The sequence below is a fragment of the Mesoplodon densirostris genome, chromosome 15 (genome assembly GCF_025265405.1).
Source record: "Mesoplodon densirostris isolate mMesDen1 chromosome 15, mMesDen1 primary haplotype, whole genome shotgun sequence".
Lineage (NCBI taxonomy): Eukaryota > Metazoa > Chordata > Mammalia > Artiodactyla > Ziphiidae > Mesoplodon > Mesoplodon densirostris.
In genome coordinates this window covers 21,564,358-22,699,683 of record NC_082675.1, presented here as the reverse complement: position 1 = coordinate 22,699,683, position 1,135,326 = coordinate 21,564,358, and the positions used below count along the sequence as shown (strand labels likewise).

The 1,135,326-nt window shown below is 42.1% G+C and overlaps 10 protein-coding genes, 2 long non-coding RNA genes, 1 other non-coding gene and 1 pseudogene across 26 annotated transcripts; 7 read left to right on the top strand and 7 right to left on the bottom strand.

Annotated features, from left to right (window-relative positions):
- Positions 1 to 21,838: 21,838 nt before the first annotated feature.
- KREMEN1 (kringle containing transmembrane protein 1) lies at positions 21,839 to 86,926 on the bottom strand. 2 transcript variants are annotated; one of them, XM_060119316.1, is made up of 9 exons: positions 86,732 to 86,926; positions 67,899 to 68,061; positions 62,965 to 63,056; positions 45,527 to 45,651; positions 38,525 to 38,678; positions 29,186 to 29,518; positions 28,189 to 28,350; positions 27,017 to 27,101; positions 21,839 to 25,384 (listed from the first exon to the last, which is right to left on the bottom strand). In XM_060119316.1, the coding sequence occupies exons 1-9, from the start codon at positions 86,826 to 86,828 to the stop codon at positions 25,216 to 25,218; spliced, it is 1,380 nt and encodes a 459-aa protein (XP_059975299.1). In that variant the 5' UTR covers positions 86,829 to 86,926; the 3' UTR covers positions 21,839 to 25,215. The 2 variants fall into 2 exon arrangements, with proteins under 2 accessions (XP_059975299.1, XP_059975300.1); XM_060119317.1 differs by having other exon boundaries at positions 28,192 to 28,350.
- On the top strand, positions 86,827 to 98,176 carry C15H22orf31 (chromosome 15 C22orf31 homolog). Its single transcript, XM_060118332.1, is given in 4 exon segments — positions 86,827 to 86,873; positions 86,976 to 87,170; positions 96,413 to 96,849; positions 97,743 to 98,176. Coding segments are annotated over 4 exon segments (1,113 nt in total).
- Positions 98,177 to 98,819: 643 nt separating this feature from the next.
- ZNRF3 (zinc and ring finger 3) lies at positions 98,820 to 247,616 on the bottom strand. The gene is made up of 9 exons (XM_060119556.1): positions 247,317 to 247,616; positions 156,274 to 156,399; positions 111,187 to 111,261; positions 110,644 to 110,775; positions 109,188 to 109,298; positions 108,087 to 108,254; positions 106,150 to 106,252; positions 103,716 to 105,479; positions 98,820 to 102,304 (listed from the first exon to the last, which is right to left on the bottom strand). Exons 1-9 carry the CDS (start codon positions 247,614 to 247,616, stop codon positions 102,261 to 102,263), a joined length of 2,823 nt encoding a protein of 940 aa, XP_059975539.1. The 3' UTR covers positions 98,820 to 102,260.
- LOC132502945 (origin recognition complex subunit 4-like) lies at positions 198,484 to 199,771 on the top strand (annotated as a pseudogene).
- A 51,830-nt stretch (positions 247,617 to 299,446) lies between the features above and the next one.
- LOC132503154 (uncharacterized) lies at positions 299,447 to 308,428 on the bottom strand. The gene is made up of 3 exons (XR_009534556.1): positions 308,380 to 308,428; positions 307,496 to 307,613; positions 299,447 to 300,588 (listed from the first exon to the last, which is right to left on the bottom strand). It is a non-coding gene; the product is annotated as an uncharacterized LOC132503154 (long non-coding RNA).
- A 140-nt stretch (positions 308,429 to 308,568) lies between these two features.
- XBP1 (X-box binding protein 1) lies at positions 308,569 to 313,696 on the top strand. Its single transcript, XM_060118170.1, is given in 6 exon segments — positions 308,569 to 308,831; positions 309,912 to 310,008; positions 311,149 to 311,277; positions 312,103 to 312,162; positions 312,165 to 312,248; positions 312,555 to 313,696. Coding segments are annotated over 6 exon segments (1,164 nt in total). The 5' UTR covers positions 308,569 to 308,595; the 3' UTR covers positions 313,113 to 313,696.
- Positions 313,697 to 315,989: 2,293 nt separating this feature from the next.
- On the bottom strand, positions 315,990 to 330,293 carry CCDC117 (coiled-coil domain containing 117). The gene is made up of 5 exons (XM_060118171.1): positions 329,194 to 330,293; positions 328,439 to 328,489; positions 322,197 to 322,421; positions 321,585 to 321,722; positions 315,990 to 319,348 (listed from the first exon to the last, which is right to left on the bottom strand). The coding sequence occupies exons 1-5, from the start codon at positions 329,373 to 329,375 to the stop codon at positions 319,111 to 319,113; spliced, it is 834 nt and encodes a 277-aa protein (XP_059974154.1). The 5' UTR covers positions 329,376 to 330,293; the 3' UTR covers positions 315,990 to 319,110.
- Positions 330,294 to 333,142: 2,849 nt separating this feature from the next.
- On the bottom strand, positions 333,143 to 365,994 carry HSCB (HscB mitochondrial iron-sulfur cluster cochaperone). 7 transcript variants are annotated; one of them, XM_060119025.1, is made up of 6 exons: positions 365,705 to 365,994; positions 364,505 to 364,601; positions 364,065 to 364,154; positions 363,319 to 363,463; positions 360,131 to 360,178; positions 333,143 to 333,286 (listed from the first exon to the last, which is right to left on the bottom strand). In XM_060119025.1, the coding sequence occupies exons 1-6, from the start codon at positions 365,938 to 365,940 to the stop codon at positions 333,240 to 333,242; spliced, it is 663 nt and encodes a 220-aa protein (XP_059975008.1). In that variant the 5' UTR covers positions 365,941 to 365,994; the 3' UTR covers positions 333,143 to 333,239. The 7 variants fall into 7 exon arrangements, with proteins under 7 accessions (XP_059975008.1, XP_059975007.1, XP_059975011.1 ...); XM_060119024.1 differs by lacking the exon at positions 333,143 to 333,286 and adding an exon at positions 351,245 to 351,359; XM_060119028.1 differs by lacking the exons at positions 333,143 to 333,286; positions 364,065 to 364,154; positions 365,705 to 365,994 and adding exons at positions 351,245 to 351,359; positions 365,045 to 365,152; positions 365,443 to 365,535.
- A 210-nt stretch (positions 365,995 to 366,204) lies between these two features.
- On the top strand, positions 366,205 to 406,127 carry CHEK2 (checkpoint kinase 2). 4 transcript variants are annotated; one of them, XM_060118447.1, is made up of 17 exons: positions 366,205 to 366,260; positions 366,576 to 366,653; positions 367,110 to 367,294; positions 368,248 to 368,575; positions 377,964 to 378,088; positions 378,207 to 378,354; positions 380,783 to 380,873; positions 383,499 to 383,607; positions 386,433 to 386,486; positions 392,414 to 392,475; positions 394,014 to 394,113; positions 395,786 to 395,872; positions 396,655 to 396,818; positions 397,252 to 397,367; positions 398,395 to 398,480; positions 404,928 to 405,008; positions 405,832 to 406,127. In XM_060118447.1, exons 4-17 carry the CDS (start codon positions 368,254 to 368,256, stop codon positions 405,919 to 405,921), a joined length of 1,635 nt encoding a protein of 544 aa, XP_059974430.1. In that variant the 5' UTR covers positions 366,205 to 366,260; positions 366,576 to 366,653; positions 367,110 to 367,294; positions 368,248 to 368,253; the 3' UTR covers positions 405,922 to 406,127. The 4 variants fall into 4 exon arrangements, 3 of the variants coding, with proteins under 3 accessions (XP_059974430.1, XP_059974432.1, XP_059974431.1); XR_009534490.1 differs by lacking the exons at positions 404,928 to 405,008; positions 405,832 to 406,127 and adding an exon at positions 397,492 to 397,600 and having other exon boundaries at positions 398,395 to 398,475; XM_060118449.1 differs by lacking the exons at positions 404,928 to 405,008; positions 405,832 to 406,127 and adding an exon at positions 399,951 to 400,226.
- Positions 406,128 to 410,824: 4,697 nt separating this feature from the next.
- TTC28 (tetratricopeptide repeat domain 28) lies at positions 410,825 to 1,009,467 on the top strand. 3 transcript variants are annotated; one of them, XM_060119074.1, is made up of 23 exons: positions 410,825 to 410,997; positions 444,835 to 445,113; positions 717,045 to 717,192; positions 726,715 to 726,987; positions 727,885 to 728,015; positions 846,149 to 846,656; positions 904,663 to 906,004; positions 907,274 to 907,797; positions 911,392 to 911,501; positions 913,205 to 913,334; positions 915,462 to 915,680; positions 917,870 to 918,035; positions 970,698 to 970,838; positions 981,995 to 982,139; positions 992,047 to 992,226; positions 993,872 to 994,592; positions 996,939 to 997,063; positions 999,316 to 999,547; positions 1,000,141 to 1,000,217; positions 1,001,721 to 1,001,744; positions 1,002,322 to 1,002,451; positions 1,005,594 to 1,005,701; positions 1,006,914 to 1,009,467. In XM_060119074.1, the coding sequence occupies exons 1-23, from the start codon at positions 410,896 to 410,898 to the stop codon at positions 1,008,539 to 1,008,541; spliced, it is 7,443 nt and encodes a 2,480-aa protein (XP_059975057.1). In that variant the 5' UTR covers positions 410,825 to 410,895; the 3' UTR covers positions 1,008,542 to 1,009,467. The 3 variants fall into 3 exon arrangements, with proteins under 3 accessions (XP_059975057.1, XP_059975058.1, XP_059975059.1); XM_060119075.1 differs by lacking the exon at positions 1,001,721 to 1,001,744 and having other exon boundaries at positions 1,006,914 to 1,009,466; XM_060119076.1 differs by lacking the exons at positions 410,825 to 410,997; positions 444,835 to 445,113 and adding an exon at positions 601,579 to 601,696.
- On the bottom strand, positions 999,494 to 1,064,200 carry LOC132502848 (uncharacterized). 2 transcript variants are annotated; one of them, XR_009534523.1, is made up of 7 exons: positions 1,064,075 to 1,064,200; positions 1,014,919 to 1,017,148; positions 1,011,828 to 1,011,951; positions 1,008,807 to 1,008,877; positions 1,003,921 to 1,005,266; positions 1,002,216 to 1,002,447; positions 999,494 to 1,000,328 (listed from the first exon to the last, which is right to left on the bottom strand). It is a non-coding gene; the product is annotated as an uncharacterized LOC132502848 (long non-coding RNA). The 2 variants fall into 2 exon arrangements; XR_009534524.1 differs by having other exon boundaries at positions 1,004,083 to 1,005,266.
- On the bottom strand, positions 1,045,990 to 1,046,508 carry LOC132502846 (non-histone chromosomal protein HMG-14-like). The gene has a single exon (XM_060119077.1). It carries the CDS (start codon positions 1,046,377 to 1,046,379, stop codon positions 1,046,080 to 1,046,082), a length of 300 nt encoding a protein of 99 aa, XP_059975060.1. The 5' UTR covers positions 1,046,380 to 1,046,508; the 3' UTR covers positions 1,045,990 to 1,046,079.
- A 121-nt stretch (positions 1,064,201 to 1,064,321) lies between the features above and the next one.
- PITPNB (phosphatidylinositol transfer protein beta) lies at positions 1,064,322 to 1,126,685 on the top strand. Its single transcript, XM_060118739.1, has 12 exons — positions 1,064,322 to 1,064,422; positions 1,069,079 to 1,069,109; positions 1,072,208 to 1,072,353; positions 1,082,120 to 1,082,211; positions 1,082,881 to 1,082,888; positions 1,083,412 to 1,083,486; positions 1,085,044 to 1,085,127; positions 1,104,494 to 1,104,571; positions 1,118,052 to 1,118,162; positions 1,119,931 to 1,120,053; positions 1,123,421 to 1,123,506; positions 1,124,704 to 1,126,685. The coding sequence occupies exons 1-11, from the start codon at positions 1,064,403 to 1,064,405 to the stop codon at positions 1,123,466 to 1,123,468; spliced, it is 816 nt and encodes a 271-aa protein (XP_059974722.1). The 5' UTR covers positions 1,064,322 to 1,064,402; the 3' UTR covers positions 1,123,469 to 1,123,506; positions 1,124,704 to 1,126,685.
- LOC132503325 (small nucleolar RNA U109) lies at positions 1,075,720 to 1,075,841 on the top strand. The gene has a single exon (XR_009534576.1). It is a non-coding gene; the product is annotated as a small nucleolar RNA U109 (small nucleolar RNA).
- Positions 1,126,686 to 1,135,326: the final 8,641 nt, after the last annotated feature.

Sequence of the window (1,135,326 nt, the reverse complement as noted above, 5' to 3'; positions counted from 1 at the left end):
ATGTAATCACATACAAGAGGACTTCAATAAGACTAGTAGCTGGCTTCTCATCAGAAACAACGGAGGCAGGGCTTCCCTGGTGGCACAGTGGTTAAGAATCCACCTGCCAATGCAGGGGACATGGGTTCGAGCCCTGGTCTGGGAAGATCCCACATGCTGCTGAGCTACTAAGCCCGTGTGCCACAACTACTGAGCCTGCACTCTAGAGCCCGCGAGCCACACCTACTGAAGCCCACGCGCCACGACTCCTGAGCCTGTGCGCCACAAATACTGAAGCCCATGCACCTAGAACCTGTGCTCTGCAACAAGAGAAGCCCCTGCAATGAGAAGCCCGTGCACCACACCAAAGAGTAGCCCTCGCTCACCACAGCTAGAGATAGTCTGCGCGCAGCAACGAAGACCCAACGCAGCCAACAATAAATAAATAAAGTAAATTAATTTATTTAAAAAATAAAAGAATCCGCCTGCCAGTGGAGGGGACACTGATTGAGCCCTGGTCCGGGAAGATCCCACATGCTGCGTAGCAACTAAGCCCGTGTACCACGACTACTGAGCCTGCACTCTAGAGCCTGTGAGCCACAACTACTGAACCCGTGTGCCACAACTACTGAAGCCTGCATGCCTAGAGCCTGTGCTCCGCAACAAGAGAAGCCACCGCAATGAGAAGCGTGAGCATCACAACGAAGAGTAGTCCCCTTTTGCCACAACTGGAGAAAGCCCGCACGCAGCAACAAAGACCCAACACATCCAAAAATAAATAGATAAATAAATAAATTTATTTTAAAAAAGAGAAAGAAACAATGGAGGCAAAGTGCTGAAAGGAAAAATATGTCGGCCAAGAATCTTATATCCAGCAAAAACTATCTTTCAAAGCTGAAGGTGAAATAAAGACATCCCCAGATAGACAAAAAAACGAGAATTTGCTGTATACTATTGGATTCAATTTTCCAAATTTTGGTAAGAATTTTTGTTTCTATGTTCATGAGTGATATTGTAATTTTTCTATTCTTAAAATACTACTATCTGGTTTTGGTACCAGTTGAATTAATGGCCTCATAGAATGAATTGGGAAATATTTCTTCCTGTTCAATTTTCTGAAAGTTTGTATGGAATTGGTATCATTTCTTCCTTAAATATTGGGGGGGCATTTGTGGGCCCAGTGAAGCCATTTAGGCCTCAAGTTTTGTTTGTAGGAAGGTTTTTAACTATAAATTCAAAGTCTTTAATAGATAAAGAGGTATTCAGGGTGTTTCTTGGTTCTTGAATGATCTTTGGTAAATCATGTCTTTTCAAGGAATTTGTCTATTTCATCTAAATTGCCAAAATTTTTGGCACAAGGTTGTTCAAAATATTCCCTTTTTGTTTTTTAAATATCTATAAAATCTATATGTCACCTCTGTAGTGTGTCTTCTTTCTTTTTTATTGGCCAACCTGGCTGGAGGTTAATCAATTTTATTGTTCTCAGAGAACCAGTTTTTTTTCCCAGTGATTTTCTGTTTTCCATTTGTTTGATTTCCATGTTGATTTTTATGCCTTTCTTCTACTTACTTGGGGTCTCACTAATCTCCTCCTCCTCCTCCCCCACCCCCCCTTCTTCATCTCCTCCTTCTGCTCTTCTCCTTTTTCTTCTTGCCTTTTAGTTTCTTAAGGCAAAAGCTCACTCCAATCCTTTAAAATTCATTGAGGTCTGTTTTATAGCCCAGAATATGGTCTATCTTGGTAAACGTTCCATGTGCATTCTGCTATTTTGGGGTAGGAAGTTGTATAAATGTCAACTAAGTTGAAAAGAATGTGGAAAAACCCTGAATGAGTCCAGGCAGTGAAGAGGTCAAGGGTTGTTGCAGAAACTGCAGGAATATTTCTCAGTCATAGCGAAGGCTGAGGCTGTACAGAGATGATCTGTCCAGGGTCTGTGGGTAAACACCTGGTTCTGGCAAGGAGAGGTCTAGGAGGGAGGTGTAGGTTCAGTGTCATCTTGGCCCTGGGCCTGTCTGCATTGTGGCCCTCATGGCTGCCTCCCTGGCTATCTCCTTCACAGGTCCCCTCTGCTGGGCTGGGCTGATACCCAAGTTCCAATTTCCACCCTCATCAAGGCCCCAGGCCTTGACGTGGCCACTGGGTCTACCAATGAAACTCTGGCCACAGAGAGACCCCCCACTGGATTCTGTGTCCACTCAGGTGGGGTACAGGCACTATATGTTTGGGTCCTGGCTCCTCTATTTCCCCAAAAGTTATCTGTGGCAGGCAGCCTACCCTGAGCCTCACTCTTCCTCCTCAGATCACGGGTCCTGTTCCCACACCCAGTTCTTTTATGCTCCTCCCCACTGCCAGCAGCCCCTTGGCTCAGACAAAACTAAGCTCTCAGCACCTGTCAGGTGAACCGTGCCCACCCCCAAACTCATATGTTGATGTCCTAACTCCCAGTATCTCAAAAAGTAACCACATTTGGACCTAAGGTCTTTAAAGAGGAAATTAAGTTAAAAGAAGGTCATTCAGGTAGACCCGAATCTGATATGACTGGAGTCCTTTTGAGAAGAGGAAATTTGGATACACAAAGAGATACCAGGGATGCACGTGCACACAGGGACAACTGTGTGAAGAGGCAGAAAGAGAGTGGCCATCTGCAAGCCAAGGATAGGGGTCTCAGGAGAAAACAAACCTGCCAGCACTCTGATCTTGGACTTTCAGCCTTCAGGACTATGAGAAAATACATTTCTGTTATTTAAACCACCTAGTTTGTGGTATTTTGTTATGGTAGCCCTAGCAAATTAATCATCACCCCTCATCACACACACAAGCTTTTCTACCCATTGAGGGAGGTGGCCCAGCCATACCCTCAGCCAGTCTGCAGAGCTGGGTGCAGATCTTTTTGGTTCCTGGCAGAGCCAAGAGGCCACAGCCCGAGGATCTGAGGGCTGAAGAATCCAACCACCAACAAAGGTTGGAGCAGAACCTGTTTCCTCCACACCTAGATCCTCCAAATTCTGAGGAACTCTTTATTACTTATCTGTTGCTCTTGTGGGTCAAGAGTTCCGGAGCAGCTTAGCTGAGCTGTTTTGGCTCAGGTCACTCATGAGACTGAGGTCAAGATATTGGCTAAGGCTACCATCACCTGAAGACTTGACTGGAGCTGAAAGACCCACTTCCAAGACGGCTTGCTCACATGGCTCTTGGCTGGAGGTCTCAGTTCCTCATCACACAGGCCTCCCATGGGGCTGCTTCAGTGTCCTCACAATATGGCGGCTGGCTTTCCCCAGAGCAAGTGATCCAAGAGAGAGGAAGGCAGGCACTGCAACGCCTTTTATGGCCAACCCTTGGAAACCAAGGGTAGTCTGACCCATCTCCCTTCTGACCTCCCCTTTTTAGTTCAGTAGAGATCCATGGGGCTGCCCTGGCTTCCCTGTCCACCTCCCTGTGCCAGGGGCAGAACTGCCCCTTCGGGCAAAACCACCATGCCTCAGAGACCGCCTCCTGCAAATCTGCAGCTGAGGGTGGCATTCCACCACCAGGGAAGGTTAGGGTTCTGTTCCCCTTAAGATGCAAAGGCTGGATAGAAGAAACCAGCACTCTGCCGATTGTCCCCAAAGTCTGCAGAAAGGGCAGGAGGCCCCATCCCCATATCTGTCTCCATCCCTCCCCTCTCCCCCGCATGCTTGGGAGGTTTCAAGGAGACTTCCCTCCTCTCCTCTGACTCAGCCTCTGACTCAGATGGGGTGGGGAGGGGTCTGCTAAGGAGGGAGGTGTGACATATGTGCCACTGGCTGCACATTCCCTTCCTAACTAGAGGCTCCTCCAGTCCTTTGCAGGAGGTCTTGAGACTGGGAAGGGTGAGGGGCTCACCTGGACCACCCAGCAGGACCCAGGCCCCTTGAGAGGTTCCCCGAGGGCAGCTCAGAGACCCCAGATCTGAGAGCAGGTTATAAGAGCTTGTTCTCAGGAAGGCAGGCTTGGGCAGGGGGAGCTGGCCGGCCACTGGGACTCTGCTGCTGGTATGGACCTTTGGACTTGTGCAAAGTGAGCCACTGAGACCAGGTCTCCTAAGGGAGGACAAGGAGGACATCCAGCCATGTGTTCCCGCTTCCTGGGGCGGGCTGCTGGGATGAGCTCTGGGCTGCTGGGATGAGCTCTGGGTGCCCTGGCCTGGAAGGGGGATCTGGACAGTCCCCCTCAGAGTGTCCACCACAAGCTTCAGGTTTGTGGGACAAGTGTGCTGCCTCCTTGACCTGCTCCCCTCCTCCCCCTGGCCTCCCAGATCCTATCCTTCTGGAAGCAACTGCAGTGGTTCTGGGCTCTGTGGGAAGAGGAAATGGAAAAGTTGCTTGTGTTTGAGACATTTCCTTGTATTCCTCTGATAAAAGAAATGTTCACGTATTGAGGTCTGGGGAAGTCATTCTGGCTTATACATGAGTTAACTTGAATTTTATGCTAACTAGTACAGCCCGTTTGTGGCCTATTAAACATACATTGTACATCTGCTTTGATTCAAGAAAAGGGCGCTTTGACCAGAAGTAAAGAATGCCCATGTTAAAAATAAAGATTAAATGCCTCCCTTCCTGGGATGGCACTCCTGTGATGCTAAGACTCCCTTCCCAGGTGCCAAGGCCATACTGACCTGATGTGTACACGCTGATCTGTTTTTTGTTTTTGTTTTTTTTAAACTTGAAGGAATATATCCCTGACTTGTTTGATGTTCTTTGTTCTGACAAGACATAAAACTGTGCTGAAAACCATGCTTCTATGGAGCAGTTTCTCAGAGTTATCTGAGAGGCTGTCTTCCTGGCTATAGTCCTTAGTGTGGCTCAAATAAAACTCTTTGCTATTCCTATTATAGATTGTTGATTATTTTCATCAACACCTCCATCCCCAGCCCTGAGGCTTCCAGGGAAACCCCAGGCTATGGAGCTGTGGAGAGAGTGGACAGTTCAGCCGACTTCACTAAGCCCTGGGCACTGGCTGAAAGATCTGGGCTGCAGGAGCCAGTTGGAGGCACCTGGAAGGTCACTTGCATTCCTGCAATAATAACAGCAAACTTGAACTTGCACTCACCAGGCGCTGGCTAAAATGCCTCACAAGCCTCATCTCAGGGTCCTCACAACCCTGGTGGACAGGTGTTAAGATGCCTGCTGTACAGAGGAGGACACCAAGGACCACAGGCCTGGTGCATAGCAGGACCTGCACTCATACTCAGCTTGTCTTAACTCCCAGCAGGCTGGATACCCAAGGGCCAGAGCAATTAGCAGAGATGGGCTTTGACAGACTTAGCCAGAATCTGGCTAGAAGATAGTAGAAGATTTAGAAGGAAGCTATTTTAATTCCAACATGCACGAAGGTTTGGAGCTTATGGTTAGTTTTGTTTGAGTTGTAATTGGCTATGGGGAGGGGACGGGGCAGTGTCAGCTTGTCATTGGCAGCCTCTAAAGGTCTCAGCTGGCTGTGTCCAATGCCACTGTCCTGAACTGCTCTGTCACTTCCACCCCATTGTCACCTCTGTCCTTTCCCTGGCCCAGCTCCTACTAGGGCTGAGTTACCTTCAGCATTTTCCTGGGCTCCCCAGCAAGGGGACTGTCAGCTCCTCTGTGTAGCAAAGGGGCATCAAGGCCAGAATCATTCAAAGGCCGTCATAACAAAGACCATTGATATGGTTTTAGATTCCACACTGCAACTAACCTTTGAAAAACTGCCAATTTTGTGTTTTAGTTTATATCAAAGAATAGCCATTGTTGTCTGAAAAAGCTATTGAAATGCTCCTCTTTTTTTTTCCACCTTCCTATCTGTATGAGGTTGAATTTTCTTCATATTTTCAACCAAAACAATACATCACAACAGACAGAATGCAAGAGCAGACATGGGAATCCAGCTATCATCTGTGGAGCCAGACATGAAAAGATTTACAAAAATATTTTTTAAAAAGCCATCTTCTCACTAATGTTTTTTAAAATATAGTTACTTTAAAAATATTTTTATGCTAAAAATATACTTACTGTTATTTTTAAACAAATTAATAGATTTTTTAAGTTCTCAATTTAAATTTCTAATAGGAGTATTAGTTTTCTATGACTGCTGTAACAAATTACCACAAACTTTGTGTGGCTTAAAATAACACTAATTCATTCTTTTACCATTCTAAAGGTCAGAAGTTGGAAATGGGTCTCATTGAGCCAAAACCAAGGTGTCACCAGGGCAGTTTGAGGCATATAAACAGTGCCTGGAGCTCAGTAGGTGCTAAGTGTTGGCAATCATCATCACCTTCTTTTTCTTCTTCTTATTAATGAGGTTAGAGAGGTCAGTTGAAGCCAGATCATAAAAGCCCAGGAAGCCCCGTTATCCTGGGAGCACTGGGGTTCTTAGGGCTGGTGTTGGGTTACGGAAGGGTTTAGGCAAGAAGGAGCTGGTCAGCCCTGGGTTCAGGAGGGAACCCTGTGGGAGGGTGGAGAATGGATAGGAGGGGGAAGACCACCAAGGACACTACTGCTGTCACCCAGCAAGGGGTGGTTATGGCTTGACCTCGGCAGTGGCAGAGGGATAAAGGGCAGTAGATGGGATTGAGAGAAAGGTTGGGACAAGGCCCACGTTTCTGGGCCAACAAGAGTCCAAGGGCCGGATAGGTAAGGGTCACACCTGTCAAGTGAAGGAGCAGCTGCCTGCAGAGGTACAAGCTTCCTGCCGCAGGAAGGTGAACGCAGGGGTAAAGGGCCACCTGCTGAGGATGCTACAGGGGGTGCCTGCACTTGGACAGAGCACAACCTCCAGCTCTGACAGACAGACATTCCTGATTGTGACTTAAATTACTTGGTCCTGGCATATAGGAAAGCATCTGTAACCAGAGGTAAATTAGGCAGGCCTGGGCCACAGATGGGGTGGCTAGCCTCCCTCAAAGTCTCAACGTGCTGTCTGAGGGCCTCCAGGCTCTGCATGCATGGGCCTGCCCACCAGGTGCACACTCCACCTGTTATCACCCACTACCCTTGTCTTCTGCTGGGTGCCCAGGCTGCGCACTGGTGCCAAAAGCCTGTGGCTGAAGTCATGGTGGGACTGTGGTCCTCAGGGCTGGTGTCCAGACGGGAGGTCCGGGGTGACCAAATCCTGCTTCCCGTGAGGTTGCCCAGTAAAATATACACACCAAGACATTGACAAACAGAAAAATGATATACAACTTGGTTCTGAAACAGTCTCAGAGGAGCCCGCACTGGTCTTGGGGGCCTTTGATGTCACCGAGTGACAAGTCCTGCTTTGTCATTAAATGATTATGGCCATTGATCCTGAGCAAGCCACACAAGGCTTTATGTGCTTGTCCAGATGATAAAACATATTGCGACCAGGGCTGGATTCCTTTGGGGCATCCCTCCTTCTGTCTGCTCTGGCGTTTGTGGCTTGCTGTGTGCTGTTTCACTGAGAGAACACAGTGGGACCTCCGGGGGTCCCAGATGAGGTAAGAAAGTTGTGACCTGCCTCAAGCAAGTCAGATGGTTGTGGGACATCTGTTACAGTCGATGAACCTACACTGACATGTCATTATCACCCAAAGTCCAAAGTTCACACTACAGTTCACTCTTGGTGTTGTACATTCTATGGGCTTTGGCAAATGTATAATGACATGTATCCACCATCAAAGTATCATAGAGTATTTTCACCATCTTCTGTGCTCTGCCTACTCACCCCTCCCTCCCCACTAACCCCTGATGTCTTTTTGCTGGATCTTTTTGCTGTCTCCATAGTTTTGCCTTTTCCAGAATGTCATATAGTTGGCATCATACAGTATGTAGCCTTTTCAGATTGGCTTCTTTCACGTAGTAAAACACTTTTAAGTTTCCTCCACATCTTTTCATGGCTTGATGGATTATTCCTTTTCAGTGCTGAATAATATTCTATTGCATGGATGTAGCACAGTTTATTTATACATTCACCTCCTGAAGGACATTTTGGTTTCTTCCAAGTTTTAGCAATTATGAATAAAGCTGCCATACTCATTTGAGTGTGGGTTTTTATGTGGACATGTTTTAATTCCTTCTGGTAAATACCAAGGAGCATGACTGCAGGATCATATAGTAATAGTATGTTTAGTTTTGTAAGAAACCACCAAACTGTCTTCCAAAGTGGCTGCACCATTTTGCATTCCCACCAGCAATGAGAGTTCCTATTGCTCCTTACCAGCATTTGGTGTTGTCAGTATTCTAGATTTGGTTCATTCTAATAGGTGTGTAGTGGTATCTATTGTTGTTTTAATTTGCATTTCCCTGATGACATACGACATGGAGCATATTTTCACATGCTATTTGTCATCTGTATATCTTTTTTGGTGAGATGTATGTTAAGGTCTTTGGCCCATTTTAAAAATCAGGTCATTTATTTTCTTATTGGGTTTTTTTTGTTGTTGTTGCAGTATGCGGGCCTCTCACTGTTGTGGCCTCTCCTGTTGCGGAGCACAGGCTCCGGACGTGCAGGCTCAGCGGCCATGGCTCCCAGGCCCAGCCGCTCCGTGGCATGTGGGATCTTCACGGACTGGGGCACGAACCCGTGTCCCCTGCATCGGCAGGAGGACTATCAACCACTGTGCCACCAGGGAAGCCCCTTATTGTTGTTTTAAGAGTTCTTTGTAAATATATTTTGGATAACAGTCTTTGTCAGATGTGTCTTTTGCAAATATTTTCCCCCAGTGTGTGGCTTGTCTTCTCATTCTCCTGATATGTCTTTGCAGAGCAGAAGTTTTACATTTTAATGAAGTCCAGCTTATCAACGATTTCTTTCATGGATCATGCCTTTGGTGTTGTATCTAAAAAAGTCATCACCATACACAAGGTCATCTAGGTTTTCTCCTTTATTATCTTTCAGAAGTTTTATAGTTTCACATTTTACATTTATGTCTGTGATTCATTTCAAGTTAAGTTTTGTTAGAGGTGTAAGGTCTGTGGTTAGATTTTTTTTTTTTTTTACATGTGGATGTCCAGTTGTTCCAATACCATTTGCTGAAAAGACTATCTTTGCTCCATTATATTGCCTTTGTTTCTTTGTTAAAGGTAAGTTGACTATATTTATGGGGATCTTTTTCTGGGTTCTCTATTCTGTTCCACTGATTGATTTGTCTGTTCTTTCACTGATACCACACTGTCTTGATTACCGTAACTTTATAGTAAGTTTTGACATCAGGTAGTGTCATTCCTCCAACTTTGTTCTTCTCCTTCAATATTATGTTGGCTATTCTGGGTCTTTTGCTTTCCATATAAACTTTAGAGTCAGTTTTTCAATATCCAAAAATAACTTGCTGAGACTTCAGTTGGAATTGCATTGGATCTATAGATCAAGCTGGGAAGAACTGACATCTTGACAATATTGAGTCCTTCTATTCACGAACATGAAATATCTCTCCATTTATTTAGTTATACTTTGATATCTTTCATCAGAGTTTTCTGGTTTTCTTCATATAGATTTTGTACATATTTTGTTAGATTTATACCTAAGTATTCCATTTTGGGGGTACTCATGTAAACAGTTCTATTTCTCTAATTTCAAATTCCACTTGTGCATTGCTAGTATATAGGAAACTAATTAACTTTTGTATATTAATCTTGTATCCTGCAACTTTGCTATAATCACTAATTAGTTCTGGGAGGTTTTTTTTTTACTGATTCTTTCAGATTTTCTACATGGATGATCATGTCATCTGTGAACAAAGACAGTTTTATTTCTTCCTTCCCACTCTGTATACCTTTAATTTCCTTCTCTTGTCTTATTGCATTAGCTAGGAGAGACCACACCTATTTTTAATGCCACTGTATCCTTTGTACCCAACACCATGCCAGGCATAAGTAGGTGCTCAATAAATATTTATGGAAAAAATGAACCATGTGGTCACTTAGAGGCAGAAAGCCTAAGAGAAGAGTGTGTGGTGTGTGTGCATGTGTGTGTGTCACATGTGCACCTGCATGATAAGCACATCTGTATGACAGTGTAGGCATGCTTGTGCACGTGTGGTTGTGTGCATGCATGTGGTATGTGTATGGAGAGACAGCATGTGTGTGCATGTGTGTAGTGTATGTGTATGTGAAGGATCTTCTAACAGTGACTAGTAAACTCTACTCAGTCACTGTTCTGGAATCAGACTCATTTGAAGTAGCAGCCCCCTCTCTTGGGGAGAAGTGAGGAGGGGTTGGAGAGATGCAGCCCCTTTCTCCACCTCTTATTCACTGGTGCCCTCCCGGGGCCAAAGCTCCCAATGGCCTGTGGGAGAGTCGGGGAGAAGATGCCATTCCCACTTGGGACTCTCCAAAGGAGAGAAATGCAACATCTTCCTGCTTGGAGTCCAGGGTCTAACAGGGTTTGTGAGCATTTCTGTCAGTCCTCACTTATATCATCTCTGCTCACCATAGAGCTCAGACATATCCAAGGGACAGCTGGGTTCAAATACCAGCTCTGCTATTAGTTCTTTGATATTGAACAAATTTTCTTCCTCTGAGTAGGGGAAAATATTATTACCAACTCTGTTGTCATGATTAAATGAGATAATGCAAGCAACATGCTGTAGTAGGCAGCCCCCACAGTGGCCACCAATGATCCTCACTTCCTGGTATTCACACCCTTGTGTAGTTGCCTCCCACACCGAATAGGTCTGATCTCTGTACCAGCAGGACACTGCAGAAATGACCAAGTGTGATTTCTGAGGCTACATCATAAAAGACATTGAGGCTTCCATCCTCCTCTCTCTTGCATCACATGCTTCAGTAGCCAGCTACCATATCTTGAGTATGCTTAAGAAGTACCATGCAGAGGTTTAAGAGGCAAGGAACTGAGGGGGCCAGGACCAACTTGCCAGCTGCATGAGTGCACCATCCTGGACATGGATCCTCCAGCCCCAGACAAGCCTTCAGACGACGGCCTCCCTGGCTGACATCTTGATTATAACCTTGTGGGAGACCCTAAACCAAAACCACTCAGCTGAACTGCTCCTGAATACTGACCCAGAGAAACTGACAATAATACATTTTCATTGTTTTAAGCTGCTAAACTGTGGGGTACGTTACACAGCAGAGTATAACTCATACATGTGTGCAGCACAGTGTCTGGCACTGCGTGTACTCAACAAATGATAGGAAGGCACGGTTATTAGTCACTCTTCTCCTTTGGAATCAACCTTTGTATCTAGGATGAGCTCACTGTACTAGGTTCCTCCTTCCCTTAGGCTGTGGGCTGTTCTAGGTAATGCAATGGAGGGCTGGTCCCATCAGTTTGCCAGCTGTGTCTGAATCCCTCTTTGACTTGAAGAGGATCCCCACCACCACCATCCACAGCCATTTCCATTTTGGACTAGTTAACCTATTTCCTGATTTTGTGATGTCTCCAACATCAGGACTGGTTTTAAAAAACATACAGGCAGGCCTCCTTGAATGTCTCTTTGTCTATGAAGGTAGAGGCTCCTAAAGTTAGGATGAACCTCAAGTCTCCTAGTATAACGCCCCTCCCTCTCACTTTAATCCAATGTCCCCATTTCCCCATTTGGGAACCTGGACTTCATCTATCATCTGTCATTCTCAACATCACATCTCTTACAGAGCTCATCATTCTCAATTAAAAAAAAAAATCTCTCACCGGGCTTCCCTGGTGGCACAGTGGTTAAGAATCTGCCTGCCAATGCAGGGCACGTGGGTTTGAGCTCTGGTCTGGGAAGATCCCACATGCTGCGGAGCAGCTGGGCCCGTGAGCCGCAACTACTGAGCCTGCAAGTCTGGAGCCTGTGCTCCGCAACAAGAGAGGCCACAATAGTGAGAGGCCTGCGCACCGCGATGAAGAGTGGCCCCCGCTCGCCGCAACTAGAGAAAGCCCTCGCACAGAAACGAAGACCCAACACAGCCAAAAAAAAAAAAAAATCTCTCACCGGCAAGCACCTGTTTCTTCCCAATCTGGCTCCCTGAGCAAGTGGAATCTGAAACCAGTCCCTCCTAAATATCTATACCTGAGAACACTAAGGAACAAGACACACCTGAGCTGACCAGCCCCCACTCCCCATCTTCCTCTAGATCCATCTCCTGTTGCCTTGCTATCCCATCAGGCTGGAAAGCAGCCTCTTTCAGCAGCACCCCTGCCCTGGAGGCAGGGTCATCATGCCGATACCGCTAGACATAGGGCTGGCTGCATAATTTGTGGGGCCCAATGCACAATGAAAACGTGGGGCCCCTTCTTTGACAATTATTAAGAATTTCAAGATGGTGACAGCAGAGCCGAGCACGGGACCCTTCTGAACGTGTGGCCCTCTGTCACCGCAGAGGTAGCCTTTGTGTGACGTGGGCCCTGCTGGCACCAGTCCCTGTTGTCTTAGAACTCCCCAATGCCCTGTGTTTACTTTTCTCCTCTGTTCTTTATTTTCATTTTCCAGCTCCCCCTTGCATCCTCTTCTTTTCTGGAAAGCTGGCCAGGACTGTTGGCTGGTGTGGCCTCCTCTAGACATCTTCAGGGCTATTGGGTTTCCCTTAACATTCATCTGCCTCTTGCTCTGGCACCATCTTTTTTTTTTTTTTTTTTTTAACATCTTTATTGGAGTATAATTGCTTTACAATGGTGTGTTATAACAAAGTGAATCAGCTATACATATACATATATCCCCATATCCCCTCCCTCTTGCATCTCCCTCCCACCCTCCCTATCCCACCCCTCTAGGTGGTCACAAAGCACCGAGCTGATCTCCCTGTGCTATGCAGCTGCTTCCCACTAGCTATCTATTTTACATTTGGTAGTATATATATGTCCATGCCACTCTCTCACTTCGTCCCAGCTTACCCTTCCCCCTCCCCGTGTCCTCAAGTCCATTCTCTACGTCTGTGTCTTTATTCCTGTCCTGCCCCTAGTTTCTTCAGAACCACTTTTTTTCCCTTAGATTCCATATATATGTGTTAGCATACGGTATTTATTTTTCTCTTTCTGACTTACTTCACTCTGTATGACAGTCTCTAGGTCCATCCACCTCACTACATATAACTCAGTTTCGTTCCTTTTTATGGCTGAGTAATACTCCATTGTATATATGTGTCTGGCACCATCATGTCCCTCTCCTGCCGTGGCTGAATTGATGTCAGGGACTTGAGCCACGTGGGGCTTGGTTGCGAATCAGTACCCTCTCTCTCTGCTACTTTTCCACTGGTGCTTCTCAAGCTGGGCCAGCCCACTTCTCCAGCCTCACCCACTTGCTCCTCCTATACATGCTATACTGAACAGCATTCACACTGGACCTCCCTCAGATCTTGAGGCATTTCAGGCCCTGACACGACTGTGAGATTTTGAATAGTCATGGCAGAGACAGTGCTGTGGATTCACCCATTTCACTTCCCACACCACCTCCCCCTCAGGAGGACTATATTTCCCAGAAGCCCTTGTATCCAGCCCAGCCCATGTGACTGGTTATAGCCAATGGGATGTGGGAGGAAGTGAAGTACAGTGAAGGAGTATACCCCTGGGTCCTGCCCCTAAAATCCCCTGAAGACCCTCTGCCCACTCACTCCCCACCCTGCCTGTTTGTGACATTAAGGGTGCCTTGAATCCACAAGATACTGGAGCTAAAGATGGAAGCAGTCCATGGCTGCCTTTGCATAAAGGAAGAAACACCCTTAGCAACGGGGTGATGCCTTCCATCTAAACCAAGGACCCAGGGAACACGCCAGATCAGCTTTCTCCCCATCTTCCCAGTCCAGTGCTTGCCACCACCTTCAGTTTTTTTTTTTTTCAGGAAGCTCCATGCAGCCGTGGAAAGGGCACAGACTGTGGAGGCAAAGTCATAGTAGCAACTTGGGCGTGAATTCTGCCTTCTGGACCTCAGTTTCCCCATTGGAAAGATGGAGGAGGATGATCCTTTGAGATCTCCCAGCCTCTCATGATGGGCTTCGGGACCTGGGGGCTGACAGCTGCCCCTCTCACTCCCTCTGGGTACACCCAAGGGGCGAGCTTGTCTGTGCACTCAGCTCCCACAGGTAACTCCTTTGAGTTCGGCATTGCTTCTGGAAGTCTGAAAGGTTGATAACTGTCGTTTGTGTTAGTGAACACAAATGGACAGGGATGGCTGGAGGTGACTTTGAAGTTGCAAAGCCCTGGGTTTCAGTCCCAGCTCTGCCACCACTCACCAGGTCGATGACCTCGGGCAAGGGACACCTATCATCTGAAGAGGAGGACCTAACCAGCCAGGATTAAATGAGACTAAAAAAAAAATAAAGCAGACTTTACTTCTCTAAGACTCAATTTCCTCATCTGTGAAATGTGAATATAACCATACCCACCCTATTGGGTGGTTGGGAGGATCAAATGAAATAATATGAAGTGTGTCGAGTTTAGCAGGGAGTCTGGTCCTCGGGCATTTAATCAATGTCCACCATTGATATGACAAAGTACCTGCTCTTCAGCAAATGTTAGCCCCGTGGTGGGCGGGCCTTGCTCCCCTCCGACTCTGTGTACACACCCATTATCAGGGGGTCTTGCCCCAAGTGGTTTGAATGCTGTAGCTGCTCACAACCCTTCACCTGGAGCGGGTGCTGTGTTGTTGGGCGCTTTCTCAGGGTGAGTCTCTAGTGCCTAATTCAGAGTTTTAAAGATGTAGCCGGCGTCATTTCCAGAGAGCATTCCAAGGCCTCAAAAGCCCATCAGTAGTGAAGTTATAGCAGAAGCCCAGATCAGCCACCCCCTCAAACTGCTGCAGACCCGTTGGCCGAAGATCAGACACCCCGATTGCTAAGGGTTAATTACAGACTTGGCGCCCATCTGCTCCAGACCTCTCAAGAGTCTTTCTTTTTTCTCTTTCCAAAGGCATAAACATTTGTACTGCAAGTAGCCCGGGGGGCTGGAGTTGTTTATTTTGTAGTTAACAAAGAGAAGAACATTTTGGCTTGTGGCCCAAGTGTTCTGCTGGCCCCAGGGAGAACCTTTTGGGAGGCCCCCCCTACACAAGCAGGTGCCTCTGGGGGTGGCTCAGGTTGGGGTGGGGCAGGCTAGCAGCTTCAGCCCGGCCCTGGGAGCCCAGGTGACTTCCCCAAGCAGGGGAAGTGCTGCTTCTCAGGCTTAGTCTGTCTTGGAAACACACACCCCAGCATTTTGACTCTTCGACAGAAGAAAGAACTGCTTTCTTCTGAGTGGTGTGCCAGTGAGAGGCAAATGTTGTTCTTTGTTTTTTACACTTTCCATTAAAAAAAAAAATCAATGTGTTTCCCCCCCCAAAAAAATTGCACATGTAATTCAATAATATAAAAGATTCAAGCTACGTATAAACACATCAAATAAAATGTGTTGAACAGTGACTTAGAATTTCATAGTATGGAAGTAGAATAATTCATCTGCTCACGTACCTGCTGATGGGATGTGTTCCTTTTATAAGCAGACAAAAAGGATGCTCTTAAATAAAGATCTTCCTGTTGTTGGGTCCCGTGGGGTCAGGGCACAGAGGACTCGCCTTCTGGGCAGACAGTTTGAGAATCCGAGAGCTCCTAGGTGTCGTGGTGAGAGAGAGTGTCCTGGGTTAGTCAACAGGGTTAGAGCCCAGAGCAATGGAGGTGGCGGTTCAGGGCTGACATTCTGCCGCAGCACTCTGATATTACCACTGAGCAGCGCTGGTGAGCAAGGCTGCGCAGGGGCGGCTCCTGCCATGAAAGCAAGGGCTCGGGAGGCAGGGCCGGGGCCCAGGGGAGAGAGAGCTGGGCCTGGGGTTTTAGCCTGCCTGTTTGCCCACCTGGGGCCAGGAGGGAAATAAAAGGACATCAAAATTCTGCATTTGTTCCTGACCTGAAGCAACAGATGAAGAAATCCACTGCAGGCAGGAGGCCAGCAGAGAAGGGTATTTTCACCCAATAGATAACGTTACTGAGAAGGTAATGGTCAGTAGATATTTTTATAAAATAGGGCCATATATTGAACATATTGGGGGAAATTAGCTACTTAAAGGAACCGAGTCAGGAATTATTTTTCTAAGGAGCAAACTTGCCCTTTGTGCATTGTGTGCTTGGAATTTGATAAACAGAGTTTCAATCCCAAAGGCAGGGCGCATCTGAGGTCCCATGCTCTTGGTGGTCCCCGGGAGGTCTGGCTGCAGAACCGTGTGATTCCGCTCCCATTTGGGACTATGGACCAGGCCCTTGACATGCTGACCCTCTCCAGACCTGTGTGGTTAGAGTGTCACCACCCTTAGTTTACTGACGAAAATCATTAAAATGCCAGTGCCAGAGCCGAACATTTTACCTTTATTATGTTATTTAATCTTCACAACAACTCTATGAGAAAACTACTGTTAGACCTATTTTATAGATGAGTCAACTGAGGATAGAAAGGTAAAATAACTTGCCTGAGGTCTGGGAGCTGGTGACAGCAGAGCCTGCATTAAACCCAGTCCCCACAAGTTCAGAGCTCACGGTATTAATGCTCCTCTGATGAGGAATCAAGGCTTCCTCAGTGAAGCCAGGCGGCTTGGCTAGGGTTACCTACACAGGTATGTTGGCAAGCCCGCCTCCTTCCCCCACCCCTCAGCAGCGGCTGCCTTCCTCAGCCCCAGCTTCCGGTCCCTGTCACCCCAAACAAGACAGAGGCACAGCCCGGAGTGTTTCTGGGGTAGAGGGCTCCCAAGACTTGGGCCCAAGTTGCAAATGACTCAGTGGGAATGGAGAAAAGGCGAACAGCACCAAAGAGAAAGGCCACCCGTGCAGTCAGTCTCCTGCCCCGAGAGTCAGCCGGGGAGAAAAGGGGTTGGAGAAAGTTAAGCAGATTCTTTGCTAAGCCCCTTTGCTGAGAGATTTGATGGCAAATCTCAGCCAAGCAAGGCCACATGCAAAAGGGCCGCCCTGCCCGCCTTGCAGCACTGAGAAGGTCAGTTTCTAAGAGACTGGGGCTCCCTACGTGGGAAAGGGAAGTGATTTTTGCCCAACATTTGGCTGGGAGTCTGGCTCATGGTTCCAACTCATGGGTATTAGCAAAGGAGAACAAGGCATTGTTTAGGGTGGCAAATTAGTTATAATTAAGAGAACCTGGGAGACGCCAAACAATGTGAGGGCCACCAGCTGTCCTGGATCTGGGGCCTCTGGAGGAAACCAGCCGCCACCCCTGCAGTGCAGCCCATTCAAGCAAAGAGCCTCCCCCATCCCCTCCCTGCTCTCCCTTGTGCTCCCAGCGGGCAAGCGCTGCTGTGCATTAGGGTCTCCCTTTCTGCCCCACCAGCACCTTTTCCTTCCCTTTCTCCACAATTTAAACTCACCCAGTTTGTCTCTCAGGAAACCAAACAGGCTTGGGGGCGGGTTCAAGTCCCGATTGCTGTGCTTCTTGAGTGAGTTATTTAACCTCTCTGAGCCTCAGTGTCCTCATCTGACACATGGGGATAATAACGAGGCCTAACCCATCCAGCTGTTGTGAGCATTCAAAAGGAAGAAAAGCGGTTGGCATGGTGGAGGGGCTGGCCTGTGGGCTTGCCTGTTTTCCTACAGCCCGCGAGCTGAGAATGGTATTTACATGTTTTAACTATTGGGGGAAAGTCAAAAGAGGAAGAATACTTTGGTGACATGTGAAAGTTATACAAAATCCAGGTTTCAGTGTCCATAAATGAAGTTTTATTGGCATACAAGCTGCCATGTGTTTATATATTGTCTGTGGCTGTTTAGGGGTGGGCCTTGGTGCCCCACCCCCTCACAGTCACCCGAAGGCTTGAGGACTTGAGGTGATGGGAGTGTCCTCGGGGGTCCCTGGGAATAGGCTGTGGTTCGAGTGGATGCTGCCCCCAACCAGTGCAGTCAGAGTTGAGAGGTTGTGACAGAGACTGGAGACCACAGGACCCACAAAAGGTAAAATAGTTACTATTTAGCCCTTTGCAGAAAAAGTCTGCTAACTCCTGGTGTGAGCACCTGACACTGGGTAAGTGATCAGTAAAGTGTATGCATGGTTACTATTATGATTATTACTCTTTTGGTCTAGTTTTAACTTTCAGGTACCCCTGTTTTGCCTTAATGGAGAGATTCTGAACCTGAAGTCCATGGAAGGGTTTCTGGGGCTGGGTGGGGAGCGTCTCTGAATCTCCAGAATTTCTATGTAGCTTTTGCAGGTGAGGTCTTTTGGGGACAGGCTTCGTGACATTCCTCTGATACCCAAAGGAGTCTGGGTTGCCAAATAGGTAAAGAAGTGTAGGTTTGATGCCTTCCTCACCCTAGGCAAATTGATCTGTATTTTCCCTGGGCTGTCTGGAGGCAACAGGGATGATATTTGGGGGAGATATTTGGGAGCCACAGGGTTTCCCCTCAGAGCCCAACCCCCTGCCCAAGTGGGAGGGGCTTGCAGAGCAACAGGAACCAGGAGCCTTGGCTTTGGAGCCAGCAGACTTGGGCTCAGTCCTGGCCTTGCCCTCCACTGGCCGGACTGCTTCTCTGAGCCTTGGTTCCCAGGCTGGGTTGACCCAGGGATGACTTTGAGGGTTGAGCACAGTGTCTGGCACACAAAGGTACCGCAGAAATGGTAGCTATTATTATTATCAGCAGCAGCAGCACCCTTGCACGTTCAGATTTCCTCAGCTCTCCTGAGACCTATAAAAAGCTGCCCCACATTTGGCTGAGGTTTGAGTTCCCACTGAGTGCTCTTGATCCAATTTTATCTTTGGTACCAGCAACTAAGGCGAGTTCATTACACGCATTCTCACGATCAGTGTGCAAAACAGCAGGTCCCCAATTAAGTTTCTAGAAGTTCAGTGGCTTCACTTGAACAGGGACAATGGTAAACGTTCCTGAGAGCTAAATAAGAGACCTGAAGCTTCTCTGTTGCAAGAACCTTGGCTGTTTCCGATCCTGCCATCTTTTTTCCCAAGGAGTTACTCTGGACCTCAAGCTTGGATCTGTTTTCCCCCTAAAATGCTTCCCTGTGGAGCCTGGTTCCCCAGCCCAGTCATCCACAGTGGGCAGGTTCATTCCAGAGCCTGGTAACCACCACTGAGAGGGCTGAGGGCATCCCTGCCACCGGGCTGTCCTGGAGACGGGCCTCCCGGACACAGGCTGGTCCTCGGCCAGCCCAGCCCGGTGCTGTCTGCGCCCAGTTGCCGGGTGTAGTCCCATTCAGCAGGGATCTGGTGGCTCCAGACAACAGCTGGAGACCAGGACGGGAGACTTCCAGCTACAAGCAAATGTTGCTGCTTCTTGAGGTTGAAATATTCTATCCCCAAAGTGTTCCTTTCAGCCAAGCAAAAACAATCCCCCATGGGGACCCGACCCCGCCAGAGGAACAAAAGCCTCCCAGTTCTCTGCGTCCCAGAGACCGTCGGCAGCTTCAGGCACGCACAGCCCAGTGGGGAGAGGGGATGATCACATGACCCCCAAGCTTGGAGACAAGGTCACCCTTGTCCAGCCCTTTCATCTCCATAGGAAGAAGGGTCTTGGTTGCCTGACAGAGGATGGTGCTAATGCTGCCCTGGTGCTGGCTCCCAGATGGGTGGGTTTTAGCGTCCCATCTTGCAGGTTCGGAACAAGGAGATGAGGTCAATGTCAGTGATCTCCAGAGTCCACTCAGATGGGTTTTGGGGGCTCCTCCTGGCGCTGCTTTAGGCAGGACAGTGGTGTGCATCCTGGCTGCGTGTATTTATTTTTCTGTTGCAGGCGGATCCACCTCTAAGAAGTTCACCAGCTAGGCTGCCCCATTTGTCTTCCACCAGCCATTAAAAATATTTTCCTTCAGGGAAGGAAAGCGCGTATGGGAGAGGAGAGCTCAGAGAAGACACACACTCAAGTGAAGCTGGCCTGTGAGGTGCCATCACGTGGCAACGGCCACAGCAGGTTAGGGCTGACTGCCTGGGCGCAGGCCGAGGTCAGGAAGGGAGGGGACAGCGGGAGGGGGGCACAAACCTCACGTCAAGGCAGCGCTTTCTGGAGAAGTGTCTGGAATGACTGCTGTGCTGCGCAGTGCTCCTCCCCTGCCCCTCTCTGTTCCGCAGTGAATCTCTGGAGTGATACGGCCTTCAAAGTCGAGTAACCAATACACTGTGGATGGTGGAAGAAGCAGCCAGTGGAACTTAAGGCCACTGCCTATGAGTGGATGATTCGTTTTAGAGGAAAAGGTGACTACCGACCAAACGTCTCAAACAAGAGGGCTGTCACAGTTCAGTGAGCGTCGGCATCACTCAGAAGCTTCCCAGGGATTCTGGCGGGTCTGGGGTGGGGCCCAGGAACCTGCATTTCGAACAAGCACACCAGGGATTCTGAGGCAAGTGGTCCAGGCACTGCTCTGAGGAACACGTCTGCATCTGAGGCGGTGGTAACGTGCCCCCTTTTCTCCTTGCCATAACCGGCTAGAGCAGGGAGACCTCCCCCAGCAAACTGCCTCCTGAGAATTTGGACCCAGGGCTCCCAGAACCAGCAGTGGCTGTGTGACTGAACCAGGCGGGTCCAAAGCTTGGCTTCCGGGGCTGCCCCCTCTCCTTCCCCACGAGCCAGCTCCCCCCACCCACTCCTGCCCAGGCTCCCCCTCATCTGCCTGAGTGTGTCTGTGACACTGTCCTCAGCAGCCTCCTGGGTGGCCCCAGACACACCCCGGAGATGTCATCTGTGTCCCCATTTCCATGGGCTGTGGAACCCAGGCCTGACCCTCCCTGGGTCTCAGGCTGCCTGTCCGGGCCTGACAGCTCTGCCTCCATGTCCCACAGGACCTCACTCGACTCAGCCCAAACAGAACTCAGTGTGTCTTCTCTCCCTTCCGGTGCCTTTTACGTCCTTTATCGAAAAGACTGGCCTCTCTCTCCCCCCAGCACCCAAGTCAGGATACTTGGGCATCACCCTAGACACTCCCTTCTTCTTCACCCCCCAGCTCCATTCTAAAATAACAAGGAACAGCCACCACTTACTGAAAACATACCACAGGTAATAACTCATCACAACTCGATGAGGTAAATAAGTACTGTAATTGCCCTCACCTGACAGGTGAGAAAACAGGCACCTGGGGGGGGCCACGTGCCCAAGGTCATGTGGTGGTGGGGTTGGGGGATGAGCCAGGCCCCTGGCCTGCGGAGATGGCCAGCTCTCTCTCAGGCCCTCCCCTCCCTCCACGGCGCTGGTGTGGGGGCCTCGGCATCTCCCGACTGGCCTCCTCGCCCTCGGTCTTACCCCACTCCAACCTGTTTTCCAAATGCAAGAAGGAAATCCTTCTCACTGGGAATCTGGCATCGCTCCTCCACTGAAACCCCTCAAAGGCTCCCTGTTTTACACCCCCGGCCTCACAGCGAACCAATGGTGGGCACTGAGTCCTGCAGGTTGACTCAGCCGTACTCTTAGTTTACTGCCCCGCACTCCTATCTGAGCCTCAGCTTCCTCATCATCAAAACGGGGACCACAGGACCCACTGAAAGGGCCACTGGGGTGCATGGCTCCTCACGGGAGAGGGCAACTCACACCCAAGCTTCTTCCGTGTTATAAAAAGGGAGGGGTGGGGGGAGAGGAAGAGTCGGCTGCTCTGAAAGGCAAGGAAACCCATGTGGACGATAATCATGCAGCATGCTAGCCTTCTTGACCTTCTGAGACGTAGATGCTGTGCACCTTACAGGAGGGGAAGCTGGACCGACCGACCTGAGGCCACTTCGGGCCCAGGTTTTCTGAGTGCAGAGCCCTGTGCCCTCGCCCGTGGCCACCCTATGTCCACCGTGCACCATGTGAGTTTGGAATCCCAACTCTTCAGACCTTACCAGCGGGAGATTGGCTGTGGGTCAGAGATGCGATGAGAGCTGAGCGACTGGAAGACGCTGACCCAGGGAGAGCCTGAGGTCCTCCCAGCGACACCTTCCTGGCCTCGGGCTTGGGAGCTTCCCGTAAACACGACAACCTAGGGCCCGTAGCGATTTCTACAACAATGAGAATATTTATTTTCTCCCGACAGTAAAAATAACATTTTTCTCTTTTGTAAAAGTACCATTACATTCCATTTTCTTAAATAACAATCCTAAAAATATATATTAAATTGTATACAGTGTGTCACACTTCATCTTATATTTTAAAATACATGATGTTTCTATTTTATTCTCAAAGTTGTGTATTAAGAGCATATTTACAAATAAAGCCTTGTCATCCAAAGTCAGGATCCCTGCGGGAAGGTGAGTCTGGATGTGGGCAGGTCCTGGCGCTGTGTGGACCCCTCGGCGGCAGCCCCCCAACCGTGTGCTCCTGACGACACGTCCTTTCTGAAGCAGTAGATTGACCTCAGACTTTCCTCCACACCCCACTCCTGCCTCGTTAAATACGTTCAACTTGGCAAGACGGGAACCTGGGAGATGGGCCCCCTGGGGTCTGCAAACAGAGGGTGAGGCCCCATCCCCTGGGGCCGGCCAGCCTGAGGGGAGGCAGCTGGGCTGGAAGGTCTGAAAAACACCCTGGGCCAGGGTAGCTAAGCTGAGAGCCCTGGCCAGGAGGTAGAACAGTGAGGAGGGTAAACAAAGACACCAGAGGAAAACAATCAAAAGGTTAAACATTCCCAAGGTGGTAGCAAAAGCAGACATCAAACAGCAAGGAGAAGACTGGAAACCCAAGAGGGCAGCAGTTGACCGGGCTACAGAGTGGGGGTCCGCCAGGCTCTGCAGGAGGCCTGGGGTGCTCATCAGACAAGGGGATGGGACCTCGGCGGCCGTCCCCCTGTAAGTGCTAGGGAAGATGAAGTGCCAGGAAGCATGGGGGCTTGGTGACAGGCTGCATGCCCTGCTGGTGTCAGGACGACCTGGCCGGACACTGAGCAGGTCAGGCCACTCCTGCCTGGGGCTGACGATGGGCCATGCGGGTGGGGCCATGCCCACCCATGGGTTCGGCCTAAGGGCCAGGACAGCTGTGCTTGCGAGTGCTTTGATCCTTGCGTTGTGGGTTTCTGGCCGACTGGAGTCTTGAGCCAGAGCCCACACTTCAGAAGTTACAGCAACCTGGTTACCTCGCTCATGCCCAGAAAGGGGGGCGCCTCACCCTTTTCTCAGGGTCACCCCTTTCCAGTCCCCTCCAACCCCCACTTTGCCTCTAAAGTGGTTTCTTAGCAGATCAAGTGCTTCCTCCTTCGGTGCTCCTGGGTGTACATCTCCTCTCTTCTGGGACAATTGATGCCTCCAGTGTTTACTTAGCTGCGGGGGGCCCTCTGAGGGATCACGCTTACAGAGGTCGGCCTGGGACAATTTATGGCCCTCTCCCCCCATGCTGTCCTGAGACCGGTTTGGGATTCCCGGGGCTGCTCCCGGGATGGTAGGTGGGTCCCAGGGTGCTGGGCTGTGCCTGGGGTGGCAAGAAGGACAACACCGGGGTCACAGCCCTTCCGGGATCTCTGAAAAAGGGCTGCTCCAGGTGCTCAGACACACCGTGACCTGAAGTCACGAAGTGTGAAGAGGGCAGGCGGGCCCACAGGATGCACCAAGGCCAGTGATCAGAGGGAGCCCACGGCTGCGAGCAACTGCCCCTGGCCGGGTGGACCCCTCCCGGGTGGGATTCCACAGTCCCTCTGCTGCGCGGACCTATTCACAGCACAGGGCCCTCTGTGACTGCACACACCTGACACTTGTGTCTGAGAGGAGATTCCATAAAGGCCAGGAATAGCTTGGAGGGGAGACTGCACACGTCAGTATATTCCAGTGGTCCTTGCACTCGGCAGGCCTGTCTCCAGACCCTGGGGCCGGCAGACAGCTGCTCAGGGTAACCGCCCTTTCCAGATCAAAGCCTCACCCGGTGCCTGGGGCAGTGTCCCCGCTCTCCCGCGGACACGTGGCACTTCCCCCTCCAAACACACGTCGCCAACCCTGCTAGCTCCCAGTGTCTCTCCTGGTTGCCAGTGTCGCCTCCCAGCTGGCCCCACACGGCCCTCTGTCTTTCTGGGAGCTGGGCGCAGACGCCTGCCGGTGTGGCAGACCCCTAGGGAAGGCCACAGCAGGCAGCAGCTCAGGGGCTCGGCGAGGGGGGCAAAGTGCCCCAAACAAGGAACCTGTGAGGCCAGAGGCACAACGAGGCCCAAGGCTCGAGTGCCTGCGGGAGAGCCACACTCCGACAGAGGCCAGGCCCGGCCTTCGGGGTCCCAGGTGCTCCTCCCGGGTGCTGTGGACGAGGCTGCTCTCGGACGGACGGCGGGGCTTCTGGACGGGATGGCACTGACTCCCGCGGCCGCTGCAGCTCTCAATCTTCGGAGGCCTTTCCTCAGTGGGGCTGCCGTTCCCACACCCTCCCTCTCCACTCTGCATGCCACTCTCTGCGGCTCCCCTCCCCTTCTGGGGGGCAGAGGGTGTGGGAGTAGGGATAAGAGGCCTCTCCTTCCCCACTGAGCCATTCCGAAGCCCACCCTGTCCCCATAAGAAGAATCATGGAGGCCGCAGAGAGCACAGGCCATGGGAAATTTTTCATCCTCTTTCAAAATAAGGGACACTTAAAGGAGGGACTGCTGGCACCTTGTGTCACACGTTGCTTCCTGGATGCTCAACCACGTTTACACTCCCTGTTCTGAACTGAGAGTCAGCTTAGGAATCCCGAAATGGGGCCTGGCTCAGGCTCCACAGGACGAGCTGCTTGGGGGAGAGGGTCACCAAATCCAGCCCAACAAGGAGCTACTGAGCACCTAGAAAAGCTTTTGGTAAAGTCTACTGCATGAATAAATGAATGGATGTTTCCTATGACCACCCCTCAAACTTGTCTGCTGGTCACCGAGCTGCACAAGAAGCCATAGAAAGAAGCCCATGGGTGAAGGTGTCAGGTTTGACATGACAGGCCCTCCCAGGCTGGAGGCAGCCCATTCTCGCCCGGAGCCCACAGAGCAAAGTCCCAGAGTCAGCACAGAGCGTGGGCTTCCGTCATGCTTTGGGGGGCCAACCCCCAGGACAGCCTCAGAACTCTCTCTGCCTAGCCTGTTCCAAACCATAAAGACCAGGAGAAAGCGATCTGTGTGTGGACAAAACTGAGAAGAAGCACTACCTACCCACTACCTGACAGCTGTCTAGAACGTACCTGAGCCCAGTGCTAGACACAACCATCTCTGTCATCTCAGCCCCACTGTCCCGACACCCTGTTCCTAGATCAGAGAGAGAGAGATGCAGGAGGCACGGACCGTGGGGCCGTGAGTCTCTCTCCTAAGTGCAGTGATGAAGCAGGTCGAATCCAGGCTATGCTGCCCCTGTGGCCGGTGCCCCAGAAGAGGCCGAGGGAGAGGCAGGAAGAGTCAGTCAAAGGAAACCACGGGAGAAGTGGTCCCCAGGGGCCTCGAGCTCAGAGGGATCTCATGTCCTGGGCACGGAGCGGGGAGGTTTTAGTCACTCACAAGAGGATTACGGTCATCTTGTTGACTCTGACCCTTGAGCTTCTTCTTAAAGATGGAAATCGAAGTAGAAGGCTTATAAAAAATGCTCCAGATTTCCCCCGACGTCCCTGGTTGACGACAGCCCCTAAGGTCCCCTAAGGCAGGAACACGATGGGATCTGTCAAACAAAAATAACTTAATTTTTCAAGTAGAATAGAACAAAGCGTCCGAAACAACCTACCATCTCATGAGATAGCTGCACCTATAAAATGGGACATTCGGTGAGGCGAGGCCTCAGGAAACCTCATAGCTGCCTTTAGAGACCCGAGGGACTGCCTCGTGGATGACCTGCGCCCTGTGGGATGGCAGTGCAGTGGGGCAGGTTCCAGCTCAGTGTAATGAAGAACCTTCTAGCTGGCAGGATTATTCAAATCTGGAAAAGGCTGGCCTGAGAGATTATGAGTTTTCAAAATACTTCTTTCTTTTTAAGCAGAAGAACTCTTTTCAAATGACACTTATTCGGAAACCCACCTAGCTAAACAGGATGAAAGCAAGCCTGCTCTTCTTGGACTGGGACCTGCCTTTCTGCCCACACCTGCCCTGCCCCCGTAACTGCCTGACAGGGGAGCTGCAGAGGGGCTCAGTGTCAGATGGGAGTCAGACACAGGCTCTGGGGCCTCAGCGTGCGGTGAAGTGCTGGGCCCTAGAGAGAATGTCCTGCGCTCTCCCTGCTGTGGGGGACATGCAGACGGGACTGTGCCTGAGAGGCTTCCCCAGAACGTGTGAACTGGGACTTAAAAAAAAAAAAGAAAGAGAAACACAGATATAGAAGCTCAGTAGACAATAACAAGGACATTGTTTCCACTGAAAAATGTAAAGTGCAGGGTGCAGAGGCCTATGGGTGGTGCCAAAGAGGCCAAGGGCAGCCTTTACAGGGCAATGGAGGAGACGGCATTTAATGTACAAAGAAGTCTGTGGCAGAGAGCAAGCCAGAAGGTCAGGGAAAAGGTAGCTTTTACAGGACACCAATGCTCAGGAAAGCCTTGAAATGGAGAGAGCCCTTATGTCAATTATATCTCAGTAAAACTGAGAAAAAAAGGTTTACTGAGGAAAAGAAAAGAAATGGAGAGGAAAAGAAAAGAAATGGAGAGAGCCTGGACTGGGGACCACAGGAAAGACAGAGCAGAAGGCTAAGAAAATTAGCACCACCCACTCTGTAGGCACACAAACATCAGTGCATGAACAATCACCCCTTTCCTGGAAGGCAGAACAGTTAAACCTGAACAGCGGAAGTAAGGGGAGGAAATATTTTTTTCCAAATTGGTTGGAACTGAAGGATGAAGCTTTTAAAAGCTTCTTAAATAATTGTTTTTAAATAATTATTAAGCAATAGTTAATAAGATATTGGAATTCTCTTCCTAAGAATGTCTCACAGTTTCTAGAAGGCATCAGGAAATATGCCTGGTATTGTCCTAGGAATCTTTGCTCTTATGTAAAGATCTCTTCAGGGGGCCAGCACAAGCCAAAAAGTGGAAATTGTCCTGTTTTATGCCCAGACTATTTCAATCCTCCTTGAAATCGTATCCTTTAGACCCAGGAACACACACACAATCCCTCAAACCTAGTGAGATTTGTCCAGTTGTACATTTCACTCTACAGAGAATAAGGAATGTCTATGGCCTCACGCTGCCCAGCACTGAGGGCTTTGGAATCATGTCCCGATATTACAAGTGTTCTCAGACAACGGAAGCGTAGTAGAAGAGGAGCCCTGAGCCTTCCCCTCCTGGAGTCGGGTGGCTCTCATACTCACTTGAAAGTGATGTGCAGAAGCATCTTTGCTATGACGGCTGTGACCGTGAGGATAAGGAGCGTTGCCAGGCCATACACTGTCCATCCTGCAAGTGCAAAAGACAGGGGTGATCGGACTGTGTGTGTGAGCTCACTTTTCAGAAGGAGGTCTGAGTGAGCCCTGGTGGCTCAGAGAAGCAGGCCTGGCTGAGGAGCTCCCTGCAGGTGGGGGTAGCCACGCAGCGCAGCTCAAGCTGGGCTGGCCCGGAGTCCCAGACCTTCTGAGCACCTCACCTTGCTCTAGACTCCCTCCTGGAGAGAGGCAGGCAGTGTGGTCCAAAGCACACTCAACTTGGAGTTGAAAGGGGTGGTGCACATTCTGTCTCTACCACTGGAATCACTGTGCGGCCACAGGCGAATTACATAAACTCTCTGGGCCTCATTTCCTCATCTGAGGAATGGGATGTGTGACTTGTGAAATCCTACAGATACACAAACAATAGGATACACAGGAAGGGGCTCTCCTCCCTGACTTCCTACTGTGAGTCCTGCAGGGGAAAACCTCTAGTCCAGGGAATCGCGAATGGTATCTGCAGCTCTACCAGCTTGTAAAGGCTCCAACTTCTTGGCAGAAAAGAGAGTCACAGTCCGTACCCGAGCAAGTTAGCCAGCTTGAACCATAAGATCACCACCCTCTCTCCACCCATCTCCTACAGGACCTGCTTTCACAGCTCTGGTGACTATCTGACTTCTTTTGCTTTTTGTCTTTCTTCTTTCATGTGTCAGCCACAGGAGGGCAGGGATTTTGTGTGGTTCTCTGTACAATCCAGTGCCTAAGACAGAGCCTGACACCATTAAAGCACTTACACATCTTCCGAATGACTGAATAAACACAGCTCTGGCAACTGCCGATGCACTCAGAGAGCTACAACTTGGGGCCGAAGGAAACACTGGGTTAGCTGATTAATCACCATGTACTAAAGGCAGCCGTGTTGGATCCTGGAGGTAAGGACTAAGGAATCAAGGTAAAGAGAAAATGTCCCTCCAAGGCCAGGACAAACAGAGTCACGGAGCCAGGACCCCCAGCCTGCCTCGGAAACAGAAACACCTGAGAGAGCTCTGTTTCTGTAACCGCCAAGGGCACTACCCCCAAGCTCTGTGGCTCCCACCCCTTTGATGGTGTCTGGGAACTGCTACCTGGCACGGTCTGGGGTGGGTGGCTGGGGCTGGTGGTGATGACGTAGAGGACTTTGGAGGACCGGGCGGCGCTGACACTGAGGTTGGCCTGCGCCGTGATCACCTCAGCCAGCGTCTGGTTGGCAGTGGGCCTCTCCTGTGGCGGGTCTTCCTTGACAGCTGCAAGATCAAAAGGAATTAGCTGGGGGAAAGCTGGTGGAGATAACGAAGAGGAGGCGGCACTGCTCATGAAGAGAAGGCAGTTTTCTATGGGTCAGTGCTCTGGGCAATTCTTGGCCCCGCTGGCCCCAAAGCAGAACCTGCCAGGCTCTGGCTCCGAAGGAGCCATTTGACGTGTCTCTGCATGGACACCTGAACGTGCTTTAGCGTTTTCCTGCTCTTGTGCCTCTGCAGCTATGGTCCCTCTGCCCTGAAGGCGCTCTTCCTTCCTATCTGTCCGCCCCAATCCTACCTGTTCTTTCAGCCTGTCCCACCCGTGAGGAGGCCTCCTCCTCCCTCCTGTAGCCGCACACTGACTGAACTCTTCTTGAGGCCCTTGACGTCCAGGACAGAGACTAGGTCGTGGACACCTGCTGTGTTCTCATGTGCGGGCGAGGAGTTGTGCCTAGCACACATGTGTCCACATTCCAGGGGCAGGAGTGCAGCTCCAGGTTAGGAGGGTCTGAAGATGGTAAACCAGGCTTTGGGGATCGGCTAGGATGTTCAGAGGCAGGAGGATGGACCAAATGACCTCTCTGGGACCTTCCGATTCTGCCAATCTCAGCTCTTTCTTTTAGTTAGTCTTTTAACTCTCCCATGAAAACTGTCATGAGAACGACTAAGACAGCAGAACGTTTCTGTTATCATGAAGTGGGTACAAGTTATAAAATAGGAAGCGGGAAAACCTGCAAGTTGAGTGGGGAGATCCTGACGCACAGTCCTTCCGGCAAGAAGCACCCGAGGTCCACATGTCACAATGAGGTTCAAGGGGAGCCCAAGGAGGCCGGGGTCTTACCTTGGTACAAGACAGCAAATCCCTGGGCCTGATTGATGCGATCAGAGAAGAAATACAAGATGACAAAGTCCAGAGAGATGTTAAAGGACAAAGGTGGGCGGTTCCTCCCGTTGAAACGGACCAGGACACGGTGGGTGTAGCCGTCCAGCAGCTCCACCATGTCTGCGGAATCCCGGATGTCAAACAAGGCAAAGTTGAAGTAGATGTGGGAGGCTCCCGGGACCCGGATGGTCCAGTAGCAGACCCTTCCTGTGGCATATGCGTCGGGAAAGTCCGGGGAATAGACCACGGAAGTCATGGCCGAGTAATTCCCACCACAGGCACCAACCAGAGCTGCAGGAGACAAAAGGACACCAGCCCTCAGGCTGGGGCTCGGCCACAGGGCTCACTTTTCAACCTGTTACAAACAAAACTTCCTAGCTGATGGGATCCAGTTCGGGATGTTGTTTTTTGTCTGCAAAACCAGACTGTCTTATGTTTCAGGACTGAATCACAGAATGAATCGCTTAAACCCTGAACAAATGACTGGAGGCTTTTTTTTTTTTTTTTCCCCAGGAGACCTTAAAGTTAGCACACAGCACAGCAGTGCGGCCCCGGTGGGGGCCAGGCTGGAGTCAGAGAGTCTGGGTTCGGAACCAGCTGGGCCATTGATCCCAGGGGCCATACTTCACATCCAGGCCTCTAGCTTCTCGCAGCTTTGAGGGTGGAGAGACCACCACCTACCTGCTCTCGTATCACATAAATGTGTGAGGAGAGGTGAGACAAAGCACATGAAAACACAGGACCTCTCTGCAGGGGGCACTGATGAGGTAATGTTGTAAAAAGCTGGGGGCATCCCAAGTACCTTAGGGGTGCGAGGTTCGTTTGAGGGGCCACACTTGTTTTTCAAGTGGGAAACTGTGGCACAAGGAATGACTTTCTGCAGAGGGGAAGCTCACTGATCACTCTGCAGCAGCACATTTGATGTCTCTGGACTCCCAGTTCTGAGTGGCAGGTTCTGAGTGGCAGATACACTTCACTGTATCTTATGTGCTGAAGTGCAAATAAGATCCTGGAAATGAAAGTCCTCAAGAGGGAGGGTAGGGCCAGGATTTAAAAAGCAGGCTTTGGGGGAGTTCTGCTTCCCTTTAGGATGTAGAAAGCTGCTTTCATCCTAACAATGAGAAAAAGCTCAGAACTTTTCTTCAATGCATTAGAAAGCTGAGGTCTCAAGACAACCAAGGCAATTTAATTCTAAAAAGTAAGAAGCTCCTCTGAGGAGAGTTAGGCCACACAAAGTGTTTCATCGTTGACGGAGCACAAGAGGAAGAGGGGGTCGCCATGAAAGTAAGTAAGAAGAAAGCAGCTAAAATTTTAACAAATTTCTAAAGGCTGAATGTGGGCTAGCCTCTCAGTCCAGGATGCCCGGGGACCCGAGACACAACAGGAGTCTGCACTCACTTGCAAGCAATTCTGTGCAGGCCTCCACCCAGGGCCCACGAGAATGACCAGGGTAGGGCAGGAGACCAAAGGGTCCCCATTGGTGGTACCAGTGAGCAGGAGGTGACGGGTAGGAGGTGATGAGCCACTGCTGGGGGACAGGCCTGAAACCCTGCCCTCTTCCAGGACCCTCCTCTCAAAGGAAACAAAAGCCTTAAGCTGCAAGGGGGAGGGGCAGCAAACCCTCCTGCTCCCAGGGCCAGTGTAGAAGCCCCTGGGGAGGGAGCAGGAGACTCTCTCGTTCCTGTCAAAGTAACCAGGCAAAGACTCATTGCTTCTGGGGGAAGAGCAGAGGCAAAAGCCATCAGCCCCTGGTTGCCTTGAGCCCCAGGATCCTGCACCAATACAAAGCAGAGGTCTGCTACCCAATGGAGGGGCAGGAGACCCTCTTCTTCCCGGAAGCCCCCACAGATACAAGGCAGTGCTCGGCTGCCGGGAGAGGGGTATTTGGGGATGCTGGAAAGACCCCAGCCCAGAGGCCCAGTGACACGATGTGTCTGAGATGGAGGATGGGGCAGGAGAACCAAGAACCCCCAACCACACCACGAGCACAGCGCCAAGTAACAAGCAGCAGAAGTCTACCATCGAGGGAGGGGAAAGGTCACGGCAAGGAGGAACTGCTCAAAGCTGAGGGCGGAATGGGAACAATGAAAAAAACCCCACTGGAATCCCAGGCTCCACATCGAGCACGAGGTAACAGCAGCCATCATGGGAGGAATCTGAAGGCTGACATGCACTGCAGGTGATGATAGGGACAGGGAAACCCAAACCCAGCTCGACCACTGATAGAAAGGCTCAATCAATCCCCACACTGAGCAGGCCTGCCCATTTCCAGGTGTAAATACACTTTCTCAGCCTCTACTATCCTTCTACGTATAGTGTACGGTATTCAATACAATATTACAACACACAAAACATAAAAGCAAGCAAGCAAGAAAGAAAGGAAAATAAAAGACACTGTCAGGACTTCCCTGGTGGTGCAATAGTTAAGAATCCGCCTGCCAATGCAGGGGACACAGGTTCAATCCCTGGTCGGGGAAGATCCCACATGCCGCGAAGCAACTAAGCCCGTGCGCCACAGCTACTGAGCCTGCACTCTAGAGCTTGCAAGCCACAACTACTGAGCCTGTGTGCCACAATCACTGAAGCCCGTGCGCCTAGAGCCCGTGCTCCAAAACAAGAGAAGCCAGCGCAATGAGAAGCCCACGTGCCACAAAGAAGACCCAAAGCAGCCAAAAATAAATAAATTACTTTATATTAAAAAAAAAAGACACTGTCAAGAGATAAAACATCTGGTAATCATTTCACAATATATATATATATTGAATGATTATGTTGTACACCTAAAACTAATACAGTGTTATAAGTCAATTATATCTCAATTTTAAAAGAGGAGATAAAACAATCCACAGAACCAGACTCAATAACGACCCAGACATTAGAACTACCGGACAGAAAGTATCTAGGGGAAAAGATGGACAACATGCTTGAACAGATTGGAAATTTCAGCAGAGATATGGAAACTACAAAAAAGAGTCATGTAAATGCTAGAAATAAAACAAACAATATTAGAGATGAAGAATTCCTTTGATGGGCTTAGAAACAGATTACACACACTGAGGAAAGAATCAACACGTTTGAAAATAGGTCAGTAGAAATTATCCAAAATGAAACACAGAGAAAAAAATAAATGAAAAAAGCAGAACAGAGCATCCAACAGCTGGGGCACAGTATCAAACGGTCTAACAATATATAATTGGAGTCCCAGAAAGAGAAGAAAAAGAGAATAAGATAGGAGAATTAGTTGAAGAGATAATGGCTAAGAATGCTCCAAAGTTGATAAAAGGTTATTTAAGAATCTCAGCAATCTTCAGGCAAATAAAACAAAAATTTAAAAAGCAAAGGGAGGGCTTCCCTGGTGGCACAGTGGTTGAGGGTCCGCCTGCCGATGCAGGGGACACGGGTTCGTGCCCCGGTCCGGGAGGATCCCACATGCCGTGGAGCGGCTGGGCCCGTGGGCCATGGCCGCTGAGCCTGCACGTCCGGAGCCTGTGCTCTGCAACGGGAGAGGCCACAGCAGTGAGAGGCCCGTGTACCACAAAAAAAAAAAAACCAAAGGGAATTCCCAGGTGGTCCAGTGGTTAGGACTCGACGCTTTCACTGTCGAGGGCCCAGGTTCGATCCCTGGTAGGGGAACTAAGATCCCACATGCTGTGTGGCATGGCCAAAAAAAAAAAAAAAAAAAAAAAAAAAGAAGGTGAATTAAGGCTTTCTCAAACAAAAGCTGAGAGAAGCCATTGACAGCAGACCTGCATTAGAGAAAATGCTAAAGGAACTTCTTTAGCCCGAAAGAATATGATACCAGATGGCAAATAAGAACATGAAAAGATGTTCAACATCATTAGAAATTATGGAAATGCAAAGTAAAACCATGAGTTACCACGACACACGATAGAATGGTTAACATTAAAAAAGAGACAATACAAAAGTACAGGGCTTCCCTGGTGGCGCAGTGGTTGAGAGTCCGCCTGCCGATGCAGGGCACACAGGTTCGTGCCCCGGTCCGGGAAGATCCCACATGCCGCGGAGCGGCTGGGCCCGTGAGCCATGGCCGCTGAGCCTGTGCATCCGGAGCCTGTGCTCCGCAAGGGGAGAGGCCGCAACAGTGAGAGGCCCACGTAACAAAAAAAAAAAAAAAAAAAAAAAAAGTACAGGTGAGGATGAGGAGCAACTGGAAATCTTATATCTTGTCAGCCAGAGTGCAAAATGGTATAACCACTTCAAAAAACAGCTGGCAGTGTCTTATAAATGCTGAATATGCACTTAGTGTACAGCCCAGAAATGCTGTAACTCCTAGGTACTCACCCAAGAGAAATACAAACACATACTCACACAAACACCTGTACATGTGTGTGTACAGTAGCTGTACAGCATCTTTATCATAGACTGATGTTTATCGATTACTAAATGATGAATGAGTTGTGATACATTTGTACAAAGGCATGTTTCTTAGCAATAAAAAGGAACTACTGAAACAACACAAGTGAATCTCAAAAGTATTTTTCTAAGTGAAAGAAGCCAGATGCAAATGTTTAAGTACTGTATAATTCCATTTATATGACTTTGTTCAGAACACAAACCCATACAGATGGAACACGGGATCAGTGGCTGCTGAGGGCTGGGGGTGGTGACCACAAAGGGGCACAAGAGAGCTTTCTGAGGTGACAAAAATGTCCTATATTTCGACCGTGTACATATTTGTCGAATCTTACTGGACTATGCAACTAAAAGGGTGACTTTACTGTATGTAATTTCACCTCAATAAACCTAAATTAAAAAAATAAAGATTCCTGGCTTCTAATCTTGACTTTGTCATGTACTAACTATGAATTTGAGCAAGATACTTATCTTCTGTATACCTCAGTTTCCTCATCTATAAAATGAAATTAGTAATAGTTTCTCCCTCATGAGGTTATAAGAATCAAAATGAGTTGATGCATGTAAAGTGTTTAGTATGAGATCTGGCACAGAGTACAAGCTCAGTTACATGTTAGTTATTTTATTATTATTATTATTATTTGAAAAGAAAAAAGTGTCCAGGTTAAACTGATATTTCAACAGCAAAGGCAGACAAACTCAGAAATTTCGATTCCTAGATGCGTGCCGTGCTGACAGTACATCCAATTCAGCAATTTTGAGAATAAGCACATGACATCTATGATGGATTATTAAAGTTCAGTGATAATTCAGGAAAAAAGGAAACTTACATTTCAGATAATAAGGAAACTTAAAACTTATGAATATATTCAAGATCTTATTTTTTGAAGGGGACATTGACCTGACACACAACCTAGGATGTGTCTTTCAGTCCTTGCATATCATTGTTTAATTGGAAGCATTTTTTTCCCTTCAGTGGCATATAAAATAATGTTGCATCTCACAACTGATGGCATCTTGGAATCTATGAAACACAATTACTAATATAGTCCCAGCTGTCAGATCCTACATGTCCTTAGGCCCTCAATCTTTTTCACCATTAATCTCCTCCCTTCCCACCAAAATGTAAGTTCCATGTGGGCAGGATCTCTATCTGTGGGACTCTGGGCAAGTTACTAAACTTTTATGAGCCTCAGTTTTCTTGTGGGGCAAGTAAAGATAACAGTACCTGCTTCACAGTATTATGAGAATTAAGGGAGAGAATGCCTGGGAAATGGATAGCACAGTGCCCTGTAAATATAAGTGCTCCACTAATGTTACCAAGTAAGACCCAACCTATATGACTCACTTCTCCCTTCAGTGCCTAGAAGCTGAAGGAGGCCAAGAGGGCTGCTTGGGCAGTCCCTGTGACCTGTTGCTGACGCCAGCCTATCTGATCTTCTGTTTGGTTCTGTTAATTCAATACATTTAACTCTGGGGGCAGCAGAGGCTCTGAAGCCTTCATCAGCGCCACATTTACACACAGAACACAACCTACTTCAGCAACCTCCCTAAGCTCATGAGAGCCTGCTGGAAAATCAGCCACAGAGCCTGTGACAAATCACTGGATGTGGCAACAACCACTGAGCAGACAGCTTCCTCCTGCTGCCTGAGTAGTCTCTCTCCCGAGGTTGTTGTTCTGGGACACAGAGATTGCAACCTGGTCCCTTTCTCACATCTAACTCTCCTCCAATCTCTTTGGAGAGGCATCTTTGCCCTCCCAAATTATGGGATAGTCTGCAGTCACCATCTCTGAAATACTCAGCCTCATCCAGTGGATCATAAGGATCTCCATGAGGCAGTACTTAAGCTCTTTAAACTATTTTACTCCTAACAGATGAAACTTTACAGATTATTTCTACAGTGCTGCATTTTGTACCTTTCTTTACAAAGCTGTGGGGTGTGAATTATGAGTTGGCTGTGTCAGGGGCCCCTGCCAGTCAACACACATCGGGGCCTCTGAAGACTGGAATAGGCAGCCTCTCAGTGCCATTGTTTTTAGTCCTCAAGGGCATGGAAGCCAGAGGGGGCAGCTTCTAGGCACCTGTGGAAGGGGCCAGTTTGATCATAATCTGAACAACCGGGCAAACTTTGTTCACATACTTTTTTTTTTTTTGCGGTACGCGGGCGTCTCACTGCTGCGGCCTCTCCCGTTGCGGAGCACAGGCTCCGGACGCGCAGGCCATGGCTCACGGGCCCAGCTGCTCCGCGGCATGTGGGATCTTCCCAGACCGGGGCACGAACCCGTGTCCCCTGCATCGGCAGGCGGACTCTCAATCACTGCGCCACCAGGGAAGCCCTACGCTTATTTTTACTGATATGAAATTCACCATTTTAACCATTTAAAAGAGTACAATTCAGTGGTATTTAGTACTATTACAATGTTGTGCATCCACCACTACTATCTAATTCCAGGATATTTTCATCACCCCAAAAAGAAAACCCATACTTCCTAAGCAATCACTTCTCATTCCTCCCCTTTCCCCAGCCCTTGGCAACCATTAATCTGTTTTCTGTCTGTATGGATTTGCCTATTCTGGACATTTCTTATCAATGGAATCATTAAATATGCACCCCGTGTGTCTGGTTTCTTTCACCGAGCATCATGTTTTCAAGGTTCCTCATGTTGTGGCAGGGGTCGGCAATTCATTTCTTTTTGGGGCTAAATAATATTCCCTTGTATGAACACACCACATTTTGTTCATCCATTCGTCAGTTGATGGACATCTGGGTTGTTGCTACTTTTTGGCTGTTACGAATAATGCTGCTATGAACATTCATGTACAAGCTTTTGTGTGAACATATGTTTTCAGCTACCTCGGTTATATACTTAGGAGTGGAATTACTGGGTCACAAGATGATTCTGTTTCACGTTTTGAGGAACTGCCAGACTGCTTCAAAGGAGCTGCACCATTAACATTTATACCAACAACGTACAGGGTTTCAATTTCTCCATATTCCCACCATCACTTATTTTCCATTAAAAAAATTAACACTATATTCTGTTTAAAGTAGAAAAAGAGGTAGTGAACCCACACACCCTGCTTCTGTTTACTGTCTATGCCCACGGCTTGTTGGTGGTGTGAGTCCTGGCAAGTTATTTACCCTCTCCACAACCTAAGACTCTCTTCCGTAAAATGAAAGGGATAATAATAATGCCTTCCTCAGATGGCTGCCAGGAGGGCCCAACGTGACAATTCTTATGAAGCCTTACATACTAGGGACTCAGTGTTTTTCTTATTTTTTTTACTTAAGAGTATACCAGGCACTCTGTAAGGTCAGCCAACATACTCTCCTGGGTTGGGGTGTTGAGGCAGAGGATTTTATAACAGTGAACTCTGGAGATGAAAGGCTAAATGGACGTGCAGCACATATTATTTGCTAACTATTCTCCCTTAAACATTAGCTAAGATGCAGCCTTTAACAGAGGTACTAACACTGCAAAACAGGATGTATAGGAAGCCACTGGCAGTCTCCAATGGGCACACAACTAAAAAGACCAACAATTAACCACGTGAGTTCTGCTCGCCAATCCTCCCGCTGTCCTCCCCCCACAAAAAAACACATTTTTGACAGTGTCTAAGCTGTAACCTGTGAAAGCATCAGTTATAAATTCGGGCTGGGTTTTACAGACACTATATGTAGTGGCTGAATCATGTCCTCCAAAAAGATATGTTTAAGTCCTAATGCCTGGTGTCTGTGATGGTGACCTTATTTGAAAACAGGGTCTTTACAGATGTTATCAAGTTAACTGAGGCTGTACTAGATTAGGGTAGGCCTAATCCAATGACTAGTGTCCTTGTAAGGAGGCACAGAGGGAAGTCAGTCACGTAAAGGAGACGGAGACTGGAGTGATGCAGCTATAAGTCAAGGAATGCCGAAGACTGCCAGCAATGACCGGAAAGTAGGAAGAGGCAAAGGAAGATTCTTCCCTGGAGCCTTCATAGGGAACATGGCCCTGACAACCCCTTGATTTTGGACTTCTAGGCTCCCAAACTATGAGATAAGAAAGTTCTGTTGTTTGAAGCCACCCAGTTGGTGATAATTTGCCATGGCAGCAGCCCCAGGACACTGATGCACCACATGACATTCTGGCTTAAAACTGAGCCACTCAGCCTAGTCAAGATGTCAGCATCTACTCTAGCCTGGGGACTAACAACACTGTAGACTCTACAGTGTATCTCAGTAAGCTCAAGCCTTTCCCTTTGTCTGCCTCATCTGTGACTGTCTCCTTTCTGCCATCTTAAAATCTGGCGCTGCACTGGTACAAGGGCACTTGCAAAGTCTCATTACCACCGCGTAGATGTGGCTGGATTACGGGGGATCAAGTTGGCCAGCGGTTGAAGAGGTCAAGGCCCCAGGCCATACCCCGTTTAGATGCTCTGCCCTGGCCAGCATCTCACGGCGTGGCGGGCCAGGGAGGAGACAGGCGGGTCAGGGCACACTCAGTACCAGGCCTGGAAAGACAACTTGAAGCTTTGCATCTCTTCTCTGTTCTATCACAGTAAGATATAAATCTCAGATGCCTCAGAAAACACTAAAAGGGCTTGCAAATTACATTAAACAAGAGGATCTTAAAGCTGATACTGAACCATTACATCAGTGTCCCTATTACCTTTTCTAGCTTGTCTGAGCATCTCACAATAGGCCAGGGCACAACTGTAAGTAATTACTTGTTAAAGGTCTGTGCTCCCTTCTAGAGTCTTCTGGTTCAGTGCTATATCCCCAGGGTCTGGTCAGTGCCTGCCTGGCCTGCAGTAGGTGCTTAATAAGTATTGCCAAGTGAATGAATGGATAACGGGGAGGGAGGAAGCAGGGGCAGGCCGGTTCCCCTGGCCCAGGGTTCTTGTGCCTTGGACAGTGCCGGGCACAGGGCATACTCACTGTCAAAGATGATGATCCTGCCATCGCCCCCACAGGGCTGGGTGTGATCCCCGAAGCAGACGCTGTTGCACTCAGTACTGGCTGCCTCCCCGTACTTCCAGTAATCAGGACTGTTTCCACAGAAGCAAGCATAGCCTGACTCCATCCCAGCAAACTGCCACGACAGAGAAGCAGCACTTGGTAAGCGTCAGTCAGGGGTGTCGGTGGCCTGAAGGAGCCTGGCAGGTTCGGCCCCCAGCAAGCAAACACTTCGTCTTCCCAGCCCATGTTCCCCAGGGACCTCTGCCTCATCCCACCCTCACCACACTTCATTACATGCGGACCGGTAACTACACACCACCACGGTGCTTCCCCTTCAGTAAGCATCCCTCATTAATGTTTGCATTTCTACTGTATTTAAGTAAGTTAAAGGCAGGGGGGAATCTCATTAACTTGAAACGTTAATAATAATAACAGCTAAACACTTTATTGAATGTTTACTATGTGCCAGGTGGTAAATGCTTTAAAGTTAGTCCTCCCAGGAAACTTACTGTAGGCCCCATTTAACATTTTTATTTTTTATATTACCATACAGTACAACTATTTATATGGTACACAGTCCTATGAATTTTCACCCATGTATAGATTTGTACACCCACCACTACAATCAGGATACAGAACAAGTGCATCACCCCAGGAACCTTCCTTGTGCTATTGCTTTATATAATAATTCTCCCTCTAGAACCCCTGGCAACCACTAATTAGCTTTCTACACTATGCTTTTATCTTTTCGAGTATGTCATATGCTATAGACTGAATGCCCGTGTCCCCCCCCAACCCCCGAAATTTATATGTTGAAAGCTAATTCCCAATGTGATGGTACTTAGTGGTGAGACCTTTGGGAAGTGAGGGCTTGCTCTCATGAATGGGATTAGAGCCTTTATAAAAGAGACCTGCTTGCCCCTTCTGCCATGTGAGGACACAGTGAGAAGATGGCCGTCTATGAACCAGGAAATGGGCTATCACCAGACACCAAATCTGCCAAAGCCTTGATCTTGCACTTCTCAGCCTTTTAGAACCATGAGAAATGAATGCTTGGTTTAAGCCAACCATTTTGTAACAGCAGCCAGAATGGACTAAGACACTGTGTACTGTACATGGAATCATATAGTATCTTATGTTTTGAGACTGGCTTCTTTCACTCAGCATAATGTCTCTGAGGTTCATCCAAATTGATGCATGTATTTTATAATTTGCTGAGCAGTAGTCTGTTGTATGAATGTACCACAGTTTGTTAATCCATTGGGTTGTTTTTAGTTTTTCATAATTATAAAATAGAGCTGCTATAAACATTTCTGTAGATTTTTGTGTGAACATAAGTTTTCCTTTCTCTAGGGTAAATACCTAGAAATGGGATTTCTGGGTTGTAATTTCTCTGCAACCTCACTAACACTTGCTTTTGTCGTTTAAAAAAAATTACAGCTGTCCTAGGTTATTTATTGTATGAAGTGGCATCTCATTGGTTTTGATTTGCATTTCCCTAAAGACTAGTAATATTCAGCATCTTTTCATGTGCTTATTGGCCATTTGTACATCTTCCATGGAGAAACGTCTATTCAAATCCTTTGCTCATCAGGGCTTCCCTGGTGGCACAGTGGTTAAGAATCTGCCTGCCAATGCAGGGGACAAGGGTTTGAGCCTTGGTCTGGGAAGATCCCACATGCCTGGAGCAACTAAGCCGTGAGCCACAACTACTGAGCCTGCGCTCTACAGCCTGCAAGCCACAACTACTGAAGCCTGCGTGCCTAGAGCCCATGCTCCACAACACGAGAAGCCACCACAATGAGAAGCCTGTGCACCGCAATGAAGAGTAGCCCCTGCTAGCCACAACTATGCCGTGGAGCAACTAAGCCCATGCACCACAACTACTGAGCCTGCACTCTACAGCCTGAGAGCCACAGCTACTGAGCCCGCATGCCACAGCTACTGAAGACCATGTGCCTACAGCCCGTGCTCCACAAGGGAAGCCACTGCAATGAGAAGCCTGTGCACCAGCAACGAAGAGTAGCCCCCACTAGCCGCAACTAGAGAAAGCACATGTGCAGCAACAAAGACCCAATGCAGCCATAAATAAATAAATAAATAAATAAAATTAGGAAAAAATCTACAAATCGTTTGCTTATTTTTTAGTTGGGTTGCTTGTCTTTTTATTCTCATATTGTAAGAGTTCTTTATATATTCTGGGCATTAGATTTTTATTCAGATATATGTTTTGCAAATATTTTCTCTATTCTGTGAGTTGCTTTTTCACTTTCTTAATAGCGTCCCTGATACATAGAGGTTTTAAATTTTGATGAAGTCCAATTTACCTATTTTTTCTTTGATTGTTTGTGCTTTTGGTATCATAACTAAAAAAACCACTGCCTAATCCAAGGTCATGTATATTTGTACCCATACTTCTAAACTTTTATAGTTTTAGCTATTACATGTAGGCCGGTGATCCATTTTAAATTAATTTTCATATGTAATATGACGTAGGGGTCCAAACTCATTCTTTTCCATGTGGATATACAGTTGTCCCAGCACTGTTTGTTGAAAAGACTATTCTCTCCCCATTGAATGATATGGCACCCTTGTCAAATATCAATTGGCCTTGGGACTTCCCTGGCGGCCCAGTGGTTAAGGCTTTGTCTTCCGGGCTTCCCTGGTGGCGCAGTGGTTGAGAGTCCGCCTGCCAATGCAGGGGACACGGGTTGGTGCCCCGGTCCGGGAGGATCCCACATGCCGCGGAGTGGCTGGGCCCGTGAGCCATGGCTGCTGAGCCTGCGCGTCCGGAGCCTGTGCTCCGCAATGGGAGAGGCCACAGCGGTGAGAGGCCGGCGTATCGGGAAAAAAAAACAAAAAACAAAAAACTACTTTGCCTTCCAATGCAGGGGGTGTGGGTTCGATCCCTGTTTGGGGAGCTAAGATCCCACATGCCTCAGGGCCAAAAAACCAAAACATAAAACAGAAGCAATATTGTAACAAATTTAATAAAGACTTAAAAAAAATGGTCCACATAAAAAAAAACTTTAAAAAAATATCAATTGGCCTTAAGAAATGTATCGGTTTATCTCTGGACTCTAAATTCTATTCCATTGGCTTATATGTCGATCTTTATGTCAGTACTATAGCTATTTTTTCAGTAGTATAATTTGAAGTTATGATGTGATGTAAGGACAGGGGTTCATTTTTTTCATAAAGAGCTCCAGTTCTCCAGAATCATTTGTTGAAAGACTATTCTCTCTCCCACTGAATTACCTTGGCATCTCTGTTGAAAATCAATTGTCCATCTAAGTGCAGGTCTATTTCTGGACTCTCTATCCAGTTCCATTGATCTATAACAAAGGTTGGAAAACTCCTTCTATAAAAGGTCATACAGTAAACGTTTTCAGCTTTGTGGGTCACATGGTCTCTTCTCAACGACTCAACAAGAAAGCAGGCCTGGACAATATATACAGGAATGGGTGTGGCTGTGTGTCAACAAAACTTTTTTTTTTTTTTTACAGAAATATGTGGGTGGTAGGATTTGGCCCACACGCCAAATCTGACTCATGATCTATGTGACTATTCGTATGCCAATACTACTGTCTTGATTACTGTAGCTTTACAGAAAGTCTTGAGATCATGCTGGGCAAGTCCTCCTAGGATGATCTCTTTAAAAATTATTTTGGTTATTCTAACTTCTTTGCCTTTCCATATAAATTCTAAGATCAGCCTGTCAATTAAAAAAAATCTGCTATGATTTTGATTAGGATTGTATTGAATCTATAGATCAATTTGGGGAAAACTGACATTATAACAATATTGAGTCTTCTGATCTATGAACAATGTCTATGTCTCCATTCATTTAGATCGTCTTTAATTTTCCCTTGCCATGTAGTATTCAGTGTATAGGTCTTCAATATCTTTTGTTAAATTTATTTCTGTTATTTATGCTACTGTAAATGGCATTTAAATTTTTGTTTTAATTTTTAAAATAAAACTTTAATTAAAATTTATTTTTAAAATTAATTTTTAATTTTTAAATTGAAAATTTATATTTAATTGTTCACTTTTAGTATATAGAAATGCAACTAATTTTTGTATATGACCTTATAAACTGCAACCCTGCTAAATCTACTTATTAGTTCTAATAGCTTTTTCATAGATTCCTTATGTCTACATACATGATCATCTTGTCCATAAATAAAGAAAATTTTACTTCTCCCTTTCCAACCTACATGCCTTTTATTTACTTTTCTTTCCTTATTTTATTGGAAACGACCTCCAGTACAATGCTGATCAGAAGAGATGGCAGTGGGCCTCACTGTTTGTTCCTGATCGTACATGTAAAGCACTGAACCTTTCACCACTGAATATAAATTCAGCTTTAGGGTTTTTGGTAGATGCTCGTAATCAAATTGAGAAAGTTCCCTTCTCTTCCTAGTTTGCTTATGACTTTTCTCATTAATGGGTGTTGTGTTTTCTCAAATACTTATGTTGTATTTTCATTTTGAAATAATTCCAAACCTACAGAAAAATTGCAAGAATAATACAAAGAACTGCCCTTTCCCTCTCACCTAGAGACCCACATTCAAGTTGGCAACTGCCTGCACAGTATCCTTTGTAGAAAAGGATCCAATCCAGCATCACAGACATACTTAGCTGTCGGGTCTCCTCAGTCTCCTTCAATCTGGAATAGCTGCAGGCCTTCCTTGACCTTTGTGACCTTAACATTTTTGAAGAATAAAGGCTATTTTGTAGAATGTCCCTTGTTTCAGATTTACCTAGTGTTTCATGCTTAGATTCATATTATGCATTTTTGGCAGACAATCACCAAAGTGATGTTATGCTCTTGACAGGTCAGGCGAGACACAATGTCTAGTGGTCCCATCACTGGTGATACTAACTTTGATCACCTGCGTACGGTAGTGTACGCCAGTTTTCTTCACTGTAGAATTACTTGTTTTCCCTTTATGGTAGTATTTTGTGGGGAGATCTCTGAAGCTATATAAATATCCTGTTCCTCACGCAACTTTCACTCACTAGTAAAACTTTTACTCACCATCCATGAGGATGTGGAATATTTACATACCTTGATATTTGTTCTCTGAATCAGTTATTACTATGATGGTGGCCAAATGGTGAATTTTCTAATTCCATCATTTCTTCTACATTTATTAGTTGGCATTCTCCTGTAAGGAAATGCTTTTCTTCTCCTCATTTATTTATTCACTTTTTTTTTAACATCTTTATTGGAGTATAATTGCTTTACCATGGTGTGTTAGTTTCTGCTCTATAACAAACTGAATCAGCTATACATATACATATATCCCCATATCTCCTCCCTCTTGCGTCTCCTTCCCACTCTCCCTATCCCACCCCTTTAGGTGGTCACAAAGCACCGAGCTGATCTCCCTGTGCTATGTGGCTGCTTTCCACTAGCTATCTATTTTACATTTGGTAGTATTCAGTTATTTTTTTATATCAGTGTGAATTTGCGGATTCTTATTTTATTTAATGGAGTATATTTATTATTATTATTATTTGTTTTGAAGCTCAAATTATGTTAGATTTAGCCAGTAGGAGTCCCTCCAAGCGGGTTCCTGTGTCCTTTTGACAAGTCCCTCACATTCCTTACTTTCTTGTACAAGATGTTTCAGGATCATCTTGTGCTTTCTCAGAAAAAAGAAACCAACAACCTTATCTTGCGATTTCTCTAGAATCAGGAATTTTCTCCAAGGAGCCCTAGTTCTTTTTAATGGAGAACAGTATTTATAAACCAAGATATGAGTGCTAAATGTGACCTTTACTACCAGTGTGGCACTGTTCCCAGGCCTTCTCAGTGGACAGACCTAGGAAATATACATGTATATACATACATACACATACACACACACTTTTTTTTTTTTTTTTTTTTTTTCTTTTTGCGGTATGTGGGCCTCTCACTGTTGTGGCCTCTCCCGTTGCGGAGCACAGGCTCCGGATGCGCAGGCCCAGCGGTCATGGCTCACGGGCCCAGCCGCTCCGCGGCATATGGGATCCTCCCAGACCGGGGCACGAACCCGTATCCCCTGCATCGGCAGGCGGACTCTTAACCACTTGCGCCACCAGGGAGGCCCCACACACACTTTTATACTTAAATTTATTTCTATCTCTCTCTGTGTCAGAAACCATGTACTATACTAATAACTTCAATCCCTGTCCAACACTATAGACTTCATTCCAGTTTTCCCTGGCTTTCTTCTCTAATTGTGAGAAACCTGGCTCCCATTATCCTCAATATAGTTACTTATATGCTCAATCTTTTGTAAGCAACCAGTCGCTTGATCACGTTGGGCTAACTGCCTTGCTCAGCTACCTGCCCCACAGAGGCCCTGAACCCTGCCAGTCTATTCTCCTCGCTTGGGCCTGATTAATGATCTTTTGACTGAAGAAGGAAGGAAGGAAGGAAGGAAAAAAGGAAGGAAGGAAGGAAGGAAGGGAGGGAGGGAGGGAAGGAGGGAAAGACTTTTCTTTCTTTTTTTTGATATAATAAACAAGAGCATTATTGAACCTTAATGGCCGACGAATGAGTTTCAGATAGAAGAATGGATAGGAAGGAAAGAAAATATTTTGGACTGGTGTCCAGGCTAGGGCCCCCTAATGTATCAAAGAAGTAACCACTACCTCGGCTTATTCCCAGATCCCCCACGGAGCCAGAGATGTCTCTGCTCATAACATGCAGGGGCTCAAGGACACGTGTAACTGTGTTGGAGGTCAAACTGGGATGCAGACATTGGTGCTTTTCCTCCCCTTTTCTCGCAGTCTTTGGACAGAGTGCTGCCTCACGCCCCTGAATCCCAAGCCTCACTCTTCCTCCAACTTCTCCTTGGCAGAAAAGTATACAGTCATATAGCTTCACAGGTTGTTTTTTAAAATTTATATGTTTTAAAGGTGTCTTAGCAGAATGCACTTACACCTTTATCTTTTTCTATAGATACATAGCCACAGAACCGTTACCTTGAACCTTTGACTCCGACAAAAACTGATGCAGGTTTGTATGGTAAGTCTGTTAGACGTTTTACTGGCGCCAGTTAGAGGAGGTGGGTTTCCATGATCCTTGTAGCAGCCAAGGTTTCCAGGCACTGAAGAAAAAAGAAAAACAAAAGAACTTTACAACATCTGGCTGTGAACACCAAGAGGGAAAAGCATGTTGTGTCAGGTACTCTCATCTCAGCCAACATTTCCACTCCTAAGGTGCAAATGAATAACAAGCAACAAGCTTTAAAAATGGAAGCCTTAGTGTCCTCTGCTAGCTGTTATGTTTTTGTTTTATTTTGACGAGTGAGGCCCATATAACTAAGCCTAAGAAATTTTTCACCTGTTCAATATTGATAGAATTTAGTATTGACAAGAACTAGGAATAACTTCCTAAAAACAGAGAAGCTACAATATGTAAGTTATGTTTCAGAGTCACTGGATAGCAAAAAAAGCCCTTGGAAGCCCACCATCCTATGCCTTGTGCCTCCCCTTGTTTCTTAAAAAGCCCCGCAAGTTGGTTTAACCAGGTCCTTTGGTGAATGTATTAGTTTCCTATTGCTACTGGAATAAATGACCACAAATCTAGTGGCTTAAAGTAGCATAAATTCATTATCTTAACAGTTCTGGAGGTCAGATGTACTAAATGGGTCTTTTGGGGCTAAAATCAAGGTGTCAGCAGAGCTGTGTTCCTTCGCAGGCTTGAGGGGACAACCTGTTCCTTGTCTTTTCCGTCTCCTAGAAGCTGCCCCTATTCCTTGGCTTGTGGCTGCCCCATCCCAGCCTCTGCTTGTCCCCCTCTGCTTCTATCATCACATCACCTTCTCTGACTCTAATCCTCCTGCCTCTCTGTTACAAGGACCTGTGTGGTTACACTTGCCCACTTGGGTAATTCAGGACAATCCTCCCCATCTCAAAATTCTTAACTTGATCACATGTGCCATGTAAGGTAACATATTTAAAGATTTCGGGGGTTACAAAATAGACATTTTGGGGAAGGAGATTATTCTGTTTACCACAGTAAACATATTAGTGTTTCACAACCACACAATTAGATGGTCTGGTCTAGTAGAAAAACCTGCAACTGAGAATAAGGAAACCTAAATATAGATACCAACTGTGGTAGACAGCTTTCAAAGACGGCCCTCCATGACCCCTGCCTCCTGGTGTTCGTGCCCTTGTGTGATCCCCTCCCCTTGAGTGTGGGCTGGAAGGGTGACTTGCTTTTGTCCGACAGAACGTGGCAAAGTTGATGAGATGCCACTTCTGTGATTGGGTTACAAGAGACTGTGACTTCGGTCTTGCTAGTAGACTCTCTCTATCACCCTCTCAGCTTATACACTTTGATAAAGCAACATATCATGCCCGAGATGTCATATGGCAAGGAACTGAGAATGGCCTTCAGCCAACAGCCAGCAAGGAACCGAGACTTTCAGTTTCTGCAAAGGCTGAATCCCACCAACAACTATGTATGCTTGAAGTAGATCCTTCCCCAGGGGAACCTTCAGAGGTGATCCCGGCCCTGGCAGACACATGAGAGACCTTGAAGCAGAGGACCCAGCTAAGCCATGCCCAGATTTCCTGACCCACAGAAAGTGTGAGATAATAAATGCGTGTTGGGGCTTTCCCGGTGGTGCAGTGGTTAAGAATCTGCCTGCCGATGCAGGGGACGCGGGTTCGTGCCCCGGTCCGGGAAGATCCCACATGCTGCGGAGCAGCTGGGCCCGTGAGCCATGGCCGCTTGAGTCTGCGCGTCCGGAGCCTGTGCTCCACAACGGGAGAGGCCACAACAGTGAGAGGCCCGTGTACCACACACACAAAAAAAGAACCTGCCTGCCAATGCAGGGGACATGGGTTCGAGCCCTGGTCCAGGAAGATCCCACATGCCACGGAGCAACTATGCCCATGCGCCACAGCTGCGGAGCCTGTGCTCTAGAGCCCGTGAGCCACAACTACTGAGCCCGCGTGCCACAACCACTGAAGCCTGCGCGCCTAGAGCCAGTGCTCCGCAACAAGAGAAGCCACCACAATGAGAAGCCCATGCGCCGCAACGAAGAGTAGGCCCCGTTCGCCGCAACTAGAGAAAGCCCACGTGCAGCAAAGACCCAACGCAGCCAAATAAATAAATAAAAATAATTTTTTAAAAAGTCATTAAAAATTGTGTTGTTTTAATTCATTAAATTTTAGAGTATTTGTCATATAGCAATAGACAACTAACACACCTATATAACACATACTAAATATATGCTCATTGAATGAAGGAATGAATTTATTGTGAGCCATGGACAAATCAACCTCTCTACCCCTTAGTTTTCCATCTGTGTTATTAATTTATGAATCACTTCACCATCAGATGAAGCTCTTTCCCTACTTTCTCTGTTTGGCTCCTCACAGTTTACATATCTACAGCTATAATAAGACATGAATGAGGCCTGGTCCTAGAAGCACTTCTAGAAGGTCAGTCAAGAGTTATACATTATCCAATTCCAAAGTGAGACATATAGATTCTTAGGAAGCACTTTTCCTTTATGTTTAAGACTGGAGAACAGCATGGTCCAGTTTAGTAAGCTTTATATCCAAACTAGTTTTTGGCATATAAAAATATACATATATATACATATATATGTAGATAGGTATATGTGTGCATAATATATATATGTACACATACACACTTTTTAATTTCTGTCACCATCTACATCTAACCAGCTCATTTTAAACTGGCAGGAAGTTAACCCAAAGAGTCACCCTTCCCCACTAAGCCAAGTGGTTACCCTTCTCCTTTGCATCACACATGGTTCAAATATAACAAATGTGGCTCACCACACAAATGTTAAAATGCGTCTTTCGGAAACAAACCAAATCTCTATAGAAAGCAAATGTAAACAGAAAAGCTCTAGGCAGTAGGAGCTCACAGTGTTCAGTGGGGGCCTAGCTTGGGAATGTCTGGATTTTAGAGTTTAAATAAACGCAGTGAGTTAAGTAAGCATCTCTAGTCGGAGGCATATCATATAAGCCAAGTTTGTTAAAGGGGCTTTACATATGGAAACCTGAGCCATGCGTTTAATGGTTTTTAATAAGAGCTATTTGATCGTGATCGTCTTGGTCATTTACTCTGATTTCTCTCTCATTTATTCCATTATGCTCACAAATAAGCATGATATTATGTATTCATTTATAGACAGCCCAAGGCACATAATCATAAATGTTAAGATTAGACATAAACAGGGTCGTAGTTTGCATTGATGCAGCTGGAACCTATAAGCTTTATTCACAATAATTCGGTGAGCAAATCCAGGCAGCTCATGTTCTAGTGGGGCAGTGAGGTCCCAAAACACACCGGGAGGTAGATCACTGGAAATCAGACCACACCATGCTGCTGCTGCTCTACCCTCTGAATACCCATGGCCTTAGGTATCATCCTTGACACCCAAGTCAATCGCTTGCCAGACACTGTCAATTCTACCTTCTAAAACATTGCAGACACCTGTCCACGTCTCTATCTAGCCTGCCATTTCCCCGGTTTAGGCCACCATTCTCCCACTCAGACTATTCCATCGGTCTCCTATTCCATTTCCCTGCTCCTAGGCTCACCTTATTCTAATCTAGTTAGTACACTGCAAGCAGAGTAATCTTTACAGTACATTCCAGGCAGAGGAAGGCCAAGGGCAAAGGCCTACGGCAAGAACAACCCTGGCCTTTGCAGGAACACAAAGAAGTGAGTATGACCAGTGAAAGAGGGAAAAGCGGCAGGAGCTGCAGAGGTATGCAAGAGCCCCGCCTAAAACCCTCAAAGCTCCCAGGCTGCCCTTCAGGATAAAGTCCAAACTCTCTCACATGGTACACAAGGCCCTGCCTGATCTGTGCTGTTCCCCTACCCCACCCCCATCAGCATGACCCCTCTCTCTATCCCTCGGCTCACATTCTATATGAAAGTCAAGATAAATCATAGTGCATCTGCAAGTTTCCCACCTGCACACTGCTCTATGGCCTCTGGACTTTCTTACAAAAGTCTGTTTCTTCTGCTTAGAATGCTCTTCCTTGCTTAAGATTGCAGCCTGAGCATCATTTCCCTTGGGAAGCCCCATGGGCCTCCCATCATCCTCCCATCCCACAAAACAGGTTATATGCCCCTGCTGTGTAGTCCTACAGCAGCCTATGCCAAGCTTGATTCTAAACACTTGTTTAGGTGTCTCTCTCCCCAGTTAACCATGAACAACTTAAGGGTAGGACTGTACCTTCTGCCCACTTGCATTCCCAGGGCCTGGCATGGTGCTAGCCATATAGCAGGTGCTCTAAAACTGTGTGCTGAATGAACAAATGTGTCCCACATTGCCAGCTGAACTCATGGAGAGAGAGAGGTACCTCTTAGGCAGCAGGGAGTCGAGAGAGCAGAGCAGAGTGAAAGGCAGAGCTGATCTGCATCACAACGTCCACTTACAGCCAGTACCCACTGGTTTTGACTCCTCTCTGTCCTCTTTGACTATCTGGAAACACCATTCCAGAAAACCAAGTTCTCCATTAAAGGTTAACTTTAAAATTAAAAATTCTATCTTTATCATTTTGGATGAAACTTTTCTAAAATGCATTAGCTATTTCTTTAAAAACTTAGTTTAACTTACGTACTTTAAGTTTTTCTTGGTGGCTTGAGGTCACCAGATGTACGTCACCAAATGGTCCCAGACTGGTGTGCTTTTCTGTGTTCCTGTGTCTGACTTTAATAGTGAATCTGTCTCCGTGGTTACTGTTGGGGCAGCTGAACCCTCAGAACATTAGAACTGGAAGAAGTCTTAGCGTCTACTTGCTACTGCTCGTGCCTGTGGTCTTTGCTTATCCTCTTCTTAATTTTCTGGTTCTTAGGCTTAGAAGAAAACTATCGAGCTTATTAGAACTGTGTGGAAAATAATAGTTTCTGAAAGAGGGAAGGCCTTTACCACTTCCCACTTTCGGTCGTCCATACTGTAGCTCAGGGGTTGTTTTTTGCTTGCTCACTTCCCAGTTCTTGGCAACGTTCTGAAGAGCACTGGTGCTACCAACACCTGTCCAGAAGCAGCCAGCATTTTGCAGCATTCACAAACGTGGGCTTTCGAGTCAGAAGGACCCCAGGCTTAACTCTGGCCCCTCCACCATGGCCTTTCTAAGCTGAGGTTCGTCCACAGTGGAACAAGGAACAATATGGGCCTCAAAGGGTTCTTGTGAGAATTAAAATTAGATAATGTAAATAAAGTAAACACTACAAGGCCTGGCAATATAGTATGTGCTGAATAAACAGTGTTTGTTATCATTATGTACAACAAGGCTTTCATCATTTACCACACCAACAAGAATAACCTGCTCGGTTAACAGAAGAGTAAAATAGGACTTCCCTGGTGGCGCAGTGGTTAAGAACCTGCCTGCCAATGCAAGGGACACGAGTTCAAGCCCTGATCTGGGAAGATCCCACATGCCGTGGAGCAACTAAGCCCCAGTGCCACAACTACTGAGCCTGTACCCTGGAGCCCGCAAGCCACAACTACTGAGGTTGCATACCACAACTACGGAAGCCGATGTGCCTAGAGCCCATGCTTTGCAACAAGAGAAGCCAGGACAATGAAAAGCCCACGCACCGCAACGAAGAGTAGCCCCCGCTCGCCGCAACTAGAGAAAGCCCACATGCAGCAACGAAGACCCAACACAGCCAAAAATAAATAAATTAATTTAAAAAAAGAAGAGTAAAATAGCATTGAATTAAAAGATAAAGTTAAAGGCAGCCACCTTGGAAAACTGGGTTTGATTCTAGATATTAAAATATTAACCTCTTACATCTGGCTAGGTACAGTGCACTGCCATGTGAGCCTTTCACATGAAACTCAGGTCCGTTTCAAGAAGGTGGGACAGGTAATGTGCTTCCTAGGTGACTGAGAAGCTGCAGTTCAGCAAGGTTAAGGGCCTTGCATAGGGACACACAAGATGGAACTAACTGGAGAGTAGAGGTCAGCTCTAGAGTGGCAGATTCTCACTCCACGGTGTTTTTCTTGGTGTCCCTGCCCCGCCTTTCCTCATGGGGACAGTCTGGGAGCTAAATGAAAGTGACTTCCTGAGAATAAAGACTGAATCTGCAAACACGCAGTCCCTCAGCACCCTGTGTCCCACAAGGCCGGCCTCTGAGGGCTGTCACTGCCTCTGACTCGCACTGGAAAGTGTGGCTCGAAGTCTCGCCAGAGAAGACACGTCATTGTCATCTTCAAAAGCATGACTGGTCAACTGAGTGGATTTCCAGACTGTGTCCCACCCTTAGCTCTTCCCAGAAGCAGGGAGGAAAAGTCAATTTGAAAAAGGATATTTGTCCTCAGATTCCTTTTTACTTTCAAGACCACTTTAAAGTCCTGTTGCTTGGTCATGCATTTTTTTCTTACCAAAGAGGCTCCAACACATTCAATTTTTAAAAATCATCTTAAAATATAAATGGACCCCTTGTTTATCATACTTGATGCTTTAAAACGTGACAATTAATTACCAACCTCTTCAGATGTTCAGAGTTCCTGACAGAGATAAAAGTTTTAGAGGTGCTTGAGGGAAGATGGTTCTCTCTTCGGATTAATCCAGGAACTACTGTTCTTTTACTACCACAAGGAACTGTTGGGAAGCAACCAGGCAGGCTTCCTAAATAGCCATTACATTTGGATATAACTGTGGCCTCACTGTGAACGTGCTAAACACACCTCCATGGGGGCCTCCACAGCCAACAGCCCTTTTCTGAGAACCACTGTCTCAGAGGACCTGCTTGCTACCTGCTACCGTAACTGCTGCTAGGTGGGGACAGGCCAAAGAACCCCACCCATCCTCTGGCCACAGCTGACTCCCACTGGGGCCACCAGATCCCCTCTCCCAGGAAGGTGGAACTAGGATTCCAGTAAGTGAATTACAGGCACTGGACTTGTAGGGTTCAGTCAAGTAGGGATTAAGGCAACCAGCCACGTCTGGAGCACCTGAGTGGATGAGCAAGCTGATTCTATTGGTCCACAGAGAGGAAGAAGAATGGACACCATACTGAGAGAGAGGCAGAGACGGGAGGCCATGTGGTCCCAAAGAGAAAGGGCGAGAGTGGGTACTTCCTTCCCAGGTTCTTGGGACACAGGTATTGGCTTCTGCGATATACTCCCAGTGTCCTTCCAATAAATAAATCTCTTTTGCTCAAGTTAGCTTGAGTGAGTTCTATTCCTCGCAATCTAACAATTACTGACAAACACAGAAAACATGGCTTTTACTGTAAAAGCTCAATCTGAATAAAAATCTTCAGATGGTAATTTGCTTAAGAAGTCCTGACTCATTACTGTGTTTTCTATTCCAGTGCTCTGACCAAATCTGAGATATTTAAGAATCCAGAAGCAAAGTTCTACATTTTAGAAAACTCTTCCCTGGCTCTACAGAACTCCTCTTACTTTTTCCTACAAATAAAAATCTGGTTCTTCAGAAACCATGCAGTGACTGCTTATTTTATTTTTTTATACTACAAGATTTTTATTAAGCATTGTAAGCTGCATTCACTAGCCTTCAGATACACCACACCATAACCCATCTACAGTCAGTCAAACCCAACAGCAGTTCATTCTTGCACAATCCATGAGTTAAGGCAAAACTCCCTTCAACTTACAGTAAGATCCTACTCAGGTCTTGCAGGCAGGGATTGGGGAATTGCATCTTATTTCTGATCACTAATGTGTGATGAAGAGCATCAGGAGAATTATATAAAAATGAATAAGAAGTGATCTGATTTCAAAGTACATTGTTTGGAAACATTGACAAAAACATCAAAATGATATAAGTATACCTGCTTCTATTAAATTCTTGATGGGAAAGTTCTCAAGAACAAGCAATTTATTTCCTGCTACAGAAGGGGGGGTGGTGACTGCTTATTTTAAATGTCATTTAACCTTGTGTGGCAGAGACTATCTTCTGCCTCAGGGACTCCACATTGACGCCTCAGTAGCTGAATTCTCCCTTCCGTGGGAATAAGGACTAAGTACACATGAGATGATACCACTGGTGTCCTATCAGAGGACCAGTCAATTCAAATACCTCCTTCAGAGCATCAATAGGTTAAGCGTGGATTATTCCACACTCTCAGCCCATGACTATGAGCACACTGTACCCCATCCTGTGCATCTATAACTTCCGTTCCAAACCTGACGGCCACCAGTTTGGTCCAAGTCCTATCATAATATGGCCCCTTTCTACCTCTATAACTTTTTTTTTTAAGTTTTTCTTCTTTTTTTGGCCATGCTGTGCGGCATGAGGGATCTTAGTTCCCCCACCAGGGACTGAACCTGTGCGCCCTGCAGTGGAAGCATGCAGTCTTAACCACTGGACCACCAGGGAATCCCTCTACCTCTATAACTTTATTTCTAAACATCAATTCTCGTTTTCAGTCACTCTGATTCTTCAAAGCAGCCCTACTTATGTCTCTGAGTCTCGTTATCGACTCACCCAAATAAATAAGTAAACACCGCTTTTTCTTCCCCTTTGAAATTTTACCTTTAGGGGAAGGTAGTAAGAGTTCCTAAGGATCCTGACCCCCATATAACCCTGATGTATCACAGAGATAGTTCTCCTCTGGCAGGAGTTCCTTCTTTGAAACTTAATTTCTGGTGATATAATGCGGTAGACAGTCTCCAAAGGAGGGTCTAATCATTTCTCCCCTCCCGACTTCTGTCATACATGTGTGTGACTCCCCACTTTAAACTTGGAATCAATTTCTTCTCCTCTTGAATCTGGACTGATCTTGTGACTTGCTTTGATTAACAGAATATGGTGGACTTCTTTTTTTTTTTTTTTTGCGGTACGCAGGACTCTCACCGCTGTGGCCTCTCCTGTTGCGGAGCACAGGCTCTGGACGTGCAGGCTCAGCGGCCATGGCTCACGGGCCCAGCTGCTCTGCGGCATGTGGGATCTTCCCGGACCGGGGCACGAACCCGTGTCCCCTGCATCGGCAGGCGAACTCTCAACCACTGCGCCACCAGGGAAGCCCTGGTGGACTTCTGAGTTCACTTCTTTTTTTTTTGCGGTACGCAGGCCTCTCACTGTTGTGGCCTCTCCCTTCGTGGAGCACAGGCTCCGGATGCGCGGGCTCAGCGGCCATGGCTCACAGGCCCAGCTGCTCCGCGGCATGTGGGATCTTCCCAGACCGGGGCATGAACCCGTGTCCCCTGCATCGGCAGGTGGACTCTCAACCACTGCGCCACCAGGGAAGCCCTGAGTTCACTTCTTAAGGGGGCTGGAAGCTTCTCTTGGAAGCCAGCCACCCTATAAGAGGTCTAAGTATGCTGTTGGAAAGAGAGGTTGCCCAGGTAGAGGCCTGAAGCTGTCCTGGATGCCCCAGCCCCAGGAGAGCCCCCAGGTGGATGCAGCCACCCGACTGAGCCCAGATAAGAGCAGCAGAAGCACGGCCGAGCTGAAACTCAGCCAACCCACAGAGTCAGGAGAAATGACAAGTTGCTGTTGTTTTAAGCCACTGGGGTTTGGGGTGGTTTCTGATGCAGTAACAGACAACTGAAACACCTTACTCGACAAAAGTTCAGTCCAAGTTCAAGAGGAATGATACAGCTGTGTCTCTGGGAAGAAGAGCTCAGTTTGACTTGAACTTTTTTTCTGGGACACCACAAATATCCCAGGCAAAGAACCACAGAGGCATCTTTTACTCTTCCTGCTGTTTCATCCCTTATATATTCCACTTGTCAAGTTCTGACTTCTTCCTAAACGCATCTTGGATTAACCCTTCCTGCACGATCTCACTGCTGCCACCACTGCCCAGGCCCTCCTCCCCTGCGTTTAGAAATCTACACCCATTCTCTCCTCCCCAAACGTCCCTCCCCCGATCTATCCTCTAAGGGACACTGGGCTCATCTTCCTGAACGAGGGCTTTCAGCGTGTCAGCTGCCAACTAATCAGCCCTGGCTTTCAAGGTTCTGACCCGGTTCCTCTCTGTCCGCTCCTTTCCTCAGGCATCTTGGCTCCCACCAGCGTGCATGGCAATCCCGTGTCCTTCCTCCAAGTCTCTGTCCAGCTGTTCCCTGACCTGCTGTGCCCTGACCCGTCCAGCCCCACCAGCCTTACTCCATAATGATGTCTCCAGCTCCCCAACCCTCACGGAGCCCTCTCATCTTCAAAAACTCACAGCTCTCTACCTCATAATTCAATCTTATTTATATAATTGGTGGGCTGGTCTCCAATTTTCTCCTGTGTTTATAACTCAGATTCCTAATTACATCATAAGATTGAGGGTAGGGACTATTTCTTATGTTTATGTATACTCCTTACAGGCAAGTGCTGGTGTAAAGATTTTCAGTAAAATTGTCCTTATTGATCTGAATGATTTTCCCTTTTTAAGTTATTAGTAAGCTTTACACAACTTTGCTTTAGAACATTTTGGAAATGTGATATACATAACTGTCACTGAGGAAAATGTCCATTTGGTTCAGAAAGTCTGTATTTTTTTAGTGAAAAATTAAATAATATCCACTGCCCAAAACAATGAGTAATCGAGTATATGCCAGATCTGAAACCATAAAACTGCACTGTCAGAACGAATGCGGGGCCTCCTGTGCTCCCTGAGTGCAGTGTCACATCAGGCCCCAGGGGAACGGCCTCCAAGCAGCAGAGGCACAGCTCCGGAGCCCTGGGGCCAATCATATAAAGCAGGAACAGACAGAAATAAAATGCAGGTTAGGAATAACCTGTTTAGGAATTATATGACAGGAGCATGCCAATGGTGGTTTATGCCTTGGAGAAAGCACAGGCCACCACAATCCACGCTGTTACTTTCATGCCTTCCCTCTGCTAGGTCCTGGACTCAGAGACATGTGTATTTTACTCATCTAATCTTCAAAATAACCCTGAAAGGTAGAGATGTGGAAACCAAGGCTCAGAGGAGAGTCATTTGGCCGTGAGCTATTAAGCGAGTAATGATTACAACCTAAGCCGGTATGACTCTGGAGGCCACATTCTTTCCACTAGATTGTGTTGTCTCTCTTGTTGGGAGAGATATGACATCACATCAGCAAGAATATTTGGTGAGCACCTGTTACAGCCTCCACAGTGCTAGATGTTGTGGAAGATTGTTAAAATATATGGCTCGAGGGAAAGCCCCAATAAGTTCCATCAGTACCCCTCTGTAAATAAACATACAGTCCAAGTAAAATGAGGGGGCCGGCTGAGCAAACACAGCTTTCAGAGAAACCCTCGAGTACCCCTCCACCTTAAGCCTCTCCTTCACAGAGATTCCAGAGCTACCCCTGTGCCGATATTTGAAAGCTTAGTCCAGTTGGGAAAACAAAACTGCTCACCTCATGCAAGAATAAACAATCAAAAACAGGATTCTGACCATGCTAATTTGGGTAGTCCAAAAGGGTTCAATTAGACAAAAACATTAAATAATTGTAGTGGAAAGAGAGAAGAGGTAAAAAATGAGTCGGCATAATTCATAATATTAATGTTCATCTTTTCTTTGGCTACCAGCTAAAGTTTAAGGTTTCATTTTAGCTGTAAAGTGTTAGTGACGTGCTGAGATGTGTCTTTTTCAAGGTGAGGTTCAGCCAGTGCGATGGAAACACCGTGCTGGGAGAGACCCTGAGGCCTGGACAAGGCTGCTGATGCAGGGTTTCAAACAAAAGGTCCACTTCTGGGGAGCCCCTTCCCAGCTGAGAACAGCTGGGCCGGGAACACCCGCGGAGATGGGCCCAACAGTCTCCAGAGCTGGCTCTGCCTGCAACAAATGCTTCCTGGATACCATCGCAGCCTGCTTACTCCCGGGGCTTGGGATTTCCCAAACTCAAAGAAGAAAAGAAAATGACTTGGAGCTAACAGCTTGAACTGCAGACCCTCTGTCGCCACTGAGTTAATCCTTTGGTTTCTACAATGTCAAAAAGGCAATCCTAATAATTCAGCATACTATCAGAATTTCAAACTCTAATTCCCAAACAATCCACAAAGAAAAATTCTCAAGAATGACCTCAACAGTAGCCTGGATCCATCTCAAGGCTCCCGCTTTTAAGGAAATAAAGGAAATGGGGCTGTTCTCAAGTACTGGACAGAAAGGGCACTGGTCTTGCCATTAGGAGTCCTAGATTCAAATCCTATTTGGCTCAGAGGGTAATCCTCATCAAATCACTTAACCACTCCAGCTTCATTTTCTCATCTGACCAAGGGGAGCAGGCGGGAGAGGACATACCACCTGCTTCATAGAATTGTTGAAAAGGTTAATAAGATAACGTGAATGTAAGTGCTGTACACATACTAGGTACTCAATTATAACTGAAATAAAAGCTAAAATGTTTAAAAATCAGTGCTGACATTAAAGTGCAGAAAGTGCTGACAAAAACAAAACATTTTCTATAATTGAGAGACTGCTTTGACCACCACTGCCAAAGTGCCCTTGGCTTTTTACTCAAAGTCTGAACTTGAAAAACTCTTATTAGGGATCACAATCGGAAGGTTTTAAGTCCTGTTTTGGGGGTTGCACTTTTGTAAGGAACAACAAATCTGTTTTAACAAAGTCAGGGTATCATTTAAATAAAAGGAAATTGAGCCAGTGAGGTCACTGGCTGAGACTGACCGAAGTTCCCATATGGCAGAGGTGCTATTGCTGGCATCCTCTTAGGGCTGGTCTGGGAGAATATGATACAATCACTAGAGAACTTCTCACGGATTAGGAGGGAGAAACCTCACCCCATATCCCTAATACAGAGGCTGAAGAAGTTATAGATCTTGGGTCAAGTCTGTACCCAGAACATTATCTGGCACCATCTAATTCTTCTCAGACCTCATCTCCTGTCCTTCCTTCTTAAAACTGATACCTCAGCAACACTGATTTTGCTTGGGAATTCGTGTGTGTGTGTGTGTGTGTGTGTGTGTGTGTGTGTGTGTGTGTGTGTGTGTGTGTGTGTGTGTGTGTGTGTGTGTGTGTGTGTGTGTGTGTGTGTGTGTGTGTGTGTGTGTGTGTGTGTGTGTGTGTGTGTGTGTGTGTGTGTGTGTGTGTGTGTCAACTGTTCCCTTTGCCCAACCCTAACATCTAGAACCTGGCTGCTTAAAGTGTGGTCCTGCAGTGCCAGCATCCCAGGGGTGTGTTAGAAATGCAGAGTTCCAGGTCTATCAAAATCTGCACTTTAATAAGATCCTTGGTGATGGTATGTACCTTACAGTGGGAGAAGCCCTGAACTAAGACCCTACTTCTTCCAGAAGCCCTCTGACAAAGAGCAGCCCTGCCACCCACCGTGCCAGGGCAGATGTCCCCCTTCAGTGCTCCCATCCTTTTGCTCATCTCACTTATTACAGAGTATCTCACATTTGCTGATCTGTTTATATGTTGGCCTTCAGTCTTAAACTAGGGGCTCCCCACAGGCTTCAGACCATGCTACCCTGTGTCCTCTACTTTGTACAAGGTCTAGTATATGGTTAGAGCTTAAATAATGTCATTTGTCACAGCTAATGACTTCTAAAGTCCTTGTGATTTTAAACTCTAATAACTAATTTTAAATAACTAACTCTAATAACTAATAGTTTTAATAATTTTAAATAACTAATAGTTTTAATAAGTTTAATAACTAAAACTTTAATAACTAACCTTAATAAATAACTCAAATACCTGTGAGCTATATTTAAAAAGTACTACAATTTAGCTTAGTCATGTTACACATTTGAATCCAGATACTTTGAATGTATTTACACATTCACTTTAAAATTTTTTAAATGTTATAAAATTTTTTAATATTACAAAAATTATTTTTATAATTGAAACTTTCAAGTATACACAAAAGTAGGAAAGAATATGAGGCCCTTACCCAGCATCAACAAATAGCCACTTTTAAAAAACCATTCTTGGGCTTCCCTGGTGGCACAGTGGTTGAGAGTCCGCCTGCCGATGCAGGGGACACAGGTTCATGCCCCGGTCCAGGAAGATCCCACATGCCGCGGAGCGGCTGGGCCCGTGAGCCATGGCCGCTGAGCCTGCGCGTCCGGAGCCTGTGCTCCGCAATGGGAGAGGTCACAACAGTGAGAGGCCCGTGTACCGCCAAAAAAAAAAAAAAAAAAAAAGGACTCTATATATGTAAATGATCATGCCATTATTGTACCTAATAAAATTAAGAGTGGGCCTCCCTGGTGGCGCAGTGGTTAAGAGTCCGCCTGCCGATGCAGGGGATACGGGTTCGTGCCCCGGTCTGGGAGGATCCCATATGCCGCGGAGCGGCTGGGCCCGTGAGCCATGGCCGCTGGGCCTGCGCGTCCGGAGCCTGTGCTCCGCAACGGGAGAGGCCACAACAGTGAGAGGCCCGCATACCGCAAAAAGAAAAAAAAAAAAAAAATTAAGAGTGATTTCTTAATATAATCTAATACTCAGCCTGTATTCAAAGTTCCCTATTTCAAAGATGAATTTTTATAGTTGAGTTTGTAGAAATCAGGTGAATATTTAACAGCAAACGAAAAATAGCTCTCGGAGCCAACATGATAAATATCTCATGCCTGTGGCCTCAGGCCCTAATCAGGTATGTGAAAAAAATTATATTTGTCTTTAAGTGCCATTTGCATGTTCTGCTCCCCCTCGACCAGATTACTTACTTTAAAAAACTGTACAAAACTTTTGTAAGAATCTATAGGTAAAAGAGAACAAAACAAAAGCCATGCTGAGTATTACACAGCATGTCCCTCAAAAGCAATAAAATAAAGAGGAATTGGACTGGTAAGGATGATTATTTAACAACAGACAGATGCAGAAGGGGTGGACATTAAGCCAAATGATTTCTCCCTCAGTAGCCAAACCAATAGGACTGAGAGATTTAGAAGGCGGGACACAGAGGAGTGGTAAACTTGATGCTGTTGGAATTTCCTTTTAAAAATCTGTATTTCTTCTCTCTGCAATAAGAACGAGGTTTCTGAGAAACATACTGGCAGAAGCAGTTTAAACAGCAAATCCAATTACCTCGGAGTTGTTCTCCTTTTAACAGTAAGTTCTGATGCGTGTTCCGTGGGTCAAGAGCACAGTTCAAATCTCTCTTTGCCCCCTTCTGAATCACGCTTGTCTCTGCCTCCCTGCTCCTTTTAGCTCTCTACGTAACAGAGATTCCGGTCTCCACACAATGGCCCACCATTCAACCACACTCAGCTTTGTCCCTAAACATTCACTCCCCCTGGCTCCTGCTGGGTCTGTTATATTCAGATATGAACTTTCCAGGAATCTGATCATGTCACAGGCCTTTTCCTGTATGACAAGTTCAGTGCTAATCATGAATAGCAGGCTTCACACACAGGGTTAGCATTATTCATGAAAATGATGACTCCACATCCAGAAATAGGGCAAAACTGGCCTAAAATAGGGAGGCTGGGTCTCAGTTGAGTCCACAAGGCAATTACCAAGGTCTCTTGCTGCAAACAGCACAGGAGTTTTTCTCAACTTTGTTAATCTGACACATCAGAAGCACAATGTCCTTCCAGACTCAAGGTCTGAGGCTCAGCTTCATGGGAAGCGCTGGTGCCCACAGGGCGAACAGAAGGGCTTTCCAAAGAACCAAAGCCAGACACTGCTCATTCCTCCCACACCCCCAAACCAGGGGCTCCCCAGTTCTCATTCCCAACTTCTGTATGTCTCCCTACCCTGGCCATTTCAAGGCTGGCTTTAGAAGCTTTGAGAGGGTTACCAAAGGGCCTTAAGAAAAATGATATTTAATTTTTCTTTTTTGGGACAGTGAGGCACATCTGACAGATATTACAAATTAGAGGGGGATTAGGTGGTTCACACTGTTTTGCTATAATTCTCTCCTCTGGAACTTAGTCTCAGTGACCACACGAGTCTACTCCCATTGGCCCAAATTATATTTTATAAATGTGAGTTGAGGATTATCTTTCCAAATAAAAGCGACCGGATTGAAATCCCCTCTTCGCCATTCCTGAGAGAATGACATAGGCTGGTACTAAAAGACTATCTTTGTGTAGAACAAATGGACCGAGGAAAATCTGCTTTCCTCTCCCCCTGCCCCTTCCTTTTTTACATAACTGGAGCCAAATGAGATGTTTTTCACTTTAAAAATTTGACTAAGCAGCCTGGGCAAAAGCCTAGTCTTCTGGTCTTTACTGTTTTCTCAATTTGGGGGACTGAATCAAGGTATATCAGGTTGGAAGGACAGCAAAGTGAGGGTCTGACTGCCAGACAGTGGTGACATGTGGAAGTTTAGTTCATGAAAGGTGAGCACTGGTCCCCTTGAGGCAGAATTCAGACTGCTGTGGTGGGCAGGAGGGAGAGGGTCGCGGGTCCCACATGGACCTCCATACCCTCTCCACACATACCCTCCTGCCCTGAGGAGTGGGAGGGGAGGCAGGGCAAGGGGTAGGTTTAAATCATAAGGAAAAAGAAAAAAAAAAAACAGGTAGAATTATTATGAATGAGCTGTCCTTTTCTTCAGCTCTAGGAACTGAAAAACCTTGTTCCTTTGGCATATTTAAGAAGATATTACGAACACTGCATTAGTAAACGCCTTACAGTACCATGTTTGATTTTGGTTCCTGTACTCTAAATCTTCCCACAACAGTTTCCACCTTGTTTTAAAGTATCTTTCTAAGATCCCCTGCCACATGACATATTCCCTGAGGGTCAGGGTATCTTTCTGCCTTTGTACCTTACAGATAATAAACACTGAATGCGGGAATGAATGAATGAACCAGTTAGAAAACAGGTCTTGTGCTAAAAGACAGAAGAAAGTGGGTTTTCCAGTAGTAGAGAGTGACAAGTTGTGAGTTATCATAAAATAACAATAGAACATATTTATGCTAATGTGAGGAAAGAGACTATCACATTGGCTTTGGAGGGTATCTAATTTACTGAACACCATTTTTCAGGAGACATATCACATCAAATCTAAACAGTAAGCAGTATCATAACTTAGTTTTACTGTCTATAAAGGGCTGTTCATTCATTCTTAAAAAAAAAAAAATTTGTTTTTGGCGGCACCATGTGGCCTGAGAGATCTTAGTTCCCCGACTAGGGACTGAACCTGGGCCCCAGCAGTGAGAGTGCTGAGCCCTAACCACTGGACCGCCAGGGAATTCCCTCATTCTAAAAAATTAATTCCCCAAAGTGCAAGGTACTTTTTTTTTTTCTGGACTGCTACTGAGCTGGTGCCATCTCTATCCATGAAAGAATCAGCATGAGGAAATCAAGCAGAAGCAGAAATTGTGGTTGGGCTTATCCATCAAGGGAATGGGGTCCTGAGAGAACCTGAGAGTCCCGTTTCTGAAAAGCCTCCATAAGAGAAGTGAAAATCCTCAGCCCAGGTGGCTCCTCCTTTCACCTGCTTCAGGAAATCCACCTGCCTGCACTACCTGCCCCCAGTAGTGGCCTCCACTCTGCACGCCTAGTGCTCAGGGTCCCGAAACCTGCCATGGGTGCATTAGAGCCTTACTCTGGCAGGCGGGAATCTCACAGTACTTCCAGTAGACACCGTCCTCATGCTCCGCCACGTAGCACCAGGGGCTCACATCGCCGTCTGGGTTTCTGTGGAGGGAAAAGGACACACCTGGTAACACTCTCATTGTTTTAAGTCAACTGGCTCATTGCTTTTCAGTTTTACCAAACGCCCCTCACCAAAAACAAAACAAAACAACAACAAAAAAAAAACACTTCAGCTTCTGTGTTGTTTCTAATAATTCATATATATTTTAATGTCATCTCTTATGAAGAAGAAAAAAGTGGTAATACTACAAGAACAAAGCTATCCACTCCAACAGAAACTTCAGAGTTTGAGGGTGGGGGTAGGGAGTGAGCAAAGGTGAAATATGTTTACACAAATTCACTGCAGTGTAACCGGAACAACTAACCACTGAAGAGATGATGCCAAACAGCACTGGCACCTTAACCATGAACACGGTGGTCCCATGGCTGGGAGAACACAGGTGCTTGCAAAACTACAGATAAAAATGCGAATGGAGCAGGGACTTCCCTGGTGGCACAGTGGTTAAGAATCCACCTGCTGTGGAGAAAACGGAACCCTCCTGCAATGTTGGTGGGAATGTAAATTGATACAACCACTATGGAGAACAGTATGGAGGTTCCTTAAAAAACTAAAAATAGAATTACCATATGACCCAGCAATCCCACTACTGGGCATATACCCAGAGAAAACCATAATTCAGAAAGACACATGCACCCCAAGGTTCACTGCAGCACTATTTACAATAGCCAGGTCATGGAAACAACCTAAATGCTCACTGACAGATGAATAGATAAAGAAGATGTGGTACATATATACAATGGAATATTACTCAGCCATTAAAAGGAATGAAACTGGGTCATTTGTAGAGACGTGGATGGACCTAGAGACTGTCATACAGAGTGAAATTAATTCAGAAAGAGAAAAACAAATATCGTATATTAATGCATATATGTGGAATCTAGAAAAATGGTACAGATGAACTGGTTTGCAAGGCAGAAATTGAGACACAGATTTAGAGAACAAACGTATGGACACCAAGGGGGGAAAGTTGGGGGGGCCGTGGTGGTGGTGGGATGAATTGGGAGATTGGGGTTGATATATATACACTAATATGTATAAAATAGATAACTAATAAGAACCTGCTGTATAAAATAAATAAATTAAATTAAATTAAATTAAATTAAAAAAAGAATTCACCTGCCAATGCAGGGGACACAGGTTTGAGCCCTGGTCTGGGAAGATTCCACGTGCCATGCAGCAAGTAAGCCTGTGCGCCACAACTACTGACCTTGTGCTCTAGACCCCGTGAGCCACAACTACTGAGTCACATGCCACAACTACTGAAGCCCGCGCACCTAGAACCCGTGCACCACAATGAAGAGCAGCCCCTGCTCCACCACAACTAGAGAAAGCCTGCGCCCAGCAACGAAGACCCAACGCAGCCAAAATAAATAAATAAATTAAAAATAATAATAATAATAATGTGAATGGAGCAAACGGTCAGGATGGAAACTTGGTGATTAGAGTCAAAGGCCCTGAAGATACGCAAACCCCCTTTACTTGGCAATTTCTCCTTTAGTGCTATATTCTAAGGAAATCTTTACTTACAAAGATGTTCACCACAGCATTTTCATAATGCAAAAAAGTTAGAAACAACAATTAAGGATTGGTTAAACAAATATGTCCATATAAGGGAATGCTAGGCAGCTGGTAAAAATGTGGTGTAGAGACACATTTATTAATATGGAAAGATATTCACAATGTCTTGTTAGTTTTTTTTTTAAAAGGCAGCTCTAAAACATGATGGATGACAACAATCCCATTTTTGAAAAGATATATTTAGGGAAGGATACGCACCAGACTCTTGAAAGTATTTATCACTGGATGATGGGACTACTGGTAATTTTAATTTTTTTCTTTTCCAATTCTCTTTATTTTCTCATTTCTTCTACAATGAACACTGTCTAATTTTTAAGCAATAAAGTAAAATTCACATCATGTAGACTGCACTGACAAGCCTTCACCAGGATCAGGCCAGTCAACTCATGTTTGATAGAAATGGGTCCTATTTCCACGTCAAAACACTAACTTCTCAGAGAATTCTGAAAAAAACTATGCCAAAGAGTTTCACTCAGAACATACAGTCCTATAATCCTGGTACCAACTTCTGATATGGCAATAATAATTGCAAAAGACTTATTCCACATTTCTAAATGAGTGGCTTGGAATAAATGCCTTTAAGGTCTTTTCAACTCAGAGATGCCACGACAATAATGGGCAGCGCTGCTGAAACAGAGCAAAAGATGGCAGGGGTTACTGGACACACAGAAAAGCCTCGCCTCTCTCCGCTGCTTTTCAAGCTCCTTTTATTTGGACTCAGAACACTGGAAACCTGACACTCCGGTTAGGCCGGAAATGGGCATAAAGACCCTGCAGCCGGAGCTCTGGAGCAGCCCCTATCAAGCCTGGGAGGGATCAGCCTATTGTGTGGCCCAGAAGATAAGCTGCCCTGAAGCACAAAGGGTCCTTTTATTTTTTGTGCCCAAAGGCAGGTACCAGTGCCAACCCTGCTGTCCCGGCCTCTCTGCCTCCCCCCAGTCCAGATACGTGGAGCCAGAGAAGTGCGTTCCCATCACTCGCCATCTCGCAGACATCTCAACTGGGATGGGCCTGGAAACATCGCATAAGACAAACACGGTGTCGGATGTCAGCTGAGAAATCAAAGTCGGAGAATTTGTACAAAGCCCTTCTTTAAACAGTTTCACTGTCATTTTCCTCCCTCTATTCAGTGTTCAGCTTTGATGTAGTATTTGGTAAAGGCTTTCGAAAACAACTGTTATCAACGTCAAAACCATTTTGAAAAGCATCGGAATAGGTTAAAAAAAGAACAAGCTAATTCATCTTTGACTCTGCTGTAGTGCTAAAACGAAAGGCCCCAGCTCTGATGTGATAATAATCGACAATTTCAGTATCCCTTTTTTTGAGGGATAAATTGTTAGTTCAGGTCTGGTACATTCCATCTAATCAAAGGAGAGGACCGCAGCCAGCCAAGGCTCAGGAGGAAGGTGGTCCCCTGGCTCTCAGTGTTTTCTTAATGGATATTTACTGGTGCATTTCTGAGAGCCTAGTGGTAGAACTGGGTACTAATCTATAAGAAAAGATTTTCTTGTCAGATAAATTAAACCTCATTGGAAATTTAAAATTTACCTTAAAGTCAGGAGCACGTCTGAGAAGCCTTGCTTGATAGAAGGCAACAGAATAATATAATAGAATAAACCAACAGCCTAATACCAGAGACACTTTAGACACTTCTAAAGAGACACTTTAGAACAATAAGATAAGTAACTATGTAAAAATAAAAAACAAACACTGGTTTCTCTTCCTAAATACTCTTCCCAACCCAAGCCAACTATTCCCATGAATAGGAAAACTAGGGGAAGGAAATAAGCCAGAAGTGGAGTGGGGTTAATTTTTTTAATTATGCAAGAAAAAAATTAATGAACATGTATAACTTTGAAAATAAAACATCAAAGAATTCTTTAATAAGCATGTGTAATGTTAACAATAAAATACAAATGATAGCGAAATGTGAAATAGCATATATACAAATTGTTACCTCTGGGAAGTAGGCCTTGTTGGAGAGGATTTGGGAGGAAAGAGGTAAAATGGGGACTTTTATTTAAACAATATATATATCTGTTGTGTTTGAGAATTTTTTTTGGAGAAACTTTTAATACTTTTATAACAAACAAATAATACAATGTAACATATAAAATATAGCAATCAAATAACAGACTAAAAAATTGTGCAACAGCAACGATGGGGGAATGGCCAGTTGGTACACATTAGAACCAAGGTGAAGCAAAGAGCTGAAGGCACAGGGATAAAGATAACATGGACTACAGGCCTTGAGACTTCAAGATAAGCAGAAGGGTCCTAGGGTGTTAAAAAAGGTACCTGGAGAGGGCAGTAGGTAAACACTGTGGCCCATGCAATGCAGATATAAATATGTTGTCTCAGCTGGGTCAACAGTGCCATGGTTGAGATTCCAACATTCTGGTAGCACTGGGGGCACAGTGTGTAGCTCAAAGAGTAGCTCGGTGATCATTTTTCCCTGTCCCAATGGCTCAAGAGGCTGCCTTTGCACCTGTCCTATTAATAATTAAATTCAACACATGGCTGACCCATGAGTCATGTTACCAGGATCCTGGGTATAAATAGCTAAAACATAGCTATAACCAAGGGTGCTCTGGTCCCTACTGACCAGTGATTCTCAACTTGTTTTGGATCACTGACAACTTTGAGAATCTGATCAAAGCCATGGATCATCTCCCCAATCACAAGTCCATGCTTGAAGCACCATGGGTCTCAGCCCCTGCGAGGGTCAGACAGGAGGTGAAAGAGCAAAGGAACACCTTAGTCTGTTGAAAAGAAGGAAACAGCACAAATCTGATGGCTACGGCTGCTCCCAGAGCAAGGTGGTCCTGGGCTGGCAGGAGGTGGTACAACGCAGGGCAGCTTCCTTTGCTCAGAAGCAGAGGGAGGTTTGGGTCACAGATGGTGCTCTGCTTGCCCATGACATTCACAGCAGCTTAAGAAGCTGCGCTGTTTGTGTACTGTCTTCTGGGACAACTAAGAAAACCCTCCCAAAGAGACATGGAAGCTATCAGACAGGAAAGCAGAGCTCTGAAAACCAGTAACAAAGCAACCCAAGTTGAAAAGAGCGGGTAGATTGTGTGTGTGCACGCGCAGTTTTGGGAGAAAGATTTTTAAAACAGTAACAAGAAACGCCTTGTGAGTTGGGCAAAAGAAGACAAAGAAGCTTTCCCTGTTGTGAGCAAGGCCAGAAGAAATGGGAAGAGGAGACCAGAGATTTTTTTAAGTACTGTGCAACCCCATCTTACCTGCAGTAGTTATGCTCGCCCAGGCCCCCCTCCCCGTTGGGGTATTTCAGAGTGTTGTATGGATGCTGGAAAGTCTCGTTCCAGAACAGACATGGCTTCCCGCCTTGCAGTGCTGTCCAGTTCTGCGTTCCCCTATAATCTGCACCGTTGGCTGTGAAACATTCTAGGAGAAAGAAAAGACAGAGCAAACTAATTTTCTGGCAACATCTATAGCTTCCTCCCTCTCTGCTTGATGTTTTATTTGTTTTGTTTGGACCAAGCTAGAAATGGATAGTGTCTTACTAGATCCTGGACACAGTGGATTTAACATTGGTAGGGCTGAGGAAATCTGAAACGAGGTACCCTCCACATGCTAGGCTCATCTTGGCACTCGCTTGTCTACAGACACTAGGACATTTTCCCCTGAAGTATACAGATCCCAACTAGGATATAAACAGGGAGCTGAACTGTAATGAAGCCTATGGAGTGAACCGGGAAACCCCCAACTCTGGGAAGAGTTGGTAACAGCCATCCGTGAGGAACTCTGGGTGCTCGGAGGGGGTCAGTGCTCTCGCCAGCATCTCTGTGTGGTAACTAGAACCAGGTCACCAGCTGTAACTGAGCTCTCCCCTACAGTCTGAAAGGCTGCACTGACACTTGGATTTAATAAGACCATCAGATACAGCAACGTTTTGGAATCCCAATCACACGAGTCTGGGAATGACTCACATTCCCTGGTAATGAAGAACAGTCCTCCCCACGCTGTTTGAGATAGAGGTGCCACAAAACAGACAGTCAACAGGAGGGAGCAGGGGCTGAGTTGGCATTTTCTCTCACCTCTTTCTGAAATTCGTTCCTACAGGACACATTCAACATGGTCTGAGGTCCGTTTAATAAAATGACAAAATCCTTGCAGGTGCAGCAATGTGCTTCTAAAATCTGCCTCTCAGGGACTTCCCTGGTGGTGCAGTGGTTAAGAATCTGCCTGCCAATGCAGGGGGCACGGGTTCAAGCCCTGGTCCGGGAAGATCCCACATGCCACGGAGCAACTAAGGCCGTGCGCCACAACTACTGAGCCTGCGCTCTAGAGCCCGCGCGCTGCAACTACTGAGTCCACATGCTGCAACTACTGAAGCCCGCATGCCTAAAGCCCGTGCTCTGCAACAAGAGAAGCCACCGCAGTGAGAAGCCCACGCACCGCAACGAAGAGCAGCCCCTGCTCGCCACAACTAGAGAAAGCCCACGCATAGCAATGAAGACCCAATGCAGCCAAATCAAATCAAATCAAATCAAATATGCTTCTCAGACTTTGGGGGGATGGGAATTTTAGCTGAGAGGATTTCCCCCCACATGTTGCATGCATTAAATTCACAGAGGTTCATGAGAAAGGCACAGTACAAAGAGCAATTTTTAAAAATTAGCTTAGTTGAAACTGACAGATAGAAGCACTTCAAACACTTTTTAAAGATGTATCACTAGGAACCTGACAATCTGGGGGAGTTACACTAACATTCTGAGCTTTCTTTCTTTCCCTCTCCTGGCATGTGCTGACCCACGACTTCCGGTATGAAGGACTCTCACTGCCGGCTCCTGCTGCAGTGCATGTGCCTCCTCTGGCCTAAGCATGTGCACCACACAAGCACATCTATATTCTGAAAGATATTCCTTTTACTATTTGAAATCTACCTGCTAACCATCTCTCTTCCTGTACCCCCTTCCTCTCCCTATCTGGGCCCTGCGTTTTGTCGGGAACAGCCCGGTTTTATGGACAGCCAAAATAACCTGGACTCCCAGGCTGCAAAGGACACCCTAGCACTTTATCGTGCCTCGTGTGACATTTACATGTTACAAGAAGTGCAATTCATCATGTTCCAAGACAACTGAGCCCTCCACCAAGAGTCTGCATAAATAAAAAAGTTCAAAGGTAATTGAAGGAGGCAGCTCGGTGTAGCAGCAAATACACTGAACCAAGAGTCTAACCCCTGGCTTCTTGTCCTGGACCTGCTGCTGATCAGTTGTGCAACCTTGGACGAATCACCACAGTCTGCATCACTGCTGATGCTTACAGAGTGTTCTACCGTGTGCCAAGCTCTGTGCTAAGTGCTTTACATCAACTCACCACCAACCCAGTGGGGAGGTCCCTTAATACTCCCATTTCACAGATGAGGCACCTGGGGCACTCGATCACACCCTATACTGCCTCCGATAGAACCCTTCGGCATCATCCTTGCTTTCCCCATGCTCTTCCTCACCCCCTTTCTGCTCATCAGCAAGTCCTATTGACTTTCTTCGAATATGTTCCCTGAAACCCCCCCTCCTCTCCATCTTGGGTGCTGCCACCTTCTTCCTGTTCACCATCAGAGGACAATACGGTCCTGCTCAGGTCTCACAGCTTTGACTTTCGTGCTCCCGCAACGCATTCTCTACACAGGGCTCAAAGTTCCCAGGAAAACGTGAGCACTGGGAACAAAACCCAAAGCCGTCATCCTTGTCTGTGAAGCCCCCTCGATGTGGCCCCAGGCCCTCCCTCCACCGGGCCCGAGCTCTTCCCCTCATCACGTGCTGTGCTCCAGCCACACTCGCCTGCTTTTAATTCTGTAAACACACCACGCTATTTCCTGCCCGAAACGTTCTTTCCCTAATACTTCCCATCACAGACTAAATACTACCTCCTCAGAAAACCCTTCCCCACCATCTCCACTTCTGTTTTTCTGCCCTTCATTTGCTTGCTTCATAGCATTTATTATCACTAGGAATGTATATGATCTGCTAGAGAGAAAGAAAGAGGGAGAGAGAGACTCGCCGTGTGTGCGTGTACCACACCAGAGCCCTACCCAATCCCAAGGTTAGAGTGGGACCTGGGAACCTATATTTCTAGAAAGCTGCCTGAGTGATGATTCTAAGAACATCAAGCCAATCTTTGCCAGTTGCTAGAATTTTAATTGTTATGTGTTAATACATCTTTTTCTCCTATCAAAAGTGGTCGAGGAGTGGCTTGGGAGCCAGAAATGCTGGCCGACCACTGGAAAGCATTGGAAAGCCTTAGCAATAGACAGCAACCTGCAGGGCAGTGGGGTCGGTGTTCCCCGAGACTCAGATGACTTGATTTGTAACACAAAAGAATGTGGTAGCCATCCACACAAGTGTCAGCCCTCAGGAATGGAATGAGGTGGCATCTGAGAGAGGGAATGGGTAAGAGCAGGCCTGTTTGCTTTAGTCTATTCCTCCTAGACCCAGTCTTGTTCTTAGCTATGCTAGGGAAATGGAGGCAGTGTTAACCAGATTTGACAATTATTTTTTTAACAGACTTGTCCAGTGCATGTCAATTTTGGGCGGGGGGGGGGGGAACCAAACTTGAACGTTCTGGATTAAAGTTATGTGTGCGTCTTGATTTCATCAGAATACTGGGGTGTGCACTAGGTAATGAGGACCCTGCCTCCCTTGTTTCCTACCACTATGAAACTGACCTAAGCTTTGGCTAGACAAGCAAGGAGTGGCTTAAACCATTAAAAAATAAAATATCACATGGCTGGTTGTAATATTTATGCATTCAGTGAAAGAGAACAAGCAAAGGTGATCAATCTAATGTCTACGATATTATTCATTAATTCAACAAATATTTACTCAACACTTACTATGTGTCTGGCACTGTTCACAGCACTGGGACAGCAGTGGTGAACACTCTGCGTTCTTAGAGCTCACATGCTCACAGGGCTTCACGCTCATAATACACCAATCAAAATTAACACTAGCCAGTGAGAAGTGCTACAAGGGAAAATGGAGTTAGGGGACGGAGATGGAAGGGTGGGGGTTCTCTTTTAGAAGAGGTGGGTCAGGAATGGCCTGGAGAGGAGATGAGGGGAGATGTGGACAAGGGGAGGAAGCGAACAATGGAAAGGACGCGGGAAGGGCATTCCAGGCAGAGGGCACAGCCAGTGCAAACCGCCCTCCCGCAAGCAGCAATGTGCTGGGGAAGGCTTGGGGAACTGTGAGGCAGCTCCTCTGATCCGACCAGGTAGGGTGAGTGCAGGGGAGGGTGGTGGGAAATGAAGAGGAGAAGGAGGCAGGCAAGGCCAGGACATGTAAAGTCTTGAGGGTCGTATAAATTAGATTTTGGCTTTTGCTCTAAGAGTGACAGGACGTCATTGGAGGGCTTTGAGCAGAGAAATGACACGATCTGACTTATCTTTTAGTAGAACTGTAGCTGCTGGGTGGAGGAAGAGCTGTGTAGAGACAGCTAAGCACTCAGCAGGGAGACCAGCTAGGTGCCTACTGCAGAAGGATGAGCTGGAAAGAAGGATGGCTTGGGCCAGGCTGGTAGCTGAAGGATAGGAAGAAGTGGCCGGATTCCGGATGTATTTTGAAGGTAGAACCAAAAGTATTTGCTGGGGTCCCAGAGAAAGAGGAGTTAGGTACAACACCGAGCAGCTGGATGAGCGGTGCTGCCATTTACTACGATGGGGAGGACCCAAGAGGCACAGAATATCTTGGGGTGGAATCAAGGCTTTGGTTTTGGATAGGAAAATTCGATGGAGATACAGAGTAAGCAGATAGCTAGATGAACCTAGAGTTGAGGAAAGAAGCCAAGGCTAGATCCAGAGTGTGGAGGTAACAGCACTTGTGTGGAGAGAGAAGACATGTGGGGCTGAGCCCTGGGGCCCTGCAATGTTTCAGGCCTGGAAAGAGAAGGGCCCAGCAGTGATGTGCAGCCTGGGAGGTGGGAGAAAAGCTAAGGAAGCATGTGGGTCTCAGAAGGTAAGGGAGAAGGTGTTTTGAGAAGAGAGGAATAAGAAGCTGTGAAAGCACTTTTATTTCTTCCCTGTCTTCTCCAGTTGGAACCCATTCCATTCATCTCTGCTGGACCTTCCTCTCCATCAGAAAACTGCAAATCTTTTGCTTTGGGGATTGAATGAAAACAGCCATTAAGTTAGACACAAGCCTGACGAAAACTTAGTAAATACAGAAGAAAACTCCTTAATAAAAACTTCCAAGGCTGACATCAAAGCACTCGGGATTATTTCTTCTTTTCTAAGTTGGCGATTCCTTATCTTTTTCTCCAGCACCAAAACCCTCCGAAATATGGCATATGGCATTTATTTTTTATTTTTTTCTTTTTTTAGTACACGGGCCTCTCAATGCTGTAGCCTCTCCCGTTGCAGAGCACAGGATCCGGATGCGCAGGCTCAGCGGCCATGGCTCACGGGCCTAGCCACTCCACGGCATGTGGGATCCTCCCGGACCGGGGCACGAACCCGCGTCCCCTGCATCGGCAGGCGGACTCCCAGCCACTGCGCCACCAGGGAAGCCCAGCATTTATTTTTAAAAACTGGAGATGCAGGCTTCCCTGGTGGTGCAGTGGTTAAGAATCCGCATGCCACAGAGTAAATAAGCCCGTGCGCCACAACTACTGAGTCTGTGCTCTAGAACCCATGAGCCACAACTACTGAGCCCACGCGTCTAGAGCCCATTCTCCGCAACAAGAGAAGCCACCACAATGAGAAGCACAGCAACAAAGAGTAGCCCCCCGCTTGCCGCAACTAAAGAAAGCCTGCGCCCAGCAATGAAGACCCAACGCAGCCAAAAATAAATAAATAAAATAAATTTATTTTAAAAAAAGCTGGAGATGCTAATTTCATTGAAATTCTCTTGAGATATATGGAATCACATTAGGGTATACAAATCTTGGGTGAGAATCTCTGTGCAAATGGTTTTGTGAAGACCAACTGTTTTCTGCAGGACCTGCTGCTGCATGAAGGCCTGGAGGTCATCCCCATGGTAGGAAGATCTGAGGACAAAGACCATGTCTGGGTGAAAGTTCAATACTCCCCATTGCTAATAAAAGCAAGCTAGAGTTTTCGCTCATAAAACTATTATTGTTTATTATGTTTGGAATTTAGAAGGGTTGGTATAAAGACTGATTGACTTGATGGCATATATATTCAAAACTTTGATATTTATTCCTCAAATTCCATAGGCTCTCATACTCGCATGCTGTATGTAACATTATTTGAAGATTTCAGTTGATCTAGAGGCATGACCTGTAGAGGACCTAGAAATATTCCCAGATACATTTTCCACAATACAATTCCCAAAGTCTGTCTACCTAGTGATTAAATGGGCAGTTATCAGGCTACCATCAGGATAGGAAAAATATATATGGTTTGAACCCTATGTTGAATCCCAGCATTCAGTGGATAAAAAGTAAGGAAAAAAAGGTACATGTGTTTCTTAATCAAAATTTGAACTGTGGGATGAAACAAATCTTTGTTTATATATGCTACTGAAATCACATAATTCAATATCTGTACTTATTATAAGTGAGGAAAATGCCAAGTTAAGAGAACCAGGCAATTTAACTCCTGACAGGTTGCACGTGCACTGTGTTTTTAAAGTTCATGTTTAAAACTATAACGATGTGTTTTAAAATAATTAAAACTTGACATATATGAGATGGTGGTAGGAAAGCAAAAGACATTCTATTCCTTGATAACATTTAATAAAGTTGAAGAATAAGTTCTCAATGAAGCTCTATAACTAGGTCATTCCTAACTACACTGTTTGCCTGAAACCACACTATTGAGGTTTTTCTCATATTGAGTCTTGAATTTTCCTGCTTTTCTGGTAGCTAATTACTAGTTAGATCTCTATTATATGATGTTTGTGAGAGTCACTGTTTTTAATCCATCAAAGCTGACTTTCTGTTCCATGTAGGACCACTCAGCATCTCTACTGATCCTATGTTGGAAGAATCTGGCTGGTTTTAGCCTGGTTTGAAATTAACATGAATCAATAAGCATTAAATTGAATTATGGCATCTTAAAATAAGAAGGCAGAAACATTTTCCAGTGGGAACATCTGTTCTTTTAAAGACATCTATAAAATTTGGTAGGTGGGTAGATTATAGAAATACAAGGCTTAGGTGGAAAAAGCTCCTTTTAATATTTAGAGGGCAACACAAGAGTGTCGTCAGATGTTTGCACAACACACCTGCTGCTCTGTTGGGTTTCCAGTACAGACTGGTGTCCAGTGGGAACTCATGGGTAGGTCTTCAAAGCCTATGGTCCCTGGCAAAATCACCTTTTGCCCTCAGACACTCAAAAGCACTTCAGGAATGCTTATTTCAGTTATGTGGAAGCCCATGGTAAAGAGGCACATGGCCTTGGGAAGGCAGGGGTTCCCAGACCTTCCCATCCTAACACAGCTGAGCCTGTGAGAAGACACTGCGTCTTTAACACCAATGGCTCCCCAAGGGAAGAGATTCCCATGATTACATGGAGGCAGGCGATCAGGTCTAGATCACCTAGACTACTTAGAGAGAGGGTAGGAGGGAGGAGCCTTCTAAACACATGGTACATACTGAGAATCACTGGAAGAAAGGGGAAATGACACCAGACAAGTAGCTGACACTGTGGGGTTTGAAGAAATCACCTGGATTTGGGGCTCCATTTCTTCACTGGTGAAACAAGGGGATTTGAGATAGGTGGTCTCAATATCCCTTCACCCTAAACTCTAATTTCAAGATTCTAACAAAATAGAACTGAGGCTCAAAAGTCTGAGGGAGTGTGACAGGAAAGGATTGATGGCTAAAATCTCTCCTAGGCTTAAAATTCTCTAATTCTACCCATTTCTCTAATGGAAGTGAGAATTCTATGGAAAAAAATAACTCACCTTCCATGTGGGCCCTCCTTCTGAAGAGGCATTTAAGCACTCTTTTTGTTTAGAAGAAACTACATCTTCAACAAATAAATTTCAAGAAAAAAAAAGAAAAAGAGGAGAAACCTCTAGGTTAATAGAGACTCAAAAGTCACATCACCTAACTGTACCTGGCTTAGGTCCTGGTTTGAATGGTAAAAACACCGATGAGACAACCAGGGATACCTGAAAACTGATTACTGACTGGATATTTGATGATATTAAGAAATTACTGTTAAAATTTTAGTTGTGATAATGGTAGTGGTACTGCTACTATGTTTGTTTGTTTTTAATATTTATTCATTTATTTAGGTTGCACCGGATCTTAGTTGTGGCACGTGGGATCTTCGTTGCAGCATGTGGGATCCTTTTTTTTTTTTTTTAGCTGCGGTGTGTGGACTTCTTAGTTGTGGCACACGGACTCTTACTTGCAGCATGCATGCTGGATCTAGTTCCCCGAGCAGGGATCAAACCCAGGCCCCCCCACCCCCCCGCCCCGCGTTGGGAGCATGGAGTCTTACCCAGTGGACCACCAGGGAAGTGTCTGTTGCTATGTTTTTGAAAAGAGTTCTTATCCTTTAGGGATACATACTGAAATATTTACAGATAAGATGATATGATATCTGAGATTTGTTATGAAATAATCTACTTGGGGGGATGAAAGAGGTAGAGATGAAATACTCTGGCCTTGGTTTACGATTGTGGAAGCTGGGAGATGGATACACATGACTTCCTTACACTCTTATTTTTGAATATGTTCTAAATCTCCCAAAGCAAAATTTTTTGAAAGGACATCTTGAAAATACTTACTACCATGCTGTTTTACAATTAATCTACCTTAGTTTCTTTTCAAGAATAAACAAACTCAATCAGCCATAAATTCAGTCATCTAAAATCAAGACAGACATTCACCTACCATGTTCTTAGACTATGTATTCAAATGACCAGAGGACAAAGTACTTTTGTACTTTTGCCCAAAGTAGAATTACCACAAAAATAATCACTGCAATTATTTATCAGTAGCTTTTCCATTAAAATACCTTTTAGATCTTCCTTTTCATTCATGGGAACAATGTCAGAAGAAAAGGCCATACCTCTCAAAGTTATTTTAACTAAAGAATTCATACTTTTGGAAGGAGACCTGAAGTCTTCTATTTGAATCTCCAGTTTATTCATCTCTATTAACAGATACCTAATTAAAAGACTATTTTAAGAAAAACTGAACATATCGTAAGCCATAGACAACAGGTTTAAATTCAGAAGACCCACGAAAACACTTCAGAGAGGGGTCCTTATTATTTGTTATATAAAAATTGGAAAAATAGGTAACTCTTGAGGCAGAGCAGGCCCAGAATGCAGTGCTGCTTGGGTACCACTCCCCCAATCTGGCTCTCATCTTGAATATGCTCCACTCCTACCCAGGCAGGACCCACTGGAAAGCATGCTGTGGCTGTCACTGTGAAGGACATGTGTTTTTGCCAGGAAGAGTCACCATGAACATGCAGTAGTGCTTGAGGAACTTACATTCATCATTTAGGGTATTATATACAAGTACACTCATCAAACTGAAGACCAGGAGATAGTTCTTAAGAAAGAATGACCATTAACCTATCAACATCTAGCTCTGTAACATATACAGAGATTAGGCCAAGCCTCAGTGAAAGCATGGACTCACTAAGTTAGAAGTCACTAGCTCAGCAGAACTCTACGAAAAACATTTCATTAATTAACCATGGACTTTACTGCCAATACCAACAGAACATATTCTATCATGGTGTGGTGATGGCACCTCTCTCAGTGTAATGTTTGAGTATAAATGGATCTACTTTAGATGTTTATTTATAAATATCCTCTTCAATCTTGAAATAAAATTTCACACTAGAGTTTTCACATAAGGAAACAGGAAGCACAATAAGATGTTTTAAAGCTCAAAGTCCAGTTCTCTGATGGACAATAACTTAGTACATTATAAATCAACTCTAAAGGAAACAAAAAAGACAAAAGATGGAGAACTATTTGAAAGCTCAGGGTCTAGAGGAGATAGCACTATACTCCTATGGAAACCAGAGGCTCTAAAACAAGTCCCACAGCACCTGCTGCCCCAGCTCTTCTAAGACTTGATCAGCTTGACCTATAATTGCTCAAGAAGCACCTGGCCCTGCTTCCACTAGACCGTAAGTTTCTTCACTCATCTTTGTATTCTCAGCAACTACAGACCACACAGAACGTGCCTGGCAAACTTTTGTTGAATGAGGGAATCAGGTGTATGGAGGGCTAGGGGGAAAAACCCATGACAGACATGTTCAGAGTGCCCTGATTTCCTCACCAATTTGTGCCTCCAGGCTAGCTATCATGCCCTACCTAGCAATGACCTGGGAGAAGTTCCAGGAAAGCTTATATAAATCAAGTATTCGAAAATCAAATGCTATTTAAACCAGGGGAGTCTGCTATTTAAATGGAATCCACGGTAGAGCTATTTGTAATAGGGAATAAGCAACCCTCTTTGTTATGAATACTCATGTTGATATTGTTTGCTTTCAATGGGATACACCTGGCTCAAATCTACACCTTGCCTCACCATCACTTGAGCAACACTATTTCACGCTGTCTGAAGCTCTGTCAGACTAAAAAGCAGATAAAATAAACTGATGTAATCCAGCTTTTGGACAACTTTCATCAGTATTGCCTGTACCCTATTTTTAATTTCAGAGGGCAAGAAAGTTCCCCAGTAATGGAGCCCTGGAGGGCAGCCAACGCTCCATGGAAGCCAGGCTCTGGGCTATCCAGCTTCCCTTGGTTGACGTGGGATGGGCAAATAATACAACAGTCCTTGAATGGGGAGCTAGATGACTGCCGGGTAGACAGCATATCTCTAGAGCACATCTTTAAAGTAAAACCCGAAGCAACAAAGTTGTCGTCTTCTAAGAACTGATACAGGGACGAGTCCTAGTCGGAGATGCTGGGCATACAGTAGGCATTTGATAAGCGTTCGTTAGCTGGTCCCAAGATAAAAATATGACTCAAGTGACAAGTTTCAGAAGTTCTGGCCATGGAGACAGCTTGAGGCAGAAGGAAAGTCTCAGTGTAGCACTGACTTACAAACAAGAACAGGCACTGCTGTCACCTCTAGTCACCCAGAACAATAAGGGCAGATGGTGGCCAACAGACTGATTTGCTAGTCAAAGGTTTAAAGTTTCATGTAATGTTTCATGGATCTAGAGTAGGGTTGTCAGATTTAGCAAATGGCAGTACAGAATGCCCAGTTAAATTTGAACTTCAGATAAACAACGAATGATTTTTAAAGTATTCCCAAATATTGCATGAGACAAACACAAAAAATTACTGTTTATCTGAAATTCAAATTTAATTGAGTGTCCTGTATTTAATCTGGCACTCTTACTCTAGAGAAAGTGGAAACATACGGTGACCCACAGACCTTACTCCATTAAGATTTCTGAAACACTGTTCACGGAAATGCTTAAGGAGTTTAGATATGGACAATGAAGAATCTATTTTCTTAAGAGTGAAAAAAGATGTTGATGAGAGTTGCCTACTCCGAGGCCACAGTGAAGGGAAGGATAAAAGAATAATATAATTAGGACACGGTTTCTCAACCTCAGCACTACTGACGTTTCAGGTTGGATAATTCTGGGGGGGGAAGGGGGCCGCTGTCCTGTGCATTCCAGGATCGAAAGCAGCATCCCTGGCCTCTCTACCTGCTAGATGCCAGTAGCACACCCCTCCCCACCACACAGTGAGTTGTGACAAGCAAAAATGTCTCCAGATATTGCCAAGTGTCCCTTGGGGGCAAAAAATCTCCTCTAGTTGAAACCACTGAATTAGAAGAAATGGTCAAATAAACAGAAAGTGTCATATCCATTAACCAACTGGTGGTCATACAACAAAAGATTCTTCTCAAGGGAGAAATTTTCAGCTCGCCCCGGGGCTGCCTCGGGATGAGAGGGCTAGTCATTTCAGCTAAGACAATCAGAAACCCTTCATCTGCCAGAAGCACTAGAGAAGAATCTTTGGTGAGCCAAGCCGATGAAGCTCTGCATGGCAGTGCACACATCACAGCAAGCAGGGCATCGAACCCAGCCTTTGAAGATGTTCCTTTTAAGTTAACCTCCCTTCCAACTAAACTTTTTCCAAATCTCTTCCTGCCATTTGGAAGTTGAGTGATTCTCAGCTGAAAAGGCCTGTATATACGAGGTGCAGATGGCAGCAGTTACGGCCCTCACCAGATGCTGCAGTCTCTAATTTGATTGAAAGGATATAATTAGACAACAGAAACACTTTAATGAAAGAGCAAAACATGGAGGGAGGGAAGGATTGAAGGCCCTTAACTGATGCCAAAACACCCACCAGTAATAGAGGCTTTGAGTCTGGGGAAAAGGAAGGGGAAAGCCCCTTAAAAGGACAGTCCCCATCCTGTTTATTTCCCCATAGACATAGGAATAGGGATTTTATTATTGTAGATTTCCACTGTATTTTATGTGGGAACAATCTGATTAAAACCAGAAGAAGGCTTTGGAAGAACATCAAAGAAAAAGAAATATGGCTTCTGTGGTCATTATTAAAAATATTTTTACCAGCCCAATAATTTTCTTTGAAGATCAATTTTTATAGACTGAACAGCAGCAAGTAATTTACATACTGTGATGACACTGGTTAACAATCCCTACTGTTCTAGAACTACTTGGTCGCCATGTTTTCATCCAACTTTAGGACACCAAGGAACATGGACAGCCATTTAACATTTCTGTTTAAAAGATATAAACTCTAACTCTGTTTAGAGTTAGTCCTATAAGTCAATGCCACAACTGTTTTGTATCATCTTTAAAAGTTGCCTATGCTGTTTTTATCGTTTCCGAGCTTTCAAACTTTGAGTGTGAATATACTGCTCTGGTTCTAACCAAGAATCTAACCAAACTGAAAGAAATCCAGCCCTCAAAGTCTGAAGTTGCTAATGTGGTATGACACTGGGGTTTGGAAGCCTCCTCAGCCCACTAGAAGCAGGGCCCCGCCCTCGCGGTAAATTGAACAATAAAAGTTTAATGCTTTGGCTACTTGCCAGGAATTAAATCAGTGGCAAGAAAACTAGAAGCTGGGCCCAGCAGAGGGGCAGCCCCGAGAGGGTACTGTTATTAAGTACCCTCTCATAACTGCAGGAGGGAGAGGCAGCCTTGCGTGTGAGGTGGCCTCAAATCTTTTGTCTGTAAAGTACTTCCTAGCCCCAACCTCATTCCTCTTCAAACTGTTGCAAGTCCAGAAGAGGGAGGTGTTTACCTAGAAAGAGGATTAAAAGGGGGATGGAAGGAATTTCCTTAGAGGACGAGAAGGCAGGTTTCTGTGGAGTGGCTATTTTTTTTTTTTTTTTTTTTTTTTTTTTTTTTTGGTACGCGGGCCTCTCACTGTTGTGGCCTCCCCCGTTGCGGAGCACAGGCTCCGGACGCGCAGGCTCCGGACGCGCAGGCTCAGCGGCCATGGCTCACGGGCCCAGCCGCTCCGCGGCATATGGGATCCTCCCAGACCGGGGCACGAACCCGTATCCCCTGCATCGGCAGGCGGACTCTCAACCACTTGCGCCACCAGGGAGGCCCATGGAGTGGCTATTTTTGAGAAGTATGGACACCCTTCTAATGTTTCTACAACGGCCTCTATCCTTTCCCTGTTTCATCCAAATGCAGGATAATGTCCCAGAGGTGACGTCTGGGGAAGAAGCACTGCCGTCTTGAGAGAATGACACTGAAGACAACAGAGAGGGGGAAAACAGAGTGACCTCAGGCTCCTCTCCTAGACTAATGCTTCCGGGATCCACCTGGATACTCAAGGTCAAAATGAATGTGGAAGAATGTCAGTCACCGTTCTCACTCATTCACTGTGAGCCAGCCAGAAACTAACCTGCCAGGTGACAAAAGGGGGCTTGAGGAGACCTCACCTCAAAACCTGCACAGCTAGTTTGCTAAGGAACACATTCACTTCCTCCTCTGTTATCCTTATTCAGGAGGCAAAAACTAAGAAAAAACTACAGATCCAAACTTACGGCCTCTCCCAAGTGTTTTGCATTAACTGTTCCACAGTACAAACACAATCAATTTGGTATGTTTGAGTGTTTCATTTTGTTTTTTCGAAAATGTTTTAATTAAAACAAAATAATCATCCATGCTAAGCACACTGTTGTTTTTTAAAGGCCACTTTAAAAATGACAATAGAACCATTCAACTGCTTAGGAAAGTGATAGAAGTTTATTTTCTTTTTTTTTCTCCTTTTTTTTTTTTTTTAAATGTCTCAGGGCTGGTGCCACCTGCTGCCTGGGCTTTCCTCTGAGAAACAAATCTCTCAACAGTTTGATCCAAGCAACATCTGCAGAGCTGAACAAACAATGGGCTGGTTCCGAAGAAGGCTCTATTTTCTTTATGTAGTGCACACTGAACCATACTGAATTACCTTTTTTTTTTTTTTTTTTTTGCGGTACGCGGGCCTCTCACTGTTGTGGCCTCTCCCATTGTGGAGCACAGGCTCCGGACGCGCAGGCTCAGCGGCCATGGCTCACGGGCCCAGCCGCTCCGCGGCATGTGGGATCTTCCCGGACCAGGGCACGAACCCGTGTCCCCTGCATCGGCAGGCGGACTCTCAACCACTGTGCCACCAGGGAAGCCCCTGAGTTACTTTTTAAAGTATTCTTTAAAGTCTTATTAAAGATCCAAATGTATGTGTATGAAATTTCCCTCCCTCGATATGTTTTTGTTTGTTTGTTTTTATTAGTTTCTGCTTTATAACAAAGTGAATCAGTCATACATATACATCTGTTCCCACATCCCTTCCCTCTTGCGTCTCCCTCCCTCCCACCCTCCCTATCCCACTCCTCCAGGCGGTCACAAAGCACCGAGCTGATCTCCCTGTGCTAATTGTGGTAAAATATACATAACACAAAATTTACCTTTTTAACCATTTCTCCCATGCGTCTTAAAGTTAGTTTATAGTAAAAGGTAAAAGGTTCATTCAGCAAGCCTCCCTGTCACTTTTCCAGACCAGTGAACACTGCAAAAAATCAACACATATGGACCTAGAGCAGGACTTGGTCAAGTCCAGCCTGCAGGCCAACTCTGGCCCACTGCCTGTTTTTGTATGGCCCATGAGCTAAAAATGCTTTTTAAACTTTTAAATGGTTGAAAACAACCAAAAGAACAGTATTTTGTTGACATATAAAAATCACATTAGACTTCCCTGGTGGTTAAGAATCCACCTGCCAATGCAGGGGACACGGGTTCGAGCCCTGGTCCGGGAAGATCCCACATGCCGCGGAGCAACTAAGCCCGTGTGCCACAACTACTGAGTCTGCACTCTAGAGCCTGCAAGCCACAACTACTGAGCCCACATGCCACAACTACTGAAGCCCGCACGCCTACAGCCCGTGCTCCACAATTAGAGAAGCCACCGCAATGAGAAGCCTGTGCACCACAACAGAGAGTTGCCCCCAGTCACTGCAACTAGAGAACGCCCACATGTACAACAGTGAAGACCCAACACAGCCAAAAATAAATAAAAATTTTTAAAAACTTAAAAAAAAATCACATGAAATTCAAATATCGGTGTCCATGTAAGTTTTCTTGGAAGAGAGCCACACCTATCCATTCACAGTCTGTCTATGGCTGCTTTGCTCTACAAACATGACCTCCCTTCTCTTCATTCTTTGAGATTCTGCAGCTGTTGTACTGCAACAGACAGTACATGGCCCACAAAGCCCGAATTATTTACTGTCTAGCCCTTTACAAAAAATGTTTGCTGACACCTACCTGACCTAGAGCCTAAGATGGCATTATAGGCTCAAAAATTCTAAACTAAAGATGGTATATTGCCCATCACCCAAAATTCCTAATCTGTATATTGTGAAGCAATTTAAAGCAATATATTTTACCTTCATCATTTATTGCTTTTGATCCAAATATGCTAAATCATAAGTAAGTATATCAATAATATCTATATTAAGTGTACCAACTTGCTGTTTATTAGCAGTGAGCCTAAATTGAACTTCATTTTGCTCTAAGATTTATAAAAGGTCTCACTGCATATCTCAAACACTTAAACAGCTTTGTCGAGGGGCCAAAAATTTTCACAAAAAGATCAGAGTTCTTTGATGCCAGGTCAGTTTTGACAGTTTCCTGTTTCTTAAAATACATAAAAGTAACTGGTATGCATGTTAGTCCCCTTCACTCCTCTCAGCCCCTGGGTTGTATACAGGTAATTCTATACAACATTAATGGAGTCCCCAAGAGGGATAAGGCCCTGTACAGCATGAAGCTCTCACTGTTAACTGAACTCATAGGTTTTATGGCAAGACACACTGCTGTCTAATGGGACAAATTCTACATGAGAAGCTGGAGGAGGATGAGCATAAAAGGCAGTTCACAGCAAACATAACCAGAGTTGATACACTCTGTTGACGCACACCTGAAAGCCCCTAAATGTGGTGAAACACCCAAGCAGGTATATGCCTTAGGCGGAAAACTCAGAGCTGAAGTCCACTCAGCCTTCTCTGCTCTTCCTACCTCTCGGCTGTCCCCTGCAGGTCAGTAAATTCCAGATGGGAGTTCACTTCAGAGAGCCCATCAGCCCACGGCCCTGGCTGCCTTCCTCCTTGAAAAGGGAGTCTAGATTCCACCACTAACCTCTACCTTCCTCCTTATCAGTTGTGAAGGAACGGAGAGAATCTCAAAGAATGAAGAGAAGGGAGGTCATCTGGGGTTGGCTACACACTGTAATTAGAAGTAGCACTGATAGGGAATGAGCTAACTTTTTATAAAGTCAGCATTCAAAAATGCAAACCACCAGTAATTTAAATATTACAAAATTATGCAGAATATAAGTATTGAAATAATTTTTTCCATCCACAAAATTTTAGAGAAAATTACAGTATCAAAAATATGAAATGTCAAGTTTGGCATATCCTCGGAGTAAAACGTGTTTTTTATTGGAAAGGATTTTAAAAAACTAGTGGGTAGGCTCTAGACAGGATGTGATGCTGAAGACCATGTGGTATCTCCCTAAAACTGCCTCTGGAACTAAAGAGGAGAAGTCACAAAGGCACTGATGTACTAAGGATGGGAGGGAAAAAAGCTGGTGAGGCTCACTCAATTGGGAACATAGGCCACTTATCATAAATCATTTCACAATGGTTATTTATTTGTCCCTACCCCAGACTCCAATAAAAGCACACACCAAGGTTTGAAGTTCAAACTACGTAAGAGCTGTTGCATTTGACCCTTCCGAGCAAAGCAAAGGTGCCTGAGGAGAGGGTGCCACCTTCCAACAAGCATAAGCACACAGCTGGCTCATTGAACACTTTTCAGAGCTATTACTCTGCCCTTTCCAGGAGAGGAAACAGTTTATTTCCACCCATACCTCTCTCTCCATAGAGGACATTAAATCCTGACCACACATATGGCAAAGTGGAGCTAAGGGGTTACTAGGTTACAGTTATGTTGACATATCCTGGCTCTCAGAAAGTCCCTCCTTCATTCCCCACATACAGCAAACAGTAGAAGTGATCAAACTTCTGCACAAGTTTTTGTAGTTGTCCCCTAGAAGGCCACTGATCACTCAGAAACCACTTCCTGAGCCTAAGGTTTATAGCACTTGGAGAGCCCCCTTCTACCATTCTAAAGCCAAGCTTTGCCTTTAACAGGGATTAATCAGACTGGAAGCTCATAGCATTCCCACGGCAAAGGAGGTGTCCAGCACTTGGTGAGCTGTAAAGCACTATAAAAAGAAGTATTAAGTATGTTTAGTGACTGCCTGCTATATGTGGGTGTGTTACCTGCAGTACATCATTTAATCTTCACAACACCCTGCAAGGGAGTTATCATCATCCCTTCTTTACAGATGAGGAAACTGAGGCTCAGAGAGCTGAAGGCACAACCCAAAGTCACATAGTAAGTGACAACACTAAATCCTTATCTTTATCACAAATCCAAGCTGTTAAGTAAACAAAGCAACTTGGAGTTTTCTTTCATCAGCAAAATCCTGTCTCTCCAACATCACAGCCTGCGACTTTGGGTGGAGAACCCAGAGGCCGCTTTTCTTACTTCAGCAAACCTGAAATGCATTTTTCCCGTCCTTTCCATTAATGCCGAATTCTCAACACCTGAACAACTTGCGGACAAATGTACCTGGGCCAGACAACGCCCCCTTGCCTGCTCTTCAACTTGGAGAGTTCTGTTGCAAGGAAAGGTGTGCGGGCAAGCTAAGCAAAGTCCCAGCTTCCATCCTGGTCTAGGGCCCCACTTGGGGAAGACCTGGCCTTGACCTTAGCCTGGGGAGCGGGTTACCCTCTTTAAAGTGTGGGCCTACTGGGGAAACGAGTGCTCGGCACTGCACTCCCAGGATAAGCACCCTAAGCTCTACAGGGGAGAAGTTTCCCATCACCCCTTACTTTCTTCCCCTCTCCACGCTGGACCTGCACGGGGAAGTTCAAAGCGGCCCCGGTGGGGTGGGGGATGGCTAGGGAGGGAACGTTCTGGCTGGGTAGAGCCGGTCTTCTCCGGACCCAGGTCTACCTCTAGCAGGGCGGGCAGGTCAACCTTACTCTTCTCGACTTGTACTCAGAAATTAGTGTTGGGCAAGCGGGTGCAGCCGGGACCGGGCAGAGGGGCCGGGCGCCCGCTCTCGTCGCCTCCGCACCCGCTCGTGAGCGGGTAGACACAGGGTTCGCGGGCGTGGGTGGGAGGGGGGACTGGGGGCGTCGTTGTGGGGCTTGCGGAGGGGATCTTGGCCCGAGGTGTCGCTGAGGGGCTTGGGGAGGGGGGGCAGCGTCTTGAGGTGGGGTGGGGGAGCGTCCCGGCCCGGGGGGAGTCGCTGAGGGACTTGAGCTGGGGGTGCCGGGTCCTGAGACAGAGGAGACATCCCGGCCGGGGGGACGTCGCTGAGGAGCCTGACCAAAGGGTCTGGGAGGTACTGAGGCAGACAGAGCGCCGGCCGAGGGCGGCTGAAGGGGTCTGGGGGGGAGTCCCAGGTCCTGAGGAGAGGGGCTGCCCCGTCTGAGGGGCGTCGCTGAGGGGCTGGAGAAGGAGTCCCAGAAGGCAGGGGCGAGGGAGTTGGGCCCCCCGGGCGGGCTCCGCGCAAGACGGGCGGAGCGGGGGGTGGGGGGGTAGCTCACTCACCGGGTCCGGGGCCGAGGCCGGGGCTGGGCGCGGGCCGGGCGGCCAGCGTGAGCGCGGCGGCGGAGAGCAGGGCGAGGCGGGCGGCGGGCGGCGCCATGGGCCGTCAGTGCGGGGCCCCGGGGCGCGGCCCGGGGGAGAAGGGGCAACGCAGGGAGCCGGGGGCGGCCATGGGAGCGGGACGCTAGGCTCGAGCGTGGCCCCGCCCCGGCCGCCCGGCAGCCCCGCCCCGGCCCGCCCTCCCCAGCGCCGCCACCGCCCCTGCCGCCAGCGGCCCGCCAGGCTCCGCCGCGAGGCCCGAGGGGCGGAGCCGAGTGCGCACGCCCGCCTCGCCCCGCCCGCGCCTGCCACTCACGCTCCCGGCCCCGCCCACATCCCCTGCACCTGGGCCCGCCCACCCGCGGACCACTTTTTTGGTTGGTTCGAGGGGCGGGGCCCGCAGGTGAGGAGCGGGGCCTGGGGCACAGCCTCCGAGTCCACAAGCGGAGGTTTGACCCGGCTGGACCGGGCCGGGCGCCCAGTGACCCCTTCTCCACCCTCACTTGGGTCGTGACCCACACGCGGGCTCAGCCGTAGCCGTAATAGTCAGAACAGCAGTGTGCAAACCGCTTTTCCCTGCTTGGCTCATCACAGCGGTTTAAAAAAGGGTGCTCTGGAGTCAGCCTGTCCGGGTTCATATCCCACTTGATCACCTGTAAGATCTTGGGCGGATTTAAAAGAAAAATAGCTCTCTTACTTCAATTTCCTTATCTGTTAAATGGGGACGTTGATAGCAATTACTCCCAAAGAGGTTGTACTAAATGAGACAATGCGTGGAAACTTTTACACACACACAGTAGGAACTTAGAAAATGTTGAGTTCCTTTCACCATCCCAATTTTTGTAGCCACAAATGAGGCAGAATACTGAGCCCCGGTTCCGAATCCTTTCGCACATTTTTTGTCAGCTGGGGCAAGTTTCCTGCTCTTTGTCATCTGCAAAATAGGAATATTAAAAGGTCTTCACAAGATTAGATTAGATTAGATTAGATAGATTCAAGTAAAGCGCCCGAAACCAAGAAAAGCCAGAAGTGGGTGGGGCAATGGTGCTTTCTTAGACACTGCGATCCCGGGACGCAGAGAGTGCGTGGCTCGCTTAAACTCTCGGCCCCGCGTGGCCTCACTCCCCAACAAGGTCTTCCCCGCCCGCCCCCGGGGTCTGTGGTGGGCCTCTCTCCTCCCCCGCACTCCCCCAGGCAGAGATTTTCCTTCGGCTCCAGCCTAAACCGCCGCGGTGACGCCCCGCGGGGCAGGTCCGGGCGGTGCGCCGGGCGCTTTTAAGTCCCTGGTCCCAGACTTGCAAGTGCGGGCCTGTGCCCGGCGCGGCGGCGGGAACCTCAGCCCTCCTGTGCTGACTCGCCGCTCCCTGAGCGGGGCTGGGCTGTCCCCAGCCCGCCTTAGGTGCACCGGCCTCTTCGCTCCCTAGCCATCCCCCTCGCCCGGTCCAAAGACCCGCCACCTCGCCCCCAACCATCCCCCCATCCCAGCTGCTCCCAGAGCTGGGCCCCAAAGGCGCAACTACTCCCACGAGGCTTCTTGGCTCCGTCACACCACCCACACGACCCAGTGCCACGGCAAGAGTATGCTTGTTGAATCACTGTTTTCCCTGGGTCATTACCAAGGTCGAGAATCCTCTGGCTCCTTATTGCAGCAGGGGGATGCCCTCCACATCCCACCTGGTGTCTCCCACTCTTGCTTACCTTCTTCTGCACCATTTTGTGCCCTTCCCCACCTCCAAAATCACCTCCTCCAACATAACCTGGGAATGCTTCAACTCTTAACTTGCACCCTCCCAGGCAGGAGGCCCTAGAAGGAGAATAAAGTGGGGAGATGCAGGTAAAACCATCAGCACAAAGCAAGTACTCAGTAAGCGTGATCCCTCCTGCATTCAACAAATATTCAGTGAGGAGCCTGTCAAGAGCACCAGCAAGACAAGAACTTACACTCCTAGAACTGACACTCAAACGGAGGGGAGAGGCCAGTCAACCAACAGGAAAATAATGTGAATTTCAGAGAGCAAAATGTACTACAAAAACAAGAATATGATGATATTGACAGAGGGTGCTCTGTGGACTGTTTTAAATAGAGTGCCGGGAAAAGGTTTTAGCAAAGTGGGACACAGCTGTCTACAGTTTACAAGGTCCTTTCATATCTCATCCTAGTTTCAGAGGAGGAAATAAGAAGAGGCAGATGGGGGGGGTGGTTCGAAATCAGGTTTATTTGGCCAAGTCTGGGGATTTATGCCTCATGGTAGTGGCTCCCATCTGTCTTACTGCCCTGCAGAAAGGCACCCCTGTTGACTGGGTTCCAGCCCCTTTCCTTTATTCTGCTCTCTTGGCCTTGTGTAAACAGAATGGGCTACAGTGAAAAATGAAAATGAAAATGTGGGGCCCCTTGTTCAAAATTTTTAAGAATTTCAAGATGGTGACAACAGAACATTAAACCAAGCCTGAGGTCCTTCTAAGCTCGGGGGCCTGTGTCATTAACTACACACACCCCTGAAATGTTGCAAGCCCATGAAAGCTGGCTTGTACCACAGAGCTCAGAAATAGTGTGCAAGCTCCTGCCCCCACTGGCTGCCATGAGAAACATCTCTCTAGCTGTCCCCAGCCCTCCCTCCCCTCTTTTCCAGCGTAAAGCCCAGCACAGGTGATGGAAACAGCACACAGAGGCTAAAAATACAACCGAGCAGGTCTAGGTCAGGGCACGTAATGGCTCAAGGTCTTTGCTCAGTTATGTGGTCCCTGGCCCTGGCAAGGAGCTGCCTGAGATATTCATTTCAATACTTCACATGCCTCAGTCCTTAAGCAGCTTTATTTCATGGAAAGAGTGAGGGCATTGACTGTAGCCCCTGGGCCTCCAGGAAGATATTGGTGTCTGTCTGTCTGCCGGCTCTGCAGTCAGGCCCTTGGATTCCTCCCGAGGGCAGCAGGATTTGCCAAGAAGCTGAGAGATCTCAGCTGGTGGAGTTTGGGCGATCCTGGTATCTTTGAAACTCCAGCTGGGGTGATTTCTGCTCAAAGGGCAGTCATGTTGTGGAGAGAGCACTGGATGAGGAGTCTGATTATAATAACAAGAATAACAAACCTTTACTGAGGATTTTACTAAGCTTTCAGCAGTGTGCAATATTTGTCATCACATTTCTCATATGAAGGTAGCCCTATGAGGGAGGTACTCTTACGAGCCCCCTCATACAGAGAGGTTAAATGGCTTGCTCAAAGGTTGCCTAGTGGTGGAGCTGGACTATGACCCCAGGCAGTAGGACTTCAGGACCCTACTCCTCATCACCGTGGTGATTTGCCTTCTTTTCTTTATGGGGTTCTAGCAACCAATCCTACTGAGCGGTCCAGGGCTGGGATTAGGGTGAGGCAAGTGAGGCATTGGCCTCAGGCACAAGATTTAAGGGGGCCCCCCAAAACTCAGTAATCAAGACAAATATGTAATCAAATTTTAAATATAGTAAATATATTTAATGGACAGTGTTTTAATGCAATATCTTTAAAAACTCTAAATGAATGTCAAAAAATTAATGATGAACAGGGCTTCCCTGGTGGCGCAGTGGTTGAGAGTCCGCCTGCCAATGCAGGGGACACGGGTTCGTGCCCCAGTCCGGGAAGATCCCACATGCCACGGAGCGGCTGGGCCCATGAGCCCTGGCCGCTGAGCCTGCGCGTCCGGAGCCTGTGCTCCGCAACGGGAGAGGCCACAACAGTGAGAGGCCTGCGTACCGCAAAAAAAAAAAAAAAAAAAAAAAAAAAAATTAATGATGAACAGAATCTCAAAACTTTAAATAAAAACAGGACCTAGATTCCTGATTTTCCTTTAGCCTCAGGCTCATCTCAGCACTGATCCTGTCTCCCGGGTTCTGGGTCAGGCAACTAGTGATGGAAAATTCAAGAGAAGCAGTAGTTAGTCTGTTCTGATGGGGGTGAAGGGAGAAAAAGAATTTGGTTTTGAACATAACGAGTTAGCAGTGTCTGTGGGGCATCCAGATGGCCACACCTGAGAACTCAGAGCCAGGTGAGAAGGGGCGGCAGGATGGGCAGGGCACCCTCATTTCACATACTTGGCCCGTGATAGGTGTGTATTCAGCACATGTGGTCTAAATCACTGGTCCTCCGAGTTTGCATCATGGTTCAGGAATCTTTTCAAGTTCTCTCATCCAAAGTTTTTCTCTTCTCTCCTAAAACTGCTACATCACAAACCTCAGATGTGTTCCCATATGGGTGTGGAAGTTTACTTGCTTGGGTGTTAAAATAAAAACATCTTCTGAGGAAATTAAAAACAACTAAATTCCACTAGAATTTGGGGGTGGGGCATGAAAGAGGAAGATGAGAATTCATATAAATTGGCTCAATTTCCTCTTTTTTTTTTTTTTTTTTTTTTTTTTTTTTATCTTTTTGCGGTATGTGGGCCTCTCACTGTTGTGGCCTCTCCCGTTGCGGAGCACAGGCTCCGGATGCGCAGGCCCAGCGGCCATGGCTCACGGGCCCAGCCGCTCCACGGCATATGGGATCCTCCCAGATCGGGGCACGAACCCGTATCCCCTGCATCGGCAGGCGGACTCTCAACCACTGCGCCACCAGGGAGGCCCTCCTCTTTTTTTTTAAACTTTGTTGTTATTTTCTTTAATTTTTGGCTGCATTGGGTCTTCACTGCTGCACACAGGCTTTCTCTAGTTGCGGAGAGCGGGACTGCTCTTCGGTGAGTGTGTGGGATTCTCATCACAGCGGCTTCTCTCCTTGCAGAGCACGGGCTCCAGGCGTGCAGACTTCAGTAGCTGCAGCACGTGGACTCGGTAGTTGTGGCTCGCCGGCTCTAGAGCACAGGCTCAGTAGTTGTGGTGCACGGGCTTAGTTGCTTTGCGGCATGAGAGATCTTCCCTGACCAGGGCTCGAACCCGTGTTCCTTGCATTAGCAGGTGGATTCTTAACCACTGCTCCACCAGGAAAGTCCAGCTCAATTTCCTCTTTATTCACTGACCCTCCAGAAAGAGAACAGGAGCTCAGAGAAATTAAAGAGAAGAGTGGTAGTAGAGGAGAGAAAGAAAGAAGAAAGATTATTGGAGCTAAAAATACATTGAGCAGAGACTGGCTAAGCATCAGAGAAGGGCAGATGTGTTTCCAGACAGAAGTGGTGGTTTAGATATGTCAGGAAGAACAGCTCCAAAGGATGGGTGGAAAATAAAGGTTATTTAGACTGATCTCAGCAGAGTGAAAAAGGTTCATTGGCGAACCAAACTCAGAAACAGGACTTTCAGCAACATGGAAGCCCCACAGCCTCAGCCCCAAGGTCTCTGGATCGAGTGTTGGCACCAACAATGGAAACTCTTGCCATGGTTTCAGGACCCTGGATCAAATAGAGTCTTTCCATCCTGACTTTATACTTCTGGACAACCTTCAACAGAACAACCTCTGTTAAAGACTAGTTACTTTCCTTAGTGTATCCTCAGGTACCCGCTTCCCTTTCCATCTAACAAAGCAGGGATATTCGGGACAACTTCTAAAACCAGGGGGAAATGTAGCTCCTGTAGATACATCACCTCCATAAGGTTGATGAATCTGACAAATGTTTAGTGAAGATGGATCGTGGGAAAAGAAATGTCATGATACCCAAGTCAGATCAGAATCATCCCTCGTTTCAAGAGGCTGATTGCTTGACAACAAGGATTTACTGTGTGGTACAGGAACTATATTCAATATCTTGTAATAACCCATAATAGAAAAGAATCTGAAAAACTGTACCTCAATTAAAAAAAAAAAGAGGCTCATTGCTTGGCCTCATAAACCAGATGAGCACACAACTAAGGACCTGGGATGAAGTTCCTATAAAATGTTGGGTAGGGCCTCCCTGGTGGCGCAGTGGTTGAGAGTCCGCCTGCCGGTGCAGGGGATACGGGTTCGTGCCCCGGTCTGGGAGGATCCCATATGCCGCGGAGCGGCTGGGCCCGTGAGCCATGGCCGCTGGGCCTGCGCGTCCGGAGCCTGTGCTCCGCAACGGGGGAGGCCACAACAGTGAGAGGCCCGCGTACGGAAAAAAAAAAAAAAAAAAAAATGTTGGGTTAAGTCACTCAGACCATGAGCAACAGGGGCTCAAGAAGGGGTCAGATGAGTGAATGGGCCATAATATTAATAACATTAGGGACTTCCCTGGTGGTCCAGTGGTTAAGACTCCGTGCTTCCACCACAGGGGGCGTGGGTTCAATCTTTGGTTCGGGAACTAAGGTCCCGCATGCCTCACAGCACAGCAAAAAAAAAAAAAAAAAAAAAAAAACACCAACATTAATTAGAACTTTATTTACTGAGCACTTACTCTCTGCCAGGAGCCATGCCAAGTGCTTCACATGTGTTGTCCCATTTCCTCCTCATAGTGATCCTGGGGTAGGCACTCCTACTATCCACATTTCACAGATGAGGAAAGTAAGGCCCAGAGATGTGAATTCACTTGCCCATTGAGAAATGGATCTGGGATCCATCAATAGGACTTGATGTGGTCCATGCCCAGGTGTGGTACGTGGATGGGCCAACCAGATGCAAGGCAAAATGTCACAGCATAGCTCTGAGTGGATAAGAGCATAGGTGGTATAGACCCTGGTTGGGTTGAGTCCAGCCTTTTTTGGTTACTAGCTTTTGGGCCTGAGGCATGGTCCTTGAGCAACTGGACCTTCAGTTTCTTTTCTTTTTAAAATTTTTTAATTAATTAATTAATGTATTTATTTATGGCTGTGTCAGGTCTTAGTTGCAGCACGCAGGCTCTTCGTTGCAGTATGGGTTTCTCTCTAGTTGTGGTGTGTAGGTTTTCTCTCTCTAGTTGTGGCACATGGGCTCCAGAGCATGTGGGCTCTGTAGTTTGCGGCATTCGGACTCTCTAGTTGAGGCACAAGAGCTCAGTAGTTGTGGCATGCGGGCTTAGTTGCCCCGCAGCATGTGGGACCTTAGTTCCCCAACCAGGGATTGAACCCACGTCCCCTGCATTGGAAGGCAGATTCTTTACCACTGGACCACCAGGGAAGTCCCTGACCTTCAGTTTCTTCATCTATAAAGTAGGGATGGCAGCAGCACCCAAACTCATGCAGAAGACTGTTGGTAGCATTTGGTGAGATGATGTTGGTAAAGTGTTGTCTAGAACCATGTATGGACTACAGTGAGCATTCAGTCAACACAGATTTTACTGAAATAGGAGAAATAGCACAGGCCAAATTACCCTGAGTTATTTCTAAGGAACGTGAGGCTTACTACTAGGGCAGGGTCAATTGAAGGGAATTACACAGAAGGGAGAGAAGAATTTGATAGAACTTGAAGAGTCTGTATCAGCTGCCATCTGTGAGAACAGCTCTGTGCTAGAAGGAGATACTGAGTGCTCCTTGAGTCAAAGGCCTAGGAAAGTAAATACATTGGAGTGTCTGGAAAGAGGTGGTGTGGGAAAGCCAACCTCAGGATGGGGAAGGAGAGGAGGAAAGCAGAAGAGCAGCTCCATGTGCCATTCTTGCCCTTCTGTCCCTGCCGTGCAGAGTAAAGGAAGACCGTAGCCCCAGAGCCTGGTGGCACTTCTCCAGGGTTCACTGGCTTTGAAAGGGTGCCTGCCTGCCCGGTCTCCAGACGTTTGCAGACCCTTTCCAAAGACAAACCCTTTCCAACGCCCAGCTCGAAAACTGACCCACCTCTCGAGAGGTGAGGCCAGAGCTTGCCACTGAATGGACCCCATCGTCCTCCCAAGCATCTGTGGGTCCAGATGCCGGTGGCCTGGTGGTGGTTCCACGGCAGCCTGCGGTGCGGTCTGCCTCCGACTTTGATTCACTCCAGGGACAAAAAAATCAAACAGGCAACGCATGTGATTCCATGGAACTCCTGCCAGACTCATACTCTGTTTTTCCACCATTTCGCTCTCCTCCCCCCGGAGAGGGAGCCTCCTTTGGCACTCTGTACATGAAAAATCAAAACCACCAACAGGGCAGGCACCTGATAAGGAGATAGGCATTGCCCAAGAGTTCCCAGGAAGAGGCGTCTTTGTTCTTGTTTCAAGCCCTTGACACTGCTAACAGCTCTAATTACTGCATTTGCCATGGGATGTAAAATAAAACCGCATTCCAGAAACCATGTATTCTCCCCGGGAGAGACATGTGGGCAGAGGTGCCCAGGGCTGCAGGAACGTGTTCTTTCATTTCTGGTCCCTAACCTTGGCAGCTATTCTGAGAACTTAACAGTACCTTCTTTATGTGCACGGAGAAGGGCCCTTTCGCACTTGTAAGGATGCATCTCGCTACCTGTATCCACAAATCTGGTCTGCATATTTGACTACATTGCGTGCAAAGTGTGCTTCTTAAGAATGTCAGAACCTTCAAAATTCACCCGCGCCATACTGGGGAAAATGAGGGCTTGAGAAGTTCCTGAGGCTGTAAGCACAAGATAATAGAACTTCTTCCAACATAATTTAACTATAAAAATCTGATGATGTAACACCCACTCACACTCACATCACAAACCAAAGTGACATCACAAATACTAGAGATAATGGTTCAAAACTGCATGAGAGGGCTTCCCTGGTGGCACAGTGGTTGAGAGTCCGCCTGCCGATGCAGGGGACACAGGTTCATGCCCTGGTCTGGGAAGATCCCACGTGCCGCGGAGCGGCTGGGCCCATGAGCCATGGCCACTGAGCCTGCGCGTCCAGAGCCTGTGCTCCGCAATGGGAGAGGCCACAACAGTGAGAGGCCCGCGTACCACAAAAAAAAAAAAAAAAGAAAAAAAAAAAAAAACTGCATGAGAGGCAAAATCTAAACAAACAGCAATTTGCCCATACATGACTGAGGCAGAGAAAGACAGGTGATAGAAATATTAAAACAAAACAAAACAAAAAAAACAAAGAGAAAAAGGGAAAAGAAAATACATATTTCTTCCCCCTACTAAGCTAACTAAAATAAAATTTAAGGCAACCGAAATATGGTAAGATGATTTTATTTTATTATAGATGACATTTCTTAGAAAGCCAGGTCCCTTTAAGTGTGTGATTCTAATCTATCCAAATTGTTCTCTTGTTCTTGGCTGGTCCCGAGAAATGGAGGCCAGCATCATTTACATTGTGCTTTTGCCTTTTTAGACCCCAGAGTATATTTCCCTGCTTAGCAGCTTTTCTTGGCTCATGGCAGTCTGGTTAGAAAGTGATTTCAGGGCTTGGCACGATTTTACCTGCTGTCATTTCTGGGTTGCAGCATAGTTGAGGAGTGGCTACAGCTCCTATAGGAAGCTTGAGTGATCCCATCTCCCATTCCTTTCCTACCATGGGTTCCCTTAGCTTTCCAGGGGACAGAAGTGGTCTTTAATTCCTTATAAATGCTCCCTGACCCTCCCTCCGCTTCCAGCCCAAGCATGCTATGTTCTTTGAGAACCTGACCATCACTGTGACCTTGTGAAGTTCTACTGCTTCCCTACTTGGTACAAAAGGTTTTGGTGAGCAGGTGAGCAGGAGAGAGGTTGTGTAGAAAGATTTCTAAGAGCTGTGTGGAAGGAATGGTCTATAAAAAGATGTTAATACTTTACCTCCAAAGTAGACCTTCTAGTCTCTGCTTGAGAATTGGCCTTTTTTATTCCTTTTCTCCCCCTTATAATTCTAGCATATAATTCTAGCATATAATTCTCATCTCTCGTGAGACGAGATCCCAGCAACCCCACCTATGGACTCTGACAGTCTATCTTACTGAACACCAGGCTTCAGGACTGCTATGTGGACTTGCCAGCTCTCACCAACATCTGGACAACCAGAAAGTGTGCAAAGCAGAACATCAATGCTCCCGTACCAGGTACCACCTCTTCTTGGGAAGTTGTAAAGAACCCATTAATTGCCAGTTCCTTCTCCCTGGTTAAACTGTTGCTCAGGCGACAACTGAAGGAGAAATGCTGCCCAGCACCATGCAGGTTTGGAGATGCGAAACCCTCAAAGAGATTAAAGCCCAAGGACGATTCAGCAACGAAAGCCGCCCAGCAGGGCGGGATAAGAAACTCCATCAGTTCCAAGAGCAAGCGGCCAGTGGGGCAGTGGCCAGGCTCACCCAGGCACAGGAGGCCTGTAGGAGGCGTCAACGAGGTAGGTGATGGATGGTGGTGGAGAAAATGTGATGGGGTGGGGAGAGGGAAAGGTAAGCTAGGGCTTCATGCCAAGAGAAGGAAATCCTGAACTTAAAGACAGGATTGTGGGGGGTCAGGATGGGGGCGGGGGTGTGATTTAGTAGAGAGAGGACAGATCTGGGGTCATGCATATTTCTCCTTTGCTCAGTTTGAGAGGAGGATAAAGTAGCTTTCAGAAGTGGAGACAAAAGAAACTTGACATGAAGCAAAAATGAGGATGGGAAAGGCTCAGATGCACATGCTTGAACCCCAGAGCTGAGCCACAGACCTGGTCATGAACTTCCACATGGAGAACTTGGCATCCAGAGGCCTGATCTGAGTCCAGCTCCGTTAGTCCATGGTGGCCAGCAGAGCTCAGAATGCACCCTGGAGCTAGGTGGTCAGTGTTCAAATCCCAGCTCTGACCGTAATTGAGGGGGACCATGGGCTCAGTCTCTTTCTACCTTGGTTTTCGTCATCTATAAGATGCGGAGAAACAGCCCTTCCCTCACAGGGTTTCATGAGGATGAAATGAGTTAATGCATGCAAAGGGCTTTTGAGCAGAGCCTGGCACAGAGTAGATGCTTAGGGTCCTGGGTGCACTCAGTAGGTGACAGCCGTGGTCCACCTTCTGGCTGTGTGGCCTTGGGCAAACTCATTCCAATTTCCTTGCCTTTAAAGCTGTCTCCTGCTGACCTTACAGGGCTGTGGGGAAACGCTCACTCCCTGAAGGAATTCGGTAAACTAGAACATGCTAGGCAAATGTTGGTTGTGGCTGTAACCAAGACTTGGGGACACAAATCCCAGATAATTATCCTGAGCTCCCTTCTCAAGTTTTAGCTTTGACTTCTCTGCTTTCTTCCTGGCTACAGTAAAGAAAGTTCAAAGGAGAAAAAAGTAACACTCTGCCAAGATCTTGAGAGCAGATATGCTGAACATGTGGCTGCCACCCAAGTGCTACCCCGGGACATTGGGACGATGTCCTGGAAGGGCCGAGCCTCACTTCCGGAAACCAGGAAGAGACAGCAGTTGTTGGAGGATGCATTAACCATCCATGGCCTCTGCACAGAGGGCCACCGGGCTCTGCACCACACGGTGGTGGAGCCAATGCTGTGGAAGCCTTCGGGGAACCTCGAGAGGTACCGTTAGGAGCTGGGCAAGGCCATCAAAAAAAAACCCTGGGAGGCTCTTTGCAGCCAGGCTGCCACCCCTGAAGGTGCTCAGAAGGACCCACTGCCAGGCAGGAAGAGGCCGGAGGTCCGCGAGGAGCCTGCTCCCAAGAAATGGCACAAGTTAAAGAGCGAGAAATAGGGACAGGAGCTCACAGGATTAGGGTATTCTCTGCTAGATGTCCGAAGAATAAACACCGCTTTGCACCTTCCACGCGATCTCAGAGCACTTTACAGATCAGTGACTACCCTCCCCGGGAAACAAGACAGATGGGTATGAGATTCACTTTAGACTCAGGGCCCCTCTCCACCTTCATGATTTGGTCATTTCCAAGCTGGATGCTTAAGCTTTTTCCCTACGAGTCCCTTTTCCTTAAAGAGGGGCTGGAGGGCCTCAGTCTTCCAGATAGGAAAAGGCTTAGCAGATGAAGTCGATGGTTATACCCAGTTTACGGTCCCTATGTTCGAAAAGTGGACTGCTGGGATTGACCACCATTCCCCCCATAGGGCTGAGCAGAAAACCTATCACCACCTCAGGGACATAATCTCAAACGCTGTCTCTCAGATGCTTGCCCAGACACCACCTGGATCCCCAATAACCTGAACTCTGTGTTAACAGAAGAGGAAATTACACAGATGCTCCCATGAGCGAGCTGATGTTATTGGGCACTGCTTCACGCAGACCCCTGCTTTGTGGAATCTGTAGACCTTTACCAAATAGAGCAATGACAATATATAACAAGTACTTGATAAAATTGTATTTTTTTTACAGTCATTTGTACAATTTGTTACAAAACCATAGAAGACTACAACTTGTTTTAAATCATTTTTGGTCGGCAAATATGTAAAATCTGTGTGCAATTATCATGTATTTACAGGGCCTCATGTTAGTCATTTTCAATGATTATTCCAACGTCACACTCTCAACATAAGACATGGCTTAAGATAAATATATTAGTAAATAAATATTCTGAGAACATATTTCCATAAATGAAATGTGCTGCTATACATATACAGAATATACATAAGTTGTTTTCTAGCCTTTAAAACATTTTTTTTAATGGTAATGTTGGAGAAGGAGCCCTTAGACCACTTTATTACAAAATCTTTACAGCAAAGTCTTTACAAAATATCTTTTAAGTGCTATGGGAGAAATTTAAAAAAAAACATTTTAAAATAGTGCCTTGTTAGACCAACACAATAGAGTTTATATAAAGAATAGAAAAAGGCAGTTCTGTTTAAAAAATAATACTCTTGATTAGTAATTCTTTTTTAGACCTCATTTTAAAAGCATTAGTCCTGCATGAGCTTTGAGTAGGAACTAGCAGCACATAAGGGAGGGTGTGAGTGGTGGACAGTAGAGAGGTGGACATGTCATAAAACGGCGTGGGTTAGGGTTAGGGTTAGGGTTAGGGAGAGGCAAAGAGACCGAGAGTTAAGGCCAGCATCCTGGGGCTGTGTCTACTACAAAGAGGTACCTGGTGGACCAGAACTCCCAAACCCCCATTTTTAACTGGTTCTAGCACTCTTCAGTCTACATGGCTGTCCTACACCCGAGGCTGGGCCACGAGACCACGCCCAACAGTCACATTCCTGCATGTGTGTGTGTGCGTGTGTGTGTGTGCATGTGTGTGTGTGTGTCTCTCAATGGAAGACGTGATGCTCCCAGTTTCCATAGCTAGATAACTCCCACATGCCACTGAGAGGCCACCAAGAAAAGGTACTTGTCATCATTATTGGAGTCTTACGACTTCAAAGACATTTCTTTTGATTTGAATGGTGAGGCGATATAGTTGGTCACCATACTCTGGTGACCCAACACAAATTTAAGACAACGGCTGAGGTTTAAAGCCTGAAAGTTTCACTTTTCTGTTTCTACCACCCTATAAACTATGAAAATTAAATGTGGGTTTTTTGGCCATCTGTAGTTACTGCTCTTTCAAATGAAAATCGGACTCATTTATTTTAATAAGCCCAGTTGAAGCCACATGCTCTCCTCATCTGTTTATTGCTTAAGGCTGCTGAGGAGTGGTTTTCCAGCCAGGGCTAAAGAAAGCCACTTTGGGGGTATGATTTCAGACAAAGAAGATAATATGCACTCAAAGGCATTAAAAACAAACAAACAAACACAAAGCCACAAACGAACAAACAAAATCTCAACAATGAGAAGCTGCTTTTTGTAGTTCATGTTAGAAGCCATACCCCCCACCCCTTCCTTAAAACCACAAGATGCAAGCTGCTGTCCTCAGCAGCTGCTACTCCTGGCCCGAAGAATAAAGGCGGCCCAGATCACGTGGGGCTCAGGCATTTCGCACACCCCCGCCAACAGGTGTGCTGGGCACAGGCGGTGCTGGCGGTGGGGGCGGCCCCCAAGGGACTGCACCTCAGAGGCTGGACGACAAATCTCACCACAGTGAACTCCTTAATGGCAAACGGCTCAATCGTTTGATGCTGGAATTTCTTTCTGACAAATCCTGGCTGGAAGTAAGTAAATTTCCTCATCACAGGCTGGGGTTTTTAAGAAAAAGGGATTCAGTAAGATTCTCATTCAAAACGTTGTGATGTGGACCCTGGGCTGACCTTCCCTGGGCCTGACTGGAGAAGAGCCGTCACAGTCCCCTGGCAGCCCAGGGCGGGTCTCTGCTTCCCCACCTACAGGGGGCCAGGACTCAAGGTTCCTATTCAGCAAATGAGCATTTCAGATGACAACAAACACCTGCTGAATAAATGAATAAACAGAAGTGACCAGAAGAGTTAGCGAACACACGGGCTAATGTGATTAGTTTCTTCTAAAAATTTTTTTAATAACAAGAAATACATCGGACAAAAAGGATAACGATCCCTGATCTGAAATAGCTTTAAATAGATTCTCCCTTTTAAAATGGAAACTTTATAAAAATGGTTTGGGTTTTTAAACTCTTCTTCCCTCTTAAAACAACAACAACAGCAACAACAAACAACAAAAGGTTGGAACAATATACAAAAACCTACCCTTTGGGTCTAAACTATCTGATAGTCTCTTTCACTGTCTCATGGAGAATCAATACAGAATAGTGCATTAGGTAGAAAGGATAGTAGACATTTGCAGGCGAGATGAGCAATTTCAGCCACGAGGCAGAGGGCTGAACAACCCTGAAGCAATGGGATGGGAAACGTTGTCATTCAAAGGGAGCTCAGACCCTATCGGGTCCCAGCGACGCGCACCCAGGAAGGCAGCCCAACGCCAGAAGCAGCCGGGGGTGTGTGGCCGGGCACACAGGGACGCATGCGCACAGGACCGCTCCGGGGCGCCCTCCATCCCACCTCTCCCCCAGCTGGGGCAGACACCAAGGCTGCAAAACCACGTACATTCCTCCTGGGTGTCTCTCCCCACACACCCCGTCGAGCCATCTCTGCAGCCAGTGGCAGGAAGCCCAAAATCAGGACTGTAAACTCTGTCCTTCTAGTTAGGACGATGACCAGAGGGGACAGACTGAGGACACTACGCAGAATCGTCCCTGTCACCCCGGGGCTTACGTAGCAATGGCTTGTCCCGGCTCCGCAGTGCTGCAGACCTTCCACCCAACCCCAGGCTGTTTCCATCAGCTGCCTGAAGGTGCGGGCTGGAGAGGCATGGCTTCCGAGAAGGCCTGACATTTTGTACGTTGGGATTTGCCACGAGAAAGTAAGAGGCAGCATTGCATTGTTCCTCAGAGTTTGTACCCATATCAACTAGCTTTACTTCAAGTTTCTGGTTCATTTTCTAAGGCAGGTGTAGCCCTGAGCTTTTCAAAGGCCTGAGCTCCCTCCAGGGAGACGACAGTATCTACACATGATGTGGTTCAATTACTGCAGCAGTGATTTTTTTTTCAGCAAAAGTTGGCGGTTAGGGTTCTTTAAAATATATATTTAAATAACTTTTTACATTTACATATAATATCTTAAAAAACAAAGCAGAGAAGTCAATCCCACACACCTCGAACCCCAAGCACACACACTTTACAAAACAGAAGAGTAACATGTTATCAAGAGGCAAAAGACTAAGAGAATTCTGTCTGTTGGTTTGTTAATTGGGAGGGGGTTGCCACATGTGGCTCACATTTTGGGTTGAGGAGGGCTCTCTTTATTACCACTTTTGTGTTTGTCAAAGCTAAAAAAATCTTTTTTTTTTCTTTTTTTTTCTGTAGGAAGTCAGAGTTTGGAGTCTCCGTACAGTTCCCATTTCCACGGAAGAGTTCCTTCTGAGCTCAGGCTCCAGGGCCGCCACTGTCGGCCGGGCGAGATCTCGGTCCTGGGAGAGAGAGAACAATCGTCAGGGGAAGGGGCCGGGCCCGCAGGCTTTGGGCACCACATGCAGGGACGAGGCAAGGGACCTGGGGGCCCATCCCAGCGTGTGGTGGGCTCTCAGAAGTGACAGCTCTGGATGCTGGATGGACTGTGTATATGGTAACGGGCTGAAGCGGAGCCCCCTTTCTGAGGGCATGGGGGCCTTCTAGGGAGCCGGCCTCCCTCATCAGGCTGTGCAGAGCCTTCTGGAAACCCTTAGGCAGCATGAAAACACAATGTACAAAAGATGTGCCTCGGGCCCTGTTGCAGGCACTGGGATGACCCCCATCATGGAGCTCCCACACCTCACAACAAAGTAATTTCAGATCCTGAAAACCTGGGAAGTAAACAGAGGGTGTGAGAGTGAGCTTGGAGGGGGCTGGAGGCCGGCTCTTGACCCAAGATCTGCAGGAGAGAAGCGGTAGAGAGGCCTGGAGGCTGGAATGAGCCTGGCATGTTGGAGGAACAGGACAGGGGCAAGGCGGCTGACATCATGAACAAGGAGGGATGCGGGAGGAGGTTGCGGGGGGGTGGCAGGGCCCGATCATACAGACCTGGGTGAGGGGTTTACATTTCTAAAATTTGGAAGGTAATGGCAAGTCAGTGAAGAGTTTTCTGGTATAAAGACACAGACATGTTTTAAAAAAGACGACTGGCACCCACGTGGAACAGAAGGCAAGACCAGCCACAGGAGACCAGTCAGAAGGCTACTGCCCTCGCCCTGGAGAGAGAAAACAGGCCCGGCTGCGGACAGCAGGCGGGGAGCAGAGAAGATCCATGTGGGGTTTACTTTGGAGTTGGAATTGTCCCAGGGCTACTCAAAGGTGCTAGACTGCACTGTTCACTACTGAAGACAAAAGGTTTGGCAACTTTATCACAATTTGATGATGTCTGCTGAATCTAATAATAAAAAATCTGGACTTGGGTTTTGCATGTCTTTTGCTAAGTTTCATTTTTCTGGGGATTCAATTTTCTGGACCAGGGGAAAACCAGCACGTATGGTTCTCACAGACAGGCTGAGAAGCCCAGGACCCTGGAGCGTGAGGGGCAGGGCAGGCTCAGGGCTGGGGCCTGGGCTTTTGGCCTGAGCATCTGGGTAGGGAGCCTCGGAGAAGGGGGTGCAGAGGGAGGAACTCGAGACACTGCTGTGGCAGGATCAAGCGGGATGCTTCTGCAGCATCTGGGGGAGAGAGCTCGTGGAAGCAGAGGGCCCAGCAGGTGTGGAGCCCAGAGGAAGGGCTGGACTGGGGAGTAACACTTGGAAATCATCAGGTACGGATGGTGTTTAAAGCCAAGGGCACCAAGAAAGTCACTCAGAAAGTGACTGTGTGGGGAGAAGACCCAGATCCTGGCCTACTGTCGCCGCCCGCTCTCACCTGCAGCCTCGGTGGCTGTGGCGCTGGAGTCCTGAGTGTCCTGGGGGGCACTGGAGGAGCTGGCCCCAGGGGCCCCCACATCCTCTGGAGGGCAGGGAGGTGACAGCGGTGCCCTGGCCGGGCAGCACGGAACCCACTCTTCTTGCTGGGCTGCTCCCAGGCCCCTGTGGGGCCACAGGGCATCCGGACCTGGCAGCGTCCCACCCCAGGGGCTGAGGCCCCGGGTCCCTTGGCATTCGGAAGGCAAACCCAAGTCACAGTCCACATCCTCCGGAATGATGGGGATGCGCTGGCTCAGGTCCCGGACTCCGGGGTGGCAGCTGGGCGGGAGCTCCTGGGCCAGCGTGTACTGCACACGTACCGAGCAGTCCTCGGTGTAGCGGCCGCCACCCCCGCCCCCGCCCCCGCCATGGGCCACCTGCTTCTCTTCATAGAAGCAGCAGGGCAGGCCCTCGTACTTCACCCCATCTGTCCTGGGCAAGTGGTCCGGGTGAAGGCCATAGGGGCCCTGGGAGCTCCCCGGCTGTGACTCCCCACCCTGGGGGCCGCAGCCCTCACAGGGCGGGGGGCCCAGGAACAAGATGCTGCCCCCGGCCGCTCCCGCTCCGGGGTCTGGGGCGGGGGTCTGGGGCTCACAGCAGCAGGCACACGTCGGCCCCTCCCGGGCCCCCTTCCAGGTCCTCCTGAGGTCCGGGGCGGCCCCGGGAGAGGCCTCGAGCCCCCCTTCTGAGGTAGAGCTGTTGGGCCCCCGGGGCTCCAGGGAGGAGCTACTGCTGTAGTTCATCTCCAGGCTGCAGGTGGACAGCTGGTCCCCCGAGGGAGAGGCGGGCCCGGGCCAGGGCTCTCCCCGCCCCGCACCTGGGCCTCGGGCGGCAGCCAGGAGCTCCTCGGGGGGCGGGGAGCCCTCGAGGCGCACCACGGGGCCCCGGCCTGAGCCCCCCATGTCTCCGGCGCGACAGGGGCTGCGGCTGCGGTAGACGAAGGGGTCGTAGTCGCTGCTGAGAGAGCTGCGGAAGGTGGAGCAGCTCCCGTACACTCCCTGGTTGCTGACCTCCGTGCAGTCCACCACCGAGTCGCTGGAGGAGCAGCGGCACTGGCCCGAGCTGCCGCTGCTGCTGCTGCTGTCGCTGCCCGGGCCGTCGGCCAGGTAGCCGCTGCACACCGAGCGGTGGCCGTGGTAGCAGCTGAAGCTAGACGCGCTGCCGCTCTCCAGGTGCGAGGCCGGGGCCGCGTGCACCGCGGGGGCGAAGAGCAGGCCGCTGCCGCCGCCGCCGCTGGTGGGAAAGGCCCGAGCCGGGACCCCGGGGGCGAGGCCAGGAGGGGGCTGCCCCTCCTGCTCGGGGTAGCTGAGGCCCCGGAAGTAGTAGTGCTGGTACATGGTCTCGTACTGGGAGAAGCAAGCTGCCTTGGAGAAGCTGCGTCCGCCGAACTTGGGCCTGCGGAATGGGGGGGCCGGCGAGTAGGGCCGGTGCTCCAGGCTGCAGCGGTGAGGGGCCAGGCTGTGGTCCAGATGGAGGGGCGGGTAGCCGCGGATGTAGGCGGGGGTCTGCGGCGGGAAAAGGCCCTGCTCCCCGCGCCGGTCCACGGTCAGCAGCGTGACAGGGTTCCCGTGGGCGTCCATGCTCGTCCTCGTGGGGTAGGCGGGGATGGCGCTGGCCCTGTGTACGCGGCCGGGGTAGTGCACCGGCAAGATCACCCTCTGCTGCCGGCCGCGCGCCAGACTGCCGGTCTCCAAGCACACGGCGCTCGGGTTTCCCTTTTGTTCTGGGGAGAGGCGGAGGAAACGCGGTCAGGGGGGTGAGCACGCTGGGGCCAAGGGCTCGAGGGGCGGATGCGGGCACAGACTGAGGCGGCCGGTGCCAAGGTGCCCAGTCTCACGACCATGGCCCATTCTACGCTGCCGCCAAACCCGGCCACGCGGGTAGAGGCCTCCTGCTTCTCCACTCGAAAGGTGGTCACTCCTGTCAGGGTCCATCTCCCACCTCCCAGCTGCTCTGCACGGCATAAGGCTCGAGAGAGAGCAACAGGGACACGGAGGGGAAAAGCATTTTCCCTCTTGGGAGAAGAGCTACCTGGAGGGCACCCTGCCTTCCGGGCCCTCATCCACCACCACAGGCAGGCAGCAGCAGCGTCACAACCCCGAGGTACCAGGCACAGCAAACGTCACCACTGTCATCCCGCTGAAGAGGCTGTGGGCCCAGGGCCTGGAGAGGCCGGGTGCCTGGCCCAAGGTCAGGAAGCCAGTTCATGTCAAAGCCAGAACCCAAACTCAGGGTGATTCTTCAGAGGCCTCCAAACCCCAAGCCCCCACGCCTCCAAGTCCAGATGGCAATGCTGCGGTGGTTTGCTCGCTCCCCGGCACGTGTCCTGCTCCTGCTAGGTACTTGGTAAAGACAGTGACACTCCAGCAACAAGAGAGGCAGCGGAGAATTACCTATGATGTTGTGTCGACAGTGGGGGCAGGTGTGGTGCTGCAGCAGCCACGGGTCCACGCACTTCCTGTGAAAGCGGTGAGTACAGGGGATGACCCGCAGCTCCTGGGAGGGAGAGAGGACACACAGCCTGAAGGGAGGGCACAGGCAGAGGGCGGTGCTGTCTTCAGCCCTGCAGTGCTTCTTCCCATGGAGCCCGGAGTGGACCAAGGAGCCCAGTTCACTGTGGCAGTGCCCAGAGGCTCCCCCTCCCCATCTCTAGCTACAAGTGGACTCCGTTCTCTGGAGTCAGGGCCCACACATGGGTTCTAGGGAGAAAGACACGGACCATCAGCCAGCTCCAACCACGGTGCTTGGTGTTGAGGGAGGAAGCTAGCTCCTTTCTTGCGAGGAGGGCACTCACACCCACGCCACACACAAGGGACCGCCAGAGCTGTATGCTAGTGCAAATGGTGAGCCTGGGGGTATGGAAGGGTGGCTAGATACACCCCAAAACCTTCCACACTTCTGGGATGGTGGCTGGCTCCAGATACCCAAAATGGGGTGGGTAGAAAGGAAGATGCCCAGGACTCATGATTGACAGGTGGGGCAGCAAGGGGGCAAAGTTCTCCCGTCCTCCCCTTCACTGGACCCTCAGCACTCACCTGGGGGCACACAGTTAATAACAAAGCACCCGACGTGGAGAGGAGGTAATGGGGTTCTGAGGCAGGCAGAACCACCTCTAAAGTTGCTGAGCCCAAAGCACCCTCCAAACTTGCTAATTTTACTTTGATTTTCCGTTCTCTGACCAGCTCGATGCAGTAACATTCAAGCTAACACCTAAGGCTGTGCCTGACCGTGGCAAGAGTCCTACCTGGATTTTCTCGTGTAACCTTTGTGATCACCTAGAGTACAGGTCAGTCTCGGGCCCATGTCACAAGCATAGGCACAGAGAATAAAGTCACTTGCCCAAGATCACAAAGCTTGAACCCTCCTGGGCCCAGATGAGAACTCAGGCAGTCTGCAGGTAGAGACCATGTGAGACTATTCATCTGAAGCCCTCTGCAAAACCTCTTTTTTCATCCAACAGTCTACACAGTGGCGGGACACTTTCATCAAAGGGGCATCAAATGCCTGCAACTAATTCTGAAGTGGTTTGCTCCCCACTCCCCAAAATGTGTGTGTATATGCACGCCTCTATCCAGAAGGAGATGAAGCAAATGTGGCAAAATGTTAACAATGGGTGATTCTAGGTGAGTGATGCAGCATTCATTGTCTGATTCTTGCAACTTTTCTGAAAGTTTTAAATTTTCAGAAAAAAGCTAGAAGGAAAAAGGGGACATCACATCCCTTGTCTCTCTCTTTTTTTTTTTTTTTTTTTTTGCAGTACATGGGCCTCTCACTGTTGTGGCCTCTCCCGTTGCGGAGCACAGGCTCCGGACGCACAGGCTCAGCGGCCATGGCTCATGGGCCTGGCCACTCCGCGGCATGTGGGATCTTCCCGGACCGGGGCACGAACCCGCGACCCCTGCATCGGCAGGCGGACTCTCAACCACTGCGCCACCACGGAAGCCCCCCTTGTCTCTTTATAAGTAAAAACGTAAACATCCCATACAGCTTTGTAAGAGAGGTTTGTATCAAGTCAAGCACCAGAGTTTTCAGAAGAGCAATTCTAAAATTAAGTGTAAACATTCTTACAACTAGACATTTTCTGGCCCATTATATATTTCTGATCAACTTCCGAAATCACCTATGTTCAGCTCGGTCCGCTGGAGAGAGTGTCTGTGTATGTGGCCACCCACTTCCGGGGGGCGGGGGGGAAGAGCAGTTTGAAGGTCTCAGGACGTCCCCTGGAGACCTAGGCGGCTCGGCCCTTCCCCTGTGGGAAAAGCCCTTCCCCTTCCACCTGCGGGCCTATCTACCTCATCCCCACCAGGACTGGCCCCGCCTCTGCCGTTACCTCTCCATCGATGTACTTCTCCAGGCAGATGGCACAGTCGGATGTGGAGCTGCTGCTGAGCGTGTCCAGGGCCCCGCAGCTCCCCTCCCGGCGCCCCTTGCTCTTGGAGTTGAACTTCCTGGTTTCCATCTTCTCCAGGGCCTGCACGGCCAGTCTGTTCATGGAATTCTGCACAGCAGAACATGGTCCATGTTAGGGTCTGGGACATGTTAACAGCACTAGTCACCCCTGGGGCCATGGTCGGCCAAACACTAGTCTCCATCAGGCCAGGACAGACTTCTGAAAAATCACTGAAGATTCAGAGGCCACAGCACAAGAGCACAGATCTTCTAGACTCCCAAGTGTCCACCACATCAGTCTAAGCAGCAGTACCAGCAGAGGTCTACTCTAATTATTTGGCCAACTCTGCTCTGTGCCTCCCTTCATTGGAGAACGTTCTGAGGGCAAATGAGACCATGCATGGGGGTGCCCAGCACTTGGCAAACCAGACACGCTAGACAAACATCAGCTGCTGCTCCGTTGGTGATGGCCACCCATCCTCGAGAGAACTCAGCGCCCAGGTCCACTGTCTCTTGCTGTGGACATCACACTGCTACACCTCTGAGAGTCTAGATTCCCGAGTATCCTCCCATTGCCCTCTACCCCCAAATCCTTCCTTCCTACAAGCACACAGTGGTGTGCCAGCTAGGGCACTAGAGTGGCTACTCTGTTTATTGAGAATCGCCTGGAGAGCTTGGTAGATGCAGAGTCGGATGAAGCAGGTCTGAGGTGGGGCCTGAGATTCTGCGTTTCTGCCAAGCTCCCAGGTGATGCTGATGCTGCTGGTCCCCAGATCATATTTGAGGAGCAGGGCTCTAGGGGTCCATGTTGACATTTAAACATTTCTTTGGAAAAACCCCTGGCTGGAAATGGCCCCAGGGCTCGGCCTTTGTAGGACTGGCCCTTTCGGAACAGAGATGACACAGTGCTATAAGCTTTGCTCTGGTTTTTCTCCATGTTTGTTGGTTCTAGGCCACTGGGAACAGGCTGCAGGGCTCAGGACCGGGTTTGCACCAGCAAAGGGGCAGCAGGGATGAACACTCACAGGCTGCTCTGAGTTACCTGACTGCGTCGCTGCTTTAGCTTGATTTTGACAAGGAGGATGAGGCAGACCAAAGAGACCACGACAAAGAAGGCCAGGAAGATCCCCATATCAAAGTATTCCGTGGGTTGCTGGAACAGAACACAGACACGGTGAGTCACAGCTCTCTTCAGCCTGGGGATTGGCACACGGGCTGGGTCAGCCCTGGTTGGGAGAAGGATGGGGCCACTGGGCTGCATTTCCCCTCCTTTGCAGGGCACATGTGGGGTTCTGCTAACACACACACAGTGTGGTATCCAGGCCCAGGTAGTGCCCTGCAGTGTGGCCCGGGGAGGCCGCGGCGGTCTCAGCCAGGCCTCCTAACAGCCAAGAGAACTCTGTTCACAGAGCCTTGCTCCCTGAAGAACAGCGCAGAGTTTGTCGTAACCGGTAGGAGAGGCCCTTCCAAATAAACACAAATATCACATTTATGGGACAAAAGAGTGAGTGTCATGTTTTGAGGGAACAGTGATTACTAACCATATAATTAATGGTTTACAACAACTCAGAAAATTGTATGCTGCTTCCACAAATATCAGCTTCCACTACAATGAGTCATATTTACCAAAGCGCTCTTTTTTCCTTTAAAAAGCAGCCAGCAAGTCAGTTCTTTTGCAAACTCTCTCTAGTTTTAGTTCTTACCTTTTCCTCATGGCACACTGCCTCCTAAAACCTTAAAGTTATCTCATCTGGGACGTGTTTAGCCAACAGGAATGGAGTTTTGCTAATTGAATGCTATGGGCATCCGGATATTTTGTGCAAAAGACCCATCCTCTATGTGAATATTCCAATATTCGTGAGGAGGAAATAAGCCATCTGTGGGGCACCTGTCCCAGGTTCCTAGAATCTTCAGCCTGAGGTTGGGCAAAAGATGCCAGCAGTGTCCCTTTAATACACCTAAGAGAAGCCTAAAAAATGAAGCTATTCATTAACCACCTGGAAGTTGTGAGCCCCAATCCCTGTTGAAAGCTTACTTTTCCAGAATCAAATACAAGTTAGGGGGTTTCAGTAATGCATTTGCCCCATAGGAAGAAGGAAGCACAGGCCTTATCCTCTAGTCTAGGCCAGACGGAAGGAGGGAGATACAGGAAGCTGAGTGCAGGGTGTCCTTCCCTTCAATGCTCCTCAGTTAGCCTTTCACAGGGAGATAGGACAGAAGAGAAGAAAGGACAGGAGGTTACCCAGAGGGGATGCCGGGTGGAAGAGACATTTGGTCACAAATCACCTATCTCTGGAAGGACTTTTCAAATCCCCTCTAGAGGAGCCGGGTGAAATTTCTCCCTGGCCTCCAGCCCTAAGTCTGATCTAAACCTGCAGGAACCTGGGGCGCATCAGCATTGTAGACAGAAAGAAGGTAGGAGCAAAAGGCCAAAGCCCAAAGGGGATTAAGGCACAGGCGGCACAGGGAAGGTGGCGGCGTGGCCAGCGGAGGCTCACTCGAGGAGGGCGGTGCTGGATCCTTGCTCGAGCCACTTTCTGCTTGTTGACAATGTTCATCAGCTTGATGGCGTCTGCGCCCTTCACGTACACCACTGGCCTCTTGAGTGGGTCTTCTGACCCCTGGTTTAGCTAAGGAAGGAGAGGAGGTCCTGGTTAGAAGACGTAATTACTTCAAGAAGCAGGAGAGAGAAAGGCTGGAGGAAAAGAACACGAAATACCCTTTTGGAAATCCTCAAACTCCTCAAGCATCATAGGCTTGGAGCTCCCAGAAGGACGAGGCTGAGGATGATGCCCCTTTTAGGATGGAGCAGGCCCCCAGAAGGGTCTTTGAAAATGCCTCACCAACCCTCAACTTCTTGGCTCTTACCCCTCTTGATACACTTGCCTTGGAGTATGATGTGCAAACACGGATAACTAACAAGGGCAGACAAGCGCAAGGACCCTGAGGATGAGGGTGACACGACCGTGAGAAGCCAGGCTAAGTAAAGGAGGTGCTTCTCTCAGGGACACTGCAGCATTGGCCTGGCCCGAGGAGCTTACCTGGTCGATAGCTTCTGGGTTTTCAGACACATCGAAGATGACTGCAGTGGCTCCCCGCTGCACGGCTCGCTTGGCCTGGCAGAGTGAAAAAGAGCAGGTTGGCACCCTGGTCCTTACCTTTCCGAAGCTGGCCTTGGAAATCAGACCTGTATTTGAATGCAGAATCTGACAGTCACCAACTTATGTGACTGGGTGAGTTACTAACTTTCCTAAGCCTCAACTTGCCCATCTGCTTAAAAAAAAGGGGGGTGGGGGGTGGGCAATAGCACCTTGTACAGTTATCCCAGGAAACAAATGAGTTAGAAATGGTGAAAATAAATAGCTGGGTACTCAATTAACCTTTGTCTCCCTATCCAGCCTAAATCTTAAAGTCAAACTACAAATCAACAACCTGCCCAGTCAGCATAAAGGTACTGGTTTCAGTATTTTCTGCTATGAACACAGGGCCATTGGCAGCTAAAGCAAATGCCTTTGGTCCTTCTCTTGCGGTCCTGCTTCCTCCCCACATCATCCAGCACCGCAGTTAGAGGAACGTACTGAATATTTCCGAAGGAATCTCAAAACGGTCAATTTTAATAAGTGACATAAGCTAAAGACCTTTGGACATGCTGTCGGGGGAAAAGCTACGAGAAATAATTGTAAATGGGGATTTAGAGCAGTTGGCTGCCAAACCTGGCTGCACATCAAAAACCACTTGGGAAGTTTGTAAAGCAGATTTCCTGGCTCAAACCACAGAGACTGATTCAGCAGGGCTGGAGTAAGGCCCAGGAAACTGAGTTCTGAAGCTTTTCTGAGGGATTCTGATGATTCAACCACTTGGGGAACTACTGATCAGAGATGAGATTAGAACGTTTTAGGAACAAATGAGAAGGGGTGGGATTCTCTTTCGGAGGAAAGGATTCCTTTCCACCCCAGTGAACCTTCTAATTTCATGTCCAGCTAAGGGAACAACGGGTAGAAGCTGAGGAAGAACAAGACGTAAGACATAATCCTTGCTTAGAGGATCCTGAATCTCGTTAGGGAAGCGAGACACCTCTAACGGGTGGGGGGAGGGCTCAAAACAAAAACCAAACCCCCTATAAGATGGGCAAATGATGGCTAGTACTCAGAGGTCAAGAAAGTCTCTGTGAGCCAGAGTGCTTGAGAAAGAATAAAATCTGAATTCCTTCCGCACAGGAAAGCAACACTGAGCCTTAGACCAGAATGTGGCTAGAGTAATAGCTCCATCAGCCACCAGAGGGCGGTCTTACCTCACAGCTTCTACAACAAGACAGCTCCCTGTACTTGGTACTAAATAAGCAGGACGGTGGATTGTCAGGGATGCAGCCAAGTCCTCCGCAACTGAACAAACTCAGACACCTGAGTGCTGTGCTGCAGAAGCTGTCCTTGTTCTGCTGGGGACCCTTTCCTGTTGAACTGAGATTCGGTGTATTTAGACTGCTCTGCCGCTTGCCCGTCCCACCCCGTTTCCCCGCCAGCACGCTGCATCAGGAGGGGCCCCTGGGCGCTGTCTCCAGCTGTGCCAGACAAGCTGCCAGTGGTGGGCGAGTCAGAGTCTCTTTCAGCCCCAGCCTCCGTTTCCCCATCTGTAAAAGGAGGAGGGAGCCTGTGTCATGAGGACTAGGGTCCCTTCCAGTTTGCAGTCTTGGCCACTCAAGGAGGCAAGGGACTGTCCAGAGCGACGCAGAAAGAGCTGCAACAGCTGTCACTTGCCTCCCGCAAGAGAGGACATGATGGCCCAGTGAGAAAGTTCGGGGCCAGGTGGTGTCACTTTCCTCCATAAAGCTCTTTAGGGGCACAGCCCCCTTTGCCTGAGGTCAACAAGCCCTCGGGGGCTCCAGAGTTAACTAACAGCAAGTGGGTGCCAGTCTCAGGGGGTAGCTCAGCCATGTTCACAAATTCAAGGACGCAGAGAGCCCTGAGGGACAGCACCACAAACGAGGAAATAAACAGGACTTCTCATTCCTTTATTTGGCTTTTGTTCCCTGCTTGAGCACATCGAACGGCACCTGAGGGGACTGTGTGTGCAGCTCCCTCTTGCTTGGGAGCTTCAATGGGGTGCATCTGGAGAGCCTGGAGGCCAAGAGGCTGCGGGCCCCAGGGCAGTGCAAGCCTCCGCTGCCGCCTGCTCCCGCCTCCAGCCCCCCTGGCTTCACGAGGAGGCAGAAGTCACGGGGATCTGGAGGCCAGGCATGACCCCCATGGGCCAGGCACGTTTTAGAAGACATTTTAAACAAAATCTAGGAGGGAGGACTCATCTCCAGGTTTCTCGATTGAAAAGAGCAGGTCAAGAATAAGGTGCTTAATCCTGTTTATAGCTCAACTTTAGACACAACCAGGTTAATGCACAGGGTCCAAAGTACTAATATTTTGAGAAAATGATAATTCTCACAGTTGGCTTACTTTGAAAGTTATGTTTAATGTAAGCTGCTGTTAAAGTAAGGTTGTATTTCGTGCACTCAGGACTGGACAGGAGGCAGGTCAGGATTACGTCAGGAACTCGCCTGTCAGGAGCAAGGTTTGGGATTGAAAATAGGCCATGAATAATCCACACTTAAGAAAATGACACGTTGGGCCTCCCTGGTGGCGCAGTGGTTAAGAGTCCGCCTGCCGATGCAGGGGATACGGGTTCGTGCCCCGGTCTGGGAGGATCCCATATGCCGCGGAGCGGCTGGGCCCGTGAGCCATGGCCGCTGGGCCTGCGCATCCGGAGCCTGTGCTCCGCAACGGGAGAGGCCACAACAGTGAGAGGCCCACATACCGCAAAAAGAAAAAAAAAAAAAAAAAAGAAAATGACACGTTGATCATACTATTCCCAAAATAAATGAAAACATAGAACACTACTTGGCCATACTTTCCCCCTTGCCCCACATTTTCAGTTTAAAAATTGATGAGGCATCCTTGAACATGTCTTCATATGTTAGATCTTTCACTGTTTTCTCTAGTCAAGCTTTGGCTGGAATATTATTTCAAAACACTATCTTTATAAAGGCACACACCCAATGTCCAAATCTCTCAGAATAAGGCTGTTTCAACAAAAGGCTGAGAAAGATGCAGCCTGGTGCCTGTTGCTAGATGAAGGTCACTGGTCACTGGGCTTCAGTTGGAGAGGGCAGTTAACCTTGACCTGTGCACAGACTGGATTTGGAAGAAGAGCATGAGAAGGGTGTGAGCAGCAGAAAGCAGGTGGGATGTCCTGGCAAGGCCTCCCAGAAGCAGCTGAAGGCCTTGCCTACTGACCTCTGCTCGCCCTTCCCCTCACCCCACTCACACAGGTGTTCCCCACCCTTCATCACTGCTGCTGCTTCCATCAGGCCAGGACAGGTTGGCACCAGCCAGCAGGTGACCACAAGCCCCGCAGCAGAATGAGGAATAAAAGGTTGTCATGGTCTCTCATTTACCTTTCCAGGGCTGTGAGACCCGAGGCTAGACAGTTGCCACAGCCACTGAGACACGTAGCAAAAGCACAAACACCTGCAGACTTACATCTTGCAAAGTACAAAAGGTCAAGCTCTAGAAGACAGGATCTTACGTGGCTGGCACTTATCACAATGCGAGACTCCTATGGTTATTCAATAAACGTTCATTCTAATTGAAAGCAAACCTGCCTGGACCGTACTCTTGGGTTACTGCTCCCTGAATGTGTATGTGGTTTTCCCCTAAGAAAGTGCTTCTATCAATATGTTTGAGTCTTGGGACTTCCCTGGCGGTCGAGTGGTTGAGACTCCACACTCTCAATGCAGGGGGCTCGCGAATTTCTGGACGCGTGGGGGGCATTCTGATAAGAATAGTCCCATTACCACCTTGTGGGTGAGAAAACCTATAGCCTAGAGTCTGCTTGGGTTTCAATTAAATTCAGGAATTCCAATCAGGAATGGACCCGGCGCTCTCCCCGGTGTGTGCAGTTACACCCAGACTTGGTTCGGGGCTTGGTCCCACCCCATAGCTACTCCACAGAGCCCCTGGGAACAGACTCCATTTCCCCGTTTATCCGTTTCTTCGTCAAGCACTGGATGTGGCGTCCCCCGTGCCTAATCTTTATTGTAGGAAAACTTTCGATAGCATACAACCTTAATCGGAAATAACTCAAAAGATGGCCCCAAATCTCCTTTGTCCCAAACGCCTGACCAGAGGATAACCCAGGAAGCTGGACTGTTAGCACTGATATGAAGGCTTGTGTCTTCAACCTCTCACAGGAAGTTCTGACATATGGGGGCTTCAAGCAGACTTTTTTTTTTTTTTTTTTTTTGCTTCTATTGAATATAATTTCCCATTCTGGTCTTTTTGTACTTATCATAAGCTTCCAACAAGTCATTTAAATTTTTTTGTTAATATGTTTAAGGCTGTGATATATCCCTTCAGATACGCTACTCATATCTTTTTGATATTCGAGCTATTCCAGTTTTTTCTTTATTCTTGTAATTAATGCCACGTTGAATGAATCTTGGCTTACATTTCCAATTTTCTTAGGATGGAGGCCCAGGGCCAAAGAATATGAAGATTATTAAGAATCTTAATACAATCCACATAGGATTTTAATGCCCCTCCTTATAAACCCACTCAACTCTTAATTTATCTGCAGTAATGACAAGATAAGATGGCACAGACAGTAAAAGACAAATCTGTCAACAGATTTAACTTCTGGATAAAGTGGCCCATTGGTGAGCTGGCTAGGAGGAGGCAGGCAGTCTCAGAGTAACTCTGTGTGATGCTTCACGTGCACAAAGATCTCCAGAGTGAACTATAATGAGTTGATCTTACCTAGCCTACTGATTCTTCAAGGTCAAGTTCATGTGCAAAGCCTGCCGCATAAGACCGGTAAGTGCTTCTCTTTAGTGAAAAGCAGCTCTTATCCCTCTCTTAGTTCTAATACCGGTCAAGATTCTCCTCTGCCACTTATCACCTTCTGGGATGCATTTTTCCCCGCAAGTGTGACCATCTTTAGTATTTTTGCTATTAATAAAAGTAATATGAGCTTGACATGAAAATTTTAAAATAATTGAGAAATTGAAAGCAAAAGATAATCTACCTATTACCTCCCTATATCTCAGCTTTATAATAGTGCGTTTTATATCTTTCCATTTTTTTAAAACTCATATATTAGCAGCAATAAAATGCTTATGTTTATATACACTCACATACCAAAATATACTTAAAAATAAATTGGATGTATATAATGTTCTCAACTCTGCTGTTTTCCCCCTTAACTCAACAATTTACTCAACAATATTATATGCAGTGATGAAGAAAAATGTCCATTCTTCTTACCAGCTACATATATTCTTCCATTATATGGAGCTTAAGACTGTCCCTCTGACAGGCATTCAGGGGATTTCTTCGTTTTCTCTATTATGAACAGTGCTGTATTTATCTTCTTGTACTAGCATTCTGGTGGAATCTATCCTTTAACTTGCTACAAGTGGCCCTGTGGAGTCGAATGGCACTAACATCTCACATGTAAATGTCTTGACTGGGTGGCAGGCTAAGCTGCCCTGGGGTCTATGGAACCAGGAGGTACATCTCTGACCGGTGTCTGTGCCCCGTAAAGCCTAACAGAGCAGACTGCCCTGGGCGCGGCCCATGCTCCACAAATTAACATAGTAGGTGGCAGTAGAGTTTAATTCTATTTGAGGTGCCATTTATTACTTTATTTGTTCAACGGTAGTAATTAACCAGTTACTACGTGCGCCAGGTCTGGAGGATACACACAGTGAGCAGAATGGTGGCCGCGCGTCCTCATGAGTGTCCATTCTGCCAGCAGTGCTGGCACAGGGCTCTCTGAAGAGGCTGGGGGAGTCATCAGGAAAAGTCCGAGCATTTGGTTCTGAGGGCCAATGAGTAAGAAACTACCAACCAGGAGTCACTTATCCCACATCCCTGTAGTAGGTGTCAGGGGAGGACAGACTGTCCGGGTCAGTGTCCTTTGAGAAATGCTGTGTGTGATAAGGCTCTTAACTACCCGGCATCCCCAGGTTTTTTGACACAGGACCCTTTTTGCAGCAACTCCTGTCCACACCCCATCCTCCCTTCCATGGGAGAAATTCTGGGACCCAAGGCTCCGTGCTCACGTGACAGGAATCTCACCCCCTAACCACTCCCTGGCTCTAACTCACGTAAGAGGGTGAGGGATGGGCCACAGATCGACATTTTGATCTGGAAAATGATTACTAAGGAATACACACACTGCAGTTTGAATGAGATGGTTCCTGGTATATTCAATTACAGTTGACCCTTGAATGACGTGGGGGTTAGGGTGCTAACCCTCTGCGCAGCTGAAGGAAAATCCATGTGTAATGCAGTCACCCTCCGCAATCTCGGTTCCTCTGTCTCCAAGGTCCTCCGTACCCGCAGTTCTGCATCCACAGATTCAAAAAACTGGGATGTGTAGCACTGTAATATTTACTACCGAAAAAAACCCGTGTATAAGTGGGCTGCATGGTTCAAACCTGTGTTGTTCAAGGGTCAACTGTATACAGTTCAATTTGACAGCTACTTAAGAGGGCCAACTGTGTGCCAGGAGCCCCAAGAAAGATACAAGCCAGGACCTCCTAGAAGTGTCTGTCTCCACACACTTGCTGGTGTCCTGGGGGAAGAGATCTTGCTTAGCAAGGAGCAGGGTGAGGGCGCTGAGGTCTCTTCCTTTCTCACCCAAGAGAGTGTTCTCTTGCAGCTCTCCTCTGGCATATTGATACAGCAGTATGACCCAAGGTGGCAGAAACCATGATCATGGAGAATCCAAAATGGCACCAGAGTCCCAGGGCTTAGTTCCCACAACCTGGCATCAGCTTTCTGCTTCAGCAGGGTCCCCAAGCTCCTTCTGCCGCTGTTCCCGGGGCAGAGCTCACCGTTCTTGCTCAGGCTGATACAGGTGCATTGGCCTACCCTCCATGCAGTCCTCACATTCCTACAACCAGGGCTCTCTCCTTAGGGAGGTGCCCCGCTAGCGCCCCCCAGGGGGCCAAGCTAAACTACAACCCTTTGCCCTCACCCCTACACTCAACTGCTTACTAAAAGTTTTGCTGATTCCATCTTCCAAATCCATCCACTGTTTTTCTATCTCCACTGCTGCCACCCTGTACAGGACACCAGACTTTCCACGTGAGTCACAACAACACTCCCCCCTGGGGGTTCCTTAGTCCACCCCGCCTGCCCCTGGTAGGGTCTCCACGCAGCACAAGAGGGACTTTTCTAGTCAATAAACCACAGATCTGACCTGCCCCACTCTCCCCGAACGACTCGGTGTCTGCTCTTAGAATAAGATGTGACTTCCCTGGCTTTTAGCAAACTCAACACTCCAGCCCCAGAGCCTGACTAGGAGGAGCCTCTATAGGTGAGCCTGCCCACCTGCTGGGGAAACACACCGCATCGCACCAAAGCCCACCTTGCCTCCTCTAACTCTCCCTGCCTTGGGTGTCACTCCCTCCACACTGCCTGGCCTGCAGCCTGCCTCTGAGTCCCACGGGTGCACCTCTTGAGACATCACACTGTAACTGTTTACTTAAAGTGCCTCCCTCACTAGAGGGCAGCCAAGGCCTCAGACTTCTTTCCTGCTCAATGCCCAGAATCCCGCAGAGAGCCTGGCACACGGTAAATGGCCAAGAAATGTCTGTTGCTTAACCTAAAAAGGATGAGCTTTTGCCCTTGGGGTTAGCATCAAACACCCTGGGCCCTGCTACTCCAAACGCAGGCTGTAGCTCGCTCCAGGCCACCTGATCTCCTGTTTCCTTTGACTCCTGAATTGTGGAAGGTCCAATTCTCTACCATATCTTCTTGGAACTCAAGATTCTCCGCACTGCAGATGTTCGGGATTTGGTTTCTTATTAACCGCATGCATGTCTTCTGCTGTAGTGCTTGCTGATGGGTCTTTAATTGGTGGTTGGTTCTAATGTAGGAATTATTCTCCCTGGGCAACCTCGACCCCAGTCACTGAAAGTGGCTCCGCCTCGTGGTGGATCTTTATGGGGTCCCAGGCCTCTTGTGAACACATCTCCGATGTCAGAGCTCTCAGAAAACGAGCCTGTGCACTTGCAGAGTCTGCCCTTTCTACTCGAGGGAGGAATGCAAGCCTCCCTGAGAACTCTCTTCAAAGGAAAGCTGACCAAACGATCAGCTTTGGGCATATCCACAGGGACAGACAGCAGGAGATGTGGATTTTCACAGTTTTCTCCCGATATCACTTAGGGGAACTTTGCTTTTCTTCAGCCTAAAAGACTGATGGAAAAAGATGGCCTGCACCACACAGGGGAGAGTGTGTGGACAGTGGCCTGCCCTCCCCACCTGCTGTGAAGATCCTGGGAACTGGCCGCAGATTCCAAACTCTAAACTCAGTGGTGGCCTCAGGTGGAGCAATGAGAGACTAAAAGCACAGGCTTGCGAGGCTCATCCACCTGAGCTTCAAGCACATCACTGCCAGGAACCCAGGGCCGGTAACAAGCCCTGCTTAGGCTGCCACTGCCACAGGGCCTGCTCCTGTGGCCAGGGAGGGGCAAGGGCCTGTCAACACGTGAGAGACCCACCAGCCAGACCCAGAGACACCCTACCTGACGGCCACCAGTCTCTCTTGGCTGCTCCCACCCCAGTGCAAACAAGCCAGAGCTCACCACGTCCCTTTATGCCCCTCCCTCTGGAGGCCACTAAGTGGATTTTAAAGCTGCCCTCCTCACTTTTTCCTTTCCTCCTCCCCCATGTTCTTCACTGAGTAGTGACCACCCAGGCACCGGGCTCTTGAGCATTCTGGTCAGCTGCTGTGCCCTGAAGCATGAGTCACTGCATGACAGGGGACACTCTTGCCAGGCAAGGGGGCTTGCAAGGCCCGTCTCACCAAGAGCCCTGTTTTCCTACAGAAACCTTTCATTCCATAGGAAATGAGGTCACACACCAGCGCACATGGGTAACTGGTGAGAAAATCCTGGTGCCAAGAAGGGGGCGGGGCATCAGAAGTGGCCAGAAAAAAACGACCCTAACACCTTAACGTGCACAAACCGTCAGGGGAATCACCTGCAGCTCTGGGGGAATCTGTAGCGGGTAGGAAGGAAGGGGGGCACATAGCTTAAAAAATAACCTGGTTTCTTTTACAGTATGTACAACAAACACGATCTTTGCAAACCAAACGTGCGGGGCATTTGGCTAGTTTACTGTCACGACTTGGAGCCCCTAACCCAAGGCAGACCTAAGGCAGACCAACACAAAACAGCCCCCAACGGAGTGGAGGTCGGGGTGCCGGGCAGCCAGGCGGGCTCACTTTCCGCGGCGGGAGAAGGCGGGTGGGGGGTGCAGGTGGGTGGCGCAGCCCGGCCCGCTCCACCGGCTCCCGGCTCCGGGGCTTGGCTGCAGCCGGGCCTGACCTTCCAGGTTTCCCTGGCCGGAGATCAAAGCGCCAGAGCCACAAACACGGCTCAGAACTCCGAGGCCCCGCGGCCACCCCCGTCCCCGGTCCCTCCCCCTCGGCTTCCCCACACCCCCAGCCCCTCCCCCGACCCGGTGGGGCCGCCTTCGGGGGGGCGGGGTCGGGCTCCCATCCGGCCTTCTCTGACCCTAGCTCGCCGGCCGGGCCCTTCCCACCCGGAGAAGGTACTCCTCGCCATAATTGAAGTCATTAAGCCTCCAAAGTCTCCTGTCGGCTGCAGGTTCTGAGCTCCGGAACGAAGGTGATGCATTTTAAGTCCTAGTGAAGATTACGCTCATCTATTTAGGAGACATGTAGCAGCGAGAACTCAGCGGTTAAGTTAGTGGTTAAGGCTGCCTAAGTTTAGCGTTATTTATTCTCAAAATATGTAGCAGCCCCACTTAATTTCTCCTAAATGAACCGGCAGAAGAGGCTGGAGGCCGCGGCCGTGTCACGGCGCCATTACCAGGTTGGTGCCCTTCACAATCAGAAAATACTGGGTCTCAAACGGAAATGCGTTTCCCTAGATCCTAATCTTAAACATAGACATTTAGGCCAGTTCCAAGAAACACAATGATCCTCTTTGTTTTAACACCTGACAAGGAGCACCAAAACCCAGGAAGCTGTCCACACCCTCCGCTCCGTCGCCACTGCCGGGTCAGGGGGTGTTATGGAAAAACATCGGCAGTTGGCTTGTTTAGTGAGATGTCTATGGCTGCAAGAGAAACTTCTGGAAGAACCTGTTAGCTGCTAGCTATCCCGGATTGAGTTTCCAGAAGTCCCACTTCAGGCCAAGTCTTACAAAGTCAGCAACTAGAAACTTCAAAAAGGACCACCCCCTTCTCTGCATATGGCAGCGAACACTTGTTTATAAACAAGGGTTAATTAGGTGGTGGAATGGGGCTTAACAAGGAACAACAGTGCCTGCAAAGTCTGAAGACCCTACAGTCTCCCTTCCACCAGGAGAGTGGAGGCGGGGCTCTTGTTGAGGCTGAGCTGGGTGGACTTGCTTCTCAACCTTGGCCCATTGGGGAGGCAACTGGGCCCCACCCGCCCCTCGAGATGCCTATTTCATCTATGTGGAATGGAGCCCCACGGAAGTATTTTTCTCATAGTTTCCCAGTTAGTTTTAAAATTCAGGTAGGGCTGAGTACCACTGAGCCCCAAACTGCACGAAGCCTCTGGGATGCCTGTCAGATGCACATTCCAGACCCTCTCCTGGTTCAGCTGGACTCATGGAGGTCCAGAAGCTGCCTACCCAGCACCCCAGGCAAAACTTGTGATGAGGCAAAGGAACATGGTAGAGAATTCCTGAATCAGGTGGCAAACTGAAAAAACAAAACAAAACAAAAACCCAAGATATTTTGATTATATGACTTTCTTATTTTTATTAAGAGGAAAGGAATCTGGATGAAAGAATTTCTGCATGCCCGAAGCAGGCTTGCTCCTAACATTTCTGGGGCTTGGGACAAAGCTAAAAAACCATTGAATAAAATCTATGCTACCCTCTATCTTAACATATACACCTTCATAAAGACCTGAAAGGTCAGGTTCCAACCGAGATTTCTCTAACTCCTTGTCAGAATGTGTCAGTGTGGAGAAAGCTCACCCCTGGCCCACTGTGCATTTTGAGGGGGGCTTACACACATGCGAGTGGACACCCCAGCCTTGAGGCCAAGGTCTGTCCACCCTCCTTGGGAAGATGGGTATGCTGCTAGGATAGTCTGCGCCCAGGAGGAGGGTCTTGGAGAAGAGGTCTGCAAGGTCCTGGAAGCCAGCACAGGGTCATCTTGGGGCAATGTGGGGATCCCGGAAATGATTTAGAAGGGGACTTCCTCTTGGACTCGTCACCAGGTGGCCAGAAGCTTTAGAAGCAGGGGCTCCCTTGCCTGGTCTTGGGACATTACTGCCCCAAAGCATCAGACTCCAAGAGGGAAAAGTAAGGAAAGTACTTATTATGTATGGGGCAAGGCAATGAGCGCTTTCAAATAGCACTAAATCTGCACAGCATCTGCAGGTGAGGTGGGGCTGATTCCCATTTCACAGCTGGAGGCTCAGAAGTTACATCACACAGCCGTGGAGTAGTAGAGAGCTGACAATTTGACATCAGCCTCTCTCCATAATCCCAGGCTACAGAAACACTCATGTTATCCTAGGGGCTTCCAAAAATCAAGCATGATGGAGGTATGTGCACAAGTATAAACATGAATGCTGAAACTCAGGTAGTCCATTAACAGCTTATGTAAGTATTGTATTTCCCAACCCCACAAGGAAATTCCAGATATCTCTTATCCTAACCCATCTGGACTCCCTCCATCTTTTTTGGGGGGCGTGGGGGGGGCATGCCACACAGCATGTGGTATCTTTCTTCTCCAACCAGGGATCGAACCCATGCCCCCTGCATTGGAAACAGAGTCTTAACCACTGGACCGCCAGGGAAGTCCCATGGACTCCATCTTTAAAGCTCCCTTTAGAAATGTCATGCAGCTCATATAGTCAACATAAGGAGGGATGGCAGGGTGGGAAGTTCTACTTTTGTACAAGGTTAGCTGCTTTGAAAGCTCATGCCTGTTTCATTAGAGGCTCTTTCATTCAGAGGAGTTATGTCCATTGCTCTTTAGCCAATGCAAGTTCACAAACAGTACAACCATCACCCTGTATACTTCTTAAGGATCTACGAAGCTTGTTTCCATATGGTCCTCGGCATACCCTATTGTATTGATTCCTTGTATCTGTGACTTGTATTAGAATTTAAGAATGATATAGTTTCATTATCTCAACTTCACACCAAAATCATTTATAACAGCAACAGAACCAAATCTCTCCCCACATCTACCTTGGGCAGTGTTACCAGCTGGGTCCCCCTCAGCCTAGCTATTCTTGTCTGGCCCCCAGCCACGGTGGCCCTGAGGAAGAACACAGCCTGAAGGTGACTTGTGAATGGGTGGGCCAACCCGGGTTCTTTTTAGCACTGCCATGGGGGAAGGGCAGGGGGTGGAGCTGTCACCTCACACTGCTTGCGTCCAAATTCGGGCTCATCTCCCCAGCTCTGGCTGTGAGTAGACGTGACCACCTTTCTCAGCTCCCATTTGTTCACCTGAACAATGGGGATAATGCTAACAGGCAAGATGAGAAGATGCCTGGCACACGGTAAGCACTTCGGCCGGATCTCCATCTTGACACAGCACGTACACTGTGAGTGTTTTCTTGGGGCGCCCAGCCCTCCCCTTGACCATCTGCATACAGGGTTCCTCTCCTCTCCAGGAAGGAGAGCTGAGGCACCCTGTCTGAACCCTCCTGCAGGTCCAGTTCCCACCCAGAGTGGCAGGCACTTGGGACTCACGGTGACTGTACCTTCGGAAGGTTCTGGAAGTCGACCTGAGTGTATTGCATACCATATACACATAGGAACCTCACGGTTTAGGCACCAAAACAGGCAGAAGGTGGTCAGTGGCTGTCAGAGCCGCACATCGGAATGTTCTGGGGAGCTTTTTAACAATACAGAGGCAGGGACTTCCCTGGTGGTCCAGTGGCTAAGACTCCGTGCTCCCAATGCAGGGGGCCCAGGTTTGATCCCTGCTCAGGGAACTAAGATCCCACATGCTGCAACTAAGATCCGAGGCAGCCAAATAAATAAATAAATATTAAAAACAGGGGCAGACCCCTCCCTGGAGACTGGGGGGCACTAGGCTAGAAGTGGACCCGGCCTCTGTAGGCCTGAAAGCTCCCCGGGTTGATCCTTGGGCACAGCCAAGATAGGGACCCACCAGACAAAGACCTTAAGGAGGTCAGAGGACAGGGTGGTGGGAGTGTGTTTCTCAAGCCCAGCTCACCCATCCCTTGTTCCTCCCCTCCTGGAACTGCCAGATTCCTTTCTCAGTTAGACTATTTGGTTTCTAGAAACCCACTTAGGCTACTGTAACTCAGACTTAAGGAAAGCTCTCAGAAAAATGTGCTTCAAGGCAATAAGCAGTTGAGCTTCTTGGCATGTCTGGCTGTGGGAATGATACACCTCCCCCCTGCCCCAAGCAGAAGCCTGGGGCTCTCATAGTCAAAGGTCTGGGGGTGGGCAGCCACTATCCCAGGCATCCTCCGGTCACCAGGCCCCCAGCAGGCAGGGTACCTGGAACCCAGCAGGCAGCAAATGCCATGGGGCACAGATGCTGGGGGGAGGCACTGTGGCATAACAGCAACTATCTACTCCTTACAGGGCAGGCTTTGGGGTTCACAGCTTAGGACCTCCCTGAGTCCAGGGCCCTCCACCCACTGACTGGACAGAGCAATAGAATGTAAGTTCCAAAGTCTTCTGTGATAATAGGATGATGAAAATTCAGAAAGACAAGAATTTCAAGAATGCTATTTTCAAGTTTAAGTCCCATTTTTCTTCACAAAACACATGCTTTTTTATTTTATTTATTTATTTATTTGCGGTACGCGGGCCTCTCACTGTTGTAGCCTCTCCCGCCGCGGAGCACAGGCTCCGGATGCGCAGGCCCAGCGGCCATGGCCCACGAGCCCAGCTGCTCCGCGGCATGTGGGATCCTCCCAGACCGGGGCACGAACCCGTATCCCCTGCAGCGGCAGGCGGACTCTCAACCACTGCGCCACCAGGGAAGCCCCAACACATGCTTTTAAAAAAATAATAAATTTATTTATTTAATTTATTTATTTATCTATTTTTGGCTGTGTTGGGTCTTTGTTGCTGCGCGTGGGCTTTCTCTAGTTGCAGCGAAGCGGGGCTACTCTTCGTTGCGGTGCGCGGGCTTCTCATTGCCGTGGCTTCTCTTGTTGCGGAGCACGGGCTCTAGGCACGTGGGCTTCAGTAGTTGTGGCACACAGGCTCAGTAGTTGTGGCTCGTGGGCTCTAGAGCACAGGCTAGTAGTTGTGGTGCACGGGCTTAGTTGCTCTGTGGCATGTGGGATCTTTGCAGACCAGGGCTCGGACCCGTGTCCCCTGCATTGGCAGGTGGATTCTTAACCCCTGCGCCACCAGGGAAGTCCCTAAAACACATGCTTTCCTGAATGAAGTCTGCAAACACACACTGAGCTAACCAAGTCATAGAACTTGGATGCCAACTGCCCACCTAATCTCCACTTCCCTGCAGTAAGTCACGACTGCTTTGCCGTTAGGAGTGATTCTGGTGATGGGACTATGCGTGTGGAGGGGGCATACAGGCTGCAGCAGCTCAGATCACAGGTTAGGCTATAAAACACAATGTGAGTTAAACCCAGAAAGGACATATTTTAGTGTCTAATTCAAAGAACAAGCCTTAGAATCCCATTTCTATAGGCCAACAAGCTGAAGGCCACATTGAAAGTACACTCTTATTTTTTTCCGAATGCATTCCAGGCCTGGCGCTCAATAAACAGTCACAACAATGGTGGTGATGACAGAAGGGGAAGGAGAAAAGCTGAATAGGCACCAAGCAGGCCTTCCTCAGGCCTAGAAAGGACCTGAACTGGAGGAAAAAGATGCTGTCGGGCATCCCTGCCCGGTGTCAGGCAATGGTACTTCCTGCTCCTGGGTTCACAGTCCCATCCTGCCCCGCCACCTGGGCTGCAAAGCAGTTGGGAATGAGAGCTCACCTGTGCAGAGCTTGCAATCTCCTGACTTAGAGAGAGGGAGCTGGACCAACAGGGGAAACAAATGGATCAAGAGCCCAGCTGTGTGGGACCACCCTGAGGGAGGCTCCAAACAGGTCTGGAACAGATGAGCCTGGATGTGGGAGTGGTATGTGCTATCGGCTGGCGTGGTCGGGAAGGGCTTCATGGAGACCAAGCTGCCCGGATGAAGAGGAAGGGAAGGCTGGCCAGGAGCTGGACACACAAGGCGCTGGCTGAGGCCACAGACCCTGCAAACACATCAAGTCCCACGAAGGGAAGAGGCGGTGCTCGGTTGCATGGTGATTACGCATTACAGTCCACTCCTAAGGCCATCATATAAACACTGACTACTACTTACTGACTCTTTTTCTCTCAGTAGCAGGCAGCACACCCACAGGTTAGTTTGTGACACAGTGTCCAAGCAGCCCCTATAGTTTACTGACATTTTTGGATCACTAACTGGAATTTTATTTTCTCTGGAAAAGGGTTCTCTGACCCCTACACAAGCTCAGTCTGCTCACTATGTGCTTACAGGGAAACGTGTAATTCTAAGTGACCGTCTTCCCCAGGAGTTAATTTAACACATATTTCTTGAATGCCTACCATGATGGTACAATCGTATGCTGAACAGGCTCAGTCCTAGAAGATTTAGTCCCTCTTAACTTGGAGCTCTAGTAGTCACACTAGAGGCCCTGCGTGCACAGCAAGAAATACTTCCTTGAGTGAAGGGAAGGCGGGGGTGGCAGGGGGGGTGAAGAAAGGTGCCTGCTGACAGGGCTCACGTGTCTCCCCTTTACATCAGACCTCAACTCATCATCCTGTGCACGGAACCCTCACTCAGCAAATATTAAAACATCTCTCTTATCCAACAACAAATATACGGGCAATTATTGCTTCAAGAAGGCAGATTAATTTTAAAGTACAGTTTGATAGCCTTTAACTGTGCTGAAAATTGAAAAAACCAGTTAATAACTTTGAAAGTCATTATAATGAAACAGACTAAAGGGACTATGAACCACAGAAAGGTGGAGTTGGGCTGGATCACTTCCTTTGGTCAATAATAGGTCGATGACTGTGTCATTAAGAAAAGGACTTCTTGCAAAGGAACAGTTTAATCCCAGGAAAAGGAAAGAGTAAGAAGGTTACATTAAGGGAATCAGGGATAATCTCTATCAATTACCCAGAGCCTTTCCTGTTGGGGAAGTTTCAAAAGAAGAACAGGAAAAGAGCTGGGTCATGATCCAGGTGCTTACCCTTTGTTTCACAATCTAGGAGCTTGGCAGTCTGGTTTGTGGTAAGTGGAGAGAGCTGAAACTACAAAGTGCCATGGGACTCCCCCACCCCTGCAAACAAGCAGACAATTATAGAATAAGCCAAGGTTGGTTCAAGAGGCACCCAACTATCAGGCAGGCGGGGGGTGGGGGTGGGGGGCTGGCTGGCATCATTTTGAGGCTAAGCAAGTCAAATTGTGTACCCTGCAGGAGGCTGGACATTTGGAAGGACCAGTGAGCCAAATCCAGAGGAGAGACTGAGCCTGCTTTCCCTAGCCCCGAGCACCAGCATGGCCCAGCTGAAGAGTCACTGCAGTCCTCATGCAGAGGGACAAAGGGGGCCTCTTAGGCAACAATGACCTTGACTACGGCCCATCTGAATCGATTAAGTGCCTCTCAGTCCTGGAATGGGATTAAAGAGCACCTAGTCCCACGTCCCAGATTTGCAAAGGATGCGGTGACTTCCCGAGGTCAGAGCCGCTGGCAGCAGGGGAGGGTGTTCAACTCAGAGCTGACTGCATCCTGTCAGCCCTGCCCCCCAACTTCTTTATAGTCCCTTATGTTTTGTCATGTCTAAGTCTTCCCTTTTGGAGAAAATCAAAACTTAGGGAAATCCAATGTTAGTTTTCCACAAATAACTGAAAGATATATTTAACCAGCACCTATTAGTAAGAATATAAGTATTTTGCATATTATTTAAAGCAATCGTTTACTAGAACATTCCTATACTAAGAGGTCTGAAACCAAGCATTTAAGGAAAGAGTTTATTAAAAACTGATTTGTGAAAGGAAGAAGGTTGACTGTAATGAACTTGCTAGCAGACAAGTGTATGTTAGCCTTAAAAGGGGATGGAGTCTTGAAAAGAAGTGTAAATTAAAATAATTTCAAATATACCAATTGAGTTCACTATAAAAAAATAAATCCTAAAGTGAGTACTTCTAAAACAATACAGAAGTCCCCTAATTTCTGCCCATATACTGAGTTTGCTTCTACTGGGTATTTGCATAGCTCAGGTATATAAATAAAAGAGAGTTGACTGAAGCCCAGGCTTTACACTGAGCACCCAGCTCCTCCTATTCTGCTGGTCACACCACCATAAAGCCCAAAGTCCCACTGTCATGAGCGCATGAAGATGTGCTACATTCAGATACGATGCTGGGCAGGGACCGGCCAAGACTCACAAGTACTGGGTTCCCCAAGCCCCACAGCCCGACTTCAGTTTTAGCCCCGAGAGAAAGGGTGCCCAGAATCAGGGTCTGACAGTCAAGAGGAGGTTAGGTTTGGGGGTCACGTTAACAGCTAACAGATGAAGTTATAGATTAACTCATCACTGGCATTAGTTAGTTAATGTACAATTTTGTAGGTAACTTCAATAGTCCTGGGCCAAGTTCAGTTAAAAAAAGCAGTGTTCCCTTTCCTCGTTTAAAATTTAAAAAGGAATAAACTGCTGATACAATCAACATGGATGAATCTCACAGTAATTATGCTGAGTGAAAGAAGTCGGATTAAAGAGTACATATTGTATGATTTCATTCATATAAAGTCAAACTAATCTAGAGAGAAGAAAGCAGATAATGGTTGTGTGGAGATTGGCAAGGGACAGAGAGAGAAGGGGGAGGAAGGGCTTCAAAGGGGCATGAGGGAACTTTCTGGAGCGATGGGAAGTTCATTATTTTGATTGTGGTCATGGTTTCATGGACGTGTGTGTGTGTGTGTGTGTAGGTCAAAACTTATCAAATTGTACACTTTAAATACATACTGTTTATTATGTCTACTATACTTCAATTAAGAACTTTAAAAAATTAGGGGTGGGGACAGAATGTACGAACATTCTTTTCCCATTATTGCTTATTGCTTAAAGCGAAATTTTTATGACACAAATAGCTTTCATCATGTGAATGCTGTTAATTCTAGTTAATATAGAAAAATTCTAAAGCTGGTTTTAAAAATTATCCAGACTGAGCAAGGTAAGACCTCCTTCTGATACGTAAAAGTGTCCCAGCATCCTAAAACAAATCCACTCTCAATGAATCTGGGTGAATGGTAAAGCTGGACCAGCAGTAGGGAGCCCACGGGGACTCCCGGGAGATCACATCAACGTGAGGATGGTCAGGACTGGAGGGGGCAGCGAGGGGGGTGCATGTCCCTGTGCACATGTTCCTGCTGCCCGTAGTCCTGGGAGCCCAGTGGCCTGAGGGATTTTTTTAAATTCCTGATTCTATTACTTCCTAAATAGGTGCCCATTGTCGAGTCACTTCTGATCCTCAGGCGCCTCATCTGTAGAAACGGGCCAGTGACAGGACTCCGTAAGGTTGTTCAGGGGATCAGACAGTTCATGGGCGTAAAGTGCTTGCCACGGTTTGGGCACACTGAAGGCACCAATTAATGGCAGCTATGATCTAGTCTTAAATGAGTCACAGCACTAAGAAGTGTTGATTGCTGCAAATTGGACAATGCTGCTTTGAGAGAAAGGAACTTGGGTTTGAGTTCTGAACAAGGTATATCAATGTCTTTAGTAATCTCTTTAGCTTGCTCTCATGAATACGAGTGGCATTGTTTTCCCCTGCACCACCTTCAGTTTTCATTTGGAGCAGAACTGAAACAATCTCCACAATTAGATGAGTCTTCAGAATTTAAATTGCTCCACTGTGATCTTCAATCCTTCCTGGCTCAATTGAGAATTACACGATTGACCCAAAGCATCAAATAGCTCCTTTGGCCAACTGTTACGAGAAATTCACACCTGTCAGGGTAGATGGGGAAAAAATGGCCACAATACTTTGTGGCTCCTCCCATCAAGAGGTGGAGTTTATTTCTACAGCCCTTGAACTTGAGCTTGGTCATGTTACTTGCTTTGGCCAGTGGTTCATTAGCACATATGATGCCTGCAGAGGCTTGGGAAGTGCCTGTGCACTGGGCTTGCCCTTTTCTACTGCTGGGAACCCTGAGACGACCACATGAAGAAGCCTGGGCCAGCCTCCTGGATGATGAGAGCACGGACCGAGAAGGTACCACTGTTCCGATCAAGGCCCCAAAGAACCGCCAGCAGACCACAGGGATCAGCCAAGCTGGCCCAGACCAAAACTGCTCAGCTGACCCTTAGAATCATGAACAAATGAGAACAACTGCTGTTTTTTAAGATACTACGTTTCAGGGTAGTTTGTTATGCAGCAAAAACTAATGGACACACATGTGTTAACTGAATGCATGACAAGGTCATGCTCCCTCGCCTGAGTTGTCCTCTGTGCTGGTCCACAACCCTGTAAACATTGCTCTGTGCTCACGGGCTGGCCTCTCTCCTCTCTCACACGTTCAGGCTCCCCTTGATGACTCTTACGTGGTCCCACTCACTGCCTGCTTGCCTCTGGAAATTTCCAAACACTAATCTCCTCTTGACATACCGCTCTCCTCAACTACTCCTCAATCTCTTTTATTGGCTTTCCCCTCTTGTCATCCCTTATTCCAAGTTTTCCTTGGAATCCTGTGCTGGCCCCTTTTCTCTTCCTGGTCTATATTTTCTTCCTGGACAAGCTCATTCAGACTCTTGGTTTGAAAACACACTCCCCCCCTAATGACTTCCCAACCTCCAGCCCCCACCCCTTTCTTGGATTCCAATACAGCCAAAATCAGCCACCAAGTTTCTCTCAAACCTACATTACTTGTCTCAGACTAATGGAACCACCATCACGTGAATCCAGAAACCCTCTCCCGCTGTCTGCCTCCAAAGCACTGTGTGCTCCTGACATATGGTAGCCCCAATTCTGAAAAATTAAGACACACAAACACCTTCTTGCTTAGGCTATTCCTTTTCCCTGAATGGCTCTCCTGGATCCTTCTCTACCTCTCAAAGCCCTCCTCAGGCTCAAGGACCTACCCAAAAGCCTCCTTTCTCTGCAAAGTCTTGCCCATTTTTTCCAGAACCATCTCTATACCACTGTAGCCTCCGTGTGAGCCCCTCTTATGAACCTTTACTTCACTCACCCTGGTTGATGGAATGTAAGCTTCATGTTTTCATGTCGTATAGGCCTAGCACGGTCATATGTCCTGTCCCCAGCATGCCTGGGCCAGCCGTGATTTACACTTGTCTTCCCACCATAATGAATAGTGACAGCATCCCCTTCCATTCTCAGAAGTGTTCTAGCATGGATGACAAATGACATGGTCACCCTACATTGGTCTTATAGTGCTTGAAACAAATCAGAGGCATAAAAGAATTTGGCAAATCCAACCCATCTTGGATTCTTCTTCATACTCACTGTTGAGTATGATCAGAAAATAGTGGTCTGTGCTCACACTTGATTCACTAAACCTTCTGAAGACAACCTTGATGGTATTTCCCTGGCAGTTTAAAAATCACGCAATGGAGATCACAAACTCAGCTGCCCACAGGGCCAGGTAGAAGGCTGACGGCAGCACATATGCTGCCACGGTGAGAGGAAAGCAGCTGAGTGGTGGGGACAGTGGCAGACTGGTTGGGGCACGTCTGTCTGATGGGGGCAGGATCCATGGAGCTCAGGTGATCCTAATCAGCAGGGATGGGGCACCAGCACTGCCGGAACTTCTCATTTTTCAAGAGAAGGTAGAAATGCAGGTTTTTATATTAAAATCTTCCAACTGAATTGTTGACACCTAATTTATACTTAAAACACTGTGCAGGTGCACGCTGAGTGGCCAGTGCCTTACATCTTTGGCCTTCAACAAACCCTCAGATTTCTGCCTGGAAAACGCCCCACTTCAGGAATGGAAATAAATGAGTAGGCTCCTGAGCGGGGCCGAGACAGTCTCTGCCGCTCACCAGCTCTGCCCCCAAAGACCATTTGTGGGGGCAGAGCACCTCTGTCTCCGTTTATCTAGAACACAGGGACCAGACCACCTTTCTCTCTAGGCAAGCGTTACGTTTCTCTCCCATTTCAAGTCTCCTGGATGAAAATGAGTTTCACAGGTGGCTTTGTGCACTGCTGTGCACACTCCCGAGGACATGGGGGAGCCTCACCCAGAAGGGGAGGGATGTTTCTCCGGCTGAAGTCACGTTTCTGTGAGGTACAGCAGCCCCCCTACTGCTCCCAGCCTACCCCAACATAAGCCAGCTCTCTCTCAGCCGGGGCAAGTACTTTAAATCAGAATATGAAAAGTCTTATTTGAAACTCCTTGGTTAATCAGTAATCACTTAAATACTAAGAGGTCACTCACGTATTAAGGAACAAATACACTTCTGTTTCCACTGCCTCTAACAGGTAATTTGCAAAAATCCCTAAATTCAAGCTTTATCTCAAGTCTCATTAAATTAACCCTTGAATTTAAGTTCCTTAAATTAACCTTCATTGAACAAGTGAAAGGATAGCCTCATTCAGGCTTTTCCTACTATAATTATTCAGTGTTAGCAAGACTTTACTTAGTAGAACAAACAAAGGAAATGGGTTCTAGTATAACCTTTTATTTGCGAGAACTCACACCCCTTGCCCTGGCAAAGCCTTGCTTCCCATGCACTTTTTTCTAAAGAGAAAGTTATCTAGCTCATTGCAACCTGTCTCCACACTTGCGTCTTCCGTAGGTGGTCAGACACCGCTTCACCTTCCCAAATGCACTGATCGCGGGCTGAGAGGGTGCTTGGGTGGTCTGGTCTCTAGATTCTAAAGCGAAGGCAAAGTCAAACGCACCGGGAAGCTCTGCGTGAACTGTGACTGCAGCCTTTACCAGGACCACAGACATAGGGATGATCAGCTGACCTCTTGCAACATTATTTAATTCAGAGTAGAAGATACAAGTCTCATCAGCCAAGCCAGTCTGCATGTTAATCAGTTTTGGGTTGTTTTTTTCCCCTTTCCTTCCTTCCCTTCTTAAAGCCACTGGGAGAGGGCAAGAAGTCTGGAAGGAAGGATGTTAACTCGAAGCAATACACCAAAACCCGACTAAGTTTCAATTAAATTTTGGGTTTCTTAGGCTACAACTGAGCATTAAAAAAAAAAAAACCCACATGGTAAGTTTTTGGCAATTATTAGAGTAAAGATTTTGCATATAGTACATCCTTTTACATCACATAGCACATTATATAACTTTTAGAGGGTTTGAAAGCAGTTGTCACCAAATAGTCAAGTAGATAATATTTAACAAGATACCTAAAATAAGCCGTTAACTTTCTGCAAGACTTGAGTGCTCTTGTTTTACTACTTGGCAGATAGAATATATATGGTAGTGAAGTGCCATTTGATGGTTAGAAAGTGACAGGAATCACAGGAATCAAGAGCTCACACCTCACGCGGCAGATGTGCTGAAGAGCAGGTGCCGGAGCGGGTAGGTGCGGAGGCAGGGACACTGTGACGTGGTGAGGGGTGTGGGAATATTTCCCTCTTTTTTTCCAGGAACCTTGACCCTGGGCTCTCAGCTCAAGGCAGCCTATTTGGAGAGACACCCCACTCACCCTCCCACCCGTTTATTGGTCTTGCGATGCACGTCACAGGCTGCACTCAGCCTGTTGTGTGTGTGTGTACTTGCTGGTGTCCTCTGCATCCCCTCACTGCCTGTGAGCCCTCTGTGGGCGGGGGACTTGTCTATCTGAGTCACCACTGTATCAGCAGCGTTTAGCAGAAGACCTGGGATATAGGAGGTACTTAATAAATAGACGAATGAAATCTAAAGATGCAGTTGGTTCTTCTACATTGAGCTACAAAAGGGAGCTGCTTAGAGTCAAGCTTGTTGCATCCTTTCACCACTGCTGGGAGCCTTGGGTGTCTTTGCTTCTGGTCACATGAAGGGGTTGCAGGAAAATGGTCCACAAGCTTTTGTCCCCACCCTGGCCTCTGTGCAGTGCGCTGCTGAGCTGCCCTGGCTCAGGGATCCCACAGACATGAGAAATCACAGCACCCAAGCCTGCCCGACAGCTCAAGCAGCCCACGGGGCTACTGCTCCTGGGGGAAAGGGCTGAGGGCATGTAGGGCATTAACAAATGACTTCAGATGACTGAGTGACACCAAAGATGCCAGTACTATTAAACTGCCTTGTTAAACAAACAAACAAACAAAAACAATTTTTAAAAGTGGCGGAGAGGGGGAAGCACAAAGCAAGAAAAACAACAGTGGTAATTCGAGTGACACTTCTCAGCTCTTCCTAGGGGCAAGATTTGGGCGAGGATCCTCACTGTTGTTTCAGCCCTCGCACGTCTGTGTGACTTTCTGGCAACATGGAAATAACCAGGGCAAGAGGAAAAACACAGGGAAAGATATTTAGGGAACAATATTAAGACTATGAAGACTTTTGCACTGTTTTGTTTTTTTCTCTTCTGAGCATGGAGATATTTTAACATTATTAACAATGCTAGGCTGTTCTGGGAAAGACCACCACCAATATTCTGTGACGCCTGTGGTGGCTTATGTTAGAGAATGGTACCCACTCCAACCCAGGCCCACCCCACCAGTTCCTCATGCTAACGGAGTGAAGCATCATTGCCGTAAATCCACTATTGTTCAGTTTTCTCCGTGTCATAGCTACACTGGCAATTGAAAATCTGTGATAGAATTCGGTTCCTGACACGTGAGTCCCTTTCCAAGCCCACTGTCATCACAAGTTTAGCAGGCAACGGTTTAAGCTGATCATTAGGTACAAGTTGACATGCAAATGATCATATACCTTCCTTTCGGTCTGATACAGCTTTAAATTAGCTGTGAGTGTGTAACATGGCCAAGATTTTCTATAACAACAAGGGTCAAGTTGCTACCACATTCTGTCACCTAAGCACCACACTCCCCAAAGAGCGACAGGATAAATTGAGGCCACGGTGGGAAGGTTTTCTTTTGTCTTATCTCTTTAAAAGGATCAACGTGGCCTCTAAAAACTTAGTTGTCTTTTTATTTCTGGATCTACTCATTTCCCAATGACTTTAAGTAGTTTCTACAAGCCCCAGTGAAAATTGAAGCACGAATGCGAGGTTGGAACAGGGCCAGTTGCTGGCACTGACAGGATACTCTCCACCGGCATCATCTTGCCAGGCAGCGGCCGAGCTACAGCGGCCTAACCACAGGCATGGCGCAGGAAGACAGACGTCCTGGGGTTCCCTGAAACCTCACTTCAGACAGTCTGAGCAAGCTGAGGGCTTGTGGGAAACAGACACAGTGGACACGTCCCTCTGGCACATGACAACCAGGAATGGGTGGCAGCGCTGGGCTCCCCCCCAGTGGGGGGCATGGACTGTTGGTCAGGAATCTGTCTGTCCTGTTACACATGCACAAGTGGAAGAAGAACTGCCGTCTGTAGGCTCAGCTTCTAATTCAAAGGACAGAACTAACGGGCAAAGAGGAGCTGGTGTGGCCTAGAAAGAGCAGTTACCTCAGCACCTGGACAGAGCCAGGAGGTGGCTGTGGGTAAGTCTCCTCCTCAAGACTCAGTATATTCGTCTTAAAGGCGGGTATCAACTGGCTGCCGGAGCTGTGAACACCAGAGGACACTCTATCTGGACAGAGTGCGGCCCAGGGCTCAGCACGGAACTCAGGAGAAGTGTGCTTCACACATTTGACTCCAAAAAGTGTAATTTCCCCTTATGAACTTTTAAAGTCAATTAGGCACAAGCACCCAGTGAACTTAACGATGAATAAGGTAACAGCCCTCAATTGTGCATAAAATGCTCAGGCACACAAAGTTCTCACATGCCCTTCCCACACTTACCAACGTGAAGGATGAAGGTGCCTCAAAGATCAGCTAGGAAAAGGCACATCACTTGTGCTCATGGTAATTATCTAGAATTGTCTAAAATTGATTCTATCATTTACCAACAGCTTTACACTTTGGGCCCAGAGAACACTACTCATTTGCCCTTTTAGGACAAAAGAGTAAAAATGAGAGAGATCATCTATTTTAGCCCCTGACGGTCCCTGGGCAAGTCAATGATGTACCCACAACAAAACAAAACGGGTGTATGTGGATTCTCTACACACGCGATACTTCCGGATAATCAAGAACTAAGAGGTGATCAGTCTGAAAGGAGCATAGCCCCTCCACTTCATGGCCAAGATCGAGAAGCATAGACTCATGTGCAAGGCTGAAGACATAAGAGGATCCCACCACCCAGTGCCAATTCAACCTTGGCCTTGGCACCTCAGAGCTGCAGTTCCCCCTCACTGCTTTGCATTTTGTTCTCACTGTTCTCCTTCGGGACTTAAGAAACTTCACTTGCAATCTAAGCATGGATTTGAGCATCTCATGGGGCGGGGGGACAGCCCGGGATCCAACTTGGCCAACATCTTCAAACGACCAGCCAATCCAGGTGACCCAGCTCTTGGCCCAGACCGAGCTCTTTGTTTTGGGTTAGGCTGGTGGTGGGGTCCCCCGGCTGTGGTGGGCCCACATTGTCAGCTTGTTGCTTCTTTCCCAAAAGAGGATCTTGTTACAAAGAGAAGCTGGAAATTTCTTTGCACACAAGCAGAGACATGGCGGCCCTGCAAAGGCCCCAGGGTAAGGATTAAAGAAAAACAAAATAGAAACCCTTCCATCTCTAATTAGGGTCTTCATTTGCCAAAGTGCCATTCCCCAGCAGGAGAATTTACATTCAGGCCGTTGCTTGGAGTTACTTGGAAAACGTCTCCCAGCAGGTTGGTTCCTCGGCTCAGGGTCCTTTGAGCCAACAGTTTCTGGTTACTTGGAGGAGAGCTGCCTGCATATTGTTTTAACTGGCCTGGCTTCTGCAGCCAGCTTAGCTGTGTGAACAATCTCCCATTCAGAATCCAAAGATAAAAGCACAGTTTGGTTGAAAAATCTTTTTTTCTTTTTTAAACTTGGGAATTATAGGTTTTGGAACTGGCACTACTTCTCTCATACACAAGAGTGTTTTCCCCCTCCGCCTTGGTTCTCCGCCAGCAAAGGCTGCATCCTGGAGCCCGGCCAGCTGCCAGCCCCCACTTCCTCACCATTCACACCATGGGGCTGGTGGCAGCTGGCCACGGAGGCGGATAGGAGCTCCCCATTTGCAAGGGGTCAACCACAGAATAGTGCAGCCAGCTTGCTGGACCCCTGTGGCCAGCCTAGGCACAGCCTTGGAACCTTCTGTGCAGTTCCGTATCATTCTTTGTATCCACAACAGCGCATCTTCCAACATGTCGAGTCCCTGAGAGCCTGGCCCAGGAAGCAAAATTTCTCTTCCTTTCTGGAATTCTCAGGACAACAGTAAATTCTAAACCAAGACCAAGTAGTAAGATATGCTTGTATAACTTTCTTTGTGTAAGAAAATGTTAGCTGATGATGAATTAAGGAGCAAGTGCAAAAGAGAGAGAAGAGACACCAAAAGCGCAGGCCACAAAAGGAAAAAAAAAACCTGGAGAATCTGGATTTCAACTCAATTAAAAAATGGGCAAAGGACTTGAATAGTCTTTCTCCAAAGCAGATATACAAATAGCCAATAAGCACATGAAAAGATGCTCAGCATCATTAATCATTAGGAAAATGCAAGTCAAAATCACAGTGAAAAACCACCTCACACCTCTTAAGATGACTATTCTACAAAACAAAACAGAAAACAAGAAGTGTTGATAGGATGTGGAGAAATTGAACCCATGTACATTACTGGTGGGAATGCAAAATCGTGCAACTGTTGTAGAAAATGGAATTACCATATGACCCAGCAATTCCACTTCTGGGAATATACCCAAAAGAACCAAAAGTAGGGTCTTAAAGAGACATTTGTATATCTGTGTTCATAGTAGCATTATTCACAATACCCCAAAGATGGAAACAACCCAAATGTCCGTCGAGGGATGAACGCGTAAACAAACCTGGTGTATACATACAGTGGGATATTACTCAACCATAAACAGGAAGGAAATTCTGATATGTGCTACAGCATGGATGAACCTTAAAGACATTATGCAAAACAAAGTAAAAAGCATATAAAAGGACAAATATTATATGATTCCACTTACATGAGGCACCTGGAGTAGTCAAATTCATAGAGACAAAAAGTAGAATGGTGGCTGCCAGGGGCTGGGGAGAGGGATGAATGCGGAGTTAGTATTTAACGGGTACCGAGATTCAACTGTAGAAAATGAGAACGTTCTGGAGATGGATGGTGGTGATGGTGGCACAAAATGTGAATGCACTTAATGCCACAGAATTGCACACTTGAAAATGCCTAAAATGCTAACTTTATGTTATGTATATATTGAACCACAATTTAGAGAGAGAGAGAGAGAAGATTCAGGGTAAAAAGAATTAGCGCCACAGGGAAGGGAAATTAGAGCCCTGTTTGTGTTTTACGTTGGCCGGGCAGGTTCTACCAAGTACCACTTTAGTTCAATCATGTAAAACTTCTCTGGGATTTTACATTTTAAGGCCTCTGATACGTTAAGTTTTATTCCTCTCTTTTACTTAAATTGCCACAGAATAGCAATTTACAGCAACATCATAGAAATGTCCAAACTGCGAATCTATTTCTAGGCCTAATCACATCCTGGTTCCCTCTGCTGGGACCACGTGCCCCTCCCCTCCACTGTGTGTTCCTCTTTTGCACACCTCTTGACACACTCCCTGGAAATGCCTTCCCTACCAAGGGGATCTCCTGTCTACTAAAACCACAGGGTCGGGTCAAGTCGCTCTTTCTGACCCACCCTGGGACACACCAACTACACACCAGCAGGCTACTCCTGCTGGCCCCACTCCTGGCGTTTCTTCCTGCATCCCTTTCTTACCCTTAACCCACCCATTCTTGAAGGTTCAGTTTCACCTCTTCTGTGAAGCCCTCCCTTGCTAACACACCACAGACCTAGAAAGACTTTTAACAGAAAGCAATGTATAAGCAAAGACCTGAAGGAGTCCGTCCTGATTTTCTCCCCATGACGGCCTTGCAGTGCCCAGAGGGTGGTTGCAGCCCTGTGGACACCCCGAAGCTACCTCTGTAGATCAAGGGACCATGGCAAACAGGGCAAAGGAGTATGTGGGAAGCTGTAGTTCTGAGCCATCAGGTAAATTTAACATCCTGTACACATCCGCACCTTAAATGACAAACACTGGCCCAATAACTGAATAAACCTTCTTGGTAACAAAAAAGATTAATTGGCTCCCTATACTATCACAGCCACAGAACTTGGACAAACAATAGAACTGAACTGGAGAATCAATTTCGAGTGGTGAGAGACATCCAATTCCCCTAATCCTTCTATTAAAGCTGCCAACAAGGATAGTCGTTAGCATAACTGGTGAAAATCCAATAACCTTCTTCTGAAGAACTGCTAAATTCAAGTCAAGAGCCTTCACCAATGCACTCTCCACCTGCCATCCCACGCCCGTCCCATTTAGTTCTGTCCTGAGAACACACAGAAAGAAAACGGTGCTCATTCATTCAGCCTTGAAGTACTACGCCCAAGTTAGGCCTGACACTGGGGAGAAAGGAAAGACAGAAAACCCAAAAAGTTCAAGTGAATCGAGAACCCTATAACCTCTCTTTCCTAGTTTCTTCAAGACACATGCCTGACACCTAAAAGGGCCAAAGTAAATCACACCACCATTAATTTCTGCATGTCGAGGTAGATAAAGAATCTCGAGAGAGTTGGCTCAGAACCTGGAATGAGGGAAGCCATCACCTCCAGGAGCATGCACTCGGGTGAACAGCTATCTCTGGACCCCATGACCACGGCCAGACTCTGAACAGCTCAAGGTCTCCAACTCCCACTAGTAAGAATACAATTTGGAGCATGTAGTCTGCCCACCATACAGGACATGGTGATGATGACATTTTTTAATACACAGAACTTCTGCCATCCTTGCATGTCCTTCCTCATCATCTGAGTGTGCAAATGAGAGAAGTACCATTTCAGATAGTTTTGTAAAAAGGAAAGAGATACAGTTTTTATAGAAGGGGCAAATCAGCAAGAGAAAAAGAGGAGGTACCATCAAAATATTACAAAAGGTAAAGATAGGTAGCAAATTAACAGCTGGAGAAACATCCAATTTCCCACACATGCTCTAGTTCAGGAAGCTCAAGGCAGAAATTAACATCTTAGGCCCCAAGCGAGGGGGGCAGGCTTGACATTTGAAAGGTGAGCTTGCAGAGGACATTGACCTTTTACTTCCAGCATCACTGTGCAGCAGCCCTCCCAGATGGTTAACACTGATTCTGTCTCTCCAAACAATGTGAGAGGCTCCACTCCTCTGCATTATTCAACAAACAAGCAAAGATGAAAGTCAAACCTGGAGGTGAGGGGTAGGGTGACTGCTCGGGCATCCGTGGTCCTGGAGGAGTGAGCAGATACCCGCCTCACCCTGGCTCTGGGGACAGGAAGCCAGGGCCACCTGCCTTGACTCCATTCTCTGCTGACCCCAAAGGCTAACGGAGAAAGTCTCACATGGCCTGCCAGTCCCATGACCTTCCTCAGTCCGAGCCTCCTCTTCCTTCCCCTCTCCTACCCACAACGAGGCCACCTCTCTTCCAGTTATAAGGGGCTTAGGCTTTGTTTTTTCCTTCAACTTCAGAAAGGCTCCCAAAGGCTCACCACCTGTAATCTCTACATCCCATCCAAATCTAGCAGGGGCACGCGAGACGGGCGTGCACGTGCACTCGCGTGCCCTGTGCACATCCACACGCTCTGCTGAGGGTATTTCTGCAAGGCTGCACAGCCTCACTCGGCAGAGGCAAGGTTTTCCTCCTGGCAAGCGAGGGTCAGAGGCCTGGCTCAGAGGAGCTGCTTATTGTGTGGCCGCCTGGGGCGGGCAGCTCAAGCGCTGGGAGGGGAAAGGTTCCCTTTGAAGCACATGGCGCTGAGAGCTTCCCAGTGACCATGGAAACAGGCGCAGTGGGTTCCCAGCCTGAGAACCAGGGAGAGCAGCCATGATTCAAACACAAAACACACACTGGGTCTGAAAAGCAGAGACAGGAGGGGCTGGGATGAGGGGCAGGCGGCTGAGCTGGCAGGAACTGAGCGGCTCCCTGGTAGGAAAATCTGGCCAGTGAAGCCAAGCAGGTTCACAGGGTTTCCTTTTCATTCCCTAGGCTTTCTTCTCGCTCCCGTCACTGCCCCTCGGGTCCTATTCAGCACCTCATCAGATCAGTAGAGCCGGGCCTTTGGCTGGCCTGCTGGCGGCGGGGCCTGGAACCGGGAGGGAGGTGATCAAAGGGGCCGCTGGTGCAGCCACCACCCTCCTCCCGCCAGCCCTCCCGCCCTCCTCGGATGAGGCCCTGCCAAGGTGATCCAGTGGAAGCCACTGGGGGAGGGCAAGGAAGAGAGGGAGTTTTCACGTCTGCCGTTCTGTTAGAAGAGACACAAAGCACAGCTTGAATGGAGGAGACATGCCACTAGCAGGTCAGAGCAACCTCCTTCTGGGATGTCTCTGCTCTTAAACCAGGAGACCCAGAAGCCACCTAGACTGATGCGCTTGGGGTGCACCTGGATGCCCAGCCCCCCGAGACATGCTACTTCCGGGTCTTCTTTCATAGCTGTCCACCTCCTAACCCTCGAGATGGATGAAGTTACACTGAAAAAGTTATCTGAGATGCTATGCCCCGTCTCTTCAGCATTCCAATTTAAAAGGGGGAGAAAAAGCTATTGGGGATTTTTTCAGCAAGAAAGAGGAAGCTATGTGATTAGAATCTGTTAAGGAGGAAAGATCTCTCCCTTACTGATAAGTATCTTTCCCCTCGGGTCGGAAGGATCAAAGTCCAACAGCGTCCTACTGGGCACAGGGCCAGGGTCAGTGAGAGAAGCGAGCCCACTTCTCGGCCAGGCCTTGTCGGCCTTGTCGCCACCGCAGAGCAGGGTAGGCTTTGGCCCTGACCAGCAGCTCTTGAGGAAGGCAGTGTTTGGACAGGCCTGTAATTTGAAAAGCCGATGAGGTGCGTTCTCCCTTGCTTACCTTTGTTGGGCTGCCAAAATATTTACTTGACTTCTTAACTCTAAATCTCTGAAACACACCTGCATTGCCTAAAACAGGCAATTTTCTTATTTTCTCTCCTTCATAGAAGAGAGCCCAACCTAAGCAGAGATGACAATAGCACAGAGGGATAAAGAGGGTGAGGGCCTGGTAAGAGATGCAGCTTTACAGAGTACCACCTTCTTAACATAATACAATGCTTAAGAGATGGGTGTATACTGCATTTGTCTTTTTTTTTGGTGGTGGGGGGCGTTCGTTTGCAGGGCAGTGTGGATAGCTGAAAGCAATTCTACAAGTAATCCTTTTGCAAAACAAACTGATTCTACTTTGACCTTTAGGGAAGAGTCCATTTCCATGTCAAGTAAACATTCTGTGTGGTAGCCAATTGCATCTAGTCTCCTATCTATCGATCAATGGATGGATCGATCTATCCATCTTAACATAATCATGATATAAAAGCTAACGGCACTGTAATATGAGCAGAGGAACTCAAGACTATATAACAGGAAAAATGGGGTGCTTGAACAACAAACAGTATTTGCAGGGTCTTTGATGAATTTCAGATGCTATAAATGACACAGAAATAAGTACAAAAACTTTTTTCCCTTTTCTCGGTGCTTCTGGCCCCCTGAGAAAGAACCTGGGGAAAGTCTCAGGTCAGCAGGCATGAAGTCACTGCACCACCAGCTCCTCTGCCACGTGTGCCCGTCTATCAGCTCCCACTTCTGCCGGGCGCTTTCTGATTGCCAAGGCTGAGTGAAGTCAGGCCTTCCAGACAGGCTGTGGGTTACGGCTAGAACTCAGTGGAAGGTCCCTGCACTGCCTGTTGGTGCTGCTCTTAGGAGCACAGCATCCTGGTTGATGACCCGCAACCCCGAAGACTGTACCTACACCCTCTTCTGAGAACAGGGGCGTGGCCATCAGTTAGGGGGAATTATTTTCACAGTCTGGTGCTCATCAGTAAACCTTTGAGAGAAAAATTATTTTAGAAACATTTCAAGATCTTGAGTGTTCTAAAATGGGACCTTTGAGCTATTGTCTTTTCAAAGGCACTAATAGCACAGTGGAGGTGGGAGCCTCACTGACAGCTGTCACTCGCCTACATCCTTTCTGTAGCATTTCGAAATTGGCTCTTCTTTTCCCTTTATTTTGATAGACTGTCTTGTCTTCCCTACTTAAACCTGACAGAATATAACCTTAAACCCTAAAGAAATCGGGTCCCTAAGCCTGGTCAGCGGTAGTACCCATATTCATGGGCATTTGCTGGGATTCTAGGAAGTGGCAGGCCAGTCTCTTCCAGAACCATCATTAGCTAAAAAAAGGAGAAGGCTGGGCAGTAGCTCTGCTGCCTTTCCATATATTTAACCCAGCCATTCAGCTACTGAGCTGGAACTGAAGGAGTCCTCACCACTCCTTGCCCCATGCTGGACCAGCCACCTGCCATAGGATATGTGGAGACTGTAGTGGCTCAGATGACCCCGGTGAAATCAAGGGATCTGGAGAGCAGCTCAAGACAAGGACTGGCGATGAAGAGAGACCAGTGCTTCCTGGCCCTCTGTTAGCTTTAAGCTTCTGGAAGGAAAGAGAATAAATTCTTTATTACAAATCCCAGAAGGGCCTTAAATATACGACCATGTAAAATACCACACTAAAGATGACTAGTGGGTCTCAGTGAAAGAATAAGCTTTCCATCCTGTGATAAACCACAATGGAAAAGAATAGGAAAAAGAACATCTATATATATATATAATGTATAACTCAATCACTTTGCTGTACAACAGAAATTGACACAACATTGTAAATCAACTATACTTCAATAAAATTTTTTAAAAAAGAATGAGTTTTCCAATGGTTTCTTAGGCATGAAACCAAAAGAAAATAGATCAACTGAACTTTGCTGAAATTTAAACTTTTATGCTTCAAAGGACACTATCAGCAAAGTGAAAGAAACCCCACAGAATAGGAGGAAATATTTGCATATCATGTGTTTGATAAGGGACATGTATCTAGGATACATAAAGAACACTTACAACTCAATAATAAAGAGATAAATTATCAATTAAAAAGTGGGCAAAGGATCTGAAGAGATATTTCGCCAAAGATATACAACCCTTCAATAAGCTCATGGAAAAGATGTTCAACATCATTAGCCATCAGGGAAATGCAAATCAAAACCACAATGAGATACCACTTCATACCCACTAGGATGGCTGTAATCAAAAAGACAGATAATAACAAGTGTTGGCTAGGATGTGGAGAAATCATACACTGCTGGCGGTAATGCAGAATGTGTGGCCACTTTGGAAAACAGTCTGGCAGTTCCTCAGAGGTTAAACAGTTACCATATGACCCAGCAATTCCACTCTTAGTTATTCATCCAAGAGAAGTGAAGACCTATACCTACACAAAATCATGTACACAGGGACTTCCCTGGTGGGCCGGTGGTAAAGAATCTGCCTTACAATGCAGGGGACATGGGTTCGATCCCTGGTCAGGGAACTAAGATTCCACATGCCGCGGGGCAACTAAGCCTGCATACCACAACTACTGAGCTCGTGCGCCTCAACTAGAGAGCCCACGTACCACAACTACAGAGCCCATGTGCCCTGGAGCCTGCGCACCACAACTAGAGAAGAGAAAACCCACATGCCACAACTAGAGAGAAGCCCGTGCGCCACAATGAAGAGCCTGCGCACCTCAACGAATGTCCCGCATGCTGCCACAAATGTCCCGCATGCTGCAACTAAGACCTGATGCAGCCAAAGATAAATAAAATAAATAAATAATAAATAAATCTTTAAAAAGAAATCATGTACACAAATGTTCACAGATCATTCTTAGTAACCAAAATGTCCATCAACTGATAAACAAGCAATAAACACACAATGAACTATTATTTGGCAATAAGAAGAAATAATGTACTGTTGCTTGCTGCAACACGGATGAACCCTGAAAACATAATGGTAAACAAAAAGAAACAGATACAAAAAACCACATTCTGCATGATTCCATTTATACGGAATGTCCAGGATGGAAGGGAGATGATGGCTCGTAAGGGGTTTCTTTTTGGGTTGATGGAAATGTTCAGACATCTGATAAGGGACTTGTATCTATAATATATAAAGAACATGAAAATACTAAAATTGATTGTGGGTAGTAGTTGCACAATTCTATGACTATACTAAAAACCACTGGACACTTAGAAAAAAAGAAGCCTTCATGTGGGAACAATCTGATCAGTCATTTCTGTTCTATTTCTGTATAGAGTCCAATCATCTATTTCTTGAATAGAAATGGGTAGAAAAGTTTTGGTGGTGAAACAATCTTGGGTAACCGAAAGTTGAAATAGGCTTAGTAGTTGGTTTTAACCACAGTATACATTTCCTAATAAAAATTTTGTGTGCGTGCTGGAATGGAGTGAAACTTGAATATGGCAATTACAATAATGAACAGATTCTGAAAGCAGCTCCCCATGCTGACAGAGTTGGGGCAGGGTTATGATATACTCACTAAGTGGGAGAGGATGAGGATTAACTAGGATTCCCTGCTCTAAAGAATACCACAAACAGGCATTTGCTTTGTTGATTTACCGATGGATTAATTCTTTTAAATGTGTTCGTAAGCATATTTCACTTAACTCTGGGACTGTGTTCTAAAACAACAAAAATTAAAACAGTGTGGTATTGGCCCAAAAAGGGATACAGAATTTGACAGTAGATAACACAGGATGTGATTCTGTTACAGAATTCAGTAGAACAGAATATATTATTTTTTAAAAGGAGGAAGATACATAAAATGAAGGCAATGACAACTTTGAGAAAGAGAGAGACTCTACTTAGCCACTCCCTGATATTACACATCAAAATAAATTTTGAGTGATTTAAAGGTGTAATATATTAAAACCAGTGATCACAGAAAATGTAGAAAAGGCAAAAATGATTCTAAGCTTGCAAGGGAGGGAAGAAAATAATTAAGTTTAAAAGCAATAGAAGAAATCATGATGGAGTGATGACTATGTAAAAATTTTAAACTTCTGCATGCCAAGAGAGCTAAAACAAAAAAAAAATTAGTAAACAAAAGGGCCAGTTTAAAAATATTCCAAAATGACAAGGAATTAATACATTGCTATAAAAAAAAAAAACCCACATTAAGAACCACCCATAAACGAGCAAGGGACCAGAATAGACAGTTCACAAGAGAGGAAATTTAATTAGTAGATGGAAAAATGCTTGGCGCTTAATACTTGCTAATAATCAAAGAAATGCAAATGAAAACAATGAAGTACTATTTTTATCTTTCAAACTAGTAAAGAAACATTAATGATAACAGTTAATGTTAGCATTGTTTCTGTGGAAAATGGTTCACTCTTGCTTCACTAGTGGCAAGGTAAACCGAGGGAACTTTCCTGAAAAGCAATTTGTAACTGTTTGCACCAAGAATCATTTTTAAAATGTTCATATCCTTTCATCTATAATCTCCTCCTGGAATATTACCATGAGAGAATAATTCAAAGAGGAAAAAAACCCCCAAAAGCCCATCTTACATAAAGAAAGCTTTCAGTTGGGTTTCTTTATAAGGATTAAAAATAAAACAGAAGCAATCTAATTACTGAACGCTGGGGGTATGGTCAACTACATCACGGTATGTTCTATTGTCATGTTATGCAACCAATAAAATGACAGGTTACGAAGATAATAGCAAACTGGTAAAATGACTAGCATATGTTATTAAGTTTGAAAAGGCAGAACAGATGTTCATACCTTCATAATAATTACGTTAAAAATCAGACTTGGGTTCCCTGGAAGACTGGAAGGGAATAAACCAAGATTGACAGTACATGTGTTAAAGGAGCAAAATTAAAGTTGGGTTTTTTCCTTCTATTCTTAAATTCTCCATAATTAATTGTTTCATGCAACAAATATCTACCGAGTGCCCACTATATATGTACCAGGTACTGTTCCTGGCACTAGGAATATGAGAATTACATACTTAAAAAAAAAAAAGACAAAGGGACCAGAAAATTTGTTAGTTACAAAAACAGTAAAATAAGTTAATGTTATAAATTTTGGGTATACCTTTAAAATTAGGGGTTATAAAAATGTTAAGATTCTAGCAACTGAAACTCTAAAAAAAGGAAAAACACTAAGAAAATAACTCACTTAAAAAACCAATCTACTATGCTTACAAATAGATGAAAAAGAAAGCTTTTGAAGCTAAACCCTTTAAAATTTGATTAAGAGCAAGCCAAGGTAACAAAAGTTCCTTGCATATTCCACATTCTTTTCTCTGAGGTTCAGTTAAGAGTTGATACATTTGTGAACATCTATCAGCAACTGGGTAAGGTGTAATAGTGAAGGCCGAGGGCTTTATACATGCCAAGAAACAGCCAAAGTTCTTCAGGCTGACTAGAATTTTATTGCATCCAGCAGTACATAGAACTACTGGAATGTGTTGATACTCTTTTATTATTTTTATAACTAGCAAAAATGATGCAGAATTTAAAGGATTTCAGTATCCCAACTGTTTAGACTGCCTCAAACTTAAAACAGCACAGAAAGTATTAGAACACACAGCCCAAAGTCTGATTTGGAAAATCAGATCACCAGAGCTGAATGCTACCTTTTATCAAATGAAATATGGTGCTTTCTGTAAGGGGAACAAACACGAAACAGAGGACGAGGCAAAGAAGTGGCTTTTGCCCGCAGTCTGAGAAGGTCTTGTGACCAAGGTTAGCAGACAAGATCTGGCCAGTATTCCCGTTCCTCCATGTCTTCACCCAATGGGTCTCTCCGCCCAGCTTGGGCACCCAGGCGCCCTCCTGCACAGGTGCAGCTCAAGTGCCCTAGACTGTGAGCTGGTCAAACCTCGTGCACAGGTTCTCCACGTAGATCGTTAACCAGTTACATGCAGTCACTGTCAAGACAGCCCCCCGCCAAATCTGAAATGCCCCTGGATGTGGCCAGAAATGCACTCGAGGGGCAGCCCGCTGCTGCTTATTTGGGTTAATTCATGCACACAGCCAGGTGTGTGCAAGACCCCTCTCTCTGAGAACAGTGACCAGATGGGACTTTAGGGCTTATCTCCAGGTATGAGAGATTCAGGTCACCTGACTTAGGAGGTACTATACATATTATCATGACTTAATATGTTAGGTTTTAACTTCGTTTATTATTCTAAATGGCCTCTCAAAAGTCGACAAGGTCATCAGCTGTTTTTGATGGTCTTTCTGCTGGCTCGTCACACCAGTCCTAGTCTCCTAGGACAGCCTCATTTGTGGCCCCTGCTCTATTGAGAGCCTGGCTCAATCAGAGGGGACAATGACCAGAAGGAGTGTTGTGAGCCAGGCTTCCCCCAGGCTGGGGAGATGGCCATCAGCCTGTGCTCCTTGGGTTGGCAGAAACATTATTTGTTCTGTTCACTCACTCTATCTTCAAAACTCCCTTAAGTCTTTCAGAGGATTTCAAATAATGGTTTCAGTTAGCCTTTTATAGCTGAAAATGTCTCAGACCTAGTTTAAGAAAAAAAAAAAAAGTCTTGTGCTTAATATAGCCTTTTAACCAAGAGGTTCCTGGAAGATTTAGGCATAGAAGAAAAGCATCAGATTAAAAGTTTGTGACTTTCAAATCAGACACATGACCTTAGAAGAAAAGTGGCAGCCCCTGAGTTTTTCCTTTTTCCATTCATATCATGTCAATCTTTTCCTCCTGATCTGATTTCTTTCACTAAGTTCCTTTCTTGCTTTCCTTTTTAACCAAATATGGAAGGTATTTACCCAAGTACTCCTTAAAATAAATCTGAAGAGCCTTCCAAACTTCCTCTCCAACCAGAAACCCACCTCACCTCAGGAGTATGTTTAGAGAAGGGAGGAAATTGATATTTGTTGAGTATTCACACACTCCTAGAACTTGACACACATCCTTTTTTTAATTGTCACAACTATCTTTACAGAGGGCAATATGGAGAAACGAAGACCAAGAGAGGTTAACTGGCCTAAAGTGAGGGGCGCAGAGGACCGCAGGGAGCCCAGATCGTGAAGCCACGCAGCATAGTTGCAAACCGTGCTCCCTGCACTCCTCACGTGGAAATGCAAACGTGCTCTAACACTGCTCGTGCACTTCAACGAACACCCCACAGGACACCATGAACCTGTCTCTGTACTGGAGGCCAGCAGGGCAGAGAAGCAAAGGATGAAGGAAGAAGTGGAATTTAAGGTCTTCTTAGGGAGAGAAAACGTGTCAGAGAAAGACAGGGATTCTCAATGGTGACACTACTGACATGGGGGCCAGAAGGTTCTTTGCTGTAGGGGGGCTGGCCTGTGCTTTGTAGGGTGTTGAGCAGCAGCCCCACCCCCATACTTGCCTGGATATTTTTGTCTGAAAACCAAAAATGTCTCCAGATATTGCCAAATGTCCCCTGGGGCAGTGTGTGTGTGTGTGTGTGTGTGTGTGTGTGTGTGCGCGCGCACGCGCGTGCGCACACACACTGTGTACGCCCCCAGTTGAGAACCGCTGCAATAAGACACCTCAGGTAATATGCTCTGGGAAGGTGTGACACAGGTAAGTGTCCCAAGCACAGGCGCTCCCAAGGATACCACGGCAATGAGCTGTGGGTAGTCACAGCATCCTGAGCTCAGGTCTGTGGCAAATATCACACTCACTTCCCTGCCTCAAGAGGCCAATGCCTGTGATGGAGGCAGCTGCTCTGAGACCCTGCTCCAGTCAGCCACCACCTTCCTTTCAAGTCAGACCCTAAGATTTTAGTCCCACCATTGCTCTTGAGACAGAGTGGGGAATCTCATTCTCAGGAGCGCTAGGCTGCGCTCGGCCTAAGGGCCGGGGCACCCAATACTGCAGGAAACACCCATCTGCGACCAAACTCTGAACGAGAAGGGCACGATGAGCCCCCCGCCCCCTCCACCACGCATCTCCAGAACTTTTCCACCTCCTCCTGAAACTCCGGCCCCGTTAAACTCTAATTCCTCATTCTCCCCTTCCCGCAGCCCTGGCAACCACCACTCTATTTTCTGTCTCTAAGGATCTGACTATTTAAGTAACAGCACTGTGAGTGCTGAAAGAAACTGAAGGATAATAAGGGAGGGAAGGAGGGAGGGAGGGAGGGAGAGAGGATGTGCACCAGGAGCTGCTAATTTGTGTTTCCAGCCACGCGTGAACCTGACACACACTCTCTCCCTGAGATGCCTCGAGGTTCCTGTCTCCAGAGGTAGAAATGGGCAGAGGGGCTCAGGGACCATCCCAGGTCACATGGATTAAAGGGTTGGAACTGGGGATTAAATTCAGGTTAGTTTGATGACTAAATCCCAGTCTTAACCATTATGTGTTCCCTCTCCTCCCAACCATCCTGAAAAAATTAAATTCCTTTGATTCTGTTTTCTGCCTTGCGGTCACTTTGGTCACTAAGGTCTTCTCTTTGGGGAAGTTACCTAGACACTCCGAGGGCTGGATGTGGGTCGGTGGAGTGAACTCAAGGGTTCAGTTCTCCACCGACCACCCCCCCCACCCACCACCGGGTTTCGTGCTGCTCATCAGAAGAGCACCGAGCCGCTCCCCTGCCTCACAGGCACGGTGGTTCCCGGCAGTGTCCACCTGCCGTGCGCTCGGCCAGGCTGCTGCTGCAGGTGGAAACAGGAGAGGCGAGATGAAGAGCCGGGAAATCTGAAGGCGAAGCAACGTCACTGGCTAGAGCCTCACCAAAGCGCTTAAGAGACTTGACGTCTGGGCCCATTCAGCTCCAGAAGCACCCACCAGCAGAGTAACCTGACCCTCCCCTCTCCCACCAGCCTAGACATACTGCCAAATGAACATCCCCACAACCTTCAGTGGCTCCCAGCTTCCTGGGGGATGAAGATGAAACTCCTTCATCCGAAACCCTCTTCCTGCCCCAGCGACTTTCAATGCCCCCTGAGGAACTTGCTCTCGTTCTTCCCGCCCTCTTCCTGGAGGTTACACGCCCGCCTCAGAGCCCCAACCCCTCCCGCCCCGGGGACGTGCTTCTCCTCACTCACAACTACCGTCTGTGCCAGGGACTGGCCCTCGGTTCAGGGCAAGAGGAGGTGACTCTTGCCAGCACACAGGAACCAGAGCAGGCCCTTCCAACTGGCGCCTCTCTGACCGACCTGGGATAAACTGAGGCCATCGCCCAGTGGCTTGTGAGTGCACACATGATTGGGTGACTGAGGGGGCTGCTTGGGGACGGTAGCCCAGCACTGCCCCCACCAGCTTCCTTCTGGAAGGCACACCTTCCACCCACGCCACACACACGGCTGGGCAGTCGCAGTGTGCTCCCAGCCCCGGATCACAGCTGACCAGACTACAGGTGAGCACCTGGTCCAAGATGGGCCACTAAATCCCTTTTCTGGAATCCTTTAGACTTGAAACCAAGAGCGACAGGCCAAGGGATATTGGGGCGCTGTCTCCGACCAAGGAGGTGGCGGGGTGGGGAATAACGCAGATTCCCAGAAGACCTAAGCCCTGCGGTCGGCAGTTCCAGAGGAGCAGCAGCGCCCCCATCACGGGCTCCCTGACGACACTCAGGAGCTTCCAGAGCAGATTCCCCTTTTGGCTCAACACAGCTCAAGCACGGTTTCTATTCAATGCGACCAACAGTCCTTGCCCAGCCAGCGACTACTGAAACGCATCCGATTTTTATCTAGAAAAACCTGCAAAGGCAAAAGGAGGAAGGAGGAAGAAACCAGCGCTGATGCGGCGGCGTGACAGTCCTGATCTCAGACCTCGGCTCAGCAATTGGGAGCCGTTGGATCTCAGGTTAGGTTGAGATCTCCTCATCGTAAGATGGGAGTCTGGACACGGTCCCAGAGTTGACCTGACAACGAGAGGAGACGCTGCTCGGAAAGCTCTCGGCATTCGGCGAGCACCCACCACACGAGGGCTGCTCTTACACTCTTGCCGGGCGTCCCCCGAGAGCCAGGCTCTGTGTTCAGGGCCCCTCGCAGTACCCCCAACACAGTGACAAGGGCAGCATAAGCCCCAAGAACTGAAGTGACCTTCTCGAGGTCTCTCAGCCAAAGCTGCATCTCTTTGACCTAAATCCCTTGTTTTTCTTGTCTTTCTACTAACTTTCTGCTCTCCTCCCAAGGACTGGCAAGAGCCAATTTCATGCCTGTTGTCCCTCCTGCCCTTCAAAACCATCCCTACGAGTCCACTCTAGCGTGGGGTGTGAGGGAGGGAGGCTGGTTTTCTTCCACGTTTGGTGAATCTGGGCCAGGCGGGCTGTGTTAGATCTGAGCACGTCTTGTGTGTTCCCTGCCACGAGGCTCTCCATGAGGTGGAAGAGTCATAAGAAAACCACAGCTATTAAAGTCGACCTTCCAATGTCTTACCAATCCCGTAAGATGCTTAAATAATAAACACTGTTTGAACTGAAGGGTTAAAATGCCTGGGGCATAAACACAGACTCCTGCACTTTGGGGATGGTTTAAGACCCTTACTTTTAATAGCAAGCTGCTCAGTAACGTCTGTTTTTTTCTGTTTCAATTTCCAAGGACGTAAACTGTTGCAGGTTAACAGAGCCTTTCGAGGCTGCACCTAGAAACCCCCGAAAACTAGAATGTCAAGGGGAGATTCTTAATATGATACAGAAGTTCAAAATGTTAGACAATCAAGGAGCCCAGAACAGCCTCTTCACATGAAGTGGAAAAGAAAGGCCCAGAAAGCAGAAGGGATTTGCCCAGGGCTTGGCCTGGTGCCCTGGCCTGCTACGTTCTGGGGGAGCTCACCCCCACCCCAACTCTGCCACCCTAGCTGATCCGACTGTCTGCCCTACCTCCTCCAGAATCAAAAAGATTCTAAGGAGGGGATCATAAATCATTTTCCTCTCATGAGTTTATAGTGTTCCTTTTCTGAGGAGTTCAAAAGCACTCAGTAATAAACCAAGGTGATGAGTTTATGTCTTTCCCTTTTAAAATGAAACTTTATTTGAACTCCTGGAGAGGCATTTACGTTTTCTTAATTTAGGACATTCCTCTGTTATTTTCAACATTTCACCCCATGGCACTTTCTGTGGGCAGGTGGGTGATGTGGGTAGGTGATGGGGGAGGGAGAGGGGTCTGCGTCTGGCCCTCCCCCTTCTCCCCCAGGCTCCTCCAAACGCCCGACAGCATCCTCCCCGCCGTCTATGGTTTTCAGCAAGTCTCAACATCTACACGGAGGAGTCCCTCCCCGACCCCCACGGGGACCTGGCTGTAGCGTCTTCCTTTCGTGCTTCTCTTAGCTGCCCGCCTCCTTCTTGCCTTCACCACTAAGGGCAAAGAAAGGGTAGAAAACCATGCTGTGTGTCTGCAGGTGAGCAGGCCACCCATGAGGACCACTTTGCTCTTCCTACCCTAGCCTCTTGCCACTGCACTTGGGGGCTCAGAAAGAAAGAAAACACAGTTAGCGAAGTTAATGAAATTGAAGCTGAAAACAACTACACTTAAGAACAAGGTGAGAGAGCAGAAGAGAGGGAGGGAGAAAGAGGAAGAGGAAGGGGAGGGAGAGGGAGACATGCCTGACTCTTTGTACCTCCTGTACCAACCCAGGTTTTAAGCAAAAGCTAAACCGTCTTGCTTTGTCTGGCCCAAGCGGGTTGGCTGATGATTTTATTCAGGTGTTAAGCCAAATTTCAGTAATTAACCACGTGCAAATACGGCCTGGCCACCACCACAGCCTCTCCAAACAGAAACATGTTTCTCCAAACACAGAGAAACATGGAGCAGGGTGCTGCTTGTTAGCAGGTACAACCGTGAGCTTAGCTCCTGGGCCCCTGCATTCAATAAATACTTGGTGAATGAATAAACTCAAGAAATACTTAATGAGGCAATATATGTCAAGGGTTTTTATTCCCTGTGGCTTCACAGGCCGGCAGGCCAACCATACAAAACTCTTCAAGTCAAACCACTACATGGTTGTCCCAGGAGGAGGAGGAGCAGTTGGGTTCTCTGAGGGACTTCAACACCACTAGGCCATGGGAGAACATGGGGTGTCCCCGAGGGGCCCTGTTCCAACCCATTTACAGACATGACAGACGCGTAAGGTGGAGACCCACTGGACTGGGGCACACAAAATTAAGCCGAGCTGCTGAGCCCTGCGTAGCAGCAGCTTAAGTACAGGAGAAAATATTCTATTAGGAGAGTGCTACCTACAAGGAAAGCACTGTGCCTAGTCTTTGGATGGAGCTGGCATTTCTCCTAGGAAAACACTAATGTATCCTCAAGGGGGTCACTGCTCTCTGAGCATCATTAGGCAGCTCTGGCCAACTGTTTAAACGATGAAGTATTGGGGCCTGGGCTGCCTAAAACACGTTGATTCAACTTCGGGAATTATAAACCAAACAGGTAATAGTCCCTGTGTTTTTTTGTTTTTTTGTTGTTGTTTTTTCTTCTCCTTCTATAAAAGGGCAGGGGAACTTGACAAGTGGTCGGAAGCTACTCAGAAGACAAGTGGGACACAAACATCACAGATTAGATCCATGAGGATCTCCTGGGCCAAAAGTCTTTCAGGAGACACTGGCTGGGACAGCTTTGACTGTGGGAAAGGCTCCCTACATCAAAACCACCTCTTCTCTGGCCTGAATCTCCTCAAGAGGTCAGAACCAGGACTGTTTTCCCCCCAGCTGTCTCCCCATGATACTTAGAACAGCAGCTTCTGAGAATATAAAAAATACCCAAGCAATAACACTACCCTTAGGGTATACTACCTTTCCTCCAACCAAAATTCTAACAACTTTCTCCAAACCTTTCCCTTTAACAAAATGATCCAGTTTAAAACAGGTTGTTGGGACTTCCCTGGTGGCACAGTGGTTAAGAATCCACCTGCCAATGCAGGGGACACGGGTTCTAGCCCTGGTCCAGGAAGATCCCACATGTTGCGGAGCAACTAAGCCCGTGTGCCACAAGTACTGAGCCCGCGTGCTGCAACTACTGAAGCTCGCGCCTAGAGCCGGTGCTCCGCAACAAAAGAAGCAACCACAGTGAGAAGCCCGCGCACCATAATGAAGAGCAGCTCCCGCTCACTGCAACTAGAGAAAGCCTGCATGTGGCACCGAAGACCCAATGCAGCCAAAAATAAATAATTAAAAAAAAACCCCAAAACAGGGTGTTATCTGTCATATTTTAAGATCATTGACAGCTGGTTTTCCGAAGTAAATGTATTTCTGTCTTTTATCTTATACTGCAGCCAGAGGTAATGCTGACCCTCGAGGCTAAGAAAGTCTTTTTTTTTTTTTAGTACTTCTAAATGGAATAACAATAGCAAATGGCAGTGAACATTTCTGGAGAGCTTTCTCTGCTAGACGTTTGTATCTCATCTCACCTGCTAACCATCCTATGAGGTAAGGTACAGGACCATAATTGCTGTCTGCCATTCTGAAACCAAAAAAGCTCTACAACCCCAAAGTCTTTTCAGAACTTACTTGGCAGCGAAACTTAATGGTCCTGAACTCATTTGGAGGCACAGCTGCCCTGAACTAACACGGGCTATTTAGATTTTAGTTGTCCCACTTAATGTGAATATCCATGTAGTTTGCTACACAAATATGCATGTGTTTGGTTCCTGAGGATGGCCCCACGTCTCCTGGGAGTTCCTAAATACAAAATATGTGCATCTTAATACCTTTCTAAATGCCCCAAATCTCAGAATTCTGAAATATCTGGCCCCAAGGGTGTAAGATAGGGATTGTGAATCTCTATTATCAACCTAGTTCACAGAGAAGAAACTGAGACTCCTTGAGGGGAAGTGACCTGCCCAAGGCCACACAGTGGGCAGGGTGGAGCCCACTCTGAGGCTGGCAGCTGCCATCAGAGCCCAAGCTTCTGGGTACCATGGGGGGCTGCTCCAAGACATGACTTCAGCCAGGAAAGAGTGCTGTGCCAGCAAGGCTCTTCTCCGTAACCGGCTATTTGAGGAATTGGGGAAATGTGGGTGTGGAGAACACCAATCAAAACGGGAGCAATTCGGAGGGCCTGGTGCTTACCTTGCCGAGGACAGTTAGGCATGGTTTCGGGTCCAGTTCTGGTTGTTCCAGCTTCACCACTCCTACCCAGCCATATTCATACAAGTCCTCTTCGTCATTGTTATTACACAGGCCCAGTGGGTGCATCTAGGAAACAAATGGAAAGAAAACTTCAGTAGGCAGGCTGCAGACCTGCTTGACTCCCGGTGTGCACGTCTCAGACTCAACAGTCAAAAACAACCTCAAAACTTAAAGTCATATGGGTGGGATGCATTTTTCAACCCATTGAGTGGATCCTATTTCAGTACAATGAGCTGAGCCCTGGGGAGAACACAATAGAGCCACTACAAATAGACTTCATAGATACTTTCTCACTGCTTTGTAAGCAGTGGTCACCCAAGGTGGACCACCCAATGGGATGTAGGAAAAGAGAGACAGCGTAACTCCCACATAAATCCCTGTCTAGATGGCTGTGAAATACCATAACATTCAGTGGCAGCTACAGAGGAGACGAGCTAGGTTAGCATCCAAAACTATTTGGCTTCCAGACCTTAACAACACATCTACTTCAACTGACACAAGAAGACCACGAAACACATTCAGGAATTTATGGAGAGACCACTAGACATACGGCAGAATCACCAGGATAATTAACAGGCTGTTTAAAGGCTACCCCTGGTTACTGGAAAACAGATGAAATTCTTTGAGGTTTCTTCAAAATTTGCAAAACACAAAATCAAAGATAGGTAGGAGAGCACTGTCAAATTTTTACTAGTAAAAGTGCATTTAGTGAGAGCCTGAACACAGAATGGTACTATGGCTTGCGCTCACAGTTCTAGTATTGAGTTTTATCAGACCCCAGAATCCCTAATAACCATCTGAGAAGAGGAAGTCCTTGTGGATAAACCTAACTTACCAAGACATGAAGGAGTCTAGCACGGTGTTAAGCTCTTTAAGTAACTGGAAGAAATATGTCTTTAGAGTCATGGCATGTTAGAGATACAAGAGACTGAAGAATCCACTGTGTTAGCCAGAATAATGGCCCATGAGACATCTATGTCCTAATCCCCAGAACCTGTGAATACGTTACCTTACAAGGCACCAGAAACTTTATAGACGTGATTAAGTTTGATATCCTGGATTACCTGGGTAAGCCCAATGTAATCGCAAAGGTCCTTACAAGGAAAAAAGGGAATCGTGGAAACAGAAGAGATGTGACCAGGGAAGCAGGGGTTGGAGTGATGTGCTCAGAAGATGGAGGTGGGAGCCATGAGCCAAGGAATGCAGGTGGCCCGCCTCCAGAAGCTGGAAAAGACAAGGAAAAGGATTCTCTCTAGACCCTCCACAAGGAACGCAGCCCTGCTGACCCATTTTTGACTTCTGACCTTCAGAACTATGAGAGATTAAGTTTGTGTTGCTTTAAGCCACTAAGTTTGTAGTAACTTGTTATAGTAGCAAATAGGAAACTAATACACCCTCCTTATCCCCCACTCATTTTAGGATGAGAAGTTCAAAATAAATAGCTTTTCCAAGACAACACAGCCAGCAAGTGGCTGCCCCAGGGGTGGCCTGGCCCTTGAATTCACAGTCCAGTACCTTCCAACTCCACTTGCTTAACTTTATTGTCCCTTCTTCTGAGAGCTGGTCACCTGACTGGAGAGAAAAGATTAAGAGGTAAAAATCTCTGTAAAGAAAGGCTGCCTGCCAGCTCTGAACTGGGTGGTGTGGGAGTGTAATGTGAGTTTGGGGCAGGTGGACAGAGGTGCAGCTGAGCCTTGAGCTGAGCTTCAAAGGGAGAGCTGGACGGGTCCGGGGCAGGGGAGAGGACGGGCGGCCATCCACGCCCGGGGACGAGGAGCTGAGGGATTCAGGGGGAGAGGAGAGGCTACCTGAGCAGCATGGGGGGCCACAGTCGACACCAAGAGAGAGACAGGCTCAAAAATCAGGAAGGCATGTGGACACCAGGACAGCGCCACAGGTTCTTCGGAAAAGCGGCGCGCCGAGAACAGTAATTTGAGGCAGGCGGGTTGCACCTTCTGGCAATGGTGGCCCTGGACTGGAGAGGATGAGTGAGCGGAGGAGGGGAGGAAGCAGCCCAGAGGGCAGAGATCCTTGGCAAGTTGATGGACCCACAAGGAACGGTGAGCGCCGCAAGCTAAAGGGGTGGCCGGCAGCTGTCTTCGTAGCGGGCACAGGATAACCCTGCCCTGGGAATTGCAGGACCTGAAATGGGGAAGCCTGCGACATATGATTTTTGCACCAGCCCTCAGGCTCGAAGAGTCTGCCCAAAGGACCAAGGAGGGTCCTGCAGTGCAGTGGATGGCACAGCTTCCCTCCAGCTGCCCCTGAAAAACTCAGCCCACTCTAGGATGTTCGATGGTTACTAAATGATGAGCGGCTTGAAATGCAGATCTCCGACTGGAGAGGATGGGCAAGGGCAATAAGCCAGTCGTGCCAAGAGCCAGGCACTTCTGACCCTCCAGGAAGTGGCTCCCAGCCGGGCTCAAGTCAGCTTCCTGACACCCCAGGTCAAGTCACGTCAATGGCAGCCCCACTACTGACACTTTTCTATAGTGTTCCATGATTTTTTTTTTTTTTTTTTTGCAGTACGCGGGCCTCTCACTGTTGTGGCCTCTCCCGTTACGGAGCACAGGCTCCGGACGCACAGGCCCAGTGGCCATGGCTCACGGGCCCAGCCGCTTCACGGCATGTGGGATCTTCCTGGACCAGGGCATGAACCCGTGTCCCCTGCATCGGCAGGCAGACTCTCAACCACTGCGCCACCAGGGAGGCCCTCCATGATATTTTTAACCTGGCCATGTGCCTTGGAGGTTTCCAGAGGGAAAGGTGCTTTTTGTTACTTACACCTGTATAGGGTTTGGTCAGTGATAGAGAACTGCGTTGAAGGAAGCAGAGGAATCATGCAGGTTTAAGACTTTGTATTAAAACTTTACTGAAGAAAGAAGCCAGATATAAAAAGCCATATATTATATAATTCCACTGATATGAAATATCCAGAACAGGCAAATCCACAGAAACAGAAAGCAGCAGATTAGTGGATGCCTGCCTGGGGGAGGGGGAAATGGAGAGTGACTGCTTAATAGGTGCAGGAGGCTTTTTACGGTGATAAAAATGTTCTGGCATCAGATGATAGTAACGGATGGGTGACCACTGTGAATGTACTAAATGCCTCTGAATTGTATACTTTAAAATGGCTTAAGTGGTAAATTCTGTATCAATTTTACCACAATAAATAAGTTTTTTTTAAAAGTCCCAAGAGTCAGGGACTTCCCTGGTGGTCCAGTGGGTAAGACTCCACGCTCCCAATGCAGGGGACCCAGGTTCAATCCCTGGTTGGGGAACTAGATCCCGCACGCACGCTGCAACTAAAAGATCCCACGTGCCACAACTAAGAGCCAGTGCAGCCAAAATAAATTACAAATAAATTAAAAAAAAAAAAGTCCTAAGAGTTTACTCAGAAATGACTGTCCTCAGCCAACATGGGAATCCACAGTGTAGGACGATGTGGTTTCCACCCTTCCTGAGCCTAAGCCAACCACCAGAGCCCTTCGGGAAACTGTGTCCTGCAGAATACTAGCCCTGCACGATGATAAATGGGTTCCTGCACACGCAACTAATGCTGAGGAACAGGACATAGGGATTCGGGATCTACATTTGGAAATTAAAGCTCTGCAGAGGCCTAAGGTTTAAATAACTTACAAGGGTTTTAACCTTTGCTAAAACCAGCATTTCCTACCTGTTGATGATCAACCCATTTTGTGTTTAATTATGCTCACACTGTTTCATGGGACACACTCCGAGAAATGCCAAGTTAGGGAGAGCACAGGTACATGTGTGAGAAGAAATGAACCTAAAGTAGATGTGATCCAAGCCAAACGCTGACACGCATGATGCGAAGAGCAAAGGCTGCAGTGGGAGGAGATGGAGGGACGGAGGGGGGTGGCTGGAGAGAAGGGGGGGCCTAGGAGGGCGGGAGGAGGAGGAGGGCGGGACTGTGAACCCAGAGCAACAGAAGCAGGAGTAGAAGCTAAGGCCCTTAGCAGACCAGGCTGAGGCTCGAGCTGCGGAGCAGGACACGTGGCCATGGGAGGCATGGCAAGAGGGCGTCCGGAGCACTCGGAAATCCCAACTGTGTGAGCCTCACACATGCTGAGGTCCCCCTGGCACCCTGGGCCGTACCCCATGTGGGGCCCTCCCCCTCCTTGGCCCCAAGACTCCTTTTCAAAGCATCCACTGTCACTGGGGTGCCTGTGAGCAGCTCAAAGTGTCAGCCCTGTCAAGGGTGTTGACTTCTGCACGGGGATCAAAGATTTAAAAACCAAAAGGAATTTTTTCCCAAGTGTTGGTGGGTGTAATCGGTTGGCGTGGGTGGTTTATTTTCCCAGAGAGGGTAAAGGGCCACCAAAATCACATCTCAGAGTAACCAAAACCGACCTCACCATCCTCCCCCTTCCCAGCTCCACTCTGGAGTTTCTTCTCTTCTGAGTTCCTTATTCCAGTCTGTATCTCCAGAGGCCCAAACTACTGGGGTTGTGAATTCAACCTCAGCTACGTCTCAAGTGTAACTGGCCTCTTTGACTCACCTGCCAATCTTGTACAATTCAGTTCTCTTTCAGCTCGCCCCTGATGACAGCATCAGCTTCCAGAAATGCCCGCCACCCTAGGTCTCCAAACATTTATGCCCTGGGGTTCTCTTTTCCCAAGGGCGCCAAGTTATGAGCTCAGCAGAATGTTTTATAAGGAAGCCATAACATGAAAATATTCACTCATAAACTGATGTGTGTCAAAGGATGGAATACCCTAGGCAAAGGCATAAAATGCAAACGAATATGCCAAATCTGGGCAAAGTGAAGGAGAGGGCTTTCTTGTTAATTGAGCATCAACTACATTACTCTGCTTATGTATTTTATCTTGTTGAATCCTTACAGCAACCTCTTGCTAATTGGTCTATCAGATGATAGAGTGACTAGACTATGTCGATAAATTGCAAGCTGGAACCACAAATCAGCCAATGATGCAAATATAACAGAGTCCACCAAAGTCATATTAGTCAACAACAGGATCCACTCAAAGCAAATGGCAAACAATCTAGCTAAGGATTAAAGAAGAAATCCACATGGGGGCTTCCATGGAGAATGATCAAAGGATTAAGACAGAACTTCGGGAAAAGAGAGAGTTCTCTAACATTTTTGGAAAAATGACTTTGGGTGATCCTGCTGCTGGAGTCAAACTTAAGAGAAGGATGTCACATCCACATTCTCAGACAGTTTTGCTGGAAATATCCCAACACTGCCAACAGGGGATTCACTCTTTGTTTTCAGAAATCAGAACAAAGTCGCAATTATAATTTAACTTGTTAAATTCAAATACAAACTTATTTTCTGTTCCACGTTTCAAGATAAAGCCCCAACCAAATCTTTCTACTGTCTACTGAGAAACAGTAGCCCTTAACTTAAAAAGATCCCAAAGTCCTTTTCTGGATCACAGTCATCTATGGAGAATGAGGACCTCCAACATATGAAACACATATATTCTAAATATTCAGTGAGACATTGCTGCCAGTCATCACATGAAAACCACGCTTGTGAATTCGTACATGCTGACAGCCAGTGACATACAGGCAGTGACTACACATAAGACCTGTGTGTGCAAAATTAATCTTAGGAGATTTCAATGAATGATGTTCAAGCATGTTAACTTTGAACTTAATGCGGCACATAAGCATTTAACAATTATAGGAATTTCTGAGTTTATTTTCTTAAAATGTTTGGGTGTGTGGGGTTTACCTGATCAGACGTTTGAAATTCAAGAAGTTTTTGCCTTCATATTTTTAAGAAGGTTAAAAATGGCTGAATTGGGGGTGGGGAGAACTGGATGAAGGTAGTCAGAAGGTATAAATTTCCAGGACATAAGATAAATAAGTACCAGGGATGTAACGTACATCATGATAAATATAATGAACACTGCTGTATGTTACATATGAAATGGTTAAGAGAGTAAATCCTGAGTTCTCATCACAAGGAAAAAATATATTTTTCTCTCTTTAATGTTGTATCTGTATCAGATGACGGATGTTCACTAGACTTCTTGTGATAATCATTTCATGATGTATATAAGTCAAATCATTATGCTCTACATCCTAAACCTATACAGTGCTGTATGTCAAAACTGGAAGAAAAAAAAATGGCTAAATTGTGTATAAGAACTCAGGGTTGTCAGAAAGAGTTACTAATGAAAACATAAAGGAAAAACCAAATAAACTCAGAAACCTAGAATGGAACTTGACGAAAACTCACTGGACAGAGAACACTGAAGGAGGAGAAGGACAGCCTGAAATGAGAAGATAAGCAAAACTCCTGGGGCGGGTCCAGAGAAGAAAAATGCCAATAATTAACAAGCCACACTAAAGTGTGAGGATTTAACAGAAGATATGTCCTGAGTTATAACTTTGGTCTTGTGCTCTCAGAATAACTTCAGGATGTCAACACCCTGGCTTAAGAAGCCAATTGAAGGCAAATTCCCAGTTAGTCCTCTATCGGGAGGTTTGACATTAAAAAGTGGTGCCTCTGGCTGTCTTACTCCTGATTTTGTTCTGAGGGGTGTTTGGGGGACGGAGAGGATGAGAGCTTTGGAATCATGTAACCATGTTTTGAAAACTGCCTCTTATGAGGCATACCTCCTTGAGCAGATGACTCGATTTCTATAAACCTCTATTTTCTCATCTGCAAAATGGGGACAGTACCATCCACTTCAACAGGGTGCTGTGCAGATTAAATGAGATAAAATATATAATCTTAGTTGCACGGTAGACGCTCAATCAGTGGGAAAGCCCTCTCCTTCTTCACTTCCTCTTGACATGTCACGTTTGCTTGCCCTTCATGCATTTGCCTAGAATTCTCTGTCCTTCAAGACCAGTTTAAATGTCAGCCCTTCCATGGAGCTTTCTTGAATGCACCAGTATAGCTAGTTGCTTCCACCTCTACATTCCCAAATGCTTTACATGGTGCTTAGCACAGTTCCTTCAGCCTCTCCTCTGGGATGGGTACCTGCTTCTACAAGGAGTCTTTCTCAGAGGTCCCCTTTCACCCCACCCAGAGCCTTGTGCCCAATAGGTGCTCAATAAATGACCGCTGGGTGTCTCCGGCCCTCAGCCTGGAGACAGGCCTGCTGCCGCATCTCAGCTCTGTTTGGGGAAGCCATTTGTGTCTCTGTTCAGTTAAGTGAGGGAACAGGACAAAGAGGTCAGGATTTCAACAAATTGCCGCCGGAACTTTAAAAGATCTGGCTCTTAGAGTCATTGATCCGCAGGTCACCAAACACATCCCCAGGACTTTACCGGCAATCTCAAGATTTACTGGGAATGGCACAGGAGCAAAGGCTGTTCCTTCTTGGTCTCGGCCACTGGGCTTGCAGAGGCAGGTAACACTCTCCACGTGCAGAAAACACAACGCCGCTGCCCTTCACTCAGGCAGGCCCACAACAGTGCTTTATGAGGGTGATGGAGGGGGAAGAGGAATAGAGGATTCCTCCCCGAAAAAGCAAAACCTCAAAATTTCCGGCCCCTGTCTGATCTCAGAAGCTGCTGTCAGCTCCAAGAAAACAAGGGAATAAACCGAAGAAGAGGCAGGCATGGGATCCAGGGCACAGAGAATCCAACAGAGAAGAAAAATAGAGGGAAATCCCAGGAAGACAGCTATGCCACCAGCCTGCCAGGCGACCCGCCCAGATGGGGTCAGAAGGATGAGGGCTGCAGGAGAGCTCCCAAAATAAGCAAACAAACAACCACCTGAGTCATCACCCAGTGGGACTGACAGTATTGAGAAGAGTGTTACAGTCCTGAACAGGAGAAGGAAATGTGATAATCAGATTGCAAACTAAAGTAATGGTGGGGGGGGACAGTTATTAACTCCAGAAAAAAAACAAAAAGTCACACCAGAATTGTAAACCATAAGCAGGGTATGGCATGCATGGCCTGGCTGGGAACAGTGACAGCCATAATAATGTAAATCCTGATCTAAACATTGATTGTGATATAACTACATTGGGAAAATTCAGAGATGGGAAATGTGTGTATGGGGGTGGGGAGGTGGAAAGGCAGGACAGGGGAAGGGATGAGGGGGGTAAGAGAACAAAATCGCCATCTTCCAGAGTAGGAAGTTGAAAAATGTATAAATGGGCTAAAAATATGAGGCAGTATAAGCAGGTTTAGAAATTATTGACAGAAATTTAGAAATATTCCCAGAGGTGAACGGCAGAAGGAACCACTAAATAATTGAAAGTAGTTGCCTCTGAGAATAGCAATCAGGGATGGCAAAGGGTACACCAGAGGAATGCTCTTTTTTTTTTTTTTTTGCGTTACATGGGGCTCTCACTGTTGCGGCCTCTCCCGTTGCGGAGCACAGGCTCCGGACGCGCAGGCCCAACGGCCATGGCTCACGGGCCCAGCCGCTCCACGGCACGCGGGATCCTCCCAGACCGGGGCACGAACCCGCGTCCCCTGCATCGGCAGGCGGACTCCCAACCACTGCGCCACCAGGGAAGCCCAGGAACGCTCTTTTAATTAAAAGCCATGAAGTACTCTTTTCCTTCTGTAAACGTATACGTGCTTTATTTTGGTTAAGATCTTCATAGGCACTGCTGGACAGATGTCCCCTTCCTCCAGGTGTTCCAGCAGATTCTCTGGGTCCTGCAGGAAAGCATTCCATCAGGCCAAAGAGAGACCCCAACAGGCAACCTGCACAGGACTATGGACTTGGAGGACTGCCTGGGATGACGCTCGGGAGCCCCCAGGCCCTGGGCTGGGGACGGCTGGAACACAGCACACGGATGATTCAGGGAGAATGGTGCAGAAGGAACCAGCAGCCCTCACCACCCCCATAAGCCAAATAACTTCCAGGGGGCACCAGAGTGTGATGTGGATTTGGGTGTTACAGAGGTGGCAGACACTACAACCAGGGTGGTTGTTCTAGGGAGCCCCAGTTTTCTCCCAGACACAGACAGATCCTATAACCTCTACAAGGGGTGCTGAACATCCTACTTGCATTTCCAAACAAGGAGCTGCTCGGGCAAAATGGCTAACAATAAGCAGGGCAGAGTCCTGGCCACCATCAGTGCCAGGTATCGAGCATCTGGTTTTACGCTGAAACATGAAGATGGACCTTCTTCAAATTTCTCGGAGCCCAATGAGGTTGGCTATCATGATTTCACTGTTTTGTTAATGGACAAAGACTCTACGGGAACTTCAAAGCCAAAAGACTATGTCAGACAAGGTTAAGTATCTGGAGAAACAGAACTACGTTCCCTTGGGTACAGGACATCAAGCCAAGCTTTGAAACCAAGACCAGCTCTTTAAGAAGCTTTCAGTACAAAATCCTGGAGATATACTGGGGCACTTTCCACACGTCTGAAAGGGCAAAACTGAAACCGGGGCTGGTGGTGCTCTTATCCAAGGCTACAATATCTCCACACTCTGCTGGAAGTTTAAAATAACTTCAAAAGGGCCGCCTGCTTCTAAGTGGGTTACTGTTACACTGGAGCCAAACACGGAACGAATAGGAGGAGAGACGTTTCACTCTGTAATATTATCTCATCAAAAAATTCCTGGGGATTTAAAAGGGAAACTTCCTTCCTTTTGTCCTTTTGCCGCCGCAGACCAGGGTAGGGTGTCACTGTGGTACAGAGTTTCACATGAAACGACAGCCCTGGACCTTTTCTTAAAAGGTGTGGTGGCTGGAATCAAGACTTATAATTTATGTGAAAGAATGGAAAAGGACAGCTCCACCCATTTTTCTCTTGAATCATAAGGATTATTTTTTCTCTTCTATGTACAAGGAAACAGACAACTCTCTTTTGCTCTTTGAACAAACAGCCTGAACCTTTTTCTGGATCTAGAATCCAGAGGTACCCGAACACAGTTTTTTCCCCCCGTTGTCATAGCAATGGGAACGGAAAGGACCCCAGACAGAAAAGGAGCTGGCTGTTGCTGCTGTTTGTTGGAAACTTCCAAATGGGAATTGCCTGAGGATTAAAACCAGCGTTTCTTCGCTGAGGGGTCTGGTCTTCCGAACACTGTCTTCCGCAGTGGGTGTCACTTTTTAGAGAAAAACCAAGAACAGACTCTACCCTGTTTGGTTCCTCTTGTTCTTGGTACCAAAAGAACAACTGAGAAGCTGCCTGTCGGAATCTGGGCAAAGCAGCAAGTATTTCAAATCTACCTTCTCACCTGAATATCTCCCATCCCCTGAATTGCATTTTGTCAGATAATCATGTTGAAACTTAGATACGGCCCTGTGTATATCGCATGTCTGACTTTACAGACCTTCACTTAGAACTTCCTATTCCAAGTAGGTAAGGAGATGTTTCATAGGTTAAATTTTGTAAAAAAAAAAAAAAAGTATCCAATAGCCGATAGGAAACCATCTGAAAATGTTAAGCAAAATTTAATTCTAAATCTATTATTTATTTATTTATTTATTTTTGCAGTACGCGGGCCTCTCACTGCTGTGGCCTCTCCCGTTGCGGAGCACAGGCTCCGGATGCGCAGGCTCAGCGGCCATGGCTCACGGGCCCAGCCGCTCCGCAGCACGTGGGATCTTCCCAGACCGGGGCACGAACCCGTGTCCCCTGCATCAGCAGGCGGACCCTCAACCACAGCGCCACTGGGGAAGCCCTTATATCTATTCTTTAAATGACTCAAAGTGACACATATAGCTACCAGATGACAAGTATTGAGCTCTACATAGAAATTCATAGACATAGTTTTATTTTAAATTACAAGGCAACATCATAAAGGACACTTGATTGTTATTATAAAAAGGTAAGGATTTGGTGCTTGTACACACAAAACAGTTATTAAATCAAGAAGAAATATGTTGGAGGGGAAAGGGTAAAGAAGGCTTCTCATTCTTCCAGACTTAAAAAGAATACTATAAAACCACAAAATCAATAAAACTACATGATGCCAGTCTGAAACCAGAAAAATAGAACAAGTGGAAAAGAAATTCCAAAAACATATTTAAATTTTTAAAAGATCTTACAATGCAAACCAGGACAACATAAGGATGCAGAAAGGACTCACTTAATAAATTCTGTTAGGACAGGTGGATAGCAATGCAGAGAAAAGCTCAGTTTGGCCGTCCATAAGTTATTCTGAGAATCAGTGAGGCAACTCGAGTTAAGGGAAGTCCTTTAGGACAATTAACAAGCTAGACAGTGACAAAGGAGGCTGAAAGAGCAATATATTCTTAAAACTTCTCCATATTATCAGTAACAGAAAGGAATGAAGTGACAGTTAGGGGATATATATAAATAGTTTATAGTAAGAAAACCGAAAGACCATCAACCTTGTTGCTGATGAATGCACAGTAAAATCACCAATGTAACTCAATGCTACTCGGTGTATGGGCTGCTGGGTGTATGTGGACACACCTGGCTGGCCACGCTGCAAATCGGCTCAGTTTGGGGTAATCTGTCTATCAATATGCAACAAACTCAAGATCCTATGACTTTCTTTCCCCCATAATTCAATTTTTGAGCAGATCCTGAGGAAGTAACCTAAAACTAAGTCAAAAACAAATGAAATAAATAAATAAAACAAAGAAGCAACTTTCCATGATAAAATCTTCAAGCAGTCCTTCTCCAAACTATGAAAATGTAGAAAGGAAAAAAAAAAGTCTTCCCAAAGACTATATAATCAAACAAAACAATGTGCATAATTTATGGGATATTATATAATTATAAGAGGATACTGATGAAGATAACATGGTATAAAAAGTACCATGTATGAAATTTTAAGAAAAGCATATGTGTAAAACAACACCTATTTAAAAATACCATCTGCAGATGGGCCAAAACCGGAAGGAAACAAAGAATTTTAAAAGTTGATGGGTTTAGAGAGTAAGGGTAGCTGGAGACTTTCCTTTTTTGGACTCTAGTATTCATCCAAACCAGTATTTGCTGAGCACTGACCCTGTGCCGGACACTGGACAAGAAAAGGTAATTAAGACCCACTGTTGTTTGATTAGTAATTTGAAAAAAAAAAAATCTAAAATGTATGTGCATTTGCTCACACAACAGGTGACGGAAATTTGAAGCTCACCAGGGCTTTTTTCACATAAATCAGCTCTATGTACAACACAGTTTAAAAGTAACAAACGGCATTACTAGGTAGTGACACGCATCCGCAAACATATATGCTCCTCCCCACAGCAACACGCCACCACAGAATGGTCCAGCAGCTGAGCGCACCCTGGAGAGAGCGTTCCGTGGGTGCTGGACAGGACAGCCAGGCACTGGGAGCCTGTGCTGGCCAAGCAGCACAGGCTGCCTGCAAGGGCTCAGCAAGAAAATATGAGAGGAAAGTATGATAAACCGGCAAGCAGTGTGGAATCAACAATAAACACCATCCTAACGGATGATGACAGCAGTTTAGCGTCGGTCATCCCGACACGATGAGCTTGCGCCAGAGGCCACCTGATCAAAGAAATACTTTATGAAGTTACACCATGGTTTTGGTTCCTTCCTTTGACACACGCAAAACAGATGGAGAAAAACACTCAAAACAGAAACAAAGCTAAAAATCCTTTCACCATCTGCTAGAAAATACACTCCCTCCCCCCACACAAAAACTTGTACCTGAAAGTTTATGGTAACATTATTCATAGCAGCCAAAAAAGTGGAAATAACCCAAATGTCCATCAACGGGTGAATCGGTAAACAAAATGTGGTATACTCAAACAATGGAATATCATTTGGCTACACACAGGAACAATATTTATACATGCTACAACATGGATGAGCCTGGAAAATATTAAGCTGAGTGAAAGAAGCCAGTCAAAAGTCCACATCTTCTATTCTCTATTCATATGAAAGTCCGGCATAGGGAAATCTATAAAGACAGAAAATAGATTAGTGGTTCCATAAGGCTGGAGGGTTGAGGAATAAAAGGATAGGGAAGTAGGAGCTAAAAGGTACAGGGTTTGTTTTTTGATATGATTTATATGTTCTAAAATTGTGGTGATGGTCTACAACTCTGTGATATACTAAAACCCACTAAACTGTACACTTCATATAGGTGAATTGTATGGTGTGTGAATTACATCTCAACAAAGCTGTTAGTGAAAGAGTTAATGCAAATAAAGGGCAAGTTAGAAAAGAAAAAAAAATAGTAGGGCAAGACTCTAATTATGAGCAACGGTATGGCGTGTTGAAAAGAACACAGCCCCAAGGTCCAGTTTCCTCGTGTGTAAAATAGGGACGGCGCCTGCATCACCCAAGTTAGATGGCACAAGCCAATGCACTCGGTAAATTAGGATTCCAAGGTTGGGGGTGAGGGGACTGTATTAGGGCACAGTGCCTAAGAGGGAAAGGGCTCTAGCCAGGGCAGTGTCACCATGAAAAGAGTGACAACAGGAGATCGGTGAGAGCAGAGTGAGGTGGAAATAGAACTACTCCTATTCACCATGCCCAAGACCACGGACCCAAGCAAGAAACCTATCACAAGAAACCTATCGCAAGAATACAGGAAAGCAGAACACCAGTGATAGATCCAGAATGGGGGCAAGAGCCCGCGGGGAGGGGAAGGGCACCTCAAGTTCCTCGAGGACTCGCTAGCTACACCCACAGGCTACAGATTCACCCCCATCCCATCCTCACTTCTCTGTAATTGCACTGGTGAGTTTCCAAACCAGAGCACTTCAGAAAGGGTCACTTGATGAAAATCGCCTGATTAAAATAGTCCTGTGTAGTCTGTTAATAACAGGGGCAGGGGGCTAGGGAGGAGAGGAAACCACAGTGTTAAAAGCAATAAATTATATGCTGCGCTTTGCCACCCTCACCCGACCTTGGGTGAGTCATATAAGGGCCCCATTCTCTCTGATCCTGAGAGCAAGGGGAATGCCTGCCACCTGCCTACCCCATGGGGGTTTTGGGAGGATTAATGAGATAATGTCTGAGCTGTAGTTCGGGCTCCCTGGAGACAATACTAGGTCTCAGGCACTATTAGCACAAGCTAGGACAGTTTCTTGCCCATTCCTCACCTCATTATGCCACCTGTGCTTTTTTACGTCTGCTATTAAAGTTCTCTCTCAAAGAGTGGACCAGGGAGGTCATAACCCAGGCTGGGTCTGCTCTGCCTGGCCAACCTTGTTAATGCCACTCCCCACACCCTGCTCATCAGCAATAGGGTACCTTGAACGTTCAGCACAGCGCCCAGCATTTGATGCCAGAGACGGATGGTTAAAAAGGCTCTATGGACTTTTGGGTTTTAATTGAGACCCTTTGCTTCGTGTTACCGCCCTCACATCCCAACATTTAGGGTCCTAGGGGAGTGACCGCCAGGCTGGGGAGGGGAGCAGGAACAAGCTCCCGGAGTACTGAACTACTCTGTTCCTGGGTGTCAGGCTCACGGACAGGTTTTTGTAGGTTTTAAGTTCAAGGCTACCAACTAACGAAACCAGGTGGACTCTGAGTTCACATACAAAGAAACCTGTATTTACGGTGTTTCAAAGAGAGGGCAAGGCCGTGTGTAAAATTGTGTGTGTGTGTAAAATTGATACAAAAAACTATACTTGATGTGAGTCTCTGTCTTCAAGGGTCTCTATCCAGTTCGGTGAACTGATATTATAAGGGTGTCATGAAGATTAGAGATAACGTATGTTAAACTTCCAGAGCGGTGATTGTAATAGCCGCTAACACTTATTGTGTGCTTGCCATGTTCTGGGCACTGGTTTTCTAGTTTTATAGGTGTCAACTCATTTGATCCTAACAGCCTTGAGGTAGGTATTCTTAGTATTCTCGTTTTATAGATGAGGAAAGCAAGACAGAGGTTCAGTGATTTGCTCAAGGTCACACCCAAGTCAGTGGCAGAGCTGGGATTTAACCTAAGTAGCCTTTACCACCCTGCCATAGTAGACATGAAATATATTCCCATTACCTTCTTGGTGCTGAAAAGAAAGTAACATGTTTTATCTAATCCAAGTGCTTAGAATGGTGCCTGTCCTGATACCCTCTTAGTTATTTGATTAACCTTGAGTTTAAACAAACAAACAAACAATGAGAAAAAGAGAAGGCTTGGCAGGGATGCAGATAACAAGAGACTGTAGAAGTGATAAGTGATGGGGGTGGGGGGAGCAGAGCAGGATCAAATAGGTTCCCAGTTAAGGACAAACTGAGCTTCATGACCCTCTGCCTCCACAAACCAAAGGTCCAAATCTAGGAATATGCAAGCATTCAGAATAATGCAGCCAAACACTGGACCCGTGTAAGATAGATGTAGCAATGGAAGTAAAAATACCAAACGCAAGATGGTGGTCACATTTTGTAGGAAAGGAGAGGGAAATACTATTTCTTGGGCTTGTTCATAAATACCCAAGTATCTGATATACTGTTTCACATCTCAATCCCTTGATTTCTTAAGAAAGCATAAACCGCATGACATTATTACATAAGCAATCCACCCGTAGCACCCCCATCTCAAGCACACTCTACCCACTCCATAAATCACTGATCTCCCTAGCCTGTCTCCTGTCTACTTTCAGATATTTTCCCCAAAGCCCTGAATGGCAAAAACCTAATTCCTACCTCTGCAAAGCTGTTAGGTCCTTGTCTAAATGAAGGGGAAAGGTGTAAAAAAATTAAACGTCTGAAATTCAACAGGGTACCAAAAATACCTTGGCAGGAAGAAAACTATCAATCTATGTCAACTTTCCTAACCTGAAGAAAAAAGTAACACATAATAGCAAATCGTAAGTGTACCAACTTGGTCCAGCAACAAGTTAATAAAGGAAATAGGTCATTAAAAAACAAAACAAAACTGGGAGGTGGCCAAAGAAGCAGGGACTACACCAGGTATTTAGTCTGTGTGTCGGCACAGGAGGGTAACCAGCCAGTCTTACCTTCTCCTTCATCAGGATGCAGCGGACACACAGCCAGAAGCCCTGGCGAGAAACATCACCTGCCACAATAGGAGCCCAGCAAGAGAACTTTAACTTACACCTTAGCCTGGAGAACTAAATAATTCCAGATCGCCCCAGGACGTCTGCTTAGCTGATTTACCACCCTGAAGAGAGGTGGACAGAGCACGGACTCTGGGTCACAGCCTCAACTCGGTCTCTTACAGCCATGGCCTTGAACATGTCATTGTCATTTAGCCCCTCTGGGCCTCGAGGTTCTGTGTCCATAAAATATGGCAAGAAACACCCCAGCTCGTACATCTTCGGATACAGTGTGTAGCAGAGGGTGGCCACTTGAACACAGGTCCCGTTCCCACTCAACGAGGCAATCTGTGGCTGCTTAAGGGCAAAAACAATAACCTACTGCCTTAGCACTTAGGATCGAGGCTTGTGATGAAGTAGGATGTGGTCAGAAAAAAAGACTACCTTAAAACTGCCGCTCCTTGGTAGATTACCTGCCTTCTCTCTTTCGGTGGTTTGGGAGATTTTGGCTTTATCCCTACATTGGGCTATTTCACTGCAACATGTCTAGGGGTGGACTTGTGGGTTTATTTTAATTCACCTTGTTAAACAAAGCACTGTATGTGTTTTCAATCTGAAAACTCATGTCTTATTTTGCTTCTGGAAAATTCTCAGCCTTCATCTTTCTGAATAGTGCTTGTCTGCCACTGCTCCATCTCTCTTCCTCTAGAACATCTATCAGACCAGGGTTTGAGGCTTAGGTCTGCCCTCCACGTGGCCCAACTACTCTGTCAAAACATTTCTACTCCTCCTCCTGCATTCTGCATATCTTCCAATTCACTAATCCTATCTGCATCTTTGGCCAGCGTGGAGCTTCATTTATTAAGATTTAAATTTCGATGCTTATTTTTCATTTCCAGCAGTTACAGGTTCTTTGTTCATATCTACCTATTAATATTTACTTTCTGCCTGTTGTGTTTCATATTTTCTTTTAGCTGTAATGCCTTTCATCTCTGATAATTCTAAACATGCATTTTACACTTGGTATCAGATGGCTCTATTTTCATTTAATCCTGAACAAATTAATCTCTCACTGTTGATTTTGTTGGCTATCTTTAGTAGTTTAGGTGTTCCGGAATTTTGGTTTGCAAATTCATACGGTCAGAGTTGGTCAGGAGGAGGTGGAGTGGGGTGAGGTAGGGTGGGGGAAGGGGAGGTCTTCTCCATACCACCCCTCCCCCACAGTTTTGTGGTCACTACTCCCAGGATCTGCAAGCCTAGAACAAGTCTCGTGTTGACAGACCAGGACCCCTGGCACACAGTGACATGGGTAAACTTCAGTCATGCCTCCAGGTGATGTTGGCCCATGAGTGGGCTGCAAGCTTGTGTCTGTTTCTTCCCGCTGCCCTAGACTTCACCCTGAGCAGTAATTGTCTTGGATGTTTTTAGCCTCCTTCCATAGCTGGAGCAGCCCAGCCCAGACCTTGTTTTCAGCAGTGAGTCTGGCTCATGGGCTACTTTTAGTTCCCTCTGCCCCAGCAGAGCGGAGCTCCCAGCTCCACGGCCTATTTCCAGACTCACAGCAGAGCGGGGCTGTGGCTTCAGCATCAATCTTTGCTTTGTATTTGTTTTTTACAGATATGTTTATCTTGTTTTTGAGCATAATTACATCTTTAATTTTGTTCGGTGTTTGGAACTGGGGGGCAAATGGAAGTGATCCAAAATTAAACATATACACTGAACAGAAGGTGATATTTAAACAATGATGTAAAGGGAAGTAAGGGAGAGAGTCACGCCTGGAGGAAGAAAATTATTCCAGACAGAGGGAACAACAGCAAGTGCAAAAAGCCTGAGGCAGGTCTGGAATGTTTGAAGAACAGAGTGAGCACGGGGGATGGAGCACAGCAGGAGAAAAGGGGGAGAGGGGACAGGAGGCCAAACCACGGAGGGTTACGAGCCTTCGTAAGTCAATAGGAAATTCTCAACAGAGTAGCAAGAGGGTTGGACTTAGGTTTTAACAGGATTGTTCTGGCTGCTACACTTGGGAAAAGATGGGGTGGGGGAGAGTGGCAGGAAGTGGGAGGTTAGACGAAGGGAGACCAGTTAGGAGGCTCCTGCAAGAACCCAGAGGATAAATGAGGGTCGGTGAGAACAGGGTAGAGGTGGTGAAAGTGGTTGGATTCTGAATATAATTTGAAGGTAGAGCAGCAGAAATTGTTGATGGGCTGGATGTGGGCGGGGGAGAAAGACAGGAGTCAAGAATGACTCCAAGGATAGAAATGCTATTAGCTGAGATGAGGAAGAATGACAGAATAGGTTTGTTTTGGAAGGAGATCAGTTTTAAACACTAAAATGAAAGTTGGGCCTCGTCTTACTACAAAGACACCAAAATTACTGTGAGACTCAAAAGACTGAGGACTACTATCCGGAATATATAAAGAACTCTTAAAACTCAATAATAGAAGCACAAAACAATCCAATTAAAAACGGGCAAAGGATTTGAAAAAAGACTTCACAAAGGAGAGATAGGGATGACAAACAAGCACACGAAAAGATGCTTAACATCATTAGTCATCAGAGAAATGCAAAGTAAACACAAGATACTGCTACATACCCACTAGAATGGCTGAAATTAAAAGACTGATAATACGAAGCATCGGTGACGGGAACTCTCATGAACTGCTTTCCGGAATGCAAAGTGCCACAGTCACTCTGGAGAACAGTTTGGCAGTTTCTTATAAAGTAAAACATACACCTACCAGGTGACCCAGCCATTCTGCTCCTAGGTATTTATACAAGAGAAATGAAAACATTTTTCCACACAAATCTTGTACTCAAATAGCCATAGCAGCTTTGTTTGTAATAGCCAAAAAGTGGAAACAACCCAACGTCCATCAACAAAGTAAATGGATAAATAAAATCTGGTACATGCATACAATGGAATACTACCTGGCCATAAAAGGCAACAAAACATTGATGCATGCTACAACATAGATGAACCCCAAAATCAACACATTGAATAAAATAACCCAGACTTACTCCCCTCCCCCAAAAAAGGGTACATAATGCATGTTTCCATTAATATAAAATTCTAGAAAATAAAAGGTTATCTACAGTGACAGAATGCAGTGATTGTCTTGGGCTGGGGCAGAGGAAGGGATGCACTGCCAAGGGACAAGAAACATTCAGGGGTGATGAAAATGTTGGCTGTAGTGTTGGTTTCACAGGTGTATACATCTATCAAAACTCCCTAATGGGGGCTTCCCTGGTGGTGCAGTGGTTAAGAATCAGCCTGCCAATGCAGGAGACACGGGTTTGAGGCCTGATCCGGGAAGATCCCACATGCCGTGGAGTAACTAAGCCCGTGCACCACAACTACTGAGCCTGCGCTCTAGAGCCCGTGAGCCACAACTACTGAAGCCTGCGTGCCTAGAGCCCGTGCTCCGCAACAAGAGAATCCACCGCAATGAGAAGCCCACGCACCGCAACAAAGAGTAGCCCCCTGCTCGCTGCAACTAGAGAAAGACCACGCACAGCAACAAAGACCCAATGCAGCCACAAATAAATAATTAATTTTTTTAAAAAACCTACATTGCATCTTTAAATGGTTAGTTTATGGTAAATAAATACTTCAATTAAAAGGGTTTTTGTTTGTTTTTTTTCTTAAGGAAATTGCTGAATTCGGTGCAAAAACAAAGACAGCATTCTAAAAAGAGAGTCAACAACTCTACCATGGAGCTCTTCAACCCAACCCAAAGTAACAAGTATCCCAGCGTCAACACTCAGTTATGTAAGTGGGCTTTAATTCATAAACACATGATGACCCAGGGGAGAAAAAAGAAAACTTTCCTTTTCTGATTCAGGTCTAGCTCAGAATCGGGCCATGAAAACCAATACGAGACAACGTCTTTTTTAGACAGCTAGTATGGATTGGGCTCTTCATGCTTCATAAACCCTAATCTTGGTAGAATAAAGACTAAAACCTAGAGCAGGGCCCTTGGGATATCTAACCATCCCGTCAGAGGCAGTGTACATGCTGAGACACACAAGAGCCCTCTTTGCCTCCCTCTTCCAAAAGGACACTCCCAGTGTAAGCCACTGTGTGTAAAACGACTCACCTCGATGCACTTGAACTAAGACCAGCCCCTTACCTGTAACTCTGCATTCAGGTTTTTATTCTTGCAAACCCAAAGTATGTACAAACCAAATTCCAGTCGGAGACAGGCAACAAAGAACATTCTTAAGGGTGGAGGCGGCAACATGGCAGCTCGTTCCTCTGCACAGGAGCTTTTCTGGCTACAGCTGTTCTCCCCACCATACCTCTCCCAACACAGGCAGGTATCTTCACACGTATGCATTCATCCACCCACACCCAACCATGTAAATATGCACCACTAACAGCACATGTAACATGGCCACATATAAACATAGGACAAACGATAATACAGTTGTCCCTCAGTCTCCACGGGTGACTGGTTCTGCAACCCCTGCGGATACCAAAATCCGAGGATGCTCAAGTCCCTTACAAGAAATGGTGCAGTATTTGCATATAACCTACACACATCCTCCCGTATACTTTAAATCACCTCTAGATTACTTATAATACTCAGTACAATGTAAACAGTTGTAAATACAATGTAAATGCTAAATAGTCACCATGATGAGGCAAATTCACTTTTTGCTTTCTGGAACTTTCTGGAATTTTGTTTCCCAACTGAACATTTTCAATCTACAGTTGGTTGAACCCATGGATGTGGAACCTGTGGTTACACTGGGCCAACGGACACTGGTTCTAGATTCTATCGTGGGATGCTGCCCAACCACAGGGGCACTTGTACCAGAGTCAGTACAACTCAGGTCAGAGGTCTTCCCTCTCTGTGAAAAAGAAGCGACTGCTTGTGTCTTTTAGGAAGCTGAACCAGAGACTGCTAGAACATGGCCTGAACACGTGTCAGTGCCACAGACAGCTTTATCACACCTTCTGTGCTCCGAGCCTTCCTTGTAAGGTCAGAGGTCATGGGAAGTCACTCAGTGGGGGCTGCGGCTGTGGACCAGGGCCGGCGAACAACAGCACCTTCTGCGGCGATGGGCAAGCTCTGTTCCTGCACTGACAATGCAGGAGCCGTGAGCCACGTGTGGCTGTTGGAGGCAGGGAACTGGACTTTAAGTTTTACTTAATTTTAATTAATTCAAAGTTAAGAAGCCACATCTGGCTAGTGACTGCTATGTTAACTTTAGACTCCGAAATCTAATACTCCCCTACAATCTCAAGAAAGAAAGGAAAACAAAAGTCCAAACATATTCTTACCCTGTCCACCTACAGTTATCTTAAAAGTATCAAATTAAAGTCAGGACTGGCTCAAATCTAGAAGATAAAGAAATGTGTTTGCTGCTACAGGTTAACAGTGGAAATGTTGTTTTAAAAAGATTTTGTTTTGGCAGCACCGGGCAATGCAAAATAAAACAAAACACCACAGGAAATGAGCAATGAAGGTGTTCTGGGGTCAGAGACCAGTGGGAGGTCAGGTGACACAGGAAACTTAAGACAGCAAGAGGGAGAGGCTCAGGCTGCCAGTGATCTCACTGGGTAGTCTTAGGCAAATCAATTCTTCTCTCTGGACCTCAGTTTCTCAGCAATACATAGGATTCACATACATACATCTAATTCACAGAGCTGTTAGAAAGGAGAAGAAAAAGTAATGAGTACCGAAGAGTACCAAATGCTACCTAAAAAAGCAAGATGTCACCATAAATTCACCTAAGTAACTTGGAGGTCCTTGTGCCCCATTCCTTGGCTCCATCCACTCTTCATGGTCCAGCTCTAACCCCACTGCCTCTGCTTGATCTTTCCAGAACCCCTCCACTCACTATTACTGCTCCCACTTCTGAACGCCTACCCTGTTTGGATTCTTCTAAGCTTAACTATTGCACGTGTATTCTCTCCCCATGGAGAGGAGAGGGGGTTGTCAATCACTGGCTCTGGATCAAATGACAAACCTTGATATTATGAAAAATAAACAGCAACATCATAAAGGAAAGGGAGCTGATGCACTCAAGTGAGTCACCAAGAAGAAGCCAAGAATGGCATTGGTCTTCTACACTTAGGATGACTGGTAACAGCCGCAGAAGAACTAGTAGCTGGGAAACCCTAACCGTGGAATTGCAGGGGACGCCGCCAAGAAGGGGTTGGAGCCTGCAAGAGCCTGACAGGCGATGGGCTCTGCTATGGTCTGAACGCTCGTCTCCCCACAGAATTCCTATGTTGCAATCCTAACCCCCAAAGGTGATGGTATTAAGTAGGTGGGGCCTCTGGGAGGTGCTTAAAGTTACGTATGGGATCAGTGCCTCATGAAAGAGGCTCCACAGAGCTCCCTGGACTCCTCTGCCACACAAGGATACGAGAAGTCTGCAACCCAGGAGAGGGCCCTCACTCGACCATGCTGGCAACCACATCTCAGACTTCCAGCCTCCAGGATGGTGAATGATAAATTTCGGTTGTTTATAAGCTACCCAGTCCATGGTATTTTGTTAAAACAGCCCAAAGGAGTTAAAAGTCCAAGCAACAATGTAGATGCCACATCTGGAACTGAAAACACCCTGATTTCAGAAGGGAGAAGCAAGGCAGGCCCAGAGGTTGCCTGCAACTCCTAAGCAAGTTGCCAAAATATGTCTTTTTAAAATATAGTCCCTATCAATAGGATTCAAGAACCTTGAATTCAGAGGGTAACTCCAATCCCCAACCCTTCCTGCTAGATCAAACTTCCAACGCTGTGCTGTAGTTCATTAATTACCAGTGGCTCTCTGGCCTCAGCCACTATTAACAAGAAGCTCTGGGGCACTGCTAGATGCACAGTCCAGTGGGGACTGACTGGGAAGGGGCACGAGGGAATCTTCTGAACTGATGGTCATATTGTTCTTTATCTTGACAAAAAAGATAAAGGTTGAGTTACGTAAGGGGACACATTTGTCAAAACCCACAGGGTAGAATACTTAAGATTTGTATATTTCATTCCACGCAAATTTTAACCTCAAAGAAAGAACTGTAAAGAAACAAAAAATGCACGGTCCAGCCATACACAGAACCCCAGGCAGAATCTCTAGGGCTGGGACACAGACCTAGGGATTTGAACATGATTCTGATGAAGGTGAACTTCTGAGAACACTTTGAAAATTACTTGCCTAGGCCAAAGAAAACAGGTCAAGTGTAGACAAGGAAGATAATTCAAATTAGGCTTCCCACTTTCTACCTGAAACTGACTACATGACAGAAATCATAACTAAATGCTTCCAAGTAGTGGAAAGAATGATATGAAATGGCCACTGTTTGCCAAGTTCTTTATTTACAAAAATTGCACTTGCATATGCTAATAAGGTACTATTACTTCTAGATGCAAGCATGCACCTTGGCAAATGGTCATCTTCTTATCCATAGAAGAGGATAACCTTAATTTGTCAATATAAGAGGTCCACTCAGGCCAGAGGTTTGTCTCCATTGTGAACTGCACTGCTCCCCTAGGAGAGGGGAGGTGGCACTAGCCAGGGTGTGTGGCAGTCTGCGGGCATGGCGTCCGTCCAGCTGCCTGGTTCCACAGCTAAGGGATCACTTCCCATGTGGGAGCCACAGAGCTGCTGGGCCAGAGCCTTGTGTAAACTGAATCTCCTTCGTCCTCCAAAAAGACCAGCTTGTATCTTCCTGTTTCTGAGGTCTAGTTTTTCAACTAAACTGGGATTCTCATCCCTGTGGTTGTAAGACATACTTGAGAAGCTACTCAGCTTCCCTTGGGAAGGATGGGAGAGTGAGTATCAAAAGGTAATTTTCATGAGCACTTGTGACTGGTGAGAAATTCCAGACCAGAAAGGGCACTCTCCTCCAGGGCCTCGCCTTCCCACGAGACTGCGTTCTTCTCTGCTGATGAAGTCGGCACTCACTCTGCCAAGCTCCCAGGGTACCATTTAGCTCTTGCTATAAGATGCGAGGACAAAATGTACCAGGTGCAAGTCATTCAGTTTTGAACACGGTAACTTGTTTACCTAGAGCTAAGAGAGAAGCCAAACTGGGAAATGGGCCAAATGAAGGAAACTGGATGAGTCGGTACCCACCAAATGCAGCCTGTCACAAGCCTGAGGCTCCTGGAGTCTCTGTGCCCCACAAGGGCCACTCTTTCATCCTCTCCCCCCGTGAGGGGCAACCACTTTGGGGTACCCAGTCTTTACAACCCTTAATGAAGGTCATATCCACTCCTTCGCTGCAGGTGTGCATGACAGAGATTACTGTCCCTGTGTGTTGAGGAAGAGCCGGCGCTCAGGAGGCGACACATCCAAAGAGACACAGAGGCAGCTGGACCCACGTTCAAACCAGCCACTCTGATCCCCTCTGCCAACTAGGCCCCCGAGTCACTGGGTCATACACCTTCCCCAACAGGAAAAATAAATGACTTTTTAGTCATTCTTTGGATTTGAGGGAGACAAAAGTAAAACCAAATTTTACCCATCGCCAAATCAATCAGTTACTGATTTATTGCCTGCATAGTAGGCACTCAAATAGTTGTTGGTAGATCAACTGGTTTCAACAAAGACCAAACTGATTCTTATTAACAACTAGACAGAAGAGTCACTTGCTTTTCAAAGCATCCTTCTCCACTCCGCTCCCCCACCCCATATCCCAAAGTTCTTCACACTGCCAGACCGAGAACAAACATTGGTTCCCGCCTCTAAACGTGGTGCAACCTGGGGGAGGCAGTATACGATCTTGCTGGATGCAGCGCAATGGACGAGGTCTCAGAAAGCAATCTGTAAGTTTATAAACCCGTTCAGGGCTTCCCTGGTGGCGCAGTGGTTAAGAATCGCCTGCCAATGCAGGGGACACGGGTTCAAGCCCTGGTCCAGGAAGATCCCACATGCCACGGAGCAACTAAGCCCGTGCACCACAACTACTGAGCCTGCGCTCTAGAGCCCACAAGCTACAACTACTGAGCCCATGTGCCACAACTACTGAAGCCCATGTGCTTAGAGCCCGTGCTCCACAACAAGAGAAGCCACCGCAATGAGAAGCCCACGCACCACAACGAAAAGTAGCCCCACTCACCACAACTGGAGAAAGCCCGTGCTCAGCAACGAAGACCCAATGCAACCAAAAATAAATAAATAAAATAAATAAATTTATTAAAAATATATAAATAAACCCGTTCACTAAATTTACTGAGCACCCTCTGGGTGTCATGCACTGTGACAGGTGCTGTGAGTGACACAGTGAAGAGTCAGACCAAGGATCCCACGCTGGAGGGGCTCCAGATGATAATCGGCTCGGAATTCTTTGACTGTCAGTCTTATCTTGTAACCGGTGCCAACAGAGCAGAATCTCAGAACTGCAAAGCCCTTCGACAAAGACAGAATTTGGAAAGCACTGTCCTGGCTCCAAAGATGGAATTTGGAAAGCACTGTCCTGGCTCCAAACCATAACACTGTAATAAACCAAAAATTGTCATAAACCAAAGACACTACACACAAATCTACACTGCTCTACAATTCTCTTCCAAATGCAGACAGCCTTGAACAAAAAGCCCTGTGGTCTGCCCAATATGCATATTACCTTTCTAGACCTAATTCAAATCTTCCTTCTTAACAAATCAAGATGTGCTGGGAGGGGGAAGTGCCACTCGGGACTCCTGGCGCCCCTGGACCCCACTTGGCTGCTGAGACCCTCAGGGCTAAATACACTTTGGGGTAAAAAGCAGTCATGGCTGATAGGCCCTATTTTTCCTCCAGAACGGACCCAGCGTGATTCCAAAGCCTTCTGGGACTATTCATCCCCCAGACCTGAAGGCATGGAGACTCCCCTCTACAGGAGGTCTGTGATGCCCAGAGGTCTAAGAAGCAGGAGTGCCCTACTCGGTTCTCAGCTCTCTGGCAGATAAAGTTAAAGCAGGAATGCATGAAGCCCTCCGCACGCACCTCACGTACTGCTTTGGGGGCGATTAAGTAACTTTTTGCTCAGCTCAAGGTTCAAGAAGCTAGTGGGGAAATGGTCTCAGTCAGAGCAGATGACTTCAAAGGACTGAAAGACAGGCCCCATGCTTTGTAGACATGTCTCTCCTCCTGGAGGAGAGAAGGCAAAATCAGCTTCCCCAAATTCTCCATGCTACACACTCGGTCATGAAGAAAACACCAGCCCAGAAAAGGGAAGGAAAGAAGAGTCAGGAGGTCTCTTTGTTTCTAGGAAGCTCGGGATTTCATCCAATACAAGAAGCTGCTGCTAAAAAAAGAAAAAAAAAATCAAGGAAACAGAAATCAAAGGCCGCTCAGAAAATCTAAAATATGTCATCAGACACTTCCAGCTAACAGGAAGATCTACAGGTATTAGCAGGAACTATCTCTCACCCCTCCCCACCTTATCTGTACTACACACCTGTCCGGTCTCTTGTATTTTAGGGTTGGCCTCCCACATCACTTTACCAGCCAATTTCCATCCCAGAAAGCAGCCTGCAGAGAACACACCCCCTACTTGAAGGCACTATTGGCCAAGGCGGACATCCCTGTCTCTGACCATCTCTGTGGTACTTGATATGCTCCAACAATGAACAGAGCCACCAGCCATCAGCCAGGTGGGCCAACGTGCTTTTCCTGTCCCAGGGATGAAGAGAACCCTTTGCACTCCATCCTGCCCAGCCTTTAGGACCACAGCAGGCGGTCAGTGGGGCAAATGGAAGGATGGCTTATTGCTGGTTTCCAAGCCATGTTTAGTACAGAAGTCCTTTCTTTTTCTTTTTTAAAATTTATTTATTTATTTATTTATTTTTGGCTGCGTTGGGTCTTCGTTGCTGCGCGTGGGCTTTCTCTAGTTGCGGCGAGCAGGGGCTACTTACTCTTCATTGCGGTGCGTGGGCTTCTCATTGCGGTGGTTTCTCTTGTTGAGAAGCATGGGCTCTAGGCACATGGGCTTCAGTAGTTGTGGCATGCAGCCTCAGTAGTTGTGGCTCACGGGCTCTAGAGAGCAGGCTCAGTAGTTGTGGCGCACGGGCTTAGTTGCTCCGTGGCCTGTGGGATCTTCCCGGACCAGGGCTTGAACCCATGTCCCCTGCATTAGCAGGCGGATTCTTAACCACTGCACCACCAGGGAGGCCCCAGGAAGTCCTTTCTATCAACCCACCCTTAAGTAAATCCAGAGGATTCTAGGTGGTGGACAGGCGGACTTTTTAAAACATATGTTTTATGTTCAAGTACATAAATATACATATGTTCACTTTACCATGAATTAGAAGAGATAAGTACAAATTCTTGATAAAATCTCCTTTTTCACCAAAGCTAAGACACCATCAACCAAACATCTTTGAGTGGCAAGGAAAAAATTAAACAAGGACACACAATGGATTTTAAGACATTTCAATGTCAGAAATGATAAGACATAAAAAAAGCAAAGCATCTAAGAATCAACAAAAAATCAACAAAATAAGTTATTTCAGTTTTTAGAATTATAGTCACTTTAAAGAGAAATATTAAATGAGTGTGGCACACAGATATGGGAGGAACTGTGAAGGTGTTATAAGAATGACTACATTATATAACAAGAGCACACAGAGCAAGCCGTGTGCCGGGCCCTGCCCTAAGTGCTTTATAGAACTGAAAATATTTAATCTTTAAAACAACCCCACGATGAGGGGGGGTTGAAGACATGCCTCTCTTCAGAGCAGCGAACTGCAGAACGATGGGGGCAGTGACCTGCCCAATGTCACACACACACAGGTGGTGCCGAGGTGAGAAGCCCAGCCCAGCACCAGGCATGTGGGTCCCAGCTCCCTGCTCTTCTGAGCCTCTCCAGAGAACTCCGGGTAGGACCATGGGAAACTGCCAATATTTAACTATTTCTGACTTACAAAAATGGCAAGTTCAAAGGATTCAATCTAATAGCTGCACCAGCCATTTGTTAAATGTCTGATTAACGGCTGAAACGTGACTGACTAGAGAGAATTCCTTTCAGGGCAGAGTGGAACCTCGGTCGTGGGCGGCGCAGCCCTAACCTCAATCCAAAACCCTGAAACTTTTGAAATATTCTAGAATGTTTACCTAAAGCCCCTTTCATTTTCTTCACTTGGATTCCAGTCTCCAGAATCAATTGAAGGACAGGAAGGAATACTCGCAGGAGAAAGGTATAAAAAGGAGAAATGCAAGTACGTTCTGTTCCTAAACTTCAGGGCTGGCCTGCAAGCAATTTCAGGACAACCTTAAGAGACAACTGATAATTCTCTGGATTGATCTTTCACAAGCTGTGGCCTCACCCCTGTCAAGCTGTGGCTAAGGAAGTGGCTGGAGGGCAAAAGCCATAAGCCAGGGTTGGCCAAATACTTCTTGAGATGAATGATTTGGTTCATCAAGGGCACAGAATATCAAAGGTTATGCCCAGGGTCTGTTTCTAAAAGTAATTATGTAATAAATGACCCCAAAAGCAGGGGCCCCCACCCACCATGCCTTTCCTGTCGGCACCTGCACTCAGGGCTGCACGCAGCCGGCTCCAGCCGGCACCCTTCACACCCTGGTCTCATCTACTCAGATGAATGGGGCCCCTAGAGTTGTGCAACATGCTGGCCCTTCCTGCACATATGTAGAGAAGGAGCTCAGGTTTCTAATAACTCTGGGCAAATGCCCAGAGAAGATCTGAAGTTAAGCAGAAACCTGATACACAAAACTGGGATCATCACGGAGGAAGGCAAGAAAAAACCTGGATCTTATTTTAGGAAAATACTTTATTCTGACATTTAACTCAAAATACCTTAATGGTCAAGGACTCTGAGCTGGTTAATACTCCTGGTTCTAAAAGCAGCACAGACCCCAACATAGGAACCTCTTTCATTTTTATTTCTTTGTAACTTGCAAAGCTCATTCGCATTACTGATATGCCTCCATTAACTCCTAATTCCAGAGAAGTTTAAGATACACACATTCTCAAACATGTTCTTTTTTTTTTTAATCGTCAAAGCTCAGCACCAGAAAAAATTAACTCAAGCCAGAGAAGATTATCTTCATAAACATTATGTTCTTAATAGAAGTAAACTGCTCTTTTCCCTTAAGCAAGATAGAACATTATGCAGCGCCTTTTGTACTCAGCTTTCAAAATGTGAATGGGAACACTTTACCAAAGTCACGAATATACAAAAGGACCAAACAAAATCGCAAAAAAAACATGGAAATGAAAAACTTCTCTCTGCCGAAAGGAACTGTTCTTTGTTGATAAAGGGAGGTTCAAACATATTTTAAATATTTTTAAACAAAGGCCTAGCTGATGTCCCTTAATCCATCCATCCAGCTCAACTTTCTGCGCAGGCAGCTGCCACAGCGCAGCGCCCATCCAGAAGGGAGGGCCGGAGGCATTTCCTCAGTGGCCCACATTCCTGGGGGACACGGGACTTAGCAAAGTTAACAGCAATTTTCAACCTCCAATGCAAGTACAACAACATCTTCATAAAAGTTTTACAAGGACATCCTGGCAAGAACCAAACTACCACGAAGAGCAATGTTTCAGGGCCCCGAGCATTCCAGCAGCTCGCTTTTCTTGGCCACCTCTCCTTGCAGTGTGGTGCAAACAGGCGGTCAGCTGGGAACCCGCAGGAGGGTCCCAGGGAGAAAGCACTTGGAGAAAATAAAGCCAAATGTACCCATTCTGGCTCAACACTCCTTGCTCCGCAGGAAAGGGGAGCAAGAGGAGGCCAGGCAGATTTCAACATCTCTCATCAGTGCCGGGGAAAGGATGGGTGCAGATGCGTGAAGCTGCCTGCCCCGGGGTCCAATACCGTCTCTCTCCATCCTTCCAGAGGATGCCATCCTCAACCTTGCATTCCTCATCAGTGTGAGCACTAAGGGAGCATTGCTCTGAGCAGGACCCTCACACGGGGGGCGGCACAGGTCGCCCTGGGAGACCATCCATGGTGTGACCTATGGAACAAAGGTCCAAGGTGAATAACAGAACCACGGGGCCACGAGGGAGAGCAGTCAGCCTTGAAACCAGCATCAGTGTCCTAGGGCTCTCCTAACAAACGCCACAGACTGGGTGGTTTCAACACCAATGCACTGTCTCACAGTGCAGGAGGCCAGAAGTCAGAGATCAAGGTGTCTGAGGGCTGTGGGAGAATCTGTTCCCGCCTCTCCCTTCACTGCTGGGGGGGCTGCTGGCAATCTTCGGCGTTCCGTAGTTTGTAGAATCATCACCCCATCACTGCTTCCTGTCTTCACATGGTTCTCCCTGTGTTCGTGTCTGTGTCCAGATTTCCCCATTTTATTTGATCAGGACCCACCCTAATGATCTCATTTTAACTTGATTACCTCTGTAAAGAATCTATCTCCAAAAATGGTCACATTCTGAGGTACTGGGGGTTAAAGCTTCAACGCATGAATTTGGGGGAAGGGACATAATTCAACCCCGTAAGAAGGCCCTTGGAGAATCACTGGTAGTTGAGAAAGAAAGGGTCCTGTAAGAAATTAGCATTTTCATTCTTTAGCATCTCTTGCACAATAAGTAACTGCAGAAGCCAAAAGTCTGTATCACTATGCAGGAATAAGTTAAATGAATAATTTTTTTAAGTGGGCAGAAAGATGTGGGAGAGAAACACAGGCAAGGTGCCATTACAAGGGGAAACAGGAAAAATGAGGTGTAAAATGATACATTCATAAACAGTTTTGGCAGAGGCCTGTTGCCAGGAGCTATACAGTAGACTCTCCAAGTTTGGCAAGATATAAAAGAGAACAAGGCCCAAAATACATTAATGGCCCAGCTATGGCTTTAGATCGGGTCATAATTGGCTGGGAAACGGGGCTCACCTTACAATTCCGTGAACTGCTAACTTTGAGTCTCATGCCATTCAGTGAGGATTTACATGGCAAGGATCAGGTCATTGCCAGCCACTGGCCTGGGCTTGAGCTAGACACCCATCTAAGGTTTTCAGAGTAAGGAGTGTCCTGAGAAACAGACATATGCAGGAAGGCCCTAAAGGGCCCCTGCTTTCTCAAACTCAAAACCTGAAATAAGGAAACATCACATCTGGCAAAGGTGGGTGATGAAGAGAGGCCTTTTCTTGGAAGAAAAAAAAAGAAAAGAAAACGGGAAGGCATTTTATTTTCAAAGGAGCCTCAGTGGTAATAGCTTCGTGATTCTGAATACTGCTGGAGACTAGGAAGAATGTCCAACTACAAGGTGCGTAATACACGCTCGCACACACACACACAAACACGGTCACTATCATCATGCAAATGTGTGCTAACATCTGAGATAACAGAGAGGCAAGTGCCTTCAAAACAATTTCACCCCAATTTCCATTAAATGCCATCTAGCCCATGGTTCTCAAAGTCCACTCTATAAGCTCCTGGTGGGGCGCCAGTGGGGGTGGTCCTTAAACCTTTTAAGAGAATGTGCAAGGGCAATACCATATTTGTAATAATACTAAGACAACAACTGCCTTTTACATTGTGCCGACATTTGCACTGATTGTGTAAGTGTAACAGTGGGATAATACTGTTGAGTGAATCAAGGCAGTGGTGCCAGATTGCACTCCTGACTACTGTATACTTGCAATCAGAAAAAGGAGTTTCCTTAAGAATGTTGATGAAGCAATACTGATGAAGAACATTGATGAATAAAAACTATTTTTTTATTATTTTTTATTTTATTAGCTCCCAACTCCTGAGCACATACTTTTTAATATTCTGTGTGACAGAGGAAGTATGCGTGGAGCACTTCTGCTGCAGACCAAAGCACATGGTTGCTTCATGATAAAGTACTTGTGCAATTGTGAGTTGCAAACTGAACTAGCCACTTTTTTATGGGACACCATTTTTACTTAAAAGAATAACTGACAAAGTATGGTTATACAGATAAGTATAGGGCAGACATTTTCTCACAAATGAATGAAGTGAGCCGGCCACTTCAAGGAAAACAATTGACAATATTTGCTGCCAACAATAAAATTTGAGCTTCCAAGCAAAATTAGCATTTGGGGAAATTTGTATCTACCACCATGTGCTTGACAGAATCCCAATACTACTTAAAGACTTTCCTATTGAGGATGATGAGGATTATTAACAAATGTGATTTTTTTAATACTGTATAATGAAATGTGTCCGCATTTGAAAGAGCCGTATGACTCAGTGAATCAGTATTTTCTAAATAACCAATGCACGATAATACAAAATCATTCATTAGTAACAGACCCATTCAAAGTGCAAGCAAGACCAATGGATTTCAACATAAAAGAGTATGAAGAGTTCATCTATATGGCTTCAGGTTCCACATTACAATTAACCTTCAAGAAACTACCTCTTGCTGAGTTTTGATATAGTATTAAAGATATCCACAATTATCTTAAGAAACTAATAAAATACTTCTCCCTTTTCCAACTACACATCTGTGTAAGGCCAGATTTTCTTCATATACTTCAACCAAAGCATATCAAAACAAACTGGGTACAGAAGTAGATGTGAGAATCCAACTATCTTCTATTAAGCCAGATATTAAAGAGATAAAAATATTAAAAAGACCACTCTTCACTATATTTTCCAAAGCATAATATTGTTTCATAAAAAATGTTAGTTAACATGTAATGGGTTTATTATTATTTTAAAGCATATTTTAAAATTAAATATTTTTAAAGTTTTTGTTTTAATTTCTCACCTGGCAAATATCAGTAGATACAACCCACATAAAGAAAATCTCTTTGTGCACCTTAATACTTCATGAGCGACTTCCCTCGTGATCCAGTGGGTAAGACTCTGCGCTCCCAACGCAGGGGGCCCAGGTTCGTTCCTGGCTGGGGAATTAGATCCCACATGCATGCCACAACTAAGAGTCCGCATGCCGCAACCAGTAAGTCCACATGTCACAACTAAGGAGCATGCGTGCTGCAACTGAGACCCAGTGCAAATAAATAAATATTAAAAAAAAAAACTTTATGAGCGTTAAGAACTCTTACAATAAAAAAAAAACTACCCAATTTAAGTGGACAAAGGATCTGAGTAGACATTTTTCCAAATAAGATATACAAATGACCAATAAGCATACGGAAAGATGCTTAACATCATTAGCCCCAGAGAAATGCAATCAGAACACGAGGTACTATTTCACATCTACTAGGATGACTATAATCAAAAAAACAGACAACAAGTGTTGATGAGGACAGAGAGAAATTGGAACCCTCATGCACTGCTGATAAGAATGTGAAATGGTGCAACCACTGGAAAATAGTCTAGTAGTTCTTGAAAATACGAAACATAGAGTTACCATATGACCTAGCAATTCTACTGATACGTTTACACCCAAGAGAAATGAAAACATGTCCACACAAGGACGTGAACATGAATGTTCACAGCAGCACTGTTTATAATAACCAAAGAGTGGAAACAACCCAAATGATCATCAACTGATGAATGGATAAACAAAATGTGGTGTCCATACAATGTAACGTTATTCAGTAATCTATGGTTAGTAACAGGATACCCGTTAAAAGAAAACTCCATCTAGACACCTGTAGATTCCCACATGTGTCTATTTAAAGGATTCAAAATAGAAGAGAGTATTAAAAAACTAAACCCTCTCAGGAGAGCCAACCCTAACTTCACACAAGATGAACCCAACAGAAGCTAGTTTTACCCATATTCCAGCATTCTAGACTTGCCTCTCAATGTCTTCCCAAGAAATGACTGCTATATTTCTCTTCCTCCCAGCTTTATGAGCTTCCCAAGTAATTGGTGACAGTGAGGGTTGAAGAAGCATAAGGCTTGTAGCATAGCTGAGTAGCTCAACCAACCTCATAGTCAAGTTCACCTTAACAGACAGTGCAGACCTTCCTACCATCAGCCGCCATCGGCTACTGTCAAACACAAATGAAACCCCCCCTCCGGTCCCCAAAATGCTCTCCCACCACCCTGATGCCCCTAGATAACCTGCTCATAGAACCATCACCTGCAAATACTTCTCATTCTTCCCCCAAATCACAAATATTTCCAAATAAAGGTAACGTCCATAACTAGTGATTTCAACCACTAACAAACAGAAGGGCTTCCAAAGCCCACTGCCATGCATCCACCTTTAACAAATGGACATTCCAGCTGGACTTTGCCAAAAACAACCAATCCAAACACCAATGCCCATAAACTAGTAAGTTACTTTGAAGTCAGGCATCATTGCATGATTACAAAAGATGATATATTATTTTATTGAATTCCTGCTAAGGGATAGAACTTCCTTTTGGATAAAACTGCAACTTCTTAAAGCTGCAAAGCCATTTCTCTAACACAAAGAATGATGGTGGCATCAATTAAAAAAAAACACACAAGCACATTCTAATGACAAAAAAACAAAGAAGAGATGCATTATCTTGGTTCACCTATTTAAAAAATACTTAGCTTTGAAAGAAAATATTATCAATGAACGTTGTGGGTTAATCAGTAGGGAATCCATTTTTTAAATTTCTCAGCTTATAAAAGTAATTATCTGATCATTGAAGAACTCGGAATATGAAGAAAATTAACACACCCCAAAATCTCATTACCGGAGAAAAAACTGAGAGGTAGTATTTCATTATAGTCTTTTTCTATGTATGCCATACAATTTTTCTTATTTTTTAATTAAAAAAAAGTAGGATCATATGATATACTACACTTTTTTTGCTGCACCTCGCAGCATGCAGGATCTTAGTTCCGCAACCAGGGATCGAACCCATACCCCCTGCAGTGGAAGCACAGAGCCCTAACTACTGGACCGCCATGGAATTCCCTATACTACATTATTATATTCTGCTTTTTTTCCACTTATGAGCATTTTCCCTTGACATTAAATACTCTCAAACAATTTTAATGTCTGTAAAGCACTCTACTATATGAACAAAAGTACTATCACTTTGCAGCCAGATATTCTCATTGTTGGCAATTTTTATCATAAATAACATATTAGTGAACATCCTCACAGAAAAATCTTGATATGCACCTCTGATTTTGCTTTTTATTTTTTGTTTTTTAGGATAAATTCCCAGAAGAAAAACTGTTGAGTCAAGAGTATGAATATTTTTAAGGCTCTTGATACATACGCTGCTACAAACAACCCTCCTACCAGCAGTGCATAAAAATGTCTATTTTCTTGTACCTTTTTACTAAAATGGGCGCTACTATTATTTTAGCCATTGTCACTTTGATAGGTTAAAAAAAAAAAAAAAAAAAGGCTAGTTTTTGTTTTAATCCAGGGTTCCTTTGGAATCCTTGCTGTTCCACAATGTCCTCATTCTGTCCAAGGCAAGTTCACAGAGCTGAACAGAAATCCACGCACTAGCTGTGCACAGCACATCAGGGGCTGTCCAAGCAAGACAGGGGCCACGTGTGAGGGGATTCTGCTGCTGTAAAGAAAGAGGAAACTTGATGCTTTGGGGGAAAACACGGGTGTTCAAGTGTGTGGAGATTTAGGTACTTCAGCAATTCCCAGTACTCAGATTATATGGGGAAGCAAGTTTAGTGCCAACATACCAACACCTGGGGGGAGTGGGGGGCCAAAGAGTGCCCTCCCCTCCTAATGAGTGTTAATCACATTATAATAAAAATGAAAAGTAAACCAAATAGCTTCAGTAAGGAATCACTGCAGCAACTATTTCCACATTATCTCACAACTAGGGCAATCCTACACACTCAAAACTGTGTTTGATTCAGCACAAATATCCTCTCCACACCCCCACCCCTGCAAAACCTCATATTCTGGAAAGAGAAAGCACAGGCTGAGGGACGCTGGGAACCCTAAAAGAAATGTGCTAACAGCAGGCTCCTACCCCCAGCCTGGTAAATCTCTCATCTATAATCCAACACAAGAGACAACAGGCAAACAGCAAGAGGTCATCTTCAAAGAGCCGGTTGCTACGGGAAGCAAGTGTAGAGGCAGCAAGCATGTCCCCATCAAAGTCCGGCAGCTGCAGAAGAACCACAAAGGTACAGCTCCCCTCAGAGCAGAGCACGGATGCGGGAGGGGCGTCTCCGGGGGAGGGGGCACAGGAGGAGGAGGAAGGGGAGAGAAAAACATCAGACCAGCAGCAACTGCCCAGTGGAACATAAAACCTGGCAGTTTTGTGCTGCTCAACAAGAGGGAAAGTAGGGAAAGAAGAAACACAGAAAATAGCATTTCCTGAACTTGCCTTTTTAAGCGCTAGTCAAAATTGTCAATGTACCTGAGAGATGGCCAGATAAAACCCACGGCTATGGAAAGAGAAATACAGCCATTAGTGATAAAACGGCAAGTACCAGCTTTAAGCACCATCTCAGTACAAATGTGATCATCTCCCAGCAGAAAAATCTCTAAATCCTTGGTCCAAATGCCCCATTCCCAATACAGCAACAGCAGCCACAAAGAAGAGTAGACCTACCACTTGCCCACAGAATCTAAATAGGGGAATCTCAGGGCGGCCTTTACTTTGGGTAGAAGCTGCCCTCATTTTTCCAGGTAAAAAGCACAAGAGTCGACAGGCTTCACAGCCCTTAAGTGGACATCTCAAATAGTCCCTTTTGCATTTGAGTTCTCCAATCCCAGATGTAGCACTGGTGCACAGAAATCACAGAGGACTCAGGGGGAAGAGACCACTAGAGAATCAAGTCCCATTCCTTCACTCCGAATGAAGACAGACCTTGGGACATTCCCCCAGCTCATCTGGAAGCCAGGTCTCCCAAATCCCAAGCTGAAGTTCTTGGTTGTCATGGGCGACAACCATAAAGGTCTAGGGACAAGGAGAGGGGCTACAGCTTCGTCTTCGTTTCTGGCTGCTACTAAATGGCTTGATGTGCTATATGAAAGTTCTGAAACAAAGTGCTCCCAAAAAACAGTCCATCTGTTGGTTTTGGTGGGTTTTCACAGAAGTCAGGCCCACAGGCAGGTGGACACATCTGTATGTCCTCACCCTGCTCTGTCTGTATCACATGGCTCTGCTGAGAAAGTGCTCAGACTCTCAAAGAAGTATCATTTTGCTCAAAATGATTTCCTGAAACAGGTGAGAGGTTCATGGGGCTAGATGTACACACACAAAGGGTTCAGGCCTGAAACTCAATCACAGAACCATATCCCATGTGAAAGGGCAAGGCTAAAATGGCACGGGTGATTTCTTCCAGGGTAAACACTCAGAAGTCACAGACTTGTGCAATCTGTTTTTATGAATGGCTCTGTCTTCACCACATTTTGTGGATATAAAATGTGCTGTGTTAAAAAAAAAAAAATCAAACAAATTTAAATGGCTCCTTCAATAGGCCAAGACTTTATCTGTATTTGTCCTCAGCCAAGTGGAAAAGAGTACACATGAGATTAAAAAAATACAAATGAAATAAACTCTGAATTCAAATCAACAAAAATAAAGCTGCAGTACTCCAGACACCTTTTACTGCCACCCAGCTAGTGAACAAGCGAGTGCTCCTGACCAGCACACCAGGGTCTCATCACTTTCTTCCTCAGCTGCCAATGCTGCAACCAACACAGGACTTCTCAGAACCCTACTTCTACTCTTGTGGGTTTTTTGTTTTGTTTTGTTTCTTAGTGTCAAGAAAAGAAAGTACAGTACTCTGTAATGCCCTATATGGGAAAAGAATCTAAAAAAGAGTAGATATATGTATAACTGATTCACTTTGCTATATAGCAGAAACTAACACAACATTGTGAATCAACTATACTCCAATAAAAATTTTTTTTTTTTTTTTTTTCTTTTTGTGGTATGTGGGCCTCTCACTGTTGTGGCCTCTCCCGTTGCGGAGCACAGGCTCCGGATGCGCAGGCCCAGCGGCCATGGCTCACGGGCCCAGCCGCTCCGCGGCATATGGGGCACGAACCCGTATCCCCTGCATCGGCAGGCGGACTCTTAACCACTGCGCCACCAGGGAGGCCCTCCAATAAAAATTTTTAAAAAAAAGAGAAGTATGAGGAGAGATGTAGGCACTTATTTATATGAAGAAAGACTTCTCGAGTACCTTCCACTGTCACTGAACATGTTAGAGAACTGAAGACAGAAAACCAGGAGGGAAAAAAAAAAAAAAGGAATTCATGAGAGTGATTCAAGTGCCTGAAAAGGAACAACTGTCCATAAAATGAACAACCTCAGTTAAATACATTTTTGTTATATTGGGTCATTTTCATAAATATTTTTGGCTGAAACCATTAGAAGCTTCTGGCTGCAATGGTAAATGATAAAGGGGAGTTGGTCTCTGATGGTTGGTCTCCCTTACAGTTCACAACTGGAGATTAAGTTTAAGAGACCCAACCCAACCCCCTAACCCAAAGAATCAAACTTGCTCCTGCCCTCTCAGCCTTCCAAAGGCCCAGAGGAAGACCTCTGTGGCCCCAGGTCAGGTGCCAGCAGCCTCTGAAGGGGAGGGAAAGGGCCTCTGAATGACCAGATTAAGTCTGAATGGAGGAAGAACCTGTGATTAAGTTTTCTGAATAGTCGGCTCTCTTAGGGGGAGCAAACTCCTTAAAAAAAAACACAAAAAACAAAAAACGGCAGAAACCTCGCCTGGCTCTCTGTTACTACCCTTCAGAAACGGGAGTCCTGCTCTTTGGATCTAGGAAAGTGGATTTTCACATACTCAAGTCAAGCCCACTTTCCAACCAACGTGTGGGGTTCAGCCAATTTTCAAGGGAAAGGAGAAAAAAAATAACACTGTCTTATTTCTTCTCAAGATTACTATTTAGACAGTTCAGGTTGACATGGACCATGTTTTAACCGCCAATCCCCCAGGACAAACTTAGAAACTTCTCCAAGCCACTACACAGCAAAGAAGCTACTCTTTCCCTCAACTCACTTAGCTTCATCTCCAACCAAAACTTCTTTACACTATTATTCCAGCTTTGCTGGTGCAGAATCTTTGCCAGAAGGTTCTTTACCCCAAGCATAAGTAGGAAAGGAAAACAGCAAAAGGCATTTTATCTAACCTGTGGCAGTCTGGTCGGAATTGTCCTGGCTACAACAAGACGCAGGCCTGCTGAGGTTTTGTTCTGCTTTTCTAAGTTGGGGGCGGGGAATATCAACATAAATCTTTCTTCCCAGTGAAAGATCCGAGGATTAAGTTAACTCATAACACAGACTACTCAGATATTAAGATACAGTTCATTAAAAATCTTGAACAAAATGTTGAGTGACCCATCCATGTTAAAAACTCAAGTTTGGGTGTAAAAGGCCAACGCCTGAAAAACCCGGGGGAGGGGAAGAATGGTTGGGAGAGATGAAAAAACTCTTCCAAGACCATCCTGTTTAAGCTCGACCACCTTGGCAAGGAGAGCGTGTGCCTCCCCTCCTAAAGCACCTGGTTCTGCAACTGATGTTCAACGTGTTTCCATTTAACTGCAGGGGACACAAGAATGAAAGGCAGAGATCCTGCCCTTCAAAGAGACTGCAGTTACACAGAGGAGAGAAGGCACGAAAAGAATTAAAATGCACGTGGGAGTGAGGGGTAAGTGCCAAGAGCAAGGCCCATCAAGAGAAGGCAAGATGGGGGCATGAGGCGTCCCGGGAGGCCTTCAGGATTTGGTCTCGAGAGATAAGACTGTGAGATTTGGCTCCTTACTTATTTGTGTCTAGAACTTTCCAAGGATTTTTTTTTCTTTTAATTTAGGCCGCGCCGCATAGCATGCATGATCCTAGTTCCCCAACCAGGGATCAAACCTATGCCCCCTGAAGTGGAAGCGCTGAGTCCCAACCACTGGACCGCCAGGGAAGTCCTCCAAGTTTCCACTCAGCAATTGATGTGGCACAGATTACACATTTATATTTATTAAGCCCACTAAATATATAAAATACTTAATATATATTTGTGTATTTATTAAGCATAACTATAGCTAGCTCTTACTATGTATCTATCTAATCTTAGAACCATAAGAAGTATTTTTTAAGATACTCATAACAAAAACTCAGAGAGGTTCAGTGCCTTACCTAGGGTCACTCAGCTGAAAAGTAACACTAGACTTCGAACTCAGGTCAGGTTGCCAAGTCTGTTGCTGCATTTCCCTCTGCACCTCTGCAATGCAACACATTGTTCCAAGCACACATCCCCTCCTCCAGTGGATTTTTTTTTTAAGGTGTCAAAACCCCACCAGTAATTTTAAACCTCCGGTGTAATTCTTAGCCTATAATTATTTGTTTACATGCATGTCCTCCCAACTAGCCCAAGTTCCTTAACGACATCCTTCACCTTCATATTCTAGCACTGGGTGTGGCACACAGGAAAGCTGAACAAACACGCCATGGTCACACTAAACTGAGTGGCTCATGACACTCAAAACGCCAGAGAGCCTGCTTCAGCTAGAAAGTCGTCAAAGGGTTTTGCTCGCTTAACCTCCCTGACCCTGTTTCCTCATCTGTTAATAAGGACAATAATGATACCTGTTTCATAAGGTTGTTTTGATAAGTGTGTTAGATAATGCATGCTAAAGGCTTGGCAGTGCCTGGAACATGCTAAGTACTCCACAGAGGCGGGCAAATAATGTCTAACCTCCAATGCAAGATAAAAGGGAGGTATGCCCTACCTCACCTTTCATCCACTAGACTTAAATTCTGGAAACTGATATTATTAAGTTTTAAAAGGGTTCCAAGCAATGTGTGCTATCCATTGAAACACAATGGGACAGATCTAGATATACTGATAAAGAAAAACTTTCAAGACACATTAAATGAAAAGAAAAGGTGTGTGTGTGTGATTACATGGGTATATACAAGTGCACAGAAAAATACTCTGAAATATATAGGTAATGAGATGGGAGGAGTAAAGAGGTCTTTTCCTTCTGTCACTATTCAGTTCTGATATTTGAATATTATGAAAAAACATTAAAAGTAATATTTTCATTAAAAGCAAAAATAGTGTGGAGTTAACAGTAATGTACCACTGTTGGTTCCTTAGTTGTGACTCATGTACCACAATAATGTAAGACATTAACAATAAGAGAAACTGGGTGAATGGTATATGGGAACTCTCATCTTTGCAGCTTATCTGTAAGTCTAAAACGATTCTAAAATTTAAAGTTTGTTTTGGACTTCCCTGGTGGTCCAGTGGTTAAGATTCCGTGTTTCCACTGTAGGGGGTGCAGGTTCAATCCCTGGTGGGGGAAGTTCCACATGCTGCACGGTACAGCCAAAAAAAAAAAAGTTTTTTTTTTAAAAAAAGCAATAATATGTATAGCACAGAACCATCTTTGCTTTTAAAACTCTGTCCATATACATAAATATATATTCACTACATTTCAAATGTTAACAATGGTTCTGAGTGGTAAGATTGAAGATGGTGCTCATTTCCTTGTACCTTCTAGATCAGTGGTTCTCAAAGGGTGGTTGCCAGATCAGCCATAGCAGCCATATCTGGAAACTTGTTAGAAATGCAAATTCTCAGGCCCCACCCACCCCAGGGCCATTCAATCAGACTCTCTAGAGGTGGGGGCCAGATGATTTTGATGCACATAAAAGTTTGAGAACCCTGTTCCAGATCACAGAAACTGGTTTTATAAAAAGTGTCACTTCTATAGTCAAAACAACAGAACAATGAAACTTGAAAAGGGGGTCAGTATGTTGACGAATGAATAGCATTTTAAGCCCAGATGCAGGCCCTGACACAGCATGTGCACCGGGAGGCAAGCACAGGCCAGTCCCAGCTCAGACTGACCTACTCTGTCCCTTCCCTTGTCTCCCCACCATCCCAGGCCAGCTTCCATGGGAGCCCCTGGGATACCAACAGGGACAAGTTTCAGACAAACAAATCTGGCATGGGGGGAGGGTTTCTTTTTTAAAAAATTTTTTATTGTAAGAGGAAAGTTTGTTGGCAACAGCTCATCATCTTCAAATGTATGGCCTCCAGTCTCAGTTGTGTATTAACAGCACCAGCCAGGGCATGAGAGGTAGAGATTCATCTTCATAATTAAAAAAAAAAAAAAAAAATTCCTAAACATGAATGTAGTAGCAGCTCAAATGAACAAGGTGTGAGCCTATCAGTCCTGCCTTTGGAATGGCCCCGGATGTCCTCTGCCATCCTGCTCTGAGGCCCGGGAGTATTTATAATGCCCAGCTGGCTTCCTCCCCTCCAGGTACATCCGAGACTCCTTCCACCTCGTGCAGAAGAGCCCTGGAGTCTGTACTTCAGCTCTGCTTTCAGAGGCCCTCAAGGGGCTGCTCTGCCTGCTGGCTCAGCTCCATGAGAGCCATGGTAAAGGGAGTGTGGGTGTATCGCTGGCAGCAGGTGAGGCAGAGCAGAGGACGCGGCGAGGGGAGCCTGTGAAGGGATTCCCGCGGTCCCCAGGAGCCTGCTCTGCCCTGGATTTCAATGTGTTTAAATGAGCAGTCGTAAATCAAAGAGTAACAATTTAATACAAGCAGAATACCTTTCGCGGGTACAAAGAATTTTACGTGAAAGATTTTGTCATCACAGTCCACATAGTAACCTATTTGGAGTACAAGTACAATATAAACACTTAATTGAGCTGCTGAAAAGAACTGCTATTCATGGAGAAAGTAACTCAGCTCTCATTATTGGACCCCGAGGATCAGGAAAGACTATGTTAATAAACCATGCTTTGAAAGAACTAATAGAAGTAGAAGAGGGAGTGAAAATGTATTACAAGTTCACTTAAATGGCCTGCTGCAGATCGATGATAAAATTGCCCTAAAGGCAGTTAAATCTGGAAACTGTAGTTGGAGATAAAGTTTTTGGAAGCTTTGCTGAAAATCTTTCATTTCTTCCGGAAGCTTTAAAAAAAGGTGACTGGACTAGTAGTTGCCCAGCGATCTTCGTATTAGATGAATTTGATCTTTTTGCTCATCATAAAAACCAAACACTCCTCTATAATCTTTTTGACATTTCTCAGTTTGCACAGACTCCAGTAGCAGTTATTGGTCTTACACGTAGATTGGATATTATGGAACTCTTAGAAAAAAGAGTGAAGTCACGATTTTCCCACTGGCAGATACATTTAATGAATTCTTAAAATTCTTAAAATATTTAAAGAACAATTATCTCTATCTGCAGTATTTCCAGACAAGATTTTCGCTGAGAAGTGGAATGAGAAGGTTCAGAGTCTCTCAGAAGATAGAAGTGTGCAAGAAGTGCTGCAGAAGCATTTCAATGTCAGCAAAAACCTGCGGTCATTACACATGCTATTGAGGCTTGCTTTAAATCGCGTAACACCATCACAACCATTTATGACTGCAGCAGATCTGATGGAGGCAAACCAGCTGTGTAGCGTGGGCTCTAAAGCAAATATTGTACGTGGTCTGTCGGTCTTGGAAATCTGTCTTATCATAGCAATGAAACATTTAAATGACATCTATGAAGAGGAGCCCTTTAATTTTAAAATGGTTTATAATGAGTTTCAGAAGTTTGTTCAAAGGAGGGCCCATTCTGTTTATAATTTTGAGAAACCTGTTGTCATGAAGGCTTTTGAACACTTACAACAATTAGAATTAATAAGGCCCCTGGAAAGAACATCAGTAAATGCACAGAGGGAGTACCAGCTGATGAAACTACTTCTGGATAATACACAAATTATGAATGCTTTGCAGAAATACCCTAACTGTCCTACAGATGTTAGGCAGTGGGCAACATCCTCCCTAAACTGGTTATAAATATAACCATGGCTTCAGTTATGGAGTCTCAGGCATACTTCTCTAAAGAACTAAAAGCTATAGTCCTTTAACAAGATATGTTACTATGTTTTCCTATATTTATAAAGATGTATTTTTGTAGTTATGGGAGACTCTTACATATGCAATATCATGGCTGTGCCTTGCCTTTGAATCACGAGCAATTACATGATTTATAATTCCAGTGATTTAGATTATTTTGTAAGTAGCTGTTCAAAAAAATAAGTATGACTCGTTTAGGGACTGAACCACATGCTTATTTAACACTTGTGAAGTATGTATGTGGTACATTTGAAGAGTTCATTTCAACCCAGCAGCCAGATGTTTTAACAATCCTTAAAACAGTAGAAACAATGGTAAGAGTTGAGGTGTAATGAGTAATCTTTTGGTCCATTGGGAGGTGCTGCAGTTTTTCTGTATTCATGGAAATTTGGGTTTCTGTCCCAGACCAAGGTCTTCTAGTTCAGGAGACTGATCAGTTTGGCTAGAAGATGGTTCACATGGAAGAAAAAAGCCAAAAGTTTGAACATTTTCTTCCAGACTTCTTAAAATATGGTACTCATACCATCTACAGAAGAATCTCTTGTAGGAGGCTTTTAAATACAGATTTTTGGGCCTCTTCTAGGGACTAGCATTTGTCTTTCTAACAGGCACTTTAGGAAATTCCTGTAAAACCACTCCCACAAATAATGGAAAGTGTATGCCAGTGTTAACTAAATCTATTTGTAACAAAAAGTAGACCCCTATGAGGAATGTGGAAATGTCAAAGCATCACCTTATAAATTCAGGAATCCATGAACTAATACTGGTATATGTTTGTTTGTTTGTTTATTTTTACTTGGCAGCAATGGATCTTCATTGCAGGCGAGCATGCAGGTTCAGTAGTTGCGGCGTGTGGGCTTAGTTGCCCTGAGGCGTGTGGGATCTTAGTTACCCGACCAGGCACTGAACCCACGTCCCCTGCACTGGAAGGCGAATTCTTAACCACTGGACCACCAGGGAAGTCCCTGGTATATGTTTAAAGTGAAATTTAATAAGCATTCATTAAGTGTTGTGACTTCATTTATTCAAGAATATTTGATTGCCTATTATTTTCATGGAAGGTTTACAAAAGAGAGAGTCCCTATCCTTGTGCAGTTTGTAATCCTTTTAACTGTCAAAGACCCTATGATATTTAGTTACTGTTGTTTACAGGTGAGAAAACTAACACAGTAGTGGCCCTGTCCAGAGGACTGACAGACCCTGGAATTCAACTCATTTCGTTGACACCAAAGCTCAGTAATGTGCTCCTTACCATGTATTTTTAAAAGTGTACTCGAAGAAATTATTTACTTGGTTTTTAAGAAGTATTGCGTTTAGAATGGAATATGAGATTTCTGGGCATAAAAATAGCTCTTCAGTAGTTGCAACCTATTCTAGGCATTCTAAGTTTTCAGATCACTGTCAATTACTTTTCAGCAGTGTCTCATGAAAGCTAAGGCTTGCATCCTGGTTCTATGCAACAGTCTATAGATTTTTAGGGGACAGTTTGCCAAAATACTTACCATGGTAGATTCACTATTACTAGAAGCAAGGATTTTGCACTTGAGCTAAAATTGTCCCTTTAAAAATTTTTCTGAACTGTTTTAGGGAAGTACCCTCTGCTTTAAAGGCACTGACCACAAAAGTACCTAAAGAACTGGCTTGAAGATTGCAAATTTTTATCAGCTTAAGATTCCACTAAAAGGTTAAGAGCACTCATCTGCCTCCCTGGCTTCATAAGAGCTACAGAAAATCCATCAACATCAGTGAAAGAGCTATAAAACAAACTAGAAAAAATAGGTTAGCAAAAGTCATACAAATGAAGCACGTGCCTACATTTCAAAGGCATTTTTTCAGAGAAGGAATGCTGATATTCCCCTTTCCATATTCCCTAATACAGAGAAGCTAAAATATACTTTAAATTTTTTAAACTAACTTCATCTCTTAAATTGTTTAAACCATCATCAATAAAATAAAACCAAATCTGAAAAAGCCCTAGTAAAAAACTTTTGAGAATAATGTAAACAAATATGGCTTAAAGATATTTTCATTTACTAGAGGAGGAATGTAGCCTGTTAACAGCACAATCAAAAGATTGAAAAACAGGTGAGGAGGAATGTTAGCGGCACTGGTGCAGTTTTCACGCATGTGTTCCCTCCAAGTGCCCTACCAAAAACAGGATCTTATTAAGAAAAAAAAAACAAAAAGTCTTTCCAATTTTGTGGACATGCATGTGAATGGCTCTGAGGAATTAAGAGCTGTTGGTTCAAATTTACCACATCATAATGCTATATATGATGATTATATACAATTAACTTCCTGAAGAATCTGTTTTGCAGAGCAGCGCTGTGGAAACAGTTTTGGTCTTTCTGCAGAGATTCCTTGCAGATTCCACTGTGGTTTGCATTTTCATTTGGTTTTAGAGGACAACGCAGGTTCTTTCAAACCACCATAACCTCTAAGTGTTGCCCTTTCCTTCACCTTTACCCTAAAAAAACTGAGAATCCATTGGTGTGAACAATGACACTCAATGTGACTAGGTGGGGCTCTTCACCCCCATTTTCTTTGAAAGTCATGGGATAAACCAAAGAATTTGCAACACTAAAAATGTAAATGAAAGCTAGCTTCCTTGGTGATCACCCTAAGTGAAAATACCAGAATTCTTCCGTTCAATTGTTCAAGTGTAGTTTATATCTTTGATATCTATTTCCTAAGCCACTTTTTAAAAATCTCTGTATGAAAAGACAAAATAACGAATGCCATTTAGCCTCTTTTAAAATTGACAGGACCAACATATGTACTTTTGTGGGAATACAATCTGCTTACACAACAAAGGAGGGAAATGCCACAATTGACAAACCTCCCTTTCACCTATCCCCATTCTTGCAAATCTCAAGGTGTAAGCCTCACTATAAATGATAAAGCTACTGTTCCTCTCTTTAAGAACATATAACTGAAGAAAAACTTCATATGCGAATCATACAATTTTTTTTTAACTTGGGAATGGGATGGGGATAGCACACATTTTATTTGTACAATACTTAATCACTTACCCAAGGTGGGGTTTTATAGGACTTGTTTTCTTTTTTTAACTTTTTGTTAAATACTTGCAGAAAAAAAGAGCAAGTAAAATTTGACGGTAGCACAACAACCTGTGCCCAAAACACTGACACGAAATACAGAGTAAAGCTAAAATAATAGTTTACCAATATTTTGAGAGGTAACAAATAGGATATGGGTTAAGATTCCATTAAAAATGTACTGCTGGTTGAATATCTGAGGTAAATGATGCTCAATCAAGATGCTACTTGTGGCTTCCCTGGTGGTGCAGTGGTTAGGAATCCGCCTGCCAATGCAGGGGACACAGGTTCGAGCCCTGGTCCAGGAAGATCTCACATGCTGCAGAGCAACTAAGCCCGTGCGCCACAGCTACTGAGCCTGTGCTCTAGAGCCCGCGAGCCACAACTACTGAAGCCCACGTGCCACAACTACTGAAGCCCGTGCGCCTAGAGCCTGTGCTCTGCAACAAGAGAAGCCACCGTAATGAGAAGCCCACGCACCGCAATGAAGAGTAGCCCCCACCTTCCACAACTAGAGAAAGCCCACGCGCAGCAAGAAAGACCCAACGCAGCCAAAGATAAATAATAAATTAATTAATTTAAAAAAATTACTACCTCCTAGAGCCAAGGGGGAGGAGGAATGGGAGATGAGCAAGACCACAGCCATCAGAAGTGAGCCACCCACGACCCAGCAGCCACTCAGGGCACTTCACAGGCCCAGGAACCGAGGGCCACACTCCCAGGCACTGAGCCTGCTGCTCTGCCAGGGCCCCGGGAGCCCAAGAGAGGTGCTGAGGCACTGGGACCTGAAAGGTGTCGGGCCTGCCGCTGACGGACTCCAGGGCTCGGGGACAGCACGTCCTCAAGGCAAGAGACTGCACAGGTGTGGCGTGCGGGGCGGGCATGACAGCCACAAAACCCAGGTTGCACAAGTAGAGATGGGAGGTCGACCAAGCTAGAAAGGCCACCTAGGGTCCGAGTCTGGGTCATGGCTGGGTCAGGTCAGGACTTTCAGCCAGAGGATAAGGAGAGTGACACTGGAGAGCCAATAGGAGACTGTCCTCCCCATTAGGGACCTACAGCTGAAAGACCTTCACATGAGTCTGGGAGCAGCAGGCCAGCCAGTGAGCAGAAACCAGCAATAAAGGTGCCGGGTGAATCAAAACAGCTCTTGGGAGAGCTTGACAGATGCAGAGAAACCTATGCCAGAGAAGCGAGGGTCTGGCTTCCTAAATCACCTCGACTGGGCCTTTGGTCTGCACCCCTGGAGTCTCCTGCACCGAGGAGGGGACCAGGAAAGGCCTGGTGGGGTTCAGTGCACGGTGGGGAAGGGCAAAAGTACAAGCAGTGCTTCTTCTAATAAAAAGATCATCTACTCACCTGCCCAGACTCCTGGGGTTGGTGAGGTGGCTGGGAATCCAGGTGGGGAGCCTCTTTGGAGGCCCTCAGGGAATACTCTGTTGCTGGTGGAAGGGACCCCATATCCGGGTTAGGAAAATGGATTCTCTCATAAACCACTGTGATGGAACTGTAGAAAATCATTTTCTGCAGCCACTGGAGGACGGAACCCAACAAACCTTGGAGGAGGCAGCAGGCTGACCTGGGGCAGCTGGCCAGATGTGTGGGGTGTCAGGGGATCAACAGTGGATAGGTCAGCCTCCGAGGTGCAAAGACAGCAGCCTTGCCCTCAGGGAGCGGAGCCTGGTGAATGCATGCCAAGCAAAGAACCCAGAATAAAGACAGATGAACCGAGGGCACCGGCAGGGCACGCGAAACCCAAGCCACAGAGAAGCAATGCCGAGGTCGGGGCCGAGTGACCAGAAACCTGAAAACAACGGGGCTTTATCACCTGTGACACCAAGGTGGGCTGTGGCTGAAGGGCTCCCACAGAGATGCCTCTCGGGACAAAGGACGGGTACAGGGACAGGGTCTGTGTGCTCGTATCTGAGATGGAAGGAATTGAGATATTTATTCAGAAATTCCATTCTGGAAGTGCCCTATTAGGAGAACACCACCAGAAGAATCAAGAATCGTTGACAGCCATACCCAGAAACTGGGGCAACATCTGAAGCGTACAGAAGAGACATGAAACCCAGGGGCGTAAGGTAAGCACCACTGCCCCACAAATGCCTGCGAGTGTGTCCTGTTTCACGCGACCCACACTGCATGCCACACTGAGGCTTGGTTATGGTGCTCCGGTGCCCCTGCTCCATTCGGAGAAGCCCTGGGTCAGCAAGTCTAGGAACAGGGCACACAGATAACTGCCAAAAAGAAAAACCAGGCACCCAGCTGGTCATGGCAGCATCTACAGGTGGGAAGGCTTCCCCTTTCTTAAATCTACTTTTTCACTGATTAGACTTTAATGCTTGCTTGAATTTTAGGAGTTATGCCTTGAAACAATTTTTTAAAACAAAATTTAAGGCCAAAAATACAGGAGCACTGAGTGGTGGTGATCAATGAATGGCCTTTGATGCCAACTCTCAATGCACCTCATCAGCTCTTTTTCCAGAGGGTATTTGAGAGTAAATAAGAGGCAGAGAGAAATGGCCACTCCAAAGCACTCTATACAGAAACAGGCTAAAATTTTATGGGGCCCTCTAGGCTGAGAAGCTATTAGAAGCCACAGCTCCAAAGCAGCTAGGTGGCAGAGAAAGCACTCCAGAGGGGCTATTCAGGAACCTCCAACATCGTCCCATTTGTGAGTTTGAAAGTACTTTTGTTCTTCTCCGGGTTTAAGTTTCTGGGTCACCCCAGCCTTTTGTTAATAACCAAATGAACACATCTGCAATAGAGCAGTACCCCCTTTATGTGTCCCCCCAAATATTAGTGGCCTCAGAGCATTAATACCTCAGAGAGGACTCGACTGTGTCTCATTGTACCTCGCCATCACTGTCTCCACAAAGCAATTTTAATGAGTATCCCTAATAGGAAAAAAGGTACCATTCATTTTTATACAATAAAATAATTACTACAGCCCTCTCCCCCAGATCCAGATAACTCGTGTGTGTGTGTGTGTGTGTGTGTGTGTGTATGTATTGGGGGGCAGGGGGTGCTGACAGGAGGTTACAAAATGTTAAGAAGGCAAACTCTATGTATCCGCAAAGCCAGTTGTTTCTCTGGATATAATCAAGAATCTTCCTTTGTTGAGGCCTCATGTCTATTCTCAGCCTGTTCTAGCATCTCCTCGGAGGAAAAACAAAGCTCGACTGCCAGAAAATGTTCCAAATAATTGTTGATAACAGATAACAGCAGAGGAAGCCCTCTGGTTAATGTTTAAACACGGCAGGGGTAACACTAACTCCTTAACAGTTATGATGCCCACCAGAAGACTCCAACGTTTGCTTCACGGGCCCATGGCTCATCAGGAACACTGACGGCTTCAACCAAGTTCAGGAATGTTCCTTTAAAAAAGAGAATCAGAATAACCCCTAAAACTCCTTTTAACTACCATACTGCTCAGACTTGAACTGATTCATTTTTGAACACTTATAATGTACAATCCCCCAGTAGATTCCAATAATTTCTAGAGACATTAAGGAGAAGAAAGGGAAGATCATGGTAGAATCAGGGTATAATTGAGAAGAATGCATTCGTTCGTGAGTTTAGATGATATTTTAAAAACCACAAGCTATTAAAATACAGCTTTGCCATGAGAAAAAGGTCTATATTCTAAAATGTCAGATGATGTACTTTGGAAGATTTGGCCGTTATTATAGGTGGAACACACACACACACACACACACACAACACTTCATTCTAATAAACCTTGGCAATCTTTGTTTCCATATAATTAGAAGTTTTGCTTTCTGTCTTTCAGGCAGAGGGAGGGAGAGGCAAGGGGCAAGGGGCCGAGGGGCGAGAGGGAACAGCACATCTGAGAGAGGATGCAACTGAAGATCCACTACTGCTGGCAAAGAGAAGGCGGACACTGGGTAAACTTCCTCCAGGCAGGTTCTTAAGGGGAGCCAACCACAGCCAGAGACACCCAAGACAAGGACTGAAGTAAATAGGGATCAGCCCTGCACCAGCTTTCAGGGCTCTAGCTGCAGAAACCACTTCTCTGCTCAGTCTTGCCTCTCAGCTCAAGTCACTGCCGGGCAGAGCGGCCCGGGGAAAGACCACGAGTACATGCACACAATGACCCTGTGTTGCTGTGTGGCTCCTGCACTCTCACGCTGCCTGAGCTTCTGTACATGACAACAGGGGCCTGGCCATCTACAAACAGACGTTTTGCATTCACTCCAAAGGTAGCTCGAGCCAGGAAAAGCCAGGTCCCCTCCACTCACCTGGATCACTGATCAAAGATCAAAGAGGCAAGCGGTTACATTCTTACTCAACAATGTTAAGTTTTTTGGTTTTTTTTTTTAATCAAACCAGGAGAGACCTTTGAGATGTAGGCCTCGTTTTACAGGTGAGGAAACCAAGCTCAGAGAGGGCCAGGCCCCTCCCCAGCTAAGATAAGCATCAGCTCCTCCACACCCTACTGCCCCAGGCAGACCTCCCTGTTCTAGGCTCTCACCCTTGATTTCAAATAGGTGCTCAGGGATGACTGTGTGCGTGGCTCAACTCGTCCTCTCCGAGCTTGAGCAGGGTAAGGTCATCAGCTGAGCCTCAGCTATAGGTACCACACACACTCCTGTCCCTTCCACAGCCTCTGTTCCAAGTTGGCCCCATGCCTGGCTGACAGCCTACACTTGTCACCAAGTTCGGGTCTCCCAGGCTCTCCACACCAATGCATCACCAAGCTCGGCATGTCCCCATCACGCCTTCTCTGACCACGGGAGCCTCACCTGTATTTTGCCATGTGACCAAAGCTTAGCTGTTTCTCGATCACACATGTACTACACATACAGCCCCGGGGAACTGGACAGAAAGAGTCCCTCTGTTTCCAGAATGACTGTACTGGGACACAGGTTCCCCAGTGCGATGTTGCATCCATGTCTTTTCCATTGCAGTGTTCCTAGTGCCTGACCTAGTGCCTGGCAAGGATGGACGGGCTCCCTAACCAATAGTAGCCTCCTGGATTGATTCCTCTTTTGTCACTTCCCATGTCAAAAGACTAGTGCTAGCTTCAGGGCAGAATTTGTGCTGTATTAATAACAATTTGCACCAATAATTCCAGGGTTTCCCTAATGCTAACTGCGACACAATTTCGCTATTCTTCAAGCTACAAACATACTTACAAAGTAACGTCTTCGCTTACTGGGAAGATTCTAGCTTCCCTTGATGGGAGAAGGAGGAAGGTTACAAAAAAAGCAATTGGATGGGCTCAGTTTCCCTAACTGGTGACACTCCACAACAAACGGTCCTTCAAGTTCTGAACATCAGTGTGAGATTTATCTAACCATTCATTCAACAGCACAAGACTCTGCTGACCTATCCAACGTTGGTCAGCCTGATGATGAAAGAATGAAAGAGGCATCCTGGCAAAAATAAATAAATTTTACTGTCCAGAAGACCGTAGAATGTTGCACTGCAACGATGACTTCTTTTCCTCCGGGGTGGTGCAGTCTCCGCAAGTCACTTGCTTTGCATGCACATCAAAGCACGGGTACAGGACCCGTGATGAGAACCCTGCCAGTCTCCGACACCCCAGCCGAGCCCCTGTCCTCCCACCTCCTGCCTCCTCACTCCCGCCTGCTCTCCGGGTTCATCACTGAGAAGCCAGTAATCTCCACTCAAGCAAGACCTGCAACGAAGACTCAGTCATACCATGTGGGTTTGCCATCAGCATGGTAGGAGCCCAGAGCGATTTCCTCAGGGATGGGTATGAACATACACTGAGCAAAGCCGCTTGTTTCCTACTCTGGCCCAAAGCTCTCAGTGTGAGGGTTCAAGTGTCCTCTGGTCAGAGAGCAAGAAGCAGCCAACACATCCTCAGAAGAGCAATCCATTCTCAGACTCAGCAAAAGCTGACTCATCAGTAACACCCCAGGGGCCCACAGCACATTTGCAAAGGCACATCCTGCGTGTCCGTTAGGTGACCTGCGTGGAACCTGCAGGATAACCTGCTTGATAGTTAAGCATAACTGTCACTTCCACCTGATAGATGAGCAACGAGGAGCTTGGGGCCTCTAAGGCAGATCTTTCCCCCAGATCTTCCAACTCCTGAGGAGGCCCACACTTAGAAAGGGCACCGCCTTTGTCTGGAGCCTCTCCGCTACTTCAGAATAGAGCAGGGGCTATTGACAGACCAGCCCAATATGCCGTGAGCCGGTACCTGCTCCCACTGCAGATGCCTGGTCAGGAAACCATCACCAGGACCACCACACGCCACTGCTCCCACCAGCCAGGCTGTACGTGTTTGTAGATCTGTTTATGCTAACTCTATCTGATATAAATTTATAACAAAACTAAATCTTAAATGTTGCAAAAAGTTGAGTTTTACCCTAGGAAAACTAAGTCAAATAATTTGCAAAGAAAGATTAAACGAAGACAAATAACTAAAAATGGCTGAGAACTAAGTGCAACTTTTGAAGACTAGACAAAAAGGGGAAAAACGGCAAATTTCTAGAAGGCTCCTGATAGTCTGCAAGTGCTTGTAAGTTTTCCCTTCACTTTGAAAAAAAAGCCCAGAACTGTGAATTTTAAGTGCTAAATCAAGAGGAGGGCTAAAGTAAGACTCTAAGGAATACAGATCAGTGGTCCCATTCACAAAAGCCTGGGTTTGACTGTCTGCTCACAGACTTTAATTAAAATATGATTTTAAACTTTTAAAATCATTCCCAGCTTCAACTGAACTGACTTTTTTCAATCATCCAACTATCCACAGGTCCCAATAATATCAGGTAACAAGCTCCGGCTAAAGTGCGAAAATCACAAAAGGCACACATTGTGTTGTCATCTGCCAAGTGATTTCAATCCCTTCTAGATGCCAGTGACATCTAGAAATTTCTGGGTTCTCAGACAGGGATAGGGCTTAACATAGTTTAATTCTCACTGTAATAGGAAATGTCTCTCCACAGAAATTCATCAGTAGCATAGTTAACCCCAACTCAATAATTAACCCTAAAGAGTTTCTAGAACAATGGTTCTTAACTACGGGCAGTTTTGTGCTGTGCCCCTGCCCCCCAACACACACACACATATCTGGAGACGTTTCTAGCTGTCATAACTGAGAGGGAAGCTTGTTACCAGCTTCTAGTGGGTAGGGGCCTGGGATGCTGCTCGACATCCTCTGATGCGTGGGACAGTGCCTCCACCACAAAGAATGATCCAGTTTGAAGTGCCAAGAGTAGAGAAGCCACCCTGGAAAAAGGAGATCCAAGACCTACAGACACTGTTACATCGTCAGAAAAAAACAGCCTTCTGAACAAACCAAAGGAAGAGCTGATTTCTTCCCTCTTGATTCAAACAGTACTCAAAGGCCACCGGCCTCTTGGCATTCTTAGTAAAACTCCCAATCTCTCAGCTAGAATTTTCAAAGACCACAATTTTTGGTTATGTGGTGAAACTGCGCAAGAGTCTTGGTCAGTTTTCCTTTTCCTTTTTCTTTTATATTCCACAATACCTCCAATTATCTCATGGATGACGACAAAAATGAACTAAAAAATTTGTCCAGAGCTTCGTTTTTAAATATAAGAAGATGGAAAAGTGAAATTGGTTTGGTTTATTGCGATAGTAGGATTGTGGAAGAAGCTTTTCCTTTTATTTTGTTTCCCATTAGCATTACAGTATCTGTGCATCAACACAATATAACTACTTAAAAGTCGAATACTATGAGAGAAGCCTGAATGCATCGTGGATTTTTTAAGTCCAGCTATTTCAGACATGTCTGAGACACTTAGAGAAATCTAAACATGTCAATTTCACAGGCGTGATGATGACACAGTGGTTAGGAGCATGTCCTTAATCTTAGCTGGATGTATGCTGGAGTATTAAGGGGTAAAAGGTCATGGTATTGGCATCTTTCAAATGGTCTAGCCAAAACAGAAAAAAATACACACACACTCACACACACACACAGAGCATATGTTAGAGTATAAAGTGAGCCACTGTTAACATTTTGCCACACTCGACTATTCATTCAACTTTTCTAAATGCTTAAAAACTTCAAAATACAAGAGCTAGGCAAAAATTAAACACAGACCAAGACGGGGGTTAGAGAGACAATCAAATCACAAGTACCCCTGGATCATGAATCTAGACCAAACAAAAAAAAGGTCTCCAAACAGAATCAAACTGGAGATGGTGTTCTTAGCTTCATTATTAAAAGGCTGCATAGCTGCCTTCTACCGCTACAGCAAAATAAAATAGGTATAACCCTGGAGTAAAAATAAGGCACAACCAGCAGATTCACAACACAACCCATGTCACACACCACTTGGCACCCTGGAGACCATGGCAAAGTCAGGTCGATCTTCTGAACACACACACACACACACACACACACCCCTAAAACTGAAACCTCTCTGAACCCAAACCCTTAAGCAAGGAAACCACAGGCTGGAATGAAAATATGCTCACCACGCGCAAGTTGAAGAGCTTACCCATCCTATGAAGAGAAAGAATCTGGTAAGCTTGCAGACCTGGTCCATTTCCTGCTTATAACAGTGAAAGAAAGGGCTTCTGCTCTAGAAGACTGCACACACCCGCAATCCCATTGGCTTGTTCCGGAGGAGACACAAAGCTGAGCAAAGCAAAGAAAAAGGAAAGCTCACGGGAAGCCAGTTTAAGTGCAACAAGCTGTGGTTCATCTAAACTTTGCAAAGCTTGGGGCTTCCCTGGTGGCGCAGTGGTTGAGAGTCCACCTGCCGATGCAGGGGACACGGGTTCGTGCCCTGGTCCGGGAGGATCCCACATGCCGCGGAGCGGCTGGGCCCATGAGCCATGGCCGCTGAGCCTGCGCATCCAGAGCCTGTGCTCTGCAACGGGAGAGGCCACAACAATGAGAGGCCCGTGTACCGCAAAAAAAAAAAAAAAAAAAAAAAAACCTACCAGAAGTTCCACCCAGCTGGCTAACTGTTCACTCTACAGTAGCACCCTTCTTGTACGAAAACCTACAGTCTCTGAGCCCTGCAACCAACAGGCAGCAAAGGGTGGGACAAGACCGAGGAAGAGCAATGGGCTCCATTCCAGGAAGCATGAGGAGGCAAGTCACTCAAACACAACAGGTCTCCAAGGCAAACTCCATGCCCCAGGTTGTCCTCTGGCCACTGCAAGCTTCTGGGTTCTCCCTTGAGTGTCCACATCAAGAAGCAAAATCCCTGGGGCTGCTCCAACTTGAGGGGAGAGAGAGAGAGAGAGAAAGACAGATATTTGGATCTAAAAGTTGTAAAGCCAGAATAAAAAGGGAACCTCAAAAAACCCTGTCATATCCATTAAAACATCTGAGCACCTACCATATACATGTACATGTGTCAAATATTAAAGACACATCACATGAACAGATGGACAGATACGTGATACAGCAAGTATAGTAAAATGTTAATGGTAGAATATAGACAGTGAGTATATAGGTGTTCACTATAAAATTCTTTTACTTTTCCTTTATGTCTGAAATTTTTCATGATAAAATACTGGGGGGGGTGGGTGTAGAAGATGGGGCAAATCTGATTTATAGTTTAAAAAAGGATAAAAAGGGCCTCCCTGGTGGCGCAAGTGGTTGAGAGTCCGCCTGCCGATGCAGGGGATACGGGTTCGTGCCCCGGTCTGGGAGGATCCCATATGCCGCGGAGCGGCTGGGCCCGTGAGCCATGGCCGCTGAGCCTGCGCGTCCGGAGCCTGTGCTCCGCAACGGGGGAGGCCACAACAGTGAGAGGCCCGCATACCGCAAAAAAAAAAAAAAAAAAAAAAAAAAAGGATAAAAAAACCCTCCCAGTCTTGCTGTCAAGGAGCTTACAGACAATTTGACATGCGTGGACAGAGGCATCTTTGGGGCCAGAAGAGAGAAGACAATCTAGACAGACAGCAGGATTTGAGCTTGAGTTACAGGCAAGAACCCAAGAGAAAAGGATTTGGGGACAGAAGAGAAATCTGGTTTTACAGGTGCTGGTTTGCTTGGCATGCCCATAAGATGCCGAGGTGGACGTTAGTCACCACGACTTAGCCTGGTTGAGTGCCTCCTCAGACCCCACTGATCCCGACTTCTGATGTGAGAAAGATCTTGGAAAGGAGCTCAAGGGCCAGCAAGCTGGCTCAATTTGGAAGACTGTTTTGTCTGTGCAACTATTTGTCTGTAAGACAATGGAGCATGGCTATCATGGAGGTATGCATGGCACAGGGTTTCGCCAATGTGTGTACTGAACAAACGGCTAAAGGCAGACACACCAGCTTAAGCTGGGAACACCAGCTTAAGCTGGGAACACCTAGAAAATCAGCCACCCGTCTGTGATTCTTATAAAGACTTGGAAAATATTCAGGCTGGGGTGGTGGAGATCCTGGCATTCTGCCATATTGTTGGGGACCACCCCCCTCAACAGAAAGCCCTACTCACCAGCCTCGGGCAAGCCTCTCACACCCACTGGGGAAGGGACAGATGAGCGGGAACGACCCCAGGCAGCCCACACATGCCCCTGCCTACTCCTGGTTTGTCTCCCACCTGGTTCATCAGGTGTGTTCCAAAGCCTGACTCACCCCCAGAGGAGGCTGCTTTCAAAATCTCAGGAGGGTCACTTGGGAACAAACCCGACCACCCTAAGAAAGGGACAAAAATCAGCTGCTCTTAACAGAAAGTTTGTCTTTTACGGAAAAATCTGGAAGTCCATCTAAGAAAACTCCCTCCGCTTGGGGCATTCCTGCCCGACAGCCCCCGCTCCCGCCCCCGCGCCCACCCCAGCCCGGCTTAGAGCCTCCAGATGCCGCCTGCCCTCCGCGGCACACGCTTCACCTCTCTAAACAAACAAGGGGTGTCTTTGTTTAAATTAAAAAAAAAAAAAAAAAAAAAAAGAACCTGTCTCACAGGCTATGATTACATCAGCAGAGCGCTCTCATTCTCTGCATCAATCCGGGCTGCTCCGGCGGCTTTGAAGCGCTGAGCGCGCGGCGCCCTTTGATCTTGAGGTTCCAGCCCGGGGCCAAGCTGATACCATCGCGCGCCCACGCAGGGACCCACCGTCCACGCTGGGACCGTCCGGCCCGCGCCCGCCTCTGTCCCCACCAGCTCTCTGTCCCCGCCAGCGCCCGCCCGATCAGGGCGCCAGTGCCAGGGACACTTGACGGCTTACGAAGTGGGGGGAAGGGGCACTGTCCCTTTGGGGGGACACCACTAACTTAGCGTTAACCTGTTGTGGGAATAGCACTGAGATTACGTTTTAAAAAAACTCAGATATTTACAGATTTATAAATATTTACAGATTAAAAAATGATAATGCTGGCTTTGCTTCAAAAGAACATGAGAGGTTGGGGTGCAGATGAAACAAGAGGGGCCAGGAGTTGACAACTTCTAAAGCAGGTTATGGTGACTGGGTGGGGCGTGACAGTAGAGGTACACTGTGTACAGGACACCTACTGTCTACTTGTGAATACATGTAACACTTTCTATAATAAGAACTTGAAAAAGAAACCAACCTCTAACTCTTTGCTATTTTAAAAGGTTATTCCTCACAGACTTTTATTTTAGGAAAGAAAACAGCAGTTTGACACTGGATGAGGTGAGGGTGGATCACATCAGACTTTCCAACTGTGCCCCCAGGGCAGTCCCTGGAGTTACCAGGGCACAGCAGGCCCACAGGGCCAGCTTCCCCAGTGCAATCCCTGCAGGGGGAGGGGCACAAATGCACCCCCCCCTTGGGGGCTCTTCACTGGTTGAAGGATCTCAGCCCTCTTTAACAGAAAGATCAATGTTGTGAAACTCATCTCTCCAGAAAAACACCCATAAACACAGGAGAACCTGGAGGAAATACCAAATCCACCCTCAAAATCCATTATGTATAGAAATCTGAATAGAAATGGCCCTTGGACTAAGCACTCGAGGTTGCTCCATTTGGACAACTCCCTCCCTCAAAGGGCTACAGGTACCCAACCAGTCAATGGCCTCCCAATGCCACCACACAGGGCCGTCGTGGGGCATGGCACATCTCTGAGTTGCCTCACAAGGCCAATCCTGCTCCTTACTAGCCCTGTGGCCTTGGGTAAGTCGTGAACCACTCCCAGCCGGTCCCCGCATTTTGTAAATGGAGAGCTATTAATGACGACCTGTGTTGCTACCACCTCTTCTACTACACACTTAACTGGGGAGTAAGAAGTGGAAAAAATGCCAAGAAGGAAAAGGTATATGGGGATGCAAACACAATTCTATCCACTGCTGCAGCTGAACAAGCCACACGCAGACCAGGCACAGAAGAGTTAACTCAGAAGCAGGAAAGGTCTAGGACTGTTAGGTGTGTTCAAAGCCAGAATTTCATACACACAGGCCAGAAGGCAGAGGGAAGGAATGGGAGGGGGCGGAGAAGGGAAAATATACCCTTCCCATACAGGTGGATCCACCTTTGGGAGGTCAAACTAAGAATCCAGTGAAGACCACCAACCTACCTGCACCCCTCAGAGTCGAGGGCAAAACCACAAACTACGGAAAGGGTCAAGGAAACAAAACACAGTATCATAATAGGTAAGAAGATTAGGGGGACTTCTAATCTAACCACTGGTGGTCCAGTGGTTAAGACCCCGTGCTTCCACTGCAGGGGGCAAGGGTTTGATCCCAGGTCAGGGAACTAAGATTTCCCATGCCATGCAGCAAAAAAAAAAAAAAAAAAAGAAAAGATTAGGGATATTTTTAAGAGAAGAACACAACTATAACAGTGTGAGAAGAGATCCAAGAAATGAGTTTGGGGGAGAAGTTACCAGAACACTGAAGTAAAAGCCTAAAAATAAAAGGGCAACTAACTGGGGAGCAAAAAACATCAAGAGCAGATTAAAACTGCACATATTTGTTAGCTTTCATCCTGAAGGGGTCTAGGTCCAAAATCCCCACTACAGACCATTTCCCAGTAAAACCACACATATTAAAAAATGTACACAAACTCCCCGATTCATTTAAGGACTCCTGATTTAAAAGCATACTGATTCTGGCATAGCAAGATCTCAAGATCTTTCTGGCATAAAAATCTCTCTAATTATTTTATTTTGGAAACTCATTTATCAAGTCTTTCATTCCTATTAACAGAAAAAAGTTAACATTACAGTCCCAGATCCTTATGTAGCATCCAGCCTAGGCCCAATGGAGTGCTGGTGTGATGTAAAGCAGTTCAGAAGGCCTGCCTCTGACCTCAGTAGGCCTGCAATCTAGTGAGAAGACAGACACACCCACAAATTAAACAACAAAAAATAACATATTATGAAGTGTCAAATGCATGACCAGACCAGGTTGTCTCAAGTTCAGAGGCAGCAGAGATGACTGGGTGCTGCAGTGGTCCAAGAGAGCTTCCTGGAGGTGGCAGCCTTGAAAGATGGGCAGAATGTGAGCAAAGAGGCAAATAAAGGCCAGAGCCTGCTTGGAGGAGGTGAGTGGTTCTACAGTAGGCTATCAAACTGCAAAGACAGATGGGGAGCAAAATGCCAAGGGCTTTAACATTAGGGTTAAGACAGGGTTTAGACTCCATCCTACAAAGAGTAAAAAAGCTCTTAAAGATTTGTGAAGAGCAATGTGACATCTGGCAGCCAAGTAGTAGAATCGAAGAGGGGATGTGGGGCCCTAACTGAAACAGACCACTGGAGGGTGGGGGGCTTCCTGCTAAAAGAAAAATGACTGTCCCTCAATGAACCAGAGAGAATCATGTGCTCAGGCTACTACCAGTGTGGCTTTTTTGGTGGATATGTGTGCGTGTGTGTGTGTGTGTGTGTGTGTATATATAACAAGGGGGTGAAGATCAAAAGAAACTGTTTGCAAACGACAGCCCTCCTACTCCTCTGACTTGTCATTTCTATTCCTTTCATCTTCCCTCCTGTTTGAAATTCAGGTGAAAAGGAGAAGCATGTGGCCAGTGGCCTGCTGGCCAGCCCTGGGTCTGGCCCCAAGTGCAATAGGGGGCAAATCACTCAAGCTTTCCCAGCTCGCTCCCCCTCTCCCTCCTTAACTGAGGAAGGTTAGGATGGGATCTCAAGTCCCTTGTAGTAAGTGCCAAGTCTGGATCTAGGTTGGGGAAAAGACCAAAAGCCTACAGCTAAGATTCCTAGAGGTACAGACTACCCATCAATCCCTAACACCAAGAACTTCAACTGTAGGAAAGCCACGACTACAGAGCCCTACAACCATCGTCCCTCCTTCCCAATGAGAAAGAAAACAGCATTTATGTTATAAAGACAACACAGAGAGTTAGAAATTAGAAAAGTTCCTTTTCAGAAATGACAAGGGGAAAAAGCATTTATGTTTATTCAAATACAACTGATCAGCAAGAGTCAACAGATGAACGTAACCGTCTGAAGAGTTCAACGTTCTGCTTCTTTCCCTAAAAGCAGTTTCTGACTGGGCTTGGGGCACTGAATTAAATTTCATCCTTCAACACTTACTGTAATTTAGAGCTATGAAGAGTAAAGGGTCTAAAATCAGCTTGACTGGGCCTGTATTTCCATACTTGTATCAGTAGGTAGTAAGACCTTGAGTAAGTCATTTCACTTCTTTAAGCCTCAGTTTCTTCATCTATAAAACAGGGACAAGTGCTTCACAGCACAAGACTGCTATGAGGAGTAAATATGATCGTTTGTGTTGGGTGCTTAACGTCATGCCTGGCACAAGTCAGCGATAAATGTTAGCCCTGTGATATTTTAAACCTGTGGCCCTCACGCCTTGTCTAAGAGAGACAGGAAGTAGTGTCATGAGAAGTAAGAAATCCATATGATAAGGGCATCTCCCAAGGAAGAAAGGACTGCAAACCCCAGCTCAGAAAGAACTTGTGTTGCCCCATCTGTGGGGAGAAACAGGTTGGCATTCTTCTCTAGAATATAACAGCTGCCTCTCCTCCCATCTCGCCCTGACCCCTCCTCGGCTGCAAATACTCAAGGATTAAGAAGACATTCAAGCTTTGTTCCGTCTCATTTCTGCTCTGGCATTCTTCTCTTCGGCCCCTTTTTCCTAAATGCCATTTCTGCTCAACAGCAGGCCCTGCACTGGAAAAGTGTCTTGTACTTTCTCAGGGTGCCCCCAACCCTTTATTTCCAAAGATCCTTACAACATCCTGGTGGCAGGAGCTGCCAGCCCCACTTTACAGAATGGGAACCCAAGGTTAAGAGGAGCCAGAGCATCGTGCTGGGTCTCAGCAAGTAGTCCCAAGCGTCAGAACCAGAACTTCCCTGCTCTAAGCCCACGGGTCTTCTGGGCTGAGCAGCTCTGATCTGATCAGAGGCGGGATCCGTGGCGGCTGTCCTACACCGGTGTGGGGGGCAAGGAACCAGGCTCACCACTTGAGGACCAAGTAGAGATACCAGGGCTTCCCATGAACCAGGATGCCAGCCGGCCACCCCCACTGGAGCAGCCCCAGGGAGCCGTGTGGTCAAAGGGATTCCTGCCGTGGCCAGGAGCTGCAGTCTAACCATCTCTCTCGTGGAGAAACACTCCTTTCGCAGAGACTTTAAACACAAATACACACATACACACAGAGGAAGTCAGCTGCGACCCGGCTGTGAGCTGTGAAATGTGTGGGGAGACCCTACCGGCCGGTGGGTCACCAGGAAGCCTGGGGGCTCGGTCCCCGGGCAAACTTCCTGGGAGAGACATGCGCGCAGGCCCCGCTCCAGGTTGGGTTCGCCACCAGGTTTTACCCTTCACCGCTTCTCCCCACACTTCAAAGGAAGTATTTTTGTACAGCCCAGGGAGGAGTGTAAACTGGCCAGCTGCTTCCAAAGCAGAGCCCTTAACCCTGAGAGGGCCGTGGGGGTCTGGTGGGGTCGCAGGGAGCGGAGCCACGCCCGCTCAGCCTGCTCACCCCCTAGAGCCAGGCCGCCCCGCTTCCTCCGAGCACGCAAACAGCCCATGATAAATCCCCTCCTGCTGGAGGTTCAGAGGCTCCGGCAGCCAGCGCTTCAGTGGAAACTCCAACTAACAGAACAGGCCTCTCTCTCACACCCAGTCCCTCCCTGAGCCACGCGAGGGGATGAAGGGCTCAAAAGCCAGCACCATGAAGCCTGCCCCCCAAAGTCCGACCCCTTCAGGCCTGGAGGCCAGGGGAGAGCTCGCCCTCAGCAGCATCCTAGCAGCTGAGCCCTTTCTGAACGTTCAAAGCAGCGCCCTGAGGGGGGCTGCCCCTTCCCCTGGACTCTCAAGGGCGGCCTGCAAAGTTTTCCACAGGGGCAGGTGAGGGAAGATTAAGACCCGAGACCCTATCAGGCCTTCTCGAGAGCTTTCACATTCTCTCCAGATTCTTCACCCTCCGGAGATTGTACCAACCCAAATCCAAAGCCAGCATCTTCAGTTCCTGGGTTGAAATCTGAGGGATCCTTCCAGGGACGATTACACAGACACTGCACTGCACACTGATCTAAACTAACAAGCTTCTCTGCACAGACCACTGAAGACACAGCTACCTGGGGGCCGGCAGTTAGAGCAGCGTGGGCTTCTCTCAAGAGTCCACATACCTCGGCATCCTTTGTTCTTTTACCCCCAACCACACCATCTCCAAGGACCTGGGCTCTACTAGAGCAGTGTTAACCATAAGTCTTCTTCTGCCTCAGGCATTGATGTTTAGAGTGCTCAGGGTCCAAGTTTATTCACCAGTCTTGTCCTTCCTTATACTTCTATTTTAGGAAAGCCAGTGGGGATACTTATGTCAAAAGAACAAATAGATGTAGAGATGTGTTTATTCTTTTGAAGTGTAATTGGCGTCCCAGCAGGCCTCAGCCCAGGGAGGCCCCCGCAGCACTCAGGTGGGACTCAGCTCCTGCCACCTGGCTGCAAGCTTCTGGGCAGCAATGTAGTGGCGGGCAGGTGGGTGTTTGCCCTGTCCCACTGGCAAGAGCATCCTGTAATTTCCTGACACTGAAAAGTATGCTATAAATAGTTGGTGTTTTTGATGTTGTCGGGCCTAACAGCTGTGTGGGGCCAGGGCTCTGGGCATCTCAGAGCTACAATTTAGAAACCCTGGGTGGTGTAGTCAAAGCATCTTCAAAGAAAGGAACTCCAAGAGTATCGCACTCCATCTGAACAGACTACAGTGGAGGGAGAAAGTCTGTCAGAACTATCCATCAGGATTTACAAACCACTACTTAGCAGAAAAGTGAATGGCGCTGAGGGTCTCTTCGTGGAAAGATCCACAATTCAACAGCAAAAGGGGAAGCAACCAGAATAACCTCCAAACCCCAAGCTGATATTTCTGCCACATTTAGGCCTCTGAGACACAACAGGACACTCCTGATTAAATAAGCAAAGATGATTCAAAGGCTTCATTCAGTCATTCAACAAACTTTTTTTTTTAAACTTCGCTCTGCCAAGTACTGAAAATACGAAGAACAAAACAGATAAGCCTTTTGACACTTAATTTCTGGTGGAGGAGATGTGGGCAACAAGAAGTAAAACAATCTCCAAAAGTGAAGAGGATACCTTATAATTTTAAATCTAATTACACTAAAACTTGGCTTAAGAGTCTGTACCTAAAAGGAGTTATATTCAAGTAACTAAGTTACTTCTAGACTCTCCAGACAGCAATTACACTTCAAAAGAACAAACACATCTCTACATTTATTTGTTCTTTTGCAATAACTACCCGCATTGGCTTTCCTAAAACTGAAGTATAAGGAAGGACAAGAGTGGTGAATAAACTTGGACCCTGAGCACTTAACTCTAAACATCAATGCCTGACTCAGAAGAAGACTTATGGTTAGCACTGCTTTCATGAGAGAGAGAGTATGTGTGTGTGCGTGTGTGTCTGTGTATACACACGTGTGCATGTGTCAATGGTCAGACCTATTCAGGCACAATTAAAGATGAATATATAAAACTTGCCACTGAAACTCAGGTCCATTTTTAGCCTTTTAAATTTTTCAAAAAAAATCATCAAAACCATTTGCTGGAGCAGATACTGGGATGAATTCCATCTAGAATACAGCAAGCAGTCCAGGGTGCTCGACTTTGTCTCTTCTTAACTGAAAGCAAGTCTAGAAGACTCCAAGACGGTCAGGGACCTCAAAACCATCTCACGTGAAGAATAATGAAAAGAACCGGGGTGCTCAGCAAGGAGAAAACAAATGTTATTGGTTTCATTGGTGGTGGTGGTGGGTAGGGGGCGACAGGATCCGAAGGACCATCGTGTCTTAGTGGCTCTACGTTATGGGTTGAATTGTGTCTCCCCAAATCTCTATATTGAAGGTCAAACCCCCAGGACCTCAGTGCAACTATTTGGAGACAGGGTCTTTAAAGAGGTAACTAAGTTAAAGATGAGCTCTAATCCAATATGACTGGTGTCATTTTTAAGAGGAGGAAATTTGGACACAGACAGTTACAGAGGGAAGACCATGTGAAGACATAGGAAGAAGACAGTTGGCCGTCTACAAGCCAAAGGGAAAGGCCTCCAAATAAATCAACCCTGCCATCACCTTGATCTTGGACTTGTAGCCTCCAGAACTGTGAGAAAACTAATTTCTGTTGTTTAAGACACCTACTCTTTGGTGCTTTGTTCTGGCAGCCCTAGGACACTAATATACTCTAGAAAGCAGAACCAGAACCAAGGCACAGAAGTCTGATTCAGTATAAGGAAGAACTTTCTGACAATCAGCACCCGGCAAGAAGAGGATGCTTCCTTAAGGGGTGTGTGTGTGTTGAGGGGGGAAGCTGAGGAGGGGCTGAGCCCCACCCTTAGTGCAGTAGCAGAGCCTGGGGCCTCATCAAAAGCCACTGAGGCAAAGGGCTGGATGCCCAAGGCTATGGAGAGAACTTTGCTGCTGACAATATCCATCAGGTAGGTCAACCCAACTTTAAAAAGTTAAAAAAAAAAAAAAAGCCCTATGTCAACACTCTATGAAATGTGACACGCTGTTGGAGAAGAATTTAAATTCATCTGGAGTCTCCTCTTAGCACCTCACAGGGGGAGGAGCATCTCAGCCCTGCTCACATCATATTCTTCCTAAAGGCAACTAGAGCCAGAAGAGCATATTTAATCTTTTTGTGCATTAACCAAGGTAGACAAAGTTGAAAAATGCACATCCATTCACCTCAGCCCAGCGCCTCCAAGGCAGCTGGCCCCCAAAACCCGGCAGCCAAACTCACAGCTTAAGAGTCAGAGTTGGGGAGGGTGGCCAACCCCAAATCCAGCAGAGCAGCCAGAGACAGCTCCCTTCCAGAGAGCTCTCAGAGCTGCATTTCATCCAACTCTTAACACGCCAACCTTGGGGGAGTCTAAGGGATTGTTCCGCATGAACATGTGCTAAACACAGGGCCAAGTCTAACGACAAGTCATTTAGGACGTCCCAGCTGCCAGGGTGCTCCTCTATCTTATCTCCCCACAGCTCGCTCAGTTGCAACATACGCACTCCTTCCCACCCCTGACAAGCGCCCAGAGGACAGGCTGCTTGGACCCGGTGCTAAGCTTGCTTTGGTATCACTTCCTATCCACTTGGAAGGTATTTCTGTTTAACTCTTTCATGAATCTTCCCATCCTAGTAGAAATTAAATTCTTCAAAGAGAGGTGCTGTTTCTTGGTTCTTCTATACTCCGACCCCTACCCCATCCATCACCCAAGTACAGAGAAGACCACAAACCTGCTAAGCCCAAATGGGAGAAAAGGTCCCATCACAGCTGAAAGGCATTCTGACCACTCTTGGTGGGCACAACTGTATGCCAGGGCCCTGTGGGAAGTTGGAAATCAACACAGTCTTGGGCTTCTGCGCTCATAATCCAGTGGGACACCAACTGGACAAGCGCGGCCCCTAAACCAACCTAACACAAGCTATTTGAGAGTGGAATTTCCCCAGCACCTTGGGGCCTTTGAAAAAGGAGTTCTGGGATCAAGGATATTTGCAAAATGCCAGCTTGAACAGAGTTCACTTAAATTCCTTTTCAGCAGCATTTCTCAGAGCCATTACTACTGTGCAATCTAAATCTCCAAAAGGCAATGATGATAAACAGCATTCTCAATGTTAGCTCACCAAGGAACCCTTTCCAGAGTATTCTGTAGGACTGGTATCCTTCAGAAGGCGCCTTGAAGAAAGCTCATTTTGAGGCATAATCCAGAGAAATCTGCATCTGGCATTAGAAACTGTACCTCTGTTTTAATACAGGTGTGCCTGAGGCCCTAAAAATTCACAGCATTCCCAAACCAAAATAAATCAAGCCAGCTGGTAAAGACCCAAATCAGTAAGAGCTGGGAAACTCTGTCCCTGAGCCTGATGGTCTTTGCCTATCCCCAGAAGCACATCTTATGGGACAACAAAGGCAAGGCAGCCTCTGTCTCCCTCCCCTGGAGTGTTTGCTCTGCACCTGACATCTTTCCTAGGGACAGAGAAGAAATAATTAAGTGCTTTGGTTAGGAGGAGGGTTCCTTGATCCCCAGATGTAATCCAGCATAGCTAAGAGATAAGGATCAAGCTAAAAAAAAAAAAAGTTACTTAAGCAGAAAGGAATAAAGGTCATAAAGAGCTGAAATTATGAGAAGCAGGGAAAGATGAAAATAGAAAATTAAACATCCTAGAGAAAATTCCGCCTGGACTGGCCCAGATCATTCTGCACCTCCTGCCCTAAATTAAAAAGCTGACACGTGCTTTGGTCCTGGCTAGAGCAAGCAACACTTCTGGAACAACTTCACCTTGGTTACATATTTCTACTTTAAACATTCCAAAGTTGCTAAAGGCTTCCCAGGAGCATCTGCTCCTGTTTCTCAGGAGGGAGTTAGTTCCTGTGGAAAGTGTTTGTTTAGTTTGATTACAACTTTGAAGAGGGGTAGGAATTCTGGCCCAGAAGAATTTAATGGCCAGGCCCTGCTCTTACATAATTTGTAAACAAACAGAGTTTATCCTAGTGTGGCTCATTTGGCTCAGTGGCTGGATTTAGAAAAATATATTCCTCATTCATTTGGGAGAAGCCACAGTAAGGCCTGTCAATAACCAGAAAAATGTCCAAACCAGCCTGTTACTCTATTGCCTAATCCTAACGGACCTCGAAATCTCTCCTCTGAAACCCAGGAGTGTCAACAGGTGGAGCCCCAACTGATGGGTTATGGGCAGAACCTGAATGGCAGCTGATGAATCGCCCTCCCGAAGTTTCTACGCACTCATGGTATATTAAAAAAAAAACTCTCGGAAAAAAGAGCCACAACAGCAAATTTCCCCAGGGTGTCATGAATGGTTGAGAGTATGGGTGGAGAGCAATTTGTTAGTAATAACAGTTAAAGGCCAAAGCTGGCATGTAATTTATTTATCTTTAATAAAGCGAATTCAAGATTTTCACTTGAATGCCACTTACTCCCTTACATTCCAGGCTGTTCTTGGGAGAGGAGAGCACAGCTCCCAACTGAGCCTCCAGGCTGGTGTGATTACAAACCGTGCTGCTGGGGAACACAGACCGGGGGAGGTGGTATTATCAAAAATCTGGCCGTGCACATAGACCTCATCTACCGCACATGGCTGTGGGACCCATCAGTCTCTACAAAAACAGTCAAACACCCTCCCTGGCATTGAAAGCCCCTCCTGTCCATCCCCTACTCGCCCTCTGAAGTTCATTTCCCTCCCTGGTTCTCCAGTTTGGGTGATTCTCTCCCTTCCTGCTCCTGCCCTCCCCCACAGGCACACAGATCTAAGCCCCCAGGCTTCTCACCCAGTTTACGGATGTGTGGGCTGAGGCTCAGGGAGGCTGGCTCCCCTCGGGTCTCACTTAAGTGACAGATCGGGGAGCAGATCGGGCATCTTGTCTCCTAGCCATGCCTCATTCTGCCACAAGCACGTTCCACGCCAGGTGGCCTCCAGTCTACTTGTTACCCCCACAAGCTAGGAAAAGCCCCATCGGATGCCAAGCCAGCCTGGGTCTCAGCAAGGAATGCCCCCCACCTACCCACCCACCCACCCACCCACGAGCTGGCAGGGCTAAGATCCAAGCGGCAGCCCTCTTTAAGAACCCAGCTGGAGGTCCGCCCCCAGGAGCTTCTCAGCAATTCTAGCCACTTTCCCGCAACCCCAGGCATGTGGTACTCAGTCCAGCCATGTCACCATCTCAGGGACACATGCTGGCTTTCCCACTGGCCCATAAGCCCTCCCCCCAACCCATGCCCCCAGACACTCAGAAGGAGGCCGGCAGTGATTCTGTGAACACTATCCAGAAGATGTCTAGCCCATATCCATCAAACCGCTCCAGGAAAGAGGGCACTAAGCATGGCCAGACACACCTTTATACACCCGAGGCTTCCTTACCGCTGTACCCAAGAACACAGGAACAGGGCAGACCTTGGTGAAGGCACTGGGGCTGCTCCAATCCACAGAAGACGGCACTGCATTACCTCACCTTTCCCCTTACTACCTTTCAGACCCAAAGTCTACCAGAGAAACTGAGGCTCCTGGGCACAAACCAGATTTCATCAAATTCATTGTGTAAATGAGGAAAGTACATGAGCCAGAGGAAGGTCTTTTCTTCTTTTTGCTGAACATTTCCAGGAACGTAAGCATATGGACCTGATTTGCATAATCATCCTATACCGGCAAGAGCAAATTCTAGTTTGATTATTTTCTGAGAAAATCAGTACAAGTGAAAACCGTCCTGGTCTAGAGGTAGAGTCCACAGGAGGGCAGTGAACAAGGCCAACAGGAAGGCCACAGGATGGTCGAGGCTAAGAGGCTGTCGGCTCCTAGGTGCTGCCCATCCCCAAAGGGCAAGTTTCCACAGACTTAAGACCAGGAAGGGCTTCAGAGTTTGGGAAAGTGGTTCAAAACCATAAAAGCTTCTGCAGGCAAGGGTGCCTAAAAAGCCCAACTGAGACATGAGGCCTGGCCTGGTAACCCATGGTCTCTACTCGACCATTACCTTCATCTTTGCTCCCTGCCCAGACAGCTCTAATCCCCAATTACAAACACCCAAACTGCAAGCACAGGTCCTATCACTGTATCATCAGTGCGGGCCTTCCCCTCCTTGAGCAAAACCACACTGCGTCCAACTGACTGTGCAAGCGGCAGTCCAACTGAGCCGGAGGAAGGGGTGCAATGTGGAATGGCTTTTGCTCCTAGTTTTGACAACCAGAGTCGGGGCAGACACACCCCATAGGACATGGGGCAAGTGATTGGTCCATAAGCATTGTTAGAAAACATAAACATCGCACGTTCAGGCCCCAGGGGGACTAATTCAACCCTCTTGGACTTCTTTCTGTCCAAATTTGTTAGTGACGCCCACTTCTCCCCTCCAAAACAGCCTTGCACACTACCCAACACTGCTTGGAGATGTGCTTCCAGACACTACTGCCTTATCCTTATCCATGGCTAGAGTGTACTGGGGACCAAGGACAAAAGGACGCCACCAAGATGCCCAAGAGAGGGTAAGTAAACATCGAGGGTTGTTGGGGGTTCTTTGGAAAGAAATCGGCTTTGCTCAATTCTCATGGACACTACGGAGCTGACCTGCAGCAAATTTCAGTCGCATGCTGCCTTCCCTCTCTCACTCACCCTTCTTCCAAACCCTCCTCCTAAATCAATCAGTGCTTGATTTAGATGAATATAAGCTACTTTAATGTGAAGTTAAGCATGCTATTTATTTATTTATTTATAAAATAGATTTATTTATTAATTTATTTATTTTTGGCTGTGTTGGGTCTTCGTTGCTGCCCGCGGGCTTTCTCTAGTTGCAGCCAGCTGGGCCTGCTCTTCGTTGCAATGCGTGGGCTTCTCATTGCGGTGGCCTCTCTTGTTGCGAAGCACGGGCTCTAGGCGCGCGGGCTTCAATAGTGGTGGTGTGTGGGCTCAGTAGTTGTGGCTCGTGGGCCCTAGAGTGCAGGCTAAGTAGTTGTGGCACACGGGCTTAGTTGCTCCACGGCATGTGGGATCTTCCTGGACCAGGGCTCGAACCCGTGTCCCCTGCATTGGCAGGCGGATTCTTAACCACTGCGCCATCAGGGAAGCCCAAGCATGCTATTTAAAGAAAGCATGGGTACCAATGCTGAATAGATTGACCCACCCTGGTGGTACCTTCAAACAGAGCCAGGTAAAAAATTAACATTATGTTCATGGTCCAAAAGTAGTTAGAGCATCATCTTAGCTTCAAATCAACAGGGTATTTAGAAAACATCCACCTCCCACTGAAAGCTCACTAACTCTATGAGAAAGGCACAGAAATTACCTTAAATCTATTTTAGAAAAAAGGCTTATTTGGTTTCTTAAAGTATATAGAAGACAATAGCAACTGCCTTTCAACTGTATCTTTTGTTCAATTGTACTACTTGTTAAAAATATTTAACATATTTGGTTAAATATGTTATCAATCAACTCAACAAATGAAAGTTATGAACATCCACTTTGTACCACGCACACGGTGGTTAGTTAAAAAGTTCTCCTGCACAACCATCCCTGCAGCTTGTGAAGGGGTAGGGAGGTGAAGAATGGGACCTATGTTTCCAGACAGCCAATGACAGAGACAATGAAACTAAGCAGAGAAACAAGCTACAGTGCCCGTAATCAAATCCAAATATGGCACTGGGTTGGAAAACCAAATCAAAGCAAAATCTTATCAACAAAATCCCCACGGAACCAGACCATGAGAAGGCACGGACACCATCTGGGCACTGTGAGGAACAAAAGGATCACCACCTGCTCCCTAGGCAAGTCGCTTGAACATTCTCAAGGACAGTACCGTTTTCATCTATGAGAGACCAGGAAAATTAGATAAGGTTAAAATAACAGTTGAAGGATAACACAAAGCCATAAGAGATAAACTGTCAAATGCCCATTTGGCACCTTAGGATTTCATGTGAAAATGACTTCTGGAAAATTTTCTCCAGGTGGTGGCAATTAACATTTTAACTCAAATTCCCCCAAGGGAAAGGGAAATTTCAGGGGCGGGGGGGGGGGGGGGGGGGGCGGGGAGTGTGACTCTAAAGCTCTGCCTCGCACAGGGCAAGCACTCAATCCGCATCTGCTGATGAAAGAAGACAGAAAACCAAGCCGGTGGCTCTGTCCTGGGCCCGTGCTAAGCACTAGCACATCTCTGCTGCAGCTACCACGTTCACCTGCTTTACCTGTCTGTCCTTCCAGCAGGACTGTGAATTCCTTGAGGGTGATGATTCTATAGCAGCAAAGCCACGGGTACTACACGTATTAAGCACTTACTGGATGCCTTACATATATTATCTCATTTAATCCTCACAATCCTTTGGAGATACAAACTATACTGTCCCATGTTAGAGATGAGGAAACAGTAGTTCAGGGAGGTTGGGTGACCTGGCCAAGGTCACAGAGCTGGCAGTGGCAGAGCCGGGATGCAAATGCTGGCCTGACTCCAGGACCCTGCTCTCCACTACTGTGCCCCTTACGTGGCAAAAGTCTGGTCAACTCTGAACTCTCAGAATGCAACTCACAGCTGATGTTAGATGTAAAAGGTTTTTAGCTGTAAGAGATCAGCAGACCGCCATCGGATTTACCCACCTCAGACTACCTTATGGTGAGGCTGGAAACACAGTCCTGTGCTCCAGGCCAGCTTCTCCGCTCACTAGTTGTGTTAAACCTCTCTGCACCTTGGTGTCCTCATCTAGAAACACAGGGATGGAACCTCTTATCACTCAGAATGGTCCTGAGGATCTAGTGGGACCAACGATGTAAAGCTCCAAGGACAGTGTCTGACACAGTATTCATTCATTCAAATATTTCACCAACCACCTATGTGACCTTCAGCCCCAAAAGCCTTCCATGTAGGAGGAGGCAGCCAGCAGCGATGAAGACAGCCACAGAAAGGTTCCAGGCCCGGGTAAGTGACAGCAGCTGAGAGGTAATAAAAAAAGCTTAGATTGTTTCACAAGCAGAATGTTTACCCAGAGTCCAGGCTGGGAAAACCACTGTCCTCTGTCCTGTCATTTGATTTGATTGGTACAAAGTTTCCTTTTCCTTTTCCTTAATGGTTTAACAAATCTACATCACAGCTCTGTTTTTCCCATTCCTGAGTCTGAAGTCGACGATTCTCTATTACTTTCGGCCAGGAAGTCCAGCAAAGCCAAATGGAGCAAGCCTGCAATGATCAGAACAGAGTTCTGTCTATCTGTATTTCCTGCCCCAGCTACAACAGTCTCTGCCAAAGTTACATCATAAATCATAACTTGCTGAGGCCCGGTCAAGACGCACAGGCAGAGTAGGACAGCGCAGCCTGGTCATCCATAAAGAGACACCTTCACACACATTGCCCAGTCTCTGCATGGATCTAAAAGGTTTCAGGTCAGCCAGAAAGCAGATTCCTGAGCCAAATCAGAAAAAAACTCAGTCTCTAGAAAGTCAAGGGACAAAGAGAAGTGCCTTAAGCAATCTCAAGCAGGCAGATGATATACAGAGGTAGCCTTTACCAAAGAAGCAAAAGGAAGAGTCAATCCTGTGTGTGTGAATGCAGCCAAAGAGCCTTCGCCAAAGCTGCAAAGGAAACAAAAATAAACTAACAGGATAAAAGGAAGGCTGTTGCATGAGGAAGAACTTTTGCTCCAGTTTGAAAAAAAAAAAAAAAAGAGAGAGAGAGAGAAGAAAAGAAAAGAAAAAGAAAGCACACGCTGAAATGATCTAAAGCTGCCTATAAATATTTGGGAACATCAAAGGCGGTCCTGTTAAATTAAAAATGCTGTCACACAGATAGGAACTAGCCTCTAGCACTGCCAGCTTCAACATGTGAGCCTGTGATCTGAGGAGTGAGGGCTCAGCTCCTCGAGAAATCTGATTCACTAAAGAAAAAAGCGAACGAGCAGTTGAGTTTTAATAAAGGCATTAAATACCTTAGGAATGAGCTAATTAGAGTTTAACTCTTTCAAGACTGTCCGAGCTCTTAAGAATGCTGTAAAGTGAGCTCCCTCCAGAATCTAGTTAAATCGGTCTCGAAACCTGCAGTGTAAAAGAAAAGTATTAAAATAGCACCTTAGGACTTCAAAGCTGGTAAATCCCACCAGGTCTGCTCAGAGGCCGAGTGAAGAGAAGGGAGGAGGCTGGCCCAGAATCATTTTCAAGGTGAGGTTAGGTTGCTTGCTTATTTAGAGGCTTTTCTTTTTTCCAGTTTGGACTGGGTAAGAATGACCTCACTTCCTGATACCAGATGCATTCTACTTACACTGTGAGTGGGCCCTTCACCTAAGACACTGCGAGGGTGTCGAGTGTAAGCCCTGACCTCGCTCGAGTGCCTCACGAGAAATTATGGCTGAGCCCCGCCAGGCACACTCAAGGTCACTGCAGGAAGTCACCGAGCAGTTTCCCTACACACATTCAGGATCAGGATCCTAAGGAAACCAGAAGAGTCCCCATTTAAGAAAGTTCCATCAGGACGGCAGATCCTCTGAGGAGCAAGATTCTTTGGCCTTGAAGTAGAAAGAAGCGGTACCTCTTGGAGAAAGCAAGGAGAAAACACACCTGCACAGAAGAGGAAAGGGCATCTTTCTGTCACCCAGTCTCAGGAATGTGCGAGAAGCGGGTAGACAGAGATGGAAACTACCGTCTCCATTCAAGGAGAGGAATGCACTGCACGGTCTTGACAGAGTGGGTCGGGGGACTTATAAAAAAAAAAACAAACCCACAATGCACTCCTATCATTCCCATTTTTTGAAACTTGGGAGGTTAAGATTAATACAGTATTTGCATTGGCATAATTGCACAGCGGATCAAATCAAGCATTGAAGTCACCTGTGCCTGCCACAGGTCCCACATCATTAGGCCCCCAGAGCACAGCCTTAGCACATCACAACATTCCACATGACCTGGCTGGATCCAGAGAAGCAAGCCACAACGCGGCTTCCCTTCAGAGCAGTCATGCCCATGTGCAGGCCAAGCGGCCTCAGGAACAACAGACAGGCTGGCCTAGAAACCCAGCCTCCTCTGCACCGGACTTGCAGTTCACACGCTTCTGTGTGTGTGTGTGTGTGTGTGTGTGTGTGTGTGTGTGTGTGCGCACGGGCCCAAGTGACAGAGCTCAGAGCCTGGACGGTGGTCTAGCTGTAGTGTGCAGGGGTGAGCAGATGGAGCCGCAGCAAACACCCCCACACCCCCCGCCCAGGACACAGAGCTGAAAGAGGGAACCAGGGATCAGCAAGGTGTGAACACCCCGGCCCCTCGCAGAGCGCTTCCAGGGGAGAAAGGACACAGGTGCAAGTGGTCAGCACTGAGCATGCTGGAAATGATACCTACAATATGATCACTTCTCGTCAATGACTAGTATTTTTGGATTCTTTAACCTTGATAAACTACGACTTTTTTTTTTTTTTTTTTTGCAGTACGCGGGCCTCTCACTGTTGTGGCCTCTCCCGTTGCGGAGCACAGGCTCCAGACGCGCAGGCTCAGCGGCCATGGCTCACGGGCCCAGCCACTCCGCGGCATGTGGGATCTTCCCGGACCAGGGCACAAACCCGTGTCCCCTGCATCGGCAGGCGGACTCTCAACCACTGCGCCACCAGGGAAGCCCTAGACTACGACTTTAGAATAAAAATTTCCAGCCATTTGGGAACTACAACATAAGTGTTAGTATATGTGAGGAACATTACGTAACTCTGCATGTTATTTTCTTCATCATCATCGTTATCATCACCAGACACAAAGAGTGTGGTGTAACTCAACTCCATTGTAGAGATAAGAAACTGAGACCCAGAGAGGCAAAGTCACCTTTCCACAGCAGGAAACTGGCAGAGTCGGGTCCAAGGCAAGGCAGGCTGGCTCCAGACCTGGCGCTCTGCTGCCTCTCCCATCAGCAAAGGAAATCCAGAACCACTTTGTTCTGCAAAATTTACAACACAATTTAAGGAACCCGACAAACCTTGGGTGTCTGCATAGCAAAGGTGCAGACTCCTGCTTCTAACAGCCACATCAGTGTCCCATGACACGGAAGTGCTGTCCCAACTCCTCCCAAATACAGCTGGTTCAAGGTTGTAACACAGAACTAAAGAGAACTTACACCCAAATCAGGTTACAGACAGAAAGTTAATTTTTAAGTTGGTTACTAGGAAGACATGTGTATCTTCTCCCATAAAATGGTGATGCCATTTCTGCTCCACAAAAAGCCTATCCATTTAATTGTAATGCACCCAAGGCCTGAGGACCCCACTCCGGTCAGCACAAAGCAAAAAAGCAGCCAAGGGAGATGTCAAGAATCCGTGTACTAAACTCCTTACTCACCTTGGTATCTTGTTTTTTAATGTTACACTCAATTCTGGCAAACGTGGTTCCCTGGTGTTCTAGGAATAGACTACAGAAATTAGAAGCGGCAAATCACAACTGCTGAGAGAGAAGCGCTGGAGAGGAGGGAATGACTTGCAGACAGGTGCCTCAAGCCTGCACAACTCTAGGGGGTGCCGTCCACTTCTGGAGTCATCCTAGATTCACATTATGGCAAACAGAAGCCAGGTATCTTAAGGAAGGGACAGCTTTTCCTAATTCACGCAGAGGGACCCTTTGTGTTGGAGTGGGGAAATGTTAAAAGGTTGAGACACCAGCCCTGTGCTGAAGATAAGACAATCTACTGGGGAGTCACACAGGCGACTCCAAGCCAGCAAGCAACAATTAGATGTGTGGTCAGCATCCACTTCTGAAATAGTAAGTTTTCATTCAAAGGCAGGGACTTCTCTGGTGGCGCAGTGGTTAAGAATCCGCCTGCCAACGCAGGGGGCGCAGGTTTGAGCCCTGGTCTGGGAGGATCCCACATGCCACGGAGCAACAAAGCCCATACACCACAACTACTGAGCCTGCGCTCTAGAGCCCACGGGCCACAACTACTGAGCCTGCGTGACACAACTACTGAAGCCTGCGTGCCTAGAGCCCGTGCTCCACGAGAGAAGTCACCACAGTGAGAAGCCCACGCACAACGAAGAGTAGCACGGGCAGCAACGAGGATCCAACGCAGCCATAAATAAATAAATAAATAAATTTACAAAGGCGTGGGGTGCTTTCTTTTCTGTGGGATAAGCCTTGAGGACAGGCCCTCTACGTCATGGGACTGCCTGAGCTACTGAAGCTGCATAAGCCCAGCCTCCAGTGGCTTTGGTCTCCTTCTGTTGAGGGGCTCTAGGACAGAGGATGGTGCCCAAGCGTCCCATCCCATCCTGCCATCCGGGGCTCCCATCTGGCTTACCAGGCCTGATCATTTCCCTTCTGGACCTTCCACTGCACAACACCAAGCACCACAGAATTAATTATGCAGGATATCATATGTAAAGGGGCCGACAGAATTCCAGTGCTGGATGCCAAGACACATCACTCCTCTTCCTCCCCCAGCTCTTGAATGCCAAACCTTGAGAGCTGGGCATCCTAAGATCCCACTTATGGGTGATGGCACCTGCCACCATGGTCTTTGCTGAATATACACGATCAGGGAGGGGAGAGGATAAGCCTTCCTGAAATGGAAGTAGGGAGGAATGAGGATAAGGAGCTGGGGAGGGGGAGTCTCCCAACCATCCCACCTACTGTTCTTTCCCTTCCCCTCCCCCAATCAGCCATTACTGGATCAGAGTTACCAGAGGGCAAGGGATGTTGGCAGGAGGTGGGAGGAAGGGTTTGTAAATAGTAAGACACAGAAGATTCCTTATTTACCCTGCAGCAAGTAGGGAAGACATTCATACGTGAACTTAGACAAGTTTGCAAGAGGACAATTAAAACAGCCTTGCCTAAGTAAATTTAAAAAATTAATTATTAAGAAAATTAATGTCATCTGAGCATGTTGTAAGAATTCTAGAGTTTTCTATGTCTTCTTGTAGGAACACATATAGGGAATAATTTCACTTGGAATATTCAAAACTATTCTACCCCCATCCCACTGCTGTTTCAGAGCCTCCCCTTCCAAAAACAAGGTTGGCATGGCAACCAGAGCACCAGTCACTGTGGTCCCTAACCACATCCGCCAGGGCCTGGCTTGCTAAGACGTGTGCCAGCTCTGTTGTCTGTAGGGCACTCCTGGCCACAGCACACAGCAAGCTATAATCAAGTCAGAAACCATCGCATTTGTATAGAACTCAGCTCAACATAAATATTCATTAAATGTGAAATCCTATGGTGATGCAATGTTGAGACTGCAAATTTAAACACAAGAGTCAGGAAATGCAAAAACTGCCTCTCGAACTTGAATCACTCATATAGCACATTTAATGCCAAGCAAGTTTATATGTGTCCTAGAGATTTACACCTAATAATTCCAAAGTTTCAAAACTACACATTAGCTGTTCATTTAACTCCCTGAGTGAGGGTGACATTTACTGATGGGCACTGGAACATTTCTGGAGTGGACATGTCGTGAAAAGGCATGACAACCCTCTAGTACAAGTGAACTATATAACACGTCATGGATAGACTCTGGAATATTCCTGGAGGCCCCAGCACCCATATAATAACCACTGTTCCACAACAAACAGCAACAATAACCAAAAAAAATTTCAACATGCCAACATGTACATAATGAAGCAATAACTTAATAATTCCCAAATGCTTATAGTGGGGCCCTTAAAGAGTAGAAAATCACATTCATTAAACTGAAATCTAAATTTCTTCCATTCGCAGTCTGCTGGTCTCTTTAGAAATACTACTGTAGTCCTTTAAAACTGCTTCCCATCCAGCACCTAAACACAGGCTCAGCCAGAACTTCCAAGGCTGGAGGGAGGGGGATCGAGGAAACAATATGGTATAAATTTAAGTAAGGATGGGTCATTCTGGAACTACATGTAACTTTTACTATTCCCCAAAATGCCAGTTTGCTAAGTGACACCAAAATATTGTTCATATTTAAATAAAACATACCCCCTAAAAGTCTACAGTCAGGCTGAGATGTCTCTTCTCCACCATGCTCTGAACACTGCACCCAGGCAGCCACACGCCAGCCTGGGAAGAGTCAGATGGTGCTACATCCTGATCCCACCTCCTTTTTCCAGGCCTGGAGAACAGAGGCAAGGTGAAATTATTTTCAGAGTCTGGTCCATTCCCAACTACTTGGAATAGTCCTAGGACACACCCATGTCTTGTGAATTGTCTCTACAATCACAGAAAGCTCTCCCTCAAAAAGCCAAGTCTTCTTCTGGCTACACTAACATCTCCATCACTACCCTATCCCAAAGTATCATGATCTAGAAGAATTTCAGCTCAGTAAATATTTAAGTTTTACTGCAGGGCAACAGGGGGATGAGTAAGACACAAGCCCGCTCTGCTGGGAGCTGTGATTTTGTGGGGAAAAGAAATCAAAGAATAAGGTATTGAAGACCAGCTGAGAAGTGAAAAATGGAGTGTTTCAGTCAAAGGAACCCACCAGTAGAACTTGGAAACACTTGATGGGAAGAGCTGGAAGTTTGACCACAGGTGAAAGCGTTGGGAGAGAGTATAGGAGGGTAGGGGGCAAAGGTGGGGGTCAGGAACATGGAGGCGTAGAAACATATTCCCGCAGAAGGGCAATCCAAAACGAAGGACACAGAGGGAAGAAAGCCCAGGACCCACTCAGGAAATAAGGGCGGGAACACACAGGACCCAGGCCCGCATCCCAGGCCACCTCTGTGCTCAGCTCACTAGTGAACAACAGGATGGCACTGAAAAATTTTGATCAAGGGAATGACAAGATCAGAGGTTACTTTGGAAAGATTAATCTGGTGGGGAGGGGAAGAACTGCTGGGAGGAGTGAGACTGTGAGGCAGGGAGATGCTTAGGCAGCACATGGCATGGAGCGGTAAGGTCAGCAAGGAAAAAGCAAGTTCATTTCCTCTGACTTGGCCACCAGCTACCTTGATTTAAATTTTGAAATGGCTTTGCAAGAAAAGCTTGCAACATTCTTTACATGCCATTAGCTGCCTGCTTCCCACCTACTCCAAGACTGAGGCACTTTCTGAAAAGATGCCAAGTCGCCGAGTACCCATTGAAGGTTCCAAAAATCGCATAAAGGTGCTGAACACACAATGTCAAATGCATTTAAGTAAAAGCATACAATAGGTACAAAGAAAAGCATTCTACGTCAAGTGTGGGACAAGCCTTGGCAACCGGGACAACCTGAACAGCAGACGGCCTTCTGGGTAGAATCCAGGGAAGGTGCTCCTAGCTGGGAGGATGAAACAAGATAATACGGGTGAAAGTTCATGGGGGCCCCTAAAGCATGTGGAAGATTTGCTGGAACCTGAGCATCAGAGTGGGATGCCGCTCTAGAAAGACCAGCACCTGGGAACACCAAGACCCGAGTTCTAACCCCAGCTCCTCTAGTGACCAAAGGCTTGAGGAGCCTGCCCACAGCGCCCTCACTATAAAAGGAGAGCAGGGGGCTTCCCTGGTGGCGCAGTGGTTGAGAGTTCGCCTGCCGATGCAGGGGACACGGGTTCGTGCCCCGGTCTGGGAGGATCCCACATGCCGCGGAGCGGCTGGCCCCATGAGCCATGGACGTTGAGCCTGCGCGTCTGGAGCCTGTGCTCCGCAACGGGAGAGTCCACAACAGTGAGAGGCCCACGTATAGCAAAAAAAAAAAAAAAAAAAAAAAAAGGAGAGCAGAGCTACAGCATTCCAGGGTGCCCTCCAGCTCAATGAAGGACTCGCGCAGTCAAAAGAAACCAAGGAGCAAAAAGAGAGACGGGACAAAGATCACAACGAAGGCACAGGTCAAATGGCTCTAGAAAACGAAAGCACCTACATCAAAGTGAAGAGAACCCTCTGGTCACCCTAGGGCCGGTGCAGCCCTCCCTGGTAGGAGAACTTGAGGCTCACATGGTCCGGTGAAGTGTCATAAAGCCACTAATGGCCATCTGATACGCAGATGGCCGAGAAAGGAGAGAACAGAGACCTGCCAAGCGCAACTTAAAAGCTTTCAGCTCCAGAACTTCCAGCGATAGAATGGATGGCAAACATCAATGCCCACAGGGCCGAGGCACTGGCAGACACAGGATCGTTACAGTGTGCACAGTAAGCCGCAGCAATGCAACAGAGGCTTATAAACTGGGGTCTGTGTCCCATCTGAAGAGGGCAGCTGTTATTCCACTGGGGCAGGCTGTCGCCACGTGGGAATGTGGGCCCAACGTTGCCAGATCTTTTCATTTTTCAAGAAGAGCCAAAGCTCCAGATTATTACGTAAAATTTCTAGATATTTTTTAACAGGGATCAAACAAAATAGCAGGAAGCCATTTTCAGCCCATGGGCCTGCTGTTTGGAGGCACCCTGACGGTCTGGTGCTTGGCTCTAATGCATCTCTGCCCACCACAAACTGACGGCCTCACTCTGAATGAGAGGACGGGGAAAGAGGGCAGAAAACATCAAGTGCAGCAGCACCCACCTGGGCCACAATCAGTTGCCACGGGGTGTGCCGACAGCACAGTGGTCCCTCCCGTGAGGTCGCCTCTAGGCCTCTGAGCATGGCCATCTGCCTGGCCAGCCGATGTGTCCCTGCCCAGAACGCTAGGGTAGCAGCTCCTGGATTGTGCTCAGATACGCCTACAAGGGAGGGACCCAGGTACCACGCCAGGTATCTTCCCTTTGATGCAGACATTTGACATAACTCGGATCCTCATGGCAGAGGGAAAAAGCCAGTACTTTACCATTTACTAAGTGATAGGAATATATAGCCTTTCACTTTTATGAAATTGTTTTCTGATGTGGGTTTTTTTTTTTTTAAGAAACAGATACTACCCATTGTGAGTGGGGGTTTGTGGACCTGGTTGGGGAGTGTAAACTAGATCCACTCTTCTGCAAAGCAAACTGACAATACATAACAAGAGCATGAAAAATGTTTATACCTCTCGACCCAGTGGTCCCAATTCTAGAACTTGATTATTTGAAGACAATCAAGAGACAGAGAAAAGATGTTCCTCACAGCATTACTTACAATAAAGAAAAACAAGACACTAAGAATGTTTCAGAGTATTTATTAGTAAGAGGAAAATACTTAAGGTACATGAAGGGTTATAAACACTATGTAATGTTTTTTCCAATTTTCTTAAAAATCCCTCCAAGCTCATAGGAAAAAAAGAAAGGAAATCTATACTAAAACACAAAAGGTTAACAGAGGTACATGTAGGCAGCGGGATTGATTTTCTTTTTCATACTTTTCTGTATTTTCCAAGTATTCTACAATAAATATATATTATTTTTATAATTAAAAAATAGGTTAGATGATTTTTTTTTTTTTTTTTTTTTTTTTTTTTTTTTTTTGCGGTACACGGACCTCTCACTGCTGTGACCTCTCCCGTTGTGGAGCACAGGCTCCGGACGCGCAGGCTCAATGGTCATGGCTCACAGGCCTCGCCGCTCCGCGGCATGTGGGATCCTCCCGGACTGGGGCACGAACCCATGTCCCCTGCATCGGCAGGCGGACTCTCAACCACTGCGCCACCAGGGAAGCCCAGATGATTTTTTCTTTTAAGGAAAATTTTGGCCCTGACAAGAAGTAATGTAAAATGAATCTATTCTAACATTTTTGCCCAAATTGTATCAAAATACACCCAGGTCCTTAAGCAAGAGGGTCAGTGAGCTTTGTCTTCAAGTGACCCAAGTTCAATCCCAGCTCTGTGGCCTTGAGAAGCTTAGTTACACTCTCAGCCCTGGTTTCCTCTGTTAAGTGCAGCTAATTCAACTGCCCAAATATGTATGGGAGAAATCATGAAAATGACATCTGTAAATCACAAACTGTATTGTGGGTGTATATGTTTCTTCTCTAGGCTGTATTCATGGTAAGAATTCAATAAATGTCTGCTGACAAGTTAGGGTACTCAGTTTAAGTAGAAAATCAAGTTTTAATTAAATTCTTACAGCACTGAATGGCTTCCCGTACACACACCTAATCGAGCACCACCCCTACTCTCCTATTTTTAAAATGCAGCAGCTTCTGCACCAGGAGACCAGAAGTCCCCATTTCAACAAAAATTCCCCCATGAAACTTCTAGAATCATCAAAGTCTGTTTTCACCAAATCAGCTCTACACACTGAGTTTCTAAACAACCATAACAGACTGGCTGCTGGGGAAAGAAGGGGGTTAATACCAAGTCTTACAACACATCTTAAGGGTAATAAAAATAAAACGCTCTCCCTTGAACCACAATAGGCCAGCTGACCTCATTCTCTTCACACTATCATGAGTCAACAGAGCCGCTAAAAGTCAGATTTTAAAACATCTCATTCAAGCTGCAAATGGAACAAAGAACCTCTACTCTTTACGGCCTCCCCATCCTGTTTGACAGGTATAAAGGCACGTCTCCACGAAGGGGTTATCAGCTTTAACCTCAAAGGTAGGTCAAAAATGAGTCAGAAAGGGCCAGAAGGCGCAAATCCATGAACTGTGTCATTACAGACGTTTTTCTTCAGAATGGGCTGCCCAGGCCTACATGTAGCACCTGGGCCAGACGTACCCTCAGTATCCCATAGGCATGTTCCACCAGAGTACCTGTGGTTGGCACGCTGTCCACCCCCTCCACTCAGCTGCATGCAGGCAGGGCCAGTGTCTCACCCGTCCCCACCTGCTGCCTCACCCCGCACAGGGTCTGGGGGACAGAAGGCAGCAGTGAATGCCTGTCCACTGCGGAAATGCAGACCTATGGGAAGGTTTAACAGCCAGGAGGATGGCATGAGCGGGGAGAAGCCACAGCTTTAGGTTCTTACAATCTTTTAAATCAAATTTCAAATCACAGGGAGCATGCAGACTGTGTAAAGTAAGAAAGGCGATGGACATAGGATGGGGCCTCTTTGGAGAAAGCCATGCAGGCTCCGAAATGGCTCTAAAAAGCTGGCCACAGGAAGGAGGTGTGTCTCACGTCAGAAATCCCTTTAAATGCCAGAGCGCCATGGCCATTCCAACTTTCCCAAAGCCAAAAAACAACGGACGTGCCACGGAGCGACAGTTGTGTACTCAAGTCACTGGTCCCTCTTCCCAACCTTGGCAGAATGGCTCTTTGTGGAAAAAAACAAGGTAGAGTAAGACTGTGATTAAAAAAAGAAGAAAGAGGGCCTCCCTGGTGGCGCAGTGGTTAAGAGTCCGCCTGCCGATGCAGGGGATACGGGTTCGTGCCCCGGTCTGGGAGGATCCCATATGCCGCGGAGCGGCTGGGCCCGTGAGCCATGGCCGCTGGGCCTGCGCATCCGGAGCCTGTGCTCCGCAACGGGAGAGGCCACAACAGTGAGAGGCCTGCATACCGCAAAAAGAAAAAAGAAAAATAAAAAAAGAAGAAAGAGAGAAAAGGGGAAGGAAGGAAGGAAGGAAGGAAGGGAGAAAGGGAGGGAGGGAGGGAGGGAGGGAGGGAGGGAGGGAAGAGATCTCTAAGAGTAGAGAGTTTTCTCAGTTGAAGTTACAGACTCTTGGTCCATCAGTCTGGATTACTGACTCTAAGTTACACCATCAGCTGCCATAATCTCATCCCAAGCAGAAGAAAGTGCCAATTGAAGCAGTCTTGTAAAAACAGAAATGGCTTAGAATCACACAGACCTGGGTTTGAATCTGATCCCTGCTACCGACCTGCTCAGTGACTTCACCTCTCTGAACTTAGTTTCTTCATCTGAAAACCTGGAGCATCCCATTTACCTCGTCCGTTAAGTGTAAGCACAGCACTGGCCCAAGGCCTGGCATGCAGAAGCATATGATCATTACTACCTATTTTTAAAAGCTCTGACAGAGGAAAACTGAGCGACTCAAAATCTAAATTAAAGGAGAAAAGCAACCACTTAAACCCAATGTGCAGATTTAGAAGGGCTGGCTTTCCCCAATTATACACCTGATCATAAAGCACGCTTCTCTATTGGCTCTCCCTGGCACACTCAGCCGAGGTGCAGCCTAGGATGACATGAAGGCCCAAGCCTGGAAGTCAGGAGACCCAGACAGTTCTCCAGGGACATCTATACCTCACCACGTGGCCCTGGCCCTTCGCTTCTTTAGACCTTGGTCTTCCTATCGAACATATTAAAGGGCTGAGTCTGGTTCTTCAGATTATTAAGATGGATTTAAGTCATTTTTGTCATGAACTGCAAATCCGCATCGTCCAGACGTGGGAAACGCCATCAAGAAGCAAAGTTTTCACATGACATATATTCAGGTTAATGATGATTCTGAATACCAAACCTTTATAGTTATTCCCAGGGACACTAGGGCTTGGCTGTGAACTATTCTCCATGTGTCTGTCCATCCATAACAGCTGTCCACATTAGGGCTTTCTCAGTAATCAGTGTTTTACCACGAAAAGCACGTCTTCAGACCTTTATGTCAGGTACCCTGCCCCTGAACATGTGCATGCACACAGGTCACTTTCATACAACCTGGTATTATAATATCAGTGGGTCCACCAGAACCATTCTTTGCATCTAATCAAGCAAGTTTCTGTAAATAACAACCAAAAAGGAAAGCTAATCCCAGAATGTATAGCCAAAGCAAATGACGTTGTTCTCATCAATTAATCCAAGCCCAATAAGACCCACTGCCTGCCTGGTGTCCACTCTGAATCCATCATTCATTCACTAATAGTGAGTGTCTGATAAGCAGCAGGCACTGGGGACCCAGGGATGAACAAAAGCAAATAGGCCTGTGCCCAGGTCCACAAGGAAGATGTAAGGAGTTGCTCTTAAGGCATTTCAACATCGACGGACATTCCGTTTCATTTTCCAGTGAATTACTGCAAAGGTACAAACGTGCACTTCGCACTCTCACACCCTGCATTGAGCCTCACCTTCTTGCCCTTCACCAGCTAAATACAGAAAATTCTTTTTTTTTTAACTTAAGTATAACTGACCTACAACATTATGTTAGTTCCAGGTACACAACATAGTGTGATTCGATATTAAATGCACAAAATTCTTGGAGTGACCATCTTCTCACTTCTCCCAAGGATGATGCATTTAACTACTATCAGACGCACAGGAGAGAAGTTAATCCATTAGAGACAATGGATGCCTTCAGGACCAAGGGCTCTATCGTGTAGGGAAACCCAGTTGGGAAGAATTATCATTTATCCACACACGTCAGGCTCTGTAAGGGACTGTGAACTCCAGAAGACAACAGCAATACAGTATCTGGTACAGAATAGGGCTTTGGTAGAAATCTATAAAATGAACATGCTCGATGGAGACACATAAACCTGTAGATCTCTCTACAACTCACGCCACTCAAATCCTCAGTGATGCATTACTTGATGACAGGTACTAGGTGAGTGCTTCTCTTTTTCCTCTTGGAGAGGAGGGGCATCACAGAACCCACCAAGGGGAGAAATTATGTATCTTCTCAGGAAAATGAAAGTGCACATACACAGGATTGTGTGTATAATTTCAGGGGTTCACAGGCCCTCTCTGGAAGTCTGTGTCCCTCGGGTTAAGAACCCCTGTGCTAGACTGTTAAAAATTAGACTTGGGGGCTTCCCTGGTGGTGCAGCGGTTGAGAGTCCGCCTGCTGATGCAGGGGACACGGGTTCGTGCCCCGGTCCGGGAGTATCCCACATGCCGCGGAGCGGCTAGGCCCGTGAGCCATGGCCGCTGAGCCTGCGCGTCGGAGCCTGTGCTCCGCAACGGGAGAGGCCACAGCAGTGAGAGGCCCGCGTACCACACACACACACAAAAAATTAGACTTGGAACTTCCCTGGTGGTCCAGTGGTAAAGAATCCACCTTCCAATGCAGGGGACACGGGTTCAATCCCTAGTCGGAGAACTAAGATCCCACATGCCATGGGGCAACTAAGCCTGTGCGCCACAACTACTGAGCCCGTGCATCCTGGAGCCCCTGAGCCACAACTAGAGAGAAACCCGCACCACAGCTAGAGAGAAGCCCACGCACCACAACGAAGAGCCCGCAACGCAATGAAAGATCCCGCATGCCTCAACGAAGATCCCGCAAGCTGCAACTAAGACCCAATGCAGCCAAAAAAAATAAAATTAAATAAATAAAATAAATAATTTTTAAAATTAAAAAAAAATTAGACTTGAATTAATGTCAAGACCTAGTCGGCCAAGTCCTATTTATGTGGCGATAATAGGAAGAAAGGGGCCAGAAAGACCTGGGTTTCAATCCAGGTTTTATCATGCGCTAGATGTGTGAGGTCGAATAAGTCAAATCGCCTTTCTCAGCCTCAATTTCCTCATCTGTGAAATGGGTTAACAACAGTTGTTGATTTCATGTGAAAGTAACAATTAGATGAGCAAACACATGACGTGCTTGGCACAGTGCCCGGTACAAAATAAACGCTCCTAAATGGAAGCCATCACCACCCTCTCTAGTCTCCAGACCCCACACTTACCTCCCACTCCCATCTTCATCTCCATACAGAGCTGTATTAGTAACCCCCAGGGCATCTCAGAGAACAAGACAGAAAATAAGAGCCCCTAAGAATTCACAAGGTCACAAAACACAGCCCTAATGTTTTCCCAAAATCAAATGCTTGGTTTTAACCTATGAAGGCCCTTCTGACAAGACAGTCAGCAGTCCCTTTTTGTGTAAATCCAGGTCAGCTGTCAGCACGCAATTGTTCTATTAGGCCAAGTCAATTTTTAGAGGCAGGCCTGTTAAGTTAACTTAAAATGGAGATGAAAAGAAAGTGTTTGATCAAACGCTAAACTGCAGAAACAAACTGACAGGGAAACAAGGCAGAGGAATTAGTTTCCTAAAATTATTCTCTCTGATACCCTTAGTTAACACTGGCTATTTAAGGACCTCACTCAGCCTTTCTAACCCACCACTCAGCTCTCCTCCCACCCCTCATGGCTTAAGGCACTGGCTTAGTTTTTTGTTTTTTTTTTTTTAATAAATGTATTTATTTTTGGCTGCATTGGCTCTTCGTTGCTGTGAGCAGGCTTTCTCTAGTTGCAGCGAGCGGGGACTACTCTTCCTTGCAGCGCGCGGCTGTCTCATTGCAGTGGCTTCTCTTGTTGTGGAGCACGGGCTCTAGGCGCACGGGCTTCAGTAGTTGTAGCACACAGGCTCAGTAGTTGTGGCTCGCGGGCTCTAGAGTGCAGGTTCAGTAGTTGTGGCGCACGGGCTTAGTTGCTCCGCGGCATGTAGGATCTTCACGAACCAGGGATCAAACCCACGTCCCCTGCATTGGCAGGTGGATTCTTATCCACTGCACCACCAGGGAAGTCCCACTGGCTTAGTTCCTAAATGTTCTCAGTAAGCTCTGCTTTCAAGACCATTCAACACTTAACCCAGGATCCAGAGAGGCCGATTTTAAAGTTACACAAAACCTACCATTCAGATTTCTTCTACAAATGAATTTCTCAAGCATTTCCAAATATCTGACTTCAAGAGGGGAAAAGATGCGTTTCCACTTTGAAACAATCTTCCACCTCTATGCAAATTTTCTTTGTTTGCTTAACCAATCCACATACCGCTAGCCAGTGTTTAATTGGGCCTTTATTTAACATCACTAACCATGTGAGTTGAACAACCAAGTCTGAAAGTTTCAGATAAGGATCTCATTAGTAGCAACAAATTGGTTCAATGATGAAATATGTATCAATATGTCTAAGAACCCTTTAAAGTTCCACACTTCAGAACTATGGGAGAAGTGTAACTACTTCCGCCATCGTTCACACTGTATGCTTGACACTTAAAAGCAAATGGGCTTTAATGCTGCATGAATAAATAAGATAATAAAAGTAATGAATAGCATTTCATAGCAACACATTGTTTTCACAACTTTCACAGATGAAGATGTCAAAAAAATCTCTCTTTTTCCAGAGCACACTGATGACCTTGGGAAAGTTATTTAAGCCTAAAATGCACAAGGAGAGAACCAAGGCTCCTATGACTAATCCCAAGTTCGAATCTCTCTCTCTCTCTCACTCACACAGACACACACACACAGACACACACACACACACACACACACACACACACACACTTCTTAACCAGGCCTTCCCCTACTCCAACTCATGCAGATGAATGAACAGGTACTCTAATTAGGAGTATCTGGGCAAACCAGACTATGATAAGGTATCTACTGTATAAACATACACACACACATACTTCCATTGCATACAATAGGGAGGGAAAAAGATCAGTGATACAAACCAATTTCCTATCTTAGAATTCTTAAAGGAGAGAGTCTCCCAAAACGGTTCTTTTCTCCCCTAAAGCAAGAACAACAGGACTGCGGAATCCCACGGGAAATAACAAAAGCAATCTTATAAGTGCTACTATTTAGGTTTCGTTAAAGGAAAATGAACTCTGCTCTGAAGACCATAAAATATTAAATAGCAAATTATGCAGAGTTTTTTCAAGATAGTAAATAGAAGGAGGCTTGAAAAGTTCAACAAGGGCACTTAGAAAATCTGATTAATCTGAAGCTGAACACCAATTTGTTTCTTGTACATTCTCATTTCTCACACAAAATGTGACATTCCTTCTCAGCAGTCCTAAAACATCAGCTTTCCTTACAAAAACCTTCCTCAGGGCTGACGGGTCACACCAGTTCCTTCACGCAAGCGTATTCGGAGAAATAATAAAAGCATGCCAGCCTCTGTACACACACAGCCCTAGAAGCCACGCTGAGCTCATTCTGTGCACACGGAGAGGTTCGGCAAGTAGGCCTCACAATAAAGTTATCAAAGATATAGAGTGAGAACACCAAGAAATGACTATTCAGACAGCTCAGATAAACTCACCAGCATTACTGCAGTTATAAGGGAATTAAGGACACCTATTAGTGACTGCTTAACAGGTAAACTTATTAAATACCATTTAAGTCATTTTTCTTTACTTAGCAATTGTTGACCTTTTTTTTGGCGAGGCTAATGGACTACAAAGGAGTTAGATAAGCACTTCAAAAAGTTTTAAAAGAGAATAGATTCCTTCTGCCAAATTCACACATTATCTCTCCACTCACAAGGATAAAATAGTTACAAATGGTGTGTTTAAACTGCTAATTTTGTATTAAATGGCGAACCCCAGATTATCTCCAAAGCATAGCACTATTCATAACGGATAGCTCGCCAGACAAAGTACCAGGGAGAAAGAGTACAAGTTAAAAAACACTGCAGATAAAAATCGCAAACTTCAAAAGTCTCCTTCAAAAAGTGAAGTGCCACGTTAAAACATCTTTTCTCTTTGAAGGCTGTAAATCAAACATTTTCTGTAGGCATCAGGCCACAGTGAAAGCCTCAAAGAGAAACAAGGAGTCACGAGTAAGCTTTAAGATTCAAACTGTGCTTGAAGGTTGCGAATGAAATGTGTAGGAATCTTCAGCAGACCATGGTCTCTAAATCTTATAAAGACCGTAATTATAACATTATCAAAAAAAAGTCCAAAATCCTTTAACATATATGTAGTCACAGAACTCAAACAACATGTGTTTTCCCTTCTATTCATCCTGCAGAAGTTTAAGATAGGGATGTAAGGACACACCTCTAAGGGCCAAGCTGCAGGGCTCCCTGTCCTAACCATGCAGGACTTTTGAGTCTGCACCAGGAGAGGGGAAAGGAAAGGCTGCCTGCAGTTATTCCACTCGGTCCCCCTCTCTTCATTCATAACTCATCCAAGAGTGAAGTGCAGAAGGCCCAAAGCTTAGAGCCCTGCAGCCAACCCTTCTCCCCCAAAAGGTTCAAAGACAAGCCAACCGTTTCAAATCACCCCCATCCCAGGCACGCATATTAACCGCAGTAAGTGCGCTGGCTGTCTACTAACAAGTTGATAAAATCATAGCCCCGAAGCAGGAAAGCATCTACCCAGTTCACCATCTGCAGAGGCTTGGGCTCAGAGTTCCTCCTCGAAAGAGCGGGGTCAGCTTAAAGCTAGCTCTCCCTAGCCTTTGGAATGCACACCTCTTTCATCTGGAGCAAGGTGGAGGCCCTGTCAGTGAGCGACCCCGTCTCCCGATTTGCAGGCCCTCTGCAGAAGTCCTTGGCCGAGAAGCGGGCAGGCTGCCTCCCTCCCACACTCTGTAATCTGAAGCACGCAGCGAGGGCTGCCTGCTTCGTCCACTCCAGGGCACCCGCGATCCCCACTCCTCGGCGGGCTCCCGCTGCTCTCCTGCCGCTGCTTGTCCAGAGCCCCACAGGAGGGTCAGCGCCCAGGTGAGGTTGGCGGCAGGTTCCAGGGGAGAACCTGATATTGTGCAGCCCCTTAGACAAGGCTGGCTACTCCCCAAAAGAACATGCACGGGTGGTAAGGACAGCCTGCGACCTGGAACAAGCCACCCCATCCTTCATCACTTATCTTTCCGAAGTTGGCATTCAACAGGTAGTTCCCGGGACTTCCACCTGAGGCAAACCGAAAGCCCCAACGGCCCGAGGCGGCTGCCCCAACGTGGGTGCCCGGACCCTGGGTCCCCCTCCCGCTCCCCGGACCCACAGGAGGCCGAGCCCCCACGTGCGCTCGCCCCCCGCGGCGGCGCCCTGGAGGCCGAGTCCCGCCCGCCAGCCAGGGAGGGATGCCGCTGGCCTCCTCGCCGCCCCTCCCGCCCGCCCGCCAGCCCGCGGCGGGGTCGGCGGGCGCAGCCCCCGGAGCCATCTTGTGGCGGCGGCGGCGCGGGGCCCGGGCGGCGGGCAGCTACCTGCACAATCTCGCCCTCCGCGCTGAGCGTGGCCCCGGCCCGCGAGAAGCGGCCCGTGAGGCCGGTGGTGTAGGTGGTGTAGTCGCCGCTCGGGCTCGACTCGAACAGCACCACCTCCACGAACGCCGTCTCCTTGGCCCGCGCCGCGCCGGGCCCCGCGGCCGCCAGCAACAGCCCGAGCAGCAGCGGCAGCGGCGGCGGCGGCGGCAGGCGGCGGCCGCGGGGGCAGCGGGGGCGGCGGCGGAGGCGGCGGCGGCGGCGGCCCGGGGCCCCTGGGCGCCCGCCCGAGCGCGGCCTCATGGTCCTGCGGCGGGAGGGCGCGGAGGGCGGGCGCGGCCGGGCATAGTCGCGGGCCGGCGGAGGACCGAGCGCGGGCGGACGCCTCACAGCCCCATCGCGGCGACGGCAGCGGCGGCGGCTTTGTGGGTCGCAGGCTCTGCTCAGCTCCCCCGGGCGTCGCGCCGCGGCCCTTTCATCTGCTCCACGTGAGGGGTTATCCCCGCCCCGGCAACGTCGTGACCCGCTCTCCCCTCCCTCTCAGCGCTCGACCGCCTCTGCAGCCGGGGGGAGAGGGAAGGCGGGGCGGGCGCGCCTGCGGCGGGGGCGGGGCCGGATGGCCAGGCACGCCCCCGTGTTAGCCCCGCCCCTCATCCCAGCCCCGCCTCTCGCCCGCCGTCTGCGCTCCTCCCCTTGCTGTCGCACCTCCCACCGTCTCGCTCCGCCCCCTCATCCTCGCTCCGCCCCCACACTCTAGCTCCACCCCTTGGGTCGAGCTCCGCCCCCACCGCGCTCCGCCCTCCGCGGCAGACATTTCTCCTCGCGGTTGCTGAAGTTCGGCGGGAATGGGGACCGCATTCTGCTCTGGGCCGATGTGCGTCCTCTATGGAGACCCCACGCCTCCTGCTCCCATGCAAGATTTAGATTCTTGTCCTTCCCGGCTCCCCCTCCCCAATCTGCAGTTCCTGGGAGCGGAGCCACCGCACCTGGTCCTCCACCCCCACCCCCACCCCCAGGATCGAACGGGAACGACTCCGGCGGTCTGGGGAGGTGTGCCGCTGGGCCATGACGGGGCGTGTCCGGTTCTTACACTGGTGTCGCTTAGACAGTTACTCTCAACTGTGTGTGTAGGAGGGGGGCGGGGGTGAGAAAGCCATTAAGTCATTTGGACTCTGATGGAAATAATCTGTCTGCAGCCCCAGAGGCTGTAACTGAAACATCCCCCTCGATAGAAGTTCTGAAACTTTGATTGTCTCCTGTGCAGGAGTCCAGAGGATTCCAACACCATCGCACTTTATGCGCAGAGGATAGATGCTAAATTATCATACCAAAGACACGTGCTCCAGAGCCCAGGGGTTCCCAGTCACCCAAAAGATAAACTTTGAATTCTCTTTGGAATATGCCTTTTCCTTCCTCATCTATTCCTCTCTGAGAATCGAACCTTCTTTCAAAATCCAGATTCAATTCCCATTTCCTCCGTGGAGTCTTCCCTGTATGACCAGAATGACTTTGTTCAGATATTTGCAAATAGTTGGTTAGGATGATCTGCTTCTACTTGCTACCACACCCAAAATATTAAAAAGAAAACTCATTGCAAATTGTCTTGGGTAAACAACTTACCAAGGTTTACAATTTAAAGTAGAAAAAATGTGGAATAGAAAATACACTTGAAAAAAACCCACAGGTCTGTGTTGCCGCATTTGGACCACCCAGAGCTACTGCTCAGGAGGGAGGCACCTGGAAAAGCAGGGTTTTGAGTATCGTGGCTTTTTAGTTTCTCCAGAGCCAAGCCTAACCAGTGCTGACTGGACTGGGCAACATCAGTCCTGACAATGGGCTCCCTCTACATGGCACAGTCCAGTCCTTAACAGGGAGGTCCATCACTACAGCCCATCCGTGACATTCCGCAATATTTAAAATTCAAGGTCACCATCAACTGATGAATGGATAAACAAAATGTGGTATATCCATACAATGGCATGTTATTCTTCAAGGAATGAAGTACTGATGCATGCTACAACATGGATGAACCTTGAAAACATGCTGAGTGAAAGAAGCCAGTCACAAAGGACCACATAGTACATGATTCCATTTATATGAAATGTCCAAAATAGGCAAATCTACAGAGACAGAAAGTAGATTAGTGGTTGCCAGGGACGGGGGGGAGGCAGGAATGGGTAGTGACTGCTAATGGGTTTCTTCTGGGGGTGATGAAAATGTTCCAGAATTAGATAACAGTGATGGTTGCACAACTCTGTAAATACACTAAAAACTATTGAATTGTACACTTTAAAAGGATGAGTTTAATGGTATGAGCATCTCAGTACAGTTGTTCAACAAGTACAAAGTCATTAGTGGTCTTTTTCATGCAAATATACACATAACACACAAGATACTGTGTAAGGATATTCTGTGTTCTTTGAAGTCTTAGCTCAAATCTCACACCCTCAGCAAAAACAGCAGTATGCCCCCTGTCCCCCCAATCCCAACCTCCATTGGCCTGCTCATCCCCCCATCCCGTAGCATTTATCACCTCCTAACATACTAAATAACTTGCTTATTTATTTTTGTCTCTCCTCCATGCCCCATAAACACACATGCTGGAGAACAAACTCTATAATGGCAAGGATCTTGTCTTGTTCACTGACTTAGGCTGAGGCTGCCTGGCCCAGAGTCCACACTCAATATAAATATTTGTTGCATGAATTAATGACTAAATGAATGAGTGATAAGCTCATTGTTGTGTAACCCTCTCGTTTTGCAGGCATTTGGGGCAGCTTGTTAACAGCTGTTTAGGAGCACTGGGCTTCATGGAACCAAAATAAACTCTGAACATGGAGAAGAGCAACAGTCTTTCCCTCAGGGACTGTGATGAAAACTCAGTCAAGCGTCAAAAAAGAAACCGGTTTCGATTTTTTTTAATCTGCTTAAAGAAAGGTACAGTTAATAAGACACAGGTCATCAACACAGAGGTAATATTATTCATCTCAGCAGTGTAAAGCTGTTTAGAAATGGAGGTGTTTGCTGAGTAACGAAATGTCACCAAAATCTGCTGGGCAGTAAGGGAAGATAGAAGATAACTTCAAATAAGAGGGAAGACACGTAGGCCAGGAGCAAGGGCTGGCTCAGCAAGCTGGATCAAGTGATAGGAGTGAAGAGAAGCAATGCACATTCACTATCCTTCAAGGCACATCCCTAATCATCCTGAGTATAACTTACCTTGTTCCTTTCTCTACTTATCAGACACAGCTCAGATGAAAATAACGGAGAACAGGTGCATCAGCATCAGTTAAAGCTGCCAGCCAGACCTTGAACACATCTCACTGACTTAGGCCAGAAACCACACAAAGCTTCAGGAAATTTTCTGCCATCAAATTTCTATTTACATGACCAAATAGCGAAGTTTGGGGATTTCAGATCCATAAAACATATGCTTTAGTACCTAAAGAGACTGTATCTGTTATAGAGAACAGACTTGTGGTTGCCGGGCGGGAGGTGGGGAGGGGAGGGAAGGAATGGGAGTTTGGGATTAGCAGAGGCAAACTATTATATATGGGATGGATAAACAACAAGGTCCTACTGTATAGCACAGAGAACTATATTCAATATCCTGTGACAAACCATAATAGAAAAGAATATGAGGGCTTCCCTGGTGGCGCAGTGGTTGAGAGTCCGCCTGCAGATGCCGGGGACACGGGTTCGTGCCCCGGTCCGGGAAGATCCCACATGCTGCGGAGCGGCTAGGCCCGTGAGCCATGGCCGCTGGGCCTGCGTGTCCGGAGCCTGTGCTCCGCAACGGGAGAGGCCACAACAGTGAGAGGCCCGCGTACCGCCAAAAAAAAAAAAAAAAAAAAAAAAAAAAAGAAAAGAATATGAAAAACAATATATATATGTATATATTACTGAGTCACTTTGCTGTACAGAAGAAATTAACACAACATTGTAAATCAACTATGCTTCAATAAAATCTTTAAAAAAGAGAGAGAGACTGTGTCTGCTTAAATCAAAACAGACATGGATATTCATAGCAGTATTGTCTCCCCTCTCCCTAACCCCAAGCCTTGGCGTGCGGGATCTTAGTTCAACAACCAGGGACCAGGGATCAAACCCACGTCCCCTGCAGTGGAAGAGTGGAAGCACAGAGTCTTAACCACTGGACCACCAGGGTCTTAACCACTGGACCACCAGGGAAGTCCCACAGCCATATTGCTTTTAATAATAAAAGACAGGAAACAGTCTAAATGCTTATCAATAGGGGATTAGTTAAATAAATTCTTTTATGATACATCCATTTATTATATCATGGAACACATATTAAATAGTCATTAAAAAGAATGAAGAAGCATTCTACGAACTTTCATAGAATGATCTCCAATATATATTGCCCAGTGAAGAAGATGTGCATATGGTATTCTACAATGGAGGGGGGTGGTGAGGAGGCAACAGATACGTGAGGTATGAACTTGCAAACATGAACAATGTGTGGAAGAAGCTATAAGAAATGAATAAATGGTTGCCTCTGGAGGCATCTGGGTGACTGGGAGGCAGGGAAAGGAAGGAGATGTACTCTTCCCTGTATACCCTTTGAACGTATAGAATTTGTTCCCTGCACATATATTACCTATTTAAAGGTAATAAAATAAAATAGAGCAACCAACCCGCTAAGTCAACAGATAACATTCATTTTCCATATGCAAACATATTCATTCAATAAACCTTATTTAAAAAAATTTTTTTGAAAGTCTTTACTGAATTTGTTAAAATATTACTTCTGTTTTATGTTTTGGCTTTTGGCCACAAGGCATATGGGATCTTAACTCCCTGACCAGGGATTGAATCTGTACCTCCTGCATTGGAAGGCAAAGTCTTAACCACTGGACCACCAGGGAAGTCCCCTCAAAAAACTATATTGAACACCTTCTACGTGCCACTGGAATATGAAATGGGATTGGCCTACAGTTATGGAAGGTGTTAGCATTAGTGGAATCTAGGTAATGGGAACATGAGACCTCTCTGCACTATTTTTGCAACTTCTTCTTCTAGTTATTTACAAGTAAAAATTAAAATTTTAATAATGGATTGGCCACGGGACTTCCCTGGCGGTCCAGTGATTAAGCCTTCACCTTCCAATGCAGGGGGTGCAGGTTCGATCCCTGGTCAGGGAGATAAGATCCCACATGCGTCGTGGACAAAAAACCAAAACATAAAACAGAAGCAATATTTTAACAAATTCAATAAAACTTAAAAAATGGTCCACATAAAAAAAAGTCTTAAAAAAATCAATTGGCAAGTCCCCGTATTCAAGTGGCTTCCTTCCTTTTTCTTTCCTTCCTTTCTTCTCTCCTTCCATCCTTCTGCAAACATTGATGTCTCTATGGGGCAGTTAGAGAAGTCATAAAAGATTACACTAAAGTCTACTTTATTTTACAAAGTAATTTTAAGAGTTTGAATCTCATCTTGTTTCTTTAAGGTGATTCAAATTTAAGACATGCTAGCATTCTTCCACAGTATTTATATCTATTTCTGGAAACTTTAATTTATTGTATTTAAAGATCATATAATTCTCTTGAAAGGTACAATAGATGTTACACGGACAAGTAGCGGCAGTTCTTTCAAAACTCTTAGAAGTGTCTCTTCCGCCTTTGAAGTATACCATCAATCTATGTCTACTTTGAGCCTTGAGGCAGAAGGCCAATCTGGGCCCGATTCATCAGTGGTTTAAACCCTGCTTCAACCTGTCCCTGATTTGCAATGGCCACCCAACCAGGAGTCACAAACTCAAACAATGCTCCAGGGGCCAGGCAGGGAATGTGACTGAGTGAGGTGGGCCAGGTGTAAGCAAAAATAACCAGCAAGTAAGGAGGTAAATGGCAAAGGGGCCTCAGGCAGGAACACCCTTGGGAGTGGTGGCCTGGGAACGCATGGCCGGTCCAGAGGGCCACTCCTGAGCATCACTGCTCTGGGGAACGTGGGCCCAGGTTCACAGATCTTCCGAGTTGTTCAAAACAAGCAAAATTCCAAATGTATTTGTAGTGTCTCCTGGTTTTAAAATGTTTACAATAGATTTAAAATATTTATATTGCTGTGTGGGGCCAAATAAACACACCTACAGGTCCAAAAAGCAACATATTTTGCACTCAAAAGACACAGACGAGTGACAAAGCAGATGCTGATTGGACCAGGTCATGAAACTGTTGCTTCTAGGCTGCTAAGTTAGAAGAAGAGGAAGAAACCCCAATATCTGAGAAGTATAAATGCTGCACTATATAAAGGAGATAGCTGTATGTGTGGGCTGCACCTCTGACCACAGGAGGAACCTATCTTCAGGATGCAATATTTAATTGAGGTGGAAATGTAATCACATACCACTTGACAAAGAAAGGCTGATAGCAGATAAGGGGGTCATTGGAGCTTTGAAAGATAGATGAGTCAGGTGGCTTTAACACTGATTATACCTCTATTTGAAGGTAAAAAGGGATTGAGTGAAAACACTAGAAGAAAGTAAAGGCCAATCACTTGTTTTTCTCCAACTGTATAGGACAAGGTGGCTTAGAACAGAGGTGAGAGAGAGAAGAGGGATTGGGGTGAGAATGCAGAAATGTATTCCCCATTCACCCTGGCTGGAAAGCCCCATCAGCTTGCAGAGAAGTGGTAATGAACAGGAATTGTTGACTCAGCACCTCTTCCTGTGGGTACCCACCTCTTCCTGGCCCATACTATCTCTCTGGGGCTGTCAAACACAGGACTCAGCTCCCCAGCTTAGGTGGGCATGTGGCCCAGAATGGCCAGAGTACTCCACTCCTCTAGCTACAGTGATTGGTTCAGAGGTAGGCATGTGACCAAAGCAGGGGCAACCAGAGTCTTCCCTAAAATTTGATCTTTTTGGAAACTGAGGGAGAGAAGGTCTGTCTTCCCCCATGGGATCCCAAACCCTAAGGATTATGTAAATTTAAGGTATTTGTGGCCATTTTCCCCAACCACAGAGAAGATGCTGCTACTGTAGGAGAAGAAAGAGAAACAGAGGCAAGCTGAGATGAGACAAACAAGAATAAGAAGGGTACTGGCTGCATCCTTTGATCCCCTGGATCCATCCCTATGACAAAAGACTCATAGGATTTCCCTGGTGGTCCAGTGGGTAAGACTCCTCGCTCCCAATGCACGGGGCCTGGGTTCAATCCTTGGTCAGGGAACTAGATCCCACATGCATGCCGCAACTAAGAGTCCACATGCTGCAACTAAAAAAAAACGATCCCACGTACTGCAACTAAGACCTGGTGCAGCCAAAATAAATAAATAAATATTTTTAAAAAAAGACTCATGACAAATACAACAGTAAAAAAGGTGCCTAGGGCTTCCCTGGTGGCACAGTGGTTGAGGGTCCGCCTGCCGATGCAGGGGACGTGGGTTCGTGCCCCGGTCCGGGAAGATCCCACATGCCGCGGAGCGGCTGGGCCCGTGAGCCATGGCCGCTGAGCCTGCGTGTCCAGAGCCTGTGCTCCGCAACGGGAGAGGCCACAACAGTGAGAGGCCCGCGTACCGCAAAAAAAAAAAAAAAAAAAAAGGTGCCTAGTTCAATGATAGTTGCAGCAGCAGCAATAGGAAGTAAACACACACACACACACACATACCCATAAAACCAAAGAAACTCTGAGATTGAGGTAGATTGAGAAACCCACATTTTGCTAAAAGCAATTGAGTCAATCAGTTTCATCTTGAGATTTCTAGTATCTATCACCCCCCCCAAATTTTTGCAAGTCGAGAAAAATGAAAGAAAGAATTCCAAAACAAAAGATCTAAAATAAAGAAGTATTCAATATATTAACTGAGTGGATGAATGAATGAATGAGTACATACTCAGACTAGAGTTCCTTGTCATTTCAATTTGAGAAAACTTGGAGGAAATAGCTCACTACATAGAAAACAACAAAACTGTAATCTCCAAAATGTGACATGGAATTCAGAGAGGCCTCCCATTTTACTGCTCAAAGGCACCTTAGAAATCATATAAGTGTTGTTTGTTTGACAGATAAGAAAACCAAGACCTAGAACCCACAACAAGCTAATAATGGACACAAATTATAGAGTACAGCTTTCCCCAGCCTTCGACATCTCCTCATTTATGTACAAGTGCTGTCTGGCAACAATTAAACACTGGGCACAGAAGTGCTGTGGAAGAGAGAAATCCCACACTTCTGCTTTATTTGTTGGGATGTTTGGGGCACTGGCTTGCAGCAGTGTCACCTTCTCCCGCCCTGGTCAGCTGGAGTCTTGAGGCTCTTGGAAGCCACAGCCTTCAGGCCCCAAGGAGCTGACAGTCCTTTCCCAAGAACAGCTTTATGAGTGGCCTTACTTCTGCCTTTCATACTCTTTCTTGTCTCTGGGCATCTTTCCTGTTTTCATCTTAGATAGAAGGAAGAAGAGAAAAATCAAGAAACAGCAACCTGAAATGAATCTCTCATTATTGAATGAGAAAGAGGTTTAAAAGATGCCAAAGAATTGGACTTCCCTGGTAGTCCAGTGGTTAAGACTCCATGCTCCCAACGCAGGGGGCCCAGGTTTGATCCCTGGTCAGGGAACTAGATTCCGCACGCCACAAATAAGACCCGGTGTAGCCAAATAAATAAATAAATATATTTTTTTAAAAAGATGCCAAAGAATTGATGATGCAGAGTGGGAACTGGGGCAACCCCTTTAGGAGACAGTCTGGCAAAATCTATCAGAATTTAAAATTCATTTGCCCTTTGGATCAATCAAGCCCACTAGTGTAAACTTATTCTACAGATTCCCTTACACTTGCTGTAAAGATTTATTTATAAGGATGTTCACTGTAGCACTGTTCATAGAAGCCAAAGAGTGCAAACAACCTGTGTTCACCAATAGAGCGCAAGTTATGGACAAATGATAAGATAGCCAAGATTTGCTTCAAAATAATGCACTGGGGGAGGGAGCAGGGATGGGGTACAGATGAAACAAGATTGGCCAGATGATGATAATTACTGAAGCAGGGTGTTGGATACATGGAACTCCCTTTTGCTGTTCTCTTGTATATGTTTGAAATTTTCCATGATAAAAATTTTTAAGTATTTAAATTATGATATGTCCATTAACAGAATATTTTGTAACAGTTAAAAATTATATAGGATGTGCTATATGCACTGATACAGCAAGAGTTCCAAGACATATTGTTACATACAAAATACAGTGTGCATTATAACATACACAGTATTTTCCCAATTTATTTTTCTCTCTGGTCCTCAGGTATATAGAATTAAATTAGCCTTGGCACACACATTATTGGACACATTATTGGTCCATATATGGCCCACTTTTATTTAGTTAGCTAATTAGTTTTAATAATAGAATACCACCCATGATCCCACTGAATTTCATTTTGGATGAAATGAAAACTAGGACCTTGAAGATAACCTATAGGCTATTGTATAATGTGACATGAATTATGTTAAGAGAAGCATTACTCACAAGAGCAAAAACTTGTGAGATAGACCAAATGCACATCAACATAAGAACGAAATGAATAAACTCTGACATATCTATGCAATGAAATATTATACCAGTCAAAACAAGTAAACTTCAACGACTTAGAACAATATGGATGAATATTAGCAATATAATATTAAGTGAAAAAAAGATCCGCAAAGATTATATTCATTGTGATATCCTCTTATAAAGTTAAAAGTAACTAATTTGGGAAAAAACTCAGCATTATATATAAATGCAATTAAAGTATATAAAAGGAAAGCCAGGGATTCAAGATGAATAACTCAATGGGGGAAGGCAGGGTCATGAGATGGAGGTATCTTACGGTTAGATATTCCATTTCTGTAAAACAAACAAACATATATGTATATATACATTTTTTTTCCTGGAATGTACAGAAGAAACTTATTCAGAATTGTTTGAATAAAGGAAAAAATTGTAAGTCTGGGATGGGAGAGAGGCTAAACATAATCCTTTCTCTTATAACAGAAATCCAACTCAAACAGGCTTAAGCAAAAAAAAGCGGGGGGGGGGTGGCGGGTGGATTTAATGATTCACATAACCTCAAGGTCCGGAGATAATTTTGGTTTCAGACACAGCTGGGTTTAGGGGCTCAAAGGATGTTATCAAGCACCTTCTTTCTCCAGCTCTCAGCTCTGCTTTCTTCTATGACGTCATTTTTCTCGGTTTCTACTCAGCAACGCCTGTCTTCCAGGCTCACATCATCCACGTTGCCAACACTCCCAGGGAAGGCAGAGCTTCTTTACTCTCGTTTCCACCCGGTCATAACTTGACTATCATTGGCCAGAGCTGGTTTACGTACACCTCAGTGAACCAATCACTATGGCCAGGGGGATGGACAATGCTGATTGACTAGGCCTGGCTCAAGGCGCTCTTTGGAGCTGGAGAAGAGGGTCAGTCCTTTCCAGCCACAGGGACTGAGATTGACAGATGACTGGAGGGGGAATGGATGCTGCGCAGGCAAAACCCATAAAAGCAAAACTAGATGCCATAGTCACCTCCTCCTTCCCCGGCTCCCTACCCCTGCATGGACAGGTGTTCCTCCCCTGTTCTCCTGGCACCTTAAGCAGATCCCTTTTAGAGTTTCGATCACATTGACAACATTCCTCCATTTGTGTGTCTGTTTCCTCCTACTGGACCATTTAATTCCTTGAGGACAACGACTATGCCTTTCACTTAGGCGGTAATTCCTGCCAAAATGCCTTACATACAGTTGGCACATTATAAATATTTGCTAAATGAATGAATGGCTCTTCAGTCTACGCCAAAATAAAGTCCTGACATTCAAACCATCCCTCCTGCCTCTTCTGCGCCTTCCACAGCCTATAGGTCAGCAACCACCTCTAAGCCTTCATCCTGCTACTCCCTTGACCTGATTGCCCTCCCTCCACACCCAAAGGGTTCACAATGGAGGGATCTGGAAAGGTTGGCCAACCAGTTTTCTGACCACAAGACCTTGCAGTTGAAATTTCTGTAATAGAAACCTTTTGACTATCTGCTCAACTTCTCATCTCCACTTTTCTTTCTTTTTTTATAAAGTATTATTACTATTTTAAATTATTTATCTATTTATTTGGCTGCTTCGGGTCTTAGTTGTGGCAGGCAGGATGCTTGCTGCAGCATGCAGGTTCTTCATTACAGCGCACGGGCTTCTCTCTAGTTGTGGCGCAGGCTCCAGAGCCCGCGGGCTCAGTAGTTGTGGCACGCAGGCTTAATTGACCCACGGCACGTGGGATCTTAGTTCCCCGACCAGGGATTGAACCCACGTCCTCCGCATTGGAAGGCAGACCACCAGGGAAATCCCTCATCTCCACTTTTCTTAAAGCTAATCCACACTCACTTGAGACTGTTTGAACAAAAGCACCCTCCCTTGCGATAGCTAGTTCTCTGACTGAAGAAGTCAGGACCAGGTGCTAGTGAGTTGATGGGCAGTGTTGGAGCCGGGAGGGCTGGGGAGGCTGTTTCCTTCCATGTGAGATGATAAGAGCAACTCCTGTTTGTTGAGCATTTATTATGTGCCAGGCTTTGTGCCAAGGGCTTTGCACATGTTATCACCTTTGATCCCTCCATGGGAAGCACAACAACCCCATTTAGTGCTGGGGAAGTGGCATGCGTGCCTGAGGTTGCAGAGGTAATAAATGGTGAGGCTAGGATTGGACCCAGCTCTGATGCTATCACCCTTGCTCTTAACCCAAAAATAGAGGGAGGAATAAAATTAATGTTCAGTTAGAAGTAGAGTTGGGAGACTATGTAATCCCAGAAAAAGAGAGAGAAGGGGACAGTGGCCTCCTGGCCTCCTGATGGCTTTGCTGGTCCTGGCCCCTATCTTTTAAGAGGCCCAGCTATGCTTGCTGCCCTTAACGTCCTAAACACACCCTGAACCTTAATTCATTCCCCTTTTTGCTAAAGCCAGCTCTGTTGTTTTCCCCACCACTGATAAGCTGTGTGACCAGGCCAAGTTCTCTCCCTCTCTGGGCTTGGTTTTCCTGGTCTGTGAAATGTGGGCAGTCCTCACCCTACCTCAGAGGGTTGGCATGAGGATTAGATGAGATCATGATGGGTCGTGGAGGGCACGGTGATGGCATACCCATGGTGGCACGTGGATACCCGCGATGGCTGCGAGCTCTGGTACCCCCAGCTCTGAGCTGAGGGCAGATTTTGACTGTCCATGCCTCTGTCCGCACAGCACCTGCACTGTGACTCCTTTGTAGAGAAGTTGCTCAGAAAATGCTCCCACCAGCCTGTGGGAACCTTGAGTGGCAGCCTCTCCTGAGAAGTGGGACTTCTTAACGTCCAGGCGGCTCTCACGTCCTCATGCTGGTGTGGCCTACGCTCCTGTTTCTTCAGTGAGTTAATGATTTACCTCCAGTGTTTAATTATGTTTAAACAGACATGACCCTGTTGGTGCCCAAGGCTCTATCTCCACCAAAGTGGCCCAGGGATCAAAGAAGCTCAAAGACACAGCGAGCCTCCCACTGCCCCGTCCTGGAATTGTCCTTTAGTCTGCAAGCATCCACCTCTGCACTGCTGCCCCCTGGACCTTACCTATTCTGCCGTTAGCTGCGCTCTGGTTAGCCCTTAGCCTGTCTTTGAGACTCGTCTGCCGCTCTCTGGCCCACTGTCCACTCCCTCACTGCCCCATGCTCCCTGTGCCTCCCTGGGGTCCCTCCTGCCTCTCTCCTCTGTAGGTGAGGTATCTCAAGGGGTCTGGAGTGGATTCATTCATTTCACTGGGGACACTGGGAGCCAAGTGTCCTTCCATTGTGGTCCTGTCACTCACATCCTCTCCCTGGCCGCTGTGCCCTCTTCCTAGAAGTGAGGGAGTGGACTTCCTCCTGGCTGGGAGTTTGGACAGGCTGCATCCTGCTGCCCACCTCATCTTCTCCAGCCCTCCAGCCTGGGCTCCCCATCCATCAGGCCCCCCCACTCCAGCTACCCACCCGTATGAGTCTTCTAGGGCTGCCAGAACAGATTCCCACAAACTTGGGGGCTTACCACAGCAGAAATATAGTCTCTCACAGTTCTGGAGGCCAGAAGTCTGAAATCAAGGCGTCCCCAGGACTATGCTCCCTCCAGAGACTCTCGGGAGAGGATCCTTCCTTGGCTCTCCCAGCTTCTGGTGGCTGCCTGAGTTCCTGGGCTTGTGGCTGCTTCACTCCAACTCTGCCTCCATCTTTACACAGCCTTCTTCTTCTCCCTGTGTGGCTTTTTGTCTTCTGTCTCTTATGAGGACACTTGGCATTGGATTTAGGGTCTACTAGGTAATCCAGGATGATCTCATCTTGAGATCTTTAACATTATTACTTTTGCAAAGACACTTTTTCCAAAGAAGATCATAGTTACGGATTCTGGGTGGATGTATCTTTTGCGGCGGGGGGGCACCATTCAACCCACCACAACTAATATTAACTGAGACCAGAAGAATATGGACATGCTAGGTAATGAGAACAAAACCAGTGAGGGCCCGAGGTAATAGAGAGCCTGGTCCATGTGGCTGGAGCACAGAATGGTGAGAGGTGAGGAGGGAACTTTGCGGGGGGAGTATGTGCAAGACCTTGCAGACTGAAGCAAAGAAACTGGGGCCTTTCCTCATGGCATGGAGAACCACAGAAGGGTTTTAAGTAGGGGAATGACATTAGCCAATTGTCATTGATTATTGAACATCTGGTGAACAGACAACTTGTTATCCAAATAGAAAAATGAGGGGAGGGAATCCCTGCATCACAACATCCCCAAAAATCAATTCCAAGAAGATTAAATTGCTCAACTTAAAAAGCAAGACTTCAAAAGGCGAAAATTGTTTTGACTCTGGAGTAGGAAAATATATCTTAAACAAGTCACACCATAAAGGAAAAGAGAGACAAATTAAACTTTAAATCTTCTCTTCAACAAAAGACATCATTAAAAAGGGAAAACACAAACCACAGATGGGAAGACTTTTGCAATATGTAATCAACAAAATATAGGTATCAGGAAGATCTAAAGAGCATCTATGAACAAATAGGATAAAGATAAGCATCCAATAGAAAAGTGGGCACAACACAACCAGGCAAGCCACAGAAGAGGCAATGTGAACGGCCAATACGTGTGTGAAGAAACTCACTGATGAAAAGGGAAGTGCAAATTAAAACCATGGTGAGATCCATTTCACGGCCATCAGTTGGCAGAAGTTAAAAAGGCTGACAATAACAAGTGTTGGTAATGATGTGGAACCACAGAAACTCACACTGCTGGGAGCATGTAAGTTGGCATGGTGGGTTTGGAGAGTAATTTCATAGTATCTGGTAAAGCAAAAGATGTGTGCCCCAAACCACCTCTCACTCACACGCCTACATGCATATATCTGCAAAAAGTCGTGCTCATGCACACAAGGAGGTGAGTCAAAATGTTCAGAGAGCATTGTTTGTAATAGCAAAAAATTGGGGAGAAAATGTCTATTAACAGAAGAATGGATAGATGTGGTTCATTCACCATGAAACAGCATAGAGCAGGGGAAGTGAATGGACTAAGCTACATGCCTCAACTTGGTTGTTTCATAAATGCTAAATAAAAAGGTGAAGACACACTGCATGATTTCACTTAAATAAGCTGTACAAACAAGCAAAACAATACTACTTTTTGGTAGGGCATACATATCGATGTAATATAGTTATAAAGAAATACATGGGAATAATAGACATCAGGCTTGGGATAGGGTTCACGTGGGGGAGAAGTGAATGGGAAGGGATGCAGAGGGAATCCTGCAGCTTGGAGAATGTTTTATTTCTTGAGCCATGTGGTGGAAATACAGGTGTTTATTGTATCATCCTTTATATATTTTGGCACATCAAATACTACATACTTTTAAAAGAGGGGATACCAAAGAAATAGATAAATGGCCAACAAGGTCATGAAATGATTCTCAATGTCTTTAGCCATCAGGGAAATCCAAATCAAAACCACAGTGAGATACTACTTCACAGCCACTAGGATGGCCATGATTTAAAAAACAAAAACACAAAGTAACAAGTGTTGGCAAAGATGCAGAGAAATTGAAACACTCTGCATTGCTGGTGGGAATGGAAAATAGTGCAGCTGCTATAGAAAACAGTTTGGCAGTTCCTCAAAAAGTTAAATATAGGGGCTTCCCTGGTGGTGCAGTGGTTGACAGTCCGCCTGCTGATGCAGGGGACACGGGTTCGTGCCCTGGTCTAGGAAGATCCCACATGCTGCGGAGCGGCTAGGCCCGTGAGCCATGGCTGCTGAGCCTGTGTGTCCGGAGCCTGTGCTCCGCAACGGGAGAGGCCACAACAGTGAGAGGCCCGCGTACCGTAAAAAAAGAAAAAAAAAAATTCACTGTGACTTCCCTGGTGGTCCAGTGGTTAAGGCTCTGCACTTCTGGCACGGGTTCAATCCCTGCATGGCCAAAAAAAATTCACCAAAAAAGTAAAAGGATGGGGACTTCCCTGGCAGTCTAGTGGTTGGGACTTCACCTTCCAAGGCAGGGGGTGCAGGTTTGATCCCTGGTCAGGGAGCTAGGATCCCACATGCCTCCCGGCCAAAAAAACAGAACATAAAACAGAAGCAATATTGTAACAAATTCAATGAAGTCTTTAAAAATGGTCCACATCGGGGCTTCCCTGGTGGCACAGTGGTTGAGAGCCCGCCTGCCGATGCAGGGGACGCGGGTTCGTGCCCCGGTCCGGGAAGATCCCACACGCAGCAGAGTGGCTGGGCCCGTGAGCCATGGCCACTGAGCCTGCGTGTCTGGAGCCTGTGCTCCGCAACGTGAGAGGCCACAACAGTGAGAGGCCCGCGTACCGCAGGAAAAAAAAAAAAAAAAAAAAGGTCCACGTCAAAAAAAAAAATCTTAAAAACAAAAGTTGGTATTAAGCTATTTAAAAAATAATAATAAAAGGATGGAAAAAGATATACCAACTAAATTCTAATAAAAAGAAAACTGTAGTGACTGTATTTTTTAAAAAAAGATACTATAGCAAAGTGACACAGGGTTGAATCTAAGCTAGTTATCACCAATATTTGCTTAATAAATATTTTATTTAAAAAATGTAACTCTTGGGCTTCCCTGGTGGCGCAGTGGTTGGGAGTCTGCCTGCCAGTGCAGGGGACACGGGTTTGAGCCCTGGTCTGGGAGGATCCCACATGTCGCGGAGCGGCTGGGCCCGTGAGCCACAACTGCTGAGCCTGCGCATCTGGAGCCTGTGCTCCGCAACGAGAGGCCACGACAGTGAGAGGCCCGCGCACCGCGATGAAGAGTGGCCCCCGCTTGCCACAACTGGAGAAAGCCCTCGCACAGAAACGAAGACCCAACACAGCAAAAATAAATTAATTAATAAAAAAAAAGAGCACTTGTAATAAAGAGAAAAAAAAAAGATTAAAAAAAAAATGTAACTCTTTAAAGTTTCCGTGTCAGGGGCATATACATTATTTTATCAAAGATTAACCTACTTGCAGAGAAGTGCAAAAAATCATAAACGTGCACCTTGATGAATTTTTACAAAATGAACACATCTGTGTAACCAGCTACTAGATCAAGAAACAAAACATTATCCTGCCCCACCCAGAAGCCTTCTTAATACCTACCTTCCCCCAAGAGTAACCAGTATCGTGACTTTCATCACCACAAATGAGTTTTGCCTGTTTTTGAACTTAATATAAATGGAATTACATGACACATAGTCTTTTGAGTTGGCACTTTTAATTCAACATGACATTTATAAGATTCCTCCTATTGCAGTAAGTAATTTTAGTTCTTTCATTCTCACTGCTGAATAGAATCCCATTGTGCAAATATACCCGTTTATTTATCCATTCTACTGTTGATGAGCTTCGGGGCAGTTTTCAGTGTTTGCTGCTGTTACAAAGAATGCTGCTGTGAACACTCTGGTCCTTGCTTTTTGGTGCACATATGCACACATTTCTGTTGAGTGAATACCTAGGAGTGGCACTACTGGGTCATAAAATTTGTGTATATTGCCAACTTCAGTAAACAGTTTTCCAAAGTGGCTGTCCCAGTCATCACTCCTGCCAGCATCATGAGAGAGCTCCAACTGCTCCACATCCCCAACATTTGGTATTGTGTGCCTTTTTCATCTTAACACATCTTAATCTAGTGGGTGTGTGACATGCACGTTTTTGGCTTTTTGGGTTTTTTTTGCAGTACGCGGGCCTCTCACTATTGTGGCCTCTCCCGTTGCGGAGCACAGGCTCCGGACGTGCAGGCTCAGCGGCCATGGCTCATGAGCCCAGCCGCTCCGCGGCCTGTGGGATCTTCCCGGACCAGGGCACGAACCCGTGTCCCCTGCATCGGCAGGCGGACTCTCAACCACTGCGCCAGCAGGGAAGCCCCATGCACGTTTTTTAAAAGGCTTTTGATTCATGTTGCCCAGTATATCTCTGGAGAGATGCTCTGATTTTGTTTCTGCCAACAATGCATGAGAGCTCAGAAATCTGGCGTTCCTTTACTGAGTCCACAATGATAAATGTGACCTAAGTGTCCATCAACAGATGAATGGATAAAGCTGATGTGGTATATGTATACAATGGAATATTATCTCACCATAAAAAAGAATGAAATTTTGCCATTTGCAGCAACATGGAGGGACTTGAAGGGCATTATGCTAAGTGAAAGAAGTCAGGGAAAGACAAATACTGTATGATATCACTTATATGTGGAATCTAAAAAAATACAACAAACTAAAAAAAAATACAACAAACTAGTGAATATAACAAAAAAGCAGACTCACAGATATAGAGAACAAACTAGTGGTTACTAGTGGGGAGAGGGTGAGGAATGGGAGGTACAAACTATTGGGTGTAAGATAGTTTACAAGGATAAATTGTACATGAGGAATATAGTCAGTATTTTGTAATAACTGTAAATGGAAAGTAACCTTTAAAATTGTATTAAAAAATTTTAATGTTTTTAACGTAGAAAGAAGAGCAAAAAAAAAAAAAAAGGATGATAAATATGTCCCCCAAATTGTCCCTACAAAAATCGATATCACGTTCCCTTGGACTTGTATGGTGTATTTGCCCTTTGCAATGTAGTTTCAGGTATATGGTCTTTGACCTTCATAACCTGAGATAGGTAAAGTAGGTATAATTATCCCCATTTTATAGGTGGGGAGACTGAGGTTCTGAGACATTTAGTCATTAGGTTTATAAATAGTGAGGCCAGGAACAGAACCCAGGTCTTCTGACTTCTAGTACTAACAGGACACATTTACTTGCATCCGGTTTTAAATGGATGGTGGCTACATCATACAATGGACATATCTTTCAGGAGTGAAACCCTAGTTAATTCCAAATTTCCTTAGAGGAACCTGATATTTGTGCCTAAATGTAGCCACATTCTGTACCTGGATGTGAAAATTCCAAGCAAAGTTCTGAAGGTCAAGGGCAAAGTTGCGTACATGCTCTCCTCCCATTCAGGCTGTGGTTCTTCTCTATGCATGGCCTCAGTGGACTTTCCTATCACGTGCTGGTCTTATCGGTACATCACAGCAAGAGAGTACCGCTAAACTGTTTTCTCTTCTAAACAAAATCTCAGTCTACACCCTAGTGTTCCTCCTTCTGGTTGTCTGTTTGTCATTCACAGGCCATTTATCACTCACATGCCTTCCCTCCAACTACATGTGTGATCCATGACAGATAGAAAAGTGATGAATCCAAGATTCATGGGCAATTCAACCCTGTTCCCTTTGATGGAAGTCTGAGTCTCCAGCCATCCCTGTAGAAGATTCGGGTTTGTGAGCTTAAGGTTTCAGAAGAGGTAAGGGAACCAAAGCAGAGAGCAATCATCTTTCTGCATCAACCCCTGCATCTAACAGCACGAACTGCAATAGCAGAATGCGTTCCAATGTTCTGACCGCCCCCTAGTGCTAGAAACAAGAACAGCACACTACGGGGGTTGTAACAATTTCTAGCTGCAAAAAACTGCCCTTAGAGATCTTAATTCAATCAAAACCCTTCATTTCAAGTCTAATAAGGACACTAATCCTATTGGATTAGAGAGGAAGTTGAGGAAGGCAAGGCCCACAGAGGGAAAGGAAATCATCAGGACATACGGTAACTTAATGGTGAAGCCAGGACTAGAACCAACTCCTAAACTTGGACTCCCATATTCTGGATGCCTACCATAAAGCGATAATCCAAGAAATAATTTTCTCAAAAACCCAATATAGAACATGATATAAGACAGACAAATTCACATAAATATTTTTCTTGTTTTAGAATGCACATTATTTGAAGGCAAGAACTTTGGGTGGCGTACCCCGAGGATTAATGACAATGATGGTGGCCTTACTACCTATTATGCTATGTTCCAGACACTGAGCTTAGTAGCACTAGGCTGCTGTGACCACCACCCCATCTTCCTTCTTTCATTCACTCAACAAACACTTATGGAGCTCTTCCTCTGTACCAGGCACTGTTATTGGTTCTGGTGATGCCAAATTGACCCAAATGGAGTCCCTGCCTTCAGGGAGACTAGATTCTAATTTGGAAAGATGGGTGGTAAACAGGTCAATAACCAAACACATGGCATGTTGGTGTTATGGAATGAATGTTTGTGTCCTCCCACCCCAATTCCTAATCTTGAAGCTCTAAGCCCAGTGTGACTTTGGAGAGAGGACCTTTAAGGAACTAATTAAGATTAAATGAAGTCATAAGGATGGGGCCCTGATCCAGTAGGATTAGTGTCCTCATAAGGTGAGACCCCAAAGAGCACTTATTTGCTCTCTGTCCCCTCATGCACAAAGAGGTCATGTGAGCACACAGTGGGAAGGCAGCAGCACGCAGCCAGGAAGGGGACTCTCCCCAGAAACGGAATCAGCATGAGCCTTGAATCTCAAACTTCTCAGCCTCCAGAACTATAAGAAAACAAATGTCTGTTGTTTAGGCCACCCTGTCTGTGGTACTATGTTATGGCAGCCCGAGCTGACTAAGACAGTTGAGTAGTCATAATTACTGTGAAGAAAAATAAGACAGTGCCACAGTATCAGGATGTGGGGAGGCAATATACTACTTCCACTGAAGTTGTGAGGAAAAGTCTTTCTGATATGGAGCCAGTGTACATATACCATACTTGTGGAACATCCATCCAGATCAAGACGTGAAACATTTCCATAAATCAACTATACTTCAATTTTTTAAAAAGGTATGAAATTTCTAGCACCTAAACACACTCACTTGTGGCCCCTGACAGTCAGTACCCACCTAAGGGTAACTTTTTTTTTTTTTTTTGGCCACGCCTCTCGGCTTGCAGGATCTTAGTTCCCCAACCAGGGATTGAACACCGTCCTGTCAGTGAAAACACCAAGTCTTAACCACTGGACCACCAGGGAATTCCCGGGTAACCATTATTCTGATTTCCATCATTGTGGATTAATTTTGTCTGTTTCTAAACTTTATACTAGTGGAATCTTATGTTGATGGACATTTGGGTTGTTTCCAGTTTGAGGTCATTATGAATAAAGCTGCAGAGAACATTCTTGAACATGTCCCTTGGTAGATGTAACACTCACTTCTGTTGGGTATGTGCCCAGGAATGGAATTGCTGGGTCATGGAGTATACATATATTTAGGTTTAGTAACTACTGCTGAATACTTTTTCAAAGCTGTATCAACACGTTCCCGGTATCAACACGGTATCAACAGCATGAGAGGATTCCATTGTTCCTCAGCAACACTTGGTATGTCAGTCTTTTTCACTTTAGCCATTCTGGTGAGTATACTGTGCTAGCCCTTTGTGGTGGTGATTTACATTTCTCTCATGAAGACGGTGAGCAAATTTTCATGAGTTTATTGGTCATTTTGATATTCTTTTCTGTGAAATATCTGTGCAATTCTTTTGCCCATTTAGAAAATTGGATTGTTTACCCACAGAAGGGGAGGTGCAAATTATATATAAGGGTCTAGTATCCAGAATATATAAAGAATTCCTACAACCCAACAACAAAAATACAAACAACCCCATTTAAAAATGAGCAAAGGACTTGTGTAGACATTTCTTCAAAGAAGATATGTAAATGGCCAACAAGCATGTGAAAAGATGTTCAACATCATTAGTCAAGAGGGAAATGCAGATCAAAACCACAATGAGGTACCATTTCACACCCACTAGGATAGCCATTAGAACAAAATAATAATAATAAAAATAATAAATATGCAGGGAATTTGGAACCCTCACACATTGCTGGTGGGAATGTCTAATGGCGTAGCTCCTGTGGAAACCAGTTTGGCAGTTCCTCAAAAAGTTAAACATAGAATCACCATACGACCCAGAAATTCAACTCTCAGTTATATCCCAAAAGAATTGAAAACATACGTCCACACTTGTGCAAAAACTTGTATGTGCATGTTTATAGCAACTCTATTAACAATAGTCAAAATGTGGAAACAACCCAAGTGTCCATCAACTGATGAAGGATAAATTAAATGTTGTGCAACCATATAATGGAATATTATTCAGCCAGAAAAGAAATGAGGCACAGCCTAGATGAACCTTGAAAACATTATGCCAAGTGAAAGAAGCCAGACCCCAAAGGCCTCATGTCGTATAATTCCATTTATATGCAATATCCAGAAAAGGCAAACCCATAGAGACAGAAAGCAGATTAGTGGTTACCAGAGGATGAGGGAGGGGGGAATAGGGAGTGACTGCTTAATGGGTATTTGAGGTAATGGAAAAGCTCTGGAATTAGATAGAGGTGATGGTTGCACAACACTGTAGATGTCCTTAATGCCACTGAACTGTACACTTTAAAATTTACAATGACGAATTTTATATTATGTATATTTTACCCCATACAAAAAAGTGGGTTGTCTGTCATTTCTTATTCATTTGTAAGAGGTTTTTTTATATATTCTGGATATGAGTCTTTTGCAATATATATCTATGATAAATATCTTCTTCATCTCTGTGTCTTACCTTCCCACTCTCAGTGTTGTCTTTTTTTTTTTTTTGGCCACACCACGCACCATGCGGGATCTTAGTTCCTCGACTAGGGATCAAACCTGTGCGCCCTTCAGTGGAAGCACGGAGTCTTAACCACTGGACCGTCAGGGAAGCCCCCAGTGTTGTCTTTTGATGAACGAAAGTCCTTAATTCTGATGATATCCAGTTCATCAGTCTTTTATATTAATAGTGCTTTTTGTGCCTTATTTAAGAAATCTTTGCCTATCCTAAGGTCATGAAATATTCTTCTGTATCTTTTTCTAGATGCTTGATTTGTTTCAAGTTGAAGTCTGTGATTATCCCTAATTAATTCTTGTGCATGGTATGAAGTATGAGAGAAGGTTCATTTTCTTCCATACAGAAACCAAGTTCACCCAGATCATTTATTGAACTACCATCCTTTCCCCACTGCACTGCAGTGTCACCTTTGTTAAAATCTGGTGACGAACTATGTGAGGGTCTGTTTCTGGACCCCGTGTTCCATCTGTTGGACTGTTGGCCCACCTGGCACCAGTACCAAATTATCTAATTGGCAGCAGCTTTTTACAAGGTCTCAATGTCTGGTAGTGCAGGTCTTCTAGCTTTGTTCTTCTTTGCTATTACCTTGGTTATTCTAGGTCTTTTGCATTTCCATACAAATTTTACAATCAGTTTACCAATTTACACACACACACACCTGCTGGGATTTTGACTGGGATTATACTGAAGCTATAGATCTATTGGGGAAAGGCTGATAGAAAGTCAAGAGGCCATCCTCAATCTTTCTCTCCTGCAAGCAGGCAAAGATCCTGCTCCATCAGGTTGCCATGCCTCCCCATACTCCTCTCCTCACCTTCATGTCGTCAGCAAGTTTCCACTAATGCGACTTTCTCCCAGAAATGCTTGCTTTCTTCTCTGAAGTTCCACAGAAAGCTCTCCACATCTTTCTATTGTATCTCAGCACAGTCCTACATTGTGTTAAAATCCTTTGGTTATCTGTGAGCTTCTAGAGAACAGGGAACAACATTGGATTCCTTTGAGAGTGGGCGGGGAAAGCAGTATGATGAAGTGGGAAAGGTATAGACCAGCACGTTCCAAGAGAACATCTGTGATGATGGATATGTGCTCTATTTGCTCTGTCCAGTCCTATGCCAGTAGCCAAGTGTGGCTTGAAATGTGACAATTGTGGCTGAGGAACTGAATTTTCCATTTTCCTTAATTGTAATTAATTAAATTGAATTTTGGAGAGGCAACTGATCCCCCACTTACCACTTACAAGCTGTTACCAAGACTTGTCCACTCTGCTTCCTGCGGGTGTTCCAAATCCACAGCCTCCTCCCCATCCCACTGTCAATCTGACTTACATCACAGCCAAAACCTGGTGCAGGTTGCTCACCTGCTGCTGCCAGACTGATCTTTTGGACTGAAAATATGATCCTGCCCCTTCTTTACTGAAAATACTTCAGTGTCCCCCACTAATAAGAACTGCTTCTGAAACCAAGAGCTAATGATGTATTCTTTGGGCTCCCTGAGCTGTCTGTGATAATTTTCTCTCTAAATCTCAAATCCACAGAAGAGTGTCAAGAACAGTCTATATAGCTTTCATTTAGAATTACAAATTATTAACCTTCTTCCCTATCTTTCTGTTCCACTTTTGCTGAACTATTTGAAAGTAAGTTACAGATATGAAAACATTTTACTCCTACACACTTCAAAATACATCTCCTAAGAATAAGGACATTTTCTTATATAACCACAATATTTTTATGTTTATGACCATTTTAGTGTTCTGTTTTAATAATATAAAAAACTTGATATAAACGTATTCTGGATCATCCAGATGACCTCTTTATATTATAGCATTGCCACTCAAATTCAGTGCGTGGATTAGACAGGATAGGTTAGATTATACTGCAGTAACAAACAGACTCCAAACCTCAGTGTCTTGCAACAAAGTTACTATCTTTATTACTATCTTATGCTACATATTCATTGCATGATGACTGGTGCTTTGTTCCACACCACCTCCCTTCAAAAGCCAGCATAATACCAAAGTAGCCCCCATTTTGAAAGTTGCTGGTTGTCATGACAGCAGAAAATAGAGCTCTGAAAGCTCTCACACCAACAATGAAATATTCTGGCTCAGTTCACCTCTCATTGGTCCATAGGTGGCCAGAGGTCAGAGAGGCAGAAATTTAGGTGAACAGAGCTAATGAGCAACACAATGCTCAAGTTTTTGTTTGTGTTTGATCCTCATGGAGATGAGAGAGCACTGCTTTAATTGTCATGGGCTAGTAAGGAAAGAAAAGAGTTGGACTCAATGCTGAAAATTTATGCTTGCATCAAGCAAAGACTGGTGATAGCCCGGCAGGGTGAACAGTGGAAGGTTTCAGAGCCCCCATCTCCTCCTTTCCCTCCACCCGCTCTGCCTCCTAGCACTTCTGCTGTCACTGATACAAGCACTGTTCTAAGCATCTTACACAAATTATTTCATTTTGTTATCCCTATGAGATAGGTGTCATCACACCATTTTATTCCTGAGAAAACCATGACTCAGAGAAGTCAAGTCATTTGCCCAAAGCACATAGCTAGTAAGTGGTAGGAGTCCGGGTCTACCTTGGGCAGCCTGACTCCAGAGCTCACATTACAAAGACAAGGTGGGGTCGATACTCAGAAAAGTCGTGGGAAAATAGCGTCAGCCTGACCCACTGGACTCTAAGCAGGTCACATGTAAAGAACTGAGCCATTGCAGTCAGCATCACCTCCTTGTTTTGAGTGGTGATACAGTTTGAGCAAAGCAACGCCATCTGGGGCTTCCCTGGTGGTCCAGTGGTTAGGACTCCGTGCTTCCATTGCAGGGGGCACAGTTTCGATCCCTGGTTGGGGAACTGAGATCCTACCTGCTGTGAGGTGCAGGCAAACAAACAAACAAACAAAACAACATCATCTGTCACATTAGATTGTTGACAACTAATTTTTATTTGCAAATTTGGTTTTATAGCTCTGTGAGGAGTGTACAGCTAGCGCTATGTTTCTGCATTATCATAAAAGCACTTTCAGTGAATACTATGGCAAGGAGAGGGCAGGAAGAAGTATCTTCCTTTTAAAGAAGTCCATTTATACATTATCCAGGTTTAAGGAACAGAAGCCTCTGGGATAAAGCCCAAATCCCTAGGCAAAACATCAAAGGCCCTTTGTGATCTGGTCCCTGCACATGTGTCCAACCCCATCATCTCTACAGCCCCTTTTCTCCAGTCCCCTGAACCACTTCTAGCTCCGCAGCTTAACATATCTTGCTCTCTCAGGCCTTGAATAAACTAGGAATTGGTTTGGCTCCATATAACAGAAAGCCCAGCTTATGGTGGCTTAACCAAATGGGGGCCTTATTCTTCTCATGTAACAGAAAGCCCAGATTTGGGCAGCCGAGTGCTTGTATTGTGGCTCCTCGATGCCAACAGAGACCTCTTATTGAAGCATAGTTGATGTACAATGTTGTGTTAGTTTCAGGTGTACAGCAAAGTGATTCAGTTTTTATATATATACACACACACACATATATATTTTTTGATGTATATATTTTATATATAAGATATATACATGTATTCTTTTTCGGATTCTTTTCCATTGTAGGTTATTACAAGATACTGAGTATAGTTCCCTGTGCTATACAGTAGGTCTTTGTTGTTTATCTATTTTATATATACAATAGTGTGTATCTGTTAATCTCCTAATTTATCCCTCCTCTTCCTTTCCCCTTTGATAACCATAAGTTTGTTTTCTATGTCTGTGAGTCTGTTTGTTTTGTAAATAAATTCATTCGTATTATTATTATTATTATTATTTTTTTTTTCTTTTTGCGGTATGTGGGCCTCTCACTGTTGTGGCCTCTCCCGTTGCGGAGCACAGGCTCCGGATGCGCAGGCCCAGCGGCCATGGCTCACGGGCCCAGCCGCTCCGCGGCATATGGGATCCTCCCAGACCGGGGCACGAACCCGTATCCCCTGCATCGGCAGGCGGACTCTTAACCACTTGCGCCACCAGGGAGGCCCTCATTCGTATTATTTTTTAAGATTCCACATATAAGTGAAATCATAGGATATTTGTCTTTCTCTGTCTGACTTACTTTTCTTAGTATGATAATCTCTAGGTCCATCCATGTTGCTGCAAATGGCATTATTTCATTCTTTTTTATGGCCGAGTAATATTCCATTGTATATATGTGCCACATTTTCTTTATCTATTCATCTGTTGATGGACATTTAGGTTGCTTCCATGTCTTGGCTATTGTAAATAGTGCTGCTATGAACATTGGGATGCATGTATCTTTTTGAATTAGAGTTTTCATCTTTTCTGCCCAGGAGTGGAATTGCCAGATTATATGGTAACTCTATTTTAGTTTTTTAAGGAACCTCCATACTGTTGTCCATAGTGGCTGAGCCAGGTTACATTCCCACCAACAGTGTCGGAGAGTTCCCTTTTCTCCACACCCTCTCCAGCATTTATTATTTTTGATGATGGCCATTCTGACTAATGTGAGGCAATACCTCATTGTAGTTTTTATTTGCATTTCTCTAATAATTAGCGATATTGAGCATCTTTTCATGTGCCTGTTGGTCATCTGTATGTCTTCTTTGGAGAAATGTCTATTTAGGTCTTCTGCCCACTTTTTGATTGGGTTGTTTGTTTTTTTGATATTGAGCTGAATGAGCTATTTGTATATTTGGAAATTAAGTGCTTTGACACACAAAAGTTTTAAATTTTGATGCTGTCCAATTGATCTATTTTTGCATCTTGCTTTTTACCTGGCCCTTGACTCTGATGGACTTGGGCAAAGCTAGCACTGTAAGAACCTCAGGAAACTATGTTTCTTATCGACTTGCAGCTTTTTTGTAGGACCTGCATGAATTTTTCTGCCTTTGCTATAGCCTCTCTCACTTGGAGTGCTTTCTGTTTTTGTTTTTTTTTTAATATTTATTTATTTGGCTTCACCGGGTTTTAGTTGCAGCACACGGGATCTTTGTTGCGGCATGTGAACCCTTAGTTGCGCCGTGTGGGATCTAGTTTCCTGACCAGAGATCGAACCCAGGCCCCCAGAATTAGGAGCATGGAGTCTTAGCCACTGGACCACCAGGGAAGTCCCTGGAGTGGTTTTTATATTGGGCAAACTTAATTTATTATTAGGTTCTAGCCAGTCACAACTCACTTTTTCATTTAATCTTTGTTGCTTTCAACATGCCATCTCAACCATGTCTAGATTTGGCCACCAGGTTCTGAAACGTTTGCTTACCTGCTGGTGGTGACTGTCAGTTTCTCCGGTGAAGCTGAGAAAATGGAAAGGATTTCCACATCCTGGACAATGGCTGCTTCTACTGCAAAAAGTCCCCAAAATACACATGCGTTTGTCACATTTTCCAAGAAGCAGATGGTGAGATAGGCTTAGACGTGGGAGAGATTTATGGGAGAAACAGCTGTGGACGTTAAAGGGGAGGAGACAGAGAAGGAAAGGAGACTCTTTAGACCTCCACACAGGTCTCAAACATGTGAAAGGGAGGGGCCGGAAGGAGGGCTGCCTGAGAAGACTCTCAGATGACCATGCAGTTCTAATAAAGTTTCAGCCAGGCCAACGGGGAGGCCTGGAGCCAAGGCTGCCTGTTTTAGGTGTCCCAAGTCTCCTAGGAATGGGCGTGCACCAGTAACCCCACTTGCTGTGTCACTGGCTGGGAGGTGTTGGTGTGAATGTAGGCTGGACCCAGGGGGCAGCACCTGGGAGGCCAGTCAGTGATGCTTCCTGAAGCAGAAGAGCTGAGCGACGCATCTTCATGACGCCATAAGCTGTGTTAGATTTTTGGATTGAAGGACTTCTCAAAATCCTACTTCCATGATGCCTGCAGAACCAAGTCTGAAGTTCACACTCATGTCCTGAATGTCCTGGCCTCTTCTCCCCTCCACCCAGGGTGGAGGAGGAGTCCCTTTCCCCGCTCTGTGTGTGTGGAGTTCCCTGCTAGGGAAATCTTGGAAGAACACTCTTCCCATCCCAGAAGCCCCCAGCCCCAGATGCCAGCTTGCCCTGCACCCCCAGGCAGCTAGGCTTGGCCATCCTACTGTTGGCAAGTGAGGTAACAGTACTTCGCAGAGTTGCTTTGATGACTAACTGGGGTAAAAACAAAATGGCCCCAGCACATACTTGACCCTCAATAATTGTTACTCCCTCGTCCCCACTGAGAAATGTGGAGAAATATGGATCACCACCTCAGCCAGGTGATCAAGGTCAACATCAACAGTGATGACTCATGTTGGAAGTGTGTGCCCTGGACTGGACGTGATGAGAGTGGCACTTTATCTCTGGAGTCTTCCTCCTAAAAACTCATAACTCTGGTCTAATCGTCAGAAAATTATACCTGACCAGGGCTCCTCAAAACTGTCAAGGTCATCAAAAACAAGGGAAGTCCGAGAAACTGTCACAGCCAACAGCAGCCTAAGGAGACATGATTACTAAATATAATGTGGTCTTCCGGATGGAATCCTGGAGCAGAATGACATTAGGTAAAAACTAAGGAAATTTGAATAAAGTATGGACTTTAGTTAATAAAAACATATTGTTATGGGTCATTCATTGTAACAAATGTACCACATTGATGTAAGATTTTAATATAGGAGAAAACTGGGTATCAGGTGTGTGGGGACTCTGTGTACTATCTTTGCAATTTTTCTTGGTATATCTAAAATTTTTCTTTAAAAATTACGTTTATTTTTTTAAAAATACATATCATGACCAGAGTTAGCAACAAACATAGAGTGGTGTGAAGTTGTCACCAGAGTCACTTGCCTTAAGACGTCACCTCCTTTTCTTTTTTAAAAATATTTATTTATTTTATTTATTTGGTTGTGCTGGGTCCTAGCTGTGGCTCATGGGCTCCTTAGTTGTGGCATGCAAACTCCCGGCCACAGCATGCATGCAGGATCCCACTCCCCAACCATGGATCAAACCCGGGTCCCCCACCACCCCGCACCGGGAGTGCAGAGTCCTAACAACTGTACCACCAGGGAAATCCTGCCTCCTTTTCTTGAAGGCTAGTATATTTGAAAAGGGGATCTATGGAAAGCAGAGAGCTTAAGCTGATTGCTCAGGTGCTCCAAGGGCAGGTTTAAAGTCACAAAACAACCCCAGAGAACTGCGGGCTAAAGAGAGCTTGATAGCTTCCTTTTACCGTAACTGAAAATTTCGATTCAATTTTTAAATACCTATAGGCTGTGGTAGCCCAGACTAGCCCTGTTGCATTGAAACCTCAAGTGGGTTTAGTAGGGCAGCGAGAAATAAAATGCAGAAGTGACTGGTGACTGGGGCATTTTGAACTTTGTAAGGAATTTTGAACTTACCAATATCAGGCTCATGGTACAGTGGCTAACCTAGGTCCCTCTTCCAGAATAAAAAGAGACAAATGCCCCCCACCAGGGTTCTACACCACTCTGGTGGGTAACATTCCTCCTCCCACTAGGAAAGCTGAGACCACTGGATTTCGGGTGCACCTCTGGGGACTAGGGGTCTAAATCCATGGCCGGGGGTACCTTCCATCTCACTATCTCCTTCATGCAGCTCTTTGGCAGCTGGTCCAAGTCATCTGCCTTACCAGTCCTTGAACCTGGAGAGCGTCTGGCCTAGCTCATAGTCTCACCTAGTTATGGGTGGTCACAGACTACAGAGGAGGAAATGGCTTGAAGGGTGAGATACCTCTCCAGGCAGAAGTCCTGTGAACACGAAGCATGTAGTAAGTCAGAAACGGTCACCGTCACTTTTCCCTTTACGATGCAATTTGTCACGCAGATGTTTTTAATTTTGATACAGTCAAATTTGAGAATCTTTTCTTTAATGGTTTGCACTTTTTGCATCTTATTTAAAAGGTCCTTCTCCACTCTGACGTTCCAAATATATTTGTTAAAATTTTTTCTAAAATTTTAAGGTTCGGGGACTTCCCTGGGGGCGCAGTGGTTAAGAATCCGCCTGCCAATGCAGGGAACACAGGTTCGAGCCCTGGTCCGGGAAGATCCCACTTGCCGCAGAGCAACTAAGCCCATGTGCCACAACTACTGAGCCTGCGCGCCTAGAGCCTGTGTTCCGCAACGAGAAGCCACCGCAATGAGAAGCCCGCACACCGCAACTAAGAGTAGCCCCTGCTCGCCGCAACTAGAGAAACCCCGTGGGCAGCAACGAAGACCCAACGCAGCCAAAAATAAATAAATGAATTTATAAAAAATAAAAAAATAAAATTGTAAAGTTTCATGTTTCACCTTTGAAGCTTTAATGCATCTGAAATTCATTTATGGTCTGATGGGACGGAGGGAGCCAATTCTGGCTTTCTCCAAACAAAGAGTCTGTTGTCTCAACACCACCCCTTCCATGCCGACCTGCTGGTCTGGCACCTGAGTCAAAGTGGGCCAGTTCAGCAGCTGCAGGGGAGGCCTGTCGGAGCAGCTGCCCTCTTGGGCGCTGAACTTACAGCCAACACTTTAGAAGCTGCGTTGATGAAGGAGACACCTTTTATGGTTTTTAGAAAAGTTGCTGTTTAAAACTCTAGAAAGTATGGGCAGAGAGTGAAGACTACTCCAAGGTCATAGTTACAGATCCAGGGTTTAGAGTCAGGCAGATTTAGCATCAGCCCCCACTTTCCCTCTCACACGTGTTTCCTCCTGGTGCTCCATGGCTGCCCCTCCTGGGCATCCACTGCTCCGACCACAACATCACCCCCCGCTCTTCCCTGGCTGCCTAACTCCACGCCCCCACCCCCACCAAGTCACAGATGGCTCAGGTGGGCTCTGGACAAAGGGAGTCCACTCTCAGAGGCTTTGGTTGGGTTCCCTAGAAGCAGAGCCTGGAGCAGGCAGGGATTCTAGTGCAAGTGATTTATTGAGGAAGGACCCTAGGGAGGAACCTGTAAGGAAGTGAAAGAAGCAGGACAGAGCCAGGAAGGAAGCCAAGAAAATGTGTGCTTTCAGGAGAGGTCTAACCACAGCCTGATCCCACAGGGAGCGGGGGGGGGGTATTTATTACACTGCAGAGTCTGTCCCGCCTTGAGGCCAGGGAGCTGGGCTTTATATCCCACCCTGTTAGTCAGCCATTGGCCATGGGCCACCCTGGCCAGTTGTGTGTTGTAACCTCCTGGGTATCTTCTGGCAGGGCAGATCCCATTAGCTAAGAGAATCCTCCAGAGAAGGATGGAGCCATGAGCTTTTAGAGCAGCTAGGAAGTGGGTGTACCAGTGGGCAGGGCACCAACAGCATCTACCCCAGAGACCAAATCTCCCTACACGCTGCAGTTCAGTGTGAATTAGAAAGAAATAGTCTAAGCAGAGTCTGAGGATGTGCTGATGGGAAAGGAATAGTGAAAAATATGTACATGGACATATCTTCACAAAGCTTTGTCTGAGAATGATCTATTTTATTGTTTGATGCTTGTTATGTTACGTTGGTTTAATTAAATCGTCCTTTGGCTTTATTTTTTCTGATGACAAAAGAACTCTAGGTTCATGGTAAATTATTCAGATGCTAAAGTAATTTAAATCTTAGCAAGTAATGTCATACAACCTCTCTCCCATTCTGAGAGAACCACTGTTAAGAGTTGGAATTATATTATCTCAGTTCTTATCTATAGGAGTCACCATTTGGAAAGGTCTAGAAAGCAAAAGACATCCCATTAAACCTGACCCTCTGGAAACCTTTAGCAAATATACTTAATGGTAACTTTGAAAGCTCTCTTTCTGAGATGGGGAAGGAGACCAAGTTATCTGCTCTCACCACAAATATTTAGCATGGTCCTTTAGGCCATTCAAGAGGCAATAATTAAGGCATAAGGTATGGACAGACAGAAGTAAAACTACCAGTATTCAGTAGTCCCATGATTGTGCATGTAGAAAGCCCAAATGAATCTAAACATAAACTGTTAAAATAAAGACATTAATTTGGCAAATTTGCTAGATACAAGGTTGATATAAAAGATGCATTTCTACACACAAGCAACAATTATAAAATGAAATGTAAAAAAGCACCGTGTATAATGGCATCAAAAGTAAAATACCCAGAAATCAGTATTAAAAAGCTGTATATGATCTCTTTACAAAGACAAACAACATATATACACTACTATATATAAAATAGATAAACAAGGACCTACTGTATAGCACAGGGAACTCTACTCAATATTTCTGTAATAACCTATATGGGAAAAAAATCTGAAAAAGAATGGATACATGTATATGTATAACTGATTCACTTGGCTGTACACCTGAAACTAATACATTGTAAATCAACTATACTCCAATATAAAATAAAAATTAAATTAAAAAAAAAAGACAAACAAAAAACAACGAACAGCATCTATAAAACATTGAGAGGAAGTAAAGGATTTCTGAGACAATGCTTGGGCTCTTCATAGTGAGCCTTTTACAATACTTGAGCCTGTTGGGTGGATTTGTGTCCCTACCTGGGCTATGCTGTCTTTCTATAAGTACTGAACAAATTAATAGCAGAAGTTTACTTGTCAGGAACAGCGGCAAATACACAACATGTACACTTTCCTTTGTCTTCAGAACAATCCTGTCCACTGTTATCTCCATTGTGTAAGAGGAAACTGAGGGTCAGAGAGTTTGCGTAACTTGCCCAAAGTCACCCAGACAGCAAACTCACCCAGGCCTGTCTGACTTGGGTAACAGTGCTCAGAATCACCATTTACTGGCTGGAAACGCAATCTTCAGATTTATTCTGAGGCGATAATTTTAAGTCTAAGGTTGTAGGAACGTTTTTAAAATGAATTTCAGAAATTCCACAAAATGACCAAGGTTGATTCTCATGCCAGAAACCCTGAGGGGGGAATTAACCTTTGTTGGGAGCTGTGGAATAGTTGTCACTTGCACATACAGTGAGAACAAATGGCCACTAGATGGCCCTGCAGTTCTTTGCGGTGTCACCGCCCTCCACCTTGGCCTCTGCGCTCCTGGTGGCCAAACCACAAAAAGAGCAGAGAAATGAGAAAAATATGCACAATGTGGGGCATTTTTCAAAAAGTTTAATGTACTAAATTTAAAAGACCTTTCTCTATTCTGAGATCATGTCCTTCTTACTTTGGGGGATGGTAATAGATGGTCATTCCTTAGCAAATATTCTTCCTTGGCAAAATTGACCTGCTGGGAAGTCTGGGATCAGTAAAGTACTAGCTTCTCATGAAAAACGGATCCAAGTCAAATATCTTAATACGGTTTAAAGATTCTCAGCCCTCCAAGGAGCGGCCCCTGAAATAAACAAGCTACAGTACCTGAGAAATTTCAATACAGTCACGAACACCGTATTTAGAGGCTTTTTAAAAAGTGAAATGAAGAGATGTTGATAAAAGAATCGTAAAGTTGGGCTTCCCTGGTGGCGCAGTGGTTGAGAGTCCGCCTGCCGATGCAGGGGACACGGGTTCATGCCCCGGTCCGGGAAGATCCCACGTGCCGCGGAGCAGCTAGGCCCATGAGCCATGGCCAATGAGCCTGAGCGTCCAGAGCCTGTGCTCTGCAACGGGAGAGGCCACAACAGTGAGAGACCCGCATACCGCCAAAAAAAAAAAAAAAAAAAGAGAGAAGAATCGTAAAGTCAAGGAAGTTCAGAGTCAGTAGGAATTTCCCAAGGGAAATATTGACTCAGTTGTTAAATAGTAGGAGTGTCAGGAAGGTATCAACAGAAACATACGTGGAGATGGTTCTAGAGAAAGTAAAGCAGCAAATCTTTTTATCACATTGCAGGTCAAGGCACAACTGAGAGGTTGGTGAGAAAGCTCAGACCTGCCCAGGGTTGGGGATGTTCTGAAATGGAAGGAAGGGGAACAGGGAAGAGGAATCCTGGATGAACATAGGCTTTTGTTTTGCACTTAAAGATGGTGAGTCTTGGGCTTTCCTGGTGGCGCAGTGGTTGAGAGTCCGCCTGCCGATGCAGGGGACACGGGTTCGTGCCCTGGTCTGGGAAGATCCCACATGCCACGGAGCGGCTGGGCCCATGAGCCATGGCCGCTGAGCCTGTGTGTCCGGAGCCTGTGCTCCGCAATGGGAGAGGCCACAACAGTGAGATGCCCGTGTACCGCAAAAAAAAAAAAAGATGGTGAGTCTCTAGGTGTGGCCAAATGGCATCAGAGCCCTGGGGATGGGTGTAGAAGACCATCCAATTATGCACACAGCTGTTGTTCTGTATGTTTTGGTTTTTTCTTAAGAACTGTTAAAATCTGAGACCCTCACTCAGCTTGGCCTCACTTCCAGAAGTCTTGGTTGGCTCTGTCCCGCTGCCCACGCACTCACCAAAGCCAGCTGTCTGCTGCTGTTTCTTGGCCTGGCTAGAAATTCTCCTTCAGTGTTTCTTTGGCTAATAATTTCCTTAGGCCCACTCTGTGCCAGTCACAGTTAGAATTGCTGTACACCTTGAATCTTCACAACACAAATAATCTCTCCCAAGTTACCAGTAAGGGGTCTGAGACTACAGAGAGCTGTGGTGATTCTCTAGATGTGACTTTCCCTCTTGGTCATGCAGGTGGATCCTGGATTCTCCCTAGGCCAGACCTTCGGGAGCCGGGCTGGGTGCGGTTGGTCTGCAGCTGTGGGGTGTATGGAGGAATTGGAGTCTGAACCCCAAATGCGGAGAAGCAGGCAAAGTCCCAAGTGTCATGTTTAGAAAAGTAGGTTTTGGGCAAGGTCAGCTAGGAAGCCAAGATCGTCATCTGAGAGCAAGCAAACTGAGCCAGCAAGTCTGGGATGCAGTGCTGGGAAGATTCCCATAGACACAGGGATTGATGAGCAAGAACATTCTGGGGGCAGGGGTGGGGGGTGAAGGGGTAGGACTGTATGGCACCTGGAATCCATAACCTCAGAGGGAGAAGGGCAGCAAGAAATGAGGCTGGCCCTAGGAGTTAGACACAGCTGGAGGTGGAGGAGAGTGTCCCTGCGTGGGGCAACTCACCTCCAATTCTTGCATTTTCCCCTCCCTCCTCCATCTTGGTGCTCTGAGCTCTAAAAGTAACCCCCATTTTCCTAAATAGGAAATAGGCATGCAAAAGTGTTCAGTAGGCATGCAATTTGATCATTCTAATTCTAGGTTTCCCTTTTTAAACTACATTCTAAGTAACATGTGCATATAGCTTGTTTTGGTTTTAGTCAAGGCAGAGTTAAAAGGCTTACAACAAAATCCAGGTTGCCTACCCTACCTCTCCCCTCTCCCGAGTCTTACCCCTCAGAGGCAACTTCCTTGCCATTACTTCATGTTATGTCATGGGTTTATCTCTATTTCTGTAAATAATAACCTTATATTGTTCTATTTTGCTTCCTTAATTGACTTGCAGGTGAGAAATTCATTCTCTTTTTACCATCACCCCCCTCTGCCCCTCATTCTTCTGATATATATTTTATTTCACCATTTTTATTAGTGGTGTGAGTTATTATGATTGTTATTATTAGTCACAGCTGAGATGCATAGTCTATGATGATTAGATTTCCTTTCTTTTTGGAACTTTTTTGTTTTCCTGTACTTGATAATAACCTTGTTTTTTTCATTTTCTTACTTTTCTATGTAATTGTTGCTTTTAAAAAAATTTTTTTAACCAAATGCTCCTGTGGATTTTTGTTGTTATTGTTCCTATCTAGAGCCTTCCTGCTCCAATGTAGACTGTTTGCTTCCTTAGCCTGTGGTACAAACTTCCTCCTCAGATTCTCTTCACCGGCTCCTGCGTGGGAGTCCTTTATTTTCTGAATCTCATGACTTCCTCTTTCTTGGACACATTCTTATTTTCCTGAAGCACATCTGGCCTGTAGTGTCCTAAACATATGCAGTGGACATCTTTACATATGGACATCTTTAATTTACATAAAATTTACATACCATACAATTAGTCCATTTAAAGTGTAAAATTCAACGGTTTTCAGTATATTCACAGAGTTGTGAAATCATAACCACAATCATCCCCACACCAAAAGAAACTCCATACCTTTAGCTGTTACCCCCAGTCCCTCTCAGTATTCTACCACGCCAGCCCTCGGCAACCACAAACCTATTTTCTGCCTCTATGGATTTGCCTGTTATGAACATTTCATGTAAATGGAATCACACAGTACATGGTTCTTTGTGATTGGCTGCTTTCACTTAGCATAAAGTTTTCAAGATTCATCCACGTTGTAGCATGTATCAGCACTTTATTTAAAAACTTTAATTATGGTAAAATACACATAAAATTTACCATCTTAACCATTTAAGTGTACAGTTCTGTAGTGTTAAGTACATTCACATTGTGTTGTGCATCCAGTCTCCAAAACTCTTTTTTATCTTGCAAAACTGAAACACTATATCCACTAAACATCTCCCTATTTGCCCTCCCCCTAGTCCCAGGCATTCATTGTTCTACTTTCTCTATGAATTTGATTACTCATGGGGACCTCATGTCATTTGTGACTGGCTTATTTCACTTGCCGTAACATCCTCCAGGTTTATCCGTGTCAGAGCGTGTGTCACAATTTCCTTCCTTTTCCATTGTAGGTATAGACCACATTTTGTTTATCCATTCATCCATCAATGGACACTTGGGTTGCTCTCACCTTTTTGCTATTTGTGAATAACGCTGCTATGAACATGGTGTGCAAGTATCTTGAGTCCCTGCTTTCAACTCTTTATTGCCAAATATTATTCCATTGTAGAGATAAGCTACGTTTTATTTATCTACTCATCAGTTGATGGGCATAAGTTGTCTCTACTTTTTGGCTCTTATAAATAATGCTATGAAAATTTGTGTACAAGTTTTTGTATAGACATGTTTTCATTTCTCTTGTATATGTAACTAGGAGTGGAATTGCTGGGTCATAGGGTAACTCTGTTTCACATTTTGAGGAAACTGCAGACTGCTTTCCAAAGCAGCTGCACTATTTAACATTCCTACCAGCAGGGGGTGAGAGTTGATTCCAATTTCTCCACCTTCTCATCAACACTTGTCATTTTCTGTCTTTTTAATTAAAGCCACCCTAGTTGGTATAAAGTGATATCTTATTGTGCTTTTGATTTGCATTTCCCTAAATGACTAATGATGTTGAACATCTTTTCATGTGCTTGCTGGCCATTTGTGTATCTTCTTTGGAGAAATATCTACTCAGATCCTTTTCCATTTTTAATGGCTTGTCTTTTTATTATTAAATTATAATAGACTATATATTTTAAATACAAGTCCCTTATCAGATAAAGGATTTTCAAACATTTTCTCCCATTCTATGGGATGGCAGGATACTTTTTTTTTTTTTTTTGCTGCACCACACAGCTTATAGGATCTTAGTTCCCTGACCAGGGATTGACCCAGGCCCACAGCAGTGAAAGCGCCGAGTCCTAACCACTGAACTGCCAGGAATTCCCACAAGATACATTTTTTGAGTCCTGGAATGTTTTTTTTTTTTTTTTTTTTTTTTTTTTTTGCGGTACGCGGGCCTCTCACTGTTTGGGCCTCTCCCGCTGCGGAGCACAGGCTACGGACGCGCAGGCTCAGCGGCCATGGCTCACGGGCCCAGCCGCTCCGCGGCATGTGGGATCTTCCCAGACCGGGGCACGAACCCGTGTCCCCTGCATCGGCAGGCGGACTCTCAACCACTGCGCCACCAGGGAAACCCCAGTCCTGGAATGTTTGAAGAAATTCTTTATTCCATCCTAACAATTGACTAGTGGGTTTGGCTGGGTTGTGAAGTCAAAGTTGAAAAAAATTTCCTCAAAATTTGAAGACGTTGGGCTTCCCTGGTGGCGCAGTGGTTGAGAGTCCGCCTGCCGATGCAGGGGACACGGGTTCGTGCCCCGATCCCGGAAGATCCCACATGCCGCGGAGCGGCTGGGCCCGCGAGCCATGGCCGCGGAGCCTGTGTGTCCGGAGCCTGTGCTCCGCAACGGGAGAGGCCGCAGCAGTGAGAGGCCCGCATACAGCAAAAAAAAAAAAAAAAAAAAAAAAAAAAAAAAAAAAAGAATGAAATAAAATTTGAAGACGTTGCCCATGACTTCAAGGTTTGAACGTTGCTGTTGAGAAATTCTATCCGTTATGATTTCCAGTCTGTTGTATTTGATTGTTTTTCTTTCTAGAAATGTACTACTCTCTCTTTATTCATGGTGTTCTGAATGTAAAAATGCCTTCCTGTGGCTCTTTGCATTCTCTGTGCTGGGTAGTCAGAAAACCCTTTTAAAGATAAAGCTTCATGGCCTCTACTTTGGGGAAAATTTTTTTTTGTATTACTTCTTCAATAATTTCCTCACTTCCATTTTCTCTGTTCTTTCTTACTGGAACTTCTATTAGTTGGATATTAGAGCTCCTGGATTGAGCCACCAATAGGGAATACTTTTTTCTCTCCTATTGTCCATCTCTTTGTCTTTTTGTTCTACTCCCCCAGGCATTTCTTTGTCTCTACCTTACAAACTTTCTGTTTTTTTTTTTTTTAATTTTAGCTATCATACTGCTTCATATCAAGAGCTCTTCTAAAATTTTGTTCCTTTTTTTAAAAATTGAAGTATAGTTGATTTACAGTGTTATGTTTATTTCAGGCGTATAGCAAAGTGACTCAGTTATACATCTATATATATTCTTTTCCAGATTCTTTTCCATGATAGGTTATTATAAGATACTGAATATAGTTCCCTGTGCTATACAGTACGTCCTTGTTTATTTTATATATAGTAGTGTGAAAATTTTGTTCCTTTTTCATAACATCCTGTTCTGGAGTGACGGCAATATTTTCCCTACCTCTCTGAGGATAATGACTCTAGGTTTGGGGTTACTTATTTATTACTGTTGTTGTTTTGTTTTCTCATAACCCCTGCATTGCTTCTGTTTTCTCAGGTTCGTTTTTCTTTTTATTTTGTTCTCAGGCTTTCATAGTGAAGAATTTCCTCAAATGTCTAAGGATCCTTAGCCATCAGTTCAAAGTTAAGAATGGAGGAACTGGGCTTCCATGGTGGCGCAGTGGTTAAGAACCCGCCTGCCAATGCAGGGGACATGGAATCGAGCCCTGGTCTGGAAGGATCCCACATGATGCGGAGCAATGAAGCCCGTGCGCCACAACTACTGAGCCTGCGCTCTAGAGCCCACGAGCCACAGCTACTGAGCCTGCATGCCACAACTACTGAAGCCCACACGCCTGGAGCCTGTGCTCCGCAACAGGAGAAGCCACCGCAATGAGAAGCCCGTGCACTGCAACGAAGTCAACGCAACTGAAGAAAGCCCACCTGCAGCAACGAAGACCCAATGCAGCCAAAAATAAATAAATAAATATTTTTTTAAAAAGGGAAAGAATGGAGGAACTAGAAACCTGATTCAAGGTTCTGTATTTGTTGGTGGGGGGCTTGTCAATCATTTGGTTTTCCCTGTAACGTGATCAAGGGAAAGCCCGTCTTTTTCGTTTGAGGGCTCCCAAAATGACAGGGCGTGTAAGTCATTTATCTGGGACAACTCAGTTTTTCTGGAGAAGAACCTCCGAACTCCTGTTTTGGGATAAACTGTCTGGGACTAGGAGAGAGAATGAGGCCTGGAAGTCTAACCATTTGTTCTGAAGACTTTCCATGAATCCCTTTGTTCTTAGTTCAGAGTCTTACTTCTATCCTCTGCTGTGCCGGGGTCCCCAAATCTAAGGTCTCTGAGGCTCAGTTTTTCCAGAATCTAAATTTAGCTCCACAGGTGAACTTTTCAGAGAATGAATCTGTTTATTTTTCACCAGATATATCATTTCATTTTATCCCTTAATGATGACAAGGCTTTCTATAATGCCTCAAACATAGGGTTGCCAGATTTGGCAAATGAAAATACAGGATGATCAGTTAAATGTGAATTTCAGATAAACAGTATGATATTTGATACATGCTTTGTATTAGTCAGCTTGGGCTGCCATAATGAAATACCATAGATGTGGGGGCTTAAACAACAAAAATGATTTTCTCACAGTTCTGGAGGCTAGGGGTCCAAGATCAAGGTTCTGGCTAATTCATTTTCTAGTGAGAGTTCTCTTCCTGGCTTGCAGATGGCAGCCTTCTCACTGTGTCTTTACAGGATGGGGAGAGAACACAGAGCAGCTTTCTGGTGTTTCTTCTAAGGACACTAAATTTATTGCATCAGGGCCCCACCCATCTGACCTCATTTAACCTTAATTACTTCTTCCAAATACAGGTTAGGGCTTCAACGTGTGAATTTGGGGGATGGGGGCAAACACAAACATTCAGTGCATAACACTGATATGCTAAAGACTATTTGTTGTTTATTTGAAATTCAAATGTAACTGGATGTTCTACATTTTACCTGACAATCCTACTCACACAGCCATGCTTTCTGACACCTTTCCCTGTGCTGGACTCTGGGATCAGCTGGCTCAGTCCTCAAGACGGTGCTGCTAGGGGGGCTGTTATCACTCCTGCTTTTACCCCAGGAGGAAGGCATGCCTTGAGAGATTAAGCAACTTGCCCAAAGTCACACAACTACCAAGTGGCTGAGGCAGATAGATGAGGCAGGGTCAAACCCAGAGCATCTGACTACAAAACAAGGCTGGTGACCACTTCTTCTTTTCTTTTCTTTTTTTTTAGTCCTTTGGCCGTGCCTCGTGGCATGCGGGATCTTAGTTCCCCGATGGAGCCGGCGCACCCTGCATTGGAAGCACGGGGTTTTAACCACTGGACCACCAGGGAAGTCCCCAGGTGACCGTTTTTTCAAAGCCCCTCTCCAGAGAGGGCTAAACCTACTATTGTGCTCAGGACCCGGCTCCATTAGCTCAAAGCACATAGAGTTCTCCAAAATGAAATTATGTGTGTACAAAAGCCACATGCCCACAAGTGAGTAATAATGCAACCTCTTCCCCTCCAAAAACTGTACTCATAAAACAAGCAATGAAGTACCAGCAAACAGTTCTTCAGGGCAACACCTTTAAAAATGGATAAATTCCTACTGTATAGCACAGGGAACTCTACTTAATACTCTGTAAGGACCTATATGGGAATAGAATCTAAAAAAGGAAACTCTACTTAATACTCTGTAATGACCTATACGGGAATAGAATCTAAAAAAGAGTGGATATATGTATATGAATAACAGATTCACTTCGCGGTACAGCAGGAACTAACACAACATTGTAAATCAAATTTACTCCAATAAAAATTAATTTTTAAAAAATGGATGAATTGACTCCAGGGAAACTTGTCAAATCAAATATTGCTGGGACCAGGACTTCCCTAGTGGTGCAGTGGTTAGAAATCCGCCTGCCAATGCAGAGGACATGGGATCGAGCCCTGGTCTGGGAGGATTCCACATGCCGCGGAGCAGCTAAGCCCGTGTGCCATAACTGCTGAGCCCGCGTGCCTAGAGCCTGTGCTCCACAAGAAGAGAAGTCACTGTGATGAGAAGCCCGCACATCGAAACGAAGAGTGGCTCCCACTGGCCGCAACTAGAGAAAGCCCGTGCGCAGTAACTAAGACCCAATGCAGCCAAAAATTAATTAATTGATTAATTAATTAATTAAAAATAAATAAATGTGAAAAAAAATTTCGCTGGGGCCTCTGTCTTTTCTTTTTTATTTGGCTGCACCACGCGGCTTATTGGATCTTGGTTCCCCGACCAGGGATTGAACCTGGGCCCTCGGCAGTGAAAGCTGGAGTCCTAACCACTGGGCCACCAGGGAATTCCCCACCTTTTCATTTTTTTTTTTTTTTTTTTTCTTTTTTTTTTTTTTTTTTTTTTTTTTGCGGTATGCGGGCCTCTCACTGTTGTGGCCTCTCCTGTTGCGGAGCACAGGCTCCGGATGCGCAGGCCCAGCGGCCATGGCTCACGGGCCCAGCCGCTCCGCGGCATATGGGATCCTCCCAGACCGGGGCACGAGCCCGTATCCCCTGCATCGGCAGGCGGACTCTCAACCACTGCGCCACCAGGGAGGCCCCCCACCTTTTCATTTTTTAATTAAAAATTTAAAAAAAAATTTTAATGAGGTATAATTAACATCAATAAAATGCACAAATTTTAACATACAATTCAGTACTTCTGGACAATTGTTTATACTCTGTAACAATTGCCCAAAACAAGATGCAATTTCCATCACTCCAGAAAGTTCCCTGTGCCTCTTTCCAGCCATGCCCTTTCCTCCCCCGCTACCCCTGTTCTGATTTCTATCACCAGAGACAAGCCTGTTCCCAAACTTCAGATAAATTGATTCATGCAGATCATATTCTTTTGTATCTGGCTTCGTAACATTTTTTGTTTTTGATTGAGATGAAATTCACATAACATAAAAGTAATCATTTTAAAGTGTGCAGTTTCATGGCATTTAGTACATTCACAATGTTTTGAAACGACCACCTCTATCAAATTCTAAAACAGTTTCATCACTCCCCCAAAGGAGACCCCGCCCCCAATAAGCACTCACCTTCCAGTCCTTCCCCACCCCCAGCACCTGGCAACCATTCATCTGCTCTCTAACCTTTACTTTTTATGGCTCATCAATCCTCAACCGTCTGGTAAAATCCCACAAGTAGAGAGGAATTATTAAAAAGGGCTCCAAGGAAGGGAAAGCAGGAGGACAGAAGCAACACTAGGTAAAGTAAAATTAAGCCACATGATCAAGCCACGAAGAAGGACAACATTCCTAACACCAGCAAGAGAAAACCTATGCTTCATCTTGAATGTAAGGCTCCTGCTCCAACCAGTCTTAAAGGCTGCTCGGTGCTATCTTAGCAAGTGGTGTTTATTTTCTTATCAACAAAGCACAATTCAGGGACAATGTTGAAACAGAAAAGCCCCGCAGCTGGCTCTCTGTACAAAAGGCATTGACATAAAGACCAAAGTAAATGTTAGCATCCTGGAAACAGCAGCAGGTGTTTTAAATACAAGAATAGCAGCCACTTGGGAGAATTGTGACCACCTGCTAAGTAGCATCTACTCAATCTAAAATGGTTATCACAGGGATGATTTCTGACCTCTAGGTGCTTTCTGCTGTTGGTCTTTTTGCTCGGTCTTTCTTTGCAGGGGATTTCTGGATAATTTTGATGTTTTCCAACCAGATTCTTGCTCACCATCATGTGCTTAGCACCTAATATCTAAGATAATGCTTGGCACACAGCAGGTGAACAATAAGACATTTTGGAGTGAAATAAATGAACTGTGCTACTGATTGTAAAAGTGGAATCATAAAATCACTGTACTTTAGACTCAGCAGAACTAGAGAGAAGGAAAACAAATGACCTCCCACAAGGGACTGTGCAAGGCGGTTTCCATACATCATCCCACTTCATCCTCACAATTACCTTAAAAGGTATCATGATGCCAACTTCACAGATGAGGAAACTGATGGTCACAGAGGCACCCTGCTATCTCCTGAAATAGCAAGTTCAAGGCTTTCGTTTGGTAACTGAGGAAACTCGGGCCCAAGGCAGTCAGGGGTCTTGACTCAGGTGACAGAGTCAAGGCTGTTTAGTTAGCAACCTACCTGGAATGTTCCCAGGTGTTGGGCTGCACCTGGCAGGCCTGAGAGCCTTGTAGTTGCCCAGCCTTGAGACCAAAGAAAGAGCCTGGAGACAGCGACAGAGACATCAACGACTTATTGGACAGAGGATCTTACACAAAGGGTCCTGGAGCGATACTGCCACCATGTACAGCAGACAGCAGGAAGGACGTGGCAGTAATCTTCCTTGCTTGGAGGAGGAGGCTGCCTTTTATAGGGGGAATTGACATCAGGTGGGCTCATCAATAAACAGGGATTAATGAAGCCCTATAATGAAGAGGGTTGGGTAGTCATGTGAGTGAAGCAGGGACTGGTAGAGCAGGGGGATGGACAGAGAGCAAGAGAACATCCATCTTGAGTGGCCAAAACTCACACCAAGTCTGTTAGCTGAAGGCAGGATGTACTGATCCTAGAAGCAAAAGGACCATTGTGTCTAGGCATAGAGTTTCCAAATCTAGTGCTTGTTTAAAAAAATAAATAAAGACCTCCAGCCTCCTGGGCAGGTTTTAGGCAATTAAGCCTTTACTGGTTACACTAGTTACACCCATATCTCAGGAATCCCGGGGGACGATCACGGGTGAGCAGCAGCAGGCCGGACACTCAGGAGGCAGGCGGGCTAGGCACTGGAACACCAGGGATTAGCCAGTGGGTCCCGGCCAAGTCCCTTTTTCCTTTCTGTGCCTCAGATATGAAACAGATTAAGGATGTGCTGAGTGCCTGCCAAGCGCTCTGCCAGAAAGGGCAAACTCAGTCAAGAAAAATTACTGAGTGCAATCAAATGGCTCAGGGACACAAAAGTGCATAAGATCTGGTCCCTGCTTCTTTCTCTGATAGGTGACCAACCATCCTGGTTTGCTGGGACTCTTCCACTTTAAGCACTGAAAGTCCCGCCTCCCGGAAAACCCCTCAGTCCCTTGGCCACCTCTGTGCGGTCTCGGTGGCCAGAGGAAAGCACACGCATGATAATGACAGCACCACAGGGAGCACGTGACACCATGTGTAATACAAAGACCCCAGTGGACACAGGGCAACGGTGCTGTGCCAACCTCAATAGAGCATGCAGCACAAGGAAAAACCAACAACACTGACCCGAAACAGACTCACAGACTTATAGAACGAACTCATGGTTACCAGGAGGAAGGGTGTGGGGAGGGATAGATTGGGAGTTTGGGATTGACCCGTACACACTACTATGTTTAAAATAACCAACAAGGACCTACTGTACAGCACAGGGAACTCTGCTCGATATTCTGTAATAACCTAAATGGGAAAAGAATAGATACTTGTATAACCAAATCACTTTGTTGTACACCTGAAACTAACACAACATTGTTAATCAAGGATACTCCAATATAAAACATTTTAAAAAACAGTAACAAAAAATAGGATACTTTGTTCATCACAAATTTCTTTTGTAGCAATTTAGATTTTTAAAAATATTGCATCAGGGCTTCCCTGGTGGCGCAGTGGTTGAGTCCGCCTGCTGATGCTAGGGGACATGGGTTCGTGCCCTGGTCCGGGAAGATCCCACATGCCGCGGAGCGGCTGGGCCCGTGAGCCATGGCCGCTGAGCCTGCGCGTCCGGAGCCTGTGCTCCACAACGGGAGAGGCCACAACAGTGAGAGGCCCACGTACTGCAAAAAGAAAAAAAAAAAATTGCATCAAAGTATTCTTTATCTTGACTACTAAATTTCTCTTGAATTTTGCACCTGAGGCAAGTGCCTCTCTGGCCTCATCCCTGTCCCAACCCTGCAGGGCAGCCTTCAGTGCTAGTCACCAGACCTGGGACAAATCACAGGTCTTCTCCGTCTGAATGTCTTCATCCACATGCAGAGGAGGGTGGAATACACAGCCCCTAGGGGCCCTCCAGGTCCAAGTTCTTTGGTTTCACGACTAGATGTGGGAAAACTGAGAGAAGCAGGAGGTAGTGGGTCGTGGGGGTGTCAGGGAAGAGAAAGGGAAGAAGCGTGTCTGCTTGCCTCCCACCAAAGAAACAGGACCAGGAGGAGGGATGAGTCATATACATGTGTGTATATAGATAAAGACTCATATGTGTATATGAATTGGCTTATGTGGTTGTGAGGCTGGCAAGTCTGAAGTTTGCAGGGTAGACTGGCAGGCTGGAAACTGGGCAGAAGTCAGTGCTGCCTGAGAAGGAATTTCTTCTTCTGAGTAACTTCAGATTTGCTCCTAAGGCCTGTCTTTGATTGGAGGAGGCCAGCTCAGATGATTCCCCTTTACCTGATTGCAGATGTTAATCACGTCTACAAAATATCTTCACAGCAACACCTAGATTAGTGTTTAACAGACTAACTGGGTATTATAGCTTAGCCAAATTGACTCATAAAACTAACCATCATAAGAGGAGGAAATCATTCAGAGAAGTTATGTAAATTGTCCAAGATTATCCAGCTGACCGGTGTCACGTCGGGACTGAAAACGTGCTATGGTGACCACAAAGTACACATTCTCCCCTGAGTCTTGCTGTGTCTGGGCCTCCAGAGAAGTTTCTGAAGCATCAGGGCAGCTTCCTTATCCTCTGCATGATGCTGTTACTTCTGTGTCATAACCATTTGGGCTCATCTCCTCCTGACAGTGGGTTCTTTGAGAAAAGGTCCGTGTGTTAATATCTTCGTATCATCCATAGAACTAGTAAAGAGCCCTGCAGGTGCCAGGCATTCAGTGAATATTTGCAGAATTAGGGAATCACTAATAATTCCCAACATCTGTTTCCTAGATACCAGCACTGAACTGTTTTAACTCTAAGTGGTTAACTCTTTTTTGGTTTGTTTGTTTGTTAACTATTGCTTGAATTGAATCTCAGTTTCCACGACAACAACAAAAAGCCAAAGGAAAGAACTCTTGTAGCCAGGATGGAATATTCTCAAATTCTATTGTGCATTCTCTGATTTCTTGATAACCCTGTGAGGTGGGTCCTACGATTATTCTTGGATGAATAATAGGAAAACAGAGGCTCTGAAAAGTTAAGGACTTGTCTAGGGTCACAGAGTTTGTAAGTGGTGAAGCTCACACTTGAACCCAGGGAGCTGGATTCTACCCTCCGCAGGCCTACCCATCAGGCCGCACTGCTCAAGGCAATCTGACCCCTGCAGCCAGATTCCTACATCATTGAGTTGATTTCCTCCACTTCCAGATGAGGGACAGAGAAGTACAAGTGGCAGCACCAGGACCAGCGCTCCGGGCTCCCGGCTCCCAGCCCACAGACCCCTTCTCCTGTTTGCCTCTCAAAATGAGGCCTCGCTGGGGACCTTGCGTGCCCTGCCTGGGCCTCCAGGTGCTATTTACTCAGCTAGGTGTGGGCTCTGCCTGGATCCCAGTCTGCTGTTTGTACAGTAAATGTCACCTAGTCTATACCCCCAACGATGGAGGGGAACAGGGACCGAAAGGAATATTCTTTTGCTGGTTTCAGACGCCTTGACTTGGGTTTTCAGTTTCTTAGATACAATGCAAATCACTGAAGGTGGGGGTTGCCTCAGAAGCATCTTGTCCTAAAAGCAATAGGCCAGGCCTGGGTTCTTTCCATGCCTGTGCAGCCTCCAGGAAATCGGACAATCTCCGAAGTCACAGGGATCTAAGTTTGAATCCCAGTTCTACCACATGACCTTGGGCTTAACCCCTCAGAGCCTCACCTTCCTCTTCTGAGAAATGGAGCCAATTCCTACCTTACAGAAATTAAAGAGTAGATGCCAAGGGCTCTGCACAGTTCCTGGCTCACGTCCTGTACTCATTAGCTAATGTTCCTAATACTGACTTATTTCACACATCGTCATGCTGGTTCCTTTGAAAATAAAGGGAGTAAGGAGGATACAAACAAGGCTCACTGTTCTTTATTATCCCGATTTCCCATTACCTGGCTTCTTCCTGGAAAAGCGTTCCAAAAACTTTTAGTAGAGAGTAAACAAACAAGGGAGGTTTTAATCTGTGAAAGAAACATGCAGATTCTGCCTTTCTCAGGAAGGCCACTGCCTGAAGCTTGAAGCAGATCCACTAATTCAGTAAGTTTACCCCCTGATTGATTTCCAACCAGCGGTTCCGGCTTTTGAACCAGGATGTGCAAACAAGAGCACTTACTGGAAGGGAGGTTTCGAGGCCTCTGGATTTCGTCAGCTGCCCACTCTCCCAGGAGAGCAGGTGGGACCAGTCAAGCCAGCGGCCAAGGCCAGAAAGCAAGCTGAACGTTTCAAGGTCTACGAGGCCTCTTCCTTTTGAGTTTTTAATTTCAGTGGGATACGCGTAAGAAATGCCAAGAAGGAAACAGGGTAAATTCATGGTTGCCAAACCAAGTGGGGTGCAGAGAAAAAAAAAAGAAGATGAAATGGAAAAGGTCAGCTACCTCATTGTACAAAGTGAGGAGAGCTGCAGGGGATGGGGGGCACAGCCTCCGGTCCTAGGACCCCGGGTTCCCACCGGGTTCCTGACCCCGAGAGATAACCCGTCCCTGGGGCTCGGGAGAGTGACAGCACTGCCTGAGCTCAGACACCCAGAAGTCCCTTCTGGCTCCTTTAAGGAGAGAATCAGAGCAAGGAACCAGGGAGAGAGTGACTATGCAGAATTTAAAGCCAAACAAGGGAAGGGTGGGGAGGATGGGAGGGAATCCTCTCTCTCTCTCCCTCTCTCTCACTCCTGCCTCTATTTTTAAAGAAAAGTTGTTGGTTAAGACAAAAATACCAAAGAAGTCTTGAAGGAGACTAAGGATGAGAGTAGGAAAGGGACAAAGGATGTCCCAGGAGAGTTGAAATAAGTATACAGAAATCCGGAAGGATCTTCTTATCAACTTAGTCTCAGGAATAGTAGCAGGTGTCAAAGGTTTAATACATATATGTTGTGTTAGTTTCAGATCTTTTTTAGCCCCAGGTGAACTATTACTGCTTTCTTGAGATTCTAGCTCAGGGTCCAGGTGGCATCTAGCTCTAGCAGGGAGAAGTGGCAAGGGAAAAAGTAAAGCTAAATTCTATGCAAACTCCTACTCATCCTTCAAGGCCCTCACGAACATTGCCTCCTCTACGAGGCCTTCCCTGACGGCCCTACAGTTAGGTCCTCGCTCCTCGGTACCACTCCTAAGGGCTGGTTACAGTTATACCACATTAGAATTACTTATTATCTTTCTCCTCTTCTAGATTCTGCTCCCTGAGAGAAGATAAAGGTGGCACAGCTTTCGGGATGAATGAATGACCCCAAATCAAGGTTTTCTGGCTGTGGTTCTGATCATGATGCTGGAAATATCAGTTTATTGCACGTGGACACATAAATTTTTAAAAATCCTTGAATGCAAATGTTTGAGCACAGGCAAAGGGTGGAAATTTTCAGAACCTCAAGTCAGTACAAACTGCTCTCCTCGCTCTTGTCCTGGTTCCTGGAGGGGTGGGGGACATTTGCTGATCAAGATTAGGGGAGTCCCTTTAGAAAACTGTTTTCAATTCCCCCCCCTGCCAAATTTTTTAAGTGACACTTAGACAATCCATTTCCTGCAAGCCTGAACAAATTTGATTTTTTAAGACACTGATGAAACACTTCAATTGAGAAATGTTTATTCCCATTCAAAGCTGTACCCAGGGCCGCTATCTTCTCACCCCCTTTCTCTGTTCCAGAAGGTAAGAAAAAGTCAGACTCCCAGGCCCTTCGAGTTATAACCTTATAACCTTCCCAGGTTACCTGGTCACCTGGAAAGTGACTCTAGAGGACTCCTGTCCCCCAGTATGTATCTTTGGGATGTCGGAGAATCTGTGTTTGTTCCTTCCGTGGATGCACCTGTCCCTGGACAGTGCTGCCCTGGATGGGGGTCTGAGGCTGGTGGGTGAGCACTCTGGTCACCTGCACTTTGTTCCCGGGTGCCAAAGAGGCCATTTGTGGGCAAGGGGAGTTCAAACAGGGGGTTGTCTCTGCTGCTGTCATCCTCCTTCAGATACCAAGGCAGGGCCTCCCAAGTGAAGTGAAGAGGCGCAGGCTGGGATGGGCTGCCTTTGCTCTGGAGCCTGGAACTAAATGCAAGAAGCTCCTTCCTGTGTTGAAGGCACTCTGCTAGGTTGCTTTCATGCACACTCCTGTCTTTTCTAGTAAAACAAACAACAATGAAAAAAAAAACCTCTTTTTTTTTTAACATCTTTATTGGAGTATAATTGCTTTACAATGGTGTGTTAGTTTCTTCTGTATAACAAAGTGAATCAGCTACACATATACATATATCCCCATATCTCCTCCCTCTTGCATCTCCCTCCCACCCTCCCTGTCCCACCCCTCTAGGGGGTCACAAAGCACGGAGCTGATCTCCCTGTGCTATGCGGCTGCTTCCCACTAGCTAGCTATTTTACATTTGGAAATGTATATATGTCCATGCCACTCTCTCACTTCGTCCCAGCTTACACTTCCCCCTCCCCGTGTCCTCAAGTCCATTCTTTAAGTCTGCGTCTTTATTCCTGTCCTGCCCCTAGGCTCTTCAGAACCACTCAAAAAAAAAAAAACCTCTTGAAGAGGTTCATGGTTTATTCCAGGTCACCCAGCAGAGTCAAGCACTAACCTCCACCGTCCTGTTCAAGTTTGGTGGTCGGTCCCCCACCTCTGGCACAGACCATGACAAGGGCTTTTGGGAGCACGGTGTGAGTGCTAAGGACTATAATAAACTCTGTAATTCCGGAACTCTAGGCTGGAAATTACAACTCATTTCCAAACAAAATGATTGTGTTTAGTAGGAAACAACATTTCCTTTTCTAAAATTGGAGATCCAACCTCTTCTTTCCCAGATCCTGCAGGCTGGCTCACTGTTCTGTGAAGAGCAGCTCGCACAAGCCCCCCACCCCCAGGGATGGCGTCATCCAGACCCTGCCCCGGAATCTCACCGCAGGTCAGGGGTCTGTGTACCCAGGAAATGTTTGCTGCCCTCTGCTGGGAATGGTGTCCTAGGTCACACTGACAGAGCCGGTCATCATCAGCCCATGGCCAGGTCCAGTCCACCCAGGGATCAAGTGGGCATTTTTTTCTCTGGTTGGGGGAGGGAGCAGCTGGCGAAAACTCACCTGGTGTCCATTGCTATGACACATCTCCTGCTTCATGGACCCTGTCCCTGCTTGTGACCAGTGACCAAATTTTATACTCAGACATTTTTTAAAGATTTGGACCCACCATTGTCCTACTTAACCTTCTGGGACCTGTCAAACTTCCTGGCTGCCAAATATCAAAAGACAGAAGAATGGATGAGATTAATGGGAAACTAGGAAGATTGTGGGAATGGTACTTGGCATTAAGGTGGATGGCCCTCGGTAACAATAATTCTTAACATGCATGGTGTGCTTTCTCTGTGTCATGAACTGTGTTTAATACATTACCTTGGTCAACTCTTTTTTTTTTTTTTTTTTGCGGTATGCGGGCCTCTCACTGTTGTGGCCTCCCCCGTTGCGGAGCACAGGCTCCGGACGCGCAGGCTCCGGACGCGCAGGCTCAGCGGCCATGGCTCACGGGCCCAGCCGCTCCGCGGCATATGGGATCCTCCCAGACCGGGGCACGAACCCGTATCCCCTGCATCGGCAGGCGGACTCTCAACCACTTGCGCCACCAGGGAGGCCCCTACCTTGGTCAACTCTTGATTCTCATTTTTCTGACAGGGAAACTGGGGCTCAGAGGGGTTAAGTAACTTGTCCAGGGCTCCCTAACTCGTGCATGTTAGAGCCGAAAACCTGCCTGATGTCCATCCGCCTGTGTCACAAGCCCAGGCTCCCAGCACCTAGGTTGTAAGGACTGTTCTTACAGTGTCTGGAAGTGGAAGATGGATGGTCTCTGTCCCAATATTCTCGGAGGCAATCATAATTCTACTCCTCCGCTCCCAAAGCTTTTCTCTTCTCGTATCTCCTTTATTCAACAAACCAGAGTTTCATCTATATTTTACCCAGCTGACTCTTGGAATCACATAAATCCTGGATGTGTTCATGAAAAAAAAAAGTTTATGAGACAACAGAATATGTACAGCTTGCTGTCTTTCCCCACAGGAATATCAGATGTACAAAGTCAGCTATAAATACAAGAGAGGATTTTTTTTTTTTTTTTTAAATTTTGAGAGTCCCTGGGCCATTCTCAGGAAATCTAGTCTCCTACAAGCCAGGTCATGAAAAACCTCACAGCATCACCTAAAGGCAAGGCCACCTCACCAGTGGGGGAGGGATTCAGTTGCTGTTATTTTGGAGTCAGAGCCTCAGGGTACGTATGTGTCTGGGAAGGCTGCATTTGAGTAAATCCAGCACTTCAAACAAATATCATTTACTGAAATTAGTCATGAAACATTTTTCAAAAATAGATGTTCCATACAGAAGCTAAGTAATCAAAACCAAGGCAGGATCCTGGAACAGAAAACAGACTTTAAGAGGGAAACTGTTGAAATCCAAATACAGTCTAGAGTTTAGTTAATAGCACTGTGTCAGTGTGGTTTCTGAGTTTTGACAAATGTACCAATGGTAGTGTAGGCTGATAACGTTAGCGGAAACTAGAACCAGGTTGGGGGTTGGTAGCATATGGGAATTCTCTGTACTGGCCTTGCAACTTTTCTGTCAATCTAAAATTACACCAAAAAAAAAAAAAGTTTATTAAAAAAGTTCAAAACTGGTGAACTGATGTTTATTCTCTTAGTACTAATGGGGCCTACAGCGCTTAAACTTCTTTCAAGTAAGATAAAACTTGCTTCTCTTGCCACCTTTGAACCTTGGTGTCAATAAAGGTACCGACAATGCAGAGTTTGTGCTTTCTTTAAGGAGACAAAACCAAATGTTGAGCCATTTACTGCTGTGGGTCAATGCCAAGTGCAAAAGAGAGCCTGCAATATCTTTTCACTTTTCAAACGAACCTTTTTCTTTTGTTGTTGTGCCCTTTTAGGCTCTGTTTAATTTACCGAGCAAATGAACTACAGGGTTTTGTGGAAGCCAAAGGAGTACTGAATTTCTTAGAACCCTAATACACACAAATGAACTTCAAGAAGTGTTGCAACTCTTCTCTAGAAAGGGGTGGGCAGCCGCAGGATTGAAGGAAACATCCGCCAACACCACCAGGAGGATTTCCTGCCCACGCATTTGGCGTCTCAACGTTACTTAAACGGTTCAGAAATGTCCGCCTTTAAAAACACAGTCATGAAATTAAAAGCACTAGAATCACTAGTCCTAGCAAACCAAAAGACTTCATCCATCTCTCGAGGGTACTGAATCCCTGTGCATCCAGGTCGGTTTCTTAGTTGTGACAAATGTACCATGGTTGTGTAAAAGGACAACATCAGGGGAAATCGGAACTGGGTGAGGGGTGTACATAGCACTTTTTGCAAGATTAAGATGCAACTTTGATTCCATTAAGGAAACAAAAATAGTAATATATAGACCTTTGCTCTTTCCCCTATCGTTCAAGGGTTTTTCATTTCTCCTTGTGAGAATATGAAAAGTTGTCTTACAATTTTTTTTAATAAACCTATTTATTTATTTTTGGCTGTGTTGGGTCTTCATTTCTGTGCGAGGGCTTTCTCTAGTTGCGGCGAGTGGGGGCCACTCTTCATCGCGGTGCGCGGGCCTCTCACTGTCGCGGCCTCTCGTTACGGAGCGCAGGCGCCAGACGCGCAGGCTCAGTAGCTGTGGCTCATGGGCCCAGTTGCTCCGCGGCATGTGGGATCTTCCCGGACCAGGGCTCGAACCTGTGTCCCCTGCATTGGCAGGCAGATTCTCAACCACTGCGCCACCAGGGAAGCCCCTGTCTTACAATTTTTGCTTTCCATTTCCATTTAACTTGTGTTTAGAACAATGAGCAACGTAGCGCTTTCCTGCTAGAATCTTGACTACAGCGTGGGAGCCTGTAAAATATGACATCAAGCAAAGGTGTGGGACACAGGAATCTTTAAGAGTGAGTGTCAAAATCATGGCATCAAGGAGCCAGGATTCCTGAAATCTATTCCCATTCTTCTCCTGGACCATTTAAAAATCTATTTAGTAGATGAGCAGGGGGATTACAAAGATGAGCCAGATGCAGTCGCTGCCTTCAGGGAGCTCACAGTCTAATGTGGAGATCAAGACAGGTGGATTGTACTGCCAAGTATCACAGGTGTGTTGCTGGAAGTCTGTGCAGGGGCACAGTAGGGTGATGTTTGACACAGTTTAGAGCAGTGGATCTCAGCTGGGGGAGGTCTTGGCTCTCAGGGATATTTGGCAACGTCCAGAGACAGTTTTGGTTGTCATAACTGGGAAGAGTGGCGGGTGCTCCTGGCATCTTGTGAGTAGGACCTGAGGTGCTAGTAAAATTTACAATGCACAGGAAAGCCCTCACCCCAGAACAAAGAATTGTCCAGCCCGAAATGTCAGTAATGCTGAGGTTGAGAAACTGGTGTAAACAGAGAGAGGAAAAGGGCATTCCAGGAAAACCGTAGGACTGAAGTATGGGACAGATAGATAAGCTGGAAAGGTAATCTACAGCCTTAAGATGATTATTTTGTCCCTTTGAACCTCAATTTTTCTGGCCACAAAATAGTGATGCTAATGCTAAGTGACTCATCTCTTTTCCTGGTGTCAGAAGAAAGTGCCACTGATAAAAATTATGTCCTTGGGATCCACCTACTTCCTGATGCCATACTTAAGCATACTAGTTCCTCAGCCATGCTAGTAGCCTGTTCATGAGAAAAACAAAGACGGTATTTGGAAAATCTAACTTAGGGCAGTATGGTAAGTGCCTGTAAAAGTGAGGATTTTGTTGTATGGTGTGTAATAAAAACCCAGCCACCATGATATTTCTATTTGTCACATAACTTGGGATCTGGAAGCGGGCAGTCTAGAGCTAGGTCAGGGCTAGATGGTCACTCCATGATGCCATCAGGAACCCAGACTCCTTCTGTCCTTCCCCTCTGACATCCTTAGCTTGTGGCTTCCTTCCTCATGCTTGCAGGATGGCTGCTGAACTGTCTCAACCTTTCAAACTTTCATCAGCATTCCAGGCAAGAAGAAGCACTGCCTGGGGGAAAGGGGCAACAGGAAAAAGGTGAAAGGCATCCCAGTAGAGTCTTCTCCATTTAACAAGCTTTCCTGGAATTCTCTCTGCCTAGAACTTCCACTTATACATTGGCCTGAACTTTATTCCACAGCTACTCATAATTTCAAGGGAATCCAGAAGCTGAGTGTTTTCAGCTAGGCACCCTGAACAAAAATTATTATTATTTTTTTAATAAGAAAGTAGAATAGACACCATGTAAGTAACTAGAAATATTGCCTTAGTGCCTTAAAATGAGCACATTCCAGGCTTTAGTAATAAGTCCAAGATAGACCAACCTTGTGTTGAATTCTGCTTTCAAGAAAATGGTATTATGTAGCAGTCTGCCAGAGTAATTTAAAAGATGTTCTGTCTTTTAAAGCATATTGCAGACAACCTAAGTTTAATAATCATTTAAAAATATATTTATTGAATGTCTAATGTGTACTCAGCACTATACTAAACACAAAGAAGTATAACCCATGCTTCTGTTTCTAATGAGCTTTTTGAAATCCAGTTGGAAAAAAACATAGGAACATAAATGAAAAGTTGGGTAATAATGAAAGAGTTAAATAACAATCTGTTATAGTAGTCTAAGAATGCCTTGCGTTGCTGGTGGAAATGTCAAATGATAAAACCACTTTGGGAAGCTGGCAGTTTCTAAAAACGTTGAACATACACCTACCTCATGATCCTGCAGTTTCCCCACTGGGTATTGAATATTTACTCAAGAGAAATGAAAATACAAAGATTTTTTTCACACAAAGATTTGTACACAAGTGCCTACAGCAGCTTTATTCATAAAAGCTAAAACTTGGAAACAATTCCATTTCTAAACCCTGAAACACAAAGATCAATCTCACTCTGCAAGAGTAAAATGACATCAAATGTTGTGAATGTTCCTGGTGGAGAGGAAAGTTCTCTGTGAGATCACATTTGTTAATTGTGCTGTTCACATCTTTCCTGTCTGCTCTATTGGTTGATTCTGAGTGAGGTGTATTCGTCTCCCACTATGATTGTGGATCTGTCAATTTCACCATTTATTTTCAGTTTTTGTTTTATACATTTCAAAATTATGCTACTGTTTATAAAATGCATGACTCATAACTTGTGCCTTTAATCAACATGAAACACCCTTCTTTGTGTTTTTTAAATGCTTTTGTCTTAAATTCTATTTTGTCTGATACAAATTTTGCTCCATATGCTTGTTTTCTGTATACATCTGCCTGGTGAGCCATTTTCCATTCTTATGCTGTTTTGTTTTATGTGTATTTCCTATAAACAGCATATAGCTGGAATTTGGATTTTTTACTTAAACCAGAGCCACCTTCTTTTATGAAGGGAATATAATCCATTCATATTTATTTTTGATTATTTATATATTTGGACGTATTCCTACCATGTTATTTCATGTCTTCTCCTTACCATGTTTCTTGTGTTTTCCTCTTATATGTTTTGGAATGATTGTTGTTCTCTGCCTCTCAATGGCTCACTGGCTCACTCTTGTCCTCTGTTTCTCTCTCCGAATGGTTTGGTTCTATTCTTCTGCTACAATGGTCTTAAAACTTTTTTGTTCACATGGTCCCTAAAATAATTTAGTAAAACTAGATACCACATTTTAAATACACCCCACATTTTAAACATCTAAAATTTCTCATGATAAGCTTAAATATTAGTTGCAATGGATATCATTTCTAATGCAACTGGGAGTATTATTTTAAAGTAAAACTTTTGTATCACTCTTTTAGCTGTGTTCAATGGAATCGAAATACCACAGTTATTTGCCATCCGTCATCACACATTTGGAAATATGAGTCAAGGATTTGGCCAAGAATAGCTGGCTGGGGTGAGGGGGTTTGCATATTCTGGGGCCAAGGATTCAACCAGCCATTGCCAACAGATTAATTACATACATTTGTATACATGAGAATTTAATGGGCATCTGTTTCCTTATTGTCAGAGAACAGAGTTAAAATCATGAAAAGAGGGAAGGCTAGAACAAACCCTTTGGTGTTGAACTGGAGTTGGAGTTATTGGTGTGCACTCATGAGTTTTTAATACATAAGATAGATTGATATAAAAATAGGTATAGACATACAAACATCTATATATTTCTATATCTTTTTATGTGGGTATGTATACACATATATATACAAATATTATTTCCTAGTTCTATCCACTGAGACAACCTAGAAGCAATGACACCCCAGTAGCAATGAGCACACGTAGTGCACAGATCTTTGTCACTAAATATCATTCTCCATGAAAAGGAGCCAGAGCTCCTTGGAGAAATGGCCCATTCAAGGGCTGGGCCTGGGAAAGAGTAGATGAGTCTGGAATATCTTGCTCTACCAGAAAATAAGTAAGTGGTCAAAGAATGATTGGGACATGCCAGAAAGGACACTCGTCAGGAAGAGGCTCTCATACATGCTACAATGTGGATAACCTTGAAGCTGTTATATTACGTGAAATAAATCATACACAGAGGGACAAGTACTGTATGACTCCACTTACACTAGGTACCTAGAATAGGCAAATTCATAGAGACAGAAAGTAGAACAGAGGTAACTAGAGGCTGGGAGGATGGGGGAGTGGAGAGTTATTGTTTAATGGGTACAGAGTTTCTGCTTGGGATGATGAGAAGGTTCTGGAGATGGACAGTGGTGCTGGTTGTACAACAATGTGAATGTACCTAATGCCACTGAGTTGTATGCCTAAAAATGGTTACTGGTAAATTTTATGTTATGTATATTTTACCAAAATTAAAAATGGAGGTCGTTAAAAATGGAGACCAATGGTCTCCCACTGGTCAAGTCTGAGACAATTTGAGAATCAAAATAATGTAGTAATAGTTTTTTTAAACCCACTGAGTAAAATAGTACTCTGTGAGTTGATATCGATATGAATAACTAAATAAATAAGAAGGGAAAGTTCTACCTCACAGTAGAATTCCAAGGAATAAATGCAGAAGGAATGATAGAATTAGGAAATCACTATTTGGAAATCACTATGGTAAGAATTAATTTAGGCAAGAATCGTCAATGGATCCTAGAACTGTGAGTGAAGATCTAATGAGGAACGGGATAGGTAGATATCTTAAAATATCCTTCTATAAAATAGATATTATTAATAAGTACAAAAGCTACTAATTAACTTTAGGAGACAGCATCTTAACCAATTGATAAAAGTTAATATCACTGGTTATGGGACAAATTGACATCTCCTGCCTCCTGATATGATGCACCGAGAAGAAAACAGCATTACTGTGTGGTATTCCTGCCCAAAACACATAAATCATGAGGTCACATCAGACAAACCCACACTGAGGGTCATTCTACAAAATAATTGACCCATACATTTCAAAAATGTCAACATCAGAAAAGACATGAGGCAGGCTTCCCTGGTGGCGCAGTGGTTAAGACTCTGCCTGCCAATGCAGGGGACACAGGTTCAAGCCCTGGTCCGGGAAGATGCCACATGCTGCGGAGCAACTAAGCCCGTGAGCCACAACTACTGAGCCCACATGCCACAACTACTGAAGCCTGCGTGCCTAGAGCCCATGCTCTGCAACGAGAGAAGCCACCTCAATGAGAAGCCCACGCACTGCAATGATGAGTAGCCCCTGCTCACCACAACTAGAGCAAGCCCACGTGCAGCAACGAAGACCCAACGCAGCCAAAAAAAAAAAAAAAGTCTGGGTGAAGAGTCTGCCGAAACTCTTTGTACAATTCTTGCATCTCTTCTGTAAGTTTGAAATTATATCAAAATCAAAAGTTAAAAAAAAACAACAAGCTCTTTATTAAGAACCAGAAAACTTACCTTATTCCTTTTCTTTTTTAAGTTATATTTCCATTCTACTTTCCTTACAGACTTTTATCTCAATGTAATATGGTTTTGTTTAAAAGTCTACTATTGATTACTTAATAGGCTACCTTGCATAAAAATATACACATTTAAATATTTTAAAGCTTTCTTCAAACCATAAAAAATTACTCTACATGGAGCTATCATAACAATTAAAATCAGTACAAATTTTACAAAGTTTATCAAAACAACAAATATTCCAAATTTTGATAAATGATTATTAAACGTAGAGAGTAAAATAATATTGGAAATGTATCTTTGCACCATGTATCAGTTGATTAATAATACTTATTGCTATAGTGAGGCAGGATTCAGCATTAATTTTATTCTTTTTTTTAAATTAAAAAAAGTGCCCCAAAACATTGTTTGTGTAACTAAATGGATGGGGAAGGAAGGCATTTTGTTATAACGATGTCCTTCAATTGTCTGAACATCTTTTAAGTTAGAAGCCAAGTCACATAATGACCTATTATTAAAAATTATTGTATTCCAGTCCCAGCTGACAACTCAATCTTGTCTTCCATCAATTTTGTTGAAAACAAGGAATTAGAACCAATGGAGTTGGAAAGGGATTGATACTCAGTGATGAGGGTCATTTCCTTTTTCAATCTCATCACCAATAGCTTGACTGGTCTATTTGTTCGAAGCCCCAGAGATTTTTCTACCTCAGGGCAGTGCACCTTGGGAAGATTAAGCGTGAGTGATGTGAGTGAAGAGTGCTAGAATGGAGACTGTGAAAAAGACAGGTGGGAAAAAGAATCAATAGCCACCTGTGGTCAGTGGCTACCATATTAGAGAGCAGTTCTTGAATTTTAGTTTCAGATTGCTACTGGGTTTGGTGTAGTTCTTTTACTTATTTAGACTTAATGTTCTACTGTTTCTTGCATTTCACAAAGACTAAGAACTTTGTATTTTATACATTTTATAGCTCTTATCACAAGTGCCTAGTAACTGTTTTAAAATATTACTGGCATCTGATGCAAGAATTATTAGAGAAGTGTTACAGAGAGGATATAAAACTGTTCAAAGGTTTGGACACGAGTGTTCACGATTCCACGGACAGCAATCTGCACTGGGTCCAATTACTGTTTTTGAGTATGATTTAACATGTTTATCAAAAAGATGAAAGCCTTGAAAACAAAGCTGGGGGAGTCAATTTCAACATTCCATTTCTACCCAATTAACCAAGACTAAAATGCAATCCACTGGCTTTTTCTCCTCTGCCCCAGCATCTTGTACCTTCTCCTTATGGTTACTCATTTACACCATGATGGACTAATAGAGGCCTCATGCATTTTCTTTTTATGTCTAAATGATTTAAATTTCTTCTAGTTTCCCTGAGATTTCTTACACAGTGCCAGACGTTCTTTTGGCATTCTCAAATATTAACTTAAAGACTGCATGACAATTACATGACTTTTCTCAGAACCTCTTACAGCTTTCCAAGGTCCTTTAACAGGAACGAATAGGTCTCAACCACAAGGTATTCTGAAGAATTCTCCCCAAAGGTCCCAGGGCCAGGAGTGAGTCTCCCACCCCTGCAGGCACTTTAGGACCCAGCTAGCTCAAGGCTGATGGGAGTTAAAAAGGAGGCAGGCTGTTTTGTCCTGGTCTCTGATTAGCCCCCATCTCTTTCCCAGTCCACAGAAGCAGCCTGTGTTCAGGATGGCCTGAGCTAGGCCAGTTCAGTTTAAATAAAGTCATTGATTTAACTCTTGCCAATTTGGAGAAGAAAATATTAGGAGGCTCACAGTCCAGTCCTGGGAATGACGGAAACTATGCCCTTGAAAGGGCCTATATATCGAAAGCCTGAATTGCTTTCATTCATTCCTTCTTCCCATACTGTTTTCTTCCCACCAAAATATAATTGAAGAGCTTACCTGACTTAGTAACACCGAAGAATTACTGGCAGGGTTCTATCTTTTCACTTTTTGTATATCTTCCAACCACCAGCTACGAGATTTACTCATCTCTGCATCCTTAGGACCTAGAACAGTGCTGAGCATAGAGGAAGCAGTAACTACTTATTAAAGAACGTATTGCTTTGTAATTCTAGGGAACTTAACATTTTGTAATTTGCTTCAAAAAAGTGAAAATGCCCGTGTGGGGTGTTTCCTCGGGTTTCTCCATTTTAATATTCCCGTGTCTACACTGGTCCCTAGCTACCGTTCGGAGGCCCCTCTTTCACAAGTCCCCCCCCCACCCCGCCCCTTTGCGCCGCAACAGGCGGGCAAGAGCCCTGAACCTCCCCTCATGTCTTGTACGTGGCATTTTTTTCATAATAATAATAATGTACGCTCATATAGCAGAAAGTTTAGAGATGCAAAGAAAAATGAAATTACACGTATTCCCGCCACTCTGAGAGAACACCACGTAAGGTTTATTAAGCCTTCACTATGAGTTAAACCTAGTTTTAAAACGCGCGATCTCATTCCCTAAAGACTTATTTCGCGGAATTTCTTTGCAGGTTTTTTTCTAACCCAAGCCCCGATTCGCGCTGGTCTTTCGATTTTCTGCTCAGCTCCGGGCCCTAAGTGGCGCACAAGATACAATTCTGTCAGGGGCGGGTAAAAATCTGTTCGTCTCAGTAAAAATTGGTCTGGAAATCTCTCGGTTTGGAAGTAAACTCTGCGTCAGCCTAGGGGGGAAATTCCATTTATTGAGGAAACTCCGCCTGGCTCCGGACCCTTCCTCACGAGCACAGGGCTTCCCTAGACCCGGCCCTCCGGTGCCCCACACCCTCCCAGCGCCGAGTTACGCCTACCGGTCACCCCGGCGAAAAACGCCCGGCACCGCGGCCGCCACGCTGGACGCCCTAGCCCCACCCCCTCCGGGTCGGCAGGACCAATGGGTGCCAAGATAGGCCTGCGTCACTCGGCGCTAGCCAATCGCGGAGGGCCACGATCGTTGAAAGGCTGGGCGCGGTGGGACCGGCCCGCTCGGCGGCGGGGGCGCGCACTCGCGTAGATACGCTCCGGCTATGGTGGTGGTGGCAGCCGCGCAGAGCCCGGCCGCCGGGGCACCCAAAGTTCTGCTTCTGTCCGGCCAGCCCGGCACCGCCGCCGCCGCCGCCGGAGCCCCGGTCGGCCGGGCTCTGCCGATCATGGTGCCGGGCCAGCGAGGGGCCAGCCCGGAGGCGGCGAGCGGGGGGCCGCCCCAGGCGCGCAAACGACAGCGCCTCACGCACCTGAGCCCCGAGGAGAAGGCGCTGCGGAGGTGGGCGAGGGTCGAGGCGCGGAGCCTGAGGGCGAGGGCCTGGGGTCTGGGACCGAATCCGAAGGCGAGACAGGGACCTGGGGCCGCGCTGCCCGTCCGCAGCGCTCAGGCGTTGGTGGCCGGGCCAGTCCGGTGCCAGCGTGGCGCGGGGCGGGGCAGGAAGTCTGGACTAGCAGATCCACCGCGCTGGGTGGAGTCCAGCGCGCAGGCCTTTTTTATTTACTTCTTTTCTATCTCATTAGAGATAACCAGAGCTGGGTATAAGGGTACGTGGGTTCCAGGCCCTCTAGCTGTGACCACAAACCCGTGGTCAGCTTTTCTGAACTTGGGCTGTGACATGAAGCCAGTTGGTTAACCTACTTTTTTTGGAGGCGCACGGAACTGAAATGTCAGCAGTTGAAGGGGGCTGGGAGCGCTGTAAGGCTCACTACTCAAACTCAGCCTCTGCATCCTTAAAATGGTATCTACTTCATCAGGCTGCTGGGGAGATTGAGAAATGCCTAGTACTTAGTCCTCCGTAAATATTAGTTCTCTTATGATCATTGTGCTTTTTGTGATTTATGAAGTGCCTCCTGGAGTAGACACGGGCCTAGGCTTTGAGCACCAGGGCGAAAGTCGCATCAGCCTCTCCCTCTTTTCAGTTGGGTTTAGGGAGGGAGGGTTTATGTCCTAGCGCGATTGCAGCCTTTACTAGATTTAATCAGTCCAGGTTGGATCCTGTTTGAGGGGATTGGAGTCAGGAAGCAACGGGGGAGTAGAAAGGGGAGGAGGAAATAGCTTATGATGCAAGGTGAATAATATTTGTGTCCAGCCTCTGTGCTGTGACCAGGGATGAGATGGAGGTGGATGACTCAGTATGGGGGAGAATAAAGTAGGTCTTCAAGCTAGATCCACAGAAGGCTGATTTTTTTTTTTTTTTTTGGTTTGGTTTTCTTGAGGGGAGGAGCCTGAAGTGTATTTTACCATTAGTCTACCTTATACTGTAAATTAAAATGAAAGCACCAGGTGGCCAAGTTTTCAAATAAAGATATAAATAAGGTTTGAGATGACTCAGTGTGGTATATCTCTTTCTGTTCTCAGGAAACTGAAAAACAGAGTAGCAGCTCAGACTGCCAGAGACCGAAAGAAAGCTCGAATGAGTGAGCTGGAGCAACAAGTGGTAGATTTGGAAGAAGAGGTAAAAATACTTAAGGCCAAACTCGTATCTTTGATCCATTGTACATCTTTCCTTGGTTAATGGTTGCTTCATCTCCTTTAGAATACAATTGGACATATAATTAAAAGTTAAACTTTTAGTTAATCTAAGTTAGGGTAGATAGGTAGTTGGTTAAGTGGTGAAGCTTGATGAGAGCAGAAGTGATTGACCCTCTTGGCATTTGGTGCTATAGCTCTATCTCAAAGCTGGTGAGTTACAACATTACAACAATGTTTTATCAGTTAGTACTAAAAAATTAGTAAAAGCAGATAGGAAATCATTGCTTAAACTTGAGACCTTTTCTGGCTTATCCAAAAGTCCGCCAACGGTTCCCTTCCCCTTCTAGGGTCTACTTGTTACCTAAACTTAAATTGTTGCCAGTTACACATCTTGAATACATAAGGATTATTTGTGTTGTTCTTTTTTTTTTAACATGTTGATTTTACAGTCCACCACTACCACTTTTATTATTACCCGCCAGTTCAAGATAGGATTTTTTGGGCTTCCCTGGTGGCGCAGTGGTTAAGAATCCACCTATCAATGCAGAGGACATGGGTTCAAGCCCTTGTCCGGGAAGAGCCCACATGCCGCGGAGCAACTAAGCCCGTGTGCCACAACTACTGAGCCTGCGCTCTAGAGCTTGCGAGCCACAACTACTGAAGCCCGCGCGCCTAGAGCCCATGCCCTGCGACAAGAGAAGCCACCGCAATGAGAAGCCCGTGCACCACAACGAAGAGTAGCCTTCGCTCGCCGCACCTAGAGAAAGCCCGCACGCTGCCACAAAGACCCAACACAGCTTAAAAAAAAAAAAAAAAAAAAGATAGGATTTTTTTAAACATCATATCGAAATTAAAGCCACAAGTCACTCTTTGTTGAAGTCTCTATTAGTAGTTGGGGGCATTGTGTTATATGTGACCCCGTGAGATGGCACTTCCTAAATAGCTTTTTTTTTGTAATTATAACCTTGCCTTCTAATACCCACTGTGAACACATTCATAAGCATAGAGTTTTCCAAAAGACCCAGGAGAAGGAAAGGAAACCTATTGTAGTGAAACGCTGTCAGGTGGATTCTTAAGTGAAAGAATTAGATGTCTTAATAGCCTCTTCTGAACTTTCTTCCAGAACCAAAAACTTTTGCTAGAAAATCAGCTTTTACGAGAGAAAACTCATGGCCTTGTAGTTGAGAACCAGGAATTGAGACAGCGCTTGGGGATGGATGCCCTAGTGACTGAAGAGGAGGCAGAGACCAAAGTAAGTCATGTCCTTTATTTGGTGCCGTATGTGAGAACTGGTTTTAAGTGACATGACCTCTTTCTTTAATGATACTTATTCATTTTTCAAGAGTGTAGTGAATAGTACTAGGTCCTAATAATTAAAATAAGTTACATGACTCTCCAAGAGCAAGTACTAACAAATGCCAGTAGTCGACAAGATATATATCTACCATGCCAACATTAAGGAGAACCAGGATAAGAGAGCCAGTCAAACCTGACTTTGAATGCTACTAAAATTATAGTGGTTCTTTGATGAATATGATTGAGAAGAGAAGGGATTCATTGTGATAGTGACACCTTTCTGATAGAAGAGTGATGTATGGGTTTTAATTTACGAATCATGGCAAATTCAGTGATAATATTTAAGTGGGCTAAGGTTGACAGCAGGGCAGTTCTACTCAGAAGACAATGTTCAGGACAAACTTTTTAAAAGATTACTATCCAAAAAGATTCTGGGCCTAAATTCACTATAGAACTTTATTACTAGGAACGTTATTCTTATTGAGAATATAAGTAAGATACTATTTAAGAATATCGGTCCTGCCTGAATCTTTGCTTGGGGAAGAAAAATGTTTCATTATTCAGAAAATCACAGTGAAGTTAGTCTTACCCTCCTTTTCTTATCTCTTCTTGAGGAGGGCTCAAGAAAATGGAAATAACAAAGGTTTAAGGGAAAGATTTCAGCTCTAAAGAATAGTTTTCTAGCTTTCTTGAAAGTCAGGAATCACAGCTTCCTGGCAAGTATTTCCCTGGGGACTCTTAGCTGTTGGAGCTATTCATTCACTTTGGTCTTTCCTCCCAGGGGAATGGAGCGAGGCCGGTGGCCGGGTCTGCTGAGTCCGCAGCACTCAGACTACGTGCACCTCTGCAGCAGGTGCAGGCCCAGTTGTCACCCCTCCAGAACATCTCCCCATGGATTCTGACGGTGTTGACTCTTCAGACTCTGAGGTAGGGCTTATTCAGGTTTACTAAAGAGGTGTATAACTATTTAATTCCATTTGTTTGATGCCTGACATCCCTAACCAGACAGATGAGGGCAGAGAAGATAGTTTCGGTTGAGTTGGAGGTGAACATTAACTACCTTCCTATTTCCAGGTGGTTTAGGACATGGAGTGGAGTATAGATAAATGGGTCTGGTGGGTCCTGGAGGTCATCCTATAGCCTAATGATTAATTTACATTATGGAACCTAGCACTAAGGTAGATTCTCAGTGCATTCTAATAGTTGAACTCCATTTAATTTTTCCTTTCACAGTCTGATATCCTGTTGGGCATTTTGTTCAACTTGGACCCAGTTATGTTCTTCAGATGTCCTTCTCCAGAGTCTACCAGCCTGGAGCAGCTCCCAGAAGTCGACCCAGAAGGACCCAGTTCCTTACCCGCACCCCCCTCTCCATCCCTGGGGACGTCATCAGCGAAGCTGGAAGCCATTAATGAACTGATTCGTTTTGACCACGTATATACAAAGCCCCTAGTCTTAGAGATACCCTCTGAGACAGAGAGCCAAGCTAATGTGGTAGTGAAAATTGAGGAAGCACCTTCCAGTCCCTCAGAGAAAGATCACCCTGAATTCACTGTCTCAGTGAAGGAAGAACTTGTAGATGATGACTTCATTCCAGAGCTGGGTATCTCAGATCTGCTTTCAACCAGCCACTGCCTGAAGCCATCTTCCTGCCTACTGGATGCTTATAGTGACTGTAGCTATGAAGGTTCCCCTTCTCCCTTGAGTGACATGTCCTCTCTGCTTGGTGTAGACCATTCTTGGGAGGACACTTTTGCCAGTGAACTCTTTCCCCAGCTGATTAGTGTCTAAGGAGTGATCCAATACTGATGCCCTTTTCTTGACTATTACACTGCTGGAGGATATAGCACAGAAGCCTGTGCTTCATTCGAAAAGCCAAAGTAGAGGGTGTATGGTCCTAGAGAATTCCTCTAAAGTATTTGTTCAAACCTCATAGGTCACCCCAAGTATTGTCTTTTGACATTCAGCAGTCCAGGGTACACAGATACATTACTATAATCCAGAATTAGAGATTGAGGTTGTACCTTTATCTAAGGGCAGTGGTTTGCCCTAAAGTATTTACGTAAGCATCACTAGAAAAGTGTCTTAGACATGGAATTAACGAATGGCCCTTTATCATTTCTCTTTACCCACCTTGGCATCCCAGGCTTGCCTCTGATCTTAGGTCCTTTAGTTTGCTTCTGCAAGCAGAGAGAACACCTACCTGAGGGGGCTCCTTTTCCCTCATCATGTACAGTTCAAGTAAAGATCAAGAATCTTCTGTAAAATAGAAATTTACTATGTAAATGCTTGATGGAATCTTTCCCTGCTAGTGTAACTTTTGGAAGGTGCTTTCTCCATTTATTTAAAACTACCTGTGCAGTTAAAAAGTACAATGCAGTGTCTTTGTTCTTTGATTCCTTCTTGAACCTCAAGTCTTATTGTTGTTATTCTCTCTCAGTTTTCACTGTATGCCATGGTAGTGATTTATCCCACTTCAGTGAGCATGCCACTTCTTAAAGTGACTGAAGGCTTTCCCCCCTTAATTACCTCCTGCTTCAATTCCTGGCCGCCTGAAGTAAACACTCTGAGCAGTTACTATATTTGAGACAGTTTCTTCAGCCTAAATGACCAATATTACAGCTAGTAAATGGCAGAGCTAGAACACTTAACAACTTTTGCTATTAACATGTTAGAGAAGGACATGCCATTAAATATCAGTACTTTTGCTATTATTATAGAGATTAAGAGCATTTTCTAGACTCAAACTCCCTGGGTTCAACTCTGCCACCAGTTCATCTGGGTAACCCTGGGCATAAATTACCACTTATTTCCTCATCTGTAAAGGGGTATAATAGTATTTCTAAAGGCTGCTAGAGGATTCAAAGAGACGATGCATTATAAGCACTTAGTATATGCCAGGCACCGTCCCAAGCACTCAAAAGTTAACTGTTATCTCCTAATCCACTTTGGAAGGGTTTTAATCTCTTACAGAATTATATACACTCTAGGACATGTTTCACAAAAGAATGAACCTGTTACAACCCCCAAACTACAGACTTGATAACCTCATCATCCAAGGTGCATCTTTTCCTTGGGAATCCACTTAACAAGATATTAAAGGAGTCCCCTAATTTATAGAAATTATTTTACCCATGCCAGCATTCTATGCCAGTATTTACTGACTACCTCTGGGGTGGTCAGAGTGAGTGAGCAGACCAAACGAGGTGGGATTCGAAGAATCCCCAGCAGCAAGGCAAAGCAAGCTATGGTTCCAGCCAAGTACAAGGGAATGCCTTTGGTGTGATTGGGGGCGTGTCCACAAGCATACTAGTAGGAGAGCCTAAGGTCCCTGGTTGCTGAAACCAGAGCCCAATCCTAGTACTTGGCAATGCAAACTTGATTAATCTCTGAGTTTGTTTTGTAAGTGTAAGAACAATCCTCCAGCTGCCCCACAATTAAAAACCTGATCACCAGATTTTCTAGAACTGAAAACTTAAGTGCTGAGAATCTATTTAGGGATTGTGTAGGCAGATGTAATTACAGATACATTTTCGCTTTCAACATAGAACAAGCATCTGAAGACTGGGGCTCAACTAATTTACATTCAATGACATCACGTGAAAGAGACAGCTGTACAACAGGAATAACACACAGGACACAACCTGTGTAGATTGAGTTTTCATTTCCTGCACAGATGGATGAAAATTACTAAACACTCAGGATATCCTGTCTTCATACTGAAACACTAAATGGAATGGTTAGAAATAAAAACATCTTTCTCTGCAAAACCAAAGCAAGATTTCTATTAAATGCAGAAGGTTGTCCATAACTCAAAGCAGCAGGTGACAGGTACCTGTACACCATTTCCCTGGGCCTTGTAACACCAGTGTGTGCTTCTCTGCTTTTCTACTAGGTGTGCTACTGGAGCGGGCAAAGTAGGGATAGAACTGTAGGCAGAGGTATTTCATTTATCAAATTCTAATCTTCTAAGATTGAACCTTTACCCTCTGACTTCTAAAGTTAATTAGAGACAGGAAGACTGGCTTGTTTACCCACTAACCAGTTGCTGAAAGACAACATTCTTGTCTTGCTGGAGCTATAGTCCAACATCACATAACTGCATGTAGCTCATCTCTCAAATGCCACTAGTAGAATATTTGAACCAAACTGATACATACAAAACTATATTCCCTCAAGGAGTTTAAAGTTACACTGCCTGAACCATACTTTATTGTAGATTATTTCAATGAAACCTAAACATGTTAGGTATGTTAGGTATTGCTGTAAAAAGACCACTGGTCAAGTTGGAACCCTGGACCTGGTGAATTGGATTATTATACTAAATTATTATACTAAATTGTCACTATCTACTTAGGCTTAGTTTCCAAATCTATAAAAATAGATAACTTTTAGCTGTGATTTCCAAATTTTGGTAAAGAAAACAATTTCCTGACTTTTCTGTAGCCGCAACTCAAACTCTGCCTGCCCACAAATTAGGGATCCACATTTATCAACTAATGGTTGTAAATATGCATCCAATACCGCCACCCAGTGACCCATCAACTCAAGAAAGGAATGACCATGTAATTGAACATCAAGAGGAATTTTCCTACTCCCTATTTTTAAAGGTCCCAAACTTGATTTCATTTACTTAAGTGCAGGAACACAATATCTCAAATAGTCCAAAACACTTAAGAAGTTTTATTGAAAACAAAATAAAAAAACACCAGATTCTCATTTTAAAGTAAAACAGCATCTTCCACAACTTTCCAAGTACTCCACCATCCTTATCACTATTAAAAAACAAAACCAAGTTCCAGATCCAAAATAATTAATGAACCCACTGGTGAACATTTTTCTCATGGTTCTAGCTTCCACTCATTTTTTAAATATTACATTTGCACCTTTTCAAGAATGAGTAGCAATTTTTATTTGATTAATATCTGTGAGAACCGCACTTTCTTCATATGAAATAAAAAAAACCACACACACCCTAATCAAACTCAGAGAAAATACACATTTGTTCATTAAAGCTCACCTGCTTTAGATAATTTTTTCTCTTCACACATTAGCATAGTAAGCCAATGTTTGATCCATGCTGCAAAAGCTGTACAAAATGAAAAGACCTGTTAATTCCCTAGGGAAACCTTATGGCAAAAGCAAAAGCCGTACTCTACAAAAGAAAAACAAAGCAGAGGCATGGGGACTGTGGAGACGGCTCAGATGAGTAAGCACCACATGGATGAAGAAGGCAATTTCTGTACAAACATATGCAGGATAAAGTTTAAAAAGGAGCATTGAACGTCCACGTTTCCTGCAGAAATAATGATTACGTCAGGTAAAATGACTCCTGAAACAAGTTCTGCTTGGATCTTAACAGAATCTTATTAGTTCTCTCCTACATATACCCGTGGTATCTGAGCCTTGTTTCAGAGCTCTTCTTTCCTCCTGTTCACTGTACAGACCTGGATCCCAGGCCTGCCCAACAATCCCTATAGAAGACAGTGTTAGTGTGCTTGGGTCCTTCTTTGGAAAGCTGTCACCTCTCCTTCACGTGAACACTGGGACTAACTCCAAATTCCAGGCAGTCACTTCATGTTTTTGAGCTGTAGCAGAACAAATGCATGGAGGTTTCTTTAAGGCTACAAACTTTACAAGTTGGTCCCATTAACAATTACCTAGAGGCAGGAGTTTTTTAAACGGCATGAATCAAACACTTGCACATTTCAACAGAATACAGTTTACATTCATCTCTAAATCTGAGATTAAGAAACTATTAGCTGGTTTCCAACTGTTTCAATACTGGTTTGAAGTTTGAATAATTTTACTGTGTAGACATTAAATATTTTGTTTAAATATTAAACATTAAATCTTTTCCTGACTATCCAGACAGAAATAGAGAAAGCAGGAACAACAGGCAGGAGAAGAAACAGTCTAGTTAACAGACTTGTGACTTCTACGCCATCTGTAAAAAGGGGAGGGACTTCGGCATGGGTTTCAAAATTGCCTGGGAGCTGCCTCCTAAAGTCACCTCTACTTGGCATAAACCATGTTTTCTACACAAGGTATCTGATTCCAACAAAGGCGAAAGAAACCCAGAAAACAAAACAGAAAGAACTGGGGTGGTCTCCTATTGTCTGATAAAAGAGCTAGTATTACACTCAATAAGTTATAGTGGATATTCTGTAGCACTAAAGAAATTGTCATTTTACTTCGTACTACTGAGTCCTTGCCACGCAGAAAAGCTCTTCCTGAGAAATAAAAAACTTCAATCCTGGTTACCCTCAGAGGACGCCTTGAGCCTGGGTAAGGTCCTCAAGATGAAGATTTCCTGCTAGCAGGAAGCTATTCTCTACTAACTTTTTTTTTTTTTTTTGCGGTACGCGGGCCTCTCACTGTTGTGGCCTCTCCCGTTGCGGAGCACAGGCTCCGGACGTGCAGGCTCAGCGGCCATGGCTCATGGGCCCAGGTGCTCCGCGGCATGTGGGATCTTCCCGGACCGGGGCACGAAGCCGTGTCCCCTGCATTGGCAGGCGGACTCTCAACCACTGCGCCACCAGGGAAGCCCTCTACTAACTTTTAGGCTTACTGCACCATAGTTGAAACAATAGGCAAATTGGCTATTTCAGTAAATCTCAATGTCACTTGCCCATATGTGCTCAGCTAATTATTCAGTCACTGTTTTCTAAATTAACATTAAAAAACTCAACTTGCTTATACAGGCACAACTTTTTTTTTAACTACAGAAGTTATATGCTGGGCTTAGCTGATACAGCACTGCCCCAGGATTACCTGAGGGATGCTTCTCCCAGAGCCAATTCGCACATGGTTTACCTCACAACCTTTTTTTTTTTTTTTTTTTTTTTTTTGCGGTACGCGGGCCTCTCACTGCTGTGGCCTCTCCCGTTGCAGAGCACAGGCTCCGTACGCGCAGGCTCAGCGGCCATGGCTCACGGGCCAGCCGCTCCGCGGCATGTGGGATCTTCCCGGACCGGGGCACGAACCCGCATCCCCTGCATCGGCAGGTGGACCCTCAACCACTGCGCCACCAGAGAAGCCCTACCTCACAACCTTTTAAACTATCACTCAAAGTTAATTAAGCTGTAAACATTACTGAATAACTGGGCTTATGGATTATGCAAGGGAAACCAAGGAGCAACAGTAGCACAAGGCAAAAGAGCCTCAAAGGAAAAACCTTTTCTTTGTATTTTTCATTGCATTTTCAGAGGCAAAGAGGGGAGCCACAACGCTACTGGCTATTTAATCAATATAGCTACACTGAATGGACAACTAATATACAGGTTTCAGAGCCTCTGTTAATTTCCCCAACATAGGCTTAAGCTACTGCCTCCTTCCTCCGTCTCCCCGATCATATATAGTCACCACTGTAAACAGAGCTCCTATCTACAGATGAAGTTGTGGCTCGACTGTCAAAATACACATAGTAGGAGAGCATCCTACTTTCTTAATGCATCTTTTTCAACTCAAGTATCTGAATGATATAGACAATGTGACAGATGACTTAAAAGTCATGCTTACACATATAGCTTCTATACTTGACTTTGCAGAATGTACTCCTTATTCCTTTAATAAGACCCCTAGAAAACTGCTTTTCTCTTGAGACAAGTTTCCTTGGCAAAAGTTGAATTCAAGAAATGGCTACCCAAAATGAGAGTCCCACCCCAAATCACAGGTGGAGATATTACACCCGTTTCAAAACTTTCAAGTCCCTATACTGTACAAGCAGGCTCATGACTGAACACATAAGCCTTCTAAAATTTGACAACTTTAGTATAGAAACTGGTGTCTAGAGTTCCATCTCTTCTTCTGTGCAAGCAGCTGTCTCCAAACTAGTGTAAACAGGCAACCCTGTTTGCCGAGGTTCCAAGAACAGTTCAGTTCTTTGAGGGAAGGCAGTGCCAGCAGCTGCATGCTTAGTTTGGCTCTCTCCTGTGTAGTTCTTAGCATTAGATGACAGCTTTGGCTTATCAGAAAGGAGTTCAGGGAGAGGTTTCCAGAGCACAAGCTCCATGGAAGGACGGCTCCTAAGACATAAAATACAGATTTTTATCAATAATTTTGTAACATGAAAATAAAAGACGTATATTGAAAAACTATTGTTTGCTACCTAACATCTAAAAACTGATGGGATTAAATAGGAGATTTATGACAATCCAAATTGATCTTTACAAATGCCACTGAAGTACATTAAATTTTACAGTTCTGCATGCATTTTTAAGCAAACCAACTGGCTGTACAGATGCTGTGATTAGAATATAAACATTCAACATGAAAAACAGAGGCCCTTGATTTATTATAGTTTTTTCTTAAATTGTGGTTAGTATTAGCAGATGTGAGCTACTATCTTGCACTAAACCATTATAAACGAAAAAGAAACACTGGCCAAACACACTAAAAATACCTCAGTATGCCTTTTGCTTAGTACAGCTATGAAACATAATGCTTTTTGCAATAAGCCACTGTCTGTGCCTACCCCCACCCCCTCGCTGCCCTCTCCATCTAGTGATGGTTTGATGGTTTCTGGGACCCAAGGGCAAGTAAGGAAAAATAAAACACAATGAAGAACACACCCACACACACACAAGGCTAGCTTCTGGAAAACTACCAAGAGCAGAAAGTGCTATGTTTTAGGCTGGAGGGCAATGTGACCTGCTTACTCTTAGCTAAACTATTTACCCATCCTAAGGGCTGGGTAGTCAGAATTATAAGCTCAAGCTAGGAGGCTAATGCAAAACCCTTGTGAGCTAACATCGAGCAGCAGTGGAACCCACTGTGTCTAAAGACAATACTGCCTCATCTACCTGGCATCAGTGGGACTAGTATCCTAAGAGAATTTTTCAGTTATCTGACACTTACCCTCACTGAGTACCAAGTCTATCTGAAGTCTTTTCTAGGCAACATCTAAATGGCACTTTATAACTTGCCAACTACAGTTGGCCCTCCGTATCTGTGGGGTTTTGATTCAGACCATTTTATTTTTTAATTAATTAATTAATTAACTTATTTTTGGCTGTGTTGGGTCTTCATTGCTGCGTGCAGGTTCTCTCTAGTTGTGGCAAGTGGGGGCTACTCTTCGTTGCAGTGCGTGGGCTCCCCATTGTGATGGTTTCTCTTGTTGTAGAGCACAGGCTCTAGGTGCACAGGCCTCAGCAGCTACAGCATGCAGGCTCAGTAGTTGTGGCTCACGGGCTCTAGCATGCAGGCTCAGTAGTTGTGGCACAAGGGCTTAGTTGCTCCGCGGCATGTGGGATCTTCCCAGACCAGGGCTCAAACCCGTGTCCCCTGCATCGGCAGGCGGACTCTCAACCACTGCGCCACCAGGGAAGTCCAAGCATCCTTGGATTTTAGTATCCGCAGGGGGTCTTGGACCCAATCCCCCCATGGATATTAAGAGACAACTGTACTGTACAGAGTCGGTAATGACCACTTGAAATCATCTAAGCTCAAGGACTACAAGAATTACAGGGCTATCATTAGTTCTTATGTAAATGGGCTCCAGGCTGCTTTGCTTTTCAGGTTCTTATGTTTGCTTTCCAGTTGCCTCTCCTGTTCTCACACTGTACTGTCACTATTCACTACTATGAGTTTGTCTGTTCTGCTGTTTTCGTGTTTCTACTCTGATGATGGAGGAAACCAGATAACTGAGCTGATCAAACTGGGTCTAAACTAAGTGCAAAATGGCTCTTATAGCTAAAGGCCTGAGGGGCTACACACTATGAGGTAAGAATATGAGCTGTGGATTGTGGCCTTTGTGATAACTTTTTTGACTGCTAGGAGACTTTTGTTTCCTAGGTCCTAATAGTGGTCCTAGATAACTGAGAGAGCCAGGTAAAAGGTACTTTTGAAATGTGGTTCCTACATCCTATCATAGGAATTTGAGAGAATGGTTTTTTTTTTTTAACATCTTTATTGGAGTATAATTGCTCTACAATGGTGTGTTAGTTTCTGCTGTATAACAAAGTGAATCAGCTACACATATACATATGAGAATGGGTTCTTTCCTGCCAATCCTCCCATTTCCAAATATTAGACTATTAGTGCATTTTAGGGCTTCAAAACAACCCAGGGCTGAGTACACAAGGCAGCCAACTCCTGCTTGCACAGCATTTTGCTCACCCCAATGAACTAAGAAAAGGTCTCCAATCTGGGCTAAATACAAAACGTACTGGGCTTTCACTTGGTTGGCGATCAGGAAGTGTCTAGAGACTGGGTTTTCCCTCCAAGATCATAACTGAATGGAAACCAGAAACCAAAACTTACATGGACTCAATCATTTTCTTTGTAAAGACTTCATCAAATTCCCTCTTCAAACTTGTTTTCATGGTATCAGAAAGGACGAGGCTGGGAAGATGGTTAATATTTCTGTCAGCTTCAACTTCTTCATCTTCGTCAATTATTCTAAATAAAGACAGAAGCGAAGGAAGAAAGAAAAATTATTTAGTTAAGCTATTATATATTCTATTAATTGGACAAAATTTAAAAAATAAAAAAAGGATAAATGCAACAGGTGCTACAGCAAAATATCAAGTAAAATATGAGACTATACCTGAGAGAAAGAAGTAGACACAAAAGAGTTGTTCAACATTTAACCAAAATGTTTTACATTAGAGGCAATCAAATTTGAAGAATGTGTCCCTAAAAACCCTCATACCAAAAATTAATATTCAGAGATAGTAAGTGAAAATATTTAGTACAGTTCTATGAGAAGAGCTTACTTTAACGTTTAAAGTGTATACTTTGAGCTTTCTGATTTTTATAGTCTGATACATTGAGAATCAAGGATTCACCAAATGATGAATTAGACTAACTTGAAAGAGTAGAGATGTTACATAGGAACAATAATAAGCAGCTAGATATATGCTGCCCATTTACCTGTCCTCAATTTCCTGAAGCCTCCTTCGGGCAACTTCACACTGTGGTTCTCCCGTTGTCTGATCCATCTCTTCACAAATAACATCTAACATGTCAGGTGCAGAAAGCCCACTAGTGCACGGATTTACTCCATGACCCTCTATATCCTGATGTGCACAAAGAATCCAGTCATTAGGACCAGCACAGAGCCCTGCTTCAGTTAGCCTTTTCTTTCTTAATGGACAACTGGAAAAAAAAAAAAATCAATGAAAATCCTGGCTAATATAAATGAAATGTGTATCATCCCCATCTCTAATCAAATTCTTCTACGAAAAACCTCTAATTTTTGACAGTGTGTGATTACAAGATGGAAAATCACACATTTTCTTTTAGGTCATTCTCACAGCCTCCCTGAGATGTTTCCCTTCCCGACATTTGTCAAATTAGGTTGCAACTGCAAGAGTTTTGCCTTTCCAGATTAGAAGTGTTCGATGTGGGAATTTAAAGGGAATTTAAAGTCGTTCTTACTTATTCAGCCCTGGAAAGGTCAAGTGAGAAGTAAAGAATACAAAAATCACAAAGTAGCAATTCAGTGCCAGCCATATTTTTTCATATTGCTGCTGCTCCATTACACTGGGCGTATGAGGAGGTAATCTGCAGGCATCCTATATTCCCTTAGGGCAAAAATATACGCTTCATCAGGTCTGCAGCAAGTACTACAGGTGCAAATCATATTGCTGATTTTTTCGTTCTCTCCAAAAATGGCAGAGGCTGCCATTTGCTCTATGGGTCCCTGAATAATAATGGGGTGCACTTTTCTCCTGCCTTGCAACATAAACTATCCTCACTTCCTAGAAATTTTGTATTTCCTTGAGACCTTAGAATTCATCAAATCCAATTTCTTTGTTTGACACATGTGGAAATTAGGACCTCGAAAACTAAAGTGCTCCCTCCAAAGTGTCACGTAAGGTGAGTTGTATTGATATTTTGGGTACCAGACCCCAGAGACAGACCCTGAATCCTACCTCTATGCCATTTTCACTAAAACCTCCTGCCTTGTTAGGGAAATTCAACTGTTCAAGCTCTTACCACGAACTAGTATCTGCAAGCACTATGACCTGCCTGGTGTTTAGCTGAGACCTGTCCTGAAGCAAGTTAAATAGACAACCAGCCCTGCTCTATTTGAGTATTTAGACCAAAAGTACATTATTGCTTGGGCATCACCAAGCACAATCTCAAGACCAGAACACAGCTCTGCAACCAAAAAATTCATTAATGGCCACCACAGCTTCTGATTCTAAACTAAGAGTTAAAGGAAGAAGCATGCATTTTAGAGAGAAATTTCTATTTCATGTCAAGACTATGAAAATCAACATTCAAGTCTCTGGCAATATAAAATCTGACAAGTAATAATGCTCTCTTGGGGCTTCCCTGGTGGCGCAGTGGTTGAGAGTCCGCCTGCCGATGCAGGGGACACGGGTTCGTGCCCCGATCCCGGAGGATCCCACGTGCCGCGGAGCGGCTGGGCCCGCGAGCCATGGCCGCGGAGCCTGTGTGTCCGGAGCCTGTGCTCTGCAACGGGAGAGGCCACGGCAGTGAGAGGCCCGCGTACAGCAAAAAAAAAAAAAAAAAAAAAAAAAAAAATAATGCTCTCTTGAACCTAGATTTTTGACTGGAATCAACTATTAAATGAGATGTTTAGTGTATAATCATTTTTAATTCATAAGAAAGTATTAAGAATGTCTATCCATAAATCAAACATTTCTGTAGTATTTGGATAAAGTACGTGATGTTTTCAAAAGCAGAAGAAAAAGTTATAGACATAAGAAGTCATGTTGGACTTCCCTGGTGGCTCAATACTTAAGAATCCGCCTACCAATGCAGGGGACATGGGTTTGAGCCCGGTCCGGGAAGATTCCACATGCCGCAGAGCAACTAAGCCCGTGCGCCACAACTACTGAGCCTGTGCTCTAGAGCCCATGAACCGCAACTACTGAGCCTGCGTGCCACAACTACTAAGCCCACACGCCTAGGGCCTGTGCTCTGCAACGAGAAGCCACTGCACCGCAACAAAGAGTAGCCCCCACTCACTGCAACCAGAGAAAGCCCGCGTGCAGCAATGAAGACTCACACAGCCAAAAAAAAAAAAAAAAAAGTCATGTAAGAAAAAGCAGAATAAATCTAGAAGGAACAGGTAATTTCCTAGCATATCTAACAATTCAACTATTAAATACAGCTGAGGGACTTCCTTGCTGGTCCAGTGGGTAAGACTCCATGCTCCCAGTGCAGGGGGCCTGGGTTCCATCCCTGGTGGGGGAACTAGATCCCGCATGCATGCCGCAACTAAGAGTTCAAATGCCGCAACTAAAAAATCCTGTATGCCGCAACGAAGGCCTGGAGCAGCCTAAATAAATTTTTTTTTTTGAAAGATCTTTAAATGCAACTGAGTATCAGAGCTGGGTTCTGATCTCTGATCTCCAACATAATTTGGGCTTAATTATTTCATGCCTCTAGGTCCACTTTGCAAATACTTAGAGATCAATGATGAGTAAGTCCCAAACAAAATGGGATATAAAAGACTTTAAAGTTCTGATAAGAGCTATGGAAGTGGCAGGCAGGCAGCACACTTCTAGGTATTTGACATCCAATTGTCCAGTCCCAGGGCCTCAATCTCTCCACGTGTATATTAAAGAAGGTTAACATTTAAAGCCAACTGTTTGTACACTTCAAACTTTTTATTTATGACACTGGAACCCTTTATTCAATAATCTCCTATAAGGAACCCCAAAAGATAAAAGCAAAGAGGTCCCTGTGTATCTACAGTGATCCCAAGGCTAGAAAGAACATAAATATTGTCTGGTCCAGAGGGTTTTTATTTTATTATTTATTTATTAAAAAAAATTTTGGGCCATACGCCGCAGCATTCAGGATTTTTAGTTCCCCAACCAGGGATCAAACCCATGCCCCCTGCATTGGAAGGGGAGAGTCTTAACCATTGGACTGCCAGGGAAGTCCCAGAAGTGTTTTTAAACTGAGACAACTTTCAAATCTACTGTCTCGTTAGTCTATGTATCAACCAGGTGAGAAAATTCAAAGTTTCTGCTGGCAAAAAAAGGAAAAAAAAAAGATCATACACAAAGCTGAAAGACAAACAACAAATCTGGGGAAAACAAAACATATATAATAAACTGGCTTCCTTAATAAAATTTCTTATAGATTAACAAGAAAAAGACCAATAAGCCAATAAAAAATTTGCAGAAACATGAACAATTCATACAAAGTGAAACACAGATGGCTTAAAAGATGTTCAACATCGCCTATAATTTACAAAATACAAATTAAAACAGTGACCTAATTATAAAATGCCTACACTTATAAAAGTACATACAATAATTATGAAACAAAAATCCAGGGGCTTCCCTGGTGGCGCAGTGGCTGAGAGTCCGCCTGCTGATGCAGGGGACGCGGGTTTGTGCCCTGGTCCTGGAAGATCCCACATGCCGCGGAGCGGCTGGGCCCGTGAGCCATGGCCGCTGAGCCTGTGCATCTGGAGCCTGTGCTCCGCAGTGGGAGAGGCCACAACAGTGAGAGGCCCGCGTACCGCAAAAAAAAAAAAAAAAAAAAAAAAAAAATCCATGGAAATAATATTCAAGAGATAGACTGCTGCCAGAATCCCCAAATGGTACTCTACTCCCTCCTCCCTGTAAGTAAATACTGTCTTTTATGGTAATCACTTCATTTAAAAAAAAATACATGATCAATTATGTAGATATGCAATCTTCAAGTTTTTAGTTTTGCCTGGTTTTGAACCTTATATATAAGGAATTATACTGTATACATATACATTCTTGTAATGTTCCTTTTGCTCATACTGTAAGACACATCTAGGTTGATAGATGTGGGTTGTTTTTTTTTTTTTTTGCTGAATTGAACTCAGCAAAAAATTTACTTTATCTATTGTACTGTTCAGAGACATTCCAATTTTGAGCTATCATGAACAAGGATGCTATGAACTTTCTTGTACACATCTCCTGATGAGCACATGTACATACTCAAGAGGAGAACTGCTGAGTAAATGGGTATGTGCACCTTCAACTCATGAGATAATGCAAAACTGTTTCCCAAAGTGTTGTAGCAATTTACATACTCAACCATAGTGTTTCAGAGTTCCTGGTGCTACAGAACCCTCCAGTATCTGGTGGTGGAGTATCTTATTGTGCCTTTAATATGCACTTCCCTAAAGACCGATGAGGTCAAACATCTTTTCATTTAGTTGGTCATTTGGATATCCCCTTTGGGGAAATCTTTTACTCATTTTTTTTAGACTGTCTGCTTATGAGATGCAATTTTTTACCTATCAGTTAAGTGGTGATCAAAAAGTTTGAAAATACAGTTCTGATGAGAAGATGGAGAAACAGGCATTCCCACGGTAAAAGGAGTATAAATTGGCAACAACTTTTTCCAAAATTCAACCAAATTGTCCATCGACAGATGAATGAATAAAGATGTGGCACATATATACAATGGAATATTACTCAGCCATAGAAATGAACAAAATTCAGTTATTTGTAGTGAGGTGGATGGACCTAGAATCTTTCATACAGAGTGAAGTAAGTCAGAAAGAGAAAAACAAATACCGTATGCTAACACATATATATATATGGAATCTAAAAAAAAAAAAAGGTTCTGAAGAACTTAGGGACAGGACAGGAATAAAGACGCAGACGTAGAGAATGGACTTGAGGACACGGGGAGGGGGAAGGGTAAGCTGGGACGAAGTGAGAGAGTGGCATGGCCATATATATACTACCAAATGTAAAATAGATAGCTGGTGGGAAGCAGCTGCATTGCACAGGGAGATCAGCTCCATGCTTTGTGACCACCTAGAGGGGTGGGATAGGGAGGGTGGGAGGGAGACGCAAGAGGGAGGGGATATGGGGATATATGTATACATATAGCTGATTCACTTTGTTATACAGTAGAAACTAACACAACACTGTAAAGCAATTAGACTCCAATAAAGATGTTAAAAAAAAAAAAGAATGGTGGTCATGGTAGATTTGTTAGTAATAACAAAGATTAGAATTAACTTAGAAATCCATCACTAGGAGACTGGTTAATTATCTGTACCTAGCCTTACAATAGAATTCCACTCACCTGTTGAAAGAGAAATTAGGTAGAACTCTATGTGCCCATATGCAACAAGCTACAGGAGAGTAAAATGAAAAGATCTGATGTGTTGCAGTGTGAACAGTATCTTATTTACAATGTAAAAAACCAGAAATATATACAGTTATAAGCTTGTAAATTTTTACATTATCTTCCTTAGGAGACATAGGAAACAGGCAACAAGGGTAACTCCTGGGGAGAACAAGCAAGAAGTGTAAGACTTTTCAATACGTAGCCTTCTGCGAATTCTTTTATTTTGTGCATATAACAATATTCACATGGCTCAAAGTTCAAACATTTCGATCGCTTATATATATATTTTAACATCTTTATTGGAGTATAATTGTTTTACAATGTTATGTTAGTTTCTGCTGTATAACAAAGTGAATCAGCTATACATATACATATATCCCCATATCTCCTCCCTCTTGCGTCTCCTTCCCACCCTCCCTATCCCACCCTGTAGGTGGTCACAAAGCAACAAGCTGATCTCCCCTGTGCTATGCAGCTGCTTCCCACTAGCTAGCTATTTTACATTTGGTAGTGTATATATGTCCATGCCACTCTCTCACTTCGTCCCAGCTTACCCTTCCCCCTCCCCGTGTCCTCAAGTCCATTCTCTACGTCTGGGTCTTTATTCCTGTCCTGCCCCTAGGTTCTTCAGAACCATTTTTTTTTTTTAGATTCCACATATATGTGTTATCATGCGGTATTTGTCTTTCTCTTTCTGACTTACTTCACTCTGTATGACAGACTCTAGGTGCATCCACCTCACTACAAATAACTCAATTTCGTTTCTTTTTATGGCTGAGTAATACTCCATTGTATATATGTGCCACATCTTCTTTATCCATTCATCTGTCGATGGACACTTAGGTTGCTTCCATGTCCGGGCTATACAACTGTTTACAGAGTGACAAGTTTCCCTCTGACCTGCCCAGCTCCATTCTCTAAAACCTAACCCATATTATCAGTTCCTTGGACCTCCTTTCAGACACCTGATGTTTCACCCTTTCACTTAAAAACAAAGTTATGGATATAAAACAGGTTAAATTAAGTGACCATTAAGTGAATAAAAGGCACCTGAAACTTACTCATCCTCCTCCTCCTCTCGCTTGTGTTTCTTTCTATGGTGAACTGAAACACTGTTGAAACAAACCAGAAAATCAGTCAGTTGAGAAATTTATTGAGCGGGTGCATTCAGCATCCACTTTCTGGCTCCGATAATCTTGCCCACCCCATTCCCACCAGCTGTCCCCTTCCTTGCCGAGTGTAATGGATATACAGGTCACGAGGTCAGTCAGGTATAGAGACTGAAATCTAAACTTCTCATTTGGTCAAGACCGGGGGAGATAAATTGAGGGGGACCACCGTAGGGAAAACGTATCGGGGCAGGCACCGGGCTAAGCACTTTATTTTATGATCCCACTAGGAGGATCCACTTCTGTCCCAAGTTGCGGATGAGAAAACTCAATGTCCGAGAGGCGCTGAAAGTTAACAGCAGCGGCGGCTACGCCGCGGTCTGGAGGGAGCGAGGCGAGTGCGCGCCCAGGGCAGCTCCAGGCCCGGCTCGACCCGGCTCGACCCGGCTCCCTTCCTCGCACGCCCTGGGCGAGCTCGGACCGTTTCCTCACTTGCCGGGACGCAGGGGGGCCAGGGTCCGAACCGGACCCGCGCGCTTTGCTACCTCAGATGACTTACGGTAACCGACTGTGGGGCTCAGTATCCTCATCAGCAACCTGGGGCTGAGAAGCCCCCGCCGAAGGTCGCGGGGAGGGTCAAGTAGCTCGCGCCCGGCCGCCCGCCGCCCGCCGCCCGCCCGCCGCCCGCCGCCCGCCGAGATCCTCACCGTCCGCGCGCCGCGCTCCCGCCCGGGCTGCTCAGGGCGGCGCGGGGTTCCCACCGCAGGGCCAGCTCGGTGCCGTCCGCCCCCGGCGGGAAGGCCCGACCGGGGAAAGCCGGTGGCGGCTGTAGGAAGTCCGAGCCGCCTCTCAGCGGGAGGCCGCTGAAAGGCCGGCCAAGCGCGGCCATGGCCGGAGAGATGAGGAGGCTGCGCCCGCGGCCCCGGCCGCCCGCAGCCCCAGACCCGGCAGCGGCTGCCACAGCGGATGCCAAGAGGCGCCAGCTTCTGAGCCCGCTCCCGACCCACGTCACGCCTTCTAGAACCCTCCACCCCAAGCCGCCCGGGGCACGCCGGGATTTGTTGTGTGTGGAGAACTGCTGACGCGAGGTCTGCCGGGAGTTGAAGTCCTTGCGGACTACAAACAAGATGGCTGCTTGTCCGAGTCTCCGGGGCTGGAGGATGGCCCTGGCCAACCTAGAATATGACCTAGGTTCGAATCCTCACTCAGCAAGTTATGGAACCTCTGTACCTCAGTTTTCTCAGCAGTAGTACCTATGTTGATAAGACCGATGGGAGAATTAAATGGATTAAAACATCTAAAGCCCTTAGGACACTTCTTGGCACATAATACACGTTAAAAATCAGTTACTAATCCCTTCTGTGTTTTAATGTAAATGAAGTTGATGATGCCTTAGAGGGAACAGCATGGAGGATGAGGGAAAGCTTCAGAGCTCTTGTGAGAGGGACTGGCAAGACTTCCAGGCTCTATCTGGGGCATCCAGAGACAAAGTCTTGCTAAAGGGCTAGCAGAATTTGTCACCAAAACCACTGATCACAATCATTTTTCCCATCTCAGGAAATGGCACCATCATCTAGTCTGAGTTACTTATACCAAAGTCAATGCCCTTCAGCCAAAGACCACCAAGAACTCACCTGTAATTGACCAAAGATGGATTTATTGACTTACTGCAGTCAGGGAGTGTCTCAGTAAGAGGGTGTTAGAAAAGGCTTCCTATAGGATTTTGGTGGGTTATAGGGGGATTTGGGGGCAGGTCAAAGAAGCAGGGCTTTGCTCTGGACTTAATACTGTCAGGAAGCAGAGATAATTCTATGGTTATCTTAGCTAATCTTTTCTAGAAGGTGGGGGGAATGAAGGGAGGCTAAACCTACAGTTGGTAAAGAAGCAACAGTCCTTGCATTAGCCAGGATGGGAGATGTTTGGTCATTTTTGTGCTTTGGACAATGTTAGGATTGGGTTACAGACAGGATTACAAAGGGGTCTTGCTTTTATCTTGATCCATAGAGGTCACATCTCAGTCCCTGTTTGATGTTGATGTTCTGTGAAATTGTTTAACAGGAAACACGAGGGTCCACCTGATAGTACCAGGCCAGTTTCAGCTGTCAGAAGATGCTTTTCTCTTTCTAACCAAAACCCTAAGCATCATCATTGATGCCTCTTTTTTGTTCACCGCCCCCCCCCCCATATTTAATCAGTTAGCAAGTCCTATGGGCTCGTGAAAGGCCTCCAGATTTCTCTTCATTTTTATCCATCTCCATTGCCTTCATGGTAGTCTGGGAAAAAGTAAATGGACCCCTTTGTCTAATGTAATATGATTGATTCAGTTTAGTTTTCTTACTGACATTTACAACGCAGTTTTGCCTCCTTAAGGTAACACCTTACTTACCTCAACTGGATATAAAAGATATTCTCCTGGGTCACTTCTACAAATGGCCAACTCATTCCTCACATGAAAAAAAAAAATCCTTCCAGATGATGTTATATACACATAGACATACAAATATACATTTATAAAAGGGAGTCCTACTCTATATATTATTCTGAGACTTCTTTTCCACCTAATTATATTTCCTGAATGTCTATCCAAATTCACAATTCACAATTCTATACTAAGTTGCATGCCCCTTATCAAGCAATGTATTAGAATTAATAATTTATTAGGTACTTCCTATTTGCAGGTGCTCTTTACCCAGATAAAGTCAAGTATTCCTCATAATAATGCTAAATTGCATGCTTTTATGCCCCCATTTTACATATAAGGAAATTGAGGCAGGTTATGGTTCCCAATTCCCTCAGCTGTAAGTGATGGAGCCAGTGTTCAGCCCCAGGTCTGAGACCCTAGATCCTGCCTGAAACTTCTAGGCTTTGCTCCATCTCATTGAATTCCCTGGAAAAAGTGCTTTGGGGGAATCAGTGAAAGCCTCAGTATAATGTGTCTGAGAGAGACTACATGGAGCTTCGGACCCCTGGAAGAAAAAAACAGGATCACTGTGTACTGTCTCCCACACTAGCTTGGGGAGAGTGGCTATGGAACTTAACAGTGGCCACTGAGAGCATCTCTTCTTTTCAGTGACAATCCAGGCCTGCCTCCTAGAGGTGACTTCTGGATCACCTCGCATAGGATTGGTGGGTCAGAGACATACAGACACTTAGACAATCCCTTCCTGACTCCTTTTTCCTGGTGGCTAATCTTATTTATCTTTTTATTTAAAAAACAGTTTTCTGGTTTTAAAACTAACACAGGGGCTTCCCTGGTGGCACAGTGGTTGAGAGTCCGCCTGCCGATACAGGGGGACACAAGTTCGTGCCCTGGTCCGGGAAGATCCCACATGCCACGGAGCGGCTGGGCCCGTGAGCTATGGCCGCTGAGCCTGCGCGTCCAGAGCCTGTGCTCCGCAACGGGAGAGGCCACAACAGTGAGAGGCCCACGTACTGCAAAAAACAAACAAACAAACAAACAAAAACTAACACAGGTTCTTAGTAAAAAATTAGTTGAAGTGGTGATAAAAGGTTAGAGAAGCAAATAAAAATCACCTTAATAACATCCCATTAGAAGCATGATTGTTATGAATATCCTTCCAGTCTTTTTTCTTATTTGTGTGTATGTGCACACTCATGTACCTGTGTGCTAGTGTCCAATACACACATAAGAGCTCTGCACTATCGCAACTAGACCACAGATACTCATATGACTCTATATAAAGACAGCAAAACCAAACTTAGAGAGGGTAATTTGTCTACATAATTAATAGTCGTTAGTTACTAGGGCTTAGCAAGAAACAACCTCGTCAGGATGTTAATACAAAAATATTAGGCTTCATCCCCTCTGGAAGAAAAGACACCAAACCAAAATGTTGATGGCAATACCAGAACTTACACTTTCTGGGTATAAGCTTTTATTCTTTTCCAATGAATATGTACTATTTATTAGGCCATAAAGGATAAATGTTTTTGAAATAAACAATTGATGAGGTACAATGGACTGAAACTTTGTGTCCCCCCAAATTCATGTGTTGAAATCCTGACCCCCAATGTGGTAGTATTAGGATAGTATTAGGCCTCTGGGAGGTGATTAGGTCATGAGGGTGGAGCCCTCACAAATGCCCTTATAAAGAGACCCTACGAAGCTCCCCTGCCCCTTCTACCATGTGAGGACACAGCAGAAAGATGGCCATCTATGAACTAGGAATGTGTTGTCACCAGACACTGAATCTGCTGGCGCCTCCATCTCAGACTTCCCAGCCTCCAGAACTGTGAGCATAAATTTCTGTTGTTTATATAACACCCAGTCTATGATATTTGTTATATCAGCCTGGATGGACTAGGACATGAGGTTAAAAACAAGAGGCTGAAGAAGCAAACACCAGCAGCAGCATGCATTTATTGAACACTTACTATGTACCAGGCACTGTGCTGAGGGCACTATTTCATGTTGGCTCCACAACAACTCTGTACTACGGTGTTAATATCACCACTTTGCAGAATTAGAGGCTAAGATTCAGTGAGGTGAAGGACCAATCTCAAGGTCTCACAGTTAGTAATGATGGTTCTGGAAAGATTTGACTGATTCCAAAACCAGGAATATCATTACCGCTTTCCACAAGCAAATAGAAACTTTTTTTTTTCCTGCTGAGGATCCTCAAATGCATATTCGAGGAAAGATCCTTGCATTAGTCAGGGTTCTGCAGAGAAACAGAAACTACAGGATATACAGGGATGTATATATAAGAGGAGACCTATTACAGGAATCGACTTACTTGGTTATGGAAGCCAGGAAGTCCCACCATCTGCCATCTGCAACTAGAAAACCAGAAAGCCAGTGATGTAATTGAGCCTGAGTCTGAAGGCTTGCCAATCAGGCGGTTGATGGTGTAAGTCTCTGAGTGCGAAAGCCTGAGTACCAGGAGGACCGACATTCAAGGGCGGCAGATGGATGTCTCAGCTCCAGCAGACAGAGAGAGCCAATTTGCCCTTCCTCCTCCTCTTTCTTCTATTAGAGCCCCCAGTGGATTGGCGGGTGCCCACTCACATCGAAGGGCCACCTGCAATACTCAGTTCCCCAATTCAATTTCTAATCTCTTCCAGAAACATCCTCAGAAGCACACCCAGAAATGATGTTTTACCAGCTATTGGTGCATCCCTTAGGCTAATCAAGTTAATACATAAAATTAACCATCGCAATTCCTAAGGAATTAATGCTCCTGCTTAAAAAAGGAGAACGACCTTGGCTGTCAAGGACAGAGTGAAAACTGTACGTTCAGGTGTTGCCAATGACATTCCAAATAGAGGAGCTCTTTCTCAAAAGCAGCATTTGTTCTCAGATCATAAAAGAATTGGCGTATTATGGCTACAGGCATGGAAAAAAATGTGTGCATATGAGGATAAAAAAGGATGTAATATGTAAATAGGAAATACTGTGTTAGGGCACGGGAATTTTTCATGATTATTTTAAAGCAAATCCCAGAATTGTATTTTATCTGTAAATGCTTTAACATTTATCTCTAACAAATATTTAAAACAAAACAAAACCACAATGCTTTTATCACACCTAAACAGAATTAATAATAATTCTTTAAAATCATCTTATCTGTATTCACATTTTTCCAAGTGTCCCCACATGTCTTTTTTCTGTTGGTTTGATGGCATCACAGTTCAACCTCGTATTAGGTTTGCCTGTCTCTTTTTTTTCTTTTAATTCTTTTTTTCATTTCTAATATCCTACTCGTCTTTTTAAAAAATTATTTATTTATTTATTTATTTATTTAATTTTTTTGGCTGAGTTGGGTCTTCCTTGCTGTGTGTGGGCCTTCTCTAGTTGTGGCAAGCGGGGGCTACTCTCTGTTGCGCTGTGCAGGCTTCTCATTGCGGTGGCTTCTCAGTGCAGAGCATGGGCTCTAGGCATGCAGGTTTCAGTAGTTATGGCACACAGGCTCAGTAGTTGTGGCTCGCAGGCTCTAGAGCACAGCCTCAGTAGTTGTGGCACACAGGCTCAGTAGTTGTGGCTTGCAGGCTCTAGAGCGCAGCCTCAGTAGTTGTGGCACACAGGTTTAGTTGCTCTGTGGCATGTGGGATCTTCCCGGACCAGGGCTTGAACCCATGTCCCCTGCATTGGCAGGCGGATCCTTAACCACTGTGCCACCAGGGAAGCCCTTGCCTGTCTCTTGAGTCTCTGTTAGTCTAGACCTCCCATCTGCTTTTTCCCTTTTTCATCATTTGTTGACTAATGGGTCATCTGGTCATTGGCATTGTCCTGGTGAGCACTGATGGCGGTGATGAGGTATCTTCACATGGCTTCTCGGGTTGACATCAACAAGGGAGCCTGGAGCAGAAGAGGAAGGAAAGGGCAGATACTCCCACCTGCTGGGTAAGCACAGTCCCAGTGGATGGCAGCTTCCTCATGCAGGCAATTAGGATTTTGCAGAAGAACTGGGATATCAGTATCGCCATGACTCCAGAGGCTCTGTTTTTCTCTTCCCTACTGGAGCCTCCTAGCTGGTCTCCCTGCTCCACTCTTGCCCTCCAGCCCGTGAGCCACAGAGATATTTGTCCACCATGCAATCTTGATGTGCTCCTCCCCTGCTCTAAACCCTCTATGACTCTCTATTACTCTTAAGGGGGTCCAACCTCCTTACCAGACTCCACATTCCTTCAGGTTCCCTCCCCTTCCCACCTCCTGAGCTTTATCTCTATCCCCACCTGATGCCTGCATCCAGCAGTTTGGATTTTCTTCAATTTTCTATTGACTTCCTCTTGCTTCTTCTCTCTCACCTCCAAACTTTTGCATACATTTTTCCTTCTCCCTGGTGACAGCTTCCTTCTTTTGCATCCAAACCGACCTATCCAGGATATCAGATGTTTGTGATGCTTTCGGAGGCATAAGAGGGGAGGTACTATAGATTGCAGGCAATGACAAGTGGGCCTACTTGAAGCTCTTGGAGCACTCTGGAGAATGTATTCTGCCAGGGGTAGGCTTGAAAATAGGAAATGAAGGATTTTCACACGGCTCTTTGGGGTTAGCATCAATGAGAATGCCCAGGACCTTGGTTGGTTTCCTTGGTGCCCATGACTCAGGCAGAATAAATGGGCAATTGGTCTGGGCTATGAAGCAACAGCCTTGTTTCCACATTGTCCCGAGGAACAATGGAGGAGCTCCCATACTCATTCTTAGCTATTCATTATGTGTTGTTCTCACAGCTCTGATATGTATTTAAAAAATAAAACTGAATTTATTTATAAAGTTTTATCTAGAGATATTTTCCCATGCATTACACTGTGATGTGACCTACAATTTTCTTTCTATTATTTCTCCACAGACTGTGTGATGGAATGTTTGTGTTGGCATTGGTCCACCCCAGGGCGGGTATGTTCCTCCCTAACCACAATACACACTCCTGGGTGGCAAGGAGATTCAATTAAAGGCAACTCTTACAAGTGCTTCAGCTGTCTTTCACTTTTCTGAACTCTAGAATTTCTGCTCATTAACATTATCAATGTTGAAATCAGTTTTTCATTGATAAGATGAGTGGTGTTTAAGACATGGACTAATTGGAATTACTTTGGGGGTGTCTTCATCCTGGCATTAATAAGGTATAAAAATCTAGTGAGCCCTTCACCCTCTTGTACTCAAGATAGCATTCTTGGTTTGATTCTTAACTAGTCCTGTGCTCCATACTAGTGGGGAGGGTTCTTGGTCATACCCTGCCACTGGAATACTTTTTCATTTGCCTCAGATGAACCTTTTGTGTAATGAATTTTGGAGAAACAAAGAGGAACAGAGCTGGGACTTGGAGATTCTAGAATAAGTCTTATCACTATTTTGTGCCTGCTTGCTAAATGTCCTTACTGAAGGAAGAATTTTTTGTGAAACTTGCTTTCATTAAAACCTAGTAGAGGGCTTCCCTGGTGGCGCAGTATGGGAAACAAGGGTTCAAGCCCTGGTCTGGGAAGATCCCACATGCCGTAGAGCAACTAAGCCCGTGTACCACAACTACTGAGCCTGTGCTCTAGAGCCTGCGAGCCACAACTACTGAAGCCCTCGCACCACAACTACCGAAGCCTGCGTGCCCTAGAGCCTGTGCTCCTCAACAAGAGAAGCCCCACTTGCTTCAACAAGAGAAGCCCCACTCGCTGCAACAAGAGAAGCCCCACTCGCTGCATCTAGAGAAAGCCCACACGTAGCAATGAAGACCCAACACAGCCAAAAATAATAAATAAATAAAATAAATAAATTTATTTTAAAAACCTAGTAGAAAAAGAAAACAAAAACCAAAAACCCTAGTAGAACCAAAGGGTGAAAAAGAAATCCCAGGGGAAACTGGGAAATGCTTTGAGATGAATGAAAACAAAAATACAATATACCAAGACTTATGGGATTCAGTAAAAGCAATGCCTAGAGGGAAATTTAGCTATAAACACTTCCACCTTAAGAAACTAGAAAAAGGAAGAGTAAACTAAATACAAAGCAAGCAGAAGGGAGGAAATAATAAAGACTAGAGCAGAAATAAAGAAATAAAGAGTAGAAAAAAATAGAGAGAAATCAAGGAAACTAAAAGTTGATTCTTTGAAAAGACGAACACAACTGACAAACTGACAAACCTTTAGCTAGATGGATCAAGACACAGAAAGCAAAGACTCAAATTACTAAAATTTGAGGGAATTATAAGGGAAAATCATAAACAAATGTATGCCAACAAATTAGATAATTTATATGAAATGGATAAATTCATAGAAAGACAAATTAAAACTGATTTGAGAAGAAATAGAAATTTTGAATAGACCTATAATAAGAGACTGAATTAGTAATTAACAATCTTCCTACAAAGAAAAGACCAGGTCCACATGGCTTCACCAGTGAAATCTACTGAATATTTAAAGAAAAATTAACAGCAATCCTTTACAAACTCTTCCAGCAAATAGAAGAGGAGGGAAAATTTCCCAATCCATTATAAGAGGCCAGTGTTACCTTGATGCCTAAATCAAATACTAACTAAAGAATGTCACTCACCAGCTTTATAAGGATTAGGTCATTAGCCACTGCAATAGCTGACTTTCAACACACTCTGAAAGGAGTTCTGGGCAGAGATCAGGAATGGGGCACTCTGCTCTGGGAAATCTGGCAGGTGTGCAGGTAGATAGATTTTTTTATTTTATTTTATTTTATTTTGACTGAGTTGGGTCTTCATTGCTGCATGCGGGCTTTTCTCTGGTTGCAGCGAGCGGGGGCTACTCTTTGTTGTGGTGTGCAGGATGTTTACTGCAGTGGCTTCTCTTGTTGCAGAGCATGGGCTCTAGGCACGCAGGCTCAGTAATTGTGGCTCTTGGGCTGTAGAGCACAAGCTCAGTAGTTGTGGCACACAGGCTTTGTTGGTCCACGGCATGTGGGATCTTCCCACACCAGGGCTCGAACCCGTGTCCCCTGCAGTGGCTGGTGGATTCTTAACCACTGCGCCACCAGGGAAGTCCCTGTTTGTAGATTTTTTGATGATGGCTATTCTGACTGGTGTGAGGTGATACCTCATTGTAGTTTTGATTTGCATTTCTCTAATAATTAGTGATGTTGAGCATCTTTTCATGTGCCTCTTGGCCATCTGTATGTCTTGTTTGGAGAAACGTTTATTTAGGTCTTCAGCATAGTTAATATTTTGATCTTGTTCCTTTCATTAATTTCTTAAGTGCAACCATCTTCACATAATTGAGATCATATTGTCTGCACAGGTTTGTATTTTGGTTTGTTTCTTTTTTTCTAAATTTATTTATTTATTTTTGGCTGTGTTGGATCTTCGTTGCTGTTCACAGGCTTTCTCTAGTTGTGGTGAGCGGGGGCTACTCTTTGTTGTGGTGCACAGGCTTCTCACTGCAGTGGCTTCTCTTGTTGCAGAGCTGGGCTCTAGGCGCATGGGCTTCAGCAGTTGTGGTATGCGGGCTCAGTAGTTGTGGTGCCCAGTAGTTGCTCCACGGCACGTGGGATCTTCCTGGACCAGGGCTCAAATCCGTGTCCCCTGTATTAGCAGGCAGATTTTATTTTTAATTAATTAACTAATTAATTAATTAATTAATTTTTGGCTGCATTAGGTCTTTGTTGCTGCGTGGGCTTTCTCTAGTTGTGGTAAGCAGGGGCTTCTCATTGCATCATTGCGGTTCACGGGCTTATTGCAGTGGCTTCTCTTGTTGTGGAGCACTGGCTCTAGGCACGTGGGCTTCAGCAGTTGGGGCTCACGGGCTTTAGAGCACAGGCTCAGAACTTGTGGTGCATGGGCTTAGTTGCTCCATAGCATGTGGGATCTTCCTGGACCAGGGATTGAACCCGTGTCCCCTGCCTTGGCAGGGGGATTCTTAACCACTGTGGCAGGCAGATTCTTAACCACTACGCCACCAGGGAAGTCCCTTTTGGTTTTTTCTTAGTATAACTTTAAATTGCCAAGGAAAAGCCTGAGTACATTTTTGCATTATTCATTCATTCTCTCAATCAAAATATACATGTATAAATATGTATGTTTATAACTCTATGTATATATGTGAACACACATATATATATAGTGATACATTTGTATTTAAGGTACTATGTTGGCTGCTTCTTGGAAAGTTTATTGTCTTTCACGGCACAAAAGTTAACTATAATATAAAGCAGACTATGAAGAATGTCCATGTTCTCTTGTAATTCAGACAAGGAACCTCTCTGGATTATCTAAATGTTGTCTCACAAAGTTTCTTTGTTTGTAGATTCCTCTCTTTGGTCCTAAGACTATTGGCCAGAGAAGTCCCGATGGACTAGTGCTGAGCAAAGCTGAATTTGTTGAGAAAGTTCGTCAGAGTAATCAGGCCTGTCATGATGGAGATTTCCACACAGCTGTTGTTCTGTACAGTGAAGCCCTAGCTGTTGACCCTCAGAACTGCATCTTATACAGCAATAGATCTGCAGCCTATATGAAAATCCAGCAGTATGACAAGGCACTGGACGACGCAATCAAAGCCCGACTTCTCAATCCCAAATGGCCAAAGGTAGAAATTTCATTTACTTTCACAGAATCTTTTGTGCTGATTTCTTATTTTAATGTAAACTTTATTGACTGAGTGCAGTTATTAATTTTTTAATAGTCTGTACTTCAGCAAGATGTGGAATGGCTTCACTGAGCTGGTACACTAGTGAATAGCTTCTTTTTTTATGCTTTGGAAATATACTTTCCATATCTAAGTTTAATTCTTTTCCTGTATGTTTTGAGATATAAATTTTTTTTTCACTGTTTATTTTTTATTTTTCTTTATTTTTTTATTTTTATTTTTTGCGGTACGTGGGCCTCTCACTGTTGTGGCCTCTCCCATAGCAGAGCATAGGCCCTGGATGCACAGGCTCAGCAGCCATGGCTCACAGGCTAAGCCACTCCATGGCATGTGGGATCTTCCCGGACCAGGGCATGAACCCGTGTCCCCTGCATCGGCAGGTGGACTCTCAACCACTGCTCCACCAGGGAAGTCCCACTCAGTTTATTGATAGGATGCGTTCTAGTTATTTCTATAGGTTTTGGACATCTCTTTTTTGCACAGATGTTTTAGATGGAGTATTATGATCAGCCACATACAATTACTTAACATAGTTCCAACCCTGTTATAAATTTTGACTATTCAGATAATATAGAAAAATACTTAGGACTTCCCTGGTGGCGCAGTGGTTAAGAATCCACCTGCCAGTGCAGGTGACATGGGTTTGAGCACTGGTCCAGGAAGATCCCACATGCTGCGGAGCAACTAAGCCCGTGCACCACAACTACTGAGCCTGAGCTCTAGAGCATGAGAGCCACAGCTATGGAACCCATGTGCCACAATGAGTGAAGCCCATGCACCTAGAGCCTGTGCTCCGCAACAGAGAAACCACCACAATGAGAAGCTTGCACACTGCAACGAAGAGTAGCCCCCACTTGCCGTAACTAGAGAAAGCTCACGTGCAGTAACAAAGACCCAATGCAGCCAAAAGTTAATTAATTAATTAATTAATTAAAAAAAGAAGAATTTGGTCTTTGTCTCTGGTTCCTGGAGGGAGATTCTAAACCCTTGGAATTTCTTGAGTGATAGGTGTGTGTGTTATTCATGAGCTCCTCAGATCACTACTGAGTTTATGCTAATGAATGAGGTGACTCCAGATGGGGGCTGGTCACCAAACAGACTACCCACGTGATTAGAGGACTGTGGCTTTGAGCCAGCCCAGTCCCCAGGGAGAGGAGGGAGACTGAAGATTGAATCCAACCACAGGGCCAATGACTCAATCAATAATATTTGCACAATAAAACCCCAATAAAAACTCTGGACACCAAAGCTCATTGGAGCGTTCTGATTGGTGAACACATTGATATACTGGGAGGGTGAAACACTCTGAATCCATGGGGAGAGGGCATGGAAACTCTGCACTCAGGACCCTACCATACCTTGTACTATGTGTCACTTCATTTGTATCCTTTACAATGCAACTGTCATCATAAACATAACTTTTTCCTCAGTTCTGTGAATCATTCTAGTGAATTATTGAACCTAAGAGGTGTCACGGGAACCTCCCGAATTTGTAGCTGGTCTGTCATAAGTATAGGTGACCTGAGGACCCCACGTGATGCTGGCATGTGAAATAAGGGAAATCTTGTTTGACCTAATCCTGTGCCCTGAAACTTGTGGAGTCTGATGCTAACTGTAGGTGGTTAGTGTCAGAATTACACTGCAGTATTGCACTGGTGTCAGAATAGCAAGGGACCCAGAAAGCCAAATGATCTTAAAAAAGAAGAACAAAGTTGGTGCATTCAACCTCTCTTCTGCAGTGAGAAAAACACACAGAGCTCTGAGCTGCTGCCCAGGCATTTTACAATGTGATAACCTTGCTCACATCCAGAGTCTGAACATCTAGATAAGGACTTGAGTTTAGCATCCCCACTGTTAAGTTCCCAATTTGCTTTCCCCAGGGCACCTCTTAAAGTAACTACTTGAGACTTAAGCCTGTAAAAAGTTAGTCACCTCTGCCCCAACTACCTAATAAGTAATAGGTGCTTACTACCCTGCTCTCTGTCTCCTGCTTACTCCTGACCTGGGATGGAGGACTGCCCTTCCCCCAGCTCACTGTAAACCACCTCTCTTTCTGGGATCTATAAGTAAAAATTCTTGTGACTTTACTTCCTTTGTGTGGGTATATTGAAACTTTGCCTTTAATCAAAATCACCCCGTGGGTTTCACTTCCCCAAAGTGGGAGCTCGGATGCTGAGGGAACTACCTGGGGATCCCAAGTGGGTGGTTTGTGCCCCCTTATTCAGCAGGTCATAATCTGCATATTCTTAATTCAATACACCGGCTCCAGCTTCTCAACATACTTTCCAATTTCAAAACAGTGGGGGACTGGTATAAGGATAGACATATGGATCTATAGAATAGAATTCAGAATGCAGAAATGTACTACATTTATGATCAGTTAATTTTCAACAAGGGTGCCAAGACAATTCAATGTTGGGGGGATGGACTGTTCAACAATGATTTGGGGACAATTGGATAGTCACTTGCAAGAGCAAGGTTGGACCCCTGCTTCACATCATACATAAAAATTAACTCAAAATGGAGGAGAACATTTAGAAGTAAATATTTGTGACCTTGGGTTAGGAAATGGCTTCTTAGATATGACACCAAAAGGATAAGAAAAGATTTATAAGTTGGGCTTCATCAAAATTTTTAAAAAATGTGGTTCAAAGGATATCATCAAGAAAGTGAAAAGACGGTTCATAAAATGGGAGAAAATATTTGCAAGTCATATATCCAATAAGGGACTTGTACCCAGAACACATAAAAAAAATTCTTACAACTCAGCAATAAAAAGACAACCCAGGAACTTCCCTGGTAGTCCAGCAGTTAAGAATCCACCTTAAAATGCAGGGGACGCAAGTGACCCCTGGTCGGGGAACTAACATGCCACGGGGCAACTAAGCCCGCGCACCACAACTAGAGAGAAGCCTGTGCACCACAACGAAGAGCCTGTGTGTCACAATTAAGACCTGACGCAGCCAATAAATAAATAAATAAATAAATAAATAAATAAATAAATAAATAATAAAAAGATAACCCAGTTTTAAAATGGGCAAAGGATGTGAATTGACATTCCTTCAAAAAAGATTTACAAATGGCTAGTAAGTACATGAAAATGTATTCAACAACATTAGTCAGAAATGCAAATCAAGACAACGAGATACCACTTTATACCTACCAGGATGGCTAAAATTAAAAAGACAGACAATAACAAGAGTTTACAAGAGTGTGGAGAAATTGGAACCTTCATACACTGCTGGTGAGATTGTAAATGGTACAACCACTTTGGAAAACAGTTTGGCAGTTCCTCAACAGATTAAACACAGGGTTACCATATAAAATTCTACTCCTAGGCATATGCCCAAGAAAAGTAAAAAATATATGCCCACACAGAAACGTGTACATTTATGCTAAGTGAAAGAAGTCAGTCACAAATGACCATTTATCCATTATGTGAAATGTCCAGACTAGGCAAATCTACAGATTATTATGTGCCTAGGGCAGGCGGTAGGGAGGGGAAGGGGAGGTGGGTTGGGAAAGGTACAAACTCCTTTTTGAGATGACAAAAATGTTTCAGAATTAGATCCTGGACTTCCCTGGTGGCACAGTGGTTAAGAATCCGCCTGCCAATGCAGGGGACATGGGTTCGAGCCCTGGTCTGGGAAGATCCCACATGCCGAGGAGCAACTAAGCCCATGCGCCACAACTACTGAGCCTGCACTCTAGAGCCCGTGAGCCACAACTACTCAGCCCACATGCCACAACTACTGAAGCCCTCACACCCAGAGCCCATGCTCCACAGCAAGAGAAGCCACTGCAATGAGAAGCCAGCGCACCGCAGCGAAGAGTAGCCCCCGCCTGCCGCAACTAGAGAAAGCCCACGCATAGCAACGAAGACCCAGTGTGGGCAAAAATAAATAAATAAAAAAAAAGAAAATTAGATCCTGGTGATGGTTGCACAGCTCTGTAAACAGGCTTAAAGCCATTGAATTGTACACTTTGCATGGGTGAGCTTCAGGGTATATATATCTCAATGCAACTTTTTTTTTTTTTTTTTTTTAGCGGTACGCGGGCCTCTCACTGTTGGGGCCTCTCCCGTTGTGGAGCACAGGTTCCGGACGCGCAGGCCCAGCGGCCATGGCTCACGGGCCCAGCCGCTCCGTGGCATGTGGGATCTTCCCGGACCGGGGCACAAACCCATGTCCCCTGCATTGGCAGGCGGACTCTCAACCACTGCGCCACCAGGGAAGCCCTCAATGCAACTTTTTAAAAAAACAAATCCAGGGCCTCCCTGGTGGCGCAAGTGGTTGAGAGTCCGCCTGCCGATGCAGGGGATACGGGTTCGTGCCCCGGTCCGGGAGGATCCCATATGCCGCGGAGCGGCTGAGCCTGCGCGTCCGGAGCCTGCGCGTCCGGAGCCTGTGCTCCGCAACGGGGGAGGCCACAACAGTGAGAGGCCCGCATACCGCAAAAAAAAAAAAAAAAAAAAAAACAAACAAACCCAGTAGAAAGGTAGTGGGGGAGTAGCCAACCTCACCTATCTCATAGTCTTGGTGGTTTCTGACACTTACTGAAAGGAACCCTATATTTATGCATGAGCGAGTTGGCTTAGGTCAGTGTGTGTTACAAACTACCTTGCTTGTTACTGGTATGTTCTAATATATATATGTATACCTAATATATACCAAATTTCCTAGGGAATTTGGTAACTCTTGTGACTAAGAGATCCATAGGTGTTATAGTGAGGTTTCCTCTCCTCTGAGAATTTGAAATTAAGGAAGCCAGACAAAATAGAAAATATTATCATAGGGATGAAAGCAAACATTATAAAAACAGCACAGAGGGAAATGATGGCTCCTCAGCCAACACTTGCAATATAATTGGTGGTCAGGACCACATTTTCCTTCTTTCTTTTTTTTTCATTGTGGTAAAATATATATAATATAAAATTTACCATTTTGACCCTTTTTAAGTGTACAATTTTAAGTGCATAATTCAGTGGCATTAAGCACATTCGTGTTGTGCAACCATCACCACCATCCACCTTCAGAACTTTTTCATCTCCCAAACCTACACTGTGTACCAGCTGCCCATTTTCTGAAGTTAGTGACCTGAGTTTGATTTTCCCCCAAACTACTACTATGTGAACTTGGAAGAGCTACTCTGCTCTTCAAAGCCTTAGTTTCTCCATCCATGAAATGGGGATGATAGTTCTTGCCTGAAAGGGCCCATTTGAGGATTCAGTGAGAAGCGCAGTGTAACGTGCTTATTAAATGCCCACCCACCAGATCTGTGTCTCCTGCCCAGACAGTCTTCCTCAGCTGCAAGCCATCCTCCAGGTGCCTATCGAACATCTACAGGAAGTTCCAAGGTCACAAATACAACCTGCCAAAGTGGAGCTCAGTGCTCCCCCACCGCAAGCTGCAGCCCCTCTTCCTGGGTCAAGGCCTCTCCATCCCCCCAGTGCTCACACCAGATACTTGAGTCCCCTTAACTCAGCCCTCATCAGAGCCCTATTAGCTGCCAAGTCCTAATGGTCCCATCTCCTAGAATGCTGTTGAATCTGTCCCCTTACTGTCCCCTTACCATAATGCTGCCTTCGTTAAGGAACCATCAGCTCTCAACTCTACCGAAGTCCCCAGATGGGTCTCCTTTACTCCAATGTCTACACTGCTTCTCCTGATCTGGCTGCCTCCTTCTCAACAGCATCTCTACCCCTTCACACTCCCACCCTCACCCTGTTGCAGTAAGATTCTTCTTTACTTGCATGCATGCCATTTCTCCTGCTAACCTACTTGAAAATGCAAATGCCTCTAATCCTTCAAGATCTAGCTCACTGGTCAAGGTTAGGGACCCCTCCTCTCTGCCCCCATCTCATTCTATGCTTCCAACTAATATTTGCTGAGTGTACTGCCAGGCCTTGTGCTGAGCACTCTGTGTGCATTATTTTATATTCTCTTCCCTCCCAATGTCATATCTGTACTTCGTCATGATTGAGGTTGGTGCTATGGTTATCCTTGTCTTACAGATGAGAAAAATGAAACCTAGAGAACTTAACTGCTCAAGGTCATACAGTGAGAGGAACTACCAGATACAAAAACCAATTCTGTCTGATTCTCTGAAATCTGCAGTATCACAAATATAATTTGTAACCTAACTTCTTCCTTCCTTGGTTCACTGGGTGAACTGTCTCATTTTTTACCCTACTGCTCTCATATCACTTCCTCTGCAGCCCTTTCTCACCTCTCTCCTTTCCCCAGCTGACTTAGCTCTTTCTTGCTTGGTGTTTCCATGGGCAGCCCCAGGGAAATTTCCTGTTAAAATCCCAGTTCCAGCTTCTCTTGAAACAATCCAGAGATTGTCAACACATCTGAATCTCGCCATGGCAGCAATTACCAGGGTTGAGTAGCATCTCCCGCCTCTTCCCCAGCTTTGAGATGGGGGCGTGTGCTCGCAATTCTTCAAAGACCTCACCCCTCTCTGATAGCAGCCACTTCCGCCACCATCACCTGTGTGTGTTTCCTCCCTGGAGCCCTCACCCCTCTGAACTCTGCTGAGTCTCTCTTGCCTCCCAACAGTGATTCCTAGAAAGGAAAAGATGGTGTCTTCTCTTTATTTTTTCATCTGGCCACATCTGATATATCCAACATGTTATCAAAAGTGACAGGACCAAAGGAATTCTTTGTCAAAGCAAAGCTTTCGGTCTGAGTCTGCTGCAGCTATTTGTCACTTGCTGCTGAACACACTATGTGGCATGACTGCTTTGTCCACTCAGCAGCATCTTTCTCTTTGCCTGGTGGAGGCCACGGAGACAGGAAAAAGCCCTTTTGCAACGGAGGTGCTTTCCTCTCCGATTACAGATTGTTATATAATTCCCTCAACTGTGACAGGACCGCCCCTTGACTTCTGTGCAGAAAAGAGTTAACCCAGCAGCCCCAAGATTGCACATCCTTATAAAGTCCTGCTTACAAGGTTGGCCCTTGGCTGGTGTCTGGGAACTTGGATTTGGAGAGGGTTTCCCTATTTCCAGAACTGATAAGAGTGGCTCACTCTGCCTAAATTGTTTGTACAAACAATGTAATTTATGCTGAATACCTGTTTTCTTTCTTGGAGTCTGGAATTTTGGCACATGCTAGACAAAGAGTGCTTATGTGACCAGCACCAAAGAAAAACTCTGGGTACTGAGTTTCTAACGAGCTTCCCTTGCAGACAGCATTTTCACACGTGTTGTCACAACTTGTTGCTGGGGAATTAAGTGTGTTCTCTGTGATTCCACTAGGGAAAGGAGCCTTGGAAGATTGTGCCTGGTTTCCGTCAGACTTCACCCCATGTGCCTTTTCTCTTTGTTGATTTAACTTTGTATCCTGTTGCTGTAATAAATCATAGCCATGAGTAGGACTATGTACCGAGTCCTGTGGGTTCTCCCCTTGAGTCGTTGAAATTGGGGGTGGTCTTGGGGACACCTGACAGTCTCTCTCTGCTTGTCTAGATGCCACTTCCCCTCTTCCCTGAAGACTTCTTCCCTGGTTACCACACCTGGGAGTGATCTTTCCCTGTGCCCAGTGAAGATGTGCAAACTTTGGAAACAGAGACTTGGATCAAATCCTGCTTTGGCTTGGCATGGATCAGGCCCTGGTAAATGGCCCCTCTTGTAAAGATTGTTTAGTCCCCTTGGCTGGTACTTAATCTTGGCCGGTTCAGCCTCCCTAAGAGCAGAGGCTTTGCAGACAAGGCCTGGGTTTGAACCCCTGCTCTTGACTCTCTTACCTTCTGGGAGCTTGCTTCTTCATCTGTAAAATGAAGAATTGGGTTTACTTTGGTGGAATTGGGTTTACTTTGATGGAATCATGCAAAGTACTGCCCATAGTGCCTGGCACAGTTAGTGCACAGCAAATGGGAACTTTTATCATTGTTTTGGTTATTGGTGTAAAAGTCTTCTCCCCAAATAGACAGGGAGCATCTCACTGTTCTGTGTTACTCTCTCAGGTTAGAGCATTCTTTTACACAAAGTAGGTCCTTGAAACTTTGTTGAAAGGAGAATATTTACTCTGCAGTGAAAGGCATGACTTTGTTGCCAAAATAAAAACAAAAGAAGTCATTACCATTTAAAAAATCACATTTGAGTGCTTATGTGCCATGCACAGGGCTAAACAATTTGCATAATTTATTCCATTTAATCTTCACAATGACCCTGTGAGTGTGTTACTATTATTATTATCACCATTTTAAAGATGAGGAAATGAAGCTTAGCACAATCATGGACTTACAGCAGATTAGTGGCAGAGCTGTAATTCAAAACCAAGTGTAGGGGCTTCCCTGGTGGTGCAGTGGTTAAGAATCCGCCTGCCAATGCAGGGGACACAGGTTTGAGCCCTGGTCCAGAAATATCCCACATGCCACGAAGCAACTAAGCCTGTGCACACAACCACGGAGTCTGCATGCCACAACTACTGAAGCCCACACACCTAGAGCCCGTGCTCCGCAACAAGAGAAGCCACCGCAATGAGAAGCCTGTGCACTGCAACGAAGAGTAGCCCCCGCTCACTGCAACCAGAGAAAAGCCCGTGTGCAGCAATGAAGACCCAACGCAGCCAAAAATAAAATAAATTAAATAAACAAACAAATAAACAAAAAAGCCCAGGTGTATTAGTCTGCTCAGGCTGCCGTAACAAAATACCACAGATTGGGTGTCTTAAACAACAGAAATTAATTTTCTCACAGTCTGGAGGCTGGAAGTCCAAGATCAAGGTGCTGTCAGGGTCAGTTTCACTACCTGTTGAGGAGTCTCTTCCTGGTTTGTAGATGGTAGGTGTCTCCCTGGCTTTCTCAAAGGGCCTTTCCCTGGTGCATGAGTGTGGGAAGACTGAGCAAGGGTGTCTTTTCTTATAAGGACACTAATCTATAAAACCAGGGCTTCATGTTTACCACCTCATTTATCCTTAATTACTTCCCTAGAGGCACCATCTCCAAATACAGCCACACTGGAGGTTAGGGATTCAACATATGGATTTTGGGGGGGACACATTCAGTCCATAACACCAGGCCTATCTGACACTGGAGCAGTCACAAATTAGTCAAAACTTCCGACTTGTTCTGATGCCATATTAAGAACGATGTGGGGTTAGGAGGTGGGTGCTTAATTTCCTTCACTCAGTCAGAAACTTTAATCCAAATAGGGCTGCTAACCTTTCAGAGGTCTAGAAGCATCCCTCCCATAGGGCTTTGTCAGGGAATACTTGAAAGGGTTCCTGGATCTAGAAGTCCAGCTAAACTTGGAGTTTAGATTAAAAGGGAAAGAATTTGGAAGAGAGGGGAAAAATAAGTAATTCCACTGCCTCAGAAGCCATGTCTCAGAAATAAAGTCTTTTTTTTTTTTTTTTTGTGGTACGCGGGCCTCTCACTGCTGTGGCCTCTCCCGTTGCGGAGCACAGGCTCCGGACGTGCAGGCTCAGCGGCCTTGGCTCATGGGCCTAGCCGCTCCGTGGCATGTGGGATCTTCCCGGACCGGGGCATGAACCCGTGTCCCCTGCATCGGCAGGCGGACTCTCAACCACTTGCGCCACCAGGGAAGCCCAGAAATAAAGTCTTTTTAATTTATTCCCCCAGTCAGAAATGTTTGCTCAGGATTTCCTTGGCGGTCCAGTGGTTAAGACTCCGTGCTTCCAATGCAGGGGGCATGGGTTTGATCCCTGGTCTAGCAACTAAGATCCCACATGCTGTGCTGTGCAGCCAAAAAAAAAAGAAAAATAAAAGAAATGGTTTGCTGGTAGGTCCAGTGGCCTTTCAGCTGATGGCAACAGGTAAGGGAAAGTTTCTTTGAACTTCCTCCAAAGAAGTTGTTTGAAGCAAATTTGTTTATCTGATTTCTTTTTGTGGTTAGATTGTTTCGGTTTTGATCTTTGTTCCGAAGGATGGAAGATTGTCCACAGGCATATTTCAAACACTACTTTCATTTTCTCCTTCTTTTCAGAAGCACCCAAACTAATCAGGACATTTGCTTGCTTTGTAATTATTTACTTAAAGGACTCCGTGTGTGTGTGTGTGTGTGTGTGTTCAGACAAGTTAACTCCCTCTTCTTGTAAATTGTGAGGGGGCTGGAGATTGTACTGATATTCCCCAGTACCATTAAGCCAGACAGCTGCTGTGGTTCATCTGCCTTCAGAAGATCCATAAATCCTGAAATGTTAACTGAGTATAACTGGATCAGGATTCACAAGATATAAATTCTTAGACAATGACAAGGGAGGATGCAAAGCTCTAGGAGTAGTATTTAAACCTTGGTTCAGAACCCTGAATTTTTTCACTTATAAACAAGCAATTTTCTCTAAGAATTTGAAGGCTGTTTCTCAGAATTTTTAATCCGAATTTTCTATTTTAATCTTCCTTGATCCAGAGACTTAAAAAAATTTTTTTTTCTTCTGGAAATGAATCAAGAACTTAAACTGAATTTCTGAAGATCCAAAAAGGGAAGGGAAGCTGCTTCCGGTGACAGGAGAGCAGCTGTTCAGAGATAAATTAAAAATGCTCCACTCCACCAAGGTGGAGCTGAACATGTGGTGTTTAATACCAGACTAATTCATTTTTTAAAAAAAGTTACTAACTTTTTAAAACTAACTTTTATTTTTGGCTGCATTGGGTCTTAGTTGCAGGCACGCGGAAACTTTCGTTGCGGCACGTGGGCTTAGTTGCCCCGTGGCTTGTGGGATCTTAGTTCCCTGACCAGGGATCGAACCCGTGTCCCCTGCATTGGTGGGCAGATTCTTAACCAATGGACCACCAGGGAAGTTCCCAGTCTAATTCTTGATAATATTATCTATATTTCATGTAGATAAAATGCATTTATGTATTTAAGTGTAGACCAAAGAGACCCTTAGGCAGCTTTGCACGGTTGCCAAACAGAATTCCTTGAAGGACACACTAACAAGACTATCTATTTGTGAACATCATGCCATTGGAAGGAAGATGTGGTTCTACAGCAGAGGGTGGCAAACCCATGTCAAATCTAGCCTACTGCCTGCTTAGTAAATAACGTGCTACAAGGGCAGAGTTTATTTGCAACAGAGGCGGTATGGCCCACAGAGTCTAAAATATTTACTACTGGCCCTTTGCAGAAAAACTCCCCTCCCCTCGAGGGCCTCAAGTTGGCCTTATTTCCAACTCCTCATCCACAGGCCTAGATGAGGAATGTGGTATATCAAGTATCCCATGAAGAACCTATCACTCAAACCCTGGCTGGGCTGTGCTTCTGCTGACATGACAAGCTTTGCAGTCCACTAATGCTTGAGCCACATGTTTAATTAAGATGGTCAAAGCGGGCTTCCCTGGTGGCGCAGTGGTTAAGAATCTGCCTGCCAATGCAAGGGACACGGGTTCAAGCCCTGGCCCGGGAAGATCCCGCATGCTGCAGAGCAACTAAGCCTGTGTGCCACAACTACTGAGCCTGAGCTCTAGAGCCCGCAAGCCACAACTACTGAGCCTGCGTGCCTAGAGCCCATGCTCCGCAACAAGAGAAGCCACGACAATGAGAAGCTCACGCACCGCCAACGAAGAGTAGACCCTGCTCACCGCAACTAGAGAAAAGCCTGCACACAGCAACGAAGACCCAACACAGCCAAAAAAAAAGAAAGAAAGAAAAGAAAGATGGTCAAAGCGGTTGAAACACCTCTACTCTGAATCAGCAGAGTCCAGAAAAGAAATAGGTAAGACCTTTATTTTTAAAACTTTAAAATTAGCAACAATTAGAGGGGAATCTTCTTTAACTTAATCTTTTCTTCAACGTTTGAAAAGTATCTCATCTTTGTTAAAAGTTCCTTGGCTTTTTCAAAATCATCTGAAATAAAGAGAGACATTAATGCGAGGCTTCATTTCAAGCAAGAATAAAATCACTCTATTATCCAAGGCAGCTGGATCAAAGCTAAGCCCCGGGCTCTGGAAGGCTGATCAATTACTCAGTAGATTTGAGAAAGAGAAAACATCTGGATTGTTCAGGGGATAAAGGGTTTAACCAAAGGGAGCAAAAGCATGCTTCTTCACAGGATTCAGAGTTTAAATGAGAAGCTGCTCTTCTTCTTCAGGACAATACTCAATAACTAAGTTGTGTTTTAAGAGTTTTCCCCTGTCATACACGGTGGTCTAACCCTGACGAGGATGTGGAAGCACCTGGTGCTTCCTCTGTGCCAGGTGCTGCGATACAGAGCTGCCCCCAGGAGGCTCACAGGTTCTGGAGAGATGCCCTTAGACCCGTGGTTCTTGACTGTAGGTGATTTCTCGCCTGTGGGGATGTTTGGCAATGTCTGGAGACGGTTTTGGTTGTCCCCCTGGGGAGGTGGCACTGACATCTAGTGGGCAGAGGCCAGAGGTGCTGCCAAACAGTCTACAGTGTACAGGACAGCCCCCCACGACAAAGAATTATCTGGCTCCAAATGTTGGTAGTGCCAAGGTTGAGAAACCCTGACTCAGATTTATGTGTAATAAAATAATACACCGTTATATTCATATATGGTTAAAACTACCAAGAAAAGCAAGGGAATGGTTAGTACAAAAATTCAGGAGAATAGTTGCTACCATGGAAGGGGAATGCAATTACAAAGGGCCTACCAGGGGCTTGAAGGCAGTGGTCATGTTTTATTTCTTTATTATTTTTTTGTATTTATAAATGTTTTTTTAATTATGATAAAATATACATGACATAAATTTACCATTGTGACCTTTTTTTTTTTTTTTTTTCCGTTACGCAGGCCTCTCACTGTTGTGGCCTCTCCCCTTGCAGAGCGCAGGCTCCGGACGCACAGGCTCAGCGGCCATGGCTCACGGGCCCAGCCGCTCCGCAGTATGTGGGATCTTCCTGGACCGGGGCACGAACTCGTGTCCCCTGCATCGGCAGGCGGACTCTCAACCACTGTGCCACCAGGGAAGCCCACATTGTGACCATTTTTAAGTGAAGAACTCAGTGGCATTAAGTACATTCACAAAACTGAAACTCTACATATGAAACAATAAACTTGCTATTCCCCACTCCCCTTTGTCCCTGGCAACCACCATTCTACTTTCTGTCTCTATGAATTTGACTGCCCTAGGGACCTCATGTAAGTGAAATCATACAGTGTTTATCTTTTTGTGACTAGCTTACTTCACTTAGCATAATATCCTCAAGGTTCATCCATGTTGTAGCATGCATCAGAATTTCCTTCATTTTAAAGGCTGTATAATATTCCCTTGTATGGATAGACCATTTTGTTTATCCATTCATCAGTTGATGGACAGTTAGGTTGCTTTCACCTGTTAGCTATTATGAAAAATTCTATGAACGTTGGTGCTGACAAAAATTATCTCCTTCACCAAACTCTAGCCAGGCTCCCCTGAGCCCTCTTCTTGACTAGCCCTCCACCTTGGCCTATAGGGACTTGAACAAACAATAACATAGTTACTTACAGCTCAAAGGCGGCATCCCTAGGATGACCCCAGCCCCACCTTAAAATGCCTGCCTGAGAACACAGGGCTGCCGAAAGAATTTATCACAGTTTACACCCGAAGCTAGGGCCCCTGTCTCCCAGGGTCTGTGGGAGGGTAGGAACCTAACTTCAAGAAGTGCCCGTTAGCAAACCCAGATGGGTTTCACATGGTCCAACTCCTGCTTCCCACTTTTTGTACATTTTCACTTCCTTGGCCCTGTGCGCCACTCCCACCCCCCACCGCCCCACTCCTTCATTCTCCCTTTAAAATGCCCAGTCACACATCGAAGCTGAGTTCAGTTCATGCTGGACTATTCCCCTATGCAATGGTTATTACTGATTAGAACCTATCCTTAGCACTTTAACTAACGTCTGGCTTTGTTTATCTTTGACAGTAATCTAGTGCCGTGACTTGGATCTAGACTGGAAACACCGTCAGGCCCTCAGACACGACAGCTGGACTTTTCAGTGAACATAGAGACCTTGGTCTCCTCTCCGGCCCACCTGCTCGTTTGGGAACCAGGGGTGAGTCTGACTCCTGCTCAAATTCTGCAGACACAGCTCTGTTGAAGCACGGTGAGGACAGATTTGGATTCTCATGATTCTGAGTATCCTCTCAGAAAGATAGAGTCCCAGCCTTCTTTTGAAAGGTAGCTCCAGGCTGGAATTCTTTCTGGCTCCTTGTTTTTTTTTTTTTTTTTTTTTGTGGTATGCGGGCCTCTCACTGTCCTGGCCTCTCCTGTTGCAGAGCACAGGCTCCGGACGTGCAGGCTCAGTGGCCATGGCTCACAAGCCCAGCCGCTCCGCGGCATGTGGGATCTTCCCAGACCGGGACACGAACCTGTGTCCCCTGCATCGGCAGGTGGACTCTCAACCACTGCACCACCAGGGAAGCCCCGGCTCCTCGTTTTAAGTAGGGATTTACTCCCGGGCTGGACATTTTCTTTTTCCTGGCTCCTTGAGAGGCCTCTACGCTCTATTTGACCCTGCTCCTCCCATGGGAACTTGTCAGTCCTCTGAAACCTCCTTCTTGAACTTCTACTGACTGTGTGTCACCATGGTGCTTGGTCTACCTCTTTTCTTGTTGCTGTGACTTTATAGGCAGATCTTGTTTTATCACGCTTTGCAGATACTGCGTTTTTTACAAATTGAAGGTTTGTGGCAACCCTGCGTCAAGCAAGTCTATGTATAACATTTTCCCAACAGCATTTGCTCACTTCGTGTCCCTGTGTCAGACTTTGGTAATTCTCCCAATTTTTCAAACTTTTTCATTATTATTATATTTGTTCTGGTGATCTGTGATCAGTGATCTTTGATGTTGCCATGGCTAAAAGATTATGGCTCACTGAAGGTTCAGAGGATGGTTAGCAATTTTTAGCAATAAAGTATTTTTTAATTAATTGGTTTTATTAGACATAATGCTACTGCATACTTAATAGACTACAATTAGTGTAAACATAACTTTGACATGCAGGGAAATAAAAAAAAATTCATGTGACTTGTTTTACTGCAATATTTACTTTCTTGTGGTGGTCTGGAATCAAACCCGCAGTATCTCCATGATCTACCTGTACTTAGGAAAAATTGGAACTTCTCTGGCTTCTTTGGGAAACTTAAGATTCCCCACACTGACTCCTTTAAGACCTCTCGCCTCCTCCTCCCTCCTCTCACCACCTTCCATATTCCCTTCCGCTCCCTCGCATCCTTTGATATGCCCCCCTTCGAGCCCCTACCTCCTCAGTCCCTCTGTCCATCCTACCAGACCTTTCCCTTCCCACTCCCGCCCCCTAACTCCCTACAAGCACTGGACTTTTGGGCTTCCTGTACCCATTAGGGGCTTGCAAGGACTCAGGTACCTCCAAAAGCAACCACCTGAAGCTGAAAAGAAAAAAAAAGCTAACTGGAAACAGATATTTAGTCCACAGACTCCATAAGATTATATATCAGGGCAAAAAAACCCCACCCCAAAACAAAAAAACAAACAACCAAACCAAAAAAACCTTAAAAAAACCTCTACAACTCACATTGAGCAGGCAACCTTTAAAACATGCTCCATCTGCCAGAAACTCAATTCAGATAAGTATATAAAATAGAGCAAAAATGAGAACTACCCATATAAACTAGAGTTTAAATTTTTTTCTTTAATTTCCCAGTTTTACTGAGATATAATTGACATAAAGTCATATTAGTTTTAGGTGTATAACATGATTTGATATATGTACATATTGCAAAATGATTACCACAAAAAGTTTAGTTAACATCCACCACCTCACATAAAGTGAGTTTTATATTATCTTATTTGTGCCTGACTTACGGCAGAATTTTTTAACGAAAACTGTAAGATCTATTTGCATCTGTCTGTATATTTATGTATCTATACATATACATAAACATATATTTCCCTACCTTCAGATGGTATTATGAAATTAATTTATAAAATCCTTTGAAGGAACTGTATCCTAATTTGCTTAGAGAGAAATTAGTACTTACATAAATTAAATCTTCCTAAATCTTCCAGAAATATAAGAACCAACTCAAATGTTTTCAATTTCATGTAATTTGGGTAAATCTTTGGTAAATAAAACTAGTGTGATATTCTTGGTTTAATAAAATGGATATGTCTTCAGAGTTGTTAACATTAAATATAATGCAAGCATACTTTTTTTTTTTTTTTTGCATTACGCAGGCCTCTCACTGCTGTGGCCTCTCCCGTTGCGGAGCACAGGCTCCGGACGCGCAGGCTCAGCGGCCATGGCTCACGGGCCCAGCCGCTCCGCGGCATGTGGGATCTTCCCGGACCGGAGCACAAACCCATGTCCCCTGCATCGGCAGGCGGACTCTCAACCGCTGCGCCACCAGGGAAGCCCCCAGTTATTATTTTAAAATGTGATATGTCACAGAAACAACCAGATTTCCTTTGTGTTATTTTTATAATAACCTCTCATCAGATCTTTAACTACGGCCATTTTAAGTCTTTTGCTATCCACGGAGGGTTGTTACCTTACTCTGATGCTTTCCTAAAAGCTCTTGCAACTAGCTGTAAGCCAGAGTACTTGTGATCAATAAACAGGTACTGTACCAGGTACTCTGTGGTACAGGCTTCTGATGGCATTGCTTACATTACTGAGTTCAAATCAGTCGACTAAGTCAGGATTTCCAAAACGCTAATGAAAAAGCCGATGGGTTCATGAAACTGCTAACCCAAGATCAAGCAGAACAAAATTAACTACATAGGATTGAGTAAACTGATAAGTTGATTATAATTTTTTATTCAAACTATTGCTGGCTTTTAAATGTTCTATTTTCTAATATGAGGAAATCCCCTTTCCTTTTCTCATAAGCTATCTATGACTCATTAACAATCTAGTAAATTATACACTTTTGTAAACAAAATTAAAACTTCTTCTTCTCCCTGCCTGATCCCTCAAAAAGTTAGAAACTATTATTGAGTATTCTTGTTTTCACGGCAATATAGTTATTTGCATAGCTTCAGTAAGAATCTGTCCTCTTTGTGATAGAACATAATTAAAAATAAGGCTTTGAAGGGAATGTCATATTTGAAAATGATGCATAAAGTCATCAATTTTAAGGAAATAAGGTTGATTTTATAGAGATAATGCTTTCAAAGCCCTGTTGCAAAAACTGGCCTGGTATCTGGTTTACAGGGTTCCCAGACTTACAGGTGATTAAGGGCACTCGGCAGGCCCATGAATCTTAGAATATTTGGGGGACGTTGGGAAGAGAGGAATTCACCTGAAACTCTAGGTAATGCAGGTGAAGAATTCTGATGGAGAAATCTTGGCTTGACTTCCTAGCAGAGAGGTTTTTCAAATCTAATCTGAGATTCCAGGCAGATTCTAATGTGAGATACAGGCAGACCTCAGAGATACTGGGGGCTGGGTTCCAGACCACTGCAACAAAGCGAATGTTGAAATAAAGCAAGTCACACAAATTTTTTGGTTTCCCAGTGCATATAAATATTGATACTGTACTATAGTCTATTAAGTGCACAACAGCATTATGTCTAAAGAAACAATGTACATACCTTAATTAAAAATATTTTATTGCGGAAAAATGCTAACCATCATCTGACAACACAGGTGTGCTACAAACCTTCAATTTGTAAAAAATGCAGTATCTGCAAAGTGCAATAAAACCAGTTATGCCTGTAAAAAGTTCCATTAGGAAAACTTAAAAAGGCCTTTATGGTCAGTTACCATTCTTGCTGCACTTAATAAATAATCAGGCCAAATTTCATGAAACTAAATTTATTTTGTAAACAAGAACAAAGTTACTTTATCTTTGATTTAAAAAAGGGGGTGATTGTGGAGAGAAATTTTATGTTTCAGTGGAAAAGAATAACACAACCTTGCGAGTTATCAGAATCCCGTCCTGTTCATTGTCTTTGAGGTTTTATTATCTACTTGTAAACTGAACTGGATCCTTACACATTTTGTTGGCCCTCAGCAAATCCTCAATTCTTCTAGCTTCTTTCAACATCTGGCTACAACTTTCCAAACCAATGTTTCCAATGTTCCTCCCTCCCTCCTGACTTACTGTCACTAAGAACTAAAACCTGACTGCCCAGATCCTCAGTGGGACTCAGGCTGTCTTATAGCTGCCCCTTTCCTCCAGGATCTGGGAAAGTCCTGCAAGCTGAAGCTGGAGGACTTGATAGAAACGTCAAAGAACTCATCACAACAAATCACGGGCAACCTTTGTGCCTGGAGCTGCTGGTACACGGGCCACTCAGAAAGCACGCACCTTCCACACTGTGCTCTGGGGAATAACCATGACTGTGATGCTGATGTCTCTGCCATCACCACAAACATTCAAACTACAAGCCAGGAGATGCGTCAGATTGCCTCTGCTGTCCTCATGCCACCACCTAAAGACACTTAAGTGGTCAGTGTCTTCTCAGGTGGCTGCCCTCTGGACTCAGAAACTGGGGTTATAGTTGGCTCCAGACATTGACCTTTGTTTTCCTTTTCGTTTCCATAGAGATGCTCCTCATTAAATGCACATTTGCTCACGTCATCCCCCAAATATCCTCTACTATCAGGCCTCAACAGATGGCTCAGCTAGTCCTTCATAAACAAAAGACGATTGAGTGAGAAATGGACTTATGTCGTTCAGAGGAAAGAAGGTCTCTTCTGTCTCTTTCTTGCTGTTTGTTCCAGTCAACACCTGATGATAGGGCCCCTGTCTCCAGGCTCTGTGCGAGGGTGGGAGCCTAACTTCCATAAGGGCCAATTAACAAACCCAGATGGGTTTCATAGGACCAACTCCTTCTTCCCGCTTTTTGTCATATTTCACTTCCCCAATTCTACTGAGCCCCTCTGCACCCCCGCCCTACTCCCTCATTCTCCCTTTAAAATGCCCAGTTGCCTCTGTACAAATCGACATTGAGTTCAGTTCACGCTGGACTCTTTTCCCTATCACCATAGTTATTACTGATTCAAATCTGTCCTTACCACATTAACTAGTATCTGGCTTTGTTTATCTGTGACAGTGCATCTCTCTGAGTTCCTGCTGTCAATTCTTTAAGTGTACACCCAGAAGTGGAATTGCTGGATTGCACCGTAATTCTATTTTTAATTTTTTGAGGAACTGCCATACTGTTTTCCATAGTGGGTGCACTATTTTACATTCCCACCAGCAGTGCACAAAGGTCTCTACATCCTTGCCCACGTTTGCTATTTTCTTTTTTTTAAAAATAGCATCCATCTTTATAGGTGTGAGGTGGTATCTCACTGTGGTTTTTGATTTTCATTTCCCTAATGATTAGTGATGTTGAGCACCTTTTTTCTATTTCTTAACCTGAGTGGTGGGGACATGGGTGTTTCTTCTGTTGTTATTCTTCCATTGTACTTATGTACTATTCATTCTTTAAGAAATTGCATTTTATAATTAAAAAAATAAAAGCCCACAAAGGTATAACAGGAGCTGGGGGTGGGCCTTGGTGGAACATAATCTAACCATCTTAACCAGTAGGCTGGGGACATGGATTTCGGCAGATACGTTGGGCCACGTTCCTGTCTTTTCTGCTATTAATCTATATTCCTCCCCATCTTTTTAGAGACACCCCTCCCTCCCCGCCACCTTCTGCCTGCTTCTCAGAATAAACTCCTACAGTCCCTACAAAGTAGGTAGTACACTGTGCAAGCTTATCTCCTTGGCCCTCAGTGATCGGACTGGAGTGGACATCTGACTCAAACTGGGGCAATCAAATCCCCCCTCCCAGGAATCTAGATTGGATCTAGAAGATTCTAGTCAGATGGTAAAAGGCCCTGTTCTTATGAGGTAATAGACCAAGGAGGACTGATGAGTCATCCAGTTGGGGAGGCCAGTTTGGAGCACTGGGGAGAAGGATGGAGTGGCCAGCTAGGCCACCAAGTTCAGGACCACAGTCTTGGTTCCAGACTGCTTTCTGGTTCCCAGGTCTTGTTCTAGAAAAGCTCTTATCACACAATACTATGCTCATCTCAGGGACTTTGGATTCTGAGAGACACCCCTGATTCCTTAGAGTAACCTCCTTTTATCTGGGTTAGTATGAGTTGCATTCTCCTTTCTGTAGTCAAACGATCCCTAAGCCAAAGGGCTATTAATCTCCTATTTAAGGAGTGGCACAAGTCAGGATGGAAAGAAAGGCTGTTCTTGCTTAAAAATAGCTAGAAATAGATCTAGTCTCTTTAGTCTGAGAGCCAGGAGCAGTGGGGACAAGGATGAACATGCCCTATTTGCAATCTGGGCACAGCTCGGCCATGGGATTCTCCTCCTGGGCTTTGCAGAAGAAAGGGGTACGTGGGCTTTGCCAAATGTTGACTGTGCAGCCTTGCCCTCAGAGTCTGCCTGTGTTGGCTTCAGCCCACATCCCTCACCTTATCTTCTCCTACTTGCTAAAGGGGAATGGGAGCACTTTCTCTCACCTCATCTTCAATGGGCGTATCACTGGTTTTGGCACACCCCTTGTTTCTCTAGCAAGACTGTGAATCCTTGAAGGCAGAAATGTAGACTCATCTATATTTCATAGCTCCCATGTACCTGTCATAGGATGGGCATATAATAGCTACTTATTGAATGGATGGTTATACCTCAGTGCTTACAATTTCTTTCCATATTTAAAAAAGTCAAGAAATGAAGGAAGTACCTCTTTCAAAAGCTCTGCTCACATTGTCAGCCAATTCTTTCTGTTTAGCTGAAAAAGAAAAACATTATCTTAATTTTTCTACTTAAATAGACTCATAACATGAAGACAACGCTTTGTCATCTTGTTGTGAACACAACATAGCAGGGAGTTTGGGTTCAAGGGTAAGGCCTCATAACCTCTGTCTCTACAGTTCCATGATGGCAGCTCCTGCTTAGTGCAGCTCTGGCTGATCCTAGTTACACTGTTTTTCTATCCGTGAAAGGTCTGAGGGGCAATCACCAAAGCTCATAAAATGGCTATAGAAGCATTAAAAAAAAAAAAAAAAGACAAGGAAGTGCCTTAGATTATCTCCACCAAGCACTCTGAGTCTTCCAGATTTCAGCTAGGAGAAAATTAACAAGCGGGACTTGCCTATCAGCAGGGCATTAGAGTGTGTCAGGTAACTACTAGCAAATTATACAGCCTCTCAGGAAAATGAAACATTTCGATCATATTGTACCACCTTAAGAGAGAGGATGCCAGATGAAGTAAAGCAGCAGCTACCTCACGTTTTTATTGTTTCCTCATAAGAAAATTGTATGATAAGTGCCTTTTCCAGATACAAACAGTATCAATCATTTATATGGTGCCTGCTTTCAAAGCACTTTCAAATACATTATATCCCCATGGTAAGCAATGACAGGTACTGGGAGAACGTATATGGTCACATGGTTGGTGAGTGGAGGAGCTAAGAGAGACCCCAAGTCACCTGACTTCTGGTCCAGTGGTTGGAAACTCTCTTCTCAGGTAGCAACGTGGTGTTAACAAAAGGACACTGGATTAGGAGTCTGGAGGCTCTGAAGTCCTGACCCCAAAACTATCTAGCTCATGCGCTTGAACGTTCACATTACCTGGGCCTTAGCAGGTAAAATGAAATTTAGGAATTACTCTAAATGAAGGTCAGTGACCTGCTCAAAACCAGATGTTAACTATAGAGCTAGAAATAACCCCCACCATTCATTGGGAACTTACCACAGGCCAGGCACTGTGTCAAGTGTTTTACATGCTTTAACTTAATCGTTGCAACAACCAGTACTAATATTATCTCCATTTTACAGATGAGGAAACTGAAGCTCAGAGGGGTGAAGTCACTTTACTGAAGGTCACACAAAAGGTCAGTGGCAGTGTTGGGACTGAACCCAAGTCCACCTCACCCAGAGCTTCATGAACCTCTGCCTTCCAAAGCCGTGCAGCTGGGTCTTTTGACGAAAAATCCCGAGTTTCTCTTTTCCCAACACCACCCAGCCCTAATGTTGCTGGTACAACCCTAGCTGACAGCTCCCCCACCACAACTTCTATTTTACTTCTTTTAACTTCTTTGTTATTTATTCACTCACTTGACAAATATTTACTGAGCCCCTATTATACTCCAAGTACTACTGCATGTGCTAAGGATGTGAGGGAAGCAAAAAGAAGACACAATTTCTGCCTCTGTAGAACTTCTGGTCTAGTAGGGGAGGCTGATATTGGTCCAGTAATCTCACATAAACCAGTGATTAGTCCTACAAAGGAGGGGTACCCACAACCAAAAGGTATAGACAGAGAGGTCCTCTGCGGATTCTCTGAGGAAGTGAGGACTGCCCCCAGATCTGAAGGAGGAAGAGTTAAATAGATGGGGTAGAGGAGAAGAGGGTTTCGGGCAGAAGAAACAGCATGCGCAAATGCCCTGGGTAGGGAGGTGCAAGGTACAGATGAAGAACTGGAAGCAATCTGTGTGGCCGGAGTGGAAGGAGCAAATGGGAGGAAGCAGAGGCCAAGCCATGCAGGTCTCTTTAACCTGAGGCGGGGGGCGGGGAGCCACTTTAAGCTTTTAAGCAAGGCCAAGGGTGATATGATTAGATTTGGGTTTCAAAAAGATCACATATGTGACAGTGTAGGAATATATCAGATTGAAGGTAGAGACGGACCAGTGTGGAGTTACTCCAGTTGTCCGGGTGAGAGAGAATGGTAGCTTGGGACAGGGTGGTGGCAGTGAAAAATGTATACACGGATCTGAGACACATTTAGAAGGTCAGCTTTTCAAGACTTGGTGATGGACTGTTTATGGGGGTAAGGGAGAATAAGTTGTGAAGGACACCTCCTCGGTGTTTTGGACTTGTACAACCACAGAGCGTCATTCACTTAGAAAGGGAACATCAGCAGAGGAGCAGAAGAGACACGCTCGTGACTTCCACTTGGGACACACTGAGTTGGAATATATAAACTCCAAGAAGGTCCAGGCCATGTCTTTCTTGTTCACTGCTGTATCCTCAGTATCTTGCACAGTGCCTGATACAGTAAGCATGCCATAACATTTGTGAAAGTTCGTATCTGCATACAATTTGAATGAGAAACCTGGAGCCTTTTCTATATGGCATGGTTAATTTTATGTGCCAACTTGTTTAGGCTGTGGTGCCCAACTGTTTGGTCAAACACTAGTCTAGATGTTGCTGTGAAGGTATTCTGTAGATGTGATTAACATTTACAGTCAGTTGACTTTAAGGAGATTATCTTTGATAACATGGGTGGGCCTCATCCAATCAGTTGAAGGTAGTAAGCAAAAACTGAGGTTTCCTGAGGAAGGAATTCTGTCTCATGACTAACATAGAAGCCCTGCCTGAGTTTCCAGCCTGCTAGTCTATCTACATATTTTGAACTTGCTAGCTCTCATAATCACATGAGCCATTCCTTAAAATAAATTTCTCTCTCTCTTTCCACATACACATACACTACTGATTCTGTTTCTCTGGAGAACCCTGACTGATACACTATGGAATAAAGTGGAAAGTAAAGCAATATGAGATCATAAGATCAAGGTTTCAATCTTTGCTCTGCTATATCTGCTGTGTGACCTTGGGCATTCCCATGAACTTCTGAGGCCTGTTTTTCTTGTCAGAGATAATATTATTATCCAAAGGATGTCATGGGTGGGAAGGAGCACAGCAACCTGCAAAATACTATTACATTCTTGGTTTAAGCCCGCCTGCCAGAGAATTAGGAATTTTGCAAGTCTAACCTCTAGACAAAATGGGTTTCAGCGTAATCAAGAAAAAAAAATTCCCTGAATCATTATGAAGGCCAATATGTACTCTTTATATCCATTTTTCACTTAGCCCCTACATGTACTCAAAATAGCAATAAAATGCAGTTGGTGGTATTTTATCTTTTACCTCTGACAATAGATTCCATCTCTTTCATGGCAGTTTCACCTTGAGCTTCTGCAAGTTTTTCATTGATTTCCATTATTTCCATGAGGAATTGACTGTCCATTTCATAATCTGTCCCTTCGGGAATCTCTACTCCACAGAGCTTTAGCTATTGGGGCATAAAGCAGGGAAAATAAGTTTAATTCAAGAAACTATGGCCAGAGTCATAAATCCTCCTCACCATTCAGAACAGAATGCCACTCACAGGGAAAACTTGAACTGTCCCAATAGTGAAAGTGTGAGGGTAGGGTGCTGTAAAGTTAGACTGAGATAGGAGTGCTGGGATGGGATCACTCTCTGCTACCTGGAACTATGTGACCCTGGGGGAGTCATTCTTCCACTTGGGAAAAAGTGGAAGGAGGTTGAATTAGATATTTGTAAAAATTCTATTAAATCCTAAAATTCTAAGGTGCTCACTTCTCCCCCACAAAAAAACAAAAATTACTCTTCCCTAAAAGCCAGCACCATCTAATCCTTGAAATTTATAGAAAATGGTAAAAAAAAAAAAAAGAGGCAATTGGGCAAGTAAGATTTACAGAGATACTCAGAGAAAACTATACTCATGTAATAGTATCTTTGAGGTTAATTATTGTTGGGTCCCTAGATTAGCTCAGGTCTCAAGCACTCTTCTGTTGAACACAGGGGAGCAGCTGTCCTACAGAGCAATGGGACCAGGCTGTCATGATAGAAGGGTGGGAAAATCACCTTACAAGGTATAGTCCCCTGCTCAGGGGGGCCAGAAGAGTCTTATAGGCATCATTAACAAGGGTCGAATGCTTCTCTGAGAAATCCTTTTCAGTCTGTAAGTGGAAATGAAGATAGTCATATTACCACGCAAATAGGCCATCTTACATTCACAAACTGTTTCATAAAATACTGAAGGGCAAGCACATAAGGAAGTGACCAAAGGAGAACTGGTATGGGATAAGCTGTTTTTATTTTCAGGTGATGGGTTCTAATTCTGCTGGGAAATCAGGTAAAAGTTCTGAGTGTAAGACAGGTCCGGCGTCTGGATGGCTGGGGTCAGGCTGCCTCAGGGTGAAGCTGGCTGTCCAGCTCTGTCCCTGATAATCACATAACCATAAGGACACTGCCACCCACCCAGGGTACACACGTGTTTGGGTGTGATTATGGCTGGCCAATAGGCTACCTGAGACCTCTGGCTGAAGAAATCTGGGTGGATAAGACGCTGTAGTTGCTGGTACCTATGCTGGAGCTTCGCAGTGTCAACTCTGAAGGAGCGGTTGCTGGAAGGAAATCAGGAGATGAAATTCATGCATCAAATGTTTATAGATTTGTATAGTATGGGCCTGGTTCCTGTTCTCATGGGGGATGATGCAATAAACATATAGACAGAGCTATTTCAAAAAGTGGTAGGTACTGCAAAGGAAAACAGAATAGGATCAGAGAATGGTAGATGTGGTGGACAAAGAGATGACATTTGAGCTGAGACCTGAATGATGATGAGGAGTAATCGAAGATCACAGGAAAGAGTCATTCAGGCACAGGGAACATGCAAAGGCCTTGAAGTGGGAACAAGATTGGCGTGCTTGAACAACGTAAAGAGCAGTGTTACTGCAGCCCTTCATAAGTGCTCAGTGACTGGTGGGGCCAGAGCCCAGAGTTAAGGGGAAGAGGCATTCCTGAATCCCACTCTATTTTTCTAAGGCCCAGGTCCCTTCATCTTTACCTCTCACTTTATTTTAATCGAATCCTCTTCGCTTTCTATTCCCAGAGCGTGCCCTATCTTATTAGTTTAGCTTCGCCCAAACTTCACCACCTCTCCAAGCTCCTCAACCTTCGGAGGTAAACAGAAAAAAACATCTATTTCTCAGACCTTCCAATTCTCACTTTTCCCTTAGACTCTGCCCACAGCATTAAGCTTTTCTTTGCTCTTACTCTCTCATTTTGGATAACACCTCATTATTTCTTTCTTAAAAGTCTCAACCCAACTTTAAACCTCTGAACCTATTCCTCAAGACTCCATCCGCCAAGGGCCGCGCAAGCACCCTTCCCTCAGGCCCCACCTCTGAACTTCCTTCTCTCAGATCCCGCCCCTCAAGTCTCCCTCCATTGCAGGCTCCAAACCTCAATTTCCTCTAATCACACTCCTCGCCCCACCAGTCCACGCTCCACTCTCGTCACCATCCCACAAAGCTTCGCCGCTCAGTCCGGCCCCTCGATTTCCTCTCCCAACACATCTCACCCACCTTCTCCCAGGCCCCACCCCCAGCCCCTGTTCTCTAGGGCTCCGCCCACCCATGTAACTGGTCCCACCTTCTCCTCCCTTAGCCTGACCCGCCCTCCATCTCGCACTCCCCGACGCATTTCCCGAAACGGCTTCCCGTACCAGTCCATGAGGCTGAAGTAGTCTCGAGTGGGGTCAGGTGGCTGCAGCGCGCGGCACTGAGGGCAGAAGAACCGGTCCCCCCGCAAGGGGCCCCCTAGGCCGCCGCAGTTCCAACACCGGGGGGAGTTGCTTCCCGCCAGTGACGCAGCACTGCAGTTTAGCGGTCTCCTCCTTAGCACCCCTGTCGGCCATAACCCCGACACCCGGAGCAAGGCCCTGGTCCTTCCGCACCACATCTGGCCAGCGGCCGGCCTCCTCGCGGTCACCTGTGGGGGAGAGAAAGTGGTCAACCAGACTGGTGCTGCTGATTGGCCGGGAAGCTGAGGGGGCGGGACTACCCGGGGGAAACCTGGATTATGAGTCCCGCTCTGCGTTTTAAACTACAACTCCCAGAAAGCATTGAGGCTATGTGGGCCGCCACATCCGCTGTTTGTCATTGGTCCGGCGGGTCCGGAGGGGTGTTTTGATTGGCTGAGGGTGGAGTTTGTATCAGCGGGTTTAGCGCCACTCCGCTGGCTACGGCTGCTCTGAGTGTGCGGTTCTAGGTGGGCTTGCGGTGAGTTATAGTGGGAACTTTTCTTGGGTATTGAGGGGTTCGAATCCTGTCCTCAGGGTCTTTTTGCGAGCTGAATTTCCCGAGGTTCCGTTTTGTACTGTGTTTGAGCTTGGGAAGGGGGAGAGGAATGCGTGGGCGACTCTCTTCCTTCTTTGTAGATAAATTTCGAGGTGAAGGTCACTTCCCTTGTAACTTTAAAGCTGAAACTGGCCCAGACGTAAAGGATAAGAAAGAACAAAGTTGTCCCCTTCAAAATGAGAGCGAAGTTGCTCTGTAGAGAGTTTTATAGGTGTTAGTAATTATTTCCATATTTAGGTTCAATCTGGAAAATGCTGACTGAGAACCCATTCTTAGCTGCAAGGCGCTGCAGGAACTGGAAACACACCGACTTGTGTAGGAAGATGCTCTGCGAGTGTTCCTAAGGAAGTGTGGGGGATGGGGTGGCGAGGGGAGGGTAGGAGGGCACCAGTCTTCCTTGGGAATCAGTTTCTCTATTGGAAAAAAAAAATTGTGTTGCACTTGTAAGGCCTTTTCCTGCTTTCAGATTCTTTGGGCCTGGAATTCCCAATTATGAAGCATTACCGAGGGGTGGGGGGAGGAACGTTGATGCATCATCTCATTTGATTCGCAAGCTCTGTCTACTTTTCTGGATTCAGAGAGGTTGCGATCTACGTAAAGGTCGTGCAAAGAGTTGACTTAGACATCTGACTCGACTCCAGATCTGTTTGCTTATAACCTCTCCACTATACTTTTTCCTCATGGCAGAGGCCAATGTAGTCCTGGTCTGGTGGACCCTTTTTGTCATGAACGATGATAGCAGCTACCTTTTGACACACTGTCTTTTGCCAGTTTTCAGGGCAGAGAAGTCTTGCTCAAGAAGCTGCAGGAGGACACAGCTCGGCTGAGGTGGTATTAGAGCAGCAGGTCCTGAAGTGGCGGACCTAGCTCTGGCAACACCTACCTCCCTGGTGTGCTTTCAGGAAAACTCATCAGGACCTTTGCATCTGGAAAGCTGTGTAAATGCAATAATCAGTGTGAGTCATGTTTGCTATATTCTCCTTGAGGGGTAGCCTGAGTGTGGGATTCAGGAGAGAAAGTGCTTTTTTAAAAAAAAATCAGATTAGGGATTTAAAGTTAGGGATTGAAAGTTACTTTCACTTTACTGTAGGTTCTGTTATTGGAGTTTAACTGTCCATCAAATGAATTCTAAAGCTGGGGTGGGAACCTCTGTTACGGTCTGTGTCTCATCATGGTTTTCTTTAGGCTTCTGTTGGGCTGGGAGGCCATTTAGGATGCTGAAAAGATGAGCCCCCTAGTTAATTAGAATCACAAAGGGATAGGTGGAGTTGTTTAGAGCAGTCTTTGTGTTACGCCTCTTTAAGTGGCCCAGCTCTTAGTTTGGAGTCAAGGAATCTAGAATGAACTTAGGTCCTACCCTCCAGGAGCTGGTCTGGGGGAGAGGGGGCATCAGTGACATTTTATATATAAAATAGCCACCCCTGGGGTGATGCAGCAAATTTCTGTAGAGTTTCTTTTAGTCTATGCCAAGCCACCTGACTCTTCCCTTTCTTTCTTTTTCAAAAATACATATGAAGTTTAAGTGTAGTGTTGATTGTATTAACGACTACATTTTTAGGTTCTATTTTTAATTTAAAAAAATTGGATGAGTGTAAGCTGTTATGAGTCTCTCCCCCTCCCCAATTCAGTTTCATTGCTTTTTACTTATTTACAGCCTTCAAATAATTTCTTTGTTTCTGTCCTCTGTGGTTGTGGCTGTCACACAAAAACTTATCAGGTGAAAATGATGTGATGAAAAGCTCAGCCCAGAAGAATGATAGGTCTAAACTGTTAGAATTTTAATTTTTGCAGAGCATGCGTATCCTGGATTTTTTTTTTTGGCTGTTGTAATATACCTATCCTTTACTCTTGACCTTTACGATGTCTTGTTCTTTGAAATTCACCTTACTGTTGGACACTTATTTTTGAGGTGGTGATGTCTCGGGAGACGGATGCGGAGTGTCATCAGCCCCATGGCAGTGCCTCCCTGCAGTCCCAAGGTGGCTTCTCGCAGTCCCACGGTCCCTCCTCACAGCCACACGGCTCCTCTTCACAGTCCCAGGGCACGTCCAGCTCCTCCACCAGCACGGTGCCCACGTCCAGCCAGTCCTCTCACTCCAGCTCGGGTACGCTGAGCTCCCTGGACACAGTGTCCACGCAGGAACTCTATTCTATTCCCGAGGACCAAGAACCCGAGGAGCCTGTCCCTGCCCCTTGGGCTCGATTATGGGCCCTTCAGGATGGATTCTCTAATCTTGGTAAGACCCTTTGTAATATTTTGTTCAGAAAAACAGTTTTAGGAAGTTGTTGCAACAGACAGCTCAAGACACTCCTGGAATGATTCTGGAGTTTGAAAGTGATGAAAAATGGAACCAAGGAAGCAGTTTTGGGTTGTGCACTGGCTCTTACTTGCTGTAGAGCCCCTTCATTTATACTTTCAACAAACATTAATTGGGCGTCTGCCATGTGTTGTCCATCTGAAGAGGGTTGTGGATCTTTTCCCTAGAAAAATGCTGATTCATGCAAGCTTGCAAATATTTGTCTTCTAATCACAGAAACTTCACCACTTACCTCCTGCTGGTGGTGCAGCAGTTTCAGAGCATCAGTTTTACAGTTTCAGAATGGGGAAGGTTATTTGTTGACTCCCTGTTACTTATTTTTATCTCAAAATAGCCAACCTTGCTGTTTAAATATACTCATCCTCTCTGACACCTGGTTCCAACAGTAAGGCTTTGCTCTCTCGGTATGTTTTAAGCAGCATTTTTCCTCTGTCCTGAATTAAAATGACCTCTTCATTACAAAAAAAAAAAAAAAAAAAAAAAAAAGAACTTGACATTAATGGAATAGAAAATAATAATGTAAAGAAATGAATGGCTAATGTACCGTTTTGTACCTTGTCACTCACCCTTCCCTTTTATGTCACGTGCAACTTTGATGACTTGAAAAAACAGTGAAAAATGGAGAAATAGCAATATTCATACATACAACTTTAAATTTAGAAGTAAGCATTTGAAGCTAATTTTTACTCATTTAAGCTATATATTTAAGCTAGGCTTAGGGCTGATGTATGGTGAGTGGGACACAGAAATGGTGAGTTAGGGTGAAGTTGGGTGTATCTCCTTTAAACTTAAGATTACATACACAAAGAGCTTGTTAGGGAGACCAGCATAAAGTAATTGCTCAATAAAGAGAAGCTATAATATTTTATTGTTATTATTTGTTATTGATTCACACCTATCTTTTTTTTTTTTTTTTTTTTGTGGTACGTGGACCTCTCACTGTTGCGGCCTCTCCTGTTGCGGAGCACAGGCTCCAGATGCACAGGCTCAGTGGCTATGGCTCACAGGCCCAGCTGCTCGGCGGCATGTGGGATCTTCCCGGACTGGGGCACGAACCCGTGTCCCCTGCATCGGCAGGCGGACTCTCAACCACTGCGCCACCAGGGAAGCCCCCACACTTATCTTTTCTTCTAAATAATTTACAGTTTTAGCTCTTAACCCTTTTGAGTTGATTTTTGTACGTGGTACGAGGTATTGTCCAAATTCATCCTTTGGCATGGGAATGTACAGTTGCCCGAGCACTATTTCTTTTTTTTTTTTTTTTTTATAAATGTATTTATTTTTGGCTGCGTTGGGTCTTTGTTGCTGCACGTGGGCTTTCTCTAGTTGTGGTGAGTGGTGGCTACTCTTCGTTGTGGTGCATGGGCTTCTCATCACTGTGGCTTCTCTTGTTGTGGAGCATGGGCTCTAGGCATGAGAGCTTCAGTAGTTGTAGCACGTGGGCTCTAGAGCGTGGGCTCAGTAGTTGTGGCTCGCAGGCTCTAGAGCGCAGGCTCAGTAGTTGTGGAGCACGGGCTTAGCTGCTCCGCGGCATGTGGGATCTTCCCGGGCTAGAGTTCGAACCCGTGTCCCCTGCATTAGCAGGCGGCTTCTTAACCATTGCGCCACCAGGGAAGCGCCCCGAGCAATATTTCTTGAAGAGACTATTCTTTCCCCCTTGAATGGTCTTGACACGCTCATTAAAGATCATTTGACCATAAATGTTGGGGTTTAATTCTGGACTTTCAGTTCTGTTCCATGAATCTATGTGTCTGTCCTTATGCCAGTACCACAAAATCTTGATTACTGTAGCTTTGTAGTAAATTTTGAAATCCAGAGTGAGTCCTGATTTGTTCTTTTTCAAGATTATTTTGACTACTATAGTTCTTTACTTTTCCATAGGAATTTTAGGATAAGCTTGTCACTTCCTGCAAAGAAGGCAGCTGGGATTAAATCTATAGATCTATATGGGTAATATTCCCATCTTAACTGTATTAAGTCTTCCAATCTGTGAACATGGGGTAGCTTTCATTTATTTCGGTCTTCTTTAATTTCTTTCAACAGTGTTTTGTAGTTTTCAGGGTACAAGTCTTGCACTTTAAAAACTTTATTCCTTAGTATTTTTTAATGTTTACTTCTTTTCATTGTGATAAAATATATATAACATAAAATTTTGCCATTTTAACCATTAAGTATGCAGTCCATTGGCATTAATACTTTCACAATGTTGTGCAACCATCACCATTATCTATTTCCAAAATTTTTTCCTCTGGTAATTTCTTTTCCCCCCTAGCTTTATTGAGACATATATAAGTGACATATATAACATTGTGTAAGTTTAAGGTGTACAGTTTGATACACTTATATATTGCAAAATGATCTCCACCATAGCCTAAGCTAACACCTCCTTCACATCACATAATTACCATTTGTTTTCTTCTAGTTTTATAGTTTCACTTCTTCTGTTTAAGTCCTTAATCGATTTCAAATTAATTTTTGTGAGTGGTGTAAGATAGGGGTCCAATTTCATTCTTCTGCATGCGGTTATTCAGTTTTCCTAGCACCATTTATTGAAGAGATTATCCTTTCCCCATTGAGTTCTTTTGGTAATTTCTAACCTATTTTCTCTGTCTTTGAATTTATCTATTCTAGATATTTCGTTTAAGTAAAATCATAATATTTGTCCTTTTATGTCTGGCTTCTTTCATGTAGCATAATATTTTCAAAGTTCATTCATGTTGTATCATGTATCAGAACTTTGTTTCTTTTTATGTCTGAATAATATATCTGAATAATAATATTGTATAAATATATCACATTTTCTTTATCCCTTCTTCTGTTGATGGACATTTGAACCTTTTGGCCATTTTGAAAAATGCTGCTATGAATATTTGTGACAAGTATCTGTTTGAGTCTCTGTTTTCAATTTTTTTGGGGGTATTTAGTGTTTAGGAGTGGGATTGCTGGATAACATGGTTAAGTTTTTAAGAAACCACCAAACTGTTTTCCACAGCAGCTGCACTACTCCATATTCCCACTACTAATGTATGAGGGTTCTAATTTCTCCACATTTCGCCACCACTTAATATCTGTCTTTTGATTTTCATCATCATAGTAGGTGTGAAGTGGTATCTCATTGTGATTTTGTTTTACATTTCCCTGATGGTTCTAATGATGTTAAACATCTTTTCATGTGCTTATTGGTCATTTTTATGTATTTGGAGAAATGTCTATTCAGGTCCTTTGCTCATTTTTATTTTATTTTTTTTTTACATCTTTATTGGAGTATAATTGCTTTACAGTGGTACGTTAGTTTCTGCTTTATAACAAAGTGAATCAGCTATACATATACATATATCCCCATCTTTGCTCATTTTTAAATTGGATTGTTTGTCTTATTATTGAGTTGTAAGTGTCCTTTTTTATATGGTAGATATAAATCCCTTACTAGATATGTGTTTTGTAAATATTTTCCCCCATTCACTTCTTTTCGCTTTCTTGATGATGTTCTTTGATTCACACACATTTTAAATTTTAATTATGTCCAATTTTTATATTTTTTCTTTCATTTCTTGTGCTTTGGGGTCATATCTAGACAGAATTGCTTAACCCAAGGTTACAAAGCCTTATCACTATTTTTTCTTCTTAGAGTCTTATAGTTTTAGTTCCTGCAATTAATCTTTGATTCTCTTTTAGTTGCTTTTTGCATATGGTGTGAGGTAAGTTCCAACTAGATTATTTTACATGTAGATATCCACTGTCCTAGCACCATTTGAAAAGACTATTTTTTCCCCAGTGAATTGTGTTGGCACCTTGTTGAAAATCAGTTGACTGTAAATGTGATGTATTTTCCGTCTCTTAATTTTTTTCCATTGATCTGTATGTCTAACCTTTCACTAGTACCACACTGTCTTGATTATGATAGCTTTGTAGTAAGTTTTAAAATTTTTATTTATTTATTTATTTTTGGCTGCATTGGGTCTTTGTTGCTGCGTGTGGGCTTTCTCTAGTTGCAGTGAGTGGGGGCTACTCTTCATTGCTACTCTTCATCGCGCGCTTCTCATTGTGGTAGCTTCTCTTGTTGCGGAGCACAGGCTCTAGGTACGTGGGCTTCAGTAACTGTGGCACACGGGCTCAGTAGTTGTGGCTCGCGGGCTCTAGAGTGCAGGCTCAGTAGTTGTGGCGCACGGGCTTAGTTGCTCTGTGGCATGTGGGATCTTCCCGGACCAGGGCTTGAACCTGTGTCCCCTGCATTGGCAGGTGGATTCTTAACCACTGTGCCACCAGAGAAGTCCTGTAGTAAGTTTTAAAACTGCAAAATGTAAGTAAGCCCTTTGTACTTCATTTTCAAGATTGTTTTGCTATTCCGGGTCCTTGCTTTTTTATAGGAATTTTAGTTTGAGCTTGTTAATTTCTGCAAAGAAGGCAGCTGGGATTTTGATAGGAATTGTGTATAGTACGGGAGTTTTGCCATCTTAACAACATTAAGTCTTCCAATCCATGCACATTTACATAGGTCTTTCAAATTTTTTCCAACAATATTTTGTAGCTTTTAGAGTATAAGATTTGCACTTCTTTTGTTAAATTTATTCCCAAGTATTTTATTCTTTTTATGCTGTTGTAAATGGAATTATTTTCTTAATTTCATTTTAAGTTGTCCATTGCTAGTGTGTAGAAATACAAGTGGTTTTTGAATATTGATCTTGTATCCTGTAATGTTGCTGAACTTGTTTATTTGGGCTAATCTCTTTTAGTGGGTTCCTTAGGATTTTCTACATATAAGATTATATCATTTGTGAATAGGATTAGATAGATCTGCTTCTTCCTTTTCAATATGGATGCCTTGGCTTTTCATCTCCCTCTCCCTCCCTCTGTTAACTGTCCTGGCTTGAACCTCTTACACGGAATAGAAGTTTTAAGAGCAGACATCCTTGTCTTGTTTGTGATGTTCCTCTCCCCTGTCACCATCTCACCTGTGCCCCATTCTTCACTACTAGGAGAAGGGGCCCATCCTTCCTGGGGTTCTTACTCCTAATTGCCTCACTGAGAGTTTTGGTCCCTTTGCCTCCTGCCTTGCTGTCCCCGCCCTCCTCCACACATCTGCCTGAGGGCTCATCTAATGAGCCAAGGTCAGAGCAGGCTCTTCCATGGGCAGCCTCCCCTTCCACTCTCTGTCCATCATCCCTGGACTGTTGGTGTCCTGATAAAATCTCCATGCCTTTCCTTCTCAACTGTCCCAGAAGCTCCTGGTTTCTAGTAGAAATACCATGGTTCATTCATACCTTTCCCTGTTAATAGATGCTTAGGTTGTTGCCAGTTTTTATTCCTGCAAGCAAGACTGCAATGAATGTCCTTGTCTCCTTGGTCATTTGGACAAATGTCTCTCTAGGGTAGAGCCTGTGTTGAGTTGCTGGAGCATAGAATAGGCATGGCTTTACCTTGTAATGGGTACTGCCATGTTGCCTTCCAAAGGGCTGTTCAATCTATCCTTCCTGTCTTGCCTCATGAAGCCTTTTTGATAGTCCCAGGCAGAGTTGCCAGAGCCTTGCATCTGTGCTTCCCCTGGAGAGTCTACATGCTGTATTGTTTTTGCTTCCCTGTTTGTCTCCCCACCAGACTGCAAACTCTTTAAGCAATTAATTTAACTTTTTGAAGAGGTTATATTTGCATTAGGTGCAAAATTCAAAACAGGTGCAAGGCCTTCATCCAATTTCTGTCTTTCCCCCAACTACTTCCCAGGATTGCTGATTTCTTATGTAGCCTTCCAGAAATATTTGGTGCACATATGAGCAACTAAGTATCTATGTGTTCTTTTTTCCCCCTTTATTATTTATACCAACTGTAATTTACAACACACTGGTTGTAACCTGTTGTTTATATTTAACAATGTATCTTAGACATTCTTCTATCAGAATGTAAAGATCCCCATTTCTTTTGTGGATATATAAATTTATTGAACTAGCCCCTTACTAATGGACATTAAAGTTGTTGCTATAAGAATAATGCTATAGGTCTTCCCTGGTGGTACAGTGGTTAAGAATCTGCCTGCCAATGCAGGGGACATGGGTTCAAGCCCTGGTCCGGGAAGATCCCACATGCTGCGGAGCAACTAAGCCTGCACTCTAGAGCCCAGGAGCCACAACTACTGAAGCCCGCATGCCTAGAGCCCATGCTCCGCAACAAGAGAAGCCACCACAATGGGAAGCCTGCGCACCGCAACGAAGAGTAGCCCCCACTCGCCTCAACTAGAGAAAGCCCGTTTGCAGCAACGAAGACCCAGTGCAGCCAAAAATAAATAAATAAATAAATTTATTTTAAAAAAGGAATAATGCTATAGTGAATAACCTTGTACATATGTCCTTATGTCCTTTCATAATACACATGATTCTATCTGTAGGATAAATTCCTAGAAGTGGGATTTCTGGACCAATGGGTGTGTGCATATATAACTAAGGAATTGAGGTGAAATTCACATAACATAAAATTAACCATTTAAAAAAATTATTTATTTATTTATTTATTTATTTATTTATTTATGGCTGCATTGGGTCTTCATTGCTGTGTGTGGGCTTTCTCTAGTTGCGACGGGTGGGGGCTACTTTTTGCTGCAGTGCACGGGCTTCTCATTGCAGTGGCGTCTCTTGTTGTAGAGCAGAGGCTCTAGGAGTATAGGCTTCAGTAGTTGTGGCCCGCAGGCTCAGTAGTTGTGGCTTGTGGGCTCTAGAGCACAGGCTCAGTAGTTATGGCACATGGGCTTGGTTGCTCTGTGGCATGTGGGATCTTCCCAGACCAGGGATTGAACCCATGTCCCCTGCATTGGCAGGCAGATTCCTAACCATTGTGCCACCAGGGAAGTCCCTAAAATTAACGATTTTAATGTGAACAGTTCAGTGACCTTTAGTACATTCACAACATTGTGCAACCACCACTTCTGTCCAGTTCTGAAATATTTTCTTTACTCCAAAATGAAACCCTATATCCATTAAGCAGTTACTCCCCATCCCTTCCTCCTCTGCTCCTGGCAACCACCAATCTGCATTTCATATCTATGGATTTACCTATTCTAGATATTTCATATAAATACAGTCATACAGTCTGTGGCATTTTGTGTCTGGCTTCTTTCACTTAGCATAATGTTTTCAAGGTTCATCCTTGCTGTAGATGTATGAGTTTTAGCATTTATTCCTTTTTATGGGTGAAAAATAGTCCATTGTGTGTAAATATCACAATTTGTTTATGCATTCACCCATTGTAGGACATTTGGTTTGTTTCCATCATTTGTCTGTTGTGACTAGTGCTGGTATGAACACTTGTGTACAAGGATTTGTTTGGGTACATGTTTTCAGTTCTTTGGGGTATATACTTAGGAGTGGAATTGCTGAGTCATAAGGCAATCCTATGTTTAACTTTTTGAGGAACCACAAAATTTTCCACAGAGGTGTACCATTTTACATTCCCACTAGCAATGTATGAGGGTTCCTATTTCTTTATATCCTTGCCAACACTTATTATTTTCCTTTTTTTAAAAATTAAAGCCATCTTCATGGGGTGAAGTGGTTGCATATGTAATTTTTTTTTAAAGTTATTTATTTATTTAGGCTGTGTTGGGTCTTCGTTGCTGTGCACGGGCTTTCTCTAGTTGCGGCGAGCGGGGGCTACTCTTCATTGTTGTGCACAGGCTTCTCATTCCGGTGGCTTCTCTTGTTGTGGAGCACAGGCTCTAGGCACGCGGGCTTCAGTAGTTGTGGCGCATGGGCTCAGTAGTTGTGGCTGGCGGGCTCTAGAGCGTAGGCTCAGTAGTTATGGTGCACGGGTTTAGTTGCTCTGCAGCATGTGGGATCTTCCTGGAGCAGGGCTTGAACCTGTGTCCCCTGCATCGGCAGGAGGATTCTTAACCACTGTGCCACCAGGGAAGCCCCTACATATGTAATTTTGGTCTTGCCAAATTAGCCTCCCTAGACGGTGTATAAATTACATTCTTACTGGAAACGTATGGGAAATACCTGCTTTTTCATGCCTCTTGCCAACACAGTATAATATGAAACTTTTTGATTTTTGTCAATCTGAAAGTTGAAACATGGAATCTTAATGTATGATTTTCAGAATTTCTTGTATTGAGTTAGCTTGGCCATCTTTTCATATGTTTGAGCCATCTGTATTTCTGTCTCTTATAAATTTTTTTTGTATCCTTTACCTATTTTCTACTGGATTGTTTGTCTTTTTCTTGTTGCTTTGTAGAAACTTTACAGGGGCTTCCCTGGTGGCGCAATGGTTGAGAGTCCGCCTGCCGATGCAGGGGACACAGGTTCGTGCCCCGGTCTGGGAAGATCCCACATGCCGTGGAGCGGCTAGGCCTGTGAGCCATGGCCGCTGAGCCTGCGCGTCTGGAGCCTGTTCTCCACAACAGGAGAGGCCACAACAGTGAGAGGCCCACGTACCGCAAAAAAAAAAAAAAAAAAAAAAAAGAAACTTTACAGATATTAGGGAAATAGTCCTTTGATTGTGGCATGAGTTGGTAATATTTTCCCTAGTCTGTCTTTCCATGAACATTTTGCTTGCCTACCATATGCATCGTCCTAGGTGCTGGAGCTGTATTCTTAAACTAGAGACTCAAGGCTGCCCTTCTGGAATTTGTTCTAACGGGGATGCCAGGAGACAATATACAAATAATAAAGATAATTTTTAGTTATAGAGGGAAACAGAACAGGCTCTTGTGATTATGGTGGGTGGGTGGTGAGCTGGGAGTGTGCTTATACAGAAAGCTGAGTGGAAGATGATAATTTGCAGACACATAAGGCAAGATGGCCATTCAAATCACTGGGAATGAAGAATTCAAAGGCCACAAGGTAGGTTGAACCCAGCATATTTGGGTCAGTGGAAGGAGGCCAGTGGAGCTGAGTGTAGCGATCAAGGGGAGAGGTACAAGGTGAAGTTGGGAGGGACGCAGGGGCCAGATCCTGAGCATCTAGCCTGCCATGCGGAGTATAGATTTCATACTAAGTATGATGGGAAGCCTCAGGAGAGTAATAAGTAGGAAGTTATTATTATATCATAAGTATTTTTCTAAGTCATTAAAAATTATTTGAGAATTTTAATGACTGCTTAGCATTTTATGGCTATGTATAAACCATAATTTGTTAAACTCGTTGGAAATATTTGGTTTTTTTCTCCCCACTGATTTTGAATCTTATAAAATCTTGATGGACAAATCTATAATTTTGATTGCCTTCTTAGGCTCTTTTCCTACAAGCAGATTTTATGAGCAGTTTTTAAAGGTGTTTGATACATGAAATTCAACAGCCCTCTGGGGTGTGCTTTTGTGTTACAGAGTGTGTTAACGACAGCTACTGGTTTGGGAGGGATAGAAACTGTGAATACTGCTTTGATGAGCCCCTGCTGAAAAGAACCGATAAATACCGGACTTACAGCAAGAAGCACTTTCGGATCTTCAGAGTAGGTGGCAAATATTCATACATTTGGGAGAACTGGTCGTCTAGACATCACTCTTAGTTGTCTCCCCACTGAAACGCCCCAGCATTAAAACTTTGAAATAAAATGTTTTCTATTTTAGGAAATGGGTCCTAAAAACTCTTACATCGCATACATAGAAGATCACAGTGGGAATGGAACCTTTGTAAATAGAGATCTTGTAGGGAAAGGAAGACGCCTTCCTTTGAATAACAATTCTGAAATTGCACTTTCAGTATGGAGTAATAAAGGTAATATTATTATCGTCTGGTTACTGGAATTTTTTCTTCCTGTATAAAAGGAAAAATGACATTGTGTCCTTTGCAGAGTATGGTTAGGTACATAAAGTAAGTAGGTTAGTATTCAAGATTCACCTCAATCCTAGTTGCATTTTTTAACAATCAAAAGTTCTATCAAGACAGATTTTCTAAGGTTTAATTGGTTTGATTAGTTTTATTTAAAGCCATATGCTTTAAATTATCATTTTGCTTAGTTATCATTCATTAATTGATTCACTTTTATCACATCAGTCTTAACTATCTATGAGTTGTTATTTTAGGCCATTAGTTCATCCCTTCCCCCTCTTTTTCTCTTCCTTCCTTATTCTTCCCTTTCTTTATTCCTTTCGGTTGTTAATTTCTGCATATATTTATTGAGCTATTATATATAACCCAGCATTAGGCTATGCGTTTTTCTGTAACAATCTCAATTTAGACCTTCCACCTTCTTAAATATGACGTGGTTATCCTTTGAAAGTGGAGATGTTTATCATCATTATCGGGTAGTATTTTATAAGCATTTATTCCTAAAACTTCATGAATATCACATCTAAAATGAACAGTTGTCATTCATTGTGAATAAAAACAATCTACAGAATTAAATATAGCTCACAGTGATTTTGAAATCTTGGCCAAGAGGAATACCCTCGTTTCTTTAATTTGAAAAAAAACTCACAGAACTTCCCAAAATTATCTGAGAGTTGAGTGGCTTGGAATGGTATGTGTTTGTGTGGATAACACCTTAAAAATATAGATTCCCAGAGGCACTGTCCCATAAATCCTGATCCACTAGTTCCAGGGATTTAAAAAATCCTGCCCAGGTGATTCTCATGCAGCCAGTCTTCAGACTGGCATCTCGGAATTATGGCTATTCTGGACATCCTGTAGTGCATTTTATGATTGCCTTAGTTTCTCCTGTTTTCTGACTTTTATTTCCTGTCTGATAATTATAGTCAGGACAGCTGCACAGGCTTTTGCTGTTTGTGAGCACCTGGTTGAGGTGGGCAACTGGTCGCTGAAATGTGGCCTGTCCTCTACTTGACAAGTGGTGTGCCATCTTTTTCTAATTGTTCTATCTGAAGGGCACCTTTTCTTATTTGAACAAAAATGTTATGTGGTCTGAAGCTGGCCGGATGGAAATCGATCAAACTGGTACTCTGCAGACTGATTCAGCCTATTGACATTTTTTTAGGCCTTTGCTGATATTTGTGCTTTAATATGAAAATCCAGTTTTCTTTGAAAAGATGGAATATCTGGCCGTACTTGAGCATATTATCCCTAATTCGAGGATTTGCAGGTGCTAAGTAGAGGCTGCCTCCTTTAGGTGGATGATGTTTTCCTGTTCAAGTCTCCACTGCTCCACATCTTACACTCACTCCAGCCTTACCTGTGTGTATGACCTTCCTGGCTTGTGTAGGCAACTGAGTTTACAGCCCCTGAAGTAGACCTCGACACTTGGGAAAATACATCTCCAGAGCCCCTCAAATTCCCTGATTCTCAGGTGTCACTGTAACATCTAGGTTCATCAATATCAATAAGCAGGGAGGAACGGTTGTATCCTAGGTAGCCAGCAGGTCTCATTCATTAGGCAGCTGTCTGCCTTCTGGGGACCAGCCTGGATTGAAGCATGCTGAGCTGGTTCAGATTTATGCCAGAGACTGGATCTCTATGTTACTCCAGGGAGGTCAAGACCCATCACCTGAAATCTGAGAAACTCAAGGGTCTTAACAAATTTCACTCTTTCCAGATATTATAGGCAGTTGAAAATTTACCACTTTGTTGAACTGGAATGTTTGATAACTGATTGCAGGTTTGGCCCAATGGATGGTTAAATTATGAAATGAGCGGTTTTTTGGTTTTCTTTTTCTGAGTCACAGGCCTAATAATGAAGAAATAAAGGGGATTTTTTGGGAAAGTGTTATTTAGTTAATTTTACAAGTAAGTTCAAGGTGGTTTGCACTATAAAATACCAGCTAGGTAAAGGTAGAAATGGTTGAGAGAAGATAATACTAGTATATGACCTCTGGCCTGATTTTTTGGGATATTTACTTGCCTAGAACATATTTTCTAGATTCAAACTAATTGCCTTTTGGTTCTGGGCCTGTGCAGTTGATAACTGTTCTGAGGTCAAAGAGTAAGAATAGCATTTATGTATGAGTTTCCTGCATTATAGTGAGAATGATGCTGTGTGTTTCCATTGTGGAATGAAGCTTGGCTGTCATCATTTTTCAAGGGTTTCATGACATGCATTAGCCTAGCTAAATGATTTCTTTGGGGTTAGATGTTAAATGGAATTAAGAACGATTGTCTTATATTCCATATGTTTACTAAGTTATAGGACCATTTATCTTTTCTTTATCAAATGGATTAATGAGACCTATTTCTGCCATTTTTTCCTTAGTTTTTGTATTTTTTGATCTGACTGTAGATGATCAGTCAGTTTATCCCAAGGACTTAAGAGACGAATACATCATGTCAAAAACTCTTGGAAGGTAATTTTTTTTTCTTATGGAACTTGCACTTAATTTCTTTCTAAACTTTTGTCATTGGCTAGTTTTTTGTTCCTGGTTTTATGGCATTCATTATGTATTCATAACATTTGTAGGGTACCTATTTGTGATAGGTATGTTATTATAATGATCAGTTGAGTAGTTTTTCTTTATAAATTTTATTGGTGATAACTTTTTAAAAGCAGTTTTATTGAGATATAACTTGCATACCATACAATTCACCCATTAAAAAATATACAGTTCAGTGGTTTTTAGTATATTCAGAGAGCTGTGAAGCCTTTACCACAATCAGTTTTAGAACACTTTCATTACCTTCCATAAAGAAACATATACTGCATTCAAAAAAAAATTTTTATCTTATCTTTGTCTGCGTTGGGTCTTTGTTGCTGCACGCGGGCTTTCTCTAGCTGCGGCAAGGGGGTGCTGCTCTTCATTGCCGTGTGTGGGCTTCTCATTGAGGTGGCTTCTCTTATTGAGGAGCACGGGCTCTAGGTTTGAGGGCTTCAGTAGTTGTAGCATGTGGGCTCAGTAGTTGTGGCTCACGGGCTCTAGAGCACAGACTCAGTAGTTGTGGTGCAGGGGCTTAGTTGCTCTGTGGCATGTGGGATCTTCCCAGACCAGGGCTCCAACCTGTGTCCCCTGCATTGGCAGGCGGATTCTTAACCACTGCGCCACCAGGGACGTCCCAGCAGTGGTTTCTTAAACGGCACCAAAAGCACAAGCCACAAACGAAAAAAATAGCAAAATCAGACTTCGTCAAATTTTAAAACTTTTGCCTCAAAAGACACTATCAAGAGAGTGAAACACAAGCCATAAAATGAGAGAAAATATTGCAAATGATATATCTGATAAGAATCTAGTATTTAGAATAAAGAACTTTTACAACTCAACAACAAAAAGATAACCCAATTTAAGAATGGGCAAAGGACATTTCTCCAAAGAAGATACAGAAATGGCCAAAAACCACTTGAGAAGATACTCAGCATCATTAGTCATTAGGGAAGTGCAAATCAAAACCACAGTGAGATGCTGCTTCACACCCATTAGGATGGCCATAATAAAGAGATGGAAAGTGACATGTGTTTGTGAGGATGCGGAGAAATTGGCACCCTTATGCACTGCTGTTGGGAATGTAAAGTGGTGCAGCCACTGTGGGAAATAGTTTGATGTTTTCTCAAAAAGTTAAACAGAATTACTGTATGACACAGTAATTCCCCTTGTTAGGTATATACCCCCCAGATTGAAAACAGATGTTCAACAAAAACTTGTGCACGAACAGTTCACTGCAGCTCTATTCACAGTAGCGAAAAGGTGGGAACAACCTAAGTGTCCATCAACAAAAGAATGGATACACAAAATGTGATATATCCATAAAATGGGCTATTATTTAGCTATAAAAAGGAACAGAATACTGATACATGCTACAGCATGGGTGAACCTTCAAAACATTCCAAGTGAAAGAAGTCAGACACAAAAGACCACATAGTGTATGATTCCACTGATGCGAGATATTCTGAGCAGGCAAATCCATAGAGAGAGAAAGCAAATTAGAGGTTGCCAGGGGCTGGGGGCAGGGAAAAAGGAGAGTGAACACTTAATGGGTTTGGGGTTTCCATTTGTGCTGATGAAAAATTTCCGGAACTAGATAGAGGTGATGGCTGCACAACATTGTGGATGTACTTAATGCCATTGAATTGTACACTTTATAATGATATAATGGCATGTAAAGCAACTAAACACCAATTAAAAAAAAAAAAAAAGAATCTTTAAGATAAAGCAAAAAAAAAACCCCACAAAACAAAAACAAAAAAAATAAAATGCGATTTTTATTAATAAAATGTTAATAGGATTGACAAAAAAGAATGATTACAATGGCAAATTTTATGTTATGTATATACACAATACATAGTAAAAAAGATGTCTTGGCAACCCCCTCACCCCATCCCCCAACCCACAGTGGTTAGAAAAGTCTACTTGCGGCAGGTAACGGGTGACTGATGCTTGATTAACTGTACTGGGTGTCATCCTGGGTAGCAGTCCTCGATTTTAGCATCTCAATTAATTGCAAATCTTCAAGAGCTTGCTGCAAGCAGATTCATGGTGCACTTTTGGTTTCTTATGTATTCTGATTTTATTTCGGGTGCAATTCATGGCATCAACTGCTTACGCACTTCCTTTGAAGACAGAGGATAAGAAAGAAGAGAAATGGATCAGTGAAAGTAATTCATTTGCAGTAGCTGTTTACTGTTGTTTCAGGCACTCATTTTTAACTTGGACTTGGTTGTATTTGGTCTTTCTCTGGCCCCTGGGATAAATCATTTCTCTCTGATTTGTTCTTAGTGTCTTTCTGAGAGTTTCACAATCTGGGGTGACATCAAGACCTAAGTCTATATCACTCAGCTCAAAAAGTGGCATTTGGAGCTGACTCAGTGTTGCTGGATGGTCCCTATTCACTTATGCCTTTGACATTTTACACTGGTGAAGTTTCTGAAAACAGAGACAATGGGCTGTCTTTAACTCGAAATGGTTGAGCCCAGTTCAGGAGTGGTGGGTCTCAGGATTAAAAACATTTTGACAGTCAGTCACTTTCTGTGTTTTTCCCTGTAGTGGCGCCTGTGGTGAGGTGAAGCTAGCTTTCGAGAGGAAGACGTGTAAGAAAGTAGCCATAAAGATCATCAGCAAAAGGAAGTTTGCTATTGGCTCTGAGAGAGATGCAGTAAGTACCCTTGTTTGTGGCTGTTTGGTCATTCTTAACACTTCTTACCTTCCCCAAATAATTTTAGAGTGGTGATTTTCAATGTCAGGAAGGATTTATTGCTCAGAATTTGTATCAAAGAACATTGAAAATTTTTGAGTATATTCAACTAATCTAAACACTTATAGATAATTTGGTTCCAAAAATATTTGGTTATACATTATAATACACATAGCAGGAACTTGTTTTTGCTTTTTTTTTCCCTTCCAAGTTGTTACAAGACTGTTTTTACAATAAATGAAAGGAAATTAGGGAAAAAAAAAATCCAGCCGTATCCCCACCACTGTAACCCCACAGCTGTTTTCAGTTTTCTCCTTCCTTCTAGTCTTTGTTCCTATGAATTTCTATTTCTAGATGGTTGAGATCATATTGTGTATACAATTTTGCATTTTGCTTTTTCACATAAGCATTAATACATATACTTTTCCCCAATATATCCTTTTTGATGATCGAGTCTCTGTTTCACCAATTTTATCATAATTTATTCAACCATTTCTCTGGTTGATCATTTAGATAAATTAGGTCATTTAGGTAATTTCTAATTCTTTGCTCTTCCTGATAACGTGGCAATGAATACCTTCATGTTTATAGATTTTTTAAAATCTTAATTAAATTATTTTAATAGTCTCTTTATATGGTAACCACTCATTTTATTACATTTTCTGTAATACACGCTTATGCATTGCTGAAGTGGCCAAGTGTATTTGTCTTTCAACACATGACCCAACAAAGTAATGTAAAACATAGCCTCTAATCACGTTTTCCTTTGTGGCCAGCTGTTTCTGGCTATTATACTCTAACATTCTTTAAAGATCAATTTCTTTTTTTTTTTTTCTCCCTAGACAATGCCATTCTCACACAGCAAGAGGAATTTCCTTTCAGTGTTCACATTGTTATAGATCTTTCCCCAGTGATTCTGGATTTGTTTCCCATTTTGGGGGGAAGAAAATAACCTACCAGATTCTTAATGACTTGGAGCACAATTTTACTTCTTAATTTCATCTTTCAAATCCTATCGGACTCTTTTAGACCTCTCCATCATCAGAGTACACCCGGATTTGGTAATAAGTTTACCGGCTTACAGGAAGAGGCAGGTTTTTAAAATTAAACATCTGGGTTTCTTCGCTGAGGTCCATTTTACATAAATATGTAATTCTATATCCTCTTTGCTTGTGGAGGGTGTAGCCCGTGAGGTTGAGTAACTCGAGTCATCCTTTTGGAATTGTAACGGAGAGCAACTTCGCTACTCTGAAGCCTCCTCCCGTTAGAGTCTCAGTAAATATCTCAGCTTGCACTTGAAATTGGAACCTGGGTCTGCTCTATTATTAGAAATGTGACTTGACGTTTTCTTTACACATTTTAATTGAATACCTTCTTGTCTATGGTTTTTGTTTGTTGTATCATTTTTATGAATGTAAGCAATTCCACAGTTGATGAGATAAGCAGAGCTTACCAGGTCAGTGTGAGAACAGTGGAAACACTTTGTTTCTGGCTGTGGGAACTGCAGCAAGTGGCTTCCTTTCTCTGAGCCTCAGTTGTTGCATCTGTGAAACGGGGATACTTTTAGAACCCAGTTCACTTGGATTATGAGGCTTATGTGAGATGACCCTTTTAAATAAAGAGCTTGGCATAGAGCTTGGTCATTATTGAATGCTTACTATTTGGCAAGCATTTTGTAGGGTGATTTTAGGTGAGTTGTGTAATTCATCCACCTCTGTGCCTTGATTTCTCTGTATGAACAGTGCTGACTTTGGAACTCAAGCAGCCTTTTCTTAAAAAATTAATTAATTAATTAATTAAGTTTTGGCCACTTTGGGTCTTCGTTGCTGCGCGAGGGCTTTTTCTAGTTGTGGCAAGTGGGGGTTACTCTTCATTGTGGTGTGTGGGCTTCTCATTGCGGTGGCTTCTCCTGTTGAGGAGTATGGGCTCTAGGCAGGCGGGCTTCAGTAGTTGTGGCGTGCAGGCTCAGTAGTTGTGGCTCGCGGGCTCTAGAACACAGGCTCAGTTGTTGTGGCGCATGGGCTTAGTTGCTCCGTGGCATGTGGGATCTTCTTGGACCAGGGCTTGAACCCATGTCCCCCGCATTGGCAGGCAGATTCTTTTTTTTTTTTTTTGCGGTACGTGGGCCTCTCACTGTTGTGGCCTCTCCCGTTGCGGAGCACAGGCTCCGGACGCACAGGCTCAGCGGCCATGGCTCACGGGCCCAGCCGCTCTGCGGCATGTGGGATCTTCCCAGACCAGGGCACGAACCCGTGTCCCCTGCATCGGCAGGCAGACTCTCAACCACTGCGCCACCAGGGAAGCCCTCTTTTTTTAAAAAAATAAATTTATTTATTTATTTGTTTTTATTTTTGGCTGTATTGGGTCTTTGTTGCTGTGTGTGGGCTTTCTCTAGTTGTGGTGAGTGGGGACTACTCTTCGTTGCGGTGTGCGGGCTTCTCATTGTGGTGGCTTCTCTTGTTGCAGAGCACGGGGTCTAGGCGCGAGGGCTTCAGTAGTTGTGGCTCTCGGGCTCTAGAGTGCAGGCTCAGTAGTTGTGGCGCACAGGCTTAGTTGCTCCGCGGCATGTGGGATCTTCCTGGACCAGGGCTCGAAGCCGTGTCCCCTGCTTTGGCAGGTGGATTCTTAACCACTGCTCCACCAGGGAAGCCCCGGCAGGCAGATTCTTAACCACTGCGCCACCAGGGAAGTCCAGGCAGCCTTTACTCAGCTAAATTGAACTGTAAGTATTTTCTGAATATTGGTTATTATTACTAATAAACTCTAATGTTATTTTTTTTTCAAAGGATCCAGCACTCAATGTTGAAACAGAAATAGAAATTTTGAAAAAACTAAATCATGTAAGTACTGCTGTAAAAAATGACCCATACTTAAATGCATTTATGTCAAAATATGGGGAGAGTGCAAAGCACTTCAGTGTAATAAAGCTAGTATTAACCTGGGTTCCTTAATTGTGTGTGTGTACGTGTGTGTTCGTGTGTGTATGCATGCATGCATGTGTTTAGCTATCATTTAGCTGGGAAGAGCTTTACCCTGAAATTTTGAAAGGACAATACTTTTTTTTTTTAACATCTTTATTAGAGTATAATTGTTTTACAATGTTGTGTTAGTTTCTGCTGAATAACAAAGTGAATCAGCTATACATATACATATATCCCCATATCCCCTCCCTGTTGCGTCTCCCTCCCACCCTCCCTATCCCAGCCCTCTAGGTGGTCACAAAGCACCGAGCTGATCTCCCTGTGCTATGCCGCTTCTTCCCACTAGCTATCTGTTTTACATTTGGCAGTGTATATATGTCTATGCCACCCTCTTACTTTGTCCCAGTTTATCCTTCCCCCTCCCCGTGAAAGGACAATACTTTATAAAGATCTTTATGATTAAATAATTATGTGATATTTCTACTGAGTTAGTTCTGGACCAAAAGACACAGTAAGTCTCCTAAATATAATGTCTTATGGGTGCTTGATCAACTGATTATGTTTGTGGAGACAATGCTCATTTGATACATTTGGTTTAATTATACCTGAAATTTTCACACCTCTTAATACCTCTTGATGGTGCTGATTTCCATTCACCTCAGTTGGAATAAATCAAATAAATCCAAGGGTATCCAATAAGTATGACAACACCCTGGATGATTAAACGGTGCCTGTGGCCTCATTGAGTATAAATAGTTCTTGTCTTTTTTGTGCAGTGATGACCTTGTCTCAATGGAAAGAATCTAAAGATGTGAGAAGAGAAAGTTGTACTAGTGGGACTGATCCCATCTTCCTTTTTATTCTTTCTGTTTTGTCATTAATTCATGGGCCCCCATGCAGTCCTGAGCTTGGTAGGCACTGGAGTTAAACTTGAAATGAAACCTCCAGTCTATCCAGCTAAGGATTGTCTGATTCTGGTTCTTAACCTCCAAACAACAAAAGGTTTCTTCTCCCTTCTCTGACCTGCTCAGACCATCCTAACAGCAAATAGAAACTAAGAACAATATCACAGGGACACAGTAATTCAACAGCTTCCTTTAGAACTCGTGATGGATCTGAAAACCCATAAGAATGTGAGTGGCTGACCTTCCTGCCTGACTTTCTTCTAATGCCCTTGCAACTTCTTCCTCTTCCCTGCATTCGCCTCCTTTTTCCATGGGATCTGGAATCTCGTTAAAGGGAGGAGCCCTCTAATTTTCTGGGGGTGGTGTTGCTTCAAACATCCCCCAAAGATAAACACTTAGAATCCTCAGAGAATTTTCTCTGATGTCAGAAGATCCCCAAACATAACATTTATACAAATCCAATGTCCGCTGCGGAGGAGAGGAATTTAAAACCCTAGAAAAGATCCTTGGAGGTATTTGTTGGCAATTTACAGGGGCACTTGGAAGCCCTGGGGAATTAAAGATGGGCTCATGAGTGCATTTTGATGTTTGGGGACAATGAGTAGAGCCTAGCAGAGTCCAGTAGACCCTGGCCTTTGGAGTCTGGTGTTGATTTATCAATTGTCAAATGTTTGTTGTGCCAGCCTGTTTTCTAGGCTCTGGGCAGTGAGCACAGATGGACTTGGTCATCCCTCCTCTTATGCGGCTTCAGTCTAGTGGGAAGACAGACCTGGGTTTCCATCCTTGCTCTGAGCATGTCATTTCACTTTGCAGAGTCTCTATTCCCTCATCTGTACAGTGGAGTCAGTAGGATACTTACCTCAAAGGTCAGTGTGAGACTTGAATGAGATGTGCTCATAAAGGTTTCAGCACAGGGAACACACTAGGGGAATGACAGTGGTCTGTAATTCCCTACCCTTTGCCCTGTAGGACCTAAGTGGAGGGTCTGGGTTGGTGGCTTCTGGTTTCTCAGAGACACTTTCATCTATGACAGCTGTAGCCCATGGCCCTGGAGATAGTGGGGACTGGAGACAGCCCATGCTGGCTCCGTCTAGGGGGGGCCTATTCTTGCTCTGTCAGCTCCCAGCCCCACCCATTCCCAGAAGGGCACTGCCAGTGATGAAGCCAAGCAGACCAAGCAGTTTCCGTTCTTTCCTCTCATCTCCTATTCCTTTTCCATGTGTGTGTCTTTTCTTCTGCTTTTCATTTTATCAAAATATCACATGCATCTCCCTCCCTGCATTTTAAAACTCTTTCAGCTTTTTTTTTTTTTTGCGGTACACGGGCCTCTCATTGTTGTGGCCTCTCCCGTTGCGGAGCACAGGCCCCGGATGTGCAGGCTCAGTGGCCATGGCTCACGGGCCCAGCCGCTCTCTGGCATGTGGGATCCTCCCGGACCGGGGTACGAACCTGTGTCCCCCGCATCGGCAGGTGGACTCTCAACCACTGAGCCACCAGGGAAGCCCTCAACGTTTTTTTTTTTAATTAATTTTTTTTGGAGTATCGTTGCTTTACAATGTTATGTTAGTTTCTGCTGTGCAGCAAAGTGAATCAGTTATACGTATACATATATCCACTCTTTTTTAGATTTGCTTTCCATTTAGGTCACCACAGAGCATTAAGTAGAGTTCCCTGTGCTCTACAGTAGGTTCTCATTCGTTACGTCGTACATAATAGTGTATGTATGTCAGTCCCAATTCATCCCATCCTCCCCTTCCCCCCTTGCTAACCATAAGTTTGTTCTCTACATCTGTGAGTCTATTTCTGCTTTGCAAATAAGTTCACCTGTACCATTTTTCTAGATTTCACATATAAGCAATATTATACGATATTTGTTTTTCTCTTTCTGACTTACTTCACTCTCTATGACAGTCTCTAGGTCCATCCGCATCTCTGCAAATGGCACTATTTCATTCCTTTTTATGGCTGGGTAATATTCCATTGTATATATATGTACCACATCTTCTTTATCCATTCCTCTGTTGATGGACATTTAGGTTGCTTCCATGTCCTGGCTATTGTAAATAGTGCTGTAGTGAACATCGGGGTGATTTTTAAAGAATTTACCTCTGTATTTCTACATAATACACATAAACTGCTCTCTCTTGGTTTATTAATGATAATAGCTCATTGCCTTCCTGTTATATGAGAATTTCAGCTCTCCTTTCCTTTCTGTTCCTCTTAATGTAATACTACAGTGCATATTCAGTGTTTCCATTATTGTGACAATAACAAATGGTCATGCAGAAACAAGTATACTATGATATGATCATAGGTAAGGAGAGGTGGAAATGGTTTGCTCTCAGCCTGACCCCATGGCTGTTTAGTCCATGAGCAAAATGTGGCTGGCAGGGCTCACCCTCAGTGGGTGGTGTGTCTGTTATTGATGTTGATGGTATTAATCTGGGCAGCATATGGGTGTCTCCTGTGTGCCAGCTGCTCTGCTGAGTGTTGGTCTTAGAAAGATAAATAAGACTTGACTCAGCCCATGCAGTGCCTCATGAAAGGAGACTTGTCGTGGGTGTCAGTTTCCTCATGGGGCAACACAGATTAGAGCCACTGCAGGAAGTGTGGATCTCAATTCCAAGGGGGACATTTGACCTGGGGCTTGATGCCTGAGGCCAAGGGTGCCCAGAAGGCTGGATCACCAGGCCTGGAGGGTAGTATGAGCAAAAGTGTGACACAGGGAGAGAATCTGAGAAGGGCCGGGAGTTTTGTGTCCTGGAAAGGAGGATTTATGGGACCAGCCGCAGGAGATGAGGCTGGGGTGGTGGGTGGGGACAGGACGAGGCTGGGTCTTGAAGGGCTTGCTAATCCCTGCTGAGAAGTTGGAATTTAGCCTCTAGGCAGCAAGGTGCTAAAGGATTTCTTTTTTCTTGTCTTCCTCCCTTCCTTTCCTCCTCCTCACTCTTCTCCCTTCCTTCCTTTAAATAATTTAAAATTATATAATGTTTGACACGTGTAAAATAAGTGTAAATTATAAAGCAAACACCTTTGAACTCACCATTAATTTAACAACGAAAACTTTGCCCATACAATTAAATCTACCTCATACTCTTTGATGTCTGTCGAGACTTGCCTTTTCCACTCGGCATTGTATTCCCAAGATCCATCATGCTGGGGAGGCTGTGGGGCATTCATTCACCGCTGTCTAACAGTTCATCATGGGGAGGTACCAATTGGAGGATTTTTTCTTTAAGATTTATTTATTATTTATTTATTTAATTTATGTTTGGCTGCATCAGGTCTTAGTTGCGGCACGTGGGATCTTCGCTGAGGTGTGCGGGATCTTTCATTCTGGCACATGGGCTCTAGTTTGTGGCACGCAGGCTCTCTAGTTGAGGTGCTTGAGCTCAGTAGTTGGGACGTGCGGGCTTAGCTGCCCCGCAGTATGTGGGATCTTAGTTCCCCAACCAGGGATCGAACCTGTGTCCCCTGCCATTGTAAGGTGGATTCTTCACCACTGGACCACCAGGGAAGTCCCTACTTGGAGGATTTTAATCAGCGATGGAAGTGATGAAATTTGCTTTGTAGCAAGATCACCCTGGTAGGTTTTGCTATTCTTTTAAATCTAAAATGTAAAAATCTTATGGGACTTCCCTGGTGGTCCAGTGGTTAAGACTCTGCGGTGCCAATGCAGGGGGCACGGGTTTGATCCCTGGTCGGGGAACTAAGATCCCACATGCTGCAGGTCGTGACCAAAAATAAATAAATAAATAAGTAAAAATCTTACAGCTTTCTTCTCTTTAATTCTTTTTTTTTTTTTAATTTATTTATTTACTTTTGGCCACGTTGGGTCTTTGTTGCTGCGCGCTGGCTTTCTCTAGTTGTGAAGAGTGGAGGCTACTCTTCGTTGCGGTGCGCGGGCTTCTCATTGTGGTGGCTTCTCTTGTAGAGCATGGGCTCTAGGCACATGGGCTTCAGGAGTCGTGGCATGCGGGCTCTAGAGTGCAGGCTCACCAGTTGTGGCACATGGGCTTAGCTGCTCCAGGGCGTGTGGGATCTTCCCGGACCAGGGCTTGAATCCATGTCCCCTGCATGAGAAGGTGGATTCTTAACCATTGCGCCACCAGGGAAGCCCTTCCCTTTAATTTAGACATAACCACAATCCTCTTCTCTGCTGGGTGGGAGTGTATGTCCCTAATAGATACTCACCACATCATTTTTCTACCCCGACCACTAGCTTTATTGTCAGTCATTTGTACTAAGAAAACAATAGGTGTGTTTTCCAAGTATAAAATCATGCTATTAAATATGCATTTTAAACTGTACAATACTGTTCTCTGTTGTTCTTCAGCAAATGCACCCAGCATTAATCAGAGGTCACAAACTATGAGCCAAAGGTGTGTGTGTGTGTCTCTCTCCTCCACCCCACAGATGTGCTGTAGAGTTCGTATGAAACTGGAATTTCCCTCTTCTCTTGGAAAATGGAGGATCTTGTCACATGGGGTCCCCTGTGGTGCCAGTTGCTTGGAGCTGAATAGCCCTGCTGTCTGGCAGGATGGCTGGGCTCCCCACCTGGCCCGCTCCCTTTATTCATGCTACCTGCTAGGCTCCCAGGTTCCTTAGGTGTCCTTGAGTCCCTGTGCTCGGGGGTCAGTGAGGAGAGGAAGGCTGGGAGGAGACTGGCCTTCCTTCCTTGGCACCAGCCTTGTATACAAAGCGTGAACTGCTCTCTTACCAGCTTGGTGGGGTGGAGAGTTTCTTGTATTTTCTCACTCAGGAGCCAGCTGTGCTGTGTTCTGCCTTCCCCTGTGCGTGGAATTCAGAGTGTCCCAAGGCAGGGGGCCAGAGGCCTGGTCTGGGCCTCCTTGACACCTTGGGTGGATATCCTGAGTTCTGCTCTTGTGGTTTTCCTCTTGGGGAGCTTCTCACTACTTTTCCTCTTTTTTCCCCTTTTAGCCTTGTATCATCAAGATTAAAGACTTTTTTGATGCCGAAGATTATTATATTGTTTTGGAATTGTGAGTAGTAAACTTTTTTTGTTTCCATTTAAACGTTTGTAAGCCACCAAAGAGCCTAATGCTGGCTTGCATTTATCCATCCTGGGGACCCTCAGTGTATGTATGTGGTGGGGGGTTAGTATCAATTCTAAAATCCCTCTAGTGTGTCCAAAGGCATGTGGATCTGAGGCTTGTGTTTGAATCTTACTCTGCTGGTGACTGACTGTCTACCCATGGGTTAGTTTACTTCACCTCTTTGAGTCTTGTATTCCCTGTGTTAAATTGGGGTAATAATGATACCCCCAGGCACAGATGCATAAGGTTCAAATGCTGTGAGGGCTGGAAAGCCCCCAGCAGAGCACCTGGCACACTAGGTGCTTAAACACAGGTGCATATTATTACTCTGAAATAACCGGCCTGGGTGGCCCTTGCTGCTTGGGATCACAGTACCAGGTTGCATGGTGACACCGGAGTATCTTTCAGGTGCTGGTTTTCTTGCAGGTTTATTTGGTATGATTATAATAATTTCCTGTCTCATTCCTGGAAGAGACCTGTTTTGATGTTCGTTCTGCATAAATGTGCAGTGTTTCTGGGAGTGGCTGTCATGGCAGACAGACAAGGCTTTACTCCTGAGCGGGAAACAGTGGCTCTGCTGGCTGACCATTAAGATTATAGAGTAAACAGCAGCCCCAGTCATAGCACTAGGAGAGACTGGACGGCCCTTGTACTTAAGGGAATATCTGTTGCTATGAAATAGGCGATTGTTATTTGACTGGATCTAGTTAAAACATTTTAATAATAATAGTAATAGCAATAATAATACAATAACAGTAACTGATACTAATTAAGCACTTAATATGAGCCAAGTCCTGCTCTAAGCAAGTCACAGGGATTGACTCATTTAACTTTCCTAACTGTCATCCAGATTACTTACAAGTTATTGGCGAGTTACTATTTTTAGGTCCACTTTACAGAAATGAGAACTGAATTGCAGAGGGATTGAATAATCTTGCCAAGCATCTCCACTGTGCCAGGTGCTTTACCTACATCAGTTATCTCTTAATTTTTACAACAGCCATCAAGGTAGGTGGGATTTTATCCCCATTTTCTGAGGAGGTAGAAACAAGCTCAGAGAGGTTGTGTAACTTGCCCATAGTCCCACAGCTGGGAAGTGGTGGAGCTGGGGTTCAGACCCCAGTTGTCAGATTGTAGGTTCCTGCTTTCTCCTCTACACCAATCTCAGAACCACCTGGGGTGCACAATAAAAATGCAGACTCCTGGGTCCCACCTCTGATCTACTGCATCAGATTTTTTAAAAGCTCCCCAAGCATCTCCAATTCCCACTGTGCTCTTCCTCCATCTTTCCTTGTTCCTTAGCTTCCAATGGGCACATCTTTGTTGTGGACGAGGCTTATTACCTCACTGCTTTTACAAATGGGAGTCAAGAGTGAATGAACACTTTGCTTGTCTTAATGAGTTTGCTTTGTTTGTGTTATTCTCTTCCCTCCAAGTGAGTTTCCCTCCAGGAATGAATCCCCTGCTTTACCTGTGTGTTTCAGGATGGAAGGAGGAGAGCTGTTTGATAGGGTGGTGGGAAGTAAGCGCCTGAAAGAAGCTACATGCAAACTCTATTTTTACCAGATGCTCCTGGCTGTGCAGGTAAGAGAAGCCCTTGCTGCTTTTGACAGTGTACTTTCTTTTAAGTGTTATTCTCCCAGTTAGGCAGAAGATGAGGGAGCAGGTATAAAAACCCAGAGAACAGAGTGTGTGTGTGGGTTGTTCCATTCTTGGCAAAAACATCCCACCCCTTTGACTCAGATGAGAAAGCTCTTGCTGTGAGGCTTAAGAGAGTGAAAAAAAACGAAGTTAAAGAAATAAACAGTCACACATGGCCTCTCTTTAGCTTGGAGGTATTTCTGGAGGGGAAGGGATCTCTACTGCTGCCTGATCCTTGCAGAAATCCCCCTTACCTCTCAAGGGGGTGGCTGGGCAGGTATGAGGACAGATCACACCCCCGTGGCACAGTGCTAGGGGTTTCTTACACATGTAGCATCTTGTTAACTGTGGCAGGCACGCGGGCAGGCACACTCTCTGCCTTCTCTTCAATATTCGGGGCAAGTGTTGGGTGGAGGAACAGCTGATGTCACCCTGCATGCTTCAGAGAACATCACCGTTTCTCAACCCAGATTTGGTTGTGGCGATTCCCTGCCAAGGCCTCTTCCCTTGAGAACCTACTGTGTGCAAGAGACGCAGTGATTGGGAGCAGCTCTTGCATTGGGTGAGGATTGAGGGAGATTTTCCAGGGGCTGGTCTACCTGGGTGCCCACCCTGGGGGCTTCACCAGATCCCTTTCCGAGTGGAGGGGTCTTGGAGGATTTTTCCTCTAGGCCAGAGGGATATCCAGAGAAAATTGAAGCCCATAAATACCTAACCACTGCTTTACTCTCTTAATGGTTTTTCCCAACCTTATATTATACCAAGAATATTAAGATGAATTGAGTGCAGATCAGTGGATGTGGGAAACTTTTTTTTCCTAAAGAAATATGACTTAGTATATAAAAAAAATGAATACACAAAGAAATATCACCATTCTATTTCAGTGATAGTTTTCAAAGACTAATCTTTGCATCAAGGAATATGTTAACTCTGGGTGTTCAAACAGATAATCTATACATGTGTACTTTACAGAGTCCCTTTAAAAATATTCTCAGGGATGGAATAACCAAATATACTATTTTGGTGGAATTTTTATAGTTTAAGATGGTCTCATAATATTTTATATCACCCATTTACATTTTTATTATTGAAATTGACATCTGTTTCTGTCAATGTGAAGGGATAGTTATTATCTTGAAGAGTGAAGTAAAGTGTCTACTGTCATAAGTTGCCTTTTTCATTTTTCTACTTTTTTTTTTTTTTTTTTGCGGTATGCAGGCCTCTCACTGTTGTGGCCTCTCCCGTTGCGGAGCACAGGCTCCGGACGTGCAGGCTTAGTGGCCATGGCTCACGGGCCTAGCCGCTCCACGGCATGTGGGATCTTCCCGGACTGGGGCACGAACCTATGTCCCCTGCATCGGCAGGTGGACTCTCAACCACTGCACCACCAGGGAAGCCCCCATTTTTCTACTTTTTTAAAGTTTCTTGCAAACAAATTTGTAAACACTAATCCATTTATCCAGTGGTTTTCTATGATTTGGGGGAATATGGTTGTGAGTAACATGGCTTACAGTTTCATCCAGCTGTAAAATGTGTGTGTGTGTGTGTATGTGTGTGTGTCTCTACTCACATACTACTCCATATATCTGAGGGTCATGCCTGTCTTTCTATGCAGTACCTTCACGAAAATGGCATTATACATCGGGACTTAAAGCCAGAGAATGTTCTACTCTCATCTCAAAAAGAGGACTGCCTTATAAAGGTAAGAAATGTATGTTCTATATGTGGCCACTCCAGTAGATTTCTGTTCAGAAACTGTTTTTAAATTCATCAAGTAAAAAGTGGGAGCATAAAAAGGTAGAGAACTTGACCTTCCCACTCTTAGCAATTCTTTTAGAGATCAGGTGGTATTGCTCCAATCCAGATGTAATGAGCATTTATTGAGCTCCATTGTGTATAAGCCACTTTCATCTTCAGAGGGAGGAAGTAGGGGTCTAGATGGGAGAAACACATCCCCTATCTTCCTCTGTTTAAAACAGTACTTCGCAATCCTGGCTTCATTTTAGAATCCTCTGCTGATTTAAAAAAAAAACAAACAAACCATGACACCAAGGCTATGCCTCAGAATCACTATAGGTGGCACCCAGGTGTAAATATTTTCCCCAGGCTCCTCGGGTATTCCAGTTTGCAGCCAAGGTTGAGAAACTGGGGTCTAAGGAGAACCAGGAATAACTAATTAGAATTCTAGAGTGTCTGTTTAGGGTTATAAGCCTTTTGTAAGGTTACAGAAAACCCAGATCTAAGTTGAGAAAACCTGGGCCTTAAAGTTCCTTGGCTCAGGAATTTTCATTTAAGCAAAATTAAATAACTTGCAGAGTTTAAAATTACCTTACCAAAACATCAGTGTGTAGATTCCAGATTAATGGCAGCATGAACCATAGGATAGGAACTGTTCTAATCTGCATGTCTTTTGGGACTGGCAGACTATGTTACTCTTTATTTTATGATGTCATTAAAAGTGATTCCCTTTTGTCCTTACTTTAGATTACTGATTTTGGGCAGTCCAAGATTTTGGGGGAGACCTCTCTGATGAGAACCTTATGTGGTACCCCCACTTACCTGGCTCCTGAGGTTCTTAATTCTTTTGGGACTGCTGGATATAACCGTGCTGTGGACTGCTGGAGTTTAGGAGTTATTCTTTTCATTTGGTATGTTTTCATCTCTTCAGACTCTGGTTGGAGGTATTTAGGTGAAATCAGAAATGTGTCCAGGTCGAGAGCTTTGTTTAATTTAGGTCACTTTTTTTTTTTTTTGCGATACACGGGCCTCTCACTGTTGTGGCCTCTCCCGTTGTGGAGCACAGGCTCTGGACGCGCAGGCTCAGCGGCCATGGCTCATGGGCCCAGCTGCTCCGCGGCATGTGGGATCTTCCCGGACCAGGGCACGAACCCGTGTCCCCTGCATTGGCAGGCGGACTCTCAACCACTGCGCCACCAGGGAAGCCCTAGGTCACTTTTTTTGACCATCGATTTAAAGCAACACCTAATTTTTCATGATGCTGAAAAAGAAATCGATATATCCGTGAATGCCACTGAGAATGCCACTTTATTTCTTTTCCTTTCTCTCTTTACCAATATTAAGCCTTAGTGGGTATCCACCTTTCTCTGAGCATAAGACTCACGTGTCACTGAAGGATCAGATCACCAGTGGAAAATACAACTTCATTCCTGAAGTCTGGGCAGAGGTCTCAGAGAAGGGTATGGATATGAAAGGGTTAAGAATTTGTGGTTTGCTAGAATGTGTGTGTGCCGTGGTGGGAATTTCTTTTCAAATTCTGTGATGTTTTCTCCTGTCAATTCTGTTCTTGTTTTCTGTTGTTAGTTTTGCACCTTTTGAGAGGCAAAGGAAATTATTAGGAACTTGGGCTCCAGAGCCAGGCTGATGTAGGCTCGTGTCCCGGGTCGGCTACTTCCTAGCTGTGTGACCTTAGGCAAGTTACTTAACATCTCTGGGTCTCCATTTCGTTTATTTGTAAAAGGGGCACAATGAACCCCTACCTTAAGGGGTTTTGTGAGGGTTAAGTGTAATATGCTCACTGTGCCTGGTATCTATTTAAGTGTGCAAAATAATGGGTAACTTTTTAGTTACAAGGTCTCCTTTGAATTAGTAAGCACAGCAAGAGCTAAATGTAATTAATTTGTATTTTAGAATTTAAAAGGGTAACTTTGTAATTCTCAAAACAAAAAGTAGAAAACTAAAACAATGTACCACAGATGATTGTGCTAAGTGTCACAGTGTCTAAGAAATAATATTGCAATATACAGCCAGCCTCCACTTGTTGCTGGCTGTCAAGCTTTGTTTCTGCCAAGCCTGGGATTTCAAGGAGCGAGCTCTCGCTGGCTGAGGAGCTCTCACCATCACTCTGTGGGTCTTGGAGAGAGTTGGCTGAACATCCTGAGTTTTAGAACTGGGGGAAGTTCAGCTTTAATTAGTTTGAACTTGAGTCCAGCAAGGAGAGTAGGGACGGAGAGCTAAGAGGTTGTGATGTCTGAGCAGGGAGTGTTGGGGAGCATCATGGTCGTTCCTGGTGTTCTAGAGCACGTGGACAAATACAGAATGGGGAGGATTAGGGGGCCCTGCCTACCATGCCTACTGATCACAAGGACCTCAGCCCCTCTCTCCTCTTTCTGGCTGTTGGCCTGTGATTCTGGCACACTCTAATTTTGTTGATTTAATGCCTTTATCCTTCTCACTGTGATTTGCCAAATTATCTTACTGCTTTAGCTCTGGACCTCGTCAAGAAGTTGTTGATAGTGGATCCAAAGGCACGTTTTACGACAGAAGAAGCTTTAAGACACCCGTGGCTTCAGGTGTGTATGGGGCAGTGCCTGCCAGCCTAAAATACCCAGGCAGCCCTGAACTGTGCCTGAGAGATGGGGAAGAGGATGAAAACATATGTTTGCTTTGTTGGGTCTGTTTAATGCAATTTTTAAAGACAGGTTTAGGTGTGTGGGTATGTGTATGTTTGTCTATGGGTCTGAGTGTGGGTGTGTCTCGTGTTTGAGTGCAACCTTTACGACTTGACTTGGATAGACAAGCTCACTTTATGGCCTGTCCTGGTTCCACTTGGCTTCCCTGAGTCTGCGGTTCAGTTGTGTTCCATTGTGTTCCTTTGAGAGATTGTTCTAGCTCCAAACTTCCACCCTAGCTATGTCCTTCTCTTCCCTCAAACACCGTACCCCAGATGGGTGGGATGGGCTGCGTTCCAGCCATCTTCAACCTTAGATCAGGGAAGCAGGGGTGGGAGGAGGGGAGCAGCCTCGTTGGGGGAGAATTTGGCTATTTCTTAAGCCCAAGTGATCGGGCATGAGGGGTCCCACTTCTCGTTCATGGTGAGTAAGCATGCCGTTAGCAGATTGTCACCTGTGCCTTTCAAGTCTGCATTTCCTCTGCTGGGGGTTGTGGCTGCCATTAGATTATGTACTGATCTCATTTGAGCTGCCAGGGTTGGAAGTCCTTAGTGGCTTTGGTGGGCTAGCCTTTGGTTTTAGAATTCACTACGGCCTCGGGCAGGCTTTTTGATGGATGCCAGGTCTTCTGTTAAGTGGAGTTCCTTTTAGCATAGCCATACGCCTTTCTGTTAACTTTCATTTGGTCTCTGTTTCCTGTGGGGATGGGGGACTTAACCAGGTTGCTTGAGCTGGAGGCTCACATACTGTGGGAATTTATAGTCCAGGAACTCCTTGGGTTATCTAGTCTCAGCACTGTGCTTCTGGGGCTCTGGGAAGAGTGTCCTCGTTCTTTCTCTCTTCCAACCCTCCACACCGAACAGTTCTGCTCAGGCCAGCTCAGGTTGAGAACAAGAAATCCTTACAAGAAACAAAAAGTAGATATATGTGTTTGGGATGTTGCCCTGGAAACAGCAGTCCCTCCAGGAAAAAATCTGTCAGATGATTTAGCACTTAATAGACCACACAGATTTGAAACTGCAGGACCCTGGAGAAAAGGAATTTGAAAATAAAGGGTGCCTTTGCATGTGGGGACTTAATTTTGATGAAAAAGAAAAACATTCCTCTTGGCTCTTTTCATGTGCCTTAATAGGGAAACTCTTGGGGGACAGATATGGAGGTAGAGGAGCTGTGTTAGTCTTGAGGAAAACCGAGCTTGCCAGTTAGGCCTGGGAACAGGGTTTACATCTGCCCAAAATGTACAAACAAGCATAGCCTATTTTTCTTGTACTTTTTGTCTCAAAATTGTTAACAACTAAGGAAAAGGTGAAATTCAACCCTGCCACAGGGGTCTCACTTGAATACTCTTTTGTCCACATTTTATTTTTGCAGCAGAAGGTGGAGTGAACATTCAATGAGGACGAGGATGCCAAGTGCCCACGTAAATCACCTGCTGGTGACAGTTTAGGTTTCATTTTGGGAAAATTCAGTGTTTTTGAGGAAACTAAATGGTTTTATGGGTCTGGCACTGGACTGAGTGTTTGGAATGTGAGTTCTGATCTCTTTTTTGTTATTAACAGTGTCCAATTTTGGGAGCATCCCTTATATCCACCTTTGACCTCACGTTCACCTCTTTTTTTTTAAAATTAATTAATTAATTAATTTTTGGCTGCGTTGAGTCTTTGTTGCTGTGCATGGGTTTTCTCTAGCCGCGGCGCGAGGGGGCTACTCTTCGTTGCGGTACGAGGGCTTCTCACTGCAGTGGCTTCTCTTGTTGTGGAGCACGGGCTCTAGGCACGTGGGCTTCAGTAGTTGTGGCATGCGGGCTCTAGAGTGCAGGCTTAGTAGCTGTGGTGCCTGGGCTTGGTTGCTCCGCAGCATGTGGGATCTTCGCGGACAAGGGCATGCATCCATGTCCCCTGCACTGGCAGGCGGATTCCTAACCACTCCGCCGCCACGGAAGTCCATGTTTACTTCTTGAAATAGAGGATTTTTTCCTGCTTAACTTGGAGACATATTACAATGTCATATTTTTGAATAGATTGTAGACATCTCAAAGGAAGGGTATTTACAGATACACATTCTATCTGTGGTATGTAATGATTTCCTTTTTCATATTACTGCTTACCGATGACTCTTTTTATTTTCATTTTTGGCCATGCCATGGCTTGTGGGAACTTAGTTCTCCAACCAGGGACTGAATCCGGGCCCCAGCAGTGAAAGCACCGAGTCCTAACCACTTGACTGCCAGGGAATTCCCAACTGATGACTTGTTTTAAATACAGGCTTAAATAGGCTTGTGGTCATTTCTGTTTGGCTGTATGGTTTCATCTCTTCATGCATTCATTCATGCTTTCAGAGGACAGGTAAGGAGCTCATGTGTCAAGCACTGTTAGGCACTGTGGATACACAGTCTAGGTGGCGGCCAACCCTGACTACAGAGCAGTGAGATACATGTGGTAATAGGGGTAGGCACAGAGTATGGAGGATCCCCAGGATGAGGACTGCCCACAGGGCTTCCGGTACCCGCAAGTTCACACGGTGTGGAGACTGTCTAAGGGCAGGGTGGCCTGGGGATGACATAGCAGTATTACTTTGCTCAGACTGCCATAACAGAGTACCATTGACTGGGTGGTTTAAACAATAGAAATTTATTTTCTCACAATTCTGGAGGCTGGAAGTCCAATTTCAAAGTGCCAGCAGGTTTGGTTTCTCCTGAGGCCTCTTTCATTGCCCTGCAGGTGGCTGCCTTCTCTCTGTGTCTTCACTTGGTCTTTTCTCTGTGTGCTCACATCCCTGGTGTCTTCTTTTCTCCTGAGGACATCAGCCATAATGGATTAGGGCCCCACCCTAAAAGCCCAATTTAAACAAAAAATTTATTATATTTAAGTATGTTTGATTTACAATGTTGTGTTGGGCTTCCCTGGTGGCACAGTGGTTAAGAATCCACCTGCCAATGCAGGGGACACGGGTTTGAGCCCTGGTCCGGGAAGATCCCGCATGCCATGGAGCAGCTAAGCCTGTGCACCACAGCTACTGAGCCTGCGCTCTAGAGCCTGTAAGCCACAACTACTGAGCCCGCGAGCCACAACTACTGAGCCCGTGAGCCACAACTGCTGAAGCCCGTGTGCCTAGAGCCCGTGCTCCGTCAGAAGCCACCGCAATGAGAAGCTCACCTTCCACAACGAAGAGTAGCTCCCGCTCGCTGCAACTAGAGAAAGCCCGTGCACAGCAATAAAGACCCAATGCAGCCAAAAGTAAATAAATAAATAAATAAATTTATATGTTAAAAATTGTGTGAATTTCTGCTGTACAGCAAAGTGATTCAGTTATATATATGTATACATTCTTTTCCATATTATTTTCCATTATGGTTTATCACAGGATATTGAATATGGTTCCCTGTGCTATATGGTAGGACCTTGTTGTTTATCCATTCTCCATATAATAGTTTGCATCTGCTTATCCCAAATTCCCAGTCCATCCCTCTCCCACCCCTACTCCCCCTTGGCAACCACGAGTCTGTTCTTCATGTCTGTGAGTCTGTTTCTGTTTCATAGATAAGTTCATTTGTGTGTGTTATATTTTAGATTCCACATATAAGTGATATCATACTAAATCTCTAGGTCCATCCATGTTGCTACAAATGGCATTATTTCATTCTTTTTTATGGCTGAGTAGTATTCCATTGTATATATGCACCACATCTTTATCCATTCATCTGTTGATGGACATTTAGGTTGTTTGGCTATTGTAAATAGTGCTGCTATGAATATACGGGTGCATAAATCTTTTTGAATTATAGTTTTCTCCAGATATATGCCCAGGAGTGGGATTGCTGGATCATATGGCAACTATTTTTAGTTTTTTGAGGAGCCTGCTTACTGTTTCTCCATAGTGGCTGCACCAATTTACATTCCTACCAACAGTGTAGGAGGGTTCCCTTTTCTCCAAATCCTCTCCAGCATTTTTAATTTGTAGACTTTTTAACAATGGCCATTTTGACCAGTGTGAAGTGGTACCTCATTGTAATTTTGATTTGCATCTCTCTAATAATTAGCAATGTTGAGCATCTTTTCATGTGCCTCTTGGCCATCTGTATGTCTTCTTTGGAGAAATGTCTATTTAGGTCTTCTGCCCATTTTTTGATTGGGTTGTTTGATTTTTTTTGTTATTGAGCTGTATGAGCTGTTTATGTATTTTGGAAATTAAGCCCTTGTTGCTCGAATCATTTGCAGATATTTTCTCCCAGTCTGTAGGTTGTCCTTTGGTTTTATTTGTGGTTTCCTTTGCTGTACAAAAGCTTGTAAGTTTGATAAGGTCCCATTTGTTTATTTTTGCTTTTATTTCTATTGCCTTGGGAGGCTGACCTAAGAAAACAATGGTACGATTTATGTCAGAGAATGTTTTGCCTATATTCTCTTCTAGGAGTTTTATGGTGTCATGTCTTATATTTAAGCTAAGAGCCTTATTTTAACTTAATTATCTGTTTGAAGGCCCTGTCTTCCAAATACAGTCACAATTCTGGGGGTTGGGCTTCAACATATAAATGGGGTCCGGGGGGGGCACAATTCAGTCATAACTCACACAGTTCAGCCATGACAATCACAATTCAGTTGCCACAGCAACGGGGGAATAGCATTTTCAACATTGATTGGGTCCCTCTGATATGGAGGCCCCTGTGCTTACTACAGTGCCTGGTATCTAAGGGTCCTCAACTGTTCACTGAGTGAATGAGGAAGGTGGGTGAGGTGGGTGGGCAGGGAGACACAGAGGGCATTTCTGGCGGAGGCTGTAAGCAGGTGTAGGAGGAAATAAGGGATGGACCTTTGAGAGTGGCCTTGCTGAGAAGTGAGATCCTAGAGGACAGTGTGGAGTGGAATCCAGATGAACTTCGCACTTGGGCAGTGGGGAGCTACACTGAATGATGCAATAAACAGGGTGATGGAAGCAGGTGATTCTAGCTACTAGATGTAGAACAGGTGAATTCATCCTCGAGCACTAATTTTTCTATATCCATCAAATTGCTGAATATTGAAGGCCTTCACTCCTAGGTCCTTTCTCTGCACCCACCATGGTGCACTTGGCGTAGTGGGAGGAGTGGAGCAGGGGTTGGATGGAAAAGTACATGGGGGTTTGGAAGTGGGCTGCTCTGGGTCTGTATTCTGCACATGCTACTTGTGAGTGGCTGAGCTCAGCTTTCAGCTGGCCCCAAAGCCCACAGTCCTAGTCATGGGTGTTTCACCTTTTTGAAGGTAGGGAGGGCTGTCACCTCTCAGGGCTCCCAGATGCAGAAGTGAGCCCTGCAGAAGTGATTATCCATGGAGGTGGGCAGGAGTTTTCGGTGTACCCTGCCCCACCCCTCATTTCCCTCTCCAGCAGCAATAAACACCTGTTCACTTTTTTTTTCTCATTAGCTCTGGGATATTGTGGGCTTGAAGTCCTTCTGGCAACTTGTGCAGTGCTTGCTGGGTGAATTTTCCTAGGGTGCAGGGTTGCTTTGTTAGGGTGGCCCTGGTAACTGGTCTCATTGTTGGCAGTGGGAGGGGGGACCTCCTGGAAAGATCTGGGGAGCAGCATGGAGCCAACCCCAGCCTCTGACGTCCTGATCGCCATCTCTCAGGATCTGGGATGCTGGCTCTGAAAGATTGACTACTAAGGTCTATGGTTCTCTCTGACCCACCCGGAGCTCTTTTTTTTTTTTTTTTTTTTGCAAAATAAAATTTATTTGCTAATGAAATTAAAATATAGTGAAAACCAAGAAAATGCTCTTTCAGAAGATTTTATCATATTTCAGCTATATTCTACTGATAATAATTACTTCTATTTTTATTATTTGTATATCACCTTTCGGTTTACAAAGTCTTTAATAATTCTCTCCTACCTTAACACTAGTCAAAACACTTGAAACCATTTGAAATAGTTTGATGGGGCTTTGTGACATAGTGTAATACATTTTCTACCACAGATTTTCAAGGATCATATAATGAAAATAAATTTATATGACAGGTTTGGATAAGCAACTATTTCTTTGCTCCCTTGTTTTCACAGATGAAATTATGTAATTCCATAAGTATATTTTAGTCAACCAATCCTTTTGTTACATAGTTACATAATTGAAAGGTGACAGTTACTCATTATGTTGTAGTCAGTCTGCTAGTAGTAGACATTCACCCGGAGCTCTTAAGCGTATGGGTTTGGTTCAGCCAGTGTTGACTGAGCACCGACTGCTGATTAGACTTTTCCCTTTTCTCCACATTCATCCCCATCTTAGCCTACTTCCCTGTTTCCAGGGGCATCCTAGCCCTGCCTTTCAGGAGCTTTCTTTCCCTCATTCACAGCCTACTTATGTTTTTCATTTCTTCACAGGATGAGGACATGAAGAGAAAATTTAAGAATTTGCTTTCTGAAGAAGAAAAGTCGATGACTCTGCCCCAGGTTCCCGCCCAGGTATTCTGGATCATGGTCATTAAATATAGGCTAAGTTTAAAGAGCCAATGAGTGGAGGATAAGGAGTTTGAATAGTCTCTTTAGCAGTGATTGCTTAACATTTTTTTGGTAAGGAATAATGTAGTAGATACTTTGTTTCAGCTTGATCTGCTCTGGCACCTTTAGAAGATTTAATAATGAAGAGTATGTTTAATGCATTAGAGAAGCACAGCTAGGAGTTATCATTCAGGAAGTCTCCTGTAAGGCAAGATTGGAAGACTTATTAGAGGCTCAGATTTAAATTTGTTTGAAAAATTTTAAATTTGGGGGAGTGGTTGATGATTTCTGATTATAATCTTACTCCTCTAAAGTTCTTTGTAGGTATCAGTTAATATCTGTTCATTCCTGTCCTGCCTTCTTTTGGTAACACTCCTCTTCCTACTGCTCCCTTGCAATTTTATAAATGGGGAAACAAAGACACAAAAAAGATTGTCTTCTCACAAAAGAGCAAGACTTGAGGCTCCTGGGAGAGGTATTGTGGTCCCTTGACATTTCCTAATTTAGAAGACAACCAAGAGGAGCCTGGTTAGGCTGCTTACTTTGAATAGACATCATTGAGTGGTTGGAAGCCCCAAGGGAGAGAAATGTCAGTCCGATCGGGGTGTCTGAGTTTGGGAGGGGTGTGGTGGGGATTCAGAGTCAATGAGGACAACCAGTATTCTTGGTCCTAGAAGTTTCACCTGAAAGGCTCCAAGTTTACTGGAAGTGTATAGGGAAACTTTGATAAACTGTAACCAAGCCGGAGGTTTTCTTTGAACATTTCTCCCTTTCCCTCTACTTTCAGCCTTCTACAAGTCGAAAGCGGCTTCTTGAAGGGGAAGCAGAGGACGCCGACCCCAAAAAGCGCCTGGCTGTGTGTGCTGCTGTGTCATGAACACCAGCTGGCCGTGAAAGAAACGTACTGTCTTGAACCCTGCTGCCATGTTCTTTAAATCTGTTTTGCATAGCTTGTATTTTCATTATGGGAACAGTGGCTTTTCCATAATCATTGATACACAGTTCAAAATGTAACGGAACCTGGGCTTTGTGCTTTTGCTTGTTGATCAGCTCTTAATTACACGCCTTTAGTGTGTGCATATCTGAAGTGGTGTGCCTTTCGTCTGATGCCTCTACCTTGGCTGTAACCAGGCAGGTTTCTTGGGATGTATCCCTGGGTGAGCTTCATACAAATTCTAAAGTTGCAGGGGATGGGGCACAGTGAGTCAGGGTGGGGTGTGTCGAGACTGGCCAGAGTCCTTACAAGATGGTCGGTACCTTGGTGCATCTACTATGGGCCAGTTTTATTTTTTTTTAACTTTAATTTTTAAAAATTTTATTTTTCATTTTCATTTTTTTGGCTATGTGGCTTTCGGGATCTTAGTTCCCTGACCAGGGATCGAACCCGTATCCCCTGCAGTGGAAGTGTGGAGTCCTAACCACTGGACTGCCAGGGAATTCCCACATGGGCCAGTTTTAGAGTCCCATTCTCACCCTCATCATCTCTGAAATCACAGAGCCAGGTAAGTTGTGAAATTAAAAAATTTCCTGATTTTAGGAAGAGGACCAGGCACATCAACTGTGTTTATACGTAATACCCCACTGAATCCTATAACCAAACACTTTAATATTGCTGCAGCAAATAGTCACAGTAAGAGGAATAGAGAAAACTGTAAATAGCTTCATGTCACTTCAGGTCCATCTTTTCTGCCACGAGAGTTATGGAGGACTCTCCAGTTTCAGAGCTGTTTGGATTTTGGAAATGTAACTAAGGCATGTGGGCATGTCATGTTGACCCAATGATGACCAAGGAGGCCCTGTGTAAAGCGCCTCCCTAGGTTGGTCTTGTCTAGTGATTCTATGGGCTAGGTCCTCTGATCACCTTTTTGTTATAGGTGAGGAACCCAGGCTGAAGGAGTAAGGTGACTTACCCAGTGTCACACAGCTAGGAAGTGGCAGAGCTGGGACCCAACCCAGGGCTTTCTGACTCAAATTCATGTTCCTCATCTCCATCCCTTATTCATTCAGACTCAGGGATGTTGACTCACACTGACAAAACTCACATGAGAGTGATTTCTAAATCTTGAATGCCTGTATGTTCAATCATGATGAATGGGTACAACGCCATGATCTGTGGAAGCTGGGACATCTTGGTGACAAGGAACAGAGGCCCAAATTACTTCATGGAAAAGGGGATCTGTTTCAGCCTTACAGAGGGCTGGGCCTGGGAGCCATCAGGAGACCAGGCAGTTCTAATGGCTGGCTCTTCTTGTCTCTTTCTGACCCACTGATTTTGCTTCTTTTGTAACTTTGGCTGACTGATGCTAGGCCATATTGTAGCTTGCTGACTATGCCATGAGTTGAGTGTCTTGGTTCAGATGCCACTGGTGAGCCAGCCAGGGGAGGGTGAGGGGCACACAGCTGTTGCCCCAGGCAATGAGGGTGGTGGTTGGCAATGGAAATTAGAAGGGTGTGCAAGCATTCTGAGGCTTGGCTGGCCTGTTGCTGAGGGCTAGATGGGGATTTAGGTGGTTTGCCTATTTAAAGGAATGAGGCTGAGATTGCCAAGTTAGATGGATTTTAGCTCATTTGAATATTTAATGTGAAGGCTGTGGTTTCTTAGGGCATCTTTCCCTCTTGGGGTAGTCAGGGAGCCCTTCTCTGTTTCCAGAGCACTTTGTATTAGCTCTTTGATTATACCTACCATGGTAGGATGAATAGTGGCCTCCAAAGATGTTCTTATCCTAATCCCCCGAATTTATGAATACGTGCCTTTACATGGCAAAAGAGACTTTGCAGATGTGATTAAGTGAAGGATCTTGAGATGGGAAGACCATCCTGTTTTATCAAGGTGGGCACAGTGTTATCACAATGTTCCTTTTAAGAGGGACACAGGAAGAGTCAGAGTCAGAAGAGATGGAGTGGTGCTCTTTCAAAACAGAGGAAGAGGCCACAAGCCACTATAGGCAGCCACTAGAAGCTGACAAAAAGCAAAGAACTGGATTCTTCCATCGGAGCCTCCTGAAGGAACCAGTCCTTTTATTTTACACCTTGACTTTAGCCAGGTGAAACTGATTTCAGACTTATGACCTACAAAAGTTAAGAGAATAAATGTGTGTTATTTTAAGCCACCCAATTTGTGGTAATTTGTTACAGCAGCCAGAGGAAGCTAATACACTCATTACTAATGGGGAGACATCAGCTGCCAATCTGGGGACACCCAGCATCCACTTCCTCTTCTTAACCTTATACTCCGGTTTTCTTTTTGGGGAATTCTTTTTCCCTATCCCATGAAGTCATAGAGGGAGGGGGAGATGGTACCTAGGTGTCTGCCTCCCCCTCCCGCGCCCTCGCACGCTATAGAAGACAAAGGGGTGCCTAGAGGCTCCTCTGGTAGAGCTCCTCTCACTGCCCACCCAGCTGGAGGTGGGCACAGGATTTTGAAATGTGAGCAAATGGAGCTGGGATGGCAACATCAGTAGTGGGAGCAATATTGTGCTAATCTGAGCTCTCTGAACTTCCTGACCTTTGGCTTTGGACAAGTTACTTCTAATTGCTGAGCTTTTATTTCCTTATCTGTAAAATGGGTGCAATAAGAGTACCATCTTAATACAGCATTTCTGAGGATTCAGTGGTGGAGGTTTCATTTAAAGTGCCTGGTAGGGCATCTGTCAGTGTTGGCTTCTATCATTAAAGGTGGGAGGGTCACATACATAGCCAGAGGGAGCCATAGAAAGTTCTTGAGCAAGGAAGTAACATCACCTGTTTACCTTTTTTGGGTTCACACAAGATGGGTGGATAACTGAGATTCCTTTGACAAAACAGATTTGGGAAATGCCAGGTCTGGGGTGGGTGGTGGGAGCAGAGGTGGAGGGGTACCACCCAGTGACTGAAGTAACTGCCAGTCCCTTTTGAAGAACAGGCATGTTGCTTGGTGGTGGACCTCCGGTGCCTTGATGATGGTGCAATAGACAGCTGTACTTTGTGTCTGTCCTGAACCTGATGCCTCTTATGGTAATTGCAACCCTATTTTTTCTGGGGGAGGGGAATCCCTCCTCCCACTTGCCCCAACCCCAGGTCCTTCTGGCAGGGTTGACCCCACCCCCTTCCTAGAGGGGCTCCATATAGTCAGATCTGGCCAATCTTGCTGTGATTGGCTCAGGCAGGTCACATGACCCAAATGGGTCCAGTGAAAGAAAACCCAAGACTTTGGCTGGAACTGGACCTACTGGGAAACAGCTCCTGCTTTGAATATGTAAAGTTACATATTCATAAATTCTGGGGAATTAGGATGAGAACATCTTTGGAAGCCATTTTTCACCCTACCATGGTAGGTGTGAGTTAGGAGCTGCCCAGGACACTATGTGGAGAGAACTGCATGAGCATGAAGTCATCACAGAGGGAAGCAGAGCTGAGAGATTGGAGAAACACTGAGGTTATCGTTTGAGCACCTGGATCCAGCTATGCCTTAAGTGAGGTACCACCCAGGACTTTTCAATTATTCCCATAATTGTTTTACTCCAGGTTGAGTTTTTTAAATTAAAAAAAATTTTGTTTTAAAAATGTTTGGTTACTTGTGTCTGGAAAAGGCCAGACTAATAAATTCAACCACTTAAAACTCCAGGAGACCCTCAGGCACTCTTCTTCTTTTCTTTTTACAAGTGAAAACATTCTCTGCTGTTGTTTTTGTGCCAACTTTAGGGTTTCCAGAGAGGTTTGGGGCAGAGAATGGAAAGTGAAGATGTGGGAACTAAGTCCCTCCAGCCCCAAGGTTGAGCGAGCCCCCTCCCAGCTAATTATACCACAGGGTTTGGGAGCAGAGCCCCCTTCACTAAACTTTAGGAGTCTTGGAAGATAGGGCTGGAATTATACCACTGAAGCTTGGATAGCTTGGTGTGTGCCAGGCATTGTGCTCAGAGAGGTGTGTGCCTCATCGGAAAGCTCACCTCAACCCCGTGAAGTATTACTGCCGCTCCTCCCTTTGCAGATTTAGAGATCAAGGCTCTCTGGGTCTGTCAAGCGAACTGTTCAAGGTTTCCCAGTTTGCAAGAACCGGAGGCAAGACTTGAACCGAAATGTCCTTTTTCAAGGCCCCTTGGTTACCATAAAACAAAATTACTTAAGAGGTCTTGTCACTGGATTACCATTTGGTGAGCACTAGGTGCGGTGTTGACATTTTATCTGGATTATTTCAAGTCCTCCTAACTTGCTGGACGTTCCCGATTAAGGGGAAACAGGCTCCTGGAGACCTGACCTTAATCAGGCAAAGGTGAGTGGAGATGCGGGACTCGAACTCGGATTCTCCATTGAGTCCGGCTTTCCAGGGACATGGACATCAACTGTGCTACTTAGGCTGGCGCACGTGCTCACACACCTTCGCGATGGGGCTCTCATCACCTTAGCGGCGTCTTCCCCCGGGACTTCTTGGGATAATTCCCTCTTGGCTTGGACCATCTCCTCAAGCCCAAGTAGGTGAAGCAAAAAGGGCAGTGCCGAGGGGTCTGGTCCGGCGTCGTCCGCAGTGCGGCAGGCGGCGGCGCCCAGCCCAGAACGGCGAGCTCTCTGGCCCGGCAGGACGGCGCAGAGGGGGTGGGCGCAACGCTGGGAACAGCGGCCGGCTCCAGAGGGCGCGAGGCGGGGCGCGCGGGGAGGGGGCGCGGCGAGTGCGCGCTTGCGCGGTCGGGGGGACTAGCGGAGGCGCGCGGGGAGCGGGCGCGGCGATGCGCGCGTGCGCGGTGTTGGGTGTGTGGGGGTGTGTGGGGGTCGCCGCGGCGGCGCGCGGCACGGCGGGAACATGGCGCGCGGGGCCGGCGCGCGCGCCTAGCTGGCGGGACCGTTAGCTCGAGGCGGACGCGGCCCGGGCCCCGCGGAGATGGAGCAGTCGCCGCCGCCGGCGCTCGAGCCCACCCCGGGGTCGACCCCGGCACGGAGTCGTAGGCGGCGGGAGCCTGAGTCACCGCCGGCGCCGCCTCCGGTGAGTGCGTGAGGGGCGCGGGCCGGGAGACTTTCTTTGTGAAACTCCGTCGGTGCGAGCCGGGCCGGGCCTCGGCGGCTGACGAGCGCCCGCGAGGCGGAACCCGCCCTGTCGTCCGGGTTCGAGCCCTGCCTCGCGCCGCTCGGCAGCGGGACCCGGTCTATTGCCTGCCCACCTCAGTTTCCGCGGGAGTGTGTGTGCGCGCACGGGGGGCCGTATACAGTCGGCGCCTAATGCGCGCGGTGCCAATCCCTTGCCTCCGTCCCCGCTGGGCGGTGGCTGCCCGTGACTCGGGCCCACGGGACAGGTAGACCGCAGCCGCTAGGAGACAGGTGTCGGCGCAGCCCCGGGAGGCTCAGGTGCAGACAGCCCCAGGTGGAATCTAAGGCAGTGAGCTGTCCGTTCCCGGAAGGAAGCAAGTCTGTCGGTGTCTCAGCACAGAGTGATTTTGGAATTCTTTACATCCATCTCAGCGTGATGGTGTGTTTGGGGTATTTATCGGTCAGGGTGAAGGAAGTTGAGTGAAATGGACTTCGGAGGTGTGGCTCCGGCTGGATGGGATGGGATGCCGCCGAGCATCGGGCTCCCTAAACAGCCAGGGCATAGGAATAATCTGGAGCGCTTGATAAATTTACAGGCGTCATAACTCACCCCAGGCCCACGGACTCAGACTCTCCAAAGAAGAGGAGCAGATTTTGAATTTTTAACAAGCTCTTGAGTGATTATATCAGGCACATTTGACAAGCACTGTTTTAGTGTAAGCTTCCTGCGAGCAGGGACCTGATCTGTTCATTGCTCACCATGGCATCCTGGTATCAGGCGCAGTGCTTAGCACATGGTAGATGGTCAGTAAATATTTGTAGAAAGACTAAATGACTTAGGGAGTTTCCAAAATAGGAGTTCTTGTATTTTCAGGAGCTTTTTGAAGTTATTATCTCTGTCACATTTACTGTATGATGTGATTTTTCTCAGTCCCAACTTAACTTTTGTAACTGTTTATAAATGCCTTGTTTTCAGTATATTTTAGGCAAAAGCAGGGTATACTTTGCTTAGTATAAACCATCAACTATGTATAATCCTAGCTAGGTTAAAATTAATTCTGAAACTAAATTCTGAATTAAAAAATTGCATTTTTCTTTCTTTTCATCATTTGGGAACACTAGGCTTATAGGATTTTGTTCTTTTCAGGCAGGTAAATATTTACATTTTCATCAAAGCAAATCTGAATTACTGTTTATTCAGAAAAGCTGGCAATTTGCTTAAACCTCTGAGTATTTGTAATTTTTATGTGGTATTTTGAAATTGAGATTTATGTTTAGTTCAGAGTCAATGCTGAAGTAGAATTGTTTGAAAGTTATTTGATATTTCAGGAGCTGTTTTTTTCATGTTTTTTGAATTTCAGTACTTGATTTAATTTCAGTAGTTGTTCATGGACAAAATATGAATGTATACGAAGACAAAATTTTAGGAATATGCATGTGAAGAAGAAAAATTGAAAATTAGGTGCTTTTTTTCTCTCAGCATTTCATTTTTGTAGTTCATGCACATGTCTTTTAAAAAATTCCTTATTTTAATTGGGATATCAATATAATTGACATGTAACATTAGTTTCAGGTGTACAACATAATGATTTGATATTTATGTATATTACAAAGTGATCATTACAGTAAGTCTAGTTAACATCCATTACCATACATAGTTACAGATTTTTTTCTTGTGATGAGAGCTTTTAAGATCTACTCTTTTAGCAACAATCAAATATACTATACAGTGTTATAGTTCTATAGTCACCATGCTGTGCATCCCCATGACTTTTTTTTTTAAAGTGTCTTAAAAAACCCCAGCTTTGTTGAGATATAATTAATCTTACAATATGTGGTCTTTTTGTGACTGGCTTCTTTCACTTATCAGTGTTTTTGAGGTTTAGCCATGTTGTACCTGTATCATTTATTTATAGCTGAATAATACTTAATTGAACAGATATACCACATTGTATCTTTTCATGCATTGATAGACATAGGTTCCCCCCCCCCACTTTTTGGTTATAATGAATGATGCTGCTATGAACATTTGTGTACAAGCTTTAGTGTGGACATATGTTTTCATTTCTCTTGGGCATATCCCAATTGCTGGGTTATATGGTAACTCTATTTTAACCTTTTGAAGAGTTGAAAAACTGTTTCCTAAGTCATTGCATCATTTTGCATTCCCACCAGCAGTGTATGAGAGTTTTACAGTCTTGCCAGTACTTGTTATTGGTTTGTCTTTTTTTTTTAATTTTATTTATTTTTGGCTGTGTTGGGTCTTCATTGTTGCCCACTGGCTTTCTCTAGTTGTGGCGAGCGGAGGCTACTCTTCGTTATGGTGCACAGGCTTCTCATTGCAGTGTCTTCTCTTGTTGTGGAGCACCGGCTCTAGGCGTGTGGGCTTCAGTAGTTGTGGCACCCGGGCTCAGTATTTGTGGCTCACAGGCTTAGTTGCTCCGCGGCATGTGGGATCTTCCCGGACTAGGGATCGAAGCCATGTCCCCTGCATTGGCAGGCAGATTCTTAACCACTGCGCCACCAGGGAAGTCCCATGGTTTGTCTTTTTAACTTAGCCATCCTAGTAAGTGTTAAATGGTATCTTATTGCAATTTTGATTTGCATTTCCTTGATGACTAATGATGTTGGGCATATTTTTGTGTGTGTGCTTATTGGCCATTTGTATATCTTTGGAGAAATTTCTGTTCAAATCCTTTGTCCATTTTGGGGGGGGGGTCCAATTTTTAATTGGGTTATTTGTCTTTTTATTATTGAATTGTAGGAGTTTAAAAAATATTTTGGATACTAAATTAGATATATGATTTGCAAATGTTTTCTCCCATTCTGTAGGTTGTGTTTTAACTTTTTTGACAGTGTCCTTTGTTGCAAAAAACATTTTAATTTTGATGAAGTTCTTTTGTTGCTCATGCTTTTGGTGTCATATCTAAGAATCCGTTGCCAAATTCAAGGTCATGAAGGTTTACCCCTATGCTTTCTTCTAAGAATTTTATGTTTTTAGTTCTTATATTTAGGTCATCAATCCATTTTGAGTTAATTTTTGCATATGGTGTAAGGCAGTGGTCCAAATTCATTCTTTTGCATATTGTGATCCAGTTGTCCCAGCACTATATATTGAAAAGACTGTTCTTATCCCATTGGGTGGTGTTTGCACCCTTATTGAAAAATCAGCTAAATATGTGTTAGGTTTTTTTCTGGATTCTCAATCTTATTCTATTGCCTATCCTTATGCCAGTACAACACTATTTGGTTACAGTAGCTTTGTAATAGGTTTTGAAATTAAGTGTAAGTTCTATAACTTTGTTCTTTTTCAAGACTGTTTTGACTTTTCTGGGTCCCTTACATATGGATTTTAGGATCAGCATATCAATTTCTGCCCAAGAGTAGCTGGGATTTTTATAGAGATTGTGTTTAATCTGTCCTTTCAATGATGTTTTATAGTTTTCAGGACCAAGTCTTACATTTCTTCCAAAAATTTATCTAAGTATTTATTTTATTCTATTAGATGCTGTTGTACATGGTACTGTTTTTAACATTTCATTTCACATCATTGTTCATCACTAGCTCATGCTAGTGTATAGAAAAAATACAGTTGAGTTTTGGATATATCTTTTAGCTTCATCATTTAGTGGTAGTCTGTTCCAATTTTCTGTTTCAGATCTTTCCTCGAAAATAGTGAGGAAGAATGGTCTTTGAAAGCTCAAGTATGGATGCAAATCCAGGTTCATATCTCTAAGTTTTGACTCTGCTACTTACTAGTTGAGTTTTTGACAAATCTTAAGTGTTATATATCCAGTGTTCTCATATGTATAATGGGACAGTAATATCCATCTCAAAGAATTGTTAAGTAAAAGAGAATGTAGGTAGATATTTAGAACAATGCCTTGCGTGTGGTAGGGATTTGGTACTTTGTTGTTTATCTTCTTTTGCTAATTAACTCTATTTAAAAGCAAGCCCCAAAGCAAACAAAACTGCCAAACCAAAAAAAAAAAAAAACAAAAAAACAAAAAAAAACCTCCCCCCCAAAATAAACAAACCTAAAACTCAGACCAAAACAAACAAACACCAAACCCTCCCCCCACAAAACAAAAACCTCAAACCTCTTCCTGTCCCCGTCACTTTTCTGTGACCCCAGAAATCCCTGTGAGTGTTTGAGGAACAGTGAGTCTTTCACACCAAACAGTTGTATTGTAAAAGGCGGCTAAATCTAGGCTGCTCTATACGATATTTGACAACGTATTTGTATGTATTATTAAAAATAATAAAAGTATAACTGAAAGCTGTTTACTCTTACCCCATAGTTCTTATTAATGTCCTGTTCTTTTACTACTTATTTTTACTAAAAGCAGAAGCAGTATTTTTTCATTAAGTTTGTTGATTACAATTCTTGCTTCTTTTGAATGATTGCTATTTTTTTAACATCTTTATTGGAGTCTAATTGCTTTACAATGTTGTGTTAGTTTCTGCTGTATAACAAAGTGAATCAGCTATATGTATACATATATCCCCATATCCCCTCCCTCTTGCATCTCCCTCCCACCCTCTCTATCCCACCCCTCTAGGTGGTCACACAACACTGAGCTGATCTCCCTGTGTGATGCAGCTGCTTCCCACTAGCTATCTATTTTACATTTGGTAGTGTATGTATATCACTGTTACTCTCTCACTTCATCCCAGCTTACCCTTCCCCCTCACTGTGTCCTCAAGTCCATTCTCTACGTCTGCGTTTTTATTCCTGTCCTGCCCCTAGGTTCGTCAGAACCTTTTTTTTTTTTTTTTTTTTTTCTTTTTGCGGTATGCGGGCCTCTCACTGTTGTGGCCTCTCCCGTTGCGGAGCACAGGCTCCGGACGCGCAGGCCCAGCGGCCATGGCTCACGGGCCCAGCCGCTCCGCGGCATATGGGATCCTCCCAGACCGGGTCACGAACCCGTATCCCCTGCATCGGCAGGCGGACTCTCAACCACTGCGCCACCAGGGAGGCCCAAGAACCATTTTTTTTTTAAGATATCATATATATATGTGTTAGCATATGGTATTTGTTTTTCCCTTTCTGACTTACTTCACTCTGTATGACAGACTCTAGGTCTATCCACCTTCACTGCAGTACTATTTACAATAGCCAGGACATGGAAGCAACCTAAGTGTCCATTGACAGATGAATGGATAAAGAAGATGTGGCACATATATACAATGGAATATTACTCAGCCATAAAATGATTGCTGTTTTTAAAAAACTCTTAGAGACAAAGCCTGATGTTTGAATTGAAATTTAATAGTATTATTTTTATTTTGGTGCTTCTTCAGTAGCTGGAGTAGATTGCTATTTTGTGCAGGAGGAAACCAGAGACAACAATATAATGCAGATATGATGCTTGTAACATATCATGTTCATTGAATGTGTATTCACTATGAACCAAAGAAAATAATTGCTTATACTGTAAATATTATTTAAACAATATAAACTTACCTTCAGAATCACAATTATAATTAAATTTATAACCCACAGATCCACAGATTGATCTCACAGACATTTCTATAAGAAAAATTTATTTATTTATTTATTTAAAAATTTATTTATTTATTTATGGCTGTGTTGGGTCTTCATTGCTGCGCACAGGCTTTCTCTCTAGTTGTAGTGTGCGGGGGGCTACTCTTCGTTGTGGTGTGCGGGCTTCTCGTTGCGGAGCACGGGCTTCTCATTGTGGTGGCTTCTCATTGTGGTGGCTTCTCATTGTGGTGGCTTCTCGTTGCGGATATGAGCTCTAGTTGCGTGGGCTTCAGTAGTGTGGCACGCGGGCTCAGTAGGTGTGGCTTGTGGGCTCTAGAGCGCAGGCTCAGTAGTGGTGGCACATGGACTTAGTTGCTCCGAGACGTGTGGGATCTTCCCGGACCAGGGCTCGAACCTGTGTCCCCTGCATTGGCAGGCGGATTCTTAACCGTTGTGCCACCAGGGAAGTCCCTATAAGAAAATTTTATTTTACTTTATTTTATTTCATTTCATTTTATTTTTTTTTAATTTTTTATTTTTTTTGCGGGAGGTGGGCCTCTCACTCTTGAGACCTCTCCTGTTGCGGAGCACAGGCTCCGGATGTGCAGGCTCAGCGGCCACGGCTCATGGGCCTCGCCGCTCCGTGGCATGTGGGATCTTTCTGGACTGGGGTATGAACCCGTGTCTCCTGCATTGACAGGCGGACTCTCAACCACTGTGCCACCAGGGAAGCCCAAGAAAATTTTAAATCAAAGTGTCTGTATTTAAAAAAAACCACACACACAGCCTTTTATTATTACAAAAACTGCATGTGTGCATGGTATAAAATTAGAAAACATAAGACAAGCAAAAATACCCCCCTCCCGTAAAATTATTAATACAGTGATTACTACTATTAATACCTTAATACATAACTTTCTGGAACTTTTTCTGTACATCTTTCTATATAACAATATTTGCACACATACTGACAAATGTATATAGGTATTTTAGCTAAAATAAGACTGCACAAAATGTCTTTACTTCTAATTATATTTAAAATCATCTTTATTTAGGTATAATTTATAAAAAATAAAATTTATCAACTTTAAGTGTATAGTTGTATGAGTTCTGACAAATATGTATAGTTGTATAATCACCATCACAGTCAGTAAAAGTTGTAGAAGACTTTTCCTTTTTATTACTGAGTACTGCTCCAATGTACGTGTCCTGCAATTTGCTATCCAGGTGCTAGTCGATGAACAAACATTTGGTTTTTTTTCTGGTTTTTAGTGATTGTGAATAGAGCTACTATGAACATTCACGTACAAGTCTTTGTGTGTTTCATAAGACATACAGACAGACACACACACACATATATATATATATATAGTAAATATTTAGGAGTGGGATTGCTGGATTGTATGGTGAACATTATATAGATACTTTTTTTTTTTTTTTTTTTTTTTTGCGGTACACTGGCCTCTCACTGTTGTGGCTTCTCCCGTTGCGGAGCACAGGCTCCGGACGCGCAGGCTCAGCGGCCATGGCTCACGGGCCCAGCCGATCCGCGGCATGTGGGATCTTCCCGGACCGGGGCACAAACCCGTGTCCCAAGCATCGGCAGGCGGACTCTCAACCACTGCGCCACCAGGGAAGCCCTAGATACTGTTTTGAAACCTTTTTTTTTTCAGGCAGTGACCCCCCTCCCCACCAACTTTCCATTTAAGTAAATTTTCCTCTTAATAAATTCTCAGACAATATTAAAAATTTTGCCTATGGGGCTTCCCTGGTGGTGCAGTGCTTAAGAATCCGCCTGCCAGTGCAGGGGACACGGCTTCGAGCCCTGGTCCAGGAAGATCCCACATGCCGCAGAGCAACTAAACCCGTGCGCCACGACTACTGAGCCTGTGCCCTAGAGCCTGTGCTCCACAACAAGAGAAGCCACCGCAATGAGCCCGTGCACCGCAATGAATAGTAGCCCTGGCTCAACGCAACTAAAGAAAACCCACACTCAGCAATGAATACCCAACACAACCAAAAATAAATAAATAAATAAATAAATAAATTAAAAAAATTTTTTTTTGCCTATCTAAGAATGTTCTTTGAAGCTGTTATGTCAAAATCAGTATCTAATCCAGGATCATGCCTTAATTAATGTCACTTAAGTTTCTTTTAATGTAGCATGGTCCCTTTTTTCATGACTCTGAGTCACTGGGGAGACCAAACCAGTTGTCCTGCAGTTAACTTCTGGATTTGTCTGGTAGCTTCCATGTGGTGCCATTTATCTTGTTTCTTTTCCTGTAAACTAAAAGACTTGATGGATCCAAGTTAAATATTTTAGCTAGATTATACCACTGGTAATGTCTACTTAATGTTGCGATATAAGGCTTGTTTTATCATTAATATTTTCTTGCTGTTGAGAAACAGAAAGCAGTTATAATATCCTTCTATTCTTTAACTAGAGATCAGAGACTAGTCCCTTTTACTAGAGGTCAAAAGTAGTATTGGGAGATTGAACAAGCAGTAACAGTAACTAGAGAGTAGAACAGTAAAAGAGGGGAAGCAGGTGTCATAGTATGGCTCCAACTGCCCTTACTGTGACCACTACCAAAAACCCCCTTTTTCTCTCATGGCTATATTACCTCTAGGACAGGAAATTTCAGTCTGGAGAACATGCATTATTTAGTAATTAATAGTGTAAGGTTAAATTGCAGTAATCTGAAATGTGAGTTGTTGAGATTCTAGCTGACAAATAACTGTTTGTAATGAGGATGTGGTACTATGTTGTGGATAAAGAACGGATTGCTAAGAAATAGCAGGTGGTCTAAGTAAAACAGCAAACCTGACTCTGTTGTAGCTTTGCAAGAGTGAAAAGAAAGTTTAGCTGTGACTGTTAAATATGGAAGGCATCTTATTGTATATGGTTTTCCTTTTCATGATTATATATCTGGCATTGCCATGCTGTCACTGGCTAAGTTTGCCATAGTAGAAGTTCAAAAATTGCCATACTAGTGTTTCAACTTACTGTGGACTTAGTTCAGAAAATGGTAGGAAAATTTTCTTATCAGTATTCTCAGCACTTCCAGAATCGCATAAAGAACATCACTTTGATGAAGATGAAACTTACTATGATTATTATTTCCCTCTGTCAGTCATCATAAAAGGAAAGTCAGAAACCTTGATACTTATATTTTGCCAAATCATGCATATAGAAAGCCATTGGTGCCCATTTTTAGATTATAGATGTAAGAAAAAATGATTTTTGAAGATGAAGAGGGGAAAGTAAGAATAGGTTAAAAGAAAAGACATATTGGAAAAGAATCATCCAAGTAAATAGAAAGTAGGAGCAAGGGGAGATGAGAGAAGAGGGTAATTATTAGGTTTAAAGGACAAACATTCTAAAAATTATTATTGGGATCTCTTGTGTGACCTTTCTTTCTTTTGTGATTGAACTCTGCAGCATCAAGTAAAGCTGGAATGGATTCAGTTCTTTGGGGCTGAAGGTATTTTTCTTGGTTGTTTTATTTTAGCAGTTGGACTGGGCAGTTTAAGGAATGTGGTTTTAAAATAATAAGTCTAATCTTGACATCCTAAGTTCATGGACTAGAAGACTTAACAGTGTTAATATTGCAGTACTCCCCCAAATGATGTACAGGTTAAGTGCAATTCCTATCAAAATCCCATCTGCCTTTTTTGCAGAGATTGACAAGCTGATCCTAAAATCCATATGGAAATGCAGGGTACCCAGAATAGCTAAGACAATCTTGAAAAAGAACAAACTTAGAGGTCTCACACTTCCCAATTTCAAAATCTACTATAGGGCTTCCATGGTGGTGCAGTGGTTGAGAGTCCGCCTGCCGATGCAGGGGATACAGGTTCGTGCCCCGGTCTGGGAGGATCCCGCATGCCGTGGAGCGGCTGGGCCCGTGAGCCATGGCCACTGAGTCTGCGCCTCCAGAGCCTGTGCTCTGCAACGGGAAAGGCCACAACAGTGAGAGGCCCGCGTACTGCAAAAAAAAAAAAAAAAGCAAAATCTACTATAAAGCAACAGTAATCAAGACAGTGTGGTACTAGCTTAAGAATAACACAGGTCAATGGAATTGAGAGTCCAGAAATAAATCCTCACATTTATGGCCAACTGATTCTCAACAATGGTGTGAAGACCATTAAATGGGGGAAAGAATGGTCTTTTCAGTGAATGTTGCTGGACAACAGACAACTGGATATCCACGTGCAAAATGATGAATTTGGACCCCTACCTCACACCATACACAAAAATTAACTCAAAATAAATCAAAGACCTAAATGTAAGAGCAAAAACAATGAAAATCTTATCAGAAAACACAGGTCTATAAGTGACAACATTTTTATAAATTTATTTATTTATTTTTGGCTGTGTTGGTTCTTCATTGCTGTGTGCGGCTTTCTCTAGTTGCGGTGAGCGGGGGCCACTGTTCCCTGTGGTGCGTGGGCCTCTCATTACGGTGGCCTCTCCCATTGTGGAGCACGGGCTCCAGGCATGTGGGCTCCAGCAGTTGTGGTATGTGGGCTCAGCAGTTGTGGCTCGTGGGTTCCAGAGTGCAGGCTCAGTAGTTGTGGTGCACGGGCCCAGCTGCTCCGCGGCATGTGGCATCCCTCCGGACCAGGGCCTGAACCTGCGTCCCCCGCATTGGCAGGTGGATTCTCAACCACTGCACCACCAGCGAAGCCCATGACAACATTTTTAATGCAAGCATGTTAACCTCCATGTGCTTATGAGATATTATGCCAAGTTGTAGAGCAGAGGAAGCCATCAACTCCATAAGACTTAACCCTGTGACCGTCTTTTACTAAGAGCTTAGTTTCCTGAAATTTTGTTAGTGCAGTTTGATACTGAAGAGTATATATTTAATAAGGGCAAACACTTAGGTTGAAACAGTACCTTTTATTTTGGAGTTAATTGGTCATTCCCATTTCCCTCTCAGGAATTTGCATGCTACTAATATAATTTTGGAATTCAGGCACCTTTATTGGACATTTGGTTCTGTGTGTAGTTTCTTGTCCTTGGGAAAAGTATCTGACGGGATTGCACAATTTCCTGAGGGTACTAAAAAAGTACCAAAAACACTGCCACAAATGCTTTTGTTCTGTATGTAATGTTTTTGTGTAGAGTGCTGTCTTGGATCTTTATGGTTTTAGCTTATGTAGAAACAGGATTTTTGAAAGTTGCTCCACTGTCAAATAATGCTCTTCTTAAATTCATTGCTTCTTTCTTTATTTTATTTTTGGCTGCGTTGGGTCTTTGTTGCTGCGCGCGGGCTGTCTCTAGTTGCAGAGAGCGGGGGCCACTCTGTTGCGGTGTGTGGGCCTCTCATTGTGGTGGCTTCTCTTGTTGCAGAGCACGGGCTCCAGGTGTGCGGGCCTCTGTAGTTGCAGCACGCAGGCTCAGTAGTTGTGTTGCATGGGCTTAGCTGCTCTGCCAGCTGTGGGATCTTCCCAGACCAGGGCTTGAACCCGTGTCGCCTACATTGGCAGGTGGATTCTTAACCACTGTGCCACCAGGGAGGTCCCAAATTCATTGCTTCTTAATCTCCACAAAGATTTATGAAAACCATTTATAAAAATTGTTCAGGAAATTGATCATAAATTCCAAATATATTTCATAAAAAAATAAAATTTTTGTTAGGTATATTTGGAAGAACCATGTAAATTATAGAGTACTGTGTGTAGGCAGTGTTCCTTCCATAAGTATAAGGTTTGTTGGTTTCAGATTATTATCACTAACATGTTATGCTTACTATGTGTTAAGCACTCTTCTAAGTCCTTTACATAAATTAACTCATTTAATCCTCACAACTATCTTATGAGGTAGTTACTATCGTTATCACTGTTTTACACATGAGGAAACTGAGATACAGCAAGGTTACTAAGTAGTAACTTACTCAAGCTCAACAGTTAGGAAGCTGAGTTGCCCTGGATTCTAATTTAGTAGTTTGGCTCTGGAGTCTACGTTCTTAACCATTGCCCTAGACTATCTTTGATTTGAATGATCATTAAGGATATAGTCATCAATTAGAACTTTTGCTACTGAATGTTAGACTTGCTGCAGAATGGCAGTATAGGAATTCCCCTGGATATTTTGTTAAAATCTAGTTTTCATTGTGGGGTTTAAGGTTATGTTGGCACAGTATTCTGGAATTTGAGTCCCTATAATGATGATAGAGCCAAAGAATGAGTACTTGATACTAAGTTTATTCTTTCATTTTATCAATCAAAAGATAAAATTAACTACAATGTAAGCAGTTTATTTTTAAGTATTTAAAATTATAAAAGCTGTTTATTAAACTAATGCTTAATGAAGTACCTGACATCAATGTTTCTTGAATGAATAATGGGAATTAAACCAGATAATGAAGAAAAGTATTAAACAAAATGAGTCTATATAAAAATAATAGTTTTTAAGATAGTAAAGGAATGATTCTAATTTCATATGCATCTCTGAAATAAAAGGAATTATAAAATAAAATCATAGCTTGTATCTTCCTTGTTTATTGATGAAGGGAATCAGTCTTTATAATACAAATTAAAAGTTGTTAACTTAAAAACAAAGCAAAATTAATACTATAAGTCATTTATTTTATTTTATTTATTCATTTATTTTTTTGCAGTATGCGGGCCTCTCACTGTTGTGGCCTCTCCCGTTGCGGAGCACAGGCTCCGGACGTGCAGGCTCAGCGGCCATGGCTCACGGGCCTAGCCGCTCCGCGGTATGTGGGATCTTCCCGGACCGGGGCACGAACGCGTGTCCCCTGCATCAGCAGGCGTACTCTCAACCACTGCGCCACCAGGGAAGCCCTATAAGTCATTTATTGATTCAGAATTTTAGCCCAAGGTCAGGTTTGTGAAATTAACGTATAATTTTAGTTTCCTGAAAGAAGTTTTTGATTGTTTAAAAAAAAATGGATTCCAGAAATATATTCTTCATTTGAATTTCTTGTGAGATTAAAATGTAAGTATTTGCTTAATAAATATCAATTTTTGAGCTTTTCCTTATTCTTGAAGGAAAAAGTTGAAATAATTGAATGTCTAGACAGTTTTACACTGCTTTTTTGTTTGTTTGCTTGTTTTTGTTGCACTGCACAGCTTGTGGGATCTCAGTTCCCCACCCAGGGATTGAACCCTGGTCCTGGCAGTGAAAGTGCTGCGTCCTAACCACTGGACCACCAGGGAATTCCCTATACTGCTTTGTTTTAAGTCATGTCTCTTGGTGAACTCAAAGCTATTTAGAGAAGGATTTAAAATTTTTATCCTTTGTGAGATGGGTTGTAAACAAATTGGCAGATATTGAGAAATACGATTACTCTTCTACTTTAGAGTACATATTTATTTCTAGTTGAAGTTGGAAGAGATAGAATTAGTCGATGTGTTTGGTAGTTAATTTTTTTTCAAAATGTGGTTGGTTTCCCACCATTGTCATAGCATTTTGATTGATTTTATAGAGGGAGTTATGAAAGTGAATTTGTGTCAATTTGGCTCAGACATTTAAAAAAAGTTTTGTTTCTTGTGTGTTTTATCACTTTTTGTTCATAGTGAGTTTAGATACAGCAGTATTTTAACATTGGCCTTTAAAAATCATGACACTAAAAACACATATTATGTTTAACAATACTGCAGAAAATAAAAGTTACTTTTATTAAATTTCCACTTATACAAAGTTTGTATGTAAGACATGTATTTACTATTAAGGATAACGAACTCTTAAATTTTATATTCTCAGCCCAAGATATTTTTGAGCTTCAGTAAATAGAAACCATAATTTATAAAATAAATTGTATATCTACCATGAATTACCTTACTTTTGATTTCTGAATGGGACAATAGTGAAGGTAGTAGTTTTATTTTGCAGGGTGGAAGATGATTTCATTGCCTGATTTTCTACCCATTTTGTCCTGTGTGTGTTGTCAGGTCAGATGTTCTCAACCAAGAGTCTTAAAAAATCACTCCATATGTGAGAAAATTATTTCCCTTATAGCTGCAAGTCCAGATATGAACTTTAAAAAGCATGTAAGCAAGTTGTGCTTAAGTGTTGCGTTTCAAAGGCTGCCTTAAATTTAGAGAGTTGTGTGTCATGGCATTGTAGCATATGTAGTGTCAAAAGCATGAGATCTGCACCTTATTGTCCTATCCATAAAGTGAGAATGCTACCGTTGCTTATTTTACAGGGTTGTTGTCAGGATTAAATGAATTAATACATATATATTATTTAAAACACTTCCAGGCACATAGTAAGTGCTAAATAAATGCTAGATGTGTGTGTGTGTTTTGTTGTTGTTATTACTATTGTTGACCTAAAACAAATAGACTGCCAGATATTTCTCCAGCAAAGACAGGTTTATTTGGGATCAGCAGAGAATTGCAGTTTGGGGTGGGCATCCATGGTGAGCATGCACGGCAAGGGAAGGAGAACACTTTTATACAGAGGAAGTTGGGAGGACTGTAGTAAAGGAGTCCATGGCTTTTCAGTGGTTGTGTCCTTGCCAGGAAAGAAGAGGAACCTTTCCTCTTCCTGTTGGGCTCTGCTATCGTTACAGGGTATGGGAGCTCCCTTTTCTGGTCTCCCAACTCTGTTTAACTGAGGTTTCTGTTTATTAATTTTTTTTTTTTTTTTTTGCTGTACGCGGGCCTCTCACTGTTGTGGCCTCTCCTGTTGCGGAGCACAGGCTCCGCGGCATGTGGGATCTTCCCGGACCGGGACATGAACCGGTGTCCCGTGCATCGGCAGGCGGACTCTCAACCACTGCGCCACCAGGGAAGCCCCCTGTTTATTAATTTTTAACATTTCTCCCTTTTCATCAAGATCTTTCTCTGAAAGCATCTTTTATCAAGAGTCAGGTTTTCTAGTTTCAGTGGCTTTTTGTCCCTCAATGCCAGGAAGGACGTTTCCTGGGTGTAGTATCTCATGTTGGAGGGAAAGTGCACAGATTGGAAAGTTAATGATGTCGTATTTGAGTAACAAGGAGGGCTAGGAGGGAAAACTCTCAGGTACTTTTAATCTAAAATCCATATGTTATCAAGATCACAGACACTGGAGATCATCTGAAGTTCTATGTTATCATCAAAGGTTTGGTGGCAAGCTTCCAACAGGCTTGGTCCAGATATCTTGGGAAAGCTGTCTCATCAGATGTCATCTGCTTCAATTCCAGGAAATCTTTACTTTCAGATCACCAGATGATGGTGCAGGTCCATTCAGGGTTTGGTGCTTTCTTTATGTGTGTCACATGAATCCAAGAGTCTGTTCCTTGAAGTTTGGTGGTATAAGGGTTGGTTAGCAGTACCTGATAGGGGCCTCTACAGTGAGGTTGAAGAGAGCTCTTCTGGAGGTGTCTTTTCCAGTAGATGAAATCTTCAGGTTTCAAGGTGTGATGCTTAAGTATTTTGTCTCCCGAGAGTGCACTATGAAAAGATTACTCTACCAAAGCACGGTTATTTTTATTTTTATTTATTTACTTATTTACTTATTTATTTAATGACATGCTACTTAAAAATTTTTTTATTTATTATTTATTTATTTATTTTTGGCTGCATTGGATCTTCGTTGCTGCACATGGACTTTCTATAGTTGCTGTGAGCGGGGGCTACTCTTCGTTGTGGTGTGCGGGCTTCCCATTGTGGTGGCTTCTCTTGGTGCAGAGCACGGGCTCTAGGCACGTGGGCTTCAGTAGTTGTGGCACGCAGGCTCAGTAATTGTGGCCTACGGGCTCTAGAGCTCAGGCTCAGTAATTGTGGCGCACGGGGTTAGTTGCTCCATGGCATGTGGGATCTTCCTGGACCAGGGATCAAACCCATGTCCCCTGCATTGGCAGGTGGATTCTGAACCACTGCGCCACCAGGGAAGCCCAGCATGGTTATTTTTAATATAAGCAATTGTACCTTTGCAATATTGGAGTATCTCTCCTTTTATCAGTTGTGCATCAAAAGAACCAGGAGCCAAGTGCATTAGGCATCCTGTGACTATCTCAATGGGTAAGAGTTTATGAATTCCAAAAGGGGTGGATCTAAGATTTAAGAGCACCAATGGCAATGCTTCTGGCCAAGGTATTTGGAGAGCCTCTACAGATTTTTCCAGTTGAGTCTTAATAAAGCCCTTAGTGCATTTGACTAAAGCAGAGGATTGAGGGTGGTAAGCACAGTGAAAGTATTATAAAACTGGCCAAACTGCACAGACTTGTCGAAGTACCTGGCCATTAAATGGGTTCCTGGATCACTATGAAGTTTGAGAGGCGTTCCCTAGGTAGGGATAATTTTTTCCAAAAGGACTTTTTAGCCATAAAGGAGGCAGTAGCCTGTCTGCCAGGGAAGCCTTCAGTCCAGTGTGATAACATACAGACCATAACTAAAACATATTTATATCCATGAGACAGAGGAAGTTGTATGAAATCCATTTGCCAGACCTCAAATGGTCCATTAGGCAGTTTAAAATGCCTGAGAGCAGTACGAACAGGCTTCCCTGGGTTGTACTTCAGATAAATGGGACAAGTGAGGTAGGCACTTTTGGTGGCCTTATTAATGATTTCTTACAAATATTGATTCACGAAGGCTATCATTTTGTCAGTAGACCAATGGTTCATTGCGTGTACAATGGTGAGGACTGGGAATTTTAGAGCCTCTGGTAGGACTTGGTTGTTATTTGGTCCAAACCAGAGCTTTCTCTTTTTATCAAGTCAACAGTTGTTGAGTTTCCAATCTTGTTTTTCTTTTTCTGAGGCCAATTGTTGGGCTTCTCTAGCCAGTTTTTCTAAGTTATCATTTGGAGAAATATTCCTTTCGACCATGACAGAGGTTTAGCTATTGTTGGTTCCTTTAAGGGCAGCTTTCCTTGCGGAAATATCAGCAAGGTGATTTCCCTTAAATTTCAGAGAGTCAAGTTTAGAATGCCCTGGAATCTTAATAATAGCTAAAGTGGTAGGTAAAAGTATTGCATCCAGTAATTCCTGAACATAGGGGCCATTTTAAATTTTATTTCCACTGGAAGTAAGAAAGCCATGTTGCTTCCACTACATTTCAAAATCATGAGTTATTTAAGCACGTCTACTCTTAATATAAATATTGGCAGTTTTGTCATTGGCTAAAGTATGGGCATACCTCATTTTACTGTGCTTCACTTTATTGTACTTTGCAGATATTGCATATTTTACAAATTGAAGGTTTGTGGCGATTCTGCATTGAGCAAGTCTGTCGGCGACATTTTTTTCCAACAGCATTTGCTCACTTCGTATCTCTGTGTCACATTTTGGTAACTCTCACAATATTTCAAAAATTTTCATTAATTTTATATTTGTTATGGTGATCTGTGATCAGTGATCTTTGATGTTAGTATTGTGATTGTTTTTTTTTTTTTTTTTTTTTTTTTTTTGTGAGGTACGCGGGCCTCTCAGTGTTGTGGCCTCTCCTGTTGTGGAGCACAGGCTCTGGACACGCAGGCTCAGCGGCCATGCCTCATGGGCCCAGCCGCTCCGCGGCATGTGGGATCTTCCCGGACCGGGGCACGAACCCGTGTCCCCTGCATCGGCAGGCGGACTCTCAACCACTGCGCCACCAGGGAAGCCCTTGTGATTGTTTTGGGGCACCACGAATTGTGCCCACATAAGATGTAGAACTTAATTGATAAATGTTGTGTGTTTCTTGACTTGCTCCACTCACTGGCCGTTCTCCTGTCTATCTCTGTCTCCTTGGGCCTCCCTATTTCCTGAGACACAATAGTATTGAAATTAGGCCAATGAATAAACCCTTCGGTTGCCTCTAAGTGGTCCAATCAAAGGAAGAATTGCAAATCTTTCACTTTAAATCGCAAGCTAGAAATGATTAAGCTTAGTGAGGAAGGCATGGCAAAAGCTGAGATAGGCTAAAAACTAGGCCTCTTGTGCCAGTTATCCAAATTGTGAATGCAAAGGAAAAGTTCTTGAAGGAAATTAAAAGTGCTGCTCCAGGGAATACACAAACGATAAGGAAGCAGAACAGCCTTATTGCTGATATGAAGAAAGTTTTAATGGTCTGGATAGGAGATCAAGCTAGCCACAGCATTCCCTTAAGCCAAAGCCTAATCGAGAGCAAGGCCCTAACTCTCTTTGCTTCTGTGAAGGCTGAGAGAGGTGAGGAAGCTGCAGGAGAAAAGTCTGAGCTAGTAGAGGTTGGCTCATGAGATTTAAGGAAAGAAGCTGTCTCCATAACATAAAAGTGCAAGGTGAAGCAGCAGGTGCTGATGTAGAAGCTTCAGCAAGTTATCCAGATCTAGCTAAGATAATTAATGAATGTGGCTACACTAAACAGTAGATTTTCAATGTAGATGAAACAGCCTTCTATTGGAAGAAGATGCCATCTAGGACTTTCATAGCTAGAGAGAAGTCAGTGCCTGACTTTAAAGCTTCAAAGGACAGGCTGACTCTTATTAGGGACTAATGCAGCTAGTGACTTTAAGTTGAAGCCAATGCTATTTACTATTCAAGAAATCCTAGGGCCCTTAGGAATTATGCTAAATCTACTCTGCCTGGATGATAGCACATCTATTGACAATACAGTTTACTGAATATTTTAAGCCCACTGTTGAGACCTACTGCTCAGAAAAAAAGATTCCTTTCAACATATTACTGCTCATTAACAATGCACTTGTTCACCCAAGCACCCTGATGGAGATATACAAGGAGATTAGTGTTGTTTTCATGCCTGCTAACAAAACATCATTTTGCAGCCCATGGATCAAGGAGTAATTTCGACTTTTAGGTCTTATTATTTAAGAAATACATTTCTTAAGGCTGTAGTCACCATCGATGGTGATTCTAATGATGGATCTGGGCAAAGTAAATTGAAAAACATTCTGGAAAGGATTCACCATTCTGGATGCCATTAAGAACATTCATGATTCGTGGGAAGAGGTCAAAATATCAACATTAAAAGAAGTTTAGAAGAAGTTGCTTCCAACCCACGTGGATGACTTTGAGGGGTTCAAGATAGTGGAGGAAGTAACTGCAGATGTGGTAGAAACAGCAAGAGAACTAGAATTAGAAGTGGACCCTGAAGGTGTGACTGGATTGTAGCAATCTCATGATGAAACTTTAACAGATGAGGAGTGTTTCTTATAAATGAGTGAAGAAAGTGGTTTCTTGAGAATCCACTCCTGGTGAAGAAGCTGTGAAGGTTGTTGAAAGTGACAAAGGATTTAGAATATTACATGAACTTAGTTGATAGAGCAGAAGCAGGGTTTGAGAGGATTGACTCCAATTTTGACAGTTCTACTGTGGGTAAAACGCTATCAAACAGCACTGTGTGCTACAGAGAAATGGTTCATGAAAGGAAGAGTCAATTGACGAGGCAAACTTCACTGTGGTCTTATTTTCAGAAACTGTCATGGCCACCCCAGCCTTCAGCAACCACCACCCTGATCAGTCAGTAGCCGTCAACACTGAGGCAAGACCCTCCACCAGCAAAAAGATTACCACTCACTGAAGGCTCAGACAATGGTTACCATTTTTAGCAATAAAGTATTTTTAAATTAAGGTATATATAGATATATTTTTGGACATAATCCTATTACATACATTATAGACTACAGTTTAGTGTAAACATGACTTCTAAATGCACTAGGCAACCAGAAAATTCATGAAAAACGTACTAAACGCACTAGGAAACCAGAAAATTCATGTGACTCGCTTTGTTGTGATATTTGATTTATTGCTGGGGTCTGGAACTGAACCGGCAATGGTACCAAAGTATGCTTGTATAGGCCTACCACATTTTGAAAGATGTCTGGCAAAAACAATAGAGTAGTTGCTATCAAGACGTTATTTCTGATAACAGCAGAATTGGTTAACCAGCATAACCTTTTATTCTCTGTAGCAAGGAAACCTTGATCACTGCTTCCTACTGTTTTGTGGATTCTAAGGGAGGTCATGGTTCAATTCATATGTAGACCATCTGTAGACTGAGTAAATAAAATAACTTGTTTACACATGCCTCTGTTTTTTTTCAAATATGTATAGATACTGTTTTTTTTAACTTTTTAATTTAAAAAAATTATTTAATTTTTTGCTGCATCGGGTCTTCATTGCTGCGCGCGGGCTTTCTCTAGTTGTGGCAATTGGGGGCTACTCTTCTTTGCGGTGTGGCGGGCTCCTCATTGCAGTGGCTTCTCTTGTTGCGGAGCACAGGCTCTAGACACACAGGCTTCAGTAGTTGTGATACATGGGCTCAGTAGTTGTGGCTCACGGTCTCCAGAGAGCAGGCTCAGTAGTTGTGGCGTAAGGGCTTACGCCACATGCTCTGCGGCATGTGGCATCTTCCCGGACCAGGGCTCGAACCCGTGTTCCCTGCATTGGCAGGCAGATTCTTAACCACTGCGCCCCCAGGGAAGCCCTATTTGTAGTTTTTTAAGGAACCTCTATACTGTTCTCCATAGTGGCTGTACCAATTCACATTCCCACCAGCAGTGCAAGAGTGTTCCATTTTCTCCACACCCTCTCCAGCATTTATTATAAGTTTCTAGATTTTTTGAACATGGCCATTCTGACCGGTGTGAGATGATATCTCATTGTAGTTTTGATTTGCATTTCTCTAATGATTAATGATGTTGAACATTCTTTCATGTGTTTGTTGGCAGTCTGTATATCTTCTTTGGAGAAATGTCTGTTTAGGTCTTCTGCCCATTTTTGGATTGGGTTGTTTGTTCTTTTGTTATTGAGCTGCATGAGTTGCTTGTAAATTTGGAGGATTAATCCTTTGTCAGTTTCTTCATTTGCAAATATTTTCTCCCATTCTGAGGGATGTCTTTTGGTCTTGTTTATAGTTTCCTTTGCCCTGCAAAAGCTTTGAAGTTTCATTAGGTCCCATTTGTTTATTTTTGTTTTTATTTCCATTTCTCTAGGAGGTGGGTCAAAAAGGATCTTGCTGTGATTTATGTTGAAGAGTGTTCTGCCTATGTTTTTCTCTAAGATTTTGATAGTTTCTGGCCTTACATTTAGGTCTTTAATCCATTTTGAGCTTATTTTTGTGTATGGTGTTAGGGAGCGTTCTAAACTCATACTTATACATGTACCTGTCCAGTTTTCCCAGCACCACTTATTGAAGAGACTGTCCTTTCTCCACTGTACATTCCTGCCTCCTTTATCAAAGATAAGGTGACTACATGTGCGTGGGTTTATCTCTGGGCTTTCTATCCTGTTCCATTGATCTATGTTTCTGTTTTTGTGCCAGTACCATACTCTCTTGATGACTGTAGCTTTGTAGTATAGTCTGAAGTCTGGGAGCCTGATTCCTCCAGCTCCGTTTTTCGTTCTCAAGATTGCTTTGGCTATTCGGGGTCTTTTGTGTTTCCATACAAATTGTGAAATTTTTTGTTCTAGTTCTGTGAAAAATGCCAGTGGTAGTTTGAAGGGATTGCATTGAATCTGTAGATTTCTTTGGGTAGTAGAGTCATTTTCACAATGTTGATTCTTCCAATCCAAGAACATGGTACATCTCTCCATCTATTTGTATCATCTTTAATTTCTTTCATCAGTGTCTTATAATTTTCTGCATACAGGTCTTTTGTCTCCTTAGATAGGTTTATTCCTAGATATTTTATTCTTTTTGTTGCAATGGTAAATGGGAGTGTTTTCTTCATTTCACTTTCAGATTTTTCATCATTAGTGTATAGAAATGCCAGAGATTTCTGTGCATTATATTTGTATCCTGCTACTTTACCAAATTCATCAATTAGCTCTAGTAGTTTTCTGGTAGCATCTTTAGGATTCTCTATGTATAGTACCATGTCATCTGCAAACAGTGACAGCTTTACTTCTTCTTTTCCGATTTGGATTCCTTTTATTTCCTTTTCTTCTCTGATTGCTGTGGCTAAAACTTCCAAAACTATGTTGAATAAGAGTGATGAGAATGGGCAACCTTGTCTTCTTCCTGATCTTAGTGGAAATGGTTTCAGTTTTTCACCACTGAGGACGATGTTGGCTGTGGGTTTGTCATATATGGCCTTTATTATGTTGAGGAAAGTTCCCTCTATGCCTACTTTCTGCAGGGTCTTTATCATAAATGGGTGTTGAATTTTGTCGAAAGCTTTCTCTGCATCTATTGAGATTATCATATGGTTTTTCTCCTTCAATTTGTTAATATGGTGTATAACATTGATTGATTTGCATATATTGAAGAATCCTTGCATTCCTGGATAAACCCCACTTGATCATGGTGTATGATCCTTTTAATGTGCTGTTGGATTCTGTTTGCTAGTATTTTGTTGAGGATTTTTACACCTATGTTCATCAGTGATATTGGCCTGTAGTTTTCTTTCTTTGTGACATCCTTGTCTGGTTTTGGTATCAAGGTGATGGTGGCCTCGTAGAATGAGTTTGGGAGTGTTCCTCCCTCTGCTATATTTTGGAAGAGTCTGAGAAGGATAGGTGTTAGCTCTTCTCTAAATGTTTGATAGAATTCGCCTGTGAAGCCATCTGGTCCTGGGCTTTTGTTTGTTGGAAGATTTTTAATCACAGTTTCAATTTCATTGCTTATGATTGGTCTGTTCATATTTTCTATTTCTTCCTGATTCAGTCTTGGCAGGTTGTGCATTTCTAAGAATTTGTCCATTTCTTCCAGGTTGTCCATTTTATTGGCATATAGTTGCTTGTAGTAATCTCTCATGATCTTTTGTATTTCTGCAGTGTCAGTTGTTACTTCTCCTTTTTCATTTCTAATTCTATTGATTTGAGTTTTCTCCCTTTTTTACTTGATGAGTCTGGCTAATGGTTTATCAATTTTGTTTATCTTCTCAAAGAACCAGCTTTTAGTTTGATTGATCTTTGCTATCATTTCCTTCATTTCTTTTTCATTTATTTCTGATCTGATCTTTATGATTTCTTTCCACCTGGGGTTTTTTTTTGTTCTTCTTTCTCGAATTGCTTTAGGTGCAAGTTTAGGTTTATTCGAGATATTTCCTGTTTCTTTAGGTAGGATTGTATTGCTATAAACTTCCCTCTTAGAACTGCTTTTGCTGCATCCCATAGGTTTTGGGTCGTCGTGTCTCCACTGTCATTTGTTTCTAGGTTTTTTTTGATTTCCTCTTTGATTTCTTCAGTGATCACTTCGTTATTAAGTAGTGTATTGTTTAGCCTCCATGTGTTTGTTTTTATTACAGCTCTTTTCCTGTAATTGTTATCTAGTCTCATAGCATTGTGGTCAGAAAAGATGCCTGATACAATTTCAATTTTCTTAAATTTACCAAGGCTTGATTTGTGACCCAAGATATGATCTATCCTGGAGAATGTTCCATGAGCACTTGGGAAAAATGTGTATTCTGTTGTTTTTGGATGGAATGTCCTATAAATATCAATTAAGTCCATCTTGTTTAATGTATCATTTAAAGCTTGTGTTTCCTTATTTATTTTCATTTTGGATGATCTGTCCGTTGGTGAAAGTGGGGTGTTAAAGTCCCCCACTATGAATGTGTTACTGTTGATTTCTCCTTTTATGGCTGTTAGTATTTGCCTTATGTATTGAGGTGCTCCTATGTTGGGTGCATAAATATTTACAATTGTTATATTTTCTTCTTGGATCGATCCCTTGATCGTTATGTAGAGTCCTTCTTTGTCTCTTGTAATAGTCTTTATTTTAAAGACTATTTTGTCTGATATGAGTATCGTTACTCCAGCTTTCTTTTGATTTCCATTTGCATGGAATATGTTTTTCCATCCCCTTACTTTCAGTCTGTATGTGTCCCTAGGTCTGAAATGGGTCTGTTGTAGACAGCATATATATGGGTCTTGTTTTTGTATCCATTCAGCAAGCCTGTGTCTTTTGGTTGGAGCATTTAATCCATTCTTGTTTAAGCTAATTATCGATATGTATGTTCCTATGACCATTTTCTTAATTGTTTTGGGTTTGTTTTTGTAGGTCCTTTTCTTCTCTTGTGTTTCCCACTTAGAAAAATTCCTTTAGCATTTGTTATAGAGCTGGTTTGGTGGTGCTGAATTCTCTTAGCTTTTGCTTATCTGTGAAGCTTTTGATTTCTCCATCAAATCTGGATGAGATCCTTGCTGGGTAGAGTAATCTTGGTTGTAGGTTCTTCCCTTTCATCACTTTAAGTATATATTATGCCACTCCCTTCTGACTTGTAGAGTTTCTGCTGAGAAATCAACTGTTAACCTTATGGGAGTTCCCTTGTATGTTATTTGTCGTTTTTACCTTGCTGCTTTCAATAATTTTTCTTTGTCTTTCATTTTTGCCAATTTGATTACTATGTGTCTTGGTGTGTTTCTCCTTGGGTTTATTCTGTATGGGACCCACTGCGCTTCCTGGACTTGGAGGGCTATTTCCTTTCCCATGTTAGGGAAGTTTTCGACTATAATCTCTTGAGATATTTTCTCTGGTCCTTTCTCTCTCTCTTCCTCTTCTGGGACCCCTATAATGCGAATGCTGTTGCGTTTAATGTTGTCCCAGAGGTCTCTTAGGCTGTCTTCATTTCTTTTCATTCTTTTTTCTTTATTCTGTTCTGCAGCAGTGAATTCCACCATTCTGTCTTCCAGGTCACTTATCCATTCTTCTGCTTCAGTTATTCTGCTATTGATTCTTTCTAGTGTAGTTTTCATTTCAGTTTATTGTATTGTTCATCTCTGTTTGTTTGTTCTTTAATTATTCTAGGTCTTTGTTAAACATTTCTTGCATCTTCTTGATCTTTGCCTCCATTCTTTTTCCAAGGTCCTGGGTCATCTTCACTATCATTATTCTGAATTCTTTTTCTGGAAGGTTGCCTATCTCCACTTCATTTAGTTGTTTTTCTGGGGTTTTATCTTGTTCCCTCATCTGGTACATAGCCCTCTGCCTTTTCGTCTTGTTCTGTCTTTCTGTGAATGTGGTTTTTGTTCTACAGGCTGCAGGATTGTAATTCTTCTTGCTTCTTTTGTCTGCCCTCTGGTGGATGAAGCTGTCTAAGAGACTTGTGCAGGTTTCCTGATGGCAGGGACTGGTGGTGGGTAGAGCTGACTGTTGCTCTGGTGGGCAGAGCTCAGTAAAACTGTAATCTGCTTGACTGCTGATGTGTGGGGCTGGGTTCCCTCCGTGTTGGTTGTTTGGCCTGAGGCAACCCAACACTGGAGCCTACCTGGCCTCTTTGGTGGGGCTAATGGCAGACTCTGAGAGGGCTCACGCCAAGGAGTACTTCCCAGAACTTCTGCTGCCAGTGTTCTTGTCCCCATGGTGAGCCACAGCCACCCCCCGCCTCTGCAGGAGACTCTCCAACACTAGCAGGTAGGTCTGGTTCAGTCTCCCGTGGGGTGACTCCTCCTTTCCCTGGGTCCCACTGTGCACAGTACTTTGTGTGTGCCCTCAAAGAGTGGAGTCTCTGTTTCCCCCAGTCCTGTCGAAGTCCTGCAATCAAATCCCACTAGGCTTCAAAGTCTGATTCTCTAGGTATTCCTCCTCCCTTTGCTGGACCTACAGGTTGGGAAGCCTGACGTAGGGCCCAGAACCTTCACTCCAGTGGGTGGACTTCCGTGGTATAAGTGTTCTCCAGTCTGTGAGTCACCCACCCAGCAGTTATGGGATTAGATTTTGCTGTGATTGCGCCCCTCCTGCCGTCTCATTATGGCTTCTCCTTTGTCTTTGGATGTGGGGTATCTTTTCTGGTGAGTTCCAGTGTCTTCCTGTTGGTGATTGTCCAGCAGCTACTTGTGATTCTGGTGTTCTCACAAGAGGGAGTGAGAGCATGTTCTTCTACTCCGCCATCTTGGTTCAGGTTCTGTCTTATATATATCTTAAACTTCACATTACAGTTACTGTTTTGTATAGCTGATGTTCATTTATATTTACTCATATATTTGCCTTTACCAGTATTATTCTTTCCTTTCTACATTTCCATATTTCTGTCTAAGATCGTTTTCCTGCAGTATTTCTTTTAGTATTTCTTTTAGTGTGGGCCTGATGTTGATGAATTCCCTCAGTGTTTGTTTGAAAAAGTATTTATTTTACATTTTAAAAATTAACACACCATAAAATTCACCATTTAAAATTATACAATTTAGTGGATTTTGGTATATTCACAACCATCACCACTGTCTAATCCCAAGAATTTCCATCACCCCAAAAAGAATTCCAGTACTTGTTAGGTGTTCCATTTCCCCCATCTCTGGCCCTTGACAACCACTAATTTGCTTTCTGCCTCTATGGATTTGCCTACTATGGACATTTAATATAAATGGAGTCATACAAATGTGGCCATTTGTTTCTGGCTTCTTTCACTTAACATAACATTTTAAAGGTTCATCCATATTCTCATGTGTATTAGTGTTTTGTTCCTTTTTTTGGTTCCATTGTGTGGCTATGCCACATTTTGTTTATATACTCATCATTTGATGGATATTTGTGTTGTTATACTTTTTGGCCATTATGAATAATGCTGCTATGAACATTTGTGTACATGTTGTTGTGGGGATATACATTTTCAATTCGTTTGGGTAGATACCCAGGAGTGGAATTTCTGGGTCATATGGTAACTCTATGTTTAACTTTTTGAAGACCTGCCAACTGTTTTCCACAGCGGCTGAACCATTTAAAATTCCACCAGTAATATAGGATCAATCCTATTTCCACTTCATTTTTGAATAATATTTTCTCTGGGTGTAGAATTGTAGGCTAGCCGCTAGTTCAGCTTCCATCATTCCTGTTGAGTTTGCAGCTTGTAGCCCCTTTGAAGGTAATGTGTCTTTTTTTCTCCTTTGTTTGCTTTAACATTTTCTTTGTTTTTGGTTTTTAGTGGTTTGACTGTGATGTGTGTTGGTCTAGTTTTCTTTGTGATAGCTTGAGGTTGGATGAAGTTCAGTGGGTTCAGTATTCTGAGTTGATGTCTTTCATCAGTTTTAGAAAATTCTTGGTCATGCGGTATTCAAATATTGCATCTAATCCCTTTTCTTTCCTTCTGGGATCCCAATTATATGTGTTAGACCTCTTTGGCATGTTCCTCTTATCTCTTATGCACCTGTCATTTTTCCCCATTTCCTTTTTCTATTTGAGTATATTTAATTTTGGGTATTTTCTGTGGACTTTTCTTTCAGTTTATTCTGTCATTTGTGGGTCAAATCTTGTGAACCCATCCACAAAGTTCTTAACTTCATGTATTATATATTTTATATATAATACATATATTATATATCATGTAATATATATTATATATTCTACATATATTTTGGAATGTACACTGAGTTCTTTTATTATATGGTCAATTCTCCAGTGAATTTTGTCTTATCATCTATTTTAAAAAATACATAATTAATATATAGCAGCTTATCCATATTTGACCTTTGTGTGAATTCAAGAAAGATCCTACTCCCTAGCCATAAGAATAGCTTGGTGAGTAGAGAGTGACTTTGTAAGAAAGTGGTACCTCCATTCTAGGCTTATGTAGCTCTGGGCCAGGGTGCAAAGACTGGTTTTTAATTCCCTTTCATCTTCTTAGCCAGATACCCTTAGAAAGTGAACAGATTTTGCAACCATATATGGATACCTTGATATTAAAAGTAAGCTATGCTCTGTTTTCAGAATGATTCTTTTCATGTTTTAAAAAAGTAGGTAATACATGCATATAGTAAAATATCAGACAGTACAAATTTGAAAAGTTGGTCTCCCTACAACCTCTACCTTCCAGTCCTCAAACAACTCTCTTTTGAGTCAGTTACTCTTCTGGTTTTTATATTGTTTCTGGCATAATTAATCTATAATATATTTAAGTATGCAGGTGTATGTACATGTATATGCATTATTCCTCCCACTTATTTCATAGAAGATTACATATCCCACCTCTCTGTTTTGCATCTTGATTTTTTCTAACTTTACATATCAGTATATAAAATCTACCTCATTCTTTTGGCTGGCTTTATAGTATCAATTATATAGATCTATTAAAACTAATTTATCTATTTTCCTGTTGTCCAACATTGTGGTTTTTTTCTAACCTCATGCTAATACAAATGAGGCTGTTATGAATATCCTGGTTTATGTAACTTTGTTTATATAGGTTAATGTATCTGAAGGCAAATTTACCAGAAGTAGGAAAAATTTCTAGAATTCCAAGGGTATGTATCTTTTACATTTTTATAAATATTCCTAAATTGTTCTATAATTACATCAGCTTACACTTCCACCAACAATGTATGGGTGGAACTTTTTCTTTGTTCCCTTATTAAAGCATACTGATAATTTTTTTCCAGTAGTATGAGAGGTGAAAAATGATATTTTGAGGTTTGATTTTCTTTTAAAATAAAAGAAACCACACATTAAAAAATATGATTAAAAGCCATATAGATTTCCTTTCTCATGATCTGTCTGTGCATATTTTTTGTTCATTTATTCCACTAGATTTTATTTTAAAAAATTTATTTAATTAATTAATTAATTTATTTATTTATGGCTGCATTGGGTCTTCACTGCTATGTGCGGGGTTTCTCTAGTTGTGGTGAGTGGGGGCTACTTTTCGTCATGGTGCGTGGGCTTCTCATTGTGGTGGCTTCTCTTGTGGAGCACAGGCTCTAGGTATGTGGGCTTCAGTACTTTTGGCATGCAGGCTCAGTAGTTGTGGCTCACGGGCTCTAGAGCTCAGGCTCAGTAGTTGTGGCGCACGAGCTTAGTTGCTCTGCGGCATGTGGGATCTTCCCATATCAGGGCTCCATCCAGTGTCCCGTGCATTGGCAGGCGGATTCTTAACCACTGTGCTACCAGGGAAGTCCTCCACTAGAATTTTTTTCTGATTTATTTGTAGGAGATTTTTATATAGTAAGCAAATTATCATGTGTTACAAATAGTTTTTTTTTTTTTTTTTTTTTTTGCTGTACGCGGGCCTCTCACTGCTGTGGCCTCTCCCGTTGCGGAGCACAGGCTCCGGACACACAGGCTCCGCGGCCATGGCTCGCGGGCCCAGCCGCTCCGCGGCATGTGGGATCTTCCGGGATCGGGGCACGAACCCGTGTCCCCTGCATCGGCAGGCGGACTCTCAACCACTGCGCCACCGGGGAAGCCCACAGATAGTTTTTTTATTACTGATTTGTGACTTATCTTTTTGCTTAATTAAAAATCATTTTTTCTATGCAGATATTTAAAACTTTTATGTTGTCAGATTTATCAGTGTTTTCTATTATGTTTTTAGGTCTTGTGTTGTACTTAGAAATTCCTTCTTCAATTTACATGGTAAAAAATTCTGTGTTTCCTTTTAGTACTTTTATAATTTTATCTTATCTTAAACAGTTAATTCTTTGACTCCCCTATAGTTTTTTAATATAAAGGATGATAAGTATTTTTCTTTTTTAAAATAATTTATTCTTTTTAATTAATTAATTTATTTTTGGCTGCATTGGGTCTTTGTTGCTGCGTGCGGGCTTTCTCTAGTTGCGGCGAGCGGAGGCTACTCTTTGTTGCGGTGCGTGGGCTTCTCATTGCGGTGGCTTCTCTTGTTGCGGAGCACAGGCTCTAGGCACGCGGGCTTCAATAGTTGTGGTGCGCGGGCTTCAGTAGTTGTGGCTCACCGACTCTAGAGCGCAGGCTCAGTAGTTGTGGTGCATGGGCTTAGTTGCTCCATGGCATGTGAGATCTTCCTGGACCAGGGCTCGAACCCGTGTCCCCTGCATTGGCAGGTGGAATTTTTTTTTTTTTGCAGTACGCGGGCCTCTCACTGCTGCGGCCTCTCCCGTTGCGGAGCACAGGCTCCGGACGCACAGGCCCAGCAGCCACAGCTCACGGGCCCAGCCACTCTGTGGCATGTGGGATCCTCCCAGACTGGGGCACGAACCTGCGCCCCCCTCATTGGCAGGCAGACTCTCTACCACTGCGCCACCAGGGAAGCCCGGCAGGTGGATTCTTAACCACTGCCACCAGGGAAGCCCTGGTCCATATGTTATTGACACCCCTTCTACCTTTTTAAGATGAGTTTGTCAGAGGGTGAGAAGAAAATATCAACAATGTTAATATATGTTGACATCCATAAACTATACCTATATGAAATATATGAGGAAAGAAAGAATATCAGAGGAATTAAATGAGTATTTCAGAATTTTATTTTTCTTTGTCTCCTTAAGTAGTACTGTATATTCACCCTAGTAGTCTATGAATTTAATATGGCTGCTTGTTCCAAGTACTATATATATATAATGTGAGAAATACATGCAAGTCTTTTTTTAATCTCTCTGTATTGCCAAGTTTTTCAATTGCTGAGAAGATAGAGAAGGACTAGGCAAATTATATCAGTTTTTAAAAACCATACACAAAAATGGCTATTTCTTAGCCTCCTAAGGACCACATTGTAACCAGCTGAGTAGATACTGGCATATTTTGACAAATTAGATTCTTCTATGGACACTTAACTAGAGTGCATTTTCTCTTAAATTTGTGGGTACTTGGTGGTGATGATGGTGTTGGAGTTCTCCTCTAGTATTTATAATCTTTCTGCACTAGCATTGACTTTTCCATGACGTTTTTCTTTGCTCTCAGAGGCCTTATATTTAATAGTTTACATCAGTGTTTCAAGCATTTTCTGGTCCAGCTAGGTACTCCACCAAAAAGATACTTTGATCTCATAATGTATGGTATCTCTTCTCTCAGGTTCACAGTGTGCAAAATAGAAGCTCTTAGAGGTCTTCCACTAAAGAAGAAACTTAATTTAACTTTGTTCATCCTAGTCTCCTGAGGACCTAGGGTTCCTTGGAACGTGTTTTGGAAAATGTTCCTTTGTGTTAATGTATATGGAGGTAATAGAATGCAGACTCTTTCTTAATTTGATTCTTCTCTATTTTGGCATTGAACCAAATTACCCTGGGAAGCAGGGAATGCTATAATAGTAGTATCATGTCTTTTTCACTTTTAGGCTACGTGTGAACCTAACGATTTTACTTTTAAAGGCTGCTATTGCTATTTTTATGTTGTACCCCTGAATTTTCAAGTGTAGAATTTGTTTCTATGACGTATGGCTAGTACTGCCTTTAAGTAGAGTCATGATGACTGTATTTTCCAAAATGAAATCAGTCTTATACATTGTCACTGTCTTACATATTAGTTTGATGATGCAGATGGAATAAATAAACATCAAGGTTGTTTAGGAAAATCCTGGTTGTTTGGTAAATGTGCCATAGTCCATTCACTTTCAAGCAATATGTTTCATGATCATAATTAAAAATAAAAAACGAAACCCTAACTAGAGTACATTATTGGTCACTTCTAGTATGAGGTAGTTGAAGGATATAACTTGGGCACTGATATTTGAAACTTATAGGATATTTTAAATTGTTCTGGAAATCTAGAATATGATACCCCTATAAGCAGAGGAAAAAATCTGGTTGCCTGTGTGAGAGATTAGCTCTGTCTTCTTCCTGCTCTCCGTGAAGTCTGCTCTTTTTAATGCAAATACCTCTGTGAGGAATGTATTACTTTTGTGTATGCTGATGTGTCACATATTAGATCTATCCACTTTTTGCAGTGGTTAAGAATCTGCCTGCCAATGCAGGAGACACGGGTTCGAGCCCTGGTCCGGGAAGATCCCACATGCCACAGAGCAACTAAGCCCGTGCACCACAACTACTGAGCCTGTGCTCTAGAGCCCGCGAGCCACAACTACTGAGCCTGCGTGCCACTACTACTGAAGCCCGCACACCTAGAGCCTGTGCTCCACAACAAGAGAAGCCACTGCAATGAGAAGCCTGCGCACCGCAACAAAGAGTAGCCCCCGCTCACTGCACCTAGAAGACCGAGCGCAGCAACAAAGACCCAATGCAGCCAAAAAAAAGAAAAAAAAGATTATGCACTTTTTTTTTCTTTGCGGTATGTGGGCCTCTCACTGTTGTGGCCTCTCCCGTTGCAGAGCACAGGCTCTGGATATGCAAGCTCAATGGCTATGGCTCACGGGCCCAGCCGCTCTGCAGCATGTGGGATCTTCCCGGACTGGGGCACGAACCCGTGTCCCCTGCATTGGCAGGCGGACTCTCAACCACTGCGCCACCAGGGAAGCCCCAATTATGCACTTTTGAATAGAGGGACTGGACTGAGTCTTAAAGGAAGACACCGGGAAGGAAATCACACTTTTTGTTGTAATTTCACTTAGGGCAAGCCTGCTTGAAATCGCAAGCTGTCTCTCTTGATACTGCTGTCTTAAGCTTCTATCCTCAGGACTCTAATGCAGTTTATAATTTTCCTGTTTTAAAAATGAATAACATTTGACTCATTCACTCCCTTTCATTTTAAAGTCACTGCTATAAAGTCATAGAAAACTTAGTGATTTGGAAAAATCAACATCAAAGGCAGGTCTTAAATTGCCAAGATACAATTTACAGCAGATTTTTTTTTCTTTTTGGTGATCTCCAAAAACTGATGTTTGTCTTTGAAATTCCATGGTAGTAGCAAAATTATAGTTACCAAATTTGCCAGTCTAAAAAGATTCATTGGTACGTGAAAATTTATTTTTAAAAAGTTTTATTTTTTTAAAATTTAAAACTTATATATGCTTATTGCCCAACATTTGGGTAAGAGAAAATTTTAAGAAAATAACTCACAATCTTATATCCAAAGATAACTTAGCATAGTTTATATATATATATATATATGTGTATATATATATATATTTTTTAATTGGGGGTATAGTTGTTTCACAGTGTTGTGTTAGTTTCTTTTGTACAGTGAAGTGAATCAGCCATATGTATACATATATCCCCTCTTTTTTGGATTTCCTTCCCATTTAGGTCACCACAGAGCACTAAGCAGAGTTCCCTGTGCTATACAGCAGGTTCTCATTAGTTATCTATTTTATACCTATTAGTGTATACATGTCAATCCCAATCTCCCAGTTCATCCCACCCCCCATTTCCCGCCTTGGTGTCCATACGTTTGTTCTCTATATCTTTGTCTCTATTTCTGCCTTGCAAACAGGTTCATCTGTACCATTTTTCTAGATTCCACAAATATGCATTAATATACAATATTTGTTTTTCTCTTTCTGACTTACTTCACTCTGTATGACAGTCTCTAGGTCCATCCACGTCTTTACAAGTGACCCAATTTCATTCCTTTTTATGCCAGAGTAATATTCCATTATATATATGTACCACATCTTTTTTATCCATTCATCTGTCAGTGGGCATTTAGGTTGCTTCCATGACATGGCTATTGTAAATAGTGCTTCTGTGAACATTGGGGTGCATGTGTCTTTTTGAATTATGGTTTTCTCTGGGTATATGCCCAGTAGCGGGATTGCTGGGTCATATGGTAATTCTATTTTTAGTGTTTTTTTTCTTTTTTTTTTTTTTTTTGTGATACGCGGGCCTCTCACTGTTGTGGCCTCCCCCATTGCAGAGCACAGGCTCCGGACGCGCAGGCCCAGCAGCCATGGCTCATGGGCCCAGCTGCTCCGCGGCATGCGGGATCTTCCCGGACCGGGGCACGAATCCGTGTCCCCTGCATCGGCAGGCGGACTCTCAACCACTGTGCCACCAGGGAAGCCCTATTTTTAGTTTTTTAAGGAACCTCCATACTGTTCTCCATAGTGGCTGTATCAGTTTACATTCCCACCAACAGTGCAAGAGGGTTCCCTTTTTCCACACCCTCTCCAGCATTTATTGTTTGTAGATTTAAAAAAAATTAACTAATTAATTTATTTTACTTTTTTCTGCATTGGGTCTTTGTTGCTGCGCACGGGCCTTCTCCAGTTGCAGCGAGCTGGGGCTACTCTTCGTTGTGGTGCAAGGGCTTCTCACTGCGGTGGCTTCTCTTGTTGCGGAGCACGGGCTCTAGACGCGTGGACTTTAGTGGTTGTGGCATGCGGGCTCAGTAGTTGTGGCTCACGGCCTCTAGAGCACAGGCTCAGTACTTGTGGCGCACGGGCTTAGTTGCTCTGTGGCATGTGGGATCTTCCCGGACCAGGGATTGAACCTGTGTCCCCTGCCTTGGTAAGGGGATTCTTAACCACTGTGGCAAGTAGATTCTTAACCACTATGCCACCAGGGAAGTAAGTCCTTTTTGTTTTTTTTCTTAGTATAACTTTAAATTGCCAAAGAAAAGCCTGAGTACGTTTTTGCATTTATTCATTCATTCTCTTAAAAATATATACATGTATAAATATGTATGTTTATAACTATATGTATATATATATGAACACACATACATATATAGTGATACATTTGTATTTAAGGTACTATGTTGGCTGCTTCTTGGAAAGTTTATTGTCTTTCACGGCACAAAAGTTACCTATAATATAAAGCAGACTATGAAGAATGTCCATGTTCTCTTGAAATTCAGACAGGTAACCTCTCTGGATTATCTAAACTTTGTCTCACAAAGTTTCTTTGTTTGTAGATTCCTCTCTTTGGTGCTAAGACTATTGGCCGGAGAAGTCCTGATGGACCAGTGCTGAGCAAAGCTGAATTTGTTGAGAAAGTTCGTCAGAGTAATCAGGCCTGTCATGATGGAGATTTCCACACAGCTATTGTTCTGTACAATGAAGCCCTAGCTGTTGACCCTCAGAACTGCATCTTATACAGCAATAGATCTGCAGCCTATATGAAAATCCAGCAGTATGACAAGGCACTGGACGATGCAATCAAAGCCCGACTTCTCAATCCCAAATGGCCAAAGGTAGAAATTTCATTTATTTTCACAGAATCTTTTGTGCTGATTTCGTATTTTAATGTAACACTTTATTGACTGAGTGCAGTTATTAATTTTAAATAGTCTGTACTTTTCAGCAAGATATGGAATGGCTTCATCGAGCTGGTACACTAGTGAATAGCTTCCTTTTTTTATGCTTTGGAAGTATGCTTTCTATGTCTAAGTTTAATTTTTTTCCTGTATGTTTGAGATATAAATTTTTTTTTCGCTCAGTTTCTTGATAGGATGTGTTCTAGTTATTTCTATAGGTTTTGGACATCTCTTTTTTTTTTTTTGCGGTATGCGGGCCTCTCACTGTTGTGGCCTCCCCCGTTGCGGAGCACAGGCTCCGGACGCGCAGGCCCAGCGGCCATGGCTCACGGGCCCAGCCGCTCCGCGGCACACGGGATCCTCCCAGACCGGGGCACGAACCCGTATCCCCTGCATCGGCAGGCGGACCCCCAACCACTTGCGCCACCAGGGAGGCCCTGGACATCTCTTTTTTGCACAGATGTTTTAGATGGAGTATTATGATTGTGTTTCTTTCCTTCAATTTAAAATAATTTTATTCCCTGTCAATGACTGCTTATTTTCAGAATGTTATTTAATCAGAGAAACTTTTTTTTCCTAATAAATCATTGTAATTATCTATATTCCCTTGAATAGTTTGTCTTGAGTTGTTATCTTTGTTTTGTATATACTTTATTTTCATTGTGCCTCTTCACCTCCTAACCCCCAGTTTATTTTAGAAATGATTTCTTAAGATGTGACTTGAAGTGTTGAGATTTTTTTTTTATTGAACCACAAAACCATTTCATCCTATTTTTGGCTTTCTGTTGGGTTAACAAAGGTTAATAGAAATTTTCTAAAAGTTTAAAAAAGATTCTTACTGTCTTAATAATATGTCATAGTCATAGCTTTCTACCTTAATTCTGGTAGGTATTTTTGGCTTCATTCCGTGGAATTTCTAGTATTGCTGCTACCTTATGAGTTGTTTAGTATTCTGTAATTCCCTAAAGGATTTCTTTGATAAGTATAATCATTGTAAATGAAACAAAATCTGTTTTAAAAAATTGTTGTATGCCAACATTTGGGAGTTAGATTGCTGTTTTCAAAGGACAGACCTAGGTTCAAGTCCCTTCTCTTCTATTAATGACAATATGGTTTTGGATAAATCTCTTAACCTCTGTGGGGTTAAGATAAATGGGATGATAATACCTATCTTGTAAGGTTATTTAAGAGTTAGAGATAATATGTTACTTGTACATACTTGGTGTTTGGTGTATAATAGCTATGATTGTGTATTTTTTTTTTTTTTTTTTTTTTTTGCGGTATGCGGGCCTCTCACTGTTGTGGCCTCCCCCGTTGCGGAGCACAGGCTCCGGACGCGCAGGCTCCGGACGCGCAGGCTCAGCGGCCATGGCTCACGGGCCCAGCCGCTCCGCGGCATATGGGATCCTCCCAGACCGGGGCACGAACCCATATCCCCTGCATCGGCAGGCGGACTCTCAACCACTTGCGCCACCAGGGAGGCCCTGATTGTACATTTTTATTAAATGTTCAAATTAGTAAATTATTCTAGCAAGGCTTGGCCTGTGTCTTTTCTTTTTCTTTCTTTCTTTCTTTTTTTTTTTAAGCCTGTGATTGATGTAATGAGCCTGATAAATACAGAGAGCTTAAATTTCAGATCAAGTATCTTCATGCCTTTTTTTTTTTTTTGTTGTTTTTGTTTTTGTTTGTTTTTGCTGTACGCGGGCCTCTCACTGCTGTGGCCTCTCCCGTTGCGGAGCACAGGCTCCGGACACACAGGCTCCGCGGCCATGGCTCGCGGGCCCAGCCGCTCCGCGGCATGTGGGATCTTCCGGGATCGGGGCACGAACCCGTGTCCCCTGCATCGGCAGGCGGACTCTCAACCACTGCGCCACCAGGGAAGCCCCATGCCTTTTTTATTGTGGTCCACTTAACTTGTGTCCTTCTTATATTTGTGAATAGCTATAAACTTTTATCTTTTTCCTTTTTCTATGTCATTTCTACTTTCTGTTGTCAACCTCTTGTGATTTTTACACAGAAAATGGCTGAAAAGTTGCACTTTTATGATTATAGATGAAAAATCAACTTTTTTGGATAATTTCAAGTTTTAGTCTCTGATTTTTTCCCCTTATGATAAGTAAATTTATTGTATATTTATAATTTGCATTAATATTTCAACTCCATATTTGGCCTTAGGCAATCTAACTTAGGAACATTTAGAATTATACAAAATATAAATTAGGGTTTGTTATTGAAATCATGAAGGGTCTTTCTGTATAATATGATTCATAATAAAATTAATTTATAAAGAAATTACTACTGCATAAAAAGTTGCATTTTATAAAAACTTGCTTTTATACTTACTTTTCTGGGAATATACTCCTTATGTAAAAGAAAGTTCATTTATACTCTCTGTCATGAAGATATGCCTGGTAAATTTTTATCAATTCCTTTTCTTTTAATTTTGACTTTTCTAACTGACTTTTTCATTATGATCCTTTCTGAAATCTTTCTCTGAAATGTCATTGTTGTCTAGTTTGATGTGGTAAAACATACCTTCCAATTTCTCTCTCTCTCTGTAAAAGTTAATTTTTTATATTAAGATGCAAGGGCTTCAGAGGTTGGTTGGAGAGTTTTTTATTCACATTTATTTTGTCTGAATGAAAGAATGATTTTGATGTTATATGAGCTGCAAAAGAAGTATGAGCAAAAGCACTATGAGAGCCCCCCCACCCGCAGAAAAGAATAAGCCCAGTCACATTATGATACCTTATCTCCAGCTGCCTCTTAGCTGTTGTCTGTATATGTTCATTCTTTCTGTGTCCTGTTTAAGAAATATTTGTCTTACTCAAAGTTATAAAGTTTTTCTTATCTTTTCTTCTAGGATTTTTATAGTTTTTGCCTTTAAGTCTGTGATTCATTTCGAGTTAATTTTGGGGTATTGTATGAAGTAAGGGTCAAGGTTTATTTATTTTCCATATAGATAACCATGTTCCAGCAACATTTGTTGAAAAGACTATCCTTTCCGCATTGAATTATCTTTGGCACCTTTGTCACAAACCATTTGATCATAAAAGTATTGGGGTATTTACTGGACTCTCTATTTTGTTTCTTTGATTTATTATCTATCTTTATCAAAACCATACTATTTTGATTACTGTAGTTTTATTTTAAGTTTCAGCATCAGATACTGTGAGTGTTCTAGCTTTATTCTTCTTTTTCTAGGTTGTTTTTGCTCTTCTGTCTTTGCATTTTTATATAAATGTAAAATCAACTTATCAATTTCTTCAAAAAACCTACTAGGAAACTAGTGGGATTGCATTGAATTTTTAATTTGGAGAGAATTGCTATCTCAACATTCCAGTCCATAAATATGGTATATCTTTCCATTTATTTAGTTTTTCTTTTATTTCCCTTTACAAATTTTTGTAGCTTTCAGGTTTTGCACATCTTTTATTAAATTTATTCCTAAGTATTTTGTTTTTTGATGCTATTATAAATGGATTTAAAAATTTTCATTTTCTAATTTTTAATTGCTAGTCTATAGAAAAAAATGTATTTTTTACTTTGTGTCATGTAACCCTGTTGAGTTTTCTTTTAAGTTCTAGTAGGACTTTTTACAGATCCCTTAGGATCTTTTCTGTACATGATCATGTCATCTGCAGGTAATGGCATTTCTACTTCTTCCTTTTTTTTTTTTTTTTTTTTGCATATGACTTTTATTTCTTTTTCTTGCTTCATTGTACTGGTTAGGATATCCATTACAATTATGCGTAGAAATGGTGAGAGCAAACTTCCTTTACTCATTCCTGATCTTAGTGCAAAAGTAGTGAGCTTTTTATTGTTGATGATGATGCCCTTAATCAGATGAAGGATATTCCCTTCAACTTCTATTACAATGGAGTGTTGAATTTTGTCAAAAATTTTCTTCATCTATTGAAATTACAATACATATTTTTTCTCATTTAGTGTGTTAATGTGGTAAATTAAATTGATTTTGTTTTGGGATGTTAAGTCAACCTTACATTCATGGGATAGATACCACTTAGTCATTATGTATTATCACTTTTATATATTGTCAAATCTGATTTGCTATAATTTTGTTAAGAATTTTTGCATCTGTGTTTATGAGGGATATTGATCTATGTTTTCTTTTCTCATGATGTCTTTGCTGGTTTTGGTATCAAAGTGATACTGGCCTCATCAATGAGTTGTGAAGTGTTCCCTCTTCTTGTGTTTTCTGAAAAAAATTTATGTAGGATTGGCATTGTTTTGTCCTTAAGTATTCGATAGAATTGACCAGTCAAGTCATCTTCACTTGGACTTTTCTTTGTGGGAAGATTTTAATTATGAATTCAATTTCTTTGTTTGATATGAGGCCATTCAAGTTTTCTAATTGTTAGTTTTGGTATTTTGTTTCAGTTAATTTTTACATTTAATCTAGGTTGCAAATTTATTGGCATGAAGTTGTTAATAACATTCCTTTATTATCCTTTTCATTTCTGTAGGAACTATAATGATGTCCTTTCTTTCATTCTTGCTGTTTTTTTTTTTTTTTTTTTTTTTGCGGTACGCGGGCCTCTCACTGCTGTGGCCTCTCCCGTTGCGGAGCACAGGCTCCGGATGCGCAGGCCCAGCGGCCATGGCTCACGGGCCCAGCAGCTCCGCGGCATGTGGGATCTTCCCAGACCGGGGCACGAACCCGTATCCCCTGCATCGGTAGGCGGACTCTCAACCACTGCGCCACCAGGAAAGCCCTTGCTGTTTTTAATTTGTATCTTCTCTCTTTTGTCTCATTAGTCTGCCCAGATGTTTATCAATTTTATTTCTAGACAATCAGTTGTTGGGTTTATTGATTTTCAGTGTTGTACATTTCCTCTTTAATCAATTTCTGCTCTTTATTATTTTCTTCTAATTATTTTACATTTAGTTTGTTCTCCTTTTCATTTCCTGAGATGGGAGGTTAGGCCATTGATTTTAAATCTTTCTTCTTTTTTAATGTAATCATTTAAAGCTAAAATGTTCTCTCCAATCACTGCTTTTGCTGTATCCCACAAATTTTGACATGTTATGTTTTCATTATCATTCAGTTAAGAATATTTTCTAATTTTCCTTATGATTACTTCTTTCATCCATGAATTATTAAAGGTCGTTACTTAATTTCCTAATATTTGGGTTTTTAAAAAAGTTATCTTATTATTGATATCTAACCTAGTTCCATTGTGGTTAAAGAACATACTTGGTATGATGTTACTGCTTTTCAATTTACTGAGGCTTGTTTCATGGCCAGCATATGATTTATCTTGGTGAACCTACTATGAGCAATTGAAAAGAATGGGTATTTTGCAGTTGTGAGGTATAATTCTATGGATATCAACTTGGTCAAGGTGGTTGATAGTGTTGTTCATATCTTCTTTGTCTTTGCTGACTTATATTTGTCTAGTTATTCCATCAATTGCTGAAATAAAGATAGTTTCACTTTATTCATAAAATAAGTAGTTTCATTCTTATTTTATTGTAATAACCTTTTATTGTAACAGTTTTCTCATCAAAAACTTTCTGTTGTTCCATATTGCCAATTGGCCTGATATTCAAGACTCTGCACAAGTGGTCACATTTCCCCATTTTTTTCTTGCTACTCTGCTGATAAACCTGCTCTTGTTGTTCCAGTCTTTTCCTTTTTCTTCCAATTAAGATTTTGGAATTGGTGATTTTCCCCTTTAATATTGTCAAATTTTGCTCCATGTTCTTTGAAGCTCTATTATTAACATATGCACTTTTATTATTATTATGTCTTATTGATCCTTTTATCATTATGCAAGGTCCCTCTTTATCTCTGGTGCTAATTTTTGTCCTAAAATCTGTTTTGTCTGATATTAATATAGCCACTCTAGACATCTTTTGCTTACTTTTTGCATTATGTATCTTTTTCTATCCATATATTTTCAATCTCTCTGGGCCTTTACATTTAAAATTCATCTCTTTTGGACAGCATATAATTGTGTCTTGCTTTTTAAATCAGTTTTGGAAGCCTCTGTCTCTTAATTGGATCTTTGTCCATTAACATTTAACATGATTATCAATGCTGTTGATTTTGCCTCTACCATTTTATTTTATTTTATTTATTATTATTATTATTTTTGCGGTATGCAGACCTCTCACTGTTGTGGCCTCTCCCGTCGCGGAACACAGGCTCCAGACGCGCAGGCTTAGCGGCCATGGCTCACAGGCCTAGCCACGCCGCGGTATGTGGGATCTTCCCGGACCGGGGCATGAACCCGTGTCCCCTGCATCGGCAGGCGGACTCTCAACCACTGCGCCACCAGGGGAGCCCTTGCCTCTACCATTTTATTTGTTTGTCTTCTCTGTTTTTGTTCCTCTGTTACTCTTTTCTGACTATTTGTTGGTTTATTTGAATTGATCTTTTTTCTTGATAAAGTTTTCCATTGTTTTCTGTGGTTGTTGAAGTTGTTGTTTGGCCAGTAATTCTCTTGGTCAGAATAGAATTGCATACTTTATTTCTTTAGTTGAAGCTCCAGCTTCAGTACAGATATTTTGTCTTTAGTTGAACTGCTTTGAATTTGTTTCATACATGTTAATTCAAGGGTTATCCAAAGATGTTGGAAGATAGAATTTGTGTATCCCTTTTCTGGTTCTTTTTCTTCTGGAATCCCCTTCCTCCTTGGCCAAAGGCTATGATTTCCTGTGCTTCAGTATTCTGATTCCACAGACCAGAAAGACAGCACTCCTGTTGCTCTGCTGACCTGCAGTCAGCACCTCATCTCTGCACCCTGAAAATGGAAACTCATTTCACAGCTTTCTTCCTCCAGAATCTGCCTGCTTCTTGTTACTCTCCAGTGCTTTCAGGTAGCTTCTTTTTGTATTATGTCTAAACTTTATAGTTGTTTTCTATGTGGGAGTGGATCCAGTAGGATCTTGCTCAGTCATTACTGGAAGCGGCAGTGACATCTTTTCTGTGATCTAAGGTTCCTCATGGTCAGTGGATCCCCCCAACAAACTCATCTTGCTTCTTTGGACAAGGTGGCTTTCTTGATGTTTTGAATTCTCTCATTGGGGTCATTATTCCTAGTTACCTGGTCTCATACATTTAGGTTATTTATCTCTTTTTCCTTTTTCATTCTTTCTATCAAATTGGTCAGTAACCCCTCTGCATTCTTTCTTAAATATATTTCATATATATCTTATACAGTTTATTTCCATAGTTAGTATTATAGTCCAGGTTCCTATAGTTTCATTCTTATTTTGTTGTGATAACCTTTTATTGTAACAGTTTTCTCATCAAAAACTTTCTGTTCATATTGCCAATTGGCCTGATATTCAAGACTCTGCACAAGTGGTCACATTTCCCCATTTTTTTTTTTTTTGTTGTTTGTTTTTGCGGTACGCGGGCCTCTCACTGCTGTGGCCTCTCCCGTTGCGGAGCACAGGCTCCGGACGCGCAGGCTCAGCGGCCATGGCTCACGGGCCCAGCCGCTCCGCGGCATGTGGGATCCTCCCGGACCGGGGCGCGAACCCGTGTCCCCTGCATCGGCAGGCGGACTCTCAACCACTGCGCCACCAGGGAAGCCCCCCCATTTTTTTCTTGCTACTCTGATGATAAACCTGCTCTTGTTGGTCCAGTCTTTTTCTTTTTCTTCTTACTTCTTGTTTATGCCAAGCTCTGTGCCTGGAGTTTTCTTCCCTGCTCCCAATATTATTGGGCTACATAGGATAGGTCCAGTTCAACTCTTACTTTTGTTTGTTTTTTTCTTTGAATTTAAGTATAGTTAATTTACAATGCTGTGTTAGTTTCAAGTGTACAGAAAAGTGATGCAGTTATATTTATACACACACATATGTATATATAGATATTCATATATTCTTTTTCAGATTCTTTTCCATTATAGGTTACTACAAGATATTGAGTATAGTTCCCTGTGCTATACAGTAAATCCTTGTTGTTTACCTCTTTTATATATAGTAGTATGTATATGTTAATCCCAAACTCCTAATTTATCCCCCATTCCCCCCTGCTATCCCCTTTGGTAACCATAAGTTTGTTTTCCATGTCTGTGAGTCTATTTCTGTTTTGTAAGTTCATTTGTGTCATTTTTTTAGATTCCACATGTAAGTGATACATGATATTTGTCTTTCCCTGTCTGACTTACTTCACTTAACATGATAATCTCTAGGCCCAGCCTTGGTTGCTGCAAATGGCATTACTTCATTCTTTTTTATGGCTGTCAACTCTTACTTTTTCCTGGAAGCTACATTGAGCTTCTGTGAATATCATTCATTGTCTGTTGCTAACTTCACTTAATTATTTATATCGTTATATAAACATGTCACGTGAATGTATCTGAGTCTTAAACTAGCTTGAGAATCCCTTGAAAGTTTGTTGTTTATTTATTTTATAGTTCTGATATTGCTGTGTACTTTTTTTTAAACCTCAGAATTTAAATCAATGAGAAAATTAGGAGACATAATTGTGAGTTTTTTTCTTGAAGACTTCTAAGGATGCAAATGTCACAGACCATAAACATCACCTTGATGTTTATTTATTTATTTTGAAATAATTAATTAATTAATTTTTGGCTGTGTTGGGTTTTTGTTGCTGCGAGTGGGCTTTCTCTAGTTGCAGCAAGCAGGGGCTACTCTTCGTTGTGGTAAGTGGGCTTCTCATTGTGGTGGCTTCTCTTGTTGTGGAGCACGGGCTCTAGGTGCACGGGCTTCAGTAGTTGTGGCACATGGGCTCATAGTTGTGGCGCATGGGCTTAGTTGCTCCACAGCATGTGGGATCTTCCCGGACCAGGGATTGAACCCGTGTCCCCTGCATTGGCAGGCGGATTCTTAACCATTGTGCCACCAGAGAAGTCCCCACCTTGATGTTTAGAAGTTCTTTTTTATTGTTAGATGAAGACCTCAATAGTTTTAGTCTACTTTTTAATCAGTTCTGGAAGCAATCTAACATTTCTTTCAAATCTCCCACATTGAAGCCTTTTGTATGTTTAGCAAGATAGTATAGTATAATGGAAACAGCATATACAGGCACTCCTTGCTTTGCATGGTAGCACAGTACCATAGAAACAACTGTGCAAGCTGAAAAATCTTGCAGTGTGATCATTGTAGCAATTTTGATTGTTCTGTGACCTTTACCAGTTTTTGTCAAAATATTAAAAACTTTCTTATTATAGATTATAAGTATGTAAGGAATGGAAAATATTAAAACTATATTTATTTTTTAGTTTTCTATAAAAAGCTTATCCAGGGCCTCCCTGGTGGCGCAGTGGTTAAGAGTCCGCCTGCCGATGCAGGGGATATGGGTTCGTGCCCCGGTCTGGGAGGATCCCATATGCCGCGGAGCGGCTGGGCCCGTGAGCCATGGCCGCTGGGCCTGCGCATCCGGAGCCTGTGCTCCGCAACGGGAGAGGCCACAACAGTGAGAGGCCCGCATACCGCCAAAAAAAAAAAAAAAAAAAAGCTTATCCAGAGTTATTTGAACAGTGCTTACTACCTTCTTCTCACCATGTAATTCTCAATACAGAGTGAGCAAATACCAATGACAATATGCCTTGGCAAACTCTCATACGCCTTTCTAATTTGGATCAGCTTCTAATGTTTTAATCTTTGTACTTTCAGTTTTGTGAAATATCTCTGAGAATTCCTATAATTCCAGTAATTTTACCAGTATCACTTTCTCTGGAACATTTTCAGCTTTTTTGTCAGAACTGCTTTCTTCATTTATGTCCTTAAGTTCACTGTCACTAAGTTCTTCTGACTGAATCCCTTGAACAGTGGGTGTGTCAACATTCCCACAGTCAGCTCTTTCTCCTATAGCTCTCTTTATATTTGATTTGAATTTTACCTTCAGTGTTGTCACTTTTTATTTCTTTGCTACACTCAACTTTGTTGGTCAGTTCTCTCTTTCAAAAATTCATTTTTATAAAATGTCCACATGGGTTTATCACTGGGAGATAAGAAGGCAATGCAACTACCTCTTTGCTGCTTGTGTATGAGCTGAGTAACAGATGTGCAGTGACAAATCACTGACAGACTTTGAAACAAATGATGTTTGGTCGCTAATCATGATGCACTTACCCTCATGTACCCTCATTCCTAAAATACCATATCACTTTTTAGTTGTATATACTTTAGTTTGATTTCTTACCCTTTATCTTTCTGTCTTGGAATTTTCTTGAATCACATTTTTTCAGACAAGTTAGTTGTGAAGTAGTTACTATCATTTTAGTGTGAATTATGAGTTACAGAAATAGTTATATTCTTCAAAGTTACCATAGGAAGAGAAACCCAAAGGAATGATAGTCTTCATGTGGTATAACACTACATAAGGAAAAGTTTCACAGTGGGACTTACCGATTAATTTTTAAGCATACTGTAAATACCTCCTCGTTCTGTACAGCTCTTCTCATATTCTCATTCATTGATTATACCTGATGACAGAATCCTATCCTATCATCAGGTTTAATACTTGATGACAGAGTATTATACCTTATTTGTCAGGTATTATACCTGATGACAGAGTTATATGTAATAAAAAATATAAGAAGTACCATGGCCTCATGTTTCCTTTTGGTTTACCTAAATTATAATAGTATCAAAATATAATAGCTCTTATTGAATGCTTATTTACCAAAGTGTTGTCTGAATCCTTTTATTTGTGATATCAATTTTATACCACATTAAGCTCATGAAGTACATATTATTATCCTAACTTTGCAAAAGCAAATGTTTATACTCAGTGAGAGGTTAAATAACTTGTCCAGGACATCCAGTTAGTAACTAGAAGAGTTAGACTTTAACCCAAGTCTGTCTGATTCTAAAGAATTTTTCCTTAATCTGTATACTATACTACTTTCCTGGACAAAGGAGTTAATTAATTAAGGAATCTTAAGAGTTCATAATTCTCTTTCAAGTGTTAACATGATATGTCCATATAATGTTGAGCAGACTATTCAATTTCAGATTCCTGTGGTATAAACCAGAGTCTGAGATTGCAATTTATTTGCCTTTTACTTGTCATTACAAGTAAAAAAAGTGTTTTAAATGCCTTGGAGCTTAATAACAGAAATGTGCAAAATAATGCTGCATTTTTATAGATGATAGTATGCATTTGTTATGCACTTTTGGGGTATGTGTCCTTTTTATAATTTCAATTCATTTCTTCAGCAAGAAATAAAATTGTTTATAGAGCATTTCTATGTGCTAGGCACTATTCTAAACCTCAGTGATTCAGCCAAGAACAGCGCTGTTACAGCTAACATTCTAGTGGGGAGAAGCAGAAAATAGAGTAATAAATACATATGAAAATGATTGAAAGTGACAAGTGCTCAGAAGACTTAAAAAGACTAGACTAAAGGGAAAGAGTACTGAGAAAAGAGAATGACAGAATTATGGGAGAGTTTATGGGAGGAGATGAGATTCAGATGAGACCTGAAAGAACTAAATGTGAAGATTTGGGCAAAGTGCATTCTGGGCAGAGTAAACAGCTAATTTGAACTTGGCTAATTGAAGAAAATAGAATGAAGATCAGTGGAGCACAATGAATAAGTGAGTGAAGAGGAGATAGTAGGAGATGAGGTTGTTGATGTGGCCAGGAGCCAGGTCATGTAGGACCTTGGCCTTTTAAGCCATTTGTAGGGCTGTAATATTTTATTCAAAGAATGATGGGATGTGATCAGAAGATTTTAACTAGATGGATAACATATTTAATTTATGGTCAGTCTAGTTAAAGGTTATGGGTGTGTTTAATTTCTACATATTTGTGACTTTCCAAAATTTCTTCTGTTATTTATTTCAAATTTCATCCCATTGTGGTTGGAGAACATACTTTGTGTCATATCAGTCATTTTAAATTTATTGAGGCTTGCTTTATGGCTTAGCATATCTTTCCTCAAGAATGTTCCATCTGCACTTGAGAAAAATGTGTATCCTGCTGTGTTGAGTGGGGTGTTTTTTAGATGTGCATTAGGTCTAATTAGTTTATAGTGTTGTTCAAGTCTTCTTTTTTCTTGTTAATATGATAGATGGTCCTATTCATTATTGGAAGTGGAATATGTATTGAAGTTGAATTGTTGAATTGTCTATTTCTCCCTTCAGTTATGCCAGTTCTGTGTCATGTATTTTGGGAGCTCTATTGTTTGGTGCTAATATTTTTATGATTTTATCTCTTCCTGAAAGATTGATCCTTTTATCATTACAAAATATCCTTTGTCTGTAGTGACAATTTTTGCCTTAAAAGCTATTTTGTCTGATATTAACATAGCCACACCATTTCTATTTTGGTTACTGCTTATATGGCATATCATTTTTCTTACTTTTCCTTTCAACCTATCTGTGTTTTTGAAACTAAAGTGAGTGTCTTGTAGACAGCATATAGTTACATCATGGTTTTGTTTAAAAAAAAAAGTATTCTGCCAGTCCCTCTCCTTTGATTGTAGTGTCTAATCCATTTATATTTAATGTAACTGCTCATAAGGTAGGATTTACACCTGCCTCTTTGTTATATGTTTTCTATATGACTTTTTCGGAGTCTTTCATACGTTTTCTTTTTTTTTTTTTTTTTTTTTTTAATTTTTTTATTTTACAAATTTAATCAGTTATACATATACATATGTTCCCATATCCCCTCCCTTTTGCATCTCCCTCCCACCCTCCCTATCCCACCCCTCCAGGCGGTCACAAAGAACCGAGCTGATCTCCCTGTGCTATGCGGCTGCTTCCCACTAGCTATCTACCTTACATTTGGTAGTGTATATATGTCCATGCCGCTCTTTCACTTTGTCACAGCTTACCCTTCCCCCTCCCCATATCCTCAAGTCCATGCTCTAGTAGGTCTGTGTCTTTATTCCTGTCTTACCCCTATGTTCTTGATGACATTTTTTTCTTAAATTCCATATATATGTGTCAGCATACAGTATTTGTCTTTCTCTTTCTGACTTACTTCACTCTGTATGACAGACTCTAGGTCCATCCACCTCATTACAAATAGCTCAATTTCATTTCTTTTTATGGCTGAGTAATATTCCATTGTATATATGTGCCACATCTTCTTTATCCATTCATCCGATGATGGACACTTAGGTTGTTTCCATCTCCGGGCTATTGTAAATAGGGCTGCTATGAACATCTTGGTACATGTCTCTTTTTGAATTATGGTTTTCTCAGGGTATATGCCCAGTAGTGGGATTGCTGGGTCATATGGTAGTTCTATTTGTAGTTTTTTAAGGAACCTCCATACTGTTCTCCATAGTGGCTGTACCAATTCACATTCCCACCAGCAGTGCAAGAGTGTTCCCTTCTTTCCACACCCTCTCCAGCATTTATTGTTTGTAGATTTTTTGATGATGGCCATTCTGACTGGTGTGAGATGATATCTCATTGTAGTTTTGATTTGCATTTCTCTAATGAGTAAAGATGTTGAGCATCCTTTCATGTGTTTGTTGGCTGTCTGTACATCTTCTGTGGAGAAATGTCTATTTAGGTCTTCTGCCCATTTTTGGATTGGGTTGTTTGTTTTTTTGCTATTGAGCTGCATGAGCTGCTTATAAATTTTGGAGATTAATCCTTTGTCAGTTGCTTCATTTGCAAATATTTTCTCCCATTCTGAGGGTTGTCTTTTGGTCTTGTTTATGGTTTCCTTTGCTGTGCAAAAGCTTTGAAGTTTCATTAGGTCCCATGTGTTTATTTTTGTCTTTATTTCCATTTCTCTAGGAGGTGGGTCAAAAAGGATCTTGCTGTGATTTATGTCATAGAGTGTTCTGCCTATGTTTTCCTCTAGGAGTTTGATAGTGTCTGGCCTTACATTTAGGTCTTTAATCCATTTTGAGCTAATTTTTGTGTATGGTGTTAGGGAGTGATCTAATCTCATACTTTTACATGTCCCTGTCCAGTTTTCCCAGCACCACTTATTGAAGAGACTGTCCTTTCTCCACTGTACATTCCTGCCTCCTTTATCAAAGATAAGGTGACCATATGTCCGTGGGTTTATCTCTGGGCTTTCTATCCTGTTCCATTGATCTATCTTTCTGTTTTTGTGCCAGTACCATACTGTCTTGATTACTGTAGCTTTGTAGTATAGTCTGAAGTCAGGGAGCCTGATTCCTCCAGCTCCATTTTTCGTTCTCAAGATTGCTTTGGCTATTCGGGGTCTTTTGTGTTTCCATACAAATTGTGAAATTTTTTGTTCTAGTTCTGTGAAAAATGCCATTGGTAGTTTGATAGGGATTGCATTGAATCTGTAGATTGCTTTGGGTAGTAGAGTCATTTTCACAATGTTGATTCTTCCAATCCAAGAACATGGTACATCTCTCCATCTATTTGTATCATCTTTAATTTCTTTCATCAGTGTCTTATAATTTTCTGCATACAGGTCTTTTGTCTCCTTAGGTAGGTTTATTCCTAGATATTTTATTCTTTTTGTTGCAATGGTAAATGGGAGTGTTTCCTTGATTTCACTTTCAGATTTTTCATCATTAGTATATAGGAATGCCAGAGATTTCTGTGCATTAATTTTGTATCCTGCAACTTTACCAAATTCATTGATTAGCTCTAGTAGTTTTCTGGTAGCATCTTTAGGATTCTCTATGTATAGTATCATGTCATCTGCAAACAGTGACAGCTTTACTTCTTCTTTTCCCATTTGGATTCCTTTTATTTCCTTTTCTTCTCTGATTGCTGTGGCTAAAACTTCCAAAACTATGTTGAATAAGAGTGGTGAGAGTGGGCAACCTTGTCTTGTTCCTGATCTTAGTGGAAATGGTTTCAGTTTTTCACCATTGAGGACGATGCTGGCTGTGGGTTTGTCATATATGGCCTTTATTATGTTGAGGAAAGTTCCCTCTATGCCTACTTTCTGCAGGGTTTTTATCATAAATGGGTGTTGAATTTTGTCAAAAGCTTTCTCTGCATCTATTGAGATGATCATATGGTTTTTCTCCTTCAACTTGTTAATATGGTGTATCACATTGATTGATTTGCGTATATTGAAGAATCCTTGCATTCCTGGAATAAACCCCACTTGATCATGGTGTATGATCCTTTTAATGTGCTGTTGGATTCTGTTTGCTAGTATTTTGTTGAGGATTTTTGCATCTATGTTCATCAGTGATATTGGCCTGTAGTTTTCTTTCTTTGTGACATCCTTGTCTGGTTTTGGTATCAAGGTGATGGTGGCCTCGTAGAATGAGTTTGGGAGTGTTCCTCCCTCTGCTATATTTTGGAAGAGTTTGAGAAGGATAGGTGTTAGCTCTTCTCTAAATGCTTGATAGAATTCGCCTGTGAAGCCATCTGGTCCTGGGCTTTTGTTTGTTGGAAGATTTTTAATCACAGTTTCAATTTCAGTGCTTGTGATTGGTCTGTTCATATTTTCTATTTCTTCCTGATTCAGTCTTGGCAGGTTGTGCATTTCTAAGAATTTGTCCATTTCTTCCAGGTTGTCCATTTTATTGGCATAGAGTTGTTTATAGTAATCTCTCATGATCTTTTGTATTTCTGCAGTGTCAGTTGTTACTTCTCCTTTTTCATTTCTAATTCTATTGATTTGAGTCTTCTCCCTTTTTTTCTTGATGAGTCTGGCTAATGGTTTATCAATTTTGTTTATCTTCTCAAAGAACCAGCTTTTAGTTTTATTGATCTTTGCTATCGTTTCCTTCATTTCTTTTTCATTTATTTCTGATCTGATTTTTATGATTTCTTTCCTTCTGCTAACTTTGGGATGTTTTTGTTCTTCTTTCTCTAATTGCTTTAGGTGCAAGGTTAGGTTGTTTATTCGAGATATTTCCTGTTTCTTAAGGTGGGATTGTATTGCCATAAACTTCCCTCTTAGAACTGCTTTTGCTGCATCCCATAGGTTTTGGGTCGTCGTGTCTCCATTGTCATTTGTTTCTAGGTATTTTTTAATTTCCTCTTTGATTTCTTCAGTGATCACTTCGTTATTAAGTAGTGTATTGTTTAGCCTCCATGTGTTTGTATGTTTTACAGCTCTTTTCCTGTAATTGATATCTAGTCTCATAGCATTGTGGTCGGAAAAGATACTTGATACAATTTCAATTTTCTTAAATTTACCAAGGCTTGATTTGTGACCCAAGATATGATCTATCCTGGAGAATGTTCCATGAGCACTTGAGAAAAATGTGTATTCTGTTGTTTTTGGATGGAATGTCCTATAAATATCAATTAAGTCCATCTTGTTGAATGTATCATTTAAAGCTTGTGTTTCCTTATTTATTTTCATTTTGGATGACCTGTCCATTGGTGAAAGTGGGGTGTTAAAGTCCCCTACTATGATTGTGTTACTGTCGATTTCTCCTTTTATGGCTGTTAATATTTCCCTTATGTATTGAGGTGCTCCTATGTTTGGTGCATAAATATTTACAATTGTTATATCTTCTTCTTGGATTGATCCCTTGATCATTATGTAGTGTCCTTCTTTGTCTCTTCTAGTAGTCTTTATTTTAAAGTCTATTTTGTCTGATATGAGAATTGCTACTCCAGCTTTCTTTTGGTTTCCATTTGCATGGAATATCTTTTTCCATCCCCTTACTTTCAGTCTGTATGTATCTCTAGGTCTGAAGTGGGTCTCTTGTAGACAGCATATATATGGGTCTTGTTTTTGTATCCATTCAGCCAGTCTGTGTCTTTTGGTGGGAGCATTTAGTCCATTTACATTTAAGGTAATTATTGATATGTATGTTCCTATTCCCATTTTCTTAATTGTTTTGGGTTCGTTATTGTAGTTCTTTTCCTTCTGTTGTGTTTCTTGCCTAGAGAAGTTCCTTTAGCATTTGTTGTAAAGCTGGTTTGGTGGTGCTGAACTCTCTCAGCTTTTGCTTGTCTGTAAAGGTTTTAATTTCTCCATCAAATCTGAATGAGATCCTTGCTGGGTAGAGTAATCTTGGTTGCAGGTTTTTCTCCTTCATCACTTTAAGTATGTCCTGCCACTCCCTTCTGGCTTGTAGAGTTTCTGCTGAGAGATCAGCTGTTATCCTGATGGGGATTCCCTTGTGTGTTATTTGTTGTTTTTGCCTTGCTGCTTTTAATATGATTTCTTTGTGTTTAATTTTTGACAGTTTGATTAATATGTGTCTTGGTGTATTTCTCCTTGGATTTATTCTGTATGGGACTCTCTGTGCCTCCTGGACTTGATTAACTATTTCCTTTCCCATATTAGGGAAGTTTTCAACTATAATCTCTTCAAATATTTTCTCAGTCCCTTTCTTTTTCTCTTCTTCTTCTGGAACCCCTATAATTCGAATGTTGGTGCGTTTAATGTTGTCCCAGAGGTCTCTGAGACTGTCCTCTGTTCTTTTCATTCTTTTTTCTTTATTTTGCTGTGCAGCAGTTATTTCCACTATTTTATCTTCCACCTCACTTATCCGTTCTTCTGCCTCAGTTATTCTGCTATTGATCCCATCTAGAGTATTTTTTATTTCATTTATTGTGTTTTTAATTGATGCTTGATTCGTCTTTAGTTCTTCTAGGTCCTTGTTAACTGTTTCTTGCATTTTGTCTATTCTATTTCCAAGATTTTGGATCATCTTTACCATCATTATTCTGAATTCTTTTTCAGATAGACTGCCTATTACCTCTTCATTTGTTAGGTCTGGTGGGTTTTTATCTTGCTCCTTCTCCTGCTGTGTGTTTTTCTGTCTTCTCATTTTGCTTATGTTACTGTGTTTGGGGTCTCCTCTTTGCAGGCTGCAGGTTCGTAGTTCCCGTTGTTTTTGGTGTCTGTCCCCAGTGGCTAAGGTTGGTTTAGCGGGTTGTGTAGGCTTCTTGGTGGAGGGGACTACTGCCTGTGTTCTGGTGGATGAGGCTGGATCTTGTCTTTCTGGTGGGCAGGTCCACGTCTGGTGGTGTGTTTTGGGGTGTTTGCGGACTTTTTATGATTTGAGGCAGCCTCTCTGCTAATGGGTGGTGTTGTGTTCCTGTCTTGCTAGTTGTTTGGCATAGGGTGTCCAGCACTGTAGCTTGCTGGTCATTGAGTGAAGCTGGGTGCTGGTGTTGAGATGGAGATCTCTGGAAGATTTTCGCCGTTTGATATTACGTGGAGCTGGGAGGTCTCTTGTGGACCAGTGTCCTGAAGTTGGCTCTCCCACCTCAGAGGCACAGCACTGACTCCTGGCTCCTCAATTTGGGATGATTTGTTGTCTATTCATGTATTCCACAGATGCAGGGTACATGAAGTTGATTGTGGAGCTTTAATCCGCTGCTTCTGAGGCTGCTGGGAGAGGTTTCCCTTTCTCTTCTTTGTTCTCACAGCTCCTGGGTCTCAGCTTTGGATTTGGCCCCGCCTCTGCATGTAGGTCGCCGGAGGGCGTCTGTTCTTCGCTCAGACAGGACAGGGTTAAAGGAGCAGCCTCTTCGGGGACTCTGGCTCACTCAGTCCGGGCGGGAGGGAGGGGCACGGAGTGCGGGGCGAGCCCGCAGCGGCAGAGGTCGGCGTGACGTTGCACCAGCCCGAGGCGCGCCGTGCGTTCTCCCAGGGAAGCCGCCCCTGGATCCCGGGACCCCGGCAGTGGCAGGCTACACAGGCTCCCGGAAGGGCGGCGTGGACAGCGTCCCGCGCTCGCACACAGGCTTCCTGGCGGCGGCAGCAGCAGCCCCAGCGTCCCACGCCCGTCTCTGGGCTCCGCGCCTTCAGCCGCGACTCGCGCCCGTCTCTGGAGCTCCTCCACGCGGCGCTCTTAATCCCCTCTCCTCGCGCACCAGGAAACCAAGAGGGAAGAAAAAGTCTCCTGCCTCTTCGGCAGCTCCAGAGTTTTCCCGGACTCCCTCCCGGCTAGCCGTGGCACATTAGCCCCCTTCAGGCTGAGTTCTCGCCGCCAGTCCCAGTCCTCTCCCTGCGCTCTGACCGAAGCCCGAGCCTCAGCTCCAGCGCCGCCCGCCCTGGCGGGGGAGCAGACAAGCCTCTCGGGCTGGTGAGTGCCGCTCGGCACCGCTCCTCTGTGCGGGAATCTCTCTGCTTTGCCCTACCCAGTTATGTGGGGAGTTTCTTGCCTTTTGGGAGGTCCGGGGTCCTCTGCCAGCGTTCAGTAGGTGTTCTGTAGGAGTTGTTGCACGTGTAGCTGTATTTCTGGTGTATCTTCTCCGGAGGGATCGAATCAGCGCATGTCCCCGCGCCGGCTGCCCCGGGGCCGCAGTGCCGCCGCGCCGGGTCTGTGCTTGGTCAGTTCGGCCGGCCCCCACCCCACCTGCCAGCTGCAGCAGCTGCTCCCGCCGCTCCCCTTTCATACGTTTTCTATATGTCTTTTTCTCTTCCTGCACTACTTCCTTTTTTTTTAATGTTAAATATTTTCTAGTATACCATTTACAGTCCCGTGTTATTATTGTTGTTGTTTTTTTTACTGTATATATTTTTAGTTATTTTCTTGGTTCCTGGGCATTATAATTAACATTTTTATTTAAAATAATATAGTTTGAATTTATATCAATTTAGTTTCAAAAGTATACAAAACTTTGCTGTGATATTGCTTCATTCCTTTCTCTTTCCATTGTGCTATTATTGTCATACAAGTTACATCTTTCTTTTCTTTTTTTTGTGGTACACGGGCCTCTCACCGCTGTGGCCCCTCCCGTCGCGGAGCACAGGCTCTGGACACGCAGGCTCAGCGGCCATGGCCCACAGGCCCAGCCTATCCATGGCATGTGGGATCCCCCTGGACTGGGGCCTGAACCCATGCCCCCCGCATCGGCAGGCGGACTCTCAACCACTGCGCCACCAGGGAAGCCCCAAATTACATCTTTATACATTATAAGCCCTTCAGCATGATCTTATAATTATTGCTTTATGCCATTGTCTTTTTAAAAAAAATACATTTATTTATTTATTTATTTATGTCTTCATTGGGTCTTCATTGCTGCGTGCGGGCTGTCTCTAGTTGTGGTGAACGGGGGCCACTCCTTGCCATGGCGTGTGGGGCTTCTCACTGCGGCGGCCTCTCCCATTGTGGAGCATGGGCTCCAGGTGCGCGGGCCTCAGCAGTTGTGGTGCATGGGCCCAGCCGCTCCGCAGCATATGGGATCTTCCTGGACCAGGGATCAAACCTGTGTCCCCTGCATTGGCAGGCGGACTCTCAACCACTGCACCACCAAGGAAGCCCTATGCCATTTTCTTTTAAAACAAACAATTTCTACCTCTTTATTGATATTCTCTATTTGGTGAGACATTGTACTCCGGCTTTTTTTTTTTTAATTCCTTAGACATGGTTTTCTTTAGTACTTTGAACATGTTTATAATAGGTGACTTAAAGTCTTTGTCTTCTAAGTCCAACATCTGGGTTTCCTCAGATTCTCTTGCCTGCTTTTTTTTTGCAGTGTATGGGCCATACTTACCTGTTTCTTTGGGTATCTCATAATATTTTGTTGAAAAGTGAACATTTTAAGTAACATAATGTAGCAAGTTTGAAAAAAAATCAGTTCCCTTGTTGTCCCCCCTCCCCGGGTTTATTGTTGCTGTTTGTTGTTGTTCTTGCCTTTTGTGAATTAGTGGGTTTCCTGGACTAATTTTTTTTTTTTTTTTTTTTTTTTTTTTTTGCGGTACACGGGCCTCTCACTGCTGTGGCCTCTCCTGTTGTGGAGCACGGGCTCTGGACGCACAGGCTCAGCAGCCATGGCCCACGGGCCCAGCCGCTCCACGGCATGTGTGATATTCCCAGACGGGGGCACGAACCTGTGTCCCCTGCATTGGCAGGTGGACTCTCAACCACTGCACCACCAGGGAAGCCCCTGGACTAATTTTTTAAAGTCTATATTCTTTGTCATGTGTAGCCACTGAAGTTTCTGCTTGGTTAGCTTAGTGGTCAGCTGTTGATTGGACAGAGATTCCTTAAATGCCTTGAACCAATAATTCTCCCAGCCTTTGTTGAAGAGTTCTCTGTGTTGGGGCATACTATCAACATTCTGGCAACTTGCAACTCTGTCTTAGCCTTCACTTCCTGCTTGTGTAAAACCTCATGTTCAGCCAGCGGTGAGAGATTAGTACATTCTCAGTTCTTTCTTGAGCATGCACAGAGCTGTGTACATTCCTAGATTCCCAAGAATATTTTGGAGATTTTCAAAGCCTCCTATGAACATCTGATTCTCCAGATTTTTCTTCTAAGTTTTTTCTTTGGCCTCTTGTTTACCCAACTTGTATTGCAACTTCAGGCAGCTGTGATGTTAAGCAATTGCCACTGCTTTTGTTTGACACATGCCCTGAGGGGAGGGCTGTTTGCACTGAGCCATCTTTGAGTCAGGTCAAATAAAGTCCTATGACTGGAGCTTTCTTAAGAAGCTGCCAGACAGGTCAGATAGTGGTGTTTTTCTGGGGATAGGGTGCTTTGGAAAGCCCCAAACCATTATTACTCCCACCATTGGCTCCTAAGCTTCTGGTTTTCACAAGTATTTTGCTTGGGAGGCTGCTTGGTTTTCACATTTACCACAGAACTGGGAGAAGGGGATAAAAATAGTATGGGGTAAAACCCCACAAACTTGTTGTTCTTTGAGATTCAGCTGTTTCTTTTGAAGAAACACTTCTTGGGCTGCTGCAAGTCATTGGTTAATTTCCAGAATTCTGAGAAAGTTGATTTTGAAAAGTTTTGCTAATGTTCTCACTGCTTTTATGGAATAGCAGATTTTTGGAGGTCCTTACTCTGCTATTTTGGAAATGCTTCTTCATAATTTTCTTTATGGAAAAATATAAAAAACCACTGTGAGAGAAATGGAAAGTAGGAGGGTGAAAGCAGAAGCAGGCAGACCAGTGATGATGCTAACTTGGACTAGAGTTCTGGTGGGGAATGGAAAGAAATTGAAGGACTTGGGATGAGCTTTGTAAAAACTCACTGAATGTCATAACTGTAAGGCCATCACTGATTCTCATAACAATCATCATAGGTGGTACTGTCTTTATTTCATAGGTAAGGTGAGGTTCAGAGAGATTTAAGCAGTTTGTCCATAGTCAGAGAGTAAGAAAAAAAATCAGAATTAGAAACTCTATTTATCTAACTCCAGTTTTCTTAACATCTGTGCATTCTGTCTCATGACATTAAAATCAAAGTTACGAGTCAAATATTAAATTCACAATAAATATTTACAATAAAGTTGACCATCTTCCTTACATAATTTCTTTGCATAATTTTATTCTTGCTTTTAAGGAGGTGAGACTTTAGTTATTCAGAAGTTTTTGGTAGACAGTTGGAATGATAATCAGGAAATGGGATTTTTCATATGCAAGAATATAACACTTCCTTTAAATTTAAGTGGACTCTATATTTTACCATAAGTGAAATCCATCACAGTCAGCTGTTTCTTCTTTTAATGTTGTTGATTACCAAAACAAATGTTATTACCAATTTATCTTTGGGAATAAATGGTTTCTTGTTATTAATATAGACCAGTATTTCATATGTCTTTTTTTTTTCCTGTGTGCAAGATGTTTATTAGAGAGTGGCCCAGGAGAGACCCTATGGAAGGGAGGGGAGGAGGCAGGGTGGGCAGACAGAAGGTGAGCTGTGTTGCAGGCCTAAACTCATATGTCTTAAAACACATGATTTTATGACAGGCTTATTATTTGTATGCATTTGAAGCTATGTTTCAGGTGTTTTGGATTAATCTATAAATTGTACATTCACACACACAATTTTTTTATTATTACAAAAGTAAGTCAAAATTACTTTTGGAAAAATCTCAGACAATAAAAATTATATTCCTCTCATTCCATTCCTCATCCCCCATTCCAGTCCTAGAGTTAACTGTTTTTATTCAATTTAAATATTTTTTGAGATATTTTGTGATATATGTACAAACTACACACACATACACATATGCTCACACACATATACCTACATACTTTTTAAATGTTAGATTTATAATGTGTTATTTTTCTCAATTTATACACCTAATTATTTTAACAGCTATATAATATTCCACATTATGAATATGCCAATTTAATACTTTTAATTTTTTATTTAAGAAGAAGATAATAATCTGTAGTAAGAGATGAGGTAAAAGTGGTAGAGGGTTTCTGTATTTTCTTGGGTGCATCTAAGAGGGCACAATGTAGTCTTTGTTTCTTTGTTATTCCAGAAAATACTACAAAGATGACGAACAAAAGTATATTTCCTAGTTGCCACCATTTGATTGGTAGCTTTTTATATTTGTTGATGAAGTGAGTTTTAAGCTCATTGATCATTGTTTACTTATTTATACATTAAGTTTTTATTTTATTGTTGATTTTATATGAAAATCACAGTTTTTAATGAGAGGAATTTTTCTCATTAATGTGAGCCTGAAGTAATGCAGAGTCCACAGCATCTCCTTGGAAACCAGCCTTTTGTGGGATAGAACCAAGTAATTTAAGATGGGTGCTTTATCCTTAGGAAATGATTCAGGAAGTGTGGCAAGAAGGGAAGTCTTGCTGTAAACGAAATTCAGGAAATAGGAGCTCAGTTATTAAAGTCTCAGGTTTGTTTGTCATAATTCATTTCAAGAATGTTCTAACGACCAAGCTATAAACACATGATAAGTAACAAGTTTCACTTCCAGCTCCCAGATGGTACGAATTTATCACTAAGGAATGTGAATGCATTGTTTTAAATGAAGTGAAAGTTTTGTTGTCATTTATACTTGACAGTTGATTAAGCTGTGGTTGTATGCTTTGTGGGTGATATTGTTCAAAATGTATTAGGTCATTCAACTTCTAAAGATTTCTCTTTGTCTTGTTCTGTAATAAAAGGTTGGTAGCATTTTTTATGTTAATGAAAAGAGAAAACTATCCTAGGGGTTTCCACAGTCATTTCATTAAAGTATTTTCCAATAGTCTCAAAGGAACGTTTCAGATTAGAAGTTATGAAAGCAACTCCAGAAACAATGGCAAAGAAGTGTTTTTCCAAAATTTTTTTTTAAATGATAAGATTGGTAGATGGCCAATATGTGTAAAAAATGAATCTTTTTTTTTTGGAAATTGAAGTATTACTACTACCAGAATTGGAATTCTTTTTACATTTGTATTACTATAGCAACACTGGAAGTCATTGAGTAAAGCTAGTCATTGATTAAATTTAGTGATTTTTTTTCACTTATAGGAGATTAAACTGTTTCAGTTTGAAGAAGGCTACTAAAAGCATTATTTTTATATTTATTTACTTATTATATTTTAAAAGGTAAAAAGTATTTTACCTGCAGATTGCTGTCTAGAATGTGTACATTATTACCTTCATTTGAATTCTCTTGAAGGAGCATGGTCTCATTAATTTGAGGAAAATATTTTTTCATGTTAATTGAAGTCCAGTGAGGCTTTTAGGAATTGAGGTTAGAATTGCTCCATGTGTTTATCAGTGTAGATGCTTTTTGAGATGTACTATACTCTATGGTCAAAGCATTTCATTTCTTTTATTTTTTTACTTTTTATTTAAAAATAATTTCATGTGTTTATTACTTTAGTGTTTTTTTTTTTTTTTTTTTTTTTGGCTGTTTCGCGTTCCATGTGGGATCCTAGTTTCCTGGCCAGGGATTGAACCTGCGTCCCCTGCACTGGAAGCACAGAGTCTTAACCACTGGAGTGTCAGGGAAGTCCCCCAGATATTTCTTTTTTTTTTTTTTTAACATCTTTATTGGAGTATAATTGCTTTACAATGGTGTGTTAGTTTCTGCTTTATAACAAAGTGAATCAGTTATACATATACATATGTTCCCATATCTGTTCCCTCTCGCATCTCCCTCCCTCCCCTACCACCCTCCCTATCCCACCCCTCTAGGTGGTCACAAAGCACCGAGCTGATCTCCCTGTGCTATGCATCTGCTTCCCACTAGCTATCTATTTTACGTTTGGTAGTGTATATATGTCCATGCCACTCTCTCACTTTGTCACAGCTTACCCTTCCCCCTCCCCATATCCTCAAGTCCATTCTCTAGTAGGTCTGTGTCTTTATTCCCATCTTACCCCTAGGTTCTTCATGACATTTTTTTTTCTTAGATTCCATATATATGTGTTAGCATACAGTATTTGTCTTTCTCTTTCTGACTTACTTCACTCTGTATGACAGACTCTGAGTCCATCCACCTAACTACAAATAACTCAATTTCGTTTCTTTTTATGGCTGAGTAATATTCCATTGAATATATGTGCCACATCTTCTTTATCCATTCATCCGATGATGGACACTTAGGTTGCTTCCATCTCCTGGCTATTGTAAATAGAGCTGCAACGAACATTTTGGTACATGACTGTTTTTGAATTATGGTTTTCTCAGGGTATATGCCCAGTAGTGGGATTGCTGGGTCATATGGTAGTTCTATTTGTAGTTTTTAAAGGAACCTCCGTACTGTTCTCCATAGTGGCTGTACCAATTCACATTCCCACCAGCAGTGCAAGAGTGTTCCATTTTCTCCACACCCTCTCCAGCATTTATTGTTTCTAGATTTTTTTATCATGGCCATTCTGACCGGTGTGAGATGATATCTCATTGTAGTTTTGATCTGCATTTCTCTAATGATTAATGATGTTGAGCATTCTTTCATGTGTTTGTTGGCAATCTGTATATCTTCTTTGGAGAAATGTCTGTTTAGGTCTTCTGCCCATTTTTGTTTTTAAATTAATTAATTAATTTATTTTTGGGTGCATTGGGTCCTCGTTGCTGTGCGTGGGCTTCTCATTGCGGTGGCTTCTCTTGTTGCGGAGCATAGGCTCTAGGCACTCAGGCTCAGTAGTTGTGGCGCACAGGCTTAGTTGCTCCGCGGCATGTGGGATCTTCCTGGACCAGGGCTCAAACCTGTGTCCCCTGCATTGGCAGGCAGATTCTTAAGCACTGCGCCACCAGGGAAGCCCTTCTGCCCATTTTTGGATTGGGTTGTTTGTTTTTTTGTTATTGAGCTGCATGAGCTGCTTGTATATTTTAGAGATTAATCCTTTGTCAGTTTCTTCATTTGCAAATATTTTCTCCCATTCGGAGGGTTGTCTTTTGGTCTTGTTTATGGTTTCCTTTGCTGTGCAAAAGCTTTGAAGTTTCATTAGGTCCCATTTGTTTATTTTTGTTTTTATTTCTATTTCTCTAGGAGGTGGGTCAAAAAGGATCTTGCTGTGATTTATGTCATAGAGTGTTCTGCCTATGTTTTCCTCTAAGAGTTTGATAGTTTCTGGCCTTATATTTAGGTCTTTATTCCATTTTGAGCTTATTTTTGTGTATGGTGTTAGGGAGTGTTCTAATCTCATACTTTTACATGTACCTGTCCAGTTTTCCCAGCACCACTTATTGAAGAGGCTGTCCTTTCTCCACTGTACATTCCTGCCTCTTTTATCAAAGGTAAGGTGACCATATTTGCGTGGGTTTATCTCTGAGCTTTCTATCCTGTCCCATTGATCTATCTTTCTGTTTTTGTGCCAGTACCATACTCTCTTGATGACTGTAGCTTTGTAGTATAGTCTGAAGTCCGGGAGCCTGATTCCTCCAGCTCCATTTTTCGTTCTCAAGATTGCTTTGGCTATTCGGGGTCTTTTGTGTTTCCATACAAATTGTGCAATTTTTTGTGCAAATTTATTTTAAAATATGCTACACTCCATTATCAAAGCATCTATAAATTTCATTTACTTATTTAGTTTTATATTTTTAATTTTGAAATAATGTGAAACATGCAGAAAAGTTGTGATATTAGTTCAAAGGGCTCCTATATGTCCTTCATCTAGATCCCCCAATTGTTAACATTTTACCATATTTGGCTTATAATTCTTTCTTTACCTATAATTATTATTGTTATTTTCTGAACCATTTCAGAGTGAATCATGGACATGATGTCCCATTACCCCTAAATCCTTCAGTATATTGAGAACACCCTGCTGTATAACCACAGTACAACACTTAAAATCAAGACGTTAACATTGATGCAATACTGCTGTCCAATCCACAGACCATATTCAAATTTCAGTGAGGTTCCAGTAATATGTTTTATAGATGCCCTTTCCTTTCTGGTCCAGGATCAAGTACCTGGCAAGAAGTATATTAGTCTAGTTCAGATAGATAAACTGTAGTGTCAGGTCTGTACCACCTGCTTGGATTACAAGTAACTTATTTAATTGACTGGATTCTGACCAGTCTTGGGTTCCTGATTGTTATTCCCTTGATTTGTGCCCTGACTTTTTTTTTTTTTTTTTTTTTTTTCGGTACGTGGGCCTCTCACTGTTGTGGCCTCTCCCGTTGTGGAGCACAGGCTCCGGACGCGCAGGCTCAGCAGCCATGGCTCACGGGCCTGGCCGCTCCACGGCATGTGGGATCTTCCCAGACCGGGGCACGAACCCGTGTCCCCTGCATCGGCAGGCGGACTCTCAACCACTGCGCCACCAGGGAAGCCCCTGTGCCCTGACTTTTGATCGCTGAAATAATCCTTCTCCTTTGTTCTGGATTGTCAGCCTTTGCCCATCCTACCTAACCTGTAGCTCACTGCTACTGGTCTGGGCTTTTTGCCTGACTCTCTTGATCCTAGCAGCCAGTTCATCTCTCTTTTTTGTTTCCTTCACAAAGTAATGTGTATGGGATAAGTAATATTCAGGTGCCTCTTCTGTGTAGGATGTAGACAACATATGAAACTACTGGCATTCAGAATAATTTCATGTGTCACAGCCTGCATTAGGACTATATAAAACTGAATTACATACCTAGAACTGTGTGTGTGTGTGTGTGTGTGTGTGTGTGTGTGCGTGTGTGTGTATAGAGTATATTCTGCTGTGAATCTTAGGGTAGGCTGAACGTGCTCTGCAGTTATTTTGGATTATTCTCCTGCCTATAGGCTCTGTAATCTTAGTCTGATTGCTTTACATACAGAAACTTCTCAGATGGTAGCTTATTATTTTATGAGGGAGTGAACTAATGAAATCATAATCTATTTGGGAGCGACTTGCAACCAATTTTGGAATGAATGTTATAGACAGAATATTAACTACTCGAGAATTAAATAGCTGATATTAGTATGACATAAATTTGCATCAGTTTCCCAAAGTTGGAGGTCTGTTTCCTATAACTAAGTTTATTATGATTCTAATCATTAAATGGAGAAGCTTTAAGTTATTTGAAAATAGGCATTTTAAGAGTTGGCTAGCTTCTAAATAGTAGGTTTTCCAAGGAGAAGTTAGATTAAAAGGTGACGTACACTTCTGATTAAAAGTCATACTTTTTCTTTTATTTATTTAAAAAATTTACTTAATTTTGGCTGCATTGGGTCTTTGTTGCTGCGCGCGGGCTTTCTCTAGTTGCGGCGAGCAGGGGCTACTCTTTGTTGCGGTGCACGGGCTTCTCATTGCGATGGCTTCTCTTGTTGCAGAGCATGGGCTCCAAGCATGTGGGCTTCAGTAGTTGGGGCACACGGGCTCAGTAGTTGTGGCTTGCGGGCTCTAGAGCGCAGCCTCAGTAGTTGTGGCACATGGGCTTAGTTGCTCCGCAGCATGTGGGATCTTCCCAGACCAGGGCTTGAACCCGTGTCCCCTGCGTTGGCAGGCGGATTCTTAACCACTGCGCCACCAGGGAAGTCCCTGGCAGGCAATTGTTAACCACTGCACCACCAGAGAAGTCCCCATACTTTTTCTTAATGATAAAATACTAAAATGTAAGTTTAAAATCTATTTGCATAAAGAATTTGTGTTACAAAGAGAAGCAGTGATTTGATTTCTGGAGAGTATATTGAGAAAGGGAAATATTTTCATTGCAATTGGCCTCTAGTATGTGCACGAAGACTCCTTTGTAAATCCATGTGCCTATGTAGATGATTGAGCAAATGTGACTTGCCTTTGGTTTTATGAATTTCCTTGACTTGTGCGCCCTCTTGTGTTTATTTATAGTTAAGACTGTTCTGACTTTCAGTAGTTTGATGGGTTGGGTTGGTATATGTGCATTTTTTGAAGAGATTAAAAATTTTCAAGTATAATGATAACTATTCAATGCATATTACCTAATCTCATTATTAGAAGAGGAAAGAATGTTAAGTGTCTCCCTGGTTCTGTTCCCTACATTTACTTTCACACACTCCATGTCAAATTTTATTATATTTAGTTAATGCATTTATGAATTATATGGTTCTGAACATAAATTATTTTTTAAAAGGCTAAGAAGGGGCTTCCTTGATGACACAGTGGTTAAGAATCCGCCTCCCAATGCAGGGAACACGGGTTGAGCCCTGGTCTGGGAAGATCCCACATGCCACGGAGCACCTAAGCCTGTGAGCTACAACTACTGAGTCTGCACTCTAGAGCCCGCGAGCCACAACTACTGGAGCCGGCATGCCTAGAGCTCGTGCTCTGCAACAAGAGAAGCCACTGCAATGAGAAGCCCGCACACCACAACGAAGAGTAGCCCCCGCTTGCCGCAACTAGAGAAAAGCCCGCGCCCAGCAACAAAGACCCAACTCAGCCAAAAAAAAGAAAAGAGGCTAAGAAGATTTAATTATACCATTATTTTTATATGAAGGTTCTATGGCTGTTGTAGGTTCTATTGGGTGATCAAGGTAGTAAGTGCTTGACACATTGTAGGCCTTCAATAAATATTTGTTGAAAGGAAGAATGGAAGTATCATAACTGATGATACTTATTGACCAAAAGATTTGAAATTAGTTGGATAATTGCCACCTTGCTGTATTCTGAAGGACAGCTTGTTGCTCTGGTTCCAAAGGCACCTGGAGAATAAGTGACTTTTGATCTTTGGGTCAGTATTTAATTGAAGCAGGACCTTTATACCCCATCACTTATAATCATGTTAAAATCTCACACTATAGCCTTTTTCTAATTGACATGGAACCACCCCCCCCCCCTTTATCTGGACTCGTCATGGACAGAATTACTGTGATTGATTTTGTTGATCCATTAGAATCAGATCAACTTCAGTTCAGGTTTATGAGCCACTGTGCCAACTGATTGTAGGAGCTTAGCAAATAGTGTCATAAACAAAGCATTCCTTTCAAAAGGGGGACGAATTTAAAAGGTGGTTATAAAGGGTTCGCTACCAGAGGTTCAGAATTTGAGAATGCCTTGCCTGCCTACTAGATGATAAAGCCCTCTTACATTTGATTTGTATAGGCAATTATAGACTAACGCATACAATTCAGAGCTGGAAATAAATGACTTTATATGGCTTTCTTGATTATATTCTCAATTTTAATACAAGTTACCTTTTAAAGAATGAGATATAGGATTTTTCATGTAAATTCCACATAGTTTTGTAACTATATAATGTCACAGAGAAGTACTTGTGTTCTTGATTTTAGTGTTAATTTGTCCTGTACAGAATCTTGCCTGCAGTTGTGCCTTTGTAATTTTCATCAAACAATCATTCCACTGATAGTTGTTCAATTTACCAAATCACCAATTCATAAAGAAAGTACTTTTGGAAAAAGTTACACATAGTATATTTTTCTAAAGCCTCACTGTTCTGTACCATGAATAACCACACCTATAATCCTGCCCCTTTTGTTCTTATTATATGCAGTCTCTAGATTTGTATTTTGATTTTCTTTTAACTTTGACCTCACCATTAGCAGATTTAAGACAGTTCATTTTCTTTGCACCAAATGGATAGAGGAAATTTTGCTGTCTCTTCATATTCAGGACACTCTATAAATTATTTGACAAATATTTCATAAATATTAATTGCATACATAGCACTGTGTTAACTATTTCTTTGTTACAAGTGATACATTTTTTGATTTATCTTTAGACAGTTTTTATATGTATAGAAGTGTTTACAACTTTCAAGTTGTGTTTATATTTATTATTTTATTCTTTTCCTTGTTTCAACCTTATGAGGTCAGCATGGTAGGCATTTTTATCTCTTTTACAGAAGAAGAAAACATCCGGAGGGATTGTGACTTAACTAAATGAATTGTTGTATGTGGAAGTTCCTGATAAAATATAAAAATAAAAGAGAAGTTTATTATTGTCTATTAGGCTATTCTCAAACTTAAGTCTTTTTATTTTAAGTCCAGTGTTCATCCTTCCTATGTACTATGTATTTTTCCATATAAATACATTGTATAGTGGCCAGTAACCTTACTTCTCTATAATAATTTTGTTAGTATTCATGGTGGATTGGAAATAGTGTAGTGTGTATTACAGTGTAATTCCTGGTCACTTCTGTGTTCTTGCCTACATTTTGGAGGCAATTCTTAGCCCTCTACTATCCACATTTTGGTTTAGGAAACAGGGATGAAATTGTGTTTAAACAAAAGCAAACCAACTAAAATACCAACTCAAAAGCTTGTATACATAGTTGCTTTTGTAGGAGCTTGTGTAGTATTACAATGTAATATTATAAGTAAAAAACACCAGGAAGTGATATAGAAACACAGAGTTGAATGGTGGTTGCCAGAGGTTACGGGGAGGGAGAAACAGACAGTTGTTCAGTGGGTATAGAATGTCAGTTTCACAAAATGAAAAAGTTCTGGAGATCCGTTGTACAGAAATGTGAATATATTTAACAATACTGAACTGTACACTTAAAAATAGCTAAGATGGTAATTTTATGTTACTTTTTTTTTTACCATAAAAATACATTAAAAAGGTAGAAAATACATAAAGTATAATATATCAAATGTGCCGGAACCTGCTACCTAGAATGTGCAAATGATAATATTTTCTTTGCATTGACTATTTGTGAAGTTAAATTTAACTGAATCTTGGTGTTGTAGCTTGGAATTAGCCTTGAGGCTTCCACAGCACCTATATCATCTCAGGTGAAATTTAAACCTGCCCTTAATTTTTAGGCTATTGCTATATTTTGTTCAGTTAACATGGTGAGAAGTGTTCTCTCTTCTAAATGGATATTACTTTTTTCATTCTGGTTTCTCTGGTAAGAGGAAGAGATTTATTATGTTTAATGACACTTCCATACTTTCACTCAGAACCTCCTCTCCAGATGTCTGTCTGGCACTCATCATGAGCTATTTGGAGATCTTAGGCTTTGCAAAATTAATAAGTGATTAGCATAAGATCCTAGTATAGTCATCTATAATGTACAGTGGTTTATGCAGGAGCTCTTCAATTTCTTCCAATAATGATTGTCAAAATCTCATTATTCTAACTTCTATTAACATGTTAGTAGACACTGCTGTTTTATCCTTTAGTCTGAAGATTTAATTATAAAATAACTTTTCACTAAAAAGTAATTTATTAAAACGGAAAGACTCCCTAACCAATAGCATAGTAATTTTCCTTTCTCAGAATTAATTTTCCTTTAGTGCTACCAACTACACAAATGCAGCAATTCAAATTGGCAAATACATATTATGGAGGCTTAAAGAATTTTCCGTTTCACTCTGAATAAAATTCTTATCATGGCCCAAGAAAGCTGTGATCTGGCCCCTGCCCACCTCTCTGATTTCATATTTCATCACTCACTCATTGGCCCACTGCTCTAACCACGATCTTTTTTTCCCCTGTTCCTTGAATATTTCCATTTCTTGCCCACTTTGGCATTTGCTACCTGGAATTGTCTTTTCCTCATATAGTTATGGCTGGTTATTTTTTATATTCAGATACCAGCTTGAATATCACTGCCTAATCTATTGTAACTACATAGCCAACTGTAGTCACATTGCCCTATTTTTATTTTCTCTATAGCTCTTCTTACTACCTGATAGTTTTTTGGTTTTGTTTTTATTTTTTTTGGTCATCTGCCTTTGCCTCCTAGAATGCATGTTCCATGAGAGTAGGGAGCTTGGCTTTCTTTTTCACCGCTGAATCCCCTGTGTCCAAAACAGCCCCTGACTTTAATATCTGGAAAATGCCTGAATGGTTCATTGCTGTGTCTTTCTATGTGCTAGACACTGTGCAAAGTCCTGTGGAGGTACAGAGTTTAGTTACAGAGACTGCCAATTCAATAACCATAATACAAAAGTGTTAAGTCTTATAATAGAGGGATCTATAAAATGTTATGGGGCCACAGTTAAAGGAGTAATTTCTCCTAGAGATAGGTCATGGGGTATTAGAGATGAATTAATGTATTAATGCTTCATATTTTACATTAAACCATTCTGTGGCACTTTGCTGATTAGAGAACTGACTAGTTCTTCAGTTTCCGATACTTCACTTAACCTTGCTGTTTACTTTTCTGTAAAAAGATGGTGGTGATATTGACCTCGAGAATGTTCTAAAGATTAATCATTTAATGTTGGCTAAGTGGTTTGAAGATGCAAAATGCTTTATAAGTCCTGATGTTCTTAATCATATCAACAGCCACTTTCTATAATTAAGTTTTGTTATGTACTTTGTTCCCAATTATTCTGATAGAAATAAATATGACAGTTAAAAATAGAGATTATTTAGGAAAGGCCTACTTGTTATTTGACATGAACCTTTTGTACTGTGTTTTTAGTAGAAAATAATATTTGTGTTTTCTGTTTATGCCAGTGTTCTCTGAAGAGTCGTAATATACTATAACCCCCAGGAGGCAGTAGTATACCAAGAAGACTGTGTGCTTCGGCAAAAGCTAAATAGCAGTGCAAGGCTGTTAGTGATTAGTGACTTGAGTTACCATGTAGAGACTTCCCTTCTTATTGATCCGATAGTGAAGGCTGCAACAAATATTTTGACTTTCATTTTCCCATAGTATTTGTGTTATCTTGTGTTTAAGAGTTCTTCCTTCCTAAAGAGAGGATCCTATCTCTTTCAGTAGTTGAAGTGTAATGATGTCTAGGGATTGTTATACACACAGGGGTACCTCACTTTATACTATACTATACTATCCTATGCTATATTATAGATTTTCTCTAAAAGTTATAAATCGATTAGAATTCTAAATTTAAATTGAATCTTACTTTAAATTTATTTTGGCAGTGAATTTCAACCTTTGTCTCTAGCCTAAAGTACTAAGGGATAAGATATATTTAAACCTCTAACAGTGACTTGCTGCTTCAGTGATTCTCAACTTATGGCAATTTTTTTTCCAGATCTTAGAGGGCTTCATGTTTCATTATATAATTAAAGAGTCCTACTTCAGAGAATTAGGGTCATTCATCTTCACAAAATAAGGGATGGCAGTCCTCAAAAAGAACATTATTATTATTATTTTTTTTTTTTTTGCTGTACGCGGGCCTCTCACTGCTGTGGCCTCTTCCGTTGCGGAGCACAGGCTCCGGACACACAGGCTCCGCGGCCATGGCTCGCGGGCCCAGCCGCTCCGCGGCATGTGGGATCTTCCGGGATCGGGGCACGAACCCGTGTCCCCTGCATCGGCAGGTGAACTCTCAACCACTGCGCCACCAGGGAAGCCCAAAAGCTTTACCCCTACATCCCACTTATCCTTAAGGGTTTTTTATATTAAACACCAGCAACAGTGTTTTATAAAGTATGGAAATTTAAAAGATTCTTAACTGTGGAGCATTTGGGCATTTATAGATTCTTCTTGGGGGTCCCTATGTGTGTTCCCATAATACTCTATCCTTATCCCTACCCTAAGTATTGACTGATAACACTGTATTATAACTGTTAACCTTCTCTGTATCCCTAGACTGTGAATTTCTTGAGGGTGGGAACTTTGTCTTGTTCACGTATGTGTTCCAGGTCCGTAGTGCCTGGTACATAGTAAGTGCTCAACAAATGTTTTAAATGAATGCTGGATTTGTGTAAACTTGAAATATTTTAAATAAAGATACTTCGTGCAGAAACAGAAAGATGCCATTTACAGAGGTCTTCTGCTGTAGAGGGTGTTTGGGAGTTGTTTTACACAATGCATTGTATCAGTGAAATTTTAGGAAATCCTGCTGGGAATACTGGTTTCAGAGCTTTCTGAAAGCACCAATGGACATTTAAAACTGGTTTTACTCCTCTGTGACAAAGATATGGATACTGAAAGGCTAGATAATATTTTCTGAAGGTGGTTTGGCACATTGTTTCATTGATTACTAATTTTTGGAAATTACATGGAGTTGATGAGAACTAGCATTTTAAAAATTTTATTTATTTATTTATTTATGGCTGTGTTGGGTCTTCGTTGCTGCATGCGGGCTTTCTCTAGTTGCGGTGAGTGGGGGCTACTCTTCGTGGTGGTGCACAGGCTTCTCATTGTGATGGCTTCTCTTGTTGCGGAGCTCAGGCTCTAGGCACATGGGCTTTAGTAGCTGTGGCTCGTGGGCTCTAGAGCGCGGACTCAGTAGTTGTGGCATACAGGCTTAGTTGCTCTGTGGCATGTGGGATCTTCCCGGACCAGGGCTTGAACCCGTGTCCCCTGCATTGGCAGGTGGATTCTTAACCACTGTACCACCAGGGAAGTCCCGCATTTTAACTTATATTTCAAAATAGGTTTGAGGCTTGATTTTAATGTTTAGTATTAACTTTATTTATTTATTTAATTTATTTTTGGCTGCGTTGGGTCTTTGTTGCTGCATGCGGGTTTTCTCCAGTTGTGACGAGTGGAGGCTACTCTTCGTTGTGGTGTGCGGGCTTCTCATTGCAGTGACTTCTGTTGTTGCGGAGCACGGGCTCTAGGTGCGCTGACTTCAGTAGTTGTGGCATGCAGGCTCAGTAGTTGTGGCTGGTGGGCTCTAGAACGCAGGGTCAGTAGTTGTGGTGCACGGGCTTAGTTGCTCCGCAGCATGTGGGATCTTCCCGGACCAAGGCTCGAACCCGTGGCCCCTGCATTGGCAGGTGGATTCTTAACCACTGTGCCACCAGGGAAGCCCAGTATTAACTCTAAAATGTGGAATGCCTGTGTAAAAGGCATTCTACATTCTCTATGGAGATACTAAGTTGTGAAACCCCTACTCTTCCTTCTGTGGTACAGCAATACATGTAGAGTCAGCACATGAGTAGTTTAGGCCATGCTGTCAACTCAGGTAGCTTAAATAGATCAGTGACATAAGGTACTGTTCTGTTGTTTAGTTCTAGAAATATAGTCTTTGGCTAAAGCTTGATTGTCTGAACTTTCATTTGCTTATAGTTATGATAATTACACCCTCATTACTATCATCTGTACTAAAAACTGCACAGCTTTGTGTTGCTTAGGTTGCTTTTTGTTCTCTTTGTTTCCTGAAATCCAGAACATGAGAAAATCCTTTTAAAAATACTTGAAACTCTAGAATAAGACTTCTCACTACAATGATTAGTTGTTTGGGGCTCATTGACAGATAAGTGTAAGGAACATTTTTCCCCCATTGTGATTTACAAGAATTGAAAAAGAACTTTAAAAAACCCCTGTTCTCTTCTAAAAGCCACATAGAAACCCTGAATTCCCTGGGAGAGAGATACCAGTTGGTAATGACTTTGGTACTGGAAGTTAGGGAAAATATTCTAATGCTTCATTTTCCTAGATTCCCCAGAATGTGTATTTTAGGTTAAAAGATCTAGTAAACTGTGGTAATTTATGTAATCCCTGATTAAAATCTTCAATTTATTGAAATTCCCAAATTACACTTCTGAGTAGTCTCCTACTTTCAGGGTTTATTAAATGTTGGAATTATCTCATAATAAGGTCAAAAAAGCTATAACTTGGGACTTCCCTGGTGGTCCAGTGGTTACGAATCTGCCTTCCAGTGCAGGGGACATGAGTTCAATCCCTGGTCGGGGAACTAAGATCCCACATGCCGTGGGGCAACTAAGCCCGCGCTGCAACTACTGAGCACGTGAGCCACAACTTGAGAGAAGCCCCCAGGCTACAACAAAGAACCTGCTCACCTCAATGAAAGATATCGCATGTTGCAACAAAGATCCAACTGCAACTAAGACCCAACGCAGCCAAAACTAAAATAAATAAATAAATATTTTTTAAAAAAGCTATAATTCTCCTTGGGGATGAGAGATGAGATTAGCTATTAATAATTAAACAATAATGCTGGAGACTGAATGATCTCTAAAACTCATATTGTCTTTAAAGTTTTAGGTACAGCATAGATGTCTCTCATCACAATTTCCAGCACTTTATCTGTGCCTTAATTATAGCACTGGGGACTTTTTTTTTTTGCTGTACGTGGGCCTCTCACTGTTGTGGCCACTCCCCTTGCAGAGCACAGGCTCCGGATGAGCAGGCTCAGCGGCCATGGCTCACGGGCCTAGCCACTTTGCGGCATGCGGGACCTTCCCGGACTGGGGCATGAACCCATGTCCCCTGCATCGGCAGGCGGACTCTCAACCACTGCGCCACCAGGGAAGCCCAGCACTGGGGACTTCTTGTTTTTATCTTTGTATCTTTCAAGGGGGGTTGTTAAATATACCAGTGAATGAATGAGAAGATATCTTCTTCCAAGCTTGAGAAGCTTTGACCAACAGCTCTGTAGCTGATCTTTCCCCTATGAGTACAAAACCTCATTCCTGAGAAGTCATTCATCCTCTCCCTATTCTACTACTCCTTCCAGCTCAGAGCTTTGAACAGTAAAACTAATAAATGACCACAGGCAGAAAAAACCTCTGGGTCCATGGGGCCCTTAGGGGCATAAAACAATAATTATGTGGGTAGGTAACTTTCAAATAATTACTTCATTTTTGAATAGGTGATATATGCTTATAGTATGAAGTTCAAGAAGGTACAAAAGGGTATACAGGAAAAAATAAGTTTTCCTTTCATTCCTTTCCTCTAGATATTCAGTTTCCCTCTCCAAAGGTAACTTGTTACTAGGTTGTTTTGTATCCTTCCCAGGTATTTCATAGATATATAAATCTCTCCTTTTATATTTATATCTACATATAAATATACACACAACAAAAAGTAAAATTTTATATATCTATATATCTGTCTACACATAGATATATAAATATATCTGTATATCTATACCTAATCTATTTCTTTATGGTTGTTAACAGTTTGGGATTGATAAGGCAAGTATCTTAGGAATATTTAAGAGATATTAATATGAAATAATAATAAATTATATAAATAATATTAAAGATATTTAATATCTTTAGGAAAATAAAGGCATTTATCTTAGGAATAAGAGTTTAAATCTGGGAATTAGGGCTTACATGAATATTGGAAGAGCTGAGGGAGTGAATGTCAGGGGAGTTACTTTGGAAAGTCAGGGAAGCTTCTGCAGGAAGGTCAGGGAAGTAGACACTGAAGACCTTCAGGGTTCTCAAAAGCTGATTAGGAAATTGCTGCAATCATCAAGTATCTTTTTTTTTTTTTCTCTTTTTTTTTGTGGTACACGGGCCTCTCACTGTTGTGGCCTCTCCCGTTGCGGAGCACAGGCTCCCGGACGCGCAGGCCCAGCGGCCACGGCTCACGGGCCCAGCCGCTCCGCGGCATGTGGGATCCTCCCAGACCGGGTCATGAACCTGTGTCCCCTGCATTGGCAGGCGGATTCTCAACCACTGTGCCACCAGGGAAGCCCATCAAGTATCTTTGAGAATGCTTCTGTCATGTGTCTTGGGCTGCAGCAATAAAGCAGGTGATTCTCAAGCACTTGCCCCAAAGCTACTATGAATCTAACATCTGCCTCCAGCCACTCCAAAAAGTAATGTAATGGCTTCTATTCTTTCCATATCTCACATGCATTCCTTTCACTAGTACAGTGTAACCCAGATCGATATAGGGAAGGGGTTTCTGAGAAATATAGAGGAGTCTCGGAAGAGTGGATGGTTTGTGCTAGGTTACCCAGACAATGGCCAATGAGATTTTTGACCTGGGAAAACTGCTGTGTCCCAAATGGGACTGTAATTCTTACTTGTACTCTGTGAAAGCGGTCTGAGGTTTTTGATAAAAGGCAATAGATTAGAGACAACAAAACAAGACAACAAAAAAGGAGAGTCAAGGGAGTGCAGTGTCCTAAAAGCCAATGAAGGAGAAAGTTTCCATAAGAATTAAGCAGTTAATTGTAAACAGTACTGTCATGAGGATGATAAGGAGGAGGAAAAATAAATCTACTGGGTTTGAAATTGAAGGATGGCCATTAGTGAGATTCAAGAGGAGTTTTTGTGGATTAGTCAGAGCAGAGATGTCTTTATAATTGGTCTGTAGCATCATAATAACAAATCACATAAATGAAGAAAAGTTTATCAAATCAACTTTGCCCTCCTTTACCATTAATCATATCTTCAAATCCCTTTCTGTTGTAATGTTTATGTTATTAAGTATAAATACCCAAAATGGAGTGTAATACTCCTATAATTATCAGAGCAAAATAGTATATACCTAGGAATTACCTCTTAGCTTATCTATGTAAATTATTTTCACTTGAGTTAAAAAAAATCTTTGAATCATATTATTTGTGATCCATTATTATTCCCAAATACTATATTAAAAAGTACATTCATGGATTTGATATCATATAATACTTATATAAGATGTAACCATTGGAGGGAACCTGGTTAAGGGCACATGAGTCCTCTGTACTATTTTTGCAACTTCCTGTGAATCTGTGATTATTTCAAAATTTAAAAAAAGATATATGGACCTGGAATTGAATCTAAGAATCTACTTATTAGCAAAGTCTCCTTGGGAAATTCTTTTAACTTCTGTTAGCTTCAGTTACCTGTCAATGAAATGGGGTTGGTGATAATACATCTCTCAGGATCGATGTAAGGATCAAATAAGGTTTTTTTCTGAAAACAGTTTATAGACAGTGGAGCTCTATGTGAATCTTACTTAAAATTATATACTTTTTATTATTAAGAATATTTTTACCTATTAAGGGTCATCTTGGTTTGTTGTTTGTTTGGTTTTTTGGCCATGTCACGTGGCTTGCAGGATCTTAGTTCCCCAACCAGGGATCGAACCTGGGCCCCAGCAGTGAGAGCGCTGAGTCCTAACCACTGGACTGCCAGGGAATTCCCTGTTTTTTGAGTTTTTTTTGTTTGTTTGTTTGTTTGGTTTTTTTGCTGTACACGGGCCTCTCACTGTTGTGGCATCTCCCGTTGCGGAGCACAGGCTCTGGACGCACAGGTTCAGCGGCCATGGCTCACGGGCCCAGCCGCCCTGCGGCGTGTGGGATCTTCCCAGACTGGGGCACGAACCTGTGTCCCCTGCATTGGCAGGCGGACTCTCAACCACTGTGCCACCAGGGAAGCCCTGTTTTTTTGTTTTTGTTTTGCTTTGTTTTGTTTTTGTTTTTTTAATGGACCATTTCACAAATTCAAGGTCACTTTGAAGCTTTGAACTTTAATTCTACTTTCTAAAGTAGAATTAAATTTATAATTCTTCTAAACTTGGTTTTACCTGCAAACAATGAGTTTGCTCTCAATACTACATATAGACCAAAAATCTGCAACGGGATAAGGTCCCTTTTGGATTAAATTCATGTTTTTATGGTCTTAGGAACAACGTGAAGCCATAATTTGCAAGACTTGTCATTATTTGCAGGGCCAGTAGGTTTATAATCTATTTGTTAGGCTAGATTGAACAGAAAGAATAGGGCGTCATGGCTCTTAGTAGTTGTGGTCTTTTATCATTCTTTAGTCACTAACAGGCCGCTGGCTTATGAGTTTTGTCTCTTTCATTCAACAAATATTAATTGGGTATCTATTTTATGCTGGATAATGTTGTAGAAACCTGGGATACATCTGTGAACCAAGAGAAAAAATTGTCATCAACTGAGATGGAGCTTTCTAATGGGACAGGAGAGAAATAAACAATAATAAAAATCAATATATGGTACATTAGAAAGTAATAAGTTCTGTAGGGGAAAAAAAGCAAAGTAAGGTAGTGCTGGTGAGAGGGTGAGAGTGAGTGTAGGTTTTATGCAAAACATAATATTTGAGCAAAGAGTTTAAGGAAGTGAGGAAGTTAACTATGAAGTTATCTGGAGAAAGAGTACTCTAAGCAGAGGGAAGATCTAAAACAAAGCCCCTTAGGCAGGAGGTACCCGGTGCATTTAAAGAAGGAATTTCATATGGCTGGAGAGGAATGAGCAGAGAGGAAATTAATGGGACATTAGGGGGAGCAGATCATGTAGGTCACTGTAGGCTATTTTAAGAACTCTAGCTTTTCTAAACAAAATGTGAGCAGAAAAGTAATAATCTAACTTACTATTTAAGAGGATTACTCTGGCTACTGTTTTGAGACTGGACTGTGGGGTATAGGAATAAGAGACCCGTTAGGAGGCCATTGAAGTAATCTATGTGAGAAATAAGGGTGGAAGTGTGGAGGTAGTGAGAAGTAGTCAGATTCTGGATATATTTTGAAGTAGTGCCAACAATATTTTCTAACAATTTGGAGGAAGTCAAGGATGATTCCAAGGCATTTTGCCTGAGTAACCGGAAGGATAGATTTGCTATCACCTGAGATGCAGAAGGTTATGGTTGGAGTTGGATTGGGAAGATCAGGAGCTCAGTTTTGGACATGTTGAATCTGAGATACCTGAAGGATATCCATGTGGAAAGTTGAGTAGGCAGTTAAATATATGAGCCTGGGATTTTAGAGGGAGATATGAACTGGAGATACAAATTTGGATTTAAATCCATGATACTGGATGGAATAACCGAGGGGAGATAGAAAAGGGAAGATGTCTAAGACTGAGTCTGGAAGTGTTCTACCATTTAGAGGTCAGGGAGAAGGCAAACAACAAGCAAAAAGGAGATTGAGGAGGAGTGATGAGCAATGAAGAAATAGACAAAAGAGTGTGGCATCTTGCAGGCGGTAATATAACTCATTATTGGGTCAACTGTCATTGAGCATGATCAAGATACAGGAAATGTATTCAATATATTATATCAGAAGATGCTTTGTGAATATCATTCCTGGAAGTAGTGGGTTTACTTTAAGTGGGTGTGGAAGTTGCTGATAGCATTCTATAAATGTCCTTTAATTGAAAAATGAAAAAAAAATCACAGTTTCTGTAATTGTTTTGCAAATGTTCATCAATCCTGCTCATTCATTGCATAAGCAAATATTTTGCATCATTGTTGGAGATTTTGGGAGTTCTTGCAAATTTGTTCTAAATTTTCCATGGAGAAGATTACTGAGGCCTCCCAGAAGACTTAGAAATTGGATGATGCTCATGAAATCAAATAGGAGGTTATAGGACTCTTTTTAAGAACTTTGTTATTTTTGTAATTCAAATAGTGAGAATTGTGGGAAGTTACTGAAAGCCCCATAGATTTCATAAAACTGGATTTAAGTACAACAGTCCCCTTCAGGGAAAGTGTCACTAAGAATGTACAACAAGTTTATTTAGATAAACTAGAGGATAAACTAGAGGACTTAGGAATGCCTGAGGTAAGAATTGGAGGGACTCATTTCAGAGTATCTCAGTGCCACTTTATTTTCCTTAAGTGGTAAAAGAGAAATGAGAGCTAAGAAGTATTGAACCTAGTATATACGGAAGTTAAGGGTGATGCTCAGTGAAAGATGCATAGTTTTTTTCTCTAGTATCTGAAAACATGAACTAGATTATATAAATATATCTCATAAATTATTTTTGAGATGTTACTTTAAAAAATCATTTATTTAGGGATTCTAGTCTTTGGAGGAGAATAACTAACCAAAAGGCAGTTTCAAAATATAAATGAACAGGTTTTCAAGAGCCCCACGAGCAGCATACATACCCTGGGTTTAGGCATTCCTAGTCAATTTGTAAAGGAGTAAGGGTACAAAAGTCCATCCAAAATGGAAGCGTTTTCTATAGCCCTGCTATAGAATGGAGTTTGATCTATAGTGCCTTGTCTGCTACTGGTGGTTGAGGGTCTTCAAGTTCAAGAAGGTATTTCATTTTTTTGTACTATTGTGCTAATGTCAGATCTGCTGGTATTTGTACTTGATGCTAGGGAAGCAAAGAGAAATGAACTTAGCTCTTTCTTTGAAGGAACTAAGAATCAAGTTGAGGAGATAGACATAAAGCTACGCCTTTTCCATTTCAACTATTGTCATTTTGAAAAAGGTCCCTTCCAGTAGTTAATCATAGTAGTTTTAAATTCCCTATGTTAGTTTAATATCTGGGTGGATTCTGTTGATTGCATTGTCTCTTGACAGTGTGTTATCTTTTCTTGGTTGTTTGTGAGTCTTACATGTTTTGTTTGAAAGCAGACATGTTGTGTAGAACAGCAGACACTGGAGTCAATAGTAGTTATGCCTGGAAAGGGTCATGCCTCTTCTTTTGCTTGGCCTTTGTTGTAGGAGTTGTGTCAGGTTAGTCAGAAGCTCAGCTGAGTTTTGGTTTTGTCGTTGCTGTTATTATCCTCAGTCTACCACAGGCTTCAAATTCCTTTAGTGTTACCTTGTGCTTAGCTGGGGGGCTGGTTTACCAGACTTTTTCTCAAAGTCTGATCTACCCTCAGCTTCCCTTTGTACCTGCATGTCAGAGAGGGTCCTTTTCATGTTCTTGCCTTTCCCCCAGCAGTAGATCTGCCACTATTTGTTACTCAGTGCCTCTTAACTTGGTATTGGGGGCCAGGGAGGGGGTGTTTTCCCCTGTCCTGGTTCAGCTTCAGCCTTTGGCAGTTACTGTGTTGGGGCCTTCTTGGTGTTCATGACCCAAGTCCCCTCAGAGGTGGGAAATGGTCTGGACCTAGAACATTTTGCTGTCTTTTCCCCCACCTCAGGTCTTCTGATTCCCTCTCCCAGCTTCAGTCACCTTATGCTTTTGTTCTGTAGGGGAGAAGGGTTTAGATGGGGCTTCATGCTTTTCTTGGAGCAGCTGCTGCTTCCCTCCCCTGGGCCTGCACCACAAGGGAGGCCTTCTCTGGTTTCTCACATTGTCCCCACTCCCCATTTCCTCCCCAGCACCAGGTAAGGTCTCTAGAGAAGAACCTGTGAGTGGGTGCAACTTCCCCTTTTTCTGTGGCTCCCATGGGTTCTACACTCCTAGCCCACACACTGAGCTATTAGCAATTTTTAAACAATTTTAGCCAATTTTTTTCTACCAGATGTGTAGTACCTGATATCTGCTCCAGGTAAGGAAATTCTCACCACCTATTTCTCCTTGGAGGCATCTGTCTTTCCTTAGATTTCAGGGTAGTTGGTTATCCTACAACCTTAGCTCTCTAACGGTTTCCAGAAAAGTTATATTTGTTTAGCTTATCCATTTTTTCCTTGTTGTAAAAGTGGGAGCAACTCTTCAGCATTCTACATCCTAAATTGAAGCCAGGAATTATTTATGATGTTTTAAAATTTTAAACTTTGTTTCTATCATAGCCAAGCTTAAATTTTGGTTGTGCCGTGCAGCTTGTGGGATCTCAGTTCCCCAACCAGGGATTGAGCCGGGCCACGTCATTGAAAGCTGCGAATCCTAGCCACTAGACTACCAGGGAACTCCCACGCTTAACTGACATTTAAAGATAAATTAGTTCTAGTCATTAATGACAGAAAGTGTAATGCTTTATTATTGAAGTTTACAGCTTTATATGTACTTTAAATTATATTTTACTCTTAATAACATCATATAACATCATATACATATAAGTATATTTTTTCTGCTTTAAGGAAAATCACTCATAGTTAGAAATTTAAAAAGTATTTATCTTTAAATGTTTGTTTAAATTACGAGGATTCTTTTTTTTTTTTTTTTTTTCTTTTTGCGGTACGTGGGCCTCTCACTGTTGTGGCCTTTCCCGTTGCGGAGCACAGGCTCCGGATGCGCAGGCCCAGAGGCCATGGCTCACGGGCCCAGCCGCTCCGCGGCATATGGGATCCTCCCAGATCGGGGCACGAACCCGTATCCCCTGCATCGGCAGGCGGACTCTCAGCCACTGCGCCACCAGGGAGGCCCTACGAGGATTCTTTTACAGTTCAGAATTTAAGATAAATGATCTGAAAAGTCTTTATAAAAAATTCAAATTGTGGAGCAAATGCATGGTTTTAGGATTAATTGAAAAATTATCAAACACATTTAGTTTCCCCTAATTTGTGACAAGTTCAGTGAAAGGTGATGCCTCATACCTTTCTATTATTTATGAAAAAATATAGCTATTGTAAATTTTATGTTGAATTATTTTACTACAATAAAAATTTGGAAAAAATATAGCTGAAAATAATGTGTCAAAAGAATTTTGATTGCACATAAGAAAACATTAGTTTAAGAATTTTCTACATATGCTTTTAATGTGTCAGCTACCCAATATTAGCTAAACATCAAGATCAAAGGACTGATATATCACTTATGTATGGAATCTAAAAAATAAAGCAAATGAACTTATGTATAAAAGAAACAGACTCACAGACATAGAAAACAAACTTATGTTTACCAAAGGGGAAAGAGGAAGGGGGAGGGATAAATTAAGAGTATGGGATTAACAGATACACACTACTATATATAAAATAAACAACAAGGATTTACAGCACAGGGAGCTATATTCAATATCTTATAATAACCTATAATGGAAAAGAATCAGAAAAAAATATGTATAATGGAATCACTTTGCTGTACACCTGAAACTAACACAATATTGTATATGAACTATACTTCAATTAAAAAAAAAAGATCAAAGGACTGATGATAAAAGAGAAGTACCTTTTCTGGTCTCACATCCATTCCTCTGTCTTCCCATCATGGCTAGATTAAACTATCATCTTTAAACTTTTATTCTCATCTCCTCACAGAAGGTCTTGTCTTCTGCTTCGCAGCGAAAATAGAGATAATCAGGTTTTACTTTCATCTGTTTTTGTTATTCCTAAGCCCCTTGTACTATAAACATATACACATTCACACTCACTTGATTTCTATCTTTCCATCTCAGAGGAGGTGACTTTCCTCTTCTCATCCAAGGTTAGTATCTCTTGTCTAGACTGAGTTCCATTTCTACCTATCTCCTACAGAGCCTTGCTCCATCAGTTATTCTATCACTCTCACCCTTAATGTTTCCACCGATCCTGCTTCAATCCTGCATTTCTCTTGTCAGTTCTGTATTGACCTTTTTTTTTTTTGCGGTACACGGGCCTCTCACTGTTGTGGCCTCTCCCGTTGCGGAGCACAGGCTCCGGACGCGCAGGCTCAGCGGCCATGGCTCACAGGCCAGCCACTCCGCAGCACGTGGGATCTTCCCGGACCGGGGCACGAACCCGTGTCCCCTGCATCGGCAGGCGGACTCTCAACCACTGCACCACCAGGGAAGCCCTGTATTGACCTTTAAGAGAATGAATTTTGGCCTGAAAAAGACCCTAGTTTTATAATCCTAGCCACACCAGTGTGTCCCTAGGCAAGGTACTTAGCCCCTTTGAGGCTTTTTATAAATGGAGATGAGGTTTACTACAGATTTGTTTTGAGAATTAAGTAAAGTTAAATGGAGTAATCAATGTGAAGTTCCTCCTCTCAAATTCTAGCACATGATGGGTTCTTCATGATGTATTTTCCCCACTTCCTTTCTTCTTTCAGAGCCAGATTTCTTGAAAGAATGGTTTGTATTTGCAGGCTCTCTTTCCAGTGAGGTTTACAACTCTGCTACTCTACCATAACTTCTCAGTCTAAAATTAGCAGTGATCTCCTAGTTGCCAGATCGAATGAGCACCTTCCAGACCTTCAGCATTTGCTTTCTGTTCCCAACCCCTAAAATCATACTCCCTTAAAGCAGCCAAAAAAAGCTTTCTAAAATGTAAATTCAATCTTTTAGTAGCTCTCCATCATTTGCATGGTAAAGTAAGTCATTTCTGGTAGGGAAAAAGACACTCTTGTTCTAGATCTGTACTGTCTAATATGGTAGAATACTAGTCATATGTGGCTATTTAAAATTAAAATAAATTTAATTAGGTCCGGATCAAGATAGCAGAGTAGGAAGATCCTGAGCTCACTTCGTCCCATGGATACCCCAAAACTACAACTATATATAGAACAACTGTTTCTGCAGAACACATTTTCTACAACCAAAGATATAAAGAAAAGGCCACGTTGAGATGGGTAAGAGGGGTAGAGACATGGTTTAGTCAGAACCCACACCACTGGTGTGGTGACCTATAAGCAGGAGAAATATCACAACCATGGAGGTGCCCTCTGTGGAGCAAGGGGTCTGAGCCCCATATCGGGCTCCCTAGCCTAGGGATCCTGCACTGGGAGGACAAGTCCCCATAACATCTGGCTTTGAAAACCAGTGGAGCTTTCATCCAAGAGAACTATAAGGCTGTGGGAAACTGAGACTTCATTTTTGAAGGGCTTGCGGATAAACCCACTTACTCTGAGTTCCAGCACAGAGGCAGCAGCTCGTAAAGTGCCTGGGTCCTATGAGAAGGAGACTGACTAATTTAGGGTGTAAGAGGCAGGAATCTGGTGGAACTTTCTCTGGGGATTGAAAATGATATGTTGATTACAACATAATTTATAGTGACCAAGATATGGAAGCAACTCAGTGTCCATCGATTGATGAATGGTTAAAGAAGATGTGGTATATATATGCAATGGAATATTAGTCATAAAAAGAATGCAATCTTGCCATGTGGGACAACATGGATGGACCTTGAGAATATTATGCTAAGTGAAATAAGTTAGAGAAAGACAAATACTGTATAATTTCACTTAAGTGTGGAATCTAAAAAACAAAACAAATGAACAAAGAAAACCAAACAGAAACAGACTCATAGATGCAGAAAACAAACTGGTGGTCACCAGAGGGGAGGGGCCTGTGGTGTTGGGCAAAATAGGTGAAGAGGATCAAGAGGTACAAACTTCCAGTTATAAAATAAATGTCATGGGGGTGTAGTGTACAACATAGGGAATATAGTCAGTAATATTGCAGTAACTTTGTGTGGTGACAGATGGTAACTAGACTTATTGTGGTGATCAATTTGTAATGTATATAAATGTCAAATCACTATGTTGTACACCTGAGACTAATATAATATTGTATGTCAACTATACCTTGATAAAAAAATTCAAGTTAATTACAGTTGAATAAAATATAAAAAGTTAATTCCTCTGTTACACTAGCTACATTTCAAGTATTAAATAGCCACATGTGACTAATAGCTACCATATTATTGATACATTCTCATTATCGCATAAAGTTCTGTTGGACAGTGCTGATCTAGATTCAAGGCATTTTAAAAAAGGGAGACAGATTGGCATTGTACCAGACCTAGCTGGGTTGAGCAAAGGAAGCAGAGCTGATGATGCTAGAGAGCTCATATTGTTAACTGGAAGAGTTAAGGCTCCTGGAGAGAAGCTGGAGCTGCCTTGAAATGTGGAATGCTTTATTTTTTATTTTATTTTTTATTTTTTTGCAGTATGCGGGCCTCTCACTGTTGTGGCCTCTCCCATTGCGGAGCACAGGCTCCAGACATGCAGGCTCAGCGGCCATGGCTCACGGGTCCAGCCGCTCCGCGGCACGTGGGATTCTTCCCGGACTGGGGCACAAACCCGTGTCCCCTGCATCGGCAGGCGGACTCTCAACCACTGCGCCACCAGGGAAGCCCAGGAATGCTTTATTTATTTAAATTTTTATTGGGGTATAGTTGATTTACAATGTTGTGTTAGTGTCAGGTGTACAGCAAAGTGAATCAGTTATACATATATCCACTCATTTTTTTTTAGATTCTTTCCCCATATAACCCATTGCAGAGTACTGAGTAGAGTTCCCTGTGCTATACAGCAGGTTCTTATTAGTTATTTATTTTATACATGGTAATGTGTATATGTCAATCCCAATCTCCCAATTTATCCTTCCCCTCCAGCCCCTTATCCCCTGGTAACCATAAGTTTGTTTTCTACATCCATGACTCTACTTGTGTTTTGTAAGTAAGTTCATTTGTACCCTTTTTCTAAAAAATAAATTTATTTGTTTATTTATTTTTGGCTGAGTTGGGTCCTTGTTGCTGTGTGTGGGCTTTCTCTAGTTGCGGCGAATGGGGGCTACTCTTCATTGCGGTGCGTGGGCTTCTCGTTGTGGTGGCTTCTCTTGTAGGGTGGCACGGGCTCTAGGAGTGCCGGCTTCAATAGTTGTGGCTTGCAGGCTTTAGAGCGCAGGCTCAGTAGTTGTGGTGCAGGGGCTTAGTTGCTCTGTGGCATGTGGGATCTTCCTGGACCAGGGCTCGAACCCGTGTCCCCTGTATTGGGAGGCGGATTCTTAACCACTGCACCACCAGGGAAGCCCTGTACCCTTTTTTAAGATTCCACATATAAGTGATATCATATGATGTTTGTCTTTCTGTGTCTGACTTATTTCACTTAGTATGACAATCTCTAGGTCCATCCATGTGGCTGCAAATGGCATTATTTTGTTCTTTTTTATGGCTGAGAAATATTTCATTGTATATATGTACCACATCTTCTTTATCCATTTCTCTATTGATGGACATTTAGGTTGCTTCCATGTCCTGGCTATTGTAAATAGTGCTGCAGTGAACATTGGGGTACATGTATCTTTTCGAATTATGGTTTTCTCTGGGTATATGCCCAGTAGTGGGATTGCTGGGTCATATGATAATTCTATTTTTAGTTTTTTAAGGAACCTCCATACTGTTCTCCATAGTAGCTGTATCAATTTACATTCCCACCAACAGTGTAGGAGGGTTCCTTTTCTCCACACCCTCTCCAGCATTTATTGTTTGTAAATTTTTTTTTTTTTTTTTTTTTTTTTTGCTGTATGCGGGCCTCTCACTGCTGTGGCCTCTCCCGTTGCGGAGCACAGGCTCCGGACACACAGGCCCCGCGGCCATGGCTCGCGGGCCCAGCCGCTCCGCGGCATGCGGGATCCTCCGGGATCGGGGCACGAACCCGTGTCCCCTGCATCGGCAGGCGGACTCTCAACCACTGCGCCACCAGGGAGGCCCTATTGTTTGTAAATTTTTTGATGATGGCCATTTTGACAGGTGTGAGGTGATACCTCATTGTAGTTTTGATTTGCATTTGAATTGGGGAATACTTTGAAAGATCACCAGGAGTGATCACTAGGAAAGGCAGGAACTACTTCTGTCATTATGTTGGACTATGGATGAGGAGTAAAAGCAATCTCATTGATTGAGAGAAAGAAATGGAATATTGCTGGAAATTATCCTTTTTGCATCAGGTTAAACATTTATCTCAGAAGAAGAAAGTGGTGTTTGCTTTTTTTTTTTTTTTTTTTTTTTTTTTTGCGGTATGCGGGCCTCTCACTGTTGTGGCCTCTCCCGTTGCGGAGCACAGGCTCCGGATGCGCAGGCCCAGCGGCCATGGCTCACGGGCCCAGCCGCTCCGCGGCATATGGGATCCTCCCAGACCGGGGCACGAACCCGTATCCCCTGCATCGGCAGGCGGACTCTCAACCACTGCGCCACCAGGGAGGCCCGGTGTTTGCTTTTATTATTAAGAGAAAAGAATAAGTGATTGGGAAACGTTTTCTTGGGATTTTAACCTTTTGGTAAATGATACCTCAAACCTGCTATTAACCCATCTGCTTTTCTGGCTTAAACGAATTTCTCAAGTATAAGTGATCTTGCTGAGTCAGAAGAGATATATTTATCCTTATATTCTGTAAATAGTTATCTCCAGTCTTTAGATTTATTTTCTGTTCGGCTATAGTCAAGAATTCTGTGACTGTTTTATTCCCATCTGAATAAGTTATTATTGCTGTGATTTTTAAGCTTCTGGATATTAATGTTTTAAGTTCCTGAACTTCTCTGCAAGACAGGGTCCATACTGAAGGAGGCAGCTGTAAAATGCAGGTGCTGACAAGCAGAAAAACAAAGAGATTTTCACAGGGAATTGTGGGTATTTAATGTAACTCTTTAGTTCACAGTTCAATAAAACTGTGTTGTTTCCATATTACTACATTCTGCATTAACCTTCTGCTGTATTGCAAAGTTAATTTTAAGGAGGAAAGATGTGTTACATTTGTTACTTGCTTCCTCTCCAGCATTTTAACTTTCAGTCCTCAGAAGGCAGGAATTCTGCTGTACCAGCACAATTTAATCTACTTAAAGTATTTTTGTACACATATTGATAAGGAAAGTTTAGTTTGTATTTTATCATGCTTGTGAAAGTGAAAATGAATCACAAATTATAAGTGAAACTGACTTTTTATTTATACTTGCTCTGTTTTCTCATTATGTCCTTTTAAATAATGATTTTGTAAAATGAGAATACTGAAATGCTATAGAGGAAGAAAGGGAGGAGAAGTGGTTGCATTGTGAGTGTGGATAAGGAAGCAGGCACTGAAATCACTAGGCAACAGGCTGTGAGAAATGTAGCATTTCTCATTTGTGTCGTCATGTAACTATGGGAGAACCACCAGAACCTAACCTGGTATTTCTTTTTAATCAAGTCCAGCTGTTGGTCATGTGAACACACTCTTTCCTCCAAGTATTAAGGGTGTGTTTTCTCCTTTCCTATGGTATCTTAAATGGCTGCTTACATATCACCTAGAATGTACTCACATGCTCTAGGAGCCCCTGTTATACTGATCATTTTTCTTTATGAATCACAAGTAGAATGCTCACCCCTAGTTGCATAAAAACTTTAGAACAAAGAATGTGACTTGACCACATAAGTTTTTTTTTTCTAATTTTTTTTAATTTTTATGAATAGAGCTCTTGTTTTTAATTTGATGAGCAGGGAACTTTCCAACTGTAACCCTCCCTTTACAATCTGTCTTTAATTTGTGAAAAAGTTGCATTCCAATTTTTCAGACGTAAAACTTTTTAATGCATTTTTTTGGATTCACTGGTTCTCCAGTCATGATGGGTTATCCTGAAATTCGGCGTATACCATTTCATGGGTTTCAATCTCCTTTTCTTATTTGCACATTTACATTTACTACTTTGATATGAAAAAGTGATTAGATGGCATCTCACCTTAGTCCTCCTTAAGTAATACACAGTTGCAGCTGTTAGACTGTTTTTGTAGTGTTGTTACCAACCTGGTCTTCCTTGAAAGAAGTATGAAAGCATTTTCAACATCTTGGATCATTTAGTTCAGTTTACTTATCCTCTGTGAGGCATAATCTATGTGAATTTTGAAGGCTGCTCTGTGCTTAAGTATGAAACTTTTTAATTCTACTGTATCTTCTTGGTGGCACTAAGAAACAGTTGTTTTTTTCCTCTGTTTTCTGGGATCTTCGCATTGCCCCTTAGTGTTGTAGCAAATATTTAAGACATTTTAAGTCCCAACACTGGGACAGAGCTTGGTCAGGTAATTATCCTGATATATTCAGATAAAATAAATCTAAAAATCTGTATAGTAATCATCTATTCTTAGCTAAGAAAAATGGGTAGTAATTATAGATATGAACATTTGCTTTGTAGGCCACAAAATTGTTTCAATACTATTGCTTTGTTTAAAAAAAAGACACCACTTAAAAAAAAAAGACACCACTTAATACTGAATATTACTTAGAGATAAAAACATTGTGCTTGTCAAAGCATTCTAAATAATGCACCCTTTCAAGAATTTATAAAGCCCATAACTCTGTTTTAGGCCTTATATCAGTTACTTGAGATGCCACATACACCAGTGGGTTGTTTATGATGTACGGACTACTAATAAGATGATGGCAAGTAACATAGATACCTAGGAAAGTAGCCATGTGACAAAAGGAAGAATGTTCTTACAGTGATATCCGTAGATAAAAATCATATAATTTTATTTGTGAGTGTTATCCTGCTCCTGCCTGTTGAAATTACAGATTGTATGTATGTGTTTAATAATTGCTCATGGTTATTAGTTTCCTTAAATACTTTGAATAGTTATTAGACTTTTCTTCACTAAATCATAACATGTTATATATTTATTCCTTGGAGTTTACTGCTGTTTCTTAAGTCACTAACATAGTCCTATTTTGTGACATTCTAGGGTATGTTAGTTATCTCAAGTGATGATATAAATTCTTTAAAGTAAAATTTATTTCATATAAATATAGTTTTCTTAATTATTTTTGAGGAAGAGCACTGTTGCAAAATCAGACAATGATAGAATGAGAAAATTTATTTGAAGAAATGCTAATTTTCATTTATTCCAAGATGATATAGTTTGAAGCCTCTGGGACTTAAGTTACCTAAGACAATCTTTGCAATGCTTTTAGAGTGAGTTAGATAACTGAAACCTAAAGACCCAAAATGTCATGTTTTATAAATTACTTTAGGAATGCATAGCAGATTTGTCAAAGAAGAGTAGTAGAGTCAGGTGAAAATAGTTACAATTCTATATTCAGTAGGAAGAATTTTTAATTCTAGATTTTATGCAGTGTTCAGTACTTTGATATTACTGGTATTTGGTAAATATTATTTTTATAATGTCTCTAGTAAATGCTTTATTAAACATAGCTATGTTTGAAATTTGTATAAAAATGACATTATTTCGGAGGAGATAGGTAAATTCATGGGACTCCTAAAAAAATAAATTGAATACAGTTTAAAGGGAATCTCTGTAAAGAGGTAAAGAGATAGTGCAAGATGACATGGTACCTTAAACAGAGAACAGATTGGTGGTTACCAGAGGTGAGGGTCTGGGGATGGGTAAATGAGTGAAGGTGGTCAAAACGTACAGACTTCCAGTTATAACATAAATAAGTTCTGCAAATTTAGTGAACAGCATGGTGACTATTGTTAACAGTACTGTATTGTATATTTGAAAGTTGCTAAGAGTAGATCTTCAAAGTTCTCATCACAAGAAAAAAAACTGTAGCTATGTGAGGTGATGGTTGTCAACTAAACATATTGTGGTAATCATTTTGCAATATATACACATATAAAATCATTATGTTGTATACCTTAAACTTATACAATGTTGTATGTCAATTATATCTTAATAAAACTGGGAAAAAAGTGAAAATATTCACTGAGGAAAAAATAAAAAGGTGGCATGGTAGATTAAGATTTGCAGAAGAGTTATACTAAAAGTAACAGCACTGTAAGAGAAAAATAGGAAGGTGTGGTTATCCTTTCAGCCTATATCATTACTTATTATTTGGTAGAGAAGGAATAATAAGTCAAAAACTATCTCCAGTTTGGACAGAGTGCCCCTTCTCTGTGTTTCCTTGTTATTCTGTATGTATCCTTATCACTGTCTTTATCACACAATACCTTGAAATTATGTTTGCCTATTTATATATATGTTTTTTTAAAGAACGAATATAAAAAGTACAGGCAAAGTTTTTTTTCCAAAAAGATGTCTATCACAGCATTATTTAAAAATAATGAAAAACTGAAAACAACCCAAAAGTCCTATATTAGGTAGGTGGTCTATAAATTTCAGTTCATCCACATGAGGGAATGTGCTGTGTTGCAAGTTTCCCACAACAGTTCCAGACACAACAGCCTCCAGAGGGTGAAGAGGAACTCTATTTTCCTATCACTCCTTTAGCAGTGTGAAAATCTTTCCTGGAAGTTCCCAGCCTTATTTCTCACAGCCTAGAATTGGGTTTCAGGCCCAGGCATTGGCAAGGGTGATAGGATCTATGATGAAAAGGATTCAATTACAGTGACTGCTATAACAGTATATACAAAATGTTAAGAGTGGTTACATTTTTGTAGTGGGAATAATAGGTGTATTTTATTACCTCATTTTTACTTTCCTAGAGTTTAGAAGGTTTAAATACGGAGAATATGTTGCTTTAATCATCAGGGAAAAATAGGTATTAATTAAAATATTTATCTGTTTGTATGTCTGTGTCCCCATGCCATTGGAGGGCAGTGCATTGGACTGAGACCTCTCTGTTATGGTACTGCCAGTGCTTAATCCATGCCTGGTGCATAATAGGTTCTTAGTAGTTGTTGAACTGAATCAAGTTAATCAAGTTAATCAAATTAACTTTTAAAGTTAAAAAGAAGTAATAGGGACTTCCCTCGTGGTGCAGTGGTTAAGAATCCGCCTGCCAGTGGCGGGGGGACATGAGTTTGATCCTTAGTCCAGGAAGATCCCACATGCCGTGGAGCAACTAAGCCCTTGCGCCACAACTACTGAGCCGGCACTTTAGAGCCTGCCAGCCACAACTACTGAGCCCGTGTGCTGCAGCTAGTGAAACCCGCATGCTCTAGGGCCTGTGCTCTGCAACAAGAGAAGTCACCCCAATGAGAAGCCTGTGCACTGCAACGAAGAGTAGCACCTGCTTGCCATAACTAGAGAAAGCCCACATGCAGCAACAAAGACCCAATGCAGCAAAAAAAAAAAAAAAAGTAATAAAGGAATGTAAAATTCTGTTACTTTTAGGTACAATTCACATTATGAACCACACTGTTAAGTGCTAGTAGATAAAATGAAATAATTAATGAAAAAGTTATCATTTACAATAGGTTCACATTAACTGCAATACACTTAGCTCTTCCTGATGTTTTAATGTCTTTCTCTTTATAGAATTAATTTTTCTTTACTTTTTGTGAAATACTATATAACTAAACATAAAAAATATATAACTTTACATAAAATATGTTTAACTTTAAAGATTAATTATAAAGTGAACAGTTCTCTAACCACCCCAAAAAGAAATAGAACATTACCAGTACCTTAGATGCCACGTGTATGCTCTTCTCTGCACATCTCACTTTCCTAATAATGTAAACACTTCTGTTTTTTTTAATAAATCATTCTCTTACTTTTCTTTACAGTTTTGCCATCTATCTATATGTAGATTCCTAAACAATATATTACCTAGTTTTGCTTCTTTTTGAAATTTTCATATGTGGAGTGATCTTGTAATTATTCTTCTGTGACTTCCTTCTTTAGGTCAATGTGATATTTTAATATTTATCCATTTTGATGAATGTAGCCATAGCTTGTTCATTTTCACTTCTTTATAAAATTCCATTACTACAAGCATACTACAATCTATTTACGTAATTTCTATATTTGTTTTTACAGGTTTTAACTATTATGAACAATGCTGCCATAAACATTCTGAATGTTGCTGTGAACAATTCTATATGAAAGAGTTTCTGTTGGAGTTAAATTGCTGGTTGCAGAGGACACACGTCTTCACCATTACTATATAATGCAAAATTGCTTTTCAAAGTTTTGTTCCAGTGTACCCTGCCACCAGCAGGATAAACTTTGATAGTCCTTTTTGCTCCACATTTTTGCCAATACTTGGCTATCACAATCTAAATTATTTGCCATGGATAAGTTACAATGCATTTTTAACTACTTAAACAGCTATGTCTGAGTCTTGATTTGAAAACACAGGAAATTAATCCTTAATTTTTAAACATGTTCTTAAAAAGAATGTCTTTTCTGAATTATTATAAACTTTGATTTTGTGGTATCTAAATTGCTAAGGGAGAATTTACATAATTTCATATTAAATTCATTTATCTAGATTGTTTCTGTCAATTAGAATAGATATCCAGGGCTTCAGTTATGATATAGAAATTTCAGACAGGTGGAAGAGATGGTGCTAGAGATTTACTCTGCACAATTTTATTTTACTTAATTTGGCTACTGCCCCAAATTACATGTAGCCTCATACAGCTTTGCTTTGAGTAATAGGCATAAACATATTCTTGTGAGCATAGACCTATTCAGGACATATGCTTTCCTCACATGTTCATGCATATCATTTTGTATGTTGTACTTTAAGAGCAAATGAAAAGAGTAGTCTTGGACTTCCCTGGTGGCACAGTGGTTAAGAATTCACCTGCCAATGCAGGGGACACGGGTTCGAGCCCTGGTCCGGGAAGATCCCACATGCTGCCGAGCAACTAAGCCCGTGCACCACAACTACTGAGCCTGCGCTCTAGAGCCCACGAGCCACAACTACTGAGCCCACGTGCCACAACTACTGAAGCCCTCATGCCTAGAGCACGTACTCCGAAACAAAAAGAAACCACCACAGTGAGAAGCCTGCACACCACAACAAAGAGTAGCCCCTGCTCGTTGAAACTAGAGAAAGCCCGCACGCAGCAATGAAGACCCAGTGCAGCCAAAAATAAAGAAATAAATTTATTTTCTAAAAAAAGAGTAGTCTAAATCTTATCCATACAGACAGAAAAAAATATGCAAGCTTTAAAATTTTCTGATTACTTTTTAAAATTTAGCCTTCATTTTCATCAAAGTTATCCATATAACTCTTTTAAAGGCTCAAGGGATTCCTATACTCCCCTGCAGTGCCTTGCCCCTCCTTACCCTCCCTTAACCATTTAGCTTCCCATGCTCTTTTTTTAAAAAAAATAAATTTATTTATTTATTTTTGGCTGCAGTGGGTCTTCGTTGCTGCTCATGGGCTTCTTATTGTGGGGGCTTCTCTTGTTGCAGAGCATGAGCTCTAGGTACACAGGCTTCAGTAGTTGTGGCTCGCTGGCTTCAGTACTTGTGGCCCACAGGCTCTAGAGCTCAGGCTTGGTAGTTGTGGAGCACGGCTTAGTTGCTCTGCGGCATGTGGGATCTTCCTGGACCAGGGATTGAACCTGTGTCCCCTGCATTGGCAGGCGGATTCTTAACCACTGTGCCACCAGGGAAGCCCTTCCTGTGCTTTTAGAGGCAACAAAGTACTTCTCTTAGCAATTTGTTTTGTAATTTACTTCCCATATGCTTTTGTTTCTACCTTTTTTCCTTTTTATTGTGATAAATATACATAACATAAAATTTACCATTTTAGCCAATTTTAAGGGTACAGTTCAGTGGCATTAAATACACTCACACTGTTGTACAACCATCACCACTTTTGCTGTTACTTAATTTTAAAGTATTATCTATTGTCTTCCCGAAATGAAAGATGAGGATTTAACTCTTTTGTCCCTTTCTGGCACAAATGCACACTTCTTGTACTCCTATTCTCCCAATATAATTATATCATAAATTTGTGTAGGTTAGAGTTGATTATGTTAGTGTTACTCTGAAAAGGCCATTCACAGCTGAATCATTTGGTATACTGTGATTACATTTCCTTTCTTGTTTCCTTTCCATTCCCAAATAGCCCCTAGTTCTCTAAATCTCCTCTCATTGCACACTGAATGTTCAGTCACCTTCTTTTTTTTTCTTTTTAACATCTTTATTGGAGTATAATTGCTTTACAATGGTGTGTTAGCTTCTGCTTCATAACAAAGTGAATCAGCTATACATATACGTATATCCCCATATCTCCTCCCTCTTGCGTCTCCCTCCCACTCTCCCTATCCCACCCCTGTAGGTGATCACAAAGCACGGAGCTGATCTCCCTGTGCTATGTCAGTCACCTTCTTAATGATGTTTGTTCATCTTCTGGAGGACATCTCTTCTGACTGGTTTCAGTTAGGACTTGTTGCTCTTCCCCCACATACACAGTTGTCATCTGGAGTCTCACTTCCTCATTGAAAATTCCCTTTGCCTGTAGCTTGTGTTGAATCCTGGTTCCCAGTCACGTATCTTCTTCATTCTGCATTTATTTCCTTGTTTTGGTTGTGTACTTTCTTTAGTAGCTTCCTAAGAAAGAGTGGATAGGAGGGGATAGGAGGTAAATTATTTGAGACAGTGTAAGTCTGAAAAATACCTTTTTCTTCTGCCTTACACTTGATATTTTGACCGGTTGTAGAATACTAGGTTAGAATAATTTTCTGTCAGATTTTGATTGTCTTCTGCCTGGGTTGCCCTTCTACCAGGCTTTCTTAATCAGAAGACATTCTGAATCCTTATCCTTGTATGAAACCTGTTTTTCCATATGGAAATTTTAAAGCATTGTTTTTTATTCATAGTTTTATGAAATTTCTTGGTGATGTATTTTAAGAATACTGTATTGGGTCTTTGATGATCTCTTTCAGTGTGGAAACTCATGTCATCAATTCTCTTTTCTTTATTGTTGATTTAGACCCATTTAATGTTTTTAAAAAATTCTCTTTCTGACACTTCTCTTTTACAGATATCGGATTTCCTAGATTGACTCTCTAGTTCTCTTGTCTTTTTATTTCTATGATTTTGTCTTTTTGCTCTGCTTGTAGGATATTTTCTGTTTTATCTTCCAGTCCTTTCATTGAGCTTTTTGTTTCTGCTATCCTATTTTTAATTTCTGAGAACTTCCCTCCCTTTTTTTTAAACTACCCTGTCTTGTTTCATGGATGTAGTGTCTTACCTGAGGATATTTATGATAGAGTTTTGAATCTTGATTTGTTTTTATGAAATGGAAACAAAGGAAAATGAAATGAAGAAAAAGAGAAAAAACTAAATTAGTAAGCATTGTTAGTGTAGCTGGATTGAAAATATCTCATCCTACATTCAGATGCTCAAAGAAAATACATCTTTATTTTTTGTGATAGCTCTAATCTTTCTTATGAGCATCTTACCCAATCAGGTAGTGATAGGCAAGGAGAGGGCAGAGTATTAGTTTAAACTTGCCAGTTAACATCTGTTTCAATAGGTAGTTCAGCTTCTCTTAGGTATATGCTCAGTCTTTCAGATAGTCTCTCCCCCTATCCCTTTATGCTTGCTGTGCCTCAACATGCTGTTTAAGTGCTATGGGGTGTGGTCCTTAGTTGATTTTGTGATAGTGGTAGAGAATATCTTGGAATTCTGTACCAGTCTTCACTGGTATCTGCTGGGGGTAGTTTCTCCAGTCTTGCCCTGGACTGATTTGACTGCTGAGATGTTTTTTTTTGTCCTTTGGGAGTGATGTTTCTAGAGCTTATGGAACTTCTGGATCCTCTCTCTATATGTAGGCCATGGGGAGTCAGGATTATTGCCTCAAGCTCCTTTACTTGCTACTTTCCTCTGTTAAGGCTCTGCTATTCCTTCTAACAGACTGTATTGCCCCAGGACCATCCTGCATGATGGTCTTCTCTTAGGGTTTAATGTGGGGAGCTAGGCAAAAACCTCCCACTGCTTTTGATTTTTCTGTTGTTTACATACTAGGAGAGGAAGGGGTAGGCTTTCTTTTTCTTCCTAATGTTTGGAAGAACATTATTTCATAGCCCTTTCTTTTCCAAAGTAGTATTTGTCCAACCCTCTTGACTGGAGCCATAAAGGGGTACAGAGGGAGAAATTTACCAATAAGGGAAAATCCAAAAATATTATCGCAATTATATTAACTAATCATTTCATTATATAGCAGGAGAAATTTTGTCATCTTCTAAAATTATTTAAGCACTTCTGAATTTTTTCCATCTTTAATAGTAAATATACTTTTCCAACTCTGAATCAGTCGTTCTCAGTCATGATTTGTGAGATGTAATCTCAAAACAAAATTTGAAATTAGTAAGCAGTTAGTAAAGAGTGATTTTTATATTCTTATGGCATTTCCAGAAGTTGGCTGGGATGTGCAGATTCCATTATAGCTACCTTTCATTTGGGAACTCTTGGATCAGATCCAGTTCTTTGAAAGATGGATTATGTGAGTATTTAAGTATGTTTTAAGAGTGTATCAAATGTGTAATCAAGGAATCCCTTTTGATAGTGTTCAAGTACTTTTAGGACTTACTACTCCAAGCACACTATCTTATTAATTCTTTAATATTCCTGCCAGGTATCATAAAGTGCCTTCTTTGGTACATTTTGGAGAAATTTAATTTTGTATGGAAACTTTGGTAGATTAAAATTGTTCTTAATTTTCTTTTTCTGGAGACAGAGCATAGCCAAGTATTACCCAGGTATATGATTTCTCTTGTCTTTCCAGCTGAAGTGAGTAATAGTTGTTCTCTGCTGTGGATTATTAAGTACTGTTCTGTATATGGATGAGCCTCATTGAATATAGCAAAGATCCTCATCTTTGATTGGGGGGGTCATATTCTTCTTTGAGAGTCTGATGAAGGCTATTTATCACTTCCCTCCTGGTACCTTCACCCCAAAATAGTACCTAAACACACTTGTTTCTACTTTAGTTTTTTGCATTGGAATATATATGATTTGTAGAGCAGTGGTTCTCAAGATTGGTAGCAGAGTTGGGGCAAGGTGAGATGTGTATGGGGAGAGAGGGATCAGAATGATATGGGATATTTTGAAATTTGTACATGTTCTCTTATTTGAGGTATTCTCATATTCCTTGTTAGGTAGATATGACTAGCCATTTGAAAATCTCTGTTGCAGTGAATAACTATTCTTTATGCATTGTGTACTATTATTCAGATGTTCAGAGTGTTGGGGTGGAAAAAGTGTGGAAAACTATCTCAGACAAAAATAGAACATTTGCCTATAAAGCATTATGTTAATGTCATTTGAATGTAAACACTAATAAATTAATGGTTACTTCCTTTATTCAAGTAAAACCAAATTGTCAGGTATAATGATTAAGTCTGAATAGACCATTAAATTTGTGGAGTACTCTTTGAAGTGACATCTTGTAGTTTCTTCGACATTAATTTGAGTTCAACCTTAGGTTTTGTTAAAAAATTATTTATTTCAAATATCTTACACTTAAAGATGGAGGTGAAATTAGCACTATATAAAATTAACAATTTAAAAGTGAACAGTTCAGTGGGATTTAGTACATTTTAAATATTATGCAGCCATCACCTCTATCTTATTGTTCCAAGACATTTTTGCCTCAAAAGAAAACCCTATACCTATTTGTAAAAAATTTTATTTATTTATTTATTTATGGCTGCGTTGGGTCTTCATTGCTGCGTGTGGGCTTTCTCTAGTTGTGGCAAGTGGGGGCTACTCTTCCTTGTGGTGCGCAGGCTTCTCATTGTGGTGGCTTCTCTTGTTGTGGAGCACGGGCTCTAGGCGTATGGGCTCAGTAGTTGTGGCTCCCAGGCTCTAGAGCACAGGCTCAGTAGTTGTGGTGCATGGGCTTAGTTGCTCCATGGCATGTGGGATCTTCCTGGACCAGGGATCAAACCCGTGTCCCCTGCATTGGCAGGTGGATTCTTAACCACTGCGCCACCAGGGAAGCCCCCCCCCATTACTCCTTTTTTCAAATATCTTTCCAGTTTTACTTGCATGTTTGTGTTTTGTTAAAGATCAAGATGTCTAATTTAAATTTTTTGTTGATTATTTTAGGGACTTACATTTATAAAACAATAAAATTGTATATCAAAGAATTGATGCCTTTATAGCATTGTCTTTCTATCCAAGATAGGATAGGTCATTACATTTAGTCAGTGTTTCTCAGTAGTTGTAAAGATTTTATCATGTAGCTCTTGTACTTTTCTTGATAACTTGATTATTAGGTCAGTCATCTTCTTTTTGTTGTTCCTATAAATGGAACAGTTTCTTCCTTTATAAGAAATAGTTGTTGCTTATATATTTGAAGATCATTTTTAATATTAATTTTGTTGCCTTTAAAAAAGTTTTTCTAGGAATGCAACCATATTATTTGCAAATATAACTTTAACTTCGCAATTTTTAAACTTTCATTCTCTTATCTAACTGCATGAAGTGTTTTAGAACAATGCTAAGTAATCATGGTGATAGTGAATATGTTTTTGGCTTTTTCCTGACTTTGGTGGGAATACTTCTAAAGTTTCCTCATTAAATATGATGCTGGTTTTTAGGTTGAGATTTCTATAAATACATATATCTATTTTATTATGTTAAGGAAATAGCTATGTTCTTTCAATTTACTGAGATTTTTATTTTAATTTTTAATTTTTTTTTTTTTTTTTTGCGGTACGTGGGCCTCTCACTGTTGTGGCCTCTCCCGTTGCGGAGTATAGGCTCCGGACGCGCAGGCTCAGCGGCCATCACGGGCCCAGCCGCTCTGCGGCATGTGGGATCTTCCTGGACTGGGGCATGAACCCGTGTCCCCTGCATCGGCAGGCAGACTCTCAACCACTGCGCCACCAGGGAAGCCCTTACTGAGATTTTTTAAAAATTCAAGTTTCTACCTTTTTGTGTTGATTTCATGTTACTGGTATTTTTATTTATGTGTTTACTTGCTTATTTATTTCAGTTTAATTTCCATGCATACTTTAGACAAGTGTTCAAACTATTCTCTTTAAAGCAGTCTGTTTGAGAAATGAAAAAGAAAATGATTGGTATTATAGAGATTGGATAGCAAATTAAATTTATTTCCATTGGAAATAGACTGATAGATTTGCAAAATCACTAGTATAATATGAATCAAAGTATTTCTGCATCATGTTAAATATTACAGAATTATGATATATGAACTTTAAATATTTCAATTCCTTCATTGACTTTTTTAGCTAACTTCTTTGCAGTTTTTAATATGCTACTCTAGAAATTATAATATGCGTCCTTGAGATCTACTGGTACCAATTCACGTAAAATGTAAGAACCTTGCAACAGTGTAGTTATGTTTATCACCTCCCTGTCCTTGGTGATATTGTTGTCATATATATTGCACCATACACTATCAACCCCACAATACAGTGCTTTAATTTTTGCTTTAAACAGTCATGTACTGATTGGAGGAGACTAAGGAAGCATTACAATTATATGCAAAGTGGGGTCCTAGATTGAATCCTGGAACAGAAAATGGTCTATCATTTACTTAATAGTATTGCATGAATGATAATTTCCTGATTTTGATAATTCTGCTATAGTTATATAAAATGTTTGGGCGGGCCTGAATAGAGTATACACAGGAAATCTCAGTACTATTTTTGCAACATTTCTTTAAGTCTAAAATTATTTCAAAATAAAAATTTAAACATTAAAAAAAACAAAAGCTATTGTAAGCAGTCATGTGTCCTTTAAGAAATTAAGAGAAGATTTTTTTTTTGCATTAACTCACAAATATATCACTTCCTGTGCTTTTCACTCTTTCCCCAAAATGTGTTTCATCTGGTATTAATTCCCTTCAGTTTGAAAAATCTCTTTTAGAATTTTCAAAGGGAAGGCTTGTAGATGATAAATTCTCTCAGTTTTAATTTTTCTGAAAATAAGTTTATTTTGTCTTAATTTTTGAAGAATGATTTCACTGGATATAGAATTCTAGATGTGCAGTTTTTTCTTTCAACATTTAAAGATATTCCATTGTCTTCTGGCCTCACTGTTTCTTACGTGAAATCTTTCCTATTTGAAGTTTCAGTATCCCATTCTTAATCAGTGTCCTAAATTTCACATGAGAAATTTGGTGAGACTATGAATTCAACAGTTGTTGTAATTCAGTAAACCATACAATTAAATTTTGTGTTTGATTTTTAGCAAGATCTTCCCTGTGTCTACATGGAATAAAAGATTCTTTTAGGGTGGTCATGGAAGCTCTGTGAATCTCAGACCATGACTTGGGCTGAGAGTCAACAGACTTGAATTTGTCCTTTTTCTCTTCGTTAGCACTGAAATGTAGTCAAAAGAATTCATCCCATAATACAGCCCTTATAGTTGTCATTGTCATAATTTGTGAAGTACATCAGCCACTTGAGTTACCTAGGCACTTGCTTTATTTATTTATTAATTTAATTTATTTTTTTAACATCTTTATTGGAATCTAATTGCTTTACAATGTTGTGTTAGTTTCTGCTGTATAACAAAGTGAATCAGCTATACATATACATATATCCCCATATCTCCTCCCTCTTGCGTCTCTTTCCCACCCTCCCTGTTCCATCTCTATAGGTGGTCACAAAGCACAGAGCTGATCTCCCTGTGCTATGCAGCTGCTTCCCACTAAGCTTTCTGTTTTACATTTGGCAGTGTATATAGTAGTGCTACTCTCTCACTTCATCCCAGTTTACCCTTCCCCCTCCTGTGTCCTCAAGTTCATTCTCTACGTCTGCATCTTTATTCCTGTCCTGGGTTCATCAGAACCATTTCTTTTTTTTTTTTTTTTAGATTCCATATATATGTGTTAGCATACAGTATTTGTTTTACTCTTTCTTACTTTACTCTGTATGACAGATTCTAGGTCCATCCACTTGACTACAAATAACTCAATTTTGTTTCTTTTTATGGCTGAGTAATACTCCACTGTATATATGTGCCACATCTTCTTTATCCATTCATCTGTTGATGGACACTTAGGTTGCTTCCATGTCCTGGCTATTGTAAACAGTGCTGCAATGAACATTGCGGTACATGTCTCTTTTCGAATTATGGTTTTCTCAGGGTATCTGCCCAGTAGTGGGATTGCTGGGTCATATGGTAGTTTTATTTTTAGTTTTTTAAGGAACCTCCATACTGTTCTCCATAGTGGCTGTATCAATTTACATTTCCACCAACAGTGCAAGAGGGTTCCCTTTTCTCCACACCCTCTCCATCATTTATTGTTTGTAGATTTTTTGATGATGGCCATTCTGACTTGTGTGAGGTGATAGTTCATTGTGGTTTTGATTTACATTTCTCTAATGATTAGTGATTTTGAGCATCCTTTCATGTGTTTGCTGGCAATCTGTATATCCTCTTTGGAGAAATATATAATTAGGTCTTCTGCCCATTTTTTGATTGGGTTGTTTGTTTTTTTTGATATTAAGCTGCATGAGCAGCTTGTATATTTTGGAGATTAGTCCTTATCTGTTGATTAGCTTGCAAATATTTTCTTCCATTCTGAGGGTTGTTTTTTCATCTTGTTTATGGTTTCCTTTGCTGTGCAAAAGCTTTTAAGTTTCATTAGGTCCCATTTATTTATTTTTGTTTTTATTTCCACTTTTCTAGGAGGTGGGTCACAAAGGATCTTGCTGTGATTTGTGTCATAGAGTGTTCTGCCTGTGTTTTCCTCTAAGGGTTTTACAGCGTCTGGCCTTACATTTTCGTCTTTAATCCATTTGGAGTTTATTTTTGTGTATGGTGTTAGGGAGTGTTCTAGTTTCATTCTTTTACATGTAGCTGTCCAGTTTTCCCAGCACCACTTATTGAAGAGGCTGTCGTTTCTCCACTGTATATTCTTGCCTCCTTTATCAAACATAAGGTGACCTTATGTGTATGGGTTTCTCTGTGGGCTTTCTATCCTGTTCTTTTGATCTATATTTCTGTTTTTGTGCCAGTACCATAATGTCTTGATTACTGTAGCTTTGTAGTATAGTCTGAAGTCAGGGAGACTGATTCCTCCAGCTCCGTTTTTCTTTCTCAAGGTTGCTTTGGCTGTTCAGGGTCTTTTGTGTTACCATATAAACTGTAAAATTTTTTGTTCTAGTTCTGTGAAAAATGCCATTGGTAGTTGGATAGGGATAGCATTGAATCTGTAGATTGCTTTGGGTAGTATAGTCATTTTCACAATGTGGATTTTTCCAATCCAAGAACATGGTATATCTCTACATCTGTTTGTATCATCTTTAATTTCTTTCATCAATGTCTTATAGTTTTCTGAGTATAGGTCTTTTCTCTCCTTAGGTAGGTTTATTCCGAGGTATTATATTCTTTTTGTTGCAATGTTAGATGGGAGTGTTTCCTTAATTTCTCTTTCAGATTTTTCATTGTTAGTGTACAGGAATGCAGGAGGTTTCTGTGCATTAATTTTATATCCTGCTACTTTACCAAATTCATTGATTAGCTCTAGTAGTTTTCTGATAGCATCTTTAGGATTCTCTATTTATAGTATCATGTCATCGGCAACCAGTGACAGTTTTACTTTTTCTTTTCCAATTTGGATACCTTTTATTTTTCTTCTCTGATTGCCATGGCTAAAACTTCCAAAACTATGTTAAATAATAGTGGTGAGAGTGGGCAACCTTGTCTTGTTCCTGATCTTAGAGGAAATGGTTTCAGTTTCTCACCATTGAGAACGATGTTGGCTGTGTGTTTGTCATATATGGCCTTTATTGTGTTGAGGTAGGTTCCCTGTGTGCCTACTTTCTGGAGAGTTTTTTTTTTTTTTTTTTTTTTTTGCGGTATGCGGGCCTCTCACTGTTGTGACCTCTGCCGTTGTGGAGCATAGGCTCCGGATGCGCAGGCTCAGCGGCCATGGCTCACGGGCCCAGCCACTCCGCGGCATGTGGGATCTTCCCGGACCGGGGCACGAACCTGTGTCCCCCACATTGGCAGGCGGACTCTCAACCACTGTGCCACCAGGGAAGCCCTGGAGAGTTTTTTTTAATCATAAATGGGTGTTGAATTTTGTTGAAAGCTTTTCCTGTATCTATTGAGATGATCATATGGTTTCTATCCTTCAATTTGTTAATATGGTGTATCACATTGATTGGTTTGCATATATTGAAAATCCTTGCATTCCTGGGATAAACCCCACTTGATCATGGTATATGATCCTTTTAATGTGCTGTTGGATTCTGTTTGCTAGTATTTTGTTGAGGATTTTTGCATCTATGTTCATCAGTGATATTGGCCTGCAGTTTTCTTTTCTTCTGTGACATCTTTGTCTGGTTTTGGTAGCAGGGTGATGGTGGTCTTGTAGAATAAGTTTGGGAGTGTTCCTCCCTCTGCTGTAGTTTGGAAGAGTTTGAGAAGGATAGGTGTTAGCTCTTCTCTAAATGTTTGATAGAATTCACCTGTGAAGCCATCTGGTCCTGGGCTTTTGTTTGTTGGAAGATTTATAATCACAGTTTCAATTTCACTGCTTGTGGTTGGTCAGTTCACATTTTCTGTTTCTTCCTGGTTCAGTTTTGGGAGGTTGTACTTTTCTAAGAATTTGTCCATTTCTTCCAGGTTGTCCATTTTATTGGCATATAGTTGCTTGTAGTAATCTCTCATGATCTTTTGTATTTCTGCAGTGTCAGTTGTTACTTCTCCTTTCTCATTTCTAATTCTGGTGATTTGAGTTTTCTCCCTTTTTTACTTGATGAGTCTGGCTAATGGTTTATCAATTTTGTTTATCTTCTCAAAGAACCAGCTTTTAGTTTTATTGATCTTTGCTATCGTTTCCTTCATTTCTTTTTCATTTATTTCTCATCTGATCTTTATGATTTCTTTCCTTCTGCTAACTTTGGGGTTTTTTTTTGTTCTTCCTTCTCTAATTGCTTCAGGTGTAAGGTTAGGTTGTTTATTTGAGAATTTTCTTGTTTCTTGAGGTAGGATTGTATTGCTATAAACTTCCCTCTTAGAACTGCTTTTGCTGTATCCCATAGGTTTTAGATCATCATGTTTTCACTGTCATTTGTTTCTAGGATTTTTTTTTTTTTTTTTTTTTTTTTTGCGGTATGCGGGCCTCTCACTGCTGTGGCCTCTCCCGTTGTGGAGCACAGGTTCCGGACGCGCAGGCCCAGTGGCCATGGCCCACGGGCCCAGCCAGTCCATGGCATGTGGGATCCTCCCGGACCGGGGCACGAACCTGCGTCTCCTGCATCGGCAGGTGGACTCTCAACCACTGCGCCTCCAGGGAAGCTCTCTAGGTATTTTTTGATTTCCTGTTTCATTTCTTCTGTGATCTCTTGGTTATTTAGTAGCGTATTGTTTAGCCTCCATATGTTTTTTTTTTTTTTTTTTTTTTTTTTTTTTTTTTTTTTTTTTTGCGGTACGCGGGCCTCTCACTGTTGTGGCCTCTCCCCTTGCGGAGCACAGGCTCCGGACGCGCAGACTCAGCAGCCATGGCTCGCGGGCCCAGCCGCTCCGCGGCATGTGGGATCTTCCCGGACCGGGGCATGAACCCGTGTCCCCCTGCATCGGCAGGCGGACTCTCAACCACTGTGCCACCCGGGAAGCCCTTTTTTTTTTTTTTTTTTTTTTTTTTTACAGTTTTTTTCCTGTAATTGATATCTAGTCTCATAGTGTTGTGGTCGGAAAAGATACTTGATATGTTTTCAATTTTCTTAAATTTACCAAAGCTTGATTTGTGACCCAAGATATGATTTATCCTGGGAATGTGGAGAATGTTCCATGAGCACTTGAGAAGAAAGTGTATTCTGTTGTTTTTGGATGGAATATCCTATAATTATCAATTAAGTCCATCTGGTCTGATGTGTCATTTAAAACTTCTGTTTCCTTATTTATTTTCATTTTGGATGATCTGTCCATTGGTGAAAGTGGGATGTTAAAGTCCCCTACTATTATTGTCTTACTGTCGATTTCCCCTTTTATGGGTGTTAGCACTTGCCTTATGTATTGAGGTGCTCCTATGTTGCGTGGATAAATATTTACAATCGTTATCTCTTCTTCTTGGATTGATCCCTTGAGCATTATGTAGTGTCCTTCTTTGTCTCTTGTAATAGTGTTTATTTTAAAGTCTATTTTGTCTGATATAAGAATTGCTATTCCAGCTTTCTTTTTTTTTACGGTATGCGGGCCTCTCCCATTGTGGAGCACAGGCTCGGATGCGCAGGCTCAGCGGGCATGGCTCACGGGCCCAGCCCCTCTGCGGCATGTGGGATCTTCCCGGATTGGGGCACGAACCCTTGTCCCCTGCATCGGCAGGCGGATTCTCAACCACTGTGCCACCAGGGAAGCCCTCCAGCTTTCTTTTGATTTCCATTTGCATGGAATATCTTTTTCTATCCCCTCCCTTTCAGTCTGTAAGTGTCCCTAGGTCTGAAGTGGGTCTCTTGTAGACAGCCTATATATCGGTCTTGTATTTTTTTGTACCATTCAGCTAGTCTGTGTCTTTTGGTTGGAGCATTTAATCCATTTACATTTAAGGTAATTATTGACATGTATGTTCCTATTACCATTTTCTTAATTGTTTTGGGCTTGTTTATGTAGGTCTTTTCTGTCTCTCGTGTCTTCTGCCTAGAGAAGTTCCTTTAGCATTTGTTGTAAAGTTCGTTTGGTGGTACTGAATTCTCTTAACTTTTCCTTGTCTGTAAAGGTTTTAATTTCTCCATCGAATTTGAATGAGATCCTTGCTGGGTAGAGTAATCTTGGTTGTAGGTTTTTCCCTTTCATCACTTTATGTATGTCTTGCCACTCCCTTCTGGCTTGCAGAGTTTCTGCTGAAAGATCAGCTGTTAACCTTATGGGGATTCCCTTGTATGTTATTTGTTGCTTTTCCCTTGCTGCTTTTAATATTTTTTCTTTGTATTTAATTTTTGATAGTTTGATTAATATGTGTCTTGGTGTGTTTCTCCTTGGATTTATCCTGTATGGGACTCTCTGTGCTTCCTGGACTTGATTGACTATTTTCTTTCCCATGTTAGGGAAAGAAATCCTGTGTGGATTTCAACTATAGGATTATAGGATTCAACTATAATCTCTTCAAATATTTTCTCAGACCCTTTCTTTTTCTCTTCTTCTTCTGGGATCCCTATTATTCGAATGTTGCTGCATTTAATGTTGTCCCAGAGGTCTCTGAGACTGTCCTCAATTCTTTTCATTCTTTTTTCTTTATTCTGCCCTGCGGCAGTTATTTCCACTCTTTTATCTTCCAGGTCACTTATCTGTTCTGCCTCAGTTATTCTGCTATTGATTCCTTTTAGAGAATATTTAATTTCATTTATTGTGTTGTTCATCATTGTTTGTTTGCTCTTTAGTTCTTCTAGGTCCTTGTTAAACATTTCTTGTATTTTCCACATTCTATTTCCAAGATTTTGCATCATCTTTACTATCATTACTCTGAATTCTTTTTCAGGTAGACTGCCTATTTACTCTTCATTTGTTTGTTCTGGTGGGTTTTTACCTTACTCTTTCATCTGCTGCATATTTCTCTGTCTTCTCATTTTGTTTAACTTACTGTGTTTGGGGTCTCCTTTTCGCTGGCTGCAGGTTCGTAGTTCCCATTGTTTTTGGTGTCTGCCCCCAGTGGGTGAGGTTGGTTCAGTGGCTTGTGTAGGCTTCCTGATGGAGGGGACTGGTGCCTGTGTTCTGGTGGATGGGGCTGGATCTTGTCCTTCTGGTGGGCAGGGCTGTGTCCAGTGGTGTGTTTTGCGGTCTCTGTGAACTTAGTGTGACTTTAGGCAGCCTGTCTGCTAATGGGTGGGGTTGTGTTCCTGTATTTCTAGTTGTTTGGCATAGGGTGTCCCAACACTGGAGCTTGCTGGCCATTGGGTGGAGCTGGGTCTTAGTGTTGAGATGGGGATCTCTGGGAGAGCTCTCACTGATTGTTATTACGTGGGGCCAGGAGGTCTCTGGTGGTCCAATGTCCTGGAATCAGCTCTCCCACCTCGGAGGCTGAGGCCTGACACCTGTCTAGAGCACCAGGACCCTGCCAGCCACACAGCTCGGAAGAAAAGGAAGAAAAAAAAGGATTAAAAAAAAAGAACAGGTAGAACCCCAAACCAAATGGTAAAAGCAAACCTAAATAGACAAAATCACACAAAGAAACATACACATGCACACTCAGAAAAAGAGAAAAAAGAAAAAAAAATTTATAAAAAAGGAAATAAATAAAAAAATAAAGACGAGAGCAACCAAACCAATAAACCAATCCTTCAATGGTAACAAGCATTAAAAACTAAACTAAGATAAACATAAAAACCAGAAAGAAATCAGGCGCAGAAAGCAAAACCCAAGTCTACAGTTTTTCCCAAAGTCCACTGCCTCAATTTTGGGAACATTTGTTGTCTGTTCCACAGATGCAGGGTTCATCAAGTTGATTGTGGGGATGTAATCCGGTGCTCCTGAGGTTTCATGGAGAAATTTCCCTTTCTTTTCTTTGTTTGCACAGCTCCTGGGGTTCAAGCTTTGGTTTTGGCCCCGCCTCTGTGTGTAGGCCGCCTTCAGGCATCTGTTCCCCACCAGACAGGAGGGGGTTAAAGCTGCTGCTGATTAGGGTTCTCCTGCTCACTCAAGCTGGGGAGAAGGAGGGGTACAGTAGTCATCATTGGAATGTGGGCCGAGCCTGTGGCGGCAGAGGCCAGCGTGACATTGCAACAGCCTGAGGGGAGCCGTGTGTTCTCCTGGAGAAGTTGTCCCTGGATCTCGGGGCCCTGGCAGTGGTGTGCTGCACAGGTTCCCGGGAGGGTGTGGGTATTCTTGGTGACAAGATTCTTGGTGGCACTGTTGGCAACGTTAGCATTTCATACCCATCTCTGGGGTCCGAGCTGACGGCTGCAGATTGGGCCCATCTCTGGAGCTTGCTTAGGCGGTGCTCTGCCTTCTGTGGGCACTTGGAGCAGGAATCCCCTCTCATCACGCACCCTGATACAATGGTCTCTTGCCTCTTTGGCAGGTCCAGACTTTTTCCCTGACTCCCTCCCGGGCAGTTGTGGCTCACCAGCCCCCTTCAGGCTGTCTTCACATGGCCAACCCCGGTCCTCTCCCTGGGGTCTGACTTCCGAAGCCCGAGCCTCAGCTCCCGGCCCCCACCTGTCCCGGCTGGTGAACAGACAAGCGTCTCAGGCTGGTGAGCGCTCGTCGTCACCGATTCTCTGCGGGAATCTCTCTGCTTTGCCCTCTGCACCCCTGTTGCTCTGCACTCTCCTCTGTGGCTCCGAAGCTTGCCCCAGCCCACCCCCTGTCCGTGCCAGTGAAGGGCCTTCCTAGTGTGTGGAAACTTTTCCTCCTTCACAGTTACCTCCCAGAGGTGCAGGTACTGTTCCTATTCTTTTTTTTTTTTTGCTGTACGCGGGCCTCTCACCTCTGCGGCCTCTCCCGTTGCGGAGCACAGGCTCCGGACGCGCAGGCTCAGCGGCCATGGCTCACGGGCCCAGCCACTCCGCAGCACGTGGGATCCTCCCGGACCGGGGCATGAACCCGTGTCCCCTGCACCGGCAGGCGGACTCCCAACCACTGCGCCACCAGGGAAGCCCATGTCCCTATTCTTTTGTCTCTGTTTTTCTTTTGCTCTACCCAGGATATTGGAGAATTCCTTGCCTCTTGGGAAGTCTGAGGTCTTCTGCCAGTGTTCAGTAGGTGTTCTTTAGGAGATGTTCCACATGTAGATGTATTTTTGATGTATTTGTGGGGAAGAAGGTGATCTCCACATCTTACTCTTCCGCCATCTTGAAGGTCTCGACACTTGCTTTAGTTGGCACTTTATTACAAACAACAACAGATGATGTTTTGATTAGCTGTGACACCACTGTATACTCTGGGTTATTAACGTCCCATTTTTCTATTGGCAAGGAGCTCATACTTCCCTCAAACCTGAGGGCCCAAACAGACTGATCCCAGAATCTCATCTTTAGGAGTCTATTTTCTGGGGCCACACCCTGTAATAATTCTGTATCATTCTGGTTCCAGTCAGGAGACAGTAATTTAAACAGGGAAGTTTAGTATAAAGAATTATTAAGCTATGATAAAAGTGTGTCTGTAAGATTTAAAAGGACTCTCTAGAGTATCCTAAAGTTTAGGGAGAATATCCAAGAAAGGACAGACTTGGAAGGGTGTCCCTTCCCCAAGGCTGGAGACCTTATTAGGGAAGGTGTAGCTATAGCCCATTGGATGGCAGCGAAGTTTCCAGTTTGCCTGGGCCAGAACTGGTCTGTAGTTTCTAGGCAAGCAGAAGCAACTCTTGGGCACAGGCAGGCCTTACACTGGTCACCTCACTCTGGTGACCAGTAGGATGGGAATCCAGAGGGAGTGGGGGCACCAGTGCATGCAGGAGACCTAGAGTACGTGGTGTCCACATAGGTAGGCATGTGGCATTGAGATGGTTGTAGGAAACAAACCTCCAGGGGAAGGAGCAAGCAGAGGGAGTTGAGGCACCAGTGTGGGCAGGAGACATGGGGCATGCAGTATGTGTGTCGAGAGGGCTGCAGGAAGGTAATCACCAGGCTGAGCTGAGGACTGTGAATTTGCTAAGGGACTGCACGTTCTTAGCACTTGGCTGGGGGCAGAGTGCTGCCAGATATCCTCATACTGACACCACTTTTCCCCTGTGCCCCAACCAGGAAAAAATCAGAGCTCCTTCCTCTTGCAGTGGTCCTCTAGTGCCCTCTACTGAGAAAGCTCTATATGTTGACTGTAAAGGAGAATTCCATTCATTATTGCGGAACAGGTATTGAAGGGTGAATTAGGAGCCGAGAGACAACTTCATCCTCTAACCTTTCGGGCCAGTAAGACTGACTTTCTCTTTGAGTTCTAGCTGCCCTGTGCTGTGTGGACTGGGAGTGCTCTCAGATGAAAAGCCATATATAAACAATTCTTGTCAGCTGCAGTTCTCTTATTTCAAGGGTTGACTCCTTTCCATCTTCTGTCTGATTTCAGTTGTTATCTAACTTTTAATAGTTATTTTGTATAGTTTGTTCACAGTTTATAATGTTTATTTTGAGAGGGTCCATATAAGTTACTCTACCATTACTGGAAGTAGAACCTGCATTTTTATTGTGGAAAGAAAAACTTAAAGCTGTGAAAGATATTGTTAGAATAATTATATCTAACATACATTGAACATTTACCATATATCAAATGTAATGTGTTATTTTATTTCAACCTTAAAGCTAGGTAGTTATTATCTCTAGTAGTTTTTCATATCAAGGATGTTGAAGCTTAGAGAGGTTCTCATTTTACTGAGATCATAGGGCAGAGCTAGTATTTGAATGCACGTGTTCCACTCCACAGTGCACGTCCCACACTTAAAGATGTAAGCATGAACACAACTTTGTTCATAGTGTTAGTATAGGAAGCCAAAAATATGTTCTATAATTAGTGTTCTGACTTGTCCATTATAATTCTAGTCTCTGAAGTGCAAAAATGGTATGCTGTCTCACTCTTGTGATGAATTCTTATAGGACATGGAGCATAGTAGGTTGTCAGTAGGTATTTAATAAATTGGATTTATTTCAATCTAAAAAGCTATACAAATATTTGTAAGTATTGTGTTATGAAGTTATTAAATAAAAATACTTTTAGGTTTTTAATAGGTCAGTTTATTCTTCTTAAATATGTATTTTGTTGGTTTTCAGATTTATTTTCATGTTCCCTTGAGGCTTTAATAAATACTCAGGATACGAGAATGAATCCTTTATTATATTCCTGGCACCTGCCCAGACTCCATTTGTAGTATTTATGTCCTCTTTATTGGAAACCTCATGGAATATAGATAATCAGACTATTTAAACAAATAAAATTATTTATAAAAGAAAAAAATGCATTCTCTTGTCTAAGCTTAAATATTTTTCCCCATTCCCCAGAGTGATCCTAATTTTAGTCATCCATTAAAAAAGATGTGAATGTGTTTCTGCCTGAAAAATCTGTACTAGAGAATAACTAATAAAAACAAAACTTCGGATTAAAAGATTTTTTAAAATACAGCACATTTTGGTTATAGATCATTTTAAAGATACATTACAAATAATTTAACCCCCAGGAGTAAGTCCAATAAACATTTTTTCCATCTGGTGTGTCCTGAGCACTTTTTCATGGCTATAGAAACTTTTGGAAAATGTGACTTAGAATAATTAAATACTGTTTCATTATATACAGATATTATAATTTTATTATGATTTATTTGGGGACATCAAGATTGTTTCCAATTTTTCCACATTAAAATAATACATGCATGAATCTGTGCCTATGATTATTCCTTAGTATAAATTCCCAGAATTAGAATTACATGGTTCAAGAGTGTTATGATTCTTGTGGCCAACAATATGTAATTCCAAATTGTCCTCCAAAAAGGTTATACTAATTTATATTTTCATCAGCAGCATATGAGAGTGCTTATTTCACCATGCCTTTGCCAATGCTGGAGGTTATAATTAAAAAAAAAAAACTTCATATTTTCGTGAGGTAAAGAATGGTTTCTTTTCAATTTGCATTTCTTTGATTTCTAGTGAGGGTAACATTTTGCATATATTTACTGGCTACTATTAATTTTTTGAGGGTAAATTACTTTCTCATGTTCATTCATCACCCTTTGAGAGTGACTTTAAAAATTCAATGAGATTCTATTAAAATAATTTTAAATTAAGGGTAAATATTGATGAAATTGTGAATTATTCAGAATCTGTTTTTTCATATTCTTCCTCCTGCCAGGTTTTCCTACTAAGTACTATTTTGCCTTTATGTAATATTTTAAGAAGGCAGAGGAAAAGTGGGGAAAAAGAAGGAAAAGGAGGGACAACATAAGATCGTGTAAAGTTGTTTGGAATTTATTAAGCACTTTATAAAAATCATTAGTATTGCCACTGCTGTTATTGTTATTACCATAAAAACACTTGTTTTCTGTTGAATTTCTTTAGGTCCTACTTTTTAAGATTTTAGCTCTTTGGGTCCTAGAGTTAAGCAGATCTAGCTTCAGTTTGCTGCTTTACTATTTATAGATGTGACTTTGAACAAATAACCTAATCTCTCTGAGCCTCAGTTTTCACCTCTCTAAAATGGAAATAGCGTTTATCTCATAGGTTTCTTATGAGGGTTAAATTTGAAAATGAATAATATTTAGCTCAGTGCTAGCACATAGTAAGTGATCAATGTTTGTATTTGAAAAGTTATTCTTGATCTTTACAAGGTCTCACCAATTATATGTTTTCTTAGTAAAATGGTCTTTCTGAAAACCATGCTTCCATTAAGAAGTAACTTCACTGGTGGCGTGGGATTTCAGACAGTGTGGCAGGTAGTAGGGTAAAGCTTTTTGAGTAAAGGAGCATGTTTTGGTGGTGAGGAGGAAGCCTAAGGGAAGTAATTATATTTTTGAAAAGGAAGAAGAAAATTCACTAATACAGAGAAAAATTTTGTATGAAAGGTCAACTGTTCACAGGGAGATCAGCTCGATGCTTTGTGACAACCTAGAGGGCTGGGATAGGGAGGGTGGGAGGGAGACACAAGAGGGAGGGGATATGGGGATATATGTATACATATAGCTGATTCACTTTGTTGTACAGCAGAAACTAACACAACATTATGAAGCAATTATACTCCAATAAAGATGTAAAAAAAAAAAAGGTCAGCTATTATTAAGCTTGAAGCTCTCACCTTCATAGTTGCCACTGTTGTGGTGCATTTTGAATGGTGAAAATGTGTGCTCAACAATGACTGCATAGATTGATAAGAGTGGACAAAAAACTATCAAATAATGGCATCATTAGCTTTTTATTTTTCTAAAGCAGATCCTTTAGGGAAGTGACTTACTAATGAAGCTAGAAAGGTTGATTTATCTTAATCTAGGTCTTGATATAATAAGTTATGATTAGTCTCCATAGTTTCCTGCTACATAGTATTGCAGGCTTAAAAGTTTTTATTGATAGTGGTTTACAAAAGGCACAGGGAGACTGCCATATAAATAATGTTTGGCTAGTTAATTCTCTTTCTCCTGAAACTCAACAGACCTCGGGCTTTGGTAAATTATAAGGAACTGAAAAAAATGAAAAATGGAGGGGCAAGATCATCATTATCTCATTCCTTGTTAAATAATTATTACTATGATCTTCTATGTAATTTGTGTTCAGTAGCTTTCACTTAAAGGCAACTTGTCCAGTTCTTTGTGATTTTGTTTGGCTTAGAAACTTATACTTTTATCTTGTTCCTGAGAAAATAATAAAAAATTAAAAACTATAGTTCTTTTTTCCTCACTTTACCTAAATTGTCTTAAGGTAGGATAAATTGCCTAAATGCTTCTTAAATTTTCCTATAAAAGTATCCCTACAGACAGAGTTTATTACTTCTTGGGAGGTTTGGTCAGAGCTGGCTGCTGTGACTGGGTGAATTCTTTTTTAAACCTAATGATTCATGTGAATTTTGTATTTTACTTCATAACATATTGGTATTTGTTTTAATAACAGACGATTCTGGTTACTATCCAGTGAGCAAAATTGATACTACAGGAAGATGCACCATTTTTTTTAATGGTTTGAGTTTCCTCGCCATCATTGCCTCTTTGCCAAGAAGTTTCCATATCAGTTTGGAAAGTACTGCCTTAGAGAGTGTTGTTTCTGCCTTTTGGATAAAGCCTAAATTAGATGGAGGACCTGCTGGAAGTTTATAGATGATCCATTGCAAAGGCTTCATGCAGGACTTGCCTTGGATCATATTAGGCTGGTTGCCCTTTTTTCTTGATTCCTTTAGGTTTTCTGGAAAGAATGTGGTCATTTTAACAATAGGCTTGTCAACCTAAATGCCCATCAACAGATGAATGGATGAAGAAGATGTGGTACATATATACAATGGAATATTACTCAGCCATAAAAAGGAACGAAATTGGGTCATTTTTAGAGACATGGATGGATCTAGAGACTGTCATACAGAGTGAAGTAAGTCAGAAAGAGAAAAACAAATATCATATATTAACGCATATATGTGGAACTTAGAAAAATGGTACAGATGAACCAGTTTGCAGGGCAGAAATTGAGACACAGATGTAGAGAACAGACGTATGGACACCAAGGGGCGAAAGCGGCGGAGGGTGGTGGTGGTGCTGTGATGAATTGGGAGATTGGGATTGACATATATACACTAATATGTATAAAATGGATAACTAATAAGAACCTGCTGTATAAAAAAGTAAATAAAATTGAAAAAAAAAAGCAAAACAATAGGCTTGGCATTGAACCGTGGCTCTACTATTTTCTCTGCTAGCTGCGTGACCATGAATATAGCCCCCAATCTTTCTGAGGGTCTGTGTCCTTGTTTATAAAATGGGTGTAATGATACAGCTCTCTGACTGTGCCATTTCAAGGCTAAATGAGACAACATATGTGAAGTGCCGAGCACATAGAAGCCTCTCAGATACTGACTTTCCTTCCTCGTCCCCACCACCCCTGACTTCCCTTTGAGAGCCTGAGAGAGCAGAACTAGAGCAAGTTCGTCCTCACTGAGGTGCCCGAAGGGTAGATCCCTGTGACTGCCCAGGCTGAGCACTGGTGATTTCAGTACTACCTGGAAGGGTGTCCTCAGAGGTCAGGCCAATCCTGTCCCAGTGATGGTGGCAGCTGTTTCAGGCTCTGCAGGTTTTCTTTTTAAAAAGGCTCACACCCTTTTTACTGAAAACTTTCTATTAGTAGCAGTAAGCACACAGATAACTTAGCTTTTAATAGCATGGAGTTGGAAGGGAGCAAACACACCAAGATTCAACAATGAGGTCTCCTGGCAAACAGAGTGGGAAGACCCCAGTGTTTCTGAATTTGGATTTTAGAATTGTCAAGCCTCATTAGTGCTATAGTGAGAAAAGATCTGTGTAAATCAGCCATGAGCTTAAACTGAATTATTTATTTTAAAATTAATATACTAAGTACCTGAGAACAGGGATCTTTGGGCCCCTTTTATTTTATTTATTCTTTTATTATTTAAAAAAATTAATAAAATATAGTTGATTTACAATGTTGTGTTAGTTTCAGGTATAGAGCAAAGTGATTCAGTTATACATATGTATATATACATACATATACATATATATATTCTTTTTTTTACATTCTCTTCCATTATAGGTTTTGACAAGATATTGAGTATAGTTCCCTGTGCTCTACAGTAGGTCTTTGTTGGTTATCTATTTTATATATAGTAGTGTGTATATTTTAATACCAAACTCCTAATTTATCCCTCCCTCCCACCCCCTTGGTAACCACAAGTTTGTTTTCTATGTCTGTGAGTCTATTTCTGTTTTGTAAATAAGTTCATTTGTATCTTTTTTTTTTTTTTTTAGATTCCACATATAAGTGATATCATATGATATTTGTCTTTCTCTCTCCGGCTTATTTCATTTAGTATGATAATCTCTACGTCTATCCATGTTGCTGCAGATGACATTATTTCATTGCTTTAATGGCTGAGTAATATTCCATTGTGTATATATACCATATCTTCTTTATCCATTCATCTGTTGATGGACACTTGGGTTGCTTCCATGCCTTGGGTATTGTAAATAGTGCTGCTGTGAACATTGGGGTGCATGTATCTTTTTGAATTATGTTTTTCTCTGGATATATGCCCAGGAGTGGGATTGCAGGATCATATGGTAGCTCTATTTTTAGTTTTTTAAGGAACCTCCATACTGTTCTCCATAGTGGCTGTACCAATTTACATTCCCATCAACAGTGCAGGAGGGTTCCTTTTTCTTCACACCTTCTCCAGCATTTATTATTTGTAGACTTTTTGATGTTGGCCATTCTGACTGGTGTGAGGTAATACCTCATTGTAGTTTTGATTTGTATTTCTCTAGTAATTAGTGATGTTGAGCATCTTTTCATGTGCCTTTTGGCCATCTGTATGTCTTTGGAGAAATGTCTTTTTAGATCTGCCCTTTTTGATTGGGTTGTTTGTTTTTTTGATATTGAACCATATGAGCTGTTTGTATATTTTGGAGATTAATCCCTTGTCAGTTGCTTCATTTGCAAATATTTACTCCTATTCTGTCTTTTTGTTTTGTTTATGGTTTCCTTTGCTGTTTAAAAGCTTTTAAGTTTAATTAGGTCCCATTTGTTTATTTTTGGTTTTGCTTCCATTACTGTAAGAGACAGATCCAAAAAGATATTGCTGAGATTTATGTCAAAGAGTGTTCTGCCTATGTTTTCCTGTAGGAGTTTTATAGTATCTGGTCTCATATTTAGGTCTTTAATTCATTTTGAGTTTATTTTTGTGTGTGGTGTTAGAGAATGTTCTAATTTCATTCTTTTACATGTAGCTGTCCAGTTTACCCAGCACCACTTATTGAAGAGGCTCTCTTTGCTCCATTGTATATTTTTGCCTCCTTTGTTGATTAATTGACCGTATGTGCATGGGTTTATTTCTGGGCTTTATTTATTTATTTATTTATATTTTTTTATTTTTTTTAAAAATATTTCTGGGCTTTCTATCCTGTTCCATTGATCTATATTTCTGTTTTTGTACCAGTACCATACTGTTTTGAGTAATGTAGCTTTGTAGTATAGTCTGAAGTCAGGGAGCCTGATTCCTTCAGCTCTGTTTTTCTTTCTCAACATTGCTTTGGCTATTCAGGGTTTTTTGTGTTTCCATACAAATTAAAAATTTTTTTGTTCTATTTCTGTGAAAAATGCCATTGTTAATTTGATAGGATTTATACTGAGTCTGTAGATTGCTGGTAGTATAGTCATTTTGACAATGTTGAGTCTTCTGATCCAGGAACACAGTATATCTTTTCATTTGTTTGTGTCATCTTCGATTTCTTTCATCAGGGTCTTATAGTTTTTGGAGTACAGGTCTTTTGCCTCCTTTGGTAGGTTTATTCCTAGGTATTTGATTCTTTTTGATGCATTGGTAAATGGGATTGTGTCTTTGGGCCCGTTTTAATGGCACTTATCAGCTTCACATTGTACCTGCTTTACTTTTGACATTCTTTTATGCACTGGTGATGCAACAGTGAAAAAATAGATACAGAATCTGTGATTACAGACTTTTCATATTTATATACTAGTTGAGAAGATAGATAATAAATAAAATAAGTTGTGATAAATGCTAAGAGGTAAATACATGGAGTATTAGAGAAAAACAGGAGAGACCTAATATAGATAGGGTGTTTAGGAAAGACATTTCTGAGAAGATGACTTTTAACATGAGGCCTGGAAGCTAAGAAGCATCCAGCTTTGTGAAGAGCCTGGAGCACAAATGCTTTGAGGTAAGAAAAATTCTATTTGTTCTCTGCACTAACAGAGGGACTCCACGATGAAGTGTAGCGCTTGGGGGCAGAGTGGTAGGAGTTGAAATTGGGCAGGTAGGCAGGGGCCAGACCATATAGAAGCTTTATTTTAAGAGCAGTAGGAAGCCATTTTTGATGGTTTTAATTAGGAAAGTGGCATGACCTAGTTTGCATTTTTTTTTTTTTTTTTTTTTTTTTGCGGTATGCGGGCCTCTCACTGTTGTGGCCTCTCCCGTTGAGGAGCACAGGCTCCGGACGCGCAGGCCCAGCGGCCATGGCTCACGGGCCCAGCCGCTCCGTGGCATACGGGATCCTCCCAGACCGGGGCACGAACCCGCATCCCCTGCATCGGCAGGCGGACTCCCAACCACTGCGCCACCAGGGAGGCCCTAGTTTGCATTTTTAAAAAGTCATTCTGGAAGCTGGGAGGAGAATAGCTTATAAGGGGGCCAGAATTGGAAATGAGGAGATAAAAGACTACTGTAGTGTCTAAGTGAAATGTGGTGATAGCTTGGACTTTGGTAGTAGCATTGAAGATGGGAAGAAGTGTAAGTGTAGGAGATAAATTTTGGAGGTGGCATTGACCTGACTTGCTAATGAAATGTGGTATAAAGAGAAGAAGGCAAAAATGACTTTGAGGTTTCTGTCCTTATTAACTGTTGGGAAGGAACAGACTCAGGAAGGAGAGGGATGAAATCAAGTGTTCTGTTTAGGACATGTTAAATTTGAGATATTTCTAATAGACTCAAGGGAAATATCAAATAGGCAGTCAGATATGTGAATCTGTAGCTCAGACAAGAGGTCAGGGCTGGAGATAGTAATCATATAAATTGTATTTAAAGCCATGGGATAGGATGAGATTATTATGGATTATGTGTAGTTGCAGTAGGAGAATAGGGCTTGGTACTGAATCCTGTATAACACCTGCATTTAAAGACTGAGCTGAAGAGCCAGCAAAGGAGACTGAGAGGAAGCTGCCAGTGCAATAGGAGCAAAAGCAGGAGAGTGTAGTGTCATCGGAACTGAGAAAGACTGTCGTTTCAATGAAGGGTGACAGTCAGATGTGTCAAAGGCAAGTGAGAGGTTGAATAAGATGATTTCAGAGAAGTGACCATTGCATTTGGCAATAGAGAAATATTGTTGGCTTTGGTAAGTGGTTTCAGTGGAATGGCGCTGCCAGATACTATATTCGCATGAGAGGAAGAGTGAAGGGGGAGAGAGGGTTTGAGAAAGTTGGAGGTTAACCAAGTTGGGGGGACAATATTTTGGGGGAAGTATAACTTTGAAGGGAAGCAGAAAAATGAGGTGATACTTAGTACTTTACATGCCTAAGCATAGTACATGACTTTATCCCAAACCTGTGAAGGAGGCATTGAAGGTCACATTTTTTAAAGCTGAACTTCAATCTAAAAGTCAACTATACATAGGACTTGTACTTCAGTTTTAGCCTTGTTGATCAGAATATGACAGGTAATACCTTCTGCTGCAATCTCTTCTGTTAAAATGATTACAATTTTATTATTAACCAAGGAAATGTTATACCAATTTGTTATAATAAACCTAGCTGGATATTCAGTTCCTCTGTGTTTTTGTAGATTTTCTGTCTGCTTGCTCTATCAGCCATTAAAAGAGGTGTATGGGGCTTCCCTGGTGGTGCATGGTTGAGAATCTGCCTGCTAATGCAGGGGACATGGGTTCGAGCCCTGGTCTGGGAGGATCCCACATGCCATGGAGCAACTAGGCTCATGAGCCACAACTACTGAGCTTGCGCGTCTGGAGCCTGTGCTCCACAACAAGAGAGGCCGCGATAGTGAGAGGCCCATGCACTGCAATGAAGAGTGGCCCCCGCTTGCCACAACTAGAGAAAGCCCTCGCAGAGAAACGAAGACCCAACACAGCAAAAATAAGTAAATAAATTAATAAACTCCTACCCCCAACATCTAAAAAAAAAAAGAGGTGTATGAAGTTTTCCACTGTAATTGTGGATTTGCCTACTTTCCCCTTTTAGTTTTGTCAATTTTTTGCATTATATATTTTGATATAGTATTGTGTTATGTTAGTTGACTTTTGCTGCATAACAAACAACCTCAGGAATCTCTGTGGCATATAACAATAAACATCTATTTTTTGCTCATGGGTCTGTGGTTGACTGGGTAGTTTGCTTCAGGCTGCAGATTGAATTTATTTCTACTTCATGTGGTATTGTTTTGTAGCTCCTGCTAATGGGGTAAGGCTATCTGGGTCATTCTCTTCTTGTAGTAGATCAGTGAGCACAAGACTCAGTCCAAATTGTGCAGATACATTTAAGGACTCTGCTCATGTCATGCTCACTGACAGTCCATTGGCTGATGCAAGTAACCTGGCCAAGCCTAACATTAAAGAGAGTGGAGAGACTACGTTCAGTGAGATGAAGAGGGATATATATATTTGCTGAATAATAACCCAGTTTATCATATGGATATATATAGATTTAGAATTGTGATATCTTCTTGATGGATTAACTTTTAAAATTATTACTATGGGGACTTCTCTGGTGGCGCAGTGGGTAAGAATCCGCCTGCCAGTGCAGAGGACATGGGTTCAAGCCCTGTTCCGGGAAGATCCACGTGCTGCAGAGCAACTAAGCCCGTGCGCCACAACTACTGAGCCTGCGTGCCACAACTACTGAGCCCACCTGCCACAACTACTGAAGCCCATGCGCCTAGAGCCCATGCTCCGCAACAAGAGAAGCCACCGCAATGAGAAGCCCGTGCACCGCAACGAAGAGTAGCTCCCGCTCGCCGCAACTAGAGAAAGCCTGCACACAGCGATAAAGACTCAACGTAGCCAAAAAAAAAAAAAAATCTTAAAAAAAAATTATTACTATGAAATGTCTCTCTTTATCTTGAATGATATTACTTTTGTTAAAGTCTGATACTCTGGTAGTTATATCAGCCTTTTGGTTTGTGTTTACATGTTGCATCTTTTTCTATCCTTGTACTCTTGATCTTTCTGTATTTTTTATTCAGAGTGTGTCCCTTGTAAGTCATATATTGAGCTTTGTTCCATTTTTTTCAATAACAGCTTTCTTGAGATATAATTCACATGCCATTATATCCTTTTTAAAATCAGTGATTTTTAGTATATTTGTATAGTTATGCATGGATCACCACTATCTAAATCCAGAACATTTTTATCATTCCAAAAAGAAATCCTATATGCACTAGCAGTCACTCTGTATTTTCCCTACCCGCCTCAACCTCCCAGGTTCTGGCAGCTACTCATCTACTTTCTGTCTCTGTGGTTTTGCCTATTCTGGACGTTTCATGTAAATAGAATCATACAGTATCTGGTCTTTTGTGCCTGGCTTCTTTCTCTTAGATTGTTTTTTAGGCTCATCTGTATCATAGCATGTATTAGTACTTCATTCTTTATTTAGTATTTTTTTTTCTTGCTCTGTTTAAACTTCTTTTTTTTAAATTTAATTTTATTATTATTTGGCTGCATCGGGTCTTAGTTGTGGCACGTGGGATCTTCGTTGGGCATGTGGGATCTTTTGTTGCAGTGCGTGGGCTTGTCTAGTGGCAGCGCGCGGGCTCTCTAAGTTGTGGCGCATGGGCTTAGTTGCCCCGCGGCATGTGGGATCTTAGTTCCCCTACCACAGATTGAACCCGCATCCCTTGCGTTGGAAGGTGGATTCTTAAGCACTGGACCACCAGGGAAGTCCCTGTTTCAATTAATTTTCTGTTGGCTGGCTTTCTAGTTCATCAGTAATCTACTGTTAAACTCATCTATTAAATTCTAATTTTAGTAGTTGTTTTTCAGTTCTACTCTTTCCGTTTTATATTTTTAATATTTTAAATCTCTGCTGAAATTCTCAATCTTTTTCTCAACATTTTCCATCTGTTTCTTCATTTTTTAAACATGTTAATTATGGTACTTTAAAAATTCTTATTTGTTAACCCTATTTTCTCAATTGCCTGTGACTCTCTTGGTTGTCTGCCTTGTCTTTCTTGGCATATCTGGTAAATTTTGATAGAAAGGTGTCCATTGTATATAAAAATTGGTGAGTCTTCAGATGATGTTTTCTTTTGGAGAGGTTCTTTCTTTCCTAAGGTAGGCACATAAAGTGGGGCTGATCATCTTAATCCAATGAGATATTGAGTTGAGGCTAGCCTTCTAGAACTTTCTATGAAGAGCTCTGTGTGTTCATCAGGGCTTCTTTCCCCATGGGTTCTGAGCTCTAATTCTTGTCTCCTCAGCATTCTGAGACTGCTGAAAACTTTTTCCTGCTTTTTGAAGGCTTTCTACTTAGGCTGTTGTCCTGCACTATTTAGCAGATGTCTTAAGGAGAAAGCTGGCTCTGTGTCAGGCTTAGTTCTCTACCTCCCTCTTCTTTCTGGGACCTTGGCCCCTCAAGTTTCTAATTTTGTTTTACTAGTCCCAGGAGACAAGCAAAAGCTCTGCATGTTGCTGTGTTTTCCAGAAGCAACCTTTCCTCTGGAGAGGAAAGCCTGGATGGATTCTCAGCCTCTTGACCTTTGCCCAGAATTAGCAATACCCGCAAGGAAAGAGAGGCAGCAGAATGTCAGCTCACCTCAGTTCCTTTCTCCTCTCTGAAACCTTGGCTGCTCTAATGCTGGTTCCTTTATCAGCTCTCTCTGATGCCTTTAAACAGTTTAAAAATATGTATTATTTAGATATTTTGGAGTATTTTTGATGGGAGAGTTGGTCTGCCACTCCATCATACCTGAAATCAGTAATTTGACCTAACTGGATAATCTCTCTGCTTTTGTTTACGAGTGGGTCAAAGCAGTGTTGGTCAGAGAAACACTAACTCTTATTTTATTTTATACTAACTTTTTTTTTTTTTTTTTTTTTTTGCGGTATGCGGGCCTCTCACCGCTGTGGCCTCTCCCGCTGTGGAGCACAGGCCCCGGACGCGCAGGCCCAAAGGCCATGGCTTACGGGTCCAGCCACTCCGCGGCATGTGGGATCCTCCCGGACCGGGGCATGAACCCATGTCCCCTGCATCGGCAGGCGGACTCTCAACTACTGCGCCACCAGGGAAGCCCTATACTAACTTTTATAGTTTATTCATATCTATGCAGTTGATCTCCAGTTATTCTCTGTAAGAAGGTAAAGTTTTGATGTGAATTACTCCAAACCTTGGAGATGGAGATTTGTGAGATGTGTATGTGAGACACTAGTTTGTGAAAGGCTTTTATATAATTGTGAAACACTTTCAAAGATTTCAATTCATTTGATCCGTTCAATTTTGTGAGGATAAGTATTATTATTATCTTCTTCATTTTCCAGTTAAGAGTTGAGCTTGTAAAGACTATGACTTGTCTCCTGTCTTTCATGTGCTGCTTTTGGGTAGAATTAGGTCTCAAACCCAGAATATATGACCCCAGATCTGGTGTTTTTTCTCACATACATCCGTTTGGAACTCTAGAAACTGGTTCTTGTGTAAATAAATATGTCTTATTGCCTAATAGGGTTATTATAACTGTAAAGTAGTGTCTAACTTACAGATATACTCAGAGGACACACTTTCTCTTTAATTTTTTCTAAGTAGAACATAAGCTCACAAGTAGTTTTGTGTCTTACTTTAATTGTCAGCACTTGAAAGTGATAAATTTTATTTTTCTTGTCTGTTTTTCTTCATCATCTAGTTCAGTAAAATGACCAAAGCAAAATTGAAGTGCCATAATAGAAATAAGACCCTTGAATAGTCTATAGCTAGAACAGCTGTTTTCTTCTATTCCTAACAGACTCAGATTATTGTGAGGGTTCCTGGGTCTGATTGTTAAAATATTTCAGTCACCTCCTCCTTTGTCAGCTGCCAGTTATGCCATTATCAATGGTTTGCTTCTTGTTATACCTTCCTCTTCTCTCTGTAATTGACTATTTTTGATCTATTTCTCAGAAAACTAGATAACCAAGGGTGTTAAAAATGTCTTTAAAAATAAGAATACCATCTTAGGACTTTAGAGGGTAGCTGAAGTAGCTTTTCTTTATTTTATACATAATGAAATTGAGGTCCAGAGAAATTAAGTGCTTTGGCCCAGATGCACAGCCAGTTAGTTAACACAGTTAGGAAAAGAAGAACTAAATATTCTTTTCTATGGACTATAGTATGGTCTTCAATTTTTCCACCATTTTTATTTGTTTAGGGCCTGAATGAGGGCCTAGAAGACTCTAATGGATAAAGCACATCATTCTTGAATATTTAGAGACCTTGTCCTTCCTTCCTAATTGATAGATGAATTCTGCCAGACATGCTGCTTCAACATGAGTTTGGTTTGTTTGTGTGTATGTGTTTATACTTATTTAATCACATATACTAATTCTTAAAAACTTAAATTTGTCATCTGTGATCTTAGAACAGGTATCTGTTATTATAAATAAACCAGTTAACATCTCAGTTTGCTAAAGCCCATGCAACTGAAACCCTATGGCAGTCTTCATTTTCATGAATCTGAAATCTCCATGCTGAAGCCAGAAAAAGCCAATGACAGGAATATTTGAAGATATCTTCTAAAAATTGCTGAGCATAAGATATCTAATATTTGTAGTAGATATGTCATAGATGCTTAATAAATGTTTGAAAAAATGCTCTTTCCGAAAAACTACAGAAAAGGGAAAAATTGCTCAACAGTCACTTTGTATGAATTCACAAGCGTTGAAGCAATGTTGAGGAAGTAAAGAGTTGAAAGCAGTCCTAATTAGAATAGTCAGAATGTTGCTCTAATAAGTATTCAACAAGTATTTTTAAGAAATTTAAATGACTTTATGAAATGTTTCCAGTCAGGATGAATTGTGGGACTTTAGGTTAACCCGGCTGTTGGGAAGTCTGATAATTGAGACATTCTGTAGCTTAGGAGCTTAAAAGAGTTTCCTTACCACAAAGATAGCCTTGCCATTGGCTTGTATGCTGGACCCAGCTGGAAGTTCACTGGCTATGATTCTGTCTCCCCTAGGCTCTGCCTCGAGTTCTCTGTCTATATTCCTTTTTGAGGTGGAGGGGAGGGTAGGTACTTGAGTATCTTTTGTGGAAATCTTCTTTTTCACTTTAGATTGCTGATTTTCTTGGGTATACCACATCTTTAATGATGCTCTGTTTTATGTTGGGCAAAAACTGATTGGAAGAAACTCTTTAGCCACTTATTTACACTAGATTGTTTTAATATTTAGGACCCATCAATTTTTACCTTTGGGAAGGCAGTTTTATCTCTTGGTTTTAGGGGACTGTTTTCCTCAAACACTGGATAACAAATAGAATGGCAGAATTTTAGAAGTGGAATGTATCAAGGAGTCCAGTAAATATTGGGGGTTGGGGAGTAGTTTGCTTAGTGTTTTGAATTACATATATTTTAATCAAATAGTTAGAATGTGCCTTTGATCTTAGTTAATAGATTTATCATTACTTTTGGCTGTCAAAGAATGCTGGAAAATTCTGCTTTTATCCTGTTTACTTTCATATTAGGGAAACTATAGTTCCAGTCTCAGTCTTCTCTGCTAACTAGTCCTTAGAGAATTTGAGCTTTATACTTTTATAGTACGTCTCTTTAAATGTGGTCAGTTTCATATAGAGGAAAGCTGGGAGGCTTTAGAGTCAGTAACACTTGGTTTGAAAACCTAGCTCGGCTTCTTACTAACTCTGCAACCCTGGGCAAGATATTTATTGTCTCTGAGCCCAGGTTCCTCAGCTATGAAATAGGTTGTAGTGAGTATTATCTACTTGCTATTGAGTAGTGAGTTGTAGTGAGTGTTACTGCTAACATATGAAAACTATTCTATTATCCTGGAGCATGGCATGGCATGGATTTTACACTTTAATCATTGATTTTTCAGAATCATCCTTGGGTCATATATTTCTAAATAGATTTTGGTTTTGAAATGCTTACACAATTCTTAAGAAGCATCATAATATCTAGTAGGAATGCTCATGCCTCTGAAAATTCATAGCATCTCCATATTAGTTTATTATTTACATTAAAACAAATAATGTAAATAATTTGTTACATCTCTTTTGCAAATCACATGATTTCACTGAATTTTTTTGTAAATGGAAATGTTACTATCCATTTTTATAAAAAGATATAATATGTTTGTTATGTAATACCTGGCTTATTTTGTAATTTATGATATTTCAGACCTCATGTGTAGTGGTTAGCCTGTAACCCAGCCTCCTGTGAGAAATGCTAGCTGAACAGAGATGCTGAGGCCTTTCAAAAGAGAGTGCTAGACTCGGTTGCATTGCCCAGAGATTAGGTTTCTTGACATTTGCCTTAAAACCCTGAACAGTTTGTGTTAAAAGCTCTGCTATTTGCTAAACTACCTCAGGTAACCAGTATGCTGTGAAGCAAGACCCCACCTGAAATCTTTCAGCAATATCTTTTTTACTTTAGCTTTCCTATACTGTACTTACACGTGGTTATATCATAGACCACTGGAAAAAATTTTATGTGAGTAATGTTGCTTTTTCCTCTAATTTTTTCACTGGTTTGAAAAGTAATTAAGCAGGGCCTTTAATACCTCTTTGAAAATTATTATTGAGGTTTTTAACTATCTTGAAAGATCATGAATCCATTATATAATCTTTAAAAAATTTTTTAAATGGGATGTTTAAATTAGAAAAATCAATATTGTTGAAAGCTTTTCTTTGATAAAAAAGCTGCTTTGATTTTTATTTCGTAATCATTAATAAAAATATCAGTTACATGAATTATGATTTACAACTCGCATAGTAATTTTCATCTGTCTTCATAATAAAAATTCACTCTGTAATCTCTTGCATAAAAAGACAGTAAACAACACCTGCCAGAGTACTGTAGCAGTAAGTGCCATCAAGTGTGTATTCACTTCACTATGCAAAACAATAGTGAAAGAGTTAATAAAAGATGAATACATTACAAGATTACAAAGGTTTTTATTTATTAGGGGATAGGGAGGGTATGGAATATATGGGATGAAACATTAATAACCTCTCCATTCTGCAGGACCGACCTGTTGCTTTGGAACTACTCGCTTAGCCCCACAGGGACTGTGAAGCTGTGTTTTGGTGGTCTATAGGAGAGGTTCGACTTGGCAAATGTAGTCGTGAATGATGTCATTGAATGCATACCATATGTATCGAGAGTCACTGAATACTATTCTCACTGCCGTGCACAGGCATATGTAAGTGTTGGAATGGAAAAATCATTTTTATGAAAATACAGAAAAGTAAAACAAGAATGTTCTGTCCCGAGCCTGATCAAATCACCAGTAGCTGCCAAGTACGAATACTCCCTATAAGGTTTTCTCTTCTTAATTCTCCAGCTTCCGGCCTTTTGTTGGCTCTCAAAGCAGTCCATTCGGAAGGCCTTATTCAGCATGTTCTTTTTATTGATATGATATGAACACCAAATGAAAGTTCCATTTTCTCCATTAAGTAAAGCTGGGAGAGTATTTTAGTGTGCATGGTTTGTAGCAGATGGAAATGATTAATTGATTTAGCTAACTTGCCAAATTGTTCTCTTTTCCCCCGTAGAACAGGGTTATCTGAGAGATTTGTACTGCTGATCATTGTTCCACTTATTAATATATCAGAAAGGATATATTTGTTGTGCTTTAATTATTCTCATTACTATTATTTAAGACATTATGCTCTAACAGTATATGAATATGTCAGTAATGGATATGTCACATAAGTAAGGCAATTGATTTCTACTGGGAACTTACAACCTGTAAGATAGAATAGAAGAATACATGGAGATGCAAAAAATGTGAAGTACCCAGTTATTTTATTCATAGTGTCCTTAGTAAAAGTCCAGTGTTGTTTTTCTTAAGCTTGAATATATGCTATCTTAAAATCTTAAACTGTTTTGTATTATATACAAAGACCACCTCATAAACAGTATGATTTTAAAATCATATAAAAATAAAAGAAGGGGGTGGGGCAATTGGATGAAGGTAGTCAGAAGGTACAAACTTCCAGTTATAAATAAGTACTAGGGATGTAATGTACAACACAATAAACATAGTTAACACTGCTGTATGTTCCATATGAAAGTTAAGAGAGTAAATCCTGAGTTCTCATTACAAGGAGAAAACATATTTTTTTCTGTTTCTTTAATTTTGTATCTATATGAGATGATGGATGTTCACTAAACTTATTGTGGTAATCATTTCATGTTCTATATATGTCAGATTGTTGCAGGAAGGGAGACCCCTTCCAGGGCCTGAGAGTGGGCGCTTGTCTAACATTTGGAAACGAATTTTCCGAGGAGACACACATGCTGACAAAGCAAGAGACTTTATTGGGAAGGGGCACCCGGGAGAGCAGCAGCATAAGGGAACCCAGGAGAACTGCTCCGCCACGTGTCTTGCAGTCTTGGGTTTTATGGTGATGGGGTTAGTTTCCGGGTTGTTTCTGGCCAATCATTCTGACTCAGGGTCCTTCCTGGTGGCGCGTGCATCGCTCAGCCAAGATGGATTCCAGCGAGAAGGATTCTGGGAGGGTGGTAGGACATATGGACTGGCACCTCCTCTGTCCTTTTGACCTTTCCCGAATTCTTCCGGTTGGTGGTAGCTTGTTAGTTCCGCGTTCCTTACGAGGGCATCCTGTTGTAAAATAACTCATGCAAGTGGTCACTATCAGGCCTGGCCAGGGCAGGTGGTTTTGGTCAGTGGTTCCCCTAACAAAATCATTATGCTGTACACCTTAAACTTATATAGTGCTGTATGTCAGTTATATCTCAATAAAACTGAAAGAAAAAAAGCAATATTTGCCCATTATAGATCATTAGAACATATAGTAAATAATAAAATAAAAACTATTATGTATATTTTATATATATAACAGAATTCTGTTAATATTTGATATATTTCTTTCTAGATTTTTTCCTGTGTATGTATACATACATAAATACATGAATATATGTGTGTGTATGTGAATATGGATATATACTTTTATTTTTATAAAATTTGGAAACCCTTTGAAATTAACCCTTTGAAATTTTCTTGACTATTTTTACTTTAATAGCATGAGATTTTCTCATGTCATTAAAATGTTTTTAGAAATCTCATTTTTAATGAGAATTGAGTTTTTGTTTTTAAAAGGAAATGCTACCTTTTGGAATAGAAAAAGTCAATATACCATTTCAAATAATTTGTTTGGTTTTTTTTAATTTTATTTTTTTCTGGAAAGCTCGTCCCAGCTTATCCGGGCTCTCTCTCAGCTCCTAAAATTTGAACCAAAGAAGCAGTGGGTAGGATTAAATAGTAAGGTAGCTGAAGCTATCACTTGACACATTAACTGTCTTGTTGGCTCTTTTCATTCTGTATCAGCATGACTGCTGTAGGTAAAAAGCAAGAACTAATACCTTCCTGACTTTACATCAGAAATTCAAAGTGTGGGCTGGTTAATAACCACTACTTAACTGTGTTGTCCTGAGTATGATTATTAAAGAAAAAATTTTCAGGTGAAAATATTCAAAGAAGCATGATATATAAAATTCATATGGAAAATTACTTTTTTTCAGTTAAGAAAGTTTCATAATGGAAATTTTCAAACATATACAAAAATAGAGAGAATAGTATAATGAACCAATATCAAAAATTCATAAATTATCAGCTCATAGACAATTTTACATCATCCTTCCCCCTTCCACTGGATTTTCTTGAAGGAAACAACAGACATTATATTGGGAAAGTATTTTTTATTAAGAGCATGTCTTCCTTCAGAGCTGGGAATGGACAACCCCAGAGGCTGACTGTGAATCAGGTGTCAGAAAAATATTATGATGGAGAGAAGGTGTAAAATCCATTTAGCAAACATTCACTGAATGTTTATTATGTTGAAACACTGTACTACGTGCTGAGGATAATAGAGATTTAAAAGACAGTGACCATGCCTTCAAAGAGGTCACTTTCTAGGAGAGGATACAGATAAATACTACATAATTATAATACAATAGAGCAAGGGTTGACATTATATATATGTGTGTGTGTGTGTATGTATTGTACTTTATAATGTATGTATGTTGATGTGAGGTGAATATTTGTACATACTTATATGTACACATATACACACATATATACATATATATTTACACACACATATAGGATACTATACAAATACCTAGGAGAAGCATATAACCCAAGATGTAAAATTATATATGATTAGTAATTGCCCTTTGTGTATCTAGCTTTTAGTTGTTTACGTATATTTTTTTAAAGTCTTTTCATGAAGACAGTTACCAGAGATACCTGAAAGAGGTTAATGGACAATTTGATTTGTATTTATTACTCAGATGAGAGGGAAAATAGTTTTTTTTTTTTTTTTTTTTTCTTTTTGCGGTATGCGGGCCTCTCACTGTCGTGGCCTCTCCCGTTGCGGAGCACAGGCTCCGGATGCGCAGGCCCAGCGGCCATGGCTCACGGGCCCAGCCGCTCCGCGGCATATGGGATCCTCCCAGATTGGGGCACGAACCCGTATCCCCTGCATCGGCAGGCGGACTCTCAACCACTGCGCCACCAGGGAGGCCCGGAAAATAGTTTTTTTCCCTTACCATATTCATTGTAGAACACAGGAAAAGAAATGTGTGTTGTTTTATTGCCAGGTTTATATTAAAAAGCAAGTCTGTAAATGTAGCAAAAATAACAAATTATTGATTTACATGAGTCTGTTGACTCAAGCATAGTTGTGAGTGAATTGGAAAAGCTCATCTTTCCACTATTGATCCACACTTTAACTGGTGTATTTGTTCGTCTGAGGCTGACTCCATAGGATATGCTTCTTTCTGAGGCATGAATTACAGTGGGCCTGCCAGCTTTCATGTGAGATGGACAGTTATTATGAAACTGGCAATCGTTAGATCAGTGCTTGGAATCTGTCATAGGCTGCTACTGACTGGAACTAATGACCACTTATTAATTTTTGCCAGATAGTTCCATTATTTATTAGCATCTTGATAATCTGTACGATTTTTTGAAGACCTTAGCTAAGATTATTAAGATATAGCTAAAGACAACATTAGCTATAATATGATGTGGAATATCCTTGCTGAGAATAATAATAAATTAACATTTTTATACAACATTTTAAAGTTTAGAGTTCACCGTAAATCCCAACAACTCAGTAAGGTAGCCTTTTCATTATCATTGTTTCATAGATATAATAACTGAAGCTTAATGATATTAAGTGACCTTTTCAAATTTACCTAGTAAGTTGTACAGCTAGGGTTCAAACTCGTTTATTTATCAACAAAAACTCATTTTGATTCTGCTTGTTAAAGGCCCTGGGGGTAAAGTTGTGAAAACTCATGGCACTTACATCTCCAGGGAGAGCCAGATATTAAACTAATCAATCACAGGATAATTATTTAATTACAATTGTGATTAATGGTGTGGAGTACAATGTAAAAAGAGAGCAAACAACAGGAAGACCTGACCTAGTCCAGAATTCCTTGGAGACACTTCATCTGAATTCTGAAGAAAGCTGAGGAGGTGGGAGGAGCAGGGGAAGAATCTGAAATTATAGGTGTGTTTGGAGCACAAAGAATGTGTGAAAAAGATGTCTGGTGAGGTAGTTAGGGGTCAGGGTCCAAATCTCATGCTTTTCAGCAGAAAAACTCAACAAACTGTTTAGTACCTACTACCTTCCATGAGGCAATGTGTGAAGCCATATGAAAAAATACAAGTGTCCAATCTAAATTAAAAAATGCAAAAATAAAAATGCTGACCAAAGCTGGCCATGGACTTTTATGGGTATTGTGGTATTATGTGATCAATTTTTATTAACAATATATATAACCCAAGCTAGGATATGCTTGCTTTTATCCTTGGTTTGAAGGATCAATCCCTTTCCTCTGACGTTTATAAAAATTGGAGAAGATCTGCATTATCCAAGATTTCTGCATCGACAGCCTAATTGTCAGAATCTTGTGGAAAGCTCTGTAGAAGGACTTTTGGGTGCTACCTGTACATTTTCCTTTATGATTTAGAAAGGGGTTTGCACAATTCTTAATGTGTTGCCAGTCACTGAGTGATATTTAATGATATTGATGTCAGTAGATAAACATTTTCCAAGCTGCAACTCTCTCAGATGCAGGGATAACAGGGGTTTGGCCATATTAGACAGATATTGGTGCTCCAGTATAGAAACAGCAATTATCTCTCTTTTTTTATTGGGGTATAGTTGTTTTACAGTGTTGTGTTAGTTTCTACGGTACAGTGAAGTGGAGTTCCCTGTGCTATACAGCAGATTCTTATTAGTTATCTATTTTATACATATTAGTGTTTATATGTCAATCCCAATCTCCCAATTTATTCCACCCCCCGCTTTCCACCCTTTGTGTCCATACATTTGTTCTCTACATCTGTGTCTATTTCTGCCTTGCAAACCGGTTCATGTGTACCACTTTTCTAGATTCCACAAATATGTGTTAATTAATACACGATATTTGTTTTCTCTTTCTGACTTACTTCACTCTGTATGACAGTCTCTAGGTCCATCTGCGTCTCTACAAGTGACCCAATTCCGTTCCTTTTTATGGCTGAGTAATATTCCATTGTATATATGTACCACATCTTCTTTATCCATTCGTCTGTCGATGGACATTTAAGTTGCTTCCATGACCTGGCTATTGTAAATAGTGCTGCAGTGAACCTTGGGGTGCATGTGTCTTTTTGAATTATGGTTTTCTCTGGGTATCTGCCCAGTAGTGGGATTGCTGGGTCATATGGTAATTCTATTTTTAGTTTTTTTTGTTTTTTTTTTTGAATTGATACAAAGTTTACTAGGTCATACAACATGGCTCACAAAAGTGATGGGAAATCCCAATGAGCGTACTGTTTCTTGATTGGTTCGTTATTTTTAGTTTTTTAAAATAGAAAAAGGAACCTCCATACTGTTCTCCACAGTGGCTGTATCAATTTACATTCCCACCAACAGTGCAAGAGCGTTCCCTTTTCTCCACACCCTCTCCAGCATTTATTGTTTGTAGATTTTCTGATGATGCCCATTCTAACCAGTGTGAGGTGATACCTCATTGTAGTTTTGAGTTGCATTTCTCTAATAATTAGTGATGTTGGGCATCTTTTCATGTGCTTCTTGGCCATCTGTATGTCATCTTTGGAGAAAGGTCTATTTAGGTCTTCTGCCCATTTTTTGATTGGGTTGTTTGTGGTTTTTTTTGATGTTGAGCTGCATGAGCTGTTTATATATTTTGGAGATTAATCCTTTGTCTGTTGATTCATTTGCAAATATTTTCTCCTATTCTAGCAATTCTCTCTTAACTGGTTGTTATCAGATAATTTTCAAGGCTTCAGTTATAGACCATCACCAAAAATAGTAATGCTATTCTGTTCCATTTGGGAAATATGTATGAGAATACTGTATTAATTATGTAAGTCTTAAAAGATTTGGTGAAAAAACATAATGCTTTTATAGATACTAGAGAATGCTTCTAGTACCAATCACCTCTTTAACTTAAAGCATCAGAACATACTGTAAAACCCCAAACTTAATGGCAGTTAAAAAATTCATTGCATCAACAGAGAATAGTTATAAAAAAGTGAATAGGTAAGTGATAATTTTTAAAAAGTATATTTTCCAACATTGCATAAATTATGTAAAAAAGCAAAAAGAGTAGCATAAAAAAAGACTCCTGGCTCATCTATTTGCATTACTGTGAAAATATGAAGTTTCAAAATTTACTTGGGAAAGAACTGCTCAGTAAGGTTCTAATTCATTTTTTAAAAATCTGGATCAACAAATAGGATTTCTTCAAATGTATGTAAAAGTTGTTCTTGGAGGAGATCTTGTTAAGAAGTAGAATAGGAATAAATATCATATATTTCAAACTGACTTTTATCAGATCTGCAGTACAGACATTCTGAGATTCAAAATGTGAAGTTTTTTCTACATAGGAGTGTGAAATATAAGCTATTTGTGTTTTGAAGTAATGTCCTGCTCCTATATTTATTTTGTATCCCTTATTACATCAGATACAGCATTTGCAATTAAAAAAATTCCATCTTCTGCTGTCCATTCTCACCGCCACTTCTCTTGTTCTGAACCACATTAACATGAGAAAACTCCATTTTGTTTCCATATAATATACATACAGAAAAGTGTAAAATCATGAGTGTGAATCAAGAGTGAACATACTCATATAACCACCACTCAGATTGAAGAAATGGAATATTACCAACATTTTAGAAGCACATCGTTTTGCTCCCTCCTAGTCCTCACCCACTTCATTCTTCTCTAAATGTAACCACTATTCTGATATCTAGAAGAATAGATATTGACCTTTCTTTAAATGGAATCGAACAATATGTATTGTTTGGTAGCTTTTGGTGTGTTTTGGCTCTTTTAGCTTCACTGTATGTTTGCGAGATTGACTTATGTTACATGTAACAGTAGTTTGTTCACTTTTATTGCTGAATATACAGCAATTTACTTTTACATCCTGTTGTTGGATATTTGGATTGTTCCTAGGTCTTAGTTATTATGAATAATGATACTGTGATCATTCTTGGGTAATTCTTTTTTTTGTTCACATATGTGACACACTTCCTCCCATGCATACTATTAGGTTTTGTTTTTTTTTTTGTTTTTTTTTGGCTGCTTTGGGTCTTCGTTGCTGCGCGCAGGCTTTCTCTAGTTGTGGCGGGTGGGGGCTACTCTTCGTTGTGGTGCGCAGGCTTCTCATTGCGGTGGTTTCTCTTGTTGTGGAGCATGGGCTCTAGGTGCATGGGCTTCAGTAGTTGTGGTGTGCAGGTTTTGGTAGTTGTGGCTCATGAGCTCTAGAGCACAGGCTCAGTAGTTGTGGCACACGGGCTCAGTTGCTCTGTGGCGTGTGAGATCTTCCTGGACCAGGGCTCAAACCCGTGTCCCCTGCGTTGGCAGGCAGATTCTTAACCACTGCGCCACGAGGGAAGCCCTTTAATCCATTCTGAGTTATTTTTGTATATGGTGTAAGGTAAGGGTTCAGCTTCATTCTTTTGCATGTGGATATACAGTTTTTCCACCACTGTTCGTTGAACAGACTGTCTTTTCCCAATTTTGTGGTCTTGACACCTGTGTCAAAGATCATTTGGTTATATTCATGAGGGTTTATTCCTGGTCTCTCTGTTTTGTTTCATTTGTCTATGTGTTTGTTTTTATGCTTTACTTCACTGTTTTGACTACTATAGCTTTGCAATATGTTTTGAAATCAGGAAATGTGGGGCCTCTTTTTTTTTTCAAGATTATTTTGGCAATTAGTAGTCCCTTAAGATTCCATAGGAATTTTAGGATTTTTTTTCTATTTCTGCAAAGGATGCTATTGGGATTTTGATAGAAATTGCATGGAATCTGTAGATTGCTTTGGGTAGTATGGACATTTAAACAATATTAGGTCTTCCAGTCCATGAACACAGGATGTCTCTCCATTTATTTGTGTCATCTTACATTTCTTTCAGCATTGTTTTGTAGTTTTCAGTATATAGATCTTTTGCCTTCTTGGTTAAATTTACTTAGTTAAATGGGCTTGTTTTCTTAAGTTCATTTGCAGATTCTTCATTGTTAGTTGATTTTTATATGTTGATTTTGTATCCTGCAACTTTGCCAAATTCATCTATTAGTTCTAAAATTTGTTTGTTTATGGAATCTTTAAGGTTTTCTATGTATAAGATTATATCATCTGTGAACAGAGATAATTTTACTTCTTCCTTTCCAATTTGAATGCCTTTGCTTTTTCTTGCCTCATTGCCCTGGCTAGGACCTAAAGTTCCATGTTGAATAGAAGTGGTAAGAGTGGGCGATCTTGCCTTGTTTTTGATCTTAAGGGAAAACTTTTAATTTTTCACCACTGAATATGAAGTTAGTTGTGGGCTTTTCATATATAGACTTCATTATGTTGAGGTAGTTTCCTTCTGTTCCTAGTTTGTTGAGTGTTTTTATCATGAAAAGGTGTTGAATTTTGTCAAATGCTTTTTCTGCATCACTTGAAATGATCATGTGGTTTTTGTCCTACATTCTGTTAATGTGTTTTATTACATTGAATAATTTTATATGATGAACTATGTTTGTATTCCAGGGATAATTCCCACTTGGTCATGGTGTAAAAATTCTTTTGATGTGCTCTTGAATTTAGTTTGCAAGTATTTTGTTGAGTATTTTTACATCAATTGGTGTGTAGTTTTATTTTCTTCTAGTATCTTTGTCTTTCTTTGGTATCGGGGTAATGCTGGCCTCATAAAATGAGTTTGGAAGTGTTCTCTTCAATTTTTAAGAAGAGTTGGAGGAGGACTGCTGTTAGATCTTATTTAAATGTTTGTTAGAATTCTTTAGTGAAGTTTTTGTTTGTTGGGAGGTTTTTGATTGCCAATTCAATCTCCTTACTAGTTATAGTTCTGTTCAGATTTTTTATTTCTTTGTGATTCAATATTAGTAGGTTGTATGTTTCTAGGACTGTATCCATTTTTCTAGGTTATCCAATTTGTTGACATATAACTGTTTGTAGTAGTCTCTTATAATCTTTTAATTTCTGTTGCATCAGATGTAGTGTCTCCTGTTTCATTTCTAATTTTTGTTATTTGAGTCTTCTTTTTTTCTTAGTCTATGTAAAGGTTTTTCAGTTTTGTTGATATTTTCAAAAATCCAGCTCTTAGTTGTGTTGAATTTTTCTGTTGTTTTTCTTTTCTCTGTTTCATTTATTTCTGCTCTAATCCTTATTATTTCCTTCCTTCTTTGGGTTTAATTTGTTCATCTTTTTCTAGTTCCTTGAGATGTAAATTAGGTTTTTTTTTTTTTTTTTTTTTTTTGCGGTATGCAGGCTTCTCACTGCTGTGGCCTCTCCCGTTGAGGAGCACAGGCTCCGGACGCGTAGGCTCAGTGGCCATGGCTCACGGGCCTAGCCGTTCCGCGGCATTTGGGATCTTCCCGGACCGGGGCACGAACCCGTGTCCCCTGCATCGGCAGGTGGACTCTCAACCACTGAACCACCAGGGAAGCCTGTAAATTAGGTTTTTATCTGAAATATTTCTTCTTTTTAAATTTATTTATTACTACAAACTTCCCTCTTAGCATTGCTTTCACTACATCCCATGAGTTTTGGTATGTTGTGTTTTCATTTTTGTTTGTCTTAAGATATTTTCTAATTTTCCTTGTGATTTCTCCTTTGACCCATTGCCATCCTTTTTAATTTTATCTATTCTTTTGAATGTGTAATGGTATCTTATTGTGTTTTTTTTGTTTGTTTGTTTGTTTTGAGGTATGTGGGCCTCGTGCTGTTGTGGCCTCTCCCGTTGTGGAGCACAGGCTCCGGACGCGCAGGCTCAGCGGCCATGGCTCACGGGCCCAGCTGCTCCGCAGCATGTGGGATCTTCCCGGACCGGGGCACGAACCTGTGTCCCCTGCATTGGCAGGCGGACTCTCAACCACTGCGCCACCAGGGAAGCCCCTGTTATTGTGTTTTTAAACTTCCATTTCCCTGATGAATTTGTAGCGTTATATATCTTTTTCTGTGGTTATTGACCATTAGTATATCTATTTTTGTAAAATATCTGCTCAGATTTTTTGCCCAAGTTTTAATTGGGTTGCTTCCTTATTATTATTGAAATTTAAAAAATTTATGCTAGATACAAGTCCTTCATCAGGCATATGCATGAGAATGTTTTCTCCTAGTCTGTAGCGCTTGCCTTTTGATTTTTTGATGGCATCTTTCAAAGAACAAGTTTTAAATTTGGTAAAGTCGGGTTTATCATGTATTTCTTTTATGAGTCATGCTTTTTGTGTTATGTCTAGGAAATCTTTGTGTACTCAAAGACTGTGAATATTTTCTTGTAGATGTTTTATAGTTCTAGATTTTACATCTGGTCCGTGATCAACTTTGGGTTAACTTTTATGTATGGTGTGAGGTAAGGTTTAAGGCGCATTTTTCCTTGTTTTTGGTATATCTAGTGCCTAATACAATGCTTGGCATGTAGTAGGTGCTGTACAAATATTTTATGAGTTTTTGCAAAAGCTCTAGAAATAGATGGAAGAATATTTTCCAGAATGTTCAGATTTCATGCTACTAAGAAATATTCCTCTGGCCTCTGAAATTTAGTCAAATAAGATACCCCATTTTTCATGTTTGCAAGCAAATTAAAGGCAAGTATAACAGAGTATTATGTGTGTTTTTTTATTCCAACCACAGAGTGTAGTGCCTCAAGTGATCTGTTCTAGTCTCTCTTCCTCCTGTCTCATTTTGTGAAATTGTTAACTAAATCTTTATTCTTTGTACAGCTTTATGAAACTCACGTTATCAGGAATAATGCAGAGATTGTTAATGCTAACAAATAGAAATTTTTACTGCTAATGAAAGTTATGGGATTACTGTGATAAGGAATTGTCTGTTGTAAATGTTGAGGTTTCTGCATATTGTAGACTTTAAGGTAATTAGCTGTGTCCTAGCAAGATTTTATATTACTCAAAAAGATAAAACTAATCTGAATATTAAGGATAAATTGGACCTACATTAGACTACTTCTATTGTTACCATTTGGTAATTATTTTCTCTTTGTAATAATAGATCTTTCTGTAAGAAAAATAGTTTTGAAAGGTTATTACATGTATCTGACATCACTTTTGAATTCTTCCTACTTTGTGAGCAAGCTTGATAAAGCCATATGGACATAATGATTAAAATAAATGACCTTAAACGCACTGACAGTGGAATTCTAACAGCAGAACATGTGAATGGATGATATTAGACACATGCTGCAGATGTCAGACAGCTCATGGCAGTCTTTTAGGTTTAGGTGGCGATGGTTCCTTCCTGGAGACTTCTCTCACTTTTGCAGTCTCTCCAAAGGGTTAGCACATCAATTGGACAAATATTTATTCAATACATCCTATTTGTATTGTTTGGAAAGGTGGTAGAAGTAAGATATATTATTATTTTTCAGCTTTATCAAGATATTGAAAAATAAATTTCTAAGATATTTAAAGTACATGGTAGTGATTTGACATATGTATACATTGTGAAAGGATTCTCCCCACCTAGTTAATTAACATATCCATCACCTCACATATTTGTTTATTTATTTTTGGTGAGAACACTTAAGTTCTACTCTCTTAGCAAATTTTAATTATGTAATACAGTGTTATTGACTATAGTCAGTATGTTTTACATTAGCTTCTCAGACCTTATTCATCTTATAGCTGAAAGTTTGCGTGCATTGCTGAAAATGTCTTTATTTTACTCTCACAGGAGATGAATAGTTTGACTGGTTATGGTATTCTAGGTTGGGAATTATTTTCCCCTCTGAATTTTGAAGAAATTGATTTAGCTATTGTCCTCTTCTCTTTTTGATGTTGAGAATCCTGATGCAATTTAAAACCTTTATCGTTTATATGGAAAATTTCTTAGGAAGTGTATAGAATCTTAATTGTTGTCTAAGGAGGATTTGTTTTCATCAACTGTGCAGGACACTTGATGGCTAACTCCCAATCTAAAAACCCATGTACTTTAATTCTGGCAAATTTCCTTGAATGATTTTGTTAATGATTTCATTTTTATGGTTTTCTCTGTTTTCTTTTTTTAACTACTTTTATTCAGATATCAAATCTCATTAGCTAATCTTCTGATATTTGTCTCTCTCGTTTTCCATCTCTCTTGTTCCGTAATCTGTTTTCTGCAGTATTTCTTCAATTTTATCATCCAACCCTTCTGTTTAGTTTTTTCATTTCTATCTTATTTTTTATAAGACCTTTGTTCTCTGGTTAGTCTCTCTTTTCTTTTTAGCATCCATTCTTGTTTTTTAAATGTAATATTTTCTCATCTCTCAAAGGGTAGTTTTGAAATTTTCTCCCTCAGTTTGTTTCTTCCAAGTCATCACCACAGGGTGAGTGACTGGGCTGCTTACCTGGGAGGAACTCATGATGTCAGTCTCTTTAGGTCTCTTATCTTGGGCTTGTGAGGCTCTATAGTGAAGACTATTTCAATTTCTGGCCCAAGGGGTATTTTTCTGACTTCCAATGCTTTTGAAGTCAAGTAGGAGAAGGAGGTTAGAGAAGAATCTCAACATTCACCAAGTAAACTTTCAAGTAATTCTCATTTCATGCAGTATCCTACACTTAACTGTTCCTGGTGTCCTTTATATGAGAGACCCAAGTGTTTTAACCTCTCCAGAGGATAAATCTGTGCCATCTTCTGCTGGTATAGGGGGAGGAGTTATGACATAGTTTGAAAATAGGTATCTGGGTAGGGGAGTATCTAACTGCTTTTTAAACTTTTCATTGTGAATATTTCAAGCATATACAAGAAGAGATAGAACAGTTTGCATGTATAGTTACTAACTCATGTCCAATCGTTTTTTATCTGTTATTTTGAAGCAGTCCTAGACATCATTATTTAATTCAAAAATATTTCTATATATATCTCTGAAGGAAAAAGGCATTTTTAAAAACAAGTAGCATAATCACAATACCATCATCACACATAAACAATAAACAGTCATTTCTCTTTACAGATAGTTTAATCAGTGTTCAGATTTCCCTCATTGTTTCAGTAATGGTTCCTATTTCCACCGCATAGCATGTTTATTTGACTCATGATCTAAATTAATATCCATATGTTGCTCTTAAGTCTCTTAATTTCTCTCTCTCTCACTTTCACTCTCTCTTTTTCTCTTGTATATGCCCTTGCTCTCTATCACTCTGGCTTTCTTGCTCTCTTGTTTTTCCTTCCCCTGGCAAATACTTGTTGAAGAAAGAGTCAATTGTCATATAGTTTTTCAGTCTGGACTTTGTTGATTGTATCCCTGTGGTTATGGTGTCTCTTCTGTCTCCTAAAAACTGAGAGTTGGATTTAGGTGCTTTGTCAGACTCATTATTACAATTTGGGGGGTGGGGAGACTACCCCAGAAGTGTTGTTGCATAAGTCTATCGTGAGGCACTAATGCCTTGTTTTCTCTTTTTGTGTTGTTAGCAGCCACTGATGATCATTGCCTAGATCCTTAAATGAATTTGGGGTTGCAAAATGAAGATACTCTAAATAATTTTATTCCATCTGCATTTATTAGCTAGAAAACTTCTATAAAGCAGTCTTCCACTTACCAGTTATTTGGTTACCTGCGATGTGATTCCTATAGAAAAGCAGGATGAATGTTTCTTTCTCTTATTTTCCTGTTTTCACAGTTATGAATTGGTTCCTTCGTGTCCTCCAAAGGAGACCAGTGAATTTTTTTTCTTTTTCTTTTTTAAGTATTATCATGAACCCTTGTACTTAAGTGGACTCAATGTGTATCAGTCTGTTGCCGTTATTATCCTTGTCAGTGACCAATCTTTGGGCCTTGAAGCCTCTTCAAGTTGGCTTCTGAGTCCTTTGACATGACTCCAGTGATCTTTGAAAGCTATCTTATTTTTTGGAATGACAAGGTGTTTTGTGCACATTTTGTACATTTTCTGTCTCAGACCTGGAATCAGCCATTTCGCTAGGGAATTCTGTTCCTTTCTGGGGACATGATATTTAGAGACCACAGTCTATATTCTAGGGCTTCTTACACAGATTTTCAGCCAGTCCTTCCTTTTCCTTTTTTTTTTTTTTTTTTCTTTTTTTGGCCATGCTGTGCAGCTTGTGGGATCTTAGTTCCCTGGGCCCTTGGCAGTGAAAGCACGGAGTCCTAACCACTGGACCGCCAGGGAATTCCCCAGTCCTTCTATTTTTAAACCAACCGCCACATCTTTTTTTTCAGAAGTACCTGGTGCTATTGCTTCCCAGGCTTTGGGAGATTCATTGTTGTAAATTGGTTATTTCTTAGCTTTCTCTACTGTTGGCTTAACTTTCTTGGATATGCTTAGTCTGTTACGACTAGTTCATTGACTTTACAACTTCCAAATTTTTGTTGCCCTTTTTTTCTTTCTGTTCCAGGTTGGTTCTTTTTTTTTTTTTCTTGTGGATTTATTACAAACTCTCTCATTTTAGTTTTACAGTCTTTTTTTTTGTGCTAACTACTTATATTTAATCTGTTATCTTTAACTAGAAGCCACCCATTAACTTCTTATGAGCAACAGGTTGGCTATCTTGACTTTACCCTCTTCAAACCATCTACATATTAGGATATTTTCTTAAACCAAGACAGTGCTCTCCTTAAGAGAAACTCTTAAATATATCTTTTATCACTTACCTTCAATGAGGAGAAAAAGAGAGACAAAGAGATAGGAGGGAGAGAAGCAAGGGGGCAGGAAGAAATGACAAGGCTGAGGATTTCATAGATCATTCCTAAAGTTCAAAAGCTTGACAGTTTTATTGCCCATGTCTTTAAAAAAACCTTCTAGACTAAAAGGGGCTTAAACTACTATATGATTGACTTTTATGTTTTAGGCAAAAAGGCATTGCTAGTGATATCAGAGGAATTTCTTTTAAGTGCACAGTATATAATGGTGATTTTTATTTGACTTCTGTCTATTGTGGTATGTCAACCATTTTCTTCTCTGATTAGAGAAACATTAAGTAAGAGGGGTAAATTACTTGGAACAGTAGAGCCCCGGATAACTGCTGCATTTACTCAATTGATAAGGGAGCCTAGTGTCTCCCCTTAAAACAGTGAACGCCTGAGGCTGTTGTCAAACCCACACTTCTCTGAGACCACCTTGTGGTTCTCCACGGAAACCAAGCAGTGGAATTATTACATAAACTTTCAACTGCATTCAGTTCAGCATTTCTTTGTTTATATTGCTAATGAAGGTGAGTTGAAATAACTGTATGTGGTGTCCCTTAGTGCTGTTCAGTATTTCTGGTTCTCCGCATGCTAGGCATGTGGTAGGCTGGTACTTCCCTACCCCTTGAATTTAGGCATGGTCATATGACTTGCTCTGACCAAGTAAATGTCAAGGGATAGGCTCACAATTTGCCATGTGCCATGTTCTCTTCTGTCTTGTGATCTGTCTTGTTCTACACGATAGAAACTCTTGCAGCCTGTATTCCTGTGAGAGGACTGTAAAGAGCAGAGCAGTGGACATGCAGGGAGGGCAGGAAAAAAACCTTCTTACTTAAAGCCTCAGTGATTTGGAGGTTGTGTTGCTGTGGTGTAACTTAGACTTTCTTTACTAACCATACTGTAATGTAGACTTAATTACTCAAAAAAAAAAAAAAAAAGCGCCATTGTTTCCCTTGATCCCTGCTTAGGCAGTTAAGAACAAAAAGATAGAGATGAATGTTTTTGTTTGTTTGTTTGTTTGTTTTTAATTTCATGGCTATTTTAAAAATCAAGCTTCAATTTATGAAGGATGAAATTTCAGGGTGAGATTTCAGTGCTTTCAAGGTGAGATTTTGGAGGAATATGTTCTTCAGATCCTTGATAGTTATGGTTGTGTCATAGGACACAGAAATAAAACATTTGAACTCTGACCTTGTGGAAAGGTAAATATCTTTTAATGTAGTGATAAAATATAGCTTTCTTTTTATAAAAAGCAATAATACACTTGGAAGTTTAAATCTGTTGTATTGTTTTTACTCTCACTCATGGTGGCTTATTTCCTTGAGTGGTTTAGTGATTTTTAAAAACAAATTCTTAGTGCATATTTGAACTTAATCTGGAGAATCCTTACGGCCTAAATTGGGGATTGTTTATTTCAGGGAGAATTTGCATTTATTTCTATCTGAAGCTAAGGATTCTATAGATCTGGGACCAGTTTAGCATCATTCAAGAGTCTGGGCTGAATTTTGAGGCAGGAGATTCTCATTCTGTTCATCCAAGTTTAGTTTCTCTGTGCCCCCTATTCTATTTCAGCTCCTTCTTCCTTTCTCCCCCTTAGAGCTTTCCCTTACTTACTTGCTTGTAAACCCAGAAATACATTAAAATATATTTTTTATAACATATCCTGATCTATTTGTAGAATAGAGGAAGAGTCTTGTTTGCCATGGAGCAAAAAAGTCCTAGAAAAGTAATTCCTACAAATATCGAGAGACAGCATATATACTTGAAATGTTCATTCAGAACCTACTATGTTTGATAATAATGATATGTTACATTCATATAATCCAGGTTTACCAAGAGTTTTCACCTCCCATTGCATTTAATCTCCATAGCAACAACGTATAAAACCTTAAAAAATAAAGCTAGGTATGTTTGTTATTAAAACGATCATTTCCAAGAATGAGGAATTGGCTTTATAAATCACAATCAGGAAGGATACTTTGATATTAGTTCTTATGACAAAGTATCTCATTTGCTGTATTATACTTAAGTTTTTTCATGCAGCAACATAGAACATGCTTACAATGGATAAAGAATATAAAATTGTATCTTTTATGATTATAATTATGTCAGTTACATATTTATATGAACAAGCATCAGAAATGGAAGTGGCAAAAATAAAAACATTTAAGGTGTTGGGATTGTGGAAGTTTTATTTATTTTAGTGTTATTCTTTTTTTTTTTTTTTTTTTTTTTTTGCGGTACGCGGGCCTCTCACTGTTGTGGCCTCTCCCGTTGCGGAGCACAGGCTCCGGACGCGCAGGCTCAGCGGCCATGGCTCACGCGCCCATCCGCTCTGTGGCATGTGGGAGCCTCCTGGACCAGGGCACGAACCTGCGTCCCCTGCATTGGCAGGCGGACTCTCAACCACTGTGCCACCGGGGAAGCCCCTATTTTAGTGTTATTCTTATGATTTTGTACAGTTAATAAAAGATACCCAGGGAATTCCCTGGCGGTCCAGTGGTTAGGACTCCGAGCTTCCACTGCATGGGGCCTAGATTCCATCCCTGGTTGGGGAACTAAGATCCCACAAGCTGCGCGGTATGGCCAGAAAAAAAAAAAAAAAAAAAGACATCCAAAACCTATTCAAAGGGTGTTACTCTCTTAGTTTTTATTAAAACCTATATATACATTTATACAGAGAAAGAAGTCTAAGATGGGGGTATGTGTGTATGTTTATCAGTCATAATCTTAATCACTATTATCTCTAGGTGGTAGGATTTCAAATGATCTCAAAAATTTATTCTTTATGATATTTTTGTAATATCCAGTTTTTAAAAATCAGAATAATTTATTAATTTTATAATGAGAAAAATGATAAAGCTATTTTCATTTTGGAAAAAATGCCCTGCGTGTACTGTTAAATCTAGGCTTTGATTTAAAACTTTATCTTTTAGTGGGGCTGAGGAAAAAAAAGTTTACGTGTAAAGGAAAAAGAAATTTACAACAAATCTTTCCATAAGTTTACCTCTGTATGAAAGTATCAATACATAAAAATTGAAGACTAAATTTCTCAACTAAATGTCGAGTGAGAGTCATTTGGCTTCAGAAGATCACACAGTATACTCAAAACTTTGATCATTTAAAAATATATCCCAATGTTTAAATCAATATTTGCCTGACTTGTGTACTTTATTGGAGGAATTGACATTTACTAAGGAAAGAGCTAGGTACTTTATGTATATGATATTTAAATCACAGCCATCTTTAATCTCACAACATTCCTGCAGAGCTGATGTATCCTTCATTTTGTACATTTGTGAAAATTGAGACTTGAGAGATTAAATAAATGACATAGTCATTTAACTAGGAAGTGGAAGAGTCAGAATTTAAACCCAGTTCTAAGGGATTTGAAAGGCTTTGCTCTGTCCAGCATGGCCTCCCATGAAGAGTATACCCTTCCTGCTGTTTATCTTATTTGGTTTTGCTCTGTTTTTTTACCATTTCCATTTGGTACTTGGTTATTTCAACAAAGGAAGATATTGAAAATTACACGTAAAAAAGTTGATTAGTTGTAATTCTCATGAGATTTGAAGGATTTTTTTCCTACCCCACTTTGGCAGTCTTCAAATGGTTAAACTTGATGAAATACTAATAAAGAATTACAGAGTTATTTGTTTGACTTTGCCACTTGGGACACTTGGCAAATGAGACAATTCATCTCAGTGTGCAGCTAGTCTCATTTCTTAAAGAAAATTAATTAATGCAGTTTGTCTTCCTCCCATATCTCTGATTATAGTCCTTTTATTATACCTTCACTTTCCTGCTTTACTTTTCTTCCCTGGAAATATCTGTTTTTCCAAGGCTTCCTTGTTTCTTTCAACCTGATAAGTAAAAGCAATTTTCCTCAGTATGGGAGTGTATTTGTAATTTTAGTACACTTTAGACAAGACAAAGACGTTTGTACAATATCCCATAGGAAGAAAATTCCATACTAAAGAATTTCGAAAGCATCAACCCCTCTTTTAAAGTGATTTAATCAATTTTCTTTTATACTTGTCTTTATTACTCTTTGTCTTTTTTTGGCAAGATGGGTTAGTATTGTGTATGTCTTACCACAGTTGTCTTCCAGCATAACAACTCACTACTTAAATTTATTAATAACATGATTTTGCTCTTAAAACCTTTACATTTTAAGAATAATAATACTTATGATTTTGGAGCCATATTTTAGTGATTTTTGAAGAACAGGGAGTTGTTTTCTATAATTTTAATAGTTATAATCACAAATGTAATTTCTTTGCAGGAAATGGCTAGAGCAGTTTGTTACTCAGTCTCTTTGTATTTTTCTTTATTTTCACAGTGTGGACTTCTCATTTTAAAGATAAATGACTACATGCTCATTTTCTTTCTTTGATATTCATCTGAAAAAGTAGGATTTCAGAAAAACTAGCTTTTAAATCACTTTTAACATTTTTACCACCCCACAGACCCAGCAAGGAATCAGTTTGAAAGAAATAAGATTGTTATCAATCATTTCCCATACCAATGTTGTATAAAAAATTTTTAATCATGCTGGTGAGACATGGAGAATTGGAGTTTATTTAAAGCTAACCAAACGAGAAAAGATATGGGAAAGAATGGATGGAAATGAAGTTAATTAGGAATTAAGCAGATACCTCATGTTAAGATAGCAGTTTGTATTTTAATATTAAAATTAAATAAAGGCAATATAAAAGTCACTGTTATAGATTATTTTGGTTTTCAGATTATTTTATAATATATGTAGTATATTGACTTCCATATAACTAAAAATGAAATGTAACAAAATGGCTTGATTCAGTCATGATACGATACTAGTTTAACAATGGAAGGATTTTATTTTTCCTAAGATTTGGTAGTCTTTTCTAATTTTCTCATCAGACTGGGTTTTAGAATTGTTGGATCACTTCATTCACTCACAACCTTTAAAAAAATGTTGACTCTATGTAGATTACAGAAATACTACTCCATTATTTGCTCCTGTGATAGCTGATATCTGGCAGTTGAAGGAATGGTAACCTTTAAAATGAAATAACCCTGTCATAATATCATGGCAGAAAACTGACAGGGTAGTAAAAATATACTGGACTTTGAGGAGCATTCTAGGGGGAGCAGTTTACAGATATTTTTATTAAGGAGATTTACAGATGCTATGCTATTCAGTGTACTTAGTGTCAAGCTGAGGAGACAGATCAGACACATAAATCATGTTTGAGGATTCTAAGATAACCCAGAAGAGTATTCAGATTTCTGAGAATAGTTGTGAGGTTTATCTGCTATTCTTTTCTCTTTACCTTTTGCTTACTCTTCTTACTAGATACTTTCATTGAATTATTTCAGTACAAATCTATATAATTTTGTCATTCGAGGTTCTTTTGGGCTTGGACTTATGGAGGGTTTTCCTTTCTGGCCCCAGTCTATCATGAGTTTAATATCCATGGGGTAGATCTTTGGTAGAGGACCTAGGGAGCCGGGGAAGAGAATAATCGTAGAGTCAGACATGGGGCGTGTGTGTAGGGAACATTGCTGAGGTTGTCTACCCCTTAGGCTTCCAGGGAAGGATCAGAGGAGCTCCAGGTATTAAAAATGACAAACTACGGGGTTTGCCTGTTTTTATAAAAAAGTTTGATATTCTCAAGTGCTAGAATCATAAAACTTTCAATAAAACTTTGGGGGTGATGGGTAATGACTATAGCAGAGCTTTTGAAGAGCAAGGACAAAAGGATATTGCTTATCAGTCTTCACAAAGTTGAATTATATATTATGAAAAAACATAACCTTATACTAACTCATACTAACCTCATAACCTTCACAATTCCTGTTGTGAAGTAGTATATTTCATATCACTTTTTTATATTAGCCAAACATTTAAGAATTTTTTTTTTTTTTTTTTTTGCATTACGCGGGCCTCTCACTGTTGTGGCCTCTCCCGTTGGTTGCAGAGCACAGGCTCCGGACGTGCAGGCTCAGCGGCCATGGCTCACGGGCCCAGCCGCTCCGCGGCATGTGGGATCCTCCCGGACCGGGGCACGAACCCGTGTCCCCTGCATCGGCAGGCGGACTTTCAACCACTGCGCCACCAGGGAAGCCCCATTTAAGAATTTTTTACACTTCTTCAGTACCCTGTTGAATTTCATATTGGATCATGTACTTAATAGTAAGCTATAAACCCAATTTCTTCCTCCAGTGATTATGAATTAAGTTTCTGCTGTACAGTTCTTTCATTGCTCAAAGATCCTTCTGGCATTGCTCTGGACCTCATAGCAGAGAAAACTATTCTGGAAGGTTACTCTGTTCTAATATCATGTAATGATTATGTCACAACTATGACCTAAATAAACTTTTGGCTTACTTAAGTTTAGTAGAACCTCAAATTCTCTGAAGAGTCATGAGTTCAAACAGATAAAATGGCAAGCTTTTTCTGAGAATCCTCAATTAGCTGATACTAATATTTGTCTTGGGGAGGAATGCCTAGGTTCAGATTTCAGCTCTGCTACTTAGTAGTTGTGTTGCATTGGGCAAGTTACTTAAGCTCTTTTTGTTTAGATCCTACATCTGTAAAATGTGAATAATGGTATTTCTTATCTCACAGAGTTGGTAGGCATATCAAATCAAATGTGAATAATGGTATTTCTTATCTCACAGAGTTGGTAGGCATTCATAAAGCATTTAGAACAAGGCCTGGTATGTACTAAATGCTCAATAAATATCAATATAAGTATATATAATTAAGTATAAGTATATAATTAAGTATATTTTAAACACTTTAGAACAAAGTTTCCTTCATTAATTTTAATCTTTTTTTTGAGAACCTACAATAATACAAGGTGCTGTATAAGTTCTCTGGAGATGGAAAGATGAATTAGACATAGATTCTACCTTCAAGTTGATAGGGTAGTATAGCAATAATTTTGACTTGTAAAAAAATATTGATACTATGTCTGTTGTGTCAATATTGTTCATTTATTCATTTCTTTATTAAATATTTATCAAGTGCATGCTATGCAATAGGGATTTTTTGTTTTTGAGGTACTTGGGATACAACAATAAACAGAACAAACCAGATTTCTGCTCTCAAAGAACTTATGTTTTTGTGGGAGGAAGCTAGATAAATACACTAGAAAAATAATCCTAGATAGTGATAATGCTCTAAAGAAATAAATTATTTGATGAGGTAGTGATTTGGTCTCACTGTGGAGGTAACATTTAAACTGAGACCTGAATAACAAGATAGATATAGCTTCATAAAGATTTGGGGACAAAGTTTCCTGATAGGGGAAAACCACAAATACAAAGACCCTGAGACAGAAATGTACTTGGTGTACTTGAGGTACAGAAAGAGCAGCATGCTGGAGCACAGAGACTGAAGAGTTATGATAGGAAATGATGTAAGGGAGTGTGGTAAGAGACCAGGTCATGAGGTTTTGTAGTAGGACATGGCAAGACATTTGGGTTTTATTGAAGTGCAATAGAAAGCCATTGAAGAGTTTTAAGCCTGGAAGTGCCATCATCTGATCAGTGATTTGGAAAGATCACTGTGGCTACTGTGTGGATTATAGGGAGTCAGAAAGGGAGAACAGGTAAGAGGTGATTCTTGTTGCATAGATTGAGTGAGTGATGGTGGTGAGTGATGTTGGTGACTTGTTGCATAGTTTGAGTGAGTGATGGTGGTGAGCAGTAGAGAAGAAGAGACAAGGACAGATTCTAGGGACTTCCCTGGTGGTCCAGTGGTTAAGATTCTGCACTTCCACTGCAGGGGGCATGGGTTCGGTCCCTGGTCAGGGAACTAAGATCCCACATGGCATGCAGTATGGCCAAAAAAAAAAATTAATAAAAAAGAGTGGATATATGTATATGTATAACAGAGTCACTTTGCTATACACCTGAAATTAACACAACGTTGTAAATCAATTATACCCCAATAAAAATTTTTAAAAAACCTTAAAAAGTGCTGATTAGTAAAAAAAAAAAAATAGAGGACAGATTCTAAATATATTTTGGTGGTAGAGCTGATAGGGCTAGGTGATAGGATGGATATGGGGAGGAGGGAAAGTTAAGAATCAAGGATGAATCCTAAGTTTTAGCCTTGAGTGATCAGTTGGATAGAGGTGCTATATATTGCAATAGGAAGATTAGAAAATGAACAGATATGGCAAGGAAAAGATAAAATTATGTCTTGTCTTTATTCAAGTTGAGATGCTCTGAAACATCTAACTGGAAACATTTTGGAGGCCATTGGATATGAGAGTCTGCACCTCAATGGAGAGGTTAAGGCTCAAGATATAATTTGGGAGTCATAACATGTAGATGATAGGACTGAATGAAATCACCTGGGGAGAGAGTGTAGGTAGAAAATATGTTATGGAGAATTTTGTTCTAAAAGATATGTTGTCTGAAAAAAAGAAAAGTCAATTAAGTAGTTGAAAGGTAGTTTTGAATTTAGAATGTAGAAATAACGGAAGCAACTTTTAGATAAAGAAACTTAAAGTTGATTTGATTTTAGCTAGGATTTTGGGTTGTGTTTACATCCTAGGTTTATTAATATAAATAAAATATTAAGAACTTAAGTGAAGAATGGTATCTTCAGTCATATTGTTAAGATCTTTCACTATGATAGCAAACTTTGAGTCATTCAGTCCTGTCTGGATCAGAATCCCATTTTTTTTTTTTACTACGTCTGTCTGTGTGATCGTTAACATTTACTTGATCTAAGTCTTAGTTTCTCATGTGTAAAATGGGAGTGAGGATGCTTATGCATATTAGATATGTATTTCTATATATGTTCATATACATGTATATGATGATATATATTATATATATTTTGCCTAACTATACCAGGCATGTACTAGGCATTCAGAAGACAGCTTTATGATATTCTGTGCTGAATATAATTATTTTTGTATATTACTATATAGAAGCTTATAATTCTTTCTGTATATTACTTATAATTCTTTCTGTATATTACTATCCTTCATTATATATTATGTTGATTCTAGAATTCCTTAGCAATTTGGACAGTGATCCTTGTTTTGGGCTGTAAACTTCTGATTTCTCAATTCATCTGTTTAAACTGGGGCTATTCTCTAGGTCCGATATGGATAGCCATTTTTTCACTCAACTAAATTGACTAAAGACAGCCAAGGCACAGCTGTGTTTGCGATCCTTTAGCTCCCTCTTAGAGGCTTCCAGATATGCTATTCAAATGTATTTCTTAAACTTTAGACTAGAAGGGACCTTAGACATCATCTCTTGTCCCCCCACCCCCACTGCACTTCTTGAAAATTGAGATACAGAGGAGGGAACTGACTTAGCCAAGGTAGTAAAGCAGGAAGTAGAACTGGGGTTCCTAACCCTTAGCCAAGTGTATTTTCCCCACATTTGGGATTTAATACTTTATCTGAGTTATTCATAATTTGCTAGTTACATTCTTTTGGGAAATTAATGGTTTGAAATTACTATAGAGTTCTGATATTCCACAGCATTTTATTTGATGATTACCTCTAACTGTGATGATATCAGAAATGTAGGTTTGTCACCGTAGGGCATACTGGTGATCAACAAAATTCACCAGGTGGGTTTTATTTTGTGTTGTACAAAATAAATAGCAAGAATCTTTACATAAAGTTACTAGTCTGAATTAACATTCAGAAAAAAATCACAAAGGTAACATTATTCAAGCCAAAAAGATGAAAGTATTACTTTGGAAAAATGTAACATAAGAAATAATGTTTCTTAAAAAATAATGTTCCACTGACTATTGAGATATTCTAAAAATATTTAATGATCTCATTTCATGTTGTTTACATCAGAGAGGCTTTTCCTGAGCATCCTATATAAAATAGTACCCTCCCATAAGTCTCTGTACCCTACTCTGCTTAATTTTTTCATATCACTTACCACCATCTGACATGACATTTATATGTATATATATTTACCTATATAATAAAATTAGTGATTAACTTGGTTATTTATTTTTTTCTCACTAGAATGTAAACTTCATGAGATCAGGGACTTTAATGCATGGTTGGTGCTCAGAAATGCTTGCTTGGCTGTGGGAAACAGTTTGGCAGTTTTTCAAAAAGTTAAACATAGAATTACCGTATGATCTTGCAATTTAATTCCTAGGTATATACCCAAAAGAATTTAAAACAAGCACTCAAATAAATACAGGTACACACGTATTCATAGCACTATTCATATTAGCCAATAGGTGGAAGTGTCTGTCAATGAGTGAATGGATAAACACATTGTGATATATATGTACAATAAAATATTATTCAACCATAAAAAGAAATGAATATGTGATACGTACTACAACATGGATGAACCTTAAAAGCATATGCTGGGCCTCCCTGGTGGCGCAAGTGGTTGAGAGTCCGCCTGCCGATGCAGGGGATACGGGTTCGTGCCCCGGTCTGGGAGGATCCCATATGCCGCGGAGCGGCTGGGCCCGTGAGCCATGGCCGCTGAGCCTGCGCGTCCGGAGCCTGCGCGTCCGGAGCCTGTGCTCCGCAACGGGGGAGGCCACAACAGTGAGAGGCCCGCATACCGCAAAAAAAAAAAAAAAAAAAAAAAGCATATGCTAAGTGAAAAAAGCTAGACACAAAATGTCATATATTGCTTGATTCCACTTACGTGAAACGTCCAGAACAGATAAATCCATAGAGACAGAATACAGATTGATGGTTTCCAGGGGCTGAAGGAGAGGGGGAAATGGGGAGAAACTGCTTAATGGGGATGGAGTTTTACTTTGGAGTGATGGAAGTGTTTTGGAGCAGTGGTGGGGTTGCACAGCATTGTGAATGTACTAAATGCCACTGAATTATTCACTTTAAATGGTTAATTTTATGTTATGTGAATTTCACCTCAGTAGATTAATTTTAAAAATGCTTGCTTGCTTGCTGAATAATGAAAGTGGTCAGTTTGTTTTGAGGGCCTGCTGTGTAGGGTATTGTGAATAAGACTGCCAATCACTAGCCCTGTGATCTGAGCAAAATGGGAGAGTGGGAACAAGCAATGATTAGGCTAAAAATCTACAGAAGTTTTTGGTTCATATGGGGGAAGGAAAATCCTTGATTGACATGGAGCACACCTAGAAATAGTTCCTAAAACCTGATGTAATATAAGGGACAGAGCAGAATACGATTGCTGGTGCATATAGAGTCTCTGTGACTGTGACGTTCACTTGTCAAGTTCAGAAATGCTAATTCTTTGGCTCTTTCCTTCCCATGAGACTGACTGCCTGTGTGACAGAGCTCATTTTGCCTACTCTTCCTTACTTTACCCTTGTTGTGGATCCTATATTACAGCTGAAATCTTTCCAGCTTGGAGGTGCAACCCAAACCCATTCTTTAATTGGCTGGAAGTATCACTGTTGAGTGACATGACCTTTCGTCCTAGGGGAATGAAGGAGAACAGCACCAAGAAATTAATCCAAGTTCTGTCTCAACATTTGAATTCAGTCATTTTACCCCAGCAGTTAGAAAATCTTGCCCTTCTTCAAAATAGAACAAATTTCCTATTCACATCTTTTCACCTGGTTTCATTCGGGAGCTTTGTTGGGCTCCACAATGATTGTCTGTCACATGCACATGTCTGCATTTTGCTAATCAGAATCTAGATTAATTTGGATTATTGTAAATTATAAGCAAGTGTCCAGACTTGGTGTTTTCCATACTAAAGTATAGCCTTTTATGTATGTTCTATAATCATAAAGTGCTATTTTTTCTTAATTTACTTGTGTTCTCTTTTTTGTTTCGTATTTCCATGTTTAATTATTAGCAATAGTTTCTCTATTATAAGCATCTCTCAAAATGGGGGTCTATCCAAGCAATAAGCCCAGGGTTATTCTTGTTTTTTTTTTTTTTTTTTTTGCGGTACTAGGCCTCTCACTATTGTGGCCTCTCCCGTTGCGGAGCACAGGCTCCGGACACGCAGGCTCAGCGGCCATGGCTTATGGGCCCAGCCGCTCCGCGGCATGTGGGATCCTCCCAGACCGGGGCACGAACCCGTGTCCCCTGCATCGGCAGGCGGACTCTCAACCACTGCGCCACCAGGGAAGCCCCAAGCCCAGGGTCATTCTTAAATGTAGATTATAACTGCATTTCTATGGAAATGAACAATGAACAACCAGAATTTCTGTACATGTCACCTGTCATATAAGTGACAGAAATAAAAATTAGAAACATTTCATTCTTGCAAAAGTACGTGTCTTGATATAGCTAGATTTTTATGTTGAGTAAATTTTACAGATGTAATGCAATATATAACAAAGAATAAAATAAGAGTAGCATAGTGGTTAAGGGTATAGGATTTTAGAATCAGACCTGAACGTGCATCCCTTCTCTGCTATTTGTTGACTGTGTGACCTTGGAGAAACCATTTAACCTTAATAATACTCATTTTGTCCATTTATAGAATGAGGATGATCAACCTATCTCTTTGGTATGTAAATCTCTTTAAAAAAATAGGATCTGACATGTGGTCAGGGGTGATTATTCTTTTAAATTAGTGATTTTGAAAATACAATAAGAAAATTTGCAAGGTAACTTCTCTTTTTTGCAGCTGTGAACACTTGACTGCACTTTCTTGTTCTTGGTTTGCTTTCTTACTGTTGTCTGATTCAATAGGAAACAGTCTTAAAAGCATAAAAAAGCATTAAAGGATGCTAATCTATAAATGAAATGTCCTTTCCTCAACTAGAACCTCAGTTTTTGACTTGGCTCTTACGTATGTATGCAAATGCAACACTGAAGAACTGTAGAAAGGACCTAAATAAAACATTGGTTTACCAATCATCAGATTGTTAGTATGCTAGAGAAATGTGCCAGACTGCTTTTGACAGAACCAGAATGAAAGGCTTTTTAAACAGCATGCCAAATACTAATTAATTTTATGAACATATCAAAATTCCTACTGAGTGTATATTTCTGTCTTTCTGTAGAGTCTGTGACCTGATATTATTGCCAGAAAGTTGATGGTGAGGTCACAAGTATAAAACTTTAGTTTTATGGCAAGATTGCTGGCATAAAGCTTTAGGATCTATGTATAGCTTAGTTACAAGAGAGACAAGTATCTGAAAAACAAGAGAAAGAAAATTGTTGGATATGTTTGCAAAAATTTCCCCAACTCATTAAACAAATGCTTTTAGAATGAATGCTTATAGCAGCACTCTTGTTTCTCATATATAGCTTTTGTGAGATTGCTGTGGTAATCATTGTGACTGACAGTTCACATCTGGAGACTTATAAAATCTGCATATTGATAACCCCCATTTGGCTTTGCCTCATTTTCTGTAATGTGAGCTTTCTGTTTGCCTTTTTCTCTCCCTCAGGAAGGAGATGCTCAGTCTGATAGGTAAAAATGATATCTTTTTATAGTTTTATTTTTCATTTCTTATATATTATTTAATAAATATTTAAAAAATGTGAATGAGTTCATTTTAATGGAAGCTTGGAGGGGAAGGAAAGAAAGAGGGGATAAAAAAAGGGATTGAAATGGGTGTGGAGGAAAAAAGAAAGGGAATGAAAGAGATAGCTTGAGAATGGATAGCAGAATGGCAAAGATGAAGAGACTGGGGTGTTGGATGTAGGGGTGGGGAGAATGGGGAGAGAGAACAAAGATGATTATTTTGAGGTTGGTGTCAGTGAGAATTTACACACTTCTCATTTTAAGCTTTGAGGTTCTGATTATCATCTGTTACCTATTGGCCTTTGAAAATGTTTATTAATTATGATTCATCAGCTCTAATACTTAAGTCATTAGAGGTTTTATTGCAAATGGGTAAATCAGAGCAGCCCACTAGAATAGAAATTGTCTTAGGTGCAGCAGCAGTGACTAGTGTAAGATCATATTAAGGTCAGATTTGTCATTGTCTCGTGATTAGATAAGTCTTTATGGTCCCAAAGAAAAGAAATACTTATTACCCTTTGAATGAGAATTTATTTTGAGGATATATGTGCATAGCACTGAAAGTTACTGTAATGGGGTTGTACTCACACCTGATGCAAACAGTGGAAATGCAAGGGTTGTTATGGAGAAACCAGCCTGCTAGTAGTTAACAACCTAAGCCAAAGTGGCTCTCCTCATTCCATCTACCGTTTGTGTATTTTCAGGACAGACAGTTTGATTGGGTCAGCTTGCCACTCTGCATTGAGTACCCCTTTTGGTTGTAGTTCTGTGAGGATACCTGAGAGGTGTTTCTTCTCCCTTGTACTTAGTCTATATTCATTGCCTTAACTTGTGCATTTGAAACTTGGTTCAGTCAGCTGTGGTTTGATTTCTTTCTTTAAGCACCTACAATGAGCCAGCTGTGTTCTAGTGGCTGGGAAATCAGAACTGAGCAAGATAGGCCTTCCCATCCCACCTCACCTTCATATTGTTTTGACATCATATTATTTTATCTAAGAATATTTCAGTGCGTGTATAAAATATAAGGACTCTTTTAAATAATATGGCCAGAATATTATTATCATAATTAGAAAAAAATTAATAGTGGTTCCTTAATATCATCAAATATCTAGTCAGTGTTGAACTTCCAGTTGTCTGAAAATGCTTTATCAGTTTTCTCTTGTCACAATTATGCAGTATACCAAACAACCACAAAACCTCAGAAGTTACAAGAGCAAACATGGAGTCTGTGGAACAGCTGGGTGTTTCTGTTGTGCTAAGCTGGGCGTGGAGGGACTCACTCATGTACCTGTGGTTAGCTGTGGGTGATGTAGTTGATTTTGTTGATCTTGGTTGGGCTTTTTCACATATTTAGGGCCTGGACTGGACCATCTTGATTCTGCTCCACATGTTTTTTCCTCCAGTAAGCAATCTTGGGCATGTTTTCATGGTGAAAGCAGAGAAGTAAGAGCAAAGCCCAATTGTGCCAGAGAGCAGGTGAGAATGAGTGAGTGCTTTTCAAGCTTCTGTTTGCCTCACCTTTGCTACCATTCCATTGGTCAAAGCAAGTCAGAGTGGGAGGGGACTACAAAGATTCAGGACAAAGTGGAGTGAATTCAGGAAAGCCATTCATTGAGTTTATTGACGCAATCAATCTAACACAAATGCTGTAAATGATTTTCTCTTGCATTTTGTTTGAATTAGAATCCAAATAAAGTTCACACATTATGATTAGTTACTGTTTCTAGATTCTTCTTCCTTTACTTTTTTACCTTGTATTTTATTTTATTATTTTATTTATTTTTTTTTTGAAGATGTTGGAGGTAGGAGTTAATTAATTAATTAATTAATTAATGCTGTGTTGGGTCTTCGTTTCTGTGCAAGGGCTTTCTCCAGCTGTGGCAAGTGGGGGCCACTCTTCATTGCGGTGCACAGGCCTCTCACTATCACGGCCTCTTTTGTTGCGGAGCACAGGCTCCAGACGCGCAGGCTCAGCAGTGGTGGCTCACGGGCCTATCTGCTCCGCAGCATGCAGGATCCTCCCAGACCAGGGCTCAAACCCCTGTCCCCTGCATTAGCAGACAGACTCTCAACCACTGCGCCACCAGGGAAGCCCGTATTTTATTTTTTAAAAGAAATTTGGGAATTTCTAATGAAGGAAACGATAGCAAAGATCAATAAAACTAAAAGCTGGTTCTTTGAGAAGATAAACAAAATTGATAAACCATTAGCCAGACTCATCAAGAAAAAAAGGGAGAAGACTCAAATCAATAGAATTAGAAATGAAAAAGGAGAAGTAACAACTGACACTGCAGAAATACAAAAGATCATGAGAGATTACTATAAGCAACTCTATGCCAATAAAATGGACAACCTGGAAGAAATGGACAAATTCTTAGAAATGCACAACCTGCCAAGACTGACTCAGGAAGAAATAGAAAATATGAATAGACCAATCACAGGCACTGAAATTGAAACTGTGATTAAAAATCTTCCAACAAACAAAAGCCCAGGACCAGATGGCTTCACAGGCGAATTCTATCAAGCATTTAGAGAAGAGCTAACACCTATCCTTCTCAAAAACTTCCAAAATATAGCAGAGGGAGGAACACTCCCAAACTCATTCTACGAGGCCACCATCACCTTGATACCAAAACCAGACAAGGATGTCACAAAGAAAGAAAACTACAGGCCAATATCACTGATGAACATAGATGCAAAAATCCTCAACAAAATACTAGCAAACAGAATCCAACAGCACATTAAAAGGATCATACACCATGATCAAGTGGGGTTTATTCCAGGAATGCAAGGATTCTTCAATATACGCAAATCAATCAATGTGATACACCATATTAACAAGTTGAAGGAGAAAAACCATATGATCATCTCAATAGATGCAGAGAAAGCTTTTGACAAAATTCAACACCCATTTATGATAAAAACCCTGCAGAAAGTAGGCATAGAGGGAACTTTCCTCAACATAATAAAGGCCATATATGACAAACCCACAGCCAGCATCGTCCTCAATGGTGAAAAACTGAAACCATTTCCACTAAGATCAGGAACAAGACAAGGTTGCCCACTCTCACCACTCTTATTCAACATAGTTTTGGAAGTTTTAGCCACAGCAATCAGAGAAGAAAAGGAAATAAAAGGAATCCAAATGGGAAAAGAAGAAGTAAAGCTGTCACTGTTTGCAGATGACATGATACTATACATAGAGAATCCTAAAGATGCTACCAGAAAACTACTAGAGCTAATCAATGAATTTGGTAAAGTTGCAGGATACAAAATTAATGCACAGAAATCTCTGGCATTCCTATATACTAATGATGAAAAATCTGAAAGTGAAATCAAGGAAACACTCCCATTTACCATTGCAACAAAAAGAATAAAATATCTAGGAATAAACCTACCTAAGGAGACAAAAGACCTGTATGCAGAAAATTATAAGACACTGATGAAAGAAATTAAAGATGATACAAATAGATGGAGAGATGTACCATGTTCTTGGACTGGAAGAATCAACATTGTGAAAATGACTCTACTACCCAAAGCAATCTACAGATTCAATGCAATCCCTATCAAACTACCAATGGCATTTTTCACAGAACTAGAACAAAAAATTTCACAATTTGTATGGAAACACAAAAGACCCCGAATAGCCAAAGCAATCTTGAGAACGAAAAACGGAGCTGGAGGAATCAGGCTCCCTGACTTCAGACTATACTACAAAGCTACAGTAATCAAGACAGTATGGTACTGGCACAAAAACAGAAAGATAGATCAATGGAACAGGATAGAAAGCCCAGAGATAAACCCACGGACATATGGTCACCTTATCTTTGATAAAGGAGGCAGGAATGTACAGTGGAGAAAGGACAGTCTCTTCAATAAGTGGTGCTGGGAAAACTGGACAGGGACATGTAAAAGTATGAGATTAGATCACTCCCTAACACCATACACAAAAATTAGCTCAAAATGGATTAAAGACCTAAATGTAAGGCCAGACACTATCAAACTCCTAGAGGAAAACATAGGCAGAACACTCTATGACATAAATCACAGCAAGATCCTTTTTGACCCACCTCCTAGAGAAATGGAAATAAAGACAAAAATAAACACATGGGACCTAATGAAACTTAAAAGCTTTTGCACAGCAAAGGAAACCATAAACAAGACCAAAAGACAACCCTCAGAATGGGAGAAAATATTTGCAAATGAAGCAACTGACAAAGGATTAATCTCCAAAATTTATAAGCAGCTCATGCAGCTCAATAGCAAAAAAACAAACAACCAATCCAAAAATGGGCAGAAGACCTAAATAGACATTTCTCCACAGAAGATATACAGACAGCCAACAAACACATGAAAGGATGCTCAACATCTTTACTCATTAGAGAAATGCAAATCAAAACTACAATGAGATATCATCTCACACCAGTCAGAATGGCCATCATCAAAAAATCTAGAAACAATAAATGCTGGAGAGGGTGTGGAAAAAAGGGAACACTCTTGCACTGCTGGTGGGAATGTGAATTGGTACAGCCACTATGGAGAACAGTATGGAGGTTCCTTAAAAAACTACAAATAGAACTACCATATGACCCAGCAATCCCACTACTGGGCATATACCCTGAGAAAACCATAATTCAAAAAGAGACATGTACCAAAATGTTCATAGCAGCCCTATTTACAATAGCCCGGAGATGGAAACAACCTAAGTGTCCATCATCGGATGAATGGATAAAGAAGATGTGGCACATATATACAATGGAATATTACTCAGCCATAAAAAGAAATGAAATTGAGCTATTTGTAATGAGGTGGATGGACCTAGAGTCTGTCATACAGAGTGAAGTAAGTCAGAAAGAGAAAGACAAATACTGTATGCTGACACATATATATGGAATTTAAGAAAAAAATGTCATGAAGAACATAGGGGTAAGACAGGAATAAAGACACAGACCTACTAGAGCATGGACTTGAGGATATGGGGAGGGGGAAGGGTAAGCTGTGACAAAGTGAAAGAGCGGCATGGACATATATACACTACCAAACGTAAGGTAGATAGCTAGTGGGAAGCAGCCGCATAGCACAGGGAGATCAGCTCGGTTCTTTGTGACCGCCTGGAGGGGTGGGATAGGGAGGGTGGGAGGGAGACGCAAAAGGGAGGGGATATGGGAACATATGTATATGTATAACTGATTAAATTTGTAAAATAAAAAAAATAAAAAATAAATAAAAAAAAAAAAGAAATTTGGGAATTTCTAATAAATATTGAGAAGGCCAATGTGACTGGAATGCAGTAATGAGGGATTGAATGATAGGCAAGGTTTGGAGGGTGTAGGCTAATTCATTCAGTGTCTTGGGCAGCCATGTTGGGTTTGGAGCTGGGGAATGACATGATCGATTTATGTCTTATTTTGTTTTGGGTAAGTCCAAGGTACATTTACATGCAGTAAAATACACAGATGAGTTTTGACAGATGTGTACACTCATGTAACCATTACCCCAATCAAGGTATCAAACATTTCTATTACCGCAACAAGTGCCCTCTTGAAGCTTTGCTGTCAGTCTCTTTTCCATTCTAGTGACCACTGATCTGATTTCTATTATCATAGATTAGTTGTACCTGTTCCAGAACTTCGTATCAATGGAATCATACTAATATCATACTTTTGTATCTGTCTCCTTTCACTCAGCATAATGTCTGTACTGTGCAATCATCTATGTTGTTTCAAGCATTAGCAAATTCATTTATTTTTATTGCTATGTGATATGTAATGGTTTGACTATACCACAGTTTATTTATTTACCAGTTGATGGACATTTGGGTTGTTTCCAGCTTTCTGATTATTATGAATAAAGTTGCTATGAACATTTGTATACAAACAAGTCTTTTTGTGAACATGTTTTCATTTTTCTTGAACAAATACTTAAAAGTGGAATTGCTGAATCATATGGTTTAGTATATTTTAATTTTTTAAGAAACTGTCAAACTGCTTTTCAACATTGTACCACCTCATTACAATCAAGGAAATGCAAATTAAGACCCCAGTGAGATACTATGTTCACCTACTAGATTTATAGAAGTGCCATTTAACACAGTTTTGCAGGGGATGATTATCATGAGGAACTGTTAAAACTTGCTAGTGGGAATATTAACTGGTATAACTGATTTTTAAAACTGTTTGGTAATATTTTGAAAGTTTAAACTTTATACTTTACAACTCCTAGGTAGAGAAACTCTTATACAAGTGTACTAGGAGCTGTGCATTAGAATTTTGTGAGTAACACTGTTTACAATAGCAAAGAGACAGGAAACTACCCAAGTGTCCATTGACAGGATAAAGGATAAATTGTGCATAGTCACACATTACAGTATTATACATTAGGGAAAATGAATGAACTACAATTATATGCATCATTGGTAAAGTTAATAAGCAAAACTAAATAATATTTTGTTCAGGCATGATGTGATAAAACTGTGGCAAAAAAGGCAAGGAAATGATAAATACAGCAGTAAGATATTTCCTCAGGCAGGAGGGAGGTAGAGGGAGGTAGATGGAATGGTGGAGGTAGGTGCAAATTATTGGCAATGTTCTGGTCTTGGATTGAGTTATAACTAAAATATAATTGTCAGTATAGCTCTTGGTATATCAAACATTTAAATGATCATACAAATTAAACAAGTACTCTGGCTTTTGTGTAGAAGAATAGATTATAATGAGGCAAAGGAAGAACTGATTTCATTCAAATCAGAATTTGTTGCAACTATTGCAGGAAAAAACTAGTTCATGCCTTTTACTTGGAAGGGGATACTGTATTTGACAGGAGTGGACAGGCTTGGCAACCAATCCTGAACACTATGGTTCTTGGGTTAGTGATTCCCCATTCATACTTCAGTATGTAGGTCCAAGTTTCCATTAAATCGGCATTTAGAAATGTGGAAACAATTTATTTAAAGTACGTTTATAACATTAATTCATAATTTATTAATTCATTTAGTGTCTGAGTGGCATCTCCTTAATTATAGCATTTATGTTATCACTAGGAATATAAATAAGAATAAACCTTTATTGATGGATTGATTAACTAAGCCTGATTCTACACATGTATAAGAGCCAACCCCCCAAAATAGTATTTTACTTTGCAATTTAAGCCCCTGTCTCCTGCTCTCTCTTCCCTTTCTTATTTTATCTCCGCTGCATAGCTGTTGTCAGAGGATTTCCCTTTATCATCATTTGGGGAATCTATTTGCTTCTTACCTTTTTGGATCTTCTTTTCCCTGGATCCCATCATTTTTTTTGGTTTATTCTCTCATTTTGGTAGAGCATGCTCTTCAGTACCTTCCTAAGAAAGAGAGCACAAGGGCCTCCCTGGTGGCGCAGTGGTTAAGAGTCCGCCTGCCGATGCAGGGGATACGGGTTTGTGCCCCGGTCTGGGAGGATCCCATATGCCGCGGAGCGGCTGGGCCCGTGAGCCATGGCCGCTGGGCCTGCGCATCCGGAGCCTGTGCTCCGCAACGGGAGAGGCCACAACAGTGAGAGGCCCGCATACCGCAAAAAAAAAAAAAAAAAAAAAAAAAAAGAAAGAGAGCACAAGAGATATTTTACTCTCACAATTAATTTACTTCTAGTTTAGAAATTATTTTCTCTCAGAATTCTTAAGGCATTGATTCTTTGCTATCTAGTTTTCATTGTTGCAACTGCAAAGTCCAGTACTATTCTGATTCCTGATTCTTTGTTTGAAAGCTGTTTTTGCTTATTTTTAAATATTTTTTATTTTATTTTATTTTTGCGGTATGCGGACTTCTCACTGTTGTGGCCTCTCCCGTTGCGGAGCACAGGCTCCGGACGCGCAGGCTCAGCGGCCATGGCTCACGGGCCCAGCCACTCCGCAGCACGTGGGATCTTTCCGGACCGGGGCACGAACCCGTGTCCCCTGCGTCGGCAGGCGGACTCTCAACCACTGCGCCACCAGGGAAGCCCCTGAAAGCTGTTTTTTTTCCCCCTCTCTCCTTAGAAACTTGTAAGATCTTTTCTTTATCCCCAGCATTCTGCAGTTTTACAACAAAATGCCTTAATGTGTTTCTGTTTTGATTCTCTGTGTTCAGGTAAATTTTTACAGAACTTACAGACATGTAGTTTGACAGTTTACCTCTTTCTAGTTTTTTCTATTCTCTCTTCCTAGAATTTCCGTTACTGGGATTTTGAACCTCATGGGCCTGCCATTTAATTTTCTTAATTTTTTTTTCCTCCTAACTTCATTATTTTTTCATTTTGCTGTACTTTGTGGGACATCTCCTCTACCTTACCTTTCAAATCTTATATTGAGTATTTCATTTCTGTTATCATATTTTTAATTTCAAAAATTCCTTTTTAAAAAATTGAGATGTAATTCACATACCATAAAATCCACCATTTAAAAAATGTATAATGCAGTGGTTTTTAGTTTACTCACTAGGTTGTGCAACCATTGTCACTTTCTAATTTCAGAACATTTTCATTATTGCAAAAGAAACCCCTACCCATGGGTCAGTCTCTATTCCCCTTACTCCCCAACCCCTGGCAACCGCTAATCTGCTTTCTGCTTCTATGGATTTGCCTATTCTGGACATTATCTTGTAAGTGGAATCATATAACATGTGAATTTTTATTTCCCATATTTTTCACTTAGCATAATCTTTTCAGGGTCAATTCATGTTGTAGTGGGTATATATGTCCTTTTTCTCCTGAATGTTCTTTTTTTAGTACATCCTATTCTTGTTTTTCAAGCAATATTTTCTCTTATTATCTTTAAGGGTATTAATGGTAACTTTTTGGAAATTTTATCTATGTGCATATTCTTTAATTTCTCCAAGTTACTTTCTGTTTGTTTTGGTGTCTGCTTTTTATATGAGATCATTTTCTCAAAAATGTCTACCATCCTTATTTTTCTTCTTAGATTTAAGCTTGAGGTACAATAATACTTAATGGAAGCTCTCTAAGCAAGGGTGAGACTGACTGCTTTTCATCACATGGTGATCTGACTAGATAGAATTCCTTTGGGTCTTTTTCCCCCTTCTTGCGTGTAGTCAGATTCTCCAGCACTAGCTCTTCCATTTTTCTGTCTGAGGATTTATGTTTGACTGCCTGTTCTGAGTGTTCTGAGAGCCAAACATATAAGCCCATAATTCAACCATATATTTTTAGTATGGAACCCTCCAACCATGCCTGTTATCTCTCAGCCCAGAGATCTCTGTTTTCCTTTATCCAGGCTTCTGCCAGAAGAGAGAGGAGCAGTCATCTGGAAATGTAACTGCTTCTTAAATAGACTTTCAACCTATCTTTCGCTTTCTAGCTTGTCTTCATCTCAGCTTCCAGAGGTACATGGTTCTGCTACTTCCTGAGCCTGATAGAGATTCTGCGTATATATTGGCTTTTCTCAGTGGCTTAAGTTTCGGTTCTGTCAAGTCAGTTACCACTTGTGCATCTGCTTTCTAGCTTTTAAAACTTTGCTGTTTTTGCCTCATCTTCTGATCTTTTATTTCCATTGTGAGTTTATGCCATTTATAAAATCCTTTTAATGTCATTTTAGGGGAATTTTAGGAGAAAGGAGACCTAAATGCTTATGTTTAATCCACCATGTTTAACTAGTAGTAATTATTTTAGCAGAGTATTAGGAGTATTAGCTAGCTAGGGCTGCCATAACAAAGTATCATAGACTGAATGGCTTAAACAACAGAAATTTATTTTCTCGTTGTTCTGGAGGTAGAAATCCAAGATCAAGGTGTCAGTAGGATTGATTTCTTCTGAGACCTCTCTCCTTGTCTTGTAAATGGTGGTCTTCTCCTTCTATCTTCACATGGCTTTTACTCTGTGGGTATCTGGTACCTGTGTTCTAATCTACTCTTATAAGAACACTAGCCATGGACTTACCCGGTGGCAGTGGTTAAGAATCCACCTGCCAATGCAGGGGACGTGGGTTCGAGCCCTGGTCCAGGAAGATCCCACATGCCGTGGAGCAACTAAGCCCGTGCGCCACAACTACTGAGCCTGTGCTGTAGAGCCCGCAAGCCACAACTACTGAAGCCTGTGCACCTAGAGCCCATGCTCTGCAACAAGATAAGCCACTGCAGTGAGAACCCTGCACACTGGTCACTGCAGCTAGGGAAAGCCCGCATGCAGCAATGCAGACCCAACGCAGCCAAAAAATAAGTAAATTAATTAATTAAAAAAAAAAGAACACTAGTCATATTGGATTAGGGCCCACCCATATGACCTCATTTTACCTTAATTACCTCTTTAAAGATTCTGTCTCCAAATACAGTCACATTCTGAGGTGTTGGGGGTTAGGACTTCAATATATGGATTCAGTCCATAGTAAGAATATTTTTGACATTTATTAAGTGAATTGATTTTAGTACTTTCAGCCTGTATTCCTTTTCATTAAAATTTTTTTTTTAATTTATTTATTTGTTTGGCTGTGCCGGGTCTTAGTTGCAGCATGTGGGTCTTTAGCTGCAGCATGCTAACTCTTAGTTGTGGCATGTGGGGTCTGGTTCCCTGACCAGGGATTGAACCTGGACCCCCTACATTGGGAGCACAGAGTCTTAGCCACTGGACCACCAGGGAAATCCCACCTTTTCATTTTTATTTCATTATAATGTAAATAAATGTTTTATGTTTATAGGAATAATTATGGGTCAGTTTCTCTTTTTATTTTTTGATTATGCTTTCCCCAAGCACAATGAGATTAGTAATGTTTTAGCTAAGGCTCTTTTGCCATTCTTTTGCAAGGATTAGACACTCACCCAAGCTAGCTTAAATAGGGTGTTTCTGTTGAGAAGTTTAAAGCCATTCTGATTCTAAATCCTTTCTTCTTGACTCTTTAATATCTTCCTTTCTCTCAAAGCTTATAAGATATTGAGTGTTCTGAAATTTCTGATGTGATGCCTTGATGTGAGTGTATTTTCATCCATTGCATTGGGTATTTGGTGGGCTTTGTCAATCTCTAAATTAATATCCTTTGGAATTTTCTTGAATCATTTCTTTGATGATTTCCTCCCCCTGTTTTCTTTACTCTCCTTTGCTAGAATGTTTGTTATGCAGATATTGGCACTCTGGACTGGTAATTTTTTCCCTTATCTTTTGTCTCTTGCTTTCAAACTTTTTTCCTTTTCATTATACTTGTGGAGAGACTTTCCTAGGTTTTATCGTATTACTGTCCTCCTAGTGAGTCCTTAATTTTTATTATATATTTAATTTCTAAGAGTTCTTTTTGATCCTCTGTAGTGTATGTGTGTGTTTTAAGTAACCTGTTCTTATTTCGTGGTTGCAGTTTCTCTTTTTATATATTTGGGGATACACACACACACATTTTCTTTTTGTTAAAATGTGGTAATCTACAAGCACAAAGTGTACAAAACAAGGTGTATAATTTATCACCAAGCAAACACCTGTGAAACAACCACCCAAGATAAGTAATAGAATGCAGTTTTTCTATCCTCTCCTTTTGACCTCCTATCCCCTGTAAGAATTATTTCTTCACTGCTTGAGGCTCATAACCCCCACTGATAAAAGAATAAACTATACAAGTCAGTCTTTACCATTATTCTATATAAAGAGAATAGTAGCTATTTAACCTAAGAAATGTCATTGCACTAAAAAAAAAAAAAAAATAGTGATAGGGACATCAGGAAGGAAATAATCCAGGGTGGAGAATTGGAACATGAATGGTAGATATGATGTTGATATAAATTAATAAAGGAATGATAGATATAAATGTTTCTTAGTTGGTTAGAGTATGGTATTGTTTTGGGGGCTTTAATTATGTATATAGGAAAAGCAGAATCTTTGAAGAAAGGTTTTAGATATTAACTTGTGTCATTTATTTATCAAACATATCAATTATTAAGCACTGAAGACTCAAAGATGCTTTGAGCACAGTCACTGCCCTCCAGAGGCTCAAAGAGGCTCTCTGACTTCAAATGGACCTTTCTTTAAAAAGTAGATCCTAAGAGAGATCAGAACACGAAGCATTAAGTTTTTACCCTGGCAAAAGAGTTGTATCTGAGATTAGCCTGACAAGAGATTGGAGTATTATGTTAATGTTCCCGGTGTTCTTTCTCAGAACACAGAAATCACACTTCACTGATTCTAAGGTTCAGTGGATTAGAGGAAAATCTTAAACCCAGGAAGATTAATTCAAATCCTCTATTAACCTATTTGATCATTTCACAGTATTACTAGGTAATTTGTAATTAGTGACAAGCATTTAGAGTTCATGAATAATCCTGTTTGGGTGATTGCTCCCCTGTTCTGACCTTCCATGCTCCCTGTTGTTTCCAAGAGATAAATGATCACGTTAGTTATCTGTTTTTCAGGAATTCTGCTTTTTCTTCACTAAATGATACAATATCTTCCCAATTTATGTTAAGCATGTATTTTCTCCCCCAGGTCTTTTCTTTTGTCAGCGACTCCTTTCTAGGTAAGTATATCTTTATTTCCCATGATTTTTAGCTGTAGCATTTCAACCTAGATTAGGTTTCTGTTATGTTAGGATTTTGTTTTTCTGCATCACTAATCAAACAGTTTCTAATGACATCTTTCTTTTCATGTGAATTGAAGATTGAATACTAGGAATTTCAGCACTACAAAGACCTATCCCATAAAGGTACTGCAAGGAAACATAACACTTTTAGGAGAAAGAGCTATTCACACATACCATAAAAAGGTAAATAACAGACTGATAGACTAATAATTATTCACAGAAGTACAACTTTCCAAGCTTTGAAAAATGAAAGGATTGTTTCTCATTGTTGAAAATGGAAAACTACTTCTCTCATTCTACTGAAATGTAGTGATTCATGTTGGGATAGTACAATTTCTGTACTGAGCTTTTAAAATAGGTTTCATTTTTGAAGCACATTTTGGTTTCTCTGTTGATCTTCTGAATCTGTAGGCCTTAGGCTGAAATGTGGGGAAAATCTGCTCATGTCATCTCCAGGTTTTACGTCTAACCTTCTCTAGGTACCCACTTCTCTTACACTGTTCTCTACTTGCTAAAACCTTTTTCATTGCTAGTGTGTAAGTTTTTCCCACACCAACAACCAGTTCTCTGATTATCCAGATACCAACTGAGGGTTCAACAATTCATTTCATTTCTGAACTAACTGCCTGGAGTTAATGTAGACCCCACAAGGTTAAGGGCTCAGTTTCACAAAAGTCACTTCAGACACCACTTGCAAGTCCTGGTTTGCCACCTGTACTTCTGACCAATTGACTATAAATCAGGGATTCCATGACCCTTCCTCAGGTTTGCTAATTTGCTATAACAGCTCACACAACTCAGGGAAACAGTTTATGGAAGAAATGCATTGGGCAAGATATGGTGGGAGGGGCACTCTCTGGGTGTGCCACCCTTACAGTACCTCAGTGTATTCACCAACCCAGAAGCTCTCAGAACCTTACCATTTAGGGTTTTTATGGAGGTTTCATTATGTAGGCATGATTGATTAAATCATCTGCCCCTGGTGATTAACTCAACCTCCAGTGCTTTTCCCCTCCCTAGAGGTCAGAGGGTGGGGCTGAAAGTTCTAACCCTCTAATCACACCTTGATCTTTCTGAAGACCAGGGCCCAGCAAACAGTCATCTCATTAGCGTACAAAAGACACTCTTTGGGAGGCATTGGAGGTTCATTGGTAGAATTTTCGCCTCCCAAAGACACTCTCACCACTGCAGAGATACCAAGGGTTTTAGGAACTTTGTGCCAGGGACCAAAGACAAAGACCAAATATATATTTCTTATTGTATCACAGCCACCTTACTGAATTTTGCCTTTTTACATGGTGTTTTATTTTCCAGCCTCTTACAAGTTCCTTCCTGCAAACGTAACTTTTCTTTGTTCTATTTCTTTAGGGCCAAATATAAACTTTGTTACATTATTTTGTTGACAAATCCATGTTGATGTGTTCAGTTGATGCAATTATATTGGGGAATTCCACTTTCAGGTAAAAAGAGAGTTTCATTTTAAAGCAAGGCCTTTTGGAGATAAAGCTACAAGAGTGACTGCTGGGATGGAGATTTGGGACACTGTTTTCCATCTTGTGGCAAATACATTTTTATCTGGAGACCATGCATTATGGTTCTTCTCAAATTATACTGCATAGCTTCTTATACTTTACTTTATTGGCTCTCTTTACATCTTTTTTTTTTTTTTTTTTTTGCGGTACGTGGGCCTCTCACTGTTGTGGCCTCTCCCATTGCGGAGCACAGGCTCCGGATGTGCAGGCTCAGTGGCCATGGCTCACGGGCCTAGCCGCTCCACGGCATGTGGGATCTTCCTGGACCGGGGCACAAACCCGTGTCCCCTGCATCGGCAGGCGGACTCTCAACCACTGCGCCACCAGGGAAGCCCCTCTCTTTACATCTTAACTAAGCCTCTGGTTGACTTAAACAAAATGTTGTTTCATTGTAGTGAAACACTGGTGTTTTGTGGAACCTAATGGCAAGATGTGCCAGCTAGGCCACTTGAAGGAATAATATAGGAAGCAGTTAGAACTCAGGCATCCATTTTCCCAGACTCTCTGTCTAGGGCCACATGGTCTCTGTATTAATTTCCTGTGGCTGCTGTAACAAATTACCACACACTTAGTGGCTTAAACAATAAATTTATTCTCTTAAAAGTGTGGAGGCTCAAAGGGAACCCTCTTGCACTGTTGGTGGGAATGTAAAATGATACAGCCACTATGGAGAAAAGTATGGAGGTTCCTTAAAAAACTAAAAATAGAACTACCATATGACCCAGCGATCCCACTACTGGGCAGATACCCAGAGAAAACCATAATTCAGAAAGACACATGCACCCCAATGTTCATTGCAGCACTATTTATAGTAGCCAGGTCATGGAAGCAACCTAAATGCCCATCAACAGACGAATGGATAAAGAAGATGTGGTACATATATACAATGGAATATTACTCAGCCATAAAAGGAATGAAATTGGGTCATTTGTAGAGATGTGGATGGACCTAGAGACTGTCATACAGAGTGAAGTAAGTCAGGAAGAGGAAAACAAATATCGTATATTAGCGCATATTTGTGGAATCTAGAAAAATGGTACAGATGTACCAGTTTGCAAGGCAGAAATAGAGACACAGATGTAGAGAACAAACATATGGACACCAAGGGGGGAAAGAGGGGGTGGGATGAATTGGGAGATTGGGATTAACATATATACACTAATATGTATAAAATAGATAACAAATAAGAACCTGCTATATAGCACAGGGAATGCTATTTCACTTCACTGTACAGTAGAAACTAACACAACATTGTAAAACAACTATACCCCAACTAAAAAAAAAAAGTGTGGAGGCTCAGAAGTCCAAAAACACTTTCACTGGGCTCAAATCAAGGTGTTGTCAGGGCTGTGTTCCCTCTGGAGGCTTAGGGGAGAATCTGTTTCCTTGCCTTTTCCATCTTCTAGAGCTATATTTCTTTTTTTTTTTTTTTTGCGGTACACAGGCGTCTCACTACCATGGCCTCTCCCGCTGTGGAGCACAGGCTCCAGACGCTCAGGCCCAGCGGCCATGGCACACGGGCCCAGCTGCTCTGTGGCATGTGGGATCCTCCCGGACCGGGGCACGAACCCGTGTCCCCTGCATTGGCAGGCGGACTCTCAACCACTGCGCCACCAGGGAAGCCCTAGAGCTATATTTCTTGTATTTCTGGCTCACATCCCTTTCCTCCATCTTCAAAGCAGCATGACATCTTTCTTCAGTGGTCACATGGCCTTCTTCTTCTGTAGAAAAATCTCCCTCTGCCTCTCTCTTATAAGGGCACTTGTAATTATATTTAGGGCCTACCTGGATAAACCAGGGTACTCTCTCCAGCTCAAGATCCTTAACTTGATCACATCTGCAAAGTACTTTTGGCAATATAACATAATTTTCACAACTTCCATGGATTAGGCCCTGGATATCTTTGGGAGCTATTATTTAGTTTACCAGTCTCTAATCACTCCTGCTCTATCTGTAGCTGTTCATGCTGCTCTGTTTTTTTCTGAAGACCACCTTTCTCTGTTTTGGCCTGACCTAGGTACCAAGCATATCTAACCCACAATGGCAGCCTTAGGTCCTGAGTTCACAGGAGAATCGTCCAGACTAATAGGATAGTAGGTAATAGAATTGAGTATTGATTCCAGATTCCTACAAGGTAGTTTGAAGCCCTAACTTGGTCAGATGTCCAACACTGGTCCAGCTTCCTATGGCCAGGGGGTGCAGAACAAACACAGCTTCAGACTCTCAATCCTATTGATAAGGTGCATTTCTCAGAGAAAGAAGGATAAGTAGGGTACCTAAACTGAGGTTGTTAATTTAGTTAAAACTAAAGACAGGATAATTGCATGTTCTTGAAAATCAAAATTGGAGTGTTTTGACTATACCAAGAAGGATGAATTCTAACAAGAAATAACAGATTTCTTAGTGAGTTTTATCCCTTTGCTCTCAAAACCAAATGAGAGACAATCCTGCAATTGTGACCCTCAACATAGCATAAGAGGTAAACTCTTATATGTATAAAAGAAGTAGAGGAAGAAAGAAATGATAATCCAAAGTTGGAGGAGAGATAGGACCCACAGACAGAGATTTAGGTAGTTGTGTGTCTTTACTATTTATATTTCCCTGAGATTGCTGATTTCAAATAGCTTTTCCCATGACTCAAATAGGTAGGTCCTCTGGGTCTTGGGATTGCAACCTGGACCTCTCCTTGTTTCATTGTGAACCTGAAGATACCCCCCTTAACTGCTCCCACCATTTGTAGAGCAGCTGCAGGTTTGCCATGGGGATTCAGCTTCTTCTCTGAGAGGATTGTGTCTGTTGTCCCCCACCCTGCCCCACCCACCAATCATGCTCACATCTTTGAGGATATTTTCCTTTTGGACACACCATCATATTTTCGTAACATTCTTACTATGTAGCTTATTTCTCTAAAATAAACAGGTCTTTTCTGAGCTCTTTCAGGTTTCTTTCATTTTAGGATATGACAAAAATTCTAAGCTTGTGAATGCTTAAGGCGCATCTTTATTTTATATCCGCTTGTCATGTATAGTTCCTAACACGACAGTTCCATACTGAAAACTAATTGAGGATCCATTAATTGCTGGCACTTGAGGTATAAGAAAATGACCATATTCAACAGTATATTGTTAGTCTAGAAACAAATTGCTACCACAGCTGCCTTACTGAATAGGCTCACATGATGTGTCTGGTTGGAACTAGATGCCAACAGATCAATAAGTATAGAGTTATTATAATACTTGAAAATCAGTATTAGAATTCAACAAATAAAAGCCTTGGTTTTATAATTTTTATTGAATTTTTGACAATATCAGATATTAGCGTAGATTTTTCTTTAAAAGGTGGAATAGGATTTATACTAGTAAAATATGTAACTCTCATTTTTGGTAGGGGGTGTTAATTTTTCAGAAACAGAATAAAATGCCCATTTTCAAAATTGTCTTCCTAATGTGTTCTAAGTTAAAGTAATAGTTGCCTCTTCACGTCCTCCTAATATATTACTTAGCAAGGTTGCAGCAGATGTTGGCATAGGTGGATATTGGATGTGAGAATGCTGATCATGGGAAGTGGGGAAAAATAAGAATAAAGGGGTTATGCTAGGAAACTAATGAAGGGTGAGGGGTGGGTCCTGCCAAAGCCTGGGCACCCATAAAGTACAGAAGATGTGGGTGCTGACCCACGAGTATATGCAGAGTGCTAGTCTCTAAAACCATCTGGCTTAATGCATTTATATGAGCAAATTAGAGATGTAAATGTGGCCATGCAGGATTAATCACACACTGTGCTGCTCTTTGCTAGTCTTAGTGCCAAATCACATTTCACATTCTTGGTACTCTGTGTGATTTCTTTAGATTCTTTACTTTTGTTTGGTATGCCATCTTTTATATACCATTGATGCTTTACAGTGGAATTTTTTGATGTCTATACCTGCAACATGGCGGAAAGATCTCAAGGGGAAAGAAGAAACAGAGAACATCAAATCAGCATTGTTTTATTTCCTTCCATTGCTCAAATGCTATTTAAAATCCTTGGGAAATTTACTGCTGTGTCTAAGTTAAGAATCTCTTGGCATTCTCAATATAACCCTGTACATTCTGGTATTTTTCTTTCTTTTTTTCCCCCCAGCTTTATTGAGGTATAATTGACATATAACATTGTGTAAACACATATACTGCAAAATAATTACCACCATAGGTCACATGATTACCGTTTATTTTCTTGTGATGAGAACATTTAAGATTTACTCTCTTAGCAACCTTCAGTTATATAATACAGTATTATTAACTATAATCAGCATGATGTACATTAGATCCCAGAACTTACTCATATTATAACTGAAAGTTTGTATGCTTTATATTTTTCTAGTTGATATTCTTCATGCCAAGAGTTGGGAGACTTTTGATTGAGAAAATGAAATTGACTTGCCTGAGGTCTTAAGTCCTGGTGCTCAGAAACAACAAAATGTGATCATCACTGAGGCAGAAATTGCTAGCTCTTCCCCAGTATTCACTTCCTTTTTTTTTTCCCCGTTATTAAATGGAATAAACTCTGCCATTATTAACTGGACCTTTGGCCACCCAGAATAAAGACTACTCAACCTCATAGCTAGTGTGTATTCATGAAACTAAATTCTGGCCAGTGGAATGTAATCAGAAGTGTCTAGTACAATTTCTAGGACATCTTTATAGGGAGAGATGTGCTTTTCTTGCTTTCTCCTTCCTGATGGCTGGGATGTAGATATGGTGACTGGTGCTTAAGTAGCTATTTGAACTGTAGTGAAAGCCATGTATTAAAGATTGGGGGAGGCAAGATAGGGAAATGGATTCTTGATGATAGTGGACATAATAGATCAGCTGGAGCTCTTCTCTGGACTTTGAACTTCTGATCTCTGGACTTTGTTTATATAGGAGAAGATTAAACTTCTCTCTTAGGTAAGCCGCTGTTATTTTGAGTTATCTACTACCTGGAGCTAAATCTAACCCTGGCTAACATAATCATCCCAAGAGAAGACTTATTTTGTGCCTATTATAAACTTGGATAATTGACCATTTCTAGAATTTAGATATATATTTTTGAAAATTAAAAGTTAGCTTCTGGTTTTCTTCTCATTATTTATCTCTGACCTATTGTATTCCTGTAATTTTCCTACATGTAGAGTTCACCCTAATGATTGTGTTTCAGTAAGACAGCTGAAGAAAAATTTTTCCCCCAAATGAGAGAAACCAAAGTTTGTAAACCTAAGTGAGTAACCAGAAATGTAAATCTATGATGTTTTATGGTTCTACTGATTATATATGATCATGGACACAGAGGCACAGAGTAGCAGTAAGAAATTTGGGGGAGTCTATAAAATGGAAAGCATCTGGTGTGAAGTCTATAAAAGACTACAATATCAGGTCATTTCAGATTCTTTTGTGAGTTGAAATTTGGCTTAATATAAATGGCTTCCAAGTGGTATTGCTTCCTTCTGTTCTGGAAGAAGATATTAAAGCAGTGAAGAATGCTGTAGTTCAGTTAGGTAGATGTAAAAATCCTGGGAGGGATCACCAGGTAAGTATCATCTCTTCCAGTGTTGAATATGAAGTGATAACAGGAGGAACTTAGAGATAGTAGAAAAAGTAGAGATAAAGAATAAGTCCTGATCCTGAAAGAGAAAGAGGATGTTTCATTTTAAATTCTGTTCTAAGGAATATACAAGCCTGAGGATTTTTTTGCCTTTTGAAGTGAGCAAATGAAGACCAATAAAATCTTATCATACACAAATTTAGTCTTTTTTCATAGATAGGAAAAATCTTTCCTAAAGAAAATTGAAAGGTAAGCATTATCAACAGATTATAAAAGATATGCACATAATCAGGAAAACAAAGGTGCTGATATGGTAAATTAGCGTCTGGCTTATGGGGCTACAACCATGACATGGCTTTATTTTCCTATAATCACTTCCTTCAACCACGTTCTGTCAAATCCCTCTTTCTGGGCAGATTCCCAGTTCCATAACTTTCTGTGTACTTTGGGGTATTTAAAAAATTCCAATTTAAAACTCCAGTAGTATTTCCAGTTTAAAGTTCTTCCCTTCCCCTTTCTCCAGAGCCAGTGGCCCATCATGAAATTTTTTTCCCCATCTCTTCTGGATATCTAGCTCTTCCAGTGTATTAGAAGGAAGGACATGGAAAGAGTTTAATGTCTCTCACTTTACTGGTGCACTCACTGGTAGCTCACTCACTGTTGATTGTTGCAGTTTCTCTGTATCTTAATATGAGAGACTAAGTTCCAGATCTCTCTTCCAACCTCTCTCAGTGTCCATCTCTAGAGATATAATCTAAAGCCTCCTGCTACCAGAATCCCCTCGTCTCCAGGCAGTCCTCTTGGGTAGGGTATCCCAAGATACCTAAGATATCTTGGCAAGATATCCCAAGCCACCTTCTCTGATACCTAATTTTGGAAGTTCTTGCATCTTTGCCATGCCAAACAATGGGAGTTTAAGCTATTCCACTGTTGCTCCCTTTCTGCTAGTTCTCTCAAATTATTGGGGCAGATCAACTATTCATTGCTTAACCTAGTAGTTCTTAGAGTGTAGTCCCTAGAGCAGCAGCAGCATCACCTAGAAATTTGTGAGAGGTATAAATTCTTGGGCCTGGTGAGGCCCATTGGTCTGTGTTCTGATGTGCCTGAACAGCTGATTGGATTATCCAAATGGAGAATGAGATTCTCTTACCACAGGTACTCTCAATGCTTAATTTTCTTTCTTTTTTTTTAATCTTTATTGGAGTATAATTTCTTAACAATAGTGTGTTAATTTCTGCTTTATAACAAATTTAATCAGTTATACATATACATATGTTCCCATATCCCCTCCCTCTTGCGTCTCCCTCCCACCCCAATGCTTAATTTTCTTGGAAGCCCCCAGCTCCACTTTGACTAGGGGTAGAGAAAGCCATAGGACTCCCCAAGTAACTTCTTGGAATTTCTAATGTTGTTGTTAATGTTATTGTGTAGACTGGAAAGGTAGGGGTGGGGAAAGCAGCTGCAAGAGGAGGAATATTATTTGCTATTATGCTGGGATAATAATCTCCAAATCTCAGTGGCTTACAGGTACAAAGGTTCAGTTCTCACTCAGCATGAATTGCTTATTCACATTGGTTGCAGGTCAACTGTAGGCCTGCTCCACAACTTTTTCTTCCAGGACCTAGACTGGACTCAGCCCCATATCTGAGACATGCCAGTTTCATGACAGAGGAAAAGCAGGCACTTCTACTCATATGCCACTTCTACTCATATTCTGTTGGCCAAAGCTACTTATATGGCCAAGCCTGACATCACTGGAGCAAGAATTATATTCATCTCAAAAGGAGGGATTCTTTTTAGATGGGCCAGGTAGAGTAGAGCAGTGAGTATTTTGAACAGTTAACACAATTTATCACAATTGCTCAATAAATTGTAGCTATTATATTATTGCTAAAATATAGTCCCTCCCTTCAAATATAGTAGGAGAATAAATACTAACAAATATGCAACAATCAGAGAACAACTAATACCAAAATATATACATGAATTATAATTAAACCATGGGTTTAGAGAAGAGATGTTAAGACAATCTGCATGGTGAATGATGGCTGTGATTGGGGTGGCAGGACATGAGAAGGGAGGGGGTTCCAGAAAGGGGCAACAGATTAAGCCATGAGCTGAGTAGGGGTAAGCATAACTGGTGGAAAAGACAGAGAAGAGACCAAGGGTTATGGACTCGGGTGACCTGATTTTAGAGTCAGGGAGGATAGGGTTGGTGAGAGAGGGTAGTCCCAGATTATGGAGGACCTCAAAAACCAAGGGAAATATTGGATTTGATATTGTAGGTAGTGGGGTGTTTTGTTTATTTGTTTTAAAGATAGATTCAGTAGAACCATATGATCCAATTGAAAGGGAGAGCTAGATTGAGAATTATAATGCTATTTCTGCTACTTATTAGCCTTTTTCTTTCTTTCTTTTTTTTTTTTGTGGTACGCGGGCCTCTCACCGTTGTGGCCTCTCCCTTTGCGGAGCCTGTGCTCCGTGACGCGCAGGCTCAGTAGCCATGGCTCACGGGCCCAGCCGCTCCGCGGCATGTGGGATCCTCCCTGACCGGGGCACGAACCCGTGTCCCCTGCATCGGCAGGCGGACTCTCAACCACTGCACCAACCAGGGAAGCCCAGCCATTTTTCTTTGGATATGGTCATTCATGGTCATTCATTCATTCATTCAACAAAGTAAGTATTTAGTATTATTATGTACTAGGCACCATTACAGGTACTGCAGATATAAAGTTGAAATGATAGAGATCCTATCTTTAACAAAGTTTTAGGCAGTTGGAAGCTAACTATAGAAAATGAAATAATGACAATAGGCAAGGATGCCGCAATGAGGAACAAGCACGGTAGTGTGCCTGATACTCCTGAAGAGGCAGACTGTAGAAAAACATATCCTACCAATGGGTCAATTAAATTATTGTATTTTGAATATGATGTAGCCATTTTATTTTATTTATTTATTTTTTTGGCCACGCCACATGGCATGTGGGATCTTAGTTCCCTGACCAGGGATTGAACCTGCACCCCCTGCATTGGAAGCACAGAGCCTTAACCACTGGACTGCCAGGGAAGTCCCTAACTGTAGCTATTTTAAATTAGTGGAGGTAGCTCATGAGATGTCATATATATTCTTTTGGGTGGAAAAGCAAGCTGTAGGTCCATATGTAAAGTATTATCTCATGTGAGTTGGAAAAAATGTTTGTATATGCATACAAGAGTTCAGGGATGGGGAGGACGAGTTAAAATTTTTATTTTATACTCTTCTATCTGTTCACATTTTACCATAATATATTTTAACTTTATAATTACAACTAGTTAAGCAAAAAAGTATCTCACCATAATCAACCTTTACCCATGACTTTATCTCTGGACTCAAACATCCTAATCCTAAAACCTTCATGTTCACATACTTCAACTCTGACCTGGCTTCTTTCATTTATTCAACTTTTATCCTGATAATCCTAGTTGTATCTCCTTTTAGGGTCTCATCAAAGAGCTACTCTTTTCCTATATATTCTGAGGTTCACTTCTGTTATCTGTTTTGTTTTATTTTCAATTTTTTTATTGTGGTAAAACATATGTAACATAAAATTTGTTGGTATTTAACCCTTTTTCTCAATGAACATATTCTTCCACCTCCCTATCCTTCCTCCACAGGACAAGCAACATTTCCTGAAAGGACAGCCTTGAAACTGATAGTTACAACCAAGAGGACAATCCAGAATAGGAGATACATACAAAAGATCAGAGTCAGATAGTATATAAGTCAGGTATCAAGTTGTTCTTGAGGGCAAGAGCCAGACTTTGGTTCAGGTTTCTGGGTATTTGGAGACAAGGAAGAAAAAACTTGGATAAGGAATAGGTACCAAGGCATCAATTTAGGAGATTGAACACAAGATAATTGCATCGTTAATATGGAACAATAGCAGTAACAAGAAAGAAAAGAGCTTGCTAATATATACTTTTTTTGCAAAAAGCAGAAGTTGATCTTGGAGTATGGGTGGACCGACCTGACCTGGAAGAGGGAAGCAGGTGGCACTTTGAGAGAAAGGTTGGAGGGCAAGGCAGTTTGTGTCGGGTTCCACTCACCTTCTTTAGGCTTTCTATTAGAAAAAAAAGAATAAGATCTTCCGAGTAGGAATATAAAAACTCCCGAGCCACTCCTAGCGCATGCACGCACACACACAGCACACACACCACACACACACACACACACACACACACCTACAAGTAGGAGATCTTTTTTACTGGAATGCATGATATGCTAATGATCTGATAAAACAAGACTACACTGTTATTATTGGGGTAAATATTTCAATACTACCTTTCAGAAACTGACTTTTAAAAAAAGATTAAGCCTCTTGTTTAGGAACATATCTTTTGATGTTTCTGTCTTTACCAAATCCTGGTTTGTATTAGAACTTCTATTTCTGGGGAGATTATTGAGAAAGTTATTGAAAACCAGGCTTAGACACATCTGGAATTTTTCAAATTGTCTCACCCGTTTCAGAGTGGTTTTTCGATATAAGTTTGAATGAAGTCCATACTACCTTCAAGCTAAACTCTACTAGGTTTTGTATTTCTTTTTGGATGAATTTGTTACCTTTCTTCCCTCCCTCCCTCTCTCTCTCCCTTCCTTTCATCCTTCCTCTCTCTTTCTGTGTCTCAATCCTCAGACCCAGGTTCCTTATCCATTTAAATGCATTTTATTATTATTTTGAATTGTACTCTAAGCTTTTTGAGGTAAAACGTTTAAACGGTTTCATATAAAATTAAGACAAAAATACTTACAGGAAACATATTTTATACCTAGAAAGTCCAAATAAGTTGATTAAGATATAGAAAAAATGAGGGTTCAATAAAATAAATAGCATTACACTTAGCAGATATGAAAATTGTGACTGTTACTTGTCATGATCTGACTGCTTCAGGAAGCAGAGGTGTTTTTTTTTTTTTTAAGATTTCTTTTTCTTAAGTTGGAACTGATTCTGACACAGAATAGTCACTGTGCTTTAGGATTGAAATTAAAAAATTTTATGTTTGAAATGGTGGTGCTAAAGTTGGTGAGAATTATAAGAAACAACGTTTCCACCTACTTTTTTGGGGGCAGTTGAGAAAGGTTTGTGCGCAGTTTTTTTTTTTTTTTTAAAGAGATTGTAGTCATAGATGAACCGTATCAGGCTAGCATATGTTGTTATAAAGATACAGATTAGCTTCATCTTTATTTGGCCTTACTAGCTTTGTTCTGTTTCATTGGTTCTAATGTGTCTAAACAAGACACCATATAGAGCTATGGTGTTCTTAGTGGAATGCTATAAAATATTGACATTTTATTATATCTTTCAAATGCTCTATAGATGATAATTACAGAAAATGGTTTTGTGGTACATACTTACAATAAATTAATATAATCAGCACATGTCCATAAATAAAATAACCCATTTTACCAAGAATGTTGTTGATCTGTTTTCTCAACTTTTCATACTGACATTAGTTTGCTAATTTTTAATTTTTGTTGTCTGGTGCTAGAAGATGAGTGATAGCTCATGCCAAAGATTTTAAAAATTATGAGAGAAAAAGTTTTAAGTAGAGAGAATTATATATTAACTTAATTTTTCTGTGAATTGGGGAAAGCTGATCACCTTTTAAAAAAATAACAACTTTATTGTGATATTTTTCACATATAAAATTTACCCTGTTAAAGTGTACAATTCAGTGGTTTTTCATTTATTCACTAAATTGTGCAACCACTATCCAATTCCAAATCATTTTAATCTCTCGCCAAAGAAACCCTGTACCCATTAGCAGCCACTCTTCCTTTCTCCTACTGCCCAGACCCTGGCAACCACTCACTAATCGACTTTCTGTCTCTAATCGACTTTTTGCTGGTTCTGGACATTTTATATAAATGGAATCATATAGTATGTGTCACTTTTTTTTTTTTTTAGCAGCAGAACATCTGAATCCAAGTCTGGAAACACCAGCATTCTTTTTTTTTTTTTTTAAACATATTTTATTTATTTATTTATACAGCAGGTTCTTATTAGTTATCCATTTTATACATATTAGTGTATATATGTCAATCCCAATCTCCCAGTTCATCCCACCACCACTCCCCCCGCTCCCCGCCACTTTGAAACACCAGCATTCTTAACAAAGCAAATTTGAGCAAAACTTCAGTAATATTGCTAGACTGGATTACTCATCCCAGCAGGTGGGATGATACACGAAAGTGTTGATTTGATGATAGATTCATCAACCCAGTAAACAGAACATTTCAAGGAGATGCTCTTTTGTTTAGAATTATTAGTGTTGCAAGAGGGAGGAGGAATACCTGGTGGAATACCTAGTGGAAATGTGAACATGAAAACCCTTTAAGATACTACATGAAAAAGGAAAATAATTTAAAATAGTATTTGTATATTTTGGTTAAATCTTTAACCCTGTTTTGGTAGTTATTTGCTATTCAACTTTTGTCATTTACAGTATATAGCTAACCCCAGCTACTAACATGGAAAGTCATCCTTTGCACTGTATTCTACGTGCAGAAGACTGCCAATAATTGTGTTAGATGGTATAATTGATAAGAGTGTTTCTGTGGGGGTTGGATCTTCTGAATTACCTTCCATGCAAGTTAGTTTTTGTCTTATATGTGCATTCAGAATAAACAGAAAATTCTTTATGATCTTAATTGCTATTGCTTAATTTGTAATCAGAGTGTCCACTATTTGACCCATTCATTTACCTTTGAAATAGGAGAAAAAGCCCTCTCTTGTTTTTATATGGATGGCCAGATAGACAGCACTTTAAAAATTAGCATATGAATGTTTTGACTGTCTCACTTAAGACAGCCTGTCAGTTTGGCAGCTCTGAGCCTGTTATTTCTGTGTCTTCTCTTTTCTCATTTTCATGTTTTGACAAATGAGATTGTACTTTTGACAAGTGATTTGTACTTCATCTAAGGTTTTCAAAGTGTTTTTAATTTATTTATTAAACTATCTTAAAGATCATTTTATCTACCCATTTTTGGGTTAATGTAAGATTCTCTTTAATAGAAATGAAAATAGAAAGTGATAGCACTAGAGTTCTTAAATAAAAAACATTATTGGGCAATAATTATTTTTCAGGATACTTATTGCTTATTTTTCAGAAGATTATATTTTTTTCTATTAAGCATCTTCAGACTTAGGCCAGGGTGTAGTACTAATTTAACGGGAAAAGCCCCTTCTGGCGTTACCTGGGAGAGTGTATCTTTCAGAACTGAATGTAATTACAAGCATCCTTTGGTAAATGAATAAATGCCATGCTGAAAATTTTATTGCAAAAGGAAATTCTATGTATTCTTATCATATAACCAACATTAATTTCACTGATTCATTGAATGAGTATTTAATGAGTACTTAATATGTGCTGGGACCTGTTCTAAATACTGGACTTGTGGTGAACAATACAGATATCACTCCCTAGACCTTACATTTTGTTGGGTGACATAGTGACCAAATGAGTAAATAATGCAATTTCAGGGTTTCCCTGGTGGTGCAGTCGTTGAGAGTCCGCCTGCCGATGCAGGGGACACGGGTTCGTGCCCCGGTCCGGGAAGATCCCACATGCCGCAGAGCGGCTGGGCCGGTGAGCCATGGCCACTGGACCTGTGCGTCTGGAGCCTGTGCTCCGCAACGGGAGAGGTCACAACAGTGAGAGGCCTGCGTACTGCAAAATAAAATAAAATAAAATAAAAAAATAACAATGCAATTTCAAATTGTAATATGTGGTTTGAAGAAAACAAAGCAAAGTAAGAGAGTATGTAGTCAATTTGGGGAGGGTAGTTGATTTTGTTCAGGAGGACTTCCCTGAGGACTTGTTATTTGAAAAGAGACTTGAATATTGAGAAGGAATATCTATTCTGGAGGAAGAGATTTCCAGGCAGACATAACTGCAACTACCAAGGTCATGAAGGAAACAAAAGAAGGCAGGTCTAGCCACAGCACAGTTAAGGAAAAGTATCGGGGGAGTGGGTGGAAGGGTAAGCTGGGACAAAGTGAGAGAGTGGCATGGACATATATACACTACCAAATGTAAAACAGATAGCTAGTGGGAAGCAGCTGCATAGCACAGGGAGATCAGCTCAGTGCTTTGTGACCACCTAGAGGGGTGGAATAGGGAGGGTGGGAGGGAGACGCAAGAGGGAGGGGAGATGGGGATATATGTATACATATAGCTGATTCACTTTGTTATACAGCAGAAATTAACACAACACACCATTGTAAAGCAATTATACTCCAATAAAGATGTAAAAAAAAAGAAGTATGGTAAGAGATGAGGGTGAAAGGTAGAGGCTAGATGATGTAGGGAGGGCCTTGTGGGATGTGGTAAAGGCTTTGTATTTCTATTCTTTGTGCAAAGGGAAGCCTTAAGCAGGTTTCAGACAGGGAACTGCATGATCTGATTCACATGATTGAAAGATCATCCTGGCTACACAGAGAGACTGGATCACAGGAAGCAAAGTGAAGCTACTGTAGTAGTCCAGTTGATATTAATGACAACTGTGGCTAAAGAAGAAGGGGTAGAGGTGATGTGAAGTTGCAGGATATGAATTAGAATTTGTAGGTAGAGAGCTGAGGACTTGGTATTGGATTAGATGTTGAGGGCGAAGAAAGGAGCGGAATCAGAGGTAACTGTTTAAAGTTTTTGGCTTGAGCTGCTGGAGGAATATTGATGACATTAATTGAGATAAAATAAGACTGAAGAATGACCAGATTCTTGGGGGAAAAGAATTTTGTTGAGATGTCTTAGTGAAGATGTTGAATAGGCAGTTATTTATACAAGTCTGGAGCTCAGAGAGGTAGGAATTTGAGGTATAAATATGGGTGTCATCAATTAAGAGATGGTATTTAGATGCTTGGGACTAGCTGAGATCTGAGGGAGTAATTATAGGCAGAAAAGAGAGCAGAAGAGTGTGCCTTGGAGCTCTCCAGCGTACAAACATATCTGTTCATGCATATATATCCATGCAAGAAAAAGTTGTGTCCCAATATAAACAAAATCAAATGTGTCTGTGTGAGTCAGCCACGGTTCTTAGTTGCAAGTAACAGAAAACAACTGTGACTTCTAATCAAAAGGTACCTGGATTTCAGCCATAATGGGCCCACAGTAACTGCTGTATCCTGGTTGCCAGAGCTGGAACCACCACTGTGGCTGGATGTTGTATATGGTGATGAGCTCCATGGCACTGATGACCGTAGCAACCGGATGTTTCTGTGGGTCCTGCTAGAGTAAATTCTCTCTGTCATTATTCTTTGAGTCACTTGCTTCACTTTCAAACTTCTGGCAAAAAACTTTGCCAGAGGTATTATGTTTTTATCCCAGCTATCGGGTGGTGGATATCAAGTAATTATCTGACCTCTTTGGTTACTGTCATGAGAGATATTTCCTACATTCCACCAAGACTCAGATAATGGAGAATTCCCCCAAAACAGAGGATGAGAGTTAAGATACCAGGCAGTTCAACAACCATAAACAGGTGTCCATTTGGTGAGTGTGATCCATTTGGTTGCTTATAAATTCATAGCAACAAGTCAGTATAGTGCCTCCAAATGGACCTCAAGAATAATATTTTTTTTCTACTGACTCTTTTCTCAAAGCCTGTTTCCTGCCATAGGATTGAAAAGAGATCTACTTTTCCTGTGTTCCTTTTAAGCATAGCCAGAGAAATATAGCCTCTTTTGGTTAAAAACACACAAGTAAATAAGCCCCCAGTTCAAGCATCTTTATTAAGTAAACCTTAATGTATTAAAACATACATGTAATTACTACCCTTGCACATTCAGGATTCCTTTAAGAAGTTTAATAAACCCAAAGCTGTATATTCTGCTCCAAATATCTGACCACTGAATTTACTCCAGGTAAATTCTCTAAATTTTAACTAAAGATAACATATGCTGAAGTTTCTACCAGATTGATAAATTATGTAATAGAAAAATTACACATGCCCTGTAGCTATGGCTACCTGGTAGAGAGAAGTAACAAGATTGTAGCCCAAAATATTATAGTCCATTGATCTGATCTATATGAGAAAATTGTAACACAGTCATAGTATTCTTCAGATGGAAGATTAGGACTTCCCTGGTGGTGCAGTGGTTAAGAATCTGCCTGCCAATTCAGGGGACACGGGTTCGAGCCCTGGTCTGGGAAGATACCACATGCCGTGGAGCAACTAAGCCTGTGCTCCACAACTACTGAGCCTGCGCTCTAGAGCCCAAGAGCCACAACTACTGAGCCCGTATGCTTAGAGCCTGAGCTCTGCAACAAGAGAAGCCACTGCAATGAGAAGCCTGCACACTGCAACGAAGAGTAGCCCCTGCTTGCTGCAACTAGAGAAAGACCATGCACAGCAATGAAGACCCAACACAGCCAAAATAAATAAATAAATACATTAAAAAAAAAGATTAATTGCTTACCAAAGAGATAACAAAGTATTTCCAGGCTAGTACCCATGTCCTTTAATAAGCTTCATTGGAAAATGACTGAATGCTGGACTTCTTCAGTGAGTGCTAGATTTCGTTGTCTTCCTTCAAAGAGTGCTGAACTTTGTTCTGCCAGACAGTTAAATTACTTGTAGATTAAATGTGCTTTTTTCAAGATTTGTTTTTAAGCTTTGTTAGGGTGAGTTTACAGTATATTTTAGTTAACCTCTGCTGTTAAGAAATGACTTTTCTGAAGTCTCTACTGAATGTCCCAGGTATTCCCTCCACTCTGGCTATTGGAACTTGAAAGACTTGCAGCCCTAGAGAGTTCTGACAATTGTTCTGCTTACAGCTTCCCTTCGCTTAGCCTTGTGGAGTTTTGCCCTACATTGGGCAACGTTGTATTCAACCAGAACTCAAGAAGCCCTTGTGTTGATCTCTGGAGCACCTGTCCACGTAGCCCCCTTAGAGTTCATTTTCTCCATTTCTCTACCTGGAATGTTCCAGCTTCGTTGGCTTCCTCAAACTGATCTCTGTCTCCTCACGACCATTGTGCTCTGCTTGGGATCCCCTTCCTGCTCTGTGGTCCGGAAAGTGCCTCCAGGCAGAAATCCAGGGTGATCATAGGGGTTACCTCATTTGTTTTGCTTCTCTCAAGGTTCATAATACTGTGTGCATATTGTTGTCTGAAACAGTACGCAAACAGTGTTTTTCCTGTATTTTATCCAGTTTTCTAGTTATGCCAGGAGAGTAAGCCTGGTCCTAGTTGCTCTGTTATGAACAGAAATCCCATTAGAAAAATGATTTTACCACTGAAACACATGAAGATCAGTTCTGCCAGCTTGTGGCCCTTAATATATAATCAACACAAAATCCATGGTATGATGAAGAAAGAGAAAAAAATTAGGGTTAGCATAGTAAAACAACCACAATGACAACAATGCTAAACATATAGCATTATATACAGGTTATATTATATATGTGTATAATTACATATATAGTTTCATACTCCCAATAACCATACTTAGATAGTTGCTATGATTATCTCCATTTTACAGAGTTGGAAATTGAGGTACAGAAAAATGAATTAATCCAGGGTCACACAGCTAGTATATGGTGGATCTAAGGTTTGAACCAGCATTATTAGCCAAATAAAAATTGCTGCCTCAGGAAACTGGGTAGGTCTCCCACCCATCCCAACTGAGCAGTGAATTATGTTGTATTTTTTTCTTTTTACACCAAAGCTTTATACATGTCACCATTATGAGAATGACCCACAAATTTCTTTATAGCTATAGCTGTAGACATAGATATATATCCTTACCTCCAGACAATCCCTCCACCTACCTACTTTACATTCCTGTGTATCTCTTACCACTACCTCAGACCTATAAGACTCAAACTGAATTCAGTACCTACCTGTTCTTTCTGTGATTCATATTTTAGTTAGTAGGGTATCTCTTTTTCTAAAAGATGATGAAAAATTTGGGGATCATCTTTAAATCCTTCCTTCTCTGTCTCTTTCATGTAACAAGTTCTTAGGACCTGTTCTACTTGTGAAATGTCTCTCAAGAAGGACCTTTTCCCGCTTATGCTGCCCTAATTCAAGACCTCTTCATCCCTTATTGATCTTTTGTAATAGAAACTTATTTGGCCTTCCTGTCTTTATTGTTCTCATATTCTTCCTGTCCTTCACAGTACTTCCAGAGTTAGCATAAAACTCAAATAGATTTGCTAATGCCTTGATTAAAACCCTGTGCTGCTCATCATTGTATTCTAAGTCAGGGATTAATAACAAGGCTTTGGAGTCTGACTCCAATTTCCTTTCTTCTAGCCATGATTTTTTGGGAATTTACTTAACCCTTTAGCCTTAATTTCCTCTTCTGTAAAATGGGCATAATGATAGTTCCTCCTCATAAAGGTGTTAGGAAGAATCAATGAATAAAAAAAAGATATAAAAGACTTCAATGCTTAGCACATACTCAACAGATGATAGTTATTTTTATTATTGTTAAGGTAATAGCATTCACAGCCCTCTAACCTTAAGTCCACTATGCCTTGCCTTGTGTTATATGTGTCAGATCTGTGAGATGACTTGCTAATGTGGCCCATTTTTTCATACGTCCATGTTTTGGCTCATGCTCTTTTCCTTCAGTCTGGCACATTCCTCCCCAAACATTGTCTCAGCTTGTTGAAAGGATACTGTGCCACCTCTTCTGTAAAACCTTTCTCTGTTACCACAGTCAGAATTAATTACTCTTTAGGGCTCCCATAGTCTTAATGAGAGAATATGTCATTAATTATTTCATTCTTTTTTTTTTGCGGTACGCAGGCCTCTCACTGTTGTGGCCTCTCCCGTCGCGGAGCACAGGCTCCTGACGCGCAGGCTCAGCGGCCATGGCTCACGGGCCTAGCCGCTCCGTGGCATGTGGGATCTTCCCAGACCAGGGCACGAACCCGTGTTCCCTGCATTGGCAGGCAGACTCTCAACCACTGCGCCACCAGGGAAGCCCAGTTATTTCATTCTTTTAGCACTTAGCTTGCGCTAAGAACTTGGGCTCTCAAAGTCAGATGAATGGCAAGATCAGTAGGGTTAGCTGCTATTGTTATTGTTATTGTTATTAGTTGTGTACCTGTCTTCTCCTTTAACCTCACAAGACTGCTCTGTCCTTAAGGGCAAAAATCATCTGATTTATTTTTGTCTCCTCTCACAGTACCTAGTACAGTCCCTTGTATAGAATGAGTACTCAGTCAATATGTGTTGTGTTGAATTTACAGAATTGGGCTTCAGCCTGTCTGACACTGTCTGATATAGTGGAAGGAAGTGAGGTGGATAAAGTTAGAGGTGATGTTCCCTGAATGTTGTAGAACAGTTTACTTCCCAAGGAATGGGAGCATGGTCCTATATCTACTTTGCTGTGTGGCAGAATTCTTATGCAACAGGTTATTTTAGTTTTCTTTTTTTAGCAAAGCAAGGCCTTTAATATTCTGAAAGCACCCAATTGTGTGAAATATCACTAATGAGGCCAAATTTTTTGGTCTCAAATGTGCTTCTATTTTTGTCTCTTTATTTTCTAATATCTCTTTAGATACTTGAAAATAATTTAGAGGTCTTTGGGAAAATTAATATATTTTCCAAATACTGTTTCACATTGAGTTTAATATTCTAAAACACAATAAATGTAAATAACTACAAAACTAGCTTTTCTGAGCATTTACCCTGTGATCAATGTCAGACATATCACTCCTTAGGAAATCTTGAAGAAATTCACAACAATGAAAAAAGGTGTGTTATCTCCATTCATTTCCTCTTTCTTGCTTTTGTTAAGATTTGAATAGACAAGTAGTTATTGAGGAAAATACTACTTTAATAGACTGTTTTACAGTATCTCCCTTTAGGGAAGTGATTTGCAAAGTGCTATGTTTAAAAATGAAGTGGTACAAATGCCTTTTAGTAGCTGCATATCTGAGAAACTGTGTTCTTACTGTTGACATTGGATCTTTGAAACAATAAGCTAAATTACAACATTTTGAGCTGTGTTAGCTTGGTACCTCTATATAAATAATTTCTAAGGGAGAAAGTATACTGGTATAATAGTAATTCTATAAATATTTCAGATATAATTACCAAGTCAGCTTGGATTAAGCAAAATAAATAAACAAAGGCACAAAGGAAAAAGCAAGATGCTTTAATATAGTATTCATATTTACAGGCTTCTAGGTAATGGTCTTCTTTCGAGTGGTACCTACTAAATGAAAGCTGAAACACTCACCAGTCAGCAGGGAAAGAAATGCCATATAAATAAGTGACCCAAAGGAAATATACCTAAAAAATTGAAAACCAGTTTAAAACTTCACTTTGAAGTCTTAGATTATGTCGAAACATAAATATATTTCCTCTGTCTCCTTTCTTGTTACAGTCCACTGTTCTCAGACTCCCTCTCCCCCAATTTAAGTAACTTTGTCTTTTATTAAGTCCAACAACATCTGAGCATGGGAGATTGCTCTTCAGTCCACAGACCATGCGTGGTATGCATATGGATTCACAGATGCCCTCAAAAAACCACCCCATAGATTAGGAACCATGTAGGTCTCTTAATTTACATATGGGAAAGTGAAGCCTTGAGTGGTTAAATCAACAGTCACAAATTATGACTTGCAGATGGAATTTAGACCTACAGGCATGTTTTGTTTGGCCTGTTAGGATGCTTTAAAACTTTTGAGCAAACAATTAAAATCAGGAAAATTTTAGCTTCTCATGAAAATTTAGAGGACCTGGCACTGTTGGACTGATATTCCTGTATGACATCAGTTGACTAGCATTATGTAGCATGTAGCAACTCCCTCTTTTACATGATTTATCTTTCTCCAGATTTACAATCCTTACAATTCCCTTTTATCTTACACCTGACTCTGTTTCATTTATTCATGTCATCTGCCTTGCCTTTCTGATAATTTTTGTTGTATAACAAGTTAGAGGCAGAGTAAAAAATAGAAACTTTTATCTTGACCTCTAAGCAATTGTAGGTTCCTGCCCCCATCACTCAGGCGTTGGTTTTTAAGCCTTGGATTCTAGTCCTCCCATTACCATTGACTTGCTGGGTGGCATTGAAGGGGTCATTTAACTCCTGTGAATTTCAGTTTTGATATCTATCATATCTGTCAAATGGTCATTATAAGCATTTTAATTATGCACATAATTTAAAAATCCAAAGGTTTATATACAAAACAGCCTCATAAAATCATGGTTAATATTTTGTTATATTAGATTGCTTAAAAATGCTGCTTCAGTCATGCCTCTTGACTACTACTGTTAGTACCTTTAATGACCTGCATCCTATAGGATAAAGTCCAAATTTCTTTGCCTTACGGTGTTCCCTACCATTTGGTTCCAACATACCTTGCCAAAGTATCTTTTACTTTATATGGAATGGAATGGAATTTCCTTCATTCATCATTCAATCTCTACCCTCCCTTCATTCTTTTATCCCATAAATATTGAGCACGTCTGCTGTGCCAGGCACTATGCTGGGCACTGAGGATTACAAAGCTGAACAAGACAAAGTTTCTGCCTCTAACATTCTCATTCTTAAGCCTTATATTTTAGGCAGGTCAATATATTTTGTATCTTGAATATATCTTGTATAGGCTTGCCTCCTTTGCTCACACTATTCTCCCTTTTCTTTTTCTTTCATTATTTCATTCAACAAATATTTGTTGATTGCTTATTGTATCAGGCACTGTTCACTGAGTGTTGGTATTACATAGAGTAAAGTCCCTGCTCCCTTGGAATTTATATTCTTGGGGATATAAGACATTAAATAAATAAAATATATGTCATAAAGGCTATGAAGTAAATGTAGCAGGGTAAGGAAGATAGAAGGTAACAGTCATAGTGCTGTTATTTTAGAAGGAATGATGAGAGACCACCTTTCTAATATGATATTTGAACTGAAGGAACTAAGGAAGGGATCCAAGAGGGTATCTGGAGGAAGGGTGATTCAGGCAGAGGGTGCAACACATATATGCTTGATATATTCAAGGGACAGTGAGGTGGCCAGTATGGCAGGGTCTGAGAAAAGGAGTGGAAGAGGGGTAAGAGATGAGTTCTGAGAGGTAGACGGGTCCAGATCCTGAAGAACGTTACTGCCTGTGGTAAGGACCTTGGCTTTTGGCTCTAGCATGAGTTGTATCTCCTCTGAATTTCTACTTCAGATTCCTTTGTGACACCTTCCTTGACCATCCCTGTTTACAATGGTTTCTCCTATCTCCTGGAATGCTACTTACCACGTAATTCATTTGTTTAACTGACCAACGCAATGTCTGATTGTCCTCTTATAGGTCTTCAGCTCTGTCCTAACTTCTTTGTAACTTCCTCTAGCATAGGGACTTAGTTTTATACCTTTCTATCCTACATGATGTTTTGCACCTAGTTGGGTCTTAATATATGTTTGTTTTGTGAGGCTCCAGCCTCAGATTTCAGCAGTAAGAATTTGAAAGCAATGTCTAAGAAAGAAGTGAAAGGACTTCGTGATAGATTAGACATAGGAATGATGTTAATTAGGGTTTTAGTTTGTGATCCTGGAAGAATAACAGTGCTATGGACAGATACAGGAAAGCTGGGAAGAGAAACTGATTTGGGGGTAGATTGATGAATTTAGTTTGGAATTTATTGAACTTCCATGTTAGTAGGATATCCAAGTTAAGCTGTGCAGAATGATTTGGATATGTTAGGACATATACAGAGTATTGGTGTTATTTGTGACTGCTGCCTGCAGTATGTAATTTCAAGAGCAGGGATAGCCTCTTACTCATATTTCTAGCATCTGGAACAGGGGCTGGCAAATAATAGGTGCTTAAATCATAGGCACTTAATAGTTTTATTGAGCAGAGAGGTAAGGTTGGTGTGTAGCTATGATGCATATCATGGCTTAACTATACTTGTTAATATTATTTTGTAAAAGACAATGATTTCACCGTTGAATTTCAGATTCTTAGGCTTAGAAAAAAATCTCAAAAGTAATTTGTTTTAGTTAACTGTTTGGGGTATTTTAATGATGTTTACAATATATCTGATATAGTTAGTGTCCAATCTGCTTATAATCATCCACATCAGCCAGTCCTGCCAATGCATTATAGAACTCTGACATTAATAAGTTAAATATTGTTGAAACAATGGAGTGATGGTACATCAGTTGCTATTATTATGTTCATCAGTTAGTATTCTAGCAGCTTACACTACCCATTAATTCCCAGCTATCAAAGTAGCCTCATGGTGAGAGAAGAATTACTAGACATGTTGGATGACAAATAATAGAATTACATTGTATTTTGTATTTGGAGATGTGTCTCCTTAAATAGGATGGAATCATTTTTATAGAAGCTGAATGAAACTCAATCTTGATAGCAATATTTTTATAATAATAAAATTAGTGCTAAATTTATAGAAGCAGAGTCTATTCTTGATTTAAATTTTTATTTTGTCTAATATCTTAAATCTTTTTCCTTCAAGTCACACTTTTAGATTATATAGCTTTTTGGTCTAGAAACCTTTTCTATTCCTTTTTTCTCTCGATATAATTCACAAATCTAGATCTTTTGAAATGATTTCCTTATTCCGTAGGTCTATTCTGGCTCTGATTCCTTGGGAGCTGTTAGGTGCCTCTGAAACTGTGTGCTTACTTTTTGCTTTGGAACAGATGTCGTGGCACTAAGACCCAGAAACCATTTGCTCTGTGTGGCTGGAGCTGGGCAGGCTGTGCTCACACTGAAGGGAAGGAAGTCATTAGTGCAGACTGAGCTGTGGAGTTGGGTTCTTGCAGGATTTCCTTCCAGCCTTTCCCCACTAAGGTTCTTGGGAATTAAAAAAAAAAAAATCTAAACACACAAACCAAGTTTTCCTATTTACAGTGTTCAGGGAAGGTAGGCATTTCGGGAAGGGCAGATCCTTTCCCCAAGCTATCCAAGAAAGAAGAGAAAACAGCGTAAAGCAGCTCTGATTACAGATCTTTGGAATTTTCTTTGCTAAATTTTACAAACGAGAAATACACCCAGAATTTTGGGAATTGCTCCAGGCTGCGCGTGAGGGTTTGATTGCTTGTCTAATCTTTTTTTGAGAAGAGGAGAATTCGCCAAAAGGGGTTTGGATGGCAGGAGCCCGGCTGGGTTCGTGCAGCAGCTTGCGTTCTCCCTCTCTTCTCTGAGGGAGGGTCTTTGCAGCCGGCTTGGAGACCCCCTGCCGCAGGCTCTTTTTCCTGGCGCTGGCCTGAGGGGAAAATGCTCCGCTCTGGCAGGAGTACGCTGGTTGCTGCTGGGACTTCCTAGCCCCGTGGGAAGTGTGTTCGTGGTTTGGGGATACTTTTCATTGAACTGAAGGCGAAAAGACTGGACTCTCCTGGGCTCTTTCCCTTCGCAGTGAATATGGGAAAGAATTAGGGGGTGGGAGGGAGGCAGCATGACTTGCAGTCGCCGCTTCCCTGCATCTGTCCCCAGCCCCCAGCCAGCATCTTGATGTTCCACGTATCGGCTGTACAAATATGATGAAATGGCAGCCCCGGAAGAAGGTAAGTGTCCCGGAGTGGGGACGGGGCCCTGATGCCCGACCCAGGGAGGGGTGACAGGGGGCGGTTGCCCTCGGGTCCCTCCACTCCTTCCGTAGTTTGCTGGACGGGCAGGTCCAAGTAGCTCTGTCCCTTTAGGGACTTACACCAGTCCCTTAGGGGCGGGTTACCAAGTCTGATCTGCGTCCATTGCCCTCTTAAGTTTTTCCTTCTTGGTATGCCCAGACTCTTCAGGGGTGACAGCTCAGACACATCCCTTTGCCTTAGAAGCCCAGTGGAGCCAGCCACACGATTAGCTTTGCAGGAGCCAGCCAAGAGCTGCCAGGGTCTAAGGACTCGGTGGCGCCTTGTCTACGGGGAGCCATTTGGGGTTGTATTCCCCGACACATTCCAGTGTCCCCGCAGGTGGGTGTTGTAGCACCTACTTCCCCAAGGGGTTAATAGGTTCTGAGCCGCTGGCAGCCGCTTCCCCAGGGCCCCGCTGGGGGGCGAGCATCCCTAGCACAACCGCCCAGCAGCTGGTTCCTGGGCAGCGGGGGCCGCGGGGCCTCCAGCCTGAGCTCCTGGGGCCGGGCCGGCCGGGCCTTCTGCCCGCGGGGCTCCCGGGCGGCTGCGTGGGCCCGCGCGAGTGCACGCGCCGGCCATTGTCACGGGTGTGTGTCTGTGCGTGGCAGCGTGCACGGGCGTGTGTGCATCGATCGTGGGGAAGAGGGGGAGGGGGCACTTTGCTTTTTGCGAGATTATTTCCTAATATGGCTCCTTTGTTGAGAACTCAAGAAAAAAAAATCCAGTGGTTCTATCAAAATAAATTGCTATTGGTCCCAGAAATAACGTTTCTAAATGTGGGACTGGTCGCTACCCCAGGACGTTCAGGGAGAAAGACAGCTTTCTTCAAGTTGTTGGCGGCTGTAGCTTTGGCTAGGGCTCCCTTTTGCTAACTTGTCTGACTGGCGCTGTTAGGTGAACCCAGTGGTTCACTGCATAGCAGGACTTTTCCCCCCACTTCAAATACCTCATTTGGCCGTGTTTTTTATTGACATTCTTTTGAAGGAAAACAGCGAACTGAACGTGCTGTGCCTCTCCCCAGCCATGACCTGTCTCTGTTAGCAGCTGCCTGGTGTTTTACTTGAACTAGCTAAACTGACTCTTTCTTTGTGGCATGATGTGTGATACCATGTTTTACATCAGAGCTGAAATAGAAATCATGTGTGAAATGCATGAGAAGATATTGTGCATTTGTTTTATTGCTAGAAAATCTAACAAACCCTGCTTCAGTACAGCCTGGTGAATTGAAAGGTTTTCTTTGATATCTAATTTGCTATCTGAAACGAAGTCATTTCTACTGCATTCTGAAGTCAGAATCTCTCATATATTAGTTCTCATAGAGCTTCTTTCAGTGTTATTGGTTTCATGTGTTTTAGTTAAGAGATCCATGCGTCTCCCTCCACCACCCATAAAAATCAGAGTTAGGATGAGGAAAACCCATAGAAGAAACCATATAATTAAGAAATTTAAACAGATTCTGTGTATTCCTGGAGCCCTCCCCCCAATTTCTTCTATATTTGTAAATTGCATATTTATGAGTACTTTTAAGATGTCTGCAAACTATACATTCATAAATGTCTGTTTTTTCTATTTTACCCAATATGCAGTAACTCATGTGGTTATGTCTGTGGAAACCCCTCTGGGTACTGGTATTGCTTGAACCACGGAAGTATTATTCTTGGCAGTCAGGTGGATTTCTGGACTCTGGAAGATTCTGTTTCAAGTGTTAGGATTCACTCTGCAGTATTTACTCACTCTGTGTTGCTTAAATTGCTATACCAGAAGGTTGTGTTTTTTCACTACATTCATAATCCCAAATCATCATGTTATCAGATATAATTCTGCAAAGTTCATACAAGATTAAAAAGTAAGCTGAGCCATTAAGTACTGTGTGATTATCTGGTGGTGGCTTGAGAACAATTCTTCCTTCTTCTACATTGGAAACGGAAGCTTCCTTGGAAGAATATTCAACTCCTGTAGGGCACCAATAAGTCTTTACAAAGATTAGGTTTATTTTTTTTACTCTTGCAAGAATACTCACATGATCAGATCATTGCTGTGGTTTCTGGCTGGGTCTGCTAACACATTTGTAGTGGTACAGTCACATGCCATGTGTTTTGTCAAACTGTTTCATAAAAACCATTTACACCACAGATGAAAAATGATACTACACTGATGTGATTTTAACAAAGCTAAGAAGATCATCCATAGAATGCTGCCCCAAGCAGCATTTGCTATAGCTGGGCTTCATGGCTAGGATTGATGGTAACTTGCTATCATGGTGCCCTGTCAGCCACTACCAGTGCTGGCTTTTGTAAATTCTGGGCTCACTATAAGAGAATGACCATAGGTTCTAGGTTTCTTTGTTTCTAACTGAGCATGCAGCTGGGGTACATGATTGAAGGGGAGTCCTTTACTCTTCTTTCCTCTGCTTATTTGCTGGGTTTAACTAAATACTAAAATTCAAGATGTGGGCTCTGGAGTATTCAATTAGGGTCTGCTACCTTTTTCACAAAGAAACCACCAGAACACGATTAATCATGTTTCACTCTCAGGACCAGTGAGGAGCTTAGCCATAGCTTTGCTCCCTCATTTCTGGATACTACCACCAAGATGCTCTTCTTCCCTCCCCTTCCTGAAGAAACAGTGATTTTTATCTACCTCTGAATTCCTGGAGCATTTAGAATCTATGCCCTTTTAGGCTGATTGTCCTTTACTGATAGTAAACTTTTTTTATCTTAGCCTCTCAGTCATTCTTCAAGCTCCTTGAGTTCAGGAACCACACTTCACACCTCTTTTATGGTGCCAGGGATGATATAGTTGCTCAGTAAATATTTATTTGATGTAAAAGTAAATAAGAACTATTGCTTTGTAAAACTTGTATTTATTTTTAGGGTGGTGTGATCTTTAAATGTAAAAAGGTTCAGAATGTTTCAGTTGACTCATAGGTATTAGACTGTAGTGGATTATTAAAGAAAACCAGAATATTTTGGCACTCACTTCTAATCTATTGTACACAACTTTAGGGAGGGGACTGCTACACTTTCCACACAGACTCCATGGCAGTCATTGTTAAGACACACTATCAGGCTCCGGATCCACTATCATGATCCTTTTATTAACATAACCTATTGGCCTGGCAAAATATACTTTCCCATGTTTTCACGTTAATAGGCTATCATGCAGCACATTATTTTTATCTTGTATTTGCAGAAATGATAGTAATTAAAATGTTCATCTCATAGGAACATGTTTGTTTACAATTCTGAAGTGATTTTTGCTCTTTAAAATCCAAGGATTAGTATCAGATAACACTGTGTAAATAAGACTGCAGTCAAAACCTTCAGGAAAACTGCTGCTGATTGGATTTTTTCATTCCTTATCTAATGTTATTTTACTGTTCACACATAATAAAAGATCATTAATAGGAATATGTCATATAAGCTACATTAATTATGTCATTTGAGAATTATATGATGTATTTATCTTGTTCTACTTGTCACATTAATATAATGTGAATCTGGCTTCTTAAATGACTTCTCTGATAGAGCTTCATTTGTTTCAAAGCTCACTAATAAGGATTGTGTCCTGTAAATTTGTGTCTCAGAATAGCTTATTGCTTTTACAAAAGAGTGTATTTCAAATCCCTGAACTTTTTCTATGATAAAGCATTTTGTTTCTGGATTAGAAAGCTAAGTCTCAAATTTTAATACAGCTATACTAAATTACTTAGTTACCTGCCTAAATGCTGTGCTAGTTGATATTATTATATTATTCACTTTGGACCACAGTTTGTTTATAGTATAAAATTAGACTTAAAAATAAGCATTGTGAACAAAAGAAGTTTTAAAGAGAAGTCTTAGAAATTTCATGATAAAGGTCTTTCTGCAGATCGTCTATATACCATTCCCAGATCAGTGCAATCTAGAGACCCAGGTTTTGGTTCTGGCAGTTCCCATGACTTGTGTCCTTGGGCATGTCATTTAATCTTTCACATCTGACTCCCCACTGTTATAGTTTAGCACCTCATTATCGTTTGCTGGATCTATTGCAAATGGTATCCTAATGATTTTTCTTTTTCTTGTCTCTTTTTTCCTCTAATTTTCCCTTCTTATTCCTTCTAGAGTAATTGTTTAAAGAAACACATGTGTTTATTCACCTCCTTAAAACTCTGCCATGTCTTTCCATTGTCTAGTAGATGTCTCCAAAGTGGGGTGAACACACCTTGGGCTAGGGAGTGTGCAAGAAAATGACTGGGTTATGGGGAAATATGAGGACTTCTGTTTTTGTGTATTTTTTAATCTAAAAGAATAAGAAATAAATTAAGCTGTACTCTCAATACAGTTTGCCACTCTTCCCTTGTTTGTTTGGGGGCCACAAGGGGTTCTTAGTGGTGCCCTCTCATTGTTCATGCCAGTCGTTCGTTCACCTTCAGTGTGCTGTGGTGTACTTAGTTTCCATCATAAAAGATCTTGCCTTAAGTGATTAATTTTATTAAAGAGGAGAAGAAAACAGAAGAATGTAGTGTAGGTTATATAGTATAGTGATGAAGAGGATGGGCTCTGAAGCTAGACTACCTGGGTTTGAATTCCAGTACAGCCTCTTAGTAGCTGCATAGCCAAGTTATTCAGCCTCTCTGTACTTCAGATGTCTCATCTATTTAATACAAGTGGCCACCTAGCTCTTGGTGTGACTTTGAAGATATAATGTAAAATGCTTACAAAGAGTGTCTGGCACATAAAATGTGCTTACTACACTTTTCCTGTTAGTATGATGGTACCCTGTAATCTAGCTGGACACAGCTTACCGGGCTTCTGTGCATTTGTATATACTTCTTCCTTTGCATAGAATTTCTTCTTATGCGCTTCTTAACTTGCTTCCTTTTGTCACTGCTCATACCTTAAGAACTAACTCAATCTTCTCCTTCTTAGTGAATCTTTCTACATAATTGCTGGATATAGTTGGCCACACCCTCCTTTGACCATACTTGTATGAGCCATAGTCATAGCTCTGTACTGTAACTGTCAGTATGTCTGCCTCTATCAGTGTAAGGTTGAGGGCACAGGCACAGAGTAGGAACTGAAAGAGTGAGTATTTGAAAAAATGCAACATATATGGAATATGATGGTCAGTGATCTTCAACCAGCTGGCAAGATTCTCTGACTTGCCAGTTATTGGAAATGCCTAACTTCCAAGTTTATCTCTTTTTCTTACCCTCTCAGAACACCATATTGACTATGAGTCAGGGTGATTCATTAAAGGGATAATCTTAACTCCTTACCTATTAAAAATAAAGTCCCAGTTATGAGGTGATGGCTGCACAACATTGTGTATGTGCTGAATGCAACTGAATTGTACACTTCAAAATGGTTAATTTTATGTTATATGAACTTTACCTCAAATGAAAAAAAGGGGGAAAAAGTTACAGTTATTTGTGATACATCTCACAGCTGGATCACAAGATACAAGTGCAGCAATACCATGGTTGTAAACCACTGGAGTAAATCTTTATTCCCTTCAGCCTGAAATATTTTGGATCTTGTAAAACTGGTAGGGAATGGTCATCTATAGAAAAGTACTTCCAGGGACATTTGAGAAGCTGGGAATAGTTGATAGACTTGATACGAAGTGAAAGTAGTCAATGATGAGGAAATCTGATTTGGCACCTTTACTGTTCAGGAGCTAGCCAGTAAACATTGCCATTGTGAGAGGCTACAGAGTTGAACTGGCCCAACTTCAAGAAGAGATGCCAGCAGCCACCTTCATTTTGCTGGTCAGTCACAGTGGTGACATGCTGTGGAAAACACAGCGGAAGCAAGAGAAAACCTGAAATCCCAGCTGGCCTTGTCAGCTTTAACTTCCACAGCGAATTCATTATATCATTAATAACAATGTATGTCTCAGCTTTAAGACTGCTTTTTATTGATGTGCTAAAACCATGCAGTTTTATTGAAAGCTATAAAAATTATATCATTCAACTGACATTTTTAGGATATATATGACGCTTTTGTCCTGTACTTTCTTGTTAGTGCCCCCTTTTAGATTTTTGTAGCTAAGAGACATATTCTCACATGATTGAGCCCTTTAACTATATTCCTTTTTCAGCACACTTTGTTATTTATTCTGTTAGAGTGTTCTGTCTTTGTTATTTTGAGTATTCTATTCTTTTAGCATATATCGTAAGGAAAAACATAAAATTGTATCCTTTGGCTTACACCTTCTGTGTAATAAACTTAACATTTCTGGAAAAAGTACCTGAAATAAACTTGATCTCAGTTGTCAAAGCTGCACATAAGCTTTCTGCTGGTAGACGTCTCTCAGTTTGGACTATCAAAGGACTGAAATTTCTATAGCTTACATCTGGTTATGTAAGCCAATGTCCATTCATGAATGCACTTATATTTCCAGCATTATTTACTTTGTGGGAGGTAACATTTTGGATTTACATCAAGTTAGAAGACTGAGGCTTGTGGAAACACAGATTTTTGAGGTAGTTCTGAGTTAGAGAGCAGGTACCATTTGGCATAGGGACAAAGTGGAGTTGGGAGCCAGGAGCTTATTGCGGGAACTCATTGTGTTTGGATATATACTCTCCTAAACACACAATATACGTAGACTTGAACCTAGAAAGGTAATAGTGGGAGTAGAGAAGGAAGAAACCTTCAAGGAAACTTTGTTGTACATCCTGGGATAACTTATGTCCTATATTGACAAAACAACACTTATTATCAATAGGTAAGAAATTGGGATTTTAAAATTGATAAGTGATTCCTTATTTTGACTTGTCCAATGTAGGCGTTCCTTGTTTTAAGGAAAATCAAAATACAATATTTGAATCTGAAAACAAACTGAATGCCAACTTGTTTTATATAACTAAAAACTTTGAATGTCCATTATATTTATCTGGTTCATTATGTCATTGCTCTGACAATTAATTGTTAAGCATATTTTATATTTTAAATATTTATAAATGAACATAATGGAAATGCACACACTCATTTTCAGGATTATGTTAAATTGTGGTTATCTGTGAAAAGCTGAAATGCTTAAGCCCAGATCCGTCAGATATTTTTGGAAACATGTTTGCAGAGTTGAGATTCTCAGGCATAAATAAATAAGATTATTATGTTTTTGAGGAGTAGAAAGAAAATGTCATAGTGAGTGATGGTGGACTCATGATCATTTTGGTGGACTTTGGGTCTTTATTACTTAATAATTAGTTTTTTTCCAACAGAGGGTGGGCTGGAGAAATAAAAGATAAATGCAAACTACTTTATTGTTAATAATTTTGGTAAATATATTAGGTTGAACCATGTGAAACTGCTGATGTTTCACCATATTTTACCTACAAAACTAGAAATTTACTTTGGTTCAATTAGTATTGGGGGGTTAGGAATGGTGGTGATAAATATTGAAATTAAGACTAAAATGTGTTTGAGGGATTAGTTATGAATTTTAATATTCTGTAGTCACCATGGTTTTTATGGAAAATCACTATGCTAATATTTATCTGTGGTGTTCTTGTGAATTTCTTGTTAACTCAAACTTAATTCATTAACTGCCAGACCTTGTTAAATTTCAACCATTTTTTAATGTGAAATTTTCTAAAATATACAACACATTTTCTATCTTCTTAAACAGAAGGTACTAAGCTTCTCCTGATTACTCAGGATTATTATCACAAACATGAATTATTCTACTTTGGCATAATGCAGCACTACTATAGGCGCTTTTAAGGAATGTAGAATTATTTGTTCCTATACTGACTGACCCCAGATTGTTTTTTTGTGTCTTTTAAAATATTTTTGGGACTTCCCTGGTGGTGCAGTGGTTAAGAATCCACCTGCTAGGGCCTCCCTGGTGGCGCAAGTGGTTGAGAGTCCGCCTGCCGATGCAGGGGATACGGGTTCGTGCCCCGGTCTGGGAGGATCCCATATGCCGCGGAGCGGCTGGGCCCGTGAGCCGTGGCCGCTGGGCCTGCGCGTCCGGAGCCTGTGCTCCGCAACGGGGGAGGCCACAACAGTGAGGGGCCCGCATACCGCAAAAAAAAAAAAAAAAAAAAAAAAAAAAAAGAATCCACCTGCCAGTGCAGGGGACATGGGTTTGATCCCTGGTCCGGGAACATCCCTCATGCTGCAGGGCAACTAAGCCCATGCGCCACAACTAAGCTCATGCTCTAGAGCCTGCGAGCCACAACTGCTGAGCCCACATGCCACAACTACTGAAGCCTGCGTGCTCTGCAGTAAGAGAAGCCACCACAATGAGAAGCCCACACACTGCAACGAAGAGTAACCCCCGCTCGCCGCAACTAGCGAAAGCCTGCGCACAGCAACAAAGAACCAATGCAGCCAAAAATAAATAACTTTATTTAAAAAGAAATACTTTTATGATGTCTTTGTGTGGTTTTTACCTTTCTTTCCATGTTGCCCAAAGTAATGTTGCTGTCATGTGCCTACTTCTTGCAATTTTGTTTTATGTATTTGTTTCCTATCTGTGGTGGGTGAGAAGTGCAGCTAACTGAGCCTTAGCTTGTGACTGAGATGAAAGTAAGTAGACTCTGAATGAATGAGGGTTTCTCTTATGAGTGTATGAACTTTAGAGTATGAACTGTGACTTTCTATTTTGACTACTTAAGGGTTTTCGTTTTTTTTAATACTTTCTGGTTTTAGGCTATGTTTTAGATGTTTAAGATGGTTAAATAAATGACCTTTTTTTTAAAAAAAATTATTTTGGAGGGCAGACAGCAGAAGCAAGAAGAACTACAATCCTGCAGGCTGTGGAACAAAAACCACATTCACAGGAAGACAAGATGAAAAGGCAGAGGGCTATGTACCAGATGAAGGAACAAGATAAAACCCCAGAAAAACAACTAAATGAAGTGGTGATAGGCAACCTTCCAGAAAAAGAATTCAGAATAATGTTAGTGAAGATGATCCAGGACCTCGGAAAAAGAATGGAGGCAAAGATCAAGAAGATGTAAGAAATGTTTAACAAAGACCTAGAATAATTAAAGAACAAACAAACAGAGATGAACAATACAATAACTGAAATGAAAACCACACTAGAAGGAATCAATAGCAGAATAACTGAGGCAGAAGAATGGATAAGTGACCTGGAAGACAGAGTGGTGGAATTCACTGCTGCAGAACAGAATAAAGAAGAAAGAATGAAAAGAAATGAAGACAGCCTAAGAGACCTCTGGGACAACATTAAACGCAACAACATTCGCATTATAGGGGTCCCAGAAGGAGAAGAGAGAGAGAAAGGATCAGAGAAAATATTTGAAGAGATCATAGTCGAAAACTTCCCTAACATGGGAAAGGAAATAGCCACCCAAGTCCACGAAGCGCAGCGAGTCCCATACAGGATAAACCCAAGGAGAAACATGCCAAGACACATAGTAATCAAATTGGCAAAAATTAAAGACAAAGAAAAATTATTGAAAGCAGCAAGGGAAGAACAACAAATAACATACAAGGGAACACCCATAAGGTTAACAGCTGATTTCTCAACAGAAACTCTACAAGCCAGAAGGGAGTGGCATGATATACTTAAAGTGATGAAAGGGAAGAACCTACAACCAAGATTACTCTACCCAGCAAGGATCTCATTCAGATTTGACAGAGAAATAAAAAGCTTTACAGACAAGCAAAAGCTAAGAGAATTCAGCACCACCAAACTAGCTCTACAACAAATGCTAAAGGAACTTCTCTAAGTGGGAAACACAAGAAAAGGACCTACAAAAACAAACCCAAAACAATTAAGAAAATGGTCATAGGAACGTACATATCGATAATTACCTTAAATGTGAATGGATTAAATGCTCCAACGAAAAGACACAGATTGGCTGAATGGATACAAAAACAAGACCCATATATATGCTGCCTACAAGAGACCTACTTCAGACCTAGGGACACATACAGACTGAAAATGAGGTGATGGAAAAAGATATTCCATGCAAATGGAAATCAGAAGAAAACTGGAGTAGCAATACTCATATCAGATAAAATAGACTTTAAAATAAAAATGTTACAAGAGATAAGGAAGGACACTACATAATGATCACAGGATCAATCCAAGAAGAAGATATAACAATTATAAATATATATGCACCCAACATAGGAGCACCTCAATACATAAGGCAATTGCTAACAGCTATAAAAGAGGAAATCAACAGTAACACAATAATACTGGGGGACTTTAACACCTCACTTACACCAATGGACAGATCATCCAAACAGAAAATTAGTAAGGAAGCAGAAGCTTTAAATGACACAATAGACCAGACAGATTTAATTGATATTTATAGGACATCCCATTCAAAAAGAGCAGATTACACTTTGTTCTCAAGTGCGCACGGAACATTCTCCAGGATAGATCACATCTTGGGTCACAACTCAAGCCTCAGTAAATTTAAGAAAATTGAAATCATATCAAGCATCTTTTCTGACCACAATGCTGTGAGATTAGAAATGAATTACAGGGAAAAGAATGTAAAAAACACAAACACATGGGGGCTAAGCAATATGTTACTGAATAACAAAGAGATCAGTGAAGAAATCAAAGAGGAAATCGAAAAACACCTAGAGGCAAATGACAATAAAATCACGACGATACAAAACCTATGGGATGCAGCAAAAGCAGTTGTAAGACGAAAGTTTATAGCTATACAAGCCAACCTTAAGAAACAAGAAAAATCTCAAATAAACAATCTGACCTTACACCTAAAGGAACTAGAGAAGGAAGAACACACAAAACCCAAAGTTAGCAGAAGGAAAGAAACCATAATGTTCAGAGCAGAAATAAATGAAATAGAAACAAAGAAAACAACAGCAAAGAACAATAAAACTAAGCTGGTTCTTTGAGAAGATAAACAAAATTGATAAACTGTTAGCCAGACTCATCAAGAAAAAGAGGGAGAAGACTCAAATCAATAAAATTAGAAATGAAAAAGGAGAAGTTACAACAGACACTGCAGAAATACAAAGCATCCAAAGAGACTACTACCAGCAACTCTATGCCAATAAAGTGGACAACCTGGAAGAAATGGACAAATTCTTAGAAAGGTATAACTTTCCAAGACTGAACCAGGAAGAAATAGAAAATATGAACAAACCAATCACAAGGAATGAAATTGAAACTGTGATTACAAATCTTCCAACAAACAAAAGTCCAGGACCAGATGGCTTCATAGGTAAATTCTCTCAAACATTTAGAGAAGAGCTAACACCCATCCTTCTCAAACTCTTCCAAAAAATTGCAGAGGAAGGAACACTCCCAAACTCATTTTATGAGGCCACCATCACCCTGATACCAAAACTAGACAAAGATACTACAAAAAAAGAAAATTACAGACCAATATCACTGATGAATATAGATGCAAATATCCTCAACAAAATACTAGCAAACAGAATCCAACAACACATTAAAAGGATCATACACCATGATCAAGTGGGATTTATCCCAGGGATGCAAGGATTCTTCAATATACGCAAATCAATCAATGTGATACACCATATTAACAAATTGAAGAAGAAAAGCCATATGATCATCTCAATAGATGCAGAAAATGCTTTTGACAAAATTCAACACCCATTTATGATAAAAACTCTTTAGAAATTGGGCATAGAGGGAACCTACCTCAACATAATAAAGGTCATTTACAAGAAACCCACAGCAAACATCATTCTCAATGGTGAAAAACTGAAAGCATTTCCTGTAAGATCTGGAACAAGACAAGGATGTCCACTCTCACCACTGTTATTCAACATAGTTTTGGAAGTCCTAGCCATGGCAATCAGAGAAGAAAAAGAAATTAAAGGAATACAAATTGGAAAAGAAGTAAAACTGTCACTGTTTGCAGCTGACATGATACTATACATAGAAAATCCTAAAAATGCCACCAGAAAACTACTAGAGCAAATCAATGAATTTGGTACAGTTGCAGGATACTAAATTAATGCACAGAAATCTCTTGCATTCCTATACACTAATGATGAAAAATCTGAAAGAGAAATTAAGGAAACACTCCCATTTCCCACTGCAACAAAAAGAATAAAATACCTAGGAATAAACCTACCTAGGGAGACAAAAGACCTGTATGCAGAAAACTATAAGACACTGGTGAAAGAAATTAAAGATGATACCAACAGATGGAACGATATACCATTTTCTTGGATTGGAAGGATCAATATTGTGAAAATGACTATACTACTCAAAGCAATCTACAGATTCAATGCAATCCCTATCAAGTTACCAATGGCATTTTTTACAGAACTAGAACAAAAAATCTTAAAATTTGTATGGAGACACAAAAGACCCCGAATAGCCAAAGCAGTATTGAGGGAAAAAAAGCAGAGCTGGAGGAATCAGACTCCCTGACTTCAGACTATACTACAAAGCTATAGTAATGAAGACAATATGGTACTGGCACAAAAACAGAAACATAGATCAATGGAACAAGATAGAAAGCCCAGAGATAAACCCACACACCTATGGTCAACTAATCTATGACAAAGGAAGCAGTCTCTTCAATAAGTGGTGCTTGGAAAACTGGACAATAACATGTAAAAGAATGAAATTAGAACACTCCCTAACACCATACACGAAAATAAACTCAAAATGGATTAGAGACCTAAATGTAAGACTGCACACTATAAAACTCTTAGAGGAAAACATAGGAAGAACACTCTTTGACATAAATCACAGCAAGATCTTTTTTGATCCACCTCCTAGAGTAATGGAAATAAATACAAAAATAAACAAATGGGACCTAATGAAACTTCAAAGCTTTTGCACAGCACAGGAAACCATAAACAAGACGAAAAGACAACCCTCAGAATGGGAGAAAATATTTGCTAATGAATCAACGGAGAAAGGATTAATCTCCAAAATATATAAACAGCTCATGCAGCTCAATATTTAAAAAGTAGACAACCCAATCCAAAAATGGGCAGAAGACTTAAATAGACATTTCTCCAAAGAAGACATACAGATGGCCAAGAAGCACATGAAAAGCTGCTCAACATCACTAATTATTAGAGAAATGCAGATCAAAACTACAATGAGGTGTCACCTCACACCAGTTAGAATGGGCATCATCAGAAAATCTACAAAGAACAAATGCTGGAGAGGGTGTGGAGAAAAGGGAACCCTCTTGCACTGTTGGTGGGAATGTAAATTGATACAGCCACTATGGAGAACAGTATGGAGGTTCCTTAAAAAACTAAAAATAGAATTACCATATGACCCAGCGATCCCACTACTGGGCATATACCCAGAGAAAAACATAATTCAAAAAGACACATGCACCCCAACATTCATTGCAGCACTATTTATAGTAGCCAGGTCATGGACTCAACCTAAATGCCCATCGACAGATGACTGGATAAAGAAGATGTGGTACATATACACAATGGAGTATTACTCAGCCATAAAAAGGAACGAAATTGGGTCATTTGTTGGGCCGTGGTTGGATCTAGAGACTGTCATACAGAGTGAAGTAAGTCAGAAAGAGAAAAACAAATATCATATTATATTAACGCATATATGTGGAACCTAGAAAAATGGTACAGATGAACCGGTTTGCAGGGTAGAAACTGAGACACAGTTATAGAGAACAAACGTATGGACACCAAGGGGGGAAAGCAGCGGGGGGGTGGTGGGGTGGTGTGATGAATTGGGCAATTGGGATTGACATGTATACACTGATGTGTATAAAATTGATGACTAATAAAAACCTGCTGTATAAAAAAATTATTTTATTTATTGATTTTTGGGTGCATTTGGTCTTCATCGCTGGGTGCGGGCTTTCTCTCGTTGTGGGGAGTGGGGGCTACTCTTTGTTGCAGTGCACAGGCTTCTAATTTTGGTGGCTTCTCTTGATGAAGAGGATGGGCTCTAGGCATGTGGGCTTCAGTAGTTGTGGCACCTGGGCTCAGTAGTTGTGGCTCGTGGGCTCTAAAGCGCAGGCTCAGTAGTTGTGGCGCTTGGGCTCAGTTGCTCTGCGGCACGTGGGATCTTCCCGGGCCAGGGCTTGAACATGTGTCCCCTGCACTGGCAGGTGGATTCTTAAGCACTGCGCCACCAGAGAAGCCCAATAAATGACCTTTTGATAAGTGAAATATTTATTATGCTATTGATTACTGAATGTTAGATACATTTGAGGGTGCTTGGTCACAGGGACTGAAAACATTTTGAATGATTTGATAAATACCACTCCAGTTTTTCCTTTTCTGACTTTGCTTTAGTATGTGGCTTGGCATTTTTTTTCAATAACTTGTTCAAATATATACACATAATAATCAACTATTGTAGAGGGAACTAGTATTAGTAGTTTATGTGAAGGGTAGATTTGTATATCTTAGAGATTATAGTTGATTGCCTATGAGAATAAATGACCAAAGAATGTGGGGTTTATTTAAATATTAATTAGTTATATATTGATTAACTAAAACATTATCTCTTTAGCTACATAAATATTAATTTTAAACAACCCTTTTTGTTTTAGCACAGGCTCTTGCTAGTCAGCATTTATAATACTGAGACTAAAACATTTTTTAGAAATGAGAGGAACTTTAAGGAGCATTTAATTTTACAGATTAGGAAGTGGAGTACCAGTAGGGTAAGCTGGCTCCCTCAGAATCATGTAGCTATTCAGAGGCTAGCGATAGACCTGGGTACTCTAAGAAGAGGGCCATATCCACTGGGCTGTACTGCTTCTATCTTTTCTCTAGGAATTCAGAATCTAGGGTGGGGCTTGTTTTGTAAAAACAAAACAAAACAAAAAACAGTTATATAGATGATATATTCTGAAGACACAAGAAATCTATTTGCTTTCAGACACCTTTTCTGTGACTTATTTTCCTAAAATTCTTTTGTGCCAATGCTTTAAAAATCTGTAGTAAAATGCAAATATGACAGTAACATTTGTTTGCTGTCTGTTAGCTTTGCTGCTCTGTCACCCAGCAAGACATTCAGAAACAGGATCCTTATAACCTCTTGATATAGCTGGTAGGGAGGGATTCATGAAACATCAGGTCCCTGGTCACTGAGAGGCCTAGTTTGAAGTGGAGGATGGGGTCACTTTGTTGGGGACCCTGAGTAGAAAAGAAGTAGCATTAACGGGTAGCATTTGAGGGGACAGGAGAAAAAGATAGCCGAGAGTAGAAATAGAGGACATTGACCACAAACTCCATGTACTTTGTAATTTTAAGGTAAGACCAGCTCTAGGTGGGAGTAGGTGACACAAAAGGACCAAGAGTAAGGGAAGAAAAATTAATGATCACTATCAATAAAGACAGAATAACTTATCTGAAAAGCAAACAGTTTATGTAGGTTAACACAAATATGAAATAGACCTCATTGATAATACATTTATCAGAATATACTTGTCACGGTTCTAATTATTTCTGATGATAACTATGGTTCTCAGGAAATTTTAATGAACCATATAAATGCTACCCCATTTTTAGTCATCATGAAACAAACAATTTAGAAGAACTGGGCTATTATGGAACCAGTGTTTCTAGTATAACTATAACTGTGGGTAAATCGTCTGTATTAATTTGAACAGAACTCTCTGACTTAATTTTTAAAAGTGAATTCATAATATATTGTTGCACTCCATCATTCTGGATTAAGAATGAATGAGAATGTAAAATCCCTAAAGCTAATTTTTAAATTATTATAAGTCTACAGAATATACTGCTGACATTTAGAAGTTGATTAAAATAGGATTAAATGTGGAGAAAGTGAGTTGATTTCTTTATCTTTTTGTTTAAAATTTAAATTAAAAATTCTAACTTTAAGAGATACCAGCTAAAGGAAGGATCTTAAATTATAGGTTATTGTTAGGGGCAAGATGGGAATAAAGATGCAGACCTACTAGATAATGAACTTGAGGATATGGGGAGGGGGAAGGGTAGGCTGGGACAAAGTGAGAGAGTGGCATGGACATATATACACTACCAAACGTAAAATAGATAGCTAGTGGGAAGCAGCCGCGTAGCACAGGGAGATCAGCTCAGTGCTTTGTGACCACCTAGAGGGGTGGGATAGGGAGGGAGATGCAAGAGGAAAGAGATATGGGGACATATGTATATGTATAACTGATTCACTTTGTTATAAAGCGGAAACTGACACACCATTGTAAAGCAATTATACTCTAATAAAGATGTTAAAAAAATTATAGTTTATTGACTATATGTAATTACATATGCAAATATAATTAACATTTATACTGACCAAATAAACTAGGGAAGATTGATATGCACAGAGGTTATAATATCACCGTGGACGAGTTTTAAACACTAATATAAAAATGTACGATTTTTGATTAAATAGAACCAGATATTCAGAGTTTAAAAAATATATGATTTCTTAATGGACACTGTAGCCCTTTTAGAGGCTATTTCAATAATAATATTAAAAATCAAATTTCTTTTAAATGATCAAATTAGTAAGCATTTATTAAAGCTGTTGGAGATGCAAATATGAATAAAATACATTTCCTCTAGAAGGGAGGTTAAGACAAGTGCACAAATGTCTGAAATATGAGGTGGCATATGTTAAGTATCACCAGAGAGAGTGACTAAAGGAGAGGGCACAGCTGAGTTGGTGGAAGAAAGGGAGGGGTTTGGAGTTCGGGGTAGGAATTAGTCGACCAAGAGAGTTTGCATGGTGGGGTGGCATTTCAGCTAGACTTGGTGGGCTTACTAGAGGGAGACAAGGAGACCATTCTAGGCAATGAGAATAATGGAGGGAAAAGCAAGCTCTGAGCATGTTTTTACAACATGGTAAGGAATCCCAGTATGGCTGCAGAATAAACTTCATATGCCAGCTGAAATCCAGACAGTAATTGGCCCCAAAGATGGTGAATTAGGTTTTCACATGCTTATTCTCCTCCTAATGCTTGGTGAGTAACTGGTCTTTCTCACAATTTCTTATTAAAGAGAAATGAAAAACTGAGTAGGTTGTAAATGATGGGATTTTATTTGGCTCTGCAAGGATTTTTATAAATACTACAGCAGCTGTTTACATGTTTTTCATGATTGCCCTATGCATATCAGAATGATTTTCCTCATTGTTTCATGCATAAGTCACACTTGACTCAAGTTTATATCTGAATGTTTGCCATTCTCATGTTTGTAATCCTTTGGGTAATGTTAGTTACCTGATGATAGGAATATCATAAATTTGGAATTCAAGCCTTTCCAACTTCAGAATGTCATCTCTTTACTACACATATTATGTAGAACTGTTAAACAATCATTTTGAGGTCTGTAGCACAATTCACAAAGCAACAATCTCTCCTGTATTTCCAAATAAAGTATTTGAAGGGAATGATATTTGCAAAATGTGCTATAGTGGTAAATTTAGAGAGTACAAGATAATTACTTGTAATTATGGCAATTTCTGTAAGGGAAATCATCTTAATTTGTTCCTACCAAGGAATAGAATTGCTCTACTCATAGCATTTGAATCTTTTTAGGAGATTAATGCTGTGTGCCTTCGTTACTTTGAATGGACATTACAGCTTTTCACTACATCTGAAATTACCCCTTTAATTCACATTTCTGTTTGAATTTCTGTTAAATGCAGTCTTTACTTTTAAAAAATCACATTCCAGAGCCCTTGTTGGAGAGAACTTATATGTCCATCCTAAGCAAGTTGTGAAAGAATAGTACATCTCTACTAGGAGAATAAACTTCCAGAGAAGTCATAGTCTGTATGGTGAAAAGAGTCTTTAACTCATCCTTGGAGCATTCTCCTGTCATGCTTCTCCCTGAAGATTTTAAAAGTTAGATGGCCTTTAGGCTGATGGGTAATTGCTGTAGCTTAAAAGAAATGCTGTATCTTTGGGCATTTTTGTGAAGACAGAATTCTGACTACTTTTTTATTTTTAAGTATTTAATTATACCATCTGGGAAAGATAACGTGTATGTAGTTAAGACAAGGAGAATATTGGAGTGGAAAGAATGGGTTTACACTAGAATATAATTAATTGGAAAGAATATTGAAAAAGAAGTGACGGACATACGTCTACATAGGTGACAAAGGTGCTAAATATGGGAAATTAACTCATTGTTAGGCTGTGATTGTCTATAAAAAAGTGATTTCAGTCTTCAGAGCTGTTGGGGTGGCTTTAAAAATTCTGAGTTTTTCAATTAGCACCTATTTCTTTACCTTGTATAGGAATTTCTTTTGGCTGCAGGGAGTTGAGAATGGTGCCTTAGTGCTGAATTTTCTGTCTCTCCTATTGCCAAGTGCAGTGCTCAGCAGCAGTCAGAAGCCAGGCTTGAGTATAGCAGCTTTTAGGAAGGATCAGGTAGAGCTAGTTCTGAGATGCAAAACTCATGAGCGATTAAAGAGTTGTTCTTAGATTTTGAACTATCCTGCCCCTCTACTAAGACCTAAACTTGCGGTCAAACTTGGGTTAATTGATTGAATGATTATTTCAATATGCATTTATTGAGGGCCTACTATGTGCCAGATGCTGGCTATTTATATCATGAGGAGGAAAAATGAGTAATGTTTAATGGTGACTCCATTATACCAACATTTTGGATATTCAGTTAATCCTTATGAATGTTTGCTAAGTAGGTTAGTAATTACTGAATTTGAGAGAACCAATTAAGTTACTAACTATAAGCACTCTAATAATTTATGAAGTGTTAGATTCAGATATAATATCCCCATTCTCAAGGAGCTTACAGTCTAGACAGGAAGTCAGATGAGAAAATAAATTATTTCAATACAATATGTTAACAGTAATACCACTTATAGGGTGCTATGGGAACATTGAAAAGCAGGAGAAAGAAGGAAGGTGGGGTGATGTGAGCTAAGCATTGAACTATGTGTGGAAGTTGTCTAGGTTAATAACTACCATGTATTTTCTGTAGTATAGATTGTCTCACCACTTATCCTGTCATTTTTATTACAGTGATTTTTACAGTGATTTTTTTTTTTTTTCTTTTTGCGGTATGCGGGCCTCTCACTGTTGTGGCCTCTCCCGTTGCAGAGCACAGGCTCCGGATGCGCAGGCCCAGCGGCCATGGCTCACGGGCCCAGCCGCTCCGCGGCATATGGGATCCTCCCAGACTGGGGCACGAACCCGTATCCCCTGCATCGGCAGGCGGACTCTTAACCACTGCGCCACGAGGGAGGCCCCTTTACAGTGATTTTTAAAAGTAACTAAAGTAAACTAATTTTAAAGGAGTTCCGCATTCCTATTTCATTTATTACTTCCATGTTGTAATATTGTTGTTCATAGCTTGATTTCCTCTTAAATACTTTTGGAAGATTAATGGATTTCCTGCATATTCACCTCTAATTAGATTAGTGTTCACAGTTGGATCTTAATAAAATGAGTGCTACCTGTAGTCACCGCCCCCCCTTTTTTTATTGCCTTGTGGCATAATGTCCTCTTTTTTCCCCAAAACTTTAATATACACACCTTTTGAATGTATTATACCCATATTAAATTTTTTCCTTAATTTTTTTTCAATTTAGGAAAACAGTTCTTAAAGTACATTCTACTGGATTCACTGAGGATGAAAAAATACTATGGTTAAATAAATTTAGAAGGAGGTGTACATAGTATCTCCTTTGGCATATTGTGAGGGTTCTGAGTAGTCCTATAATTTAAAAAATAAGAATGGAGGGGAGAAGAGAGACTTCTTTACCTTTATTCAACCAAGTATTTCCCATATATGGCCTCTTTTTTAATAACATGAAAATATATGTGTTGGGAACTGCTTTCTTAACATATCTTTGTTTTGGATTAGGTATAAGAATTCATACACATAGTCAATATGGAAATATTCTTTTCTTCTTATGGCTGAAATTAATTAGAAGGAAATAGAAGAAAAGGCAAGAGAAGGAAATAAAATGAGACGACTATAGGGATAGAGATGTGAGAAAAATACTGGTAGCAGCAGGAAGGTAAAAAGAAAAGTTATCTTGTAAAAGTTAGAAAGTGTCATTAAAATGTGTTGTAGTAAAATCCACTTATCAGGTTCTTGGATTTAACATTTCCCCAGAGATAATGAACATATTGCTAAGTGCCAAACTATTTTTCTCACATTTAATTTTTTACAGTGCTTAAAACATTTACCTACTGTTTTTCTTGAAAAACATTATGAGGGTTTCACTTTATTATTAAAGGACTAAAAATTTTAACAATATAAAGTTAGATAAGAGGGTGTAGTTCCTTTGGTGAATTTAACAATTGGGAAAAAACATTTTCCCTTCCTGACTTTTTAAGGGCCAATAAGTTTGAGGTGGTAGGAAAAGAATCTCTGTGATGCTGCCTGTGATAGTGTGAACTGTAGTAGACTGTCTTTAAGTCATGAATGAAGGTATGAATTGTTCAATTGTTTGGTTACTTTTTTTGATGGAGTGCTGTCATTCTCTTGGAGCTCTAATGGGATGAAAGGCCATTCCTGAACTTGGTTAAGGAGAGGTCAGGGAGAGTCATTGAGTCTGTTCACCTTAGTCTTCCCAGATAGCTTAGATAAGAACAGGAGTATAGTGGGAGTAGTGTGCCCTAAGCCTTGTCAAAATATTCCAGTTAGCTACTGCATGATGCATCACCAAGTGGTCCCTTTACATCAAAGCAACCTTAGGAAGTAGAAAGTAAGAAACTTGGGAAGTTGCAGGGAACCTTTGGGGTTAGAATGTAGCTATTTTAGGAATTAGAATGACCTGATCCAACTCCTGGGGCAAACCACCTAACTATATGAAGATAGATTTGGAAAGCTGACTGTGTAAGTCAGACTTTTTAGTTAATTGAATTAGTTAAATAATTAATGAATGATATTCTCTGCTTAGTTTTTTTAACCTTGGCATTTTGAGTCTTTGAAAATGTCATCAGCTGTAACTGAAGAGAATCAAAGGAAGGTTTTATTATTGTTTTTCTCTACTTCCACTAGTTGGGTCTTTCACTGAACAAATGTTTGCCAAGTGCCTGTTGAAGTTTGATGAGGGAAGCAACACATCTCTTGGTGCCAGTAAGATGATGACAGCCACTATCAAAGTGAATGGACCCCAGGGGAAAGTGAGACAGAGGAGATATTGTTAGTCTGTGTTGTTTTAGTGAGGAAGAGTTTCCCTTACTCTGTCCCCAGAGTACCCCACCTCATCTCAACTTGCCCAAATGGAGCTCATTCTTCAAAACCTAATTCAAGCCTTCCTCTCAGTGAGGCTCTCTGAGACCCACTAAGTTGGAATTAATCCCTTTTTCTTTTCTTTCTTTCTTTTTTTTTTTTTTACTGTTTTACTCTTATTAGAGCAATTATTACAGTTTGATTGATTGATTAGTTTATTTGTTCAACATGTGTTTGTTGCACACCATATATCAGCCTTACAGCATATCAGGAAGGGACTGATGAGCTATCTTCAATCGTATCTTCAGGGAGCTAATTGTTCATTGCTATTGCTTGTTTATATCGGTTTGTCTCACTAGATCTTAAACCCCTAAAGAGCAGTGATGGCTCTTACTCATCCTCTCCCATGTGCCCAGCATAGTGCTTGACTGTACAAGGCATTCAGCAAGTGCCTTTGAGTATATTGAATTTGTTTTTGTTTCTGACACACAGAACTGAAGATTCATGGATATTGCTTCATTATAGTTGAAATTTGTATAATAGACTTATATTGGAGGAAACCAGCATTCTGACAGCTTATTTTTTTATATAAATTTATTTATTTTTATTTTAAAAATTATTTTTGGCTGTGTTGGGTCTTCATTGCTGTGCGTGGGCTTTCTCTAGTTGCGGCGAGCGGGGGGCTACCCTTCGTTGTGGTGTGCAGGCTCCTCATTGCGGTGACTTCTCTTGTTGCGGATCATGGGCTCTAGGCGTTTGGGCTTCAGTAGTTGAGGCACGCGGGCTCAGTAGTTGTGGCTCTCAGGCACTAGAGCACAGGCTCAGTAGTTGTGGCGCATGGGCTCAGTTGCTCCACGGCATGTGGGATATTCCTTGGACCAGGGCTTGAACCCATGTCCCCTGCATGAGCAGGCGGATTCTTAACCACTGTGCCACCAGGGAAGCCCTGACAGCTTATATTATGACGCATCCAGCTGTATGTAGTCAGTCAGTAACACGTGAATTCATATTCTGATACTTTTTTTTTTTTTTTTTTTTTTTGCGTTACACGGGCCTCTCACTTTTGTGGCCTCTCCCGTTGAGGAGCACAGGCTCCGGACGCACAGGTTCAGCAGTCATGGCTCATGGGCCCAGCCGGACCGGAGCATGTGGGATCTTCCCGGACCGGGGCACGAACCCGTGTCCCCTGCATTGGCAGGCGGACTCTCAACCACTGCGTCACCAGGGAAGCCCTTCTGATACTTTTTATGTTAGTTTGCAAGCCACTGAACTATCGTGCCTTACTTTAGCTTATTTTAAATAAACCAAATAACTGAAGGAACTGTGTTTTAGAAATATAAATGGTAGTAGCAACAAAGGGTTGAATCTTTGTTTATATGCACAATGATTTAGTAAGCAATAGAGTCAGATGTCAAAAGGCTTTTAGGTCACTGGTTGAGTAGCATTGTGGTTTATTATTTACCTTTTGCCTACCACAAATGTTCTTCTAATCCAAGAACCCAGAGTAAATGTTTGCTAAGAGTCTCTGCAATGCCTAAACAATGAAATATTCACATGCTTTAGTGGTAGCAAAATTGAACGGCATACAGCTGCCAGCAGCCATTCTTTACTGATCTAATCCAGGAGGTTTGTGAAAGGGGAACATGTGGATGGGGCTAACTGGAAATTAGCAAAGATATAAATGTTTGACTAAATGTGGTTATAGTTTGGTATGGTAAAGGCCAGAGGTGAGAAATTACCTCCTATCAAAGCCAAGTGGTAAGAAAGAACTTTACTAGAAACAGCTAAGACACAAACACAGAATTGGGTATGAGATGCTTTTACCTCGGACTATATAATAAAAGGAAATTGCTATCAGACTTATACTATGGCTTGGGTAAAGCAATTATACTTCAAAACAGCCTAAAAAAGGCATGATCCTTGCCAGGGTGTAGTTGGGAGGCATGTATTAATATTCAATTATAATACATTGTTCTGAGTATTCTAATGAAAGTATGTACTACGGATCATGGGTTCACTGAGAAAGGAGTGTGAGGGAAATAGAGAAGGTTCCCCACACTTGAGGGAGGTGAGAGGGTTTTGTTTCAGGCAGGCCATCACCACAGGCAAAGGCAGGAAGATGTTGAACAGTAGGACACATTTATTTATTTACTTATTTATTTGTTTATTGTGGGAATGTAAAGTGTGAGGTGCAAGTAATTACTTAGAGCCTAATTTTCTTGTGAAAGGACAACCTTTCATTGCATCTTTTTATGTGCAGTTATTTTATTAGGTATTTTTTCAAGTTATTTCATAAGGTTAATTATACATAAGTATGCCAAAGCACCTGGCATTTCCAGATGTATTAAGATTTAAGATTTAAATTGTTCTAGTGATCCCAGAGAGTGATATAGAAATTTGTGATCTTGATAAAGCACACAGTGGCCCATGTGCCACCTGTGAGTTGCTTAGCTAATGAGTGAGCATAGCTGGCTACCCAGCAACCTTGTATTCAGCCACTTTATAAATATACCCACTTTTGGATTACTGCTAGTGTAAACTGACTTCTCCCTGCTATACAGTATCCACTGCCATCCTTCTCTTTATCATGATGGCCTATGTGCTATATAGTGGTATAGTGGCCATCATCAGCCCTTGTAAGCACTGCTCTGGTTTTGTACAGACAGGTAAGGTTAATGTAGCTACTGTAATGATGTAACTTAATGGACTTTAGTTTATTTGCATGGCAGAATTTATTTTAATGGTATCACAAATTACTTTAGTCCATTATTTATAGAACCATCAAGGGTCTGAAAAGGGTCACCTAAAAATTTCAGTCATATTTTAGTGAATTTTGTGGGGGAAGGTATATGCTATAGTATCTTTTACAAATTTGGGGTGTTAGAATGATCCAGAGATCTTTAGGAATGTCAGGGACCTATAGTAGTTTTTAAGTTCTTGACTATTAATCTGGAATCTTTTTCTTATCAGATACATGGTTTGTAATATCTGTATTTCTTCATGAAAAATACCAAACTATGCTTTCAGTAATTTGAGTGAAGAAGTAGGTGATTGGAAATAAGAAAATGGCAATTTGTATTCTCCATTGATAGGAATTGTTAATGTTATCAATACATTCTAAAAAATATATAATTGATTTTTAAAATAAAAATTTGACTTTTAGTGTTTATGAAATAAGGGCTTTCTCTCTGACTTTTAAAATGCTTCTTACTGAGGCCTGAATAAAATATAACTTATTTAATATTATTGAATGGCAAAAGGTGCAGACTACATAGACTTTAGGTATATTTAAGGTTTTAAATCACAAGTGAAAAGATGTGAGGATCAGTGGTTGTAGTGTGAGTTATGTGACTCCAAAAAAGGCTTTTGACCACTAACCTCTGAAACCCATCCATACGTTTGTCCTTTTATATATAGAACCCCTTATTGCTCATCAAAGTCATTTAGCAGGGACATCATTCAGGTATAAAGTGAGAGGTAGACAGCTTGCTCTTCATGTTTTTGAGCATTGCGTTATTACTATTACACTGTTGAGTATAACATTTTCTGCTTTGCTGACTTAACAGATACTTATGTTCATTTACTCCCTTCCTCTTAAAAATAATCATTGGAATTTTTAAAGAGTAATACAACTGAAGACCATAACATCCCCATCAAATCTGTTTAAAGCTTATATTAAACAACATTTCTTGCTCTTTTTTCCCTTGACTAGGCATTTATTATAACTCATCTTGATTTGAAATAGTAACTGTAGGCATTTTGATAAATGTGTTAAACAATTATATAGTTTCATCATTTCTTGTGTGTTATTTCTTCTTTAAGCAGATAATCAGCCATAAATTAATAATAATTGCTAATATAGATGGAAAAAAACCATTCCTACCTCATTAGTCAACAGAGAAATATGATACAGGGTATTTTTTTTTTGCTCCTGTTTCTTTTGATGTTATGCTTATTTGTAATTTTCTTCAAAAAGTCAGTAAATTACCATGTAAAGTAGAATCAAAACAATTCTTTTTAAAGATCTCACTCTACTACTCATATTTTCCTAGACTGAGACAAATTAGTTTTCTAGGGTTGAAGTTTCATTTGTTTCATTTTGAAAGACAATGTATGTTAAGCATGCTTTTGGATGTGTGCATATAAGGATGGAACAGGATAGGATATGCCAATTCCTTTTCTATAGTTAGTGGATATAGGACAAAAGGAAGGAAGAAAGTAAAAAGAAATACTTTGAAAATACATGGGAGCACAATTTGAGGCCATAGAGCATCTTTATAGATTGCTTTGTCAGGTAAACCAGAAATGCTGTGGCTCTTTCTTGAACATCTGGTTATTGGTTAGCAAAGCACTAGCCTCTACAGGTCACGTGCAACTCTATAGCAGAGTAAGGTCTCTCTGTACTTACACCATTTTAGTGGTAAATAATTTTTTTATTAGGTCAGCCACAAATATGATACATAGTTTTTGGATAAAATGTGGCATTATAGATTTGAATATATATCAATTAATATAAAATATAGCAAAAAGAAGGAAGACATCTACTTTCTTTTCCAGGTGTATCTCAGCTAAAATTGTGTTTAAAATGTTGACTTTCTTGGTTTTGTGATTGTAGAAACAGAATTAAAGTTGCTTTCTTTCAGGTGCTTAGGGAGAAAAAAAGAAGTTCAGAGAGTTAAGCCATGTGCATGCTCTCCCTCTCAATCTTTCTATATTTTTAAGTGTAATTTTGAGAATTATTGTAACTGCAGAGAAGAGAAACTACCAGGAAAGTACTTAACTTTCACCTGGTTGTTTCTATTTAGTAATTTCTAATTGGTATCAAAGTTAGAAGAAGAAACCTGTTTTTTCAAAGAGATACGCTTGAACTTTTATATTATATCCTTGCTTTTTTTTTTTTTTTTTACTGCAGCCCTACTTGATTAGTTAATAGTGAATTAAAAATAGATATTTAATATGGAGGGAGAGAAATAGGCAATTTTTTTACTCAAGATGAACAGTTAGTCATCTGGCCAAAAGCTTTCATCTGTCTTCTTTTACAATTAAAACAAAATCTATTAGTCCTGTCAATCAGCAGTCATCTGGGGTGATGACAAGCGCTGTACAAACAACAGTAGCAGCTGCCAAAGAATCAAAGATGTAACTTTTTACAATCAAACTTGCCTAATACAAAATAAATCAGCCTTTCATGATAAGATTGGTAACTTGGTTACTTTACTTCTTATAAATCTTAAATTAATATCCTGTAATTGGGATTTGGGGGTATTTCCTTTTACTTAATCATCTGTAGCCCTTTTTCTTGAAAATACACTGAGTCTTAGTCTCATTTAGAGCTGCAATTGGGAAAATAGCATTCTAAGCTATCTGGGTATTTCTAATACTTGAAAGAAGTGAAACAGAGAAAAGCTGTACAACCTTACACTTAGAGTATAACTTTGAGATTTTATTTAAAGTGAAATAAACAATTTCTTTGTCATGGTCAGTTTGCCTTTAATTGAGTGCTCTGGTTTAACCAGAATGCTGACATACCATGCCTAGAAGGTGGTGGTTTTCTTATTTAGACTGTTGATTTGCTGTTTAACATCATGTTTTCAACAAGAGTCCTGAATCAGCAGTGTTTCTTAATAATGCCCCCAGACAGAAAGAAAAGACAAGTTCTCTTCTAGTTTATAAGTTTAGTTTAATTAAACAAATATGTATGGAACATGCACTGATCAAGGAATTAGATGCTGGAATAGATATAGAGATTCAGTAGGTGAGGTTCCATCTGTTAAAGATATTAACTTCTTGTTAGGGTGACCAATGTAAGCAACATATTGTAATGCAGGCAGAATATAAGAAACATATTGTAGGACTTCCCTGGTGGCGCAGTGGTTAAGAATCCACCTGCCAATGCACGGGACACGGGTTCAAGCCCTGGTCCGGGAAGATCCTACATACCGTGGAGCAGCTAAGCCTGTGAACCACAACTGCTGAGCCTGCGCTCTACAGCCCGTGAGCCACAACTAGTGAGCCCGTGTGCCACAACTACTGAAGCCTGCACATCTGGAGTCCGTGCTCGGCAACAAGAGAAGCCACCGCAGTGAGAAACCTGATCACCCTAATGAACAGTAGCGCCTGCTTGCTGCAACTAGAGAAAGCCACGTGCAGCAACAAAGACCCAGTGCAGCCAAAAATAAATAAATAAATAAATAAATTTATATTAAAAAAAAGAAACATAAAGTGCTGTGAAACACAGGGGAGGGAACAATTCCTGCTGAGGGATCAGAGGAGAGTTATTGGAATAAATTGTGTTTTAATTTGTCATGAATAATCTGTAGAATTTCAACACGTAGATATGGGAAAGTATTTTTTAAAAATATTTATTTTGTTTATTTAGCCTGCGCTGGGTCTTAGTTATGGCATGTAGGATCTTTGTTGCAGCATGTGGGATCTTTTTTTCAGTTGTGGCATGCGGACTCTTAGTTGCGGCATGCAGACTCTTAGTTGTGGCATGCATGTGGGATCTCGTTCTCTAACCAGGGATCAAACCCGGGCCCCCTGCATTGGGAGCACGGAGTCTTACCCACTGGACCTCCAGGGAAGTCCCAGGAAAGTATTTTATTTATCTATCTGTTTATTTATTTATTTATGGCTGCGTTGGGTCTTTGTTGCTGCATGCAGGCTTTCTCTAGTTGCTGCGAGCAGGGGCTACTCTTCTTTGTGGTGCATGGGCTTCTTATTGTGCTGGCTTCCCTTGTTGCGGAGCACGGACTCCAGACGTGTAGGCTTCAGTACCTATGGCACGCGTGCTCACTAGTTGTGGCTCAAGGGCTGTAGGGCGCGGGTTCAGTAGTTGTGGCGCACGGGCTTAGTTGCTCCGTGGCATGTGGGATCTTCCTGGACCAGGGCTCGAACCCGTATCCCCTCCATTGGCAGGTGGATTTTTAACCACTGCACCAGCAGGGAAGTCCCCAGGAAAGTATTTTAAAACAATGATATTCTTTTTTTGTCAGGTAGTGAGTTTGAAAGAAGGAGATGGTGATAAAATGAGAAATTATGGCTTCATATAGTTCTGTAGAATTCTTGGTTATGATTCAATTTTTTTTTTTTTTTTTTTTTTTGTGGTACGTGGGCCTCTCACTGTTGTGGCCTCTCCTGTTGCGGAGCACAGGCTCTGGACGCACAGGCTCAGCGGCCATGGCTCACGGGCTCAGCCACTCGCTGGCACGTGGGATCTTTGCGGAACGGGGAATGAACCCGTGTCCCCTGCATCGGCAGGTGGACTCTCAACCACTGCGCCACCAGGGAAGCTCGTATGATTCAATGTTTAATAGGGGTTATTTAGATTCTTAAGAGAGACACCGTATTCACTGGTGATTTCTAAACCTGGCCAATCATCATAATTATCTAGGCCTAGGAGTCTTAAAAACTATGTTTCTGTACTCTGCTTCTAGAGTCTGTCTCAGTAAATGTTGGGTAGGGTTCAAAATTCTGATTTTAAGTTCTCTGTGATTCTGCCCTGCCAGGTTTGGAAGATAAGCTTCTTTATGAGCTTTCATTGCTCACAGAACATACAGCCTTCCTCCTCTCATTCCTGTGTTACCAAATCAAAATAAAACAAATGGGCATGTTTCAGTCTATGCTTAGTTATTTGATCCTTGAAATTTCAATGTTCAAGTGGGGTTGGAGTTTATTGTTAGCTATAGGCACTTAGGTGCTCAATAAATATTTGTTGAATAGATGAATGTACTAAAAAATCTTAATGGAGAGTACCCCCAATAAATTCAAGAGACTCACCTTTTTATTTTTGGTCTGTTCTGTGTTTGACCACAGTGTATCATGCTCTTAGATTTTTGGAAAAGCCCTACAGGTTCCCTGTGGCCCATGTTTTGAGCACCACTGATAGCTGTGTTCCTGTAACGTTATGAAGGGCAGCTAGATAAAGTGAGTCATATTGCTGAGGATTTCTATAATTTTAAGCCTCTTTTGTAGCATGTATTTTTGCTTCTTAATCAAGAATCTGTTTTCTGGAGATTCTGAACAGGGAATGTATGCTGATGAGTATTTTGAAGTTCTAAGCAGTTCAACTGCTGTCATTGGGGGTTGAATTGTGCAGTATATTTGATTTGTTGTAGCTTCTTTATTCTACTCGCTCAGCATTTTCCTGGCAGTTAATTACACAGTGGCTTTAGGGTGCATTCCATAAGATGCTGAAGACACAGCTTTGCTGAAGTCTGACACAGTTTCCTCCTTGGTTACATAGCTAATGGCCACTCTGGGATAATTAGTGAGAAGAGACTCCAATGGCCCAATTACTGTCTTCTCAAGGTTTTCCCTTTTAATTCTACTTTGCTCAAGTCTTGAGAGATTGCCTCCATTGTAGATTATGGTTGTGTGCTGTTTAAAACTGTGTTTTCTTAGTCACAGTCAGACAAAATGTCTGTATAAAGATCTATCTGTATTTTAGTGTGTTGGGAGTACTGTAAGAAGTTGATCGTACTTTAGAGAAACCATGGCGTAGTACCACTCAGAGCAAGAGATAGCTAGTATTTTCAAAGCCACAGTAATTCCTGGCTTAAGACTCATACCAACTGTCCACATCTATGTAGTGAGAGGGCTTGAGGTTTCAGGCTCAGAGCTACTAGGGTTTCCATAGCTTGGCCTGATATGTAGACTAGTAATCAAATGTAGTGCCATTTTTCTGTCAGGAAGCTTGACGTGGGGTATTATAATTTACTAATGTAATGAAAATGCATGTGCATATGCCTCGGTAATAAAACTATGTGAACATGTCTACCACAGTGTTTGGTAGGTAGACAGAATCTAAATCTTGTAAACTCCTGAGTCATCTAAGTCAGCCATATGTCGTCTGCCTTTTTAGAATTTCTTTCCAACATAGAACACAGTGATTTCATTCTTTTTCCTAAGGTCCATGTCAACATAAGGTAGTCCTTAATGGAACTGCACAAGTAAGTGTCTTATTCTGAATTTTTTTCCAAACTAGGGAAAAAAATGACTATGTTAAAAGAAACTCCTTTGAAAAATTGCTTTATGGAAAGTTATTAATATTATGCCTGTGCTATGGATGTGCTATTTTCTATGAATGTGTTCTTTATATAGAGAGAAGGTACTCAATGAATATTTGTTGATTGAATGCATGTAATGAAGTTTTATCATAGGAGTTCTAAATCTTTCCTTTCACTGCAGTCTTCCTGTTTGGTTGAAGTGTCCCCAGCTCCTTTGCAGAGCATGTTACTATCTCTTTTGTTTCAGTGTTCTGTGCTGTGCTTTCCCAAATGGCTCGTGAGCAATGGTAGGGGTAACTTAAAACCTTGGAGTGATGAAACTTGAGCCAAGCCATTCTGGAGCTCACCCTAACTTGTTATGTTTTATTGAAGCAATAAGATTGATGGACATAAGAAAAGAATATTCTAGGAATATTACAACAACAGCAACAAGTTCCTTTTTACAGCCTGACAAATCTTCCTCTGGTTTGTCTCCAGCAAAGTAAAAGTTCTTTGGGTGTGGAGGTTGAGGGGAATTGTATTCAGTATGTAATGACCACATGATGTTCAAGTAATTTCCATCACTTCAGATTGATACCTGGAGGGGCAGTGCCTGTGAGACTGTTCAGAATTCTATACGGAATTATGACTGCACCAGTAGGATATTTTCCTCTAGTATCCTCTCAATTAATAAATATTTTTGCTAAGAGGAAATCTTTCAAAGTGCAGAGACAAAACAACTAATCAATCCATAGAATATTGTGATCTAATACACTGAAATCAATGGAACCAGAGGTGGAGAATATATTCTTTATAACCATTGATATTGGCTTCTCCAGTGTATTTTTTCGAGTTCTGTATACTTGCATAAAGAAAAATCAGGCAGTTTTTATAGTCTTCTTTCATAGATAGGTAGATATTTAGGAAAATTCAAATTTTAATCTTGAAATGTTGGAACTCTTTAACATTCTTAAACTTTTTTGAAGGTTGCAAAATATAGAAAATATATGCATTTAGTGTTTAAATATTTTTAAAAAATTATTTTGGCCCTTTTAATAAGTTACATCATTATTTGGATTTTGCCCAGTTTAGAGGCTGAAGTGCCTGATAAAGCACTGAAGGAAGATTTACGTCTATAGTAGCATAAGCTTTTCTTCCAGTGATGTGATCCCTTTCCTTTCATTGGAATAGAAGTCAGCAAATTGAGGTTTGCTGGCATTTCTTCTGTGTCCTAGCTGTATGATCATAGGCACATTTTATACCCATTCAGAGCCTCAGGCTGCTTATCTGTAAAATTGGATAAGGAACCTTGCCTGTCTCAGAGGGCTGTTATGAGGATCTCACAGCATAATATATGTGAAAGCATTTGGGAAACTGTAAAGCAATACATTATTATCATTTCTGTAAAAGGGAGTTTCAAATCATATTTACTTTTTGGTTGATATGGCCTATTACAAGAAAATCTTTATTTAAACTTCTTTTTATTAATTTCCAAATGTGATTTCACCATAGTTCTAGAGTCACATTGAACATATGTTTCAATTCTGATTCAGTAAAATGATAGATTTTTCCCTTAAATCTGTGCCATATATTATTTTTTTCTAATAAAAATTATAATTGCTTATCTGCATGCCTCCAAAGAATAGTCTCCACTTTTCTATAATTGTTTCTTCAATTAAAATTTCTCTTATTTACCCCAAGGGAATTTCATTTATCTGATATTATCTTATTTTTCTCTTGTCATTTAAGGAATGTGTTAATTAAACTCAGACCCAATACTAACCCTGGCACATGCAGCAGACCCTTCTCCTGTTTGACATATTTTCCTTTATCATTTTTCTCCATCTCAGAGCCACTTTTCAATCCATCTGGTAGTGCTCATATTAGGCCAATTTTAATTAAGCTTGTGAATTAGTCTCTGAGACCCTGTCTCAGATATTTTACTAGAATGCAGTTTTAGATCATTGGTTTTGCCATAATTTAACAAATTATGCAATTAAAATATTAAAAGTAAATTGGTCAAGTCTGTCCAACCTGATTACATGTTTTTTATAAGTTGTAAGTATTGTATTGATTATTGCTTTTTACTCCATTTATTTCAAAGGAAAATATTTCTTGAAGTTTCTATACAGAATTGGAAATTGAACTATACAGATTGTGAATTTACTGGACAATTAGCAGAATTTTGCTCCACTTTTGGTGCTTAGATCATTGCATATTCACTTTTCCTCCCTCAGGGACTGACTTACATCCCCGTCCTGCCCATACTTCTCTCTCCATTTCTTCCCCCTTCCCACCCACTAGTATAAATATTTGGACAGACAACCTTCACTTTTGAGACACTTGTTCCTGTTCCATCCTGATTGTCTACAGTGCCCTTGCATCTCTGAAGCACATGCCTCTGGGTGGTTTGTCTTCAGGGAGAATGCTTTTCCCACCATAGGCCAACTCTGCTGCAGTTTTCAACTCGGAACCGATTTCTCAATATCTTCAGATATCTTAGTCTGAAAAGAGCCAGCTCCTAAGAACATAACACATTGGGCTCTCCTCACATTCTCCATCACCTTACATTATTTTAGAGGGTTGCAGTTAGTATCTCAGATGTTTCAAATATTCCTTCCTGCAGGCACTCCCCAGTGACAGTCTGATCAACTTCAGATTTACTGCTGCTCTCTAGAGAGCTATGCTGCATCTGTGCAGGGTGTTTGTTTCTGAAAGGTCATTTTCCTGGTGTGAATTCTAACCACAGGAGATCAAGCCAGAGTACAGCTTTTTTTCTCTTGTGTACTTATTTTATGTGGAAGAGAAATTAAGTTTCCATTCAGATGTGCTGCACAGCAAACAAAATTAGATGATGATGTGACATATTAATGACTGACAGACAGAAATAGGTAAAAATAAGAATATTTAAGATCATCTAAGCTTTGACATGTTTCTAGGTTTCATAGTGAATTAGAGAATTGTTTCTGAGTTTGAATTAGTCAGTAGTTTATCTTTTTCCTCATTGTTTATAATATCCCCTTCAAAGCTTAAAGATAACATAGCTTTCCACCTCTCTGTTGGTTTTTATGTCATTTGGCTGTCATTGTACTTTGCTTTTGAACAACCCAAATCAAATAGTCCTCCTTCTTTTATTCTGCTGTCAGTATTATCATAAGTGATATAGACCACAGCTCATGGGAATGGTGAGGAGAAGTTGCCCAGTTTTTTTTGAACCCTCAATCTTAATTGAAAATTTCTAAAAACAGATTTGTTTCTTTAGGATTCTAAATAATTTTGACAAGGTATTTTGAAGTATAACACATTCCTCCTGCATTATACATTTAAAATAAGTTTTCCTATAACAGAATTGATTCTTTTAACCCCTGTGGCTGCCTTCCAGGCTGCTTCTGGTATCAGTATAAGTACCAGAGTTCATTGTAGCATTTAAGCTTTTATCTTTCAGTATTTCATGAAAATAAAATCCAATTCACATTGTTTTTCAGTAATACATCAGATGCCTAGAAATAGTCTGATCTTAAAGGAGGTGTTAAGCATGTTGGTGCCCAAATTCTTTATAGAAGCCTACCTGAATGTGCTCCCAGGCGTTAGTGATCTAAATAATGCAGCAAGTGAGATGATTTTTTTAAAAGCTGACAACCAAGGGTTTAGATAAATAGTTTAAATGGAGAAAGTTTGCCTGCAACTATTTTGCATTCCTGTCTGCTTGCAGCCCACCTGCCCCATTCCCTGCCCATTCTGTCACCAAGCATCACCATTCCCAAATACAGAGAAAGTATTATAGAGAAACACGGTACGTGCTAAAACTGAAATGAACAGAAGAGCAGTAGAGTAAGAAACTTTAACTCTGAGAGCAGAGTTGGCACTAAAAATGGAGTAAAATTTTGTCAGGTGGCGGAAGGATGGGGGAAGGGTATTCTGGCACAGAATTGTGAAAACACCTGGCAAACCTGGTAGGTGGAGAAGATCACTGTGGCTGGTTCTTCATGAGTTTGGTGGAAAGTTATAAGGAAGCAAGGCAGGAAAGAGAGACTGGGTCATATTGTGAAGGCTTTGTATGCCAAGATGAGCAGCTTTGGTTTTGTTTAGGAGCAAGTGAAAATACAAGAAATGTTTTCCAAACTTGGTAGAGAACCATGATCACCTTTTCTCTCTCTGTCTCCTTATGGCTGCATGGTAGAAGATGAACTGGAAAGAAGCAGCTGTGGAGAAGGGGTAGCAGGAAGACCTGCTAACTACTGAGGCACTAATATTTCTAATCAAGGGGTAACAAAGCTGGACTAAGATGTTGAATCTGACCATCTGGCACAGCCTTCATTCATCTTCTACGTGACAGATCTTCAGATGTCTGAAAGACAGATCTTGTGTCCTTTATCAAGGCATGTATTTGGGGAAACTTTTGAAGTCCTAGCTTCCCTCTCCAGCTGGAACAGGGTATAAGGGTCAGTGACTTGTCAACCTGCTTGTAGAACTTGGCCTTACTACCCTCTTCCCATAATTTGTGTGATTGTACTATTTTTATTTCTTTGAAATTACAGTGCTTCAAAATATTTGCTTATTTTGAAATAATATTGATGTGGGGTCTTTATTTTAGCAAACTCCAGCAAGGTCTAGAACTTTTGGAGAGCAGAATTCTGGAGACTTGTGTGTTATGATTCTGTTTGCCAGATCTCAGACTGGAAACTTTGGTTTTGGTTGTTTCTCATATCTCTTGTGAGGAAAACAAATGATTCAGATGTTACATGTGTTTCTGCTTGTATACTGCTACCTAGCTCTAGTTGTAGTAGTTGTAGTTCCTACAGTGGTTAGAACTATTCTATTTTTAAGGCACTGCTTTCACTGCCTTTGGAACTGAGGAGATCATCAATAGTGAAGGCCATTAAACTGACATTGTAACTGTTCTTGTGAAAGTAGTATTTTCTTGCAGGCATCATTTAATCCTGTGCTTTTTGGAGAGGTTGTAGGACACTGTATTTTTTTTTTTTTTTTTGCAGAACCACTTAAAAAATTTAATAATATATTTTATTTAATATTATCAAATATTATTTTAATATGTAATCAGTACAAAATTTATTAACGTGATGTTTTTCCTTTTTTTTATATTGAGTTCAAAATCTGATGTGTATTTCACACTTACAGCATATCTCAATTTCTGCCACAGAACCACTTTTTGAGGTTCTCCAGATGGATAAGAATGATCTTTTGAACCAAAAATCTTTTCCAAGACTATGTTTTTGTAATGGACTCTTGGAAGAAGCTTGCTTTTAGATGACTAAATATGATAAACATGGCTGAAATGTGGTGGAGGTGCCTTCTGTTAAGAGTTGAATAACTTGGCAGTTGCTATTCCTGGCTCCACATAGCTAGGATCTGCAAGTGTGGCTGTCATTGACACTGCAGCTGGACTTGAGAGAAAGTTTTAAGGGTGGCAAAACATCATAAAAATATAATATTTTTCTCTAAAATCAGTTAGAAGGGTTTGAGCTGGAGTTTTGCTGAATCTGTTAAAAAAAAAACCAATGTGTCCTGAACAAGTTTTCATTAGAGTTTTAAAAAATTTACCTGTAGACAAGAGAATTTAGTTCATCACTTTTTAAAATAACAAACTTGAAAATAAAGGAACTGAGTAAAAATGAAGTCTTATCCATAGCATACCCAAATTACTGTTTTAGAAACAGTTGTTTGGGTTGTCTTTGTGTTTTGTTTTAATTCCATCCAAGGTAAGGAAAATTGTTAATGGAAAAGTTGTATATTGAAGTTACATCATTAAAAATAGAATTATTTTCTTTTGAAAAGGCTGAAAAACAAAGAATTCTACCCTATATATTCATTTTATTTGCTAGTTCACTAAATTACCATTTTTCTCTCTTTCTAGGCATCTTATCTTTTTATCCTCACAAATGTATCCTAAACTCTTCAGTTATGCTTTCTTGTTTGTATCTCAGTAAATACCAGTTGTGTTATCCTCATTCTGCCTTAGCCTCTCGTGGGCTCCTCCCAACCTACTAGACTACTCTCTTTTTCAGTGAACTCTTTCTTTCTGGATCCCAGCCCTCATCTATTAATTACTAAGGTCTGGGCTTAGAAGTCACAGTTGCCTCTTCTCTCACAGCAATACAATCAATCCATGTTCCTTCTCACAATGAAATGTTTTCTGGAGTTCTATAATTTATTTTTATTCATTATTTAGCATGTTTATGATAAGGCAGATGTAATTTAAGATGAAGATAAACTGTAGTATGCTCAGTTTAGCCACCACAGCCAAGACTGGATGACCATGTGGCTTTTCAACGATTTCAGATGAGGAATGGTAGAAGGAAATGGATATCTTTAGTAGTAGGAAGGGGCATATAATATTGTCCTCAAGTATTTGAAGGATTATCATGTAGAAGAGGAATTAGCAGTGTTCCACATTAGCCATGTTCCACATTCTCAGCTCTAATAATATAGGAGTCAGTAGACAATAGGCATGATTATGAGAGTGACCTCTTCTTTAGTTTTCAGTTTAGAACCATATTTTCTAACAATTGTTATTTTTCTTCCCATGATTATCACCAATTTTTCACAGCAGGGGAAGGGTGGAGTGAAACTCCCACATCTTGAAGGCGGATATTGTATAACATTGCAAGGAGGACAAGGAAGCAAGGCTAAGAGTCATAAATTGCAGCTGGAAGCTTGGAACTGATTCCTTTACCCTGCGGTAGCTCAGAAAGGATTCGGCTCCAAGTTTAATGAATAATGAAACATGATCTGAAGAAATTCTATGCAAGAAATACTCTGTTGCTTGGTTCTTAAGTGACTAGTAACTGTATGTTCTGCTCTACATGAGCAGCAGTTCTCTTGTTCACCTTCTCTTTCAAGAGTTTGAGATGATAGTTCAGGAGTCTCTTGCAAAGCTTATTTTAATTGCAGGTTAATTTCCAACACATGTTGGTGGCCTATGGTCATTGCCGGGCAGATGTAGAAAAGTACTGGCTTTAAAACTGAGCTTTTAAAATAAAAGTTGGGACTTTTTCCTCATAATGTTTGATGATTGTATTATGAAATGAAACATTACTTCTGAGAATCATGGAATCTTCTAGGTGGAAGGGACCTTAGAAGACACCTGATCCAATCTCCTTGTTCTTCCCGAGGAGCTAAAACAGTTCAGTGGAACTGGAAAGTTGTGTGTTTGCCACATGCAATGGTGATGTTTTAGAAACTTCCTTTATTTATTATTATTTTCTTCCATCCTTTCAACTTTTAGGGAGTCTGCTTCCTAGCATCTTATTAAGTCTATCCTATAAAAATGTGTTTACAAAGCAGGGAAAACAGAAGCTATAGCTTAGTTTACAGTAATTCTTCCATAATGTAACCAAATTATAAGAGGAATTATTAAAATATAAGTGAGATTACTAAGAATTCACAAACATCTTTTCTGGAATACTATTACTAAACAGAATCAGCTGTACCTCTACTTGTCATTTTAAGAGTTAATTGACACGCTATGGCCTTAACTTCTCTATCCAACTCACATCCCTTAGAGAGGATGTTGACTCTGTAGCATTCATTTCCTTGTGTACTTGGCAATGTGCCAAAGTCAAAAGACTGGCCCTTTGGTCATTAAGCACCAATAGAAGTGATTGGCTGTGCGAGAACTAGAAAAATAGAGGAGATAAGACATTTGTCACCAGGGTGATTCAGTCCTTGTATTCATTATATGTGCAAATCACAATGCATATTATACCACAAAAATACCTAGACTAAAAATGTTATTGTACCTAGTAACAACTGAGTTTTTTCTTTCTTGTAAAATAAGATGAGAGCTCTGAAAAACTTAATCAGTGAAGCAGTTAAATGGATTATAAGCCACACCTACCTTGACCCTCAGGCTTATAATCAAAAGACCTTCTGTCTTGTCCAAATAGCAAAACCTTGTATAAAACACTGCGTGTGTGTGTGTGTGTGTGTGTGTGTGTGTGTGTGTGTGTGTGTGAGAGAGAGAGAGAGAGAGAGAGAGAGAGAGAGAGAGAGAGAGAGAGAGAGAGAGAGAGAGAACACACATAGCAATTCTTTCATATTCCCAAACCTTGCAGCCCAGGGAGCCTGGGCATGCCAGACAGAAAAACCTTCGTTCATCACACCCTTGGAGAAATACCAGGTACAGAGTACCATAAACCTTGGAAATAAGCATTATTATGCTTGTGTTTGCTTTCCTCCCTCTTCCTTTCTCCAGATGTATCTTTGTCCCAGGTCTAGAAAAAGACTAGACTGGATGGAAGAGAACTCTATTACTTTTCTTCCTACTTAGGCCAGAAAATAAGTTAAAGGAATTTAATATGCCATTTTTTGATGTATTTGCTTTCAGTAGAAAGGCAGAGACTCACCTATGAAGTACCACAAAGGATAGTACTTATCCAGCTGCTAAAGCATAAAATATATTCCTTTTTAGTTGTTGCTTTCTAACACATTTCCATCTTGCTTTAGGCAGGACACATACATACCTCTTTAACATAGAATTTCTAGGGCATGTACCTCCTCAGAGGTACTGTATATATTTCTGTAAATTTTGCTAACAGCCTTTTCCAAGGTTTAAAGCATTCCCATGAATTAATAATAAAGTGAAAACAACCTTATTTCCAACAGAATGTGAAGCATAGAACAGAACTCCATTATGAGTCCTGTTTCTTGTCTGAGGGAAGGGTCTAGTAGAGGTAGAGAGCACACTCATCCAGGTTAACCAGAAGGCTGGGCTTAGACCTTGGACTCCTGATGTTCTTATTAGGTGTTCTGAGACTTTGAAATTTAGAGACTTGTTTCTGAGATGAAGCATTTCTTCATTATTAGATGTTTGCTAGTGCCAGTTTTGAACTTTTAATGTAGCAGATGTTACCAAAGTTTCTGATTGTCTTTCTGGATGTCTCTAGGCTTGTTTCGCTGAATCCCAGTGGAAAATGCGTTTCTAGGCCCACAAGGCTGTTCCTCTGCTACACAGCAGGGACAGGCTCTTCCCCATCTGTCTCAATCATAGATTTCCTCCTGAAATTCAGGAAAACGTTTGCCGTGTTAAGTCATTAACAACTGTTTCAAAACAGTCTGATTTATACCAGTTGGTGCATGTGGAGATAACTAATTAAAATAATTCCAGTGTCGTTAATAAGATAAGTATGTTTTCTAGTTGCTATGGGATTATTGCTAACAAATACAAAGGGCATGAGGCTTAGCCGAGTGAATTATGTTTGTATTCCAGTCCCTTTACCAGTTTCATTGTAATTTAAGAGTTTACTTATTTTTTTTCTTACATTTTCATTTCTGTGAATGGAAGAGGTGACTTGGAGAAATGTTATAGATAGGAATACTAACAACAGATGTAATACCAAATCTTGGAGATTTTGCTACCGAGAGAAGTTCACAGAAATTGACATGCTAATATATGGTGAAAGAGCCTCTGTCTGAACTGTCCCACTACCACTGTCTCTTCCATGAGTCTGTTAACTGAAATTGATCACTTCCTTCTCTGAACTCCTGGAGTGCTTTATCTATATTCTTCTTATGGTACTTTCTACTTTCTGCTGTAGCTGTTTATATACACACATTTTACAAATGCTTCTCTTTAAAGGCAGGCTCTATGACTGCCGACTCTCTTGTCTTCCACGTAGCCTACAGCAATGGCTTGCACATTGTGATTTACTCGGTAACATTTGTTGAGTGAATGACCAAAAGAAAGAAATAACGTTTTCCCATTGACTTTAATCTGTTTTACATAATCATATTCCAGGTCTTGCAAAGGGACGTACAACCTGTTCTTAGGTACGTGAGGATGTTTTTATTTTTTTATTTATTTTTACTTTTATTTATTTATTTTTTGTGGTACGCGGGCCTCTCACCACTGTGGGCTCTCCCATTGCGGAGCACAGGCTCCGGATGCGCAGGCTCAGTGGCCATGGCTCACGGGCCCAGCTGCTCCGTGGCATGTGGGATCTTCCCGGACCGGGGCACGAACCTGTGTCCCCTGCATAGGCAGGTGAACTGTCAACCACTGCGCCACCAGGGAAGCCCAGATGTTTTTATTTTTAAATCTCAAAAACACTAATCAAAATAATTAAGAAACTTTTGCATGCCGAATTTTATATGAGAAGAAACTGACATATGATCCTCTTAGCAGAATCAACAGTCTTGCAGACTGAATAACAAGTGTATGAGCCTTCTTCAAGAAAATGCTGTATGGAAATAGAATTCTTCATTAATTGTACAGAGCTCAGAGCTATCACTAAAGTCTCCTGTCTTAACAACACATACTATTAAATGGTAAACTTATGGGCAAACAGAAGAAACTCACCATGCATCTGAGGAGGTATTAGAAAATAAAATATTTGATCAAGCCCTGCTTCCATTAGTCATTGGTCATTCCCAGCCCTGTATGACTCTGAAAACAAATTGTACCACTGCTGTCTGATAGTTTTCTGCCCCTTGGTGGTGATCATTATCATCTCACTCCCCAGACCTTATCTTCCTTAAAGCTCTGCCCTCCTAGATAATTCTCATAAAACAAACATTACGATTTGGGCAGCTAATGATAATGCCATTGTTAATGCTCCTAGTAAGAAGTCATGTAGGGACACCTGAGAAGATAGAGAAAATCAAGGGTGGGTGGGAGAGAGGTGATAGAATGACTGGAGAGAGGGAGGAACCTGGAGGTTGGGTGCTGGCATGCAGGCTGTGAGTGAGAAGCAGCAGAGGAGATACAGGACGGGCTGACAGGCAGGCCAGTGCCTTGGAGAGGATAAGTGTGTGTAGGAGAACAGTGGTTCACATCTGCCAACATCATTCCTTTTTGTGCGTATGTCTTAAAACAAAGCGTATATTCACTTTTTTCCCCATCTTATTAATATTCAGAATGTCTTTTTGTTAGTGGTTTTGTGTCCTTTGCTTCTGGAGCCTGTCATTGTAGAAACAAAGAGATCAAAAATCAAGGAACAGTCACATGAAGATGGAAGCTTATTACTTCAGGTTTTGGGGCAGATGATTCTTTACTTAAGAAAATTTGTCTATCTCCCCAGCTCTGGCGGACCGCCTCAGACTTACAGTGTGAATGGCTGCAGAGATGGTTTTCATGACAAAATGGGACCCGTCAGTCTTTTGAACCACACAAAGCTGTTTACCTCTGATGGCAAGAAGCCAAGCAAAACCTGTCTAAGGCTCTCCTATAGCCTCTCACAACCTTGTTATATGTGAAGCAGAAGAAATGGGGCCTTTGTGAGATAGGATGCTATTTAGAGTCAAGAGACAGCTTTGATTGGCTTTGATTTAATGCTTCTCCTGAAGCACTTGGGTATGGTAGCTGGAGGAAAGGCAAAATGGGCCTTCATGGAGCTTGCTGACTTGGGATAGTATCTGTACAAAGGGCCTAAAACAGGAGGTAAATGAACAAATGTTAGCTAGGCTTCGACTTTAGACCCCGAGTCATATTTAACAGGGATCAGGGCAGTTGTCCACTTAATGAGTTGAATTGTGGAATCCATCTGCCCACTCACTTCCATGTCCCCTTTTGGACCTTAGTATCTCTAATATTATAGGGAGGTAACAGCTTTGTTCATAACCTAATAGCCTGTGGCTAAAACAAAATGTTTTGGGCCAGTTTTCTTCCATGTGTCAGCCTAGTAGTAGTCATGTTGGGGATCTAATCCCAGTAGCAATAGGTGACTGCCGGTAGCAAAGAGCAGTGATTGTATTCCGTGTTGGGTTCCATAAGTTTGTCAAGAGCCTGTTGGTAAACTTCTGTGTATTTCTCTTGGTTTACTTAACGAACAGATTGATGTACAGTTAAAAGATATAAAAGCACAATATCTGTAATGTTTGAGGTTGACTACTTCCATAGGTTAAATTGCCTTCTGGAGACTGGGAGATTGTATAGATTATATAGACTCTTACTAGTCTGTGACCACAGAATAATTAGACTTACAATAAAAAGAAAATCTGAAAATCTTGGTTGTAAGAGCATGATGGAGATAAAACTTTTGAAATTCTTTTCCAGTTTCGCAGATGGAGGTAAAGCAGAGGCATAGACAAACAGGAGAAAAGTTGTCAATGCTAATGCTAATAATAGCTACGATTTACTTCGCGCCTCCTGTGAGTTCGGCACTGTGCTGACATCATTGCCTCCTTCACATCCTAGCAATACTGCAGGAGGGTTTTAGAATGACTGTTTTACAGGGAAGTAGACTGAGTCTAAAACTGGGTCAGTAACTTGCTGACGACCACGAAATTAGTAAGTAGTGATCTGGGATTTGAATCCGGATCTGTCTGACACAGGTGTGTGCACAATTCCTGTAGTTGTGTGCTTTAAGATGAAAAAAAAAAATTACAGACAGGCCTATGAAGAAGTAGTGCCAAAACTTCTAAGGCACTGAAGCCCAGAAAGCAGAGCTTTCAACATGTTTTCAAAGATCACAAGCTAACAACATGTGATGATCAGAATGAATTAGAGAGTGAGTTACTTAACTAACATTCTGTGGTAATTTCAGGTAAAGGAAAGTATTAACAGCTCTTAGTTTTGCATGTGCCACCACAGGATTTTTAAGGAACTGATTTTCTATGCTTTAAATATGACAATGTGGGGCTTCCCTGGTGGAGCAGTGGTTAGGAATCTGCCTGCCAATGCAGGGGACACAGGTTCAATCCCTGGTCTGGGAAGATCCCACATGCTGCAAAGTAGCTAAGCCCGAGCGCCACAAGGACTGAGCCTGCGCTCTAGAGCCTGCGAGCCACAACTACTGAGCCTGTGTGCCACAGCTACTGAAGCCCGCACGCCTAGAGCCCATGCTCTGTAACAAGAGAAGCCACCACAATGAGAGGCCTGCACACTGCAACGAAGAGTAGCCCCCACTCGCCACAACTAGAGAAGGCCTGGGCACAGCCCCAAAGACCCAATGCAGCCAAAAAAAAAAAAAAAAAAAGACAATGCTTGTGAGCCCTGTGTGTCCGTCACTGCCTTAGGCATTATTCAATGCAGACACCAGGAACTTATTTTTCTCCTTCATCCGTCTACTGCTGCCACTGGAAACAGATGTTCCCCTAAGCCAACCATGCCAGTGCTCCCTCTGACAAGCTTGCATAAAGTGGTGGTATTGTGTTTGCTGTTCTTACCATTTCAAGAGTTAGAAGACTTCAGTCTCCAGTGTACCAGCATTTATAGATAGATGTACTCTTTGGGAACCCATATATAAGTGTAATTAGTACTGAAATTAGACTTTAAATTTGGACTAAGGGTAGGGGAACTTAACCAGTAAGCAGATGGGTGGGAGATCCTGGCTTTTATCTAAAAAAAAAAAAGGGTCAATTAAAAAATCCTGTGTCTGAAACATAGCAGCTGTGAGTTAAATGCACAGATCTTCTCCATCAAGTTGATATTTAGGTTTGGCATGGATCTCTAAATTAGTTGATTATGTCTATGTTATGCTGTGAGTCTAATGGTTTAATTTGATAATGGATGACTTTGATCTTCATTAGGAGACTTTAGCCCATTGAGAATATTATTTGAGCTGGGTAAAGTGATAAGTTGTTGTCGGTGGTGGTTTGTCATCCTCTTCTTCCTGTTCTTCCTTTTGCTCCTCTTCCTTCTCCCCCTCCCTCCACTCTCTCCCCCCTCCCCACTCCTTTTCTTGTTCTTCTTCCTCTTAAGTACATTTTATGATTTAAAAATCCTATTGATATGCTGGTATAGAGACAACATTAATTTGGGAATAATTATCTTGACATTAGGGGTGTGTGACATGTGCATGCTTATTGCTCAGCATAGTGCTTTCAACAAACAGTTGGGAATGAATGAGGAGTACCCATGTATTTCTGAATCTGACTTCTCTGAATTTCTTTTAAGCATATTTAAAAGCTTTGGTTTTTATTTTTATTTTGGTCTTGGATAATCACTTAGTGAGCAGTAACCCTGTTACTGCTAATCTAAGGAGATACCTGTAATGGAAAGGCCAGTTCAGCCATTGTATATTTGCTTCTCTCTCATTGGTTCCCTGACTGGCTATAATATGCCTTTGAATTTTCCCTTTGTTTCCCTTTGTTTATGGCCCTCTAGCAATGTTTCTTTCTGCTTCATTTTTAGACTGTCAAGTATCCTGTGTTATCTTCTTATCATACCTCCCTGATCCCCCCTTTTTCCTGCCCTTACTACTCCTATCTTCTTTCTCAACCCAAATATAAATGAGAATTAAAGAAGCCGAAACATTAATTTGAAATAAGAATAAAACTTATGCCTTTTCAATGTTTGATGAGTATGTGTATTTTTAAAAATGTTTCAGAGTCTAAGAGTTGAAGAAACTAAATTGGATCTTGTTGGATTTCTTACGTACACATACTTGTTTAGAATATTGAAGGCTGAAAGAGTAATACTAGAAATATATTAGTAAGTGGCCTGAGGAGTTGGCACTACTGCTGTTACCATCTGGTCTGTCCTAAGTATTTTAGCCAATATTTATGTATTAAGTCACAAATTCATTTAGATCTTCTTGATCAATCTGGGTAATATGGTCTCTAACTTGAAGGTTCTGTTTTTTCCAGGTTGAGGATGAGCTGCTTACTAACTCAAAGATTTTGCTTTGCATTAAGCTTTTTATGTGTGTGATAAGGAAATGTTTCCAGGTGAAAGGTGGTGGTATTGTTTCTACTGATGCTGCTGCTACTACTGCTACTATATACAACTATACATGTAATGGGGCTTAGAGGAGGAGCACGTTTTGAGATATTGAACAGAAGGACTTGAGCTGTGCAGATTTGCAAAGGGAAGAAGGCAGGTCATACCAGACTTGGAAGAGATAGCTTAGAGTAAAAATTTGTTGATGATGATTCTAGATTTGATACTAATTGAGACAAACCAGCTGGAGTCATCTGGGATATTTGAATTTGGTTTGGATATTAGATAAGATGAAAACTTATTGAAATGGAGAGGCAAAGGCTTTAAAAAGCAGGATGCAGAAGAATGTGTAGAATATAATGTTATTTTGGTGAAAACATATGAATATGTGTATATGGGGCAAGGGGAAAGACCTAACAGGGTTTAGCTCAAGATGTTAAAAGGGCTGATCTCTGAATGATGGAAATGTGAAATGTTTATTTAGAAAATTTTTGCTCATCTTTATTTTCTAATTTCTGCAATGCATGTGCTTCTACTGTTATAATAGAAGGTTGTCTTCAAAAGTGGCTATTGAAGAGGAATATATTGTAGCGTCTCCTTTTGGTAGTGGATGAGGATGACTATTGGTGTGGGCCCAGGCAAGGCAAGACAAGGGACTGGGTGCCTTGAAGGCTTAAATCTAGTGTCTTTGATAATACAAAACATCAGAATAACAAACTTATCTTTTAACTGATAGTATTTAAGATAAATTTATCAACTTGTGCGATTATGAGAAATTTACCTTCCTCATTATGTTTCACAGTGATAATAAAATTAGTTTCTATTCTCAGATTGTACACAGATTGTAGTGGAAAGGGCTCAGAAATGAGCTGGGTGGCTGGGGAAGCCAGCCTGGGATTTAAATTTTACAGAGATAATGCAGAGTTCATGGTATTAAGAGTTTGGCAGAAATCCCCAGGAGTTAAGAAATTTCAAACAAAGACTGACAGGAGACAGTTGGCTGGAAAATGAAAAAGTCTGGTAGAGTTGAAGTGCATCATATATTAGGATCATCAGCAATGCAATGAATTTTCATTGCCAAATCACTAAAGTTAGAAATAATAAAAACTGTTTTGGTTTCTTTAGTCCATATTTAAGCTTAAAAGCATCACATTCTACTTGAACCAGTTATTGTAGTCCTATTTTTCTAGGTTGGAGTAGGAAGAAGGATATAGAAATAATAAACTGGAAATTAGAAGAAGGAATAATGGCAAAAAGCTGGAGATATGCAGGGGTAGGGAAGTCATGTTTGCCCTGAGAAAAATATTATGAAGCTACCTACCGACACCTTACTTGGGCAGTAGGTTCCAAGGTCAGTACCTAAAGTGAAAAATGGGATAATCAAAATTACCTTGAAAAATCTCTTTAAAAATTCCATGTTAGAAATTAGTAAGTTTAATACAGCAGATTTTTCCTCCAGTGTTAGAACAAAGCAACATTTCTTTGGTTGAGCCCCAACCTAGCTTGCGTTTATGGGCCATGATGTTTAGGGAAAAGTAATGCTCTACACACTAGAACCACCCTCAGCGTGGCCAAGGGTTCACACTATGAGAGGCTGACTGAAGGGGGAGCACATTTGTAACGTCCATCCCACACTTAAAGTTCTTGTTCCCACATTTTCCTTCCCCCTCCCCCATATTTTCTCTCTCTTCACCCCCTCTCACCATCTCTTCTGAGCACTCATGTGGGGCCAGTGTAACCACTGAACTCCACAGTCCTCAGGGTGACCATTTTAGGTACTTACCAGATCCTCTTTGGTTTGGAATGGGTTGGGGGCTATTGTTCTGCACCTGACAATACCCATGTTTCTGGACCCATTTAGTCTTGGGGCAGCTGGGTCTAAACTGGGCTCTCAGGGTGTCCAGTCTGGTCTAGGTGCCTTTGAGATGTTAAGGCCTGATATATCTGGACAAACCGATAATTAAAAATGTTACATGCATCCCTATGTTCATAGCAACACTATTCACAATAGCCAAGACAGGGAAACAACCTTAATGTCCATCGACAGATGAATGGATAAAGATGTGGTACGTATATACAGTGGAATACTACTCAGCCATAAGAAAGAATGAAATAATGCCATTTGCAGCAACATGGATGCAACTAGAGATTATCATACTAAGTGAAACAAGTCAGAGAAGAACAAATACCATATGAGATCACTTATATTTGGAATCTGAAATATGGCATCTAAAAATGAACCTATCTACAAAACAGAAACAGACTCACAGACATAGAGAACAGACTGGTGGTTGCCAGGGGGGAAGGGGAGATGGGGAGGGATGGACTGGAAGTTAGGGGTTGGTAGATGCAAACTATTACATTTAGAGTAGATAAACAGCAAGCTCCTACTGTATAGCACAGGGAACTATATCCAATCTCCTGGGATAAACCATAATGGAAAAGAATATAAAAAAGCATGTATATATGTATAACTGAGTCACTTTGCTGTACAGCAGAAATTAACACAACATTGTAAATCAACTGTACTGCAATTTAAAAAAAGATGTTAAGGCCTGGTTTACAAATTCTGAGGATGTGTGGGATCCTAGGGATGAATTGTGAGGCTGAGACTTGGGATGTATGCAGGGATCCTGGACTGAAAGCCTTCTGGATTATTAAAGGAGTCTTTTCCAAGGGGAAATTCGTGTGACCTGGACTTCCTTGGTACTGTCTGAGAATAGTGAAAAGAGCACTGAATGAGAGATCAAAAACTTGATTTTATACCACCACTTATCCCCTCTGTGTTCTTCGGTCAATGTTCCTCAGCTTTTTTAATTTGTGCAACATTTAAAAAAAATTTGTATATTTGTGGCATATTTTTAAATGGCACTTTGTGATATAATTGAAGGGAATAAAATCTCAAAACAGCACTAAACAAATCAGTAGCAGTTCAGTAGAGTTAGAATTAGAGTACCACGTGGTCCTGGCACCTGTAAAAGCATCCTTGGTTGGTATACTACTTACGTCATCACTCTTTCAGTGCTGTTTTGCTGTTGGAGCTGTTCACCTTGCCAGACTGGGCTCTCTCATATAATCATGATGCAACAGTATTTGTGGTTTCATTAAATATATTTTCTTTGGCACTAGCTTTGTGGTGCGTTATTACTCTTGCCTTTTATTCATAGCAATTTTGTACTCTGAATTTGTGCTTTCATCTGTTAAGAGGAGTAGTTAGGACAGTCTTACGTACCTCAGGACTGTTGTAGAGATCAGTGAGCTATAAAGGATGCAAAAGTTTTATACAAACTTTTGTAAAGTTATGAAGGGTTATAGAACTGTAAGGGATTTTTTTTTTTGTTAGATTTTTGTTTGCTCACTTGTCTCTTTGCCTTACTAGACAGTAAAATTATTGGAACCAGGGACTGGATATTTTTCCTTTACTTTGTTCCCAGCATATAACTCAATGTTTGGGATATTAAAGATAGTCAATAAATATTCATTAAACTGAAATTTAAAATTATTTTTATTCTTAATATTGGATTGGTTTGCTGCACAGCCAATATCCTTTGTGCAAAGTGGTATCAATAATGCAGAGGGCCTCCCTGGTGGCGCAGTGGTTGAGAGTCCGCCTGCCGATGCAGGGGATACGGGTTCGTGCCCCGGTCTGGGAGGATCCCATATGCCGCGGAGCAGCTGGGCCCGTGAGCCATGGCTGCTGGGCCTGCGCGTCCGGAGCCTGTGCTCCGCAACGGGGGAGGCCACAACAGTGAGAGGCCCGCATACCGCAAAAAAAAAAAAAAAAAAATAATAATAATAATAATAATGCAGAGACCCAGCTGCGTACTGGTAGATCTCATCCTGTGTACAGGAACAAGGTGAGTGTTTGGTGCTTCTGGTGGGTATGGATGGGGAGCAGGGACAAAAAGGCAATCAGATTTAGGTGCTCTCTTTTGAGAAGCATTCTTCCTAAATATAGTCTGCTGGATTATCTCATGGCTGCTGTGTACAAGTAGAATGCAGCATTTTTAGTCTGGTTTGAGATGTTCTAAGTGGTTTTTATTATGATAGTATGTCTGTTGGAGGCTCTTCCACAGCCTTATAGATTTCATTTTCTTTAATTGGGATGGGGAGGGATAGAGAGAACAGCATTTACTTGGCATTCTTGCCTTTTAGAGCTGTGGGTTATTGATTCAGGGGCCTAGAATAGTAATGCTTGGAAGTAAAGTTTCCCTTGGGAGCACTGATGTTAAAGGGCAAAGGGAAAATGATTAGAATTTAAATCTCCAGACTCCACTGAAGTTGTGGCTTCATTAAAAAAGGGGGGAGGAGGAAATGATCTGGGCGGCTGCTGTAGGCTTTGTTTAACACTTGCATCCTCAAACTGATAACTCAGAATTACAGCCCTAGAAGTTGAGCTACGTGGCCAAGTGGGAGCAGCCAGACAGTGGACTGCTTTTACTGTCGGGCCTCAGTTTGGGCCATGTTCAGTTAGGGACAATCAATACTAGCAAAATATCTCTTATTTTCTAAGGGAGAATGTAACCTTTGGCTTTCTTTGAACTAGTGAAATCTCTTCTGCCTGTTTGTGGAACATGTAATCACCAAATTACACACATACTTTTTCTTTGATGTGTAGCTCTTTAGAAATTCTACTTCCCCAAAGTCAGGTTTTCCTTTTAGACTATTTATCTGATACCTAGTATTGCTACTTTAAATAGTACATTCTCTAGCTTGTGTATTAGCATAGGAGGGCAATGAGGAATAATATTAGACTGTAATGACAAATAGGTTCTACCACCAAACAGCTGTGTGACCTTAAACAAATCACTTAACCTTTCTGAGTATCAGTTTCTTTGTGTTTAAAGTGAAAGAAATTTTATCATTCTATGAAATAATACAACTTTCAACTTTCAGCTAATCAAAAAAAAATGTGTTTTCTTTTGAAATATATGATTTCCTTTTAGAGAGGCCCTGTAAGTATAGTGGTTAAGAGCATGGGCTCAGAAGCTAGAACATCTGTTCTGCAGTTTACTAGTTGATAATCAATCCTGGCTATTTTATCTCTGTGCTTCAGTTTCTTCATCTATAAAATGGTGATATTAGTAATGCCCACCTCCTAGGGCTGGTAAGGCTTAAATTAGGTAATAAATGTAAAGCACTTATTATAGTGCCTGGCACTTAAGTGCTTACTAAGTGTTACTATTAATTTGTTGTTTTCCCAATGAATTTGCCTCACTAGTGATTCTACTTCAATAAATATTTAATGTAGCATATATTTTCTGAGCACATCCCAATAGATGGAAAAGGCTGCCAAAATTGTTTGGAGTTGCAGGGGAATGTCATATTGGTGTTAACAGATATGGAACAATTTATAAGAAGAAAATAGAGAGTTAACCAAGTACATTAGCTGAATTAGCGTATATATTTCAGAAGTTTGCCAAAGGTTTCTATCAATAATATTTTACCAGTGCTTCAATTTATTTCAAAATCTGTTTTAAAATCATTGTTTTCTGTGAGAAGAGGCATTATGGCACTCAAGAATCAGTGGACCTGGGATTCTAGCGTTGTGACTTTATACTGGTCACTTCCTCGCTATGAGATTTAATCTTCTCGTGAAAATGAAGTGGTTGGAATATCTGATCTTTAAAGTACCTTCAAGTTGATATTTTAGAATTCCAGGATTTAGGGCCTAAAAGCGTAACTTGAAAGTGGTTTCTTGTTTGTCTGTATTAGCCATAGTTGTGAATATTTTTCAGATTCTGAGAAATATGAAATTTATTAGTGCCTTTCCTGATTTTGCCTGCTTTGATGAAAGATAAGCCACAGTTCATATCCATGGTGCATGGTTGCATGGTGTTTAAAAATGTTGCTTTTGTTTGAATATATTTTGTAATGTAAATAATTTGGTTGAGCAGCATATGTCAGGGATGAAATAACCCTACAAGGACATGGGGGTTGTTTACACAGGGTTTATATAAATACACAATAACAGTGAACATTGGGATTGTTGCTGTTTTATAAAGGAAAATGTTTTCTGGCACCACACCCGCCTCCCTCAAGAAGAAAAAGGAAAGGAGTGAAGGAAGGAAGGAAGGAAGGAGGGAAGATTGATTTCCTCTCTCTCTCTCTCTCTAAATTATGTATGGCAGATATTTGTGTGTGTTAAAAAAAAATCACGTATCCTTGAAGATATGCAGATATATGTGCACATGTCTAAATTGGGTTAAAGGAGCGTCCTCAGGCCTGATTGGCGATATAGTACAATATACTTCTGATCCCCAAGTTTTTTAATTGAAGCTCAAGTCTTAAAGATCAAAGTGTGGAGGCTTTCACTTAAAATGATATGTTGATTATTCATCTTGTTGACAATAAGTAGATCATTTAAGCTGGTTCAGTAGGAGTCATAGTTACTATTACAGCTCCAATGTGTTTCTGACTATTCTGAGGAGGAGAGAGACAAAATATCAAGCAACTGGGGACAATATAATATCCTGAAGCCTTCACTATTGAAATGCTGTGTGTTCTACATGCTATCGGTTTCATAAAAACAAAGCAAGAGACCACCCTCATTATGGAGATTGGACAGTAGCCCAAGCAGCTGTGAAAGTGAATAGAAAACTGAGCCTGTTTGTCTCCACTTTTCCATTCATTGTGTCCAGAAGTTTAGCATCACCAAGCAGAGAGGTCACATTGCTTATTGGGGTTTGAGAGTCATACTGATGGTGTTACAGGTTAGATCTTTTTATAACAATAAGTTGAATCTTATATTAACAGAAGTGGTTTAATTTCAGTAGTGATTTTCGTGTGATGAATAGATACCTTAGCAGGGAAGGACTCCTTGTTGGGACTGGGGGCTTAGGAATCACAGAAAATGGATTTTAGATTTAAGATCATGTGAACAATGGCAAAATACAGTGTTTTTACTAGTTGTTTTCAGAATTAAATGCAATAACCTTTAAGTGTTATATTCAAGGTAATGTGCTAATGACTTGGGATAATCATGCATTTTACTATAACATGATATATATGCAATGTGTTTGTGTATATATATAAAAATAATAGGGATTATGAGAAAAATAGGGCTAGATGTGGACTATTCAAAATGTATGCAACTTTGAACCATGGAACCAAAAAAACAGTAGCTTGGACAGCCCAGGCAGGTAGCTCAGCATGGGTGGAAGTTGCCATAGATATTAAAAATGCACTAAAAAAATGCTGACTTCCAGAAATGTGAGATAATGCATTTCAAAGTGGAGCCCTGAGCCAATGGGGTTGCCATTAAGGAGCACAGAAGGAAGTAAGACTTGCCCTGAGATGAGAACAAGAAATTATGCCTCTCTTAGCCTGTATACAGGCATTCACTTTTCATTTTCCGTAAGTAGAGCAAAGGGCCTTGTCTGTGTAGCAGACTCTCTGAAGCCATTTTACTTTTCCTTCTGAAGGTTATAATTCTATTCTACTATTCCAGCTCTTCTTGCCTAAGAAAAAAATCACATATGAACCAATACAACTTCCATGCTCTATTGACATGAGCTAAGTGGTGTTGTGGAAATGTGTTGTAGCAGAACAGACTGTAAAAGTGCAAGATATGAACTTTACCTCCATAGAATTGATCATCTAGTTGAGAATATGAGAAATAAAGTTAAATGATGAAAGATTTAAAAATGGCTCAAGGAAATTCTGCAATAGTAACAAAATGCAGGATATGATTATCAGATGATTAATGTGAATATAATTGCTCTAGGAACCTAGAGATGGGAAAAGAGCTCTTCAGAGAGAGATGGTCAGGGACAGTTTATGACAAATTGATTTTAGTTTCTCATTCTAACTAACTTTCTGGCTGAAGCTAAATAAAAGCATTTAACTTAATGCTACTGAGGAGTTATACAATTCTTAAGATTCTATAGCTCTTAGATATTTAGTGTTCTCCTTCCTCGTACTTCTTCCCTTCTTCCTTTTTACTCCAAGGCATTTAAAAAAAAAGTTCTCAAAGTAGAATACTTCATGGAGTCATAGTACAGAAAGAATACTTATACCTCACTCAGTACTCATTCAAAGATAAATATTCTAGGGATGGATCTTTAGTTTTCTCCTCTAATGTTGAGTAACTTGTGATTTTGTAGTCAATATGTTCAATTGAATTCAACAGAGTTTTTCTGAATGTCAAGTATTGCACAGCACTGTGCTAATTGCTGAATAAAATGTGTTCCCTGCTCATCAAGAGAGAGTAGGAAAAGAGGCATAAACAAAATAACATGAAAGTATAGGAGAAAGAGAAATAAATGCCAACTGGTAAAACTGTGGATGTCTTCTTATAAAAAATGGGATTTGAGCTGAGCTTAGAAGGATCTCAGGTTTTGGCAGACATACTGGAGGAGAAAAAAGTATTTTTGGCAGAGATGGGGCAAAGAACAGATGTAGGAAAATGCTGAATGTGATCAGAAGTAGCGAGTAGAGTTGTGGGTGGAGTAAAATTTGCGTGGGGGGCTAGTGGATGGTGGTGTTTAGCAAAAGATAAAGCTGGAAAACTAGGTTGGAGCCAAGTTGTGGAAATCTTTGGATACCAGACTGAAGAATTTGATTTATCTGTATATAGTGGTAAGCCAGTTAAAGTTTTGAGCCAGGGAATACATGATCAGAGTTTGGAAAGGAAAAAAAACCCTCATAATAGTTGAGTGCCTGCTATGTACATTGCTACTAACACTGAATGCTTTATATTCTTGTTTTATTTACTCCTCATAATAGTTCTGAAAAGTAGGTATTATGTATGGAGGGAGTATGTGGGAACTCTCTGTACCTTCTGCTCAATCTTGGTGTGAACCTAACATTGTTTAAAAAAATAAAGTCTGTAAAATTTTTTTAAGGTAGGTTTTATTATCTCCATTTACAAATAAGCAAACTGAAACCCTGAAAATTCCCAATGTTTTGTTCAAGGTCACATAGCTGGTAATTGACTGCTCAAGGAAAGTCTATACCTGTCTAATTTTTAAAGTCCGTAATCTTTCCACTTATGAAGTGCATTAGACAAGAGATTGGATGCAGAAAGAGCACTGGTAAGCCTGTTGCAGAAGATAGATGAAGGGGGCTGAACTAGCATTGGTAATGCAAATGGAGGGATGTGAAGAAGTGTAATGGACACAGATTTGAAAGAACTTAGAGACTAATGGGATGAGGGTAATAAGGGAGAGAAAGTATTGAAGATACCCATTTAACTGAGAGAATATATTCATATGGTCACCAAATATTTAATGCACATCTACCATATGCCTGATACTGCTTTAGGCAGTGGGGATTCAGCACTGAACAAAACAAAGGCCCTGCTTTCACAGAGTTTATATTCTAGAGGGAAACAATGCATAAATACATTGGGATAGGATGCAGTTTTATCTTGAGTGGAATAGAAAGGCATTTCTTAAGAAGTGATGTATGAGCAAAGACTTGGAAGAAGTAAGGGGAAAAGCCATGTGGTTTCAGGGAATAAAAAAAGAGTAGTCCAAGCAGGGGGACCACCAAGGGTAAAGACCCACAGTAGGAAGTGTGCTTGCTGTACTCACAGAATAGGAAGGAGAACAATTTGGCTGGAGAGAATGAATAGCATAATGGTAGAAGATGAGGTCAAAGAGGTTGTTGAGGGGAGGGCAGATCATGTAAGATTTGAAGGCCATGGTAAGGAGTCAGGATTTTATTCTAATCAGAGGAAATCAGAGGGTTTTGAGCAAAGTAATGACATGTTCAGACTAATGCTCAAAAGGGTTATCCTAGTTGCTATGTGGAGAATAGGCTATGTGGGCTTAAGGGTCATGAGACCAATTGGGAGGCTTGGCCCAAGGTGGTAGTGGTAGAGTGGTACGTAGTGGTCAGGTTCTGGATCTGTTTTGAAAGTAGAACTAACTGGACTTCCTGAAGGATTGGATCAGGGGTATGAGAGAAAGAATGGAGCCAAGTTTTTTGGCCAGAGCCATTTATTGAGAAAGGGGAAGAATATAGATAAAGGAGGTTTGAGGGGAAGGGAGGTTGGAATTAAGATTTCAGTTTTTGACTCCTATTAGACATCTAAGTGGAGATTTGAGTACACGTTTGGAATTCAGTACAGCTATAAATTTGAGAGTTGTAGGTTTTAACTATGGTCAGTTACCCTAAAATCACAAACTGTAAATGGAGGTAGGTAAGGGGATGTGGACAGTTTAGGATAAACACATCACCAATGTAGGCAAAGGAAAGTGTCTCAAACTCAACAATGTCATTTTCATCAAAGAAAGTGCATAAGTAAAGCAATAGACATAATAGAGAAGGAGTCAAAACCAAGTACATATTAGGGACTAGAATATTTAGAAAAGAAGATAGAGTCAGAAACCAGGAAAGGAAACCACGAAGAAATGGCCAATGGATGAATGATTACAACTGCTCTTTCTGCATCCAGTCTCTTGTCTAATGCATTTCCTAACTGGAAAGATGGTAGATTTTAGAAGAATGGAGAGAGAATGGAGCCCTTGAGTCCAAAACAGAAAAATGTTTCAAGGGTGAGGAAGTGGTAGGTTAAGTAAGATAAAATGAGAATTGATCAATGGATTTGACAGCATGGAGATCACTGATCTTGCTTAGAGAAGTTTTGGTGGAGAGGATTCAAGAAAGTGGAAGATGAACTAGTGACAGAAAGAATAGATAGTTTCCTGTGTTTTGAAGTTCTGTTAATTAGGTGCATACACATTTATGATGATACAGTAATGTCTTTCTGATGAATTTGCCCTTTTGTAATTATGAAATGTAGTCTTTTTTTTTTTTTTTTTTTTTTTTTGCGGTATGCGGGCCTCTCACTGTTGTGGCCTCCCCCGTTGCGGAGCACAGGCTCCGGACGCGCAGGCTCCGGACGCGCAGGCTCAGCGGCCATGGCTCACGGGCCCAGCCGCTCCGCGGCATATGGGATCCTCCCAGACCGGGGCACGAACCCGTATCCCCTGCATCGGCAGGCGGACTCTCAACCACTTGCGCCACCAGGGAGGCCCTGAAATGTAGTCTTTATCTCTTTGTTTTGAAGTCTGCTTTATCTGATATTAATATAGCCATTTGCTATAGCCACTTGTATATCTATTTGGTGTTATTTAATTCTCATATTACTTTGATTAAGGAATTAAGACTTTAAGTTGGAGGTATTTGCACAGTGATATGGGTTTGGTCTAATGTCATTTATTCTAGCTCTCCTGTTCATTTGCTCATTTACTTGTGTTGGATAGCTGATGAACTTAGGAATAGTTACCAAAGGTCAGGTCCATAGATAATCCTGTCAAAGAATCAAATCTACTCTGTTATCTATACTTTGAAGATGACACAAGGTGAATATCATTTGCTGCGCATCATTTGTGTCAGAAACAGCCTTGGGGTTCAGGGAATGCTCAACTGATGATGAAAGCAGCTCAGAGCTCTTGCCAAGTCTAGTAGAGAGTAATAAAATGCCTTGGTGTATGCTCTGATACTGTGGATTAGGATATTCATATTTGTATCTTGAGGGAAATTGCAGAGAATTTACTTTAATCTGACATTTGGTTGATTTGGATGATGGTTTACTTTATTCCTTTTGATAGCTTGGATCGTACCAGCAATCACGTTGCTTCATGACTACTGTGCCCATCCCTTAATAAGGCTCATGTTGCTAGTTACAATAGAATAATTAAGTTCTTCTTGGGTCTGGGCTGCTTCTACAATGCTTACCTTTTGGCTGTAAATCTGAATGTCAGGCTGGCTATCTACTGGTGTCCATTTCATTCTTTAGCCAAATAACAAATAGACCCTTTCTCTTCCAGTGCCTCCTGCCAGTACACATCAAATATATCTTACAGTAGCATAGAGATCGAAGGGATACTTAGTTTTTAATCTAATCTGTTAAGGTATCAGAGAGGTATATGTTTTGAAATATAAATATAATTTTTTAAAGGGAAAAGTAGTCCTTAAATCTTGCAGTTTTCTTTGGCAGAAGAACAGTATTAACATCTGTTACCAAACTGTGGTACCCTTAAGAGAATTGGAGGTGGTCCAATTTCCAATAAAATATTGGATTAAGTGACTTCACTTGAGTTTTTATTATTTTTAAGTACATTTTTAAACCTCTGTTCTCTCTGTAATTTGCAGTTTGCATTTACTAGCAAGCAGTGATTTTAGTTTACATGATGAATCACACTCTATACCAACATTTGTAGGATACCACAAGAAAATATCATCAGAGTGAAAATGCCAGGTTACTAAAATGCAGCAGACAGGAAGGCACCATCTACTAATAAGGCAGCTCCATCCTTGAATCCTTGTGTTGGAAGGGAGGGAACTGATATCATTGGGCACTGATCTTGTACCAGGAGCTTTACATATTTTATCTCTTTTAGGTTTACAATAAACCTCTAAGGTAGGCTCATTCATTCCTCATAGCAATATGCTGAATCAGAAAGGTCAAATATTATAGTTTCTATTGCATTGGTTTGGAATCTTAGATAGAGAGAGGTTTGTGAGTTGCCTAAGACCACATAGCCAATCAGTGGTGGAGTTGGGACCAGATCCCAAATTCCTCATCCCTAGTCTGTTCCTTCCTCTGATGCTTTTTCTTTGAAGAATGTGATGGCAGAGCTGTAGGAAACTCTAGTGGTTCATTTTTCTATTTAGTTCAGTCTTCTCACCTAACATTCTTTCTTTCAGCAACTGCAAATCTTGTGCACGTATATGCCTAATACCAAGGTGAATACTGTCCCACCTTGTAGGAATTCAGAGTAGGAGAGGTAAGGCAGGCATGAAACAAATGCTAGCAGCGACATTTAACAGGTGTTGATCTCTGAGGGCCCAGAGACGTTGTGATTCAAGGTAAACTTTCCCAGTGACATAGTAGAAAAGCCAGGGCTGGAGCACTCATTTGTAAAAATGGGGATAATAGTACATTTTTCTCAGGCTTGTTGTGAGGATTAAATGGATTATCAGATAATCCATGTGTAAAGTATTTAGAACAGTACCTGGTACAGAGTAGCTGATCAATAAATACTAGTTTCAGTTTCATGCTGTTTCTACTCCATAAAACTGCCTCTATCCAGATTGAAGTGGGTAAGAAGGTTGAGAATTGATACGTGGATCTCATGGACAGGAACAGTAGGGGGAAAACATCTGTCTTCTTATGGAAATTTAACCAATAAATTATTATTCTTTAGCATAAGGGATTGATTATAAGTGATTGGATTTCATACAGCACACAGAATTATGCAAACCAATCCTAAAAGCCTCTTCCTTTCTCTTGACTCCTCCTACATTTCTTATGAACCTAGATCCCCACATTTGTTGGGTTAATTTTGGAATTTGTTTTACTGTCACAGGTATCACAACTTTGGTAAGGAGGCATTTTTTATTGTTATATATAGACCATGATTTTTATGCTGTTCCAACAGTGTTTGTTGACCTTGTTCTCCCCTATACTCCTGTTTAAAAATAAACAGACAAAACAAAATTGCCTCTCTCTCCTCTAAGTTGATCTAAAATGTGCTCACTTTGGACTTTATTCACCTATATTAACAGGGGAACTTTTAACTCTTGTTGAAGGTGGTATGCTAAGCATGCTTTCTTCTTCTTTTTTAAAATTTTTTAATTTTAAAATAATTTTAGACTTACAGAAAAGTTGCAAAAACAGAAGAGAGAGTTCCTATATATACTCTTCCCATAGCTTTCTTTAATGTTAACATTTTGAATAAGCATAGCATAATTATCAAAACTAATAAATTAACATAGGTACAATACTATTAACTAAACTATAGCCCATACAGATTTTACCAGTTTTTCCCTAATGCCCTTGTTCTGCTCTAGGATATTATCCAGGATCCCACATTGCACTTAACTGTCGTATCTCCGTTAAGTGGCCTCTGATATGTGACTTGTCTTCCTTGTCTTTATCAGTCTTTCCTTTAGCTTTTTTTTTGGGGGTAGTGCAAGTCAGCTGCTGATGAATTCTTTCAGCTTAAAAAAACTTTTTATTTATTTTTTATTGTGGTAAAAATACACAAAACATAAAATTTACCATCTTAACCATTTTTAACTGTACAGTTCTGTAGTGTTAAGTGCATTCATTGTCATGCAACCAATCACCAGCACTCTTTTCATCTTGCAAAAACTGAAACTCTATAGCCATTAAACAACTCTTCATTCCTGCTTTCCCCCCATTCTTTGCCAACTACTATCCTACTTTCTGTCTCTATAATTTGACTACACTAGGTACCTCATATAAGTAGAATCATACTATATTTATCTTTTTGTGACAGGTTTATTTCACTTAGCAGGATGTCCTCAAGGTTTATCTTTTGTTGTAGCATGAACCTGTGTATTTGTGTATCAGAGTTTCTTTTTAAGGCAAATAATATTCCATTGTTTGTATATATCATATTTTGTTTATCTGTTCATCTCTTGGTAGAAACTTGGGTTGTTTATACCTTTTGGCTATTGTGAATAATGCTGCTATGAACACTGATGTACAAATATCTATTTGAGTCCCTGCTTTCAGTTTTTTGGGGTATATACCTAGAAGTGGAATTGCTAGATGCTATGGTAATTCTATTTTTAATTTTTTGAGGAACCACCATACTGTTTTCCATTTCAGCTTTTATATGTCTGAAAATGTTTGTTTTTTGCTATGCTATTTGAAAGATATTTTTACTAAGTCTAGAGATTTCTTTCATAGATGTAAAGATGTTGCTTCACTTGTCTCTCCTTTACGATTTCCAGTGAGAAGTCCACTGTCATTCTTAGCTTTGTTCTTGTATAAAATCTTTATTTTCTCTGGATGCTTATAAAATTTTTTTTTCTTTATTAATGTGCTTGAGAACATTGATTATGATGTGCCTTGTAGTTTTTATTAAATAGTTTTTATTTTAAAAATAATGGTTTTTATTAAACCTGGACGTATTTTAGTTCTTATTTCCTTAAATAAGGAGATGTTTTCCCTGCCCTTTCCTCTTTCTCTTCTCCTTTAGAGATTCCCATTACACATACATTAGGCTGATTGAAGTTGTACACAGCTCACTTATGTTCTGTTGAAACACTGTTTCATTTTTAGTTATTTCCGTTGGTATATCTTCAAATTTACTAATCTTTTCTTTAATTTCTAATTTGATGTTAGTCACACTCTCTGCATTTTTAAGTTTGAAACATTATGGTCTTATCTCTATACCTCTGATACATATCTTAAAAAATATATCTTCCAGGTCTCTACTTAACATGACCATGTTTTCCTCTATTTTCTTGAACATATAGAACATTGTTATAATAACTCTTTTAATATCCTTGTCTACTTATCTGTGTCATTTCTGGTTTGGTTTCTATTGAATTATTCTTCTCCTCATTTTGGATTGTATTTTCCTGCTTATTTGCTTGCCTAATAATTTTTGATTGGATGTCAGACATGGTGAATTTTACTTTGTTGAATGCTAGGCACTCCTGTATTTACAGAATATTTTTGAACTTTGTTGTGGAGCTTTGTTGCTATCAAATTATTTTGGAAATAGTTTGATCTTTCTGAGGCTCTCTTTTAACATTTGTTAGGTGGGACAGAGCAGCCTTATCTAGGCAAATTTTGCCCCACTATTGAGGCAGTGGCCTTTAGAATACTTCATGACCTGTGTATTGTGAGGCTTTTTCACTCTGGCTCATGAGAAGGCTATTCCTGGCCCTGTGTGAGTTCTAAGAGTGTTCCACCTGCTTCTTTTCTGGTGATTCTTCTCCCAGCCTTGGATAGTTTTCTCACGTAGCTGCACTACCCAGTTCTCAGGTGAAGGCTTGGGGTGAGGGGCCCCTCTTTTCTCTCTGTGTAGTTCTCTCCTCTCCAATATTCTGCCCTGTGAATTCTACCCATCATAGCCTCCTTGAGCTTCCCACTCTGTTGTCTCAACTAAGGGAGATTTCTGTGCTTTTCTTGGGTTCCCCTTCCCAGAGCTGCAGCTTAAAACTCTCCATGCAGTGAGCTTGGGCACTCATAGAGTTTACCTCGTTTTTAGACCTTTTTCAGGGATCATTGTCCTTTGCTGCCTCTTGCCCAATGTCTGAAAACTGTTATTTCTTGTATATTTCTCCCCAGTTTTTTAGTTGTTTAAGTAATTAGATAAATAAGTCTTGTCCATGGGCTTCCCTGTTGGCGCAGTGGTTGAGAGTCCGCCTGCCGATGCAGGGGACATGGGTTTGTGCCCCGGTCCGGGAGGATCCCACATGCCGCGGAGCGGCTGGGCCCATGAGCCATGGCCACTGAGCCTGCGCATCCGGAGCCTGTGCTCCGCGACGGGAGAGGCCACAACAGTGAGAGGCCCGCGTACCGCAAAAAAAAAAAAAAAAAAAAGTCTTGTCCCTGTTACTCCATCTTGCCTGGAGGCAGAATTTGAGCCAAGTTATTCAATCTCCTTATGTTCTAGTTTACTCATCTATAAAATGTAGCTAATATTTATGGATTTGTGAGGATTGAATAGATAATACACATAAAGCTCTTAAAACAGTTCCTGGCACATAGTAAATGCTCAGTAAATGTTAGTTGTTGTTATTATTGGCACCAAAAAAGGGAGAGAATGGCTTGTGCTAGTCTGGGAAACTAAGATCGTGAGCCAGTCCTTTCTATTCTGACTCACTTTCTCTGACATACAATTCAGAGTATTAAAAAGCAAGAGCTGGGACTTCCCTGGTGGCACAGTGGTTAAGAATCCACCTGTCACTACCATACTACCCAGTAATCCCAGTACTGGGCATATACCCTGAGAAAACCATAATTCAAAAAGAGTCATGTACCACAGTGTTCATCGCACATCTATTTACAGTAGCCAGGACATGGAAGCAACCTAAGTGTCCATCGACAGATGAATCGATAAAGAAGATGTGGCACATATATACAATAGAATATTACTCAGCCATAAAAAGAAACAAAATTGAGTTATTTGTAGTGAGGTGGATGGACCTAGAGTCTGTCATGCAGAGTGAAGTAAGTCAGAAAGAGAAAAACAAATACCGAATGCTAACACATACATACAGAATCTGAAAAAAAAAAAAAAAAAGGTTCTGAAGAACCTAGGGACAGGACAGGAATAAAGACACAGACATAGAGAATGGACTTGAGGACACGGAGAGGGGGAAGGGTAAGCTGTGACGAAGTGAGAGAGTGGCATGGACTTATATATACTACCAAATGTAAAATAGATAACTAGTGGGAAGCAGCCGCATAGCACAGAGAGATCAGCTTGGTGCTTTGTGACCACCTAGAGGGGTGAGGTAGGGAGGGTGGGAGGGAGACGCAAGAGGGAGGACATATGGGGATATATGTATAGCTGATTTACTTTGTTATGAAGCAGACACTAACACACGATTGTAAAGCAATTATACTCCAATAAAGATGTTAAAACAAAACAAAACAAAACAAAAAGAATCTGCCTGCAAATGCAGGGGACATGGGTTTGAGCCCTGGTCCCCGAAGATCCCACATGCTGCAGAGCAACTAAGCCTGTGAGCCACAACTACTGAAGCCTGCATGCCTAGAGCCCATTCTCCACAGCAGGAGAAGCCGCTGCAATGAGAAGCCCATGCACTGCAACGAAGAGTTGCCCCTGCTCGCCGCAGCTAGAGAAAGCCTGTGTGCAGCAACGAAGACCCAACACAGCCAAAAATAAATAAATAAATAAATAATGTTAAAGAAAAAAGGAAAGCAAGAGCTATAGTAAAAGTGGTTTTCTCCCTCCTCTTCCCCTGCCCTCCCCTCCTGTTCCCTCCTGTATTTATTTATTTTTACCAGGCCTAAAATATCATTCTTAATACTCTAATCATTATAGAAAGTAGTAACTTTCTCTGAAACCATTGTTATTTTCAAAGTCAGAATAGTATAGTGATTAGGAGCATAGTCTATAGTGTCAGACTTGAATTGAAATCCTTGCTTCCCTTTTTACTAATCTGCAGCAAAGTTATTCTGCCTGCCGAATGCTCAGTTGCCTCATTTGTAAAATGGGGCAATATCACATATTTCATATGGTTGTTGGAAGAATTAAATAAGTTAATGTGTATAAAGCCCTTTAGCACAGTGTCTGTCAGAGTTAGGACTTAATAAATGGTGACTATAAACTTTACTAGTAGTAAAGTTCACACCAGAGATCTAAAACTGAAATAACCCACCTAACTCCAACTTTCTAGGCCATGATTTATTTTTAGTGGCCTACTCTTTTTAATATACAACTTACTTAATAATATTTGTATATCACCTTATAGTTAATAGAATGTATTCACGTACATTATCTTATTTGATGCTTGAATCTTTGTCTCTGTTTTCCAAGGAAGAACCTGAGACTCAGAGAATATAAGCAGTGAACTTAAGGCCAAACATCTAGTAAATTACAGAACCACGACTATATCAGTGATGGGAGAACAACTGTTTAAGTATTTTTTGCACTATTCATGTCGCTTCCTAGTGAAACATTTTACTTGTGTCTAGATTTACATACTGTCTCATCAACAATGGAGTTTATATTCTTTTTTTTTTTTTTTTTTTTTTTTTTGCGGTATGCGGGCCTCTCACTGTTGTGGCCTCTCCCGTTGCGGAGCACAGGCTCCGGACGCGCAGGCTCAGCGGCCATGGCTCACGGGCCCAGCCGCTCCGCGGCATATGGGATCCTCCCAGACCGGGGCACGAACCCGTATCCCCTGCATCGGCAGGCGGACTCTCAACCACTTGCGCCACCAGGGAGGCCCTGGAGTTTATATTCTTTCAGGGCAAGAATCCTGAGGACTCTTACTCTTTTTATTTTGCTTAGTGACAGCATTCAATCTATAGATATTATTTGCATGATATCTATGAAAAGAAAAACATAATTTTTTTACCCATTACTTCCTCAATATGAGAGTGACTATTGAGTAATTAATCCATATTTGTGACACTGTTAAATGGTAATTCTTTCTTTAAAACGTAGATGTGTAACTGAGAGATTTTAATTTTGAAGGCAAATATCTTCTATGTAGGTAAATTTATTGCATTTTCTTTTCAGAATCACATCAAATGGAGCTGTTATTTGCCAATTTCATGGAAGTTATGATAATTCCTTTAGTAGATTCCATTTATAGATCAAATGTCTATGACTAAATATAATTACTTACAGCTAAATCTGATCAAAGCAATAAGCTCAAAATAACCTACATGGAATTTAAAACAAAGAAAGGAGGCAGGATGTTTCAAATGATGGACATTTCCAAGTGTTTCTTTTGAAAAATAGTCCTTATTTTGAAAAATGTCTGTGTTCCTCCATGTTTGCTTTCAGAAACAAAACAAAACAAAGAGCACCTTTAACGTTTATTTCATGGTTTTTGCCGATACTTTAGTATTCTTACAGGGAGACAGTTAAAATGACCTTGAGTAAATAGAGTTAACTGTCGTAGTGCCTGAATTACCTGGGATAGTCTTAAAAATACAGATTCTGATTTAGTGGATCCTGGGACAAGACCTGAGTTCCTGCCTTCTAACCAATTCTCAGGTGCTAAAGCTTCTGGGCCAAGGACAGCATTGTCTAACAAGGGTTTATAGTGTGGCTTCATTATCTTACTCTCCTCCTTTTCTCTGTCTTTCTTGATCTGCGTGTCTCTGCATCTCTGTCTGTCTCTCTCTCTGCTTCTGTTTTTCACTGTTTCTGTTTTACCTTCTCTGTGTATCTCTGCCTTTCTGTCTCTTTCTCTGCTTCTCTCTGCTTTCTCCTCTGCTTTCCCCTTTTTTATCTCCTCTCTGTGACAGCCTGCTTCTCTGCTTATCTTCTCTTTTAACCTACTCTTTCTCTCACTCTCATTCTACTTCTCTCTCTCTTACACACCCACACACAGGCACACACACCACTCAGAGAGTTATAATTTAGGGAACAGAGATTCTCAGTGAAGAATGTTGACCAGTATTTAATGATGTTGATGATGTATTTCCCACTTTGAGTCTAAGCCAAACCTTTCTCCCTGTTCTCAGAGATAAGGAACAATGCCAAGGGTGCATGGGGAGTCTGAATTTTTATTCAGCATCAAGATTCTGGACTCTGAGACATCCTTCTACGGGTGATCATGGTTCCCTTAAAAGTATTAGAAAAGCACATAAATTCCCCAAACTGGCTTGATCATTACAGAAAGCTTACACTGGTAATTCAGAATCCAGCAATCTTAGCTGATTAGCGGAATTTCTCCCCCTAATTTAAGCACTCCCCTTCAAGGAGTCATACTTCTTATAGCCATATATCTTCTTGCCCCCAGGTTCAAGTCCTGATAGGGTTCAGACCAACTAGCTAGTAATTTTGAACTAGTTACTTAAAGCTTGGGCATTAAGTTCCTCATCTGTAAAATAAGAGTTTAACTGATGGTCTCCAAGCCTCCTTTTAGCTATTACATTCTGTGATTTTTAAAATCATTAGGTAAAGAACATTTCAAATATTGGCTGGTAGTTTGTTTAAATTCTTGATTGGATCACTTCCACATCATAATATAAATTTCTTTTTCTGTAGAATGGGGCTAGACTTGATATGTTCTCGGTTTAATTTGAAGATTAATCAATATATTGCATTCATCTCTCAATTATCTCCACTAATATAGGTAAAGGGTAATGTAAGCCAAAAATCATTTTTATTTATTTTAGAACATATTATCTAATTACAACGGAAACCTACAAACGGTAGGTTTGCCTGGGCTAACATATTGGGTATAGTTTGTATTTTCGAGGTACCTGGAGCTATCAATATACAGATATAAAATTTAACACTAGTTAATCTAAAGCCAAAAAAGCCCAGCTGAGTGCCTTTTACTTTTCAGTGCTCTGGCTACTTTGTACTTATTGTCACTGGACAGAAGTAGAATCAATGACTATCTTAGAAGATACCATGGATTTTGGAAACACCCATTGTATTTTCTTTTGGTTTTGGTGGAGAAGAAATGATGATGTAAAGTAGAATGAGTAGGGCCCTGAAAAGCTGAGTTCCTTATGTATCTGAGCTTTTCTTCTATAAACAGTCTGTATACTTATTAGATGCAGCACTCATATACTAGCACTAGTTTGAATATTCCTCGGATTCAACATCTTAAAGTTTCACAGATGATATGTTTTCTATTAAATTATTTAATTACCAAGAAACCATAGATGATTATTTTCTGAGATAAGATATTTGATTTTTTCCCAGGAAACCTTTGGATAAATATATAATTGTAAATGTGATAATGCAGATTGGTGTGTGGAGTCACTTGTATCACAATGAAGGTTCAGATAGGTAGGGAATTGGCCAAGATGTAGCATAGTCTTTATGTAAAATGTTCATTTATCCCTCAAAACAGGACTGTCTTGCTTTAAAGACATGCAGTATGTAGAAAGTCAGGGGTTCACTGAAGAGAATTTAATGAGGACACTATTTACATAGGTTTGGGGAGGGTTAAGGAAACTGGAAAATGATAGTGAGATATCTGGGATTAGCATCCCTGGGAAGCTGTCACCACCTCCCCTAGTCCAGAAGTAGAAAAGGAAGGAACAGTGTTATTAAAGCCTGATGAGAGCTGCTATTGTTGAAGAAGAGCTATGAGGTAGAAGCTGTAGCTGCAGAGGGATGAAGCCACTGAAAACAACTGCACTGAGGCAGAGTGAGAAAGCTGAGGGGGTCTTGGGAGAGGGATCAGGAATAAATACTCTGATACCTCTCTTCTCTTGCATTCTGATTTCTTGCCAGTGCCTCCCATTGGCTGAGCCCAACCCAAAGCCAAGGGGAGAGGGAGCCCTAGTTTTCCATAGAGGTTGGCCTCCTGGTACAGAGGGACCAGACAAGGGCAGATATGGTTAAGTGGGGGTGGGGGGAGACAGACAGAATAATCAGCACAGAAAGGATACATTTTGATTTACAAATAGAAGCGAGCTTTAATGTAAAATGAAGCACATCTATGATTTCTTCTCATGCTTACTGTATATTCCTGTTAATCTTAGGTATATATATATTTTAGCATCTATCCTTTAAACTTTTTACAAATAATAATTTTCACTATGCCTTATAAATACTTTAGGAAGAGGGAGTTCTGTATAAATTCTAAAAGCCAAAATCAGCTTGTTCTGTAGATTTTGTTTATTTCCGCAAATCTTTATTATACTCAAGAAAAGGATATGTGCTAGTTGATCAGGCTGACACTTTTTTTTAAGCTGATGAAAGATACTTTAAATTAAGCATGAATCTTTGAAGAGCCTGTATATGGACTGTATGAAGAAAGGATTCTACTTTAGTATTCAATCTTTTGAGTGATTTGTTGCTAATCTAATTATAGTACTTGTTACAACTGATCACACAGTGGATAACCTTTTTCAATTATTTCTGTAGTTGATATACCTTCATGATTCAACTTGGATCTTCCTATAACCTATCTTTCTAGAGGTTTACAAGCCCAGTTTTATTTGTGGCCCATCAGAGTCCCATACGGTGCTGTGAGACCTTATCCCTCGAATGAGACAGTTTTGTGGTAAAAACAAAATCCAACAGCTGTTTATTACATTTATAAGCAAGAGCTTCAGTCTGCTGCCCTTATATGTAGCCCTTTTGTGGTCACAATATGAGAGTTCCCTAGCCTGGTGAGTCTCTCTTGCACTGTCCACTCAGAGAAAGCTACCCCTGAGAACTAATACCCCGGCCCTGATAATGGGGCCAGATATCTTGCCAGTCACCTTGGTTCATTTCTAGTCCCTGATCATCACACTCTTTAGAGCATAGTACTACTCTATTATTAGCTTTTCATATCTAAACTTTTAAGAAAAGAGCTGATGTTTTTTGTTTTGTTTGTCTCAAAAGTGGTTTAAGACAGACAAAAAGCAGTGGATACTCTAACTAGTGACTCTTTGAAAAGCCAGACATCCTTTTAAGTCCTTGATTCAGATCTAAAGTACATTGGCTTACCATACTATTGTAGTTTGAGAAAGTAACTTCAAGTGTATGTACCTTAGCCAGGATATGACCTCATTCTGGACTGCTGGATTTCTTTCCCTTCTAGAATTGTTTAATAGTTATCTTTTTGAGAACTTTTTTTTTTTTTCAGGGCACGTAGAGGAGAAAGCCAAAGTATTGAAGGGTATTTATTTTGTTGGTATATTTTTATAAACTCCTGAAATAGATTTTAAAAATGTTTGTCTTCCCATTTTTTAAAATGTTTTTGCACGTTCTTTCAGTACCACCGTTTTATCAGTTTAAACACTCATCTTACTAGACAGAGTATTTACATGTTTTTGTATACACATTCAAATGTGATTTCACAGTAATATTGAAGCCTCCTATTACCATGCCGGGTTGGAAATATTCTTTGTAGTTTTTCATCATTATAGTCAAAAAATTAAAAAATAAAACTACTTGTATCACTAATTTTTTGCAGTCATGGGAAAAATAAAGAACTAAATAAATTGTTTGGGTAGTTTAAGGGAAACAAAATAAGGAAAAGCAGCTACTTTATAGATACCAGATTTCTTATGGAGGTGCCTAAAAAGTTTGGTCTCTACCAACTTGCGTATTCTATCCTTGTCTACTTTATTCACTTTATCATATGTAACTTTGTCACAAATATGGAAAACTACCAGAAAACGCAAACCTTAGATAGTGCCTTTGTTGTACTGTCTCACGTATTCAGTTCTCTTGCAAAGAAAGTATGAAAGCAGGGTAGAAATGAAATGATTGTTAATGATTGAATATACTCAATACTTTTTAAAAACAGCTTTACTGAGATATTGACATTCAATAAACTACACATATATAAAGTGTACAATTTGATAGGGTTGACATGTGTATATGTCCATGAAACCATCATCACAATCAAGATAGTGAACATATTCATCATGCCTGAAAGTTTCCTTCTGTGTGCCCTTTGTAGTTCCTCCTAGCAATGTCTTCCCCAGGCAACAACCAGTATCCTTTCTATAAATTGCTTTTCATTTTCTAGATTTTTATATAAGTGCAGTCATATAGTGTGTACTCTTTTGTGTCTAGCTTCTGTCACTCAGCATAAGTATTCATAATTATTTTGAATTTTATCCATGTTGTTGCTATATCAGTAGTTCATTACTTTTTATTGTGGAGTGGTATTCCATTGTACGGATATACCACAATGTATTTATTTATTCACATGTTAATGTGAATTTGGATTGTTTCCAGTTTCTGGCTATTATACATAAGATTGCTATAAGAATTTGTATATAAATCTTTGTATGGATATATATTTTATTTCCTCTTGGGTAAATATCTAGGAGTGGAGTGGCTGAATCATATGGTAGGTGTATGTTTAACTTTTTAAGAAACTTCCAAACTGTTTTAAAAAATAGTTGTATCATTTTACATTCCCACTGTCAGTTTATGAGAATTCTAGTTTCTCCACGTCCTTGCCAATACTTAGTATGTATGGTCAATCTTTTTTTTTTTTTTTTTTTTTTTTTGCGGTACGCGGGCCTCTCACTGTTGTGGCCTCTCCCGTTGCGGAGCACAGGCTCCGGACGCGCAGGCTCAGCGGCCATGGCTCACGGGCCCAGCCGCTCCGCGGCATGTGGGATCTTCCCAGACCAGGGCACGAACCCATGTTCCCTGCACCGGCAGGCGGACTCTCAACCACTGCGCCACCAGGGAAGCCCTGGTCAATCTTTTTAATTTAGTCATTTTAATAGGTGTGTAGTGGTATCTCATTATGGTTTTAATTTGAATTTCTGTAATGACTAATGATGTTGAACATCTTTTCATGTGCTTATTTGCCGTTCATATATCTTCTTTGGTCAGGTGTCTAAATCTTTTAGCATTTTTTTCCCATTGGGTTGTTTGTTTTCTTATTGTTGAACTTTGAGAGCTCTTCTTGCCCTGAACATAAGTCCTTTATCACATATATGCTTTGCAAAGATTTTCTCTCAGTCTCTGGCTTATCTTTTTATTCTCCTAATTGTCTTTTGAGGAGCAGCAGTTTTTAATTTTGATGAAATGCACTTTTTATTTTTTAAATTTTATTTTTTATTTTTGGTTGCATTGGGTCTTCGTTGCTGCACACGGGCTTTCTCTAGTCGTGGTGAGTTGGGGCTACTCTTCGTTGCAGTGCGCAGGCTTCTCATTGTGGTGGCTTCTCTTGTGGAACACGGGCTCTAGGCACGCAGGCTCAGCAGTTGTGGCTCACAGGCTCAGTAGTTGTGGCACCCAGGCTTAATTAGTTGCTCCACAGCATGTGGGATCTTCCTGGACCAGGCTGCGAACCCGTGTCTCCTGCATTGGCAGGTGGATTCTTAACCACTGCGTCATCAGGGAAGCCCTGAAATGCATTTTTAAATTTTTGTATTTTATAGATTGTGCTTTTGGTGTCATATATAAGAAATCTTTGGGAGTACCCAAGTCATAAAGATTTCTCCTATTTCTCCTATGTCTTCCAGATGTTTTTTAGTTTTAGATGTTATATTTTGGGCTATGGTTGATTTTTAATTGATTGTTGTGTATAGTGTGAGGCATGGATCCACATTCTTTTTTTTTTTTTTTTTGCACATGTATATACAGTTGTTCTAGCACCCTCTTTTCTCTACTGCATTGCTTTTGTGCCTTTGTCTAAAACCAGTGGATTGTTCTCTTCTGCTTTTCTGCTGTGTTGTTTAGTACTATGAAAACAAAAGAACAGATAAAGACAAAACTCTTTGGAAAATAAACGAGACTTTTAATAATCATGCCCAATTTATGCTTGTTCATCTCCTGCCATAACTGGTGTCTTCCCATCTACCCCTGTTTTACTGTGTGAAATTGCTCCTTGACTGTGTCATTGGCTTTCTGGTCTCTGTGCTTTTTCACAAGCTCTTCCCTCTGCCTGAGTTATCCTTTCCCTAGTGAAGTATCAACTCCTTTGTTAAATCCATCCAAATGCCACCTCTGAGAAACCTCTTATTTCCTAAGTTAACTGCTCCCTCCTTTGTATCACCAAAGCAGTATAGATAGACCTCTGCTGAGCAGTTATTACTTTCTATTGTGATTGTCTGCATGCATTTCTGTCTTTCCTAACAGACTGTGAGCTCCTAAGAAGACAGGGACCAGGATCATGACTAATTCATCTTTGTATCCCAGTGGGTAGAACTCACTAAGTAAGAAAATGTTAAAAGAATGGGTGACGGCTTCCCTGGTGGCACAGTGGTTGAGAGTCCGCCTGCCAATGCAGGAGACACGGGTTTGTGCCCCGGTCCGGGAGGATCCCACATGCCATGGAGCGGCTGGGCCCGTGAGCCGTGGCCGCTGAGCCTGCGTGTCCGGAGCCTGTGCTCCACAGCAGGAGAGGCCACAACGGTGAGAGGCCCGCATACCGCAAAAAAAAAAAAAAAAAAAAAAAAAGAATGGGTGACTGAGAGAGGAGAGAGGAAATTAAGAGTGAATATTTTAAGAGAAAAATTAATCGAGAAAAAAATACATGGTGTTTAGATTTCATTTGCCTTTGTGTGCAGAATGTGAAGTGGGCTATAGGAAATCTTAGAACTGCATATTTTTCCATGGGTTTCTTTATCAACAGACTTCTTGGTTGAAATTTGGCATAGTTTCTTTATACAGTTAAATGCAGTTAGTAAGTGACAGAAGAAAATAACAGAAGATAAAAATCAGGAAAGGTATGTTGAGAATGGTATTTTCCACATATATATACATAAAGGAAGAGGAAAGAAGTTGTTGAATCAGTAGCTGCTTGATTTGGGGCACATACCTTTCCTTTTGGGTTCAGTTTTATATATTATTTAGCACTTAACTATGTGCAAATTGGTGTTTAATAAACATGATTGATATGTGCTGTGTTTTGTATTATTGCTTTTAAGTCGCTTGTGGTGAATGACTTTCAGTACTACTACTTTTTACACAGTTTTTTAAAACTCTTAACCCTGATGAAAGGGGTTTAATTAAAAATGTCCGTTGGATCTGATTTTGGTACTAATTTTACATTATATTACTCAGTAATGTTTGGCAGGATTTCTAATGACTAATAAATTCAAGTTAAAGGGAAAAGTGATCAGAAGTAATACACAGACTTATGTGCATGTGTACATATGTCGATTTCAACACATAGATTTCATTTTTTTCTTGTTTATGAGAATGGACTTCACCAGAGAGAACAAGATTTGTGTTCTAGCATCTGTAGAAAGAGCCTCTAAACAGAGTCCCTGAGCCCATTAGCACTAATGAAAAGAGTCACCCAAGGGAATAAGATGGATGTTTTGTGTTTGCACGTGGTAATCTCATGTATGTCTTATGCTGAAGTTTCCCAAAGCTTGCTTCTGTGTTGTCAGGTTCATGTGCCTTTTTCCTGGTAGCTTTTAGGAATGACCCTTATGTTTCATTACTATCAATCATCTCATGTCTTTATTTCCTAATTTTAAATATCACCTAAATAAGTCTGTCACATCAGATGGTTGTTCGTGTGTGCTGATGGTACTGAAAGAAAATTAATGTTTCTCAGTTTCAGATTTAATCTTGATGTCTTAAAAAAAAAAACCCAAATGCAAGAAAATAACTGCCACTCCAATGTATATTTTACCAGTGTTTCAGAAAATATTAATTTTATGTAAAAATAACACAATCCCAATTAGTGTTTGAAACTAGCTTTATTGCAAGTTACTAAGGAAGAAGTTTGCCTGATCTCAGGCACATTATTCACAGGGTTCTGCCCAGGATCCCAGAGGAGGCTGCAGGCTCATTTAAGCAAGTAGGATTCTAGCACATACACTGTGTCTCCCTTCTCTGTCTGAATCTAAGCAGGCCCTTTTTAATCTGGTTTGTATATTGGACTTCTGGTTAAGATTTTGTTTGAAGATATTGGCTGCTTCAAGATGATGATGATAGGGAGAGGAAGGAGGAAGAGAGGAAAAGAGAATGAGAGAGGGAGGAGGAGAAGAAGAAGGGAGGGAAGAAGAGAAAAGTTTTGGTCTAGGCATCAGATGTTTTAGAATCAGACCTTACTCTGTTATCTCTGTGTCATCTTGGGCAAATGACTTCTGGGCCTTACTTTTCATTTCTGTAAATGGAGGGAGAGAGGGTTTAAAGTAGATGATCTCCAGGTATACCATATAATATTCTGTGTATTGCTCAGAATAGGGGCAGGCTGAGCACACGCAGATCAGAGCTCTTTGCCCTGGCCTTATCATTCTCATACCCCCAGGCTAAATGATTTCATAAAGAGACATTGAAGCCTAACATTAGTAAGAGGGCACTCCAGTGTCTCAGAATTTCCCTCTGTGCTGAATGGTGCCCAGTAGCCTAGCCTAGCCTGATCCATAAACAGAGCTTCTCTGATTACCAACGTGCATCTGCTTGACAGTTGGCAGGTGGCACATGGGTCTACCATGAACCAGGTTCTGTTTCTTGGGATCTGCCCATACCTGTTACTTGACAGGCAGGTGAATGCCACTGGGTCCAGAAAGGATTTCCCTCCCAAAAGTCTTAGCCACTACGAAAAACTGTAGCATACGCAGAAGCACTTATTCTCTAACTCCAAAAAATGTGTCTCATATGAGGTAAAATGGATTATTGGATTTTGGCTGGGTAGCTCTTTTACTACACCCAATCACTAAACCAGATTTGCCTGATCAATTCAAAATCTGATTTGAGAGCTACACAAAAGTTGTTTATTTTATTTAAGTTTTTAAAATTTATTTATTTTTAATTCTTATTTATTTTTTGGCTGCGTTGGGTTGTCATTGCTGCACGCAGGTTTTCTCTAGTTGTGGCAAGCGGGGGCTACTCTTGGTTGCGGCGCATGGGCTTCTCATGGTGGTGGCTTCTCTTGTGGCTCGCGGGTTCTAAGCGTGTGGGCTTCAGTAGTTGTGGCACACAGGCTTAGCTGCTCTGCAGGGCATGTGGGATCTTCCTGGGCCAGGGCTCGAACCCGTGTCCCCTGCACTGGCAGGCAGATTCTTAACCACTACGCCACCAGGGAAGTCCACAAAGGTTGTTTAAATAGGTGAGGTGCATGACTACAGTCAAACATTTTTTTTCCTGATATTATCCTGATATAACACCTAAGATAGCCACTAGGGATAATGGGAAAGATTTTAAGAAGTCTTTTAGATATATTTCCTTTACTTACTATTTAGTTTTAGTCATTCCAATCCATATTCTAGAATTTAGTCCATAGGCTCAAACCTATTAGTCGTTAAAATTATGCCGAAGTGTTTTTACCCTTGAAGCGGGGTGTTCTTATTTTGGGGGGGGGGGTGTTCTTATTAATGAAATAATCTGATTGTTAGAGTTATCATTATTCCTCTCTTTGGAATTGATTTTGTTATATAGTTCAGTAGTTTTTCTAAAAGGTTAGAGGAAACAGGGTAATTCTTGGGTAAGATCCCATCCCATTTTACTTAGAGAGCTGAAGACAGGAGATGTGAAGGCCGCATAGAAAAGGGGACAGCAGAATAGTAAAAAGGAGGGAGTCAAGAATAAGAACCCACTGGGAACTGAAAAGAAGCCACAAGTGAGAGGAGGGTCAGGAATCACAGTGGTCCTTACTTCCTGCAGCTCCTCCATTATAGGCCCATGGGAACATGTGTACATCAAGCTGGAGGCAAACAATTACTTCAAGATAATAAGTTCGTTGGCATGAAATGTTTCATCTATTGAGTAGTAGAATGAATTTTGTGATACATGAGGATATTATTGGCTTAGGACAAGGCTTTCTTTCCTAATTGGAGGTGCTTTGTGGGCTCACTATTAGCATACCAGCTGATCCCTCTTGTGTTGCACTGCAAATTGCTGATTAACTGCTTTTATGTATGCAGAGCTGACAAGTTGCCTCATTTAGAAACAAACGGTAGTGCTCTAAGTAACTAGTCAGAAGTTCAAACTGACATTTAGAAATTGTAAACCCACAGACTTCATGACAAGTAATGCTGTCAGTTTAAATTATAGCTTTTCTACCTAGAGATAGGATAAAAAGAGCTAATAATATAGCCTGTGACCAGTGTATTAGAGAGAGATTCTGCTCTAGTGAGCTGAGAGATTGTGCTATTTGGATTTAACATTCAGTTGCACTTGTTTTTCCTTGGATATTTTCTGGCTGATCAGCCAGTGTGAAGGGTCGACACTGCCAATGGTTGTAACAAATGCATATTAGTTCAACCACAAAAAATGCTCTCTTCTTGTTTTCAGGGGAGAATTTTGAGTAGCTGAATTAGGAAATTGAGATAAAGTATTATCCTTTACATTAACCTGAGGAAGTTTAGCAACAATTTCACTATCTGGAAAGATTGAATTATATAAAGTATGTGGAATGTGGGTAAGGAAGAGTCACGTTGAAGAAACTAGCTCCCTCCTTGATATTGGTATCTCCTAGCTACATGCTTCCCCATTGTCTCTGTTATTACTGTCTGGCATTTTGATGAACTTTCTCCCAATGAAATCAAGGAATCATCAGCTCTCCTATAGTGAAAGTGTATTGTATCTCAGAGTGGCTTGGTCTCAAGGTGCATATTGGATGGGGTACAAGCTAACTTTACACCTGTTGCTTTTACTTTTTTTTTTTCTTTTTTAGACTAGATATTTATATAAAGCCATTGAACTCTAGAGAGTAAAAGATCAAGTTTTTAAAAATCTGACTGGAATTGACAGAAGTTTGGCAGAAATACTTTCCACCTAATGACTAAACCAGTGGCTCATGCACAGAAATGGTCACTGTTCTAGTCCCTTCCCATCTGCCCTTTGCTTAGGAAGCACGTTACACTAGAAAGAATCCTGGACTTGGAGTTAGGAGGCGGGTTTAACACCTGCTCTTCCATGCCTTGGGCAGTGCATTTCACCTTTCTAAGTCACTTTTTCATCTGTAAAATGAGATACTTCTATTTATAGGTTTATTGTGGGGTTAAAATTAAATTGGAACTATTTGTGGACTATGATGTTTTATACAGATGTAAGGTGGTATTATTATGATTATTATGTGGTGTAGCCAGGATCAGGGTTTGCAATCATTGTAGTTACCTAAAATATCATGTTCAGAAGAGGGTCCTGTGCTTGGAATTTAATGCTGTATGGTCATCATATTGACATTCTGCCTAGCTGTATCTTTGAAATTGTATTTTGTGAGTGAAGTCAGATGGGACAATGGCACCTATGCTGGGGGCATGGAGCTTCTAGGAGCTAGCATTTTTCTACTTCTTAATCACTTCCCTGGGACGAATTCTCAGCTGCCCACTTCCCCTCCCCTGCCCAGAGACTGATGCCACTCTCCACCCTTGGCAGGGCCTTGGGTATGGGCATAGGAGGAGTGGGATTTGGTGTGTACCCTACACACCAAGTTGTGGGTGTTGCCTGGGTGCCTATGAGAATCTGCAATGTCATACAAACATCCTCATGCCCTAGGGAGTACACTATTAAGTAGCAAATAAACATCATAACTTGTATATAGAGAGACCACAGGGGGAAAAAAAGGAAAAAAATCTTTTTCCTGCTTTTAAACAAGGGGTCCTGCAGTTTCACTTTGTACTGGCCGCCACAAATAATGTAGCTGCCGTACAAAATATGTAACCAGACCCAAGTATAGTAGTTTTCAAACTCTGCCCTTCAGAGCCCTTAGGGATTTCTCTGGGCACCTTCCAATCCCCAATGGTGTAGGTAAGAGTGACTTTGACAGGAGCAGTTTAGTAGGTGTGGAGTAGGGTATAGCCAGATAGGAGTGTATGGAGGAGTGAGTCAAAGGTGAGGGTGTTGATAGCAATTGAAACAGAAACAAAGTTATCCAAAAGACTGGCTTTGAAGAATAGGGAAGAGAGTGGTAGCTGGGGTGGGAGATAAAATAGAGGGAGGTGTTCTTTGTTTGTTTTCTGTTTTTTAAAGAGAACTGAGAATATTTAAGTGTTAATAAGATGAAGTTAGTCCAGAGGGAAAAGTTAAATATAATCATTTCCAAAATATTTACTAAAAATTTATTGTATAGTTTTTGCTATACATTTTTTTTTTTTTTGCGGTACGTGGGCGTCTCACTGTTGTGGCCTCTCGCGTTGTGGAGCACAGGCTCCGGACGCGCAGGCTCAGTGGCCATGGCTCACGGGCCCAGCCGCTCCGCGGCATGTGGGATCTTCCCGGACCAGAGCACGAACCCGTGTCCCCTGCATCGGCAGGCAGACTCTCAACCACTGCGCCACCAGGGAAGCCCCTGCTATACATTTTTGACATTCAAAAGTTTCCATGTTCCAAAGCAACAGAAGGTGCCTTAGATTCTATTCTTTATACCCAAGTCGGAGAGAGCAGTGTGAGCCCCCTTAATGTGGCTCAGGGTCATCCATATTTGGCTGTCTTTTCCGCTGTTGGGGTGGTACTGGAGCAGAAGGCTACACAGTCCGTTTTTCTTGACTCAATAGTACGAGAGGGTCATCTTCTGCCCTTGTGCACTGTGTTTGGGTGTGAGATCTGTTGGGCTTTTGAATACTCAGTCATGCAGCATGCTAGGGGCAGCTGTCATATTGGCTCCTTCAGTTATCTGGGATTGCTTTTGGCAGTGACCACTATTCTTTGACTTCCTAGGGAACTGGAATTAATTGGCTCCTACTTGAATAAAATATATATCAGAATTTGAAAGTAGTGAATAGGAGTATTTTGGATTACTATATTTTTGTCCTTACCTGTAAAATGGGAATAGTAATCCCTACTTCACAAGTTGTTGAGAAGATTAAATGAGATAAAATATGCTTAGTACATTGGCACATGATTTGATGCTTGACAAATATTAGTTTCCTTCCTCATCCCTCTTCATCTCACTGGGATGAAGTGAGAGAGTGGCATTGACATATATACACTACCAAATATAAAATAGATAGCTAGTGGGAAGCAGCTGCATAGCACAGGGAGATCAGCTCGATGCTTTGTGACCACCTGGAGGGGTAGGATAGGGAGGGTGAGAGGGAGATGCAAGGGAGAGGAGATATGGGGATATATGTACACATATAGCTGACTTACTTTGTTATACAGCAGAAACTAACACAACATTGTAAAGCAATTATACTCCTATAAAGATGTTAAAAAAATTATTGGCAAAATGTGCATGGATAAATATAGTAACACCTATATTTTAAAAGAAATTTAAATAAGAAGAAAATTACTGGTTAAAAAAAGGTAAGTGTTGTGTGACTATACCTTTCTTGATGCAACAGATGGTTGCATAAATTATGTGCAAAACTAATTAAGAATTTTTAGTTAGGTTGGATGAAATTTCTGTTAAAAGAAAGCTTTCAGTGATAATTCCTTTTCCAAAGAGAGGGAAGTACTTTTGTAAAGAAAATAACTCCAGTATATTTTTAAAAATATTTTTCTGTGTAATGGCAAATAGATTTTAGCCTCTGTGGCTCCCCCTTTTCTTATCTGTAAAGTCAGAATAATAATATACAATGTGATATATTGTATGTGTTGTTATGAAGTTCTTGCAAGAATGGTGGCTAGCACATTGTAAGTGCTCAATAAATATGAGCAATAATTATTATTTTCTTCAACTGCATATTATTTTGAGACTTAGGGATCTGGTATTTTTAAATACTTATACCCATATTTGTGATAGTAAAGGAGTATTCTTTATTCTTAAAGATGTTTACGATATGTTAGTATATATCAATAACATTAGGAGGAGGCATACTGTGAGTCACATGCCATTTCGCTTTATTTATTTGTTGTGGTAAAATATACATATCATAAAATTTATCATTTTAACCATTTTTAAGTGTACATTTCATTGGCATTAAGAACATTCACAGTTGTACAAACAGCACCACTTTCCAGTTCCAGAACTTTTCATCACCCCAAACAGAAACTTAGTACCCATTAAATACTAACCCCCCATTCCTCTTAGGTTACCCCAGTCCCCAGTAACCTCTGTGCTATTTTCTGTCTTTACGAATTTGCCTATTCCAGGTACATAACATAAGTGAAGTCATAAATTATTCTTTTGCATCTGGCTTATTTCATTCAGCATATTTTCATGGTTCAGCTATGATGTAGCATGTATCAGAATTTTGTTCCTCTATGTGACTGAATAATATTCCATTGTATGTGTATGCCACATTTTGTTTCTCCATTCATCTGTCGATGGACACTTGGTTATTTCTACCTGTTGGATATTGTGAATAATGCTGCTATGAACATTGACATACAAGTATCTGTCTGGGTCCCTGCTTTCCAGTTTTTTTGGGTATATACTTAGAAGTGGAATTGGTTGATCATATGGGAATTCTACATTTAACTTTTTGAGGAACTGTGAAACTGCTTTCCACAGTGGCTGCACCATTTTATATTCCCACTTGCAATGCACCAGAGTTCCAATTTCTCCACATCTTTGCCAACATCTGTTTTTTTTCCTGCCATTTTTTGATAATAGCCTTCCTAATGGATATAAAGTGATATCTCATTGAAGTTTTGATTTTCCTAATAATTAACAAGCACATGAACATCTTCCCACATGCTTGTAGGTCACGTATATATATATTTTCTTTGGGGAAATGTCTACTCAAGTCCTTGGCCCATTTTTTTTAATTTTTTTAATTTTTTTATTTTTTGCTTTATAACAAATTAAATCAGTTATACATATACATATGTTCCCATATCCCCTCCCTTTTGCGTCTCCCTCCCACCCTCCCTATCCCACCCCTCCAGGCGGTCACAAAGCACCGAGCTGATCTCCCTGTGCTATGCGGCTGCTTCCCACTAGCTATCTACCTTACGTTTGGTAGTGTATATATGTCCATGCCGCTCTTTCACTTTGTCACAGCTTACCCTTCCCCCTCCCCATATCCTCAAGTCCATTCTGTAGTAGGTCTGTGTCTTTATTCCTGTCTTACCCCTATGTTCTTCATGACATTTTTTTTCTTAAATTCCATATATATGTGTCAGCATACAGTATTTGTCTTTCTCTTTCTGACTTACTTCACTCTGTATGACAGACTCTAGGTCCATCCACCTCATTACAAATAGCTCAATTTCATTTCTTCTTATGGCTGAGTAATATTCCATTGTATATATGTGCCACATCTTCTTTACCCATTCATCCGATGATGGACACTTAGGTTGTTTCCATCTCTGGGCTATTGTAAATAGGGCTGCTATGAACATTTTGGTACATGTCTCTTTTTGAATTATGGTTTTCTCAGGGTATATGCCCAGTAGTGGGATTGCTGGGTCATATGGTAGTTCTATTTGTAGTTTTTTTTTTTTTCTTTTTGCGGTATGCGGGCCTCTCACTGTTGTGGCCTCTCCCGTTGCGGAGCACAGGCTCCGGATGCGCAGGCCCAGTGGCCATGGCTCATGGGCCCAGCCGCTCCGCGGCATATGGGATCCTCCCAGACCGGGGCACGAACCCGTATCCCCTGCATCGGCAGGCGGACTCTTAACCACTGCGCCACCAGGGAGGCCCCTATTTGTAGTTTTTTAAGGAACCTCCATACCGTTCTCCATAGTGGCTGTACCAATTCACATTCCCACCAGCAGTGCAAGAGTGTTCCCTTTTTTCCACACCCTCTCCAGCATTTATTGTTTCTAGATTTTATGATGATGGCCATTCTGACTGGTGTGAGATGATATCTCATTGTAGTTCTGATTTGCATTTCTCTAATGAGTAAAGATGTTGAGCATCCTTTCATGTGTTTGTTGGCAATCTGTATATCTTCTGTGGAGAAATGTCTATTTAGGTCTTCTGCCCATTTTTGGATTGGGTTGTTTGTTTTTTTGTTATTGAGCTGCCTGAGCTGCTTATAAATTTTGGAGATTAATCCTTTGTCAGTTGCTTCATTTACAAATATTTTCTCCCATTCGGAGGGTTGTCTTTTGGTCTTGTTTATGGTTTCCTTTGCTGTGCAAAAGCTTTTAAGTTTCATTAGGTCCCATGTGTTTATTTTTGTCTTTATTTCCATTTCTCTAGGACGTGGGTCAAAAAGGATCTTGCTGTGATTTATGTCATAGAGTGTTCTGCCTATGTTTTCCTCTAAGAGTTTGATAGTTTTTGGCCTTACATTTAGGTCTTTAATCCATTTTGAGCTTATTTTTGTGTATGGTGTTAGGGAGTGATCTAATCTCATACTTTTACATGTCCCTATCCAGTTTTCCCAGCACCACTTATTGAAGAGACTGTCCTTTCTCCACTGTACATTCCTGCCTCCTTTATCAAAGATAAGGTGACCATATGTCCGTGGGTTTATCTCTGGGCTTTCTATCCTGTTCCATTGATCTATCTTTCTGTTTTTGTGCCAGTACCATACTGTCTTGATTACTGTAGCTTTGTAGTATAGTCTGAAGTCAGGGAGCCTGATTCCTCCAGCTCCATTTTTCGTTCTCAAGATTGCTTTGGCTATTCGGGGTCTTTTGTGTTTCCATACAAATTGTGAAATTTTTTGCTCTAGTTCTGTGAAAAATGCCAGTGGTAGTTTGATAGGGATTGCATTGAATCTGTAGATTGCTTTGGGTAGTAGAGTCATTTTCACAATGTTGATTCTTCCAATCCAAGAACATGGTACATCTCTCCATCTATTTGTATCATCTTTAATTTCTTTCATCAGTGTCTTATAATTTTCTGCATACAGGTCTTTTGTCTCCTTAGGTAGGTTTATTCCTAGATATTTTATTCTTTTTGTTGCAATGGTAAATGGGAGTGTTTCCTTGATTTCACTTTCAGATTTTTCATCATTACCTTGGCCCATTTTTAATATATATATTTAAATATATTTGTTGTTGCTATATATATATATTTGTTGAATTATAGGAGTTCTTTATATATTCTGGATATTAATCCCTTATCAGATATATGAATTGCAAATATTTTCTCCCATTCTGTGGGTTGTCTTTTCACTCTCTTGATAGTGTCCTTTGTTACATAAACGTGTTTGGTTTTGATGAAGTCCAATTTGTTAATTTTTTTTTCTTTTGTTGCCTGTGTTTTTAGTGTCATATCCAAGAAAACATTGTCAGATCCAGTGTCGTGAATCTCTTCCCTTATGTTTTCTTTTAAGAATTTTATACTTTAAAAAAACAAAGAATTTTATACTTTTAGCTCTTATGTTTAGGTCTTTGATCCTGTTTGAGTTAATTTTTGTATATTGTATAAGATAAGGATCCAGCTTCATTCTTTTGAATGTGGATATCCAGTTTTCCCAGCACAATTTGTTGAAAAGACTGTCCTTTTCTTATTGAATGATTTTGGCACCCTTGTTGAAAATTAATTGACCATGTATGTGAAGCTTTATTTCTGGGCTTTTGTATTGTATTCCACTGGTCTGTGTTTGTCTTTATGCCAGTATGACACTGTTTTGATTACTGTAGCTTTGTAGTAAGTTTTGAAATCAGGTATGGGTCTTAGAACTTTGTTCTTTTTCAAAATTGTCTTGATTATTTGGGCTTCCTTGAGATTTCCATATGAATGTTCAGATAGTTTTTTTTTAAATTAATAAATTAAGTTATTTTAGTTTAGTCTTTGCTGTGCATGGGCTTTCTTTAGTTGCAGCGAGTGGGGGCTAATCTTCATTGCAGCGCATGGGCTCTCATTGCCGTGGCTTCTCTTGTTGCAGAGCACTGGCTCTAGGTGCGCGGGCTTCAGTAGTTGTGGTGTGCGGGCTTTGGTAGTTGTGGCACACGGGCTCCGTGGCCGTGGCTCGCAGGCTGTAGAGCGCAAGCTCAGTAGTTGTGGTGCACAGGCTTAGCTGCTCTGCGGCATGTGGGATCTTCCCGGACCAGGGCTTGAACCCATGTACCCTGCCTTGGCAGGCGGATTCTTAACCACTGAGCCACCAGGGAAGCCCTAGGATAGGTTTTTGTTCTATCTTCTTTTAATATAGTCATTAATTTATATGTTAAAAATAACAGATTGAAATAGTTTGTGAGTATTCCAAAAAATAAAATCCTTAAGGCTTCCCATAGTAGTCAACATATAAGGTAATACACAATATATTAAATTGATTCATAGTACAGTCGTCCCTTGGTATCTGGGGGGATTGGTTCTGGGACACCTCACAGGTTACCAAAATCTGAGGATGCTCAAGTCCTTTATATGAAATGGCATAGTATTTGCATGTAACTTACTTGTTTTGAAAAACAGTTGTAGTAACATACAAGGATTTTAGCACTATGATACGCTTAAATACTCAAATAGTTTAATAACTAAAAGAAATTTCAGGCTGATGTATTTTTTTTAATGGGGTTCTCCATTTAGAAAGATGTTTGATAACGAAAGAGTGATCAGCTAGTGATCTGTGTGCTGCCAGCTTTTCTTCTAACATGCTGTATGATTGAAGACAATTCTGGGCTGTGATTTTCTCATTATAAAATAAGGTCTGTTCTAGATACTGTTTTTCAATTATGTCTTTCATTTTTCTGTCTATTCTCTTCTGGAATCCTTCTTAGATGTATTTTGAACTATCTTATTCTGTCTTCTTTGTCTCAGCCTCTTTTTCCTGTATTTATCTCCTTGTCTGTCCTGAATTTTGGGTTATTTCCTTGAGTTAATATTCCTAGTCTCTAATTATCAGCTGTGTACTGTTCAGACCACCTGTTGAGGTCCTACACCCCCTAAATCAGGTCTCTCTCCTCTTTTATTTCTAGAGTTTCTATTTGATTCTTTTTTAGATCTGCCTGATAATTTTCTATACTGTCCTTTTTTAAAAAAAAAAACTTATTACTTCTCTTCCTGTCTTTATCTCTTTTAACATTTTAAAAATAATTGTTTTAAAATTTTTTAGTCTGTTGAATTATGCCTAACTCTTGTGGTGCAGATGGTCCCATCTACATCACCATTCTGGGTGGTAGGTAGAGTTTTTTCTTAGTCTCTATTTCATGCATAGACCTTGGTGATTCTTGATTTTATTCAGGTAGTTCGTGTCCACCGAGCAGCATGCGTGAAGCTGCAACCTGGGCACCTCTCACTGAGGTGGCATCAGGGCGCCCCTCCAGTGGCTGATTGTATTACTTTTCCTGGGAGCTTTATTGGCTTCACCTCCTGCTCATTATTCTGTCTTTATTTCCTCTTTTCTTCTAGCAGTTGAGGTATTTCCCTTCCTTGGATATGAGCTCAGACATGTAGCCTAAAACTATTTTAATATATTCTACACATTGTGTGTTTTCAGATCAAGAGCCGTCTCTTTCTGCAGAGGCCTAGTACACCATTTTCACAATATTGACTGGAAGCCTCTGCAGATATCTAGACATGTACATGTATATTCCCCTGTTTAATAAATCTTTAGAATATTTGGTTAAACATCTCATCTTTTTTTAGCCTTGGCATAATACTTTGTACAGAGATAGTTCTCAATAACTAGGTGTTGAATGAGTGAATGAATGAATGAAATCTAAGGCATTGGTTTCCAGTTTTGAAGTTTAATAACCCATTGGTGAAACTTTAAACTTCCCTGTTGCTTAATTTTTCAATTTTCTTCTGCCTTATTCTCTTTTTAAAAAAAGTGAACAGAATTAGAGGTGAGCCATAGAGGGGAGAATACCCAGAAACTAAAACACAGTAGAGAGTTCAAAATTGCATCAAGAATTAGTGATCCAAAGAGGAAGGTAAATATCAATAAGCCACTAAAACAGAATCAGTGAAAAGTCCCCAGGGACCCTTTTGAAAGGAGAGAGCAGTGTTATCAGCTGCCCCTGTTTCAACCATTTGTGTTTTTTCATGAAATTCAACTCCTTATCTTTCTAAGCAGACTTTGATAAAAGATTGCCAACTAAATAGTGTGTTTTTTCTTGACTTCCAAAGCTGCTTTAATTTTCTCATAAATACCAAGATAATCTCACTTAAACTAAGTGCCTCCTTCCATCTCAGACAGAGCCTGTTCTCCTGCTTTTTCAGCTTGAGGAGGGTTAATATTGGCTCTGAATGAACATCTGCTGGCCCCATATTGACACAGGAATAAATTATTCAGCATGTAGTATTTGGGAATTTAAAAGCTCCATGATGAATTCTACAAAACTATATTATGTCTCTGACGTTCTAGGGTTTCATTATTTTGTCTTCAATTATTCACAAAGGCTTTTCACCTCTCAAAGCATATATGGAATTCTTCAGATCAAGTGAGCCCAAGGCTGAAACGGTGGAAGACTATATTAAGACATGATGTTCTCCTTTCTGTTTTGGTAGTATTTTTCTTTTTAAGTGGACTAAACAATCCTTTCTCTACACATATAAAATGGAATCTGTTTGTTGTGAGAGTGAGCTCTTTTGTTTGCAGAACACAGGTTGTTAGGAGACACTCTCTTTGTGCAGTGTTGCCAGTCCTTTCCTGACACCTCTGGAGAAATGTTTCTTGAGGATTTTAACAGTAATTCTCAACCTTTATGTACTATACAGAATTATCTGTTTCCTATATGTGCATAGAGTGGTGCATTAAGATTTAAAATTGAGCAAGGGCGTCTCCTAAATACTCCTTGAATCATTTTCTGTTTCTCCACTAGCAGTACATTAACTCCAGCCCTCTTTGTTTCTGATAGCATTGCTGTGATGGCTTCCCCCTAACTCAGAGATTCGTGTGTGTGTGTGTGTGTGTGTGTGTGTGTGTGTTGGATTGCCTTAGCATTCTGGTGGAGCCTGTGATAACAAGAGAGAATGACTGTAGAAATACAGTTCCATCCATGGAGTCCTGTACAGCTCAAAGTGTGAAGTATCTTCTAGTTTAACCTAATCCAGACCTCAAACAATATCCCATCAAAGCTAAAACTTTCCATTCTTGTGATTAACTCCAAAGAAAATTTTTGGAGAGTTTGAGCAAAACACATTAAGCACGGAAAAAAAACCTCTTTTTTTTTGATGAACAGATAACTAAAAACTATTAGTACTTTAAAAAGACTAGAAACTGGGGCTTCCCTGGTGGCGCAGTGGTTGAGGTTCCACCTGCTGATGCAGGGGGCACGGGTTTGTGCCCCGGTCTGGGGGATCCCTCATGCCGCGGAGTGGCTGGGCCCGTGGGCCATGGCCGCTGGACCTGCGCGTCCGGAGCCTGTGCTCTGCAGCGGGAGAGGCCACAGCACTGAGAGGCCCACGTACCGCAAAAAAAAAAAAAAAAAAAAAAGACTAGAAACTGAAATAAAGATTTTCTTAACAGCATTAATCATACACACAATACAGTTGAGTCCTAAAATTGCTAGTAAATCTGCTAGATACACAAAATGTATAATAGAAAAAGAAGTTGATATAGTTTTGAGAAAATTGTACTTTATCTGGAATGCAGTTAATGTTTAAACTTGCCACTTTAGTACTGCTCTTATAGTCTTCTTTAGTTGCTTTTTTATATACAATGTGTGTAGGAAGGGACCAAGAAAGGTGAGAGATAATGGATCTGTTTTTCTCCAGTGCTTATGTCACTCTCTGCTAATGAGTTAGATATGAAAAGCAGTATATTTATTTACTCTTTCCCCTCCTAGGTACATACTAGACAGGTATGTCTGTGTTTTGTGCATGAAGACTATTGTCCCATCTTCATTGTAACATAATGTTGAGTTAATTTTTTTAGAAGTGTTGAGCACTCTAAGGGGTTAATAGTAATGCACTGAGAATGTGTCATTCATCCACTTTTTTTTTTTTTTTTAACCAACTGGTTAGTGGAAAGTTAATTCACATCTTTTCTGGGCTACAGTAAGTAATGATTTGTTTTCATATTTTGCCCCAAGTACATAATGGCATAAATTATAATGATTGTTTACATTTGTATCTAACTGTTTACAGAACATTTTTACTTATTTGATCTTATTTTATCCTCACAGTAACTTGTGACATGAGTATGTCAGGGATTATTTTTCTCTGTTTCACAGACAAGGAAACTGAGGCCCAGAGAGGTTGTGACTGTGGCAGAGCTGAGACTGGAACTCGTGCCTCTTGGCTCCTTTCCAGTGCTCTTTTCTGTAACTCCAGTCAGAGAGGGTTTGTTCTTTGGTTTCTCTGTAGTATCTTTTTGTACTACTCAGGCAGATGGATGAGCTTTTGTTCAGTCATGGTAATGGACATGGCTTATGTCCCCACCTGCTTGGTATACAATCAGTGACTATATGGAGCAATGTCCATTTAAAATATTAAATTGCATCAAAACTTATGACATTTAAAGTACATTTACAATTCAGTTAAGATAACAATTTCATCTGTTTCTGTGTAATTACAGAGCTTTTCAGTCACTTTAATTTAGCAGGCTGGAAAAATATGACCTCTGGCTACATGGCCTTTTCATTTTATGTGCGCACATGTGCGTGTTTGTGTGTGTGTAACTGATGAACTTGGAGAGGTTTCATTACTTTCTGCTCTGCTTTTCCAAGGGCTCTAATTGTCTCTACTGCAACCCCCAAGCCTCCTCCTGTCTGCTGACAGCAGTCAGGATTTCCATGTGACATAGAGCAGCAGATTATTGATTTTGTTTTTTGTGTCAGAGCACTGTGTGTGTCACCTGAGGTGGTCGTGTGGGCATTTAGTTCATCAGTGATTATGCACAGGCCCCACTTTAGCTTGAGCGAGGAAGGAAATGTCAAACAGGAAAGGACTGGGACGATTCTTTTAAGAGTGACACCAGGGAATTTATACTAGAAACACTGAGCTGTCACTTCTCCTTCTGCGTTTCACTTTGATTTCCAGTTGGCATGTTTAAAGAGGCTGACATTTCGTTTCTCCATGTTCACTTGAGCAGGGAGTATGGGATCAGAAGCCATCGATTGGTTAGAAGTAGTCTATAACTCTTAAGTAGCATTCGATCATGAATGAAAGCTCCACATGTTTGGAAGTTAGCTCCCAAACAACTGAGTGTATCTACTGCCTGTGGAGGTCTGTCTGTTCTGATTCAAACATGAAGAAGTTGTTCTAGTTCTTCTAGGCTTCAGGGAAAGCTTACTTCCTCTCAGGTGAGAGCTAATTCCAAGGATTTTAGGAAACCTCTGTGCTCTGTCTTGGGCTCAGGTAACTCTGGAGGCCTGTGAGGCTAGGCCCACACCTGGTACCCTCTGGGAGCCCCAGGGAGTGCTGAATATCATCTCTTTCCCTTGACCCTTCAGCTACATTCCACCTTTCAAGGACAGGAGGCAGATGGGAGGAATTGAGGCCACTGTGCATGTGGGGAAGGGCTAGAGTTTCATCTACTGCTTTCACATTTTTTTTTGACAACCTGAGACCACATCTATAAGTTCTACAGTTGTTTCTAGTATCTAGGAGTGTAATGGTTATTTTCTTCTATAGATTTTACCCAAGGGTGAGTCTTCTCCTATCACAGCCCTCAAGCACTAGGTGGACTCTGAAATCAAGGTACAGGTTCTATCTAGACTGACTTGGAATCATGGAAAGGCATGTGTTTGGCTCTTTCCTGCTTGCTTCAGACTCAAGTGGCAAGCCTGCTTTTGGTTTTGATTGGTTGATGCCAATGTGATAGTTCTGAAGGGAGATGTCAAAACCCCATTGCTTTAAGTCTCTCTCTCTCACAATGTGTGAGATTGCATAGGTGCTGTTCTTCCCACTGCCCTTCCTAGTGGGCCTCACCTGCCCCAAATGGGTTAGGAGTAAATTTGATGATCTGAGGCATTAGGTGTTCTATGCATGTATATTGTTGCTGAGTAATGTATTGATCATTGCTTCTCAAGCTGCCTGTGGTGAGACTCTATTATGAAACTCTAGGGATGAAATATGAAATCAAATGGAGTGCATGTAAATGAAGAAGAGTGGTAAGTAGAAGGAGCATGTACTGAGGAGAAAAGTGATTTTCAAGAGCTTTTCCTTTAAAATCTTAGTTTGTTTCTACCCTGATCATGTCACTGAATGCTTTTTGAATTTTTTGCTTGCTTGTTTTTTGACTTTTAATTTTTTTGTTTTTTTCCTTTTGATTTAAGTTGATTTCTTTCTTGCTGTGCTATGCAGTGTGCTTGTCCATTGCTCTCCTGCAGCTCCTACCCCATCTCCTGGAACAAGGGGATGGGCACTTATTTTTACCCTATTCTCTCCCTGCTCCCCTTCCTCTATATTATCTGCATTGTCTGTATGTAAAAAGTCCTGTATGGTACAGAGATTGTCAATTTGTGGAGTGTATACCAAGGATGGCTATTAAACAGTTTTCATGGATAATTATTTCAACAAGTCCCACTCCTTGTCACTCGCAAGGGCTACTGTCGGCCACCTGCCCTAGCAGGTGGTAGCTTTTGGACCTTTCCCCCATAGTCTGTGGCCCATTTTCAGCCAGCTTGGATCTCTTGTTCTCAAAGTCTGTTGAGAGTTTGGAGTTGGTGTGGCCCTCCTGGCTTTTAGAAGTTTCCAATTATCATAAAGTAGACCCAGTGTTTCAAATAAGAGCTGTTGGCCAGCACATGTCTTCACCCCCAGCTATTCAAGTTGCTGTCCCTGATCCAGTCTGACACATTAGAGTGAAAGCAACGCACAATCACTTTGACGAGGTTGGTAATCTCTGGCATAAAGGATGATGAACTATGAACTGACAGGGGGATAGTTAGTTAGGAAACCCTGAGGTAATGTCCCAAATCTGCCACCTATTACCTTCTGGCCTCGGACATTTAATTTACCCTTCTGAACTTTAATATCTGCTAGTAAAATGGGCTAATAGTACCTATTTCACAGATTGTTGTGGAGATGAAATGATACCATATATGAAAGGTAGCCAGGGTAGTGCCTGACATTTAATGTTTGTTTTCCTTTCTTTCACACAAGCCATCCCTACCACCAACTCCCACCCCGAAGCTTTAATAAGAACTCACAAGTTTATAAGGGAAAATGAGTGTTTCACATTAGTTATATGAAATAATTTGCCTGTGAATGCTGACTTTTTTTTCTGAGAGAAGGTTTTAACATTGAATAAATTCCCTATTATTTAAAATGCTTCAATAAATTTTGTTTGAAGTAAAGATGATGATCTGTGTAACTACTTAAGATCCCTTCAAGCCCGGTAATTTTATAATTCATTGTTATCTTTGAAAAACCAATATAATATGCCTTTCTGGGTTTTACGTTCTAATATTTATGCAGTAAAAGTCTTTGAAAAAGAAGAGTGAGCTTCATAAGAAATTTTTCTTGTTTATGTACCCGGAGCATTAATGTTTTTGTGATGATGTTTTCTCTTAAAAATAAAAACAACTAAAATTTAGAGTTTCTTTGCCAAACTCTCAAAGTTGCTTTGCCTTGGGCTCTGTGAGCAAACTTAGGCTGGCAGATCCATAAAAGGTCATTGCAGACACCTCAGCTAATTCAGTGACCGTAGCTCTCTGAGACGAGTGAGGCTGAGGGAAATGGGAGGGCAGGAGGGTTGGGAAAGGAGATGGTTCAGGACATGAGGACTCAGTAGTCCCACGTGCTGTGTAAAGATCTTCAGGGGGTGATTATTGGCATTTTGGCAGCAGTTATTTTTTTTCCCTACCTGTGAGTTTTTTTTTTTTCAGGGGTCTAGCTTTGGAAGTTCTGTTAAACCAGCACTTCATTGGCTGTAATATGACATATCCCTTTGTGGCTACAAATATTTGTGGTTGTTGTGTTTGTTTGTTTTAATTTCAGTTCCTGTGATATTAAGACCAGCTGATTAAAGTTATTTATTTCAATAGAGAAAGGTATTATGACTAAACTGTGCTGAATAAAACTTCAGTCAGGGCAGCAGCGTACTTCCATAGAAAGAGCAGGGCCTTTGAAGTTAGATCTGAGTTTGAATCCCAACTGAATTGCTTGAGTGTGTGTGACATGGGGCAGCTGCTCAGCCTCTCAGAGGCTCCTCTCCCTCACTGGAAAAATGAGTTGGTAATTCTTATGGTTTAGGGTGGTTGAGAGCATTGATTTATGTCAAGTGTCCTATATGTAAAGGTATCTCCATGTTCTTCTACTTCCCCTTCCACTCCTTATTCATAAAAGAATTCAACCTCTGGTTTCACGTGGGGCCAGGGCCTTTCCACCTCCTTTGGAGATGAAAGGAGAGAAAAAACCCTCCCTGTCTCCTCCTAATTAAGGTCAGAGAGACTCATTTTCTCACCCCTTTGGGAAACTTCCCTATCCCAATGGGCTATATCTTTTTTTTTTTTTTTTTTTTTTTTTTTTTTTTTTTGTGGTATGCGGGCCTCTCACTGCCGTGGCCTCCCCCGTCGCGGAGCACAGGCTCCGGACGCGCAGGCTCCGGACGCGCAGGCCCAGCGGCCATGGCCCACGGGCCCAGCCGCTCCGCGGCACATGGGATCCTCCCAGACCGGGGCACGAACCCGCATCCCCCGCATCGGCAGGCGGACTCTCAACCACTTGCGCCACCAGGGAGGCCCCCAATGGGCTATATCTTATTTCATGCAGATTATAGAATTAGGATGATTATAAAATAACTTTGAGAATAGGGCATAAGTGGAGTGCCTGTGTGGTTGTTAATTGTAATAGTTCTCATCGCTAATAATACCAATCAGAAGAATGGATTTATTATTTTCAGTTATGTTTTCTTTAAACATTCCAAATCTTTTAACATGTTAGAGATTCAGTCCTACAATTTCCTTAATGCTTTCAGATTCTTTGGTTTGGCAGGTGGTATCATGATTTAATACTAGCAACAAGGTATTTGTTGTATGTTCATTCTTAAGCCTATTTCAAAAAGACCTTAATATCTGACTTTTTTTAATCAGGAAGGAAAGCTGAAGAAATTTTGAGTTGAGATTATTTTAAAGGAAGCATGGTTGAATTTGCTGTTCTTTTCTTGGTAATGCTGCTTCAGGTAGTGAATGTTTCATTATTCTCTCTGGTCAGTGGCTGTTCTTTAAGACTCAGCTTGAAGGCACTTGTTTTAAATGTAGTCTAATTTCTGACTTGTGTTGCAAGACACCACACTAAATTTCTGGACCTGTGATCACAGGATTGGTGATGGTTAGCACACTTTTTCATAGACACAGAGCAGAAGCCAAATGACTAGTAGAATGACTAAGGCTGTTTTAAAATAGTAAATGCTATTTGTTTCTGTTGAATTTTATAATTCTGCTAAAGGGTAATCGGGGATATATACATATGTGGTTATGTTCATGTATAAGCAATAGCATATACTTAATGTTGAAATAAAGAATTCTTTTATTTGTCCTTTCTGTATGCTCCCAAGGAAATTAAAAATACCAGAACACTGGGTTAATCCAAGGTTTTACTGTTCATGTAATTTTTTAAATAGGTAGAAGCTAGTTTTATATCAGCATTTGAAAGCTGTAGAGCAGCTGTACTGGTGTGCAGAATACATAACTCAGTGAAAATGTTGCTGCATACAGACTCCAATAGATGTTTATAGATGGTTGCACATGTCCAAATTAAATTATATTCATCTGCAGTGCCACGTTCTACAAGTCTCACAAAAAGGACTTACCTGTGCTTGATAAAAGTAATCCTTTGGAATTCTTGAATTAGACTTAGGACAGTGTTACTCCTCTGTATCAGAAACTTTTAAAGACACATGTGATTTTCCCCATCCAGGATTTTCTGTCTTATCTCTATTGTATTTTATTCTATATTTAAACAATTTTGGAGATGGTTCTTACTATTAAGTAAATCTGTAAGTTTAATATGCATCATTCATAAGGTGTTGTACTTTTTCATTATGTTTACATGTGTATGTATGTTCCCTTTGCCACCAATTAGAAGTTGTCACAGTGAAAATATTTCTTTTGCTTAACTTTCTTTTTTTTTTGGTGAGAATTAGCCTGGTTCTCTACTAGCAGAGGCTGATGTGAATTAAAAGTTTTTTGGAATTTCCTCTCATGGGTCTAATAAAATTTGTAGTTTAGGTCTGAGTTTGTATATGTTAATTTCTCACATTCATTTGAAAAATACTTTATACTTTAAGCTATTCTAGTTTCTCTTATCTGGTTAGTTTCCATTATATAGTTATAATAACGATCAACAGTTTGTTCTACAAATTAGACATGCTGCATGGATACATTTATCTGATAAAACTGTGGTATGCCTTCAGCTCTGATATACAAATTTGATTGGATCTGTATGAAAGATATGTTCTTAACACATGCTTTTACACATATATGCATGTACATATATTTTTACACATACTTTTTTGCATGTATCATACATATATAAAATCATGTCTTATAAATTAATTTCATCTTGCTTTGTCCACTTTCATCTGTGAAGTTTATATAACCAAATGACTATTTTAAACCAATTTAAACCAACATAAAAAATTAGAGAAATTCCAAATTTTGTAAAATAATATATGTTTGAATAGAAAAATATTGGCAATATATAAGCTAAAATGAAAGTGATGATCTCTGGGTAATGAGATTAAAGGATGAGCTAAATTTTTGTTATGCTTTTTATTTTTCCTAAATTTTCTGGAATGAACATATATTCTTTAATTAGAATAATATAGATCATTTAAAAAATAAATTTATTTATCTTTTTATTTTTGGCTGCATTGGGTCTTTGTTGCTGCACACGGGCTTTCTCTAGTTGTGTTAAGTGGGGGCTACTCTGTTGCGGTGGCTTCTCTTGTTGCGGAGCACGGGCTCTGGGTGTGGGGGCTTCATTAGTTGTGGCACGTGGGCTCAGTAGTTGTGGCTCACGGGCTCTAGAGCGCAGGCTCAGTAGTTGTGGCACACAGGCTTAGTAGCTCCACAGCATGTGGGATCTTCCTGGACCAGGGCTCGAAGCTGTGTCCCCTGCATTGGCAGGTGGATTCTTAACCACTGCGCCACCAGGGAGTCCCTAAATCTTTAAAATAAGATAAATGTCGGGACCTCCCTGGCAGTCCTATGTTTAGGACTCTGCACATTCACTGCCAAGTGCACAGGTTCAATCCCTGGTTGAGGAACTAAGATCCCACAAGCCACCCGGTAAGGCCAAAAAAACCAACCAACCAAACAAACAAATAAGATAAATGTAGTTTAAATTTTTTTGAAAGAAACATTTGAAATTTATTTATTCTACCTTTTAGTTGAGAAATGTGTTTTACTTGATTACTAATGTAATAAATATATTAGCATAAAATTTTTGAGTTTAAATTATGAAATTAACTAAAATAATTTTTTAGTAATGTTAACTTTTTATTGCATCATCAGATTAGCATGTTAATTATGCTCTGAGAACATAGTTCTCTAACCTAGACCATATGTAGCAATTAGGGAATTTAACACAAGAAACAATTTTAGCTTTTATAAACCAAAGATCAGTAAATTATTATTATTTTTTTGGCTGCACCACGCAGCTTGTGGAATCTTAATTCCCCGACCAGGGATCGAACCCGTGTCCACTGCAGTGGAAGCACAGAGTCCTAACCACTGGACCACCAGGGAATTCCTCAGATCAGTAACTTTTTATTACAGAGTTTTGAAGTATGTTCAGAGTACAAATACATACCAAAATTCACTAACGTTAAAACGTGTTTATGGTATAATCTGAGCTAGTTCAAAATTGCAAAAACCCCTAAGGAAAGAATCAGGAAGTCTGACAAATTCCAAAAGAAACATGAAATTTACTCATGTTGTTATGACTTTGCAATTAATTGAGCAGCTTTTCTTTTCTTCCTCTATTGTTTTGATGTATTGGTCTCCAAATGCCCACAATTTTTGTTTGCATTTATCTTCAATTCATCTTAATTAGGGAGCTGAACAAAGGCAGTACTCTTTTGACCTTAGAGTTAGATGCTTCTTGGGATCCTCAGGGCATTAGCCATCATTAGTATTGTTTTAGCCTCTTGAAGATGCTACAGGTTGTACTCTTTGGAGACTTCAAAGTATTTTCTCTTCCTAGTCATCTAGTTTAATTCAATATTTCAGGCTATATTTAACGCTGGAAAATGACATCTGGACAATAAAAAAATGTGATATTTTCAGAGCATTCATTAAACCTGTAAAATATTATTTTCTCTACTCTGGTCATTTTATAGAGGACCTTGATTGTAGACCCTGTTTATTAGAGACTCTTGAATGCATAAATCAATTTTGTCATTTTCTTTGGTCTAATGATAATGTGACTTGTTAATAATTACTCTAATAACTTCCAATTAATGAGAATTGTGACTTCATATTAGATTCCTTCTAATTAGTACTTTGTCATTTTACATCATCAGAAAATGGTGTTTACTGGTCTGGAATTAAGGAAAGAATTCCATTTGGCAGTAGGTGGTTCATTAACACATGGAAAGAAATAGACTGGCTCACACCCTTCTTGCCAATTGCAAGTGTTTTTGTTAAAAGGGAAAGCTTGCCCTGCCTTGGGGGAAGGACGGTGGTGGCAGATATCTTATCCAGGACTCTTATGTTAGGTTTTCTTTTTTGGAAAAAAATGTTTGAAAAAGGAGACATTGAAATGAAACCAAGTATAATAATCACAAGATTCCAAATGATAGTGAATGTGGAAGTATTAAGGAGAAATTTAGGATGCCTCAGCAGTTACCCACTCTATAAATAATTAAAGAAGATCACATTTCATAGAACAGGATTTTAGGATGTTACACAGTTCTAAAGACCCTTAAGAGATCATTTAACCCAACCCCTCACTTTAGAAATGATGGAATTGAGGCTGGGAGAGGGAAAGTAATTGAAATTCATGTAACTGGTCATTTACAAGACTAGTACCAGCCCAAGGTTTCTTTACTACCTGTCTAGTGTTCTAGTTCACTACCATATATTATCACTGTCTCAATTAGTGTGCGATCAGGAAGATTAGGCTAAATGTGATTATGATTGAACTAGAGGCTAGAAAATACAGTGATTTGTTTTCTTTAGGTTTGTCAGAAGTTTGGTATAAAATTAGGCCAAAGAACTTTAACTTCTTTCACCATAATTGACAAAGTAAGTGATGAATAAGTATAAGGATTTTTTAAAATTTGGCATGTAAATGCTTTTTAAATTAAATGTCATAGGAATAAGGAGCCCAATTGTGTAATTTAAGAGATTTTCCTGTTAGGTATAAATGTAGCTACTATAGAAGTGGATAGAGGCACAAAATGATCAGGTCAGAATTGAATGCTAGCAGAACAGTGAACATAACCTAGGTTCATTTTCATATGGAAGACACCCCCTGTTATAGGACGGAGGGACATTCTTACTTCATCGCTTGAAGTGCTTTCTCTGCTGTTTCAGTGTGAGACAAACAGCTGAAAAGATCAGGTTTTGAGTGGATACTAATGTCTCCAAACTATTTTATTTCAAGTATACTGATATCTGTATACTGTTATATCTATTTATGTTGAAATCTAGAAGCCTTCACTCTCAGGGGAGGATGAGTGAGACAGCAGGAGGAGATCAACTTTCTAAGCCTCCCTTTTGTTTTTATTACAAGGTGTTTGTACAGTTGTTACTTTTGTCCACTTTAAAAAAATTATTCAGGTTGTTTGAAAGAAACAAAAGAAAATTTGAATGATTTTCAAATAGACTAAATTGACCTCTTGTGATTTAAAATCATTTTATTTTTGTTTGCATTGGCTCTACTTATTGCACTTAAATATTTCTTCTGGAAGGACCTCTTCTGATCTGTGGTCTCATTGGCAAATGAAATCAGTGTAAGCACTTGAATTTCAAATGCATGTCTTTTACATTTAAATTGCTGTTCTCTGCTGTAGGAAGAGCTCATGAAAACCATCTATAGTTCATAAGACTGGACTCTTGCAGTGAAATTAGAGGCCATTAGAACTATTGGTCTTATTTCCGACTGAATTAGTTAACTGCCTGTTAAGGTTCAGAGCTTATTGACCAATAGGCATTTATTACCCTGGCCATAATGACACAGTGATTTCCATTAAATTCCAGAGTTTATGGAAATAAAAAAGAGATCTTGCAAAGAAAGTGGTTAGTGGCTGCATTTAATTATTAGGATTAATTAGGCATTTAAATGTGAATATAAAGTATGTTTTAAAAACACGTATTTCTATTTCATTTCTCTGAGCCAATTGCTGAAGGGAATGAAGATTTTGTTGTTCTTTCTTGAAAGTACTTCTGGTTCTCTTGTTTCACAGTGTATATACTGAAATTGCTGAGCCATGTCATCAGAGAGAACTTATCAATAGTACAGGATATTTGGTAGTTTAACATTTGCCATTAATAATATTCAGGATAATTTTGAAAATAATCAACATGGTTGTTATAGGATATTAATTGTACTCTCTGGGAGCTTAAGAAAATGATTTGTCTTTTTTTTCAAGGATTTTTAACGTGAGAAATTCAGAACCTTTATTTCTATCACTTCTATATTTTTATTTAATTATAGTCACAATTGTATAATTAATAAGGATTCTTTACATAAGATACCAATTAAATTAGGGGCTTTGTACATCATTTTTGAACTTGTAGTGGTTAAAAATGTATCTTAGAAGCTAGTTAAAAGAACTTCATAAAAAATTAATGTATCTTGAAAGAAGGTAGAGAGAATGACAGATTATGAAGTGGAACCTAGTTTTTAAGCCTTTGGGATTCTATCCATTTCATTAAATGTTGATGTGGGATCTGAATATTCATCTCTAAGACCATATGAAATGAAAAGCTGTGGAATCAGAGCTACTTCTCTGTAGAAGACTCATTTGCAAGTGTCAGCCGAGATTCCTTTCAAACAACTTGAAATGGGTTTCTTAATTTGCTTAAGAAGTGTACTTTCAGGAACTTGATGCAACTAAGTTCATTTGCATTTCCTCTGGACAAAATAAATCCACTTAATTGATACTGGTTTGGATAATTTCTCCCCAAGGGGCAGTGCATCTTTTTCAAACTCAGGTCCAAGAGCATTATGGGTAAAGCTTACTAGGTTAAATTCATATCTGTCCTGGCTAGGGAGCTTGCTGAGCCCATAAGAGATGTAAATATAGATTTAGTCTTCTGGATTTCAGTGTCTAAGGAAAGGAAGGAGGAGAGAACTGAGATTTTGAAAGACATTGAGTTCAAGGAATGAATTTGGAAGCAGTCAGGATTACAAATTTAGGAAAAGCAGAATGAGAGGTGTGCTAGCAGGATGGAATTCTTTACTAATAAATATTTATTGATGGATAGATTATATGTCTATGGTAGGCTATATGTATTTAGATATGAATAAAAAAATAACCCCTGCTTTTGAAGAACTCATTTTCTGTTAATTTGTTGTTTGTTTGTTTGTTCATTCATTCATTCAGTAATCATTGGGTAACTACTCTGTGTGAAACACCACACTGGAGATACAAAGATGAAAAGTCATTGTTTCTGCACTTCAGGAGCTTTTGGGTTGTGAAATATATTTCTGACATTCCCATTTGGAACACGGAAAAAGTGTTCCCTTATAAATGCTGTTTTAAAGGGAAGCTGCATGTTGTAGGAATGGAGTCCTGGCTTCAGAGCCAGGCAGTTCTGGGTTTGAATCTGTTCTGTCATTTACAAGCTATTCCCTTGGGCAAGTTACTTAACCTTTATCAGCCTCAGGGTCCTTATCTTTAAAGGAAGACATAATAATCTACCTTGCAGGATTATACAGACTAAATAACATTACTTGTGTGGAAGTGCTTGTCACATACTAATGAATATCAGTTCCATTTCTTTTCCTTTCCGTAATATTGCTAGTCTTGTAATCCAGTGGCATTTTCTATGAAGTAGGTCATTGTGAACTGGCTGGATAATATAACTACCCTTTACAGGATAATTTTTTCTTAATGGAAAGATGCTTAAAACATTCTGAACAACTGGCTTTAAAATGAACTTTTAGAAAACAATTCCTCTGTAAATTGGGGAGGATCCATATTCAATTTTATATGCACTTGTTCATATGTTACTTTGAAATAATTCTTTAATTATTTAATGTGCAGCTTTTACATATGTTCCCAAGTTGATTATATGCTTTCTGAAAGCTGAGATTAATTATCTCTTCTTATATACCTCTGTAGCACTGAATACATGATACATGGTAGAGAATATGTTATTGATGAAAGGTTAAAGTTACAGAAAAATGCCAAAGATGAATTTAATTAAAAATATGAAATCATTTTGACTCTGCAATTTAAAACTTGTCAACAAATAACACTAGAAAATAATGTTTCAATTTAAAAGTTTTATAGAAAGAGAGCTTAAAGGATAGAGGGTACAATGTTAGCAATTTTTGATCTTTGGAAGAGGTGCGAATCACACCATTGCTGCACCAAAGGTACCTGTCAAATAGCACACCAGAATTATGTGCAAGAATAATCTAACAGGTCAAAGAACAACATTAATCTGGAACTGTTTAGCCAGTCGAGGCATCAGTTGTCTATGAATGTTATTCTTTGTGCATGATTACCAAGACATAGTTTTATTAGTGGAGTTATGCAGTTGCATTCAGTTGTTGTGCTTGTTTTCACATGATTTTGTAAAATACAGGTAATTACCACTGAAGAGGTAATTTTTTGCACATTGATATTATACCTCAATAAAATTTCTGAATATTTCTCAATCAAAATAATTTATTAAGTTTTCTAGTTATGTAAGAACTGCTGTGCTATTCTGATGGCTCTTTTGAAAGATAATTCATTAACCCTATTTCTGCTGTTTCTGTTTTGGAATTGCTGCCATAATTTTATAGGAATGCCTCACCAGTAGGACTGTTACACAGATGAATGAAAGCATCCTGTGCTTGTTGGCAGGCACTAAGCAGGCTCTAAGCAACCTGAAATTCGTTGAATCTTAGCAGGGCTATTAAGAAAATAAGTACAAATTGTCAGGAGAAGAGAAATTTGTTCCTTAACATCATCACTTGACTCTTGGGTAAGAAATGTTAGGCAAGGAAGAGACTGTTTCAATTTGTCATCCTCCTGAGACCTCAAGATGTTATCTGCAGTGCTGAAATAAACCATTCCTTTCTATAAGCAGAGAAAATGAGAAAATGGTTTATGCCCAGATTGGCCCATTTAGTTAGGAGGACAGTCACATAAATAACTACCTAAGAAAACAAAAACAAAGAAGGAAAATGGGAAACCTGAATCCCTGGCATAGACCCTTTCAGGATTAAATCTCTGTAAATACTACATGCAAAACAGAACTGCCGGTTTAGGGTAACTGTGATGTGCTAAGAGGAAGACATTGTGAACTTTATTAACCTTTCTTTACCTTAGTTTTTCTATCTGTAAAAATAAAAGCCATTTTCTTTTCATGTCTCATAGGGGAAAGCTAGATTAGCTCATGATTGAGAGAAAGCACTGGCATCAAGGGGTTACAGAGATGTAATGAGGATAATAACGTAATTACTGAACATGTGTCAGCAGTAGGATGTGACTATTTAGAAGTGCATAAGGTCCCAGGATGTACACAGAGAAAGAGCATATATCAACTGTACTTGTTGGCATCAAGTCCTATTTATTACATTTCTGTGACTTAGTTATTTTTCTTTAAGGTATATAAATATATCTACCTTAGTGAGACAGGAGAATCTTTGGGGGTGAGTCATAGTATAGCAGGAAGAAAGTGGGAGGCAGCATGATGTAAGTGAAAGAGTATGGATTTTGGCATCAATCCATCCTGATTGAATTTTTGCCCACGAGCTATGCAACTTGAGCAAGTTTCTTTACTTCTCTGAACTCTTCAAGTTCTTCATTTTAAAAATAGGGTTGATAATGCCTACTTTCCAAAGTCATTATGGGAACTAAATGACTCATCTCATGTCATTCTTTCCCACTGAGGAGGGGTTCTTTGAATTCCATGAGCATACTACACTCTTTCTATTTTTTTTTTTTTTTTTTTTTTTTGCGGTATGCGGGCCTCTCACTGTTGTGGCCTCCCCCGCTGCGGAGCACAGGTCCGGACGCGCAGGCTCCGGACGCGCAGGCTCAGCGGCCACGGCTCACGGGCCCAGCCGCTCCGCGGCATATGGGATCCTCCCAGACCGGGGCACGAACCCGTATCCCCTGCATCGGCAGGCGGACTCTCAACCACTTGCGCCACCAGGGAGGCCCTACACTCTTTCTAGTCTCAGGCCTTTGCACCCCTTCCTGCAGTGCTCTTTCCTTGGTTGGCTTCTTACCATCCTTAACTCTCAGCTTAAATGGTACCTTTTCTGGGTATGTTTTAAAATAACGTATGTCTCCCCCACCAGTTATTCTTTATTACTCTACATGTTTTGTTTCTTTATTGTACTTTCACAACTTATTTTATTTTTTCACTGTGTATTTGTTTACTCTTGCACTAGATATGAGCTTTAGAAGTGCAGAGACAGTATCTATCTTCTCTCCCTTGGGTTTCATTGGCACAGGGCCTGGCATGGAGCTAATCATGCAAATATTTGTTTAAAGAATGAGTGAATGAATGTAAAGCACCTGGGAGAGTGTTGGTAAATTAGGAGGCACTTAATGAGTAGTAGCCACTATGGTTATTGTTAGTAATTGTACCTCTACTTATAGGTGTAGGTATCCATTCTTTCTCTGCTTCCTGCCCTAGTGCTCCAGGAGAGAGCAAAGAACAGTAGAGCTCTTGCACATTTGCCACTTCACTGGGTGTCACAGCCAAGGGGAAAATGGTTTCCTTTTCCTCGAATTAAAATTAACAGTCAGTTCTGGTTATTCAAGGTGGTTATTATGTTCTATGAGTTGAGCAAATACTGAGTTAGCAAATACTGAACCATTGCTCCTACGGGGAACACAGGGTTAGGTTCCTGCAAGTCTCTGGTCACAACATTTTTGTCAACTGATCAACACATAACTTTGTTTTATGTGTGCTTCTGTTTAAATATACCTGAGTTAATATATATTGTTGATTCATTAACATTGAACTCATGGCCAGCAGCACTGTAAATCATTCCTGAGCAAAGCTTATCTAACACATGTATTTTCTCTCTAAGGAACATAACAGGTTTGTACTTAGGAACACTCTAGCACTACACTTGGGGGCCATTTAAAACTGAAAACAGCAGTGAAAAGGATACTTGTTTACTTATGACAGCTGAAGTAAGAAGACAGTGTCAGTTTGTTTTAGGAATATGTGGATTGGGTGACTCAGATTTTTTCTGCTCTGCACTTGTCCTTGAATGAACATGAAAGCACCAGGAGTATTGATTTTAGGGTTACAAATAAATTTTAGTAAGTAGTTGAATTCACAAATATAGAATCTGTGAATAATGAGATTAACTATACATATTACTATCCATTTTTTATATTTAATCTCATAACTTCAAATTTTTGGCTTTACTTTAAATAATAATTTATATAAATATAATGTTTATATAAATAACTCTACTTCCATGGTAGTTTTGTTGTTTGTTTTATACAAAGTGCATTTCATTTTTAAGTATTCTTTTTGTTTCATTATAGGGTTTGCAGTGTGTATTGTCTGTGTGTGTTTGTTCATGCTTCTCATTGAGATGCCCAAAGCATCATTTTACTTTTAAAAACACCTTTAAGATTTTTAAATCATCCACATGACTCACAACCCTGAATTGATCTTAATAGATTTATCCCTTGACTTTATTTGGGTTGTACTTTGACCCTGTCTGGAGTAGTTGGCAAATGGGCGAAATGCTAGTAATAAAAATCAGACCTGAGGGCTTCCCTGGTGGCGCAGTGGTTGAGAGTCCGCCTGCCGATGCAGGGGACACGGGTTTGTGCCCCAGTCCTGGAGGATCCTACATGCCGCAGAGTGGCTGGGCCCGTGAGCCATGGCCGCTGAGCCTGCGTGCAACGGGAGAGGCCACAACAGTGAGAGGCCCGCATACCGAAAAAAAAAAAATCAGACCTGAAAAATAAAAGTTATCTGTTCATCCGTTAGAAGGATATTTGGATTGTTCCCAGTTTGGGGAAATTATGAGTAGAGCAGTGGTAAACATTCATGTACAGGTTTTGTGTGAACGTCTGTTATTTCTCTAGGATAAACACCTAGAAGTAGGATTGCTGGATTATATAGTAAATCTGTATTTTACTTTATAAGAAACAGAAAAACTATTTTCCAGACATTTGCATTATACCAACAGTGTATGAGAATTCTAGTTGCTCTGTATCTTCACCAGCACTTGGTATTGTCTTTGTTTGTCTGCTGTTCAAATAGGTATATAGTGGTTTACTTTGCATTTTCTTGACTAATGTTGGCTGATGGCTAATGATGTTGAACATCTTTTTCTTGTGCTTATTTGCCATCTGAATATCCTCTCTGCTGAAGTGTCTGTTCAAATCTGTTGCCCATTTTTTATTGGGTTCTTTATTTTTATTTTTTAAATTTATTTGTTTTATTTATTTTTGGCTGCATTGGATCTTCGTTACTGTGCACGGGTTTCTCATTGCGGTGGTTTGTCTTGTTGCAGAGCATTGGCTCTAGCACACGGGCTTCAGTGGTTGTGGCACGTGGGCTCAGTCTGGGCTCTAGAGTGCAGGCTCGGTAGTTGTGGTGCACAGGCTTAGTTGCTCCATGGCACGTGGAATCTTCATGGACCAGAGATTGAACCTGTGTCCCCTGCATTGGCACACGGATTCTTAACGACTGTACCACCAGGGAAGCCCCTTTGTTTTTTAACTCTTAAGTTTTCATAGTTCTTTGTATTTCAGCATCATTCTTGAAGGATGTTTTCCTGAAGTATTATAGAAGTCCAGGTTTACATTTCTTTCAGCCCTTTAAAAAAATGTCTTTCCGCTGCTTTCTGGCCTCCATGGTTTCTGATGAGAAGTCTGCAGTCATTTGAAATGTTATTTCCCTGCAAATAATATGGCATTTTTCTCGGACTGCTTTCAAGATGTTTTTCTTTGTTTTTAGTTTTCAGTATTTTGATTATGATGCTTCTAGGCATGTATTTCTTTGGGTTAATCCTATTTGGGGTTTGCCGACTTTGAATCTGATGGTTTGTGTCTCACATATTGTAGGAAATTTTAAATCATTTCTTCAAGTTTTTTTTTTTCCTGCTCCACATTTCTTATCGTCTCCTACTGGGATACCAGTGACATGAATATTAAAGCTTTTGTTATTGCCCAACATATATTCCTGAGGCTCTGAATATTTTTGGTTTTCAATTATTTTTCTCTCTGTTGTTCAGATTGGGTAATTTCTTTTGGTCTCTCTTTAAATTCACTGATTCTTTTCTTTGTAATCAAAGTTCTGCTATTGAGCCCATTCCTAAATATTTCACTTTAGTTATTGTATTTTTATGTTTAAAATTTTTTATTTGGTTTTTCTTTATATCTTTTATTTCTTTGCTGGGAATGTCTGTCTTTCCATTTTTCACAAGATTATTTGCCCTTCTTGCATCATGGATATAATAGTTGCCTGGTTATTTTAATTTCTGTGTCATTTCAGAGTTGGCATCTGTTTATTGCCTTACTTCCTTGTGAGTAGATATTTTTTTGGTTCTTCATAGGCCAAGTAATTTTGCTTATATCCTGAATGCTTTGGTATTATTCATTGTATCTTGTTTACATTTTAAGAAGAATATAGTTTGTTTTAATAGGCAATTTACCTGGTTAGGTTCAGGCTATAAGTCTCAGCCCATATTTTGTGGACTTTGGTTCCCAAGTCCGTTAAGTTTTCAGAGTTTTTGTAGTTCTACTGGGACCTTTCTTTTTTTTTTTTTTTTTTTTTTTTTTGCTGTACGCGGGCCTCTCACTGCTGTGGTCTCTCCCGTTGCGGAGCACAGGCTCCGGACACACAGGCTCCGCGGCCATGGCTCGCGGGCCCAGCCGCTCCGCGGCATGTGGGATCTTCCGGGATCGGGGCACGAACCCGTGTCCCCTGCATCGGCAGGCGAACTCTCAACCACTGCACCACCAGGGAAGCCCGGGACCTTTCTTTTGTATGCACCACCCAATGGCCAGTTTGAGAACCAGGTGGTAGTCTGTTCTGTAGTTTAGTTCTCAAAGTCTTGGTATGCTATTTAAGGTCAGATCCAAACACCTCTTTATGGGATCTCTCATAAGCTCCCTCCTATGTCTTTTCAAAAATTCCCCAACACTTTCCAGCTCTCTGGCTGCCCTCCTCCCTTTCCATCCTCTAGCCAAAACTAGGGCTTTAGTTTCCCTGCTCTGCCATGCATGTCCTAGAATCATGTCTTTATGAGGCATCAAGTAGTGAGAGGGCAGAGAGAGAGAGAAAAAAAAAGCATTAGGACTCATCCTGAGCTCTGGGGACCACAGCTCCTGTGATGAGGGTCCTCTTCCTCAGAATTTTATATGCCTGCCCAGCAGCCACTGCTGTTACTGTCCTTGGCACTGTTGGTTTGCCTGGGGTGTGGACTGGGAAAGAATGGAAAGAGGATTTTAAAAATGGAATTTCTCCACTCTTTCTGACCCTTGGGAGTTCTCTTTTTTGCTTCTCTGACCAGAAGAAGAGGACTTTACTTGGAGAGCTTTCTGCTTGCACCAATGAATACTTCCTCATTTTAAGCTGCTTTTGAATCCAAGATGGGTGATACCAGATGGGAAGAATAAACAGACCAACAGAAAACCCATTGCTGATTTGGTACTGCTTTGAATTCTGGTCTCCTTCCTCAATTCATCTGCTGCCATTTACAGAGAGCTCTTCCATGAAGTCTTTCCAGGATGTGGTTGTATTCAGTGGGAGAGATTGGATGCTTACTCTATCTTGCCTAGAAATGGAACCCCTTCTCTTTTGAAAAGATGTAAAGTGTATTGTTATGTTTTTGTGCTGGTAGGTATTGAGAGGCAGACATTTTCCTTTTTCTTGTTTTTCATTTTGATGTGTGGCACCTTAACACATGTGCCAGTGTAGAAAGCTTACCTAATATAGGAAGGGGAAAGAGGTAGGCTGTGAAGTTTATTGTTTAGAAAAGCATGTGTGAAATATTTGTGTAAGTTTTTTGGGGCATATATTCTTGCCTTTCAGCCCTGCTCTTACCACTTGCTTATGTCACCCTGTCATGTCCCTCTCCCCAATACATATTCTTTTCTGGAGACTCTTTGTGTGAGCTAGCAATTGACAAAGGTAAAGGCTATCAGTGGTTTAGGCAGCACTTCTGAAACTTTGCTTTCCCAAATACCTAAAAAGTCAGAAGAGAGGTACTGTTCCAAGGACTGGGGCTATAGATGGAACAGAGATGGGTATTTATTTATGTTTTTGAAAATTGTGTGAACTCTTTTATTTTCTTCTATAATTTTCCTATAAAAATAATTCTCCATTGATTATAAGAAAGAACCACTGTGGTGCAGGAAGTTATGCATGTGTCAGAACAGTGGTTATATGGGAGTTCTCTGTACTTTTCACTCAGTTTTGTGGTGAATCTAGAACTGCTCTAAAAACAAAGTTTATTAATTAAAAAGATGCTCTCCCAGAAACTTCAAATAGATTTGACATTTCAGGAGATATGTTATGTTATTGTATGACTTTGACCTGCGTGGTATAATGCTGTGGACTCCCATTTGAATTATAATTTGATGAGAAAAGCAAGAGTTATCAACTATCAGCTATCACCTCAGAAAGATCAGGGAGTGAGCCACTAATGGTGGTGTTTCATCTGCTCAGGGAAGCCTTATGTAGAACTGTTGTATCCTAATATACAGCACTTATGGCAATAATTTTTAATAGACTGCTTTCTGGTGGAAGTGGATTCTGATTAATCTAGCATGGTTTGGGTAGAGTTACATTATGGTAGGTGAGATACCAAGTGTTTTTTTCAATAGTTAGTGAATCCTTTAATTCCCACATTGTTGGCATCAGTGTTTTTCGTAATTCTCTCTGCCCACCATTATTTTTTTTCCATTTTGCTTCGGGTTTTAGCACTTTCCCCAGGACCAGTCTATATGTGTGAAGGCACACATGCTCTGTGTTCTGGGGTAGAGGGAGGGTGGGTAGGACATGGGCACAGAACGCATGCTGAAGCCAGATGATTTCTTGGCGATTGTTCAGAAAATTCCCTGGTTTTCTTCTTGGCATGACTTTACACTCCTCCTATGCCACACCAAAGCACAAGATATGGGCAGTTCAGAACCATTACTCTAGGGGACTTCAGACTTCTTTTGTTGTTTACTTTTAAAGTTTAAAAGGGAAACTCCAGATGATAGTAGACACATCTTATAATTTGACATAAACTTTAACACTGGGAATTCCTCCAGTGCTAGAAATTGACACCTACTTAGTTATTTAACTCCTGGTTGTCATTTCATCTTTAACTGCTTATCAGATTTCTGGTTTCTTTTCAAAATATGATTTTCCCATAAGCTTGTTACTTTAACACTTTTGATATAATTAGTTTAAAACTAATTTTGGGAAAAAAGTTGAGAAACAATTATGATTGAGAGCAGATTTCTTTTGGAAATTGATATTCAATGTACCAAAAGGCATGTTGAAGAGAAAAACAATTCACAGCTGCAGATTTGGTTAGAACATTACGTTTAGGCCATTTGAGCCGCTGACTCTGGGTTGCAAACTAAATAATGGTGTTTTCTAAAATAGCCTTCAATCTCTTGCATGTACTTTCAGCATATAAGACAGACTAGTAAAAAATAGAAGCATAGTTTTCTGGAGAGATAGGAATGATTACTCCCAGCTGAGCAGGTAAAACATTGCTACATGAAGAATGTGTTCTTTGCTGATTCTCAAGGTTTTATTTATTTTTATTTTTAATATAAAGTGTCAGCAAATAGAAGCAAAAGAAAATCCACTTGAAAATGTCAAAAAATAAAAGAAGCATAGCAAATTGTATTGCAGGTAAAAATCCATTTTAGCCAGCAAACAAACAAGGGTTGGCTGAGAAGCTTGCTGATGGCTCCTTTTGTTTCTCTTTGATTTAAAGCCTCATGCTTGTAATCTAATTAACATCGAACTGAGTTGCAAGTACAGTGGTCTGTTTAGTTCAATAATAATACATTTATATGAAAGGTTAATGAAATGAATTTTCCTTCCATTCAATTCATTAAAAATTGTTCTACAATCAACGGTTGCTAATGGAATAGAGATTAAATATTCATGTTCATAAATTTTCTGTGTCATTTCTGATTTTCCTTCATTTCTGCCTCCATAGGTTGAATTTTGCAAGTATGAGAATTCCCAAACAAAAAGCTTGATTTAGGGCCTCCCTGGTGGCGCAAGTGGTTAAGAGTCCGCCTGCCGATGCAGGGGATACGGGTTCGTGCCCCGGTCTGGGAGGATCCCATATGCTGCGGAGCGGCTGGGCCCGTGAGCCATGGCCGCTGGGCCTGCGCATCCGGAGCCTGTGCTCCGCAACGGGAGAGGCCACAACAGTGAGAGGCCCACATACCGCAAAAAGAAAAAAAAAAAAAAAAAAAAAAGCTTGATTTAGAGGTTAATTGCACACCATTAATTCTTTTATCAAAGAGGTAGTGTGGGATAGTGGAAAGAGTTTTTGGCAGCAGGGGCAAGTTTCATAACCACCTCTTTTGTGCAATAGTTGTCATAAGAACTTCTTGCAGAATATTGTGAGCGCTAGTGATAAACTATGGAAAACAGTTAGTGATAAACTATGGAAAACAGCTAACAGAGTAGAGGTTCAACAAATGATAGCTAGAAAGGGTTTTGGAAAATAAAACGTCTGTGCACTAAAAGTTATGATAATTTATAGTGGCAAGACTGCTATGGTAAGACTGGGCTCTTGTTAATTCTAAAATAGGTGTCAGGCTTGGGCCTCAGAACACCTTGTAGTAATTCTAATAATCAGTGATCAAGGTAAAGTCTCTGAGAGGAGGGACTTTTTCATGTTTCTACAGATAGATTTTTGGTCATCTATTTTTGCCACCTCTTTCTTCTTTTCCACCTAGGCCAAAGGACTTTATTTAACCTGCATATGATGTTTTTCCCAAATAACAAATTTACTAGATAATTGAAGCCTACCCAATCAACTGCCAAAAGTAAACATTTTTTTTAAAAGATTTTTTTTGATGTGGACCATTATTTAAAGTCTTTATTGTATCTGTTACAATATTGCTTCTGTTTTATGTTTTGGTTTTGTTGGCCCTGAGGCATGTGGGATCTTAGCTCCCCGACCAGGGATCAAACCCGCACCCCCTGCATTGGAAGGTGAAGTCGTAACCACTGGACTGCCAGGGAAGTCCCCAAAAGTGTAAACGTTTTTAAAAGCAATTTTGATTTAAAATTTCCCTTAAACGTATTACCTACTTTATAGACTTTTGAAACGGAAGTTGCCAAACATAAGTTAACTATTTCCTTAATGACTGAAGGTTATCATTAAGATCATTAATTTTTGTTTTATGCCTAATTTTTGTCAACCCCTCACCCACTTTACCAAAAGTAATTTCTATTCTGCAAGCTGGTAAAGCAGATGAGCCACCTGATTAAATAGCGAATGCCAAACTGAGAGTGAATAGTGAGAAATTCACTTCAATTTTTAAAAATGTACCCACTCTTCATATATCATATGTGATATCAGTTAGCAATCATTGTTACAACCCTTTGAGGTCATCCCTATCATCCTCTCTGTAAGTGGAAATGGCACATGAATTTGGGTGAAGTTAAGTGCCTTGGCTAAAGGCACACAGCTAAAAAGCAGCTGGGATAGGATTCTAATGTCAGCCTTATGAGTCCTTTCTCTTCTGCAACAGCTGCCCTGGGAATAAGTCACATAGCTTCAGTTCAAAGCTTTTGTAGTAGTTATTTTTATTTGTTTAGTATATACCCTTTTACTTTGTGTTTGGAAGTTTGTTGTTAAAGGAAGACCAAACTCTAGAGCTGCACTTTCCAATACAGTAGCTACTAGCCAGTTGCGGCTATTTAAATTTAATTAATTAAAATGAAAGGACATATAAAATTTAGTTTCTTAGTCACACTAGCCATATTTCAAGTGCTCAATGGCCACATGTGGCTGGCCAGAGGCTAATGTTATTAGTACAGAGAACAGTTCCATCATTGTAGAAAGTTTTATTAATTTCTCCCTTGTTCTAAATGAACATACATAACAAAATATATTACAAAAATAATTTGTGCTTATGTATCCATGTAGGTGCCTATTTCATGTGAGACAGTGGAAACTTACTGAGGACATGGGTTCTGTCCCTTCATGTTTATATGTCATATTTTAATGTGACATAATGTATGATTTGTAATATGTTATAAAATTTATAGTGGGTAATATGTGTTTATTTACATTTTACTTGTACGATGGATATGTTTTAAGTAATACAAGCAGTCTTATTTTCCTGTATAATGCATTTCTGAAAAAGTATATGAAAGTCAAATATGTGGAATATCAAACATACAAAGCTTAAACAAGAGATTGAGATGTTCAGTGAGTGGGGAGCGTTAATTCCTAGAGAACTGAAAAATAAAATCTCAAATCATGTCTTCCCTTTTAAGAATCATTTTTTAATATATATATTCTCTAATTTTATCTTTTCCATCAAAAATGAGCATAGTTAGCTGTTCTTTGTTCATCCAGTGATGTTAAAGCTTTTCTGCTTTTGGCACCTTGTAATCATTTTCATTTTTGACCCAGTTGTGGTTAAATTATAGATTAATGCTGCTGCTTTTTAAAAACGAGAATCAGCATTTCTATTTTCCCAATCTCAACTCATTTTTAAATAAAATAAGGGAAAAGTCAGTAAAATAGTTATGTAATTTACAAACATTGTTGACAAAGATGGTGATGATGTGGTAGCAGGTGATATGATTGGATTGGCTAGCAGGTTATAGTTAGAGATATTTATTCTTCAGAAGATGTAAAAAATTTCAAATTCAAACAGTGAAAGACAGGTTAGGAACATTAAAGTATAACATTTAAAAGTACAGATTAAATCAAAAGCAGAATATTTGGGAGCACTTGAACTAAGTAATAGATTGTATTGTACATATAAGTAAACACTTAATTTTTTAAAAAATTAACTAATTTATTTATTTTTGGCTGCTTTGGGTCTTTGTTGCTGCCCATGAGCTTCTTCTAGTTGTGGCGAGTGGGGGCTACTCTTCATTGCGGTGCGCAGGCTTCTCATTGTGGTGGCTTCTCTTGTTGCGGAGCACGGGCTCTAGGCACGCAGGCTTCAGTAGTTGTGGCACGCAGGCTCAGTAGTTGTGGCTCGTGGGCTCTAGAGCACAGCCTCAGTAGTTGTGGCGCACAGGCTTAGTTGCTCCACGGCATGTGGGATCTTCCTGGACCAGGGCTGGAACCCGTGTCCCCTGCATTGACAGACGGATTCTTAACCTCTGTGCCACCAAGGAAGTCCTTAATTTCATATATCATTACATATTATATACATTTGTTCTATATTTTATGTTATAAATATACATGTGTACCTATGAGCATAGGAATTTACTTCATTACTCATTTGAGCCATGGGAGAGTAGGAAGTTTAGGTTATTATTGGGTTCAGTGATGATTTAGAATTGTGAACCCAGTAAAAAAATGTTGAAAGAAAAGACTTAAAGGTGCTTCATTGCTTCCAGGGGTACTTGAAGGGTGAAATGGCTTACTGTTTCCCATGTTTAGTCTTTGAGTGTTTTTACTTTAACCGTGTCGTCGTCTGTTTGGACTGCAATAACAAAATACCATAGACTGGGTGGCTTAAATAACATTTATTTTTCACAGTTCTGGAGGCTGGGAAGTCCAAGATCAAGGTGATGGCAGACTTGGTGTCTGGTGAGGGCCCACTTCCTGGTTAATAGGTGGCTGTCTTCTTGCTGTGCCTGTTCTCATGTGGTAGAAGGGAAGAGGGAGCTCATGGGGGTCACTTTTATAAGGGCACTAATCCCACTCATGAGGGCTCCGCTCTCATTACCTAATCACTTCCCAAAAGCCCTGCCTCCAAATACCATCATAATGGGGATTAGGTTTCAACATATTAATTTTGTAGGGACACAAACATTTAGTCTATAGCAAACTCTCTGAGATGAGAAGAATGACCACTTATTAAAGACCAAATACTAACAATTTTAACAAAAGGGCATAATACTTTGGTGATTAGTTACATTTTTATTCCTGCCAAAATGTTACAAACCCTAACTATTAGTAAACAGTTACTGTAGGTAGCAGTCAAGACATTTATAGCTTTTTATATTCTTCCCCTCTAGACTGTGAGCACTTGAGGGTACAAGCCCTGTGGTACACATCACAGTGACTGGTGCTGTAGATTTTTAGAGAATGTTAATTGAAGGCAGGATGGAAGGAATGAAAACTTATACTTGTAAACTACTTGTATTTCTGTTATTTGTGAGATTAAGTAGCATGTGTGGAATAATCACTGAAAGTTCTTTGTGGTGAACAACAAAAAATATATGAATGACTCTGCAACACTTTAAAATCTGGGCATTCCCCCTTTAGTCCAGTGTATTAACTAGCTCCCTATAAGTCTTTTTTTTTTTCCTTTGGCTGCCCTGCATGGCATGTGGCATCTTAGTTGTGTGGCATGTGGAATCTTAGTTCCCCAACCAGGGATTGAACCCGTGCCCCTTGCATTGGAAGCGCAGAGTCTTAACCCTAAGTCTTTCTTCTTGGCTAAAGCTTCAGGTTAAAACCACTGTTCTCAGGGTTTAGGTGCTCTCAATAGTCAGTCCCTATTGCATTCCCTTCTCCATCTGCTGCATAACCAGTGACCAGAATGTGGGTATATGCGTGGGGAGTGCTGAGGCAGGGGGTATGTTATCTGAGGTTGGCTGGGCACCAAGTGTTCAACGTTTTTTCATAGGCCCCACTATTCCTTGGTGTGCTGCACATATACTGCCTCTCCTCAGTCCTAAGTGACCCAAATTTGCCCCTTTCTCAGATGACGCTGCTTCCTTTGAAACCTGTGATAGTAAGAGAAATATTAGGTCACATCAATCTTCTTGAAGTTATAGTAAACAGCTGTGAAACTCAGCACTTGACCTTTGCTTTGGAAGAGGCCGGTGGAGAATCCTCTGGGTGGCTGCTACACCTCCCAAGACCTGTTAGTACCAATTTCTTTTAGTCAGGTGGTTCAGATTTTGTCTGGGAGCCTTACAGCTGTGAATTTTCCAGTTGCCAGCAGTCTTATATGGAGCAAGGGGGAGGAGTGAATAAAGCAGTGATAGGAATTGGATAATATATTGAATAATGAAATATTTTCAATATTTATTGGACTCTCCTTATATTCTCTTAGTCTATAATTATGTTTTCTTGTTATGATTATTTTCTCATTAACTAATAATCAAAATAGCTCACTTTATTAAGTATTTACTCTATGTCAGGCACTGTGCTGAATTCTTTTTATTCTATCACAGTAACCCATAATCTAGGTTTTATCATCATCAGCTTGAACCCCATAGTGGCATATCTCTCACAGAAGTATAGATAACTAATTTTTATTCAACAGCTATTCATACATGCAATTAATATTGCATGGGAGTAAGTTGGGAGAGCCCCACTTTGTAAATTAGGTGCAGAGATATGTCAGAGCTTGACTCACTATGCTATCTTGACAAGAATGCAACTCTAAGCTTTTAACTGAGAAAATCTTATAAAGTTGGACTGGGGATTCTGGAAGGACATAATGGAGGATCAAGGGAGACCTTGGAGCCTTCTCACCTATATCTCTTTTCAAAATCTTCTGGAGAAAGGAAGCCGAGACTATGAGCAGCATGGTCCAGTCATACCTTTTTTCATCTAATTTATGAGTGTCCTAACAAAACAAAACATGCATGCCCTTCTTTAACTCCTTTGTGTATTTGACACCATAACTTGCCATTAACGCTGAACTTTGCCTACCTACTAGGGAGTGGATACATGGGGAGTGGATGTCATACTTTTTGGTGATTTCATTTGGCAGATAGTAAAATCAGTTATTTTCTCAGTGAAGTAATGAACCATAATGCTTTGCTTTAAACATGCAAGAAATTATCAAAATTCATTGAGACTAATTTAAATTTTTGTGTTTTTTCTCCAGTTTTATTGAGATTTAATTGACTTACAGCACTGTATTAGTTTCAGGTGTACAGCATAATGATTTGACTTACATATACTGTGAAATGGTTACCACAGTAGATTTTTGTTTCTTAAAATATATACCTAAAATCATTACTACAGACACATTTTGTCTCTCTCCATAAATAATAGAGTTTACAGATATTTGGTGTGTATATATACACACACACACACATATATAAATACATTTTTTAAGTTTAGCTTTAATATAGAATTTATAGAATTATGTAAACTATAGTTAATTTTAGTTGGAATGTGGTACATATTGCCTCTTGGATTATAGAAATCACCTAAAATGTGAAATGAAAAGGGTGGTGAAAAATGTGTATAAAGACATTAAAGATTAAAAAGTGGCTGAGTCCAGTGAAAGGAAGTGATCTTATCAATTAGTAATGAAAGTGCATTTACAGGTTATTGTCTTACTGGAGTCTGAGTTTTAACAGCTGCTAGTAGTTTAAACTAATAGAAGTCTGAATAGCTCATAATAATTGTGAGTATTCATTCTGTTTATGGATTGTTTCTTAATAGAAACACTGAATAGTATTACCTATCTTACATTACCTCAAAGTGTAGTTACAAAAATGAAATAAGTAAATATGTTTTTTTTTTTTTTTTTTTTTTTTTTTTGCTGTACGCGGGCCTCTCACTGCTGTGGCCTCTCCCGTTGCGGAGCACAGGCTCCGGACACACAGGCTCCGCAGCCATGGCTCGCGGGCCCAGCCGCTCCACGGCATGTGGGATCCTCCGGGATCGGGGCATGAACCCGTGTCCCCTGCATCGGCAGGCGGACTCTCAACCACTGCGCCACCAGGGAGGCCCAGTAAATATGTTTTATAAACATGAAAGGTGCTCTCTTTCACTCTGTATGTGTGCATAATATAAAATTATAAAATTATGTATTAAATTTTTTGAGTAGTTGTTTTAGGAGTTGTTTGAAACTTCATTTATATTCCATGAATACAATTTGTTACAATTGCAAAGTATACTGGACTGAAAAAGTTACATTTGTGTTACAAACATAGAGTATTGTAAAAGTATTTAAGTTAAATAGGGGGCCAGGTATTTTAGAAGCAGGTGTCATATAAGCAATGAATGCATTAATAATATGTCAGTTTTATGTGTTATTAATCAGGTACAAGGTCCTTTGCTGGTTAAATACTGGTAACACATTGATCATTTACTTGTTTTTACTCTGTGTTCAAAAACAAACTACACATTCTTAAGATCATTCTGAAGTTTAAATATTTTATTAATTTTCTGGCCCTTTCTGCAATTAGCTGGAAGGAGGGTTGTTTCCTTATATTCATAGTTGATAATACTAGTTTTTTTTAACCAATCCAATTAAACAATACAAAGGACAGCAATCTTATTCTGTTTCTAAGCAAAGCACATGTATTTTTAATAATAGTTTTAAAATATTATGTCTGAAACACCACATTAAATGTAACCATGTTGTGTTACTCATTACAGTTATCTTAATACTAATCACATATTGATTTATCCCTTTAATTAATGAGTAGAAGTATAAAATACGTGGAATTTGAATATCTCTCATTTGTCTTGCGCTATACCAGATACTTTGGTGACATGTAAAGAAATCTCCAAGCCCCTGTCCTTGAGGAGCTTATGCTATTAAAGGATAAAAGATTTTAAAAATCATCAAAAAAAGTAAAAGTACTATATGAATAAATACCAAAGAATGTGATAAAATCAATGTGTTCTAGAAGGGAAAAGAATGAAAGTTTTAAACGTAATTTGCCTGAAAGAAGTATGCTTACATTTTATGATGTTCAGAGAAATCAGATTTGATTATAAACACTTTACTAGATTTTTGAACCAGGACCACCTCAATTTTAGTTCTGCCGACCTGTTGTTCTAATCAAGAATCCTCATCAGCCTTGGTGGAGCATTGTGTATAAGTAAAACATGCATTATCTTTTCTTTATTTCCAGGCATACTTCCGACAGGGTGTTGCCCTCCAGTACCTTGGACGTCATGCCGATGCCCTGGCAGCCTTTGCATCTGGGCTGGCTCAGGACCCCAAGAGTCTCCAGCTTCTGGTGGGGATGGTAGAAGCAGCCATGAAATCTCCCATGAGAGGTAAATATGATGAAAGTATTTGGTCCAACACTAATTTACATTAGAATATTTCTAGGCTTTGAAGACTTTAGACTCAGGCATTGAGAATGGATAGGTTATGAAATTATCTAAGATTGGATATTTTAGACCAAAGAAGACCAGGAATCACTGTCAATAGGTGACATTAATGAGGCACAATGGAATGGGATGGTGGTAAGGCCACTGGCCTGGAAGTTTGTGGACCTAGATTATATTTTGAATTTTTTGTTAACTAACTGTATGACTGGGTAAATGAATCAAATTCTCTGGATTTTAGGGTTACATAAGGAATCCCTATGTTTTTTGTAGTTCTAAGATTTTGTACCTCTAAACCAAAACACCTCTACTAGTAAGTTGATCTGCTCAGTTGGACCAATATGCCATCTAGAAATAAACAGGTAAGAGAAGACATTAAACATTTTATGAGAGGAAATATGGATCTAACTATAGGCTATGTCTAACATTTTTCAGAGGAGCATTAAAAGATTATGTTGACTTGAAAGAGAGAGAAACATGGTAGATACATGGTTTTCTCCTATACTACTTCTGTATTATACCAGTTGGTATTCTGGGACAACAGTAGATTGAAAATAGTACTGTGGAGATTGGAGGAGTTCTAAGGCTCAAATCAGATTGGCTTCTCTTTGAGAAACATTGAGTTTTGAGGAAGGAGTTCTTGGGAAGATTGGGTTGAAAGTGTACACCAGTTGTCATCTTTGCAGAGTGATGGAGACACTAAGGCAGGTTGATGGCAAATAGTAGACAGCTAATGACGTTCCACACTAATTAGGTACGTCAAGCAGAACTCTTATTTTTGTTTCTGAAATGGTACGTTTTTGAATTAACCTAAAAATTTTGGTGGCAGTATCATTAGGTAATTTATTTAGTTTTGAAAATGTTTGCAGCATTAGATAATTTTAATATACAGGCTAGTATGGTACTTGGCTCAAAATATGTGCTAAGTAAAAGTTTGATTAACTAAATGGTACTCGTATGGCCTCTGAGCAATTCATAGCTATAAAAAAATACTTTCCTGAAAGCGAAGATTTCATGTTCCAGAAAAAAAGTGGAAAGGAAGCCTCTCTTCATGCGATTTTATAACCCCATACAAAGCTGAGTCTTTGCTGCAGGAACCTAATGGCTTCTCCCACTGGGGGACCTGCTGTTAATAAACTCTGACTTAAAGCAGATGTACTTTGGAGCTCCATGACTTGAGGATGGGGGGGGGGGAATGGACAACAAAAAAAATCAATCTGTGTCTCCTTTCCATTTTTCTAGTATTTTCTCATTCTCTCCCTATATCCCTCTGCAAGTAATTTACATGGAACATTTTTTATTTAGTTCATGAAGATATCCCTTCTTTATTCTGAGGTATTTCTGCTGCTGCCTTAGTATACTGGAGTGAATGTGTTGAGATCAGCAGAATCATATTTACCGTTTTACCTTTGAAGCAATTTGTTTAGATAAATATAAGAAAATCTTCTCTACACTGCAAGAAATAACTCAGTGCTTCTTTCAGCCTTAGGGTTTTCTGTGCCATGTTCTTTCCCATCTTATACTGAGTGACCTAAGGGCGACCCTGGAGAAAGCTGCATCTTACAGGTGCCTGGAGCGCTGTAATATTTTCTTCTCTTTCCTTAAAGCAATTTAACTTACTTATTTTTGGTATTGCCTTTACCACTGTAGCTATTCCAGGTGGGCTTTTCTCATCAACATTTTATAGAAAGACTGTTGCTTTGCACAGTGTTGTTCTGTGCATCATTTAACATCTTAATGACCTCTCTTTTTGTCATATGGTTATAATTTACAAAATCTGTCATCATTTGCTGCCCATTTTTTACCCACTGTTTATTTTAGCCTCCTGCAGCGTTCTCAGTTTCTGCCATTGTTGCGTAACTGTGCAGTCCAGGACACTTTGCATGTAGGTCTGATCTGTTGTGTCAGTTTTTGTTTTGAAATTCTGAAATGCAATAGGGAAGCTCCCTCGTCCAGTGCTTCTGTAAGCAAACAAAGCTCCCACGGTGTGCACAGCGTTCCTGTGGTTTGGCCTTTTGGGGACGTTTCAAGATTTTTTTTATAGATAGGGCTAATCTATAGTAATATACTCTTGTTCCCAAATAAATATATTAATCCACTTTGGAACTTACTTGATTTTTAAAATATTGTTGTTGCCTATATTGCTAACTGCATTAAGTCTTTTTTACTTTACTTTTGTGGTTTCATTCATGCTCACCAACCAGATATCAGCTAATCTACTTTTCCTGTAGATATATTTACATCACTATATGTAATGTATTTCCCTTAAATCATTTATGTAAATGTACAAATAAGTATTAATATAAAATGAGACTCTTTCATGACCCTCAAATTATCCTTTTACTATTTTCCATTTCTCCTCTTTAGATAGTCTTTCAGCAATTTCAGTTCATTGTATCTTATAAATGTTTATGTAAATTTGGATGGTGTAGCATAGTACTACTGCCAACCGCAGATTTAATAATATAATTACAAAGTGAGATTGTGTTTACCTTTATTTGTTCCTCTAAAGACGCTAGGGCTGCTTCTTGCTGAGGGTTCTCTTGTGTATATTTTCTCTCCTCTTGTTAATTTGGTAATCTAAAGACTATTACATTTATGGGCTATCACCTGTCGTGGTGTTTCTACCAGCTTCAGAGGATCCAGGAAGCTGATTTTATGAAGTACTGGTAGAAAATGGCTCGAATGTATAAGCTTTTCTCTCAGAGTCAAATTGGGGCTCACCTTTTATTTACCTGATTGTCCACCCTTGGTAACTCTTTCCCTCTGATTCTCTTTTAAGTGGCAGTCACTTTGCACAGAGGGCCTGTTTCTGAAATGTTATGTTAAAAAAAAACTGACTTTTCCCCCAAAGGTTGGACTCTAATTCCAATACTGCCATTTGCTATCCCCTTGACTGAGCAAGGTTGCTTCCTTTCTCTGCACCTCAGTTCTTATCTGTAAAAGGGGTGTGATAATAAGTACCTCCTCATATTGTTTTTTTTAATATTTATTTATTTATTTGGCTGCATTGGGTCTTAGTTGTGGCACACGGGATATTCGTTGTGGCATGCAGGCTCTTCGTTGCAGCATGCAGGCTTCTCTAGTTGCAGCGAGTGGGATTCTCTCTAGTTGTGGTACACAGTCTCCAGACTGCCCAGGCTCAGTAGTAGCGGCTCATGGGCTTCGTTGCCCTGTGGCATGTGGGGATCTTAGTTCTCCAACCAGGGATTGGACCTGCGTCCCCTGCGTTGGAAGGTGGATTCTTAACCACTGGACCACCAGGGAAGTCCCCTAATAATTGTTTTGAGAATCAAGCCTTGGCATGTAAAGGCAGGCCCCTTTAGGACAGTTTCCCTGTGCAGTGTCATGCCCTTCCTCTCTCTGTGGAGAGAAGTAGTAGCAGCAGTGGTAAGCTTGCTCTTGTATTTGTGTTGTGGGTGTGGAACAAACACTGCACAGCACACATCGTCCTTTTGCTGAGCACATGGTGCCTGGAAAAACTGCATTTCTCTTGAGCATTGGTGTATTTTTATCTAAAAGGTCTGGGAATTATCTGAAGTGATCCTTTATTCTTTTGCTTTGTCCTCTGTGAAGCGTTAGAGCCTAGTGTCCTGTCCACCTTTAGGAAGTGTGCCAGGACTTATAGTCTCTAAGCTGAGTTTTCCTACTTTATTTTCCACTCACTCTGACTTCTGTGTTTTCCACCTTATTTCTATAGAAGGCTTTGAATCCTTTTGTAATGAAGTAAGATATAAATAAATTCACAAATGAACCCAGAAAAATATGAAGTGGCTTAGACAAAGAGCTAAACATGTCAGTTTTTATTTTCTTTTTGGGGGGGGAGGGTTAAGTTTTCCTTTTAGTGTGAACCCAAAGGTTTTTTTTTCCAGTTGTGGTAAAATGTACATAACATAAAATTGACCATTTTTAGTTGTGCAATTCAGTGGTGTTAAGTATATTTACAGTGTTGTGCACCCATCACTGCCATCTGTCTCTAGAACTTTTTCATCTTCCCAAATTGACACTTTGTACCCATGAAACAATAATTCCTCATCTTCCCCCACCACCCCAGCTCCTGGCAACTACCAGGGTACCTCATATAAGTGGAGTCATACAATATTTGTCCATTTGTGACAAGCCCAGTGGTTCTTAATTTAGTTTCCCCTATAAGGAGTTAGCCTAAGAAAAGGTAAAAATTAAAATTAAGTAGATATTATGAACCATACCTCTAAATTTTGGTTTTGGGGCTATACTTTACTCTCATTATACTTTGCTTACCTTCTCACCTTGTCAGTAGTTGCTGTTCTCTCTTTGGATCCCTGTTTTGGAGATTCATTCCAGAATTGTTTCTCCCAGTCTTCTGAGTTTGCAGTACAGTATTATATTATATCCAGTAATAATTGGTAGTGGTATCACCAGGTTTTTAGGAAAGTTGAAGCTTTTTAGTCATGTATGCTAATTAAATATTATAAGGATAACTTGGAAGGTTCCAGAATGTCTTCATAGTACCTGAGACAGATTGAAGTCTGTAAAAATTTTAGTTACCTTGAAGGTGATTCATAGGAGACAGTCAGTAGAGTATCATGACTTTGGAATAAGGCATTGTGCCTATTAATGCATTTATTCCTCAAATTCTGTAAATTTTAAAATTCTAAATATGTCTGAAATTTATCCCTTGCTGTCCATCTGTTTTGTCATTGCAAATACAGGACTTTTTCTCTAACTGGTTTTCCTGGCTTTTATCTCTTCCAAATCAGTCCATGCTTTGCTTCCCTTCCAGAATGAACTTTCTAAAGTGTAAGTTTGATCTGTCATTCTCTTATTAATAATTCTGCATTTTCCCCATTGCCTACAGGATAAAGGCCAACTACCTTAGTATAAAAGATCTTGCTTCTCTTTTATTCTCATTACCAAGATATTCCCAGCTAAAACTACCTGCAATTCCTGGAAAACACTAGTTTCTCATAGCTCCGATTTCTATTCAGATGTCATTACCTCTGGAAAGCATTCCTAGACCTACCTGAGTAGGGCTAGCACCTTTCTCCTCTGTGGTCCTGTAGCACATCCTACCAATGCTGAGAAATCTGGATTGAAAGTTGTGTCATTATTTTGTATATTACTAAGAAAAAAGAAAATGCTGATAAGTAAATGATGACACATTTCTTTCTTATCACTTAACTTTTTATTTTATATAAACTGAAAGAATTCTTTTAGCCCCATTTAGGCATAGAAATAACCAACCATTGTGAGGCACCATTGAGTTCATGGACATTAAATCTCAAATTCAGAAATGTTAATGTGTGAATCAATGTGCAGAACTGATGAAATAAATATAGTATATCTTTTAGCTGAGTGTGATTATTTGTTTATTATTAGCCTGTACTACATTCTTACAAGGTTTTCAGGTGTCAGGAAATGTGACTTTGTTTATCTTAAATTCTTAAAGCCTTTACATTTTGAAAGCACATAACTGGTGTTCAATGATTGTTGCAAAGTGCCTTTACATTCTTATGAAGTTGTTTTGACATTGGATATTTTATATATTATGCATGATTTCTATAAAGAAAAACATCTTTACATCTACAGGCTGCCAAAACTCTGTTCCATCTAGCCTGAGAAAATCACACAATTAGTCCTTTTGCTAACAGCCTAAATTTACTGTAGAATAGGACTTAGAATCATAGAATAGTATAGTTGGGAAGAATCTTATAGATCACCTAATCCAGCCTATACAGTTTTTTTTTCTTTTTTTTTGAATTTTTGAATTTTATTTTATTTATTTTTTATACAGCACGTTCTTATTAGTTATCTATTTTATACATATTAGTGTATATATCTCAGTCCCAATCTCCCAATTCATCACACCACCACCACCCCGCCCCCGTCACTCTCCCTCCTTGGTGTCCATACATTTGTGCTCTACGTCTGTGTCTCTGTTTCTGCCCTGCGTACCGGCTCATCTGTACCATTTTTCTAGGTTCCACATATATGCGTTAATATATGATATTTGTTTTTCTCTTTCTGACTTAACTTCACTCTGTAGCCTATATAGTTTTTATACATTAAAAAAACTTATCTTACCACTTTTATTTATCAAATGAGTGTACAACTGCTAACCAGACCTTCTGATAAGTGAATATGGACAAATGAGACGTAATTACAGCCCAAAGCAGAGAAGTTTGACATTAAATTTTTTAAAATTTACGTCAAGTGAAATGGACGTTTCGTGTATATATCTTCACACATGCATAGATGCAAACATAGATACATTTGCATGTATATACACATATGTATTTAATATTGACATATACTTATCTATAACGTGTATAGATTTATGTAGCCATCACCACAATCATAATTGTGATACATTTGACAAAGTGAGGAAACTAAGGTTATGTGGCTTTGAAATCCAGGTCTCTTTATCCTTAGCTCAGTATTTTCTGTGTTATTCCACATCCGCTTCCTTCCCCATAAATATTCTCTGGGCCATTCAAGCTGCCTTGTTCATCATTCCTTTTCATTCCATGTACCTATCTTTCATTCCATGCACCTTTGTTTAGGACAAACCTTCTGCCTAAAATACCCTCTACTCACAGAAAAAAGTACAAAGACTTGTCTAAGTCCTACCTCTTCTTTAAGAAATCAGGTTCTGTTTTTATGAAGCTTTCTGATTACCCTTGATAATCATTCCCTTTTCCAAACTCTTATAACATATACTGTACTTGAGCTTGCATTATAATTTATCTTTTTATATATGTGTAGTCTCTTCCCTGTGTACTACAAATGGAAATTTGATCTTTTACCTCTTAATCCTTCTGTTTCATTTTTATTTAGTAAAAATTTGTACAAATGAAGATTTCCTTTTCTTTTGAAAATCTTCCAGGTATTTCCGTTGGTCCTCTAACTGTGGCAATGTGCTCTCTTCTTTCTACTCTTGTGTAGTTTTAGAGGCTCTATTGGATGGCTCTTTTTTTTAACTTAACCATGGTTGCAATGCTTAAAAAAATCACCAGCTGAAAAGTAGAATCTTTGCTGGCCATCAGTCATTTTGTGCCATCTGTGTCTGAACACTCTTCCTGTGTTTTGGGAACTCCCTGTCTTTTACTTCTGCCTCCTTGCCTTCCACTATAAAATTTGAAAATATCAGATCCTAATTTTCGCATCCTCCTTTGCAGCTGGTACTCCACATTTGAGTTAGGAGCTAAAGGCTGAAAGAAGAAAGGATATACAGAATTTGTTCCAGTGGTGGCAGGTGGCAATAGTGACATCCGTTTTCCAAGGGTGGCATTTAGTAGTGGTGGAGGCAGAATTACAAGCTGCAGTGTCCTGTGTTTACTTGCAGTGGTGATGTTGCCTTCACCAGGCAGCTTTTGTGACATGATTTTGACTGTGGGTCTGGAGGCCTGGTTTTCCACCCTTCCCAGTAGCCACTCAGTGCATCTCTTCTCTGTTTAAAATCAGCTGGAATTGACTTCTTGTGTGAACAAGAATTTTGCCTGGTATGGTATCAGAGAGCCTGGACTTAGAGCCCTGCAATAGGTACTTGTCTTGGCTTTGTCCCAAGCTATCTGACCTTGCGTGAATACTCAATACTTAAACACTCAGATTCTTCATTTCTAAAATAACGGTGTTGGGCTTCCCTGGTGGCGCAGTGGTTAAGAATATGCCTGCCAATGCAGGGGACACAGGTTCGAGCCCTGGTCTGAGAAGATCCCACATGCCGCAGAGCAACTAAGCCCGTGTGCTACAACTACTGAGCCTGCGCTCTAGAGCCCGTGAGCCACAACTACTGAGCCCACGCACCACAACTACTGAAGCCCGCACGCCTAGAGCCTGTGGTCCACAACAAGAGAAGCCACCGCAGTGAGAAACCCTCACACCACAACAAAGAGTAGCCCCCACTCGCCACAACTAGAGAAAGCCCACGCACAGCAACGAAGACCCAACACAGCCAAAAAAATAAATAAATAAAAATAAATAAATTTAGGGCTTCCCTGGTGGCGCAGTGGTTGAGAGTCCGCCTGCCGATGCAGGGGACACGGGTTCATGCACTGGTCTGGGAAGATCCCACATGCCTCAGGGTGGCTGGGCCTGTGAGCCATGGCCGCTGAGCCTGCACGTCTGGAGCCTGTGCTCCGCAACGGGAGAGGCCACAACAGTGAGAGGCCCATGTACCGCAAAAATAAATAAATAAATAAATAAATAACTTAAATAAATAAATAAAATAAGGGTGTTTTCAAGGTCTTTTCAGCTCCAAAATTCTGTTATTTTTGCTTCTGCTAATTGGCCAGTGGGATGCTAATGTATGATCATCACTGGCTGCCAAATCCATCAGTGGGTACCACCAAAATTCTGCTCACAGTTATTTCAGTATGGCATTGTTCTTTTCCTGTTCTAGCACTTCCTGGGCTCTTGTGCCTGCATGTAACCCTATTGGTTAGCAAGCGTTTACTGGTACTGTGTACTGCTTGCATCTTGATAGGTATAAAAACGTTCTTTGTTCGCTGTTTAGTGATCTGATTGAAGGGAAAAATGCTTTAGGCACCAATAGGTTTCGAGGTTTCTGTGGTAATGCTGATTCGGATGAGAGCTCCTTAGTGGCAAGTGGGGATTTGAAGTCATACATTGTAAAAATTACATTTTAATGCAGTACTGTTGGCTGAGAGATTCACAGTTTAAAGAGACCAACCTTTCAATCGTTTTTTTTTTCACATAGGCACAGTGGAACAACTAATGTGAAACAGTTTTTCAGGAAAGCTAACAACAAAGGTGTTACAAGTGCTACCTCATTGCAAGGTTATAGTCATTAGCTCTGCAACAGTCTTTTAAAAAAAAAACAAAAGAAGAGGAGGAAGAAGGAGCTTAGAGGTCATCCACTTTGAAGCCTAGCTTCAGATGTAAAGAATCTCCCTGGGGCTTCCTGACCCCTAATCTGTGTCCTTTCCACAACATGAAAATAAAATGAGATAAACATTAATTTTGTCTTTCATCTTACCTTAGTAAACTCAGACGGTTTCTTTTTTCTTCTTGATATGCACAGAAACCAAAAATTTCATGTGATACTTGTAATACTTGCTCTGTTGCAGTGGTCTGGAAGCAGACCCACAGCATCTCTGAGGTCTGCCTGTATATAGTAGGGGTGGGACTTGAGTGATGTGCCTGTGATATTTTGAGAGGGCAGGAGGTCAGATAAGGGAGAACCATTCAGGGAAAGTGGTGGGTCCTGATCAAAGAAAGACCAGAAGAGAGGACTAGTGTGGCGTATGCATGTGAAAGTGGTGTAAGGAAATTACTGGAAAGACATTGGTGTTACCCAGTCGTATGAATGAGTGGACAGCAAGGGTGGTGCTAGATCGGAAGGCTGAAGAGTTTATACCTGAAACAGGCCATAAAAAGGTACGATAAACATTTGTTTCTAGAGCGTATTGGAAAAGATTGTTTTGTGTATAAGCCTACATTCTCTTATTTTCTTTTGTTTTTCTTCAGACTCCCTCGAACCCACTTATCAACAGCTTCAGAAAATGAAACTGGACAAGAGTCCCTTTGTGGTCGTGTCTGTGGTTGGGCAAGAACTCCTGACAGCTGGCCATCATGGGGCCTCTGTGGTTGTCTTAGAAGCCGCTCTGAAGATTGGCACCTGCAGCCTCAAACTGAGAGGTTCCGTTTTCTCTGCGCTGAGCAGTGCTTACTGGTCTCTCGGAAACACAGAGAAGAGCACTGGATACATGCAGCAGGACTTGGATGTAGCCAAGACCTTAGGTAGAGTTATGCTTTTCTCCTTTATTTCAGTACAGAAAGGAAATGAAGAAAGCTGATTAACCTGACGTGAATGGGAGTAATATGTGCAATGAAAAGTGATTGTACCTCGGGAACATTCTCTGTTTTAGAGTACTTAGGTCTTTAGGGCTTTTCATTTAACAAGGTATCAAGCTCCCAAAAGGCCAAAAGATATGGATTACATATTCGTTGCCTCCTCAGAGATATGGGCTCACAGATTTAATATCTCAAATGATAGATTTGTGGGTGAATCTTTCACCTTAATTTTCATTTTTGCCTACATTAGAATGCACCATCATTTTGTTGGACAAAATAGTGCAGTGCAGTGGTTAAGACTGTGGACTATGGAGCCAGACTGCTGAGTTTAGAATCCTGGCGCTGCCACTTAACTAGCTGTGTGACCTTCAGCAAGTTGCCTAATCTCTGTGCTGCTGTTTCCTCATTTAAAAAAAAATGTGGTTTATGATAATCATCACAGTGATTATTCAAGGACTTGCAGGATTGCAGTAAGAGAAGAGATATGGTGAGTCTACCATCAGCATACTTGTAAAGAAGCAACATATTATGGTAGGTGTGGAGTAAAGTGACTGAACCAACAAGCTGATAGTTGTTCAGAAACAAAGCAATGACCTCTCATTTCCAGAACACTTATGTCCCTGACTGCAGTTGTATGTTATAACATCAATAACAGTTGTCCAGAGATTTAACTTCTAGGACCATAACTTCCTACATAGAGTCTTTTAGAAGAAGAGAAGAAGGCAAGTGAAATCTTAGCTAGTAAATCTGTGGCTCTTGAATTAGGATGGCCATTATATATTATAAATAATGCTGTAACCTAGATAAATTTTATCTTTTTTTTTCTTTTTAAACCCAATTCAGGTGACCAGACAGGAGAATGCCGAGCTCATGGGAATCTGGGCTCTGCATTCTTCTCCAAAGGAAACTACCGGGAGGCTCTCACTAACCACAGGCATCAGTTGGTGCTTGCCATGAAACTCAAGGATCGAGAGGTAGGAAGTTTACCTGCAGACCAAAACCAGTTTTTTTGAAACATGGGGTCTTTTTTTGCTGCTCAAAATGTTTTAGGTATCTTAAAATATTACTTTCAGGAGTTGATAATCATTGCTTCTAACTTTCATCAACAATGAGGTGTTGAACATCTATCACATACAGGACTTGGGGATATAGAGGTAAATGAGACATGGTCTCTGACCTCAGGATCTAACAGCTTGGTCAGATACATTGTTCTTATTCTCTTCAAATGTGCTATGGATATATGTAAAATTAGCAAAAAGCTATATCATTATGATATATTCATTAAATTAAAGAAGCACACATTATGCTTTATCTGAGATGGAGTATTATTGCTGTGAATCCTTCAAATTGTTTCTTTGGTGGATTTTTAACTCTGGTGGTAGAAGCATGTTAAGTCTCACTGAGAGACCTGAATCGTAATGATAGAGAAATATCATCCTTGTCTTTTCTAGATAAATGAAATGAAATATTCTCAGAAACTTGATATCCAGTAGATGCAACATGATGGTGCCTGCAGAGTGGAAAGAGGGTGGGGTTTGGTAGGAGACAGACCCAGATTTGAATCCCTGCTTCAGTTCTTCCTGGCTCGGGGATCTTGGGGAAGTTATTATTTAACTTCTCTTTGCCTCGTATTTCTTATTTAGAAAATGACGATTCTGTTTATTCCATACACAGCTGTGATAGGATTATAAATAATACATGTAAAGTACCTAGCATGGTACCTGGAATTCATAAATGGTAGTAGTAATATAATATTATAAATAAGAATGAAGTTAATAGCAGAGGCAACAATAAATTCATGAATTAATCTATGTGTTGGGAAATATATTTAGTTACATTTACATCTCAGAATGTCACTGTAGGACGTTATGGAGATTAACTATATTATTTAAATGACCCAGCATCTTCATGTCTCTATAACACAGTCAGGCACTAGAAAGGAATTGGGAAAGAAAAAAACCTTTACTTCAGTGGCATGCTGGAATCTCCCCTTGGGAAAACTGGACTCCTAGAAAGTCTCTCTCATCCATGGGTATCAGAAAAAAGCCTTTGAAAGCTCCAAGGGCGGTGAATTTTTGGCAATTTTATTCTCAGGAGAGTTGCCTAAACACTTTTCTCTTTACCTATTTACTCTTAGTTTACAAACATTTCTTATAAGCCAGATTATCTGATTTCTTGATGTTAAGAGAATGACAAAAGGGCTCGGATTTCTAGAGGCAGATATACTGATGGCATTAAGAAGTGAGAGCCAGGTTTAAAAACTAAAACAGCATCAGTATCTAGATAGAGCCATTTAGTGTAGGGACAGATAGCTATAAATATGTCAAGAGCTGAATTTATACCACATTTTCCTAAACTTTGAGGTGTATATATTAGCTTGATTACTGGATAAGCTAGAAAGACTTTTAATTAGGGACATAGGGTTGTGATAGGTATTAAAAAGGAGAACACTCAATTGCTGCCAAGATTCTGGAATTCCAGAGGAAACAGAGACTGATATAGACCTGAGGAAGCTTTGTGAAACAGGTAGAAATCAAGCTGGCCCCCAAGTGAGATGTAGAAATTGCCATATGGGGTTCTAAAACCTGGTCAGCAGATAAGTCATGTTTTGCTGAGTGATAAGATAATTTATTCCTTTAGCAAAGAACAGATATTTTCCACCATCCTATTATATATATTATATATATAGTCAAAGATTCTTGGTTTTTTTTTAAATTGAGTTTTGAACTTTATTTATTTATTTTTGCTGCGTTGGGTCTTCATTGCTGCACGCAGGCTTTCTCTAGCTGCGGCAAGTGAGGACTACTCTTCATTGCGGTGCTCGGGCTTCCCATTGCGGTGTCTTCTCTTGTTGTGCAGCATGGGCTGTAGGTGCACAGGCTTCAGCAGTTGTGGCACATGGGCTCAGTAGTTGTGGTGCACAGGCCCAGTTGCCCTGCGGCATGTGGGATCTTCCGGATCCAGGGCTCGAACCCGCGTCCCCTGCATTGGCAGGCGGATTCTTAACCACTGCGCCACCAGGGAAGTCCCCATGGTTTTTTTAAAAGGTGATATTTATTAGTTTTATCTAATTACGTAAGAAATACATGAAAATAACCAACTGTAAGCTTACCATCCTATTAATATTTTGGGTATAATCTTTTGATCATATATGCAGTTATAATTGTTCATATGTCTTCACACAAGAACTGAAATCCTATTATATATTGTTTTAACTTGTTTTTTCATTAATATTTTCCACTTATTTTTTTTAACATCTTTATTGGAGTATAATTGCTTTACAGTGTTGTGTTAGTTTCTGCTGTATAAGAAAGTGAATCAGCTATATGCATATGTATATCCCCATATCCCCTCCCTCTTGCATCTCCCTCCCACCCTCCTTATCCCACCCTTCTAGGTGGTCGCAAAGCACCAAGCTGATCTCCATGTGCCACGCAGCTGCTTCCCACTAGCTATCTATTTTACATTTGGTAGTGTATATATGTCCATGCCACTCTCTCACTTCGTCCCAGCTTACCCTTCCCCCACCCCGTGTCCTCAAGTTCATTCTCTACGTCTATGTCTTTATTCCCGTCCTGCCCCTAGGTTCACCTTTTTATTTTTATTTTTTAGATTCCATATATATGTGTTAGCATATGGTATTTGTTTATCTCTTTCTGATTTACTTCACTCTGTATGACAGACTCTAGGTCCATCCACCTCACTAAAAATAACTCAATTTCATTTCTTTTTATGGCTGAGTAATATTCCATTTTATATATGTGCCACATCTTCTTTATCCATTCATCTGTTGGTGGACACTTAGGTTGCTTCCATGTCCTGGCTATTGTAAATAGTGCTGCAATGAACATTGTGGGACATGGCTCTTTTTGAATTATGGTTTTCTCAGGGCATATGCCCAGTAGTGGGATTGCTGGGTTGTATGGTAGTTCTATTTTTAGTTTTTTAAGGAACCTCCATACTGTTCTCCATAGTGGCTGTATCAATTTACGTTCCCACCAACAGTGCAAGAGGGTTCCCTTTTCTCCACACCCTCTCCAGCATTTACTGTTTGTAGACTTTTTGATGATAGCCATTCTGACCGGTGTGAGATGATATCTCATTGTAATTTTGATTTGCATTTCTCTAATGATTAATGATGTTGAGCATTCTTTCATGTGTTTGTTAGCAATCTGTATATCTTCTTTGGAGAAATGTCTATTTAGGTCTTCTGCCCATTTTTGGACTGGGTTGTTTTTTTGATATTGAGCTGTATGAGCTACTTGTATATTTTGGAGATTAATCCTTTGTCAGTTGCTTCATTTGCCAATATCTTCTCCCATTCTGAGGGTTGTCTTTTCGTCTTGTTTATGGTTTCCTTTGCTGTGCAAAAGCTTTTAAGTTTCATTAGGTTGCATTTGTTTATTTTTGTTTTTATTTCCATTTCTCTAGGATGTGGGTCACAAAGGATCTTGCTGTGATTTATGTCATAGAGTGTTCTGCCTATGTTTTCCTCTAAGAGTTTTATAGTGTCTGGCCTTACATTTAGGTCTTTAATCCATTTTGAGTTTATTTTTGTGTATGGTGTTGGGGAGTGTTCTAATCTCATACTTTTAAATGTAGCTGTCCAGTTTTCCCAGCATCAATTATTGAAGAGGCTGTCTTTTCTCCATTGTATATTCTTACCTCCTTTATCAAGGATAAGGTAACTATGTGTGCATGGGTTTCTCTGTGGTCTTTCTATCCTGTTCTATTGACCTATATTTCTGTTTTTGTGCCAGTACCATACCATCTTGATTGTTGTAGCTTTGTAGGATAGTCTGAAGTCCAGGAGCCTGATTCCTCCAGCTCCGTTTTTCTTTCTCGAGATTGTTTTGGCTATTCGGGGTCTTTTGTGTTTCCATACAAACTGTGCAATTTTTTGTTCTAGTTCTGTGAAAAATGCCATTGGTAGTTTGATAGGGATTGCATTGAATCTGTAGATTGCTTTGGGTAGTATAGTCATTTTCACAATGTTGATTCTTGCAACCCAAGAACATAGTATATCTCTCCATCTGTTTGTATCATCTTTAATTTCTTTCATCAGTGTCTTACAGTTTTCTGCATACAGATCTTTTGTCTCCTTAGGTAGGTTTATTCCTAGGTATTTTATTTATTTTGTTGCAGTGGTAAATGGGAGCGTTTCCTTAATTTCTCTTTCAGATTTTTCATCATTAGTGTATAGGAGTGCAAGAGATCTCTCTGCATTAATTTTGTATCTTGCTACTTTACCAAATTCATTAATTAGCTCTAGTAGTTTTCTGGTAGTATCTTTAGCATTCTGTACGTATAGTATCACGTCATCTGTAAACAGTGACAGTTTTACTCCTTTTCCGATTTGTATTCCTTTTATTTCCTTTTCTTCTCTGATTGCTGTGGCTAAAACTTCCAAAACTATGTTGAATAATAGTGGTGAGACTGAGCAACCTTGTCTTTTTCCTGCTCTTAGAGGAAATGGTTTCAGTTTTTCACCATTGAGAGTGATGTTGGCTGTGGGTTTGTCATAAATGGCCTTTATTATGCTGAGGTAGGTTCCCTCTATGCCTACTTTATGGAGAGTTTTTATCATAAATGGGTGTTGAATTTTGTCGAAAGCTTTTTCTGCATCTATTGAGATTATCTATGGTTTTTATCTTTCACTTTATTAATATGGTGTTTCATATTGATTGGTTTGCATATATTGAAGAATCCTTGCATTCCTGGGATAAACCCCACTTGATCATGGTGAATGATCCTTTTAATGTGCTGTTGGATTCTGTTTGCTAGTATTTTGTTGAGGATTTTTGCATCTATATTCATCAGTGATATGGGCCTGTAGTTTTCTTTTTTGTGACATCTTTATCTTCTTTTGGTATCAGGGTGATGGTGGCCTCGTAGAATGAGTTTCCTCCCTCTGCTGTAGTTTGGAAGAGTTTGAGAAGGATAGGTGTTAGCTCTTCTCTAAATGTTTGATAGAATTCACCTGTGAAGCCATCTAGTCCTGGGGTTTTGTTTGTTGGAAGATTTTTAATCACAGTTTCAATTTCAGTGCTTGTGATTGGTCCGTTTATATTTTCTATTTCTTCCTGGTTCAGTGTTGGAAGGCTGTGCTTTTCTAAGAATTTGTCCATTTCTTCCAGGTTGTCCATTTTATTTATTTATTTATTTATTTATTATTTTTTGCTTTATAACAAATTTAATCAGTTATACATATACATATGTTCCCATATCCCCTCCCTTTTGTGTCTCCCTCCCACCCTCCCTATCCCACCCCTCCAGGCGGTCACAAAGCACCGAGCTGATCTCCCTGTGCTATGCAGCTGCTTCCCACTAGCTATCTACCTTACGTTTGGTAGTGTATATATGTCCATGCCGCTCTTTCACTTTGTCACAGCTTACCCTTCCCCCTCCCCATATCCTCAAGTCCATTCTCTAGTAGGTCTGTGTCTTTATTCCTGTCTTACCCCTATGTTCTTCATGACATTTTTTTTCTTAAATTCCATATATATGTGTCAGCATACAGTATTTGTCTTTCTCTTTCTGACTTACTTCACTCTGTATGACAGGCTCTAGGTCCATCCACCTCCTTACAAATAGCTCAATTTCGTTTCTTTTTATGGCTGAGTAATATTCCATTGTATATATGTGCCACATCTTCTTTACGCATTCATCTGATGATGGACACTTAGGTTGTTTCCATCTCCGGGCTATTGTAAATAGGGCTGCTATGAACATTTTGGTACATGTCTCTTTTTGAATTATGGTTTTCTCAGGGTATATGCCCAGTAGTGGGATTGCTGGGTCATATGGTAGTTCTATTTGTAGTTTTTTAAGGAACCTCCATACCTTTCTCCATAGGGGCTGTACCAATTCACATTCCCACCAGCAGTGCAAGAGTGTTCCCTTTTTTCCACACCCTCTCCAGCATTTATTGTTTCTAGATTTTTTGATGATGGCCATTTTGACTGGTGTGAGATGATATCTCATTGTAGTTTTGATTTGCATTTCTCTAATGAGTAAAGATGTTGAGCATCCTTTCATGTGTTTGTTGGCAGTCTGTATATCTTCTGTGGAGAAATGTCTATTTAGGTCTTCTGCCCATTTTTGGATTGGGTTGTTTGTTTTTTTGTTATTGAGCTGCATGAGCTGCTTATAAATTTTGGAGATTAATCCTTTCCAGGTTGTCCATTTTATTGGCATGTATTTGCTTGTAGTAATCTCTCATGATCCTTTGTATTGCTGCAGTGTCAGTTGTTACTTCTCCTTTTTCATTTCTAATTCTATTGATTTGAGTCTTCTCCCTTTTTTTCTTGATGAGTCTGGCTAATGGTTTATCAATTTTGTTTATGTTCTCAAAGAACCAGCTTTTAGTTTTATTGATCTTTGCTATTGTTTCCTTCATTTCTTTTTCATTTATTTCTGATCTGATCTTTATGATTTCTTTCCTTCTGCTAACTTTGGGGTGTTTTTGTTCTTCTTTCTCTAATTGCTTTAGGTGTAAGGTTAGGTAGTTTATTTGAGATTTTTCTTGTTTCTTGAGGTAGGATTGTGTTGCTATAAACTTCCCTCTTAGAACTGCTTTTGCTGCATCCCATAAGTTTTGTGCTGTTGTGTTTTCATAGTTGTTTGTTTCTAGGTATTTTTTGATTTCCTCAATGATCTCTTGGTTATTTAGTAGTGTATTGTTTAGCCTCCATGTGTTTGTATTTTTTATAGATTTTTTCCTGTAATTGATATCTAGTCTCATAGTGTTGTGGTTGGAAAACATCCCTGATACGATTTCAGTTTTCTTAAATTCACTAAGGCTTGATTTGTGACCCAAGATATGATCTATCCTGGAGAACATTCCATGAGCACTGGAGAAGAAAGTGTATTCTGTTGGTTTTGGATGGAATGTCCTATAAATATCAATTAAATACATCTTGTCTAATGTGTCATTTAAAGCTTGTGTTTCCTTATTTATTTTCATTTTGCATGATCTGTACATTGGTGAAAGTAGGGTGTTAAAGTCCCCTACTATTATTGTGTTACTGTCGATTTCCTCTTTTATGGCTGTTAGCATTTACCGTATGTATTGAGGTGCTCCTATGTTGGGTGCATAAATATTTACAATTGTTATGTCTTCTTCTTGGACTGATCCCTTGATATTATGTAGTGTCCTTCTTTATCTCTTCTAGTAGTCTTTATTTTAAAGTCTATTTTGTCTGATATGAGAATTGCTACTCCAGCTTTCTTCTGGTGTCCATTTGCATGGAATATCTTTTTCCATCCCCTCCCTTTCAGTCTGTATGTGTCCCTAGGTCTGAAGTGGGTCCCTTGTAAACAGCATATATATGAGTCTTGTTTTTGTATCCCTTCAGCCAATCTGTGTCTTTTGGTTGGAGCATTTAATCCATTTACATTTAAGGTAATTATCAATATGTATGTTCCTATTACCATTTTCTTAATTGTTTTCGGTTTGGTTTTGTAGGTCTTTTCCTTCTGTTGTGTTTCCTGAGTAGAGAATTTCCTTTAGCATTTGTTGTAAAGCTGGTTTGGTGGTGCTGAATTCTCTTAACTTTTGCTTATCTGTAAAATTTTAATTTCTCCGTCGAATCTGAATGAGATCCTTGCTGGGTAGAGTAATCTCGGTTGTAGGTTTTTCCCTTTCATCACTTTAAATATGTCCTGCCACTCCCTTCTGGCTTGCAGAGTTTCTGCTGAAAGATCAGCTGTTAACCTTATGGGGATTCCATTGTATGCTATTTGTTGCTTTTCCCTTGCTGCTTTTAATATTTTTTCTTTGTATTTAATTTTTGATAGTTTGATTAATATGTATCTTGGCATGTTTCTCCTTGGATTTATCCTTTATGGAACTCTCTGTGCTTCCTGGACTTGATTGACTAGTTCCTTTCCCATATTGGGGAAGTTTTCAACTATAATTTCTTCAGATATTTTCTCAGTCCCTTTCTTTTTCTCTTCTTCTTCTGGGACCCCTATAATTCGAATGTTGGTGCGTTTAATGTTGTCCCAGAGGTCTCTGAGACTGTCCTCAATTCTTTTCATTCTCTTTTCTTTATTCTGCTCCCTGGCAGTTATTTCCACCATTTTGTCTTCCAGCTCACTTATCTGTTCTTCTGCCTCAGTTATTCCATTATTGATTCCTTCCAGGGTATTTTTATTTTCAGTAATTGTGTGGTTCATCACAGTTGGTTTGCTCTTTAGTTCTTCTAGATCCTTGTTAAATGTTTCTTGTATTTTCTCCATTCTGTTCCCAAGATTTTGGATCATCTTTACTGTAATTAGTCTGAATTCTTTTTCAGGTAGGTTGCCTATTTCATCTTCATTTATTTGATCTTTTAGGTTTTTACCTTGCTCCTTCTTCTGTAACATATTTTTTTGTCGTTTCTTTTCTTTTTTTTTTTTTTTGATGGGTGGTGCTGTATTCCTGTCTTACTGGTTGTTTGGCCTGAGACATTCAGCACTGGAATTTGCAGGCAGTTGGATAGAGCTGGGTCTTGGTGCTGAGATGAGGACCTCCAGGAGACCTCACTCCGACTGATATTCCCTGTGGTCTGAGGTTCTCTGTTAGTCCAGGGTTTTGGACTTGGAGCTCCCACTACAGGAGCTCAGGCCCGACCTCTAGCCTGGGAACCAAGAGCCTGCAAGCTTTGTGGCACGGTTAAAAATAAAAAAAAAAAAAAAAGGAAGAAAGAAAGAAAAAAAGGAGCAGTACAATATCAAAGAGTAGAAAACAAAAGAAAATTAGAAAGATAAAAAATATGTTAGGTAAAATAAAACTATAATTGAAACAACTGCAACAAGATAAAAGAAAACCACAACAAAAAAAAGAAAAAAGGGCGGGGGGGGGGGGAACAAGCCAAAAGGAGAGATCACTAACAAAGTATAAAGAATAAAATAAAATTAGAAAAATAAAAATATAAAAGAATCAACAACAGTGAATCAACAAGGTAAAACAGAACCCCAATCTAAAAGAGGAAAAAAGAAAAAAAGCTTTGGCTATGGGGGCAGAGGTTAGGTGAGGGGTGGAACTTAGGCAGGGGTGGGGTTTAGGGTGGGAGAGGGCCTAGATGATGTTCAAGTGTGGACGGGGCCTCTGCTTAGGACCTGCGTAGAAGGGGAGAGGCAGCATGTGGAAAGGAGGGCTTCTGGAGTGTGGAGTTCAGGAGTTTGGAGGTTGGGCCCTGAGTGAGGGTGTGTGGGTGGGATTTAGGCCCAGCTCATTGGAGGGGGTCTCTGAGTATGGAGGCGGGGACCTGGTTGGGGGTGTAGGTGCGGGGCTTGAGTTCTTCGAGGCACGAGGGAGGCTCCGAGGGCAGAGGATTAGGCCCGGGTGCTTCCCGGTGCCTAAGTGGACAGGGAAAGCACTGGCCCATTCCCTTCTGTTCCTTCTCACCCCTCCCTCACCGTCTCCCCCATTGCCACTGGACCCCTAACCGTGGGTGGGTTCTGCTGGATGTAGGGACTTCTTCCCTACCCCAGCCACCCCTCAGTCATGCCAGTCCTGGTCCAGCCTTTACTTTTGTGTGTGTGTGTTACACGGGCCTCTCACTGTTGTGGCCTCTCCCATTGCGGAGCACATGCTCTGGATATGCAGGTTCAGCGGCCATGGCTCACGGGCCCAGCCGCTCCACGGCATGTGGGATCTTCCTGGACCGGGGCACGAACCCATGTCCCCTGCATCGGCAGGCGGACTCTCAACCACTGCGGCACCGGGGAAGCCCCCAGCCTTTACTTTTGCTCCCCCTTCCCTCCGTCCCACTCCCTCAGGACCTGTGCGGGGTCCTCAGTGGGCAGAGGATCAGGCCCAGGAACTCAACAGGTTCCTAGGGGTCTAAGTGGGCAGGGGAAACCTGGCAACGGCTCCCTTTTGATCCTCTGCCCTCCCAGTGGTTTCCAGTTTTCCCCTTCGGGGGTGGGATCCCTTCCTTTCCCCCAGCTGCCCCTCAGGGGCGCCAGTCCCTTCCCCTCTCCACTTCTCCTCCCGATTCACTCCCCCCACACCCCATGTCCTACCCAGTTGCTGGGGGCTCCTCCCATCCCCTTAGGTGTCCGTGGTCCCCCACCAGTGCCTGATAGGTGCCCTAGTTGTGAGGAGACGTGAATTCCACGTCTTGATAGTATGCCATCTTGGCCTGTCTTCCACTTATTTTTAAACATTTCTTCATTTTATTAAATGTTCTACTGAAGGTCTTTGGCTTTATCATAATTTATTTAATCTTTCTCCCTACTGTTATACATTTAGTTTGTTTAAAAATTTTGGGTGTTATAAAATCTGGAGAAACATCTTTATGGATAAATCTTTGAACACATCTCTCATCATTTCTTTTGGTTAATGTATCAGAAGTGGGCTTGCTTAGCAAAAAACACATTAAGGCTTCTGATACTTATTGCTAAATTGCTCTCAGAGGGGCTGTATCTGTTTTCAGTTCTACAAGCAGTGTATAAAAGCTTTCATTTCCTTGCACTAGCTAACACTAGGCATTACTATTAAAACTAAAAAGTCAGTTTGATATTTTAAAAAATGATATCTTATTGTTTTAATTTGCATTTCTTTGGTCACTACTGGGTTTACTATTTTTAAAAATTTCTTTTATAAAGATCTTGAATACTCAAAATATGTTTTTCTATTGCAATATTGGTTATTTTATATTGATCTGATTCTGGGCATTGCTGTATCATTCTACTGAGTAGTTGGGCAATTTGTGTTCTAATGTATAGTTTTAATTATTGTTGCTCTATAATATATTTTACATCTGCTACAAGTCCCATATCATTATTATTATTTTTAATGTCTAGGGTATTCTTGTCTCTCTGTCCCCCATCAAATGATTTTTTAAATCATTTTGCTAAATTTTGGAGACTCTCCCATTGTAGTATTTACTGGAAGTGTATTCAATTTACTTGTTAATTATGGATAAATTGATGTCGTTTCAATAGTTTATCTTCTATTTAAGAGCCTGGTCTGTTCTTTCATTTATTCTTTATTTCCCTCACTGATCTACACTTTTGTGGAGGTTTTTCCCTAGATATTTAATATGTATTGTTGGAAATGGGATATTTTTTCCATTGTGTCTTTTCTGAAAATTAGTTATTGATGCCAAAGAGGGAAGATGTTTACTTTGCACATTTTGTAATTAACTACGTGAAAATTATCATTATAGCTCAGTATTTTTTGTTGATTCCCTTGGATTTTCTTGTAATGCAGACTTTCTGCAAATAATGATAATTTTGTGCATTTCTTTCCTAATGTTATACCCCTAATTTTTTTCTCTTAATTATTGCACTGGTTAGAACTTTGAGAACTCTCCCCCAAAGCAATCATACCCTTTGAGTATAAAAAGTTCAGAGGATGTACTTTTTAATGATTATTCTACTCTTACATTGTATCTGTGACCTCAAATTTTATCTTGGTTTTCCTTTTGCATTATTTTGATATTGAAATAAAATACAGGAAGCTGCATTTTGAAGCAAAAATTAACCACTATGAACGCTATGATTTGTGAGAAAACCAAGCTGCATCTTTCTGCCTCTTACATCTTTGCTATAATACATTTTAAGATTTTCCCAAGTAGCAAGATAGCAGCCTCAAACCACTTTGGCCACTTACCTTAAAAAGCAAAATGTTTGGGCTTCCCTGGTGGCACAGTGGTTGAGAGTCCGCCTGCCGATGCAGGGGACACGGGTTCATGCCCCGGTCCGGGAGGATCCCACATGCTGCGGAGCGGCTGGGCCCGTGAGCCATGGCCACTGAGCCTGCGTGACTGGAGCCTGTGTCCCGCAACAGGAGAGGCCGCAACAGTGAGAGGCCCATGTACCGCAAAAAAAAAAAAAAAAAAAAAAGTTTTTCTTTTGTACGATTATTCTCAGATACTTAATAGCAGAGGTGATACCTTCGCCACAGGATTTTTCATTCTAACTAACCTGTCTGCTTTAACAGTTTCAAAATTCATTTCAGATGGACACAGAGACCTTCCTGTGAACTAATATTAATTGTCAGAAGAATACACTAATTATATTGTTTTAGAGATTTTATTCTCTATTCAGGGACTCTGATATGCACATATGCTGATGAATCTGAAGTTTTTTTAAATCAGTCTGATTTCTCTCCTGAGCTTCATATTTCTTTATCCAAATGCCTCCTGGACACCCATCTTCAATTTAACATGCCTGACTTAGCCCTCAATCTCTGCCTACTTCTGCATTCACCATTTGTCCTGTTGCCCAAGCCACCTCACTAGCATGTTTGATTTGTTACTGGGTTCTCTTCTTTCTATGAAAGAAATCTCTTTTCTGCCATATCATCTTTTGTCTGGACTGTTGCAGTAACCTCCTCTCAGAACTTTCTATACTTTTTAACACTCTCCTCCAAGCAAAGAAGAGAGCGTGTCTACTACCTGGATCTATGAGCATAGCCTGAAGCCACTGCCATAGGAATATAATTTCTTTCAGGTGTAGTGTAGTGGCTGAGAGTGTGAACTTAGATATTAGACAGCCTTGGGCTTGAACTCTGGCTTGGCCATTTATTACTCTGACCCTGAAAATTACATAACTTTTCTAAGTGTGATGGACATGTGAGTTGTTTCTGATTTTTGGCTGTTATGAAAAAGCCGCTATAAACATATATATCTTTTGGTAAACATCAGCACTTATATCTGTTAAATGTTTGGTCGTATATATGTTTAGATTCATTAGATTTTTACCAGTTTTCCAAAGTAGTTGTACCAAGTTTTATCATAAGCAATATAAGGGATTGTTAAGCCTTAATTAAAAAATAAATAAAAAGTAAAAAGTTATATAGAAATTCAAAATGTCTGAGTAAATAACTATATCGTAGTTAAATAGAAGTTATTCTAATAGTACCTTCTTGCTTATTGTTGTGAGAATTAAGTGAGTTAGTTTATATAAAGGGCTTGCTTTAAACAATGCCTGAGACATAAAGATTCAAAAAAGCATTATTATTGGCATTATCATTGTCATCATCATTTAAATGATGAATGTTGCATATGCCTGTATAACATCAGTGTTTATTGTAGTGTAAAATTGTTTTCCCCCACATATTCACGTAAACTGGATACTCTTTGAAAAAGCGCTGTTTGTTAGGAGCTTTGCATACCTCTTGTCACACTGGAGTATGTAAAGATTCTAATTTGTGAAATCTGTTTTAACTCTGCCCTGATTCTAGTTTCTTATGTATCCAGTCCGTCACCTACAGAGCTCTTTGAGTTCCCTTCTAAACTTTAGTCCTGATCATGTAATTTTCCTGCTTAAAAGCCTTTGACAGATTTTTGTTTCCTTTAAGATAAAGTCCAAACCCCTTCATAACCTTTTCCTATTACTTTTCTTCAGCTGCTTTGCGTGTCAAACACCTTATAATCTGTTCATACAAGTCTACTTGCCATACTTTGTTAAACATGCCTTATACTTTATCCTCTGTATCTTTACTTATTATGGTCCCTCTGCATAGAAGACCTTATCTTGGACTCCTCAGCAGTGTTTTTCTTATCCAGGTTTGTTTGAATTGTCTCTGTTCACTAAAGCTCTCTTTCTAATGGACTTGAGGACACGGGGAAGGGTAAGGGTAAGCTGGGACAAAGTGAGAGAGTGGCATGGACATATATACACTACCAAATGTAAAATAGATAGCTAGTGGGAAGCAGCCACATAGCACAGGGGGATCATCTGGGTGCTTTGTGACCACCTAGAGGGGTGGGATAGGGAGGATGGGAGGGAGACGCAAGTGGGAGGAAATATAGGGATATATGTATATGTATAGCTGATTCACTTTATTATAAAGCAGAAACTAACACACCATTGTAAGGCAATTATACTCCAATAAAGATATTTAAAAAAAAAAAAGCTCTCTTTCTCAGTTTCTATCTTTTCTACCCAATATCATACCAATGTTGGTGAAGGCCGGTTTACCATTCCTTTCTTTAATGGTTAGTGCCTTTTGTGTCCTGTTTAAGAAAATGTTTATGTATCCCAAGGTCATGAAGATATTTTCCTGTGAGGCTTTATTATTTACCTTTTGCATTTAGCTCTGCTGCCACCTGGAATTTACTTTTGTGTTTGGTTTGGGGCAGGTATCAAAGTTCAGTTTTTCCCTCATGTGAATACCCTGTTGACCCAGCACCATATATTCACAAGATTGCACTCTGTGCCACTTTTGTCAGAAACAAGGTGATGGGTGCTGTTGATCTGTTTGTCTATCTTTGTGACAATAGCATATTGCTTAATAACTGTAGCTTTTTAATGACTCTAGAAATTATTGTAGCTTTGTTCTTCTTCAAAATTGTTTTGGCTATTCCAGTTTCTTTACATTCATGTATATGCAAGTATATATTTATATAAATATATAAAACATATATATGTCTTAGAATTAGCTTATAGTTCCCCCTCCCTTCACTCAGACATCCTGCTGGAATTTTGATTGGGATAGCTTTGAATATATAAATATATTTGAATTTCGTAGTCCATGAACATGGTATATTTCTCCATTTATTAGGCCATGTAAACTCTCTTTCAGCAATGTTTTATAGTTTTCAGTGTAGAACTATTGCGTATCTTCCTTTAGTTTTATCCTTAGGTTTTGTGTGTGTGTGTGTGTGTGTGTGTGTGTGTACATGTGTGCATGCACACACATGGGTGTGTTATTGTAAATGATATTGTTAAATTTTATTTTTCCCTGGTCCCCCTTACTCTACCTGGATATTCAGTAACTCTTGGAATAGGTATATTTGCTCAGCCATCTATATTCCCATACTGCTTGGTTTTTTACTGTTGTGTTTTTACCATTATGTAAGTAATATATGAGTTAGTTATTGATGTAAAAGATTAAACACAATCCTTTCCAGAAGTGACCACTGTTACCAGTGTGAAGTGTATCCTTCTAGACCTACACTGTCCACTTTGGTAGCCACTGCTACATGTGGCTGTTGAGCATTTAAAATGTGTGTAGTTTTAATTGAGATGTGCCATAAATGTAAAATCCACACTGCACTTTGAAGACTTAGAATGAAAAAAAGAATGTAAAGTATTTCATTACTTAGTTTGCATATTGATGACAACATAGTGATAATATTTTGGATACATTGAGTTAAATAAAATATGTTAATTTCACTTTTCTTTTACATTACTAGTAAGTTTAAATTATTGTGTTTGTATTAGATAGCATGGCTCTAGCCCATTTTCTTTCTTTTTTTAGATAAATTTATTTATTTAATTTATTTATTATTTTTGGCTGTGTTGGGTCTTTGTTGCTGCACGTGGGCTTCCTCTAGTTGCGGTGAGCAGGGGCTACTCTTCGTTGTGGTGCATGGGCTTCTCATTGCAGTGGCTTCTCTTGTTGCGGAGCATGGGCTCTAGGTGCGTGGGCTTCAGTAGTTGTGGTGTGCGAGCTTCAGTAGTTGTGGCTTGCGTGCTCTTGAGTGCAGGCTCAGTAGTTGTGGCGTCTGGGCTTGGTTGATCCACGGCATGTGGGATCTTCCCAGACAAGTGCTTGAACCCGTGTCCCCTGCATTGGCAGGTGGATTCTTTGGGGGGTTTTTTGTTTTGTTTTGTTTTTTTGCGGTACGCGGGCCTCTCACTGCTGTGGCCTCTCCCGCTGCGGAGCACAGGTTCTGGACGCACAGGCTCAGCGGCCATGGCTCACGGGCCCAGCCGCGGTGGGATCTTCCTGGACCGGGGCATGAACCCGTGTCTCCTGCATCGGCAGGCGGACTCTCAACCACTGCGCCACCAGGGAATCCCCGGCAGACAGATTCTTAACCACTGCGCCACCAGGGAAGCCCCCAGCCCATTTTCTATTATGGTTTTGTTTTTCATAGGTGGGAATATTATACGTTTTCCAAATGTTTTTTCACTCTTTTCATGTTAGCACATACAGATCAACTACGTTCTTTTGAACTTCTGTGTAGTGATATGTATTATGGATGTACCCTTTGTCTGCTGACGGAATGTTCAGGGAGGTTTTTTTTTTTTCCTTTTACAAACATGGTTGCAGGAAAAAAGACCTTTTACAAGTCTGTCTGTATACATTTAGGACGAGAGTAGTGTGTAACAGGTGGAATTGCTGGGTCAACAGGTGTTATACATATTTTAAATTAAAAGTTTTTTCCCAAATTGCTCACCACAAAGGCTGTTCTAAAGCCAGAAGCACTTCTTATTAATCTTTAGATTTTTTTCAAATTGTTTGGCAAATCACAGCCCTTAGTGATACCGCAGTTATGGTGCTTATTGATTATTTGTTTGTAATGGTGGTCTTCTCATTTTTAACTGGCAGCTTCTGGAGGGAAAGGAGAATATTTATATTCTCCTTATTTATATTGATATAATATATCAATATATTGATATATATTGATATATATCTCCTTATTTATATCTCCTTATTTATATTGATAATTTCATTCATTCATTCATTCAACACATGCTTACTGGGCACTTACTTTGTGCCAGGTGCTCTAAATGCCTTTGGGTAAACAGCTAAATATGCCATTGTTCATGCCCTCAAGGAGCTCAAATCTGGCAGGTCTCCTGCAGTGTGCCAGCCCAGTGTTGGTGAGTGCTTGTTGCCTGGAGGAAAAGCACTGAGGGTGTATAGTAGGTAAAGAGTGATCTCTCCTTGGCTCTTGTGAAGGGTGGTCTTTGTTTTACTCAGATCTGGAGAGGAAGCGTTTTGAAGTCCAGTAGTAAATACCAACTAAGTTTACTCATTTTTTTCTTTTCTTTGCTGTCAGTAACTAAAATCTGAAATTCACATTTAATAAGGATACTTTTTGTATTTTCATAATGCCTCCCACATTAAAGATCTTTTACAATGAAATTTTACTCTTTGTGATTTTGAAGATTTAAGGTAAATAATAATCATTATCAATTTACCACCGGTGGGTTCACAGGAACAGTTAGTGTCCCCCCAGAAAGACTACTCGACTGTGAGAAAATTGAGCTGTCTGGATTTCCTTCAGGATGTGGTACAGGAAATTGATCAGTTGATTTTTTTATGACATCATCCTGACCATGGCACTTTCTCCAAAAACAATGCTGTTTATCTTGGACCTTTTTACAGACATTTTTCTACACCATGTATATTAATATATTAGTAGTGCTAGTATGAAGTCAACACAAAGGTTTGTGGGGTGTGTGTGTGTGAGAGACAGAGACAGAGAGAAAGAATGTAGTGAGGTAATTATTTTACTTCCAGTAGTATAGGAGAGTGGTTAAAAGGTAAAAAGCATTCCACTTTAGCAGAGAGCCGTATCCTCATAGGGAGTATTAAGTTCAGGAGGGGAATGCTTGGCAACCTTTCCAGTGGTGTGTGTCTTACAGGCTTTTGAGAAATAAGTGTTAAGGTGTAACTCTTCAAGTCACTGAAGACTGTAGGACTTGGAAAGTGGACACTTGGTGAAGAATGGAGGTAGGACATCAACTTCTTGATTGTGCTCTTTGTACTTTGTATAAATTGTCTGAGTCAGACCTTTTGGGCCTGTAATGAGTTATAAAAGGCTCTTTTTCTCCTACTAACAAAACAGTTATTACCTTAAAAGAAATGAGCACACCCAGTGAATATGTGTGTATGTATGTGTAATATATGATATGTTTGCAAATCATTCTGCTCTCAGCTGTTCCATTTTTTCCAGATATATTTTTTCAAGTTCTAATTTATCATCACTCACCTGTTATATTTTTGGTTGTCCTCTTCCAGCCATAGCATTTTGCATTCTCTTCCTCTACAGAGTAGCAGGAGCTTCAGACTAGGAATTGGGAGATCTAAATTGGAATCCTGGTTTTGTCACTAGCAGCCATGTATCATGCGCAGGCCACTTCTGGAAACTCTTAGTTGCTGGTTCATCATCTGTGAACAGAAAGACCACATCACATGATCTTTAGAGTCATATTGCCCAATGCAGTAGCCATTAGCCTCATGTGGCTATTTTAAATTGATTAGAATTAAATAAAGTAAAAAAAAAATCAGTTCCCCAAACACAATAACCACATTTTAAGTGCCCAGTAGTCTGTGTGCCAAGTGGAGCATACTGGACAACACAGAAAAAAATCTATTATCTCAGAAAGTTCTACTGAATAGTGTTACTAGAGTCTCTTGTGGCTCTAGTCTTTAATCAGAAGACAAAAAGTACATCAGTGTGAATCATAGAACACCTTCTTTTTTTCATAGTACTGCTAATTATAGTAGAATCACCTGTATTCTTTGTAGATACACAGGGAAAGAAGGAAGTTTCAGTTTCTAATAATGGCAAAGTAGCTTATATCAGCTCAGCTACACATAACAATTATAAACTCTAAGCAAACTGTAAAACAAACAACTATATGAAGGTACTGGAGAGTGACCAAAAGTGGCAGAAATTGGAGAATATTAGAGATGACAGAGAAAGAGGCATGAGCTTGTAGACAGGTCAATAGAAATTATATAACCTGAAAATCAGAGAAAATAGGTTGAAAAGAATTAACTGAGCCTTAGTGTCTTGTGGGACAATATGTATAGTTAAATGTGTTGAAGAAAGACAAAATAAAGAAAATAATGGAAAAAAAGAATATTTGTAGAAATAGTGGCTAAAATCTCCCTAAATTTAGTAAAAATAAATAATTTGCAGATTCTAAAAATCCAGCTAAGCTCAAGGAAATAAATACAAAGGAAACCATACCTATGCACTTTATAGTCAAACTGCTGTAAACCAATTATAAAGGGGAAATCTTGAAAGTAACCAGGATAAATGACATATTAGAACGAGAAGGAGCAACCGTACAAATGATGGCTGATTTCTCATGAGAAGTAATGGAATGGAGAAGACAGTGGAACAGAATTTTCAAAATGCTGAAAAATGAAAACCCCAAAACTCAAAACACTGTCTACCGGGGCTTCCCTGGTGGTGCAGTGGTTAAGAATCTGCCTGCCAATGCAGGGGACATGGGTTCGAGCCCTGGTCTGGGAAGATCCCCCATGCTGCGGAGCAAGTAAGCCTGTGCGTCCCAACTACTGAGCCTGTGCTCTAGAGCCTGCGAGCCACAACTACTGAGCCTGTGTGCTACAACTCCTGAAGCCCACGTGCCTAGAGCCTGTACTCCACAACAAGAGAAGCCCCCGCAACGAGAAGCCCACGCACCGCAATGAAGAGTAGCCCCTGCTCACCTCAACTAGAGAAAGCCCGCGTGCAGCAACGAAGACCCAATGCAGCCAAAAATAAATAAATAAATAAAATTAAAAAAACAAAACAAAACATTGTCTAGCCAGAATTCCATAACCAGCAAAAATATGTTTTAAGAATGAAACTAAAATACATTTTCAGATAAGTGAAAACCGAGAAAATTATCAACAGATCTGTACTATAAGAAATGCTTTGGGAAGATTTTCAGGCTGATGGAAAAATGATATCCAGTGGAAACTCAGATCTTCAGGAAAAGAGGGACAGCACCAGAAATAATACATATGTTGATAAGTATAAAAGACTACTTTTACGTTTTTTCCTCATATGGTTGGCCCTCCTTATCTGTGTGGGTTCTGCATCTGCAGGTTCAACCAACCTGGATTGATTTATGTTTTATATAAGGGACTTGAGCATTGCAGATTTTGGTATCCACGGGGGTCCTGGAACCAATCCCTTGCAGATACCAAGGGATGACTCTATTTCTTTTCTATGTATATGTCTATTTAAAGCAAAATTATAACATTAAATTGTAGGATGCATGGCATACATGGATGTATATGTTTGATTCTCATATGTTGTTGTTGGAAATGTGAAACAGTACAACCACTTTAGAAAAATGTCTTGCAGTTTCTTTAGAATGGAAACATACACTGGCCCTGTGGTCCAGCAAGTCCACTCCTAGGAATTTACCTCAGAGAATTGAAAACATAAGTCCACAAAATGATGTGTGTAAGCATGTTTATAGCATTTTTATTCATAATAGAAAAATCTGAGAATAGCCCAGGTGTTCTTTCAGTGGAAGAATGGATATATAAACTGCTGTATAGTTGTAAAATACATACAGCAAAATGAACAAATCTCAAAAACATAAGATTGTGTGAAAGAGGTCAAACACAAAAACGAAGATATTGATATTTTATGATTCCATTAGCAACAAGTTTTAGGACAGCAAAACTAATCTGTGGTGAAAACAGATCAATGGTTGCCTTTGGGAGCAGAAGTGAGGGTAGGATTGACTGGAAAGGGCTATGAATGGACTTTCTAGGATGATGGGAATGTTTTCTCTCTTAATGTATGTTTGGGTTACCTAGATATACGCATTTGTCAGACTCATCAGATGGTAACACTTAAAAATTATGCATTTCACTATGTGTAAATTTTTAATAGAAAAGTAAATATTGAACTCTAGTTAGTGACCTACATGCTGTGGTATTGGGGGAAAGTATACTAATGTTTGAAACTTACTTTAAATTGTATCCAAAAATGGATTGATGAAAAGATGTATAGATACGTGATAAAGCACGTTTAGCAAAGTCATATTTAATAAAATATTAGTAATTGCAGCGTCCTAATGTGAATATATAGCTATTCATTGTGTAATTCTTTCAAGTTTTCTGTGTCTTTATAATTTTTTACCATAAAAATGTTAGAAAAAACAGAGGATTTGGTGATGAAAGAGGGATGAGCAGTAATTCCAGTGATCAGACCTCTTGGTAGGAGTTGACCCATGTGGAATAAATTTCACTGGATGCCCCCGTCTCTACCCACCCCACCCCCAATGCCAAGAAAAAAAAATCACACCGCACCTCCTCTTTCCTTCCTGGCTATACATGCACAGTGTGTCCTGGAATACCATCACAGCAAAATATTCATATATGGGTGAAAACAGTTTCAACTAAATGTCAGAAACCAATGAATTGCACATTAGCCTTCTAGGGCACTTTGGATGGTCTAAGCGGAAGGAGGGAGTGGCAATCTCATCGTCTCTGCCTCAGTGAAGGTGGGAGTGCTCACCTTGATTGCATGGCCAGTGGCCTTTTCTTAAAACACTGTCTGTGAGGAGCCACCTCTTCCTTGCAAAAAGGTGATAGGGTGGGGCAGGGAGTAAGATGTAGGTCCCATGGAAAAAGTACTTTATGCAATTTAATAAAAATCACCAGATCTAGCCCTCTCTTTTTATCCTAAGGAATAAGAAGCTTATAGAAATGAAGTGACTTGCCCCAAGATCAACAGTCAGTTGCTTAAAGTTGTTATATTTAGGAATAGTTTTTTTTTTCTTGTCATTATGTGGCACTTTACTTCTAAAGATCCTAAATTTGTCAAGTATTTTCTCTATAATGATGCAATTTTTAGAATGTTAACAGAGTCCTAGTCATTTGAAATCATGATTATCAGTGATAACTAATTAATTAATGTATGTGGTTAATGTTTACCATTTACAAATACATTTCTTATTTTCTTATACATTACTTCATTGTCACAAAACCCCAGAGCATTATTTTGGATTTCAAGAATGGACTTTTGTATCGTTTGATATAGTTCAGTAATTTTCCAGAGAGACGGGCTCCCTGGGCTATACAAAAAGACTTTGTTTGATTATGCATGTCCCCCCCATGTGAGGGACTGCGAACTGAACCAAGAGCTGAGAGATATGGGCATAAAGAGTCAAAATTAAAGACTCAGAGACAGGTAGAATGTGACATATTGGAGACTGCAGCATCATCCGAGGACAGAGAGGAGTGTGAGTGCTACTGTTGCTGAAGGTACTGATGACCATGTGTAATGCTAAGACACTGTCATTCCAGTATGATGGTGGCGAGCTGTCCTGACAGAATAGCTGCTGGATTAGCTTGCACTTCCTTGATTTTTAACTTTGGATTTATCTGTTCTAGGGACCATGGAAACTTCAGAAACTGAAGCAAATTAGTGATATTATTTCTGTTTTTTAGATGAGAAAATGAAGGCTTAAAGAGTATGGGTGCTTTTTCTTTAGGCCACACAGCTGGTAAGAGATAGAATCATGGCTTTGGAAGAAGACAATATGAAATATGTTCTGCTAGCTATTTGGAATAGAATTTTGGTACAAATGATTAATCCTTGCTGAAATGAAATTTATCATGTGTGTCCAGTTTTTAAAAAGATAATTTCCAAAACAAAAACAACAAAAACCATAATTTCCTACAGTCCATTTTAATTTTGTAAGGACATCACTGAGATTTGTTTAATTTTATGTTATGGTGGGTTAGAACAATTAAAATCTGATGAAAGTAGATTGTAAGTACAATGCCCTTCCCATCCATTGCTATAGATGATCCAAATTAGGAATCCTTTCTTATTTTTCAATTTTAGTTCACTGTTGGGGAAAAAAAAAGTTGGTTTTCAAAGCAGTAATCAGAATCTTTTATTCCCCCTGAATAAAAGCACTTTTCTTTAATTACCATAAAACACATATGAATCTCAAAGTTCTCCTTTTCTTCAGAGAAATCACATCCCAAAGAAATCACCGTTGAATTGCTTATTGCTTTTATTCCTTAATCCACATTTTCCTGCAGACTAGCCAGGTGTCCACTGGTTTCTGGAGGAGTGTTACAGCACATCTTTGGGCCTTTCCTGGAAGATAGAGGTTGAGAGTGCTAAGAATCTTTTAAATTTTTTACCATTTTAGTCTCTGATAACACTTCACTAATTAGTTAAACTGTTTCTATTTAGAATTTGTAATTGGTTAAGCCTAAATTTTTACTTTTAACTATCTTTTAGGAGGTTTTCTAGGCAAACCAAGAGGTTAAAATATTGCAGGACGAATAAATCTTGAAGATCAATAAGCATTCCCAAATTCTCCAGAAATGTTAGGCATATAAGGAGTTGATTATGCTGATTGGAATTTATGAGCAGAATGTAATTAAGATCAAATAGACTTTGGTTGAGTTCTCACTCTGACACTTATCTGGTTACGTGACCTTGAGTAAGTAACTTACATTTCTTTAAGCCTTAATCTCCTCATCCCTAAAACAGGGATAATAGGCAATAAAGTGTTTAGCATAGTGTTTAGCATAAAGTGTGTGGTCAATTGGTAAGCCGAAGGAGTCGCTGCAACCATCCTCATCATCTTCATCTTCCTCCTCTAGCCGTGAAAGCGATTAGAGAAGTTCTAGTTACTATGTATACTTGACAGTATCATAACTCTACCTATTTATCTAATCAAATCTTCTAGCTGGGACTTCCCTAGTGGCACAGTGGTTAAGAATCCATCTGCCAATCCAGGGGACATGGATTCGAGCCCTGGTCTGGGAAGATCCCACATGCCACGGAGCAACAAAGCCCGTGCACCACAGCTACTGAGCCTGCACTCTAGAGGCCCTGAGCCACAACTGCTGAGCCCATGTGCCACAACTACTGAAGCCCGTGCGCTCTAGGGCCCATGTGCTGCAGCTACTGAGCCTGCATGCTGCAACTACTGAAGCCTGTGCACCTAGAGCCTGTGCTCCACAACAAGAGAAGCCATCGCAATGAGAAGCCCGCGCACCGCTACGAAGAGCAGCACCCGCTCACTGCAACTAGAGAAAGCCCACGCGCAGCAACAAAGACCCAACACAGCCAAAGAAAAAAAAAAAGAATGACTTGGCCAGCATCTCTAAACCAAACCTACCAACTCACCCCTTATACTCCATCTACTGATTTGATGTTTTCACCATCTCGGCATCATAAGAGAGTGGAGCGGTAGACAACAGTTCGAAAAAAAATTTTTTTAAGCTTCCTCTTCTCCCACAAATAGGTTAAAAACCTATTACTTTGCTCTACTGCAGAATACCTTTACTCTCCAGAAAAGCAGCTGGAGTGCTTTCTTTCATAAAAGAGAGGAAGAAAAGAGAATTTTCATGTAAGAACAATTATAAGGTCAAGTATGAATATTTCTATCAGTGACTGTTTCCCAAGGTTTAGCAGAGTCTGATAAAGAGTTTCCTTTTCTAAATTACCGGAGTGGAAGAATATTCAATACCTGTAAAGCCTGTACTGGGTTTCTGGTTCCTAACATTGTTCAGTTATAAAGCCACTTTTACTGCATATGAGATCCTGTAAGAAAATGACTAGAAAAAAAGAACTGCCAAATCAGTAAGATTGCTTTATTAACAGTCTGTCTCACAAAACACATAATGATTTTACTGTTTTAGGCAAACTCATGGTGGTGGCAGGAATTTACTTTAAGGGCCCTCTCTTTGGGGGGTGAAATATGCATGAGGTGGGGAAGGGCTTTGCTAAAGCGTTTATACCAGATTGATGGATTTTCGAAAGTTCCTCTAGAAATGTAGAATTTCTTATAAAACTTATGTAATGCAGCCTAAATAGTCTATCCTGTTTTAAAGTTCTTGTTCTTCTAGTGATTGATAAATGTTCAAATCTATCACAAATGGACCCCTTACTGTGAAGTTTAAGTTACTGTATTTATTTTATTGAACCACCTTATCAAATTACTCATTTCCTAATGCTCCTTACTAGAATATTTTCCTGCAATCCATTCCGTCTCCCTCTCCCTCTCTCTTTTTCTCTGTCTCTTTTGTTACTCTTAATAAACAATTCTTTCCCTCTTCTCTTAAATTCTTTTTGTTTGGCTTATCTTTAAAATTGGTTCCTCATAGAAACAGATGTCTTTTGCAATCAAGTTCCCAGCCTGGCCATTAATACCTTAGTCACTTCATAATCTATAGATGGATTATAAGCTGAAGCTCCTATTTTTAAGACTGTCTCATTCCTGAGAGTCTTCTGAACCCAAAGAATGGGGTGGTTTGAAGATACATTAAGCAGTGAGTAAAAAGGAGGAAAGGAGGAAAGAAGTTGTATATGAATCATTTGTGAAAAGAATTTGCAATTCAAGGACTGCTGTTATACATTAATGTGTGTATTGTTTAAATAAATGTATTGAAGTATAGCATGCACACAGAAAAGTACGCAAATCATTTTTAAATGAATTTTCACAAAGTGAACATATCTATCTAACCTCTACCCAGATGAGGAACTAGAATGTTACCAGCAACCCAGTAGTCTGGTTCTTGTCTCCCACTCCAAAGGATAACCACTATTCTGACTTATAATAGCGTGGGTTAGTTTTTCTTGTTTTTGAACTTTATACAAATGGATTCATAAAATATATCCTTTGTAGTTGGCTTCTGCTGCTGAATATAATGTTTGTTAGATTCGTTATTGTTGATACCTATAGCAGTACTATTATGTATTCTCATTTTTATAGAGTATTCTTATATGAATATATACACTTCATTTTGGTTATTTCCATTTTTTATATTGAAAAATCTGTCTCAGCGTTACTGTTGATCCTTTGAAGATGTCTTTTTTTTCTCCCTCTTCTTACTTTTTCTTTTTGTCTTTGGTTTGTATCACTTTTACTATGAAGTTGCCTAGATGTGGTTTGCTTTGTATTTATCCTGTATGAAGTTTGCAGGGCTTCTTAAATTTGTGGCTTGTTGCTTTTATCAGTGTTGAAACATTCTCAGCTATCGTCTCTTCAAGGATTGCTTCCACCCCATTTTTTTATGTCCTCCTGCTAGGAGTCCAATTGCATGTAACTCACACCTTTTCATAATGTTCCATTTGTCTCTTATGCTTTATATGTATTTTCCATCTTTGGGAAGTTTTTAATCTCTGTGTGTTTCAACCTAGATTTTTTTTTACTATGCTATATTTATGATCATAAATATTTTCTCTTTAGCTATGTCTGACTTGCTGTTAAGGCTGTATATTACATTTGTAATTTTAGTTATTTTTCTAGAATATCAACTTGATTATTTTTTTATAGATTCCAGTTCTCTTGAAATTCTTCATCTTATCATTTTTTTCTTGAACATATAAAGCACAATTATTTTAAATTCCATGTCTAATAATTTGTGGGTTTGTTTCTCTTTTTCTGTTTTTTCTCTTGGTCCTATTTATATTGTGCCTGGCTCAGCTTTTTACTGACTGCTCACCATTGTGTATGAAAATATTGAGATCTCAATGTTGTTATGTTCCTCTAGGTAGAATTTTTCTTAATTATCTTGTTGGCATCTAGAGCAGGAGTAGATCATTTTAATCTAGGCAAGAATGAGATATTTCTGAGCTGGGGTTTAATCAGATCAATTTCTGGTTCAATTTTCCTCCTAGGCTTTAGTCCTTCCACTGTCCGAACTTTAAGCCTGAGGTACTTACCAGGCCCCAGCTGTTGTGGGCTCCGAACTTCAATTTTTATCTTACCAGTACCATTAACATGGTTTATTGCAATTACTTTTTACTTCTCTTCCTTGGGGTGTGTGGTAGTTATAAAATAGTGACTATCTTAAGGATAAAGATGGCTCAGACTCTTGGGCTCGCTTTTCTGTAATATTGGCCATATCCTGACTTCCTTGGTAAGTCTTTAACTTTAGGTTTTATCTCCCTAGTCCCATGTGATTGCTGAAAGCTCTGCTACTTTTTTGTGCTTCATAGTGACCACTTCATGCTTGACCTCTCAACTTTCTGCCCATGACTCTTTCAAATTGGAAATTTTCTCCAGAGAATGTCATGTTCACTTCAGTGAGTCTCCTTTTGCCCAGGATTTTGGTCTCAAATCTTGAATGCCTTGATACCACTCTAGTGCCCTTAAATGGATTTTTTTTAAATCCATTTTTTTCCTAATTGTTCTGGTCAAATGAATTCTTCTGCTACAAACTAGTCTGTCATGACTAGGAGTAGTTTATTATTTGCTTTTTACTAATGAATGTTTAGATTCCTGATGGTTATTTATTTAGAATCACAACTTTTGGATCAAACAAGAATCTTTTTTCTTTTTAACATTTTTATTAGAGTATAATTGCTTTACAGTGTGTGTTAGTTTCTGCTTTATAACAAAGTGAATCAGTTATACATATACATATACATATAATCCCATATCTCTTCCCTCTTGCATCTCCCTCCTTGCCACCCTCCCTATCCCACCCTTCTAGCTGGTCACAAAGCACCAAGCTGATCTCCCTGTGCTGTGCGACTGCTTCCCACTAGCTATCCTATGTCCATATATACACTACCACTCTCTCACTTTGTCCCAGCTTACCCTTCCCCCTCCCCATGTCCTCAAGTCCATTCTCTAGTAGGTCTGCGTCTTTATTCCCATCTTGCCCCCAGGTGCTTCATGACCATTATTTTTTTTTTTTTAGATTCCATATATATGTGTTAGCATACGGTATTTGTTTTTCTCTTTCTGACTTACTTCACTCTGTATGACAGACTCTACATCCATCCACCTCACTACAAATAACTCGATTTTGTTTCTTTTTATGGCTGAGTAATATTCTATTGTATATATGTGCCACATCTTCTTTATCCATCCATCTGTCGATGGACACTTAGGTTGCTTCCATGTCCTGGCTATTGTAAATAGAGCTTCAGTGAACGTTGTGGTACATTACTCTTTTTGAATTATGGTTTTCTCAGGGTATATGCCCAGTAGTGGCATTGCTGGGTTGTATGGTAGTTCTATTTTTAGTTTTTTAAGGAACTTCCATACTGTTCTCCATAGTGGCTGTATCAATTTACATTGCCACCAACAGTGTATGAGGGTTCCCTTTTCTCCACACCCTCTCCAGCATTTATTGTTTCTAGATTTTTTGATGATGGCCATTCTGACCGATGTGAGATGATATCGCATTATAGTTTTGATTTGCATTTCTCTAATGATTAATGATGTTGAGCATTCTTTCATGTGTTTGTTAGCAATCTGTATATCTTCTTTGGAGAAATGTCTATTTAGGTCTTCTGCCCATTTTTGGCTGGGCTTGTTTGTTTTTTTGATATTGAGCTGTATGAGCTGCTTGTATACTTTGGAGATTAATCCTTTGTCAGTTGCTTCATTTGCAAATATTTTCTCCCATTCTGGGGGTTGTCTTTTCGTCTTGTTTATGGTTTCCTTTGCTGTGCAAAAGCTTTTAAGTTTCATTAGGTCGCATTTGTTTATTTTTGTTTTTATTTCTATTTCTCTAGGATGTGGGTCACAAAGGATCTTGCTGTGATTTATGTCATAGAGTGTTCTGCCTATGTTTTCTTCTAAGAGTTTTATAGTGTCTGGCCTTACATTTAGGTCTTTAATCCATTTTGAGTTTATTTTCGTGTATGGTGTTAGGGAGTGTTCTAACTTCATTCTTTTACATGTAGCTGTCCAGTTTTCCCAGCATCAATTATTGAAGAGGCTGTCTTTTCTCCATTGTATATTCTTACCTCCTTTATCAAAGATAAGGTGACTATGTGTGCATGGGTTTATCTCTGGGCTTTCTATCCTGTTCCATTGATCTATATTTCTGTTTTTGTGCCTGTACCATACTATCTTGATTACTGTAGCTTTGTAGGATAGTCTGAAGTCCGGGAGCCTGATTCCTCCAGCTCCATTTTTCTTTCTCGAGATTGTTTTGGCTATTCGGGGTCTTTTGTGTTTCCCTACAAATTGTGCAATTTTTTGTTCTAGTTCTGTGAAAAATGCCATTGGTAGTTTGATAGGGATTTCACTGAATCTATAGGTTGTTGAATAATAGTGGTGAGAGTGGGCAACCTTGTCTTGTTCCTGATCTTAGTGGAAATGGTTTCAGTTTTTCACCATTGAGGACGATGTTGGCTGTGGGTTTGTCATGTATGGCCTTTATTATGTTGAGGAAAGTTCCCTCTATTCCTACTTTCTGGAGGGTTTTTATCATAAATGGGTGTTGAATTTTGTCAAAAGCTTTCTCTGCATCTATTGAGATGATCCAAACAAGAATCTTAAAGAGTAACTTGTCCTCATTTTTTAGCGAGATAGTGAGGGCCCTGAGTTAGAGAGACCTATCCAAGGACACACAGCCCATTAATAGCTGTTCTCATTTCAAGGACTCCCAACTTCTAGTCCATTGAGTTTTACACTGCATCACTGGTAATATAGTGTTTGTGTCTTGTACTCACTTACTGAGGTCATAAACCATGTCTAACCAGCATTCTATAAAATCAACTCAACCTTGATCTGGTTGAGTGATGATAGTGCTCTGATGGACTTCATATTATGAGAAAAGAGCTTACATTTTGAAGTTGTGATAACATTGTCAAATTGCAGGCACATCTATGAAGCCCTATCTGGGCTATTTAATACACCCACATTTAAGACTCTAAAGTTATCTTTTCCCCTTTTGTTAGACTCTACATGTAAAATGAATTGTTTTCCAATCTAGAGTGGATAATTCATAAAGAACATTACCAGATTATGCCCATCTATCATGCTATAGAGGAGTATTTATTAACTACAATAGCTCAACTCAGAGGTTATGCCAGAGAAGAATAAGGTATATATGACTATGGAATCACATACAGTCAAAGGGTGCTAAACCAAAGAATATTGTTTTGTACTTTTGCAGTTTACTTTTAGAATGTTTGAATAATCTTAATCTTATTTATCAGTCAAGTTGCTAGCTTCTCTTACAAAGGATAAACTTATTTGTAAGTTTGGAGGATACACTGTAGAATGAATGGAGTTGACTCTGGCTAGAGTTTGATCTGGTTTATGGATCCCACAGGGGAGCCATTGACAGTGGCTTTATGGCAACATAGATTGACCACCCGCTTTCTTATGCTGTACAAGGATGTATAAGGTAGCCTCTGGGTTGCATATCTGTTTGCCTTTTAGTTTTTATGTTAGGGAAAGTGAAACACAGGTAATGGAAATAGGTAAATAGAAAAGGACATTATGGGGAATAAATTCTGCTTAGCGTTTGACCCCTGTACATATAAAAGCTACTTTAAAGTGTTTTGTTTTTAATGACAGAATGTAATCTGTACTTGATGACAGTCTGAAAAAGAATTCTAGTGTTGCTTTGGGCTTTAAGCTTCTCTGTACAAAGTACATTTGTTAAGCAATGTCTGATCCAGAGATTATTACTATTTAATAGTATTGCCAGAGCCATACTTCTGTGTGCTTATGAGTTTTCTTATCTCTCTCTATTTTGTTTTGGAATAAATGTAACCCTGAAGAGTAACATTTCTAATATTTGCTCTTTTTTTAATGTAGTTTTAAGATTCAGATGCTTCCTTAATGTGTCTCTTTTTGTCTTTTGCCTCTTGGTTTTTTCACAAGAATTAAAGGAATAATGAAGATAGTTCAGGTAAGCAACAGGAAGTAAACCAGTGATTCATTTGTATCTAGGCCTGGGAGGGACCTGTTAGAATTCTAGATACATGGAATTTTAGAGGTGGAAAGGACTTAGGGAGATAATCTATAGCACTCTTCTCATTTTATAGATGAGAACCAAGGTGCATGGGTTGTCTATGGGTCTGATTAGAAGTAGATTTGGAACTAGTCTACAGCCCCTCTGACTCCCAACTCGTGTTCTTATGATCGATCAGTCCCTGCTCTTCCACCTGTGTTTTCTTTCAACTGAAAGTCAGGGTGCTTTGGTATTTATAAACGTGCAGCTTGGGCTATGTCTTGGGCTTTTTTCCCTTTTTTTGATTAAAGAAATTGATTGGGATGATGCAGTTTGGGTCCAGGGCATTTGATTGTCAATTTCCTATGTGAGAGCTCTGCTTATCTCAGTTATTAAAAGTATGTTTCTAAGAAAAACACATGGTTCTCCCCCCCACCGTTTCATAAATATCTTCCTTTTTCCCAGTAAACCATCCTTGAAAACCACTCTACTTCTTCAAACTTTTTTTCTGATTAGCATAAATTCAGAGCAAGTCTTCCTGAAACCTCACATCCCAAAGTTACATGTAGAATGACATGAAGTAAATTTGGTATTTCTTCATGTAAGTTCTTGTTTACGTCATATGTTGTTTTGTTGTGTTACAGAAATCACCATTGGTACATTATGCAAAATGTCAAAAACTCATCCCTCAAGACAGTGTTGTTAAAAGTAGCTAAATAGGTCTGGCTAGAATGAGCAATGTACAAAAATAACTTTAAAGAACAAAACTGGGAAGAGTGTTGAGAGACCACAAGGACTTGAAAGCAGAAATTAAAAGGAAAATGCAGAGAGCAAAGCAATGTGTTTCTCGTTGGGCAGAGTTCCCATGAGGGACCCTGTGTTCAAATACTCTTTGACATTGCATTTGAATCCTTAGCTTCCAAAGGCCACTGATACCACAGAGGCCCGTGTGTAATGGTTCCTTCATCTCCTGGGCCTCTAGCCGCCTCCTATTACAGCCCCACGTTTAAAAATAGCAGGGAAATGAGGGAAAATCATAAACTAGCTATAATAAAATTAGTGCTTGCGTGAAAGACTATTGCCAGAGAACAGCTTTTAGAAGGCCCAGCGCTGCCAGAAGGCTGCTGGGTGTTGGCAGTTTTCAAGCATTCACTGGCCAGCACGCTGAGACCTGTATTAGGCGTTTTATTAAAGATAGAGTGTCTTTTCTTCGTGATCATAAGTGTAAAAGGTTTTTTTTCTGTAAGTAATAGAAAACGGATCAGAAAAAATAGATTGTCATAATAAATGTGTTACTCTTTTTCGCCAAAATAGAGAAGTAGAAATTAAATAACTTTGACTGAAGAAGTAATATTACTGCTTTTCTCAAAAAGACTGATTCAGTGAAGGGTATCTAAGAGCTAACATGTAAGAAACTAGATGTCTAGTTAAGGAACACCACCACCAACAACAAAAAACTAGCTCTTCATTAATTTGTAAAGGGGAAAAAAGTAATCTGTAAAGGGGAATTAGACATAAAGGTATGGTGAGGATCATTGCATTTCCCATTAAATGCATAGTTGTAGAAGATCTGGAATTCTCATTACCACTTGAAAGGAAAACTGATTCTCTCTTAGAATCAGATATTTTCAAACTAGTATGTCACAGAGCCTGCTCTGGTTCAATGGTTCTTGCTACTAAATATGCATTACCGTGGCAATTGGCTTTCGTTCCCACATATATCATTAACACAGATGAGTCTTGAAGTAAATCTGCCTTCAAAGATGTGTTTCAGTGACCTGGATGAAAAGATTTTTCCCTAACCTCATGAATCATTGTTTTAAAAGGACTTCTGTTGGCATATGCCCCACCCTGTTTCTGCTGTTGAACTTATAGCACTCCTTTCCTGTACCCACTGCAGGCAGTAATCTGGGTCAGGTTTTTCTGCAATGTTCTTGTTTCTAGCAGCCTTGGAAAGAATAAGCTGGAGGATTTCAGTACTAATACTATTATGGGGGCCATTCGAGTGAGAACCTTTGTTAAATGTAAATAAAAAGTTGGTTCTGCATCCAAAGCTTTCATCTTAAGTAAACTCTCCCCTAGGGCTGCAGGGACCAGACCATTAATCTGGTTCATATACTCCATTTGCTTTTAAAGATTTTTTTCTTTTTTTATGTGGACCATTCTTTTAAAGTCTTTATTAAATTTGTTACAGTGTTGCTTCTGTTTTATGTTTTGGTTTTGGGGCCTTGAGGCATGTGGGATCTTAGCTCCCCTACCAGGGATCGAACCCCGTACCCCCTGCATTGGAAGGCGAAGGCTTAACCACTGGACCTCCAGGGAAGTCCCTCCATTTGCTTTTAATCTCTTGAGTGTATAGAGTATGCATCTCCAGTCTGAATGACCAGAAAAGAACCCGTTAGCTCATTCTTGATGGCACACTAGGCTTTGACATGCCCTTTAGGTTTAAATAGGATAAAATATCTGATATTAAACTTTGAAAATGTCTGTAAAAGGATTTCACTGCAGCTGACCAGCTCTAGTCTCAAAGGACTTGATCTCTGTCCTGTACTCTTACTTAGAAATGTGGGAAATGAATCATTTTAGAGAGATTTGAAAAACAGTTACTGAAATCTTGAGCAAAGACATTTGAATTTAGAAAAACTAATTCGTGTTATTGGTTTTATTATTTCAGAAGAATGCCCACTTCTGATTAAGTTCTGCAGGTTTAATTCCTATGTGGTCATCGAACAATAGGATTAATAGTACTAGGTTAATTACTATGATGATCTTCTCTGAAGAACTCAAAATATTTTATTTGTCTTAGCACATTCAGTATTATGACTCTCAGACATTCATGTTTTCTTCTTGTTCTACTTTATTTCTCTTGGTTACAGAAGGAATTGGACATAGGTAAAGGATCACAAGAAAGCAATGACTTGGGTCCTTCTCCTACCAAATTTTAGAAACAGATATTTTGGCTTGCTTTATTCCCGTTTACTAAGTGTGATTTGCCCTGGCACCTGGCTGTTTTAGTGTCCTGTGTGGCTATTAAAAGCAATGGATTTCCCAGCTTATAAAGTTTCTTCTAGATTGATATGCGAAGATAAGGCTCTTGAATACTGGAGAAGACTTTCCAGGAAATAGTAATAGAAATCCAGCTGCTTTTTCTTCTCACTAGAAACTAGTGTTTCTGTATAGTTAGGCAACTGGGTTCTATCAAGGTATAGAATGAGAAATCACAGAAACTGGAAATAGGAAAGATACTGTAAGCATTTAGCCCAGGGTTTAGTACAGTAACCTGCTACTCCCCTACATGCAACTAGGAAGTCAACCAGCAAACAAGATTTTTTCAAATGGATATAATCTTAGCAACTCAGTATCATTGACGCCTGCTGATTTTGAGTTTAAAAGTAGTATAATAGGAAAGGTCCCATGTCTGATAAAACTCTGTTAAAATCTAACGGTTTACAAACACCTGAAGAAAAGTGATTTCCCAGACCCTTGTTCAAACACACACAACGCATGTCATAGTTGAGATGCTGTTATGTAGTCATTCTGGTGGAGTCTGGGCTTTTATAGAGTTAGTGAGTAAACAATTTTCACATGATTACTAATCATGTATATCAGTTTTCTGTTGCTACAGAAATGCCTTATGACAAAACAACCACAAAACCTTAGTGGTTTAAAACAATACACATTTTTTTTTTTTTTTCTTTTTGCGGTATGTGGGCCTCTCACTGTTGTGGCCTCTCCCGTTGCGGAGCACAGGCTCCGGATGCGCAGGCCCAGCGGCCATGGCTCACGGGCCCAGCCGCTCCGCGGCATATGGGATCCTCCCAGACCGGGGCACGAACCCGTATCCCCTGCATCGGCAGGCGGACTCTTAACCACTTGCGCCACCAGGGAGGCCCAACAATACACATTTATTTTTGCTTATATATCTCTGATCAGAGCTAGGCTCAGCAGGGCTAACTTATATGTCTGCAATCAGCTGAAATCAGCAGGACGCTGGCTAGGCAGCTTACCTGACCTTGCCCTGCCTTTCTCACATATCTGAGACATCCCCTGGGACCACCATATAGGGCAGGCTCTGTTCCGTGTGTCTCATTCTCCAGAGGGTCACCCTGGGCATGCTCTTATGATAAAGACAGAGCAGCAAGTCCTTGTCAAGCTTCTGCTTGAATCACATTTGCACATTTTATTGGCCTAAGCAAGCGAACGTGACTGAGCCTTGAGTGGTTACCACGACCTCAGTGAGAGGAGTAAAGAATTGGGACTATCAGTGTAATCACTCTACCACAATGTGGTGGCTTAATTATCTGAAAATGATATACCCAGGTTACAAATTCCTTAATATGTATTGTTTTTAATATGATTCCCGTTAACTTACTGTCCATGTCTTAAGAACAGGACAAAAGGTGAATAGAATCAGTTTATCTGGCACTTTCACATTTTTTCCCATTTAATCGGTACAAAAACCTACAAGAAGAACCCTTTTAATAACTCTAATAATTATTGCTATCCCTGAAATACTTGGGCTTTCTCACTCCTATCTGGGTGCTGTTGAAGGAATGTTGATGAGATAACTTTTTTTTTTTTTTTTTTTTTTTTTGCTGTACACGGGCCTCTCACTGCTGTGGCCTCTCCCGTTGCGGAGCACAGGCTCCGGACACACAGGCTCCGCGGCCATGGCTCGCGGGCCCAGCCGCTCCGCGGCATGTGGGATCTTCCGGGATCGGGGCACGAACCCGTGTCCCCTGCATCGGCAGGCGGACTCTCAACCACTGCGCCACCAGGGAAGCCCGAGATAACTTTTAAAGGCCGTTTTCTACTCTAAGATATTTATGATTCAGTGGTTACTGCGTGGTTTTTCTGAGTCTTTGTGTCATTTACTATGTTATCTTGGCCAAATGACTTTCAATTTTTCAACATTACTCTCTCTAATATTTGTCTTGTCCCAAGAATTTTAAGTGTATAGGTAAGTTGGTATAGGTCACTCATCAGCAACCTGGCATAGGAGATGATTTTTGAGTAGTACTGCTGGTCATTTCACAAATCTGCGACATAATAACAACAGCTACCATTTACTAAGCCTTTCTTATGTCCCATGGGGTACATGCAGTATCTCTTCTAATCCTTACAATAAGCCACAAAATTACAGAATATCATCTTTGCTTTACATATGTGGAAACTGAGGTGCCTTATTTGAGGAAGTATTTCAGCAGGTGATCTGGTACCCACCTCTTCTCATTTCTTCCTTCCACAAAGACTGATTGGGAGGGAGTAAATTAGTGAGCACTGATAAGCCATTCGAAAAGCTATGCATAGTTACTAGTTCCTCACATAAGGAGAAAAATCACAGGATGGATAACATGGTATGCATGACCCTACAAAACACATTTGCTTGAAATTACAGTTGAGCAATCCATCAGTCTTACAGTTCCGTTAATTATGTTTTGTGCAAGTTGCTAATAATAATAATTTCTCAAAATCACATTTAAACAAACAATGGGCACAGGATACATAAATGTATGTTAATTGCTTTATTTCTTCCAGGCTATTTGTGAAACATCTATTGCAGATTCTATTTTACAAATACTGTATATTCACATGTTGTCATATTTCCAAAGAGCTCATGGATAAAGTAGATTATCTTATTGAAATTGCCATTTTAGTAGATCAAAAAAATAGAATACTGGTAGTTTCATATGATTTAACCTAATATTCAGTACTGTCATCTGTGAGGGAAAATGAGGAATCACTCAGAAATCACTAGAATCACATCTTCATCCAAGACCTTGCTCTTAAGCTTCAAATCCATATTTCCAGCTTCATTCCATACAACTCTACCAGCGTGTGTTACAGACACCTTCAGTGCATCAGGTCTCAACCCAAGCTCTTCAGCTCCTCTCCCTCCCACGTGGTCTCTCTGATTGTCCTGGCTCCCCTGATGCCCAGTGCAGGAACCCGGCAGTCATACTAGCTTCTCACATTCTCCACAGCCAAGACAGTCCTCAGGCCCTGTCTAAGCTCACACACACGTGTTCATATGTATCATATGTGATAAATGAGATATATATGTATCTCTTTTAAATATCCTTTCTTCTCCTTTCCAGGAGACCATCATGCAGACCCTCATTATCTTTCCCTTAATTTATGTTCCGTGTTGTTCCACAAATGATGGAAAGGACAACAATCTCTGAGTTGGTCTTTCTCCCTCCCTTCTCCCTCCTTTTGACCCATCCTCCCAAAGACTTCAGAGCAGAATTTCAAAGTGCAAATCTAAACATAGGATTTCCTTGTATCAAATCCACCAGTGACTCACCATAGGCCACAAATCAAAGTTTAAACTCCTTAGCTCTGGCCCTTCCTGGTCCAGCTCCTACTTGCCTTTCCACTGTAATTTACTGCTACTCTGTGTGGAGCCTATCCTCTAGCCTGACTAGTCTCCTGCTCTCTTTGTCCTGAGATCAAACCTTAGATCAAGGCTCATCCTCTCTGGTTAGCCTTCCCTAAATGCTGCGTCAATGTCATCTCTTGCCAGATAGACTCTGAGGAAGGTTTAATGAAAGAACGTTATGCATCCCAGCTTCACTGATCTGTCAACAACACCCCATTAAGAATACATAGCACTACATCCTTTTGTCTGTTTTGCTTCACATGTGTATCAGAATTGACATAGGAACCTATTGAATAGTGTAGATATAGGAAAGTAGAATGATTATATGAGATAAAAGGCAGACTGCATCTGTATGTTGTGAAATTGTCCCAGTTCAGAACTGGATGTTTATTATTAAAGAAAAAATAATGTACATATTGCTGATTTTTTTGGTTGCTATTCATTTTTGTGTCACTAGGCATGAGATGCTTATTTTGGACTATTGTATATAATGTAATATGCAAAGCACAAATATAATAGAGTTTTATAATTAAAAAAATTTTTATTGAGGTATAATTGACATATATTAGTTTCAAGTGTGCAACATGATGATTTGCTAATTCTGTATATTGAGAAATGATCACCACAATAAGTCTAGTTACCATACATATTTACACATTTTTTTTCTTGTGATGATAACTTTTAAGACATTCTCTCAGCAACGTTCAAATATTCAATATGGTGTTATTAACTATAATTGCTATGCTGTGCATTACCTCCCCATGACTTATTTATTGTATAACTGGAATTTTGTACCATTTGCCCATCCGCCTGCCACCATCCCTGGCAACCACCAATCTGTTCTCTGTATCTATGAGCTTGGGTTTTTGTTTGTTTCTTTTGGTTTGGCTTTTATTTATTTATTTTTGGTTCCACATATAAGTGAGATAAAACGGTATATGCTTTTCATTTTTCTGACCTATTTCATGTAGCATAATGCCCTCAAGTTCTATCCATGTTGCAAATAGCAAGATTTCATTCCTTTTTAATGGCAGAATAATATTCTAGTGTGTGTGTGTGTGTCACATATTCTTCATCCATTGATGACACTCAGGTTGCTTCCATGTCTTGACTATTGTAATTAATGCTGCAGTAAACATGAATTAGTGTTTTCATTTTCTTTGGATAAATATCCAGCAGTGGAATTGCTGGATCATAAGGTCATTTTTAATTTTTTGAGGAACCTCCATGCTGTTTTCCACAGTGGCTGTACCAACTTACATTCCCACCAGTAGTGCGCAAGGGTTCCCCTTTCTCCACATCCTCGCCAGCACCTGTTGTTTCTTGTCTTTTTGATAACAGGTATTCTAACAGGTGTGAGGTGATATATCATTGAGGTTTTGACTTGTATTTCCCTGATGATTAGAGACGTTGAGCATCTTTTCATGTACCTGTTAGCCATCTGTATGTCTTCTTTGGAAAAATGTCTATCTGAATAGACATTTCTGCCCATTTTTGAATTAGATTGTTTGGTTTTCTTTGCTATTGAGTTGTATTCATAGAGCCTTATTATCTTAAAAAAATTCTAGTTAACTGCTCAACCACTCTCTAAACCTTTGTTTACTCATCTGTAGAATGGGGATAAAAACAGTAAATACTTCATGGGGCTATTAAAGAGATTAAATGCACATAATACATTAACACCATGCATAGTACATAGTAAGGATGTAATAGATGTTAGCCATTATTATTGTTGTTTGTCTCTTGATGCCAGAAACCATCTCATTTATCTCTTATTCATCTTATTCAACACCCAACATAAAGCTTCACCATGAAAACCTATCCTGCGGCTCCCTTAGAAACCACTTTGCATATCTTAACCCTTATTCTGGAATTCTTCCAGACCACCTTCTCTGCTTGTCTGCCTTCCTCTTCCTTGTCTTTGCCAGTCCTAGTTCCTGACCCATCCTTGCCTCTCACCCCTTATTTAGGTTCTGTAACTTGGCTTCCACCCTGCATCTAATATGCTCACTTGTCAACCACATTGCACCTCTCTTGATCTCATGAGGAGCTGACTTCTGGTAGTCATTCTCAGGTCTTATGAACTACCCTTCCCCATAAGAAAAGCCCTGGTTCTTCATTGCCACTGGGGCTTGTGGGTTAACATACTTGTCATCTTTGCTTGCCCTTAGGAGAGAAAAGTTAGACCCCTTAGGCTAATATTTGGCCAATCTCTGCCTTAGAGCTTAACTGAGTTATCTGTGTATAATACGTTACTCCTTGGGATCCTTAGCAAGTAGAAGTCTTATGCCTAGATCTGTCAGTCTAGGTCCCTTCATTAAGACTGATTTTATATATATATAAAGCTTTATATATATGAGCTTTATATACATATATATATATATATATATATATAAAGCTCATAGTTAATTGTGTCAGATAAGAAGCTATAGAAATAAGCTGTTAGTTTATATTAAGTTTTAGTGACTAAGTAATATTGTGGATATATGAGACATTTGAGATACTATGATGTGAATAAGAGAAGATAAAAGAAATAAATTGCAAAATGAATGTATTGCTTTGAAAAATGTAACTTTAATTTAGCCTTGCTGCAGTGTGGAAAACTCTATTTTTCTAGTTTAGTGGCTCAGAACTATTGTTTGCATAGAGTCTAATTTACAAAGTCAGTAGCTGAGATAAACATTTGTGTCAGATATAAATGGCTTCAGGGTTGTGTTAGTTGTTAATAGTTCAAGCTGTAAAACTACGCTTATGTGACAGACAGAGCCACTGAGGGGGTCTCTGCTTGAACTGATGACTTTAACTTTGATTTTGCCTAGTATCACAGTATGTTGAGGGAGATTTTAGCCCTGATTTTGCTTCCGAGTATTCATGATTCCCTTCTCTTTGTTATTATTTCACTGTAGCAAGAGAGAGAAAAAGGATAGACATCTAAAGCCCCAAGTTATTTCATCTGTTTTTCATAACCAATTTCCTTGACCCTGTGTAATATCAATTTAGTTAGGAAGCTTCTATTAAAATGTTTCTGATTTAAAAATCTTAGAATATTAGATCTCAAAGGACCTTAAAGATGATCTACCCCAGTATTTCCTGTATTCTTCACTGTATTCTGTAAGATATTTGAATAATTAAAGAATTGTATGGGCATAGTAGGTGTGTGATATCCAAGGTTAAAACGTAAGCTTAGTAGGAGTCTTTCTGCAGGAGCTCTCAGACCTTTAAATGTGCTAACGTACTTTGTTAATCATAAAGGGATTAATTAGAGAGGGTTTATTAAGTAGGGAGCGTGACTCAAATTTATTTGAATTCTTTTTAGTGGAACACCTACTAACAGACAGACAGAGTTTGTCTCTTTGATGCTCAAAACCATTGAAATAGGTTCCCATCTCACATGGAATAAAAGCCAGGATTCTTAGAGTGGCCTCCAAGACTCTTCAAGGCCTGATCTTCTGTTCTTCTCGAACCTCCTCTCTTGGCTCTCCCTGCCCTGCTCCAGGCACGCTACACCTCCTCAGGGAGGCCTGCTCAGATCATCCTGTCCAACGTAGGTATTCCCTACCCACCCTTCCTTCTCTGTTTTTCTCCATAGCACATAATGTCTTCTACTATACTAACTACATCATTGCCTTATTTATTTTTTTATTATCTGTTTCCTTCTACTAGAACGTTGTTCTACAACGACAGAATTTTTTGTGTATTTTGCTCTCTGTTGTATCCCCAGCATCTAAAATACTGCTTCACACAAGGTAGATACTCAATAATTATTTGTTGAATAATTATTTGTTGAAAAATAATTATTTGTTGAATGAGCTAATTGTCCTTGGGAGAAATCAAGCATCTAGATTAGGGTGGTATTCCTGAGGCTAGGAGGAAAGGTACAGATTTTTACCACCTCCTTCCCAAGTGGGCTGAGCAGAGGCACAAGCAGAGCAGAAGAACCCCCTCTACAAAGTCCCTGTATAAGGAAATGAGTCATATTTGAGTCATATTTGAGTCATATTATGATGTTGTACCATGAATGTGGTGATGATATCCTTCTCAGCACCAAGGATGAGAAGGGGAATAGGAGGAAATAGGAATGATGCTCCTGAAATAGGAGTGATGGTGCTCATCTTAGTATGCTAGGCTCTCCTGTAATTACAGCCAGTGTCCCATGAAAGGACAGGCAGCCCTCTGGCGCAGCTTGATGGTGAGCCCTGAGTCTAGAGTGGTCCTGAGTCTGGGAAACACTGGCCTGTCATTCTTTAAGTACATATTTACAGGATGCCAAATCATGCCAAACAAGTTATAGAAAGAACAGATTCATTTGGGGGATACTGTTTTTCCAGTGACTGATTTTGTTGTTGTTTTTGCAAAGCTTGTTCATTTGGTTTCTGGATTTTGATAATTTCACCTTTTTCCCCCAAATTCATATTAAAAATGAATTCCTTTTTGGTCTTTCAAAAAATAATAGAAGGCTAAGTTGGCGATTTAGGACTATAATGATAATTCTAGTTCTTGCCACCAAGAAATAGAGCTTTTATCTTTTAGCTGTTGGGATTCCTTTCTGCTATTATATATTTATGAAAAAGATACAAATGAAAAACTTAACCTCACTCTTTTCCAGATGGGTAAAATATACCACTTCTGTTTCATTAGCTAAAAAGAATGAATACAGTAGTGTCCTCGAGAGTTAGTCTAAAATTTGTCCCCTTTAATGCAACATGTTGTAGTACAAAATCACAACTACTAGTTTTCCACTTCTTCCACTCCTGCTTCATAAAAGGAGAATTATTTCAAAGTATGTTTATGTCCCATGAGATTATGCTTTGGGACATGTGATTGCCCTGAACAAAGCACAAGCTCTGCTAATTCCTAATAAATTATTACGTCTTCCACATCTGTTCCTGTCTTTTCTCTGAAGCATTCATCCAAGAGAACACAGCATTACCTGAAAATACTGGAATTGTGGGAAGACATTTTTCTAATAAATGCATTAACAGTTGATTTGTTGTGATTAGAAGAAAACCTCAGGAGTAGAGGGTTTGGGGCTGAAAACTGACTTTCTGCCTCTACTACCAGACAGTTGTCTCCTTGTGCCCTTTTCCCCTCTCATCGTGATTTCTTCTGAGAGAAATCATGTGACCCTGTCACCACAGTTTTTGATGCCAAATATCTAAGTGTCTTTAAAATGCAGCACAACCCTTTTAAAGGCAAATAGTGAAGTGCTTTCATCTGACATTTCCATTATAGCTGCTCTTAGTAGATTCTAGACATCATACATAAAGGTGGCTAGCTGACTCTTTTTTTTAAAAATCATGATGCAAACCCATTGAGCTGTCTTTTTATATTTGATGCTCCATCCATTGAACATGAACATGCAACACATTTTTTCTTAGAAATGTGACTTGATCTGAGGATATCTGCAACAGCCTGGACTAGATTTTTCTAGCATTTGTCTTATATCCTAGAGATAGAGCCATTTCTCATAGTTTTGTGACATATCTAAGTATTTCTGAACTAACATCAATTACTTTGTTATCTGTGGTACTCTGAGTCCAAACTGGGGGAAAAAAAAAAACAAACCCAAAATGTTAAATCGCCACCATTATTGCAGTTACTGTCACATTGTTGTTTTATGTAGAAGTGAAAATTGTATCCTGAGACATTGTATACACTGTTTGTTTCTGCATCTTTAAAGTTTTATTAAATCCATTTTTATTCATTCATTAAATATTTAATGAACACCTATTATAGGCTAGGGACAGTGTATGATGACTTCAATACAAAGATGAACAAAATTCAGTCCCTGCCTTTGAAGAGCTCACAGTCCAGAGAAAAAGACAGATAGCTAAACAGAAAAATTACAATTACAGCAATAATAAATTGCTTCTAAAGAGCTATTGCCTGTCTGTGATATGTGCACATCCACCACATTTTACCAATTGAGCCTCCTGTAATGGACACCAAAATGTCTTCAGCTTCCCACCACCACAGCAGTACTTTGAAGATCACCTTTGGATTTGTTCCCTTCTGGACCTGATGAGAATTTCTTTGGAATATATACTCAGCGGTGAAAGTGTGAGGTAGTAGAATATACATATACTAGATTTAACCAAAAACTGCCAGATTCTTCCCTGGAGTGGCTGTATCAGTATTTATCTCCACATACGTAGTCCTGTGTCCTACATCTCCATTAGCACTTGGCATTCTTCAACATTCTAATTTCTGTTGGTCTAAAAACTGTAACATGCTTCCTCATTGTCTTAATTTGCATTTCTTTCATTATTAGCCGATTCGAGCATCTGCTTACATTCTTGTTTGCCTTTAAGTTCCCTCTTCTGTAAGTTGTTAGACATTTTGCTGTTGGCGGTGGCGGTGTTGGGGTTGCCACCCTGCTATGCTCTAGAGCTCAGGTCACTTGTCAGTTTTAGACATTGCAAATGCTTTCTCCTATTGCCATCTTTGTTGTGCATGAGTTCGTGTAATTATTTGTATATTTTATTGCATATTGCCCTTATTTTATAAAAATGAGTGGGAAATTTAAATATAAAAGTGCTAATATTAACAAAAAGATATGTAGGTCTCATAAACTAATACAGTTGAGATAAAGATGGAAAACTATTGGCCCTGCTCAAAATAGTATACCTTTATCCTCAGTTTGACTTTCTTTGACGTGTCCTGGTAAAAGAAGGAAAAGATTAAGGCTAAAGAACATTTATAAAATGCTGAAAATATAACTGTGAAGATCCTATCTAATAGGTTGGGTGTAATCATAGAACCAGAACTTCCCTTATAACATGAAATTCCACTGTTTGACCTGTGCACAGTAAACCTTTGTTCATATTTTCAGCCTTTGTTCACATTTGGTGCAAATTATGCGCCAAAAGTCAAGAGTTCTGTCTGAGAGACCAGTTACAAGGGCATTGCTAAGTAACGTCCACCGCTTTAGGGCACCGACTAATTCCAACTATAGTGTGTTAATTTATAGTATGTTGGTTTCTGCTAAGGAAGGTGGAAAATGGGAGGACTAAAATAAGAGTATAGAGGGCAATTATTTTATTCTATGGGGAAAATTTGGGGGCCGTCTCCTTCAAAGGAAGAAGAAGTATAAAGAAAGGAAGTAGGATTTAATTAGTATAAAGAAAAGAAGTAGGATTTCTATAAGGACAATGGTGGTAAAAATCAGTTAAGACTTCCTGTAAGATTTGCTTAAAGAGCTTAGGTGAGGTGAATAAATGATATATAGTTCTTCCTTTCTGTCTTTATCCCTTACGTTAACCTCTTTCTCTTCACCATTAGCCCTATGAATATCTTCAGTTCTCTCCTATCTTAGGAAAAAGTTTCCCTTGACCTTGTGTTCTTTTTTAGCTAATATGCTATTTTTTTACCACCAAGGTGAGCCACATTTCTCAAAAACATAATCTACACTTGATATCAATACTTCCTGACTTTTTAGTCATTCTTCCTTTTTTAAAAAAAACCTCTTTGATCATGTTAAATTATTTATTTTATTAGCTTTTCTAAATTATTTTCATTTCAGACAGTACAGGCTAGGTTATCCTACAATAACAACCAACCAAAAAATCTCAGTGGTTTACAACAACTCAGGTGCATGTTTTCTTTATGCTGTATGTTCTTTGCAGGTCATTAGAGAGTCTCTGCTCATTATAGTCACTCAGAGACCCAGACTGAGAGATCAGCCACCATCTTGAGCATCTCCAGTTGTCATATCAGAGTGAAAAGAGGGTCTCACACTGGAAGTGACACATGTTACTTGCAGGTTGGCCAAGAGGTGCAATCTTATATGTCCTGGAGGCAAAGGGCTGGAAATATTTGGTATCAGCACTAATGACAACCACAGTTATGTTATGTCACTTTTCAGGGGTGCTAATTCTCAGTTTATTGTGTCTTGTGACTCCCTCTTGGTAAATGGCTTTCTTGTGTGATCCGTGCTTTTCTCAAATTGCAAGATCATCTTTATTGGGAGTGATTGCAGAAGTGTTCCTACAGATTGGCTTTGCATTTGCTTCTGCTGAAGAAACTCAGGGGTTTCTCTGGTCTAGGACTTGTTCTCAGTGTTGATTTCTTGTTTTGAGATTCTATACAATTTGTGAGATTTAAATTCATACTCCACAGCTGTGTATACCACGGGTCTGGGGTTTTAATTTCTGAGGTTGATACACCGTTTCTGTATAGAAGACAGATGACTAGGTTCCTTATGTCTTCCAAGGATAGTTTTTTAGTCCCCTTTTCATCGAAGGGAGAAGGCCTTTTCAGAGTCCTTGCTTTATACAAGAGTATCAGTTCTGGTTCTCTGCCTTCTGTGAACCTAAGACCAGATTCCTCCAGACCATTCGGTATTATTCCTCATCAGATGGACCCTGGGCCACCACTGTATTTGCTCCTATACTTGATATTTTGGTTTTGCGTTTCCTCTGTTTCCTGCACCTGGGGGACTTTAACATGTTATTAAATCTGACATTTCTATGTGTTCTAATGGACCCTGGGCCACCACTGTATTTGCTCCTATACTTGATATTTTGGTTTTGCGTTTCCTCTGTTTCTTGCACCTGGGGGACTTTAACATGTTATTATATCTGACATTTCTATGTGTTCTAATGGAAGGAGGGCTACACTAGGCTTCAGTCACTCTTCAACTATTCCAGTACATCCTTTCTTTCCCTTATATACTCAACCTTTTTTCAGTGGCTACCGATTGACTTCCATTTTATCAAATCTCAGTCTTACCAGACTTTTTCTGCACGTTCAGTATTCCTGAATAAGCAGTCTTTTTGAAATGTTCTTCTTCCTTGACTTTTCTGCTTCTTTCAGTACTTGGTATTTCTTCACATTCCTGGGCTTTTCCCACTCACCAAATGTTGATGTTCTTCAAGTTAGTTTATTTTTCACTGTGTTCTTCTCCACATTCTCTCTTTGTATGATCCCATATATCTTCATGATTATAACTATTACCAAACTATATTTCCAACCTTATCCTATCCTTCCCTTGTATATTCAGAGGCTCACTGACATGTATTTAGGTGCCCCAAACTAAGCTTATCTAAACCTGGACTCATTACTTACCTCTCAGAACTCATTTTCTCCATGAATTCCTGATGTCACTGACTGACATCCCTTTTTTCCTGGTCATTCAAACAGGAAATCAGGCCTCCTCTCCTTCAACCACTGTGTAGTTAGATACCAGGAATTGCTCTTATTGCTCCTAAATATTTTAAAAATCAGTATTCTCTCTATCCCTACTACCATACATGGCTAAGTTCCTCATTATTCATTCATTTGTTCATACAACAAGTATGTATTGGATACTTACTATGTGCCCAGTACTGTGTGCTACGTACTGAAGTCACAGTTGTGACTAAGACAGCAAAGTCCCTGTCCCATGGAGTTTTTATTCACATGTGAGAGATAGTGAACAAATAAATATATAACATATAATATGATGTTAGAGATCAATAAGTCATTACATTGCAATGACGTTCTTTTGTTACTTATTGGTGATTTAGGTAATTTGCAGATTTAGTTTTTTGGAATGTGAATAAAATCTCTCTTGAAGATTCAATCCATAATGAAAATAAGTTCCAGAAAATGCCATACTACAACTATTTCTCTGAGTTTTAGATATGCAAAACATAAATTTACTTAAAATTGTTTGGAAGTCTAAACAGTTGTTTCCTTTACATTATTGAAATGTATTCCTTTAAATAATCATTTGATTATACAGGTATGTTATTTTATGTGGTAGCCTTTTCTTTATATTTAGAAAATTTCCCAAGAATATATGCTCTCTCTCAAGAGTACTTATAATTTTCTTGTAGTATTTTTTTTCAGTCCCTTTTCTGAAATATCTATGTAAACTTTTTGTAGGTATCTTTAAAGTGGTGTGACTTTTTCAGAAAACAACAAACTATAGCTGTTGAGTGAGTGAGCACTGGAGTACTCAAATCCTGTCTCAGCATTTAACAAGAAGGGTGTATATTTGGGTATCTTTATGCCCACATTATGCTGTTCTTTGGCTTGCTACAGCTGGTGATGAATCAGTCAACGTGTTTCTAAAACCAGTAGCTGAACCATGTAACTAATAACTCCTGTTGGGGTAGGAGCAGAGGGTCAGAACATTGATCTAGGCTTGCTGGGTGGGTTAACTACCGTCACACCTGTCCCCACAGTCAGTCAGGTTCTGCCAGAGGATGGTGCCAGGTATTTTGTGACCTTTGAACGCAAACCTGAGTCTTTCCCCTAATGTCCACACCTTTAAAGACTTCAGCAGTGCCAATGACGATGAACCTGGCAGTGTGAAATGAGTAAAAAAAGATCCGAGCATCCAACTTATCGCAAATGAATAGTTTCTCTCTGGTTTCAGTTGTTTCAATTAGATAAATGCTGCTAGGAAGATGAGACAATACCATTTGCATTTATGGTCTTAGTCATGGCAGTTAGAGCTTAACTATCTGGCTTCAGTTTTGTAGAAATATATACCATCATCTGCCTCCACCCCTCCTTTTTTTGATCTTGCAGTCATTCTCAACTCAGTACATCTCAATAGTTGAACTACAGAATAGCAGGTGTGGCAGGTTAAAAATGATGATTGGGAGACTTCGTCATCTCATTTTTCACAGTGAATTCTGGAGTTCTGTTTTTGTAGGGAGTTGTAGCTGATGTTAGCCAATGACTATCACTATTCCTGGATAATGGGACGGGAGTTGTTGAAAATCTGTTGGAATTGCCCGTCAAATGAGTTGGAGCAAAATACGAAATGAAATTACTCCATACTGGCCCAGGGCTGTTCTGGAAAGAGAGATGTAGCATGTTACCGTGTAGCCCTCTCATGTGCACAAATTATGATATTGAATCATTCTGTGGCTATTTCTGAATTGTGTCCTCACTGCATATAATCCAATTTAATTTCCTCTTCTGAAAAAAAAATTAGTAACTGAGTGAAGAGCAGCTCGCTGACATGGCTAATAACCAGTTGTGTTGGGGGTCTAGGATAAATGCTCGTGGTCTTCGTGTGTGTTTGTTTTGCTTTTAATCACATGGAATATGGAATACTGAGAGAAAGAGAGAGGGGAGAAATTAATTGATTCAGATTCAGGATACTTTTTTTTCCATCTAAAAATTTATTTTAAAAACTTTCAATACTAAGGAAAATAAACATTATTAAATACACAAAAAGAAAAGTCAATTGAACTCAGCTTTAAGTACTTTTCAAGAAGCTAAGCAGTTCTTTTTTTTAATTTTATTTTTTCATTAATTTTTATTGGAGTATAGTTGCTTTACAATGTTGTGTTAGTTTCTGCTGTACAGCAAAGTGAATCAGCTGTACATATACATATATCCCCTCTCAAGATACTTTTTTAATGGATAGTGGAATGGGACTACCCTATTTCATAGCCCTTGTAGTGTTTCAAAGTCTGTATTTTCTCATGTTTTGTTATCATGGATTAGAGTAAATATTGCTCTTCCTTACATTAGGCTGTGAAACACAGCTAAAAACAGGTTAAATAAATTGGGTAAGACTGCTCAATTAATTACTAATCATATGCCACCATATATTTGTGAATCACTTACATTTTATTAGTAATTCATACATATTGTACTTTTGTTTCTCCCAACAATGTCAGAGTTAGGTATGGAGTCCAGCTCTTTCATTTCCAGTTCTGTGGCTATTCCTCTAAACCTGGTGTTGGCAAACTTTTTTGGTAAAGGGCCAAATGGTAAATACTTCAGTTGTTTTTTTTTTTTTTTTCTCTTGGCCAGACCATTGCAATGCTATTGTGGCATGAAAACAGCCATAGAGAGTAAATAAATGGGTATGGCTGTGTTCTGGTAAAACTTTATTTACAAAAATATGTGGTGGGCAGGATTTTGCCAACCTTTTTTATAAACCAGTAGCTGCCAAACTTCTCCTTACTAAAGGGTCTGATATGTTTTCCATCTGTGACTCCTTCTAGTCCCCATATTTTAAAAGTTGGACTTTCAAACAAACTCAATATTAAATAATAATGAGTTCGCTCTCTCATTTTAAAATTAATACCAATCAAAACCTATCATGGCCATGTTTCTTAAAAGCTGTGACCATTGAGTCACATGTTGTCTTGTGATACCCAGAGTCCATTTTCCTGTCAAGGGCACAGTCACCTAGATGATGACTTGAAAATTAGATAATGATATAACTCAAGCCCTGAGCCCCCAGGGTAGATGACTACCTCCCTCTTTAGCTTCTGTAACCTGTTATGTGCCAACTGCAAAAAGGGGCCCACCTTCCCATCAGGTTCTGAGAATAATTCCCTGATATCTGCGTCTGTAAACTTGCATCCCAGCCAGTCTCTCAATTGCCATGCAGCCTTACCTAGCTAACTTAACACCCAAAATTGCTTCCAAAGATAACTCTCAATTTTGTTCGTGATGGCATAATCATTTCCTTAGGTGTAAGCATCTTTTCAGAATTATATATTGAAATATAGAGGTGATTCAAACCCAAGTATTAATATTTTTGTGTTAGGCAATATGTACTTTAAAGTTTAAGAGAATTTGGCCTATTAGATCAATGGGTCAGCCTTGTGTTCTTAATATATTCAAGTAATTGATTAGACTTATGATCTTGAGTTAGAACTCTAAGTTTATAAACTATATTGGAATATTTTAGAGAGCCCAAGAATTATCATATTTGAACATTTATTTATAAGAATTACCTATACTCTTTGAAAGGGCTTGTTTGTCAGTCAGGTAACTAGAGAATTTAAGAGAACTGAATATGTTAAATTTATAAATGTAGTTTAATGCATTTAAGTGAGTATAAGTTAACATTATAATAGTCTCTCTTTAAAGGTGATGTTATAGAAAACCAAAAAAAATTTTTTTAAGTGTTGATATAGAGAGAATAATAAGAAAAGTAAACTTGAAATCTTAAGAGTGAAGTAGAGTTTTGAATTTTGAAATATAGCAAAAGGATAAATAAACCAAAGGATGCCTGGAAGTGTTTTCTGTTTATGTCCTCTAGGGCATTAAAAGGAAAAACCTCACACCGAAGTGATCAGTATGATTAATATTGTGACTATGCTGATGGTATTCCAGGCACAGCGAGGAAAGGTGACATTTTAGATTGCAGTTTACAGTTTCCTAGAGGCTTTTGAAGTATTGAAAATGGTTTATGAATTTGCACAACTGTCTTCCAGGACCACGATTTGTCAGTTACTTACATTAGACACCTCTCTTATGTGTAGAATTAACTTCCTAGTTGAGTATTAATTGAAATGTTATATTTAAGTGGCTGAGAGTCTTCATTTTAATCACAACAAGAGGAGTGAAACCTCAGAGATGCTGCTCGGAGGCACAGTGAATTGGTCTCAACATGAAATAGCAAGTGAGTGGCTGGTCTTCAGGCCTGACCTCTGAGGTAATGTCTCAGAACTGAGTTTTCAATAAAATAGATAAAGAATTTTTATTAAGTTTCCTGAGCTGGAAACACATCCATCCTCTCATTTTGCTGAACAATGTGTTTACCATTAAGGGCCCGCCCGTCTCAGTGAGCGCTCAAGGCGGCCATGGAAGGCATGTAGCCCTGCCACAGGAGACGTGAAGCTTGGCTGAGTCCCGGTGACATTACAAGTCCTGGTGGAGGTGCTGCCCTTTACCCTTGTCCTTGGGAAATTCGTCAGTTCCTAGAGCTACTAGAGATTGCAAGACATTATCTCATTCATCCCTCTGACTCCAAGTAGGAATTCACTTAAATTATCTCTGGCAAAGGAGAATGTCTTCATGTACTACTTACATAATTCAAAATTAATTTTAAAGCTGTACTTTAAAAAAAATTACCTGTGGGAGATTTTGTTCTACCTGCTCCTAAGATCTGCAGGGATGCTGAGTCACCTTGCTACCCTTTGAGAAGTAACGATGATAAAGATAATTAGAGCTTACATATATTGAGCATTTTCTGTGTGCCAGATACTGAAGTAAAAACGTTCTATACATTCACTTATTTAATCCTCACAGCTACCCAGTGGGGCAGGTACTGTTCTTGTCCTCATTTTACAAATGAGAAAACTCAGGGTTAGAACTCCCAAGTGGCAGACTTGGGATTTGAAACCTGGGTTTGTCTCACTTAAAAAACTGTACTCTCAGCCTCTGTGTTATTCTGCCTTCACCAGTTATGGTACTTAGTTTGTCTTCTTACTGTGGTTTTTTTTTCTGGGAATAAATTAGTAGGCTCTATAAAGAATTATGTAACAGTGCAAATTGATGAATTTGGGGGATTAAAGAATTAATGTTATTTCTATGAGTCCTACCTATTATTAATTAACATGTTCATTACGGTTGGAAGGACATATTTACTCACATGGTAAAGCTGGAATAAAAGGAAAAATTTTCATAGTTCTGCAATTTCTCCTTTGCTGAATACCCCATACTGCTTTAAGTTTTTGTTTGTCTTATTATATGGAAAAGTTAGAAAAGCTAAACTAGTGAATAATTAAGCCCTGATGGAAACAGAAAACAAACCTGCAAGAAAATTTTGATTTGAAATCAGAGTGTGGACCTTTAATTCTTGGCGCCATGGAAGGCCCCTATAGGTTTATAGGGCACTTCAGGTAGCATCCTTTCTCTCTTCCCAAGTAAACATCAGTGGAGAGCTAACTCTAGTGTGGCTTCAGTGGGTGCCTACTATGAAGGACAGAGCTGCAACCAGAAAAGTGGGATCATATTCCAAGTCTTTCCTCCTTTTTACTAACTATTGAACTAAAAACAACCCTCTTTATTTGGGTAGTGCATACAGTAGGGTATGTATTGGTTACCTTCACAATATTTTGATGGTTGAGTGTTGAGAACTGTGATTTGTCTTAAATTCTAATGTTCTCCTTAATTAAAGAGCACCTCTGGAATTAACTCTCATTTTTCCATGGCAAATAAGAACCTGAGAAAGTTGAAGAGATTAAAGTAAATTCCACCCCCAGCCTGGCCCCTGGTTTCCAGGCTGGCTACAATGAGAACTGTCAGGGAGATAGATGGGGGCTCTAAGGTTTCCTGGAGTTTTCAGCCATGTGTGGGCACCACATGTGGTGTGTTCAGTGAATACAAATACAAGAACACATGCTGTTTCCATTAGGGACACTTCAGACCCCTCTCTGTCCCCAGCCTTACTGCAGAGTTGAATGGGTCATTTATCATAGGCCACTTACTGATACTGACTGGCACTCAGGCCCTGCTACAAGTAAGCAACAAACAGTGTGACTTAGTTCTTTTAGAATGTTTATCATACCAGGATATTATTTCTTAACAGTTCACAGATTCATTTGTAAAGAAGAAGCATTTTACTAGCTGCTTCTTGAGGAGAAGGTATTTAAAATACAAATCTGATTATGTGTCTACCTTGCTTAAATCTTCAGTGACTCATGATAGTCAAAGTCATTCAAGACTGGGCTCTGCCTTCTCTGCAGCCTCATCCTCTTCCATTACCTCTAGGAGGCAGAATTCTGTTAGCTCTCCACATATATCATACAATTTTTGGCCTTTCCTTGACCTCTGCTTCTTTGTTCCTTTTGTTGAAAAAGTCTTTCTCTGCCTTCTTTGTCAACATGAAGCATTCTCATTTTATAAGACTTAGGTCAGATATCACCTCCCCCAGCAAGCCTTTCTCTGTTTCTCTTCCCCCAGTCTGGGTTTGCACCTGCTCTGTGTGCTCAGAGAATGGTGAGATGCCATCTGTCATGGGTAGCTCTTATCTCATGGTATTGAAATAATGTTTCTGTCTCTGTCTCATGGTGTGGGCAGCCTGAAGTCTGGCTGGTGTTTGTTCTCTTGCCTGCCCTCAGGTGCCCAGTCCGGTGCCTTGAGCAGTGCAGAGGCAGCCACTAGTGATTCTTGAACTGACTTGAACTGCCTGGTAAGCGGCTCTGAGTGTCACTCAGGCAGTCACATATGATTCTCATTATGCTCCTTATCCCAGGGCCTTACACACCCACACGATGAGAAAGTTCACATTGAAGAACTGGCCGGCAGTGTGACTCCCTCAATTTTCCATGATTGAAGAGCCCAGATATACAAACGGTACAATCTGTTTTCCTTCGTGGGTATTGTCACTAGAGACACTATTTACTGGGTGTTGTCTCTGGCGGTCCTAGCAGGCACCTAGCAGCCGCATCACCTTGTTTACACTTAGGAGAAAGGTAGTATCTTAAAAGAGTGCCTGGTATCCTAATGCTCTTGTTTCCCCATCTTATTTGGCATGGCTGCCCAGGTTGGAACAGATCTTGTCCTCAGCCAAGGGTCTAGTCAAGCTTCTCACTGCTTCCATGTGTGCTTGCATGCTGTTTACTTTCAAGAAGTGCATCTTCTTCCTAGCCAGGTTCTGGCAGGTATGCACAACAGTTTAAAAATGGTTTTCACTGAAGGATAGTGCATCCCCACCTTTTATTGTCTTATATTTTTACTAGTTTGCTATATTTGGTCTTCCTTCTACTTGTCATTTTTTCAAGAGGCCACATAGCACAATGGGAACAACAGGAGTTTCAAAGTCCAAGACCTGGGGTGAAAGCAGAACTCCACCACTTACTAGATTGTGATTGGCCTGTGGCTTAACTTCTGTGAGCCTTAGTTTTCTCATTTGAAAGTGGAGATAGTTCCTATGTCATCGGGTTAGTGTGAGGATTCAGTGAGATAATGTATACACATAAAACGCCAAGTACTCGGTCACTGTGATCATTACCATATGCAGCTGTGCTAGGGTCTGTGTGGGATATGAAATACTGTCACATGAAACAAGTAAGTAGCAATATAATGTATTATATATGAAGAGTGGCAAGATTAGCTCCTCACAGAATCACAGAATGTTAAAGACTGGAAGAGAGCCTTAGAGACTGTCTAGTATAATTGCCCTCTAAAAACCAGAGTTTAAGTTTTGACTTTTTTACATTTATTAACTGTCACCTCAGATTCAGCTTCCTTATCTACAAAACAGGGAAAATCATTGATTGTACCCCTTTACTTTGCAAAAGTGGACTAAGGGTGAAATGGAGTCATTACCGTGTGCTAGCAAAAAATCGTATTGGTATTGCTGTTAATAATAGGAGCCACATAATCTTGCTACTGCATTTTGGTTTTGTATTAAATATAGCTGGAAGTCTATGATTTTTTCCCATCATGAAGCATGGAAAACTGTTAAAATAGTTATTCAGTTCTCATGCTTCTGTTAAAGAAAAATTCGGCTTCTAAATGTTATCAAAACCCCAAAGGGAAGCTACTGTTCCTTGCCATTTGTGAATATAAGCATGACTTCTAAAAAACAGCTTTCCACAATATAAAAATGAAAGGTCTGGCTTGCTTTCTCTCTCTACGTTCTGTTCTAGTGAGCTCTAAGGGCATCTGAATGATAACTGCTTTCTTAATACATAATGTCTCCACTTGAACTTATCTTGCTTGTAGGCATGACACAAGCAACATCAAGGCTGGGTACTCTCAGTAGACCTCCTCCTAGGTGTATGTGGATGGCCAGCTAGATCACTTTCACTTCACTGAGCTGTGAAATTGACACCAAATTGTGCCATTAGCTTGTTTCTGAAGGGTATGTTGTGCTGGATGTTCTCTTCTTGCTTGCATGGTACATGAAAAAAGATGACAAGATAAAAATGTCCCATAAATGAACATGAGCGAGGAAATTTAGACGTAATTTGTCATGAATTAAAAACATTGAATAATGTATCAAGAGCCCCTGGAAGCAGAGGTGTTGAGAATTCAGAGCATGTATTTAGTACTTGGGGAAAAGAAAATGTGGAGCTTTAGGTTTCTCTTTTGAAGCTTTTTCAGATTTTCATTTGCCTTCTTTATACCCTACCAGTAAGAGGACAATCTTGCAATCAGCTGAGTCATTCAGTAGCACTTATCTGTCTGTTCACTGATTAGGAGTAGTGGTGTGTTTACATGAGCTTTATTCCTCTCTATAGCAAAATCATTCTTTGCCTACCTTTTGATTCGAAAATCAAGGTAAGCTGTTTCTCAGTAAAATCTTTCCCCTGTACTTGAAAGGAGGCAAAGGGTAACTGTAGACCTGGTGGTTGGAAGAGATTTATTTGAGTGGAACCCACATGGTCCCTGCGAAAGCATTCTGCCTGGTAAAGCTGGTCTCCATCTCGCCTCTGCACTTTCCCTTTGCTCTTCTCCCAGGTACCCACTTAGCTCACTCTTTCACCTCCTCCAGGTTTTTACTCAAACCTACCCCAATCCTGCCTATCTAGCTGCCCTGCTTTATTTTCCCCTCAGAACTTAGCGCTATCTAACTTATTGCCATGTTTATTGCTTATATATTATATTTCACACTTTAACATCTCTGAAATCTCACCTCTAGAATATAAGCTCCATGAGGGCAAAGATTTCTGTTTATGTTGTACATTCTGTATCTCCAGCACCTCTAGAAGTGCCTGTCGCATAATAGGTGCTCAATAAATATTTGTTGAATGAATTGAATAGTTCAAGGGATTTGGGGGGAAAGCTATTCTGCATTTACTCCTCTATCCTTGTCTCACCACCCACCTCCTTACTCCTGTTCACCTTTATCTTAGCTTGCTTGTCTTTTCTGTGCCAGAAGACACTCTCATTTTATCCGGCCCCCTCCCACCCCACAGAGCTTGTGAAGTCACTAAAGCAGTGAGCTGGGTGTACAGTGGATATCTGTTCTCTATTCCCTGTAACTTAAGCCTAAAACTGTTAAGAATTTTCCTGCTGGCTCAGATCTTTCCTTATCTAGCTCTGTAGTCTGCAGTCATGATAGGAGCAAAAAAGCTTACACTGTATTAGGGCAGTACTTTTCAAACTCTCTGTGGGTAAGGATTAGTCTTAAATTTCTAACTTATCACAAATTGACACATTTGTAAAGTACAACCCTCCTAAAAAAAAAAGCAAAAACAAAACAAAAAATGAAATAAAATTTTTATAAAAGATACAAGCCCCAATTTTTAAATTATTAGATTAAATAGGCATAATATTACTCTGTTAAACTGATAAAAATATTTCTAAATACTTACTCTCAATTTCTGTACACGTGTCAGTGCACACCAGTAACAAACAGTTTGCAGATCAGGACTGATGTATAAACCACAGTTTGAGAAGCACTGTGTTAGGGCGTGGTTGCTCAATCTGCTGTTCATTCAATTTTAGCATGTTATCTAAAATGAATCTGCTTATTATTACTTCTACCTTTTACAGGCTATTTGTCGTAGATGGTAAATAAAGTTGAAACTTATCTAACCCACTCAGTACCAGTAATTGATTGATTAACGTAAAAAGTCATTTAGAATAGAAATCATAACAAGGATACATATATATCCAGACATATTATTTCAACTAACAAACTTAAAAAGAAGTCTCAAAATAAATTGATCTGCAAATAAGTGATGCAGATGATGGAATTAACAGACAAGTACTTTAAAACAAGTGTTGTAAATATTTTCAAGGATTTAAAAGAAAACTTTTGATATAATGAAGAGAGAAATGAAGACATCAGAAAGAACCAAATGAAACTTCTAAATTGGAAAAATACAATACCAAGGATGAAGAATTACTGGATGGGCTTAATAACAGATTAGACACAGCTGAAGAAAAGATAAAAAAAAAAAACTCTAAAGATGGAGCAGTAGAATCCATCCAAACTGAAGGAAAAAAGGCTAAGGAAAATGAATAGAGCCTCAGCGGTGTATTGGACATGTCAAGTGGTCTATCATATGTGTAATTGAATTCCCAGGATAAGGCATACAAATATTGAAGAAATAAAGACTAAGGAAATTCCTAATAGTGTGAAAATTATACCAAGAAGCTCAGTGAATCCCATCCATACAGGATAAACACAAAGTAAACCACACCAAGGCATACCATAATCAGACTGTTGAAAACAGATGATAAAGAGAGTGACTGAAGAGCAGCCAGAGAAAAAAGACATTACATACAGAGGAACAAAGATAAGAATGATTGCTGACTTCTCGTCAGGAACAATACAAGCCAAAAAAGCAATAGAATGACATCTCTGAAGTGTTAAAAGAAAAAAAACAGTCACCCTAGAATTCTATATGTAGCAATAATACACTTCAAAAATGAAGATAAAATAAAGACATCTTCAGACAAACAAAAGCTGAGAAAAATTGTTGCCAGCAGACTTGTACTAGAGAAGTGTTAAAGGAAGTTTTTCAGGTGGAAAGAAAATGATACCAGATAGAAACTCAAGTCTACACAAAGGAAAGAAGAGAGCTAAACATGCAAATATGCAGATAAATAGAAATGACTTTTCCCCATCATTTTTTCATTTACTTAAAAGATAATTGTGTAAAGCAGAGATAATAGGAGTGTATTGTGGGGCTTATAACATGTTGAAGTAAAATGTGTTATAACAATAGCTCAAAGGACAAGAGGGGGAAATGAAAGTGTACTCTTGTAGAGTTCTCACATTATTCATGAAGCAGTGTAATATTTAAAGGTGGACCTTGTTAAGTTAAAGATGTATAGTGTAGACCCAGCAGCCTTTCTCAACTGGAGTTCCTCATCTCAACATCAGAACACAGAAAATTATTTGAGTGACTGTTATCTCAATTCTCCTAAGGATGAAATGTAGTTAGTACCATTCTACGATGCATAGGAGAAGAGTAAAATCATGACATACAGTGGATGCCTTAGGGCATCGGGGCTTGAATCTGCTGTAGAATCCCAGTCAAAGAGAGCTGTGAGAGCAGCCACTGAGAGAGAGAGAGAGAGAGAAGAGAAGAGAGAAGGGGAGGGGAGGGGAGGGGAAGGGAGGAGGAAAAAAGAAAGAGAGAAAGTAATAAGCCAATAGAAGAGATTAAGTAAATTCTAAAAACTGCTCACTTGACCCAGAAGAAGGCAGGATAAAAAGGGGAAAGAGGAGCAAATGAGAGACAAAAATTCCAGGTTTTAGTCTCAATCATCCAAATTGCTAGACCCACTCCCAGTTGCTTGAGCTCAGTGAACTTCCATGAATAAATTTGTCCTGCGTTATATTCCTTTCATCTTAACACCCTTAAGATAATTTCTTACATATAGTCCTCAGGTTTCTGTTGATAGGAATTGTAAAATCTTATAATTCTACTGGTGTTTGCTACCTCCACATGTCACACTTTTGTACCTGACCCCCTGGAGCTGCCAGGATTTGTGACTAGTTATTGGCCTAGAACAGTTGTTCTCAACTGGAGGCAATTTTGGCCATGTCTGGAGACATTTTTGGTTGTCACAACTGGGAGTGCAGGCTACTGGAATCTAGTGGATAGAAGCCAGGCGTGCTGCTAAGCATCCCACAATGCATAGGACATTCCTACCCAACAAATGTCAATAGTGCCACAACTGAGAAACCCTAGTCTAGAAGCAATGAGAGGCGATGGTGCTGGGGTCTGGTCTCAAGATTAACATCTTCTTCAAGGCAATTGCTTCAGGAGAGGCTGTTCACTATAGGTTATCAGGCAAAGGAAGACTAACCCTTGCAATTTGAGGTCCTCAGTTTCATCAGAATATGCCTATATGTCTTCATTCTATTTTTCAGGGTCGCATTCCTTCTCAGTCTGTGTTGTAACTAGTTTTCAGAAATCTTAAACCTGGCTTTAGAAAATAAGGACTTCTTTCAGGACAGTCATAAAAGCTTTCTGGTTCCTTCCCCTGACTTTGGGCTGGAAATTTAAAGTGCTGAGCTCATAATTTTCTTCCTTCAAGTTCTCTACGATCCTTAGGAGCAACCAAACCTACAGTCTTTATACTCTATTTCCACTAATATCTACCATGGCAGCAGCTTCTTGGTCACCCAGAGTCTTCCCCTTTATTGGCACTTGACTTCAGGTGATTCCAGGTAATACTTTTATAATCTATTTTGCCTCTATATGCCATACACTCAGTATCCCATTCAAAACTGGCAAAAAGGTCACTAATGCCTTTGAGAATAGTTAGATCAGAGAACTAATTCTAGATTCCCTTTCATTCTATTACCTTGGAATTCTACTTCCAAGACTGGTAGTTATATCAGTCATGCAAGCAAATCCACAGTGAGTGTTAGGGGATAAGGGAGTTAATATAGGAATTAGAACTACACAAATGTGGGAGTAGCTAAGGAAATGAAGGTCAAGAAGGGGGTTTGGAGGATGAGTGGAAAAGTCACACTCTGTCCTCCTGAAGCACTGGCACAGGTGGACTAGTTGGAGCTTGTGGAAGAATCTAAGAAGCTGAGCGTGTCCGGCTACTGACGTCGGACTGTGAAGGGGGAATTCATGGAAGGGTCTGTGGGGAGGCTGTTGCCTCTGTCTACTGCCAAGCCTCTGGGGAAGGACCTGGGACTGCTGTTGGTCAGCAAGACCAGCAGTTAGGAAGAAAACCTGGGTATGGAGCAGAGGAGGAAGACAAGCTTGAACACACTAGGCGCCTCTCTGTCTGTTCACCGTCATGTCAGATCATGAAGACTCTCAGAGAGTAGCTGCTGCTCACTTTCACCCCCCCCAAATTTCCCATAAGTTCCTCTTTTGGCCTCCTCTAACCTGAAACCACATAAGGAACAGGAATCTAGGAAATGTCGTTCCAGACCTAACCAAGGTAACAATAGAACAATCACATGGTTGCAGTTTTTATATTATTTTTATCTATGATCCATTTTGAGTTTGTTCTTGTCTATGGTCGGAGGTATGGATCTCATTTTATCATTTTCCCAAGGCTATTCAGTTTTCCCCATCAACATTTATTAAAAGTCCATCTCTGTCTCACTGTCTTGAGATGCTACCATTATCCTGTTTCCTTATGTACTGCATTGGTTCTGGACTTTGTACTCTGTTCCATTGTTCATTCTGTTTGTTCAGGTACCAATACCACATTGTTTCATCCTAGAGACTTTTAGTATGTTTTCATATCTGATAGGGCTAGTCTTCCTTTATAAGTTTGAAAGCCCATATTTGAACACTACTCTTATCTTACTTTAGTTAAACTCTCACTTAGATCAGTGTTTCACCTTGAATATTAGAACTTGTTAATGGAAAGGAGAAATTTGAGATTTAGAGACTGATTAACTTTGCCAGTGATTACTGTGGAGTTTCAGCTGGGGTGAAGCTTCTTTCCTATTCAGAGTTGAGCGAAGACCAGACATCAAATGCTAGGCCAAATGTTACTTCCTTCCCTGGTCCCTTGGTCTTGCCTATTTTAGAACAGGGAAAAAAACCCACACAATCAAAAAATGAATGAGGATCTAATGAGAATAACTGGAGGAGCAGTAAAGTCTGGATGAAGAGAAAGTAATATGGGGACTGGGAGTAGCTTTGACTCTGGGAAAGTTGTTTCATCTCTTTGGGCTTTGATTTCCCATCTGCTGTATGAGTGGGCTAGATTAAACACTTCAAACAGTCTTTCCTTTTCTAATATTATATGACTAAACCTTATAATGCTGTGTATCAAAAAAGCCTCGGAGAGGAAGCACTTGTAATACATAAGAGCATCTTCCTTGGAGATAATGTAAAAGATCACGACTCAAGTTGGGAGGTAATCATTGGCTGATTGTCTATCAGTGAGTATATTTTAAAGGCTTATTACCTGTAAGTTCACAACCCCACAGGAACAATTCAGCATTGCAGTTCTAATTTAGAAGTAAATTATGTATTTTTGGTGTTTTCTTAGCATGTCTCTTAGAGTTCAAGGGTTTTATTCACCCACTTCTTTCACTATGTATGGATAAACACTTCAAGGGATCTCAGCCTCTAATTCTATATAGTCTGTAGGTTAGAAGATGAGGCTAGCATAATAGAAAATGGAGTTTGAGATCCTAGTGAATTCCCTTTCCCTAACAATTTTAGCAAATTCTTCCATTGTCATTTAGCCAGTGATGTATGAGTCTGTAGAATGCACATTAGTTATGGCTCCTTGTGCTCTTGTAACAAATAACACACATGGCTTTGAGTGGTGTGATGTATTGCTGGTGAATTTTTAATGTCTGAACAATACTTGGAATACATATGTTCAACAAGGGAATTAACCCCTGGGTTGTTTTTTGTTATTTTATTTTCCACTATTTTACTAGTTGTATAATGGACAAATATTCATGTATTAAATAATATGGTAATATTTTAGAAGAGTGTATAAATAATGCATTAATAAAAAATGTGTGCATTTTGTGAGGTGTAGAGAAATCTTATAATGAAGGTAAATTAATTGAAATCTGAGCATAATTATGTGATATATATGTTGTAATTTAAAAGTCATAAAGTATGAGAAAAACTGTCTAAAATTCAAATATAAATTGATGAGGAGCACTTGCAACTGTTCTTTCTACCAGTGTACTTAACTTTCTCCAAAATTATCACTGAAAAAATCCAGAATTTAAATGCTCAAATAATATTGTATTATAATAAATATAAAGCAATAAAAGGAAATACAAATCAAAATGGAAATTTTAAGAAACTAAACAATGTAATGTCATGAAAGGAACCCTAAGTAAAAGAAAGAAAAAACAGCCATAAATTTGCAAAAGATATTAGTCAAATTATTTTATCTGTTTATGCTACTTTTCTGTCTTGAGCCACATACAGGAATCAGTCTTAGCTCTACCACTTAACCAATAATTTAATTACATTAAGTCTCAGTTTCTTCATTTGTAAAATGAAAACTGTACTCGGATTTTTTTCGTTTCAAGACGCAGAAATCTGTGAAAAACACATTAAGTGAAAGAGGATTTATTATAAGGATACATTTACCCTGGAATGGACACTCCAGTTAGGACCACCAGCTTTCTCTATCTGACGGGTCAGTTAATGTCTTCTGTGTTCTCTCTAGATCTTTGCTGCTCTTTGAGAATCTGTCATCATTTGGCCTTGCCATGAGCACCCATGCCCCCAAGGCTGCCTCATGAGGCTTCTCTTTTTATGCATTCTCTCAGTTTTAGTTTCACTTTTTTTTTTTTTTTTTTTTTTTTTTTGCGGTATGCGGGCCTCTCACTGTTGTGGCCTCCCCCGTTGCGGAGCACAGGCTCCGGACGCGCAGGCTCCGGACGCGCAGGCTCAGCGGCCATGGCTCACGGGCCCAGCCGCTCCGCGGCATATGGGATCCTCCCAGACCGGGGCACGAACCCGTATCCCCTGCATCGGCAGGCGGACTCTCAACCACTTGCGCCACCAGGGAGGCCCTAGTTTCACTTTTAACTGCGTAATTCTCTTAATATTTATTAGTTTAATTTCCTGAAAGTGGATTGATTTGATTGGTTGGCGCTCTTTTTTTCATTCCAGACCACAGAACAGGTCATTGGCCATCCAACTGATTGGCTGTCTTTCAGGCAGATTCCGACACCTGATTCAATCAGCTATGAGGGGTGGTTGAAATACTGTGGTACTCAACATGGCCAGCTGTGGCGCTCAGCAGGGGCTGGGATGAAGAAGCAGTTTACCTTAGAAAGGACTTGTGGGCTGGCATGCCCGGTCATTGTCTTGTCTGATATAAGAAAACCAATACCTGACCTACATGGTTATAGGTTAATACTTTAAAAAATAATCCATGGCCCCTAATTCTCTGCTGGATACTTTCTCAGATATGCACCACTGTAGCCCCTAGGTGTGTAAGTCTGGAATAAGTATTTAAGCCTTATATCCAATCAGAAAGAAAATGTCCCTTAAGTTTTCAAGCCATTGATTGATACTTTAAGTTTCATATAAACAAACCATTTTCCATTGTCTCTTTGCTATTATCAAGGCTGGAATTAATGTATGATTAGAGGGGTAAATGACCTGATGTTTGACTTCTTTGAATCCTTGGAACAACAAATATCTTCCTTCCAGACATTTATTTTCATGGACTTTCCTCATGGCCAGGCCTGGTCTGTTAGAGCTGAGTTCCTGATGGCTCTTGTACAGCCTCTCCCCATCAGACATGTGTAAACTGCTAACATTCCATGACCCCCCATAGGACTTGTAAAACAAACAGAACCCGGAGCTCTTCCCAGCTGTGATCTGCAGACACCAGCCCCTCTTGTATTGGGTTTATCTTGTGATTCTAGGAGGAGTTAGAAGAGTTAGATACAAGCTGTGCATTTTGACCTCTGCAGGGATTTAGAATTAAAATTTAGAAATAGAACTCTAGGCTCATTGTCCTGTCTCCTGTTCAAAACCCAGACTCAGGTGTTATGATCTTCTATTTGAGTTTCCTTAGCTCCTGTATTAAAGTGCTTATCATATTATATAGCCATTTGTTTTATTGGGTTGGCCAAAAAATTCGTTTGGGTTTTTCCATAAGATTTTAGGAAAACCCAAACGAACTTTTTGGCCAACCCAATATATATCTCCTTCTGTAGACTGTTGGTTCCTCAAGCGCAAAGACCAGGTTTAATTCATCTGCTCATTCTCCTCCCCGCCCCTCACCCTCCTGCCTCTGTCTCTAGTGAAGTAATATATGTGCTAGTTCTGTAGACAGCATTTGTGTCATGAATAGGTTGTTGAAAGGCAAGCTAGAGATATTAACTTTAGAATATACCTAAATATGTGCAAAAAGAAGGATCACCAATGTTAATATTTATTATAATTCATACCTGTAAAATACTTGATACATTTGTACCAGTACACACTTCCCATGTAGGCACACGTGTCTCTCTTAAACATTTTTGCCTAAAACTCACACAAAGAATTGCATAATTCCAGTTAGACTTCGCATTAGGGCATTCCTCTTGGCTAAGGAGGAGTAGAATCCTGGGATTGGAATGAATGAGAGCTCAGTAGTTTACAGTTATGGGAAACTTCTCCTGCCCATAAAGAAAAAATTTTTGTTCAACTCACACTTGACTTAATTTTCAGGCCCTTCCCATCTGGCACACTATAGGGTATACTTCGAAGGGAAAATATCCTGTTTTCTCTGAACTCCTCCTAGCCTCTCTCTGTAATACAGTAAAAGCTTCTGGATGAATCTGTCATGGCATGTGAAGGAAATACTGTGGAAGAATCTCCTTTGAAGAATCTCCTGTGGTGTCCAGGTATCACTTGAGAATAAGAGGGTTGTTTTCTTTTCTGGACAATGAAAAGACAAAAAACTTCCCCTACTGTGAAGGTGCAGTCTTACGTTGCAGTCACCTGTGAATGGATAGTAATAAGTCTTGTCTGGATCTCTTGAGTTAGATTTAATAACCTGCAGAATGCTTCAGCAGGATCAATAAGCCTTTTACAGCCAACAGAGCTCTATGCGTACTGCTGCCTATCCACATGAAATTTTGTCTCAGCTTAGCTAGAAGGGGCCTTTCCATGGCTACGGATATTTGCTTTCACTCTTTGACTCTTGTACATCATACTGCCACTTGGGCTGCTGTGACCATTGCAAGTAGAAAAAGAGCCTTTATTTTTCTTTGTCAAGTTCTTTTACCTTTCACAGTAGAAGTGATGCCAGTCAGAATCTGCTGTTGCAGGATGCAGGCTGCTGCCACAATGGCTTTTTCCATTCTTTCCTTTCCAACTGGTGTCTGTCAGCTGGTGACCAGGCTGGAGAGCAGGTTCCCACTATTTGAATGTTCCGTCTGGAGCCCAGACACATTGTATGTGTGCATCCTTTTTATTACCATATCATGAGGCAGTCATTAGGAATAGAATTTTTCCTTTAGATTTTTCTTCAAGAAGAATTTAAGCATTTCAAAATGTTTTATGGAACTGTAATTTTCAAAATCCTCTCATTGAGCAGGGAAAACACTGTCATCTATATCTGGTAGAAGAGGACATTTTTGAGATGTTATGCTGTGTCTAACCCAGAGAACTCAGAATGAGGCTTCAGAGTTATTCCTGTCCACCCTGGATGATCGGTCTTAACTCCTGATTCATATGGTTGTAGAATTGAAGGGATTGGTGGGGAATAAACTTTTATGACTAGCAGCCCTTAGGAACCTGCTTATTGCCTAACCACCCTGCTAACCTATAACATTGTTCTGAGGACTGCTTGACTTTAATTATACAATCACAAATAAATGGTTAGGGGAAAATGAAAATAGAGAAATTAGTTGAATCTGGAGTATTTAAATAAGCTAGTTGGTTCCATATTTTATATGTCTATATTAGAATAGGGCTGCCAGGTTGAATTTAATAGTTTTGGAGTTGGCTTTTGCTGGGAACAATTGATAGTAGTTCTTTATGATACCTGTTAAAAGTTAATTATCTTCTTGGTCCACATGGTCCCTCCTTTATTTTAGTTAGCCTGACTTAATTTTTTTGGTTTGTATTTTAAAGCCAAATGGAGAACTTATTTGTTCTTTATGTGATTTTTAAAGGCAGTAGATATTCTATTCAAGAGATACAAGAGGGCTTCCCTGGTGGCGCAGTGGTTGAGTCTGCCTGCCGATGCAGGGCACACGGGTTCGTGCCCCGGTCTGGGAAGATCCCACATGCCGCGGAGCGGCTGGGCCCATGAGCCATGGCCGCTGAGCCTGAGCGTCTGGAGCCTGTGCTCCGCGACGGGAGAGGCCACAACAGTGAGAGGCCCGCGTACTGCAAAAAAATAAATAAATAAATAAAATAAAAAAGAGATACAAGATTAGCTATCTTTTCCTTTGAAACTAACTTTATTATCTTATTGGGGGTTGTTTTTATTTTTAAACCATCTAGGAAATATTTATATTCCATTTATTGATTTAAATAAAAATTTTAAAATGGTTCCTACCAGTAGAGGGGATCTTCACTGTCTTAGAGTGACTCTCATCAAATCTGGGGTGTAGTCTAAGCGTGTGTACTTTTTAAATTTTATTTTTTATTGTGGTAAAATATAACATGAAATTGACCAGTTTAACCATTTTTAAGTGTACAGTTCAGTGGCATTAAGTTTCTTCTCATTGTTGTGCAACCATCACCACCATCCATCTCCAGAACTTTTTCATCTTCTGAACTTAAACTCTGTGCCCTTAAAACACTAACTCCCCATTCCCTTCTCCATCACTCCTCCAGCCCCTGGTGACCATTATTATACTTTCTTTCTCTATGAATTTGGCTCCTCTAGATATCTATCATAAGGGGATCGTATAATATGTGTCTTTTTGTGTCTAGCTTATTTCAAACAGCATACTGTCATCAAGATTCATCCATGTAGTAGCATGTATCAGAAATTCCATCCTTTTTAAGTCTGAATAATTTTTCATTGTATGTATATATACTACATTTTGTTTATCCATTCATCTGTGATGAACACTTGGGTTTCTTCTGCCTTTTGGCTGTTGTAAATAATGCTGCTATGAACATGGCTATACAAATATCTGTTCAAGTCCCTGCTTTCAGTTCTTTTGGGTATATACCTAGAAGTGGAATTGCTGGATCATATGGTAATTCTATGTTTAATTTTTGAAGAACTGCCGGACTGGTTTCCACAGCTGCTGCACTATTACATTCCCACCAGCAGTACACAAGGGTCCTAATTTCTTCACATCTTCACCAACACTTATTTCCTTCTCTCCTTCCTTCCTCCCTCCCTCCCTCCCTTTCTTACATGTAATAACATCCTAAAGAGTATGAAGTGGTATCTCATCATGATTTTGATTTGCACTTCCCTAATGGCTAGTGATGTTGAGCATCTTTCTATGTAGCTTGTTGACCATTTGTATATTTTCTTTGAAGAAACGTCTGTTCAAGTCCTTTAGCTATTTTTGAATTGGGTTCTTTATTTTTTGTTGTTGATTTAGTTATAGGAGTTCTTTATATCTTCTGATATCAATCCCTCATCAGGTATATGACTTGCAAATATTTTCTCCCATTCTGGGAATTGTCTTTTCACTCTCTTGATAGTGTTCTTTGCACAAAAGTTTTAAATTTTGATGAAGTTCAGTTTCTCTATTTTTTTTCTTTTATTGCTTGTGCTTTTGGTGTTATACTTAAGAAACAACTGCCAAATCCAGGGTCATGAAGATTTCCCCCTATGTTTTCTTCTAAGAATTTTATAGTTTTAGTTCTTACATTTAGGTCTTTGATCCGTTTTGAGTGAATTTTTATATGTGGTGTAACGTGAGGGTCCAAATCATTCTTTTGCGTGTAGATATCCAGTTTCCCAGCACTATTTGTTGAAAAGACTGTCATTTCGCCCATTGAATGGTTTTGGCACTGTGATGGAAAATCAATTGACCATATATGTGAGGATTTATTCTGGGGCTCTCTGTTCTATTCTATTGGTCTATATATCTGTCTTTATGCCATTACCACAATATTTTGATTATTGTATCTTTCTAGTAAGTTTTGAAATTAGGAAGCGTTCATTCTCCAACTTTGTTTTTCTTTTTCAAGATTATTTGGCTATTTAGGGTCCCTTGAGATTCCATATGAATTCTAGGATGAATTTTTCCCTTTCTGCAAAAAAGTGCCATTGAGGTTTTGATAGGAATTGCATTGAATCTGCAGATCATTTTGGGTAGTATTATCATCTTAACAATATTATGTCTTCCAACCCATGAACATGGGATGTCGTTCCATTTATTTATGTCTTCTTTAATTTCCTTCAGTAATATTTTAAAGTTTTCAATGTTTGTGTCTTTTGTCTCTTGGTTAAATTTATTTATTTATTCAATTTATATTTACTATTTTAAAAGTTATTTTTATTCCTTTGATGTTATTGTAAATATTTTCTTGATTTTCTTTTTGTATTGTTCATTATTAATACATAGAAATGCAACTGGTTTGAGCATGTGTATTTTTGAAAAGCTTTTTGGAGTTCTAATTCATGTCTTTGGTTAGGCACCGTCCTCCTTGGCCTTTCCAAACTTCCCAGTAGTATTTGGGGCTAGAAAATGTTTAAATCTCACCTCCACCACTTATCCATTTACCAGTTTATGACCTTGGACATTTCTTCAGAATTAAGATTGAAATTCTACTATTGATCATACAGGGTTGTTATAAGGATTAAATATGTATATTATCTGGAATTTAGTACGCCTTAACAAATATTAGCATTCATTCTGTTTATTTGTTTATTTTTAAAATTTTTATTTCACTGTTATTCCTAAATAGGCAGTGATTGAAGTGAGTTTGAAAGCCAATTAGAAGTTATGTAAAGGAAGAGTGTTACAGCAGAAATAGCCCATGTATGAAGATATGGAGGCATGAAAAGGCTTGCCATGTTGGGTAACTACATAGTGATTAAGGACATGGGCTTTGGAATTCGGTAGGTTTGGATTCAAATTCCAGCTGCTCTGCTTCTTCACTCCATGTCCCTGGGTCAGTCATTTATCCTTTCAGACACATGAATCAAAAAAAAAAAAAAAAAAGAATTCAAAATGGAAATTAACAAGTATTTTGAACTGAATGAAAACACAACATATCAAAGTTTGTAGGATGCTGCTAAAGCAGCACTTTTGGGGGACATTCATGGCATTAGTGGCTATATTATTAAAAGGAGAAGGGTCTCAAATCAATGACTTTAGCTTTCACCTTAAGAAACTAGAAAAAGAAGAGCAAATTAAACTGAAAGTAAGCCAAAGATAATAATAAATAATATTAATAATAATAATAATAAAGATCAGAAATCAATGAAATAGAAAAAAGAAAAAAACCCAGAAAATCAATAAACCTCAAGGCTGGTACTTTGAGAAAATCAGTAAAATTGATACTCTAGCCAGACTAATTAGGGGAGGAAAAGACACAAATAACTAGTATCAGGAATGAAAGAGCAGATATTACTACAAATATTAAAAAGTTAATAAGAGGATATTATGATTTATGCCAATTTATCCCAGTAATTCTGACAACTTAGATGGAATGCACAAATTTCTTGAAAGATAAAGACGAGAAAAGCTCACTTAATAAATAGATGACCTGGATAGCCCTGTATTTACTAAAGAAATAGAATTTATAAATTGGACTTCACCAAAATAAAAACTTCTGCTCTTTGAAAGACACTGTTGAGAGAATAAAAAGAAACAAACAACAACTTAAAAATTGGCAAGAGTTGAACAGACACTTGATCAAATAATGGCAACAAATAACAAAAACAACATAAAAAGATGTTCAACATTAATAGTTTTTAGGGAAATGCACATTAAAACCCTACATACCTATTAGAATGGCTAAAATTAAAAAGTCTGACTATGCCAAGTTTTGATGAGGATGTTGAAGAACTGGAACTTGTATATGCTGCTGCTGAGAGATTAAAATTGTACCACCTCTTTCAAAAACAGTTTGGCAGTTTCCTAAAAAGTTAAACACATACCTACCATATGACCCAACCATATAACTCTGAGGTATTTCCTCTAGAGAAAAGAAAAGCACATGTTCACACAAAGTCTTGTACATGAATATTCATAGCAGCTTTATCTGTAATAGCCAAAAGAACTGGAAACAACCAAATGTCCATTAACACGTGAATGGATAAACAAATTGTGGTTATATCCAAACAATGGAATGCTTCTCGCTAATAAAAAGGAACAAACCATTTATACATGCAACAACATGGATGAGTCTCAATAAGTATGTTGAATGAAAGAACCTCCCCCTATATGATTTCACCTATATAAAACTCTGGAAATCTTTAGGCATAGAAAGCAAATCAGTAGTTGCCTAGGAATAGGGGCAAGTGGGGAGGGGCAAAAGAATAGGGATTACCAAGGGGCAGGAGGAGACTTTTGGGGATGATGGGATATGTTCACTATATTGTCTGTGGTGATGGTTTCACAGGTGTTGATATCAGAGCTTATCAAGTTCTACTTCAAATATATGCTATTTATTTTGTCAATTACCTAAGTAAATAAATTGCATGTTATTTTGAATTATCTATGCAATTCTACCCTTCCTCAGATCATTGTTATACTTTTCCTTCATATTCGTGTTATTGTCTGTCCATGGCAGAAAAGTTAGTTTATCTCAATTTGAAAAGTCAATTGGAGACATTCCTCCAGGTGGAAGCAAGAAGGAGTAACTTGGAATCATGGAATGAAAATTTGAGTCACTCTTGTTTTTCTGTGAGATGTGGCATAGTTTCACGTTTTATTATGGGATCATTAAAGGGCAGGCTATGTAGTTTAAGGAGCTGGGGGTTTGGAGGCAAAGAACTTGTGCTTTGCCATTTACTGGTTCTTACTAACACTGGGTAAGTTTGTTAACCTCTGAGCCATAGTTAACACTACAGCGTTGAGGATAGTCATTGTGAACACACTTTAGTCAGGTATCAGTTGTTTTAAGTGAAGACACCTCTTTAAATTAGTTTAAGCAAAAAAAAGGAATGTAATCACAGGATGTAGAGGTATCTAATGGATTCTGGGGCAGGAAGTTCCGCTGGAGCCTCAGGAGGGACTGGAACCAGGGTGAGGTCACTCATATTTGCCTCTCATCAGGCATTCCTTCACTCCCACCCTCCCTTCTTCTTCCTCTCCTGCCTTCCCTCCCTAGTTCAGAACCTTCTGTTTCTCTGTGCACATGGACCTGACACAAAGCCATCCTGAAACCTAGCTCTGCCTTAGTGTCTGGCTCGCAGAATTGATTGCTAGCTCCTAGCTTTCAGCAGAAACTCTCTAGAGTCCCTGAGGCCTGATAACAAATTCCTAGGTCATCTGACTGCTCAGCTGGGTTCTGGGGTCCGTTGAGGTATAAGAACCACGGCTGGAAGGCTGGAGTCATGTAGCCCACTCACTATGGGCTTTGAGAGCAGGTTCTTGAGAAGGGCTGCATAGGATAGGCACACTGAATACTACATGTGATCTACAGAACCTTGATACTCCTTTGATCAGCCATCAGCATCACCTGGGAGCAGAGAGAAATGCAGAATCTCAGGGCCTGTCATAGACACTGCATTTTGACATGACCTCAAGTGATACACATGCACTTTAGAGCTCAGCACTGCTTAGAGCAGGATTTCTCCATCTCTGCATTGACATATGGGGCTGGATCATTATCTGCGGTGGGGGGCTTTCCTGTGCCTTGTAGGATGTTTATCAGCACCCTTGACCTCTGCCCACCCCTACTCCAGTTGTGACAACCAAACATGTTTCCAGACATTGCCAGATGTGCCCTGGGGTTGGGGGGAGCATCACCCTGGTTAAGAACCATTGCAATTAGAGGCTTAAAAGAAATAACAGGTAAAGTGTTTTATAAACTATAAATATCTGCATAAACATTAGTCGGTCTGATGGGATTTGCCCTCCAAAAGCCAAAGGCCATGTAAAAGGGTAGGTTTAATATCAGGATTTGGGTGAATTTTTATTTCTTCATAATGTTAACCTTTGTGACATTCTTGTACACTTTACTGCATTAATTTAGAAAGCCATTTATTTTCATTTTTCTGGTGTAGTGGTAAAATGTTTACTCACATAGATATCATGTACACATTAAATCTTGAACTTAGCCACTTGTTTAATTATATTTGTTTTCTATAAAATACCTCTTGTCATTTAACAGTGAGATCTTTTCAGAGAAATCTCTTTGGGAAGTTCAAGCTCTAATCATTCAGGAAGTTCCACTGCTGTGGCCAACTGTGGAGATGTAAAAACAGATCAAATCCAGTTCAAATAATTAAGTTCTAATGCACAGATGTTTGAAGCTCATGGAAATGGATTATAAAAGCCAGAATCATTTTAATAGCTTTCCTTAAACTTTTAACAATGAACAGTGGAAGTAAATATTTTTGCAATTTTGATTTCTTTTTTTGGAGAAGTAAGCCAAGTATGCTTTCCAAAGGGACTTTGTCACCTTCACCTTATGTGGTTTAAAACTTCCTTTTTTACGTCTTTAATTTCTTACTTATGCTACTATATAAATTCTATTCTTGAAGGAAGGAATCTATCGTAGTAATAGCATTGAATAAGCTTTCAATGAATATTTGTGGAATGGAAGGAAGGACTGAAGAGCAAGCAGACAAGGCACAATGGTACATGAGATGCTGGCTCTAGCTGACACCCTGCATAGGATTCACCTACTGTGTTCAGTGTCATGCTGAGGGTATCTTGACAGAAGGGCAGTCCAGTTCCTGGACACATTCTCTCCACAAGGCCAACTCTAAGGACATATTAAGCAAATTAGTTCTTTTTTTCTCTGCATATCTAATGCTTGTCCCTCACTATGAATGAAGTTCTTTCATTGTCATAGGCCAAAGGGCCACTTTAAAACATGGATCTGTGCATATTTTAAAATAAAATGATCAGATGTGTGCATAATTTGTTCCCATTTCCAGGGTTTAATGTCTGTATTAAGAGGCCTAAAAGGCATCATGCAAATTAGCTGAGGCCTTGTATCCAGCCACTCCCTGTTGGGGTCATCTTGAGCATTAACAATCAGATTTGAAAGATTCATTTCAACTTAAAATCTTTCAGCACAGAAAAGAATTGACTGATACTGTTCTGCATGTCTGATGATGATGAATAACACTTTTCTCTGTTGCCCAGTAGAAGGCAGACAGCTTCTGAACATTATTTAGTGCCGAACTCAATAGCCGGCCTTAGAAATAGTCATGGCTGTGTCTGTGATCCAGCTTTATGCTTGTACATTAGGTTTAGTCATTAAAGTCTCACATGCAAGGGCAGAAGGAAGCCATTCTCACATGCAGAATGAATTTTGAAGAGGAAATACTTTTACTGAGCTTCAGACACTAAGGATACCAAGTGCCAAGACTTATGTTTTTCTTGTCAGCAGAGGGAGAGGGACTTAGAATCACCTTCAGGTCATGTGGCCTTTCTGGGTTGCCCACAGTGGCAGCCGTGAACTACACTTGGGATTTACTCTCTTTTGAAAACATGTGGGTGTTGTGTTCTGCTTTACCTCTCACATCTGGTGATCAGAGCTCAGGGTCAACAAGGGAAGTGTCTGACTGTGCATGCAGATTTGCAGTTTGTCCATAAAAGATTTAGTGCTGTTTTTTCAGCCCTCTCTGTCAGGCTTCAACTGCATTAATGCTCATTAAAGAGCAGCAGTTATGTGAACCCAGACATATACACAGAGCTCCCGTCAATACTGCAAGAGTGGGTGTGTAGCAAAGGGATGAGAAGGGTGTCAGTGAGGGTGGGGGAACAAAATTAGGCTCCTAAGGCAAGATCAATAAAGAGTGATTTAATTCCTTCCTGGATTTGTTGTTTCAATCATTTTTATTGAGTAACCATGCAAGCCCCACCACTATTCCAGGTGGGAAGGATACAAAGTTGAATGGTTAGATGTAACCTTTTCCCTCTCATACCCATAGCCTTGTAGGGTAAAGACACACTGAGTAAAGAGTAAAACTGGATAAGTGCTGCAAGAGTGGCCTGGACAGTGGGCACATTTCACAGAGAAAGTAACATTTGAACTAGGTCCTGAAAGGCAAGTAGGAATTTTCCAGATGGAGATGGAGGGGATAGGGCACTCCAGGCAGGGTAAGCAGAGGATGAGTCTCAGAGGCATGCAGGTTCATGCCAGGTTCACAGCATGGCAGGCCAGTCCAATAGTTTCAATCTAAGGAGTGTCAACATAGATGGGCAGACTGAGGCTGGATTATGGTGGTGTTCATACTATACTGTGGATTCAGACCCCACCCAGTGTCGTAAGTGATGGAGAACCATCAAAGCCAGTTCCTGTCTTCTCTTGCTAAGCTCCCAACACCAATATCTTAAACTTCAGCTTCCCTAGTCAGTCCCTAAGTCAGTCTCTGGAGCTAAGGTAGCTTTGGGTTATTAGCCAGTGGGATCTACAGTTAGTCTTGCTGCCCTAAACTGTGGTGTGCCCAGATGTTCCCTAACTCCCTAGCTCCCTGAACTCTGTAACTGGAACCTCACTGTATTCTTGTTCACCAGGTCCTTGTGACTGGGCTCTTGTTTGGTTTCTTACTCAGCTCTCTGATTCCCAGAGCTAGAGCTTGCTTCACGCTTTTGCCTCCTCAACTAGAGCCCAGACACTGCATCTGTCTTACCAGTCATCCTCCTCAAGCCTAGATTCTTCTTTCCATATTCCCAGCTGTTCCAACTGACACTTTCCCGGAGCCACACCATTGTCACTTGCTTATTGTGAGCGCCTGTTACTCTTACAGTGGTATCCAACTCACCAACTCAGACCTTCTTGTATATTAGTATTATCTCAGCTCTTGTCTGGATTTGTTGCATCTCTATGGACATAAATTTATATTGGTAATAAGCCTGTACCCCTCCTTTTCCATAACTGTCAAGCTCGTTAAACTCATTGGTTCTTCTCACCCTAATCTTGGCTCTTCCCAACTTCTTATTCCCCTCTAGCCACATAGTATGCTGCAATATGTCTATGGTAAACACACTCTTAAGGTGGTCCCCACGATCCCCCTGACCCCTGCTTCCTGATATTCATGCCCTTGTAAGATCCCCACCCCTTGAACGTGGGCGGGACCTGTGACTTGCTTCTAACCAATAGAATATTTCAACGGTGCCGGAATATACATGATTATGTGTACATGGTTATGTTCTACACTCCCTACAACCACATGAGGGGAGGGGAAGCAGATTCTTTCCTACCTGAGCCTCCAAATGAGAACCCAGGCCTGGTCAACACCCTTGCAGAAGACCCAGCTAAGCAGTGCCTGGGACTCCTGACTCAAAGAACCATGAAATAATAAATGTGTGTTATTTTTAAGCTACTAAGTCTGTGGTAATTTTGTTACACAGCAATAGATAACTAATACAATGTCTCAGTAGAGCAAAACAAGATACAGCCAATAGAATGTCTATTCTAGTTAAATACTTGATATCTGGTAATTAGATGTGTAATTGTGCTTTATTAAACATTTTTCTCTCTCCTACTAACATTCCTAAGGAAATGGGAAATTTTTATTTTCTGCGAGGAAATGGTTCATCACCTTAATTGTCTCATTCCTGAAGCAGGTGTCCTAGATAAAGGACACCAGATGGGATCCAGCAGCTGGGGTAGGAAAACTATAAAATCATGGAGATGATATTGAGTGTAACCTTGTGTGTAGCAGAGAACAAGGAAAAAACTGAATTCTTAAAAGATTTTCTTGAGAGTGTTGGGGAAGGTGTCAGTAGTGTCTGAAGCAGTAATAAGTGGTTCAGGGTGAGTACCATCGCTTGAAATTGAGGCAGTTCACAAATGCTTACTAATAGAAAATATAAACATTTGTCCAATTTATTTAAAAATCAGTTTCATAACAGCATTAGATTGATCTGTTATTTATGCATCATGCTCATAGTAATTTTTCCATTTATTTTAGTTCTTCTGATCTTCAATCATTTAACCTCTCCTGGCTTTTGAATATATTTGAAAATAGGCTAATATTCATTTCATGTAGGGGAAAGAGAGTTAAAAAAGAATATTTTGTAAACACCTACTGAGTACTTTGCTACTTGTTTCACATCTCATATGGTCTTCACAGCAGGTCTATAAAATGAGGGTTTTTTTTTTTTCTTTTCAATCTTCATTTTGTTAAGTGAGCAAACTAAGGCCAGATAAGTTATGTGCCCAAGAGCACACAGCCAGTAAGTCTCAGAGACAGAACTTTAATCCTCATGCCTTCAGAGCTGTCTTTCCTATACACCAGCAGTTTTCGAAGTTTGGTACATGGACTCCTGGGGTCCCTGAAATCTTTTCAGGGACTTCATGAGGTCAAAATTAGTTTCATATTAATACTAAAATGTTATTTTTGGGTTGTTTTATTTTTAAGCCATGCTGATGTTTTTTGCACCAGTGGTACAAAAGCAGTGGTGGAAAAACTGCTGGCATCTTAGCATGAATCTGGGCAGTAGCACCAAACTACTAGAAGTCATTATATTCTTCACTACCATACACTTGCAGTTAAAAGGGAAAAAAGCCAGTTTCACTTAAGAATATCCTCAGTGAAGCAATAAAAAACATTAATTTTATTGAGTTTCAACCCTTGAGTACATGTCTTTTTAATATTCTGTGTGACCAAATAGGTGGTATTTTTATTTTATTTTATTTTATTTTATTTTATTTTTTTAAGTCTTTATTGGAGTATAATTGCTTAACAATGGTGTGTTAGTTTCTGCTTTATAACAAAATGAATCAGTTATACATATACATATATCCCCATATCTCCTCCCTCTTTCGTCTCCCTCCCACCCTCCCTATCCCACCCTTCTAGGTGGTCACAAAGCACCAAGCTGATCTCCCTGTGCTAAGCGGCTGCTTCCCACGAGCTACCTATTTTACATTTGATAGTGTATATATGTCCACGCCATTCTCTCACTTCGTCCCAGCTTACCCTTCCCCCTCCTCGTGTCTTCAAGTCCATTCTCTAGTAGGTCTGTGTCTTTATTCCTGTCTTACCCCTATGTTCTTCATGACATTTTTTTCTCTTAAATTCCATATATATGTGTCAGCATACAGTATTTGTCTTTCTCTTTCTGACTTACTTCACTCTATGTGACAGACTCTAGGTCCATCCACCTCCTTACAAATAGCTCGATTTCATTTCTTTTTATGGCTGAGTAATATTCCATTGTATATATGTGCCACACCTTCTTTATCCATTCATCCGATGATGGACACTTAGGTTGTTTCCATCTCCGGGCTATTGTAAATAGGGCTGCTATGAACATTTTGGTACATGACTCTTTTTGAATTATGGTTTTCTCAGGGTATATGCCCAGTAGTGGGATTGCTGGGTCGTATGGTAGTTCTTTTTGTAGTTTTTTAAGGAACCTCCATACTGTTCTCCATAGTGGCTGTACCAATTCACATTCCCACCAGCAGTGCAAGAGTGTTCCCTTTTTTCCACACCCTCTCCAGCATTTATTGCTTCTAGATTTTTTGATGATGGCCATTCTGACTGGTGTGAGATGATATCTCATTGTAGTTTTGATTTGCATTTCTCTAATGATTAAAGATGTTGAGCATCCTTTCATGTGTTTGTTGGCAGTCTGTATATCTTCTGTGGAGAAATGTCTATTTAGGTCTTCTGCCCATTTTTGGATTGGGTTGTTTGTTTTTTTGTTATTGAGCTACATGAGCTGCTTATAAATTTTGGAGATTAATCCTTTGTCAGTTGCTTCATTTGCAAATATTTTCTCCCATTCTAAGGGTTGTCTTTTGGTCTTGTTTATGGTTTCCTTTGCTGTGCAAAAGCTTTTAAGTTTCATTAGGTTCCATATGTTTATTTTTGTCTTTATTTCCATTTCTCTAGGACGTGGGTCAAAAAGGATCTTGCTGTGATTTATGTCATAGAGTGTTCTGCCTATGTTTTCCTCTAAGAGTTTGATAGTGTCTGGCCTTACATTTAGGTCTTTAATCCATTTTGAGCTTATTTTTGTGTATGGTGTTAGGGAGTGATCTAATCTCATACTTTTACATGTCCCTGTCCAGTTTTCCCAGCACCACTTATTGAAGAGACTGTCCTTTCTCCACTGTACATTCCTGCCTCCTTTATCAAAGATAAGGTGACCATATGTGCCTGGGTTTATCTCTGGGCTTTCTATCCTGTTCCATTGATCTATCTTTCTGTTTTTGTGCCAGTACCATACTATCTTGATTACTGTAGCTTTGTAGTATAGTCTGAAGTCAGGGAGCCTGATTCCTCCAGCTCCATTTTTCGTTCTCAAGATTGCTTTGGCTATTCGGGGTCTTTTGTGTTTCCATACAAATTGTGAAATTTTTTGTTCTAGTTCTGTGAAAAATGCCAGTGGTAGTTTGATAGGGATTGCATTGAATCTGTAGATTGCTTTGGGTAGTAGAGTCATTTTCACAATGTTGATTCTTCCAATCCAAGAACATGGTATATCTCTCCATCTATTCGTATCATCTTTAATTTCGTTCATCAGTGTCTTATAATTTTCTGCATACAGGTCTTTTGTCTCCTTAGGTAGGTTTATTCCTAGATATTTTATTCTTTTTGTTGCAATGGTAAATGGGAGTGTTTTTTTGATTTCACTTTCAGATTTTTCATCATTAGTGTATAGGAATGCCAGAGATTTCTGTGCATTAATTTTGTATCCTGCTACTTTACCAAATTCATTGATTAGCTCTAGTAGTTTTCTGGTAGCATCTTTAGGATTCTCTATGTATAGTATTATGTCATCTGCAAACAGTGACAGCTTTACTTCTTCTTTTCTGATTTGGATTCCTTTTATTTCCTTTTCTTCTCTGATTGCTGTGGCTAAAACTTCCAAAACTATGTTGAATAAGAGTGGTGAGAGTAGGCAACCTTGTCTTGTTCCTGATCTTAGTGGAAATGGTTTCAGTTTTTCACCATTGAGGATGATGTTGGCTGTGGGTTTGTCATATATGGCCTTTATTATGTTGAGGAAAGTTCCCTCTATGCCTACTTCCTGCAGGGTTTTTATCATAAATGGGTGTTGAATTTTGTCAAAAGCTTTCTCTGCATCTATTGAAATGATCATATGGTTTTTCTCCCTCAGTTTGTTAATATGGTGTATCACGTTGATTGATTTGCGTATATTGAAGAATCCTTGCATTCCTGGAATAAACCCAACTTGATCATGGTGTATGATCCTTTTAATGTGCTGTTGGATTCTGTTTGCTAGTATTTTGTTGAGGATTTTTGCATCTATGTTCATCAGTGATATTGGCCTGTAGTTTTCTTTCTTTGTGACATATTTGTCTGGTTTTGGTATCAAGGTGATGGTGGCCTCATAGAATGAGTTTGGGAGTGTTCCTCCCTCTGCTATATTTTGGAAGAGTTTGAGGATAGGTGTTAGCTCTTCTCTAAATGTTTGATAGAATTCGCCTGTGAAGCCATCTGGTCCTGGGCTTTTGTTTGTTGGAAGATTTTTATCACAGTTTCAACTTCAGTACTTGTGATTGGTCTGTTCATATTTTCTGTTTCTTCCTGATTCAGTCTTGGCAGGTTGTGCATTTCTAAGAATTTGTCCATTTCTTCCAGGTTGTCCATTTTATTGGCATAGAGTTCCTTGTAGTAATCTCTCATGATCTTTTGTATTTCTGCAGTGTCAGTTGTTACTTCTCCTTTTTCATTTCTAATTCTATTGATTTGAGTCTTCTCCCTTTTTTTCTTGATGAGTCTGGCTAATGGTTTATCAATTTTGTTTATCTTCTCAAAGAACCAGCTTTTAGTTTGATTGATCTTTGCTATCGTTTCCTTCATTTCTTTTTCATTTATTTCTGATCTGATTTTTATGATTTCTTTCCTTCTGCTAACTTTGGGATGTTTTTGTTCTTCTTTCTCTAATTGCTTTAGGTGCAAGGTTAGGTTGTTTATTCGAGATGTTTCCTGTTTCTTAAGGTGGGATTGTATTGCTATAAACTTCCCTCTTAGAACTGCTTTTGCTGCATCCCATAGGTTTTGGGTCGTCGTGTCTCCATTGTCATTTGTTTCTAGGTATTTTTTGATTTCCTCTTTGATTTCTTCAGTGATCACTTCGTTATTAAGTAGTGTATTGTTTAGCCTCCATGTGTTTGTATTTTTTACAGATCTTTTCCTGTAATTGATATCTAGTCTCATAGCGTTGTGGTCGGAAAAGATACTTGATACACTTTCAATTTTCTTAAATTTACCAAGGCTTGATTTGTGACCCAAGATATGATCTATCCTGGAGAATGTTCCATGAGCCCTTGAGAAAAATGTATAATACTGTTGTTTTTGGATGGAATGTCCTATAAATATCAATTAAGTCCATCTTGTTTAATGTATCATTTAAAGCTTGTGTTTCCTTATTTACTTTCATTTTGGATGATCTGTCCATTGGTGAAAGTGGGGTGTTAAAGTCCCCTACTATGAATGTGTTACTGTCGATTTCCCCTTTTATGGCTGTTAGTATTTGCCTTATGTATTGAGGTGCTCCTATGTTGGGTGCATAAATATTTACAATTGTTATATCTTCTTCTTGGACTGATCCCTTGATATTATGTAGTGTTCTTCTTTGTCTCTTCTAGTAGTCTTTATTTTAAAGTCTATTTTGTCTGATATGAGAATTGCTACTCCAGCTTTCTTTTGGTTTCCATTTGCATGGAATATCTTTTTCCATCCCCTTACTTTCAGTCTGTATGTGTCTCTAGGTCTGAAGTTGGTCTCTTGTAGACAGCATATATATGGGTCTTGTTTTTGTATCCATTCAGCCAATCTGTGTCTTTTGGTGGAAGCATTTAGTCCATTTACATTTAAGGTAATTATCGATATGTATGTTCCTATTCCCATTTTCTTAATTGTTTTGGGTTCGTTATTGTAGGTCTTTTCCTTCTGTTGTGTTTCTTGCCTAGAGAAGTTCCTTTAGCATTTGTTGTAAAGCTGGTTTGGTGGTGCTGAACTCTCTCAGCTTTTGCTTGTCTGTAAACATTTTAGTTTCTCCATCAAATCTGAATGAGATCCTTGCTGGGTAGAGTAATCTTGGTTGCAGGTTTTTCTCCTTCATCACTTTAAATATGTCCTGCCAGTCCCTTCTGGCTTGCAGAGTTTCTGCTGAAAGATCAGCTGTTAACCTTATGGGGATTCCCTTGTGTGTTATTTGTTGTTTTTCCCTTGCTGCTTTTAATATGTTTTCTTTGTATTTAATTTTTGACAGTTTGATTAATATGTGTCTTGGCGTATTTCTCCTTGGATTTATCCTGTATGGGACTCTCTGTGCCTCCTGGACTTGACTGACTATTTCCTTTCCCATATCAGGGAAGTTTTCAACTATAATCTCTTCAAATATTTTCTCAGTTCCTTTCTTTTTCTCTTCTTCTGGATCCCCTATAATTCGAATGTTGGTGCGTTCAATGTTGTCCCAGAGGTCTCTGAGACTGTCCTCAGTTCTTTTCATTCTTTTTTCTTTCTTCTGCTCTGCAGTAGTTATTTCCACTATTTTATCTTCCACATCACTTATCCGTTCTTCTGCCTCAGTTATTCTGCTATTGATCCCATCTAGAGTATTTTTCATTTCATTTATTGTGTTTTTAATTGTTGCTTGATTCATCTTTAGTTCTTCTAGGTCCTTGTTAATGGTTTCTTGCATTTTGTCTATTCTATTTCCAAGATTTTGGATCATCTTTACTATCATTATTCTGAATTCTTTTTCAGGTAGACTGCCTATTTCCTCTTCATTTGTTAGGTCTGGTGGGTTTTTATCTTGCTCCTTCTCCTGCTGTGTGTTTTTCTGTCTTCTCATTTTGCTTATGTTACTGTGTTTGGGGTCTCCTTTTTGCAGGCTGCAGGTTCGTAGTTGCTGTTGTTTTTGGTGTCTGTCCCCAGTGGCTAAGGTTGGTTCAGTGGGTTGTGTAGGCTTCCTGGTGGAGGGGACTAGTGCCTGTGTTCTGATGGATGAGGCTGGATCTTGTCTTTCTGGTGGGCAGGTCCACGTCTGGTGTTTTGGGGTGTCTGCGGACTTTTTATGATTTTAGGCAGCCTCTCTGCTAATGGGTGGCGTTGTGTTCCTGTCTTGCTGGTTGTTTGGCATAGGGTGTCCAGCACTGTAGCTTGCTGGTCGTTGAGTGAAGCTGGGTGCTGGTGCTGAGATGGAGATCTCTGCAAGATTTTCGCCATTTGATATTATGTGGAGCTGGGAGGTCTCTTGTGGACCAGTGTCCTGAAGTTGGCTCTCCCACCTCAGAGGCACAGCACTGACTCCTGGCTCCTCAATTTGGGATGATTCGTTGTCTATTTATGTATTCCACAGATGGAGGGTACATCAAGTTGATTGTGGAGCTTTAATCCGCTGCTTCTGAGGCTGCTGGGAGAGATTTCCCTTTCTCTTCTTTGTTCTAACAGCTCCCAGGGCTCAGCTGTGGATTTGGCCCCGCCTCGCCGTGTAGGTCGCCGGAGGGCATCTGTTCTTCGCTCAGACAGGACAGGGTTAAAGGAGCAGCCGCTTCGGGGACTCTGGCTCACTCAGGCCTGGGGGGAGGGAGGGGCATGGAGTGCGGGGCGAGCCTGCAGCGGCAGAGGCCGGCATGACGTTGCACCAGCCCGAGGCGCGCCGCGTGTTCTCCCAGGGAAGCCGTCCCTGGATCCCGGGACCCTGGCAGTGACGTGCTGCACAGGCTCCCCGGAAGGGGGGCATGGACAGTGACTTGCGCTCGCACACAGGCCTCTTGGCGGCGGCAGCAGCCCCAGCGTCCCACGCCCGTCTCTGGGGTCCGCGCTTTCTGCCGCGGCTCGCGCCCGTCTCTGGAGACCCTTTAAGCAGCGCTCTTAATCCCCTCTCCTCGCACCCCAGGAAACAAAGAGGCAAGAAAAAGTCTCTTGCCTCTTCGGCAGGTCCAGACTTTTTCCCGGACTCCCTCCCGGCTAGCTGTGGCGCATTAGCCCCTTCAGGCTGTGTTCACGCCGCCAACCCCAGTCCTCTCCCTGCGCTCCGACTGAAGCCCGAGCTCCAGCTCCCAGCACCACCCGCCCCGGCGGCAGGCGAGCAGACTAGCCTCTCGGGCTGGTGAGTGCCAGTTGGCACCGATCCTCTGTGCGGGAATCTCTCCGCTTTGTCCTACCCAGGTACGTGGGGAGTTTCTTGCCTTTTGGGAGGTCTGGGGTCTTCTGCCAGCGTTCAGTAGGTGTTCTGTAGGAGTTCTTCCACATGTAGCTGTATTTCTGGTGTAACTGTGGGGAGGAAGGTGATCTCTTACTCTTCCGCCATCTTAGGTGGTATTTTTAAATCAACTCTGCTGCATACCAACCAAAGTACTGTGGCTGTCTCAAAGAAAAGTACGTGTGCAGTTGTTGATTTGTGGGCTGAGTGGCTGTTTGTTTTCATGGAGCACATTTCTTACTTAAAAGAATAACTGACAAAAAGACTGTGGTCACCCAGACTTGAATATATGGAGAGGTTTTATCAAAAATGAATGAGTGGAAAAAAAAAACAGAATGAGCCTATTGCCTCAAGGAAAACTATTTATTTTCAACTCAAGGCTTCAAGGAAAGTTAGAATTTTGGAAAACTTGTATTCACCACTGTAACTGTGAGCTTGACAATTTCCCAATACTTAAAGATTTTTCTGATGAGATTGGTGGTGAGTGTTCGATATTGTATAATGAAATGTGTCAACATTTGGAAGATCTGAAGACTGAGTGAACAGTATTTGCAAATAACCAATGCATGATGGTACAAAGTCATGAGTAGGTGAAAGGTCCATTCAAAGTGCAAGATAGACCAATGTGTTTTAACAGAACAGAGTACAAAAACTTTGTTGATATAGTCTCAGATTCCACATTGTAGCTAACCTTTAAAAAATATCACTTGTCAAGTTTTGGTACAGTATTAAAGAGTAATATCTGCAATTATCCCTTTTCCAATTACATATATGTGTGAGGCTGGATTTTATTCATATATTTCAATCCAAACAACATATTGCCACAGATTAAATACAGAAACATATATGAAAATCCAGCTGTCTTCCATTAAGCATGTATTAAAGATTAAAAAAAATATGCAGTGATGCCACTCTTTTCATTATTTCGTTGTTGTTTTAGAGGATCTAGTTAGTTTTTATAAAAATGTGTTATTTATATTAAACCTGTAATGGGCTTATACTTATGGTTGGTAAATATTTAAAATTTTTCATAGTTTTAATTTCTCATATAATAAATATTCAAATGTAAAATCCACACACACAAAAGCTCTTTAGTGTTGTACTTGTCAAGAGTACAAAGGGGTCCTGAGACCAAAACGTGTTTTTTAGAACTGATGCTTTATACTCTGTTTCCTGTACCTACACGTCTATTCTGAAACTAAAGTGAAATGTTATAGGCACTTTAAAGATGCATAGTCCTGTCACTAATGATGTTGAGCCTGTTTCACCTTTATTCAAACTATTCACCTTGATAGATTATATACAATTACCACTTTCCTCCATCACCACAATTCCTTTTAATTGAATGGAATTCATAAATTAGACATGACTTGGCTGAACTGATATAAATAGGTGTGTGGTAAAACTCGTTTTATACTCATGTGTGAATTTATTGTTAGGTCATTTGTAGATTTTTCTGGCAAGTTACACTCAATTTTAATGGTGCAAAACTGTAGACTGTTTTACTGACCAGTTTATGTAGGTTGCAATCAAACTTGCCATTGAAATAATTCCTTAGCCTTGCAATCTTGAAAGCAATATAAATTGGGGTTGTTAATTCCTCCCCTTCCATCTTTCCTGTATTGTAGAGTGATTCTTGAGACCACAACTTCAGGATGATGTATATCTTGTGTAGTCATTAACACTCAGCTATTAGGAGCAATGAGTTCTCTGACCTGGACCATTTAATGACACCTAATGAATATGCTAGAACTGACTACAGCAAATCTCTTGCCTGTATCTGAGGGTATTTAATATTTTCTCCAAACTTGAGTTTTCATCACATGAAGTTTATTCTTGAAAGTGATATTTGCTGTCATTAACATCTTTAGTGGACCTCAGGATCAGTAACAACTGTGGTCTTGCTGGACCTTGGTAGAAGCTGCCAATATCTTTTCTCCCTTGGTAACTACCTCTTGCCTTGTTTTTTTAACTTTGTAAACGAGGCCATGAAAGGCACATAAATTCGTCACCGTAGGATTACACATAGCAAAGATGATATAAACACATCTATTCCTTACTGTACCCCACTTCACAACACACAACTCATGTGTTACCACATGTCTCACTCCAAACACCTTGTGGTTAAAGGACAGTTACACTTAAGAGTGAGTTTGTGCACTGAACGCTCAGTCCAAGCTCACCTCCTCTCCTGCGGCTTTTCTGACTTTCTCTCCACCCCACCCCGACTCAGTGAACCCAGTCCAGCTTGACTGATCACTCCCGCCTTCATGCCCAGACCATGTGAACTTCTTTCTCATCAGCTATGATAATTACTGCACTTGTTATGTGCCCGGTGTCCAGCCTGCACTCTCCTCTCTTCAGCAGCTCCTTCACTCGTGCCAACGTCGAGTGCCTCTCTCTGTCTCCGTTGCTGTGCCGGGTGCTGAGGATGCAGCAGTGACCCAGGCGTGTGGTTCTCAGCCCACAGGGTCTGCTGTATAGTAAGGGCTAAACAAAGATTGTCTATTGTATGATGCTTTTCATTCACAGTGTTCTCTGATATTTAAGTTTGTAGCCAGTTACAATTTAATGAGCCTGTACTCTGTGTAAGTCTGGCTTTTTTCTCTCTGAGTTCAAGGTACCTGTTGTATATAAGAGTAAGAAAAGTTAATAAAAACATGCCTCATGCTTGCACTATGCCTAACAAATCTTTTTCTGTACTTCTTTCATTTGATTCTTATAGTATCCCTAAGATAAGTGAAGATGGTTTCATCCTCTTTTTGCACATGATCACTAGCATCCTGGTCTTCTGACCCAACCCCAACATACCCACACCCACAGACCTATCCTCACACAGGTGTGCACGCTTCAAAATCACTTTAGAGATTTGTCAGCTTGAGATGGCCTTGCTTTTATTTCCTTAGAGATAAATCCGGAGTGAGGCCACTATTATGGGAAAGAAAATTAACTGCCAAATTAGGAGACAAGGAACAAAAAGGGCAGGGGAGGCATTACTTTTCACAGTAAAGTCCAATTACTGTGATCCGTCACTGGACCCTCTACCTTCCTTCTGTAGTGTGGAAAATGGTAGCACAGCGGTGGCCCTCATGAGTGAGCCAAGTACTGGATTGCAGTGTCAGAAGGCACCACGTGACCATCTGATCCAGTCTCCTTTTTTATAGCTAAGGGGACTGAAGTACAGAGAAGTCTCATCTCTAGATCACTTGGTGTGAAAATATGAAACTGTGAGAGCCGTGGTCTCTTGGTGTATATCCTAAACCTGTTTTACAAGGCTGTGTGTGTCTGAGAAACCTTTTAATTCAACTGATCTGTTTTGAGTCAGTGGCTACAAAGCATGTAATTTTCCTTGGCAGGTCCCAGATGATTCTAATGAGCAATTGCTCTTCTGAATAATTGGGGACTGACCCTCTAGTATGTAGAGGATAAGTATCTTCAATCTCAAATCTGAGCACACAATTTTCCAACGGACCTTTTCTCAGAGGCTGAAATTGGTTTCAGGTCTGTCAGTTCTTTGAGTTAGTTCCAGGTGTTGACTGCAGCCTTTTTGCGTCTTTTAAGGTTTGAAATATATATATTTGGTTAGAGGTCAAAATACCATATTTTAGAAGACCATGGATTTTTGTAACTTGAATTCATAGGATATTAGTTTATGTAGAAAAAGACAAGTTACCTTTTTGTAAGTGTGGACTATAACTGTGCCTGGTAAACTAGGGGAGGTCATAAAGGTCATATGTGGGTGTGTGGCTATTTTTATTCATAGATTTCCAGAATCTTTGAATTCCGTTGTTTTCTGGTTGTGGCACAAAAGCGTTAGAAACTGTTCTGATTAAACTGAGACTTGAAATTGGTTCTTCTGATTCCTCTAGTGTGGTGCCCTTTTCACTGACCCACCCTGGAAGTGTATGGCAATTCCAGCATCTCTGCCATTTCTTTGTATTAGTCACATTATTATGTGGATGAAGAACCAAATGTAGTATGGAGTTTTGTGGCCAGGGCTGGTGAAGGAGAATACTTCGAACCACAGAAAAGCACCATTAGGCTTGACTAATGCTAAGTTACTTTGCCTTTACTTACTAAGAAAGTAGTGTTCGTGGATATCAGTGGGTGCTTCTTGGGAAGTCCATGTGTCCTTTATTTATTTAAGCACCTTGCAGCATTTTAGGCAGGTTACAGAATGAAGGGAAGAGACTCCACGTACACACAGCCACATACCTACTGCAAATTCTAGATTTATTGTGTCATGTGTATAGGACTCGTGGGAACAAGTGGCTATGCAGAGTAGTCATAGGTGCATCGTAGTGTTCTTGTTGCCCATTGGTTGCCTATAGGGCACACAGCTTCCTAAGACAATCCCTGTGCAAGTCAAGTTCTGCCAGGTTGAGTACCTCCTACTCTACAGTATTTTTTTTTTGAAATATCATATTTTATGTATTTATTTTAAACCACTTTATTAAGGCATGATTGACACACACAAAACTCTACATATTTAATGTATACAACTTGATGAGTCACATCTTTTTATTTTGAGGGTTTCATCGCTGTTCCAGAAGACCTTACATGTAGAGTATATGTACTTTAAGTACATATTTACAAAGGTAGTGCTCTCCTGGCTCCTCCATCAGGCTTAGTGTGAGCAAGGCCAACTCATTCTTGATGGAGAGAAAATAGAGAACATTCCTCTGTGTCCCTGAATCATGTCTCTGCCTTCAGCTTTCCAGTGTCTCTGAAGCCACACTTTGATGTAGATATTTATGGTTCTAATGCTGAGCTTAGAAAAATCTTTTTCTTATGGACACCTACTGTGTTCTAGGTGCTCTGCTAGGAGTTTACATTGTCAAGAATCTACAAGGGCAGGTATTGACCTTATAGCCTGAATCAACTGAGATCCAGAGGTATAAATAACTTACTGAAGGTCATACATATAAGTAGTAGAGTCTAGATTCATTTCCACATCTATCTGATTCCAAGGGTGTGGCCTTTTGCCCTTTTCAGTGTACCATGTAGTCAAGGATAGTGTTTCAGAGTCAATGTTTTTGTGTTCCTCTAGTGGAATGCTACAGTGATTTTCAGGATGAATTAACCCATAGTGATTGTACTATGTCACAGCAGTAAACAGTTACTTATTGAAGGCCCATATACTGTGCCCCTTTTACAGCTACTTGGCCTCCACAAAATCAAGTGGCATCCTCTTCAAAGGGCTTAGTGACTTGTTAGTTATTTGCACTCAGAATTTTCTTCTTAAGGGTACTATATTCAATTTGTAGATAATGTCCAGTAATAGATAATCCCAACTCCCCCCACCCCAGAGTGGAGACTTTCCACCATTATCTGAAACAACGTGAGCCAGTTGCACTTAAATTACGTTTGAGGGCCTGTTTCTTGTGATAGTGCTGAGTAAAGTACTAATGAGGATGGCAACTAGAGTGTGGTGTGGCTCCCAGGGTAGAAATGTGTCAGTTTTCTTTTTTCTGGCTTCCCTGTAGCCAACATTCAATGATTTTTCCAACCCCTGGTAAGAGGACCCATCTCTTGTTTATGAAGCCCTAGTGCTATTTAAGGCAAAATTCAGCTCTCAGGTCTTAAATGATTTAACAGAGAAAATACTAATCAGAGCTCATCTACTGCAAGGGACATGTTAACCAGATTTGTGCTTCAGCAGAGTCAGCTGAATTTTCCCTTTTGGCCTAACCTCTGAGCAATATGATAGAATAGGTTGTCTTTACTAGCTCTGGACACTTAACTGCTGCTTGGCCTAGCACAAACACTCTAATTAGCATCTGATGTTATTAACGTTGAAAGATGATTAGAAAATGGACACATTTTGTTAATTCTCCAAAGAATTAAACAACAAAAGATCTGGAGGTGCTGTATGACCATAACTTGAGTCAGAGCCCACAGTGAGCCAATATTTCATACAAAGAAACCCGAGGGGGTTAGAGCATTTATTAACCAAAATCTTCTTAGGTTTCTCCCATCTTTTGTAAATGCATGCATTTACCGTCACTTACCAGTCCGTGATCATGGGCTTTTGTATTTTAATTAGCAGTTATTGCAGAGTATTCACAGCTGACCCAATGCATAATTAGAAAAATTGGGAGTAGATTTTGCAAGCTGGCTTCCAAGGGACTTAGGTGGAATTTTAAATGTTTTGCTTCAGGTCCTGGGACTCTAACCTCTCCCTTTCCCAATTTCTAGTAATGTTCCCCTCTTTTTTGACATCCCATGGCTATTTAGAGGTTTGTGCAGGCAGTCTACAGTAACCCTCTTCTACTCATCAGATTACTTAAACCTCAGCATGAATCAGTGTGTTCTGGGGTGGGGGGGGTGGAAATAAATCAGTGTTATTTCATGAAAATCAAGGTGCTCCTTCTTCCAAGGGGTTATGTCCATTTAAACCTGATCTCTAATGGTGAAATAAATGATTCTGTGGCTTGTTAAAGGAATTCATGCCTGGGGAAAGGAAGAAGATTTGGGCTTATGTGGGCTCCTTCCCTGATATAGGAAATCATACCTCCATTTCAGATGTTCTCAAATGTTTAATTTGAATATATTTATCCCACCAAATGTTTTATTCTGTTACTCATTTAACATCTTCATCATTGAAAATTCTCATTTAATTCATACCAGCCAAATAGGTGAATCATTCATCTGTCTGATATTTTCCTATGTTAATCTCATTTCCCCCAGTACTTAGAAAACCACTAGATGGAAGTTTCATTTTATTAAAATTTAATATCAACTTGACCCTGAAGTGTGGGGCAGCTGGGCAGAATTATCATCAGGTGTAAGTTGTAGTCTGGGTTTCAAGGCGCACATGATCTTTTTTGGTCTTGTCACGTGCTTTAATTACTGTGCTATACCACCTTGAACAGAAGTTCTGAGAAAAAATGAGTCTTGAAATTTGAGGATATTTAAAGGAAAAAATATCCAGATCTACTATGGAGAAATAAATTAGGTTGAATAGAGTCTTTTCCCTCTCTCTCTCTGTCTCTCTCTCTCTGTCTCTTTGTCTGTCTCTGTCTCTCTGTCTCTCTCTCTCTGTGTGTGTGTGTGTTGGGGGGTGATTCTAGCATTAACGTAAAAGAGCATCTTTTCATCTTCACTGTATTCATATAAAAGGTTTAAGCCCTTCTTTTCCCTGTTTCAGTCTAAGAAGTAGCAAAGAAACATGAAAACACTGTAGGTAGTATTTCACAAGGACCCTTATGATGGAGATAAGGCTGATAGTGAGTTGGTGGTATGCTCTCCACTAAGATCGTATTTTACTGGAACACATTTTATTTTTTGGCCTTTTGTCTGAAATCCAAGAGAATAAATAATATACAGTTTTAAGAGAAAGGTGGGGAAAATGCAAGTAATAAAGTAGTGTTTACTGCTACCAGGAGTCCTCATCATTTAGACACTTAATTTTCTTCAAATAAGAGTGACGATATATAGCAGTGTTTTTCTAGTGTTCCCTGTAGTGTCTAGCATTTATGAGTATTTAATAATTTTTTATCATAATTAATATCCTGAATGGATATTGGGATTTTCTCTGGGGGATGGAAGGACCAGAGGCTTAGGAGTCTTGGGAAAGATTAAGTGTGTTTTTTATGAATTACTGTTTGGCTGTGTCTGAGGGCATCCCAACTGACTTATTCAATGTGTTCCTTGCCTCAAGCTCAGTTACGTGTGGCAGGGTAGCCGGTTTGCAGAGCCATGAGAGTCAGACTAGTGTTTATAATGTTGGACACTTGAAGTGGGAAGAACATGGGCTTCAGAGTTAGACAGACCTGGATTTTAATTATAGTTCACTGCAGTCTGAAAAATGGGGACAATTCCACTTCTCTTAATATAAGAATAGAATTGATGCATATAAAGGACCAGGCATGGCAGAGGTTCCTGATTTTAGCTATTACTAATAACCTTTAGACAGAGAGATTGAATCCATGTGGACATCGGAATCAGCGGGTTGGCGTGCACTCAGTGGTGGTTATTGTTTGCATATTGGCTGCTGTCCCATCACAGTGTACCAAGTCCTAATAGTTATTGAGTTCCAGTCAGTACCTTCTTAACAAGCTCTTCTAACTCCTGTGAGAGAAGTAGGATGTCTTTCCCTGGAGAAGCTTGCAGTTTAATCAGTGCTACATAGGGCTAAGTACGTGCTGAGCTCTGTGCAACAGGCACAGGCTCTGGATTCAGAAGAGAGAGAGAGATTACCCCCTTGGGGCAGGGGAGGAGTCAGGATGGATTTTGTGAAGGAGTTGGTAGTTGAGAGGAATCACGAAGAATGGGTGAAGTTTTGACCAGCAGAGGTTAAGCATAAGTCAGACTGAGGTATTAAAAATAAGGCAATGAATAAATGTATTTTTCTTTTTTCTTTAAAAATGGAGCAATAACATAATTAGAAGAGCTTTTGAAGGCACAATATCAATCTTCTTGTGATAGGTGAAGCCGAGATTATATAAGCACCACTATGCTTCTGCTGGTGTCAGTCCTGAGCCCATGTTTAGCAGCTTTATTGAAAACACAGATGAATGCTCATTAAATTTATGGATAACACAGAATTGTAGTGGGATGGGTTTGTCCACGGGAGAGGTGAAGGGGCTGGGGGGCAGGATTAGGCTTTAAAAGACTTCTGCAAGTTATACACAGTCATATGGAATGGCATTTGGTAGAGATCAAAGAATTAGCAGTTTAATTCTACCATTAAAATGAACAAGCCAAGGGGGCTTCCCTGGTCGCGCAGTGGTTGAGAGTCTGCCTGCCGATGCAGGGGACACGGGTTCGTGCCCCGGTCCGGGAAGATCCCACATGCCACGGAGCGGCTAGGCCCGTGAGCCATGGCTGCTGAGCCTACGCGTCTGGAGCCTGTGCTCCGCAACGGGAGAGGCCACAACAGTGAGAGGCCTGCGTACAGCAAAAAAATAAAAAAATAAACAGGCCAAGCCCAGCTGGATAGGGGACTACGTAAAAATTCACAGAGACTTGACCTGGAAATTATCACACTTCCTCTTACATGAGCACAGTCAGACACTGGGGACCTTGGGGCCATTCAAGGCTTAGGATTCTCAAACAAATATAAAGAACTTTTACAGGTTACAATAAAAATAGCTCCTATTTATTGAGTGTATACTATTTTATTGTGGCAAATAATGGCTAACATTTATTGAATATCTGCTTGGTGCCAGGCCTAAAGATAGGTATTATCTTATACCTCCCAATAGCCTTGCAAGGTAGCTCTTTATCTCCATTTTACAAATCAAGAAGCTGGAGCTCTGGAAGGTTCAGTAACTTGCCTGAGGGCTTAAGTGAAAAAGCCATAGTGTCTACCTGGCTCTCCCAGAGTCCATGCTTGCCTCACTTTACCATGTTGACTTCTACCAAAAAATACAAATAGGGCTTCCCTGGTGGCACAGTGGTTGAGAGTCCGCCTGCCGATGCAGGGCACACGGGTTCATGCCCCGGTCTGGGAAGTTCCCACATGCCGTGGAGCGGCTGGGCCCATGAGCCATGGCTGCTGAGCCTGTGCGTCTGGAGCCTGTGCTCCGCAACGGGAGAGGCCACAACAGTGAGAGGCCCGCGTACAGCAAAAAAAAAATAATAATAATACAAATAATGCAAATACATGTAGATAATAAAATCTACAGAATGATGTATGCAGTATGTTACCATTTCTATAAAATTTGAAAACATACAAAAATGCTAACAATTGTTGTGGATTCATATTACACAGTAATAGTATCAAATATGCATGGGAGTGGTAAACACCAGACTCAGGATAATGGTTACTCTGGAAAGGGAAGAAAGGGGTAAACTGCATCTGTAATATTTATTTTCCATAAAAAAGAAAAGAAAAAAACCTGAGGCAAATATGGGAGACCATTAAGATTTATTAAAGTTGAACCATAGGTATTCATTGTATTACTTTTCTCTGTTTGAAAATTTCAAAAACTAAAAACAGAAAGAAAACCAGTCCTAAATTACAACACAAAGCTTTGGTGGCCCTTGCATTGGAAGGACAAAAGAGCTAGACAATGCAGGCACCTTGGAAGCCCCTCTAGGACAGCTACAAAACTCTATAGTCCTCTGATGACAAAGGTCCCTGCTAGTTTGACATCTTTATAGCTTTATAAATCTAAGGTACAGAATGATGATGCAAAGAAAATTCTTTTTCCTATCCTTGTTTCTCTTGTTTTTAAACTATTGAATAAAAGCAGGAGTTTAAAGTTTCTGAATCTATTCAGATGCAGTACGGTATTTTGAAAAGAGCTGGGGCTTTATGAAGTCAGACTGACTAAGGTCTGAATCCCAGCCCTGCCACTTGTCAACCATGAGACTGAGGACAAGTTATGAAATCTGTCTGAGCCTCTGCCTCTTCTGTGAAGTGAGGAAAACACTGGCTCATACGATTGTCATGGGCTAGAGAGGACATGTTTGAAGAGTTGAGCACATAATGTGCACTCAGAGAAGGTTATTTCATTTGGCCTCTGAAGTGCTATACAAATACTAATTCCGTTAAGTTCTATGTTCTGAGTGTTCCTCATGTCTGCTCACTTCTCTAATCCCAGGGCCATCACCCCTGTTCTGGCTACATTCATCTCTCGTCTGGACTCTATGAACAGCCACTTAACTGATAATTCTGTATCCACGCTGGCTCCCCTCCAAGTTTTTGCTTCCTTTTAGTCACATCTTTCAGAAACCCAAATTGGGTCTTGCTTATTTTAGCCTGTTGGGTGCTCCCAGCTGTCCCTGTCGTCCTCTCTCATCTTCTTTCTCACAACTCTCAGTCGCACTGCATGACTCAACCATACTGAGTTTTCTTCAGTAACTTGAAAGCTTCATGCTTTCTTTTTGCCTCTTGCTTGTTGTCCTTCTCCCTCTGACCTTGCCCCACCTCACCTTTCTAATTCTCACACGTCTTTCAGGCTTCTTTTTTTTCCTCCCTTTTAAAAATCAAGGTATAATTGACATATAACAAATACATGAATTTCACGTGTACAACGTGATGATTTGATATTTGTATACAGTGTGAAATGATCATCACAATAACTCTAGTTCAGATCTGTCACTATACATAGAAAAATTTTTTTCTAGTGATGCGAACTTTTAAGATCAGTCTTAGCAAACTTTCAAATATGCAATACAGTATTATTAACTGCAGTCACCATGCTGTACATTACATCCCTATGACTTATTCATATTATAACTAGAAGTTTGTACCTTTTGACACCCCCCTTCACTGTTTTTGTCCCCATCCCTACACCTACCCCTGCTTCTGGCAACTGCCAGTCTGTTCTCTGTATCTGTGAGCTTGGTTGTGTTTTGTTTTTGTTTTTGTTTTGTTTTAGATTCCATGTATAACTGAGATCACTTATTTCACTTAGCATAATGCCTCTCAAGCTCCATCCATGTTGTTCCAGATGGCAAGATTTCATTCTTATTTATGGCTGAGATATATATGAGTATCTATGTCTATTTCTATATCTATTTCTATATCTGTCTTCTTTATCCATTCATCCATCAATGGACACTTAGATTGCTTCCATGTCTTGGCCATGTGCTGCAGTGAACATGGCGGGGTGTGTATCTTTTCGAGTTAGTGTTTTAATTTTCTTCAGGTAAATACTCAGAAGTAGAATTGCTGGATCACATGGTAGTTCTATTTTTAATTTTTTGAGAAATCTCTATACTGTTTTCCATAGTGGCTGCACCAAATTACATTTCTACCAACAATGCACCAGGTTTCCCTTTTCTCTACATCCTTGACAACACTTGTTGTTTCTTGTCATTTTGATAAAAGCCATTCTAGCAGGTGTGGGTGATATCTCACTGTGGTTTTGAATTATGTTTCCCTAATGATTAGTGATGTTGAGTACTTTTTCATATACCTGTTGGCCCAGGCTTCATTTTAAATCTGCTTCTCTGGGAGGCCTCCGCTGATCACTGCCCGAGGTTGAGTTCTGCTGTTTCACCTCATCTCCTACACTTCCCCAGTCTTCATCAAACACTGTGTTGTAATTTCTTGTGTGAAGTCTATGCTGTACACTAGCCTCACACTCTTCATGAAAGCAGAGTTTATCACAGTCATTGTTGTATCCCTGGCCTAGCTAGCAGGTAATAGGTGTTCAAAAATATTGCTTTGGTTGTTTGAATGAATTAATTTTGAGATTGATCAAGTGCTGCTCCTATACTTTACTCACTGTGTGCTCTTGGTTAAATGATCTGACTGATCCTCAGTTTTCCAACCTTTGAAGTGAGATAACACCATCCAACCCTAGTGTGTTCTGAGTTTCAAGTAAGCCAACATGTGTCAGCTGCCTGGCACATAGTGGATGCTGAGTGAGTACATTTTTTCTTCATAAATAGATAAGCCAGAAGATAGAGATTTTCCAAGAAATATAATTGTGCTTTTTAAAAATGAAAACAGGGCTTCCCTGGTGGCGTGGTGATTGAGAGTCCTCCTGCCGATGCAGGGGACGCGGGTTCGTGCCCCAGTCCGGGAAGATCCCACATGCCGCAGAGTGGCTGGGCCCATGAGCCATGGCCACTGGGCCTGCGCATCCGGAGCCTGTGCTCTGCAACGGGAGAGGTCACAAGAGTGAGAGGCCCGCGTACTGCAAAAAAAAAAAAAAAGAAAAAAAAAAAAAGAAAACAACCAAAAATTATTTGCATAGTAACATACAATATGACTTTATACTTGTAAATCAAGTAGAACAAGTCTCTGAGAACCTATTTTCAGCTGCTTATCTCAGCAGAGTTTGCAGTCTTTTTCCTACCAGGCCATTTCCAGCCTTCTAACTAGTCTCTCTGTTTATATTGCTCCTTAGTTGCTAGTCGGAGATGGCATGTTCGAGACTGCATCACACCCATTTGTTTGTTCCCCATTCAGGGCCCTAACTGCCTTCCCATGGTTCTTAAGCTCTCAGAGGAGCTACCTTCCTAGCCTTGCTGTTCTAAACCCAGTTCTAAACAGTTCTTTCCCAACCCTGGTGTCTAATCTTAGAGGCCAGGATTTTGAACTGCCTTGTAAAGAGGAGCCATATAACACACTATCTCTGACCCCATTTGGCCCTAATTTATTCTTTTGGTACTGTTCTTTTTAACTCAGAGTTAATAAGACTAGGATTTTTATTTTATTTATTTATTTATTTTTTGGACTCATTTCTTTATTAATGTAGAAAAGGATCCCAAGGCAGCTGGACCAGTAGTACAAAGAACCAGGAGTTAATACTATTCTGGTGAAAGGGTTGGCTTTACAAAAGTGAAGGAGTAGGCAAGAGCTGCCCTGGTTCTGGGGCCAGGCCCAGCCTACTGCCCAGAACCTCAGAGCAGCACTCTCTCCCCCTGGGAGAAAGTGACAGGTAGGTCAGGGGCAGATGAGCTGGAGGTGGCAGGGATGGAGGTCCAGGCAGTGAGAACCATCCTATGGCTGATGAGGACAGCGAACTGCTGGCTGGAGGCTCCCCTCTGGACCCTGGGCACAGAGGCTCACGTGAGCCTCAGCTCTGGGGGCAGGTAGAAAAATCCTGCAGATACTAGAGAGGATGGGGATCCAGACATGGCTCGGGGTTGAAGGGCCTTTCCCTTCACTCCACCAGGGGCCACCTTTCTCAATACTATGGGTGGGGCTTCAGGGCCCAAGGAACAAAGAGAAGCCCAGAGGCTTCCCAGTGGGAGGAAGAGGGGAAAGGAAGGAAGCATTTGAGTGTCCCGGGCTTAGGCAGCCAGGATTGAGACACAGGGCAGGAAAACAGCACCCCCATACAATGAGCCTGGAATATGGGGCTGGGTTGGCCCCTCTGCCAGGACCAGCCCCATGGCAATGGTGACTGCCTCAAACCTTAGCAAACAGAGTCTGCCATGAGCACTGGCTCTCAGCAGACCCGGGTGCTAGCCTTAGCTCTCCTGGAACAGAGCTAAGACTAGGATTTTTAAAAAGCAAAACTTTTTTGAATTGTAAATAAGTGCACGCTGTGGTAGAAAATTTTGAAAGCAATGGTCAAAAAGGCAAACAAAAATGGCATGTCATCTCTTTTCCCATCTGAAAGCACTATTAACACTTTTATATCTTTTTCAGTCTTTGTTCTTTTCTTCAAAAATAAGGTTAATGTTATTTAAAATTTTTTTAAATCAGTATTTTTAGATGAATTATACAGGAACAACAAATGTCATCCAGTTTCATGACTCAAAGATAATTACTGTTAATACGTTTGTATATTTTATTTCTGAAATTTAAAAAAAATGTATATAAATGTACACGGGTAAAAGACCCGGAATAGCAAAAGCAGTCTTGAGGGAAAAAAGGGGAGCTGGAGGAATCAGACTCCTTGACTTCAGACTATACTACAAAGCTACAGTAATCAAGACAATATGGTACTGGCACAAAAACAGAAATATAGATCGATGGAACAAGATAGAAAGCCCAGAGATAAACCCATGCACCTATGGTCAACTAATCTATGACAAAGGAGGCAAGGATATACAATGGAGAAAAGACAGTCTCTTCAATAAGTGGTGCTGGGAAAACTGGACAGCTACATGTAAAAGAATAAAATTAGAACACTCCCTAACACCATACACAAAAATAAACTCAAAATGGATTAGAGACCTAAATGTAAGACTGCACACTATAAAACTCTTAGAGGAAAACATAGGAAGAACACTCTTTGACATAAATCACAGCAAGATCTTTTTTGATCCACCTCCTAGAGTAATGGAAATAAAAACAAAAATTAAAAAATGGGACCTAATGAAACTTCAAAGGTTTTGCACAACAGAGGAAACCATAAACAAGACAAAAAGACAACCCTCAGAATGGGAGAAAATATTTGCAAACGAATCAAGAGACAAAGGATTAATCTCCAAAATATGTAAACAGCTCATGCAGCTCAATAATAAAAAAACAAACAACCCAATCCAAAAATGGGCAGAAGACCTAAATAGACATTTCTTCAGAGAAGACACACAGATGGCCAAGAAGCACATGAAAAGCTGCTCAGCATCCTAATTATTAGAGAAATGCAAATCAAAACTACAATGAGGTATCACCTCACACCAGTTAGAATGGGCATCATCAGAAAATCTACAAAGAACAAATGCTGGAGAGGGTGTGGAGAAAAGGGAACCCTCTTGCACTGTTGGTGGGAATGTAAACTGATAACAGCCACTATGGAGAACAGTATGGAGGTTCCTTAAAAACCTAAAAATAGAATTACCATATGACCAGCAATCCCACTACTGGGCATATACCCAGAGAAAACCATAATTCAAAAAGACACATGCACCCCAATGTTCATTGCAGCACTATTTACAATAGCCAGGTCATGGGAGCAACCTAAATGCCCATCGACAGACAAATGGATAAAGAAGATGTGGTACATATATACAATGGAATATTACTCAGCCATAAAAAGGAACGAAATTGGGTCATTTGTAGAGATGTGGATGGATCTAGAGTGTGTTATACAGAGTGAAGTTAAGTCAGAAAGAGAAAAACAAGTATCGTATATTAACACATATGTGTGGAACCTAGAAAAATGGTACAGATGAACCTGTTTGCGGGGCAGAAATTGAGACACAGGTGTGGAGAACAAACGTATGGACACCAAGGGGGGAAAGTGGCGGTGGGGGTAGTGGTGGTGATGGTGTGATGAATTGGGAGATTGGGATTGACCTGTATACACTGATGTGTATAAAATTGATGACTAATAAGAACCTGCTCTATAAAAAAATAAGAAAATTAAAAAATTTTAAAAAGCAGGTAGACATGAAAAAAAATACATGGGTAGATTCTCATGGTAAATTTAAAAAATATTACAGGTAAAATGAATGTACCTTTTATTCCTCCCCCTTTTTCTTCTAAAGTAACACTTTTGTCCAATTGGTGTGTATCCTTCCTAAAGAGTGGAGTGGGAGAGAGTTGTTACGAGTTATCTAATGGGTGGAGGTCCTGGATGCTGCTAAACATCCTCCAGTGCACAGGACACACCCCCACAGCAAAGAATTATGCAACCCCAAATACCAATAGTGCCAAAGTTGAAAATTCCTGGTCTTGAGTCTGAAGAAAAATTATTGTGTCAAAGAACATTTTTAGGGCTTTTGATTCTGTCAGGTTGCTTTTCAGAAAGGCTTAACCAGTTTATATTCCTACAACAGTGCCCTAAAGTACCCGCCTTACTCCATTTTCACCAATACAGTGAGTTTTTTTAAATTATGTTTTTACTCTTTGCTTTTTGAAAGTTGAAGTTGAATCTTTTCTTTTGTGTTTCCTTAATTAGTAATGAAGATACATTTTTCATGTTTGATTTTTTTCACATTCTTTTGGTAAATTATATGTTCTTTCATCTCTTATTTGTGACAGATTTTTTTTGCCATTTAATTTCCTTTATGATGTTTGTGACATAAATAAATTTAAATTTTTTATTCAGTCATACCTTTTGATTTTATTCTTTGGGATTTCTATCATTTCTAGGCTTAGAAAGCCCTTCCCATTCAGAGATTAAGTAATCTCCTATATCTTCTAGTTTTTTGTGTTTTATTTTTTATGTTTAACCTTTTTTAATCTATCTGATTTTTAAAAATTGTATATTTTTAACCAATTGTTCCACCTCCATTTACTTGATAATCCTTTATTTCTGCATTGATCTTATAAACCAGGAGTTTTTAAGAAGCCTCTAGCATAATTTGAAAAAATAAACTTGCACTTAAATATTTCTTATCATTAAAAATTTAACACAAATATGGACCATGGCCTAGAAGCAGGAAATGAGGTGGATGTTTAGAGAGCAACAAATATGCCAGGAGGTCTGGGTTGTTAGGAGGGAGATAATAGTAAAAAAGAAGGTTGGCATCACAATTGTGAAAATCATTACTTGCCAACCCTAGGGGTTGGATTAGTAGGCATTGGGAAGTCATCAAAGGTTTTTAAGCAAAGGATGGCATAATCAGAGCTACACTTTAGGGAAATTAATGGAGTAGTAGATGGAGGGGGTAGAGGCTGGATGACCTGTTAAGAGGCTGTTAAAGCAATACAGGTGAGTGGTGGAATCTATGGAGAACTTGAAAACGCATACATGCAGTATCTGACAGGGACAGCCATTATTCAGTTAGGTGGTTTTTCCTGTGTGAGAGAGAATATGAGTTGGTGTTGTTAGATCTCAGTTTGTTTGTTTGTTTTTCCCTAGGGAAGTTGAAAACCTGGATTTTTGTATGAGATTTCCTAATTAAAAGAGAAACAAAAAACACTGCGTGAACCAAATAAAGCGTGTTTGCTGGCCACCATGCCATGTGCTACATTAGACATACATACCTCAGTAAGATTTGCCCATCATTGCCCATTACTGGATCTAGGGAAAGAAGGAGATTTAGAGGAATCAAGGTAACTTCAGAGAAGGTGATATGGTCCAGTGGTCCAGGAGGCAGCACCCTATAGCGCAGCTCATTCTTAATAAGCTGGAGTGGCTGGGCTTGAATCCTAGCACTTACTAATTAGATGGCCTTCGGCAGATGACTTTATCTCTCACCTGTGAAATGGGGATGATACTAGTATCTATCTCATAAGATTGTTCTGAAGATTAAATGTGTTAACACATGTAAAATATTTAGCCCAGTGCCTGACACAGAGTACTCAGGAGGTGATAATTATTATATTAAGTAGTTATTAGAATGAACCCTGCAGTTAAGAGACTAGGTTGTGGGGACAGCTGGCTTGGGTTTGAATCCTTTGACACTCTTCAGCTGGGTGACCATGGGTGCATTACTTCACCTCTCCAGGCCTCATTAGTAAAATGGGGAATAACAATACCTTCCTAATCCTGTTGCTTATGAAGGGCCAGCACAGTGGTCTAGTAGTAGCTAGATTTGTTGAGTCCTCTTGAAACTACTTAGGCATCGTAATGAGAAAAACAATGCTTAGTATTCCACCCAATTAACTGATTATGATGATGCTCCCCCTTTTTTTTTTTTCCTTTTAAAATTCTCTTTTTGCCTTAGCTGTTCATCAGCAAGACTGTGTGGTTAAGGTTACAGATTGAACTTGCATCAGAAGTTACCCTCCTAGCTCTCCATTCCCTTAAATTGGCCTCCCCTTTATCCCTACTACTGTTGCTCTGGTTCAAGCCCTGTAACTTCTTCCACACTTTGTCACTCAACTCCTAACCTATCTCCCCTGCCTCCAGTCCTGCCCCTGCCACAGTCCATTCTTCACACTGCCCAGTGGTCTTTCCCTATTGCAAAATCAGAATTAATTACTACTTTAGTTTTTGTTGTTGCTATGGTTTTGCTTGCTTTTCTGTGTGCCAGTCACTAACATAAGACTTTCCAACTAAACTAGAAAACTCCTTTCTTGAGTGCCAAACATATCAGATAATCTAAACCTTTTATTTTTTCTAGAGAAATCCTTCTTGCAGGCCTTTCTGTACTGCTCCAAACTTAACCCGTTGTTCTGTAGGCCCCTGCACAGCTGCCCTCCCCTGTGATTCTGAGAACTCCCTTTGCCTCTTTCCTGTCTTGTAGCCTTTGTTTTCTAGATTGCATCTTCTTTTTTGGTTTATACCCATATGTTACTGGAGCACACCCTCATTAGTTCCCTGAGAAAAGATGCATGATAGGTAAAGTTTTTGAGACTTTAAATGTCTGAAAATTCTTTAATTCTGCTCTCAACCTTGACTGATAGTTTGGCTAGGAATAGAATTCTAGATTAGAATGATATTCTCCCAGAATTTTGACAGTATTTGATCCATTGTCTTTTACCTTTTAATTGCTGTTGAGAAGCCCAGTGCTACTCTGATTCCTAATTATTTGTTTATTAGCAGATTTTTTTCTCTGGAATATTTCCTGTTCATAGTCGGCTTTTTCCCTTTCTTTTCATTGTCTAGGTCTCATGTGTAAAATTTCTGGGAAATTTTCTTTCTTTCTTTCTTTTTTAATATTTATTTATTTGGTTGCACTGGGTCTTAGTTGTGGCAGGAGGGCTCCTTAGTTGCGGCTCATGGGCTCCTTAGTTGCAGCATTCGAACTCTTAGTTGCAGCGTGCATGTGGGGTCTAGTTCTTATCCACTGCACCACCAGGGAAGTCCCCTGGGAAATTTTCTTTAAAAAATTTTTTTGACTGTTTATTCCTGTCCTTTTTCTTTGTTCTCCACAGCTAGAGCTTTATTAGTCAGATGTTAGGCTTCTTGGGTTGATCCTCTAATTGGATTATCTCTCCTTCTCCCTCTTTTCTGTTTCTTTGTTATTGTTTCAAATCCTACTTCCTGTGATGTAATATTCTTCTTCAATTTGTTCTACTTCATACACTTATTTTCTGCTGTCATTTAAAATTTTGAAGCCTTCTCTCTGAATGTTCCTCTGTGTGGTACTTTGTGTTCATGGGTGCAGTATGTTATTTTATGTCCCTGAAGATATTATTTTGAAAGTTTTTTTTTTTTATCCTCTAATTGTATCTCTTCTCTCTTAATTTGTTTGTTTGTTTGTTTTGGTTGTTGTCTTTCATGTCAGAGATTTCCTCAAGTGTCTGGTAATCTTTGGCCAGCTGCACACATTAGGAGTGAGGCACTAAGAACTGATGAGAGCCTCTGTATGGTTGGGTGGGTCTTCAATGCACGTTGAAAAGACAGAGAATTTTTTTTTAAATTTGGGGAATCCCCTCATGTTAGTATGTGCACATCTTTTCTTTGGACCAATTTCCCCAGAAACTTCCAGTCTGCTGCCAGAAGATATACATGTAGCTGCCAGCTTAGCAGAAACTGAGCAGAGCAAAGGGACTTGTTATGTGGAGAGGAGTGCCGGGTGAGGAGAATCTCTCCATTCAGAATGCAGATTTTTACTGATCTCCCCATTTTTTTAGTATAGCGTTTCACTTCTATCTTCATCTCTAAACATCTGCAGAAAGTAGGCTTCCATCTTTTGCCAGATTGGGGGAGCAGATCTAAGCTCTCATTGCTTCTTATATAAATTTATATCCCATCCTCTGTTTCAACCCTGCATCCCTTCCCCTGAACTTCAGAAGCCTCCGTGCGCAACTCCTGCTTCTTTCCAGCCTTCTGCAGCTGGACTTGGCACTCCTCCTTGCAGGCAGTTTAGTTTCCGTTTTCCCTGTCCTACTAAATCAGTTACCACTCATCCATCTGCTTTCCATCCTCCAGAATTTGGTGGATATCTGTCTTCTGCTGGCATCTTTCTCAATCTTTTTGTTTTTATGGGTTTGCAGGGTTTTTTATTCTTTCACTGTTGTTTTACTGAGATTTCTGACAGAAGCTGAGAAACTTGGGGATTTCTATGTGTCCTAGTCACCCAAAGATCTATTGCATCTACTTTTCCCAGTCTGTCTCCCAGGCTGGGAGTGACTTTGCAGCAGATGCCTTGTCTCATTTGTCGTTATCTTCCCAGGGCCTAGGACATAGTAGGCTCTCAAATGTTTGTTGAATGAATGAGTGAATAAATAAATTTTAACTCTTCTTTGTTAATTTTGCAAAACATTCATTTTCTTGATGTCTCTGGAAGCAAAGTGCCTACAATGCCATTCTAGATTCTGCCATTGGATAAGGCCAGTCTCCTTTGAATGCAGCTGGTATTCACAGTATGCTCAAGTTACTTAGAATTCCTAGCAGACATTGTTATATGGAGGATTTTATTAAGTATCCAATGATGAATATATCTCCCAGTCTCTTATTACCAACCCCCTGAAGCACATCCTTGATGCCCCCAGCTGACTTAATCACCACATTGCTCTCAAGTACCCAACACATGTTTAAAGCACTATTCTCTTTTTTGCCTCTGATGGCACCCATGAGAAGTGTGAAGACCACTATTTATCTTGTTAGAAGATGTTAGAGGAAGCATCCCAGGGGGAAATGTAACTCACTAGGGCACATCTGGATGCTGCTGTAAAAGACGGGTAAATCCCTGACTGGAGCCTAGAGTGGTTGTGGATAGTGGCCTTTGCCTTTTATCACCGGTTCAGCAAGTTTAATGTTGTTACACTAAAAATTAGGTTTAAAAAATCCAAGTTCTGTCTTTGACAACTCACTGAATGCAAATCAAGGCTTTGTGTTTCTTTTAAATTAAATTAAAGTTGTCACATTTTCACATTTATGAAAAACTATTTCTGGTAGATTAATGTTTTAGTACTGTCATTTTCCACTTCTTTCCATTCTTTATTTTGCACCCCTTCTATACACAAGAGGTTAATCTTAACCCTTACTCTCACTTAACGACTCCCTCTATTCCACATTTCTATCTAGTTTTCTTAGATTCCAGGCACATAAGTAAGCACAGAATGAAGTGGCTATCAGTAGAGTAACCTTAGAACCTGGAAAGCAAAACTTTATTTATCCTCCTGTTTTCTCCTTCATTTCCTCTTCTTCTGAACTATAAAAATTAGGTAAAATAAGCTTTAGGTGTAATAAAATATGATACAACATGTGCTTTATTTTGGGGGAAATGTGCTGCTACTTTCTTGGGCAGAAGCCAGAGCAGGAAAAGGCTGTATTCCACCCCCATCTGGAAGGGGGCATCGACAGAAGTGTCATCACTCACCACTTCTTCTTCTCCCTCCCACTGCTTTTTCTCTTTAACGGTGACCGAATCATCACCTCCCCTTTCACCATTTACTATGAGCAAGGTAAACCAATCCATTCTAATCCCAGATTTTTTCAGAAGGAGGCTTCTGAGGTTTCCATAAAACTATACAACTTACAGCGGTTTCTATTTAATACCATAATACTTTGAATGGAACCTTCTGGAAATAGACCCTGCCATTCAAAAAGTTGGGCTAATTCTTTCTTCCTGTTCTTTCTTTCTCCCAGCACACATACATTATTACTAAGGCACATTTAAACGGTCCTGCCTGAACTCATAGCCCAATACCACTGTTGAAAGCCATCTCTGTCCCTAAATAGAATAAACTTAAACCTGAATCATAACACATCTTTCGAATGTCTGTAATTGCAGACATTTGGGAGCAGCTTTCTGGGATTTTTCAGGCATGCCAGACACATTAACCAGTCCTAGACTTGGCACATTCCTAAACTTTTCATTTCATATCTCAGCGTTTATATATAATCCTGAGGATAATATTAATCAAATAAAATACATCTCTTTTGAGACTCAAAGGTTGGTTGGCAAACTTGAAGCCATCCAAAGGTAGTTTTTATATCTAGGAGGTAGAGAGTAAAACATTATTTTACTCAGAAAACAACAATGTAGGCTAATTGTTGCAGGTTATTTTTTCCTTTGGTTCTGGAAAAATTCTGAGTCTGTATCCAGTTTGTGATAGAATTTGACAATAGCCATTTTTATTAAATATTGCAAATTAGAAACACCTGCCTGCTAAGCTGTTCTAAGCATCTAATTGTGAACAGCAATAATAACTAGTCCTTTTCAGAACAAGTGCTGTTGCCGTTTTCCTCTTTTTTTTTTTTTTTTGCGGTACGCGGGCCTTTCACCACTGTGGCCTCCCCCGTTGCGGAGCACAGGCTCCGGATGCTCAGGCTCAGCGGCCATGGCTCAAAGCCCAGCCACTCCGCAGCATGTGGGATCCTCCCGGACTGGGGCATGAACCCGCGTCCCCTGCATCGGCAGGCAGACCCTGAACCACTGCGCCACCAGGGAAGCCCCGTTTTCCTCATTTTTTGTCTGAGATTTCTGGAGGAGGAAGTGCCGTATGATGGAAATATTCAGATTTGCAGTCAGGTAGGCCTACGTTTAAACCCCAACCTTGTCATTTTATTAGTTACCTTGACTTTGGAGCAATTGCTTAATGTGGTCTGTTTCCTCATCTGCAAAATAAAGGTAAAAATTCCTACCTCTGAGAGGTCTGGTGGGGATTTGGGATGATGTAAATAAGGCACCTGATATATCATAATTTATTGGCTCTGAAATACACATTTTTTCGTGTTTTAGTATCTCTGAAATCAGGATGATTAAAAAAAATTTTTTTTAAATTTTATTGTAGTATGGTTGATTTACGTTGTTAATTTCTGCTGTATAGCAAAGTGACTCAGTTATACGTATATATATGCTTTTTCATATTCTTTTCCATTATGGTTTATCATAGGATATTGAATATAGTTCCCTGTGCTATACAGTAGGACCTTGTTGTTTATTCATCCTATATATAATAGTTTGCATCTGCTAATCCCAAACTCCCAATCCTTCCCTTCCCCACTCTCCTTGGCAACCACAAGTCTGTTCTCTGTATCTGTGAGTCTGTTTCTGTTCTGTAGATATGTTCATTTGTGTTGTATTTTAGATTCCACATATAAGTGATATCATGTGGTATTTGTCTTTCTCTTTCTGACTTACTTCGCTTAGTGTGATAATCTCTAGGATGATTTTACAATCAATAAGAAAGCGTGCTTTCATTGTTTAATTGTAACATTTTGGTCCCTTTATTTGTGGTACATATTGTAAAGTGCTTCTTAAATTTATGGCAACTTTGATTTGATGAAATGTGGGATGCCTGGCTCTCAATGAATAATAATCATACTTATTATTATGATATATTTTTTCTAAGAAATATTTCAATGGCTCCCAGATTAAATTCCTAGACTCCAATTGGGGGTACCATTATAATCATTCTTAGGAAAAACAGTATTATAATAAAAATAATAGTTGCTCCTGTTTAATCATTTCATGTCTCATGTGAACAATTTAAAGGTAAAAGGGAGAAGATTTCATAAGACTTAGCATGAATGTGACTGATTAGATGAGCAGCAGCAGGTAGAAGAACAAGGACAGAGATGCAGGACTGTGAGTTCTGGGTATACAGACACCAAAGTGGCAGCTGAGAAACACCTATGTCTATGGACCTCCTATTCTTAGAGCTGTAGGAAAGTTTTAGTGCATCAGAATTTTGCTTAAATAGAACTAGACCTTGAGGTATTGGTACCGCACATTCATTCTGGCATTCTTACCTTGGAGGATGGAGTTTTCTTCTTTTATATCCTTGTGCAGACTGAAAGTCCCATGACTGTCAGTTTGGTTTGTTCTTCAAGTGTTTGCTGAGTGTCTGCTATGTGCCAGGCATTATGATAGACTCTGAAGTTTCAGAGATGAATATGACAACTCCTGGCTTCAAGAAGGCCCAGTCTGACCTATTGCATGCTGTGTTCCTCTTCCCTTCACCCATATCCTGTATCTTTTCTTATTGCTTTAAATAGAAAATATACGAATCATGTCTTTTTGCTTTAGAACATAGTTCCTTTAACACTTTAGTACATTTTCTGATATTCACTTTTATCCAAACAAGCATACCACTGAAAAACAAATTTAATAACTAATAGGATGAAGAATTTGGTCACAGTTGTAATTAAAATTTTTATCTATCAGTGTAACCTGTATTTAATCCAAACCTATCAGTTTCAATATTTTTATAATAAGCTAATATTTTAAAATGTAATTTAGGATCTTAATTAAAATTTTAGTTTTTCTTCAGTGAACTTATTGTGTTCCTTTTTTAGATCTTGGTGTGATGTCTTCTTTCTCTGGGGATTCCCAAAAAGGAATGTTTATGTGCTTGCATGCCCAAATAATTTCTGTGCCAAAGGAACAGTGACAAATGTCACACAAGGGAAATGACATTTTCAGGTTTTTAAATTAATATAATGAGAGAGAGGAAGGCAGGCACTAATTTAGTACATTTAAATTTTAAATAAATGTGCAAAACAGGTTAAATGAATGTAAATATATGACTTTAAAATTACTTAATTTACTCAATTTTATTGGTATTTAGCATCTGTAATAACAGCTAGCAGTAATTGAATACTTATAATGTGCCAGGCACAATTCTGAGCTCTTTAAGTATATGCTTAAAACCATCCCAAGAGATAGATATCATTACCTCCACCTTATAGATAAGGAAACAAGGACAAAGAGTCAGGAAGATGGCCAGCAGAGACAGGATTTAAACCTAGACAGTTCTAGTCACTGTATTACCCTGGAATTACTAAGTTCATTATTATTCAGGAGACAGAATCAGTCGCTGTTAGAAAAGTTACTAAAGTTTTACTGAAGTTATTAAAGTTTGCCACTGAATTTGTCACTAAATAGCTAGCTTGGATTTTAGAGGGAAGAGCAGTATGTATTTAAAATATATTACAAACCTCATCTGTTAACATCGTCACATAACCTTAAAGATAATACTTATTATTTAAAATAACACCATCAGAAATTAATTCTAAGTGGTTCTCTTATATAAATAATTGGCATTAAAGTGAAGATTATTAAATAAAACCTAGTATAATTATAATTTCACAAGTCTAATAAAGCTGGTCTTGGGTGGCTGCCGAATATGAGGGCCAAAAGAAAGGAAAAAGTCAATGCTAACACTGAGCTTTTAACTAGTTGTTGGAAGAAATAGTGATAACGTTCACTTCTTTCATTAATCATGGAAATCACAGGACAGACTTAGGAAAGGCAGTGAGGGCTTGAGTTTGAGGTGATTGTGAGATGGTGTGATGGAATGTGGGCAAAGCACAGTGAGGAGGGTAACAGCTGGGGGCCTGAAGATTTGGGCTCTGGTTCTGCCTTTGCTGGTCATTAGCAGGTTGACCTGCTGCCAAGGTACTTGACATCTCTTGGTCTTAGTTTCTATATCTAAAGACATTGAGAAGTAACATTGGTAAGTGGTTTTCAAACCTGCAGGGTGCCATAGATTCTCCCAAGGGTGCTGGGGAGAAAAGTGCATCCTAGTCTAAGTAACCTAAACAACAACACTTTTAATCACGTAAATCACATGTCTTTTTAATATATTTTTTAAAATAAATTTATTTTAAAAAACTTTTGCTGTGTTGGGTCTTTGTTGCCGCCCGTGGGCTTTTCTCTGGTTGCCGTGAGTGGAGGCTACTCTTCGTTGAGGTGTGCGGGCTTCTCATTGGGTGGCTTCTCTTGTTGCAGAGCACGGGCTCTAGGCGCGTGGGCTTCAGTAGTTGTGGCGCACGGGCTTCAGTAGTTGTGGCGCACGGGCTTAGTTGCTCCTCGGTATGTGGGATCTTCCTGGACCAGGGCTCGAACCCGTGTCCCCTGCATTGGTAGATGGATTCTTAACCACTGCGCCACCAGGAAAGCCCTGTATTTTTAATTTGATTTAAACAAAGTTTGAAAACCAATGAAATTAGGTGATCTATAAGGCCTCTTCCAGCTCTAAAATCCTCTGTCTCTTATTCTGAAATCTGAGTTTGGAATCATCCAACAGGGATAGAAGTTGAATCTGCCAGGCTAAGCAAAAGTACAGAGAGCTGAGATTGTGGACCATTTATTCCTGAACAGTTAGAAGCCATGAATTTCAGAAGCCCTCAGCCTGCATTAGGGCCTGTTCTTTAATGTGGGAGGACCATAATGATATTCCTTCATGGATGGTAGCAGAAGTTCTCAGTTGTTTCTTAATTTCCTAACATCTTTCCAGGATCCTTGAGGACTCCTTTCTATCCAATTAAAAGATTTCTTGTTTAAATTGTTATCTGCTTGTCCTAGCAAATAAGCTGTCCTTTTCTTGGGGTTTCTTCCTTCCAAGAAATGTCTCTTCTGCCTCTTGTATTTGTACTTGAACACATATGTGTTTTCCATCTTTCTTTCTCTTCACATTTCTCCATTATATCCTGCTCAGCCAAAGCCAGATTTTATGATTCGGTCTTCAAAGGGTGATTGACTACATTCCAACTCCCTACAAAACGATGTTTTATAGTCTACTAAAATTCAGGTTGGCTGGCAAGTGTGGAATGGAATAGTTTTGACTGGACTAAAACAGCACTATGGGAGAATGTCTCTTAGCCCAGGTCAAATTATTGCATAAGAAACTTGAGTGAGTTATGTCATAAAAAACTAATTTGAAGCTAAGTTATCTGCCTGTCACTCCCCCAAATAAAACTGAAGATGTAGGTGAAACTGAGAGTGGGAAATAACTTTCCAAAAATCATCTCAATTGATTATTTCAAGTGAGTGAGAGAATTTATCCCCAGTCACACTCAACTCCCTAATAGGACTACCAAGTCTCTAAGATTATTACTGGGTCATCATCTTGTGGCCAAAGAGCTATGTAGAATGGAATTCTTTATAAAAATCTCTCTAAAGGGATAGCATATGGCTGCAGTGGAAGGTGTTAAGATGTAAAGGAGGGAGGAGAATCCTTAAGTAACCTGGAAGAGATGTTAGGGAGGAACATCTTCTTTCCTCTGTCGTTCAGCATCAACCTCATCATTTGCAGTCCTTCATGAGGAAGTAGCACACACTCTTGCATTGGCTGCAACTTGGCAGTTACAGCACATAGCACAGATGCCTGTTGTATTGAATCAAGTTTACATGGAGCATCAAGTTTAAAAAAAATGAATTCATTATAAATTCTGGCAGTTTTTATGGTATAATTAAAATGTCTAACAGGATACCTTTGGGAAACTAAATGCAGTTTTACTGTTTATAGAGCCAGCAGAGGTAGTGTTTCTTGCCAACTTTCATATCTTATGACCTATAAATTGCTCTTAATAGCTAATCTGTCATCCCAGCTTCTCAAACAAGAAAGCTTGTTTCCTTATTAATCTGTTAATTTGCATCTGCAAAGGACATTTACAAATACTTGGTTTGAAAACATTGCTGTATTAATGCTGGGCATTATAAGTAATTTATCACCTGTGATAGCAACTCTTAGGTCTAGGTAATAGATCTTTCTGACATTGTATTATTCTTCCAACCCTAATATAGCTTCGATAAAAATAATTATTGTGAAAGCTCCTCTGGTCCCACAGTATTAGGAAAAGCTGACAGGTTACCTATGGAGAAGCTATAACTGTCACTAACTTCTCTCTAAGCTCATAGTAATAGATTCAAACCAACTATTCCAACTATGGTATAATAATATGGTAGAAAGAATTCTGATGTACACAAATCACTGTCTTACTTTTTAGTAACAACTGCAGAATATTCCTCCAATGCTAAGTTTAGGAATTGGGACAAACTGGTTAGACTGATTATCATAAACCCAACGCCAGTTATTGAGCATGTACAGCATGAAATGATTGAAGACTACTAAAGACCATGTAATTAAAAATTTCCCTGTTTATGTGGTATTTAAATCTCTTCTTCAGGCTGTGGCTGTGAGTTCACAATTCTTAGAGATCCCATTTCAGGAGCTTTCTCCCTACCAAGAGCCTTAACATTTAACTGTTTTTTGTTTTTGTTTTGCTGATTTGTTTTTTCTCTATTGTAATCCAAGAAGGATTTGTGGGAGCAGGAAACAAAACATAAAAGGGAAGAAATCAGAGTAATGAGAGGATTAGGATCATATCATATGCTGAAGCCAGGGTAGAGTTTGAACATACTATGGGATTCTATCTGGCTGTTAAAAGGAGGCTCTGTATTAAATTATAAGCTTCCTGGTGACTCAAACAAAAAGGTAAACATGACTGCTTATATGAGTCACATTTTTCTTAACATAAAACCATAGCAGCTGCATTGAAATCTGAAAGAAATTTTTCCACTGGTCCTTATAAAGATGACATCTGGTGGTATCATGGACAACATCCTCAACAGTATAGATTATACATTTTTAAAATTATTTTTGTACAGTTGTTTTTGTGTGGCTATTGAGTAAGCAACTCTAGACATTCATGACTGTCATTTAACTTTTTATACAGAATTACTTTATCAACTCAGTTGCTGACTAAGGGTAGATTTTTCAGGCTATAGTACACTCATTAAATAGGGAATGAATGGTATTTAAGACTGTAGGAAGTGTATAGACCTTATAGAACATGATTCAGTCTTCTGTTTCTACAGGTTTGTATTTGAGTGGCTATTGATTCCCGCTAAATAGATCTGCAATGTGCGTAAATTACTACCAGGTAGACCCTTGTATCTGGGTTAATACAGATTTTTAAAGATTAGCTAAGTTTCTGTTTTTAGTACCTAATTCTCCTCAAATTTAGTTTTTCTATAAAAATGACTAAAATTTCATCACCCGGAAACCTATGGTAATTCAAATAATTGAACCACCAGATAGTGTTAACTATAACTATAGTGACTGGAGCATGAAAGTTATTAATTTATGCTCAGTATTGTACTGGTCAGGCTAGGCCAGGTTATGCTGCAATAACAGTAAATTCCCAAATCTTAGTGGCTTATTTCTTGTGCCCGCTGTGTATTCATTACAGGTCAGCCAGGGCCCACATTGCTATGATTGTCACTTAAATTTCAATTTTGATGGAGCAGTGTGTAGCAAAGAGAAGAGAAAATGTGGTGAAGTACGCACTGGTTCTTAAAGCTTTACATGGATGTGATCACATTTATTGGCCAAAGAAGGTCACGTAGCCACTCACACCTGACTTCATGCAGTCAGTGATGTGCAGTCTTACCTGCTTCGAAACAGAGATGCCAGCATATTTGTGAATATCCCTAAAGCCTACCCTAATATCATTAGTGCTTAACATTGATCTTACTGTATTCTAATTAGTTGTTATTTTAGTTAAGCATTTTGTTGTTGTCATTATGACCAATCTCTCTCCTTTTCAGCTACTTCATGGAAATACATGAAAGTATAAATCTGATCTTGTCAGTCCCCTGCTTAAACCTGTGGCTGTTATTGCTCCCTGGGTGGATTGTAAATTCTTCAATAGAGGATAAACTGTATGTAGTCAAATGAGCATGAGAGCTAGAGTCTGATGTCTGTGGACCTTAACCCTGGCTTTGCCATCAGTGCTATCAATTGTGTATTCTTAGGCATGTCATTTTATCTCTTTGAGTCTAGCGTTATCTCACAAATGGATTTAATAATAACAACACACAGTTAAAAGGATTGTTATTAATAACTAAATGAAACAACATACATGGAAAATGTGTTAGATTTTACAAATTGATGGACAGACAGAATTCATCCAAACCCGCCTTTCTATACTCCCCTCCAACCACTATCCCCACTCCCAGGTCTAACCAGCTTCTTGGTCTCTAATCATTACACACTCTATAATACTTAATGCCTTTGCTTGTGCTGTTTCCATTTCCTAGAATTACCCACTCCCCCAGTGAGGAAAACTCCAATTTATTTATTAATTTTTAACTAATAGACTTCATTTTTAGAGCAGTTTTAGATATACAGAAAATTGAGCAGCTAGTACAGAGAGTTCCCACATTCCCTTTCTCTTCCCCATTCAGTTTCCCCTCTTAGTAACATCTTGTATCAGTGTGGTACATTTGTTACAATTGACAAACCAATATTGATATAATATTGTTAACTAAAGTTCATAGTTTACACTAGGGTTCACTGTTCGTGTTGTACAGCCTATGGGTTTTGACAAATGTATGATGCCCTGTATCCATGATTATAGTGTCATGCAGAATAGTTTCACTGCCCTAAAAATCCCCTGTGATCCATCCTTTTCTCCTGCTGAAAACACTGATCTTTTTGCTTTCTCTATAGTTTTGCCTTTTCCAGAGTGTCATGTAGTTGAGATCATACAGTGTGTAGTCTTTTAAGACTGGATTCTTTCATTGAAGAATATACATTTAAGGTTTCCTTCATATCTCTTTGTGCCTTGGTAGATCCTTTCCTTTTACTGCTGAATAATATTCTATTGTAAGGATGTATCAAATTTTATTTATCCATTCACCTATTGAAAGACATCTTGGTTGCTTCCAGTTTTTAACAATTATGAATAAAGGTGTTACAAACATTCATGTGCAGGTTTTTGTGTGGATGTAAATGTTCATTTCATTAAGGTAAATACGCAGAAGCATGATTGCTGGATCGTATGCTATGAGTATGTTTGTAGGAAACTACCCAACCATCTTCCAAAGTGGCTGTCCCATTTTGCATTCCCATTAGCAATGAATGAGAGTTCCTATTGCTCCACATCTTCACCAGGATTTGATATTGTCAGTTGTCTTGGATTTTCACCATTCTGATAGATGTGTAGTGGTATCTCATTGTTGTTTTAACTTGCAATTCCCTGACGACATATGATGTGGAGCATCTTTTCATATGCTTCTTTGCCATCTATATACAGTCGGCCCTCCATATTTATGGGCTCTGCATCCACAGATTCAACAAACCACATATCAAAAATATTTGAAAAAATTCCAGAAAGTTCCAAAAAGCAAAATTTGAATTTGCCATGTACCAACAACTATTTACATTGTATTTACATTGCATTAGGCATTATAAGTCATCTAGCGATGATTTAAAGAATATGGGATGATGTGCATAGGTTATATGCAAATACCATGCCATTTTACATAAGGGACTTGAGCATTCGCAGATTTTGGTATCCATGGGGGTTCCTGGAACCAATCCCTCGCAGATACTGAGGGAAAACTGTATCTTCTTTGGTGAGGTATCTGTTCAGGTCTTTTGTCCATTTTAAAATTGGGTTGTTTTCTTGTTGAGTTTTAATTTTTTTTGTTTTTTGTTTTTGTATATTTTGGATACAAGTCCTTTGTCAGATAGGTATTTTGCAAATATCTTCTCCCAGTCTATAGCCTGTCTTTTCATTCTGTTCATGGTATCTCTTTCAGGGAACAGTTTTTAATTTTAATGAAGTCCAACTTAACAATTTTTTCTTTCACGGGTCATGCCTTTGGTGTTTTATTTAAAAATTCATTTCCCAACCCTAGGTCCCCTAGAATTTCTCTTATCTTCTAGGAGTTTTATAGTTGTGCATTTTACATTTAGGTCTATGATCCATTTTGAGTCAATTTGTATGAAAAGTGTAAAGTCTGTGTCTAGATTCACTTTCTTTGCATGTGGATGTCCAGTTGTTCCAGCACCATTTTTTGAAAAGGCTGACCTTTCTCCATTGAATTACCTTTGTTCCTTTGTCAAAAATTAGTTGACTCTGTTTGTATCTAGAGAATTTTCTTGAGTACATGAATGAATGAACAAATGAACCAACCAACAGACCCCAAAACACTCTAATATCCGTGTAAGCTTTGACCACTTAAAGTGCTTTTACCAACATTATGTGTTGGATATACCAATGATTCCAAAATGCCCCGGAGTAAAGGGTGAATTTTCTTATGTCTATACTTGCAGAAGAGTAATACGAGTAATATGCTTTAGCGTATGAAAATAATGACCCTTCCTGCCATCAGTGGGGCACGCTTCTTGTGTTGTTTTTAGTTGTGGTGACATATAACATCATGTTCTATTTTCTGGTCATCTTCTACCACATCTTTGAATGAATAAAGCTAAGTTAGAGTAGGAAGAGAAATGAAAATCTAAAATTTTTGAGCATCTTCTGTGAGCCTTGAAATGGGCTCTTTACAAGTTCTATCTTACTTAGTACTCATCAGAGCACTGTGAGATATTAATATTCCCATTTACAGATGAGGAAACTGAGGCTCAGAGATGTTGCAGAACTTGTGTAGTATCACACAGTTTGTCCTTTGAACCCATGCATGCCTGATTCCAGAGTCTGCCCCTATTCTTCTACATCCCTCTGCCTCTTGGGTTGCAGGTGGTTAACCCAGTACCTTGGGTTCGTGGCCACTGAACTGGCAAGGAATACAAGGTGCATGTGGATTTGGACAGTGAAGATGAAAAACTGTATTTCTGGTACTAGCTGTGGGTGCATTTCCCCTTTTCTTAAAACTACATGCAATTAGTCAATCAGCAGTTATATCAGATATTCTCTATATGTGCATTTAATCATCCCACAAAATATAACCCTTATAAAATACATACAATAAAGGGAAAAACATGCTAGTTGTGAGGAACACGTTTAATTCTGAAAAATAATGTTTAATGGTAGTATCATCAATGTGGTTTTTTGGGTAGTTTAAACTTTCTCTATTTCTTGTCTCAAACTGAAAGTCCTTAAAGGTGGTTTGAAAAAATATGAGCAAATTTCCTTCTCTAGCTCCATGTCCCACGAAACTGACTCATCAGGTGCAGTTCTTCTGCAAATATTTGGGTCACAGAGCAAGAGGTAATGACTCCTGTGTGCTAAGTCTGCAGCTGGAAATCATGCTTTGGCAAGAACATGAGTAATTTATATCTTGTAAAAAGAGAAAAGTATTGTCTTATTCCACCCAGAGAGTTTGTTAGCATAACTGTTTGTGTGCATTTTGGTATTCAAATACAGATGTTCCAAAATGTTTCCACTGTGGGAAGCAGCTGCTGCTATGCTAGCACAAAAATCTCAAAGAGATTAATATACGAAGGCAGTGTGAACCTTAGTGGCAAGTGCAGCATCTGCTTGAGGTGGGGCCTGTGTTTCCCTGTAGATAGTGGGTCTTCAGATTCTCCTTAACAGCCTGAAACCATGTTTCAGATCTAAGCTTATTTCACAGGAACAGGAACAAAGACAAGTGATTAATTTGTAATTCACTTAGCTGATAAATATGATCACATGTTATTTGCCCAGCAGCTGTAAAACACTGGACTTCATTTCCTGTGGCAACTGATAGGAATATAGATATTTGGTTGTAATGACTGATGTTTTTGGTGGCGTTACTAGCTTCTGCTTGGTAACAGAGCTCAGCCCAGCCGGCCTGCAGTCATAAAACATCCATCCACACCTTAGTGATGCATTTACAGAGAACTTTACAGTTTACTCAGGACACTCACTTGCACTGCTTCATATGATCCCATCCTAACCTTGGAAAGTACATATGCTGTCATTATCAGAACGGTTTACATATAAAGAAAATACAGGTGAAGAAGTGAAATGACTTATCAGGGTTACACAGCCAGGGCCTCTGACTCTAAATTCTATTCCATTCTTATACTACATCAAGCTGCCTTTCTAATTTCAGAGGCTATGATGTGTGCTTCATAAACTATATTGACCTTTCTAGAGTTGCTGGTTTCCAGGACACCTGCGTGAAGAGTCCCAGCCTGTTAGCGCTGCTTTGTAACTGGATGGTGCCAGGGAAGAGCTAATGCAATAGTCCTTCCCTCTTTCCTCACAGCCCTAGAGGGGAAATGCCCCAATACTCCCTTTCCTTATGTTTGGGGGAGCTTCAGCAAATGAGCTCCTGTGTCTCCCTGGCATTTACAGAAATGAAGAACCAGAAGCAGAAGATCCCTGGGCTGTCATTCGGAGTTGCCACATACCACAATTTTCTAAGAACAGTGATGCCTGGGGTGCTGTGCCTGCCCCAGGCCTTATTAATCTATTCCCTGCAGTGTTCAGGGGCTCATTGCCTCCAACCAGATCTACTGTTTGGAATTATCTAGTGAATTATTTATGGTTTACACATTTGACAGAGGCTCGTGGCTAAGTTTGCAGATACTCAGTTCCTGGGACCTAGAAACGTCTGTCTGGAAAACCAAGGCTCAGAGAAGTTAAGTTTCTGAAGGTCCCAGGGCTAGTAAACAGCAGTGCAGTTTTGAACCAAGGGTGTCTGATTCTAAGTCACACTAGCTCCATAGTGAAAGAGCCATGTGTTCTACTTTGAGGGCAACAAAGATTTGCAGGTGGGAGGGTTTGTGGACTGTGTCCTGCTCTCTAGCCTGGCTTGGGCACAGAAGGACCTCAGAGAGTAAGCAGGGGAGGGCCAATTACAGAAGAAAAGGAAAGAGACTGAGTCCCCCATCCTGCAGCAAAGGAGGAAAGGAGATTGTCAGGTGTGGGGAGGGGAGTTGTGAGCAGTAGAAAGGCCTATGTGCACTGTGCCAACAAGAAGTCTTAACCTCTGATCCTGAAGAGGTTCCCAAAGTAGGAACCTGAGGCCAGTACACGTCCAAGTGGCATGCTCTTGGGTGACATCATTGCTGCGTCTGCCAGAATCACATTGCTACAGGATTGTGATTTTCATGGAATTGTTTCTGCTCTCCACCACTCAGGGAAAAAAAAAAAAAAACCCCAAAAGTACATTTCTAAGTGTTTATTTCCTCTCTATTTTCCTCAAGCTTTTTGTTGGAACATCTGTGAAATGATAAAAGCAACTTAAAACTATATGGAACCTTTTGCAGATACAGTTTGCAAGCATTGTAAAGATGGTCAGTCTCAGTCATTTTGATCAAAACTGCTATTTCGCAGGCAAAGAAATAGGGTAGCAAATCACTCACAACTATGAAATATTAATAGAAGTGTTCTGAAGTGCACATAGAACACATCTGATAAAGAAATACCCTTACTCCAGGTGGGACGGCCTTCCCTCGTTGTTATTCCCTAGCCTGGAGGCCCTGGTGAAGATCACTTGCCTACTGGTGACAGAGTTTACCCTTTGTTCTGCCAGGATCACATATTCATGGTACGAAGAGGGAGCATCATGAAGAAAGGGGGCTACGTGGCTCTAGCTGTAGGTACGGTGTGAAGGAAGGGAAGGATAGGCAAGTTGTTGAATGAAAAGAAGTGCAGGAGAGCTCGGTGTAACTTCCCTTTTATGTCTCTGCAAAGGAGTTAGAAACTAAAGACGAGAATCTAAGACTATCTGCACTTGGTAAGATTCTAGAACCCGTGTAACATCTCCTTTGTTATTTTTGTTTCCCTTTGGTTCACTATGCCAATATAGAGTCATTTTCATTAAAACCTTTAAGACAAAAAGGGCTCATGTTCTTTTCTTTAGACAAGAACTACTTGAGTGGCAAGCAGTGTGCGGGGACTAGGAAGATAGCATCTTTCTGCACAGAGGCTGGGGTCAGAAGAGAGAGCCTCTAGGCAAGAAAAGCAAAGCTCGAAGAGCAATGTGAGCCTAAAAAGGGGTGGTGAGGCCCCGTGGAGGCTACCCAATTCAGAGATGTAGTTGTAACTCCCGTTACTTCCCTCTGGGGCTCATCTAATCTAAGCCCTCCACAGTAACCAGCACTGATGAAGTTACATTGAGGTAACAAAGATAAGAGAACAGGACCCTCCAGTGGGTCCTGGGTCACAAAATTATCAATCATCAATCTAAAGATCTCCCTTGTCGTTAATGTATCCATTTGCTTTGGGAGAAGACAAGAATTGAGAAATGCCCGGGGTGCAAAGAGCCTAGCATGGATTTCTCCTATGAATTTCCTATGCTATATTACATGTAATAATTAATTTTGATTTTCTTCAATATTTTCTTATGCTGCAGAGGTTAATAGCTATTAACAGAGATATAATATCACAATATTAGAAATGTCAAGTCTTTAAGATGAAAGTTATATGGCACACAACCTGTTTCTATGAGATTCAGTATTGAATGTTACTGATTAAATTGCCATTGTCTTTTATTAGGAACTTGCTGTTTGGATGTGCTCTTTTTCAGTTCTGCATAGGTCTGCGGACCACTGATAGAAACACCATTAGAAATAGGATTGGATGGTTATGGGCAAACTCTCTAACATTTTATCTGCTGAAACAAACCAAAGCCATTTTCTGATGTGCTTTCTTTTCTCTGCCTTATCCTTTCTCTCCAGGCAGCTTCATCAGCCCTGAGCAGTCTAGGCCACGTGTACACAGCCATTGGAGACTACCCCAATGCACTGGCCAGTCACAAACAGTGTGTTCTTCTCGCCAAGCAATCCAAAGATGAGCTTTCTGAAGCCCGAGAACTCGGCAACATGGGAGCTGTGTATATTGCCATGGGTGATTTTGAGAACGCTGTTCAGTGCCATGAGCAGCACCTGAAGATAGCCAAGGACCTGGGCAACAAGCGAGAAGAGGCCCGCGCCTACAGCAATCTGGGCAGTGCCTACCACTACAGGAGGAACTTTGACAAGGCCATGTCTTACCACAACTATGTGCTGGAGCTGGCTCAGGAGCTGGTGGAGAAGGCCATTGAGATGCGGGCCTACGCGGGCCTGGGCCATGCTGCCAGGTGCATGCAGGATTTGGAGAGAGCTAAACAGTACCATGAGCAGCAGCTGGGCATCGCTGAGGATCTCAAGGACCGGGCTGCAGAGGGGCGAGCGTCTTCCAATCTGGGTAAGGACAGGATTGCTTGCGGGACCCAGGGTCAGGGCCAAGGGCTGGAAATAGCTGGAGTAACCCACTATCTTTTACAGGAATCCGTGTGTTTATATTCAAAAGAATCTCCTCATTGTGTGGGTTTTATATTTCCTTCAGATATATCTCCTTGGAGCCTGCCTGCTCTAAATCACAGGATCTTTTCTGTCATCACAGTGCTCTGAGGATTAGAACTCTGAAATACTGGAAAAACAAAACACCCCAACCTTTTAATCTGTCTAGAGAGAAGAACGACCAGATTTATCTAATTAGAGAGAAGGGGGATGAAATGAAGAGACAAAGCTATGTTTGGTTTAAATGAAAGGGAAGCTTGCTAGGAAGTCATCAATGGAAGGGAATTTGAGAGGATTTTTGTTTAGAGGGAGTTCTTTACTTGGTGACTTTAACCCCAAAGGAAATGTACTTTTTCCCCTCAATGTATGTGTATTCACAAATGATGTTGATAGTTATAGTGTAAATGTAAAATTATTTTTTGAAAAATTTAAATAAGATAGATTTGCAGTCTATGTTTTGATAGTACTTGGTTACAGTTAAGATATTTATAGATTTGGGGGAATTTATGTGGAATGGTAAGAGGTGATAAGTATTAGTAACCGGCTACTTTTTAGAAGATATTGTTATCTTTTCTTGGTACCCAAACAGATGTTGGTACATAATGAATGAAAGGAACAGATGTGTTCAGAAGTATAAGCGGAACTCATCCTTGTGCCTGGAGCCCATGGTTTGTTATGTCCACAGGGACTCAGCCGGGGGAGAGGACAAGGAGACGGTGACCTTATTCTTATTAGTGTATGCTTAGCAGATATTAGTGGCAATGCACTGTAAAAGTCAGTCCCCTTTTCTTTGTGACCTACAAAACCCTATTTCTCTTTATATAATTTTAGCACTACTTCTCCCTCCCCTCTACCTCTGCTTATTGTAACCATATGTTTCGTGAATATGGTTGTTAGAAAAAGTCTGGCAAATCCCTGGAGATGATGCTGAAGATGGTATTGAGATCAGAATGAGAATCTAGAGAGCCTGATAAAAACCATAGAAATAAGTTCTTGGTATGATATATTCATTCAACAGATTTCAAGTATTTATTGAATCATTACTATGTGCTGAATCCTGGAATAATTGCCTTACGTGATAGAGAAGTTTGAAAAAAATCCTTGCCCTCAAAGAGCTTATAATTTAGTTGGGAAAATAAGATTAATACATAGGACAACAGTGTTAATGATGTTGTGTTGCCATGAAATTCCCAGAAGGGAGGCCCTGAGGGCTGGGAATAGTCTGGAAAGCTTCTTGGGGGAGATGATGCCCAGGTGGGCCTTGAAGAATAGCTGAGATTTGGTCAGAAATGGGATGGCATTGATGGCAAGGGGTATGTGAAAGAAGAATTTGATGCAATAGGTTGGCATATCTGAGGGATAGTGGCATGATTAGCCTTCAGGAATGTGCTAGAGGATGGTAGAAGATTATTATGAAAACTAGGCAAGGAATTGTTAGTGAACAGGAACTCCTGAAGGTTTTGAAATGTAAAAGTGAGAACATTGACTAGATATTTAAGGAAGACAAGTCAAGCAGTGGCACATAGGATAGGTTGGAGGGCTTGAAACCTGGAGTGTAGAAGACTGTGCATATTGGACAATTCATATTTTCTCTATCATTTTGTGTCAGAAATCTATCATTTTGATTAGTTGTATTTATTTTCCAAAGACTTCGTTCATTTCATCTAAATTGTTGAATTTATTGGCATAAAGTTGTTTATAATACTTACTTTCCTTTTAATGCTTATAAGATATATAGTGATATGTCCTATTTCATTTCTGTTATTGGTAGTTTGTGTTTTGTACCTGTACTAACCCCCTCCCCCTTTTCTGCATCATTCTAGCTAGAAATTTATCAACTTTCTTGATCTTTTTAAAGAACCAACTTTTGCTTTTGTTAAGTTTTTTCTATTGCTTGTCTATTGTTTAATTTCATTTTTCTGGTCTCATTTTTATCATTTTCTTCCTGCTGCTTTCTTTGGGTCCTCTTTCTAGCCTCTCAAGGTTGAAACTTAGGTCACTGATTTTAGACTTTTTAAATTTCTAATACAAGCATTAAAAAATATATAATTTCCTCTAAACACTGCTTTAGCGGCATCTAATAATTTTTGATGTATTATGTTTTTACCTTCATTGGGTTTAAAATATTTTCTAAAATTGTCTGTGATTTCCCTTTAACCCCCGTGTTGTTTAGAAGTGCTGTTTAATTTAAAACATTTGGGATTTTCCTAGAAACTTTATTGTTATCAAATTCTAGTTTACTTCTATTGCAGTCAGAGAACATACCTTGTAGGATTGCAGTAGGTGTCTCTACAGATGTTGTTTAGGTCTAGGTAGTTGATGGTGTTGTTCAGATCATCTTTGTCTTTTTTGATTTCTTTGTCTATATGTTTTGTCAGTTGCTAAGAAGGAAGTTGTTAAAATCTACAACTGTTAGTGTGGACTTGTCTGTTTTTCCATTTAATTCTGTGAAACATGGCTTCATGTACTTTGAAGCTTTCTCTTTGGGCAAATATTCATTTATGATCGTTTTTGTCTTTCTGACAGATTGGCCCTTTTATCATTATGAAATGTCCCTTTTTATCATTGGTCATGTCTTTTTTTCTTGAACTACTTGATCTGATACAAATATATCCACTCCTACCTTCTTATGCTTACTTTTTGTGTTTTCCATTTTTTTTTCTGTCTTTACTTTCTATTTCTCGGTGTCTTTAGTTTGTCAACTGCAGATAACATCTAGCTAGGTCTTGCTTCTTTTTGATTTTCACAATAATGGCCTTTTAATTAGAGAATTTCATCATTTAACAGTTAATATAATTATTGGTTTTGTTAGATTTAGGTCTGTTATTTTACTGTTGGTTTTCTGCTTGTCCCGTTTATATTTTGTTCTCTGTTCTTCCTTTCCTGCTGTCTGTGGGTTAATTTAATCATATAGATTTTATTTTAACTTGTCTATTTGCTTCTTAGCTCTATCTTTGCATTATTTTTTAATGGTTGCTCTAAGGATGGCGTTATATATCCTTAACTTTTCATGGTTTACTTTGAGCTACCATTGTACCACTTCCTGTAAAATATAAGTACATTATGACCTTGTAGGTCCACTTACTCCCCACTCCCTATACTTTATGCTGTAGTTGTCACATTTATAACTACACCTATATTCTTTTTAAACTCCACAGTACAATGTTAGTTGTTCTATTTTATATTATCATTTTAAATAATTAAGAGGGAAAATAATGTTTTCTGTTTATCCGCTTATTTATCATTTCTTGTACTTGCACTCACTCTTGAAGATATGAGTTTCCATCTGGTATTATTTCCCTTCAGCCTAAAGAACTTCATGTAGCATTTCTTGTAATGCAGGTCTGCTAGTGATGAATTCTCATTTTGTTTACTTTAAAATGTGTTTATTTCACCTCATTCTTGAAGGATATTTTTTGCTAGATACAGAATTCTAGGTTGGTAAATTTTTTTTTTTAATCTTTCAGTGGCTTAAAGTAGTCTTTCCAGTGTCTTTTGGCCCCCATTATTTCTGATAAGAAGTCAGTGGAGTTAATAATCTGTATGGTATATGCTAATTTTTTCTTGACAGTTCACAAGATTTCTTCTAAATTTTGTTTTCAGCAGTTTATGATATGCCTAAATGTGGCTTTCTTTGTATTTTTTCCTTCCTATGGTTCTTTGAGCTTTTGAATTAGCACATATATATCTTTGTCTGAATTTAGGGAATTTTTACTTATTATTTTAAAAATACTTCTTTTTGTTCACTCCCTCTCTCCTCTGTTTATGTCTCTGCATTACTTTGGGTCTTTTGATTTTGTCCTATATATTGCTGAGGCTCTGTTCATGTTTTTAATTTTTTTCTCTGTATTCTTCAGATTTGAAAATTTCTGTTAATCTTTCTTCAAGTTCACTAACTCTTCTGTTATCTCCAATCTTCTGTTAAACCTATCTGGTGATGCAGAGTTTGGGATTCCCCAAGACTACTCTCACTTCTGACATCAACAGCAAGCAAGGGTCACCCTCAGGTTCAGTAACTAGGAGGACTCACAGAATTCACTGGAAGTTATTGTTATACTCATGGTTATGGTCTATTACAGTGAAAGCATACAGATTAAAATCAGCCAAGGGAAGAGGCACATGGGTTAGAGTTCAGGAGAATTGTAAGCACAAAACTTCCAGTTGTGTCATGGATGGTGCTAACTCTTCCAAGCAGCAATACGTGACAGTATGCACAGAGACTCCCTTGAGCTTTCTTTTCCAAAGTTTTTACTGGATCTTGGTCACAGAGATATGGTTGACCACCTGCATGAGTGACCTTAGTTTCCTGCCTCTCTGGAGGTTGAGCTGAGAGCCCCCACTGTAAATCATACTGTTAGCATCGACTCTCTGGCATGGTCAACACCCTCAGGTAAACAAAGACTCTTAGGCTGGGCATTCTGAGGGCTTCAAGATTATCTCCCAGAGCCAGGGGCAAAGGTTGGACCTCTCTGGGCAAGGTTAATTCTTTACTGCATTGGTGCATTTTAAAATTTAGATATATATTATATTTTTAGCTCTAGAATTTCCATTTGGCTCTTTTAATTAACATTTCAGTTTTCCTGCTAAGATTTATGTGTTTATTCATTACATGTATATTTTCTTTCACATAACTGGCCCTAGTTATTACAAAAGCTTATAAAACCTTGTCTGCTAATTCCATGTGGGTCATCTCAGAGTTAGACCCTATTGATTGCCTGTTGTTGATGTTGTTATTTTTTTAACAGCTTGATTGAGATATAATTCACATAGTATACTATTTATACATTTAAGGTGTGTAATTCATTGCTTTGTAGTATAGTCACAGAGTTGTGCATTGATTGCCTTTTGTTTTGAGTTGTTAATCACATTTTAATGTACTCTTTGAAAAGGGATTATATCCAACATTGTCAGTGATACTTTATAGAGACTCTGGACTCTGATATATTTCTCTTAATAGTATTGATTTTTGTTGTAGTTGTTTTACCAGTTAACTTGACTTAATTCAAGCTCCAAATTCTGTCTTCCCTGTGTTGGGCAGCAGCTGAAATCTCTGTTCAGGTCTTTCAGCTTGCTTAGATTTGGCCTTGCGCATGCATATTTCATGAGTTAAACAGAGATTTGTGTAGAATTACAAATCCAAGGCTCTCCACTGTGGCTCTCTCTGGGATTTTTCCTTTGCTTCTTCAAGCCAGAAAGATGGTGTGTTTCTACCTGAGTTTTAGCCTCACCACACGGCACTAATGGGGTTTGCCCTCTGGTCCCTGCCCCTGCAAAATGTCCTCTGGCATTTCAAAATGGGAAACTTACCCAATGCCTTTCCCTTCTGCAAAGAGTCAACTCCATCCTCCCTACAGTTTCTCACTGCTTTTGGTTGCACTCCAGTGTTTTTAGATAAATTCCTCCCCCTGCTTCCTCCATGCTGGCCTCCTGCCCCCTCCATGCCAGCCCTCCTGCCCTGCCCCCTGTCAGACTTTATAGTTGTTATCTATAGGAGGGTGGCTCTGAAAGGAGGTACTTCTCCATTACTGGAAGTGGAACTCCTCCTATCCATGTTTAACCCATTGCAATTTGATTTGCACCTTTTGTCCCCTGAAAAAGATCAACAGTGATCTCCAGATGGCTCAGTTGAGAGATCTCTTGACAGTTCTAAATTTCCCTAATCAGTATGCAACATTTGGCAGCCTTTACTAAGTTTTCCTTGAAATTCTCTCCTCCTCTAGTTTCTGTGAAGCACCACTGTCCTGATTTTCTTCTTGGCTGCTCTTTCTGTACCATCTTCAGTGGCTTTTCTTATCCTTCTTTTTAAAAAATGAACAGTTTTAAAAGTTACAAAAACAGTACTTACTTTGGTAAAAATTCTTATGGTATGAAAGTGTATAAAGTAGAAAAAGGAGGTCCACCTCAGTCCACCCCCTTGCATACCTTCCCATGTCCCACTCTTCAGAGTTAAGTACTGTTAACAATTTGGTTAGACTCTTTCCAGACCTTTTTACTCTGCACAAAAACACATGGTAGTATAATCATATATGTAAATATACACATGTGTGTACAGATTGTTCCTTTTATAAAAACTTGGATCATAATATATGTGCTTTTCTGCCACCTGATTTTTTTATTCCACCTTCCCTCTTAGGCATTATTCAGTTTCCCTACATTATTTTTAATGGCTCTTTTCCATTGTATTGCCACTTGTTAAATGTGGGAGTTCTTGTATTTTGTTCCTTGATTCTTTCCCATTCTTTCTTTGTATCTCTCTATCATTTTTACCACTATACCTTCAACTACTGCTTCAATGTCCATTGTTTCTAAATCTATATTCACCAGCTCTGACCTCCTGCCTGAGATCATTTTCACATTTTCATATGCCTAGTAGATGCTTCGTCTGATTTTCATGCTGATCAGTCCAAGTTTGTGAGTTGAAATGTGAAATATCTTTTTCCTAAATTAACTGCTTCTCCTAGCTTTCCTTATTCTGTTGATGACAGGCCCATTCTTGTAGTTATCTCTATTAATTCACTATTGCTGCCGTAACAAATTGCCATGAACTTAGTGGCTTCAAATAACACAAATGTTTTCTCTTACAGTTCTGGAGATCAGGAGTCTGAAATCAGTTTTACCAGGCTAAGGTCAATGTCAACAAGCCTGGTTTCTTGGCTCTAGGGGAGAATCAGCTTCTAATGGCTGCCTGTATTCCTTGGCTTGCGGCCTCTTCCTCCAACTCCAGAGTGCATCACTCCAATCTCTGCTTCTGAGTCATCACATTGCCTTCTCTTCTGTCCTAACTCCTCTTGTATCCCTCTTAAAAAAAAAGAAGACTGTTGTGATTACATCAAGCCCACTTGAGTAATCCAGAATAATCTTCCCAAGATCCACAGTTTAATCACACCTCTAAAATCTCTTTTGTCACGTAAAGTAACATTCACAGGTTCCTGGGATTAGAATGCAGAGATTGGGGACCGGGGAGCGGGAGGATCATTCAGCCTGTTATACAGTCCTGACTTAGAAATCTAAAGTCATCATTGATTTCTTACCCTATCCCCCTTTTTTTTCAGTTGACACTCAATCTAACAGTTGTCAAGTAAGTATTCTCATTAAGGTCTTTTCCTTCCCTTGCTCCTTCCTTGTTGCCCAGTCTGTTGCAATAACCAACTAGTTGGGTTTTCCTTGCTACCATTCCCTCCCTCCCATGTCTCCTCCATCCCACACACCAATAGTAGACTGACCTTCCTAAACTGTACCTTAAAATGGGGACTATCTTGATTTCCATTCTTTAATTCTACTACTCCTCTATACATACTCTTTACCTAAAACTGTATTTTTCCGTCTTCCCTAATTTAGCCACACTGGCTATACTTCTTGCTTTAATGTATTTTCTCAAGCTATTTCTTCTGCTTAGAAGAACTTCTCTGTCCCTATCTTGCTTATCTAAAGTTTACCCATCTTTTTAGGATTATCCCAAGTACTATTCACTTCTTTTTTTTTTTTAAACTATTCACTTCTTGAAGCTTCTCTTGATAGCAAGTTCTTTACCTTGTCTGAGTCCTGAGTCCACTTTTAAAATTTCTCTTATTCTGTTTCTATTCAATCATAAAATATGGTTATTGGTGTACTTGTATAGTTACCTCCACTGGATTAAAACTCAATAGAAGTGTAAACACTATTCTACTCCACAGTCTCTGTATCTCTGAGTATAACCCCTTAGACACAGTGAGTACTCAGTGTTTATATGGTTAGATTGAATGAGTCAAAGCTTATGCCAAGATGTTGTGCCCCAGTGATTGGAAGAACAGTGGTGCCTTTGGAAAGAAACAGGAAAGCTGAGAGGAGGAACTTCCCCAAAGTAGTTCTTTATCAAACGTGGTAAGTTTGTTTTGTACGTGCCCAGTATGTGTTTCTCGCAATGTAACATGAGCAAATAGAATTGGAAACGTATTAAGATGGCATCATCCTAATGACATCTATGAGATAAGGGAGGAAAGCCAGTCAGGGAGACTGAGTCATGATCACAGAGGGTGGAGGTGACCCAGGTAGAGTTCAGGGAGAAGAGAGCTTCAGGATGTGGAGGGCTTATCACTTAAATCAGAGAAGCCAGGGAGAATGAGATTTGAGTCACTAAGAAGGTTTTTTGACATTAGAAGCTTTCTGTGCACATCTGAGGGGTAGTGGATAGAACTTATGGAGATGGAGAAAAAGAGAAGGTAGAGATGATGAGAAATCTTTATCCTTTGGTGATCAGCATATACTAATATTTACTATCCACCTTTTAGATGCTTTAAAATAAAACACGTAGAAATGATTTAGACTCTTTAGATTTCTTATGAACAACAAAGAATAGCCTAGATGTTTTCTAAGTATGTCTTACTTGTGAAAATAATGCTAATGCAAATTTTGGCTTGGAAAATGTCCATCTTTTCTTTTATGCTCAAAACAACTGTAGTTGCATGACAGTGTTTCTGTAGCCTCTGGTTTTTTGGTAGCCTTCTTTATGGTTCTGATTTAGGCAGTTTGGAGTCAAATCTCAGTTAGGCTGCAAAGTAGGTCACTAGAGTAAAGCCTCAGTTAAAGTGCTCTCGCTCTGATCATCCCAGATCTTCTCATTCACTGGGGAGGCAGGCAGAAATGCCTCTCATTTTACTTTGAGATAAACTGCAATTAGGAAAATGAGATGGGAGATAATTAGAAGGATAGCCTCTTCCTTCCTTCCTCCCTCCCTCCCTCCCTTCCTTCTTTCTTTCCTTTGTTCCTTCCTTCCTTCCTCCCTCCCTCCCTTCCTCCCTCCCTTCCTTCCCTCCCTCTCTCCCTCCTTCTTTCTTTCCTACTTGCTCTCTTGCACTCTCTCTCACTTTCTTTCTCCCTCTCTTTCCCTTTCTTCCTCCCTCCCTCCTTCCCTTCCTTTTCTTTCTTTCTCTTTCCGGATGATGGTGACCACTTAGCTTGCCACCATGTCCCTAGAATACCTACAAAAGTGAACACATTGGAGGAGCCACTTCCCATGTACAGCAGTGTAAGAGCTGTTCTGTTTCTAGTATTGGGTCAAACATGAGAGATGGAAAGTGCTTCCCACCAAGGCCTAGGGTGAAATATCTAATAATCTATCTATGGAAAATAATTCAAATTTTAAAATATCTGTACCTTTTTAGTCAAAAAGACATTTGCTATCTACAAAGTAGCTTTTTTGGGAAAGAAAGGGAAATGGGACTAGTGTTTTTTTAAATTATTTTATTTTATATTGGAGTATAGTTGATTAACAATGTTGTGTTAGTTTCAGGTGTACAGCAAAGTGATTCAGTTATACATATTCATGTATCTATTCTTTTTCAAGTTCTTTTCCCATTTAGGTTATTACAAAATATTTAGCAGAGTTCCCTGTTCTATACCGTAGGTCCTTGTTGGTTATGTATTTTAAATATAGCAGTGTGGGACTAGTGTTCATTAATTCATTTGTTCACTTAATCATTCATTTGCTCAACAAATATTTATTGAACATTAGTTATGTGATAGGCACTGTGCTACATTTTATGAATAAAACTGACATAGTTCCCATCCCCATGGAGCTTATGGTTTTTCATTTAACAAGCATATATTGAGACCTGCTCTGTGTCACATATTTATATGCATTTTCATATTTAATCATCTCCACAAACCTATGAGGTCAAGAGTATTAATTAATTTTACATATGAGAAAATCACAGCCCAGGTAGGTTAAAAAAAATCTTGACCCATTTAATTTCAAGAGACCTGTAGCATAAAAGATGTATTAAGATCTCATAAAATGATGCTTGGCTTTTTTTTTTTCCATGTTTTCAAACGAACCTGGTAGTCATGTGTTGAAGTAAACGTTCGGTAGCAACTCTGGTGGGTATACATCATTCCTCTTATTTATAGTGCAGCAAAATGATAGTCACCAGAAATGGTGACTCTCAGCTGTTCTAATTCTAGGATTTAAGAAATATCACCTAAGTAACTTTTTTTTTTTTTTTTTTTTTTTTTGCGGTATGTGGGCCTCTCACTGTTGTGGCCTCTCCCGTTGCGGAGCACAGGCTCCGGATGCGCAGGCCCAGCGGCCATGGCTCACGGGCCCAGCCGCTCCGCGGCATATGGGATCCTCCCAGACCGGGGCACGAACCCGTATCCCCTGCATCGGCAGGCGGACTCTTAACCACTGCGCCACCAGGGAGGCCCCACCTAAGTAACTTTTATAAAAATTATATTTAAAAATTAAATTCTGGCAATCTAAATCAGAAAACTTTGAATTCCCAAGGAAAGGTGGAACAGTATTACATATTGTATACATAACAAACACGCGTTGCACCTTAATTATATAGTATTCCTGATTACATTTTATGAATTAAATATTCAATAAATACTGTGAACACATGTAAAACACAGTATCCTGAAAAAATCTTATAATAAATTTCTTTTGTAAGAGAAAAATATTTTATAATATGGCAGTCACTCTCTTTTACCTGTTTTTCACATTTCAATTTTTATATGTTGGGTTTTCTTTAGGTGGAGAGAGGTCTAGCTTTATGAGTAAAATGTTAATAATAATTGTAGGTAGTATTTAATTTACACTAATTAGGTGTTTTTCTTTGAAAATCCACAGTGTGATTATGGAACCATGTTCAGAATAACCATTCAAGATGTTGAAGAGTCCATGAGACCTCACATAGAAATTCTTGCTTCAGCAATGCAGTTCCATTATATTTGTGTCTTATGGTACTTGTTTGCCTTTCTAATAGCAAACAAGTATGCTATGAGTTAAAGTATTATTATTCCTTTTCACTGACGAGGATCCAGAGATTAACGAATGTCTGTAACTCACCCAGGGTTGTAGAGGCAGAGTTGAGGTTAGACTTCAGGTCCCTGATTCCATGTCCACAGATCCTGCCATGAGGAAACATTCCCACTAGGATGGTAGATTCCAGTGGGAGCCATGCTGAGATCACTCAGCCTAGGGCTAAAAGCCAAAGATGTTTCTTCTGCACCCACCCCCACCCTCCATATACAGGAAGATGAGAAAGAAGAAACACCACTGGAAGGGCTCTAGGCCACCTTGCAACAGTGGTCCCTGCTTGTGCCCATGTACAAGACAGCCAGTGCTCCCAGAGAAGTACAGGCCCTGTCAGGATGGAACAGCCCTTTCTCTTCTTCTCCTAGAGAATCTATTTTCTGTTGATTACTTGCACTGAGCTAGATACTGTGCATACATTATTTCATTTCATCCCCATTACAAAACTATGTGGTAGGCACAGAAGTAAAGGTACTGGCCCAGAATCATACAGTTTATAAGCAGCAGAGGCAAGATCCAAACCCTGGTCTGCGTGCTGTCTTCTACAACAGCCCACAGGCCCCCTCTGAACCCCACACGTTTATTGAACTGTTAGTTCTTCTGCTTGAGAAGCATAGACGAGACTACACAGATTGTCAAAGTCTAATAATGTCCACAATACAGAAAGCCAAACCACACACCTCTGCTTTTCTTTCAAAGCAGTTCCTGTTCGGGTCATGAAAAGGGGAAAAATGTGTCCCAGAGCTTGAAACAGATTTTTCTAGACATCTAAAAGAAAGTAACAAGAATGTACTTTCCCTGTTTGAAAGGAGAAATGAAAAATGGAGAGCATCAACCAAAGCAGGAGATTTTTCTGATCAAGCACCAGAGGACTCACAGAAAATGATTCAGACCCTCATTACCGTTGTGACATGCACATCCTGTGCTGTGCCCCACACCTATCAGTACCTAATAAATATTAATAATATTTATTCTCTCCTTTAGGTCAAGATTTGTCACCCTGCTTGTCTAGACATTGCTATTTAAAAGGAGCTGTGATTTGCTTACAGATACAGCGCGTTTGTAAACATGTGAGCAGCGGCAGACAGAGCAGTAAATCTTGGTCAGAGCTGCACTTTGGATGGTTGCAGGAGAGGCTGCAAAACTCTTGTTGGAATAATGAAGTGGATGCTTACTGCCAGGTCCCAGAGTTCTGTCTCCAGCAGGCAGAGTCTAGCAGTAAATTAGCTTATGTTTCAGCTTGGCAGTTGGCACTTGGTTCATTTGTAGTTGCTAATTGTAATCTGATGTTATCAGCAGCAGGTAATTGAAATGGGCTTGATGAATTACTTAATTTCTTTTAATAGCTGAGTCTTCAAGAACTGAATAAAGAAGTTAAGGTGATCAGGAGGAAAATACAACAGCTCTGTCTTTCTAATTAGTGCTTGGAGGTTTTTTCTTCTTTACACAAATGATTATGAACATGTGAGGCTGAATAGGTGTATGAGTCAAAAGGCCCCCATGGGGGCATTTCCCATTAGGCAGCCCAGTCCTGAGCATTGATAACACTTCTGTTAGGACTTCAGAAGGGAACATTTGAGGGATCACTTTGGAGAATGTTGATTTCCGAACACCATTCTGTTTTCCCAGACTTAGGTGGGCCTTCTGGGGGTATTGCCAGTTTGGCATTCACTCTACCTTCAGCTCTTCTTGTGTGGCTGTTTCCTGTGAGTAGTGCTGCCTGGCACCATGCAGTGAGCAGGGGAGCCTCGCAATGATGTTAGTCTTTGGCTTCTGCCACCCATACCTGGCACTGGCACCTCCCACACCTGCCCGTCCCTAAGTCTTTCCATCTGTAGCAGCTCCTGTGTAGCCATTTGCTTTGCCAACAATGGTGGGTGCAGATGTGACCCTGGGTCCTGCCATCTGTGCTGGACACTTCATATTGGACCTATGCCATGTGACTGCAATGAGCTTTGGGGGGGTCTTCTGGAATCATTTGGCTGTGCTTTTAGTCTCATGTTCATTCTTTAAGGAAACCATCTGTTTTGAGGTGACTCTGGAGGAATTTACTTTTGACTAATTTTTTGAGAAAATCAAATAACAGTGGAAAAAGTAGAACATTAGAACCAGGTCTCTTAGACATTCAGATCACCTCTGTTGTTCTTCTTCATGGTGAGTTCTGTTTAAAGACAGCTTATTGTTACAGGTGTTGATTCCAGGTCTCTAAGCCACCAATACAGTATTGGCAGTAAATGTGTCTGATGGTAAATTCATTGCAGGGATTCTGATAATGTTCTACTTCTTGATCTGGGTGGTAGTTACATGGCTGTGCTCACTTTTGAAAATTTGTTGTATGCTTAAAATTTTATACCTTTCTGACTATATATTATACTTTAACTAAAGGTTTACTTTTAAAAACACATTGCATCCTGAGGGCAGAGTAGAATTGGAATGGTATGCCTTTCTTGATCCTATCCACGCCCATGGCTTTTACCACCATACACCAATTCCCCAAACCCAGACCTTACTTCCATCTGAATGTCTTTCTATTCCTGCTTCCTAGACAGCTCCATCTGCTCCAAATAGGCCTCTCTCTAAGTCTGTGATTTCATGTTGTGTATTCCCTATTTCTGAGAATGGCAGCACAAACTCAGTGCCCCACCTAGAAATCTCAAAGTTAGCCTGGGACGCCTGCCTCCTTCCCTCGTAGCCCAGATCTAGTTGGTCAAAAGTCCTGAGAATTCTGCCTCTCCAAACAAGTTCTGTTGTATCTGCCCAGCTGTGTTTTCAGCCTTCCATCAACTCTTGCCTGGATCATTGCAACAGATCCCGCCATACTGGTCTCCCAGCTTCTCCTTCAGTTCATTTTCCACATGGCTTCCAAGGTAACCTTCTCAAAACCCCAAGTGCTCAATCTTATCTATACTCAATCATTTATATGCTTAAAACCCTGCAGTGGTTCCCCATTACCTTCAGGATGAAGTCCAAAATCCTTGGCCTGGTGTGAGACAATAGAAAATATGTATATTGGTCTCTGCCCCCAGTTCCTGGCACAGAGCGCCTAAAGCCCTTGTAATTTCCTAAGGAATAAGAGCACTAGGAGCATCTTTTGTTCTAATGAGGCAACTCTGGGTGGGCTCCTATGTGGGAGCAGAAAGACCAAGCCATGATTAGAAGCTTGGAATTTTCAGTCCTGCCCTCCCCATCCTCCAGAGATAGGAGAGGGACTGGAAATGGAGTTAATAACTGATCACACCTCCATGAAGAAGCCTATAAAATCCCAATAGTAGGGAGTTCAAAGAGCTTTCAGGTTGGGGAACACATCCACACCAGAAACATTATGCACCCCAATGCCACAGAGACTCCTATGGAAAAGGTCCTGCACTCAGGATCCTTCCAAGCCTCTCCCTATGTATCTCTTCATCTGGATGTTCATCTATATCCTTTATCATGTCCCTTAATAAACTGGTATTTGTAAGTAACTGTTTCTCTGAGTTCTGTGAGCTGCTCTAGCAAGTTAATCAAACCTGAGGAGGAGATTGTGGGAACCTCCAATCTATGGCCAGTTGGTCAGAAGCACAGAGCTTGGGACCGGCATCTGAAGTAGGGGTGGGGGGGCTGGTCTTATGAGACTGAGCCTGTACCTGTGGGATCTGATGCCAGCTCTGGGTAGACAGGGTCAGAATTGAATTGAATTGTAGGACATCCAGCTGGTGTCTGAGACTCTCTTGTTGTGGGGAAACCCCCCTCCCATCATACTTGGTAACCAGAAGTGTTGGAAGTGAATTGTTCTGTGTGAGTAGTAAAGGAGTCTCAGAGAGGGGACACCGTAGGGAGGAACTAGGTTTTTCCCTACACAGGATGGAAAAAACTGAGGTTTTCTATTTACACCTGGCATATATATTTTTCAACAACGCTGAACATTCAAAAAGTATTTATTGAGCGCCTACTATGGGCCAAAAACTATTGCCAGTGGCTGTATGGTAGACAAATTTAAGTGCTTAAAGGAGAAGAAGTACTTACTGATTTCAGAAATTATTACATTGGGTGTAATTTTAATTGAGGTGGGGGTGTCAGAAAACTTCTCTAAGGAACTGGTCCCAATTTATGTTACTAACGCCGTTTTCTGCCCCCTCACCCCTCACTCTCACTGTTCTCCAAACATTTGCGCTGTCACTCCTCCATGCCTTTCCTCATGCCATTTCTTCTGCTCTGACTAATCTTTCTCCTTCTGTTAAGCCTTTGAAGTCTTGCTTATTTGTCCATACTTCAGTCAAATGTCACATTACTCTTAAGCCTCTCAGGCTCTTCCAGGAAATTTAGTGTTCATCTGTGTTCCCTAACATTTTGTATATGGCACTTATTAAGTATCATAATTGTTTACCAACTAGATCATAAATGCCAAGAATGGACAGGATATGTTTCTTTGCTTTTTTGTGGCCTTATTTCCTAGTGGCTGATAAGTGGCCACGCCATACATGTATCTTGAGTAGACGAAGGGCGACAAGAGCCGAGCCCTGTGGGAAATGCCAGGAACTAACAACTGGAGTTTCATGGAAAAACGATGTATATGGAAGCTGGAATGTGAGTCCTAAAGTCTTTTAAATGAACCAAAAATGTAATCAGCTTGAGAAATAGTTAAACCAGCAGGTGGTGATTAGGTTTTATGACGCCATTTTAATTTTACTCCTTACAGCTAGTAGGGATACTGAATTGAGCAGATAGTTCTCTTTCTTTTACATAGTTCTTTGCCCTATAGCTAAGTGAGGCAGTCTGAGTAGCAGGCAAACTAAATAATATATTAACCTTTTTGGATCTTTATCTAAGAAGTTTACAAAGCGTGGCTAAAATGAGGCCTTTTGTGCAGGTTTGAAGAACCGTAATATTTATTACTTCTGGACAAGAAAATCACTAAGATATCACACTCTCTCTTCTTTTAAGTGCATAAACTTAGCAGTTTATTGTCCTCTGCATTTATTATCTAGTCTTAGGAAACTGATACTAGTTTCACTTTTTACGTATTCAAATTACAGGTTCCCTAGAGAATATATGAAAGGCCTTTGTGATCTCTCTAACACACCTTTGAAGTGGCATAAAAGTCATGATAATAATAAAAGTCATTTCACTTTTTGGAATGCCTCCAAACACTATACTTGGGGTAGCTTCCTCTGCAGTTTCATTGTTTCATTTAAAAATTCAGAAAGATTGAGCTTATTATTCCCATTTAGAAATAAAAAACCTAAAGAACAGAGAGGTTAACTTGTCAAAGGTCCCACAGCAAGTGTGTGGGGTTTGAGCCCAGAGCTCTCTGGATCTAAAGTCTGTGTTCTTATACTATGTCATGCTGCCTGCCTCTCTAAAGAAAGTGGCTACAATTATTTAGGAAAGAGCTGAAGCTCTTGATTTTGAAGTGGCTAGGACAGTTTGACATTGTAACTGGAAAAAAACTGGAAATGAGCATTTTTCACAGCTTTTTAAAAAATTTATTTATTTATGGCTGCGTTAGATCTTCGTTGCTGCACGCAGGCCTTCTCTAGCTGTGGCGAGCAGGGGCTACTCTTCGTTGCAGTGCGCAGGCTTCTCATTGTGGTGGCTTCGCTTGTTGTGGAGCGTGGGCTCTAGGCGCGCGGGCTTCAGTAGTTCTGGTGCACGGGCTCTCTAGTTGTGGCTCGTGGGCTCTAGAGCGCACGCTCAGTAGTTGTGGCGCACAGGCTTAGTTGCTCCACGGCATGTGGGATCTTCCTGGACCAGGGATCGAACTTGTGTCCCCTGCACTGGCAGGCGGATTCTTAACCACTGTGCCACCAGGAAAGTCCACTCACAGCTTCTTTTCATACTCATTCACTCATCCCCACTTCATGCTGGGCGCACACAGGCACACCTTCAGACCGATGCCAGGCAGACATGTGGCTGCTCATAGACCACAACCTGAACTCACCCCTCTTTCCCAGCATGAAATACACAAGAGGCTCAAATGTTTAAGACTCTCTTCAGCATAATTAGTAATTTCATGGTGCCTTCAAAAAGTAGCTTTCATCGAGAACAATTTTCAGCATGTTGTTCCAGAAATTCTTCTTAAGGCTGTCTCTGACACAGCAGAAAATGCATTTGTTGAATTGGATTAAAGCCAAAATGCGACTTTTTAGTTGGTATTGCTGACTCAGCCTGTCCCCACTTGACTTTTAAACAGCTTTGTTAGCTCCTGAATACAGACAGGCTCTCAGTTTTCAAGGGATTTCAAAAAGTGGTCTTTTCTGCCCTCCTTTGAAGAGTTAAGTTACTCTGGGAAGCAAACACTTTCATTTTCAAGTAAAAATTGCATTGGTGCCATTTAGAATGTTTCCAAGAGCAATTAAAATGTGAAGTAAATGCTTTGTTGTTATGTGTCCAATGCGCTTGTCAAGCAAGCCCTCATCAGAACAGCCCCAGTGGCAAAAAAGTAACAGATTTGTGTTCTTGAGCCAGAATGTCAGAGTTGGCCACTTATTTGAAACAACAGCAATTCTGTAATTGAGTTTCCCTGATTCAAAAGGAAGGTCCTATCAAATCCATTATTTAATATCGAATAAGACAAAGACAGCTTATAACATGGCCCAGCTGTTGGTGTGCTCTGGAGGGAGATATAATATGCTCTGTGACTCAGTAAGCAGAAGGTAATGGACTAAAAGTTATCAAGCCCTTCACAACAAGGAGATCTGGAGTTTAACCAGAAATTTCAGACTGTCAACCTTAACAAAACAGATGGTATTCTCCAGTTCGTGGCACCATCCGGTGAGCTGGCATGTATGCCTTGACAACTCCTGGTACTTCTTAAATGCCTGATGGAGAAAGACATTCTCTTTGTCATCAGTGAAGAACTCATATTACTTGGTGTGTGACAAAGTGAATAAGGAGCACCTATGTGCTAAATCTCTCGGTGAACACTTTTATGATCTTTCTCCTCTACTCCCCTTCTGTCCTTCAGGGCTGTGGCGTTCTGCATAAGAATCCTCTTGGACTGTTCTTTTTCTTTATCCTGGTGACATATAAACCACTCAGCTCATAAGCTGATTTCTCTCCATTTTGATCACTAAGAAGCCCCACTCACAAATGGCTCCCCTTCACTGCCAGTGTTATGGCTTTTACAGTGTTGTATAGCTAGGGTGACTGTAGAATTTATCACTGGGACAGTCCCAAGCACCAGCAGGATATAGGATATAGAGTCAGCCTATATCTGGTGTACTTGTAAAGAGCCTTACTGCTGAAATCAGATGGCCTGGCTTGAGATGCCAGCTATGCCACTTACTGGCTTTGTGACCTTGGACAAGGTGCTTAGTTGCTCTCTGCCTCAGTTTCTTCATCTGTGAAATGGGCATAATTATAGCACCAATCTCCCAAGATGGCTGTGAGGATTGAGTGAGTTAATATGTGTAAAGCCCTTAGAACAATGCCTGACACATAGTAAGCACTCAAAAATGTTTTCATCCTTTTCATCATCATAGTTTTATATCATGTGTGGGAAGATGCTAAGAGAAAGGTGAAAATGCTACTGAAATATGTAGCATTGCTTACCCTTCAGAATATTCTGATCTATTGAAAGTTGAAGGTGGTTATCTGGGGCCAGCAATGCATGTTGTTATTTGATCTCTTCATCTCTTTTTCCCCCAGCTTTATTGAGATATAACTGATATTTAACATTGTGTAGGTGTAAGATGTACAGTGCGATTATTTGATACACATATATATTGCAAAATGTTTTACCACAGTAAGGTTAGTTAACACACCCTCCATCTCATGTAATTACTGTTTTGTTGTTGTTGTAATGAGATCATTAAAGCCCTACTCTCATAGCAAGTTTCAAGTATACAATACAGTATTTAACTTTAGCCATCATGCCATGCATTAGATCCCTTGAACCTATTCATCTTATAACTTAAAGTTATGTACCCTTTGACCAACATCTCCCCATGTCCCCCACTCTTCAGCCACTGGTAGCCATCAGTGTGCTGTTTCTGTGAGTCTCAAGGGTTTAGACTGTACCTGTTAGTGAGATTATACAGTATTTGTCTTTTTCTGTATGACATTTCACTTGGCATAATGCCCTCATGGTCCATCCATGTTGTCACAATGGCAGGATTTCCTTCTTTTTTTAATAACTGAGTAACATTCCATTGTATGTATGTAAAACACATTTTAAAAATCCATTTATCCACTGGTGGACACTTAGGTTGTTTCCATGTCTTGGCTATTGTAATGCTGCAGTGAACATGGGAGCAGATACCTCTCTGAGATAGTGATTTCATCTTAAGATAAATACCCAGAAGTGGGATTGCTGCATTATATGGTAGTTCTACTTCTAATTTTTGAGGAACCTCCATATGTTTTCCATAGTACCTGCACCAATTTGCCTTCCTACCAGCAGTGCACCAGGGTTCACTTTTCTCCTCATCCTCACCAACACTTGTTATCTCTTGTTTTTTTGATGATAGCCATTCTAACTAAGGTGTGAAATGATATCTCATTGTGGTTGTTTTTGTTTTTGTTTTTGTTTTCTTTTGCGGTATGTGGGCCTCCTCACTGCTGTGGCCTCTCCTGTTGTGGAGCACAGGCTCCGGACACGCAGGCTCAGCGGCCATGGCTCACGGGCCTAGCTGCTCCGTGGCACGTGGGATCTTCCTGGACCGGGGCACGAACCTGTGTCCCCTGCATCGGCAGGCGGACTCTCAACCACTGTGCCACCAGGGAAGCCCCTCATTGTGGTTTTGATTTGCATTTACCTGATGATTAGTGATGTTGAACACCTTTTCATGTACTCGTTGGCCATTTAATTGTCATCTTTGGAAAAATGTCCATTCAAATCCTCTTGATTATTATTATTTTTTTATAAGTTTATTTATTTTATTTTTTTATTTTTGACTGTGTTGGGTCTTCGTTACTGCTCATGGGCCCTCTCCAGCTTTGGTGAGCGGGGACCACTCCTTGCCACGGTGCATGGGCCTCTCACCACGTTGGCCTCCCCTGTTGCGGAGCACGGGCTCCAGGCGTGCAGGCTTCAGCAGTTGTAGCACGCGGGCTCAGCAACTGCGGCTCATGGGCTCCAGAGCGCAGGCTCAGCAGCCGTGGTGCACGGGCCCAGCTGCTCTGCAGCATGTGGGATCCTCCTGGACCAGGGCTTCAACCCGTGACCCCTGCATTGGCAGGCAGGCCCTCAATCACTGCACCACCAGGGAAGCCCTCTTGATTATTTTTTAATCAGATTGTTTCTTTGCTATTGAATTATATGAGTTACTTATACATTGTGGATATTAACCTCTTGTCAGGTATATGGTTTGCAAATATTTTCTCTCATTCCTTAGGTTGCCTTTTCATTTTGTTATTTCATTTGCTGTGTATAAGCTTTTCAGGTTGGGGTAGTACCACTTGTTGGCTTTTGCTTTTCTTGTTTATGCTTTTGGTGTCATATCCAAGAAATCATTGCCAAGACTGATGTCAAAGAGCTTTTCCTCTATGTTTTCTTCTAGGAGTTTTATGATTTCAGATCTTATGTTTAAATCCTTAATCCATTTCCACTTAATTTGTTGTGAATAGTGTAAGATAGCAGTCCAATTTTATTCTTCTGCATGCAGATATCCAGTTTTCCCAGCACCATTTATTGAAGAGACTGTCATTATTTCTCCATTGAGTTTTCTTAGTTTCCTTGTCAAATATTAGTTAACCATATATGTGTGGGTTTAATTTGTGGCTCTTGATTTTGTTCTGTTGGTATATATGTCTGCTTTTTATGCCAGTACCATACTGTTTTGATTACTATAGCTTTGTAATATAGTTTGCACTCAGACCATGTGGTGTCTCCAGCTTTGTTCTTTCTCAAAATTTCTTTGCTATTTGGGTTTTTTGGTGTGTGTGTGGTTCCATATGAATTTTAGGGTTGTTTTTTCTATTTCTGTGAAGAATGCCATTTGAATTTTGATAGGGATTACATTGACTCTATAGATGGCTTTGGGTAGTATGGACATTTTAACAATATTAATTCTTCCAGTCCATGAGCATGTGATATCTTTCCATTTATTTGTGTTTTCTTCAATTTATTTCATCAGTGTCTCACGGTTTTTGTTCATAGTAACTGCCTAAAATCCTTTGGATTTTTGTCATATCAGTTAGGATGTCTCCTTTTTATTTACAGTTTTATTTATCTGGATCTGCTCCCTTTTTTTTTCCTTGATAAATCTAGCTAAAAGTTTGTCAATTTTCTTTATATTTTCAGAAAACCAACTATTAGTTTCACTGATCTTTTCTGTTGTTTTTCTGTTGTCTATTTATTTTTACTCTGATCTTTACTATCTCCTTCCTTCTTCACTTTGGGCTTAATTTGTTCTTGTTGTTCTAGTTCCTTGAGGTGTAAAGTTAGCTTGTTTATTTGAGATCTTTCTTTTTTCTTAATGTGGGTGCTTATTACTATAAAGTGATAAGCTATCACTATCACTTCCCTCTTAGAACTGCTTTTGCCATGTTCTGTAGGTTTTGGTATGTTGTGTTTGCATTTTCATTTGTTTCAATATATTTTTTGATTTCCCTTTTAGTTTCCTCTTTGACCAATTGGTTGGTCAAGAGTGTGTTTTTTAATTTCTACATATTGTGTATTTTCTAGTTTTCCTCCTGTTATTGATTTCTAGTTTCTTACTGTTGTGGTCAGAAAAGGTTCTTGGTATAATTTCAGTCTTTTAAAATTTGCTGAGACTTTTTTTGTGACCTAAAACATGATCTATTGTGAAGAATGTTCCATGTGTGCTTGAAAAGAGTGTGTTTTCTGCTGCTATTGGGTGGAATGTTCTATATATGTCTGTTAAGTTCATTTGATCTAAAGTGTTATTTAAGTCCAGTGTTTCCTTATTGATTTCTAGTCTAGATGACCTATCCATTGTTGACAGTGGGGTATTGAAGTCCATTACTTTTATTGTATTGTCTTTAGATCTGTTAGTATGTGCTAAATATATTTAGGTGCTCCTATGTTCAGTGCATATATATTTACAATTGTTACATCCTCTTGATGAAGTGACCCCTTTATCATTAAATAATGATCTTCTTTTTCTCTTGTTACAGTTTTTCACGTAAAGTCTGTTTTGTCTGATATAAGCTACCATTTCTCTCTTTTTGTTTCCATTTGCATGGAATATCTTTTTGATTCCTTCACTTTAAGCCTATATGTGTCCTTAAAGCTAAAGTGAGTCTCTTGTAGGCAGCATAGAGTTGGTCTTGTTTTTTCACCCATTCAACCAGTCTGTGCCTTTTGATTGGAAACTTTAATCCATTTACAATTTGGCATGTTCTCTCATGGCTGCACAGTCTCCCTTTGGTTGTGTGCACAACAGTAGAGGCCATGGATGAGGGTTGGGTTGGGGGTGTGCAGATGGATGGCTGGAGGGGCTAGCCCTGAGCATGTGCACGGTGGTGGGTGTCAGCTGCAGGGGTCTAGGCTGGCTTTTTGCACTAGCACAGCTGCAGAGGCCGGGGCTGGCTTCCTGTGCAGTTCCCGGGCTCTGGTTGAAGAAGTAGGGAGGCACTCAGGTGGCTGGCATCAGCAAACACGAATACCTGTAGGGTGAAATCCAGTGAAATCCACAGGTGGTCCATGCGCTGGTCATTGGTCTCTTCAGTGGTAAAAGCGCTGGGGTTGTCTGCAGAGCAGGTCACTAGGAAGCGCAGATGCTCCTGCTGCATGGTGGATACTGGTAGCCCCTGCTCTTCTTCCTTGTTCCTAGTCTTCTCTGTACATCTAAGCTTTTGCTGATCTCTGGGTGGAGTGAAATGGAAACAGATCCTTCATGTGGTGCTGGGGAAGCTAGATGCTCACTCCACTCTTCCTTTCTCAACAAAAGGAACTCTTGCTAGCTGAACGGTTCCCTTTTGGTACTGAGCAATGCCGGCTTGGGGAATGGGATGATGCAGGCAAGTCGAAGCTGTTCTTCCTTCACTTTTTGTGTGATTATTCTCAAATTTTTTTGTTCCAGTATGTTGCTGAAATTTCTTAAGTGGACTCCAGAGCTCCCCCAGAGCTGTTTTTGTTCATGGATAGCTCCCTATTGATCTTTGTGAGGGACAGAGGCTGGGGTTTCCTACTCTGCCATCTTGGTGACATCACTCCTACTTCTGATCTTTTCATCTCTTGCTGACAAACTCTCCGATATCCCTGCCTGACATTTTTCTGATAAGAAACATTTCAAATGAAAGAGACCCATGAAAAAAACATCCAAGCCAAAACATTGACTACAGAGACCTGACCCCAGATTCTAAATCTGCCACACTGTTCACTGATCTTTGGAGTAAGGCAAGTAGTTTGAGATACCAAGAAAGGAAAAACTCAAGCAGGTATGATAAGCTAACGTTCTGTGGCTTGGAGATTGGCTGGACTGGGAGTTAGACATTCAAGGGCCCCCAGACTGAGCTCTGAACCTTAACTTGTGCAAGTTGCTTCCCCTTCCTGGGCCTCAGTTTTCTTACATGCAAAGAAGAGCACCATATAATATCTTTGTTCTTTACAGGATGGTTATTAGGCTCAAAATGTGAATGTGAACATGAAAATGCTTTGATGACTGTTAGGTACTAAATAAGAGTCATGTCAATATGACTCTACTGAGAACCTAGAAGTTAGTGTAGGTTTTTGTTTAGTGTTTGCCCTGTAAGATAAAGGTAATCCTGTGACAGAAGCTTTAAGGAGCATATTTTCCTGTGAGGCCACAGCAAGTGATGCGAAGAGCAAGGCTCTGAAGTGAGGCAAACCTGAGCACAGTCCACCTCAGAGCTGTGCCCCTTTGCATTACTTAAATTTTCTGACCCTCAGGTTCCATCCTGAGGTGTTGTGAGGAGACCCTGCCTCTAAGGAGGCTTCCAGGATCCACATGGGTGCTCTTTGGCACCCTTGCAGTACTCTGTGCCCGACAGGCAGGGGGCGCACTTCTCACTGCTCTGTGTGGTTGGCTTCCTGCAAGCTGTGGGCCCCTGGAGAAGCTGCAGGCTCCCCCTCTGATGCATTTGTATTCCTAGGGCTTAGTGCTCTGCTTGTTAGTCTTTGATGCTGCGTGAATTGATGAGCAATGCTTAGCACATAGCAAGCACTCAGTAAATGGTTCTGCTGTTTTTATGCTCCAAAGAGATTTGTCTCTTTTAAAATCAGCTTACAGATGTCTCCACTCATCTCAATTAGCTGGATGTTAAAATACAGACTTGGGTAAGGAATGACCATAACACAGCAATTTTTGGCTTTCCAGAAGGTTTTTACCAAAGAAAGACAACAACTGCCAGTTGTTTTGTAATGGTAAACCCAGATTTTTGAAACTCTGACCAGCAATCTCAGATCATAGTCTTGAAAGAACTTGAAGGTATACCTGGTAGATTTCCAAACCATGTATTAAGCCTGGTAAAGCCATGGCTTTCTGGGATTCTCAGAGGGGAGGGAGACTGTGGCAGCCAGGAGACAGAAAAACCTGAGCCTTGGTGTCATACCGGACTGGGTTTGAATCATAGCTCTGCCATTTATGAGCTGTGTGGCTTTGGGAAAGTTATATAAGCTCTTCAGACTTCAATTTCTTCATCTGAAACATGGAGTTAAGAGTAGAATCTCCAGGGTGGGGGTGGGGGTAGAGTTCTTGTGAAGACTAAATGAGACGATGTATGTGAGTGCTTTGTACTGTGCCTGGCACACAGTACAGGCTCAGAAATCGTGTCTGGTATTGCGCTGAGACTTCCCACGCCTCAGGGCACTAATGGCACCACTAGGCTGGTTTCCTCCTTTCTTCTGTAACTCCTTTTCCCTCCTCCTCGGAGTGATGTTAAGACTCTGGGGAAATTTAAAGCAGTTCTTCTTTGTAGAAAACTTGAAGATTCCTAACCTAGACAGATGATTGGAGCTAGTTTCTTTTGTGCTCTGGGATTTGCTAGAAGAAAAATTTCCTCCTATCCTGGTGAAAAAACAACTTTCTTCCCTTATATGGTTTTAACTTGTACTGAGCCCCCTTTTCCTGTTTTAACATTTTAGACCTTCTATCTTGAAAAGCATTTTGTTTTCTTCTAAATATGTTTGTAATAATTGCAGAAGCAGTACTGTGCTCAAAAAGTACATGCCTGACTTTTCATCCATCTGTGCTGGGACCTTTCCCCCTTCACCTCCTCTGTTCTCCCTCATTTATGGTGCACCTTGAAGGAGGGAGTCATACTAAATACTGCCCAATAATATCAGTCCTGCTTAAGAAACATGTTTGCCTATGTTTGTTCTCATGCTCATTACTCCTTTTGGAGTATACACACGTATACATACATATGTATGCATACATACATATGTCAGTGCTCTCAAGTTATACTTGAAAAGAAAGAATTCTTGGAGTCACATTGTGAATGGTTGCTAAGCATGATCCAACTGGCTTTTCAGTTCTTTATTTTATTTCTAAAGTATTTCAATGGTATGTTCTCTTTGACATTGACCCATAGAGGATGGTTTTTTATTTCATTCATTCGTCCATTTACCCATCTATTCACCCATTCTTTCATCCATCTGCCTGTCAAATAATTTTTGAATACCTACCATGCTTAAGGCATCATTCTGCAAGATGAAACTCAGTGGGTTGGGAGTCAAGAGATGGGGTTTTAGGGCTTCCCTGGTGGCGCAGTGGTTGAGAGTCCGCCTGCCGGTGCAGGGGACACGGGTTCATGCCCCGGTCCAGGAAGATCCCACATGCCTCAGAGTGGCTGGGCCCGTGAGCCATGGCTGCTGAGCCTGTGCGTCCGGAGCCTGTGCTCCACAACGGGAGAGGCCACAACAGTGAGAGGCCCGTGTACCACAAAAAAAAAAAAAAAAAAGAGATGGGGTTTTAGTTCTGGCTCTGCCATTACCTCAGTTTCCACAGAGAGGAGAAATGACCTGGCGATTCAGAGCTCTTTCCCTCTGACATTTTATAATATATCTCAACAGAAAATTCGACCATTGCCTGGGTGCTATGATTGAAGGACATTTCACACCTCTTGAGAATCATGGAAAATGTACAGATGGCTCTGTTGTACATTTAGACACTTTAATTTATATCAATATTCAAGCTTTCTTCACAAAGCTCTCTTTTTTCTGGGGAATCTCATAGTGGTGCTGGTGTTTATAAATGACCGTATGCCCATCATATCATTTTTGGCTTGTCTGATGGTTTCCCGAATGTTACATTTTCATTTTGTGAAAGCATTAACAATGGCGGACAAGAAATGTCAGAAAAGTCCAACCCTGATTTTTCTTCTTTGCCTTTCTTTTGTTCTGTTTTTATGGCTCCAGTAACAGGAATTTTATTACAGCAGTTTGTGTCCTCAGCTCTTTTGCTGAGGCTCTGCATAATTTATGATCTAGATTCCAAAATGTTAGTGAATTGCTCCACCAGAAATAATGGAATGTGACAGCAATGGATTCCACATTCTTGGCCCAAATATTTGTGTCTGTGGTTTACAAGTCATTTCAGAGCACGATTGCTACATTGCTCAAGCTGTTACTGAGAATGAATTTTGACAAAAGAAGAGAATTTGGGTAATTATAAAAACACCAAATGGGTCTGCGCAGCAGTGTTCTGCTTATAGGTATCAGGAAGAAGAGCATATCTCCCTCCCCCCCATGGTTCACCCCTTGATTCTAGGCCACATTGCTGAATATTGGGTATATGATTTAGATCTCAGGGTATCTCTTATGTGAAAGGTATACATGATTGGTGAATCAACATTTATTGGACACTCATTTTGCCTGAATAAAGTACGTATGTGCCCTAATGATGTTCCCTTGGAAGCATCACTTCCTTTTTAAAGTCTTACCTTCCCAGGGTGATGACCCAAGAGCTCCATAATCTGCTAACTTCCTTTTTGTTGAAATGTATTTTTATTAGGTATATCTTCCAACTATTTCAGAAAGATCTGGAAATAGCGCCTACATTAAATGCAAAATTATTTAAATGACCAAAAATTGCAGTTACTTCAGAAGTTCTGAAGAGACTATTTTGGTGTAATAAATGAATCCCTTGCTCCCATGTTGATGTGGCTTTTGTTGGTGAGTCAGAATAAGTTTAGTGGTTGTGGAATTAACTGTATGAAGGATCTGGGAGGTGTGTTTGGTGTTAAATTGTTCTTCGTATGGAAAAATAAGATAAAAATCATCTTACCAAATTTTTGGACTCTTCATGAAAAGAGTACTGTATATTAATTCTTGTAACAAAGGACATAAATATAGTGTGGGCAAGAACATGCTGCTACAGATGTAAGAGTGTCCTCCAGCTTCTAGGACACAGCTGCTCTTTGCTCTTGGTAAAAAGATTGATGAGTTTTCTCCACAACCAATTTGAACCTTTACTCTGTGACCATACCACCCAGATCATGGACAGAATTATGAAGTAGAATGTATATGTATGTATGTATGTACATGTCTGCTTTCTCACTATACCCTCCAGTGAGATGTGCTGAAAAACACATGCACTTAGGATATTTTATTCTTTTGTTTATTTAATATTTAGTGAGCACCATGTCTCCAGCACTCTTCTAGGCACTGGAGATAAAGCAGTGAATACAACAAAAAAATCCCTGCTTAGCTTACGTTCTAGTACAGGAGACATATTTTTAAACAGACAAATAAGTACAGTGCAGGAAAATAAAGCTGGGGAAGGAGGACAGAAAAGGACAGCGAATGGATGGAGAGGAAGGAGGGAGTCAGGGTGCCCGCTGGGATATTTTAGGTGGTGAATGAAGCAGAGTGAGCCAGACTTGGGTTTGAATTCCATCATTATAACTTACTCGCTGTCGGACCTCTCTGAGTTAGGTTCATCTTCTTGCTTGCATGAATGTATTTGGTGTTTGTTGATATTCTTTATCCTCCTCCTCCTTCTCCTCCTCTTCTTCTTTTGCGGTTAAAAATTGAATACAGCTTTATATTCTCTGACCATGCAGGTTAACCCAGAGTTTACAATATCTACAGTAATCATATTTTCCAAGTAAAAATTCAAGACTCAAGAATCTGATCTGAAAAAATATTTAAATCTGATTTATGAATTTATTTATATGAATAAATATCCAAAGGAGTTAGAAAGATTAATTATACTTAGTTATACATGTAATTAATCTTTGCCTTTATTGAGAAGAAGATTGCATGAAATTGGCCATTTCTGGAAAGTCCAGGCCCATGGGTACTTTAACTACGTTAAATGTGCACAGTCCCATAAAACTCTTCTGGGGGAATCCAGAAGTCAGTTTTAACAGGATAGAGATCTTAACTTCTTAGAACTCTGCATGGGACAGTGGGTGGCATGAATGTTGACCTAAGTGGGAAGTGACAGAAAAGTTCTACAGTTAGAGTTATAATGTGGTATGTTCTGGAAACTATGATAATGGGATTGATGTGGACAGCATTACTGTCAGTTCACAGTAACATTAAAAGCTTCTTTAGAGAAAGAATCCGCTGGGACCTCATTAGTTCTAGAGCCACTAGCTGCTCTGGGGAGACATTCAGAGGCACATCAGCCTCAAGGCTGTGTCTGTTTTCCATCAGGTTTCCTCTCAGGGAGCAATAAAGCACACAGTTCTGTCCTGGCAAGACTTCCGGCTGGAGGAGCCCCTGAATTCAGAGCATTCAGTCATCATGGTCATCATTGTAATACTCTGTATTTGTACAGTGCTTTATGAATCACTTCATTTTGTCCCCATTAACAACCCCCATTAACAACCCTGCAGAGAGTCAGGGCAGACCCTCTTTCCCTGGTGGGTGGGGAATTCACACATCCAAGATCACCCAGAAGCCAGGACTACACCCAGATTCAAGCTTATGAGAAAGCTTCCCCTGGGCCACCGTGCAGGGAAGGACCACCCTCCTTAGCATGGGAGCTGCTGCCATGTGGCAGATCCTTCTAAGAAGTCATCTGGGAGGTTACGGCTGGTGCTATGATCCTGGTCGTGTGTAGGAGGTAAGTCAGGAGAGGAGAGAAAGGAGGTTCGACTCAAGGCCTGAAGCCAATGAGAACCTTGCAGGGGAGATGGCACCTGAGAGGGGAAAGAGGCTTTCCTTGGAACACTAGGATCCCAGATTTTAGAGCTAGAGAGGGACTGTAGTGATTGTATAATCCAGTCCCCTTAATGTTAGGAAAGCAAAACAAAACCACAGCTCAGAGGAGTTGAGGGATTTACATCACAGAGCTGGTTTGAGGCCAAGCAGTGTGAGAGTCTGGTGCTTTTAATGCCTGGGCAAACAGGTTTCTGTAGTATTTTCCTTCCTCATATCAGGCTTACTCGCCCTAATCTCCTTCCTGCAACAGAAAGCCCTTTAATTTTTGACAGTTTCATATTTGAAAATTGTTCATCTGGTGCTCTTGGTTCCTAAAAGAAGTCCTGATTAAAATGTCTCTAATTGAAACAAGAGCAGTGATTAAGGGCATCCTATCCTTGTTATTGTGGGTTTATTCTCCTTACCATCTCCTCGATTTGTGAATGTACCACAGAAACGGAGCTGGCTGGGGCCTGGAGGCAGTTGCTCATTTCACAGAACCATGTTTTGTTTTCTGGTGTTTCTTGTATTACAACGTGGTGTTCTTATTTCTTTCCATGTCTGTCCTCCCATGTAGGCTATGAGCTCCTTGAAGGCCTGGCGCCAGGCCTTTTGAGCCTGTGGATTGTGTATGTGTGACCCTCAGAAGGCATTCATTAAATGTGCTTGTTTTATTTTTTATTTTATTTTATTATTTTTTAACATCATTATTGGAGTATAATTGCTTTACAATGGTGTGTTAGTTTCTGCTTTATAACAAAGTGAATCAGTTATACATATACATATGTTACCATATCTCTTCCCTCTTGCATCTCCCTCCCTCCCACCCTCCCTATCCCACCCCTCTAGGTGGTCACAAACCACCCAGCTGATCTCCCTGTGCTATGTGGCTACTTCCCACTAGCTATCTATTTTACGTTTGGTAGTGTATATATGTCCATGCCACTCTCTCATTTTGTCACAGCTTACCCTTCCCCCGCTATTTACAATAGCCAGGACATGGAAGCAACCTAAGTGTTCATCGACAGATGAATGGATAAAGAAGATGTGGCACATATATACAATGGAATATTACTCAGCCATAAAAAGAAACGAAATTGAGTTATTTGTAGTGAGGTGGATGGACCTAGAGTCTGTCATACAGAGTGAAGTAAGTCAGAAAGAGAAAAACAAATACCGTATGCTAACGTATATATGGAATCTAAGAAAAAAATAAAAATGTGCTTGTTTTAGTAGCAGGTTAACACTGCATCTCCCTCAGTCCCCTCAACTCCACCCCATCCCCTTTTGCACCCCACCCTACCCCCCAAACTCAGGACGAAAGCAGTTATTCTATAATCCTAATAGTTAACAGACAGGAAACACTGCAGCCTCATGATTCATGCTCATGTTTGTCTTTTTTAAGTATCTGTATTTTGAGAAGTAGTGGTCGTTGTTATTCTTTGTTCATTTGAGCTATACTCTATTTTTGTTCGTATCTTTGAGTTCAGTTCAACGATATTGATTTCCTTTTAATGGAATAGAAGCCACCTCAGATCTTTGCTGCATATTGAGTTATGTTTTGGTGTTTAGGAGAGACAATGCCGCCTAGTGATTAAGAGTTCAGGCTGTGGAGTCAGAGGGGCATAGGGTTGCTCATATCCTGCTTGTGGGGTTATCTCTGGGCAAGTTGTTAGGCCTTGATAAGCCTCAGGATTTTCCCAAACTATTAAAGCCAGAGCTGCTTTGACCAAATCAGTGTCATTACAGTTCTAAATAGCAATGTGTTCCTGGGTTGTTTTCTTCTTTGATCACCCATGCAGGTGGAGAGATGGGCTTCTGCCAGAGTAGGCATCTTGATGGTGGTACTGGATAAGAGGAAAGATACAGAATATCACACCTTCAACTCTTTTATTAGTTATTAAAGCTTCCCTTGTGCAAATACTTTATAAACATTTGTTCAGTGTTTTTAAAAATTTGTGCAGAAAGAGATTTATTGGAGCATTTGAAGAGTTTGGATCTCATCCCCAAGAGTCTAGCAGTACATCCCTCTCCACCTTATTTATAAAAGCAAAGAGTTCTAACAGCTTTTGACAGTATCTTGAGATTGTAATGATTTCTGTGTCAGACATTTGTTTGATTCAGACTCTGGCTGGTTGATACTATAATTCATTCCACAGACTGAGTTGGAAGGTTTTTAAGGAGAGTTGTGGTTTAAAATATGTCCACAGGGCTTCCCTGGTGGCGCAGTGGTTGAGAATCTGCCTGCCAATGCAGGGGACACGGGTTCGAGCCCTGGTCTGGGAAGATCCCACATGCCGCGGAGCAACTAGGCCCGTGAGCCACAACTACTGAGCCTGCGCGTCTGGAGCCTGTGCTCCGCAACAAGAGAGGCCGCGATAGTGAGAGGCCCGCGTACCGCGATGAAGAGTGGTCCCCGCTTGCCACAACTAGGGGAAGCCCTCGCACAGAAACGAAGACCCAACACAGCAAAAATAAATAAATTAATTAATAAACTCCTACCCCCAACATCTAAAAACAAACAAACAAACAAACAAAAAAATATGTCCACAAATTCATTAACGCTTCTCCATTCAAAAAGTAGAGCCTAATTTGCCTTCCCTTGAATGTGGGCCAGACTTAATAACTCTCTTCTAAATAATAGAATATGACAGAAGTGATGCTATAGGACTTCTGAGGCAAAGTTATAAAAAGAATACAACTTCTGCTTGACTCTTTCCCTCCTGGACCACTCACTCTGGGGTAAGTCAGCTGCCATATTGTGAGGATGCTCAAACTTAACCTCCCAGTGGACAGAAGTGGGTATTTACCCTCCAAACCAAGAAGGGGCCTCCAAGAAAACTACTCACAGTGCTTGAGGTACCTGCGGAAATGGGAGTCACATTCTGCAGACACATGTCTGACTACATAATGAACTTGCTGGTCTGCTCTCTGTACCTTCCTGAAAGGGAGAGGAGAAAGATGGAGAGAGGGGGCCAGTAGTGGAGAACTGCATTCCCGTGTTTGGCAAGTCAAGCACACACTAGATTCCCATGGACCAAGGAGTAAAGAAGTTGGTTTGAGGCAGTTCTCCAGAATCCCTCCCAAGAGGGCTACCTCTGGATGAGCAGACCCTAGCAGCACAAAGCTCTGGAGTGTAACTCTGTGGATGGGATCCAAAAGAGGGTTCCCACATCAGGGAATTGTGCAGTGAGTAGATCTCCCCACAGAGCTCCAGAGAACTTGTACAAGACCCTTACAAATGAGGGCAGCATTTCGATGCCTTCATAAAGGCAGCATCAGTAGCTAGTCTTGGGCAAAAAGTCAGCATAATCAAGAGAATACTGGTTAAGTAAGAGTCACCGTCCCTTTCCAAATCTCTTTGCCCAGTACCTTGGAGGAATGAGAGGAAGAGAGAAGTAGTTCTCCACCAGTTGATTTACAGTAGAACTTCAACAGACCTTCCTCTGTGTTGCTTATGGTTAAAGCGGTGTGCTGAAGTTTCCCAGCTTCCTTGACATACGGGTGTTACTACTTCTAGCCAATAAAATGTGAGGCCATGGAAAGCACACATGGAGTTCTTCAGTGTCTGTTTTTCTACCGCAGCCACTGGGGTGGTGGGTGTGCAGAATAGAGCCTCCTGCTGACTCACCTTGGATATGCAGAGTGAGCAAGAAACACATGTGGTAAACCTCTGAGACCAGAATGTTCTTTGTGACAGCATAACCTAGCCTACCCTGATTAATACAAGCAGGGGCACAGAAATGGAATGCCCTCATGTTAGACATTTCCCTGGACATCTGGAGCTTGGCTGAGATGTCAGGTTTTGAATTTGAGGTCTATGAAGCCTGAGTCCAGCTTTAGAGAGCAGCACTGCTGTAAGCTGAGCCAGTGCCAGTCCGTGAACTCTCTATTCCCTGTCCACAAGAAGATAAGGAAAGAAAGCGAGGGTAAGCGTTTGGAAACCTTTATAGCAATTGGACATTGCTATGAGATTTTGTTGCATTTTATAATAGTATTAGTTTGCAATAGATTGTAAAAAGCAAAGAATCCCCAAACTGGCCTTCACCAAGATAGTTTTAGAATAAGTACTACTTAATAGTCTATTCAGATCAGTCTTTGATATAGTTAAAAGAGTAATCAATTTTGGAATTATTTCTTCTTTGTATTTGTTCCATATGTCCATTCTGTTTTAAGTCTTCTTGATCTTTCTTTGGAAATGACTCTAATATAGTAACAATTACAGTAGTGATATCAGGATGTAAATGTCCATAGTTCCTCCCCTTCACTTTCAAACTTGGCTTCATCTCTTTATTCCTCTTCCTCTCGGGTTCCTCTTCCTCAACTCCCATTTACTTCTCAACACCCTAAATCTGGCTTCTTCCCCTACCACTGTTTTAAATTTCTTTTGCTAAAGTCTCAGTGATCTTCTAAATGTCAGATCTGTCCACCTTGCCTTGTACTTTGTTTACTTGAGCTCCCCTCCCTGTCTGCCCCCCTGACACCCTTTCCCAGATTGCACTTTCACTTGGCTTCCAGAGCTCCTCTTAGCCCTGGGGTTTTACTTCTCAACAACTCTGCTTAGCAAAAACTGGACATAAACCATTGGGAGGGTAAAATCTTTTGAAATTTAGTTCATTAATGGATTTAATAAACCACTCTGCTTATTTCATAAAGAATACTTTTATAATGTGAATAAGCATTGTCTTAGGTTTAAATGGTAAGTTTTAAAAAAATTATAGTTTTTTTTTGTTTGGAAATCAAACACACACACATGACCTGATTCACTCTTAGTTTCTCTTCACTCCAAAGCATGAATGAAACTGTGTCTTCATTTTAAGACATTTCAATTTCATTTGAATTACTTTAATCATCATTTACTGAGTCCTTTCCATTGGTTAAGCACTGGCGCATTAATTCCTTATTAGCGAGGTGAAATGACTCACTCAAGGGTGCATCACCAACTTCTGCTTTTAAGGGAATGGAATAGACATACTTTCCCTATTTCTCCCTCTGTGTACAACTAAAAACTCTAAACATTATATATAAAACAAACATAAGACTCAGAAAGGTAGAGAGAAAAAAGCAGATGAGCTAGGGAACCTCAGGACCCAAGAAACAACATAATGGTGAGTTCCCTGTGTCACGTTTTGCTTCATATACCCGAGACTGGACATTGGAGAAGCCAGCAGCCTGGAACTGCCATGAGTGCATTAAAAAAAAAGCCCCAAGAAAAGCTTCTCTAGCTGAAGGACCAGTCTACCAAGACGGAAAACTTTTAGACAATCTGCTCTACTCCAGTACAACACCGTAGAAAGAATTGAGGCTCCTCCCCCACCAGGAAAGGCTGACTGGAGAGCCTAAACTTTCACCCTTGCCAGGCTGTAACAAGGCATCTCAACGCACCTGCTGGGGTAGTGCCAGAGAAGGCCACGTGAGGAGCCAGAACTTTTGTCCCTGCCAGGTGAAACTTTAATCTCCCCCACCTCCCAGCTCTGTAACAGCAGAAACCATGTGGGGAGCCTAGACCTCCACCTCCACCTGGTAGTAACAATGCACTCCTCCCTCTCCTTCTTGAGGTGGGGTCTGAGGAGACATAGTGGAGAGTCAAGATTTTCATCATCAATCAGTAGTAATAAGGCCGCTGTCCCCCCACTCCTACTCCATGTCAGTGAGGAACACATGATGAGCCTGGGCTTCTACCAGCAATAATGAGGTACCTCTCTCATCTCCTCTCTGAAGGCTTATTGGAGAGTCAGGACTTTCACCATCTCTCAGTAGTAACAAGGCCACCCCCTCCATGGTGTCAGTGGGAGGCCATGTGGGGAGCAATAATGAGATGACCCTACCCCTCCCAGCCAGGGTGATATAGGTGGAGGCCTGAACTTTCACCCCATCCTGCAAACAAGAAATGCCTCCTCCATTCCCTCAAGTACAACTAAAAAATCCTGAACATTATATGTAAAACAAACATAAGAATGCTCAGAAAGGTAGAGAGAAGGTAGACCAGCTAGGGACCTCAGCGTCCAAAGAATGACAAGGTAATAAGTTACCTGATAGTGAGTTCCCTCAGAAGGCTAAGTGGAGAAAACTGGACTTCTTCCCCCACCTCGCAGTGATAAGGTTGAACCGCCCCCTTCACCCACCAGAGTGATGTCAGAGGAGACCCGCTAAAACACAAGATTAAAATAAGGTCCAGAATCTTATAATATCTAAAAAGACCAGGTTTCAGTTGAAACTCACTCATCATATCAAGAACCAGGAAGATCTCAAACTTAATGAGAAGGGTTAATAGACAGTAACATCATGATGGCGCAGATGTTAGAATTATCTAACAAAGATTTTTTTTTTTTTTTTTTTTTTTTTGCTGTACGCGGGCCTCTCACTGCTGTGGCCTCTCCCGTTGCGGAGCACAGGCTCCGGACACACAGGCTCCGCGGCCATGGCTCGCGGGCCCAGCCGCTCCGCGGCATGTGGGATCTTCCGGGATAGGGGCACGAACCCGTGTCCCCTGCATCGGCAGGCGGACTCTCAACCACTGCGCCACCATAGAAGCCCTCTAACAAAGATTTTTAAAGCAAACATCATAAAAGTGCTTCAGTGAGCAATTATGAACAGTTTTGAAACAGATGGAAAAAATGAAAAGCTTCAGCAAGGAAATAGAAGGTATAAAGAAGAACCAAATAGAAATTTAGAACTGAAAAATACGGTAACTGAAATAAAAATCTCAACAGATGGGCTCAGTAGCAGAATGGAGAGGACAAAGGAAAAAATCAATGAGCTTGAAGATAGAACAATAGAAATTATCCAATCTGAGCAACAGAGAGAAAAGAGACTGGAAAAAAAAAATGAACAGAACCTTGGAGACATGTGGAACTATAACAAAAGATACAACATTTATGTCATTTGAGTCCTGGAAAGAGGGGAGAGGGGCTAAAAATGAATATGAAGAAATAATGGATGAAAATTTCTTGAAACTGGCAAGAAATATAAACCTCAGAAGCTGAGCAAACTTTATAGGAAAAACCCAAAGAAATCTACATCAAGACACATCCTAGTTGAACTTTGGAAAACTAAAGACAAAGAAAAAAATCTTGAAAACAACCAGACCATATGTATCCTGGACCATAAAACAAACCTCAGCAAATGTAAAACAGTTGATATCACAGTATATTCTCTGACCATAATGAAATCAAACTAGAAATCAATAACAGAAAGATAGGTAGAAGATCTTCAAGCACTTGGAAACTAAACACACTTTTAAATGATAAATGGGTTAAAGAGAAAGTCTTAAGGAAAATGAAAAAGTACATTAAACTGAATGAAAATGAAAGTGCAACATATAATTTGTTGGAATCAACTAAAGTAGTGCTGAGAGGGAAATTTATAGCACTAAATATTTATGTTAGACAAGAGGAAAAATCTCAAATCAATAATCTAAGCTCCCCCCTGAAGAAACTGGAAAAAGAAAGGCAAAATAAACCTAAAGCAAGCCAAAGGAAGGAAATAATAAATGTAAGAGCAGAAATCAGTGAAATTGAAAACAGAAAAAAACAATAGAGAAATCAATAAAACTAAGCTGGTTCTTTGAAAAGATCAGTAAAATTGGAAAACCTGTAGCAACACTGACAAAGAAAAATAGAAGACACAGATTACTATTATTGGGCATAAAACAGGGAATATCATTATAGATCCTGCAAATATCAAAAGGATAAGGAAATACTATGAGCAACTTCACACCCATTATTTGACAACTTACATCAAATGGACTAATTCCTTGAAAAGTACAAACCAGCACAGCTTACCCAATGTGTACTAGATAATTTGAATAGTCTAACTACTAAGTCCTAACTACTAAGGAAATTGAATTCTTCATTGAAAACCTCCTCTCAAAGAAATCTCCAAGCCTAGATGGTTTCACTGGAGAACTCTACCAAAAATTTAAAGAAACATTAACATGAATTCTGCAATCTCTTCCAGAAAATGGAAGAGGAGGAAACACTTCCTAACTCATTCTGTGAAGCCAGTATTATCCTGATACCAAAACCAGGCAAAGACATTTAAAATAATTATATACATATATACATACATGTATAGGTAATTAATATACCTATTAATGAAAAATTCTTAACAAAATATCAGCCATTAGAATTCAGCAACATATAAAAAGAATTATATACCATGACAAGAGGAGTTTATACGGAGAATGCAAAACTTGCTCAATAGTTGAAAATCAGTCAGTGTAAGCCATCACATTAACAGGCTCAAGAAGAAAAATCACATGATTATATCAATCAATGGAGAATGGGGAAAGTGTAATTATTTCAAAGTAAAAGCTATTAAAAAAAAAAAAAGATCACAGAGTCAGTTAAGGTAGAGCCAGGATTGAGAACAAAGTCTTTTTGCTCTTATCAAAAGCTTGATTATCGAGAAATTGAACTGATGTTTGCTTCTGCAATTTCAAAATGCTGAGTCTGGATGCCAGAACTGGTGAACTCTTCTAGTTCTTCAGCCTCCTTGACTTCCAGAAGCACTTGGAGCCATTTTCAAGAGCCTCTGGTATATTCTATAGTCTATTGCACTTGTTTTTGCTGAAGAGTTTGAGGCATCCTTTGCCCTTGGTGCACTTCGCTTGTGACCCGAATAAAGCTGTCAGTGGGGTGCTGCCAAACATTGTCAGAGTCACGTTAGAAAATCAGAATATTGGCATATCCTACCATTAAAAGCATCTTAGAACTATGGGATGTTAGAACTGGAAAGGCTTTTTATAAAATATTATTCAGTCTAATTCCTTCACTTTATAAGAAAGTGAATATTTTTCACTGATAAGAGGACTTATGTTTGGGGAGATTTATTTATTTATTTATTTTATTTTTTTATTTTTTCGGTATGCGGGCCTCTCACTGTTGTGGCCTCTCCCGTTGCGGAGCACAGGCTCCGGACGCGCAGGCTCCGGACGCGCAGGCCCAGCGGCCATGGCTCACGGGCCCAGCCGCTCCGCGGCATATGGGATCCTCCCAGACCGGGGCACGAACCCGTATCCCCTGCATCGGCAGGCGGACTCTCAACCACTGTGCCACCAGGGAGGCCCTGGGGAGATTTATTGACCAACCTGAGATCACACAACAGATTCATGGCTAAGCCAAGAGAAAACAAGCAAAAAACAAAACCCCAATACCCAGAATCCATAGGGCTGGAGGAACCACTGTAGAGGTGATCACTAATTGAGGTGATTTAATCCACTTATATGAAAAAATCAAAATCCAGATTTTCCAAAAGACAAAGTAGACTTTCAAAGGTGGTTTTCAGAATTATCTTTCATAGAAACCTTAAATAGCCAGCTACTTTTCTGCATCTAAAATATGGTTTGATTCACCTAGAAGTTTCTCACGCTCAATTTTTTGAGGACATAATTATATGTAAAGCTGGATACATATGTATAAAACAAAAATTCCATTATCATTCAGATAGAGCACATGCAGGACTAAGATTATTATGCTCAAATGAAACTGTTGACATTGAGAAATACCACCATCATTGTGATAAAGCTAGAGAAATTTCTGAAACATCAGAGATTTTATTGTTATTTTACCAAAGTGGTAGAAGAAGCCCAAAGCACCTTGGAGGTTGTAATGAATCTTCTGACTCTTCAGGAGCAAGCAAAGGGAGAAATAGGAGGGTAAGTGTGTTTTTCACACTTGTGATTCAGATGTGTGTTTATTAAGTTAAATCAGGTGGTGACTAATGGAGGGAATAGAACCATAAGGTGAAAAACAATGAGCTTAAACCTTCAAGTTTTTCATATAGGATCTCTGAGTATACTGGTTCCTTTATAGGCATTAAACTTGCTATAAAGTCTCTCAAAATAAAAACATTTGAAGATTGAAGAGAGTAGGTAATATGGTGATACTTCCCAAAGGTAAGTTAAGGAAGTACTATTAGCGCTTTACTTTGGTGAAGAGCTTTACCATTTATAGTCCAGGTACTCAAACTGTGGCCCATGAATGAGTAGCGTCTCATCTCCTGGGACTTATTAGAAATGAGGACTCTCAGCCCCACCTCAGACCTAGGAAATACGCTTCCGTATGGTAACAAGGTCCCCAGTGATTCTTATGCACATTAAGGTTTGAGAAACCTTGGTCTGCAAAGTACTTTTATGTGCATCATCTCCCCTGCCAGCGTAGCATGAACACAGGAGAAAGTGATACTGACCTGACCACACACAGGAATCATTTCCCTCGAGGTGAGGGAATAATGACAGTGATCGCAACTGTGGTTCCTTAAGCCCCCAGTGCACACCAGTCACTCTGCACAGGTGATCATATTCATTTCATCCTCATCACACCCTCAAGGGAGGTATTATTAGCTTCATTTGACAGCTGAAGAAAATGAAGCTCCTGAGGGTAAGTACATAACTCTCCCAAGATCACACAGTCAGGGCTTCCCTGGTGGCGCAGTGGTTAGGAATCTGCCTGCCAATTCAGGGGACATGGGTTTGAGCCCTGGTCCGGGAAGATCCCACATGCCGTGGAGGAACTAAGCCCATGCACCACAACTACTGAGGCTGTTTTGTAGAGCCCATGAGCCACAACTACTGAGCCCATGCACCACAATTACTGAAGCCCGTGTGCCTAGAGCCCGTGCTCTGCAACAAGAGAAGCCACTGCAATGAGAAGCCCGCACACCGCAAGGAAGAGTAGCACCCCCGTTCGCTGCAACTAGAGAAAGCCCGCACAGCAATGAAGACCCAGCACAGCCAAAAATAATAAACAAATAAAATAAATAAATAAGTAAAAATAAAACAAAAAAAAGAAAGAAAAAAATCACACAGCCAGGAAATGCTAGAGCCCCCTGATCTCAGAGCCTCTGCTTTTTCCTCATTTAAGAACATGCTAGAATGAGAAAGAGATTATCACAGTGGACTTCAGCCTTGGCTGGTTTTAGAATTGCCTGGGGAGCATCACAAAGTGCTGATGCCTACTTCTTAGTGTGTTCGGGCTGCTGTAACAAAGTACCACAGACTACATGGCTTATAGACAGCAGAAATTTATTGCTCACAGTTCTGGAGTCAGAAAGTCTGAGGTGAGGGTGCCAGCATGGTTGGGTGAGGTTGGGTGACCCTCTTCTGGGTCATGGCAGAAGAGGTTAGGAATCCCTCGGGAGCTTCTTTTATAAGGGCACTAATCTCATTCATGAGGGTTTCACTTGCATGACCTAATCACCTCCCACAGGCTCCACCTACCAGTACCATCATCTTTGGGAGTTAGGATTTCAACATAGGAATTTTGTGGGGTTAGAAACATGCAGACCATAGCAACCCCACCTTAGAGATTCTGATTTAATTGGTCTGGGGTCTGGGCTTGACATTGGGATTTTTAAAAGCTCCCTCTAAGAGTCTAACATGTTCCCCAGGGTTGAGACCCACTAGTTTACAGACTGGCTAAATGTCTCTCTATGTGGCACTGTTGACAGGACCTCCACTGGGAATAGCTCACCTGCCTTGGTTCACTTGTTGCCTGGGTAGGCTTTTAGATTGCCAGCACCAAGAATACTGGAGTGGTGGTATAAATACCTAAAGCATTTGATGTATTGCTACGTGCAATAACCTCATTGTGTTCAGGGAGAGAGAGGTTGATTAGGGCCATCTAGATCTTGCTAAATGTCTAACGGCAGGGCAAGCGTCTTTTCCAATCTTTGTGATGATTGCAAAGTTCCCCTTTCTTACTCCTCACACAGCCTGGCCCTCATCTCCAACCACCACTTACTTAAAATCATGTTTAGGTCTGCAAGTGGATCTCATTATTAGCCACAGAAGTGTTAAAAATAGATACCAGAATTCGAATCCAGCTCCATGGTTTGGCAACAGAAGTTGGCTGTTTGCTTTACATAAGTATTTCATTGAATCCTCACCTTACCCTGTTTCTCAGGTGAGCAAACTGAGGTTCAGAGAAAGTAAGCTATTTGCTGGAGCTGCAATTCGAGTTAGTTCAACAAAGACTTTTGGAGCCTCTGATGTGAGCCAAACATTGAGCTAAGTTCCAGGGCTCCAGAAATGAAGAAGGTACAGTCATTTGCTTCACGGAGCTCATCGTCTTGAAGGGTAGACATGTCCACTAGAAAGATAATGTGAGCCACATACATAATTTAAATTGTTCTAGTGGCCACATTTTAAAAGGTAAAAAAGGTGAAAATAAATTTATTAACATATTTTGCTTAACCCACTACATAAAACATACTATCATTTAACATATAATCAATATGAAAATTAATGACATTAATCAATATGAAAATTGAAATCCTGGGTGTATTTTATATTACAGCACATCTCAATTTGGACTAGCCACGTTTCAAGTGCTGAGTAGCCACATGTGGCCACTGTATTGGACAGTGTGCAACTAGGGAAACGTCGAGGAAACATCTTAGTTGTTTTGGGGGGAGCAGGGGTTGGGGAAGTTGGTGGTTTATTGCTACCATTTTCCTACTTTAAAAGGTACCTTAAAACCCCACCTCGGGCTAAGTATTAATGCTGTATTCCTTATGCTGTATCTTTGCATGCAGTGAAATAATGCAGTATGCATTAGAGACCCTCAGTTGTAAATGCTCTCATATATCAAAATTTTAGCAAAACGCTGATTTCAACCCTTGACAGAGAGTGTTTCCCAAGCTAGCCTAGAGAAGAGTTACCTGTGTCTCCCAGGCCTGGTGACCCACTGGTTTCTCCTGTTGGTAACTAATGTTTTTAATCGGGCTTAACTTTGTAATGATTATAGTTTTATCAAACCTTTTAAGAATCAATCTAAACAATAGTGTTTCACTTTATTAGAATATTTTAAAAATTGGCAAGATCACAAACTGTTCTATAGAACCCCTCTTCCAGGAGATGTAGATAAGGCTGTCTTTCTGTAATCAAACAATTTGGGATACTAGATGTCTCTCTAGGAAATTTATCCTGCATGTTAGCATATGAAAAGCTTTGAGAAGTCCTGTATGTTTCACACTCACTTGACCACAGAAGGCACATGAGTCTCATGACATCTTTTAGTGTCTTATGGGACACAGCTGTTTCCAAAGCAAGGTTCAGAAAACACAAAATTACTCTTGATTACTTTTGTTACTTTGCCATGACCCTATATTTACATAATGGCAGCCTCTCCCACTAGAAGGGTAAGGCATAGAACCTTTCCTTTTTCAGTCTAAATTTACACAGTGTAGACTAGTGAGTGACTCTTCAGGCCAACAGACCTACTTAGTCAATCTGACTGCTGGAGTCACCTGTTTAGGTGAACTGCTGTAGAGTGTGAGACTTGAAGAGGAACGTGGGACATGGATTGACCTCAAATGCCATGAGAGACTGGAAGTGCTGCCCCAAATGGGCTAGAAACAGTGGAAACCCATAGTTCTCCATGGTCAAGCCCAACTATGGTTACCTTTGTGATTTTGATGAATCTGAGTGGTATGTCCAGGGTCCAGCCCAATAATTAAACAATTTCATGATTAGATTATTTCATTATATTAAAGAAATGGCAGTTCTCTTTTTGGGGAACCATGCTTGTCCTTCACTGGCAACCCCCGGCACCATGTAGTTAGGAACTGTTTTCAGGATGGGATGTTCATTACTTCAGACTGAATGGAGGAACCGCTCCGTGCTGCACTCAGTCATTCCACACCTGCTCGGACAGAGAGCCAAACTCATTCTCTCCACTCCTCTCCAATCCTCTCTAGGACCAAAGTATTCTCTCTTGTTTCGTCTGTTGCTTTTTACCTCTGGGGTACAATGTCTTTCAGTGATAAAGAATATAGTGACTTTGCTGCTTTCTAATTTCCATTTCCTCGGTTCCTCTAAGGATTGTAGATGGGTATGTGCAGTCTCTAAGCTCCCAGTGTGGCTTTTTTTTTCACCTAATTTATGCAGATGCCTCATAATAGAAAACTTATCCTTTTGTCTCTTACCCAGTTTTTTGTAATGAGCTGTACAACATTTTTGTAATTTAATGGATGGGTATGTTTAAAGCATGTGTGAATTAATTATGTACATATTTTTATGCTGAATAAATTTCACTCATCATTTTTTTAAAAAGTCATTGTTAAGCAAATTAACCTGTTTTATTAATGATTGGTAATAATCCTTTTTTTCAAACAGACCTTTAGGAACTATTACAGATAAACACATCATAAAAAGAAATATGAATCCCCTTGCTGTAAAGCCTACACGGTATTGATCTGTACTGTTTTCTGTTACCAGAGTTCAAGGTGTAAAAGCATTCTTTATTCTCTTTTTCCCCCATGTAGCAGAGCCTTTAGTGGCATCGGTGGTCATTCGAGCGAGCACCTAGTGGCTAGGGGGCTTTGTGTGTTTTTGCGGTGCCTCCGTTCCTACACCTGTTACCCCATGTTGTGATCGTGCCTCCCCCACCAGGTCCTGAGCAGGAACCCATGATCATCGTCTCTCATCCCCAATGCCCACTATGGCACTGTGGTAAATGTTTGCTGAACGAGTGATAATGGCATTTTAGCCAATTATGTCCCAGCCAACAGAGATGAATAAATTATTTTTTACTCTGGAGGCCTCACAGGACCTCATCCTAAGGAGATGAGATAGGAACCAGGTTCATACTAACCATAACCAGCTGTCTGACTTGGGGTAGGTTGCTCCCCTTCTTTGTACTTCAGTTTCTCCATCTGGTAACTTTGCATCCCCCCGCCCCAAGTAATGCTATAAAGATAAAGGGGAGAGAGAGATGAGAGCACGGTGAGCTTTTTGGAGGCGATATCTGTGTAACACTCAGTCACCGTAATTGCCACTGTTATTATTTCTCTAGGGTGTGCAGTGTGTTCAACTTACTCCTTTGAAGAGCACAGAAGAGAGCTAGCTGGAGTGGAGGGTTGACTGGTGAGACATGGGAGATGAGGTTGGTTAAGCAGTTTAGAATTCACCCAGTTTAGAATCCATTTTTTCAGTATTGGAGAACCTATGGGACTTTGTCCTAAAGAGTTACCCACCCCCCACTTCCATCCCAAGGTGATGAAGTAAAAGCCTCAGATAAGTGATCTAGAGATGATTTAGAAGTCACCAGGCATAGATAGTGCCTCCCCAAATCCCACCTTCTCTACCTGTATCTTGCTCACAGAAGCCTTGGTTTATTGCCCAGATGCCATTAAATGCTATCAAATATACTGGCTAAGAGCTTGAACTCTAGAATCAGGCTGCCTGGGTTCAAATCCCAGTTTGCTACTTTCTCGTCATATGACCTTGGGCAAGTTCCTTAGCCTCTCTGTGACTCATCTGGAACGTGAGGATAATTATAGTACTTAAATCATATGCTCTTGTGAGAATCACACTGACACGTGTAAAATGTCTAAAATAGTGCCTGGCACATAGTAAGTCCTCAATAATTTTCACTATTAAAATGGATATTATTATACACTGGGAATTGAGCGAGGCATTATGTGCATCATCATTCTGTCATCTAATGATAGATCTGGGACCGGGATTTGGCTAGAGCCCAGGCACATGGAGGATGAGGCCAAATCCCACTGGAGCACAAACTCTGTACTTTATTTATGAGTAAATATTAGATACAGCTTGCTTCATTTGAAGGTTAAAAAGGAAAAAAATAGAGATAAATGAAAAATTGCTACAAAATAAGGGAGAGGCAACAGTCATTCTCAGAAGGTAAGCAGACATTTAAATATTGTTTACCATAGGAACTAGGAGAAAAGTTTACACGAGTTTGGCATCCTTAGTAGATGCAAAAAGACATGAGACGGGAGTAGAAAACTAGAAGAAGAAAGCAGGTTAATATGGAAAAAAGGATCAGATGAAAAAGAAGATGGGTGATAGAAGGAAGAAGCGCAGGGAACCTAAAAATGTAAAATCTGCAAATAAAATTAGAACTGAGTGGTGGGAAGCTGAATCAGTGAAGTAGAGAGTGAGCTCTATCAGGATATAGAAGAGAAGAACCAAGAAACAAAGACAAGAATTAGAAAGTGTTAGTATAGGGCTCTGAGGGGTCTTTTTCTCATCTTGCTCCCACATTTCAGTTGACTGGTGTATTGTGAGGTGGCTTCTGTTCCCAAGAGAAGTTTGATCTTGCCGTGTACCTGCCAACTGCCCTTTGGCTCCTGCCCAACACCAGAAAATATGTTTCTTTTGCCACATCCTTTACCCCCCGTTTCAAATGAAACCTCTTGTCCAGTGTGATACTGGACAGCTATACTGTCCAGATACTGGAAAGCTATAACTGATGGAGTTCTGTCCCAGCACTTCCTAAGAATGGCTTATCTTTGCATTGTTAAAACACTATCAGAAGAGTTACTGAACTTAAAAACAGTTTTTATTCTACAAAGCAGAGCTGTAGAGAGCAACATAATATAACTATTTTCATTACCAAGAAACTTGAGAAATGGTTGTCTACATCCTTTAAACCCGTATTGAATGACCTAATTTAGAGCATAGACCTAAATTAGGCAGATATCCATCATCAAAATTCTTTTATTATTATTTTCCTTTAAGAACCTGGTTTTGTTTTAATTATGTTGAAAAATCGGTACATATAGTATGATCTCAATAATATAAATGAAACAATCTACACCAACACAAAAACAGATCGTCAGGAACTATACTAAAATGTTAGCAATGATTATCTCAGACAGTCATGAAGTGAGACAGATAGGTAGGTAGATAGATACATACATACATAAATAAAGAGTTTTTCTGTGTTTCATATTTTCTACATTAAATATAGTAACAATAATCCATTGGCTAGGGCTTCCCTGGTGGCGCAGTGGTTGAGAGTCCGCCTGCCGATGCAGGGGACACGGGTTCGTGCCCCGATCCCGGAAGATCCCACATGCCGCGGAGCGGCTGGGCCCGCGAGCCATGGCCGCGGAGCCTGTGTGTCCGGAGCCTGTGCTCCGCAACGGGAGAGGCCACAGCAGTGAGAGGCCCGCGTACAGCAAAAAAATAAAAATAAAAAAATAATCCATTGGCTAGAAAAGAGGAAATCTGATTTACAATGGCTTAAACAAATGAGGACTTATTCTTCTCATAAAACAGCAAGTGTGAGGCACCTGATGTTGGTTCAGAGGCTAAGGGTAACAGGGACTGTTACTCTACAATTCTCACACTAGTCTCTTATGCCTCATGGTTACACAGTGGCTACTAAAGCTCCAAGCATCATGACCTGTTCAAATCAGGAGAAGCAAGGGATGCCGAGCCAGCTGCTTCTGTATCCATTTATCAGAAAAGCAAAAACTTTCTCTAAAATGCCAGCACACTTTTGCTTTTGTCTACTGACCACAGTAGTGTCACTTAACCAACCCTGACTGCAAAGAAGGCTGGGAAAGTGAATATTTAGCTTTCCAGCTCCATATTCAGAGGCAGCAAGGGAGGAGGAGGAAGTGAAAATGAATGTTGGGTGGGCCAAACTTTGTGGTCTGCTAGAAACATTTTTTTAACATGTATTTTTATAATTGAAAAATATTTTTGAGATTATTATGTTCAATTTTGATTATAGAATCTAAATAATGTAAAAATATGCATGCCAAAAGGACAAAAAGAAAGCCATAAAAGCATTAAAGTTGTCTGCTCTGGGTCTCAACAGCAGTAGTATTCTGCATTAGTGTTTCCGTGTGTGATAGAGGGGGAGAGATTGAGTGGTTCCTCTGTTTATATGTACATGGAAGAAGTGGTTGGCTGGAGATAGGAGTGTAGACGGACAGGGGACTGGTCTGGCAGGATAGACAGACAAGGACCCACCCCTTCCTGATGTAGCAGGGTTGAGGTGTGTCAAGAACCAACAGATGTTTTGGGAAGCCCAAGTTTAGGTGATTTCTACAGATTTCTCTGATCCTGTGAGTTTACACCTTGAATAAAGGAGGGAAATGGGGTTTCACATTTAAAGCGGTTCACAAGAGGAATACACGTTTCAATCTTCTGTGATGTGCATGAGTGACCCAGCCTCAGGAGCCTCTAATTTCCTAAGTAAATTCCTCTCAATTAAACAGAAAGGGGAGAAAAACTGAAAGCAGTAAACGGATTCACAATTTCAATCCCATTCCATGTTTTTGAAATTGCCCTAACCAAAAGCCCATGTTCTAATAGAAAAATGAGCAGAATATATGAATCACTTGTTTTGATAGCATTATGCTTAATCTAGCTAGAACACTTCACACAATCATAGAGTTTGAGTTTTCTATCCAGTGTGAATTTTTAAAATGAAGCTTTTCAGACCCGATTGCCTTGGGAAAGCAGATTTCATAATTTGCTCTCCAGCCTTGCTGGAAAATCCATCTGTCTTTGCAATTGAATTTGCAAAGTGAAGTCATTTTGAAGAGCTGTTCTTTTGGCCAGCTCTTCTGCTCCTCCTCCCTTTCCCTGTTCGTTTCCAGGGCTTCCTGTTGGTCTGGGCAGACCATGCCATCCTCTCGTCCTCTCTGGGCTGACGGAATGATGTGGCCTCAGGAGATGGGCTGTGTCCTCACTGCAGACTGTACAGTTGCATTCTGTAGCAGTTGCTGCCTCAGACTTTCAGAGGGGCGAAGTAATCCAGGGGAAAAGTGCTGGGTCGGGAGGCTGTGGGCCTGAGCTCAGGTCCTAGCTGTATAACTCAGTGACCATGTGGCCTTTGTGAGTGTCTTCAAAAGCAGGCCCAGCTACCCTGCCTTTGTCCTGGAGTCAAATAAGATAATGGAGGCCTGAAGCCTTTGCAAACGGACAAGTGCTGTAAAATGTTAGATTTAATTCTGTTCAATAATTCAGTGAACATTTTTGGAAACAGTGAGTTTTAGGTTATCTGAAGTATATCCATTAGGCAGTTAGATTTATGAGACTAATGTTTAGGAGAGAACTCTGAGCTGGAACTGCATATTTGGGAGTCACATAATCGGTTCTTGTTGTCATAGTATTGAATGAGATCACCAAGGAGAATTTTGTATATTAGTGTCATTATTACTGCTACTACTATTTTCATTATTTAGGGGAAGGTTCCCCTCTTCCTTGTTAATTATCATAATGAAATTGGGAGGAAGCCCATATATGGTGTCTTTTGATTTATATTCTCAGTGAATTATATTTCACAGGTAAGAAACTGGTAAAGGGGATCAGTCAGTACACCAGATTTTAAAATTAGGGTTTCCAGTTTCTTAGTCTTTTGCTTAGATTATTGGATACCAGCCAAAAGACTTCCTAATTTATTAGTTTTGCTGATTTATTTTAACAGCTTCAACTATATGACAGTACAGAAGTGAAGTTGTTTTTTTCAGATTATTAATGAGTGCCAGGGTATAAAATCACCTCAGCATCCAGTGTTTCTCAATGTAGTCTCTTGGCATTTGGGGATGCAATGGTTCTTCATTGTGCAGGACTTACCCACATGGTGCAGGCTGTTTGGTACCCCTGGCCTCACCCACAGCCTGCCATGGTGGGCCCCCAGATATTCTGACAACCCAAATTGCCCCTCGGCATTTCTAGATGCCCTTGGGGGCCCTCCTCTCCTACATGCACACACTGAGACCCTTAAGGAAATGGGCTCCATTTCTCTCATCACATGCAGAGCTTGGCTCTAATATTCTCAGAGCCCTTGATTTTGCACTCTCCTTAGATGATATCACCTGGTATCAAGTTCCCTTTGGTGCACTCACTTTGGAAATATGACAGCATCTTAAGGTAAAGTGAATTATATTCTATAGTAAAATAATGTTAGAGGGAGTGGCATATTTTGATTTCGTTATGTAAAATATCAAGGGCTATGGCAATTGAGCTGTTTGGAATAATACTGATACCCTAGAAAATGGAGTATCACACCTTGGTATTCACCGGTTTATTTGATCTTCATAATAGCCATCTGAGATAGATGAAAACTTGAGGCCAGGAGAAGTAGTAACTTTCCTAAGAGCATGAAACAGTGAAGTGGTAGAACCAAGAATAGGGAACTTCTAATTCTGGTCGCAATGTCTTTCCATCATAAAGTACTGTCTCTAAGTAACTGGCATTTCTGGGTTATTAAAGCTGGTAGAACAAGACCAATGAAACAAATTGCAGCAAAGTCAAGAAGTGACAGGCTAGGGGGATAGGCAGATTACTGAGGTAAAGTCAGCTGAGCATACAGCAGGTGTGGAAGAGGTTTTTGATTGCTTCCTTGTTTATAACTTGTTTCATTCCATAAAGGATTTTACTTAACTTATCAAATGATGATACACTAGAAATAGAAAATCAAGGAAATACAAATAAAAGTAGGAAACCAAAATTAAAGAAAAGAGCCTAAACATGCAGCCCATAAAGGCTAAAATATTTAGTTGTTAAACAGTTTCATATTCGAGTCAGAGCTTCCTGGTGACCAAAAGCAAAAATAGAAACACATAATTCTCATTACCTAAAAGATAGGAGCATAGAATTCCACAGAGGAAGGAAAACAGAATTCTGAAAGAAATATCTCAAGAGAGGTTTTATGTAAGGGAATTTGGTAACAAAATTTATACCCGTCAAAAAATTTTAACAGCAAAGATTATAATAGATTTCAGTGCGCTTTTTCTACTGTCAAACTTGAATCAAAAACAAATCAACTAATTAGGGCATTAAGATTAAACCTCAATTCACTTAAGCCTATTCTGTGTGAGTCGAAGGTAATTTGGTTCAAGTTTATAGATTTTAGTGGTCTCACTTGATCCAGGGCTAGAATTTAGAACATCCAGAGGTGTGGATGACCCCAAAACCACTCATGAAATAAATGTCTATTAATAGCTATCTCTCTTCTGACACAGAGTTTTGAGGACAGTTTGAAATTGTATGGTATGACAAGGCTTGGAGTATTGATATTGGAAGGCACATCCATCAGGATGTGTTAGGGTCTGGTGCAGTAACAACAGCCCACAAGTCTTAGTGGCCCAGAACAACAAAGTGTTGTGTTCATGCACAGCCTACCACAGGTTCATGTAGCCCTCTGGGGCAACTCACTAATCCAGGCCTGCCGTGGCTCCATCTCCCTACAGCGGCGCTGTCTGGAACACACAGCTTCCACAGTCAGTGGGGCAGTGGAGGAGAGTGTGGAATATTGTAGTCCAGCCCTTCAATGCTCTGTCTGGAAGTAACATATCACTTCTGCTCACACTTCATGGGGCAAAGCAAGTCACTTGGTCATGCCTAACTTCTAATGAGTGGGAAAATAGGTACCTGGATGTAGAAGAGAACCAGAGAACAGTGAGCATTAGTAAAGTCCATCTCAGAATGGGGAGAAAGGCAGGCCAAGCCAAGTGAGTGGGATGAGAAAGTCAGGCATCCAAGGCAGCATGGGAGTGAGCAACAGGGCAAGGGGGCTGCTTCGTGGCTGACACAGCGCAGGGGGCACAGGGCAGGGATGGCTGGGCTGGACCTGAATCCGGAAAGCTGGCCTGGATCCAGAAAGCTTGTAAATGCCGTTTTAATTGGCTTATTCTTTACACTACAGGCCAGAGGAACCCTCAGAAGGTGCTCCAGGGAGGTGGGACCAGTCCAGTGTCTAGAGGCTCAGCTCAAGGGAGGAGCAGAAGCAGCTATCTCTGCATTTCAGTGGTTCTACCCCAGGGCTTGAAACAAAAGAAATGTTTGTTTCATATTGAAACTAACTCCCTGTAACATTCTCAGCATTGTTAACTTATGAGGGTGCCTCCCACCTCTTATTGTGAACCAGAATGAAAACCAGGCATACTTTGCCTTTTCCAAACAGTGACTAATGGCCAGGCTTGGCCAGGCAGGCCCAGCATATTTTTCACTCTGCTCTGGGCTTCTCACCAAGTTCCCTCACAGTGGCCTGGTCACAGCCATTAGGGATGACGGTGCCTAGCACTTCCTACCTCATCATCCATCTCCAGAGCCCCCTCTGCAGCCACCTTCTTTTTAATAGGTTTAATTATTACTTCCCCTACTTCATGGCACAATTAATCTTCCCCACTGCCTCAGGATTTACAGCCGTACAGGCCCAGGGAATTACTGAGCTGTTCACCTGCAGTCTTGGTTTTTAACTATCCGAGGGAAGGTAGGAAGTGGGGCCATGTATGAAGCCAGTGAAGTATTTGTGAGCTCCAGTGGCTCCAGGCTGGCTTCTTGTCGCCTTCACTCAGCCCAGGCCTTTGGGGCGGTGGCAGGAGGGGACTACAGAGGAGCTGCCTCTGTCTCTGTTCAGCCTAAGGGAAGCCTTGAGGGCTGGGGATGGAGCAGCTAGTGCCTCTCTCTTTCTCTTTCGACTTCATTTTATTAAGTTTGGTTATAAGATGAATAAGTTCTAGGGATCTAATGTACAGCATGGTGACTATAGTTAATAATGCTGTATCGTAAGAGAGTAGATCTTCAGCATTCTCACCACAAAAAGGTGATGGATGTGTTAATTGACTTGATTGTGGTAATCATTTCACAATGTATATGTATATCAAGTCACATTGTACACATTAAATGTATATAAGTTTATTTGTCAATTATACCTCAGTAAAGCTGGAGGGTGGTAGGACAGGTAGTTTCCAGTGAAACGTGTTTATGGGAGGGAGAGGTGGCACGTGCAAGGATTTCCTCCGTTTTATTATAGCCACCTCCTCAGGACTGAGACAGAGGGAAGGGCAGTTGGGATCTGGGACAGAAGTGCCACTGTACTCTCAATGTCACTGAAGACATCCTCAATTGCTGTTGAAACAAAAGAAGATAACAGGCTCTTAACTTCACTTACCCTTTGGAGGAACAGGAAGAGCCTGGTGGGTTTGGTAGAAAAAGTAGACAGAATGTAATTAAGATAAATGAGGGCAGAAGAGACAGATGATGGCCCAAGAGTTCTCCGGGGGTGATGCCCACACTGACAATTACATCTGCCGCCTCCCCCTACATTCCAGAGCTCTTAGGGTTTTCTGGTCTCTAATGTATACCTCTCTGCTCTAGAAACAAATTTAACCAGCCCATCGGTCTGTTTTTACATAGCTGCCAGAGGGTTGGTTTGCCACAACAGTATACTAATGTTAATAAAGAAGAAGTGGGTATAAAATCATGACCACCTTTCACTAGAAGGCATGCCAGCTTCATTACAGAAGGGGAGCAAGTGAAATAGCATGGACTCCTGAGTCAGAAGAACCAGGCTCCTGTATCAGTCCTGCCACTTAGAGCCATATGGACCTGATTAAGTTCTTGAACCCTATATTGACCTCGCAAGATTGTTTTGAGGAGTGAATGAGATCATCAAGTAGACAGCCAGGCACAGGTTCTCAGGAAAAACTTACCTACCAGGAAAATGCTTGTAGCTGAAATCATATGATAAGCAATTTTGGAATGATCTGACATTTAAAAATATCTATACCTTTGCTGTCTTCCACTGGCAAAAATAATGGAGACTTGTCTCCGGGAACATAAATAGTCACCTGAAAATGAGTTAGTTAAGACATCTGGTTGGTTGTATTTATAACACAGAGCACTATGCTCTTTTGCCTTTGTAGACATTTGTTTACTAACAAGATCTGTCTCCTCCTCCCCACCCCAAGCTTTGAGATATTTTAAGTACACTGTAGAGAACTCTTATGTGGAAACTTGAGAGGGAGACAGAGGGTCCAGGGAACCTAGAGATGTCTGGAGCTGGAATAATGGCTCCCCAGGAGAAACTGGGGCCCCTTCTGGGGAGGGGGAGGATTGAGAGAAGCAGCTGAGAATATGCAGTGCTGCAAAATATTCTGTGGAGCAGGTTTTCTCAGCTGTTTTTACCATCCCTTCCCACTCTGCCTCTTTGATAGACAAAGTATCACCCTATCTTTAAGATGATTTGAAATTAAAGACAAAACTAAATATCATGATGATAAACAAATCAGGGCAGTGGGACAAAGTGCTGTGTTGCTTTGTCTACACATGTCTTCCTCCCAGCCTGGAGAAGGATATATATGGAGGCTGGTATAGCTGTAGAGGCTGGTGACCAGCTGGTTTCTTTTTTTCTGCTGAGGTCCCGAAGACGAAAAGTAAACTTAAACGTTCATATTGGGACTTACTTATGAGGGAGTTTCCTGATCCAAAAGGAGCTACAGACCTCTCTGCCTATCTCAATTATTTGATTTAACTATTTATTATGGACATTTTCAGACACATACATATACACACAGAGAAAATAGTATAATGAATCCCCAAATGACAACAATTCCCAATTATCAACATTTTGCTAATATCATTTCATCTATTTTCATAAACACAAACATATACTTACTTTTCCCCTCTGCGGGAGTATTTTTAAAGCAAATAGTAGACACTGTGTTGTTTCATCTGTAAGTAATTCCATATGTATTCCTAGCAGATGAGAAGTTTTTAAAAGTATAGCTACTGTCCTGTGTCACACCTAGTGAGACTAAATACAGTTCCTTTATGTCTTCTGCTTATCTTGAAAGCAGGTGGGCTGGTATAGCTGAAGGCCTGTGGGTCGAGAGTCCTTCTCTCTGCTTTGTCGCTAACTCACTTCCTCTCACTGGGCCAGGGTCACGTCATTTACAAAGTTAGGAGGACTCTTCCAGTTCCCAAATCTTGATATTTCCGTTGAGAATAGCTGGTGATTTGGCTAGAATGTAGCCGAACTCAACCTGTTTGAAAGCAGTGGGAAAGAATAGATGAGCTCTTAAAGCCCCATTTGGATTGTGTACTACTAATAATCAAAATAATAATATTTTCAGTAAATGAGAAGAATGCACACATCCTTTGTAGAGGTACAATGAGGCCCTACTTTGAGAGAATTTGCAAGAGAAAAGGCTGCCAGAATTCACTGCTAAGATGCTAACTATTCTAGTTTCAGTAGAGTTCTGTTAGGCTTGTCCTGTTCACACCTCCCTTGATCTTTGCTGGTAATGGTTAACAATAGAGGCAAAATGTATTGAGCACTTATTACGTCCCAGGCGCTTGTGCTAGCTTCTCATAAGCATGACTCCTTGGCCCTCACAACAGGTCTTTGCAGTAGCTCTTATTATTCCTATGGCAGTGACCATTCCTGATGCATAGGTGGAGGTTTACTGTGGGGATGGATGTATAAATCCATAAGCATGTGTCATTTCTCTACATGCCCTGTGAGAACTGGGCTTTGTGAGGATCTTCTGCCCCACTAATCTTCATTTAATTCCCCTCCCTGCAGCACGTTGTCACCTAGCATGCCCTCTGACAGGCCCTCTGTAAGTCTTCATCTGAGTGACAGCCCTGGAAAATCAAGCTGTGGTCTCGAAAGGGAAGGAGGATCTGCAGATTATCTCCTCAGCATGTGCAGTCACTCTGCTGGCAGCTCTCAGGGCCGCTTTTATGTTGCCTCAACAAAGAGAAGAGCTGCCAAGAGTGTGTAATGTTCCGTTCAGAATTCTCCAGGCTGGCAGCGGCTGGGACAGAGCAGACACAGGGCAGAAGAAAAAATTCCCACCTCTGCCGTCCCATCTCCTCTACCCTTGCCTGTGTCTGGAAGTCTTTGCTTTGAGAATCTTCCTATGCTTCTCTAGAAACCCTTGGAAGTGTCAGCTGAGGGGGAAGGCGGCGGCGAAAGGGAGTGTGTGGGCAAACTGGCTGGGGGTCAGATCATTTTGCTGTAACCAGCAGGCAGTTTCTTTCACAAATCATTGAACCCTGGGTAGCCATTATCATCCCAACTGCTCCCTATTAACTAGCCAGACTCTTGAGGCCCTGAGAGCAAGAGAAATGGAATTATTTTCCTTTGAACGCTCACTCTCTGAATACTGTTCATACTGTGTTTAGGAAACATGCGATAGTTAGCAAAGCCTATTGATATACACTACTGTGTTTCTCATACCATTTCTTTGAGATGATTATAACCTGGCCTTATTAATAAGAAAACCAAAAACACCAAAAAGTTTTCAATTAAAAAAAAAAACAAAACAAAGGCTCTGAGACAGAAACTTAGGGTCTCAAAATACTCAGCTGAATGAGGTGGGAGCCAGGCTTGTAAAATGGGGCTTCTGACTTAAAGTTCTGTGCCTTTTCCATTATAGTGTGCTTTCCAGATACTTAGCCAGCTTCTTATAGGATGGGGTACAAGTGGGGAGGATGGGGTGCTAGCCAGGTGACCTGTTTCTTTAGCGGTAGGGTGCATACAAAAAACCTGAGCTTCCTCAGTTTCCTTCTCTGAAGGTCCCACACTGCTTGCTTCCTCTTAACACTGCCTTAGCAACCAATCAGTGATCATATTGGCTTAAAAATCATTGCAGTGAAATCCAAAAGCTGTGGGGAAGAAAATCAATGTGAAGGCATTGCTGGGGGGCAAAGTGCTCAGAGGGATGTGTGGGCACTCATGCTGCCCTCCCCAGCTCTGGCTCTGTTCATGACTGTGCACTTATGACGGGTCAGGTGTCTTGCCCCTTATTTCTCCTTATGCAGAAGCTGAGGAGAGAGGGAATAAATGATTCATTTCCTCTAAGGATACTTGGAAATTTGAAACCTACAAGTTTTTTCTTTAGATAAAAGCCGTTCAGGGATACAGGCCACATTCAGGTCTTCAGAACTGAAATGTTTCTGTCACTAAGAGGGCTTCCTTCAGGTGATGCTAAGGTAGTGCCTTTTGGCACCTTAGAGTTTCTAACCTTGAGACAGGCTCTGAAGACCTGACCTTTCCAGCTAGGACGCCAGTGACATCTCCAGTCCTCAGGAATGTTGCTCTAATTAGAGCAGAGTTTCAAAAATTTGAGTAATTTTTAACCAAGTGTTGTGCATTCATCATAGAAAAACCATTTAAAACACAGATAAGCAAAATTTCACCACTCGAAGATCACTACTGTTACCTTTTTAAAAAATGTATGCTGTATGTATAAGTGTAAACATGTATGTATATACATACATCCTATTAATGTTTTTATTAAGTGTACTGTCTGTGCCCATATAACCCCTTGATATATTATAATTTTTCCCATGTCAGTATATAAACTTCTATTTCATCTATTATTTTTTACTTCACCATTTTTAATGGCACCATGTTATTCCGTCATATAGAGTACCATGATTTGCTTAAACTATGAAATATTTTACTCATAAAAGAAAATACACAGAATTACCATAGTTTGTTTAATCTCTACCACCTCGAGAATTCCCTTCCCTAGAAGCATATAGTAATTTCAGTAACTAATATTTGAATTTCACTTTATAGTTTACAGTGCACTTGCACATACATTATTTCATTTGATCCCCACTACTATCCTCTAAGGTTGGTATCAAGATTATTATTTTCCTCAATTTATAGATGAACTAAAAAAAGCTCAAAGAGGCTAAATGATTTATCCAGTGCCCTAAATCCAGTTAATACAGATGGCTGGACCCAGAGCTCAGCACGACTCCTGGGGCAGGGCAGACCTCCACTGCAGGCAGGGGAGGAAGTCAGGACCAGAGGAGTGGCCCTGGCATGCTCCTCTCTCTCCCACGCCCCGCTCACTTCAGCTTTTATTGTGTGTATTGACATTATTTGTTTCATGACTGTCTCCCTTATGACCCTGTGTGCTTTCTGAGGGCAGACACGTGTCTTCATTTCTCTCTCTGTGTGCTGCCCTCCACAAGGCTTAGTACACAATAAATATTCAGTTAATATTTGTTGGGTCAGTGTGTAGTAAATGAAGGAAGGAAGGAAAGAATGAAAGGTGTAGAGATAAGCAAATTGCAGAGGCTGGATTTCGATAGCTTGCTTTTTCAGTGCCTCTATTTTCAGTTCAGACATTTTAGCAACCCGTCTTGGTGTTTTTGAGTTCTTATACTTCTGCAGGTTTTGGTCACCAGTGCAAAGTTCACACGTTGATGCACAGAAAAGCATGTTCAAAACCAAGGGCAAAGAGAAACCTATTTGCATACTAGATCCCTCCACCTTTTCTGTGCCTCCCCATCCCAGCCCCAACTGAAATGAACCAGGCTGTCCTTAAAGGCGCTTCCCAAGTTACTTTTATTATATCCCTCGTTTGGAACTACTTTATATTTATGATATTTATGATATATCTCATTTTGAACTGCTTGTAAAAACAACAGCTTAGCTTAGCAGCTATAGCATAGTTTATGAGGGCTGTTTGAAGTGCTGTTATTGTTGACTGTAAAAGCTAGATAGCAGAATTACAAGAAATTCTGGAACAAAAATCATTCAAATCCTATCACCTAACAAGGCAACTGTTTTTATTTTTGCATAATACCCTCGAGGTCTTGTCCATGTGCACACATTCATTTTCCTAGTCATTGTCAGGGAGCGTGCAGCATTGTTTTCTGCTTTTTCCACTTAACGTTATTGCAAGAACTCTTTTTTCCCCATTTTTCTGCATAGACTTCAGAATTATCTTTTTAATGACTGCATAATCCCCTGGTGAGTTGATATACCAAAATGTACTCATATAATCCCCAAGTTGTTTGCCATTGAAGATGTTTCTGATTTTCCACTAATCTATAATGGTGCAGTGAAGATTGTTATGCATACAGCTTTTGCATTTGTGGTATGATTGCCTTAGAAGACATTCCCCTGAGCAGGACTGCAGGGTCTGAGCAGCACCGTGTGTGGTTCTTGCCATGCTGCTCCTCCAAAGGCTGTTCCCGTTTGTGTCCAGCAGTTGATGTGTTTACCAGCTTGAGGGCCATCTCATCAGTATAGGGTATTGTTTAAATTTTTTGTTTGCTAATTTAGTAGAAGTAAAATGGTACTTCAGGGTTGCTTTATTTTGCATTTCTTTGATTATTAAAAAAAATTAACATTTTCCCCTGTGGTTACTCTGTATTTCCTTGGATGTGAGTTGTCTGCTCACTTTTACTATTTGTGCCTATTTCAGTAAATTGGGGTCTTGATTTTTTAAAAAATGAAACAAGTGAAATCTTTATACAAGATAGCTATTGAATTTTTTTGTATAATTCATATATTTTCCAGTATTGTGTTTGCCTTTTAATTTTAGATATATATTTATAGTATAAAACTTATTATTTTTGTAACCAAATCTGTCTGGTTTTTTTTTTTTTATTCCTGTTGCTTTGAAGCTTAGAAAGCTATCCCCCCTCTGGAGAGCTGATAAATATTTAATTCTACCTTCTGTTATTTTAAATTCTTTAATTCATCTGGATTGTATTTGAGTATAAATTGAGTTGCAAATTACATTTTTTCTATATTGCTAATCAGTCATTTCAACCCTTTTCTATTGTTTTATTCTCTTTCTCAGGAATCATACACCAGATGAAAGGTGATTATGATACTGCACTGAAACTCCACAAGACCCACCTGTGCATCGCCCAGGAGCTGAGTGATTACGCCGCCCAGGGCCGTGCCTATGGGAATATGGGCAATGCCTACAATGCTCTGGGCATGTACGACCAGGCTGTCAAGTACCACCGGCAGGAGCTGCAGATCTCCATGGAAGTGAATGACCGTGCCTCACAGGCATCCACACACGGGAACCTTGCCGTGGCCTACCAGGCCCTGGGTGCCCACGACCGGGCCCTGCAGCACTATCAGAATCACCTGAACATCGCTCGGGAGCTGCGTGACATCCAGAGCGAGGCCCGGGCCCTCAGCAACCTGGGCAACTTCCACTGCTCTCGAGGGGAGTACGTCCAGGCTGCCCCCTATTACGAACAGTACCTCCGGCTTGCTCCTGAGCTTCAAGACATGGAAGGAGAAGGGAAGGTCTGCCACAATCTTGGCTACGCCCATTACTGCCTTGGAAATTACCAGGAGGCGGTGAAGTACTATGAGCAGGATCTGGCCCTGGCCAAAGACCTTCATGACAAATTGAGCCAAGCAAAAGCCTACTGCAACTTGGGCTTGGCATTCAAGGCTCTGCTGAATTTTAACAAAGCCGAAGAGTGTCAGAAGTACCTGCTGTCCCTAGCCCAGTCCCTGAATAATTCCCAGGCTAAATTTCGAGCCCTGGGGAACCTGGGTGATATATTCATCTGTAAAAAAGATATCAGTGGTGCAATAAAATTCTATGAGCAGCAGCTGGGCTTGGCTCACCATGTAAAGGACAGAAGACTGGAGGCCAGTGCCTATGCAGCCCTGGGCACTGCATACCGAATGATCCAGAAACACGACAAGGCCTTGGGTTATCACACACAGGAACTGGAGGTTTATCAGGAGCTGAGTGACTTGCCGGGAGAGTGCAGAGCTCATGGGCACCTGGCAGCCGTCTACATGGCCCTTGGGAAATACACGATGGCATTCAAGTGTTATGAAGAGCAGCTGGATCTAGGGCAGAAGCTGAAAGATCCGAGTCTAGAAGCTCAGGTCTATGGCAACATGGGCATCACAAAGATGAACATGAATGTGATGGAAGAAGCCATCGGCTACTTCGAGCAGCAGCTGGCCATGCTGCAGCAGCTGAGTGGAAACGAGTCTGTGCTCGACAGGGGCCGGGCCTATGGCAACCTGGGGGATTGCTACGAGGCCCTGGGTGACTATGAGGAAGCTATAAAGTACTATGAACAATATTTATCTGTTGCCCAGAGTCTAAATCGCATGCAAGACCAAGCCAAGGCTTACCGGGGCCTGGGAAATGGACACAGGTAAAAATGACAGAGGACAAATGTGGTTGATAAACCTGCACAAGGAGCAGTTGTGAAAGTAATGGCCACTTAATGTCTGCATGGCAGCTTATTGACTACAAATCATTTCCATGCATTCCTCATTTTGTTCCTCCAATAATTCTGTGAAATTAGCAGGGTATATTTTTACCCTTATGTTATATAGGAAGAAACTAAGGCCCAGAGTTTATGTCCAAGATTACACAGCTTAAAAGGGACAGCTGAGGTTAAACCCAGGGCTCTCTGACTCCAAATGCACTACCTTTTTGACTACATCATAATGAGCAGAATAAAAGAGATAATAGGCACGGGAAAGATGAATGAATCGATCTAACTTATATTTTCTGAATGCCCCTCACATTATATGGATGTGTTCATTAATATAACACCTATACCCACCAATTACTTGGACCCCATTTTGTTGCTTTTAGGGAAAGCCACCTCATAATAGTGGGAGTGAATAAATATATACTGTCATGCCAGCCACCTTGCATAGATACCTTGCTTAATATTTATAGCAATCCTGTATTAGTCTATATTTATTATCATCTGCTATGGGATGTGGGATTTATTAGCATCCAGAAACTGAAGCTCAGGAAAAGGGATTCATGTGTCCTACACAACTGGTTTGGTCTGCCGCCAGAATCCATGCTCTTCTCACTCTTATCGTGTCATCTCTTAGCAGCACAAAAAGATACACTGTTGGCCAAGGTGGTGCTTTCCTTCTGAATGTGGGCAAACCAAGAAGGTGTCTGTGTCTGCAGAATATATGGCCTCTCCAGATAGGCAGGGGACTAGGGCTCCTGGAGTGGAGGAAGGGCAAGGGTCAGGCTAAATCATCACCCACAGAGTGCTCTGAGAAGCTAAGGGTGAAAGATTTATAGCCATTGTAAAGTGAATTCAAAAACATAGTCTAAGCAGTAGTGGAAATTGGGAGGCCCAAAGAACCAAACAGTTCACTTGCTATCATTGTGCCTATTAATATATTTTATGTTTCCTCTCGGGTATATATCCCATTGAATCTCAAGCTCTTGGGAAGGTCACTAAGGGATGACTTTTGAATTGCTTTCCAGATTATGAAATTCCCCTGCATCTCACTCTAAGGGCACATGATAGATTTTAGCTAGAAGAGAAGTTAAGAGCTTCTATAGTAAGTGACAGTGACAAATGCTTTTCATTTTCTCAGGGGCTTTAGCATGTCTGCACCTGCACAAAATAATATCATTGCTTTTCTGTCTACATCCCCCACAGGGCAATGGGGAGCTTGCAGCAAGCCCTTGTGTGCTTTGAAAAGAGGCTAGTGGTTGCCCATGAGCTCGGGGAGGCCTTTAATAAAGCCCAGGCCTATGGAGAGCTGGGAAGTCTGCACAGCCAATTAGGGAATTACGAACAAGCCATTTCCTGCCTTGAACGCCAGCTGAACATTGCTAGAGAGATGAAAGACCGAGCTCTGGAAAGTGATGCTGCCTGTGGCCTGGGGGGCGTTTACCAGCAAATGGGGGAATACGATACAGCCCTGCAGTACCACCAGCTGGATCTGCAGATAGCAGAGGAAACCAACAACCCCACGTGCCAGGGACGGGCCTATGGGAACCTGGGCCTGACCTACGAGTCCCTGGGCACCTTTGAGAGGGCCGTGGTCTATCAAGAACAGCACTTGAGCATCGCTGCACAGATGAACGACTTGGTGGCCAAGACGGTGTCTTATAGTAGCCTTGGAAGGACCCATCATGCTTTGCAGAACTATTCCCAGGCAGTCATGTACTTGCAGGAAGGTAAGTGAAAAGGTCTGTTGTGGCTTCTCGGTCTACCCTGAGACTGAGCTCACAGTCTGCTCAGAAGGAGGTGTGCACGGTGTGAGTGGCCACCTCTGCATGGAGTGAGGATCTCAGAGGCCACATCATCAGTTCAACTCCAAAACCATGGTGTCCCCCACTGGGCGTTCCTTAGTAGTACAAAGGCTTTCCACTGTCCAGGATGCATTACCCAGCTTGTCTCGCTCTGCTTGCCAGCTGTCCAAGGAGCTGACACCCTCCTTGCTTTTCAGGGCCCTCTACTGAGTAAAAAACACATTCTGCACAAGGTCAAGTTAGATCTAATAGTGTACAAGTTAAGTGCCTGAATCAGAGGAAAAATGCGCAGCTGTTCCGGGCCCATTGTCCCTTTAGAAAATAAGCTGTATCAAAGTTGTGTAGAAGTCCATTTCAATGTGGCAGCTGGGGTCTAATCCAGAAGCACCCGTCTGAGGGTCGCTCAAGCCATCAGCCAGGTTTCCCGGTGCTGGTTACCCACGGTGCTGGGCTGGTGCCACAGTAGGCTTATTTCAGGCAGGCCCAGAAAGTGACTGCTTCCCTCCCTCCCCTCTTTTTCACCCCCTCCCCCCACCCCCTCTCCTCTCCTGCAGGCTCCATGCAGTTACCTGCATACAGTCAGGCCTTGGACGCTTCCTTCCTCGCCAAGCAGGAGCCCCACAGCAGTGTGTTTGCCCTCCACCCCTTTGTAACCCTCCTCTGGAAAGCACTTCCTCTCACACGGCACATGGCATCCTGTCATCCTGGGAGGGAAAAACAGCAGATACGGTGTTCTTGGCTCACTAGTAAAAGGAAATGGTTGCTGATTTCAAGCAAAAACTGTCATTTACAGTTTCCAAAATTTTTTGGCATATATAGTTTATCTAATTGGATTTCATTCTCATAGTAACCATGAGAGTTGTATCTTTTTATTCCCATTGGCAGCTAAGTGACCTGAGGCTCAGAAACTATAGTGGCTTGATCCTGACCATGCGGTCAGTCAGTGGTGGCATGGGGTTCAGTCCAGGTTTCCTGACCTCAGGAACCACACAAGACCTTGTATGCAGTTCTTTCAACCTCCCAAGCACAGAGCAGGGCTGGGGCAGTCATGTCCACGATTACTTCTGATCCCCAGCTGGAAGTTGGGAGAGAGGGAAGCAGCACATGAAGTGGAGAATGCGCCAGGGGCTGATGGTCGCTGTGGTCCTCTGCACAGACCAGTCTTGCTCTGGCCTGCAGGCTGAGAGATTACTGAGAGGCTAGAAGCCACTTCCCAGACGCGATTTGGCTCCCACTCAGTGGGAGCTCTGCCTCAATGCATTAAATATGAGAGGTGGCTTTTGGTTTCCTGAACCGAGACTGGTAAAATTCTAACACACTGGGGGCGATTTTCAATTGAATATGTGGAAACTATTAAATTCAGACCCAGTGTATGACAACCTTTCAACTGTGTTCTTTGGTACTTCCTGAAATGTTATTTCCATGAAGCAGCTGCTTTGCCTAAGATATTGTAACATAATTCTATATTTATGGAAAACTCTGTTTATTTTTATTGTAATTTTAAGTCTTGCAGAGATCTAAATTCTTATCGCGCCGTCTCCACAGTGTCTTTTTCGTGGATGTGCTCTACCAGAGAGCCTGGTGTACCTCGTGGACCTGACCAGATGCCTCTTTGCATGAGTTGTTTCAGGTGCAGGACACCTGGAAGGCCCTTTCTGAGTGCTCTGAGTTGGGTCTGCAGCCTCTTGAAGTGAGGGGACAGTTCAGTTGGAAACCACTTCGGTACTCTCTCTCCCTCCTGGCTTTCAGACAGGCCTGTGGACTAGCATCCCCCTGCCCACATGCAATAGCATCTCACAGGCAGGCCTGGTCAGAGCCTTTGGAACAAGCTCTCTACGTGATTTGTATGGTTACCCGTGATTAAAACCACTGGTCTCATCCAGCTTTTTTTCTTTTTGCAAATGAAGAAAGGGAGGCTGGAGCAATTTAGTGACTTACCTGGAGTCATGTAACTAGTTTCTGGCAAACTAGGCTCCAGGAGGGCTGGATGGGTGGGTCAGATTCCTAAGAGGCAGAAGCAGGTAGAAACTGGGGAAGGACAGATACCATGTCTGTCCAGTGGGCTTTTAGCTCTTCATTGTTGAACTTCTGACTATGGGCCAGGGAGTGTCCTACACGCTGGGGATCCAGCAGGGAGCAAAGTCAACTCCCTCCTTGCACAGAACATACCTTCTGGGGGAGCTGCCTCAATGACTTTTACTTCCAACTCAGAGGCCCAGGCCTAGCAGGGAGAGCTATATTGCTGAATGAATATGGTTAGCTTGTTGAAAGTTAAAACAACCGGTCTCCTCCTGGTTTTCACCCAAAAACCATTTCTTTTATTTCTGTTCCTACTCTATGAAGTATTTTAAAATGCGAATAATTTGCAAATACATATTGTTTTTGTTACCCGGTGACATGATTTAAATTTAAAATGCTGTTTCTAAGTTTTCTGAGTTATGTGCATTTTGAGATGCATGATATTTTATGAGTTTGAACCCGAGTATCACTTTTATTAGCCTCTCAACTGACTCAATTCCTTTTCGAAAGTCTGAAATTGTGTGGGCCCAGCATGCTCAGAGGCAGGCTCCCATGCACCCGGAATTAGATTAGAAAGAAGAAGACCTTCCTTTGTGTGTGCAGTTGTAGTGTGGGAGCCTTCCTGCCGTCTCGGCACAAGCTAACTCCTGTGTACAGAGAGCAGGATAATGAGGGCAAAGTGATGCTGAGAACTGCTTAGTGACCAATACAATAAATGGTTGCCTTCATATTTGACTCCCACAAAGCCCTGGAGGTTGCTGGTGTCCTGAAATCCAGAAGCTTGCTGTGAGTAAGTGACCCAAACTGCAGGTGCCTATCTGAAGGCCATTAGAATGAGAACAATCTCATTTAAAGCTTTCAACTCATAATAGCTCTTGCTCTGCAACCCCGCTGAGGCACATCAAAGTCTCAGCCTTAAAGGAAAGGCAGATTGGGTGCGAAATGCCTCAGTGGCATCAGTAACAGAAGGCAGGGTCAGGCGGTGTGAGCATTCTGCTTCCAGGAGGACACCTGATGTGTCTCTTGTCAACACTGATTGGATGCTGTGCACATGTGATAGGAAAGAGTATTAGCTGGGCTTCTGTACTTGACTATGGAACTTTCAAGAAAGACTTTTGCCAGCCAGAGAATTGGGTTAGGTAAACTTATAGGCCAGGAGTTTTCATTTGCAAAGCTAGGGATTTCACAGCTGGGAGGGCTGCCAGTTAGGTTCCATTTGTTTCAGTGTTTCTGCCTGCCCTGCAAACCTGTCTCCTGCTGATAGCCATCACCTGAGCTCTTGCTGGGGCAACTTGGAGTGACCTGGAAAGGTCACTACCGACACAGAATTTGAAAAGAATGCTTACTCTGCCTTGACTGATTCTGCTTTTGTCCTGCATTTTAACTAGCTGTGTTGCTAACACTGTTTATATACACCTGAGCCAGAGTTACCCTCCAGAACTCCTCGGCAGGATGGAATTGTCTTTTATGTGTCCTCAAAATTTCTCTATCTGAATTCAGGTTTAAGGTTAGCAGAGCAGCTGGGCCGAAGAGAAGATGAAGCCAAAATTCGCCATGGTCTCGGCCTCTCCCTTTGGGCGAGTGGGAACCTGGAGGAAGCCCAACATCAGGTGAGCAGGAGAACCCTGTCCCGAGTGGATTTTGTTTCTAGAAGCATGGAAGACCTTGGGATTACTATCCTAGTAGTGATGACATTTGCCAGAGGGTGTTGACCTGTGCTCTTGGGTTTGACATACAAGATTTCCAGCCTGTATCAGCCCAGAAGTGTTGAACCATAGTAAAGACTCTTACTCACTTGTATGATAGATTTCTCAATAATTTCTTTGGAATTCTTGTATTATGTGCTACTGTTCCTCATTAAACCTTAATATGAAATTATATACATTTTATGACAGAAGTAAATAATCCAAGTATTCATAATTATTGGGTTTACTGTTTTTGTAGGTTTCTAGTTATATCACTAGATGCTTCTCTCCCCTCTTCCTCTCCCTCCCTTCTCTCTCTCTCTCTCTCTCTCTCTCACACACACACACACACACACACACACACAAAGTTCATGTTTCTGCATACACACAAATAGTTGAAGAGAAGCCTGCTCTGTGCTGGCTCTGCAAATTAGAAAGATCCCTGGAATTATGGGTTCCTCTGTCAGGTTGGAGGAATTGTGAGATGGCATCTAAAATCACACACTCAACTGCTTAGGCAGCGCTTGCTGTGGAGGGTGCTGTGCTAGCAAAGGGGGCCAAGGATTGGTGAACCCAGGCTCCTGTCGTAGGTGCTCACAGGGAGTGAGGACATGATATGCTTGAACTTGTGCCACAGCATCCTGGGATGTTATGACGTTTTACAATTTAAAGAATTAATTCTCTAGTTTTCTGGTTTCAAAAATTAAAGTTTGTATTGATATAGTGATTTATAGTTTTCAAAGTACTTTCACTGACTGGATTTATTCCTTAATAACCCTGTGAGGTAGAGTGATAACCATCCCTTTACAGAGAAAAAACTGAGGTTCCGAATCTTACCAAAAGTCACCCAGCAAATTAGTGGCAGGGTTGGGAATACATTCCTCTCTCCTAGTCTAAATCCCTTAGTCTTAGAATTCTATTCTTTAAATTTGCATGAATTTAAAATTTGATACTGTTTCCACATATAAATATCAGAGAAAGGCCTTGTCCCATTGACCTTGTGGTCCCCTCAGAGCAGCAGGACAGTGTCTCCTTAGGAGTGTCGTGTGTCTGGTACCAGGGTGTGCCTGTGAGTGGACGTGGCTCCCTGGAGCACTGCTGTGCAGAGCAGCATCTGGTTCAGCTGAACTGCCTGCAAGAAGCCTTCCTCCTGAGGGCGCGGCTGCTGTCAGGGTTTCCCCGCCAGCCTCAGGCGTCTCCAGCCTGGCTCCCCCTCACCTGCTCCAGTTCCAGCCCTTCCGCACTGTGAGGCGTTGGGGTGGTGAATTACAGTTGCTTGTTGACAAGAGGAGAGGCTTTTCATTTGTTTTAATCAAAATCAGCACTTGATTGCGTACATAGCTGATTTTTTCCCACAAGTTTCAGACTATGAGTCTATAACCCCTGTCTTTTAGATCCCCTTGTCTGTCAAAAATTGATTACACAAATTATAATTTACTGAGTAGGATCTAATTGATGCCTTTTCAGGTCCACAAAGACCTACCTGGAAATAAAGATTCGTCCTTTCAAATCTCTTAAAACAAGTTTTCTGTTGTCTACCAAGATGTGAGCAAACATTGTCTCTAGTCGGTGAACGGCTAGACAGTGGTTTCTGGAAAACAGATAACGTTCTCTTCCCCTCCTTGCAGCTCTATAGAGCATCAGCCTTGTTTGAAACGATCCGACACGAGGTGCAGCTGAGCACGGACTACAAGCTCTCCCTCTTTGACCTGCAGACATCCTCCTACCAGGCCTTGCAGCGAGTGCTTGTCAGCCTCGGTGAGAGCAGCGGGGGTTCCCCCCTTGTGTGCGTGCATCCCTGCGTCTGAGTCGTTTAGTGAGTGCTGTGGTGAAATATGACTTGTTGTCACGGCAGACTGAAGCCACAACCACAACGCAGCCATTGAACATTCGTTCATTCAAGCAACGAATATTTGTATGTGCCGAGTGCCAGTCAAGAAGTCCCGGTTCCTGACCTCTAGAAGCTCTTAGCCTATCAGGAGACAGAAGTCGGGAGCCCAGGAGGGTGTGATTGGCACTAGAGTAAAAGGGGCTCGGGTGCTGTGGGAACGAAGTGGCTTGCCAGGCAGACCCAGGAGCCAGAGAAGGTGTCCTGGAGACAGGGATGCTTGAAACAGGTGCTCCCACCAGGTTCCCTCTGCCCATTAGTACCTGGGGACAGGTACCTGAGAAGACACTGGTCTCTTCCCTATTTTACTGCCACACATCTTTTAATGTTGCTGTCTAATAAATGTTTATACTGTCTGCCCCCAAGGCTGTGACATAGTCAGTAACGACACTCCCAGGCCTGTGGGCTGCACTGCACTGGGACAGCATCCACCTTCCCTTACCTGGGCCTTGACTGTTTCAGCCACCCTATTCCAGCCACCCTGTCCTCTGCCTCTCCTCAGGCCTGTCCATCTCTGCAGACCATTTTCGCCAACCCAGAACTTGGGTTAAGGAGGTATTCATTGGAATTAACAATGTCTTTGAAGTTGGATTTTGAGGCCTTATCAATAACCTGTCCTTTGCTTTATAGGTATGAATACTCAAACTTCCCCTTGAAAAATGTATCTAGTAACTGTGCTCATTGCCTGCGATTACAGTTTATTATCTACTATAATCACAGTGTTAAGTCTGTCTAGCACTTTGGAGCCAATTTTCCAATGTGTACAGAAATCGGCCCTGCTGTTCCAGTTAATAACTTAATAGGGTAAAAGAAGACATTTGCATACACACCTACAAATCCCCACTTTCTACTGATACTCAGACGGTAGGAAGCAGGGCATCCTTGAAGGGCTTTGGGGCTGTGGCATCTGGTCTCCTGTCTCTGCCTGCCCTCTCTTTGGACCTTAGTTCTAGCAACTCTTCCATTTGTATATTTATGATGCAAGCAGATCCTTTGCATTGTGTTCCTTCTGATAATCCTAACTTGAAAGGATGTTGCTTTATCTTTTGTGCTCTCATATTTGAGCATTAGCTTTTAAACTAGATTACAGACTAGTTTCTTAGATGAAGTGGGATTAGAGGTCGGATCGAAAGACGGAGGAAAAGCTTGAAGGAGAGAGAAGCAGTTTCAAAGAATTAGAGACCTCAGAGGTTTGAACCCTTTGCCCATGGGAATGAGAAGAGACGAGAAGCAAGTGTGTGGGTGCCCAGAATGGAATGAGGTATCAGCTCTAGTGATTACAATGTCACTTGTTACATATACTGTGCTTTGAATAATGCCTACCAACCACCTCCACATACAGGGCCTCGTTTAGTCTTTGAGATAGGCAGGACAGCTATCGGGGTTCCTTGTTTTCAGTAAACAGGGGAAAGGCACACTGAGCACATGGACCAGCATGTGTGAGGGCACAGAGGTATAATTTGGTGGGAAATGTGGAAACAGGGCTGGGCAATGTGATGCACAGAGGGGCTGCATCGAGGAGAAATAGAAAGATGGTCAAGAGCCATGTCCTGGAGGGCTCATCTGCCAAGGCCAAGTCAGAATCCAAGCTGAGCAGGGAAGTGAGAGGGTAAGTGCAGAGCATCAGGTCCAAAGAGCCAAGTGAATGGGGTCAGAAGCCAGGAGGCCGGGGAGTAACTCAGGATGTGGGGGGAGAGTGGGCAGGGCTGAGGATGGCTGCTCTGAACAGTCAGCTTTCCTGTGGTGTGGCTGCCAGACAGGGAAGCCTGGTGGCTTACGGTGGTGTGGAATCTGAAAATGTGGGGTTTGAGCAGAGTGGTCACTGCACCTGTCATCTGAGGCAGGGGGTTGAATTTGAAACAGTCTCACTGAGAGTCTGCCACACGTTGGCGTGGAGAGGCAGTGGGGTTTCTCCCTGCCCGGAGTCTCTGTACCTGATAGCCCTCTCTGATAAGCATACTCCCCGTGAACTCCCAGCCTATCCCTTTGTCTCCTAGGCCATCATGATGAAGCCCTGGCTGTGGCAGAAAGAGGACGGACAAGGGCGTTTGCAGATCTCCTGGTAGAACGGCAGACAGGACAGCAGGACTCCGACCCCTACTCCCCAGTCACTATTGATCAGATCTTAGAGATGGTTAATGGCCAGAGGGGACTAGTGCTTTACTATTCCCTGGCTGCGGGCTACCTGTACAGCTGGCTGCTTGCTCCTGGGGCAGGTAAGATCTCTTTCTGTGGGAACAGGGCAATTAAGACACTAGGTTGTGAAAGTCTAGTGAATAGAGGTGGGAGAGGTGCATTACCATAGATCAGATCAAGGAGCTAATGTCGGCTTTCAGCAATCTTCCGCCACGGTGGGTAGTCCGTGGTGGGGCATTCAATTAATAAGACAGCCCAGCTTTCTCATTCCCCCAAGAAATCACGGCTCCTCGCTGGTGAATGTGGAAGCATTTATCAAGGACGACTGAGAGCAGGAGGATTAATTTCACCAGCAGCCCTATTTTTAGGCAGCTGTTGTTCATTAGCTAATAAAGTAATAAGTCCGAATGAGTTCTTTCTAGATATGATTTAATAATTGTGACCCTTTGTCATGGTACAGTTAAAGAGACTAAAACGATAATGGCAACTCTATCACAGTATATAAATGAAGTCTTATGCTGGAAATTTCTGAGTTTAGCAAAACCCATTTTTAACCAGTTCATTTGTAAATCTATTTCAGAAGTAAAAATCCCCTTTGATTAAATCAGGATTAAATGTTCAGGCTTTAACAATTTCACTAAATACAGAACCACTAATTAGCTGTTAGGGCCATGTTTTTTGCATAACAAAATGCTGATAGTTTTACCATGCTGGATACACACCAGATCCAATTAGAGTTTATTGACTGGGGAAGTGGATCTTATAATTGGGAATCTTGAAGAATGGGCTTCTTGAATACCTGTAAGCCAATTTCAAAAAGTTCAACTGCCAAGGAGAACTGACAAGATTTTCTTGATTACGTTTCTGTCCCTTTGATTTAAAAAGAAAATGATGGCTGGATGACAGATCTGAGATGCTTCCTGGGTTCTGATTACATTCTGAGAATGCTTGTATGTTCTATGCTTCAGCCTCACTTTTTCTTTTTTTTTTTGCCGTACGCGGGCCTCTCACTGTCGTGGCCTCTCCCGTTGCGGAACACAGGCTCCGGACACGCAGGCTCAGCGGCCATGGCTCATGGGCCCAGCCGCTCTGCGGCATGTGGGATCCTCCTGGACCGAGGCACAAACCCGTGTCCCCTGCATTGGCAGGCGGACTCTCAACCACTGCACCACCAGGGAAGCCCCAGCCTCACTTTCTATAATTTTACCCTTAATTCCATGTTTTTTATGGGCTTTCCATAAAGAACATTCTTGCCTCTGACCTTTTTATGCTAAAGGTTTTAAGTTGTGGTGTTCATGGTGACTTGGTGAGCGTTGTGCACAGTGGGATGAATCCCTGTGTATCCCAGCCCCCGGAGGGCCCTGATGCTCAGGAGGACACAGCTGATGATGGAGGCATTGAGCTCTTTCTCTCGGTGGTTGTTATGTTTTGGGAACATGATTTGACAGGTGGTATATCCAAATCCCTATAACAATGAGCCATGTATTATGAGGTTCCTATTGTTTCTCTTTCCGTTTCTCTTTGCTCTTAATGAGACTCTGAAGCTTTCACCAGGGCTTTAATCCAATCAGAGAGGACCAGCATTTTCCAGGGCTGACACACCTCATCACCATTTGAGAATATGTCCTGTGTTTATTGCTAGAAAACCACTGCGGATTGCCTCAGTTTCATACAGCCATCATTTTTTGCTCCTTTAATCCATTAATGACCATTGACCAGTTGGTCTTATTTAAAGATGGTTTAAAATGTTTTTATCTGGCCTTTACACTACATATTTATTTTGATTTGCTTTTGTGAAATGAAAGGTCTCTGAGTAACACAGTTTCCATTTGGCTAGCTGTATTTTTTGTCAGGAGTTCAGTTTCTGGGGAGAATACACCTTGGCATGCTCATGCACTATTCCTGAAAGGAAACTTTCCCTGTTTGGTGCTTCTGAGAAGCATCTGTTTTGAAATACGTGAACTGATGTGAACTAATCATCATTCCAGGAGCTTCTGAATATATATCGTCAAAATCAAAAGCCCTGTCTTGAATTCCCTGTTTTCAAGCACCAAACCTTCTGGTGAAAGCTGTAAAAAGCGTACTGACCAGACTTCTGAAAACCCTCTCGACACCTCGGATTTCAGGATTTCTTCACATGGTTTGGAGGACAGCATGCTTGTCAAAGAGGTCACATAGCCTCGACCTTGCTTCCCACTGTCCTCCGCCCTCCCTTCCCCCACCCCAATCATGTATAACGTTGGCTGTGCCTGTGCCTGTCTTGTTTCAGGGATTCTGAAGTTTCACGAACACTACCTGGGAGACAACACGGTGGAAAACTCCAGTGACTTCCAGGCTGGCAGCAGCGCAGCCCTTCCAACAGCCACCAGCTCAGCCCTAGAGCAGCACATCGCCAGCGTCCGGGAGGCCCTGGGTGTGGAATCTTACTACTCAAGGCAAGTAGTGCGGTGCTCCCAGTCCCACCTTCAGATATGATCTCAGGGGTTTTTGTCTGTTTTCTCTTTTGTAAACGTCCTGCTTGAGCTAATGGAAGACATCTTCTGACATTCACACATTGTGCTCAGTCTATTCACAGTTGCTGCAGCAGAAACAAATACATGTCTCTGGAGTGCAAACCCCTTAGCAGGACATCTTTATTATTTTTGGTAATTTCCTTTCAGACAGGGAAGGGCCTTATCAGACATGCCCATTTTCTAAGATGGGTTTGTAGAATGTTTAAACATAAACACGACTTCGAATTTAACATATTAGCTAATTAAAATTGAGATGCTTTTTTGGTTATAAACAGATTCATGATGAGTTTGTTTGTACTATAGCTGAATGCCTGTTTGAGAATGTATTACCAGTGACAGGATCTGTGCGTTGAGGGGCTGAGGTGAAAGAAGTTGAACTCCCAATATCGAGGATGGGGAGGAAAAGTGCTTTTTTGCAAATATTGTAAAAGTTATATACTCATGGAAATGTCTTATCGTGATTGGCTATTTTATATATAGAAAATAATTTACACAAGGACCCTGCTTCTGGGAAAATGGAAAGAAGAGAGTCCCTTAGAGCTGGGTCATAGCCAGATTTCCCAGGCGTCTCAGCCCCCCATCCTGTGATTAACAAATGTTGAGAAGATCTGTGTCAGAAAATTTGCTGTGTGAACTGGTGTCAGGTTCCAAGGACATCTGCTTTTCTCTTGAATGATTTCTTTTGTAATCATGAAAATCCTAAGATATCGCTGTGATTTCTTTAGAGATGCTTAACTCAGACTCCCCGAGTGTGTGGTAGTCATTGCCAGCAGCTGGATTGATCTTTGGGTGTTTATGAAGTCTGAGACAAGCTCTTAGATGAAAAGTAACCATTCGATAATGGAATGTCAAGGCCGGAAGGGAGGGGCTCTGGTGGTCATCTAGGCCAACTCCTTATTCGGCACCGAAATGGGACTTGCCGACAGTGAGTTAGTGTCAGAGCTGGGATCAAAACAATCTAGATCTCACCCAGACTCCCAGGCCGGTGCTTGTTCTGCTTTTAATTATCAAAATTAATATCATACTTGAGACAATAGCCAAAGCATGTAAGAATGTCATCTCTAGCTTCTGTTTTTATGAAGCATGAACAGGCGTCAGCCACATGCCCACACTGTTGTCCTATTTCTCCCATGGCTGCCGTGCGTCTTGGAGCATCCCTGTCCTTAACACTGGGTAATGGTGTGGTGTTCACAGGGGCTTCACAGTGTGGGAACCCCACGAACTTGGAAAGTAAGGCTACTCCCTGAGATTTAATTATAAATGACCATAAAATAGGTTAGGCCAGGGGTGCACAGAACTGCTTCAGCAGACAGAAAGGCGCTTAGGCTAGTCTGACTAATCTGTAACCTGATCAAAGGTATTGCATATCCAAAGCGAGTGTTAGAGGGGAGGGGATGGCCAGCAGTAGAAACAAAAAACAAAAGGGGAGCGAAAGCAGGGCAGACTTTAGCAGTGCCCATTTCTGACACTGTGAAAAGGGGGAGAGAATCTTGGCTAAGGGACTCCAAGTCCCATTGGAAGGCTGTTCTTGTGGTGGACTTCGCTGTCATTATGCCCTCATCCTTCCTGCCTTCCCTCCCTTCTACAAATATTTGAGTGCCTGCTATGCGCTGTGTCTACTAGAGATGGGGGAAAGAGTGATGAATGAGGCAGGAATAGCTCCTGCTCTGAGGGAACTGAAATAAAGTAGACACAGAGCATATACAGTCTTGTAATGAAAATCATTGTAAGTATTTAAATGAAAATGCGGGGCATAATGGAAATGTATAAGCAGGGGTGGGGAAACCTATACTGGGAGTTGGGGAGGCTTCCTTGAGGAGGGGGTTTTTGAGCTGAGCTCAGAAGGATGATGAGAAATAAACTAAATGACGGCCACCCCAGGCAGGATGTGCAAGGTCTGCAGGAGGAGACCTCTCAGGCTGTCCCCCTCCCTTCCCTTGTTCAGGCCTCTGCTTTCTGGTTATCATTTGGCTTCTCCTGACATATACTTGCAGATATAAAATGTACCTAACAAACTGGCGTTCTGGTTTGTACCACTCTGTGACCTTGGTTAACGAAAATGAGCTCCCAAGAGGCAAAGTCTCTTTGAGCACATTAACAACAGCAGGTTTTCAAGCTTGTAAGGCCACAGTCCAGAGCTTGAACTGAGATGAAATTGTGAAGGGACCCGGGTGTGCAATACCTGCCATCTGAAACCCTGCCCATGTAGAGGTGTGCTTCTCCCTTACTGCAGCGTGGTGGCCACAGCCAAGGCATTGCAGTCCACACAAACCACTGAGAGGGCTCAGTCTGTGTGAAAATACAGATTTCTCTTGATCCCAATTTTCATGTACCTAGGTTAAAATTCATCATGAGAAGGAAGGGGGTTACCCTTTTACTCTTCCCAGCACCCCTCCTGTTGGACACCATGGTTTAACTCCAAACACTTGTGCCTCAGCAGTTCTTTTATATGATACTGGAGGTTGACTAAGTTTGCTTCCTGGTGCCTTCTGAATTAAAAAAATGACTTTGGGGTTATAGTTCAGCTCTTCTTCAATGGCAGGGAGAGAGGAAGCACTGTAACTTCCTTCTGTTCCCCACCTTAATCTTTTCCCCTCTACCTTGTACAGAAAGCTCACAAGTAGGGATGAGTCCTCAGGGGTCTCTAGGATGTTGGGTGGCTTGACGCTCAGTATGAATTTGGGGGGCTGCCCTCGGTATCTTCGATCCCCAGTTTGAAAGGCAGAAGTGAGGTCTTTCCTGTTGCTTTGGACTAGTCTTATTAGAAATTGGTTCATCTTTTGTGAACTTAAACTCAAGTTCTTGATTTTGATATTAAAACTGAATACTTTAGTGGCATGGTTTGAATTCACTAAAGTGGAGTTTTTTGTGAGACTGGCTTCTGCCTCAGTTTCAAGAAAACATTTCAATGACAGCTAAATTATTTTTCATCTATAAAATTAGTAAATATTTTTAAAGTGTGGATGCAGTGAACAGTCTCATACTCTAGGGATATAAATTGGTTTAGCCTTTCTAAAAATAATTTGCCAATAGTATGAGAAATCTTAAAAATGGGCCCTTCGACCCCAAAATTCTCATTTTAGAAATGGAGTAAAGTTGTATACATAAGAATATTTATAATTGTTCTATATATTATAGAAAAAAAACAACGGAAATATCCATAATTATTTAATGTCAAATTATTTTATATCAATATAATATTATTTATATCAATATAATATTATGTTGCAAGTAAAATCATGTTTACAGAGAATTTTTAAGCACATAGTCAAATATTTGTGACAAATTAGTAAGTGAAAAAATAAGATTAGAATTATTGTATATAGTATAATTCAAATTTTGTAATGTATACAAAATACTGATATGAAAAGTAAGAAAAAGTCCTTGGAAGGAAATAGCCCATAGTGTTAGGGGTAATTACTGGTGGATGATGGAATTATAGATGCTTGGTATTTTATTCTTTGTACTTTTCCTTATTTTCAGTTTTTTAACAATGAACATATATTATTTTTAAAGTCAGAAATAAATAGCCATGTATAAACAACTCTGCAATTCAAAGAGAAAAAAAGAAATCTTTCTGTAATTTCAATTTACAGAGAATAAAATCCAAGGTTTGGAGCCTGACACCACGATCTAGTTGTAGGAGGGCAATCTGTGTTTCTTTTCTGTGCTTGCCTCTTCGTGAGCGCCATGCTCCAGCCACCACACCTTCCTCTCTGTTCTCTAAATGTACCCTGTGACTCCCCCCTCCACTCTAGCTCAGGCATGTCTAACCTCTGGATCTGTAGCTGCAGCTGCCCACTAACCAAAGCTGTCTCGGTATCTTCCAGGCATGTCTAGTCTAATATATCTAAAGGCCACTATTTCTCCCCCAAATCAGTCACTCTAATGCACCACATTAGCAGATCTTGAGTTCTCCTTAGACAGTTTGGACCATGTGTCTTTCTCAAATGCAAACCTCCTGCCCTTGGCTGTGGGGTGACACCACCCTCCATGGCCATACAGCATCTGGCCCCTTCGAACCTCTCCAGCCTGTTTCTAGGGGTTTCTGGGTCAAAGTTCTCCCTGGACCACTGCTGCTACCTCCCCTCTGCCCTTTCTGCTCCCTCTCACGGCCTTCCAGTCCCCTTTGGTCAGAGTGACCTTTCATAGATGTATTGGGACTATGTTTCCCTTTTTTTCCACCCATCCCAGAGCTTCCCCATCACACTTTATCCCTTCAAAGGTTCTGATGGTCTTCAGACTCCAGCTCACATTCCTCACACTGGCCTGTAAGCCCGTGTCTTCTGGTTTCTGGCTTCTGTCTGTCCCTTGAATGACACCTATAGTTCTTCAGTTTGACATCTCCCTGTGGCCGCCCCAGCCTCCATTCACTGCCTAGGGTAAATCGAGGGCTTTCCCATCTTAAAGTTTTGCACATGCCCTTCCTTCTCTCTGTAAAGTTCTGCCCACTGCTCTTGGTATGGCTGGTTCCTTCTCATCCTTCAAGTTCCTACTTAAATGATAACTACTTTTCTACTTTTCCTGTAGATAGTCTAATCTCCCTTTAGATCCCTGTTCAAATCTCACACTGTTTCTATCAGGACCACCCAATCCCTGTAAGTCTAAATCAGTCTTTGCTGTTCTCTGTGGTCGCTAACAATAGCAATTATTTCATTCTTCCTTGTTTCATAATCACCTGATTTGTGTGTCTTCCCAAGCAGATGGTGATGCCATGGAAGGCAGGTGCAGTGTCCTTCTCTCTGAATTCTCACTGTCTAACACAGTGCCTGGCCCACAGTGAATTTGAAATTTAGTCACCAGAAGGTGTGCTGTGAGTAGACTCTGTGCTTATGCTGGGCTGGCTCACTGATTCTCTTTTTCTTGTGGACGTAAAGTACACAGTGTGCCCCTAGAAACTGAGTCTCGGTGCCTGGGGGAACACCTTCATTCAATTACCCACAGTCTGGCCATGATATCCTTGTTATTCTGCAGACCATTTTTGCTGTCCTTAATGGCATCTTGCTGCTAAAAGGAAGTACAGTGCTACAAAAGAGTTTCTGAAAATGGATTTAAAATAAAAGAACTGCTTTTATTAAGTGTTTAATAAGAACTTCCAGTCCCTTCTTCCCAGATCAAAAGAGGCATAGATTGAAACCACCATATAGAATACGAACCTCCCATAAGGGAGATGTTATGAATTTCAGAGCACATCTTCAGCTTTTAATTCTGATATTTAGCCAGAGTATTGCTGCTTCCTGGGCACCTGGGATGGCGCAGTGGCACTTTGGGGAAGCTAAGCTGACTGGTTAGAACACTAGCAGGGCTGTGTTCAGTGGTAGGTCTCGTCTGAAAGGTGTGCTTCCTCGGGGGTTCTAAATAAAATGCAATTGTAGACTGCCCTGATAATAGGGTAAATATTCCTTTATTGTAAATGAATATGAAACCTTGATAAACTATAGCTGTTAATGATTTTTATCTTTTGGTGCTTTTCTATATTGCTGAATTTTCTACAGTGAAAGTTATTTTTATAATCAAATGTATTTTCTTATTTCAAAACATGTATTAATTTAGATTGCACCAATTCATAAATGCTGATGACTCCAGTTGGTTCTAGCCTGATAACACAGGGCAACTGTTAACAAGTCTGACAATCCCAAGTGTTGGAGGAGATGTGGGTCCACAGGGTATATTATATGTGGCTGGGAAGAAAGTAAATTGGCATGATGCATTGGAAGATGGTTTGGCATCACCTTCTGAGCTGCATATTTGCAAACCCTTTGACCCAGGTACACACCTTAGGTGTAATATCCAAGACAGGATCTTGTACATGAGCAAGAATTTTCAGAGCTTCACTGTAAACAATAGCAAAGCCCTGGAAACCCCCACATGCCATCAGTGAGAGAATGGATGAACAGTTAGTCCCCAAATGGAATATTAGGCAGCAGACAAAAGAGATGAGTCATAGTGAACCCCAAAATGTGCCTAAATCTTAGAAGTGTAATGTTAAGTGAAAAAGTAGGTCCCAAAATACTACCTATATGTTGACATCCTTTTGATAGAGTTAAAACAAATAAAATAAAAGTATACTTTTAGGAATATAGCTAGGTGCAATAAAACTTGTGTGGAAAGGACAGGTAGGGAATGATGGCCATGGGATTTGGGATGGCACTTGCCTCAGTCTGGGAAGGGGAGGATGGGCTCTGGGGAGGCAATGAATGATTAGATGTCAGTTATTCTCTGTTTTTTGTTTTGGCTGGTGGGTTTGTGAGTACTTATTACATTATTAAAAATTACTCAATAAATACATGAAAACAGGCTGTTCATGGATCAATGATGAATCAAAGATTATGATTAATTCAGTTCCAAAGAGATTTTCCGCCCCCCATTTCCACTAAAAGAGGAAAAAAAAAACAACGGGTTTTTTGGTTATTTATTTATTTTTTCTGTGGTACACGGGCCTCTCACTGTTGTGGCCTCTCCCGTTGCGGAGCACAGGCTCCGGACGCACAGGCCCAGCAGCCATGGCTCACGGGCCTAGCTGCTCCGCGGCATGTGGGATCTTCCTGGACCGGGTCACGAACCTGTGTCCCCTGCATCGGCAGGCGGATTCTCAACCACTGCGCCACCAGGGAAACCCAAAACGGGGTTTTTTAAACAAATGAATTGCAAAAGCAAGATTGCAACTAGGACATATTTAGTCGATGTAAATGGATACTTGATAAACTGATTTAAATTATTTGTATCTGTTCTTTTAAGCAAGTACCCAAGCACTGGTCACTGCTACATCGTTGGCTTATTTTAAATTACAGTGGGCCTTTGAAAGTTTAAAACTATATTTACAGGACTTCCCTGGTGGCGCAGTGGTTAATAATCTGCCTGCCAATGCAGGGGACATGGGTTTGAGCCCTGGTCCGGGAAAATCCCACATGCCGTGGAGCAACTAAGTCTGTGCGCCACAACTACTGAGCCTGCGCTTCAGAGCCTGCGAACCAGAACTACTGAAGCCCGCACGCCCTAGAGCCCGTGCTCCGCAACAAGAGAAGCCACTGCAATGAGAAGCCTGTGCACCGCAACAAAGAATAGCCCCTGCTCGCCGCAACTAGAGAAAGCTCATGTGCAGCAATGAAGACCCAATGCAGCAAAAATAAATAAATTCATTAAAAAAAAACCCCACTATATTTACAATATTTTCTAATTCTGGCAAATTGCTAATCAAGGCTGACTTCCCAATTAATCCAAACTAGTAAGGTTTTATTTTACAAATCAAATTTTTTTACCCCAAATTTTTTTTTCAGAATTCTGTGGAATAAAAGTGGATATACTGGGCTTCCCTGGTGGCGCAGTGGTTGAGAGTCCGCCTGCCGATGCAGGGGACTTGGGTTTGTGCCCCGGTCCGGGCGGATCCCACGTGCCGTGGAGCGGCTGGGCCTGTGAGCCGTGGCCGCTGAACCTGCGCGTCCAGAGCCTGTGCTCCGCAGCGGGAGAGGCCACAACAGTGAGAGGCCCGCATACCGCAAAAAAAATAATAATAATTTTAAAAATAAATAAATAAATAAAAGTGGATATACTATTTTGGGGCATTTATTTTGTCCTTTAAAACAAAGAGTTTCCGATTGCATTCTAAATTAGGGCAGTGCCATTTTGAAAATATATTATGAGCATGTAGTCAGTCTGTGCCAGAGCTGGTCCTGAGCCTGGAAATATATGCATGAATAATGGCAGGAATTCTTGGCCTTACAGTAGCTCACAGTGTGGAACATGCAACAGATGTGTAAATTATCAATCCACCATGTGCGAAATGCTATGGTAAAGGTCTAAAAAAGAAGGCCATGCCTCGATCTGCCTACTTGGGGTCAAGGCAGTAGTTCAAGAGGTTTCCTGGGAGGTGACATTTGAGCTGGGCCCTGAAGAATGAGAGAAACCATCACTGGCAGAGGCAGTTCCTCACCCAGCAAGGGCACGGAGGAAGGAAAGGGCCAAGGCTTTCAGGTGATGAGTGGTCGTTGCAAGAGGAGGGCAGGCCCCCATCCTTTGCTGCAGGAACTGTAGTCTCTACGTCACAGCCACTCAGCTGCTGCCTCCAGAGGCCCACCTCTTTCTTGTAATATACCAAGTCCAGCTCCCTTTCTGATAGGGTGGGTTTGCCTGGCTGAATCTCTTATGTCCTGTCTTCTGTGACATGGCTCAGTTCCAAAGGGCAGGCCTTATCTCTGAGGTGACTCACTCAGGCTCAGCTGTATCTGTTTGAGGGGAAAAAAAAGATGATGCCAGGTTAGGGATTAGAGCACTTGAAGAGACACAGCTGCAGAAATGAGTGGAACGCTCTGTAGACTCTGGTCTTATGCCCCTGATTCCTGAATTTGGATTCCTTCCAAAGAGCTGAGTACAAAATGAGTACAGAAGGCTCTGGTAAGCTTCTTAGTGTAATTCAGCAGCTTAGCGAGAAGGATAAGTGTAGCTGGTCTTTCTGTATGACCTCTGAAATAGCCTAAGTTGAATCCCCTTTTGTATTTCTCATGCACTTTTTAAAAGCAGAGTTCTTGAAATTGCTAGATATGAGTTTTCCCATTATTCATGGGAGGGATAATCGATGAATGGTAGAATCAGCCTGAAGACAAAAAGCAGACAGTGGTGATACAGGGAAAACCATTTGTGCCTGTCATTGAGCAAGTGTGGGGCCCCCGGGCCTGGAACTGTGAATGGCCTGGGCTTCCCTGGGCCAGGGGCTGACACTTCAGCACCTGGGCCACAGGGCAGGGGCCACTCTGGTGGGTGTCATGGAGCCCTGGCAAGGGCACTGTTGGACACCAGACACTTCTTTTATGTCTTGCCCCAGATCCTTTGTTCATGGTCCCAAAGCTTGGAATGACATTTCTGTTAGAACAAGGGCTGGGGGAGAAGGGGTGGGGTGAATCCACTGACCAATCCAGTCACTGCTTCCCCTCAGGTCCACATCAACCTTGGCTGGCTGTTGTCGTAACCAATTTTATAAAAATTCTTTGAACTAATCAAATCTCAATATCTCTGACTTTGTATATCCTGCCCTTTGCCCCAGTGAAATTCCCTGGCCTTTTCTTTCTGATTGATTCTGTGTAGCTTTATCTAACAATCAATATTTAAGACATTTAATATATAACTCTTGACTTAGCTTGCTTTGGGAAAATAGCCTCAGTATAGCTACCACGTTCCTCTTTGAACTGGCTAAAATAGGTATTGTTTTCATCCCTTTGTACTTTTATCATTTGAACACAGTGGTAAAGAGGCCCTGGAGAGGTGCCGTCCTTAAAGCACATTTTACACGAGCACATTTTACTGTGTCAGACCCACAACTCACATGGTGCTGGTGAGGTTTTCCTCTAGTAATGCCATGTAGCACCTCAAAATTTCAGAGACTTATACCACAAACATGTATTCCTTGCTCTGGGTCTGCAGGTCAACAGGGGTGGTTCTGCTTTAGGCAGCCTGTGGGCTTAGGTCCCTGTGTCTCGTCTTTCTGTGACTGGTGGTGACCAGACAACACTCAGAGCAGAAGTCAGGATCACAAGAGACCAAGCAAAACAATCAGGCACATTTAAAGCCCTGCTCACCGCTCACTCCTGTTCCATTGGCTAAAGCAAGTCACGTACCAAGCGGGACAGCGATGGGATGGGAGTCCCTCCCGAAGTGACTGTGTGCTGAACAGTAGGCCAGCCTCCCACTCCCACCGCCCTTGGAGATTGGGGAGAGATGGGGATGATGTTCGCTCAGGCTTCATGCTCCCATTCCCTTCAGCTTCTGATGTGGACCACTTTCTGCTTCTCTCTCTCCCTTCTGAACACAGTGCACACCCAGGTGTGCAAGTGCTCCTCCGTCTCCTCTGATGGCTTCTCATCTTCCTCTTGCTCTGAAACTGTGGGCATTTCCCCTCGCTCACACTTGGTTATTGGGCTTTCCCTTGGAAATGTAGTCTTCCTCACGGACACAGATGTGCATGCCTGGCCCAGTGTCTCACTTGATTTCTAGGCTTGACCTTCCCCCTGTATACAAGCAGGACCCCTGGAAATCACCTCAGGCTCAGCACATCCAAAGTCATACCTTTTCTCAGGTAGCACCCCAATCTGCTTCACCTTTATTTCCAGTTTTTCCTATTTATTTTAAAGTCTCCATCTTTTCCCCCCAAATTCCTTAGTTTTGAGGCCTTTGAATCATGTGTCCTTAAACTTCCCTCTCCTTCATTGCTGTTTATGTAATCTGTCACTAGCTCTGATCTTACCCATTTGCTTCTAGAATCCCCCTTCTCTTCTGCTCTGGGCCAGGCTCTTATAAGAACATGTCCACGTTACCAGCCTGGCTCTCTGCCTCCTGCCTCCTGCCTCCTCTTCCTTCAGTTCTCCTGGCCCTCTGCTGACTGAGAAGTTTTCCAGAAGCTCCACTGTCACCTGACTGCTCCTGCACACATCATAGCCTACAGAGAATGCTGGTGGCCAAGGAGTCCCTGAGATGAGTTGGTCATCAGGCCCCATTGTTCTATATGGCTTGTCCCACTCCAGCTCCTGGAGTCAACCCTCTGTTCCCACAGGGGCCAGGTTTGTCCCCTACCACCTCCACACCATGCACATTCCCCTGAATTTGCAAATACTGTCTTCTTCTGCCAGTGTGGGATCCCCTGGAGTTCTGTCCCCCGGGGCATTGCTTTTCCTGGAAGTCTTAAGCACACATTGAAGGCAGGATTTGCTTACACAGGTGGGTGGAAGGCAAGGTGGGGGAAACTATTAAGGGGAGAGGACAAGGTAGGGGATACCAGCTGGGGCTTTCCCCTTTTCTGTACTCTCAACCAGGATTTAGAAAAGTCTGGGCACATAGTACATAGAACTGTGATGTATACTCGTTGGGTAACTAGAATTTAATAGGACAAATTGGCTCAGTCCCAGTGGTGATGTCCCTGAATAGTGATCGTGTCTTATCTCTACACTCCAGCTCTTAATAGTGCCTGGTACCTAAGAGGCCCTCAATGAATGTTCCCTGGATGAGTGGATGAGTAAAGGAGGGAGAGAACAAACTGCTGGGGGTTGGGAGGACTGCTTCCCCTGAGCACATGGTCAGTATAGCATCCTTAATGTAAGGTCAGCGTGGCATCATCAATGTAGCAAAGCATGACACAAGTGAGAGCATGTTTCATAGTTACTTCTCATGTTGCTCTAGCCCTTTTCTTCCCACTTCTACCCCTGTGAAGTACTGTGAAAGCACAATGTTATCCTCAACACTCAAAGAGGTGGACTTACCCAGATCAGATAATTAGTGCAGACTTTGAACTAACATCCACATTACAAAACTTGGCCCCTAGGCCAGCACATGAAACTCATCTGAGTGTCAGTAACACACTAAACTAGTTAAGGCTTCAAAAGTAATGAGATGTTCTTTGCTGGCTTTTGATAGACTTATGCTAATGCAGTGAGGAGTCACTGTTTATAAACAGGGAGTGACAGAATTGATTTAAGAACCTGTCACTTCCAAAAACATACTGTCTGATGGAGACAAAGTTATCATCGTAAACTAGTCTTTTCCTTTATTCCCATGTGTGCTGCTCATCCCCCTGCTAATTAGAGACATCAGGAAATAACACTTCCTTTTCTGGCAGCCCTCATAGAAGCTTCCTGCTTTTCGGAGGGACTGGGTCCCTTCCCGTCTCCGGAGTCGGCCCGTAGCTGTCCTGCCCTCGTCCCCTCCCTGCCTCCGCTCCAGGGCCTCCTGCGAGCCTGAGCCTGTCGCTGATATGGGCTTCAGTTCATTTTCTGTGTCCTCATCTCCAGCCTCACAGGTGGATCAAGCAACAGTGGATGCTTCCACCTAAAACTAGAAGTTGGATTGACACATCCCATCCATGAAATGATAGAGCCATGGGATAACTTTAAGATCTCACTATAAGTTAATACATACATTTACTAATTTAGACTGATGAGGTTGACACTGTATGTGTCATGTATTGATTATCACCTCAAGGTTGGAGACGGCCTTTCTTGAGAAAATTAAATGGAAAGACCGAGTGAGATACAACATTGATTTCCTTTCCTTTAGCTAGCCACTCCAGACTTGGGTGCCACATCCCTGTAGAGAACTAAGAGAGCTCTTTGGGGTTTCCAAAAAAGCTATTTGTTAGGTCTGTGTAGTTTTAGTGTTGTGGGTTTCTACTGTTTCCTTCTATCTCAGCGCCTTGTAGGCTGCCCTAATCACAGTATTATTTATTGTATGGAGTTCATTTTGTAATGTCTCTCTCTCTCACCAGACTAGAAGTCCATTGAGTGGCGGGATTGGGTTGTCTGATCCACCATCAGTACAGTACCTGGAACGTGGTCAGCTGTCAGGAAATAGTCATTGAATGACTAAATGAAATGGACCTACCTTTTTTTCTCACATATAAACACTGTCAATTCATAGTTATGTTAATGCTGAAGTTAGGAAAGTTTCCCATCAATGCTGGAATTGATCTGGCTACGCACGAGAAAAAAAAATTTTCCAAAGAAGGACACAGATTGAGCAAACTGGACTTAATATTAGAGTGAAATGAGAAAAAAAAAAAAAAAAAAGACAGGGGGGACTCTGTGTGTGTGTGTGTGTGTGTGTGTGTGTGTGTGTACAACCTTTCTTTCAATCAAGCATAAGCTAATGCTTTATTATTTTTTTCTTCTTGTCTGCTTCCTCCTACTTTAGTCCAATGTTGACTTTTAAGTGCTGGAGAGAAAAACTCAACAGAGTTTATAGTGAGTAAGGACTTTGGATTACAGTGTTTTTGAATGTTGGAAATGGCTAGGTTTAGAAGGATAGAGAATTATAGTTGGAAGACATTTACAAGGAGAAAAAAACTATTTGTCTAACTTATCTTTGAAAATTAGTCAAATAGGCAAGAGAATCCAGGTTCTGTAAAATACGAATTGTTTCAGTTTCCCATGGCAGGTAGGATTTTTCAGTATATGCATGCAACTTTGATTTCATCTTACACTGCTAAATAATATTAACAAGCCAGGATGCATACAATGCCTTGCTGAGTGCTCTGTTAGGCCAAGTTAATGCTCATGTTTTAACTCTGACTCCCTATTAGAACCACTCAGCTTGCTTCTTTTGGGAAAGAAGAGAGAAATGGCCTCTGTGGCTGATAGCAGCCATGTGCCAGACACAGGCATACATACTTTGCTAGACGTTTGCGACATCCTCTGAGGTGGTGATTGTGGTCCCATTTTACATAGCAGAAAGCCTAAAGAAACTCAGAGCCATTCAAGGAATTGTCGGGGGTTCACAGCTAGTTAAATGGTAGAACTGGAACTCAGATGTGGGCCTTAGAAAGGGTTCCTCAAAATCAGAGTGCTATACCTCCTGGGGCTCTAGAATTGCGTTTTCAATGGATTTTGTTTGAGGATGAGAAAAAGACTGACAGAAAATGACCCATTCACTGCCTTTCCAGACTTTTGCTGTCCCTTTGGAGATTTTGGTACACTTGTCTCCTCCCCTTTTGAAAACTTCCATTGAGTCTCCAAGTACTGGGTATTCTCCAGTCTCATTGGTCTCGGCAGTAAAATGGAGCAGAGAGAAATGTAGAAAAATATACAAGATGAAAAAGTAGAGAAATATTTTGTCACAGTGCAATCCAACACAGCATTTAAATAATCTTACTAAGGTGAATATGAAAGCAAGGAGAATGGTTTCTCACTGAGAAATAAAAGTCCTTTGGCTTAAAGAATATTTTCAAAAAATAAATCCTTCATTACACAAGGTATTTCTTAAAATGAAAAGAGTACAATTTATCAAGCTATATCATGAAAGAAGTAATTCAGCAGTCCTTGAGAATTTACCTAGTTTCCATTCAAACATTAAAGTGATTGTTTAATCTTACATACAATTCCCTGAACTCTCCCTAAATAATTGCTTTGGTGATTTTAGCTCAACCTTGAAACAGACTTGCATCTGTTGTATATTTGACTTCATTTGAAAGAAAGAAACAGTTATAAGGAAATAGAGACTTCAGAGGTTTAAACCCTTTGTCCACAGGGACTAGAGGAGAGGAGAAAAGTAAGTGTGTACAAGCCCAGAATGGAATGAGGTATCAGCTCTCACAATAATAATACCACCTGTTCTATAGGTGGACTTTATATAACATCTACCAGGCATCTTCACATATATTCTTCAGTTAATCTTTACAGTAGCCCTTGGAGATAGGAAGCACAGCTATTAGGATACCTCTTTTTGGGACAAGGAAGTTGAGCCTCAAAGACTGACTTATCCAAGGTCACAAAGCTAAAGGATAAAGTCGGAACTTGAACCCAGGCCTCCAGGTTCCAGTCTATTGCTCTTTCCAACAGAGCCATTTTACTCTCTCAAGAGGCAAATATTTACCGTGGATAAGCTTTTGTTAGATTTGCCAAGGCTCATGCAAAGTCTCTGATTATAATAGAAGTTTTCCTATGTTTGAGACAGATGGGCATTGCCTGGGATTTGTAACAGTATTTATAGAGATGGAATTTGAACTGTAATAATGAAGTTCTGAATTATTTTCTGTGTAACACTAAGCTTTCAGATGAGCTAAATTTAAGTCAATATTATATGAATAAACTGATCTACTTAACTTCTACATGGCTTGGGCATGTGGGTTCCAGGATAAATCTGAAGCCACTTAAATCAAAGTGGGATAAGAGGGACTTCCCTGGCAGTCCAGTGGTTAAGACTCTGTGCTTCCAATGCAGGGGGCGTGGGTTCGATCCCTGGTTGGGGAACTAAGATGGCACATGCCGTGAGGTGTGGCCAAAACAACAACAACAAAAACCAAACAAACAGAAAACAAAGTGGGATAAGAAACAGGCAGCAGGGAATTCCCCGGCGGTCCAGTGGTTAGGACTCTGTGCTTCCACTGCTGGGGACATGGGTTTGATCCCTGGTCAGGGAACTAAGATCCTGCAATCCGCGTGGCATGGCCGGGAGGAAGGAAGGAAGGAAGGAAGGAAAGAAGGAAGGAAGGAGATGTCACTTAGTGTGATGCAACTCTAGTTAAAAGAACAGCTCTGAAGGGTTTGCAATTAATATAGCGTGGACAGTTTTAGAAGCATTTTTTCTGAGTAATTTAGCCTTTCAAATAGAGTTTGAAATTTTTTATCCATTTATTTGTTCAACAGCTATTTGCTTAGTATCCCCATAATGCCAGTTACTATACCGGGCCCCAAGAATTCAGAGAAAAGACACGTTTCCTGTCCTTAGGAGTTCACAGGCCAGTAGGTTTGTGGGTGTCATGAATAGAGACACTCGAAAGCACAGATGAAAGTTTCACAAAGGTCATTCATCTTCTGGTGGACACCAAGTTTACCTGCCCCCAAATTTTCAAGTCTTTTATTTTCTTGAAGTTGGGATTTTCAGTATTTCATATTACAAGAGATAATGCAATCACTCTAATTTGTGAGAAATCCAATTATTTATTTATTTATTTATTTTTTTGCTGTACGCGGGCCTCTCACTGCTGTGGCCTCTCCCGTTGCGGAGCACAGGCTCCGGACACACAGGCTCCGCGGCCATGGCTCGCGGGCCCAGCCGCTCCGCGGCATGTGGGATCTTCCGGGATCGGGGCACGAACCCGTGTCCCCTGCATCGGCAGGCGGACTCTCAACCACTGCGCCACCAGGGAAGCCCGAGAAATCCAATTATTGAGACATTCATTTTCAGCAAACATTTGTCAAATGTATACTATGTGTCTGGTTGTCTACTGTGTATTGGGGTTGCAGAGATGAAACCAATAGATTTCCTGCAGTAAGGAGCTCTCAATCTAAAAGGAGAGAGACGATAAACAAATATGCCCTGTTTGGATTCTGCCACTTATAGCTGCATGATCTTTGGCAAGCAATTTAATCTCATGGAGTTTTTGTAACAATAAAATGATAATGCCTGAAAAACAGCAGGAGAGAGCTGGGCACATAAGAAGCCTTCATGTAGTTGCCACTGTGACTTATGAGAGAAGCGGGAGAGGCACACAGAGGTCACAGGAGCCACTTGTGCCTCCAGGAGGGCTTAGTCAGGAGAGGCTTCCTGGAGGAGGTGCTGCTTGAGCTGCATTGGAGATGCAGTGGGTTTCTGCCAGGCCGACAAGGCAGTGTGAAACCCAGGTGGAGCGTGCAGCACAAGCTGAGGCTTGGGATGTGGGACAGCTGCCACATGCAGGGAGAAGCAAGGAGGGCAGCACAGTTGGAGTATCAAGTACAGGGAGAACTTTGACCCAAACACCCCTAGAAACAGGCTGGAGAGGTGTGAAGGGGCCAGATGCTGTGTGGCCATGGAGGGTGGTGTCACTCCAAAGCCAGGGCAGGAGGTTTGCATTTGAGAAAGGCACATGGTCCAAATTGTCCAAGGAGACCTCAAGATCATTTTGCCCTGTTCTCTCTGAGGCTCTTGGGTTAAATATTATACATGGTCTGTTATTTTAGGGGAAAAGAGAACCATTTGAAAACCTCCTGGACAGTTAAAAGTCCTGTTGAGCATCTGCCTTCAACCTAGAAATATTGTACATATAAGGGAGAAGCCCCACTTTCTAGTTCTAGAGAAAACCAGAAAAATTAATATTCTGATTTGGTCCAGCAAATGCCGTAAGAGTAAGTCAAGTATAAAATATGTACATTTCCTGGTAATGTCTTTGATTGCGTTGGCAGAAAATAGCCTGTCTTGGGTAAATGTTCAGGGGACAAGCAAGGTTTTAGCTGGGCATAGTCCAAACCAAAATCCCTTCTCTTTAAACCCAGGGCCAGGGCCTGACTCCGTGACAGCCTGCAATATGAAATGGTATCAAATGCTCTTTTTACCCTATTCTCTATTAGAATTAAAATTGAATACTTTCGTCATGGTGTCAGTAAAAATAAATAAAAAAAGAAGACAGTAGGAAGAAATGGTCTCCTTTTTCTGAAGGGCAGACGAGGCTGTGAGGCTTGAGCTGTCTTTAAACACTGCAGCAGCACAGCTGTCAAAGGAGCTCATTTGTCCTCAGTTTAACCATAGAAAACATGTTTTCTTAAATTATTTTGGCCTTATAGGGTGTTTCTTAAATGAAAAATGATCACAGTTAGCATGCCTGACCCTTGTTGGCCCGATAATTTTATGAAGAATAATAATGTTATATGGCAGAGCAGTCTGGAAAGAATGTCAGCTCGCCTCGGTCACAGATTCTCAGTGACCTCGGAGCATATGCTAAGTCAGTGGAGGGCTAAGTATGTAGACTGTGTACTGCGACAGAGGAACCAGTACTTTCTTCGGCATCCACGGGTTTTCACTTCCTTCTTTGGAAGAATCTCATCTTGGTGGGAAGTATAATTACCCTTGCATATGCCACTTTGGGAAGAGAACGTGTGTCCATAATCACTGAAAGGAAATACCCAGTGTGGTCAGAGTCCGTCCTGGCTGGCCTCGTGAGGTTTAGCAGCTGCTGCCAAGACGCCGTGCAAGGGGGGTGGCCTGGTTGGAATACCAGAGGCGTTATTGGTTTCTGGATGCGATAGGGAAGGCCACACATTCTTGTGTGTAATGTATCAAAATGATGCACTGATGCATTGATAGCTCTCTTCAATGCATCTCCTATTCACCATTTACATTTTTATTTTACTTTTTGAATAACTAGTACTTGGTACAAAATTCTAGGGTTCAAAAGAGAAAATGGTGAACAGTCTCCCTCCCATCTCTTTTTCTCACGACCTAAATCTCCTCCTCAGAGTTGCCAGTGTTCCAGTTTCCCAGGTACCTTCCCAGAGAAAATCTCACCCATTTACTTTTGATACGTCTGTCTCTTGCTGTTGCTTTTTTTTTTTCTTCAAGCATGAATTTGTTTTATTTATTTATTTATTTATTTATTTGGCTGCGCCAGGTCTTAGTTGCGGCATGCAGACTCTTAGTTGTGGCATGCATGTGGGATCTAGTTCCCTGACCAGGGATCGAACCCGAGCCCCCTGCATTGGGAGCATTGAGTCTTAACCACTGGACCACCAGGGAAGTCCCTGTCTCTTGCTTCTTGAGGGCAGTGATAGTGTTTGACCATAGGTGTGGTAAAACTACTTTGCAACCTTCATTCTGAACATAGAGCTGATATTGAAAGTATATGAAGTTATTTGGGGGAGGGGTGTAATTAGGCCTGTTTAACAATAAAATATTAATTTTACATGACATTTTATAGCAGTGAAATATTTTTATTCCATGTCTCATTTTACCCTTATTACAATCTAGAAAATAGATAAGAGCAGGTATTATTATTCCCACTTTACAGTTCACAAAACTTAGGTGAAGAGAAAGTAAGTGCCTTTCATTGTGTCTTATAGCTGATTGGTGGCAGAATTAGATTAGAGATGATTCCCCTTGTGTTCATACTTCTGTCCAGTGTTGCAAGCCTGATTTTAGGGGCATGGATTCTCCATTACTGTATATTTTGAGTTGTAATGGAATCTGTTGTGATTTTAGAAATACTTTGTCTCTTGCTTTCAATAAAATATTGGAACAAGCAATATTGTGAAAGGTTATTAAAGACCTATACTAAGAAAACTATTTCATTGTAACTAGTCTCTGAGCCCTCCTCTCTTTTAGCGTTATGCTGGGTGCCTTATGTATGCCATGTATTGCCATATATTTAATTCCTGATATTCACCCATTTTACAGTTGAGGAAACTGAGACACAGAGAGATGAAGTAAACTGCCAGTGGTTATACAACTTGAAAGTGGTAGAAATGGAATTCAAATCCAGTTTGTGCCTATTTCTGCCATGAAGTGCTGTGTCCCCAGATTGGGTGGCCAGAGCAAAAATGATTATTATCTCCATAATACATTTATTTATTTATTTATTATTTATTTATTTATTTTATTTTTGGCTGCATTGGGTCTTCATTGCTGCGCGTGGTCTTTCTCTAGTTGCGGCGAGTGGGGGCTACTCTTTGTTGCGGTGCGCGGGCTCTAGGCATGCGGGCTTCAGTAGTTGTGGTGCATGGGCTTCAGTAGTTGTGGCTCATGGGCTCTAGAGCACAGGCTCAGTAGTTGTGGCACACGAGCTTAGTTGCTCTGGGACACGTGGGATCTTCCTGGACCAGAGCTCGAACCCGTGTCCCCTGAATTGGCAGGCAGATTCTTAACCACTGCACTGCCAGGGAAGCCCCAGATATTTTATTTATTTGAAGATCCAGCAAATGAACATGCATCTTGATTATTAGCAGTTATTAAAAGATGATAAAAATTCAAGTGTCAAGCTCTAGTTTAAAATACCATAGAATATTAAAGAAGTAAAAGCTTGCTTCCTGCTTTCAGGATGTTACCATCAAGTTGAAGGCATAGAAGTAACACAAATGAGCTTCAGAACATAACATGATCATAAAACCACACTCGGAAACATGGAATCAGAGAGGTTTGAAGTTAGAGGGGCCCGGGAGGTTATTTAGAGACTCCATCCAAGACTGAAGTCATCCCTTTCCCTCTGATTTGTGTGTCAGTGATACCATGAGCCTCCCAAGACACCAAACCCGCAGACATGGAGTTCTAGTACATTCCTTCCACTCCTTCATCTCCAGTCTTCTGAGAAGCAGCCTTGCAAACTAAATTTAAAGCGGCCGTCGCTACTATACCCCTCCCTTGTCCACAGGAAAAGTAATAAGCCCATGTCTGTCCTTTCACCTCCATGTCCAACCCTGCCAAGCATGCTTCTCCTGGTTCATATCCTGTCAAATGTGTGTGGAAAAAAGGACACCAAAAAATTGCACCCAGTCTCTGTGCAATCCAGGACAACAGACTCTCTGTGGGCACAAGATTCCTCCTGAACCATGGCTATCCTGCTGCTCCCCTGATGGAGGCTGCAGAGACCCATTCCTGCATGGGTCCCCACTCCAGCTCTTACTCAGCCTCCTCTCAGCTGTGCTAGTCTTGTCTCCTCCTCCTCACGTACCAGATGCACATCCAGGATGTGAAGGTATCTCCGTCCAGCCACCTTCCCACCACAGAGACATATGGGAGAAAGGGCCCTGGGCTGTGTCGTTTGTGTTGATGGGGAGTTGGAGTCAGCCTGAGCGTCCATCACTGTAGAGGGTTGGGAAAGTGCAGTGGGAGTGCACCGTGGCATTGAGTGCAGCAGTGGATACTGCAGTTGCAGTGGTTCCACTTCCCGTATGGTAAAATAAGCTCCTCCCACAAAAAGCAACTAAAACTGTGGGGAAGAAAAATACCAAGTACCTGAAGGTACTGAGAGTGAACAGAGGCAAACAGATTCTGGAGAGGAGCCATAACTTGGAAGAAAGGGATGGCACAGAGGCCCATGTGTATGGCTTTTACCATAAGGTCAGACCACAGTCAGCAGCCACATTTGGCATTTAGAACTCCAGTAAAACATGACACCCTTCTGGTCTGAAGAACCGGATGACAGTACCCAGGGCAACTACAGCCTGTGAAACTCTGCCCCATCTCTGGCTGACCCCTGAACTGCAAATGCACAGGACAGATTCTGTCTAAAGATAGAAGAACTGAACTGAGATTTGAACTGCCACTCAAGAGACAGAATTTTTCATTTGAATCCAATCAAGTGAACTGCCTGCTTTTAAAAAAATAAAATCAACACTCTTTAGAGGAATGTAACAGAATTCACAACATAGCTTTCACAACACCCTGGATACACTGAAAACAATTTTGACATACAAAGAACCAGGAAAATATAACTCAGTTTTAAGAGAAAAGATAGTCAACTGATGTCAACCCTGAGCTGACTCAGATGTTGGAATTAGCAAAGATTTCAAAGCATTTATAATGTTAAATAAACTATGCTCACAGTGAATGAAAATATAAGAATAATATTATATTTAAGTATATAAAATATATAAAAATTTATCGAGTATATTTCAAATATACATATAAAGCAAAATATATAAAACAAAATATAGAAATATAATTTAGCAGAGAGTGAGAAACTTTTTAAAAGAATACAATGGAAATTCTAAAACTGAAAAATATAATATCTAAACTTTAAAACTCACTGGATGGGCTTAACAACAGATTGGAGTTGACAAAGGAAAGATTGAACTTGGAGATAGATCAATAGAAAATATCTAATCCTAAGAAAAGAGAGATAAAAAAAGATTGGAGAAAAAAAAGAATAGAGCCTCACAGATCTGTGGAATAATACCAAAAGATCTAACATGCCTGTAATTAGGGTCCAAGAAAAAAAGGAGAGAGAGAGAATGAGGTAGAAAAAATATTTGAAGAAAAACATTCCCAAATTGTGAAAGACATACATTTAAAAATTCAAGAATCTCAGAGAACCCCCAGCAAAATAAATAAGATATTTACTTTTGTAAATAAGATAGAGAAAATTCTGAAAGTAGCTAGAGCAAGTCAACACATTGCATGGAAGGGAACAGTGATTTGAGTGATGTGGATTTCTCATCCAAAAGGATGGAGGGCAGAAGACATTGGAATGACATCTTTAAATGCTGAAGGAAGAAATCATTGATCCAGAATGTTAGGAACAGCAAAAGAAATATTTCAAGAATTAAGGCAAAATAAATATGTTTTCAGATTTTTTAAAAAAGTTGAATATTGATAATCAGAAGACCTGTACTATAGGAAGTACTAAAAGAAGCTCTTCCAGTTGAAAGGTTAATGTTGGGTGGAAACTTGAATCTTCAGGAAGAAAGAAGAAGGTCAGAAATGGAAAATAAATGGGTAAAAACAAGACCTAGTTTTCCCTTATTTTTAAAAAAGTGCATAAGACTATATAAAATAAACAAAAAAATCATATTGTCCTATGGTGTTCATAATGAATATAGCTGCTATACATATCACAATTATACAGTGAAAGTTGGAGGTGGTGTTCAATGGACCAGTTGTGTGATACTTTGAAAAGTTAAGGACACATGTTCTAATCCCCACACAACCACTGTACATGACAAATGATGTCAGAGTAAAAAGCCAATATAGATTAAAATGGAATTCTAGAAAACATTCAGGTAATCCTAAAGGAGGTAGGAAAGGAGGAAAGGCAGAAAAAAACCCACAGGGGACAAACAGAAAATAATAAAATGCTAGGTTTAAATCCAACATATTAGCACTTTCATTAAATATTAAGTAATTAAATGCGCCAATTAAAGGACAGACATTGTCAAACGGATTTTTAAAAAAGCAGAACCGAAATATCTGCTATTTATAAATAGATTGAAATTAAATGCATGGAAAAAGATATACCATGCAAAAAGTAAGCATAAAGAAGGATGAACTGCCTTCAATCAGGTAAAATAGACTTCAGGACAGAGTATTAACGAAGATAAAGAGGGATATTTCTTAATGATAAAAGGATCAATTGACGCAAAATACATAAAAATCATAAATGTAATCATAATCATAATGACGAAGTTTCAAATTACATGAAGCAAAATTTAACAGAATTAAAGGGAGAAACGGACATTTCTGCAATTGTATTTGGCAATTTTAACACCCCTTTTTATTGCTAGAACAATTAGAAAAAAACAAAAACCAAAAAAACCATAGGTGATACAAAAACACCAATCATCTTGACTTAATTATATTTGTAGAACACTACATCCCCAAACTGAAGAATATAGGCATGCCTTATTTTATTGCATTTTGCTTTATTGCGCTTCACAGATATTGTATTTTTTACAAACTGAAGGTTTGTGGCAACCCTGCGTTGAGCACATCTATTGGTGTCATTTTTCCAACAGCATTTGCTTACTTTGTGTCTCTATGTCACATTTTGGTAATTCTCAGCAATATTTCACGCTTTTTCATTACTGTTTGTTGTGGTGATCTGTGATCAGTGATCTTTGATGTCACTATTATAATTGTTTTGAAGCATTGACTTATTTTAAGTAGTTGCCACGGCCATCCCAACTTTCAATAACCACCACCCTGATCAGCCAGCAGCCATCAATGTCGAGGCAAGACCCTCCACCAGCAAAAAGATTACCACTCACTGAAGGCTCAGACAATGGTTGGTATTTTTTAGCAATAAAGTATTTTTTAACTAAGGTATGTACATTGTTTAGATATAATGCTATTGCACACTTAATAGACTACAGTGTAGTGTAAACATAACTTTTATATGCACTGGGAAACCAAAACATTTATGTGAGTCACTTTATTGAGATATTTGCTTTATTGCGGTGGTCTGGAACTGAACTGGCAATATCTCCAAGGTCTGCCTGTACATATTCTTTTCAAGTGCCTATGGCACATTCAACGAGGTAGACCATAAAACAAATCTCGGCAAATTAAAAGATGATTGAAATATTATATAGAGTATGTGTTCTGACCTCAGATATTTGGAAATTAAACACACTTCTGAATAATTTATAGGTCAGAGAAGAAAAGAAAAAGGAAATTTAAAAATATTTCTAATAAATAATAATGAAAATAAATATATCAAAATTTACAATATGTAGCTAAACATACATGGAGGGAAATTTATAGCTTTAAATGTTTATATTAGAAAAAGAGAAATGTAAAATCAGTGACCTATGTTTACACCTAAAGAAGCTAGAAAAAGAAGAGCACAGTAGAAAGAAGGAAATAACAAGGATAAAAGCAGAATCAGTGAAGGAGAAAGCATTAAAATGATATAGAAAGGTTCACAAAACTAAAACTTGCTTCTTTGAGAAGAGCAAACAGTGCAGAAACCTCTGGTGAGACTGGCTAAGAAGAGAGAGAACATGGATTGTGGATGTAAGAGCTGAAAGAAGCATTGTTTCTGCAGATCTTATGGACACTAAAAGGATAAGAGAAGATTAGGAACAACTTCATACCAATTAATTCTGCAACTAAGATGAAATGGAAGAATTCATTGAAAAATTCATTTTATGAAAACCAACAGTAGGTGAAATAAAATATGAATAGACCTACATCTATTAGTGAAATTTAATTCAGTAAAAAACCGTTTAACGGCAACAACAAACTCACTTCAAGCTTGGATGGTTTCACTGATTAATTCTATTAAATACCTAAGAAAAAGCCCACAATTTTACACACAAAAAGTTATATGAATGGCAATGTGCACATCAAAAAAATTTTTTTAACATCATTAGTTTTTGAGGAAATGTAGTTTAAATCATAAGAAGATACCATTACATTCCCACCAAAATTGATAAAATTTAAAAGACTGACAACACGAATGTTGGTGAGGATATAGAGCAACAGGAACACTCATGTATTATTGGAGCTACTGTAACTATATAATCACTCTGGAAAAAGTTCTAACAGTTTTTACGAAATTAAACATATACCTACCCTATGAGCCAGCAATTTCACTCCTAGATATTTACCCAAGAGAAATGAAAATATATGTTCACAAAGAGAACTCTACATGAATATTATCAGCAGCTTTGTTTATAATATCTCCAAACTAGAAACAGTTTCAGTGTCTGTCAATAGAACGATTAAGCAAACTGTGCTGTAGTCATACAATGGAATGGTACCCAGCAATAAAAAGTAACAAACTGCAAGTACAAATAACAGCATAGATGAATCTCAGAAATACTCTAAGTGAAAGGAGCCTTATACAGAAGAGTATATATATATATATAAGTATGTATATTATTCTATTTATATGAAGTTGTAGAACAGGTTTAATTAACCTATGGTGGAAAGAAATCAGAACAGCAACTGCCTCTGGGGTGGGGAGGGCAAAGATTGACTAGGAAGAATCATGAAGGAACTTTCTAGGGTGAAAGTAGTGTTCTGTATCTTGATCGGGTTTTTGAACACAAGTGCATGCCTTTGTCAGAACTCACTGAATCCATAATGAAGATCTGTGTAGTTCATTTCATGTAATTGTTTTTATTCCTTTACTATATATAAATTTCACATTAAAAACTGTAAACAAATAATTGTACTCTAGCTAATAATATGCCTTCTGAAGTATTGAGGGGAACTTTAATTGAAGTCTGTAAATTTATTTTGAATTGCATCCAAAATACAAAATGAATTGATGAATGGAAAGAGAGAAAAATCGTTGAACAGATATGTGATCAAGAAATTTTACTAAAATGTTAATGATAGAATCATCTAGGCAGTAAGTATTTGGGTATTCACTATAAAGTTCTTTCAACTTTTCTATATGTTTAATTCTTCCATAATGAAATTTTGGGAAAATGTAGAAGTGCAACATGGACATATGGATCTTAAAAATAGAGTGGAAAAATGAGAAAGAGGAGGAAGTATATAATACAATATTATTAACATGATTAAAATACCTACATCCAGATTTGGGGGAAGAAATTCAGGCAAAATGATATACAACAAACACATTAGAACAATTGCCAGTGGGAAAAGGAATGTGAGTGGGGTCTAGGGATGACAGGATAAGTGACAGCTGGGTGTTGGATAGGTAGGATTTGTATGGCTAAATGGTGATGATGGGGAAAGAGGGAGAGAGGGTGGATGGGTAGATGGAAAAGCATTAAACTTAGTCAAATCTTGGCCTCACTGCTTACTAACTATGCCTTTTTAGACAAGTTGTTTAACATTCTTTAGACTCACTTTTCACATCTATAAAATGGGGATTATGATCTCTACTTCACAGAGTTGTTGTGAGCCTTAAAATGAGAGTGTCCAGGAAGTTCCTAGCACAGCCCCTAATCTATGGTACACACGCAGCAAAGGTCTATCACCCTTTGTTTTTCTTTCCTCTCATCTAAATCCTTGGTGTCCTTCAAGGGGCTTACCTTCTCTAAGTCTACAGCACCATGCCTCTTTTTCCTATTTTCCAAAGACCACTGGTACTTGCAGACCATTCCTTTCAATCCCATTTTGTCTCACACGTGTAGAGTTGCTCTCTGTATATCTATCTTATCTCTTCACTAATCATTCCATAGCTTCTTGAGGACTCAGAGTGTAGTTTTGAGTGTCCCTCTGCACAGTTGTTACCCAGGACTGTTGTTGTATAGTCACTTGTGTGTCTCTCCCTGACTAGAAAGGCAGGGACCGTGTCTGTATTACCCCCTATTTTGTCTCCACATGGAAGGGGCTCAGCAAATGTTTGTTGAATGTATGAAAGAATAGACATTACCTTTTTTTCACTGCTCTTTTAACTCAGCGCTGTCTGGTAAGCACATTGATTTATCATTGCTTGTACCAACCGTCAGACTTGCTGAACTTCTCCAAACATACTGATGCAATTGTATGAGCCCAGTCCAGATCGGCTGCAGGATAGCACTCCAGAAACCCCACTGGACTCAAAGACAGGGACCCTCTCTTTACTATGGTAAAAGAGCACTATGGCTGTTTTTTCAACTATTCTGTTAAACTATGGATAACATTTTAGATCTGGAAGTGATCTTAGATTTTATGTAATCAAACCCTTGAATACTAAATTTAGATGAGAGGCTCTAAAGCCAATTGGGATTAGTCAGTGGGAGTGCCTTCATGGAGGAGGTAAATATTAAGCAGAGTTTATCGGTGGGGAGAGATGTAAGTTGTCTAAAGAGAGGGAGGAACATTCCAAGGATGTAGAGTGACATGAGCTGGGGATTGGTGATGGCAGCAGATATGTGCTGGAGGGGAGCCCACAGTGGGGTGCCAGCTGCTCATCAGGATTATCACATGACTTAAAGGGGTCAAGATGGCTAGTGGACTGGTTGGAAGCCATTACCCTCTCTGCTCTGTCCTTTGTAACAGCCTTATCGCATCCTTGATTTGGTTCTGACCTCCTCCTCCTTTTATTTGGACCAAAGACAGGCTCAAACCCTGATTTTTAAATGAAATCCAAATAACCCACTTGGAACCCTATATTTCAGCCTATTTGGTTTTGCATTGTGTTTGGCGTAGATGGAAGCCAGCTGAAATGGCCCAAAACCCAGGAGGGACCTTTAGCACAGCCTCAGCCTGATGTCTCCTTGTCTTCAAATCAATCCAAGCTACTCATTAGGAGGCCTCGTTTCAGCAAGTGCTGTGCTGCATGTGGGCCCATCCTGGGATCACCAGAGCCTTCCCTTTGGTCCATCTCATCATTCTTTCTCCATTCCTGCCTTTGCCACATTTCTGGATCCTGGAAGACAGCTGAGGAAACCAGCTTCCTTACTTTCTCTCTGGGAGGGCCAGATACCCAGCATATGTGCCCCCTTCTTCTCCTAAAGGGGTCCATATGCTATTTTCCTAACTCAGATCATCCCCTTTAACTGGGGTTTGTATAAGCCTTCCTCTGGCTAACAAGCATCAGGTTATATTTACATTTAAAAGAATTGTTTACTGTATTCTAATAACCTTAAAAGCAAAACTGTTCACCAAGAGGCATTACTTTTTTCTCCAAAAGGTACCAATGAGCACTTTCTTCAGGTAAAAACTCTCTCCAGAAGAGCTTGCCTCTTTTTGTCCTAGGGATTTTTTTGCCTATCCTTCCTTTTCTTTTCTCATCACTAAAAAATAAAAAGAAACGTAGCTACCCCAGTAACTGCTTTCCTGGATTCCAGGGCCCCTTGGAGTATGTACAGTCGAGAGCAGGTGATCTGTGAAACACTTCAGGGTTAAGCAGGGAGAGACCATAGTTCACGGTCTTAGGGATTCCGCTTAATGGGCAACAGCATTTCTCCATTTAACATTGCTTCACAATTTATGCAATAAAAATAGCTCTGGATAAGCTGTTATCATCCTTGGTCTTTGAATTTGGATTTTCCAGTATTCCATCCTCAGTCTTAATGATGGAGATTATTGCAGTTTGTCACTTTTCATGATACACACAGTAAATCCTGGATTCAGAGGTGGCAGTTCTCAACCCTATCGTATCTTGAATGGAAATGACTTTTCTTATTTGGTTTCTCAGCAGCCACTATCGAGTTATGCTTCTTTAAGTTAAAAAAAAAAAAGAAGAAGAAAAGCAGACCACCAGCAGAATAATTTGGATCCATGTAGGTTCTGCGCAGATGCCCCATGGGAGAAGATAGGCTACCCTCATCCAGAGGGGCGGTGGATAAAGCCTCTGCCTCCCACAACTCACTAAAGCCTGGTTCTCATGCCTGACACAGCAGAAGCCATTTCATTCTTTGCGTTTCTTTGTGACCAACATGCCTATACATCCACCAAGCTCTGTAGATAGTCTCTCTATCACCACCGGCTTTTATTCCTGCTCCTACCCTGTTGTAAACCTGGAAACAAATATTTAGCTAGCTGTGGAGTGCCATCTACATGAGTCCTCTCCCTCTGGGGGTCTGCCGCACACACAGCATGCCTGCCTGGTCCTTTCACATCGCACAGGACATATAATATATTTACGTCTCGTGTAACCATAGAAACCTGTTGTGTCAGAGAAGACTTTATGATTTCGCTGCTCTCCGGAAAGAGAAGAATAAAACCACAGGGCAGCATGCCACCTCTTGTTTAGTTACTTTGTAATCGTTTAGCAATTAAGACTGTAGAACATATTTACTATAATTTTCACATCTGTAGACAGTTTATAGAGTATTGAATATACATAATGAAATAAAACCACTTGAGACATTATTTTAGAAGCCCCATAGCCAACTCAGTTCTTTTTTTTTTCGTATTATTTATACAATTTGCACTTCATTAATTATTCTAAAAATGGCTGGTCCTTTTTTTCTTTTTCTGTGATAGGTTTTCCTTTAGAGAATTCCTGGCATAAGGAATTCATACATTTTGTTATGGTGGCTATACAAGAGGGCTGTAGAAAGAACACCAGTTTGGGAGTTGGGAAGAGTTGGATGTAAAGCCCAGTTTGAATCTGGGCTCTTCTACTTAACTGGCTGGACTTCTTGGGGCAAGTGACCGAATCTCACAGAACTTTCAGGGCCTTTTGACAAAAGCCTATGAAATGGTCATAATAATAATATCTTCCTTGACAGATCATGATGAAAGCAATAACATAGGGAAAATACCTGGCACGTGATAAAGGGTCACTATATGGCACTGTTATCATTTCTCTTATTCTTAACTTTTATGTCTTTTGATCTAATATGGAATGTACCACAGGTATATTCTGATGCTCACAAAAGCTTGTTTTGTTTAGCACATATATGGTACTTCATATTTGTCAAAGGTTTTACAAATATTTATTAATTACAAAACGCCCAAGGTTGCTAAGGAATACAAATTTCATCTCTTTTCCAATTAATTCTGCACCTTTCCATTTGGCAAATACATGTGTTTCAGGGCTTTTAATAGAGCAAGGAACCCCCTTGGCTCTTTTGTCTATGCCTTGGATTGTTTAAAGGAATTATCCACGGTGTCATGGAAGCTTGAGTTAGCTGTTAAATGGCTTGGGCGACCCCTGCTGGCTGGCTGCAAAATCAGGAGCGTCCAGCCAGCCAAAGCTGCACCCTCACCCCCAGGCCCTTTGTGAATTAGCCATGGACTGTGGGTGGTAGGGTATAATCATGGCTGCGAAGGCATGGAGTTTACTCTTATTGTTATTATTTATTTATTATTGTTATTTAAATGGAGGTATTAGAATGCAGGAGACGTTTCCCACCAGCTAATAACCATTTAAGTTGCATTTGGGGGCTTTCACGACTTGACAACAGCTTTTCAAAATCTCGAGCTGTTAAACCCCCTACTGGGTTAATGTGGCAGAAAAAGACAAGAACAACACCAGCCAGTGGCTTTTTGTACAGTGCTGTACTCCAAGCATCTGGAATAGAGGAGGGGAAATGGATCCTTTTAGAAAATCCAATTAGAGAGAGAAGGAAATATGCTTTGCTGAGAGAGAAAGAGAGAGGGAACAAGTTCTCCCCCACCCCCAGGCCAAAGACTTTGATATTAACAAAGGAAAATCCTGTATCACTTTGACTTGTTTCAGAAAACCAGTGTTTCTCCTCAGGAAACAAACACTGCAAGTGGACAGGGAACTGTTTCCACCCAGAGTTCAGTTTAGCAATAACAAACGTGACTATAACTATTCAGAAATCATCACAGAAGTCGGGGAAATCAGAGACCTTTCACCATTCCTCCTAGAAGCATAGGAGTCACATTCCCCCTCAACTAGTTTCTCTGTTTTAATTAAATGTCTTAACAAAAGATCTCAGGAATAGGGAGTGATTTTAGAAGTGATTTTAGAAGCTTTAAGGGACTGTGCCCCACATGAAAAAGAACTCCCCTCCCACGGCCTTTGCCCAGTGCTTAGCCACGCCCTGACCTTCTCTGTCCACTGGCCTCTTTACCCAGACCTATTAAACAGACTCAGTTTGGTAGTTCTTGGTGACATAATTTGTACAGAAATTTCAAATGCATGCAATTTACCTAGATTTAGAGGATTATAAATAAAACTACCATGCAGCCCCTCCCATTTTCCTCAGTAAGGAGACTGTGTTGCGTTGGAATATGCATTTCCATTATGACATATTAGGGCTGGTTGCATTCGTCACAACTGAGGGGCTTTCTTACAGCATCACATGCAGGTCTAGCTGCAGGGCTCCCATTACAAGCAGACACAGTAGGAGCTTTGCTATAATATTCTCATTATCCTAAACCCTCATCTCTTTTTCATTTGTTAAAGGGCTCATTTGGCTTTTTAATATAATTTGTATTAGTGCAATTGTAGGAAACAAAAAGCTTTAAAGACTAACTCGGGCAGGTCTCTCATTAACAGCTGGTAAAGGAACGCCCACACCCCACACTTCAGCTTCCTGCCCTCAATCCCTCCACGTTTACATGATCCTAGATGATCTGTAGGGTGTTCCTCATGGATGCAAATGTTCCTCCCACAGACCTTCTTGGCGCTTAGTGGACAAGGGAAATGGACCTCATGGTAATCTTCGAAAACCATTTTCAGTTATAATAGCCTGTGTTTTCCGCAAGAACATAGGATCAAATGAAATTAAAAGGCACGCAGAGCATACGGGAAGGGCTGCTGCTGAGAGGGCTGAGGTAATGGAACCACCTCTGTGGACTTTGCGCTCCACAGTCCCCAGTTGCCTTGGATGTTCCTTGGATCAGGCAGCTTCCGAGCCCATGGAGGCAGGGATGGCGGCGTGGGAAGGCACAGGCCTGAATTCGCACCCCCCTGGCTCCTGGGTCCAGTTCTGCTGCTTATCCCTGATGGGGCCTAGGACAGGTGCCTGCACTCCTCTGAGTCTCCCTCTCAGCATCAGGGCCCTGGGGCTCAGTTACTGCCTTCTGCTGTTACTAAGAACATGTCCTAGCTCTGTTGCCCTTTGGACTGGGAATTGGGGGGCTCTACGGATGAGAATGGGTACCTTATTTCAGATGCCTGGGGAAGGTCCTAGAGCCACTCCCCTGATAGAATGCTTTGTCTGCACACACCCTCACCTACCCTCACAACACACACCCCTCACATGTACAGCTCTCACATGACACGCTCACTTCTCACAGTGACACACGCACTCATCTCGTGTCCTCACCACCACACGCTGTGGACACCCTCACATGCTCCATGACGAAGTGAAGCAGGGCCATCGTGAGCCCTTAGTCTCCAACCAGGGTGGGAAAAGAATAGCCACGCCCTGTTATAGAAAGCGCCGGGCATTTGGGACCAGCCTCCAAGGGCACAGGATCCTCTGGCGTTCCAGAATTCTGGCCCCAAACCCAACCATGCTTTAAAAAAATCCTTTCTGTAGCAATTCCGCCTTTCTTTGGTCACCTCACATAAAGAAAGTTCAAGATTCAAGGAAGGAAATGGAAGAAAGGCACTTTACCGTTGCTGTAGGCACTGTTTACTTAAAGGTGCATGTTTTGCTTTTCCAGTGACTGGTGCGGTTCTCCTGGGAGGGGACTGAGGCTAACCTGTGGGTGGGTTTTGCAGTGAAGCATTTCTCCGCGGTGTTGGTGGTGCAGTGCTGGTGCTGAGATGTGTCTCCCAGGAGCTGAGCTCTGCGCTGTGCTAGGCCTTGTGAGGGCCGGAGACATGTGAGAAAGGGCCGCACCTCCACCCCTGTCTGTCCAGCGCGGGGTGAAGATGAGCTGGCTGCAAGGCTCCTTTGTCTGGACCTTAGGAGTTGTTCACCTAGAAATATGCAGGGGATGGAGAGGCGTTCAGGGAAGCTTTCTAGAGGAGAAGGCCTCTGAGCTGGCTTTGACAGAAAGATGTGGTCTCCACGTGTGGAGGCAGGGCGGGGTTGGTGTGGAGGGGAGTCCAGGCCGAGGGCACGGCCGCAGCAAAGCCGAGAGGTGGCATGCTGCTCGGTGTGGGCGTGACTGGAGCGCTTCCTGGTCTGGATGGAGCAGGCTTGTCTCAGGCGGTGGTGGGAGGAGAGACCCGAAAGGCGGACATGCGCCAGATGACAGTGACCTTGAACAGCCTGCATCTGCACCCCGTCTCCTGGGACAGCATCTGTGGCACTCACACACTTAATTCTGAATCAGGGTGCTGGCTTTAGGAAGATTAGTCTGACAATAGTTATGCATTTTCCCTTAATGCCATTTTTATCCTTTCACTTTAGCTGTGTCCTCCCCGCCAGATAGTCCACTCTGTCATCCCCACCTGCCCCAGCTCTGGATCTTTCCTTCATGCGTCTCAAGTGCCGCTGCCTCTGAGGGGACGGAAAGGAACTTCCTTGACTCCTTCCCTGCCCTGCAGCCCCCAGTCCCCCTGCCCTGCAGACTTCGCAGCTCCTGGCTTGTGGTAGAGTTAAGTCTGTCTGCGTTTCAGCTCCCCGCCCCCAGGCTGGGGGGTCCTGAGGCCACAGACTCTTAAACTTTGTGGGGTCTTTTGGCATCTTGCACCGTGCAGGCCCTCAGAATATCTGGGAGAATGAGCGCACCCTGTCCGGGACTATGTGTTTTTGACACTTTAGCTCCCTTACTTCACTGCTCAGAGAGCAGAAACCCATTTGTTTGTGGATTTTCCTGGCAGAAAACATCTCCCGCCTAGATAGAGTGGCTGCCACCCCGAGGCTTGTTGCCCAGGATGGGCTCTGAGTACTGGGCCCCACGTGATGAGTGGGAAGGAGCAGGGCAGTTCTCTCCTCAATTTTGAGCAAAAGCTTGACTTTAGGAAAGAATCCAGGAAGAGGATAAGGATGCTTTCCTTCCTCCATGGCTAAGGGCAAGATGGTTTCCTGGGCCAGAAGAGAAGAAAGCCCAAGATACACTCTTGTTATCAAGTAAATTAGGAGCCCATTTAAATTCCACTGGCCACTAACCTGAATGCGGTCATCTGTAGCAGCCAGGGTTGGTCCCACTATGGCCTAGGAGACACTCGCCTGGGCCTGCCTTGGGCTGGAAGGCTGCTGAGGGTGAGGGACAGGCCTCCATCCACCGTTACTGCTGTCTTAAGGGGTGGCAGGAGGGCAGGTAAGGAGACTGTTCCTGCTCAGTAGGAGGCTTTGGGAATGTTGCGTTTGACACATGGTTAAAGTGGAATATTGCTCCTTGTGGGCCCTTTGAAGGCTCTTTGGAGTTGCCCTGCAGCTTGCTGGACCCACGTGGATGTACCTCTAGTCCTCCATCTTTCTCATGCATGCTTCCTGAGATACCTTCTCAGCCCTTGGCAGCCAGTGCTGCACTTCCTCGGGCCTCTCCAGGTGGCCTTGTTGGACAGAAGCTGAGATGAGTCATGTCCGCTGTCCCCTCCCTGTGGACCACAAGTGGGCCCAACCCCAGCAAACGCTAGCAGTGCCGGCTGGTCCCTCCCCAACTGGGCAGGGGCAAGAGTGGGACAGTGAGACTCCTTCTCCCCCAGCAAGAGTTGGGCTCCTGTCCCTCCAGTCTCTCTCCCAGCTTCAGGTGCACATTTCAAGGCTCTGTGAGTGGTACCCCCTGAAAACACCCCCCCACCAGGCTCGAGGTGGGAGAGGCACCCTTCACTCCTTTCCCAAGAGGGTGTGATGGGGACTCACTGTGTGGGGGGAGCTCTCACCAAAGAATCTGTTCACAAGTCTCCTTACCCCCTACTCTCTGGGCCCTCTTTGACCCTTGATCTTGCTGGGTACCCAAGAGTCCTAGAGTCCTAGGACAGGTTCTCAGAGCCATTTCCTGTGGGCATCCGCACATGGGGAGCTGAGGCAGAGTGCCTGCCCCTCAGTGGTGACGTTAACTGGCACCTCAGTTAAAAAGGTCTCTTTCTGACATTCTGTTCCCTACACACACACACACGCATGCACGCACGCGCGTGGCTATCCTACAGGCTTCTCTGCCCACACGATGGGAGCACCGTTCACTTGGTGGGGGGGCAGAGGGGCTTTTTCATCCTCACTTGGTTTCCTTTTAAACCAATTTAAATATTTACCTCAGGTATATTTTACTTCTAGAGTTAAAAGAAAGTAAACAAGATTGCCACCATACAATTTTTTCCCTAGCTTTTGGCGTTTTCAACAGGGAAAGCACATATTGGTATGGCTAAAAGTCCTATTAAGTGCTTGTAGTACAACACAGTGATAACTCTTAACTGTACAGTCTGCCTTTTACAAAGGGCTTCACCTATACTCTCTTTTGGTGCTCAAAGCAATTCTCTGTGGTCAGGATGACTTTCTTTCCTGGATGTACCTGAGCTTGTGAATGTGTCTCCTTCTCATGCAGTGCACACATGTATTGGCAGAATTGGAAAGAGAAAAGCCTCCATTGCCTGCTGGTTCCATCATTTCAGCAGTCCCATCATTATCCCCACTGTAGAAGAGAGGCTTGCTTACCCTGGTTACTGGTGGTGACCAGGAGAGGGGGAGTCAAGCCTGGGTCTCCCCAATGCTGGGCCTTGGCTCTTTCCACTACAGCACACGGTGTCTGTGTTGGCTGAAAGGGTCTTTACTGATGTGATGAAGCCACGTCGACAGCGGAGAGGGTTCTGGAGTTGCATTGTCAGGAGAGCTCTCCATTGCCAACTCGTTCTCAGCAGAGATTTCAAAAATGAGAGACCAAGTAATGGGACCTTCCAATTGGTTACAGTCTTTCCATCCTCCTGCACAGAGGCTATTGAGCTAGTAGTGGAAGTGAAACCTTCTCACTTGTTTGATCACTGTATTTACTGAAGGAAGAAAAACTAGGAAAAAACCCACGTTCCTCCTCTTAAGTACAGACGAGATAATTCCAGGCCGTGATATACTCAGGGTATTCACAAAGTGCTTCTGAGTTAAAACTGTGCTGGATCCCAAAGGCAGGAGGCTTTTTTGTTTCTAATTCAAATGATCACTTTAAGAAGGCATTTCAGAAGAGGACTTTTAATATCACTTTAACAACCATAGCACATATCAGAACTTACTGATTGTGTGTGTGTGTGTGTGTGTGTGTGTGTGTGTGTAGATTCCTGGAAGGTGAATATAATCATTTGTCTTCAGACCAACAGAAGGTTTGTTCTGTAAATACTAACTGTTAGATAATAGTGTGGATTACCATCTTGAGATGACGCAAAGAAAAGTAATTTCTAGAGTCAAGTAGAGGAGTAGTTTCATCCTAACATAAGCATTTCCAGCGAGATGAGTAGGTGACAGTGACTTTGACTTTCTGATAAGAAACAGCAATACCCCTGGGCAGTGCTGACGGTGAATGCTGTGGTGGGGTGGGGGGAGGCGGGGGGACACCAGTAGTGTGGACTTGAACCAGTGGATTTAACCTCAGAGTCTGCTCTCGCTGTACGAATTCCCTCTGGTTGTGAAGTCTGGTACATGATATGAGTGGCCTCACTGGGAAGGGTTTTCTGAGAATAGCCTTCACCTTGCTCCTGCCCTCCCGGGTGATTCTGGCACATCTTCCTCTGGTGTGCAGCTCACACCCCTCCTACCCACTGAACTCTTGCTGGCCTATCTTCTGTGTGCCCCACCATGTGGAATGATGCCAGGGCAACTTGGGCAGCTGTGGCACCGGCTCTCTGCAGTAACGCCACATAGGTCTCCAAGGACACCGCTCGATCCTCCTCTTCCTGTCCCCCAACAACAATCCTCTCAAAAGTTTCCTTAAACCAAAAAGGGGGATTTATAATAAGGTTATGGGGACGAGGAGTCCCGTGAAACCCAAGGGCAAGCTTAGGATAGGAAAGGAAAGCTGTGGGGAGCCCTGGGCTGCACGGGGCAGCCTGGTTCCCATCACTGCTCAACCACTTCCTTGTGCACCCCCTGCTGCAGACCCTCTGGTTTGCTCCTTGCTTCTAGTCCCAGAGTGGGAAAAGGGCCACCCTAAGCAGCTGCTGTGCTCACAGCCACAGGAAGTCACCCTCAGCTTTCCCTGAATTCCGACACACGAATTCTCGGGAAAGGAATCTGATTGGCTCGCTTAGAGCAGATTTCCATCTCTGGTCCAGTCAGCAGTGGGCATCATCAGGTATAAACTTGGTGCTAGGAACTCTCCTCTGTGGCACTATGGATCAGGGAGACAATTTCTAGAAGTAGAATCGTTGTGACCAGGGCAGATGCCCCGAAGTTGTCTACTACACCACCACCTCCTCCCATCCTGAAGTTATAGCCTGTTTCCTGCTTTAAAGCCTCACATCGGCATCTCTGTTTCTTTGGTTCTTCTATATGAGACACCACGGAGTAGGACGCTTCTTCTCCAGCTTCTCCTTTCCTTGCTGTCCCTAAAAGTAAGCCCCAGGCTCTTTTCATCTTAAGTTTCACTTATAATCACTACGAAAAAAACACACAGGGACTAGCAAGTAATTCACATGGGAAAATTTCAAAGGTCTCAGAAATCTCGAGTTCCCAAAGTCGCATGTCTTTAGTTTCTGAGACTCTTGCTAAGTGGCTTCTGGGATTTTCAGTTTCTGGTCTTTTTCAGCTGTTGGCTGACTGGCTGTGCAAAGCCCAGTAAATGCCCATCGTACCTGTCTTCTGTGCATCTTTTCATATCTCCAAGACATTCTCTGCCACCTAGCTCTGGACTCCTGTAACGCAGGGCGCTGGCACAGTCAGACCTGGCCTCGTTATGAGGAAGCCCAAAATGATTATACACAGTGGCAGCAAATGAGCTAACTCTTGCCTCCTCAAGTTTTTTCAGTTATAAAGAGGTCTTTGTTTTGAAAGAAGGGGCATTTCCTGCCCTTGAGCGGATTCCATCAGACATGGGACTAGTGACACAGGAGCTGTTGCCTCACTGACCTGTGCACCCGAAACTGAAGATGGGGCTTCTCACCCATTGTTCTAGCTTCAGGGTTGCAAATGGTTGATCTTTGGCAAGTAACTGGTTACCAGTGCAAAAGAAGCCTAGAGACGGTGGGGGCGCGAAGAAGGAATGAGTTAGCAAAGGGTTGTTGAAACATCAAGTGTACTTGTGTAGAGCTTCAGTCACAACTGTCAGAGGGATGACAGAGAGCGTGTACTTGGAGAGATCAGGAGGCCATCCTTGCAAATGAAAATCCTCTCTGGAGCCTCTAGCCAAGCCCTGTCCCCGAGAATAGGACAGCTCTGGTACGGCTCTGTGGCGGTTGATTCATGGGCCGTTTCCGTCTCTGGGGAAAGCTGCGTGTGAACAGCATTCTGGAGCTTGCCTCTGTGGCGGCATGATTTATATTCCCCAGAGCAGGGGGCGCTGGTCTTCTCACAGGGTCCCAGGAGCAGATGCTGGCAGGGCAGGTGGGCGCCATGGAGAAGCCACTGCCCACCTACTGGACTCTCCAGCTTCCTTCTCAGCCCCTCACCAGGACCCGTGCCACCGTCCTGCACCTAGGCCAGCTTGTACTGACTTTAACCTTTGCCCTCACTGTTCTCCATGACCAAAATGATCTAAACCTCAACCTTCCGTCCATCCCCATGCAGGGAGCTGGGGCCAGGTCCAGCCAGGACTCTGGCTGCTGGGCAAATGCTAAGTCAGGGGCCTGGAGCAAGAACAGAGAACTCTACCTCCATCGAACGTCCAGGAAAGGGCCAGGGAGGCAAGTCAGAGCCAGAATCCTTTGGCCTGGAGAGCCACAGGGGTGGGGAGATAGTGTCAGGCCCAGGGGGCAGGACAGGCAGGCAGGCCAAGGGTCCAGAGCTGGGCCAACAGGACTGGAATGTGGGCAGAACAGGGAGAAAGGCGTTGAGTGCAGCCCCAACTTCCCAGTGCTGTGCAGCCTCCCATCTCCTCTTCTCCCACCTTGCCACCCAGCCCACATCTATTCTCTTCTTCCAGGCCTCTGGTCTCCCCTTTGCTGAACTGTGACCACCAGTTTTGTCTGCAAAGCCAGCGCTTCTCAGCCTTTCCTTCTGTTTCAGATCATGGCCATCAGAAGGGTGATCAAAACCAGGCCATGTGTCCAAGTGCTCCAGGGGCTCTCTCTGCACAACCACTGGCTGCTTATCCGTTCATATTCTCATATTTGGCCCCTCTCTCTTTCTCTCTCTCTCTCTCTCATCCCCTGCTGATACTTCATTTAATCTATCTCTATACACATACATGGCACTATGTAATAATTTATTTTTTGTGTTGCAGAGATTAGTTTGTCAAGGTTAGAGGCTGTCTTCATTTGAAGTGATCCCAACCCCAGCTTAGGGCCTGGCACACTGGTTGCACAATGAATGGTTTTGAGGGTTGGTTGACCTGATGGCCAGATGGATGAATGAGTGGCACCAAAGTTTATCTTGCTTTTCTGAATTCCTCTCAGGATTTAGTAATAGCAGGATTTAGTATATGTTTTTTTAATTAATGTATGGTATGTATCAGTCAGAATCAAAGCAAGAACAAGAAACCACCCAGTAATTTGAACATGGATAGATAGATACTCTAACAGAGATTAGAATGAAAAGGGATTGGCTAGTAAAAGTATTCTAAAGAATACAGGAATAGCAGGTGTAAGGAGCAGTCACTACCCCTGAGATTGAGTACCTGCGGAGGAAGGCCCCAGCCCAACCCACCCTCATCGAGGGCTGAGGACCTTGTTGGAGCAGCACTGCCATGGCTCACTCAGTGGCAGAGAAGTTGCTGTGGTGCCACACCAGTGGAACTTGCTGGAAATCCACCCGCAGAATTTGCTGGAAATATGCTGTCTAGGGTGCTATGGGAAGCTGTTCACAGGGAGGTGTCTCAGTCCACTACAGAACCACCCTAGGGGTGGTCACCAGGGCAAGTTGATGGTCACTGGAGGCTGCCGGCTACCATGCACTGCAGAACTGGGGTTGTAGGGGAAGCACCCGAGCTGCAGGCACTGGACACTGGAGAAGGTACCTGCCCAGCAGGAGCCCGCCGAACAAGCACAGCAGAACCAGGGGGGCAGAACCCCTTCCTCCTGCCTGTCTCTCCAGAGCTGCCTACTGACAGTGCTCAGAACTCTGCCCGCTGGCAAAGGAAAAAATATTTAAAGGGCTGTGGTCCATTATCTCAGAGCAGGCAACGCAGGGTGAATTTGGAGCACAGAGGCAATAAATGGATAACTGGCACACAGTAAATTTTATTCTTCTGGTGTCAGTTCTATGAGTTTTAATACATGTATAGATTTGTGTGACCACCACCACGATCAGGATACAGAAAAGTTCTATAACCCAAATAACTCTGTCTTCTTATAGTCATATCCTATACCTCCCTCTACCCCTAACCCCTGGCGACCATTTTATGGAGGTACCACAGTTTGCTTATCCATTCACTTTCTGAAGGAACTTTGGGTTGGTTCTAGTTTGGGGTAGTTATGACTAGAACTGCTATAAATATTCATTGACAGGTTTTTATGTAACATAAGTTTCCATTTCTTTAGGGTAAATAGGGTAAATAAATTCATTTCTTCAGGAGTGGAATTGCTGGGTCATATGGTAAAATGTATTTCATTTTATAAGAAACTGAAAAGTATTTTTGAGAATGACTATACCATTTTGCATCCCCACCAGCAGTATATTAGGGTTCCAGTTGATCTGTCTCACCAGCACCTGATATTGTCAGCATTTTAAAATATGAGCCATTCAAATAGATGTGTAGTGACATCTTTTAATTTGCATTTCTCTAATGACAAAATAATATTGAACATTTCTTCATGTGCTTATTTGCCATCCATATATTTTCTTTGGCGAAGTAGTCACTTCAAGTCTTTTGCCCATTTTTCAAATTGAGCTGTATGTTTTCTTGTTGAGTTTAAAAGTTCTTTATATATTCTAGATATTTTATATATTCTAAATATAAGTCCTCTGACAGATATGGGTTTACAAATATTTTCTCTCAGTCCATAGCTTGTCTTTTTCTTCTCTTAACAGTGTATTTCACAGAGCAAAAGTTCTTAATTTTTATGACATCAGTTTTATCAATTTTTTCTTTCTGGATCATGCTTTTGGTGAAATGAATCTAAGAAATATGTCACTAACCCCAGGTCACAGAAATGTTCTCCTATATTTTCTTCTAAGAGTTTTATAGTTTTACATTGTTATATTTAGATCTGTGATTCATTTTGACTTAGTTTTTGTATAGTGTGTAAGATTTAGTCTGAGGTTCATTTTTAGAAGGTTCATTTTTTTGTATGTGGATGTCCAGTTGTTCCCAAACCATTTATTGAAAAGACTTCCTCTGCTAAGCTGTCTTTGCACCTTTGTCTAAAGTTAATTGTCCATATTCAGATGGGTCTATTTTTGGATGCTATTCTGTTTCATTGATCTATATTTCTATCCTTTTACCAATACCACACTATCTTTGTTACTGTAGCTTTATAGCAAGTCTTAAAATCTGGCAGGGTCATTTCTCCAACTTTATTCTACTTCTTCAGAATTGCTTTCCCTGCTGTAGTTCATTTGCCTTTTCATATAACTTTTCAAATCAGCTTCTCTACAGCAACATAAATGGCTTGATATTTTGACTGGAATTACGTTAAACTTACAGATCAATTTGGGAAAAACTGCTGTCATTATTGTGTTGAGTCTTAAAATCCATGAACATTGTATGTCTCTGCATTTATTTAAATCTTTTTTTGATTTCTTTCATCACATTTTGTAGTTTTCAGCATACATACCATATACATGTTTTGTTAGATTTACACCTAAGTATTTTATTTTTGGAGCTATTATAAATGGAACCATTTAAAATTTTCATTTTGTAATTGTTTGTTGCTAGTATATAGAAATGCTGAGTTTTTTGTGTTGATGTTGTATCCCACAACCTTGTGAAACTCAGTGGTTTTAGGAGTCTTTTTGTATAGAGTCTTTTCTACATAGACAGTAATGTCTTGTGTAAGTAGATTCTTTTCTTCCTTTCCAATCTGTTTACTCTTTTATTTCCTTCTGTTGCCTTTTTGCACTGGCTAAGACTGCCAGGACTGTGTTGATGTGCAAATAAGCACAGGAATGGTGTGAGCTGACATCCTTACCTTGTTCCCAAGGTAAGCATTCAGTCTTTCATCATAAAGGATGGTATCAGCCGTAGGCTTGTTGTAGCTGCTCTGTATCAGGTTGATGAAGTTCTCTTTTATTCTTAGTTTGTATGTTTTCATTATGAATTGGTGTTAGATTTTGTCAAATGCTTTTCTGCATCAAATGATTTAAACATGTATTTTTTTCTTTAGTCTGTTAATATGGTGGATTGTATTGATTGATTTTTCAAATATTGAACAAATTTACATTCCTGGAATAACCGTACTCCCCTTTGACTGTGGTGTATAATACTTTTTGTCTGTTATGTCTGTTTGCATTTGATCTGTGGAATATTGGTCTGCAGGGGTTTTTTCCCCATATTATCTTTGTCTGCTTTTGGTATCAGGGTAATATAAGCCTCATAAAATGAGTTGGGAAGTGTTCTTTCTTCAGGTTCCTGGAAGAGGTTGTGTAGAATTGGTATTATTTCTTCTTTAAATGTTTGGTAGAATTTGCCATTGAAACCATCTGGACCTGGAGGTTTCTAGTTTGGATGGTTTTCAACTATGAATATAATTCTTTAGTAGTTATAGGACTATTCAGGTTATCTATTTCATTTTGGATGCATTTTAGTACTTTGCGGTTTGTGAGTAATTGATCCATTTCATCTAAGTTGTTGAATCCATATGTGTAGAGTTGTTTGTAGTATTCCTTTTTTATCCCTTTAATTTCTGTGGGGTCAATAGTTACATTTCCTCTTTCATTCCCAATATTGATAAATTTTGCCTTTTCTCTTCTTGGTCTGCCTAGATAGAGATTTTATTGATTTTAAAAATTTTTTTCATGGAACCAACTTTTTGCTTTATCATTTTTTAAAAAAGATATTGTTTTAATTTCATTGATCTTTTCAATTTCATTGATCCCTGCTCTATTATTTTACTGCCTCTGTCTATTTTGGTTTATTTTGCTCTATTGTTTTCTAGTTTATTAAAGTGGAAGCTTAGTTATTAATATCAGCCCTTTTTTCTTTTTTTTAAATTGAAGTATTATTGATTTACAATGTTGTGTTAGTTTCAAGTGTATAGCAAAGTGGTTCAGTTATTTGTATATCCTTTTGCAGATTCTTTTCCATTATAGTTATTACAGGATATTGAATATAGTTTCCTGTGCTATACAGTAGGTCCTCGCTGTTCATTTTATATACAGTAGTGTGTATCTTTTAATCCCATCTCCTAATTTATCCCTCCCCCCTTTCCCCTTTGGTAACTATAAGTTTGTTTTCTATGTCTGTGAGACTGTTTCTGTTTTGTAAATAAGTCCATTTATATCATTTTTTTAGATGCCACCTACAAGTGATATCATATGATATTTGTCTTTGTCTGACTTACTTCACTTAGTATGATAATGTCTAGGTCCATCCATGTTGCTGCAAATGGCATTATTTCATTCTTATTTATGGCTGAGTAATATTCCATTGTGTGTGTGTATATATGTGTATGTATGTATATATATACACATATATACACATATGTATATACATACACACACACACACACACACACAAACACACACACCCCACATCTTCTTTATCCATCCCTCTGTCAGTGGACATTTAGGTACTTCCATGTCTTGGCTATTGTAAATAGTGCTGCTATGAACATTGAGATGCATGTTTCTTTTTGAATTAGAGTTTTTGTCTTTTCTGGATATATGCCCAGGAGTAGGATTGTTGGATCATATGGTAACTCTATTTTTAGTTTATTAAGGAACTTCCATACTGTTCTCCATAGTGGCTGCACCAATTTACAGTCCCACCAACAGTGTAGGAGTGTTCCCTTTTCTCCAAATCCTTTCCAGGATTTATTCCTTTTTTTTAAAAAATTTATTTATTTATTTATTCATTTTTGGCTGCGTTGGGTCTTTGTTGCCACACACGGGCTTTCTTTTTTCTAGTTGCGGTGAGCGGGGGCTACTCTTCCTTGCAGTGCGCGGGCCTCTCATTGCGGTGGCTTCTCTTGTTGTGGAGCACGGGCTCTCGGCGTGTGGGCTTCATTAGTTGTGGCATGTGGGCTCAGTAGTTGTGGCTCACAGACTCTAGAGCGCAGGCTCAGTAGTTGTGGTGCACGGGCTTAGTTGCTCTGCGGCATGTGGGATCTTCCCGGACCAGGGCTTGAACCCGTGTCCCCTGCATTGGCAGGCGGATTCTTAACCACTGTGCCACCAAGGGAAGCCCCAGGATTTATTCTTTGTAGACTTTTTGATGAAGGTTGTGCTGACCAGTGTAAAGTGATTCCTCATTGTAGTTGTGGTTTGCATTTCTCTAATAATTAGTGATGTTGAGTGTCTTTTCTTGTGTCTCTTGGCCATCTGTATGTCTTCTTTGGAGAAATGTCTATTTAGGTCTTCTGCTCATTTTGTGATTGGGGTTTTTTTTGTTTTGATATTGAGCTGTATGAGCTGTTTGTATATTTTGGAAATTAAGCCCTTGTTGGTCGCATTGTTTGCAAATATTTTCTACCAGTTTGTAGGTTGTCTTTTCCTTTTGTTTGTGGTTTCCTTTTCTGTGCAAAAGCTTATAAGTTTTATTAGGTCCCATTTGTTTATTTTTGTTTTTATTTCTTTTGTCTTGGGAGACTGACCTAAGAAAACATTACTACAATTTATGTCAGAGAAGGTTTTGCTTATGTTCTCTTCTAGGAGTTTTATGATGTCATGTCTTTAAGTCTTTAAGCCATTTTGAGTTTATTTTTGTGTATGGCGTGAGGGAGAGTTCTAACTTCATTGATTTACATGCGGCTGTCCAGCTTTCCCAACACCACTTGCTAAAGAAACTATCTTTTCTCCATTGTATATGTTTACCTTCTTTGTTGAAGATCAACTGACCATGTGTGGTCTATTCTGTTCCATTGATCTATATGTCTGTTTTTGTGCCAATACCACACTGTTTTGATTACTGTAGCTTTGTAGTATTGTCTGAAGTCTGGGAAGGTTATGCCTCCAGCTTTGTTCTTTTTCCTCAGAATTGCTTTGGCAATTCTGGGTCTTTAGTTGTTCCATATAAATTTTAGGATTGTTTGTTCTAGTTCTGTGAAAAATTCCATGGGATAATTTGATAGGGCTCACATTAAATCTTAAATTGCTTTGGGCAGTACGGCCATTTTAACAATATTAATTCTTCCACTTCAAGATCGTGGGATTTCTTTGCATTTCTTTTAATCATCTTCAGTTTCCTTTATCAATGTTTTATAGTTCTCAGCATATAAATCTTTTACCTCCTTGGTCAGGTTTATTCCCAGGTTTTTTTTTTTGGTGGTACGCAGGCCTCTCACTGTTGTGGCCTCTCCTGTTGAGGAGCACAGGCTCCGGACGTGCAGGCTCAGCGGCCATGGCTCACGGGCCCAGCCGCTCTGCGGCATGTGGGATCTTCCCAGACCGGGGCACGAACCCATGTCCCCCGCATTGGCAGGCGGACTCTCAACCACTGCGCCACTAGGGAAGCCCTCCCAGGTATTTTTTTAATGGGATTTTTTTTTTTAACTTTCTCTTTCTGATATTTCATCGTTAGTGCAGAGAAATGCAATAGATTTCTGTATGTTAATCTCGTATCCTTCTACCTTGCTGAATTCATTTATCAGTTTTAATAGTTTTTGTGTGGAGTCTTTAGGGTTTTCTATCTAGAGTATCATGTCATCTGCATATAATGACAATTTTACCTCTTCCCTTCCAATTTGGATGCCTTTTATTTATTTTTCTTGTCTGATTGCTGTAGCTAGGACTTCCAAAATACTATGTTGAATAGAAGTGGTGATAGTGGGCATCCTTGTCTTGTTCCAGATTTTAGTGGGAAGGCTTTCAGCTTTTCACCATTGAGTGTTATGTTGGCTCTGGGTTTGTCATAAATAGCTTTTATTATGTTGAGATAAGCTCCCTCTATACCCACTTTGGTGAGAGTTTTTATCATGAATGGATGAAGAAGCATTTTATAAAATGCTTTTTCTGCATCTATTGAGATAATCATGTGGTTTTTGTCTTTTGCTATTGTGATGTATCACATTCATTTGCATATGTTGAACCTTCCTTGTGACCTTGGAATGAATCCAACTTGATCATGGTTATGATCCTTTTTGTGTGTTGTTGGATTTGGTTTGCTAATATTTTGTTGTGGATTTTTGCATCTATACATCAAAGATATTGGCCTATAACTTTCTTTTTTGGTAGTGTCTTTGTCTGGTTTTGGTATCAGGGTGATTGTTGGCTTCGTAGAATGACTTTGGGAATGTTCCCTCCTCTTCAGTCTTTTGGAAGAATTTGAGAAGGATGGGTATAAGTTCTTTGTATGTTTGGCAGAATTCCCCAGTGAAGCCATCTGGTCCTGAACTTTTGTTTGCAGGGAAGTTTTTTTCTTTTTAATTACAGATTCTATTTCCCTTCTAGTGATTGGTCAGTTCAGAGTATCTATTTCTTCTTGATTCACTTTTGGTGGGCTGTATGTTTCTAGAAACTTGTCCATTTCTTTTAGATTGTCCAAATTTTTGGCATATAATTGTTCATATAATTGTTTTTATGCTTCTTTGTATTTCTGAGGTATTGGTTATTTATCCTTTTTCATTTCTTATTTTGTTTATTTGGGTCCTCTCTCTTTTCTTCTTGGTGAGTTGGTCCAGAAGTTTGTCAATTTTGTCTATCCTTTCAAAAAACCAGACCTTGGTTTTATTGATTTTTCTATTGTTATTTTTGTCTCTATTTTATTTATTTCCTCTCATTATTTCTTTTCTTCTGCTGATGTTAGGTTTTGTTCTTCTTTTTCTAATTCTTTTAGGTGGTAGGTTAGGTTATTTGAGATTTTTCTCTGTTTTTGAGGAAGGCCTGTATCACTATGGACTTACCTCTAGGACGTTTTTGCTGCATCCCATAGATTTTTTATGGTTGTGTGTTTATTGTCTTGAGGCATTTTTTTTTTTTTTTTTTGGTGGTACGCGGGCTTCTCACTGCTGTGGCCTCTCCCGTTGCGGAGCACAGGCTCCAGATGCGCAGGCTCAGCGGCCATGGCGCACGGACCCAGCTGCTCCGCGGCATGTGGGATCTTCCTAAACCGGGGCACGAACCCGTGTCCCCTGCATCGGCAGGCGGACTCTCAACCACTGCGCCACCAGGGAAGCCCTCTTGAGGCATTTTTAAAATTTCCTCTTTGATTTCATCTTTCACCCATTGGTTTTTTAGTAGCATGTTTTTTAGTCTCCATGTAATCGTTTTTTTCTTGTTTTTCTCTCTGTGGTTGATCTCTAGTTTCATGCCGTTGTGGTCACAAAAGATGCTTGAAATAATTTCTATCCTCTTAAATTTGTTGAGGCTTGTTTTGTGTTCTAGTATGTGGTGTACCCTAGAGAATGTTCCATGTATGCTTGAAAAGAATGTATATTCTGTGCCTTTGGATGTAATGTCCTGAAAATATCAATTAAGTCTAACTGTTCTATTGTGTCATTTAGGATCTCTGTTGCCTTATTGATTTTCTGTCTGAAAGATCTGTCCATTGATGTCAGTGGGGTGTTGAAGTCTCCTACTGTTATTGTATTCCCATCAGCTTCTCCCTTTATGTCTGTTAGTATTCATTTTATGTATTTAGGTGCTCCTATATTGGGTGCCTTTATGTTAATGAGTGTAATATCACCTTCTTGTATTGATCCTTTTGTCATTATATAGTGTCTTTCTTTATCTTTCTTTATGGCTTTTGTTTTAAAGTCTGTTTTGTCTGATATGAGTATTGCTATCCCCACCTTCTTGTCATTTCAGCCCTTTTTAAATATAAGCATTTAATGCTATTTACTTATCTCTAAGGCTTTATCTATGTCCCACAAATTTATGTTGTATTTTCAGTTTTGTTCAGTTCAAAATATTTTCCTAGTTTCTCTTAAGGCTTCTTCTTTGACAGTTATTAAGAAGTGTGTTGTTTAGTTTCCAAGTGTTGGGAGATTTTCCTGTTAACTTTCATTTTTTTGCTTTCAAATCTAATTCCATGGTGGTCAGAGGGCATATTTTGCATTATTTAAAATTTGTTAAGATTGTTTTATGACCCAAGGTATGGTCTATTCTAAGGAATATTCTCCATGCATTTGACAAGAATATGTGTTCTACTTTTGTTGGGTGGAGTTTTCTCTAAATTTCAATTATATTCAGTTGGTTGATGGTATTGTTCAGTTCTTCTGTATCTTGTTGATTTTCTGTCTACCAGTTCTGTCAACTACTAAGAAAGGAGTATTAAAATCCCTGTCAATTTATGCACCTCTCTTTTCAGTTCTGTCAGTTTTTACATCATGTATTTTGAAGCTCTGCTGATAGGTGAATACACATTGAGAACCATTTTATGTTCCGGTGAATTGGCCCTTTTATCAGTGTGTAATGTCCCTCTTTATCCCTGGTAATTTTCTTTGCTTTGAAGTCTACTTTGATATTAATGTAACCACTCCAGCTTTGTTTTGAATACTATTTGCATGATACATCTTTTTGTATCCTTTTACTATAAACCTTCCTGTATCATATTTGAAGAGAATTTCTTGTAAAAGTATTTAATTAGATTGTGTTTTTAATTCCATTCTGTCAGTCTCTGTATTTAGACCATTTACTTTTAATATAATTATTGATATGTGTGGATTTATGTATGTCATATTAATATTTGTTTTTCGTTTGAGTCTCTGTTTTTCATTCCTCTGTTTCCCCTTTCTTGCCTTATTCTGGGTTATTTGAACTTTTTTTTTGAAGTCCCTTAATTTATCTCTTGTGTGTTTGACTATGTTTCTTTTTATAGCTTTTTAAATAGTTGTTCTAGAGATTATAATATATATATACTTTTTATAGTCTGCAGTTTACTTACTATTGATACTTTATTAATTCAAGAGAAATATAAAAGTCTTATCACCATATGGGAACCTTTACCAGCACCCCTCCCCATCTTGTATTTGTCTTACATACTACATCTACCTACATTAAAACTCCAGGGATTTCCCTGGTGGTGCAATGGTTAAGAATCCGCCTGCCAGTGCAGGGGACATGGGTTTGATCCCTGGTCCGGGAAAACCCCACATGCCGCGGAGCAGCTAAGCCCATGCACCAAACTACTGAGCCTACACTCTAGAGCCTGCAAGCCACAACTACTGAAGCCCGTGTGCCACAACTACTGAAGCCCATGCGCCTACAGCCCATGCGCCTACAGCCCATGCTCCACAACAAGAGAAAACACCACAATGAAAAGCCCATGCACCGCAATGAAGAGCAGTCCCCGCTCACCACAACTAGAGAGAGCCTGCACACGGCAACGAAGACCCAACACAGCCAAAAATAAATAAATAAAAAATAAAACTAAATTTATAAAAATATATATAAATAAAAATAAATAAATAAAACTCCAACAGACAGTGTTAGGAGAAGACTAGTCTATTATATCTACTTAGACATTTGATATTTCTGTTACTCTCCCTTCTTTCCTGATGTTCCTAGTTCTTTCTGGTGTCATTTCCGTTCTATCTGAATGACTTCCATTAGCAATTATTTTAGAGTAGGTCAACTGACAGGATTTGTTTGTGGCCTGGAACATGAGAACGGAAATGAAAGAATAAGAAAAATGGGAGATTTTCTGTAGTGTCTCTGAGCCAGAAACAGAGGGCTTCTCCTGGAGGTCTCTGTTCGCACTGATTCCTGCTTCTACATCTGGGGGTTTCAGAGAGACCTGTCTGATGGGACAAAGAATGTGAAGCTCAGTACTGATTTGGTGGCACTTTGAATTCTGGTCTTCCTCCCTCATTTGCCTGATATTGTTTACTTTTCACATTCCTCAGATATCCTGTTTTGTGCAGCCCATCAAGAATTTATAGTTGTATTCAGTCGGAAAGGTGGGGTGGAATGTGTTTTTACTCCATTTTACCTAGAACCAGAGCGTGGTATAGCAGGATATTTATAACAAATTCTTAATAACATTTATTAAATGAATAAATGAATGAGATATCAAACAGTTGGTCCCAACCTCTCTCCTCAGCACCAGGATTTCTAATAGTCTCCAGCCCTTCTGGAAGGAAGACCATCTAAATAATTGAATCAGTATCTGCATACTTGGCATCACCAACTCAGTGTCCTGTCTGCACTTTCAGCATGTCCAAACTGAACCCCTTCCTCTTCCACTGAAGACTAGCTTCTACTTTCAGTTTCTCTGTGTGCCATAAATTAACTGCTAGTTGTCTTTTACCCTTTCCCTTCAATGAGTTTCAGGAAGATAAGTTCTCTGTTTGGTAATGTTTCTCCTGTTCATTCTCACTTTCTCACTCTCAGCCTTGCCACCCTAGTTCACAGGTCTAGACTAATGAGATAGGCGGCCCAACCACAGGACAAGCAGAACCATTGTTGGTGATAATAGAGGGCAAAGAATGAGGAGGAACCAGGAAGGTGGGTTTACAGCCAGCCTTGTCCATTTGTAGGGAGACAGGGGATGGGAGCTCGGGGCAGAGGAGGGAGCCACTACCCAGATCTCAGAGCCCGAGGGCTTGTGGAAAGCTTGCCTCACCTGGCGTGTTGAGGCCCAGGGCACATTCATGTATTAACACAGTAGTAACTCCTGAGAATGGGGTTTCTAGTAGGTGTGAGTGGCCAACAGTCCCCACTGGGCTTGACCCCGGGCCTTCAGGGCTGCTTCTGAGTAGGTGCTGGTAATAGCCACCTGACTTTCTCCTTCCCTTGTAATCGGCATTCTCCAGTCTGGGCCAGTTGACTGTCTCTCAGACAGCAGCCCTGAGCCCACTATGCCCTGCTTAGAGGCCTGGACTGACAGCTCTCTACTGCCTTCCAAGTTCAAGGCCTTCCACCACTCTCTCCTTCCTCTCTGCCACTCTTTCCCTCTTCTCCAGCTCACTTGGGCTATTCCCTGGGCCCCAGAGAGTCCCCACACTGTCTTATCTCCACACCTCCTCATACTGTTCCATTCCCCCACTCCCAGCCACCACCCCAGCCTCTACCTGTCAAAGTTGTATCCTTCAGATGCTGCTCAGATGCAGCTAATTCCAGGAAAGCTCTTATGCCCTCCCTCTCTTGGCTATACGCTGATACCCTCCTGCCTCCTTCTTAACCCACCTTAGCCAGTAGTCACTAGTCATACAGGATGGTATGTGCCTTGAAGGCAGGCGTAGTGAGGCTCTCTTCTGTTTGGCCTTTGTGGTTCTTGCACGTAGGTCCTGCTCAGTAATCCTTGCTGGATCAAAGTGAATGACATCAGACTAGCTGATATGCCATCTCTAGAAAGTCTCTCAGATCCCTGCTGTGTAGATGAGGCTTGTTTTTTAAATGGGAGATTCCCTTATCTGTGACATCGCCTGTTTGTTTTTCCCTTCAGTGTTAATACTCTGAAGGGTCAGGAAATAGGAAACAACCCCATTAAGTATGAGATTCTGAGGGCTCAGTCCGCAGCTGACAGCACAAGCGGAGCTGCAAGATAATGGAGGCCGATACCGGTTCCAGTCAATTCTTCTCGCCTTTGCAAAGCACCGAATGACAGGCAGATTTCTCAGCTCCAAGCAGGCCGTCGCGTTCAGATGATAAATGTGTCCCTGGACAGAAGAGCCTGTTGAGTGATATTTACCAGTGTCTCTGTGAAGGGCCCTCAGCTCCCAAGGGAGCATTTTAAGCCGTCAGCTGCTCACCCTGTCGACTGACGCCCGTTGGGTGGCGAGAGGAATAAAATCTCGCTCCTGCTCTCCAACAGGATGGAAGCCATGGTGATTTGTTTAGGTGCTCGGAAGTTTCCTGGTTCCTTTTGTTTCCTGTATTCATCCCCTCTCTCCCCTAGTCAAACCCCAGCAAAGAGAGACTTGCACTTAGAGCCTTAGAGGGGGAGAGGCGAGGAGGTCAGGTCTGGCTCTACCACTTAGTGCCCCTTGGCCAAGTTCCTCAGCTTCTCCAGACCTCAGTCTCCTCAGAAATAAAGTGGAGATGACGAGAATTGCCTCACAGGCTTGTTGGACAGATAGGATTAAATCTATGTAAAAATACTTTGCATGTTGTAAAATGCTCTCCAGTATAGGCATTCGTTCAGCAGTTCCTCTTTGTGTACCTGCTGTATGCTGGGCACTGTGCTGGGTTTGAAGGGTCATGTCCAGATTGTCTGGCTGGGAAGAAAGGCAGGCTAATGCCTTTACCAGCCATCGGTGTGGTTCTGGGACGAAGGACAGCAGCTGGCTCAGAAATCATACCTCTCTGCCGCCCTTGAAGACTGCCCCAGTCCTGACACTTCTCTGGGGCTCTGGCTCCTGGGATCCTCTCCCAGTGATGGGACGTTTGCGTGACCTTCTGCAAGGAGCATGGCTGAGTCGGAATCTGGTGCCTGATGCCAGGTTCTCCAGAGGAACAGATAGGGCACGTGCGTGCACACACACACAGACATATGCATGGAAGTTTATTGTGAGGAATTGGCTCACACCGTTATGAAGGCTGAGAAGTCCCAGATCTGTCGTGGGCGAGCTGGACACGCAGGAGAGCCGGTGATGTAAGTTCCAATCTGTCCACATCTGAAGGGGGAGGAGACCCGTGTCCCAGCTCGAAGGCAGGTAGGCAGGCAGGGAGTGCTCTCTTACTCCCCCTTTTTGTTCTATTCAGGCCCTCAGTGGATTGAATGGGGCCCACCCACATGGGGAGGGCAGTTTGCTTTCCTCAGTCTACAGGTTCCAATGTTAACCTCTCAGAAACGCCCTCACAGCCACACCTAGGATAACGTTTCACCGAATATCCGGGCACCCCAGGGCCCAGTCAAGTTGACACATAAAATGGACATCTCACCAGGGTTGACGTTAACTTAGAGCCTTCAGGTTTACTAAGCAGCTTCACACGCTGCGTCTTATTTGGCTCTATTTATTTAAAATCCATTGTGAGATGTTCTTTTACAGTCTTGTCACAGGGGAAATATGAATTTATTAACTCAAAAATTATAACACCCTCATGCTGAGCTTGGAAATGGGCTCCAGTCAGCAACGTTTCTCAAGCCTACATTTCAAAGTCCTCCTCTGCCTGGCACTGCAGCCACTTGTGTGCATGTTTGTCTCGTCTGGAAAAATGCCTTTGGGGGCTGTGTGTGCCCCCACATGGCATGGTGCCTGGCATAGGTAGGTGCTTAATTACTGGTTCTGGGCTGGAATGGACTGGGGCTCCTGCCGCACAGCACACTCACCCAAGCTCTGCACTGGCGGAGCGGCCGGCTGGCAGTCAGGACACAGCAAGTGGTGGTTGAGCACCCGGTCTGTGTTGGGCACACGCTGGATGCAGGGAGTGCAGCCTGGGTGCCGGACCAGCCCTTTCCTGCAGCAGGTTCACAGGGAATGCAGCCAGCGGAGTGCGACACAACTGGGCAGGGTGTAGGCTGAGGGGAGCAGGAGGGGACTCAGGAGGTGCCGTGCGGGGCTGCGCTGGTTGCTGGACTGACGGGGCCTCGGAGCAGGCTTGCAGCAGTGCTCAGCGCCCTTTCTCTGCCGTTCCCCCACAGGGCCTGTGCCAGCAGTGAGACAGAGAGTGAAGCCGGAGACATCATGGACCAGCAGTTTGAGGAGATGAACAACAGGCTCAACTCGGTCACCGACCCCACTGGCTTTCTACGGATGGTTCGCCGCAACAACCTCTTTAACAGGTATGTGTGGCCCTGCCTCCTGGGCTGGTGCCAGGCAGGGCGGCCCGGCAGCGTGGATAGCGTGCTTTTGGGGGATGCTCCTTCTGGCTGCTTGGGCTTCTGGCTGGGATGTGAGTCTGCAGGAGCGAGCGTGGTTCCCCGGGGCCTGGGCGTCACAGCAGCCCCTCCGCGTGAGGGGAGGAAGCGGTAACAGGCTTGATGTGACAGTCCGCCTTGGCTGGGACGGGAGGCCCAGGGGACGGTCGGCCGCTTCTTCCCGTGACCTTGGAGCTGATTTCCCGGACACCAGGCAGAAGCCACACAGAGTGACTTCACATACTTCTTTGCCAGCTTTTGCCAGTAACTCACGGCCAGGCCCCTGTGTTGACCTTCCTGGCCTGAGACTGAGGGAGGCCCGGAAGAGTGGATGCCAGCGTTGCTGGGGGAGAGCCCGTCCAGACCCAGGCCCCATCTCCCCGTTACTTGACCAGATAGACCTCAGCGGCTCCGAGATGGGTCAGGGTTGAAATTGCCAACCAGCATACCCCTGGGCCTTTTCACCGGGGGTGACAGCCGAGCTACATCCAGATAAACAGGGGCAGGAGGTTGGGGTTGAGGGGCACCTGTCCCGCTGTCATTTGGTTGCCTGGCAACAACCTGGGAGTCACATTTGGAGAGACCTTTCCAGAAAGACACCCCAGACTCTCTGAGGTCCCTGCCTTCGAAGGGCAGCAGGTTGAACCAGGCACCCAGGAGGGAGTGACTGTGCTCTGGGTGGAGGCGGCCTCTGCCGGACTGCCCTGTGTTGGGGGGCATTGTGTGCCCCGTCTGCTCCTACTCCAGGCCCTGGTTTCCTCTCATTATTGTGCTGTCACGGTGACAAACGTGTGTTTACTTTCCCAGGGGCGATCCGAATGGGACGGGAGCCAGGAGCTGGGTCTGTAGGAAGTGGCAACTTGGTTGAAAGGATGCCAGAACCTCCGTCTGGTTCACCCCCAGCTTCCTCTTCAGCCCTGCCCCCTTTGCAGGTGCCCCTCGTGGCTTTAATTTTGTGGAGGGACAGGACCAGGCGCGGGGAGGAGGGTTGGGCCCGGCTCCGCCCTCTGCCGCTGCTCCTCGGCCTCTGAGGCGGGTGATTCTCGACTCTGCCTGGTGCTGTGATCCATGGTTGTGAACTAGGGCGTGAAGAGCTTGGGGCTCAGGTCTGGCCTTGCCACGTGCCAGCTGTGGGACCCTAGGCGGGTGACTTCACCACTGTCAGCCTGTTTCCTCGTTGCTGAAGTGGGAACAAGCTTCCTACTTTTCAGGGTTTCCTTAACATGGGAGTTGAGGAGCTAATGTATGAACAGCACATGACAGGCTTCCTAACGCACATGTACTCGTGCTGACTTTCTGCTGTTTTAGGTGTGAAGGACAGTGCGAAACTTGGATTCTTACGATAATGTGGGTGGATAGACTTTAGAAGGGATGAAATTTGTATGTACCTGTGGAACAGGTGTTGACCACTGTGGGTTGCAGCCTTACCCGCCCTTTCTCTTCCTGTCCCACCTCATGTCCTTTGCTCGCAAGAGAGAGAGAGCCAGCGGCAGGCCATCAGGCATCCATGGCCAGCCTGATCACAGGCGTGCCTGTGGCCAGGAGCCCCTCCTCCAGGGCCTCGGGTGCTAAGGCAAGAAAGGGGTCAAACCAGGTGTACCCGGGATCCTAGCTTATCACCCCTGGATGGTAGGTGGTGTGAATTTTGGATCATGGAGTTGCTTCCTTTGGGAAAATATTTGTTGTCTTTCTGAGCAGCTCTGGGGTAGGTCCAGTGAGCACAATACCATGGATTAGTTCATTGGTTCATTTAAACAATGCGGTCTGCCCAGGGCCAGGCTGAGGACTAGGCCAGCCCTGAGGCTGGGAGGGGGCAGCAAGGCCTGCAGCACGGGAGCCTGGGCCTCGCTGCCTGGCTGCTCTGTGCCCAGCTCCCTCATCAGTGCATGACCTGCTCGAAGCCTCAGGCCTGCCCTCGGGAAAACAAAGGGGTTAGAAGTGGTCTCTGCTCACCTTTCCAATCCTGACCTTCTAGAGGCTTCTGAGGGCAGATCAGATGAGGGGAAACAGGCTGCATTCTTTCAGCTTCAGTGCAGGGAGCCAAAGGCCTAGGACAGTTGCCATGCTGTGTGCTCTCTGCTGTTTCCCGACAAGCCCAGGAAGAGGGGTCTCTGGCCTCCATCCTGCCAAGTGACCCACAGAGGCCAAGGTATCCTTGTTGGTTAGGATGGTGTGGGCCCTTGCAAACTTCCAGCCCATCCTCGAGTCTCGCAGCTGAGGGGCATGCACAGGCTGGGAGGGTGAAGACCTGCCCCTGCAGCAGGTGCAAAGCTGGGTTTCAGGTCCCACCTCCCAGCTGCCCTGCCGGCCTGTGTGCTGCCCTGCCCTGCGTGGGGTCCCAGGCAGGCCTTTCTTGCTGCCCTTTCGTGACCAGGAGGTGGGCTGGTTTGTCACTGGCTGGGACGGCAGAGCGCTTGTCCCTGGAGCCCACAGAGGTGAAGTGGAAGCAGCCGTGTGCGTAGCAGCACCAGCTCCCCTCTGCAGGGCCCTCCAGCCCCGTGATTCATGGGCTGCTTGGCTCTTTTGTTCCAGGCAGTTTGCTGGACTGGTTTGGCAATGAAGCTGCTGCAGCAGAGGCAAGTCAAGTGAGACTTGGCCTTAGAATTCTCTTTCTCCCCCTCTTTCTCTCTCTCTCTCTCCCCCCACTGCACAGCTAGCTTGGTCTTTGTTCTTGAGGTCTCCACAACCACTATTTTTCTTCTTGCCTGTGCACTTTGGCAGAAAACACAGTTGCATGTCAAGCCCAGGGCAGGCACTGCTAGTGAGGAAATGAGCAGTCTTCTCTCGTTTAGCACCTGACCCTGGGGGGCCCCCACTGGGCAAAGCAGCAGCCCCCAGAGAGGGCTCTACCCCTCATCCTGCAGAATGCTTGGGAAGTTATGCTGAGGGCTAGAAGGCCAGTGCATGTGTGTGTGTGTGTGTGTGTGTGTGTGTGTGTGTGTGTGTGTGTGTGTGTGAACCTGGGGGCAGTCAGCAGATCACATTTGCTGCAGAAAAGAGGAAGGGGAGCAGGACAGGCTTTCAGCTGCACCCGGATTCTGGGTCCTAGGGCTGTGCCTTGGCATTGCAGGTGCACCCAGCCAGGATCAATTAGGACCAGAATCCCATAGAAATGTTCTGACTTCTGTTGCCACCACTGGTGCAACATGCGTGCTAGGTCTTTACTTTTTCACTTTATGGCAGTATGTGTGATATGGTGCAGAAAGGGGCTTTCCTGTTGCCCAGACATCAGTGGCTACAGCCAAAGCAGAGGGCAACGAAGTGTCAGGGCTCCCCATTCTAGAGAGGGGGCCAGAGCCCTCCCTCAGCTTTGCAGCTTCCAGCTAGCACCCCGGCCACACACACCCCCAAAAGAAGACCGGGTGGGCGAATCGGCAAGTGAGCCTCCTTGGCCTGGTTGGGGTCCTCCAAGAGAGTCAGTGACCAAGACTGGGGGTCCTGCAGGAAGAGAAGGAGGCACCACCATCCTGTGGGACCAAAGAGGGGGGCAGCCATGGTGTGGTCTGGGTGCCCACGCCTAGTGTGGCACAGAGGCGTGCCTTCCCGATGGGCAGGTCACATGGGCTCAGCGACAGAGCTAGCATTAGGATCTGAGTCTGGCCATGTCCCAAGACAGTGCTCTAGCTCCCAGATCCCCACCCATCTAATGCTCCTGCCAGATGATCGCTCAGCCTTTGCTTGAACTCCTCCAGTGAGAGGGAGCTCACCGCCTCCTGAGGCGGTGCATTCTGTCTTTGGACAACACTGACTAATACAGCTCTGGGTTCTTTATAAACGAGTGAGTGAGACTCCATGGGTTTGTGGGGGGACAGGCTTGGACCCACAAATCACCCATGGGTGCAAGGCCCTTTGGAAAGGCGGTTTCTGTGTTAGCATCAGCTGGGCAGGCCACCACACACAGGGTCCTCTTCTCTCCATCCCTGAGCACATAATAAGCCCGTCCCTCCATGACTGCCCAGCTTGGGCCCTGAATGGGGTCAGCAGGCAAAGCCTGTGCAAGGCTGGCCTGGGCATCAGGCTTTTCCAAGGCGACCATCCCCAGGCTTGGCCATGGAGCCTCATGCACATTGCAGCAAAGAGCAGAGTGGGCAGCGGCCGTGGTTTCTGCAGGAGGGCAGTCCCAGGCCCCTTGGTGGTACGTGTGTCACAGCCCTTGCCCACCATTCCCAGAGGAGACCAAGAGCAAGAGAAGAGAAGCCTCGTGCAGCCCAGATTCATCCCTGGGCTTGAGAGGAGTTGGTGTCACTGGAAGAGCAGGGGTCTCTGCCTGAGCCCACCTCCCGAGGAGGGACCAGAGCAGTGAGCCAGGCGCTCGGTGATTAGGTAGGTGAGCAAGCAGAAAGCACCGACAGCTTATTGAATAAGCACTTAAAATGCAGCACTTGACAGCCTTCATCTCCCTGAGGAGACAACCCTTCGTGTGAGGATGTTCATGGCAGAGAGTCACTGAATACTATCAGGGTCCTTTTTTTTTTTTTTTTTAATTGAGGCATCTCTGGCTGCTTGAATATAATGGATTTGCCAATTAATCTTTCCACTGGTACCTTAAAACCCAGGTACTTGTTCAAATCTCAGGCCAGCCAGCCCCTGTTCCCTCAGAAGACGCAGTTCAGAGCCCCGGAGGGGATTTTGGAGCATCCAGGTCAGGGCTGGGGGTGGGAAGGAAGGAACCCAAGTGGTTTCACAGGCAGCAGGTGCCCATGGAACAGGAGCTCAGCTCTGTCTGCCAGGGCTGCTCCCAGCTCCTTGGCTGTGAGGCAGGAGGCCCCCCTGAGAAAGGTGGGGGGCTCTCGAGGAGTGGAGGCAGGATCCCCCCCAGGCCCGGGACCCTGCTGCTGGGAGCACAGAGAGGAAGCCTCCTGAACTGGCCACTGGAAAGTGAAAACATGTGATAAAGGCCTCAGAGAAGGCGAGGAGCCAGGTGCCTGGGCAAAGCAGCCGCCCCTAGAACGAGCTCAGCACTGTGACGGGAGGCCTCCTCCTTCTCCTGGCCCTGCACAGCCTGACCTGGGTGCGCCCTGCGCGCAGACAGCCTGGAGTACAGCGCTCAGTGCAGCGTCTGCCATCCTGGGTGACGGGGCACTCCAGATGAGGGTTCAGGGCCTGACGCTATGGCAGCGCTGGGCCTTGGGCTCCCCAGCCCCCTGTTGCCTGACTGCATTGCCAGCAGGGCCCTGCCCATGACCTGGGCCTTAGGTGAGATGCTTAACCTAGAGTCTCTGTTTACTCAGCTGTGACAGTGGAGGTGCGGGGGGTGCGGGTGAGACCTGCCTGGTGGGAGGATTCCAGTGATGGCCACGGGTCAGCCCGGCCTGGCCCACCCCAGAAGAGGCCCCCTGTCCCATGGTTCTCTCCTGTCCTCTCCCTCCAGTTGCCCTAAAGATGCCAGACGTGCCCCAGTGAGTGCTCCTGGCTCAGCTCACTCTGCAGCCCTGTCAGATGGGAAGGACCCGAGTGCCTGGCGGGGAATTGAGCACAGAGGGGAGGACACGGGAAAGGTGGGAAAGGAGAAGACCCTCCAAGGCGCAGGAGGGAAGCCTGCGAGGCAGGCATCCCTGCTTCTTAGCACCTGGAAGAGCAAAGCGGGCTCCTCGGTCAGCTCGCCTGTCATGCTTTCATGAAACGCCCCTTTCCTCGCTGCTCCCCTGTATTCCGCCTGGTCCCTGCGCCTCCTCAGACAAGGGAGGCCTGTTCCCAGTCCCGCCTCTGGGTGGAAGTGTATGCAGAGCCCTGGGAAGTCCTTTGCGAATCTCTGGGATGCACCAAGCTTAGGTTTGGGCTCCTCCCTCTGCGCCGAGAGACAGGCGGACGGGCGGGATCTCTGGGCCAGGCTGGCTGCCACCATCCCTGGGGTCTTCAGCCTGGGTGGGGCCCCTCCCTTAGTCTCACCTCAGGGGGGCTGAGTCCCTGCTCCCCCATGTGTGCTGCTCTCCTCGCTCTCCGTCTTTGACTGTGAAAGCTGAGAAACCAGTGTGTGTGTTGGGGTGGGTCCCCCTGGGTCCCCCCCGCCACACACTGACTGCACGTGACCTCACTCCCCTCCTCAGCAGACAGGGCAACCAGCTTGTGCTGAGTGTGGCAGTTCGGGCCAAGACTTCCAAGCGCACATCCCCCAGGTGTCCCACGGCCTCCCCGGATGCCCGATAGGCGCACGCCTGCCCCAGTCAGGGCCTCGGCGTGGGGCGCGTCAGCGTGTGAGCCCGAGCGAGTCCCAGCACACAGGGTCTTCTGCAGGCCCAGGTAGTTATAAAACCCTTGCCTGGGGAATAGATCTCTTCATCCCTGCAGGGAGATTCATGAGCCGCAAGTGCTACCCAGACCGCCTGGCTTTTGTCATCATTCCGGAGACATAAACTACCCCGATGCCTCTGCCCTGCTCGGGAGCGCTCCACATATCACCTCGTAGCTCTGTGTCCTGCTGGTGCAGAGACCAGGCGGCTCCCCCCTTGCCTGCCTGCCTGCTGTCTCCCTGGATGCGTGCTCAGTCCCTCCGTTTCCCATTACCACACAGATGGCCGAGCCGCAGAGAAAACGAATATTTCTCCAGAAGTAGATTAATAAACATCTGAGGAATGAGCTGGTAAAGACCACGATGTGGTGTGAGAAAATCCTCTCTGCTGAGAGCTGGACTGTCAATTAGCCCGATGGGATCCCTGCCAATAAACGGAGGCCTCAAGGAAAGCGAGCCAGCGCCCCCTGCTGGAGCCGCATGGCGGAGCAGCTGGGAGTCCCGGGAGCCCGGCCCTCCTTCCTGCTCTCACGAAATCTGGGAGAGGCCGCCCGCTGTCAACGTCGCCTTTGTGGACCCAGCAGCAGGGAGGGCAGGGATCAGAGGCAAGTGCAGGTTTCTCAGTGTGCCCTGAATGCTGAGAGGACACAATAAAACCCCTCCCTCCCCGGCAGGTGGGAGGCCTGACCCTGCTCTGGCCGGCAGCCTCGTCCAGGCTCTTGGCCTCTCTGATCTGTAGAAGAGGAACCTCCCCACCTCCTAGGGTCCTGAGAGCGAGATGTGGGTGTGGCAGGCTTGGCAGGAGCCTGAATAGGGGCGCAGCCCCTCCTGCGGCTCACCCTCTTGCCACAGGGAAACGTTTCCACCCTGTCAAAGCACCATCCTCTCATCTGCGTCCAGATTGCCCAGGCAGAGAGAAGTCAGCCAGGCTGAAAGGGTCCGCAGAAATCAGAGCAGTGCCATCACCGAGGCCCCACCCCGTGGCCGTGCTTCCGCAGTGTGATGGATGCACTGGGCCGTGGCGACAATGCCAGGAAGGAGGACAGCAGGGAGCGGACCATCCCACACATCCGCTCACACCTGTCAACCACTCCGGCCCGGGGTTCAGAGCCCAGGGGGCTGCAGCCGCTTGGCTGTGACTCTGAATCCCGACCACGGGGACGTGCATTGGTGACGCCAACTTTCCAGACAGATCGCAGCGCCGGAGGGCTGTGCTCAGGCCTTGCCACCGACACCGGCAAGCTCAGGGAGGGCTCTAGGGCTGTGGCCAGTGGAGCAGTTAAAAGAGGCACCGCAGTTTTGATGGCTTCCTAGAGTGAGTAGATTTTTAATTTTTTAAAACTAGAAGAGACTGCAAGGCATTTAGTCTACCCCTTTCGTTTTACAAGCAAGGAAAAGTGGGGAGCACAGAAGTGACATGCCTTGGCAGAGTCACACGGCGGCAGCTGTGTTGTCCGGGAATGTCCCCCCGACTCAGGGAAGGAGCTTGACCGCTCGGCTCCTCTGAAATATGGCGCACCTTTGTGCAGATCTCCGAGCAGGTGCAGATCTCCGAGCAGGTGCACCCCTGTGAGAGCCGCTGTAGGTCACTGTGAATGTTGTAGCAAAAACAGAAGCAACACACACAGGGAGCTTGTTTGTTTGTTTTGTTTTTGTTTTGCGGTACGCGGGCCTCTCACTGTTGTGGCCTCTCCCATTGCGGAGCACAGGCTCCGGACGCGCAGGCTCAGCGGCCATGGCTCACGGGCCCAGCCGCTCCGCAGCATGTGGGATCCTCCCGGACCGGGGCCCGAACCCGTGTCCCCTGCATCAGCAGGCGGATTCTCAACCACTGCGCAACCAGGGAAGCCCAGGGAGCTTGTTGATCGCAGTCTGTCCAAGGCAGCTCTGTGGAGGTGAGGAAACCACTGCTCACTACTGTGACCCTGGTGGGTCCTAGCCTGAGACCTGCCCCACCCCCCAGCCCCCGGAAGCATACAGATGCCCAGAGAGAGTGTCCCTGGAAACCTCCGCCAAGCAACACGTGACGCGACTGGCCGTGTGTTTACCAGCCCTGACCAAGGACATCGACTGGCTTCCCACCTGAACTGGCCGGGGGTGAGGGCACTGAGCCCCAGCCTGGTCCCAGCCCTGGAGACCAGCAGGAGGCCTTCCTCTGATGAGCCCTGCAAGGACTCAGCCTGGGGCAGGAGCTTCCTGTTCAGGCAGGCCTGGTGCTGAAGGGGGTGGGCCAGCCGCGGCATCGCCAGACCAGAGAGCAGCCGCCCTGGCGCCTCACCTCTCCAGCCCGCAGCCCCACCCTCCATACATTTGCCCCCAACACTCTGCCCCAAGCACCCCAGTGCTCCATTCCCAACACTGGTGCCTCCCTCTGCGCTGTTCCCTGGGCTTGGAAAGGCCTTCCCCCTCCTTGTCCGCAGGCAGTCTAACTCCAGATCGTCCCCTGTGCCCACAGCAAATGGTCCTCTCCCAGAAAGCCCTCCCTCGGCTCTGCCTGACCAGCAGCTAGTCAGGGCCTTATGCCCCGGACCCGTGCTGGCGCTCTTCCCTTCCCTACATACAGCCCAGTGCCGGGACCCATGGGTCAGCCCCTCTGTGGACCCACGTGCCTGGCACATCACGGGGCAGTGATGCATGTGGAGTGGGTTAGCATTGTTGGGCCCCTTTAGATGCCTCTGGCACTTCATGGGTTCAATAAAAAGGCACCCCAGCCCACTCCCACCCTCCTGCCCAGGGCTTCTCACTCATTGTCCCATCAGCTGAGACTCCCAACACCTTTCAGGTTCTGGATGCTTTGCAGCCATCCTCCCCTATCTGACACTCTCTGTAGCATTTTCTCTTTTTGCAGATGCAAAAAGTGAGGCCCAGCGGGCGAGAGACTTGCCCCAGGCTGGGACCCGTGCCCACAGGTCTGTCCATCACACAGCTCCCCACCCCCTCCTGCCTTCCCTGTGCAGCTTGGTCATGCTGGTCTCCTTGTACCAGGGGAGCTCGGGATGTGGAGCTGGGTCTCTTTCTCCAGTTGGAGCTATTTAGTTTAGGGCCTTGGGGTTTGTGGAGCGCCCCATCGGTCACTGTTAGGATTTGTGGCCACACCGTTGTCTGGGAACATGGCACTCCCGGGATGTCTGTGGGCAGATTAATCAGACTCAGGTGCCTCAAGTCGGGTAACAAGCCCACAGTCCAGGAGACACATGTCTAAGGAGTGAAGTGAGGGGTGTGTGGGGCAGGGTGCTGCAGTCCTGCCACCCACCCCGTGCTGTTCTGGTGGCAGCCTGGGCTCCCCAGGCTGCAAGCACACAGAGGCCCAGGCCGTGTGTAGGAGCACACGGTGCCATGACAGACACTGCGCGTCACTGCAGCACCTCTCTGGAGGGCAGTCTGGTGCTCTCTCCTTCAGGGGAGCAATGCTCTTTGCCGTGTATTCCAGGGAATTCAGTGAGCCTCTGAGCGTCACTGCAGGGTTATCTGTGCTTCACTGGCTCTGATGGCAGAGACATGCCGCAGCCCCAGTCGCTTGTAATTACATGCTTTCTGAGTGAGGGTGATGTAGGAGCAGCCATGAGCGGGCTCGCAGCCCCTCCGAGCCCTCTCCTTTTTCTTCTCTTGCTGGAGCAGGGTAGGGGCTGAGGGTGCTCACAGCCTGGCTTGGCACGACCCTAGGATTTAGAAGTGGGACATTGCTGAGAACACCGCAAAGGGCGGGGGAAGGCCAGGGACAGAAGCCATGCCTCAAAAACGCAAACGCATCTTTCAGATCATTTCTCTAGATGGTCATGGATCCTGGCCCGGCCCAGGAGGGAAAGCCACGTTCTGCTTTTCCTTAGGTAACAACTACAGAGCTGCCACTGCCAGCCGCCCAGAGTACTTACTTGGCCATGTGTCTGGTGTGAGACCTAGTCTCTGCCGTAAGGTCCTTGAGTGCATAGCAGAAACTCCAGAACTGTGCACAGTGTCTGGATCAAGGTTGAGAGACCACTCACTGTCCGATAGTCATGTGGAGACCGTCACCAGAGGCTGTCCTGAGGCCACGCTAGCCACGCCAAGGGGCTGGTTCAGAAAGACTCGTGGGGGCAGCCTGGTCCTTGCAGTGGAGATGGGTTTGTTTCCCTACCTGCCATCTCTTCTGCTCACCTGTGCCGTTTGTCCTCTGTTGGTCCCCAGGGCCTGCGTCAGTGCCTGGCAGGTAGCCAGTGCTCAGGAAACGTTTTCTCAATGCATCAGTGACTCAATGGATGTTGTTCTCCTGTGTTGGGAGTGAAACTTGGGGTCCTTGGGGTTGAAAATACCACCTGTACTAATAAAATTTTGCTTGGAAACTTTGGAACATAAATTAAAAAGGAAAACAAAACCCTGCAGCTGCGCCTGAGCTGACCACCCCCCCATGCAGGGCCTCGGGCTGTGCTGGGGCTCCAGTGGGGGCCGGAGGCTGACCTGAGCCCAGGTTGGGGCCAACAGAATCCTCGTTGGCCCCAACAAGGCCAACGCCCTGGACATTAGTTGGTCTTGGGGCACCATCTTCCGAGCAGTTTGGTGGCTGCCCCGATTCTCATGGTCCTCATGTCTGCCTGCCCAGTCGCTCCACACAAGGATGTAATTAAATCCTTTGAAGAGCACTTCAGGACATTCGATTATGCAGAAAAACTCCATAGCCGTGTAAGCTGCTGTGTGCAGCTGGTCCGCCCTGTGGTGTCTGTCAGTGCTCACTGTGCTGTGAACAGTACCTGAGGGGGAGGGGGCAAGGCCAGAGGGAGGGAGGCCGGCGCGTCCTGCTGGGAGGCCTCCCCGCTCCCTCCTCCAGGAACAGGAACGCAGCCTGTGCCCGACGTCACCCATGTCCTTCTCTCCCCAGGAGCTGCCAGAGCATGACCAGCCTGGTCAGCAGCGCCACGTCGCCCATCACGGACGGGACCTCCTCTCTTCCCAGGAGGCAGGGCTCGTTCGCCAGGCCGCCGCTCCGCGCTCTGTACGACCTGCTCGTGGCACCCATGGAAGGGGTAAGTGCCCGGCCCAGGGCTCCTTGGCGTCAGGACGCATCACTTCCTGCTCAGCACCCCCACACCCCCCAGACAAAAAACAGGCTCCTGAGACAAAAGAGGTTTTCCAGACATGGGGCTTCTCCGTCCAGCTTCTCAGTCAGCATCCGGAAGCCCAAGTGGATGTGTGTTCTGGGTTGGCTGCTGGTTAGTGGATGGACCCTGAGCTCCAAGTGGGCAGATCCGGGTTCAGGTCCCAGCCCAGCTCCTTACTGGCTGGCTGGTCAATTTGGCCTCTGTGACCTCCTCAGGTGCAAATGAGACGCTGCTCCTTCCCACCTTGCTCGTCAGACTTGGGGAGGCCTGGGGGCGCAGGGCTGCACGCATCTCCCCCATCTCCTCAGCAGTCAGCGCTCCCCCGCCCACTGCTCATCTGAGGGTCTTGCCTGAGCAGCTTCAAGCCCAGGGCCGCTTCCTGGTGAGAACAGACCCTTGGCCTCTGCCCTTGTCAGGACTCACTCCACCACAGGGTCCAGCGGCAGAGACGCCCTTGCACTTGTGATTTCTCGAGAAGGTTGAGTGCGGCTACTGACAGGTTTCTGTGGCCCTAGTCTTTGCACATCACTTTTCAATCCAGACGTGGCTATGTAACTGGCGGGAGGGTGTTGGGGGAGGGCTGCCAAAGGGCTCAGGGATCTTGTGAATCTGAATGGTGAGCCCATCAGATGCTTTTGTACGCGACTGTGTACTAGTCAGCTCTGGCTGCTGTAACAAAATGCTGCCGACTGGGGCTTAAACAACCGACATTTATTTCTCACAGTTCTGGAGGCTGGAAGTCCCAGATTCTTGGTGGGAGACCTCTTCCTGGCTTGAAAAAACTACTTTTGCACGTGTTCTCACGTGATGGAGAGAAAGACAGAGACAGAGAGAGAGAGACAGGGAGAGCGAGCACACTCAGGTCTCTTCCTCTTCTTCTAAGGACACTAATCCCATCATGGAGACCCTGCCCTCATGACCTCATCTAAACTGAATTATCTCCCCAAGGCCCTACCTCCAAATACCATCATACTGGGGGCCTAGGGCATGAACATATAAATTTGGGGGGGACACAAGCATCCAGTTCATAACGACCCCTAGGAAAGTCCAGGTACCTGCAGCAAGTGGAGGCTGTGCTCCTGGGGGGCCCAGCTCTCAGCTGGGAAGGGTGGGGATTGACGGGCCCTCAGGGAGCCAGCCTGTGTGTCCCTCCTAGCAGCACCCCACAGACAGGTGGGAGATTTGTCTCACAGGTGTTGGAGTGGCCCATCAGCAGCTCTCTTCCACTTTAGCCGACTGACAGAGGTGAGGTGCATCCTCAAGGTGTCCTCACCTTGACAGTGATCCCTTCACCCTCAGGAAATGCCAGTGCATCTCCTGGCCTGGCCTTCCCAGGATGTGTGTCAACTTGCCTAATATTTTTCAGGAGGCTGCACTGCCTGGTGGTGCCCTCTGGACTTCCCTTGCTCAGGGACACAGGGGTGGAGGGAAGCACAGAGCCTCTAGGAGCTGGAAGCCTGGACTCGTGTCTAGCACTGCCTTTTCCTGGCTAGGTGACCTTGGCCAAGCTGGTACCCCTCCTTGAGTACCTGTGTCCTCATTAGAAATTGAGGACGATGCCACCGAGCAGAGCCATCTCTGCGTCCCTAGCAGCTGGCACTGGTGCATGTTGGCACTCAGTAAAATTTATAGATGGTACGTGGTCCAAAGCTGCATTTGGTTTTTGAGTCTAGTCTGGATACAAAGCAGAAGACCCAAGGCAGAAGTCAGCTAATGGGTTTTCTGTGGCCACTCTTTTGTGGCAGCTGGGAGCTTTTCAAGAGGTTATCAAGCAGCAGAAAGGGGCTGGGCCTGCCCTGGAGCCACTTTGAGTCTGTGAGCCCCCGACCCTGTCAACCAGCCCCCTGCTGGTTCCCGCTTACTTCTGGGTAGATCCCAAGTCCAGTGACATGCCTGCAGGGGACCCACACCTGAGCGTTGTTTGTTTCGCCGGTTGACACCAACCCTTTTGACCAGGGAAGGGGCTCTTCCCTTGTATCAAAGACAGAAATCCTAGGGGTGGAGAGCAGCGGGAAGAGGCTGGGGGCGGAGAGAGGCAACCCCTCCTTCCATCCATTGCAGCGTTTCCACCCAGGAGAGAGGCTGCTACAGCCACGAGTCATCCTTGAAGGGGTCCCATGAGTTCATAAACTCTGCCCTGTGTTTTTTAGACAGTTTTTCTCTCTGAGGACTTTCCCCTCTGACTTAAAGAATATAAACATGCCAGTGGGATTAGTGATTGCTTGTGTCTGGACATCTGTGCTCCTCCAGGGGTGCCGGGAGGGGGAAGATTTATGGACTTGAGCCCCAAATGAGTTAGAACTGTGATCGAAGTCATGTCTTTATACAGTTGACTAAGGAAGGAAACCCCGGCCCCCCAAGGTGCGTGCCGGCGTCCTGAGGCTGCGGCAGCCCTCCTGTGCTCGGGAACTGCGCGTGTGAACGGGTGTGACCCTCAGGGCTGCGTCTCGTCTTGAAGTGAGGCGTTTAGTTTGAAAGCATTTAGTTCCTGATATTTAGTCCTTTTGTGACTGAGGAGTTTGAACACAGTGAAGGAGTTAGGCTGCCTCACAAGAGATGTGGAGTAAAACCTTTCAGAGGTCGTTAAAGTAAATGATCAGGGCAAGAGCTTTTCCTTGGCTGACTGATGGGACTCACTGCGGTTCAGTAAAACCACCACCGAAGAGCTGGGATCTGATCAGGAGTTCCTTCCCTCCCCATTTCATCCCCTCATTCACGTGTTTATTGACACGTGCCAGGCACAGCCGGGCGCACACCGGGCACAGAGGAGACTGGAGGCGGGGGTGGTTTGCCGGGTATGATGCTCATGGACTGTGCTCCCGCTCAGCGCACTGCCTGGCGGAGGACGAAGACTGCTGGTTCCCGCCCTGCTCCGGAGGCCACTAGAGGGCGACACGGCACCGTCCGCCGCTCCCGCCGCTGTCAGCTGCCAGGCAGAGCCAGGCCTTCTTCACATTTTCAATGAAAATACAAATCAAAACCGAAAGTCCAAGATTATGAATTACTGACACTTCAAGACTAAAACGATTAGCCTCTTCACATGGGACGTATAATTATTTGAACAACTGCCTTTGTTTAGCCGCAGTCCTGTTGCTAAGGGACTAGGTCAGACGGTATGAAAAGTGGAACAGAATAATATTTTACCGCAGGCTTGCACCAGGACTTGATTTAATTTAGCTGAAGGGAAACACTGCCGTGGCTCTTTCCTTGAAGCACGCTGTCCTTTGCTGTCAGGACGGGTGAGCATGTCCAGTTATCACTGAGGGGGCCCCGTTCCATCTGCACATGAGCCATCATCAAACATTAAGTCAAATCCTGTCTCAGACCCAAAGGAGAAAATGTCACCAAAGTGGCACGTGCTAGTGTGAGAGGGACCGGGACCCGGTTTGTGTCCATGGCATTCGTTCTTCGTCACCGTGGAGTGAAGGGTAGTAACTCGTGCCCGAGCCTGGACTCGCCACAGGGACACGCAGAACCACGCGCCCCCAGGGCTGCTCCACGTGAAGCGCAGGCCCCGAATTACCCCTCAGTTTGCAGACAGGGCTTCGTCCAAAGCCAGAAGCTGCTAGCATTAAGGACCCAGGTGTAGAGTCTAAAATTCCCTAGGATTTGGTCAAATCACTCTTTAAATGTGATTTAACAAGTTCCTGGGCTTGTTCTAGTTATAGTCTCTGTCATCCTTATAATTATTTCCATTTATTTAAATTCCCTGTTTGCTAAGTTTACAGTCGTCAAAGCCAAGATGATAGGACAGGTAGGAGGAGTGAACGACTCTGGTCAGAAGGAATGGTCCCCCTCGTCCACCTCTGCTCTTGACTAAAGAAGCCTCCAGGCTAAGTGGAGTTATCTGGTTCCGGACCCCAGAAACTGACTTAAAACTTGCCGTTCACATCGGTTAGGTTGGTAAACTGCCTTCCTAGACACCAGAGCTCCAGGATGGCCCAGGACCTCTCCTCTGAGAACTCGAGGTAGGGGTCTGGCTCTGCCAGGGGCTTGGCCAGGAGGAGAGCTTGGCCTTGGCAGGGTCGTGACTGTGATGTCTGCTCTGGGGGAAAGGGACTCTTGTAAAGCGGTGTGATAACCTAGGTTATCCTTACCCGGTAGATGAGACCGACTGGTCAGGTGCCTGGTTTGTGAATAGACTGGAGGCTTTGGAGGTCGTCTTCGAAGGCTTGTCACACAACAGTCCGACCTTGACTCCAGAGTGTGGAGGTGGGGGACAAGGCCCGCAGGATGGGCACCGCCAGGCTGTCTGATTTCTGACTGGGACTCTGTGGTAACATCCACATGGATGGGACAGACGTCACCCAAAGACCACAAGTGTCACCACAGCTGATGAGGAGAAGGAAGAACAGAGGCAACGACTCGCAAGCTGTCTGGGCTGCTGAAGCAGTGGTGAGAGCGCCAGACTGATCAGCGAGCTCCTGCCAGGCAAGCAGTGTTCTCACCTGGGTCAGGGCCCCTTAGGTCGCTTCGAGCTGATGTTCAACCGCCCCCGTCTCAGCAGCTTGGCCCCAGTAGGTTCTGGGGGAGCCAAGGCACGCCTTCCACTGAGGGCTTGTGGGCTCGTTTTCACCAGTTCGGCCACAGAGAGGCCTCTGTGCATGAGCAGATCCCTGGGCTGACTTGGCTGAGACTGGACCCTTGGTGGCCGGCAGGCCCCTCTGGCTCTGGTTGGCCACTGGTCATGCATCTCCCATAGCCAGATTCCTCTGGTTTGCCCCTTCTCAGAATCTCCAGGCAAACCAGTGGTTTGATTTTTGTTGTTCAGAGAGGACAGTTGAGTGGGTCGAATTTGCACTTTTGCATTTTTCTAGTTGGAAGACAGTGTCTGCAGTCCTGGTAGCTTGTAGTCATGGTTTCAGGGTTTTGTTTTGAACAGCTTTGATATTTACTGAGACTGATACCACCATCCATGACACCAATATTTCTCAGAAGCGTCACATAAAAGGTTTCTCTACCTTAAAAAGGTCTGTTTGATCAATTCGCTCAATCAAAAATATAATTCAGGAAAAAAATCCTAAGACCTGTACATGGTTCTGGGGTATCCAGATTCCCAGCAGTCAGTTCTTTGCTTCTGGAATCCTTGTTGTACACAGTGAAGTCCATTTCATCCCAAATCGAATCTGCCGGAAAGTTCATGGACCCAGGAATTTTCTTGCCCTCCCCCGTGGTGATCAGGGGTGTTCATTCTCTGGCCTGTGATGCTGCGAGGCTCTGAGAGGCCTCCTGTCCTTCCATGAAAATGGAACTCCCCGCGTATGGGGGCTGCAGGCTGCTCCTCTGAACCGTGGTGCTGTGCACAGAGCACGTAGTGCTGAAGCCGAAGTTAGGACGCATGCAACATCACGTTTGATATCAGTGCTTTCCAAACGGTTCAGCACCCCCCGGTCACCATGAGTGTATATGGGAGATCCCGTTAACCAAAATGGTGATCGAATCAGAGTTCACCACCCAGGCAAACACTTGGGACCCATGGGGGTTGCCTGGGGGAACTGCCGACTCGGAAATTGGACGTCAGGGTAACTGCTCGGCGGTGGGTTTCACAGGTGTCAGGTGTGGTGGATACTCAGTGAAGAGCTGTGGATGATGGTGGTGGAGACGTGCAGGTGAGGAGGACCGTGGTGATGGCGGTATCCCTGAGTCCCTGGGTTCCATGTGGAGCTGGATGCTCCAAAGAGGCCATTTACGTGTTTTGGGCATGTTTACAAACACAGGAGGGAAAGGGAATGAGTTGTACTAGAAAAATGATCGAGACCCAGCAGGAAAGAATAGTATGAATAATAGGACCTGTGTTCCTCTTACTTAAAGCACCTGGAGGCAGTTGAGAATTCACGTTTGACCGGTATGTGCTGCGGGCCCGCCTAGAGCCCCACACGCTGCCTGTGAGGTCGCGGCGTCAGTGCTGTCCCGTGGGCTCGGGAACTGAGGGGCAGGGAGGTGAGAGTCTTGTCGATGTTCTCAGAACCCCCTCCACCTCTCCCCTAACCACACACCCCATCATCTAGCAGTTCTGGGTCCCCCAGAGCTCCCGACCCAGCACGCAGGCCCAGACCCCGTGGCGAAGGCCTCTCCTGGAATGTGCCTTCCCTTCCTGGTCACTGGGCAAGGCTTTCCAACCTTCCAAACCTCGCTCAACAGAGGGTCTGGGTGTGGTCCGGAGCTAGAAAGCACAGGTGGGTTAACCAGGGGAGATCAGTATCAAGACTGTTCCCTGTGGTGAAGGGGTAACTGAGATACAGGAGACTGTGCGGTTCTCCTGGGCTGAGGGAGTGAAACCCAGGAAGGACGGACACTGATGACGTGTGGTTCCCCCTCCACCCACTCCCTGGGAGCGGGCTGCGGGCGGGAGGAGGCCAGGAGCCACCGCCGGCGGGGCCACAGCGGGGCTGCGTTCAGTAGGTGCGCATGCGCGCGCACGCACGCACACGCCCGCCTCAGGGCAGCACGTGTCGCTCGGGAGAACCGGCTGCAGGAAGCAGCGTGTCAAGAGCAGGTGTGGACAGGGCGTTGGGAGCTGAGGTGGGAGCTGATAACAGCCGCCTGGAGCCCCCTGTGGAGAGGAGCCCCTTCTCCTCTGCAAAGCCTGGGCTTCACCCGTTTTCGTCCTCTCACTGCCCACCTCCCCTCCAGCCCTGCCGGCCAGGCGCCGCGAGCCCTCCAGCCGTGTCTGCTGCGACAGGCAGGGTCATGGCCCTGGTGAGAGCGAAGGGACGCTTCCTGGGGGAGTAAACAGATTTTAGGGCACTTGGCCTGGTGTTTTCTACTTCAGAAGACACCTTTCTAGAAACTGTAGGGGTCAGAGAGTCGGAGTCCTTGCTGTCATTTGTTGGACTGTGCTCGTGGCGGGTGTGGGGGCGATGCGGAGCCCTTTTGTCCTTCAAACCCAGGGCTTCAGAAGCCAGCGAGCCCTTCCCAGACTGACAGACGGAGGCGCAGAATAGCGCTTCCTTGAATTCCCTCTCCTTTTCTGTCTAACAGACGAGGTGTAGCTTGCATAGAGACATCACTGTGCTCTCTGTGTTTAAGTTCACATTGGATTATGGCTGATCCTTCCGTGCCAGGGTGACGCTCGTGTGTCCTGGAGGCAGGATGCAGAGGACAACTTTCAGGGCCTCTGTTCCAACACGTTCGGTCAGTGTTCCCGCTGCCTTTAACCAGAGCTGCCCGTCTGCCGTGCAGCCCGTCTGCCACCACCCACCTCCTTCCCCTCTGCTGGACAAGGGTCCCATTTGGAGCCCTCACCCAGGGCTGTGTGTGCCAGGCCAGTACCTGCTGCGAGGTGCTGTCCCGGGAGGACCTGGACCTATGAATTCGGGTACATGGTTCAGAGACAGGCTCGCAAGCTCCCAGGCTAGTTTCAGAGGCGTTTCCCTCTCCTCGCTGCTAAGGCCACTCTTCACCAAGTCCTGTCCCCTTCTCTCCGCTGCGTTTCCTCGTCTGAATTACCACGTGCAGCCCGTCTCGTTGGTGCAGGCTCCCTTTCAAGGTTCCGCAGCAGAGGATGCAGGTCCCCACAGCCTGCGAGAGCCACACTCCCGCTCAGCCTCAGGCCTCCACCATCTGGCTCCCGAGTCCCTCTGCAGCCTTGCCCTCCGTGTGCCCCATGGGCCTCGTCTGCCCAGGTGGGGCCTCCCCACCTTCACGTGCAGAGAAGCAGCCGGGGGGGCCCAGCGTCGTGTCCCACCCTCTGGGGCTGGTGTTTTACACTTCCGTGGTCTCACTCAGTAGTGGTTTCTTGTGCACGTTTTATTTTCTGAGACATTGCATCATCGTGAGCTCTCAAGCAGGGACTGAGTCCTGAACTGACGTGGCTCCCCGTTGCCCAGTCACCCACCTTAGACACTAGTGGAGAGATCAGAAATCAGTCATCGGAGAAGACATCTGAGCTCCTCCCAGGACGTGACATCACCCTCTTCAGGCTTGTGCCTCAGACAAGACAGTCTTGTGGGCAGAGGAAGCAGAGTCCCTTCAGAGGCACTCTGCCTGTGGACCTTTTCTCTAAGCAGCATCCAGCCTCTTACTTGGCCCAGCACCCCTCAACTACCTTCACTTCACGTGACAGGTGCTGTTGTGACTGGGGACTTGTCTGAGAGTGCTGTGTCCCCGTGAAGTCCATGACCTCTGGAATGACACCTGACAGAGAATTATCAGGGTTGGGCCCTGGCAGGTGGAGTCCAGGGAAGGTCTGCAGGGGTAGGGCTGCCACCCTGTCCAGTGATGCCTGGTGACCCCGGATCAGGCAAGGATGGGTCTGGTTCTTCCCATGGCAGGTGGCCTGAGCCCCCCCATTGCCCACGTGCCGGGCAGCAGCGCTCTGGCTGGGCAGTGATCACTGTCACAGCTGCTGACCCATCCCCGAGGTCAGGGTACCATCAGCCCAGCTGCTCCAGCCCGGCCCCCAGGGCCTCTGGGTGCACTGCAGCAGCCAGCAGTCTGCCCTCCAGAGGGCCTTCCAGAGCCTCCTCCCTGTGCCAGGCCAAGCAGGGGCCTCGGTGTGGCCCACGGTGGGGACACGGAGCCCGGGAGTTGACCCCTGGAGTGGGCACTGTGCACACCCTGCTTCTTCCTTCCTGGGTCGTACAGCGATACTTTTACCTTTTCTTGGAAAGTAGCTCTTAAAGAAAAAAAGAAACAGTTGGCCCAATAATTTTTACTTCTTCTTTCTTTAGATGCATCTAGAATTTTTTAAAAAAGAAAGAAAGCCACAGGGGGTGTGTACAGACAGGATGTCCCGCCAGGCGCATGTCCCCTTGGGTGAGCTGAATGCCCTCTGCACCCTCAGCCCAGTGCCCACAGCAGCGCGGCCGTGGACACTCGCTCCTCCAGAGCGCGGTGGCTTGGGCAACAGAGGGATGGGTGGGGGGTGGACCCGGCTGTGACCCTCCCCCGAGCCAGCACCCCAGGGCTCAGGGCCACCCAGCACCTGGCACCTGGTGCCCGCGGTCTGTGGGCCCTGCACATTGTCCCCGCAGGCTCCTGTGGCCGCTTCGTCTCTTTATTCACACCTAGCCTGTGTCTAGTCTGGTTTTCACAGTCATTGCCACTTGCGTTATCCAGGTTCACCCGGCCTTAGTCTCCATGAGCGATCCTGTTGGGGCATGAGGGGTGTCTGTCTGCTATGGGTCCACATGCACTCACCCTTCCCTCAGGTCCCCGCCTGGGCCTTTCAGGAGTGAGTGATGGGGGTCCCATCAGTGTCAGATTCCCTGCCAGCACCGGGGGAGCGAGTGGGGACAGCCCCTGCAGAGCCTGGGGCCATGGGGCCATCCTGTCCTCGGGGGAGGGACACAGAGGCCTGAGGTGACTTGAGGTCCTGGAATCTGGAACCCTTCTCCTCTGGGGATGTCATCCTGGTTCCCAAAGCTGCTGTCTGCACGCCAGTTCTCTCGCCTCCTGTCCGCTGAAATGGACAGCACGTCCCACTTGGGTTGAGACCTCACTGCCTGTGTTACAGGGTCATCCCTACGCTGCCCGTAGGTCCCTGTGCCAACACAGCCTCTCCTGCCCTGGTCCTTCGGGTGCACCATGACTCACTGAGGGCTTTCTGGGACAGCTGCCCTTTGCATGAATCCCCTGCCTTCAGTAGAAACATCTGGATGACCCGGGCTCATCCTTGTCTTTGTGGGACACCCTCCGTGACGGGTGACCGCAGTCGCCCTCCTGGCCCTGCTCCTCTACCCTCCTCCTCGGGTGGCGCCTGTGAGGCAGGTGGGAGGGAGCCCCGCCCATCGCCCCCACTCCCTGAGCGGACCCCCTGGGGGCGGGGGTGCCTGGTCCTCCCCAGGCATCCCCCCCGCTGGGTGTGTCAGCCGCTCCACTCACCCCGCAGGGCCTGATGCACTCCAGCGGCCCTGTGGGCCGGCACCGGCAACTGGTCCTGGTTCTGGAGGGGGAGCTCTACCTCATCCCGTTCGCCCTCCTGAAGGGAAGCTCCTCCAATGAGTACCTGTACGAGCGCTTCGCCCTCATCGCCGTCCCTTCCATCCGCTCCCTCGGTCCTCAGGCCAAGGTAAGTCAGGCCCGCCTGGGTGTTTGGGGCGCTGTCCCTCTGGCTGGGCTGGCGACCGTAAGGAGGAGGTGTGGACTCCCTAGTTTGCGGCTGGTGGGGTGACTTTGGAGCAGATCCGTCCGAAGGCAGGAGGACAGCCTCCCGAACACTTTGCCACCCCAGGAGGCCACCACGTGTGTCATTTCTCTCTGCGTTGCTTTGCTGTGACACCAGGGTTGGGAGCTACTCCCAGCACGGAGTCAGGCTGGAGGCCGTGAGGAAGCAGGTCACCCCCTGGGGGCCGCGCTCACCCGCCAAGCTGACCGCTGAGTGGGTGCCGAGTGTGCCCAGCAGAGGGGCTGCAGGCAGGGAGGGCAGACAGATGGGATTAGCGTCAAGTGGGCAAGGGCCCCACAGGCCGACAAAGAACCGAAAACAAATGGGTGGCTTTCAGGACTTGGGTCTCATTCAGCAAAAATCAGCGTGGGATGAACTCTGTGGACTCAAGGGGGTGACAGTGGCCCACCGCAGGTCAGGGCTTAGCCCACAGCCACCCCTGGCCCTGCCCACCTACCTAGAGGGCCTTCGGAGCCAGCCCTGAGCCCTCTTCCCTTCTCTAAACTCGCCCAGATACCCTGAGACCCGGGCTCCCTCCTGCCCCGACACTCCTGCCCCAGGCCTGGGTGTGGGCGGCCCCCACAGGACCTGCCTTGGCCTCCGTTGACCTTGGTCATTGGCATGGTTCCAGCCGGGTCAGTTTCTGCCTCATGGGTCTTGGAGATCTTAGTTATGACTGTTTTTGTTGCTGAATTGTACTTCTCATGGGACAGAATCAGTTCAAGGTGAAAGAAATGATTTTCTCCAAGTTTTCCTCATGTCCATGGTTGACTGTGAATCCCATCCGTGAGCCAGCTATGTGCCATCCGGCACGGAGGGTCAACTCACCTCTCCTGCTGCCAGGGCACCCTGGGAGGCAGAGATGAACCAGAGAGTGGAAGAGTCCCGTCTCCCAACAGGCACCCGAGAGGCATTTCTCTTTCCCAGTTTAAGGCATCACCAGGCGGAAACACCAAAAAATTATTTTGAAATAATTTGATACGTGATGTTTTCCCCAAAAAACATCAGAAGGCATCGTAGGGGAAAATCAGAACTTTGTTGGGCTTCTTTATGCTGATTTTATAATTCAGTGATGTTTTTCATCTTTCCAATTGTAGTGCCTCTAAAGGACTTAATTTGGCCCTGTCTCCCCTGTGACTTGCTTTTTTCAAGTTTAAACAAAATCACCCCTCAGAGCCCCTGTTGCATCAGGAGTGGGTTCCCCCTGATTGAGGGGCTCACAGGGGAGCCTGTGGGAGGGAGATGGAGGTGGTCCTGCCCTGCACACCCTCGCCTCCTACACGCCCTGTCCCACCCCCCTCCGGCTTGACAAACATCAAGGGGTCTTCCTGCCATCTATCTGGTCTCATTGTTTTCAAGAGCTTGTCACTAGCAGGTGTGATTCTCAGTCAGACATGCACCTGTGTCAAAAAGGTCTTGAAAAGTAGAGTGAACAAGTTTATCAGGAGAACAGGTGGAGCCACGCTGGATGCAGCCCTGCTGGAGTGCTGGCATCTGCCTGCCCCAGAGAAGCCCTAATGGGTGGCCCGCTGTCTTCCTTCCCCTCCAGTCTCACCTGCGGAAGAACCCTCCCGCCTACTCCAGCTCCACGTCCATGGCGGCTGTGGTCGGCAACCCCAAGCTCCCATCGGCAGTGATGGACAGGTGGCTGTGGGGCCCGATGCCGTCAGCCGAGGAGGAGGCCTACATGGTGTCTGAGCTGCTGGGCTGCCAGCCGCTGGTGGGCAGCGTGGCCACCAAAGAGCGGGTCATGAGCGCCCTGACCCAGGCCGAGTGCGTCCACTTTGCCACCCACATCTCTTGGAAACTGTCGGCCTTGGTCCTCACGCCCAGTGTGGAAGGCACCCCTGCTGGCAGCAAGAGCTCCTTCGGCCACCCCTACACCATCCCTGAGTCCCTGCGGGTGCAGGATGACACAAGCGATGGCGAGAGCATCTCGGACTGCCCGCCGCTACAGGAGCTGCTGCTCACGGCCGCCGACGTCCTGGACCTGCGACTGCCTGTGAAGCTGGTGGTCCTCGGCTCCTCCCAGGAGTCCAACAGCAAGGTCACAGCCGACGGGGTCATCGCGCTGACGCGGGCCTTCCTGGCAGCCGGCGCACAGTGTGTCCTCGTGTCTCTGTGGCCTGTGCCCGTGGCTGCTTCCAAGATGTTCCTGCACGCCTTGTACTCGTCCCTGCTGAATGGCCTGAAGGCCAGCGCGGCCCTGGGCGAGGCCATGAAGGTGGTACAGAGCAGCAAGGCCTTCTCACACCCCTCCAACTGGTCAGGTAGGGGCTCGGGCACCTGTCAGAGGGCCTGGGGGTGCAGTCAGGGGTGGTGGGGGGTGAGGATGGGGGCGGGGAAGGGGCTGGGAAAGACAGTGCGGAGAGGCTCAGGGAGGGGGCCTCGCTGGCCGAGCCAAGTCAGTCTCTCCTCACTGTGGCATTAAAGTGGCCTTGTGAGCAGGAGCATCAGAACGGTTTGCCGTCAGAGCACGTGTCAAGCCCCTCCTGATGTCGTGTATACTGGGTGACCCATTTTACGGCCCTCATATGAAATCCCAGACTGTAGGAAAGAGCAGTCAGTGTGTTTAGAAAGACCTGAGATTTGGTCATCGGAGGACTTGGGTTTGGTCCAGCTCCGCATCAGGCTGTGTGACCTGAGACAGGTTCCTTACCCTCTCTGAAGCTCAGTGTCCTCAGTGGTACCAAGGGGATGATGGTGGTGGTGCCGGCATCTCCCTGTCCACATTTGAGACAATCTGAGGAGTGGGTTGAACGTCTTGTGATGCGTGAGGGGCCGGCGGCATGTGTGTGCCCCGTGGTCCCACCGCAGGGCCCTGTGAGGGGCATGAGGGCCTGGGAGTGGAGGGAGCATGTTCCCTGTGACATCTGGTCTGCCGCTCAGCTCCGTGCGATGATCTGCGACCCGCTCTGGACCCCCCCACGTGGGAGACCCTCCCCAACAGGCTGAGACAGAGTCCAAACCCGGACCCAGGCCTCTCATGCGGCAGGGCCATTTTGCTGCCACACTTCATGATCCTTCAGTTTGCGGTGGTCTCTCTGAATTGGCCCCTACACCTCCCCAGGACCTCCAGAGCAGAAGACAATCCCACCAATGCCACAACGAGTGTCTTAAACCTTGAGAAGCAGAGGCACACCAAAAATACTACTTTCAAACATTTATATTTTATTGTTTTAATGGCAAAAAAATATACCATTCATTTATATGTTTAAAAGGTGGGAACAAAATGGCTTTCACCTTACTCTTCCTCTCAAAGTAAATCCAGTTGACGTGAGCTGAGGTTGCTGGTGTTGTTCCCCAAAGGCGGGTGAGCCCTGAAGTGGGGCCGTGGCGTCCCGGGCCCAGTGGCCAGCAAACAGGAGCCCGCGGGGGCCGCCCTGGGCATGGCGCTGAGTTGCCCACGGCCAAGGGCTGGTGCCGGGTGGGTGAGCCATGTTGTTGAGGAGTGGAATGTGTTTACTTCACAAATACATCATAGCTGTGGTCTTGTTCAAAAAGGTATTCAAAATTCAAAGCAGAATCTATCCTGTTTCCTCACGTGGCTGAAGAGAAGCATTCAGTTGGTCCAGCAGGCCTCCTCTCTGGCAGCCCTCAGCTCACGGCTGGGCCCTCCCTCTGCGAGGCAGGGGGCAGGCAGGCCCTGCGGGTTTGGGCCTGGCCATGTTGCCAGACTTCTTCTGCCAGGAGATGTGGAAATCAGAGGCGATCACGCCCATGGTTTCCATGATTGTTCTCAGCACATGGTGTCTGTTTATATCTGTTCTCAGCAGTCAGAAGGGGCTCTGAGCACCATGTGGTCCCGCAGGATGTACTGCAGGGTTTGTGGGGACCCCCCTGTGCTTGGCCATTTATTCTTGACAGGGCCTCCCAACCCCACCCCACATCTTCCCAGTGTGCTTATGGACGTGGTATTTTTGTCATTGTTTAGTTTCAGTGACAGACAATAGAAAAGCCAACTGTTCTGTGGGAAATGGTGTTTAATGATGCGGCCCTGTTACCCTTAAAAACAGCCTTGGCACATTCATTCTCAGAAAACCCTTCCCCTCCATTACTTGGGGCAGGTTGGTCCTAAAGTTGCCGGGGGAGGCTGCTCCACTGTGTACCTCCCCCAGGCCCTGCTTATGGAAATGGGTGCTGGGGAAGAGGAAGGGGGACGGGATCCAGGCAGATGTGTGGCTCCTTCCTCCCCAGCCTAGGCTCCGTTTGCTCATCTTACAACTGGGGGATACCTCCTCCTGTCCCCTCATCTGGTGGCCCCGAGGGGTCAGGCACACCCGCCCCTCCGTCCCTGGGCACATTCCAGACCGACACAGATTAATTTCAGGGAAAACAAGGCAGATCATTCCTCGGGATGGTGGCCAAGCCAGGGAGGGGCCCTGGGGGCCACACAGCCTTTTCCTGCCTCGCTCACTGCACAGTTACCTCAGCAGCTTTCCTGAGCAGCTCACCCAGCAAAAGAGTATCAAACTGCCCCAGTGAGTTAGCTGTCCCGGTCCAGCCCGTGGAGCAGCTGTCCTTGGCAGGCCTCTCTCTCTCTGGCACAAATGAGCTGTAGAGACCAGCTGGGCTGGGAGAGGGCGGCTCTGAAGTGCTTTCTGGGCTCCCCACAGGGTTCTTGCTCATCGGGAGCGATGTGAAGCTCAACAGTCCCTCCTCGCTCATCGGCCAGGCCCTCACCGAGATCCTCCAGCACCCAGAGCGGGCGCGGGATGCCCTGCGAGTGCTGCTGCACCTGGTAAGGGGCGCAGGGCCCTCGCGGGAGGCGGCTGGAGATGCACAAGGAGCAGGGCGAGGCTGGAGGGATCCCACAGCACCGGGGGGCGTGAGCAGGTGGAGGGGACGTTGTCCCCAGACGTCTGTGTGGTGGGCACAGTGTGCAGTGTCACACCGATGGCTGCAGCCATCCTCGCCCAGACCCTGTGGGGGTTGGCCAAGGGGGGCCCTGGAGCAGGGCCTGACCACAGGTGCTTCCGCCCCATGGCTTTGGGCAAGTGACCTTGCTCTCCGAGCCTCAACTTCCTTGAGTAGAAGGGAGGATAAAACTTTACAAGGTTCTCGTGAGGGTTAGAGAAAAGGTGAGTAGCTGGCACATAATAGGGTCCTAGTAGCTGAGAACTGGTATTTTATAATCAAAGGACACTGGCCTTTCCCTAAACTCAATTGGAAGAGTCCAAGCCCAACCCTACTCTTGGTGGGGCCCTGGTGAGAACACAGAGGCCATATGCCATTTTCCACAGAATTGAAAGGTTATAGATAAATCAAGCCAGGAAACAGTGACATAAGACTTGTTCCACCCTTCCACCTTGATAACCTGGAAGGTAGTTTCAAATAATTCAGAATTCTTAGCTTCCTTGGAGTTCTGTGCCAGAAAGACCAGTGCAGCCCCAGCCCAGACCCCGTGAGGCAGGGGGAGGTGGGGGACCGCCCACGCCACAGCTGAGTTCTTTCCAAACCCAAGGCAACAGCCACCCCGTAGCTTAGAGGTGCACACACGGCTCTGCCTGTGCTCAGGAGGGAAGGACCCAGTGAAGGCTTCTCCACGGGTCCTGGCAGTGGGCTGGGGCCGGCTTCTGGATGGGCATGTTCCCTTGGCCAGGGGAACGCCACGGCCCATGAGGCTGGGCATCAGCTCTGAGTGGACTCCAGTGAGGGATCAGTCACGGACATTTCCTAAGCTCAGGTCTGCCTGAAGGAGGTTTTTTCAGGCCTGACAGAAATCAGTGTGTGAACAAGAATGCTGGAGCCTGAAACCTCCGACAGCTCTTGGGCCAGCCACAAGGCACCCACGCTGCCTGCCACTGGGTGGGCGTGCTCTTGTGCTTTGAGAATTTGGGGGAAGACTTTCTCAACTGATTTTAACCTGTGCCTGGAAGCTGCACGGAGCCTTTATGTTGCTCAGCACTAGGACCCTTGTCAGGTCCCTCTTGCCCCGAGAGGTGCCCTCCTTCCTTGCTGTAACCCATTTGCTTTCTCCTCCCAGGCCAGGCCGTGGAGCAAGAGCCAGGCCTCTCCGCTCCCATTCGGCCTTGAGGCCCCTCGAGTACCTCTAAGGGTTTTCTCTTTCTTCTTGGCTTCATCTTCTGGGGTGAGTGTAGGGACCATGGGTCAAGTTCACCAGTGTTTTCCTCCTTCTATCCACTGGACAGTGTCTCTAGGGCCCTTCTAGCCCAGGGGACAGCCAGCTGGCTGCCTGTCCTGCCCGGGAACGTGCGTTTCCTCCTGCCTCTGATGTCAGCCCCCAGCATCCCAAGGTTTTACTCTAAGAAAAGTCTCAAATGACATCCTGGACAACTCTTCTTCCCCTCCAGTGACAGCACATGTACCCCAGAGCAGGTGACATCTCAGAGGGACTGAGGTTTCCCTTAGAGAGAAAAACCGCCAAGGCAAGGCCTGTGCCTGTTGCAGGTGCTATGGATGCTCCCTGGGAGAGTTAAGGTGGCAGTTATCTGGCAGCACTGATTTAGGCCCTGGAAGGTGGGAGGGGCCCGTGTGCAGGTGGACACAGGTTCCAGAGGTCAGCGCTACAGGATGGAGGAGGAGTTGGAGGCCTGGGGGACAGAGGCCCCACGGTGGGCACTGCTTGGTGTGTGTGAGGTGCACGAGCAGTGAGGGGGGTCCTGAAGGCCTGAGGGTTCATCCTAGTGATGGGGCGCAGCCATTGCAGGGTTTGGGCAGGTCCCTGGCCGGAGACTGGTTTTCAGACAAGTCACTTCAGTGTCTGTGGAGGACAGCCTGGAGCTGGGTTAGGGAAGGGACAAGACTCTTCTGAGTCTCCAGCCTCGGCTCTGATGGTAGCAGCCCCTCCCTTGCGAGACACTGGCTGCTGCTGCAGTGTGGTCCTCAGCCCTGGGTGCCTGGTGGCAGCTGCCAGCCCTGCACAGCTTCCCACATGGGCTTTGTGTTCCCCCAAAGCCACTTGGAGAGAAAACAGGGTACGCCCCCGCCCACCCCGCGCACAGTGGCACCTCACTCCCCCGTCCCCTGCAGGTGGAGAAGTCCCTGCAGCGCATTCAGAACGGGCAGCGCAACGCCATGTACACATCCCAGCAGAGCGTGGAGAACAAAGTGGGCGGCATCCCTGGCTGGCAGGCCCTCCTCACCGCTGTGGGCTTCCGGCTGGACCCCCCGGCCAGCGGCCTGCCGGCAGCCGTCTTCTTCCCAACCTCCGACCCGGGCGACCGGCTCCAGCAGTGCAGCAGCACCATCCAGTCCCTGCTGGGTGAGCCTCAGCTGACAGCTCAAGCAGGGTAGTGGGTGGCCGCGGTCCCTGCTGGGTCTCAGACGGGGAGGAGCGAGGGTCTCCTGAGAAGTGCTGCGGAGTCCCAGACACAGACTCCTCCTCATCTGGGGGAAAGGAGTGCTCCTGACCTGGTGTTTCCATCTGATGGCAACACATCCTCTTACCCCTTCCTGGGGTGACATGAGGTCTTGCTGGGCAAACAGTAGCTGCTATTAACATTTATTCAGCAGCTTCGGATCTGACAGAGCTGTGTGGCTGACCCCAGGGTGACGCGGGGCACAGAGGCTCAGGGCTGCCCTTTGTGCTTCACTCGAAGCGGGTGATGCTGCCTGAGCAACTAGTTGGGGTCCTGGCATGTGACCGTACGCCTGGAGGACACAGCAGGGTCAGGGCTGGCCCTGCCTCCACCTGCCCTTCTCAGAGACAAGTCAGACACGGATACACACGTCTGGCTGTCCCGAGCTTCTGAAAGTGCCACCAAAGCTGCGCGTTTGGGTGCGTTCCCCTCGGAAGGTGCAGGGCTGGGGGTGCAGAGGCCCCTCCGGGTAACGCCTGCCTCCTCCTTGCTTTAGGTCTGCCCAACCCTGCCCTCCAGGCCCTCTGCAAGCTCATCACTGCCTCGGAGACGGGCGAGCAGCTCATCAGCCGGGTGAGTTGAGCCAGGACGGCTGAGCCCGGGTCTGAGGACTGTGCGGGTTGGACAGTGATTTGGCCCCAAGTAGGACCCTGCACGTGATGCAGCCTTGCTTCTTTTCAGCTTCTGTAATGAGAAGGAAAAGGCAAGGGCTGGGGGTCGAACTGCCCTCTCCGGCAGGTGCAGGCACAGAGGAGCAAGTTCTCCCAGTGTCCTCCCTGGGCACTGAGTCCCAAGGGCCTCAGAGGATGCTTAAGGGGCCCCAGTCACCTGTAGTCTCAGGGCATTTCCTAAACTCTCCATTCAGTGGTCTCCTGCACCTTATCATCCCTAACCACCAACTGTTTCTGCTGACTGACAAGTGCGGCAGCCACCTTACCCAAGCCGGCAGGTGTAGGGCCATCCCGTCAGGGTGGCTACAGGTGCTCCAATACTTTTTCTTAGATCAAAGTATGAACCCTGCCTGAAACAAAACCACCACTGAGGCACAGTGGTGAACACAAAGTCAGGTCTCATGAAAGATACTGCTTAGCAGGTTTTCAAAAAGTGCTTTCTTTTAGGAGAATGTAGATCTAATTCAGAGAATCGGAGGATTCTAACCCTTAGCATCGTGTAGGCCCTTCCCAACTTGGCCTAAGAGCTTCTGATCTTCCTACTGGCCAGTGAGGGTCTGGAACAAGCACTGGGGTGACAGCACAGCAATCCCTAAAGAGCACAGAGCAATTTTCTCCAGTCACCTTAGAATGTAATAATTTGAAACATACATGTTATTAGATATCAGATTTCATTTTAGCAGAGCTGTTTCTATGTGGAAATAAAGCTGCTCCATCTAGGGTTAACCTCTGCAAATCTGACTGGTTCCTGGAGCCTCCCCCTACCTGGGGTGGTTTCCAGCTTGGATTTGGAACGTAGCTCACTGATCTGGCCCCTTCACTGAGTTTCTGCTCATTTTGTAGTAAGTGTGTTAGACCTGCTTGTTGAATAGAATCAGCAAGACACTTAAACATCCTGAACCCAGGAGGGCTACAAGCCTATGCTCTACAAAAAGAGAAAGCCAGAGTTACATTTACAGGGCCAGGCTGAGCATCCAAGCAGCCAATAGCTTAATTTCTAGCTTTTGGTGGCAGCACAGGGACCTCCACAGGGAAGCGTCCTGGGCCGCCCCCAGTGGCTGGGGGATGGTAGGCATTTCCGAGTCACTCTGGAACCAGAGTGGACTTTGCTCTACAGAGTGGCCTATCCGTGCCCACTGTGCCCCTCCCCTTCTCCTGGCGAGGAAGGGCAGGGCCTGGCCGACCCTGGCCCCACCCCCACCACGTCTGGCCTGGGCGTGGCTGTGCGTTCTCCTGTGTGTCCCTGCTGACTCTCACTCCTCTCCCCTCCGGGTCAGAGCCGCGGGCCCGGTGTGGTGCTTCCTACAGCAGTGATCAGCTTGTGTTGCGTAACTACCTGTGCTTAAGTCTAAATTCTCTTCTTTCTCTCTTTTTCTTTCTTCTTCTTCTAATCTGCTGGCCGAAGGCTGTTAAAAATATGGTTGGAATGGTGAGTACCACTCTGAGTAGCACTGTTGCCAGGTGAGCCCCTCAACCCGCCCACCCCGAGGTCCCCCTGGCACTGCTGTCTCGCCAACACGCGCTCAGGCTGGGGGGGCAGTGCCGCTGGCTCGGGGGGTCTGCCCCGTCTCCGCTCTGGCTCCCCTTTCCTGCTCCACCCTTCTTGTGCTCTTGATTTGACCTTTCAAGTTCCCTCAGAACGGCAGGGGCAGGAGCAACACACTGTGAACCCACACGAGGCCCCGGGTGGAGTTCACCCATTCAGCAGGTTGTGTCTGGGAGACCCCACCCCTCCTCTAGGCCCCGAGTCCCCTCCTGCACTCATAGCCCCGTGGCCAGTGTGCGAGGGAAGAGGCTGGAAGCAGAAACCCTGCCTAGGGGCTGGCCCTGGAGCTCCCACAGAGAGGACAGCAGGACAGTAGGCATGGAGGCACTGTAGAGAATTTCAGAGGCTACCCACGTGTAAGGTCATTAGCGATGATAATGACAGGTGACACAAGAGAAACTTGGGGACAAACCCCTGGGGGCCAGATGCAGCCGACGCTGCTGACGCTCTCCCCGCTCAGCTCCACCAGGTGCTGGTCCAGCTGCAGGCCGGCGAGAAGGAGCAGGACTTCGCATCAGCCCCCATTCAGGTCTCCATCAGCGTCCAGCTGTGGCGGCTCCCGGGATGTCACGAATTCCTGGCAGCTCTAGGTAGGATAGAGCATCCTTGACTTCATTGGCTTCTTTCATTCTATTTTTAAAAATTTCTATTTTTTCTAATTTCTATTTTTCTAATTTCTATTGGGTAAAGTTGATAGACTCTTAGGGGGTCTTAGTGTTTTCTTAGTTTATTACTTAAAAATAGCTAATGCAAAGGCTCTAGTGCTTTAGCACAATTTCCAAATGGCCTTCCAGCTTTGTCCCACTCTCCCTACATTATGATTTCCTCTCTCCCATTTGTAGTCATTGCGTTAAGATGAATCTGTTAGATTCAGGTATTGTTGGGAGTCAGGCCGTGATTAAAGAAAATAAAGTCAAGTCATAAAATAATGATTTCAACATTGGTCCCTATCACTGGGTACTGGAACTTGGCAGAAAAAGATACAATTGAAACCACCTTTGATTGACCACGGGGACCTAGAACTGCTTATTCCAGGATCCCCTTTCAATCCAGAACACTCTTCCATTTTCAACATTGTAACCCAACTGAGGCAGCTCCCAAAAATATCGCTCCCTTCTTACCACAGGTGCGTTTGTTGATCAAACATCTTGAGAGGCTAAGCTGCTCTCTCCTCCTGCCACACTTTAGTGCCTGTGTGACTTGCCGGAGAGCCATTCACTCCACACATTTTTTGTTTGTTTTTCAACACCTGTTCTATGTCAGGCAATGTTCTAGGCACTGGGGATGCAGCAGCGAGCAAAGGACAAAAAGCCCTGCCCTCTTACCAGAGTTTTCATGCTAGAGGGGGAGACAGACAGACATAGAAAGACCTAATCTAAGGGGAGCACCTCAGAAGGTGAGGAAGCACCATGACAGACAAAAGCATTGGGGTCACAGTGATGTGCTGGAGGGGTGGAGGCAGGGAGGCTGGCAGGCCCAGAGCCTGTGGGTGAAAGGTCCAGGCCGAGGGAAGAGTGTCGGTGAGCTTGGGCAAGGTGCAGGGGACACGGGGTTAGATGAGGCAGACAGAGGATGGGGTAGATCCTGGGGCTGTGAGGCCAGTGGAAGGCCCTTGGTTTTTAACCTGATGGAGTGGGGCATCTTTGGAGGTTGACATGGCCTGGATACACTGGTACAGGGACCAGCCATCAAACATGGCAGGGCAGAGATTCCTTTTTAAGGAACTTCTCTTCTGCTTGGGAGGCCTGGATATTCAGTATTGGGCCATCTTTGCTAGCCCATTTGTAGATGACCTTTCCCCGCCCAACTCAGCTTAGGGCAGGCTCCATTTGTTTTTGAAGGTAAAGGGGGAAAGCCACACAGCCCCGCAGGGGCTCCAAATCCCCTATGAGTAGATGCTTTGATGTCCTTTATGATTTGTATTATTTGCTTGTTTTCTGTGGACTTAAAACATAGGCTTCTTGGTGTAAACCTAGTAAATTTATCTCTGAATAGGTAAGTCAGGAGCAGATGGAGCAAGGGTGAGAAAGATCAGGTCCACACCCAGGCTGGGTCTCACCTTTGTGACAGGCCGCAGGGTGAGGCACGAACGAAGCCAAGGCCCTTCTGTATAAAGGAAAAGCTCTTGGCCTCAAGCAGGGCCTCAGCCCCGCTCTGAGCGTGGGTGTGACGGAGCCAGCCCTCCTCCCCTGTGGACAGGCTGTTTCTGATGCCCCTTTACCAGGTGTGTCGCCGGCTCTCTCTGGTGTTGGGATCCTGGGTGACTGTCATTGATGCTCCTCTACGTCTCTGTAGTTTGCAAATCCCAGTGCTACTCAAGGGGTGAGCTGGGTGCACATACTTCTGATTTTTAAGTCCTCTGACTGAGACTGGGGAGAAGTGCCCCCTCCAGCCCTTGGCACCATCACACCCGTCACAGAGCTGTGGTTTATTTAGAGAACTCAGTTCTATTAGAGCCACCAGTTCAAGTTACTTTGATAGAGTTTTCTAACTAAAAATGTTACATTTATATTATTAGATATTCGTTTTCAAAGTGCTGAGGTCTCTGAGACCTTCCTGTTGTTTTCAGGGACTGTTTATTTTTGAGTTCAGAGAGGAAAATGTCCTATAGCAACCCGAATGCTGAGTGGCTACTCTACTGAATCTAATTCCCAAAGGAATGATAGTGTCTGTCAGAACCAATATCAGAGTTACAAGAATAAAAAAGGCAGAGACAGATTTCTCCTTTGGCGAATGCTCTCCGTCATCCATCAAGTATCATGGGTCCCTACTGTGGGAACACTGTGAGGTCAGAGGAGGGGAAGGGCCTGGGATCACAGGGCCTTGCCCCCTGGCTGCCAGCACCGAGCGTCTGCACTGTTTCAGGCAGAGCTCAGTGATCCGCTGAGAAGGTGAGTGAAGACGTTCCATGCTGAGGCTCCCAGGCCCTAACTCCTTGCTCGGTGGCACTGTCTATGGACGCAGCACTGGCTGTGGTGTCTGTCTGGCTTCTTCCTCCTACATTCTTCCCGGGAGACGTGCTGGCTGCCTCTGTAATGGCCCCTGATGAGTCTAAAGTGCTGTGGCAACAGCTCGTTAGGCAGCCTCCTGCTCAGGAGGCTCCTCCCCTTGGTCGTGCCAGTTCCGTGTCTCATTAGAACTGTTAGGCTCAGAAGCAGCCCCTTAGGCTCTGGCAGAGAGGAATGGAGTGCCTGCAGGGCAGTTCAGCCAATACAGCAGATTCTGCAGCATCAGAGAGAGCTCATCTCAGAGCCCTTGTGGTAGACACTGACCACGCGTGGAGACACTGTCCTTGCCCTTGAGAAGCTTCCACCTTCCCCTGCGCTAGCTTTAAATATTGGACCTAATGCCGAATGGAGTGGCCATTGTCTGTCCTGGACAGTATTCTTTAAGTGGACTGTTCCTCTGCAAAAGAATGGAGACAAGTGTTAATGAGCCTTACTAATTCCCACCCTTCCCTCTGGAGAATGCAGTTCAGCGCTCTACAAAGGGACAGGGGTCCACACACAGCAAGGGGGAGCCACGCTGAGCAGGTGTGATGGTCGCAGAGCTGGCCCCCGTTGGTTCACGTGACTTGACGTTCACATGATTGACGTGCAGGTGGGGGGCCCAGGCGGGGCTTTCTGAGGGGTCTGCAGGGGCTCCCCTGGGACTGTACAAGGAGCCCTAATCCTTTTTAGGACATGCAATCTTCCCTAAGGAAGCAGGTGTTTATATTCTTTGTTTCTATAGGCTTTGATCTCTGTGAGGTTGGTCAGGAGGAAGTAATCCTGAAGACCGGGAAACAAGCCAATCGACGGACGATGCACTTTGCGCTCCAAGCCCTGCTCGCACTCTTCGGTAAGAGCTCCGTGTGGTGCCACCCCAAGTGGCCCCCAGGAGCCACGGGCATGACCCTGATTATCGTTTGGGAAGAGGAAGAATTAAGTGAACGCACCTTTTCTGTGTGATACGGAATACGTTCAAGGAAACAAACTCCCTGCTCTCGTGGAACTCAACTTACGATGAGCAACATGTAGTATGTGTTAGATGAGGTGCCACCATGTGCTCTGCAGAAAATGTGCAGATTAAGGGACTAAGGAAGTGAGGGTGGCATCGCAGCACAGGAGATGAGGGAGCAGTGGTGCCCAGAGCCGGGCCTGCGAGGCACTTTTCAGACCCTGGGGCAAGCCTGCCTGCCATTCTCAAGAGGCCAAGTGAGGCTAAATGCTGGCTCGGATGGTGGCCAAGGCTTGAAGGCAACCAGCAGGGCCTGCTGATGAATGTGCTCAGAGAAAGAGGGCCAAAGGTGATATCTTGTTCTTTGGAACAGCTGCCAGAATGGGGCTGCCTTTGCTGAGATCTTGAAAGTGGCAGAAGGAATGGGATGGGTCTGAGTTCCCTCTTGGACACCTTCATAGGCAGCTGGTTAGACGAGTCCAGTGTGGAGACATAAATGTGCACATAGGTCTGAGGGGAAGAGGGCTGTGTCCTGTGGGCACTCCTGGGGTCAGAGGTCACAGAGATAAGGAGGGGCCCGGGAAGGATCAGTCCACGAGGGCCAGGTGTGATTGACTGTGCAGAATACCAAATTTGGTGGCCACTGTTAACCTTTACACGCACTGGGGAGGACGAAAGCCTGACTGGAGTGGGTTAAGAGCAGCTGGGAGGAGAAGCCGTGCGGAGAGGAGGTTGCTGGGGTGTGGAGTGATGGGGCCGGAGCTGGAAGGGATGGCGCGTGAGGGTTTAGGACAGGGGGCATCACAGATCGCCCCATTCAGAGCAGGAGGCTGCCATGGGGTCCCCTGAGATAGGGAGCAGAGTGGAGATGGGCACATGGTGGGGTCCGCAGCACACGGGGCTGTGGGCACTCTTGAGGTGTTTGTGTTCCCAATGTAAGCTTTACTTTTCCAACAGGTCTGTGTTTTTCAGGCTTATAAGATGAATTCAAGTTGTGTATAAGTAACACTTGTATAATGCTTTGCTAGCTTCTATGCATATAAGGATGCTTGTGAAAGAAAAATAACCATACAGAATTCTAACTGTCCTCTGGGCACCTATGTTTTGTCTTAGATTCCACTGAGCTGCCCAAGCGCCTCAGCCTTGACAGCTCGTCCTCCCTGGAGTCTCTGGCCTCAGCCCAGTCTGTCTCCAATGCTCTGCCCTTGGGCTACCAGCACCCTCCTTTCTCTCCCACCGGTGCAGAGAGCATAGCCTCAGATGCCATCTCTGTGTACAGTCTGAGCTCCATTGCCTCCTCCATGAGCTTTGTGTCCAAGCCTGAGGGTGGGTCAGAGGGCGGAGGTCCTCGAGGAAGGCAGGACTACGACCGGTCCAAGAACGCCTTCCCACAGCGATGCACCCTGCCTCGGAGCCAGCTGTCCCCCCCGACCCGCCCTGCAGACAGCAAAGATGAAGAAGAATACGAAGGGTTTTCCATCATCAGCACTGAGCCTTTGGCAGCCTACCAAGAAAACAGAAAGACTCGCTTCTCACCAGATCACAAACAGTCCCGCGTCGGGACAGCTGGCGGTGTGAAAGTCTCGGTAAGCTCCAAGGGGAGCATAAGCACTCCAAACTCTCCAGTTAAAATGACTCTGATTCCCAGCCCAAACTCACCCTTCCAGAAGGTTGGAAAACTAGCAAGTTCAGATACGGGAGAATCAGACCAGTCTAGCACAGAAACAGATAGTACCGTGAAATCCCAAGAAGAAAGCAACCCAAAGCTTGATCCACAAGAGTTGGCCCAGAAGATTCTAGAGGAGACACAAAGCCATCTCATTGCGGTGGAACGTCTTCAGAGGGGCGGTGGTCAAGGTAAGGGCACTAATCCTGAGGATGGCATTTCCGTGCCCAACAGCGCTGCTGTCTTCAGAGCGTCAGAAACAAGTGCATTCAGCAGGCCTGCCCTCTCCCACCAGAAGAGCCAGCCGTCGCCAGTTACTATCAAACCAAAGCCCCCAGCCAGAAGCTCTTCCCTACCCAAGGTGAGTTCAGGATACAGCAGCCCCACCGCCTCAGAGGCGTCCATCAAAGACAGCCCAAGCCAGCACAGTGGCCGGCCGTCGCCCGGCTCTGACTCCCAGACCTCCCTGACCGACCAGCCTCTCTTTAAGCTGAAGTATCCCAGCTCTCCTTACAGTGCTCACATTTCTAAATCACCAAGGAACATGTCCCCGAGCTCAGGCCACCAGTCTCCTGCTGGAAGTGCACCGTCCCCAGCTCTCTCGTATTCCTCAGCTGGCTCCGCTCGCTCAAGTCCAGCCGACGCTCCTGACATAGACAAGCTGAAGATGGCAGCCATCGACGAGAAGGTGCAGGCTGTACACAACCTGAAGATGTTTTGGCAAAGCACGCCCCAGCATTCCACGGGACCAATGAAAATATTCCGGGGGACCCCTGGAACGATGGCTTCCAAGAGAGATGTCCTCAGTCTATTAAACTTGTCACCTCGGCACAACAAGAAGGAGGAAGGAGCAGACAAGCTGGAACTTAAAGAGCTGTCTTTGCAGCAATGTGGAGAAACGCCCCCAAAAGCCCCTCCCAACGGACACTGGCATACGGAGACCACCTCGCTGAGCACGCTGCCGCTGCCTGCCGGCCCTCCTGCTGCAGTGCCCACACGCCCTTTGAGACTTCCTTCTGGAAACGGCTACAAGTTTCTGTCCCCAGGAAGATTTTTTCCTTCCTCTAAATGCTAAAACATCTTTTACACCCACCAACACCGGCTTGGAGCACAGCGGCCACAGGCCAGCTCTCTGCACTCACTTGGCCTGCTCCTGAATGTGGCCGCCCCAGCATGGGTGTGCTCTCGGGGCGCGGGCGCCGCCACTCCCAGACGCCACACACACACACTGGTAGCCCCTCTGGGACTCTGGGCCAGATTCACCAAAAGCCAGGACTTCTGTGGGATTGGTACAGGAGGCTCATGGAATTTTCTACACATGTCACCAAATGTTTGTTTACCTTGGAACTCCCTGCTTCTCATCTTTGATGTGATTCTTCAACAGGATTTTTGTACAAAAATGGTCATGGTTCTGGGGTGGGGAGAGAAAGGGAGCACATATTTTGCTAAGAGGTATATATGCAGTACCTTTTATACATAGAAATACAAACAGAGCTTTTTTAAGGCCTTCAGGTGCTGGTTGGGGGTAGGGTATATAAAAATCTAAGTTGAGTTCTACATGAAAGTGTTATAGTAGCCAAAAAACAGGATACTGGTTTTAAAAATGCCAATGATTTATAATTAAATTGTAGCAGTTTTGGTCTCATGATATTGTAACATCAGAGTAACAAGGCAATAATTCACTTCCTGAACTCTGCTCTTTGAGGGCTACAAATGTCCCTGGGGCCCCACTGTCAACCAAACTTGAATTTTCTTAAAAAAAATTATGTAACTCTTATCCAGGCATTTTAGAACTATGCAATTGTGATTTAAAAATGCAACTTTGTGCTTTTAAAACATTACTGACCTTTTTTGTACGTGGATAAACAACTTGGTTTTATTATCAATAGTACTTCGCATTTATAGCTATTATTTTTAAAAGCTCAAAAAGTTTTTTAAAATGTCAAATTTTGAATAGTCATCAATAAGCAATTATCAAGTTTGGAGGGGGGAGTTTGAAATTATTCAGTTTCCTTATAAGCAAAAAAAAAAAAAAAAAAAACCCAAAAAACAAACAAAAAAAACAAAAGAAAAATCCCATGGCTAACCAGATTTAACCAGAATCTAGCCATACAGCTCTTATTCCCTTTATTACCTGCTTAATTTTATTATCTTTTCCCAACGCCAGGCTTCTAAAACCCCTTCTGTCTAAATCTGTCACCAGGTTCCCACAATCCCAGTACCTCACATCTGTGAGGTGCATTGGGACCCTCATCTTAGTGTGACCAGTGCCCCTTGCTCCTGTGGTCTGAAGGACAAATCCCCTCCCCACCACAGAAGACTTTAATGTCCACAGCCTCAGAAGCAGGGAGCCTTCTGCTGGGATATACATCTGAATTATTGCTGAACAGGGAAAGAGATATTCCTAAAAGTGTTGTCATAGGAAAAAAAAAAAGAGGGACTTTTCCTATAGCTATGACAGTTCACTGATACTGTTGCCAGCTGGGACAAGACAAAAGAACAGTCTAGGTAGGGGTAACCATTAACATATTTAAATAAAGAAAAGAAGTGCTGAAAATCATGTTAGTCCTAAGTTTAGTTGGAGAATTTACATAAGCCTCTTTTAGGTAATTCTAAAATTGAAATCCTACCATCCTCACTTTGAGGGTCCATCATACAACGGTGGGCAGCCTCTTGTCCCAGGACACGAGCCACCAGGGAGTGGACAGGAGGGGCCTGGCAGGAGGGACACTAACATCAAGACCTCCAGGGAGAGTTTTTAACCCTGGATAGGATCTCACTTTATAAACATACACTGACCAGTTAGTTGCCCTGTTCCTCACTGTACTCTGAAAAGAGGAAGAGATAATATTTATTCAATTTGTCTTACTCTCCTGAGCTATGTCATAGAAGCTTTTTGTGTTTAACCCAACAGCCATGTTGACAAAAGCAAAAGAATGTCACATTCTAACCCTGATCCCAACACTGGAAGAGAAATACTTTATAAAAAAGCAAGCAACTATGAGGTTGTCTTTATGTCTTTTATAAATGGTAATAAAAGTACCAGTGTAGCAAATGAAAGCCAAGTTTATAGCACTGTGCATTTAGATAGCAAAATCAGGTCCTCAACAACAAGAAATAAACCTCAAAGTAAATTTCTGAATCCACATATAGATAGTTGGGCTATTCCTTTCTCAGCAACTCTCAGCCTCTTTCCCAAGTGCCAAGTAGCCCTGGAGGAAAGGCCGGGTCTCTGCTCCATCCTTGAGGACAAGGGCATAACCCCGTAGGCCACCCTCTAGCGCACATCCTCCACCACCCAGACGGCTTCCCCGTGGTTACCAAGCCAGCGAGGAGGACTCGTGGACCCTAACCTGGTTTTAGTCCTAAATACATTTGTTGTTGTAGGTTTCATGTTGAAAAGCCAAATGGAATATATGATTTATTTTTGGTCCTAGATACAAGTTTCAAGGAAGAAAAGCAAAGGTGATGAAATAACAGGACCAATCTAAAAATCACTGTAGAGTTGCCGCTTCTTTATGTTTACTGTCAGTCTTGGTGTTTTCTATACAAGTGAAATGGATGTAAAATCAAGGTGAAATTTTCAGGCTACCTTGAAAACAGTATGTACTTAAAAATTATGTGAGATTGTATAATTTGCAAATTCTTTGTACAGATCAGAGGTTGGCAAATGATGACCCACAGGCTAAATCTGGTCAGAGGCCCGGATTTTTACAGCCATGAGCTAGGGATAGATTTTACATTTTAAAATATTTATATAAATAAGTACCTACATAATATTTTTGATTTTACCTCTTGGTCCACAAAAACTAAAATATCTAGCCTTTTAAGAAAAAGTTTGCTGACTCCTGGTACAGATGACAGAAAACACAATTAGCATAATGTTTTGTTTCTACAATCTAGGGAAAGTGAGTGTCAGGCTGTGGATAAAACTGATAGGAATGCGTGGGAACCTGAGCCATGTGGATGGAAGCGAATGACCCCTGCATAGTCCTCGGCTCTTTGCCCCACTTGGAAGGAGTCGATGGGTGTGGGTGAAAGTTACAAAACTATTTTTCCTCACTGTATGCAGACAGCATTGGATATTATTTCTTTTTCAGCTCAGCAAACTGGAACCCCTGCCCCTACTCTACTCTATCAGATGCAAAAACACCAAACACAAGCAATAAAATCTCCCTCTCCTAGAAACCGTGGTATGACCAGAGCAAGGTAGTCGAATCTGTCTTACTTCTCACCAGTGAGCCATGCAACTACTTCAGTGATCTTTAACTCAGTCAATATACCAAGACAAAATTAGCTACTCAAGCTTACATTCTGCTGCATTTTGGTATTGGTGTGTAGTAAAATGAAGAAGTTCTCACCTCCATCCACTTGAAACGGTCCCTGGTCCACACGCTGCTGCACACGCTGTCCTCGCTGTGCTTGTCTGTCCCGGTGAATCCCGGTAGGCGGTCACCTCGGCAAGTCCCCAGCTCAGTGCCTGTCCTGCCACCACCCCCACCACAAGAAGAACAGTCACTTCGTTAGTTTCAGTTCAGGGTGGAAAAAATGCCACACAATAATTTGGTTTGCATTTAGTAAGTAGGCAGAATGTGAAAAACGTATACTTTTCATCACATATTTTGTTGTTTTACCTAAAAGAACTGTACACGTGCTTTGTGAACTGGGCCCTTGTCTGTGCCAGACCCCTTTGTCAAAGATGTTCCATGTAAGGACACACGTGGTCACATCTCCCCTCCTCAGACGCCTTCCCCACTTGGCACTCATGCCCCTTGTATGCAGTGTTAGCCATCTTTGGTCTATGTGGACTTTTTTTTGTAAATTACAGTTTTCCAGATGGCATTAAACTTTTTATATTATGAAATTTACCATGTAAAAAGAACTTCATATTTTTATTGAGATTGCTAAGGCACTTGGCCTTCCTTTGTGATTTTAGTGTCTATTAAAGCATGAGTTCCTTTGGTTTTAAGTACTGTATCTGAATCACTTTCTATGCATTTTCCACACTTCCTAGGTTTCTTTGCAGTACACAAAGTGGTCATGTGTCATTAATGAGTATGTATTTCTGTCTGGAGTTTATCCTTATAGACACACTGTAGCCTCACGTTTGCCAGGAGCAGAGCCAGAGGAAGCCCATAGCAGAGCGGACCTGCATGCAGCTCATCTGGCCCCGAGGCCTGGGTACCGGTCGGTGGCAGTGGTTTAGATGGCTAAATGCTTCTGATCTTCTGTGTTGCAGGACAGAAAATTCTATGGTTGTAGACAAACAGAGTTCATTACCACTAGATCCCTGTATCTAAAAGAAACTTCCAAGGGAAGTACAGCTGACCCTCAAACAACACAGGTTTTAAGTGTGCGGGTCCACGCAGATGTGGATTTTTTTCAGTAGTAAATACTACAATATTAAACGATCCACAGTTGGCTGAATGTGCAGATGTGGAGCCACGGATATGGAGGAGCCGTGAGGAACCACATATAAACAGCGTGGACTACGTGTTATACGCAGATTTTTACTGTGCAAAGGTTTGGTGCCCCAGCCCAGACGTTGTTCAAAGGACAACTGTATTTCAGAAAGGAAAAAAATCCTACCTGTGAAAGTCTGAGATGCATGAAGAAATAATGAACACAGAATTAGGTGAATGTGAAAAAAAATCAAAACAAGTATTGATTATACAAAAAGAGTAATGTCTCATTTGGGTAGCAATAAAAAATTAAAATAAGGAAGTTAAAGTGTTATTTGGGAAGAGAAAAGTAGATTTTTAGAGACAGTATGTTAAGTATGCATAACCACACACAAAAAATAGAAACAGAGGATTATACCAAACTAATTAGTGGAGGAGAAATAAATTTTAAAAAACTTAGTTGACTTAAAAGAAAAAAGAGGGAACAACAAAAACCATTTTAAAAGGAGAAAAGAAAGATGAAATAAATTTTAAAAATCAGTGATAACCAGTAATCATTAAAAATGTAAGTGAACTAAACTTAATTGAAAAGGAGGCTGACAGATGATGGCAACATGCCACATGTTCTTTAAAAAAAAAATGCTGTTTGGAAAGAAAAAACCCAACTACCAAAGCACAAGGGCCCCAAATAACTGACAGTAAAGAATCAGTAAAATAGATGCTAAAGTAAAAGGCACTAATAAAAACAAAGAAGATCCATTTTCTAATGTTAAAAAAAACTTAGTAGAAAGGCAGAATTCTAAATTTGTATGCAGCTAACATTATAGCCTCAAAATTCATAAAGTAAAAATTGGCAGAACTACAAGTTTGGAAAACTACACTACTATAACGGGAGATATTACCCTTTACTCTCAGTACCTGATGGGTTAATTAGACAAATATTTAGAAAGTATATACGGTGGGTTTAAACAATCAGCAAACAGGCTTATGACTTGGAGTGAACCTAGTTTCTGATAGTGAATCAACATTTTTCATAAGCACACACAAAATATTTCATGAAAAATAGACAATGTTCTGGCCTCTAGCAATCAATATCATTGCCACCAACCTAATGAGAGTACAATTCAGTTAGGCATCAATAACAAGAAGATAATCGAAAAGTTGCCAACCACTTAGATATTTTAAAATGCACTAAATAACATATGAACCATAGAGGAATGCATAATAGAAATGAGAAAATATTATGTATCTAAACAGATAGATGCCTCCAGTGCCACCTTGGGAGTTTCTGGGGTTTACTTTTACTAACGACAGAGGTATTTCTTATTTGTTCTACTCAAGACCAGAAGTTTGCACAACAGACTACAAACAATCTCATTTTCACCTGATAAAGTAAAATATATATACTTATTTTTATTTCTGGTTACATGCCACTTTCAGGAAATCTATAAATTATATAATAGCTTAAGAATAAAATTAACTTAAAATTTCATAAAAATTAGTGGGATGCAGTTAAAGTGGCATTTTACACTTGATCTTAGCCAAAAGACCGAGAAGCGATTAAAGTGGCATTTTAAAGAAAAAAATTATAGCCCTAAATGTTTATTTTCAAGGTTAATTTTAAACATGTAACTGTTTAAGCCCCAACCAATGAGGAGGGATGCCGTCCTAAATAGCCAGTGATGTGGTACAAGTGCGTAAAGAATGATGCCACTGAGCTAGGTGACTGATCCAAGAAGTTAGCAAAGGAATAACAAGAGAAACCCAGAGAGAAGGGAAAATCCAGAGAGAAAAGAAGGGAGGGAATAACAAGAGTCAGAAATTAATTTAAAAAAAGATAGTACAGAAGATCAAGAAGGGTAAAGTCTGCCAAAAAGAAAAAATACACCAATTCCTGGGAAGGCTGATTGTGTGCATGTGTGCACACGTGTGTGTATTTGAGACAGAAAGAGCAAAGGATAAATGGTTACAGCTAAAGATGCAGCAAAAATTAATAAGAAAATACTATGAATACGTTTATGCCAATATATGTGAAAATGAAAAATAATACCTAGTATGTTTTAGGCATACATATGTAGTTGAGGAATCCCAAAATGCAGGGGACGATGGACCTCAGATGCAGGAGTGGTGCCACCTTTGGGGAGGGAAGCAATGGAACTAGAATCAGGAGTGATAAGCAAGTGACTTCAACTGCAAAGAACTGTAGCATACATCTCCTTGTTCACACATACAAACTATTTCATAAGGAATTTAAGAATGAGTGAAAAATGTTATTAGCAACTATACAACAATAAATTAGATTATATAAACTTTTAGAAAAACTATTAAAAGCTCTGGTGCAAGAAGGAAAAGAAAACAAAAAAACCAGAGCTCATAAAATTAAAATGGTAATCCTAACTCCTTGTCCTTTATCCAACTCTCCAAAAAATACAGGCCCAGATGGTTTTACATGTATTTCACCAAACTTTCAGGGACCAGTGATACTCTGTATTTTCAAATTGTTTAAGAAAATATAAAAATAAAAGATATTAAAATCACTCCATGATGGTATTCTTAATTCTAAGATCAATAGATAGTATAAGAAAAGGATAGGCCCATTTCATTTATGAATCTAGACATAAAAATCCAAAATAAAACACTGGCCATTAAATCCTTCTGTTTTTAAAACTAGGAAAACAGGTTGAAAGTGGATCTACCTATTGGTCACTGGTGCTTATCTTTGCTGATGAATATGCACATGGTATTCTTAAGGGCCAGAGCTCCAGCCCTAAGGAGCATCTATAAACACACTCATAAAAGGAAAACCAATCAGCATGAAACTACAGAGCACATTACCACCCTGAGAACTGGAGTGCTGAATCCTACAGTTTACATTGTAATTAGACAAGAAGCAAATCTATTACACTCCTAGTATAAGAACAATGAAATATGTATGCAAATGTAAGGGAAATTCCAAGCAGTTCTATCATTTCTTAAGAAACAACGTGAGAACTGTACCCTGCTATTAATGTTAAAGTAGAAATTGACTTTAGTACAATAATCTATAGCGTAGATCTAAGGACGCAAGGTTAACATAGCACCATGCAAAGATTTTTGAGCACAATCGTGTGGTGTTTATTACCTTAGGAAATATAATTTATGTTATCTGTTAATGTTCGAGAATTTGCATGTTCAGTTATGGAATACATGCTTTGTCAGATGCTTCCCTGAAGGAGAGACTGGCCCTTAGTGAAGATCTAGTTATGTGCTGGGGACCTTGACTGACAGCTAATATGAAAGACAGGTACTACCAAGACTGTTCTTAGCTACTGTGGTGCTTTTTATTATTAGTATTCTAATGCTTTATTTATAGTTACTTTGTTTTGTTGTTTTTAACCTCAGGATGTCTGGACAAGGACCACAGCTTGGTACCTTTTTCAATTTAAAGCCTTTCTTCAACTTTCCCAATGAGTATGCATGCTTAACAGCCTCTAATACCAAATAATGTCAAACAGGGAACTGACAGTCTAATGCTGCATCCACTCCAGCAAATAAGGCCGAAACACCTGGATCCAAATACATTAAAGGGACATGTTGGCATTAAAGAAACATTTTGCCTCCCAAATGAATTTGCATCCAATCTCAAGATATTTATTAGATTTGTAGCAATTGTGTATTTGGGCTTAAGGGAACAATAGTGTTCTTAAATATATAAATATTCTCAATATATTTATATTAAATAAGAAGTTCTAAAATTCTAAAATAACTTTAAATCCCAATAGCAGGGCTCAAAGTCTGCCCTTTTAGTTAATTCGGACAGGTAAATGAGTTTGAATTCTGATCTGTCTGGCAGCATTCTGCCAAAAGTCTGACTTTTTTTCCATATACAGAGCTTTCTTTTTTTTTTTTAAATAAATTATTTTATTTATTTATCTTTGGCTGTGTTGGGTCTTCGTTGCTGTGCGCGGGCCTTCTCTGGTTGCGTCAAGCAGGGGCTACTCTTCGTTGCGGTGCGCGGGCTTCTCATTGCGGTGGGCGGGCTTCTCATTGCAGTGGCTTCTCTTGTTAGCACAGGTTCTAGGCGCGCAGGCTTCAGTAGTTGTGGCATGCGGGCTCAGTTGTGGCTTGTGGGCTGTAGAGCACAGACTCAGCAGTTGTGGCGCACGGGCTTAGTTGCTCCGCGGCATGTGGGATCTTCCGGGACCAGGGCTCAAACCCGTGCCCGCTGCACTGCCAGGCGGATTCTTAACCACTGCGCCACCAGGGAAGTCCCCAGAGCTTTCTGAAGTTGTAGCCATTTTCTTTTTGAACCAAAAATGCAAACATAAAATGAAATTGCAATGTAATTAAGAAAAAAGAGGTAGTTCTTACCTAACATCTCGAAAGTCATTCATTCTACAAATATTTGCTGAGGGTTTGTTGTGATAAATAGAATGTAGCCAATAAAAATTAAACAAGCAGAAAGTTAAAATAGGTGTTAAAAAGTCCATAAAACAAACTTTGTGCACTTCACTTAATTAGATTCTGTTCTCTCCTGTATTACAAATAGTCCAAACAGCTTGATGAATGAAAATGCCAATCACCGTGCCTCCCCACCCAGTGCCCCGGCTAAGAACTGCCTTGGCTCAGCCTGAGGGATGAGACAGCATATGGAGACAGAGGTGTTCTGTGTGGAAGGACTCTACTCTCCCGCTGCAGCTGATGAGTCCTGAGCAGGGCCACCAATCCTGTGGGAGGTCAGAACCTTAGGAAAAACCCCTGCGACCAGATTCCTTTTCTCATGAATTCAGTCCAGGTCTAGATCAGGTCTCTGCAGCTGAAGCCAAAGCCAAAGGTAGGGATGTAAACTGAGGTCAGTGGCCAGCATGGCCATATGCAGGCCCGAGTTGCAAAGGTGCAAAAACTGAGTGAGCAGAGGAAGCCAGCAGTGGAGAAAGGAGAAAAGAGCAGATGCAAAGGCACCTTGAGGGAGACAAAGTCCCTGAAGTAGCTAAGTTCCAGGCTGCTCTCCACTTCAATGTTCAGTTACTTCCCACTTGGGTTAACTTAAATGGGACTTTTTTCCTTTCGATTTAATGGCCTGAGTTGTGGATGTTTGAACATATGGTATAAAAGGAGCAAGTCAGACGTAGAGCAGGAAAGAAGGCTGTAGAGGAGGCAAACTGAAGACGGAAACTACAGCAAAGGAATAAGAAACACACGTGAAATGGAAGAACACATAAGTCTAAGGCCATCCAGTGAGGGGCCTCTATGATCTTGGATGCTTGGATGTAAAAAAAAATAATAATAATAATCAGTCAGAAGAGAAGCCCCACGGCCCTTCCTGTGGCTCACGCTCAGCCTGCCCTCCCATCACTGTAGGTGGAGAAACCTGGGCCCCTCTCCAGGGCCTACACCTCTACTTGCTAGACCCGCTCTTGGTTGCCCGCTGAAGGACAGACAGCATGTCAATAATCCTCCCTCTCTCTCCCGCACTGATTTTTCCTCTCAGGTAAATCATTCCTATCAGCATATTAACGTGCTGTGATCTCTCCCGTGTGGCCCCATATCCCCGTCCTGCAAACATGTCATTTCTCCGCTTCTTTCAGAACAAAGCGACTGCTCTATACTCAGTGTCACCACTTCCACTCTTCCTCTTCTCTCTTAAACCACTCCCTCAAATCACGCTTTTGTCCGCAACACAAGATCAGGAGCTACATCCAAAATGCTGCAAAATCTAGTGGTCTTAGTTCTCTGTAATGCAGTACAAACCACATAGCATCACATATGAGGTAGACCTGAAATCAAAGTGTAATCTGCATTTAATTAAGCTTTTAAATATAGGTATGTAACTTTCAATTTACTGTAAATACAGAGATTGTTAGAATGGGTTATACAACACCATGAGTAAACAGTGAGGTAACTCCCAAGGTGGGGCCACCCCATCACTCCACACAGTGTTTCTGGATACAACTTTCTGCAATGATGAAGAGCTGGGCTGTCCAATCCAGCAGCCACTAGGCACATGTGGCCACTGAGCAGCCACAACACAGTCAGTGTGACCAAGGATATGAATTTTTATTTTAATTTATTTGTACATATAGTGGTCTGGACTGGTCTCTTAAGCCAATAATATAGAGAAAAAGGAGGCTATGAACTCTTCAAGAATAAAGAATTTTAAGTAAGTGACATCACAACCAAATGTAAATACAATTGTATTTCTATATACTAGCAACAAACACTAGAAAACAAAATTAAAACCCATTCTGTTTACCATTAGGTCAATAAACATAAATTGATTAAAACACATTTATCTCTATAGTCAAGATGGTTACAGTTCATAATATGTAGACTACACCTCAATAAAGTTGATAAAAAAATACTTAGGGATAAATTTAACAAAGGGCAAGTAAGATTTCTATATTAAAAATGAGAAAACACTACTGACAAAAATTAAAGAAGCCGTAAGTTGAGACAGATGTTGATGAATGGAACACTGAATACTGTTAAGATGTCAATTCTCTCGAGACTTATCTATAGAGACAACACAATTGTAATGAAAATATTAACAGGAAAAAGTCTTAGCAGACTTTTTATTAGAAACTGACAAGTTAAATTTAAAATTTATTTGGAAATGTAAAGAATCTAGAAGAGTCCAAACAAACTTGAAAAAGAAGTTGCCTTCAAAATTTACTTTGAAGTTATGGTAAATAAGATTATGTAGTTTTGGCATATAAACAAGTAGTAGACAGAGGAGAGTCCAGAAATATATATAGAGAGAAAAGGGCCCAGATGTAGATGACTAACTGATTTTCAATAAAGGGTGCCAAGGTGATTTAGTAGGGGAAAGAACAGTATTTTCAACATATGGCATTAAAACTACATTTCATTTAGAAAAATAAAACCTCAATGACTACCTCAAACCATACTCAAAAAGTAATTCAAAATGGATCATAAACCTAGACATAAAAGGTGAAGTTATAAAGTTTCATTCATAGGAAAATACCTCTTTGACCCTAAGTCAGGCAAAGATTTCTTACAACACAAAAAGCACCAACTACAAAAGAAAAATTAATTGTAATCTATCAAAATTAAAACCTTTTGCTCTTCATAAGATATCACTAAGAAAACAAAAAGGCAAGCACAGCCTAGAAGAAAATATTCATGATAATTTTTCATGGTAACTTTACCTGACAGAAGACCTGTATCTGGAATGAATATCTATATCACCGGCAACCAACAATAAAACATCAAACAATAAAGATGAAAGATTTGAACAGAAACTTCATGAAGGAAGATATACAAATGATCAATAAGCACATGAAAATGTGCTCAGAATCATTAGTCATCTGGGAATGCAAATTAAAATCACAATGAAAATAATATTTCCCACCTTTAGAATGGCTAGAGACTGACCACACCAAGTGTTGGTGCATATACAGAACCACTAGAACTCTCATACCTTGTTAGTAGGAGTGTAAAATGATACAACCATTTTGGAAAACTGTTCAGCAATTTCTCATAAAACTTAATATACAGCCACCCAATCCTATGTCTCAGTATTTGCCTGTGAGAAATGAAAACAGATGCCCACAAAGAGACTCATACAAGAATGTTCATAGTTGTTTTATTCATAGGAGCCCCCAAGTGGGGAAGCCCAAATGGCTGTCAGCAGGTGGCTGGATAAGGAACTGTGGTATCGTCATACAATGGACACTGTGCTACAGTAAGAATGAATGAAGGATACAGGCAGCAACAGGAGCCAACATCAGAAACAACAAGTTGAGCAAAAGACGTCAAACACAAAAGAATTCAGACTTTATGATCCCATTTATATAAAGTCCTAGAACAATCAAAATGAATTTATGGTGATAAAAATCAAGAGAAGCTGCCTCTGGGAAGAAAAGGGGATTTACTGGAAAGAAACATGATGAAACTTCCTAGGGTGATGGAACTGGTCCTATATCTTGACTGGAGTGTTGATTATGTGAGTGTATACATTTGTCAACTCATCGAATTGCACCCTTAAAATTTACATATTTTATTATGTGTAAATTACATAAAAGCTTCAGAAGGGTTTTTTGAAGAGGGGGTGGGTAGAAATAAGCTGATTCTAAATTTTATATGGAAATGCAAAGGAGCCAAGAATACCCAAGGGAGTCTAGAAAAAGAACAAAGATTGAGAAGTTCCACTGCCAGAAATTAAGCTCTATTATAAAGCTACAATAAAGACAGAATGGGATTGGTGCAAGGTTAGACAAACAGATGAATCAAACACAATAGAAAGTCTAGAAACACACACACACCTGATTTATGACAGATGACACTACAGTACAGTGGAGAAAGAATAAATTTCAATAAATGGAGCTGGTTCGATTGGATATACACATTTTTAAAAATCAGTCTTGACCTCCACACACCATACACAAAAATCAAGTTTTGGTGGACTATACAAAACTAAAAGACAGAAAATCTAGGGAAAATATTAAGAATAAAACACAAGACTTTACCTCCATAACCTTAAGGTAGGCAAATGTTTCTTACACAGGATATAAAAAGTTGATAGGGCTTCCCTGGTGGCACAGCGGTTGAGAATCTGCCTGCTAATGCAGGGGACACTGGTTCGAGCCCTGGTCTGGGAAGATCCCCCATGCCGCGGAGCAATTAGGCCCGTGAGCCACAACTACTGAGCCTGCGCATCTGGAGCCTGTGCTCCACAACAAGAGAGGCCGCGACAGTGAGAGGCCCGCGCACCGCGATGAAGAGTGGCCCCCGCTTGCCGCACCTAGAGAAAGCCCTCGCACAGAAACAAAGACCCAACACAGCCAAAAATAAATTAATTAATTAATAAACTCCTACCCCAAACATCTTCTTAAAAAAAAAAAAAATACATTGTAACATCACTGGCCTAAGGCTCAGTGATAAAGTTGTCTGAGCCTTGGCTCCCTATCCTACTGGGCCCAGGATTCTCTAGCCTCGCCAGCTTTCTTAAAAAAAAAAAAAAGTTGATAAACTGGACTATCAACTATAGAACGAATAAATTGATGATGGTGTATCAGACAATGGAAAATTCTATGACAACCATGTGTAACAGCATGAATATTTCAAATAGAAGGTTGAGCAAAATAAGCCAGACAGAATATATACCATATGTTTCCATTTATATAAAGTTCAAAAACTAGCAAAATGAATTGATGCTGTTAAAAGTTAGGATATTGTTTACTCTGTGGTGGAAGACTGGGACTTGCTTACCTGGATGGGTTCACTTGGTAAAAACCCATCATGCTGTACAAGTACAATCTGTGTTCTCTTCTGTGTGTTATACATCAATACCTATAAAGTTAAAAAACCACCAACCTAATTTTTCTCCCCAGTCTTCTTCCCTCTGAAGTCTTCCACATCTCAGTAGAATGGCAATTCTACCCAGCTGTTCAGGACAATACCAGGGAAGCCATGCTCACCTTCCTCCTTTCTCTCAAGCGCCTCATATAATCCATCGCAAACTTGTTGGCTCTCTCACCTCTGCCACCTGCTGACTGGCCCGTCAGGTCTCCTCCCTGGTCTCTCCTGCTCCCACCCTTCTTCCCTTCAGTTTGATCTCCATATGGCAGCCACAGCAACCATTTTATAACATACATCGGCTCATCTTACGTGTCTGCACCAAAGCCTTCAAAGCCAAAGCTCTTCTAATGCCCATGAAGCCCTCCATGATCTGACCCCACCACTGTGCTCCCTGCTCACTCCAGCCACAGAGGCCTTCTTGTTGCTGCTTAGATGTGCCAAACATGCTCATGCCTCAGGCCTTGACACATGCTGCTCTCTCTGATGTCCACACGGCTTCCTCACTGGCCCCGTTCAGCTTCCTGCTCGCTCACCCCTCAGAGGCCGTCCCTGTATTATTGTATTATTTTATTTGCAATCACGTTCTATCCCCATTACTCCAACTTTAGTTTTCTCCACAGTTCTTACTATCAAATGTAATATATTAATAGTCTGTGTAAGATCCACTAAGATAGGTACTTTTTGTTTTGTTCACAACTACGTATACCGCCACCACCTAAATAGCACATATTTTTTTTACTAAATATAATGAAAGAGACAAAAGACCTTCATGTAGAAGGACATAAAGCTTTAAAGACATTAAAAAGAAAGATGGATAATATTCATGGACAGGAAGCCCAAATATCATAGAGTCAATTATCCCAAAATTAGTCTGAAAATTAGGTATAAGTTCAATTAAAATCCTGAGCTTTTCATAACATTTAGCATGATCATCTCAAAGTTCATATGGCAATGCAAAGGACTCAGAGAAATCCTGATAACGAAAGGGTGTGTGTGTGTGCAGCCAAGGGAGGATTGTTCTAGATGTAGTGAGTCTAACAAGAATCTAGGCCAGAACGCCTGCGGGCAATTCATACCCTCATGCCCCTTCTCCAACTCACAGGGCTGGATGTCCAGGAGCTACATTTCCCTGGGCCCTGCCAGCAGGTTTCTGGTTAGATTCCCAATGAAAGGCACTCATAAAACCTGATGGCAAAAGAGAAGCAGAAGAATATTTTTGCTCCTTTGTAAGGATGGGCAGATGCACAATAAACTTTAGCAGATGTGAGATTTTGCAGCATCTTTCAGGTGTTTTTTTGTAAATCACCAGTACTGGTGACAACTGATTATTTCCAGAGATTTTCTGTAGTTTCTGCACCTTCCTGACTCCCTGAAAGTGAGTGGCGAACCTGAGGTAGCAGTCAGTCACTTCCTGCACCTTCAGTCCTCCAGTCCCGCCACTGTTTCACTAAGCACCCAATTCTCCACACTAAGTCCGGTCTTGCTTGAATACTTAGAGTGGTTGTTCTCCTGAATGGACCCTGGCTGAATGAAAAGTTATGGTAAATAAGACAGAGTGGTAATGATTAGCACAGAAATAAACATCTAAAGAAAGAGAAAGCTCAGAATTAGACTCAGGCATATATTGAAACTCGGTATTTACAGAAGTGAAACTGCAGATCAGTTTCATGGATAGTTCATAGATCAACAGTAGCTTATAGATCAAAATATGAACTATTCATTAAAGATTGCTTGGACCCATTTCATAAGAAATACCTATTTCAAAAGAAAAAAAAACCTGGATCCCTACTACTTACATACACAAAAATCAATTCCAGGTGAATTAAAGCCTTAAATGTGAAAAATAACTTTTTCATAAAAGCTTTATAGAAGAATATTATCATTTCGAAGAAAAGATTTCTTAAAATAAGACACAAAAAACATAAACCATAAGGGAAATTAACTTCTATGCATCAAAAAGCATCTTAAGCTCTCTCCCTCCTCTTTTCCCTCACATTCAGAACAAAATCCTGGGGTGGTTCTGAGCAAGGTAGGTATCCACATAGGAGGAGCGTAGTGGCCTGGGGCGGGGGTGGGGGCGGGGCGGTGGGGGGATAACAGTCTCATCAGGATGAGGAAGGCAGTGCAGGGTGTCAGAGCACAGGCTGGGGGAGGAGATGCCTGCGTGAAGGAGTGGTGGTGACGACAGCCCCATGTTGGGTGCTGGGGCCTGAGTGGGTGAGGGGAGCATCCACCCAGGTCAGTGGTAGCAGTGGGACTGATCAAATACACAAATATATTAAGGATAATGGGAGTCAGGTTTCTCACTGATGGAGAAGGAGTTACAAATATAGAAAACTAGAATGAACCCTACATGGTGTTGGACTGGAATTGGAGGTACTGGTGTAAACTGTTTACAATTTGTTGATTCATCAATTGATAAATATATAGATATATTCCCTAGCTCCAACTTGGGGGGGCCTGGCAGCAGCAACAACCCAGTAGGAATGAAAATACCAAACACTCAGATTGTGGCTTCTAAATACCATTCTTCATTGAAAGGAACCAGGGCTCTTTGGAAAATGTCTGATTCCAGGGCTGGAACATCTTGTGCATCTGAAAGTTAAAAAGCTCTCAAAAAATGTTTGGGACGTGTCAAAAGCACACAGATAACAACTTGAATGGGCTCCCACTGGCCAAGTCAGGTTCAACTTGAATATCAAAATAAATAGTACTAGTAACAATGTATAATCCATTGAATAAAATAGGAAACCAAGAGTCCAAACTGATATAAATAAATGAATAAAATGAAAATTTGATGAGACATGAGATAGTTTCCATCCATAGAATTTTTTTTTTTTTTTTTAAGATTTTCCATGTCACTCTGCATCATGCTCTCCTCTACCTTCTGGGATATATGACGTACACTTGTAAGTGCTGTTTTAATGTCCATGTTTCTTTAATTCCACCACCTGTGCCATTTCTTGTAAGTTTTGAATGCATTTTCTCCTCATTAAGGGTCATATTTTCCTACTTTGCATCCCCTAATTATTGGTTCGATGCTGAAACATTTACATTGTTGGGTGCTGGATTTTTTTGGTGGGGGGGTGGTATTCCTTTAAAATGTTTTACACTTTGTTCTGGGACATGGTTAAGTTACTTGGAAACAGTTTGATCCTTTGGAGGTTGCTTTTGAGCTTCATCAGGTTAGGACCAGAGCAGCCTGTAGTCCAAGGCTAATTCAAATTCAGTTCCACCACTGAGGTGATCACCTTCTGAGAACAATCCAATGCCATGTATTATGAGATTCCTCCATCCTGGCTGTTGGGAACATGAACTCCAGTAGTCCTCCCTTATCTGAGGGGGATACATTCCAAGACCCCCAGTGGATGCCTGAAACGAAGGAAAGTACCGTACCCTATATACACTATGTTTTTTCCTAGGTCTCCTGTCAATAATTTCTTCAAAGGTCAATAGGGCCATTACTAAGTAAAACAGGGGTTACCTGAACACAAGCACTGCAATACTGCGATAGTCGATCTAATAACCAAGAGGGCTACTAAGTGACTAATAGGCAGGTAGCATATACAGTGTGGATATGCCAAAGGGATGATTCACGTCCTGGGCAGGATGGAGTGAGATTCATTACGCTACTCAGAAGAGCAAGGCAATTTAAAACTTATTATTTCTAGAATTTCCACTTCATATTTTCAGACTACAGTTGACTGTGGGTAAATGAAACCACAGAAAGCAAATCTGCGGATAAGGGGGGACTACTGTATTCCCAACCCTGTGAGCTCCACAAACTGTCCTTTCTGTTCATTATGGTGGTTCTATCCCCAGCCTCACAGAGGTGCTGAAGACTCGAGGAGAATCCTTTGCAGATCTCCAGAGCTCTCTCCCTGCTGATCTCTGCTCTCTGATACTCTGTCCTGTAAATTCCAGCCATGTCGACCTCTCCAAATCCTCAGCCTCACTCACTGAGACCTTTGAGCTTATATAAGTTCCCCTTCCCTGTGATAAGGCCTGGAAACTCTCTCCGGGCACCAAGCTGAGGCAGTCATGGGGCTCACCTCATCTGAGAGATCAACATCCACATGGCCTAGGATCCAATGTCAAGAAACCACTGTTTCCCATATTCTGTCAGATTTTTTGTTATTAAGCTGTAGTGGTAAGTCTGGATGCTGTTATTTCATCATGGCTTGATGTGGATGTGGAGAACAGAATGTTTTATATTGTTTCAAAACACTTTTCCATAAAATATTTACCAATTACAAAGAGAAAAAGAATGACTTTACATAAAGAAGCTTAGCAGACATCATTTTAATGGAGTGAACAAAATAAACATCATCAGAAATGGGACAATTTGGAATCATGTGCCATTTTATAAAGGTCCTCATTGGATGTAGAGCATTACTTCTGTGATACTCCTGCCGAAGATGTACAGCCTGAATCTAATCATGAGGAAACATCAGAGAAACTCAAACTGAAAGACATTCTACAACTGGCTTGTGAACTGCATAAACATTTTAGAAAGTAACTTGATAACTATGAAAGGTATTTCTACTCTATGACTCAGCAAGTGAACTCCTAAATACCTATTCCAGAGAAACTCATACATGTGTACAAGAATAGACCTATTGGAAGGTCCATCATGGTGTTATTATAGTAAAATGTTAAAAGCAACTTAAATACCCACCAAGAAGAAAATGATGAAGTAGAGCAATGAAAAAGAATGAACTAGGACTTCCCTGATGGTGCAGTGGTTAAGAATCCGCCTGCCAATGCAGGGGACACAGGTTTGAGCCCTGGTCCGGGAAGATCCGACACGCTGCGGGGCAACAAGCCCGTGCGCCACAACTACTGAGCCTGCACTCTAGAGCCTGCAACCCACAACTACTGAGCCCATGTGCCACAACTATTGAAGCCCACGCGCCTAGAGCCCGTGCTCTCCAACAAGAGAAGCCACCTCAAGGAGCCTGCACAACGCAATGAAGAGTAGCCCCCACTCTCCACAACTACAGAAAAGCCCGCACAGCAACGGGGACCCAACACAGCCAAAAATAAATAAATGAAATAAATAAATTATATAAGTGTGTGTGTGTGTGTGTATATATATATATATATATATATATATATATATATATACACACAAAGAAGGAACTAGGGCTACACACACCAACATAGATAAAACCCATCAACAATAATGAGTAAAGTTAATCTATTACAGATATGCATGGGAATTATAACGGAGACAATATAATCTGGGAGGAATATACCAGCAGTTTCAATTTTATTTATAATGTTTTATTTCCTAGGATAGATGGTAGACACATGGGTTTCCATTGTTATTCTATTTACCATTCTTTAAGCCTGAAACTTTTATATTAAAAAATTTACTAATTTAAGTTGAAAAATTTTCATCCAAAGTGGTTAAAATAAAAACCAAAATGTGTTTTATTTTAGCATACCACCAGTTTTCTGAAAAACGTACTCATAAAGAAGTTTGATATCAGATGATAATTTCCTGATAATTTAGCTGATTCTGACAGTGTAGCAAGATCATCAACTTCATCTAGAACCTGACCAAGTTGATAATTAGTCCAGATTTGAGTAACTGATAAAGCTCTAATACATCTTGAAAAACTGAGTGGGAAGGCCATCCAGAACTGACTAGTAAGACAGCTGTATATATCCAACTTCATTAAAAAAATTAGCCTACCAACCAAGAATTGTATTTTTACTCAGGAGTCATGCACACACATCAGATGAGTATAAAAGATAAGAGAACATTTTGGCATCTAACGTTTTCTATCCGAGGTTACAGGGTAGAGCTGTTTTTTTCCTAGTCTTAGGGTAAAAACAACTGCTGGAGAAGTGAAAAATTCCTTTAGGCTGGATATGGAGGCCAAAGAATGGTTACTTTGATTTTTTTTTTTTTAAATCAGTAAAAGTGGTTCTGTGTACAGGATTTTAAAGATGCCAGTGACTTCACAACTGACTGAGTAGATGTCAGATTGCTTTCTGAGATTATCCCAATTCCCAGCTCTCCGTCCCCTATTCTTACCCAGATCCTGACATATACAGAATTGTGTATGTGACTTTTCAAACTTTTAGAATTCACAGAAGGATGCTGAGGTTTCTACAGAAGGATATGTTTTTGATACATCTTCCTGGCCACAAAAGAGCATCTGGCATTTAGCATATTCTTTTTGAAGAATAAGTTGCAAACAATGACATTTTTTCTTTGAAAATCTGTAATCAAAGAATTCTTTTGAAAGAAAACCCACATGCAATATAATCTGCATAATGTTTTCCATAAATCATGAAGAACCTGTTTTTATGTGTATCAGTTTGTATATTCTTATTACAACAATGTGTTAAGAAATACATACATATTCTTCAACTTCCAAAAAGGTTTTGAGAAGCTCTAAATAAAAGCACAGAATCCATAAAAGTAAAAATAAGAGTCAAGTAATGAGGAGGGCCGAGGAAGAAAATAAGTGAATTACACACACACGAAAATTTTGTTGTCTGTGATCATTCACACAGCCTCCTCCCATCTCCTCCAAGTAGGGATGGTACAGAGTAGCAAGCATGGCAGGGCACTTCTTTTTTTTAAAATTGAAGTGTAGTTGAGTTACAATGTTGTGTTAATTTCTGTTGTGCAGCAAAGTGATTCAGTTACACACATATATATTTTTTCATATTCTTTTCCATTATGGTTTATCACAGGATATTGACTATGGTTCCCTGTGCTATACAGTAGGACCTTGCTGTGTATCCATTCTCTATATACTAGTTTGCATCTGCTAATCCCAAACTCCCAATCTAACCCTTCCCCACATCCTCTCTCCCTTGGCAACCACAAGTCTGTTCTCTGTCTGTGAGTCTGTTTCTGTTTCATAGATATGTTCATTTGTGTCGTATTTTAGATTCCACATATAAATGATATCATATAGTATTTGCCTTTCTCTTTCTGACTTACTCGCTTAGTATGATAATCTCTAGGTCCATCCATGTTGCTGCAATGGCACTCTTCTCTTTGAATCTGTTAGCAACAAGTGGCATCCAATCTCTGTGCTCAGAGACTGGGCCCGAGTCCCACACTGTGCTCCTTCTTGAGGCTTCCACCAGCTGCCCAGGCACCTAGGAACGATCGAGTGGCTCCTTCCACACAAAGGGCCAAAGCCCTTAATGATGCTGTTGCTTCCTTTCATCTTTTCTTTTTTTTGGAATGACTAAAAAGGCTTTGAGACGCCTTCCAGAAAACATATCTGGGGAATCCCTGAATCTTTAAGACCACAGATGAGTTACTAAGCCACTGAGAAGGAGTCTCACCACAGCCAAATTCTGCTGGTCCCAGCAGTGCACTAAGCACTGGACATCTTGTCATGAGCTTGAGGATCATAAGGTTACTGAACATTTCCTACTTACTACTTTCTGGATTTTCTGTTCTGGCTTTTTCCTCTCTCCCTTGCTGTGCTCTGAACTCTAGGCAGAGGATTTTATGTTTATTGTAGAATGAACTGATAAAGGGAAATGGTGGAACTGACAGGGCTTTCTGTTAACGTGACTCATAAACTTTAATGGTTTATTTCCCTGAAAGACATCCAATTACCACAGCTCTAATATCTTGCTAATCTTGTATTAAAAAGTTTTTTAAAGGGCAAAATGTCAGCGAATAGTATCTCCACTTCTCATTTTCTGAAAATTAAGCTGAACCTTTAAACAATATCATGAAAGTAAGCATTTTAATTAATCAGGATTAGAATATGGTTAACAGATAAACATTTCCCAACTTTTATTTTCCAAATAAACTTAGAATTCCCTTCTCAGAGCATTATATCATAGAATAATTTGCCAACAAGAACATTCAGTATGACTTACAGAAACATCCAGGATATTCTAAATTTCTTAACTTGAGAAGCACTCTGGATTCACTGGTCCAGTTTCCATAGTTCACATGAAGCAGCAAAGTGGCTGCACCATTTTACATTCCCAGCAGCAGTATATATATATATTCCCATTTCTCCACACCTTCACCACCACTTGCTATTATCTATCATTTTGATTATGGCCATCCTAGTGGGTATGAAGCGGCACTGTGGTTTTGATTTGCATTTCCCTGATGGCTGATGATGTGGAGCATGTTTTCACGTGCTTATTGACATTTGTGTATCCCTTGGAGAAATGTCTATTGGGATCCTTTGCCCATTTTTTATGTGGGTTGTCTTTTTATTACTGAGTTGTAGGAATGCTTTATATATTCTAGATAGAAACCTGTTTTCAAATATAATTTACAAATACAGGTATACCTTGGAGATATTGCAGGTTCATTTCCAGACCATCAAAATAAAGCAAACATTGCAAGAAAGCAAGTCACACAAATGTTTTGGTTTCCCGGGGCATATGAAAGTTATGTTGACTGTAGTCTGTTAAGTGTGCAATAGCATTATGTCTTTAAAAACAATGTTCATACCCTAGTTAAAAAATACTTTATTGCTAAAAAATGCCAACCATCTGAGCCTTCAGTGTGTCATAATCTTTTGGCAACAGTAACATCAAACATCACAGATCGTCATAACAAATATAATGATGAAGAAGTCTGAAATATTTCAAGAATTACAAAATGTGACACAGAGAACTGAAGTGAGCAAATGCTGTTGGCAAAATGGTGCCGACAGACTTGCTTGACAGGGTTGCAACAAACCCTCAATTTAAAAAAATGCAGTACCTGCGAAGCTCAATAAAGCAACGTGCAATGAAATGAGGTCTGCCTGTAGTTTCTCCAATTCTGTAGGTTGCTGTTCACTTTCTTGACAGTGTCTTTGGAAGCACCTGCTGTATTCGTTTTTTCTTTTGTTACCTGTGCTTCTGGTACCATATCTTAAGAAACTGTTGCTTAATCCAAGGTCACAATGATTTTATGCCTATGTTTTCTTCTAAGAGTTTTGTAGTTTTAGCTAATATTTAGGTCTTTAATCCATTTTCAGTTAATTTTTGTATATAATAGGGGGTCCAAATCTATTCTTTTGCATGCTTGTTTTGGCAACCTTGTCAAAAAAAAGTTGACCACATATATATGAGTTTATTTCCGGACTCTCAATCATATTCCATTGGTTTATATAGTGGAAAACCTCAGTTTTTTCCTTCCTATGTAGGGAAAAACTCAGTTCTTCCCTACTGTGTTTCTCTCCTGTGAGTCTCCTTTACTATTCACACAGAACACTTCACTTCGGATACTTCTGGTCACCAAAAGTGTGGGTTTTTTTCTCCACAACAAGCAAATCTCCAACACCAGCTGGGTATTCCACAAATTAATTCAGTTCTGACACTATCTACGCATAGACAGCATCAGATCCCACAGGTAAGGGCTCCAGGCTGCACCTCCCACCCCAACTTCAGACACCAGTCTCAAGCTCAGGTTATCACCTGGGCTTCTGACAGACTACAGATGGGAGGTGCCAACAATTCCCTCCTCAGGTTCGATTAATTCATTAGATTGGCTCACAGAACTCAGGGAAACACTTACTCATGTTTACCAGTTCATTAAACAACATGGTAAACAGTACAGATGATATGGATGAACAGCCAGATGAAGAGATACATAGGGCCAGGTATGAGAGGGTCCTGAGTGTAGGAGCTTCTGTCTCTGTGGAGTTGGGGCGCATCACCCTTCTGGATGGCTGTGTTCCACAACCTGGAAGCTCTCTGAACCCCATACTATTGAGATTTTATGGGAGCTTCCTCACGTAGGTATTAAACCCATTTTTAGCCTTTCTCCCTTCTCAAGAGAATGGTGGATGGAGCTGAAAATTCCAAGCTTCTAATCATGGCTTGGTCTCTCTGGCAACCAGCTCTCATCCAGGAGTGCACCCAGAGTTGCCTCATTAGAACAAAAGACACTCCTATCAACCAAGGGTTTCAGGAGCCCTTTGTCAGGAACTGGGGTCAAAGACCAAATATTAGAACAAAAGATGTTCCTAGGCTCTTATCATAAAGAAAATTACAAGGATTTTAGGAGCTCTGTGCCAGGAACTGGGGGCAGAAACCAATATGTATGTATATATATATATATATATATATATATATATATATATATATACATCTCACAGTCAACATGCTTACCCTTTTGCCAGCAATACACTGCTTGATTACTATAGCTTTGTAGTAAGTTTCGAAATCAGAATACGAGTCTCCTCAACGCTGTTCTTTTTCAAGATTGTTTTGGCTATTTTGGGTCCCTTGTATTTCCATATGAATTTTGGACTAGTCTGTCAATCTTTGTGTAGAAGCCAGTTGAGATTTTGATAAGGATTGACTGAATTTGTACATCAATTTACATAGTATTGCCATCTCAAAAATACTAAGTCTTCTGACCCATGAACATGGAATGTCTTTCCATATATCTAAGTCTTCCTTAACTTCTATGTTTTGTACTTTCAGAGTGTAAGTGTTATGGGTTGAATTATGTCCCCTGCAAAGGACGTTGAAATCCTAACCCCCAGTACCTGGAAATATGATCTTATTTGGAAATGGAGATGAGTTAAGATGAGATCATTAGAGTGGACACTAATTCAGTATGACTGGTGTCTTTATAAAAAAAAGAAAATTTGGACACAGAGACAGACACACACAGGGAGAACCCCATGAGATCAGGGTGCTGCAGCAGAAGCCAGGAAGGCCAAAGGTTACTAGCAAACCACCACAAGTTAGGAGAGTGGCATGGAATACACTCTCCGTCACAGCCCTGAGAAGGAACCAACCCTGATGAAACCCCGATTTTGGACTTCTAGCCACCAGAACTATAAGACAATAAATTTTGTTTTTTAATCCACCCAGTTTGTGGTACTTTGTTACGCTACTCCTAGCAGGTTAATACAATATAATTTGCAATTTTTGGTTAAATTTATTCCTAGCTGCGGAGCAACTAAGCCTGTGCACCACAACTACTGAGCCTGTACTCTAGAGCCTGTGAGCTACAACTACTGAAGCCCATACGCCACAACTACTGAAGCCTGTGCGCCTAGAGCCTGTGCTGTGCAACAAGAAGCCACTGCAATGAGAAGCCTCCTTGCCGCAACTAGAGAAAGCCCCCATGCAGCAACAAAGACCCAACGCAGCCAAAAATAAATAAAATGAAAAAAAATTATTCCTTAGTATTTTACTCTTTTCAATGCTACTATAAATGGAATTATGTTCTTAATTTCATTTCTGGTTTGTTCATTGCAAGTGAATAGAAATAAATGATTTCTGAATACTGGTCTTGTATCCTGTAGTCTGTTGAACTTGATTATTAAGTTCTAATAGTTTTTTTTAGTATATTGCTTAGGATTTTCTATATTCAAGACCATGACATCTGCAAATAGAGATGGTTTTCTCCTTGTGTCCAATCTGGATGTCTTTTATTTCCTTCTCTTGCTAACTGTCCTGGCTACAACCTCCAGTACAGTATTGAACAGAAGTGGGGAGAACAGACATTCTTGTCTTGCTCATGATCTTAGGGAGAAATCATTCAGTCTCTCTCTCATTAAGTATGATGCTAGTTTTTCTAAAATGTCCTTTACCACAGAGGAAGTTCCCTTCTATTCCTAGTTGAGTGATTTTTTATCATCAAGTTATGCTGACTTTTGTCAAATGCCTTTTCTGCATCTACTGAAGTGATCGTGTATTATTGTCCTGTATTCTATTATATGGAGTACTATAAGAATTGATTTGGGGATGTTAAAACCAACCTTGCATTCCTGCAATAAATCTCACTTGTTTCTGATGTTTAATACTTTAAATATATTGCAGGCTTTGGTTTGCTAGCATTTTGTTGAGAATTTTTGCATTTGTATTTGAGATGTTGGTCTATAGTTTTCTTTTTCGGTAATGTATGTCTGTTTTTGGTATTAGGGTAGCAATGGCCTCAAAGAATAAGTTGTGAAGTGTTCCTTTCTATTTTGGGGGAAAAGTTTGTGAAGAATTGGTATTAATTCTTCTCTAAGTGTTTGGTAGAATTCATCAGTAATGTCATGTGAACTGGAGCTTTTCTTTGCTGAAAGATATTTAAGTACTAATTCAATTTCTTAAATATATATATTTTCAGGGGCTTCCCTGGTGGCACAGGGTTAAGCACAGTGGTTAAGAATCTGCCTGCCAATGCAGGGGACACGGGTTCGAGCCCTGGTCCAGGAAGATCCCACATGCCATAGAGCAACTAAGCCCGTGCGCCACAACTACTGAGCCTGCACTCTAGAGCCCGCAAGCCACAACTACTGAAGCCCGTGCGCCTAGAGCCCATGCTCCACAACAACAGAAGCCACTGCAATGAGAAGCCCATGCACCACAATGAAGAGTAGCCCGTTTGCCACAACTAGAGAAAGCCCGCAAGCAGCAACGAAGACCCAACGCAGCCAAAAATAAATAAAATTTAAAAAAATATATATATTTTCAGAGTTACTATTTCTTCTTAGTTTTGGTAATTTGTGTTTCCCTAAGAATTTGTCTATTTCATCTAAGTTGTCTTTTCTGATATCTAAGTTATCTAATGTCTATTATGAACTTAAAGAAGTTCATAATATTCCAATTCTTTTAATTTATGTGGGCTTATAATCATGTCCCCTTTTCAGTCTCAATTTTGGTAATTTGTATCTTCTTTGTTCTTGGTTAGTATAGCAAAAGACAATATTTAAAATCTTTTCAGAGAACTATTATTTGGTTTCATTGATCTGCTTTTATTTTTTTAAAATATTTATTTTTTGGCTGCATCGGGTGTCAGTTGCAGCACACAGGATCTTTCATTGTGGCGCACGGGCTCTTCACTTCATTGTGGTGCATGTGCAGGCTTCTCTCTAGTTGTGGCGCATGGGCTCCAGAGCACGTGGACTCTGTAGTTGAAGCACATGGGCTCTCTGGTTGTGCACACGGGCTTAGTTGCCCCGCGGCATGTGGGATCTTAGTTCCCGGACCAGGGATGGAACTGGCGTCCCCTGCATTGCAAGGCGGATTCTTAACCACTGGACCACCAGGGAAGTCCCTTCTTTTGATTTTGTTTTCTGTTTCACTGACTTCTGTTCTGAATTATTTCCTTCCTTACATGAGCTTTATTTAATCCTCTGTTCCTAACTTCAGGTGGAAGCTTAGGTTATTACTTTTGGATCTTTCTTTTTTACCAAGGTGTTTAAAGCGCTAACTTTCTAAGCACTATTTTTGCTGCATCCATACATTTTTAATGTTGTATATTCAGTTTAACTCAGTTCAAGTAATCTATAATATTCCTTGTTATTTCTTCTTTGACTCATGGATCACTTAAAAGTATATTGAGGGCTTCCCTGGTGGCGCAGTGGTTGAGAATCTGCCTGCTAATGCAGGGGACACGGGTTCGAGCCCTGGTCTGGGAAGATCCCACGTGCCGCGGAGCAACTAGGCCCGTGAGTCACAACTACTGAGCCTGCGCGTCTGGAGCCTGTGCTCCGCAACAAGAGAGGCTGCGACAGTGAGAGGCCCGCGCACCGCGATGAAGAGTGGCCCCCGCTTGCCGCAACTGAAGAAAGCCCTCGCACAGAAACGAAGATCCAACACAGCCATAAGTAAATAAATAAACAATTAATAATTAAAAATGAATATCTGCTAAAAAAAAAGTATATTGATATTCAAGTATTCAGGGATTCCCCAAGTTTCCTTCTACTGTTAATTCTGTTGTGATTGAAAATAATAATTTGTTGTTGATTTCAAATATAATTCTCTTGCACTTAAGTACATAATCTGAGTAATTTCAATCCTGAAAAATTTGTTAATAATCGTGCTCCATATGCACTATATAAGAATGTGTATTCTACCATTGTTGGGTGGAGAGATCTATTTCAGTTAGATCAAGTTAGTTGATAATGCTGCTCAAGTTTTCTGCATCCTTAATGACACTGTCTAGTTTCCCTACCAATTACTAAGAGAAGAGTATTGAACGCTACAACTCTGTTGAATTGTCTTTTTCCTTTGAATTTTATCTGTTTTTGCTTCATATATTTCAGGACTCTGTTGTTAGGTGTATTTATAGTTTTTAAATCTTTCTGAATTTTTGGCTCTTCTATCATTGTGAAATGTTACTCTTTTGTTTCTAGTAGTATTTTTTAAAGTCCATTTTGCTTGATATTAATACAACTCCTCCAGCTCTTTTACAGTCGTTTGCATTCTGTATCCTTTTCTATCCTTTTGTATTCAACATATTTGTGTTTTTGAATTTAAAGTCTCTTGTACATAGCATATATTTTGGATCTTGCAGTTTGACAAACCTTGTCTGAGGTTGGAATATTTACTCCAGTCGCATTTATTTATTTATTTTTAAAAAACTTTTGGCCGCACCACACAGCAAGTGGGATCTTAGTTCCCCAACCAGGGATCAAACCTGCACCCCCTGCACTGGAAGCGCAGGGTGTTAACCACTGGACCACCAGGGAAGTCCCTCCATTCATATTTAATGTAATTATACATGGCTGGATTTACATCTGCCAATCTTCTATTTTTTTTCTATGACTCACCGTTATCATTATTAATGGATTCATAGACCCTACAGTATACATGACCATAATTAACTTTATCAGTTCCCTATCTTATATTTGGATTTCCAATTTTCACTCATAACTAGTGCTGAGAAAACCTAGTGTATCTGTTTCTTTGAAATAAATTTAAGTGAGATTACTAGGTCAAAGGTTTTACATATTTTATATGTAGATATATGTAACCAAACTGCTATTCAAAGAAGCTGAATTCATTCATACTCTTACATACAGCACTTGAGGCTGCTTGGTTCCCCATCTTGTGACCAGATTGAGTTTTGTCCATGTTTTGAATCTTAACCTTTGGCAATCTGATTGCATTTTATTAACTTCCATTTCTTTATTAATATAGCTGTTTTTTCCTTTAAAATTTTAAATTTTATGATATGCTTACAAGGGTAGACCCAATTCCAAAATTATAAATGTGCATGCCACATTTTCTTGAACTCTGGTTAATAATATACAGTTGACCCTTGAACAACACAGGTTTGAAGTGTACAGGTGCACTTATATGTGGATTTCTCACAATGATAAATACAGGACTATACAATCCATGGTTGGTTGAATCTGTAGATAAGGAACCAAGGAGGGCAGTTATATGTGGACTTTGGACCACCTGGAGGGTCTGCACCCTTAACCCCCAAGTTGTTCAAGGGTCAACTGTAAGTGTTGAAATATTTAGGTGGAATATGATATCTGAAGTTTACTTTGAAATGAATTAAAAAATTAGATTGATTGAGGGATGAATAGATGGATAGGTATGTGACACAGCAAAAACACTAAAAATCTAAGTGCTGAGTATATAAGTGTTTGCTTTAAAAATCTTCCAACTTTTCTGAATTTTGAAATTTTTCATAATAAAATGGTTGGAAAACTCCTCCATTTGCTTCTGGTACTTTAGTGGTTTCTTCTTTTTAAAAAAATCCAATCTGTTTCTGCCAGATATTCGCACTATTTAAAGTACTGCAGCTCTATTAGTGCATTTTATTATTTACAGAGAAAATCCTTCTCATGCTTCTTCAAAATTTTCCATGCTCTCTTCTTCTAGATGAACTTTAAAATAAACTTATTAAAGTAAAAAATCCTGTTTTATTCTTAAAATAAACTCTTCAACTTCCAAACGATTCTGTTGTCATTTCTGTTGGAATTGCATTAAGTATAAATATTATTTAGGAAAGTGTTACAATACTGTTTTCCCATTCAAGTATGTTTCTCCATCTATTCAAATGTTTTTCATTTTCTTTATTAAAATTTTACAATTTTCTTCAAATAGATCGCTGCATATTTCTTGTTAAACTTATTAATCCTAGATAGTTTATAGTTTGGTTGCTACTGCAAATGAGGTCTTTCTCCCATTATAGTTTCTAAACTGTTAGTTCTGATATACATACAGAAAAAACTACTAAGTTTTAAAAAATCTGCATATATCTGGCTATGTTTCTGTGTTTTTTGAGTTGATTCTTTTGGATTTTCAAAATAACTATAAACTGTTTTAATGGACGCAGTTTGATCTAAGTAAGTGGTATGATAAGGGATAGAGGAACACAATAGGAATCGGAGATTAAAAGTTGTTATCACAGCATCAAGCCAATACTTAAGGATGTTTATGAAAAGAAACTTTGCTTCATGAGAACACATGCAGGCTAGTCAGAGAAGTAAACAGTTATACTCAAGGAGAGAGACATTGCTAATTGCTAAGAGCAACTCAGTGAATATAATTGTGAATGCTTTTATAGATGCTGTGAGACACGACTATGATACAGTAACAATTTATTATAGCTACTGCTGCTTTATTTAATGTTATTTTGAGTATTTTAATCCTTCAAATGTAAAGCCAAAAATTCCAGTATTCAAAGTGTATGGTATGCTATGTGTTGTTTAGGAAGAAAATATATCTAAAAAAATAAGCTTCTGGTTAGTACTGAGTTTTGTTTTGGAGAGCTTTGTTGCTGTTCAACTAGATAGGGTGACTTTAAAGTTCATTTGGAAATATAAAACGTAGAAAAACTCTGAGGGGGGAAAATATATATATTTCTTAAAAACAAATAAGTGAATAACAGGACAAGCCATACAAAACAGTAAAAGCCTCAAGAAGTGTGGTTCTAGCATGTAACAGGAAGGCCAATGAAGCAAAATAGAAAGAATAGAAATAGACTAACATTTGAAAAGCTAATATGTGGTAAAGGTGACATCTCAAATCACTAGGAGGAAAACAGGTTGTTCAATAAACTGTTAGGATAACTAACTATTTAAAAAAACAAGAACACTATACACCAGAATATATTCCATACGAATCAAATAGTAAAATGTAAAAAATGAAAAACACTAGAAGGAAATATGGCAAAGTTCTTTAATAACTTTAGACTTAGAAAGGCCTTTTTAACTGAACTCAAAATCCACAAACTGACAAAAATAAATGGAAAGATATTCTGTGTTCATGGACTGGAAGAATTAATATTCTTAAATGTCCATACTACCCAAAGCCATCTAGATTCAATCCAATCACTATCAAGATTGCAATGGCATTTTTTTTTTTTTTTTTTTTTTTTTTGCGGTACGCGGGCCTCTCACTGTTGTGGCCTCTCCCATTGCGGAGCACAAGCTCTGGACGCGCAGGCTCAGCGGCCAGGGCTCACAGGGCCAGCTGCTGCACGGCATGTGGGATCCTCCCGGACCAGGGCGCGAACCCGCATCCCCTGCATCGGCAGGCGGACTCTCAACCACTGCGCCACCAGGGAAGCCCGCAATGGCATTTTTTAAAGGAGTAGAAAAAGCAATCCTAAAATCTATATGAAACCACAAAAGACCCCAAAGAGCCAAAGCAATCCTGAGAAAGAAGAAAAAAGCAGGAGGCATCACAATTCCTGATTTTAAGCTATGTTATAAAGCTATAGTAGTCAAAACAGTACAGTACTGACATAAAAACAGACATATAGACCAGTGGAGCAGAATCGAGAGACTAGAAAGAAACCCATGCATATACAGCCAGCTAACGTTCGACAAGGGAGCCAAGAAAAGTCAATGGAGAAAAGAGTGTCTCTTCACTAAACAGGGCTGGGAAAATGGATATTTACATGTAAAAGAATGAAGCTAAACCCCTATCTGACACCACTCACAAAAATTAATTCAAAATGGATGAAAGATTTAATTAAATGTAAGACCTGGGGCTTCCTTGGTGGTGCAGTGGTTGAGAATCTGCCTGCTAATGCAGGGGACACGGGTTCGAGCCCTGGTCTGGGAGGATCCCACATGCCGCGGAGCAACTAGGCCCGTGAGCCACAACTACTGAGCCTGCGCATCTGGAGCCTGTGCTCCGCAACAAGAGAGGCCGCGACAGTGAGAGGCCCGCGCACCGCGATGAAGAGTGGCCCCCGCTTGCCACAACTAGAGAAAGCCCTCGCACAGAAACGAAGACCCAACACAGCAAAAATAAATAAATTAATTAATAAAACAAAGGACTAGTCTTTGCCAAAGAATGATTGAAGTTTAAAAAAAAAGAATATAAATTAGAATTCAGTTAAGGGGACAGAATTTCACATGCAGAACTGGTCTGAGACTCAGGAAGTACAAGGCAGCCTTGACCCTTTACCAGTAATACACTTTGGGACACAGAAAATTTACATTAAAAAAAAAATGTAAGACCTGAAACCATAAAACTCCTAGAAGAAATCATAGGAAAAAAGCTCCTTGATGTGGGTCTGAGCAACAATATTTTATATATGACAACTAAAGCACAAGGAACAAAATAAAAAATAAATAGGTGGGACTAAAAAGCTTCTGCACAGCAAAAGAAATGATGAACAAAATGAAGACAACCTATGGAATGGGAGAAAATATTTGCAAACCATGTATCTGATAAGCAGTTACTATCCAAAATATATAAAGAATTTATACAACTTAATAACAGAAAAACATAATCTGATGTGATTTTTTTTTTTTTTTTTTTGCAGTACGCAGGCCTCTCACTGCTGTGGCCTCTCCCGTTGTGGAGCACAGGCTCCGGACGCGCAGGCTCAGCGGCCATGGCTCATGGGCCCAGCTGCTCCGCAGCATGTGGGATCTTCCCGGACTGGGGCACGAACCCGTGTCCCCTGCATCAGCAGGCGGACTCCCAACCACTGAGTCACCATGGAAGCCCAATCTGATTTTTTAAATGGGCAAATGATTTTTCTTTTTCTGGCCATGCTGCATGGCTTGTGGGATCTTAGTTCCCTGACCAGGGATCGAACCCAGGCCCTGGCAGTTAGTCCTAACCACTGGACCACCAGGGAATTCCCAGGGGCAAAGGACTTGAATAGACATTTTCCCAAAGATGATGTTCAAATGTCCAACAGGTACATGAAAAGGTGCTCAACATCACTAATCATTAGGGAAATACAAGTCAAAACCACAATGAGGTATTACTTCACAGCTGTTAGAATGACTATCATCAAAAAGATGAGAGATAACAAGTCCTGGTGAGAATATAGGAAAAAGGAACCCTTGTGTACTGCTGGTGGGAATGTAAATTGGTGCAGCCACTACGGAAAATAGTATAGAGATTCCTCAAAAAATTAAAACTAGAACTGCCACATGATCCAGCAATTCCACTTCTGGGTATATATCCAAAGGAAATGAAATCACTATGTTGAAGAGATATCTGCACCTCCACGTTCACTGCAGCATTATTTACAATAGCCAAGACACGGAAACAAACTAAGCATCCATCTACAGATGAATGGATAAAGAAAATGTGGTATAGATATATACAATGGATTATTATTCAGCCATAAAAATAGGGAAATACTGCCATTTATGACAACATGGATGGACCTCAAGGGCATTAAGCTAAGTGAAATAAGTCAGAGAAAGACAAACACTGTATGATCTCACTTATGTATAGAATCTAAAAAACAAACTCCCAAAAACCCAGAACAAAAAAGCCAAACCCATAGAAAAAGAGATCAGATTTGTGGTTACCAGAAGTGAAGGGTAGGGGTAGGGGTACTGGATGAAGGTGGTCAAAAGGTACAAACTTCCAGTTATAAGATAACTAACTACTGGGGATGTAAAGTATTATATGATGATATAATTAACATTGCTGTATGATGTATTTGCAAGTTGCTAAAAGAGAAGATCCTAGAAGTTTTCATTACAAGAAAAAAAATTTTTTTCTTCTATTTTTGGTATCTATACAAGATGATGGAAGTTAGCTAAACTTACTGTGGTCATCACTTTACAATATATGTAAGTCATTATGCTGTAAAGTTACACAGTACTGTATGTTAATTATAACTGAATAAAACCAAAAGGAAAAAATAAATCAAAGCAAACTAGAAATAAATTTAATTACCCAATTTCCCCTCCTTAACAAATAAAAGAAGCATGTGGCCTCAAAAAAAAAAAATCCACAAACTATGAAAGAAATTTAACGTCATAAAAATAAGAAACTTCTATATATGGGGAAAAAAAGCCCACCAAAAGCAGAGTCAAAGCACAACTGACAAAGTGGGGTAAATATCTGTAACTCATATCACAAAAGATTTAATCTCTCTAATGTATAAGATCGGCAACTTAATAGAAAACCAACCAATGGGTAAAACTAAAATACAATAAATCCAAAGACTTGGAAGCGAATTCTGCTGGCATGGCTGAGGGGAAATAGTTATTCTCATACACCAGTGGTAACAGTGAAAATTGGTATGATCCCTACTGATGGCAATTTGTTAATACTCTTCAAAATTAAACATGTACCTTTCATTTTACCTAGCAATTCTAATTCTTGGAATTTATCCTACAAATATATTGCAAACATGTGAAATGGTTTTGCCTTGCAGCATTGTAATATCAAGACAGTATTAAAAAAAAAAGACACCTTAAAGTCCATCAGAAGGAGAGTAGTTACATAATAAATTACATACCCAATGGAATATATTCTGAAGCTGTTAATAAACTTTTTTAAAAACAAAACTCCCAAACCCTACAAATAGGCTCCCCTTTATGTACTAATATATAAAGATCTCTGAGATATCTTAAGTGAAGAAAATAAAGTATGGAACAGTGTGTAAATGAGGCAAAAATCTGTGTGAAAGGGGGAAAATGTTAATGTCTACTTGCATATATATGCATTAAATAAAATCTCCATAGCATACACAAGCAACTAACAGCAGCAGTCTCTTATCGTTTGATGAGATAGGACTTAAGCAGCAAGAAAGTAGACTCCTGGAAATGGAACCGCCAGGCCAATGGATAAATGCACATGTGATTTTGTTAGATGTTACCAACTCCCCTACATAAAGGTTTACCATTTTGCACTACCACCAGCTAGGCATGAGAATGCCTGTTTCTCCACAGCATCTCCAACAGTAAAACTTTTAGATTTTTTTAATAAACTGGTAAGAAATGATACCATAGTGTGGTTTTTATTTGATTGTTTTTAAATTCAGGTATAGTTTACACAAAATAACACCCATCTTTTCTGGGTTATAGTCTGATGAGTTTTGACCAACATATATTCGTTTAACACTACAACCAAAGTATAAGACATTTTCATCACTCTGAACTGTTCCCTCATGTCCCATTCCACCACCCCTACCCCCCTGACCACTACATATCTCATTTCTGTCCCTACAGTTTTGCCTTTTCCAGAATGTCATATAAATGAAATCACTGTATGAAGCCTTTGTGTCTGGCATCTTTCACATAGCATAATTTTGGTATCAACAGTTTGTTCCTTTTTATTGCTGAGTAGTACTTCACTGTATCACATCATAGTGATTTTAATTTGAACTTCACTTATTATGAGTGGGTTTGAGCATCTTTAAATATGTTCAAATGCCATCAGACATTCTTTCCTATGAACTGGAATGTTCAAGTTTCTGCCTAGTGTTGTATTGGGTTTCTGATCTCTCATTTTTTGAGAGTTCCTCGTATATTGAGATTAGCCCCTTGTGACAGAGTTTGCAAATACTATTTCTCAGTTTGCCATTGATTTGATAGTATTTTTGGTATGCAAATGCTATTTTTATGTAGTCATCAAGTCAGAGTTTGAAAGGCTTTTGACACTACCAAGTTATAAAGGAATTCATCCATTTTTTTCTTCTAGCTCTTGTATGGTTTCATTTATTACATTACGGTTGACCCTTGAACATGGCGCGGGGGGGATGGGGCAGTGAGGAGGGGGTTAAGGGTGTCGACCCTCTCTGCAGTCGAAAACCTGCATGTAACTTTACAGCTGACCCTCCCTATTGGCAGTTCCCCATCTATGGATTCAACCAACTGCAATTCAAACCAATGTTGTTCAAGGGTCAACTGTTTTATCTCTGACCCACCTGAATGTATTTTGGTGTGCAGTATGAGGTTTAGATCCAATATTATTTTTTTCCGAAGTGCTATCCGATGATCGCAACACTACTTATTAAAAAGTTCATCTTCGGCTTCCCTGGTGGCGCAGTGGTTGAGAGTCCGCCTGCCGATGCAGGGGACACGGGTTCATGCCCCGGTCCAGGAAGATTCCACATGCCGCGGAGCGGCTGGGCCCGTGAGCCATGGCCGCTGAGCCTGCGCGTCCGCAGCCTGTGCTCCGCAACGGGAGAGGCCACAACAGTGAGGGGGCCCGTGTACCGCAAAAAAAAAAAAAAAAAAAAAAAAAAAAGTTCATCTTTTCCATGGTGATTTGAGATGGTGATATCCATACACCAAATCTCCTTAAGTATTAAAGTCTAGTTTTGGAGTTTCTATTCCGTTCCATTGATTTGTCTATGGTATTACCACACCACTCTCTTCTAATTTTAGAGGCTTTATAGTTATAGTATGTTTCAATATTTGGTGGGGCTAGCCACATGCAACTTATTGCTCTTCTCTTTCACGGATTTCCTGACTATGCCTGTTTGTTTATTTTTCCATATAAATTTTATAATTAATCTTTCTGTGTCCTAATGAAAAAAATTTGAGTTTTTTATTGGGATTGTGTTTATTTTTTAACATGGGGAGAAAGTGACAACTTTGTGATACTGAAACATCCTTTTCAATAATACAGAATATCTTTCAACTTGTTCAAGTCCACATTTGTATATTTTAGGAATATCTTTAAGTTATCTTCATATAGCTTTTAAACCTTTGCATTAACTTCATTCTTAAGTGTTTCTTTTTGTTGCTACTGAAAATGAGAATTTCTATTCCAGTGTATCTTCTAGGTGGTTACTGTATATACATAAAGGTTACAGATTTTTGTGTATTAACCTGAAGAAAACACTTTCAACTGTACAACCTAGTAATTTGATTTCAAACTAGATCAAAAATTGTTGGATTCAAAAGCATGTTACATTTGAGTTCAAAGTAGGTTTAGAGTCTTGGTCTTGTTCTCTGTAGCAAGTATTCATATCACAAAATTCATCCACACTAACAGCACATTCTATTGATAATCCTAGAAAGAAGTAAAGGACAAAATAAACCTAAAAGATAAAACTAGACATCTTTTCTGCAAGATGGTCTTTTTAGGTTAAAATTAATGCAAACGGAGGAGAATGCTCATATCAGTATCTGTTTGGAGAAAGAACTTCAGAAGTGAGCATGTTACTATGGTCACTTTTTTTTTTTCTTTCATAATTGAGATTTTATTGGTTGTTTTGAGGATCAGTACACAGACATTTCAACTTGTACACAATTCTCAACATACGTACCAAAAACCTAAAAAAATCATGTAGTTGTGATTCTTTTCTCAACAGTTACTCTAGTGACTTTCCAGCTTAAAATTTGGGGGCAAATTTTCCTTCACAGGATATCAAGTACCAATATCTTCAAATATTGATATGCTGTTACATCGTAAGTCCCACTAATTCACAATTTAATATCATATACACTACATACTCAAATTGTCAATCGTTCACAGCACATTAACAGTTACTAGAAGAACTGGACTACCACGACCAAAGATGTTACAGAGTGCACAAAATTCTGCCCAGGAGAGCCAAGATCAAGGGGTGAGTGGTTTGCTTTAGGAAACAATTCTACCAAAAACAACGTGGGAAGAGAAGTAATTTAAAGTGTTTAAGACATTAAATGCACAGCTGATTCCAAACTGCCATTAAGTATGCTTTGTATTACAGGATATAAAAGCTACCCTCCATCTGTGGAATGTTAAGCTGACACCCAAGACAATCAAAGCCTCCCATATTCAATATCCCACTATTTTCTGGTTGTACCAAAAAATAAACAACCAGCAAATGATTTCACCTCTTAAAAAAAAGCATTTACACTAAAAAAATGGGATGAGGTGGGATTCCTTCCTTTTTAAAAATGTTTCTAGAGCTACTAAAAAACTTGCATTTACAAAATAGTTGATAAAAATATTCCTCTGGATTGTACAAGAAGGGAGACAGGGACCACTGATAGGACCAGGTGTGTGATATTAATCAGACGGCTTCTTTCTCTCCTGCTTCATCAGAAGCTGTGCTCTCCTCATTTTTAGTTTCTCCATTTTCTGCAGGTAAGTCTTCTTTAGTCTCTTGGTTAGCCACTTCAGCCTGTTTTCCCTTTGCTCCCCTTTTCCCTTTTGTTTGCACTTTTTTGTCGGAAGATTTGTCCTTTCCTGCCGCCTTTTTTGGCTTCGTTTCCACTTTTGCAGGAGCCAGTTTAGCTGACAACCTCGCCGATCTCCTCTTGGGCTCCTCCTTCGCCGCCCCCTCGGCGGAGCTGACCTTCCTCTTGGGCATCGTGGCGGCGGGGTGGGCGCGTGCTGGGTGCCTGCGGGCCGCAGCGCGCCGAGAGCCTTCACGAAGCTGGGCTGCCTGGCCGCTACCGCTCCTCCCGCCGCCCGAGCTGCTGGGACCCGCCTATGGTCACTTTTTAAAAACATGAAATGTACTTAAAATTGAGTGGAGAGAAAGAAGCATTCTCTGTTTCTCCTATATGACAGAGATACTAATAAAGACATTTGAATTAAGATCTGTCTTCAGGTAACCTGATACAGGAATGCTTGAGGGTTATACTAACGTTTAATCTAAAAACATTTTCGTCTATTAAACTATACTCATGATAGACCAGTCACAGAAGTGAAGACTTAGAATTCCAATGGAAAAAAATCATAACACGTGAAACAGACATGTCATACAAGAAGTTCACTGTTCATATACACAACAGCAACAACTTTACTATGTACCCATTTTTATAAGGTAGAACATGTTTCCATTGTCCATGATTATATTACTATCAACAATAAAAAGACTATATAGATTTTTTTCCTTTCTTTTCTTCGTCCCCCCACCCTGTTTTGTTTTGAACTTTATAGGTGTGCTATCAAGGTACTCTAGTATTTCAATACAGACTCAATGATTATTTACTGATTGCTTCCTAACCACTTTAATTCAATAACAAATCTTTTAAAATTTGACACTTTCAAAATAGTATATATTCTGGAATCTCTCCCCTGCCACCAGCTAAACCTTATGAGAAGTGAATTGTAAGAAAAATTAGAGAAACCAGAAAACTTTATTTATTACAAATGGCAAGGAAAGGAGAACTCCAAAGTCACTGTACTACTTGGGCTTAACAGAATATTCCCTCTATCACCAAGTCTTATCTCTAACAGATAACACGTGAGAAAATTCCACATGAGTGAAAACAGAAAATGCAATTACATTTTATTGTAAGAAATTTGGAAAAGTATTTTTAACAAAGTTAGCTATTCAAAAAGTGTTACCTTAGGCTGTCTCTTAATATCTCCTTTTCACAAGTGTGAAATTTAATGAAGGCAACAGCATTTACAAGTAAGACCAAAATGGTATCTTAATTACTAGCTGCATTTTCTTAGGCAACAAGAGGTTAAACGGAAAGAGAAATTAGTTTTACAAATGGCATCATGCATCTTTATGTTACACCCCCCCTCCATCAAGCCACAGATGGTTATGTTTCTTGAACTTACTAATATTGTAGGCAATTTTCTTTTCCTTGGGCACACTCCAATCCATCACAACTCTATACTATATATTATTTTTGAATCATTTATAAGGGATGAAGCTGTTTATCAGAGTGATTTAACATTTACTGACCACATGAAATGGGCTTTTGCCTTACTGGGCTCTATATGAATATGAAATTAGACGCTTGTTGAAACTACTTGCCCTGTAAGTCTGCAGTGTTCTCAATACATACAGTTTGGAGGAATACTTTGACCTGACCTAACGGCCTGATCTAACTAACTCTAATAAAGGGTTCCTGGTTCAGTTACTACTGCCAAATCTAACAGCCAAACTCTGGAGTAAAGTCACGGCTAATGTTACGTCTGCCTGTCATGTAACTCATGTCTTAAAATAGGTACTAATGAAGGCCTACTGCTCTCCTCAGATGAGCATCTATAAAGCTCATGCATTACAAAGAGCCCAGAGATTTTGCTTCTAATCATGGCTGAGTAACTCTTATTGGAATAACAATTCTACATATAACAACTATAAATTCTGGACAGAAACAAAACAAAACACCAACAACTCCCTAAAAGCACTGGAGAGCAATCAGAAGCAGAAAGATTCTGTAGTGGAGGGTTGAGCTTTCATTTTCTAGCTGGGCAGGACCCAATCCGTGCCATGCCAAGAGGCTCAGATAAAAAACTTGATAGTCTTACTTTCTTGTCTCAGAGGAAAGATTTCAGGGCAAATGGAAAATGCCATTTCCTAAGGAGGAAAATGCTACAAAGGAGGGCACAAAAAACAAGTATCCCCCAAAGTGTTTATAAACAGTGCCCAAATCTCTAGCTAACCCCTGAAGCACATATGTGGAAAGCAGACTCCAAGTGGCCCTAAAAGGTTAAAAGAACTAAAGAAAAATTTCACCTGCTGCCCACTGTGGAGAAGACGAGTTTCCCGTTTCAGTTCAGCCAACCTAATGGTCTGGTTTTTTAAAAAGAAAAAATCAGTACTCTTAGGAACATAACAGAATCCAGTCATTACAATATATCATTCACAATGTCTAGGATGCAATCCAAATGTACTCCACATAAACAGAGACAGGAAAATGTGAACCATACTCAGAGACATTCAATGGAGACTGACCCTGAGAGGACCCCATACGCTGAACTTTACATACAAGGAATGTAAAGCAGCTATGACAGCTATGTTCAAGGACATCAAGGAGAATATGCTTGTAAGGAATGGAAAGATAAAAACTCAGCAGAGGGGCTTCCCTGGTGGCGCAGTGGTTGGGGGTCCGCCTGCCGATGCGGGGGGCGCGGGTTCATGCGTGCCCTGGTCTGGGGGTGTCCCACGTGCCGCGGAGCGGCTGGGCCGGTGGGCTGTGGCTGCTGAGCCTGCACGTCCAGAGCCCGTGCTCCGTGACGGGAGGGGCCGCAGCGGTGAGGGGCCCGCGTACCACAAAGGAAAAAAAAAAAAAAAAAAAAAAACACCTCAGCAGAGAAGTAGAAACTATATAAAAGGAATAAATTGGACATTTTAGATTTGAAAATTACAATATCTGAACAGAAAACTTCACTGGATGAGCTAACAGCAGATGAAGATAACAGGAGGATATATGAAACTTGAAGAGACATCAACAGAGATTAGACAGTATTTAGAGAGAAAAAATATTTTAAAAAACCCAGAGCCTCAGGGACCTATGGGAGAACATGAAAAAGTATAACATGTATGTAACTGGATTCCTAGAAGGAGAGAAAATACAAAAGAAAAAATACCTGAAAGAATGAATAATGGCCAAAAACTGACTAATATGCAAGATATAAACTTGCAAGCTCAGCAAACGCCAACAAACACAAAGAAAAATATGCCTAGGCACAGCCATAATCAAAACGATGAGAATCAAAATTAATGAGAATAATCTTGAAGCAGCCAAAAGAAAAAAACACATTACATGCAAGGAATAATGAATGATTCAAAATGTCTGCTTACTCCTCATCAGAAACAATAAAGCCCAGAAGAAACAATGGATCAACATCTTTAAAGTTCCAAAAGAATAAAAAATAATAAATCCAGAATTCTATATCCAGTAAAAATATCTCAAGGTGAGGGACTTCCCTGGTGGCGCAGTGGTTAAGAATCCACCTGCCAATGCAGGGGACATGGGTTCAAGCGCTGGTCCAGGAAGATCCCACATGCCGTGGAGCAACTACCGTAAGCCACAACTACTGAGCCCGTGCACCTAGAAACCCTGCTCCGCAACAAAGAGAAGCCATCGTAATGAGAAGCCCGTGCACCGCAATGAAGAATAGCCCCCACTCACCACAACTAGAGAAAGCCCGCGTGTAGCAAAGACCCAAGGCAGCCAAAAAAAAAAAAAAAAAAAAAGAGTTAAGGTGAAACAGAATTTTAGATAAAAGAAAACTAAGAGAATTCATTGTCAGCAGATCTGCATTATAAGAAATGCTAAAGGAAGTCATTAGGCAGAAGGTAAAGGATACCAGATGGAAACAGACCTTTACAAAGAAATGGCTGATTCTTATATTTTATATGCTGTGGTACATAAATTTTAACTCTAAGTAGATTATAAAAAAAAGTTTATATATTTTAATTCCTAACGTAACCACTTTAAAAAATACAAAGGGGAATAGTTAAAAAGCAGAAACAGAAGAACAAAAAATAAAGGAAATAAACAACAACCATATCAAAATTTACATTAATTTTTAGTGGACTAAACATTCCAAAAGGCAGAGGTTGTCAAAATGGATAAAAAAGACTCAGCTAGATGCTGTCTGTGAGGGATACACTTTAAATAAAAGACACAAATATGCAGAATGTAAATCGAAGAAAAGACATATCATTAAAAAATTTAAAAGTGCGGGGCTTCCCTGGTGGCGCAGTGGTTGAGAGTCTGCCTGCCGATGCAGGGGACGCGGGTTCGTGCCCCGGTCCAGGAAGATCCCACATGCCGTGGAGCAGCTGGGCCCGTGAGCCATGGCCGCTGAGCCTGCGCGTCCGGAGCCTGAGCTCCGCAACAGGAGAGGCCACAACAATGAGAGGCCCACGTACCGCAAAAAATAAAATAAAATAAAATAAAAAGTATGAAAGAGATGGAGTGTCTACATGAATATCAAGTAATGTAGACTTCAAGATAAAATATATTACCAAAGACATAGAGAAACATTCACATAATGATAACAGGTTCAATTCACCAGAAACATGTAACAACCATAATATGTACATATTAACAATTGGAAATTGAAATTTAAAAAATAACAACAGCATCCCAAAACATAAAATGCTTAGGGATAAATTTAATAAAACATGTTTCTAACCTTTACACTGAAAAGTATAAAACACTGCAGAGAATTATTAAAGAGGACCTAAAAAAAACTGGAGATAAACTATGTTCATGGATTGGAAACCTCAATAGAGTTAAAACAACATGGATTTGAACTGTGCTGTTCATTTATATGTATATTTTTTCCAACAGTAAATACTACATTACTACACAATCCCCTGGTTGGTTGAATCTGTGGATGTGGAACCATAAATACAGAGGGACTGAATAGTTGAAGGAACCATGTAGTTGGAGGGCCAACTATGAGTTGCATGTGGATTTTCAACTGTGCAGAGGACTGGGGCCCCAAACCCCTGTGTTGTTCAAGGATCAACTGTATTGTTAAGATGTCAGTTCTCCCCAAACTGATTAATCAATCCAACCCCACTCAAAAGCCCAGCAAGTTTGTGTTCACAGAAACTGGCAAGCTCTTTCTAAAATTTATATAGAAATTGATGGCCAAAATACTGGAAAACAGAACAAAGATGGGAGATTGATTTCAAGATTTACAACAAACTTATAAAAATCAAAGCTGTTATTGGGTAACATATATTCTGGAACACCTGAATATGCAACTGTATAAAAAAATGAATGTCAACCCTTACTTCATACCACAGACAAAAATTTACTTGAAAAGGATGGAAGACCAAACCTTCTAAGAAGAAAATGTAAGAGAAAAATCTTTGCAACTTTGGGGTAGGAAAAGACTTCTTAAGATAGGACTCTAAAAGCATGAACTCTAAGATTTAAAAACTGATAAACTGAATTTAAAACTTAAAATTTTGTTCCTTAAAAAGACCCCACCATTTAGTAAATAATACATTAAGTAAATTATACATATATCAAAGAACCCATATCCAGAATATATTTTTAAAAAACAACTCACAACTCAAGACAAAAATAATCCAATTCAAAAAATGGGTAAAATAATGGATTAAAACTTGAACATAAGACCCGAAACCTTAAAACTCCTAGAAGAAAAACACAGGCAATAAGCTCCTTGACATGAGTCTTGGCAATGATTTTTTTGGATTTGACACCAAAAGCAAAGGCATCAAGAACAAAAATAAACAAGGGGGACTATATCAAACTTAATAGCTTCTGCACAGCAATGGAAACCATGAACAAATTGAAAAGGCAATCTACTAAATGGGAGAAAATATTTGCAAATCATACATCTGATAAGGAATTAATATCCAAAATATATGAAGAACTCATGTAACTCAACAGCAAAAAAACATAAGCAATCCAGTTTAAAAATGGGCAGAGGATCTGAATGGACATTTTTCCAAAGAAGATATACAGATGGCCAACATACCATGAAAAGGTGCTCAATATCACGAGTCATCAGGGAAATGCAAATCAAAAGCACAATGAGAGATCACCTCACACCTGTTAGAATGGCTGCCATCAAAAAGACAAGAAATAAGAAGTGTTGGCAAGGATGTGAAGAAAAGGGAACTCTTGTGCACTGTTGATGGGAATATAAATTGGTGCAGCCACTGTAGAAAACAGTATGGAAGTCCCTCAAAAAATTAAAAATAGAACTACCATATCATCCAGCCATTCCACTTCTGGGTATTTATCTGAAGAAAATGAAAACACTAATTTGAAAAGATATATACACCCGCATGTTCACTGCAGCATTGTTTAGACTAACGGCCAAGACACGGAAGCAACCTAAGTGTCCATCAATGGATGAATGGATAAAGAAAATGCCATACACATATTTAAATTTTTAAAAATGGAATATCATTCAGCCATAAAAAGAAAGAAATCTGGCCCCGTGGGACAACATGGATGGACCTTGAGGGCATTATGCTAAGTAAAATAAGTCAGACAGAGAAAGCCAAATACAGCATAATCTCACTTATATGTAGAATCTTAAATAAACAAACAAACAGATCTCATAAATACAGAGAAGAGTTTGGTGATCGCCAGAGGCAGGGGTTGGGGGATAGGGGGTGTAGGGTTGCATAAAACGGGTGAAGGGGGTCAAAAGGTACAAACTTCCAGTTATAAAATAAATAAGTCATGGGGATATAATATACAGCATGGGGACCATAGTTAATAATACTGTATTGCATATTTGGAAGTTGCTAAGAGAGTAAATCTTAAAAGTTCTCACCACAAGAAAAAAATCTGTAACTACGGTGACAGATATTAGCTAGACTTATTGTGGTGATCATTTTGCAATATATACATATATCGAGTCATTATTTTACACCCAAAACTAATTTAATGTTATATGTTAATTACATCTCAATTAAAAACTAGGTAAAAGATGTGAACAGATATTTCACAAATGAAGATATATGAATGGCCAACAAGCACATTAGTCATCAAAGAAATTCAAATTAAAGCCACAAGATTGAGAACACCAAAGCTGATGAGTTTATGGTGCAATCAGAACCCTCATATGTTTCTGGTGGGAGCATAAAATGACATAACCACTTTTGAAGACTATTAGGCAGTTTCCTACTACAAGCAATTTCACATCTAAGTATATACACAATACAAGTTAGTATAAATGTCACTAAAAGATTAGTGTCACTATTCATAACAGTCAACAACTGGAAACAGCTCAAATGACTAGTAACAGTAACATGGAATATTCTATGAGAATGAACCAAACTGCTGTGGAAGAATTTCACATAGTGCTGAGCAAAAGCAGCCAGACACAAAAGAAAGCCTATTATTTCATTTATGTAAAAGTTCAAAATAAGAAAAAACGAACCTATCATGATATAAGGTGAGACAGTGATCATTTTTAGATAGTAAATACTGGAACGGGCTACAAAGGGAGACCTCTGTGGTTCTGGTAATGCTATCTTTATATTTCTGCGTGTGGTTTTGTGAGTGTTTTTATTATTGAAAATCCACCAAGCAATATATTTATGATTTTTTGCACTTTTCTGTATGCATGTTATATTTCAATAAACCTTTTCTTAAAAAGCTAGAAAGGAAAGATGTATCACCTACAAAGGACCAGGAATTAGATGACTGATTTCTTTACTTCAACAATGAAAGCTAGAAGACAGGGCAATAGTATCTCAAATATGCCAAGAAAAAACATATCTCAGCCTAGAATTCTCTATCAAAGTGTTTTTTATGAATGAAGACAAAATATAGGTATTTTCAGACAAAGAAAATATCATTTGCCACTGATAGACCCTTATTAAGGTAAATTTTAGAAGACAAATTTCAGGCAAAAGTAAAATTATCTAAGATGGAAGGGCTGAGATGTGAAAGGGAATGATGAGCAGATATCCTGATTAAAATATGGGCAAATCTAAATAAAATACTGATTGTATAAAGTGGTACAAAAAATGTTTGATTTGTAAGAGAAAAATAGAATGGGACCAATACAAAATCCAGTGTATTGTTCAAACTTGTATTCAAAGTTAGACTATTCTAAGCTCCTTGTACTATTAATGAGAGTAAAAATACTGCTTATTTTTATATTTTACATGTATGTTATAAAAGCCAGAATAATTGAAATAGACAAAAGCATATAAGTTCCGCAAAAACAGACGAACAAAATGGAGAAAAGGAGCAAAACTGAATAAGAAAATCCCTTCAACCCAAAAGATGATAAGGAGGAATAAAAGGAATACAGTGAGATGAACCTAAAATTGTAGAAATAAATTCACAATGAATGAAATGGACAATTACATTAAAAGACAAGATATCAGAACTCTAAAAAATCAGAAAGAATGTTAAACAAACATACAATCTGTTAACAAGAGCCACGCTTAAAACATAAAGGTTGAAAGGAGATGGCAAACAATAACGCTTGTAGGAGAAATTTTATGTCTTTGATTTGCTTTAAAATATTCCCTCCGGGGCTTCCCTGGTGGCGCAGTGGTTGAGAGTCCGCCTGCCGATGCAGGGGACACGGGTTCGTGCCCGGGTCCAGGAAGATCCCACATGCCGTGGAGCGGCTGGGCCCGTGAGCCATGGCCTCTGAGCCTGCGCATCCGGAGCCTGTGTTCCGCAACAGGAGAGGCCACAACAGTGAGAGGCCCGTGTACCGCAAAAAAAAAAAAAAAAAAAAAAAAAAATTCCCTCCAAAGAAATAAACTGGGGAGGGAGAGTAGATGAAACCAAGAATGCCAAATTGATAATTGTTGAAGACAGGTGATGGACACACAGGAATTCATTACATGCTTCCAACTTTGCATATGATAAAACTGCTTTTGTAATAATAAACAAGTTTAAAAAGACAAAAAGGTATCCCAGGAGAGTACTAACACAAAGTAACTTGGTATAGCTAAATGAATATCAGATAAAAGGTAAAAGCATTGCTAGAAGGACATTACATATGAATATCAGTTCACCTGAAAGAAAAAAATAAAGAACTTCTCAAACTACTGTTTTAAGTACCATTTGCCCCTCTTTGTAAAGTACTATCTGAATCTCACGATACTACTAGTTATCTTGTTAAGCCACATTCTGCTATAAAGTGTGAAATGGGAGAAATCAAACATCCACTTCAACAATAACAAATATTTCTTTCAGTAAATGATGCTAAGATTGTTAACCACGTGAGGGAAAAAAAAGAGAAAAAAGATGTGAAAACTTGACAAAGAAAATCCTAGTTAGAAGGTAGAGGAAGTGGGAGTAGTTAAGAACATATCTTCAGATATGGAGCCTAGGAGAATGAGCAGAAAACCAGTCTTTGTACAGTGCCCATTATGTATGCTTTAAAAAAAACTTCAACTTAATCTTATGAAATGCTTTAAATCATATATTATTACTGTATCACAAATAGGATTCAGATACCATAAATGGTGAGCCAGAGTTTTTCTGGCTCCAAAGCCAACATTCTTCCCATCGTAACATGCTGGCATTAACAGAAGTGATCCAGAGGGGAAGGTAACACACGTGCATATATGCAGGTGATCATCAAATAGCTTTTAAAAGATGTTTGCACACAACAAAAATTATACGGTCTTTAAATACAGCAGGGTCGCTGCCTCACCTGACAGAACCAAAAATTCACAGGATTATGGAAGTTATTCAACCCAGCATAGTTGTGCAGAAATAAAAACTTCTCAAACTACTGTTTTAAGTATCATTTGCCCCTCTTTGTAAAGTACTATCTGAATCTCATGATACTACTGGCTACCTTAAGCCACATTCTGCTATAAAGTATGAAATGGGGAAAATCAAACATCCACTTCAACAATAACAAACATTTCTTTCAATAAATGATGCTAAGATTATTTGTTACCCATGTGTGTGTGTGTGTCGGGGGGGAAACAGGATCTCAACACCTCACACCATACACAAAAACTAAGCCAGGGTAGGTTAAAGCCCCAAATGTAAAATGTGAAACTTTAAAACTTTAGAGTATCTTTATCACCTCTAGGACTTTCATAGCTAGAGAGCAGAAGTCAATGACTGACTTTAAAGCTTCAAAAGACAGGCTGACTCCCTTGTTATGGGCTAACACAACTGGTGACTTGAAGGTGAAGGCAATGCTCATTTATCCTTCCAAAAATCCTAGGACCCTTAAAAATTATGCTAAATCAACTCTGCCTGTGCTCTATAAACAGCAACAAAGCCTGGATGACAGCACATCTGTTTACAACAGGGTTTACTGAGACCTACTGCTCAGAAAAAAAAAGATTCCTTTAAAAATATTACTGACATTGACAATGCACCTGGTCACCCAGGAGCTCTGATGCAGATATACAATGAGATTAATGTTGCGATCATGCCTGCTAACACAACATCCACTCTGCAGCCCATGGATCAAGGAGTCATTTCAATTTTCAAGTCTTACTATTTAAGAAATACATTTCTTAAGGCTATACCTGCCATAGATAGTGATTCTTCTGATGGAGCTGGGCAAAGTCAGCTGAAAACCTCTGGAAAAGATTCAGCATTCTAGATGCCACTAAGAATATTTGTGATTCAGAGGAAAAGGTCAATATATCAGTATTAACAGGGGTTTGGAAGAAGTTGATTCTAAACTTCATGGATGATTTTTGAGGGGTTCAAGACTTCATTGGAGGAAGTAACTGCAGATGTGGTAGAAATAGCAAGAGAAGTGGAGCCTGAAGATGTGACTGAATTGCTTCAATCTTATGATAAAACTTTAATGAATGAGGAGCTGCTTCTTATGGATGAGCAAAGAAGTGGTTTCTTGAGACAGAATCTATACCTGGCAGAGATGCTATGAAGATTACTGAAATGACAGCAAAGGATTTAGAATACTATGTGAACTTAGTTGATAAAGCAGCAGCAGGGTTTAAGAAGATGACTCCAATTTTAAAAGAAGTTCTAACATGGGTAAAATTCTACCAAACAGCATGGCCTGCTACAGAAAAATCATTTGTGAAAGGAAGAGTCAATTGTTGCGCCAAACTTCACTGTCATTTTATTTTAAGGAATCACCACAGCCAGCCCAGCCTTCAGCAACCGCCACCCTGATCAGTCAGCAGCCGTCAACATCAAGGGAAGACCCTCCACCAGCAAAAAGATTAAAACTCAAGGTTCAGGTGATGGTTAGCATTTTTTATCAATAAAGTATTTTAAAATTAAGGTGTGTACATGTTTTTAGACATAATGTTATTGTACACTTAACAGACTATAGTATAGTGTATAACTTTTAAATCCACTGGGAAACCAAAAAATTCATTTGGCTTGATTTATTGTGATATGCGCTTTATACTGCGGTGGTTGGGAACCAAACCTGCATTATCTCAGAGGTATGCCTGTATTCTCAATAGCCAAAAGGTGAAAGCAACCCACGTGTCCATCAATGAATGAATAAGGAAAACGTGTATATACATATAATGGAATATCATTCAGCCTTAAAACGGAAGAAAATTCTGACACATGTTACAATATGAACCTTCAGGATATTATGCTAAGTGAAATAAGAAGCCAGTTACAAAAAGATAAGACTAAATGAGTCCACTTATATAATATTTACAGTAGTCAAAATCATATAGACAGAAAGTAGAATGATGGTTGCCAGGGGCTGGGGAGAGGGGGAATGGAGAGTTATTGTTTAATGGGCAGAGAGTTTCAGTTTTACAAGGTGAAAAGAGCTATGGAGATGGATTCACAACATTATGAAATTAAAAATTAAAGATGGTTAAGATGATAAATTCTGTATATTTTGCAATTTAAAAAAAGAGGAAAAGAAACTTATTTGAAATAGAATGCAGACCTAAATGTAAAAGGTAAAACTTTAAAACTTCTAGAAGAAAACATTATAAAATAAGATTTTCGTGACTTTGGGGTAGGCAGATATTTCTTAGATAGGACACAAAAAGCATGATTCATAAAAGAAAAAATAACTTAAGACTTCCTAGAATTTAAAACTTCTGCTATTTGAAATATACCATCAAGAAAGTGAAAAGGTAAGCTGCTGAGAGAGAATATTCACAACAAATACCTCTGAGAAAGAACTTATATCTAGAATATATAAAGAACTGTTATGACTCAATAATAAAAAGAAAACCAATTTAAAAATGGTCAAAAGATTTGAACAGACACTTCACAAATGATGTACAAATGACCAATAAGCACATGAAAAAGTGCTCAACATCATTAATCTTCAGGAGAATGCAAATTAAACTGCAGTGAGATATTACAACACATCCACTAGAATGGCTAAAATGTTTTGAAGGGGATGTGAAGCAACTGGACTCTCATACATTGCTGGTGGGAATGTAAAATGGCACACCCACTTTGGAAATCTACTTGGCAGTTTCTCCTAGAGTTAAATGTCTACTTCCCTCATAATTAAAGAGAAATTTTCCCAAGAGAAATGAAAACATATCTACAGAAAGACTTCCACACAAATATTCATAGTAGCTTTACTTATAATGGCCAAATGCTGGGACGAACTCAAAAGTCTATCACCAAGTAAACGGATAAACAAAAGCTGATATATCCATACAAAGGAGAATCACTCAGCAACAAAAAGGACTGAACTACATACAACATTAATGAATCTCAAAAACACGCTGAGTGTAAGAAGCCAGAAACAAAAAAGGACATAGTACAGTCATTTCTCAGTATCCACGGGGAATTGGTTCCAGGACTGGCTGCGAATAACAAAATCTGAGGCTGCTCAAGTCCCATAGTTGGCATATCTGAATTTCTGCATCTGTGTATTCAACCAACCAAGGATCATACCGTATTTACTATTGAAAGAAATCTGTGTATAAATGGACCCGCGCAGATCAAACTTGCGTTGTTCAAGGGTCAATTGTATATCATTCAATGATATGAAACTCTAGAAAAGGCAAGTCTAATATAGTCATGGAAAGCAGTTATGCACATGCCTGGGGCTGGGAGTGTGGGGGAACCGAATGGAAAGGGGCACAAGGAAACCTTTTATTTTATCTTAATTTTTTACTTTTTGGCTGCGTCAGGTCTTAGTTTTGGCACACGGGATCTTTTGTTACGGCCCACAGGCTCTTCATTGCAGTGCATGGGCTTCTCTCTAGTTGTGGTGTGCAGGTTTTCTCTTTCTAGTTGAGGCACGTGAGCTCAGTAGTTGTGGCGTGCGGGCTTAGTTGCCCCGTGGCCTGTGGGATCTTACTTCCCTGACCAGGGATCAAATCCAAGTCCCCTGCATTGGAAGGCGGTTTCTTTACCACTGGACCACCAGGGAAGTCCCCAAGGAAACCTTTTAGAACGATGGAAATGTCACATATCTTGTTTTTGGTAAGGATCACCAGAAGTATATATATTTGACAAAACACTTCGAACTGTACACTTAAAATGGATACATTTTATTGTCTGTAAATTATAGCTCAGTAAAGTTGATTAACATCTCCTCTACATTAGAAGACATAAGCAAGATTTCTCTTTATACAACAGGGATAATAATAGTACCTATTTTCTATGTGCTGTGATTAGTAAATGGGCTAAGGTTAGCATTAGGTCGTATGAAACACTTAGGACCTGCCGTATAATATAAGCCCATTTCTTTTTCTTAAAGATAAATAACTCTGCACAAGAGTCACTATAAACGAGTGGTTTTCAACCAGGGGCAATTTTGCTCCCAGGGGACAATGGGCAATGTCTGGAGACATTTTGCATCATCATGACTGGAGTGCTGCTACTGGCATCTAGTGGATAGAGGTCAGGGATGCTGCTGAACACTCTACAATGTACACAACAATCTTCACAACCAAGAATTATCTGACCCAAGATGTCAATACGGCAGAGGTTGAGAAATCTTGCTGTAAACAAAGTGACACAACAATCCACATATGGAAAGAAAATATATAAAGTGCACATAATCAACACAGAATTTCGAGTCCAAAGTGACTATAAATCAAAAAGAAAAATCAAAACCAACAGGAAAACGAGCAAAGAATAAGAACATGGCCAGTAAACATGAAAAGATCCTCTCCCTGTAGAAAAATCCAAAGTGAGTGAGACAGCATTTTTAAACCAATAAAGTGGTAAAAACGAAAAACTGTGACAATACCAAATGTTGGTGCAATAGAGAAGAACAGAAATCTACACTATACACTGCAGGTGAAAGAGTAAATTACAGCCATATATCAATACATATATGAATGTATGTACATATATCAATATATGCATTCCTATTCATACATTAGTTACCCCTACGGATGGAGAGGTGAGGAACTTAATTATATCTTAATTTAAATTACAGTTCTGCTCTCTGAAAGCTGTAAGTTTTAAAATGATACCCATTCACCGAACACCTAATACATATCAGGTAATGTGTAAGAGACACTTCATACTTTTATTCCTCACAACAAATCTATGTTGTAGATATCAGTAGCTCTTTAGGTACAGAGCCAGCTAGTGGCAGAGCCAGGATTCAGGCCAAGGGCTTTCCACTGCAAGGTCCAATCCTGTCTCTCCCACAGCAGTACAATATTATGACCTATGCCCTAATGTTTGACAATATTAATGCATTCTTGGAAATATTTCTGGTTTTCATCAAAGTATCTCAATCAAGATAATTCTGGAATGGGGAGAAGATAAAGAAAACAGGATGGCAAACTGCAGAGTAAGCAAGGCAAATAAAAGCTATAGACATCTCCCCTAGAAAAATGTGCATAGACATGAAATTATGTATATAATTTCAGTGGTTCACAAATTCCCTGGGAACACCCACGAAAAGGCCTTTGGATCCAGGTTAAGAACGTCTCCTTAGGGGGAAAAAACAGGCCATATTCACTTATAGTATTTGAAGGACCATCCAAATTTCTTTGACCAGAGTTGTACTTTATCAACTAGTGCATAAATGTTCCAAACATTGCTTGTGTTCAGAAATCTTTTGGTTTGCCTCAGTAAAATCTACTATCATTCTTACTGTAACAAGCTCTGTTCCAAACTGTATACGAGAAGTAATGAGACTGGTGGTTATATGAGGCTTGTAGAATTAAATTCAATTAGACATCTTGTGTGTAAAGGTTACCTTTGCTGAAGGATGAAAGTTAGAACAAGGGACAACAGATACCAGGCTTAAAAAAGAGGGTGGATCTTCTCCACATCCGGAAACAATTACTAATAAGTTATATCCCATCGTATGTCCATATTTGCAAAAATGCATAAGATTCAACATCTTTAGTTTTAAAACAAGAAAATGCCACACAATCCATCAGCTTATTTTTTTTCATGTGTCATAATCTTTTTCTTTATATTTCCTTCTCTGTCATTTTGGGTTGATGGTTCGTCTTTCCTACTCTCTAGCCTTCTTCAATGTTCCCTCATTCTGCCTTTTTTATCTCTTAAACAGATGTACAGGTATTTAGGTATACAGATTTCATATTTTCTATCAACCTGAATTAGTATCTTTTGTTGCCCACAAATACATACACCTAAACTGGCTAATTTATCTTTTTTTTAAAAATTAACTTATTTATTTTGCGCTGCACCAGGTCTTTGTTGCTGCGCGTGGGCTTTCTCTAGTTGCAGCGAGTGGAGGCTACTCTTTGCTGCGGTGCCTGGGCTTCACATTGCAGTGGCTTCTCTTGTTGTGGAGCACATGCTCTAGGCGTGGGCTTCAGTAGTTGTGGTTCGTGGGCTCTAGAGCACAGGCTCAGTAGCTGCGGTGCTCGGGCTTAGTTGCTCTGCGGCATGTGGGATCCTCCCGGACCAGGGCTCGAACCCCTGTCCCTTGCATCGGCAGGCGGATTCTTAACCGCTGCGCCACCAGGGAAGTCCGTATCTTGTGGTTTTCAATTGACTGTTTTACTATGAATCTTTACATGGGGAACGGAGACAATGTCCATGCTGTACCCTAGTTCAGACTTATGCTCCACCCAGCACACTATCTCTTCATTTACTTTACAAACATATGAGAGTTACTATGAGCAGCACCTGTACTATGCAGAGAATAGAATTAGTGAACACTTGTGGGAAGACTTCAGAAGTTACAGAAATGTTCTGCAACGTTCTAATTTTTCTTAATGACTAATTAAGCACGTCAACCACAACTTTATTCACGTTTTTTTTTTTTTTTGCTGTACGCGGGCCTCTCACTGCTGTGGCCTCTCCCGCTGCGGAGCACAGGCTCCGGACACACAGGCTCCGCGGCCATGGCTCGCGGGCCCAGCCGCTCCGCGGCACGCGGGATCCCCGCATCGGGGCACGAACCCGTGCCCCCTGCATCGGCAGGCGGACTCCCAACCACTGCGCCACCAGGGAAGCCCTATTCACGTTTTTAAAGCTATTTATATCTTCAGCCTGCATAACATCTGGGGAGAAACTACTAAAATGACTACTTATAAGTTTGGCAACTAATATTACCTCCTTGGACCTTAAAAAAAAATCTTCCAGTGCTCATATTCATTGGTATAGTATTCAAATCTGTAGGTTGTCTATTCTTACCTTTAAGTATCTTCTATGTTTTGACCATAACCTCCTTCTTCCCATAACTGAGAACAATTACTTGTCCTAAATATAGTCTACGTGCCTCAACTTTTTATTTATTTTTATCTAGAAAAAAGTCAGTAGGCATACTGACAGAAGGTACACAACAGATTCCCAATCAACAGAAGCTACTCCTAGTTTCTAAGCTCCCTGAAAGTAAGAGCATGTGTTTCCTTGAATCTTCACCATCACAATAACTAGCATAGTGCTTCACACATCAAAGAAACTCAGTGGATCCCAGCGACTGCCTTAGGAGAAGATTCCAGCTTTAGGCAAATATTTCACTACTATTACTTTTTTTGGAGGCAGCCTTAACTCCACTGGGTGTATTCCATATAAATTTATGTAGAAGTGTTTTAATGATTTTTTAAATTCCTTTAATAACCTTTCAACAACTTCTCATGGTTCTCAGCATACAACGCAAACTCTTTACTATGGTCTAGTTGCTTAGTCCCAGCTTACTCCCCCCCTGCCCCACACACTTAAGACGTCCTAGCCACACCTGGCCTCCACCTGCTCCTCAACTACTACTCTAAGCGTATTTCAGCCTCCCGGTCTATTTTCCTCTAATTGGAATGCCTCCCCCATCTTCACAGGCTGGGCTAACAACAGGCTCAACCGTGGCCTCCGGAGAGTCCTTCCCTTGATTACTCTGCCTTCGCCTCTACCCTGTGTTATTGTATTCATGGAAGAGCACTTACCACTACGCCAAATTCTCTCTTATTTGTTTCCAAGTGAGGGCACGGACCGTGTCTATTTTGCTTCCAGGTGTATCCCAAGGCCTAGACCTGAGACTAGCACAGAGCAAGCGAGTGACCCTGCGCTACAACTCCTCCTAAGGCCACCTCCTGGCTTTCAGGCTGGCGCCCGGGTCGTGTGGGGCCTTCACCGGGACCCGCTAGCGTCTCCCCACAACAGGCCCCCTTTCCGGGACCTAAGGGCGCGCACCCCCTTTCCCCCGGGGGGCTGGTCGGGAGGGTCGGACGCCCCTGCGGTCGGGTCACAGCCACAGCGGGATTCTGGATTCGGGGGCAGGAGGGTGTGGGCATTGGGAACTCGTGCAGCCACAGCTGTACGCGGCTTGGTTCTGGGCTCGTGGAACCGGCGCGCGAGCCGCCCACCCGTCCAACCCCTCTCCGACCCGTCTCGAGTGTTTAACACGGACTTCTGAAGTGAGGGGTCTGTGAAGAAGGCGGGCCTCCTTCTCAAGAGCAGTGAGAGAAAGTTTAGCTCTAGTCACCAGAAAACGACTTCGAGGGAACCGACTGGAAAACTCACCAGAGAGCGTAGGCTGCACAGCCGCCTCGAGAACCTGACTGAACGGAGGATCCGCCGACGCGAGACGACCGAGCGCGCGCTTAGTGCGCGCTGAGCCCGCACAGCCGCAGTAGAAGCCTCGCGCGCCCAGGGTGGGGCGCGGAACTGGGGCGGGGCCAGCTCCTCTCGCGCGCTGACGTGACGGGTCGTGGCGGAAGGGTGTGGACGCGCAGGCGCCGCAGCGGCCCGGGAGGCAGGGGCGGGGCCGCGCAGGCGCCGTGAGAGGCGGTAGCGGCGGCGGCGGCGGTGGTAGAGGTAGTGGCGGCAGCTGTGAAGGGGTTCCGGGAAGATGGTGCTGATTAAAGAATTGTGAGTATGATCGGTGGGCGTGAGCGAGGTTCCGGGACGGCGGTGGTGGGAGATTCATTGATTGAGAAGTGGCGGAATATTCCTAAGAAGGAACGAGCCTCGGGCCGGCCGCTCCCTGCGCGCACCCCCTCCCCCGGCCCGCGCCCCCGGCCCGCTCGAGGCTCCTCCGCGGCGCACCCCCAGGCTCCCCTGGCGTTGTCGTGGTAACAGTGCTGCCCTCTCCCCACCCAGGGGCGGAGGCGGCAGGGTCTCAGCCGCAGCGCGTGGCTCAGGAAGGCGCGGCCGGGAGTTTCCGCTGGGACCCGCCTTCTCTCCCTAACCCCCTCACCCCCGTCTGAACCTGGGCCCATCCCCAGGCTCTCGGGTGGGACCCAGCCGAAGCCCAAGGGTGGGGGAGACGCGGCGGGTCTCTGATTTTTCGTCCGGGGTAGAGCCTGTCTGTAACCCGCGGGAGGTGGGCTTGCCAGGTAAAGGTAGCCCTGGTGTCGGGGCTGGAGGTGGGACGTATGTGCCCTGAAGTTCATGCTGGAGTCGGGAGTCCGGAAAACATGCTCTTCACTGGGCAGTGAAGCTCTCCCGCACGGGAGAGCCATGTTTCTGCTCTGAGTCTCAGTTTCTACATCTTTAAGATGGGGTGACACTCTGGGCTCCGTGTACTTCCCGGGGTTTAGATGAGGCGTTAACATGTGGTTGGTCAGATAAAAGGGTTTCCAGGTGCATCAGACCGGCGAAGTGGTTTTGTTGAAAAGTTACGGCATTTCCTACCAGCAGGGATTGTGAATATCACAGGAAATCTGTGTTCAGCTGTCACAGCTGGTTCGTGTTGTCAGCATCCCTTGGGCAACTAGGGATTTCGAGTGTGGCCCGTTCTTGGGTTTTTCAAATGCTCTTTTGATTTTAAACTCTTAAAATTCTTGGCTTAATTTAGCTAACTCCGGACAGCTTATTTTTAGTGTTAGTTCTCAAACTTCTTTTAAAAAGTCACTCCTGTCGCTTCTCTGCTTAAAATCCTTCAGACTCCTTATCTCACTGAGAATAAAAGCCAATGCCTTTACTATAGCCTAGGAGGTCTTAACACTATTTTGTGCTGTGATTTCAGTTACTGCCCTTCCCTTGCCCTTTCCAAGCTCACAAGTTTTCTTACTGTTCCTCCACTACTCCAGGAAAAGTTCAGTTCAGGGCCTCTCTGCTTGCTGTTCCCTCTGCATGAAGAGCTCTTCCCTCATCTCACTAACTCACCTCCTTTCAGGTCTTTGCTTAAATATCACCTTAGGGAATCCCTCTCTGAAGATCTAATTGCACCCCCCCCCCCCAATTTGGTGTTTGCCTTCCCTGCTTTATTGTTCTCCATAGCAGTTATCACCACTAACATGCAACACAATGATTATTTTTTCTATTTTACTAGATGTGTTCTCTCACTGTATGTAAACTCCACGAATCTGTCTGTTTTGCTCACTCTCACATCCTCAGCTCTTAGAATAGTCTCCAGCACATAGTAAGTGTTCAATAAATATTTGTTAAATAAATTAATGAAAAATTATAACTTTATTCAGTGACAGGGATGCTGAGAAAAGACACATTTTCAGTTAAAGCTTATTTATAGTATTGAACTTTGGATTTATAAAATTTTTCTTCCAAGTCGTTTGTACAATGTATCATGCAAGTGTTATCTCATTTATTACTCTGAAGTTTTTGTAACTGGTAAGTGGCAGGTATTAAGACTTCTGGAGGAAATAAGACAGAAGGAAATTGACTTGGCCCAAGTCACATAGCAAGTGCGTTGCAGAACTGATTTTAGGTCATAGATCTAGTCATTTTTCTTAGTTATTTCCTCCCTCCTAAAATGTGAATTAAGTGTTCAGTAGATCCCTTCGACAGTTATGTGAGTAGTATCAGGCTAAATCATGGAAAGAAATTCTCATTGGGAATTTGCATGCTGTGCTTTTTGTGAATCATTACTTTCTTTATAAAAATTTTAATGTACCGAGGTAACAAGTGTTGAAATGTGTTCAAGGTGTAATACTTTTTCTGGAGGAGTTATACAATTACATTTCTTAATGTTCACTCCTCATGTATGTCTCCCCTAGACTTTTTTTTTCCTCCTAGAGTTTTTTTTTTTTTTTTGGCTGAGGCGTGGCTTGTGGGATCTTAGTTCCCCAACCAGGGATTGAACCTGGGCCCTTGGCAGCAAAAGCATGGAGTCCTAACCACTGGGCCGCTAGGGAATTCCCATTTTCCTCCTAGACTTTTTGAGGTCAGAGGCTGTTGCTTATTTTATTTAAGTATTCCACAGCACACATCTAGTCTAGCACACTGTAAGAACTCAGTGTTGTTTAACAAAAGAAATGGTTCTTCCTACTCATACGTCAACTTTCTAAAATTGTTTTTGGTCCGGAGCAATGAATAGGTCATTCCTATGTGAAGATGTTGGTAAACTGTAATATACTTTGGCAAATGTTTGTTGTCTTAAAAAATGCCATCTATTTTTGACATGGATTAAAAGGTTAGAAATAACTTTCTCAGGTTGGGGAGTTCCCTTCAGGTTGTTGCTTAAGCAGTAGGTGAAATTGCCATTAGTGTAAAAGTCCTGGTTTTAAAGAACTATTTGTAGTTCGATCTGGAAAATTATTTTAGAAGGATTTTCAGAGAAGTTTGAAAAATTTCAAATTGCTCTAAAAGTTGAATACTGCTTTTAGAATAATAATACAAAATCAAAGCCTGTTTCTTTTCTCTTTTACTTTTTCTTAAGCAAATCTTGAAGAAGTTACTTGACTCATCATTCATTCACAATGTCCTTATCAGTCATTTTCATTTTGTGAAGTAAGTTTCCCTGAAAGTGTTAGTATATAAAAATAGGGATCTTCCTACTAGTGAGTAGTTGTTAAAATTACTCAGCAGTGATTCTTTGGTTTTGTGGAACTTTAGGGAAGTCTTTAACTGTTTCCTTTCTGTTCTTTCCTTCCATTTCCTCTGCATCCCAGCATCCTCATTTGGACCTTTGTACATCCTTGCCCTGCCTCCCAAAAGATGGCTTTTCCTCACCTTCCTGCTTCTCAGTGTTTTTAACCACCTACAGATGACGTCTTCAGGTTAGCTGTAGTTATGTCACTTACCTTTTGGAACAACCTTCCAGGATTCCTTGTTGTCTAATAAATTTAATAGATTTCTTACCATTGTATTCCAGACCCTGAAAATATGCTCCCAAACTGTATCTTTGTCTGTATCTCCCAAAATATGCTCCCAGCCTGTATCATAGTCTTTCCCCCTGCCTCCGCCATAGTTCATTTTCTGTTACTGAGGCAGTGAGCAAGTTACTGTGTACCCTGAGGAGACAGCTAAAATGATTAGGTATGGAAGGATTTTGTATAACAAGTTTATTCTTGATGAGAATAAAAATTAGTAACCATTGTGACTTTGAGAACGTTTGTTGTCTTTAGATCACCATTATCAGAAAGACAGAGTGATGAGTAACCCCCAGTAGTCAAGGAGGAGGGAGTAACAGGAGACGTGTTTTTACACGTGTTGGAGATTAAGGTGATGTGGGCTTTCAAGCATCCTTGTTTGAGGAGACTAAGGAGAGAGAAACAGGTGAAAAGTGAGCTGAAGAGAAGTTGGAATGAGGAAAACTACTGGGAATTTTCTGTAAAATGAAAATTGAGGTAAATGCCATGATATTTTTTTTTCTCTCCTCATAGTAGAAAGAGTTAAAATAAGATTTTAAATGGCACTGCTATGGTAGCTCAATGGTTAGGAGGGAAAAGTCTGAGAATGACGAGGCCAAAAAAGAAAAAGTTGCTATCTTGGACATCAACTATTATCATGAGACATTTGATATTCAGTGATGGCCTTGGTTTTCAGAGCTTATTGTGGAAATAAGTGTGAGGGTACTTCCCTATAAAAATCTGGAGATAAAATGCAATATCCTGATATATAAAATAATTCATCATAGAATTCTTTTTTCGAATTCATCTTTAGGAGCATTATGCCTCTATACTGGTCCTTTTGTATGTACAGTAACAAACTCTTGGACAAGATCAAACACAGAAACCTTATATTGAAAAGGGGTCATATGTATAAAGTTCAATGTATTTTCCATGGTAAAGTTTTTTCTTACTAAGTCTAAAGGACCTTTTACTTGTTTTTCTCAATAAAATTGAGAAATAATTGGGTAGTGGGGAACAATTTTTGGAGGCATTCATTCGTGAGATTCAAGACATGTATTCTGGGAGAAAGTATCATAAAAACAAAATGCATAATATATAGATGGAGAATGAAACCATACTAAAAGTTTCACAAGGGCAACCTGACCAGGCAGTCTACAAATAATATATCCTGTACCCTGCAATGTTCAGTGATGAGTTTTCTCGTGTTCCTTTACTCCTCACAAGAATCTCTACAACTGTGTTTTTGGGATCCTGGTATAATGAGGATGCTAAATGCAAGTGATTGTTGACAGCCAGGAATGGGTAGTTTTATTTCCCCCATTTAAAAACTCTTATTTAGAGCTGTAGTCATTGCAAAGGCCCTCTTCCATAAAATACATCTTGTACTAAGCTATCATTGGATTTAAAACGAAAGCTCTTTACTCGTGGAGATCTGTGTTTTAAAGCCAACTATTTCATGTTTAACATATTTGTTATTCTTTTGTCTTTTTAGCCGTGTGGTTTTGCCATGTTCGGTTCAGGAGGTAAGTCTTGCTTACATAGTTTATTTTGATATGCTAATCTAAAGACATATTCTCATTGTATTCATTTACCTTTACTTTGCAGTTTATGTGACAGAGTGAATTATGATGTGTTAGAGATAATTAATTGTAAATGAATTTCTGTTAACACTGCCTTGTTTTGGAAGGGTCTCAGAATGTAGATTAACTTCCTGTCTGGTGCAGGAATTCTATCTACAGTATCCCAGAGAAAGAAGGTTCCAGCCTCAACTTAGGCACTTTAGGGTTAAGTCATTTGCTGCTTGGAGAAGCAGCCTAGTTTACTGTTGCATATTTTAAACATTTGTCATTACTTTAAACCAAAATCTGCTTTCCTATAAAGTTTGCCTGTTGTTTACAGTTCCTTCCACTTGAGCAAAGAGAAGTAAGCCTGTTCTGTCTCGCACATGGTGACCTTTCAGGGTATTTTTTGACAATTCTCTCTCCTCCTCCTGGCCTTTTTGTTCCATCTTCTCTGCGTGAGGTCACAAGCTTAAACATTCCCAGCACATTCATTTGGCCTAATATAATGTGATCTCCAGACTTTCTCACAAGCTCGTCTCACCACTCACTGCACGTGCTGTAGTTGTTGCTCCCAACTGAAAAAGTGTTCCCAACACAGTCTGACCACAGAACCGTGAGAGATCATTGTCTCCCTTGATCTGCACGGTACAGAAATGTATCACCTATTCAGAACTTCCATGTCCTGCAGTTGTAGCTCTCTGTAGTATAGCCAGGAATGAGGATAAAAGCAGAGACGGCTTCTGAGAAATCAAGATACATGTAGGAAAACCCATAAAGGCCTTTGGGTCCTCCTGTAACTTGCGCACAGCTTGCACTCCTAGGTTATCTGGTTTTCCTAGAGCTGACACTCAATTAGAAGCAGTGAACTGGAAGTGGGACAAAACAAACTGATAACCTAAGACGTGACAGCTGACAGAAGGCAGACAGAAAAAAAATGAAATGCAGGAACTGAAAAGGAGTAGCTAGCTGTCTGTCACTGTTTCATGTAGACTTGAACATAGCCACATGTACCTCAGTAGTGCCTGAGGTTTCTGTATTAAAGTGAATTAGAACACTCGAGACAAGCCAGGCACCCCTATTCTTTACTTGTACAATTGTTTGAACTTGAATGTGGAAATTGACATTTGTTTCTGTTAAATTTTTCTTTTGGTTTCAACTAGTTTCTGAGTCTTGGTATTGTCACCCAGAATAATCTCAGCTTTTTGTTATATTTGGAGTTAATAAACATGCCTCTTGTCTTTAAGTTATTCTTAAAAATGAGAATGAAAGCCTAGTAGCATGTGGCAAAATATCAGTCCATTAATAACATATTTTTGGATACTGTTGTTCTTTCTGTGTACGTTTTTGTTACTCCATTCCTGACCAAGATCAAATTTACCCTCTGGCTTAGAGACATTTTAATCATGTTTTCAAAATATCACAGTGTTGAGAAGTATATTTTGAAGGACGTAAGGATTGTAGCATTACTGGACTAACCCTGGTGTGGTATCATGAAAACCAAAAGAAAAAAGATAGCCCTTTCTGCAGTCTAAAATCTCTACAAAAACTTTTTTGATGTGTTTAAGAAACCTTTCCAAATTGAGTGTGTGTGTGTGTGTATGTGTATGTAAATTAACCTGCAAGATAGCATCATATTCCCATGGGCTTTTTATTTTATTTTATTTATTTATTTATTTATTTATTTATTTATTTATTTATGGCTGTGTTGGGTCTTCGTTTCTGTGCGAGGGCTTTCTCTAGTTGCGGCAAGTGGGGGCCACTCTTCATCGCGGTGCGCGGGCCTCTCACTATTGTGGCCTCTCTTGTTGCGGAGCACGGGCTCCAGATGCGCAGGCTCAGTAATTGTGGCTCACGGGCCTGGTTGCTCTGCGGCATGTGGGATCTTCCCAGACCAGGGCTCGAACCTGTGTCCCTTGCATTGGCAGGCAGATTCTCAACCACTGCGCCACCAGCTAAGCCCCCCATGGGCTTTTTAGATATGAATATTTACTGAGCTTACAACCACCCCTCTCTTTTTATTCCTCAAATAAAATGTTAGTTTTGAATTACTACTTTTGAGAGGTAGCTTTTCTTTGAAAATATGCTTAAAAAAGAAAAAAACCTTTCTTCAGGCTGTCTTCATTGGAAAGAAGAAATTTAGCCAAATTTGTAGAGACTGGAGATAATGCCATGATTGAGTCACTAGAACAAATTAGAACACAAGAACTTTGCTTTTTATCATTTGTTGGAACCGCTAGAAACTCCAGATTGGCATAGAACAATACTGCCCACCCACAGGTATTGGTGAAGTCCACTGAGAATTCTCATTCACTTTAAAATGAAATAGAAACCACTATCAGCAATTTCTTGCCTTTTATGGTAATACTTGCATATTTATAAATACTTAAAAAACAGTGTCTGTTTACTGGAGAACTTCACAATTAACTGTTCTGACCCTGGATACCCAGTACTGTTTGTGTTTAGGTGGGCAAGGGCCAAATCAGCCATGTCATGTACATAAGCATGGAAAAGAACACCCCAGAGGTCTACTAAAATTTAGACTGTAATGGTTCTTTGTACTTGTAGGCTTTTATTGTTACACTCTATATCCCTCCTCATTATTGAGAACGGTATTCTGATTGCTCAGCTTCCTTATTTGGCGAAGTAACAATTATGTTCCTTCCATACCTTCTTTAGAAGTTTGTGAAACTAAATGAGGTATAATAGATATGAAAATGCTTTGGAAAATAAAATGTGTATTTATTATTCAAAAAACTGAAACAAGTGTCATGATGTCTTGATAAGTGGATAGTATATGTTAAAGCACCAGAATATTTGTAACCAACAGTTTTCTTAAGTAATGGAAATCTTGTGAAATATTATAGTTTCTTGAAGCTGTATGATCATCTGGTGTTTGTCTCTCTAAACATATTGATTTCTGATTTGAGTCATGTTTTCATATAGAACATATGTGCTAAATTGTTTGGATGTGCTTTTCTATATCTACAATAAGATTTTAGCACAGGAAGTTTCTGCATTTATGCTGACTTATTGAAATTCTGTACTCTTTGATATTTCAGTATCAGGTTGGGCAGCTTTACTCTGTTGCAGAAGCCAGTAAGAATGAGACTGGTGGTGGAGAAGGAATTGAAGTGTTAAAGAATGAACCTTATGAAAAGGATGGAGAAAAGGGACAGTATACACACAAAATTTATCACCTGAAGAGGTAAGCAGGGTGTTCACATTTGGTGCTTAGTCATCATATTAAACAATCATGCTTTGACTACCCAGCCTACTTATTCAGTATGTAACTACCTAACTCACTAGTAGATGTGCTGAGGTGCTTTAAAAAATTTTATTGTGAGCGCCCCCCCCAAAAAAATTTTTTTTCATCGTGCTAATATGTTGCATTTTAATTTTTTGAGAGTGTTTCTCCCCCTTTATTAGTTATTTTTAAATTAAAAAGTGATCTGTCTGCTTATTAAAAAATTCAAACAGAAGATTATAAATTAAAAACTTAGTCCCCATCTCACATCATCACATACCCATAACTCCAGAGAGAAACTAGAAACAGCCTAGAGTTTATCCTTACAGATCATTTTCTATACATATTCAAATAAGTTTTTAAAAAACATAGAGATATGTCACTTGTATCATTTATTGTTTCCCACAGCAAATGGGATCATACCATACATATGGTTATGCACTTTGCATTAATTTTCATGCAGTGATATATCACGAGCATCCTTTCATGTTGTTATTATTTAATGCCCTTTCCATTCTTTTTAAAGCTGAGTAAAATTTCTTGGTGTGGACATAAGCTTAGTTTACTTAACCATTCTCTAAATGGTAAGTTGATTTAGGTGTTTTAGGTTATTTTCCTTTTTGTCTGTTACAGGTAGTATTTCCGTAAGTCTTTATGCCTTAGGTTACTATTTCTCTAGGAGAAATTCATTATAGTAGGATTGCTGGAAGTCCATGCTCTTTTAAAATTTTGATATTATTGCCAGATTGCCTTCCAAGAATTTGAGAACATTTGTTTTACCATATTTTTCTATCTTTTTAATTTTTGCCAACTTGATACACAAAAAATAGCCCCTTGTTTAAATTTGCATTTCTTTATTAGTGAACTTGAATGTCTTTTCATATTAATTTGGACTTTTGAATTTCCTGTGTGACTTGACCCTTCAAATCCTTTGTTCATTGTTTTTATCTCTTTTGTTTGCAGAGGTTCTTTCGCACATTCTCCTAAGTTTGGCAGTCTAATCTCTGTCTTTGGCATAAATATTTTAAAATAGAAAATGCATACCAATATTTATCCAAGGGCGAAAGATCAGTAATGGTTTTTAAGAGTCTTTTTTTGTCAGTAGTGTCCCCAGTTTATCAAAGGAAGAGGGAATCTGCTCTGCTCTTGGCTTTCTTCTCTTCATGTTGATTAATGCCAGGGTTTTATAGAGGTTTTTAAAGTTGCAGATAAGCTGTGATGATTAGTATTTTTCATATTTTCTCAGTTTGAGGCTATTGCTTCATTTATAATGACACATGAATATAAAGTGGGTCATCACTTTGTAGAACCTTAAATTTTACTTTTATTTTCACTTAGAACACAGCATTTCTTTGTTTCTGATGCAGGTTTGAATGAAGGCAGTAACTTTGATTAATCAATTATCCATAAAGACTGTGTTATTCATGGTTTCTGTTAATTTGTTAGCACCTTAAGCATATCTAAAAATGTGCCATTTGAGAGAATTTTAGCATTCTAGATGGTATAACCTATATAATATTTATAGTATTGAATTTACTTATGTTTACTCAGCTTACTTTTCTAGCATTTTACATTTACTCATTAATTGAATTTTACCAATATATAAAAACTCCCTTTATTATAAACATTCAACTCTCTGGAGCATTTAAAATAAACCAAAAAGTTTGATATATAAAATTTTCTGTTGGTCTACGATGTCCATATAAACTTGAAATAGATTCGAAATATCCTTCATTTGTAAACTAAGAGTTGGAATATTGAGAAAATGTTTGATATATTATTACATGGAAAAGACCAGTTGCTAAATTTGTACATAAATAATATGTTGTATATAATTTTAAAAATTAATCAGAAAAATGCCTAGAAAGAGATTCATTAAAATGTTAAGAATGTTTTTCCCTTGGTGGTGGAGTTATGGGTGATTTAAATTTATTTTACTCTTCTGTATTTTTGTTTAATGAGAAAGTAAAGAATGATAAATGTTAATTTTGAAATATCTGATTTAGGTGACACTCCAGCCATACATAATGGATCTGTTAAGTTCAAGAGGGCTGTATAAATATGGTTAGTGCAAGAGATATTATTATTCTGGAGGGATTATTGGGATGAGGTTCGGAATTCCTTTTAGGCAGTTAAATAAAGGAAAACCTTGGCTTTGGAGGCCAGCCTCCCAGCACAATCTGGCTTCTGGAGCTGCTTCTTCATTCCTAGAAGGAGCTGGAATCATTCCACAGTACCCTTTGGTTTCACCGTTTCATGCACTCCTTTAATCCTCATTGCAGTCCTGAGACATGGGCAGTATACACGTTATACATAAGAAGACACTAAGTTTCATATTTACTCGAAGTCACACAGCTAGTAAGTGGTGGGATGGAGACTGAGCCTGGATTCTCTGATTTCTAATCCCATGCTCTTTTGGTCACAAGTCACAGTCTCAAGGGCCTGCGCTGATGAGCACAGGTGTCCCATGAGAAGGGTGAGATGGGGTCTGATTGGATGGTGAGGACTATTTGATGCTCATAGAAGGCTGGCCTTGTCACACCGAGATGGCAGTTCTGGATGGAAGCATGGAGAGGCATGAGACAGGAAAGGGGAGAAGGAAAGAAGTTGGCAGTAATGGATCTCAGACAGTGTGGCAGATAATAGCCACTCTGGTGGTAATGAAAAACAATAAAAAAGCTGTCCGTTAATAAAGACAAAACAGGGACCCACTGTCACTGTGGTCCCGTGGGGGAGGTCATGGAGCAAGGGCAATCAGATGTCCACGCTCAAAGTCATCAGTGTCATTCATACTGAAGGCACAGTAGCCCCAGGATAACTGTTATGGAAAGGTAAAGAATCGTTGAGCAGCAAGTGCTCAGGCCTTCCTGTGGAGGAAAGACCACAGGCATGGCCCAGGGCTGGCAGTACAGCCCCATCAGACTTCAGTGTCCTGCAAGGGCATCCGTTCAGCATGCTGAAGACATACCCACAGTCCCCAGAGAGTTTTAGAGCTCTCTCCCTGAGGAAGTTAAATTTGTATCCAGAAATATATGTTCCCTTTTCCAGGATTTATTCCATTGGGAAACCTATAGTGCTCTGTGCACTGTCACTGTATAGCATCGATAGATAGGCTTGCAAACTTGGCAAACCTTGCTGGGTAAGTTGGTTGGCTGAGGCTGCCAGCACCTTACTTTACGTTTGGGACACTTGAATTCCGAGGTCTGCTTTACCCAGTGTTATCAAGGTCTCTGAATTCCCTGGTCAGTACGCTTTCCCATTTCAGAAAAAAACACTTCATGGTAAGATATACACACTTAATCTCAGCCAGAAGATTGAGAAACAATCTTGGTGAAGTATTAAAAAATTCAAAATTTAATACATCCATAACATGCTTCGTTAAAGAAGGAGTTCTCAGGGCTACCAGCCTTACAGTAGAGGTTGAGGAATAGTATATTTTTCCTACATAAAAATAAAATAAATACAAAATTTAGTGATCATCGCAAGGGACATTTCAAATGTCTGGTTTCCCTGAGTCTCAGGTAATAGTCCTCTTACGGGATGATATTCTTTCCATTTCCTTTGATAACTTATAGTGAGTGTTCACCCATTGTGATTCTAAGCAGAGGATCTAGTACTTCCTGTGTACTGGTCACTGTAAGTGCTCTAGGTGGGAGCTCATTCATTCCCCATGTCAACCTTTGCTAGTGAGGGAACTAGGTCCAGTAACTAAGATTTTAGTAGCTGGCTGATATGTCACTGCTGTTTGGTAGCAGAGATAGCCCAGGAACCCAGGAGGCATTGTGGCTCCTCTTTATTGCTCTCCTTACTGCTGAGCCCTGTGGGAGGAAATTTTCCATTTCCTAAAGTGAACTCCAAAAGAGTTTACAGAGAAATTTCTTCCAAAGACCATGGATTTCACCACATCCCATTTTCTCCTAAGTCTTTAAAGTCGCCAGTCTTTATCCAAAATAAAGTTGAACTTAACAAGGTACTTACTCAAGATTACCCATGTATCTCCAGTTGTTACAACTCTGTCCAAAGTAAAAACCCGTGGCTCTAAGCAAGCCCGTCTCTTTATCGTCCTCGAGAAGTGTCCTGTTCCGCCTCTGTCCGGTTGCTCATAACCTGCTTGGTTTCCTGAGCACAGCTCAGATCCGTCCCGTGCATTCCTTGACTACTTTCATGCATATTGATCCTTCTTCCCTAAACACCATCACTTTTTGTCACTTCTCCATTTCACACCTAATCCGGTATTTCTGTATGCATACATATTTGTCTTGTTGTGTACCCCGTTTGCCAAAAAAGTTTGAGGACGTTTCCTAAGGTTGTTCAATATACACTTAATAGTGGATGGTGGGGAGGGGAGACAAGTTATTGGTCGAAGAATTTTGAAGCTGGTCAAGGAAATGTGGTGCAGCTTTTAAGATGGTATTTCAGAGAAAAACTTGCAGCTGTCCTGAGACCTCATGCAGACACACTGACCAATTCTTTTGCTATTGTTTTCTCTTCCTTCTTGGGGAAAATCAGCATTACTGTTTTTTATTCCCCATAAGCATTATAATCTAGCCCTCTTCAGTCAGTCCTGGATGATGGAGAATTCATAAAGCTTTACCAGCTCCAAAATGGCCTCGTTCCTCAAAGGTTGAAGCAGAGGTTTTATTGAAAATCATTGTTTAAAAGTTTCATGTGGTTCAAGTTAAGAGCTCATTTTTGTAAGCAACAAGAGTCATTTGCCAGGAACTTAAGTTATGTTCGTGTTTAAAAATGAGAAGTTTAAATCATCTGAGAATGCAAAGGTTGATTACATATGATGTTTCACAGAGATATGAGCATCACTGAGTAAGTATAGTTAGTAAGAAATTAATAAATATCAGCCAAATAGAGTAATTCGTTCTTTAGTCGAGAATTAGCTGTCAACATGTAATTTTTTTCTCTGTATATAGGCCTGAGTCTTAAGATTTGCATAGTTCAAAGTTTTCTACATCAGGAGTGACCCTATTTCAGAAGAATGTCAGACATTTTCCAATGTAGTTTCTTCTTTATGGTATATTTCATTTCTCATTCCTACTTTCCTTTTGTTCTGTGAAAAATACTTCTTTCTCCTTTTGTTTTTTATAATTCTCTTGAATTTTAGAGTCTTGTTACACCTTCCAGAAGTTATTCAATTTGTGTCTGACGATTTTATTCCTTTCCCACAAATGGGGGACTTTTAAGTCAGTTTTTAATTTTTTCCCCCTTATATCTCTCCCTTTCTTCCATCTCTAGCACCACTGCGTTAATGCAAGCTCCATGTCTCTCAGACTTCTCCGGTTGCCTCCCTGCATTCATCTCTTGCTGTTCATTCTTTTGACTGTTATAAATAATGCTGCTGTAAATATTTGTGTACAAGTTTCTCTGTGAACATATGTTTTCATTTCTCTTGGGTATGTACATACACATGTACAAATACCTACAATTGGAATTGCATACAGTAACTCCTCATTTTTTGAAGAAGTGCCAGACTGTTTTCCAAAGTGATTTTACCATCTTACATTCCCAACAACAGTGTATGAAGGCTCCATTTTCTCCACATCACTGCCAACACTTGTTATTTTTGGAATTTTTTTTTTTAATGGCAGCCGTACTAATGGGCGTGAGGTAGTATCTCATTGTAGTTTTGATTTGCATTTCCCTGCTGATTAAAGATGTTGAGCATCTTCTCATGCTTATTGATCATTTGTAGATCCTTGGAGAAATAACTGTTCAAATCTTTTACCCATTTTTAAATTGGGTTGGCTTTTTATTGTAAGAGTTCTTCATATATTCCGGATACTAGTCTCCTATCAGATACATGATTTGCAGTATTTTTCCCCCATTTGTGAGTTGTCTTTTCATTTTCTTATATCCTTTGAGGCTTAAAAAGCTTCTAATTTTGACATTCAATTTATGTTTTTTTCTAAGAATTTTATACGTTCAGCTCTTTCATTTAGCTCTTTAATCCATTTTTAGTTAACTTTTGCTGCTGTCCATTCTTGCCCACTCCGTTTAATTTTCCACACAAAGCCAGAATGATATTAAAACTTAAATCACGTTGTGTCATTCCTCTCCTTAGAGCCTTCAGTAGCTTCCCATCATACAAAGAATAAAATCCAAACTCTTAGGCCTGTGAGAGGAGCCCCGTGTGATCTGTCTGCACCCTGCCCACCTCATCATCCTTGTCTTGTATTCCTCTGTTCTTTGTTCACGACAGTCTCGCCATGCTGGAGGCCTCCCGAGTGGCCCCAGCAGACCAGATCTTTTGCTATCTTAGGACCTTTGGTCATGCTGGTCCCTCTGCCTGCTCTGGTGTTCGCTGTCTCTTCATGTAGCTGGCCCCCTGCACCCTCCAGTGGCCACTGTAGTGTCACTTCCTCAGGGAGGCCTTTCTGAGCACCCTTGCCGCAGGTACTCACTTGCCCACTGCCATGTTCCTTAAAACTCATAGCCTTCAGGAAAGGTAATTTTCATTGTCATTTGTTGTTTGCTGGCCTGTTTTCTGTTTCCCTCCCTGGAAGGTGAGCTCTGGGTAAGAATTGTCCCTGTTTGTATACCATTATGTACATGGTCCCTGGCAAAATGGACAGGCAGTAAATACTTGAGTGGATGAATGAATGAGGTCTCCAGTGTCTTTAAGGTATATTTTAGTTGGTTATAAAATGAAAGATTACTTTGTTTATGGCAAATTAATGTAGTCTTCAAATTCTTCCCTATGTTTTTCTACATTTTGATGTTTATCCACAGTAGGATGGAGAAGGATGGAAAAATGGAACTTTGAACGGTTTTGTTCGTTTTGTCTACAAGAAGATGTAAACATTTCATTGGAAAAAGTGCAGTTTGAAATGATTTACCAAGGTATTATTTATCTCAGGAGCAAGATTTTTTTAAAAAAGCTCCTACATCAAAGTTCAGTGAACACAGTGGTCATTTCTTATGTATCTTTTAAATCATATAAGCCCTTTGTTTTCTTCTGCAACTGTGACGAAGTTGTCTTACTGCACAACAGATAGGTTCACAACCATTGGTATATTGAGGTTAGATCTTAATATTGATAACACAACTGATAAAACACTTCAGTTGAATTTTACCCTGAAGTTAAGTATTCTTATTTTGTATTCAGAGATGGGGTAGGGGAAGGGCTGTGTATTGGCAAAGTACCTTTGTGCATCTGGACATTATACTATGGCTAACTCTTAAACTCTGAAATCGAGATGTGTTTACCTTGAGGTCAGCACTGTCATGAATGTTGGTTTATCATGAGAGGACAACATTTTGTGACTAGTTTGGGGGAATAAGAGGAGGAATGTCCTTTTTAATTTGTTTGTTTTTGAAGGTCTAGCTCTATTTTGTTAATTTGGTTAATATTTGTCCCTTTTCTGAGACTCTAAGCTTCTAAAACAGAGTTTCCTGCATGTTAACTAAAGTGACCTCCTAAGTGATACTGAGGTAGAAAACAAGGTATATGCTTTCAGTTGTGTACGAATGGCACACTTGACCTGCCTTGTTAGGAATATATTAAAGTTGCCATTAATGAAAATTCCTCTTCTTTAAAGTAGAAGTGAAATTCAGTTTTATTTTCTCCATTTATACATTTTCTCTAAATTTAGTCAGATTCATTGAGGAGAGATGTGTGTTAATGTTCTCATGTTAAACGTAAAAGAACAGTAAATTTGAAACAAAACTAGCTCAAAGGTTTGGTCGTTTTTAACTAAGTCAAAACATAAAACGAATTGGAATTCGCATGGTAGAAAAAACATGCTGGAAATAAGACAATAGGCATTTGGAAGCAAGACGATGAAATACTAAAACTTCCTTACAGATTTGGCTCATGCTGGCCTTCAGTAACTGCCAATTTTCTTGTTTGTATCAGCAAATTTTAAAACTTGATGAATATTAAGGTTTTTAGAACATTGGGCACTATAGGAATAAATACAATAGTTCAGAGTATGTTTCTGAGCAGGTACACAGCTGTTTTTCTCCTGCCTTTTTCTTAGTTGACCAAGTGAACCACTGATATAATCTGTTTGTCATTCTCTCAGATGACAGGTAATCTTGTAGCTAGTATTATAAAACGTTCCCCATATGTATTATGTTATACCCTGATTAGAGCTCTCCTACATTTAAAGGAGTTTTGGTTCCAGTTTTTTAGCAATGGAAGAAATAATTTGGACTGCTTAGAGATTCCTTGACTTTTAATGTGGTATTATTTTCATGTATCCTGTCTTTGTTTGTTTTTTCTTTTGGTTGGAATACATTTATTTCATCTGTCTGTAAACAAGGCATTTAATAGTTACGGCATTTTTTTAAATGCATATTAAATCAGGTGAGTTAAACTGTAGGGAATTCCTAAACTGTACCATTCTTGGTACTGCAGAGGCAAGGAAAGGACTGTGCACACTACGGTAGCTGTGCAGCTCTCTGGCTGGTGTGGGGCTCATTCCATCTACCTTGCTTAGTCTCCAAAATTCAACATAAGAAGATCTTCGGTCAACTGCTCAATCTTACTATGGGGCTAGCAGTCCTCTCTGGGTCTCATGTATCTTTAGTTTGTTCTTTCTCTTAGTTTAGGAAATGAAGTTGTGCTTGAAAGTTGTCAGAAAGCAGCTCTGATGAAAAAAATATACGCAGGGCTTCAAGTTGGAGGATATCATTTTGACATAGTTATTCAGCCACTTAAATGCTGGTTACATGAAATAATGAATTAATGCTTAACTCATAGTGTTCTTGAGGGACTAAAGTGAAGAAAGGCATGTGAAAGCACCCAGCTGAATGTCAAATTATAATTAAAAAGCAGTAACCACCATTTAGTGAGCTCTCATTGCACTGCGCCATTGCTAAATACATTACAGATACTATCTGATGGAATCCTCTCAATAACCCTGCAGAGTAGATAGTATGAACTCCGTTCAACACAGGAGGAAGTTAAGAGCGCCAAGTAATATGCCCCAGGTCACACAGCTACTAAGTGGTGATGTTGGGATTTGAATCCAACCTGTGGAAAGCCTGTGCATGTAAAACTGCTTTCTGTACTGTAGGTACCGATCAGTAAAATGGTCATTTCATTTGCACTGCTTTGAAGACTGATAAAACTGATTTTCCATGTTTGTTAACCAGTTGTGTTTTCTGTTTGTGGTGTGTCTGTGGATGTCCTTTGCCCATTTATCTGTTGGAATCTTTCCTGATTATCTCATGAATTTGCAGAAACTCGTCATGTATTAATTACATATTTAACCCGTCTACTCTGACCACACTTGGGGCAGCAATTAACATTCATTTTCCAAGTCTACAAAATTTTATACTTGAACATATTTGAATATCTGACTCTCTACATGGATCCTTCACATTATCATTTTTCTTTAAGTTTATTCTGTAAAATGTATTAAAGGACTTTTATTCAGAGTCGTTATCTTATTTTGGCGACTGTATACTGCATTAAGAAACAATGTGGTGTAGTCTAAACTGCAGGAGAGAACTTCTGTGTTGTATTATGTGCAGGATGAATAGCTTCAGTTAACCCTTAGATCTCATATTAGGGGAGTAGGTCAAAAGCCATAACAAAGAATTGCTTCTATTTTAAAAAACAACCCTCTGTTTGGTTAAACACATTCTTAATCATTTTGTTGTTTTTACAATAATTTTATATTTGAGTACTCTTTGAAGCAGTCTGATAGCAGCCAACAAGGAATTAATGGTGCTGTTGAAAACGTATCCGGTATTTCTCTCCTCAAAGCAAAGTCCCAGCATTCGTGAGGATGATTGCTCCCGAGGGCTCCTTGGTGTTTCACGAGAAAGCCTGGAACGCATATCCCTACTGTAGAACAAGTAAGTCTGGTTCCCAGAAACCGTTTCACCCTTCTACCCTGCGGCTAATGAGGAAAGGGACTGCGGTGCCCGCACCTTAGAGAAAGGTAACAGGAAGCAAGGCCTTCTTTGGGTTGTCGGGGAGTCACTGCACGCACTGTGGCAGAGAGGCAGCTGTGCTGGGTCCCACCCCCAGGCCCTAGTGAGGGACACGTGTTCATTCCCAGATGACAGGCACCTTGAGGTCCTCCGTTGACCAAGCAGGCTCCACGGGGAGCAAATAAAAGGAATACGGAAACCTTAAAGAAAGGCCATTCTCATGCACAAGTGTCATTTGATGTAGTTTCAACAGTATTTTACTTGTATTGCCACATAGTAGAGGAGGAATATGATGGACAGACTCCTCAGACAGTTTCCTGTTGTTTGCTAAGTTAGCCTTATAAATGATGTTTTGCTTTTGTGACATGATTCTTTTACCATTGTTTTAAAATTAGATTATTGATTCCACAATCTAAAGTATCCTATAGTGTCACTGTTTAGAAGTTGTGTTTTGCAGATATAAACCAAATGTTCTGTGTTGGCAGGTAGTTTAATCTTTGTGACATTAAATATTGTGACAGACTATTTTGGCTCCAATTAATATTCTGACATTTTTCCCCTTTTGTCGCCTACCTGTTCGTTATGCCTCAGTTGTAACGGTGAGTAAAACTCTTTTTGTGTAACATACTCTTCATCTTTAAACTTTGCTTTACATAGTAATATTTTCAGCTATTTCTTGCTTTTTTCTTAAAACTGCCCACTGCTGCATGGCTGCTCCTCGGTGCTCCTGGCAGCAGCTCGCGCTCCACCTCGTGCTCCATTGTTAAGGGGCTCTTTCCAGCCTTGCCTCAAAACTCTCCCTATTCACTTTATTTTGCTTCTGCTACTTCCCTTGAATGCCAGATTCACTCGCCAAACCTCACAGCTTCTTTAATATTAGCCCTGTGTGCTGCATGACAAGCAGGGTTGTTTACATTATTTAAAAGCATGCAGCAATTGGTTTGCCTGACAAGTCTAAAAGTAGGCAGCTAATGATTCTTTGTCACTTGAGGATCAGTGTTCCTATGTCAGTCTTCCTGTAGAGTCAAAGCATGGATACTTGTGCTGGGGAAAGCTCCTGCAGACATGAGCCCCAAGAACCAGTGAAAGATCACTATCATTTTGCTGTTGTGTTTTCTGCAGAATGAATATATGAAAGATGATTTCTTCATTAAAATTGAAACATGGCACAAACCAGACTTGGGAACATTAGAAAATGTAAGTTTTGACTCTGGGCTTTCAGTGTAGAAGGCCCTGGAAATGGGAATACTGTAGTCATTTTGTCATCACCAAAGTGATGCCACCTGCCTTAGATGAGCACCTGGCCACACCGGGGTGTGTGTCAGCTTGTGGTGAGGCAAGCACGCAGCCAGAAACAAATGGGCCTTCCTTGTCAGTCCCTTGCCCTGGTGTGTGAGTGGACTTTGGTGAGGTTGCTGTTTTTATCAGCAACTTTTCCTGGGACAGGGAGAGCATAGATAAAAATGCACAGATAATTTTTTTCATCTTTTCCTCTGTGTATTTGCCAGAGCTGCTCTGCGTAGCAAAATTGATTGCTTTAATTTTCACCTCCATTCCATTTTGCTGGAATATGGGTTGATTTCAGAGAAATGGCCAAAAGGCAGGAGGGAGAAGGTACTTTGACTGATTTACAGAAATGTTGACAAGCTCCCGCCTTTTACAAATTGGTGCACATTTATCCCTAAAGTAAATTACCAAAAAATCAGTTAAGACTCAGTGTAGTCATTAACTTGGTAAGGTTTGGCAGGGAACTTGGGAGGGCACCTGGTATAGGTTGATGCCCTGGCCCAGTGGTTCTCAAAGGTGTGGTCTCTGGACCAGCAGCAGCATCTGGGAACTTGTTAGAAATGCAGATGGCTCAGGCCTCACTGCATACCCACTGAATCAGAATCTCTGGAAATGGGGTCCAGCATGGTGGGCATTCCAGTTTGAGAACTACCGTTCCAACCTTATGATATGCTGTTATGGGAAAGTAAGTTTATGGTAATTGTGGTAGATTCTTTTCTCCCTGTGGTTTAATGTTATTGGTGCCAATCAGTAGAACTTTAATGATAATTTGTAGTATTTGACTTGAGTTTTTCTTCGAGATGATCATTTGACTTTTCACATTTTTTTTTTACAGTAGCTCTAAAATTTAGAGTCGAAATGAGGTATTTTGGTATGCTTTAGTCTGTATGATTTAATTTGCCATTTTTAGTTTTCAAATGGGCGTATCTTTGGCAGTTTTTAAACAGTTCTTTATGGGTTCGTAGATGGAGTTTCAGAAATAAATGATTGAACAACATGAGGTATAGAGGAATTGACATCCTACTGAAACTGAATAGCTTTAGGATAATCAAATACAGGAGAGGATTTAAACCATACAGTGCACCCTCTTAAAATGTAATTATAATGTCACCTTCTGTTTGTCTAGGACTTAGAGGTTACAAGGACTTTGTCATGTACCATTTGGGTTAAACATAGGTCAGGTACATTTTTTGTATAAATCATCTCTAAGGGCTACCAGAAAATAATGGTGACAGATTTCTGTTAATTTGGCATTATCCTCTTCCCTCTCCCCCTTACCCTTTTACAGGGGTAAAAGATTTTGAGATCCCTCCAGCCTTCAGACAACTAATTTAATGAAATAGCAATTTGGATTTTTTTTATTCCTCATAATGTACTCCGAGAGTCTAAAGATAAAAGATTATGTATGTAAGTGTAGTAGTTTTGCCTAACAGTTTGCTTTGTTTCCTTTCTCTTTGTCATTTATAGGTACACGGTTTAGATCCGAACACATGGAAAACTGTTGAAATTGTCCACATAGATATTGCAGATCGAAGTCAAGTTGAACCAGCAGTAAGTATGATGTACAACTCGATGACGTTTTAACCTGTTGCCTTTTACATCTAAAAATAGTTTTATTTTTTTTCTGGTATGACCTACCTTTCTACACTGAAATAAGCCTGGAACTTAGGTCTGGGTCCAAAAAGAGAGCAGAGCAGCAAAAGCGATCAGAGAATAAGAGAGAATGTGATTTGTTTTTTCGTGCAGATTTCACCTTTGCAGAAGTGATCCCTCTGAGGAATCCCAGTATACCCAGGATATACATATGAGTTTGTTTTCATTGTGGGGGGAAATAACATTATTTTACAAAAGAATTTTCTCTTGAGCGTCTTTAAATACTATGGCTCCCTTATATGTTTAAAGTCTGATTAAGAAAGCAAAAATTTAATTTACATACAAATTTTCAGTAATTCAGGGCTAAAGTTGTCATTTGTGGGAAATGGTTGATGGTAGAATATCCCAGTCTGACAGTTGTGTAGCTTTCTCTTTTGAGTCTTACTAGATGTAATTATTTGTACTCTAGACTTTTGACTTAAAAAAAATTTTTTTTCCCAAAAAGTGAGGACCCTTACTCCTCACCCCAACCCCAGCAATTAAGACCCTTGTTATTACTTTGCCCCAGTTTATAAATGTTAACTTAGTTCTTATAGTGTGTGGGGTACAGTTGTGGATTTTTTATGTGCTAAAATAACCAGTGGCCCTCTTCCTGCTAGTCTAGAGAACTAAAGCTTTGCAGTAAGAGTGGCGCCCCTTGCTTTGTCATGGCAAAGCATGGCACATTCAGTTAGGATCCCTTTCCATTTCAATTTTGTGCTTATTCCCTGAACTTGAGCAGTGTTGTAAGCTGAACAGAAATAACCCAGATAATAAATGTCTGGTTTTGCCATTGAAATGGAAATGTAAGCTTTCAAAAACAAAGGTTCGACCTTTTTTCAGAAATCACTGGGGTTGGGACTGCCAGCAGTGACCCTCTGCTAGGCCAGGTCCTGTTCTGTTTAGGGCCCCCTCCCCGATAAGAAGTGTGAGCACTGATAAGGGACTCTTGTCATAGAAATTCTTAAATTTTAGTCATGCTGTGATTTGAAGTTATTTCAGTTTTAGTGATATTTCCACCTCTGAAGTTATATTGGACTTTTTTATCCTTAGAAATGAATGTACTGTTTTAAAAACAATATTCAGGTGTCTGTTTGGCCCCTTTATCTCTCTTGGTATCTCTTCCAGCCATGAGTTCGTGTATGTTAAAGAGTGGTGACAGGGTGAAAGATCCCTGGGAGTGGGGTCACTAATGGCTATAGGTCAGGGTAGCTCAGATGCCTGGAGCAGCAGTGCTGCCCACCGGGATTGGGTGAAGGCACTTGGATCGTATTGCGGGTGTTTGACTAAGTTGTGCTGGCCAAGCAAAACGGTCCAGTCTTGTGGCTCAGAGGTTTGCATTCCACCTTGTTCTCCAGCAGAGCACAAGGCACCTTTGATTTTGCTGGGGGCACAAGAGTAGTTCTTTGTTCCTGTCCTCAGGCTAAAATGGGCTCCCAAACAATGTTTGCAGGCAACAGTGCAAGGGGAAAGAACAGTTCAGGCCGATTGTGCAAGAGCCCTGGAGGCCCTCATTCCCTTCCTTCCACCCCAGCCTCACCTCCAGAGAGGAGGGAAGGCACTGCTGGCCCGGGATGCATGATAGCAGCATTGCCACAGGGGCTCTGGCTGGAAGGCACCACAGTGCAGAGGCTCAGCAGGTGGCTCTCTTTTTGGAAGGATGTGTGGGTGGGATAGATAGTGAGAGAGGATGGATTGGGCCCAGATGAGAGGGGTCTGCATTGTTGAGTCCATGGCGCTGTCACTGAGAACATACACTCTGAAACTAGATGGGCTTCAGATTCAAATTCTGAGGTCTTGCTGCCTGCTGGCTATTTAGTTACTTAACCTCTCTCCCTGTTTTATCTTGTGAAAAATGGGGCTAATTATCTCACAGGATTAAATTTGAGCACTTAGAGCAGTGCCTGCTTTAATAAATGTTCGCGGTTATTGTCATTATTCTTAGCAGGAGTTCTGAGAATCTGTACACCAAGCATTGTTTGGGGAGTGAATAAGTGTTCACATATGTATGTGTGGTTTTGTTTTTCACCGTTCATAGCTCCTGTTTTCCAAGTTACACTTTAAAGATTAGTTAGTTTATTTTAAAGTTTACTGAATTCACAGTACCTTTTTTTATTGTAATAAAATACACATTAAATTTACCACTTCAAACATTTTAAATGTGCAACTCAGTGGCGTTTAATACATTCAGTGTTGTACAACCATTACCACCATCTAGTTCTAGAACATTCTCACCTCCCCAAAAGGACATCCTGTACCCATCACTCCTCACTGCTCCCTCCCCCCAACCTTTGGCTACCACTCAGTGTTCTCTGCCCCTATGGTTTTACCTGTTTGGGATATTTTATATAGATGGAATCATAGCAATATCTGGCATTCTGTTTGTGGCTTCTTTTACTTTGGTATAATGTTTTCAAGGTTCATCCACCTTGTAGCATGTGTCATTTTGTCATTTTTTATGCATGAAGAATAGTCCAGTGTATGAATACCACGTTCTGTTTATGCATTATTCTGTTGGTGGACATTTGGGTTGTTTCCACCTTTTGGCGATTGTAAATAGTGCTACTGTGAACATGTGTGGCACAGTAGCTTTTTGTTTGTGTGTTTTCTCAGTTGTGGAAACTACAAGTACAAATGATATCATGTAGGGATTCTCAAAACCTTTTGGCATTAAAAAAAAGAAAGAAAGAAAGAACCTTGACATACATATTTTCTACTATAAAAGGCGGGAGGGGAACTCTGTGTGGTGGGAGGTGAGGGTGCCCTTGGACGTTTGGGGCTTGGGGTGAGGGGCAGGGCACTGGGCTGCCTGGGGGCATGTGAAGGCTGAGCAGTGGGCGGAGCAGGGGGAGTCCCGGGGCTCGGGCTCTGCCTCTGCCTTCTGCACAGCCTCCTCCGCCCCCTCTGCTGGCACAGACGGTTGCCCCACACTCTCCCTTCAGATTCCACCCCCCATCTGCTTGGCCTCCACTAGTTAACGTTTGCATTAGGATTAGCTTCTATTGCAAACACCTGGACCACCTGGCTATCCTTACTTCTTGCCAGATCCAGTTTGGTTTTCTGTTGAATTAATCTGTTCCTTTGATTCTGCACTTTTATGTTCCTTGGAAATTATAGCGCACGGTGTCAAGGGAAGCTTTAAGAACGCACTTGCGTTTCTGAAATGGCCATGTTGTCATAGCAGTCAACTCATGCCGTGGGGCTCAGTCTGTGCTGCTGGCATAGCCCCTGGTAGCTCCTCAAGATGGTACAGTACCCTCAAGAGGCTTACACTCTGGGTGAGACAAACCCCGTACAGTGAAATAGTTAACAGATGGTGGAGGTGTATGCTTGGTCCAGAGCGCATCAGGATTTCAGAGAAAAGAAGTGATCTGTGAGGACAGAGGTGTGAAAAGACTGAGGAAGAGTCATAATATGAGGACGAGTAGCGTTTTGATGGGTGGAGCGGTCCACCCCCACTCTCACTACAGTTTTCCCTCTTACCCACATTGCTCTGATGTATTGTACGTTTGTTTTTCTCTCTCCCTTCTAAATAGAAATTGAACCCCAGAGGGAAGAATCTTTTTGCTGTTAACCCTTGCCTCCCCAGCTCCTAGAACAGTGCCTGGGCTGTAATAGGTACTCAGTGAATGCATGTTGAATGAATGAGTGAATTGCAGGCAAGCAGAATAGAAGCAGAGGTACAGGTGCGTTATCCAACACTGAGGGAGAGGTTGGAATAATAGAGTTGAAGGGAACCTTAGCTACCTAGGCCTCAGTGCTTTCAAACTGTGCTTTCCAGAACCCTAAGTTTCTTGGAAACCACTCTGGTTGTTAGGACGAGTGCCTAGAGCATGGGGCTGGGAAGTTCCCTCTGCCCCTCTCCCAGCACAGTTCTGCGTGTCTTACACTAGTCTTCACCATACGATTTACTTTGAACACAGTTCTGCAGCTACACATAGTTTGGTTTCAGGGCTAAACAGGGAAGTCCTATTGTACAAGTGAGGAAACTAAGGCCAGATAAACTGCGTTTTTCTCAAGGTCGTTGAGCTGATGCCTGAAGTGGAAATTCTAACTCAGTCCAGTATTCTTTCCACTGACTTGACTCCTTCTGAGCAGAGGCCCTGTCTGCTTTGTCCCTTTTCAAGCTGCCACTTGAGCACTGTCTTCCTCTCCTCAAGCTGGTCTGCCACTGGCCACGTCACACTGCTTGTTCTGGCCTCCCTTCTGGGAGCCTTCCTCTCTGTCCAAAGCCTGTGTGTCCTGCAGAATCTGCCTCCGGGGGATTTCACTTTCGTTGGCATCAGTCTTCCCCTCTGCTGAGTTTCAGCTCTTGTTCATTTCTTTGCTGTGCCTTGTTCTGTGTTCAGGAACCCATCCCCTCTTCACAGAGTGGTGACTTGTGAATAGGTGTCAAATGAACCTGATGAGCTTGAGGGCAATGAAGAAACTAACCTGTAACACCTGGGTTGGCCGGGGGTGAGGAATCAGGCACTCACATACATTCCCTGTGGGCGTGGAAGTCGCACAACCTCTGTTGCAGAATTGCAAATGCACGCGCCTTTTGCCCCAGCAAAATTCCACTTCTAGGAATTGGTCCTACTCAATGTGAAGTACCAAATGTATAAGCATAAGATTTTTATAAGGAAACAGTCTGAAGTCTTAAATGTTTCTCCATCGATGGGGAACTGATGAAAAACGTGGTTCCACCCGTATGGTGGAGTTCAGTGTAGTCACCAGAAGGGAGTGAGTCTTTTGTACTGATCGGGTATCCTTTCCAAGACAATGTGGAGGGAAAAAGATAATATCTATATGCATGTATTTGCTTGCTTACGTATAGAGGTCAAGAAATGTGTATAAGATGGTGGGGACAGTGATTCTTCAGCAAACGGGAGCAGCTAGATTAGATGGCAGGGGGATGGGGTAGACGAGTCAGGGTCTGGCAGAGACATGCCCAGTGGACTGGGTGGGGGGATGTCCTCACTCAGTGGTCAGTTTTCTGTTGCTACATGACAGATCACCACAAATTGAGTTGCCGTGTAATGTAACCGAATCAAAGAAATGACAGCCCATCACCTTTGCCATAGTCTCTTGGTTAGAAGTCACAGCTTCCACCTGTTCTCAGGGGAGGAGATCACACAAGATTGTTACTCACTGGGGGGAAAGGGTCATCTTAGGATACGTCTGCCGTACCAGTGGCCAATTTTTAGTACCTAAAGCTTGCTCTTTAAGGATTAAGTGATACTAGAATTGGGAGCTTGGTTAACTACATGGGCCAACGAGGTGGATTTTCAGTAGGGAGACCTGAAGGTGTAGTCACCTCTCCATGCTCAGCCTGGCACCTTAACTCCTGGAGGTTTTAGTCTCAGTCTGACTTAATTCCTTGGTTTTTATTTTGTTTTTAATGAACTCTGTTTTTACTTGAATGAGCTAAATTTTCTTAAAACGTCTTAAATGGTTGCATTTCTGTCCTGCATATTACTTGCTTTAAAAGGAGTAAAAACAGTCGGTTAGTAATTTTGAGAGGATAAGTAGTCAACTCTCCCAAATCAGGACAAATGTGAAATGGTTGGGAGTTAAGAAACCAGGACGTTGCAAGTGAAGCTTGAATCTTTTTACTCCACCTGGTGGGGGGTTTCTGTCACTGCAGCTGGATTTAATACAAATACAGCCCTGAACGTTATTCTAGTTGAGAGTAACTGTTGACTGCTTTTAACGTTTAACTCTCTCTGCTGGGTTGCTCTCCTTATAGACTTGCTGGGTTTTGGTCATGCTTATGCACTGTACTTCACCATGCATAGAAGGGATGTGATTAGACCCACAGTGTAACTGAATACTTGGGTGGATGCTTTGACATATTTACATAATAGAAGGATGACATTGTCAAAATAACTCTAGGAACAAGGAGTTGTAAAAACTGTCAGTGTGATGCAGAGTCACAGAGTAATTTGCTACAGAAATCATATATACATTTAAATTTATGGGTTATTTGGTTTTTTCCTTGATGGCTTATGGGAAGTCTGCATAGGACTGTTACTATAGCCACCATTCTCTGGTATTTTCTAGAAGATAACAGCACTGCCTAATGAAACAAGCTGAGCAGTCTGAGATTTCTGCTTAAATGTCCCCACCCAATTTCTTTTGGCTACCATGCAAAACAGATTTCTTGTTTTAGTGGAAAGAGGCATTGGAGTGAAGTATTAAGATGTTATATCCTTTTAGAGGGAAGGGTCCTTCTGCTTGTAATTGCAACAGCCACTGAGCACATCACGTTCCATCAGAACACACCCCCTGCCCCCACATCTCCTCCATCCCCTCAGCTTCTTGCCCCTCCCTCATTTCAAATAAAACCCAGATATCACTCTTGAAAAGCCTTCCTCAGTAAATTGGGTGCCCCTTGGGGGCCTCGACTGTACTGATCATCTCTGTATTTCTAGGACCTAACAAGATGCTCAGCGCCTGACATGCAGAGAGCTCTTCAGTAAAGGTTTGATCAGTCAAAGAGAATTTGCAGATTTCTTCCTCTGTGGTGTGAAAAAAAAAGCAGGGCAATGGGGAGACAGTTTGGAGGAAATGAAGTTTTTATTGTTCAAATATTAAATGGACAAATGCTACTTTAGCTCATTCTTTACTAATTCTGGATCATGAAGTATATGTGACGTGCCTTCAGTTCTAAAAACTGTGTCCTTTCTGAATGAGCAGATGCCTTTCTGTCAGATTAAAAAGTGTTTCAGTTAGATCAGATTGTAAGGAGGAGTCAAGGTGTCCAGCGTAAAACACCAGAATACAAGTTTTAAAGTATTTTTAATTTCTAAAGTCGTTGTTGATACATAACCACAATAAAAAGTTGAGAATTCTTTAAATGTCCTGATGAAATGCACATGCATATCTTCAACTCATTTCCAAAATATACACAAATGAGTCAGTTGACATCTGCTTCTGCTTTTTTTTAAGGTATGAATTTGAATCTGGCCCCTTTTAATCATCTCCAGCACTTTGTCTAAGTAGCTTTCCATGATTTGTATACAAAAGTCACTTCCCAGGAGAGGAAGAGTCTTTAAAGTGTAAGCCGAAGTGTACACATGATTAACATCAGAGAGACCTTCGTTTTTGGAAGTAATTTGAAAGAAAATGAGCACAATTTAAAAAAAAGAAAAGAAAAGAAAAAGAAATTGGAACCACATTTTAGGTATTTATGTGTAACCGGGAAAGGATTGTATCAGCCTTCCTCTGTAGTCTATGCTTCCTCTGAAGTACTGCTATGGGACTTTATTTTTATAATTTATATTTTTTTTTCATGGAAATAAATGTTCAATTCAAATTTTTAAGGCTCACAGGTCTAAAATTGATAAAGCTGAACATCTGCTTTTTAGATGTCAGTAATAAGCAAATATTAATGGCATAAAAATTTGGGAGATATAGTTGAAAAATATAGATCTTTGCCAAATTAAAATGCAGCAGGTTTAAAGAGAGAATAATTTTTTTCCCTTTTTCGTCATCTTAGGGTGTATTAATTAAAGGTGAAAGATTTTTCCCAAATGAGGCATTTCAAAGCCAAGAGTTGCCCAGTTTTTTAACCTTAGTGTTGTTTCACTGAAGATGGTATTCCTAAAAGGAAGAGACACAAGCTAGAAACTCACATGCCATATTGTTTCTGGGTCACAGAAAGGATGTGCAAGGTGTGGTCTGATTGATCAGGTCCTTAGTGGAGACTCCTCAAAGAGCTCAGAGGGGCACTTTCATTGTGAGTGACCCAGGAAGCTTGTGCTCTTAAGATAAAGCTCAGATTTCATACATATCTCTTCATTCTTCTGTCCTTTTTAACCCCCCTCTGCCCCATTTGTTACTCTCAGGTCCTTATCCTTACATGCTCGTGAGTATAATTGCCTTGGTTGCCATGTCGTGTTTACCCCAAGTCCTTTTTTTTTCCTCCACATTTGTGATTGTCCACCCCGGGAAGTGGTGGGGAGGAAGTATCTCACACTCTGGACTCAGAGCTCTATGCCCTCAACCCTGATGCCTGCCCCCAGTAGCCAAACCTCCCTCCCTGGGCTGTGCTCCTTGGGTCGCCACTGTTGGACTCCAGACGGCTCTGTGCCATCTCCTTCCAGCAGAAAACTTCTCCTGAGCAGCTTTTTCAGCAGGAGCTCCTGGAGCAAAGTGTGGCTCCACTCACTAGTCCCGCTTCTTTCCTTGCTACCCCAAGGGACACAGGAACTCCCAAGTGAGAGGCCAGGGCTGCTCATAAAGTTCACTCCCTCGTGGGGCCTGGAACCCCTCTGCTCCATTCCAGCCTACGTAGTTTCCCCACTTGTTTGGGCTCCTTTGGAGAACACCCCCACCACGGCCACAAGGCCGTACATGTATGGATCTCAGTTGTGGCTGGATCTGCCCACTGGTCCAGTTCTCTGAACGTTCTTTAGAGGTTACAAGCTTCTTTTTAGGGCCCCTGAGGCCCTCTGGGGAACGCTGTGGCTAAGTCCTAAGCTTGCCCCTCAGAACCTTAGCTAGGACTCTGGCCAAAACGCTTTCCTTTTAAGCAAGGTCTGCCAGTGGGCAGCTTGTTAGAGATGTAAATTCTCCTCCTCCCAGGTCAGATCCTTCCAGGCCCTGGGCTGTCTCTGTCCAGCTCTTTAGGTGATTTCTGCTCACTCTTGGGAAGTGCTCTAGTACGCTGTTGCTGGGCAACATTGTAGAGGGGGCACTCTCCTTCTAGGATTTTGGAAGCAGAAGGAATCTCAATTGGAGGCCATGGTCCCAAAACATTCACACCAGTCGCTAATTTTACTGTTTAGGAGTTTCAGCTCAGGGAAGTGCTGTAACTTTTCCGCAAGCCACGTTACCAATGGACTCAAAAGCAGGGCTGCTGACTTATTTTTCTAGAACGTCTCACTGTATGCTGTTCCTTCCTTTGCATTATGTTGATTACGAGCATTCTCAATTTGTTTAAAACAAGCAAGTGCTGGTTCTTCCATCCATCTTCTCTCGCCCCCGGAAATAGCAGCTTTCGTCGGTGGCCTTTGTTACCGCCATCCATAACTGCTAAACTCTGGCATATTTGGAAATTTGCATACATACAACAGAATAGAAGGATTGGAGACCCTAAGATGTCTTTTGGTGTGGGTACTTAACAGTGAGCACCACTCATATATTTTCATGTTCATTTAGCAAACATTTATTGGAACTTGCTATTTGCTCTGTGTTGGCGTGGTAAATATTTTTCCAGATAAAGTAATAATTGTATCTGTCTGAAGAGCCTACAAGATTCTTAATCAGTGAACATGTTAAAAGTGTTTCTAAGTGACTTGGAGTTCGTTCTTTCTGATTGTGTAGTCTGGTGGTGTCAAGTGCCCTCCACCAAAGAGCTTTTTTTCTCACAACTGTTAGAGACCAGTGCTAGGCTCCAGGGTGCCTGCGAAGTCCGGGTTCAAAGGCTGACTAGATGGTAGATTTGGAGTTTAGTACTTTACTAAATGAAGAGCCCCGACTGTTTAATTGCGTATCCAAAGGCAGTAATGGGATTGTTGGGCTCATCCAAGCCGCTTGTAGGAGTCCCGTGGTGATGGTGGTCTCCAGGAAAATGAATTGGCTTTTAAAGTTTGTGCTTTTTGCTTGTTCTTTCCAGCACTGACCATTTGTTCTCCGGTTATGATCCATTTGTTTGGCGAATGTGTTTTGGTGGGCCCATTTTAGTTGAGAGCAGAAGTATGCTAAGCTGTATCTGATTTCCTGAAATCTTGGTTGCCTTTGGAAATGAACATGTAAGACTTGCCTTTTCCACCCATTTAGCTGTTTTCACTTTGAACACCATTCCATTTATTTGAGTATTGAACAATCTGGTACTTTATTATTGCTTTAAACCATGAGTATGTATTGTTTTAAAGTTACTGCTTGTTTTAAACATACTTTTTTCCTAAATGTCAGCCATGGAAGGCTGATGAAACTTGGTTTAATTTATTTAGGCATGTAAGTTTTGGTCACACTTTTAAGCAGTGCTTGTTTCTTGTGCTCTAGGAAGGATTCGGGCATATCTTTTCTTTTGATCAGACATTCTGTGAGACAGTACCCAGATGTTACACATTTGAGTAGATAGTCTTGGCAACATATGCTTTATTGCACTGCCTTTAAAAAAAAACTTCATAATTTTAAAGAAATGTAAGAATCATAAAATATGCTTTCTAAATAATCTTTATAAGATTAAAATTTTTTCTCTTTAAAATCAGAAACATGATGAAATTCGGCTGGAAAAAGTTAAATATTTGATCAGACCATATGAAATTGTTAATATTTGTCAGCTTTTGAGCCACAAAAGTGACACTTCTGGGGTCAATCTAATAGACTTCGGAATTAACCATTGGTAGCTGATAACCCTAAATGGTCAGCGCTGACCGTCACTCCAGTTCATTCTTGCTCACAGCTTTCACAAAGCGCCTGCATCTTAGATGTTACTTTTGTTCCAGCTGTTGCCTCTCACTTCCTAAGAAGGGCTTTCTGCCTCCCAGAGCTGTGGCTGCCCCATTCTTCAGCCGTGAAGAGAGCCTTTGTTTATTGGAAGTCTGTGGCCGGGCTCCAGCAAGTGCGAGGAGCCTGTGGTTGCCAGATGCTTCAGGTCTCCTTGGCATGAGCAGACACTCAACCCAGTAGAGTACCTCTCCCTTCTGCCACTAGAATGAACCTAGACACTCATTTCTATCTTGAAAGGGTGTAACTTATCCCCGGTATGCGTGCAAGAGCTCCAAAAGCCCTTTATTAAAGTGTGTGCCTCATAAAGAGGTGAGAGCTGGGATCCAGCTTCTGACTTGTAGTAGTAGCCTCCTTGACCTCTGGAGAAAAAACAGAACAACTCAAGTACAAGTTCTGAGGTAGTGGTGGTTTTGCTTTTGCTTTTTCTTAAGAAACTTCACTCGTCAAAGGCTTATCTCATCTCCCTTCGCTGTGCTGTGAAGCAAATCATTGTCAAGATCCTTTTCGTAGTGAGTTACAGAGGGTTTTTTCTTTTCTCCATTCTCAAAGAAGATATAAATAAATGTAAGCATGGTTCTTATTAAAAAGAAATGTGAAAATGTTTCCCACTTTATTCTGCTGCCTTACATGGTCAAGTACTCTGGAACACTTAGATTTGCATCCAGCGGTGGATTTAGAGAATGTCCTGTGTATTTGAAGGCATAGTTGGATGGCAGTGCCCTCTTGTGGGAAAAGAGCACATTGCTTATTTCATGCTTGCTTAAATCTTAGCAAGAATTTAAAAATTTCTCTTGAAAACTCTGTGTGTACGAGCTTATGTTGCAGAAAATACTTTTTCCACTAGAACCTGTTATTGGTGTTTACTTCTGATCTCTTCCATGATTTCAAAGTAAAAAAAGCAGGGAGGGTGGTGGAGGTGGTCAGGTGTGAAGTAGTTCCTAGGGGGGAGAAATTGTCTGGTAAGAGTTAGAAAATGTTTTTTTTTTTTGAGCAGCTAACGGCAGATATTTTTAAAGAAATTAGCATAAACAGCTCCAAATCAAGTTTTTAAAGTCTATTCCTTATAAAAGCCCTTTTCAGCAGTGTAAAGCCCTCAAGGAGAGGTTCTCTAGACTGAGTGGGAGTAAACATCCCTTAGGGTACTTGAGTCTTATCAAGTGATGAAGTGTAAATCACATCGCATTTTTGCAGTAAAGTTTAGTGGTGCCTGGGTGTCCACAGAGCAGCATCTGAGTCCCGGCTCTGCTCAGCCACCGTGAACTTGGGCAAGGAACTTCACTTCCTCACCCCCAGTGACAATGTTAGTAACTTTGTTCCAAGGTTGTGAGGGTTAACTAGGAGAAAGTGTGTGCCTGGAACATAAGTAAATTTTCCTAAAATGGTAGCAAGAAGGATGCTGCTTATCAGATTTTGCTCTTGCTGTAAAAAAAAAAAAAAAAAAAAAAAAAGTTAAAAATTTTTTCTGCAATTATTTCCCATTTAGTGTTTGTTAAATTGGTGCTAATGGAATTAATGGGGTCCTGGGATTTAGATGCAGCTGTGCCTGAAGCCCAAATCATGAACCAAAATGGACATTTTACTGGAGAGGGCTCACCCTGTGAATTTTCAAAAGGACGTTCCCATTTTATAAGGAATTTGATGTAATATGTTCTGTGATCTGCTGTCATTTAAGGAAATAAATGCATTTATGTTCAGCAGAATTTTCCTAAACGTATTGTTTATGTTTTAGGCATACGTGGTTTAATTTTAAAATATACATTTAACAATCATCTTTAATAAAACTGACTTGTTGGTATGTTGAAACTTGTTTCATTGGTTTTAAGAGTTTAAAATGTCTTCATTTTAAAATGCTATACTATATAAACATATAATAATAAATATAATGTAACAGTAACAAATATATTGTATATTTGTGTATGAAACACAGGCTTATCCAAACCAGTAGCCTACTGACCCCTGAGAGGAGGGCTGGGGAGTACCCTCCAGCCCTGGGCTCTCCAGGAGCCCAGCCTCTGGAGCCCAACTATTTAGTTTCCCTGCCAGGTTGTAGGAGATGGAGTCTGTCACATCTGGCTTTTTGTTGTAACTTCTTTTCGTAACTGAAATTCTGAGTTTTTTTCTCTTTCTCTATCAAGTTGCAACCTTCCAAAGGCTTTGGGGGTCTGCCTTCGTAAACATGACAGTGTTGGCAGGCTCTGGCTGTGATTCGGACAAGATGAGAAGGAATGGAGGAGGCGATTACTCTAGCTGTGCTCTAGCCCAGCAGTGCTCTAGGCTGTGGCCACCTTTCAGCACAGACCTCTGCTGACAGCGTCTGTCCCCCTCCCCTGTCTGCCAAGCTCACCCACCCCAGGTCTCTGTGCAGCGTCTCTATGAGATTGAAAAGATTACAAGAAAGTGTTCTGTTTGGGTGTGTAGGTTTGACTGCATTTCTCAGTTCTCAGGGCAGTTGTTTAAAAATTCAGCTTTAAGGATTCATTGGTGGAAAGCCAGTAAGGATTAATGAGAGTGTTGAATTAGAGAATATTTTTTAATGCAGTTTTGTTCCTCTGAGGTACATTCAGTAACAGAAACTAGGCCAACAAGTTATTGACAATTAGTGGTCCTTTGGGAATCTGCTTTAATGAATAGATAAGAATGATTTGTAATTAGCATAATAATTATATGCAAATGAATGCTTCTGAATTGCTCTAAAACACTTCTGAACTGTTTAAACAGCCCTCCTGAGATCTTGTTACTCTATTAATTTGTGTAGCAAATCTTTTTTTCATAGATCATGCAAAGATAAACTTCAGTCTAGCCCCTGTCCGAATTATTATGAATTCCAAGGTGGTAGGACCTGAATTAATGAGATTTACTTATACTACATTAATGGTACTCTATGGGAACCTGAAAGGGTGAGGAGTCACTGGGGAGATGTGATTAAAAATAGGAAAGAAAACTGCTTATTTGAAAATAACTGTTGAAATGAGTTTCTTAAACAAGTTAGTAAATGTTTTCTCTTTACACCTCTGTTACTTGCAAAATTTAATGCAAACTTTTTTTTTTTTTTTTTTTTTAATGGGCTTCCCTTTTAGAGTCTGGCTTGAGTTTTCTCAGCTCCAGTTAGCTATGCACTGGGTCAATGGTGATAGGATCTGGGAACTCCTTTTTTCTAAGTGCCACAGTACTGGAAAATACAGGGCAGTGCTAATAAATGATGTTGCTTGTTTATCTACATGTTTAATTCATCTCTTTCCCCCATCCTGGTCTTTACTTTTAGGATGTGATTAGAAGAAATGAGCTTTGCTAAGTTGAGCAGCATTTTAAACTTAATGATTATCTTTGAGCTATTTGAATAGACACCTAATTAATCATCTTGTGCTAAAGGAAGGCATTTTACAGCAGGCTGCAGGATCCTAATATCTCTCTCAAGTTTTTGTTTACCCTGTAGGATTGTTTCTCTTTGGGGAGAGCAGGTGTCAAGGAGTTGCTAATGCATGTGGATTGGGCACTCTTCCTTTCCTTAGTTCACTGTAACCTCACCTGTGGTAATCCAGGCATTTTTTTTTTTTTTTTGCGGTATGTGGGTCTCTCACTGCTGTGGCCTCTCCCACTGTGCTCCGGACGCACAGGCCCAGCGGCCATGGCTCACGGGCCCAGCCGCTCCGCGGCATGTGGGATCTTCCCAGACCGGGGCACGAACCCGTTTCCCCTGCATCGGCAGGTGGACTCCCAACCACCGCACCACCAGGGAAGCCCCAGGCATGGTTTTTTAAGCAGTTTCTGGTATCTGGAGCTCATCTCGATTTTTCCACAAGCTGTTAAGAAGCTCTTACCAGCCGACCCCCATCACCTCCTCACTCCCCCATTTATAATCATGCGTTCAGTCTGGCTCGAGGACATTGGGTTGGCTCAGCACAGATTTTTTACTTGCATTTTGGGGGACAGCCACTATGCTAAAAGATTCATAAAACTAATATTCTTTGTCTTCAAAATGAATCTGGTTTCTGTTGAGAGTTTCTATTGAGAACTGTAGTGAGTAACAGATGTACACCCAAGAGGTAGCACAACTTTTGTATTCCAGTGACAGAAAACAGTTATTTATAAGAATTTAATTAATGTATTCTGTGGCTCTAGCATGGAGTCTCAGTAATCCATTTATTTACCATATTTTATTTTATTTGTTCTCCAAAGGGTGTCTTGACTTGCCTTTTTTACTTAAATAAGAGTTTTCAATTAAATAGAGCTGTATTAACACTTATCTGAATCTACCTTATGCTGATACCATTGTGTTTTTCTGTTGTTCAGGCGCTAGCATTGGTGGAGCAAGCAGTGTCTGGGGACATTACACCTAACTTGATAATGATGGTTTTACTAAACTCTTCCTTATCCTGGCCAGGCCTCTGGGCATTATACAGACAATTAAAATTTGATCATAAAAATTTTTAAACACAGTGCACCTTAGCAATAAGATTTTTCTACTTTTAAACATGATTTTAAAAATTTAAAAAATACATTTCCTTGGCCTAGTGAATTTGCTTTCTTTTTTTTCCCAAGGATTACAGAAAGTGCATAGCAAATTCAGCCTTCAGAATACCCAGGAGCTGAAGACTCAAGTAGGCTACAGCTGTCTTCACCCACAGTATTCTAAAAGAACTAATGAGATGAGAAGTCTGCAGCTGGTGGCAAGCACAATAAACCATGAGCCAAGGGCTTCTCTTCATCAGAGCCTCCCCTTTCCCCACGGGATCCCAAAGGAGACAGAATACTAACAAAGCCAGCAGGCTGTCTCATTCCACACTATTGCTCATTTGCAGCTATAATTGGTAGCGGAGGTTGCATTCTGTATGCTGAAACTGTCATACATGAAGGAATATATTTGTTCATTGTGATACGGATATAAATCGGCCGGTTTCCATATACAGAAAGACCAAACTAGCTACCCAACAATAAAATTGTAGCAAAAAAGATACTGTTCAAAAAATTAAATGTTTGTTATAGAGATACAAAACTGAGGTTGTTAAAACCACACCTGCTCCCTGCTTTTTAATATCTTGCTACTTAATTCAACTGATTAAACATTTACGTATTCAAACTAACATTAAAAAGCACAAAAAAATTCCTAGGTTTTGACAAGATGCATTATCCTCATCTGTCAAGGTTAAGGTGCTATTGTTAATAATTGGGTTTTGTTGCATTTTCAGTATATCCTTAATGTTTGCTGCTTTGTATTCAAGAGAAAAAAGCAGAGAGGGAAGACTTAGCTTTGGAGATATATGTATATATGTGTATGTGTGATATTTTATATGCACACACTCATGCCTTATAGGAAAATCCACTTTGGTATCTCTGGTGCTGCTGCTTCTTGGTGTTTTTGAAATGTGTTTTGCTTATCTGGCTTTTGTGGACACTTTTCTGCTGTCCTCCTGTGTGCTGGACTAGAATGAGCCCAGGACAGAGGGTAAGAAGGCTTGTGTTCAAGTCCTCAGGTAGGTGAGCCATGCCACCTTCTTGGTGGACTGTGGTTTCCTCATTTGTGAATTGAAGCGACTTGGGTGGTCTTCAAGGTGCAGTTCACCTCTATAATTTTGTGAATCCATAGTTCAGAAAAGTTATCCAGCAAACAGCACTAATAATGAAGTCTCGGAAATAAACTTTCAGGATCAGTATATTAGGTCCAGAGTGGAGAACTTTTAAAGTGTTATTCCATGTTCTTCAGTTAATTCATCTATGTCAGATAGATATTGAAAATCCCTTAAGGTGTCGCCCTGGTATGGAGCTGGGTGGGGTTAGGAAGGAGAAAGGAGTGTTGTCCAAAAGTCCATCTAATCCAACTGCTTACATTTTCACATTCACTGGTGCTGTAATCATGCTTAGACCCACCTCCTGGGGTGAGTCACCCCTTAATTCGTTTACCTCTACATGAAAATAATTTATGCTGATACAATTTTTAGACCAAGCTCGCTTTTCTTAAATTAGTTCTGCCTTGGTTTATGTACTACCCTTATTGTATACTGTCAGCCCTACTGATACTTGAGTACACTTTGTTTTGTGGATTTTGTTTTTTCTTTCTCTTGGAGCTGGTGAGTTTAGCATCCTCAGAGATAGTTCTGCAGTCTCTGTTTTGTCAGATCTGTCTTCCAGTTGTGGCATGTTTTATTGGCTTAGTGTTTTCCTTCTTAATGGTACATAAAATAATGGAGCATCCTGTAACTGGCAGCCTCTTAGATTCAGGAAATGTGGTGTTTACTATTCAACTCATGCCAGGCTCCATAATATCTTCGGTTTTGTAAAAAACAAAAACTTGAGCATCATGCCCACAGTAAGGTCACACCCCAGTTAGTAAAAAAGAAAAAAGGAAGTATTTTTCCTTCAAATGGGATGAACTGTTAAATGTTAAACACTGGTCAGACCTCTGGGCATTATACAGATAATTAAAATTTTATCATCAAAAATTTTAACACAGTGTTCTTTAGCAGTAAGATTTTTCTACTTTTTTTTTTTTTTTTTTTTGCGGTATGCGGGCCTCTCACTGTTGTGGCCTCCCCCGTTGCGGAGCACAGGCTCCGGACGCGCAGGCTCAGCGGCCATGGCTCACGGGCCCAGCCGCTCCGCGGCATATGGGATCCTCCCAGACCGGGGCACGAACCCGTATCCCCTGCATCGGCAGGCGGACTCTCAACCACTTGCACCACCAGGGAGGCCCCGATTTTTCTACTTTTAAACATGATGTTAAAACTCATTTTAAAAATACATTTCCTTGGCTGGTGTCGGTTGCTTTCAATTCTTTCTATAACTCTCCTCTCCATTCTGTGTTGGCAGTCAACATGTAGTCCCTGGGGTTTCGATTACCTTTTCTTTGTCTCTCTTGCTTTGCTCCCAGCTAGACTGATTTTCTAGGAGCCAGAACCAGGTGTTGGCTCTCCTTGTGTCCTTAGATCCCTTAGACTACCTCTTAGCTTAGCATCCTGTGCACTGCATGTTGCATATGTAATGCACCTTTTCTGTGATGGCTGTTCAATAAATAGACCTTGAATCGAGGGAGATGATGTCAAAAGTGATTATTTGATATAATGTTAAATATTTTCAGTTTTGGAGGAAACTGAGTTTATCTCTGGGTTTCCAAGCCTCTAACCTAGAAGAAAATGTGTTATGGGGTTACAAGTATTTGTTAGTAGGACAGCTGATTTCTCACTGAATCCAGGTCTTGAGACCACCTGTATGTACAGTTGATTCTTTTCTCAGTCAGCAGTGAAGTTGTTAATTTTTAGGGTGCGGTTCTAAATTGGAATTTAAGAATTCGTGTTAGCTGACAGTAATTGAACTTTGTGCTCATGTGCCCAGACACACCAGCTAACTCCAGTTGTCTGACTCCTTGCAGTTGGCTCATCCCAGTTTGTCATTCCTGGACAGTGCTGACTGACCTCGTGCCTGTAGCTGCGCCTTGTTGCGTATTTTAACAGTAAGGCCCAGCATGGCCAGCCAAGTTTGCCTGTGCAATCGTCTTGACCCTCTGGGGGGCCTTTTTGTAGCTTCTTAGAAGACAGCGGTAGGAGTTCAAGGTCACACATTTGCCCAGTTATCTTTCTTTAAAGTTTTGTTGTCTACCGAACCTCATTTTTCTCCTTCCTCACGTAATTTATTTATAACTTTCTCTTTAGGAATTATTAACATGTCATATGCATTTACTGAATAACTGTTGAGTCTTGATTGGCTGCTTCTCAGCATGTTTTCTTTGATTTTGAAAGTTTGTATTATGCTTTGGCATGTGTTCAGTGCTTGCACTGCCCCTATCTCTAAAACAATGATTTTTTTTTCATACTGACTTGTCTGGGCATTTTTCTCAAAGTATGCGGTCCCTACATAAATGCTGTGAAGGACCCCTGGTTTAAAAATTCTGCTCAAGAAGAAAGAGGCTCTCCTTTTGTAGTATTTTCAACTGACCTCTGTTCACTGTTACTGTTACAACTCATTTCTTTTTTGAAATCTGGATGTTAGCTCTTCAAAAGTAGTTTTTTATTTCTGTCTGTAGATTGTGTGTATGTACGTGTGTAATGACAAGAGAACTTTTGTAAAGCAGATGGGATTAAAAAGGTTTACTCCTTTCGTGTTTTCCATTCTATCAGAAAGAGGATATTAAGGGAAACAGAATTTACATACCAAAACCTCCTATAAAACCTAGATTTTAGGGCTGTTCCCTATGGCATGATATAACTGAGTCCCATATGGAGTCGTAAAGCCCTCGCTCACCTCACTTGGCACTGCAGGGCTGACATGAGTGTAGTCCGTAAGGTTTGCCTGTGTACCCATGGCTCTCCACGAACAAGGCTTTGGAGTGGCTGGCCTCCTAACTGAGGCATCCACCACAGACCCAGCCGTGGCAGGGCTCAAGGGGATGCCACAGCATCTGTGGTTCTGATCGGTGTTCCCAGTCATGGTGGTTGCTCTCCAGCAGACGTTAGAGTCCAGTGTCTTCATCTATGGGTGTTGTGAAAACTGGTATGGGTCGGCTGTATTTCTTGAGTGTGGTTATATGTATATCAAAATACTGAAACAGTTGAAAAGTTTTGGAAGATTTCTTAGAGATAGCTATCCAGCAACCAGTCATGGTGGACTGTTAGTCAGGACTTTTATTACTTTTTATTATGTAGTTGTTTTGCCACAAGGTAAAAGCTTAAAGCAAAGAGAACCAAACTGAGAACTTAATATCGTATAGAAACATTTTCCTGCGTTTATGCAAAGCACAGTAAGCCCCGTCAGTTTCTGTCATGTGTTTAGTAGCTGCAAAGGGCTGTTCTGGCAAGGTTAAAGAATTTTCTCTGGTTTTCTTCTCTGCTTCTGACTTTGTTTTGCTTTGCAGGACTACAAAGCTGATGAAGACCCAGCATTATTCCAGTCAGTCAAAACCAAGAGAGGCCCTTTGGGACCCAACTGGAAGGTACTGGATGCTGACCTTTCTGACAGGCAGAGTCTTGGCAACAGAACACTTGACAGGTCCTGAGTCTGGAAGAGCTGGTGACGTTTAAGTGAAAAACAGAAATGGCACAAAAATAGTTTTATTTGCGATAAGGACTCACAGCCAGTTGCAGTTGGCCAGCAAGTCTGTGCTGCATTAACAAACAGAACAGAGCCAGGCTGTCACTTTCAGCATAATGCTATTCTGATAACTCTTAAAAGAGACAAGTGATTTAGTCTTTGGGGATTGTAATGTTCTCTTTTGAGACTTGAAGCAGTACAAAAATCCATGTTAAGTGAAGGTTGATAGTTTAAATTTAGTCTTAGTAAAAACTGAACAAGTTCCCCTTCCCCGGTCTCGTGTTCCTGGCCTTTTAATAGTTATATTTCGGAAAGCAGGGCACCAGAGAACAATTTTGATGGCAAGTAGTTGTTTTCTAATAAAAAGCACATCCTTACTTTATTCACGGAAGTAAGAAAAGCAATGTTAAGGTAATCATTTAAATTGCTATAGAAATATAATGGATTTTAAAGACATCCGCTAAACTAAGTGACAGCCCCTTAGAGAAGGCTTAATGTGTTGATGGCGAGTTATTACAGCTAATTTGACAGGAGAAGAGGAGCATAAAAACCTAAACATGCCCAGAGCAGACTTTCCGCCAACAGGGTTGTACTTGGTAACCAATCTGTTTATGCTGAAGCCAGTCACAGGTCATCGATAAATGATGTCTAGGTTCAAGTTGTTGCTTGCAGATAGGGGATTACTGTAACAGCCCCACAAGAAGAACCCAGTGAGTGGTTCTCCATGGGTGTTAGACTATTTTGGACAGTCTTGCACATCAATTAAAATGAAGAATAAGTCTGACTTTCTTTTTTTTTTTTTTTTTTTTGCGGTATGCGGGCCTCTCACTGTTGTGGCCTCCCCCGTTGCGGAGCACAGGCTCCGGACGCGCAGGCTCCGGACGCGCAGGCTCAGCGGCCATGGCTCACGGGCCCAGCCGCTCCGCAGCATATGGGATCCTCCCAGACCGGGGCACGAACCCGTATCCCCTGCATCGGCAGGCGGACTCTCAACCACTTGCGCCACCAGGGAGGCCCCTGACTTTCTTCTATAAGAAATGATTCATAATTATTTTCACATTTATTCTCTGGATAGAGTTTGGTTCAAGATTCTCTCAGTTTAATGGCCATGACTAGAGACTTTTAATACCCAGAAAGTGATATATGTCACTTAAAAAAAAAATTAAGGAACAAGTTCAGTATGCATGTTCTAAATTTACTCTCATGGATTAAAAAAAAAAAAAATTCCCCACCCCTTTCAAGATTTCTCACTGTGAACTTTAGAACTCACCCTGAGTCAGAGGAGAAGCCTTTCTCTGAGATTTAACACTGGCCTTAAAAGAGAGTGCTATGCTAGAGCAGACAGGTGTCTGCTTCTAAGGTTGCCATATCTTCTCAAAAGGCCTTCTGGCCCCAATAAGTACCAGCTCTTTAGCTGATGATACTTTTCAGGGAATACAGGGCCATGAAATTGAGACTTGGAGGTGGATTAAATATTGAATTTTCTTCAAATTGTCAATTTTTCAGGTATAAACTTGCAAAGGTGATGCTATATTATGTGGTGGGCTATTGTGTCTGGGTGCACATCTTTCCTGTAGGACCTCCTAACCAGTTTTATAACAGGCAGCAAGGGTAGTTTGACACTATGACTTTTACCTGATTTCCAACCTTTAGGAACTTGGAATATGAGTTTTACTGCTTTTTTATTTATGATTTTTACCTTTTTAACTAACATTGCTTTGTCTTTTATTATCCATTAATGGTTACTTAAAATTCTAGAATAGGTTTCGTTTTTAGAAATTGTGAAATTTTGCATTTTTTCAGGTTGCAGTATAGCAAATTATTGCCCCATTTTGTGTGTGTGCGCGTGTGTGCGTGTGTGTGTGTGTGTGTGGTGAGGGGGTTAAACAATAGCTTACTTCTCAGGGAGAGTGCTGGCTGGTAGTGATACCATTCTACCTATTTGCCTGTCGGTTGTTGACTTAAGCCAAAAGATAGTAGGTGCAGCTACTCTCATAAGTTGGGTTACTGTTTAACTGAATTTCAGTGAGTTACTGTGATCTCAGAAATAACTCAGGTAGTCAAGAGTAAGTCAGAGGAGAAGTCTTTCTCTGAGATTTAACACTGGCCTTAAAAGCATCGCTTACTGCTGAGATGGAAACTAAAGAGTAAGAAGGATTGACTAGCTGATGATACAACATATAGAAAAACAGGAACCTGTGGACTGACTTGCTCTTATCAGCATCTCCTGCAGCTGTTCAGCAGGCCCTATTTGCCTGGCACCAAAGGGAGCACCAGGGAAGGATAATAGTTGAAGGTTTCTATACTTCTGAAGTATGAGAATAGGGAAGAAATACATGGTACTTAAGGTAAAAAGGAAGAAGAAACCCGGTTCTGGACCCACTCACCCAGGATCGTATAGAAGAATGCTCCAGTCTAAGTGCTGCCTGGTGGTTCCTCTGCCTCTCCAGAGGCCCTCCATGCCCCTCAGCGGAGACTCACCTTACCAGCACACATTCCAAAGGGTAGTCACAGCTAAGTGCACACCCCGTGATCGCTTTGAAACTTTCCCTTACTTATCCCACAGTGATATTTTCCTTCTGAATCATTGCAGTATTTAATGCTTGTCTGCACCAGACTGGATGAGGGAAAAGAAGCCTTTTTTTGGTGCCAGGCATTAGACAAGGTTGTATTTAATCTTCACAACCTTCCTGTGGGGTAAATACAGCTGCTTCACTTTATAGATTAGAAACTTGGCCAGAGAAACATGAATAATAGTTACAAGAGAAACGTCTGCCATTTCTGTAGCACCTGATTCAGTGCTAGTCACAGAGATGTGTAAAGGATGGAGACATAGCAGATTCTGCCTCTTAATCCAGAGACCCCGGCTCACCAATCTGCACCGTTTTGCCCTCCTGCATCATGGCAGTTGTGTGGCTCTCTTATTCATGGTATTTTCCAGAATTTGATACTTCTCTTAATACCTGTCATACGTTTCCAGTGGTCAGGGAATCTGTTAGGTGACAGTGGAACTAAGGGAGATCCATTAAAAACCCATCGTGAGGGGCTTCCCTGGTGGCGCAGTGGTTGAGAATCTGCCTGCTGATGCAGGGGACACGGGTTTGTGCCCCGGTCCAGGAAGATCCCACATGCCGCGGAGTGGCTGGGCCTGTGAGCCATGGCCACTGAGCCTGCACATCCGGAGTCTGTGCTCCGCAACGGGAGAGGCCACAACAGTGAGAGGCCTGCGTACCGCAAAAAAAAAAAAAAAAAAAAAAAAAAAAAAAACCATCGTGAATCTATCACAAGTTGTGACTGAAATAACTTAACCCTAACTCTGAACCTCGGTTTCCACACCTCTAAAATGGGAATGATATTAGTAACTGCCTCAGGTTTGTGTGAGGACTAAATAATGAATGTTATAATCCCAGCAGAGAGGAAGTGCACAATAAATGGTAGCTTTTATCATTGTTGTCATGCTTTTGTCTTTGGAAATAAAAATCCTCTATCATCTCCTGGGGTTAATGAGGTCAGTGAATATGCTACCCTATTTATGACACAGTTATTCCTTTTCTTTGTCTAGTGTCCAGGGTTCCCTTGGTTCTGGTGTGTGGGGACTGTCGAATGTGTCCTGGTTCACCTGTCCTTACCCCTCGTGGTTATGAATGCTTAATGAGTGCTTGACTCGGGTCAGCCATAAAGCAGAGGCCACACAGTTTAGAGAGCCTTTGCTAGCAGGGGATCACGGGATTGCCAGGGAATCGATTTTCATATTACCTGTATGTATTAGGAGTACAGACTTTTTTTTAGTTTATGGTATGATACATACTTTAAAATTTTTTTTGAAACTACAAACCCAGAGGTGCAGACCTTAGTTGTATACGTATTCATTTTCCCTCTAAAAAAAGAATTTTTTAAATCTGAGCATGTGAATTATATTTTGTTATTTAGGGTTCAACACTTAAGATTAAGTGACTCTGCATAGTAATAGGAGAGTGATTTATGACCTATAAAGATTTTGGCTTCAAGGCAAAATTGTGCATTTCTCATGGATGTAAATGTCTTCTGTGTAGCACCACATATGCATGTGTGTGTGTATGTGTGCACGTGTCCATGTTTTGGTTCATTTTATGTTTCGGGGGTTGTGATGTTGGTATGACTACCAATACCAATGGTTTACCCATTTGCATGTGGATTCCTTTAGCTCTCCAGTTTGCCTTCTCTGATGAGGTGAGGAGCTGTCATTTTAACCAACTGAAACAACACTTTTGAAGATTATGGCAAGGTCTCATTTTTTTCTTCATTTAATCCAGATGCCTCATGAAGACTTCAGCCTCTGTGTCTACATATATATGATAGTTAATAATTAGGCCTGTAAAGGTCTTTGTAAGAGGCTTTGCCGAAGCATCTGCAGAGCCCTTACAGTGCTTGACATGTTTCAGAAGACTCAATGGTGTCTGAACATTGGGGTATTAGGGGATCAGGTCGAGTAAAGAAGTTGATGCAGAAATTGTGGTGGCTTTTATATTATCTTTTTATATATCTTTATATAAATATTCTCTTTCTACTCGTAAAGACATGTGCAGTTAGTCTTCTATGTCAGTTAATTCGATTCTATGTAAAAGCTCTGGCAGTTGGAGCTTGGTCTTGCAGAGCAGTTTGTTGTACAGTTCACCTGCGCAGTCACGCTTTAGATTCCTTTGGACTTACCGCGGAGGCCGTTCTGGATTCTCCAAGCCGGTGGAGGGCAGCCATCTCTGGGTTATGGGGATGCTGATTTGTTTCCTGCTGTGCTGCCAAGACTCCTTTCTCTTCTCCCCCCACGCCTGTGAAAAGAAGGCAGTTTTGGTTGTCTGTGGACTAAAGTAGAGATACCACAAGGTTCTGTTGGCTGGGGATGGGAAGAATGGAAGTAGGGGATGAGGGGGAATTTGAAACCCCTCTGTGGAAATCTCTTTGAGGTAGAGACTGGCAGGAAAGCAGCCCAGATCATCCATCCTCGTCCTCTAGAGGCTAATGAGCACTGTCTCTTACTGAGCCGCCCAAGGAGGAAGGCTGAGGGCGCTCTCCTGTGTCTTCATCTAGACCTGGTTCTGAGTCCAGGAGGGATGTGAAGGCATTTTAAACGTGCTCCCTCCCTGTAATCTCACATTTGAAACCCATAGTGGGTGGTATAAAGAGGCTTAATAATTAGTTTCTAGTTGACCACACTGTGGCTTATGTATACTAAAGCAGACCTTAGAACATGGCTCATTTTTTTTGAGTACTTGGTTTGGCAACTAGGTTTTTAATTCAGTATAAAAAATAGGCATTTTGCCCTTAGTATGTATCAATTATGCAACTCCTAAGAGGACACCAAAAAAGCCGTTCTGTGTCTTCCAGAAGCTAAGTGCCCCAGGAGCGGTACATGTTTAGTTCTAGCTTTATCTCGGGTACCGAATGCCTCTGTTCTCAGGCAGAGCCCAAGGACTAGGCGTGGACGGATGGTATGTCTCACTCAGGTTCAAGGAGTGATTTGACAGGATGGGCCTCTTGCGGAGTGTCTTCCTGACACTGTCAGGGCCATAAAGTTTTCTTCATGAGTTTCACTTGAAGCGTGAATTTGTGATTTCAGTTGTACCTGGTGTCACTCCTGGAAGTAATTGGACACAGGCATGAAGCACATGCTTAGTAAAGTTCTGATTAGTAAAATGGGTGTGAGCTACAAAAATACTAAGTTTGGAGGCATGGAAAATGTGACTGATCATTCTCTCACAGGCAGTAAGTAAGCTTTACTGTCTATTTTTGTGAAATTAGTTTAACCTACGATTAGTTTAATCTTTTGAACTTTATCTCACATTTACTTCTTCCATTTAACAGTTAGCATTTGCCCAACCAGTTAGGAATCTCCTGCCCTGAACCCTTCCGAGTCCTTTGTTGATGACCTGCTCACGGAGCTTGGTGTGTCCTGCATCAGGTCGCCACCTGACGGTTCATGGGTTCATGCTCCCTTTCTTCCCCCACCTCCTCGTCCCCCCCGTCACTCTCCGAACTCTCAGCCGTAGGCTCTGTGTCCGGCTCACTTGATATGTGCAGTGCTGAGCACGGGGTTTGCTCATAGTAGATATTTACAGATACTTAGTAAGTATTCGCTGAATTCAAGTTAACTATCTTAAACCAAATAAAAATCAATGTTGGACTTGCCATGTACTTACAGAGAATATAATGTCCAGCGTTGGTCTGTCCAAATGGCTACCAAAATCTAAACCAAATTGAGGGAATGGCTGTGAATTGTAGCATCAGGCTTTGCTTGAAATTTCGGTACGCATACTCCACATACATTCTGTAATCTTGTGTTGATATTTACTGATGGGTGCACTGGCAACAGCCCCAGCAGTGCATTTATTTTTAACTTTCTTAGTGAAATCTGGGTTGGAAACTTAACATTATGAAATCAGCAGCTGAAATTGAGCATTCAGATTGCCTAAAATTGAAAAATTGAAATATGAAGGGAGCCTTATAAAAACTGCTGTGTCCTTGCAAAATATTAACGCTGGTTAGATGTAGCTTATACCTATTCTGTCTTTATCCCAACACATTTTAAATAGGAAAAAGTGTATGTGCAGTTGACATGTAGGATGAAGCTGTGAGAGGACTACATTTTTAGGAAATGAGTTTGCAGAATGCCTTTGGGTGGTTTTTTTTCCCCCTCTTTTGCATTTGTATGTATTTGTTTGTCACAGATACGAGGAAGTAGTTCATGTGGAGAGCATGGGCTGATTGCTCACCATTCCAATTAAACACCCTGCGTTTTGTTTAGTTACGTTGTGTGGCTTCAGTATACATTACTCTCCCTTAGGCCTCATCCACATACCTCAGAGTAACCTAATATGTGTCGTTAAATTAAAAACATGATTTGAGCTTAGGGGTTTCATTTATAGTTAGAAAAGTGAAATGTAAGGAATTCAGTGAATACACAAACTATTTAAATACAATTTTGGAAACATTTCACAGCGAGCTAGTATTACAGATGAAATTTAAATTGTGTAGAGATGGGTGATCATTTTGGGTTCTTATGTTAGCCCATGACTTTATTTTTTATAGAACTTCTGATTCTTATCTTTTGGTGACCAACCATTCTTTACCTTTTATTTTCAATTGTTTTTTTTAAATTTTCATGCTGTAATCTGTATAAAACTTGTATTTTCATTAGCAGAATAATTTTATTTACTGCTACATTAGGTTAGGAAGTGTTAGGTTTGGGCTGGATTGGAATTAGGTGTGAATGATCTGAATTCAGATTTTGCCTTTATTTGCTTTGGGGTTATTTTTTCAAATGATGAAGGAAAGAATCAGAAAACATTTGTATTGTTTAAGGCCAAAGAGGAAACTGCTTTGCGCCAGCAGCGAGCCCCCTGAAGGCTGGGCAGACAAGCTGAAAGTCCTTTGGGCCCTCTGGATTCTAAAACACTGCTCTGAATGTGGGGTCGCAAATACTTGTCCCATTGAGATTTTTCACATTTTTTTAAAGGTTACACATTTTTTCACAAGACTACTTCTGATAACTCTCTCTGAAGCTGATAATACTTTACATGTATACCTTGTTTTTGCTTTAGAAGTTTAAGATGAGGAAAAATTAAATGTGGGCTGAACTAAAGTTACGTATTAAAGATCTTAATTCAGCTTTTAGCTTGATTTTCTTTAGCTTTGATTTATGAAACATCAAAAAGAAAAGAAGGAGGAAAATATTTAGATTGTTTATAGTCAAAGATGAATGATTTAAAATAGTACCCAGATAATTTAGGGCGAGGTAAATCTTTGTCCTAAAATACTCAGCTGAAGGCAAAAACTTTCTTAGAGTCTGTTTTTCAAGCGTGTTAATTTTTTTTTTCTGATTATAAAATAATACATATTTATGAAGTTTTGAAAATAAAAGTCAGTTGTAGTCTCAGCATTACCGCTATTTGTTATATTTCTTAATTCACATAGTTTATTTTGCTGTAGATATTTATATTATACATAGATACCTATTTATATTCGTATTATGATTTTTTTTTCTTCACATTCTTTGAAAAGATGGTTTTTAATGGCTGTATGCATAGTAGCCGATTGACTGGAAGAACTATGAGGTATTTCACCAACTCTCTTTCAGTGGGTGTTGAGTTTAGTAAGTCCAAGGTTTCGCTGTAATCTACAGTGTTATTTTCTTACCTGATGAATTGGGATACATTTCTGAAAGTGGAATTATCAGGTTAAAGGGTATATGGTATATATAGGATACGAGCAGCTTTAAAACTTTTTAATTACGTAGTGTCAGACCCCACCCCAGAAAGATTATGCCAAAAGGATTATTTTACCTTTTATTTACCACATGTAGTCAAGTTTACTATTTTCTGTGTCATCATTAAAGAGACTTTTATTTATTTGTTTGTTTATTTATTTATGGCTGTGTCGGGTCTTCGTTGCTGTGCACGGGCTTTCTCCAGTTGTGGCGAGTGGGGGCTACTCTTTGTTGTGGTGCGTGGGCTTCTCAGTGCGATGGCTTTTCTTGTTGCGGAGCATGGGCTGTAGGCGCGCGGGCTTCAGTAGTTGTGGCACATGGGCTCAGTAGTTGTGGCTCGTGGGCCCTAGAGCGCAGGCCTAGTAGTTGTGGCGCATGGGCTCAGTTGCTCTGCGGCATGTGGGATCCTCCTGGACCAGGGATCGAACTGGCATCTCCTGCTTTGGCAGGCTGAATCTCAACCACTGCACCACCAGGGAAGTCCCAAAAGAGACTTTTTTTTTTTTTTTTTGCGGTACGCGGGCCTCTCACTGTTGTGGCCTCTCCCCGTTGTGGAGCACAGGCTCTGGACGCGCAGGCTCAGCGGCCATGGCTCACGGGCCCAGCCGCTCCGCGGCATGTGGGATCTTCCCGGACCGGGGCACGAACCCGTGTCCCCTGCATCGGCAGGCGGACTCTCAACCACTGCGCCACCAGGGAAGCCCCCAAAAGAGACTTTTAAAGCTATTTTCTTAATTTAGTCACTAGTTTAAGACCATAGCACAGATTAAGAGGTGAATTGCATAAGTCATTTTTAGAATTGGATGAGACCTTAAATATCACACACATATTAATAATGATAGCTGATGAAAATATATAGCTTCTATGTTCTCATCTTTCTCCTGGGGATCTTTGAGATTATGTTTCTGTAAGTCACCTTCTGTACCTCACACTAGAGTATTGATACTGTGGAGAATTAGGCCAAGAAATAAAGGCAGCAGGCTGTTTGTTCACTTGTTTATTTTTTAAATTGGTTTACATATTCTTCCCTGCACTTTTTTTTTTCAATAATTGTAAATTGGATGGAAAAGAAAAATCAAATTGAGACTGAATGTACATTTTAGATCCATGGAAGATAGGTTGGCGAACTGGTTCTTGTTGTCCCATCACTTATAGTTTTTAAACTAAATGCTATAGACCAGTGTTACTTTGTAAATTACCAGTAGTACTTTAATTGGCTTGAGCAGCCTGCCAAAGTCACTAGAAAGAATGTGAGAAACAAACTTGGGTAATTATTGAAGTCACGTGTGTGTGCTTTGTTCTTGGAGCCCCAGTTTGGTATAGGCATGTGTGTATTAAATTTAGCTTACTCTTTAATTAGAACCATGCTTCATCCTGCTGTTTTTATAAAATGGTGGGGAAATTCTGAAGAGTTGGTGTTTTAGAAACACCCAGGGTTTTCATTTAGCACAAGGTGTCCAGTGATTTGGAGTGTGAGAAGGAAGCTCTCAGTAGCCCGTAATTAATAGGACCTTGGAATGTTCCATCTGGAAGGTATCTTAGGACTAATCAGTGGTGCATCAGAGGTTCTCAGTCAAGAGGAAATTTCAGCCTGAGTAGGTGGGCAGGAGGTTATTTTATTAAGCCTAAGCATATTATAGAATAAAATGCAAAATTATAGGAAGTTGTAAGACAAGCCATCGAATGTCAGGGACATGAGCTTACCCCCTGCAGCCCTGGGCCAACCCCGACCCTCACACTCAACTCCTTCACCGCTGCTTTTAGTGGCACGTCAGTGGAAGATGAAAAGCTCTAGTGGAGCCCATCCTTTGCTTTTACTGACAGAGAAGTTAAGGCCTGGGGAGGTAAAGGATCCTGCCCACGTTACATGGGAAGTTACTTTGCATAATGGGAACCGCAACCCAAGTCCCCTTACTCTGAGTCTAGCACTACCGTTTGGCAGGTGTGCCTCACAGTTTTAAGTGCCTTATTCTACATACACCCAAATTGTATTTCATGTGAAAGTTTCGTGTCAGTGACACTCATTGGATGAGAGAGTACCTCCACTCTGGCTCTCTGCTTATTGAAAAAATGATCTGTAAAAGACCAACCTTGTCATTATTTCAACAAGGCTGGGTACTGAGAAGCTCGCTACATCCTGGGGAAGGCTGTGGACTGCTCTTAGAGACACCAGAGCCCAGCTTAAGTGCTGGGTCTGCAGGTCAGGGACGGGAGGGGGAGTTACAAATATGTGATTTTAGTCTGGGGCCACAGTGTCCACAACAGAGGTGTGTCCCTTCTGATAGGGATTGTTGGTACAAGGATAGTGGTTTCATCATTATTTTTATACATAGTCACTCTCCTCTCTACCAACCACATGTGTGTCCTCTAATACCACCTAGCACAAATTGGATTGTAAATGGTGCCCACTTAATACTTGCTGAATTAAACTTGTTCATAAAGTATGGGTACGTGTGTGTGCGCACATGTGCACACGTACACATCCATGCTGAATTTTCACATTGGTACTCTTGTTTAATGGGAAGGAAATTGGAAAACTAGAGCTGAGCTAGCCAAGTCCTTCTGTTGCCATAGAACTCACCTACAGAAGGACAGTTTGCTGTATGTAATGTTTGTATTTAAATGCTTGTGGTGTTGCCTCATTGATTTAATCCATGTACCAGGTCATTATTCAGAAGATGAAATGTTATTACAGAAGACATTTTCTGAGAAAAGTTGATCAGTCATGCAGGACTCTACAGAACTTTGAGTCCTATTAATAATACCAAAATAGAATTTTTTCATATATTGTATCATAGAATTCACTTGACACTGGAACATGATTGAGGGTTTGGGGGGAAAATGTGGTCTGGTTGCTATGATTGTGTAAATGAAGAATAATCTTGAGGTTTTAGGATACGACCTAGAAGTTCATCATTTTAAAATTTTATGTACGTGTGGCTGAATGGAAGTAATATTTGTTCACACACAACAAACTTACTGAAAGTGGGGTGTTTGTATGAGTGCAAGCTGACAAGAAGTGATAGTGGCACACAGTGTGACTGACGCCAGCACTGCAATTTGAGTGCTGTGTGAAGCTAAGAACAGTGGTAAAAAAGGGAAGAACGCTTGTAAAAGGCTGCTTAATCTTTTCACTCTGTAACTTAGTTTTTATAAAAAGGGTCCCCGTAACTTTCTACTCTTCTGAGAAACTTTATTTTAAAATTGTTTTGCAAATTCAAGGTGGTAGGTACAACTCTATGAAAGAATAAGGGAGGGAGAACTAATCTGTTTTAAGCTCTGAGTCCTACCAACTAAGCACAGAGCATACTCTGCCTTATTTAGTCTTTACAACAGTCCTGAGACATAGCTTTCTTCTTGGAATTACACCAGAACTGGGGCTGAGAGTTTACTGGATGGCCCTTTCCCTAGACCACACCTGCAGTTTGCCTCTGCCACCTGGGATTCTTTGAACCATACCTGCCTTCCATGCTAGACTGGGAGCTCCAGAGGCAGGACGATGGCTGCCTTTGCTCTGGGCCCGTCCCAGGCTCTCTCCTCGGTCAGCTCGGGAGTGGATCGGTCTCCCGCATATACCACCTTGGGAGAACAATGGTGCTAAGTGGGTCCGTGGTGAAGACACTGATGTGTGCCGTGAGCTCCTGGTTCACCCCTCCCACACCACTCACCCCTCTCCCCCAAGTAAACATGCTAGTATATTGTGCTTACTAGGACAGTAGCCTGCACTAAGTTTCACAGAAATCATCAGCAATACTATAGCTTGCAATCCCCCCCAACCCAGTTTTTATAATGAAAAATTTCAGAGGCAGCCATAAAACCCGTAGAACAGTAAACACCTCCACCTAGACTGGACAGTTGTTAGCACTTTGCCGTATTTGTTTTTTCCCTCCTCTTCTGCCTTTTCTGCCTCCTCTCTCTCCTTCTCTCTACCTACCTATTTATTTATTTATTTATTCATGCATGCATGCATGCAGAACCTAAAAATCCAGAGTAAGTTTCTATACTCTGGGCCTAGGGTGACATGTTTTGGGGATCCAAATTCTAATTGCTTTTTCATGTTTTCTTATGAAAGTAAATTGCGAACATTTTTTTCTGTTTTTTCTGTCCATATAGTCCCCCATCTCTCTCCCTTGCTCTTTTTTTTTTTTTAATATTTTTCCTTTTTTACCCTAACTCTTGATTTGACTCCCTATTACATTTAAACTATGAGGTGTACTCATTTATGGAAGTTAAAGTCCAGATGTATGGAATTTGCCTTCAAATACTTGATAGTTATAGATCACTTTTGCTGCTACATCCCTTTAAATGTCCCCCCTTTCGGTTGAAAAATACCTCAGTTAATAAACAGTGCCCCAGACTTCCCTGGTGGTGCAGTGGTTAAGAACCTGCCTGCCAATGCAGGGGACACGGGTTCGAGCCCTGGTCTGGGAAGATCCCACATGCTGCGGAGCACCTACGCCTGTGCACCACAACTACTGAGCCTGCGCTCTAGAGCCCGCGAGCCACAACTACTGAAGCCCACGCACCTAGAGCCTGTGCTCTGCAACAAGAGAAGCCACTGCAATGAGAAGCCTGTGCACCGCAACGAAGAGTAGCCCCTGCTCACTGCAACTAGAGAAAGCCTGCGCAGCAATGAAGACCCAACACAGCCAAAAATTTAAAAATAAATAAATTAATTTAAAAAAACACAAAAAAAACAGTGCCCCTCCACTTGCCAGTGTTTGAAGGCAAGACGATGACTAATCTTCCTCATGGTTTTTTTATTGAGGCTCAATAAAATGGATGAGACCTCACCACATCCACGGTGGGAGTGCGATAATGGTGTTATGAGAACCTTTACATATTAAAGGCTCACTATTGATATGAACTGAATTGAATTTGGTGTTTAATGTGAAATATGAATAGTGTAATTTGAGGCCGAGCACTGCGCCTATTAAATTGTAGAGCCAGGAAGTAACTTGGTCTGTGGAAGGAGGGTTTGCAGCAGGGGAATACTGCTGCTTTTGCTAAAATGATTTCAAGTTTCCAAATACCTGAATTAAACACATATGAGATTGTAATTTTCTTCATGTACGTCTGTGATGTTGTTACGCAACAGTCAATTTTAAGTCACGATTGCCCATTTTCAATTTTCCTCATGCAGAAGGAGCTGGCAAGCAACCCTGACTGTCCTCAGATGTGTGCCTATAAGCTGGTGACCATCAAATTCAAGTGGTGGGGACTGCAAAGCAAAGTAGAAAACTTCATTCAGAAGGTAAAGTCTGTTCAGAGGGTGGTGACTTAAATTTAGGTTAAGAGTTGAAGTAGCTATTAATGGTATATTTTCTCTTTTGCCACTTTTTCCTTCTCGTTTAGGTGAAATTATTGCCCCTCTGTGTAATTCCTCTCTGCCCTCCTTTTTCTGCCTACAAACAGCAAAAACAGATGCCAGCAGAGGTTTTAAGGGGCTTTCTTTGGAGAAAAGCATAGCGGTTTTTGGTGCAAAGTGCTTTCCTGATGGTTTGCCCAGCTGTTCTGTAGAGCGCCCTTTCCACGTCCAGCATGTCTCCAAGGGGACCTGGGGTCCTGGCACTGGCTGGAGGGAGAGGCCACGCCTTGATGTTGAGGCTCCTCTGTCCCAGTTCAGCTGATAGCCCCTGCACACAGGTCTCTCCTGACACACACTTTCTGTGCCCTGTGCCTTCTTCAGAGATCCTCACTGAGAATAGTTACGCTGAACCTAGGGTGACATAATCTGAGGATCCAAATTCTAATTACCTCTTTTTTATGTCTTCTTTATTCAACTGAAAGTAACACAAGTATTTTGATGTAGAAAGAGGGGAGAATTGCAGTTGCATAGAAACACATGGTTGTAAACGTGTGAGGAACATGGAAAGTTTCTTTGGTATTTAGTTTTCCTATAGGGTGAATAGTTCATTCCATTATCATTATATAGAGGCCCCTGTTATATCTCTGAACTTCCCACAACTAGTTGCATCTGAGTTTCACTGTAACTTTTCTACTTTTAAACTGTAACTGCTCTAACATTTTTTTTTAAAAAAGGATCTTATACATATAGCTGATTCACTTTGTTATACGGCAGAAACTAACACAACATTGTAAAGCAATTATGCTCCAATAAAGATGTTTAAAAAAAAATGGATCTTAAAGTGCTGGAAACTTTCATTATTCTTGGGCCTGCTTGCCGTTGGCCACAGTAGGCACTCTGTAAATATTGGCTTCTTTTCTTCCTCTTGGATCACAATAATAGATTAATAATCCAGTTCTGATAAATAGAAGGTACACATGTAATTGATGAAGTCCATCCTGTTCATGGAAAAAAAAATTTAAGTCGATTGTCCAGACATACTAAAGTATTATTCACTGTTCATTGCACTTTTCTCGCTTCTTGGGAAAGTGTAGTAAAACTTAAATAATCCAGCAATTAAAGCCACTAATTATATATGTTAAAGCCACTAAATATATGTGTGTGTGTGTGTGTGTGTGTGTGTGTGTACCTGGTAACAATAGAGCAGAAAAATTAATGGAGAGTATATAAGAGTTCTTAATTTAATAAAACACTTTATTCCAAAGAACCCAGGACTATCTTCTTTAAGTACATGTTGTATTCTACCTCACAATATTTCTTTGAATTGCAGAGAAGTTAAGAATGACAGTGTATGGTTTTATAGCAGAAGAAATTGAGTTGACCTTTAGTCACTGACATTAGAAAAAGGTAAAAATAAGTCGGGTCCAGCAGGAGTTTGTGTTGGATCAGGATGCCCACCACATTTGTTTTCAGTTTCTGGTAAATCATTCTGCTTTTGCAAGGACTGTTTCACATTTCAAAGGGAGATTTTTCTTTTTATTTTGTTTTACAAAATGTTAATAGGACGGAATTAAGATTTTCACTAATTGAAATAGTGGTCTTTTCAAACCAAGAATATGTAGATTTCATGGGTTAATTGGGGCATATAAAGTTAATATGTTATAAATGTTAGAGTTTTGTCGTCTTATAATCATTTTCTTCTTTGTTTTAAAAGCAAGAAAAAAGGATATTTACAAACTTTCATCGCCAGCTTTTTTGTTGGATTGACAAGTGGATTGATCTGACAATGGAAGACATTAGGAGAATGGAAGATGAAACTCAGAAAGAACTAGAAACAGTAAGACTTCCCATTCTGGGGAAATTCTCTAATTTCCCCTTTCTAAAACTGTGTGCTTAATAAGTATAGACTTAAAATTAGGAAAATTGTTATTGAAAGCCATTTCTTAATCTCTGTATCCTCAAAATCAAAATCCAGTTTCTTAGACACTAATATCCTTTTATTCCGATTTCTCTTTTGTTAGGCATCTTTCGTGAAAGTAAACTAGAACTTTGTTGATCCAGAATTCGTTACGTGTAAAATGTTCAGCGGTCTTGTATTCTTTTCCACGCGTTGGTTGTCCATGCTGGTGCCTGGTTTGCAGTCCTTTTAGGCATTCACTTTATCAGGCCACGTCGCCTTTGTCATTTTGTTATCGCAGTAAGTTATCAATGCTAGCACAGTAAGTCCTGGTTCCCTATTCTGTGGATACGATAAGGCTGGTAGTGTTGGCATTGACTGCAGAAGTGCCTCCTCCCATCCTGCAAGTAGCAGTGTCTCCTTATTTCTTACAAGCTTTAGGCAGAAGTTCAGGTGATCCTTGGGCTGGAGGTCCGCGTGCCGTTTCTCAGAGTTAAGCCCGCCCCAGCTCCTCCCGCACCAGAGAGCCGGCCCCGCAGCTCAAGAGCACCCCCTTTCTCCCAGAGTGGTTTCTTCCCCGACTTACTCTTGCATGCGTCTGGTTTTGCTTTCGCTCTGAGCTGCGCTTCTTTTCTGTTGGAAGTAAGGCCCCACGGGGGAAGTAAACCCGAGGAATGTCCAGGGTAGGCTGTGGTTTCCATGCAGGCATCCAGAGTCCTGCCAGCAGTCCCAGTTTGGGAAGCCCCGTGGGCGGGCTGGAGTGTTTGACGAACGCCTGTGTGTGAGGCAGGAACTCCATTTAATCACAGGAGAATGGCAACAAATCAGGTTCTCTGGCACAGAAGGAAATCTATTTGTCTGGCACATAGCATTGTAAAGAATCTGTGTTTAAAATTGCTTACTTTTGGTGATTACAGCAGATCTGCTTCTAATTAGCTTTATACAAACCTTCTGAGAGGACTAGGACATATTTTCTTTATAAGGCAATAAAATGTTTTAACCTTATCTTATACATAAAGTAAACTTTAAGCAGCCTCCAGCTTATGAATGGATTTTGTTCCAAAAGTTTTTAAGTTCAGTTTTTGAGATTTGGAACATGTTTTCCCATAGTGACAACATTATAAATTGGGGTTTGGTTTGCAGGCCAGACAATAGAGGCTTCTCTGACCTCAATTTCTCAGACTAATAGTATGGCTCTGCGTTCTAGATCTTGGGAGTAAGGTGATAGGATGGCAAGCATGGAAGACCATCCCTTACACCCTTATTTTTAGGCTGGACCCAGGCAAAATATTTAAACGGACAAGAGTAAGTCATGGGTACTTGCTACCTTCCTTCCAATGCCTCTCTCCCACTTTTGTCTTCCCTTTCTCAAGAGTCAGGTTCCCTTCTCTGAGAAGCACCCCTCACCACCACCCAGTCTTGGTCCCTTTCCTCCTGCCTTGCCTGGTTTTGCTCCTTCCAGGTGCTCCAGGCTCCCGTAGTAGCTGCCACCTCTACCTCCAACCCCTCCGAGCAGCCGGCGTCAGCTGAACATCAAAAAGAAAGCAGCAGGATTACACACTCATTCTCACTAAGCTTACGGTATAGCCTTGGCATCTCCAAAAAACGATTTGCCAACACCAAGAAGAAACAGAAAATGGACTTATATCTATTGATTCGAACTCTCAGGAAGGAGGCTTTCATTTGGTTTTGATTTCTATGCTGAAGGCCCGTCCATAGCACGAGGAAGAGTGGTGATGGCTGAAGGGGTAACGAATGGAGCCCTCCCTGGTTTGGGCTCTGGATCCCTCGGACCGAACGTGGCCGAGGCCTTGTCTTCCCCCAGGGGAGTGCTTACTTCCCTCACAGCGTTTTAGTCTCGAGGTGCCTGAACACAGCGCCAGCGGGAGAGCCCTGCCAGGAGGTGGTGACTCCGGCTGCCACCTGTGGTAGAGGGCCTGCAGGCTCAGCTGCTTCTCCATGCACATCTGTTACTTGTGAGTTGGGAATCGCACTTGAAAAGAAGGTGTAAGAAGTGTTATACAGAAGCCCAGTTTATTAGAAAGCATCATTATTGTATCCACATGGCTTAAACTGACAAATTCCCTCATAAAGTTGGTAGAAATCTGTCATTGGTTCAGGGTTGGGAATCCATGGCAGTTTCTTTGTTAAATATTTCAAAAATACTCCAAGTCAAATTGCAGGGTTAAATGCTGATCATCTTAATGTTAAACCCCATTTATTTTGTTCTAGGTCACTGGGGAGTGCTTTATTCCACATCCCATTGCTGCTGCTCTGAGTCCTAACAGTTGGTTTGTGAGCATCTCAGTCTGGGCAGCATCATGCCCACAGGCCAAAATGCCTACCCAGAAAACACCTGCCTCCTGAAGAGGCTTAACATTTTCAAGTCCTCCCCTTTTCTTGAGGTCCTGTTTCCCTGACACCTGATGATAGAATTTGATGTGTTATATTCTCTTCTTAACTTGCAAATATCTGAAGAATTGGATTTCTTTCAAATGGGTTTTGGCCCTGGAGAGCAGGCGTAGCATCTCGAGGTTAGGCCTGAGAGGAATGCCCCTGCCTGTAATCCTGCAGAGGCATACTGGGGTTAGGCCCAGCAACTGAAGGAGTACTTAGGGCAACGTTACGCCTGTGCTCAACTGGACCTTCAGGAGGGGTCGGGAGAGGGGGGAAGGGTTGATTGAGCTTCAGAAATGTGTTTATTACATGTGTTCCTTTTCTGTCCATTCTTTTCTAATTTTCTCACTGAGTTGTTTCTAGGCCGTTGTTGTGAATGCCTGTCCTTTCTGATGCCTGTCCTTCTGTCCATTGTTTATCATATGTTGTTTCTGTGCTTGCTTGTTCTTCCTTTTGTCCTCCCTCTTTTTAATAAACTTCCTGTAAAGAACTCCTTTGAGGGACACTGGTCTCAGAAGCCAGAGGTGGCTACACCTCATGGCTTCCTGTCTGGTCCAGGGACTATGAAAAGGTGAACCAGACCATCGGGGCATTTTCTCACACTGTATTAGTGAACAGTTCATTTGCCCCGGCTATCTTTGATAATTTCACATCATCAGTCTGCAGGCTTTTGTTTCCTAGATTCGAGAATAGATACATTTTTTGTGCTGTGGTAAGAAAAGCCTTTTGCAAGATTTACTTTAGATCAAGGTAACTAGAAGGGCCTCGGAACTTCATTTTTAACGTGGATATGCTTGTAAATAGGCAGCGGTCACTTCACAATCTCTTCGAGATCTTTTTTCTCCCCTTGCTTACTAACCCAATTTAGAGTCTGTGATTTCAGCAGCTCATGATTTTATTTTACGTTTAGATGCGTAAGAAGGGTTCCGTCCGAGGCACGTCGGCTGCTGATGTCTAGATGAGTCCCCTGTAGGGTCAGAGACAATATCAAACTGTGTAAGTGAAGACCTGGGTAAAAAGAATGTTTAAAAACCAATAATACCTTTTTGGTAATGGGTAGTTAACTTGCTGAGTGGAGACAACATATTAAGTACGGTTTAATTTTTAGAATGTAAGAGGTATATATTTCAGACATTGACAGTGAACACCTGAGTTATTATTCTGTAAGAATTTTATCTGTGGAAGAGATTGAATTTAGTAATCCTAAATTAGTTCTTAGTGTTACGGGTTAGAATCCAGCTGCCAAGTACACTTACTCATCATGCAGCACTGTCCTAGAAAACCAGCTGAGTTTTCATCGATAGCCAGTTAATTGACCTATTTCTCACTAGGACCATTTGTGGTTAGTAAGGAAATACGTAAAAGCATTTAAAGTCAAAGATCCTTCATCCCATGCCATAAGGGCCAATCTCAATAATTCATTTTAGTAGACATTTTTTTGAATATCAGGAAGTCTTCCTTCATGTTGACTTTTCAGTTATCTTTACATTTAGCTTTAATATGTGTAAATACACTGCTTTTTGTTTACAGTGTAAAATATTTCTATGGTCTTATTTCTTTCACACAGATTTATATGCCTAGATAAGAGATTTTCCTAGAGGGGAAAAAAAGAACCTCAAAATCTACCCCACATATTGAAACCAGGATGAAAAACAAAAATCGGCAGTACACTGTCGTCATTTGTTAATATTGAGCTATGATGTTTATTGAGAAAAATGACAAGACAGAACACCCTTCTTACCCCACTGTTTCTTGGCTGCCCCCTGACATGTGCTGCCTGCTCTTTAATTACTGAACACCGGAGAAACGAAATGTTCAGTCCTGAAGAAAAATACCAAATAAGAATGGATGAACTCTGCCAGGATTCCTCCAAAGCCCTTTTCTTAAAATTTAGTGTTCATTTACAATTTTTTAAAAATTTATTATTACTTTCATTAAGGTCTTCTGAGTTTCTGTGATTTATTTCTGCTTCTAATTTATTTTCCCTCTGATGAAGCAAAACATTATGCCCTTAGTAAGACCAGAATCAAGAGATTAAATGTTAAAAATGCAGTAGTTGGGGTGCATTGTCTGCCAGAAGTTTTGTTACGCTGAGGATTTTTTTCCTAGAGAATGTTTGTGACAAGCTGCGGTCTAACATTTTTTGCGTCTCTCTGTATTTTAACACATTGCACTGTCTCGCTTTCCTTACAGTTACGTAATCAAGGTCAAGTAAGGGGAACAAGTGCAGCCAGTGATGAGTGAAGAAGAATCTGACCATGTCTTGCAGTGTTGACGTTTCCCAGACGTGTGCTTGTGGTTATGTGCCCACAGGCACAGGTCCCAACCACGTGTGTATATATGTGTGTCTATCTGTAGCTGTATATAAAACGCATGTAGAGCTGCAGATCAAAATACACACACTAGTGTATATATGTACATACAAACATACTGAAGGGATTAGTACAATTTCTCCAAAGTACTGTACCTATCTTCAGCAAGAATGCAAAAGAAAATATTTTCAATATATATACCTGGAACAGATTTTAATAATTATCAGAGTAATACCATTAATGGACGAACTGACTGCAGTGTAATACTAGCTGGTATGTTTCATAAATGGCAAGTTGTGGACCAATATATATATATAGCCTTTTATTACTTTTCTGTTCTTTTAAATCAGTCTCTTATAAATTTTAATTTTAGTGCCATAATCAACAGACTCCCACAGAAAAATTTATTAGAAATCTTTTGGTATTCCAAGGAATTTGGAATGTAACTCTGAATGTATTTATAATCATTTATTTCTGGATTTTCATCATCATACAGCCAAACTGGATAATATCTATTAGTAAGTAGTAGAGTTACAGACCAGTTTTTACTTGTTTGCCCCAAGGAAAGGATCCTTTTAAAAAAAATTCCATTTTTTATTGGATTTTTGTATGTTGAATTTCAAGTATTTTTCTACATCAAGTCTAGCAAAAATGGAAATGACAGTCTGTGATTTATAACAAACACTATACAATTTTCAGGCTTCTGTTAGGCAAAGAAAGAAATTGATGAAGAAATTAATAGGATTGTAGGCTGTTTAGAAAAATTGGACGTACAGCACTTCCATGGAGTCTTGTTTCTGAAATGCCTGCTTTCTGAAATTACAGCTTGGAAACTATGCAAAGGATCTAGATTCCTCACAGCTTACACGGTAGAATATAGATAGTGATGACATTCTGCTCTTTTCATGTTGAAATATACTTTAAGGAGGAGATGCTGCCTTTGAGATAAGAAGAGGTTCAGAGGCAGCATGAGGCTTGTCTGCACATGGTTAGGAGGCCCTGCCAGGGGCCAGCGCAGTTCCACCCGTTGGGATGTGCTCTCAAGTAGGACGTCATTAGAACATATCCTGAAAAAGCATCATGAAAATGCCGGTTAGAAGCTGCTGCCCCCTTTTTCTTTCTTTTTTCCTTTTTTTTTTTTTAAAGAAAGGAACAATAGCTAGGTAAGACTTTTATCATCTTTCTCTGTCCAAATCCAGTTTTTCTCCTGTCAGTCCTGGGAGCTTGAATAGAGTGATATTGTTGAAGCCTTCAAGTCACAAACCATCTTCTTTAACCTCCCGTCCCTCCTACAGCACACAGGCCCCTACGTGGTCATATCACATTAGTAATCTGATTTGCTGACAGTCCTGCCCTCCCTGCTCCTTGTTTTCCCACGACCTGTGTCCCCACTGAAGTGATCACGGTGACTTAGACAAGGATGTTTAGGATCACTCCTGCGCTGTGATACCCTTTATCCTCGGCTGCAGACCCCACGTCGCACATGTCCTCTGTGTACTCAGGATCAAGACTGATGTTTACTCTCTGGGCACTGTTGTAAGATAGGTTTTGTCAAAGCATAATCATTGTCTGCAAAGTGATGCCAGGAAGATTATTGCTAATTTTGTGAAATAAAGAGTCTAGCCTTCTCCTTTTAATGAACTTAACTCTCGCTGGCGTCTGTAGCATCATTGGGAGCTTAGGCGCACATGGAAATGAGAGCCCAGCGCATGGATTTTAATGTTTTTCTAACAACTGTGGAGATTTGAGGGAATGTGTGGTGAATGTAAAATATCTAGTTTACTTGGCAGTCTCTTGTGTAAATTACAGTAAAACAAAGTAAATGAAATTTAAACAAAAAATAAATTTGATCACAAAATGCCACTTGTGTGCCTGAGTGGTTGTTTCTCCGATGCCACGCCTGGTTTAGAACACTGTGGACCACTTCTCTGCTGTTTTTTCAAGAATTCTCCAATTTGCAGCACTACCACTCTGGGGAAAAAATTTTTTTTTTAATTTGTCTTTAAAATCTGAGCAGTAAAGAAAGATTATATATTAGTCTCAGGGGTTTGATAAAAATTATTCTTAAAGGGGGAAAATAAGGAAAATCCATAGTATTTTTTAAAGTCCTCAGTAAGCATTTTGCTGTTAGATTCTGCTCATTTCAAGATCGTAGCTTTTTGGTTTGGGGCCATGTTTTACATCTCCTCTTTTAGGACTTGGTCACTTCCAATCTTCCAGTTTTGGACATGTAACAACTATTTTCTTGTGGTGCCAACTTACATTCTAGAACGGTTCAACCTTCAGAGAGGTGGCCAGGTATCGGGATGGATTTAATAAAATGTTATATTTCCAGGGTGTTCTTGTGTTTGCTTTCTGAGGTGATTTTCTTAGCGTTTTATTTCAGAGGTAGTGTTTGCATTCACATGGACCGTCTGTCATTCGTGCGTTCAGCAGTGTGAGCTCTTCCACGCCCAGTACTCGGGTCCCCTGGAGGTGCCAGAGTGAGCAGCAGTGCAGAATCCAGGGTGGGAGACAGACGTGTTAATAGGTAGATGACAGCTCAGTCTGATAAGTAGTCGTTTGACAGTAGAGAACTGGGGGAGAGAGATCTTAAGACGTCATCCACATCATACAGATGAGAAAGCAGAAGTCCAGGCCAAAGGCAGCTTGGCAGTGGGGACCCTCGGAGCCCCCTCCTGGCCCCTCTCCGAGTCTTGGACTCCTTTTCTGTCACTGGGGCCCTGGTGCCCTGTAGTGTTCAGGGTCAGCTGAGGCACTGTATCCCCTAGCATATGTTGTGTCCTCTTCAGTGTGATTTCTCCCCTCCCGTTCTATCCGTTTACCAAACTGCCTCCTGGTTGATTAAAAATCACTGTGGACCTAACACCTGGCTTTTAAATAGCTCACTTTTCTCTCCCCTTTTCAACTCGCTAAGCTGTAAGTTTCACAGCCCAACTTCCCCCTCAGATCTTGTCTCTGAGGAAGTAAGGGACACTTATTAACAGTTGTTTTGTCCAGTTCCCCTCAGCAGTCAAGTTGACAAGAGGTCGGCTTAGAATTCCCTGTTCCTGACGATTTGGAAGGAGAACGGTCTGACTGTTGTTAGACCCTCACACCTGATACCATTGAGAGCCACTGAATGTTAGGAGGTAGAGTTCAGTGAGTCCAAAATTTGATTTTTTTCAACGTTGCCCTCACTGTCAACTTTAGAGTTTGGGACTTCACGTGACTGGAGGGAGGGAGGGAAGGTGCTGGCGGATAGGTTAAAGATTGTCCCGCTGATCCTGGAGCATCTACAGGGCGTGCTTCCTAGGAACCCTGCCAACATCACTTGGGGTTATGTTTTCTGACTTGGAAATATTAAACAACAGCGATCCCTTCAAAACCAGTTCTTAAACCAGAATGGATTAGGTAAAGTAGAAAATTTTGAGTGTTCTGTTATGCTAGGGCTACTGGTTCAAAACAAATTCAGCATGTGTCAACCAGAGGTTCTCAACCTTGGCTCCACTTAGAATCATGGGGGAAGCCTTTAAAAATACCGTTGCCCACCAGTTGCCTTTCTATGGCTTGGGTTCAGTGTGCCCTGTTTTCAAAGGCCAGGGAGAGAGCTTAGAGAATTCCTGCTCCTGGAAGATCGAGAAGACCTTCTCTCCAAGTAATCAGACTCCTGCCCATTCTTCAAAGCCCAGTGCAGCCTTCCTTAACCTGGAGTGACCTCTAGCAGTCTACACCCCTCCCCTGGCTCTTAACAGACTCTGCCGCCTTGGTTAATACGTCTGTATCTTTTGCTTCCCAAGTGAGCTCAGGAACTCCTCATGGGCAGGAGTCACACAGTTGTACCCCAGAATCACCTCTCCCGATGGCAAGTTTGACTCTGAAACTGATCCTTCTGCCCACAACAGATTCCTGCCTATGCTGTGCAAGGCCCCCTTTGAGTCCTGGAGTTAGAGTGGAGGGGAGTATGACGAAAAAGTCAGTAAGATCAGATGGCTGCCCTCAGAGAATCAAATCCTGACAGCCAGCTGCAGCAGGAGGCAGTTCTTCTGGTAGCTCAAGGTACTAAGTACGTTGAGAGAACAGACGAGGGAGCTCCAGGTCCGCATTCCCTCCTCACTTTCCAGACATTAACAGGAGCCTTGGTAGACTCTTCAAACTGAAGGAGCCTAAGACCAGACTCTTAAGTCTTTCCTCTTTCCCCTAAATGTACTTCTTTCCCCCATCAGTTAACTGTGTCACTGGCTGTGCTGCCCAAGCTAGAAATCCTAGCTGGTCACCGAGTCTTAAAAGTGCCCCCAAACGCTTGTGAAATCCTGCTCCTCTTGAATATCCTGGTCCAAGCCACGCTCCGATGAGTTGTCCTCTTATCTAGGGCAGGGGTCTGTAAACACAGTAAATATGTTAGGCTTTATAGACCACATGGTCTGTCACAGCTATTCAACTCTGCCCTTGCAATGCAAAAACGGCTGTAGACAATATGTAAAGTAAGTGTGTCTGTTCCGATAAAACTTTATTTACACAAACAGGCAGTGGGCCAGATTTGGCTGGTGAGGCCGCAGCTGCCAAGACCTGGTCTAGAGCATGGAAAGCCTTAATCAGTCTCTGCCAGAGGTGACTTTCTGGAATGCCCCTGATGGCGCTACACCCCTGCTTGAACACCTGCATGGCTCCGTGAGGCCCAAAAGACCAGTGCAGTCAAGGCCAGTGACCAGTGAGAGCCTCATTCTGCTGTTTGTAAAGTGGAGCCAGTGATGTTCACCCACCTCATGGCTGTTGGATGGGTGAAAGGGACTGAGCAGATTTCTGCTGCCCCGGCATGGATGCTGTTCCTAGAAAGGCTCTAAGCTTAGGAAGACAGTTGCTGCTGTTTGCCATCTGATTCCCAGCCAATACCCAACCGGAAGTTGAAGGGTAGAGCTGTGGTGTGCTAATGAAAGCTGTTGATGTATAAAATACAATGAAGATAATGCTGGTTAGCTAAACTCTTCTCGATTGGCATATTTTATATCGCTGTATGTCTGTTGTCCAGAAAATACCATCTGTGGCTGTTAAACTAAAATGCTATTCTCATGGGAAAGCTCACAGATGCCCTATACATTTTCCACAATTAAAATTTGGCTCCTTAGATACCACTGCCAACGTGTTAACCTGAGCTCGGCTCCGTGGCTCCTGACTGGACATGGTAAGGTTAGGCCTTTGCCTAGAAAAGCAGCCCGGAGTTTCCCTGAGTCAGCGACACTCAACTTTGGGTCGAATCTGTTTACTCCTTGGATTTCCGAGAAGCAGTAAAGCACCGTGACATGTCTCCGCCTCTTTGATCCCTTATATATTCTGACACCACCTGCTAATCAGCCGATAGCAGAATTGCCTTGCACTCCAGACTGAGGGAGCTTCATGAAGTGGAACGGAGGAGTGGCTTACAGTGTTTATTAATGTATGTGCTCAACAAAAGCCTCGCCTCTGGGCATCCCGTTGCACGCCGGCTCCCTGCAGCCTGGAATACTGATGGCATGTTCTCTCAGAGCCGCTTCTACTTTCCCATGGCCCTGGAAGGCCTGAAACAACTCAGCTTGCCAAGAGGTGCTGTGAGCGCTTCCCGTCCAGGGTGTTCTGTAGCCATCAGTCCAAAAATGTTCCCAGAGAGACACTGTGTAGGCTGAGACTTCTCTCAAGTAAGTCTGGAGGGAGGCTTAGGATCAAGCCCAGAACAGCCATTCGTTCATTTAGATCAGAGGGTGGCAAACTTTTTCTATAAAGGGCCATATAGTAAATATTTGGGGCTTTGTGGGCCATACAGTTTCTGTTGCAGCTACTCAACTCTGCCTTTGTAGCTTAAAAGCAGCCTCAGATGTTGTGTAAATGAATGGGTGGGGTTGTGTTCCAATAAGACTTTATTTACACAAACAGGTGGTGGGCTGCATTTAGCCCCAGGGCCCTAGTTTCCCGAGCTCTACTTTAGATTCTTTCTGGCCAAAGCAGCCAACACTTAGTAGTGTATGTCAGGCATTGTTCTAATAAGCACAACACGTAAATGGCCTCCTTTAATCTTCACTACCACCCTATGAAGTAGGTGCTGTTATCACCCCTTTTTACAGATGAGGAAACTGAGACCCAGGTAAGTGTAGTTTTGCTAGGTATTATTACAGAATGCAGGGGAGCCAGGGTTATAATCCAGGGACCACTCCGGAGTCACGCACAACCACTGCCCATCATCCCGTCTCCCTGTGTTTGAGAGCTGCAAGTTTCCATGCCTGTGGCATATACTAAGGCCAACATAAGGAGCAGCCATCACGATAAAAATTCTACTGAGGACACTCTGTGTTCTTAAACACCACTTAGGAGCAAAATTCCATGACCGATTCTTCCCAGAGCTCAGAGCCAAGAAAACTTCCTCAACAGTGTTGAATTTCCCCCTCAGTCTTGGTGTCAGGAAACTCCCATGTTGCTTTATGTGCAACTGAGGCAACCTCTTTAGGCAGGCTTCCTGGCATCACTCCACTGGCATCACTCCACTCCCACCCACCCAGTCCCCCTTGCCACCCCTCATACTTGAATTCTGTGACGGTGCTGTGAAATTTGAGGGTTTGTGGTTCTCCTGTGTCCACGACTGCTAGGTAAGTCCTCTCAAACTCCTTGGGGGAAAGGTTTAGTGATGATTCTGATGTATGTAGAAACACGTCTGTTCCACTGAGGTGAGAAATCAGAAGAACTGCAATCACTCCAGCTGCAGGAAATCTTGAGGCCTGTGACTACCTGGAGGGGAGCCACCAGGGTTGTTTTGTTAGCTTTGCGGGCTTGTGGGTAGTTTTTTCCTCCAAGAATTGTCCTCAGTATTTCACTTTACAAGAGACTCTTCCTTGAAACTATTTTTGTAACGCACGAGACCTTGAGAGCACTTCCCCATATGTGAATGCCCAGTCGTGCCTTCTATCACTGGGGATAAGAATTTTCAGTTCGGCATCTGGTGGCCCATGAGCTCACTCCTCTTCCTAGGTGCGTGCTAGAAAGCTGTCGGTGGGGGGGCGGGGGGCGGGGGGGATTTCACGATTCCTCCTGGCCCCTCCCAACCCAACAGGCTCAGATTTTCCACTTGTGTGACTGAGGTCAGTGCCTGCATTCCGGCTGGCGAGCTCCCCACATATGCTAGTGCCAGGCCTTAGGCAGGGGCTTCTCTCATTTGCCCTGGAATTCACTCCCCTAGTTGGCCCTCTCCATCCTGCTTGCCACCCATGGGGTGGGGAGGCTCCATAGGAGACTGGGGACAGCCTGGCCCAGCTCTGGCTCTGGGCCACCAGGCTGAGATGCAGCCCCTGTGTTTGCTCAGGCCTGAGAGTGAGTATGGAAGAGTCCTCTGGCCAGGAGAGGAACAGTGGGATTACTGTTGCTTGCAAAGAGCTCCATCCCTTCCTTGTCAACCCACCAGAGAATGTGGAGGTCGGCAACCATGACCACTGCCATGGGGTTTACTAATGGTCACTGCTGCTGACTCTCCGGGAGAGGCCCCACTGGACATGGGGGCTTTGCCATCCACCGCCTGCATTCCAAGCCTGCCACGTCCACTTACTGAGCAACGGGCCAGCCAGTAAGTCTTGGCCCCTCTGAGCCTCACTGTCCTGCCAGTGAAGGTTGGGGTAATAATACCAACATGGAATGTGGCCAGGAGACACAAATGTGTAAGTAGTGTGTGAAAATCTCTCCAGCACTGGATTTGCCCCTGGGTTGGTCTACTAATCAGCTAGGGTGACCAGCCACCCTGGTTCGCCCAGGATGGAGGGGTTTCCTGGGAGGCTGAACTTTGGGTGCTACAACCGAGACAGTCCTGGGCAAATTAAGACCATTGGTCACCTTATTTTTAGCCCCAAATGTCAAGATTCTTAAAGCCAGCAGCTTTCATTTAAAAACAAATAAATAAACTGAAGCCAAATTGCATAGGAAACAGACTTGTTTTGTAGCCTGATGTGCCCCAAACTAACTGCCTCTCTCTCTCCAGCCCGAGGAGGTGCTGGCCAGGAGGGCCTGGAAGGGCTTTCCTCAGGTGGGATGACTCATCAGGGACGGAGCAAATCCCTTCTCCTCCCAGGCCTCCTCTGCTCCAGCTCACAGGTTCACCCTGACACCATCCTGGGGAACAGGAAGTTCTCACACTTCCCATAGGTCAAGAAGCTGTCCTCGGCTAAAAAGGGGCTGCACTTCCTGCAGTCAAGGCCTCTCTCCCAAAGCAGGTGGGTCAGGTCATTCCAGCTTTGCTTCCAGGACAGAGACCAACCTCCTCGCTGTGTGTTGGCCCGGCACCCTCTCCATCCTCACCCTCACCTCCAGGCTTCAGCCACATGTACCTCATTCCAGGTTCTGAGACCAAAGCCCACGGTGCCCTCTAGGCCTGGAGCCCCCTTCCCTCCCCCGTTCATCCTTCAACCTCAGCCCAGGGGCCCCGTCCTCCAAGATGCCTCCCCTGACCTCCCGAATAGGCCAGCATCCCTACTGGGTGCTGCCATCTCAGCCAAGCCGGGAGCGCCATAAAGGCGGGTACCAGGAGCACTAGCGGCACTCACCACCGTAGCCTCAGGGCCTGCCACGGAGTCATCCACACTCCACAGATCTGTTTTGAATGAATGGAGCCGAGAAGCCCCAAATTTAACCCCTCTCCTCCCATGCCTTTCCCACCGAGCAGCAGGCAGTCTCTCTCCGTCATTACCTGTTAACCATTCCCCTGACCCTGCCTGCAGCCCAGCTGAGGCCACATCCCAGTAACAGCCACCCCACCTCGCTCTCCTCCCATCATTGGCGAAGAAATATTTCTGTTTTATGACTAAACCCTGCTCCTCATTTCTCTCGCGTTATCTTAATGAATTAACTGGGTCCCCATCGTTCCCGTGGCCCCCTGCGGTTTATGAGCTGTACAGCGATATCTGCGATCTTAGTCAACCCACACAGTTGTTGTGCTGGTTCCTATTACAGTAATTGGCATAAACTTTATTCTTTTGCAGAGAGATTTTTTGGCCCGCTGAGACTGCATAACCATCTGCCATAAATTGAGACTAGTACGGCTTATTTTGGTGAATGCAAAATTGGATCCCATTCTTTACTCTGTGGCTTGATTCAACTTCCAGATGGTTAATCCACATGAAGTAATAGAAATGCACCACAGCTCTGCTTAGCTGAAGATGGAGACGTAATATTTATTTGCTGATGTGGAAGCCTCCAAATGCTGCCCTGTCGGGATGTCAGTATATAATGCAGCAGCACAAAAAATGTTGGCTTGTCCACAGGAGCGACAGTGTTCCTCTGAGTTTTCATGGGGGACCCCTGATGTCTTTTTTTTTTTTTTTTTTCCTGGTCTGCCCGTGACCTAATCTCAAGAGATTTTGTTCTCTCCTGGGCTGTTTCTTATCAGCTATGTCTGCCCATGTAGCCGGCTTCACATCTGCTTTGACTTTAGTGCCTGTGACATTTTCATTAATACTTCTTCAGGGTTGAGCCTTGATTCCAAATATCCTGCCTCTCACGGAAGCTGTAGCTCAGCTGTGCCCAGCTGGGGGCTGCCGGGAAGTTTGGCCCAGTGGTATCAACAAGCTTGGACATCTCCACCCGGTTGGGTTAATCAATCGTTTTTACTTTTATTTCTGCCCACACTGGCCTGCCACGCTGGGGGATGGGATGCTCTGAAAGAGATCTAGGTCAGCAGATTCGGGGGCTTAAGTCTCAATTGTGTTTCCACTCCCGGGAGTCTTGACTGCCTGATCTGCCGGGATTACGCACCCCCGCCAGCCAACCTTGCCCTTGCAAACTCACCCTGGACTTCCCAGCCCAGCCATGGTTCCCCATCTACCCTGGGGAAGACTGGGACTCAGGGCCGCCTCTCTGTACCCACCCAGGTCCCTGGGAACCACCTACATTTGAATTACCAGAGGATGTTAAAAATGCACACGCCTGGATTGAGGGAGAGAAACTGTCCCAGTTTGCTCAGGACTATCCTAGTTTTAGCACTGAAAGTCCTGTGTCCTGGAAAACCCCACCAGATCTGGGCAAACCAGGACGGTTGGTCACCCTACTTGGGCCCTACCCCAGACCCCAGAATGAGAACTTCTGAGGGCTCAGGCCTAGGGATCTAGTTTTGATCAGTTCCCATAGGTGACTCTGAGAAGCTTGGGACCACAGGTACCCTCAGGGCCCGTGTTCTCTCACTTTGCATGAATGTAGCACACGATACCCTCATCACTTTCTTTGGTAGAGTGTTTGATTCCCTCACTGTGAGATCCTCAAGGGAAGGGATCAGCCCAGTTTGCTTTTGCCTTCAGTTCCCAGCTCTGTGTCTGGCCCACAGTCGACACTCAGAACAGACCGACGGAAGAAATAATTGGATACAAGCAAATATCCATGCTGGGGAAAGTGACCCAGACCTGTTTCCCACGTACTTTTCCAAAGTTCTAGGGTGGACTCGATTAGAAATTAGATCAAGGAAATTCTAGTAGGGCAGGAATTGGATCTAGGATATTTTTTTAAGGGAGTGAAAACCTTGAACGTT

Coding starts and splice junctions, on each gene's coding strand:
- HSCB (XM_060119024.1), bottom strand. CDS start 365,940: ATGTGGTGCGGAAGGACCAGGGCCTTGCTCCGGGTGTCGGGGTTATGG. Junction 364,602..365,704: donor TACTTCAGCCTCATGGACTG/GTACGGGAAGCC, acceptor ATTTCCTTCCAG/CAACCGCTCCTTCAGAGTTG. Junction 364,155..364,504: donor TCTTCAGCCAGAGGTCTCAG/GTAGCCTATTGG, acceptor TTCCACTTACAG/ACTGAAAAGGATTTCTCAGA.
- LOC132502846 (XM_060119077.1), bottom strand. CDS start 1,046,379: ATGCCCAAGAGGAAGGTCAGCTCCGCCGAGGGGGCGGCGAAGGAGGAG.
- CCDC117 (XM_060118171.1), bottom strand. CDS start 329,375: ATGGCCGCGCTTGGCCGGCCTTTCAGCGGCCTCCCGCTGAGAGGCGGC. Junction 328,490..329,193: donor GGGAGCGCGGCGCGCGGACG/GTGAGGATCTCG, acceptor TTGTTTCAACAG/TGTTTCAGTTCACCATAGAA. Junction 319,349..321,584: donor AAGAAAATGATTGAGTCCAT/GTAAGTTTTGGT, acceptor TTTATGTCTTAG/GAGCCGTCCTTCCATGGAGC.
- ZNRF3 (XM_060119556.1), bottom strand. CDS start 247,616: ATGAGGCCGCGCTCGGGCGGGCGCCCAGGGGCCCCGGGCCGCCGCCGC. Junction 110,776..111,186: donor ACCCAGAAGCTATCGACCAG/GTAAGCTCCTCG, acceptor CTCCTTCCTTAG/CTAAACCAGGGGTCAGAAGA. Junction 106,253..108,086: donor AGAAGTACATCGATGGAGAG/GTAACGGCAGAG, acceptor TCTCCCTCCCAG/GAGCTGCGGGTCATCCCCTG.
- KREMEN1 (XM_060119316.1), bottom strand. CDS start 86,828: ATGGCGCCGCCCGCCGCCCGCCTCGCCCTGCTCTCCGCCGCCGCGCTC. Junction 63,057..67,898: donor GGCGAGCATAACTACTGCAG/GTAAGATGGGGT, acceptor TTCCCTCCACAG/AAACCCAGACGGCGATGTGA. Junction 29,519..38,524: donor CAGGATCATCATCTTTGACA/GTGAGTATGCCC, acceptor TGTCTCCTGCAG/CTCTGGTTGGTGCCTGTGGT.
- CHEK2 (XM_060118447.1), top strand. CDS start 368,254: ATGTCTCGGGAGACGGATGCGGAGTGTCATCAGCCCCATGGCAGTGCC. Junction 368,576..377,963: donor GGATGGATTCTCTAATCTTG/GTAAGACCCTTT, acceptor TTTGTGTTACAG/AGTGTGTTAACGACAGCTAC. Junction 383,608..386,432: donor TTGGCTCTGAGAGAGATGCA/GTAAGTACCCTT, acceptor TTTTTTTCAAAG/GATCCAGCACTCAATGTTGA.
- TTC28 (XM_060119074.1), top strand. CDS start 410,896: ATGGAGCAGTCGCCGCCGCCGGCGCTCGAGCCCACCCCGGGGTCGACC. Junction 445,114..717,044: donor TCAATCCCAAATGGCCAAAG/GTAGAAATTTCA, acceptor CTTTATTTCCAG/GCATACTTCCGACAGGGTGT. Junction 970,839..981,994: donor CGCAACAACCTCTTTAACAG/GTATGTGTGGCC, acceptor TTCTCTCCCCAG/GAGCTGCCAGAGCATGACCA.
- PITPNB (XM_060118739.1), top strand. CDS start 1,064,403: ATGGTGCTGATTAAAGAATT. Junction 1,072,354..1,082,119: donor AAAATTTATCACCTGAAGAG/GTAAGCAGGGTG, acceptor CTCTCCTCAAAG/CAAAGTCCCAGCATTCGTGA. Junction 1,120,054..1,123,420: donor CTCAGAAAGAACTAGAAACA/GTAAGACTTCCC, acceptor TTTTACGTTTAG/ATGCGTAAGAAGGGTTCCGT.